At 37.1% G+C, this 1,042,152-nt stretch overlaps 5 protein-coding genes, 5 long non-coding RNA genes and 3 pseudogenes across 39 annotated transcripts; 2 read left to right on the top strand and 11 right to left on the bottom strand.

Annotated features, from left to right (window-relative positions):
• Nucleotides 1-73,238: 73,238 nt before the first annotated feature.
• On the bottom strand, nt 73,239-235,903 carry ADAMTS20 (ADAM metallopeptidase with thrombospondin type 1 motif 20). Of its 4 annotated transcripts, none has more exons than XM_072798274.1 (40): nt 235,741-235,903; nt 234,984-235,345; nt 222,788-222,950; nt 200,456-200,715; nt 186,907-186,990; nt 186,278-186,402; nt 184,916-184,956; nt 177,308-177,413; nt 175,302-175,448; nt 172,849-172,990; nt 171,329-171,433; nt 165,364-165,509; nt 164,009-164,190; nt 163,776-163,912; nt 161,460-161,577; nt 158,960-159,055; nt 154,607-154,773; nt 154,326-154,455; nt 148,155-148,281; nt 146,474-146,684; nt 146,161-146,325; nt 145,520-145,684; nt 143,994-144,113; nt 143,296-143,403; nt 142,143-142,307; nt 141,749-142,039; nt 140,893-141,054; nt 139,367-139,543; nt 114,116-114,283; nt 104,760-104,933; nt 104,515-104,685; nt 101,936-102,136; nt 101,214-101,343; nt 100,901-100,995; nt 100,721-100,815; nt 100,068-100,201; nt 93,881-93,972; nt 77,712-77,816; nt 74,710-74,790; nt 73,239-74,570 (listed from the first exon to the last, which is right to left on the bottom strand). In XM_072798274.1, exons 1-40 carry the CDS (start codon nt 235,829-235,831, stop codon nt 74,499-74,501), a joined length of 5,811 nt encoding a protein of 1,936 aa, XP_072654375.1. In that variant the 5' UTR covers nt 235,832-235,903; the 3' UTR covers nt 73,239-74,498. The 4 variants fall into 4 exon arrangements, with proteins under 4 accessions (XP_072654375.1, XP_072654376.1, XP_072654378.1 ...); XM_072798275.1 differs by having other exon boundaries at nt 164,072-164,190; XM_072798277.1 differs by lacking the exon at nt 139,367-139,543.
• A 25,872-nt stretch (nt 235,904-261,775) lies between these two features.
• LOC140617246 (uncharacterized) lies at nt 261,776-344,451 on the bottom strand. Its single transcript, XR_012017469.1, has 7 exons — nt 343,427-344,451; nt 341,329-341,392; nt 339,737-339,801; nt 268,120-268,166; nt 266,956-267,174; nt 265,877-266,002; nt 261,776-263,751 (listed from the first exon to the last, which is right to left on the bottom strand). It is a non-coding gene; the product is annotated as an uncharacterized lncRNA (long non-coding RNA).
• Nucleotides 344,452-358,629: 14,178 nt separating this feature from the next.
• On the bottom strand, nt 358,630-386,328 carry PUS7L (pseudouridine synthase 7 like). Of its 10 annotated transcripts, none has more exons than XM_072798264.1 (10): nt 385,931-386,245; nt 384,930-385,622; nt 381,427-382,346; nt 372,628-372,787; nt 371,572-371,764; nt 368,494-368,592; nt 365,831-365,912; nt 364,440-364,720; nt 360,675-360,728; nt 358,630-359,567 (listed from the first exon to the last, which is right to left on the bottom strand). In XM_072798264.1, the coding sequence occupies exons 1-10, from the start codon at nt 385,972-385,974 to the stop codon at nt 359,241-359,243; spliced, it is 2,853 nt and encodes a 950-aa protein (XP_072654365.1). In that variant the 5' UTR covers nt 385,975-386,245; the 3' UTR covers nt 358,630-359,240. The 10 variants fall into 10 exon arrangements, with proteins under 10 accessions (XP_072654365.1, XP_072654366.1, XP_072654368.1 ...); XM_072798265.1 differs by lacking the exon at nt 385,931-386,245 and having other exon boundaries at nt 384,930-385,312; nt 385,411-385,765; XM_072798267.1 differs by lacking the exon at nt 385,931-386,245 and having other exon boundaries at nt 385,181-385,312; nt 385,411-385,765.
• A 410-nt stretch (nt 386,329-386,738) lies between these two features.
• Nucleotides 386,739-414,342, top strand: IRAK4 (interleukin 1 receptor associated kinase 4). 9 transcript variants are annotated; one of them, XM_072798259.1, is made up of 15 exons: nt 386,822-386,886; nt 387,327-387,432; nt 387,578-387,892; nt 393,610-393,764; nt 395,156-395,325; nt 397,815-397,960; nt 398,813-398,995; nt 399,487-399,647; nt 401,307-401,371; nt 404,243-404,357; nt 404,780-404,889; nt 408,995-409,178; nt 410,420-410,482; nt 412,696-412,854; nt 412,970-414,342. In XM_072798259.1, the coding sequence occupies exons 5-15, from the start codon at nt 395,165-395,167 to the stop codon at nt 413,003-413,005; spliced, it is 1,383 nt and encodes a 460-aa protein (XP_072654360.1). In that variant the 5' UTR covers nt 386,822-386,886; nt 387,327-387,432; nt 387,578-387,892; nt 393,610-393,764; nt 395,156-395,164; the 3' UTR covers nt 413,006-414,342. The 9 variants fall into 9 exon arrangements, with proteins under 9 accessions (XP_072654357.1, XP_072654358.1, XP_072654356.1 ...); XM_072798256.1 differs by lacking the exon at nt 387,327-387,432 and having other exon boundaries at nt 386,739-386,886; XM_072798258.1 differs by lacking the exon at nt 387,327-387,432 and having other exon boundaries at nt 386,873-386,993.
• Nucleotides 413,046-421,840, bottom strand: LOC140617243 (uncharacterized). Its single transcript, XR_012017467.1, has 2 exons — nt 417,052-421,840; nt 413,046-415,859 (listed from the first exon to the last, which is right to left on the bottom strand). It is a non-coding gene; the product is annotated as an uncharacterized lncRNA (long non-coding RNA).
• A 10,298-nt stretch (nt 421,841-432,138) lies between these two features.
• TWF1 (twinfilin actin binding protein 1) lies at nt 432,139-446,486 on the bottom strand. The gene is made up of 9 exons (XM_072798254.1): nt 446,340-446,486; nt 443,973-444,050; nt 440,752-440,930; nt 439,683-439,778; nt 438,255-438,359; nt 436,498-436,623; nt 435,883-436,033; nt 435,600-435,721; nt 432,139-434,327 (listed from the first exon to the last, which is right to left on the bottom strand). Exons 1-9 carry the CDS (start codon nt 446,362-446,364, stop codon nt 434,157-434,159), a joined length of 1,053 nt encoding a protein of 350 aa, XP_072654355.1. The 5' UTR covers nt 446,365-446,486; the 3' UTR covers nt 432,139-434,156.
• On the bottom strand, nt 446,395-458,610 carry LOC140617012 (dnaJ homolog subfamily A member 1 pseudogene; annotated as a pseudogene).
• Nucleotides 446,567-942,815, top strand: TMEM117 (transmembrane protein 117). Of its 6 annotated transcripts, XM_072798249.1 has the most exons (10): nt 446,567-446,759; nt 446,868-447,001; nt 493,257-493,561; nt 568,664-568,796; nt 720,714-720,813; nt 724,622-724,672; nt 781,418-781,515; nt 860,708-860,867; nt 929,594-929,723; nt 941,073-942,815. In XM_072798249.1, the coding sequence occupies exons 3-10, from the start codon at nt 493,285-493,287 to the stop codon at nt 941,717-941,719; spliced, it is 1,596 nt and encodes a 531-aa protein (XP_072654350.1). In that variant the 5' UTR covers nt 446,567-446,759; nt 446,868-447,001; nt 493,257-493,284; the 3' UTR covers nt 941,720-942,815. The 6 variants fall into 6 exon arrangements, with proteins under 6 accessions (XP_072654350.1, XP_072654349.1, XP_072654351.1 ...); XM_072798248.1 differs by lacking the exons at nt 446,567-446,759; nt 446,868-447,001 and adding an exon at nt 481,219-481,376; XM_072798250.1 differs by lacking the exons at nt 446,567-446,759; nt 446,868-447,001; nt 724,622-724,672 and adding an exon at nt 481,220-481,376.
• On the bottom strand, nt 486,762-502,624 carry LOC140617240 (uncharacterized). The gene is made up of 3 exons (XR_012017463.1): nt 502,492-502,624; nt 502,155-502,333; nt 486,762-489,012 (listed from the first exon to the last, which is right to left on the bottom strand). It is a non-coding gene; the product is annotated as an uncharacterized lncRNA (long non-coding RNA).
• LOC140616911 (cilia- and flagella-associated protein 276-like) lies at nt 549,101-549,982 on the bottom strand (annotated as a pseudogene).
• LOC140617239 (uncharacterized) lies at nt 562,949-573,767 on the bottom strand. 5 transcript variants are annotated; one of them, XR_012017459.1, is made up of 5 exons: nt 572,620-572,699; nt 569,108-569,168; nt 565,915-566,020; nt 563,130-563,536; nt 562,949-563,024 (listed from the first exon to the last, which is right to left on the bottom strand). It is a non-coding gene; the product is annotated as an uncharacterized lncRNA (long non-coding RNA). The 5 variants fall into 5 exon arrangements; XR_012017462.1 differs by having other exon boundaries at nt 565,915-565,982; nt 572,620-572,698; XR_012017461.1 differs by lacking the exons at nt 569,108-569,168; nt 572,620-572,699 and adding an exon at nt 573,629-573,767 and having other exon boundaries at nt 565,915-565,982.
• Nucleotides 677,657-678,126, bottom strand: LOC140616817 (cytochrome c pseudogene; annotated as a pseudogene).
• On the bottom strand, nt 791,276-804,831 carry LOC140617235 (uncharacterized). The gene is made up of 3 exons (XR_012017456.1): nt 804,718-804,831; nt 793,099-793,213; nt 791,276-791,410 (listed from the first exon to the last, which is right to left on the bottom strand). It is a non-coding gene; the product is annotated as an uncharacterized lncRNA (long non-coding RNA).
• Nucleotides 942,816-1,042,152: the final 99,337 nt, after the last annotated feature.

Raw genomic sequence — 1,042,152 nt, 5'->3', positions numbered from 1 at the left:
AGAAACTCCCACTTTTTGAATTTTGATATAGTATGAAAGGATAGTCATAATTATCTAAAATGGCTATTAAAATACTCCTTCCTTTTCCAACTCTGTATGTGTGAGACCAGATTTTCTTCAAAATACTCCAACCAAAATAACAGATCACAACAGATTGAATGAAGAGGCAGATATGACAATCTAGCTAACTTTTGTTAAACCAGACCTTTAAAAGAGGTTCAAAGTATAAAACAATTCTACTCTTACAAGTAATTGGGGGGGGGGGGCGGGCGGAGGACTAGTTGTTTTGCATAAGAGAAGGGTTATTATTGGGATGCCCGAGTGACTCAGGTTGAGCATCTGCCTTTGGCCCAGGTCCTGATCCCCGGGGTCCTGGGATCAAGTCCTGCAATCAGGCTCCCCATGGGGAACCTGCTTCTCCCTCAGCCTATGTCTCTGCCCCCCTCTCTCTCTCTGTTTCTCATGAATAAATAAATAAATAATCTTTTTTTTAAAAAAAAGTTATTACTGTTTAAATAAATTAAATATTTCAATTTTTTTTCCATTTTGATTTCTCATATAGTAAATACGGATAGGTATAACCCACATAAGCTCTTTAGGGTCATTATAATTTTTAAGTGTAAAGAGATTCTGAGACTAAAAGTTTGAGAATGAGGGCCACAGGGGTTCCGTTTCATGTCTATTTGAGATCTCTTCTTTTTTTTTTTTGACCCTGTGTGATTGAGGTGCACTCAGTAAGCCCATCAATAAATGTTGAGTCACTTCACTTCCCTTCACTCGCGGTTTCTAACTGCCCATTGTTGTATGCCTGAATGAATAAATGGATCTTGCTTTCACATCACTATCAGCTTCTGTTTGTCCTGAATCCTCATTTCCCATTGATAATGCGTCAAAAGTAACAGCTGCTATTATGACAATTTAAGAGAATCATGTAAGGATCAATGAACAAGATCAAATTCACAAATGCATCTGTATCTCTGCAGAGCACTCTGTCTTGATAAAAGCTGAAATTAACTGGGGAGACTGTGCTGTTCCCTGCAGTTTTCAGTGTTTTACACTATAAGAGGCAAGACTAAGAACATAAAAACATTAGAACATTTAAAGGTAGCAAAAGTTATGACTTGTTCTCCAACTCTGAACCAAATACTTGTGGAAAAGATTATAATGAATAATCCCTTATCTGTAGGGGGAAAAAATGCCTGATTTCTTTCTCTGCTTTGAAGCCTCTGATGATTTCTGGCTGTTTGCCCCACATTTTGATCTTTGGATAAGGATGCTGTCCTCCGGGCTCCTTTCCCTCTGAGGTCCACCAGGAATGTCTGTCTGAAGGCTTTTACTGGGATTTTATATTTAACACTTGACGGGTAAATGATTTCAGGAAAAGTGTAAGCGTCCGCTCACATGCAAGCTCTGTGACCCTCTGAGAAAAGATCTGGACATGGGATAGAGTGGCACGGGGGGGGGGGGGGGGGGGGGGGCAAGAAATGACATTTACAGCAAGGACTCAGAGCAGGCTCTGCTGCTCACCTCCCTCCTGGCCTGTGCCAGAAGGTTCCAGCAACCCTACAGTGGGCTGGTTCAAAGGCAGCATTAGGCTGCCCCTTGGAAAGGGTACAGTCCTCTCTTTGCAACTGAGTTGAGATGACCTCATTCTTTTCAGTTATAAATTTTGGCAAGTTTGATTCCATGTTATCAGTCAGAGGCCATCATTCCTTTTAAGTCCAAATGTAGCTTCTGCCAAATTTTGATCAAACAGAAGTCTTTCTCATTCTTTTCAAATAGTATTTTTTTAAGGCATGCTCATTTCAGATTGAATTAAAATCAAGCTTTGTAGCAAAAAATGTTTGTTTGTTCTTATTTGAATTTGTCAAAATCCCTTTAAAGTGACATATACAGTAATCTTCCAAAAATTGTTTCTTCTTTTGCTTTTATTTGTAAAAAATTGTATGTTTGTATCAATGTCATATATGAATGTTTCATTTTTTCCAAGCCTTTTTAAAATGTATTTTTAAAAATGCAATAAGGATGGTTAGTCAAGCCTTTAACAGCTGAAAAAAATTATGCACAATTATATATGAAATACATGAGTGCCCTCTCTTGTCCACTTCAAAGTAAAACAGTTTTAGTAATCAAAGAAATTTCTCTCTGTAGTGGCAGGAAACAAAATCAACCACGTCTAACATAAGCTATTTGTCTTCCTTCTTTGAAAATCTGTTACATAAAGGCATGACATATTCCATTAAGAAAAGAGAAACTTATTAGAAGAAAATGAATTTTAAGGTAAACACATTTTTAATAAGAAGTTAAAATGCTAGCCTGTGTCACACAGCATTGGCTCCAGTTTTAATTTTTCTTTTTTAAGTCTCAGGGGGTATGTTGAATTCAAGTAAACCTGGTTTTGAAAATGAGTTTAATTTTCATTTTGACTGAAGGATTGCACCATAAGCAAGTTCTAATTTCCCAGGATGTTAAACCTGAACAATCGAATTCTGATTTTCACTTTCTTTTTTTTTTTTAACAATCGAATGAAAAGCAACAAATAAGCCTGTTGTTTGGAGCCAGTAATTTTTTTATATTGCTGCCCAGTAATGAAACTGCACAAAAGGATATGCTATAGTGCTATTAATGTTAAAGAATGTTTATTAACCATTTCTAGAGCCCTCCTGTCTCCCCCAAGAAGTTAGTGAAGTGGACAAAATATACATAGGTTTTTGTGCCTGGTATGGAAGGCCGATCTCAGGTAGAGATTTCAGGATAAAAGGATCATAGATCAGAAGAAATTCAATGACCAGGACTGACATTCATTCTGCCTTCAATGAGGGTAGATGAGGATGCTCCGCTGCAGTTTCAAGAATCAAGCCATTTCCATTGCAGCTCCTTGAATGTTTTGAGTAAGTAAAGAGAATATTGGACCTTGCTCAGTTGCCTCCTAGAGCTGATGAAGTCGTTTTCATCATAAATTCTTCACATCTTATGAAACACATTTCCTGAAGACATGGAGGGAAGTTGTATTTATCAGAGAGGGCTTTTGAAAGAGTAGCATGGGTTTCTAAAAATCTAAGGATCTAGACCCTTCTCGGCTCCCATCCCTCACCCCCTCTCCATGGTTTTATACTCTTGTCAAGTATGCTAGTTGCCAAATGAGGTATCGTAGTGCTACTACCACTGCATATGTTGTAAAGACTTCCAGCAGGTCATAGAAAATTCTGCTAAGGGTCATATCTCCCATACTGCATTGAGGAAGAGAGTCCCTTAGTCGTTGGCTGTAGTAGCTATTGGCAGAGTCCAGGATTACACGTTCAAAGGTAATGGGACATTCATGTCCTTCTAGGATATGGTGTTAGTGATGTTATTCAAATAATTTCAATCAATATCCCACTTCATAAAGAAGGCCTGCAAAGTATGCTGAGAGTGGGATCACCAGCAGCAGAGGTGAGCCTACTGCAGTGCCTTTATCAGGAAAATCCACATGGTGACCAGGGTTATCTTCACAACAACCCTGGAAAGCGGAATCTGTTATCATTACCGTTTTACCCAGAGTAGTTAAGTAACTTCACCAGTGCACCTGCCAAACTCCATTGGATGGAGCTAGAGTTTGATGTGAGCTGTCCGGCTCCAGAGTCCATACCATAGCTCTTCTCACCACACTGAGCTACTCTTTGGGGCTCTGTCCAAACCCCACATCGTCTCAGAAGCTTTCTCAGTCCTCTTAGCTGAGCATCATCTCTCTGTTCTGAACTCTCATAATACCATCTTTGGTTTTCCTCTAATGCCAACTTTCGTCTGCTGGTTTCATTGTTTCTTTATTTAACACCTAATTTGTAAGGTCATCAGGGCAGTACCCATATGTAATTCATTTTTGTAAGAAAGGGGACTCAGAGAATTGGCTGGTAATTCACAAAACAGCATCTTAAATAAAGTTATTGGACTTATAAGCTCTCACCAGTGTATTCATTCATTCTATTAATATTTATTAAGATCCAAAGATAGGGATCCCTGGGTGGCTCAGCGCTTTGGCCCCTGCCTTCGGCCTAGGGCGTGATCCTGGAGTCCCAGGATCAAGTCCCACATCGGGCTCCTTGCATGGAGCCTGCTTCTCCCTCTGCCTGTGTCTCTGCCTCTGTGTGTGTGTGTGTGTGTGTGTGTGTGTCATGAATAAATAAAATCTTTAAAAAAAAAGATCCAAAGATATAGCAGACCTGTTTCTAAGCAGGGGGAGGGGAGAGGGGGGCAGTGATAAATCAAACTGCAGATGAGCTTTGATGATATAACTAATGGATTAACCGTTCCAAGATTCAGGTCTTCCATTAATGCATCTTTTTAATTAATGGTTAGTTATTAATAGAAAAGTAATTTGCTGATCTACTTTACATCATTACCAACAGAGTAACTCAGAGATTGTCCATTGTATGTAAGAAGCTTCATGGGGAACATTTTAAGGTAAAATGTAGAGGATGTGTACACAGAAAAAGGAAAAAAAATCATTTATACAATAGCAGTGGACCAACAGTGCGAATAATATAGAATTTTTTGAAGTTAGGATATGGACAACCACTGGAAATGAGCTTCAGATAATATTGTAGAAAACTATCAGAAAGTATGCAGAGATGTGGAGTTCTTAAGAAACAATGAACCGGGATTCAATTCTGTTTCCTTCATCCAGTAAATCAAATATCCTTCTCCTTGGGTTCAATTTGACTGGGAAAGGTGAAACTTATTTAACATTATTCCTTTCTGGGTGAAGCTTCCCACCCTCACCAAAGAAGTCTCTATAAGGTACTGTCCAGACCTGATCCTGCTTATCAGCTAAAATTAAACTGAAATAGTCTCAAGTTGTTTTGACTACTGATGGATGAGATTTGGAAAATGACAGTCTGGGGTCCATGAGAAATTGCAGTTGTGCTGAATTGATGACTGTGTGTGGTACCCACTTTGATTTCTTCTGCTTGGCCCATCTCAATAGATAACTTCTAGCAATTTCATATTTGCAAAACAAAATAATCTGACAATTTGTAAGGGTGGGAAAGGATGTTGGTTCATTTCCCTAAAGATCTATCTCATAGAAAAGCCATATATATGAAAAAGAAATATAATTCAATGTTTCTCTGCCAGAAGAGGCAGCCAAATTTTTATATTGTTCCGGGAAGAAAATGATCTTTCTGCAATTTCCATTTACTCCTTCCTTACCGAGCCTAGAACTTTACTCTTTTGGAGATGGCAATGGTATTGCAACATTTTCAGGAAGTGAAGCTTTAAAGTGCAAAATTTATTGCACAACCCCCCAGCCTCCCTCATTTTTCTCAGTGGAGACCCATTGTTGTCTTTAGTTCTCTGCTCTGGGTTTTGGCTTCCTGGTTACCTACATCCTCTGTCTCTGTCTTGTCTGACCCTTCACCGCAACACTGTGGTATTCACTGTAATAACAGGTGGGCCAAAATGAGCTCACACTGATTAACACAGAGCATGTAATTTCGTAGGAATTTTATTATAATTGAGCAATAATTCTTGTACCTATTTTTTAAATTTATCTGGAAAGCAAATTATTGTATTTCCCCAAGGCTTCCAATAACATTATCTGTTTTTAGGAATTCTTTTTCATGCTGGTACTCTAAGCTAATGAGCTCAATAGTCTTGACAAGAAAAAAGATGAAAGAGGTAGAATGGTTTATTTTTAGTCCAGATCTGGGTTTATTACTGTAACAATGTGTCCTTATTGTGTTCCCTGAGAGCATCCAAAATAATCAGAGTGGAATAGGTAGGAAACTAAATTGAGAACCTATAATCTGCTAAATAGCACCATTACTTTACCCCACTAACCCTCCTTCTATCTTTAGGTACAGGAAGAATAAACATTAGTTCTCCCATTCAGAAGCTTACTATGGATTATTTCCTTGTTTATTTTGTCCTGGATAGGTTGTGAAAAGGGATGACTATCAGGAAAGGTCTGAGTGCAAAGGTGAAAAAAAATATAAGTTTCTGTATAGATATTAAAATATGCTTTAGGGATGCCTGGGTGGCTCAGTGGTTGAGTGACTGCCTTTGGCTCAGGTCATGATCCTGGGATCAAGTCCCACATTGGGCTCCCCACAGGGAGCCTGCTTCTCCTTCTGCCTATGTCTCTGCCACTCTCTGTGGGTCTCTCATGAATAAATAAGTAAAATCTTTGTTAAAAGAGTATGCTTGGGCAGCCCCAGTTGGCTCACCGGTTTAGCGCCTGCCTTCAGCCCAGGGCGTGATCCTGGAGACCCGGGATCGAGTCCCACATCGGGATCCCTGCATGGAGCCTGCTTCTTCCTCTGCCTGTGTCTCTGCCTCTCTCTCTGTCTCCGTGTCTCTCATGAATAAATACATAAAATCTTAAAAAAAAGAGTATGTTTTATACATATCCTCTCATTCAATGCTCATAACTTAGCCATGAGTCAGTTGATAACTGCCTCTTATAAGGGAGCAAACAGTTTTCTAGAGGACAATGTATTCCAATCTACTATTAACAGTTTTTATGTTTGTTTTTTTAATATTTTATTTATTTATTCATGAGAGCCACAAAGAGAGAGGCAGAGACACAGGCCCAGGGAGAAGCAGGCTCCCTGCAGGAAGCCAGATGTGGAACTCGATCCCAGGACCCCGGGATCACGACCTGACCCTATGGCAGATGCTCAACTGCTGAGCCACCCAGCCATCCCAGTTTTTATCTGTGTAAATGTTACAATTCCAAGCAGAGATTTATGCAAGAAAAACAGTTTTCTTCTCCACTCCACCCTCTCCTCAGCTGCTCTCTCTCACACACACAAAGACATATGTGTGTGCACACACTAGAAAAGTATAGACCTATACCACAAGGCTCAGGAAAGCCTAACATCCTGAAATGGAAATGCAGTTAAGCTTCTCAACCCCTAGTAGGATAGTTGAACTCTCAATAGGATTCACAATTAACTGCCCCAAAAGGTATTTCTTCACCCCCGCACACTAGGGGTTGTCTCTGTTGCTCCTCACATTCCATGGAGCCATCCCTACCCCTCTCACATCACCAGTTGTCCCAGTCAGCTTTGATGCTTTTCCTATGGATTCTAATAATAAGTCAAGTAGAGCAGGCCTGGCCTTGGGGAGATGACTGCCAGCTCCCTCCACACAGTAGAAGTCCAGTCGATGACAGAACAGAACATTTGCCTTCTCTTCTTTGTTCATTTTGTTATTTCTCCAGCAATCCAATGACCTCTTTCTTTCCTAATTTGTTTTGTGCTCAGCGGCTTATCAACGTTGTCTCTTCCAAACTGCATAGATCAAACGATGCTAGATTGTTGTCATTTGGGGAGAAGGTAAAAATAGCTCTAACTGAATCTCTGCTGGGCTTTGGAGGAAACTGAAACATGTTCATGTTTGTTTCAAATTAACTGGCTGGCTTCATTCTTCGTGTCTGGCATGACAGTAACGCGCATCATTATTATTACTTTTTATCAACAGCGTGGCAGTGCTTAGATAAAGCAGGGCAACCCCACTCAAACTTTTCCTCTCCTGGACGAAGACAAACCAAACAGCATGTTTTTTGTCAGTATGGATTTTTCCCCATCAAGACAGTCCTCAGCTCAGTTCTATGTAAATGTTATTAAACTCCACATTAAACAGCGTGTGTGGGGGGGTACTGAGCCCAGAAGTGCTTGACAGCTAATGAATAAACATATACTTTATTTCTAGCAAGTCTTTTTTCAGGATACAGTGCCCGAATACTTTTGGAAAAAGACCCATTTATTTTGTTTAAAAAAACACATATGCTAACATGGAAATGCAAGTAAACCAGTCAGAGTGTCACTCCAGTTCTTGAGCATATAAGTAAACGTCTGATTATTTTGCCTGAAGAATGTCAAAGGGACTAAGTCCCATTGAGTTCAGAGAAAATGCTGCTGCCACATTTTCTCTGCTCCAATCCCACCACTCGAGAGCCTAGTGTCACTTACCCATCTCAGGCACTCTCTAGAGTGCATATCTCTTTTTCAAAACACAAGGACTTGTGAATACAAAGTTCAAAGGGCTTTCCAAAGCAGAGCCAATTTAGCCCTTATTTGGAAAGAGAAACATGATTAAAAAAAAAAAATCTAACAAAGACAGGAGGTATGCCTAATATAGAGCTTTCATCCCTCCTCTGTGTGTGTATCTTGATTTGTCTTACTTGTTGGCTTACATTATTTTACTGCTTCACGAAACATGTGCCTAGATTAAAGAGTTTACCTTCCTTTAGTGTCATGGTAAAATAAAGGATTACTTTTTTTTCTATTTCACTATTACTGAATTTATTCTGCACATGTCCATAATTTATCCAGGGGATCTCAGGCAGTCAATGGCCAAAAATATTAGCACAGAAAGCTACTTACTCTAAATGTACAGCATGAGGTTTATACATTCAAATGGTGAATGGGGAGCTAATAAAACTAGAACGGCAAGTGTGATATAAATATTATATCTATGCGGAATTTTCAAAAACCAAGACTACTTCTAACACCATGGTTTTTCCTGGTTTACCAAAATAAGAGGCACTATTTTGGTAACAACTACTTTTATGGATGGCTGAAACTTACATCACCCGCCAAGTACAATGAAGCATTTGAGAGCTGAATCCCTGAAATGATGAGGACCTGCTCCAGAGGAAATCCAGGGCAGTCATGGCTGGTGAGTGTTTCGTGGACAATGTCCTGGGCTCATCTTTGCATCATCACCTTGGCCCTGGACCTGTGATTAACAACCGGTCAGCCTGGGACTGTGAGCCTCTTAATGAACTCTAAGCTTTAGAACAAAGCTATCATTCTAAGGAGTAGTTTAGTGTGTTATAATGAACTGAAGGAAGGCAGAAAGTAAAGGCAGGGAGACACAGGCACTCTGCTGGAAAGCACAGTCATTAAAAATAATGAGCAGTCTTCCACTTCCTTCTTTTTATTAACTTTCTGAAAGGACAACCCGACACTTTATTATTTAGCACAGTCTCCACTTTTACTAATATCCGTTAGCAGATGGCTAAGAATTTTTCCACAACATGCTCCATAAGACTTAGAACCACCCTGGAAAACACTCACGGTCTTTTCCCTTTTTTGTTTTGTACATCTGAGAATTGGCTTTTCCAAGAAGTGCCTCTAAGCTAAACAAAAATTTGCCACCCTTCTCTCCTAAAATACTCAAAGGTAGCATTTTAGGGGGAGAGTCGAAAACAGAAAGCAAGGACAAAGAAAAAGACTTCAAATGCTCATCCTAAAGTACTATTCATTCTGAATTTCTCCTTCTAGTCCCCCCTGCAGGGCTAATTTATGTCTAGGAATCTCTAGGAATGGTGTCGACACTTAATTGCTGGCACTGTTACGTATTCGGAATTCTGATAGGAGAAGAGAAGTCTGAATGAACCGGATGGTTGGTAAAAGGCCAGAATTTTAGTCTGGAAGAGATTTCTAGAATGAATTATGAAGCTAACTGCTCTGAGTTAGTACTTGGAGAACTGCTGCCTTAGTGCCAAATAGCAGAGCTGAACTCTGATCTTTTTCCCTTGTAGTTAATAACTTAAGCCAAGCTTTTGATCAAAGCAAAGGAAGCCCAACAGCTGAGACCCAGGGAAATTGTTGGCTTGACCAGAAGTCTTTGTGATTTGTGGATCCAAGCGACCTGGGCTTCTATACAGAAGCAGAGAGTGAACACCTATTTGAACACCTATTATGTGCCAGGCACGCGCCAGGTATTTTATTTATGCTATTTCACTTAGCCCTCACACTTACCCCTAAGGAATTGGCTTTTTTATCCATGAGTGATATATAGAAAAGTTAGGATTCATCCATCCATCCATCCATCCATTCAACAAATGTTTATTGTGCAATAACCATGTTCTAGGCGTCATGCTGGATGCTGGGGATACAATAAGTGAGACAGACACAGTGCTTTCCTTTACTGAGCTCAACAGTTTAATGGAGATGATGGGTATTGCATAAATATTCAGAAGCCCAATGAGCATTACAGAAAGGGCAGCAGGTGCTTGAGCAGGTATAGAAAATAGGTGATTTGTTCAACTACTGAATACAGGATTATTGGAAGCCCACAAGAAGCACTAACTTTGAAGTTTACTGAAAACTTTTTTTTATAAAGATTTTATTTATCTATTCATGAGAGACATACACAGAGAGAGGCAGAGACACAGGCAGAGGGAGAAGCAGGCTTCATGCAGGGAGCCCGACGTGGGACTCGATCCCAGGTCTCCAGGATCATCATACCCTGGGCTGAAGGGAGATGCTCAACTGCTGAGCCACCCAGGCATCCCATGTTTACTGAAAACTTTTATCTTGCTTTTCTGGAAATGGTCTATAACACAGACCTGTAACTGTCGAATTCCATGTAACTCAAGGACTGAAATTTTTTATTTTTTGAATTTTAATTGACTTAAAATTTAATTCTAATAGTGATAGAGGGTTAGTAGCTACCATATTTGACAGCATAAAATTCCCATGGGGCTGACAGTATTCTGAAACTTGTCTCCTCTACCATTGCCTTTGGAGAGATTTGGTGTGAATCAGTCTAGGAAGCCTAAGGAATTTGTTTCTACTATAGTTATATTGAGAACCCTCCAATTTACAGGAGCATTATATTTCTGGGTTGACTCCAAGGAGGATATAAGATAACTCTAAGAAATCAACTCCATTATAGACTCCAATCAGATTCAACCGTGACTAGACCTGGATGAGTTCTTATACCAGTGTATAAGACTAGACTAACTGGGGTTAGTCAATCTAGAGATAATTCAGCTTTGGGTTATTTCACAATAACAGGGTCCCGGGTTATCCAGCAACCCCTCAGATATGGTGGGTCCTAAGCTCTGCTTTAGCCCTAGTTAGAGGAGAAGATGAAAAGGCTGATTGGCCTCTGATTACCTCAGCGACATAAGAGGGAAGAGGATTCAAGTCTTCCCCAAGGTCAGAGCAGTAACTGTAGGAAACATCATACACTTGCACAAAAACATAAATGCAGGCACATATATACTCACATGCAGGCACATACACACACTTGCCTTTGGATGTTGGTGTCTCTGAGTTAATGGTATATGCCGGACATGGTTGTTTCATTGATAGTTCTAATCAGGAACTGAAGTAAAAAGGTGTTTTAAGTCTAAATGGAAATGGAACTGAACATGCTTTAGATCTTTTTGCCAAAGCACCTTATTATTTGAGCTTGTTTTATATTAAAAAGATGCTATCTATCAAGCAATAAATAAAATTAGTCCTGTCAGATACTGAATTATTTATAATAAAATTTACTACATTGTTGCTGACTTAGGCTCCCATATTTGATCAGTCTCTTAGCCTCAGAGACATATTAGTTCCAGACTATCTTTAATAATACTATGCAGTCAGATATACTTTATTTTATATTTATATAAATTATTTTCTATTTTATACAATATTTTATATTGCCTCTTGGATGAAAACTATTTTTCTTTCTCGCTGCTTTGCATGGACTGAATGCTATCTACTTAGCCAGCCACTTGACCTCACACTGCCCCCCACCCCCAACTATGAGATGATGCACCGTGCTTCTGACATTACTACACCTTATTACTCACTCAGGCTGTTACTAACAGACTACCGCCTCCAGGCTTACCATGCAATCTGGCAGCCACATCAAGAAGGAACAGGAATCAGAGTCACAATTATCTCTTGCTTTATTCTTAAAGAAAGGAAAGGAGTCAGACCATTAAAAATGTGATACATATTGTATTTTAGTATGCTTGCTAGTTGCCAATTATCTTCTCAGAAATTGGTCTTATGCAAGCACTATTCAGCAATAAATTGGCTTGGTGCATGACTGACCTCAGATCATTTCATGAGATAGTGGCAATAAAAGCTTCCATTTATTGAAAGCCAATAATGTGCTAAGATATTTATTACACACATTCATCATTATATCAGTTTTCACAACAACCAGTAAAATAGAAACAATTATTCCAGTTTTTCAGGTGAAGAAACACAACATCCATGAGCCAACACTAGAGTAAGATCACACAGTTTGGAAGTCAGAAACTCATCTAATTCCTATCTAACTCCATGCTATTCCATTTCATCTTTCTCTCTTCCTGTGAGAAAGGTCCCTGGGAGGAGAGAGAAATGAAAGGGAAAGGAGCAGGTAAGAATGCCAAGTTATCCCATTTTATTTTTTATTTATTTATTTATTTATTTATTTTTAGTTATCCCATTTTAAAACGTCTTTCAGTATATGTCCCTTACCTTTGCCTAGCACAGTGAGGTAATTATTGAATGAGATACATTTTTAAAAATCTGTTCTCAATATTCATCTGAAATACATCTTTTGAGCATGTATTATATACAAGTGTTAAGTACTAGAATACTGGGGAGGACAAGAAAATAAAGGTCCTTGCCTTTGAGGGCTTATATCTTGGTAGAGAAAACAGAAAAAGCAAATCCATGAATAATATAATTCCAGGTGGTACTGAAAGATGTGAAGAAAGTAGAACAGAGTGACGTGATCTGATGCCCTGGAGTGACTGTGAGGGGCAGGAGTGCTAATTCAGATTGAGTGGTCAGGAACTGCTCACTGAGGAGATGGCCTTTGAGCTAAGAGCTGAATGCCAACAAAAAAACATCAAGATCTATGAGGCTCTTGATGTGCCAAGGAGAGTATGCCAAGCCAAGGGAGCGTCCTACTGCATGGACGGTAGGGGAGGGGAGGAATCAAAGATGCTGCCTGGAATTTGGTTCCAGCAACTGGCTAGGACATTGGCCATTCACTGAGACTGGAAGACTTGGAGGAAGTGAATGATGTAAGGGTTTTATTTAATTTCTAGAAGGCATTCCTGTAATGCTCGCTTTTACCAGGTAGACTGAAAAAAGAAATCTTAATTCTAGTGATTTGATATGAAGATTTTACACATTTAGTGAACTCAGATATTTCCATTTGAAACAAACAAAAAAAACAAGGAATGCTTATAATTATTCTTTTATAATTATTTCTATTTTGAAGTTTGCCAAAAGGTACAAACTTGCAGTTTTAAATATATAAAGTCATTGGGATAGAATGTCCAGCATTGTGTCTGTAGTTAATACTGTATTGCATATTTAAAAGTTGCTGAGTAGATTTTAAGTCTTTATCACAGGAAAAGAATTTGTAACTATGTAAAGTAAAAGGTGTTAACTAGGCTTATTGTGGTGATCTTTCGCAATACAGATATCGAATCATTCTGTGTACACCTGAAACTAATAAATTGTTACATATCAATTATAAGTCAATTTAAAAATTAGCTCGATTTTATCAAATTTAACAAAGGAAAATATGGAAATGTCATTTTGGCTTTTTCAGACTCGATCTAGAATACTTTTTTAACTACTCAATAGGATTCCTGAATATGTTTGGGTTTTTTTTTAAGAGTTATTTATTTGAGAAAATACAATGACTTAAAAAGTCAGTTCTGGAAGACACAATATCATAGCTAGATTATTATAATGCAATAATTGCAACACAGATGGCAAGAAAGAGAATCATCTATCCTTTGTGGGGAAAGGAGTCAAACCTCTTAACCTAGTCTTGGAAGACAGTGTTTCCTTAGCAGCCAAATGTTGGGGTTGTGGGAAAGGCATTCTGGGCCAACACAGACACAATAGCTTGGATTTGAGGGAAACACAATCTGCCACATAATTAAACATTTTTCAGGAATATGCACCTTAAAAGAAAAATAATAACTTGAAAGCCTTGGGCTCTGATTTGTCTTGAAGTTTTGTTGAGTTTTATCTAATTTCCTTTTTTCCCCTTATATTTAGGACTACTTGGGAACATCAGAAATGATAGTAGAATTTTAAAAGTAGATTGACTTTTCAAGTCATTACTTATTGCTTTAAAACTATTCCAAAGATATTATTTGACAATTATAAACTTAATTATCTACATATTTGGAGAACTATTCATTTGTCAGCATTCTGTTGTTTGTATAGACTGAATAACTGACAGTTGGCTGAAGTTTTTATTTATTTATTTTTTTTTTTTTTAAGATTTTATTTACTTGTGAGAGAGAGAGATTGCACACAAGAGGTAGGGGGGAGGGATGCCTGGGTGGCTCAGCGGTTAAAGCATCTGCCTTTGTCTCAGGTCGTGATCCTGGAGACCTGGGATCAAGTCCCACATTGGGCTCCCTGCATGGAGCCTGCTTCTCCTCTCTCTCTTTCTGTGTCTCTCATGAATAAATAAATAAAATCTTAAAAAAAAAAAAAAAAAAGAGGTATAGGAGAGGAGAGGTGGGCAGAGGAAGAAGCAGACTCCCCACTGAGCACTGAGCAGGGAGGGAGCCTGGGATCAAGCCCTGAGCCAAGGCAGATGCTTATTAAACTAAGCTACCAGGAACACCACTGAAGTTTTTATTTTTTAATTAAATATTTTAGATTTGTGCACTACTCTCCTAACTATATCATCTTAATATAAATGCCTTGTCATTGTAACTTTTCATGTACTTTGGGATTCTATAAGTAAAAAGCACATTCAGATACAAACTTAATTTGAATATAAAGTATATCTTAACTAGTTTCTTCACCTAATGATTCCATCTCCCTAAGTTACTAGGAATACTGATTCTATTTAAAGATAATTATAAAATCTAAATAATTTAAAGCCTGTATGACTTGGTCAATTTCTGCTGGTTAGTAATTATAATAATTAATAATATATATTTGCTAATGACAGTGGTCTAGATAAATTCTAATTTCCCTTCTAAGATTTAGCTGGTAGTCATTGTTTATAGTTTGATGATTTCTCCTGATCCTAATTGTGAAAGCAGTGGAGTATGCAAATTACCAGAAAAATCTCCTACTGATAAGCTATGCAAATGAAACACCAGGTGAGTAGATATATTCTTTTGTGTCATTAATCGGTTGATTAAACTCTCCTAAAATGCAAACTGACATGGCTGACCCCACCTTTCAAGCCTCCAAAGAATCATTTATGTTGCCAGAAATGTAGTCAAGACAATAAATGCATATTCTGTGTGTTTCTTTTTAAAAGCCCGAAGGCTTTTAGTTATCCCTGTGAAGACCCCATTCTATAGTTTATCTATAATAGTATTTATAATAATAGCATTCGAATCCCAAAGAAAAACCTGGGGCGAGTGAGCTGGCTGCACGACAGGCAACACAACAGTAGATGAGTTTTCCAGACAACAGTTCTGAGAAAGAAGACCTGTAGAAAAAGAAAGGGAAGGATTTCAAGCATTGTTTGTTTTCTTTTTTAACTTGGCTTTTCTACACTCCTCCTTCTAAGATGCCATTTGTACATACAAATCACTTCAGTTTATTTTTAAAACCCACACAGAGAGATATTGTTTTGTTGTGGTTACATCCTAGTCAGTAGAGGCCCAAAGCCTCCCATCGTGAGAGGAAATGAAACCTGGCTGAGTCTTTAAGAGACCTCGGTATACATGTGGCTCCTTTCATCTCAGGCTTGTAATTGCTGTAATTCAGCCCCAAGCTTATTTCCAAAGGTAGCCTACTGAGAAAATCCTCAGTATCTAACCCAGGATACATTAAAGAAAGTCCCACAAATGAAGCAAAGATTGCACTTATGTTAACAAGCAAAAGGACAAAGTCCCTTTCCTCCCTCATCGGATGCTCCTTCAGTTATATCAGTAAGCTGTATTGCAGAAGTCATCGCCCTACTTGGAGAACCAGGGCACCTTGATAAAACACAATGAAACATCAATAGAGATCAGATCCCAAGGCTTCCAAATGAATTTTTTTTGGAGGTGCGCGTACCTGGAGAGGGTTGCGTCACAGATTATATTCTCTCTGTAATTCCTGCTGTGTGCCTGCACTGGCCTAGAATGCCCTTCCCACAATCCTAACACTTCCTGCTAACCAAATGCTTTTCTCCCAACATTGGATTAATGTTTCTCCCAACATTTCTCCCAACATCTCCCAAATTCTAGTCCCTTCTCCCAAAGGGTAGAGGATTGCCTTCCTTTTTACTACCTTTGCAGCAAGTGATCATTATGGTGTGTTACTGTTTTTACAACCTGGCCTCCAGAGCAGATGAGACCGTAAATTCCCTGAGGGTGGTGGCATTCCTGTCATGTCTGTGTCCCTTGTGCACACCACACCCTAGACCTGAATCCGTAAGTCATGAGCTGAGGAAGCATGGTCTATGTATGTGTCCAAATTTAGATTCAGAAAACTGGATCCCTCTACTGCTGATTCTTATGTCTTCAGATGAGGATACAGTTTCTGACAACACTATCGAGTGAGTACAAACGTGTCTCCCCCAAATGGGGCATTGAAGCACTTCAGAACTGCAGGTGTTCCTCAGAAACAGAAGAGGAAACTAATAGCTAAATAAAGTGAACTAAGGAAGGAGGGGATTAAATTATTTAAAAAGAGTGATGTGAAAAATCTTTTTTTTTAAGTTTTTTTTGTTTTCAAAACAAAAAAGGGGCAGAGAAAAAGGGAGAAGTAGACCCCCCCCACTGAGCAGGAGCCCAACCCCAACCCTGACTCCAGGGCAGGGTGGTGTAGGGTGGGGGGTGGGCATCGATTCCAGGACCCTGAGATCATGATATGAGCCAAAGACAGATGCTTAACCACTGAGCCACCCAGGTGCCCCTCATGTGAAAAATCTTTATGAGCTATCAGCTCTTACGCTGTCATTTTTAGAGTATCTGACAAGGCTAGCAGATTTCCCCACCTCCCTTTATTCCTTTTTGGGCACTGCACCTGCAGTTTGCCTAAAACAATGTTTTGGGTTATTTGGGAGAGATTATTCCATCCTTCTTTGTAGAAATGTATCTTAAGAACCTATGTGGGACACTGCTACTCTTGTACCACAGTCTCTCTAATGCCTATAATCGCCTGTAATTAAACATATGTAACAACTGGAAATAAAAATTTAATATAGAAGCAATTGCTAAATCAAAAATATTTGAAATCTTTCTTATTTTTGGAATAAACCAAGATACAGATAACATAGAATTGCTCACTAAGCTATATGAGTCATTGTGCGCATAGATCATCAAAGCATTCTAATAATTTCAAATCATTTGTTGAATTTTATTCAACATTCAATTTTATTGGTGTGCTCTTTCATTTGATGTCATTGTCACTAGTTCAGAGATGCCACCATATGAACTAAAATTGGACAGAGGGGGCCTGATTTCTCCCCATTAAATTGGTAGTGTTAGGTTCCTGCTGATGCTATAGTACTGCTGGTGAGAGGGGGGCACTGAATCTACATCCAGACACTTGACCCAACCAGCATCACTCACTACTGTCTGTCTCGTTACGTGCCTTGCCACTCTCATCAACTCTGGGCCACTCCAGAGCAAGAGATGAGTGACATGGATGTTGCTGTCATTGGCCATCTGCAGCTGCTGAGAGTCACCCTCACCTGCAGGCATTAAACACCTGGGCTCAGTATCCTAAATCATTTACCATCTGGTACGGAAGCCCTGAATTTCCATACTTCTGTGGCCGGTATGTTTGTAGAGGTGCTTACCAGCTGAACATCAGCACTGTCCAGAAGGTTCTGGTCTTCATAAGTAACTAAACGATGAAAGTCGAATTTTCTTAAATTAGCCAAGTAATCATCTAGAGCCTGCATAATAATTTCTAGAAACGTGGCTTTGACACTCATGAACATGAAATGAGAAGGTGAAATAGACAACTACTTACACCGTCCAATTTCCATGAATCAAATAAAAATGAGTGCTTAGTACAAATCAAGAACTAGCTATATTTTATCTTGTTTAATCCTTATATCATCTCTGTTGTGAGATATTACGATCATTTATAGGTGGGAAAGCTATGAAATTGCCAAAGGACCAGCACTCTGGAGGTGGAAAAGACAGAATTAAAATCCTCATGACATGTCTTCAGAGTCTTTGCTTTTAACCACTGTGCTCTACTGTCTTCCTAGTAAGTAAAGTCATTTTCTCTAAATGATCAGCTGTGTGTGGTGAAATGCATAGACCTCTGGCTTGAGTTCTGGTCTCATCACTTACGGTTTGAACTTTTAGCAAAGTTATTGCATCACTTTAAACTTCAGTTTTCTCATCTCTAGACTGAAAAGCATAAAACTTCACTTGAAACAGTTGTTATAAGAACTAGGTGATATAATAAATAACATAACTCTATTGTGCCTGGAACATAAGAAATCTTTGATAAATATCAGTTCTGCAGTCTAAAAACAACACCTCTTGGGCTGCCCAGGTGGCTCAGCGGTTTAGCACCGCCTTCAGCCCAGGACGTGATCCTGGAGACCCGGGATCGAGTCCCACGTCAGGCTCCCTGCATGGAGCCTGCTTCTCCCTCTGCCTGTGTCTCTCTGCCTCTCTCTCCTCTCTCTCTCTCTCTCTCTCTCTGTTGTTCATAAATAAATAAATAAATAAATAAATAAATCTTTAAAAAATATATTTTTTATCAAAGAAGATTTTCCTTTTGTAAAATGCACAGAAGACGTTAAAAATTATTTACAATAATTTGATTCATTCTTGAGACAATCCAGACTAAAAGATGAATGGCAATAAAATTATTTTCAGATCTGTGTTTTATTTTATCCATTTGATGAAAATTTGGAACCCAATTTTGGAATCTCATGTTTTAATATAGCTTCTTAAATAGGTCTCTGTTAGTCATATTTATTGTTGCTTATAATTTTCTCTCTCTTTCTCTATCAAAATCTGTCATCCTTATGGGACCAAACAAAGAATTCATGAGTTCGAGTCAAAAAATCATAGCAGTCTACCATTAGGATTCATATTACTTAGGGATTGGAAGGCTTAAAGCTAACAAGAGAAACAATAATTGTGCAATTTTAGGAATGATACATTCTTTCTACAAATATTTATTGAAACCCTAGTAAATGCTAAGAATGAACATAGTGGCTAAGAGCGCAGACTTTGGAGCCAGGCTGTCTGCATGAAAATCCAGGCCCTACCACTCACTCTCTGTGGGTGATCTGGGGCAAGTTTCTTCATTTTCTTGCTCCTGTTTCCTCACCTGTACAATGGGGATGATAATAATAATAAAATCTCATGCATATTGAAGGTGAGTGAGATCGAATGAATCAAATGTAAGTGAAAGATGAAGAACAGCGCCTGTCACGTCATGAAGAAAAAGACCTAGAGAGAGAGAGACCTAGAGAGAGAGAGAGAGAGAGAGGCAGACACAGGAGGAGGGAGAAGCAGGCTCCATGCCGGGAGCCCAACGTGGGACTGGATCCCCGGACTCCAGGATCGCGCCCCGGGCCAAAGGCAGGCACCAAACTGCTGAGCCACCCAGGGATCCCGATAAAAAAAATATATTTTTGATTACTTCACCTAGATTGTCCTTCAACTGGCAGTTTAGAATTTGTTTATACACCGTTGTCCAAGTTAGCCATCTATTAGATACAAATACTAATAAACCTAGTCTTCCTAAACATAAAAACACATTGTTCACCATGGTTCTTTAATCTCTATTGGTGCTTTGGGGAACTTATACAAAAAAGTGTAAGCCCAAAACAAACTTCTGAATGTCTTCAACGATTTTTAAGAGATAAAGCTTTCCTGGTTAGATTTATTTTCTCTCATTTATTGACATTATCTATGAAATCATTCCATGCATTGAATTTTCCACTAAATTTGTTCACATTTATTGCGTTGGGAAACCATAAAAACCTGAGAAATGGAAATAGATTTTTAACTATATTATCCTTTATGGTGGTAAGAATTCCTTTTAGACCTGAGAGGTTGTCTAATTGACCAAAGTCACATAACTAGTCATTTCTGAAGCTAAGAGTCATCTCAAGGCCATCTCAACCCAACGCTGCAGTTTTAAGTACTCCACATGTGTCCAAATGTCAGACTATCCATAAAGTGTTCTGTGGAAAAGGATAGGATCTGAAGACTGTCAAGCCTCAACAAACTAATACCCATGTCAATTTTTGAAGCAAAAGTTCTTCACGGGAGATGCTCATGGCTTTGGGTTCAATTTTGAACTCTTGGGTAAAAAGCACCCATCTTGGGTTTGAGTATTAACAAACGAGAAAGCAAGAACAACTTATTTTGAGCTTTAAAAATGCTTCCAAGTGGAAAATTCAGAAGTCGTTTAGAAAGACAAACTATATACTGGTATAATCATGAATTCTGGAGTCAGACTGTCCTAGGATAAGCCTTGCCTCTATCTTTATTGAATCTCCTCTTAAATCGCTTCATCTTTAAGGGCTGCTGTGAAAAATTAAATGAAGTAACACATGTAAGTGCTGAAGACAGTGCCTGGCTGAAAAGTCTCCAACCCTCCCCCAACTTCCCATCTGCCAGCTGTTTGATGTTGGGCAAACCAGATACTTCTCTATGCCTCAATTTCAATTCTTTTTTTTTTCTTTAAAGATTTTATTTACTTATTCATGAGAGACAGAGAGAGAGAGAGAGAGGCAGAGACACAGGCAGAGGGAGAAGCAGTCTCCATGCAGGGAGCCCGATGTGGGACTCATTCTGGGTCTCTAGGATCATGCCCTTAGGCCAAAGGCAGGCAGGCCAAACTGCTGAGCCACCCAGGGATCCCCTCAATTTCAATTCTTACGTAAAAGTAGGAAATAGGATGCCTGGGTGGCTCAGCGGTTTAGCGCCTGTCTTCCACCAAGGGCGTGATCCTGGGGTCCCAGGATTGAGTCCCACATTGGACTCCTTGCATGGAGCCTGCTTCTCCCTCTGCCTGTGTCTCTGCCTCATTCTCTCTGTGTTTCTCATGAATAAATAAATAAAATCTTTAAAAGAATAAAAATAGGAAATAGAACACAAATTTTAAGGGTTTGTAATAAGAACTAGGAAACATACAAAATTTCTGACATTTAGGAGGTACTTAACAAATGGTAGTTGTGAGTACTAAGCAAGTCTCAATTCTGCAACATACACTGTGTATGTATATAGTGTCTTATGTTTAAATTTTACTCTACAACTTTTAAAAGAGCTCTTGCAAGGCTAAAATGCAGCAGGGAAAAGTAAACTTGTACCTAAGCAATGTTGATGTATATTTGAATGAGAAAAATAGTTAAACAAATTTGGTTATTTTAGCTTAAATTTGTTCAGAAGCAGTTAAACTGCAGTCCTAGATTAGGAGCTGTTTTTAAAGATCAGTCATCCAAATGATTTTTTTAAAGGTGTCTTTAAAAACTCAACATTATAGAAAAGGCACAAACTCCTCCTTTTTGGTTCTGAGTTAGTCAAGCAGAATCCTTTATAATTTGAAAAGTAATTTTCATATCTGCATGTTCTGGATGTTCCTTTTGATCCTTTTGAATTCCTTTTCTTGATTTTGGTCCCTTTGAGCTATGGTCAGTCTTGAAAGGATTCATTCATGATTTTGTGCCAATAAAGGAAGACTTCTTGAAGTCTTTCTTGGCTTTTCTTGGCTTTACTCCTGTTCGACACAGTACTGTTTCACAATGAGCACCACCTGAGCAAGAGAAACTATTTTTTTAAAGCTTGCTATTTTGTTGAACACTATAGAAAAATAATAAAAATTTGACTTATAAAAATATAAATACTGTCTATATTCTCCCCAAACTTAAGAAAACAAAACATGCAAACTACAAGCTGATGCGGTTTCATTGTCGGACTCTATGTAGACACAAGATGGCTATAGCATATCCAGATCTTTCATGTTCATCCCAGAAGAGTGATGCCAATGTACAAAGTCCCAGATCCATTTGGATTGGGTTTTCGTTCATGGGTTTGAGTCACATGCTCATTCCTAAATTTATGCTAGAAGGATGGTCTTTGTTGATTGGTTTAGGCCAAGGTTACAAAACCTCCCGTAACTGGTCAATGGGGTCCATCAAACCACCTAGTCAGAGAGGGGAAAAAGAGTTGGATCCCTAAACCGAAATCAGAGGTGACTGCCAGATGAGTCAACAATCAATGCCTATCATTAGACATTCATACTATTTATAAAATCAGTTCAAGTTTCTCTCTCATGACTAGAAATTGTTCCTAAGGGCAGGGTTCCCATCCCAGCCCCTCACATGCAATAGGCATCAAAACAGTACACTTCTGCAAGCTTTATTCCCCTTTGGTTTCTTCTCAACACAGCAGGAAAGTGATCTTGTAAGGGTACAAATTAGATCTTGTCAATCCTAGTGTCTTTCCAGTTCACACCAAGTAAAAGCCAAACTTACTGCAAATGACCCTGTTCTCCCCATTACTTCTTTGCCCTCATCTCCTATCTCTTTATCTGTGCTCTGCTTCAGCCAGTCTAACCCCACCACTGCTCCTCCAAAATGACAAGACAGCTTCTAGTGTCCCTTTGCCTGGATAGTTCTTCCCTGAGACACACATGAGGTTCACTCCTTCTCTTCAAATTCCCTTCAGTAAATCTTTCCTGGCCAGCCTCACTCTGTTCTATCTACTCCATAAACTCCCTTTCCGGGAACCCTGCCTCATTGTTCTCCATAGCCTTTATCACCACCTGAAACCTATTTATTTATTATTTTTTAAAAGATTTTATTTATGTGAGATAGAGAACGAGCAGGGGAGGGGCAGAGGGAAAGGCAAAAGAGCAGGGAGCCCGACGTGGGGCTTGATCCCAGGATCCCAAGATCATGACCTGAGCCCAAGGCAGTCACTTAACTAACTGAGCCACCCAGGTACCCCTATTATTTTTGTTGTTATTTTTGTTATTATTTTTGTCATGACACAAGTGTCACGAGGTCAGGGGTTTCAGAGGTTGTACTTCATGACTCTATCCATTGAGTAAATATCCATTGAATGAATGGATGATGTTCCACGTCTTTCATTTATCCCTCAGGCCTAAGTGTGGGAAATGTCCCCGGGCACTCCATGCCCTGGGAAAATTGAGACACTCCTATCCTGTACTTCAATAGCACTTTCTCCGTCATTCTGGTCTCTATAACATAGATGCTATTACGTTCACTCACTTGTATTCCCCTAATACCTAGCACAGAGATATGTAAATAATATGTAAATAAAGTTGAGTGGAGGGGATCTCTGGGTGGCTCAGCAGTTTAGGGCCTGCCTTTGGCCCTGGGCGCAATCCTGGAGTCCCGGGATCCAGTCCCACATGAGCCTGCTTCTCCCTCATCCTGTGTCTCTGCCTCTCTCTCTCTCTATGTCTATCATAAATAAATAAATAAATAAATAAATAAATAAATAAATAAATAAATAAATAAATAAATAAATCTTTTTTTTAAAAAAAGTTGAGTGAATAAAAATGTTTTGAGTATGGCATTAACAATGAATGCTCAGAAAGATTTCAGGAAATCTTACATCACTGTCAGAGAAAATAGTAAATTCGCATGAAAGCAAGTTTTGTCACATGACTGTTTTGGCTATTGTATCACCTCGCTCATGAGAAGTTCAGTATATACCCTGATGAGCCTATTCTAAATCAAACCAAAGACTCAAAGTTTTTCTAGCCATTCATGTTTTCTACTTTTCCTTCAATGCCCTTGCTCCAGCACACACACACACTCACACACACACACACACACACACACACACACAGAAACAGTATCATCGAATACAGCATATTACAGCAATATGTTCAATTAACATGAGTATAGTGACAGGAACCACAAAACTTCTAATTCTCTACTGCTTTCACAAAGTGTTCTGAAGAGTGGAATAGGAGGTATAAGTCTGATCTAACATAAGAGAGAGTGGGAGGGAGGAGGGAAAGACCCAGAGGTGATGAAGCTACGTAGACTCCAACTTTGGCCCAGTAAACCAGGCTGGTCTCCAGCATGACTCAATTTGAAGCCCCCTCTGAAGGCTTGGCTAACATTACTTCCTGCCCCAGTCAGACTTGGCTCAAGAACTGGAACAGGCCAAAACCTGCTAAAGAGCCCATTAGTAGATCCAACAGGAACTGGGGGAAGGGAAAGAGGAAATAAGGCAAGAACTGAAACCTTCTGTTAAAACAATATTAATTCCCCATAAATGTCATCTTTTATCAACAGAGCTCACATTGAAGACTTGTGAAAGGTCTGAAGTTCTAAAAAGGATTTTTTTGTGCTGGACACCCTTCCATGCCCACTATACCCAATATAAGACCCAGAATAACGTTAAGTTTCTAACAATTATAAACCTAAAAGTCTTAGAACACCAAAGTTCCCCCAAAAAACAGGATCCAAAATAATCTGACACAATTATTCTAGTCCATCAAGACTATATATGAGTAGTTTGTAGATATTTTGTAGGGACATTTGGCTACAGTTTTAAAGAAACAAATGCATTTATAAATGTCCAATGAATCAAGACAGAAGCCAGTTACACGTGGAATTGCGCTGAGAAACAAATATAAGTTGCTCAGAACATCAGCTTCCAATACTGTTTTTAAGACCTTCAAGGTAAACATTGACTTTTTTAAAAACTGCAGTGCTATATACCTAGGGTATTGGGAAACTTTTTGATTTTCTTGGATGATAGTAATATTATAATACTATACATCAGAAAAGATATTCTGAGATACTGAAGATGATTCATTTGATCCTTCTGACAGCTCTATGGTGTAGGCATGTTAACGTTATCCTGGTGTAGACAGCTGAGCAAACAGAGGCCCAGGGAATTTAAGTAGCTGTCCTCACACAGAGAGCAGCCTGCAGAGCCAGAACTTAAACCCACGCTGCCTGGCTCCTAAGATCACAACGTCAACATCTCACTGTACATCTTCTCAGTGAATAACAGCCATTTTTAGTAATCGCTGAATCCTTCTAGCATCCAGACTAAGAGATTCTTAAACTGAAACCCAAAGATGCTGCTTAGACATTCAAGGTATATCCTCCACCCTTTAAAAGGAGCTAAATCTCAGTAAGTTAACTGCCTTACAGTTGGGCCATCTGTATGTCCTTTCCAAATTCCCATTCTGTGATGATGTGCTACTTTTTGGTTGTTCTTGGCCTTGGTTCTTATTCATATTTCACACTATTACATTTGTTCAATTTGGCTCTTGCATCTTCCTATCATATCAAGGGAAAAAAATGATTTTGCTTCACACTTCTTATGTGACTTATCTCTCAGAATACACTTACGATCTGCTTTCCTGTGTTCTGCAGCTGGGATAAAACAGTCCGGAGGCCTAGAATCAACCTGAATATTGACAATTCCATAAACAAATATACAATATGCTAGAGTGTCTTATAGACACATTTCCCCCCGAGGGCCATGATCAAGAGTATTTATGTTTAGCAACACTCCAAATGAAGATTTTATGACAATTTCTCAAAATGACTGAACCCATCCTTAGGTTCTTCTCAGTCTTTTGAAATAGTTACAGTGCTGTACCAGGCATTTGCAACACACAACTTAGCTATCTTTTGGCTATTTAAGCTTAGTTGAACTAGGACTGGAGATTAATGCAGACCCATTGTCCTACATTGTTCTAAACCAATCAGTGCATTACTAGGGGAGATTTTGTGTGTGTGTGTTGGGGGGGGGGACTAGGGGAGATTAAATAACCACCATTGTCAGCTTTCTTTCTGTCTCTGTCTCAGCTATGATTTTATGAGCAGCAGCACCAAAAGTTATTGTAAGGGAGCTGGGATATCTCACTCATTGGTCTCTATCCAGACTTAGCTAAAACTTAAAAGGCAATGATGATTTTGATTTTGGAATTAATTCAACAAATATCTGTTAAGTACAAATTATCCACAAAATAGTGTGGTAGGCTGTGGAGATACAAGAACAAACAATAATAATTAATAATAGTAATGGTTACTATTTTTACCTGTTTCTATGCTGAGCCCTGTGCTGAGCACTAAAAATTTATTTATTTCATTTGATCCTCCTAACATTATGATAATTATATTATGATGATCCTATTACACCATTTTATAATGAGGAAACTGTGCCACAAGTTAAATAACTCATCCAAAGTTACACAGCTATTATGTGAAGGAGCTGGATTGTAATTCCGACTTTAGTCTGAATCCAGGGTCCTCACTTTGAACCACTCCATGGACACAGACATTTATAGAGTAGAGATGAAACAGATGTGCATATAAGTTATTTACTAATTAAATACTCTTTCTGCTTGTTCTTAGCCCACAGATTTAAAAATCTCTCTGGGTATGCCTAGGTAGCTCAGTTGGTTAAACATCTGACTCTCGGTTTCAGCTGAGGTCCTGATGTCAGTGTCATGAGATCCACCCCTCTATTGGGCCCCACACTTAGTAGGGAGTCTGCTTGAAGATTCTCTCCCTCTGCACCTCCCCCCACCATGTGCACGTGCTCTCTCTCTTTCCATATCTCTCAAGTAAATCAATCTTTAAAAAAAATAAAAAAATATATATATATAAAAATCCATCTCTGGTAGACACTCTTAACCTCCATCAGTGTGGGTGGGGCTAAGGGTTCTGCTCCCCAGTGTCCAGAGTTCAGCCAAGCTTGTGTGGTAGCTCCACACTGAGTAGTATCAGAACCATTGCTTCCAGGCTATTATAAGGCAGCAGAATGATAGAAGCATCTTATCCATGACTACGTGATGTTGGATCTTTTACTATCACTTCTGTTGACTAAGGCGACAGAAACAATGGCTGTGGTTTGTTGTTTGTAAACCACTGCAAATGCTGGAGTGTAGTGTCACATACCATTTGCCCTGTCAACCAGTATTTTACCATTGGAGCTTCACAGTGGACTGTCATCCTGATTTAAAAAGATTTACCTAAAAGACAGGGGCTATAGACTCCTGGGAAATTCAGTCTTCATGGGTAATGTTTTATTTCTTTTTAGTTATTGGAGCTATTGGCTAGAGATTTAAAGCCTAGAATCATGGCCAGATAATAAAGTCTTGTAAGCCACACTAAAGAGTTTGGGATTTATATCTTATATCATTTTATTCCAAATGCTGACACCTTAACATGGTTTCTTCCTACGATCTAGCCACACATTTATACTAATATTTGATAAAGTCTCTCTTTCCTTGATCGAACTTGAGTCAGACTCCTCAGAGTCCCTTTTTGATTAGGCCCATCCTTAGGCTCTGTCCTTAGCCTACTTAGGCCAGTCTTAGCAAAAATTCTACTCGGTCAGTTTAATGATGTCTTATCACTCTGGCTTACCTTCATCAAGAGTCCTGTCAGGTTACCCAGAACCCCCTTAGCTTTGGTATTCCCTCTTAGTGATGTTCTACCCACTGCCCCTTTCCCCATACTTTGGTTATAAATCTCTACTTATCCTTGTCTTATTCAGAGTTAAACCCAATCTTTCTTCCCTAATGCAAAACTCCCTTGAAAAAAAAATGTTTCCTACCATCTTTAGCAAGAAAATTTTTTCTTTAACACTTTTTAACGCCTTTCTTCTGTTTCATCAAAAATATCTTTTGGAATCAACTGCTTTTTGTGAATTTTTTATTAATTATGACAGATTTGCCATTTGCTTCTGCAGAATTTTAAACTTCATATCATTAACTTTCCATATCTTCACAGAACCAAAAGAAATTGATTTAAAAAAATATGGACTCAGTAGAATTATATCTAGTAAAGCTGCTTAGAATATTTTATAAATAAGGGTCTGAAATCTGTCAAGTCCCAGAATAAAGCTTGCAAATAAACCCATAATGATTTTCAGTTTTCTTTGATAAGGAAGTAATACTCAATAGTGTAAAACAAACAAAAAAAATTTGGTCTGTAAGTAAGCTCAAAGTCAAGTAAAAGAGCTGAGCATCTTTAATTTGAAAAAGAAATAATAAATGACAAGTAACCATTAGGGCTCAGATCAACTCGTAAACTTACACCATTTTTCCTAAACATGACATTGTTGTTAAAGTAGTTTTAAAATCTTTTAAAGGAATTTTCACATAATAAAGATGTTGTTTTGAAAACTGTATTTCAATCCAGAAAGTGGGACTTATTATAATTATACCAAAAAATTTTTTTTTCTTTCACTAGAATGGTTTTTCACATTTCCTTACTTTCTGAAAATACGTATTGGTAGGTTACCATCGGATGGACCAAACCCAGAGAATGGAGAAGACCAGTCAATTTGTTAACATTCCACTTTCCTGCCTTAATCTCCTTAATCTGATTGTTCAGGTCACTGGTACAAGGATCCTAAACCACATTAAAATTACTACCTGGGGGGCATTTCTAACTACTAATGAGATAAACAGGATGTGTTGGTTGTAATTCTAAAAGGCTTGCATAACTCAGCTAGGGCCTCTGGCAGTTAGTTTTAGACTTCAGGATCTTCCTCTCCTCCTCCTCCTCTTCTGTTTCTTCAAGAACTTCAAGCAAGCATAGGAGCAGACTCATTCTATATAAACTCTACCTAAAGCCTACTTTTAATGATGGCAGGGGGTTGACAGACCCTTCGTGCAAGGATATTATTTTATGGGTGGCTCCAACTATTGCTATAGGGAGCCGCGAGTAGACTTTCTCTAGGGATGTGGAGGATGAGGAAGAAAAATTCCAAAAGATTTTGTTGTGCAAGTTCCTGAAACTATGATTGAATTTTCTAAACTTATGAAAAAGACCAAGCATCAAATAGAAATAATAAATAACCAAGTACCCACAACTGACATTTATCACATGTTGGCATTTTTGCCTTAATGTTTTAAAATCTTTTTTTTTAAATAAAGTATTTCAGATTGTTGAAGCTTACCGTGTACCCTCTCCTCAGTGTACATTCTTTCCTTCCCAGATGTAACCACTGTCTTAAATTTGTAGCTAGTTATGCCCATATTTTATATTTTCATCACAGATGATACATTCATTAACAATATGTTGTATCTTTTGTATGTTTTGAAAAATTCTATTCTGCACATAAAATCTTTGTATACTTAAAATTATATGCCATATATATATAATTCTGGTTGGTATGTTTTTAATGTTCCATATTGCTTTGTACCCATTTTCTCCTGCTGATGGACGTTTAGGTAGTTTCCAACTTTTTCCTATTATAATAATTCAACTTTGATGCTTTCAAACTGAACACAAACAATTTCGCAGAATGTCAACATCAAACATGGCCTTTCTGCGGATGCAATAGATCAGAACACAAACTAGCAGTGCTTACTGTATTATCATGCCTGAATATAGACAAAAACATGGACACTGTTCAACAAAAATGACCAAAATCCCTTTCTAGCTAATATGACTGACAGCTTCTTCTTTACCAATCACAGCTTTAGATTCATTCTAGACTTCTTTCCTTCTAAATGAGATTTAATAAAATACGAGATCATTCATTTATCCCACTCTTGTACAATTCAGAGCAAAGCCACACTTCTTCAGCCCTAACACAAGGCTAAATCCATAAATTCTTTCTAGCCCCTCTTACTGAGCGCTTCCTGGTTCTCCAAAGTGAGCATCGTCCTTCATGCAACAAGAAACCCAAACTGTTCAACCTTAGGTATGTTCCTGGTGGCCTGTGGCTGGAGAGCATGGACACTAATGAGGTTGAACATCTTTTCGCACTTACATGGGTCAGTATAACCATCAGAGGTGCGAGTTGATTTTGTCTCCAAGATGATCAGACAAGCCAAAGCTCTCTAGGGTCTCCTTGTTTTATTTTGCTTTTTCTGAATTGTCTGTTTATACCTTTTGACCATTTTTCTATTGCCTTATTTTTTCACTTTGTTATATACATATTTTTTCTAGATATAAAAACCTTCATAGACTGTACTTAAAATTTATATTTTTATTTAGTCATCCTTAATGATTTTTTTAATGGTATGTGATCTTTGTGACCCAAGAAATTCCTCTTTATATAAATGCCATGAATATATTCTATTTTTCTTCTACTTCTAATACTAAAGTTTTGCTTTTCTCTTTTACAGTTTCACTACTAATCTTTTATAATTTATTCTTGTGTATGGTGAAAGATAATAATATGATTTCATTTTTTTCCCAAGCTGAATAAAAAACTTTTTAAAAGTAGGCTCTACATTCTGTGTGGGGCCCAGTGCAGGGCCCAAACTCACAACCCTGAGATCAAGACCTGAGCTGAAATCAAGAAATAGATGATTAACCCGCTGAGTCATGCAGGCACCCCGAATGACAAACTATTCTGATAAAACAAACTGGAAAGTCTCCCCTTTCTCTATAGCTATACCTGACATTTATCAAGTTTCCAAAGATATATGAATCTGGTTCTTGATTCTACCTGTCTTGTTGTTGTTGTTGTTGTTGTTTTTGTTGTTGTTGTTTTTGTCTAATTGTTTCATCTATTAAAGATCTATTTATTGGGGCACCTAGGTGGCTCAGTGGTTGAATGTTTGCCTTTGGCTCAGGTCATAATCCTAGGGTCCTGGGATGAAGTCCCACATCAGGTTCTTGGCAGGAAGCCTGCTTCTGCCTCTACATGTCTCTGCCTCTCTCTGTGTGTCTCTCATAAATAAATAAATAAATAAACAAACAAACAAACAAACAAATAAATAAATAAATAAATAAATGTGTGTGTGTGTGTGTGTGTGTGTGTGTGTATTTTTAAAGATCTATTTGAGAAAATGATAGAGAGAGGCAGAGGAAGAGGAAGAGAGAGAATCTTAAGACTCCACATCCAGCAGACAGCCTGATGCAGGGCTCAAACTCCCAACTCTGAGATCATGACCTGAGCTGAAATCAAGAGTTGGACACTTAACCAACTGAGCCACCCAGGCACTCCATGTCTAGTGTATTAATATACATTAAATACACTGTTTTCACCATCATTGTGCCTTACTCTTTTCCTTCAAAATACTTATATTTTGTAATTAAATGTTTGTGTGTAATGTCTAATTTCCTCATCAGAGAGTAAGTTCCACATGGTAGACTCAGTATTTTGCATGGTGCCTGATACACAGTAGAGAAATATATATATATTCTCTACTACTATTCTCTACTCTCTTCTCTCTCTATTTATATATATATAAAATTTGTTGAATGGATGGATAAATGAGTGGAAGAATAAATTAATATTATAATAGAGCCATAATATGAAGTCAAATGATCTGACCTTTATCTCCCTACAGCCTCCTGCTTGTCCAGTTCTCAACTCTTCTAATTTGGGCAGGTTATTTGACTCTACAGATGTCTTCTCAATTTACTTCTTCCTGTTTTTGCGGTTCCTCAGAAAGAGGAGTTCCAAGTTTGCTCTTATCACTTCATTTTTTATTTCATCTCACCTATATTTTATCAAACAGAGATACTTAAATTTTCACACAGTGTTTGCAACAACTTCTTCCTTCATTTCATAATAATAACTTTTATACTATAGAGTGAGTACTGTGGGGCCGGGTCCACTCTCTATATACTATAAGTATATGAGCTCATCTAATCCTCACAAATTAACCATGGGGCAAATGCTCTTTTATGGCTATTTAAAAAGGAGGGAACTAAGGGACAGAGAATTGAAGCAGCTTGCCTAAGGAAACCCAGCTACTGCATGGTTAAAACACGATGTGATCCCAAGCTATTCAGATGGAGGGAAGGAGAGAATTTAAAGTCTGTGTTTAGGGCAGCCCGGGTGTCTCAGTGGTTTAGTGCCACCTGCAGCCCAGGGCTGGATCCTCAAGACCAGGGATCGAGTCCCACGTCGGGCTCCCTGCATGGAGCCTGCTTCTCCTTCTACCTGTGTCTGTGTCTCTGCCTCTGTGTGTGTGTGTCTCATGAATAAATAAATAAAATCTTAAATAAAATAAAGTCTGTGTTTATAACTTAATTTATATCGACATTGTTGATTCTATATTTTGAAATGTATTTCTAATCATATGACTTTTATAAAGGTAATTTATTACTCACATAAGAGGGGTATTCAGTGGTGGGTCTTGCTTCATTCCTGCAAACTGTGGAGCTGACCTCTCCAAGCCTGCACAGCTATACTTAAAACCCTAAAGGAAGAAAGATCCTCTCTCTGTCAGAATCTCTATATTAAAAAATCTCTAGGGGGATCCTGGGTGGCGCAGCGGTTTGGCGCCTGCCTTTGGCCCAGGGTGCGATCCTGGAGTCTCGGGATCGAATCCCACATCGGGCTCCCGGTGCATGGAGCCTGCTTCTCCCTCTGCCTGTGTCTCTGCCTCTCTCTCTATCATAAAATAAATAAAAAAATAAAAATTAAAAAAAATCTCTATATACACATGCACAGATACACATTACTGTCTCTTCTCTGAATTCCCTATTTCCTCTGGAGTCAGATGTTACGTTGAAAAACTGCCTTTTGCATTGCAGGGGCTGGGAGCTGGCAGGTGAAATCAGGAGGAGTCAGCAAGCACCACTAACCCCCCTTAACTAACTTGCCCTCCCCTGCACAGATTTTCACTTCTTTTAGGGAATATTTGTTGAGCCTACTCTTCAGGTCTTCGTATGCATTACAGTTGGGGTTAGAGTTTGTAGATTTAGTTTGTATTTAATAATTTATTGTTTTCAAGCAAGTTCCCATTGGTTTGTCCTTTTTTTTTTTTTTTTTTAAGATTTTATTTATTTACTCATGAGAGAGACACACACACAGAGAGGCAGAGACACAAGCAGAGGGAGAAGCAGGCTCCATGTAGGGAGCCGAACACAGGACTCGATCCCAAGTTTCCAGGATCACACCCTGGACTGAAGGTGGCACTAAACCACTGAGCCACCCGGGCTGCCCCTCCAGAAAGGTTTGTTTTTTTTTTTTTTTTAATTTTTTATTTATTTATGATAGTCACAGAGAGAGAGAGGCAGAGACATAGGCAGAAGGAGAAGCAGGCTCCATGCACCGGGAGCCCGATGTGGGATTTGATCCCGGGTCTCCAGGATTGCACCCTGGGCCAAAGGCAGGCGCCAAACCGCTGCGCCACCCAGGGATCCCTCCAGAAAGGTTTAAATCTCACACCTTTCGATTGGGATCCCTCATCATCTCTGGGCCACTCATATCCCTGTGCTGTTTATAGACTTATTTTGTTTAGTGCATCTTTACTGTACTTTAAAGGGGTTGAGGAGGATGGTAAATTAAATACATGTGCTCTGCCATCTCAAATTGGTGATCAGAATATAAATAGCTTATAAATCCTTGAAACATATTTCAAATTTCCCTAGATGTGTCATTTGACTTTTAGAAGTATAGAAAAATTAATTTATAAATGAATACCCTAAATAAAATCATGAACTAGGTAATATTTTGCAGGAGTTTTTCATGACTTCTCACTTGCTTGTAATAAATTTTGCCACTTGCTTTCTTTTGCCATTTCATTTTGGAATTCTCCAGGGTAGTGCGATTTTTTTTTTTCCAGAAAAGGTGAAACAAAGAATAAAATACTTTTCTAAAAATTTACTAAGATAGCAATGCATATTTTTTAAAATCTGTCTACAGCTTATAACACAGCTAGTTCAATCTATCAACCTCAAACAAAGTATAGGAAATTACTTTTAATAACTTTTTTTTTACTGATTACAAAAGTAGTTCATGTTCATTATAGAAAATTGTAGAACACATATAAGCATAATGAATGAAATAAAAATAAAATTATCTCCTAATCCTATTATTAGAATGATGAATTTCTTGAATCTCTCCTTCCACGTGACTTCTCAAAGTGTTTAATAATGATACCAAGAGGGATGCCTGGGGGGCTCAGCGGTTGAGTATCTGCCTTCAGTTCAGGGTATGATCTCAAATCCGAGGATCGAGTCCCACGTCGGGCTCCCCGCATAGAGCCTGCTTCTCCCTCTGCCTGTGTCTCTGCCTCTCTGTCTGTGTCTCTCATGAATAAATAAATAAAATCTTAAAAAAAAAGTAATGATACCAAGAAATGTATCAAACATTTTGCTCATCTGGTCTTACTAATGCTCAGTCAGTAGGTTACTTTCTTTTAATCCTACAGAAAGGTGCCCTAATGAAGACTTCAGAATTACTTTTCTTTTTCAAAGGCATAAGTTAAGCTCTAAAATATTTGACAAATCATAATTTTTTTTTTATACACACACACACTCTCTCTCTCTCACTCTCTCTCTCTCTGTCAAAACAGGGATTCTTCAGCCATTTGGTACTAACTCTAAAAGTCAGCAATTCCAAACCTAGTTTGTCTGTATTTTTCCTCTTTTTGTTTGTGCAAGTAAGATTTGAAAAATGCATGTGGGTTTTGAAACTCCTGCTGCGCCAGCCACGATTTCCCATAAAAGGGGGAACATTTATTTGTGTATATGAAGTCCTGGACAGCAGTACTTGGTCAGACGTGAGACAGATGTATGTGTGCACAGCTGTTTGTGTTTAAGGACAGAATACAGACATAAATAAGGTTAGATATCCTTGGTTTGATGCTAGAATATTTTCATACACCATATTCAAAGGAATATCTGTCATAACTGAAAACAAGGGGAAATTTATCAGAAACAGAGCACAGACCCTTTCCCCAGAGCCAGGATAAACAAAACCAATATGGGCCTATCAAGCTATGGTCTTGTAAAATAAACTTCATTGTACAAAAGAAAACCACCTTATTTATTCATAAAAATATTGTCAGATATTAAAGTCAGATAGTACTGTCTTCTATGAAATTAAAGAGTAGAGCTAGATTTTTCTGGCTTGTCTGTCAGGATCAGAATTGCCATTATGTTTAAACCTAATAACTCTAGAAAAGAATGCTTCACGAAAGAGTACCATTGCTGTTTTTGCCAGTAAGCTTTCCTAAGACAGACTAGCAACCTTTTGCTTTTCTATGAAAAAGAAAAAAGTTTATATTGAAATCAAACTGCCACTTCTGTGGTATATTTCAATGCAAAATGATTCCCAGAAAGATGGTTCTCCCTGCATGATACGAAAAGCACAGAATAAAAATGACAAATCTGAGACCTAAGGTCACAAAGAATTTTAGAGAGTCTTAGAATTTGTTTTATGGCTATGATGACCCAAAAATTTGAGGAGAGCCTCAGGAAAAAAAGGCTAATGGGGAATTTTACTAATTCCTTTATTTATTTAAATTTTCTTAGCCTAATCTGATTAAGAATCATTTACATTACATGCTAGCTGGAAAAATAATTTATTTGTAAAGCAGAATTCATTCAAATAAGTTTTTCTAATGGATGGTCTAAAAAATACTCATTTTCACACTATATCTGCCTAGATTTTCACATCTCAAGTCCTCTTTTCCCTCTCCCCAGGTCTTCCCTCCAGAAAAATCTCATTAAAAGTTCAGAGCAGGCCTTCAAAGTAACTGCATACTTTGTTTAGAAGGTACTCTTGTTTTGATGAAAATCCTAAAACAATTCCTTTAAAGGGTTTGTTTAAAAGAATCCAAGACACAGAGATATCCATAAGACTGAAATGCTATACTTTATTTACATAAGTTTGGACTTTGAAGAAGTGTTTTGTTTTGTTTTCTTGTCAACTCAATAAATCATATTGAGAATCATGGGTGACTTACAATGTTCAAGACCCAAAGAAGACAACTTAGTCTGTCCTTTTAACCTCACTCTGGTAACTTGGCCATTATTAGTTGAAGTCATATGATAAAAACAGAGGACTAAAAAATAGAATTTGCTGTTGGAATCTTTGCCTGGATAATCAAGGTATTTCACACTATGTCTAAAGTGGATACTTGCTAAGCTTTTATAGGGCTTCAAAAATTGTAAAATTTCTTTAATATGTATAGGTAGCACTTGCATAGCATCATTTTTAGAAGTGCATATTTTGTGTCATTATATGTACAGAGATATATAAGGGGAAATCAATGGAAAGGGAACAAAATTATGGAGCAATGAAAAGTCCTTTTTTTCCCCTTCTAAACTTGAAATTAATACATGAAACGGTGTTAGTTAGAAAGAAGTTTATAGGGATCCCTGGGTGGCGCAGCGGTTTAGCGCCTGCCCTTGGCCCAGGGCGTGATCCTGGAGACCCGGGATCGAATCCCATGTCGGGCTCCCGGTGCATGGAGCCTGCTTCTCCCTTTGCCTATGTCTCTGCCTCTCTCTCTCTCTCTCTCTCTCTCTGACTATCATAAATAAATAAAAATTTAAAAAAAGAAAGAAGTTTATACTTTAAAATAAGATGCGCTTTTTATTGCCATAGATAAATGGTGGCATCATAATTTGGAGGGGGAAAGTTTGCCTTAAAGACTTAATATTTCCAAGAGGAAGCTTTTAAACGATATTTTGCATGAACATCTTTAGAGTGTTTGTTCATTTTCTGATTTGATTATTTTATTCTCAGTCTATTATTACTCAGAGTATTGTATTAACAATAAAGACAAAACCACTAGCAGAAAAGAAAATTTGCAAACTGACGAGGTAAGACACGATTTCAAGTCAAAGGAAAAATCATGCAATCTATGGTGAGGTAAAGGATTCTTCTGACACCTGCTTAGTGCCATGCCCACCAGCATTACTCCTACAACACCTGATGACAATGGCTTCTTGGGTCATCTGTCCTTACCCCCACTGCATTTGTACCACGAGCTCCACGAAGGAAGACAAGACCTTCTCTTTTTTTTTTTTTTTTTTTTTTTTAAGATTTTATGTATTTTTTCATGAGAGATACAGAGAGAGAGAGGCAGAGACACAGGCAGAGGAGAAGCAGGCTCCATGCAGGGAGCCCGATGTGGGACTCAATCCCAGGACCCCAGGATCATGACATGAGCCCAAGGCAGATACTCAACCACTGAGTCACCCAGGTGCCCCCAAGACCTTCTCTTAAGTCATCCTTTTATTCCACACACAAGGACAATGTTAACTTTGCAGATGAAAGGAGCCAGTGCTCCCACATGGAAAATAAGAATATGTCACATTCCATCTGTGGGTGTCATCACTCCTGAGGGTTCCACAGGGAGCCTCCTTCTTATCGCTGGATCATCACTCCATCCTGCTCCCACAGACATGTGTCATAAATAGACCTTCTTCTTCTTTAGTCCCTCCCCCTATGACCCTGTGCCAACACACACATGCATACACACACATACCACTTACTCTAAGATTCCCGAGTCACCCAGCAGAATAACTAGATCAGGCTCTGACTTCTTCCTGCTGGGCCTGGGCAGTCTCTCTGAAGCTCAGCCATTGGTGCATTTGACTGTAGAATTTTGTCAAGTGGCTGCTTCCCTACCATGACCCATCAGTGGCCTGCTTATCTAGCTCCTGGCCAATGAGATGTAACCAAGAACTGTGTCTACCTCATTTTAATGAAATATCCCAAACATACAGAAAATGATGATAGAACGGATAACTGTGTGTAATCACCATCAGTCTTATTAAATCTCAATATTTTGCTATATTTTCTTCAGATCTCTTTCCTTTTTAAAACATAGTATATAGGGGCACCTGGATGGCTCAGGCAGTTAAGCATCTGCTTTCAGCTCAGGTCATGATCCCAGAGTCCTGGGATGAAGCCCCACATCAGGTTCCCTGCTCAGTGGGGAACCTGATTCTCCCTCCCCCTCTGCCTGTTGCTCCCCATGCCCTTTGTGCTCTCACTCTCTCTCTCTGTCAAATAAATAATTTAAAAAAAAAATCTTAAAAAAAATAAAACATATGGTTAAGCTCCTCATGCCACCCACCTAGAACCCATCTCACACCCCCGCCCATGACATATATGAAGGTCAACACTAATCCACATTTGGTGTGTATTATTCTTTTGCATGGCTTTGTACATTTACTAGAACTGAATGCATCTATAAACATTGTATAAGTACTGGCTTTATTTTATTTGTTTATTTCATACAAATATGTAGGTTTCATATTTTACATTTAATTCCACAACTTTTCTTTCAACATGATGTTTGTGATTTATAGATGTTGATTTTGAGTTATCTCCATGTTTGTACTCAGAAGTATATAAATTACTTAGGAAAAAAAAAGAAGAAAAAAATAAATTACTTAGAACCTAAAATGTGCTCTTTATAATGTTTATGCATTCTGGAAGGAATACATTTGTTGTAAATAACCAAAATCTTTTTCCAAAATATAGCATATAACTACAAAAGCACTTCAAAAATATGTCTTGTTGTAAAACTGCCAAATTAAACTTCATATTTGCCCATTTTACTAGTAGACAAGCAATTATTTTGTAGGAAATTTCCCCAAGAATGAACAAGTAGGTTGATATATGACACTGAATGGCATACTTATTCCTGACTTGTAAGATACCAAGATTCTGGATAGCTGCCAATATCCATCAGAATAATTTAGAAAAAAAAAGAGTTCTCTTCAACAAAAATATTTTTTAAGCAAACAAGAAAAAGAAAAACTAAAAATATGCCCATATATTTATGCTATTAATATTTGGAGTAAAATACACTGACAATATTAATTTTAATTATTGAAATGCTATTTGATACTTGGAAAAATATAACTACTTTTCCTCAATTTGTATGAAAGAGTATGCCTAATATACTTTTTTTAAATAAGTAACAGGGCAGCCCTGGTGGCTCAGCGGTTTAGCGCCGCCTGCAGCCCAGGGCGTGATCCTGGAGACCCTGGATTGAGTCCCACCTCAGGCTCTCTATATGATGTCTGCTTGATGCCTGCTTCTCCCTCTGCCTGTGTCTCTGCCTCTCTCTCTGTCTCTATGAATAAATAAATAAAATCTTTTAAAAAAATAAAATAAAATAAGTAACATACTGCTTAGATTTCCTAAATCTGTTGTAAAACATAAAAACCATGAGAGAGAAGTGAATGAAAAACCCACAGATTCACATTTTTTAATGAAAAGCCCACAGATTCACATTTTTATTCTTAAATTGGTGCTGCAATGATAGTAAAGAACAAAATATAAGAAAGAAGTAATGGACAGAAGTTAGAATATAGAATCAGCTTTTTTATATGTTCCACTACACATTGTCTAAAAGCTTATATATTGTTGATTTTCAACCAACAATATTTATTAACTAGGCTTAGAAGCTCCCTTTGACTTGTAACATATTATTAGCATTGGCATTAACAACAAAAGTTACATCCTATTGAGTTTTTATTATATTCCAGACACAATATATAGTGTACATAGTATACACATAGTGTATATACACAGATAACATTATATAATAAATATTGCATAATTTTCTTGATAATCCAGTTAGAAAGGTTTTCGTGGGATTTTTTTGGTTTGGTGTTTTATTTGGTTTGGTTTTTGTTGTTGTTGTAGGTGCTGCTTAATTTTATGGTTTGGGAAATTGAAGCTTAGAAAGGTGAAGAAAATTCTCCAAGATCACCCCACTAATAAGTGGAAGATCCAAACCCAGACCTATATAATTCTAACATAAGGTTGCCAAATTTAACAAAATTGGATATAGGACAAACAGTTATTTTGAATTTCAGATAAATAATAATATTTTTAGTGTAAGTATGTCCCATGCAAGATTAGGGACATTTGTATGCTAATTACATATAGTTTATCTGAATTCATATTTATCTGGGAATTCTATGTTTTAACTGGCAACCCTATTCTGAAGCTGATCCAGAGTCTTAACTCTCTGTTATTCTGACTCTGAAGAACTAGAAAGATTGCCTTGGACAAAGAAGGAGACAACCATTATTTTGCTTTTCTAGAAAAGTGAAGGTCAGTTGTAATTGTCTAGTTGCCCCTTCAGCACTACCCAATAGTTCAATGGTTCTCAATTTTTAATGAATGTAAATATAACCTAAGGTGCTCATTGTAAATACATATTCTCCGCCAGAGTCTTTGGCTAAGCCTAGAAGTGTGTATTTTAACAAGCACTCCAGATGTTTCTGATGTAGGCAGTCCTTGGCCTGTTCTCTGAGAAATAGTGAAATAGCTGGTCAAACTCAAGAGAAATGTAATGTCACTTGAAAATATGCTAGAAAAAGTAAAAATCATTTTAGGGGCCATGTGGGTGAAATCTGACTAAAATTATTAGAAATGCAATCTGGAAAAACATAAGTTGAAAAAAGATCTGATTGACCTTCATGTTGTCATGACACCCAAAGATCAATAGTGTTTTTTAAAATGGGGTAACCAGGGATTCCCTGGGTGGCGCAGGGGTTTGGCGCCTGCCTTTGGCCCAGGGCGAGATCCTGGAGACCCAGGATCAAATCCCACATCGGGCTCCCGGTGCATGGAGCCTGCTTCTCCCTCTGCCTATGTCTCTGCCTCTCTCTCTCTCTCTCTCTCTCTGTGACTATCATAAATAAATAAAAATTAAAATAAATAGATAAATAAAATAAAATGGGGTAACCAACTAAACCAATGCACATTTGATAGTCTACTATTATTCTTCTGGTCACTGGCCATGGGAATTAAGGATGATGCCCCTGAACATGCTATAATATATCATATTTTAATATTTCCTCTCCTCTACTGCTAAGTAGCTCCTTTCCACACAATGCCTCTTCTAGCTATTAAAGTTGGCCATTAAAAAAATAAATAAATAAAGTTGGCCATTTGGAGCAGAGACAATTCAATCATTCTGATCTCCTTCCAGATTTTGAATTACTTACTGATCTTTAGAATCATCATACAGATTAATAAAATAAGAATCAATTTAAGTAAATTAGCGCAATTAAATGTTTTTCTTTTTTCCAGAGTGGGAGAGGAGCAGAAGAAGAAGGAGGGAGAGAATCTCAAGAAGTCTCCATGCCCAGGCATAGCCTGACTCAGGGCTTGATTTCACAATCTTGAGATCATGACCTGATTGGACACTTAACCAACTCAGCCACTCAGATGCCCCAAGCTAAATATTTTCCTATTAAATGCCATAAAGGAGTTCAAATCCCAAGAAATCTTAGAAAGATATAATTAAATTACTTTGTTTAAATTACTTTGAGATTTCACCTCTCCACATTCTTTCAAATGTTACCTGTGGACATTTTAGTATCCACATTCTTAAGCACTGAAATACACTTCCTTACTTTAAATGTACAGCTTACTTAAAAAAAAAAAAATCTTATTTCAGTAATTTGATAATAGTGAGGCCCGAAATTGGGGAAGCAGTGTTAGACATGAAAGGAGAGAACAAATAATAAAGACATTTTGGTAGTAGAATCAATAGAACTTGGTAATGTATTAAACATGTGGAGTGAGTATAATATTAGTTTTTCTCTAATGTTATTATGATCATTTTATTACTAATTCTCCCTTGCTAAGTAGTATGATATGAATCGTTTTGGTATCTATTAGACTGTGAAGGATTCATTTTCTTTTTTTCATTTAGTAAGATGATGGCTGGTGGGTCTTCTTTTAAATATTCACTCATAACCATAGTCACACTGCTCCTAATTTGCTGTTTTATCCCTCCTAGAAAGAGCTGAATGCCACCAAGAGAAAATAGTTGATCAAAACTTTTAAATGAATGTTAATTTATATGCTACCCAAAGGATTTTCTCAAGTTATGTATCCTGAGAGACAACATGAAGTAGGTTTGAACCTGCCATAACTCTCAGAGCCATGGCCCCAGTAAATAGGCACAATGAGTCTCCAGAGACATTATTAGGTATAAATTATTTCCCAACCTATGTTTTTTTTCAGGATTCTGTCCTGGACCTGATATTCCATCAATACACATGTACACACATTCTCACTTAGAATACTTTCCCCAGGGGCTCCTGGGTGGCTCAGTCAGTCAAGTGTCTGCCTTAGGCTTAGGTCATGATCCCAGCATTCTGGGATAGAGCCCGGCTCCCCGCCAGCAAGGGACTCTGTTTCTCCCTTTCCACCTGCCCCACTCATGTGCTTTCTTTCTCTCTCAAATAAATACTTTTTTTTTAAGTACTTTACATAAAACAAAAACAAAACAAACAACAGTGATGAAATACTTTACGTTAACATATTCTGAACCAATGGTGGAAGAGAGGTTTCTCATTTCTTTTATATAACTTAAAGCAGGAGCATTGAGCAACCATTTTCTTCCTTCACAAAGTCATTTTGTTATATGTCATCTCCTTTTTCTAGATAGCCGAGTTGCTGGGTAAATGGGAGATGCTATTCTGTCCTTGCTCGGAATGATATATTCCCACCAGTAGAGAGCATGTGTAATCCCACCTACCTGGTGAATTCTGAGTCCTTTTCCTTTCCACATGAGTTTTTTTCTAATAGGTTTATTAACTGTTTTCAGAAATGCCTATTAGGACTTTAAATAGGATTGCATTGAATTTATAGATTACTTTAGGGAAGATTGCCAAGTTAACGAAATTGAATCTTCCATTTCATAAAAATGGTCTTGTAATTCCTGAAACCATCTCTCCACTTGTTTAGGGCATCTTTATTTTATAGTTTCTTTTTCAGTCTAGGGTTTCCATTTGGTTCTTTTTACGGTTTCCTTTTTAAAAACAAAACAAAACAAAAAAACCCAGAATTTCCATTTCTCCATTGAGATGTTTACCCATTAAAAACATCTTTTTTTCTTTTTCTTTCTTTCTTTCTTTCTTTCTTTCTTTCTTTCTTTCTTTCTTTCTTTCTTTCTTTCTTGTCTGCCTGGTTGTTGTTGTTTTTTACTTTATTGAGGACAGTTATATCACTTAAAAACCTTGTCCAATAGTATAACATGTAGTTCATCTTCATTCAAACTACTTTTTTTTGGGATCCCTGGGTGGCGCAGCGGTTTGGCACCCGCCTTTGGCCCAGGGCGCGATCCTGGAGACCCGGGATTGAATCCCATGTCGGGCTCCCGGTGCATGGAGCCTGCTTCTCCCTCTGCCTATGTCTCTGCCTCTCTCTCTCTCTCTCTCTCTGTGTGACTATCATAAATAAATAAAAATTTTTTAAAAAAAATTTTTTTAAATAAAAAAATATAAAAAAAAAACCTACTTTTTTTTTCCTCTTGAGAATGTGTTTCTTTTTCTTGGTTTTGTATATTTTGGGTATTTTGGGTAATCCTGGATTATATCTGGATATTATAAATTTAAAGTTGTGGAGATTCTGGATTCTATTTTCTCTGGTGAGCATTGTCTCTTCTGTTTAGCAAGTAATTGTCTCCACTGGGCTTGAACTTCAAACTCTTCTGGATTTCTTGAGTGGCCTCTCCAGTCCAGTTCAGACCTTCTGCTTTTAGTGGGCTGCTTTGCATCTACATGCATGGTTCAGGGACAGCAATTTGGGCAGAGAGAATTTAAGGACACCATTTTTGGCCCTTACATGTGTGAGGTTTACCCACCCTCCAGGGGATCAGGTTTTTAGATACATTCTTCTTCTTCTTCTTTTTTTTTTTTTTAATTTATTATTTAACGATTTTATTTGAGAGAGAAAGCACAAAGCTGGGGTGGGGCGGGGTGGCCAGAGGAAGAGGGAAAAGCAGACTCTGCTCAGAAGCCTGACATGGGGTCCAACCCCAGAACCCTAGGACCATGACCTGAGCCAAAGGCAGAGGCTTAACCAATTGAGCCAACCAGGTCCTCCTGGGTACATGCTTCTAATTCAGCTGGCCAGGACTGGATCTTTCCACATGGATTCCATCCCCCTCTCTGTATCCCCTGGATGGCACTTAGTCCTGGAGAAGAGCTATCAAGAGGGGAATTCACTTAAAGAGAGCTCCCTGTGTTCCCTCCTTTAAGGAGGATTCTCTACCAGGTCTGTCTTCTGTTCACTACCCAGTATCTTCAGGTAATTATTTTATGTATTACTTCCAGATGTTACAATTACTCTCTATAGATTTTTTTCCTTTGGTAGAGTCTTAGTCTATTATTTTAAGAAATAGAACTCTCTACCTAAAAACTGATCTTCCCAATGACAAAGATATTATTGAATCTATGAATTCAACTTGGATTTACTTGAAATACTGTCTTTACCCCAGCTGAAACAAGTCCTTTAATTACTGGTGAGCCCAACACGACTAGACACTCAATTATTCAGTGTTGATCATTCGTGAACATCTAAATTCCAAGAATTTTTTGTTTCCATTACACCATAGTCTTTCCTTTTCACTATGGCCATTGACCTACAACATCAACCAGTAAAGTTAGAAGTAATAAACTCCTGGTCATTGCTTTCAATAAAAACAAATAGGAGAGAAACTAGCCAGTTTTGACTATAGTGAGATTTAAGAAATTCCACAGGATCTGCTTTCCTATGCTAACCTTGATCCCTGTCCCTGTTTGAGGTATACAGCCTGCTCTTCCAAGTTTGTGCTTAAAATTACTTTTAATCTCTCTTTTTTTATTTGGTAGATTCATCAAATTATTCATTGCGTATTTATTTTCTCAACTGTTACTTCTTCCCAATTGTGTTTTTTCTCCTCTATTTATCTCTATTTTCCATGTTTACTTCACTTTTAGTGGACCACCTACCAAGCCTATTTAGCCTACCCCAATAAAGTTTTTTTAATTGAGCAGTCCTAGTATTCTTCTTTCATTCTTAAATATCTATACATTTGTGGCAGAGATGGGTTACAAAACCCTAAATTTCTTTCCTTCTTGACATTATCCATTCTCTCCCAACCAACTTAGAGTAGTTTTTTTTTTTTTTTTTTTTTTTTTGAGTAGTTCTTGAAATAGTGTAAATATTTGCTTAGGATTTTATCCGAATACCCCACTCACTGAGACATCAGTGGTAAAGAAAACAGCAGGGACATGTCACAGGGAATTTTCTACATTCTACAACCTAATGACTAAAGGGAATCTTTATTTAATTAAAATTTTATATCTGTCTTATTTCCGCTCATAAACAACACTGAATTTCTCAGGGCCCTTATTTGCATTTTCCATTTCCTTTACGTTAATGATGTCTTGAATTCTTGGTTAGACCTCATCAGAAAAGTAATTTTCCCTTGAGTATGAGGAGCAAATGAAGTATACCTCTTAGACATACTCTAAATTTCCCCAAAGCTTCAGAATAAAGCAGGTCACTGCCAGGCCCATCATGAAGGGATGTCCAAAATCTCATAGGTCTAGACATTTAATCAGAGAGGTCAGAGAAGACAAATAAGCTGTCAATAATTATTTTTCTTAATGTTTTGGGTTTTTAAAATCTATACGTTAAAGATAATTTTCAGTTCTATATAAATCTAAAATAGTTCTTCAGCCATACTCTACGTGAGACACTATTTAATACTTTAACAATATTAGCCCAAGCGTGCTGGGTTCTATTAATATTCTCATTCCATTAAAGCTCAAAAATTTGTAAAATATCATACACCTACATTTGGCAGAGCTGGGGCTTGAATCCTAGTATTTGGCTTCAGAGGCTGTGTTCCCATACACTACACAACACTGCTATCTTAGTACGTGTCACTTATGTCCTAATAGAGAAGAGTACTCACCAAGAAAGGACTCAAACTCAACAATAAATGAACTAAGAGATACTAAGATAAAGCGCTCAAAAAAATCTTGGAATATATAGTTAGCTGTAAATGAGTGGTAATAAAGTAAATGGGAATGCATAATGTAAGGATCAGTTTGCACCACATGAAATTGCCTTTTTTTATATGTCAAAATGTCTGAACAATAACAATTTCAAATGGTTCAATCAAATATTAAATCAGAAAAAAAATTAAATCAGGATACTTGAAATAGATATTCAAAAGAAAAATGGAATAGTAGCTTGGAATTAAAAACATTCGTTGTTTTAGCACAATCGGGGAGTTAGTGAGATGTGGCTGGGTGAGAGGGCATAAGTGAATTATTCTTAAAAGTTCCCCCTGTCGACGAGGAAGCGTGGGGAAGTAAAACTGTGCTCAGGTTTTAGCTTAGTGAGGAGACACACAGCGGGAACAAGAATACCTTAGTGTGGTAAGCAGTGGGTTTGTATCTTATTTTTGCAGAAGAGCAGAGAAATACGTGTTTGATTACAAGCGTGAAAAAAGGAAGGGTGTTTCTGGGGAACTGACCTTCACTGCACGCAGGTAGCCAGTGTCTGGAGAACAGGCAGGTCAGGAAGGGTGGTGGGTGTTGAGGACCCCACCCTTTGCAAAGCCCGTTGGGAATGGCAAAAAGGAATTTCTCACACCTGGTCAGAGATTCACTCTCTGTGGGTGGTATCATCCCCAGCTGTACCTAATCTAAATATGCTAGTGTCTTTTATGAGCTGCCTCTGGTAGAACACAACAACGTAAAAATATTGTGACCTAAAGAAATTGCCCTACTTTGAACTCTAGGCTAAGTTATAAACATTGCTGACATTTCTTGATGGAGATGTGATTGTATTTTCTAGCATTCTTTCTTAATTGGTTTTGACTGGGCCAAGACATACTAATGACTACAGAATTCTTAATAGTTACATCTACAACTTTCCAAAAGTCTTCAAGAAACTAGAGCACACTACTAAAACTGCTTGAAATAAAAATTTAAGTATGACTTGAATGCTTATGACCATGAATAGTTAGAAGAGAATCTGAGATAAAATCAAAGAACTATATTTGTCTCTAATGTCCATTTGACTTCCCTTACTTATTGAACAGGATGCAGTTACCATGCATTCTATGCTTGTGTAGTATGTGGAATACCCTTGAAGAAATGGGGTTTCCTTTTCACTTTTTGTATAGAATTAGTATACTTAATAGAAACGACACACTTAGATCTAACTCCAGGATTATTAAAGAGGGAAGTGGAAAATTCAGAAATAGGGAAAATACTAATTTGAACACACTGTTTGATATGTTTATTCTAGCATGGTATACCAAATATAATGCAAAGAGAAGGAAGTATATTAATAAACTCATATTAAAACAGAGTGAAAATAGAAAGTTACTTAAGTAGTAATATGATTTATGACCTTCTGGGAAAAGGGGGCTGGCTAATTGAAATCAGTTGAGCCTGTCATAGGCCACATGTCCATAAGGATGCTTGAAAAAGACAAAAAAAAAAAAAAAAGAATGCTAGAAAAAGAATCATACCTACTGCTGGGAGTCAAGTGGTTAGTAATCTATTTCTACTAAAAATGTAACAAAATGGTTCAGAGAAGATAAATCATTCCATTAATGACAATGATCAAATACAGTTGACCCTTGAACAGCATGGGAATTGGGCCACCAACCCCAACACAGTCAAAAATCTCGATATAACTTTTAACACCCCAAAACCTTAACTACTAATAGCCAATTATTGACTAGAAGCCTTATCGATAACATAGAGTTAATTCACACATATTTTGTTGTTATATGTATACTGTATCCTTACAATAAAGTAAGCTAGAGAAAAAATGTTAAGAAAATCATGAGGCGGGCAGCCCTGGTTGCTCAGTGGTTAGCGCCTGCCTTCGGCTCAGGGCGAGATCCTGGAAACCTGGGATCGAGTCCCACATCGGGCTCCCTGCATGGAGCCTACTTCTCCCTCTGCCTGTGTCTCTGCCTCCCTCTCTCTCTCTATGTCACTCATGAATACATAAATTTAAAAAAAAAAAGAAAAGAAAGAAAATCATGAGGAAGAAAAAGTACATTTATAGTACTGTATTATTGAAAACAATCCATATGTAAGTGAACCAACCTAAGCAGTTCAAACCCATATTGTTCAAGGGTCAACTGTGCTTTGATATGTTTAAGTGATAAATTACAGCCTCCTCCTTATACTCTGGCTGTGATGTGAAAAATACTAAGGAAACAACCCAAAAAAGAAAGAATGAAAAAAAAGAGATGATGAGGGCTGTTGAGTTGACACATTTTAGGTACTGGAAAGGGTAGCAGGAGCTGACTGCAGACAAACTAAAGCCTGAATCTGTTGAGAAATGCTCTGGGTTTTTGGGAAATTGATCTTTGTTTTACCCAATATCTCAGTAAACATTCTGGAATGTGCTAGAATTGTTTACATCAGCCACTTGCTTCTCACGAGCCAGCCAGTTTTCAGAACAGCCAGATGTGAGGGAGATCAAGAAATAAAGCCTTTCATGAGAATTACAAAAGGAGCTTCTCTATCCAGTAGCATCCTCATTCCTTGTTAGTGATATTCACATTCCGTGTCCTTTGTCATTAAAAACATTTCGCCTCTTCCTCTATTGGCACCTCTCCATCAATAACCCTATCACCTCATTGTAACAAACATGATCAAGTTGAACTACAAGTAGAGTGGATGTCAGAATTAACCTCTAAATTAGCAAGTGGGAAAAAAAATTTTAAATAGCAAAGTCAAAAAGGTCTCAAAAGTAACATCATACACATTCTTTGTGTCGGGGAGGAAGAACTTCCTCTGTCCCAGGGTCCTTCTAGCTGGACTTAGAATCAAATTGACATGAGACAAATAAACAGGAAAAAATGAAATTCAATAGGCTAATGTACAGGGAATCCTCAGAGACATGAGATGCCAAAGACAGTGAGGCAACATAAAGCATCTTTGGGCTACGGAGAGGGGCAGGGCCTGAAGACAGCCCTGAGCAGGAAGGTGAAAAGAGGTGTTGGGAAAAACAAAGGTTATCCTATTATGCAAATAAATCCCTTGGGTAGAGGGGAGCCGCTTCCTGGTACAGGCTCTCCTTTCCAATGTAAATTTAGGCTACTGAGGAAGAGGCCGAGAGCTTTGTAGGCATCTGCTGGGTTTTAATTCCTCTTAACTCAAAATAGTCTTTATGACATAGTGGCACATTCTGGGTGTCTCATCCTGCACCCCTTCAACTGAAAAATGAAAAGTGATCAAGATGAATGTCTCTCCTTCCAGTTTTTAAATTTTACTGATAACAGATGAGAAGTCAATGATTTTGCAACAAAGGAAGCCTAGATGAAATTAAAAGAGTGGAGATTTTACAGATCATAAGTCATAAATTTACTGATCATAAATCAATACGATGTAAAAAGGTAATGGGGAAACTTAATTACATAGAACTAGCTGGAAATTAAGAGCTATCTTTCTAAAGAAACTTTAAATCACAAGGTAAAAACTAAAATTTCAAAGCCATGTACAGTAAAAAGAGATAACATTATACCAAAATATAGGATAGAGCTAAAGCAAGAATACTTCCAAATTTAAAGAAGGTTACACGGTGTAAAATTAGAAAAAGACCGGCAAAATTAACCAAGAGAAAATACATAAACAAAGTTAATAACAAAGTTTAGAAAAGGAGAAATAGAAAACAAAATATTTAAGAAAGTATAGATAGACCCAAATTGCATTATTTGAAAAGGCCAACAAGAAAACAATCCCTAGCAAGATTGATTAAGGGGAAAGAAAGAAAATGCTGTAAGTTTAGAAATTAGAAGATACAATTAAAGAAATTTAATAAAATAAAAAATAAAAAAAGAAATAAGAAGATATGCAGTTGGTGATATACGAGTTATAAAAGAATGCCATCTACAAATTATGATGGGCATTTTCAAGACCCAGAGGAAACTAATTTATTTGCAAAATATAAAAAATGTACTCAAGTAGGAGTAGCATGCTTACATAAACTGATTATAAGACAATGGATTTACAATGTGTGGTAGGTTCCTCACAGTACGCACATCCCCACCCTGGTCATCGTGTATTTTTTCACCTCTTGACTTTAGGCTTGGCAGTGAGACTCTGTTTAACCATTTACTCAAACTATTTAGTTTCTTAACTGGTGGATACAGAGATCTTCAGGAAAGGCCTAGATGCCCCGCCGTAGGGAGCATTATCAGCAGATGGCCTCCCGCTGTCCTCTCCTTCGGTGTCAGCCTCAACTGCAGAGAAGCACTGCACCCAAGTCCTTCTGCCCTTCCTAGTGCCACATGCATCTGGTGGTGTTGTGCCCAAGATTGCGAATCCGAGAAACCACCAAGGAGCCGACATGATGCAAGCACACGAGGGTTTATTTACAAGCTCGAGCTTGGGTCCAAGTATGCTCCATACAGCAGAGCAGGGACTTGGACCCCGAAGTGGGTTACAGCTGGGTTTTTTATGGGCTGGTCTAGGGGATCTTCAGAAGGGGTGGAGGAATTTTTTCCATTCCAATATGGGGGAAAGGGTGGGGGAGTTTCTTAAGATCTGATATAGGATTCCCTGCCTAGGACATTCTGCAGTTTTTCCTGTAAAGTTCAGCTCTTATTCCCAGGGGCCTGTACTTGTGCTAATGCTAAACTTGAGGTGGAATGGCCTTAATTTTTCTCGGCCTCCACAGTGGTTGGGCAAGTTCTAAACGCCTGGACATTTCAATCCAACCCTAGACAACGCTGTTGGCAATACCTGCTCCAGAGCCCCCTGCCAGTTGGCAGAGAACTTGATGGGCCTGAGTTTCAGTCACTCTCTCCCCCTGCCCCGCTCACCTACCTCTGGGTCTCTCCTGCTCCTGAGCTGTGGCCTGTGATGGAAGCTCGACAGATCACTGTCACCTCAACCCTGCCTATCAGAGATGGAGCTCTGTTCCTCAGTTTCTAACCTCTGTGCAAAGGAGCTCAGATCTGTCAAAGGTTTTCAAAGGATGGTCCGTGGAATGCTTTGAAATAGGTCTGTGTTTCCTAAGTACCAAGATACCACAATACGGTTTTTCTGCCTATAAAGCCTGCAGGCTTAACTCCTTCCTGGCCGGTACATAGTGGAATCCAGCAAATCTGTGGTAAAGAAAACAACAACAACAACAACAGTGATTTGAGTCATCACACCAGACCCCTAAACCAATACAAGCTTTGCTCATTTCTATTCCCCGAGCAGAGATTCTTTCTGCTTAGGTAAACCCAACGTTGGCCTGTGCCCACACTCAAAATCAGCAAAATCTCCAAGCGGGAAACAAAGAAAAGAGCAAGAGACTATTAGCTCACCTCAGGAAGATTCTTTCTCTGGAATTTTAGTTGTTCGAAGAATCTGTACTTATACAGCTGCCCCAGGACTTTAAAAATAGGATTTTAAAAAATTATCCAGCTTCTCTCGTTGTTACAGTGGGAGTATTGGTTATGTGGGAGGTCACACATCCTACTCAAACCGGAAGTCCCAGTAATTGGTACACCTTATTATTATTATTTTCCTTCTTGATCCATTCCACTGCCAAGTCCTATTGATTCTATGACCCCAAGGTTGTAGGAATCTTGTTCTATCTTTTTCTTTCTGTGGCTACCACTTCAGTTTGATTATCCCAACTTTGTTAACAAGGACACCAGTTTCTCCTGCATACCTCCCTAGACTCCTCTATAGACTAATCATGGTTAAACACAGATTTAATGACTTTGATTACCAGCTAGAATTTTCCCATGGCTTTTGCCACAGTTTAATCAAAAATTTGCCCCAAGATATCTCTTGTTTTACGTTTCCTATTGCTCACGCTTCACTCGAACCAGGCTCGTTAGTGTTCCATTACCACGCTCCACAAATTGCCACTATTTGGCCTTTGTCCATGCTACTCTCTCTGCTTGACAAGTTATATTTTATCACCTTCTTTCTAAACATCTGCTTATAGAAATCCTCCTCATGATTCAAGTCACTGTTTAAATGCTGCCTCACCCATGAAATCTTCATTTAAGCACCAAGTTCTCGCAATTTTGCCTCCCTTTAAATCTGCCTTTTAAATAGTTGTAATGTGTCTTCCTACTAAATCTGTCCTACCTTATATTGGTGTATCTCGACTACTAAAATGTAAAATTTCAAGATCAGGGACCTACTTGTACTATGCTGTTTAAAATACACATTAATTGGGTGTCTAGGTGGCTCTGTTGGTTAAGTGTCTGCCTTCGGCTCAGGTCATGATCCCTGAGTCCCAAGATGAAGCCTCCCCCACCCCCACCCCCCACTGGGCTTCCTGCTCAGTGGGGCGTCTGCTTCTCCCTCTCCCTCTGCCTGCCGCTCCCCTGCTTGTGCTTTCTCTCTGTCAAATAAATACATGAATAAAATCCTTTAAAAAATAAAATGCGGGGATCCCTGGGTGGCGCAGCGGTTTGGCGCCTGCCTTTGGCCCAGGGCGCGATCCTGGAGACCTGGGATCGAATCCCACATCGGGCTCCCGGTGCATGGAGCCTGCTTCTCCCTCTGCCTGTGTCTCTGCGCCTCTCTCTCTCTGTGACTATCATAAATAAATAATTAAAAAAAAAATTTTTTTTTTTAAAAATAAAATGCATGTTAATTAAGCACATTTTGCACAAGGACGGATAATCAGCATTTGTAAAGGAACAAGAGAGGCACATGATTGATCAAAAATAAGCCGGTGTCTTATTAATTGTATAGACAAATTTTCTGATAGGGGAGCCCATTCTCTCCCTTTGTCACTTTGTTTTTCACCATATCTCTCCAACATTGGGTGTGGGAGGTATTCAGATTACCTGCAGTGGATGCTTGGACCAAGGTAAACCTGCTTGACTTTTCTGTTTTAGCTTGATCACCTTCAAGCCATTGTTATAGAGAAGCGTGATTTGGCATAAGCACAAAATATTGCTCTTTGTCGTAATTTACAAGTCAAAGTTTAAAAATTCAGTATCTGTCTGCAAAGTGCTTTCGGCACCTCAGAGGAGTAACATAATCCAAATACAAAGTACCATTATGTTGTTATCTTCAGCTTCCCAGTTTATGAGGTCATGCTTATTACTCATGAAGTTGGATACTTTACATTTCTACAAATCCTTCCCAGAAATAGTCCCACCCTACATAAAACTGTTCAAAGTGAAAATCCTTAGTTTTAAAGTAAAAATAAATAAATGATGAAACTGGGTACAATGATCTGTTAAACTCCACTTGGAACAAAGAAGCATCGATGAGAAACTTTATAAATGAAGCAGAGAAACATTTATTTGTGCATCAGCTAACCTCCTTTCTCTATCGCCTGCAGACTATCAACTGTCATGTTCCATAAAACCATGAGTTATGAGTTGCCAACAAGTGCTTATCATTGCCCGTCATCAGCCTATGTGGACTTGGAGTTGGGGGAAATAAGCACAAGGGTCTCAAGCTTGAAATGATTAATAACCCAGTTGAGAGAGATTGTAAGAGGAGAGTTCTTTCCTATCATTGCATTCTCTGGTGTAAGTTATTTTGGTTGCATCTAAAAAAAAAAAAGTAAAACCTACTTAGTTCAGTAACCTGGTTTAAAAATAGACAAATTAATAGATAATTGAAGCTGTGCAGCCTGTATTTAAAAATGTAAATCATGCAAATAAAAAAAGATATATGGTTTCGTGACTTGGATAATTTTAAAGCAAGTACCTTTATCTTTAAACTCCAGGATTAAATTGAAAAGTAGCTGAGGGCGAGCAGAAGGGTCAAGAGTGTAAACCCTGAAACAAGACTGCCTAGGTTCAAATTCCCAGCTCAACAATTAGCTGTGTAGCCTTAAGCAAGTTAATTAGAATCAAGGTTCCAATATACTGCTTACCCTGATTGGGGTGTTAGTTACTGGGTGTATATGTTTATTAAAACCCATTTAACTGAACACTTAAGATCTGTGGATTTTATTTTATGTAAATTTTATCTCAATAAAAAAGAAGTTAAAACTCAGCATTCCTGTAGGAAGGGAAAAATCACAGCAGTTATTACATGTATTTATATCTGAAATACGATAACACACATCAAATGCCCCCAAATCATAACTAGTATCATAAGTGATCAAAATTTTGCAAGATAAATATTCCTTCCCCCCCACCCCCTTTAAACTAATGAGGAAACAGAGTCTCAGAAATGTGCACTACCTTGCCAAGGATTTGAAGTTGAGCTTTAAATCCTGATCTGTTAAATGCCAAAGTTTTCTCCAGTGTAAAAGAAAATTATTATGGACTTTTTAGAGGAAGTTTAGCTGGAATGCATGAACAGTTTGGTGCAGATCCTGTTCTTTCCTTGTAGCTTAATCCTGGGGAAAAGAGCTCCAATGATTAACATGTTTTCTTTAGAAATATTCTGTTCACAGAAAATTCAAATTTGAAAGTTGGCTATTGAAAACCTCATAATAGGGTACAATAGGGAGAGATAATAACATTCCAGAAGATGGAAACTTCAATCTTGCTTTCTGTTAGCTGCTAAGGGAATAGTTCATTGTTTCAAATATGTTTAGATTGGTAATTTTCAGACTGACAGACTAATGGATGATTCTACAAAAACAGATAAAGACACTTTATGTATGTCTTCCTTCAGCATGTGGTGAAATATATACATAAACATGAAATTGGCTGCAAACATGTTACTTACATGGTTTGAAAACCACCATGAACTATATGGTTTGCCTGTGTGAACCTATTTCCAAGTGATATTTTGTAGGTTATAAGATATTCACCTAAATTATTCCTGTATAAAATATTCCCCAAAACAATGTTCCCACATTTCTGCTAAGTTACAGTTGAATTTAATTCTACTTTTTAGCTCATCACCTTTGGCTATATGAATGTGACCTTGAGAATCAAATAATATTCTAAATAAGTCATCAGCTTGGATTCTCTATTGTAAACTCGTTCATATCTTACAATTCATTCTGATTTTTGAAATTCTGACATTTTAAAGAAATTATGTAAATGGTTTGACTATTCTTTTGGAATCTCATTTAAAAAACTTAGGTATCAGCATGTTCATATAAAAATGGCTGGTGTGCACAGGCATCCTTAAAGAACTGTCAATTTAGCAAAGGGAAAAAGAATTTATGCTGAAGTGACTATCATAGAAATCAGTATTTAAGGACATCATTTAACCCAAGAGCAGTGAGAACAAAGCAAGAAAGATACTTCTGAAAAGTCAGTTTATTCTACGTAGAGAAGGTTCAAATTTAAAAGTCTTATATTTAATATAGATTTGACAGAGGGTAATGAGTGAGAGGAACTAAAATAAGAAGAGACACAAGAACACAAGAGCAGAGACTCAGAGTAGGAAAATACACAAAACACTCTTTCCTCAGAGTAGAAAATAAACAGGAAGATTTTTTTATTTTATTTTATTTTATTTATTTATGCATGAGAGACACACACAGAGAGAGGCAGAGAAACAGGCAAAGGGAGAAGCAGGCTCCATGCAGGGAGCCCGATGTGGGACTCGATCCCAGGTCTCTAGGATCCACCCCGAGCTGAAGGTGGCGCTAAACCGCTGAGCCACCGGGGCTGCCCAACAGGAAGATTTATAACAGCTAGTCTACACCGTTCAGTTAATAGAAAAATGGGAGTAACTATTAGGATGGTTGCAATCATATTGAGAAGGTCTGAGAACGCTAATATACGGTTTGGACTTTTGATCTCCAGCCTGTGAAATCCTGGCCTCATCTTTGTTCTACACAGTGGTTCTCAAAGTGTGGTCTAGGGAACCCTAGGCCTCCATGAGACTTTCAGAGAATCCAGTATGTCAAAATTATTGTCATTACAATGCTAAGACATTAATAGCCATTGTCACTCTCATTGTCTCGCAAGTTTACTGTGGACTTTTCACAATGTGTGACATCACAAAAGATTGAATACAGAAGCAGATATAAGAATCTAGGTGTCTTTTCTTAAGCCAGATATTAAAGATTTATAAAAACAGGGACGCCTGGGTGGCTCAGTGGTTGAGCATCTGCCTTTGGCTCAGGGTGTGATCCCTTGGTCCTGGGATGGAGTCCCACCTCAGGCCCCCCACAGGGAGCCTGCTTCTCCCTCTGCCTGTGTCTCTGCCTCTCTCTCTGTCTCTCATGAAAAAATAAGAAATAAAATCTTTAAAAAAAGAGATTTATGAAAACATAAACACATACCATTCTTCTCAATATGGCTTTTTTGAAGAATATACTTACTTTTATAAAAACATTATACTAACATGTAGTGGTTTATTATAGTTGACAATATTTTTTAATTTGTCACTTTTACTCCTAATAATATATATGTATCAGTAGCTATTAACCCATTAAACCTAAGCTGTTTGGAGTCTTCCCTGATTTTTAAGAGTTTAAAGAGATTAACCCAAAAGGTATGAGAACCATTGCTCAAATAGTACTTTGGCCTTGATATAGACTCAATCGTGACCCCTAGTGGATACATCCAGCAATTTGTAGGATAAACTTGGAATTTGATTCAATCACCAAAATAAAAGGATGTCATTCGTAATTCCACTGTCAATTCTTCCTGAGACTTCCTTCAGAGATTTCTGTCGGGTGGGGGGGGGGGGGCCAATGCAGTTTCAGCTGGACTGGCTAAGGCCAGGATCTCCCAAGACATCCCTGGACTGGACCTTGAGGACCACCTGTGAAGCAGTCTTCAGGGGAGGATTCCTGGGTCTGCCCCAGGACTCCCAGCCATCTCTTATGGCAGATCCCCTCTGTGTTCTGTCAAGAGTCCCACATTGTTCTCATGAACACTGCCACTTGAGATTCTCATTTTAGTATATTTGTGGTGTGCTCAAGTTTACAAAAAGGCATCATAAAATCGTCATTAAAACTTACATGATATCACATATTTCCACTCAGCTCGAATCTCAGTTGCCGCAGATGTAGGTGTTTTGCCACCAGTAGGTAATTGATTGTCAAGCAAAAATTGAGAACCTTGAAGTTTTTTTGGGGGGCTTTTCAGGGAAAGACGAAGTACCTGTAACTAAGACCTTAATTCACCAAACACAGCTCTGTTCTCACGGATCAGGGAAGTGTGGATTAAACCTGAACTTCTAAATTTCCAATGTGCAAAGGAACCACCAGAGACTACAAAACCTAAACTACTTACATTTACAGAAGTTTAGTGACTCCTGTTCTAGATCAGTGCTTTTAACACCTCAACAAATTAATCTTCCAGGGATCTTGTTAAAACGCAGACTGGAGGGGCTCCTGGGTGGCTCATTCATTTGAGCACCAACTCTTGGTTTTGGCTCAGGTCATGATCTCAGGGTCTGAGATGGAGCCCCCCTGGTCAGACTCCAAGCTCTCTTAGACTCAACAGGGAGGGGGAGGCTGCTTGAAGATTCTCTCCATCTGCCCCCACCTGTACTCACACATATCCCTCAAAAAGTTAATAAATAACTCTTTTTAAAAAACACTGATTCAGATTCAGTGGATCTGGGGTCAAGATTCTTATTTCTAACTAGCTCTCAGGAGATGCTGCTGGCTTGCTGGCCGCCAAAGAAAGGCTTTGAAATGCAGGGCCTCGGAGCCTACTGCAGTCCCACTAAACTGGAAGCTGCATTTCACCAGGATCCACAGATGATTTTCATGTTCATCGATGATGACACCAGAAGCACTGGGGTAGATTTTAGAAAAAGCATGGCTTTTGACTTCAGAGAATGCTAAATTGGAATCTCAGTCTTCCCTACCAAGTGTGGGAATATTAGCATGCAATTCAAGCTCTCCACTGAGAGCTCCATACCTCCTTTTCTTCATCTTTATTTATTTTATTTTATTTTATTTTATTTTATTTTATTTTATTTTATTTTATTATTTTATTTTTTCTTCATCTTTAAAGTAGGGACAAAAAACACTTTCTCCACCCACTTTATAACTGTTATAAAAAATCAAATGAGACCACAGAAACAATTTAAATAATTTAAATAATACTACCACATACTAAGAGTTTTCTCCATGTTAGCCGTTATGGTGAATAATTTACAAACCAGTAGAAATTCTGAGAGGTGAAACAACTTGTGCAAATTCACATAACAAGCTGGGGAAGGGGAGACCTGGTATCCAGTCCTGGCCAGGGGGCCCCAGCTCCTACATGCCTTATAATCATAACTGTGCCATCTTGAGGGTCTTCCAGCCCAATTCAAAAATCTTCATCGATGACTTCTCTTTTTCTTAAACTTATTCCAAGACACATCTCATTGTTCATAAAATCTGGGCCACGGGGCAAAATGCTGCAGACTATAGTACACACACTTGACCTTCCCCGAAAATCAAAAAGCAGTGGAGTAAATTAAAAGTTGTCCTAACCCATGTTTGAACAACTTTGTTTAATTAAGTTCAAGCTTCCAAAAAAACAGGAATGGTCAACTCTTTTGGTAACTAAATCATATATTGAAGGAGATAGCAATGTGCAAGTATTTCAATTATATCGTTTCCTTGTCTTTAAAATCACCTTAGAGTATTATTCTCAGGACAGTTTTGGCACCAACATCTCCATCTGCTTATAATTTCCCTAGTGTTTTCATGGCTTTTTCAGTCCTTGCTGTTTTGTGCAGCAGGAAGTCAAATTGCATGAATCATTTTCACCAGGCAGTCCCCATCTCTGCAACTCACTTTCATTTTCCCTTCCTGCCCTTCCTAGAGGGTCACAGCCCTGGAAAGCTTTCTTTGAAAGGACGCTTTATAAAAGAGGCAACAGCATCCTCTACTGACAGTGGCTCAAAGTGTCAAAGGGGCACAAATTCACTTTAGTATTTGGGTATATAGTTTGGGTCATTCCTTCTTTAGTGTATTTATTAGAGCTTTTAATTTTCTTATTTTATGAGCTTTTCGATTTCAAATGAAACATTAAACCACTTTACAGAGGTATGACTAATATACGAAAAGTTATGTATATTCAATGTATACAATTTGAGCTAAGTATACATCCAAGAGACTATCGCCATTCTATGCCATAAACATACTCATCACACCCAAAACTTCATTCTGTTTTATTTATTATTGTTGTTGTTGTTAAGAATACTTAACATAATAGCTGCCCTCTAACAAATTTTGAAGTGCACAATACTATATTGTTAAGTGTAGGCTCTATGCTGTACAGTAGAGCTCTAGGATTTATTCATCTTGCACACATAAAACTTTGTACTCTTTGACTACAGCACTTAACATAATGCTCTCTCCAATGCCCTCCAAATTTATCCATATTGTTGCAAATGGCAGAACTTCCTTCTTTTTCAAGACTGAATAATATTCCATTGTATTACATACCACATTTTCTTTATCCGTTTATCTATTGATGTATATTGAGGTTGCTTCTACATTTTAGCTATTGTGAATAATGTTGTAACGAATCAGATGGCTAGTGTGTGTGAATTCTACATTTAAAGAAGAATAAATACTGATCCTTCTTATACTCTTTCGAAAAATAAGAGGAAACACTTCCAAATTCATTTTATGAAGCCAGTATCACCCTGATATCAGACCCAGAAAAAGACACCACTAAAAAACTACAGGCTAATAACCTTGGTGAACACAGGTGCAAGATTCCTTAGGAAATACTGGCTAATTGAACTCAGAGGCCAATTAAAAGGATCAAACACATGATCAAGTGGGATTTATTCCTGGGATGCAAGAATAGTACACAAATCAGTCTGAGACATCACATTAACAGAAAGGCTAAAAAAAAATTAATCATTTCAATAGATGCAGAAAAAGCATCTGGCAAAATTCAACACGATTTTATGATATAAACTCTTAAAAAATTAAGTATAAAAGGAACTTATCTCAACACAGTAAAATCCACATATGACAAACACACAACTAACCTCATAATCAATGGTAAAACATTGACAACTTTTCTCCTAAGATCTGGAACGTGGCAAAGATGCCCACTCTCATCACTTCGATTCAGCATAGTACTGGAGGTCTTAGCAATTGTCAAGAAAATAAAAGATATCCAAATTGGAAAGGAAGGAGAAAGATTATCTCAGTTTGAAGATGACATTTTATATATAGAAACCCTAAAGACTTCACCAAGAAACTGCTAAAACTAATAAATGAATTCAGGAAAGTTGTAGGATACGAAAATCAACATAGAAAAATCAATTGCTTTGCCAAACACCAACAACAAATTATCTGAAAGGGATAGTTTACTTTTGAACAGTGCTTTTGAACTGCTTTTGAACAGTGAAATATCATGGTTTTCGGCAGGATAGCATACCAATGGTTTTGAAAAGTATACAATTCTTCTCTCCAGATGGCATAGCCTTGCTTCAGAACCTCAGGGCCTTGCACTGTGATTCTTCCTCCAAGTCTTGTTGCAAAATTCACATATTTTCACCACCACCATTGATACCTCCAACTCTATACAGTCTGTTGGATCCATCTGGCCCAATTGACAGGGTTACTTTTCCAGCTCCCTCTGCTCTGAGATCCATTCAGAGGTATCAGACTGTCACATAACCTGGTATAAGGGTCAGAGTAAACTCACAAAGCACCTACAGCATAAGTATATAAGCAATGTTTCTTAGTGAGAGAATAGTTGAACAAATGACATGTTTTCAGGGTGGGAAGTCCTAGGTCTACTTCTGAAATTTAATTATAGTTTAGATATTTCCCAGACTTTCTTATTTAGGTGGGTAGCACAGAATCTCAATAAAATAGAACTCTGCCATGGTCAAATATATGCTTAACTCAATAAACAGAAACTATTTATAAACTTAAGTAACAGTATAACTAATACTGTAGCACTTCGTGAGGAACATTTATATTGTATTTACAATGGATATGCATCCTCAAATGCAGCCACAGAATAGCTATCCTTGGAACTGACAAGATTGGCAGCAGATACGTCCCACTAAAAAAAACCCCTTTAATTAGATATTATGTTTTTATTTTTAAATCAGAGTCCATGTATTTTTAACTTTGCTCAAATCTCTTAGAGACTGAAGCTTTTTATCTCACCTAATTGTGAAACTCGTATCTCTATCCTCAAATTTTAAGAAAAAAATCTAAAAGACTCAATAAAACCATGATGACCAAGAAAACAAATTGAACTATTTTTGTGGATTATGATTTGACATAAGGTTAGAATTAGAAACAGAGCTCTTTCTCTCTATATTATTCAGAGAAAACCTCTAGCAACACTGAACACAGATTGATACTAACTACGTCTACATAGTAATCATTTTTTGTTTTGTTCCTCTTTGCTTCAGAAACTGATTCTGATTTATTCAAGACAAAATAAGGTGTATCTGATTGAAGCCAGGAAAAGGGGCTAGATTCACTCCAATAACTGATGTATTGAAGATATACCGTATGCTGATACAAACGTAACAGCAATGCACTGATCTCCTTGGCTTCTTCTGCTGATATAGGATGCTGTCACTAGAGCTCCCACTGCTGCCTCTGGGCCTTGATGGTAGCCATCACCAGTATCACCATTTGTTACTAATCTGGATTCTGCACTGCCTCTACTTCTTAGAGTCACTAACATCTGACTAAAATCAGAGATAGTGCTTCTGATTGACAGAGTAAGAGTCATATGACTGTGTCTTAGCTGTGAGAAAAGTCAAGAAAGCAAATTATCTGATATTTTCAGTCTCTACACAGGAAAACATGGTCCACCTGATAAGATGGGGGTACTCGTGGAACATGGAAAAGTTAGTTTAGAGGCTATGCACCAAAATAAATGATGACTGTCCTTCAGAGTCTGTCTCTAGCAAAATTTTAAGATAAACTATCTTTGTTCTAGTTTCTGTGCAACTTTCCTTTTCAGTTTCTTTCTTTCATATCTCACCGCAAATTCCAAGTCTAGGATTTGCCCTGCCTATACTCTAAAGACACAATGCTTCATTTTTTTTTTATGGCCAGTCCTAACTAAAACAAAAGGTAAACAGAAGAAAACAAACAAACAAAAAATCTCTACTATTTACCTTATTAGAAGGTTCTGAAAATCTATGTACCAAACTACATACTGTGTGATAGCAGGGACTGTGTCTACTTTCTCAGCCATTCTTAGCAGAGTGTCTGGGCCAGAGGTGGTCTCTATAAATATATGTATAATGGCTTTGGGAAATTTTTCTCTCCTTGATTAGACCACAAAGCTAAGCTCTGGAAAATTCAGTTCTTCTTGACTAGCTACACCTTATTTCAAGAGAGCAGAGAGCTATCCCATCATGTGGCAAATGTGATAAATTGGTAGGGGTGTCCCATGGAATTATACCAAGGAGAATTTTGAGGATACATTTGGACTGATCGATCAGTAGAAATGTCTGGAATGATTAATGTTCACTCTGTGTACCAAATGGAAGAGTGTTGGTGCATTTCCTGGTATCTGCCATCTCTGGCATAGAAACAGAGATTATTATTATTTTATATTTTATTAGTTCAAAGCAAAATAGAGTTTCTTTAAAGACCCTTTTTATAAAGTGATGGAAAGACAGAACCAAAAGGAAGAATGAATATGAACGTATGGGAGAGATAAGTGTCTCCATATAAAGGTAGTCTTTATGCTAATGTGAAAGAAGTTGACTACTTTTTGGCATGGCTGGCACTCTAACAAACATCATACTGAGGTCATCTTTTTCTGTCATCCAGGTTTGATGAAGCTGCTGAGAAATCACTCAACATTACCTTCTAAGATGGTATTATAATAGGTCACACTGCTCCATTCATTGTGTGGTATATTGAAAGGGAATAAAAATTAGGCAAAGGAAAAGAGCAGATGTATAGGAGAAAGCATAGAGTCAGAAGGGACAGAAATGGCAAATCCTAAGTGAGACCAATATTGAGAAATCTAATCTACAAACTGGATTGTGGTAATTATTTCCAAAGTGAGTGGTGGTACCTAATTTAGAACAGGTCAGGAATACAAGCAGTGGGGTTAAGTAGATGAAAGCATCAGATTTAAATCAGATTGCCCATGGAAAGCTAACTGGAAACGATGTATGAAAAATCAAAAAGCCTTTCTACTATCCCTGAGGCCTGAGGTAATCAAAGAAACACATCTCCCACTTCCCTACACATGTTTGTATATGAGCTAATTCCAATCACAGAGGTACAGAAAGAGGCAGTCAGCCATTGTTGCACACACCCCTATATACATGCCCATTGTTTGTTCTTAGGCAAAGCAACTTCCAGGAAGACTCAAAAGCCAATTCCTTTCTCCTTTTGGGAACCAGATATTAAAGAGCAGGACATTAAAAAGCCCAAACAACTGCTTTTGAATTTACAAAGCTAATGTGCATATTCAAGGAAAGGCACAGACTCAGAAAAAACCTGAGAAGACTTCAAATTTATACCCAAGCTGATCTTCGGCACAGAGACATCCTATATCAATCAAGATCAAAACAGAAAAAAATAAACAACAAACCCTGGGTAAAGGGGAGAATCTGATTACCAAAATTACCACATAATTCGAATGCCCAGGGATTTATTTTTAAATTTTATTTATTGATTCATGAGAGACACAGAACATGAGAGAGCGAGAGAGAGAGAGAGACATAGGCAGAGGGAGAAGCAGGCTCCATGCAGGGAGCCAGATGTGGGACTCTATCCCGGGTCTCCAGGATCACAACCTGGGCTGAAGGTGGCGCTAAACCGCTGAGCCACCCAGGCTGCCCCCCCCCCCCAGTTTTTAACAAGAACATTATAAGACACACAAAAAACACAGGATGATATGGACCATTCAGAGGAAAAAAATAAATGTGCGAAACTGTCCCTGAAAAAGACCAGATGGTAGACCTACTTGATAAAGACTTTAGAACAGTTGTCTTAAAAATGCTCAAAGAACTAAAAGATGACATACAGAAAACAATGTATACACAAAATGGAGATATTAATAAAAAGAACACCTAAAAAGAAATCAAAAATAAATTCTAGAAATGAAAACTACAGTTTATAAAATACAAAATTCACTGGAGTGATTCAATGACAGATTCAACCAGGCAGAAGAATCTATGAACATGAAGATAGGACAATTATTAAGTCTGAAAAACAAAGAAAAAGAACTGAAAAAATGTTAATGGAACCTAAGTGACCATCAAGTGGATGAACATATAAGTTGTGGGAACCCCAGAAGGAGAGGAGAAAGAGGCAGAGGAATAAGGGTCAAAAAAATTCCCAATTTAATGAAAGACATTAACAAAAACAACCAAGAAGCTCAATAAATTCCAAGATGAATTAAGAGAGATCCACACTGACACACATTATAATCAAGCTGTCCAAAGCCAAAAAAAGCAAAGAGATGATACCAAAAGTAGCAAGAGAGAAGTAATTCATAATGATCCTCAATAAGATTATGAGCAGATTTCTAATCAGAAGCTTTGGAAGCCAGAGGCAATGGGCTGATTCATTCAAAGAGCTGAAAGAAAAAAAAAAAAAAACCAGCCTAGAATCTTACACCTGGCAAAACTATCCTTCTAAAGTGAGGGAGATCAAGACATTCCCAGACAAATGAAAACTGAGAGAGTTTGCTACCATCAGACCTACCCTGCAAAAAAATGCTAAAAGGACTTCTGAAAGTTGAAATGAGGAACACTAGCTAATAAATCAAAGCCATAAGAAGAGATAAAGATTTTAGTAAAGATAAATAAATGATATATTATAAAAACTAGTATTATTGTTAACAATTTTTAAGATTTTATTTATTCATGAGACACAGAGAGAGAGAGAGAAAGAAGCAGAGACAAAAGCAGAGGAAGAAGCAGGCTCCATGCAGGAAGCCCAATGTGGGACTCCATACAAGGACCCCAGGATCACACCCTGAGCCAAAGGCAAATGCTCAACCACTGACCCCTAACAATGGTTTTTAACTAGACTTATTTTCTACCTGATTTAAGAGTCTATCACATTATAAAAACTAATTATCGGGGATCCCTGGGTGGCGCAGTGGTTTAGCGCCTGCCTTTGGCCCAGGGCATGATCCTGGAGACCCGGGATTGAATCCCACGTTGGGCTCCCGGTGCATGGATTCTGCTTCTCCCTCTGCCTATGTCTCTGCCTCTCTCTCTCTCTCTCTGTGACTATCATAAATAAAAAAAAAAAATTAAAATTAAAAAAAAATTAAAAAAAACAAAAAACAAAAAACAAAAAAAACAACTAATTATCAGTTTATGTTCCAAGACACACAATGTATAAAGATGTAATCTTCTGACATCAATAACTGAAAGTAGTGGGAAAAAGCTCTAAAAGAACAGGTTTTTGTATGTTATTTGAAGTTAAGCTGATATAAGTTCAAATAAGAGTGTTATAACTTTAGGATGTTAAATGTAATCCTCACAGTAACTTCAAAGAAAATAGTAATAGAATACCACAAAAAAAAATGAGAAGAAAATTAATATGTTCACTACAACAAAAAAAAATCAACCGAACACAAAGACAACAGTAATATAGGAAATGAGGGACAAAAAAGCTATGAGGTATATATAAAAAATAGCAAATAAAAGAAGTCCTTATCAGTAGTTACTCTAAATGTAAGTGGATTAAACTCTCTAGTCAAAAGATGAGATTGGAAGAATTGATAATTAAAAAAAATGTTATGTTTTCATGTCAACTGCTATCTACAGGAGACTCACTTTAGCTCCAAAGACACCAATAGGTTGAAAGTGAAATGTTGGAAACAGATATTTCATGCAAATAGTAGTCAGAAAAGGACAGAAGGGGCCATACTAACATCAGATAAAATGAATTTTTTTTAAAGATTTTATTTATTTATTCATGAGAGACAGAGAGAGAGAGAGAGAGAGAGGCAGAGACACAGGCAGAGGGAGAAGCAGGTTCCATGCAGGGAACCCGACGTGGGACTCGATCCTGGGTCTCCAGGATCAGACCCTGGGCTGAAGGCAGCGCTAAACCGCTGAGCCACCCAGGGTGCCCCATAAAATGAATTTTAAATAAAAAAGTATATGAGATAAAGAATGACATTATACATTTAAAAGAGCTTCAAAATAGCAAAATATAATAATTAGAAACATTTTTGCACCTAATAATAGACCATCAATACACATAAAGCATAAATTGATAAAATTGAAAGGAGGAATAAACATTTCTACAATAGCTGGAGATTTTAATAATCCACTCTCAATAATGGATAGGAAAACCAGACAAAAGATAGTTACTTAAACAGAGGACTTAACACAATAAACCAACAAGATATATATATGAAACATACATATGGAACACACTACCTAACAACAACAGAACAACAGAATATACGTTATTCTCAAGTGCACATAGGACATTTTCCAATGAGAACAATGTGTTAAACCACAAACTAAGTCTTAATAGGTTTTAGAAGACAGATATTATTCAAAGTATCTCCTCTGACTACAATGAAGATAAGAGTTAGAAATGAATAACAGAAGTAAAACTGGAAAACATACAAATTTGTGGAAATGGAAAAATATACTATTAAACAACCAATGGAGCAAAGAACAAATCACAAGGGAAATTATAAAATAATTTGAGATAAGTGAATATGAAAATACAACATGTCAAAATTTGTGGGACATAGCAAAAGTAATGCTGAGAGGGAAATTTATAGCTAAAACACTTACATTAAGAAAGATCAACAACCTAACTTTACAACTTACAAAACTAGAAAGACTACAAACTAAAATCAAAGTTCACAGGAGGAATTAAATAATATAGATCAGAGAAGCAATACATGAAATCGATAGTAGAAAAACAGGAAAAAATCAATACAACCAAAAGTTGATTCTTCAAAAATATCAGTGAAATTGAAAATCTTCAGCTGGATTAAGGGAAAAAAGAGAAAAGACTCAAATTATGAAAATCAGAGATGAAAATGGAGACATTACTACCAATTCTACAGAAATAAAAATTCTTATGAGAAAAACATAAGAAATTCTTTGCCAAAAAGTTGGATAACCTAGATGAAGTGAACAAATTCTTAGAAACACAACACCTTTTTGAGATGGAGTCAAAAAGATATAGAAAATCTGATTATCAGTAGATTGAATCAGTAATCAAAAAAAAATTCAACAAAGAAAAGTTCTGGACCTGAAGACTTCCCTTGTGAATTCCACCAAACATCTAGAGAAGAAATAAAACCAATCCTTCTTACACTTACCCCCCAGAATTGGAGAGGGCACTTCCTGACTCCTAATTCCTCCTTTGAAACCAACACTGTTCTGATACTAAAGCCAGACAACAATACTACAAGAAAACTGCAGACCAATAGCCTTATGAACATTGATGCAGTCTATGAAGCGGGAGAAAATATTGGTAAATCATGTTTTTGATAAGGGACTAATATCCAGAATATATAGAGAATACCTACAATTCAACAACAAAAAGCAAACAACCTAATTTAAAATATGGGCAAAGTACTTGCAAAGACATCTCTCCAAAGAAGATATACAAATGACCAACAATCACATGAAAAAAGATCCAAATTACTAATCCTTAGGAAAATGCAAATCAAAACGGCAATGAGAAACCACCTTATAGTCACTACTATCAAAAATAAATGATGATGAAGACATGGAGAAATTGGATCCCTTTTGCACTGTTGGTAGAATTATAGAATGCTGCAACCACTATGTGAAGGAATATGGTGGTTCCTCCAAAAATTAAACACAGGACTACCATATGATCCAACAATTCTACTTCTGGGTATACACGCAAAAGAAATCAAAGCTGGGTCTCAAAGAAATATTGGCACACCCATGTCCAGAGCAGCATCATTCACAACCGCTAAAACATGGAAGTAACCTACGTATCCATCAACAGATGAGTGGATAAGCACAATGTGGTATATTCATGAAATGAAATATTATTAGCCTTAAAAGACGGAAGGCTACTCTGACATATGCTACATGGATGAAACTTGAATAGAGCATTTTCATTTAATGGATAATGTTTCTGTTCTACCAGATGTTCTGAAGATGGATGGTGACAATGGTCACACAAATATGAATTACTGAATATCACTAAACTGTACATTTTTTAAAAAATGATTAAGGTGGTAAATATTATGTGTATTTTACCACAACAAAAATCTAAAGGAAAAAAAAAAAGAAACCAACTTAAGTTAATGACTTAACACCAATACTTTACAGATATATTTTCAGCAACAGAATGAGAAAGGTATTATTAATACCTCAAATTTGTAGCTGCAACCATGAAATTTGGAAAGATTGAGTGATTTCTCCAATGTCACAGAGCGTACATAACCAGAGCTGGAGTGGAGACCCCAGCCCCCCAGGGCCTGCCTTCTATTCACTACAGTACTTCCAGAGCTATCTTCTCTATTTAAAATGAGACAATGAAGCTAATTTAGTACTTTGTACTATTAAAAACATATTCACAAACAATAGCTCATTTGATCTCATAATCTTTATGTTAGGAAGGTAAATAAGACAATTTTTCTTCTACCCATTTTACAATCCACAATATTGAGGTCTGGATCATGTGCTTTGTTCTGAGACCCCACAGCTAGAAAAGGGCAAAACATATCAAAAACTCAGGTCTTAACTATGAAACATTGGGTATTAAACTGTGAAAGGACCTTATCTTTGCTTTGTTTGCTAGTCTAAACACTTTCAGTGTAGTAAAAGTGAAAGAGTAGAGAGGTGATCTATCCTCTCACAGAACTGTGTTTTTTACTCACATTAAATACTAAATAGCTTTATTTATGTAACAAAGAGTAACTGCCAACTAATGTACCAAATTATATATATATTATAATTATATAATATATATATTATAAATTTATATATATTAGCTTTTAGATCTGGAAAGCACCTTAGGAGCTATTTATTTCAAACCCCTTATTTTACAGCTGACCGAACAGACCTAAAGTTTAATGTTACACTAATAATTAATATTAGAGTGTGGTCTAGAAAGCTGGGGTATCTCTAAACTCTTGCTCCCATTTCAAGTTTCCTCTGTTTATACCATAAATCTTCTCAAAAAAAATATTGCATTCAAAACAACTTCTTTATCTGCTCTTAGAGGCTAAGGAAGGTTGTATGTTAATATTCTTAGACTGGGGACACCTGGGTGGCTTAGCGGTTAAGCATCTGCCTTCCACTCAGGGCATGATCCCACAGTTCTGGGATCGAGTCCCCCATGGGGCTTCCTGTGAGGAGCCTGCTTCTCCCTCTGCCTATGTCTCTGCCTCTCTCTCTCTCTCTCTCTGTGTGTCTCTCATGAATAAATGAATAAAATCTTTAAAAAATAAATAAAATTAAAAATTAAAACATTTAAAAAAAGACTGTTCTCAGATTGAAGTAGTGAAAAGAATACATGCACATTTATATGACAAGGATATAAGGGCACCTGGGTGGCTCAGTTGGTTAAGCATCTGCCTTGGGCTCAAGTCATGATCTCAGCGTCCTGGAATCAAGTCCCACATTGGGCCCTCTGCTCAGCAGAGAGTCTGCTTCTCCCTCTGCTCCTCCTCCCTGCTTGTGCTCTCTCTCACTGACTTGCTCAGGCTCACTCTCTCTCAAATAAATCAAAACTTTAAAAAAAAAACACAGAGGTATCACTGTTAAATTGTGTTAAGGATAACTCAAAGACAGTTTGCCCAGTGCATGGCAAGCAGTTGTTCCTCAAACTCTTCAGAAAACTGCAGAGGAAAATCCAGTTGACATTTTTTCTTTATTCCACTGAGAAATAGTTAAAAGTGGCCAGCAGATGCCACTGTTGTCAGTTGTAAATAATTTTTTACATTTCTATCTTTCTCTTCCCTTCTCTCTCTCTTGCTCTCAAAAAAATCAATAAAATAAAATAAAATAAAATAAAATAAAATAAAATAAAATAAAATAAAATAAAATAAACTATCCCAGACAGAACAGTCCAGGAACTTTTATGGAGGTGGTCACACTGATTCTCATACTTGAGAGAGAATCAAGCATTTAAAGTGCAGAATAATGTGAAATAATTTCATTTAAGATAAAGAGTAGACTATGAGAGAAGAACCAACAAAACATGGAACTCAATCCAATCATCATTCCTATTAACAGATCCAAAATAGTGTGTTTTAAAATCTGTTTAGAAATTAAGTGGTGAAATTTCTGAACTTCATAACTGTATTATGGTTATGTTAGAGATTATCTGCTTTCTTAACAAATGCCTATTAAAGTATTATGGAATAAAAGGGTCATGAAATAATCTACTCTCATCTTAATAAGAATAAATAATATGTGAATATGCACATACATAATACATATCTATATACATATATACGCTTGCATATTTATATATGTATATATTAAAAGAAGAAGAATGATGGGACAAATGTGACAAAATGTTAAAAATTAGTGAATCCAGCTAAAGGACATATGGGAACTATTTGTGCTATTCTTGTAAGTATTTGTAAGTTTTAAATTATGTCAGCATTTATAGATGAAGTTTAAAACTATGAAGGTGAACTAAAGACATTCCGATAAATGAAAGCTGAATTTGTGCCAGCAGGCTCAAACTGTAAGAAATTATGGAGAAGTTTCTTCAGGCTGGAGAAAAATTATAATAGAAAGGAACTCACATCTATAGAGAAGAATGAAGAGCAAGAGATAATAAATATATGGGTTTATATAAAGAATAATTTTATATTATCTTATTTATTTTAAAAGACACCTGGCTAAAGCAAAAATTTATGTAAGATGTATTTTGGGTTTATAGCATTCAAAGTAGATTGTGATAGGTTAAGGATTTATATTGGAATCCCTAAAGCAAACACAAAGAAAAGAGGGGAGATAGATTAAAAAGAGAATATAAAATTGAGTATAAAAATAATCAATTAATTCAAAAGTAGGCAGGAAAGGAAGAATAATAGAAGAAAGAATGTATGGGACAAGTAGAATACAAATAAGAAAATGGTGGGCTTAAATCCAACTCTATTAGTAGTTGCATTAAATATTAAATATAAATGGCCTTATATTTTTAAATATAAAAAAACTCACAGATTTTCAAACTGGATTTAAACATTTTAAAAGCACAGAACAATTATAAGCTATTTACAAGAGACATTTAAAAAGATATATATTGGTTAAAAATAAAGGATGGCAAGAAATGTAACATGCAATGCTAACTAAAAGAAAGATGATATACTTATTTCACTATCAATGTAAACTTTAAGGGAAGGAGTATTACTAGAGCTATATAGGAACATTTCATAAGGATAAGGGTGTCAATTCATCAAAAAGACATAACACTCAAGGGGTGCCTGGGTGGATCAGTGGTTAAACGTTTGCCTTTGGTTCAGGGCATGATCCCAGTCCCAGGATCCAGCCCCACATCAGGCTCACTGCAGGGAGCCTGCTTCTCCCTCTGCCTGTGTCTCTGCCTCTCTCTCTGTGTCTCTCATGAATAAATAAATAAAATCTTTTTAAAAAAAGACATAACACTCATAAGCATATAGATAGCTAATAACAGAACTTCTAAATTCATGACAAAATTTGGCAAAACCAAAGGGAGAAATAGACAAATCCACAATTATAGTTGAAGAATATAACATTACTATAATAGAATATCAATATCAGCATCATGTTAATATAATAATGATTATCAGTACTATAGTTAGAAGAGTAATTGATATTACAATTGAGAAAAAATCTCAATACTATAATTGACACTATAATTTTAAAAACTGCATCTCTCAATAATTAACACTGCAATTAGAAAAATAATAATATAGAAAAGATCTGAACAATACAATAACTTAACATTATTTACTTACCTAAATCTACACAAAATTACTGCCAAAAACGCATTATTTTCACGAGCAATTGGGAAAATGCACCCAAATAGATCATACACTAGACCATTAAACAAATCATAGAATTTCATGGAACTTTCCCTGCCAAATGCTATTCAGAAATTAAAAGGAGAAAGAAAAACCCAACTCGGAATATATCAATTGTGCTGGGCAACTAGGAGTTCATGGTGATTTTAGTGAAAGCGGTTTCAATAAAATATTGAAGGTTGGAAGTCATGGTATAAACGGACCAATTGAATGAAAGGTGAAGATGAAGAGACCATGAGGAGAGCAGTTTCTCTCAGAAAATAAGAGGAAGAACAGTGAGTAGTGATGGGTGAAGGGGGAGACATCTTTCTGTTTTAAAATAGAAGAGGACCTAGAATATACTATGCTAAGTGAAATAATTCAGACAGAGAAAGACAAATACCATATGATGTCACTTATATGTGGAATCTAAGAAACAGAACAAACAGAAACAGACTCATACATACAAAGAACAAACTGCTGGTCCCTAGAGGGGAAGGAAATGGCAGGGAGGGGGAGGGGATGGGCGAACTAGGTGGAGAGGATTAAGAGGCACAAATTTCTCATTATAAAATAAATCAGTCACAGAGTGAAAAGTATAGTTTAAGAAATACAATAATAGTGTAACAACATTATATGGTAACAGGTGGTGACTACACTTACTGTTGTGGAATCCTTATGGTGTTCACCTTAAGCTAATAAAACATTGTTAAGTCAACTACAATGAAATTTTTTAAAAATAAAATAAAATGGAGAGAATTGAAAACTTTTTTGGGGGGGGGGGGAAGGATGAAGAGAAGGAGCCAGCAGAGAGAGAAAGGAAAGGGAGGGAGAGATAATAATCTGTGGGAAAAGGTTCTGGAGAATTCGGAGTGAGAAGAAATATGAGAGCAGAGGTTGGGGGACTGGCCTTCAGCAGGAGCAGGGAAATCTTTCTCCTTAAAGAGTGAGGGAAAATAGATAAAATACTTGTACAGAATGCTTCATTTTAAATGATAAACAAGTACAGAAAATTACTATACACTGCATACTAATATTTGCAACTAATTTAAGGGAGAATCAAAAGTATGCTTTTTGATAAGAGATTCCCAAATGGTTTTTGTTTTAAAGATTTTATTTATTTATTCATGAGAGACACAGGGAGAGAGCCAGAGACACAGGCAGAGGGAGAAGCAGGCTCTCCTGTGGGGAGCCCGATGTAGGACTCGATCCCACAGCCCAGGGATCACGACCTGAACCAAAGGAAGACACTCAACCACTGAGCCACTCAGGTGTCTCAACCAATTTTTTTTTTTAAGATTTTATTTATTTATTCATGAGAGACACAGAGAGAGAGGCAGAGACATAGACAGAGGGAGAAGCAGGCTCCATGCAGGGAGCCTGACGTGGGACTCCATCCCAAGACCTCGGGATCACACCCTGAGCCTAAGGCAGATGCTCAACTGCTGAGCCACCCAGGGGTCCCCAGATTCCCAAATATTTAAAAACCCATTCACATAAAATGCTATACTCCCTCATGTTTGTTTCTTTTTGTTTTTAATGACATGAGGAGTAGGGTAGGGGTATGAGAAGATGGGAAAGATGGTGGAGAAGAGGAGCAAAGAGAATACAAAACGATCAAGCAATTCTCAGAGAGAAACCTAATGGCAAAATATATATAAAAGAATCCTCATTCAATATAGCAATCAGATGAATATAAATATTCAAACAATGAAATACTATGCTATTCCCCAGCAGATCAGATTTTTTTTTTTTTAATTCATGTGCCATTGAGGATGTGGATACTCTACAATTTTTACACCTGACCAGTGGTAATTTAAGTTGATTTAACTGCTTTGGATAATACTTTTACAATTTCGAGGGAAATTGAAGATGGATGGCAAAACATATTACTGTTTACAAGGATCTGTTCCTTCCTTTTTTTTTTTTTGTTCCTTCCTTTTAAGAGAAAATTCAAAGTCCTCACCCATTTCCCTGTGCCTGGCAATCCTCCCCTGTAGAAAGAGTATATTTCCCTGATCCAATGACTATGATTTGGTCACGTGATTTCATTTGGCTAATTGAATATGAGTATATATTCAATGACATGGGTATCCCTTGTATATACAGAAGCCTGTAAAACCACCTCAAGTTTTTGTCAGCCTCTTGCTATATTCCCTCGGCCATGAGAAGGGTGTATAGCAGACATGAACCATTTCCATTCCAACTGCAACAATCTGAATAAAAAGTTCTCCGAATTTCTAGAGTGGTCATAGGGTTATAAACCTTGTTGGTAAAGAAATATTTTTTTACACGTAAGAAAAATGAAAGCAAAATGCTAACATATCACACAAATAGGTTTATTATTCACATGTATATAAGTTGTAAGATTTTATGAATGAAAACATTTCTAGAAAATGTTACACATTTTGTACTAATGATTGTAACTGGTTTAAGGCACATAGTGCAAAATACTTTATTTCTGATACAGAGATCCCTAAATGTTTATCTAACCACATTGGCACAAAATTGCTTTAGTACCTTATATGGGGGAAAAAATGTTTGGAGAAAAAATAAATAATAATAAATGTTTGGGGGGGGGAAACTTCGTGGGTAAAACTAGTACACTACTATTTACTGGCAAAAATCTATTAGTAGATTCATTTTTTGGTTTACAGAGTAAGTTGCCATAGAAAAATATTGTCTATGATTCTTTTAAAATCATATTATTATATAATACACAAATTATTCACCTGAAAAAATCTCTTACTACCTGAGAATTTGCCCATGAATAGTTAATTTTTATACTATCTTTTATGTTTTGGCTTTGAGAAACCTCAGATGTAGAATAATTTGGACATCTCTAATAAAAATTTTGCACATATAAACATAATTTTGTCTACCAAAATAGGATTTTCAAAATTTCAATAATTCTCACTTCTCTACTTGATTAATAAAATACAGTACATAACTTTGAGAAAATAGATTTTTAAGAGTAAATATATACATATATGAGTTACAGAGACAGAATATAAACATTATAAAAACAATGTATTGCTCTTATAAGTACAATCAAATTAGAGGTAGGTGTTTTAAGTAAAATTCTACTATAGCATATCTTCTTCTGTTATATCCACAAATTTTCATATTTACTATTTAACCCAAGCATAGATTTTTAATATAAAAGTGTACTGCATTTTTAGGATTTTTTTTTATTTGAAGCACCATAACCCACAATTTAAAATTAAAGGAAATATAAATCAAGGTATCTAAGCTGTATCAGTAGAAAGTATAATGGCTATGTACTTTTTTGATATGACTATGGGGATTTGCTGTTTACCTGACAGATTCAGTAATGTTCATAGGAGTTTTAAATAAATTCATTTTGCTAGTTTTTACTTGCTCCATTTTAACAAGTAGAATAAACATTCATTGTACAGTACAATACTGAGTAGAGATTTATATGTGCGTTCATAGGCGTAATATAACCACGATCCAGTCCAAGATGTTTGTTAACAGCAACATTATCTTGGTAGAATTCATGCAAATATCTCTGAATATCATACCATAAATTATCATGTCCTTTAAAAGAGTTCCTAATTAGAGTCATATATTTGTTAAGTTTACTTTGAAGGCTTTGGAAAAATTAAGCAGTGATTTGATTCCCTGATGAGCACCCTGAAAGAAAAAAAAAAGGCACAGACATTTTGGACATGGAAATCTCAGGAAGAGAAGAGTAAAGAAATGAGCACCGGTTATTTGCAGATATTCCAGGGAATATCTCCTCATACGTCCCACTTCTGAATGTTCATCCTACTTGAATTGGGAGACCAGTAGTCATGTGAGGAACACACTTTCCACAGAACCCTCCACATCTGCCGTAGACTTTGGTTCCATCCTGAAAATAGGGAAAGGCAGAAATATGGGAGAATCGGACACAAACTGGTATCTTCGTGCATATGCAGAAAAAGCAAATGCTTCGAATTATGTGGCTGAAATCATTAGCCAAAGTTTCCTATAACAATTACATCTGAGGTCAAAGATCATACCATTTCAGGATCAGTTGAAACTGGTGGTCATTGGAATCATATAACCTGAAATTCATATTAGCTCCTTGATGGTTATAAGCCACATTATAATTTAGACAATTCGTCTCAAGCCACATATTGTTCATTGAAGCGTCTATTTGCTTCAGTGAAGTTGTTAAAACCTCTCCCAATTTGCTGTTCAATATTTACATGATTTTATATAAGATTCTCATGGGCTAAATAAGGAATATGCAAACCAGAACTGTACATGAGGCATATTCTCTCTCATTAACCTCAATCTCAGGGAAGCCTTAGAAACACAGCATGAAGAAAAGTATAGAATTTGTGATAAAATAGGGGGGAAACTGGAATGGAAGCAGTAATTATAATTAGAAAAGAAATAAGAAAGGAATTCTTTTTTTTTAAAGAAAAGCAGAGCCCTTCACTGAGGACTAGGTTGACAGAAGCTGTTGAGAAGGGTGTGACAGTTGTTCTCTCTAAACAGTTTTCCATCCTTTGTCCAAAAGTCAAAAGACTGAAGGCATTTTGATAGGATGAGGCAAAACCAGTTTGAGCTCCTATATGAGTTTCTGGAGAAAGTAAGGGTGATTTTTTGGGGGTGGGGTTTCTTTTGAAGGTTTGTTTTGTTTATGATCAAAACAGGGAGGGCAGAGAAGGAAACTTCGAGTTCCTAGAACATTTTGGGATAAAGACTGTTTTGAGATCAGGGGCTTTTGAAGTTGCCTTTTCTTTCAGAAATTTTTTTAGCTCTCAAGAATCTAAGTAAACAGAGAAGATGGGAAAGGTAGTAAAAATTCTCATTTATGTACATCCCTATTACCAAATTATTTACATAAAAACCTAATCTTGATTAAATGTCTTGGCAAATGAAAAGACGTTTGCATTTCCACATGTAAACTCAGGTTCTACCTGTTGCAGCTTTACACCAGGTCACAGGTTTCCGGAAATACTTTCATGTGCAATATTTTTGATCGAGGTAGAAATTCTCAATTGATTAAATAATTAATCTTTAGAATGGAACTTAAATAGAACCACAGGAATGATCATACTAAATATTCATATCTACTGGTGACCTCTTTACAATTAACCAAAAGATATCTAAAAGTTGGGTAAATAAGGTCAAAATATTTCATTGAGCTCTTTACACTGCTCAGAATATACTTTAATTAAATAATTTATTCCCATTATTCCCATTATTTAGGATTAGACCTAAATATGTCAAATGAAAATTTATAGTTGTTTGTTTTATTTTTTTAAAGGTTTTATTTATTTGTTCATGAGAGACAGAGAGGCAGAGACACAGGCAGTGGGACTCCAGGATCAGGACCTGAGCCAAAGGCAGATGCTTAACCACTGAGCCACCCAGGTGTCCCTATAGTTGTTTGTTTTAAAAGCCAATTTCTAGGGGTGCCTGGGTGGCTCAGTGGTTGGGCGTTTTCTGCCTTCGGCTTGGATTGTGATCCTGGGGTCCTGGGATCGAGTCCCACATTGGGCTCCCTGCATGAAGCCTGCTTCTCCCCTTGCCTGTGTCTCTGCCTCTCTCTCTGTGTCTCTCATGAATAAATAAATAAAATCTTTAAAATAAAATAAAATAAATAAAATAAAATAAAATAAAATAAAATAGCCAATTTCTTACCCGAATGACAGAAATAATTCAAAAAAATTAAATTCTTTGTTAATTAAAACTCAGTTTCATAGTCTTCAGAAATAGAATGTTAGAGACTATGAATATTGGAAAATTGAATTTCATTATAAATAATATTGATACAAGTGTAAAAAATAGTCACTTTTATCAAAAGAAAGAAAAAACACAAAACAGAATGAGCAAGGGCTTTTGATGGTACTGACTGATGAGCAACAGAGGTGAGAACACTTTTATTTTTTTAAGATTTATTTTATTTATTCATGAGAGACACAGAGAGAGAGGCAGAGACGCAGGCAGAGGGAGAAGCAGGCTCCATGCAGGGAGCCTGATGTGGGACTTGAACCCTGGGACTCCAGGATCATGCCCTTCCTGAACCAAAGGCAGACGCTCAACCACTGAGCCAGGTGTCCCGAGGTGAGAACACTTATAAAATAGATCCTGATTTACTATAGATAGAGTCATGCTATCTGAGACATGGTAACTGTACATAACAGGAGCCATCTCATAAAGTATATTTGCCAGTACGCTACACCAGCAAAATTAAATGTGTTCTATCTGTAATACATATGCTATAGGTAAAAGCTAAGTACGATGTTATTTGGATAAAGGCGGAGGAAAATATTCATACAACCACATAAATAGTCCTAATTCTTATAGTAACTATAAAGAGGTGTTAGATGAAAAATGGCTCTAACACCACCCCCATCACTAAATCAAAGCTGTGAGGCAAATAAACCAAAAACCTACTCCTCAACTTTGAAATATTAAACCTACCAAATCTTTAATAATTAAAATATAGCTAACAGCAGTACTTCGTTTTGAAGTACATACATTTCAATTCATTAGGCCCAAATTTGAGCCTTGGTATTTGATATTTCAGGTTCAGATATCTGTAGCCTATACATGAATTTATATACATATAAAACCATATATGTACCTTAATAAAAATGAACCCACTTTCATTATTTCATTAATATTATGCCCCATTATATGTAATATGCCTCATCTATGCGATAATTCATTAGTCATTAACTTTATGACTCTACAATGAAAGTAAAGGACCTTTAATTCTAGTTCACAGCACTTAAGTATTTCAAACCAGTATTTGGGTCCAGCAGGACTTACTTGTGATCTGTGTATGATGACAGAGGCATAATTGCCCTGAGCAAGCCATTTTGCTGTGCTGGATATCTTCATCCCCGTTCCTGCCAAGTTAATGCTGAACTGCCCCTAGATCATAAACAAAACAAAATAGATGAAATTCATAAAATATTTAAGAATGCTCTTTAATAGAACACCTGAATTTCATTTATATAAGAAAGGTCTCAAATTGCTTTTCAAGGGTCTTCCTTTAAAAAATGAAAGGATATTTTTTTTTTGAGAGAGAGAGGAAGAGAGAGACAGAAACAATGCACACACAAGACAGGGGCAGAGGGAGAGGGAGGATCTTAAGCAGGCTCCATACCCAGCACTGAACTCGAGGAGGGGCTCCATCTCCTGGCCCTGAGATTATGACCTGAGCTGAAAACAGGAGTCTGATGCTTAGCCTATTGAGCCACCCAGGTGCTCCAAAATGAAAGAATATTGATACAACTTTAAGGGAAATGAACCAGCTAAAGTTTTTTTTTTTTAATTGATTGAAAAAAAAAAAAAAAGGGACGCCTGGGTGGTTCAGTGGTTCAGCACCTGCCTTTGGCCCAGGGTGTGATCCTGGAGTCCCAGGGTCAGGTCCTACATCAGGCTTCCAGCATGGAGCCTGCTTCTCCCTCTGTCTCTCTCTCTCTCTCTCTGTGTCTCTCATGAATAAATAAATAAAATATTTTTAAAAATAAAAAAAAATTAAAAATTGATTGCAAATAAGTCTTCTCAATACAAGACATGTGAATCAACACCATTAATGTTATTTGTGCAAAAGTAACTCTGTCCAACCCTAGGATTCTAAGACTTGACAACTAGAGCTAATGCTCCCATAGCAATGGGAAAGTCAGTCCTCACAGAAGGTGTGTTCATTAGGGATTAAGCAAGACTTTAAAATTTCTCCAATTTCTATTTTTTACCTCTTCTTTCTAACTTCCTTGATAAATTATACTTATGTAATATATTTTCTAGAACCTCCCCTTAATGTGCTCTTCTCTGTTGCCATAAAAATATTACTTCTTAACCCCCCACACAAAAGTACGGAATGTAATATTATTGCCTCAGGTATACAGCCTTTTAAAAGTGCCCAGAATTGTATGTGGGATGTGTGATGCCACATGATTTACACACGTGGTGTGTGAGCCCCCTAGTGGCTTTATGATCTAATTCTTTTCAAGACACGAGAATCATTTTCATGTCAAAATATTTCAGACTATCTCTTTTAAAAAAATTAAACCTTAACTATATGTTAATTTAAAAATGTGTGACTAAAATGGGTAAAATTTTGGCACATTTACATGATTTTTCAGTACAAAAGTACACATTGAAAAATAGAATTAATTAATCCTAATTAAGACTATTGTCAGTGTTCAAATACACATAGATTCAGAGTGATAATCTTAGATCACATCACTATATCCCATAGTCTATATCCCATATCCATAGTATATCCCACATCACTATATCCCTCATGAATCTTGAGCAGGACTATGATAAAATATTAGGGGTTACATTATGTGAATGAAAAAGTTATCTCATCATAAAAGCAAAAGTGAAGTAGATTTCAAATATATTTATAATGTAAATTATTACTATTGCTAAAGTAATTATATATCAATTTAGTTTATTGCTAAGAAGTCTGTTATTTCTTAATTAAAATAAAAGCAAATTCAAATATATTTATAATACAATTTTAATAAATTTCTCTTTAAGAGAAACAATGTTTAGATAAACACCAAAAGAAAATTTCTTATTCTATACCATATTTAGTTATGAGTTTAGAATATGACCTACACGTTTCATTGCTGTATTCTCATAGCCCAGAATAGGGTTTGGGTACTCACTTTTTTTGAATGAATTAAGTGCAGCATTATAAATATTAAATTTTAGCATTACATACACATAAGTAGACAAATACACCTCTAAACCTTTCACATGCCATGATAATGAGTGACATTAACACTACACACATTGATATTTTATATTGGTAAATACTTGAAAAATAACTAATTCTAACTACTTCTCTAATATTTGATACTTAGTCAACCTGATACAAGTTTTGCATTGAATATCATCATTATTAACTCATACTAGGTTTTTCACCAAATGAAGTCGCTTTAAAATAGAAATATATTCTGTGATGTAGATTTCCTTGACCTGCCACTTATTGAACACCCAAGTGGAGCCATACAGTGTTTTCATAATCTAAATTCTATACTTTCATTAATTCTTTGCCTCTCTCCTCAGGATTGCTTTGGAAGCATTCAAATGTGTGTGCACTGGAAGTGAAAGGGGAAAAAATCTGACTAGTGAGAGACTTAGATGGTCGTTAACACAATTGGTTGGACCCAAATGGAGCCGTACAGTGTTTTCAGACCTAAATTCTATACTTTCATAATTCTTTGCCTCTCTCCTCAGGATTGCTTTGGAAGCATTCAAATGTGTATGCACTGGAAGTAAAAGGGAAAAAAATCTGAATAGTGAGAGACTTAGATGGTCGTTAACACAATTGGTTGGACTAAAAATTATCTGTTGCTCCATTTCTCCAGAATAATTTCCATGAGCTTTGCTTATGTCCTTAGTCGTCATTAAAAAGCAACATAATACAAAGAAATGGTAAAATGATTCATCTGAAATTTGAGGTAGTATTGATAGACATAAAAATACATTTCACTTACTCGTTCAAAATTAACTGAGTGACAGACATGGTGTCAACTACTGTGGCACTACAAAGACAGATCTCACTCTAAATACTTTAAGTGAAGAACAGATTGGTAGTTGTTGGGGGGTTCAGGGGGATTAGGTCCTCACCCATGGTCAAAAGATTTAAACTTCCAGTTATAAGATAAATTCTGGGAATGCAATGTGCAGCCAGGTGATTATAGTTAAAATACTGCTCTGTGTATTTGAAAGTTGCTAAGAGTATAGATCTTAAAAGTTCTCACCCCAAGAAAAAAAATTTGTAATTATGTGGGGTTATGGATGTGTTTTTTTTTTTGATGGATGTTAATTACACTTTCTGTGGTGATCATTTTGCAATACATACATAAACTACTGATTATCTTGCATACCTTACACTAACTCAATGTTATAATGATAATTATATTTCACTAAAACTGGGGGAAAATAAATTAAAAAAATATATATATATATACACACATACACATATATATAAATGTTCATTTATATGGACATACTTTATGTCCATATAACATAAAAAGGTACTGGTACATTCCTATAAAACTTCAGAAGTAATAAATGATTGAATACATTATTTCAGTTCTATATATCCTTTAAGATTAAAATGCAAACCACCTTAAAACCTAATCTTTAACTTAAAATTACTTCAATGTAGCTAATAAAAGTTTATTTTTTTAAAAGTAGTATGAGGTTTACCACCTCTTCTACTCTCAACATTTTTTAAGACTAGGCAAAAACATAAGAAGTAAAATTCTAATAGCAAAATCACAAGTGGAAGGTGATTCAAAGATCCAATAATTCAACAAATTACTCCTTAAGTAATTTACTGCATCAAAAAAAAAAAAGATATGAGAAGAACCATAGACATAGATACAAGTTCTTTTTTTCTTTTAAATACAAGTTCTAATGTTCTACTTCTCTTTTTGACTGGTTCATGTGTACTCATTACATCATCATACTTTCATAATTTTAGAACATGTTGTACATATTTTATTATGAATGGGATCTATAATCTAATGCAATTCCAATAAAATTCCATTGGAGTTTTTGTAGCTCTAGAGAAGTGATTTTTTAAAAGATTTTATTTTATTTTGTTTATTTATATATTTATTTATTAGAGAGAGAGAAGGGGAGAAAGAGAATAAGCAGGGAGAGTGACAGGCAGAGGGAGAGCGAGAAGCAGACTCCTCACTAAGCAGAGAGCCCAATGACATACGACATATGGGGCTTAATCCCAGGACCCTGGGGATCATGACCTGAGCCAACTGAGCCACCCAGGCACCCCTAGAGAACTGATTTTAAAATTTATATGAAAAGACAAAATAGTTAATACCATTTTTAAAAAGAATAACCTTGAGGAGCCCACACTACCTTATTTTAATGCTCATTGTAAAGCTTTCATTACCAAGACACTACTGTAAAAGATAAGTAGATCAATGGAACAGAATAGTCCAGAAATACACCCACATAAATATGTCCACTTGGCTTCTGACAAAGATGGAAAGGTAATTAAATGGAGAAAATACTGTCTTTTCAACAAATGGTATTTGGACAACTGGATGTCTACATGTAAACACCATCAGATTTCACACAAAATTAATTCAAAATCAATCATACGTCTAGGTGTAAAACTATAAAACTATACAAATTTTTGAAGGAAATGAGAAAATCTTGGTAACTTAGAGTTAGTCAAAGACTTCTTCAATATGAAACTAAATACACAACCCATATAGGAAAAAATAATAAAATTTGATTTCATTAACATTTAAAATTTTTGCTGTGTGAAAGACACTTAAAAGAAAGATAGAGTTCAGACCAGGAAAAATATTTGCAAATGCCATATGTAACAAAGGACTTGCATCTATGATATGTAAAGGACTCTTAAAACTGAACAGTAGGAAATGAACAATCCAGTTTTTAAAATGGGCAAATGACTCGAACATACACTTCACCAAAGTGGATATGCAGATAACCAATAAACAGATGAAAGTTACTTAACATCTTTAACCATTAGTAAAATGCAAATTAAAACCACAGTGAAATTCCATAGGATATGGCGGGGGGGGGGGGAGGGCAAAAAACTTGACATTACTAAGTGCTGATAGGGAAGCAAAGCAACTAGAACTTTAATTTTCACTAGTGGGAATACAAAATAGTATAGCTATTCTATAAATCAGTTTGGTATTTCTTATAAATTAAATATACACATACTATAGGACCCTATAATTCCATTCATAGGGTATTTATCTCAGAAAAATGAAAATATATGTTTACACAAACACCTGTACACAAATGTGCATATCAGCTCTATTCATAATCTTCCCAGACTATAATCAACCCATATTCTTCCAATGGATGAATAGGACAACTGTATAGCATTGGTATGATGGGATAATATTCTTAGCAATAAAAAAGGAACAAATTACTGACACATGCAACAACACAGGTGAATCTCAAAGGCATTATGCTGAGTGAAGAAAGTCAATCTTAAAAGGTTATATACTATATGACTCCATTTATATAACATTTGTATGACATTCCAGAAAAGGCAAACCCATGGCAACAGAAAAGAGATCAGTGTTTACCAGGAGTTAGGTCCAAGGGAGAAATTGACTTCAGGAAAGGAATGTGATGGAACTGTCCTATACACTAATTATGATGGTGGTAAGATGAATCTGTCCATACGTTAAAACTGCATATTAAAAAAGGTAATTTTCTGTATGTTACAAACTTTTTAAATGTGAATGGGTATAACATTTATTTAAAGAATAAAATTTTCAATTCACTTGCAAACAAAACCCAACAACATGTTATATGCAAGAGCTACTTAACATGATTCATAAAGGCTAAAATTAAAAAGATAAGCAAAAAAAATATACCAGGAAAATGATCATAAAAAAAGAAGGGCAGCAATCCTCAGGGACAAAGTAGAATTCATGTCTCAAATGAGGAAAACATGACCAATAAGTACTAGAAACCATAATCTACAATGAAGAAATAACACATAAATATCATGAATTGAATAACACAGCAACTTTTATGAAGCAAAATGACAGGAGATGCAAGTAGACATTGATATGTAGAGACCCTCAATAGGAAATTTTAATATACCACTTTTAGTAACAAGGCAGACCAAAGAGGCAAAAATAAAGAGAGAGATAATCTAAACAATATAATCAAAAAGGTAGACCTTATGGATATATATCAAAGTCTATGTCCTTGTAGTAAAAAAAAATACATGTTCAAAATATTTAACTGGCCCTGAATATTCAAAATAGATGCTGGCCATGATCTATTGACGTTGGCTCAATGTGGTTATTTCTCTTGCTCTTATGTGATCAGTATTAATTACAAAAGAGCTGAAGATATACGCATTAGGTTTTATTGTCAAATTTTTGTGGCTTTTTGAAAAGTACCAAACATTTTACTTTACTTCACTTTTGATATATGTATTCTAAAGTCATCACACTCCTTAATTTCATCTTATATTGCAATGTGGCAAGGTTTATTTTCCCTAAAGAGTGCCATATGTATCCATTCTCTTTTTAGCATTCATGTCCCAGAGTGCCCTGTCATATGCAAACACAGAGGATGTGGTTTTGATGAATCCCAAACAAAATAACTTCTTTCTGTGACATCAAACATCTGGAGAGTATTCATGCAAATGTTGTATAACTTAACACAGAATCTGGTTTATATATTTGACAGAATATCTCTAGGAACACAGGACATTTTGTATTTTTGGTAACAGAAACCTCAGTCAGTTGAATAGAGAATGAATATAGATAGGCAAAGTTTCTATCGACAGCACATACCTAATCTATGCCCAAAAACATCTAATTTTGGAAATAAAACTTTGCATTCCAGAAATGTCTGGAGAATTACATGAGGGAGTCATCTCACCTTGATGAGCAGAGAGGAATATTTTTATTACTGTACTGGTTCTGCCTCTGATTTTCTCAAGGTTCTTGGGCAGGTTATTAATATAGTTTGTTCTCTCAACTATAAAGAGAAAATCTTGAGATACTACAGGGGACAAAAAGAGGCTACGTTGAAATTGAATAAAAGGAGTTAGAAATTAATGGAAATAGCTATATTACCATTTGAAAATCTGATTGTGCTAACACCTCTTATTCAGGTTCCATGCTCATCAAGAAATATTCTGTTTATACTAATTAGCTTAATGTTATTTCCCATTAGGAAAGTTAAATGAGATAAAAATTTTGATTCCACTTGACAGTTATACAATTTACTTGATATCAGCCCTCTTAGGAATTTTGTTGATGTCTTATTGACCAGACCTCAGAGAGTCACATTCTGGGAAGTAGATCAATCATCTGATAGGTCAATATGAATGAAGTAGGAAAGGAGAAGAATGAACATAGATAAAGCTAACCAGCTTCAAAGAAATGAATGAGAGCATGAGCCTCCTCTGCCAAGCTTTCTACCTTTAAAAATATAGCAAAGAGAGGAAACACTTCTAGCATGACAACTTGAGGAGTCCTGTGGCCTCACTCTCCAGCAAAACCATCATAAATTTTGTATAACTAATTTTATAAAAATTATGAAATATAACATCTGTTTAAGGTCTCTGAAAATTATACTAAGGTTAAACAACAAGTGGAAAAAATTAATTCACAAAAATCTGTATCTAGGTAAGGACAAACATCTGTGACATTTGAACCATGACTTGCCCTTTCCTCCTCCTACCTCAGCAAAATGACAGTTTTACTCTTGATGGGAACATTAAGACTATATGTCTTCAGCTCCTTGTTAGGATTAAGTTTTCTCCCTAGGAGGGGCAAACCACCAGCAATTCTCATCTGACCCATCTCTGCACCACAGAAGCTCCATTATAGGCAAGGGTGGCCGAAGGTCTGAAGCTCCTGTCTATCACTCAGTTCCTACTCATAGAACAGAAGATCTACTCCAGGCACCCTAGGCTAAGAACACAAGGCTCAAATCACCCTCATTCAAAATTAATAGTAGGGCAGAGGTTCTATGCTGAGATGGGCAAGCCAAAAAGACCAGCAGCTACAGCTATTGCTCAGCATCCTGCTTAAAAAACTGGGATTGTTACTCTGAGAAGTTGTCCTATCCCTAGATCCACAGAATTGGTACAATGTTTCCTCCTTAGGAGAGTCAAGATATAAGGACAAAAAGTTCCATAGCATTTTTTAAGGAGTATGAGCTTACTTGAGAGAGAACACGGGAGAATTTCAAGTCTAAAAATGCTACTGAAAACAAGACTTTCATGGTGTTCATCTAAGAGGAGGATGGTGATAGCTCAATGAGAGCAACAAGCAAAATGGTAGATCAAATTGGAGTTTAAGAGAGAGAACCAAGCAAAGAGGCAGCTAAGAATGCTCCTTTTGAGGTCTGACTTGATCTCAAAGCCTGACCCATAATACCACCCTGGCCAAAGGGCTTAAGTTTAGTTGGATCAGACCATGGAGTAATTTACTCCTCCAGGATGTAACTGAAAGAATAGAGCAATCATCTAGCAATTAGTGGAGGCTAAGAGCTGAGTATGGTATCAGCAGATCAGACCAGTTTAAAAACTTAATGGGAGTCAAGAAAGAGACAGAGATCCCAGCTAAAAATACTATCATTCCAGGAGGATCAGAGTAACTATACATGTCCAAGGCTATGCCTTCCAAGGAATGACATCTATGACTATCCACTACAGGGAAAAGAGATGTCACTGAAATAGTCCATCCAAAATGCTGAGAAATAAGTAAGGAAGCAAACAATGTCCTAAAATAGAGGAGAGATTAATGCCCACAGTTACTTAAATACATTACCTAAAATGCCCAGTTTTCAACAAAAAACTGAGATATGTGAAGAAATTGGAAAAGATGACTCATATTCAGGAGAGAAGGGCAATAGAAACTGCCTTTGAGAGGTTTCAGATGTCTGGCTGAGCAGATAAAGACTTCAAAGCAGCTATTATAAATATGTTCAAAGAGCTAAAGAAAACCACGTTTTAAAGAAAGGTATGATAATGTCTCATCAAACAGAGAATATCTATACAAAGACAGAAGTTACATTTAGAAAAAGAGCAAAAGGACAATTCTGGAGTTGAAATGTACAAAAACCAAAGATAAAAGCTTCACGAGATGGGCTCAAACAGTAGATTGAAGCAGGCAGAAGAAAGAATTGAACAGATATCAACAGTGAATCTGAAGAAAGAAAAAAGAATTAAAAAAAATAAAGAGAGCCTCAGAGATACAAGGGTACACCATTAAATGCACCAACATATGCATAATGGGAGTACCAGAAGGAAAGGAGAAAGGAGAAGAAATTATGTTTGAATAAATAATGTCTGAAAAAATTTCAAATTTGGTAAAATGCATTAACCTATACATCCAAGAAGCTCAATAGATTCCAAGTTTGGTAGATACATAGAGATCTACATCTAAATATGTGATACGAAAGTTGATGAAAGTCAAAGACAAAGAAAATCTGAAAACCATCAGGAGATAAATTACCTCATACATAAGAACCCCAAAAAGATAAATAGCTGACTTCCATGTTTTTATCTAGAAGCCAGAATAGAGTGGGATGACATATTTAAAGTGCTGAAATATAAAAACTGTAAGTTGAAAATTTTATAACAAGCAAATCAATCTTTCAAGAATGAAGACATTTCCAGATAAACAAAACAGAGAGGATTTTTCACTAGTAGACCTGTTTCAGGAGACATGCTAAAGGAAGTTCTTCAAGCTGAAACGAATACCAGACATTAATGCAAAACAACCAAAGAACCCTGGTAATGGTAATTGTGTAGTAATGGTAATTGTGCAAGCCACTGTAATTGCACATTTCTTTTCCTTTCTTCCCTTACTTATTTTAAAACAATTGTACAAACTAATAATATGATCATATCATTGACCTATAATGTACAGAAATTTAATATATTTGATAACAATGACAAAAATGAGGCAAGTGGAAGCAAAGCTGTTTGGGAATAAGGAAATGACACCAGCTTATAGCTCAAATCCACAGGAAGAAAAGAAGAAAACTAGAAATGCTAAATATAAAGGCTCACGTAAAAATCTCTGTGAATATGTAATTCCTATCATTACTTCTCTCATATTCTCTGAAAAACATAAATTTGTATAAAGTTATTATAAAAAGGTATTGCCAGTTTATTACATACATAGATTGTATAACAAATATAACACCACAAAAGGGAAGAGCACATAAAGGAGTAATGTTTTTATATTTCACTGAAATTAGGTAGTATAAATCTGAAGTTGATACTGATGTGTATCATAAACTCTTAAATAGCAACTAAGAAAGAAATTTTAAAAATGTGAAAAAATTATTACGGAAATGAAAATGTTACATTCAATAAATTCAATTGATAAAAAAGAAAGCAGTAATGAAGGACTGGAGGAAAAAAACAACATAAGACATATAGAAAACAATAAGTAAAATGGCAAATATAAATCCAGAAATATCAATATCATTAAACAATTCAAATCAAAGGCACAGATTCAATAAAGTGCTCTGTATAGGAGACACTCTTAAGATCCAAAGATATAAATAGGTTAAAAGTAAATGGGATAAAATTATATATCATGCACTATCTGTGAACTGAGGGGCCATTCTAATGCCAGATAAATTAGGCCTTTAAAACAAACAAAAATGCTACTTCAGATAAAGAAGAATATTTTATAATGATAAGAGTATCAATATATCAGGAAATTATGACGAATTATAATCATAATCATATACAAAAAGGCAAAGTAAACTAACCAAATACAAAGTAAATGAAACAATAAGATTAAAGTAAGAAATAGACAATTCAATAATAATAATTGCAAACTTTTAGTGAATAGAACAGCTAGGCAGAAGGTCCACAAGGTAATGGAAAAGTTGAACCATACTTCAAACCAACTAGGCCTGACAAACATCTATAGAATATTTCACTGACAACAGAATACACATTCTTTCCAAGCACATATTGAACATTTTCCAGAATAGCCATATGCTATGTCATAAAACAAGACTCAATGCATTTAAGAGGTATTAAGAATATACAAAGTGTATTTTCCAATCACAGTGGAAAAAACTCAATAAGAGAAGGAAATTTGGGAAATTCACAAATATGTGGGCGTCAAACACTACACACTTAAAGAACCAATGAGTCATTGAAGACCTCACACATGATAATGGAAAATACTTTAAGATGAAAATGAACACACCACATACCAAAACTCATAGAATGCAGCAAAATAAACACATAAAGGGAAATTTAAATCTGGAAATGCTTACATTAAAAGAGAAAAAAGATATATCAAAAACCTAATTTTCCACCTTAAAACACTGGAAAAAGAGCAAATTAAAGCAAGCAGAAATATAGAAATAATAAAGAAATAGTCTGAAAATTGATTAAATAAATAAAAAATAGAGAAAATCAATAAAATCAAGTGTTGTTCTCTTTGTTCCTACAAACATCAAACCTACAAACCTATCAAAACTAAAGCAGGAAGAAATAGTATATTCGAACAGACCAATTACCAGCAATAAAGTGGAATTAATAATCAAAAAACTCCCCAAAAACAAAAGTGCAGGATTAGATAGCTTCACAGGTAAATTCTACCAAATATTTAAAGAGTTAAAAAGTATTCTCCTCAAACTGTTAAAAAAAATACAAGAGAAAGGAAAGCTTCCAAGCTTATTCTATGATGGCGATATCATTCTGATACAAAAACCAGATAAAGACACCACAAATAAAAGAAGTATAGGCCAGTATCTCTGATGAACATAGATGCAAAAATCCTCAACCAAACACTAGCAGACTGAATTCAACAATACATTAAAAAAATCATTCACGATGATCAAATGGGATTTATTCCTGGGATGTAATGGTGGTTCAATATCCATAAAACAAATATGATACATCACATCAACAAGAGAAAGGATAAAAACAATATGATTATTTCAATAGATGCATAAAAGCATTTGACAAAGTACCACATCCATTCATGTTAAAAAAGAAAACCCTCTGCAAAGCAAGTATAGTGGGAACATTCTTGAATATAATAAAGACCTTACATTAAAAATTCATAGCCGATATTATACTTAACAGTGAAAAACTGAGAGCTTTCCCCCTAAAACCAGGAACAAGACAAGGATGTCCACTCTCACCACTTTTATTCAATATAGCACTGGAAGTCCTAGCCACAGCACTCAGATAACAAAAAGAAATAAGCATCCAAATTGATAAGGAAGAAGTAAAGCTCTCACTATTTACAGATGATATGAGATTGAATATAGAAACCCTAAATACTCCACCAAAAAACTACTAGAACTGATAAATGGGTTCAACGTACAGAAACTTGTTACATTCCCACATACTAATAATGAAGCAGCAAAAAGTGAAATTAAGAAAACAATCCCAATTATAATTATACCAAAAAGAATTTAAAAATCTAGGAATGAACTAAACCAAAGAAGTAAAAGACGTATACTCTGAAAACTATAAAACATTGATGAAAGAAATTGAAGACAATACAAAAAATGGACAGATATTCCATGCTCAAGGACTGGGAGAAGAAATATTGTATAAATGTCATACTACCCGAAACAATCCATAGATTGGGCAGCCCAGGTGCCTCAGTGGTTTGGTGCTGCCTTTGGCCCAGGGCCTGATCCTGGGGACCCACGTCGGGCTCCCTGCATGGAGCCTGCTTCTCCCTCTGCCTCTCAGAGAGAAACCTCTCTGTGTCTCTCATGAATGAGTGAATAAAATCTTTTTAAAAAATAAAACAATTGCTATCAAAACACCAACAGTATTTTTCACAGAACTAGAACAAACCTAAAATTTGTATGGAATCACAAAAGATTTTGAACAACCAAGTGATCTTGAAAAAGAGTAACAAAACTGGAGGTATCACAATTCCGACTTCACATTGTATTATAAACTGTAGCAATCAAAATAGTATGGTACTAACACAAAAATAGATGCATAGATCAATGGAATAGAATAGAAAACCTCAGAAATAAACCCAAGATTATACATTCAATTAATTTTTGACAGAGGAGGAATGACTATGTAATGGGAAAAAGACAGTCTTTTCAACAACTGGTGTTGGGGAAACTGGACAGCTACATGCAAAAGAATGAAGCTGGGCCATTTTCTTGCACCATACACAAAAATAAACTCAAAATGGATTAAATACCTAAATGTGAGACCTGAAACCATAAAAATTCTGGAAGAGAGCCTAGGCAGTATTTTCTCTGACACTGGCCATAGCAACATTTTTCTAGATATGTCTCCTGAGGCAAGAGAAACAAAAGCTAACAAACTATTGGGACTACATCAAAATAAAAAGCTTCCGCACAGCAAAGGAAACAATCAACAAAACTAAAAGGAAACCTACTGAATGGGAGAAGGTATTTGCAAATGACATATCCAATAAAGGATTAGTATCCAAAATATATAAAGAACTTATATAACTCAACGCCAAAAAAACCCTAAAATAATCCAACTACAGAATGGGCAGAAGACATGAACAGATGTTTCTCCAAAGAAAACATACAGATGACCAACAGACACATGAAAAGATGTTCATCATCATTCATCACCAGGGAAATGCAAATCAAAACCACAATAACATATCACCTCATACCTGTCAGAATGACTAAAATCCACATAAGAAACAAGTGTTGGTGAAGATGTGGAGAAAAAGGAATCCTCATACATTGTTGTTGAAAAAGCAAACTGGTACAACCACTGTGGAAAACAGTATGGAGTTTCCTCAAAAAATTAAAAATAGAACTACCATATGATCCAGTAATTGCACTACCTCTGAAATACAAAAACACTAATTCAAAGTGATATGTGCACCCTTATGTTTGTTGCAGCATTATTTACAATAGTCAAGTTATGGAAGCAGCCCAAACATTCATCAACAGATGAATAAAGAGGAGGTGGTGTATTAAAAAAAATAATATATATATATGAATATTACCCAGTCACAAATAAGAATGAAATCTTCTCATTTGCAACAACACGGATAGATCCAGAGAGTATAATGCTCAGTGAAATAAGTCATAAAGACACATGCATATAATTTCACTCATATGTGGAATTTAAGAAACAAAACAAAGGAAAAAAGAGACAAACAGAAAAAAAGGCTTTTAACTACAGAGAACTAACTGATGGTTACCAGAGGGGAGGTGGGTGAAATGGGTGAAATAGGAGAGTAGGATTAAAAACGCATTTATCATGATGAGCACTGAGTAATGTATAGAATCATTGGATCACTGTATTTATACAGCTGCAGTTTAACACTGTATATCAATTATACTGGAATTAAAATTTGATAAAAAGAAAAAAAAGAATTAATTATTCACAAATTGTTCCAAAAAAGTAGAAGAGGAGGGAATACTTCCTAATTCACTTTACAAGGCTAGCATTTCCCTAATATCAAAACCAGATAAGGACCTCAAAAGAAAATTATTAGGCCAGTATCTATTATGAAAATAGATGAGAGATTCTCAACAAATCAAATCAAATCTAGCAACATATGAAAAGAATTACACTCCATGGCCAAATGGGATTTCTCCCAGGAATGTAAGGTTGTTTCAACATAACGATAGTCAACCAGTGAGATACACCACAACACTGCAAGAATGGACAACAACCATAGGATCACCTCAGTACGTGGAGAAGAAGCATTTCCAAAACTGTTTCATGATAAACCCATTTAAATTAGGAATAGAAGAGCACTTTCTCAACTTGACTGAAGGTATCTACAACACATTCACAGCTAACACACTTAACGATGGACTGAATGCTTTTCTCATAAAATCAGGAATAAGACAAGTATGTCTACTCTCATCACTTTTACTTAACACTGCTATGGAAGTTTTAGACAGGGTAAGGAGGCAAGATAAAAAATAAATAGTATCCATATTGCCAAGGAAGAAGTAAAACTATGTTTATTTGTAGATGACATCACTGTGTACACAGAAAATCCCAAAGAATTCAATAAAAAACTATTATAACTAAGAAATGGGTTCAGCAGGGTTGCAGGATAAAAGACCAATTTATAAAAACCATAGGTAAAAAATAGTGATTTATTTGGGCCCCAGATATGGGGGCTCTTTTTAGTAGACAAGTCTCTCTTGTCAGAAGCCTTCTTTATCTTGAGCTGGAATCCTCTCCTCTATTTATGCCTCTTGGGATAACACACTGATCTCATTCCTCTTTCATGGAGCTCTTTAAATATTTAAAGATAGTTACCATACCTTCCCATTCTGTCCCTAGCTACTTTCATTTTCCTTATGTGACATGATTTAAACCCTCCTTTTTTTCCCTGGGTTTTGCCTCCTATCTCTAGATATATTAATAATTTACCTTTTTCAGAAATTTAAAATCTTTAGATGTCAATATTGTGTTTGGGTATTTCATGATTACATGGAATGGTTTAGAAATTACTCCATAATCTACATGAGTCATACTGAATTCATGGTGGTTGGATAAAATACCTAGGTCATTTTCATATGACGTCACTGGATTTTATTTGCATTTCTGGACCTAAAATTTATAAATTTATTCCAGTTAAGTTTTTCTTATTAATTTGAGCCCATACTTCTAATGTGTTCGCTCTCCTTTACGTGTCCTTCTATAGTATAGAAATGCCCTCTCTTTTCAATATAAGCATACCTTCTCCGTCATATGATGAAAACAGTGACTCGGACATTCCAAGAAGAGAATGCTCTGGCAAATCAGTAGCTATTCCTCTTTAAAATATCAGTATTATAATTATTACTTTTTGTACATGATTTTTTCAGTTAGTTCCAAACCTACCTAACAATGCCATATTACTCTGGCTTACGTTTCTCCATTTGATTATAACACTGTTTTTCACATAGACTACAAAATCTCTTGTTAAAAATGAGATGATAAATTTCTTCTAGAAAGCATACTCTATACTGGAAATCACAGAGGTGGCATAAAGGGTGTATGAAAAGAACTCTGAAAATAAAAAATAAAACAAGAATAAAGTCATGGAAATTTACCATTTCACAAATAAAAGAAAATTACTCTGGGATTGGTACAGACCCAGACAGCTAATATAACCAATGTTAGCAGCAGTATAGGAAGGTCACATGCTTGTGATCCATTCCTTCACTTTAGGTATATCCATTCATTTCCATTGGTTGGAAAGGTTAAAAATGAAATGTATGATGAAAGGAGAAATAGGTTCTTAACAATTTGAAATCCTTGTTATTATACACCTTTCAAACAAACCTAAAATTGGCAACAATGGTTATCCTCCAAATTTTATCTCTAACCTTTGAAATAAAATTCATACAGGAAATTCACGTTTCTCTATTTACTTATGTTTCTTGCAATATTCTGGTCAAGAAAACTAAGAGAAACAGTATCCATTTATTTTTTCATAGTGAGGGAAAAATAAACAAATATGAAATACCTGTGGGCATCTGGCAGCACTATAGCAATCTCCAGCTGTGGCAAATGGCACTGCTTTTCCAAATATTGTCTGGGCAAAAAGAAGATCTGTGGCTAAAAAAATAAATGAAGCTTTTCAGCATTGAGGCATTGTATATTTTTCAAACTTCACTGCAAAACATACAGTCTTCATATTATATTCTTAAATATATTTATATAATTAGTTCAAAATTTTAAGCAAATGTGCTATGCAATTATAGTATATAACACGTCATATTTTCAATAAAAATTTTTAATACAAAAATGTTCATCTCAAAAATTGCCCTAAAAATGGCAGATACTTGTGTAATTAATCCAGAAGTTTTGTTTTTTTTTTTAAACTCAAAATGGATGAAAGATCTAAATGTGCAACAAGATTCCATCAAAATCCTAGAGGAAAACACAGGCAACACCCTTTGAACTTGGCCACAGCAACTTCTTGCAAGATATATCTATGAAGCAAGGTAAAAGAAAAGCAAAAATGAACTATTGGGACTTAACCAAGATAAAAAGCTTCTGCACAGGGTAGCCCTGGTGGCGCAGTGGTTTAGTTCCGCCTGCAGCCCGGGGTGTGATCCTGGAGACCCAGGATCGAGTCCCACGTCAGGCTTCCTGCATGGAGCCTGCTTCTCCCTCTGCCTGTGTCTCTGCCTCTCTCTCGCTCTCTCTGAATGAATAAATAAATAAATATTTAAAAAAAAAAAAGCTTCTGCACAGCAAAAGAAACAGTCAACAAAACTAAAAGACAACCTACAGAATGGGAGAAGATATTTGCAAATGACTTATCAGATAAAGGGCTAGTATCCAAGATCTAGAAAGAACTTATTAAACTCAACAACAAAGAAGCAAACAATCCAATCATGAAATGGGCAAAAGACATGAACAGAAATCCCACAGAGGAAGACATAGACATGGTAGTGAAAGGGAGGTGGGCGGGGGGTTGGGGTGACTGGGTGATGGGCACTGAAGGGGGCACTTGTCGGGATGAGCACTGGGTGTTATGCTAAATGTTGGCAAATTGAACTCCAATAAAAAAATTTTAAAATAAATAAATAAAACTAAATGCCTTATATTTTACTTTATAGTGAATATCTAAAATAAAATGCAAGAGCAAATTATAGAAGAAAAAACATTAAAGGTTAATACATCATGACAATATATATGACAATATATATGATGCTTATAGACAATATATATGATGTATATCAATTCACTTAGGCAACTGAAATACAAAAACATCCAGCTAAAACATTTGCTTTTTTGATTTCTAATATACTGCATTACATTATTATTTTCTTTTGAATCTGACTTTTGCTAACATTGTTAGTGTGTCTCTTCCCAACATCATGTACAATGAGCTCAGGTTGGTAGTTCAAAGTTAGCATGGTGGGGATATATTTAACCATGAACATTGGCAAATGCTATGAACCATTTTTTTCCTGGTTGTTAAATGCTGGTTGTTAAACATTTATCCACACACCACTGCTTATCCTGGCACTTATGGGTTAGGCTGAGGCAGGCAGACACAACTTTCAAATCAAGCATCCTTTGATACTATCTCCCTCATCATTGCCTGGACAACCCATAGATACCCATAGATAGCTCTAACTCAGCGTGCCCAAACTAAATGCATTAATTATCTTTTTCTCCAAACTTATTTCTTCTGCTATATTTCTCATATCACTGAACTATATCAGTGGTATTTTGGAAATCTTTTTAAATATTCTATGTTGCAAATCCTCATATTCCTTCTGTCTGAAAGTCCTACAGAGTGTACCTCTTTAATACTTCACAAAGGCTCCCTATTCTTTTTTTTTTAAGATTTTATTTATTTATTCATGAGAAACACAGAGAGAGGAGAGAGAGAGAGAGAGAGAGAGAGAGAGGCAGAGACACAGGGAGAGGGAGAAGCAGGCTCCATGCAGGGAGCTTGATGTGGGACTCGATCCCAGGTCTCCAGGATCACGCCCTGGACTGAAGGCGGCGCTAAACTGCTGAGCCACCCGGGCTGCCCAAGGCCCCCTATTCTGAACCATGTCTTATTTTAAGCCTGCATCGCTTTCTTTTTTTTTTTTAAGATTTTTTATTTATTTATGAGAGATACAGAGAGAAGGGTAGAGACATAGGCAGAGAGAGAGAAGCAGGCTTCCTGCTGGGAGCCCAATGTAGGACTCGATCCCAGGACTCCGGGATCATGCCCTAAGCCAAAGGCAGACACTCAACCACTGAGCCACCTAGGCATCCCAAGCCTGCATCATTTTCTATCTGGATTATTAGATTAGCTTCTTACCTATTTTCATGGATACAATTTGTTCTCCAAGTTTTGTCCCTCTTTTGCTGAAACCGTCCCCCAGTGGTTTCTCATAACTTTTAAGATTCAAATTTGTAGTTAGTATACATTGTTCTTTATGATCTGCTCTCTGGGAACTTCTCTAACCAGCTGCCATCCCCCAATTTCCACTTAATTCATTCTTAGAGAAAAATGAACTTTTTTATTCTTTAATGGAAACAATTGATTCATCTTTCCTGGCTTCTGTTTATGCTGTTCCCTTCTCCTGAAACTCCTTTTCTCCACTTCAGTTAATTCAAATTTGTCTTCAAGATTTCCTCAAGATGGCTTGTTGGGGAAAGTTAAAGACTTTTTATTCAACAAATACTTATTTAGAATCTATTATGTATTGGATATTATTAAGTACTCTAAGAACACATCAGTGGAGGAAACCGAGGCTGATGGAACCTGAGTCCTACCAGAGAGAGACAGGTAATAAAGTAAACGTTACATTATACTAGGGGTGATAACTGCTATAGAAAAAAATACAACAAATTCGTTTAAAAAATGGAGAGAAGGGGATTTTAGGAGTAGAGAGTGTTCCAGGATGACCTAATTGAGGAGGTGAAATTAAGCAGAAACCCAAAAGAAATAAAGGAGTAAACCATATAGGTAACTATACACAACTGTTCCAGGCAAATAGAACAAAGTGCAAAGGCCTTAAGATGAGAGCATCCTTGCAGTGTTGTAGGAACAGCAAAGAGACAAGTGTGTCCAGAGCAGAGTATGCAAGGAGGGAGCAGAGAGGTGATGGAGATGGGAGGTCATGTTGAATTTTGTTGACCATTGGAAGGAGTTTTCATTTTACTCTGAGTTAGATGGGAAATGTTTGGAGAGTTTTGATCAGAATTCATGTCTGTTAAAAAGATGAAGTATGATAATGTATAAAACATGACGTGGCTTGGGACACCTGGGTATCTCAGTGGTTGAGCATCTGCCTTTGGCTCAGGTTGTGATCCTGGGGTCCTGGGATCGAGTCCCACATCAGGTTCCCTGCAGAGACCCTGCTTCTCCTTCTGTCTATGTCTCTGCCTCTCTCTCTGTGTCTCTCATGAATAAACAAATAGAATCTTAAAAAAAAACAAACCCATGACATGGCTTACATTTTATAGGATCACTCTGTCTTGTCTGTTGAGAATGTAGGTCAGGAGGTGGGAGAATGATACGGTGCTGAAATAGGACTACTACAATTTTAGTAGGCATAATAATCCAGGTGGAAAATGGTGTGGACTGAGATGAAGGCGGTAGCAAAGGAGGTAGTAAGAAAGTGATAGTTGATATGTGTCTTAGCTCAAGCTACCCTAACAAACCACCATGAACTGGGTGGCTGCACCACCATAAATCATAAATTTTCACCATAAATTTCTCTAAGATCTGGAGGCTGGAAGGTAGAGATCAGTGTGCCAGGATGGCATTCTGGTGAGGGCCCTCTTCCTGACTTGCAGATGGTCATCCTTCTTGCTGTGTCCTCATATGGCACAGAGAGAGCTCTAGTGTCTTTTCCTCTTTTTATATTGGCATTACTCCCATCATGAGCACCCTACCTTCATCTAAACCTAATTATCTCCCCATAACCAAATATCATCACATTAGGGATTAGGGCTTCATCATATGAATGTTGGGAGACACGACCAACAGTCGTGTTGGTCCATAGTAACATATATGTTAGAGATTCACCTGACAGAATTTGATGATGGATTGCCTGTAGGTGTGAGAGGAAGGGAGGAGCTAAGATGTTGCTAGATTGTAGCTGGAGTAATTAGGAGACTATAGGTGCAATTTCCTCAGATAAAAATTTGGGATAGAGTAGATGTGGGAGGAAATGCTGAAAGTACAGTTTTGGATACATTGAGTTTGAGATGCCTATTAGACATTGACGTGGGTGTGCTGAGTCAAGAGCTGAATACTGGAGTTTAGGGAAATAGTACAAATTGGAGGTATACATTTGGGACCATCGTTTAGAATCTATAAATAGGATGAGATTCCCAAAGGGATGACTGTGTCCCAAGGCTCTTCAAGATTCAGAGTTGTGGAAGATGAAGAGTAACCAGTCAAGCCGAGAAAGACAGGAGAAAGTGGCCAGGACAGGAATCCAGTAAGATGAAAACCAAGAATGTGTCACTGGATTTTGAGAAATGGAGGTAGAATTGGTAACTTAAAAGGGAAGGTAAAGTCTGCTGGGCAAATGCTCTCAAACAGGTACGAAGTCATGAGACTAGAGCACAAGAGAAGGTTGACTTCGGTGGGAGTGGGAATAGTCCACCCACCGCGAGTAGGAGGGAAGGAAAAGTATGTAGGTAAAGATTTGGGTAGGTTCTAGATGGGGTGGTGGTAGATTGTGGAAATGCTCTTCTAGTTTAGTTTGTTTTTTCCTCAGTGACATCGGAAGCAAGATTATTGGCAATGAGCTAATAAAGTGGAAGTGTTGGAAATTTTAGAAATTTGAAGCTAGAGGAGATGTTAGTTGGGCATTTAGGGGGATGGGGGTGGGAATGAACTAGTGAAGGGCAACAGGATTACTCAAGCAGCATGTAGCTTGGTATCCATGCATTTAAGGTGAGATCAGTCAGAGGGGCAGTATATAAGGCGCCACACTCATGTTTTATTACAAGCGCAGCACAGAGGAAATGTTTAATCAAGACTAAGTTCCCCTTATGTACTTAACAATGCTACAACATGTGTATTAAATAACAACCAGTATTTATTGAGCATTTACTATATACAAGGCAATTAGTAGGTATGTTACAAGTATTATCTTTTAATCCTCGCCAGAGAGGAAAACAGAAGGAAAGAAGAAGGAAAGAAGAAAAAAAAAAAAAAAAACAAAAACCTGAGAGGCAGTTTTCACTTTACAGATGAGGGAATTTAAGCTTAAAGAGATATGTTCAAGGTCATGTAACTGGTAAATGGATTCAAAGAATTTACTCCCAGTCAACTCCAGAGTCATTAACAACAGTATAATGTTTCCCCAGTTCAGTAACAGTGGGTGTTCAATAAATAGTAGCTATTATTACTAACAAGAACAGTTCATCATCATGTGTCTGTGATTTAGAGATTTTTTACTCCTGCATTCCCTGCCTCAATAATTTTTTTTGTTTGTTTCTTTCTATAGTGTATGCACCATGCTAGGTACTGGTGATTCAATTGCAATTTAAAGTTCCTGCTCCCGAAATGAACTTCTTTGCCTTTTCTTGTAGGAATGCAAGTTCCAGAATGGCAGGTTGCATCATGTTCAGTGTATATTAGGTGCCATAAATATGTTTTGATTTTACTATACTCTGAACTACTTCCTAGAAAGGCAGCAGGTATAGAAGCTGGGATCTGTGGGTGGGACTTTATCTCTCAAAGCCAGTTACTAACTCTATGAATTGGGACAAGTCACTTAAGTTTTATAAGTGCATCTTAATTTCATCACTTGCAACAATGTGATGCAATTCTGCTTTAACTAGTACAGAAGAAAAGATCCAATGAGACAATTTATGAGAAAATACTTGACAAATTGTGACCTGAAACTAATGTTAATTATTATTGTAAGCCCTACAAAAGGCTTATACAACTATGTTGAAGATATTAGCTTCCTTGTCTTTAATGTGATTGAGGATTTTAAGGTAAAGGGTTTTATCTTGGAAGGGCAGCATCTTATCACTGCTGTTACCACTGCATTTTTATTGAGTCCCCGTAGTCCACGTCATTGCAAGAGAATTATGTAGCTGATAACTTCTTTTTAAAAAAATTAAGTAATTATTGCACAATGCTGGGCCCTTCTCTATACCCTGGCTACCCACATATTAGAATTTCACTAGCAAATAGAGATCTTTCATTTTAGAGATTCAGCACTTACTTTTAATTTGCATGGAATTGAGATCAATTCTTATTTTGCTGAAAACAGTGCGTCCAGCAGCCAGGTAGTCATTTTTACATGCACAGTCTTGCCTCCTACTTCCATTAAAAGGACATTCATATGGATTTTGTAGTCTGAAACAACATTAGAATATTTTTAGTATTAGACGGTAATCCCATCATGGATCTAAATGGTAAACTTTGGAAGTGGGAAGGTAAAAGATGCGCTCTTTAATATTATAATGTAATTTAAATGAGAAAGAAGTAAAAACTACTCAAGATTAACATATAATCCTCAATGGGAAGTTCAAGAATGGTGTATGGAAAATAATTCAGTTATAGTTCTCAGTTCTCCTCACCTTTATTACTGGTATTAATTTTGTTTCTATTAAAATACACTTAGCTCTTAAACTCTTTTGTTGTTCCACAGCTCCCCCTCGGTATTTTTCTTAGTCAATCTGTGAGCATGTGTTAATACTCAAGTATTTGTTATTCAACAGGCAGGGACAACATCTGGCTTAGGTCCTAATATTTCCACCTGCTCCTAAATTACTTGTCCCGCTTGTGAGATACTCAAGTATCACTCTGAAAGCTGGAACTTCTAATACTCTTGATGGACCATTACAATGCACGGATAAGCCAAAAATCTCCTACCTAACACCATACACTTCAGAGAAGTTGTCTTCTTCACCTTTGACCAATGATATATATTCCTTGGGGTTCTCTGAGTGCATGCCTGCGCAATAGATCTGGAGGGAAAATGCAAACATCTAGAAAAGCCTTTTCCAGTCAGTGGCCAATGTTAAAATCAAATACGAACTGCTTCCAAAATACCTTTATTATTCTTCCGTTAATGTTAAGATCATAGTCACCATCCTTGGTAATGTTGTTTTTCACTTGGATTTCTTTGCAGCTGGTGAATGTTTTACCTTCAAGGACAAGTGAATATAACTTGTTGACATTGAACCAGTTACAAACAATAGCATGAATTTAGCTCACTCATACAAATATTATACTTGGAAAAAATAGGCATTTTGTTTTGCAGAGCATATGAGCACTACAAATACAAATATTTATTTTCAAACTTTAATTGAAACTTCCTAGGAACACTTACATGTTTGGTAGATTTTTAAAATCGATTACTTACAGTCATTGATGTAACACTTCTTTTGAGCATTTGGTTTTAAACGCTTTAAACATAAGTTACTGGGCCAGCCATGTTCAGCCATGCATTCTACTCTTCTCTCCATTGTCCCAGCTCCGCAAGTCACTGAGCACTGTGAACAGGGTACAGTTTAATGGATCCATTACAGTATAATGGATAAAAGGCCAGTAAACCCATATTTCCTTCTCTCACACTAGGTCCCTTTGGAACAAACTGATGATCAACTATTTTGTATAGTTACAGCAACAGAATATAGTAAATACTTGATATACATTAATTAGTGATGGTTATTAAGACTACAGAGTTTTTTCCTCATTGTTATATGCTAGGATTGCAAAGTAACATTCACTTACTCTCTATCAAATTGGCAATGGAATATAGTACCAATGACTTTCATTATTCATATGTTAGATCTATTTACTTCTTCATTTGATCAATAAATATTTCAGAAGCATCGACTCAAAATGCAAGCCACTGTGCAAGGCTCTCTGAAGAACGGAAATAAGTTATTAGTTATGGTCCCTCCTCATAAACAGATTATCGCAAGCATAGAGAAAGAGATATTTAGGTAAGTAATTGAAAGTGGTTTTTATAGACGGAAGGGGTAGGAGACTAGATCTGAGATCTAGTTAGACATGTAGATTACCAGGCATCCTACACCTAGAAGATCTCAAAGGGCTTTCAATTCATAACTATATACTGACCTTGCTCCACTTCCCCACTTTCCAAGTGGCCATATGCAAACAGCTCCTAAAATTGCATTTGTAAACCTGAGGGGAAGGCAGCACAGGACATTCTCGATAGTCTATAGGCCAAAGTTGATGAAGCTTATATTTCTCAGTAGGCCAGATTGCAATGCAATATGTAATCCTTTGTCGGTGACTAAATCCACAGTTACCTGCACACTGAAAAATATACAATTTTAAAGGGAGAAAAAGATGGCTTTAAATTTAACTAGGGCCTACTACTTGCCAGGTGGTTAATACATATTAGGCCACATCATCGCCACAATAATCTTATTTAATAGCCTAACTTATAGATGAGTAAACAAATGTTCAGAGACATTAGGTAACGTTTCCAGAGGTGTGCCAATAAATGGGAAGGATGCAGATTCAGGCTAGACTATCTATTGGTACTGCCTAGGTTTTTTGGTTTTGTTTTCCATTACACTGCTAAAAACAGTTTAATTGGATAAAGCTTTATCTCCTGATAGGCACAGCTTCAGAGAAATGGAATGAAAATATTAGGGGTTCTTACCTGAAATAAAGAACAGTTATGATTAACTTACTAGTAACTATATATGTTAGCATACATTTATCTTAATACACATAATGTGATGTATAACACCATTTGACTAAAATAACTAAGTGATAGATATAAATTAAAGAGCAAAAAGTAGGCAAATCAATTTCTGCTTCCAGCAATAATGGAGCAACAAGAAATAAGTTACCTTCTAATATAAAGCAACAAAAACATCTGGTGAAAAGATAACAAACAATGGCTTTTCAGACACTAGACGTTGGACAATAAAGTGATACATGGGAGACAGAAATAAAACAAGTAATCCTATAACTGCTCTCATCCGCTACCTTGAGAGAGCTTCCAGGTCTTGGAACAAGAAAAGGAAACACAAAGGGACAGCAGAGTTCTGACCTGTGCACACATACACGTGAGGACATCAAGTAAGGCCAAAGAATGAACCAACCAAAAGATAGAAATTACTGTATATGGTACTCACATGGGATGAAATATCGTGCTTATTTTCTCTAGCCAGACTGGAAAACTTTATATTCATGGGACAATAGATATATTACTCAAAAGGGTCTTGCCACAGAGGAGAGGAATAATGTACCTTAGACTAAATAATGCACTGGCCTGACCTAACAAATCTTAAGAGCAAGACAAGAAAGTATCCAACTGTCTCCAGACAGAGTAACTTCATTCCAGAGTGAAGCTCATAATATGTGCATAGGAATCAAAACTACCCAGTAGGCAAAAAGGTAAAATTCATGTCTAACATGAAATCAAAAAAATTTACGGGCATGCAAAGAAGCAAGAAATTATAACCCACAATGAGGAGAAAAACCTAGCTTTCAAAGCAGACCAAGGGGGGTCAGGGAAAACAGCCAAGTAAGGATTTCTGAAAATTCTCTCCTCCATAAAAACAATAAAAAGTTAACCAAAGGTTTACAGTGATCTGGGAAGCATTTATTTCAAAACAAGGCTAAGTCTCAGGATGAAGAGGGAGCTTTGTGGTGTTTTGACTTACCCTATACCCATTCTCCCCTAACTCCATAGCAGCCTTCAAAATCAATAGTCCTGCAAACACGGTGAAAACCAGCAGCCTGGCAGCCATAAGAGAGGTGGAACTGGGTTGGACATCCTTCAAAACTTCCTTCCCATAGAACTGTCATAATTTGAACTGTTTGATGGTCTTCTAGAAGATCCCCCTTGCAAGGCTGTCTTTATTTGACTTGACTCAGAGCTTGCCCAGTGCTAAAAGCCATTTCCCTAGGGGCATTTGTTGAACCCAATTAAAGGCCACTGTTTAACTTTACAGCTTCCAGAGCAGGGATAACAGTTTAGAACAAAAAACAGGCTCGTCAAAAAAGCTTAAAAGGAAAATCTGGGAAATGAAATATAACAGCTTTGAAAACCTCCAATATATTCATAGGAATCTGGAAACCTGTGGACATGCATGAGGTTGTGTGCATGTTCAGGGCTGCACACATGCTCAGGAAGCACCTGGGAAGGGCCTACACTCTCATCTCTGGCTGACATCCAGGCTATGCACAAAATCAGGACATTAAGCTTAAGAAACAGCTGTCAACTTCCTGGCTGGTGCCTACACCTTTTATTCTATCTGCATTGCCATTACTCTATCTGCACCATCCAACTGTCAGTGGTTTCATTCCCTCGATTGATATGCATACTGTTATCTACCCCCTTAGTCAAAAATTTTGAATGATTTTATTTATTTATTTGAGAGAAAGAGAAAAAGAGAGAGAGAAAGAGAGAGAGAGAGAGTAGGAGCAGGGGGAGGGACAGAAGGAAAGAGAGAAGCAAACTCCCTGCTGCTCAGGGATCCAGATGTGGGGCTCAATCCCAGGACCCCAGGATCATGACCTGAGCTGAAGGCAAACTCTTAACTGACTGAGCCACTCAGGTGCCCCCCAACCTGCTGTATTCCAATTTAGTGACATAGCTTCAACTGTGTCAAGTTTGAGACTCAGTTGTTGAGACTCTTTCCAGGATCAAAATTTCTTAACTTTCTTTGTCTTACCTGTGATGAGTCTCCTGTTACCACAATGTACCTGCAGGAAGGGTTCGGGCACTCTTTGATGGAAAGAGGCCTGGTGGAAGGATCACAGAAACTCTCATTCACTTGACTGTTTTGTGCATCAGTGCACTTGACTTGCCGATGTGTCTCTTTTTGGTTACATGAAGTTGAACACTAGAAGTGCAATGACAGAATGAATAACACATTCTTTCATGCAATTCTTTGAAATTTTACTTGTCAGTACTCACGTTCAGCCACTCTCCTGCCACCCACTGGTACTGTATGCAGTCCTGGTGCCAACATTGCCGCTGAGAATAAGGCCGAGTGGATTGAGCACACATTTCTTCAGCCACCCGACCAACGCCTCTGAGTCTACAGTACACATCTCTTTGCTGAACTCCAGAGCCACAGGTCACAGAGCACTACAGAGAAGCCCAAATGATTTGAGCAATTAGCTAACAAATATCAGATTTCAGAAAGATAGCAAAATAGTGCCATGGCCTGTTTTCTTATATCTTTTAAACATAGCCTGATGTTTATCAGGCATTAAGTAGAAAATACATGCAATTAGTATTTTTAAGACTCTCTAGTGTGAAGCATCTATACAAATATGCAAGTAAATTTTATTTTGTAGTACCCCCTTAAGCCAAGTGGTTAATACATATTAGGCTACATCATCGCCTTCATCGCTATGAAGACCATAGTTATGGAAACTATGACAAGCTGTATGACAAGTTATGTCAGACACTCCATCCCAACTGATAGCTCTCTATTCTCACTTAAATGTTCTTAATATCTTTAAAACTCATTGCACAACGAAACTATTCTACTATATTGCTTTTTTAAAAAATATATTTTATTTATTTATTCATAAGAGACAGAGAGAGAGAGAGAGAGGCAGAGACACAGGCAGAGGGAGAAGCAGGCTCCATGCAGGGAGCCCGATGTGGGACTTGATTCCGGGACCTCAGGATCACACTCAGGATCACATCAGGCGCTAAAACGCTGAACCACCCAGGGATCCCCAGCTACATTGCTTTTAAACATCATTTAAATTCTTAGACTATATGCATCATCTCCCTCGAAGGAATAATAATTTCCAAAATTGTGTTATATACTCATCTTTATACTTGCAGCACCTATGGTAGGGTAGTTTGGGGACCCAAACATTTGCTAATCTGTTGATTCATGATTATCTTTCAATGGACAAGTGTTTGGGGAAGCTGGTTGTATAAACCATAATAAACTTGGACCATCTTATCTTAGCCACCCCAGGTCACATTTCTCTTCTGTGCACAAAGGAGATTTTGTATTATTTGCAAATTTCAAAGAACACTTCCATACATTTATTCCTGGTAACAGTTCAACCTCTGACAAGCAGTGCTGAAGACCTGAGACTCAGAGATGATAAGTCACTTACTTGAGCTCCTGCCTCTAGTTAGCAAAATGAAGCTCATTTCTTCCTGACTCTAGATGCTGAGGTGTTATTACGATGCCTGTAGGGGATGGAGAAGGATCTGGTAACCTCTCAGAGCGTTTGCTCCTCTAAAATGCTAGGTTCTATTACAACAGAGCTTGACTACAACCAAGAGCTGTGGTACCCACATCAATAAACTATGGAGAATGCCCAGGGTATTTATTTAATTTGCAAGTTTGTTTTTTTTATACTCTTTGTTATTTCAGAAGGGATGAGAAGTCCTACTGAGGAATATCTGTGGTCTCATTACTGTTCCCAGTTTTGATATTGTAAGGGTAAAAAATCAGGTCCTTTGGGGCACCTGGATGGCTCAATTGGTTAAGCATCCCACTACTGATCTCTGCTTAGGTCATGATCTCAGGATCATGAGATGGAGCTCCATGATAGGTTTCATGCTCTGTGTGGAGTCTGCTTGGGATTCTCTCTGCCGCTCCCCTCGTTTGTGTGCAAAAATGCACTCTCTCTCTCTCTCTCTGTCTCTCTCAAAAAAATAAATGAATAAATCTTTAAAACAAATCAGGTCCTTCACCAAGTTCTATGTTTCTGCAGGAGTCTCAGAGGGACAAACTTCTTTTTCCACAACAACAAATGTATATCTGCAGAATATGGGTTTACCATGAATGAAAAATTTTTAAGATCTCACAAAATCTAAGAACTTGGCTCACCTGTAGACTTGAATCCCTCATACAAACTGTTGTAGCATTTTACTCTAAATGCACTTGATAATTTAGTTTTCTATTTTGTGGGTATAAGCAGTAACCACTGACTTGAAGAGAGTTTATATATATTTTTTAACCTATGAAGAACAGTCTTCTCTACATAGCTTACATTTACCTTCATTGTATGCTTAGGCAGTTGAATTTTGCCCCCATTGAGTGTTTTCACAAAAAAACAGCTCCACTGCACGGAGACAGCAATAATTCAGTGTGTGTTCTATGCAAGACACAATATTAAGTAGACTAAAATGTCTGGATGTAGTTTAGCTTATCTGAACCTCTTGTGAAAATATTTAGCCTATAAAATAAGGCTCCTGCAAACATTTTCCAGGGATAATTTCAGAAATATAAACTACATTTGGAAAACTTCCTACCTCTAAACCTGGAAAAATATAATTCACAAATCATAGCTTAGCAAGAAGTTCTAGCAGACAAATATAATTTTCTAAAATTCAATAAACCACAAGCGTTCACTGGTCCTTTGGTCACAGCACACGTTTAGAAAAATCTTCTGTGACCATGGGTAACTGCTATTACGGACCTCTTCCTTTCCCTTTCCCTTTCCCTATTGTGGAAAAAAAAAAAAAAAAAAGGTCTACTACTTGGAAGAAAACAAGTAACGTCTTGTTTTACAGTTTTTTTAAAGATAAGAGTACAAAAAAGTAAACTGATGCAACTTTAGATTTGAACAGAAAAGATAATACATGGCTTAAATGAAATATTTCTTAACCCAATGCCATCAATAACCTTAACTGCCAGATCCAACAAAAAGGTTTCAAATCTTTTCCTTAATCTCACGGATACATTCAGCAGCATTGATCACTTTCTGTTGAGCCATTCTGGCTTTTGTGATTGAAATCCCTTCAGGTTCTACTCTGCTTTTCTTAGATTGCTCCTTCTCAGAGTTCTTAACTGACTCTATTTTCTCAGTTAAGCCTTAAATGTTAGCATATCCTGGGATTCTGGTTTTTTTATTTTAAGATTTTATTTATTTATTTGAGAGAGAGAGAGACAGAAATGGTGAGAGAAAGCACAAGCAGGCAGGAGAGGGAGAAGCAGACTCTCCGCTGAGCAGGGAGCCCAATGCAGGCTCCATCCCAGAACCCTGGGATCATAACCTGAGCCAAAGGCAGACACTTACCCAACTGAGCCACCCGGGCGCCCTTGGGATTCTGTTTATGACCTGCTTCTCTTTATACCCTCTGAGCACTGAGCAATTTCTTCAATTTTCTTTTTTTTTTTTTTTTAAGATTTTATTTATTCATAGACACAGAGAGAGAGAGGCCGAGACACAGGCAGAGGGAGAAGCAGGCTCCATGCAGGGAGCCCGATGCGGGACTCGATCCCGGGTCTCCAGGATCACACCCCAGGCTGCAGGCGGTGCCAAACCACTGCGCCACTGGGGCTGCCCAATTTCTTCAATTTTCTAAATCTGTTCTCTCCAGCCTTGATCCTAATTCTGACCTTGGCATTTACATTTGCATGTGCTTACAAGAATGTTTTATGTATTTACAGAAATCTCATGTGTCTTCTATGTAGATATGTCAAAGGCACCTCAAAATGCAACATTTCCAAAGCAGAACCTTTGCCAGGCCAGGTCCCCTATGGTGGTGGATGCTGTGAAGATATGATTAACTCACTCTTTGGTTGAGTGACTTCTAGAATGAATTCTCAAGGTACACCTCTACCTCTAAAATATACATCCTGATTTAAGAGCTTCATAGAACATACTTATAAGCATGTTATACATTAGCTTTTTTAAAAGTCCAGATATCTAATATGAAAACTATAATTACAAGTACAACACAACGACTGAATGCACTAACTCATCAACACTGCATAGTTTAATTTAGACAGGAAAAATAAGCCAAATATCCTATTTATATGTGATATACTATAACATTGCATGGACTGGCACTTGAAAGACTTGACAACGGAATTGGAGAAGGTGAACTTTAGCCAATCCATGGGTACTGTAGCTATTTTAGCTACTGTAGAGCAGGCTTAAAGAACCGTTAGAATATGCATTGCAAAAATAGGTTCATCAAACTGCTATTTCATAAATTATTTAAAATGCAAATAGTGAAGTCTTCTCTCTTGATGCATTATTTATTAGTTCTTATTAACAGATTTAGGTTTTGATTTCCTCATAGTTATTTGGAACTATGGTTTAATCCAAGTGAGTCAATAATGTAGCAGTAGTATTAGCAACAGTAGAGCATTTGGAATTAGGAAATACTCTAGGAATATGTAACTTCAGTTTCTCTTCAATTTTGAAATTCCTTTTTACAGTAATAGTAAATGAATAGCCATCAAACCTACCCATACTTACATACCTTCAATCTGGGTACATTTGACTACATCCTGAAAGCAGTCATTCCATTTTTGGGTGACTTTAAAGTTAGCAAATACCTATATTGAACTGAAATATTCTTATTTAAACATTTATCCATTGTCCAGAATCTGTCCCCCTTTCCAACACAAAACAAATGCATATTCACTTTCATGTGAGAAAGTATGAAGCTGTAAGGGGTGACTATTTTATGACCAATAGGAGTTGAGCAATAAAATCACAGAAATGCGAGTCCAGCACACTGACATTATAAAGCTACTAAATCAAACTTAAAACCGGTGACCTAGTTTTGTTATGTAAAGAAGAAATGTCTTTGAATTTAAGCCTCTAATCATCAGGGCTTTTCCTACTTGGAGTAGGACACAGTGGAACAGACATAGAATAGTTGAAACCATTTGATTATACTTCTCAGGGGATTTGGTAATTTGTCAAGACTTTTCTTTTTTTTTTTTTTTAAGATTTTATTTATTTATTCATGAGAGACACACAGAGAGAGGCAGACACACAGGCAGAGGGAGAAGCAGGCTCCATGCAGGGAGCCCGACGTGGGACTGGATCCCCGGTCTCCAAGATCACACCCTGGGATGAAGGTGGCGCTAAACTGCTGAGCCACCCAGGCTGCCCCAGAGGGAGAAGTAGACTCCCCATGGGAGCCTGATGAGGGACTCGATCCCAGGACCCTGGGATCATGACCTGGAATAGGCACTGCTCCAAAAATCTGACCAAGATCTGTGCCAAAAATGTGAATGCTACCCATCATGAACATAGCCTAATATGTTGCTAGTGATTTAAGCAACTACATCATATTTAGTATATGATCAACTAAACTGTTATTTTCCCATAAGCTGTAAAATCCATATATATCTGATACTTAGGCAACAAACTTTTTTGACATAAGCTTGCAGTGAATTCAATACAACACAGAAATGAAATTACATTTCTGTTGAATGCATTACCATGGGATGCAGTGACAATCTATAATTGTTAACTTTAGGTGCCCTGGTAAGAGTGGCAATAGGTTGTTAAGGAAATATAAGGATAAGCTGATGTATAATGATCATAAGGAAATAATTATGACAGCAACTATTGTAAGGAGAGCTTAAATACACCTGTGTTCAAATGCTTCCCCCCCACCACACAATTTTAGTCTGTGACCTGTATAAGCTACTTGGCCCCATAGCTGTTGCTTTCTCATCTCCGCACAAGGTCGGGAAGCAACTGTCCCTTATTGCTCCCCTCTTCTTCCCATTTCTTCACTTTTCTGGCAGAGATAAAGTTATTTCTGCCTTGAAACGTTTCTTGATACATGCCTTAAACCAGAGAGTTAATAATCTCAGCCCACTCAAAGAAAGGCCATCGTAAGTATCAAGAAAGAGGAGAAACAAAGAGAGTGAACAGACAGCATAGAAATGTAAGAACAGAATTGTTGGCACCAACCAGAAGGGATTGAGAAGCACAGTTTACTCAGCCCCAGAGCAAAAAAAGACATTCTCCCTGTCCTGGGGCTCTAGCCTATCTTCACTGGTAGAAACATCACTTAGGAAGAGGATCTGGGCTCTTGGTCAGTGGCTGCGGAAACTCAATTAAGATTTACTATCTTTCTAGGTTATAAGTGATAATATATGTATATATCAGAAATTTCTGAAAATATATAAATATGGACATATGTACTTTGGAAATATAGGAAATATGGAATTAGAGAAATACAAAATCACTTAAAATGCTAACACTTAGCATAGAGTTTCAAAAAATTTTTTCGGGGGCTTTGGGAGACATTAGCTAATAGATTTGTGAGATTTTGGAACTTCTCTCACCTTTGGTTCCAGCTCTGATCTTAAACTTGTAGAAAGAAAATGATGGGTCTCAGAGAAGGGGAACGAGGCAAATGGTTGGTATCACATGACTCTAGATTCAACAGAGTTGAGTGAGATCCCTCAGGCTATCTTTCTAAGTTGTCCAACAGAAGTGTCATGATCAAGAGGAGGCAAGAATGCAGGACTTTTTTTTTTTTTCCCCCTTGAGCATAAAAATTACATTTGGATGGTACTGAACCAAGTAGATGGAGCATGAGACAATGAGTACTTGAGCACCATGCTGGCCTTAAAAACTTGAATATACAAGTAAAGCTAGTATTTCCAAATAGGTAAAATTATGTTCAAAAAAAAAAAAAAGGAAAAGAAACAAACAAACAAAAAGCCTTTCAGAAAGTGGAGGGAATTCTTTTTTAAATGATTCCAGTATTTACTTTGCCTCTAAAGATATACAGCTGGAGCCGGAGGATAAATGGCCCTGTATACCAATGCTTGTTTCTGTTTAGCAGCAGTCACTGACATGCATTACTAAATCCTTTCATGGAAAAATGATATCAAATACCAAATGAAGACCGCTACTTCAAAACTCATTTGAGCACCTCTGTGGTCACAATTTGCTAAATGAGTCCTTCCATTTGAGGTATAATGTAAAATAGTAATAAAATGAAATTATTTTATAGTGGGTGATCATACTAAAGCAATGTTACAATTTAAACCGTCGGAACAACGTAGCAACCAGTGATTATCTCGTAACTACCTCTGAAATTACACTTCTGTTGAATATATTATTATATGTAGTGCAGTGACAGCCTGCAATTGTTAACTTCATGTGGGTACTTTTTATAGAATAAATCAAAAGCCAACGGCTTCACAAATGGTCATTTGTTTCTGGCAGAGATTTGAGGACTGTGTGGGTGTCTGAAGCTAATTTCTATGACAAGGAAAACCAACTCAAAGAGAAGAAAGCAGACTCTGTACAAAAGCATCTGTGTTTTTTAACAGTCCTTGAATATTCATATCTATGTCTTAGAAACTTCTTAAACATGCTCACTTAAGTGAGTCTTATATCATTTTATACTTGGTGGTAAGCCAAGGCCAATTTGTTAGCACTGATGATTGATTCACTGCTGTGGGGCTGGAGGTCAAGGATCAGAAAGCATCCCTCATGAAAACTGATCACAGCAGCTGCAGCAGCTGCATAGCAGCAAGGGGATCCTGGGGATCAACAGGAATCCTGATGGCCAAGATGCAAAAATTCTCTCCCTCTTCCACAAGCCGGATGGCCCCCGCCACACCGCCCCATGGTCCCTGGATGATGTCAGATTTAAGAAGTCTCTGCCACAGGCTGGGTTCACTAACTTTACAGCATTTCAGCCTTATGGGAAAGGCACTTTGCCATAATTTGGGAACATCTGGGCCCAGATAAAGTGAGGCAAACCCTGATTTTACTCAGCAAACCACAATATGACAAATATATAAATTAAGAGTTAGAAAGTATTTTTGGCAACTAAATTACAATATTCAAGTTAAGAAATACTTAACTGAATATGAAGTTAGGTGCTTAGTGAACAAGTTACCCATTGTCCCTGAGATTCAGTGGCCTGAGACAAGGGTGAAGAAGTAGGCACGGGTTAGGTTGTAGACTTACCATGTAAAGACAATGGTCAATCACAGAAGATAATAAGAGACACAATGATATCTAAGTTATTTTAGAGCTCACACTTTATGCAAATAAATAATGGCAAAAAGACATAGAGGGAGGCCATTGTCCACCTGGGAAGAGGTGATGAACTAGACTGGAGTGTCTGCAAGGAGACTCAAGAGTTACTTTGAAGGAGAATTGGAAGAATTTGTTGAGTCACTGACTGCAGGGTCAAGAGAGAAAGAATGATCCAGTGTTTCTTTCAGAATGATCCAGTGTTTTTTTCTTAAACAACTTAGTATGTAGTGGTGGTACTTACGAAATAAAATAGGTTTGTGGGAAATCTTTGAAATCATGGCCTGTGCTAAAGCGTGAAAAATCATTTTATTACTTTACCAAAATTCAATGTCAAAGCAAATGCTCATGATATATGTTTGTGTGTGTGTGGGGGGGGGATGAAAACAAACATGTTTTCCCCCAGTTTTCAGTCAAATACTAAGCACTATTCTGAACCTATGAACACTTGACAGAGTCTGTCTCTTCTACAAAGAAACCTGAGATGCTCAACTTGGAAGCATTTTATTCAGGAACAATGAATGACAGGCCGACAGTGCCACTCAGAAGTCGGTGCCCTGTACTGAGGCTCTAACCTCACAGAGTAAATGTGACTTAGGAACTCAGGGGGACCTCACTTCTTCTAGATCCTCTCTGAACCCCTGTCTTTAATAGACATCACTCCAACATCACACAAAAGCAAGGAATCTGCATCAGCAGAGGAGAGGTTTTTTCTTCCATTCTCAGAACTATGCCCTTTCAGAAATGGCTAAGCACCCTGAGGTACTGCTGAAAGCAGCCAGACGGCCTAACCCCACTGAAATCAGGCCCCCAGAAATTTTTCTAGTGACATTTCCAACTTCATTCAGGGATTTTACCTCTTTGCTACTCCCAAGCTGGTCTTTGCTTGACAATCATGATCAAATGCATGCCACTCTCCATTTAGATTTTGAGCTTTCTTCCCTGAGTATGCCAGGGCACCTATCAATCACCCTCCTTTTATAAACTGAGTCCTCAGTCTGGATCTCATGTATATATCAGCTTCATTTTTTGCTGAGTCTTTCCAAGTGTGTCTACTGTAGCCTTAGACTAGCCCAGGCTACCTAGTTCTGACATGTCCCTAACTCTTAAACAACTCCAATTATGATGCTGTCTAGAACTTACCAGTCCCTTCTCCAACATGTAACCTTAGCTCAAATCTAAGACTTTGGTGTGGAAATATGGCAGTTATTAAATATCTTATTATCTATACTTTACTTTTAGACTACCTGGAATAATATTATGATTATCAGTAGACCCCTGGTATTCAGGAACAGAATTTCTTGTAAAGTTTACAGTCACAAAAAAATCAACCAACAATTCATTATTTAACTATAGACTTAGCAATTGTGTTAACATTGTACATTAATTCAGAGCATGGTGCAAAAAAATGTGTAACAGAATAAAACACGCTTTAGTGGAGTAAAGCTGTCATGATTATTGAGACAGAGAATTGAGATTTTTCTTTGTAAGTGCAAAAATACATTTATAATTATAAAATAGATCACATACCTCCTTCCATCTATTGGCTTTCCATGAAGGGCATCTGACAGATCTACAAGCTTTGTGAGTTCGAGGTTTCTGTAGATGACTGCAATATTTTTCTTCTAATTTCCCTTGGAACTGGTCAATGCAAAGCACCTCACGGTACTTTAAACCTTTACCACAAGAAGCTGAGCACTAGAAAATAAACATGAATGCACTTGATTAATTTTATCTTGACTAATTTATCTTCAAAATGTATATTAAAAAAGCAATCAAAACATCATTGCTTTGATGTTTTCATTAAGATATACTTTGATATTTTTCACTAGAGAGAATTTATAATTTGTCTTTCTGCCCTGGACTATCAGAAGATGTTGATGCCATAAGGTATCCATTAATTCCACAAAAAGTACTGATTGTCTACAGTATACCAAGCATTTTTCTGGTACCTAAATGTTTTAGATCTTTTAAGGTTAAAGCTAACTTCTGTTATCACACATAATCATTTAATTTTAATTTTATATGATCACAACCTATTCTATTTTTAATCCCATGTTTCCCTTACTTCAAAGTACATGTTGGATGTTTAAAAAAAATGCAATGATTTCTCAATGCAGGGATTGAGAAAGGAAAAAATTATTTTTTTAAGTCCAATTCAGTTCAGCTTTGTTTTTTCATCAATCTGGGGAAATATCTCTCTGTACCATCAACCCTCCAATATATTCAGTAAGAAAAAAAAATATATATATATATAATCTCTGTAAAGATATAGGTGAAATAATAATTTGACTTCATTTTTCAGCCAGCTGCCATTTAATAAGTAAGGCCAGTGCAATGTAGTGGAAAGAGCTTGGGCTCTGGTATTGAAAACCAGATCTACCTCTTACTACTTGGGTGATTCTAGGCAGATATCATCATCTGTCCAAGATTCTGTTTCTGCATGTACAAAATGGAGATAATAACACCAATATTACAGGTTCATTATGAAGATGAGATAAAGAATATGAAAGGTCTAATCTGGACCTATTACATGTGGTGCATCCTCACTAAATATTAGCTTCCTCTTCTACTGTTGTCCTTTATGTAGTCTCAGGATGTTGGCAATTTTCAGCATGATGTATGTACCAGGGAAAAGTTAAGCAAAGACATGGATTCCAGACAACTCCTCTCATACCTCTAAGACAGCTGTTCACATATGGTTTCATTTAGAAACATATACTGAGTTCAGAGAACATCAGATAATATATTATGCATTTTATCTACTAGTTCAAAGACTGTTAGACTTTCTAATACAGACTATTAGATGCTTAAAATATTTTAAATCAAAAAATAATTGGGAGATCATTTATCTTTTTATATTATCTGCAATATTATATCTCATTTGTGTAGCCAATTAATTTAATACAAGGCCTTGATTATTAAGACTTATTACCATACCCAAAATGTTATCTTTAACACAGCTTTACATGTCACTTAGAACATACTTTATTCTGTGAAAATCTCTAAGGGATCTTTGTAACTTGTACTGAGTATACATTCTTTCCTATTGACCTTCTCTTTTGGATCTACCTATATGCTCTATTCTCCTGACTTGATACTTTTCTGTTTCTTGACTTCACTGTCTATTTTTCAAAGAGTAAGGCATGTTTTACACCAAAGACATCACATATTATTGAGTATCAAGCCTATATTCATCAAGAAATATATATACATATTCACACAAGGAAAAAATGGTATTCTCCTTAGGTATAATTATTTTTTCTAACCTTCATGATCTTTAAAACAGAAGAATATTCATTACTCTTCTTTGTAGCCCTTTTTAAAAAATAAGCATTACTGTGAATATTTAAGCTCAACACAGTTGGTCTTATGGAAGATGTAAAAATATTTAGTATCTTATTCATTCTGTGAATATTATTGCATTTCTACCATAAACCAAGAGTTGCAGACACAGACTCATTAAACATCTCTTGCTTTTGCCCTTGGTTTATTCTCAAAGTGCTTATAATCTATAATTTTCCAGCATGTGCCATTGATTAAATGAACAATACCAAAGTGGATCTTAGATAATATTAAGCCCAATAAGATAATGAAAAACACAAGACATAAAGGCCATGAAAATAATACAATAAAAATTATGTATTTAAGAAATTCTGAAAAGTAGCCATTCCTTTCTGGGATGTTTGATAAGTTCTCAAGGAGAAAGTGATATTTAAACTCAGTTTGAAAAAAAAAAGAAACTCAGTTTTGAAGAAGTAGGCTTGTTGATGGAAAAGATCTACAGTCATATATTTGTTTAATATCCTTATTTGGACATTGACCACATGTCTGTTTTGTAAAATTCTCAGGTTCTGACAGTGCCAAGAATCAAGAGTCCAAGAATCACACCATAAGTATGCAGTAAATTATTGATATTTCTGATAAGAATGACCAATTCACTTACAAAACTATGTAATATAAGAGGGGACACTGAAGATTCTTCTTTAGAATTCAGCAATATATTTCTGCTATGAGCAGTATCTACAAATGGAATGTAAACTCATACAGTGATAGTGTACTTGCAGTATACTATCAAAGTCAAGATTATTTTTCACAAGACTCGATAGTGTCTCCTACTCTAACTCAAGATCATCTTTTCTCTTCTTTATTATTCTAATCTTTAACCAAAACTATTATTAAATGTAGTTTTAAATATTTTTGCTCAAAAAATGACAAAAGCTGGGGCATCTGGCTCAGGATCCTGGAGACCCAGGATTGAGTCTCACATCGGGCTCCCTGCACGGAGCCTGCTTCTCCCTCTGCCTGTGTCTCTACCTCTCTCTGTGTGTCTCATGATTAAATAAAATTGTTTAAAAAAATAACAATAGCTCTTTATTATCTTCAAAAATAGTCAAAATTGATATTCTTGGTTTTTTTGAGCCACTAAATTTCAGTCAACATACCTTTCTGACCTTATATTCTGTTACTTTTCAACATGCAGCTTTGTTCTACTTAGGCATAATGTATTCACTCAAGAGTGCCTAATTCATGTTATTTCCTTTTACCTCAACCAATCACTTCTCCTGGTGCTTTCTAAATGTGACTTATCCTTAAAGCTTTAAGTCAGTCCCATGTCTAAGGTAAATACATATCAATCTTTCACTCCTCTGAACTCTTCTGAATCTCACTGGTTTTTAGCACTTCATCATTATCTGCTTTTGTCACATGCTTTATCTACCCAGACTTCTGGAGGTCAAGGACCTTTTAGAGATTACTCATATCACCCACAAAATGGCAGGGACAATAAATATTGGCTGATTAATTGATGTTGATACTTAGTGTAAGCAATTCTTATTTGTTTTTGTTAAACTCGAAAGTAATTTATTAAAACATTTTAAATTCCTTGAAATATATTTATTGGCTTATAAACACAAGGCTTCTCTAGGAAAGATAGACAAAAAGTACAAAATTACAGAACTGCAAAATAAATTGTGCTTGGTCACACTTTTAAAGTAGAGCTTTCATTCCTCAAACTTTGAAGAGGAGTAAAAACATTATCTTATGTCTGATGAATTCCATGTGAGGATTTAAGTAAAAGAGAACATGCAAAGAATTATGTTTTAGCTGGAATGAGGTAGTCATAAAGTAAATAACCAGTGAAATCCTACCCTCTTTCTCTCAAACCACAATACGTGCTGAGTTGTAAAGATACCACAAAATAGCTCACTTGATAGGGTACTCAAGCATTACAATTCTTTTCTCTGGTATCCCAGCGATTTTGTTTGTTTTTCTCTATTTAATATTCCTGATGCCATTCTACTCCCGTGAGATTTTATTAACTCTGTATATTTTCCAGCATTCTTGTCAAAAGAATTCTTAAAAATCACCACTATTGTCCTTAGTTGACATAGTCTTAAATTCTGAGATGTATTTTCACGAGTACCATGGAACAGTAGATAGAGGATACAATCTACTTCAGAAGTAGTGACATTAAATACAAGTAACCTGAACTGACTATTCCTGTAAATTAGGTGAGGACAAATGTCTACTTAAGGAAAAGAGAACATTTGAAACAAATGTAGAATTTCCAAGCCTTAGAAATGCAACAGAATCTCAAGAATTGTGCAGGTTGGATGGCACTTTCAATTCCAAGATGGAATTTTGGAGTTAATCATTCTAATATGCTTAACTTTGGAACAAGTTTATTCTTGTTTTTAAGGTTGTACATAATTCCAGAATAAGATTACTATTGATATTTAAGGTATGGACTATTAGTTTGTTAAAGATATTACAGAAGAATGAATTAATTGACAGTTTGTGAAAAATGTTGATTCCAGACACTTAAATTTTTAAGCAAAATAGGGCAATGAAGTTTATTTAGCTCCAGTCCTAGGAAATGGAAAACATCACCATCCAGTGCATGAAAAGGTGCTCAACATCACTAATCATCTGGGAAATGCAAATCAAAGCCACAATGAGATATCACATCACACCTGTCAGGATTACCATCATCAAAAAATTGAGATAATTAATGCTGGTGATGATGTGGAGAAAGGGAACTCTTTTGCACTGCTGGTGAGATTGTAAACTGATACAACCACTATGGAAAATAGTACAGAGGATTCTTAAAAAATTAAAAATAAAACTACCATATGACCCAGCCATTTCTCCTGAGAATTAATCCAAAGGAAATGAAACCAAAACTTGAAAAGATATCTGCATCCCTACATTCATAGCAGCAATACTTAAAAAAGCCAAGACATAGAAACAACCTAGGTTCATCAATGGATAAATGGATAAAGAAGCTGCAGTAGATAAATATACAATGGAATATTATTCTGCCATAAAATTGCAGAAAATCCTGCTATTTGCAACATGGATGAAACTTGGAGCACTATGATACGTGAAATAAGTCAGAGAAAGATAAATACTGTAGGCTCTCACTTATATGTGGAGTCTTAAAAACAATAACAACAATGAACTCACAGATCATATTACTGGTCACCAGAGGTAGGGGAGGTTAAGAGGGAATTGGAGAAAGGTGATCAAAGGTACAAACTTCATAAGGACTAGGGATGTAATATTTAGCATGACGACTATAGTTCACATTGTCATAATATATTTAGGAAATTATTGAGAGTAAATTCTAAAAGATCATAATGATTTTTTTTTATTGTATCTATATGAGTGGATGGATGCTAACCAAACTTACAGCAATGATCATTTCCTAATATAAGTCAAACCATTATGCTGTATACCTTAAGCTTATACAGTGCTGTATGTCAATTATATCTCAAAACTGGAAAAAATTAGGTGAAGTGAATTTTTTCTTTATTTCTAGATATCACATCATCTGTTAGTTATCTGCTGAAAATGTAAAAATTCACAACCATATGGCTGGTTGTCATATCTATCCAATTGTTCATTGTATGTCAGGTTATTAACTAATTTCCTCAGACAACCAAGGAAAGCTTACTACCAGGTGACAAAAGTGTTCACACAGTCTTTTTAAGAAGAGCTAAACACAGAAATGCAATCATTACACATTAAAAATCTAAATCCAAATATGCTTTATTACAAATTAGGAAATCACTTCCATCAAGTGCAACTGAAGAAGCATCAAATTATAATGTATTAAATGGAGTGGTTTTGATTTAAACTCAATAATAGCTAAAATATAATCAGGTATTGGAGTGTCTCTTGAAATAATTTGAGAGAATTAGCTGTGTTTTCCTTAGCCTCAAGTGACAATTCCAAAAGAATCAATGAACTTCTCAACATAGGGACATGTATTACTTATCTTTGTTTTGATCTTTTTTTCAAAACTGACTATACTATGGTTCTGTAGTAAAGTGAAATTTTTTTAATAAAAAGTTTTAACCATAGCTATTTTGCAAGAGAATTTTTTTAATGTTTTGGTGATCATATGCTAAATGTCTTTATAACACTATCACTAAACAAGATTTATCTATGAAATGATATAATAAAGAAATGATAGAGCTTCAGATCAAGATAGACCATAAATTAGATATTTTGTGGAATAAAATACTTGTGTGTATGCATTCATGCATGTATGCTTTATCTATTCTTTTTGATTTTTAAGAAGTCTGTAACATTCTCTAAATAAAATAAAGAGGCTACATCTTCAACCCCAGGAACAGCATGGTTTTTGAAATCTTCAGCAAGCCAGTAACATCTACATATCTAGGAGAAGAACCCAATTATAGTAAAACCTTAGATATGAGTTTTATACAATTATTCTGTAATTAGGGGCATTCCTCACATTGGTGGAACACTTTTAAATTGAATTCTCCTCAGTTATTAAAGAAGTAAATATTCCATTAACATAGAATAAATAGGCCAACTATCCTAGAATAGGATATTCCTGCATTTAAACAAAAAATGACAAAATATGCATATTAAGAGTAGGATGTCAACTCTGCAAAATAGTACTGCTGTTCCTTTAATTCAATGCATATGTGCACTAAAAAGTAAGATACTAAATCTATCAACAGGGACCCTTTTCATAGTATTTCCTGAAAGATTATACTTAGAGTTTTAAAGTTAAATGGGGTTTGAAAATTCTTTTAACCTGTTATAGTCTTTGACTATGCAGCTTTAATAAACCAAGACAGCATTTGGTATTAAAAATAATCACTACTGAAAGAGTTCATACTCTGTTGCATTTCCTCTAATTTAAAATTTACAACTTCAGACATTTAAAATTTTTTAAGTCAGATTCATTTGCAAAAATGTTTTGAGTCCCAACTTAAAAGACAAAGAAATATATTATTAGCAAACATACCTAGCAAACTTTCATTATATTCAAGTCATTGTGCTAATTATAATATTTTAATTTTTACTTCATGTTATAAAATGTTACTTCTAAATATATATAGTCTATATGTATATATATTTATATATACCATGAATTATAGTTCTAAGCTAATAGGATTATCTCATATGTAAATAGGTTAATTCAATTGGAAATACTATTTAAAGATAATTTGTTATATTTGTTAATATTTTCTAAATTAAAACTTTGGAAAAATTTTGTGATATTTTCACTTTCAAATATAAAACCTGAAGCAAAGTTGCAATAATTAATGCAAGTTCTTTACAGAAATTTTCACTTGTCACACAAAATTATTTTCTACACACAAAATATTAAAAAATCAGAAGGAAAAATCACACCTGTGAAAGATAACTAAAATATTCAATTATTGGATTAGTTTTCTTCAATAGTAAGATTTGATGAACAATCACTACAAACTCGCCAATGTCACTGAACTCAGGTTAATTTGCTATATGAAATAGTGTATGTAATTCCAATTAAAAATGTAAACATTATCTGTAGCAAAAAAAAATAGGAAAAACTATTAGTTCAAGTCTTGTAATTTATCTTAGCTTTCTAATAGGATACTTATATGTAGTATAAAGGGGTAATTAACATTTTCAATTTTTTTATAAAATCTGTTTAGCAAGTGGAACTCATCTAAAGAGTTCCTGTTTAGAATTTTTATCGACTCATTGAGTAACATAAATCTTTGCAATTATAGGGCAACAGGAAAAAAATGTTATCATCAATATAAAAATAATATATTTTAACTAATTTTAATAATTCTCTTGGGGCCATTATTGTATGTTTACTTTTTCTTAATGTCTTTATACAAATCACAACAACTGGGACATAGTTACTTTTGTAAGACCATATGGCACATTCCCTGATGAAAATCCCACTCTTGTCCCCTGGGAGCCTACATCCAGAATCATGAGCATCTGCCTCCTGGATGGAACAAAGTAGAAAACTATTCAGAGTGGGCAGACCATAAAAAGGTAAAAAGATCAGAAAATAACTAAAGCATACCTTTTAAAAAAATATTGAATTTTAAGGCATTACTACGGTAACATTTACAAAATTCTTAAAATCAAGTGCCAGCAGAATAACAGGATTTACCATTTCAAGTTTCTACAAATGTTTTTGTACTAGCTGTGGGAGTTAACAGAAATAAAGCCAAGAAGTTTGCTTTCAAGTAGGGTTATAAAGGTCTGAAAAGGAATATGCACAGAGAAGTCTCAGATGAGAAATAAAAAATGAGATCTATGAATGCTTTGATAAGACAAAGTCAGAGTTGAAATAAAAAAAACTTCCATTGAATACATTTATGTCTATTTATCATACATAATACAAGTTATGAAGCAAATATTGTAGGGATTAATTTCAATGACCTTAAGCTAATTTCATATTTAATTATATTAAAAAAGAATTCTTTCTGTTAGAATTTCAGGCGGGGTTTCATGTCTTTTACTATTGGAAATAGAGGACAAGATAAAAGGGCTTGGGATTTAAAATCGGACACGGATATTTCAACCTCCATGGTCAGTGGCTGAGCAACCTTGGGCTAGATGCTTAACCCTGCTGAGCTTCAGTTTTCTTGGCAGAAGGTGGCAATAATAATACCTACCTCAGGGTAGTTGTGAGATTAAAGGATAACATATGAATAACCTAAAACAGTGCTTGACTAATTCTCTAAATGCTTATTAATCTTCCATCCCCCTTTCTCTTTCTTCCTTTCCTAATCCTGAGGAAATATAAAATGGTGAAAATACAATCAATGATATGGATTTCTCTATGAAACACTTGAATAGAATATGGGGATTGTTCAACACATTCAGAATTCATTTAATGATGAGATTGAAGGATAATCACCCCAATGGAATTCCAATAAGAGTCTATCCTGTTCTTCCTGAAAAAAAAAAAAAACAAAAAACAAAAAACCGTGCTTACCTAGACACTGAAAAACACATCAGATATACCTTAAGTTATTGTCACAGTGGGCATAAAGAAAAGAAACTGGAAGCAAAGGCAAATAGACATCTGGTTAAAAAAATTAACCAGTTTCAGTTAAAAATGGTGGTGTGACCATATGTATTCATTTCCCTTCCCCCAAGTTTCTTCATCAAACAAAGTCAGAGTGAATCAAATAGATTCCAATAATTTCTTATGAAGAAGACCAACACAAAGGAAGACAAACTTGTACCTGAAGAGCCAAGAGGCTCAGCACCAGATGCAAGGAGGGGTGCTCTTACTCTCCCACTCTTCATTAGCCAGTTCAAAGGCTATTTCTCTGCAGAAATTAAATGTGTGTGTTTTGGGAGCAAAGGAGCTGCTGAATTGGGGACGCTGAAGGAAAAACAATGGATTTCCACACATAGAACTCTTGACTCTTACTTAGTCTTTCTGTTCATAGCATTCTTGCTTGCAGACAGGGCATCAGAGGATCCTTCTCCAAGAAACTGGGTCTCCAAATAGAATAGATCTTCAAATATTGACTTACATGGAAAATCAGTTACTAAACTAAACCCCAATGCAGAGTTTCCAATCAATTCTCTAGTGCCTTATTTTTAAATAATAATAAGCTGCAGGAAATCATCAACTTTTGAAGAAAATCTTCAATAGGAAAAGCAGAAAACCATTCCCACCATCACCTTAAAGAAAGGGTATGAAGATTAAAGAGATAATCAAGAATCACTCCTTCAAAAACCTCTAATGAAAAAGAGTAGCTGTTGTATAGATGAAATAAGAAGAGGTTACTACGACCTCAAAACAATCAGAATGCAGGAAAAAAACTTCTAGTAATTAGAAACATAACTAAAATAATTCAAGAGATGGTTTAGATATTGAGTTTCCCACTGAGTAAAACCAAAGGACAAAGATAGGAGAATATAAAGGAATTAGAGGAACAATCCAAGAATCCCAGTATCAAACTATAGTTCAGTAAAGAAAACCAGTGCATAGAAGTTATATTTAAAAAAACAAATTTTAAAAAGATTTTATTTATTTATTTATTTATTTATTTATTTATTTATTTATTTGAGAGAGAGAGAGACAGAGATAGCGAGAGAGAACACAAGTGAGGAGAGGGAGAAGCAGACTCCTGGGGAGCAGAAAGCCTGCTGCGGGACTTGATCTCAGGATCACAATCTAAGCCAAGTGCAGCCACTTAACAGACTGAGCCATCCAGGTGCCTTTAGACAAAAGTCTCCTTAATGAAAGGGACTATAAAATGAATAGTAAACTGAATTTTAAAAACACATCATAAATTATTAGAATGACAGGGATAAAGATACCAAAGGCTTCAGCAGCTTAGAAAGAAGGGCACATGGGACAGATTAGAATTCAGAAACATCAGGCTTCTCAATAAATAGGACAGATTGCTGGAAGATAGTATCTTAAAAATTCTAAGGGAAATTTTTTTTTCACTCGTATGTGGAATTCAAGAAAACAAAACAAAGAAAAAAGATAAGATGATAAAAAAAAAACCCACACCAGACTTTTTACTATACAGAACAAAATAGTGGTTGCCAGAGGGAAAGCGGGTAGGAGGCGATGGGTGAAAGAGACAAAGGGAATGAAAAGGTAAAAACTTCCAATTGCAAAATAAATAGGTTGCGGAGAAGCACAGTACATTAATTTGAAACAATCTATGCACCCCTGTTTATTGCAGCATTATTTACAATAGCCAAGATATGGAAGCAACCCAAGTGTCCGTCCATCAATGAATGGATAAGGATGTTGTGTACACATAGAATGGAATGTTACTCAGCTATAAAAATGAATGAGATCTTGCATTTGCAGCAACATGGATGAACTTAGAGGGTGTAATGCTAAGTGCAATAAGTCAGACACAGAAAGACAAATACCATATGATTTCACTCATATATGGAATTTCTGACCAAAAAAACGCAGACCAAAAAACTCCACTCAAATACAGAGAATTGGTCATTGCTAGAGGGGCAGTGGGTAGGAGGATGAATGAAATAGATAAGAAGGTTAAGAATACACTTATTGTTATGAGCACTGAGTAAAGTATGACACAGGAGGAGGGAGAAGCAGGCTCCATGCCAGGAGCCCGACGTGGGACTCGATCCCGGGACTCTAGGATCGCACCTGGACCAAAGGCAGGCGCTAAACTGCTGAGCCACCCAGGGACCCCCAGAACTAAAGAAATTTTTAAACAAAGCTAGTACTAACTCCAGGAAAATTAGAGTTGTATAAGTGCACCACAGTGTAGGCAATGGCATAAAGAGAACTATTAACTGAAATTTATTTGGAAGATAGGATTAATGGCCTGAGTTAAAATCTCAACCTCTATTAATTTATGTTTTTTGATGCATATCAAGAAATAGCAGAAAAGGCAATTAATTAGAAATATGGAGGCAAATATCCGAAAACAGAAGGAATTACAGATTATTTCTGGGTTAGGAAAGACTGCAACAGGAGATAGCTTTATCAACATTTTAGCACCATTTCTTAACTATGTACCTGTGTCATATAAGTAAGATTATTCAAAACTATAATCAATCATATTTGGTTCATTAATGAAGATTAAGGTCAAACTGGAGAGTTGTCTCTAGAGGTATGTTCTAGAGCTCTAAACCTGTCAGGGAGGATGCTATTAGCTACTTTATGAAGATAAGCATGCTTCCTGATTTACCTCTGACATGAAGTTGAGAGAACTTTTTAAATTTATTTTTTATTTAAAAGTCAGATATGAGATTTCAAAAAAAGTTGAAACTAAGAAAAAAAGTCAAATATGAGAATTAAAAAGCAAATGAATTGAGACCAGAATAAAAATAAATAGAATAAAACTTCTACACCTTGACTTAAAAATATTATCTACTGCTAAGATTAATAAAATGACTAATGACAGTATCATAGGCTATACATACAGGTTTATATTGATGTAAGAGCAATATAAGAAAATTGGGTGACTATTAAAAACAAATTTGACACAATATTGAATATACTGGATGCTGCCTTCACAGCAAGGAGGCAATATTCTTCACAACTATTCTTTTTAGTTTGACCATTTTGCTAATAAATGAAATTCTAAATGTCATATTTTGAGAGTAATAAAGGAGATTGGGGTAAAGAGTTAAAATAGATATATTTAACCATATACAGAAGAACAGCTGTCTTCAGATATTTTTCCTGTGGAGGAGGAACTTAACACATTCTTCAGTGTGCAGAATGAGCATAACAGTTAAATATTTCATACATATAATTTTCAGCTCAAAATGAAGAATCATATATTTCCCTGAAAATAAGTAAGCTATACTCTGTTGTGGTATGGCCTCCAACTTTAGAAAGATTCGCTAGACATAGAAACTGCATATACTTCAGTTTAGAAGATTGAATTTAGGCTTTGTGTAGGAGAAGAATAATGAATTCTCTCCCAATTTTATTTTTTTTTTTCCAATTTTAAAATGTGATACCAAAAAAAAAAAAAAAAAACCCAGTATTTTTCAAGTATTTTAAGAATCACAATTGAACTCTTTAGATGTGTATTTAATGGGTTGATTTATAAAAGGGGGGGGGAATCCCTGGGTGGCTCAGAGGTTTAGCGTCTGCCTTTGGCTCAGGGTGTGATCCCGGAGTCCCAGGAGCGAGTCCCACATCGGGCTCCCTGCATGGAGCCTGCTTCTCCCTCTGCCTGGGTCTCTGCCTCTCTCTCTCTCTCTGTGTCTCTCATGAATAAATAAATAAAATCTTAAAAAAATAAAACTACTTAAAAAATATTCTCATAGTCTAAGTGACAAATTTGAAGACAATATTTAATTTCATAAAATGCAAAAATCTCCAAAGCTCTCAATATAAACCATAATCTTAAATGATCTACTCCATGAATACCTTAATACAACAAAATTGGATATTAGGTGATTTTCACATATAAATCATGTGTCAGCAGAACAGCTAGACTTTCTACCAAAATATACCCACACATTAAAGATGTTGAAGAATTATGAGAATTCTAAACTTAAGAATTTTACTGAATAAATGCCATGTGGAAACAAACATAAGGAAATATATACAAAGATCTTTTAAATATGCAATCTATTTTATGTGGAGATAGAGTTGAATTTTATTCTACAAGAATAACACAGAAAGGAAAGCTTCGTGTAATAGAGCTCCTTCTTCAAAATTTTTGTTGTTGTTCTGATACTATGGGGTGCCCTATGGATCAACAGAGATAAGGGCCTCCTCCTGGTTTCCTCTAAAAATGAGATCCTGCCAATTTCAGCAAAGAAATGCTGGCATGGAGACAGGAGCCCATATGAGCTACTTTGAGCCTGTTCTCCTACCCTGAAGAAATGCTCAGAAGTGAGGAAGCAGCCATGCCTGATTATCTTCCAATACTACTAGATGTGAAAATCCTCCCAAAGCCTAGGAATCAACACTACAGAACTTTCTCTCAGATGGAAGAATGAGGACTCTCTCTGGTTGCAGGATAGGTAGTCATTTTTTATTAATGTGGTAGTATAAATAGACTTTTACTCTTCCATTCTACTAAAAATACGTTACCACTTAACAGAGCATAATTTGCATTTTAATTTTTTTTAAAGATTTTATTTTTTTAACACAGAGAGAGCACAAGCAGGGATGTAGCTGGCAGAGGGACAGGGAGAAGCAGGCTCCCTGCTGAGCAAGGAGCCCAATGGAGTGTCCCATCCCAGGACCCTGAGATCATGACCTGAGCTGAAGGCAGACACTTAACTGACTGAGCCACCCAGGCACCTCTGTGTTTTAATTCTTGCGCTATATTTAAAGGTATCCCAAACAGAATGTTTAATTATTAATCATAGAAAAATGCTTTCTGGTTCTACCTATCAAATATTGTATTTGGGTTTATGATAGATAAAATCTACTCTAATAGAAAAAAACTTCCATAAATATGTTTATACCCAGAAAAAAATTACAAGCTATAATAGAAATGATTCTGTGGACAAACCTTCTTCTAATTTTAATGACTGCACCAAAGTTATATTCCACAGAAATCTAACTGCCTGATACAATATTTTCAATTATTTATATTTTGGAATAAGTGTATAGTAATTATTATTTATAAAAAATAAAATTATTAAATAAAAATAAAATAAAATTTATAAAATTAAATAAAATTCAAAAATTAAAAAAATTAAAATGAATATTTGTCTCAAAAATAAATTATGACAATTACCTCTACTTTTTGTGTTGAGCGCTGGATGTTATAAATGATGAATCACTAAATTTTACACCTGAAACTTATTACCTTGTACGTTAACTGGAATTTAAATAAAAATTTGGGAAGGAAAATATAAAAATATTTATAGCTTTAAAAACAAAAGGCATTTGTATGTGGCCAACTTTTCAGCCTTCTGTAAAATTCTTACATGTGACTCAAAGATTTTTATCTGATAAAATATTTTTAATTTATAATTCTCATAAGGCTTGTTTCATGTTTAGTTTACATAATTACTAATTATTAATATAATGCATTTATACTTCAAATCTTCATATTAATAACCAATTAATATCAATATTTATCATAAAATAATTTCAACTTGCTTCGGTATTAGTTTTTTTCATTGCTTTTTCTTATACTTGGTTCTTTCGTACTCTGTCATTAAAATCTTTTCCAGATAGTAAGCAATAGCAGTCCATTTGTCAGCATACTGAACAGCAACTTATAAGGTATATAAAGTGAATGCCTTAAAACCATTGAAAAATGAAAGAAACTATCCACCTTCCAACTCAAGGCACAGAATATTATGTCCAAAGCCTTCCATATCCTTCTCACAATAGCACCCTTCCCTCCTTTTTCAGGGCCTACTGCAACCCCTAATTTTTGTTAATTATATCCTTACTTTTATACCTAGTTCTAAAATTGTTGTATCTTTAAGGTTTTAAACTTGAAAGGAAAACCACTATGAATATTATGGAACATGAGTTGTATTATATGAATTAGTCCTTACACAATCGTGGGAGGGGATGAAGGAGGAGAAGTCCAAAAAGGATCAGAAAAAATAAACATGCCTGGTATTATTATGTCAGACCTGGCAGGATGCTAGGCATATCCAGCTACTAGAGTGGAAGTACAAAAAGACTTGATGGACTCAAGGGAAAGTTATTGGCTCTTGGGACTATTGCCTCATATGTAATAAGCATGCAAATTTCCTCCCATATCTTCTATGGTCTGATAACTCACTTCTTTTAGTGAATAATATTCCATTGCCTGGGTGTACCACAATTTATCCATTCCACTAAAGGTCATTTTTGATGCTTCCAATTTTTGACAACTGTAAACAAAGCTGCTGTAAACACCAAAAATGTATTTAGTTCTACTAGCTGCAATATATTTTTTAATATGTAACCTATTATCTCAACCCTATTGTTCTCCCCCATACCAAGTGATTTGTAAATATCACTCACACACAGTAACTGCTATGTAAATATCTATTGAACAAGTTTAATAGAAATTCATGAAGATTATAAAATTTAAAAGTCTGATAATATCAAGTGTTGAGAAGGATATGAGACAATTGGAATTCTCAACCATTCTCAGAAAACTAATATTGACTAAGCCCAAACCTGTGCATACACTAAGATTCAACTCCTATCTACATATCCAAAAGATCTGCAAACCTATGCTCACCAAAAAATACATGTGAGAAACGTTAACAGCATTATTCCTAAATCTCGAATTTAAAATAATCCCAAATGCTTGCCAACTGGAGAATAATCATATAAATCATATTTATTTGTAAGTCACACAAGGATATATTTCTACTAGATTTCAATGACAAACTACAACATGAATCTCATAGATGTAATATTGTGAATCTCAAATTATCTAAATTCTATTTATATAAGTTCAAAGGCAGGCAAACTTCTCTATGATATTTGATGTCTGAATCGTGTTTACCCTTGTGGAGGGATAGTGACTACAATGGGGTACATGGGGGAATTTCTAGGGTGTTGATAGCCTTGGTTTCAGTGCTGATTACACAGATGTGTTCACTTTGGAAAATTCACTGAACTGTACTTTTGATATTTTGCTGGATATATTTCCATAAAAGTTTACTTATAGAAACTCCAGTCCAAATTGATTTCTCTTACACTAGATCATAACTTGCTTCAGCAAATCTTGTTTCAGACTGTTCAGGGTGTTATCAGCCTTATATACTATTTGGGTTTTTAGCTCCTTGAAGTAAGAGAATTATTAGCTAAGTATTAATTAGCAAAATACATTGAGCCTCTGTGGAACAGGCTTGAATGCCAACCACCCTACCTGCTGTTCCATTTAGGTAGTCACTGTTTTTAAATGAAAGTTTACATTTCTCTTGGTGAAATCAAGATTATACTCCCTTATGTGAGACTAACAGAAAACCAGTTTATGCATCATCAATCTGCAGTTTGCAATCCTAATACTCCAGATTCACTTGATTCATTGCTCGAACTTAATCTTGAAAGCCTCCATCATGACTTTTCACAACTCTTGACAGGATGGTCTCTTGTATATATTTTCCTTCCATCTCCAAATGCCATCTCACCTTTTGACCAAAAATGGTCCCATCACTATCTCTCCTGGCTGCTTCTACTCCACAATTTAAGTGTTAAAACAAGAAGTGTGAATAACTGAATGGTCCCTAAATCATCACCCTTGAGAAAAGCCCCCTCTCTTGGACTCTCCATTTGTAGTCTGTCATTTTCAACATGCTTATGAGAATTGCTTAATAATTTTCCTAAAAACATAGCTTTCATACCCACTCCAAAAAGTTTGATGGTTAATATTCAGAATTTTTAAATTTTTAAAAATCTAAGCATGATCTTTATTAATCCTCCTTGATATAACCCTGTCATAATTTTTTCTTCAAGTTATTTAAATTTCAGTAAACATATACTGTAATGTTAATTTCAGGTGTAGAATTTAGTGATTCAACACCCCCCTCCCCCAACACAAGACACTTCCTTAATCCTTATCACCTATTTAACCCATCTCCCACCCCTCTCTCCTCTGGGAAACCATCAGTTTGTTCTCTATAGTTAAGAGTTTGTTTCTTCGTTTTCCTTTCTTCCTCACCCCACCATGTTCATTTCTTTCTTAAATTCCACACGAGTGAAATCATATGGTATTTTTCTTTGCCCAACTCATATTTCTATGCTCACTCTGTATCCTTCACAAATCAATCTGTATTAGTCAAGATGAACCACTTTTTCTGGCCTCTGATTTTGCTAGGGAATGGCCTTCCACCCCAGTAAGTTCTATCCACCAAGGCCAAGGCCTTCTCCACAAGTCCTTTCAAGTTCATGCAACTGAAGGCATACCTTCTCTGACTTTCTATGACATGTTTCTGCCTTGTTACTTGTGTGTATATTTAATTGCCCCTTAACTGTGAGTCCTTTGAGGAGAACATGTCATTCTTATCTTTAGCTTTCTACAGTTCCTAGCCCAGTGCCTGATATAGGCAGGCTTTTAATGATCTCAAATGTATTGATTTTCTTTTTTCTTTTTTTTTTTTTTTTTGGCAGTTCACTGGCCACTGTTGCCTTCCTTCATAGTTACTTCCAAAGTCTGTTTCCCCCGGTCACAACTGCAAAATATCAAAAGTCCGGGAAAATAAAAAATAGTTCAGAATGGTCTTAGAGGTTCATTTTAGAAGTCAGTTAACTGGTAAAGAAGAGTTTATGTGATTTACCAAAAACTGCAATATTTCATTTAATTCTTACAAATATATGTATATCATAATATAGGAGGACTGAATACAGAGGTCATATTATACTATGATGTGATAAAGTACCTTCCTAAACATATCCTACTAGATTTAGGATTGAGTAAATTGGTGCAGCAGTTTAAGAACAATCTTTTCTCTATTTTCTCGACAACTAGGAAGCAGATGGTACCTAGGAGAATAAGTTAGGTAATTCCAATCTCAACTGTAGTTTAAGGTTTTAGAGAGGTTACTAAACTTTTATGCCTCATAGAAATCTGTAAGGATCTAAGTCACAGCCTTTCAAAAGTCTCTCTCAGAGATGGCAAGGTGATTCAATGGAGTACCAACAAAATTTCTTACAAGAATTTGTTTGCATTTACCTAAAATAAACTTTACCGTATGGGTTTATATGCTAACCTGACACATAACATACTCCAGGTATCCTGAGAGAGATCATTACTCTGCCCTTCCACTTCGTGTACCAACTGCAATTCATGCATGCCCCCTTAGGAAGATAAATGGATAATATCTACAAACTCAGTACTCTAGGGAGTGACAGGACAAACTTTAGCTTTAGGCTGTTTTGCTGGTTGTGTTCAAATTATCAAATGGGCTCATAAAGATAAATTGCTAATTTTTCCATTACAAAAAAGAGGCTTGTTCAAATTTGATTTTTTCTATAATGAGTGTGACACCTAATACTTAAAAAAAAAAAAAAAAAAAAGACCCATAAAGTTCTTGTTTAAGGGGACATTTAAGAGTGGATGAGAACATCCATTCCAAACATTTGGAAGTATTTCTAGTATTATGCGATTGTTACCATAAATATGTGTTTATCAAAACTATCAAACTTTCAAGTGTGTATTTTTAAAGCTTTGAAGCAAAATTTTGTTTAAATGGCTTCCAAATCTTTCAAAATCTCTTTGAGTTTTAACGCTATTTGTTAAAATATAAAGTTACACAACATCAAAAAACCAAATAATCTGATTAAAAATGAGCAGAGGACCTGAATAGACATTTTTCCAAAGATGACACACATAGGTGACCAACAGGCACATGAAAAGATGTTTACTATCATTAAAAACCACCATATCACCTCATACTTATCAAAATGACTAGTATCAAAAAGAGAAGAAATAAGTGTTGGCAGGGATATGGAGAAAAAGCAACTCTCATGCACTGCTGGTGGGAATGTAAACTGAAGCAGCCACTGTGGGGAACAATATGGAGGGTCCTCAAAAAATTAAAACGAGAACTACCATATGATTTGCTTATTCCACTACTGATATATCCCCCCAAATGAAAACACTAATGTGAAAGGCTATATGCACCCCTATCTTTGTTGCAGCATTATTCACAATAACCAACATATAGTAGCAACATAAGTGTCCATTGATAGATGAATGAAAAAAGAAGTGATACACACACACACACACACACACACAATGGAATAGTACTCAGCCATAACAAGGAGATCTTGCCATTTTTCACAACACAGAAGGACTCAGAGGGTATCACGCTAAGTGAAATAAGTCAAAGACAAATATGACTTCATATTTGTGGAATCCTAAAAGCAAAACAAGCAGAAACAGACCCAAAAATACAGAGGACACACTGGGGGTTCCCTGAGGGAGGAAGGGCAAAATGGGTTAATGAAAGTGGGTATAAAAAATAAATAAATAAATAAAAAATAAAAAAAAATAAAAAATTTAAAAATAAATAAATAAATAAAAAGAAAGTGGGTATAGGCTTCTAGGTATGGAATGAGTAAGTCATGGGGATAATAAGCACAGAATAAGGAACACAGTCAATAGTACTGTAATAGCACTGTATGCTGACAGATGGTAGCTACACTTTTGGTGAGCCTAGTGCATAAAGCTGTAGAGTCACTATGTTGTACATCTGAAATTAAGGTAATACTGTGTGTCAACTATACTGCAATAAAAAAATTACAAACCTGAAAATATATAATTCATTCTAGTATTTTTTAAGAACTGAATGACATCATGGAAAATGGAAATTTGTCATACAAATTTCAATAATTTTGCTTAATTGGTAATTGAACTTAAAATCAGTTACTAACACACAACAGAAACACCCAGTGATAAACTTTTCTATATGAAGATATATATTTTTGTGAGTCAATTTTTTCAGCTATGGAAGCTACTGAAGTGACATAATGGAGATAAACCAGATTTTTAGAACTGCCATGACAGTGTTGAACCAAAATTTTCAAAACTAATGAAACACCATCTTACTTTAAAATTTTTTAATTTTGGTCTGGTTAACAGTGTTGTTAGTTTCATGTATACGATATAATGATTCAACACTCCCACACCTCACCAAGTTCTCATCGCCACACATGCACTCCTCAATCCCCATCATCCTACACTTTTTAAAAATGAGATTACCATCACAGTTCAGTAAATTATTCATTAAAAATTACTTATTCTATTTCATATGTTTCATAAATCATTTATATATTAGCTTATAATGTCTAAATTTAAAAAGGGGACATGCTCAAAAGATGTTACTGAGAAATGTTATCTATGATCAAAAACCCAGAAACTATCTATCTAGAAAATGTCAAAGAGATGCTTTATAATATTAATGCCAAATATCGTTCCTGTATTTATATGGGAACTAAGATGGTTTTCTCAAACCACTGAAAGGTGACAGGAAAATTTGAGTATTTAAATGAATATAACTGCCTATATATCTACATAAATAGGATCAAGTACAGAGAATATGTGGTGATAAAATATCTAAAAATCTATATCCAGATATTCTTAAACATTCTCAAGCATTATATCTGGGAAAAAAGCATTACCACAGAAATACGTCCATTTTAATATAGATGTGTTAAAGAAAAACAAGGCATATCACCATTTCATGTTGAGATTTTTTTCTAGATTTAACATTCTAATTTCATTCAATATAACACAGTCACAAGTCTCTTTTATGATCTCATCAGTATATTTACTTAAATTTTTCCTAGGTTTTACGTATCAAACCTGCAAGGCCCATTTGTATCTCCAAAATTATTTTCATACCATCATATACCTTGCTTGGTCCATTTTCTTTTTGGTAAGGCATGAAATCTATTTAAATGACGAAGATGCTGCAATTATACAAAATCTATTCTAGCAGAGAGACTTAGGACACCACTCATCTCTTTCCAGGTTATAATGGAAGATTTCCTGTTAGTTCAGGCTTTCTAAAAAAATCTACAGGCAGGATTATTGTGTTGTCAAGGACCATCCTCATTATTAATTCCTGGATGATTACAACCTATTAAGGTCCCAGTATTAGGAGTCCTCAATATTACAAATCACGTAAGTTACTGAAATCAGGGAGGAATCCTATTCTGCATTCTGACCATCTATTTCGTACATTCATCACTTAGCTGCAAACTTCTTGTACACAGGGATCGTGCCTGATTTATCCAGTGCACAATGCCTAACATGTAGGGGACACTCATCTTTGGGAGAGTCAATGAATGTACTGTACAAAGATATAGTAACAAATTAATGGAGACATTAGTTCAATACTAATAAGGTACATGAGAAACTATGATACATTTGGAGTAAAATAGATTTCCAGCTTTTTCCTGTGGTTATATAGAACTTTTCCAAATTTAAAAAAACAACTTATTACTATAAACAGTTTTACTGAGTTCTACATGTTACAAAGAATTGATAGTTTCTTGAAACCATTTCCCTACACATTACCTTTCCCCTGGCTGCTACTGGCCTTATGAGCAACAGAGGCAGTTACAAGTTTCTTCCGGAGAACATTTCATCCTGAGTGAGAGATACAGTGGAAGGAGCCCCCTAACATCTGCAGTCAGACCCTTTGGTTTTTTGTTTGTTTTCACAGAAAACTATGAATTTGGCAAACTGCACATTTACTGGGTATATGCTGCTACCACATGCTCATTGCTAAAAGTGCTTCTGTTTGTTGCATTCCATCGTATCACATTAGCAATTTAGTATTGCCTATGTATATATATTTTAAAAAGAAACATTTTAGGAAAAAGCACTAGAATCTAGAAAATTCAACTATCAAAGCTTTCATTTTTTAAAATGAATTTTCTTATTTTTGGAGGGAAAAAATAAACTAATCCTTAATGGAAAGACTATGCTCTTTAGTTCTCTTGGATCATCATTAATCCCAGAACACAATGGAATATACATTTTCTTACCAAGCATGATTTCATTCTAGGTAGAGAATAAAAGCATTCTAGGAAAATGAATCAGCTAAATGAGACTTAATGGGAAAATAGATAAATTATTATAAATTTACTTAAAGAGCATTTGCTAGAATAGTTTGATTACAGTGCAATGTCCCTTAGTATATACAAAAGAGAAGAGAAAAAACTTTTACTCACCTTTTAAAGACTGTCTTAGTCATGAGCACATGTATTTTTAACTTATTAAATAAATAAGTTTATATCATAAATTTTTATTGTTTATAAAAATATAAAAATTTCTAGTATTTAAGATAGCTAAACAATAGATCTTATGTTTTTAAACACCAATGTTAGTTTCTAATGGATTTAAAATATAACAGCTTAAATATTTAAATTATGAAAACATACACTATTCAGCAATTAAATGTTTAATAAGAAATTAATGTTTGTTAATTTAAGAAAAACAGCACCAAGAGAAAAGGAGGCATTCATTACAATACAGGATCTGTTCAGGGACTTAAAACATTTTAGGTATTGATCTAAGCAGTAAAAATACAACATACATATGAATTATGCAAAGCACAAAGCCACAACACAAGTCATTAATAAACAAGGGTTAAATACAATCATTTCACATTGACTAATCACAAAAATACAGTCATTAAATTAAGACATAGGTTAAGGTTTATTTCCTTAATCATGCTTATAAATTATTACAAGATTTTCCACAAGATGGAGAACATTTAAATGTAGATTTACAACTTTCTTCCCAGTTATATTTTAATGATTTAACACTTTATAATTCTGCTTAAAATGAAATGTTTGAGATTTCATATTGTTCATATATGCATAATACATATACACCCATTTGTAGTTTTCTAACCTAGTGAATAGGATCTGCTGAAATTAAAGTTACCCCTGAATGATTATTCATCTGTTAATAAGAGGTATTCTGAAGTTTGGGTAGTATGTAGCAAAACAAAGAGGTAAAAGGTTATATCTAGTTTTAACAATAAAAACTTCAGATCCCTTAAACCCTTTTAATATAAAAGGCTAATTTAAGGAATAAAATTCTTCATATAATAAAAGAAATCCAGGCACTTTAATATATATGTACTTTATACCTATAAAAAGTGAATAAATAAGTTTGTAAAAACTCTCATATAAACACTGTGATTTTTAAAATTTCACCTTCAATTTATGAAAAAAAAAAAGGCATTACAGTTCTTCACTAGTGCAAAGACTGAATTATCCAATGAGCTCCTTTTGGAACAGGCTTGTAGTAAACAATGAATTACGTACTTCTAAGTTACTATTTGATAACTGTGGTTTATTTTCTTGGTTATTAGTTTTTGTGAGAATGAAAAAGTTATCTATGCACAGAGCTTTACTGAACATGCAGGCTTTTTCACTTACAATATAATTTAATACAAATACCATGACACAGTATATTGGAACATAGTACTAGACACCTTCCAATACAATATATAAACATTGTGTGACACTGTGTGTATATATATATCACAATGTTATATAACAATTATATCTCAAAATAGGGAAAAACTTGTCTAAATGCCATAGAAATATGTAGAGAAGGTTGATAAACCTTGTAAGATGTTTTAAAATATTAAAAACATCTAAAACTGACCCCAAAGGAATAACTGTACTTAAAGTTATAGAATATTAGAATTACATTTTATGCTAAATTTAAAAAGGATCATGTTTATTAAATAGAACAGGGGTCAGCAAACATTTCCTGAAAGAGCTAGATAAAAAATATTTCAGGCTTTAAGGGCCAGTCTCTATTGCAATAATTGTATACCAAAAGCAGCCATAGTAATACATTAAAAAAATGAGGATGACTATGTTCCAATGAAACTTATTTACAAAAATAGGCAGGAGGTCAGATTTAGTCCATGTGCCATAGTCTGCTAACCACTTAAATAGAACGTATGAAACAATTTTAGGTATTTCAATACCTAGCACAAAGCAGTAGGTAGAAGCAAATGTTTAAGGCTTTGTGAATTAATAAATTGATGAATGATTAGAAAAATAAAACTTCTGTGCTTAGAAACAAATGCCATTATAATTCAATCCTCTAAGTGGTCTGGAGCCTGCTTTCCTAACTGGGACAAAACCTGAGGAAAGCAATCCATAGCCTTATTGGGAACTAGGCTTGCAAACTAAAGCCAAAAAAAAACGAAAGACAACGTAACAGATCTAGTACAGAGAAAGTGGATTTCCAATGTAAGATAGCTAACAGAAAAGGGTACCTTTTTATATTTGAGTTCCTACGTTATTTCGAATCTCTCCAACTAGACTATAAAGTCCATAGGAGTAAGAAATAGTTTTTTTTTTTTAAATAGCTGTAGCAAGCACAGTGTCTACGATATAGATGGTCAATATTTTATTAAGTAAATATGTGAATGTTTTCTATGGCAAAATATGTTTTTGTTAGTTCCAACAAAGTGATGCTGCAATTTAAGATCTTCCTATAAAGTTAAATTTTCCTTTTGTTTTGTATCAGTCACAGTAACTATCCAGATGCATTTCAGCCTGAACTAGAACTTGACTTATTCATTAAATGGCATGAGTTTGAAACTTGGGTTTCTCACAATGTAAAGTTTTGACTTGGGAAAAGCAAACTGAGTGCAGGCAACAGTGTTGGTTATAAAGCCAGAGTTATAATTATTTTTTTTAAAAAGAACTGCATAACTTTACAAATTATAAATAGGCTCACATCAGTTTTTCATCTGGAAGAAGTGTACTTGGTTGTTCAGGATTTAAAATATCAAAAGTGATCAAAATGCTAATTTCAACATATTTATATATTAATTACTCTTCAAAGCCTGGATATTTGAAATATACTCAATAAACCAGTCATGAACAATACTTATGAATTTTGTCTATGGCTCCAAAAAAATAAATTAAAAGATTCCCAAAACACAGTAACTCCACACAGTGAAGAAATATTTAGATAAATTACTATATAAATATCTTTCCATGATGTATGTAATAAACTGTAAACAATTCACTTTAAATTTCTCTATCTTTTAATATTTTCACATTTCCAAACAAAATACTAAGTTTAACAATGATAAAAAAAAAGTTTTAAAGACTGTTATTTGCTTTTGGATCAGTTACTAGACATTGACAGACAAAAGCCACATACAGTTATACACTTAAACAAGACACAGCTTAATTTGCCATTGTAACAAGCACAATGTTAACATTATATACAAATGTATATCGTAAAATATTTACAATTAGGAGACAAGCCAAAGATGTACCGTAGGAAAATATTTCCATTAGAATAGTGCTATGGTTCAAAATTACTTATAAAAAATAAATACATATAAAACTATTATATATATTACAGTACTTGAAATTGAATGGATTTTTTTCCAAACTATCAAATTTAATAACACAAGCCAAGATGGCCAGTATTCTGCTTAAAATAAAAAATCAGAAGATATAGCATGTACCATAATTCATAAACAAGCAGTTAAAGAAATGGGGGCATGATAAAACAAAACAAAACAAAACAGACAAAAATAAGATTATTATCGTACCGATTTCCATGGTCCCCGATGCCATGTTGCATCATCAGGGCAAGCATGCACATGACATTGTACCACACTAGGTGGCTTGTTTAAGATTTCACAGTTTTGCTCTTGTGACATTTGGCCATTGGGAAATTGACATATAACGAATCTTGATTTTATTCCTCCTCCACATGTTTGTGTACACTAAAAATAAGAAAATTCAAAACTATGTGGTTTTAAAGACATTATATTGCTTTATTCAATGTTTAATACATAAGTATTAATGCTAGAGTTTTCTTCCTAGGTAAAAAAAGTTTTAGTTCTATAATAAAAAAAAATGACAAAATTTTGAGAATTAGTACCATAAGATGTTTCAATATCAAGGACCTATAAAATAGACAAGTCAAATAAAACTGATTTACTTAATAAATATTAACTACATAACTTATGATATCCCATCAATAGATTACTGGGTAACCATGAGAGCTACTAAAATAGATCTAAACTTATAAACAGGGAAAGATGTTTGGTATATGTTACATGAAAATAGTAGGTGGCAGCTTGTGTAATATGAATCTATTTGTGGAATCCACACAAGACCAAAGTCTGGAAGGAAATGTATCAAATATTAAAAGTTCTCATCTCCTCATAATTTTCCCTATCATTTGAATTTTTACAAAGAGCATGCCTAAACTCAGGAGTAAAAATGTTATTTTCATTTTGGAAATTGTAAAAGAACATTTTTAAAATGTAGTTGATATTTATTGGCAGCTGGTCAGAAGTGGATCTTTAAACAATGATTTCAAAATGCTCTATGAGAAACAAAGGGTTGCAGAAGGGGAGGTGGATGGGGGTATGGGGTAACTGGGGGACAGCACTAAGGAGGGCACTTGATAGGATGAGCCCCGGTGTTATACTATATGTTGGCAAATTTTTAATTTATTTTTTTAATTAATAATTCAAAAGAAATGCTCTATGAGAAAAAATATATATAAGTCATTAAATATATTTGACTAATTGGGTGATTTTGTTCATCCAAAGCCAATATAAGTCTTTCTTACTCTTTCTCCTGCATAATATAGGTGGGATTTGTATTCATCAAAACTATTTTAAAAACTATCTTCATATCCCCAGTGTCTAGAAGAATGCCAGGACATGAAGTGCTCAATAATTGATAACTATCTGCTTAGAAAATTCGCCATGTGAATGGCTCAGTAATAGGATAAAAGCATGGCCTATGTATAACATCTAATTTTCTATCTTTATAGCAACAAAACTTCCTAAGAATATACTAATTTTAGAAAGGCATTAGTGATTCACAGACATATTGGCTAGCATAATAGATTCTGCTAAAAAATGTGGAACATTTCCTATCACGAAGGAGTGATTTATACCATGACAGTCTATTAGAAGATCAAGATTTTCCTAAAAATAAAACCTTTCTGTGTAGTATGGTGAAGGAAGATTTATCCCGCAGTAACAGCGTGAGGTACTTAACTTTCAATCTTCAGAGAGTCACCATCTCCAAAATTTTAGAAAACATTCAGACTTACTTCTCCCCAGCTGCCGTAGCTCCACTGTGGACAAGGGCCTGAATGGCAGTGCTGGGCCTCTGGGGGCCTGGAGGCTGCATCACAGGAAGTGGCACTCTGTCCGTCTTCATCCTGGCAGACCACAACTCTGCGCTGAACACCTCGAGCACAGCTGCTGGAGCACTGGCGAGGATAAAACACAAACTGTGGATGCCACATCGTGAAATTACATGGGGATAAATCAGCATTTGGACTCAGGTTCAAACTCTCCCTTCTAAACTCCCCCTCTCGTTGGGAAAATTTGAGTGGAGAAATCTGCCAAGAACATGAGTGTCTGTTAGAATTTGTTGATGGAAGGAGAAAAGGTAAAGTCTGCAATAGCGAATCCAGGCCCATCCTACGTGTTAAGTAGAAAGGAATTAAAAAAAGAAAGTCACTAAGCTTTGATATTGTTTTTCTTTGTCTCAACTTTTATGTAAAATATGAACTACAATTGTACCTTTTCTAGGTTCGTGGTTTTACACCCGCTTACTGCACACTGCTATTGCAGTAATTTCTAGGTTTGATTTTTTTTCATAAACATTTACAGTCTTAACCTCTTAAAAGATTCTTTTGTTTTTATCATAATGGACTCTAATCAGATTGTTTTTAAGTGCATTCCTCTGTAATCATAATATCACATTAGTGTATAGTTCATTAAGGACTCTGGGGATTTGCAATCTGCATCAAAAATCGTTTAATCCTTTTAAGATTCAAACTATTGATCTTCAGATAAATTTAGCATTAAAAGTATCTGATGTCATTGTATACATATCTGTTAAAAGGCTATAATATAACAAAATTATAGAATTAATATAACTCAATAAAGACAACTTACTGATCCCCATGGTCCTGTTCTCCATTGGTTTCCTCTGATTGACGGGTAGACCCCCTGATTTTGATTATCCTCTGGTTTGTGAGTTAATGGAAAATTCCTGCCTGGAAAATGGCTTGGCTGCTCAGAGGAACTTGGAAAGTGACTGTACATGGGTGGGCAGGCTGCCAGGTTACATTCTTGTTCTATCAAAGGGCGAACTGCAGGGTCACAGTAATTCTCATTAATTGGCTGATGGTAGTTGATGCATAAAACTTGTCGAGTTGTTTTTCCATGGCCACAGGAAGCTGAACACTGATCACAAATTTACCCACATTTATAATGTAATAAATCACATTATTATACTGTCAATTATATTTGAACTTTTCATTTTATTTTTTCTTGTAAAAATACTTACAGGTGACCAATTCCCAGTTTGCCACTCCCCACAAGGGTTAAAACAAACAGATATTTCAGCAGGTCGGGGTAAATGGGCACAATAAGATTCATCTGCTATTCCATCATAAGCATCACGACAGCTTACATAACGGGCTTGATTACCTTGTCCACAAGACACAGAACACTTAAAAAAAAAAAAAAAAAAAGATTGTACCAAGGTGTTATAACAGTACATCTCTCAGGTAGCTTTCGCTCCAATTTCTAAAACATGAAGTTTCTTTAAAAAATTATAAATAATATCACTTGGCATCACTTCTGAGTAAAATGAAGACAGGGCAATGAATACCCTACTCCTTGGTTCAGATCATAAATTTACAAATGAGATATTCGCAGTAAGAATAAGATACTACTCAATTTCTTAGAATACAGATTATTATTTGCTAAAAAGATAAAGAAAACATTTTATAAAACAATCTTATTTTAAATATCTGTGAACATCTAATAGTCGATATAATCCCACAGTTAAAATATTCAGAGAATCTTTGAAGTTTACAAATATAGATTCTGTAAAAGATTAAAGCAAAGCATATATTCTAAGTAAAGTTTTCAGTTTAGAAAAACATGATGATGTTGATGGCTTAAATAAAGGATGATAAAAAGTCTAATTTCATGTCTGCTCTGCATAACCATCTATGAGACAAATATTATCAACCCCATTTGGTAGAGAAAAAAGACCTAGAAAACTTTAATTTTTACTCAGAGACATAGAGCCTCTTGGTAAGAATAGTATTTAGCCATTAAATTATCTATCTCTGAACCCTACATCACCTTCTACACCATCAAGGTACCTGAAAATGAATGCATAACATTAATTTGGCTAATCTGAAGCAACCATTTTGCTGATGTGTAAAAGCCTCCATAATACAAACACTATAGTTCTTTTTTTTTTTTTTTTTTTAAGATTTTATTTATTTGAGAGACAGAGCACTAGCAGGGAGGGTGGGCAGAGGGAGAGGAAGAGGGCTAAGCAGATTCCCTGATTACATGGGAGCTCAACAGAGGGTTTGATTCCAGGACTCCAAGATCATGACTTGAGCTGAAGTCAGACAGCCTAACCATCTCAGCCACCCAGGAACCCCCAAACACTGTACTTCTTAAAGGAATTCACTTACTGGGGTCCAAGAACCATGTCGCCACTGGGCTATCTTTCCTATGGGAACAGCTGGCAATGAAGTGGCCCCAATTTTAGGGATAATTGGGCAAGGTATGACTATACAGTCCTGTTTAAAAGAAAAATGCATCTCAAAACATCAATGAATTAATCACTCTGATTTATATTAAATTCTATACTTCATTTCTTCCACATGTCTAATTCAGGAACAGCTGCATAATGACAAATTGATGATGTAAAAGTTTTTAATCTTTCAGAAGTACAAAGTACTATTCAAGGGCTACAAGTGAATAGTACAGATCTGAATCCCAAGGTTTGGATCATTCTATCTGATGACTGAAAAGAAAAATAGCAATAGTCCTTCAAAAATACCGCTAAGCTGAAACATCCTGAGTGAACATAGACCATCACTCTCAAAAAGCATAACACACTTTAGAACTTCATCATATTCACAATAGATACTATCCTTCTGCCATGCAAAGAATTAAAATACCTAAATGAGTGATTCAATGGCAGATAGAGTAAAAAAAAAAATAAAGCTATAAAGCTGGCAACACCTTAAAAAATAAATTCTCCAACACGCATGTGCACAAACATGTTTTCAAGGGCTATTAGGAAAAATATGTATGAAACAAGTTTAACACATTAATTTTCCTGTGACAAATCTTGTTTTACAATCTATGAAGAAGTATCCTTTACCTGCCTGTCACTTGGGCGACTGGCTCCATGGCACACTCTGTCATCTAACACTGCACTGAGCAGCTCATTGACACATTTAACAGCACGCATCTGATACCCACGTCCACATGTGGCCGTGCACTGGAAGGATACAAACACATATCCAACAATATTATTCAAAAATTGTATAAGCTTAATTTTCTTATTTTTTTATTTTTTTTAAGATTTTATTTATTTATTCATGAGAGACACAGAGAGAGGGGCAGAGACACAGGCAGAGGGAGAAGCAGGCTCCATGCAGGGAGCCTGACGTGGGACTCAATCCCGGGACTCCAGGATCACACCCTGGGCCGAAGGCAGACGCCCAACCGCTGAGCCACCCAGGGATCCCTAATTTTTTTAATACAGTTAATATACTTTCAGATCTTTTTATTAGTCCTTTACATCAGATTCCGTACAAAATTGGCAAATGTAATGAATATACATTTATTCCAATTTAGACAGCTAATAAAATATTGAAGTTAAAATGGAAGACTGTTATTCTATCTTTTTTTTTTTTTGAAGAGAGATTATACATTTTTCTATTGGAGTTCAAGTTGCCAACATATAGCATAACACCCAGTGCTCATGCCATCAAGTGCCCCCCTCAGAGCCCATCACCGAGTCACTCCAACCCCCCACCCACCTCCCCTTCCACCACCCCTTGTTCATTTCCCAGAGTTAGGTGTCTCTCATGTTTTGTCACCTTCACTGATATTTTCACTCCTTTTTCCTTTATTTCCTTTCACTATTTTTTATATTCCCCAAATAAATGAGACCATATAATGTTTGTCCTTTTCCGATTGACTTACTTCACTCAGCATAATACCCTCCAGTTCCATCCACGTCAAAGCAAATGGTGGGTATTTGTCGTTTCTAATGGCTGAGTAATAGTCCATTGTATTGTATCTTTAAAAAGTTACATCAAAATGTCAATAGTCTTGACATTTTGGGGGTAGAGTTAATACAATTTAGGGGAACTAGATACTCTTCAAAATCTACCTGAGGTATGTCTTCTAATATGCTAAATAAATTTCAAAGAGATGAAGAAGGAAGAGCATAAAGTTAAATGGAAGGTGAAACAAGGTTTCCCATCCAGAGTGGCAGCCACCAGGAGTTAATAGGCCACCCACCATCCAGCCTGACCACTGCTCATCCTACAAATTCCTAGCTCCCTGTTTGACAAAACTTCTAAACAATGCCTACTCTCAAGGCGGTAAAGCTAATTTAGACACAGAACACGAAAATATTTATAATTTAAACAAAGCTGAAGAATAAATTTGCAGCATTTTGGTTAACAAGTGAATTCAAAAGCAAAGCTGAACTGTTTACCACAGCAAAATTAGCAGCACTGATACAACTGTGTAGATAAGAGTTTACATTTCAAGGATTTAAAAAAAAAAAACAAAACCCACATTTAGCTGCCTCCAGTAAGAGAATGAATACCCACAATTTTGGTGCTATTCTATAAAGATGAATTAAATCAGGAAAGCCATTCTTATACTCACAGAACCCCACGGTCCTACTTGCCAGGAAGCACATGTATGAAGCTCACATGGTCTCAAAGATTCAGGTTTGGTACCCGGGTTACAGAGACCATCATTCAAATGATCTTCATTCAGCTGGCACCACACTTGCCTTTGTTTTGTTCCTTTTCCACATGTAACAAGACACTGAAAGAATATAAATGATTATTCTCAATATTAGTCAACATAAATGCCTTAAAAAAATGACACCATGACAAGTTACACATTAAAATGCATGTGAAAGACCATTCCTGGCACATTTTTCCCTTCATTCCTCCAGAGATATTCACCAGGTAAAATCAGCCACACCAAACTCACCACCCAAATCTCAGTATAGCATTCATCTGTCCTAGAAAGAAAGGTAAAAAACTAACTTTAAGTATATATCTCAGGCTACTGTGAACACTGGGACTTCCTTATGAATACGGTTAGTGATTAAACACCAATCAATGTTATTGTTAGCTGGACAGTATGGTTTAAGAACAAACCATTAACTTGTAATTGCTTTGATGCAGTTATTTATAAAGTAAGATTAATTCTTTTTTACAACTTTGAAGCCTTAAATTGCAAAGCTTTCCTACAAGATATTATAACAGTTCTTAGCCTCATCTGTTCAATGTTACCTCACTCCACTCACTAGTAGCCCAACTGGGACAGGAAAATTCATTGCAATTCTCCGTTGTCACTCGGGGAAGCTCTTGGCATTCTCTGCTGGCAACATGGTGGCCAAAGTTATTTACACAGTACGATTCTCGAGACCTTTCCCCTCCTCCACAACTCCTGGAACACTGATTTAAATGACAAATAAATGACAAAAACAAAAACAAAAAAAAAGTGACAAATGAAAAAAGATTTTACCAAAAATATACTTTAGAGTAGCAAATATTAAAAAAAATATATAGGCAACTTTTCTTAAGCACTACTGGTTATTTGTACCTGGGACCATTCTGAATAATGCCATCTTGTTAAGACACAGTCACCATGGCAGGGTTCTCGTGTGGGAGGTTTAAGTTGGTCACCACAGTAGTGGTCATCTACTGGAACAGTCTGTCCTTTATGAATGGAGTACTTCATGCAGTGGACATCCAGTGATCTATATCCTTGACCACAATGGGATGAACATTCACTTTTGCTAATGATGTGCCACCTAGAAAAAAAGGATGTTATTATACTTAGGGATGCCAATTAATGCAATTTTAAAAAATGGATTCAGAGAAATTCATGCATAGGATTCAATTTTGAAAATTCTGTTAGAATTGATTGACAAGCTGCCTGGATATACTGGATATATCATCAGATGAAAAATTCTGAGGTAAGCCTAAACTTTCATTTTTATAGATGAGAAAATGAGGCCCAGAGGTAGAAATCATTCTCCCCCCCCCAAATAAAATCTATGTTGTTCCCCAAATATATAAAAATGACAGTGGTCTGGCTAAAGCTAAAGAAAGGGAACCAGCACTATATCTAGTGATGTCAGTCTGGCATTTGGTGGTGGCTTTGTAGGTTCAAGGAACCCCAAGCTTTCCCAAAAGCCTTCGAAAACAACTGGTTTAGATCACGATTACCCAATTACTTAGTGGTAGATTTAAGACTGAATATACCTGACTCACAAACAGGTAGTATGTCTCTATGCAATCACACTAAAGTATTTCATGATTGGGAAATATCTTACTAGACCAGTAAGACAAAGCCTTTAAACATTGGCAAACTAGGTTTTTATAAGGCATATTATATTTTCTGATTCTTGTAAACTATTTTTTAGACATGTTTTCAGAGAAAACATTTTTTCTGCAAGTAATCTGCTTGTTTTAGCCAAATTAACACAATTATAGCCTAGCGATCTATCAGACAAGATGAGTGCAACAGTAAAACAGAGCGTAGAATTCACAAAGTTTGTTTCAATTCCCAATAGCATCTCAGGGATTTCATTGTGCTTCATTCCATGGCAGTAAGTGGATGAGACTCATTCAAGCAACTCTTCTATGCTTTCAAACAACAACATAAATATATAAAAATGAGCATCCTTGCTGAATGAGAGATTCGGGCCAACCCTCAATGTTAATGGTCACTTACTAGATGGGGTTGTTCTTAACTTTGCTCTAAGACCAATTCCAGTCACCATCACCCTCACCAAAAGACAGGTAAAATTTAGAAGTGGGTACTTCCCTGTCCCATAATCTAGGATCATGTTTCTTAATGTTTAATAGACAAAATATTGATAAGATCAAGAAACCACTCTACTGATTCTTTAATCCTCAAACTTTAAAAGTTTATTCATAGGTTCAAAGGGAACTATACAATCATTTTCCAAAATTTATTGTTTCAGATCTTTAAACTACGGATTTTAATATTAGAGTTTACCTATAGCTTACAAATTTGTTTCCAATCCTTACGCAAAATTGAGACCTGTATACTGGTATTCATCAAACACTACGAATAAACATTCAAATCAGTTGCCAAGTTTCACAATAAACTAGTGAACCTGACATTTTATACTAGCAGGGACACAGGATAGACATTAAGTACACGTCCATCCGAGCAGGCACTGTGCTAGATGCTTTACATCTTATCTCACTTATTGATTTTACCCTGGTTACATAACACATTATTGCTTTACCTTAGTTCACAGTCTGTATTACACCTTTCAGTCACAAACAATGGAAGTGGCAAATGGTCACATCTTTGATCGGACACTACCATGTGATCACTCTTCCGAATGCAGGTAATTTTTCTTCTGTGAAGACCTTGGTCAAAGTCAAATGACAATTAAATGGAAAGTTCTCTTAAGTAGACGTTCTAGAATTATTTAATTCTGCTAATAGCCTAAACAATTCAGTGAAGTAAAAAAAAAAAAAGAAAGAAAATTCCAACACAAGATACAGTATAGACTAGCATATTAATTTAGTCAAAAATGACTTTCTGGAGTAAGCAAGCTGAATCCTGACTGAGAAGTTTGCTTAGTAAAGCGACACACGGAGGGTGGGCCAGATAGAGAGTAGAAAGAAATTCATGAGAGCTGGCTAGAGTGGTCAGAGTTGACACTGATGCTCTGTAGTCCACTACTGCTTCCCATTATTTGCTTGCCTTTTCCCCAGAGAAGAACTGCATACCTTCACTTGCTACATGTTACTCCAACTTCCTAAGAGAGGTATATACTTCCATGTTCATTGACTTTGGGCTTATGCCAACCAACTGCAAAAGAATATGACCCTTTTCCACTTCTAAGCAGAAGCTCTAAAAGCCACTATATACTTCTGTCCAGCTCACTTTCCCTTTCCCCTCTGTCTCTAAAGTAGCCTTTCCCAGATAAGGTTGATCTTTCAGATTGGAATTGTGAATGGAAAAGACACAATAAAAAGATCATTGGCTATCAGTTTGACAGGGTATGGAGGGAGGGATTTTTAGCGCAGGGAAAGTATTCTGCATGATGCTGTAATATGTATACGTGCAATTAAACATTTGTTAAAATCCATTGGATGCATAACACAGCGAACTGTAAACTATGGGTTGTAGTTAATAACACATCAATTGTAACAAATGTGTCTCACTAATTCAAGATGTTATAGCGGAATGGGAGGGAAGAGGTGAAAGACAATGTGTGAATTTTCTGTACCTTCTGCCTCAATTTCTCTATCAACCAAAACTGCTCTAAAAATAATCTTTTTGGGGGATGCCTGGGTGGCTCAGCGGTTGAGTGTCTGTCTTTGGTTCAGGGCATGACCCTGGGGTCCTGGAATCCAGTCCCATATCGGGCTCCCTGCATGGAGCCTGCTTCTCCCTCTGCCTGTGTCCTTCTTTCTCTGTCTCTCATAAATAAGATAGATGATAGATAGATAGATAGATAGATAGATAGATAATAAAATCTTAAAAAAATATTTTTTTAATGACATGGATACGGATACCAAACTGAGAACAGCCATTGCCAATTGGCAACTAAAACATAGTAGGACCAAGAAATAAACCTTTGTTTTACAAATCCATTGAGATTTGCTGGTTGGTTGTACACAGCATCACCACAGTGAAAGCAAAGCTAAGAAGTGATTATAATGGGCCAGAATAGACAGATCTTTACACTTTCTGCAATGAGGAGACAGGGAAAAGTTTAGGCAGAGACATGATCGAGTTTGTATTTCATCAAAGTTCAACTGCATACTTTCAGTTAGCTAAACATGAACATGCATGTTTATCTTTGCTCCTTCCTAAATACCATCTGAAAAGACCATAAGGAATTTTGAAAAGGAATAAACCTAACAGAACAAAAAGAATAAAAAAAGGAAGCACAGTAGGCAAGGAAAGGACATTCTGAATATGAAAAGGGGATGGAAATAACTAACAGAGCCCAGGAAACTGAAACTTAAGCCTGTAGAGGGACCAAGTGAATAAGAAACAAATCATTCATGCTAAAGAATCCAAGAAAATCCCAGGAATTGAAAACACCAGGTTCTGTTGAAGAAGTGAATGTGTGAAGGGTAGGCCCCCCAAAAATGGAGAAGTGATTGAAAAGTACTGATGAAGAATAGCTGGACTCCTACCCTTCTAGTCGAGAGCAACATTGTCCAATAAAAATAGAATGTGAGCCATGTATGTAATTTCACATTTTCTAGTTGTCACGTTAATAAAAAAAAAAGACATGGGTGAAATTGATATTTGGTATGTCTAACCTCAAGTACCTAAAATATCATTTTAGCTATGTTTTACTTTTTTTTTTTTTTTCCACACTGAGTTCTCAAAATTCATTGTGCATTTCACGCTTATACCACATTTCCATCGGTTAGCTACATTTGGCCAGTGGCTACCATACTGGACAGCAAAGCTCCAGAAAAAGTGAACCTGGGGAGATAGACAGCTTAAGGAAGTTGGGGGAAGTACTGTACCAAAAATAAGAGAATTAAGAAAAAGTCTCCATATTGAATGATGAGAACCAGGCCTATTGGACTCTCTTTCCATTCCCCTCTGGCTACAAGCCGACTTCTATGGTTCTCTCGTCTCCAGGCTGACCATTAGAAGATTCCCCCTTGAGAGGCTCTTTAACCCTCAAGAAGATTAACTGACAATGACATGTGGAGTTTCTCCTCCAATGACACATGAAAGGGCTATTTAGTGATCCAATTACTCCATAATGAGATCCCACTTCACTTATCTGACCAACACAGAACTCTCAATCTGCATTTTAGTCTTAAATATGAACAAATAGCCAAGGATCAGCAGACATTTCAGGAAATTCACTGACACACAAGAGACCAAAATAAACAAAAACAAAGTAAAACTAAAATGAAACAGATTATGTCAGATAGAAGAAAATCTAAAGACTATGATTAATACTGTCAGAGACACAGATATTACACATCTATGAGACAAAAGCAAGATGTTATGACTAAGAATGTTAACAATGTAAATTCAGAAAATAAATTAGCAAATAGTGATTGGTTCAGGAGGTTGAATGTCTGAAATATATAAATATCAGAAAGATTTAAGAGAAAATTCAATGTAAGGAAATTATTAAATCATACAGAACCTGTTTCCAAACGTGAATGGCATCCTAATGACCCAGGAAAACAGATGAAAGAAACACCAACATCAAGGCAAATTGTCCTGAAATTTCACACCACTAGAATTCAAGAGAGGAGCCACAAAACTTCCACAATGAAAAGTGTCAGAGAAACACAGGAAACCAGAGAACAAGACTTTTAACCTTCTAAAGTACAAAATTTTAGCGTTTATTCCAAACTACTGAGCAAATATGAGAATAATGCCATTTTCATATATGAAAGGTTTCAACAAACTACCTTTTTCAGGAATATTATTGAGGGATATATTTCATCAGTGGGGGAAATAAAAAGAGGAACTCATGGGATTTAGAAAACAGGGAACACAGAAGAGAATCCCCCAAAAAATAATGAAGGGAAAGTTCACGAGGACACTCATGTAAAAGCAACAAAACCAAATTAGAGCAAGAGAAAAGAGGGCCACAGTAACAGCAGACTGATTCAAAAAGTAAAGGAGAATTGAAACTGCCAGATTAAGTAACGTACTTGAAAATATTCAGATAAAATTTCTAAGCTCTCACAAAGTTTGGGAACTCATTACATTCAGTACACAGAATAACAAAACTGAGGGAATTTCAATCATAATTTTTTAAAAAGAACATATATGTGTGTGTATGTATTTATTTAGCTAGCAGGTCCAGGAGACGGGGTGGGCAGAGGGAGCCGCAGATTCCCCACTGAGCTGGGAGCCTGACATGGGGCTCAACACCATGACTCTGGGACCATGACCCGAGCAGAAGGCAGACGCTGAACTGAGCCACTCAGGCACCCCTCATTTTTTATTTTTATTTTTTGGAAGAGAACGTGCACATGTGCGCACGCACTCATGGTGCGGAGAGGGGCAAAAGGAGAGTGAGAATCTTAGGCTGGTTCCATGCCCAGAGCAGAGCCTGATGCAAGGGCTCAATCTCACAACCCTGAGATCTTGACCCAAGTGGAAATTAAGAGTTGGACATTTAACCAACTGAGCCACCAGGGCCCCCTATGAGAATTTCCTTTTAGAAAAACTAAAAAGTTACAAAGAGCGAATATAACCATCGTATACTATGTGGCAACTAACAGTTTTTTCCCTCCAGCTCAAAATTGTTGAAGAGATATCGCTCTGGTTCAGACTCCCAAACCACTGCATCAGGTCTTGACGAACCTTTTATTTGGATCTTGCTCTTTTTTACTCGATACATTCTCCACATTTTCACACATTCCCTCACTCACCTGATGTTTGGATTTGTTCCTAGCTCCCCATATCCACTGCCACAGACCGGGGTACCCATTCAGTGCTGGAATGAAGTTCCCTGTTCTCAAAATCTCCATTTCCTTTTTTAAGGCCCATCTAGGGTCCTTCTGTCTCCTCCTCTGTACCAAAACTTTGGTCCTCCTTCCAGCATTTATGCCAGTCAGTCATTTACTATCTATGGCAGTCTCCCTCCACAGACATCGTCCCAATGAAAACATCTGTTCCCATGCAATCAATCTGAGCACCACAACCCCAACATCACAGGACCAAGTCTGTGTGTGTGTGTGTGTGTGTGTGTTTCAGAACAGGACACCACAATTTTTTTGGCACCTTGAGGTCAGTTTGTTAGTCTGTTCCTCACATTCCCCTCATCTATGGTCACTGCCTCTGGCTACCCACCTTATTTCAGCTCATTTCCATTTGGTTCTGAGCAACGTCTCCTCTGAACCACTGCTCCCCTAATTTCCAAAACTTTTCTCCAGTCCCCATGAGAACTACTTTCCACTGCATCAGACTTCCCTGTGCCTTCATATTGAATCTCCTCACACACTGCTCCATCTTTTTTGCACTTCTCTGGGCACATCTGTAGCACTGCATTTACTGAGACCAAGAACATCTACTCATGCTGGTTTTATCCACTAGAATTTAAAACTCAGATGCAGAATTGAGGTCTTAATTCGAAACAAAGTAAAGTAGTCCCTCAAAGGTACTGATTTGAGAAGTATTACACAATTAAGTATCCATAACTACACATTTCCCAAAGATTACAGTCTCTTCACATATTCTTTCTCGACCGTAAATGTCCCTGCTTTTCCATTTCCTGGTACGCTCCTTTCACTTATTCATGCCAACACTACAAATGTACTTTCTTGTGGTCATGGAAAGAAAATAAAAGAATGCAAGGATGTTGGGTACCCCAACACCAAACGGAAGAGATTGGTTACTAGGAAAGTGTATGGAGGTGAGTGGGTGAGAGAACACTTATTTCACTGGGAAAGAGTATACATCAGTTCCTCATCATCTGTGGCCTCAGTACTGCAGTCAACCACGGGCCAGAGATGATCCACTTTTTAACGCACCACCTGAAGATCAATAGAGCCTAGAGCCTAACAGAATTCACCACACTTCATCTCATCACGTGAGCATTTTATCACCTCACATCATCACAAGAAGGGTGAGTACAGTACAATAAATTTTGAGAGAGACCACATTCACAGAAATTTTATTAGGTACAGGTGATCCTTCAACAACATGGGTCTGAACTATGCAGGTCCACTCACACATGTTTTTTGATAAATACCATAGATGTATTTTGGCTTCTGGTTTTGTTAACATTTTTTTTTCTCTAGCTTGCTTTATTGTAAAACGACAGTAATTAATAAATATAACATACAAAACATGTGTTAAGTGCTTGTTATCGATAAGATTTCCAGTCAACTGTAGGCTAATAGTTGTTAAGTTCTTGGGGAGTCAAAAGTTTTATGTGAATTTTTAACTCCTTGGAGGTTGGTACTCCTAACCCTTGTATTGTTCAAGAGTCAACTATGTAGTGTTATAACTGTTTGATTTTATTATAAATCTCTTACTAATTTATAAACTTTATCATAGTAACTACATACAGGAAAAAACAAAGTACGTATGAGATTCGATGCTCTCTATAGTTTCAGGCATGGAATCCTGAGGGGTACATGGAATGTATCCCTCCTCCAATAAGCACGGTGGATTACTGTACAAGTTAGAGAAACTGCTTGCAACTGCAAGAAAGAATGAGGAAAAAAGCAGTAATAGAGAATGTTGGAAAGGGAAGAGACAGATGAGGCTGTTAAGTATCAGAAACCATGAATGGGGAGAAAAGTAGGAGGAAAAAAGGTAGGAAACCCTTGTTATGTTCGTGCAGTGATGTGTGTGTATAGACATTTGGGGGACTCTGTAGGCAGACAGCCCCGAAAGTACTCCATACCAGCATGCACAGGCAAGCTTCTGTCTCTTTCACTCAACACCAGTGTACCTTGACACATCTTGGTGCAGTCTTGCCATGGTCCATACGGATCCCATGTGACTAGGTCGTTCTTCTCTTCCACGGGGATATTGAAGGAATATCGTACATCAGGGTTGTATAAATTACCCACACATAAAACCTCAATAGAAATACACAGGAGCACACAATTAATTCATAAAAAGATATTCCTGAAAGACATCATTTTTATGTTTAATAAATATAAAGCCCTTAACCATCAGTTTACTGATAGGATTAAAACGGAGTCTTATCAAGGACGCCTGAGAATTTACCTGCAAAACAACTTCTTCTTCCAGCCGATCAGTACTATTAATTCTTTCAATTGAGCTGTTTGAACCACTGTATTCAAAAATAGCTCCTTGTATGTTGATTTCTTTTTTTGACATACTTACAACAAAATTCCCATTCAAAAGAAAATTCCCTTGAGTGTCAGATAATGCTGTAAAAGAACAGTACTCATGAAATAGTAAAACAGTTCAGTCAATAATACAAGAAATATTTAACTTTTAAAATTCAAATCCTTTTCTGAAATTAACATAAATGTAAATTAATTTTGAGGAAATAAATATTTTACTATAACATGTTATCTAACCCATACAAAGAGAAACTCCAGCATATCAGCTAAAGATACTAAATTTACCCTATACTTTTCTGAGAATGTCCTCCCTCTACCAGACCTACAGCTTCAGGAAGGACATGCAGGAAGAGGAAAAACAGAAGTTATAGACTCAGGAGATACATCAGCTAAATCAGTCCTGGTCATCAATGGTGAGGAAATGACGACCACTCAGGCTGCTATAATATTTCATTTATGCTTTTTCTCAGAAAAAAAGGTACAAAGCTATAAAATTCTAGGGGTCAATTTTTTTTTTTTTAAAGATTTTATTTATTCATGAGAGACACACAGAGAGAGGCGGAGACATAGGCAGAGAGAGAAGCAGGCTCCCCACAGGGAGCCTGATGTCGGACTCAATCCTGGGACTCTGGGATCACACCTCAAGCCAAAGGCAGCCACTCAACCACTGGGCCACTCAGGTGTCCCTAGGGGTCAATACTCTAAGAGCCATCCGATGACCATACTATTCTTTATATAAATGTCTGGAGGGTTTATCATGGAGAGGCACTCTAATGCTGTTGACATACATGTGAATGACTGCTACTACCTCTCTGTTCCCGCAACTTGTTCTCAGTCCCAGTGATGTGTTAGTACAAGCCTGTCTAATATGTATTTGTGTATATTTATAGGCTATATAAAATACATATGTATAAAATTTTATGTATAAATATGTAAAATAATATAGTATGCATTCACAGTTTCTTTTAAAATATAAAACTGCACAGTGTCCACAGTAACAGAGTAATAAAATGAAACAAATTGGTATTAGAATAATGGGTTTAAATTCAAGTTGTTCCAATTAATTCCTATGTGATCTTGAACAAACCACTTGCTTAGTTTCCTAACTGTACCAGGCATAGAAATTCCTACTTTTAAATCAGCCTTTTAAATCAGGATCAAATTTGGAAAACGTTTGTAAAAGTGTATAAGTTGTAAAGCTCTGTGCATTTTTAACTTTTAAGAGAATGTATAATATTTGTTAGACTAATATAAGCTCTGTACTAATCAAATACTATTTTGCTTCCTTTACTTACATATTATTCAGTGGAGCAATAACCTTTTTAGTAAATGTTTGTTTGGCCTTCCAGGAAACTCCACACCCAAAGTGCACAAGTTACCCAGAACTAAGCTTTGTAATAAATACTACACTCCTGGAAAAAGCAACCCTGAAGGAATTACTGCTAAATAAATTTGGCATTTCTGTGTCTGTATGGACTGTCTTTTTATATTACACTAAATTCCGTGAAAAACCAATAAAATTCTCTACGTATCCTATAAAACGAAAATTCCTCTAAAGAATCTGTACTTTATCAAAAGTGAATAGGTCTACTTAAGGAACTATCAGTTATATTATAATTAAGAGAACTAAAACTTTACTTAGAAAAAGTTTATACATTTCACTACTTTTGGTTACCAAAGCCAATTTCATAAATATAAATGTTTATAAACCCCTTCTAATAATTTCACATATTTGCTCAAGTTAGACTTGATAGTTCCATTACTACCTCTTTTACGAGTATACTAATACCTTATTGGTAAACATTTTTTTTAAAGATTTTTTTTTTAATGTATTTATTGATGAGGGACAAAGAGAGAGAGAGGCAGAGACACAGGCAGAGGGAGAAGCAGGCTCCATGCAGGGAGCCCGACGTGGGACTTGATCCCGGGTCTCCAGGATCACAACCCAGGCTGCAGGCGGCGCTAAACCGCTGTGCCACCGGAGCTGCCCCTGGTAAACATTTCTAATTTTTAAACTGGTTGTCCATTCCTAGGTAAACACAAATATCTACATTTGGAACCTAAGAGCAACATGTTAAATATCTACAATATGGTTACATCTATTGATATATATGTACCCAGGTAATATTTTTGGCAAAAGAAAAATAATTGCAACAAAATATAAAAGGAAAATATATCAAAATATTTACACTTGATTTTGAGAAATTTTGTATTTTTTTATAAAAGGGAAATTGACATAACATAAAGTTAACCATTTAAAAGTGAACAATTCAATGGCATTTAGTATATTCATGTTATACAACCACTACTTCTAACTAGTTCTAAAACTTTTCATCATCTCAAAAGAAAATTTGTATCCCTGAAGCACTTGTTCCCTTTGTATTTGACTTTCTAATGTCAGATTTAAGTCTTGTGATAAGCTGCATGATAGATTCAGACTCCTCACTTAGTAGCATTGATAACTTGGGCCAATATTTCACTTTAATGTGAACCAGGTACTTGCAATATCCGCTCTATACCATCCCCTATTCCAGCTTGGTGAGTTGCTGAAAAGTCAATACTAAGGTATTTCCCAGACAGAAGGAAAAGGTTTGTAAAGAATTCTTTTCATCTTTGGGCCTAAGTGAAATTCTTTAAGGCTAAAAACTAATTTCTAAAAATAAACATAAACGAAGAAGCCTATACCCTAGATGTAGCTAAAGGACAATACACTGTGGCTATCTTCATTAACATTTAAAAATCTGAAATCAATTCTCTGTCTTGAATTAACATAAGTGTTCCATAATGGAATACTAAGCCATTCAAAAAATGAAATCTTGTCATTTACAACTACATGGGTAGAACTAGAGAGTTATTATGCTAAGCAAAATAAGTCAATCAGAGAGAGACAATTATGTTATTTCATTCATATGTGGAATTTAAAAAACAAAATAGAGTCATAAAGGAAGGGAGGGGAAAAATAAAAGATGCTATCAGAGAGGGAGACAAACCATAAGAGACTCAATCATAGGAACAAACTGAGGGTTGCTGGAGGGGAGGCAGGAGATGGGGTAACTGGGTGATGCACATTAAGGCGGGCACATGACATGACAATCACTGAGTGTTATATACAACTGATGAATCACTGAACTTTACTTCTAAAACTAATAATACGCTATATGTTAATTAAATTTAAAAAATTTTAAATAAGTGTTTTGTTTCAAGTTTTTATTTAAATTCTAGTTAGTTAACATATACTGTATACTGTAATATTGACTTCAGGAATAGAATTTAGTGATTCATCATTTACATATAACACCCAGTGCTCAGCACAGTGCTCTTCTTAACCTCCATCCCACTCCCCTCTAGCAACTCTCAGTTTGTTCTCTATAGGTAAATCTCTTATGATTTGCTTCCCTTTTTTTTCTCCTTCCCCAATGTTCATCTGTTTTGTTTTTTAATTTCCACATGAGTGAAACCATTTAATGTTTTTTAAAGTTTATATTTAAGTCCTTTTGATACATTAAAAAAACAGTTAATAGGGATCCCTGGGTGGCACAGCGGTTTGGCGCCTGCCTTTGGCCCAGGGCGCGATCCTGGAGACTCGGGATCGAGTCCCACATCGGGCTCCCGGTGCATGGAGCCTGTTTCTCCCTCTGCCTATGTCTCTGACTCTCTCTCTCTCTCTCTCTCTCTGTGTGTGTGACTATCATAAATAAATAAAAATTTTTTAAAAAATTAAAAAAAAAAAGTTAAATTCTTTAAAGAACATTTAACCACAAAAAAAGTCTATAATTAATTATGGATAAAAAGAAAATAATTTCATTCTAAATAAACACGCAACTCTGAATATAATCTTTGGTTATTTAAAACACTATGTGGTAAAAGCAAATTTTTCAGAATTTTGCTCAGTGTTTTTATTTTTATTTTTTAAAGATTTTACTTACTTATTCATGAGACACACAGAGAGAGAGGCAGAGACATAGGCAGAGGGAGAAGCGGGCTCCCTGCAGGATACAGGACCTGATCTTAGGACTCAGGATCATGACCTGAGCAGAAGGCAGATGCTCAACGACTGAGCCACCCAGGTGTCTTGTTCAGTGTTTTAGAAATAAGTATATAACTCAAGAGGAAAATATGTATAGGAAGTCAGATGACTTAAGCTCAGTATGAAATGAAAATGCGTGTTTGTTCAAGGGGCTCTTCTTGCCTTCTAAGAATTTACATCAACCGCAGACCTCCATGAAATTCAACACGAATCACATATTGGCTGTTTACTAGAAATGTTTACCAAGGTAATTGTCATCTTCTGGTTTTCCAGAATAGCTATGCTGAAGAATATCAATGTTTGTTGCTCCTGCAGGAATCTTGACAACAACATTATAACCTGCAAAATAATTTGATACATGTTAACTTTCACAAGCTGATGGCCCAGAGGCTTATTAGAGCTGGATGATTAAAAAAAAAAAAAACTGAATAGCACAATTTCATTTTATCTTTGAAAAATGATACAGTACTTATTCTTTTTTAATCAATGCATTACACAATTACTAAGGATTGAGAAAAAAAACGGTTGTCTACAAATATACAGTTTGGGATCCTTAAAGTACTTCCTATTTTCTTTTCTAAAATTCTGAACACAGAATGAGAAAGGAGTTAAAATTATAGTTCCTGAGATAATTAGAACACACATTCATTCTCAAATTTGACTAATACTTTTAGACTTTATACTTCCCAATGGAAAAAAATAGAGGATTTCAATGTTATTCACCAATCCAAAAAGTATCAAAATAGTTGGTGATTGCTCTGTGTTTACACAGAGATTTGGTGACAGGCAAAAACAACAAAAGTTAACATTTTTTAAGCTTTTGGGTTTCTAGTGTAAGCAAGAAGTCCTATAGCTACTCCCAAAATTTTACATTATTTTAAAAAGTCTAACAAATTGTCATGAGAGAAGTAAAATGTTTATTTGAGGGAAATCAAAGTAATATTTCTATTTTATGAGACCAAATTCAACAGTACTGGCACTGCTCAAAAGATGAGGAAATACTACATAGTAAACAAAAAATGTTTTCCCTACACTACACTCATTACATAGTTCTCCAAATACTCTCAGATTCTGTCAGCAACTAATTTTCCTCTAGTGATTATTCTAAGTTGTTCCTTTGCCTTATTAGTTTTTCCTTGTATTTAATACACGAGTAAAACGAGTTGTATGAGTTTTTCTCATACACTAACTTTTAAAAAAGATTAAATTTACAGCCCTGACATGAGAATACCTCGCATGTTTTAGTGTTCTAATTTATATTCCTTAAAGACATCACATTTTAAATATAAGGTGATAAATGGTCTGCTGACTCTGCATACATTATATGCATATTGGTTGTAAATCATCAGCCTACAAGAATAATTTTAGCTTATTATTTTTCCACTATAAGATATTCCTACTACCTCCTATTTGCGTCTTTCCAGTTTTTTAAGAAAGCAATTCCCAGGCATTACAAATGTGAAAGACAAAGGCTACCACCAGAGGGCAGAAATGTGACAAATGTTACACTACAAAGGAGTTTAATATCTTTTTCCATTTGCAAACTGATTAATTCATAATACAATTTTGGCAAAGTTGTATATTTTATCCTAATTTAGAACACGTGGTTTTGTGTGGGGAAAAAATGTTTTCTAGTGGGTAGAGACCGATTTCTGATAAATGTGTCACTGGTTTAAACAAAAGATCAAATGTGTGTGGCTCACATGAACTAATGAATCTTACCTACAAAAATAATGTCATATCTAGTAACTAAGATTCATAAGCATTACCAGAGTATAAATGTTACTATATTTTTAATATGGATAAAAATATAAATTTTGCATTTTAAATCATACTACTTTAATTGAGGCAATTCATACTAACTTAACTGTGTTCAAACACATGTGAACATAATTTAAGGTTGACAATAAAACTATAAAAAAATACATTTTTCATTTTGCAAGGAAATTTGGTACCATAAAAAGGACAAGGTTTTCCTAGAAAAGTCTCAGAAGAGAAAATATCTCATACTCTCATAACAATTTTAAAGAAAAATGAAATCATGGCCAAATAGGATTTATATATGTAATCTAGATACTTCCTGAAAAATCAAATATAGTAATCCCAAATCTACACTTAAATTAATGGTTTCATCCTTCACTCATTTTAATATAGTGGTTCAAATGATGAAAAGTAATTGAAAGCAATTCTCCTGGGAAAATCATAAATATATACATTTCAGACTACAGGAACAGCAATAAAGACACTATTAATTGGGGGACTATTCAAACATCACTGGCAAGAAGCACTGGATTTACTCTAATAAATACACCTACTGTATTTTCAAGAATCCGAATTGCCTTGAGCAAATGAATTCATTAATCCAAGGATACATCTGGTATAATTTTCTATATTTAGGAATATTTTACATTTTTATATTTAGGAAATTTTTACTAATCTTTTTTTTTTATTATTTTATTTATGATAGTCACACACAGAGAGAGAGAGAGGCAGAGACATAGGCTGAGGGAGAAGCAGGCTCCATGCACTGGGAGCCCGACGTGGGATTCGATCCCGGGTCTCCAGGATCGCACCCTGAGCCAAAGGCAGGCGCTAAACCGCTGCGCCACCCAGGGATCCCCTTACTAATCATTTTGAACTAAAGGTACAGAGTGGGCAAAACAATAAACCATTATTATGCCTTGATTATATACTCTCATTATATCAAATAAAAGGGAAAATTAACAACAAATATATAGCTTACCATAATGAGCACTGTTGAAGACACCTGTCATTGTCCTGCATGAAGAGTTATCCCCACCACACACTCCACATTTGTCTCTCCTGGCCTTGGAGTTTAACACATGATCACAGCCAGCTTGCTTCAAAATAACAATAATTATAATCAGTATTATAAAAGTGACTGTTATAAGCATGGTATTTTATAAAATTTTCACAAATATTCTTGCAATTAACGGGAGATTCAGTACAACAGGATTTTTCAGAGTTTCTACTGTATCTACTGGTTTTGTTGTACCAAAGTATCTACTGGTTTTGTTGTTTAATATTTCACACACCTTTTCATCACGTGGTTGAAAAAACAGTGCTTTTCAAAGGGTTGTCCACCTACCTCCTGCATCAAAATCACATGGGATGGCATTTAAAAAGGTAGATTCCCGATTTTCTGAATTAAAAAATCCTTGGAGGTAAGAACTAGGACTCTGCATTGTAACAAACATGGACAATAATTACTTTGTCCACTGTCTAAGCCATTCTTTAAAAAAATATAATTCAAAGAGACAAAAAAAGCATGATTATGTAAGAACACATTTCAAATAACTTCAAAGAGATGACTTTCATGATTTTTTAAACTCATGGATCTTAGAACTCCAGGAATAAATGGAGTACATTTGAAAATTTATTTCTTCAAAATTAATAACCATCTTATTTAGTTGTGTTTATGTAAAGAGTGAGTAATTGGACAAAGGTTGAAAGTGAATGGTTTCATTCAGGAGTTTAAAAGAGTAAGTGCAGTTCTCCATGCAGATACTGTCCTCTGCATGCACTGTACTAACTCTTAGTTCCTTAGAATACTCCTCCAAAATTTCATGATAAGAAAATTTCATAAGCCTCATTCTTTTATTCACAAGGTGAATATTTCCAAAATGAATGTCAACCAGAAAGGATGTTCCTGAAAGGAACATGCATCTGTAAGTTCAGATAATCATTGTTTTTCATGGTATAGGATTTTGTGCTAATTCAGATAAAACTTAAATTTTTCAGGCCACCGAGTACCCTTTTTCTAGTCTGTTTCCTTTGTTTTGAACATCTCATTAGACCTTCGAGTGCAAAGCATTTTATCACCAGGCAACTGGTAATAGATGTTTGGCTAAGAGAAAATTGGTACCTTAACCCAAGGAATGAATTCATAATATTACCCTTGTATTCTTTAGACAGAATTCATTATCCTAGTTCTCAAACTCACCATTTTTAAGACCTCATTCTGCAGTGTGGGTGCTTTAATTCAGAATCTCATCTGCTTCTCACCTAGAATCCGAAGTGGCTATCTCCAATCTTCTCCCAACCCCATATATTTTTGAAGATTCTAATATGCAGATCAAATAACATCTCTCACTCAACTCCAAATTCTCCTAAGGGACCTCTAGGACCTCAGAAAAAAAAAGTGAATATAAAGCTAGTCCCTATGTCCAATCAGTCCTTTACCTCCTCTCCTTTCTAAATCCTATTCATCCTCAATAAAAAGCTCAAGCCTCACATTCTCATGAGCATTCTCTGAACCATATACATACTTCCCCACAAAACACTCCTCTCTCAATATCCCTAATGCCACTGTGCTGATGACCCCATAGCCCTGCATTGGAATTATTCACATGTCTATCTGTGACCACCTTGGGGTTTATGGTTCTGTTTCAGTCTTTCATCCTGGTGACTAGAACAGTATCTAACATTTAAGTAGGTACTCAGCGAATGTCGTTGAATACACCCAGGAAGTAAAATACAAGGATGAAAAGAGGAAGGGGCAAGGGTGCCTGAGTGGCTCAGTCCCCTGTTAAGCGCTTGACTCTTGGTTTCAGCTTAGCTCACGATCTCAGGGTCATGCAATGAAGCTCCACATCAAGCTCCATATGCATCTACTTAGGTTTCTCTCTCCTTCTACCTGCCCCCCTCCCAAATAAATAGATCTAAAAAAAAAAAAAAAAAAAAAGAGGGAGGGAAAGATAGCATCACTAACCAACAAGGAGGGAGTCACAAGAAGTCACATTTGAAGTAGCCAAAGGACTTTACAACCCTGTGTCCTAATATTTTCTTTTTAAGAAGCCAATTCTCACAACTCATTTTGATCTTGAGTACCATAAGCAAAGCAAAATCAGCAAACTTAATGTTTCATGAGTCACTCTTGATGACAGAGAATTGCCTAGTAACAAAGTCTCCTGACCATACTTCTAAAGATAGAATGGCATCACTGAAGGGTGCTGCACTGGAATTCGTGAAAATGTATTGTGAGGTAGAGAAAAAGAAGAATATTATAAAATATAAGTTTAAATATAAGTTTACTTACCCGACAGAGGCCTTGAACACAGATATCATTAGTTTCGGTTCCACAAGGAGTACCATCAGCAACCCTATCCTTCAACTGGTAGAAGTTAGTGGTTCCGGCAACCCGACAATACAGTTTACAGCGATCTTTTATGGCAACTGTAAGAAAAAGTTACGTTTTTGGTGTACAATAATATAGCTGTATGGTCCTAGGTCTCAAGAAATTTTACATCAAAAAATATTCTAACTACTTACTCCCACTGTATTTTGGAAGCCACCTCACATTAGGGGAAAGACCATTGATGTTGAAATGTTTACCATCAAAATCAGAGCACTGCTTCTCTCGAAAGTCTTGCTTGCCTTTTGGACATGAATCAGTATTACATGATCGAAATTTCATCCTGCGGCCCACACAGTACTTTCCTCCGTTTCTTGGCCTAGTCAAATTCATTACATTTTAAAGCACATCAGTATAATATTCTTTCTGCCATTTACTTCTAAAACTGTTCCACTCTGTCCCAGGATCTGGAAAACCACTTATGTCCCACTAACACTTTTTGTTTAACAGAAGTACGTTACATGGTTTTTAAGCTATTCAGTGGCTAACAAACTGTAAAAATACTCATCTTAGGATAGATACCGTGGGCTAGAAGGCAGCACTGGTCACTTATTCATCACTTGGTTAACTCACAAGGAACTAATGATGGGAATTTGTTTTAAAATGTCAAAATAGGGTTTGTTCACTTTGAGGGGTTAAGAAAAAAAGACCTAGTGAACCAAAGGTGATACCATGTTAAAGAAATATATAGGCATCTTTGTTGCATATATACTACTTATCACTCACTTCAAAGAGTTTTGTGGTATTAATCTATATCCATCCATCTCTTTATTTCAACTTATACTGGAAAATAAAAACTCTTTTTGTCAGCATTTTTTAAACATAAAAACTTCTAGCATAATTTAAATACCATGAAATTCAAATGAACTAAGTCATTTTGCTCAAAGTCCTATCTACACATAAAGAATTCTTTATTGCTTACCAATTTATATATCATAACAGACACATTTAGAAATCTTTATGGAATCTCTACATTCTTTTAAATATTTTGATGAGGGGGGAAATATGCTTCAGTACTTATTCAACCTAAAGACACTGATGCATCTATAATATGAGAAGCAGAGAAAGAAAATAGGACATGTCAAATTACACAAAACAGTAAAAAAAACAGGTAATGAAAATACACATTTTATGCAGAAGAGCCAAGAGACAATTTTAAAGGAGCCAGGAATTTCAATGGAAACACAGTAAATGTAAAAATGCCATTACATTACTGTCATTTTTACAACTATTTCGCAAATTTACACTAAATCAGAAAAAATCAAGGATCCTATCTTAACTCGAAGTCTAAAGATTAAGCTAGTTAATTGTTGTTTGTTTTTTTTTTAAAGTTTGAATCTATCAAGATAAGGTAATATGGCTTAAAGTATTCCAGTTTTCTATATCTCAGAAATTTACAGACTGACCTCCAGTTTAGAAGTGAATGAAACTGATGTCTACTTTCTGGTGCCTTGAGATAATCTTAATTTACAGTGACATAAAAAAGACATACTCAGGGCGATTACAGAGCCTGGTTGTGCTTTTGATTCCACCTCCACATGTTCTTGAACAAGAGCTGTAAGGTCCCCACGGTCCCCATTCACCATCTACCGGACGTGTTTCCATTTCTTTGTTTACACATAGCCCATGATGGCAATGCTTAAAAAAAAAAAAAAAATAACACACACATACACACACCACAATGAAATGATTCATACATACAAAATCAGAATATCAGTAATTATAATAGCATAAATATCAATAAAGAAAATGTATACAACTTAAAGCAAAATATTAATTCAGAAATGTGATTACATTTGGCACTCAAATATTTTCTGAATATCTGCTAAGTAACTGTAAAAAGATCTGTGGAATGAAGAAAGAATAGGAAATTTCCCTTGCCTTTGAGATTTTGAGTCTCACTGAGGGAGGGAAGACCTGCTGTATGGGGAAAGTGTAGTAAAATGAAAATTTAAGTGAATAATGCATATCTGTGATTCTAGTTTTCTATGCAAAGATATGTATCACTCTTCCACTCTTTTAGCTAACTTTTTACTTCATCTCATTCAAAGTCTCAATGCTCACTTTCTTACTTTCACCAAAAAATGGATGTACAAAAGAATCTGCTCACAATCTCCTACTCCTTTTACCCACCTAACTGCCCCGGGGCTCAGTGCTCAGCCTTCCCGTCTGTTAGTGTACATGAAAATTCCAGGATCCTAGGGAAAGTCAACCCCTCTACCTGTGTACTTAATCTCAAATCCTCACTGCAACAGTTCTCCCATCTCTCCTAAATCATGGTTCTAGTCTCTGCTATAACAAAAAGATGGTCCATGCACTGTTGCCACCCTGTCAACTAGTCACTGCAAGGAGTACAGAAATCGAAAGTTAGCATTTAGAAACATTTATAGGATTTTGACATAATGTCATGTTTACCAAAGTTAATTAATTAATTTTTAAAATTAAATTAGTTAATTTAAAAGTTGGCTTATATTTGTTTTCACTGTGGCAAAATACACACCATAAAATTTACCATCTTAACCATTTTTAAGTGTACAGTTCAGTGGTATTAAAATGCATTCACAGTGTTGTGCAATCATCACCATCAATCCACATAACTCTCCATCTTCCCACTCTGAGACTATACCCTTGAAACAATTAATTCCCCCTTCTCTCCTCTCCCAAGCCCCAGGCAATCTCCATTCTACTGTGCTTGTATGTATCTGGCTACTCTATGTATCTCATGTAATTAAAATCGTGCATCTTTTTGTGACTGGCTCATTTCACTTAGCATAGGGTTGTCAAAATTCATCCATATTGTAGCATGTGTCAGAATTTCCTTCCTTTTAAGGCTGAATAATATTCCATTGCATGTGTAGATTACATTTTGTTTATTCATTCATCCCCTGATGGCCACTTGGGTTACTTCCATCTCTGGCTACTGTGGATAATGCTGATATGAACAGGAGTGTGCAGAGATCTCTTCAAGACTCTATTTTCAGTTCTTTGGGATATACACCCATAAGTGGTGATGCTGGATCAGATAATCCCATTTTTAATTTGAAGACTGGCCACACTGTTTTCCACAGAAAAATCTGGCTTACATTTTGAATGTCTTTTTTCATTTTGTTGTTCTAATCATTTTTATCATTTTGTAAAAGTATCAGTTTAAATTATCAGAAATTTGTAAAATTTGTAACCCTGTCACTCAGCATCACAGTAAAAGTATCAGTTTAAATTATCAGAAATTTGTAAAAAGACTGGTCTTTTAACTAGAGATGATTTTGGAAATATTCCTCTAAGATAATTCTCAATATACAAATATACTATGTCCCCTCTTTATCTTTTAAAGATTTATTTATTTGGAGAGTTGGAGAGAGAGCACATACACAAACAGGGGGAGGGGCAGAGGAAAAGGGAAAAATATCCTCAAGCGGACTCCCCGATAAGCACAGAGCATGAGGTGGGCTCCATCCCAGGACTCTGAGATATGACCTGACACAAAATCAAGAGCTAGATGCTCAACCAATTGAGCCACCCAAGTGCCCCTATTTCCAGTCTTTAAAAACAAAACTTAGATCTCACTTTCCTCACCTGCTACTGTCCTGTTTCTCATTGAAGGAGCTGTCCATGTGCATTGTCTAACGCTCGATGCCTATGCTCTCCTGGTTCTACCATCCATGTCTCTGCTCATGCATACACAACCAATGATCAGTTCTCTTTCTTGATTTAGCAGTATATTCTTTTTTTTTTTTCTCTTGATTTCTAGGGATCCACTTAATGCTGGAAAGTCCTGGGCTCAGATCTCGGTCCTTTATTCTTCCCTATCAACAATCACTGCCAGCCCAAATCCCCCTCCTGAACTCCAGACTCATGTACACAGGCTGCTTATGTTTCTTCACTGTAATGTCTAATAAACATTTCAGACATCATACCTAAAACCGAACCGCTGACCCCTCAAAATTCTGCTGAGTTGATTAGCCAAAAACAGTCATCCTACCTCTAACAGTTCACATTTAATATATTAGTAAATGATCTAGTAGTTTAAGAACAAACAAAAAAAATTGACTTTTAATTATCACCCCAGTGATCCCAACTCTGGTGTAAGCCATCATCTCTCATCTTTTTTTTTTTTTAAGATTTTATTTTATTTATTCAGAGAGACACAGAGAGAGAGAGGCAGAGACACTGGCAGAGGGAGAAGCAGACTCCATGCAGGGAGCCCAACGTGGGACTCGACCCTGGGTCTCCAGGATCATGCTCTGGGCTGAAGGTGGCGCTAAACCGCTGGGCCACCGGGACTGCCCTCATCTCTCATCTCTATCACTGCCATACCTAAGTAGATCTGTTTCCAACTCTTGCCCCCTATAGTTCAGTCTCCACAGTGATCAGAATTGGTCCTTTTCAACCTATTTCAAAAAAATCCTTCAACTATTTCATTTTGAATAAATACAAAGTTTTCCCAACAGCTCACAAGGCCCTATATAATATTCCTCCAGTTACTTCCTCTCCATCTCTCTTCATCCCAGCCACAAGGTCAAGCTTACCTGTTTCACTTTGCCTGGAGCTCACTTCACCATATCCTCCATAGCTAATTCTCATACTTTAAGACAGCTCATTAGGCAACTTCCTGTAAGATCTACTTTGATGGGGCAGCCCCAGTGGCGCAGCGGTTTAGCGCCGCCTGCAGCCCAGGCGTGATCCTGGAGACCCTGGATCGAGTCCCACGTCAGGCTCTCTGCATGGTGCCTGCTTCTCTCTCTGCCTCTCTCTCTCTGTGTATCTCAATAAATAAAGTCTTTAAAAAAATTTTAAAAAAAAGATCTACTTTGATGACTACATTTTAAATTGCAATCTGCCCTCTTGTAACACAAAACTTCCAGTTCTTTTCTTGCTCTAATTTTCTTGGCACTTATTAGCTTTATGGTAGTATTATATTGTTTATAATATTGTAGTCTGCCCCTAGAATGTAAGCTCCCTGAGGGCAGGGATCTTCTCTCTTTTGTTCACTGATGTACTCTAAGCACCTTGAATATTGCCTGACATATAGTGGGCCCTTGACAGGTCTGTTGAATGAATGAATCCTATAACCAAGTTTATTAGCAAGAAAAAAGCTTTGTGCCCCCCATTAGAACAAATCATTCAAAATGAGAAACTCATATTAGAAGTGAACAAAAATCTCAGAATAGAATGTACTATGTGCATCCTCCAGAAACATTTCAAATAATCCTTGAGGCACTATTTCTGATAAATCCAAGAATGAAGAAGATAGAACGTTATATTGTTCACCATGTCCTAAATTAAGTCATTGTCAGGTGAGTCCTACCGTATTTTCACACAAATGGATTTATTACCACTTTAAGTATTAAAAAGATAGTCTTACATGTAAGAGAGTCTAGTCACAAGATAAGCGACTAAGAATGTTAAGGCAAAACACAGCACATCTATTTAAAATTTCTCTTGAATAAAAGGTCTAGTGAATACTGAAAATGGCTAATGCATAGGTGCTCATTTGTTTTAATTTAAAAAAACGAGTTTACAGCTATCATGATCCACATGTTGCTACCTCAAATGGCATTTCTGCTTTTAATCTACATAAGCTTTAACATAGGACCCAGTATCTCAACATGTTTGCCTTGAATTCCAACAAACCTATACCCTTCAAACCACCTCGTTGGGAAATTATTCAAATAGCTAGTGAGCACATGAAAAGATGCTCAATATTGACAATAATCAGGATAATACAAACTAAAACCACAATATCTCATTTTGTACCTAAAACGGCTATCATCTTGTTAAAGAATTAATAATATCAAAAATTGGCAAGAAATGCAGAGCAACTGGAACTTTCACACGTGCTTGCAAGAGTTTAAAATGATTACACATATTAAAGATCAAACTGTAAAATTTAGTTCTAGCTCCAAACCATGACCTGAAGAATTCCACTAGAATTTTGGTCCTAAAATAATTGGGGTGCTCAACCATTTCACAGAGTACTTCAGCTACTACAGAAACTGCTGGTACTGCTGGGGATTTACCCCAAAGATACAGATGTAGTGAAACGCTGGCACACCTGCACCCCAATGTTTATAGCAGCAATGTCCACAATAGCCAAACTGTAGAAGGAGCCTCGGTGTCCATCGATAGATGAATGGATAAAAGAAGGTGTGGTCTATGTATACAATGGAATATTACTCAGCCATTAGAAACGACGAATACCCACCATTTGCTTTAATGTGGATGGAACTGGAAGGTATTATGCTGAGTGAAGTACGTCAATCGGAGAAAGACAATCATATGGTTTCACTCATACGGGCAATATAAAAAATAGTGAAAGGAATTATAGGGGAAAGGAGAGAAAATGAGCGGGAAAAATCAAAGAGGATGACAAAACATGAGAGACTCCTAACTGGGAAACGAACAAGGGGTAGTGGAAGGGGAGGTAGGCGGGGGGATGGGGTGACTGGGTGACAGGCACTGAGGGGAGCACTTGATGGCATGAGTACTGGGTTGTTATACTATATGCTGGCAAACTGAACTCCAATAAAAAAAAATACATATACAAAAAAAAAACTGCTGAAGTCCCAAATACAATGTTAATATTCAATTCATTTGTGATACAAGTTATATTCATGGAAAACACATGCCTTTTGATGGAAGGCATCAGAGAGAAGGGCAGTAGCTGGTATAAACGTTCAGTAAGCAACAGCTGATAAAGCACAAGGTCAGCTACTCAACCCATCCCAAAAGTTTCTACTTGTGCCCAGTGTGAAGTTAACAAAAGAAGCAGCACTGGCCAACGTATCACTAAGCCAAGTGCTCCATTTGTGCTGTGGTACCTCAGAGAAGCCATGAACAGACTAAACTTCCTCAGTGCAGACAACATTGGCTACCAAGGCCAAAGAAGCTTGCCTTCATCTTGAAGCACCAAGAACCAGACTTCATCCTTACATGTCTATTTTGGTGAACCCTGTCACTCAGCATCACGTGCAAATGTAGATTAGTCTGTGCTGATGTTAGAATGGTAAAAATGTAGGATGTTTAGGCAATTTTAGAGGTATATTTTAAGATATTTACAACCAATAAGTATCTGAAGCAGCCACTTAAAATGTTTAATCATACTTAATTGAATTTTATGGGAGAAAATGTATACAATGGTAGCATCCTTGAATTTGGGGAGATTGCTGAAATATTAGGACCTTTATGTTATACTCATTGTTAACAAGTCTATAACATAGTCAGATAACTATCCATGTAGTTACCTATATGATTTTAACATTCATCTGCTAGATCTTAGGGGGGGGAAGGGTAAAATTAAAAATTTAATTCACTTGACTATGTACTACATCAAACTAACATGGCAACACTGCTCCACTAGCAGAGCAAAAGCTGAGAAATAATGAAGAGTGTGGAAATGCAGAGCCATCACATCCTTGGATAATCTCTTGACACAAGATTCACCCTCCGAGGAAACCTACCATCCCAGGACCACAGTGTGTTCCATCTGCCAGGGGCATGTGTTGAGTGCGACAGCCCTTGTGTACTCCTTCTGCACTAGTGCACCAGAGACGCCTGCACTGCTTCTGCATGGTAACATAAAGCAGACAAACAAGAGTAAACCAACACTATGTCCACCGGATCAATCTAGTGTAATGCATTGGTTTCTACATTGATCTTACATATGTCACAGTTTCATGGTCAGAGGTAGAAATAATCAGCAAAAAAAAAAAAAAAAAAAAAAATCTTTACTAAGTTCTATCATCAATTTATCTCTAAACATATAAAATGGCAATGTTTAGTTTTAGATTTTCATCATACATTGAACAACGAGAGAGAGAAATTAGAGTGGAAATATTCAAAATTATGGGAAACATTTCTCTTTGCAAGATATTTTTCTAAAGGACTTTTTGTTGTAAAATGTTATTCACAAGGAGTTTCCAAAAGCCTCTTTTGATACGATGATAGAATGTATGAATAATGTGCATAGAAATACTGTATAATGTATACTGGTTTCCTACTTTGTGAATATAATGCATACTTTCAACTTCTGAACAAAGGGTTCTCAAGTTTTCACGAGAAATAAAATCCACAGAGGTTCACAGGAGCTATACCCAAGATAATTCTCTTCTTTTTCTGAATTTAAATTCAAAGTTTATTTAGTGTATAAATCAGGTAAAAAAGAAATGTATCTTGAACAAAAAAATTAAGTTAAATCTTCCCCTCCTCCTTAGTGGATATTTAAAAGCTTATTAACATTTTTTATTCAAAGATTTTAAAAACAATATTACTATGTGGAATATGCTTTGCCTATCTTTGCACTCACTGTTAGATTTCTTTCTTTCTTCCTTTCTTTCATTCATTCATTCATTCATTCGAGATTTAGTTTATGACAGATCCTGAATAGAACACTGGGGATATATATTTCAATGAGTGAATGAAGTTGTATTCCTGGTGCAATGATCCTCACAACCTAGGAGTGTATCTAACCTATGAAATATCCTCAAAGTTATAGAGTTTAACGATAACAACAGGCCCTACATTTCATTTCTTTGGATTCAAATCTATGTAAATTAAAATGTAGTCTATTTGGATTCCCGGGGCTTTTAATATAACTCATTATCAAGACATTTCAATTTTATCACCCACCCAAAAAAAAAATAGCATTTGAACATAAATATTTGAATGCTTTTCATTTTCAATAACCTCTCAGTGTCTATTTTCTAAATGGGGAGTACTTCACATAGGATTTTGTGAGAGTTAATGAAAATAATTAAGTACTTAACACAGTACAGAACACATAATAAGTACTCACTAAATTTTACTTTCCCTTTTTTTTAACCGCTTTCTGGCAAACGGCAAATTTCTCTAAGACTTACTAACTTCTAAAATACACAGTTCACCTTCTGTTCAAGAGAATAAATGTATATTTTTGAAACATATTCTAACTGTAACTTTATGGTAGTCTTAAAAAAAAAAAAAAGTATAGAATTTTTCTTACCAAGTATGGACACACTTGTGATCCAGGACCAAACATAAGTTCACACTGCTTGTTTACATCATACATTAATCCAGGAGGTTGTGAAGATAGATCATAAATTCTTCCATTTGGTCTGTCAAGGAGGCATTCCCCATGACCAGTACTGTGCCAATGACCGAAAATATCGTTAACAGATGTCGATGCATAAAATTCTTTATCACATTTTCTGTGTTCTACACTTTCAAAAAGAGTATCAATATTTCTTTTCATAATTTAAAAACCAATGCATATCAAAGTCAGGAAGAAAACCTCACAATTCACAAAGGACTTTTAACGTGTTTGTTCTCGTTTGAATACTACAATAGCTTTGAAGATACAATTTTTAAAAAGAACAGTGACAAACTAATCAGAATATAATTTTATGAAACCTATTCATATAATCACACTACACTTTTGATCTATTTTGTTGCCCAATAGAAATGCCTTATATTTAATGCCCAAATCATCAAGATGTTAAAAAGTTTTCAAATAATTTAGGAAAGTACATTTAAAGTTCTATATAACAAAACAAGGGAATTTCAGAAAGCATTATTTTGTTTCCACTTTAAAGGGCTAGAGTTTGCGTTTTGGTTCTAGTGCTTCCCAGGATGCATGGCTGTGGACAACTTCCCTGAGTCTCTTCACCTATAATAACAGTGACACTATTCACCTTATAAGTTTCTATTAAAGTGTGTGTGTGTGTATACACATACATATACATATAAAGGACTTAGAAAAGTAGTAAACAGCAGAGGAAATGAGTGTTTATTACTCTTAGCTTGTAATGCAGTGTCTAGTGTACAGGAAACTGAAAATGTCCCATCATCCCAATTGGGTTAAAAACATTTTGTTTCGAAAAAAATAGAAATGAGGGACGCCTGGGTGACTCAGTGGTTGGGCATCTGCCTTTGGCTCAGGGCATGATCCTGCGGTCCCGGGATCAAGTCCTACATCGGGCTCCCTGCATGGAGCCTGCTTCTCCCTCTGCCTCTCTCAATCTGTGTCGCTCATGAATAAAATCTTTAAAAAAAAAAATAGAAACGATCGTTCCATTGCCATAATTTAGAAATCTACAATTTTTTACTGGCTAGAAAGACATTAAATTTTGTCCAAAACTGAACATATAAACTTTAGGGGAAAAAAACGAGCACATACATATTTTTTTTTAATTCCCATGGAGAGAATCCCATTACCCCCTTTCAAAAATAAGGACATTTACTGGTATTTTTAATCAGCATCTCAATTGGCCATTGAACAAAGCTATATGCAATCACATATAGATCAGCAACTGTGTATTATGCTTTTAAATCAACTCTCCAAACAAGAATAATCACTGATAACTTTGGATTATATTTATGAACATATAATCCAAAGCATGCTTTCATTTATTCTCATAGTTCTCATAAAGAGAGGTAACTAGAAAGTGCATAGATTGGTGATTAGAATATGTAGGAAAAAAAAGAATACTTCATTTATACCAAAAAAAAAATTACTTGGAAAGAGTTTGGCCTTGCCTTTTAGCAACTGTCAATAAATAGGACAGAAACACCACTTGGATAAAAGTGGGAATTAAGAAGCCTAGTGGAAGGTGGAGAGATGAGACAAGAAAAATCTGGATCTGCTTCTTCTCTTCAAACCTAGGAAAATCTTCCAAAAGAACATGTAAACATATAGATGCCAGACCTCTCTGGTTGTACTAAGCTACTTCAAAGATTCATAGTTTGACATCAGCTATTGTCTGTCCTTCAAAGGCACCTCAAACATGAGCCTCTCAAACTCCTCTCAAAATATTATTCAGTAGCTTCTGAAAAAATTGAAACACACACACACACACACACACACACACACACACGAAGTGTGAATCTCAGTAGGGCTTTCCTTGAAAAGTTTTCCTAATAGAGCACCTAAACTATTTTACTGTTTTAAAAAAAAAAAAAAAAAGTGGAAGGGAGGGAGGGAGGGAGGGGGAGAGAGAGAGAGAGAGAGAGAGAGAGAAATAGAGAAAGAAAAAGAAAGGCAAAGCTAGCCTCTGACCTGCCCCCTTCCTAAATATTTTATTTTTTAAAAAAATTTTATTTATTTATTCATGAGAGACACAGAGAGAGAGTGAGAGAGAGAGAGAGATAGGCAGAGGGAGAAGCAGGCTCCATGCAGGGAGCCTGACGTGGGACTCGATCCCGGGTCTCTAGAATCACACCCTGGGCTGAAAGCAGTGCTAAACCACTGAGCCACTGGGGCTGCCCCCAAAATATTTTAGAAGTATGTATATACAACCCTTTTCTTATTTTTAAAAATGCATTTGTATAAAGAACACTCTTAAATTTAAACAGAAAAACTAAACAGAAATTGAACCACTTTAAAAGAACAAATGAATTTCAAATTCTATAGTCTAATAAATGTTTCATTTAACTAAAGTAATATAATTTCAGACTTACTCTAGGAATTCAGTGATATATTTCTGACTACATTTTGACCAGGTCCAAGGACTTGTGTGGTAATTTAAAGTTGGAGCCATTACATGATATTGATGTTTACTTCCAGTTTCCTTACATTTAAAACTATCATCATGTGGAACATTAAATCTAAAAATGAAAATAAACACTTAAAAAAAGAATATGAAAATATGAATACAACATTAGTAACAGATCTCTTATAAGGTAAAAGACAAATAAATCCAATCATATTAAAACTTATACTCTTGATCTCTCCCTTTGGGCACTGTAAAACCAGGGCTATCTTCATGTTTAGAAGCACATGATCTGAGAAACACTAGATTATAACTTTGATCAGCAGCACAGTCTGTTGACTTGGTAGCTTGAGTCTAAAGAATCAAAATATGTTGACTCTGGCTCACCTCATCACAATATGGATATAACATTCACATAAATACTTGCAGGTTTCAGCATGCATATCCTAAGAGGTGTGTAGGTAGATTACATAAAAGCGATACCACACTCATTTGTAGATCACTGACTATTTACTACAGTATCAAAATTTCTTTTCTTTTCTTTTTTTTTTTAAATTTCTTGATAGAAAAGAACCCCTAATTCTTTATCATTCTATAGCATCCGTCTGTTTTACACGAAACAGGCTACGTACTGTTTCCAGTCTATACTCAGTGATTACTGATAGAACTGGAATAACAAAAACCTTCCTAAAGGGCAACCAAATCTTTGTAAGATCAAGGATTTTAGATAATTAGCTGGCCAGCAGCAGAGCCTATGCATTCTTTTGAGGACCTAAGTATGAACTTGCATTTAGAAGGAACACTGAATCCACCTAACTCAGCTCTTTGCCTGCTGAGATTTGTACTTAAAAATCAGTCTTTCAATTAAGCTACCTACCCATATTCTAAAGACACCCAAAGAGTTTTTCAGGAAGAAAATAAATGTCTAAGATGGCAGTCTCTGCGAGAACAGTTTTCCATTAGTTAGTAGCCTTGGAAATCAGCTAACAGTACTTTCCAGATGTTACTGCAATGCATCTACGGCCCTCAGGTAAGCTCCTGATCCCATCTCTCCCTCACTCAAACAATTGGAGTGTACACCTTGCTGATAATCCTGAAACATAACGGTGCTAAAAGGGAACTGAAGAGGCACTAGTTCAATAAAAATGATTTCCACTTGAAATTATTCCTGTTGGATACCCTAATGATATAAGGCATGACCAGGGAAAGAAAATGTAGTGAAACTAAAAGAGGCAACTCTAGCCTCAATTCCTTATTAGCGTATAAACAAGAAATCCCAAGAATGCTGGGGGTACACATATGGAAACCTTTCAGAGGATGAGTTTGTAGGGGTTTCTGACTTTCCATGGGAGCTCCGAGGCTATCACGGGGAATCATGGCCTGCATTCTTAGAGCATAGAACCCCAGTAGAATTTTTAATAATGCAGGAACAGATAGAACCCTTCATTTGTACAAACAAAAAACAAAAAACAAAACCAAAAAACAACAACTATGAAGCTGGAGAAATAACTTTTAAAAAAATCTCTTAATGATTAAGAAATTCCCACATGCCACATTCTCTGCTGGGGCTCTGAGCTATAAGAGCAACAAGTGAGTTGGTATTACAAATATTATTGGGAGTTCCCCAGAACCAGAAGCCCCTGCAGGCCCTCCCATAAGATGGAAGAGGACAGTACCTGGTCATGTATGGGATAACAAGGGATAGAGGCCAGAAGTGCTGGTCATGTAATCCAATACAGTAAATGAAATAAAAATTCCCAAGTTCTAGTTCTTTGCTTAGTCTGTTGATCTGTGCAGCCTGTCTGACCTAACAGATCACAAAAGAGCCAGAGTTAGCATTTCAGGGATGAAAATTACACTAACAATATTTTTAAAGACATAAAGCTGCTAATTACTCAATTGAAGATGGAATTGTAGGCATTCTGTGCAATGATTAATAGAAAGCACATCACTGAGGTAGCAGAAGGTACTTACACATGCCCGAGCTCGTGGGCGATGGTAAAGGCAGCGCTGAGTCCATTTTCTTCACTAATAGAGCAGCTCCGTAAAGGATCACATAGGGTACCTAACTCTGCTAAACCTGAAAAATTTCATGTTTGTATTTCAAAATGGGAAGTATCAAATTATAAAGAACTAAATTTTAAAGCTTTTACTATTGGCAATACTACTTAGAAATGGATACAGAGTTGGCTATTAATATCACAAATATTTTATAAGGTGAAGGAAACAAGAATAGAATGATTTATCTGCAGCTGAAATCTTTCTAAGCCAATTCTTGGATTCTTTTACTGAAGAAAATAAACCAAAATATGGGGTGAACAATTCTTAAAAAAAAAAAAAAAAAAAAAAAAGGAAGAGGATGTTCGCAAATTGAATTTAAATAACAATTTTTTATTTTTTTTTTAAATCTTTTTTTTTTAATTTTTATTTATTTATGATAGTCACAGAGAGAGAGAGAGAGAGGCAGAGACATAGGCAGAGGGAGAAGCAGGCTCCATGCACCGGGAGCCTGACGTGGGATTCGATCCTGTGTCTCCAGGATCGCGCCCTGGGCCAAAGGCAGGCGCCAAACCGCTGTGCCACCCAGGGATCCCTAAATAACAATTTTTTAAAAAGAGGAAAAAAAGTTTGTTATAGGAAGGATGAGGTTTTAGGCAACATTAGCGTAGAGACTAGACAAATCAATGAAAGTTGGTAAAAGAACTAATATAGAAGATACCACAGAACACTATAAATTAATGAATTTGCTTTACTATTTAAAGTTTTGAGGCAGCATACAATTATTCAGCTTTAATTAAATGAGTGATTATATGTTAACTGCACAGAATAGCACCTGGCATCTAAAATGTGTTAAATAAAATTATTGACATATTAAAGGTACCCAATAATTTTGTAAATGTTTAGAAAATGTATCCTATTAAGATCTATTCACTCTTTAATATGAAGAACATCACGCAATGCCAACTTGCTGCTGAAAGAGCTGATATAATCCAGAATAAGAAATTGAAAATAAGTGTTCCTTACAACAATCCATAGTCCATCAACTCAGTTGACATTTATTTACCGTGATGGCATAGTTTTTGCTATTATTCTTCAGAATTTTATTGTAAGTTATCTGCTCTCCTAAGGACAATCCCTTTCATAAAAAAGCAGAATTTTTCATATATAACCAGTTGCTTACTGTAAAGTTTTTGCATTTAGAAAGTTCTTAATATACAGTAGACCTGTATTAACTACTGTGCTTTAGATCTATACTCCTCTGTATTCTTTCATTTATAAAACTTAAAAGCATGCACATTTTCCTAATATTATGGTAATTTCCTAACAATGAGAAATGTTTTCTCGTGCTTTAAAAAACACTGAACTGAGGAATCTAAAAATGCCAGAAAAATTCAGATGAACATGTTCAATTACCAATACTTCTTTCCTTAATAAACAAAAGTATTTGCTCTCTTTCTGAACCCATAGCCAAAGGCATTGCTTGGGCAAAGATCCCCCCAAATAACATTTTCTTAATTAGAATCAAAGTAAAAAATGAGCAAGGAAAAAAACGAGAAAGATTATTTAACAGTCTGCTCTCCCAAGTATGCAAGAATTATTGTTTTACTAAAGTATGACTTCTTACTTTATGTGCCATTTTTTAGACAGTTTTGGTCAATTTTATATTTCTCCTTTAGTAGAGGTTAAAACTAAACACATTTTTATTGAATATCTTGCTATTCCTGCGCCTTCTTTAGTCTTTTCAATCTGTTAAGTGGCTCAATTTCCATATATTCATTTCTAAGACTACATAGATATTTCAAAAAAAATATTGACTATCATCAAATTTTATGTTTCATGCTTAAAGATGAATATATTCCAAGCTAACCTGCCCTGTTCTATTCACTATGTGTCTTTTTGTGTCAGTGCCATACTCTCTTGATTACTGTAGTTTTGTAGTATAATTTGAAATCTGGGATTATGAAACCTCCAGCCTTGTTCTTCCATATCTGAAAGCTTTAAAAATTATTATTTTTTTTTTTTTAGGAAGAGGAGGAGAAAGGGAGGGAATGGTAGGGAGGGGCAGAGGGAGACAGAAAATCTTAAGCAGGCTCCATGCCCAGAGTGGAGCCCAATATGGGGCTCAATCTCAGAACCCTGAGATTATGACCTGAGCCAAAATCAAAGTCAGATGCTTAACTGACTGAGCCACCCAGGTGTCCCATACCTCTGGTCTTTTTGATGACCATTATTCTAACAGATGTGGAGTGTGATTTTGATTTACACTTCCCTAACTAGTGATTTTGTGCATTTTTCATATATTTGTTCCATTTGTATGTCTTCTTTTGAGATTCATATCCATAATAACATTGTCATGTCTGTTAGTAATATGTAATCCTAATGAATAATTTAACTTTTTGAAATTAGTTGGATACTTAACTGAGCCATCTAGATGCCCCTGAAATCATTTATTAGTGTAATGATAATGAGAGCTGACCTGGGTTTATTATGTATGTTATACTATTGTAAGGTTTTATGTGATAGAACTCATTTATTCTTCATAGCAAATCTATGAAGCTAAGAGTAACTTTCAGTTTCATAGATGAGTACAAGTCACGTGCTCAAGGCTGTACAATTTGTATTAACACAAGGATTAGTATTTTGTCATCTAAAACATGTGGAAAAATCACTAAGTATCCTGCTATCTATTATCTTTTGTAGATATCATTGCCCAGTCTTTGAACCCTTTTTGAAAAGCATGTTGAAAATGGTTTTCCTTTTTTTTTTTTTTTAAGATTTTATTTATTTATTCATGAGAGACAGAGAGAGAGAGAGAGAGAGAGGCAGAGACACAGGCAGAGGAAGAAGCAGGCTCCATGCAGGGAGCCTGACGTGGGACTCGATCCCGGGTTTCCAGGATCACACCCTAGGCTGAAGGCAGTGCTAAACCACTGAGACACCCAGGCTGTCCGGTTTTCCTTCTTTAAAATGGCTAGATTGGGTGACTCTGTGCAGCTTCTTGAACTTCTAAAAATAGGGAGCCTGTATCAGATTTGGGCCCAAGCTACTTTATTCTATCTCTGACCACTTTTATATATATATATACATATATATATTTTTTTTTTCTGACCACTTTTATAGAACCCCATATTAGCTTGAGTGAATTTAGGTACAAACCATCAATTAGCTGCTTGGTGCCATGATGTTATATATTCACTTTGATTTGTTTTTGTTCTTGCCTGTTTATGGGCATATTTTGAGTTGGGTCTTTAATCATATACAAAACATATTTCCATGGATCTGTATGTGATTAAAATGGTTAGCTTGTTGGTGGGAATGTAAATTGGTGCACCACTATGGAAGACAGTATGGAATCGTTCCCTCAAAAAACTAGAAATAGAAAGATTATGTGATCCAGCAATTCCGTTTTTGGCTATTTACCTGAAAACAAAAACACTAATTTGAAAAGATATATGCATTCCTATGTTCACTGCAACATTATTTACAATAGCCAAGATATGGAAACTACCTAATTGCTAAGATTACTGATAGATGAATGGATAAAGAAGATGTGATATATAAGTATACAATAGATTATTCAACCATAAAAAAGAATGAAATCTTGTCATTTGTGATAACACAGATGGATTTAGAGTATTTATGCTAAGTAAGGTAAGTCAGAGAAATACAAACACCATTTAATTTTACTTATATGTGAAATCTACAAAACACCATTTAATTTTACTTATATGTGAAATCTACAAAACAAGCAACCAACCAGTTTGATCAATACGGAGAACAAACTGGTAGTTGCCATGGAGGGTAGGGAGTGGGTGAAAAAGGTGAAGGGGATTAAAAAGTACAAACTTCCATTTATAAAATAAATCACAGAAATATAAAGTACAGCATAGGGAATAAGCCAACAATACTATAATAACTTAATAACTGTGCTGATATATAATAGCTTATCACAGTAAGCATTTCACAATGTATATGTAAATGTTGACTAACTATAAGGTACAAGTGAACCTAATATTGTGTGATAATTATACTAAAATTAGAAAAAGGAAGGAAACATGCTTTTTAGGACTCAATACTTAGGATTAAATTTTCTGCCAAGAACCTATGGCAAATATTCTTAACAGTGTAACTTTATTAGTATTCCCTAAAGAAAAAAATTATTGAAAAGTAAGGATAATTGCCATAATTCACAAATGATATGAGTGTCCATGAGATTTTGAGTGATGAATCAGTGGCTAGAATTAAAATCAATAAACAAAATAGTCTATTGCATTTCTATTAATCAGTATTCTATGCTCTTTACAATAAAAAAGTCTAACAAAATTTGTGTATGACTAGCATGAAAGAAAACATGTATTACTGAAAGACATTTAAAAAGATCTACATAAATGGACAGATAATGTTTTATAATGAGTTGAAATGCAGATCTAAAATTTTTTTATGGAAAAACAAAGTCTAAGAATAGCCAAAATACTGTTGCCAAAAATAAGGTAAAGTTATATACCCTGCCAATTAGTAGGATTTATTACAGGGCTACAAAAATTAAAATACAATTGATTCTTGAACAACATGGGAATTAGGGACACCAACCCTGTGCAGTGAAAAAGGATATAACTTTTGACTCCCAAAACCATAATGGCCAACAGCTGACCAGAAGCCTTAAAATAAAAGAATTACTGACACATGTTTTGTGTATGAATTATACATTGAATTCTTACAATAAAGCTAAAGAAAATAATAAGTAAAATAGATTTACAATGCTGTACTGAGTGAAACAATCTATGTGTTAGTCTCTGTTGCAATTTGACCTGCGCAGCTCAAACCATGTTGTTCAAAGGTCAACTGGTAGAGTAGAATTGGTACATAAACTAGGAAAGTAATTAATGGAATGGAAGAATGATTTGCAGACACTCATGCAAATATAAAATTTTTAGGAGACTGCAGTTACTAAGTAAAGGAAGTGAACTATTCGATGTATGGTCTGAGGAAACTATCTAAATAGAAAAGGAACAAAACTAGGTCTGTATCTAGTTTTATCCCAAATAGTTTAGAAATTTAAACATGAAAGGACCAATTTTTAAATGTTTATAAGAAAACAGGATATGTTTAGACTTTGAGTTACAGAAGGGTGTTTTTTTTTTTAAGATTTTATTTTTTTTATTCATGAGAGACAGAGAAGGAGGCAGAGACATAGGCAGAGGGTGAAGTAGGTTCCTTGCAGGGAGCCCGATGTGGGAATCCTACCAGGACCTCAGAATCACGACCTGAGCCAAAGGCAGACACTTAACCACTGAGCCACCCAGGCATAACAAATATAAAATTGCTATACATTCAGTTTTTACACCTTTTCGCAAACACACAGAAACAAAAACTAAGCAACAAATTATTGAAGGGTATCTGTGATACACAGAAGCCAAAATGGATTTAGTATCACAAAGTTATAAATAACATCTAAAAAGCAGTAAGACAGTCCAATTTGCTGGCATATAGTTTTTCATAATATTCTCTTATAATTGTATTTCTGTGGTGTTGTTATTTCTCTTCTCTCGTTTGTGATTTATTTGGGTCCTTTCTCTTTTTGATAAGTTCAGCTAGGGGTTTATCAAATTTATTAATTTTTTCAAAGAAACAGATCCTGGTTTCATTGATCTGTTCTATTGTTTTCTTAGTTTCTGTGCCATTTATTTCTGTTTCTAATCTTGATTATTTCCCTTCTTCTACTGATTCTAGGCTTTGTTTTTCTATCCTTTATGTGTAAAGTTAGATTTATTTAAGATTTTTCTTATCAAAACTACAAGGAGATATCACCTCACACCTGTCAGAATGGCTGAAACTAATAACTCAGGAAACAACAGGTGTTGGCAAGGACACAGAGAAAAGGAAACCCTTTTGCACCATTGGTGGGAACACGAACTGGTGAGCCACTCTGGAAAACAGCATGGAGGTTCCTCAAAAAGTTAAAAATAGAACTACCCTATGATCCAGCAATTGCCTTAGTAATAACTAGTGAATAACTAGTACCTAAAGGATATAAAAATACTGATTCTAAGGGATACATGTACCCTGACATTTATAGCAGCATTATCCACAATAGTTAAGTTATAGAAAGAGCCCAAATGTCTATTGAATGATGAGTGGATTAAAAAATTGTGGGGTGTTTTGTGTGTGTGTGTGTGTGTGTGTGTGTGTGTGTGTATGCCATATGATCTTACTCATGTGGAATTTAAGAAACAAAACAATCATGGAGGGGTAGGAAAAGCAGGAAACAACAGACTCTTGGCTATAGAAAACAAACTGATGGTTACCAGAGGAGAGGTGGGGAGGGGGAGCTGGGATGGGTTAAACAGGTGATAGGGATTATGAAGGGCACTTGCTATGATGAGCACTGGGTGTGGTATGGAGTATGGAGGTGCTAAATCACTAAAGTCTATATTCGCAATTAATATTACTCTGCATGTAACTGGAATTTAAATGAAAACTTGGGAAAAAATTTAGTAAAAATAAAAATAAATAAAAAGCAGAAGAAAATGACAAACACCACAGTGGGAAAATGAAAATCTTTTCATATCTATTGGCTATTTATATTTCCTTTACTCTGAGGAATGAAAGAAATATGACAAACTCAATTATGGAACTGAAAATTAGTACTATAATGAAATATATTACATTTAGATTGGCAAAATGAGAAATCTGAAGATACCTTGGGTTGAGAAGGACATAATCAAAAGAAATGTTTATACACTATTGATAAAGAGATCAAGTGGCACAATCACTCTAAGATATACCAAAGTTGAACATGAGCACATTTAAATGCATAACATTTTAATTGTAGGAATATACCCTAGATTTTAAGGTTAAGTTCATAATGAAAACCTGGAACTGGCCCAAATATCATGATAGCATGTAGATATGTAAACTGAGGATGAATTATTATACAGGAGTGAAAATTCATGAACTACAACTACAATGCTCAAGAAAGAACCAAAACCAAACAATTCCTTTTATGAACACTGATATATAGAACTATGTTTCAATATGGATGAAAGGAACTAGAACATATAAAATTCATGGTATTAGCTACCTCTTAGAGACATGCAAAGGGATAGAATAAGGACTTAGCGCAGGCCATATGATTGTATTAAGTTTGGCTCTTAAATTTGGTGGTAGATTTAAGGCTATTCGTTTTATTATTTTGCTTTAAATTTGCAAATAGTTTATATGTATGTAGTAACTGGCACAGTATCAGTTCTTATTCTTTAATATGTACTGAAGCAGAAGCTAATAATGACTATCAGTAATGAAGACAATCAAAATGATTACAATGTAAAATAAAAGGAAAACATTTTAAACAATTCAGTAAACAATTATAGAAATTCTATTAAAGATTTTTTTATTTGAAAGAGAGGGAGAACACGCAAGCTGTGCAGAGGGGTAAACAAAGTCTTAAGCCGACTCCGTGCTGAGCACCGGGCTCGATCTCATGACCTGAGAGCATAACCTGAGCCAAAACCAAGAGTCAGATGCTTAACCAACTGTGCCACGCAGGCACCTAAGTTATATGTAATTTGCAAAGTAACTTACCCAATGTGTCACATTTCTCTCTAGCTCCACAAATGTCTTCCCTTAAAACAAAAAATTTTGAAGCATTTTCAGAAAGTATTTTTCAACAAGTCAAAACAAAAAGAAGCTTGAACTATATGATGTGACTATTAGCACCAACTCACTTCCAAATTCAGTCTTATTAAGCTCTCAATAATTTAGACCTAGGGTAATACAGCATTTGTATATACCAATAAGCAACAGGTGCTACATAAAAGTGACTACTAAAAAGAGCTGAAGTTTAACCACATTCAGCAATAAGCTCTGTATCTTTCACCTCTCTGCCTTTACTTATGCTGTGGGATGTAGTTTTTGCTTTTCTAGATGCTCCAACTCATTATGAGCTTCAGCTATTATACTCCACCACAAATAATGTTCTCAGACATTACCAAATTGCTTAATTTTTTTTTCTTCTGCATTACTTAGTCTGTAAGCATTCAATTTGACAGTTCTCTTGTCTTTCCTTATGGTCTTCCCTATTCTAGCCTTTTTTATAACTCCCATCTTGTAATTCATTATCTCCAATTTTTGTTGCTTGGCCTCTAACTATAATCCAGGGAAGAACCATGGACTGATGATATAATATGGTGGATAAAATTAAGTCAATTCTGCTTTAGTTCTGAAAAGAGATAAAGCACACAGACTACACGTCACCTATTTTACATTGACCAAGTGTTTCATTTCAGAGTTTTCGAAAGTGGAGATTGCAGAGTTTGACCTCTAAGTGGAACAATTATTTCCTTTTGTCTACCAACCAATCCTAAGACCTAAATATCCCAGTAGCCATCAGTGTTGCTGAAGCGAAGGCATGAATTAACAATGTATAGTGGTGCTTGTAAAATGGACAATCATTTTATAATAGCAGAAGTAAGCAAGTTGAGAAAGACCCTCATAAATGCAGCCTAGTAATTAAGATACATATTGAACACCAAAACGAGGAACAGATTATTTTTAAACTACAAGAAGTCCAAAAGGTGGACAACCAATTAAATCCAAAAGCCCTTTCCAAGTGATTGAGGATCAAGGGGGATATGAACATAACCTGTATCCAGTTCCATAACTAAGTTCATTTGTAATTATTTTTCATAATTCTGTCACTAATAAAGAAATTATTTTATTTGGGTCAATCCATTACTCAGCAACCTAACATTGCTAATTTCCTAAGGAATCAACTAGCATTGCAAGAACAAGATTTCCATACAGTAGTATCTTTTGCCATACAAGTTCTCAAGAACACTTCTGTACATTATCAATAAAGCATTAAGGTAACAAGAAGTATCAGTGATCATGCGCAAGAGAAAGGGTAAACAACTGCAGCTGGATAAGTTATTTCTGAAACTGTACCTAGTGATAAGAACAGCAGTGTCATGGTGAGAAGGGTGAGCATCATCAAGAACATTCTGAGTTTGCTGCCACAAACAGAAGTTGCGCAATGTGGTAGCTGCATTGTAACTGATGACTGGTCCTTCCTACGGGGGAAAAAAAAAAAAAAGAGTAATTCATTATTACACAAAATATCTGCAAGCCTCTTTTCTCTCCAAGCTTGTCAGCATCCTTGCAGTTTACCAATAGCATTTTTAGAGGCAAATGAAGTGGCATTTCTCCCTCATATTTATTCAAAAATATTTTAGCAATACTTAAGACTTGATGATCAAAAGGAGATCTAGGGAGACCTTTTCAATGTAACCATCCAATTTTTAGGATCAAAAGATTTCTAAAAACTGTATTTTAAAACTTTCAATTTCAAAAGGGAATACATCATTGCTTTTAAACCTTAAGTTTTTAAGTTGTTATTACTTCCTTTGAAAAGTTTATTTCCATTACAACATAAAAAGTTAATCTCACTCTTTTTTAAATTAAGTTTTTAAATGTAAATTTTAGAAATATCTCATTTCTAACAACTTTGTGATCTACATGTATTGTTACTAGGAGCCTCTACAATTAAGATGACTAACTTTAGGCCGGTTTCTTACCTGTTCATTATGAATTACAACTAATTTTACAATTACTATGTTGATGAGATTTCCAATACTTGAGTCCTTGTAGATTGCTGCAACCTGCAAGGAAGAAATTGTAGGATTATCTGCATTGTGGAAGATTAAGCAGCATCAGAGTTCTAGTTCTCAATAGAACTGCACTTAATTATTAATATTGACCTTTCAAGGGCTGTGCTATAATGAGACTATGTACTATCTTAGTGTTAAAATCTTATTATGTATACTTTAGGATTTTCCAAGACACTTCTTTAAATGTTGTAAATGTAAATTTTGATGTAGTAACTGCCAACAAAACTATACTGAACGTTTTATTTAAAACACTCATTTAGATGCCTAAGTGAGTTATTTCTTCTCAAACATAAATTGAAACCAGTCCTAGAACATCATATCTCTGATTTAGCTGCACATTGGAATTTCCTATGGACCTTTTCACAAATCCAGATGCCCAGGCCACATCCCTTACAAATTAAATCAAAATCTATAGGATTGAGACCCAAGCATCAGTATCTTTTAAATTTCCCCTTTATTTTTAATATTTTATTTATTTATTCATGAGAGACACAGAGAGAGAGAGAGAGGGAAGGAGAGAGGCAAAGACACAGGCAGTGGGAGAAGCAGGCTCCATGCAGAAGCCCGACATAGAACTTGATCCCAGGACTCCAGGATCATGCCTCAGGCTGAAGGCAGGCACTAAACCGCTGGGCCCCCCAGGGATCCCGCCTAAGTTTCCCCTTTTAATGATTCCAATGTGAACCTGAGTTTGAGAACCTGTATCCTTAAACCTACTCCTGAGATCAGTCCATAGATCAGCAGCGTATGTATCACCTAGAGCTGATTAGAAATGCAGAAATGTAGGCCCCACCCTGGACTAGTGAATCAATTTGTATTTGAACAAAATCCTCGAGTAATCTGATCACTCAGAGCCTGGAAAATATTTTAGATGATTCAGCAGGAATTTTACTTCATTCTGTGTCACAATTCATAATTTACATAAGTATTATTTAGATATATAATTTTTAACTATTTTTCTGGTAGTTTTAACTAATATTTTCCACAGTGGCTGCAAATTTCCAATTCTGAGTATGACTATAATTTTTTAGATTTTTTTTTTTTTTATTCATGAGAGAGAGAGAGAGAGAGCAGCAGAGATGGAGGTAGAGGGAGAAGCAGGCTCCATGCAGGGAGCCTGATGCAGGACTCGACCCCAGGATCACTCCCCAGGCTGAAGGCAGGCACAAACCACTGAGCCACCCAGGGATCCCTAGAATTTTTAATGGTTAGCACTACTAGAATCCATGGAAACAGATTCATCCAAAATCCTTTAAGGAATCATAGGAGAAGTCACAGGTCACAACCTGGTCTTTAATTCTCCAAGACAGAAAAATGCAATTCTATGAGGCACTCTACATGGGCTCAGTTTGTGATTCCTGGTTAAGGTGTTAATTCACTAGATTCATCTCCTCTTCTTGTAGCCATCATAAAGGTTTCCACTGCAGTAATAGTTTCTTCCACATCCAATGCCTCTGTCTTGCACTCCTTCAGAGACCCAGTCCCCTTGAGCCCTGGATCACCTGTGCAATGAAAATTGTTTCCAAAGACAGGCAGTAGCCTCTTTGACAATGCCCTTAGTAACCTCTTTTTTGATAGGTCTCGGGCATGGGGAAAAAAGCAAACTAAACTACTAAGACTGTACCAAAATAAAAAGCTTTTGTACAACAAGGACATCATCATCAAAATTAAAGGCAACCTACTACATATTTGCAAATGATATATACAATAGGAATTAGTATCAAAAATATATAAAGAACTTAAAAACAAACTAAAATAGAGCAAAGGACCCGAATAGACATCCTTCCAAAGATGACATACACATTGCCAAAAGACACGTGAAAAGTTGCTTAATATCACTGACCAAGGAAATGCAAACCAAAACCACAAGATAAAACCTTATACCTATCACGAATGGTTAGTATCAAAAAGACAAGAATTAAGTGTTGGTCAAGATGTGGAGAAAAAGGAAACCTTGTGCACCATGGATGAGAATGTAAAGTGGTTGCAACCACTGTAGAAAACTGCATAAAGGTTCTTCAAACAATAAAAATAGGAATAACATATGATCCAGTATTTCCACCACGGGTATTTACCCAAAGAAAACCCTAATTCAAAAAGATAGATCACCTTTATTTATGCTTATTACATTATTATTATTATTATGCTTCTGTATATTGGCTAGTAGAAATAATGCAATCTAAGTGTCCACTGATAGAAGAACGGTTAAAACATGATGTATATATACATAACAGAATATTACTCAGCCATACGAATGAGATGTTGCCATTTGTGAAAACATGGAGGAACCTAGAGGGTATAATGCTAAGTGAAATAAGTCAGACAAAAAAAAAGACAAATACATGTAATTTCACTTATATATGAAATCTAGAAAGCAAAACATTAGTAGACCCATAAATACAGAAGACAAACTGGTGGTTGCAAGAGCGGAGGGGATGGGGAATGGGCAAAATGGGTGAAAGAGTAGGAGGTACAAGTTTCCAGTTATGAAATAAGTCATGGGGATGAAGGGTACTACATAAGGAATAGTCAATGATATTGTTATAGCATTGTACGGTGACAATGGTAGCTAATGGTGAGCACAGCATAACATGAAGAGTTGTTTTATCACTCGAATCACTGTTGTACACTTTGTTAACTATACCTCATTTACAAAAAAAAAAAAAAAAAAAAAGTTTCTGAAACCAGGATCATCATCTCCTGGACCACTACCAAAGCAACATAGCAATTGCTTCAGGAGGTATTACTACTCTCATCTTTTTGATAAATGTTCAGTATCTACACCCTGCTTTGTTGGCTAGCAAACCAGAGATAAGGAAGACATGGACCCTGGCCTTTTGGAGCTTAGAATTTACTCGAAGTACTAATAGTGGAGCCCTCATTCCATCAGCCAAAGCTGTTTCAAAATAATGAATAACCTACATGACTGCTGCTGCTGTTTCTTTTGCTACGTGGAGTACAATCAAAACCAGAGCCAAAAGCATCTCTGGAAATGCTGACACTGTAGGGTCAGCATGGAATTCAATATACATTCCTGCACCTCTCCTATTGTTTTAGCTGCACAGCCACAAATATTTACAGGTTGGTCTACCAACAGTGGTGCCTTCAGCTTTAGCAAGAGCATTTTTTTTTTTTTTTTTTGGGCAAAAGTGGTCTTGTAGAGTTGAGAGTAAGTTAAGACAGGACAATCAAATGACTGGCAATTTCAAGCAGGTCTGTTAACACAGGAGTATTGCTCGCTTGAAAATGGGAGCTGTGGAAATTTGTAGCTAATTGATATTTTCCATGTAACTTTAAACAATACTTATCTCCCACAGAAAACAAAGTATACCCATACTTGTAACTACAGGGTTATCCTTTGATCCAGTGAGTTTAAAACTGGATGCTTTTCTAAGTCAAATTACAAAATAAATAATACACCTCAAAGGTATGCACTAAGGCTCTTTTCCCCCTTAAAAATGAACAGTTGTGAAGACTTCTATGTCACAGGAGAGCAGGCATTCCCAGTTACCCCATATAGAAAAGAGCTTAAGTACTATGAAGTACCTACATGGCTAATTTCTCCACTCATTGCCCCAAAGATATTGACCAAAAATGACAATCTGGATGTTTTACTGTCAGCTACACAATATACAGTCTTAAAAATTTGAGTTTCAGAAAGAAACATATTGCCCCTTTATTGAAAAATAACAGATCTATAAGGAAGATGTAGTATATATATCTACTATGGAATATTACTCAGCCATACAGAAGAATGAAATCTTGCCATTTGCAATGACATGGATGGAGCTACAGAGTTTTATGCTGAGCGCAATAAATTCATCATATACAAATACCATACAATTTCACGCAAATATGGGATTTAAGAAACAAAACAAACCTATATTTGAGGGGAGGGGGAAGAGGCACACCTGGAAATAAACTATAAAGAACTGATGGTTACCAGAAGAAAGGTGGGTGGGTGGAAATGGATGAAATAGGTGATGGGGACTAATAAGCACACTTGCTATAATGAATTCCAAGTGATGTATGGAAGGTTGAATCACTCAGTTGTACACCTGAAATTAATATTATACTATATGTTAACTGGAACTTAAATAACAACTTAAAAACTCACTGATACGAAAATAGACAGCTCAACTTAATTCTTCATATACACTTCTCCCCCAAAACACCCTCAGATTGATATTTTGCTTTTATACTAAAATGGCATCATGAAGTAACTAAATTAAGGTCATCCTACTTAAATGTAGGCATCTCCCATTGTATGTGCTGACCTTCATCATCTATGTGCTCATATTCAATATATATACCTATATATACATACCTCTTATTATGTTCAGATATTTAAAGGTGCCATTGTATAAATATTCAATTAAATGGAATTGTGAAGCAGGCAGATGATTGATGACAAGGCCCATTTCATTACTCAGAGGCTTTTCTAACTGGCATGTACAATATGCTTCTCTCATCCCCAAACTACCACCCCATATTAGATTGCCATGATGGTGGGCACACCATCCCCAAACTACCACCCCATATTAGATTGCCATGATGGTAGAGTACCATGTTTGCTACTGCTTCATCAATATATTAATAAGTTTATTGGCTGTAGCTCTAACTATTGTATCTATCTTAGGGAATTTCAGCATTCCACCCAAAATCCTTCTAATCAGCTGTTGGTACAAACATTTCTTTCAGAACCCTTATGTGTTTCATGACATTGCCCTGCTATTGTCAACTTGACCATGGCCTCAGAAGTCCTCCGTAGTCAGGAGACCTTGGTTTTAGTTCTAGCTTTATTACTAGTTAGAAGGAAGTTTCTCAACTCTGGAAACGGGTCTATCTACTTTTTGTCTCAATATCTGCAACCACATTGAGGCACTGAGTACTGGGTCACAATGCCCTAGCAAATTAAATTAGTATTTACCAGATGCTGTTGAGGGAGGAGTGTGAAGGACATTTGTCTTAAAGGATAAAATTATTCCCTAGTTTGAGAAACGTTGAGTAAAAAAAGCAGGTATTTTCAGAGTCTCAAATAGGCTAACATATATACATATAATCTATGAGAGGTATTATTTCACATAAATGCTTGAACATTTTTTCCCCTTCTTCCTATGGAACATGTCACAAGACTATTAGCCCATTCCATAGATTACACCTTAGAAAATATTAGATCAGATTTCTAAGGCAACCTCTTGTTCTAAAGAGCCACGCAATATTGATATATAGAACTATAATCACCACATATTAGAGTTCTGCATTTTAGAATTTTTATTGATCTAATTGAAATGTATTGAAACTTTTTAAGTATTTCTTTCCCTGGCATATCTGGTTTCTTTATAGGTCTCATAGAACAGTAATTCATAAACATTTAGCTAAAAAGGTAGAGATGAAATGGTATAAATTGTTACTTAAATATTTTAAGAAAATTCTAGGCAAAATACACTTTATGCAAATCATGAAGTTACTAACACCATTGACCATACACTTTATGCAAATCATGAAGTTACTAACACCATTAATTGACCAACTATTTTGAAATAATTCATGTATAGAGTTTCAGCAAATGTACATATATGATATACCTAGAGACTATCTTCATTTTTATTATTTTAGTCATTTTTAAGATAACTGACATATTAGTTTTAGCTATATATACAATGATGTATGTATATATTGTGAAATGATAACTACAATAACAACCATTACCACAGTTATTTTTTTCTTGTGATGAGAACTTTTCAGATCTATTCTAAGCAAACTTGCAAACAAAATAATCACCATGTCAACTATTCACTTTGCTGTGCATTACACTCCTAGGACTTATAATTGGAAGTTTGTACCTTTTGACCACCTTCACCTTCAAAATCACCTATATAGGGGCAGCCCGGGTGGCTCAGCGGTTTAGCACTGCCTTTGGCCCAGGGCGTGATCCTGGAGACCCGGGATCGAGTCCCACGTCGGGCTCCCTGCATGGAGCCTACTTCTCCCTCTGCCTGTGTCTCTGCCTCTCTCTGTCTCTCATGAATAAATAAATAAAATCTTTTTTAAAAAAAATAAATAAAAATCACCTATATAAAACTGATTTTAACAAGCAGATTTTGTTTACAAAGATCACTACTCTTGTCAGATCTTTTTGCTCAAATTTAGAAAATGACATTCCACTACATACAAAGTATATATGTGCAGAAAATTAAACTGAAATACTGTATGTCAACTTTATTTCAATTTTAAAAATTAAAATTAAAAAATAACCAGAACATGGAGATGAAGAAAGGAAAAGAAAACATTAACGGTCATACCTAAACCTAAAGTATGAAAGTATATGGTCTTTATTTTAACGTGACTAAAAATTCTCTACCCTGAATAACATGACTGAATGCAATATTAAGTTAGTGTAGTGCAACTTAGGGTTTTAGTCGATAAATGCCTCTAATAGTAACTATATTCTAATAAACAGGGCTAATGCCTGATGATCACATGGTACTCCTTAAATTTACATTGTTAAATCTATAAGAAAGTGAATATCATAAAGCCAAACCTTTGTAAACACAATGGAGTATAGAAGTCTGACTTACAGTAAATATTGTCAGGGTTTATTAAATAACTCACTGAAAACACCAAGGTAAGTCTGTTGCCGAAAGTAACTCCTCTAGTTGACAAATACTTTGGTTGTTTAATTTCAGTAAATGCCATTTTAGCCAAATATTGTCACCCAAATTCTCTAAAGATAAAAGCTTTGGTATAGAAAACAGTTGAACATCTCTGACCATTTAACACAAACTCATTTCATTAGATACACTATACACAATTCTGTTCATCCTTATTTTAATGTTACCAGAAATACTTTGAATAAGAGATCTCTACGCTATTTGTACACAGCATTCTAGTGAATTAAATCACACATTTCTGTATCACATTATGCAGATATTGTTAAACTGTTGAAAGTAAAAAAAAATGTTTAAGACACCATAAATGTTTCCTTTCTGCAGGATGATTAAGAGTAGATAATCCTCTCTCTAAATGGTGTATATAATCCAGTTGGTCAGTGTTGAAGCATTCAGTTGTTTCCCCTATTTTATCTAGAGCCAATACACAAAAACTTCTTCATGACTCTGAACTTTTCTTTAAATGGTTCATAATTATACTTCAAGTCTAAATCATATTTTCTTGTTTTTCCTAAATTTACATTACCAATACCTTGTGTGTGTTTGAATAAATGCAGTTAATGCCTTCTTAAAAAGGAGGACAGAATGTGCAAAATCGGCTCCTTTCTCAACCGGAAACATCTGTGGACACTTTTTTTTTTTTTTTTTAATTTGTATTTATTTATGATAGTCACAGAGAGAGAGAGGCGCAGAGACACAGGCAGAGGGAGAAGCAGGCTCCATGCACCGGGAGCCCTACGTGGGATTCGATCCCGGGTCTACCAGGATTGCGCCCTGGGCCAAAGGCAGGCACCAAACCGCTGCATCCCCATCTGTGGACACTTACATGGAGACAGCATTCCTCTTACCTCTTTAATTTGGAAATAGTATTCATGAGTAGAGATAAAACAAGCTGAACTAGATTTGACCATCTCTACAAGGTGTCCCCAACTGTCCTGTTTACTTAGGACAAAGGGGTTTCCAAGGACATGAGTCTTAACACTAAAACTAGGAAAGTCCCAGGCAAAACAAGGAGAGTCTGTCACTCTTGCTCAGTTTCCTTTCACATGGTTTACATCTGCAAATATAGTTGTGATCATGGCTTTTCACTAACAATAATATATATGCAGAACCATAAAGTCTGCTGACCATCCTGTATCTTTATCTGAACATTCTCTTTTTATGTAAATCCTAGTTAGTTAACATACAGTGTAATATCAGCTTCAAAAGTACCATATAGTGGTTCAACATTTCCATACAATACCTAGTGCTCATCACAAATACCCTCCTTAATCCCCATCACCTATTTCACTCATCTCCCCACCTACCTCCCCCTCTAGTAATCATTAGTTAGTTCTCTATAGTTAAGAGTTCTCCTTGATTTGCCTCTTTTTCCCTGTCCTCATTGTTTCTTAAATTCCACACTTTCTTTTAATGAAAAAGAACAGAGAAAGCATTAAACCCAGGTAATTTATAAATCATCTGAAATTTGATGTCTGAAGAGGAAAGGAAGCATGTATCAAACCCAAACCACCTCAGAAGACAAGACTCTCAATTTTTCCTCCTACCTACCTACACTTGGAATGCTTCCCCTCTTCCTTAAACCCACTGCAGTATGTCTCCTTATGGATGAAAGCTCAACACAACTGGTTGACTAGATCTACAAACATCTAATCTTCAACTGAAACTGGCTCTCCTAGTGGAACTAAGAGCCTGGAACATGATTCGCGCTCACATTGGGCTACTGTGTCAAGCAATCTGAGCAGCTGATTTACTTTCTATGAAGTCAAAAGGTCTATTTCGCCCTTGATGAACTGTGGTTTAAAACTCCCATAGAAGGGAAGGGAGAAGAAATGGGTAGGAAATATTAGAAAGGGAGACAGAACATAAAGACTCCTAACTCTGGGAAATGAACTAGGGGTGGTGAAAGGGGAGGAGGGCGGGGGGTGGGGGTGAATGGGTGGCGGGCACTGAGGGGGGCACTTGACGGGATGAGCACTGGGTGTTATTCTGTATGTTGGCAAATTGAACACCAATAAAAAATAAATTTATTATTAAAAAATAATAAAAAAAAATAAAACTCCCATAGACAACTTCAAGAATCTCCGGGTTATGCCACAGTATCTTCCAGTGATTATATTGATTCTTATGTGAAATACAGGTAACAAAACTCTTCTGAGGATGCCATTATCACCAAAACTGCATGTACGCTATTTCAATTTTTTTTTCCAATCAATATTCCCCTTGTGCTCCTTTCCTCCTTCTAGTCCATATTTCTGTGGCACAGATATCAAAGTTGCCTATCATTAAACAGGCTTCACAATCTGTTGCATTTACAAAATCGAATATTTTCCTTTGGTATCTCTACCCTCCTCCCCACAATTTTCTTAATGAATATCTCCTTTAACCATTTAAAATTATAAAGTTCATCCTATACTGTTCCAGATAATTGATTCAATTTCCTACATTATCAATGACTATCCTCTGTGTCAGTGCTCTTATTAGAATCCCCTCATAATGAGCATGCCACACCGACATGTAGATAATTATATATCTAGATAATTATACATCTAGTTTCTTCAGGTTCAGAAGTAAAAACATGTTAGCCAGATAAATTTCTATGTATAGCTGTTTTCATTTTAGAAAGTCAAGTCAACAAGTATCCATTTTTTATACTTCTAGAAGTTATTTTGAATCATCTGTTTTTGGTCTATTATAACATCATGCATTCTGAAACAAAATATTAATCGCTTATTCATTATATCTTTCATTAACTACTGCATGCCCACTTTGTACCACATACTGTGCTTAGGCAACAATGGCTATATATTCCTAGCATATATAATCATAAGAATTTAAGATAAAATGTTATACATTAGAAAATAATTATATGCCAACAAATTGGGACACCCTAAAAGAAATGAATTCCTAGAAACATATAACCTATCAAAACTGAAGCTGGAAGAAATAGAAACTTTGAACAGACTAATAACCAGCAATGAAATTGAATAAGTAATCGAAGAACTCCCTACAAACAAAAGTCCAGGACCAGATGGCTTCACAGATGAATTCCAAATATTTATTATTTTTTAAAGATTTTATTTACTTATTCATGAGAGACAGAGAGAGAGGCAGAGACATAGGCAGAGGCAGAAGCAGGCTCTCCATGGGGAGCCCCATGCGGGACTCGATCTCAGGACCCTGGGATCACACCCTGAGCTGAAGGCCAATGCTCAACCACTGAGCCATCCAGGTGCCCCTAATTCCAAATATTTAAAGAAGCATTAATACCTATTCTCCTCAAACTATTCCAAAAACTAGAAGAGAAAGGAAAACTTCCGAATTCATCCTGAGGCTAGCATTACTCAGATATCAAAACTAGATAAAGATATGACACAAAAAGAGAACCACAGGCCAGTATCTCTGATGAACATGGGTACAAAAAGCCTCAACAAAATAGTAGCAAAATGAATCCAATAATATGTTAAAAAAAAAATCATTCACCACGATCAAGTAGAATTTATTCCCAGGATGCAAGGGTAGTTCAATATTCACAAATCAATGTGATACATCACATCAATAAGAATAAAAACCATATGATCATATGAATAGATGCAGAAAAAGCATTTGACAAAGTAAAAACATCTATTCATGATAAAAACCCTTAAAGTAGGTTTAGAGAGAACATACCTCAACATAATAAAGGCCTTCTCTGAAAAACCCACAGCTGGGGCACCTAGGTGGCTCAGGTCATGATCTCAGGGTCCTGGGATGCAGACTCATGTTGGGCTTCCCCACTCAACAAGGGGTCTTATTGTTTCTTTCCCTCTGCCCTACTCCCTGCTTGTGTGCTCTCTCTTTTTTTTTTTAAAAAAAAAAAAGGAAAGAAAAACCCACAGCCAACATCACACTCAATGGGGAAAAACAGAGCCTTTCCTCTAAGATCGGGAACAGGACAAGGGTGCCCACTCTCATTACTTCATTCAACATAGTACTGGAAGTCCTAGCCACAGTATTAGGCAACAAACAAAATAATAGGCACCCAAACTGTTAAGGAGTAAAACTTTCACTATTTGCAAATGGGGTAATACTACATATAGAAAACCCTAAAGATCCAAACTACTACCAGAACTGATAAATGAATTCAGTAAAGTTGCAGGATACAAAATCAATGTATAGAAACTTGTTCCATTTTTATGTACCAAGAATAAAGCAACAGAAAGAAAAGCATTCCATTTACAACTGTCCTAAAAATAAAATATCTAGGAAGCTTAACCAAAGAGGTGAAAGGCCTATACTTTAAAAACTATAAAATACTGATGAAAAAAGTCCAAGACCCAAAGAAATGGCAAAGCATTCCATGCTCATGGATTAGAAGAAAAAATACTGTTAAAATGTCTATGCCACACAAAGCAATCTACACTTAATATAATGCAATCCCTATCAAAATACCAACGGCATTTCTCACAGAGCTAGAACAATCCTAAAATTTGTATGGAACCACAAAAGACCCTGAATAGCCAAAGCAATCTTGAAAAATTCCATACTTCAAGTTATACTACAAAGTTCTAGTAATTTCTTTTTTTTTTTTTAATTTTTATTTATTTATGATAGTCACAGAGAGAGAGAGAGGCAGAGACACAGGCAGAGGGAGAAGCAGGCTCCATGCACCGGGAGCCCGACGTGGGATTCGATCCCGGGTCTCCAGGATCGCGCCCTGGGCCAAAGGCAGGCGCCAAACCACTGCGCCACCCAGGGATCCCTAGTAATTTCTTTCTAAAGATTTTATTTATTCATGAGAGACACACACAGAGAGAGGGACAGAGAGAGGCAGAGACAGGCAGAGGGAGAAGCAGGCTCCGCGCAGGGAGCCCGATGCGGGACTCGATCCGGGGGCTCCAGGATCACGCCCGAAGGCAGGTGCCAAACCTCTGAGCCACCCAGGGATCCCCAAAACTCTAGTAATTAAAACAGTATGGTACTGGCATAAAAATAGACGCATAGATCATCAGAAGAGAAAGCCCAGAAAACACATCCACAACGAAGCGGTCAATTAATTTTCAACAAAGAGGGAAACAATATCCAATGAGAAAAAGAATCTCTTCAACAAAGAGCGTAGGGAAAACCGGATAGTTACACACAAAAGAAAGAAACCTGATCACTTTTTCATGCCATGCACAAAAATAAACTCAAAATGGATTAAAGACCAAATATGAGACCTGAAACCAAGAAGATCCTAGAAGGGAGAACAGGCAACAATTTCTCTGACATCAGCCATGGCAACAGTTTAGAGAGGTCTCCTAAAGCAAGGGAAATAAAAAATAATAATAATCTGTTGGGACTACATCAAAATACAAAGCTTCTAAAATAAAAATTACAAAGCTTCTGCATAGCAAAGGAAACAACAAAATTAAGAAGCAACCTATGGAATAGGAGAAGCTATTTGCAAATGGTATAGCCAATAAAGGGTAAGATCCAAAATATATAAAGAACTGATACAACTCAACACCCTAAAAACTAATCAAATTAAAAAACGAGCAGAAGACATGAACTGACATTTCTCCAAAGACATCCAGATAGCCAACACATGAAAAGATCCTCAACATCACTCATCATCAGGGAAATGCAAATCAAAACCACAATGAGGTATCACCTCATACCTATCAGAATAGCTAAAATTAAAAAAAAAAAAACACAAGAAACAAGTGTTGGTGAGGATGTGGAAAATAAGGAACCCTCTTTCACTGTTCATGGGAAGGCAAACTGGTGTAGCCACTGTGGAAAACAGTGTGGAGTTTCCTCAACAAGTTAATGGTATTACCCTATAATCAGTAATCACACTACTGGGTATTTGTCCCAAAATACAAATTCAACGGGATACATGCTCGTATGTTGACTGAAGCATTGACAGCCAAATTATGCAAGCAGCCCAAGTGCATTGATTGTATGAATGGATAAAGAAGAGGTAGTATATACATGATGGAATATTACTCAGCCATAAAAAATGAAACCTTGCCATTTGCAACAACATGGATGGAGCTAGAGAATATAATGCTAAGCAAAATAAGCCACAGAAAGACAAATATTATGTGATCTCACTCACGTATGAAATTAAAAAAAAAAAAAAAGAAAGACAGAAATCAAGAAACAGACTCTTAACTACAGAGAACTGATGGTTACCAGAGGAGGAGGTGGGTGAAATAGGTGATGGGAGATTAAAGAGTACATTTATCATGATGAGCACTGAATAGTGCTTAGGATGGTTGAAACACTATATTTATTCATCTGTAACCAATAGAACACTAGGTTAATAAAAAATATTATTTGCCCTAATTTCTGATTTGGCAAGTGTAGCAACAGCAAAATAGGATTTCCTTCCTTCTGTGAAGAAATAAGAGGGTTGAAAAATAAGATTCATAGGATGCCCAGGTGGCTCAGCAGTTGAGCGTCTGCCTTCGGCCCAGGGTGTGATCCTGGAATTCCGGATCAAGTCCCACGCAGGGCTCCCTGCACAGAGCCTGCTTCTCCCTCTGCCTATGTCTCTGCCTTTCTCTTTCTATGTCTCTCATAAATAAATAAAATCTTTAAAACAAAAAATCAGATTGAAGGCCCAAAAGCTCAGAGCTACCAGGATCTTCCCTGTCACCAAGGGGTAGAAAGCATTCATGTGATAAAGAATAATTTAAGCATTTTCAATAAGTGTTCTCAGAGATTTTCAAGCGCTTTAAAAAGTTGCTCAAGTAACTTTTAAGTTAAATGTAAAGAAAACATTAAGCATCTTAGAAAGTTTAAATGAGTTTACTTACAATTGACATTAGAGTTAGTACATAGTGCTGCAGATTCTGTCCATGATGATGAACCATTTTAGCATCAGCTGTAACCATGACTTCCACGTATCTTGGATAAGATAAGAAACGTTTTTTCCTGGAATGTAATTGACTTCTTTCATCTTCCAAGGATTTATTTTTTGAAGGGTGCCCTAAAACCATTTCCTTCTTTACATTAGGATCTTCGTTCATGTTGCTGTAGTTGTGAAGGGGTAAAGTGGTTTGCTTTATTTGACTTTCTGGGGGGAAAAATATAATGCAGAGCCATTAAATTAGATGTGACTAAAAATAATGCACAAAATAGCCAAAAATTTAATACATACACATCTGATTCCAATGTGAAATACAAGGATAAAAAGGAAATTAAGCAATGTTATGCAGCAGTATCATGAAGATTACCATTCCTAGTAATAGGATGGTCATTTTCATAGATTGCCTGAAGAAAAACCAAACTCTTAAGTCTTTTTTTTTTTTCTTTTTAAACAGCTATGACTGTTCAAGTCCATTTATTAACTACTGGGTTAATAAAAAATCAGAGAGTTCCCATTTCTCTCAGTAGGTAAACTGGGCCCTCAAGCCAATGGTATTTCAACTCATTACAGAGTAATCATATTTTGTGTAAAATACAGAACAAAAGCTTCTGTTAAACAATATGTGAAGATCACCACAGACAGAAAAATTAAACCATATAATGGTGGCTTTTTGAATCCAGAAAATCAAATGTGGACATAAACTTCATAATATTTGGTTATATAACCAAATGCAAAGTTTTATGCAGTTTATAAGCATAAAAACATGCTTATGTTTAAATACAGCATTCAAATTATTCAACATTAGAAATTTTTAAGAGGCCACATCTAAGCCCTATGCATTTATAGGACCTGTGCATATTAAGATCGGCATATAAATCAATGGAATAGAATACAAAGCCCAGAAGGAAACACTCATATGTATGGTCAATGATCTTCAACAAGGATGGCAAGACCACTCTATGGGAAAAGAATGGTCTCAAACAAGAGGTGATGGAAAAAACTGGACATTCACATACAGAAGAATGAAATTAGAGACTTATAAAAACTAAAAAACGGATTAAAACCTTAAAAGACACCAAACACTGAAAGTTCTAAAAGAGAATACGATAGAAAAGCTTCATGACATTGGATTTGGCAAGGATTTCTTAAGATACCAAAGGACAGTTAATGGGACAACCAAATTTTTCAATTGCACCAAAAGACATAGCAGAGTGAAAAGGCAACCTATTGAATGAGAGAAAAGATCTACAAATCTTTTTTTCCTGAAGAGAAGAGTCAAAAATGTCTTGTTTTAAGTGCTTTTAGTTCAAAGTAATCCTTATGCCAAAGTGGTATATCTTGGATTGGCATATATCTGCCACTCATCAGAGGACCAAAAGGTTTTCAAGGAATAAATTAGATAATCCAAAAAAGCTATTAGATCAGTTCTAAGTAAATGGGAGTTATTACTTTTGCTATTACTAATTATATTAAAAACTATGTGCACATACTCTTCAAATTAGCTTTTAAAAAACGGACCATAAAAAATTGAAAAATTAAAAAAATAAAATAAAAAAATTGACTATAACTGCTATGTTGTTTAGGAAAAACAGTTGGCTGCTTTGTTGCTAGGTTTTATAAAGCTAAAAATGCCTATTCATAGAGTTGTGCTGTGATGCTGCCGAAATTCTTGAGGCAGGAGCTATATGTGATTGTTTGGCAATCACAGCGATTACCCAAGCCTGTGGCAAAAGAACGAAAAAGTTTTTCATTCTCGAGACTTTTGGGGAGTGATTTACAAGTGCATAACCGTTCTTATAGCAGAGTTGAGTGTGCCCTAACTCCCTTATTTTAAAAATATTTTTCAGATAAATCTTATGAAACATGTAGCCTTAGTTTTAGGGTGATGGTGATAAATAACAACAGCTGCTTTGTATTTTGGGGTTTTTCATTGTCATTACTGAAGACAAATAGACTTCCAAAGCTATTGAGTGTGTTTCTATTCTTCTTATAAATCTTAACGATGTGCCAGGTTCTTGAGTATTTGCTTAGTTGATGCTTTGGGAAGCCTGAGGGAAAAGCACTGATTAGGCTCTTTCAGGCTAAGAGCCACATTCAGCTACTTAGCTGGCAGGAAAGGCCTCATTTTTTTTCCATTAGGGAAACTAGTGGTAGCAGGATCTTGTCTAGCAATACTGAGTAGTCATAAGCACTGTCCACTGTCTACCTGTGAATACTGTTGGTGAGCAAAGGAATGTGCTTGAATCTGCCTAAATTTTTTAAATGGATCTCTGTCAATACTTACTAAAGCTCATGAGGTTTTCTGTGTATTTGCTAGGATAAATCATTCTGTGACATGCTCCTGAAACTCCGCTGAATGTAATCTGATTTGAAAATATCATAGAAAATTTTTTCAACTTTTTTTATTGATGAGTATCAATTCAATAGATATGTGCTGTGAACCAGTGCTATAACAACTTGATAGACTACAATGATTGTGGTCATAAGTGTCAATCACTCAAACATCACATAAAAAAAAGGATCAGAACTATAATGAAGTGCAGGATGTGATTTTATTTATTTATGGACTGAAAAATGTCGGCTCCATTAACCCACTATTCTTTTTTTTTTCCCTGAGCAAGATAATTTCATTCTAGTGGAAATACAGGAATACAACTTCCTAAACAAGTGGAATCATGCATATAAATGTACACAATGTTTTTAAAAGACTCCTACAACTCCACACACACAAAAAGCCCTATTCAAACATGAGCAAAGGATGTGAATAGACATTTCAGCCAAGATAATAAATAAATACCTAACAAGCATGTGACAAGATACTCAACCTTCCTAATTAGAAAAACTCAAATCAAAACTACTGTGAGCTATCACTCCACACCCATTAGGATGGCTATTATAATAATTTAAGTGTTGGCAAAAATGTGGAGAGGTTGGAATCGCTGCACACTATTGGTGGAATTCTAAAATGATGCAATTGCTACAGAAAATATAAAGGTGCCTAAAAAAATTACAAATAGAACTACCATATGATCCAGCAACTCTGAGTATATATTCAAAAATATCAAAAACAGGGTCATAAAGAAACATCCATGTTCATTGCAGCATTATTCACAACACCAAAAGGTATTATCCAATAGCCAAATGTCCATAAATGGATAAATGAATAATGAAGTGTGGTGTGTGTGTGTGTGTGTGTGTGTGTGTGTGTGTGTGTATGGATTATTCAGCCTTAAAGGGAAATTCTGTTACATGTTACAATATAGATGAACCTTGAAGATGTTATGCTAAGTAAAATGAGCCAGTCACGAAAAAAAAAAAAAAAAAAAAAAAAAAGAATGCTGTAGGATTTCACTTACATGAGGTGTCTAAAACAATCAAGTTCATATAAAGTTGAATGGGCGGTTACAAAGGCCTGTCAATAGCTCACTGCCTAAGAAATCACCCAAAGTCTGCCCAGCTTGGCTGCTAAGAAATCAAATATTTCTCTGGCTTGCAATAGTAGGTAAAATGAGAACACAATCCAATTAAGGAAGCACTGTGGTCTGACGTAGACTGACAAAGTTAGAATAGATGGCTCTGTGTAGGCTGAAGTAACAAATAAGAACTCCAAATTGGAACGAAAACAGTAAAAGGATAGAGCAGTTAATAGGAAATGCAAAAATAGGAAAAAAAATAGGATAATTGGGGGGAGGGGGGAGTCCTTAGAACAAAATTACACAATTTCAAATCTAAAGATTGTATTCTTAACAGCACCATAGGAGATAGGTATTGTTCATTCCATATTACAGATGAAGAATCTGCTAAGGAAATTAAAAAACTCACAACCACAGTTGATCACCAATGGAGATGCAAATAAAAACAGAAGGAACAAAACTAAATAGGTCATTTATCATAATAACAGTGAACAGTTTAGATCTGCCTATCAAAAACAAAAGTTTCATATAATTGAGTTAATAAAATCCAGTCATATGTTAAATAGCACATCTGGGATTCAAATTCTGGGAATCTGGCTCAAGTCAGTGGTTTTAACCACTAAAGATACTGTTTGACAATGAAGGTTAAAGGAAAAAAAGAACCAGAATTTAAGAAACACAGTATTAGAAATCTCAAAAGCTTAATTTCTATAGCAAATAAAATGGGAATGTTCTACATAACTGTCAAAATAATTGAATTCAAAAGAAATATTTCATGTTCCAACTCGTAAGAGTATGAATGCATCTTGTCACTAAGTTTAAAAATTGAGAAAGATAAAATAAAACCTATTTCTTGGTGGGTTATAAACTAAATACACACTTTTACCAACACATATGGAACATAAAAAGCAAGAGGACGACCTACGTGGGATTAAAATGATGGGTGCCTCAGGTGAGAGGATTATTGGGACAAATGGGAGGACAAAATGGGAGGGTGGGTAGGAGTGGAATTATGTAGCTACATATGAGTTGCTGTTCGAGTCCTGCATTTCATATTGATTCGTATATTCAGGATATGTATTATTTTATTAAATTCTTAATAATATACCAAACTAATAGCTATTAAAACATGACCACTCTCGCTACTATCATGTACTATTGTTTTGGTAATGCTACCTAATGCAGTAAGACAATAAAATGAAACATACAATACGAATATCAGGAAGAAAGTTTTGTTTTTATTTTGCAGATAAATGTCTTTATTACTTAAAATCCCAATAGATTCAGTTTAAGACTTTCCAAACTAACAACCTCAACACATGAATAACTGAGTAATGAAATATTATTCAGTTGTTAAGAAATGAATTAAGTCTGTGTGTCTGATATGAAAGGAAGACCATGTGTTTTTTAGTAAAAAATGTGTAATAGGTGTAGTATCTTATTTTTGTAAAAACTTCCACAGAATATACAAGTATTTGGCCATAAAAATTTATATAAAATGAGCCAAAAAGGTAAGTATACATGTCAAACTTTTAACATTGGTGGTGCTGGATGCCTGTGACTAGAAGGTGGACAGAACTATTTAATTCTTTAATATCCCTAAGTCCATTAAACCATTACAAATAACTTGTTTTATCATGATTTTTTTTAGTTACCCATGTTTTTAAAAACAGCATTTGTAACTTTTTACAAGCTTAAATATTTAATCTCATTATGTTTCGATATTCATAATTAAACAATTTAACAAATGATAAAGTGACCTTTCCAAATATTCAAATGGGCATTATTCAAAGCTCATTGGTCAGTTACATCATCTTCATGAAACGCTGGTCTTTATTTATGTTCCAAGTCAAATGCTAAAATGAAGTGCCATCCTTTATTAATAGCAAGTGTATTATGACCCAAAAATAATTTAGAGCAAACCATTTCCATCAAATCAGGAACATCATGCAATGGATTAACTGCCCACTAGAACATAAAATAATTACATCTGTAAATAAAACCTTTTTAACAGTATAGTGTATTGTAGAATGCAAGGAGACCGTTGAAAATAATACCTAACATTACACTATAAAATTTACTAAATTTTACTAAAAAATGTACTGGTAAACAGTGTAATTAGAAACCCATAATTCTACATGAATGCCCTACTCACACTTCGAATTATACAAAATTGAATTCATTTTCTTTTCCTATTCCCATGTATGTTCTATTAATGAGTAATAACTTCCTAATATGCAAAACTCATGCTAAACCATGCACTACCAGTGAGCTCTTCTTTTTACCCTTTGTATCTGGTTACCAAGTTCTGCCATTTCTTTCAAATTTTTACTTGTTTTGTTCCTATGGTCAACAGTGGCCTTGTGTCTCCCAACTCTTTCAGGTCCTCTCACCTTTAGAATATTAGAATCACGAATGCAAAATTAAGCACAGCCTCCAAAGTGACCCCACCATCTGCAATCCCTGACCCCCATTCATCCTTCATTCATGTCCAAAAAAATTCATTTCCAAGAGCATCCCTTTTACCTCAAGAAATTACCACTGATGCACACAGACCACAAGTCCAAGCTATTCCCCAAAGCCCACCACTAAACAGTGTTGTCATACTAGCACTACCAGGCAAGCTATAAACTCTTTAAATACTAAGGATGGGGGCATCTGGGTGGCTCAGTGGTTGAGCATCTGCCTTTGGCTTAGGTTGTGACCCTAGGGTCCTGGGATCAAGTCCTGCATTAGGCACCCCGCAGAGAGCCTGCCTTGCCCTCTGCCTATGTCTCTGCCTCTCTCTGTGTCTCTCATGAATAAAATATAAAAAAAAAAATTAAGAAAAATGCTGGGCAACGTGTATGCCCCTTGTAAGTGTTCAACAAATGTTCATGGAGAGAAGGAAAAAAAAAAAAAAAAAAAAACAGGAAAACAGATGGACGAAAATTGGGAGAGAAAGGAAAGAAAGATACACTGAGGGACAAAAGGTTTATGAGCCCTGAAAATCAGAGTAGGAGTAACTAATTGTGATGTACAACAGCAGCAATTCAAAGATGGAGAGATTGCTTTCAATTTTCCTGATAGCAAGTAAAACACTCACTCTGGCCTCTACCTAGGTCAGAACTGACATTAATGCTCTGTATTTGATCACGTGAACAAATTTTATACTTCTCCAATAGCATGAGTATAAAATCAAATGAAGCTTATTCTGGATCATCACTTTTTTTTTTTCTTTTTTAGATTGTATCTAGTGACAGCGTACAAGCAGGGGAAAGGCAGGCAGAGGGAGAAGGAGAAGCAGACTCCCCACTGAGCAGGCAGCCTGAGGCAGGGCTCAATCCTAGGATCCTGGAATCATAACCTGAGCTGAAGGCAGACACGTAGCCAACTGAGCCACCCAGGTGCCCTGGATCATCAGCATTTTAAACCACTTGTTAAGTAGCCAACAGGGCTCCCAATTCAAAGAATAGTTATGTGCCTTGAAATAGTGATCATATCAGATATTATAAAATCTAACTTATTTCCTCAGGATTTAGGTTTTCTGGATTCTATGTCCTACTATGCCAGGCTACTAAGTTTTGTTATTAATGCTACTATGGACACTAATAAACCTAATAAACAGTAATTTACCATGGACTGGTATACTTCACCTAAGTTATCTCCTTTATTATTAATTCTGTAAAGTTGGTACTTTTAATATCCTCATTTTATGTGAAAAGGGGAAACAGGAAGGTTAAAGTCAACTATCCAGGTAATAAAATAATTCTGGAACTTTTTTTTTTTAAACATTAGTATTCAATACAAAGACTTATGAAAATCTATAGTCTCCATGATTTTTCAATATTAAAAATCACCACCACCCTTTTAGAATTATGGCACATAGATTCTAAAGTATTTTACAAAGTTGTATTTCAAAGAGGTTCCCCCATTAATTAGAACCCTACCTACTAGTAATAAGTGTGCAGATTATGGCCTTGCCTGTGACTGGCCAAAACTTGAAACATAAAACAATCATTACATCACCAGTCCTCATTGCATCCCTGAATCAGTTTCTATTATAGTACACATTTTAAAACAGACACGTGACACAGGTTACACGCAATTTCAACAGCCACCAACTAAGTGGCATAACAAAGAAATGAATTCAGATTTCCTCAGTATCAATTATTAGAATTCCAGATCACATGACTCTTCTAAAGGTCATATGTAGTAAGACATGTAGAATGTTAAGAATTTAGTTAACCAGGGTCATAATGGAAAATGCTGTCTCCTACAAAACCAAAAGAGGAACTAACTAGTCATATTCATGAGAATATGGGGTCTAGTCCTTCTTGAATTTCAGAATCAGAACTGAGCCAAGATTTAGACATAAAGTCATTTAGCTCCACTGTGCATGGGCTTGAGACAGTTTCAGTACCATCCTTTCACTCTAGAGGCCCCGAAACAAACAAACAAACAAAAAACCACTGGAAACCCCCAAAGTATTCCCATTAATCCTATATGTAGCAAGAAATTCTAGTTCCTTCTGCTACGAAGGCTGACAGGACAAAGAACACACATGTCAAGCATTACAGTAAATAAAATACCCTTTCTTCACCTACCTTTTCAATAAGCCTCCCCGTGAGTTCACTCTAGAGATGCAGAAGACAGGTCTCCCTAACAAGCTGAATCAATCCTTACACAGGAGTTGAAAATAGGCACACGTTCATTCGTAAGTTCAAAACCTTAGGATGATTTTTGGTAGAAAGGAACATGCACTGGCTTTCTCTTGAGCTTCTGGAAGCCCAATCACTACACCCAAATGGTACAGAAGACAAACTGCATAACGTTTTGCATTTTACGAAGTGCTTTTTACCCACAACTTCAAATCCTATCCCTTATCAACAATTCTAAGCAAAAGGAGACTAAGATAAATTAGTCAACTGACACAAGTGTTAAGACTTCTGAGGGACAACCATACACATGCCAATAGGATATTCTAAACTCCTACTCTATGGCTTCTTGAAGAGACGTCTGAAAGTGTTAGGAGTTAAATTTACATCCGAGCATCTGAAAATACAAATGAAATGTGACATTTCATTCTTTACGGAAAAATCACTTATTCAGAACTCATGTTGAACACTGATCTCTAGTCGGTTTATTTTGCAAGTGTGGCTGAAAATATAGCAGAACACGAATAAAACTGACAACAGTACAGAATTCTACTTTATTCATCTTATCTTCCTACCTTCAGATGAGCCATCATGACAATCCAATTCTAACTCATATCCACTTAGCATGATTTTTTTTTTTAAACAACAGAGAGGCCACTTGAGTTGGGAATGGTGAGAGGGAGAGAAGAAACCCAAGAAGGCCCCACACTGAGAATGGAGCCCGACTCGGGGCTTGAAGTCATGACCCTGAGATCATGACCTGAGCTGAAAAAATCAAGAGTCAGATGCTTAACAGACTGAGCCATCCAGGCACTCCACCACTTACTAAGAATTAACACCTAACCTATTAACTATTGCCCAAATTTCAGAGGAGTTGCTCCGGAACTACAAGATTTCCCAGAGGACAGTCAGCCTCATGCCTGTGGAATCATTCCAAAAACACAGTTAGGTCATTTTAAGTACTGAGTATTCTAGTATCTCCCAAAATGCAGTTAGATAAAAGCAGGCATTTGTAAATATTATGACCTCTATTTGCTCTATCACAATTCAAGTGTTGGTGTTATATTATTTTTCCACCCTAGGACTAACTTGTTAAAAATACTAGTATGGGTATTTCCTATTAGTTTGTCTTGAGTGGGTTTTTTTTTTCTTTTTTGGAAAATAAGGTTATAACTCCTAAGAATCTAAAAAGGAATCTAATCTTATACTTCAACTCATTCTTGCCTAATGCTACTCTGGCCATTCTAATTTCTCCTAGACCTGGCATTCTGAACTAGCCTTTGACTGAAAATAGAATGCTCATGTGAAATATTCTTCTACTCTTTGATATTTGCTTGAGAGGTTTTTTTTTTTCAAATATGGTATTAATGTTAAGAAACTTAGGTCTAATTCAAGGCCATCATAATATAAAATGTTAAAATTAAAACTCTGAAGTCATAGTACTTAATGTCTGTATCATGGAATTAACTTCTATTCACATTGCTTTTGTCAGCTTTTATGAAGTCCACTGATTTTGATTTGAGATACGTGGGAAAAAAAGAAATCAAACTTTGAAGTCATTGATAAACTGAATTCTTATTTTCAAATAGATACTCATTTTATGGTACATCTCAGAATGTCATAGATCACCATGATTTAAAAAAGAGTGTTTTTGTCAATCTTAACATCAGGATATTAATCTAATCTAACATCTAGGTACAGTTATGCGTATGCAAAGAAAGTTGTAGACTGCAGACTAACAGGTCACAATGAGGGAGTTTTATCCTCCTCAGTTTTCTGGCTCTCTTCCAAGAAAGAAAAGCCCAAGAAAGCAGCCTTCTTGGGGTAGGTCCAAAGGTCTGGATATTCTCCACATGAAACAGTGTATCTGTCGCCTGACCTGGCAAGGGGCCCAACTCTTACTCCAGCAGTAATGATCTTCACAAAGAGTAGAACACAGGCAGGGACCAGCCAAGAGCATGGACCATGCTTGTGCTGTTTCCCCTGCATTTGTACTCATTGTGAGAGCAGCCCAATCTCATGTCTCCAGGTCTTTAAATAGGGCAGCAATACTGAATCAGATTCTAATTGCAAATAATTAAAGTCTTTACTTCCTTTTCAGGAGGAATTATCACATGGGTAAGCGGTAGAGAGCCAAAGATTAAAATTTACTTCACTAAGCATTTGCAATTAAATCGTGGTTGGTAGACCAAAGGACAACTGTAGAATGAGCCATATGGTTGATTAACAATCTAAAACTATAGGTAGAAAAATTTATGTTTACTGCTCCTTACAAATCTATTAAGTTATTTTCACTTCTTTGGTCTGTAGATCTCAGATATTAGTGAGCAAAATAAAAATAAGGATATCCCTACACAGCTCACATACCCTGGCCCATCATTTTAATCATTCCCTTTCATAGACCATCTTCTTGCTTTCAAGGGACAAAATTACAAACCAAATGGACTCATGAACAAGTATACGAAAATTCTAAATAAGTTATCAAAGCCAGCCTGATAAAAACATGAGGTGGACTTGACATTTGAAAATCAATTATCTGGGGGCACTTGGGTGGCTCCGTAGGTTAAGGTCACAAGGTCATGAGATTGATCCACTGTAGGACTCCACACTCAGCATGGAGTCTGTTTAAGATTCTCTCCCTCTGCTCCTGCTTGTACATGCACTCTAAAATAAATTTTTAAAAAATCAGTTATTCGAAGAAAAATACATGATCACCTTGGTATAAGCAGAGGAAAATACTTTTGATGAAATTCAACACCCAGTAATAATAAAAATTAAGCTAGAAATACAGGGGGAACTTCCACAGACATTGCACATGTTAGAAAATGATGAAATTTTCCCTCCTAAAATCAGTGATAAGGCAAGGATTTTCATTATTGCCAGGTCTTGTCAACTTTGTTCTACAAATCCTAGCCAGTGCAATAATAGAAAAGAAATAAAAGGTTAACAGATTGTAAAGAAATAACTGTCTTTGTGATTTTTCATGTACAAATCCAAAAGCATCAACAGATAAACTATTAGGATATATGAACAAGGTTGCTGAACAGTAAACTCAATATGAAAATTGTTTTTTTATGTAGAAAAAATGAAGTTTTCAATATTATACCCCTTACAGTAAAAAAAAAAAAAAAAAAAAAAAAAATTCACCCAATACCCCAATGCCCAGGAACAAACGACATACAACAGCTCTACAAAGATGTAGGACAGCTCTACACTATTAATGTGGGAAATAAGGCACCCCAGGTGGCTCGGCGTTTTGGCGCCGCCTTCGGCCCAGGGTATGATCCTATAGACTCTGGATTGAGTCCCATGTCGGGGCTCTCTGCGTGGAGCCTGCTTCTCCCTCTGCCTGTGTCCCTCATGGATAAATAAATAAGATCTTTAAAAAAAAAATGTGGGAAATAAATAAATGGAGGATATGCCATACTGATGGGTTAGAAGACACTATAAAGATACCACCTCACCAGATTGAGCTCTTGATTAATAAAATCCATTTTTGTTCCTTTTGCAGAAACCAACAACCTGATTCCAAGATTTATATGTAAATGCAAAGGGTAAAGAAAAACCAAGACAATCTTGCGAAGTCAAGGGCTTCTTCCACATTTCATAACTTATAGAGCTATTTTTTAAATACATACACAATTTTTTAAGTACAGTGGCACAATGAATAGACCAACAGAAGTCCCAAATAGATCCACATATAGGGACACTTTTCTGAATAAATGTGATACATTTTTAAAATTCTTATGAAATACCTGTTAACTTTAACAAAATAAAGTTTTATTTACTATTGCTTTGGATGGTTTCTTTAAGTCCATTTTGGGGATTTTGACAAGAGTAATGTGTTTAAAATTGACAGACTGAGCTCTTATTTTCAGATAGGTTTTTTAATTTAATACTATATCCCAAAATTTAACATAGGACTTTTTATTTTTTTTATTTTTTTTTTTAACATAGGACTTTTTAAATGAAGCTTTTCACAACAGGATTAGTTCCTAACAAACGCAGCCTAAAAATAATTCATCTAAGTCTCTTCACAATACTAAAGTTTTATTCATGCCAAGATTCTTGAACCCATTTCAATTAGCACATCTGAGGTCACCAATCATCCCCTAACTTAGCAAAATTCAGTAATCAGTTCCAAATCTTCATATTCTTTGAATTCCTATCATTTAGCCAATTAATCTATCCTACGTTTCTGAGAAGTCTTCAAATGGCTTTGGGGCACACATTCTGGTCCCTTTACTACCTTCCTGGCTTCTTAAACTTTCCTAGTTTAATCTTCACCTTTTCAAGTGTTAAACACTGGCATTGCACACAGTTCAGTTCCCTTCTGTATTCTGATCTATTCTCCATGCAACTTCATACAGCCTTAGATGTAGGATATAGGATATGCTACTCTAATTCCTGTTATTTCAAGCCGAGACACCCTTACTGACCTTCCAATTTATTTTCTATTGCCTACTTGGCTTGTCTCCCTCTGGATATCTAGTTGGCAGCGCAAACCCAAAATATCTAAGGAGAAAAAACAAAAACAAAACAAAAACAAAACTCCTGATGTTCCTTCCTAAACCTGTGGTTCCCATAGCCTTCCCCATGCTCAATAAATGAAAACTCCATCCTTCCATTTGTTCAGGCAAAAATTAAACACACTATTTAGGATAATCTGACCACTCTTACTCTCAACATTCAACTCCCCACACTGGTCAGCTTGACCATCAAAACACATAGTTTTGCAGGTGGCTACTTCTAACTTTATGGCTACACTCTAATTCCAGACCTCATCATTGCTCAGCCTGATTACTGCAGTACCCTCCTAACTCTCCTTGCTTTTCCCTTGTTCTGCTGGTCTTTTCTGCATGTAATGATCTGTATGATCTCTTTAAAACGTAGGCTGATCTAGGTTTCTCTCCTGTTCAAAATCCTTCTAATATTGGAGCCAAAATCTTTATTATGATTTACAATACCCTATGTGTTGGGGTAGATTCACCATGAACCAAAAGCTACTTAAACTTCTGGTCTCTCATAAAAATCCCTTTTCCAGGCCTTAAAAAGAATCCTAGAGATTTTGCATTAATTTTTCTTAAAGCACCCTCCCCTTAATCTGTTTAGTCTTCAGGCCCTACAACCTGGATCCACCCATTAACAACTCAATCTAGCCTCCCACTACCACTGTGACTTCATCTCCTACTACCCCCCCCCCCCCCGCACTTGTACAGGCTGGTTATGGGACATGTTAAACAGGCCCCAGCACCTTTGTAGCTTCAGCGAAGGAGGCACTCAATAAATATTTTACAAATGAAGGAACAAATGAATAAACAAATCCATGTTGGGGCAAGGTTGAGACCTTAGCCTCCAGAGTTATTAATGCGAAACAAGAACAAGAATCTCCCCTTAACAGCTTTTTTTCTTCACTTAATCACATGGAACAGGAAAAACCCCTACATGTCTTACCACTGCACTCATCTTGCTTACCTTCTCCTTCCTTCTCCCAGCCCACCATGAGGTGAGAAACAAAGGGCAGACTACTGACCCAGCACCATAAATTTTCTCTTTCCAGCTGAATGCTATGAACAGAAGCCTCCAGGACTAGTAGTGAATACACTAAAAAGAATTCAGAAATTTCTATTTGCTGTTGCAAAATCAGATTTTGAAAGTCAAAACCTGAATATTACCTTTGGACTTCCACTTTGTACTTTCCCCATCCCCCAAATAAGATGCTGAGGAATGTATGTCTAGAAAGCCAAGTGTGAGTAATCCCAATTTGCTAAAATATATACAAAAGTATTAGATATAGCAGTAGAAAAGTGAATTAACCTAAAACTCTACACAGTTTTACACCAAACGTACTACTGGTCCTTTTACATAGCCTGTATGTTACTAATATCTCAGCCCTCTATCCATTCTATCTCTCAGCAGGTTAACCTATTAATCTATTGTCAAAAACATCCTTCATTCTGAATTTCTCACCAGTTTTGGGCTTTTCCTTTTGTAGTGCTTAAAGTACCTCAATTTTTCCAACACTAATCACAACTGTTCACCTGTTTGTACACATTCTCATTTTCTCTACCTAGCATTTATTCCTCCAACAGTCCCCAGTTTCAACTTGGGTACCTATCCCAGCAACCCCAGTGCTGTCTGATTCCAGTTGTATCGTCCTAACCCACAAGCAGGGTTGGTCTGGCTGATTACAGCTCTGCCACCAATAACAGCAATTGGTTCAGGCCAAGTCAGATCCCACAAAATAATCAGACCCTATACTAGGACCTTAGTTTGAACTACTGGGGCGATGTAGTTCCCAATATCCCCTGGATTGGTGTGGTTAAAGTCCAAATCCCTTCACCAGGCTTACCCATACCTTCATTAGCTTGCTCCTCCTTACTTCTCCAGCATCACATCATCCTGGCATCTTCTGGCATCCCACACTTTACTTTTGGTTTCCTAAGTGGTTTAAGCACTGACTCCTCCCCAGGCATTTGCACATGCTGTCGCTTCTATCTGGAATACTTTTTGCCCTCTCCCTTTCTCCTGACCAATCCTGCTCATCTTTTGAGCTTCGGATAAGGAGTTATTTTTTCAAGTAAGCCTTCTGACTTTCCCATCTGAGCTACATCTTCCTATGAGGCCCCAAATCATCTTCCGAATTAACCTTGTCTTACACACCTGACGGAGCAGAAAGGTTATTTTGGTAATAATAATTCCCATTCATCCGCCCAGCAGTTATTATATACATAATTAGTATTAGTTGCTGTGAAGAATGTAAAAAAAAAAAAAAAAGTGGAATAAAAAAAAAGTGGAATAAAATGCTACCATTTCCTTTGAAGAACATAAACAAAATCTTAAAATCAACAGGTGGGACAGAAGTATAACAAATTTAAGAACAATGCAAGACAGTGTTAATTACATGAACAATATAGCCCCTAAATTTTGGGATATTCCATAGCTCATAATTCCAGAGACCACATTCTTAACCTTAAAAAACTGTAAGCAGGTATATGAACCAGAAGAAAATAATTAAGATGCTAATTATAAAACAATTTAATAGCAATTTTCAGTAAAGCAAGAAATTAAGAATGTACAATTAGTGAAAGACCTAAAAATGAATGATTCCAATCACATTTAATATTTTTTGTTTGTATAAATGAAGACCATCTTAAGTATTTACATCAACTCCTATTTAGAGTAAAGGTTTGTTTTACACAAATTTGAGATGGAAAAGATTAAGGAAAATTGTGTTAAGGCTAAATGACTAAATATGAAACAAGCCAAAGGAAGTACAAGATAGTAGATCACTGAAGAGCAAGCACTACTATGAGGCTAAGTGGAAATGTATTCAATTCCAGCAGAGGAGGCTTACATTGCTGTCAAGTGAAAACTCACAGGAATTTTACCAAGTTGCAAAGGGACTAAAAACCTTATACACAAATTTCAAAACCACAAAGCGCACCAACCTAAAGCAAAGATGAAAAGTACTCTTAATGGAGGTACAACGGAAAAACAAACGTGAATTTCAATGGGTTAATAGTCTCAGTCCCTCCTCAACCGATTTGATAATTACATGAACCAAAACAAGTTGACAAGAGTAAAAAAAAAAAAAAAATTAAAACTCCTAACACATGAGAAGCTCTAATTTTACAGCCATGGAAGGAAATAAAATTGTAATGGATTTAAAGTAGTTTGACACCATTATATTTAAGACACTAGCAGATCTTACTCTCCAATCAAGGGCTATGATTAGGATAGCTTATCTTACACGTTAAGACCTCGTAATCCTCTCCTAATTCACTTCCAAGCTAGCAGAGAGGTTATCAAGGGGAAAACAACCTTGCCTTCAAAACGGAGAATAAATCAGTATTTCTAGTCTAATGATACAGTATAAATAATCCTTGTATAAAGAAGAGATTTAGAAAAACTCAATTCTTAGGAGTAGACAGGTAGACAAAAAGAACTGTTACTGCACCTAAAATGTAAGAGATTAAAGTTACTTTCCATGTTCGGTTTTCAAAATGCTCCCAACTCTGGTTCCTAGGATATTGGTTCCCTTCCTCACTACCCATTTCACATAACTTAATCGAGGTAGGAATTAACCACTTATTAGCAGCCCTTGACAGTTAAGATTTCAGGCAAAACAGAACTTCAAAGCTCTGGGACATGGTCACAGACTTAACACAAAATAAGCATCATATATGGGAAATGAATTCTTCTCTTTGGAATACACTATTACATGCAAATTTCATTATACAAGCAGAGCATTCAACTGGCAAAATAGGTCCACTAATAAGAACCCTGTATGCATGGAACAACAGTCACACCACTACTAGGTTCCTGCCCTTCCCTTCAGAGGACACATCTGTAAGAATGATCAGAGCTCAGGGTTACTTTGAAGATCCGTAAGATGACCATGAAGAGCACGCTTCACAATCCGCGTTAGGCAGCCATACTGCAGAGGATTCACAATCTCAAAACCTTAACAGATCAAATTTCACTATTTAGGATTTTTCCTTGGGGACAAAATTTAACTTCAAAACATTACTAATAAGACTGATGAGGGCAGCCCAGGTGGCTCAGCAGTTTAGTGCCGCCTTCAGCGCAGGGTGTGATCCTGGAGACCAGGGATCGAGTCCCACATCAGGCTCCCTGCATGGAGCCTGCTTCTCCCTCTGCCTGTGTCTGTGCCTCTCTCTCTGTCTCTCATGAATAAATAAATAAAATTTAAAAAAAAGACTGATGAATAACTACTTAAAATATTCTAAAGGACATGAAAGTTAAAGCAAAAAGGGAGATCTGAACAGCTGAGGCAGATGATCTGTCATTCAAATACACATCTTCTCTAGGTAATTACTTTTCAAAAGTAATACTTGCTAAATTTCCGTTGTATAGCATGCATTTGATTTAGATAGATTTGGCCCTCCCCACCACCAAAAAAGGCTTCTTTGGTGACTGGTAGAGATGGAGAGGGAGGTAGAAGAGAGTGGTGGCTTCAAGATTTAGATGCACTGGATCCAAGTGCCACTGAGACACCCAACAAAACACAAGCAGCAGACAACCGTAGGCTTGAGATTTAACCTTAACAAGCAAGAGTTAACATTTAGAGAGTATAATCCTTTAATTAGGGAAGTAGGAAAAAAATCACACAGACAATTTAAAAATGGTCTAAAACGGTGGCCACAAAAAGCACATAAAAAAAAACTTAAATATGGATGGGAGAGCATTAACCAGCAGGGAGAGAAATGGGATGAATGGTAAGAAAGAAGTCAAAGTGGAAACAAATTAGTTCAGAGAAGCCAAAGGCATAGGACAATTACATTAAAGTCAAGCAACAGGGGCGCCTGGGTGGCTCAGCCGGTTGAGTGACTCAATTTTGGCCTAGGTCACCTCAGGGTTGTGAGACTGAGCCCCACATTGGCCTATGCCAGCTGGGAATCTGCATGAAGATTCTCTCCGACTGCCCTTCCCCCTCACCCAGGCATTCTCTCAAACAAATCTAAAAAAAAAAAAAAAAAAAGTCACTCCATACTGAGAAATGAGAAATACCCCCTAAAAATGAGTTAGTGGTGAGAGGTTATTGCTTTTGGCAAGTAGGTCACAAGTGATCTTGAGAGTAGTTTTAGTAAAGGGTGGGCAGATGAGTGAGTTCTCTGTAGCTTTTTCTATACGTATTTAGAAGCTTGAGTTGAGTCTAAGTGATCTTGAAAGTAGTTTTAGTAAAGGGTGGGCAGATGAGTGAGTTCTCTGTAGCTTTTTCTATACGTATTTAGAAGCTTGAGTTGAGTCTTAAATGTACCATTAACAAGTTTATTAGCTCAAAATATTAGCCATGGTCAGGGATCTTGGAAAGTTTTAGGATTTGTAAACAGGTAGCTAACCAGCCAAATGCAGCTCTTGTGTTTCTTCCCCAACCCCACCCCCATCCCCTACACAAAAATATGAGATTTTCAAATCATAAAATACAAAAGATCCGGTAATACTGGTCTCCCATTCACGGTGTACCCTTTGCCAGAAGCATGCCTGTGTCCTGGTGGATACCTCTGTGTCCTAATGGCACCTCACTTTACTCATTTCCTATGACTTCCTGGTCCCCAAAGCTGTGAAGTACTGCAGCTGGAAACCTGGAAACTTGACCTTTACTGAAATAAACATCAGCCATTTACTATCTACTCTAGGTTAAGACCCAGAAAGGTAAAGTCTCAAAGCCAGAACTCTTCCTGACTCCTGGCTTAAGTCAACTGTGGTCCCTGCTGACACTAAAGACATCCAGCTTTCCCCAAACTGATGCTGATTTAATCTTTAAAAGGGAAATCATCCGTGTGTGAAGGAAATTTGCAAGAATTTTCATGCATTCACAGGAATATTATCCACATGGCTTACACACAGAACAAGCTTTACCACCTCAAAGCGGAGGAAAAAGCTTTAAGGAAATTATCTTCCATGTACCGTCTTACGTGCACTTCACTGGACATTCCAATCCTTTGTCAACAACAGAGCTGCTTCGGTTCAGTACCCTGGCCTTCAGTCTCTTCTCATTCAAACCCAAAACTATCTGTAAAAAATAAATACTGGGCAGCCCAGGTGGCTCAGCGGTTTAGTGCCGCCTTCAGCCCGGGGCCTGATCCTGGAGATCGAATCCCACGTCCGGCTCCCTGCATGGAGCCTGCTTCTCCCTCTACCTGTGTCTCTGCCTCTTTCTCTCTCTCTCTCGAATAAATATTTTTTAAAAATAAAATAATTAAAAAATAAATACTGCCAAGTGAGTAACACCTTCAAAAGATCATAGGATGTCTCAGCTTTAAAACGGGTTTCTCAATGCCTATGGAATAGCCCACAAATCCTACAGTCCTTTCAGATCTGCATCTGTACCTTCAGAATCCCATTTCCCCTACCTTCCCATACTCTTCATGCACGTCAGGACTCTGAACATACCAATACTATTCCCTCTTCTCTACAGACCTCTTCTAACTCCTACGGGTTAATTCATGATTTGACATTCAGCCACAGAATCAAACTGTTTTATCCTTATGTCTGCCAGCACAGCCCAGCTTTCACAGGCACATTAAAGTCCTTAAAAGCCTTCAACCTACAAACCCCAGTACTGATTTTACTTTCTGCCCAACAGAGGCCCTCTCCACCTAACAACCTCCCAACAGTGTAGTAATAAAGCCTTTTGCCCATACTCTCTCCCACACTTCCCTGCCTCCTGACCAACCCAGATGCTTCCCCACATGGCTCATCATGGGCCATGTCCCCATCTCTTGAAAATTTTAAGAGATTTAAAGGCAGTATCTCCATGTCTGTCACTTTACCATGCTTTATCCAAAACTTTTGAATGCAAGTCCCCCTCTACTACCACCCTTTTTATTTTGCTTAGAAAATGCTTATGGGGCAGCCCCGGTGGCGCAGCAGTTTAGCGCCCGCCTGCTGCCCGAGATCGAGTCCCACGTCGGGCTCCCTGCATGGTGCCTGCTTCTCCCTCTGCCTCTCTCTCTCTAGCTGTGTCTCTATGAATAAATAAATAAAATCTTAAAAAAAAAAAAAGAAAGAAAATGCTTATGAATCCTTCACAATGGAGATTAAGTGGTTTAAATATCACCACCTTGGTAAAACCCAAAGCAGTTGTTCTCAGCTCCTTCAGCTGCATAAAATATCGCTCCTAACCCAGGGCAGCCTTGGTTGTTTTGTGATTTCTGTTCTTGTGTTCTTTTACACCCACTGGGCTTTGAGAACCTGAATGAAGAGAGTCATGCAAGTCTTACCCAGTACAATCCTTTGTACATATTAGGGACTCAAAGACTAAGAAAGAAGAAACTTAGAAAAAACTAGAAAAAAATCATAGAAACTTTAAAGCTGGCTAACATCATCTAAAATCTACTGAAAGACATTTAATTTTCACTCACATCAAGTTCTGTTTAATAGAACAAATGTTTTAAGCTCCTAACCCCGTAACACGGAGAGAAGAGGGACAGAGTAGCAGCGGAAGAAAGGGAGCAGGGCTTGCCAAATCTGAGAAACATATCAGTTCTGCTCTGCCTTGGATGATAAGCAATGGAACCTCACTTAAGATCCAGAAGATTTTTCATTCCTGTCAACCTTTTCAGAGCTTCCCCATTCTGAGGTTTTAGTTTTGTTAGGGTAGATGGTGGTAGTGTTGTGGGGGGCTAAGGGGAAACATCTGCTCATTTTGAGGGTTTTTCTGTGTTTTGTTTTTTGTTATTTCTACTCAATTTTACTTCCATCTGACGCCTACCTGGGAGCCTGGTATCCACAACAGGTAGGTTTGGCTACCAAATATAATCTGAATGGCCTTAAGATACATGGTGAACTCTGATGTTGAAAACAACCTAATTCATCAAGGCTGAAACTGCTATGAATTGCAACATTTTTGAGTCACAATGAATTAAGACCATGAACAGAGGTGTGAAAAAATTAGTTTTCCACTTAACGTTTTTGGTTCATATGCTAAATATCTTTAAGCCAACCTATTTGAAGAGGTTCTCATGAATGCTCACCTACAGAATATAAGATCCTCCAAGTATTTCTGAATAATGTGTGAATTGAGGAAGAAAAAGCCTTTGATAACATTTTAGTAATTACATTCCCAACTCTCCATTTTTACTAACAAAATGATGATTAGCAGCTAATTATTTAGGCCATTAATTGATTGCTTTGTGATTAAAACTATGTATGTTAACTGTACTTAAAAACGGAGGTACTTTAAGAATGGATATTGCCTTCCATGTTTTAGTAATTAAATGTTGTGGAAAAGTATATTGTGATTAGAAAACAAAATACCACAGCTTTTTCTATTTTTGTGGGTTTTTTTTTATAATAAATCTTTAGTATAAAAATTTTTTTAAACAAAAGCCTCTGGCTTTTCTTGTACCATTCTCTTTCTGATAATGAACACTGAGTGTGAATGCAAAACCCTGCATATCATTATGTGAAACATTTATGCATTCAGAGTGTCTACTTGGTGGTTTTCTTCTTAAGAAGCTAAACAATTCATTAAACAAGCTGCTCCTGAATGGTAGATCAGAACAAGCATAAGCTGCCTTCTGTAGAATTCTATTGTGAAGCTGTACCCATTTGTGTTTTCTTTGAAGCCATAAAAATGAAACCCTTATGCTCATATTAAAAGCATAAGAAAGGCATCTATTATGTCAATAGATTTAAAACACGGCCTTAGACACAGTGAGAACCACTCCAAAATGGCACTCTTATAATAGCAAAGGTTAAGAAGTGCATTCCCAGAGAAAACCTTCAAAGGCCTACATATCATTATATCCCAAAACAGATGGCATTGCAGTGTTTGGAACTATAGTTTATGGACACCTACAATCTCAAATAAATCCTTTCTAATCCCACTCTTTTGTCTAGATTTTGTACTTTGATGATAACTGCAGGTGCCTTTCTCCATTCTTCAGAGAATGACAAGGATATGAAGATTCATGTACACACATGGACACAACTCTTACTAGGACTTTAATGCACAAATATTTTACTAGCATCAGATTTATACTTTATAGATACCTAGGATTCCTACCTTCTAATCCATTATAAATCTTCAGCCTGAATTTTGTAGGAAAATCAAACATCTACGTCATCCTGGTGGAAGTATAAACTCATGAAAATCATTTTACAAACAATATGAATTCTCTACAATTTGTGTGTATACTCAGGAGAATCTCAACACGGCAGGTGGAAACAAGAAAATTCACAGCAGCACCATTTATAAGAATGACAAAATGCACATAGCCCAGCCCAAAAGTTTATCAATAGGAAAATGAACAAATGGACTGTAATATACTCAATATTGCATAGCAATGAAGAATGAACTTCTGCACACACCAATATAAACCTCAAAAGCAATGTTGAGCAAGAGTGAGAAAACTATGAGTGTTTCCTTTACATATAAAGTTGAAAGGGTACAAGACTGAGCAACGAGTTATTGTTCCTTAGCTTATTCAATTAACTAAAACTCTTAAGGAAAAGCACACTAGTGTGACTGATTGCAGCATAAAGTTTATGATTATTTGTTCCAGATCTCAAACTGAATGCTTCTTTGGATCTTAGTTTACAAAATTGCCTACAGACACTAAATTCTAATGGGTCCTTATGGGCCAAGAAAATTTGTTTAAAATATATTTCAATATTCAAGGAAAATATGCCAATTCTAACCGATAAAGATATTTAAGTAGTATAATTGTACCAAAAGAGTTTTACTTCACAATTTACCTGAAACTTCACAAGGCTTGTGAGATTGCAGAAAATAGTTGCTCTTTATTTCCTGTCTGTATATAAGATGTGGTTTGTTATGATCATCTTCATGCTCGCTCCCATCTGCCTTCATTATAGGTTCTAAGAAATATTCACCATCATGTGCTTTAAATGTTCCCATCTGAAAACAAAGAAAAGAATTAACTTGGTCACTAAGGGAAAGCATGCAGTGCCGCAGGTGAAAGGGAGCACCAGAAAGCAGGACATCCAGAATTCTGTTCACTAAATGTCATCCACTGACTACAACATTTTCTTTCCATGGTTCCCTTCATTCTCATATATTGAGTCATGAAGACTGGATAGCATTCTCATAGGCAGAGTTGAGATGACTGGCATCCCTGGTGTAAACAGTGGTATAGGTGATGAATCAAAATGGAAAAAAAAAAAAAATCTAGCACATTCTAGTAATAAGAAAGCCTGTTGGGCTTGGTCCATAGCAGGCAGTGAGAGACCAGACTTAAGGTTGTCTGGGGTCAGATTAGAGATCTTAAAAGGTGATGCTAGCAATTTAGAATTTGTAAGCAATGCAGAGCCACTGAAGAGTTTTCACGAAGGTCTACCTTCTAAATTCCAGAATCCACTAACTTGCCTTTCAACATCTCCACTTACATTACTAGTAGCATTTTCAACTTGAACCTGTCCAAAGCCAAACTTGATTTGCAGTCCAAACCTGCCCGTTCTTCAATGGTCCCTATGTCAGTAAATGGTAACAGTATCATTCCAATAATTCAGGCCAAAAGTTTTTAGAGAAATCAAGGATGGGCTCTTGTGTCCACACAAACATCCCACATTCAATTCATCTGCAAATCCTGATGGCTCAACCCTCAAAGCATAACTGAAATCCAACCACTTCTGCCAAATTTTACTACCGAATCCATGATCTAACCTCACGCGTGGTTTCCTCTGTAAACCAACTGCCCTCCAGTCTCTATGGAATAGTCACAGTAATTCCTCAAGTCTAGATCATGTCACTCAAAAAACAAACATGACCAAGTCATTCAGTAAGATCCAAACTCCTTACAATAGTCTACAATGTCCTGATGTCCCCACCCTTTCCCCCACTGTCCCTCCAGGCACACGACCAATTGTGATTTCTCCCACTTCCACCTTGGCTCATTCTACAGCTCTACTCCTGGCACCTCTGCTATTCCTCAAATATGACAAGGAAATGTCTACCTCAGGATCTTTGCTAAAACTTCTGCTTCAAACGCTTCTCTAGCACTTGTTTCAGGTTTCTGCTTGACACTTAACACCCTCTAAGAAATGTCACCCCACCTCCTAGATCCACTCCTTTTATCCAGTTTCAGTTTTCTTCCCTTATCACTACCTCATTTTGTTTGAGGCCCACTACAATATAAGCTCCATAGCAGAACTTTTGCCTATACTCTTCTCTGCATGCCTCTCATGCCTGCCACATACCAGACATCGGAGTATGAGTAACATTAAATTAATGAAAAAGACTAAAAGTCAACTATTTTTAAGAAGACTATAGGGATGAAGTTTAATTTAGCACTTTTGTGTGCTAGAGATGGTGGCAAAAAAAAAAAAAAAAAACACATTAGCAGTTCTAAGATAAAGGCTATAAAACCCTAAAGAGAGGTAACAGAACCTGATTTATAGTGACAGCAATGGGATGAGTTGGAAGAGAAAGACTACAAGATGCGAATGCCTGAGGAAAGCAAAAAAAAAAAAGAAAAAAAAAAATTTAAATAGAGACCACGAGGGAGAATTTATGATAGAGATACTTTTCTGATGAAATAGGATTTACCAAAAGGACTCCAGAAATGTTGAAACTCCAAACAGACCCCATACAGATCCAATTCAAAGACCACTGACCACCTCTATTTACATAAACTATGGTACAGCCATACAGTGGAATATCCTGTGGTTACAAAGAATAAACATTTCGTGTAGTGTTACAGAAAGACCTCGGATTATTTCTTGGATACTCTTTTTTCTCCTTACTCTTCTAGTGGCCTATGCTCTAGCATCTCTAATACTACCAGTGCCCGTTTTCCAACTACAAATCACTTATTTTCAATATATAAGAAAATTCCAGCTCTCTATGGCTTCCCTGAAAATATAATTTCAGTTATGCTTATAAGTAACAGACTAATTTTGACACCTGAGTAAATGAACCCATAGAAAAATTGCTTTCTGCCTTTTTAAAAAGGCATGCTAAAGAAGGCAAGTGTGATAGTATCTTGGTAAAAGATACCAATAGATTATGAGGTGGCTTATTACATATCTCAATGCATGCATCCACAAAACTACTTTAAATACAAAACTACTTCTCCCAAGCTATACTGAAGATCTACCTTGGAAGTTTTTATCCTTTCTGGATCAAAATCCGACAATAAGGTATTTCTAGCATAATGTTCCAGTCAGACTGCACAGGAGTAAAACCTGAATTCCCACATGAGAAGTGAGAATAGCTCTATCCAGAGTCCATAAGAACCTCCTTTTAAGTTGTGCTAGAACACTGTAGCCTGCTGACAATATGGCCTTTAGAACTCAAAGGCTTTTCTTCAACAAGGACTTTATGTTTTAGAATACTTGAAGAATAATTTGTCCTCAAAGTGACTCTTTTGTATTTATCAATGAAGAACTTATAAATAGATTACTTCCATCATTTTTTTTTCTATAATCCACCCCACTGCAGAGGACTTTCTGTTCAAATAAAAGTATTAGAGCTTTGCCTAAAATCTCTTAAGAACGGGGTTTTTTTGTTGGTGGTGGTGGTTTTGTGTATGTAGTTTGTGTGTCTGTGTGTGTTTTTTAACTTGGAAAGAAACCTGGTAAGATATTGAAGGACTTAAAACAGGTGGTTCATAGAATTATATTTAGATCATGCCATATTTTTAGCAACCTGCCTATCTGCAGAGGGCCACTGCAATTTGATTCATGAGAAATGCCAATCAAATTCCAAACACTTTCTGTGGAACACTATTAAAAGCAACAAAACTAGTTTTCACTTGGGAAAGGGTTTCCCACTTATTGGAGCAATGATCTTCTATTTGCCAAGCTGTACTGAAAGGCAGTAAGTGATTATACATACAACTGGTTCCAATTTAGTCTCATAGGTCAAAATTTTTATGTTTAAAGTATTTTTTATAATATGTAATTGTTTTTCCAAAATGTTACTTCATATTGTGGCATTTATACATACTTTTTTCCAAATACATGGCAAACACATGTACTGTAGCCACAACCAATAATGTACTCAGATTTCATTAAAGAGTAAAAACAAGTAGAATATATAAACCATTTGGACGCTTTTCCCAAATCGTTTACAGTTATCACATTAGTATTGGCAACTACAGAACATTCAAAATAAGATCCAATTGAGTAAGTCAATTAGAGGCTCTACTGAATTTTAGCAACAAATTACTCTCAACGATTAATAAAATTGGATTTTAATTCCAGGGGTGGATCACAAGTAATTATATATTTCGGTCTTTGTGGTGGTAGTTATTCATAAGTCATAATGAGAATCAGTTTAATGCTATTTACAATAAGAGCCTGAATAGGAGTTCTGTGTTTATACTTACAGAAACTTGGGCAAGTCACTTCATATCTGATCCTCAATTCCACGACTTGGAGAGTAGAACTAAAACTATCTACTTTCTTGAGAAAGGCAATATGTTAAAATGTCAATGATTTTGAAATGGGATGAAAAATTCTCCACTAAAAACACAGATGTTACAGCCACCCTTTTTCCTCTGGACAGAGTGTAATCCTTATGTAATGAAAGATCATGAAGATGAACTCAGATTCGTTGTTACTTTTGGATCCTCCATTAGGCGCAGAAGGTTTTTTTTCTCCCCAACAGTTCATGATAACACCACTGACCAAGCCTAAGAAATAGAGTATTATACATAAGCATGCACTGAATGAATCAGCAACATGAAGAAAATCAGTTGTCTCCAGGCACCTAAAGTAGAAAATTCTAAGGTTTTCAAGAAGGGTCTTTCTTTCCTCTAACAACATTCTTTATTCCCCATTCCACGGACAACTCCAGATCTCCAGTATAAAAGTGAGAGGAAGCTATAGAGAGGAAGTGTATTGCCTATACTTCCCCCGAAAAGAGACCACTCTCACCAATCCTTGCTCATAAGGATCAAGAAAAGGACTCTGGACTCATCCACCTAAGCCTTAGATAACCAAATGAGTCTGATCCAAGTAGTATCCCAGCAACATTAATAACAAGGAATAAATTCCGCAGTATTCCTCTTTCTTCTAGGCACAGAGGTGTTTTTGAAGTTATGGGAATGCACTAAAAGCAGAACGGTCAAGGGGGACTAGGGAGTGGTTCTCAGGAGTCTCCCAACTTCCTGAAATATCTGGAGACCTAAAAACTAAAGTCATAACAATTAAGAATTTGTAAGTTATTCAGAACTGCTTGGAGATGTGTAACGGAAAGATCTTCATGATCTATTGTTGAAATGTTGTAAGCCAAGGTTGCTTGAAAATATGTAATCGGGCAGCCCGGGTGGCTCAGCAGTTTAACGCAGCCTTCAGCCCAGGGCCTGATCCTGGAGACCCGGGATCGAGTCCCATGTCAGGCTCCCTGAATGGAGCCTGCTTCTCCCTCTGCCTCTCTCTCTCTCTCTCATGAATAAATAAATAAAATCTTAAAATCTTAAAAAAAATATATATATATGTAACATCTAGAAGGACACATGCCATACACCTGCCAGACCATTGGTCATATTAATAGCATTTTTTTCCTAGTTTTTATGATTTACAATTAACATATTTTATGATTTACAATTAACATATGTACTCTTCAATTATTTAGAGAAATAGTTTTCATTTTCAGGTCTCCCATTCTATTTTTCCCTGAAGTTTACGACATATTGTAGTTTTCTTCTACTTTAGCACAGCTGGACTTCTATTGAGCTCATCAGTGAGGTGAGAATCCAGTATTTTGCTTTTCCTTAGGAGATCTCCTTAGCATTCAGATTGAACATCAATGCCTTTTAGACTGTGGCAACTGTCACAGAAAACTCGAAGCAATTACCAAAACTCAATCTGCCATCAGAAGTCAACTAAGTTTTTGAGGTATTTAAGTTGTCAAAGAACCATGGGCCTAGACTAAAAAAGCCTGGACTGCTTTAGTTGTAACATAATCCATAGACCCTTAATTACTTCAGCATTCCTGAAAAGTGTCCCCACCCCCACCACCTGACAGCATCCTCCTAGCAGCTTAGATATGGCCATGGAAGACGACAGGCAAGATCCTCCCAGAAAGCAGAACCAGGGACCTTGGTAACTGGACTTCCCAGAAAGAAGAATCAAGGAAGGTAATCAAGGAACTCTCTTACCAAAGGAGTAGGCAAACTCTCCACAGCCCCTCTGTAGAAGTCCAACATTGCTATAAATCAGTTACTAACGGGTACCTCTTTCTATAGGAAGTTTAAGGTTAGGGTTGTAGTCATGCTGTATATAGGGTTGGGAATAGAAGACAGTGTCCCTCTGAAGTTGTCTCCTTGTAGACAAGATGACAATGACATGTAGGAAGGAAGAACAAAGGGACACTTGGTGAATGGAAGAAGAGCCTATAGTAAAGACTGGTGGTGAGCACCAGTATCTATTCTCGCTTCTTCCTGGTCCTATTACTTGCCCCTCACTTTTCAGCCCTTTGCAGCTCAGTAGAGCCAGGCATCAGCAGAATGCAAACAGAAGTAGTGTGTCACTTTTAGACTAAGATAATCAAGAGCCAGTATGCCTTCATGCCATTACTATGGTAATAAGGCATTCATGTAGCTCATGAACATTTGAATATTCCTGTAATGACATACTGTACCACTAGTATATAACAGTGACTAGTACACAACAAATGACTTCTAAGTATTTGTTGAAAAAAATCTTTCTACCCCCAAATATTAATATGAATTAAACAGCTTAAGTATATTTCATAGAAACAGGAAGTATGAGCAAAACAAAGCCTCAGGTAACAAGGTACAACATAACCAACCCCATATGAATGGTACTACTTAGAGATCTCAGATTTAACCTATGCACAGTTTGATGTCCAAGTACCTCAACTAAAATCACTAAAATTAATTTTCCTGCATTGCAAGAGTGATACAAAGAACTAGCCTAATTACTTAGCACATTAAAAGTGGCTTTAGCTCATTCATCCACCTATGTATTGAGCATTTCCACGTTCTGTATCGGTTGTTACAATCATCCCCGCACTTAAAACCTATAAAGATAGAAGTGTGAACAACCACAATTCAATAAATGGTGTATAAAGAGTCACCCAGTAGTGGAACAAAGGCAGGCCCGTCTGCTCTGTCTAGAGAAAATCAGGGATAAGGAAAGGTTTAAAATTGATCTGAAGGATGAAGAGTTTAGGAGAAAGGACTTTCTAGACAAAGTAAATAGAAATTTAAAGTATTATAAATAATATATAGACCTATTCTGGAACCAAACATGTGTTTCTAGAATTCTCTTCCTTGCCACCTGTTTGTCAATATCTTTCTTGGTTAATGGTCACAGGATCATGCAGTCATTTAAGTAAGTCAAGATTATTTTGATCTCCTTTTAGGGTCCAAAATTCTAGTCTGTTTCCTACAAGGCTGTTCAACTTCAGCACTGACATTTTGATAGTTACTTGTAGAAGAGGCTGTTCTGTGCGTTGGGGGAAGTCTAGCAACATCCTTGTCTTCTAGCCACTAGATGCTAAGAGCATCCGCTTTATGGCCCCTGCCACCCCAATTGTAACCGGTAAAATGGTTTCCAAACATCATCGAGAATCCCAAGGGACAAAGTGCCCCCAGTTGAGAACCACTAGTCTACAGTACCACACCTTCCATAGGCACCCACTCTTCCCTTCACTGCCACAATCGCTTTACTTCAAGGGGCTCTTTTTCCTGCTCCATGGTAGACTAAGAGTGGTCCTTTCAATGACTTGCTGCCTCCCCTAGACCCTGCACAAAACCACATGAGGGGAGGCCCCTCCTAACACATCAAACCAACCCACCATCCCAGCTCAGGCCTCACTCTCTCGCAGTGAGTCCAGGCCTCCCCCCCTCTCAACCCACTCCCTTTTCCAGCTGCACAAAGCCAGGAGCTTGACATTCCATATCCACATGGAGTCATCCTGCAAAGTGTAGTTGAGGGTCTTATTTCCACTACAGGTCTCAATGCTCTTACTCCTTCCTCCAAGTTCACACAACACTCCCCACAGTCCTCTCAAGAGCCTAAAACAGACTTCCAGTGTTTGTGTGCCTGGGGTCTGTATATGGTGGCCCTGAGAATGCTGAGCATAATTGGCCAAAGGCCCCAGCTACTGGGGTTTGAAATCCATTGTTGTTTGCAGACCAGCCATCTCTCTCAAATGCTACTCCCATTTAGTAATGGAGTGTGACAATACTAAGGGTACACTCATCCTCAGGCAGGAGACTCTTCTCCCAGCCCAATCTGGCTTGGGGAAGGCTTTACTGAACCTTGCTTCGACTCCCAGCAGCCTTGGATTCCTCTACCCAACAGTCCCATCTTCCCTGTTTCAAATTTCACCACTCTATTTTCTGACACAGGCACTTCCCCCTAAAAAAAAAAAAAAAATGCTTGCATACACAGTCCCACCTTGTCATCTTCTTGAAGAATCTAAACTAATATTAGAATGTTAAGTGGCATAAGAAACTCTCCGTGGTATTGGAGTACTTAATAGAGTATGTGAATAACCAAGAGGTCCTTACGAATTTTTTCCACCAAAAAAAAATATATATATATGAATGCAGAATGGCATATGTCATGATGTGAGGCTATGTTAGTCATGGACAAATAGGAAGTTTAGAAAACTTTCCTTGAATAGACAAAAAACAGTAAAAAGACAGATAAGAAATAACCGTATGGAAAGTGAACAAGAAGTCAGTAAAGCAACTCAATAATCAGAGCATTAGTGCCTGACATGCTGCAGAATGGTTATGAGAAACTTCAAAAAAGTACACAGCGCCACTGCAAGTTACTGCAGGAGAACACTGTATAAGCCAGATGCAATGTCTGGTTTTATGACATCTGGAAACGGTTTCTTTCAACCAAAGAGACTGCACTGCTTCAAATCCCACCAAGAAACAGTGAAGTTAACAGTCTAGGCAGTCGGGTTAGTCCCTGAGGGCCTTTGGAAGAAGGGAACCCACTGGGTAATACGAGAAGAGGGCTAGTAGAGACAGAGGTTGCTGCAAGAAGCCTCTGTATAATTTATACATGCCATCCTGACAAGTCTACACCCAAAATTCAGCTCATTAAAATACTGACCTCTACTACTTTGGCAACAGCGCTAACATTATGAGAAGATAGAGAATGGGACCATGAAAACGAAGCTTAAAGTGGAATAGAGGGGTATTAAGGCCTGATAACTATGCATTCTGTGACAGTTTATCAATGGACTAAAAAAGTTTGACTAGCCATTAGGACTTACAGGTAGCTTTAGGACTCGATTTTCATATCTACCATAGATTTTAGAAATGAATAAATCTGTTTAGACATGTTTGAATTATGTTATACTTATGAGAAATTAAACAGAAAAGCAAAAGTTATACACACATGAAATAAGACTGCTGGCAGATCCTTAGCCCCTTCTGGTTCTTGGGCCCAAAATGCTAGTACTAGTCACAGTTCAGTGATTTAGTGAAATATGTAAATACGGAGACTCCAAAAATGGAAAAAAGTGGACCATATAAGTTCACACATTTAAAGTTAATGCCACACTAGCGCGCTACTTAATTCATGTTGGAGTATTTTTTTTTAATGGTTGCACAGAAATATTTAAGACTTTTTGGCTTTCATTCCCTTCCTCTAGAATAGAGAGTTCTCAGTAGCCACCAGAGAAAGGTGGGAAGATGGAAGGGGAACTGGTCAAGTAAACGAGATGTGAAGGGGTAACTTCGTTGGATTCCAGGAAGAAAGGATGACAGGAGACGAGATGACAAGATGTACACATGGCAACTTCTCCACCAAGGATTAAGATCCTAGAGAGAGAAGACATATTAGTTTAAGGGAATTGCCAAGTGGTTCAGCATGCTGAGTAGGATTCAGGGAAAGGATCTCTGAAAGAGATCCCCCCCTCCATATGTCCCCACTAAATGGGAAGTGTAGCAGAATTTGGTAAAGGGAAGAACTAAGTCCCCCTTGACTTTCAAATGCCACAGAGTATTTCAGACCCTTAGAGGGCTCTACAAGGCTACCAACAGCAACACTAAGCCACATTACATGGTGAAGGTACAGCAGCGGAAGCAGTGATTGAGAAGGGCTGCACAATGCAGCAGCCAGACAGATTAGGTAAGTGTGGCAGTCAGACCTTGTAGGGACAGGCAGCACCAGTGACATCCAGGAGGGACGTCCAGGAGCCTCAACTGCCAAAGGAGGCCACAAGTTCTCAGGCCTAGATTTGAGCTGCTGGTGCAAGATGCCAAGATGCCCAGCAACTAAAGGTACAAAAGACACCAGAAACTATTGGAACTAGGGGATCATCTCTCCTCCTTCCTCCCCAACAACGACTTTAGGACAAACAGTATGGCCTCGTATGGGGTCAATTTTCATCAGTCGTCAATGTATGCTTGAATCTAGCAACATAGGGGACAATACACATTAATAGAGAAAAAACAAATCACATTCAATTCAATATACTCAGGAACACACATCCATTTATAATTAAATGCAAACGTAAAGCAAAAAAATAAAGAAACTAGAAAAAAAGAACCCCTCTAAATTTTAAGTGTGGCTCTAACAATCCTTCAGTAAACTTCAATGTTAGTGTTTAACGGACTGGCAGAGGTCAAAGCTAGATCAGAGTCACATACACAAAGTCAAACACCAGTCCGGGAGCAAGAAGGAGCAGGGCCAGAAGATTATCATTAGTAACTTCATAGGCATTGTAGCGAGGTTGATCTGCAAACAATCCAGCTGGTCCAGGTTGTGGGTACAACAATTTTATCCAAATCTAAAGACTAATCTGAGAGTAAGGAGAATTGCATATAATGACAAATGCACTGTAGAATCTACCAGAAGTTCAGCTATTTGACGACACCACTGTTGTCAAAGAAGTTAATGACTGAGTCAGGGTACAAAGAAGATACACAGCCAAAAATACATAACTAATACCGGTTCTGGTAAAAAGAGCAGAAGTGGGAAAGTCAAAGAACGGTCATTAATCCCAATAATTTAGACTTCGAATTGGTCATGATCACAGCATTACAGACACTTAGAATATTTACAGTAATACAGCGAATACCAGGATCTAGCTCTACCATGACTGGGGTATCCTCAATGCAGCCTTACAAAGAAATTAAAACGCATTAGGTACAAAGTAAGTTTTTTAAATGTTAAGTCTGATAAGGTCAACAAATCTCTCAAAAGCAGGGCACATACATAAGTCAGACTAATAATGTATAATTTAGACAGCTATATCCAAATTGGCACAGTAACAGGCGAGAAGACTCCAGTCAAGACCTAAAAACATTTCCGTTTCTTGATTTCAAAAAGGGGATATTGAATAATTTGATCTACACCAGCATTATAAATCAACATGAGCAGAAACCTCACTCTTAACAATGCTTCCCATCTGGAATACTTCTCCATGCTGTGAAACACTAAATCAAGAAAACATTAACCATGACAAATTGTGGTAGTAAATCTAGAATTTTCCAGATGAGCTAGCCATTCTGAAAGGCTCTAGAAAATAATATTTTTCTTTCCTCTGATATATAGGTGGCTGTATAAATATTAGTGCCTCTGCCAATCTGGTGTTGCAAGCTTCTTGCATTGAACACAGCAGAAAGGAAGGAAATTGTTCGAGGCATTCTATGTAAATACAGCTCAAAGTAGCATGAAAGAGAGCAAGGAGACCTTCCAAATTTACTTAGTGATGACCAACACTCAAACCCAGGAAGACGGCTTACATCAATTAACCTAAGAGGAAGCACTGCATTTGAATTCGAGAATCCAGTAACCAAATTCTTAGTTGTTTCCTCTTGAACAGGTCTTCCATCAGGAGTTAATGAAGCATCTATTTTAACAGATCAAAACCTGGGGTTTCATAAACTTGAATGCGAAAGTGTTAGACCTATTTTTCTGATACTTAACATTTCCTTTAATTAGGATTGTAGGTGACACCACAGACATTGTGACTTTGTTATCAAAAAGATACCTCTGTATCAGAGTTGGTGTCGCTGGTTTATACTCATGATCACCGCCATGGTAAACAGACCCCTCCCCAATAGACCGCTTAGTGCATTAATGAAGTATATTATGAAACCGTAAATTGTAGTCTTTCTAACATTTTGACTACTGTTAACCCTTAAAAGGAAGCCAATTAACATTTTACACATTAAAAGTATGTTGAGAAAAGGTCCTAAGTTTCCTCAGACTGATGTTCATGGCTAAAGGGAAGGGAGGAGGGGGAGATTAGAACTTTGCCTTCAAGCGAAGGGAACAAAACACAAAGAACCCACTATTTTATTTCATTTCCTTTCTTTGGAGTTTTCCTTCACCAAAATTTCCATTTTTCACTCCTGTCACTCTAAGGATCGCTTCTCACTTGCTGGTACCAGGTCTTTGTAGATACTGTCAAACCGTAGTACATTTTGAGCAGGGGCAGGTGCAGCCTCTATGGCTAGACCCGTGCTATCAAGAAAGCCACCTTCTCTTGAGACTTTGCATTTGACGGATATTCGTTTCCTCCTAAACTCAAGGAGCAGATTTAATTCAGGGGAGTCCACCTAATTCAGGGGACCCTGCCTCCCTAAGGGCTCCAAAAAAGTTGGTGTGTCAGTGAAGTCCATTTGCCCTCCTGCTGGAAAAGATCTTCCACGTGCGGCACAGGCCCCAAAGAACCACCCCCTGACTCACACGCTCAAGAGCTGACACTTCCAGAAGTCTCGCTGGCTTTGCACACGGGGGGGAAGGGGTCAGTTTTGCCAGCAGGTAGACTACGGAGCCTCCAAAACCCTGTCCCCGTGCAAGAGACAGCGGCCTTGGGCTTGGGCCCCTCTGCGCGTTGCTCCCTCTGATGACCCCCTCTGACCTCCGGGGTCACCCAGCCATCAACCTGGAAAATGTTGGCCAACGGTGACGGTGACGGCTCCCCGAACACAGCCCCCAACCGGATGCCAGGGGACCCGCCAAGCGCCCCGAGGGCACTCACCAGGCCTCCGCAGAGGCTGAAGACCGCCGTGTGCTCCCGGCGAGCGTTGACCTGGCCGCGGTAGAAGCAGTGGCGCAGGTCCGGGGGCGCCCCGCCGTGCCCCTCCGCCCCGCGCGCGGGGGCGCCCAGGTGCACCTCGGTGTAGCCGGCGGCCAGGAAGGCCGCGTCCGCGCTCAGGTTCAGCTGGAAGAGCTGCCCGTAGGCGCTGATCCGGTAGTGCGTCCTGGCCGGCGGCGGCCCCGGCGCCTCGGAGCTGCGCTTCCTCCGGCTGAAGTGGTGGCTCTGCGGGAACACCTCGCCAAACTCGTTGACCCGCGCGGGGGTCACCACTTCGTAGGAGACCAGCGTCCTCACCAGGGCTTCTGCAAGCGCACAAATAAGGCACTGAGCCCCCCCCCCATCACCGCCGACCGCCCCGGGTCCCGGCGCCCCCGGGGTCACGCCGAAGGCACACCAGCCGGCGAGAGCGCGCGCACGCACACGCGCACACACACACGTGCTCCGCTTTCCCACACCCCCGGCCGCCCCGGCCGCCCCGACCTCCGCGGGCGCGGCCCCTGACACTCGCGGCCCCAGCCCTGCAGGGAGCGCGCGCCTCTGCGCCCCCGCGCGCCCCCACCAAGCGGCCCCTGCGCGAGCGAGTCCTCGAAGCCCGCTCAGCCTCACCCCCGCGGGGTGCTCGGGGCCGGCAGATCCGGGGGTCCCCGCGAGCCCCCCTGCAGGGCCGGGGAGCAGGGGCGCCCCGCGGCGACCTCACCTTGCCTGGGGTGCAAGTGAATTTCCCAAGACCTGGCGATGAAGAGCGAGAGCTGATAGAGCAGCCCCGTCAGCCACTTGGCCACCCGCATGGTCGCGCCGGGGCCGGGGGGGCCACCCCGAGCCGCCCGCCGCGCAGCCCGGCTTCCCCGCGCTCCGCAGCTCTCCGCGGCCGCCGCCGCGCTGCACGCCGACCCCGCGGCGCCGCCTCAGCAGCCTCCGGAGCAGCAGTCCCGGCCCCGGGCCGGCCCGTGAAGCCACGCCGCCAGCCTCCGCGCCCCGAGCCGCTGCCGCATCGCACTGCAGCCCCCCGACCCCGGCCCCGGCCCCGGCCCTGCGTCGGCGGCCCCGCTCCGCGCCCCGCGCCCGCGCCCGCGCCGCCCTCGGACGCCTTCCCGGGGCCCGAGCGACGCGGGCAGGCGAGCCGCCCCGGCAGGCTCGGGGCCAATATAGCCCCCGCGGGCCGGGCGAGCGCCGGGAGAGCCCGCCTCCGGGGCCGCGCGCGGCCAATCAGCGGCGGGCGCGGCCGGGCTCGTGCTCCCGCGCGGGGCCCGCCCCCGCCCCCGCCCCGCCCCGCCCCGCCCCGCCCCCGCCGCCCCTCGAGCGCCGTCCGTGCGGCGGGTGCGCGCAGCCCCGCACCTGGAGCGCCCGGGGCCGCGCACGCCGCGGGGTCGGGGCCCGGCCGGGGGGGGGGGGGGCGGCGGAGGCGCCGGGTCCCCACGCCCCAAAGTATTGCGAAGCGTCCGCTGGAGGGTCTGTGCCCCTTACGGGTCGCGGTGATCCGAGGCTTCTCAGCGCCGCGGGACAAGCTGCAGCGCGACGTGCTGCGGCCGAGGGGTGCCCCGGGGCAGCTCAGTGGCCAGGTCCCGGCGGCGAGGGCCCCTCTGTGTTCCCGGAGCCGCGGGAGCTCAAGAGCGCTCGAGGTGCAGAGGGCAACGCGAGCTTGCGGGCGGCCAGCGTCTCCGGGGCTCATCTGCCGGCTGCAGGATCTCAGGCTCCACAGTTCTGTACTTGTGGGGGTTTTCCCCCGTTTACTATTCATTTTTGTGCTTAATTTTGTTTAAAGCCCCCCCCCCCCCGCCCCGCCTCCAGGGACGCCTGAGTGGCTCAGTCGGTTAAGTGGCTGCCTTAGGCTCAGGTCATGACCTCGGGCTCCTGGGATGGAGCCCTGCATCCTGCATCCTGCATCCTGCTCAGCAGGGAGCCTGCTTCTCCCTCTCTGTTCCTCTCCCTGTCTTGTGCGCGCGCTCTCTCCCTCAAATAAATAAAAATAAAATATTTTTTAAAGGGGTCCCCAAATTACTGAAACATCAAGCCCCATGGCTCAGGTCATGACCTCAGGCTCCAGGGATGGAGCCCTGCATCTTGCATCCTGCTCAACAGGGAGCCTGCTTCTCCCTCTCTGTTCCTCTCCTGTCTTGTGCTCTCTCTCTCTCTCTCTCTCTCAAATAAATAAAAATAAAATATTTTTTAAAGGGGCCCCCAAATTACTGAAACATCAAGCTCCACAAAACTTGTGTCGGCCCCTGCCATTGTATCTCTGGGTCATTTTATGAGCCCTTCTCAGGTAGTTTCACAGTATTAATACATCCTTTCTTTATGACATCCAAACGACCCCAGGCATCTACAATTAGCTTCATCATCCTCAACAACTATTGTAGCTCTGGATCCAGTTGTCACCTGATGTCTGTTAAATTCTACAAACCTCAATAGCCACAGAAAGCAATGATTATTTCGGAACGACTTTCTCACTTCTCAAATGCACCTGTTTGATTTGCAGGCTCCATAGTACTTCTCTCTGTCACCTGTATGAAAATAAAAGCGGAGTAAGGGGTCAGATGGTCTTGAAATCCAACCAAGGGAGAGAAAAAATGTGAAGGTAAAGGTAGAGGAATAAATGAGTAAATCTTCACAAACACAAAGGAAGACACTCTCAATTTAGTTCCTGGCAAGCCTTCCTCCCCTGAACTCTCAACAATAAAAATTCTGTTCACTTTGAATTGACCTCTCATGGCATGCCTCCTCACTTTCATATCCTACGCTTGGTCCATCTGGTGTTCACCACGGATGTGAACAAATCTTGTTTGAGGAAGGAGATTAATTTTGCTTTTACCAAGGAAACGACCCACCTCGGTGATGGCAATTCTTCCACAATTAGTCCCCCTTCTTTTGTACCCCTTCCTCACAAGTGTTGTTTCATCCATCACAGAATTACAGACATCTAATTTTTTTTCCCCTAAAGTAAGCATCCTGTCACTCTAAACAAAACAAAAACAGACTTTTCCCACACCTGTCTCTATAGTGGTTACCTTCAGTAGGTTGTAATTTAGAGTCATTTAATTACTTTGCAGCTCTAAATGTATCTTTACATCAAGAGCCATGCCTTCTCTCATAGAAACAACAGAAAATAGGACTGCACCTATGTAATTGGCTATCTGCTTAATGAAGGCAAAATAAATATTTCCTTTCCATTACTGAAGGTGCGCCACTCTAAGTGGGTTTTGCAATGGAATATTTGATTTTCAGTCTGTTCTGATTTTTTGGAAATGCTATTTCTAAAATAGAACTGTTTTACCTTTTATTAGAGAAGTGGGGAAGGGGGCAGTCCCTGTGACCCAGCGGTTTAGCACCACCCTCAACCCAGGGCGTGATCCTGGAGACCCAGGATCGAGACCCACATCGTCCTCCTTGCATGGAGCCTGCTTCTCCCTCTCCCTGTCCCTGCCTCTCTCTCTCTCTGTCTCTCATGAATAAATAAATAAAATCTTTTTTAAAAAGAGAGAAATGGGAAGCTGTATGGGATGTGTATTCCATGTTATTATAATCTTTATTATGTTCAGTAAAGAGCATTATTTCCCTCATTTTATAGAAGATAAATGTTACTTTTCACACAGCATCTAAGTAACGAAGCTAGGTGTCCACAAATCCTTTCTGGCTTCAATGCCTTCTCATTACATTAGGCTTAACTATTATGATATTCATATTGTCTGTCTCTCTTCCTTTCTCCTTCTCTGCCAATGAAAATGCCAGGAAGAAACTAATCTATGCCATTTCAATCAAACAATTTCTTCACATTGATAATTATAGCTACCACTTGTGGAATTTTTCTTTGACATGTAGATGCTGCATGTCAAAGAAAGATGGCCTCATTTAATTTACACACACACACACACCCGGCAGAACACAGAAATTAAGTAATTTGCCCAGATCACATATCAAGTTAGAGTCAGATCTCTTTGGTGTCAAATTCTATATTTTTATAAGAAAATTATACTCTTCATACCAGCTCAAATCTAATATAGTGCAGTTGTAACCAGCAACAAATCAGAAAATGAAAGCCATCGTTAAATGTAATTTTGTTGGATTTGTAATTGTGACAATCATCATTATAAATATAAGCTACGCTATGAGGTTGGCACAGTGTAGAGAAAATGTTTTTAATCTTGCAAGCAGGAATATGCTCACTATACATGGATAGATCTTGTTTTTATAACTAAGTCTACCCTAACCAGCTGTGTAAAGTTCAACAGTTTACCTAAACTCTATACGCCAATTGTAAAATGGAAGTAATAATAATCTCATGCAATTGTTAAGGTGCTTAAAAGAGATAATACAGGTAACATATTTGGCATAATATTGGCCAAAATGTACTCAACGCATGTTCATGCTGATTATGATTTTTATTACATTATAATATGGGACTGATGTTCATACCAAAAGGAACAACTGTTTGAATAGAGACTGCTTTTCTAATATTAGGAGGTTGAAGTAAGGTGATCAATCTTCACTGTATACATGAGACTAGGGAGTCTCCTGAGATGCAGGACTTTCAGTACTAAAACTAGAGAAGTCCTGGGCAGACTCAGATGAATTGGTCACACAAGCTTAGGGGTTCTCAACTGAGGCAGTACTGAGTTTTGGGACTAGGTGAGGGGGAGGGGAGCTGCCCTATTCAACATAGAATGTGTAGCAGCATCCCTGGCCTCACTCGATGCCAGTAGCCCTCCACCCCTGTTGCAACAACCTCAAATATTTCCAGACATCGTCAAATGTCCCCTGGGAGTAAAATTGGCCCCAGTTGAGAACCACTGACCTAACAGGGGGATAGGATTGAAAAATGATAAATGCACAGAAACGGGTTTGGCAGGAAATCCCACAGATGCTGCTCCATCCTTAATTACAAATGGCCAATTGCTAAGTAGAAACGTTATATATTGCAGCAGGTATGGGAAGTTATCCATCATTATAATTAAAACAGTATAAGCTGTGGTCATTATGTCAATTTTTAAAGCATTATTATTTCTAGTATGCAGAGAAGAATCAAGCTCCTCTGCCCAAGCAATTATTACACTCTGTTCTAATTTTTTACTTACTTGTCTGCATTCAATACCAGACTGTTAGGGTCTCATGAGGAAGAACTATAGACAGGCTGAGGCAGTATTCCCAGCACCAAATGTTGTGTCCTCTTGGAACAGAAAAAAAACTAATATACATTGTGTAAATACGTACTCATATTAAAATTTATATAACCTAGAATAGGCAAATTAGCAGCCAATCTTAGTATCTGCTTTTAATTAGGATATTTATACCATTTAAATTTAATATAATAATTAATATATTTGCCTTCAAGTCTATCATCTTGCTATTCATTTTCTAATTGTCCTGTTCTTTTTTTTCTGCCTTCTTTCGGATTAACTATATGTGTTCTATCATCCCATTTAATCTGTGTTATCTATAACTCTGTCATTATTTAGGTGGTTACCCTAGGATTTATAGCATACATCTAACTTCTCTCTCACTACCTTCAAGCATGCTATGCAGATTCAATTTCATCCCTCCCAACATTTGTGCTGTTGTTGTTGTCATACATTCAGCCTTTGCATTTGTTACAAATCCCACTTTGCATTGATGTTATTTTTATTTAAACAGCTATTTCCATCTCATATCATTTTTGTTCTGCCTGAAAGGCTTTCTTTAACATTTCTTGGAGTGCAGGTTCTACTGGAGATGAGTTCTCTTTTTTTTCTGAACACACTTCTTTTCTTTAAGTTTTTAAAATTCTTTTTGTATTTTTTTAATTTAAATTCAATTAACACTTGGTGTATTATTAGTTTCAGACCTAGAGTTCAGTGATTCATCAGTCTTATATAATACCCAGTGTTCACTATACATCACATGCCCTCCTTAATATCGATCACTCAGTTACCCCATCCCACCACCCCCCTATTTCAAGATTATTTTTGCGATCAATTTTTCCTGGGTATAGAATTCTAGTTTGAAAGGGTTTTTTTTCTTTTTAGTTCTTGAAAGCTGTTGATTAATGTCTTTCACATTTTTTATAATAAAAAATCAGTCCTCATCTTCTGTACATAAGATATCTTTTTGTTGTGGCTGCTTTTAAGATTTTCTCTTTATCACTAGTTTTGTTTGATTTATTTACAGTGTACCTTGATGTGATTCTTTTACATGTTTCTTATGCTTAGACTCCATTGAGTTTTGGGAGACAATGAGTTTATTATTCTCATCAAATATGCAAAATTTGGGGTCATTATTTTTTCTTTTGTTCAGATTTTATTTGAATTCTAGTTAGTTAACATACAATGCATTATTTTTTCAAATATAAGTTTTTGTTCCCTCTCCCTGTTCTCCCTCAAGGACTCCAATTATGTGTATATGGAGACTGCACACAGTTGTCCCACAACTCTCTAAAGCAGTGTTGTTTTAAATTCTCTTCTTCCTTTCTGTGTCTCCATTGGATAATTTTTATTACTGTCTTCAAGTTCACTTTTCTTTTCTTCTACAACGTCTAATTTATAATTAATTGTAGTCACCGTGTCTTTCATCTTACATACTGTCATTTTTTCTCTAAAACTTTAGTTTGGGCCTCTTTTTGTATCTTACATACCTCTACTTAACTTTTTGAACATATGGAATGAAGTTATAATCATTCTTTTGATGTCCATTCTAAAATATGGGTTAGTTCTTGGTCAGTTTTGATTAATTGATTTTTCCCCTCAGTACCTTCCTATGCTTTAAAGCCTGATAATTTTAGATTGAATGAATTTTACCTTTGTGGGTGCTGGATAGATTTGTGTTCCTACAAATCTTGAGTTTTATGCTGAGACACAATTAGATGTCTTGGAAATAGATCTTTCCTGATCTTTCTTTTAGAATGTATTAAGCAAGAATGAAGCAATGGTAGCTCTAAGCATAATTATTCCCCACTACCAAAGCCAGACCATTCTATGTACTTTACCCAATATTCATTATTCAAGAAATTTTCCAGTCTGGTTAATGGAAATGGACACTATTCCCATCCCTGGAAGAGTGTTACTTCTAATTCTGTTGGGTCAGTTTTTCTCTGTTCTTGTGGAATTCTTTTCACATGTACATGCACTAATTTTAAGACTGAACTATTTCATATTGTTAGAGAATAGAGAGATACTCAACTTAAAAGGTGAATATTGCTGCACACATCAGGTTGGTTCACCATCTCCTCCTGGAAATTTTCTTTAAAAAAAAAGAATGAGGGATCCCTGGGTGGCACAGCGGTTTGGCGCCTGCCTTTGGCCCAGGGCGCGATCCTGGAGACCCGGGATCGAATTCCACATCGGGCTCCCGGTGCATGGAGCCTGCTTCTCCCTCTGCCTGTGTCTCTGCCTCTCTCTCTCTCTCTCTGTGTGACTATCATAAATAAAAATAAATTAATTAAAAAAAAAATAAAATAAAAATAAAAATAAAAAAAAAGAATGATAACTCCCAGATCATATACCAATTACCATAAATAAGTAAGGAGGAAGCAAGGTAAAGGAAGTAAAGAAAATATTCAGACAGGAGCAATGAAGTACAACAGGGACATATATCAAGTAAACCAGGAAAACAACAACAACAACTAACCTTCTGAAGGTGAGTGGTCACCCTGTTTTGTAAAAGCTATAGTCCTTGTGCAGAACATTGAAGATTGTATACACAAGCAGGTCCATTAGCAGAAATCCAACTGTTCCATATTTTGTCCAGAGAAGCAGAGGAAGTAGGCTATGCAAATAATAACAAAGAGGAGCCAGAACTATGGGAAGCAGTCTGTCTCTGTGACAGCAGAGAAAGAAAACAGCTATAAGTCTACTCTGTACATTTCAGCCCAACAAATAGCTGGTCCAGGAAAATCAAATTCAAGAATGAGGGTTTTGGTTTTTTTTTAAAGGATTACACATAATAAATGCAGTAAACTTTAAGAAAGAAATTGGGAAAGAGCATCAAAACTCATCTACAGGTGAAGAAAACACACCAGAAAAATATTGCTATGAAGCATAGAAAAAATGTGACCAAACATTTTGTTATGGATTATAAAAAAAAATGAAGAGATTACTTTTGAAGTCATATCTAAATTAGAAGTATAGGAACTCAGGGAAGATATAGAAAGAAACAGGAAGAAATAAGATATGATTTAGCAGAATTCAAAAAAGAAGTAGAGGTAAAAAAGCATCTTAACAAAATTGAAAACAGCACGAGAGAGAATAGAAAGTGCGCGGGTGGGGGAGGGATATGTAAAAATAAGAAAAGTGACCTCATTGAAGTGGAAATAAAGAGGAAAGAGAGAAAAGAAGGAACGAAGGAAGGATGGAGAAAGTATGGAAGGAAAGAAGGGAAGAAGGAAGGAAAGGAGGAGGGAAGGAGGATTTGGGAGAAAAAAATTAACAGAAAAGACATGCATTAGAGATCCACACACATATATTTGGAGTAGCCTCTGAAGAAAAAAGAATCAAACAAATAAACAGACCATATTTTCAAGTTATAATTCAGGAGTGCCTTTGTTGAAATAATAGGCCTGAATCTATGTATTGAAAAGACACAATGGATACAAAGAATTGACTGAGAATGGTCAACATCAAGACATTTACTAGTAAAGTTATTGTGCTTTAAAATGAAATGTTTGTCTTGGTTTGGTTTTTCTTTTGTTCCCAGTGAGACAAAATAAATGTTATTTATGGGCATAAAATAAGTAGGTTATATTCACATTTCTCCACTGCAACATTCAACATCAGAAGATAATGGAAGAAAATTTTTAATAACGTACTCAAGGAAAGAAAATGTGAGACAAGGATCGTATCAAGCCATGCTGTCCTTTAAGTATATACTATAGGCAAACAGTTTTAAATACACAAGAACTCAGAGAATATTTTTCTGGTGACCAAAATGTAGTCAACCAAAGTGGGTGAATGGTGGCAAAATGAATGATGTTGAGCTTTGAATGATTTTAACTTAGAACTAAGACTGATATAAATGTTGAATAACAGAAGGAATGCAAATATTTAGAATAAAATGAAAAAGATATAAATAAGTGGCAGTTACAAATATATAACTATATATCATAGCAACTACCTCATGTAGCACAAACTGAGTATTATAAGAAGACAGGAAAAACCAGTTCAGTAATAAGAGTTTTTAATTCACCTCTATCAGTTTATGACAGTACAAAGACAAGAACATAAATGAGAATATAGAAGACCTACATAACTTAATTAATAAAATAGCTCGGTCTTGAAAATATACCTTTTTAATAAGTATATAGCATTCATAAATTCCAAAAAGTAAAAGTAGTTTAGGTAACATTCTCTGATCACAGTTTAATAAAACTAAAAAATACCAAAAGCAGAAAAATCAAAGTTTGTTATTGAGGAAGTTTTTTAAAAGTCTTGGGAAATAGAAAATGCAAACATGCATTGAAAAATTGGTTTAGGGATCCCTGGGTGGCGCAGTGGTTTGGCGCCTGCCTTTGGCCCAGGGCGCGATCCTGGAGACCCGGGATCGAATCCCACGTCGGGCTCCCGGTGCATGGAGCCTGCTTCTCCCTCTGCCTATGTCTCTGCCTCTCTCTCTCTGTGACTATCATAAATAAATAAAAATTAAAAAAAAAAAGGAAAATTGGTTTAGAAAATCAACAATAATTAAAAGCTATATATCTGAACATATGGGTGATACAACAGGACTCAAGAAAATTTAAAACCTTAAGGTTTTAGATCACTTTAAAAAAATGAAAAACTAACTCAGCAAATAATTAAAATATTGGTTAAAAAAAGAAAGTAGAATAAAAGAATGAAGATACTGCAGAAATGTAAGGATTAGAAAGCAAATTATAGGCCTTCAAGTAATAATAAGTGTTTAACTGACTTTGGTGGGAAAATTAATCACAAATGAAGGAAAATTCAAAATCCGCTTGAGAAGTTAGCCTATAGTATATGAAGCTGAAAATTAAAAAGGTATTCATATTATCCTAGGAACAAACTTTTGTGACTTGTTTTGTTTTTTGTCATGAGTGATGAGTGAATTTCCAATAAAAAGAACTAGACAACCTATTCTCAGTTTATATAACTGAGAGGAATAAAAACATTAATAGTAAGTTTTATAATAGTACCATAAAGTAATGAAATTAATAAATAGTAACAAAAGCTGTGTGTGGAAAGATGCACCACAGTGATTGTATCTATCCTTGGTAGATCATAGCTAAGGTCTACTCTCCATGTTTCTCTACAATGAGCACATATGCCTTAAGTAATAATAATGAAAATATGATTGCCTCCCTTACAACATACCTAAAAATCAATTCCGGATGGACTGCAGATCTAAATGTGAAAGATAAAGCAATTGAGCTTTTAAAGAAAATAGGATAACATATTTATGACCTTGGAGTAGACAAAACTTTCTTTAGAAGAATACATGTCAACCAAAAATGATAAACTGGATTGCAGTAAGATTAGGAACTTATGTTCATCAAAAGATGTTATTTATTAGAAGAAATAAAAATGTGGAAGAAATTATTTGCAAGTCATATATATGACAAAGGACTAGTTTCTAAATATATATAGGTAAGAATCATCTCAGAATTATGGTAAAATTCAGAACTTCTCAAGACACGATTAAGAGAGTAGGAAGTGTGAGGAATATTATTTGCAATACATTTATCTGAGAAAAAAATTGTATCCAGAACACCTTTGAATGACAGATGACCAAACAGAAAAATAGTCAAAAAACTTCAAAATACATGTGATAAAGGAAAATACCAAAATAGCCAACATAGGAAAATATGCTCAACATTAGTCATCAAGGAAATGCAAATAAAAGATGCAAGGAGACACTACCACACACTGGCAAAATCAATACATTTAAAGAGAGAAAAGAAAACAAAAATAAAATATCAAATGGTGACAAAGACTTGGTGCAACTGGAGCTTTCAGACACTGCTGGTGGGGATGTCTGAGAAACAAATTGCTATAATCACTTTGGAAACTGCTGAATATAAACAAATACTGTATAACTCCTCAGTATATCCCAACGAGATATGCATCTATAAGTTTGGAGAAAGAGGTACGAGAATGTTCAAGGAAGCACTATTTCTGTAATAGTCAAAAACTAGGGGATCCCTAGGTGGTTCAGTGGTTTAGCGCCTGCCTTTGGCTCAGCGCGTGATCCTGGAGACCCGGGATCGAGTCCCACATCAGACTCCCTGCATGGAGCCTGCTTCTCCCTCTGCCTGTGTCTCTGCCCCCCGCCCCATGTCTATCATGAATAGGTGAATAAAATCTTTAAAAAAAAACCAACAAATACTAAACACTACCCAAGAGCCAACCAATAGTACAATAGGTCAACGAATTGTGCTATATGTACACGATAGTATTTTAATAGTATTTTAAACGGAATGAGAAAGTACAATCTTAACAACTACATGCAACAACATAAATGAATCTCATAAAAATATTTTTTTTATAGAAAGACCCAGATCCCCTACCCCATCCCCCAAAAAGTACATACTGCATGATTCAATCTGTATGCAATATACAAAAGCAGGCAAAACTATTTAATGCTAATAGAAGTCAAAATAGTGCCCAACCCTTGGGGTGGAGAGAATAGAGTTTGGAATAAAGATGAATGGACTTTTAAGATGCTGGTAAAATTCTGTTTTTTTTATCTGGGTTCTAGTTGCACAGATAGGTTTGGTTTGTGAACGTTCATATATCTGCACTCTTTTGATGTATATTTTCATATCATAATGCTATGTACCATTTTTCTGTGCTTATGTATGTGTATAATGTTATATGAAACATTTATTTTTATATGAAACATTTTTAACTAAAATAATTTACTATGGAGAAAATATACATAGAACAACTTTAAGAGAATTTCAGGTAATTAAATATTAAAATAATCTTTTGAAGTAAATATTTAATGTTCCCCCCACGCCACCCCCAACACAATTTAATCCAATAACCAGAACCTATAGAATCTCATGAGCCTAAAATACCAGGAAAATCCTGACAACAATAAATATCTTCCACAGATATTTTCTGTCACATAACCACCTATTGAATTTTTCTTTTAAAAATAAAAAAGGAAAGGGGCACCTGGGTGGCTTAGTTGGTTAAGCGACTATTTCAGCTCAGGTCATGATCTCAAGGTCTGGAGGTCAAGCCCCACATCAGGCTCTGTGCTGGGTGGAGGTAGGGAGGTCTGCTTGAGATTCTCTCCCTCTCTCACTTCCCTTCCCCCTGCTGGCACTCTGTCTTTCTTTCTCTCAAATAAATAGATAAATCTTTACAAAATAATAAAAAGAAAAATAAAGGGCAGCCCGAGTGGCTCGACGGTTTAGCGCTGCCTTTGGCCTAGGGTATGATCCTGGAGATCCAGGATGGAGTCCCACCACGGGCTCCCTGTGTGGAGCCTGTTTCTCCCTCTGCCTGTGTCTCTGCCTCTCTCTCTCTCTCTCTCTGTGTCTCTTATGAATAAATAAATAAATAAAATATTTTAAAAAAGAAAAATAAAAAGGAAATAGATATATATTTTCATCCAAAGAATGTATTTGTATTTAATTAAAATATATTGCTAACTTCATGATAGCTCATAAGTTAGAAAAGGAAGGAAGGAAGGAAGGAAGGAAGGAAGGAAGGAAGGAAGGAAGGAAGGAAGGAAGGAAGGAAAGAAGGAAGGAAGGAAGGAAGGGAGGGAGGAAAGGTACGAGGGAAGGAAGGAAAGGAAATTTAATAAGTAAGGAAATCTAATAAATCTTTCTCGATTTTGAGGGATTTATCAGTTTTCTTTTAAACTATGTAGTGCTAAATTCACTCAGGAGAATGTTAGAATTCTGATGACTATAATCATTATTTTACATCTCATTTGCAAATTCTTGAACTTTTATATTGTACTGTATGTGATAGTCCATAACCTGTAGGATATTTGATATCCTACAAATCCTATATTGTAGGATATCTTGATAGAAGTATTTTCTGACACATTGGATTTTCATTGAATACATCAGCTGACTTTCTATCCAGATGTTAATATTCCATGAAAATGAAATATGATTGGAAGGACTGCTTTAAAAGGAAGTAAGTTTTTCTAAATACTGACACAATTTGTATGTGCTTAAAAGGTCCTTATATTGGAATAAACTGATGTGTCTTGATTCTGAAAATCGGTCTTTTGGTCAAATACTCTTGAAAACAAGTTCTTGATAGTTTATGGTCTAAATCCATATTAACAAAATTCTTCCTTCTAGACACAGTATTTAATAAGGAATATATTTTGCATTTCATTTTGTGAATGAAAATTCTAGAAATCTTTTAGGGATAAAAAAAAGTTCAAGAGAATTATTACCACTATTTTTTTTAATTCTATGCTAAGGAAAAGATATACTCTACTTAGGAAAAACAAAAATTACTTCCTTTTAAGAAGGTGCTAAATTGAAAATAGATACTGTGGCATTTAATTAGTAGAATTTTTGCCAGAAAATTTAAAAAGGTAAATCAGAGAGCACAGGAACCAGTCTTAAAATTTACCTCCATGACATGAATGACTGCCAAATAAAGTGGAATACCACCAATATGAGTAGAAAATAAGGCAAGGAACCTTTAGCAAGCCAATGAGGGAAAAGGTGGCATCATTCCAAGGTCTAAAGAAGAAAGGAGTGCACTCTCCAAGCTCCAGCTTAAATTACAAAACTCTGGAAGTGATGGGAGGGGCTAATAATACAGCTCTGTTCTAGCTGGGGAGATGCCTGGAAACCCATCAGACTAACATGATGATGATTGAGTGGTTTAAATATAAGACTAGTGGCGTTTGCAAAGAGCCAAGTAAATGTCTGCACTCAGGAGAATATGACACCAAGCAAAAATTCATCCAGGCTTTTTCATTTCAATATATATTACCACATTTTTTGAGAAATTTGATAATCTATTTTCTAAAACTAAAGAGTATTTAGAGTGATGCTCAAGGATGTTGTCACATCAAAGAACAAATATGTCAAGTCTCTTAGTCTTGAGGTCTCAATGTGTTATCTTACCTATGAACCGCAAAGGTTGAACTGGATAACTTCTGTAACTATTTACAAACGTAACATTTTATTTATCTGTGATTTTATAATTTGAGATAAAGTATAAAATACCCAAGATACACCAGAAAATGGAAGAGATAGTGGGCTGAAGAAGGTCAACATGAATAGGGGATCTTTATTATAGAGGGAAAGTAGCAAAAATGGATATTGCACTTTGGGATATAAGACAGGAACTTGAAGGAATTCCTTATTTTTTAACGAAACAAGATAAGGTGGAAGTCGAAAGCTGACATAATTATTTTGGCATCCAAAGGAGGTCAATGAAGCTCAGATGAATTACACTTAGTCAACCAAGTTACATAAATAGGGTAGAGAGAAAAGTATGCACTGCACGGTTTATTTTGAGATCTTCTATAGAAACAAAATTTATGCATACTGACTTCTTTAGTTCCATCCTTTTACACTGCACACAAATATAGAAAGAATTCCTTAAGTATTAAGGTTGATAAAAACTGAAATGAACTCTTAGCAGAAACACAATGTCTTCATGACTTCATATATGCACACAAGCAAACTGAGACCAACAATATATTTCATGTCAAGGTATGTACTTTTTACAGAAAACTAAAGAAAGAAAAACACCTTATAAAGGAAGCATAATTCTTTTTTTTTAAACTCTTCCTTTTTTTTTTTTTTTTTTTTTAGATTTTATTTATTTATTCATAGAGACACAGAGAGAGAATGAGAGGCAGAGACACAGGCAGAGGGAGAAGCAGGCTCCATGCAGAGAGGCTGATGTGGGACTCGATCCAGGGTCTCCAGGATCACGCCCTGGGCTGCAGGCAGGGCTAAACCGCTGCACCACTGGGGCTGCCCAAGGAAGCATAATTCTACACTGTTTTCCGATTGTTTGCTTTTTCCTAATTTTATCTAAAAGTGCAGGAAAGTGGTTGGAAAAGTGAACATTTCAGAACCCAATTATGAGCCATGTAAGTAAGTCACTTTATTTTACTACCTTATTTTTAAAAAAGATTTTATTTATTTATTCATGAGAGATACAGAGAGAAAGAGAGGCAGAGACACAGGCAGAGGGAGAAGCAGGCTCCATGCAGGGAGCCTGATGTGGGACTCAATCCCGGGTCTCCAGGGTCACACCCTGGGCCAAAGGCAGTGCTAAACCCCTGAGCCACCCGGGATGCCCTACTGCATGTTTTTTTAACCCATTGCCCAATTTGCATACTTGGTTCCAATTGAGTAGTGAGTATTCAAAACCTAAAATACCTCAAGGCCTCCATTAAGGATCTTAAACATTTTTGCTAATAACTGTAAGAGAAATTCTAAAAGAAAATTACAATCTATTTTTGGAAAAAGCAATGGTCCTTGTCACAGAGCATAGTAAAACCAAATGCAGTTTTGTTGAATTAATATTACACATTCTTTTTTGAAACTATGAGCATCAACTATTATCTATATATCTATCACATAATCTTCTTGACCAAAATTATTCAATGTATATGATTAAAAGATAAAATGATTTTCAGCCTGACATAGCTAATTAAGCTAACTCTCAAAAATTAAGGAATGCCTAACACAATCTTTCTTCACTCTTGAAGTTTTAGAGAAATACACATAAGTGTTATTCTAAGTTTCTCCTCCCTATGAGATGACGCTGTGAATACACAAAGGTTGTTGTACCCAAATTAGAAGCATTGCTGAAATGCAAACAATATATTATCATCTTTTCTCCATTCTTTTAGAAGGAAACAAAAATTTTAACAAGCACACTAAGCTTGTACCATACAGACTTGGAACTTTGAAAATACCTAGATACTCATTTCCTTGAATAAATATATAAAAATAAGAAATGGCAGGCTTATTATATATAATATATCATTACTTATAATTAATAATTAATTAATATAATATGTAATTAATAATAAATTATTAATAATATATTATTAATATATATTTTATATATTTAGAGACAGAGAACACAAGTGAGAGTGGGGGAGGGGAAGAGGGGAAGAGAGAGAGAGAACCTTAAGCAGACTCCTTGCCTGATGTGGGGCTCAGTCTCACAACCCTGAGATCATGACCTAGCTGAAATTAAGAGTCAGACATTTAACTGACAGAGCCACCCAGATACTCATAATTATCTATTTTGACAGTGATTTTCCAGGATCTTTATCAGAACCTATAGCATTGAAATATTTATTAATAATTCTTATTTGCTCTTTGTCTCATTTAATGTAAGTTACAATGAAGGTAGGAGGAGCAGAGTGGGGAGACTGAGCTATGTGTGAAACCACCATGGAAACCACATCTATGGCCAATCAGTGAGAACTGGTAGACATGATTCTGTAATTATTATTACAAAACTCCAAGTATAAACTTATTTAAATCCCCTGTGTTTCATTGTATATCTATTTGACTTAATATAATACTGAGACTTTTTTCCAGAGTCATCCCTAACCTCCATATAACCACAGATCTCCACCAGCCACTTCTCTTAAAACTTGGCCTCAGAATCATCTCTTGATGCATAATGGGGACATTTATTCTCTGAATCAATCTCTCCCTCTCTCTCTCCCTCTCCCCCCTCTGCCTGCCTCCATATTTATTTTTCAAATACAGGAACAAGAAGAGAGATATGTCTTCTTCTGTGGGATTAGTTTATTACGACTGGGATTGGAAACAAGCTTTAGGGTAGTTCATTTTAAGTTACTGTCTTAAAGAATAAGGACAGAATGTTGAAATGGGAGCCAAAGTATTTGCAGAACAGGAGTAATCAACTAAGAAGTGGGGGGAGTATCAAATAAAATGAGTGATAAATATCTATTGGATTTCACAAAAAGGAAGTTATTGGTGACCTTGTTGGAGCCATTGGTGTGAAACTGGAGTAGATGAAAGTGATACAAAGGCTGAGGAGGTGCAGACAGTGAGCTTAGATGTGCTTTCAAGCCACGTCATTATGAAGAGAGAATGGTCTCTGAGAGAGATGTGGTTGAAGGACGGCTTGTGTTTTCTAAACTTTTTAAAGGCCAGAGTATCTTGAGGCTCTTTAAAACCCAGTGGGAAAAAAAAAAATAAAAAATAAAAATAAAAATAAAACCCAGTGGGATGAAGCCAGTAGAGAGCAGGTAATTAGGACTGAGAGGAGAAAGAGAGGGCAAGGATGGGATCCTGGGAAGTGGTGGGTGGATGGGTTTTGGGAAGAAAGAGATGGTAAAAAGGTGGGTTATAATTCAATAAATATATCAGGGTGGAGGCAGGAAATTGAAGGAATTCCACTCTTAGACACATGTTTTCCCTGTGATGTACGTAACAAAGTTACCTTCTATAAAGGAAGGGCCGGACAGGGGGCAAGAGGCTTGGGGTAAATTGAGGTTTGAAAGGTCTTTCAGTCCTGACACAGGGGGAGATACAGAGAGATATGGAGGGAAAAGTTAAAAGATGGCCTGGAAATATTGAGAAGCCACCTAAGGTTGGAGAAGTTCAAAGTGGCACCAGATTCTTGTTCAGGCCATTTTTTTTCCCCAGTAGAGCCCCAATAGAAAAGATATTGAGAAAAATAAAATGCTATTTCTAAAGATTCCTGAGATCGTACTACTTAATGGAAATTGCATAGCTTGTTTTAGGCTTTAAGATCAATTTAAATACGTGAATACTGAATCTTCCAAGAGGACCAAGATTTCTCATATTTCTAGGTAATATCACTGTCAGCCTACTGAAGGGCAGTGAACATGTCTTTTTACATTCTGTCCCAAGGACCTAACAGGGCCAAGCATGCAACAAACTTAGTACCTTTTGGTAAATACCAAAGGGTATTGGTATTTGGTATTTTCAATACCAAAAGGTATTGAAAATTACAGGCAAATTGCATGTGGAAAGACATACAGGTACTTTCAATTTGTTACTTTTTCACAGGAATATCTATTTAAAAGAGACCCAAGTTACCCCTACTCAAAGGAGCTTGTTGTAGCTAATTGATGTATCAGGTAAGCCTTAGAAGGAGGTAGTAGCCAAATAACGGGGGGCTGATCTCAGGAAATGCAGTGAGCACAGATAGAAATTTCACGGTCTTATTGATGGTCCATGGACTTAATCATAAAACAAGAAATGATAGTAGCTATTCACTATTAACAATAACATTCTGAGATGCTTATTATGTGCCATGTTCTGGGGTCAGCACTTAGATGAATGTTCTAATCCTCACAACACCCCCTAATTAGGGGCAGGTAGTACTAGCATCCTCTGTTGGCACATGAGGGAATGAATGATTCTTGAAGACATGTTTTTTGTTTGTTTTTTGTTTTTTTGTTTTTTGAAGACATGGATTAACTAACAGATCTGGTAAGAGGCAGAGCTCATATAGATCTAGCTCTCTCTGTCTCCAGAACCCACACTTCTTCCCATGATGTCTGTCCATCCAGTGAAATGCCTTCATTTGTCAAATGTGGAAACTGAGGCGCAGGGAATAAACGCGTATTCATATACCTTGTTAATTCTCAAACCATAAATGGAACTCAGACATCTTCATTCCCAGCCCAATAATCTCTTACCCATTCTTGAAAACCATAAGCCCTGACACATTAATTGCTAGTGTTTGAAACTTACCTCAACTCCAATCCACTGACTTTAGTGACCAAAATTCACCCTTGGTTGACTGACCGGATGCATTTTCCATCTCAGTGCTCCTGACCAAACTGAAATGTCTCTATTTTCATTCATTGATTACATAGAGAATATATTTTAAACTCAGATACTTGAGAAAAATTTTGAATTAGTACCCCTCCCTATTCTCCCAACACTGTAATGTAAGGGGAGCAAGAAGCAAAGGCCACTATCAGAAGCTTTTGGGAGAATACTCAAAATAGGAACATGATAGTAGCTAAATATTACTATAATAAGGCAATAACCTAGGCCCATCTAATTTATTAATTCATTTAACACGAACAGAATCGTACCACAGAAAATGGATACAATTAGTATTCACATTTTCTGGTTGGGGAATGTGAAGTACAGAGGGTTCCTGTCATACATTTAGGAAATGGCAGACTGTATGTGGGTCTTGACCCTCTAGCTCCACAGTCCACGCTCCTACTGAGAACCTTTTCATTTTTTTAAAATATTTTTTCTTTATTTATTTATGATAGTCACACAGAGAGAGAGAGAGGCAGAGACACAGGAAGAGGGAGATGCAGGCTCCATGCACCGGGAGCCCGAAGTGGGATTCGATCCTGGGTCTCCAGGATCACGCCCTGGGCCAAAGGCAGACGCTAAACCGCTGCACCACCCAGGGGTCCCGAGAACCTTTTCATTTATACTCACATTTATAATCATAAGAGAATGTTAAATAGGGCTTCTCCAGGCTTTTTTTTTTTTTTAATTTCAGCTGAGGCCCCAGATCTGAGGTCAATGGATAAAGCGCCACGTCTATGATCTAAAGGATAGGTTTTCCAACTATTCCAGAAGCCATCACCTGGAACAGTCTATGGAAGATAAGGCTAGAGATTTACTCGAGAGGCATTCCTTCTAGAGCAATTTGTAGGATGACTCCCTAGTGATAGAGGGCAAAGAGAAATCTTACATACACTACTTGGGTGGCACAGTCACAGGGAAAAATCAACTGGCATCTCATTCCCCACTGAGATGCTTCCTTCGCTGCATAAACATCGTGGCTCATCCTAGGCTAATACAACAATGATGTATGAGAGTCCCTTGGGGAATCTAATGAATTCCTGGAGTTTGGGGTGCAGACTCTATGACTCTTGCCTGGAGTAGTCTGGAGGTGGTGCATGGATGCAGTTGCCTTTGTCTGCTAAATGAGTAGAGAGAAGAGGGCAGTCACGGAAGTGCAGCTTGCATTTCCAGAATTTTGCAGAACCTGGATGCATGAGTTCTAGTGGACCAAGTAAATGCCATTGAATTAAGCCAGATTCCAGCCTAAGAGCTGCCTACCTAATCCCGTGCCTAAGAAACTTGTCTGATGGAGGTAGAAGACCCAGCAGAAAAAGACTGTCTGTGGGGTGCCTGCATGGCTCAGTTTTAAGTGTCTAACTCTTGCCTTTGATTCAGGTCATGATCTTAGGGTCATAAGATCAAGCCCTGTGTGAGGCTCAGCACTGGGCATAGAGTCTGCTTAGGATTCTCTCTCTCCATCTCCCTCTGCACCCCCTCCCCACTTTCTCTCTTTTTAGAGAGACAGAGAGAGGAAGAAAAAAGAAAAACATTGGGGTCCACCTTCAGTTCAGAAGTGAGGTGAGGGGCCAAACAATGAAGTGTGTGGGATCAGTGTGTGCGCAGACACAGAGGAAGTTAAATCAGGGTAGCCGTGTCTGTGATGTTATGACGTGTCAGCCTGAGCAGTGGCCATGGATGAATCACACAATTAGTTAGAAACTATAAAAACCACGTCCTGTGGCTGCAGCAGAACACTCCAAAAGTCACAAGCAGCACGTGTAAGTCCCTTCACCAGAGAAAGGGGTTTGGATTTCAGTTTTGGCTACTTATCACGCCCCTATACCCCAGCGCAGGAGAAACTGCACGTCAAGGGTTACAGACACTTAATAAATATCCGTTGAATAAATAATAAACACACTGTCATCTGTAGAGTATCTCATTACCAGTTCTTGCAAAACAGCAGGTCTGGCAATTCTCACCATATTCCTCATTATTTTTTCAAACTTTTTCATATAATAGCCATCCAGATCTTCCTCAGCTAAGCATGCCTCTTTCCCCTTATTCTAGTAAAAGCAATGTCATCTTTTGTAAAACTTAGTCCTCCCCTGCTTAAACTTTTTGACATCAGCGTAGCCGCCAGTCACAGGCACGTGAACCAGGCTCAACCATTCAAAGGGTCCCATTGTTTTAGCAACAGGGATTGTGTAAGGGATTGGCACAAGACTCAAACCTAGTTAATCAGCATTATTCCATAGAAGTGTCATATACGGAAGCAGACGAGAGTGAGCCTGTCTTGTCCTGGAGTCATGAAGCTCTCATGCTTAGAACCTTAGAGCTGGGGATCCCTGGGTGGCGCAGCGGTTTGGCGCCTGCCTTTGGCCCAGGGCGCGATCCTGGAGACCCGGGATCGAATCCCATGTCGGGCTCCCGGAGCATGGAGCCTGCTTCTCCCTCTGTGTCTCTACCTCTCTCTCTCTCTGTGACTATCATAAATAAATAAATAAATAAATAAATAAATAAATAAATAAATAAAAATTAAAAAAGAAAAAAAGAACCTTAGAGCTGCTGCCACCAGTCGTGTTCACTGTTGTCGCATGGAGAAAGCCAGTTGGAAGGACGTGTGTGTGCATGAGCGTGTAAGAGAGAGAGAGAGAATGACAGAAGCAGAGGAAAAAAACAAATGTTCCATAAGAAAGGTAGTGATTACAATTTTTCAGTTTAGATTTTCTTTATTAACATTTTCGTGCTGTTTCAACAAAAATTATTTTCATAAATCAAAAGAAAACACAAACATACATAATAGAGTACATATTGGAAAGACACATGTGAATGTTTATCATCATTTAGCTGATCCGGCCTCACCAGGCTTGCCTATTTTAGACTGTTTATTTCAACTCTGTCACCATGTGTGACACTAATGAAGACTCTAGCTTCATAGTCCATGTGCTAGGAGCTGCATTGTTTTCTGTAACACTCCGGAGTCCCCCATAAATATTTAAAGCATGCCAAGCTTGTTATCTGCAAAGGAGATTCTGGGCCAGAAGTGCACGCTAAAGCTCCCCTAGAACATTAGAATGGGGGTAAGAGAGTCATTTTAAAATCATAAAGCTTTGCAAAATTCAGGCTGACTTCTCCTTATTTTAGAAGTTGTTTCTTAGTTTTCTCGTATATCTTCCTTTGTATATCCTGTTTCTAACTAGATGGTCTTGTTTAGTATTTCTAAAGGAGATCACCACACTGATTCTTAAAGTCAAAGAACTTAAGGCAGAGGGGGGAAAAAAAACCTATGGTTGAAAATGAAGCAAACTATAAAATGTTAAAGAAAAGCAAATCAAAATTGTCATGAAACACCAACAGATTTGAAAGTTGAATTATTCAAGACGGCAAATTTTCTGGATTCCAGCTCTATGCTGCAAGAATTGGAAACAGATAACAGAGGCATTGTTATATATTTTTCACTGCCAGCCTTCTGCTGCCACCACAAAGCACCCCAGTCTCTGTCCCCATTGCCAGTCGGCAAGAACCTTGCATGGAAAATAACAAACTGTGTCCCTGGTTTTATTTTTCAGCAAAAGACACACCTTTAGATTTTTTACAAAGAAGAAACTCCATCTAAAGTTGTACTTAATCCATTTGTGTAATAATGTACCAGGTAAGGCTTGCTTTTATTGTTGTTTTTTTTTTCCCACAGTTAGGCACGATTACAAATATAAAGACTGGATATAATAGGGCAGATAGTTTTGGAAAACGCATAAAATTCCCATTTCTCTCGAACTCATAATCTTTGAATTGGCATCACACCACAGTTATGCTAAAATCACATAAATGAGAGACTCTCTCCAACTTCAACTTCCTTGCAAAGTTTGATGCCTTCTAGCTCCACACATTTTTAAAAATAATCGAGACATCAACAACAACAACAAAAAAAAACTGAATTAAATCGACTTTTCAAAGACACTCTTCCTTTGTTGTTGTTGTTTTTGTTTTTTAATTTCCTGCTCCTCACTTTAACAGTACTTGTCCATAGGGTTTGTTTCCTACATGAAGGCAGTCCTAGTCTCTGTGTGATTTGAAGAGTTCTGAGGAGGAGCCCTGCCCACATACTTATTTTTATTCTCCTCAGACTAGTTTGTATGAAATCCCACATCTCTAGAAAGCCACAGTCATGCTGCAGGGAAATTCCTGAAACAGGGAGGAAGAGGAGGAGGAGGAGGAGGAGGAGGAGGAGGAGGAGGAGGAGGAGGAGAAAAGCTGGAGTGGGCTAGCCAGCAAGGGAAGGGAAATATGATGGCAACACCCAGCAAAGGAATAACTAAAAGGGCGTAGCGTCAAAGGAGAGGTGATTTTTTTCCTTCAGACTCAAGTGATATAACATGAGAAAGCACTACTACAGAGCCTGGTATACCAAGCTTGTGTACAAGTATTTCCTTCCTTCCTCGCTTCCTTGCCAGTTCTCGTATAACAGAGAACAAGACTGATGGGGGATACCCCACATGTCCAACAACGGGTTGGAGTTACGCTAACTTGGTAGGTACCATGCTTGCAGCAGACTTGTTCTAGACAATGCATGTCTAATAAAATAAGTTTGGAAGGTCTAAAAGTTCCCACCATATCTCTCAGCTAAAATTACATACAGATGCTGCTCAGTGCCTGTATTAACTTGTAACTGTGAACAAATTATAAGGTTTTAAGATCACAGAAAGGTTTTTGAAGTTGAAAATAACCACCATTACAGACAAAATAACCTGTCACTTCTTTTAGAGTTCAGGAAAATAAAATGTTGGTAAGAAAATAAAACATTCTGGCTTCATGCCAGAACATAACATTACACTCTCCCACATACTTCTAAAGTGCTTATCTTAAGTGTCAGCAAATGGCTGTTTGTTTAAATCCATCTCCCTTAAAAATATTTAAGGTCTTTTCCATTGACAATACAGAGTGTCTGTTATATACAAGATTATATGTTAACTTTGTTCTAAAAGAATAGCATCTGAACTTTTATTTCATCTGAATCAAACTCACATTCATTGTAAAACTCACCCACAAATCAAGGAAAGAAAAATGTTTGATATATTTAACGAAAAGGGTGATAACTATCTACATTTTAATTCTGCAACATGACTTTTCTCTGGCTTTCATTATTTGAAACAAACAACATGCCAAATTTAGAATCTATGCATGACACCGTAAAATGTCTGTCTACAGATATTATATTTTATAATAATAAAGTTTTAAGAAATATGTAACTTCAGACAAAAAGGCCTAATTATCATTTTATTCCATGGTTTTGAAAGTAATTATTTAATCACAATATGTAACTGATAGGAAATGTAAAGGAGGTTGCTTTCACCAACACTCTGATTAATCAGAAAATACGTGGCATTAGCTCTCAAAGGGGAAAAAAAACTAGTTCTCTTGAGATTTCTCATCTGCAGCTGTATTCTATAGAGGTCTAAAAATCATTGAAATGAATTGCCCCAAGGTTCAACCCAAACTTTTTCTTTGAAGGGCACACTGAGGGTAAAGTTTTGAGCCTAATTATTATGCCACTTCAAATACACTCTTTCAGCTGGATCCGTGGAACACAGCCATCCGCACACGGGTTCAGCATCGCAAACGTCTACCCTTCTGACCCTTCCTTAGTTCCTCTTCCTGCATGCCACACTTTTCTGGCTTTTATTTTCCCTCTTCCATCTTTCTGACTCTCCAAGAAAAAAGAAAAAAAAAAAAAAAAAACTAATGTGAAAGAGCCTGGGCGTGTAGTTTCACAAAGAGAATCTAGCATACACGGAGTCAAAGCTCTCTGTATCGTTGGCTTCAAATAATGACTACCAGGAAAATGATTCTTAACTGTCAGCTGCACTATCAGGCCTGATATGCCAAAATGCCAGAAAGTTCAAAATCTGAGAGCGCCTTCTGAAGCGTACCATTCATACATCACCCCATTCAGCATGAGGATTATCATTTAATTTTGTATTAGTGGGTCTAATGCTTTTGGCTATTTTGGGATTGTATTAATTGAAGATGTAGGATCTCCTCTACCCTTAGAACTCTGTGTAACCTTGAACAGTTCATGGTTATGCACATGACCTGTTCATGCACATGACCTGTTCCAAATCATCTGTTCCCTCATTGGTAAAATAAGGAAGCTGGACCAAATCAGTTTCTAGCCTATGGGTCAAAACCCCCTTCAGGGCCATGAAGTTGCTAAAAAGGGTCAGATAAATCAAATGTATAACTGAATAAATACAACTATCATACAAATAGAGATAATACTAATATCTTCAAATGTGTGCAGATACTATCGCTGTTAGTAAAATAGAAGTTCATTTAGAGACTTATTAAATTCAAAAATGCATTTTGCTACTTTGCATTTTTATGAATCATCCAATAGTAAAATCACGACTGCTATGTGAGCAGTCCCCTTAAAATCATTGGTGAAATCTGAGATTACTGCCACCTCTCAAATTCTAAAAATCCTTGGAAAACAAATTCCATGCAAAATTCCTAGGCTGCTCTCTAGGAGGACTATAGAAATTTTAAAGTAGAGTTAATGGACATCTCTCTGTCCCATGGCCTGTTTTCTGCCTCACTAGCCAAGGGTGACCATTACTGGGTATAGGAGTATGGATTCTAACCAGAATGCCTTCAGACTCCAACTTGAGCTTGGCACACCAAAGACTTTGAAATATGTTTCTTTCTCTGTCTCATAATTACCCACGGAGATAGTCTAGCCTGTAACAACTGCAACTTTCTTCTTTGAGTGCAAAACATCAGCTATGAATTCCATGTTAGAAAATAGTTTTAAGAGACCACATGAGAAATTTCCCATAATACTTTTAGAAGAAAAATAAAGTAGCATTGGGGAAATAAAATACTTCTACAAAGTTAGTCCCAAAAAGATAAGAAAAGCTGTTTTCTGTATCCATTGTGATGCTTTATATATGATAGGTTTTCTCTTTTCTTTTTTTCTTTCATTAGTCTTATACTAAAATATATGTGTCCCAAACTGCCAAGTGGGCTAAGATCCTTAGCAGGGATAGCAACTAATTAATTATTAAGATAACTTATAATTCTTTCTTTGATTGATTCATCCACTATCTTTATCTCTATTGTCCACATATCCCCACAACCACTCCAGTGGAATTTTCTCAGGTTTCCATACCTCCCAAATCTCAGAGCTCTGGATCCCTCTCAGCAGAGTTCAGAATGCTAATGCTTACCTTCTCTCTATATTCTGATTTCTTCCAGATAGAGTTCATGGTGTCCCAGTGAAACCACCCCTTTCCCATCCCTGCTTGATTCCAGTTCACTCCCTACACAAGTCCATTCAGCTCTGCCATCTGAATTGTTTCCCTAGAATACATTTACTTACATTAACAACAGCATCCAAGTTTTTAAAAATTCTTCAGTTACTAGCCTACAAAGTTTTACAAGCTGGATGTGAACCTGATTTTTTAGCCTCATCTCCAGCCAGCCGAATCTTACTTTTACTTGAATGAATGCACCATGATGTTTTTGTGATGCGACTTCTTGTATCTAGAATATTCTGTCTCCAAAGCCTCCTCACCCCTGTATCCTCCTCTCCTGTCAAGCTTTTATGCAGTCTCCAGGATCCAAATTAAACATCCCTCCTATATTTAGCTTTCTCTTACTCCTTTTTCCATAGTGGAGTTGATTGAATCCTCTGTGAGGCATTAATAAACATCTGTGTGTGATATATCATACTAGACACCGAGGGTACAAACGTTTATAACAAGACAAGTTCTTCCCCTCAGTGAGCAGACTAGTAAAGACTACAATCCTGTAAAGAAATAAATGCTACTTTTGTGAGTTCTGTGACAGAAACCAGGACCCAGTGCAGTGGAGCACAAATAACAGAGTGATCAATTCTAGCAGAGAGGAGAGGAAATGGATCAACAAAGGGCAGGTTTTAAGGGGAAATCATCTTTGAGCTGAATCTTGAAAGAACACTAGATCCACAACAGAGAATAAATAATGATCGAAGAAGTAGGAAGAGTCTATTCACTCATTCAGGTATTCATTCGACCAACATTTATTGAGTGACCACATGTTAGGCACTGGACTAGGTACTAAAAAACATGAAGATAAAATACATTCTTTACCTAATAAAAGATAAACAGGTAAATAAGCAATTATATTACAAAGGGTATAGTAGACTGCCTCTGAAATAGCCCCCTGTGTTAGGGAGAATAACTCCAACTTCATTTTTGATATTCAACCCCTGACAGGTTTCATGCCCCAACTTCCCCTTTCCCTTTTGCTCTATATCAAGGTAAGAATATAAGAAGCCTTGGCTCTACCAGTTAATGCTCATGGAAAAGTTCAAACCGCCCTAAATCCATTCCTGTGGGAACCCTCACTAAAGTCCCACTTTCCACCACAATATAAAAACCAAAGCCACTGCCTTCTCTCTTCTCTCAAGACTTTCCGGACTGGTTTTTGTACCTGCCCTACTTTCTTCAGAAAGACCCATTATGTGAGTAATAAATATTTATAAACCGTCTTGATGCATGTGTGGTGTCATCTGTCTTAACATGTGAACCGATAATGAGTGGGGGTTTATTGCCCTCCACAGGGCAACTGTAGAACACCCTCAATGATCCCAGCACCCTGGTGTTTTATGTTCTTGTATAATCCCTTCCATCTGAGAGTGGGCTGAGCATAACAAATAGAATATACCAAAAGTGACGCAACCCATCACTTTTAAGTAATAGGAGTAAAGTAATCTTGTGCATTTAGATTGCGAAGACTCTGGTTTCTCTCTTGCTCGTGCTGTACTGCTGTCTTCCTCACTCTGATGGTAACCAGCTAGCATGTTGTGAGGTACACTACGAAGTCCATATAACAACTGAGGGAGGCCTACGGTCAATGGTCAATGAGGAATGGAGACCCTCAGAATATCAGCCTATATGAAACTGAACCTACCAACAGCAATGTCAGTGAGGTCTGAAGTGGACTGTCTCACAGCTGAACCTTCATATGAGGCCACTGCTTTGATTCGCATCTCGAGTGTAACCTTGTAAAAGACACTGAAATAAAGGACCCTGTTAAGCCATGCCTGGATTTCTTCTGACCCTCAGAAAGTGTGATTCAATAAATGTTTATCATCTTAAGGCACTGGTTTTCAGGGTAATTTGTTAAACATCAATAGATATCTCATATAAAGGAGTATGGCAGTGATAAAAATATCCCAAGATAGTATGATACTTCGGGGTGGTGGTGAGGCATGGGTGGCTAACCTAATGTGAACATCACAGTAAAGCATGGAGACATGAGAAGTTGACAAATCCATGAAATGTGGGTGCTTAAAATAACTTAGTATGGCTGAACTAGAAAGTCAGAGCATGGTCTGTCCCTGGCTGAGCCTGGAAAGATGCACTGAAGCAGGATATGCAAATACCTTGTAAGGCCATGTTAAGAGGCAAAAAGAAGTCATTAAAAAATTCTAAATAGCACAACAACAGGATCATATTTATGTAACCTGAACCTGTGCTGTTTTCACCCTCTGATTCACACATGTCTGGGCAGGTTTTAAGGGCTAGTGGCCCGGGCCCTCAGTAATCTAATTGCATGAGTAGTCTAGAAATATCCTGGGAAATAAGTCAATCTGTAAGATGCAAGGGTTCCTAGGACTCTTCGAGTCAGTAAGAGAAGAGGAGTTCTAATTGTAGCAGTGCAGTATGTGCCACTCAGATTATCCTTCATTCCAGCCTCTATGGATTGATGCCTGAGCCCCAAAAAGAAAAAACTGCAGTCACAAGCAGAAAATCTAAAAGGACTATTTCACAAGTTTCCCATGAGACTCAGATCCCAAAACAATACCATCAAATCAACAGCAGTGTAGTCAGTAGATTTGGCAGGAAGAAAGGTACTGGCTGCTTTGCAAGGACATTGGCATCTTAAATATTAGACACCAGCACTGGCGTCAGTGCCCTGGTAAGGACTCCAGATCTTCCAGAAGGCATTATTCTCTTCTTTTAGGAGCTAGAACAAGAGAGAAGAAAAATAGTGGACAACAACAAAACAACCCTAAAAACAAAACAAAACAAAACAAAACAAAACAAAAAAACTAGAGCATACATGAAACATCACTGGTCCCCTGGTTCCCATATCTGGAGAAGAATTTGAGGAAACTAGAGTTTCTTTGATAGGGACATTGGGGGGACGGATAAAAAAAAGAAAAGGAATGCTACTTTTTATTAAATTTTATTCTTTATTTTTTATTTTTTTAAATTTTATTCTTTAAGACAGTTTAGATTTACAGAAAAATTGAGAAGATAGTACAGTTTCCAGATCCTTACCCCTTGCAGTTTCCTTGATTACTGACATTTTACATTAGTATGGTACATCTGTTTATAACTAATGAAACAATATTGATATGTAATTATTAACTAACAACTATAGTTTATTCAGATATCCTTAGTATTTATCTAGTGTCCTTTTTCTACTCCACAGGAGACCACATTACATTTAGGTTATCATGTGTCCTTAGGCTCCTCTTGGCTGTGACAGTTCTTTAAATTTCCCTTATTTTCAATGACCTTGACAGTTTTAAGGAGGATTGGCCAAGTATATTGTAAGATTCCCCTCCACTGGAATACTATGGGGTTTTTCTTATGATGGGACTGCATTACAAGTTTGGGGGAGGAGAAATTTATTTTGATATTGAAGTTATGGCTATTTTTATCTCCACACTGCTTTGGCCTGGGAAATGTATAATGTGTTATATTTGTATTTTGGAAAGATCACTAACGTAGAGGAAAGAGGGAGTGTGGGCAATAAACTAAGTGGCGGCATGACCTACTTGGAGGCTATTGCAATGATTCAGATAAGATATAATAAAGATCTGAGCTAAGGCAACTGTGGTCTGAAGAATGGAAGGGAAAGATACAAGATATGCTAAGACCTTAGAAAACGCAGAATTCTAAAACCAATTCTATATGGATGGGAGGAATCTGCAAAAGTGACTGAGAAGAAATGGCTCAAAATGTGGAAGAAGAACCGAAAAAGCAGATTACCAAAGCCAAAGGGAAAAACATCTCAGGAATGCTTGTAGTCCAATAAATGAGGGCCAACATGATCTTTGGACTTGGAAACTAATAGGGTTATTAGTCAGGGACAGCAGCGTGAGCAGAAAGTCTGGAAAGTGAATTGGATGAAAGGAAATAAAAAATAGTGAATGCCAATATTTTTTATTCTAATTATAAAGAAAAGAAGAATCGTCAGGGTAGATGTTCAAGAGATACCGAGAATTAGGATGTTTAATGATATGTAAGACATGAGCATATATTTGTAGGCCACATGATATGGAAGAAACCAGTAAAAAAAAAAAAAAGATTGAAAAATATGGCAAAATGAAAAACTGGTCTGAGAGCAGATAAAAAAGATGAGATCATTGGGATCCCTGGGTGGCGCAGCGGTTTGGCACCTGCCTTTGGCCCAGGGCGCGATCCCGGAGACCCGGGATCGAATCCCACATCGGGGTCCCGGTGCATGGAGCCTGCTTCTCCCTCTGCCTATGTCTCTGCCTCTCTCTCTCTCTCTCTGACTATCATAAATAAATAAAAATTAAAAAAAAAGATGAGATCATTAATTATAATAAGCTACACACAGTATTTACCTATCCATTTTGGGGGGTGGGATAGGGCTTTGATGTACTCTTTGCATTAACCTTAAAAACACTCCTAGGTGGTTAAGTGTTGCGATTATCCTCATTTTATAGATGAAGAAACTAAAGCATAGAGCAGTGTGAGTCAAGATTTGAACCCAGGTAGATTGACTCCACTTGCTTAATTACTACTATATATTGCTTCTGCAAAGCGTGGGTGGTAGCCTGAAACAGCAGAAGAGGCAATCTGCAATATGGAGGGAAAGCAACAAGTGTGGGTGGATCAGGGTGGTTGCATAATAAATATTTGTAGGATGAATGAAAGAATAACAGAGTGCAGATATAGATATGTAGCTATAGGGGCAGGAAGTTGATGGAGGGCACACTTTACAATACTGTTTACATCACCATCTATGAATGTGTAACACTTCATACATGAATGGTATAGCACTTGTTTCATTACATTACAATTCTGCATTTCACCTCTGTTTCCTCACTTACCTAAATCCCACTTCCTCAGGCAGGAGAGAGGCTGGGACCCACCTGTCCCTTGGATTCCTTAGGCCAGAACTGGAAAAGGCTTCAGAAGGTGTCACAGGCAAGGAAGGAGCAAAGTTCAATGAAAAGCTGAAATTCAAAAGGCTGAAAATCAAAGTTCCCCATAAAGATGGAGGCAGCAGAAGCAGGGTTGGAATCCAAGAGAATAGAGGCAAGGATTTGAAATCCTGGTAGTCGAGAACCAGAGAGAGGCCTGGGAAAATGAGCTCAACGGGTTGTCACGTTCTGAGTCTGACTTTCAGCTGCCAGTCATAGTGATCGATGGCCAAGCTGGCAAGTTTAAAGGGTCATGAGGAGTCAGTACCTCTAGGTAGTGAACATCTTAGGGGCAGAAGATTTGTCTTTTTTACCGACAGTTAAGTTCTTAGCATCTGACACAGTGCCTCTCTATACTAGATAGAGAATGTGTTAAAAACACTGAATAGGCCAGAACACTAACCATCTATGGGTTTAAAATGTTTAGAGTGATTACTATCTAAATTATAACATCTGAATTTGAACTTGAGAATTATGCTATAATGTTATTTGAATTTGCAATATGTCCCTGGTTTATTATTGGACGTTACTTACACATATAATATATAGTCCTATTTAAGATGATAAATGATTACCCTTCAAAGGGAACAATAATGGAAACACGATTCATAAATTTATTAATCATTCTTTCTAATTACAGAGAGTCATAGAATCCCCAAACATTTTTACTGGATACATGTGCAACCCAGCTGCCTCTCTCTAGTCTTCACATTTCCCCAAGTTTGTCAGTTAAATTTGATCAGGGAAATAGAAACACTATTAATAATTGTAATCAGTAATTTATCATGGAGATTAGACCTTATGAAATTTGGGGAGCTAGTGAAAAAGCTATAGAAGACCATTATTTCTGCCTCTGGTGGTGGGCCCGAAGTCACTATAGGTCAAGATTCTAGTGGTCTGAACATGATAGAAAAAGGAATTCTGGGAAATGTCGTTTTAGATTAGTTGGGTGCATACAATATAAAATAACCATAAGTAACACTTACATGCTCTGCAAATTTGTGTTTGCCCCTCCTTCAGCATCTCCCCTGCTGCAAAGCCCTGCAGAATGTTTCCAGGTTGTTGGCAAAGTCCTCACATTATCTTGTTTCCACTTGAGGGTAGGCACAGCTAAGTCTCTGATGAAACTGTAGATTCCTGAGAGCAGGGGAAGTATGACACAACACTAGAAGTGACCCAGCCAGTGCACTTCCTTTTACTTCCATCTGCCAATAGGAAACACTAGATGTCAATGTCACCTTCAGTTCCTAGAACAGCCACCCACAGTACTAGAGAAAGGAGGAAGATTTCAAATGCCTATGTCTAGATAGCTCCACCTCCAGCTTCCATATCTGCCTACACCTGCTCCTCCCTCAAAGTCAACAAAAAATAAATGACATTTAATATAATATTCTCTTTACATACTTAGCATATATTAAGTACTCAGTAATTAGAAGCTATTATATATTATTCATAATACTCAATTCACATGCGTGTGCACAAACATATATGTGTGTGTATGAATATACATCCTTACATATTATCTGTTACTTATATCAGAAGAAAATAATTACTCTTTTCATATTGAGCACATATGTGAAAGAAAGAAAGAAATTCATCTACACAGAAATGGGAAATGGAGTGCAAGAGGCAAAGAGGTATTGAGTGAGGAAAAGTTCAGTGAGGTAAAACAGACACTCTCATTAAATTAACTGTTGCAAAATCTCATCCATATTCCAATTTTGAATCTACCAACAGATATGCTTGAAAAGTCTCTATGATGTCAAGTAAACTGAAATCAACTGCCCTTGACCTTAGTTTTTAGTATAAAAATAATACTAGAGCATCTGAGGACAGTGAGTTCTAACAAGTTTCCAGGGTTTCTCATAAGAACAGATGGTTGTGTACTAATTTTTCACCTTGTTTTAAGCTGCTAAATCATAACATGTGTTTATTATGCTTAAATCCACAAAGTCGAAACAATGTTAATTTCTTCCTGGCATTTCATATGCTTCAAATGTTTTTTATTGTTTTCCTAAATAAGGCTATTTCAGTCGTATGGCGGGGAAATCTCTGTATTTACCATGTTTTTCTAATTTAGCAAATTAATACAAATAATGAATCATTTGACTCACATTGCTAATGAATTCCCTAATGTGTGCATTACTCACCAAATAATTATTGAGATCCCACTGTGTGCCAAGTATTGTTCTAGACTCTGGCAAAAAGAAATAAGTGTCAGTTTCTAACAGATTTATTAAATCTACTACCAGGGTAGACATACACTTTTTTCAATCACTACACAATGTGATCAGAAGTAAATACAAAATACTGTATGGTAAGAAAGGAAGTAATAAATATTCTGTAGGAACAGAAAGAAAGAAATAATGGTATTGCGGAGGTGATATTTTAATTGGGTATTAAAAAGAGCGCCTCAGACAGAAATAGTCAAAGAGAATTTTAAGCAGAGAAAAAATGGTGAGCAGTGTCAGGGAGAGCTGAAAGATCCTGAGACATGCCGGTTTAAGGCAAATGATGCCCCAGGGTGGAAGCATTAGCAACAGGAGCAAACAAACACAGCAGGTATATTTGGAAAGGCATTTGGAAGAATTTGGAGTTTGTCCTGTCAGAACAGAACCCTTTAAGGATTTATTTTCAAAATATTGACTTGGCTCAAGTATTCAAAAATGAAAATCAAATAAAATGGTATAGAAGTAATATTTTCCTGAGTATCTCTTCCTCAGTTTTAGCCCGGGCACCACAATATTATACTAGGTTTCCAAACAATTTGGAATCTATTCAAAAAGTCTGCTAATGAACTATGTAACAATGGTACAAAGTAAAGACATTGTGGCTGGTAGAAGTCTGGGAGTAAGCTCAGAATAGAATGCTGCTTCCAGGTGAAGTTCCTCTCTCTGCCAATTTACTGTGGAAAGATTTATACCTTAAGGATTCAGGAATCTTTTCCTTCCAGGTTACCCATCATTAGTAATTGTATGCTATCTGTAAAACAATGTTTTTAATGATTCAGCCCTATAAAAATGTAAATAAATATTTAAAGATGTATAAGAGCAACATATTTCTTTGGCATGAGATAGGAGGGGTGGGCATCTGCATAGAAAAGATGGAAGAAATAAGGAGTCATGATTTCAAAGAGGCCAGGGACTGATTTATTAGAACACAGCGGAAGAAAGTTTGTATGTGGAAGTTTATGTTGGGATGCAACGTCATTGAATAAATAACAAATAATCCCAAATAATATATAAAACAACCCTAGAAGCTCACATTCTCAAAAAAGAAGCAAGAGCATTGATAGAAGGAAGTCTAAAACAGACTGATATTCAGAATACTACCAGGTCAGAGAGGAAAGGGGCAAAAGAGATCATGAATTTTCAAAACTCAGTGTCAGAATTTCTAAGAGTTAAAATAAGAATAAACTTTAAAAAAATTTTTAAAAAATAATAAACTTTTATTAATTTCAGTTTAATAGAAAAAATCAACTTATAACCATTGGCTCCTATTAACTGACATAAATACACTGTATATAGTTGTTATTAGGCTATACATTCGAACTTGTATTTTTATTCACTATTTCTCCATGTACTTATATTAATGCATAGTCATTTCTAATTACTATAATGTATTCTAATTAGGATCTCTAGTCAGACCAATGATGTGCGAAGGAATTTCTACCATCTCCAAACCAAAAACCACTCCCATCCATAATCTAATTGAATTACACCTAAAAGGACACTAACCCAGGAATTAGGAAACCATATTTTAGTCCCAGTTATACCGTTAATTTCCCAAGTAGCTTGCTGTGAACTATTTTACCTCCTTCAGACCTTCAGACTTCGTTTCCCCAACTATAAAATGAAATGGTTTTAAGGAAGATCTAAATATCTAGATATCTGGATACCATTCATTCCTTGATTAATTTATTTAGTTGTTTATTGATCCATTCAACTGATATTCACTATTATTTATATTTTTTATGATATTTATATTTATTTATCCTATCTGTGTCAGATGCTAGAGATACAACCCCCTGGTATACAGTAGTGGACAAGATCATCAGAAGCCCCTACTCTCTTGCCATTTACATATTTGTCATAGGAGACAAATAATAAACCAAAAAGTAATGAAATAATTTCAGATAGTTATAAATGCCGGTAATATAATTAAGAATATCTAATGAGAAACAAAGATTTGGTTTTGGTACATGTATACAAATGGATGCAGAATGTGCTTTGACCCACCATGCTTCATATTTGAGGGATGTTTCTTGCAATTAAATTACCCACTGGTATAAATAGCAAAAATATGATGCTATAGACATTTCACATCTAGTTCTTTATAGATTAGCTGCCCAATTTTGGCAAAACCCCTTTTAAAATATAATTGTAATCTGAAACATATAAATAGAATATTAACATAGAAGTAAAAAGATATTAAAGTGAAATGGAAATGAGAAAGGGGTCATTTAGTTGTCCCCTCTTGGGACACCATGACAGATCAGAAGGTGAGTAATATTTGCCATCTCTAGAAGGGCAACACAAAGGTAGAATCAAGAAGACTGTATATGTCAGTTTTCCTTATATAATTGCCCTGGGTTATGGACATCTACATTTCCATTGTTTTCTCTCATTAAATAACAAAGGCTTGGCTACACATCTCAGAGCTGAAGAAGGCTCCACCTCACTGATGAGGAAGAGAGGAAATAGCCAACATAGAATAAAGACAATAAACTGTTTCCTTTCAAGACCACAAATCAAGACTTCATACTTTAACTAAACATGAAATGCTTTCTCCTTCATTTCTTTTATCCTGAAACTGGCCTGGAAAGATAACACTCTCATCCACATTTCTTGGACCATTGCTAGAGTGGATTGGGGAAAGCCTCTGGAAATTAGCCTTTTATTTCAGGCTAAGAGAAAATCTAACTGTGCCTCTAAGTTTTCATAAGCCAACTAAAAGATCTCATTGGTTGATTCCCTTGAATTTACACTGTCAAATTTGAATAAACCTACTGAAGGAGGTTTTCATGATTCAGGATGCATGCCTTTGGGCAGGTCCCTGCCATCCTAGTTAGGGATAAATGTAAGCGAGGCTCAGCTCAGGAACTTTCTAAGTCCTGAAATTGTAGAATCCACTGCTAAAGGACTAGCTGCACCATAAAAATCCTTAGACTCTGGCCAAAGTTCTTGATAATAGAATAGCCTTTGATTATCTTTTAGTGGAAAAGCAGGAGGAAGTCAGTTATGGCTAACACCATCTACTGTATCTGGATTAACACTTCTGGAGAAGCTGAAACTCCGTTGCATAAAATCACTAAGGCTTGAAAGGGAAACTCCTTCAATGGGATCTTTCTTTGATTGGTTTGGGTCTTGGAGACTATGGCTCTAACGTGCATTAAAAATTTTGGGAATGGGATGCCTGGGTGGCTCAGTGGTTGAGCATCTGCCTTTGGCTCAGGGCATGATCCTGGAGTTCCAGGTCGAGTCCCACATCAGGCTCCTTGCATGAAGCCTACTTCTCCTCCCTCTGCCTCTGTCTCTGTCTCTCATGAATTTAAAAAAAACAACAACAACTTTGGGAATTATCTTGCTTATAGTTATCATAATAATGTTCCCGGTGTGTTGTATCCTCTCAAAATTTTAAATGCAGATTCGAAGCCACTAACTACCAAGCTGATGATCTCCCTGAGACTGGAACAGAGGAGAAGTAAGAAGAACGCCTGACAGGATTGTGGCCTTGAGTTGTGGCCTGTGGGTATCACAGGGATTCAACACAAAAATATTTCTGGCCTGTGACTATCCAATAAAAGCTATGAGAACTAGAGAGCGAGAGCTGACAGTGGCCCTAATGCCTTACATTTTTATTACTCCTCTCAGTGAAGCTGAGAATCTGATCTAAAGGGGGGAATTGTCAAAAACAAAACAAAACAAAATCACAGGCCTCAAATGGCATTGCTTAGCCCAAGCCACCAAACCATGACTTAACACCTAACCTAATTGCAGTTTCAGCCTCCCCCCAGAAATATGTCTTAGTTGGTCAGCCAGAAATATTCTGATCAGCACCAATGAGGTATCTGTCATGCGGGCCCCCTCCATCCCTCAAAGGAACATGAGGTAATCCACCTGATAAAACCCTCTGCCCTTCCACCTAAGAGAAGATGACCTTGACTGGGACAATTCTATCTTTTCTTTTGTCAATAACTTTCTTATTCCACCCTGTTGCCTATAAAAAACCTTCCCTTTTATACATCTCTGCTGAGTTCCCTTCTACTTGCTAGAGAGGATGCTCCCCTATTTATGAATCACTTAAAAAGGCAACTTAGATCTTAAAAGAAGAAGGTGAAGGAGGAGGGGAGGGAAGGGAGAACAGAAAAAGATGATGACTCGGAATGATTTCTCCTGGAGTATGGACATCTATATTTCCACTTTTTTCATTAAATGAAGAACTATTTGTCCCTTTTTGTTTCATATAAAGGACATAAAAACAAATTTATAATTTCCTCAAATTTGACACACTATTTGCTGCGATGTGCATATAGAGTTTAGAGAAGGTGTATTATCACTAAAACGATCTGCATATGCAAGAGCAGTCAAGCAGAGCTTTGTTAGAATGAATTTTGCAAGCATATGTGAAGTCACCATAGAGTGACTGTCATTTTTTTAAGTGAACATCTAGTGTATATTTTAAATCATAAAGTCAGGATATCCTTAAAGTCATGTTTTTATCTCAGCTGATTTGCTGAACAAGTACTATATCTTCCAAACACCTCACTATAAGGTACTTCAAAAAATAATACACCAAATGGAGTGGAATTTAAAATAGCTCAAATTATAGATGATGGGGGATGTCTACTTCATTTGTTCACATAAGAGTAAACAATCTTAAATATGCCTCATACTCCCAAAATTCCAGAGAGGATTGGAGGAGGATCTTCCCTTTACAAAGACATCACATCAAATATAAAAAGTTTTTTTTTTTTCTTTATAGGCCGAACTGTATCTCCTTTAAAACATGGATCACTTGGCCCCAGAATGCTCATCACACCAGCTTACAGCAGAACAGCTGCCACCTCATCAAGGGGCTCTGGGCAGTGTAGTAAAATGGATGGAATAAGTTGGCCTTCGCCAGACTATAACAATGCAACTGCAGAGAAAAATTCGTCCAAAGTAACAATAGCCAAACTGTGGAAGTAGCCTCGGTGTCCATCGAAAGATGAATGGATAAAGAAGATGCGGTTTATGTATACAATGGAATATTCCTCAGCCATTAGAAACGACAAATACCCACCATTTGCTTCCACGTGGATGGAACTGGAGGGTATTATGCTGAGTGAAGTAAGTCAGTTGGAGAAGGACAAACATTATATGTTCTCATTCCTTTGGGGAATATAAATAATAGTGTAAGGGAATATAAGGGAAGGGGGAAGAAATGTGTGGGAAATATCAGAAAGGGAGACAGAACGTAAAGACTCCTAACTCTGGGAAACAAACTAGGGGTGGTAGAAGGGGAGGAGGGCGGGGGGTGGGGGTGAATGGGTGATGAGCACTGGGGGTTATTCTGTATGTTGGTAAATTGAACACCAAAAAAAAATAAATTTATTAAAAAAATAAAAAAAATAAAGTGAAAGGAAAAAACAAAACAAAGTAAAAAAGTAACAACATACTCTGAGAAAGTGCTTCAACTTCAAAGCTAAAGATACTACCAGAATTTATTTAGATCTATAAATTCTCTCTTAAAAAATACAGAATTAAAGTATGCATATTTAAACCATTTTAGATAAAACTGGTTTATTTATGCAGAACACTTTTTATTTCAAGACAATATCTATTTTCCAATCTTTCAAAGTAGTAAACATTTTTCAATGTTTCAAAGTAGTAAAGTGAGCCACTTAACACTGAAGGAACAACTAAGTAATTTTTAAAACAATTATTTGATCATTGTAAATCCTCTGAAAAGAAAATTTCTTTTAAGATAAAAGTTTCTGGTCATACTACGTCTCCTGTGATATAGAAGGAAAACTTATTCCAACTTTAAGAAAAAATACGACAGCAGAAGTGGCTCTCTGGCTGTTATAAAGAACACAGAGCATTGTTGCGTGTGCCATTGTCCACATGCAACATGACATGACAGGTTTGGTGTAACTGTGTTATAATCCCCAAGCTTTATAAAACAGTATATTTGTTAGCAAGTCGGTTCTCTCTCTTTTCTTTCACTCTTTTGCTCTTTGCTTGAGGTACACAGGCACAGCTGTCATGGCACGAACAGGAGGAAATGGCCAGGATAACTTTTAAACTGGCTGTGCTATTGCCAAAGATTGCGAAGGGCTGTCCAGCCACAGAAATTTTATGAATCGACTATGATTTGTTTACCCCCTGGATCCAGAGTAAATTTGTACCTTAGCTTTTAGATTAAATATGAGGCATGGATTTATTCAGTGGACACTATTCAGTTTTGCTTTCCATTTGAAAGAACGCATCTTGTTCTAGTTGTCGTAAGACCTGCCAAATTGATGTGAATGGTTATAATTCTGTGTATGGCAATTATCCTCAATATGTGGGAGTAAGAGGCTACACTGTATTCTTCTCAATTTGGAAGTAAAATAAATTAATAAGATGTCCTCCTAATCTTAAAATAACATCCTGTTTTGTTGGCATGGTTCCAGGATAATAGCAGAGACCCGCCCTTTACCACTGCACTAAATCTGCAGAGTAAACATACACTTAAAGTATTTCTAAAGTACAAGAAAAAAAATTTATTTTAACTCTCAGGGTATAACCACATATTAGTTGATGGTTGACATAGTGCATCTTTACTTACTCCTATCTCTTTTGATCTACTTTTACAATCATTTCCCCACTTCTCCATTATCAGCTTCTGAATTATTCTAAACTGCCCACAAGGATCTAATACTAGCTCAGTTTATCTCAGGCATGAAAGCTTCCTAAACACAGCATTGTTGCTTTTAACTCATAGGCATCCTCATTATTTTTAACTTTGATTGTTGCTGTTGGTCGATAAATATGAGCTGGTAACAGCTTACAAATGTTTATGTCCTTAAAATATTTTTGTTTTTGAAAACACAAAATCACCAGTGGAAAACGAAAGAGTGAGTAAGCCCATGTGCTTGAGTGAAGAATGTCAGCTTGCCTGATGGCTGCTTCAACACCTGTTACAGAAATGATGTGAAGGCTAATGGAATAGCAGCCCACACATGTCACCAATCTGGGGTGGGAGACACATTGGGGTCGCCCTATCTAGCTCTTACTACTTTGATTCCGTTGTTTGTGATGCCGCTGCTGTATGTACTTACAGAAAAGGAGTCATTTGGTGCTAGTTAGTTTTAAAAGAATCAAAGTATGGGGGAGCAAGGAGTATGTATATAGTATATATATACTATATATGTACAATATATAATTATAATATTTTGTGATTCAACATATAAAATGTAAAAAAAAACTCTATAGGAATAAAATGTGCATTTTTCTCTAGATATCCCATTAACGTAGGTATTCTGGATTTCAGCCTTCAGTCCTCATTAATTCTCAACCTCATACTCTTCATGGGAAGTAGCTTCTCTTTTCATGATTCCAGTTGTATCAACAGATGTATGATCTCCCAATCTATATTATCAACCCAGTCTTCTCACTTGAGCTCCGGACCCATATGTGTACTAAATCTCCCACATATGTTCTACTTAACATCTCCATATCAGAATGAATCCTGCTTCCCATATGCTTTTCCTTCAGTGTACTCTGTCTAGCGAATGTCACCACCATCCACCCAGTTACCAAGAGCAAAACTGGAGATCCTAGCTTCCTCCTCATCCTTCACCATCTCTGATATCATCAATCTGGACCTCTCATTCTTTTCCTATCTCGATCTCAAGAGTGACTATCTCACTAGATACCTCCTTGAATACATGTACTATAGTAGCCTTAGATCCCAGGATAGTAAAAGGTAGCGACTCAGAGTACACTTTCAAAAATATTTCTTCACTGCTTGATCACCTGATTCATCAATGTACTTAATAGAGCTAATGTGTTTTTAACATTTCATATGTCATTTATATAGCAAACTTTCTTTCATACCCATGAGTCCATATTTTTTATAAGACACTTGCCGTGTTATAGAATGTCATTGATCTAATCTACAGTAAATACTTTTGCTCTGTTTACTGTAAGTCAGAGATGTATTTTATCAGATGGTTCCTTTGGCCATGGATTTCAGCTTCTTCTGGTTTCTCTAGCTGAGCAAAAATTACTACAGAGTGCAAGAAATAAAAGGTGATGGACAGAAGAGGGTGTCTGGGCATGTTTACTTTAGTTTTCCAGCTTCCTAAAGTCAGATTTATCTACTACATTCAGTAGAATTTTAGATCTGCCAGTTGGCACACAATCTTGAGAAAATAGAAAAAAGCTGTTAATGCCAACAAACTTGGTTCTATATCTACTAAACTTTATCTTGTTAGAATGGGCTCTTCGTGTGCTATCTACTTCAACATTCAGAATGTAGGTAATATGCATCTCATGTTAGCATTGATATAATTCTAGAGTTGTTACTTCTACATTTTTATCAAACTTTCATTGTCCATAATAGATATGTCCAAAGCTAACCCAAGATATTGAGCCTATCTGCAGTCATAGCCAATGGTCTTTTTCTTTGGACTGTCCTTTACCTTTAACTTTGCTAGTGGTGGGGGAGCACCAGGGGAGAATTACGTGGGTGGGAATAGATCACCCTCACATTCTTCATAGTTAGTCCCAAAAGAAAGTGATACTTACACATACTTCAAACAGATAAACTGGCTTCTAAGGCCTACAAGAGGTAAGGGTAACTTGATTAAAAGTACTAAATTTATTGTAACTCAGAGTGGTCTGTGAACCCCCTGTACTGACCTAACTGGGAGCTTGTTAGAAATGTGGAATCTAGAAATGCCTGGGTGGCTTAGTGGTTGAGTATCTGCTTTCGGCTCAGGGCGTGATCTTGGAGTCCCGGGATCAAGTTCCACACTGGGCTCCCCACAGAGATCCTGCTTCTCCCTCTGCCTTTGTCTCTGTCTCTCTCATGAATAAATAAATAAAATCTTTTTAAAAATGCAGAATCTAGAGCTCTAACATAGGTATACTGCATTGCACTTTGTATTATAGCAATATTCCTCAGTGATCCTGCCACCTTTTGAAGTTTGAAAAGCACTATATTAAATTATACTAAGCAAAAAAGAAAAAAAAAGAATTTATCAAACTGAAGGAAGATTGTCAATCATGACGTATTTTAAAAATGAAAGTCTCAAGAAAGTGAGCAGAGTCTATCTCAATAAGGGAAAGGAAGTCAATCTTAAAGTATTTGCATTGACAAAGACATCCTTACTGGACTCCATCCTGTAGGAATCTATGCTTGTCATCCAACCTGTCCTAAAGAGGTACAATAATGAGAAATCATAAACTAATTTATGACCAAAAGACACTTATGGACCAGATAAATGTACCCTCTAGCAATTATTAGGGCTCATAAATTCTCTACTCACTCTATATGATTATTCTTATTTTAGAAGAACTCCTATTTCAGTCCTTTTATCCTTATGGATTCAGAAGAGTCTTGTTTGATAATCTAATGAAACTTCATTTCAATTCTGAGCTCCTTTATTAGTTTGGATAAATCTTATATGGCTCTATCTGCCTGTGGAACTTGTCATCTTGGCTATATAACAGGTTGGGAAAAATTCAAGCCTATAACATTTTGTAGTATTCAGACTTTCAGTGGCTTGGTCTCTCACTCTCTTCTTCCTTCTTAGGTCATTTTCCTTCATTCTTCCTTCCTTTTTCATCTTTCCTACTCCTTCCTTCCTTCCTTCCTTCCTTCCTTCCTTCCTTCCTTCCTTCCTTCCTTCCTTCCCTCCCTCCCTCCCTCCCTCCTTCTTTCCTTCCTTCCTTCCTTCCTTCCTTCCTTCCTTCCTTCCTTCCTTCCTTCCAATTAGTTCTAAACCATTAATATAGTATCCCATAAATATCTCTTTGTTGAAACCATTGTGCAATCTACATACTTAGGAAGTATAATATAAGAAATTCCCTTGTGCATTCTTCAAAATTGGCAACTTACATCTTCAGAAAGCGTGACTGCAATTCTCCTTGTAGCTGATGGGATGAGTTGGGATTAAGGAATGCCAAAGGGTTAGTACCAAGGGGTAAAATACCCATTGGCCGAAATCACTGTAGGAGTTTCAAATAGAGCAAATCTTTGTGTTGGACCCAGTGTCCATTCATAAGTAACAGTAGACCTTCTCTTTGATGATCTAATGGTGGAAATTCCCTGCATCCTAGCCAGCAGTGAAGAAATGTTGCTTCAAGCAAGATTACTTATGCCTTTCAATTATATTAAAGAACAAGCTCAAACAACAGTAAGTAAATAAATAAATGAATAAATGAATGAATGAATGAATGAATGAATAAATAAATAAAATAAATAAATAAACGAATATGTGTCTTGAGAGCAAGTAGTGTGTGACAGAAAGAGCATTAAGTTGGGAACTCTGAGAGCTAGTCCTGGGCTCTGCCACTATGTAGCGATAATAGGTGAGGTACTTCATGTCTTAGACCCTCATTTCTTCAACTATGAAATGAGAATATTGGATTAGATGATCTTTAATATCCCATCCAACTCAAACATCCTTTGTTCTATAATTCATCATGGAAAGGACTTCAAAGAAAAAAATAAAAGTGGGGTTTAAACAAAATAAATGAAGAGAAAAAGGAGATACATAAAGGAGAAAGAGGTGAGGAGTGGGATGAAACATTTTCAAACTGCTTGTCTGAATAAATATAGCTACTTCTTTATGAACAAATGAGATCGATTTAAGGGACGAATTTCTGTTGGGCTTGTAGTTTATGAGGATTCTAAGTGAGGCATATTTTCTCACCGGCAGAAGAGAACCTCGTCTAGTAACCAGACTGAATTTCGGTGATGAGCTTGGGACTCCATAGCATAGAAAGTGTGTATTTTTAGGAGATAATGTGGACACCCAGGAGACCTCACTAGAGAGGCAAGAGTTCTCTGCTCTGTTTCACAGAAGCTGCTTGGCAGCAAATCCACAAGCATGCTACTTGTCTTTTCTCATACTTTCTACATGAATGAGAGGAGCCAAGAAAATAGAAAGTATCAGCAAGGGCTCTGTTAATAACTCCAAACTAGAGGCTTACAGTTTGATAGAAAAATTAAGATTTTAATTTTATAATCACATTCTTTGAGTCTCAAGAGAATGAGAATTGAATGGGAGGGATGTCCCTCCTCCCTTTTTTCTTTCAGTGTAATTATTTTAGAAAAATTATTTCACAGTGCTGATTTTAAAACTTTCCCATTTAACTGCTCTTTCATTTCTGCAGAGCCTGAGCAACTCCCAAAGTTCAAAGATCACAGTTCTTTACAAGGCACTCAGTATAACATGATTGTGTTCACACAGAGCAATGAACTACAGTATTTCATGTTCTTTCAGATGGTAACTGTTGGCAGGGAAAACTATTGGTAATCCTTTCCACAGCTGCAAAAAAAGCCTCTATGTATCATATCACTAGATCTAATGGCAACCAAAATGCACAGTACCTTAACAAATCTCCAAATCTACTCAAAAATTCAAGATGACCAAAGCTTCACGTGCTAACATTAAATGATCTTATTTACAGAACGTGCATATTAAAGTTGTTTGCAACCTTGCATGAAATATGCACTAAATTTAACCAATTTCATCTGACAATAGTTTATTTGGCTAGGATGCACAGTATTATGTATTGCCAGGAAGATTGCTGTTTAATAAGCGGAAAAAAATGGAGCTCATAAATGTTTGTGGAGGACTGGAATGTTCTACACTAAGACTAAATTTCAGTAATGTATTATTTAAAAATTATAACAACACTTTGGAATTTGAAGTGTCTGATGTACTGTGTACCAATAAAACTGTATACAAATACCCTCTGTTTTGAGACAAATCCAGTAGCTTCAGTCTGTCCATTGCCACGCAGGGGAGTTAAAAAACAACAAACGGAAAATTTCTCCAGAGTCAGCATTAAAAGGAAATTATTCTGCTACAGAGTTTCTTCAGGATTAGATGTATTTCCAAATACAAACTATCGGCCAAAAAATAACAACAAAAAATTTGTCAGGGAAAATTTCAAGTGACTCAGAGATTCTCAACTGGAAATCAAAGTCAGTAAATATGCTGAGGGTGGGAGGTAGGGTTTCAGGTAGCAGCAGTAACTGGGTTTTTCTTGGTGTAGGGCAGGAAACAGAGCATCTTTAAGCATGTCCCATTACTTAAATGCAGAAAAGTACTGACTGAAACAGCTGAGTTTTTTCAAAGCTTTTACCCTTCAGTTAGTCTGGATAAAGTAACTTGTTCTAAAGTTAATTGTAGGCTTCTTTTAAATACAGTGTGAGGGGCTCCAATTTATGATTCTCTTTTTCGTTTATTGCAAAGATAAAAGTGGTGTGTGTGTCTATGTGTGTGTCTGTGTGTTTCAGTTGAAAGGCTTTTTTTTAAGTTCATGTTCTGAGACTATACTCTTGGTCATCTTAGCAGAGATATATTTTTGTTTTATTGATATGTTTCTGAGTAATTCTTCATTAAATGCTTAAAACCACATTATCTCAGTATGTGTTTTAAGCATTTTCACTCTTTGAAGCAATCTTCCACAGAACTTAAACAGAAAGCATGGGTAATCTGCCCAACACTTTTATAGTCTAATAAAAATGTTTTTATAAAAAAGGCATTAGAGTCACTGCAAGGCCAGTGGAAGATAGAGATGCAAATGTTACGGTTCTTACCTCCCAGGAGGCTTACAATTTAATGCACAGGATAAACAATTAGTATAACTATTGGGGAGTAATATATATATATATTTTAGAAGAGGAAAGTCGAATTAAATATTTGTAGCATCAAGTTCTATTTCATTTTCCAAGGAAAATACATTTTATTTTCACTTAGTGTGGAACAATAGGGAATGTCCATCCATATTGGCTTTTTAAAAGAACTATTAAGATATAAATGAAGTAGATAAACTTCATATATTTAAAGTTTATAATTTGATCAGTTTTGACATAAGTATACACCTGTGAACCCTCACCACAATCAAGAAAAAGAACATTTCCATCACCTCCAAAAAGTATCCACTTGCCTCTTTGGGATCCATCCCTCCCTCCATTCTGTCTTGAGTTGTCTGTCCCTACAGAGAGGTTTGCATTATTGAGGACTGTATACAAATAGACTCGTGGACTATGTATCCTTAATATCCAGCTTGTTTTACTCAGCCTGATGATTCTGTAATTCACTGGTGTGGTTGTGTGAACATATGTGTTCATATGTTCTTCTTACTGCTGAGTAGCATCCATTCTCTAGTATACAACAATTTGTTGATCCATTCTTTTGATGAGTATTTAGATTGTTTCCAGTTTGGGACATTTACAGATAAAGCTGCTGTAATTCATTTCCATGAATCATCATGGAAAAGTTTTTATGTGAACATATACTTCCTTTTTTTATTGAGTGTCATCTTAGGCATGAAAAGATCAGGTCATATGGCATGTTTATGTTCATTTAAGGAAAGTGCCAAATCGTTCCAGTGGTTTTACCATTTTCCATCCTCTGCAGAAGTAGACGAGAATCTCCTTTGATCTACATCCTCACCAACACTTAATATGGTCGGTTTTTTAAATATTAGACATTCGAATATGTGGGTTGTGGTATGTCATTATGGTTTTAATTTGCATTTCTGTAATAACTAAAAACTTCAAGCACTCTTTCAGCTTCGATTAGGCTGTTCCTCTCATTATTTACTTGTGAAGTTCTTTGTATATGCTGATAACAATCCTTGTCTGATATGTGTTGCAATCATTTCTACCAGTTTGTAGCTTGCCTTTTGATTTTCTTCATTGTGTGTTTGGAAGAGAAAAGTTTTGAATTTTGATTAAATCCAATTTATCAAATTTTTTTCTTTTATGACTCGTGTTCTTTTTTTTTTAATATTTTATTTATTTATTATTGAGAGACAGAGAGAGAGAGAGGCAGAGGGAGAAGCAGGCTCCATGCAGGGAGCCTGACGTGGGACTAGATCCCGGGTCTCCAGGATCACACCCTAGGCCTAAGGCAGGCGCTAAACCGCTGAGCCACCCGGGCTGCCCTTGTGTTCTTGTGTTCTAATTAAGAAGAAATGCCTCACCCACATTTCCTCCTATTTTCTTCTAGAAATTTTATCATTTTGGATTTTGTATTTAGATTATTTTTGAACTAATGTTTATGTATAATGCATAGTAAAGTTGATTATACTTTCCCCTTCAGACAATCCAGCACCATTACTTGGAAAGGCTTTCCCCATTGAATTGCCTTGGCACCTTTTTCATAAATCCACTGGTTGTGTATGTATAGCTGTCTTTCTAGATACCTTGTTTAGTTTTACTGATCTGTTCATTTTATCTCCAATGGCAAACAATAGTAAGTCTTAAAATTTAGTAGGATAAATTTTCCAACTTTGTTCTTTTATTTATTATTATTATTGCTTTGTTTACACCAGATCTTTGTGTTTCCATGGAAGCTTAAAGAAAAGTCTGTCAGTTTCTACTAAATAGCATACTGGAATGTGGATTGCATTGATTGTACCAGTCAATATCCTAAAAGAATATTGGCCATCTGAAGAATGCTGAATCTTCATTATATCTACATTTGTGTAGTATTTCTTTCATTTCTCTCAGAAATGTTTGTAGTTTTCAATGTAGATGTCTTGGACATTTTCTTTTACATTTATTCCCAGATTTTTTAAGTTTTAGAGAGGTGGACTTGGGTGTTACTCAGAATAGATTTTTTTAAATTTTGTTTTTCTTTTTCTTTTTTTAAAGATTTTATTTATTTATTCATGAGAGACACACAGAGAGAGAGGGAGGCAGAGACATGGGCAGAAGGAGAAGCAGGATCCACACAGGGAGCCCGATGTGGGACTCCATCCCGGGTCTCCAGGATCAGGCCCTGGGCTGAAGGCGGAGGTAAACTACTGAGCCACCCGGGCTGCCCTAAATTTTGTTTTTCAATTGTTTGCCGCAAGTTTGGAAAAATACCACAGACTTTTGCTGTATTCTGTGACATTGCTAAAAAATTCATTTGTTACCTCTAGTAAACATTTTGTACATTTTCTTGGACTTTATACATAAATAATCAAAGAAAGCATCAATAAATAGGGACAATTTTACATTTTCTTTTCTGCTTTTTATGCCTTTCATTTTTTTATTCTGCTTTTTATCAATGACTAGCACCTTAGTTCAATATTGAATAGATTGGTAAAGGCAAGCAATTTGCTCCTAGTGCCAGGAAAAACAATTCAACTTTTCACCATTAAATAGTAGCTGTAGGGTTTTTTTTTGTTGTTGATACTCTTTATCCATTTGAGAAAGCTCTCTACCATTCTTACTTTGCTGATACTATCATGAATATATGTTGAATATTGTCAAAGGCCTCTTGTGCATGTATTGAAAGGATCATATTTTTCCCCTTTTCCCATTAATATGGTGAATTTTATTGATTTATTTTTCAATGTTAGTTGACCTTGCATTCATAGGAAAAGTTCTATTTGATCATGATGTCTTATCCTTTTTGTATTGTCGGACTTAATTTACTAACATTTTGTTAAGGATTTTTGTGTGTCTATTCATGAAAGACTTAATGTCTCCGCAGTTTTATCTTTTCCAGAATGTCATATAGCTAGAATCATAAGGTATATAATCTTTTCAGATTGGGTTCTTTCACTTAGTAGTATGCATTTATGCTTCCTCCATGTTTTTCATGGTGTAATAAATCATTTCTTTTTGCATTTAATAAAATTCCATTGTTTTGATGTAGCACAGTTTATTCACCTACTGAAGAACATCTCAATTGCTTCCAAGTTCTGGAAATTATGAGTAAAGCTGCTATAAACATCCACATGCATATTTTGCTGCATAAGTTTCAACTCCTTTAGGTAAATACCAAAAAGCACAATTGCTGGATTGCATGGTAAGGATGTTTAGGATTATAAGAAACTGCCAAACTATCTTCAAAAGTAGGGTTGTTTTATATTCCCACTAGAAGTGAATGAGTGTTCCTGTTGTTCTACATTCTTGTCAGCAATTGGTGATGTCAGTGTGTTGGATGTTGACCATTCTAATAGATGTATAGTGGTATCTCATTCTTGTTTTAATTATAATTCCCAAATGACATATGATGTTGAAGATCCTTTCAAATGCTTACTTTTCATCTACATATCTTCTTTGGTAATATCTCTTCAGGTCTCTTGTCCATTTTTAAATTGGGTTGTTTTTTTATTGTTGAATTTTAAGAGTTCTTTGTATATTTTGAATAACAGTCCTTTCTTTATGAGATGTATCTTTTGCAAATATATTCTCCTAGTCTGTGGCCTATCTTATAATTCTCTTGATATTGTCTTTTCAAGGGCTGAAGTTTTTAATTTTAACAAAATACAGCTTATCAGTTTTTTCTTTCATGAATCTTTAGTGTTGTATCTAAAAAGGCATTACCATATCCAAGGTCATCTAGATTTTCTCCTATTTTATATTCTACAAGATTTATAGTTTTGTATTTTACATTTAGATTTATGATCTATTTGAGCTAGTTTTTGTGAAGGGTACAAGGTCTGTGTCTACATTCATTTTTTCCATGTGGATGTCCAGTTGTTTCAGGAGCATTTGTTGAAAAGACTATCCTTGCCCCAGGGAGTCCGACGTGGACTCAATCCCGGGTCTCCAGGATCACACCCCGGGATGCCAGTGGTGCTAAACCCCTGCGCCACCGGGGCTGCCCTATTTATTTATTTACTTATTTATTTATAGAGATAGTGTGAGCAGGAGAATAGGGGCAGATTGAGAGGGAGAGAGAGAAAATCTTAAGTGGACTCTATGCTGAGCATGGAGCCTGACATAGGGCTTGATCTCATGACCCTGAGGTCATAACCTGAGCCTAAATCAAGAGTCAGATTTAACTGACTGAGCCACCCAGGTATCCCAGCTGTAGATTTTTTATAGGTATTCCTTTTCAGGTAGAGGAAGTTCCCTTCTATATCTATTTTGCTAACAATGTTTATCATGAGCCATTGTTCCATTTTGCTAAATTCTTTTTCTACATCTACTCATATAATCATGTGATTTTACCTTTTTAATTTGTTGATATGACAGATTCAATTAATGTATTTTCAAATGTTGAACAATCCTATCATACCTGGGATAAATTCCACTTGCCTGTGGTATATAATCCTTTTTACATATTATTGGATTCAATCTGCAAATATGTTGTTGAGGATTTTTGCACCTATGTTTGTGAGAGATATTGGTCTGTAGTTTTCTTCTCTTATAATGTCCTTGTCTATTTTGGTATTAGGGTAATCCAGGTCTCATAGAATGAGTTAGGAAGTACTCCTTCCGCTTCTATCCTCTGAATATAGAGATCTAGCATAATTTCTTCCTTAAATGTTTGGTAGAAATTCACTAGTGAACCTATTGGCCTGGTGCTTTCTCTTTTGGAAGGCCATCAATTATTGATTTGATTTCTTTAATAGATACAGGCCCTATTCATATTGTCTATTTTTTCTTGTGTGAATTTTGGCAGATTTCATCTTTCAAAAAATTGGTCTGTTTTGAGTAGGTTATTGAATTTGTGGGCATAGAACTATTCTTATCCTTTTAATGCCCATAAGCATTATAGTGATGTCCCTTCTTCAACTTCTGATATTAGTAACTGTGTCCCCTCTTTTTTTTTTCTTAGTCTAGCAAGAGGCTTATCAATATTATCAATCTATTTTAAAGAATCAGCTTTTGGTTTCATTGATTTCTCTGTTGATTTCCTGTTTTCAGTTTCATTGATTTCTTCTCTAATTCTTATTATTTCTTCTCTTCTGCTTACTTTAGGTTTACTTTGCTCTTCTTTTTCTAGTCTCCTAAGGTAGAAACTAGATTATTGATTTTAGAACATTTTTTTCCTAATGTACGCGTTTGATGATATAAATTTCCCTCTGAGCACAGCTTTCACAAATTTTGACAGGTTGTGTTTTCATTTTCATTTAGTTATTTAGTTATGTTATTTTTAAATTTCTCTTCATATTTTTCTCTTTGGCCCATGTGTGTTTTAGAAGTGTGTTGTTTAATCGCCAAGTATTTGAGGTTTTTCCTATATTTCTGTTTTTGACTTCTTTGTCAACTTCATTGAAGTCTAAGAGCAGAAATTGCATGATTTTTATTCTTTTAAATTTGTTAAGTGTTTTTAATGGCCCAGAATACGGTTTCTCTTGGTAAATGTTTCATGTGGGCTTGTAAAGAATGTATATTCTGCTATTATTGAATTAAGTAGTCTATAGATGTTGGTAATATTCAGTTGATTGTACTGTTGAGTTCAACTATGTCTTTGCTGATTTTCTGTCTGGGGCAGAGGCATGTCCATGTCTGAGAGAGAAGTGTTAAAGTCTCCAACTATAATAGTGGATTCATCTATTTCTCCTTGCAGTTCTATCAGTTTTTGCCTAATGTATCTTGATGCTCTGTTGTTAAATACATGCATTTCAAGGACTGTTGTGTCTTTGTGAAGACTTGGTCTCTTGATTATTATGTAATTCTCCTCTTTATCCCTGATAACTTTTCTTGCTTTGAAGTTGGCTGTCTGAAATTAATAAAGTGACTTTCACTTTCCTTGACTGATGGCATATCTTTCTCCATTCTTTACTTTTTTTCCATTATTCACTTTTAATCTACATGAGTCTTTATTTATAGAGGGTTTCTTGCAGACAACATATAGCTGGGTTATGTTTTTTGATTCACTCTGATAATCTCTGTCAGAGATCTCTTAATTGGTACCTTTAGACAATTGATGTATGAAGTGATTACTGGCAAATTCTAAATTTTTATTCAGCTCAAGTATGCTTTTCTTTCCTTATGAAACAGTTATAATAGCTGCTTAAGATCTTTGTCTAATAATTCCAGTATCTTCCATCTGCTAATTTTTCCCTTGATAAATGTCCACATTTTTTGTTAAATACTGAATAGTTTTCCATTGTATATTGGACATTGTAAATGTTGTGTAGACTCTAGTTCCTGTTATGATCCTCTGGTGCATACTGATTTTTATTTAGCAGGCAATCAACCTGGTTAGGTTCAGACTATAAATTCTGTCTTGCTTTTTGTAGATGGTGGTTCAAATCTCAATTCAATTCTAAAAACACTTTCTCTGCTTGTTTCAGACTATTCCCAGGGGGAAAACAAGAAGAAAAAAGGGATTCTGAGACATCTGTAGGCTTATACACTAAATTAAGGGATCCTCTTTCCTGGCTTTCTTTGCTCTGAGAATCTCTCTTCACTATTCAGCCAAGAGGTTCCTTTGCTGGTTTCTCTGCTAGAAGAGATGGGCTTCCTATCGATGTTTCAGTCCTTCCTGTATCCCCTGCTGACATGTTGCTCTGTGACTTGGGCCTACGCTTGGGCAAAGTGCAGAGGAAATAATGAAAAATATACACTGTGTATTCACTTTTAATTCTCTTCCTCCAATTTTTGTTTACTTTTCAGAGTCTTCAGGTCATTTTTACATGTATACGTATACATAATTTGTAATTAGTAAGAAATATGGGCTATAGTCAGCCTGCACCACCATGCTAGACCCTTACTATTTAAATCAGTGTTTCCCAAACTGTGGGCTTGACCACTTGTGAGTCATATCATTAAATCAGTGGAAACAATCAACAAAACTAAAAGGCAGCCTACTGAATGGGAGAAGATATTTGCAAATGACATATATGATAAAGGGTTAGTATCTAAAATCTATAAAGAACTTATCAAACTCAACACCCCCCCCCCAAAAAAACAAATAATGTAGTTAAGAAATGGGCAGAAGACATGAATAGATATTTTTCCAAAGAAGATATCCAGATGGCTAACAAACACATGAAAAGATGCTAAACATCACTCATCATCAGGAAATAAAAATCAAAATGATGATAAGACACCACCTTACAGTTGTCAGAATGGTTAATATTAACAACACAGGAAACAACAGACATTGGTGAGAATGTGGAGAAAGGGGAACACTCTTACACTGTTGGTGGAAGTGCAAACTGGTGCAGCCACTGTGGAAAACAGGATGAAGTTTCCTCAAAATTTAAAAATAGAACTACCCTACCATCCAGCAATTGCACTTCTAGGTATTTACCCAAAGGATACAAAAATGCAGCCTCAGAGTGGTGCATGTACCCCGATATTTATAGCAGCATTATCAACTATAAGCAAACTGTGGAAAGAGCCCAAGTACCCATTGACTGATAAACAGATAAAAAAGATGTAGTATACATATACAGTGGAATATTACTCAGCCATCAAAAAGAATGAAATCTTCCCATTTGCAAGAATGTGGCTGAGCTAAAGTTTATTATGCTAAGCATAATAAGTCAGTCAGATAAAGACAAATACTATATGATTTCACTCATTTGTGGAATTTAGGAAACAAAACAAATGAACATGTTGGGAGGTGGAAAAAAGAAGAGAGGGAAGCAAACCATAAAAGACTCTTAACAGAGAACAAACAGGGTTGGTGGAGGGAGGTGGGTGTGGGATGGGCTAAATGGCTGGTGGGTATTAAAGAGGGCACTTGTTATGATGAGGACTGGTTGTTGTATAAGTGATATACCACTAAATTCTACTCCTGAAACCAATATTGCACTATATGTTAACTAACTAGAATTTAAATAAAAATTTGGAAAGAAAAAAAGATCAGTTCAGCGGACTGTTGCCTCACATTTCAAAAATTAAGTCCCTAAATAATCTATTAGGGCCTAGACTAGATTATATCAGATTGAATCACATGTAATAAAAGTAACTTATTTTATAACATTTTTATTTTGAACATCTACTATGCATCGAAGACTGTTTTACATTATGGGAAATATAGTAATGAACATAACATACAAGCATGCATATGTTTTTAAAAGGTGGATTGGGGGCAGCCCTGGTGGCTCAGTGGTTGAGCACCTGCCTTCGGCCCAGGGCGTGATCCTGGAGACCCGGGATCGAGTCCCGCATCGGGCTCCCTGCATGGAGCCTGCTTCTCCCTCTGCCTGTGTCTCTGCCTCTCTCTCTCTATGTCTCTCATGAATAAATAAATAGAATCTTAAAAAAAAATAAAGGAGTTACCTTTAAAAAAAAAGGTGGATTGGAGGAAAGATTTTTAATTTAGTAGTGTATATTATACTAAAATATGAAATTTAGTACTATATCATATGTTAGACAAATAATAGGGAAAAAAGATTCTCATACCTGTCTAGTCCTGTGTGGATGGATTCTGTGGGGACTATGGGAAAGTGTGACCCCCTCAAATTTACCAGTGCACTGACATCCATGTGATAATAACTGTACCATATCAGAAGAAACAGAAATCTAAATTTTCTAGGCAATGATCAGTAGCAACATGAATGGGAGACCATATCAGAACTAAGAGCAAGCAAGAAAGTGACTACAGTGTGGGTTTCTCCCAGAACTTGCATAAATAAATGCAAATACACCACATCATAGAGTGGAAAGCTAGAATAACTGTTGTTAAAAATTCTTCTACCACTCCACAATGAAGAATTGTCTGCTGACCACATTTATCTTTAAGCTGTAGGCCCCCCTGATATGGTACCCAGGTCTCTCTTCCCACTATCCGATATTCTCTTTTCTGGTACCCCCATCATCACATTCCTATTTATTTCTTTTACAGGACAGTGTCAATTTTCCTGTCTTCAACTTCTCATTTTTAACTTCTTACCCCAGAGCTGACAGTACATAAATGTCAAAATCCATTCCATACCATCTATCACTCTACTTCCCTTAGCTAGAAAGGCTACTTTTCCTTTGCATTTAGGGTCAGGTCAAATTTGGGGTCTTGAAAGGCTATTGAGAACCTTATTTTGACCCCTGCACTTGGCAAAGGAATAGAGCAAGGCCCTGTTTTCTTCATGTCCAGTATCCTCCAGGAGTGGAGGCAGGAGATATGAGGGTGTGTTTCTCACTTCAAATGCCAGTGTCTATGTGGATCAGAGAATTAAATATAATCATATATGCTTTTTTCCTCTTCTAAATTTTGTTGCAAATATGCTTATTTCTAGTAGAAATGCTACTCACCTATTTCTGATATGGCACTAATATTTGAGATGGAAGTACATAGTACAGCTTCCCATTCTAAATACATAGCAGAAATCATTAACTGAATTGCTCCCTGTAACCCACTTCCTCCACTCAAAATGTTTCTCAACACAGCCCTAAGGCAGCCACTGTCAATCAATCTATATTGAAACAGGAGATGAATTATATTTGCACTCTCTATTTTTGGTCATGGCAAATACTTTCTCAGAAAGTTGTGTTTTTCACAGTTTTCACAAATAAATTTGCATTCCTATAAGATAACTGCGGACTGAAAAAGCAATGCCCAATCTAATTCTTTCAAGTTTCTGTAGGCATCATTTTCAGCCATAGAAAGAATTAACTAAACATATGTAGCTAGAGAAACTGTACATTTAGACAAACACAAAGATTCTTTTTAAAGAACAAATATTTCTTTCTAGTCTGCTTCTTTTTTTTAAAAAAAGGTACAGATCTGGAAGCAATTTAGTAAATTTACTGCATGTAAATTATAATTAACTTTAGACAGAAATCATTTGTTTTCTTAAAATGAGGTAGATAAACTCAAGGGCAGGGAGATCAGGTTCAAATCTTAATCCCAGAATTAAGTGAGGCAGAGAGACCCATTTTGCAATGCCAACTATAAATATATGCTAGGCTGCTTGAATTGTTGTCACTATCCTCAATGCTACAGCACTATTTTGCAGTAATAAAATCTTACGTGTGTATGGCTTTGACTACACAGAGACTTTATGAATGTGATTATTTTAATTCAATCTGTTCAGCATATTTTTATAAGAGGAATTAGAATTTATATACCACAAGTTCCAAGTCTGAAAATGTAATATCAAATTCAATTAAAGTTTATTCATATGAGTATTAATGAAATTCCTTTATCAAAAATAACACCAATAACTGAAGCAGGAATTAAAATTCTGCTTTTAAAAGAATCAAAACAGTGCTTTCGAGAGTCCACTCCATTTAGATTCCCTTCTGAGGGGATCTTCTGCTCACAGCTTTTGCTGAGTGAACAGAAGACCCTATGCTTCTCCTCCCTACCCCATAGATTGCCAAACAGGGGGCGACAATTAATTCTAAGGTAACACATAATTAAGTCCACTGGAAATCTGTATATTGACTTGGTATAAAGACTCTGAACAGAAAGAGGATAGCCAAGCCAATCAAGCTCATCTTGGAAAGCTAAAAATAATAAGTATGGAAGAAAATCCAGTTGGTGGTGAGCTGTGCAGCTGGAAGGCCAGGTGGACCCAAAGGTTAGAACAGCCATTTTGGACCGTGAGTAAAATAAGTAACCAAAGGAAAATTTGGAAGAGATAGAGAACACAGAGAAAAGTAGGTAACTGAGCAGTACCTAAAATTTAAAGAGTAGTTAGTTGCATCTCTCTGCCTATCGAGGAGTCTGAGATTATTGACTTTTCTGGGGACATCTCTTAAGGATGAGGTTTTGAAAATTATGTCTGCAAAAACAGACCTGTGCTGGGCAGTAGATCAGGCTCAAGGCATTTGTTACCATGGAAAACTACAATGGCCACGCCAGTCAGGGTGCTCAATGTCCAGTACTCCAAGGAGATGGTCACAGCCATCCATGGAAACATCATTCTGGCCAAGCTTTTCATTGTCTCCTTTTCTATCATGCTTTTAGAATTATCCATCTCATAAATATAGAACTTGTCCAGAAGGAAGTCAAAAGTAAAATTCCTTTCTCCTATTCTGGGCCCCAGTCTCTTCATGTCCCCTTAGACATTGCCTTATCAGATAACATATCTCCCCACTCACTTTTTCACTCAGCCCAAATACATGGTTAAATCTCTCCCATCTAGGGACATCGGGGCAGCTTGAACGTCTGTCTGCCTTTGGTGCAGGGCGTGATCTGGAAGTTCTGGGATGGAGTTCCACATTGGGCTCCCTGCGAGGAGCCTGCTTTTCCCTCTGCCTATGTCTCTGCCTTCTCTCTGTGTCTCTCATGAACAAATAAATAAAATGTTTAAAAAGAAAAATAAATAAATAAAAAATAAATCTCTCCCATCTTAAGTCTTACAGCACTGCATCTTGCTGTAGGTAAGATATTTTTCCTTCCCTTCTCAGCTAAAGCATTTGGAAAGCCTGTAGACGTATCTATACTTCACATCTCTCAGATAAGTGAATGAATATGTAAGCTGATAACTATCAAATCCTAAACTCTACTCCTCATCTCTCCCTGACCTACTTAACATATATTTCTTACTCTCTACTAAACATTTCTATTTGGAGGTCTCACAAGCATTTCAACTCTACAAGTGCAAAACTAGATTACTTCTCTTTATCTCCAAATCTTTGTTTTCATATCCCCTATCTTATTTAAGACCAAGCAATACAATTTGGAAATCTAGGACTCATACTAAACAACCACCTAATTCCACACTCTGCTTGCTAAATCTCGTCAATGCCACCATATTAATCAAATTCCACCAACTCTTCTCACACCTTGTTTTCTACCTGCTACAGTCTTCATTAATGCCCTCTGGCCTCTCATCTGACTAGCGCAATGTTTTCTAACCTGGATCTCTCTGGTGCCTGCTTTACTCCTTTCCAATCTATCCTTGAAACAGACTTCAGGGTGTCCTTGTTTGTCACTTTTCTACCAAAAATGATTCAGTGCTTCTCATTTGCATGACCCTCTGGATAGGCTTCCTTTCTAACTCTCAAGATTTTCATCTTTTGTTTCCAACATGCAGTTCACACTAAACAGCTTAACATTACTCAAAACAACTCTTATTTTTCCCTCTGCTAGAATTTGCTTTCCAATTTTATATTCTATACCTTAACCTAGATTTAACCTAAAACTTATCTCCTCACTAATGTTTTTTCTCATTCTTTTTACCTCCGTCTCATTTCTTGTCTTAGCTAACACTTCATAAATTACAATTAGGACTATATCCTTGAGCATAGTGTGTTGTAATTAGTCACTATTCAAATTACGTACTATTTAAATTAGTTAACTATTTAAATTAGTTGTTATTTGAATTACAATTAGGACAATAACCCTGAACACACTGTGTTCTAATAGTTACTATTTATCTAATAGTTACTGTTTATCTGTCTCATGCAAAAGACTGTAAGAACCTTCAAGATAAATCTTTACTTAGTTAAGTGAATTGATTTTTCAATTTGTACTATTCTTATCCGAGGTTGACATTGATATTGTGTTGTGGATTGAATTGTGTCCCCTAAAATTCATACGTTGAAGTTCTAATTCCCAGTACTTCAGAATGCAACCTTATTGGAGACTTTGTCTTTACAAATGTAATTAAATTAAAATGAGGTCATGTGGGTGAGTCCTAATCCAAAAACCCAGTGTCCTCATAAAAAGAGGAAATTTGGCCATAGAGACACAGATAAAGGAAAGATAATTTAAAGGGATTAGGGGGAAAAATTTAAAAAAAATAAAGGGATTAGGGAGAAGATAGCCATCTATAACCAAGGAGAGAGGCCTAGAACAGCTCCTTCCCTCACAGCCTTCGGAAGGAACTAATCCTGCCGATGCCTAGATTTTAGATTTCTAGCCTCTAGAACTGTGACACAATAAATTTCTGTTGTTTAAGCCACTTAGTTGTGGTACTTGGTTTTGACAACCCTAGCAAATTAATACATATTACAGTTCAGCAATTACTTTTTTTTAAAAATTTTTATTTATTTATGATAGTCACAGAGAGAGAGAGAGAGAGAGAGAGAGAGAGAGGCAGAGACACAGGCAGAGGGAGAAGCAGGCTCCATGCACTGGGAGCCCGACGTGGGATTCGATCCCGGGTCTCCAGGATCGTGCCCTGGGCCAAAGGCAGGCGCCAAACCGCTGAGCCACCCAGGGATCCCCAGCAATTACTTTTTATACATTTGTTTGCTTGTTTTTAATTTGCCATTTTCATTAAATCTTTACTTAAATCTCTCACCTGCACTCTGGGCAGCTTCCACTGGGCCTGGTGTTGCAATATTTTCATTATTAAATATATTCCTCTGAATATCTTTCCAATTCAGTAAAATACAAATACTTGTGTACTCTTGTTATAGTTCTCCTACAAAACTTCCATTGGATCTTCGAAATACTTCATTAAATTTAAATTTATAACTATGTTATTTGAGGCTTACTTTGCATTTTTTCTGGTTCTACTACTTTGTCACCATAATTACTTTCCTCTTAGATATTTCCTCTCTAATTAAGTTAATCAATCAGTATACCCTACATAACTTCTTCTCTCTGGACTTATAAACTTTATAATTCATTCATTTTTCAGACACTGAAAACCTATAGGATTCAACAAATTTGTCCAGGTGCTGAGGGCAGTAAAAGTAGACAGCCATCAAATAAATTTAGTCCTTGACCACAAGAAGCATGAAATCAAGCATAAGGGACAAAATAAGTATAGTAGGTCTTGAAATTATGAAACATATGTCCAAACATGTTTATAATCCTCAAATACCAGCATATCATTTCATCAGCGATCGCACTGCTAAAATGGATAATATAATAATACAAGCATTGCAGGGTTGTTTGACAATTAAATGAAATAAGGTATCACAAAAAGCAGCATTGTTGCATGAGGTTATGTGTTTGTCTAGACTTTCTTACCTGTCTATGACTCACATCCACACACTAGCCTTGAAGCACTCACAACTCAAAATGATATCTCAGCAAATACTATGTGCCATGGAGTTTTAAGGCTTCTTGAAAATCCTCAGAAGCCGAGAGTTTACCCTCCACAAATGGTTTCCATTTAAGTAGGAAGGAGAGGTTCAGAGGAAGTAGAAGTCACATTTACTTGAGTTAGAAAACATCTGATTAAACACATTAAATAGCTTGTTTCAGAACTTTTAATATGTGAATGTAAATTGTGAATATTTAAGAAGGGTTATAATATTACAGAATTTTCCCAATTTATATGATCACAAAGACCTTTTTTCATGGATTGATGGGAACAATATTGTTCATATAACTAAGCCTGGGAATTCTGTTTTGCAAAACAAATTCTGAACTACTGAGGACAAAAACCTTCACATCTTCCTTTTTTTTTTTTTTTTTTTTTTAAGTAAGCTACATGCCCAGCATGGAGCTCAAAGCAGGGCTGGGACATAGAACCCTGAGATCAAGACCTGAGCTGAGATCAGGAAACAAATGAGGAAACAAATGGTTAAACAACTGAGCCACTGAGGTACCCCTTAATTATCATCACCCTAGGTTACAAGCTGCCCTGCATTTCCATAGCTTCACACTTTTTGTCCATGATGTTCAACTTATTTGGTGTATCCTTTCCTCCCTCCCCACCTTTTCAACCATTCCCAGCTCACAACAAACTGTATCTCATCACTTCATCATTCAATATACTGGAAACACACCATTCTTTTTTTTTTCTGAAGACTTCCTCTAATCTCCAGATTTATCTCTTATTTCTTCCTCTATACTTTAATTGAACTTTGAACCTGTCTACATTCTAGTACATTCCATGGGTAGAAAATTATTGGTTTGTGGCTATTTTCCTTACTAGTTTGTCACTTTCTCAGAGGCAAGAACTGAATCTAATTCCCCTTTTAATAACTACCACTCAGTCCAGTTGCTGGCCCACATCTTATCTTCTCAATCCACACCAATTAAATAAAGAATAGTATAATTAAAGTTAAACAGTACAAATATATAGAATTAGGCTTTGACTATGAATAACTGACATCTGATCCAATGGGCAAGGGATATTAGAAAAGTTGTGAATGTCTCACCAAATAGCTGGCCAAAGGAAGCAGGCTGCAAAGAGAAAGAAGCAATGAAAGAGATGATGAAATTAAGGGAAGTCCAGATTTACGGATCAATCAAAGCAGATGCAGTAGATCTCAATATTAGAAAGATAAGGCACTTGGAGGTCAGAAACATTATTTTTAAGAACTTAAGATTTAGAAGTGAAGGTAGGAATGTAAAAGACTTGTATAAAGATTTGGAGAAGCTTCAGAAAGTAATCAGTGAGAATCACAGAGAGGCAAATTCCAGCTTAATCCAAACTAGAATTATTCAGGCTATATGTAGCTGGATAGGAAAAATAGACATGTGAGTCACTGGAGTTGGTGAGATCACAATGTAAGAGAAGACTATACATAATCTGTGAACATGAGTAGATTGGAAAAGAATAGTACATTGTGATCTAAATGCTTAAATCACTATTTAAGGAAAGACATGGCCCTAGAAATCAATAGAGAGTGTTGCTGATTAAGAGCAAGACTATAATATAAGGAAACAGTATAAACCTCAAAGAAGGAGAATTATCCTGTGACTTTAGTGAATTCATTTATCAGTTCTATTAGTTTTTTGGTGGAGTCCTTAGGGTTTTCTATAGATAGTACCATGTCATTTGTAACTAATGGAAGTTTTACTTCTTTCTTTCCAATTTGGATGCCTTTTATTTATTTTCGTTGTCTGATTGCTGTCATTATGTTGAATAAAACTGGTGTACTTATTGATGGTAACAAGGAGAATGCTGTTTTCTTTTTCAGATCTGGTGAATTAGATGGAAAGAGAAAATAATTCATTTTGAAAACCGTCTCACTCAAGAGGACAAGAAGTTTAATTAGTGAAGTTTCTTTGATGAGGTGAGAAGAGAGGCAGTGGAAAGAGTATGTGCAAGGACACACAGTAAAATATTAGCAGGTTTGTGTGAGGGACAATGGCAGATTTACTTAGAAGAAGTTGAAAATAATTCATTATTCTGTATAAGAACAAAAGACTCACAGGTTAATATTTTTTGCCTATAAAAGTATGGTGCAGAATATCAGAGAAAGTATTCACTGGTTAATAATATTTATAAGTAACTTAAATTTTATAAGGTTTTTAAAGCTGAGATACTTGGATCCCTTGAAATACCTGGCCTTAAAAAGATCAGTTATAAAAAACATTTACCACTAAAAGTAGAAATATCATATGATCCAATATACACTACTGGATATTTATCCAAAGAAACAAAAAACACTTATTCAAAAAAGATATATATGAACACATATGTTTATTGTAGCATTATTTATAATAGCCAAGATATAGAGGCAACCCATGTCCATCCATTAAAGAATGGAAAAGGAAGATGTGGTATACACACATATGTGCCACACACACACACACACACAGGAATATTACACAGGTATAAAAAGGATGATTTGGGGCCATTTGAGACAACCTGGACTGACCTGGAGGGTATTTTGCTAAGTGAAAATAAGTCAGACTGAGAAAGACAAATACTATATGATTTCACTCATATGCAGCATCTAAAAAACAAAGCAAATGAATGAGGAAATAAAAAGTAGAATCAAACTTATTAATACATAGAACAAACCGAAGGTTGCCAGAGGGAAGAGAGTGGGAGGTTGGGCAAAGTGGATGAAGGGGAGTAAGAGATACAGGCTTCAAGATATGGAAGGAATACATCATGCAAAGAGACTCACAGCATAAGTAATATAGTCAATGATACTGTAATAGTGCTACATGGTGACAGGCGGCAACTACACTTGTGGTGAGATAGCATAATGGGATAGAGGGGTTAAATCACTATGTCGTACACCTGAAATTAATGTAACATTGTGTGTCAACTCTACTCAAAAAAATTTTTTTAAATGCACTTATCATAAATTTAGGAGGGACACTGACAAACTGGGAAATGTTCCTGGCAAATGTGACTAGAGTTGAAGAGAACCAGGAATCCATGTAATAAATATGAAAAATGGTTTTAAAGTATGCATGCTTAATGTAGAAAAGTCTTAAGAGAGGCATAAAAATTCTATATATTTAATTTTTCAGGGAGAGAAATTAGAATTCTGCAGACTTCCAGAAGGTAGAACAAGAATTGATCAGTGGTAGCCTCACTCCTACGGGCAAATCATGACTTGATATAAAGAAAATCTTTTCACAAGTAGCACTGACTAACAAGTTGGCTGCCTTTTGAGGTAGCTGGCTCCCCAAAAAGAAAATTTTCTAACAAAAGTGCCAAAATATGAGTGTTACATTATTATTTAGGATTCCTACATTGGGAGATGTTTGAATTAGATGACTGCTAAGGTCCTTTCAAACTCAAGTTCTAGGCTCAATAGTAGTGCATGTTCAGAAATCTGCTTCACATTTTAAATAAAATTAAGTCAAGCACTTTAAGGAGGAAAGTCGGTATTTCATAAACTCCATTTTATTTCAGCGAAATGTTTAAGAGGGTTGATATAGCAATAAGTTTTTTAAAAAACATATCTGGTTTTTAAAACAATGGGTTTATTATTATTATTATTCCTGGTTCCTAAAAGAATGAAAAATATTAGTGACTGAGATTTGGTAAGTGGATTTGGAGGAATCAACTTATGATTCACTTAAATGAATTCAGAGGAGGTTGACTAATATTTTCATACTTTATGTCTAGACTAGAAGCTTAAAAAGCACACCTGTGACTCCCTAAGCCTCTGAGAAATCATGTCTGGTAAGACGGTTCTGTATGAAGAATTAAAAAAAAAAAAAAAAACCCTCATCACTCACAATACCCACAACTATGAATCTGGAGACTGGGGATGCTGAAAGCCATCATTGTGTTGGCAACCCAAGTGCTATTTACATATAAGTCCAGCAGATCTCCCAAAGAGCTTCAGCCTGTGTGCCAGTTCAGAATGTATATTCCAGAAGTAGCTCAGGGAGGGCTGATTGTGGGAAGGGAAAAAAAAAAAAAAAAAAAAAAAAAAAAAAAAAAAAAAAAAAAACTGTGAACCATCTGTTAGTTTCCACTCCATAAAATCTCACCACCCTTCTTCATAAATCAATTCCAGGGCCCCAATTCTCTTCTCCCCAGCCACTCCTCAGCATTTGAGGTCCTGTCACTCTCCCAGCTTAACATTTGAGAAGGACAGATATTCCAGAAGTAATGCTGAGTGCATTTGTTGTGTTTTAAGCTAAAATGAAATCGAATTCTTTTAATTTATCTCACTGGGTACATACAGGTTTATTAATTGACTGGAAAATTGTTTATCCCAAGCTCGCTACAATATAGAAATTAATACAATAATTCCTTCAACAATTAAAATGTTGGTAGTAATCTTTAAACCCTGGTTTTTAGCAGTTTAACAGCTTCTTAATATAAAATAAATTATTTAGTTCTCCTCAATATATAACACAAAAGCTGAGCACTCTGGTTAAAATAGCAGTAAGGGGTCTGAACTCCCCCTACTTCACCTCCCCAGAGCCCTGTCTTTGAATGGCCCATTCGTTCCAGAGGCAGCTCTGTGACTTAATAGATGAGAAAGACATGGAAATAACTAAATTGGCACAAGGCAGAAATTGGGAATATAGACAAATGAAAGATTAAAACCTATTAGGAAAAAATTTTAAAAAAATAAAGCCTATTAGGAGTATTTGGACAGATACTGCAGAAGAATGTACCATTTGTACTGTACATTGAGAAGCAAGCAGAAAAAAAAGAGAGAAAGAGAGAAGCAAGCAGGGTTTTGACAGAAAATATGAAAAGAAAAAGAGAGGAGGAATGTAAGTGAAGGAAGAATTGGATCTTAGAAGCAGAAGTGTGTTTTAGAACAAATCACAAAAGGCAGACTATTGGTTTTGGTGTCTGTCCCAACAGGTCTCCCTCACTCTAGAATGATTGTTTGGCTGGGAATGTTGTGGCATTGCACAGAGTAGGTTTACGGGCCTTACCTCTGTGCTAAATAAGCTTGCTATTGAGAGAGGAAGATGAGACAAGTATGTTAAATACAGGCAATGCTAATACAAGTCCACAAGCATTTATTACTGAGTTGCAAGAGTCATTCAGAGGTAATTATCTTAGGCTCCCCAGTTTGCTTTGCTCATTCTTCTTCTACCATTTCTACTCTCATAGTGGCTGAAATTTCCCCAAAATTGATGAATCCAAGAGAATAAAAGATGTTACTAGATCACAAACCACTCTGGAGCTTGTTGCCTTTCTTGTAAAACGAAGAGGTTGGATTAGAAGGTCACAAACGTCCTCTCAAGTAATAACACTGATCTATATGTACAAATAGAGTCAGCATATATTCTCTCTCTTTCCCTCTCCCTCTCATCCTCTTGCCTTTCCCCCATCCCCTTTGTTCTCTCTCCCTCCTACATTCACAATAAAAATGACATATGCATTTTTAACAATAATTTTAAAACAATAATAATTTTAATGGTGCCTGGGTGGCTCAGTCGGTTAAGTGTCTGCGTTAGGCTTGGGTTATGATCCTAGAGTCCCAGGATTGAGTCCCACTGGGCTCTGCACTCAGTGGGGAGCCTACTTCTCCCTCTCCTGGTGCTCCTCCCCCTCCTTCTCTCTCATGCACTCTGTCTCAAATAAATAAATCTCTAAAAAATAATTTTAAAAACTGCTTAATTCTTAGGCTAATCTAACATTTTTATCCAGACAGAGGCATTTTATCTCTAAGTGAATATTCTTACACTATGTGTTCATAGTCTACTAACATAAAAATATGTCATGTATGTATTATTATACACATATGATGTGGCTATAAAGAGTGTATATATAAAATGATTGATGTCAAATATGGGCCAACATAATTATTAAACCTGGAATGAATATCAGAGATTGCTCTGATAAAGTAAGGTCCAATAGGTTAGTTATTTCACAGTGGTCTTTCTAAGGCTCATCAGAACTCTCATTGCCTCCAGGGTTCAGGTTCAGAGCAATGGTTAGGTCAAGTCTAAGAATTTTGTTCGACTGGACACTGGCCACACTTCCTCAGTCCTCACCAAAAAAAAAAAAAAAAAATGAGGTAAATTCTCACCTCTCTTTTTTTATTTTTTATTTTTTTTCACCTCTCTTGAAGTTCATCTGTGGTAATCATGAAAGTGCATGAGGGACTTGGAACCTTTCAGGACTAGTATTAACCCAGGCCCCAGATGGACCAGTTCCACTCAGAACTATACCAGTCCAAGTACTCACTCTCCTGGTAGACTAGACGCCATGCACTCACAAAAGTTTCTATTACGTGCTGCTTCCTAATTGTGAACATATGGAAGGAAGGTGAAAGCTGAACTCTGCAGAAATGTGTGGACATGCTGATCTAGATGATCCATTTAATTCAGCTGACTTAGAAAAGTCCTGAAAGGTTGGTGAAGCACAGGGAATAATCAGGTAAACCATCCATACAAACTGAATTCCAAACAATCTTGTATTTCATATATGTAAGGACATTTATGTTGTCTCAAACATGTTAAGTGTTATAACTCATTAAAATTATTTGGATAATATCACAATGGAAATAATAAATAAATAAATTTATCTAATTAATAACAGTTGACCAGACTGTTATATGAGGACAAGAAAACACAAGATAATCTGCTTATAGAAGATTTCAAAAACTTCAAAAAAGCATTATTGAGTAATGTCTGTACCAGTGTAGAAGAGAAGAGATCACATGAAAATCTGTATTCAGCGAATCTGAGTAGTCAAAATACTTGTGGATATCTTAAGTTTTCTGACTCTGGGGGTTTTAACAAACTTTGCCATACATTCTGACATTTGTACATTGGTAATAATATATATTCCTGGGAGAGATATTTAAAGTGCACTAGAGCAAAACAAAGAGAGCCTTTCTAATCAAACAAACCACACTATAAACACACTCTTGAAATTAAGCTAAGTAAATTTTATAGAATTGTTGGATTAAACTAGCCTCTAATTATACCAGAACCAATAGTTATGCAATGATTATATCATGGGTTTGTCAGCATTTCCTTTTAACTCCTTACATTTAGTAATTAATAACGTGATCAAGAAATTTTACTTTCAGCTAAGGCTTGATATGGCATGGCCATAATTTATTATGAAAGCAGTAACAACCACCTCAACTAAAACACAGAAAGCAAAATAGATTTTGTAGGAATTCAGTTTTTAAACCTTTTTCAATAGTATCCATTTCAGCTTTGTATTGGATAATTGTAGGTTGTTAGCACCTGATACAGTTGGTGCTCATGTGTTATTCCTATAAAATCAAGTTTCTAAATTTCTAAATAACTTTAGAAACAAGATTTTTCTAAGTTGCCTTTACCATTTTGTATACAGAAATGGTAAGTCAGTCACAGAGTGAAAATGTATCACATAGACAGCGATTTTAAAGAAAAACAGATGATCAATTTCTTATTTCAAAGTCACAACCGATGCTCTATGTGATGAAGAAATTGGCTTTGAAGCTTTTCTTGAGAAAACAACAACAACACAATCATTTGAAGAAGTCAACACGATATTTGAAACAGATTACTCATGTTGAAAACAGAACCAATTTTAGACTGTAAATAACAGAATTCTTTCAAACTGTTGTGGCTTTCCAGGAAATCGATTTTTTAATTGCTTGTGAATATATGAATAAATTACATATTCTCTCAGGGAACAATTAGAGTGAAGTAGTAACTACATGTTTTAAACTGGCTTTAATAAGAATAAGATTAAATATTGAATAATAAAAGAATGGAACTCTGTCCTAAGGCAAGGGAAATTATTTTCAGCTTCTCTCCTTTATTGCCACCATGACAGAGGATGTCTTACAGTATGCTGCTACACACTGCCTTACAGAAATATGAACCATCTTGCAATCATATTTACACTGTCCTACAGTGACATTTAGATAGTGACTTAAATATCTCGATCTTATAAAGTTTTTTGGTTAAATTTTAAACATGGCTGTCCTACGGTCTGAAAACCATAGAGTTAATTCAGACAATTGAGTGAACTTCCCCCAAATCATTCACTGACTGTCCCTGGCATATGGAAATGAGATACAGTTTGTGCTCTCTTCCCAAGGTTTGTCCAGTGTTTCTTGATCATGGAGTTCAATTACTTCCCAATTTGGGGGATTAATTAAAGACGGTAAAGCGAAAGCCCCAGGAAGATATTGTAAAATATCCCATGCTAAAAAGATTATGTGGTTTAGGCTTGACAAATGTGAAGTGACATCTGCTGGGCCCTTTTGTAGAAACAGATAAAGGAACTGGCTCATCAAGAAAAAAAAGAATCCTTACCAGGAACCAGTGAGAGGAACATCGTCTACAAAGAAGCAGGGCTAAGCAAAGGATTCACACATATTGCTCTCGGGAGATGAAAGGGAGTGGTTTTTAATTCATTTTATGTAGACCATAGATAAGAAATCTTCTAGATCAAAGCCTAGCAACATAATGGAAACTAGTTGAATACAACTAGGTCTAAAAACATCTGTCAAGGGTTTAATGTGCAAAAATGAAATACTGTGGTTGTACTAGATGATCTTTAAAGATCCTTTCAGCTCTATTGTATAACACTATATTATAAAATAAGAACTTAAAAGATCCTTGATGTGTCCTTTGGTGTTGGTACTTTATAATGGTAGAAAAAAAAGTGTGCCTTACCTCACCCTGAAAAACTGGGTTATGGCAAGTGGTTGAAATACAAATTTTTAAAATTATATGAGAATTTCAAATGCTGTATCATTTTCAGGCAAGATTTCCTAGACTTTAATGTTTAAATGCTCTAACTATTGGAGAAATATTGGCTATTTTAATAGTAATTGAGTCATTGAGTATTTTAAGTTTATTAACTAAATTTTGGCTCCTAGGCTTTTATGTTTGTAATATGCTCCTTACTGCATTGCAATTGCCCTTTTACACATGTTGCAAGGAACCCTCCTAGGGGCATTACCCATCAGAGGATAAGCTGGTAACTTCATTTTGTAAAGACTCACTTGAGTGGTCTCCCATAGTAATGAAAGTGTCGAGTCCATGGGCCCCATTATTCTAGTCAAAAGACAAATAACCTTAAAGAGATAGATCTTCCTGATCCTGTGGAGAATCATGTACAATATCTCCCTTAGGTATATAAATGTTCACCTGGCAGTGTCCTGGTCCTGTCTGGAGCATATACTTAAAAGCCATTTGGTTTTAAAGGATTTTTTACAAAAAACTGTCCTGCTCAAGTGTGGAACAGCTAGTTACCTGCAAGAAAGCCCCCCAGGATAGTTTTACAACTAGAGGACCCTAGAACTCTACTAGGGAGGAACTGGAGCCTTGATCAGCAGATGAATTAAAACTTTGGACTTGCTACTTAAAAGGGCTTAAATGCTGCAATATGGGAACAGTCTGGAGAATAGCATTTATAGCACGTGAAGGGCAGAGTAAGTATTACAAACCCAGAAGCTTTTGGATACTAGACGAGTATATTACTTTACTAATGGACACTGAGGACTTTCTCATATAACCAGGGCAGCTGCTTATTTTTGCCACAGGGAAGTGCTTCCACCTAGAATTGCCAGGCTTTCTGATTTTTTTTCCAGGAACACCTAGAAATTTTAATGTGAAAACTCTATTTTTAAAGAAGCCAATGAACTTAAGATTTTTAAAAACACTATGAAGGCCATACAAAGCAAATCTATAGGGGTAGATTCAGCTCAGAGGGTTTTGTACACAGCCTCTAGTGTAAAGCACATTTTGGTCACACATGGACTGTCTCCATAACTGGATTGTGAGCTCCTAGAGAAAAGGACCTTGTCTTCAATATCCTGCCCCCACCCAATGTCCAGTACCATAGCAAGTGCTTAACATGGAGTTTCAATCCACACAAAAGTATGTTCGTATATATTGACACCACTAAACAGTTCACTTGTAGGGAGTTACAGAAGAGTGTTTGGCTGAAAGAACCCTCTGGTTTCCTGATTTTCAAAGCCCTTGGGGGCCCGTGTTTTGCTTCCTTATTTGGAGTCTTAGACCTAGACTCAAGTCTGCTCCCCCAGCCAAACTTTCTCACCCCATCTCTATTCTAACCTTATCATCATTCACACTCTCCCTACAGTTGTGGGAGGTGATGGGTTGTGGAGTAGACAGACAACAAATTAGGAGTCTGCAGGGGAGGAGGGGAATGGCACCTGCACTGGGTGAGCCCTTCCTTAGCTTCAGTTGGATTAGAAATTGAAATAAAAATTCTTTTCCACAAGCTACTCCAGCAATCTATACAGTGCATGCTTATAAGTCTGATATCAACTGTTAAGATCACCCGGCCTAGGGTCAGCCAGAGAAAGGATGGAAAATGCCTAGAGATCTTGTCTGGCTTCAAAGGAGGTAAAGCCCAAACGACCATTATTGGAAATCTTTTGTTTTCTAGATCCCTGAAATGGACTCCACCCTTTAATATGTAAATCTGTTGATCAAATTTTCACACATATTTCCATATTAAGTCAGTCAGAATGTCTGTAAAGGCTACTGTGCATTAAAAGTTTTGGCTGCACTGAGAGTTTCCTGTTAGAAGAGGCTACATTAAAATAAAAAGAAGAAATCCATTAGCTTGAGGTACATTGATATTTCTTATCATCTTGGAAATCTGTCTTTGGTGTTTTTGTTTTTTTTTTACCTCTCATACCATGCAACTCTCCCGTAATATTATTTACTCCTGTGGCTTCGGTTACATCTATATGCTCATGCCAAGTATTTGAACCTCTGTCCTATAGACCAAACCACTTACTAGATCACTCTTGACCCACACATACTTACATGGCTTGCTTTTGTTCATTGGTCAGAATGCAGTTTAGTAGCACTTTCTCTGATGAACCTTCTCTGACTTTCTTAGACTAGTTTTGATATCTTCCCTATATATATCATTTATTCATTCCTATTGCAGAATTTCTCCCATTAATGTGTTCATCAATCAATAATTATTAACTGCTAGGTTCTTAGAAATATAAAGATAAGTAAATACAAATACATGCTGTACAAAGAAGCAGTCTGGTGTAGAAGAAAGATAAATAAGCACCACAAAAAGGAAAAATTACAATTAGAATAGCCACTACAAAAGAGAGGCATACTGTGCTATGAGAGAATAAAATATGGGTATTTGAACTAGTCAGAGAAGTCAGGGATTAGAATTCGACAAGTACAAGTTAACTGGGCAAAAAGGGAAGAAATAGTATTCTTAGTGGGTGGACAAATGTGTTGTGTTCTTAATAAGTGCCATTTTATCTGCTAGTCTCTCCCATTACACTGGAAACTACTAGGGAGAAGGGACAGTATCTTATTCATAATTATATTGCCAATGTTTATAAAAGCGTCTGGCATATAGTAGATATTCAATAAATATTTGTTACTTCTAGGCCAACACCAATATCCAAGTGAGTGCTGGCTGATGAGTGAGTCCCCCAACAGAATTCTACAATAGTACTCTGGGCAAGAATTTACAGAAGTGTATCCACAAATGACCTTCTGAGCTCTACCCCAGATCTACTGAAATAGAATTTCAGTGGGTAAAGCATGAAGATATGTATTTTTATTTTTATTTTTTTATTTTTATTTTTTGAAGATATGTATTTTTAGAAGCACTTCCTCAAGTGGTGTTAATACTTATCAACTTGTTTTTTTGATATTTACTGATACTTATTAGTCTAGGCCAAGAAAATGATCATACCAGGAATCAAATTTAAATAAGGACCTTCTCCAATAGCTGAGAATCCAGACAAAAGGCTGAATTTCCTTGCAAAGGTTGAGCAGGATATCAACAGAGTCCCAACCATGAGGGCTGCAGATTCACAACAGAATTCAATATCAAACAATGAAATGACAAGCCATGACCCTATTCATTAATAACATTGCATTTATGGAGGACATGCAATTTAATACTCAAGATCTATGCTGAATGATTTGTATGAACTATGTGCTCTTAAACCTCACAGCAACCCTCTAACATAGCATTTTATTATCCCCAAATAACAGATAAGGAAATGGGCACAGAAATTTTCACTAACTTGCCCAAGATCACACAATTAGATAGAGTGCTACAAAGTCAGGCAATTGTCTGCAATCCAGTAGCTGCAAACATAGAGAATCCTCCAACTATAGATTCAGCTTTGCTTGGCAAAGCAGGAATTCACAAGAGAGGAGACCACCCTGAATCAGTAGAATCTCCTAATTATACTTGCATTACCAGAGGGGAGCCTACGCTAGCTCAGCTTGCAGAATAGAGGAAGGTAGAACAGTGTCTAAAGGGCCTGGTTTCTCCAACCCTTACATGACAGCCCAACAGCCCTTACTATTGAACAGTTCTCTGAAGCAGGAAATCAGCTCCATTTGTCCCTCTTCCTTCACTCCCCATCCCCTACCAAAGGAAGCCTGTCTGTAGCTTCTTGCATCTGAAACTCTTGATCCAGGGGAGAGATCCACAATACAAGCCAAAACTAGATCTTTTCTGTGAGCAACTTGTATACACTTGCCAGACCAATAACTGAGAGTGAGGATCTCATGCCCCTGCAAGTCTTAGGTCTCTTCAAGTCTCCCTTTCCCTGCTCAGGTATTTTATTTTTTTTATTTTTTTATTTTATTTTATTTTTTTTTGCTCAGGTATTTTAGATGCAAATCAGCAAAACTGCTGATAAGCCGATTTACAACTGGGGGGAAAGGTTCCAGTCTCCCCTTCTTGCTGCATCCATAACCTTTTGTAAGCAATTAAGTCCCAACATTCCTTGATACTGAGGGCTGGAAATAGCTCCTTCCTCTCAGTTTCCCTTCATAGATATCACTCTCCCCAAAAGACTAATGACCCCTGTTCTCTCTTTGGCATATTTGTGTTTGATCTCCTAGAAGAGGAGGTGAAAGTGATTATTGGTGCTAGGGTCAGCTATCTAATTTAGTAAGACCTGCAGGAAAGTGGCTAAACTCAACTTCTCGAAGCTCCCTGAATATAGGACATAGGGATTTTAGGATTCTTTCTTTTTTTTTTTTTTTAATTTTTATTTATTTATGATAGTCACACACAGAGAGAGAGAGAGAGAGAGAGAGTGGCAGAGACACAGGCAGAGGGAGAAGCAGGCTCCATGCACCGGGAGCCCGATGTGGGATTCCATCCCGGGTCTCCAGGATCGCACCCTGGGCCAAAGGCAGGTGCCAAACCGCTGCACCACCCAGGGATCCCTAGGATTCTTTCTTCTTAGCTTTTGACCTTAGTAAAAATTCAAGAAAAGCAGGAAAAAAATCTCATTTGACATCCTGTTATAAGAGCCTCTCCATCTTATTATATTCCATTCTTTGTCACTTCAAGGGAGTCTAGAACTTTATGGTGATAAGGTAAAATGTATAAATTGATATTTTATATTCCCATAATTATTTTTCCTCCATTTCCTAAACGCCAACCCAACTAAGATAATAGATATGTATTATTGGAGAAAAGTTGTACCAAATCTATAATTGCCAGAAAAGAGCTCCAATTCACACCTGCCATAAGTTTAAATAATAGGCCACTTGCTTGGATTATTTTCACTCTCAATAAACGGGGGGAAAAGCTCAAATGAAATCAAGTCAAAGTAAATAAGAACAAAGCCACTGGGAGTTTGGCCTGAAACAGCCCTCTGTAGGTAGAATGCCTTGGCTTAATAAAATTGCCTCCTCCGCACTTACTTCTCCTTCAAAAGTCAGTCCATATTTGGTGATTAATTGATATGGAGTACAAACTCCTTGCTCGAACTCAGGACCACCCTAGATCCAAACCTCACCAAAGGTTGGCTGAGGCCTTCATTTGGATCACGCCACAGCTCAACATTTTTCTCTGTTCAAATCCTGTTCTTGTCACATCCTTTTTTCAGTGCTGATCCCACGAATACTCTCTAATAAATATCCTACATATTAATCTCTTCTGAGTTTCTGGCAAATCCAACCTGAGATATGGGTAAAGGTCAGAATTATAAAATTTTGTAAGTTTCATAGGTACTTTTGTTTAAATTCTTGAGAAAATATTATTTAAGGAAATATTTTAGAACATAAATTAAGATGACAATTTTAGACTTTAGGGTCTAAAGAGTATTTGGCTTAGATTTAAATAATCTCAAAAGAAATTCTGGGAAATGGAACAATTAGATTATTTTTAATGATAGTGTTCTCTATGATTTATATAATGTTTCATTTTTTATATTATTTGTATGATTTTAAAAAAAGACATTGTATGGGTGGATTCCATCAAATAAATTAGAGGATTATTTATCGATGGAAAAATTGGAAGAACAGTTAATGCTGACTTAGAAGTAAGAGCAGAACTGGTAAACAGTAGCAACTTTATGCTGAGACCAAAATCCATTACAAAAAAAACATAGAAAGATCACTATCTTTCTCTATGATTTGAAAAAACACAGTTAGGAAAACATGCAAGTACATTAGAATGACTTCTTTTTCTAGCAACATTTTGCAGGAGATATATAGGAAATAAAATATGCTGTATTTAAAGATGTTTCTTCTTATCCATTACAAGCTTTTATTAACTCTGGCCAAATAGATCCAATAAAGCTATTTCAATGGCACAATGAAAAAAAATATTTCTATATAGAGGCATTAGGACAACAACTTATATAGGTTAAATTTTCAGAAGATATGTTTTAAATTTGCCATCATACCATACAGCAATTTTGTCCAATATCCCAAGAAAAAGGAAAAGTTTACCTACCCTACTTGTGTACTTCTAATCTTTTGTAATTTTACAAATACACATAATTGTATAAGCTTATAATTGTACAGAGTTCTTGGATTTATGTTTAATTAGAATTATAAGAAAAGTTGATAATTAAAGAACTTAAATATAGTCTCCTGAAATAGTTTAAGTTTATTCTTACATCCTGGCAGTTGAATGGCTTTTGGGGTCAGATGGCATTTTCTTTAGGCACTGCCTAAAATTCCTTTCTTTGTAAGGAATTGAATCTATCTATTAATTGTGTCATTTAAATTTATTTCTCTATTTTTGAAAACAACTTGCAAATGTTTTAAATGATTGTCACCTTCATCTCCTAGAAATACATAGCTTCTTATAAATGTGAAACTCTGACTGCAATACACATTCTAAAATGCAAAAAAAACTAAAATTATGACTGCATTATCAATTTCATATTAATTTTAGTGCCCAATTGTACATCCATTCTCCTAATTAAAATAATTTGATTAAAATACATTCTAAAAATATACTCTTATACTTTGGTTTAGAGCAATAAAGCCTTGGCTTTATTAAAATACGATGAGCAGATTGAACTCTACTTGCACTATTTACACATTTGTAATAATTACAAATGTTTAATTTCATTTTTAAAAGATTTTATTTATTCATGAGAGAGAGAGAACAATCAGAGAGAGGAGCAGAGGGAGAGGGAGAAGCAGTCTCCCTGTGAGCAGGGAGCCCAGGCTCAGGGCTCAATCCCAGGACCCTAGGATCATGACCTGAGCCAAAGTCAGGCGCTTAACCTACTGAGCCACCCAGGTGCCCCAGTAAGTATTTAATTTCAAGTAGGATCGAAGGATTGGCTCTTTAACTTAAAAGATAGATAATACCAAAACAATAACAAAAAGAATCCAAACTGGAGTTTATCATAACATCTGATACACCATCCCTTAAAAGAGAAGAGAACCAGTATGTCATGGAAAAAAATTGGGGTTTCACTACTTAACAGCTCTCTGAACATGGACGATTTTCTAAGGTGTAAACCTCAAATCCGCTAAACAGGGGAGTAACACACAATGTGATGGTGAGATTAATCGAGGTAATGTAAGTAAAACATTTAGCACATATAAAATCCCTGGTACATAATTAATATTTTAAAAAATTTAACTATGATCAATATCTGCATTAAAAACACCTGAATTCCTGTTTCTATTATTAGCTGCAAGTCCTAGGGAAGTCTTCAAAGTCCTCTGGTTTGTATTTTCTTCATAAGTGATATGGGGCATTTATAATACCTGAACAGTCTTCTGTTCAGGCTTATTTCAGAGATTAAATGAGATCATATATGTGAAAGTGCAATGTTAATCATAATGACCCTATGTGTTCACATGTGGAAACTGAAAGCTAAAGGCTGGACACAAACTGTCCAAGGTCACGTTGCTAGCAGGTAGTAGGGCCAGGATTTGAAACCAAACCTTCAGCCCCTGAACCCAGGATTTGGTTCATTTTATCACATAGCTGCCTCTCATAAAGTTTTTAAGAATTTACTTAGCATAGGCCAAGGTTAGTCCCAGATCCTGGGATAGGATTAAACCAAAACAGAAATGAAGGATCCTCAGCTGCTAGGGTGAAAGGGCACAGGGGTGCAGGTTTAGAACAGTTAATATGCCAACCATTCCTTTTCTAATAATAGTCCTCCCAGTCTACTGAATTCAATGCTCTGAAATCGATCTTTGGCTTTCCCTTCATCACTCGCAGTTGTGTTTCCAAATCCCCCCATTGCTTTCTTTAAAATGATTCCATCATCCACACTCCTTCCCATTCCCCCTGCTACCACTCCTGCATACTCTCTCTCTCTGGATCCCAGAAACAACTTTGGCTATTTAATTATTGTGAGCTGAATCTTACAGAAACATCACTTTTAAAATTCAAGAGAGCTGGGATCATCCAGTGGTGTGAGGAGCTAGCTCGCACCAGCTAGCAAGAGCAGATTGTGAGCCTATCTCTTCTCAACTCTGAATCCCCCGATGCCACGTTAATAACTTGAAACTGGCTCTGGCAGGTGTCTTTATATTACAGATCCCAGTGAACGCTATGAATCAGGACTTATTTTTCCCCCAGAGAGCCAGTTGTTCAGGATTTAGCAGCATTGATTATATCTGACATATTCATTCCTTATAATACCTATAAAGGTACTACAGATGGTGTCTGGCATATAGTGGTGCCCAATATAAATCTCCTAAAGAAACTAAGTAAAGTCACTCTCCTCCTCAAAAATCTATACATGTTGTCCACCACAATTAATAGTCTAACTCTGCTGTCTAATTTTCTAGACCTCCCTAATTTGGTCCCTCTCTACGAAGTCAAAATTGTTTTCACTTTAGGACCCTTTCCACTTAAGCTGGTAAATCTGCCACTGGCATTGGCATGCTCTATGATTAATCTGTGCCTCAGCTCTTTTCTTCCTCCCACCTAGAAAGTCTCTCTCTTTCTTTCTACTACTAGTCCTTTATGGCCCAAGGTCAAATATCACATCTTCCCTCAGACTTCAGACCATTCTAAAATCTTCTGATCTCTATATAGCTAGTCCATTCATTGGGCATTTAATTCCTTTGTATTCTTTAATTACGGTTAGTTTTATTTCTGAAGATATATCACAAACCTCTTTAAAATCCACGTCTTTTTTTTTTTAATTTGTATTCCCCCAAATCAGGTAATATGCAGTAGAACTCAAAAAGCTTATCTAGCCCAGTGGTTTCCAAATACTTGTCTGTGGTCTAGTATTGTTCTGATCCAAAACATTCTCTCAGATAAATTTTGGACTTCTCCTTTTGAAGCAGGTGCTGCCCACCCCCTACCTCCACCAAGCTCACAGTTCCCAGTGTGAGAACCCTTGAGCCCCCTTCATGCAGCCCTCATTGACCAGTCATCCCAACTGTAGCCAAAACTATGGGGGAAATCATCGCTCAGACTTCCTCAGTTTTCCCAGAACATTTCAAATAATTTTTTTTTCTATTTTGCTTGACATTTCTATGTGAAATAGTATTTTTTATATTCATCTGTGAGAAAATAATATAGTATTGGAAAAAGTTATGGATGAGTAAGATCTATTTAGTGGTATATAACAGAATATAGATTCCCAAACTGGCAATTGTTTATGGAAATAATTATCCTATAAGGTTTTATGCTATAAATGTATACATTTCAATAATATTTCCACTCCCTGCATGTGCATGTGTGTGTATAAATCTCTTTTCGTGGTAAAAACATTCTCATTCTGCAATTAAATCCTTCCATTTTTTTCGCTGTTAAAATGGTTGTTTTTTTATGAAATGATGAAGGTAGTAGAATATAGTTGTTAATGGCTTAACTTGCAAAATGTGAAAGTTGATAATTTAATAATTTTTCTCCTATACTCACCCTACCAAAACTTTAAATATGTGTATATATATATATATTTATATATTTTCATATGTATATGTGTATATGTACGTGCAGTAAAGGTTAACTCAGGCCTGATTTGTCCAAATGCTACACATTCCAAGAGTCCTCCTTTGGCTCCTGGGAAATAACCTGTAAGCCCTGGGAATATCCTGCCTAACCAAGTGATTTTGTCTACCTGGGCCTTGGGCCATGTCAGATACTTTCTGCTAAAAATGCGACTAATGATAAATGCCTATTTTCATTTGCCTAGGACCCTCAGCCACGCTGTGTGAGTTTGACTTCTGGAGTGGACTAGAGACTGAGTACCTAAGGTCGTCCGTGGAGCACTCCATGACTATTTGACTAACCCCCAATATCAACCATGGACACCAAAGATCCGGTGTGCTTCCTGGTTGGCAACATGTATTGTCACATGTCACTGCTGGGAGCACTAAGCACTGCTGCGTGTGTGGGAGAACACAATGGAAAGCTTGAATTTTGTTTCTCCCAGTCTCTGCCCTCTGCACCTTTTTCTGCTGCTGATTTTAATCTGAGTTGTGAGTCCCAGCAAATCAATCCCCGATACAATATATATGTGCCTGAATGTATGTATATACACACATTTCACCAGTTGTGAAATTCCAACGCTTGATAAACACCGATCTCAGTTCATCCTCCTTCATCCCCACCTTCACACCCCCTTGATTCTACCCTAGCTCATGCACCTCATCTTCTGGTTCCTTGTCTCCATTTATAAATGAGGAAACATAGGACCAGGGAGATTAAATAATTGTCAATATATTTAACTATGTAATATAATTATTATATTACATATTAATATAATAATTATATTATATTAATAATATAATAATTTTAAATATAGTTAACATTTATTGTATCCATACTAAGAGTTAGGCACTATTCTAAACAATTTTCTTACTTTAACTCATTTAGTCTCCACAAAAATCCTAGGAGGTAGGAACCAAAATTTCCATTTATAAGTGAAGAACTCTGAAGTGTTGGATGACAGATTTGCCAGAGGTATATATTCTGATTATTCTGAATCTAGACTTCAGCCCTTAACCAGTATGTTACAGTGTCTCAGAAATTACTCACTGCAATTGCCTCTATCACACATTCTGTTCACTTCCTTGGGGTTATTAGTACTTATTGTCTACACCAAGGCAGTCAGGGAGTCGTTCATAATTAATGACCCAGACCAAAGAATGTTGGCTTGTACAGCAGGGCCAATGTATTTGGCCACATGAGCTGTGCAATCTGCCACATGTCCTATGTGAGTGGCACCTCCTGGAGATGTTCAATATAGTGGTCTTACACTGAATCTGATTGGTGGGTAACTAAGCAATCTGAGAAGTTAGAGGCCTAATGCAGGGCAATACAAGGTTTGTGACAAGGGACCATTAATTTATCTGCAAGTAACATTGCATTTAGAGTATAATGGTTAAATGCTCATGGTGTGTTTGGCTAAGAAACTCAGAGGATGCAAAGAATGTGTCTGCCCTTAATACCATCTAATAAGAAAAATACACCAGTGAGTTATACACTAATTGTAAAACAAAGTACAGATTCCCCAGGCCATCATTTTTTACTTACAAATAATATAATAAACTCATCATCATTTACTGGGATGCCACATAACTAAGCAGTGAATAACACAGATTGGAATTTTTGAATCCCAGCTCCATTCTAGAGGCTTTGTGACCTTGGCCATGTTTCTCAACCTCTCATTTTCCTCCTATGTAAAATGTGAATAATAGTAACAACAGTATCTATCTAGTATAAGTGTTAGAAGGCGCAAAATGAGTTAACATTTGGAAATGTTTGGCACAAGTTCTGATATGTGGTAAGTGCAAGATAAGGGTCTATTAAGTAAGTATTGTGGTGCTTAGAGATTGTTTTTCATTCTGAATGGTATACTTTTCTTAACATATTTCATATATTAGGAGACTTTAGTCAGTTTATGTTAGGGCTCATTTGGGGATAGGATGAAGGGGTAATAGAGAAGGGGAGATAATCTATATTTATCTCATTTCTGTTCCTCACCATCAGTAAAATCAAATCTCCTCAGGATGGGGAATTTCTGGTTCCAAGGAAACTAAACACACTGAACATGCCTCACTTCACAGAAGCAGCCACATGCAAAACATTTTATACACTCTTAAAGGTAAGGTGGGAAAATTCTCCAATTACAATCCAAATCCAAATTGCCTCAACTGAATTAGATGACTTAAGACAAAAACTAGAAACTTCAGGGACTCACAAACATCAATTCAGTTTCAGTTTACTTCATAATTATCTTCTGCAGTCCAAGCAATCTGACAGTAATCAAAATTCTAATATGCAGTGACATTTAGAATCCTGGCTTAGATAGGTACAAATAGCTTTAGAAATTTTCATAGAGTCTAGTAGGAAAAAGCACTGGAACAAAAGAAAGACTTCTATATTTGTGGCATTGCCCTTAAACCAACTATTTAACAGAAAAAATAAGAACTGAGATACACAAAAACTGAGATACACTACCTATTCACCTCTGAAGTATTTAAAGGAGCAGTTGACCTTTACATTGTTGAGGTAGTTATAGGCTTGTTATTCCATAATTATTTACTTTAAAAATAATATAGTAGCTATTTTAACTTATTTTTTAAATCTTTTACCTTATTCATTTACCTTTTTCCTATAAAAGGAACTCAGATTTTAAAAAAATTATTTATTTATTCATGACAGACAGAGAGAGAGACACACACACAGGCAGAGGGAGAAGCAGGCTCTGTGCTGGGAGCCGGACATGGGACTCAATCCCGGGTCTCCAGGATCACACCCCAGGCTAAAGGCGGCGCTAAAGCACTGGGCCACCAGGGCTGCCCAGGAACTCAGATCTTAATGATTCATTGATAATACCAAATTTAATCATAATCTCCTCTCAGCTTCAATATAAATCAAAGTTTAAATATGCATATTTTACTGTTGTCATGACTCTACTTGTTTTGAAGTGATCTTTCTGAAATGTGATCCAAATAACAACCTTCACTGATTTCACCGGAAAGCAACAGAAAATTCTGTGATAAATTATCCAAATAATTTTTCAGACACTGAGCATAATAGCTTTATTTTTACAATATCTGTTTAAAAATATAAGGTCAAGAAAAAGTGGTTGCAAGAGACTACACAAATTATTAAATGAATAAAATGCCTCTTCATTCTTCTTCCTATACACTTGGACTTTAAAAAAATGGAATGATAGAAATAACTTGATTAACCCCAAAGAAAAAAGGAAAGGAGAGGAAAGGGAAAACACAAGGAAATTTTTGAAAGATTTAAGCTAAATAGATCAATAATTATCTTAATGTAGAAAAACTAAATACTTGAATTAAAACTCAGAGATTATTAGGATAGATTATATTTAACAACTATATGTTTACAAGACACACATTAAGATATAAAGGCCCCAAAAGTTTTTTTTCTTTTAAGTAGAAGAGATATACCAGCCAAACATTAACTATAAGAAGACAATATATTTATCTATTTATACCTCTAAGGTTATATCTTACAGAATAAACTTTAAGGCAGAAGCATTACCAAATACAAGGAGAGACATTTCATTATATATCAGTGTCAGTCCACCAAAAAGAGGTAAAATTCAAATCTGTATGCACATAGTAATATAGCCTCAAATGTATAAAGCAAAATTTGAAAAAAACTAAAATCTGATAAACATACAAATAGGTAATTAGGATGGAAGATTTTAGCACACTTCTCTCAGCAACTGACAGAACAAGAAAACACACACACACACACACACACACACACACACACAGTGAGGAGACAGACAATTTGAATAACACAATTATCAACACTGACCTAACTGACATATGTAAAACTTTGCACCCTAAACTTCAGGATACACATTGTTTTTAAGTATACATAATATCTTTACCAAAATTCTTTTTTTTAAAATTTATTTATGATAGTCACAGAGAGAGAGGCAGAGACACAGGCAGAGGGAGAAGCAGGCTCCATGCACCGGGAGCCCGATGTGGGACTCGATCCCAGGTCTCCAGGATCACGCCCTGGGCCAAAGGCAGGCGCCAAACCGCTGCGCCACCCAGGGATCCCTATATTTACCAAAATTAACAAGTAACAAAGCAAAGTAATAAAGCAAATCTCAACAAATATAAAAATATTGAGTTCATAAAAGTTTTATACTACAATAGAATTAAGCTAGAAATCATTACCAAAAATAATGTCTTTAAAAACCTCAAATATTTTGAAACTGATTTTAAAAACTTCAAGTATTTTGAAACTTAGGAAAACACTTTTTAAATAGCTCATGGGTTAAAGAAAAATATATAAATTCTAAAATATTTTAAGCCAATTAATAATAAAAACATAGTATTTCAAAACCTGTGGGATGTAAAATGGAACTGTGCTTAAAGCAAAATTTATGTCTTTAAAAAGAATGCTTGTTATATCAGAAAAAATAAAGACTGAAAATAGATCATCTAGGTATACATTTTAGAAAATTAGAAAAAAAACAATAACAAATTAAATCCAAAGAAAACAGAAGAACAAAAATACTAAGGAGCAGAAATCAATGAAATATAAATAAATCATAATAGAAAAAAATCAACAAAGCCAAAAGTTTGTTCTTTGAAAAGACTAATAAAATTTATAAATGTCTGAAAATACTGACCAAGAAAAAAGTAAAAAAATATACAAATTACCAATATCAGGAAAGATTTCTAGTTTGAAGATAATAAAAATTACTGAAAAAGTTATGCCAATTAATTTCAAATTGACACATTTCTAGAAAAACACAACTTATCAACACAGAAAAAATAGAAGCTTTGAATAGTCCTATGTTTGTAAGATACATATTTCTATATCTATTAAATGAATTGAATAATAATAAAAATCCTGTCACAAAGAAAAATCTAGTCACTGGTGGCTATTGATGAATTTTAGCAAACATTTAAGAATCAATATTAATCTTACTCAAACTCTTCCACAGAATAGGAAATAGAAAATAGTTCCCAACTGAATGAAATTTTATAAGGAAAAATAATAATGGAAGTAGATTTTTACAATGGTTTGATTCACCATCAATAAACTTTAGACGCAAAAACAATTTTGTAACTCCTAGAAATTCTTTTTATCTTGTCCTGATTTTGAACTTTAAACAGAATTCAAAGAAGGAGCTGCTTCTTTGTGTAACTACATTTGTACTAAAAAGATAAAGGAATTCATGTATTTAATAAGTCTTTATTGATCACCTCTGTTCTCCCTTCTTTTTACCTTCTCTCCTGACAGTGGGCTTTTCCCTACTACATACAAACATGCTCAATTGCCTCTTTTCCTCAAAACTCCCCCCTTAGCCATGCAATTTCCTCTGTTACCATACTGCCTTTCTTAACCATCCAGACTTGAAAAAATTAACCCTGATCTAATTTTCACTTCCCCTTTTGTCTATCAGTCTCAACAATCTGATTTTCAAGCATTTCACTCAAACTACTTTTAGAAAGGTTACCCATGAACTCCAAATTGCCAAATGCAATGTAAACTTTCCAGCCTTTATTTTACTGGAGCTTCTCCTGCATTGACACTGTTAACATGTACTGATTCTCAAAACTACTCCCTTGACAACCTTGACAATAATCTCTTCTGGCTTTCTAATCATTATGTTTCTGCCTCTTTGGATCCTTCCTCTTCTGATCGCCTCACATGTTTCCTTCATGGACCCAAGGGGTGTCCAGACTGTTTGAAGTACAGTTTCAAAACAGCCTTTCAGAAAAAGTTAAAGGAATGCAAATTCAGTGCTTATGTATATGAGGTAGAACTGCTTCAATATATTTCTAAATAGACACTAGACAATTTTTTTAACATAGGCAGTATTTTTATTTAGCAAAATTTTTGCATATCCATAATTGCCATGCTAAACCTTTTTTTTTTTTTTTTTTTTTTTTACCATGCTAAACCTTTAAAGAAACATTTTACTTTTGCTTATTGCCAAAAGTTTAAAGTCTAAAATATAAAATGTAATATATGTTAGCATGTTATCAGAAATTCTGATTTATTAATTTGCTTTAATCTGAATTAAAATTGCTTCCAACTCCACCTTCCACTGAAACACTTTAAATGACTTGAAATGCATAAGGAGTTGTATTACTATACTTAAAATAAATAGCAATATTCAATAGAAGAAATACCTACAAGTTTAATTTCTGTCTTGCTTATCTTTTGAAAATTTGGGATCACTTTTTTGCTTCCAAGATAAATCAGAATTTTCAGAGTTTAAAAGATAAGTGACAAGGTTAATAAGATATATATTATTCTCTCTCAAACCCTTCAGAGTTAAACCAGCTAATCACCAGGGATTCAATTTCATATACAGCACAGAACCTGGGATATGTTCTTCCTGAAGCACTTCACAATTAGCCCTTTCAACAAGTGAAATAAGAATTTGATTATCATCTTCATCTAATAGCCCAAGGCCTTTTCCTGGTAGTCACTTTGCTCTAAATTAAACTACCCATGAATATGCAAGTCAGCAATTATAGAGGAAGTATATAATATTAACCACGAGAGTTCTGACTGAAATGTTAGAAAATTATGACTTTTCTGAGTACCAGGAAAATATTTAAATTAGCTTGCCTTTTGAGAAAAAAAAAGTTGTGGAACAGTTTTTGCATTTGTCAAACACTTGTCTTGGATCAGGAGAACAGGTGCTCTTCACCTCACTGTACACTGCTACTACATTTTAAAGTCTAAATATGTCCTCAGATTAAGAAGCAAATGTTATATGAAAATAACCACCTGTAAACTCAATATATAGGTTCTGGTCAATTTCCTGAAAGCAATATTTATAATCAAGCTGGGAAATTTTATAAAATGGTAAAATGTATGTTAAATTCATACAGGCAAATCATTTCAGCTATTTGTCTACAGATTACAGTCTCACATGGGCAGTTGGTGGCTCATCTCATAATTTATAGCCTACTGATTAATAATCTAGTCCATCACAAAAGTGGAGAAAACCAACCATGAAAATTTAGGATATTTATTTTAAATTTCCAAGTCTTCCTAAAAATATTTTAAAGACATTGTCTGACAAAAGACTATATTCTTTAGTTTATCTCTAGTGCTTATGTAATCCTCTCATCAAATAAATATGAGTCATTAAGGAACGAAAATTTTCTAAGTAGGAAAAAAGAACTTGGTGAATGAGGAAGAGCTTGTGTGGAAAGGCTATTCTACTTGGAAAGGGATAGCTCAGGCTTTTAAATAAATGTTCGTGTTTAAAGGATATGAAGTTATTAAATGGAAATAGACCCTGTAACTCCTTCATTGTATTTCAATTCATTCACCAAACATGTGGCCATTCTTATAAATTCTCTCTTCCTATATAAAATGCCCGGCTGCCCTTTGGGTCACTCCGAAGGGGTCTGTGAAAGGTAAATAATGTGCCCTGGCATGTAACTCGATCTTAAGAAGGAGCTCACTAATTTCTATTCAGATAACTCTTCATAGAATGAAACATGTTGTAAAAATGCTGGTGACTTCTTTGAAAGGGCCTGCATACTCATAGTATAAAGACAGAATAAAGGAGGTCATAATAGTGTGTATGATGTCTGATGTCTGATTGAGGTAAATTTGAGCATTTACAAGAGGTGTTTGGACTGTCTGTTTCCCATTAATGATAGAACAAAGCACAAGTGGCAGCTACTGCCACTGCCTCCCCACCCACCTCAGTTCACCCCTGTCAATCTTAACCACAACAGATTGTTCTCTTAACTGACACGAACAGAAGTGCTCCACCATGAAACCCTATCTTTTGACAACGACTCTCCTAGCAGAACCAGAGTAAGATGAATGAGGCAGAAAAGAACACTGAATCAGAGTATCGTCTTACTAAGCCTCATCTTGCCTTACTTCCATCCCAGGTTTCTTCTCTGCTCCTCAGCACAGAAGATAATGGGCTAAATTTGTCCAGGGTTCCTTTTCATACCCTTTCAACTCCCACACCCTTCTCCCTCCCATCTTCCCAGTCACAGCTCCATAACCCTCTTCAAGGGAAATCTCTGTTTCCTATTAAAGTGGACTTTCTCAGTTCTTAACCGCCAACAAACTCCAGTTCTTCCAAAATGGCTACACTGAAATAACAACTGTAATAAATTAACCCATTCTAATGGGGATGGATAGAAAAGCCTGAAACCACCCTCCACCCCACCCCTCCAAATGAATACATTCTGGCAATATTTTAGAATAGTAAAAGATATTTTCGGGCCAAATAAAAAAGGGGGGGCAACTGGGGGTTGGGTGAAACCTAATCTTCTCCTCTCTTTTTCTCCTCTTATAAAACAGTTCTATCTTATCGGTTAACTCCTAAATTAGACATGCTGTCATTGAAAAAGTCAAGTACCAGAGTTTGAGACCCTCTCTGCAAGTTGCTAGCTGTATTTCCTAGAGCAAGTCATTAAACTCTAAGCCTTAGGCCCATCAATTGTAAATGAAGTTTGTAAAAATATCAAAGACTTGTATGGATCTGAATGGCTTTTATATAAACCTGTAAAGCATTATAAAAATGAAAACTTTGCTTTTGCTATGTAATAGTCCTGTCACAAACCCTACCAATTGCATTGTGTGACTCTTAACTTACCAGTCATTATGATATTTTTTCTAGTTTTAATCAATAAACAATCAGATTCTTCACTGCTGCATTTTAAAAGTTATTACTGCTTTAGCTCATTATAATTGATAACATTTTTCTAATGAATTATATGTGGTACATTCTTTGTGAAAAATAACCAGGCAAAAATAATTAAAGGTAAGACCTTGGTGTATGGCCAAGCTGTCATCATTGAGGATGGGCTTGGCTTGTGTGAAGAGAAGATGGTTGAATTACCAGATAGTCCAGGACAGAAATAAATTGTCTGTGTGCCAGGTAGGTAGCAAAGAAATTCAAGCTCAGTGATATAACTAAGCATAGCTGTGGGAAACAAGGAAGAGGTGGACCAGATCCACCAGTTTCCAGGAAAGCTATTACAAAAGAGGAGATTAACATTAAAGAAAGGGTTAGAGGGGCCCCCTGGGCGGATCAGTGTATGAGCGTCTGCCTTTGGCTCAGTTCATGATCCCGGCGGTCCTGGAATTGAGTTCCTTATCAGCCTCCCCATAGGGAGCCTGCTTCTCCCTCTGCATATGTCTCTGCCTCTCTCTCTGTGTCTCTCATGAATAAATAAATAAAATCTTAAAAAAAAAAGAAAGAAAGAAAGAAAGAAAGAAAAGAAAGAAAGAAAGAAAGAAAGAAAGAAAGAAAGAAAGAAAGAAAGAAGAAAGAAAGAAAAAGAAAGGGTTAGAGAGTCATGAGTGAGAAGGTAAAAATCACAATGTGGCCACATCTCTAAGTAGTGAAAATAGTGATCCATGGTTAAGATCTTGACCTATAGCTGTTATGAAAGACAGATGGTCACAAGTTGACCTATACTTCCAACACTTACCAACAAAGTATAATTATAGATTTTATTCTAAAGCTTCCCAGAATCTTTTTCTCACTGAAATTATCTGAATTTCTTTGGCAGTAAGAAAATACAATGACTGGCTAGTTCAAGGTCACGCAGTCCTAGGAAAACCTAAGTAACAGATTTTTTATAATCATTTTTGATGTTTCTAAAAGAGATGAAGATAACTTTATCTTTCAAACATCTCTCTTCTTTTGAACACATTCTTCACATTAATTTAAACATCTGTAATCATGCTATATGTTGGCTTCTATCTTTAAAAAATCTATTATCAGAAAAATGTTCCATTTAAATGTCAAAGTAGATGAAAATTTATTTTTGAAATAGGATCTCCTGTACTATTCCTTATTTCCATGATAAAATCACTTATCTTGAAGGGTCATGAACTCTTTTTATAAGAAAATAGTTCATGAGGACTCATGTCATCATCTGTGACCCATTATCTTTCTGAAAACATGCTATAAATGGAATAATACACTGACAACATTGCTTTGACTATAATGGATCATTTCAACTATTTTAAAAGGACATAAGGTATAGTATTATATTGATGAAAAATGTGCATGTGAATGAACTTCTTATAGCTTTTTAAAATAAAAATTAGCTCAATGTTTAAACAAAATAAATTTTATTTTTATATCTTCTCTCCAACAATTTCAATGTTAAAAATTATTGGTTTGATTTTCTTTTTATTGCAGACTTCAGGTTGATCCTTCTTTTAACTGAGATCCAAGGGTCTCCTCTGTGTTTACTTTTGCTCTTTGAGCTGTATATACTATCATTTTTATCATGGAAAATGGTCATGTTCTTTAATTGCAGAAGTTTTTTTTTTTTTTTTAAGATTTTATTTATTCATTCATGAGAGAGAGAGAGAGAGAGAGAGAGAGAGGCAGAGACACAGGCACAGGGAGAAGCAGGCTCCATGCAGGGAACCTAATGTGGGACTCAATCCCGGGACTCCAGGATCACATCCTGGGCCAAAGGCAGGTGCTAAACCACTGAGCCACCCAGGTGTCCGGAAGTTTAGACTAATGGTTCAAAATTGCATTAACAAACTAATGATTTACCAAAAATAGTGATTTTCTCCCATAAGTAAAAAATGCATCTCCTTAGATCTTGAAAATGCATAATAAATTTACAGATGTTCAGGGAGAGAATGGAGCTGACCTAGGGAATGAAAATGTAGAACACCTATGAGATATGGATATGATGAATATGACAGAGGTTTTTTTTAAAAAATGGAATTAAGAATGAAGAAAATCAGTCATGATACCAAATAGAGTAAATATGTATTATTCAAGAATTCCCAGGATATTGGAAGAGTGGAAATGTGGCCAGATGAAAAGGATGTTAGGATGTAGAAAATTTCTTGTCCTCTTATGAGGTACAGATTTTAAAATACATCTAAGGCCAAAGAGAAAAGAAAAATCACAAATTACAATTACACTATACATTGTTAAAATCCAGCATATTTGAGATATGTCCTTTCCTTTGTGATGCTGATATAGAAAATTGTCAATAAAATGTGGCAGAGCAGATCAGATGCAGAAATGTCTCAAGATATTTTAATAGTAGTTATTTCACAATAATGATATTATACTATCTTTATTTTTCTAAGTTTTTCCTAAAATTCCTATATGATTTTCCATAACATATACCCTTTTAAGTATAAGAATGGAGAGTTGTCCTGGGCAAAAGGTTGGTAGTACATAACTTACGTTTTTACAAATCAGTTCCTTTTCTAAACTTGTTTTGATATCTGAGAGCTAATATAACATCTTTCTCTATTAGATATAGCACTGAAAATGACTGTATAAGCAGCCAATTTAAACATTTATTCAGTTTATTCAGTAAATGTTTGCTGAACATCTACTATGTGCCAAGTATTATTCTATGTGTTAGGATGCAAAAATGAACAAATCAATAGAGATTATATAATGGTGGCAGGAAAGAGCTTCTGAACAAATGAGCAAGTCAAGTGCAGACAAGTGCTATGGAGAAAAGCAAATAGAATGACAGTGTAAAAAATATTTCACAGTAAAGAATAAGATACAATGAACAAATATATGCATATAAACTACCCTGCTACATGACACAGATGAAGCAAATGGGGAAAGTATGCAAAAGACAATAACATTTGAAAATTGGCCAACAAAATGGAAAAAAAATGCTTTTCCTCACATAAAACACACAAATAGTCTCTAATAGAGTCCAGATATGTTAATAATCTGAAATAGTATATAGAGTTGTGGGAAAAGATCTTCTTTCATGTACTTTTCAATAGCACACATCTGTACAGAAGGATATCTGTACCAGGGTGTAGTTTATAATAATAAAAAATTAGAAATAATTTAAATACCCATAGGTAAGGGGATAGATAAAATGTGGTACATATTTAAGATGAATGATATAATAAATATACATATATATACATACTATATATAACTACATCAATATATTTTATCCCAAAAACATTTTGAGTAAAAAGGAGACAAGTTGCAAAATGACCAGAATAGCTTGTTAACATTTTGTGATTTACATGCACACACCAAGCAAACAAACAAAACAATGCCATACGTGCCATACATTTTCTATAGATATATCTAGACAGAGGTAAAAGTTTCGTGCAAGTACTAGAATAACAAACTAAATATGGTAGTGACCTTTGGGGAATGTAAGGTGGACCAGAATTGGGAAACAGAGGTCAAATGGAATTTTAACTTTATCTGTAACATCCTACATTCCAATTTAAATAGACTATATATTCACACATGTGGTAAGCTGAAAACGTCTCCAAAGATATCAGGACCTATAAACACCACCTTATAAGACAAAGACTGTGCAGATGTTGAATTAAGGATTCTGAGATGAGAAGATTATCCTGGATTATCTGGATGAATCCCAAAAGTAATCACAAATTTTCTTACAAGAGAGGTTGAGGGGGATCCCTGGGTGGCGCAGCGGTTTGGCGCCTGCCTTTGGCCCAGGGCGCGATCCTGGAGACCCGGGATCGAATCCCACGTCGGGCTCCCGGTGCATGGAGCCTGCTTCTCCCTCTGCCTCTCTCTCTCTCTCTCTCTCTCTCTCTCTCTCTGTGACTATCATAAATAAATAAAAATTTAAAAAAAAAAAAAAAAGAGAGGTTGAGGGAGATATGACACAGAGGACAGAGCAATGTGAAGGTGGAGCAGAGAGATTTGAAAATGCTGCCCTTGAAGACTGGAGTGATGCAGCCATATGCCAAGGAATGCCAGAAGCCACCAGAAACTAGAAGCCAAGGATGCCTGGGTGACTCAGTTGGGTAAGAGTCTGCCTTCGAGTCAGGTCATGATCCCAGGGTCCTGGGATCAAGCCCTGAATCAGGCACTCTGCTCTGCAGGGAGCCTGCTTCTCCCTCTCCTGCTCCCCCTGCTTGTGCTTGCTCTCTCTCTCTCTCTCAAATAAATAAATAAAATCTTGAAAGAAAGAAAGAAACTGGAAGCCAAGAAATGGATCCTTCCAAGGAGTGTCCCTGCCAATGTCATGGCCCAATGAAATTGATTTCTGACTTAGACCCTCTAGAACTATGAGAAGATAAATTTCTGTTGTTTTAAGTCACCCAGTTTGTGGCAATTTGTTACAGCATCTACAGAAAACTAATACTATCTGCACTTATATAATCTTTTTCACGAGTACACATGGGGAAAAGATTGTTAATAACTATTATTTCTGGGTCATGGGTTGTAGGCAATTACTACTTTCTTCCTTTTCTGAATTTTTCAAATTTAAAATAAAGGAAAAGGACAACAATAAATATCAGTAGAAGGAGAATGAAAAAGAGAGACATTCTGAGAAACCAAGAACTGGAGCACTTACGCAGTTTTACTTTTAGAGCTAAAATTTCTCGATTAGGGTGTTAATTACAGCATATTAGTTTAAAGATTTTATACTTCTCTAAAATGGACTAATGTCACTAAAGCAAATGGCCATTCCCTTTAATTTGGTTCATACACAATTTCAAAGCCTTTGGTGTATCTTGGAGAAAATCTAGGTTGTCTGGAATACTCTTAGATCTCTTGATTGTTTTTAACACCTTGGAATTAGCATTACACCATTAACCCAGCTTGGCCTAGGGGCTTCCAAATCACAGCAAGTCCTTAGCCTCTATCTAATACAGAACCTAGAACCTTGTGTGAATAACCACAAAGAAATGACCAGTGACTGTCCACATTTAGTCCATATTAGTAGTCTTAAGGCGGGTTTATGCTTATCTGCAAGTATACAGTACCTACACCGGCGCCTGCTGCCACCCCTTAGTTTGCAGCTGCATCACTCTACTATTCATTGATAGTTTGAAATTAATTAATTTTCATAATGATTCAAAAATGTCCCAAGACTGCCTGATAAAGAGGCAAGCTTTCCTTTCCCACATCCCCTTTCATAATAACCATTTGCCCCCTAACAAGGAAAGCCATAATTCTCTTCCCTCCTGAATCCTACTATGATATTTCCTCAGGAAATACCATAGCATTAAAAAAAAAAAAAAAAAAAGAAATACCATAGCATAAATAACCACCCAAGGACATGTAAACTAATTAGGGGAAATAGCCCTATATGCATCTCATTAAGAAATATAGTACCAGTAAGGTTTATTTTTCTATTTACTATTCATTTATCATTTGTATATTCATAATAATCATGATGGTAATTTAATTCAGAAATGTTTTAGACTTACAGTTATATGGTCATAGGACAAAGCTGAATCCCAATTTATATACATATTGTTATGACAAATAGGTGTGAGAGAATGCTTGTCTTAGTCTAGGTCTACAGTAAGCAAGGCGCCTGGAGTGAAAACTCAGACTTTAATGAGGAGTATAAACCCTGGTCATCTGAACTAGGGAAAAGAACATAAAGGTAGAGAAGGGAGGAAACAAACATAAAGGAGGGACAGATTTGTTATACCCAGTACCAAGGAGACATAAGACTTGGAAGGAAAGTTATTTAACCCAACAACCTTGGCCATATCAAAGCAAAGGTTTATGTGTACTGGCAAGTGCATACATTGAATCTTTCCAGAGCCAAGAGGCCTTAGACCTGAGACTTTAGCCATTCACCTCAATTTTATGTTACTTAAAAATACAAATCTCTGCTTTTTTTAATTTTATGTGTTTTGCTATTCTAAAAAGAAACTATAGGAAAGAAAACTCTAGTTTTACTCTTGCAAAACAATTCAGCTTCTTTACTTTACATTTTGATACCACAACCAAACTTCTCTGCCTTTAAAAGAAAAACCAAACCAAATTTATAGCCTTTTAGGTGTTTAATTTAAGGATTTTGGAATACCAACTGTTTCATTAATCCTAAATTTTCCATTCAAGCATCCAAACATCTTGAATTATGAAGGGCATTTTCAACAGGAAGACAAATAATTACATTACCTTTAGCTTGGGCATCTGATCAAGGAGTTTCCTGTCCCATTTGGGCAAGAATTTCTATTTAGATTACCAGTCAGATAGATGACCCATTATCTTTTTAATCAAGCTAACAACTCTTCAATCATGGTTACAATGAAATCAAAAGAAATACAGAAACAGACATTTTATAGGTGGGAAAGATGCAGGTCACAACACAGTAGAATTCACTGCTCTTTGTGAAAAGCTTCTCATTGCTTCTTTAACAACATAAAGTAAGTTAAAAACCACACTAAAATTCGCTTCAAATATAACTTTCAGACCTACAGCAGTACAGTGCCAGTCTATAATTTAATTCACAACCTATATTAGTATAAGGATCCTTAAATACCCTCAAATGTATATTAAAGGATACCTCCCCACCTTTCTTTGATTGCACTGATTCTTTTTTTTTTCTGAGACACTACATCTAGGACATTTTATATTTGTTATGAGATTATATAAATTGTGTCTCTCTAGCAGTCCTAGTTAGAATACAAGTACTCTTTTAGTTCCTACATTGCTAGACCAAGAAAATAATTATAAGAAAGTTCTTCCCCTCTTGAAGATTGTCCCCCTAGCCCTACAGAAGCTGAACTGGGAATTTGATAAGGAGTGGCCTGCAGATCAATAAGGTGGTAGAATGAAACTGGGTGATTCTCTAAATGTTTCAACACTCTAGTGTCAAGAGATAAGCCAAGAGGCTATTTCTCTACCTCTTAGCCCTTAACTAATTCTTTATGCCAAGGATCCTGTGTCCTGGTTTTCATTGAAAGGTTGTTTAAAAATCCAGAGATGACTGTTTTCTTTTCTAGATGAAATGCTTTAAATTGTTATTTAAATAAATATTGTTATTATCCAAGTAAAATAGTCATTCAGGTAATTCTTATCTTTGAAAAAGGATTTATCAAGGACAAAAGTTCCCTCTTTTTTGTTGAAAAGCTGAACAATTTTCTACTGTGTTTCCTTTTAAGTGGAGGCCTCTCAGTAATGTCCAACCCTCAATAATAAAACTCTGGGGTGGACCCATCAGCTCTGGGTACATCATTATTTTTCAGGATGATTGGTGATTAACAAATGCATTATATCATCAACTTGCATTTAGTAAGTGCCCAAATGAACATAACATTATGCTGCATTCTGTATGAGGCAAGTTAAACCGACACAATCCCTACCCTTTAGGAGGAAATTATTCATATTTATCAGATAGCAGCATGATGTAATCCATGGAGCATTGAATAAGAGCACATTTTATTCATGAGAATCACTAACTGATACATATCTTTAGGTATCCCCTAGAAAAGCAAAATCAAGAACTGGAGGAGTTACTTGTATCTTTTGCCTATGTATTCAGATAATGACTCTAAATCTCTGCTTCATGTCACTAAGGAATAATCTAGCCACCATAAAATAAATTTTAGGGAAATTTCTATTTCATCCAGTTAATCATTAAGCTGGTTATTGAAGAGATTCTCAAAGAGCAGCAAACTTATAATTGCCTAAAAATAAGTTTAGGTGGTACATGAAAGAAAATTTTAATAGTAACATATTTATAGGAATGTATATTAGAAGTAATTTATATATAACTCCATAAATTTTTATTTAAAATTTTGATATAAAATATCCTTTTAGATATTTTAGTTTTATATTAAAATATATTAAATAGTGTGCAGATATGGAAATAGTCATTAAGGTAGAAAGGAAGAAAATGAGCTTTGGGAAACATTAAGTTAGAACATGAGCTTAGTATGCAAATAGAAGGATTTCTTTCTATTTTTATAAATGTAAAATACCAAAATGGTCTGGTTGGCTTTTCACATAAAATTCTAGTTTTCAGTTGTGATGTCCTGGTTTTTTTTTGTAGAATCAAAATAGAATTAAAATACTATGTAAGAGACTATAAACACATCAATAAAACCTATCAAAACTATTCATCAATTAATTTAAAACTTACATGCTAATAAAACAGAAATCATTCTAGTTACAGTAAATAAAATATAATAAATAATTAGGAATAAATCTGGCAAAAGAAGTGGACTGTGTAATGAAAACTAAAACTAGAAAACATCATTGAGACAAATTAAAAACCTAAACCATAAAAAGATAGTTCATGGGTTGGAATCCTTAATATTGTTAAGATGTAGTACTCTCCAAATTGACCTACAGAATCAATGCAATTCTTAGGAAAATCTCAACTGATCCTATTGAATAAGTGGATGAGCTGATTTTAAAATTCATATGGAAATGTAAGAGACCCAGGATAATCAAAATAATCTTGGAAAAGAACTTAGAGAACGCACACTTCCTGATTTTAAAACACATACAAATCTATAATAATCAAGGTGCCTGACTATTGGCCCTCCTCACTAACAAAAGCCTCTCAGGGGACCAGACACAGAGCACTCTGCTGGTCAGTACCACTGAGCCCCAGCAAATGCACTGTAGGTTGGCATCTGGTCTGACGGTTGATACTGCTCAGCTACAAGCTCTTGACAGCCCCAGAATGGCCTCTTAACAGCACAGGAACCAAAATCAGCCCACAACAAGCAAAGTGGGCCACTGCAGCCAAATGGACTGAAGGCAAATGAGGTTCAGCCACAACAGTAGGGGGTATGCAATACACATAAGAGGCACCCTTGAATTGCCTGGTTCTGGTGAACAGAGGACATTGTGCTGCTTAGTACACAGGATCTCTTCTTCATTAGGTCACTACTTTCAAGAGCAGAAGCTGTAGCCAATTTTCCTAACACATAAAAACAAACAAAGAGAGTTAGAGAAAATGAGGAGACGAACGCATATGTTTCAAATGAAAGAATAAAAGCCATAGCAAAAGAGCTAAATGACACAGAGATAAGTATCATAAAGAATTTCATAGTAATGGTCATAAAGATACTTACTGGACTTAAGAAAAGAATGGAGGATCTCAGTAAGAGTTTCAACAAAGAAAAATATAAAAAAGAATCAATCAAAGATGAACTCAATAACTGAAATTAAAAATGCAGTAAAAAGAATCAATAGTAGATTAGAGGAAGCAAAAGAACAGAGCAGTGAGCTGGAAGATAGAGTACTGGAATACAACCAAGCTGAACAATAGAAAGAAAAAAGAATTTAAAAATACTAGAATAGGTTAACAAAACTCATTGACAACATCAAGCATAACATTCACACTATAGGGACCCCAGATGGATAGGAAAGATAAAAGGGGGAGGAAATTTTATTTGAAGAAATAATAGCTGAAAACTTCCCTAATCTGGGGAAAGAAACAGAAATCCAGATCAAGAAAGCAGAGAGCCCACAACAAAATTAACCTGAGGTCCACACCAAGACACATACTAATTAAAATGCCAAAAAGTAGAGATAGTGTTTAAAAGCAGCAAGAGAAAAAAAATTACATACAAGAGAAACTCGATATGGCTACAAGATGATTTTTCAGCAGGCCAGAAGAGAGTGGTATGATATATTCAAAGTACTGAAAGGAAAAAACTTGCAACCAAGAATACTATTCTCAGCAAGGCTATCACCCAAATAGAGAGATAAAGAGTTTCCCAGACAAACAAGTTAAAGGAGTTCATCACTGCTAAACCAGCCTTGTAAGAAATGTTAAAGGGAATTCTTTAAGTGGGAAGAAAAGGCCATTATCAGGAGCAAGAAAATTACAAAAGGAAAAGTTTTCAGATACATATATGAAAATAATTCACTTTCTGCTAGAATGGATAAACTTTAGACAAATAATATAAATACTGTTTTGCTGACAATGCTCTAAAATAATTAGCATCCATCATTGGCAAGGGGCACTGTGAGCAATAATGCATAGTGGCTAAGATATTGGATTGGGAGCCTGATTGCCTAGATCGAAATCCACCTCTCACTCACCACCTGTATGATCTTTGGCAAGTTACTTAATCTCTCTAAGTCTTAGTTTCTACATTTATAAAACAGGACTAATACAACCTCATAAGATTATTGTAAGGTGAGGATTAAATAATAATGTCAAGTAATTTGAGCAGCATCTGATGCATAGTGAGTATCCAGTAAATGCTATTATTATTTCCTGACCCTACCCAATGATTTATATGCCACTGAATTGATCTACTAAATCACAATAAATACTTGGGCTTATTTCCCATGCCTTATATACACCAGTATAATACATACTTAATTGCATAATGCACATTAATATAATGGATGTTACTGAAGTCTTATATTAACATAAAAAAATAAGGTAAATTCTCTGGTCTTTAGTCTTCTTTTGAAAATTTTCCTGGCTATTTTAGCATGATTTTTTTTCCTAAATGCAGTTTAAAAATCCCTTTTTTATCTTCAAATTCCAAAGCACAATGCTCTGAAAATAAGGCTTAAAATTGTACTTAACTATAGATGAATATGGACAGAAATGATATCCTGAAAGTACTGAGTCTTCCTATCTATGCATATGCTATTTCCTTTTATTTATTCTACCCTTTTATCCTCTCACATAAATAAATATAACCACAATAATCGAATTTTGTACTTTTATTCATACAGATCATGGAAGAGATAAAACTTTATGTGTGCACACATGTACATGTGTATTTGTGTATGTATGCATATATTCACATGTATGTATTCACATATATGCACAAACACAATGAATTTACAAAAGAAATTCTATAGGAAATTCTAAAAATACATATTACAATAATGTATTAATAAACATGTCACTTCCAAAAATGACTCCATTAAATGGGGGAAAGATTAGTTAAAACATACTTATGAGGAAATCTCTGGGTGGCTCAGTGGTTTGGCCTTCGGCCCAGGGCATAATCCTGGAGTCCCGGGATCGAGTCCCACATCAGGCTCCTACATGGAGCCTGCTTCTTCCTCTGCCTGGGTCCCTGCCTCTGTGTGTGTGTGTCTCTCTCATGAATAAATAAATAAAATCTTTAAAATAAAATAAAATATACTTATGAGTGCATTCAACTAAAAATTAATCTCAATACTTTATAATTAAACTATGTATATTAATAACTTACAACGTGTGAAGAAATTACTTGTTTTTTGAGTAAAAAAGACTTGCCTGCTAAACTGACAAATTATCATATACGTGTATCATATACACACACAAACACATACAACTTTGTACTTCCTAATTGAGCTTATGAGGAGTTCACAAAAGTTATATGTGCCTTAGAGTTGTTAGATTTCACAGCATTGGGATTTCTACTTGAAATACTTTGTTCACATTGGATAATCAATATGTACAGGGTGAATGGACACTATTTAACATGTTTCTTTACAAGATGAATGTTCATCATTAATCATTTCCCTTCCAGAAAGTCACCTTCTGATCTCTTGTTAGAGAGAAAACAAAAGGACAGCTTCTATGTTCCAGTACGTGGACTGAAACCAGCTCCACAGAAATAGTCTGAAGCCAGAGTCATACTGCCCAACTTCTATTCCATGATATAACAAATACAATGCTTAGCCCTAGAAAGTCCAGTAAGTCAAAATGGGGGATCAGGTGAAGTATAACACAAATCAATGGTAAAAACCCAAAAAGTACATCTGAAACAATACTGTAGACCAACCAGAGGCACACTAACCAGGAAGCTAAAGAAGATGTGGATCCTCTTATGTGCACAGGCCACCTCTGAAAGGCCAAGATGGACCATATCAACATGATCACATAGTCATTTGTTTTATGGTTGTAAAGATATTTTGTACTCTGATTCTTTAAGAAGCACCCCTCCCATATTACATAAACCACAGGCCCCACAAAACCTCAGTCAGCTCCAGCTCTTCACTCTTCTAAATATACTTTTTATGGTTCTTTTTGGAGGTGAAGGAAGCTATTTTTTCTACTAAATGTAGAGGAAATGCTATCTCTTAGCTTTGTCAGCACATTGCTCTTGGATATCTCCATCCTGTCACCCTGATAAAGCAAAGGAAAGATGAAGAAACGGATGAATGAATTCCAACTAGTTTAAACTTCTAATTGAAAAGAGAAAAGAATAGTTTTTGAAGAAGGCTAATTTTATTTCACAGGATGCTACTGGCCAACAAATAATATTCGTGCACTCCAAAACACATACTGACATTATAAACTCCTGGCTATGGAGAAAAAGATCAAGAAAGTCCTCATTGTATTATCATCCTCCTTTGTACTAAAACAGCTTCTTCCAGAAGCAAAGAAAGGAAAGGAGTGGGCAGTAGATGCCTCAGACTGTCCCCAAAGTTTTATTTTGGTTATGATTTCACAGAGCAGGACTGATGAGAAAAATGCTAAGATTAGTGAGGAAGCATAACTATTTAATAAAATGACATCTGCTTGAAAGTCACCTTCAAGAATTCAACCTTTTCAAGTGTAAAAGCACTAAAAAACCTCAAAGCTTTCCTTCATAAGGTATAAATTGAGCAGAGTGTTTCTGGGGCGGGGGAAGAGCATAGCACATTTCTCATATCTTGCAAATGCAGGTGCAAAACGGGGAGAAAATTGTGGGAAACAAATGATACAAATAATGAAGCAAAAGATCACCAAACCTGAAACATTCTTGAATTGATAGTCCTTAAACTTAACATAGAACATAAGTTTCTGAACATTGCTTCTTCATTTTAAATTTATTTATGCACAACATGAACATATTAAAGAAATGCAATATCTAACATTGTTACATTCAGTAATTATTAGAGAGGTTTATTCGGCCACATGTTTATGCATTTCTATTCTCTCTGGTGCTAGCACAACTAGCTAGCCCCAAATGTCTGTTATATGATGCTCATCAGGATTTCTAGGTCATCTACTTTGTCTCAATCAAGTGCAATGTTCTCTTCTTTATTTTAGCCACACTTAAAGCAATAATGTAGGAGTAGTGAAATGCCACTTCACTAAGGAGCTTTATTTTAATCTCAGATACTTTAGAGCAATTCATGTTCTTTATACTTGACCTGGTTTGGTTAATAGACAATTAGAAGTTATGACTAATGTTATACCCTTACTATTTACTTATTGTTTCAAGTATATTTCAATTGTAAAGCTCACTAGATGCATAGTAGGTTATAATATGTAAACACATTGTGATTTTTATATTAAAAATTTATATGACTAGTATTCTTCAATGACTAATCAAAGTAGTTAAATACTTCAATCTGTTTTCAGAGCTTCCTTAACCCAAAAGAACTCACATATGGTGGTGGAGAATCCTTACTACCCTTCAACCATCCTCTCCCTCTTCCATAATTAAGGAACTTCTGACATTTTAGTCAGACTTAAGGATGCACGGAAAATGAACTACATTTCTAGTCTCCCTTGTACCTTAAAGTGGCATATGACTAAATTCTAGCTAATAACATGTAAGCAAAACCATTCTTTAAAAATAGCTGCTTCTTCTCCAAAAAGAGCTGGCTCACACCATTTAGTCCTTTTTACACCCATTTTTTCCTTCCTGCTTTTTAGAATGTGGATGGAGCAGCCAATTTGGACCATGAGTAGACTTTGGAAATAGAAATCTATGTATTATAGAAAAAGATAGAAGGAATATGGTTCCTGAGGGATTTGTGGAACAGATTCCCCCTGTAGCATTGCACTGCCCATTTTGGAATTTTATTGATACGTAAATAAATTGTTCTCTTTTTGGAAACACTGTTATTTTGGGTTTCTATTACTGGCAACTGAATATTATCATGTCTAATACATGATATTGCACCAGCTAATTTCCCTGGTCTTCAGTGCTAAATACTAAGATACTTCTCTATCATGTACATCCTCTTTAAATGTCTCAGTATAGGAAAACATTTTTGTATACCACTTACAAGCTTTACAATGGCAATGAATTGCTATTTATGTCTGATATAAAATAATGCATATCTAAATTTACTGCAGCTAGCTACAGAAAAAGCTAATGAAAAAGTTCCTTGGACCTTTTATGGGAAGCTAAACTCTGCATGTGACACTCTAATCAAGTATAAGTTCTTAAAATTTCTTTGTTATCAACTGGCCAATAATTTATCTACATCATAACTTTTGAGGAAAGGAATCAGACAGGAGCCTGTTATGGAACTTCAGATACCCTTGGCTGAATGACACCTTCAGAAAATAAAGAATAATAAGGCAAGTTTTCATATATGGATCCAAACTCCAGATATGTTGGACTTCCTTGAGCTAATTTATGACCATGATAGAGTTTTATCAGTATAAATAAATGAAATAATTAGGCCCAAATTATGTCATGAAAAAAATAGTATGATTAGTTGAACCATTCATTCATTTATTCAATGAACATTTATTAAACTTCTTCTTTGTATAATTTCCCATGTTGATTTCTTCCTACACACAAATAAAATAACCCTCTGCCAGAACATCGCATTTTTATATGTAAAGAGAAGTACTTGCTTCATCATTGTAGTAGAAATTGTTATAACTAGCATTTTTAAATTGATGACTAAAAATAAATCAGTTTTAATAAGAGCTGTTAAGCCTAAGGTAATAGTATAGTGAGACTATTTAAACCATTCTGATTCATTTATTAAATAAAAATTGCAGTAGTTGTACTACTGTTTCATAATTGTAGATAATGTATTAGCTCATTTAGTAAGTATGGTTTTTTTTAGGTTTTGTTTGTTTGTTTGTTTGTTTTTTTAGCAAGTATGTTGACATGTGTACACACACTTCTGATTGACTACTCAGTGTTACATTTTATTAAGTTACAAAGAACATGTATTGAGTAAGACAATATTACTTCCCTCATACATAATGTGCAAATTGGAGAATGACTGACCAGGGTATTTCACTAGAATTAGATTGAAATAAAAAAGGACAGAGGCGGGATCCCTGGGTGGTGCAGCGGTTTGGCGCCTGTCTTTGGCCCGGGGCGCGATCCTGGAGACCCGGGATCAAATCCCACATCAGGCTCCTGGCATGGAGCCTGCTTCTCCCTCTGCCTGTGTCTCTGCCTCTCTCTCTCTCTCTCTCTCTCTCTCTCTGTGACTATCATAAATAAATAAAAATATTAAAAAAAAAAAAAAAGGACAGAGGCTGCAGGAGCAGAATGAAGAATTCAACTATAAAAGGGTAAATGTTAAGGCTTGACTAAAGGAGATCGAAGTAGGTAAAGATCCAATAAAATCAAAAAAGGCAGGCTGGAGTTGGCAAGTACCTTGGACCCTAATTAAAAACCAGGTAGATAGGCATCAGGGAGGACTTGAAACTATACTAGAAGACTGAGACGACCAATGAAAGATTCTGAGTAACACAACAGCAGAAACTCCAGCCAAAAAGCTTAGCAGCAAGGGCTCAGGTTCCTACTAGGAGACTAAGAGCAATAGGCATAAGCAATCAACAGTAAAAATGGGGTTTATTGTTGAGTTGAGGAATCTGTGAGCCTAGAGCCCCCTATATGTTCAGATCAGGGCTAGAATTTGTCTCATTGCAAGAGTATGGTGTGAAACTTCAGAAACACTTGGCTGAATGATACCTTGAGAGAGTAAAAAATAATAAGGCAATTCTTGATATAGAGATCCAAACTTTAGATATGTTAGGCTTCCTTGAGCTAATTTATAAGCATGATAGAGTTTTATCAGTACAAACTGATACTGATATCATTAAAGTTGCCAAATTGTGATCCCTTAAAATCAAGAGGTAGGATAACCTAGTGGAGACCCTGATACAATATTCTTACTTTGGTAGAATTAAGTATTACTGATTAGTCTTGCATCTTCCCAAGGAAAATGCATAATTTACATTATTTTTTTTATTTTTATTTATTTACGATAGTCACAGAGGGAGAGAGAGAGAGAGAGAGAGAGAGGCAGAGACATAGGCAGAGGGAGAAGCAGGCTCCATGCTCCAGGAGCCCGACGTGGGATTCGATCCCGGGTCTCCAGGATCGTGCCCTGAGCCAAAGGCAGGCGCTAAACCACTGCGCCACCCAGGGATCCCATAATTTACATTATTATTTGGAATCTGAAATAAGACATTTGGTTTCAAATGTGAGAATATGAAGTTTGCCCTTTAGGCCCTACATCTGATAGCCAAACCCTGAGAGGGAAAACCCAAGAGGTTGAGTCACCTTAAATCAAAACAGCCACTGTCGATGCTGCTATGAGAAAAAAGCAATCAGAACACAGAGATAGGCAGTATCTTAAGCTCCCTACATCAACATAGAGAGGGGCTCAGGTCTTTTATGGACACCAAAAATTTGTGCCAAAATCTGTTTATTTAGCTTGATATAGGACTGTAGCCTACTGAGTTTTCATAGAAATTTCTATCTTACCCAAATTTTACCTTCTCCTGAAATTCTATCATCTTTCAAACAAAATAGAATCCTGGTTTTTTAATTTAGATTGATAAAAAAAAGAAGCAGAGGTAGGGGTGTTTTTCAATCCACATATAGTTTAATATGTGAACTTTCATTAATGATATATGTGTGATTATCAACAGGTAAATCGTTCTGCTATCATGAGCATAAAAAATACTAAAGTTTGAACAAACAATAGATAAAGAGATAATGCCATGTGAAAATCAAAGAGCAAGATTTCTAAAAGAAAGAAAGGAAGAAATCTAAAGTAAAGGGGTAAAATTACAAATGGGCTTTCAGACAAGCTGTAAGTACTCCAGGCCATGAAGGATGATTGAAGACTTGAATTAAAAACAGATTCAACCAACAAGAAACATATTTTGTAAGGAAGGACAGATGTAATGGCTTGAGGGGAAGAAAGGAAGTAAGCGATGGAGCAGGGAACATGAAAGAGTGACTCAGCTATGCAGTCACAGAAAGGTGATCAAGAGAAGATGAAGTTGAAAAGTACAAAACGAATAGAGACTGACTTTGCAAGTCAAGCAGGAAATTTCAAATTAATTTCAGGGTTCACTTAGACATTGTGAAATGGTAGCTGATACATAAATACATAATTAACCCTCTCCTCTTCTTAAAATTCTTGAGATAGGAAGAGGGAAAGTTTGCAGGGAAATGAACAGGGAGAAACTCGAAATTAACAGCTGTCTACACATAAGAAAGCACTAGTAGGAAAAAAATTCAACATGAGACAATTCATCTATCACCAAATTTAGTACCATCAATATGCAAAGTACTGTGCTATGGAAGAATGACCTTAGTTCCACCTCTTAAAATATCATCTCATGCAAGCTCTTGGCTTCTTTGAGCAAAAGGATCTTTATCCAAAAGGTGAGGATAACAACATATATTTAACAGAATATTATCAGGACTAAATCCAATAAATTGTGGTAAATTGCTATGTAAATGATATGCATCATTGTTGAAAAAAAACAGTAGCAGACATTTATTTCAGAGTATTTTTAATCAGAAGAGAAAAAATAAATAATCTGAAGAGGAAACTACTTAGACCAGTAGTCTTGTGCCCCAAGGGAAACAGTGAGGGAGCAGGAAGTCACTCAAGGCAATCCAGCTAGAGTCCATGATTCTAAAATACTTGGGTATACTGCATTAGCCCCTGATTTCAGGGAATCTGTAATCTAGTTTAGGGGAAAACATGTGGAATATTGAATAATAAGATAACAAAAAGACATTATCATAAAGGAACCCATGATCCCATATTAGATGAATTTTAGAGACAGGGAGATTTGTGCTGGAATGTTCCTAGAACACCTCCTAGAAAAGACTTGAGTTATGCCTATAAGGATGACTGGAATTGGATAATCAGGATGAGGAATAAGAATAGAAGAAAACAGAAAAATAATGAGGCTAAAAATTTAAAGCACAGATATTCAGAGTACTGAGTCTGTTTATATTAAAAAAAGAGCTAAAAGATGTAATATAAATTTTAAATGCTACTTACATTGCATTGAAATGGAAGAAACTGGCCACAAATGATGATACTGTTCCACCACAGAGGATGTAACTCTGAAAACAATTCATTACATTATTATTTGAGGGATGGCTAAAGTAAATGACTATGTGATATACTTATCAGAGACCAAAAATCAATGGAAGAAAATAAAAGCCAAAATAAACACAACAATAATTTTGTTAAAGGAATTATTTTCTATTTAGACAAAACAATACTATCAGGAAATAACCTAGTTTAAACATATTACTCCCTACTTTTCATGCTTACTTCAGATTTAAGCAAAAGTATATTGTTTAAAAACTGCTTCTTGGGGCACCCTGGGTGGCTCAGCAGTTGAGCGGCTGCCTTTGGTTCGGGTCATGATCCCGGAGTCCTGGGATCGAGTCCCACATCGGGCTCCCTGCATGGAGCCTGCTTCTCCCTCTGCCTGTGTCTCTGCCTCTCTCTCTCTCTCTGTGACTATCATAAATAAATAAAATTTAAAAAAAAAAACTGCTTGTTTTCATTGGCCTTGAAAGAAGTTAGGAAAACTTTAATATTAAGAATTTTTTTTAATTTTTATTTATTTATGATAGTCACAGAGAGAGAGAGAGAGAGAGGCAGAGACACAGGCAGAGGGAGAAGCAGGCTCCATGCACCGGGAGCCCGATGTGGGATCCGATCCCGGGTCTCCAGGATCGCGCCCTGGGCCAAAGGCAGGCACCAAACCGCTGCGCCACCCAGGGATCCCAATATTAAGAATTTTTAATGCTATTTGAAAAACTCCTAGACCTTATTACAACCTGGTCTTACGAAGTATAAAAACTGCATTGTACCATCTCTACTTATTTTGTGGGAGCTTTGAAAACACTGAATTGAAACTCAAAGTGGAATCACAAATATAAACATGCAAGAGAAAAGGAATCTGTGTTTAAATTAAAATTAAGCTGACGAAAGTTGCTTTCAGGGAACACAGATCTAGAACAAATTCTCACTCTCTTCATCTCCCTCATTCCTCTTCTTTAGTCTTCCGGCTCCTGCCAGAAGTGCCAAATGTGAATGCTATCTCTGTTGAGTTAGAAGCATGAGAATATTGTTCAGGTGGTCCTTGGGCAACTTTTGGTAAGACCCTACAACATCATTACCAAAACTTTTCTTCCATTGAAGCATTTCTTATGAAAATACAAATAGTATCTGGCAGGAGTAATGCATTCCACTATTAAAAGCATGATTAACATTTCATTACCAGCTTAGCTACCTATTTTCCTAGTAGGACTTATCTCCCTGGATGACTTACTTGAGAGAATGGGAAATTAGGGAAGACTTTGGCATGGCTTATATATTATTTAGGATTCTTTAGTAACAAGCAACAGAAACCAAACCTGGCTAGCATAAGTCAAAAGAAAACATAAAGATATGAGCAGCTTACATGCCATAAAGGAGAGCTGAAGAACAGGCTGGAAGAAGTAGAGCTAGACGACTCCAAAAGACCTTTCCAATTCCATGTGCCCACAAGTGCTCAGATATAAACAACAGTCACTACTTCACACAAGAGTCAATTCCCACAAGAGTAATTGATTTGCCTTATTCGAGTAGCTTACCTTACTCTTGACAACACTGCGGAAGGTCAGAGGAAGCATTTGGCAGGAAGAATTTCTTTGGTTTCTGTAGGAGAAAATAAAAGATTTGGATTTCCATCATGTCAGTACTGCACACAACAAAAGAGTTTATTTGAAAAGAGCAAATCAGAGTACTACTAGGAAAGGGAATAGAATCTGGGCAGCCAATGAAATCAAATATCAAATAGCTACAATACAAAGTCTTTATGAATGGTTCCCAAGTGAAGCAGCTCTGGACACCAAAAGTCAGTGTCCTAGAAAGAAATAACAGCTTTAAATGTATATTTATTCAACACATAAAACATAAATTATTGAAACAATTCATTAGTTATTGTTTGAGCAATAGCAAAAATGACTGAATATAGAACGTATTAACTAGACACCAAAAACCAGTAAAAATGTTATACCAAATAAAAATAACAGCATTAAAAAGAAATTTAATGGATACACTAAAAATACACAACTAGGTAAGAGCACAGGCCCTGGAGTGACCCTGAATAAGCTACTCAATCTCAAATAATTCATGTAACTATGTGTGCTACAAACACTGCTTTCATCCCAGAGACAAGCCAAAATTCTTGACAGTGGCATATGTAACATTTACAAGTCCCTGCATAAACCTGAGGTACACATGAGGTCACTTCTCTTTTAGGTTTCTAATTAATTGTTTAATATCATACTGTCTTTTTAATAGGAAGTTTAGGATTTCCTTTGGGCTCTTCCTTTCCCCGTTCCAAAATCCTTCTCTATGCAGTGGAAAAGAGGCTCATTCTGTCTTCTCCACTGAAGCAGAGAGGAAACTGATTCTGCCATTGTTTCTTTTTTGTTATACAGTATTACTGTTGAAAACTAGTTCAAGAGACTGTCAGACTGTGCATGTCCACTGGTGACATGCATCCCTGCTCAGGTAACCTCAGGTCATGAAGAGAGGATGAGCTCACTCATCCAGATATAAACTCCACGGAGGTTGCCCCACACTTGGTTCCCAAGCTTACACAGAGCTGTTTCCATTCTTTACCACATTAAAGACTAAAGACCTAGAATTACTGACCTTTTTTCCTCAGGATCTGAGAGTGTTTTGCTTTTATATTCTACGAACTCAAAAACTTAGATTACATCATCTTCCCCCTGACAAGGAGCATTCTCAAAAATTGTCCTAAGAAATGAAATCCTCAGTCTCTCCTAGACATGACCACCCCTTTTCCCCACACACACTTCTGAAGGAGTCTACATTCAGTGTCTCTCCAATATGGTTCATTGGGCTATGGGAAACTCTCCAGCTGATTGTTAAATAATCACTTTTGACTTCTCTGTTCTTTGAAATCAAGTTTAAGCACAATTTTCTTATTCTATCTATAATGCCAAGTAATCCTCTTTTGTGAGCACATGCTAAATCAGTTATATGAATTCTCTATTTGCTTCTCAATGCATGAAGAAAAAAGTCCATGGCCTTTAAGGCCGGCCCTACATGATCTGGCTCACACTGTTCTGAAGCTTATCTCATACCATACATCCATTGCCCCAGTGACACTAGCCTTCACTTTCTTCCTTGAAGATGCTACATTCATGTCCTGCTCATCGCCTTGGACTTGGCACTCCCTTTTGAAGGCTTTCCCATAACTCTTTAAATGGCTGGTCTAACTTCACTTCTTGGCTTCAGTGTCACCACCTCAGAGTCCTTCCCTGAATTCCCTCATCATAGTCACTCCCTAATCACATCACGCAATTTTATTTCTTCTGTAATCTTATGATTTATCTTTTTATTGTTCAGTTTGCCATCTCCTACTAGAAGTGTCCTTCTTCTTGTTCATTGCTGTTTGCAACTCCTAGAAGTTGCTGAAACTAGTAGGTAATCAATAAATATTTCTTAAATAAAATGAACTAATCCATACGAAGCATTGCTTTTTGTCGTTGTTGTTAGTATCTGTTTCTCTATCTGTAAAGATGAAGATAACATCTGTGCTCTGGGAGGATCAAATAAGAAAAGAGCTTATGAGAGCCCTCTGATACGATACTATTACAAACATGTAATTATAGCTGTTCATAAGATATTAGAAATAGAGAATTGATAAGCACTTACCTACAGGCTCTGAGCTCCAGGGCAGGAAGTGTATCTATTCCCCTTATCACCATGTATTCCATGCTTAGCATAGGGTTGTCTGCCGTGTAAATGAATATTTGTTGAATGAATGGATGAATCAATAAATAAGCACAGTAACTCTTTGCCTCCCAAAAGACTTCCATCTAAAAAGAATAAATTTAATTGTAATCCTTAATGAAGAATTACATCAATATTTTTGTGTTCTTTTTAAGATTTTATTTATTCATGAGAGACACAGAAAGAGAGAGGCAGAGACATAGGCAGAGGAAGAAGCAGGCTCCCTGTAGGGACCCAGATGTGGGACTCAATCCTAGGACCTCGGGATCACAACCTGAGCCAAAGGCAGATGCTCAACCACTGAGCCACCCAGGTGCCCCAATATTTTTGTGTTCTATTCTTCATTTATTCATTCATAAGAATTATTGGGTGCCTACTATGTGCCAGACACTGTGCCAGATGCCAAGGATACAATGATAAAAACTAGCAAACCAACCAACCAACCAACCAATAATGTCCCTGTCCTCATGGATCTCAAAGTATGGTGAGAGCTATTAGTCAATTACTTACAAAATTATTATGCATAACTATTTAAGCTAGATGTTCTCAGACAGAATATATATTTTGGTTATTAAAGAAAATAACTTTTGTTAAGAGAGAACTGCATCCAGGAATATACAAAATAAATTGATATTTTTGATTCATCCACACAGGGGTATTAAATTAACTACAGAATGATTCACATCTATAATTTGTTTTCAGGGGAAATTTCCTCTAACTCTCTTTATCCTTCATACTTCATCCATTTCTCTCCACTTCACCACCCCCTGTCTCTGGCAACCACCAATCTGTTTTCTATATCTATGACCTTGATTTTTTTCTTTTTGATTTCACATATAAAAGACATGCTGTGGGGGATCCCTGGGTGGCGCAGCGGTTTAGCGCCTGCCTTTGGCCCAGGGAGCGATCCTGGAGACCCGGGATCGAGTCCCACATGGGGCTCCCGGTGCATGGAGCCTGCTTCTCCCTCTGCCTATGTCTCTGTCTGTCTGTCTGTCTCTCTCTCTGTAACTATCATTCATAAATAAATAAATAAATAAAAATTTAAAAAAAAAAAGACATGCTGTGATTTTTTTGTCTTTCTCTGACTTAAATTCACTTAGCATAATGCCCTTGAGGTCCATCTATGTTGTTGAAAATGGCAAGATTTCATTATTTTTTATTGAATAATATTCCATTGTATATATTTATATACCACGATGTCTTTATTCCTCTATTAGTGAACACTTAGATTGTTTCCATTTTTTGGTTATTGTAAATAATGTTGCAATAAACATGAGGGTGCATCTATCTTTTCAAATTAATGTTCTCATTTTCCTCAGAAAAATACCCAGAAATTAGATTGCATGATTATATGGTAGTTCTATTTTAATTTTTTGAGGAAACTATACTGTTATCCATAGTGGCTACACTAATGTACATTCCCATAAAGAGTGGACAAGGGTTTCCTTTTCTCCATATCTTAGGCAACATTGTTATTTCTTGTCTTTTTCATAATAACCATTCTAACAAATGAAAAGTGCTATTTCATTGTGGTTTTGCTCTGCATTTCCCTGAATGAATGTTGACTATGTTCTCATGTACCTCTTGGCAATCTGTATGTCTTCTTTGGCAAAAATGTCTATTCAGATCTTCTGTTCATTTTTAAAAGCAGATTTTGTTTTACTATTGAGTCTATGAGTTCTTCATATCTTTTAGATATTAGTTTCTTATCAGATACATTATTTGCAAATATTTTCTCCCATTTAGTAGGCTGCCTTTTCATTTTGTTGATGGTTTCCATTGCTGTGCAGAAGCTTTTGAGTATGATGTAGTTCCACTTATTTTTGCTTTTGGCATCAGATTCAAAATATAATCACCAAGACCTTTGTCAAGGAGCTTACCACCCATGTTTTCTTTTTAGTTTTACGGTTTCAGGTTTTTAATCCACTTTAACTTTTGTGTATCATGTAGGATAGTGGTTGAGCTTCATTCTTTCATGTGGCATTTAAGCTTTCCAAATATCATTTACTGAAGACGCTTTGTTTTCCCCTTTGTATATTCTTGGCTCCATTGTCATAAGTTAATTACGTATGCATGGGTTTATTTCTGGGCTATTTCATTCCATCAATCTGTATGTCTGTTTTTATGCCAATACCATACTGTCTTAATTACTATAGCTTTGCAATATAGTTTGAAATCAGGGACTATGATGCTTCCAGCTTTGTTTTCTCAAGATCACTTTGTTCAGTTTTTGTGGTTTCATACAAATATTAGGATTATTTGTTCTATTTCTTTGAAAACTGGCATTTGAATTTTGATAGTGATAGCTTGAATCTGTAGATTGCTTTGGATAGTGTAGACATAACAATGTTGATCCTTCCATCAGCATGATACATCTTTCCATTTATCTGTGTCTTCTTCCATTTCTTTCATTAACATTGTGTAATCTCAATATACAGGTCCTTCTCATCTTTAGTTAAATTTATTCCTAGGTATTTCACTCTTTAATGCAATTGTAAATGAGATTATTTATTTCTTCTTGTAATAGTTCATTAGTGTATAGAAACAGATTTTTGCATATTAATTTTGTATCCTACAATAACTTTACTGAATTCATTGATTAGTTCAAAACGTTTTTGGAGTCTTTAGGGTTTTCCATGTATATTGTCTGCAAATAGTGAAAGTTTTACTTCTTCCTCACCAATTTGGATGGCTTTTATTTATTTTTGCTGTCTGCTATGGCTAGGATTTTCAGTACTATATTGAGTAAGAGAGGTGGGAGTAGACATTCTTGTCTCGTTTCTGATCTTACCGAAGCTTTCTGCTTTTCACCATGGAGTATGGTTGGCTGTGGGTTTGTAGCAAATGGCCCTTATTATTTTGAGGCACGTTACCTCTATACCCATCTTGCTGGGCGTGGTATATGTGTTATATACCATTAATATGGTACACCACATTAACTGACTTGTGGATGTTGAACTATCCTTATCACTGGAATAAATCCCACTTGATCATGGTACATAATCCTTTTAATGTATCATTGAATTTGGTTTGCTAATACTTTGTTGAGGATTTTTGCATCTAAGTTCATCAGGGAAATTTTTTTTTTCTTGTATCAATCCTCACCTGGTTTTCATATTAAGAATACAAACTTTTTTTTAAAGATTTTATTTATTCACGAGAGACACACAGAGAGAGATAGAGGCAGAGACACAGGCAGAGGGAGAAGCAGGCTCCATGCAGGGAGCCTGACGTGGGAATTGATCCCGGGTCTCCAGGGTCACACCCTGGGCCGAAGGCGGTGCTAAACCACTGAGCCACCAGGGCTACCCAAATTTTCCTTTCTTTAATGTGTTTTGCCTTGAATTCTTCCTAATCTGATCATGCCTTCTGCTTTCTGTTTACCTTTGTAAACAACCTTTGTTTACAACCTTTGTAACAACCTTTGTTGTTTGCCTTTGTTCACAACCCTATATCCAAACATTAAATACTTGTGTTTTAGGTGAGCCTGTTGAATCCAACATAAAGACATAAATCCATTAAACTTTCTGAAAAAAAAAAAAAAACTTTTCTGGAATTATGTCAATATAACTGTATTAATGTGACATATATTTAGTCTCATTTCTATCACAGATTTTTTTTTTTAATTGACAGTTTTTGCCAAAAGCCAACATGGAGTTAGACATGGAATAGATTTACTGAAGGTAATGCCTGTGAAAGAAAAAGGTGAGAGGGAGCAGAAAAAAAAAAACCGTTAAACCAGAAGACAAATCTGAACCTTGAGAAACGGGAAAATAAGGACAGTTGGGTAGGAAGAACCTCAGACTACAGTGCTCCGAAAACACTGTGGCTTGTCCTAAAGGGAGAGCTCTAGACAAAATTGCCCATTAAGAGAGTATCTCATTGGGCGGCAGTGGCCAGCTCTAATACTCAGGCCTTGCTAAGTCACTGGCTGGAGCTGCAGAAGAGAACATGTCCTTAGCCCAGGTGCTGTAGCACATCCCCAAAGTGTTACAGCTTGAGGCTATCGGTTAGCTGCATACCTCAAGGCAGGGTCACTCTTGAAAGAGTATCTGAGTAAAAGAGCTCCATGGCTGCCACACAGATAATATTTTATTCAAGTAAAATCTACATGCAGTGAAATGTATAAATCTTAAGTGTACACAGTTTAACAAGTTTTGACAAATTGCAAATTCATTTACTCAATCCCAAAGAAGATAGAGTATTTCCTTCACATAGAAAAATTTCCTCAAGCCCTTGGATCCAACCCTCCTTACTTCTAACCTCTGCTACCCACCTCCCCTACACATACACTATTGTAACCACTGTCCTGATGTATATTACTATAGTTCATTTTGCCTGCTTTGAACTTCATATAAATGGAATCACAGTACATTCTCTTTTGTTTCTCGCTTCTCTCACACAATACGTTTTTGATATGTACACATGTTGTTGCATGTACCTTAAATTTTTATTTCATTTTATGAATATACCATTTCTTCACTCACTTTTCTTTTATAGACATTAGGGCTGTATGCAATTGACTATTATAAACAAAGTTACTGTAAATGTTCTTGTATAACATTTCGTAATTTTTTGTGGACATATTTGCATCAATATTTAATATATACTTAGGAGTGGAATTGCTGAGGCGTACAGTAGGATACATTTAAATTTATGAGAAACTGCCAGTTTTCCAAAGTATTTATACCATTTTTCTGTGTTTTGATTGGCATTTAATATAATCTACATACCAATTTGGGATGAGCTGACATCTTAACAATATTGTCTTCCAGTCAAATGAACATCATGTCTCTCTCCATCTTGAACATCATGTCTCTCTCCATCTTCTTAGGTTTTTTTCTTTCTTTCAGAAGTGTTTCATTGTTAATGGCATAGAAGACGCATAAGACTTTGTTAAATGTTTGAAAATATTTCATGTTTTTATGCTACTGTAAATAGTATTGTTTAGAACTTTTCGTTGTTCAACTATTCATTGTTATTACATAGAAACAAATTTTACTTTTGTACATTGACCTGTATTCTGTGAACTGGATAAAACCATTTTTTAATTCTACTGTTTGTTTTACTTTCCTGGTAGATAACTTTGTATTTTCTATGTACACTATCACAATTTTATTCTCCTTTTCTGTATCAATTTTATTCTTATTGTATTTTTCTGTCTACTGTTTTTGGCGCCTCAGTTTCATCTTCATTTCTCTGATGGTTTTGCTTTTGTCTTCTGCCTCTTTCTTGAAATCTGCTATTTCAGATTTCCTCTCCTCCTTCTAGCATTTGTTTTCTTTCTTCTTCCATTTCTTTTTTTATAGCCTTCCTTCGAAGAAATGATTGCTTTACGAAAGAAAAAATCGTGTGTGTCACGATTTTTTTTTTTTTTTAAAGTAGGCTCCATGCCCAGCACGGAACTTAATGCAGGGCTTGAATTCATGACCCTCAGATCAAGATCTGGTGCAAAATCAAGAGTGGGTGGGACTCAACCAACTGAGCCATCCAGGTACCCCATAATTATCTTCTTTATAGTCACCTTTTGGTGATCTGTTGACAAATTTTGCACTTCTCTTCCACATATTTATCTTACAGTATCTTTGTATTGAGGTTGTGCTCAATGTCCTTTATTACTCATTATTGAACGAATTGAATATTCCTGGACCAGTTATTTGATGAAGATGCTAGGTCAGGGCAGAAAAACCAAGATAATCTTTCATCATTTATAACTCAAAGATTCTCTCTTCTGCTTTCTACAAATACAACACATTATTGTTTACAATGCTTTGTTTAGCCCCAAACCAGATATAGCAGGGTTTTTGCCACCACAATTGACGAGGGTCAATTTCTCAGACCCTTCTTAAAAAAGAGATATAATGTTTTCTCTTTTAGGGCAGGCCCTATATCTTCAGGAAAAAAAATGTGTATATATATATATATATGTATATATATATATATATGTATTTAATGTGTGTTATTTTGAGATGCTATTATTGTACCCATTTTCTACTTTTTTTCCCTTCTTACCATACATTTGTCCAGGTCTCAGCTGCCCTTGTTAACTCTTACATATTAATAAGTTCATTTATTATATTGTTTGCACATTTAAAAAAATGTTAATTTCCCTATTGCTTTTATATGATTTCCAGGAGGAGGAAAAAGCCCATGTGTACAACCATATTCATATTATAAGTGACCTGAAGGTATTTTGGCAGAGACCTAAGTTTAGCTCTCATCTTGTAGACTTATGCTTTGTCTACTTTTAGATGACATTAAACTCAATTGTAAAACCAGTAACCAACGATTTAAAATGTTAAGTTCTCTAACTTGTCTAATTAAATGCATGTAAAATATTTCCCAACAGCTCCTATAAAGAGAAATCTTAATCAACTGCAATTACTAGAGCAATTCAGCTGATTATAAAAATACCTTGATTTCTCATGTAGAAAGTGAATGCATGATAAAATAAGTATTCTAACACTCCAAAAACAAAGAAAATTATAGGAGAGCCCCCAGCTTTTCTTAGAGCATTAAAACATGAAGAATACCTAGTATAGTTGGATGACCTGGGAGGAAGTTATAAGAACAAAGATATATTTCACTGTGAAATTAGAGTAGGCACTGAAGTTGAAGGCTGGCTCCTAGTGAGTTTTCTTTTGGGAACGCTAAGCAACCATCAGTACAAAGGTCACAGAAGTATCTTATGAAACCAACGACTTATGACTTTTTGTGGCTATAGAACTCATCAAGTCAGTTTTGTCAAATGCAGACTGAGAGCACAGGGGCATGAACCAAAAAGAGAGAAAAGTAAAGGTAAAGAAGAAGGATATAAGTGAGAGTATTCATATTTACAAATATTAACACTTTCTAATTTTTTTAATGTAGCCTTAAAATGATTAAAGATAATGAAGAATTTTCTCCTCGTCCTCCTCCCCAACTCCATCTGGCTCTATATAATGTAGTGTTCCCCAAACTTTTCCCCTCCAAATGTAGAAAATGGTATCTGTATCACACTAAAGTAGACTGAAGAGATTTTAGGAGTATGAGTTAGTGAAAAAAACATTGCCGGGCAGCCCGGGTGGCTCAGCGATTTAGAGCTGCCTTCAGTCCAGGGCGTGATCCCGGAAACCTGGGATCGAGTCCCACATCGGGCTCTCTACATGGAGCCTGCTTCTCCCTCTGCCTGTGTCTCTGCCTCTCTGTCTCTCATGAGTAAATGAATAAAATCTTTAAAAAAAAAAATTGACTTTCTTTATATAAACATGATCAGAAAACGAAATGCATACAACTAGAGAAGATACTGACTACTGAGTTAAGGTTTCAAAATGAAGTATTCTGAAAAAAAATTTTTTTTAAGATTTTATCTATTTATTCATGAGCGACACAGAGAGAGAAGCAGAGACATAGGCAGAGGGAGAAGTAGGATCCCTGTGGGAAGCCTGAGGCAAGACTCGATTCCAGGACCCCAGGACCTGAGGCAGATGCTCAACCACTAAACCACCAAGGCGTCTCAGTATTTTCAAAATTTTAATGAGAAATTTGAGCTTATTTCTCTAACCACAGTGTTTCAGCAATGGATTTTTGTGTGTGAAATGGCTACGGTCAAAATGTATCATTAAAAAAATTAGTGTGGCAGTGGCTAAAACAGTAAATTTTGAATCTTTTTTTTATAATTATTCAAAGTTTGCAACATTTCAAATTATGTTTGAAGAAGCTAACAGCTCTTCCTAGTCTTTAAAAAGTCAATGTTAAAATGTTTCACGATAATGTAAATAATTCTTGTATTTTTATCAAATTTCTCTTATCAAGTAAATCTAATCAGGGAGCTTTGATTTGTAGAACACAGACTAGAGCAATCATCCTGCATTTAATTTGGATATTATAGCTGTTTTTATTATTTTAAGGACTATTATAGATACTATACCACACAATTCTAACTTATAGAAGACTAACATTAATCAATATATTTACCCTTTTGTACAGATAACACAACAACCTTAGATCACTAACTCCGTTTAGCTCCCCCTCAGGCTCTATGTTTTATTATTCTTTTGTAACCCAGAAGATATTATAGACATTACCATTTTACAAAGTCAGTATTTGTTTATGTTTAACCACATACTTGCCACTTTTCTTGTTCATCGTTCATTCCTCTATTTTAGGCTTCTGATTTAGGATCCTTTACCCATTGTCTGAAGTCTTTTGTTGTTCTTTTTGTTTTGGAATTTCTTCTAGTGAGTCAGTACTTTGTTGCAAACTTCCTCAGTTTTTAAAATATATCCCATCATTGCTCTGGAGAGCCAGCTATCACTCTAATCATTCCTTGAGAATAATCTTTCCCTGGCTGCTTTTAAGATTTTTTTTTTTTTAATTGATGCTCTGCATATTCACTATGGTGTATCTCAATGCAGCTTTCTTTTTACTTACCCTATTTGGGATTCACTGGACTTCTTAAATCATATTTTATCATCTTGCTATTTTCAGAAAATTCTCAGCCATTACCTATTCAAATGTTGCCCCTACCTCATTCTCTCTCCTTTCCTTCAGACTCCAATTAAATGTATTTTAAAGTTTCTCTTTGTCCTCCATGTATCATCTCTGCATCTTTTTAAATCCCATTTTTGTTCCATTCTGGGTTTCTTCTGAACTCCTCTTTAGTTTACCAGTTTGCTTTTCAATTTTGTGTAATGTTAATTAACAAGTCAATTAATTAACAAGTTTTACGTTTTGATTATTAAAATTTTCATTTCTAGAAGTCTATGTTCTTTTTCAAATATGCTAAATTGTGTTTTAGCTTCTGGCTCCCTACACACTTTCAAGCTTGTCTCTTAGTATCTTACTTCTTTAAAAAGAATAAACATGAGATCCATATCTAGAATTCTGAAGTCCTGCATGTCTATTTATACTTTCGTTCCTGTGGGCTCTCATTCATGATGCCTTGCTTTGTTCTGTGATGTTCACTGTCTTTGAACATTTACTCAAAACCTGGATAAGGTGACTTCATTCAAAAAGAACACTTGTGTTGGCTTCTATGATGTGACCGGAGTCACTGTCATTTAATTTCAAACCAAGTTCATGGCTTAAGGGTCTCTGGATTCTGTAAGAAAAAAAGATCTGGTTTCTAGCTTGGCTCCATGTTCTACCTTTCTCAAGTTTCTTAATTGGACTCAACCTCTATGTCCTCATCCATAAAACAAAAATAATTAACAGTACTTATTCTATTGGTTATACTAATAAGTTGTAAAATGCTTAGCACATAGTGCTCAATTATTGACAGCTATTATCATTACGTCATTTAAAGTGAATCTTCCCCCAATTTGCCTTAATGTCATAAAGAATTAGAAATATACAGGTCAGCTCAGAGATAGGCAGGAATTAAATATCCACTAGTTAAGCAAAGTAAACAACTGAGACATTTTGTGTTAGGCTTCAGCAGCACAAGGAAGTTATCACCATGGGCCTTGAAACTAAAGAGCTAGGTTAAATTCTCTGCAATGTAGAGTAGCTAGAGATTTCTTTTGTAAAATGAGAATAGTTACACTCCTTGAGCTTATTTTGAGCAGTAAATGAAATTCTACAATGCATTTAATATTTAAATAAAAGGTAAACATCCTCTGGGTAATATAACAAAGATAAAATTATTTTGACAATTCTGTAAAAGTGGAAAAGCAATCTAACAAGACCCAATTCTCCTAAACTTTCTGTGAGGGTAAAGAACTATTTTAGAACTTTCCTGAGATTATAAATATTATAATATATATTTACCAAATAAATTTACTAAGTTATGTTTGTGGTATTTATTCAGCATTTTTAACCTATTATATGTTAGACACTGATGAGTCCCTAAGGTAGAAGGATGAATGCCTTTGAATAGTTAGTAGATGAGCCAGATTTTAGTCAAATAAGTATAATGCAATGTGACTAATGAGACAGTACAGACATAGACAAGTGTTATGAGAACATGGATTTCACAGACACGATATTTAACCTAAGCAGAAAAGACATTCTACCAACAAGAATGGGAAGTTGAAACGTAGAACATAGGAAAACGTACTATATTTGGGAAGGAGCAAAAAGAGCTAAAACAAAAGGTATGTTTTCTAGAGTAAGTGGAAGATGACACTTGAAAGAATTTGAAGTCATACTGTGCGGATATATATCTGCTATGTTTAGGGGTTTGGACTTATATTCCATAGATACTGGGAAGCCACTGAAATGCTAAATAGCCAAAACACAATGACGGGACCAGATTTCTACTTTTACAAGTTTAACTGACATTAGTACACAGGATGGACTGATTAGAATGAAGAACAGAGGCAGTCAGCTAGAAAATTATCACAATAATCAAAACTAGAGAGAATATGTACATAAAAAAACACAACCATCAAACGCTTCACTATGAAATTAAAATTTTCTTTCAATGCCTTGGGAAATGCTCTTTAAATTAGGAATAACTGCTTCTCAAATTTTCTAAAATGATTTCTAAATAGGAAAAATGCATTATTATCCACATACCATAAAAATTTATTAGATTTACCTTAAGATTAATTTACTGAAAAAATGCAACCTAAATTAGTTTCCTTTTGAAAATCAGATGCAAAAAAAAAAAAAAAAATTGTACTATAACCGAAAAAAGCTTATAAAGGTTTGTTGGAGTGTTTTTTTTTTTTTTTTTTTTTTTTTTATAGAAATAGTCTTCTTCTTCTCTTTTTAGAAAAGAACACTAGTCCTTTATGACTAGGGGTGGGGGTGGAAACAATAATCAGCTAAGATTAAAACCCTATTGTAGTGAAAAGTTCAGAATCCTGACCTAACTAGTCTATGAGAATGCCAGTAGGGCTCATCAGAAAAGGAATAAAAGCATAAAGAATTGAATCCTAACCCTCTACTCCCCACCCCCCATCCTGCTGCTTGAACACCCTCAGTTAAGGAGTGACCAGTTCTTTGATCTCTTCCCTTTAAAAACAACTAAATAGCTCTTGTTTTGACTCCATAATTAAATTTCTTCCTTGTAACAGGGATTTCATTTCTATATGGGTAATTGAGTTGGGTATTAAGGAAACTGATAATGAAAAAGACAATTTAGTATCTCATATTTTATAATACTTTCTAAGATATCTCTAAACTTAAATAATATCATGGATGCCCTGACTTCTTTCCATGAGTACAATTTCTCTTTAGTAAGACAGGGTCTATGTACACAGGCAGAGTAAATTAGCTCCCGCCTCACAGCAGCTGAGAAAATGAATTGCTTAAGAAGATTAGAGTCATTTTCTTTACTTAAAGATATTCCTGACAACCCACACTGAAATTACACAAGATTAACTCCATTAACACCATTTCCCATTCTTTAGAGTAGTAGCTTTCGAGAAAGCAGCATTTAGACTGAATAGTTCAAAGCATATTTTAAGAAGAGATCTCAAAATGCTTAGAAATGCTAATATAAGTATCATTGAAGGATTCAGGATGAAGTGCTGAGAGGTCAAGTAACATATTATCGGCCATACAGTGAGCTACACATGAAATGGAAAAGACATTGTTTGTTCTTATCCTTGTCATTTAGCCTGCATATCCTTTTTGCAGATAACATTTCAAATTAAATGATATCTGAAAGGATATGACACTGTTAATCCCTCAAAGGCAGAGATATTACCTGATTTATTTTTGTCTTCCCCACAGTATCATATAGAGTGCTTTTAATTTAGGGGTACTCAAATATTTGTTGATTATTATGTCAGACATTTGGCATTGTTTAGTGGCCTATCAAAAATAGGCAAAGCAGAAGGGCTAAAACAATACCATAAGACTTCAAGCTAGAGGTGCCTGGGTGGCTCAGTGGTTGAGCATCGGCCTTTGGCTCAGGTCATGTGATCCCCATCCCACACTGGCCTCCCTGCAGGCAGCCTGCTTCTCCCTCTGCTTATTTCTCTGCCTTTCAATGTGTCTCTCATGAATAAATAAATACAATCTGAAAAAAAAAAAAAAAAGACTTCAAGCTATTTCTAAGACAGAACCTTTCCAAATCTGAAAGCAAAGTCCATAGCACAGGTACTAAACTTTAAACTTGTATTTACTGCCATTCAAATGTATAATCATAAACTTCTTTCTGATACTATGCTGAAAATAATGCCATCATAACCCACCAATTGCCTTACCTTACATTCTCTGAGCCTTAAGTATTCTTCAAGGTTTTTAATTGCAAAATTAATATACAAATATATTCTTACTTAAAAATCTAAACACTTCAGAGGTAAATAGAGAGAAAAAAAAAAAAAAGAGAATCCTATTTTCCTAACTCCCATATCTTCCTCCAACCTCTTTTCCTATCTTTACATTAATGCAAGAAAACTTCACTGTTAACCTGGGGCTTCATTTTCTTTTTGGTCTCCTAAAGGTAGTTCCCAGGTAGAATATATTGAAAACACTGACCTAGATAGTTCTTTAAGATCTTAATTTGAATGAATTGCTCAACTCCCAGATTTAGAAATAGTTATTTCCACTTACAAAAAAATAAATAAATCTAAAAGTGCGAATTGTAATTATGCTAAGACAGAGTCAGAACAGATCTCAAGGGGAAGTCATTAACCATTCCATTGTAAAACTTTCATCATATAGCACAGTAGATGACATTGAGAATTTAGGTGCTGGACACTGTTGTTAGTGTTTCATAAGATTTCTAAAAAAGAAGCAAATCTTTCATTATACTTTTTCAATATTAATATTGTGCCAGGTACCATCTACATTAACCTCCTATGACCTATAATAATTTTGCCTATCATTATGATACAAGTCCCAAAATGTTCTGGAAAATATTCCAAAATGATTTGGGAATTTCCTAAAGGCTCTCCTTTACTTTTATTTTGGTCTTAGAATCTCAAAAGGAATCTTGTTTCTCTCAAGACATGCTCCAATATGCCTACTAATCAGTGGCAAGGAATACTGAGTTAGTGGAAATGAAAGTCATTAACAAAAAAACTTGTTTTCAGATGGCAAATATTAGGTATATGAAAACAATACTGTTCTACAAAGCATAACCAAGTTTAGTCACATACTATCCTGTTTGACCTTGAATAGGTCAGTAAACCAACTCAGGTATCTTCCCATCTGCAAAATCAGGGAAAATATTACCTACCTATAGGTTGGGTATATGAATTCAAATGAGAGAAGCAGAAGTACTGGCACAACAAACAATAAAAGTTACTTGAATCAAATCTTACACAACTTTCAGTTTGGCGTAAGTCACAAACATCAGTGTTTTTTTTAGCTTAATAAAAAGACCTCAACTTGTTTCACCTTGGTAATCCTGAAACACTATTGCTCAGTTTCAAAAGTAACCTTGAAAATTAAAGTAACCTTGAAAATTAAAGATTATCCTTCTAAAGGCCTGAAATGCCCAGGAAAACTGCAAGACTGGTCATCATCTGGTCCAAAAAGTATATTCAAGGCCTCAACTCACACTGAAAGAAAATTAACATGTCAAATATTATTTGTATGTAAAGTAATTTTCCACAGCAACAGTATCTGAGCACATTTTATGGTGACTTCCAATAAGTTTAGTGATGCTTTCTTTACATGTGGCTAAAGTATTTACATAAATAAATAAGATCTCTAAAATTATAGTGCCATCTACAGGCAAAGAAAATATCAATGATAGCACATTTTAATACTTTCATATTTACTAATTACTACTTAACATTTAAAAGACACCTAGAATTTAAGAATTTACATAATTCACTTTCTGATTACATTTGCAGGATATAATTTACCATATGAAATGGCATATTTTTTCTAAATATTTTACCACTTAATATAGCATTTTATTTTCAGTAAGTAGTAAGATGACAAAGGTTAAGTTTAAAAATCCAATGGTACTACAAAGTCTAATTTTTGTGTTCTGAGATTCATTTATTATTAAAATATATAATGACAAAAAAAGAAACTGATTTTCATATTCTTTCCCTTTCTGTCCAACGTTGCATCTGTGGATACTTATTTAACAATAACTAAGTAGAAGGTACTTTTCCAAGCTGCTTTGGTAAATACCTGAACTTGGTGAATCCTCACAATAATAATGGTAGGTATAATACCATTCTCATTTCATAGATGTTGAAACCAAGGCACAGAAAGCTTCAATAACTAGTCCAAGGCCACATGCTATGTGGCAGAGCCACAGTTCAAACTTGGGGAGTTTTTCTGTAGTAACTGTGCTTTTAGTCACAATGCTAAAATGCCTCTTTATAAAAGCTGCATTCGGTGTGCATAGTGTGCATACTGCATCTATAATATCTCTGTTCTGGTTTTGAGAGGCAACATTTTCTTGCATACCTAAACTTCTATCATCACTTTTATTTATTTATTTTTTTTAATTTTTATTTATTTATGATAGTCACACAGGGAGAGAGAGAGAGGCAGAGACATAGGCAGAGGAAGAAGCAGGCTCCATGCACCGGGAGCCTGATGTGGGATTCGATCCCGGGTCTCCAGGATCACGCCCTGGGCCAAAGGCAGGCGCCAAACCTCTGCACCACCCAGGGATCCGTATCATCACTTTTAATAACTACATGTTTTGCCATGAAGGTGATACACCTCATTCTACTTACTTTTGTCTGATGCTGGATTTTCAAACTATTTATCGTTTCTTTCATTTTATATAAAAATGTTGCAATGAGCCAATTTTACATTGCATATAACTTTTTTCCTTCTTTTGAATTTTATTTCCTGATGTTACTATACCCAAAATAGTTTGACTTGAGTATATAAAAGCACATTACTGACATATAATGTTTTATACTGCTTTTTAAATTTCATCATGTTATACTACCAGTGATGAAAGAATGTTAGACTTTCCTGATCAATATATGCCATCCCTCCCCGATCTAAACCCCAACTCTAAAATCTAGGTTTTAGATAGCAGACAAAAATATCACACAAAGAAGGAAGCCTGGGTGGCTCAGCGGTTTAATGCCATCTTCGGCCCAGAGCGTGATCCTGGAGACCTGGGATCAAGTCCTACATCGGGCTCCCTGCATGGAGCCTGCTTCTCCCTCTGCCTGTGTCTCTGCCCCTCTCTCTGTCTCTCATGAATAAATATAATCTTTAAAAAAATAATAATCACAAAAAAGTCAAGAGGGTCAATGTATGTTGAGATAAATAAATTGTACAAAAAATTTTATTTCAATCTTCACTGAAGATAATTTATCTCATAAAGGAGGTAAACTACCCTCAGGTAGCTATCATAAATAGAGGGATTACATTTCCCTCCATGAAATTATTCTGATCAATAATTTCAAAAACAGAAAAGAATGACAATAATAATTAATAAAATGCTTCATTTCGCTTTCTCTCCAACCATGTGCTTTCACCATAGTCTAGTTTCCTCTACATTCTAAGCAAGGAGCTAGAGGATATAAACATTATTCCAAACATGTTTTTTTTTTCTTACATGTTATCTTGCAGGATTATTTGTCCTGAATAGTAAAAGAAGATTACAAATTTTGTAGCACAGAATAAAGATGACTGAAACATTAGATAATAGAAAGAACAAAGGCTTTGGGGTCTTAAGTTCAGATGCTTACTAGCTATATGTCTTCTAGAACATCTGCAAATTCCTACTTCATCAGGATGTTTTGTAATTACAGGAGCTAACAATTGTAAGGCTTCTAGCATGTGGCAAGTGCTCGAGAAATTTTAGCTCCCTTTCTTTTAAATAGTGACACATATATATATGATTATAGCAAGGGTAGTGATTCTAAAAGTCATGCTTCATTATCTCCCTCAGACACACTGTTGCATAACAGGAAGCATCAAGATCGAAAGAGATCTGAAGAGATAAAGTTGTTTCATCAATGTGGGAACCTTCAGTTTTGACATCAGTATCATGTTCTTCCATTAGTTGGTATGAAACATTATGGGGATGTTTCAATATCTGTCTATAGCATCCTGGAACATTGAGTTTTAGAGTCGGTACTTTAAACCTACACGTCTGTAGTCCATCTCTGCTAAGTGTGTCCTGGTACCACTGCCCAACTTTGTTCTTTGGGTACTGAATGTTGTATCCAAGCACTGGAAGAACCACCTGTGCAGAAGAAGGGGAAAAAATACATGAAATACAATGAAAGAAATGTTAGACCTTCCTGATCAACATATACCATTCCTCACAAATTAAACTGATATAAAGTGGTTAAGGATGATTTATGATGTGGGATACTTAAACAAGTATTTCAATTTTCAAATGGGCAAAATGTTTTCTTCCTCTAGCAAGATAAAAGGTAGAGACAATCCTATTACTTGTTGGTTATGAGGTTGGTGCTGTCTTGATTCTTTAAGTCTCAGAAAGAATCAATAACATGCCCAAAGTCACTAGTAAGTGCCTTCAGAAAAATATACGGTCATTATATCACTGAGATCTGGTATATCTGAAAATCACTGAGATATCATTATGTCTCAGGATATAAACATTACTAAAAAGACACTACAGTTTGCAGGGCTTTCCTCCTTTGATGATTTCTAGACATTTTTCTTGAACCAAAAGGTAGTCAGAAAAAAGAACAAGGTAAAAAATTCAAATGCAAACGACATGAATGGATTTCAAATTCATTATGCGAATTGAAAGAAGCCAGACATAAAAGACCACATACTGTATGATTCCATTTATTTGACATTCTTTCAAAGGCAAAACTATAGGGGTAGTAAATGGATGAGCCACTCAGGGGCTGGGGCTTGCTAAAAAGGGGCACAGGGAGAGATGAAATGTTCTTCAACTTGATTTTTGTGTTGGTCACAAGACTGCATATGTTTATCAAAACTCTTACAACTTTAAACTGAGAAGAGTGATTTTTATTGTATATGAATTGTACCTGAATTAAAAAGTGGTTAAAAGGAAAAGGTGGGGGATGCCTGGGTAGCTCAGTGGTTGACCTTTTGCCTTTGGCTCATGTCGTGATCCTAGGGTCCAAGGATCGAGTCCCACATCGGGCTCCAGGTGAGGAGCCTGCTTCTCCCTCTGCCTAGGTCTCTGCCTCTCTCTGTGTCTCTCATGAATAAATAAATAAAATCTTAAAAAAAAAAAAAAAGCAAAGAAAAAGGTGGGGAAAAGGACTTTGGGATATATCTACCTTTTGTCTTTCAGATATAGTATCTACACTTAGATTTAAGTGATATACCAATTTTTTAACAAATTTACCTGATGTATCGCATATGTGCTAGCTGACTCCTCTTCTTCAGTTACTAGATGAACCTATATTTTAAAAACATGACAAAAATATGAATGATTCATTTCCTCAATTTTCCCTGTTATGTATAATTTGACTCCTATGCTGAATATTATATCCCCCAACAAGATTATTTTCAGAATTTGTTTCTAGACTACATAAAAAATTAGAATGATACTTCCTGTTTAACCATTAATAACTGAAGTTTAAACACAAAGAGAATGGTGGTAGCTTAACATTCCGAGGCAATACTTTTACCTCGTTACCAACAGCTTTTCCTAGCTTACAAAATTGTTATGCTGAATTAAAAATCTGCCTCTGGGGGAAGCTTGGGTGGCTCAGTGATTGAGCATCTGCCTTTGGCTCATGGTGTGATACCAGAGTCTCAGGATCAAGTCCAGCATCCGGCTCCCCAAGGAGCTCTACCTATGTCTGTGCCTCTCTCTCTCTCTCTCTCATGAATAAATAAATAAAATCTTTAAAAAATAAAAATCTGCCTCTGGGAAACCACTCCACCTCTGTCCCCAACAAGTATCATAATACTTTCTGAGAAGTAGTGTTTCTCAAAATGTGTTTTATAGAACAGTAATAAGAGCAGGGGGAAAAAAGAGGTGTATGTTAAGTCTGAGAAATGTTGCTATAGGACACTATAGAATAAGTCATTCTGATTTCTCGAGCACATCAAAGTTCAGGTATAAAGGCTGCTGTCATCATTAAACAAAGATGAATAGCATCCCCCCCTTCCTAAAGCATTCACCATATAACATAGGGTCCAGGGTCCTCTAACTCTGCTGGCTTTGCCTTCAAGTCTGCACTTGAGGGCAATAATCTCTAGTTCTCTAATAAATAATTATTGCCCCTCCCCTTTCGTTTTTCTTTTGGGGTTTGTATGTTTTTTATTGTAAGTACACTTTTAGTTGTGGACTCAGAAATGGATATAAAACTTTAGCTGTGATCTGACCAAAATTCATGGGATGAGGATCTCTCTGCATCATCATTTCTAGCTCTCTTTCACAAACTCTAAGCCTATGTACAATAATGTAACTTATATAAATTATGAAAATACTGAAAAACATGGTCAAGTACAGAAGATCATGTTTCATGTTTAGAGAACTCCCACTAGGTTGATATCAATCGACTTCTTCATTAACAAACATGCTTTTGGTATTTGGCTCCTTCCCAACTATGAATTCACCTAACTTTTTAATTGTCTAACACATTTTTCCATCTTGTTCACAAAGAAATTATTTGAAAATCTACCAAGTGACCTGAAATAAAGGTGTATCTGTTAGTCTAGTAATCCTGTCAAGAATCATATTAGTTGCCTACAACTTTTAACTGCAGATGCACAATATTACATGTCTCAATATACTATTCCTCAGAAACTTGACTGTCTTTTTCATTTTGGGCCTGTAAGTCCTGCTTTTTCTATTCTTATTGCTAACTAATAAAGTATAAATGATTGGTCTTAAAATATATAAAGACTTTCTTTTTTTTTTCTAATAGACGGAAACCTAGCAAGATATGAAGGAGAAATGTTTTCCTTTCTTCTATAGCTCCAAAGAAACACAAATACAGTTCTTATCACAAAACTGTCCTTGCAAATGTTACTTTGAACCAAGAAGTCTTGTAAGACATGAATTTCATAGACTATTACCATGTCTTATCAAAGTAACATTTAACTTCTGAAAATCTGAATTAGGAATGACTAACTTACTAAATAATGTGTAGCCCAGGTAATATTTAAATGAATGTTTTCTGGAATGTGTGAAAAAAACCTGATTTTTCACTATTTATCAAAAGGGAATCACTGACATCTCTTCTTCCACTCATTTATAAAATAAAACCTATAATGCTCCTAGATTTCTTTTTATAGTTTCAGATTTTGTCTCAGTTAAATGACCATTCTTAGCAATCACTTTCTTATCTAAATACTCATAAGCTACCCATTCAATGAAACAGTGAAGCAGACATCTGCTGTTCTGGCTTGCTCAGCCTTTACTCTCTTTTCTAATAGTAGCACCCTCATTTTCAGGAAGCTCCCCTTCCAGTTTTCAAACATGATTTAGGGGAGATGATTCCAGGAATGATCTTTTGGAACATACTCCAGGCCACAATAATTGGTTTGGGCTTGGACACGGGACCCAAGCCAGGCCATTCCTAGCCCAAGACACTTAATTCCATGGCTTTTATTCCATGGGGAAAAAAATTATCTTCTCTACAAGTTGTAAGAAATAAGCTTAGAGATGCTCATAACCATTTTGCCACTGAAAGAACAAGTCAAACTGAGAATGGTTCTAACACAGGAAAACTGAGTTGAAAGATGAAGAAAATAAGAGATAGGTTATTTAGGAGACTGCTTAACCCCTGGATATAGCTGTGTCTGAATCAATCAGCCTCAGTTACGAGAGCCAATGAATTACTGTCTGCTTTTCCTTAAGTTAGTCCAAGATAGATCTCTATTACTTAACCAAAACCAAATCCCAAACCAAAATCAACCAACCAAATGAACAAAAAGCTTAATTCATACATCCAGACTTCTACGATTAATTTAGATAAAGCTTCTTTTATATAGAGTTGAGTCTATTTTTCTTCATTTTTTAAAAACTGGGCCATGTTCTCCCTCTAGATGCTGACACCTTTTCTACACTCCATGATTTCTCTAGTGGAGACCAACTCAGGCTAGGGCCTTTTTAATTCTACTACATGTATCACTTAATCTGTTCTTGATGTTTGTTTCTTTAAAATGAGAGTTAAAAAAAGAGGATCTCTAAGATACCTCTCTCATTTAAAATTCAAAGATTTTATAATGTTATATATGAAAGCACTACTCAAATCCCTTCATTTTTATATTTGTAACACTAACTTGAGATAATGTTCTTTTTATATTATAATTGGTTCTTTTTGTATTATATTATAAAATAAATTTCTTTACTTGACTTATGGAATTCAGTTTCATTATTTAAATTGTTCAAACTCACAAAGATAAAAGTACTAGTTGGACAGAGAGGAAATGAAGAATCAACTTTTATACTATAAATTATAAATTCACTAATATAAATGTCTCTAAGACATTGTTAAGAGGAAAAAAACAAATTGTGAAATTGCAATTATACAAAATCACATTTATATAAAAGAAATACACCATTACATACTCCATATACCATTATTACAAAAATTGTATTCTTTCTTTTTCATATTTTAAGTTCTGAGTTTCTAAGCTCTTTTTTTTCTTTTCTCAGTGTTAGCTAATAGAATAAAAATATACTCTTCTATGGATATTTATGGGAAAGCATAGACAAAGGTCTAGAAGGACACAGGACAAAAACAGATTGATTTCTTGAACACAGAAGAGGGAAAGACAATAAGAGTGGTGACAAGATGACAGCTTCATATGTAGTTTTGATTTTTCACATTTAATGGCACTATTTTGTGCATTACTTCTGTAATTTTTTAAAACATGTTCTTTAAAGATTTTATAATGTTCTTTAAAGGACATTTCTTTAAAGGAAGGTTTGCTATCTTTGTACCTTTTGCTTAGTGTCTATTTTTATTTTACCATTTACAGACATTTGTTAAGCCTCAGCTAAAAGCACAGAAACAGAAGATAAGCAAATACAAATAAAAAAATAAAATGCACATTTAGCTCTAAATTGTTTCTGAAATAAAGGCTTCTGAAAATTAATATTCCTAGTGTGGTATCCATTCTTTGACAACTTTGAGTAAATGATACTTACTTTACTACTTGGGAAGTGTTCATCATCAATATCTTCATCCAAACAGACCAAATCACCCTCTACTACTCTTGATCCATAAGTTGAAAGTCTGTAAGATACTGCCTCATTCCAAATTTTGCTGCTATATGCATGAATGTAGAATATGCGCATAGAATGGGGAAAAGAAAACCACGCCTGGATACAACCCTCCTCAGTCATGCCAAAGCGATGCAATGACTCCAACAGTGCTCTCTCTCGAACTTTGAATTCAGGCATCAATGAAAGTGTGCCTTTTGCATCCTCTGAAATAAAGAGAAAGTCAGTGAGTCAACCACCTTCATTTAAAGGCCAGTTATAAAGACCTTTAGTATGCCTTCTAATGAGAGGCAATGAACTGTGCTATCTTATAAACTTGAATATGAAGAGGGTGTTTAGTACCAAGTATAAACCTAGTTACACCTGAAGAGCTTGTCTGCTTAAGAAAGATCATTAATCATATGGTCCATTCTCCATTCACTTTCCCTGCTTTAAAAAAAAGTAGCAAAAAGCACATTAGTAATACCTACTTCAGAATGGAGATTAACTTGCAATTATTCAGAGAATGTCTCAAAAAAAATCATTAAATAAACCTCTGAGACTACATATTTTTAAAGAGCTATTACGAACATTTACACAATCTTTTGAGTAAGAAAGGGTTGGATCCTTAGATCCTTCAAGTGTGCTAACAGGCCTTGCTAAATGGGATACTTTTTAAACTTAAATTAACAAACTCTACTGCAAAGACACTTCTTTAGGTAGGAATCCTCATTTTAGTAATGTACTAGGTGTTTCTTATGAACACTAAAGTTTAGGAATCACTGCCATAGGAAATGATATTCTCAGAACTCTATAGATATAAACATGTAAGTCATTTTGAAAGTCAAACCCATGAGGACTGACTCTAGAACCCACACCCATAACGCTTTCCTTAAGTGTTTCCCAGGAAGCATTCTGCATTTAAATCATCATATTGAGCTAAAGTGCCCAAACTGACAGGGCTGAATGGCAACTAAACCAAAAACGATGCACAAAATATTAGATATAACAATTAAACTTCTATGTAGTTTAAGTCTCCCATAGTTGTAGTATATGCTTCTATTGGTAACCAGTTTAGAATTTGAAAGTCTTATCTTGAGGACTTAGACCAAGAAAAACTAAGATACTCTTGCTCTCCTCATTCCTACTCCCAAGCAAGAGTCTTGGATATTTCGCCAAAACTGAGTGTCTTGGGTATGTAATAAAATTATTAAATATATATTATATTATAATCTATTTCCTATCACATTTATGCAGTGATGAATGCCCTCCTGCTGATGTAACATCTGTATTAAATATTTCATGACCATGTATGGAATAAAGAAATTTTTAAATACCAGTTTGAAGAAAATATTTCTTTGCTCTATTCACAGGATCATCCAAGTCTTCTGGTGTAAGAAATAATTTTACAGCCTTCACCTTTAAAAACCAAGCAAGCAAACATACATTAAACGAAAATGACAAATTACTTACTTTTTAAAAAAAGATACAAATTATCTGGCATCATAAAATAGGCACTTAACAAATGATATCTGACACTGCAATTATATCTCCAAGTTTTTAAAAATTAAATAGTGTTATATTTGGAAATAGATTTGTACAAAGCAACTTTATACATTGGTTTAAAATACTATGGGCTGGAAAAAACGCCCCCTATCATCCATAGTTCTACTTCTGTCATTCTTTACCTCTATCATGGAGCTAGGAATGCAAGTGTAAAGTAATAATGACATAAAACTCAGACTTGACCAACATATATAACAAAAACAGGGGAGGAAGCAAGCATAGAGGGATGGCAAACCATTAATTTTTTTTTGGGGGGGGGGGTTTATTTATGTATTTAGAGATTTTATTTATTTATTCATGAGAGACACACACAGAGAGAAAGACAGGGACACAGGCAGAGACAGGCAGAGGGAGAAGCAGGCTCCATGCAGGGAGCCTGACGTGGGACTTGAACCCAGGACTCCAGGATCACACCCTGGACTGAAGGCAGGTGCTAAACCGCTGAGGCACCCAGGCTGCCCTGGAGGGGGGGGGGGGTATTTATTTATAAATAAAATAATAGAGAGAGAGAGGCAGAGACCAGGCAGAGGGAGAAGCAGGCTCCATGCAGGGAGCCCGACATGGGACTCGATTCTGGGACTCCAGGATCATGCCCTGGGCTGAAGGCAGGCACCAAACCGCTGAGCCACCCAGGGATCCCCCCAAACCACTAATTTCATTCCTGTTCTCAAGTCTTGGAATTGTTTGGTCTTTCAAATAATTCTCAAAATCAGGGGATCCCTGGGTGGCGTAGCGGTTTGGTGCCTGCCTTTGGCCCAGGGCACGATCCTGGAGACTCAGGATCGAATCCCACGTCGGGCTCCTGGTGCATGGAGCCTGCTTCTCCCTCTGCCTATGTCTCTGCCTCTCTCTCTCTCTCGCTGTGTGACTATCATAAATAAATAAAAAATTAAAAAAAAAACAACAAAAAACAATTCTCAAAATCTTTTTTTAATTACTAACTTTAATATTTTCTTTTAAAAACTCTAAGATGTTCCTTTTATTAATGGTATCTATGAGGTCCTGTATTTATTATTATTATTATTATTATTATTATTATTATTATTATATATACTGTCTCTAGCACTGTGATTTCTAAGTATATGTTTCAGAGTAAGAAAGGGTCTTAAGATAGATCATTCAACCTAAAATCACACTAAACCTTATTTTACAGTATTCGTTCATTCATTCAAATATATGTTAAGAAGCTAATTCATCCAAATAAATATTACTAAGCATCTGCTATGTGCTAGGCACTGTGCGGAGTACTAAGGATGGAGTACTGAGCAAGAGAGACATGATGTTTGTTTAGTGGAAAAGATTAAACAAACAATAACAATAAAATATAATAAAACCCAAGATGGGAAGCCCAAGAGGTTTGAGGTCACAAGATAAGCAGAATTCAATTTTTCTTGGCAGTGGGATGAGAATTTAAATTGAGATGTAGAGAATGTAAAGGTTGGGAAAGGGATGATACTTCAAAGGAAAGAAAATACAGGTGTGGGCGAGCCTCTAAGTTGGCTCCCAATGACCTCCACTGGCTGGTACGTGCACCTATTGCAGTCCCCACCTCTGCCACCCCGATACTTCTCAGGGTAGGTCTGTGTGCCCAGTAAGTAGAACAGAGCAGAAGTAAAGATGTCGTTTCCAAGATTCCATTACAAAGGACACTGCGATTTTTGTTGTGGTCTCTGTCTCATTCTTCTGTGCTCTTGGATTCCTCTCTCGTGGGGAAATCATGCCATGAGTAGCCCTATCGTAAAAACTAAACCTTCCTGCCAACAACCATGGGAGTGTGCTTGCAAGCAGATCCTCTGTTACCAGTCAAGTCTCCAAAGATAACAGCCCTGGCTGACAGTGTGACTGCACACCATGAGAGACCCTGACACACCAACACTCAGCTAGGCTGCTTCCAGATGTGTGACCCCCAGCAAGAGTGAGAAAAGAAATGCTTGTCATTCTAGGCCACTCAGTTTTGGAGTAATCTCTTACACAGCAACAACTGATAATTCTCTAGCAAAGTTAAAAAAAAAAAAAAAAAAGAGAGAAGCATAGAACATGAGGTTTAAAAGGTTTAAAAAGGGGGAGAGATTTTGTTTGAATGTAATGAGAAACAGGAATTTTATATAATTTGATGTCACATTTCTGGAATTGTAGGATGTTAGGTTTCCTCTAAATCCTCTATTCAGTCATTAAGAATTTGGTGAGGGCTGTTCAAATTCTCTATAAAGTCTCAAACAAGTATTAAACACAGGGACATCACATACAGTTTTTTTTTGTTATAATGTGATACTTAAAATATAGTAACTGCTCAATAAATGTTCATTAGTATAGTATATGTTATATGTGTGTGTCTATATGCATTCATATGCTGGGTTAAGAAAGCAAAGGGTTGGGTTATATAATAAGCATAACTGACAAAACAAATCAGATCATAGTTTTTTTAAATTCATACCATTTCACTCTTCAGCAAAGCCAATCCAATCTGGTCGGTGTGAACTTTCCTTCCCATTCCAAATCTCTGTGGTCCGTAATAATTTACAAAGCCCTTATTCTACAAATACAAGAAAACCAATTAATTAAAAGTATATTGTGGGGCAACTGAGTGGCTCAGTCGGTTAAGTGTCTGCATTTGGCTCAGGTCATGATCCCAGGGTCCTGGAATCCAGCCCTGCATGGGGCTCCCTGCTCAGTGGGGAGTTTGCTTCTCCCTCTCTCTCTGCCCCCTCAGCTCATGCTTTCTCTCTCTCTTTCGATCGCCAATAAATAAATAAATCTTTTTTAAAAAGTATATTGTTATGGACTGCATGCCTGTGTTCCTCCGCAAATTCATACATTGAAATCTTAACCTCCAATGTGATGGTATTTGGAGGTGAGGACATTGGGAAGTAATCAGGTCATGAGGGTAAAGTTCTCATGAATGGAATTAGTGCCTTTATAAGAAAAGATCATGGAGCTAGCTCACTCTTTCCACCATGTAAGAATACAACAAGAAGATAAGACTAGCACCATGATCTCAGGCTTCCAGCCCCCAGTACTCTAAGAAATTTCCAACATTTAAGTCACCCGGTCTATGGTTCTTTGTCATGGGCCCAAAATGAGTATAACAAATAAATATAATTACTGTGTCAGAATATGTAATCAAGTCTTTCTCTTCATATTGACTTTAATAAAAGAATACTATAATCAGCAATATACACATAAGGGCCAAATGGTCCAAGAAATGCTATACAGTTAAAGAATAGAAAGGAGAAAACCAAACAATTAAAAATTAGAAAATAAGACCATCAAAATAGCTTTAAAAACATATCAGCTTTCCATTTTATTACTGAAGAGTACTGTGGGATGCAAGACTTTCAGTGCTAAACTAGCAGAGTTGTGGGATAAAGTGTTTACCTAGGACTGGATCTGATCTTTGCCCTGAAGCTCTTTCTGATTTTGAGAAGCTCCTGCTGTCTGAAGATGCCAAGAATAACAAATAAATTGCTAAAGTAAATTTGCTTCAAACTCAGCAAGTCTTGGTTCCTTTATATATAACAATTCAGTTTTTAGTTATCTCAGATTCTGAAGGCCTGGGCCAAGACAATGGCATGGCATCACTTTCCCAGGAGTAGAGAATTGTAATTTATTCTGCAACCTTAAAGACATTGGTCTGTGGATAAACACACTCTCACAAAGAAAACACTAGGTCCAGATGGTTTCTTGAAAGATAAGGCTCTTCCACACTCACTTTATGAGTATTTCTCCTAACAATTATTATTTCAAATTTGGGTAAATAATATCAAATAATACCCTAGAATAACCAGGAGAACTTTAAGTACCCCTTCAAATTACTTAGGGCTGGATATAACAAAAGGTTTCTAGAAGTCAAAGTTATAACCCTCTAAAAACAAAACTTCAAAGACATCTTATTTTCAGAATTAAAGGAAAGTCAGCTAAAGCTAAAATCATTCCTAATGGGGGCCTTATAATGGGTAGTTGTATACCCATAAGTTTCAAATGAAAGACAGGCAATAAATGCTATCACAGTTCAAAGAAACTCTCTCCCTTTTTTAAGGGATATCATTTTAATAACAGTTTTTTTTTTGGGGGGAGGGGAGAACTTTAGATAGGTCTAGAAACAAAAGGAAAAACTACCATATAAAGAATATACAATCAAAGAGTGTATATACACAGGTAAATGTGAATTTAGAAAATCTTTAGTTGGAAAGTCATTTTCCTAACTAGAAAGAAGAATAGTGATTAAAAAACAGTTTTGTTTGTTTGTTTTCCTTTGGAGAAGAATAAAATTGTGTAAAAAGGTCTTCATGATCAGAATCTTACTTAGATCAGTGCTTCTCAGTGTTAGCTGTAGAGTAAAATCACCTAGGGAGTATGTATGTATGTATGTATGTATGTATTTATTTATTCATTTATTTATTTTAGGTTTTTATTTATTTATTCATGAGAGATACAGAGAGAGAGGCAGAGACATAAGCAGAGGATGAGGCAGGCTCCCTCTGGGGAGCCTGATGTGGGACACGATCCAAGGACCCCAACCTGAGGCAAAGGCAGATGCTGAACCACTGAGCCACCCAGGTGCCCCACCTAGGGAGTTTTTTTTAAAAAATACTAATAACCAAAGCTGTATTCCCAAATGTTCTTATTTAATTGGTTCGGGAGTAGGGACTGACTACTGAGATTGCCTAAAAGCATCCCAGGATTATGGGTCTAGATCAGGGATTGCCAAACTACTAACAGCCCACAAGTCAAATGTGGCCAACACTTATTTTTATAAGTAAAGTTTTACTGGAACACAACCCTGCTCATTCATTTATGTATGATCTATGGGTGCATCCACACAAGGGCAGCAGAGTGACTGCAACAGAGACCATATGCCCACAAAGCCAAAAAAAATTAATATCTGGCTCTACAGAGAAAGCTTGCTAACCCCTAGTCTAGATGATCAGACTGAAGGCTAGGGTATACTTAGATGCCTGGCAAATGCCACATATATTTATGCTAAATAGTTTTTATTGTAAGACACAATGAAATACATATGATTTACCATTTGTACATGTTGAAAAAATTCAATTAGATTGAAAAGAAAAAAAGATTGTGCATAATTCTAATAAGTAATATAACTATTTACCAAAGGTTTCTGGAAAAAAACTGCAGAACAAAATTTCCAAAAAAATTAATACCTTTGCCTAAAATACTACTCTATACAGCACATGCTAAAAAAACCAAACCTACAAAACAACAAAAAACACCTCTCTTCTTATACAGATAGCTCCCCTCCCCACACTCCAGGTAACTCTATACATTATATATTTTTAATTACATTAAAGCTTTGTGTTTTTTAATACAAAAAAAGTACTAAGAAGAAAATTAAAAATAAGCCAAACTGTTCCAATTATCATTTTTTAAAAATAATGACATATGCACATAAAAAGGAAAGGTGCAAAAGCAAAAGAAATTTCCCTTCTTGCCTTAATGTAAAGAGAACTACGAGATTTTCCTGTAACACTATTTTAAAATTGAGTTTTCTTACCTTAACATTTTCTATTGCCTCCAAAATTCTCTCTCTCAGGTTTGTAGAATCATTTATTTGGTTTCTTACATTTCTGATGATAATATCAAAGTGATTTCCTTTGAGCTGACCAAGTCTAAGGGAATCATCCACAGATCGAATATTAAACACATTCATTCGTTTCTTTTCAATTTCCTTTTCAATATTCTTCAACCTATAAATGATAAATCATATAGACTCTGTCAAATCTTACATTTAAAAATTAATAAAAGGTTTAAACGACAGTTGCTAGATAACCACTTATATCAGAACACTAAAAAGTTTTTTTGGAATTTAAAAGTTAATGCTATTTCAACAAATGTGCACTAAGAAAACCATTATTATAGGATTATATTAAGAGTTATTTTATGATCTGAAGCAACTTAATCATCTAAAATCTGCCACAAATCTCAAAGTTTCTGTCTTAAAACTACCTATATTTTCAATGAAAATTTAAGACATAATGCTATTTTTTTTTAAGATTTTATTTATTCATGAGAGACACACACACAGAGAGAGGCAGAGATACAGGCAGAGGGAGAAGCAGGCTCCATGCAGGGAGCCCGACGTGGGACTCAATCCCGGGACTTCAGGATCATGCCCTGGGCTGAAGGTGGTGCTAAACCGCTGAGCCCCCTAGGGTGCCCCAAGACATACTGCCATTTAGAAGATAATCATATTATGAAGGCAGAATGTGCTGCTCCATTAGCCTTTAGTCAATAAATTACTATTTTTTTTAAAGATTTTATTTATTCATGAGAGACACAGAGAGAGAGAAAGAGAGAGAGGCAGAGACACAGGCAGAGGGAGAAGCAGGCTCCATGCAGGGAGTCCACTGTGGGATTAGATCCCAGTCTCCAGGATCAGGCCCCAGGCCAAAGACGGCACTAAACCGCTGAGCCACCCGGGCTACCCCAATAAATTACTATTGATAGTGAGGTTAATATGCTCCTAGTGTTCTGAGTTTTCAATCTCACATTTATTTCTTTGATGCAATAAGAAAGTAAAGTTCTACCTTATAAAGTAATGTTATATTACCTCTCTGGAGACACTTTTCTAACAACCATTGCTTGATAAGTGATGGCTTTCTTGTCTTTAAGGCCTGCATAACTGAAATCTGAAGGAATCACACCAAGTTTGATAGCTAAAAATCCAAGTGCTTCAAACATTTCCAGATTTTCTTTTCGTAGGGTAAAAGCTAAAAAAAAAAAAATCCCAGATTACACACATGCACACAACTACATCAACTACATTCTTAATAGGCTAGATAAATATGAATCAAATTATTAATGTATTTTTTAACCAAGATAAAAAATCCATGTCTTAGATTTCAGCTGTCAACTGAAAAATGCTAATTGGCTCTGAAAAGGCTTACAGAAAGAACATATAAATTCCTTAATTTGGCATTTTATCTGACCCTAATCTCACTTTTCAGTCTCCATTCGTATATCTTGTATGACCCAAAGGACATCTCACAACCCCTGGATGGACTAGAGCCTTCCCCAGCTTTGTCCCTTCCCAGCTTTGTCATTTGAATCCCTCTATTTAAAATGTGTTCCTTCCATTTTACTTGCCCTACTTGTATTCATTCTTGTCAATCCAACAGCAGCAGCAGTTCTCCCTCAAATTCTTCCCAGGTTCCCAAGACTGAATGTTCCTAACGCAGGGATCATGTTTGTTTTCTCAACTGTTACACCCACAGCCTAACACACAGTAAGTAGTCAATTAATTACTCAATGAATAAATAAATGAACTCCACAAGGTGCTCAGTGGGGAGTCTGCTTTTCCCCTCTCCCTGCTGCTCACCCTGCTTGTGCTCTCTCCCTCTGTCAAATAAATAAATAAATATTAAAAACATAAAAATAAAGTTCATGTGTTTGATAAGTAGGGTTTGAGATGTCAAATTTGCCCCTGACAATCTGGGCACAGCACTTACTAGTTGTTAAGCAAGTTCAGCCACATAGGAAAGAACCTCCAAATTGTCTGAAATTATATCGTTTGTTAGCTGATTAGCTTTAGTGCATAAGCACTTTTTTTTTTTTTTCATTTGTGATGATTTAGAACTTAGAACATTTTGGAGGACCAAATCCATAATATTTGTGTTAATGAATCCGTGTCTTTATATAATTGGAATATTTAAGAGAATGAGACTCACCTAACTCTAATTATAAATGTCTAACTGATTTAAATTTGTCTTTTTCTATTGAAATCTCACTAAATTAGTAAATAATATGGGAACACACAGGAAAACTTAAAAGACCACCAAATTTATACTTTAAATTTATAAGATTTGTAACATATTGATTACTTGGGAAAAGTGAAGTGCTTAAAAAGAAAACCAACTATGCTAAATTTTAAAATTCAATTTCCACTTCTAGCCATGTGGGAATAAATGGTACTAGATTTGACCTCCTACTGTGAACAGATAGAAAGCTAGACAAAATATAGAAAATATCTGTTTTTGGACACTAGAGAAAAGGTAGCAAAAAACTGTGATTCAAAAAGAAAAGGAGGGGATCCCTGGGTGGCGCAGTGGTTTGGCGCCTGCCTTTGGCCCAGGGCGCGATCCTGGAGACCCGGGATCGAATCCCACGTCGGGCTCCCAGTGCATGGAGCCTGCTTCTCCCTCTGCCTGTGTCTCTGCCTCATTCTCTCTCTCTCTCTCTGTGACTATCACAAATAAATAAAAATTAAAAAAAAAAAAAAAAAAAAAGAAAAGGAAACAAAGGAATTGAGCCCTAAAATATTGTGGGGTTTTTTGCCTATGCATACTTTCTAGACCACAGCACAGGGAGGAGGAATCCAGGTAGAACACAGTGGCTATGCTGAATTAAAAGGGTAGAGGTTAGAGTTCAGGAAGGCTGAGTGGGCTGGAATTCACAGGACAGAGTCCTAGATAAGAGGAAGCTATCTATGTATCACAGAGAGTTCCAGAAACCTATATAGGTGATCCCAAGCGGTTTTCACTTATTAGTAATCTGCACATGCCCAGGATTAATTACTATATACTAATTATCTAATATTGCACAACAAGTCACCCTAAACTTTAGGGTCTTAAAATGTTTGCTTATCTCTCACAGTGTCTGTGGGTCAGGAATCCAAGAGCCCCTTGATGTGGTTGTTTGAAATCAGGCTCTCTCATGAGGTCACAATTAGATGGGGCTGACAGGAGCTGAAGGATCCATTTCCAAGGGGACTCACTCACAAGGCTGACAAGTGGGTGTTGGCTGCTGGTTGGGCCTCAGTTCTCCAATGGGCTGCCTGAATAGCCTCACAGTACAGTAGCCGGATTGCCCCACACTGAACAACCCAAGAAATATGGGCAAAAAGTTGAACACTTCTTATGACCTGACCTGAGAAGCCATACACCATCTGCCATCTGTCATATTCTACTGGCCACAAAAAGCCACTTTGTGGGACCGCCAGGAGAAGAGCATTGAGAACCTTCTTGGGGTTGAGAACAATGATCCGTCTTCTGGCTCTAATACTTTAAGTTTCACCACACACACACATCCCAAATTCAAAATATACTCATTCCTTCCTGAAGTTCCTAAAGCTAACACTATAAAAACAGCTCAAATTCTAGCATTTTTTCATCCAAATCAGGTCCAGATACAGATAAAACTTCTTAAGTATATATTGGATTAAAATCCTCAAATACGATTTCCCTTAACATGAAGGCTATGAAGGACTGCAACAGGAACAGACAAATCTGCTTTTTACACACCTTGCAATGTTTGAAACACACACAAGGTAAGTGTTATATGCTCCTTATTTAAACTGGGAGGAAAAGTGAAAATACCTAGAAGTTACTCTACACAGCAGTTCTGAATCCAGCCAGGTATATGTTGGTTGTTCTTTTATTAGAATTCAGTACTACCAGTATCTTGGAATAATTGTATGGCTCTAGTGTCCACCTTTGGGTCTCAGTTCTGCCTTCTGAGTGAAATTTCTTATTCTGTAAAAGATACCTGTTTATGGCAGACTAGTTTTCTCAGCCCAATTACTGACTTTAAAAGCTTGGCAGTAGGGCAGCCCAGGTGGCTCAGCGGTTGAGCGTCTGGCTTCAGCCCAGGGCATAATCCTAGAGTCCTGGGATCGAGTCCCACTTCGGGCTCCCTGCATGGAGCCTACTTCTCCCTCTGCCTGTGTCTCTTCCTCTCTCTCTTTCTATGTCTCTCGTTAATAAATAAATAAAATCTTTAAAAAAAAAAAAGTGTGGCAGTACAAAGGCCTCTTTATTTTTTACTGTCTTTGACACTTTCAAAAACTGTGTGAGTTCACTCTGTTAGACAAAGATACACTCAAATTTTGTCAAGATGAGCACTTTTCTACTTAGAGCTTCTACTGAAAGTGCTGAGGGGACACCCCTAAATCCCTAGGGGAATTCCTGTTTAACCTAGGGAAGTCATGCCCTTCAAGTCCCCAGAGGGCCTTCTGCATGTCTGAACCATTTTCTGAGACACTGCTAAATATTCTACAAAAATTTTAAGAAAGGATTTTACAGTCACACCCTAAATTTTCTTGTTAGAAAACGTCCTCACCTTGCTATGATTTTCTCTTTGCCCAGAAATCATTTCTTAATTTAAATATCATGTGCCATCTGAAGAGGTAGGGATTTTTTTTTTTTTTTTTAGGAAAAAAAAATTATTTCTGAGCCTTGTGAGTTCGGGCTCTTTTATATCTAGTAGTTTTTCCTTTAAATTTTTACTATAAGCAGGGGCATCTGGGTGGCTCAGTGATTGAGCTTCTGCCTTTGGCTCAGGGCATGTTCCCGGGGCCCTGGGATCACATCCCACATTGGGTCCCTGCAGGGAGAGCCTGCTTCTCCCTCTGCCTGTGTCTCAGGCATAAATAAATAAAATAAAATAAATAAAATAAAATCTTTAAAAAATTTTTTTAAATAAAATTTTACTATAAGCAGTAGAAAAGAAGCCTTCAACACTTTGCCTGCAAATTTTTTTAGTTATAGTACCCCTTCTTTATAAAAAATAAGCACTTACTTTTGCTATAAACTGAATATCTGTACTCCCCCACTCCCTGGAATTCATGTCAAGGAACTAGTCCCAGTGTGGCTAACTTTTAGGTGCAACCTCTAAGGAAGCAATTAAGATTAAAGTAGGCCATGAGGATGGGGACCTGATTCAATAGGATTAGTGTCCTTATAAGAGAGCTGCCTCCCTCTTTCTTAATTTCTCTGTGCACAAAAAAGAGGTCATGTGAGCACACAATGAGAAGATGGCTGTCTACAAGCCAAAGGGACAACCCTTACCAAACATCAACTCTACTGGCACCTTGATCTTGGACTTCTGGTCTCCAAAACTGTGAGAAAATAAATTTCTATTGTTTAAGTAATCCAGTGTATGATATCTCATTACAGCAACCTGAGAAAACTAACATATTATCCCACACCATTCCCATAGGTCAGAAATTCAGAAGCTGGATAGTTCTGACTTGAGGTCTACGATGAAGTTGCAGTCAAACATCAGCTGAAGCTAGAGGATATGTCCAGAGTGGCTGACTCACATCAGTAGCTATTGGTGAAAAGCTTTAGTTTCTCTCTACAGGGCTTTCTTGGGTGTTTTCAAGTTATGTTGGCTTGGTTCTATCAGAGCGAAATGCTTTTTATGATCTAACCTGAGAAATCACTCATTGTCACTGCCATATTCTATTACTTAGACAGGATGGCCCTGATTCAATGTGGGTGGCAACTACAAAAGGCCATGAATATCAGTAGTTAAGGATCACCAGGGGTCACGTGGATGCTGGCTACCACATTCCACCAGGTTGAACAATGAAATATGAGGCATTTGTAACCTGAGATTACACAAAACTGGAGACCAGCTAGAGAGAAGAGATCTAATAGTAAGGGCTTGCAGTAGAAACCACAGAAGGATCATGCTATAATAGTATATGCTATAAAAAAATAAAATAAAATTCATTGAATAAAATTCAAAATGAAGCCTGAAATAGATCTGCAAATTACTACTTGTTAAAGCAAAGTTCAACACTCTTTAAAAGACAACATAATCCAGACACTCCGCAAGGTAACACTCACAAAGTTTGACCTCCAAAATATATTACTAACCATACAAAGAAGCAGGAAAATATGACTCATAACCCAAAAGAAGTCATTAACTAAAAACATATCCAAAAATGAGAGACAGAATTAGCAGAAAAACATTTCTTAAAGACCCATTAAGGGGGATCCCTGGGTGGCTCAGCGGTTTAGTGCCTGCCTTCGGCCCAGGGCATGACTCTGGGGTCCCGGGATCGGGTCCCACTTCGGGCTTCCTGCATGGAGCCTGGTTCTCCCCCTGCCTGTGTCTCTGCCTCTCTCTCTCTCATGAATAAATAAATATAATCTTTAAAAAAAAAAAAAGACCCATTAAAAATAGGCTCAAAGATTATAGGAAAACATGAATATAGTAAGTTGAAGACCTAAGAAAGAACTAAATGAAATTTCTAGAACTGAAAAATCCAATTCTTAAAAACGTCATTAGATGTTTAAATCTTTCACATAATTTCTTCTGCAAAAAAGTATTCTAGGAAAATGGTCATAGTGCTGTCTCAAAAATTAAATATATGATTACCATATGACCCAGCAATTTCACTTCTGGATATATACCCACAAGAACTGAAAATAGGGAATTGAACAGATATTTTTTACAGCCATGTTCATAGCAGCACTATTCACAATAGCCAAAAGATAGAAACAACTCATGTCACTGGCAGATGAATGGATAAATATTCATTTATCCAGAAGCACAATATTACTCAGTCTTTAAAGGACCCAGGAGGGCAGCCCGGGTGGCTCAGTGGTTTAGCGCCACCTTCAGCCCAGGGTGTGATCCTGGAGACTCGGGATGGAGTCCCACATCAGGCTCCCTGCATGGAGCCTGCTTCTCCCTCTGCCTGTGTCTCTGCCTCTCTCTCTCTCTCTGTGGCGCATGAATAAATAAATAAAATATTAAAAAATAAAAAAAAATAAAGGACCCAGGAAATTCTAACACACTTATAACATAGGTGAATCTTTAAGATCTTCAGTTAAGTGATATGTGTCAATCACAAATTGGCAAATATTTTATGATTCTACTTATATGAGATACCTAGAGTACTCAAATTTAGAGAGACAGAAAGTAGGATGGTGGTCACAGTGGCTGGGAGGAGGAGAATATAGTTTCAATTTGGGAAGATAAAAAAGTTCTGGTGATGGATGATGGTAATGGATGTATAACAATGTGCATGTACTTAACACCATTGAACTGTACACTTAAGAGTGGTTAATATGGTAACTTATGTTATATATACTTTATAACTAAACTAAAAATAAAATTACTAACTAAAAATAAAAAGTTTTTTTAAAGTGTTCTATTTTTTAAGATAGGATAATTTATTAAGAGTTTTTTTTATAGGGGTTATTTTTGTTCTTACAAAAGGTTGGCCTTTGCAAAATCTGGGATAGGTACACTTTACCTTTTTCTTTGTTCATGGACTCATAGATAACCCCATCTTTTCATACTATTCTCTTGTGAACCATCAATTCCTCCCCTTAATATATTCCACCAATTATTCAGAGTTTTTGTAAAACTAATTTAAACTAATACATAAGAAGTTTCCACAATTGTTCATTAATTCAAATTACTACTGTTAGAATTTCAAGTAGTATAAAAATCTATAACTGCAAATCACTTATCAGCAATTCTCCCTTCCACATGTAAAGCTACTTTTGTTTTTCCTTCAAAACAGATTTATCTGGGGGCACCTACGTGGCTCAATGGTTGAGCATCTGCCTTTGACTCAGGTCGTGATCCTGGGGTCCTGGGATTAAGTCCACCATCAGGCTCCCTGCAGGAGCCTACTTTTTTTCTAGATAGGTATCCTGAGGTAAGGGAAACAAAAGCAAAAATAAACTACTGGCACTACATCATAATAAAAAGCTTCTGCACAGCAAAGGAAAAAATCAACAAAACTAAAAGACAACCTATGGAATGGGAGAAGATATTTGCAAATGATGTACCTAATAAGGGGTTAGTATCCAAGTCCCTAAAGAACTGATATAACTCAACACCCAAAAAACAAATAATCTAATTTAATAGCATGCAGAAGACATGAACAGATGTTTCTCCAAAGGAGACATACAGATGGGCACTTGGGTTGCTCAATTAAGCATCCAACTCTTAATCTTAGCTCAGGCCTTAATCTCAGTTATGAGTTTAAGCCCTGCCCTGGGCTCCATGCTGGATATGGAGTCTATGGGAGGAAAAAAAAGAAGATATACAGCTGGCCAACAGACACATGAAAGGATGAAAGATACTCACCATCACTTATTAGAAGGGAAATAAAAATCGAAACTACAATATCACCTCAAACCTGTCAAAATAGCTACAATCAACAACACAAGAAACAACAGGTATTGGCAAAGATGTGGAGAAAAAGGAACTGTCTTGTACTGTTGGTGCTGCCACTGTGGAAAACAGTATGGAGATTCCTCAAAGCATTAAAAATAAAACTACCTATGATCCAGCAATCTCACTACTGGGTATTTACCCAAAGAATACAAAAATACCAATTCAAAGGGATAATGCACCTCTATGTTTATAGCTGCATTATTTACAATAGCCAAATTATGAAAGCAACCCAAGTATCCATTGATGGATGGATGAATGGATAAAGAAGAGGTTGTATATACATACAATGGAATATTACTCAGCAGTAATAAAGAACAAAATCTTGCCATTTGCAATGACCTGCATGGTGCTTGACTAATGCTAAGTGTAATAAGACACATAGCATATGATTTCACTCATATGCGGAATTTAAGAAACAAATGAGGAAAGGGGGGAGAAAGGAGAGACAAACGAAGAAAGAGATTCGACTATAGAGAACAAATCACTGATTACCAGGGAGGAAGATAGTGGGGGGATGGGTGAAAAAGGCAATGGGGATTAAGGAGTACACTTGTCATGATGAGCACTGGTATTTAAAACTTAAAAAATAAATAAAATAATGTGTTTAACCGGGGGGGGGGGGGAGCTTTGCTGTATCTATAAAACAAGGCTACACGAAACCCATCCTTCATGTAGGATATAGGCCAATTAAACCTGGTCAGTCAAGCCTGTAGAATAAGATTTCATCAGTTCCATCCAGTCCTAGGAACTGAATATATCTGCTAAAGCAGTGACTTTCAAAATGTAACTTTCAAAATACCCAGACCGAATAGAAAAAGCAACACTTGGGAATTTTTGAAAGCCCTGCTCCAAACTTTCTCAGAAACTCTGAGAATAGGGCTTAGTAATCTGTTTAACAAGACCTTTTGGTGATTTTAACGCATGTTAAAACTTATGAACCTACTCTCTACAAGACTGATTGAACAAGCAAGGAGCTCCTTGGAAGGAGCTCTCTACCTTGGACAGTGAAGTTCAACTGTTTAGATAACGATTCTCCCCAAACACAGCAGACATATTGTACTTACTTGAGTACTTAATTTTTAATTAAAATTAAAATAACTTCCAAAATATGGAAGATAAATCAAGATTTATCTCCAGTAAAACTTAGTAAGCACAAAATAACTCCTTCAACTGTGTATATTTGTGACTATGTTAACTATAAGCATCTGCTAACCTACTTTCATCGATAAGGTTAATTCTCAAAGGCTTGATCGTTAATTAATCAAAGAGCCTCTCTTTGAAAAGCTTTATCTTCCACTAAAAACTAAACCCAAGTATTTTTTCCAATATCCCTCTGGTTAAGTCTATTTAATTCATCTGAAATTATTCACCTTCCACACAATTTTAACTCTTTATCAAAGAAAATGGTAATGATCTAATACATTACCTGTGTATATAACTTTTTGATCTTGGCATTCAAAAAGAGACCTCTTCCTGTGCTTATGTTTTTTTTCCCGGAATCTTACTGTTATTGCTATGTTTGGATTAGCAGCATTGTAATTGAGTTCAGGGAAAGATTTGGTCTCCACAAGGTTTCCAAATTTTTTGTTGACAAAATGATGGACAGCTTTTCTGTGGTCTTTGTTCATGTCGGGTTTAAAGGTAAATTTGGAATTTTCTTTCTTTGCATCCAAATACTTAAAAAAGTCAAGTGCTTCTTCCTCAGATACCAAGTGACAGAGTTCCTTATACTCAAGATTTGGTTTTACAACAATCTCACTGTTTTTACCTACAGTTATTAAAAAGGGGAATTTCTGCCTGACAGCACTATGCAAAATAGCTCTCTGGTTCTTGTCAAGGATCCTGCCTAATGAGAATTCAGGAGATGATCCAATGAGCTCAGTTTTAGAATTCCACTTCTCTTTTATGTCAAAGGCAAAGTGAGTCAGTAAGTCATTAGTTTTTTCATCTAACAAGTTGCCTAAAACATGAACTTTTTCTTCTTCACCTTTGGAAGTTCCATCATTGATAGTATCTTCCTTTTCTGAACCAGACTGATGATTTTGGTCATCATCAGAGCACTTGGTGAAAGTATTGACTTCTTGGTTGCTGCCCTCTTGACAGGATATATTTTGAAAATCAAGTTTTGTTTTTTTGGCAAAATTATTTGGCTCAGGTAGTACTTTATTAATCAGGCCACTGGTGCTCTTATTAACTAGCTGTCCCTGCTCATCAATCTCTATAACAACGAAGTCACTTGGTGAGCTTTTTATAGTGCCACGAAATCCAATGTGATCAGTAATGAAACCCAAAGAACTAAACCTGATTCTAAAATCTGTATCCTCTTCCATCCTTAAATAACAATGCCTACAAAAGAAACAGGAGGCAGTCAGTTACCAGAAAGAAAAGTCATGAAAAACAAAGAAGAAATATATTTGCAGGGTTTATTTATTATTCTTTCTCCCTTTCAATCCTGGGTCCCCTTAAAAGGCATTAACAATTTATTTCTAGATATCATGTGTATTTTGACTCTTCTATACCAAGGTGAATTAACAGGCAATCTTTTCTGGTGTAACCGATGATTTGTAACTTCACTCTTCACCCATTCCAAGCTTCCATCTATTATCCAGGATTCAAAGGGGTCAGTTTCAAGTTTACTTTAAAAATACCACTTTGCAGGCCCACAAAGAAGAGACCACAACACAGGATTTAATAATTTGTCTAAACCCCATCCCTGAAAATCCCCAGCTAATTCCAGTGCATTTGTGGCTAGAGTTTTATATATTAGGGGTTAGAGATGAGAGAAGAAACTAGAAGACAGGAAGAAATAGCCCAAATTGATAGATAAATGATATTCTAAATAACAACTTGCGATTTGATTCCGCTTCAAAATAGTCTCAAATTAATCCTGAACCTTAAACCTTCTTGAAAACCCAGTTACAAGCTTTTTACAGATACAAACTTTTGAGGTTGATGCACAGGAAAATTCCAACCATGCCACTGGCATCAGAGAGGAAAAAAACTCTGCAGATCCTCTTGAAGCAGATGAGAGAATAATCCTCAAAAAAGTCTTTATTCACTCTTTGCACAGCCTATGGCTACCATACCAGATAGAGCTATATGAAAGACAAAATGCCCAGGCACCGCATACTACTCACATACTAACCACACTCTCTAGTAATTCATCATCATCTGGACCTTCATCCTATTTCTACCGCTGTAATCTACTAATCTGAGCCAAGTTAGCGAACCTCCCCCTGCGTCATGCCACATAGAAATCACAGCAAAACTCCTATATCATGATTTCCTAGACTACATAAGGATAGATTTATTTTCCATCATTCCTTCATTTCCTGCACTCTCCTCAGTTTCTTCCCATAACTGGAACCCATTTCCCCCACGCTGCCGCTTCTGTAGTCCTCTCAAGTGAAAGCTATTTTTCCTTTCATGCCCACCTAATTTAGGACCTAGAAGATGTAAATAATTTCTAGTTGCCACTGCTCCAAACCATTTCTCCTTCCTCTACCTCCCCCAAATCCCAGATTCTTTGAAGTTCATGCCATCAGGCTTTACCACCTGCTGCAATCCTCTTTGGTCCGTAGAGGACTCCTCTTCATTCACTGATGAAGATTTCAACACCTCCCTCAATGTTTTCCTATCCAGCATGACTTCCATGTCCATCCCTATGCACCATCTATTTAACGCCACAGTCCCCCCTCAGTTCCCTATCTCAACCTCAACCCAATTCCGCTTCATCTTAGTCACAACCTTTATTTTCTCATCACCAAAAATTACGTCCACTTTAAACATCTGGCTCTCTGATTAATCTTGCTGTCCTTCCATCATTTTGAACTTCCATTTCAGAAATTCTTATACATTGTGAAGGCCTCTAGCCTGCTTCTACTACTAGTCCACTACTGTCCATTCTCCATATGGCCAGAATGATTATTTGTAAGGTAAATCAAACCATATCACAGTCCTCTTTAAAACCTCTAATCACACTGATAATGATATCCAAATTACTGACCCTGGCTTCCAAAGACTTGTAAGATTCTGGACTCTATTTTCCAAATATATCTTGTACCCTTTCCCCATTACCCACTATACTTCAACTACACTGGCCTTCTTCAATTCCTTTATGTTCATTGTTCCTGCTGATTAAATTAGTCATTCCCCAATCACATCCCCAGAGAGGTCTTCCCTGACTAATAATGTAAAGGAACCGGCAAAGCACTCTTTCCCCAAACCTCAATTTCCTGCACAGTACTTCTATCTAATAATTTTATTATTTATAATGTATCTCTCCCAATTAGGATGTTAGCTCTGTGGGAGCAAGTACCTTGTCTGCCTAATTCACTGATTATCTCACATTTAGAACAGTGTGGAGTGGGAAGCCCAGGTGGCTCAGCGGTTTAGCACTGCCTTCAGCCCAGGGCATGATCCTGGAGACCCGGGACCGAGTCCCACGTCGGGCTCCCTGCATGGAGCCTGCTTCTCCCTCTGCCTGTGTCTCTGCCTCTCTCTCTGTGTCTCTTATGAATAAATAAATAAAATCTTTAGAAAATAAAATAAAATCTTTAAAAAAATAGAACAGTGTCAAGCACATATTAAGCATACAATCAATGCTGATTGTTGAATAAATGAAACAACTAGTACAAAATAAGAGCTGTGAGAGTAAAAAGGGGGGGAAAGGGGGATCGCTTTTGCCTACGACAATCAGAGAAGGTATAATACAAAAAAAGTGGCCATCTAAGTCCACAAAACGATTCAAGACATAGAAGTAAGGTAGAGGACATATCATGAGTAACATACAAACAAAATACGCAATGTCTTAGGGAAAAACTGAACAGCCCAGATACGAGAACAATCGGGAAAATTTTTTTTTTTTAGTACAGTTCCGGGAAATACAGCTATGATTAGCGCCAAACTGCCAGGCAGTCAATGCCTTACCAAGATCTTAGATACCACTGAGGGTAGGCAGCCCAGGGGGGGCTCAGCAGTTTAGCGCCGCCTTCGGCCCAGGGCGTGACCCTGGAGACCCGGGATCGAGCCCCACCTCGGGCTCCCGGCACGGAGCCTGCCTCTCTCTCTGCGTCTCTCATGAATAAATAAATAAAAGCTTTGAATAAAAAAGAAAGAAACCGCTGGGTGATCAATATACAGCTACTGGAGGTGTTTGAGCAGGAAAATGACACACACACACTCCAAAAAGACGTCTTGGTAAGATGAACGACGGCCCTGAGCAGGTGAACGCGATGAAGATCTTCCAAGAGTTGGAAAGCCACGTGGTCAAGAGCAGGGATGCGCCCGGTGAGGAAAACGACCCAGGCCTTCTGCAGGCAAAGGAAGAAGACAGGAAGGCATCCTGAGCTGCGGGTGACGTAGAACCCCCTCGGGAAGAACGCAAGGCTCAGGGGCTTACGACCAGCACCTCGTGAGAGCGGCCCAAGGCGCCCACGTGGAGTCCGGCACCAAGACGCAGTGACGCTGAGCAGCCGGCTGCCGCCGGGACAGCGAGGCGGAGGGGCAGGAGGACAGGAGGCAGGTGGGCTGGCCCCGGGCTGGGGGATAACGCAGGCTGACGGCAAATTCTGGGGAGACGCTGGGAACGCAGCAGGCAGAGCTTCCTCCCTCGTGCTCGTCCTTCAAACAGCAGCGCTCGGCTGAACTCACTCCTACGCGCTTTCGGTCACCGATTCGCACAACTCCGGGCTCCCGGCGGCCGCGGTGTGGCCTTCCCGCGCATCAGGAGCCCCCCGGCCCCGCCCGGCCCGCCCGGCCCGCCGCTCCTCCAGCTTCTCCCTCCCCTTCCCCCCCTGCCCCAAAGCCCATACTAGCCCAAGTCGCCTTCCTCTCGCGGGCACAAAGTCAGGGTCCCAACGCTACGACCCTCATCCTCGCCCCCCGCCCACAGAAGCCCCACATCCTGCGAGAAGCTCGACCCGGTCTACCTCAGCTGCAGGTTAAGGAATCCCGGGCACAACGCTCTGCGCATGTCCGGAAGTCCTAGCTACTTCAGCCGCCGAGCGCGGCGTCCTTAAAGGGGCAGGCTCCCATTTTAAAAAGAGACGCGGGGGATCCCTGGGTGGCGGAGCGGTTTAGCGCCTGCTTTTGGCCCAGGGCGCGATCCTGAAGACCCGGAATCGAATCCCACGTCGGGCCCCCGGTGCATGGAGCCTGCTTCTCCCTCTGCCTGTGTCTCTGCCTCTCTCTCTCTCTCTCTCTCTGTGACTATCATAAATAAATAAAAATTAAAAAAAGAAAGAAATAAAAAATAAAAATAAAAAGAGACGCGGGACCTGGAATTTCTCACGCGGCGGAGGCGCTTGGAGGCGCAAAGGGGCGGGGCGGGGTGGGCGGGGGTGGGCGGGGCCTGGTTTTGTGGTGTGGGCGGGGCCCGTGACGGGATGGCGCTGTGTGGGCGGGGCCATGTGACTGGGTGGTGCCGTGTGGGCGGGGCCTGGGGCGGGAGTTTGTGATGTGGGCGTGGTCCGGTGACGGGGTGGTGTTGTGTGGGCGGGGCGCCGTGGTGTGGGCGGGGCCTGGGGCGGGAATTTTGTGATGTGGGCGTGGCCCGGCGACGGGGTGGCGTTGTGTGGGCGGGGCCCGGTGACTGGGCGACGCTGTGTGGGCGGGGCCTGGGCGGGAGTTTTGTGATGTGGGCGAGGCCCGGCGAAGGGGCGGGGCGTCGTGGTGTGGGCGGGGCCAGGTGTCTGGGTCATGCTGTGTGGGCGGGGCCCGGGCGGGAGTTTTGTCGTGTGGGCGGGGCGTGGGCGGGGCCTAACAGGTCGGCCCCGCCCCACCCCGGTGCCTTTCGGAGCCCCCGGGTCCCTCCGCCAGCCGGCTCAGCGGGGCGGTGCCTCGGTGCCTCGGTGCCCCGGTGCTCCGGCTTCCCGCTCCTAGCCAGGTAAGGAATTCCCGCCGCCGTCCGAGGTCTGCGCTCCGGCCTCCATGCCTGGGCCGCAGGGTTGTGGAAGGACGGTTTCGGAAGGAGCATCGCCTTCAGTCTTTAAAGTGAGAAAAGTCAGAGAGAGGAAGTAGGTGGCGCGGGCACAGCCTGCTCCAGGGTGCAGACTTGGGTGGGTTCCCGAGGATCGGACAGTTAATCGGGCCCGAGGAGGACGCTGGGGCGCGAAAAGGCGTCCGCAGGCCCTTGCGTGGCTCGGTCCGACCTCGCGTCGGGTTTGTCGATTCCCAGGCCCTGCGTGGCGGGAACCAGTTTGCGAAACGCAGCTGTTTTCCTGAGAACCAGGAAGTGAAGGGCAGCTCCGGGCAAAGATGCTCGTCGGGTGGAAAGCCTCCCGAGCCTCCGCAAGATTCTAGTTCGCTTGTCACCCTGGCTTCCAGGCTCCCGGGACATTAGGAAGTGGAGAGCGGTGTAAGGATCCCAGAAGTACATTGTCAGATGGGAAGAGCAGACCTGAGAGCCTGGAGCGAGAGAGAAAACAGGGGGGTAAGGAAGCAGACCCCGAGAAAGCGAGGAAACATTCTAGCTCTTTAGCATGGGAACCTAGAGCTCCTATACTGCCTGAAAAAACCTATCTGCCCCAGGAGCCCTAAGAGTAGAGAACATTAAAGTCTGCCTTCTCCCTTTCTAGGGGTAATCCCTGAAGGAATTCGTCAGAAAGATCCTATTTCTTTAATTCTCTCATGCTGAACACCCACTTGAAGCTTGCTTTCTACCTCTCCGATCCAAGCGCCTGATCTTGCGGGCCAAACTTGCTCCCTCCGCAGTCTTCTCCATCTAAGTCAATGTCAAGAAATGTTCAGGCTGAAAACCTTGGTGCAGCCTCCTCACGCTTCATATCAGCGCACAGGATTCTATTTGCTCGACTTGAGAAAATATCCAGCCTCCTGGGACTCTGCTGCCACTCTGGTCCAAGCCTCCAGCATCTCCCACCTGGATTGTCGGTGTAGGCCGCTAACCGGTCTCTTCCTGCTTCTCTGCTCTTGCTCTAGCACCCTTTCCTCTCAGCAGCAGCCCCAGGGGCCTCTCAAGACCTCAATACAGAGCATATCTCTCCTGCTCTCAACGCCTCCACTGTCTTCTCACTCAGAGGATGAAACAAAATCAATACAAAAGCTGTAAAGCTTTTGAGACCTGGTGCCTGACCACTCGTTCAATCTGCTGCTTTCCTGCTCCTTCCTCTCCATAGTTACTGTCTCCCTGCTGTTCTCAGTGGGCCCACTTCAGACCTTTATATTTGTAGTATTCCTTTTGCCCCATAACTTTTCCCACTGATATCCCAGAGTGTGACATTCCCATTTCTCCAGACCTTTAATCACAGGGCACTTTCCTATTTTTTTTTAAAGATTTTATTTATTCATTAGAGACAGAGAGAGAGAGAGGCAGAGACACAGGCAGAGGGAGAAGCAGGCTTCATGCAGGGAGCCTGACGTGGGACTCGATCCCAGGTCTCCACAATCAGGCCCTGGGCAGAAGGCAGTGCTAAACCACTGAGCCACCAGGGCTGCCCCTGGCACTTTCTTATTGAGAACTGCTCTGACTATCCTGTTTAAAACTGAAATCAAAAAAAAAAAAAAAAAAAAAACTGAAATCCCTTCTCTATTTTTGTCCACTCCATTTGGCACCATCTAGCCTAGTATAGAGTTTATTTGCTTATTGCCGGTCTTCCTCTATTAGAATATAAGTCCCATGAATTCAGTTCTTTTTCTTTAAGGATTTTATTTATTCATGAAACACACACAGAGAGAGGCAGAGACACAGGCAGAGGGAGAAGCAGGCTCCCTGCGGGGAGCCCGATGTGGGACTTGATCCCAGGAGTCCAGGATCGTGATCTGAACCAAAGTCAGATGCTCAACCACTGAGCCACCCAGGCTTTCCAAGTTCAGTTATTTTTTTCTTATTTTCCTAATGCTTCATCTCCAGGAACTTGGATCAATATCCAGCACAAAGTAGACACTCAGTAAATACTTTGATTTATTTCAATATTCAATATTTCAGAAGATTGAAAAACAATGTATGTTTTTAATACATCCAAACATTATATATATATATATATATATATTTAATATATCCAAAGCATTTTAAATTACTTAACCATTGAATTAAATCCATGCTTGAGAATTATGTGTTCTGTGTATTGTATGGCATACCAGCACATACCCCGCTTTCGAAGGCCAGCCCTGTAAAATTTAGTAGGTCCAGAAGGTGTCACCAGCTTTTGCTCATAATGCTAGTGTTGAGTTGTCCAATAATAAAGACTAATGGTTATCCAGCATATTTTGCCTAAGAAAGCATGGGAGTGAATAATGTATTTTAGGATGGTTATAAATATGTTAAAAATACTATGCTTAATAAAATAGGACTATCATTACCTGAAAAACTTATATTCCCCAACCTCTAATTTCTACTCTGTCAGTAGCCCCTCACCACTATTCTAAAAACTGAGCTTATATACAAGTCTGCAGATTCCTTTTCTTTAAAAAAAAAAATGTGATACAAGAATAACTTCAGCCATAAAATAATTATTGCAGCATTTTTTTAAAAATCACCTAATTATTGATAGGCCCTTTGCATGTGTTAGTTTAAAATCTTATAGCAAGCCTTAGCTATTACCATCTCTGCTTTTCAGATAAAGAAACCAAGATCCAAAGAAATTGAATTATTAAGTCTGATCACAATTGATTGGTGGGAGAGCTACGTTAGAACTCAGGCCCATGCAGCTTCCATCTTCTTCCTCACCTCTATACTCTCTCCCTCTGATCAGACTGCTTATGAGGCACAGTCTTAAAACTTCATTCATTCACGTGACAAAAATTTTTGTTTTCCTATCTGGGGCATAGTACTTTATCTATTGGAGAACCTCCATATAAATGAGAAGTATTGGTTTCCACAAGTAAACATTGGTTTTAGTATATTTCTCGATTATTATCTTACCTTTTGTTCTTGTCCAAGTTGCCTTGTTTAAAAATATGAATGGGGGGCAGCCTGGGTGGCTCGGGGTTTAGCGCCACCTTCAGCCCAGGGCATGATCCTGGAGACGCAGGATCGAGTTCCGCATCAGGCTCCCTGCATGGGGCCTGCTTCTCCCTCCTCCTGTGTCTCTGCCTCTCTCTCTCTCTCTGTGTCTCTCATGAATGAATAAATAAAATCTTTAAAAAAAATAAAATAAAAATTAAAAAATTAAAATAAAAACATGAATAGTTTTTCTGTGCCATGAGAAAAGTCATGAAGATATTTATTTATTTATTTGTAAGCACTATATCTTTTTCTACTTCTATTAATCCTGGGCACACTAAACTCTTGAACACTTTGAAATAATTGATACTTTTTATTTCTTCTGCACAGTAACTTTTTATTGTTGAAAATGCAGAAAAGCAAGTAGAACTAAAACCACCATAAAAATCACCATCAAAAAAAAAAAAAAAAAATCACCATCAAGGGGGATCCCTGGGTGGCTCAGCAGTTTGGTGCCTGCCTTTGGCCCAGGGAGTGATCCTGGAGACCTGGGATCGAGTCCCACGTCGGGCTCCCAGCATGGAGCCTGCTTCTCCCAGTGACTATGTCTCTGCCTCTCTCTCTCTCTCTCTCTCTGTGTCTCTCATGAATAAATAAATAAAATCTTAAAAAAAATCACCATCAAGAGATAATCACCTTTAATTTTTTAGTATACGTTCTTCCAAATGTGTGCTTAAAATAAAATTTTCAATTCTGAGTTTACAGGCATATATATATATATATATATATATATATATAGAGAGAGAGAGAGAGAGAGAGAGAGAGAGAGAGAGAGGAGTTATCAGAAGGCTTTCTTTTTTTGGTATCCCTACACAACAACTTTGTTAGAAATCTAGGTGTAAGAGAGCTACAGAATTTATCCCTGGTCCTAAGATAGACTTTTTATTCGCAATTTCCTGTATTTTAGCTCAAGACTGTAGGATTGCCAAGTGGTCTTAACCTTTACTAGTTTTGACAATCACATTGTACTTCTTACAATGGAAGGAAATCTGAGTAAAGGAAAATAATGTGAATGGAGCAACTGCAAAATCTATAGGCAGAAATAATTTCTTAATTTGAAAAAAAACAGTCTTTCTCTCACTCAACACAAATATGTGAGTAGCTTCTAAAGCCCGATTGGGTTGGATCTCTGGTTAGGAGAGCACACCATCTAGAGGAGAAGGCAGACACATAAACAATAAAATATGATAATTGTTATATTAGAATAATGACTGGTGACAGTTTGGAGCAACAGATATGACTATCAGGGAACACCAATAGTGCCTTTTGCATTGAGCTTAAAGAAATCACAGGCATTTGCCAAGTGGCCCTCAAGGTAATTAGGCAATTCTTTTACCTCGCCCTAGATGACCTCACCTCCTGTTTCACCAAGAAAATAACATTGTGTGGGAATTCTCCCTCTTATTTAAAATATGTCTCTATCCAAACCCCTCTTTCTAGATTTGGAGGAAAAAATTTCCTCTGTTCAAGGCTGACATCTTCACCTATCCTCCCTTCACTATCCCTTTTGTATCTTCAACCAAGCTTAACCCTTAAAACAAATCTTAAACCAGGAGTTTTCAGGGTGTGGTTGAGGTCCCCAAGTCTCGTTCAAGAAGTTCATAGCATCAAAATCACTGATGGGTAAAAGATTCATTCAGAATACAATGGATTTTAATGAAACAGTTCATTGATACGATTTCAGATTCCACACTGCAGCTGTTAGGAAATTATCTTTTATCAAGTTTCACTATAGTGTGAAAGAGAAATACCTACTACTTTGTGACAAGGCTATTAAAATTCTGTTTTCAACTCTATGTGTGAAGCTGGATTTTCTTCATATATATCAACCAAATCAATATGTTGCAGGAGAGTAAATGCAAAAGCAGATATGAGAATCCAGCTATCTTCTATTAAGTTGAATATTACAGAGATTAATAAAACCGTGAAATAATGTCATTCTTCATTTATTTTGGAAAAAGTAGTTATTTTATCAAAATATATTATGTATACTATCATGTAGTACATTTGTTATTATTAATGAGTTAATGAATAGTTTTTAAAATTTTTCAGTGTCAATTTCAGATAAGGTAAATATTGGTAAATATAATCAAAATAAACAAAAGCTCTTTGGAGTCCACAGAAATTTTTAACAGTGTAAAGGGTACCAAGACCAAATTTGAGAACTGATGCCTTCCTTCTCTCTCCCTCCCTTTATCTCTCTCTCTTTCTCTCTCCTTCTCTCCAAAGCCAGATTCCTTGGAAAATGCATTGTTCCCATTTACTCACTGCTCCATTAAAACTCTTCTTAAGCCACCCAGTTTCCAAATCTAACATATCCATCAGTATTTATTAGATCTCTGGGTCTTTTATACTAACCTATCCTTCATTCTAGAATTCTCTGATATGCTAATTGTCCTAGTTGTCTTCTTACCTCCATGGCGTATCAATAGTTTTAAAGATTCTTCTTTCTCTCCATTTCTTCACAATCCATATGTTCCTAATAGGCAACCTCATGATTCACTTACGAATATGTGAGAATGCTCATATAGTGAGTATTCTTTACCTAAACCTTTCTCCTAAGCTTCAGACCATATATCTCGACTCCCCTACATGGTACCAGAGTAGATATTTAACATTTAATGTGATTATGAACACTTCATTTCCTCTAATATCTAACTGCTCAAGCCAAAAAGCCAGGAATCAATTTCCTCATTTTCCTCACTCTCCTTTCCTTTAATATCCAATTTTTCATTAAACAATATTGATTTGGCCTCCTAAATCTTTGAATCTTTTTTTTCTAAATTCCTCAACTTTTTTCAGGCTTTCATTTCTTCTCACTTAGATTATCCCTAAGTTTTCAAGCTGGTCTCTTTGTCTCGATATACATCTCAAGTTTTTTATCCAGAGGAATCCACTTAACCAAATAATATCATATAGCACCTTTCTGTAAAATCCTCTAATGGGAATGCTTAGGTGGCTCAGTCTATTAAGCATCTGACCCCTGATTTCAGCTCAGGTTATGATCTCACAATTGTGAGATTGAGCCCCACATCAGGTTCCAAGCTCAGCGTACAGTCGGCTTGAAGTCTCTCCCTCACCCCTTCCCCTTGCTCAAGGGCTCATGCTCTCCCTGTCTCTCAAATAAATAAGTAAAACTTTAAAATCTTGAAATAGCTTCCCTGTAACTTTTCTATAAAACTTAAACTTCTTGTCTCAGTATATGAGGCACATGATTTGTCCCTGCCAACTTTTCCATTTCATCTCTTACTACTTAAGAACATGCTTCCTATGCTCCAGCCATAGCAAACTCCTTGCCTGAGTCTAATTCATGTTCTCCCTGTTATTCCTGCTGCCTGGAATTTCCTTTTAGGTTTCTCCTCATTCCTTTTCACTCATCCTTCCAATCTTCTTCCCCACCCAACTCTGTCTTGATATATTTCCTTCAGACTGCCTTGGCTCCATGCTCCTCTGGGCCTCCACACTCTGCACACACCTCTTGTAACATTTATCACTCACTATAATTGTTTGTATCCCCTGCTATACTGAGAAGCTTGAAAATAAAGATTTTTTTTCTCCTTTCTGTAGCTCCCATAACTTAGTACAAAGCCTGACATACAAGGTTTTTGAATATTTGAATAAATAAGAGGAAATGTTTTATCTTTATAGAAAAGAGAGTGACTTGAACAATGCATTGAATTACACAAGCCTGCTTGTGGACATATGGTATGAATTTTGGAGTCAGATAGGAATTCAAGTCCAACTCTCTCATTTACTACCTTTGTGAAGTAAAGAGATTGAAATTGCCTTCATTACTATAAGGAGTAAGTGAAATATATGAATTACCTAGCATGGTACTCAACAGCAAATTCATCCATTCATAAATCTTATCAGCAGTACATACAACTTGCTAGTGAGTAGTTATCTATTAGTAGTGAAATGAACTCATGGAGCTCATAGTCTAATGGAGGAGGCAGATAGTAAACAAGCAAATAAATACATGATTACAATTACATTGTGCAGTGATGAAAGATAATTAGGTTGAGGGCAGATAGACCTACTTAGATGTGGTGGTTGAAGAAGGCCAAAGAGAAGAGAATACAAATATGGAGGCCTAGAATATAGGGAGACATTTTGGTTTTTGCTCTTTTATAGCTTCTGAATTTTGTGTCACATAAATCTATTCTTTACTCAAAAAATTAATTATATCAGATTTTAAAGATAAAAATATAGAGGGAAGGAGAATAAGTGACAGAAGAATATCTGAATCTCTTTGTCTTGATTAACTGGGAGGAAAGGTTGCCACTTGCTGAGAAGGAAAGGCATGGAGGTCAAATAAAACCACATGGAGAGAGATAAAGGCATGAAAAAGCCACTAAGGATAATGAGCAAAGACAAGTAACACTTCACAGCAGCGTTGATGGCCCCGTGGAAAGAGGCCCCATAAATTTGTGTTCAGACCAGTCTACTTAGTCAGTTATCTAATTTTCTATAGCTATATTCAGCAGTGCTGGTATACAAGTAAAATTATGAAATGTATTCATAACCATGGCTCTCCAGGGTGGTAGGCAAAAGAAAGAAGGGACTGAGGAAATAAAGGTTTTCTCTAGAGTGTAAAGTGGTGAACCATAGGGTTTGGCTTAGTAGGGAATGAATTATGATCAGACTGGTCTATTGGACTCAAATGATGTGGAGCATATTATAGGAAAAGTTGATTATTCACCATATATTTTAATACGACTCAAATTATTTTAGGACTTTTTTTTTTTTTTTTTTTTTTTTTTTTACTTCTACCAAAGAGTGTTGGTAAGTGTTCAATAGTAAATAAATACTGGTTGGGAAAAATATTTTAAATTGAAAAATAAATTTTTTATGAATAGAGTTGATTCTTGAGTTTTCAGGAATTTTTCTGCAAAAGTAAGTTTTTCACTTCTTTGTGTAAATTACATTTAAGAAATATCAGGAAAAAAATTCCTCAATTTGTTATTGATAATTACACGTAGAGAAAGAAACTAAGACCAGAGGACAATTAGACAAATGAACCACAATTTTAATTTCTCCTTAGAATATCAATTAGTTGACTTTGGAGTATTCCTTTATTATGGTGTAATCAGTTGTAACATTTCATATATTGTAATAAAATGTGATTTATAAGCTTACAGATGTCATTGCTAAAACTACTGTAAAATTTTAATGAGAATTTTCCGTATTTTAGGAATAGAAGATGAATAAACCCATAACATCTTCAACATATGTGCGCTGCCTCAATCTTGGACTAATTAGGAAGTTGTCAGATTTTATTGATCCTCAAGAAGGATGGAAGAAGTTAGCGGTAGCTATTAAAAAACCATCTGGTGATGATAGATACAATCAGTTTCACATAAGGTAACATATAAAATTCTTTTCCTTTTTAAATTCTTACATCCTACTCTAGAATGATTAATAGATATAAATACAACCTAATGTTGCAATTCAGAAAGTAAAACTCTTTCCAGGGGAGATAATCTTAATAAGTAACCTCTTTTTTTTTTTTTCCTGTTTTTGCAGCTTTTGCTTCATTCTCCATTATGTCAGTGAGGGTAGTATTATGATCTTGCAAATAAATTTTTAGGTGAGAAGATTCCCACTTTTACTCTAGTTTTCTATTTAGCAAGCTGAGAAAGTTCCCTCTGCCTCACATTTGTCATGTCCAGATTGAACACACGGGCATCTTAAGAATCTCTAATAAAATTCTAAGTGTGTGAATCTCTACTTACCGTAACAGTGTACTTTGGAAATTCTTCAAACTGATATTTTAAAGTTGATTGTAAATGTATACATCTATGAACAGAATTCTTAGTTCTTAGCCAGAATTTTCCAACACTATCTTCAGATAATTTCATTCTTTGTCTCTATTTATGTCTGCTTGATTTAGTACAAAATATGAGTGCAGATTTTTGTCTTGTCAGTTATTTTGGCCCAAAGTTCAGCCCAAAATCTGTCTTTGGAAGCAAGAGTAAAAGACATTAATTTGTGATTTTCAGCCTTAACTTGATAAAGATCCCAAAGCCTTAACCCCATCTTAGTTCTTCCAGGAAATGTTTCCTCATTTGAAGGATAAACATCTTAAATTACTTGAAAGAAGTTTAAGTTTAAGCATTGAGAAGCAACTTTCAAAAATAGTTTATTGATATTAGCATTAAAAACTTTTGGGGCAGCCTGGGTGGCTCAGCGGTTTAGCGCCGCCTTCAGCCCAGGGCTGGATCCTGGAGCACCGAGATTGAGTCCCACCTCAGGCTCCCTGCATGTAGCCCACTTCTCTCTCTGCCTCTCTCTCTTTCTCTCTTTCTCTCTCTGTGTCTCTCATGAATAAATAAATAAAATCTTTAAAAAAATAAAAAAATAAAAACTTTTGGAGGATGGTTGAGGCAGTGGTGGTAGGGAGAAAAAAACTCTTTTCTACAGAATAATGGCAGCTAATAATTATTGAAAGAGTGATAGTTACCAGTTTATAACCACTGATGAGTAACTGATGCATGCAAGACTCAATCAGTGAAACAAACCACAAGACAAAAAGTTGTCGACGAACAAGTTATACTCAACATTTCAAAATATTATCCACAGGTTACTCATGAATTATGAAGGCTAAAGGTACTTTTATAAAGGAAAAATCTGAAGTTCACCTCCTTAACCAAGTAATAAACTTTAGGTCACCAGTAATGGTACAAGCTGCTTTATGTGGCTCTTAATGTCACCTATATAGCATTCTTACCAAACATTTTTATTTTTAAGATTTTTAAAGAGAGAGGGAGAAAGAGACATACACATGGCACCAGAGGGCAGAGGGCCAGAGGGAGAAGCACACTCCCTGCTGAGCAGGGAGCCCAATGCAGGACTCAATCCCCGACCCTGGGATCATGACCTGAGCCAAAGACAGATGCTTAATGGACTGAGCGATACAGACGCCCTTGCCAAATATTTTTAACCTGAATTTTATCATAAGAAAGTAGCCAGACAAATCTAGACTGTGAGATATTCTACAGGGCATTTGGCTTACATTCTAAAGTGTGTGCCGACATGCACACATGTACACAAGGAGAGAGAGAGGACAAGAACGCAAGCATGGCAAAGTGTTATCAACTGGTCAGTTGGTGTATCTAGATGAAGAGTAAACAGTTGTTCATGGTATTATTCTTACAACTTTTCTGTAAATTTGAAATTTTTCAACATAAATAATTTGGAGGCGAACCAGAAAAAAAATGTTAAATTTTTAAATGTTACTTTTCAAACTAAGTTTTTAAAGAAATGAGAATGAAAAGTGTATGTTTTTCCTTTAATTTAATTGAAATATAAGATCAAAGGAATAATTCTCCAGGTTCATGTACAATATTCTATTTCATTAAGCAGAATGATTTATTAAAAATCATATGGCTAGCAGAGTTATTAAGTCAGGTAGGAAAGTAATATAGCTTAGTAGGTTGAGAGCACACCCTTATGTCAAGTAAGATCTGAATTTGGATCTCAATTTTGATAGAATGTTTTGGCTGTATGGCTATGGGCTGGTTACTTTACCTCTCCACACCTGGTTTTCTCATTAGTAAATTAGCGTTATATTCACAGTATCTTTGAGAATTAAATGAGTTCATGTGGGTGCATTCTGTGGCCCAGTGAGCAGATACTCAGTAAGTACTCGATATATGTTAACTCAGAGTATCATCACCCTCAGCATCTTTTTCCCTTCTGTCTTCCCAGTTCTCTGTAATTCTTGCTGGGTCTCCGGCTGCCCCTTCCCTTTCATACTCTAGGAGGTGCTGTGGGCAAGACGGGGAATAATTCCTATTTTCATGTAAAGTCTATTACATACTAATTTTGGTTTCTTGTTATTTGCTTTTAAGGAGATTTGAAGCATTACTTCAAACTGGAAAAAGTCCCACCTGTGAATTACTGTTTGACTGGGGCACCACAAATTGCACAGTTGGTGACCTTGTGGATCTTTTGATTCAAAATGAGTTTTTTGCCCCAGCGAGTCTTTTGCTACCAGGTAAAGTGAGTGTGAGTAGGGCATCGACAATTAGGATGGAAAGGCAAATGGCAGAAATAGGAACATGTCTCCTTACTCTTACTTTTTTCTTCTGGTAGATGAGCCTTATATTTAGAGATTGCTTTTCTTTCTTTCCACCCTCCCTAACTCATATAAGCACCCTAGCCATAAGGCACTGCAGACTTTTGCTGCTAAGGAAATAGAAGCTTTGTGATCAAATCTGAGCCCACCATTCAAGTCAGGAAGTTTTGTGCCAATAGGAAGTTTAGAAGGACAGCAATTAGATTTTGGGGTTAGGTTTTTTTGTTTGCTTGCTTTGTTTTGTTTGTTTTGGTTCTTTGAGTTCTTGCCTTTTTTTCACCCTCAACTTCCACCATGTTGGATCTGTGATCATGATTTCCTTACATTATGTGCTGGCAGGTCACTGTCTAGATACCTTCCTCATAACCTTGTTTTTTCCCTTTGATGCCACTTACACCAGTGGTTCTCACTATTGAGTGTGCTTCTGAATTGCCTGGGGTTCTTGTTACACAGGTAGATTCTTGGCTGTTTCAGACCTCATTATCTGAATTCTTGATTTGGATTATGGTCCCTGTTTTTAAACAAACACTTCAGTGCTTCTGATGTAGGTGGCTCATGGACTTTTTGAAAACACTACCTTACCCTGTCTACTCATCTTTATCCAAAACTTAAAACAAATTCTTCCTAGGTAGCTTCTTGTGTGTGCTATGAGAAAATGGGGTTCACATGTGGAAACTGGAATGCTGTCAACTGAACGGAGTCCTAGTTTAACTTTTTCACAAGCATTTTTTTCTTATGGAAGGACAACTTGTATCTTACTTTGTTTGGCAGATGCTATTCCTAAAACTCCTAATACAGTACCTTCTGAAGAAGCTGTAACAGTTCAGCAGCAACAGATGCCTCTCAATGGCAAAGACAGGACATTTGTGTTACCTGTGCAGAACTTTGAACAAAACTATATGCCACCTGACTCCTCAAGTCCAGAAAATACAAGTTTAGAAGGTAGTGATACACGTAAGTAACATTGCAGTGCTTTCCGCTAGTGGGTTATCATTAAGATCATCACTGCTTTGAAATAAATCTCTCCTTCTGTTCATGCACATGGGCCATAGCTCTTTTATGGGTTTTCTTTTTTCTCTCCTGACTTATTAAACACCATCTGCAATGTATTAGTCAGCATGTTATCAGTGAGTACAGGCAATAGGACATATAAACAACCACAGAAGTATGAAAAAATGTGTAAATATTTACATAACTTGAAAAGGTCATTTTATCAAAAAATTAAGTGACCGGAGTTTTGGGTGGAGGATCACCAAACAAAATTCTTAAGATAAAGCCTAATTTTTTAATTTAAAAGATAGCTTCACTCTCTCCTATCATGCCTAATCCAAAAATGTGAATATTTGCATATTTATGAAATAATCAGGTTGAGAAAACAATAAAGTTATTAAAACCATTATCTTTTTTATCAAAATACCTTTTTCCTTATTTTATTGATGTTATAGGTTTTCACAGTTTTTCATTTTATGAATTGAAGAATGTCACAAATAACTTTGATGAGAGACCCATTTCTCTCGGTGGCAACAAGATGGGAGAGGGAGGATTTGGAGTTGTATATAAAGGCTACGTGAACAACAAAACTGTAGCAGTGAAGAAGCTTGCAGCCGTAAGTTATATGTTTAGGAGCAAAAAGAATTAAAAGAAAAGTTGCTTCGTGTTGTACTATATAATAAGCTTTAAATTAATCTTTAGGAAATAGGGCAGCCCGGGTGGCTCAGCGGTTTAGCGCGGCCTTCAGTCCAGGACATGATCCCAGAGACCTGGGATGAGTCCCACATCGGCCTCCCTGCATGGAGCCTACTTCTCCCTCTGCCTGCATCTCTGCCTCTCTCTCTCTCTCTCTGTCTCTCATGAGTAAATAAATAAAATCTTTTAAAAAAATAAAAATAAAACAAATCTTTAGGAAATATATTATTTCAGTGCATACTTACTTTAAACATCAATCTAAGCTGGTAGTTCTTAACACTTAAAAAAAAATTGTTGAAAGCTATGAATCCTATCCCTACAAAAAGTTATAGATATACATGAATGATTATACATATAATTTTAGAAGAATCACAAAATAAAGTTGAGGAGCCCTGTTCTATCTAGTGCTTCATGCATAATCAAGATGAAAATGGGAAGATATTAAGAAAATTTTGTAAAAATAACTTTTTTATGTTACTTTTCTCATTTAAAAAAAAAGGCTTCAGGGCTCCTGGGTGGCTCAGTTGGTTAGGTGTCTGCCGTCAGCTCAGGTAATGATCCTGGAATTGAGCCTTATATAAAGCTCCCTGCTCACCGGGGAGTCTGCTTCTCCCTCTCCCTTTGCCCTTACGCCTCCTTGTACTCTCTCTCTCTCTCTCTCTCTCTCTCAAATAAATAAATTAAATCTTTTAATAAATAAAAGTAAACCATAAAAATAAAGCTTAAAAAAATACAATAAGAAAAAAGATTGAAAAAAGTCTTATCTAAATCTTTCATTCCCATTTCTACTAGAGTATTCACCAAGTACTCATTTTGTTATGTTATAAAGCTGTTATTGTATTCTAGGAATATTCTAGGAATATCCATATAATACATATTTATATGATAAAGATAGTCACCCATTGTCACATATGTTACAAATACTTTTTCAGGCTTTGTTTTTCTTCTTGCCTTCAAATTTGCTTTTTTGTTTTTTGTTACAGCAAATGTTTTCTTCAGAATATTTATGCAGTGAAGTCTCATATTATTTCATTTTGTTCCTGCAATAATTCAGTAAGGTTTATATGGTTATATGGTTTATGAGCTTTTTTCCACTAGCTAGCTATGCACCTTGGACAAATCATTAAATTTCTAGTTCTCAGTTATTCTATAAAATAGGGAGAATTGGGCAGCCCAGTTGGTTCAGTGGTTTGGTGCAGCCTTCAGCCCAGGGCTGATCCTGGAGACCCAGGATCGGGTCCCACGTCAGGCTCCCTGCATGGAGCCTGCTTCCCCCTCTGCCTGTGTCTCTGCCTCTCTCTCTCTCTTTCTCTCTCTCTCATGAATAAATAAAATCTTAAAAATAATAATAATAAAACATAATTTTAAAATAAAATAAATAAAATAAAATAAATAAAATAAAATAAATAAAATAAAATAAAATAAAATAAAATAAAATAAAATAAAAAAGTAGGGAGAATTACACCTTATTATTTTAAAAAAGTTATATCAGCCAGGCAATCTCTTATACCTTGTTCTAGCTTTTGGAGCCTTGACGTTATTGTATTGGATTCTATTATATATTACTTTGTTTTTTCAGATGGTTGACATTAGTACTGAAGAACTGAAACAGCAGTTTGATCAAGAAATAAAAGTCATGGCAAAGTAAGTTAATTTGGCAATGTGGTATAGTAGAAAAGAGCAGGTCAAGGAGTAGAGGACCTGGTTTCTCACCCATAGTGTGCTATGAACCTAGTGATATTTTCAAATATGTAAAATTAAAATAAAGAGTTTAGATTAGAGGAATTCAAAGAATTTTGACTCTTATAATTCTGTGACTACATATATTCACATTCCTGGAGCTGAAACAGGAATTATTTTACATCCTAGCCAAGTTACAAAGGATTTCAGCTATCTTTCACTATTATGTTTGCTGCTTCCAAAATTCATGAGAGATAAATTATAGAGATACAAAACAAACAAACAAACAATAGAATAGTAGGCCCTTGGATATCTTAGCAACACTAACCCAGGAAAGAAGTTATATGCTAGAATGCCTAGTAATGACACGGTACATTTGACAATTGCTGGGCATCATCAAAAAGAGTAAGAGAGAAAAAAAAGAGAGAGAGAAAAAAGAAAGAGTAAGAGAAACAAATCAGGATTTTATTCTGATACTTATAGTGTGTGTATTTTATGTGTCTGGTCTCACTTAATCCTCATAACAGTTATTATAAGCTCCCTTACCTTTTTATTCAATGATATTTAGAGACATTATGTAACTTGCCTGAGGCCACATAGTAAAAATTATATCTGATTTTCATACTGAGATCTGTCTGATTCCAAAGCTTGAGCTTTTTCCTTTCTCTTTTTATTAAATTTATTTTTTCACTCCTGAAATGTAATTGATATACACTGTTATATTAGTTTCAGGTGTACAACACGAATTTGACAATTTTATCCATTACTCCGCGCTCACCACAATATGTGTACTCCCCATCTGTCACCGTACATTATTGATGTGAATCCTAATGAGATTTACCAATTTATACTCAATTACACCCATTGCTATAAATTACCAATTGTAAGTGCTTAACCTCAAGAAAGAAATAATCGACTGGAATTAATTCAGTCCTACTAAAAATAATGCATACTGATAAAAAAAAAAAAAAAAAACTTCTTTCTTTCGAGATTTTGTTCCCCCCACTTTTATATCCACTCTGCAATCCTAAAAGTAATTTGTTCAAAGTAGATATTCTAGGAAATACAAGAATATATATTTAAAGTAATAAAAACCATCTCTTAAATATATCATCAGAGACAGCCATGCCTAATATTTTGATGTATCACTTCATGATGTATGTGTAGCATTTTTCCCATGTCATTAAAAATAATTTTAAAACATTTTGTTATTGTACATTAATTTTAGTATTGTATATTAATTATTTAGCATATATGATGATTATATTTTATTTAATCAGTGCCCTACTTGTTTCTAATTTTCAACATTACAAATTAAAGTTCCTTTAAGTCTCATTGTACATAAATCTTTAAATGCAACCCTCCTTATTCTATTAGGTAGAGTCCTAGAAGAATTACTGGTTCAGAATGCACAAACTTCTTAAAACTTTCCAAATACATGTCCAAATGGCTTTATAAATAAATTATGGTTATTTATGCTCCTACCACCAATGTATTACAATTTCAAATTTCACTGCTACCTCACCACCACTGAATATTATTCCTGTTTTTTTAATAAGTACCAATTTCTGGACCTTACTAGAAGAATGACCCGGGCCAATTTTAACTCTCTATTCATCAGTGTTCTTATCTATAAAATAGGGTAATAATAGTAATAATATTATGAGGATTAAGTGAAACAAAGCAGATAAATCACTTACTGAAGTGCCTTCTATATAGTACAAACTCAGGAAACGTCACCTACTCGTTTTTTAAGATGTGCCAGTTTGATGGAAAACAGAGTACTTACTGTTTTAATTTGTGCTTCTTAAAATATTTATGAGGTAGACTGATTTCAAATTAAAGTCTTATTTGAAATAATGAAATGTCAGAATTTTAGATGATTTGAATCAATAGAACCAGTAAACACTGGGACAGAATGTGTATCATGTTCTAAATATATTTCTTGACTCTCCTGTATTTGCTCATTTAATTCTCACGGCATCCATGTTATATAGTAGGGGTTATGATCCACATTTGGTGAAGTTGCTGAGGCTCAGTCAGGTTATCTCATTAACTGTTAATTTTGCCTGTAGGTCAAATATCCAGGGGGTGGCAGAGCTGGACTCTAAACTTAGGGCTTTGCCCGGTTCTCTTTCTGCTGTACCACAGATACCTAAGGTTTTGTTATAGTTCAGCTTTCTTTAGTTTTACTCCTTTTGGTAGATAAAGAAACTCAAATTAGGTTATAAATAATAAGATATTTTCAAAGATCAGATATGTATAAATTAGGTGTGATTAGAGATCAGATGTCTATAAATCAGTGCTTTGGTTATGTTAGAAAATTCTCGAAAGGGTTGTCACACCAATTTCAACAAACTTCTTGGAATCTTTTCATAAAACTATCATTGAAAATTATGCTACACAAAGGTAAATATCAGCCCAGTCCTTAACCAAACTATCACAAGTTCCAAAGTTCTAAATTATTGACCTTTTTTAAAAAATAGTAAAAGGAGGCGCCTAGCTAGTTCAGTTAGAAGAATATTTGATTCTTGATCTCAGGGTTGTGAGTTCAAGCCTCCCATTGGGTGGAGAGATTACTTAAATAGGAAAAGGATTTGCTTCTAATGTTGATCAGTATTGACTAAAAGAACTGTTTGCAGAAAATTGTAAATGATTACAATAAACATATATAAACATGTTATAAATATATGTATTGTGATATAATGATATGTAGCATATCATTATTGTCTTGTTCTTTTTTTCTGTTAAAGCTCTAAATTGAATAACCTCCAACCTACAGCTGAATAAATGTATGTATCATAATAATTTTGAATGGAAAATTATTTGTCGTAGGTGTCAGCATGAGAACTTAGTAGAACTGCTTGGTTTCTCAAGTGATGGAGATGACCTCTGCTTAGTGTATGTTTATATGCCCAACGGCTCATTGCTAGACAGGCTGTCTTGCTTGGTAAGATATTTGCTCATCAGATTGTTTGGCTCTCTATTAATGTGTTGGAATACTAACATTCACTGTGATAAGATTATTTAAGCCACATTAATCTTAATATTTTTCCTACTCTTCAAAAATTAAACAATTCATAGGGAAACAACTGGGATTGCCATTCTAGTAGATGATAATCTGAAACACAAAATTGTCAGTCAAGACTAGTCTTTGAAGATGCTCTTATATATTTTTTTTCAAATAAGAAATGCTAACTCTGGATCTTACTTAGACATTATTTTTGAATAACTTTTAAGAATTGCAATCCTAAATTCTTCATGAAATAATATCATTTTCAGTAGTTGCTTAGAAAAATGTCCTGTTACATATTTTCTATAGGTTTTTTTAATCCTCTTTTTTTTTAATATGTTGGTTTCTTTCTTCATAAGGATGGTACTCCACCACTATCTTGGCACATGAGATGCAAGATTGCCCAAGGTGCAGCTAATGGCATCAGTTTTTTACATGAAAACCATCATATTCATAGAGACATTAAAAGGTAAATGTTAGGGCAGCCTGGTGGCTCAGGGGTTTAGCACTGCCTTTGGCCCAGGGTGTGATCCTGGAGACCCGGGATTGAGTCCCACAGAGGGCTCCCTGTATGGAGCCTGCTTCTCCCTCTGCCTGTGTCTCTGCCTCTGCCTCTCTCTCTCTCTCTCTTTGTGTCTCTCATTGATAAATAAATAAAATCTTTAAAAAAAAAATAGGTAAATGCTACTCTTAAAAAAGCTTTTGGAAAACCATTTTTAGAGAATAACTTATTCTCACTCTTTCTATTCAGTATTCATATGCATATCTTAATTTACAGCACTTCATGAAAGCTCTTCTCAGTGATATCTATAATCTCCCTTATTCCAAACCCAGTGACCTATTTTTATTTTATTTTATTATTTTTTTAAGATTTTATTTATTTATTTATTTGACAGAGAGCAAGAGAGCACAAGCAGGGGGAGCAGCAGAGGGAGAGGGAGAAGTAGGCTCCCCACTGAGCAAATGTGGGGCTCCGTGTGGGCCTCAATCCCAGGATCCTGGTATCATGAATTGAGTGGAAGGCAGATGTTTAACTGACTAAGCAATCCAGCCACTCCCGCAGTGACCTATTTTAGTACTCATCCTACCTGATTTTTGTTTTGTTTTGTTTTTGTTTTTCTTGACCACTATTACCTTGTCAAAATTATTTTCTGGATCATCACTATTTTCTGAATCACTTTCATTGCTCCATGGGTACATTTCAATTCTTTTTCTTCTTACATAATTAACAAATATTAGTTGAGCACCCACTATATGGTAGGCACTGTAGATAATATAGTCAAAAGTAGTACTTGTAGTCTTTGACATCAATCATAGATCACTAATAGAACTTCAGTAAGTAGTACGTAGTCTTTATATACAGTATTAATGTAAAGAAGAGTTCTCTGAGGAAGTGACATTTTAGCAAAGATCCAAAGAATGAGTAGGAAATAAGTAGGCACAATTTGAGGGTAGCTAAAGAAGGTAGAGAAAAGAGCATTCTAGACAGAAGGAACTACAGTTATAAGACCAATGTTGAGAGGGAATGTGGGAGCATACGAACTACAGAAGGTAAAATGAATGTAGTTTAACTGAATGCAGAAATTGAAGGAATGATTGACATAGATAAAATTATAGAAGTTGGCCTGGAGCTAAACCATACCTTAGTCTATTACAATCTAATAGACTAAGGTATGGACTTTAGTTTTTTGTTGTTGTTGTTTTGTTTTGTTTTTTAAAGATTTTATTTATTCACTCATGGGAGACGCAGAGACGTAGGCAGAGGGAGAAGCAGGCTCCCCACTGGGACCCTGATGCAGGATTCGATCCCAGAACCCTGAGATCAAGCCCTCAGCCAAAGGCAGATGCTCAACCACTGAACCACCCAGGTGTCCCTGGACTTTAGTTTTATCATAAATATAATCAAGTGCCGTTGAAAAATTGTAAGTCAGGATGTGACATCTTGCTTAAGTTTGGAGAAGATCACTTTGGCTCGAGTGTAGAGAACAGTTTGTCAGAGGGTAGTTAGGAGGCTATTACAGAAATCTGGGTGGTAGCATTTCTTATCAAAAGAAGTGAGAAGATTCCAAAGATTAAGAGGACTTGCTGATACTTTGGTTGCAGAGGGGTCAGGGAGAGGGACATGTCAGGAATGACTCCTGGATTTCTTGCTTCCTGAGTTGCTTTCTGGGATGATTATGGCATAATTCACTTACATAGAAAGCAGTGGAAGAGGACCAGGTTGAAGGCTGAAAATATGAATTCTCTTTTATACATGTTGTGTTTAAGATTCTTTTAAGATATAGAAGTGCAGATGTTAGTGTGATATACAGATATGGAGCTGAGAGAAGTCTGAGCTGAAGACATAAAGTTGTGTATTACTTACATATAAGTGATAATTGAAGATATATTATATGATTGTATTCACTTAAGGAGAGAGAGAGATTAGGAAAAGATCCCAAGGGGTTAGTCCTGAGGAACTTTAAGACTTAATGGCCAAGTAGAAGAGAATGATCTCAAAAAGGAATCTAAGGAAGTAGGCACAGAAAGGTCAGATGAGAACCTAGAGAGTGTGGTACCTGTGAAAACGAGGAAAAGGAGTATTTCCCAAGAGAGACTAGTCAAAAATGTCAGTTGCTTTTTAGAGGTCAGGATGAGGATTGAAAAATAACCCTGTGGGAAAAAAAAAAAAAAAGAAAAGAAAAATAACCCTGTGGTCAGTGCCCTGAAGGTTATCAGTATCTTTACGGAGCCCTACTTCCCCATAGTAATTGGGCAGAAGTCAGCATGTAGTTGAGGAGGTTGCGGGAGCTGGAGAACTGAGATGTGAGTGTAGACAAGTCTCTTACGACATTTAGATAATGAAGGGTGATGGCTGGAAATAATGTGTTATTCAGGAAACGTTTTTAAGATGATGAGGACTAAAGCACATTTTTATGCCTAGGGGAAGAGGGAGGTGATAAAAATAGAAGAGAGAAGTGAGATAATTTATGGAGTAGGGTTCCTGAGAACATAGGAAGGAGTCCAAGTAGAGGGGTCAGCCTTAGATAAGCAACAGGCATCCCTTACGTATCGGTGTATTTCCTCATATTCTCACCTCCTGTCTCTCCCCACAACGTGTTCTTGCTGACATTATATTGACTTACGTGGTATCTATGTATGGGTTCCTCTCAAATCTGTATCATCAGTCTCTGATCCTATATTTTCAGTATCTCCAGACCAAAAACACCTCACCTGATGTCCCACAGCTGCCTCTAAGTTAACATGTCAGAAATCGAATTCATTTTCTCTTCCAAACCAAAGTCTTCCTCCTATATTCCCTTCCTGATCAAATGAAGTCACCATTCATCCTGTCCCAAGCTAAAGACTTTCTCATTCCTCATATCATATTCATTACAAAATTCCCTGAATATGCCTCAAAATTCTCCAGCCCCCACAGTATCATTTCTTTGTCCAGACTCTCACTCTCATTTGCTTTTAATAAATCAAGCTTTCCTGGTCAGCCTTTAACCAGTCTGTTCCAGTTCTCATCTATTCACTACTACACTGCCAGGTTATGTTCTTAAAAATCAAGTCTAACAGCACCAATTCCTTACTATTAAACATTTTTCCTACTGTCCTGCTCTCATGGGATCAAGTTCATATTCTCTCCATGTTTCATTGGCACCAGTTTCTTGAAATTGATAGGTTTTTATGTTTTCATCACTATGTACACGTTGCTACATTTGCCTGAAATGCATTTTTCCCCTTCATTCAACCCTCATCTTCTCATAATCCTTCAAGACTAAGCACATTGTTCACCTTTCTCCAATTCTTCCACGCATGTAGTTTTTCTCTCAGCATTTTGTACCTAATATCACCATTATGGAGTATTTATTTGATTTTTAAAAATTATTTGTGTACTTTTGTCACAGACAGCATTTGAAAATCCCCCTCAAATGCAAGACTGAGCTTAAATGCCATTATACATAGTGAGTCCTTGATAAAGTTTTATTGAATGCAACTATGTGTGCATGAGTTGAATGTGTGTAATGAATGGATGAAGACCTTTTAACCATGTTCTTTTCTCTTTGAAAGATTTCAATAGTACAAAAAAAAAAAGAATAACACTTGAAACTAATATAACACTGCATGTTAACTATACTGGAATTAAAATATACTGGAATTAAAATAAAAACTTAAAAAAATAATAAATAAATGAATAATTGAGAGACTTTGGTTGGAAATTTATATTTAAATGAGTTGAGAAATGTTAGGAAAGGAATAGGAATGGTGCTTTAGGAGACTGAGGGAAATTTCCCGTGTGATAAATTCTCTGTGAAATAATGAAAACACCTCTCACTAATGCAGACAGTTTTATTTCATTTTTATTCTCCTAAAATTTTTCCTCAAGAAACAAAAAGAAAACAATCTTTCCTCTTTTGCTTTAATCTGAAATCTAGATTTACTTATACAATATCAGGCTTTTACAATGTGGGTTATGAAATGGTATATTCTAAATATGTACGCATGTCCCGTATTACGTAAACATGAACTGTTTGACTTACTTGAAAAGGAAAATATTTTTTTCTTCAAACTTTACATTTTTTTCTCAGTGCAAATATCCTACTAGATGAAGACTTTACAGCCAAAGTATCTGACTTTGGGCTTGCCCGGGCTTCTGAGAAATTTGCCCAGACAGTGATGACTAGCAGAATTGTGGGCACAACAGCTTATATGGCACCTGAGGCTTTAAGAGGAGAAATAACACCCAAATCTGACATCTACAGCTTTGGTGTGGTGAGTTTCACATATATAATCAGCAAAAATAATCATCCTGGCTATAACTGTGAAATGGAAGTAGAATATTTTGAACACACCTGTCTTGCTTAGCTCTCTCATGTAAATGTGCATATTGTTTACTTTAACCTTTAGTTAAATGAGAAAGCTTATAAAAGCTTCTCCAAAGTTGTAGAACATTTTTAAATTGATTTCTAAAGTTACTGCCAGAAATGACATTTTTACCACACTATCCTCATGAATTAGTAGGAAGCTTAAATTAAATCAGTGCATAAAACAAATCATGTCATACAGCACACATTTAGTGTCATATTTTTTAAATGAAATTTTTCTTTTAAAGATTTATTTATTCATGAGACACACACACAGAGAGAGAGAGAGAGGCAGAGACATAGGCAGAGGGAGAAGTAGGCTTCTCGCAGGGAACCTAATGCGGGACTCGAGCCCAGATCCCAGGATCACGACCTGAGCCGAAGGCAGGTGCCTAACCGCTGAGCCACCTCGGCATCCCTAAATGAAATATTTTTTAAAATACATACACTTTGGCATTTTCTAATCTACTGGTCTTTGCCAAATAACTTTTAAGATGGAATGAGCAGAAACAGTTGGAGAAATCAGGTTCTACTTCATCTTATTTTTGCGTATGTTTCCTATATGGAAATTTAACTTCCCAGCACTGGGAAGTTAAGGCATATAGTTATAGGATATGCCTAAAATTTAGAAAATATTATTCTAAAAGGCAGAGAAAATTATTTTGGGAAGAATGCCCTGCAAGACAGGAGAAGGAATGTCCCGAACATAGACTGATGAGTGGATCTTATTGTTTAATAAGATGCCAGTAGAAAAGTACTGCTCATGGAGATTGGTGGAACCCAAGATTCCTGTGAAGGAATGATGGCGAGAAATGACCTCAGCTCATAACCTTCCTACTTTAATGCCTAAAAGGCATAATGCAATGTGTGGAAATGAGTAATCAGATTTCTTTTTTTTTTTAAGATTTTTTTAATTTATTCATGAGAGAGAGAGAGGCAGAGACATAGGCAGAGGAAGAAGTAGGCTCCCTGTAGGGGCCTGATGTGGGACTCAATCCCAGGACCCCAGGATCATGATCTGAGCGGAAGGCAGACACTCAACCACTGACCCACCCAGGTGTCCCAATAATCAGATTTCATAATCAAGATCTATATTCTTTCCATATGTTGTCTTGAGTGTTACAGTAATAGTTTTTTTTGTCTTCATAGGTTTTATTAGAAATAATAACTGGACTTCCAGCTGTAGATGAACACCGTGAGCCTCAGTTATTGGTAATTGATCTATTTTTTTCCAGTCCTTTTTTCTTTGCATTTACAATCTAAATTTATTTGGGTAAATTTGGCATCTAGCAATGTCTTTTCCTATTGGCAATCTTTTCCTTGGCAATTACATAGTGGCATATGGAAAGAGCATCATATTTCTAATCTCAGCTCTGCCACGAAGTATTTCTGAAGCTTGAAAAAGTCACTTATATGTTCTATGTTCTGGGTAAAACCAGAATAGAACTATATAATTTTTTAGTCCTTCTGCAGTATATTTTCATTTTGTTACTTTCAGGGTGATTTACTAACAGCTTTTTTAGCTCAGAGAGGAAAAACAATATGGCTTCTATTCAGATTTGTATAAGAATGGAGTTGCTAGTAAAATTTTCTATCCGTTTCCAGTATGGAGTATTTTGTTTATAAAAGTTATGACTGAGCACATTACCTATGTGTCATATTAGGCATTCATTGGCACTTACATAGACTAACACCTGAATGCTAAAAGTATAAGAAAATTAGGTCTTGCCCTTTTTTTTCCTGTATAGTAAATTTTAAGAACTTAGAGGGTCTTTTTATAAAAGTAAAGATTTACAGAAATCTTTTGTAATCAAAAGATTACAGAAATACTATCATGTGTCTTTCTTGAAACCAGTTAAATAACTACACTGACTTGATTCTAATTTATGTATTTTAATGAGGCAAACCAGTGACAAATTCAGATAATATATGTATAACAGATTATTTCCCTAAAATGGAAATTAGAAAGTCAAAAGGGATGATATATTTGCTCAAGGGCTTGGGGCCATACTCTTAAGAAAAGCCATAAGTAATATGATATCTATATACTATAATACTGATACTGATGTCCCTTACTAAAAAATACATTACAAATCTTTCCATGGTTCCCTAGATGTGTAGTAATGCAGTATAACTTATTATATAACATTTTACATTGAAGTATATTTATAGAACATGTTATTGTGAAAAGTTATTATTTGCATAATATCTGGATTTTTTAATAGTAGTACATAGTGATATTTTGTCCTCATCACAGAAATAAAATTATATGTCCCATTGGATGTTGAGCATCAGGATGGAAGCCTGAGCTGCAGATAGAGTTTTGGGGCCATTAGTGCCCAAGCATAGATAAAGTTTTGGGTGTGAATTAGATTATACAGAGAAAGTGTGTAAACTAAAATACAGAAGGACAGTAAATAAATAAATAAATAAACTCTTTTTTTCTACCTTGTAATTCTTTATATTTTTAAGGAAAGCCTACTTGTCTACAGGCCTAAATCTTTTTCCATGAGACTTTTTCCACCTTCAAAATGCTATTAAAGCCTCAAACCTGTAGTTTGAGTAAGGATGAAATACAGAAAAACACAGAATCCATCTCAGTCATAATTTTACACATGATCACATACTAGTGAAAAATCATAAAACTTTAAGGATGTTTATACTCTGACTTATTCTTAAATTTTGAATGCACTATAACTATAAAGTAATAAGATTTTATTATTAAAATATTATTAATAATAATAATTAAAATAAAAACTCATTACAAGTATAACCAAAAGGGAGTGATCTTTGAAAGAACTCACTAGACTCTGCCATCATTATTATTTTCAAGGCTACTGCTCAACCCACTACATCATCCTTGTCCTACACCTCTCTCACTATACAGTACTTTTTTTTTATCATAGCCCTGTCCCCCTTTTCCTTTTCCCTTTTTCATTTCACTTTGATACCATAATTTGAGTACCCATAGAGAAGTTTGCCTGTACAAGAAGCAGGAGTCTGGGTCTAGAAATTGTAATCTCATTATCAGGAGCACACCAAGAGGCAAATCACTCTAAAAATAAAAAATAAATAAAAATAAAGCAGCAGCAGCAGCAGCAGCAAATCACCCTGTGATGGCAGCCTAGTAAATGCTGCCAATGGGAATAGGAAAGCAATTAGCTCAGCAACATAAATACAAAACCAAAGGCAAATGGCCGAAGGTATCTAAAAAGTGTGTATATATATATATATATCTGTCTGAATAAATGCATTAATAAATAAATCGGGTTTCTCCTGTATGTCTTTAACTCTTAGTAAATTTATAAAAATAGTAAAATAAGAGTATGTGTTATTATGAAGTAGATTAAATCATTCCATTTACATTCTGATATCTTTCTCTTTTATTTGAAACTCCGACTAAAGTTTTAACATTTGTTTTAAAGCTAGATATTAAAGAAGAAATTGAGGATGAAGAAAAGACAATTGAAGACTATATTGATCCAAAGATGAATGACACTGATCCCACTTCCATTGAAACTATGTACTCTGTTGCTAGTCAATGCTTGCATGAAAAGAAAAATAAGAGACCAGACATTGAGAAGGTACTAATTTTTTATTTTTATTTTAAAAATGAAGGAGGTGGGGTTCATCTTTTTTTTTTCTGAGTGTACATTTCAAACTATTTAATGCAGTTTTTTTTTTCTTTCTTTATGAAAGGTTCAACAGCTGCTGCAAGACTTGACAGCTTCTTAAAACTTTACTGGAATAGACTCTTGGTTTTTGTGTAGACCTATCTATACCATTTTTTAAACTAAATTTTTTTTTGGAAACATTCTTTTTTACATTTAACAAGGCAGCATGGAGCAGTGCAGTGGTTATTAAAGCTTATATAAAACCCCCAACATGTATAGAATAAACAAAAGTCAAGCCACGATATCAACCCTAAGCCCTACCTCATCAGTGTCACCCTCAGTTCTCCAGTAATCCCTGATACCTCTCCTCGGAACTCCACCAAACATGGGTTGAAAACTATAGAATTAGCAACAAACAGGACTGGACCACAGGGTGAAAAGACCCTAGACCAAAGTCCAACTCCACTACTAATTTGCTGTAGAGCTTGGACAATCCCTTAACAGCTTTGAGCTTTGTTTCCCTCCCAGCCTCCCCACTGGTAGCATTAGGCTAATACCTACTGTGCTTCTCTGACAGGTAGTCATGAAAATCAAATAATGCAGAATATGTACAAGCACCTTGTAACGTGATATACCAGTTTGTAAAGTGACGTAAAATTAAAAGTTTATGTAGATGTTTATACAATCCAATTACAGTCATTTGTGTATAGGATCATGTTTGCAGTGTGCTATTTTTTTTTTTTTTTGCAGTGTGCTATTTTAAGCAATCATTCACCACTAACCAAATATGCCCTGATGTTATTCCCATGATGATATGGTCAATATTAGATTATGTTACCTGGCAAAATTGAAGGAATTTAGCAGATGTTGTTATGGTCCCTAATCTGCTGACTTTGAGTATCAACAGAGAGACTGATGAGTGGGCCTCACCTAATAAAGTGAGATTCTCCTGTGGGCCTTGAAGAAGTAAGCTACCGGGTTGTAAGAAAGCCAATGTGGCTAAAACCTAAGGGTGGCCTACTAGGCTAAGACTACCTTCCAGAGGTTAGCCAGCAATAAAAAACTGGGAACCTGGGTCTTATAACCACAAGAAAGTGAATTCTTCTAAAAAGAACAACTTTTTCTTCCCATATTTCTGACCCACTGGTTTGCTAGCGAGCCAACTAAACATTTTTTAATTTTAAATTTCTCTCACTATGCTCTATGAGAACCAAGGAGGTAATAGGAACAATTAGTTAATGTTTTGCCTTACCTTTCTGAAATATAATTAAGAGAAATTTAAGACATTCTAAACCATTTATTGCTCTATGTACTTTCTGGTTCTGTAACCATACAAAATGGCCATAGATCTCAGCTATCTGTAGTCCTTTTTTTTTCACTTTCAAAACACAAGCATACCTCAGAGATATTGTGAATTCAGCTCCAGACCACCACAATAAAGTGAGTATCATGATAAAATGAGTCAAATAAATTTTTTGATTTGCCAATGCATATAAAAGTTATGTTTACACTATACTGTAGTCTATTAACTGTGCAATAGCATGATGTCTAAAAAATAATGTACAGGGGATCCCTGGGTGGCTCAGCGGTTTAGCGCCTCCCTTCAGCCCAGGGTGTGATCCTGGAGACCCGGGACCGAGTCCCGCATTGGGCTCACTGCATGGAGCCTGCTTCTCCCTCTGCCTGTGTCTCTGCCTCTGTGTGTGTGTGTGTGTGTGTGTGTGTGTGTGCGATGAATAAATAAATAAATAAAATCTTAAAAAAATAATGTACATACCTTAACTTAAAAAATACTTTATTACTAGAAAATGCTAGGTATCATCTGAGCTTGAAGGGAGTTCTAATCTTTTTGTTGGTGAAGGGTCTTGCCTCCATGTTGATGGCTGCTGATTGATCAGGGTGGTGGTTGCTGAATGCTGGAGTGGCTGTGGCAATTTCTTAAATGAAACTTACCCTATCAATTGACTCTTCCTCTTACAAACAATTTCCTTATAGCATGCTATGCTGCTTGATAGCATTTTTACCTACATTAGAACTTTTCTTAAAATTGGAGTCAATCTTCTCATACCCTGCCACTGCTTTATCAACTAGGTTGATTTAATACTCCTAAGTGTTTTGTTGTCATTTCAACAATCTTCACAGCATCTTTACCAGGAGTAGATTTCATCTCAAGAAACTACTTCCCTAAGAAGCAACTCCTCATTTGTTACAGTTTTATCATGCGTTGCAGAAATTTAGTCACAACCTAAGACTCTACTTATAATTCTAGCTCTCTTGCTTTTTCCATCACATCTGCAGTTACTTACTCCACAGAAGTTTTAAACCCCCCAAAGTCATCCATGAGGGTGAGAATTAACTTTCTTCATGTCAGCAATAAGACTATTTCACTTTCTTATCATTCATGTGTTCACTATAGTAGAACTTTCAATTTCCTTCAAGAACTTACTCTGTGCATTCACAACTTAGCTAAATGATGCAAGAGTCCTAGCTTTTGGTCTGTATCAGCTTTTGACATGTCTTTCCTGCTAACCTTAATCATTTCTAGCTTTTGATTTAAAGTAAGAGCTGTGTGACACTTCCTCTCACCTGAACACTTATAGGCCATATACTAATTTGCCTAATTTCAATATTGTTGTATCTCAGGGAATAAGAAGGCCTGAGAAGAGGGAGAGAGATGGGGGAACGGTAGATTAGTAGAACAGTCAGAGCACACACAACCTTTATCATTAATTTTGCTGTCTTATATGGGCACTATAATTGGTGCCTCAAAACAATGACAATCATAACATCAAAGGTCACTGACCACAGATCACCATAACAAATATACTAATAATTAAAAGTTTGGAATATTTAAGAATTACCAAAATGTGGCACACAGAAACACAAAGTGAGCAAATGCTGTTGGAAAAATGGTGCTGATAGACTTACTTGACCTGGGGTTGCCATAAATCTTCATTTTATAAAAGCTGCAATATCTGCAAAATGAAATAAAATGATTTATGCCTATATGTATGTATTTTTTTTTCTAGCTTTATTATGGTATAATTGCCAAAATTATATAACTTCAGGTATTCAATGTGATGTTTTGGTATCTGTGTATATTGTGAAATAATTACCACAATCAAGGTAATTAACACAACCATCACTTCACACGGTTACCTTTTTTTATTTTTTGGTGTGGTAAGCACATTTAAGATCTACTCTCATAGCAAATATTAGTATACAATACAGTATTATTAACTATAATCATCAACCTATACATTAGATCCCCAGAACTGAGTCATTTTATAACTAAAAGTTTTTATTCTGTGACCAACCTCTCCCCATACACCTTTAAAGTTTGTACTATTCTACTGTAAGAGTGGACACAGAAAGGAATGTCTTTTTAATCATTCAAATTCTTTTTTTTAAATCATTCAAATTCTAATCTCAAAAATGAAGATCAACATGGAGACAAAGGCAAAGAAACTCCAAAATTAATGCTAAGATTTCATTCCCCTGATGAAATTAGGAACAAAATCACCTCATGAAATACTCTGACCTAAAATAATAATTAACAAATAAAATGAAATCAACAATATTCATTGATCGTTTTCAATAGTCCAGACACTTACAAAAGCAATAAACATATAATAATGAACAATACAAAGTCCTTGTTTCCTAGGAGCTTTCTCCCAGGAGAAAGTCACCAAGACTTTTGTCTTTCGTTTGATGGAGATGAGACACAAGTTGATAATATACAAGTAAATAAAACAAGATCAGGTCGTGAGAAGTATAAAGGAAACATTAAAACTAGGTATTGTGATAGATTCTCTTGGCTAAAAAGCTTTAACAACACCCAAGCACAAACAAACAAACAAAACCTACTGGCGTATAGTCTCAGAAATGATAGGCATGTATTGTAACTTAGAAAAAAGAAGATAAAAAAATCTAAACTGAATCAAGTTGTCTGTGTTTGACTGTGTTATCAGAGGCCTTTCGGTCAGCAATGATCCAAGAATAAGACTTCGTCACAAAATTTCTACTACCATCCTGGGACAAGGAGTATTGTCTTTCAGATTATGTCAGGTATTGTCCTCTACCAGGCTATTTACGCATCAGGGTAGTTGGTTGAATATAGTTAAGGTTATCTAACTATCTGTTTGCTAGTATTAACTCCACACTTACCTAGCAGCCTTTTCTTTTTTTCTTTTCTTTTCTTTTTTTTAGCAGCCTTTTCTTTCCATTTTGATTTCTTGCCTGGATTTGCCTTTTGAAAGATAATGCACGATTACAACCTACATATCAGTTTCTGTTGCAGAGTATCTTTTTATGATTAGTAAAATCACGTTCTTGTTTACACCTAAGTCCTTTGAAAGTTTAGGTAGCATGAATTAACTTCATGATTGATCAGCTCAGGCTGACCTGCAATTCTAAAATTTAAACTTTAGACTTTGAGTGACCCTTTCTTCTACTATAGCCATTCTAATAGCAAGATGGTGTTTCAGCCTCTTTTTAGAATCAAAAAGTAGCAACAATCCAGCAATTACACTACTAGGTATTTACCCAAAGAATACAAAAATATTAATTCAAATGGATACATGCACCCCAATGTTTATAGCAGCATTACCTACAATAGCCATATTATGGAACCAATCCAAATGTTCATCGACTGATGAATGGATAAAGAAGAGATGTATATATACATATATATATACACATAATGGAATTTTAGCCATCAAGAATGAAATCTTGCCATTTGCAATAATGTGAATGGAACTAGAGTGTATTCTGCTAAGCAAAATAAGTCAGAGAAAGACAAATACTATATGATTCCACTCACATATGGAATTTAAGAAACAAATATGGGGGTCGGGGGAGGAGAGAAAAGACAAACCAAAACTCTTAACTATAAAGAACAAACTCATAGTTACCAGAGGGGAGAGGTGGGTGGGAGGATGGGTTAAATAGGTAATACAGATTAAGGAGTGCACTTGTAATGAGCACCAAGTGTTGTATGTAAGTAATGAATCACTCTTGTACACCTAAAACTAGTATTAGCTTGTGTTAATTAACTGGAATTTAAATACAAACTTTTTTAAAACTATAGCTAACATTATGTAGTAACGATTTTGCAATATACAAGTATATTAAATCACTGTACACCTTAAAGTTATACAACATTTTATGTTGATTATATCGCAATAAAGCTGGAAAAGAAAAAGTTTAAAAGTTAAGCAAGGAACTGCTTACTTAGCTCCTCCTCCCCTTTGTAAAATGTCTAAATAATGACAATTTTTATTATACAGTGAGGTATATTCCCATCACATATTTTAGAAGAAGACTAACACTCTTCTTTATAGTGAAAACACAGTTTGACTATTATAAATTAGTGAGTGGCATTTAAAAATATGCTGAAATACTGACCAATAGCTTTTTCCAAAAAAGAAAAAGTCAATATCACTTCCATTAACGGCATTCTTTGGACAAATATTTTTAAATAAATTCATAAGTTAGTAGAGAAAACATGCAATAGCTTACTCTGTTAAACATATTAGGAAAACCTGTAGCAAGTTGTTTTTGTTTTTTTTGTTTTTTTTGCCAAGAAATGTCAATAATAACATCTACTGTTAAATATTTATGGCTAGAAAATGACGAAGGAGCTCCAAAAATTTGCCTATCCATAAAAACAATGAAAAAAGATGGGAAAAAATGTAAGAATTGACTTTTTTTCAGATCTAGAAAACAGCAACCCAAGGAGAATTTACTCAAGAAAAAAAGGGTTGAATATCAATAGGAATGACAAGTTTTATGGCATTTTAACTTGTCCTATTATTGTCCCTTTTGTCCCCAGCTCAGTGAGAGTTTTGAAAAAAAGCAGCCCACATTCTTGGTACCACAGGGAGCAGAACAGAGCTGGAGCTCTTTCAAAGCCTCATCCTGAAAGAATTTTAATTGTTTGACCTCTCTGGTGGTTCCTTGGAACATGACATCCTAAGCCTTATCTTTATTTGACTTGACTAAAGTTCACCTGGTGCTTAAGGCCTCTCTCTGGAGTCATTTGTCAAAAATATTTGCTGGCAAATGTTTTAATCACAGCTGCCTGAGGTGATAAATAACAGGATAAATAATAGGCTAACTAAAAAGCTTAAAAGGAAAAACTGATGAATAAGATGTCCATTATGGCTTTAAAAATCTCTAATATATTCCTGGGAACCTAGAAAATCATGTACATGTGCAAGGCCATGCACCTGCTGAAAACAAAAAGACCTGAGAAATCCCCAAGCTCTCACTGCTGGCTGACCTTGTGGCTCTGTGCAAGCAACAAGTGATGATTAAGGCAGAGTCTAAACTGCCTGGTTTAGCATGGAAGGTGTGTCTCCACATGCACTCAGAGCCCTGGCCAAGACTCTTTTATTGAGAGATTGATTGGCTTCATCTGTTTAAGGAAATCTCTGCCTATTCAACAGTGATAACTAAGCTGAGTAGAGACTCCAGTGACCACACATCACAAATAGAGGCTTTACAGAATTCATTAAAGTCATTAAACAACTAAAACAATTAGCAACAATAAGTCTTGGAAGGGGACAGAGTGATTTCCAGAATTGCAACAATATGTGATTTAAAATGCCCAGTTTTCAACAAAAACATAACAGACATGCAAATTAAAACTAAGTATAGCCTATACTTGGGGGAAAAAGTCGATAGAAACTACCTGAGGAAGCCCAGATATTGGATCTACTAGAGAAAGACTTTATCAGCTAATTTAAATATGTCCAAAGAGCTAAAGGAAATCATGTCTAAAGAACTAAAGAAAAGTATATCTTATCAAACAGAGAATATCCATTAACATTAAAATTATAAAAAGGAAGTAAATAAAAATCCTAATGTTGAAAAGTACAATAACTAAAATGAAAATTCACTACAGGGGCTCAACAGCATATTTGAGCCACCCTCTCCCCACACACACACAAAAAATCAATAAACATGAAGACATCTGTCTTCATTGAGAGACAATTGAGAGACAGAAAAAAGAATGAAGAAAAATGAGATCTTTAGAGACCTATGGGATACCATTAAGTTTATCAACATACATGTAATGGGAGTCCTACAAGGAGAGGTGAGAAAATGCCAGAAAGAATATTTGAAGAAATATGAAATCATGAACAAAAATTTTCCAAACTTAATGAAAAATATTAATCTAGGCATTCAAGAAATTAACAACTGCAAGTAGGATAAACTCAAGATCCATATCTTAACACTTCATAATCAAGGTCAGGGAATTTTGAAAGCAGCAAAAAAGAAGTGATCCAACAGGCATAAAGGATCCTCAATAAGAGTAATAGATATATATTTATTATGAGTTATGAAACCAACTAATAAAACTTGTTAGAAACAAATAGAAAATGGGATGCTTGGGTGGCTTGGTGGTTGAGCATCTGCTTTCAGCTCAGGGCATGATCCCAGTCCGAGGATTGAGTCCTGCATTTGGTGCCCTGAAAGGAGCCTGCTTAGACTCTGCCTATGTCTCTATCTCTCTCTCGTCTAATGAATAAATAAATAAAAATATGTTTAAAATAAATAGAAAATAAAATTAAGGACTTTTTGTGCATGGATTTGATATTATCAGTTTTGGTTAATTGGGGTTCTTTTTTTTTAAGATTTTATTTATTTATTCATGGGAGAAACAGAGGGAGAGAGGCAGAGACATAGGCAGAGGGAGAAGCAGGCTCCATGCAGGGAACCCAATGTGGGACTTGACCCCGGACTCCAGGATCATGCCCTGAGCCAAAGGCCTATACTTAACCGCTGAGCCACCCAGGTGTCCCAATTGGGTTCTTTTTAATTGTTACTGTTTTTAATTTTATTTTTTCTTTCTACCTTTGGATCCCCTTTACCTATTTATTTCACCACCTGCCTCATTTCTGGAAACCACAGATCTGTTCTCTATATCTATGAGCTTATTGAAGTATTTTTGTTTGTTTCTTTTTTTAGAATCAAAGAATTATAATTCTTTTTTGATTTCTCCTTTGAACTATCATTTTGCAGTGGCATGTTTCTTAATCTCTGCATATTTGTGAATTTTTCAGTTTTCTTCATGTAATTAATTTCTAGTTTCATGCTGTTGTGGTTGGAAAAGATACTTTATATGATTTCAATCCTCTTAAGTTTATTAAGACTTATTTTTGGCCTAACATATGTTCTATCCTGGAGAGTTTTCTACATCTACTTCGGAAGAATGTGTATTATGTTGCTCTTGGATAGAATGTTCTATATATATCTGTTACTTTCATCTGGTGTAAGGTATCATTTAAGGCTGATTTTTTTAAAAAAGATTTTATTTATTTATTTGACAGAGAGAGAGAGCATGTGCGCATGCATGAGCACAAGCAGGGGGAGTGGCAGGAGGAGGGAGAGGGAGCAGCAGGCAGAAGGAGAGGGAGAAGCAGGCTTCTGGCTAGCAGAGAGTCTGATGCTGGGGCTTGATTTCAATATCCTGGGATTATGACCTGAGCTGAAGGCAGATGCCTAATTCACTGAGCCACCCAAGCACCCCATGGTTGCTTTCTTATTGATTTTCTTTCTAGATAATCTATCCATTGATGCAAGTGAGGCATTAAAAGTTCTTACTATTATTGTACTGCTGTCTATTTCTTCCTTTAGGTCTGCTAATTTTTGCTTTATATATTTAGGTGCTTCTATGTTGGATGAATAAATATTTACAAATGTTATATCCTTTTATTGGCTTATTGCCTTTGTCGTTAAATAATATCCATCTTTATCTCTTAGTACAGTCTTTGTTTTAAAATGTATTTTATCTCACATAAGTAGATCTACCCCAGCTTTCTTTTGGCTTTCACTGGCATGCAATAACTTTTTCCATCCCTTCACTTTCACTCTATATGTATCCTTCCATCTAAAGTGAGTCTCGTGTAGGCAGCATATAGATGGGTCTTGTTGTGTGTTTTTTTTTTTAATCTTTTTTTTTAATCTTTTTTTTAATTTTTTATTTATTTATGATAGCCACAGAGAGAGAGAGAGAGGCGCAGAGACACAGGCAGAGGGAGAAGCAGGCTCCATGCACCGGGAGCCCGACGTGGGATTCGATCCCGGGTCTCCAGGATCGCGCCCTGGGCCAAAGGCAGGCGCCAAACCGCTGCGCCACCCAGGGATCCCTGTTGTTTTGTTTTTGTTTTGTTTTTTATCTATTCAGCCATTCTGTGTCTCATGATTGGAAGAATTTAGTTCATGTACATTTAAATTAACTACTGATAAGTATGTACTTATTGCCACTTTGTTATTGTCTGTTTTTGTAGTTCCTCTATGTTCCTTTCTTCTTCCTTTGCTCTCCTTTGCTTCTCCTGCTCTCCTTTCTTGAGTGGTATACTTATTTTCCTTTCTCTTTATCTTTTGTGTATTTACCATAGATTTTTGCTTTGTGGTGACAATGAGGCTTCCATATAACAACTTATAACAGTCTATTTTAAATTGATAAAAACTTAAGTTGCATCCTATTCTAAAGCTCAGTATTTGTGGTCTCCCTAGCCTCAAATGTTTTCTGGGGTTTTTTGGTGTTGTTTTCTGTTTTTGATGTCACATTTTACATTTTCTTATCTTGCATACCTCTGAAATCATTATTGCAATCATAGTTACTTGTACGACTTTTGTCTTTTAAACTTCATACTAGGTTTATAAGTGAGTAATCTCCTACCTTTACTATATCTATCTATCATCTATCTAGATATCTTTCCAGTGAGATTTATTTTTTTATGTGTTTTCTTGTTATTAATTAGTGCCCTTTCTTTTCAGCTTAAAGTTACTTTAACATTTCTTATAATTCCAGTTTAGTGGTAATGAACTCCTTTAGCTTTTGCTCATCTGAAAACCTCTATTTCACCTTCCGTTCTGAATGATAACTTTGCCAGGTAGAGCAGTCTTGGTTGGAAGTTTGTTTGTTTTATTTTTTCTTCCAGTGATTTGAATATATTATGCCACTCTCTTCTGGCCTGCAAATTTTCTGCTGTAAAGCCTGCCTATATTCCCATAGGTGTTCCCTTATATGTAACAAGTTGTTTTTCTCTTGTTGCTTTTAACGTTCTTTGTCTTTAAATTTTGACATTTGATTATGTGTCTTGGTGTGAGTCTCTTTGAGCTCCTCTTATTTAGAACTTTTTGGGCTTCCTGGATCTGGATTTTTGTTTCCTTTCCCAGCCATATTTCCCAGCCTTTCAGCCATTATTTCTTCAAACAATATTTCCACCCCTTTCTCTATTTCTTCTCCTTCAAAGACCCTTACATTACAAATTATATTCTGCTTGATGTTGTCCTATAAGCCCCTTAAGTTATCTTCACTTTTTTTCCATTCTTTTTTCTTTTTTGCTGCTCTAATTGAATGAGTTCTACTGCCTTCTCTTTGAGTTGACTGATCCTTTCTTCTGCTTCATCTCTTCTACTGTTGAACCCTTCTAGTGTATTTTTCAGTTTAGCAATTGTATTATTCAGCTCTGTCATTTCTGTTTGGTACTTTTTTATATTTTCCATCTCTTTGTCGAAATTCTCACTGTGGTCATCCATTCTTCTCCCCAGTTTGGTAATCATCTTTACGGCCATTCCTTTGAATTCTTTAAGAGGCAAATTACTTATTTCTTTTTCTTTAAGGTTTTTTTTTTTTTCAGATTTTATATTGTTCTTTTATTTGGAACATATTCACCTGTTTCTTCATTTTGCTCAACTCTCTGTTGATTTCTTACAGTACATGAAACAACCATCTCTCCCAGCCTTGAAGGAGTGGCCTTGTGTAGAAGCCAAACCTTGTCATTCAACCCTGACTCAACTCTTTGTCATCTCTCAAAAGTTTGTGCTTATCCAAGCAGACTATTATATTTTTTAAAACTCCCAGTAGTTGAGGATGTGCCAACACTTGTCAGTTTCCCTAAGACGAACATCTCAGCATGTAGATTCAGGCTATTTGGAAGCAGCTTTTTGAGGTATACAAATATATATAGTAGAGTGGGACTACAAGTCCCACTTACAAGTATAAGTTCCACTGCTTATGCAATTTGGCAGTATCCCCTGGGCAAGAGACACAAAAATTGGAGTTCCAGATGAGGGAATAAGTTCTTTTCTGGGAGACAGTAGTGAGCTGGAGGAAGGCAAAAGGAGAGTACCAAGATGGTGTTCACAGCCTATGTTCCTTAAGAGCAACTTCATAGTCCACTAGGTGTGTGATAAACCTGAATCCTGACCCCTAGGTTAAATTTCAAGCACAAGCAGAGGCCTCCTTCACAGAAAGACTGGGGCAGGGGTGTGCCTTAGTTTGCTTTCTGTGCAGTGTGCTGGGAATGGCAACCTGCTAAAAACTATCTCTCCAATTGCCACAGTTCCATGGAACCCTGGAATGCAAGACCCTCGTGGCCAATCAGAGCTAGGCAATCAAGAAGCATCCCCTAGGTGCCAACTGCAAAAACAAGGGTACCAAACATGAAAACCAGATTCAAGATAGCAACATAAGACACTCCCACAGATACAATGAGTCTATAGCTATGTATGGAACAATCTCCTCTTTAAAAAAACTAAAAGCTGGGGATGCCTGGGTGGCTCAGTGGTTGAGCATCTGCCTTTGGCTCAGGTCTTGATTGTGGGGTCCTGGGATTGAGTCCCACATCAGGCTCCCCACAAGGAGCCTGCTTCTCCCCCTGCCTGTGTCTCTGCCTCTCTCTGTGTCTCCAATGAATAAATAAATAAAACCTTTTTTAAAAACCCCCAAAACCTAAAGGCTGTCTGAATGATGACTGCACATCAGGCAAATGAGAAGAATGCCACATCAAAACAGGTGGGAGAGGTGGGGAGACATCTCATCATAAATGCCACCCCCCAGCACAGAGACCCACAATTAGGAGAAAGCTCAAAACCCACAGCTTCTCCCCAAAAAGCAAGGGTTTTGAACCCTATCATGCACCTTTATGGCTTGCATCTTAGAGATGAGCCCCCAAAACATCTAGCTCTGAAAACAAAAAGGGCTCATGTCCTGAGATTCATAGATTGTAACAATCGGGGAGATAGCTCTTATAGCCCTGTGCACTTGGACTCAACCTACCCCAGGACCCAGCTCAGAGGGAGCCAACTGTACCCACCTAGACTTAAAGTGAAGGAAGCTTACATGCTTATATTAAAGCTGTGGCCTGAAGGGCAAGATGTATTAAATACATCTAATTTATTTTTTTTAAAGATTTTATTTATTTATTCATGAGACACACACACACACAGAGAGAGAGAGAGAGAGAGAGAGAGAGAGAGAGGCAGAGACACAGGCAGAGGGAGAAGCAGGCTCCACGCAAGGAGCCTGATGTGGGACTTGATCCCAGGTCTCCAGGATCACACCCTGGGCTGCAGGCGGCGCTAAACCGCTGCGCCACCGGAGCTGCCCAAATACATCTAATTTAATACATCTGGGAGACAGCTGGAACATTCTTCAAAGACAGAGAATGGCAGGCACCATCTTCAGGCTGTCCCTCTCTGTGCTCCAGAGCACCAGTATCCCCAGAAGGGAGCTTTTACACATGTGTGGTGCCCTGACCTTTGTGGCTGCTGCCCAGGATATACCTCTTGACTGCCTGGCTCTGGAGGGAGGGGAACTTGTGTTCCTGGTCCCATGTTATTACAATAATTTGTGTCATCTAGAAAAGAACTCAAATCCTGTCTAGTGCCCTAATCTTTGTGGCTGCTACCAGGGGACACCTCTATATCACCTAGCTTTGGTGGCCTATAGAGCTTATGCTTGTGGGTCCCACAAGACTAACCAACAGAGAAAGAGTTCTTAAACAGCTACCACCCCTAAGGTACAACAGGAAGCAACAAACCCAGCAACTAGATCTGTTTCTGTTAAAGATCTATTAGAAAAATAAAATAAAATAAAATAAAATAAAATAAAATAAAATAAAATAAAATAAAATAAATAAATAAAATAAAATAAAATAAAATAAAATAAAATAAAATAAAATAAAATAAAGAGGTCTATTAGCTAATCATTATAGCTGCAGCCTGAGGGACAGACTTCTAATCAAACACTAGGAGTTGACTGTGATCCTCTCCAGAGACCTTGGAGGATGGGCACTATCTTTACACTCCTACTCTGCCCACTCCAAAGTACCAGTCTATCCTGCAGAAGTGCTTTACATGCAGCTGGTGCCCTGGTTAACAGCTGATTTTTTTTTTTTTTCATCAGAAACCATAGAGGTGGGGCAGCCTGGGTGGCTCAGCAGTTTAGTGCCACCTTTGGCCCAGGGCATGATCCTGGAGACCTGGGATCAAGTCCCACATCGGGCTCCCTGCATGGAATCTGCTTCTCCCTCTGCCTGTGTTTCTGCCTCTCTCTCTCTGTGTCTCTCATGAATAAATAAATAAAATTTTAAAAAAGGAAAGAAACCATAGAAGCTAGAAGGCAGTGGGATGATATATTTAAACTGCTGAAAGAAAAAGAATGTCAATCAATGAATCCAAAAAACAAAACAAAACTGTTCTTCCAAAATGAAGGAGAAAATAGGACAGTCCCACAGAAAAACAAAAGTTGAGAGAATTTGTCACTAGAAAATCTGCCCTAAAGGACAGAGTTCTTCAGGCTGAAATGAAAGAACACTAAAGATGAATTCCAATCCATAGGAAGAAATAAAAAACAAGTCACAGTAAAGGCAACTACATAGGTAAATATAAAAGACATTATAAATGTACTTTTTGTTTGTGGCTCTCTTTCTCCTATCTTATTTAAAAGATAAGTGCCTAAAGCAATAATTATAAATCTGTGTTGGTGGGCAGGGCACACTCCAAACAAGATTTTTATAAGTTAAGATGTCAATTATAATTCCAAGAGCACCACTAAGAAAATAACTTTAAAAATATGGTAAAAGAAATGATAAGGAAATTAAAATAGTACATGAAAATATGTCTATTGGCAGTAACAGAGCAAATGAGTAACAAAAATGACATAAGACATATAGAAAAATAAATAGCAAAGTAACAGATGTAATTCCTACCATCTCAGTAATTACATTAAATGTAAATGGATTAAACACTCCAAATAAATGACATTGGAAATAGGATAAAAATAAATGATCCAACTGTATTGTCTAAGAAAAACTTTATATATATATATATATAAAGTGAATAGGTTCAAAGTAAATGGATTGAAAAAGATATGCCATGCAAATAGTAACCATAAGAGAGTTGGAGTAGCTATACTAATACCAGACAAGACAAATTTTGAGTCTAAAGTTCTTATAGACAAAGAACCTCTTTTTGTAATGCTAAGAGTCAACCTATCAAGAAAATATAACAATTATAAACAGATATGCACCTAACAACAGAGTCTTAAAATACATGAAGCAAAAACAGACATAAATGAGAAAGAAAATAGACAATTCAACAATAATTGTTGGAGACTTTATGCCAAACTTAATGGATAGGACAGCTAGGTGGATGATGACAAGGAAATAGGAAACTTAACAGCACTATAAATCAAATAGACCTCCCAGAATCTATAGAACACCCAGCAAAAGCAGAATATACATTCTCCTAAGCTGCACATGAATAATTCTCTTGGATAGACTATATGTTAGTTCATAAAAGAAGGGTATTAGTTTCCTGTGACTGGTGCAACAAATTGACACAATCTTGATGACTTAAAACAACAGAAATTAATTTCCTCAAAATTTTAGAGGTTAGAAGTCCAAAATCAGTAGTGTTGACCAAAATCAAAGTGTGAGCTTGGCTGTAAACCCTCCGAAAGCTCTAGAGGAGAATCCATTTTTGCTCCAGCATCAACTGGTTGCCAGCATTTTTAGTGGTGGCCACATCACTTCAATCTCTGCCTCCATCTTAACATCAGCTTCTGTTCTTGATGGTGTAGTCAATTTTTTTCTGCCTCTCCTTATAAGGATACATGTTATTGTACTTAGGGCCCACCCAAATAATCCAGAATAATTTCCTAACCTCAAAATCCTTAGTTTAGTCACATTTGCAAAGATCTGTGTACCAGATAAAGGAACATTTACCAGGGCAGCCTAGGTGGCTCAGCAGTTGAGCGCCTGCCTTCAGTCCAGGGCATGATCCTGGAGTGCCAGGATCGAGTCCCATGTCCGGCTCACTGCATGGAGCCTGCTTCTCCCTCTGCCTGTGTCTCTGCCTCTCTCTGTGTCTCTCATGAATAAATAAATAAAATCTTAAAAAAAAAATAAAGTAACAAAAAAAATAAAATAAAATAAAATAAAGTAACATTTACCAGTTCCAGCAAATAGGATAAGTCTCAATAAATTTCAAAGGATTGAAATCATACAAAGCTTCTTTCCAGCCACAGAAGAATTAAATTAGAAATCAAAGAAGGAAATTTGGGAAATTCACAAATAAGTATAAATTAAATAAAATATTCCTAAATATATGATGAGTCAAGAAGAAATCACAAAGAAAATTATAAAATGCTTTGAGATGAATGAAAAACACAACAGGGGTGCATGGATCGCTCAGTTGGTTGGGCATCCAACTCTTTGATTTTGACTCTGGTCATGATCTCAGGGTTCTGAGGTCAAGCCCTGTGTTGGGCTCTACACTGGGCAGAGAGCTTGCTTAAGATTCTCTCTCTCTTTCTCTCTGCCCCTTCCACCTACCTCTCCGTGTCTTAAAAAACAACAACAAACCACACACACACATACACACATACCCCAAAACCTATGGGATGCAGCCTAAGCAGTGGTCGATGTAAACGCAAAAATCCATTTAAAAAGAATAACACACCAAAACCAACTAGAATTTATCTTGGGAATGCAAGATTGGTTCAACATACAAAAATCAGTAACTGTTGGGATCCCTGGGTGGCTCAGCGGCTTAGTGCCTGCCTTTGGCCCAGGGTGTGATCTTGGAGTCCCGGGATCAAGTCCCAGGTCAGGCTCCCTGCATGGAGCCTGCTTCTCCCTCTGCCTGCGTCTCTGCCTCTCTCTCTGTGTCTCTCATGAATAAATAAATAAATTTTTTAAAAAAATCAGTAACTGTAATACACCATTCAAATAGAATAAAAGACAAAAACCACATGACTGAACACATCAATAGATGCAGAGAAAACATTTCACAACATTCAATATTCTTTCATGGTTAATTCATTCAAAAAATAGAAGGCAACATCTTCAACCTGATAAAGCACATCTACAAAAAACAAACAGAAACAGCACATCATATTTATTGGTGAAAGACTGAAAGCTTTTTCCTTTAAGATCAGGAACACGAGGATGTCCACTCTTGCCACTTCTGTTCAATGTTGTACTGGAGGTTTTAACTGGGCTTTCACACAAAACAAAAGAAGTGGGAGAAGGTAAAGGAAGAAGAAAGAAAGGGAGAGAAAAAAGAAGGGGGTAGCAAATGGGGATGGGGCTGAGGGGGATGGGAGTGAGTAAGAGAAGGGAAGGAAGGAAAAGAATCCAGGCTGGAAAGAAAGCAAAACTATCTATTTGTTGATGACATGTCTCATTAACAGAAAACTCTAAACAATCCACATGTACAGAGCGGGGAAAATCTATTAGAGCTAAAAAACAAATTAAGCACAGTTGCAGTATACAAGATCAACACATGAAAATGAGGTGTATTTCTATACATCAGCAATGAGCAATCTGAAAAGGAAACTAAAACAACTTACAACAGCATCAAAAAGAATAAAATATCTAGGAATAAATTAATACAATAAACGCTACAAGTTAAAAAAAACTCTACAAATTGTTGAAAAAATTAAAGACAAATGGAAAGTCTGTTTATGGATTGTAGTGCTTGCTTCGGCAGCACATACACTAAAATTGTTTATGGATTGTAAGCCGTAATGTTAAGATGGCAATATTTTCTAAATGATCTAGATTCAGTAAAAGGTTAAGTAACTTCTTCCTAATGCTCATTGTATTAAATTGCAGTTGTCCACTCTTCCCTACAAATGTGCCCTTTGTGTTATGGTTTTGTAGTTTTTCTCATCAAGAAAAGTTAGACCTAGGATGCCCTTGTAACTTGCTCTACTCGGAGATCCCTGAGTGGCTCAATGGTTTAGCGCCCGCCTTCAGCCCAGGGCGTGATCCTGGAGTCCAGGGATCGAGTCCCACATCGGGCTCCCTGCATGGAGCCTGCTTCTCCCCTGCCTGTGTCTCTACCCCTCTCTCTATGTCTCTCATGAGTAAATAAATAAAATCTTAAAAAAAAGTAACTTGCCCTACTCAGTAGAATGCACCAAAAGTGATGTTAGAGTTCTTAGCCTGGGCGTCAGGAGTCCTTGGGTATTCTCACTCTCTCTCTCTTTCTCTCAACGCTGCCACTGCCATAAGAACAAGCTTGGGCTAACATACTGCAGACGAGAGACCACGAGACCACGCGGAGCAGAGACAAGTCATCTCGGATAATAGCATCACCCTAGCCCAGCCTGTCAGGTGACCACGATACACAAGAATGCGAGGTCAACCAACTGCAGACTTGTGGGAAATGTTCTAAACCACTCAATCTTGGGGATAGTTTATGGTAGGATAACCAGTTCAGTCACTTAGCCAGTAAGTGGCAGCATCACACACACAGAGACACAAAGAGACGACTCAGTGTTGTTTCATCCATACAGCTTGGTGATTGGAAACTAAGAAGAAATAGAATTTCACTCAAACTCACAGCTTGTCTCTTCCCATTAAGCGTCCAGGGTTCAATAAGGAACTACAGCCCGGCTGAATCCTGGCAAATGCTGATGGTGGTAGAATGGCACTGGCTAATAAATAGAGGCTGGTCTTGGCCCTTTCCAGAGCAGTCTGCTGAATGAAGATCCCCTTTGGAAGACACCTGCCACTCTGGATCAGTGGACACTAGTCTTCTGTAGTAGGAACCATGGTCCAGAGGACAAGAGGCTCTGTTCGTGCTAGTGACATTTGCTCTGACCAAAGTGCAGTGCTGAAGGCCAGAGCCGCTGTGCTACCTACCCCTGCTGGAGTGCACTTCTTTCCCCACTGTTCTTCAAGGAAAGGTAAAATCTGTCATTTTCTTCATTTGGTAAAATATCCAGTATGTCTTAGACACTGTTTTAGGTACTAAGGATGTCACAGTGAATAAAAACAAGGCCCTTCCCCACCTTGAGCTTGTATTTCAGTGGAGGAGCCAAACAATATGCATAAATATGTAACTCCTAAATGCTTTGAATTAAAAGGAAGGATTAAGGTGAGAGGGATAGGGCATACAATCAGATTTGGATGTCTGGGAAGACTTCTCGAAGATGACACTTGAGCAAAGATCTGAGTTAAGTGGAGGAAGACATGTAGACACTGGATTAGTAATCCAGTGCGGGAACAGTACATTCAGTGCTCCTGAGGCAGCAACATGCTTGGTCTAATTTCATTAGCAAGCGGCTAATGAACTGGAGCCAAATGACTAAGGTGGAGAAAGCCATGGGCCAAGTCATGCAGAAGCTAATGGGCAACGAACAGCAAGAACCAGATTTTATTCTGTAGGAGATGTTACCTTTATTGGTAACTGCTCTATAGCAGCACACAGTGTGAAAGAAGTTTGTTGACTGGATAGAAAAAGAAAAAAAAACAATTTGTATCATAAGGCAAACTGTAACCAGTCATGGCATCACATGACTCATTTATGAAACTATGGAATTACTGTATCCACCTATTTTATCAAAATCTCTGTATATAAAGCCCCAGAATCAGTACTCTGTAAAACAAAACCTCTTATCCTTATAATGTATGGCTGTGTATGCAAAGGATATGTACCCAACTACAGGATGTGTCTCAGGCTCATTATAGTTCTGAGTAGAAAGGTCTTAAAGAACTTTGAACTCTATTTACAAGTTTCTAAAATCAGCCGTTTTAGGGACAACTTTCCATCTTTTATAATTTAACTCTAATAAAAAGATCAGTTTGGTAGTGAATTGTACACGGAGTGCATTAAATAGCTGTTGGATGGGTGGCAAGTATCTTAAGAGTTCACCAACAAGTATGTTGGTCACTATTGTTCAGGGGTGCTTTTATCACAGTAGTAACTGTGTAACTCATGGCATTTTCATTATCGCTGCAGCAGTAGGAAAGTTCTAATTTAAATTAAGCACTCGGTTGACACAATATGCGTAGGATGCAAAATATTTGAAATCCTTGATTTAGATAGGTAAATTAACAAATGCATAGATGAATGGGATTTCTAATCTACTACCAGACATTGCATTATGCAGAATTATCCAAACATTAAAAAAACCCTTATGCTAGAAAACTTAGTACACAATTTAAAGAGAAAAAAATTTATTGCAATATAAAATGCACTTTTATAAAATGTCCACAGAAGGCATGTAATTCTTCACTGCTATATAAATTTACTGGGAATACTTTAATCACCTTCTATTGTTATGATGATGTCACCTAAAACATCCTGTAAACAATGAGTTATACTCTATAACAAATGCATCACTGATTTTCAGCAATCTTGGTTTAATAATAATTAGTTTAAGACTATATAATCACATCTATATTCTGGAATGTCCATTTTCTTTCATGTAGTGTAGTAGAATTTAGACTATAATTGCACATGAATGGTACAGAAAAACATTCACTACCAAATTAATTTTATACCTTCATGACAGGTTTTACATTCTTTCTGATTGAAAATACAGCTTCAGCTATGGTCTGCAATGCAGCTCTAGGATTCTCAATGCAGTAGTGTGTGTGTGTGTGTGTGTGTGTGTGTGTGTGTGCGCGCGCGCGTGTCTATGTGGGCACCCATGAAACAACCTAAAGTGTATCTTTAGTAAACAAGTGCAACATTACTGCCAATCACTTTGCATGTTTAAATAGTATAGTCTGATTATTTGTAAACAAACAAACCCCACACAAATACCCTTAACTCTAGAAAAAAAATCCTGTCAACCCATAATTATTCTAATAGGCTTTACTTGAACACACATTGAATTTTTGAAAGGTGCATATAGTACCTTAGATAATAAGGTATAAAATGTGTTTCATATTTTATACTATGAAATGTGCATTTCTAATGTTTTATGCAGCATAAAGTTTAGATCAAGAAATTCTAAATCCTGGATCCCCACAGTTCATTTAGAAAACTCTCAAAGTTATGGCTCTTGCAGCAGGTTTATCAGATTTAACATGACGAAGTGTCCTAACTCCTTCCCTATTTCAAGTATCCAAAAAAAAAAAAAAGGCTCAAAATTTCTATGGGTTGTACTGAAAATGCAAACCTTTAAAACAGTTAAATGTGCTCTGAAATAAGATATAAATTGAAACAAGATCCCTAAGTGTTTAATTTCTGTTAGGCTGATTAAGTACTGGGACTTTCAAACAATTTTATGAAATCTGAGTATTTGCTCAGAAGTAATAAAGAACATAATAATCTGCCTATTAATATATGGTTCTGGAGAAAAATCAATCTTGATGTTTAAGACTTTTTCAACATTATTGACTTTAGTTTTGTTTTTTTAATATTAATTTAATATTCAATCTGAACATAAATATTTGGCCTCAAACTACTTATAATGGAATGACTTACTTTTGAAAATGAAACTTTTTAAAGCACTAGAAAGAGAATTTACTAAAGCTGTTTAAATGTCTTTCAACGTCATCAGAAATCCTGCAGTATAGAAAATATATGGTACCTTTAAGGTTTCAGAATGAACTGATCTTCTGAAATTTTAATGCCATTTAAAAAACCAAAAATGTCAAATAGAAAAGACTGCTGCAATAAAGCACAGTTTCTAAAAGTTGCAGACATGATCCCACAGTCTGAGAGCACTGCTTCTCAGAGTCAGCAACGTTTTACCTTTACCTAGGCACACTAGGTTCTCAGCTGAGAAAATAATCTAACCTGGTCCTTAACATATTCATTTAATGGTATGAATACTTTAAGGTCTTTCTCCCTTCAAGAAAAAACTTGATGTCTCACTAAAAAGTAGTAAGGAGTGTATCTTAGTTTGAGACATTACTTTCTGGAACTGGCCCAACTGTATAAAATTTTAAGAAGTGTGTGAAAGTATGGAATCACTATTACTCTGTGAAAAGAGTGTGACAAAATTAAACATCACTATGTTGAACGCTTTTCTAGCTGTAACTCAAAAATAGAAATCATGAGTCTTCTATAACCTTAATTTTAAAAACACACAGAAGTGAAAAGTGCTATTTTTCAAAAAGTACAATTTTTCCCCTACTATGTATCAACATGGAATGATTTCAGTTCTCCTGTACTAAAAGCTGGACTTTTAAAAAACTAGTATTGTAATGCTTAATATAATGACTTTAATCAGCAGCGGCTTCACTTTCAGCTGGACCCCTTATAAGTCTTCGAATTCCTCTTTTTCCTGCAGGACCTTTTGGTTTTGCAAAACTTTGCTTATGTGCATGCTGCTTTGGGTGTACTTCTTCATAAAGGAAGTCTGCTGTCAACTCATCCCCATTGTCTATCTCAATCTGTAAGAGATGGAATTGGTAAAGTGTGATACTATACGAAAAAGACAACATTCAAAACCTAGTGCAACCATGGTGCCAGTTTTCAGGTGTAATAAATATGTAACACCTATTCTAGCAGGAGAGTATCAAGGACCATATGTAAATAGTTTCACTTCCACATTTTTTGGGGAGGGAAACCCCTCCCTGGGGTTGTGAGTTGCCTGAACACATAATCAGCAATAATCATTTTCTATTTGGTTCCTCTTTCTTCTTCTACCTAGTATATAAGAAGCCACCACTATATTCTCAAGTTGCTCTGCTTTGGTACACTATACATATCCAAGAAACATTATTCATTAGCGCCTTTGTTACTTGAGTCACTTGAAATTACTCTAGAACAGGGCCAAATTTAACCCAAATTAAGAGGTGCTTTACATTTTTACAGGGCTATAAACATAAAATAATAAAGCAAACAAGAGTATGTAACAAAGACTATATGTAGCCTGGTGAAACAGAGTATTTACTATCTGGTCTTATAGTAGAAAAAGTCAGCCAGTCCCTGCTATACCTTCAGATCTTAAAAAGCATAAAGAGAGAAAAAAAAAAAAAAAAAAAAGCATAAAGGGTTAGTACCCAATACACTGGCAGTTTGTAGGGATGTGTGTTTTAATGGGTTGAAGGGTTCAAGAATAAACCACATCTTTACCCATGCCTCATTTGCATTTAAGAAAATAAATTTAATTAAATTGGTAGCTTAGCTCCCCAAATGCAAATGTTTATGCCCATTCCCTCCTTACTCAACAAATAGATTCTCAACCATCCCATGGTTCAGTTACAAATGGAGATTCTAGTTCCTTATTAATAGCAAGTGTTGAGACAAGCACAGGTATGTAGATCTAGCAGCACTGTCCAGAATTTTCTGCAATATGGAAATGTTCTCTAAATTCTGCACTTTCCAATACAGTAGCCACTAGCCACTTGTAGCTACAAACACTTGAAATATGGCCAGTGTGATTAAGAAACTGAATTTAAATTTTATTTAATTTTAATTTATATTTAAATTTAAATAGCCACATGTAGCTTAATGGCTGCATATTAGCATAGATCTATAAGGAGCCTGGAGCAATGATAGATCTTCCCCAGGCACTTAGAGTAAAGGAGACCCTGAAGATTTATGACGAGAACAAGAAAAAAATACTTTCATTAATAAATCATGATACATCATGAACTACATGAAAAAGACAATAAAGATCTAACAAATACTGAAATTTAAAAATAAATAGGTAATTTTACCTTTCTAATGACATCCATTTGTAGTTGTCTTTCTACAATTTCTAGCAGAGGGCTCTTGCAGCTAGAATATAACATCCGTTCTCTTATACTGCATGTGTATCCAGGCATTGAATAAATAAAAACTGTAAGTCAAAATAATAAATACAATTAGCATTACAACAATTAAAGCAAATACTAAACTTCACAGAATTATAGCTAAGTCTTCTGGGCAAGAGTGAGAATACAGTGTTAAAATACCAAAAAGCCAACTGAAAGTAACATGTTAAAGCAATATACTATATACCTATGGACTCCAAATAGTCTCCTTCATGGGAATGTTTATACAGGAAGAAATGGTAACGTGCTGAATCCTTGGGAATCCTCTTTGGCAAATCTTTTAGTTCTGTATTTGTTGTGTTGGCCAAAATTATAATTTCATTTTTTATATCTATTTCCTGTCAATAAGAAATAGCTTCATTAAAACAGATACACAGCAATTTAAAAATTGTAATAAAAAAAACTAGCAGAGGGACGCCTGGGTGGCTCAGCGGTTTAGCGCCCGCCTTCAGCCCTGGGCGTGATCCCGGGGTCCTGGGATCGGGTCCCATGTCGGGCTCCCTGCATGGAGCCTGCTTCTCCCTCTGCCTGTGTCTCTGCCTCTCTCTGTCTCTCTCGTGAATGAGTAAATAAAATATTTAAAAACAAAACAAAACAAAACAGAACAAAAAAACCTAGCAGACAAGGGGAAACTTATACAGGTTTGACTTTTCACAGTGAACATATATTGTCTTGTAGTTTTAAGAAAATGAATTTAAAAAAATCAGGAAACAAAACAATTTTAAATCCATTAAAAATAAACCTTATATGAACCATGAGACACCAGAAAGGACTGCCATTTCATAATTATCATGTCTCTTACCAATTGCACATAGTTGAGCTGTCTGTTACTTAATTTTTCCAAAGCCTGAAAAGCTTCTCGAGAAATAGGAAATGCTACTCCTTGTAGTGTTTGATGCTTAGTGTCCACACCCACGTCAGTTTGTACCTAAGAATGACAAATTTAATTTATTGAAGTTTTAGCACTTACCAGTGTCATACAGCAAAGATAAGAAACCCAATCTCTATCAAGTGTCATTCCACCCTCGCCCATTTTAATATGACTAACACTTAAAATACTATAAACTTAAAATGTAAGTAATTTCTCACATTTGTTCACGTTCTGCTAGCATTCTGTCAACATGCAGAGTGCATGACACATCTTTATGAAATGCTGGGAGTGAATATTTGAGTGAGTATGCAGTGTTAGTGGGGCTTTGGGGGGAGGCTGTTTATATGTTTGGTTTGGCACATTTGCAATGAACTATGTAAGTTCAAGTTTCAAGTGTCCTCAGATTACAAGTTTTAATTACAAAATTTTATTTGATAAAATTTATGAACATGTGGTATATTATGTGATATGTATCAAACTTTACTTTGTTCTGTTAGACATAAAATGCAACACAAACACCATGCATTGAATTGAAAGGAGTACGAACAGTATACAAAGACACAACACAGCTCAACAAATTATATACTACTGCAGAAGTTCCAGACTCAGGGCTTACATTACTAAGAACATGGGTGGGCAAATACTAGAAAAGAGTATTTCAAGAAAGCTTTCAATGCACATGTTTTAAGACTTTTACAGGGTCTCATTTGCAGTGTTGCAACAGAAAGTCAAATAGAAATTTTACTTTTAGAAAAACGAATGGAGATTCTACAGCATAAATGATACTGGATAATGAAAACATCATAGAACATATGCAAATGCATACCCCAATACGATCCTCTGGGCTCTGATTGCAAGGAATAAAACAAACTATCAAACTTGTAAAAAAAAAAAAATCACATAAAAATCTTCACTCAAATAACTTGAGTTAAAATAATATAAAGATAGATCCTTGCTATCAGGTTAATATGAAATAATATTCAATCACTTTCCAGACTGAATCCTATTAGTCAGTTACTCAGACTAATGAATAGTTTCCTGCTACCTGTTCTTTCCTATAAAATCCCAGTAGAAACACAGTAGTTATTTTAACTTGTAATTAGAACAGCTGCAGTGAACACATTAGAAATATAAGCTATAATATGGATGAAAGTTATTGACTCTAATATAACTGAGTTAAACAAATACTCAAAAAAAAAATCTCCCATATATACATATGCATACATATGCATGCATCTATGTTCATAGAAGTTAATTTATAGAGCTTCTAGAATTACTAAATATAGCATTTACCTTTTATCCTCTTTAGTCACCAAACAAAATAATGTAATAAAATAGAACGTAACAAAACAAACCTACTTTGGCAACCTCATTAGACATGATTCTTTGCACTAAATGGGTAACACACATTTTCCCATTTATTTTAGTATTCAAAGTACAAAGTTAAAAAAAAAGGTGTGCTGTCAACAGGAAAATATACTATTCTGTAACATAGATTACAAATACAGGAGGAAACTACTTATGAAATTGGTATGAACTTTAATATTTATTTTAAATTTTTTTCCTGAACAATCTTGTCTCTAAACTATACAGAATAAATGTAAGCTACCTAACTTACCTCTACATCTAATTAATTAAAAATATTTTTTCACTTAAAACCTTGCAAGAGTATCAAAACTGTAATTTACCTCATTAATTTTAATCTGTCGTAATTCTTCCTCAGCTGCAGTCAGTGGGGCAGGAGAAGATTGTGATAGCAAGTATTTTTTATATCCATTTAATGATACATCTTCCTGTAAACACAGAAATGGACTGTCATTAGTTATCCTCTGGAAGTAAAACCTCCGTGAAGTTACTTTAAGAAAAACATTATTAATATTTTGATTGAAAAATATTACTATTTATTTTTCAAAAGTCCTGTATTGTACAGGTTTCAAAAAACTTTAAAGGGGAATATTTATACTTCATCTCCTAAGTTTTCCAATTACTAAATCTTTCGTATGAGTGTTATGGTGGTGATGCCAGTCACATTATGAACTTGGTCATGTTCAAGTTTATAGGACAATTATAATTAACCTGGGGAAGTCTGCCCCATAACTATTCAATAATCAACACATTCAAAAAAAAATAATCAACACATTCAGATTCTGAATTCTCTATTATAATGATTTATATAATTTCTCTAAGCTATTCATAGAAAATGACTGTAGTTCTTATTTAAAGGAATAAAATATTCTGAAGAGGTAGACTTTTTCATCAGAATTTTGTGATTTAGAAGACTGAGAATAGAAAGAGTTGAGAAACCAGGTCATCAATTACTGGTGAATAAGCAAAATATCCCCATCCAGTCTTGTGGTCTATCCACTAGGTAATTTTACTGTTGAAGAAACATTTCAGTTTTCTTAATTTTGTGTATATATGTATAAATATGTCTTTACCACATTCATTTTATAACAAAGTAAGTTCTTAATCACAATTTAACTAATTAAATGTATTAATTAATCAACTATCCCAATAAATTACACACCTCAATGTTCCTGGCTTAAATAATATGCATAGTTACTGCTTCTACAACATGGGTATAAATGTCCAAAATATCTTAAAATTATTCTCTTTCAAGTGGTCTCTCATTTTACTGAGCCTGTTTCCCTTCCCTTAAAGTGAAACGGTTGAACTAATAAATAAGGCGTAGAACTAGAAGATCTCTAAGGTATAGGATAGTTTCTGAAGACTAACAAAGGAGATTCCAACATATTTTAAAAAGGTAAATACACAGGACGCCTGGGTGGCTCAGTGGCTGAGCGTCTGCCTTCGGCTTAGGGCATGATCCTGGGGTCCCTGAATTGAGTTCCACATCAGGCTTCCCACGGGGAGCCTGCTTTTCCTCTGCCTACGTCTCTGCCCCTCTCATGAATAAATAAAAATTTTAAAATCTTAAAAAAAAAAAAAAGGTAAATACATGTTTTAGTTAACTTATCATATGAAATATAATAACATTTTCTCTTATGCTTACAGATTCATTAGTCTGATTTCATATCAATTACTGATTACCTAGGAGTTCTTATATTGGTTTAATTGCAACATGTGGAATCCACATAAAAATATAAATTTTGTACCTTTACTGTTCCAAAGACTTCATCTTTAATGTGGCCACCTCCAAATTCCTTTTTCAGAGTTGCTCTTGTTGCTGCATACAACATTTTTTGACGAACCTAGTTAAGTTGTAATAAAGTTTACTTAGCAGTTTATAGATGAAAACTATCACTGCAAAAAAAGTACTTTCTGAATATATTAAAATCTTCAAGCACATTAAACATAAACTGTGATAAAGCTGAAGTGTATGGGCTGTAATATGCTGAAGTACAGGCGCACAAATAGCCATCATAACACTTCATCTATTAAGGTAGATTTCACTTTATAATATGTCATGTTTCACAAAAAGCGAGAAATTAAATTTTAAAAAATTACTCACTTTTCATAGTATTCAATGAATTCAATGTTTAAAAAAAAAAAACTACTTAAAATACTACTTTAAAATACGAAGAAGAAAACATCACTTGAAATGAAGTAACCTGGATACTGACATTTTACTCCAAGCAAATCTAGATCAGATGTTACTCAGCTGTTTAAGACTCAAATGTTCATGGCATACCTATGGCATATACGATTCTATGAGAAATACAAAGATGAAAACAACTACAATATCAACTATTATTAAAGAGTCTAATAGAACTATTGAAAACTACTAAAGGTAACTGCCAACCAACAGGAATAGCTTTATAATACTGCACCGTCAAATCCCGTAGTCTGAATCCGTCTACTAACCAACTTTCCTAAAAGAAATATTGTGTTTGCCTACCATTTGAATGGTAGCTAATAATATTTAATGTAATTTTTGATTAGCTCTCAGAATTATTCAAAGTATTACTCTGAGCACAGTCATTTATATATAATTGCCAAAGATTTTTCAATTTAAAATAAAATAATTCTGTTGATTTCAAGGTCAAGACTTCTGAATCTAAGTATATTACTCCCAATTACCAATATAAGGATTTTCTTCATGATCATTCCCTTTCATGGGAAATAACTATTGCTTCTCAACTTTCTCTTGGCCTAGGAATATTTCAGAAAAAAGATCTCTAGCATTTAACATTAAGCAAAACAAATTACAAAAAAATTACTTACATGAGAATGATCTGGAGACCAGGCAATAAATATCCATTCATATCCCTGGGCATTCTGAGAATCTAACCTGAATAATATATAGCACGGTTGCTTGTCCTCCAGTAGGGGTAAAACAAAGGAATCATAATCTTTATCCCAGGAATCTGAAGGCTGACTATATGATCCAATCACAAGTTTCTCTATGAAGAACAATTTTTAAGACACATGAATTGTTTTAAATACCAAATGGTAATGAAGAAAAAAGAATTAATAACACAGTCATCTCCTATTATCATTCATATCAAGATGTTAAAAAAAAAAGACTGCAACACAAAAAATAATTATGGTATAAAGCATTAAAAACAGCTATGGGAGCACCTGGGTGGCTAGTTGGTAAGCATCTGCCTTCCACTCAGGTCATGATCCCAGGTTCCTGGGATTGAGGCCCATGTCGGGCTCCCTGCTCAGCAAGGAGTTTGCTTCTCCCTCTCCCTCTGCCCTGCTCTCTCTCTCTCAAATAAAATCTTTAAAAAAACAGATATGAAGATTTTGTAACATGGTAAAATGTTATATTTAAAAATGACAAGAAAGGAACATATGATACAATTTTATTCATATTTAAAAGTAAATAGTTGAGCTGGATGGTTGAAGAATGGCTGATTATAGTCTATTTTCCAAAATGTTTATGCTCTAAGTTATCAACAAAATATGTACTAAATAGGGCAGCCCCGGTGGCATAGCGGTTTGGCGCCGCCTGTGGCCCAGGGTGTGATCCCGGAGACCCAGGATCGAGTCCCATGTCGGGCTCCCAGTGTGGAGCCTGCTTCTCCCTCTGCCTGTGTCTCTGCCCCTCTCTCTCTGTCGCAAAAAAGTACTAAATAAGTATTATGGTTCAAAGACAGAATTTCTGAAACACTGAACTGTACAATAAGAAATATTAAAACTAGGTTTAGTTTTTATTTGGTCATATGTTGGTATTTTTTAAAAGATTTTATTTATTTATTTATTCATGAGAGACAGACAGAGAGAGTGAGAGAGAGTGAGAGGAAGGGAGGGAGGGAGGGGCAGAGGGAGAAGCAGGCTCCACGCAGGGAGCCTGATGTGGGACTTGATCCTGGGTCTCCAGGATCAGGTCCTGGGCTGAAGGCGGTGCTAAACTGCTGAGCCACCCGGGCTGCCCTTATTTGGCCATAGTGCTACAAATGAAAAATTTTGTCCAGAAGCGTATGTTGGTGCAGCCATTTGGCAGAATCAAGTTAAATTGTGAATGTTCTCTGCATAGAAAATCTTGCACGTATATACAGAAGTGTTCACCAATAAGAGAATGATCACATAATTTGTAGCAAAGTTATATGATGAATTCACATTTAAAAATAATTGGTGGGGCAGCCCCAGTGGCTCAGCGGTTTAGCACCACCTTCAGCCCAGGGCCTGATCCTGGAGACCCGGGTTCGAGTCCCGTGTCAGGCTCCCTGCATGGAGCCTGCTTCTCCCTCTGCCTATGTCTCTGCCTCTCTCTCTCTCTCTCTCTCTCCTGTGTCTCTGCCTCTCTCTCTCTCATGAATAAATAAAATCTTAAAAAAAAAAAAAGTCAAAAAAATTTTTTTAAATCTTAAAAAAATAAAAATAATTGGTGAAAAAAAATAATTGGTGAGCTCTCTGTCAAAAAATAAAATAATGTTTACAGAAAAAAGGATACAGGATAAGATGTCAGTTTACATGAACTTAAAAACTCAGAACAGCACTGTAAGTTACATGAACTTAACTCAAAACAGCACTATGTTATCTACGGATACATATAAAAACACATTGCAGAAATATAAAAACTCCTAATATAGTTGCCACAGGAAGAGGAGTCAGGAAGTAAAACTGTTTAAAGGGGATGCCCGGGGATGCCTGGGTGGCTCAGCGGTGTCTGCCTTCCGCCCAGGGCGTGATCCTGGTCCCGGGATGAAGTCCCGATCAGGCTCCCTACATGGAGCCTGCTTCCCCTTCTGCCTGTGTCTCTGCCTCTCTCATGAATAAATAAATAAAATCCTTAAAAAATAAAAAAAAAAAATTAAAGGGGATGCCCTTATATCACAAAAATGTGAAGTTTAAAAAGAGCTAAAGCAAAAAATAAAAAATTAAATAAAAAATAAAATAAAAATAAAAAGAGCTAAAGCAAATATAAAACATTAGCAGTTAATTAAAGAGGAGATGGAAGTATTTATTATTTGTAATTTCCTTACTTAAAAAATTTTTCTCAGAACAAAAAGTTCAGAAAATAATGAATTAGGAGAGTGTCATTTTCCTCTATACTGATCTAGTTAGACAAACTTCCATTTTATTCACTTAACTAGTCAGAAGTGATGGCATTTAAAATTTAGCTCAATATTCCTAAAATATGCTGCTTTACAGTATATGTTTATTCCTATCAAGAGTGGTTTTATATATATATATACACACACACACACACACATAACAACTGCATATTTTTCAACCTGCACTAGTATTTTTAATATTTAAGTGGAAAATGGAAAGTAAAGGAAATTTACTTCCAGTTGGTAAAAGAACAAGTTATTTTTCCAAAACGAAATATTTCCAGGTATTTAAGAAATTAGGCCAATGGAGTATTTTAAGATTTTCATTTGTGAGAATATTAATTTTCCAAATTCAAATATAGCCAAATTAAAAGATTCTCCCACCCAATCAATTTCCCCGCTAATAGAATTATTTTGAACAGATCAATTTATAGTTTGTTACACTCTTAGGACTTTGTCCCAAAACAAGAAAGGGGGAATCATTTCTCCAGGACAGAATGCAATCCAGTGGAGAAAATGGGAGTTTGAAATCTTTGTTTCTACTTCAAAACTAACTTTACTAAGTAACAATTCTCAAGTAATTGTGGGGCTGAGAATCACCTGTCTACTGATTTCCATTCCAGAGATGGAAGCAGACATTAGAAATGGGTTCTGATACAGAAAATGAAACACAAAAAAGTACAAAATGTCACACCAAAAAGACATCTTTCCGTTTCACTGAGAGTCAACTGCAGAATTCAGAGGGCAGGCAGCGGCCAAAGGGACATGAACAAATGTACAAGATCCAAGTTGCCTACAGGCAAGCTTTGAACTTGCTTTGCATTAATGAATAGTTCCAATCACTGACAATGGATTAGAAATATAAAAATATAATACTCAAAAAATATATATATAATACTCAATCTAAGGACAAACAATATTTAAAAATGTATAACTAACCATTTTCAATAGATATTTTTAGAAGTCTGTATTTTCCATTTCTTGCTCTGGCAAAGATATCCTTAACATCTTCACTTGCTGTGGAAAAAGGTAAAGACAAGTAAACCCATTTTTTATACTTATGTGTTACTACTTTCAAATGCTATGAGAGGAAATGAATTATAATACAAAGAAAAAAATCTTGATCATGTAGCATCCCCATATCAGTAATTTAAACTATAAAACTTAAAGGTATAACACCGTGGATACTGTATACAGCTAAGAAATATTAATATAGCTTAAAAGTATATTAACTCTAATCTGTTTTAGCTAGAGAATTCCAACGCAGAAATAACACTGGGAGTGAAAATATTAAAGTTATTCAAATCCGATAGGGGTGAAAAAAACACCTGTATTGCTTTTTGACTGAAAACCTTTCATTCTCTTCTAGTCCAATGTCAAGGTTATAAAAAAGATTCAATAATTCATTTTTATATTTTCACATTAAAAACAGTAAGTATCTGATATCCCATCCTGATTATGCAAAAAATCAATAAAGTGCCTTCCAGCTTGCACTTCTGGTAGTATTTCCCTAACTCGTATCTCTCAAAAAGATAGAGTTATGTTTACTAAAGCAAATATATATTTAATAATCCTCCTGTTCCTAATAGAGCTTCAATTTCATTCTGGTTTCATTCTTGAGTTGTAGGAGAGCAAAAACAACCATGTAGGTAGTGATTGCTACCAGGCTCAAACACGAAAGTCAGTAACTACATATTTAAATGTCAAGCCAACTCAAGACAAATAAAACAAGTGCTTTTAGGTCTGAGAGTATTTTGCTTCTGTTTGTGTGTGCAGGGAGAGGTGTGGGGTGGCCAGAGGCTCCCACGAACAAAAAACACAAGTAAACGTTCATCTGGGAAAAAAAATTAGTTGCTTGTGTGTGTGTGCGTTTTGCTTGTGTTTTTTTATGTGTGCAGCAAAACACATTTTGCTTGTGTTTGTGTGTGCAGGGAGAGGTGTGGGGCGGCCAGAGACTCCTACGAACAAAACTCAAGTAAATGTTCATCTGGGGAAAAAAAATTAGTCGCTTGTGTGTTTTTTGTGCTTTTTTTTTCTTGTGTTTTTGTGTGTGTGTGTGTGTGTGCAGCAAAACACATTTTGCTTGTGTTTGTGTGTGCAGGGACAGGTGTGGGGCAGCCAGAGACTCCCACGAACAAAAAACACATGTAAATGTTCATCTGGGGAAAAAAAATTAGTTGCTTGTGTGTTTTTTGTGCTTTTTTGTTTCTTGTGTTTTTGTGTGTGTGTGTGCAGCAAAACACATTTTGCTTGTGTTTGTGTGTGCAGGGACAGGTGTGGGGCGGCCAGAGACTCCTACGAACAAAAAACACAAGTAAATGTTCATCTGGGGAAGAAAAGAAAAAAAAAAAAATTAGTTGCCTATTAACAGGAAGAGCGTGGGTTCGTATTACAAGCACTTGTTAAGTCGTGGCGAGTAACCCCGGGGTATATGATTTGGTGGTGATGAGGGGGAGCGCCTCCAGACTGCCCACTGTCAATCCAGGAAAATAATGGAGGTGCCGATGTACAGTTGCACGCCCCAGCTGCCTTCACGGGGTGACTCAACACAGCCCCGCAGATCAGCCTCCTCGGGACTTCTCCTCGGAACACAAACTCAGGTTTCCATTTTGGAAGAAAACGCGGCAGAGTTTGGGCAGCGCCTTTAACGCGGGGCGAGAAAGATTCCGGTGTCTCTCGCTTTACAAGCAAGATCCTGCAACGGGGCAGCCCGGGAGGCTCGGCGGGTCGGCGCCGCCTTCAGCCCGGGGCCTGACGACCCTGGAGACCCGGGATCGAGTCCCGCGTCGGGCTCCCTGCGTGGAGCCTGCTCCTCCCTCTGCCTGTGTCTCTGCCTCTCTCTCTCTCTCTGTGTCTCATGAATAAGTAAATAAAATCTTTAAAAAAAAAAAAACAACCCTGCAACGATCTCCTCTGCACAGTTTAAGGAGGGCCGGCCCGTCTGTCTAGAGGAGCCCGGCCGCCCCGGCTGCTTCAGGTCGCCCCCGCCGCACCGACCCGAGGAAAGTTGGGCTGCGGGCAGGGGCGGCGGCAGGCACGCCCCCTCCGCCCAGGCCTCCTCGGAAACCAGCTGCCTGCGCTTCTGCGAATTTCCCGTCGGCCGGGAACGTGGCGGCGGCCGGGCCGGGAGCGCCGCAGGCAGGCAGGCCCCGAGCGCCGCGGGACCGGGCCGCCCCCGAGACCGGCTCCCTCCCCCCGCCCCCCCCTCCCCCCCCGGGGGCTCTACTCCAGCCCGGCTCGTCTCGCAGCCGGCCCGGGGCCCTCCCGGGAGCCCCTGCCCCCGCGGGCCGCTCGGGGCGCCGTTACCTTGGATGCCGGTCTGATGGGACATGGCGGCGACCGCGGGCTCCCGGCTCCGGCGCTAAGTGCTGAGAGCGGCCCCGGCCGGCGCCTCCAGGAAGTGGTGGCTCCGCCGCCGGCCGCGGCGCGTCATCGGGCTGCGACCCGCGCGGCCGCCCCGCCCCGCCCAGCAAGGCCCCCCGCGTCGTCGCGCGCAGGTGGCGTCAGCAAGCCGCGCCCCGCCTCCCCTCGGCCGCCCGCGGTCCCGGCCGGGACACCTGCTCCTCCCGCCGCCCCGCCGCAGAGCCGGCGGGATGGCTTTGCCCTCCGCGGTCTGCCCTCCGACCCCGACGACCCCGTCGCCACCGCCGCCACCGCCGTTCGCTAAGATGCTCAAAAGTGCAGATGACCTTTTTACTGAACATGCATTTTCAATTTTAAAAAGAGGTGCACTCAGTAGCTTCCTTAGTCCACTCTTCCCGTAACCTATACGATCTGAAAGGTCACTCCCTGCCCCATTTTTTAAAAAGAATTTTATTTATTTATTCATGACAGAGAGAGAAAAAAGCAGAAACACAAGCAGAGGGAGCAGCAGGCTCCGTGCAGGGAGCCCGACGTGGGACTCTATCCCGGGGCCCCAGGGTCAGGCCCTGGGCCGAAGGCAGGTGCTCCACCGCAGAGCCGCCCAGGTGCCCCCCCTCCCCATTTTTTTTTTTTTTTTTAATGACGAATAATGTCTAGGTGGTCTCCCAGCAAAATTTGCCACACTTTTAAATTAACCTCAGACTGTTAATTTTTCTTTTTTTCTTTTCTTTTTTTTTCCAGTTGGGTACATTTAGAGACCCAAGTTTTCCTGTCCGTTCCGCAAAGACACAGCCATTAGAAGTGAGATTAGCTGACTTGAATAAACTCCTTTGTGGTCAGTTTTATCATCGCAAACGAGGATTGTTGCTCTGCTTTAGGACTGGGCGTTTAATCATCCCGATTATTCAGGATTCGTTTGGATAAATTTGTAAGACAGCAGCAGACAGTATTAAACATTCTTTTCAATTCTCTGCTGTCCAAAACACGTGTTTTCCTTCTCGAAGGTAATTTTATTTTATTTTATTTTATTTTAAGATTTATTTATTTATTCATGATAGACATAGAGAGAGAGAGGCAGAGACACAGGCAGAGGGAGAAGTCGAAGGCCCTTAGAAAACTGGGTCTTTTGTTTTTATGGCCTTGAACTGACGAATATACAAAATTACAATCGGCTTATCAACAAATACTTTCTCCAGCCAATAAGTGCAAGTTAGCAGAGTCACTCTTTAAATACAATGTATTTTTAGTCATTAACTATCAGGCTTGCAATTTTTTTTTTTCATTAACTATCAGGCTTGCAATTTTTTTTTTTCATTAACTGTCAGGCTTGCTTTTTTTTTTTTTTTTTTTTCATTAACTATCAGGCTTGCGATTTTTTTTTTTTCTCTGCCAGGACCACAGCAAAGGAGGTTGCTATGTTCTGTTTCTTGTTATCTGGACTCTGTTTCTCAAACAGACCTTCATATTGTAGAATAAGCGAAATTTAGTCTGAGTTTTGTAACTTGTTTGGATTTAAGAAATGTGGGGAGAGTTTCATTCTAACCAAATCCTTCCTGACTCAACAGTTCTTTCTGATTTAGCAGTTTTGATTGCTTTGTTGAGCAGAGAGAAAATTGCAGAGTTCATCTTCAACTTTTTGACCGATTCATATCCTGGTGACTAGGGAAAATTGCCTAAGGAAGTTGGCGTCGCTCAAAAATACTGATAAGGGAAAATAATTATCCCATGTTTATGCTTAGAAAAAACCATGGTATGATCAGCTCCAAAGAATAGGAAAGTCCAGTTAAGTGGGGTAGGACCACTCTGGAATGCATCAGAAAAATGCTTATCTTCTGGCAGTAGAGGAGTCTCACTTGAAAGCTGCAAGGGCCTTGGGTGCCTTGTTTTCAAAACAGCAAAGTTCCTCTGAGCAAAACACGGAATTTGAGAAGGGAAAATATTTCCTAAGCTATAAAAATCATGGCCAAAATGATCATTTTTACTGCCCATCAGTGTTTCTACATAGAGTTAAATAATTTCCTCTATTTTACTATTTTTATGTATATGCAAAGAAAATGGATTTTCTTTAATGCTTTCATAGGATGTTTTATGAAAATATTTCTGGTCCATATTGACCATACACTTAAATTTCACTAATTTATTATGTATGATGTTTATTTCAGATTGGGTTAAAGTTTGGCATTGTACTAACTTTGGAGAAATACATACAGTGCTACTGCTGTATATATTTTACCTGCGTAAGCAAACAGATTGTAGTAGAAATCCTGTTCCTTTGGTTAATCCCTCTTGCTTACATCTTTGATTTGAGCCCAGTCATGACTTCCTGCCTTAACTTTTTAAAAAGATTCTGATCAAATACATAGAACATAAAACTTATCTTCTTCACTATTTTTAAGTGTGAAGTTCAGTAGCATTAAATACTTTCACCCTATTGCACAACCAACCTCCAGAACTCTTCTTATTTTACAAAATTGAAACTCTGTGTCCATTAAACAACTCCCCTTCCAACACAGCCCCCAGGCTCTGGCAAAGAACATCCCACTTTCTGTCTTTATGATTTTGACTACTCTAGTACCACATGTAAGGAGAATCAGCTTTTTTTTTTTTTTTCTTTTTGTGACTGGCTTATTTCGCTTAGTATGATGTTCTCAAGATCTATCCATGTTGTAGCATGTGAAATTTCCTTCCTTTTTACAGCTGGATAATATTTCATTGTATGTATACATCCTGTATTTTGTTCATCCATTCATCTGTCAGTGGGCATCTGCGTTGCTTCTACCTTTTTGGCTATAGTGAATGATACTGCTTTGAACATAGGTGTGCAGATATCTATTTGAGTCCCTGCTTTCACTTCTTTTGGGCATAAAAGAGAAGTAGAAGTACTAGATTATGTGGTCATTCTATTTTAGTATTTTTGAGGAAACTCAATACTACTTTCCCTAACAGTTGCACCATTTCTCATTCCCCCCAATAGTACGCAAGGGTTCCAGCTTCTCCACCTCCTTGCCAACAATTGTTACTTTCTGTTTTGGCTTGTTTGTTACAGAGGTCATCTTAATGGATGTGAGGTAGTATCTCACTGTGGATTTGACTTATATTTCCATGATTAGTGATATTGAGCATCTTTTCATATATTCGTTGGCCATTTGTCTTTGGAGAGATGTCTAGTCAAGCTCTTTGCCCATTTTAAAATTAGGTTGTTTTTGAGTTGTAGGAGGACTTTATATGTTCAGATATTGACCCCTTATCAGATATATAATTTGCAGACATTTTCTCCCATTCTGTAGGCTTCTTTTTCATTCTATTGATTGTGTCCTTTCATGCGCAGAAGTTTAAATTTTTAAAAAAAAATTTTAAAAAGTAAAAAATAAATAATAAAAAAAATAAATGTATTTATTTATTCATGAGAGACACAGAGAGGCAGAGACATAGGCGGAGGGAAAAGTAGGCTCCTCTCAGGAAGCCTGATGAGAGGCTTGAACCCAGACCCTGGGATCATGCCCTGAGCCACCCAGGCATCCTCAGAAGTTTTAAATTTTGATGTAGTCTAATATGTCTTTTAAATTTTTTTCTTGTTTTTCCATTTAACTTTAGGATATCTTTGCTAATCTTCTGAACATCTTCTAGCTTTTTTCCCCTAAACTTTTACTAAATGTCTTATAAATACCATCTAACTTTAGGATTTAACTTTAGGATATCTTTGCTAATCTTCTGAACATCTTCTAGCTTTATTCCCTAAACTTTTACTAAATGTCTTATAAATACCATCTACGCTTTCTATATACACTTTCTTACGTCTCACTCCTTAAATCCATCATTTCCAAAGCGTGCTGAGATGCCCCAGCCACAGTGACAGTGCCACAGTACTATAAATTTTTTAGGGAAACACAATAGTGCTTGATGTCAAAATATTAGCCTGAATAGTTTGGATTTTCAGTAGTTGCTGTGATAAAAGGCAACTACAGGTTGAAAATCAATGAGGAACAGGAAATGACAGTGGCTACTGTCAATCTAATTCCAGAGGGTAGGAAGTTGTGTAATGTGTAATAGATGCATACATCCCATTAGTAAGTAATTGTGACTATTTATTTATTTATTTTTATTTTTATTTATTTATGATAGTCACAGAGAGAGAGAGAGAAAGAGGCAGAGACACAGGCAGAGGGAGAAGCAGGCTCCATGCACCGGGAGCCCGATGTGGGACTCGATCCCCAGTCTCCAGGATCGCGCCCTGGGCCAAAGGCAGGCGCCAAACCGCTGCGCCACCCAGGGATCCCCATAATTGTGATTATTTAAAACTATAATCAGTGGTGTCTGGGTGGCTTAGCTGGTTAAGCGTCTACCTTTGGCTCAGGTCATGACCCTAGGGTCTTGAGATTGAGCCCCACGTAGGGCTCCCTGCTCAGGGGGCACTCTGCCTTTTCCTGTGCCCTTCCCCTTTACTCATGCTCTCTCTCTCAAATAAATAAATAAATAAATAAATAAATAAATAAATAAATAAATAAATAAATAAAATCTTTAAAAAGCAAACCTAAAAACAAATATTTCTTCTTTTAATTTTTGTGTATTACTTTTTCAAACAGCCACTAAGTTGCTAGTACATAAATATTAAGTTGTTTGGAATTGACTCCTTAATAAACTGCTCAGTATTTCTTTTGACCTAGGAACACTGCAAAAAATTTAGTGAGATACAGAAGTCTCTGTGAACTGGTAAAGTTTGGGAACCTCTGTCTTATAACCTTTGCATGTGGCTTTACTCACATTGTTTTATTGAAACCATTTTCTTGAATATGACCAGAGTCGTCCTTCTTAATAGCAAAGTCAATTCTATTTATTCTCAGATGTTTTACTAGTTTCCTATGGCTGCCGTAACAAATTAGCACAAACTGGATAGCTTTCAAACAACAGAAATGTATTCTTTCATGGTTCTGGAGCCCAGAATCCAAAACCAGGGTATCAGTACAGCTGCCATTCTTCTTGAGGCTTTAGAGGAGTATCTTTCCTTATCTCTTCTAGCTTCTGGTAGCTGTTGGAACTCCTTGATTTATGACCATATCACTTCAATCTCTGCCTCTTCGGTCATATTGCTTGATCTCTTCATTTCCAAATTAGGTAACATCCACAGGTTCCAGAATTAAGATGCGGGCACATCTCTTTGAGGGAGTGTTACCATTCAGCTCACCACAGATGTCTGAAGCTTCTGATCCTCTTGATCACTGCTTCTCTTTCTTTGATGCTGCACTACACTGATTTTCCTCTTAACTTGGCTGGGCCACGGTGCCTAGTGTTTTATTGTCAAACACTGTGGGTGTTATTGTGAGAGTGTTTGGGGGATGAGATTAACATTTAAATTGGTAGACTTTGAGTAAAGCAGATGGGCCTCATCCAATTAGCTGAAGGTCTTTTTAGAACAAAGACTGATTTCCTCGGAACCAGAAATTCTCCAAACAGACTGCCTTTGGACCCGAACTACAACTTCCCTGAGTCACCAGTCTGCCAGTTTACCCCATCAGATTATGGACTCACCACGTTTCCACAATTGCCCAAACTAATTTCTTAAAATCAGCCTGCCTCTCTCTCTCTCTCTCTCTCTCTCTTTTTCTCTCCACACACATTCTATCCATCGGTTCTGTTTCTCTGGAGAATCCTGACTAATGCCCTTTAACTCCTTTCTGTGTCTTCTTTACCTCCCTTTGTTAACATATGTAAAAAAATAAATTCTTTATGTCTTTAGCAAACTAACCCTCCTCTAGACGTCAGTGTCTCTCTATCATTTAAAAGCTGGCCCTTCTAACGGCCTCCAGACCTGGGAGGACTTGCTTATATTAACCACATTTCTGGTGTCAGATGTAGAAGTAACAAAGATGATGATTAAATGCTTTATTTTAGAACCGTGAGGCTCAACTCTTTTATAGTCAATCCATACTCGGTAAATCACTCTTTCCAATTACTTAGCAGAATTCAGTGAAGCATTAAACAGAGTAGGCAACTAATGATCAATAAAATAAATTATTTCATGTACCCGGTTCCCTCACTTATGCATATTTCAAATCTTCCTTTTCTCTCTCTTTCTTTCTTTCTTTCTTTCTTTCTTTCTTTCTTTCTTTCTTTCTTTCTTTCTTTCTTTTTCTTTCTTTCTTTCTTTCTTTCTTTCTTTCTTTCTTTCTTTCTTTCTTTCTTTCTTTCTTTCTTTTCCTTCCTTCCTTCCTTCCTTCCTTCCTTCCTTCCTTCCTTCCTTCCTTTTCTTCTTTCTCCTTCCTTCTTTTTCTTTCTCTTTTTTTCTAATTCTTACAGATTCAACTGATTTTGCTTCTGAAATCAAAACCCTCCTCTAGATTTCCTTCTTTGTGTCTTGTTGCTCTACTCTTCTTGCCTTACCTTGTATTATTTTCTCTTTTGGCACCACTTTGACAAATCCATACTCAGCTGTCCAGTTCATTTCTTGAAATCCTTTTCTAACTGGTCAGTCCCCTGCATCCTGACTCTCAAAGCCTCCTCACTGCCTACAGAATATAGTCCAAGTGATGTGGAGAACAAAAGCATAAGAAAAAAAATTAAACTTCCTTACAATTTACAGCCCATTGACAAGTCCTTGAGACAGGTGGAGTCACATTCCTCAAGGAGCTTAGCTACCTCAATGTTAATGTTTTGCTAGAGGCAAAAGGCAACCTTAGCTTGACATCAGCCCCACCCCTACAACCCTGTAAAAAATCCCTTTGGAAACTTCTTATATCTCTATCCTCCCAAAATTTACGTTAGCAATCATCCTCCAAGCATATGGTCCACTGCTATACATCTGAAGGGTCTCATGACTATCTTACAAAATAGTAGTAAATGACCTTTCCCTAATAACATCTAGCTCCAAAGTCCTGGGAACCTTGCTTCCAAATTTCTTAGAGACTTACTACCTCCCAACTTTAAAGTATGTAATCAGCCACTTCTTACAACCCCAGTGCAGCTCTTTCTGCCCACAAGTCCCGTCCCCATGCCTTAATAAAACCACCCTTCTTGCACTGAAGATATCTCAAGAATTCTTCCTTGACTCTTTTTTCCTGAACCCCCACATTACACGTCATGAACTCCTCGGCTTGGCACCCAACACTCTCTAAAATGTCTTCCCCAATTATGCCCCAGGCTTCAGTCAAACTGACATAATCATTCCTAAAACTGACACTTTATCATTATGTTTTCCTAATCTGGAAGACAAATCCTCCCTCTCCTAGCTATACCCCCAGATCTTTTACTGCTATCTCTGGCTTTCAATATTGAAGCCATCCTTTGGAGCCACAGCAACTTTCATGAAGCCTTTTCTCAATCTCAAATATATATGAAGCCTTGTTTCTTCCAATGCCTTTACCATTTTGTATGTCTATTTTAGCGCTCCTCTTATTCTTTCTTGTGGTCACAAATGTACATAAACTTATCCTAGTCTGTGTAGTCCTTGATACCAGGGACTTTTTCTTGCTGCTTTTTGTATCTCACATGCATTTAGTACTCATTCAATTCATTTGTTCATTCATTCAGCATATTAAGTGCTCTGAAAACACTTCTGGAATTTAAAAAGGCTTGATGATTTTCGTTTTGCACATAGAAATCGATGTTGCTAAGTCACTCATCCTTTGCAAAACTAGGAAATAAGAGTGCTGAACAATTTTCCAAGAATGCTTTTTTATCAAGTTGTATGATTCTTTGGTCATTAAAATGATTATATATTCACTCAGTAAAACTACTGTTGGGGAACACTTCCAATTTGTTTATGCAATTAAACTGAATTTCTTTTGTAAAATCTGCATTGTAAGATTTTTCTTTAAAAAACTTAATTTTTATGGTAATTATGTTTTTAGAAGTGACTGCTCAGATAGTTATTAAAATTGCATCCTCCAACCTTTACCTCTTTCTTTAAAATTAGCTGATTTAACAGTGGCAACCTACTGTTGGCCCTATCAACTTAGGTATACTTATTTCCAGTTATTTATAGTGAATCCTCTGCTCCAGCCGTGAATATTTTCCCACTTTCCCTCATCTATTAAGTCTCCAGTTATTAAACATTTGTCAGAGCTGTCATAATATAATTTGTATGATAGTTTATAGTTTTCAACAAATATATATAGACTTATTTGAGCACCAACACAATCCCATCTAAAAGGCTGAATGAAATATTATCAGGTTTTATTTTTTACCTCCCGAAGATTTGGAAATTGAGGCATAGAGAGGGGAAATCAGTAAGTTTCAAGGCTAGGACAAGTGTTTGTAGGTGACAGAAACCATCTTAAGACAATATACACAAATAATAGGATTTATTAGAAAAGTACAGGAGAAACTCATGGCCTGGCTTCTTCTTCTGTGCTTCCCTCTTTCTTTTTCCCTCTCCGAATCTTTCTACTTATACAGTCAAATGGCAGAATGTGGCCGCCCTACACTTCCCAAGTTGACAGTCACATTTCTAGCCACATGCAGAGATTAGATGTTTGTAAGTTCAAATTCCAAATTCCATATGATTTACCCTGCTGGTTCACGTGTCAAATCATCCTTCATGGAACTGGCTGGTTTACCCAGTACACACTGCCCCATGAATGAAAGTCAGTTACCACTGAGGGGGTGGTAGGAATGGATCTTGGGTTTGGAAAACAGGCTTAGAATTCCTACTTTTTACAATTTGATGGAACTGGTCCTTAGAAGCTAAGTTGTAAATCACAAATTCTAACATATACAGAGGCAGTTAAATAACATAAATGAATGAAGCTGACAAATGGAGACTGTGGTACCCAGAAAGAGAACAGGATCCATCTAAAGGAGCTGTTGCTACTCAACTCTAGGTTATAGATACTCCTTGGGAATTTGGGCTCAGGCTAAATCTTCTGATTTTCTTTCTTTTTTTTTTTTTTAATCTTCTGATTTTCAAATGAACTCAGAATTGGGATTTTATCTAAAATCTCTATATATATTGATGAAAGTGAATCATTTCATTTTATTTTGTGAGATAATTATAAAGAGCTATACTATTTGCTTTAGGCTTTTTGCTTTTGCTTTAGGCAAGAGCTATGCTATTTGCTTTAGGCTTTCCTACAGAAGAAACAAACCCTATTATAGGAGAGAAAGCCACATAGAAGCTATATGACCACGAACTAAATTTGTTAACCTTTCTGAGTCTGAATTTTCTCTTATGCCAATACCTACCAGTTTCTCATGGTTGTCATGGAAATCAAGTGAGATACAATTTTATAAAGTTTTAACATGTGTTAGGTGCTCAATGTACAGTAGGATAGTTAGAATTAGCCATAGTACACTAGCAGTGTTAGTATTAGTACACTACTGCTAGTTAGAATTAAATCCCAAACAATACAGCGTGTCCAAAATACTGTCATTAAAAACAGAACAAATAAAGTTAGATTGAATTTCCTAACATCAATAGTAATGATCTTGGCTTCTTATATAAGCTCATAAAACCACAATGTCACTGTTAATGTCTATATCTTATTTAACATTTTCTTAGAGTTATAAAGCATCAAATAGGAAAAAGAACTCTTGGTCTTAAAAAGTAAATATCGAGCATTAAGTAATTTAATATGAATGTAACTGTAATCCCCAGCAATCTGTAATAAACACCTGGCAAGGTTGCTAAAATTTTTAACACAATAGAATGTGTCACAGAAGATTCTTTCATTCCAGTCAGGCTCTGTGGTGTCTGAATGAGTCACCGAGGAAAGAGAACAAAGAGTTTGGGTTAAAGATCAGTTCAAGCAAATAATATCTCTTTATTACTCTCTCCTGAGTGAAATCTGGGCTGAGGTAATCTTAATAAGTGATGTGCACTTTGTAATGATAGGAACTGGGAACACTTTGGTTCAAAACAGTTGTTGATAATGATAAAGCTGCATACTGGAATAAAAGTGCAGGAAAGCACAAAGCAACTGGCTTTTTAATGTACTATTTATAATAGGATTTTTCACCCTGGTTTTAAGAAGTGTCCTAGCAACAGAATCTTAAACCTCATTGTTATGATCTCTAAGGTCTTCATGTGGGTAGGTTGGTTTAAATGGCTAATGGGAATATTTGCAAACCACTTGGAAAACAGAGCATTTTCTCTCTTTTCATTGTTTCTCTGTCTTTTCTAGTGATGCTAATTAACACGTAAAATGCTCCTCTAACGTTTAAAAGGCATGTACAGAAAAGCCTCCCTAATAGTGCGTCTACAATGGGGTGCAACCTTCTCTGTCTTCTAAGTATTTTTGTAGACACAACAGAGGCAACTCTAGTGTTTCTACATGAGAGGAATTTAGGCCTGGAATCTACAATCTGGTTGGAAAGCAGTGTGAAGGGGACTATGAAGCTGAGCTTACACCTTGCAGGGGGGTTTGTGCTTGTGTGTGTGTGTGTGTGTGTGTGTGTGTGAAATAAATTTGAGAAAACCATCCATATCAAATAATTTGGCCAGGGTGGGGGTGGGTACAGCCAGAGCTAAGGGAGATTAAGGAAAAGTTAAAATCCCTTCACCCTTATCCTAAACTATTCTTTGGAGATGCCTGGAAACTGTAAGCCACATGGTTGGGATCCAAAATAGATTAATCTTTTACTAAATGCTGAAAAAGACTTTATATTACAGCTTTGATGTATGTATTCTGGGGTTTTGTTGTTGTTGTTGTTTTTATATTTGAGTTTATTCTTTTAATTTTTAAAACAGTACTATAGTTGAATATTAAAACAAAAACAATAGCAAGTAGAGAGCTATGATCATAGTCCTTCCCTCATTCACTACTGTGTATAAAATGCCGGCAGCAGTATTATTCACTGGCCCCATTAAGAGGTCTGACACTGAACACCACCCCTAGGATGATGTTCATCATCCTATGCTTCCCCATCTTTCCTGATTGGAAGCCAAGTCCACCAGTTCCACCTGGTCCATTTCATCAGTCTCTTCTATTTCCTTCCTCTCAGGTAGGAGTTTTTCCAGCAAAGAAAGTTTATCAGGAGGGATCCCTGGGTGGCTCAGCGGTTTGGTGCCTGCCTTTAGCCCAGGGCATGATCTTGGATTTCGGGATCAAGTCCCACATCAGGCTCCCTGCATGGAGCCTGCTTCTCCCTCTACCTGTGTCTCTGCCTCTCTCACCCTGTGTCTCTCATGAATAAATAAATAAAATCTTTTTTAAAAAAAGAAAGTTTATTAGGAGAGGGAAAGCCATTCTTGGGGAAGTTTACCTTAAATTTAATGATTAGGCGACCCTTCTCGTATGGTCTACGATAAATTGGCATGCCTTTGTTTAGCACACGCTTGATATCCCCATGCTTGACAATCTGACCTGGATGAGAGGTGATGACGATGGTTCAGCTGTCAAGAGTAGATAATGGCTTTTGAAAGCCGCACAGGGCTTCAACCAGCTGTATATCCATACACATGAAAAGGTTTTCTCCTCCTCGAGTAAAAACAGCATGGTCCTTCTGGTGTAAAACAATGATAGTATCTCCTGGTTCCAGTCCTGGTTCTTGGTCTCCTTCACCATGGAATGTTATCTTCTGGCCATCTTTCATGCCTTTGTTAATATGCACTTCTAGAATCTTCTCTCAAACTGTCTTCCTTCCGTTGTAGCTTTCACATCTATCTTTAGGACCGATCCCTTCCCCATGGCCCTGGCACTCCATGCACACAGATTGAATTTGCTGAACCATTCCAGGTCCTATCTGATGAATTCTTATTTGCATTCCAGTACCTCGGCAATTAGGACAACATTCGACTGCTCCTTTCTTACCACCTCGGCCTTCACATTTATCGCAAATCACATTCTTTTGCAGAGCTAGTTTTCTTGGTTACTGAGAGCTGATGTACAACATTTTTACCTCTCCTTTCTCTCTGCATCCTTCCTCCTCCTCCAAAAAGCATATCAAAGATGTCCGTGGAGGAGCCAAAACCACCACCAGCTCCACCTTCTTTAATTACCTGTTCTCCTCCTTTGTCATATAATTCCCTTTTCTTTGCATCAGAGAGCACTTCATAAGCTTGAGAAATCTGTTTAAACTTCTCTCCTTCATTTGGATTATTATCCGGTGGTACTTCAAGGCCAGTTTCCTGTAAGCCTTTTTCAATTCCTCCTGGGTGGCATTGGGTTTGATCCCCAAAACATCATAGCAAGTGGTTTCTTTCATCATTTTCTACAGCTGGTGAGAGGGCAGAGGCCCGTGTGGGGGAGCGGGAAGCAGAGCGTTGCTGGGTGAGGCTTGGGCAGCTGCCGCTTCTCCACATCTCACTGAGCATTCTGGAAAGTTCCCTGTATTCTGTTTTTTTAGGAGTAGGCTAGATGAGGGTGGTGACCTTTATTTAGATATACGCCAATAAGGGAGTTAACTCTTCTTACATTTTTTTTAAATTTTTTTTTTATGATAGTCACACACAGAGAGAAAGAGAGGCAGAGACATAGGCAGAGGGGAAGCACACTCCATGCACTGGGAGCCCGATGTGGGATTCGATCCCGGGTCTCCAGGATCACGCCCTGGGCCAAAGGCAGGCGCTAAACCGCTGCGCCACCCAGGGATCCCCTCTTCTTACATTTTGTGTCATGGGAACAATAGTACAATGAATCCCAGAAAAGAGATTATTCAAAAGTCATTAAAATAATTATATTCGATCATATGTATTCAATAATGCTTAAATAAAGCTTTTGTTGAGACGGACAGGCACTACACAAGACTCTCATTTCTTAACGAGAAAACATTTTATTTGCTGTGACAAGGTGCCCAAATAAAACTTTACATTTCTCCCTCCCTTTCAGCTAGGTGTTTCCATGTAATTAAGTTCTAGCCAATGAGATGGAAAAGTTTTTGGGTGATTCTTCTGAAAGGCTCCTTATGCCAGGCCACAGAGCTGCTGAGGAGACTCCTGTTTTTCTATTAGAATGAAGTTACGATGGTTGGAGTTCCGGCTGCTGTCTTGGCCCTCAGCCAGCCTTGATGGTAAAAGCTACAGGATAGTGGAAAAAAAGAGACAGGAAGGAACCTTGGTCTGTGTTGACTGTGGCTCTCCTATCCCAGACATGGCAGGCCTACCTCCAGGCTTGCTTTCCGTTCAAGAAAAATAACTTCCATCCTATTTAAGCCACTATTATTTCCAGTCTCTGCTACTAACAGCCAAATATATTTCATAAGAGAGACATTTCACTCACCAAAACTGTTATGTATAAATACTCCTTATTACACAGTTCTTTAGAAGAGAGAGAGAGAGAGCTTGGATAGCAGGTTTGTAAAATGAGAGATGTGTTCTCCAAATTCATTTGGTTCTTGAATTTTGGATAGCAATTACTGATAATTTGGACACATGTAGGTTTAAAGGTGAAATGACAGTAAGTTGATATTATACGTTTCCTGTGCATAACAAGATAGACAGTGGCAAAGTCACATTTTATTTTTTTTCAAGGATTTTAAAATTTTATTTTATTTATTCATGAGAGACACACACACACACAGAGAGAGAGAGAGAGAGAGGCAGAGACACAGACACAGGCAGAGGAAGAAGCAGGCTCCATGCAGGGAGCCTGATGCGGGACTTGATCCCAGGTCTCCAGGATCACGCCCTGGGCTGAAGGCAGCGCCAAACCATCGAGCCACCCAGGCTGCCCGCAAAGTTACATTTTAATACCAGTGATGCGCACCCTGGATTTATTATAGTAAGTGGAAAGTGAAGATATACCAATGAGAGAAGGAGCAAATTCTTACTTTTGGGCTATTCAATTATTAGATTGGCAAAGGTGTCACAAGTTACTCAAATTCATTTCTACCTCCCAGCCCATCACTTGCCCTTGCACTTGGCACTTCTGATCAATCTTATTAAGCCAGTTGACTTTGATCCTATGACTACACTGGAGTCTCTCCTTAAGAAAAAGTCGATCGAGTCTGTCACTATGGGGTCCCAGATCCAATTCCATTTGGCTTCACTATAGAATTCCTCTGCTGGGAAGGCACTGACTCAAGTGTCCATCCCACTTGCCCTCATAGTATACCCTTACCAGCCTTCCGATGATGGCAGGGGCTCTTTCATTCAGGTTTTCTGAACTGGTTTTCCTTTTTAACATTCACATCCTGATCCATCTCTCTCACTTTTTTTCTTTTCTCTGAAATAACCTCACAGCTTAGGTCTTCACGCTTAAGCCATATGGTATGGCCAGCCCGCTTGGGTCTCAACATCCTGTTTCTCTTGTCAGGGTTCATTTCACTTCGACCAAAGAAGTTCATTCCAAAGCCCTCACTCATTGGCTATTGTTTTCTCCTGAATCATTCTTCAGGATAGCACAGGCCCGGTTAAATCACAGCTCACTTTCCCTGGCTGTAGATTTGGTAAACTCCTATCCACTCTAACCATGATTCTCTTTGTTTTGAAAGATTGTTTTTCCTCCTTCCCTGCCTCTGTCCCTTCCTACTTTTCTCCTTTCCTTCCTTCCTTCCTTCCTTCCTTCCTTCCTTCCTTCCTTCCTTCCTTCCTTCCTTCCTTCCTTCCTTCCTTTCTTCCTTCTTTCCTTCCTCGCACCACCATGGTCAGTGCCCTGATACTTTCCTTGTAACTGTAGTTTATCAACGGTAAAGTGGAGCAGAGGGGAGAGATCCCCAGTGGATTCTCAGGTATATTCTTTTTGTTGTAACACATCTCAGATGTTTATTATGGGGCTAGAGTAAGTGTGCAAAAGGATACAGATCTTTCTGTTCTGTAGCTCAAGTCTGGAGTTGAAGTACACTTGAGATAATGGGTAATGTTAATGAGAAAAATACAGCTCAAGGTGAGGCAAATTACATTCTTAAGAATTTAAAGTCTGCCTGTGTGTGTGGGAGGCTGTATTTCCCAGAGGGAAAAGCTCCAGGTTTTAACTCTCTCCCATGACTGCCTCCCTATGTGATGCTGAATGCAAGACGGTAAAAGGGTAAAGAAAGGATGGTAGCAGGAGGGGCGTCTTGAAGCAACCCTATTAGCCCAGACCTATTGTGCGTACTTTTGTATCTCCACTGGGTTGTCTCTTTCAGTTCCTCTCACTGCCATCCTTCTAACGTTATAGTTATTCCGTGATTTTTCTCTGGCATCTCTGGATGGTGTCTCACCCCATCCTGCTGGTGCTGGGCCCTCCTTTCTGGAAGGCACCTTTTCTTCCTCCTACCACAACTCACTTGTCCAGGCTCTCACTCGTTCAGACCACTTGCAGGTAACTGGAAACCAATCTGGTAAACTAATTCACAGCAAGGTGTTCATTCATGGACTTGTCAAATATTTATTGAGTCCTTCAGCTCCTGGGTTAGGTGTGAATGACTGACCAAGGCCACTTGGCTGCATTATCAACACGAGGTGTGTGCAACCTTGGTATTTAGGGTCAAAACAGTTCTGGGTTTGAATCTTGCCCTGTCACTTGCCCTTTGGATATCATCCTGGAAATATTTCTTAGTCCTTCTGGAAGTATCAGTTTCCTCAGTCTGTCAAATGAGGGCAATAATACTGCAGTGTTTTGGGTCTTTAACAATAATTATATACAGTGGCTAGCTCCTAGAAGATGTTAAATTAATAGTGACTATTATATTGTTGGGATCTTTAATGCTTTAATTGGCAATTTGTAAATTGCCAATGCCTGAATGATTAATAATTTTAAGTCTGATGCCTGGTGGTGTGGGACAATGAGGGAGTCCAAGGAGGTCTATCATTTCTGATACCAGAATACCCAAGCTTCCACTGTCTGAGGAACCGAAGCAGAGCAAAACTGCTGAAGACACGGGAAGAGATGTTATGAGGATGCACGAAGGCATGTTTTCAAATCAGGCAGCCCGGCTATAAAATGCCAGGAAACGGCTCCAGCAGATCATTAGTGTAAAAGTAGGTCACTTGTTTGGAGTCGAGGTGTCAGGTAGCAGACGAGGTGAAGAGCCCAGAGCCATAAACAGTAAAAGGCTGTGAAAATCGCTGCAGCGGTGGTAAAGCAAAGGGCCTTCCCACCCGCGCTGGTGGTGCAGGTGTCTGCCGGCCACACTTGCACCCAGGCAGCAGCACGGCACTGTCAGTCCCTGGCCTCGGTGTCTCAAGCACACAGGACAGTGATAAATCAAGGGCCCCATAACTGCTTATGTCTGAAGGCAAGAGGGCAGCAGGAGAGAAAGTGAGGATAAAGCTGTCTGTGGATTTTGTTTGGCACCTGAATGTGTGTGGTGCTTTCCCAAATTTATGGCTTCGGATTCTAATGTGTCACATTTCAGCAAGCCTACATGAAACATCTCTTTGCTTCACCTTTTCTTGGGCATCGAAGAGACATTCTACGACTACAGGATGTTTTTGTGTCATAAGGATGTTTTAGGGGCACCTGGGTGGCTCAATGGTTGAGCATCTGCCTTTGGGTCAGGTTGTGATCCCGGGGTCCTGGGATCGAGTTCCCCCATCAGGCTCTGCACAGGGAGCCTGCTTCTCCCTCTGCCTGTGTCCCTGCATCTCTCTGTGTGTCTCTCATTAAACAAAAAGAAAAAAAAACAATTAAAAAAATAACTGATTTTGTGTGCAAGCCATCAGGGACTGTTTGCTCAAAGCCTGGGGCTACCATTTCAGGTACATTTGAGCAGTTATCTGTGGTGGTCAGCTTGGAGGGAAGGAGAGGTAGACAAAATGCTGTTGGACTGGGAAGGCTGGGAAGGACAGAGGCCCATGGTGTCTGTTCTGCTCCATCGTGCTCCATGTCACCCCACTCCTCCCCACCCCACACTCCTTTGCCTTTATTTATACTCATCTCCTGTCCACTACCTTTACCAGCCTAAAACTCTATAGAGATGGTTGAGATAAAAGAGCAGTTGAGAGAGCAGGGGTTTTGGTAAACCCTGGATATGGAAACTACTTGCAAGGAAAGAAAAAAAACTTTGCCATCAGATGCCAGTGTTTCCCTTCAGTGATCTGATTTAAGCAGAATCTGCCAAATTTCTTAGGCCTCTGAAATTAACTGCACTTTGATTATTACCTTTTTAAAAAAGTAACTTCTCCATCACGGACTACATATTCTTTAGAGTGCTACATTAATGTTGTCAAGGTTACTGAAAATAAACTACCTGAGATTCAAATTATGGTGTGATGCTAGCATTATTTCCTCTGACATCTGATATAGATTAGTTTTATGCAAAATGGTATAATTAAAATTTCAGGCCACCCAAAGTCCATGATGAGCTTAGAATAAATTGAAGTTATTTGGAGAGTAGGAGCTATGAAAGAACATGGAAATGTCCTCCTGCCCTAGCTCGTTCAGCCGTTGAGGAACATATTGGATTCTGGATTCTGCAGCATCTGAGCAGATAAAGGATCTTTCAAAAGCCCACATTTAAAGGAATATAAGTACTGGTTCTTATGTGCTCCTTTTTAATAAGAATAAATGATGGGCTTGAAGAAAAATTCTTATAATTTTCAATTGTTAGGAAAAACACTTTGGGCAGAAAATGTGCCTTTTCATCTACTCTTGGAAAAGTAATCTTCCCGGATCTCAATCAAAGGCATTGACCTCATCTGAAAAGATAACAAGCCGGTTAGGGAATATATTACTGCTTGTAAGAGTTATGTTTAGAGGTGTAATGGCTGAATACAAAGATTCTCCTTGGGAGAAGAATGAGGAGTTAGGAGATTCTCCTTGTGTATGATTTCGAAGAAAGCATACATTTATGTATTTCCATTTGGTGTCTTGACTTGACAAAAGGAAAATTTGAATTTATGGCTTTAAATGGCTGGAATACTGGAATGAGCTTAGGATTTTTATAAATTTAGATAGCAACTAAGAAAGTCTTCCACTACTTCTGAAAGCAGTGAAAACTATTTAAATATTTTAGAGTCGACTTACAAGGAACTATATCATTCTTTTGGCTTTTTTTTTAAACCACTTTGGGATGCTGGGTGCCTCAGTGGTTGAGTGTCTACCTTCAGCCCAGGTCGTGATCCTGCGGTCCTGCAATCGAGTCCCACATCGGGCTCCCTCCATGGAACCTGCTTCTCCCTCTGCCTATGTCTCTGCCTCTCTCTGTCTCTCATGAATAAATAAATAAAATTTAAAAAAAATAATAAAAATTAAAAAGCCACTTTTTATTTTTCAGACTATAAATTATGTTAACATATCAGCACAATTGTCATAAAGTATTTCTGAAGGGTCACTCTTCTTTGAAGGGACTCAGTTGTTCACATTGGTCTATTCCACTCGGTGGCAATGCAGAATAAATAAAAATACAATTTTTTTTTCTAAGCTCAGGCTGAGACTGTGAATTAGTTTTTTATTCCCCACTAGCATAAAGTTTACTTCTATCAGCTGCATTAATGCAAGCATAAGAATTTTATTCTTCAGAGAGATTAGTTTCATGAACTAAATTTAGAGCCACTTAGTTTATCTCGTGAGTGATGGTGCTATTTTGAAAAACAGGATTGCAAGAAGACTCTACATCTGCTTTGGACTTATCTTGCTTGAAAATGTGTACTTAGCTATAGAACAGGTATATACTTGCACTTACTTAGTGGCCTGAAAATATTGGGACAAAGGTTTCTCTTTTCAAGGATGCCTCTCTGATGAGTTTGTAGAATCTTAAGTGCACCCTCACTATGTTACTGGGAAAAAAAAAAAAGGATGTGGAGATTTTTTTTCTAATGCACTCTCAAACTTGAAGATAAAGCTATACAAATAGATTCTCACTTTTATCCATGTATGTATGATTGTTTTTTTTTTTTTAAGATTGTATTTATCTATTCATGAGAGACAGAGAGAGAGAGGCAGAGACACAGGCAGAGGGAGAAGCAGTCTCCCTGCAGAAAGCATGATGTGGGACTCCATCCCAGGACCGTGGGATCACACCCTGAGCCAAAGGCAGATGGCCAACCTCTGAGCCACCCAGGCATCCTGTATGATTGGTTCTAAGTGTTTACGTGAATAAAATTTCCTATGGGGAATAGAAAGTACATAAAAGGAGACACCTGGGTGGCTCAGATGGTTAAGTGTCTGCCTTGGGCTCAGATCAAGATATCAGGGTCCTGGGATTAAGCCCCATGTCAGGCTCCCTGCTTAGCAGGGAAGTCTGCTTTTTCCTCTGCCCTCAAACCCCTGCTCATGTGGTCTCACCTCTCTCTCAAATCACTAAAATCTTTTTTTTTTACATTTTTATATAGTATTTTTAAAATTTTATTATTATTATTTTTAATAAATGTATTTAAAATCTTTTTTTAAGTACATAAAAGTAAGTGCTAACAATTATTTTCATTTGATTTGTTGGAAAATAAACTTTTAAACAAACGTTTGTTTTCTAATTTACAAGTGATCTGCACTTCTACTTCCTTACCCACCCACTGTAGCTTTCTTCTCTTACTTTTTAATTTTGTACCTGTTTTCCTAAATCTTAACATTTTAATATCCTTCTTAGGGTCTCAGTTCAAATTTTGATATCTCTTTTAATGGAGTGAGAAATAGAGATTACAGGAGTTTGTATGTCCATAATATTTTAAAGAAGCTGCATATCTTCATAACACCTCTCCACCTATTATTTATTTCCATCACTTTCTTTTTCCTTCCTTGTCATTTGTGCTCTCAACTGGAAATAACTCTCAGCATCACATCACTCTAGCAAAGCTGACAGGGTTTCCATAACTCTCTGTGATGTGCTGCATAAATTGAGAGCACAGGGTTAACACGAAGCCAGACATGGAATTGTTTGGAGAGAGGCAACATGAGGTCACATGTACGGATTGAGTCACTAACTACGTGGGAGGAGAAGAGCTTGTTGAACACGTAGTTTGATTGTTGACCTAATAAATCGCTTTCTATGGAATGGTGTAGACACAGTCTGTGCCAAGCTTTTACTTGCTTTCTTGTTCCTTAGTTTTGCTAAAGAAGAAAGAAAAGAGAGAGTGGGGGGGAGGGGGCTCTGGCTGTTGCTGAGTCAATTTATTGCAGGTTTTTATGATTTTCGATTCTAAAGCTTGATTGGTGGTAGGCTCTGTAAGATGAACTTCCCTATCTTGTTTCTCAGATTAGTATTGCATTCCCCTTATGATATTTCAGAAGGGGAGTCTGACCCAACAGCATTGATTTTCTTAATTACCATAGTCATGACTGGGTGGTTAAACTGAAATATGCATCATTACAGCACGGAACTTTATAGGCTGATGCTGAATTCTAGAAAGAGTTGTAATGCCATCCTAATCATTTTGTGGTCTTTTCCTATATGGAAAAGATCTAAGCTTATATTTCCCAGATAAAGGCTGTTGAATAAATATGGTAAAATAAAATTAGAAGAAGAAAAAAATAGAAAAAGAAAACCTATGATTATCCACTGTGTAATTTTCAGATGTTCTAGCTCTCTAGTTCTCACCAGCATGTAATTAAAGGTGTATTTTCCAAATGGAATCAAGACATTGCTGTAGAAAAATATGAAGCAAGCATTCTTTATTCTGCAGAGATGCAATTTCATACATCTCACCCACTGTATTGTCTTCATAATCATAAGAGAGCAGGAGAAAGAGCCCTGCTCACTCAAAAATATAAGACAAATTTGTCTCGAACGCACAGAGACAAATGAGTTAAGTCTTCACCAAACTTGTCTCTCTATAAAAAGTACAAAGGCACAAAATGAATAAAATTTGCATTCATTACTACTTGATATAAACTATTTAGAACCATAAAATTTTAGAGATTAAATAGACTTATTTTTGTGTGTGTTCAATAATGTTATTTTTCACATGAAGAAATGTTGTGCCTTAGTTAAAATACACAGAGGTACATTCAGTGAGACTTAGGTGCCCAACGGGAAGTCATAAAATCTTGAATATAGTTTTATAACCACAAATGCGTGGATCTCCTGAAGTTTACAGTATCGCATTAGAGCCCTGAAGTTACAGGGATTAGTGAACGCATCAAAGATGATACAGATTGGCAGTGGCAGGGCTGACAAAAACTCACCCTTCTTGATTCCCATTTTAATTCTTTTTTTTTTTTTAAAGATTTTATTTATTCATGAGAGACACAGAGAGAGACAGAGACATAGGCAGAGGGAGAGGCAGATGCCCTATGGGGAGCCCGATGTGGGACTCAATCCCAGGACCCTGGGATCACGACCTGAACCAAAGGCAAATGCTCAACCACTGAGCCACCCAGGTGCCCCCTTTTCTTTATACTTCAAATGAGATAATTTTCAAGGTTCCTGAATTATTAAATCATTGCGTTTCTTAAGTGGGGAAATGGAGGGATTTGGACCCCTTCTAGAAAGACAAATTTTTATGGTATTTTATTTTATTTTGCACATTCCTAGAGTGTCAGCCATAAGAGCATAGAGCACCACATAGGGTGAGCTAGATGTGGGTGTGGCCATATGGATGTAGGCCTATGCTTCTGATTATCTTTTTCATGGGCACAACTATAAAGAAGTCAAAGCTGATGGACTTCAATGCATTTTTATAAACTTGAGGAGATGTAGCCTCTTCTGGGTATGAAATTGATATTCAGTATTTTGAACTTCTCTATGGGCACCCAAAATTCAGTCCCTGTTGCTTATGTGTATATTTGCTAAAGCACAAATGTGGGTTGGCTTCTATGAAACACCAGCTTCAGGAAAATACTTAGCTTTGTGTGAGCCCAGATAACCACCCAACACCCATATCTAAATAAGGTTTTTCTCTCTCTTTCTTTCTTTCTTTCTTTCTTTCTTTCTTTCTTTCTTCCTTCCTTCCTTCCTTCCTTCCTTCCTTCCTTCCTTCCTTCCTTTCTCTTTCTTTCTTTCTTTCTTTCTTTCTTTCTTTTCTCTTTTCTTTTCTTTTCTTTTCTTTTCTTTTCTTTTCTTTTCTTTTCTTTTCTTTTCTTTTCTTTTCTTTTCTTTTCTTTTCTTTTCTTTTCTTTTCTTTTCTTTTCTTTCTTTTCTTTCTTCATGAGATACACACAGAGAGAGAGGCAGAGACATAGGCAGCCAGAGAAGAAGGCTCCCTGTGGGGAGCCTGATGCAGGATTAGATCCTGGGATGGGGGATCATGCCCTGAGCCCAAGGCAGTTCCCCCATCACTGAGCAACCCAGGTGTCCCCCCCCGCTTTTTTTTAAAGATTTTTCACTTCAGTAATCTTTGCCCCCAATGTGGGGCTCAAACTCACAACCCTAAGATCAAGAGTCTCAGGCTCTAATGACTAAGCCAGCCAGGTCCCCTGAGATTTTCCTTTTCTTGCTGTTAAATCTTTTTTTTTTTTTTTGTATATTTTTCTATTGGAGTTCAATTTGCCAATATATAGCATAACATCTAGTGCTCATCCCATCAAGTGCCCCACTCAGTGCCCGTCACCCAGTCACCCCGTCCCCCTCCCCCCCTCCCTTTCCACCACCCCTTGTTCCTTTCCCAGAGTTAGGTGTCTCTCATGTTCCGTCACCCTCACTGATATTTCCTACTCATTTTCTCTCCTTTCCCCTTTATTCCCTTTCGTTATTTTTTATATTCCCCAAAAGAGCGAGACCATGTAATGTTTGTCCTTCTCCGTTGACTTATTTCACTCAGCATAATACCCTACAGTTCTATCCACATCGAAGCAAATGGTGGGTATTTGTCGTTTCTAATGGCTGAGTAATATTCCATTGTATACATTCTTGCTGTTAAATCTTGCAGAAAAACTCTCAAGGATTAATAAAACTTCTGTTTTGCAGACTTAAATAAATTCATGATTAGCGCTTTTTCTGTAATGATGTAACATGGGTCAATGATGGGACAAAATTAATGTTAATAGTTTTATAGGTAGCTGTAGCTCAGTATTTATGACTGTTGTACGTCTAAGAAGCCCTTTAACTTTTCCCATTATGTTTCACAAATATTTTAGGAAAAAATTATAGGTTATCATGGTAGTTTAGAATTAAGGAAATTTTTTTTAAGTTCTCTACATGTATCTCACTTAAAGGTAGTACACCGATTTTGGAACAAGGGATTCATACACAAAGAAACCTGTGGGTTCAACAGAGCAGATCACAAATTAATATAAAGTGATATACAAGTAAAATGCCACTAAAACAAGTGGTAAAATTTATTTTCATAGTAATCTTGTTATATTACATGTTACTCTTGTGAATCCTTCCATATCTCTAGACAAAACTTGTGGTTCAGTACTCTGTGTCCTCATAAAAATACTTATTCTTTAGTTTCTTTCTTTTTTTTTTTTTTATTCTTTAGTTTCTATACTGTAGTATGATGATGGTATGTTTAACTGTCTTTTTCTCTATAGGATAATCAAGGATGATGTTCTCCTAGCTATTCCTTTGATAGAGGGCAAATGATTGTTGAAAGGATGAATGAAATATTGCTTGAAGCACCAATTCATGGAAATTCAAAAATACTTTTTCTCTACAGAAAATTCTACTTAATAGCAGTAATTCTGATAATGTTAGACCTATTGTTAGACCTATTCTACAAACTGAATCCACATAATATTTTTAAGAGATCCTGAGTAAAAGTCATGGAACCAGAGGGTGTGATGACATTTTTCTATTAAAAGACTGAAAAAGTATAGAGATTTTATTGTAAAAATGTGGGGTCTTTCACTAGCACTGGTATTCACTGGAATGAAAGTTAAAGATATATTAAGAAGGAAATAGATGTGTCAGGATATATCAGATATAATATTTATACTATTTCATTTAATCCTCACGGTGCTCCAGAAGGTATATATTATCAACCAAGTATTTCAGATGAGGTTATCTGTCTCAGAGTGTGTAGCAAAGCAGGATTTGTACCCAGACTCTTAAAACTACCTTCTTTCCATTACACTACGCATCTACTCAAGGTAAAAGATAAGATGATCAGAAAAGGGGCAGCCTGGGTGGCTCAGCAGTTTAGCACTGCCTTTGGCCCAGGGCCTGCTCCTGGAGACCCTGGATTGAGTCGAGCTTGCTTCTCCCTGCATGGAGCCTGCTTCTCCCTCTGCCTGTGTCTCTGCCTCTCTTTGTGTGTCTTTCAGGAATAAATAAATAAAATCTTTAAAAATAATTTGAAAATAATTTTTAAAAAAAGATGATCTTTTTAGGTAAGGCTGAAAACTATATCAAAAAAATTATGTGAGTGAAAAAACATTTTTTTGTATGCCCATAGTGAGTTAATTGGAGTACCTTCCAAATCAATTGAAATGCTAATTTTCAGTTGTTTTCCTGTTATTGCAGATAAGAAACATTCTGCGCCAGCTTTGTTGTTTTAAGTAACAAATTACTTACATTAATATACACATTCTCAGAGCACTAAAACGCTAAGAAATAGATGCAAAAGTCTAGCATTGATTTTTCAGAAATAGTGATCAGCCCATTAGCTAAGGTTTGTGGATATAGGGGAAACAGAACAGACGTGAGGGAGTTCGTTCTTACAGGGAGGAACAAGCTTTTCAAATTCCTCTCATCAATAAAGTCCATCAAATTCACATTTAGAATCCAGCCCTCCACAGACCTAGGGAAACATTCTGGTTAAACAAGCCTGTGCTGCTCCCTCCCAGAAAAAGGGCGATTTCACTGAGGTGTGAGGAGCTTGCTGGAGATCATTCTGGGGAACCCTGGTGTCCGGCTGAGATGTGGTTGAAGAATGTAGATGGAATGCAGAAGTGTCAGTGTCAGTGCTAGATGTCACGTTGACAGAGCTGAGTGCTGCTCCAGGCAGCTGCACCAGTTCTCTCCATATGCCCTGAGATACTGGTCACCACGGCTCTAAGAATCACAGGATAAAACCAGCAGACAAACTGGGGTCTGTTTCACATGGTTTCCCCAAACTATGTGCCATGCTGAGGGGGACTTTGGGATTGTTAAGAAAAAAACTACAGGCCCACGATGGAGCCAGCCACTTTTACCAGGCTGAGCCACCAAATTGGGGCTTAATACTTAACCTGATTGTAGTTTTCAGCCTCTCCCTGAAATATGGTCTTCGGTGGTTGGTTAGGAATTTTCTGGTCAGCACCAATGGGGTAATGTGTCATATAGGCCCTCTCCATCCTCCTCCTCCAAAGGAAGAGGAGCTAATACACTCAGGAAAACCCCCTGTCTTTACTACCAAGGGAAGGTGACCTTGCCTGGAACAATGCTTTTCTTTTGCTAATAACTTGCCCTGCCCTCCTTCCTATAAAAACCTTCCATTTTGTATAACTCCTGGGAACTCCCTTCTACCTGCAGATGGAATGCTATCTAATTCTCGAATTGCTTGATAAAGCCAATTAGATCTTCAGATTTACTCCAGTTGGATTTTTGTTCTGTAACAGGATCCGTGACAAGAGAGGCTGGTGTGGAGACTGGGATGCAGGGTGGGTGTGAGGGAAGCCGAGACAATAAAGCCCCATGATAGTGTGCATTAGAGGCTGTGGCCTGGTGGGTAACCTAGAGATCTGCAAAAGGCCTTGTTGGAGGAGCCATTTGCCATTCAAGAATGTAGGCCTACCAAGGCCAGTTCTTCAAATTTTCATAAGAAGTGACAAGTTGAATTTTTTAAAAATGTGAAATGTACTGGTTTCAAAATATTCACAACTAAGTTAAAGTATTAAAGTAGTGAGAGAGTCAGAGAAAATAATCCACAGACCAAACTGCCTCCCTGCCTCCCCACTCTGTTTGGAAGCTTTGGTGTAGGGCAGCTATTTGGGATTCTGGAGGGAAAGGGCCTACCTCATTCCCTCTTTGAGATACCAATTTCCTTGGCCTGGGATGGGCCCCAAGCATCAGATTATCCTAATGTGAAGTCTAGGTTGAACCCTACCGAGTAAGTGGTATGAAGTGACTGGATACCAAGTACCCCAGGGCCATATCAACAGGGCTTCCCCAGCCTTTTCTCCTATGTGCGTCTCACACAACGTTATCTGTAGAGTCATAACATCAAAAGTTCCCTCTACCCGTGTTTCTCTGACCTACAAGTGTGTAGTTATCACTCAGGAGCTTATTAAAATGGAGGCTACTAATTTCCACTGCAGGAGATTCTGATTCAGTGAGTGGATTCTGAAATTTGCTCTTAACACCCACCTTAGTTTACTGTAACACAGATGGTCTGGAGACCACACTTCAGAAACACTGACTCATCATGGATGCTGTGACTGGCACATCTGTTATTTCAGCTCTAACTTCTTGCCTAACTTCTAGATCTATAGTTACAGCTATGTACCGTTAAGGAAATTTCTACCATCTTTACCTGGATCTCTCAAATTTATTGTCTGCATCCAAAGTGTTACTGTCCTTCAAAGCCTGCACACAGACTTATATTTCTATATTTCTTATCTCATCGAAATTTATCATCATCCACTTAATTGCCCAAGCTAGAGATTGGCATTAGCACCTTTGGTGGGTGGGGACTGGCTTGGAGTATGCAGCGGGTACCAGCATGCCTTACCAAGTAGCTGCTTTCTTATCCAAGTCTTGCCATGTCTGTGTCGTTGTTTTACCCTAGGCTTTCTAAGTATAATCCAGTTCTTCTGGGACTAACCAATAATAACAAGAGCCTGATTTACTGAGGTTGGCTCTGTGTCAGGCCCTCTTCTAAGTGTTTCACATGTATTAGTCCAATTTTTCATGAAGCCATTGAATCCCCTGTTGTGCTCTGGCAGCTCAGTATCTCCTGAAGCTGGATCTCTCCTCCATATTTCCAATTGTCTCTGGGACATCTGCTTCAGAATCAAAGGTGTCATCTTCTAGCAATGATACCACCCATCTAACCGCAAACTCCAGGGTCTAGGATCCCTGCTATTGTTTTCTGCTCATGATTCCAGGGATATTGAGGTTGCCCAACTTGGAATCACTTTGAACCTATTTCCTTAGCTATGGTAAGTCGGGTTGTTGCCTACCCTAAAACAATAGAACGCTTCTGTCAGAAGGGCATTTGGAGATTGTCTGGTTCTATTTCCCTACTTTATAGATTTGGAAATTGAGGCCTAGAACCATAAAGTGATTGGCTAAAGGTAAGGGAGGAGTGTGGATTAGAACTGGGGATCAAACCTAAGTTTTCTGTTTGCAAGTCCATTGCTGGAATGCAAGCCCCGTCTTAGCAGATCTACATGGCCCTGGAATTTTTGTCTGTTTATTTCCTGTCTGTGCTTCCTAGACTAGGGTGCAGTAACTGCGAATGACTACACCACGGATGCATCAATCTGTGGCTGGCTGGCAATGCAATGACCAGAATACCCTTTGACATCAAGAACTATGGTTATAATTGTAGGATGAAAATGTTGAATGCAGTACATGTACTATTTAGCACCCCTCGCAAAGATACAATGGAGGCAATAGATAGAAAGTTGTGACAGCAAGAGCTAGCCTAATTATTCTGTCCAAATGTCCCATGAAAGAAGCTCATCTTGGCCACTCTTTCTAAAATTTTGACCCATATATTTTTTTGATTCTGTAATTCTACCTACTTTCTTCATAAAACATCTCATCGTCTAAAATTCTATCATGATAAATTTTGTGTTTACCATCTAAATACTCACTAGATTAATCTCCATGAGAGCAGGGGCTTTGTGTTTTTCATCACCGTAAGGCCAGCACTTGGAAGTGTCTGACACAGAAGAGCTTCCTGAAAACGATGGTTTTACATTTTGGAATGGAAGCTTCAATAACAGGCAACACCTTGCCATTTGGAGGCCTGATATATACTTCCACAAAGAGAAGCAAAATAAAGACCCAGTGCTGTGCAAGGCTGGAGTCAGGATGCAAGAGATTTGGAAAACACCATTGGAAGGGATATTTATAAAAAATAATCTTTATCTTAAGTAAATGACTTCTCCTGGGTTCTTTGATCCTATATTGATGGAATAACCCACTATTGTAGGTAGAATTATTACATTTAGACAGGGGATACTTGCTTATTTACAAATGTAAATGGAGTAGATTGAACAGTGTCCCCACAAAATTCATGTCCACCCAGTACTTCAGAATCTTTTTTTTTTTTTTTTTTAAGATTTATTCATGAGAGACACACAGAGAGAGGCAGACACATAGGCAGAGGGAGAAGCAGGCTCCTTGCAGGAAGCCCAAAGTGGAACTCCATCCCTGGGCCCTGGGATCACGAACTGAGCCGAAGGCAGATGCTCAGAGCCACTCAGGTGCCCCAAACTTCAGAATTTGATTTGATTTGGGAAATAGGGTCTTTGTAGATACAACTAATTAAGGATCTTGAGACGAAATCACCCTGGGTGTGAGGTGAGTCCTAACTCTGATGACTGGTGTCTATAAGAAAAGGGAGATGGAAATTTTAACACACAGAGACACAGAAGAGAAGGTGATGTGAAGGTGGGTGCAAAGATTGGAGTGAGGCATCTTTACGCTGAGGAACACCAGGAGCCACCAGCAGCTGGGAGAGGAAAGGAAGTCTTCTCTTCCAGAGCCCTCAGAGCATGGCCCTGTTGACACTGGGATTTCAGACTTCTGGCCCCCAGAACTGTGAGAAAATACATTTCTGTTGCCATAAGCTACTACTGTTTGTGGCAATTTGTTATGGAAGCAAGAAACAAATACGGTGAGTACAGGAGATATTTGCTTACTCGTGGAAGGGAGGATGTGTGGATCCTACCATAGATAAATTACCTCACAATACTGCAAAGTTAAGGATTGTGACACCTAACACCTATGAGGGCTAACTTGGAGCAGATGATGGATGCTGTCTGTGAAACTCAGTTTTCTAAATGACACCCTAAGACTCAGAGGAATGGGCGAAGCAGGCCTCCAAGTTGAGTGGCCACCATGGAGGAGGCGACCCCAACAGTGAAAGAAAGCCTTCCAAGTCCCTTCTTTATTTCTTCCTACAAACTAGGGAGGTGGAAGGTGGGGAGATTTGCTCCCTCTAGCCCATGAGCGAGGCAGGGAGATCAGCCCTTCCAGTCTGGGGGCGGGTGGGCAGGGTGAGGCTTACTGTTTCTCATTTCATGGGTACCTGAAAATATGACCGATATCTTCAAATACAACAGTAAATCATTTTCATTTCTTATACTTTAAAATTCCTGGCGCCAAGTATTTCTTTTCCCTTCCCTTTACTGTCCCTCATCCTGTCTCCCTGCCCCCACCCCCTTACTGCTAAAAGGGCTGGAACTGAGGAGTCCCTTCTCAACACCCTAGCTTTCTCTACTTCCCCGAATGCCACATTTCATGGTCCTGTGACTACCTGCCCCTGCGAAGGGACCAGAGAATTCCTGCCTCTCCCCCTTTCCCAGGCTGCTTTTCTTTAGCCCCTCTCACTACTTTCTCTGCTCCCATCTTCCCTGTCTTCCTCTCCCTCTTCAGCATTTAGTTTTGCCAACCTCTAGGGAAGGAGCACTGTTCTGGGTTGTCCCATTTGCCTGTTTCCCTTTTCTGCTTGTCTAAATTCTCCTTATCCTTCAGTGTTTGTCTCAAGCTTCTTCTTCCATCTGGTCTTCTAGAGCAACTCCTAAGGACAGTTTTAGCTCTCCTTTACAAATTTTTATAGCCCTTACGGTCAGTTATATGCATTTGGCCCCAATCATACATCCCTTGTATTATTATTGATGGTGATTAGAAGATACTTCTTGTCTGCTCATTTAGATCATGAGTTTCCTGAGGAAGCAGACACACTGTATTTATCTTTGAAACCTCAGCATCTTGCAGTGCTTTGATGGTCTAGGTGCTCTGGATATGCTTATTGATTAGGTGGCGTATTTGGTACTTCTAGATGAAATCAGGAGCTCTGGAAGGCCAATAAATTTTTGTGTTCCCTGGAATCAAGCCTCCTCCCTTTGGGCGAGGTCTGTCAAACTGGTCTAAGTGGGTCTGTTGGAAACTTGAAGAAGGAAAAAGACCATTTGTTTTAGGAGAAACCAAGCAGGAAGAAAAGAAAGGTCAGCTCAAAACTGCCCAAAGGCAAATATGCCATTTGAAACCAGTAGTCACATTCCTGCGGATGAAGTCATCACTAGTCACAATCAATCACTACTGCCTGGAAGGGGGCATTGGTCAGTTTTTAGGGCCTCTGTGTACGTAGGAGTGGGCTGTGGGGCAGCGGAGAAAGTAAGGAGGAACTGAAGGGAGTGGTCAAGTAAACAATTGCCCCTCTCCCTCCTCATAAGAGGAAGGGTTCTTCGAAGGAACAACTATTGCATTTATGAAGATTCTTAGGACCGTGTATGAATCAGGGGTGATGCTGACCACCAAACAGGTGACGGCTCTACTTCTGCTATGACTGCTAGCTCGCCCTCTCTTTGCATGACTCCCTTGCTTTAAAAACTGTACATAAAAATCTCTTTGTCCAGCCACTTGCAGGATAAAGGAAAGGCTAGGTGAATTGGGCCTTTGAAACTAGTGAAAGAAACTATGGGACACGTAGAATATTAGCAGGGCAGAGAGGAAATGAATGACAATGATAATACAAAGAACATTTATGGAGAACTTAACATGGACAGACCATGTTAAAAAATGTTAAAAAAAATCTAACAAATATTAAAAGTGTAATGCACATTAGTTAATCCCTCTAACAACCTTTGAGGCATGTGCCATTACTGTAGAGAGAGGTTAAGTAATTTGCTCACTATCGCATTGCCACTATGTACATGGTTGGACCAGGATTCCAGAGCTCGGGCTCTAATATTTCAAGTAGTAGACATGCGATGAGCATCTTTTCCCAAGAAAAATTCAGGACATGGGACTAAAATATATTAGTGCATATTGAGTACAATAGAACTAGACATTTGCAATTAGGATTCTTGAGGGACATGCTGGCGGTAAAGTCACAGGCCTTTAAATACCAAAAAGAAATTATGTTCAAATTTCTGTTCTTGCATCCTTGGCAATAAGGAAATTATGCTGTTTATATTTGGAGTGTGCAATTAGCATTGTCCTGATTGACCTATTGGAAGTTAAAAATAGTTTTGCTTAGAGTCCACCAAATCACTAATGAAAGTGTTTCCTGATAGACTTGCTAGAGATTACTGATGCTTCTTGGCTATAGCTTCCCTTTGCCATTTAGAGAGGATGTAGTTTGGCTATAATCAACGTTTTTACCAATTTTTGAAATGCATATTGAGCTTGTCTTTTTCTTCTTTAAAAACACAGAGTGTAACTGTATCACTAACCTACTGGGATATGTGTGGTGAACTGAGACATATTGTCTCATGTGGTTACTTCTGATTTCTGCACTTTGGGGTCAGATTTTACAAAGGAATTATATGTAAACAAGACACTTTTTAAAGCCCGTCTGCAAGGTTGACTTTGTATGTGGAGGTGGAGTAGACAGATGGTAGATAGTGTGATCTGAGAGTTTCCTATCACTGTCCTGACACTGAAGCTATGGCAAATTTGCTGATCTCATCTGTGGAAAAGAAATGGGGAAAAAAATGGTTTGGGTTACAGTATGGATGGGTTGAGTGGGAGATCTGAAGCTCTGCCATCTTGGTTTCTTCCTGAGGCTTCTATCTATACCATTTCTAAGAGTACTGGCCAACACTAGAGAAAAGGTTAATGTCTGTGAGTAAGCAATCACCCTCTGTGTACCAGACCAACAGATTTTGGCCATGAGAAAAGTTTTCTTGGAACATTAATGGGAAGGAAGAATGACCTTTTTTTTTTTTTTAAGATTTTATTTATTTATTCATGAGAGACACAGAGAGAGAGGCAGAGACACAGGCAGAGGGAGAAGCAGGCTCCATGCAGGGAGCCTGATGTGGGACTCGATCCCGGAGTCTCCAGGATCAGGCCCTGGGCTGAAGGCAGCGCTAAACCGCTGAGCCACCCGGGTTGCCCCAGGAAGAATGATCTTTATGGACCACCTATCATGTACTTGACACTGTATAGGTATCTTACACACATTAGGGCATTTTATATCTCCCAGCAGGTCTGTGTGGTCACGCCTGCGATGGAAAGTAACTGGAGAATGGGGAGCACGATAGCCTAATCCTAAGTAGATCTGACTTTGTACAGGCCAAATGACCTTTGTTGGAACCCCTGAGTCCATATCCAGATCTAACATCTTACCACTTTAATGGGGCAGAAAGGGAGATCTAGAGATTCTTATTGAAATTTTATAGTAGTTGTAGCTAGGGTTGTAATGGAACAGAATTCACACCAACACCAATAATCCCTATTTTTGGGTCTCCTAACTGTAAAACCCACATCCCTTTCCTGGTACATGAGGAGGAAGTATAAGATAATGTGGATTAGCAAGTCATACTGTGGGCCTTCTGATCCTTACTCCACCTCTCTGGCTAGTTATGAAGTCTTCACATGTCTCTTTTCTGGAAGGCAAACATGGAAGTGATACTAATAACATCAATCCCCAGATCTACTGCAGAGATGAAACATTTTGATACATGGAATGGGCCTGGGAGATAGCAAGCCTTCAATAAGGTGAACTTTTATCACTACATGTTATTGTGACAAAGATTAAGTGTAGAGGCTGTTCCCCTGCCTGGTCTGTAGGTAGGGCTGGACTGGAGATCCTTGTTGGCTCAAAAAGCAAAGGGCACAATCTTCTTGGTCAGTGGCAAAAGGGAGCACGTATATTGAAGAAAATCTTGGTCATTTCAACATTTTGTCCCAGAGAGTTGTATTCTTTAAACCTTGAGGTCTCTCAACTAAGAGCAAATAGTAAACACTGGTTGAGCTTACTCTTAAATTATTATTAAAGAGAGTGAGATCATATGTTAAGAAGACAGGGATTCAGGGGATTCCTGGGTGGCTCAGCGGTTTAGTGCCTGCCTTTGGCCCAGGGCGTGATCCTGGGGTCCCGGGATCGAGTCCCACAACGGGCTCCCTACTTGGAGCCTGCTTCTCCCTCTGCTTGTGTCTCTGCCTCTGTGTGTGTGTGTGTGTGTGTGTGTGTGTCTGGTGGGTAAATAAATAAAATCTTAAAAAAAAAAAAAAAAAAGAAGACCGGGATCCAAAGGTAGGGAAAACAAGTCACCATGTAACCGAGGACAGGCATTTCAGTTTTAATTAACTGAAGTCCATTCTAGCAGACACCATATAAGTCCACTAATTGTGGAGCGAGTGCTATCTCTCAAGTAGACAAAAGAGAAGCTGCTTATTAATATGTGCCCACTATCCTCTGAAACACAGTATGTCTTACAGACTTCTGATGACGGAAAAGGGCCTCTGTTTTGTTTTAAGTTTTTCTTTTTTTTGGGGGGGAGCGGGATGTGTTAACAAGCCACACACATCAGCATTATGCTGCATAATTTGTGAAGCTTTCATACTTTCCAGTTTCAACTGACTGAAGACTCCTTGCTTTAAATGAAGATACAAGGAAAATATAGCACACGGAACCCATGTTAGACAGTTACACAGTTTAATAGTCCTTTGGAAATTAATCCTGATTATAATTACAAAAACGGTAGGCTCTAATAATCTCTGGAATTAATCTACTCTTTACTGAGCCATTACTATAGTTCACTACATTCGGTGTTGAGGATGCAACAGCCGAGTACGATTTGTGTCTCTCCCTTCAAAAGAGTTCATGGCTTAGTGGGGGAGGAAAAGGCATTGCCAAAAGTACAGCCAATATAAGAAGTGTCATCGTAGCACATGCAAAGGGCTAGCACAGGAAACAGCTCTGTCTGGGAAAGCTTGTGAAAGCTTCACTAAGGAGAATCTTAACAAGCTAAGAATTCCACAAGATCATCACAAACTACAGTACAGTAGCTCCACGTGGAATAAATTCTTAGAAGATAGAACAGAGGTCAAAGCTAGTGAGAAGCATGGCAGTGAACTCCCAGCTGTGTCCCTGTAGTTTAGCTACGCTGCAGGACTTGGGAGTGGCCTTCTCTGCCCCATCTCAAAATCTGCTGACATCTCAGCTCTCCCTCTCGCTACCCAGGCACTCCTGAATCATGCTGCCATTGGGAGGGAGGCTATTTTTCTCCTCAGAAGTTTGCTACCGTAGGCATATGGGAATGATCCCATTTTCCATCTGACTATTCCAACTAGTGATCACTCCCACTAGCACAGAGTATCCATACACTGGACAGCAGCTTTCAATACTCTACAAGCAGCTGGTAAAGTGAGACAGCAGTTGTTCTTAGGGATGGAAGGATTTTAGTGTAGGTGCTGCCGAAGCCAGCACTAGGGATGGAAGGAAACAAAGGCCCACACACCGTGGAAGAGACGTTGCATCGGAAGCAAAGGGAATTGGCCGAATGTGGTCAAAGTTCCTCCTCTGCCATGCTGCAGAGAAATCATTTAAGCACTGCAGAATGAGAGGCTCCTGAGAGCTTCAAACTTCAAAAATGCTAAAGGTTGCACAGTGTGTGTGTATGTGTATATATATGCATGTGTAGTATATGCATGTGTACCTGTATTTGTCCATTTCTAAGTGTATGAGTCTCTGTGTGTGCTTATAGATCTGGGGGTAAATGTGTGGATATATTTGCGTGGGTGTGTGTGTGTGTGTGTCAGACTGGACAGCCCGGAGAGTAAGTGTAAGCCTTCTCACATCCTCGCGGGCTGCCTCCTCCCCCACTACCTGCCCCCCCCCCCGCCCCCCTGCACCGACTGACCAAAGCGGAAAGGATGCTCTATGACCCGAGACTGCATTCGAAAGTTTGCAGTTCTTGGAGGCTGATCCACCTGGGGACGTCATTGGCTCCCTGCAGGGTGGTGGATTTTAGGAGAAGAGAGCGGATTCCCGCAGGACGGAGGGACTGCTGCTGACACGCCGGGCTGTCGCCGAGCCCCCCCCCCCGCACCCCCGCCCCCGCCGCGTCCCCAGTGGTCCCCGCCTGCAGCCGCGGGCTCCGCAGAGGCGGGCCCGGCCGGGAGGGGAGGGCGCGGCGAGCGGGGGCGGCGGGAGGCCATGCCTCCAGCTGCCGAGGCCGCCCAACAGCTGGGGCCCTCGCGGTCGGCCCGCGGCGCCGTCGCCCTTGCGCTCCGGCGGACTTTGCGGAGGGCGCCCGGCGGCGGCGGCGGCGGCGGCGGCGGCGGCGAGTGTGGGCCGAGCCGGTATTTATAGCTCGGTGACAGCAGCGGCCGCGGCAGCTTCCCAGCGAGGCCGCCGGCGCGGCGGAGGGCTGCGGCCGCCCGTCCCCCGCGCTGCACACCCCGCGCTGCAGGCGCCCCCGGGTGAGTACGCGGCCCGGGCCCCGCTGCACCCCCGCTGCACCCCCGCTGCACCCCCGCTGCACCCCCAGCTGCGCCCCCAGCTGCACCCCTCGCTGCACCCCCCGCTGCACCCCCGCCCCAGGCGCGGCCCCGAGGTCCCCCGCCCTCCCGGGCGCCCGGGGATGCACGCGGCGAGGCGGGGCCGAGGGGCGCAGGGGGGCGGCCCGCACGGACCTTCAACTTTCCTCGCTTCGCTGCTCCCCGGGAGGGAGGGGAGCGCGCCCCGGGCCTGCCGAGGGCCGGCTAATGACATTAACAGGTTGCATGCAGCTCGGGGCTGTTCTCCTTAAAAAACACACCAAAACAAATCCCCCAAAAGCAAAAGCGAAAGAGAGAACTTGGGTGTTTACGAACTTTATCCTAAATAAAGCTGTATCGGTCGATTCCTATTTTTGAAAATGCCATTTAGGCCCACAAGTGTGTTAGAGCCAGGTGCTGACACTTGGGCTGCCAGGGTTCACTGTGCCCTGCGTGCAGCCATGGACTGTGTGTGTGTGTGTGTGTGTGGGTGTGTGTGTGTGATGGGAGGAATCATCACATGCTTATTTTAGTATTAATATGTCTAATGAGGGGACCCCTGGGTGGCTCAGCGGTTTAGCGCCTGCCTTTGGCCCAGGGTGTGATCCTGGAGTCCCAAGATCGAGTCCCGCGTCGGGCTCCTTGCATGGAGCCTGCTTCTCCCTCCTCCTGTGTCTCTGCCTCTCTCTCTCTCTCTCTGTCTATCATAAATAAATAAATAAATCTTAAAAAAAATAATATGTCTAATGAACTAAAGAGGGGGAAAGGGTGTGTTGAATAAACGTTTTTACTCCTGATTATAAACGGTATGCTGTTTGAAATCCATGGAAGGGCTTCTAGCAAGACTTCAGGGCTTTGTTTTGTCTTCAGAATAAAAGTTCTTCTCATTTATTGACTATAAAGAGTAGTGGAGTCTCTGTAAAAACTATTTTTGTTGTAAGATATTGAATTTTAAATTTTTTTTTGGCCATGCCTATACTTTCAAACACCCCGGGCCCCCTCAATCTGTGTGTAGTTAATTTTTCCTTTAAAGGTCCTATTTATTTATTCATGAGAGACACACACACACACACAGAGGCTGAGACACAGGCAGAGGGACAAGCAGGCTCCATGCAGGGAGCCTGACATGGGACTCGATCCCAGGTCTCCAGGATCAGGCCTGGGCTAAAGGCAGGTGCTAAACCGCTGAGCCACCTGGGCTGCCCCTGTGTATAGTTTAAAAGTAACCTGGATTTTGAAATTTTGACTCAGGTCTTTGTCCCCACCCCCATTCCACCTCCATCTGATCCTCATGCTCAGAAAGCAATGCTTGTCTCTTTAATTTGTGTCTTTAAATTGCCAACCATTTAAAAAAGTAATTTCGGATATGAATGAATTTTATTTTATTCATTAGCTGTTACTTTCTTTGGTGTGTGTTTAGATTCTTCATCATAAACAGATATCACTGAACAGGAGCTCTAAACATTTTTTTAAAAAGATTATTTATTTATTTATTCATTCATGATGGACAGAGAGAGAGAAGCAGAGACACAGGCAGAGGGAGAAGCAGGCTCCATGCACCGGGAGCCCAACATGGGACTCGATCCCGGGACTCCAGGATCGCACCCTGGGCCAAAGGCAGGCGCCAAACCGCTGCACCACCCAGGGATCCCCAGCTTTAAACATTTTTTAAAGAATTCATTGGTGAATATTTTTTCATCTTTATAATATGAAAGGGCTCACACATACTTTGCCATTTTAATGAAAAGGTAACTAATCTCTTTGTTAGGAGACAACCTCAGACCTAACTTTGCTTCAACTTCGCTGTTTTAAAAACTCTCATGGTTTAGTACTCATATCCCAAAGACTGCAGGATAAGAAGCAGGGAAGAGAATCATTTAAAGGTTGAAACAATGTGAAGAGAAAGTCTGGGAAGTGATTTATGGATGCGATCCTCTAATTTAGCAAGGGTACCACAAATACCATCCTGGTATCTATGTAAAGCCACTTATGGTGGTTTCATTGATTGACTTAAAAGGTTGCTTTTTATTTTAAAGGCTGTGTGGTCTCTTGTTTTGGATTAAAAGCAAGAAGTTCCAACTTCTGTTATTATTGCTATTTTTTTTTTTTGACGATTTTATTTACTCATGAGAGACACACAGAGGCAGAGACACAGGCAGAGGGAGAAACAGGCTCCATGCAGGGACCTCAATGTGAGACTTGATCCTGGGACTCCGGAATCATGCCCTGGGCCAAAGGCAGGCACTAAACTGCTGAGCCACCCAGGCGTCCCTATTATTGCTATTTGTATTTGTAAAACCTGTATTAAGGATTCACATTATGTAAAATGCTGTATGTCGCCTCCTCAAGTCTGCCTTTTCATCTAACATTTCAAGATAATATACCAAGACCTATCCTCAGGGCTGACCCAGGCAAATATATAGTTTGTTTCTCCATCTTTCTGCCATTCCTCCTATATGGACTTGAATATCCCATTATCCAGAATTTATTCTCTCTGGAATGGAATCTTTAGTTTTTTTTTTTTTTTCCTACCCAAGGCTGATCTGTTTATCCTACATGATCCATACATTTTTTTTTATTTAGTAATTAATCAGCAAATATTTGTTGAGTGCCTACTGGGTGCAAGTCATCACCTAGTACTTACTCCTTCCTCATGCTTCTACTCCCTTCCTGTTGGAACTTTGTTCTGTATTTTATACTTCTCAGTGTAGAGGACATATTAGTTATTAAGAGTATTGACTTTGGGGTCGTACCAAGGCAGCTGTATGACCTTGGGCAGATTATAACCTTTCCAAGTCTCTGTTTCTTCAGTGGTAAATCCATAGGGTTGGTATAAGGACTAATTGAGGTACTGAATGAAAAGTGCTTGCCTGACACATACAAAATACTAAAAAATGTTCATTTTTACTGTATTGTTCATATCTGCTTCAATGGTGTTCATCTCAGGAAATGGCAGCTTCATTCTGGGTTTTGCCAGGCCCTATCCACATCCAATACATCATGTAATTTTTGGCAACATTTCCTCTTAAATCTATCTAGAAGTTCATATGTTTCCAACCATTGGACAGGTTGGCCCTTCTGACTTGTAAGTTATATGTATCACTCTCCTGCTTCTCATCTTAAACAGTGTGAAAGCCTCCATGCACAGATTGGCCTTAGGCTGGGTCCTGAAAGGCCATGTCACAATGGCATTCCACCTTGTAGACCTCATCTCCTTTTATACTTCCCTGCCTCTACCCCATCCAGTCACATTAGCTTTGTCTGCTGTTCCTTCAATGCATTGATCATGCACGCAGCACAGGCCTTGCAATTTTTTTGTTCTCTCTGTCTGGATGGATCACTCTTTCCCAGTTGTCTGCTTGCCTCCCTCCCTTCTTTCAGGTCTCTGCTCAAATGTCACCTTATAGTGAGGCCTCCTCCAACTGCTCTCATTCCTGACATTCCCTAGTAACTTTCTCTATCAACTCATAGCTTTCTAAAATATTATGTATCCTGGGGGATCCCTGGGTGGTTCAGTGATTTGGTGCCTGCTTTTGGCCCAGGGCGTGATCCTGGAGTCCCGGGATCGGGTCCCATGTCGGGCTTCCTGCATGATGCCTGCTTCTCCTCTGTCTGTGTCTCTGCCTCTTTCTCTCTCTACCTGTGTCTCTCATGAATGGATAGGCAAAATCTTAAAAAAAAAAAAAAATATATATATATATATATGTATATATATATATATTATGTATCCTTTTTTTTTTTTCCAGTTTAATGCCTTTTTCCCTCAATAAGACAGTAAGATGCAAACTAGGGTATTGTCTGGTATAACCCTCATGCAGAGGCCAGTGCCTGGCACAAATAAGCAATTGGTAAATATTGAGGGAATGAATGATGAACGTTATCATGGAATTAACAAATCTGGACTTCATCACTTTCCAAATATGAGTTTGGATAGGTAATGCAAGCTTTTTGAGCCTTATTTTCAATATTTGTAAAATAAGGATAACATTGGGATGCCTGGGTGGCTCAGCGGTTGAGCGTCTGCCTTTAGCTCAGGGCGTGATCCTGGTCTGGGGGTTGAGTCTGTATCGGGCTCCCTGCAAGGAGCCTGCTTCTCACTCTGCCTGTGTCTCTGCCTCTCTCTCTGTGTCTCTAAATAAATAAATAAAATCTTTAAAAAAAATCTTAAAAAAATAAGGATAACTTCATCCTTTACTTTGTGCAGTTGTATTAAAAATTCTTTAACACTGAGAATAACATGTAAAAATCACTCAGTGAATGTAATGCATAGTAGTTGATGTTACTTGGGTTTAACTGGCCTTTGGAGTAGGAAATACATGAAAATGACAGGCACTTTACAGAAGAAATCTCCTAAGTCTTCACTACAGTACTCAGGGAAGTACTTTTGTTGGGATTTTACTGGTGAAGACATAGAATCTCAGAGAGGTTAGGACTTTGCCCTAGATCACAGAGCTCATAAGTAGCAGTCAGGTAGACCTGACCATATTTCTCTACCACATTAGGCTGCCTTTGAAAAACAGATGTTCCTGATTCCTTAGAAACATTCTAATATCACTCTTTTTTTTAAGGTTTTATTCATTTTATTTGACAGAGACAGCACAAGCAGGGGGAGAGGCAGGCAGAGGCAGAGGAGGAGGGAGAGGCAGGCTCCCTGCTGAGCAGGGCTCCATCCCAGGATGCTGAGACCATGGCCTGAGCCCAAGGCAGATGCTTAACCAATTGAGCCACCCAGGGGCCCCTCTAGCATCATTCTAATGGTATGATTTTGCCCACTAAAAACACTAAGAGGTACAATGTGATATAAATATAGGCTGCTATCTTTATTTATCTTTTAAGTAAATAATGTTAAATGGTTGGAAGCTGTGACCTTCCTTTTGACCTATGATTTAATGAAATTAATTAATTAATTTATTTAAAGACTTTTTTATTTATTCATGAGAGACAAAGACTGAGAGAGAGAGAAGCAGAGACATAGGCAGAGGGAGATGCAGGTTGTTGCAGGAAGCCCGATGTGGGACTCGATCCCGGATCCCAGGATCAAGACCCCAGGTGAAAGCAGGTGCCCAACCGCTAAGCCACCCAGGTGTCCCTTGATCTATGATTTTAAAAGCAGTTATCCTAGGGATTAAATGAAATGATCGTTAAGGTGTTCTGTGAACTGCAAAGAACTTTATGTATGGTATGTAATACTATGCTAGAACTAGGTAATTGAATTAGCTTTTACCTTTGTCTTGTGCTAATCCAGCCAAGAACTGCTCAGAGTATAGCCGTGTGTGTCACAAAGTGCCTACCACAAAAAGCAAAGTACAGGAAGTCTTTTTATTTTATTTTATTTTTTTAATTTTTATTTATTTATGATAGTCACACAGAGAGAGAGAGAGAGGCAGAGACACAGGCAGAGGGAGAAGCAGGCTCCATGCACCGAGAGCCCGATGTGGGATTCGATCCCGGGTCTCCAGGATCGCGCCCTGGGCCAAAGGCAGGCGCCAAACCGCTGCGCCACCCAGGGATCCCCAGGAAGTCTTTTTAAAAATTATTTTTCAAGAAACTGGATTCTAGGTGTTTAAAATAAAGTCTACACCGTTGGCACAGTCATCTTTAAAAAGCCCTTTAATAAGAGCTAAGACAGGTTACCTGTGAATTTTCAGGCATAGATACTAAGGAGCTTCAAAAAATCTGGAGGAATTCTTTTTTTTTTCTTAATCTTAGAATAGTGCTCCACAATGGAAATGATTTGCTCATGTTACCTGGTGAGAGATTTCTAGATGTTGAGACCCACATTAGCAGACCTGTGTATTCAGTATGCTCTGCTTGGCTAGTAATAGTGTCTTTTGTAGAACATATTAGTTCATCAAGGATTTTTCCATATGCATCTGTACATTTTTTAAAAAGCAAATGATATACTCCATCTTGATCATACTTGTCATTATGGAAGAACTGTTCCCTGAGCCAGGGTCCCTGCTGAGAAAAGTGAAATTCATCCTCCTGAAAGCCTCCAGTGTTTTCTTTTTTGTAAAGGTCCTAATAAATAATGGAGGCAGGGTACTCTGCTATAGTCAAATTGTTACGGCACTTATCAGGGCATCTATGTTGTCGTAGCCTAGGACTTAATTATTTTTCACTTAAACTGTTGAAATTGCCTATAAATGCAGCTTCTCCACTTTCATTATGTCTCATACCAATTTTTCTTTTTCTAAGCTGAGAGAGACATCTTTCCCAAACTCTGCTCCAATCGGTCGTATCACTCTTCAGTTCTGAAACTTTTCATTCTCTGTTCTCCCTTCAGTAAACTACAGAACAGCACTTCTGTATAATCTTCCTTAAATTGCCTGCAAATTATCTTTACCGCTCCCAAGATCTCCTCAAGTTATGTGTTCCAGCCACACAGAACTACAGATGCACCTCTGAAGCAGCAAGTCCCTTTCCGCCTTTGCTCAGTGTCCTCCCAACATGAGCATCCTTACCTCTTTCCTCTTTTCCCTTTGCATTCCTCTCTGTTCTTAGCCTTTCTTAGCAGAAACACAATACCTGTAGTAAAATATGTCAGATTCATAGTATCTACTATAAATATTAGTGCACCATGACTGATGGCCTGTGGATTATCGGACAGTGTGTAAAGTTCCAGCCTGTAGTTACCACCTTTTTCCAATCATTGCCATAATTTGGGAAAGCAGAGGCTTCCGAGGTATTGGTAGCGACATCTACCTATTGGTGCCATTACTTATAGGAGGGAAGTGGTTGGGGTGGATTAGTCTAGCTCTCAGAGTTGGAAAATCACCGAATGAGCATCAGTGATGCCCTGCAAAAGAACAGTCAGATCAACTCAACTCCTTAGACAGATGCTCAGAGAAGAAGAACAAAACTGAAACAATCCTGTCTCAGCCACATGACCAGCTTTCTGATCATGCTTGCAAGGTCCACTGGACTAATATTAGTGGACTCACTCATCCTCCAGTATTGGGAATCTTTTATATCAGACAGCTTTATTATCAGGAACTTTCTAACCTACATGTCATGGGCAAGATTTTGGAATTTGTCTTTATGTAGGGAAGGCATGGTACAGAGTGTTAAAGCTTGGTGGCTTGGATTTGAATCCTTGCTCTGGCACTGGCTCCTTTTGTTACTCGGTATGAATTACTAAGCCCTAGGTCTCAGTTTCAAAATTTATAAAATAAGAGTTTTATTTTCTTCTTTGGGCTGCTCTGAAATTTAAATACAATGTGTAGAGCTCGTTAGCATAGTGCCTGGTATATGGTAAATACTCCATAAATGTCAGCCCTGGTGATACTGGTGATAACGAAGAACCTGTGCTAAAAAGGGATGGTGCTGGCTGTGAGCACATCACTGCTGCTGGCTGAGTCAGCGTGGTGGTTTTGGGGTTCCAGTGCTTTTCTCCCTTCCTCTGTTAGCGGAAGCTAATGGCAGGTTGCTGTGCCTTCTCATCTCACCTAGACCATGAGAAGGCTTTTCTTTATAAGTGTACCACTCACCTCATCCGGTAGAGGTTCATTGATTGCCCACTTTGAGCCTGGCCCTGTGCTGTGGCCTGGAAGTGAACAGCCCTGCATGACCGTACGACCTAGTGAAGGAGACACACACGTAAGCCGATAATTTTACTCTAATGTACTATGAACTAAGATAAATCACATTTATTTAAGATAAAAACTCAGCTATGGTAGCAGAAGTGAGTTTAAAAAAAATTAAGAGTTTGACGACTATGTACACGGTGTAGCATCATCAATTTGAACAATATCAATCCTGGATTATTATTATTATTATTATTATTTTAAAAGATTTTATTTATTTATTCATGAGACACACACAGAGAGAGGCAGAGACACAGGCAGAGGGAGAAGCAGGCTCCATGCAGGGAGCCTGACGTGGGACTCGATCCCGGGTCTCCAGGATCACGCCCTGGGCCGAAGGCAGGTGCTAAACTGCTGAGCCACCCAGGGATCCCTTCAATCTTGGATTATTAACATGAGAGTCACTGAATGATCATATTGCTTCATGTGAAGGAAGAAGTAAAAACAGTTATCGGTGCTCTGGATATCTGGTACTTAAGGCTGAGATGAGTAGGCAGGCTTTGGGTGCCTTTGTGGATGAAATCAGGAAGTGGGGATAAGTAGAAGTGTTATTCAAGTTATTTTGTAGGTTCTTGAAATTTGGGACCCCCTGGAAGACATCTCTTCAGCTTTGGCATATGAAGCAAGAATAAACATCAGCCATGTTTAGCGTAAAATAGAAAGACCAATAATCCAGCTAGTGTCTAAGCCACTGAATCTGTTAGTAGAAATAAAGAATAGGCCACAAACCCAATGGGAGACAGTTTATTGGAAGAAACGCTTTCAGATTTGCAGTCTATGAGAGAGATCAAGGGCTAGGAATAAATTTGGACTCAAATGCTGGTTCTTCCACTTGCTGGGTGGGTGAATTCAATAGGCAGCAACTGCTCTGGGCCCTTGCTTACCTGTAACACGGGGGTGATGGTAGCATTCATGGCATTCCTGTGGGAATTCAGACCTGTCCAAGTGCAGGATTGTTGCTCAACACTATAGTTGTCTCTCTTGAAACAATATAAATAATGAAAAGGAACAGCTGTCTCCAGAATTCTTTGAATGTTCTAATTCAGTTTGGGCATGTGGACATTACATAGCCCACAAAACAAGATTCTAATGTTAAAAACAACAACAATGAGCATATGCTAACCCTCCACAAAAAACAACGATTGGTTAAAAAAACAAAGTCTTATGAATTCAATGTTCTGAATCCTGCCGCATTGCTTGTGTGTGGGTGGGGGAAGGGAGGCGGTGGGGAAACTGTGCCAGAATTCCCCACTGGTAAGAGAAGCAGCTTAGAAACCTGGTTTTTTCCTCCTCCTCTTTCTTCTTCTTCTCCTCCTCCTCCTCCTCCTCCTCCTCCTCCTCCTCCTCCTCCTCTTCTTTTCAGAGAGAAAGAGAAGGGAAGGAGACAGAGGGACAGGAAGAGAGAGAGAGAATCTTAAGCAGACTCAGTGCTGACCTTACATCCCAATGGGGGTGGTGGTGGTGGGGGGCTTGATCTCACAACTCTTGAGATCTTGACCTGCGCTGAAATCAAGGGTCAGGCACTTAACCACCCAAGTACCCTGAAACCTGTTAACTTCTTAAATGATACTCTTGTCCTGTTCTGATGGGCATATAGGAATGAGTCCTTGCTTCAAGACTCATTGGCCTTGAAGTGATTTCTATATTAACTATAGGACATTTCTAAAAATGTTGCACGGAACCGAATTGACAGTCCTTTCTGGCATCCTTGCGTACTGAATATCATGAAAATGCATGATGCTCATTTTTGTTTTTCACCACTTTGCTGTCTTTGGTGTGAGAACCAACTACTGCTGTGTTGGGTGATGAACTTCACATTAGGAAAAAAATCTTTCTACAGTCGCCATTCCTAACCTGTCTGAGCTGCAGCCCCTGGGGACAGATATTTCGGAATATTCACGAAGATCACAAGGAACTTAAAATTGCTTAGAAGGTTTCTGAATCCAAGGCACAGCGACTCTTTGTTTTGCTGAGTTTTCCTGCTAGTCCTTTTGTGTGTTTACATTGCTTTTCTAAAATAGATAAGACAAGTCTCCATTAATTCAGATTGTGACTTTAATTGCTACTCATCACCCCAGACTGTTGGACAGGGACTTGGGAGCCCTGGAACCTATTGTCAGGGCTTCCATGGACTTAGAGTTACTTCAGGCTTGTGGCTTGATCTTTGTGCTTTTAGCCATGTGTAAAATGAGATTATTTACCAATGGGAAATTTATCAGTTTCCCAAAGTGCTTGGGATTTGTGAAGGATTCTTTCACTTACATAATTTTTCCCTGGTTAATGGAGTATACACTGTAGAGTTAATATAGTCATCTCTAGAGAAGAATATGTCTCCAGGAAGCATTCAGAGGCTGACCTCCCTGGGGCTGGGCCCTGGGTCTACCTTCTTTCTAAAGTAAAGAGAATTCCTGGAGTTGACTGGGCTGTCTGACTTCAGAGGCCCAGATCAGAGCTCTCCTGCTGGCCGGCTCTGGGCAATTTACATAATCTGTGTGAGCCTCAGTCCCCCCCGCCCCCCCAAGATGAAGTGATGGGAATGATGATGATACTATTTCAGAGGGTTGTTATGATAAAAATGAGATAATGAAGCATGTGTACATCCAACACAGAGCCTGGACCTCACATGATGTAGGCTTTGTAAGGGTCCTTTTTTCTCCTCGTTCTACACAAATTGAGAAAGAATAAAAAAGAATTGGCAGATTTCAGTGCAATTACCATCTTTATAGTTATTTTTTAATCTCAGTTTTTATTCAGCTCTGTGGCTGAAAACAAAGCGAGATAGCTTAGTCTGAGCCACCAGATTGGTTCACCAAAGCTGAACTGCAGAATTGGAGAGACTTGGTGGACCTAACGCAGGCTTGTGTTCTTTATAGGAAGGCTGGCTCCCAAGGAAGAAAGAGGAGCTAAGCAAGACTTTGGAGGTGTGATCTGGACATCAGCATTTTTGTTTTTGTTTTTGTTTGTGTATATCAGCATTTTTAAAAAGCTCTGTAGGGACACCTGGGTGGCTCAGTCGTTGAGGCTGAGTCGTTGAGGTCGTGATCCTGGGGTCCTGGGATCGAGTCCCACATTGGGCTCCCCATGAGGAGCCTGCTTCTCCCTCTGCCTGTGTCTCTGCCTCTATCTCTGTGCCTCTCATGATTAAATAAGTAAAATCTTATGTTTTATTATTTTTTAAAAAGATTTACTCATTTATTCATGAGAGACACAGGCAGAGACACAGGCAGAGGGAGAAGCAGGCTCCCTGCAGGGAGCCCGATGTGGGACTCGATCCTGGATCCTGGGATCATGCCCTCAGCCACACAGGCATCCCTAAATAAATAAAATCTTAAAAAATAATAAAAAATAAAAAGCTCTGTACTCTCAATGCACATCCAGGTTAGGACACATGGCTGTAGGCACATTATGTTCTTTGCCATGCCTCTGTGCCTTTGCAAATGCCTAGACTGAGCATTCTTGCCTTTGTCACAGGAGGGAAAAATTCCTACTTATCTTTCAACCCTGAACTTGAGTGTGTCCTGCCCTGTGAGATCTTCCCCCTTTTCCTCACTTCCCACAAGCAGAATTGTCAAATCGCTCCTGCATGCAAGTAACTACTGTACCATAGACTTAGCTATTTCCTAAAGCATATTCTGTGTTGAAATTATTTGACAACTAGATTATGAACATTTTATAAAAGTCCATACACATACATAAAAAAGTCCTTTTGTGTAGCAAAAGGTCTGAGAGTTGTCCACCAAATTATGAAGGGATCCTACCTAAGAAGAGAGGGATATGGGCAGAGGAGGATGCTATTTTTTTGTTAATATGTACTCAGTTTACTCCTACATTGCTGTAATTTTTAAATGACTCTGTATTATGATTGTAGCCCAAAAATAGTTATTTAAAAGAAGAAAAGTATTTTTTTTTCCTGGCATTTCCTCCAAAGGGGTGACCTCTACAGGTCATCTCCGTCATCACCCTGATTTTGGACAGTGTTTTTCCTTCTCACGGCCCTTCTCCCCCTGCTTTTATTCTCCTTCCTTTCCACATCCCTATGCGGTCAGAGGTATGATTAGATGGCAGTGAAGGTACAGCATTTACTTTCCTCAATCTCAGACTTGTCTTGGTGCCATAAACAGGTTCAGGTCGCACCTTTTCTAAATGCCTCTTTATTAAGCTGTTATAAACCTGAACAGGTGATAGGAAGAGAAAGATGGTTTTCCTGCTGTAACTCTGTGTATCTTTTCTTATGCAGGTAAACAACGGAATTGAAGTTTTGAAGGATGGGTAAAGACTTTCGTTATTATTTCCAGCATCCCTGGTCTCGCATGATTGTGGCTTACTTGGTGATCTTCTTTAACTTCTTAATATTTGCCGAGGACCCAGTTTCTCATAGCCAAACAGAAGCCAATGTTATTGTTGTTGGAAACTGTTTTTCATTTGTAACAAATAAATACCCTAGAGGAGTTGGCTGGAGGATTCTGAAGGTGCTTCTATGGCTACTTGCTATTCTCATAGGACTAATAGCTGGGAAATTTCTGTTCCATCAGCGTTTGTTTGGTAAGTACCCATGAAATGTAATGTTGATAATTATTGAACTCTATTCCTCAAGATAGAGCGCTGTTATTTCTAAATGCCAATTTAGGATGCATTTTGGTTTGCCCTACAGCCTTAATTTGTGATGCATGGTTGTAGCTGGGTTCTTCCGCTATGCTCTGTTCAATTGTGTACTTTTCTATGGCCTAAGGAAAATTAGCATGAGGTCAAATTAGTGCTAAACTTATTTTCAAAGAATGGCTTTAGAGCTAAAATTAATGTGTGTGTAATCTTATAAATAAATAAATAGTACGTAAGTATATTATCTTAAAGAGTTTGCCTTCATGTCACACCATATTTTCATTAAAATAACTTAATCATTGCTTATGTATTTACATATATTGTTCATTCTGGGAATCGGAATGGTAACTCTACCTTTTCACCTTCTTTATTTTTCGAACATTGGCTTTAGGATGCTTATTTTGAGCCTGTTCAACCGAAGGACAATTAGTATAGAACAGACAAAGACACAAAATTAGTTTAAGCTGAATAAGGTTATTTACTGTAAGGATACTGGGATATTTCACAAAGACCAAGGATAGAATTTATTTTGATGCTTGGGATAAATGGAACCCGGGGCTTGACTTCTATCAGGATCCTCTTTATCCCAACTTTTCTGTTCAATATCTGTTTTATTCTCTTCACACTGAAGATCAGTTTACATCTACTCAGAGACATTGGCTTGATTCTTTTGGTCCTAACGTTTAAACTCTTGGAAAAGAGACTAATGTTGATCCAGTTTGAGTGTGTTTTCCACCTTTTGCCTAATTAATTTTAGCCAGGAGATGGGCAATATTTATCCAGCAAATATTCATTGATCACTAATTAAATGCCAGGAACGATTCTAGAGAGTGAGTCAAAAAAGCAGGGTCTATGCCTTCATAATAACTTACATCCCACAGCAGGGAGAAAGACACTAAACAAATTAACGTATAATATACAAAGAGGTGATAAATGCTATGGGGAAGAGAAAGTTTTAAATGGCGGGGCCAGTTAGAAAGAGAACTTAGTAAAAAAACATTGAGTTTAGTAATTATAAGATCATAGGTGACACAGTGTGTGTATTTCCAATCTAGAAGCTTGGTTAGAAACAGATGGTGGTGGTTTAAGAAAAAAACAAATGAAGAACATAGATATACACACATGTAGTATTACTTACATATACTTTTCAATCTCTATTCAAATTATGGTCATGTGTTTCTATTACATAAATTTATAAAATGTACATATTTAGATTTATTATATATGTACATAGTTTGGAGCAGTTTGGTGAGGAAATGAAAGGAGATAGGAATGGAAGAAGGAAGGATTTTGTTGTTGGTGGTGGTGGTGATGCTGGTTTTGAGGAGGAAGATTAATTGATCATCTTGTCATTTTGGGGGAAAGGGCTAGATTGAAATGAAGATAAAGACATAGAAGGAGACCATCTCTGAAGGCTTCTCTGCTTTGTGACTTAGGACACAGATAGAAATAATGGCTCTAGTGAGGACAGGAGGAGAGACCCTAGTTCCTCCAAAATTGTCATAAGAGAGATAAAGGTTTGTATTCTAATTGGTACATTGTCGTGAAGGGGTAGAGAGGTAAGTGGTATTCTGGTGCTTTCTATTTCACTATGAAGAAGGGAGAGCTAAAGATAAAGGTGGATGGATTGGATGATGCAAGGGGTTTAAAAAAGTGGCTAAGATTTGGAACAGCATAGATAATAGCTGACTATGGACAAACAAAAGGGTTACTGTTGATCACATAGGGCTGTTGGGGTTAGCCACTATAAATTGGAATGACATCAATATGAACTGCTAAGCAGTTTTCTTTATGAGAGCTCAGTCACCTGGAACTGAATTTGAGGGTGATTCATCTGGGTGGGGACTGCTCAGGCTTGCTGTATTGGAAACAAAGGATGGAAAATAAATACAGGATTCTAATAAAAAAGTTATTGTTTTGATTAACAGAGGGTCTGGCTGGGCATGGAAAGGAGGTAAGAGAGATTGATGGTGTGGGAGGAGCAGGCAAGGACTAGAGGTTTGGATAAAACTGAATAGGTGAAATGGAAGTAAGAAAAGGGAAAGGATTTATGGATGTAGTGAGATGCCGTGTTGTAATGAAGGATAGCCATTCGTTAGTGGGTGATTCCCAACTACATTGTGGCCTTTATGAGTGCCAAAGCAAAGTGCAAAGACAGGTCATGGCAGAGAGGGTATCTAGAAACTGAGTGTTAGTTGGGCCATCCACCAAATACTGAACAGGCATGCTGTTGTGCATGACATTCATAAAGATGAAAGATGTTAAGGGTGGGGGGTGAGTGGGAGAGGGTCAGTTTCCAAAAATGGTTCAGGAGTGCTGGCAGACAAAACAATAAATGTCTATGACAGGCAATGACCAGATGTGTTTGTAATCCATTCCAGAAATTTGCTCAGTGTAGAAAGGTAAGGCAAATTTAGACAAAATATCCAATTTGGAGAAAAGTTATCTACTTATATTGAGATTGATTGATTGGTATTAATAATAAGGGCAGATCATTTGGCTCTGTAATTTCTACATTTTATTGTTACTCTATTATAAAATCTTATGTTTTATAGTAAAATCACATTTCATTAATGGCTTACTTTTATTTCTCCTCTTGGGATAAATAAATTAGCCTTGAAAAAAAATCGGTCTGGATTTCAAGTGGTATGTTGAGTACAAATTATTTTGATAGTGCAAAAGTATGTCCTATTTTTTTTTATTTTGCTTACTATAGGAAAAGATTCTATAATGTAGTTAGCTTTAACACTTCTGTTTGGCTTTATCACTTCTATTCCTTGTTTTTCTTACTGAAAATCTGTGAAATTATATGGGATATTAGAGAAGGAATCATAGCCTTTTGCAAATCTTGGTGTTAAGTGGTGATAACTGGATTCCTGACTGAATTTTCTAATGAACTCCAAACTTATCTTTTCCTTCTGTCTCCATCTCCCTTCATGGCCATTATGTCTTCCTTTATTCACAAAATGGTAACCATTTGCTCCTAATGGTTCTGTCCTTCTCCATTAATTTTGGATTTTGCTACTGGAATATATTTTTTACATGGCTAGATGGCTCCTATTACCTACAAAATAAAATCTAAGCTCCTTTGATTGGTATCCAAAGCTCTTGATGATCTACTTACTCCTGCCTGACTTCAAACGTGGTCTCTTGACATTACACACTTTTAGAATTATTTGCAGCTTCTCGAACCTGCTGGGTTCTCTCATGCCTCTGTGTCTTTGTATACGCACCCCACCTTGTGCATCATGTTCAATCCTCTTGTTAACTTGTTGATTTCTCTTTTTCCTTTACATCCAAGCTCAAGCATTGTGTCCTCTTTGACACTTTTCCTGACTGCCTCCTGTCAGATGTTGTCTTCCCTCTAACTCCCACTTGTGTCTACTTGCAATAAAGAATATACAGCAGGGTGCTCTGGAACTGACAGCCATGCAGCATTATGGAGAAGAATTTAAAATTTAATGCCAGCACAAACATTGTTCTTATTGGCTTGGAATGTGATGAATGTTCCATCCTGTTCCCAAATAACTAGCATTAATACATAAGTCATTTTTTTAAGAGATCACATTTAAACGTTTAACAGTTTTCAGGTGCAAGCTTGTGTGGGTGGTGGTCATGGTGGTGGTGGTGTCTGCGTGGGGAGGAATGGGATTGTTAATTGCAAGCACAGAAATTCTCGTTATGGAAATTGAGATGGTTTATAAAATAATCAGAATCATTTTGTGAGATCAGTTAAACAGTTTCTTTTTTGTTAATTCTCTTATGAAATGCCAAATAAAAATATTGAACAGAATGCCACTATTCCTGAGATCCCTGGGTGGCTCAGTGGTTGAGCGCCTGCCTTTGGCCCAGGGCATGATCCTGGAGTCCCAGGATCGAGTCCCACATTGAGCTCCCTTCATGGAGCCTTTCTCCCTCTGCTTCTCTCTCCTTTGTGTCTCTCATGAATAAGTAAATAAAATCTTTAAAAAAGAATGCCACTATTCCTTTCATTGCCCCTTTCATTTCATTAACTTGTGAGTCTTCCCTCATTTATCATTTATTTTATTACGGAAACTCTCTTCTTAGTGGACTCCGGAAGCACAATACCTTATTGCCCAATTAAAGCATGTATGAGGAAGAGTGATAAATCTGTGAGCGCATAATTTAATCTAGTTTGTTGGTTGATTTTATTATTATGAGCCATAAATATTACAATTTTGTTGCTATTGAGTTAACTGCATAAAACTTCCTCATGATTTATAATTTGTAATGGGAGTTATCCCAAACAAAGATGGTGACTTGCAAACTGGAAATTGCATGTTATCAGAAACACAAATGATCTTTGCTGTATGATTGGAATAACGTGGGAGAGTTGGTTTTCCTACATTAGCACTAAACTTTTATGGTTTCAGGTCAGTCAAAAATCCCAAATTTCGGAAATGTGGCAAGAATTTTGGAACATGTTAGAAGTCACAATTAAGGGCAGCCCAGGTGGCTCAGCGGTTTAGTGCCGCCTTCAGCCCAGGGCGTGATCCTAGAGACCAGGGATCAAGTCCCACGTCGGGCTCCCTGCATGGAGCCTGCTTCTCCCTCTGCCTGTGTCTCTGCCTCTCTCTTTCTCTCTGTGTCCCTCATGAATAAATTCATTAAATCTTAAAAAAATCACAATTAATACTATTTAGAAAAATATCTTTAGGTTTAACACTGAATCTTGTTGAGGTGAGTTATTATATTTGGATTTATGAAAATTGAATCCCATTTTTTTTTGGAATACTCTCCCAGTGCCACTTGTGTAGATGATCCCATTGTTTAAAAAAATAAGTATAATGCATCCTACATTTTTGGAGAATTATACATTATACATGGGAGAAACCTATGAATAGAGTAATCCAAAGATTTCTGATGAAAAGACTTGTATTTCTAATGATAAATATAAAGAAATAATCTTACTCAAGAAATCATTTTTATTCCAAAATGGAATTGAAATGATTTATAAAACATATACATGTGCTTAATACAATAGGAATAGAAAATGAGGACCACAGAAAAGAGAGAATTAAATGTGTTTTGATTTCATAAGGTTTGTTATGTGGTTGGTTTCAAGCTTCCTTGGAGCCTGGGCAAAAGGGGAAAGGTGATATATACCTTTGGATATCAGAAATGATGGAAATTGAATGTTTCACAAGGGAATCTTTCTTTGCACTAAATTTTGGAGTTCCCTTGCCCTAAATTCTGGTAAATAATTTCTTTTTTCTTTGGTTTGTATGGGAGATGCTGGGTAGTGAAGTAGCAAAGGCAGAAATGGATTTCACATTCTTGTAACTTAAAACAAACTTTCATAAAAATTTAGAGTGTAACTTTTAAGCATAAGAGCAATTCTGTGATTTTTTTTTTTTTTAATTCTCTAAAAGCAGTTCTGTAAAGTGCAGAGTGATCAGGGTCTAGGTAATGCCGTCTGATTGGATAACTCTATCCAAGCATGAATCTTAGGCCATCAAGATTGTGATAAATGTTATTTCTCAAACAAACTGCTCCTGCTATTTGTCTTTCCTATTTTCTTGTTTCCTAACTTGTGAAGAAAGCCTCTGTTGGGGTTTTCTGGATGGAGAGCAGAGGGCAGGCTGACTCAGGATGAGTCGACAGGTATAGGATATGAAAATGATTCAGAACCTGTTAATATCCCACAGTTCCTTTTTTAAAACAGACTAGTTGTGTATGTAGTTATTTGCATAATTAGTTTCACTAATGTCTGGTTTCCTAGCTATACCAGAAGCTTCACAAGGGCAGGGCTTATGTTGTGTTGCTTATCATTTAATCCTTGGGTCCTGAAACAATGCCTGGAACACAGTAATATTTGATAAGTTTGAATGAATAAATAAGTTAATGTTCCTTTGTCTTTTACATGTTGTCTTTGCCAGTGTTGCCTTCTTACTGTAAGCTATAGAGGGTATTCATTTGTTCATTCATAAAATATGAGACATGGTCTCTGCTCTCAAGGAATTTAAAATCGGGTTAAAGAGACACATATGCATAAAAAATTAATTAGTCTGATAATACAAGGAAGTGCATATCAAATATCAAATGAATAGTCCAGACTGTGAGAGCTATGGGAATTCAAGAAAGACATCACGGTGGGCCAGGAAGGTGAAAGAAAGCTTTGCTGCCAGCGTGGGATCTAAGCTGAGTCTGAAGCATGAGTGGGATGAAAATAGTCAGATATGATGCAAAGAATTCATTACAAATTTCAGGTCACGGGGTAGATGGTGTGAGCCATAGAGATGAAACAAATTAGCTTTTTTTGGAGTTGGGGAAAAAAGAAAGAAGTCATGCTCATTTTGAAGAGAGGGAAAGGAGCAGGAGATGTAGTAGAAGGGCAGGTTGAGTCTAAATTCTCCCTTTGGTCTGTAAGAGCCAGTCTCATACCTTGCACTTTATCTCTTCCGATGTGGTATTTGAAGCATTTGAACAAGGTAGGAGATGATGACAAAAATCTCATGAATCAGAATGAGGGAGAATCTTGTGGGGGTTGGAGAGGGGCAGGTTAGGGGGGTAGAAAGGGAAAGAGGAAGGTATTTTTGGAGCCTCTTGCAGCCCTTCAGGCCACTCTGGCATAGGGGTGGAACAATGGGCAGCAGGATAGGGACATGCAGAACCTGGTGAAGCTTCAACAATTGATGGGATCTGAGGGGTTGAGTAGGGTGAGGTTATAGGTAACTAGGAGATTGGGTGGGTGACTCAGGGAGTGATTATTTTATGAAAAAGGAAAGAGGAAGTCATTAGGAGAATCCAGTTAGAGAAGATAATGAGTTTAGGAAATGGTGGGTTCAGGTGATAAGAACGCAGGCAGTGGACCATTTCCCTTGAATAGTGCTCAGAACAGCACAGTATGGGTTTGCTGAACTGAATCCAGGCACATCATTTCATATCCAAACTTTGAGACCAGGTGTGTTTCAGAATTCAGGACATATGCCTCTATTTGGTAGCTGGCCCTAAGGGGCTGAGAAAATACTCCATTATCAAGCACGTTGGCATAACCGTAGCTGGATATATACGTATTCAAATGAAGTAGTGTAAAAAAATAAAGGCTATAGTCAGCCTCAAATCAGTTCAGGTTAGGTTTTGCTGCTAAGTGAATTCAGTTTTGGTCAGGTCTTGCCAAGAGATCAGTTACAAAGATCAGGGTCTATGGATTTCAGCATTACAGAAACTGGGTAATGGATTTACACTTGACTATAAGCAACATTTCTTACACGTTTGGTTTCCCTAAGATATCCAGCTGTGAAGAAATCATGATGTTTTTAGAAGCCAGTGATTAAAAAAAAAGAAAGAAAAGAAAAAGAGTGGTTCAACTGATAACTAGACGTCTATGAAAGAAGAATGCATGTTGAAAGTGGATTTTCCTTGTGTTCATATTATGCTAAATTTTAATGAGTTTGCAGTTTTCTGTGTACCTAGGTCTGCATTGGTTTTGAGTAGGAAGTTCTGAATGAAACATTCTCAATACATCCAGAAATTTGAGAAGACAAATTCGATGATTTTTTCTTTTGTTTTATTTTAACAAAAAGGCCGTTTTCCATAAAATACCTAGTAACTCAACAATGTTCTATCGTTTAATGAATGTAATAAAGCCAAATGCTTGTTTTCTATTGTCTTAGCTTTAAGTCTAGTCTGAAATTCTTTTCTTTGTGTTTGAGCTACACATATGATTTTATCATTTCCAAATAGAAAAGATTCAGACATCCTGGAAAGTGTGGGCAAGATAGTCATGGTGACACAGGAGTATCAAAACATGAAGAAACAGATTTAATCGTATATTTAGGAAGGAAAAGCATTATTATAATTAATGATGTGAGTGCCATTACATAGTATTCCATTAATGGTATGATACAACCTCCTTTGTGTTAATTTGGGATCTGAATAGCTGAATAGTGTAAATGACCCTTAAATTTATCCTGATGGTTGATAATACATTAAGAAAATGTGTATTTATTATTGCTCAGGGTGATTGTCAACAGTTGATTATTTAAATATTCTCAAATAAGGACTTCCTTTTGGAGGAATTACTTGAACAAATGCCATATATATAGCTAATGCTACTTAGAATATCTATAATTTTAAGCTTTGTCTTCTCAAAATACTGTATTTGATACTCATGAGGGTCATTATTCAAATGTCTATTACCATCTTTATTCTTCACCAATGTACACCGAGTGCCAGAACCTTCATTTCGCTTACACTTGAGTTGTCAACACATAATTCCTTTTTTGTAAAGTAAAATCATTTTGGTCAGAAATAACTGCAGAACTCAAGTTAGAGAAAAATGTTATTCCAGTGCTTGAGAAACATAATGAGAGAGAGAGAGAGAGAGAAAAAAAAAAAAAAAGCAAAGCTTTTGAATGAGAGGTTCAGAAAGGTAAACTGAGACATGATTGATATTTAGGATTAAAATAATCCCCATGGAACACCCTCTTTACAGGCAAAGTTGACGTCTAAGAGTTAGTGAAGTTGGTAGCCCTTTGCAAACAAATCTATGCCATTTGACATTCTGACTTACAGAGCAGGAAAGGAAGATGAGGCTGGAAATGCTAGGTATTGGGCCATTTCCTCCCACATGTCCTATTAGGGCGTCTTCAGTAGTTCACAGGGCAGCTAGTTGCACATCCCTTGGCACTAAAGGGCCATCAGTGGCAGCTTTCTGTTGTTCGCTAGGGTCGCCTGGCTGTTCTGGTTCCCCTAGGACAGAGAATACAAACATTGTAAAAGGCCTTAATAAAACTAGCTCAGGTTAGAGCTTTGTGATTCAGCAATTATTAACCAGGTACCTTTACCAGATACTTTTACTGGGCTGGATACAAATGAATCATCAGAAGGCTAAGGCACCCATTCCTTACCAGGTCCGGTCATTGCCTCCACTTCCTCTTCTCATTTCTGACCTACGGTAGGTGAAGGTAGAAATTTCTTGGGAAAGTGACTAGCCAGTGCAATTGCAGCAGGCAGATCCACGCACGGGAGGCTGAGAGAAACCACTTCTCTGAAGAATGAAATACGAGTGGCCAGGGTGGAACTTGACAGCTGATTAAACAATACAGAGTCCCAATGGAAGTGAAGAGTGCTTGATCCCTTGACTCATTTAAAACCACATTGATAAAAATTGTTTATTGTTCAAATAAAGGATCAACAGTCCTAGGTGGGAGAGGAGTGTGATTTGAGAGGGCACCGATAAATAAAAGTTTTCCCTGGTTTGATTTCTTTTCTCTTTTATTAATTCCTAAAACTAGATCATTTATTGAAGACAGTTTCACTGGGCTAAAGTATTATGATACTTGGGAAGTCTGATGAAACTAACGAGGATATTCATTGGCAGATCTAGGTCCAAAGAGTAAGTGTTGGTAGGTGGGAAAATGTAGGAGAATGTTCAGATGTGGTAGGGGTGCAGGATTGCTGATGCTGTGCAGGATTCTGGATAGAGGGAGGGAAAGAAAGGCCATTAGAAGACCTAGGGTCCACAGGGGTCAGGCTGGAATAAGACACTTGGCCTCTCCAAAGACAAAGTAGCAGTTTCCAGTGGTGGCCTTCAAGCTGTATACTGGATTTTGAGTATCAGTGGTGGTCAAAGCAATTCTGTTGTTGTGATTTGTGTTTTTATTGTGGCTGTGGCCCTGACTTACTGTCGACAGTTAAACAGAAATGTACAGTGTTGATTTGCGTGGCTCCAAGGTCATAGCAAATGCCAGCAGTGAAATTGGAACATAAATTGAAGCCTCCTGATTCCCAGACAGGCGCCTTCGCAGGCATCCCAGATGGCAAACTGGCAGCAGGCGAGCCTTGTCCGCCTCAGGACTGGGTTGTGCTAGGCCACTCCCTACAGCTTCGCTCCACTTAGTGTTCAGGGATTTTTTTTTTTTTTTTTTTCTGGCACCATCTCCTGCCTGCCCAGCCCTCTCCTTTGGGTTGTTGCTAGTTCCAGGACAAAGCCTGTCATTGCTGCTGACCCAGAAGATGTCAGCACAATGCTGCCTGGCCTCGTAGCCATCAGTGATCTCACGTTCAGTATTGGGCTTTACTTCTTTCTCCAATTCAAGAGGAAATGTGATTGCACATCCAGATTTCCCTGGACTAGTCCATGCTCGTTGAGATACTTTGCATATCCTCAAGGACATGCCCGTTGAAATGGATAGACCAGCTAAAAGTAGATAAGTATATACACACACCGAGGCTTCAGGGAGCAAGTTCCAGTAGCCCAGGGAAGTTAGCATTTGCATTGTAAATTTTTAAACTTCATATTTCCTGCTGTCTCAACATTCTTACAAACAGGCTGTGAGTACCCCACCCGGGATCCCAGATACACCAGTGTGATAAGGCTGGCCTCTGCCACAAGTCTTCCTTCTTGCGTTCCTCCACTGTGACCTAGTGACCTTCAGAGACACTAATGAAATCCTCTTGCACCTTTTGCTTGTGTGCTCCTGACCCCCATAAAGACACTTGCCCACTGTTCTTACGCTCTTGATTCCCCACCTCCTTGGTTGAGCCTGCTGCCTTGGCCCTCCAAGTCTCCTTTCCTCCAGTGGGGCCCCCTCGTGGCATGTCCCTTTAGGACTTGTAAGTATAAGAAATCTCATTTTCCTCTCCTTCTCCTGTGTACCCTCCCTGGCCATATGGGACTGACCATCTCATGAAGGAATACAGAGCAGTGTTTCTTGTTGCTTCTTGACCTGTCCCCTCTCTCTTTTATATTCTTCTCAGGGTATTCCTATTTGAACTGCATCAGTTTTCGGTAACGTCACTGACAAATACATTGAGTACCCATCATTTGCAGGGACTAGGTGCCATGAGACGCTTGTCTTTCAGGAGCTTTTGGTGAATGAAGGAGATTAGACACAGACATATAAATATAAGCCTGTAATGGGACTCTGATGTCAGCATATGATAATTGTCTTACAAGCGGCATGGGTAGTCTATTCTGAAGGAGGCGAGAAGTCATTCCCAACAGAAATGATCAAATAAAGCCTTCTAGTAGGAGTTCATGGGAATGATAAAATCTTACAGTGAGTGGCTTTGGGGAGCACTTCCTTGTTACATTTTCAGCTGGTCTCTGAGTACCTCTAATAATGGCGAACTCACCATCTCCTAAACAGTCTGGGTCTGATCACTGTTTCTGCAGTAATTCTTGTGTCTGAACTTGAGCTGTGACTTACAGCTCCAAGATAATTGCATTGGAGGTAGGAGGGCATTCCAAGCTGGAGAAATGTCAAGTACACAGTTGTAGGGAAGGAAAGGACAACTGGTTGTGAGGTAGAGTGTGTGTGTGTGGGGGCAGTTTTCCTACTTTGGCAGACTTGGATCTACTGGAGGCTGGAAAGGGAAGCTTCGAGGCAAATTGTGTAGAGTCCTGCATTTCAGGTTCAGGAGTTTAAAATTCATTCTGAAAAGAAGAGGAAGCCATGGAGCATGTCCCTCTTTTTCAAATTTTGGGTTACAAAAGTAGCACAAGCTTGTGAATAAAACAAAACAATAACAAATCAAACCACACCCCCATATTATATGAATGGAGTCAGAGAACTTTAAAGTTTTGGATCACAAGAGTGACATGATCAAAATAGTATTGCAGGATGATGGTGGCAGGATGACTGGCTTTGAGATGGGGAGAGTGCTTCTGTCACTTGGGTACACCTGACTTCAAGTGATTGGGGCTCGATTTAGAAGTGGCAATGAGGATGGAGTGGAGGGGAAGGAAGGAAGCACGGGTGTGAAGGAAGACCTGATAGTGCAAGCACACGCTTCTCTTTTTAAAATTAACATCTTCATTTTAAGAACTCTGCTCCCTGAGTCCATTGCCATCATTTACTAAACATAAGGCGTATTTCTAAAATTAGAAACAAATTATAGTTAGATCATTTTACCTTGTTTTCCAAGCTTACGTAAGGAATGAATGTATTATTCTGGGTATTTCTAACACTAGAAGTGACTTTAAGAAAAAGCAGATTTTAGGTACCTGGGTGACTCAGTGGTGGAACATCTGCCTTTGGCTCAGGTGGTGATCCCAGGGTCCTGGGATCAAGTCCCACATTGGGCTCCCCGCAGGGAGCCTGCTTTTCCCTCTGCCTATGTCTCTGCCTCTATGTGTCTCTCATGAATAAATTAAAAAAAAAAGAAAGAAAAAGCAGATTTCTGTTCACAAACATCTCAAGTTGTAAGATATTGATGCCACTGAATTTCCTTTTTGAAGCTTAATGTTTGCCTAAACTGGTTCACTGTTTTGGATCATGCTTATTGATTTGTCTCGATTCACTTGCAACGTATAGGGGCCTCAGCAATCTAGGACTTGATTGTGTTCACTCAGTGAATACATATTGAGCATTTTCTAGGCCCTGGGGCTCCAGCATTGAAGAAAACAAAAGTCCCTGCCCTGACTGAGCTTACACTCTACTGGCAATAGATGGACAATGAAGAAGGAAATTATTATATATTATGGCAGACAGCAATAAATGCTGCGGCAATGAGCAAAGCAGGAGGACTTGAGGGAGGCATCTGGGAAGTTGTGGGAATTTCCTCTGATACGGTGACATTTGAGCAAAGACCTGAAGGTGACGAAGGATCAACCAGAGCAGCTTTCTGGGGGAATGTGACCCAGGATGAGGGAGAGGCAAGTATCAAATTCCCAAGACAAGGGTGTATTTAAGATGTTTGATGAACAGCAAAGAGGCCAATGGCTGGAACAGAGTGAAGAGAAAGGAGAGTAGGAATGCGGATGGGATGAGATAGCAAGATTATAGGCATTTTGTTGTAAAAAGCCCTTTCCCTTGAGTAAAGGGAAGCCGTGATAAATATTTCTGACCTTAGTCAAACTTTTAAGACCTTAGTTTCTAATACAGACATACTTTACTCCAAGATGATGCACAGTCGAGGATTTTCATTCTGGAAGCTCCTTTGCTCAGAACTCCCCTTATGGCTCCTTTATGGGAGTGCTCACCCCATGGTCCTCCCTCCAGTGGGATATGGAAGTGAAGAAAGCTGCTTTTTATGGTGGGTGAGTTATTTGATAATTTTAAAGACTGTCTACCCTGTGCCTGTCCCCCATCCCTGCTCGCAGTGCTAACTCTGTAATGGTATTTTTAGCAGTGGGGGCGGGGAGCTGGTCCTGGAGGCAGCAGTTGTGAAGGCGGGCTCAATTATTTGTTTCTAAAGTTCTGACTCTCAGATTACCCCCTAGGGTAAGAAAAGCACCTTTCCCTAGTGATAAGTAAACGTTCTGTCCTTCTGCCTGTGGGAAGGGGGCTTAGGGGCTCTTCCTGTGTTTTTTTCCTCATCCCTCCTGCCATGAGTCTGTTAATTTAGCCAAATGAAAAATGACCCTTTCCATTTATTTCTAGTTTGTTCCCCTGCTTCTATTTAGAGCCTAAACAGATTACTGGATTCTATCCCTTCCACTGAGTTTTGTAAACACAAGCATTTACCAATCCAAGCGTTTAAATCAGGACAGAGGATTTACTTAACAGCTGAATTCTTGATGATAGATCAAATTGAATATGAAAGAAGAATATTTTTACTCTTCCTCAGAAAACTCTCAACAGGGGGTGGAGGAAGAGTTTTAGATACAATCCTCAAGCAAGTCTAGATATTTCACCCTTAGATATACAAGAAAGGTCAATAAAATAGATGTTATACATTCATTCAAGAGGTATTTCTGGAGCATCTGTTCTGTGGGAGGCAGAGTTCTAGGCATTGGGGATGCAACAGTGAATAATAATAACAACAGCAGTAACAAAACATTCAAGGTTCTCGCTCTCATAGATTGTACAGGCTGGTGGAGGAGATACAGACAATGTGGTCATTCATGCACTCCATCAAATATTTGTCTCAGGCATCTCTGGGACATCGTGGGGTTGTGCTTCCTGGTCTTGTGATTAGCTCTGGCTAGTTAGGTGTGAGCAGGGGTGATGTGTGGCATTTCTGAGCTGGAGTATTTAATTTGCACACATAAGATGCTCCAGCTTTTTTTGTCTTTTCCTTAGCCATCCACTGTATTCCAGGTAGTCGCTGCTCTGGTTGTGAGTCTCAGAGTGAAACCAATGCAGGGTAGGTTCCTTACTGGGCCCTTAATGAACATGACTTTGAGAAAGAAAGTAGAACTTTGTTGTTTAAAGCCCTTGAGATTTTGGAGTTGTTTGTTATTGTGGCATAACCTTGCCTACGCTGAGAAAGAAACAACACACCCCCCCCCCTTTTTTTAAAGACATAATTTCAGATAATGGTATAGTCTATAAAGAAACTGAGACAGGGCCCTGTGACAAAGAATGAGACTGTGACAGAAAACGCTTGGGTGCTTCAAAGTGGCTCCTCTAAATTGGATCATCAGATTAGCTCCCTTTGAGGAGATTATATTGGAACTGAGTGAGACCTGAAGGATCAGAAGGAGCTAGTCAGGTGAAAATCCAGAAGATGCACACTGTGAATTGTGGGAGTAGGAAATGAAAAATCCATGAGTGGTGGGAACATTCTGTACATTTGAGAAACATCAGAGGTGTTTGTGGAGCTTCTAAACAGGGAGGGGGAGAAAGGAGGAGGAGGATGTGGGAGTTACCAGTGTGGGCCTTGGTAGGTCATGGTAAAGAAATTTTATTTTATTTTAAGAATAAAACATCCTAGCATTTTGAGCAGAGAAATTACAGATAATTCAGGTTTTTATAGTGACTATTTGAGTTGCTCTAAAAAAAAAAAAAAAAAAAGGCTGTATGGGGAGAAGCATGAAAGCAGGGAGACAAGCTCCTGACTGGTAGTTGGAAGATGGCTGCATTAGTCCTGGTGAGAGGGTGTGGTGATTTGATTCCAGATGGCAGCAGTGGATGGAATCAACATGCATTGTGAACGCTGATCCCACAGGATTGATAATAATATGGATGTAGGCAATCAACATAAGATTTAAGGACGTGTGTGTGTGTGTGTGTGTGTGTGTGTGTGAGAGAGAGAGAGAGCACACGAGAGAGCAACTGGCTGGATTATATTCCTATTTAATAAAGCACAGAGATTGGGGGAAGAAAAGATTTGGGGGAAAAAATCAGGTTTTTATTTTGGACACATGGAGGGTGAAATGCCTATCTGTATACTCATGCTTATTCAATACAAATTAAGTATGTATGGGGTTCTAGTTCTTGTAATATGAAATAGCTTGTATCAGACTAATCTTTCTGTAGATAAAAATTATAACCTCTGAGTCCCCTCTCCCCCAAATGAGATAGCTGTTGAAGGCATTGGAGAAAGCCCAAAAGTAAAAAGAAACAGATGGGAGTGGGGTGGGGTGTGTGGGCAGGAATTCAACCCTGATAAAAGAGAGCCATACTGGTGAGATCTGTGTGTACACAGCTTTAACCCTGAAGGCACTCCTCAGCCCATGAAGCATGGGGCCAGTCATAACTCCAGTAGAAAGCTCAGTTCTCTTGATTTGTGGACCCAGAATATATGGAGTTCTGCGCTGGTAGAGAGTTGGAAAATAATGAGGGAAATCCTGGAAAGGGTAGACCCACAGAGTGGGGAGACCCAAATTTTGCATATAAACTTGGCTTAAGTCCTTGACTAGCTTTTAGCTGTGCACTCTTAGGGGGGAATCTCAAGAAGCCCAGAAGAAACACTAGGTGGAAGGTTGAAAGAGCTGAACAGAAATTCAAAGACTTTCTGTTGAAATCCCAGAAAGGCTGTCCTTGAAAAATAAAGATTATGTCCTAGGGCTATGGAATTTGCCTCAGTCCTGAGGAAAAAAAACCAACATAGAACCATCCTAACTAAGTGAAAATTCAAGCCTACACAAGTTCAGAGTGATTAGCAAACAGTTTCAGTGCTTTGTACAACAACAACAGCAACAAACTAACACTTTTCAGAGGAAGATAACAGAATACAGAGTCTCTACAGTGTATTATCTGTAATGGCCAGTATAAAAACTACATTTGCAAAAAGCCCACAGCAACAACAAAATACTTAAAAATCCAGGACAATGTGACCTGTAATCTAGAGAAAAAGGAGTTAATGGAAATGAACACCTAGATGATCCAGAAGTCAATTAGCAGACAAGGGCATTTATTTATTTATTTATTTATTTATTTATTTAGATTTATTTATTTGACAGAGAGAGGGAGTATATGTAGCCAGAGGAGGGGTAGAGGGAAGGAGAGGGAATCCTAAAGCAGGAGCCCCATTTAGCACGGAGGCCAGTGTGGGGCTCTATCCCAGGACCGTGAGATCATGACCTGAGCCAAAATCAAGAGTCAGATATTTAACCAACTGAGTCCCCCAGGGGGCCCAGCAGATAAACATTTAAAGCAATGTTTGTATATTGCTCATGGGCAAGTAAGGAAATACAAAGAAAAACAAAAGTAGTTTCATAGTCAAACTACTGAAAATCAAAATAAAGAGATGATCTTGAAAGCAGCTAGAGAATAATCACATTTTGTACAGGGGGAGTGATGTTATGACTGATTGCCAACAACTTATCACAAACAATGTAGAAAGTAAAGATACTTTCTGACCTAAAGATACTTTAAAGTACTGAAATAAAAATTTCAAACCAGAATTCTTTATCCAGAAAACATATATTTTCAAAATGAAGGCATACTAAAGACATTTTTCAGACAGATAAGACATTTATCTGCAGTAGATCTGTACTAAATGAGATGCTAAAAAAAGTTTCTTTGTTGGGAGACCAGTGAAACCATAGAGACACTCAAATTTATAGGAATGAACGAAGAGTACTAAGTCATAAATATGGGGATACATTAAAAGACTACCTTTTCTTTCTTTTAATTTCTTTAAAAGGCAACTGAATATTTAAAGGAAAAATTATATTTGGGGCTTTATAACATAATGATTTATATGACATAACAATAACAAAGGATGGAGATAAGCGGAATTTTACTGTTGCAAGGTCTTTGCATGTTATATACTAGGTGGCACATTATTTACCTTAAACGGTGATTAGTTAAGGAGACATGTTGCAATCTTTGGGACAATCGCTGAAAAATAGTACAAAGCAGATAGATGAGAAATCTAAATGGAAGTAAGTTGGAACACTGAAAATTATTCTATTATGCCAAAAGGCAGGAAAGCAGGAACAGAGTAATAGTATGCAGATGAGACAAGGGTAAAATAAACAGCAGGGTGGCGAATCTAAACCTAAACATATCTATAATTGAATAGTATGCAAGAAACCTAAACATTCCAAATATAGGCAGAGATTGTCAAATTGAATTTTAAAAAGCTTTTTCCAACATACACAAGCAATATGCTTGAAATACGTAGAATAGTTGAAATTAACCAGATGGAAAATGAACATATCTTAAAGTTAGTATAACAAAACTAGTGTGAATATGTTAATCTCAGACAAAACCACGAAGGTGTTTCATTTCAAAATGATAAAAGGAGGGATGCCTGGGTGGCTCAGCGGTTTAGTGCCTGCGTTCTGTCCAGGACATGATCCTGGAGTCCTGGGATCGAGTCCCGCATCGGGCTCCCTGCATGGAGCCTCCTTCTTCCTCTGCCTGGGTCTCTGCCCCTCTCTCTCCCTCTCTGTGTCTCTCATGAATAAATGAATGAAATCTTTAAAAAAAAAAGATGAAAGGAGTCAATTCATCTGGAAGACCAATTCATCTGGAAGTTGCAGTCAATTCATCTACAACTGTAAATATATAGATGCCTAATTATAGAGGTTCAAAAGATCTGAAGCTAAAACTGACAGAAGAGAGGAAATAGCAAACCCATATCATAGTTGTGTAATTCATTACTCATCTCTTAATAATTAATAGAACTAAATTAGAAAAATTAATAAGGTTATATAGATGATTTTGAAACTGTCAACCACTTTGATTTGACATTAACAGGATATTAAAACAAAAAATGTCAGAATATACATTCTTTTCAAGTGGAACAGAGCATTCACTAGTAGACCAAGGTTCATCCTTCTCTAAGGGAGAATCAAGAATTCATTTATACTTGAACCATACTTGAAACTATACTTGGACCATACTTGGAACATAGAAAAAGTCTAAGTGAATTTCAAAAGATAAAATCATACAGAGTGTGTTCTCTGACCATAAGAGATTAATTAGAAATAAAAAACAAATACACATACACATGCACACAATATTCCAATATTTGGAAATTTATATTTATTTATTTATTTATTTATTTATTAAAATATTTTATTTATTCATGAGAGACAGAGAAAAGAGGGGCAGAGACACAGACAGAGGGAGACACAGGCTCCATGCAGGGAGCCCAATGTGGGACTTGATCCCGGGACCCCAGGATCACACCCTGAGCCAAAGGCATGCACTCAACCACTGAGCCACCTAGGCGTCTCAATATTTGGCAATTTAAAAACACTTTTAAATATCTATGGGTCAAAGAAGAATTTATAAGAAAAATTAGAAAATATTTCTAACTGCATGATGAAGACATGTCAAAATATAAGGAATATAGCAAAAGCAGTGCTTAGAGGTAGATTTATATTTTTAAAGCTTATATTATAAGATAGGTTTTAAATCATTACTTTAAGTTCCCATTTTCAGGGGTTTGAAAAAGTAAGGCAAATTGAACCAAAAGTATGTAGAAAAAAGGAAATAATATAGAACAGGAAGACGAAAAAAAATGTAGAGAAAATTAACAATTCCAAAGATTGACTTTTTAAAAAAGATCAATAAACTACAAATTGCTACTAGGATTGATCAAGAAGCAAAGAGAGAAAACACAAATCAAGGTGTGTTTTGAATGTTAAGAATTCAAGGGGGAATATCACTACAGATCCTAAACAGGTAAAAAGTATAGGGAATGTCAATTTATTTACGCCAATAAATCCCCCAAATGCCAAAAAGACATAGACAAATTTCTATCAAGAAATTGATATGTATTGAATGAAATTGACACGAGAAGAAATAATCTGGATAACTATATATCTATATAATTAGAAATTGAATTATTGCCCAAAACCTCTCTACAAAGAAATTTCCTGGCTTAACTGCTTACATTTCTTGTGATGTTGAGGACTTGTAGGTGTTTTCCTCAAAGCAAAAAGAGAGAAGCAAGGATTGATTGATTCATTGATTTATCACTTGTATAGTGTTTATTATATTCCTGGCAGTGACTCAAGCACTCTACGAATAACTTGTTAGACATGTGTGGTGTTAAGGACAAGTAGAGATGAAAGAAAATTTCAGGACCATTTCCTATGTAATATATTCATCAGAACTGATTGCTTCTGGCTGTTTTCTGCCCACTGGTGACAAAAATTTGTGGTTAAACTGGAGCAGACTTTCAAATGTGTATTCTGATGGCAAGAACAATCAATGTTTTATTCTCATTTTCTCTTTGCATGCAGAATAGAAAACAATTGTCAAAAACCTGAAAGCGGAGGCCCAACTGGACTTTCTCTTCTGTTCTTGCTTCATCATTTTCTGCCTTTCCACCTCCTTCTGTTTGTTTTCTTACATCTCTACATGTTAAATCTTATCTGTTTTTAAAATTTTACTTCGTGTTAACCCCCGATTAACATGGCTTTGTATAAACCTTCATTATCTTGCATATCAAAGGGGTTTATTTTTTTAATTTTTTAAAAAGGTTTTATTTATTTATTCATGGGAGACACAGAGAAAGAGGCAGAGACACAGGCAGAGGGAGAAGCAGGCTCCACTCAGGGAGCCCGATGTGGGACTGGATCCTGGGACTCCAGGATCTCGCCCTGGGCCAAATGCAGGTGCTAAACTGCTGAGCCACCCAGGGATCTCCTCGAAGGGGTTTAATAAACATTTCTTGAATGGATGCCATGAATAGATGAATGAATCAAGGGAGGTGTCTATGTGTTGGTTGAAATGAAGAAGCGACTTCCTTGTTCAGCTTTATCCTCACTGTATCCTGGTTTTGTGATTGGAAATTAACTCTGAATAAAATGTCTAGTTTGGCCATCTGCACAACAGTGGCTAGTGTTTAATACAATGATTACAGAGCAATTTTGGGGCATGTTAGAGTAGATTAACTTATTACTGATTTGATTTGATAATTGGTGTATGCGAACAAGAAGCTAATGTTTCATTAAAGATTAATTGGAGATACCTTTTCCAACTATTTATGAGGAATCTTTTTTTCCTGTGTTCAGAGTACAGTGCTAGGCCCTGTTGGGTCTTTGACAATTCATTCAGGTATTTTTCCGATAAGGAAAAAAAACCCCAAACCTATCAGTTGATGAGCTTTCTGGGTCCTATCTTAATTTTTTCATTTCTTAGTTAACATACTTGTTAATTATGAAATATGTAATTGTATTTAACCTTAAATGATAATTGCTTGAAGTTACCAATGTGAATGAGTGTGGCAATCCCTGCTATTTCAGGGGGTGAGTTGTGACTAAGGCATTTCAAAGCTCCCTATCTTCAGAACCACCAGCTACCTATCTCAGCCACAGGCTCATCATTTTTCCATTTTTGGCTTATATCCTGTGGTAATCAAGGATTGGCTTGGAAGCAGTATTGGCATAGACCGTCATTACAAGCACAAATACTATTCTAAAAATAAATGAAAAAGTGTCTTTGCCTCTGACGGTAGAAAACCTATGACTAAGATATTGTGTCTGTTTGGCCAGTGGGGAGCTCAGTGACACAGCAGGTATTAAGAAGTAGAGAAATTATTTTTCTAAAATACTTTCTCTTTAGGCATCTAATTTGCTAACTTTAGTTGAGAATCCCAAATACTCTTCATCACAGAGCTTTTGTAGGTGTGTTTGAATATTGCCAGAGAATTAGCTCACTCAAGAATGGAAAATCATTAATCATTATATGACATACTATATTGGAAGTTGAGCATGATTTGTTGATAGTCCCCTAGTTGTAAAGGTAATTTTGAATCTTCCCTGATCACGACATTTAAAATAGTAATGTGCTTTCCCACTATACTATCAAGTAGTCTCTTGCTCTATGATGCAAAGAAATTGTGTCATAAAATAAAATTTAGTAAGTCTTTGAATTCTCAGTATCCTTAATAGTATTATATATTTCTAAAATATCCACAGATTGTAGCCTACTTTTCTTCTCCTGATTCATTTTTGGCAAAGAGAAGAAGAAAAGAAATGGTACAAATGTGATGTTTTATTTATTACATTGGAAAATATCTTGAAATAGAAGATTATAGAATCAGAATCTAAAATGTAAGGGCCATAGTCAATGAGGCTGTAAGAAGACCAGTATCAAAGATGTTATGGTAAAGAAAATTTGAGGAACTGGGTACTCCCTAGGGCTGAATGTCTTAAGAAAGAAAGATGTTGCAAATAGTGAAAAAGTCATTAAATATGGTGATAGTTACAAGAGAGACAACAGTTTGTAATCAAAACTGGCTTCCATTTTATCCTTGTTATGGAAGGATAATCCTTATAGATTTGAATTCTCAAGATGTTACTCCACAGTTTAAAACTGAAAGAAAATCTTATTTTTCTTCTTTTTAATAAGATTAGTACAGTATAAGCAGGCACATTTAGTAAGTTCTAGGCAGTATAGGGATTATTTAAAATGTTAATTACTTGAGAATCTACTTAAAACCACTTAGCATATCAGAGTATGTTTACATTTTATAAATATATCTGAAATTCTGTTAAATCTAATGTATGATATAAAGGAATCAAGCTCATCTAACATTTTTGCCTGTTCACAGCCCTAATGAAGCTCTTCATAACCATTTTTGATATTGAAATGTAATAAAATAGTGAACCTGCTATTGTTTTTCCTTGCCATGGATATTAGGCAAGATCTGAAGCTTATGTTGTGGCAGGAAAACATTTTTGTTAATTTTATGTCATTTAAAAAAATTGCCCCCTTTTTAAATTTTTTAACGTTAATTTTTCTTTCTTTACCTTTTTGATGTACTTTTAGTGTATCATTTTCCCAGTGAGTTTTTATTTCCTTTCTTTTATTGTCATGTCCTGCTTCATTCTGAGAGCTTATTTCTTGCCCTTTAAACATCTATACTTAAGTTTTTGCTATTTCATTTTTGTTTCTTGCATTCTTTTTATTTTGCCTTCAAGTTATCTGAATATACATGTTTTTGCTTTCATTTCTTTGTATGCGTCCAGCCATCTTTCACTTGTTTACAACAGTTTGTAATCAAAACTGGCTTCCATTTTATCCTTGTTATGGAAGGATAATCCTTTATAGATTTGAATTCTCAAGGAGTTATAACTGGTTTTGTTATATCTTGCTTTTAATCTGAGCTGAAGAACCCATGTGTCTTTTCCCTCATTGTTCTCTGGCCTTCTATTTGGACTTCCTCATTTCTTGTCTATATTTGACTCTTGTTTTCCTATCCTACTTTTATCCACTTTGGCAATTGTTAGTATTTCTCTCTCTCTTTAGATTAGTAAAACTGAACTTTCTTACTTCATAACATAGTGGGAGGGAATGAAAATGGTGAGGACACGCAAACATTCTGCTTTTTCATCACAATAAATAGGAAGGGACTATGGAACTTTAATTTGTCTCTTCTTATATGGGTGAGAGGTCAAAAAGACTTAAAAACCATATTGAATCCTGGAAGATAGTCTCATCTAGTCAGTCTGTTTTCCTAAATCTTTACTCCTTTTTATTTTTATCGACACAGGTTCTTGGATAGTTGATTCTGCATTCTTAGTGTTCTTTTGAATTCGACTTCTTCAGTTTAAATCTTTTGTTACACTTGGCACACAGTAAATGCTCCGTTCATATCAGCTGAGTTGATTCAAACTACTATTTAATGTACTGACTTCCTCACCGTCTAAATATACACCCAAACCTCTCATTTCTGGAAGGGTATTGGACCCTGAGGGATAGAATGAAGTCAGTCCCTCTTGGGATCCAGGTGGGAATTATATTTTCTCACTAGTAAATAACATTTGATATTTGATAAGTTTTGTCTTCTACTTTCTCAAGTAATAGGAGATCCCCAAGGGAACTGAATTGGTTAATAACCAGAATTGGTTAATTCTTTACAGTAAATAACGAATTAGCTTCAACCATTTAGTAGATACAAGTTGCCCCAAATTATTTTATAAATGATGTGTTTTTAAAAAATGAAATACAAATAGTTTCTTTCCAGCATTAAAGAAAATAAAGGAAAAAAAATTAGGTTTTTTCCTCCCCCTAAAACCCAGGACAAGGGATTGAAAAGAACAGCGGAGATGTGTGTCTGCATGCCTGTGTGTGTGTGTGTGTGCATGTCTGGTATGTGTGTGTGTGTGTGTGTGTGTGTGTGTGTGTTTATGTATGTGGTATGTGAGTATGTAAAAGGAGTCAGAGTCTGGCAGGGCGAGGATCAGCTAAAGGAGTGTGACTAAGCTATACTGGGAACTGGCTGCATTTTACAGATCCAGAAACTGCATGTCTCCTACTATTCTGGGTGCTCAGAACTCTGGACCAAATTTACAAGTTCTTCTGAGATACTTGGAGATCCACATCTCGAGCTTTTGAGATTTGTTACTGTTTTATGCTTTCAGTAGCTTAAGCAATTCAACTTGGCTTCCATGTTTCTCATTTCCATTCTAAAAGTCATGCAGGATCATGTCCAATAAAGTTTCTTTCATAAATTCATCTCTCAGTCTCTTGATTATTTTCTTTGTCCTTTTCCCTGTCTCTGACTTTGGCTGGATGGATCATCTAGCTGCTTAAAATTCAAAGAATCTAATTTGGGACAGGGCCTAGAACAAAAACATGTTGGACTTGCTTTATTTATTGTTGAAACGAAGAATGACAAATTATCACCCTGTTACTGGGTTTGGCTAACAATGAGCAAGGGAAAAAAAAATCTGGGGAGTTTTTGCCTTGCCTTTATAGTCTGCTCTTCTCTCTTTCCCATTATATATTACTTAGTTTTTTTCAGAATGATCTGGGTCCACGAGCCCCATCCACTGCATAGCCGGAGAGCCCTGGATTTAGTCATGTATGGAGTAATTTGAATGGGTGAAGCTTTTAGTCTGTTCAGACTTGAAGACCTTGTGAGAGTAGTTTGGGTTGACTTATTCCCTTTGGGTAAAATACTCATTCTGTCAGATTTCCTCTCCCTCTCCAAGTTGTCATGGGGGAGGGGATGGGGTACAGTAGAAGACTGTGCCTTTTACGATCTACATGGTGTCCAGTGGCTCATCCTGTCTTTGTGGCTTTGTCCTTTTCATTCTGATTATTATTTGTCTGACATTTACAGTGAATCACTCATGACTTTGTTTCTCTTATTTTGTTAGGGGTGGTGGTATTTCCTGGTTGATTTGGCTCTCCAGGTCTCTGCCAGAGTCATCTGTTGTTGCCTCATACCTTGTACCTCATACCTGAGGTGTCCCACCTCTTCTCCTCTCCGTCATGGCCGGCTTCTGCTGGCCATTGAGCCCTCAACCCAGTTCCCTTTGGCATTCTTCTGTCCTCTCTTGGGTCATTCAGGAATTTAGGCTAATCTTCAGGTGTGCTTTTCAAGGGCTGGCAGATGGAAAACAAGATGGAGAAGGCACACTTGTTTCTTGATACCTCTGCCTGGAAGTAGCATATATTACTTCTTACATCCTGTGGGTGAGAATATTGGAAATTTAATTAAGATCTGAACCTGAATCTTTTATCATTTATTTTACCCAGTAACCTTAGGCAATTTATAGAACTTTTACAGTACACTGGACATGATAATATCTCGAGGCTTGTTAGAAAGATCATACAATTTCACATGCTTTTTGAACCTTTGACCTTCCCTCTTTACCTCTTAAGGCCCCTCTTACTTTTTCTGAGTTTCCTGTTCTCCTGCCCACTTAGAGACTAGAGCAATCTTCATTAAGGTACTGCTTTTTAAAAATAATATGCTTAAAAAAATAATATGCTTAGCATAGTACTTGATATATGGATACACAGTAAATACCTATATTTATTTTGTTTGCTGAATAAACAGTGGATAAACAAAAATAAAAGTGAATTATAATTAATAATTATAATTAATCTTTCTATAGAGAAATAACTATATTAGCATTTTGGCATATGCTTTTTCTGATTATCCTCCTCTTTGAAATTATTTTATGAAATTACTTAACACATTCAATTAGGTGTTTTCTTTCTTATTTAGCAATATTTTATAAGCATCTTTCCTTGTCAATGAATATATATTTTTGTAATTTTTTAAAAGATTTTATTTATTTATTCATGAGGGACAGAGAGAGAGAGAGAGAGAGAGAGAGACAGGCAGGGAGAGAAGCAGGCTCCATGCAGGGAGGCTGATGTGGGATTCGATCCTGGGATTCCAGGATCACGTCCTGAGCCGAAGGCAGGTGCTAAACTGCTGAGCCACCCAGGAATCTCTATTTTTGTAATTTTTAGTGCTTATTCAATGCTCAAGTGTTCCACTGTGTTGAAAACAATCATTTTCTTGATTTTTTTGATGATTCTTATTTTCCTCTTTTATAATATGTTTAAATTAATATCCATGTACATACATTAAAAAAATCTGTTTGAAAAAAAAAATCTGTTTGTTCCATTATTTTGTTAAGAAAAATTGCTAGAATAGGGATTTCTGAGTCAAAGGATATGCAAAGTTTTCATTTGCTATTTATTGTCAATTTGTTCATGAACTTTGATTTTCAACTTGAAGAAATATTCATTTCTTGAAAAGCAGCCATAATCTTTGACCCCTTAATTGGGAGAAACTATTCTATACAAATGAAAGTGGTTTTATATAAACATATATGTTAGGGATGCCTGGGTGGCTCAGAGGTTGAGCGTCTGCCTTTGACTCAGGGCGTGATCCCAGGGTCCAGGATCGAGTCCCACATCAGGCTCCTGCAGAGAGCTTGCTTCTCCCTCTGCCTATGTCTCTGTCGCTAATAAAAAAAAAATAAAATAAACATATATGTTAATATTTATGAGGCTTTAGTCGGGGTTCCAAACCCAATTCCAACATGTATGAGGTAGGTTTCCCCACACCAACAAGCAATACTTTGGACATCAGCTGAGTGTCCCACCGTCCACCTCCATTTTGACAGTGTCTAGCCCAGTGTAGCACTAGATTTCACAGGTGAAGAGTTCAGCCCTCCAGGGCTGCCCTCCATCCCCATCCGTTTTAGACGCCAGTCATATATACCCAAGTTATTACTTGTGATTCTAACCAACTGGCAGTAAATAAGATTCCCACGATCCCCTCCTTGGGTTTGGTTAATTTGCTAGAGCTGTTCACAGACCTCACAGAAACATTTTACTTCCTAGATTACTGGTTTATTATAAAAGGATGCAACTCAAGAGCAGCCAGAAGCCAGAGGGTCTTACCAGGGCCTGGGGGAAGGGCGTTCCCCAACATGGAAGCTCTTTGATCCCAGTCCTTTTGGATTCTAATGGAGGCTTCATTATATAGACAGGATTGATGACATCTTTGGCCATGGGTGATTGAACTCTACCCAGAGCTGGGGGAGGAAGGCCTGCAGAGTGGGTTTGTACGTTTCAGTCCTCTAATTAGTTGGTTGACTCCTCTGCTACCAGATCCCATTCTTAGGTGGGATCCAGAAGTTACCTTGTTAACGTGACAAAAGATACCTTTACTGATCTCAAAGCATAGGCAATTCCAAGGGTTTTGGGAGCTCATGTGGCAGAAACCGGGACCAAGACCAAGTATATATATATATCTTATTATAAATAACAATATCATAGGCTTGTAGCAGCAGATAGCTGAATAATGTGAATGATCAAAAATAATAAAATAGTTGAATAAATGTGGATCATTCATGCTAGATGATAATTGTTACCATTAAAAATATCCCTTTTGGGGGGATCCCTGGATGGCTCAGTGGTTTGGCGCCTGCATTTGGCCCAGGGCACGATCCTGGAGTCCCGGGATCGAGTCCCACGTCGGGCTTCCTGCATGGAGCCTGCTTCTCTCTCCTCCTGTGTCTCTGCCTCTCTCTCTCTCTCTATATATATGTCTATCATAAATAAATAAATAAATAAATAAATAAATAAATAAATAAATAAATAAATCTTAAAAAAAATATCCCCTTTGACTGTGGTGATGGTCATGATGTTATATCAAAAGTACAAATTGCAGAGTAATGTGCATGGTACGATTCTGTTTCTGTAAAACAAAAAAGCAGAAAACACACACACATACATAATCACACTATGTTTGTTTATTTGCATATGGAAGTAGTTGTGAAAGGATATATTCAGGTTTTTGAAAGTGTATTTTAGATGCTGAAAGTGAATATTAGATCTTTGTATTGTTTCACATGCTACAATGGAAAAGTTTTACTTTTGAATTAAAAAGTTAGTAATAAAACTAAAGAAAAAAGCCCCACAGCCCTTACAAACTGCTTTAACTTTTCTGCAAACTGCTTTCCGAAACTAGAAGGCTTCCCGAAAGAATGTCAGGGCTTTGAAGAAAGAGTATGCCCCAAAGTCAGGATGACTTTCATAGTTAACTTAATTGGTATATTATTTTACACAAGGCAACAGCTAAACTATTGGGATTTTTTTCAGTTATTGATGTTTTCAGAGGTAATCATTCTCAGAAAGGCTGCTGAAAATACAGTCAACTCACATCCTGGCCTGATTTGTGTCAAACAACAGATTTTTCAGAAGAAGGAATAGAGGTTGAAATTGCAAAAGTGTATCAATTGAGGAAATTGTTCTCAGAAATAATCTATAATTTCAGTAGATAAAAGGAAGAAACAAATTTTGTTGGTAGCTAAAAATATAGCATTAAGTAGGGTAGAAATAACAGGGTATAGCTAAATGTGTGCTCTTGATAACACACTAGATTTATGGAGATTTTGATTGAAATTTTACCTTTTTAATGGAAAGCAGTGAGTATTAAAAGGGAAAAAATACTTTGTGTGTCTTAGATATTTGAACGCCTGGTAGACTAAAATCATTTTAAAATGAGAAATTTTAGTAATTTAGGAGATCAAAATAACTAAATAAAGTATTATTTAGAAAATAAAGTATTATTTAGAAAGTATTATTTAGAAAAATAAAATCTGTTTTTGCTCATGGGTAAGATCTTAATGGTTGAAAGCCCCTAAACAGAGATGCTAACACAGTAACTTAAATGTGGTAGGTGATCAGTATATAAATGTGGACCAGTGATATTTTGAAAATATTGAAAAGACTTCCTGGGAAGCTGTGCTTATACTTGATTAGCCAATAAACAAAATATATTTGAGTTAAATTGTATATGCTAATCATAAATACTAATCATAATGCCAACTTGTAAATAAGTTTGTCAGACATTACTAGATCGGGGGTCTGAACACTATAATGTTAATATAATTTTAAAATGGGTTATATTAGATGCATGTATAATATTATCCAAAACATCTACTAAGATTATTTTATTCCTGTAAGAGTCTCAGAATTGAAACTTTACTATAATTTCAGCATGTCAGGAATAAGTGTTAATGCTCATATGTGGAATTTAAGAAATAAAACAGATGAACATGGAGAAGGGAAGGAAAGATAAAATGAGATGAAAAGAGACGGAGGCAAACCATAAGAGACTCTTAACCATAGGAAACAAACAGGGTTGCTGGAGGGGGGGGTAGACAGTGAGGTAACTGGGTGATGGGGATTAAGAAGGGCACAGGATGTAATGAGCACTGGGTATTATATGCAACTGATGAATCACTGAATTCTACCTCTGAAACTAATAATAGAGTATATGTTAACTAAATTGAATTTAAGCAAAAAATTGAAAAAAAAAACACTCAATATTTGACAGCATGTAAAAGAAAGAATAAATGTTAATGAATAATGCAGATTTTATTTTATATCTTCTAAAACTTTATAGGCAAATTTTTTTTAACATTTTATTTAATGTCAGTGAAATCGAATGCTGAAATATTTCCATGCTGGTTATTGGTGGCCACCGTATATTTCAATATGTAATTCCCTTGCTTCCCATTGTTGAAGGCAGTGGGAGTGCCTTACCAGTGCAGAAGAGGACTTTTACAAGCTGTCCTAGTGCAGACCCCAAAGTGTAAATAAGTATGGTTTTGTTATTGAGCGAGCTGAGTGTATCAGTGATTGTATCAGTATCTCAGCTAACTATTAGCTGAGAAGGTGCAGAGAGGTGCAGTGCCTGGCTCCTCCTCTTTGTGGGTCTGATGTGGGCCATGGCTTCTCTACAGAGTTTGTATTTTTTTTTCAGAGTTTGGATTCTAAGTAATCATCTTGTACTCACTTGCTGTGGGAACCCCCAACTCCAATCTGCAGATTTTATCATTGTGTATTTTATCACTGTGCCCAGTTTAAGACATTCATTTATTCAAGTTTATATAACTCAGCAAACTGTTAATTTGTTTCTCCTGCATTTGGGGTAATCTATCCCCAGGCCTTTCTGTGTTATCTTGAATAATTGAGAGCCTGCTGGTACTCAGAGCCACATTGCTACAGAAGCTGCTGCTAACCTTCCAAGAGGCTCCCCTCACTTGAGCAAGATGGAAAGTGATTCCAGCTGGCTAGGAAAAAAAATACATGGAGGCTGTAATAGACCCTGAGGAAGGAAATCTGTTTCCAAGACAGAAGAATGATTCATATGCAAGAAATGTAAATGAAAGCTTCCTTTGAGTCATTGGGGTGTCTGTAATATTTTTCTAGTAGAATTTTCCCCCCTCATTTCATCAGCTTTTACTAGAAGACTTTCTGATTCTTAGTTTTCTCATTTATAAAATGAAGTAATAATACCTGACTTCAATTCTACAAATTTTTAAAAAGATTCTAATTGTTTGACACACACACACACAGAGACAGAGAGAGACAGAGAGAGAGAGAGACACAGAGAGCATGAGCACGCACAAGCGGAGGAGGGGTTGGAGGGGCAAGCAGAGGGAAAGGGAGAAGCAGGCTCCTGATGTGGAACAGGGAGTCTGATGCGGGTCTTGATCCCAGGACCCTGGAACCATGACCTGGGCCAAAGGCAGACGCTTAACCCACTGAGCCACCCAGGTGCCCAATTCTACAATTTTTTGAGGATGAAACAGGAGGATGTGAAGTTTCCTATAAATCATAAATGTATAAGACACTGTAAGACATTGTTTTCTTTCATTTTTTTTACCCTTTTATGACCTTTTATGACTTCTTGAATTACATACTATCACTGAAACAGAACAACATATAACCAACCATGTTACATGGTTAAAGGACTTTTTTTGAATTTAATTTCTTACTAACTTGAATTTTTATCCCTTTTATTTTTCCTGTGCAGAAAGAAACAATCAACATCTCAGTTACTCATGTCCAATTTCAAAATTGTCTTGCAAGATCAAGTAGGTGAGGCTTTGCAGAAGCTTGGGAAACACTAGGAATTACAGATGAATGCCATCTCCTTCTGGGCATGCACTTCCTAAAGAAAAAGTCACGTTGCCCAGTTTCAAATGGTGGTGCCAGGTAGTGGAATGGGGTGCAGGGGTCCGGGTCCCTGAAGACCGGCCTGTAGACCCAGGGACAATGCTTTTCTTCAGCCATTTTCCACCACGCTGGAGTGGTGTGACCTCTGCCCACAGCAGTTTCTCAAAAGGATTGCATTTCATGGCTCTCATAAACACATCTTGTAAAAGAAACAAGGTTGTCTTTTAAACCTGTGCTCCTGCTTGACAAGAAAAATAAAACCCAGCCTCCTTTCAGGACCTTCTGGTTTAATGAGAAGTCCAGCCTTTTCATTTTTTTGTGAATGCCTTTGTATCAGCTTCCCATTTTTCACGTAGAAATACAATATATTATGAAGAGAGTCAGGAGTGATAAATAGGCCATTTGTACTTTTGCTCCTGGGAGTTCTAACTCGCAGAACTGGTAAAATAGAGAATTCTAAAACCCATAATGATGAGATGCCAATTAAATCAGATTTTTAAATACTTTTTGAGAAAATTATACAGGTGACATGTACCATCCATCTTATGTATATAAGAGTTGCAACTTTTGGTCTAATTATACTTTCCTATATATTTTATGCTTGCCCGTGTCAGTAACCAGACATTATTAAATATGTCTGAGATTTATTTTAGTTTCTATCTTTCAGTTCAAAGATTATTGAGATGAAGAGAATTTAAACCAGTTATTTTCATCTGATTTATAGCAAAAAGAAATTTGTGTATTTTTTGTCATTAGTTGCATAAAAAAAACTACTTGCTTTTTTGCTTGTACATATTATGTGACCTAAGAAATATTGGCTGAATGTTTAGGTTTTTTTTTTTTTTTTTTTTTTTTAAGATTTTGTTTATTTATTTGAGAGAAAGAGCACGCACGAGAGAGCAGGAGCAGCAGAGTGAAGGGCAGAGGGAGAAGCAGACTCCTTGCTGAGCAGGGAGCCCAATGTGAGGCTTGATGTGAGGCTTGATCCTGGGACTCTGGGATCATGACCTGAGCCAAAGGCAGCCACTTAACTGAGCCACCCAGGTGTCCCTGAATGTTTAGTTTTTAATCAGAAATTAAGTTTGGTATTAGGTGAAATAGGCTAGATTTCTCTAAACATACATTGTCCAATACGGTTGCCATTAGCCGTATGTGGCTCTTCAGTGCTTGAAATGACCCTAGTGTGACTGAGATGTGTTGGGAGTGTAAAATGCACAAAAGAATGAATACAAAGAAAAATATGTAAAATATTCTACTGATTTAATATATTGTTAATAATTTTTTATAGTGATTGCATCTGGAGATATTTTGGATATAGTAAGTAAAATACATTATTAAAATCGCTTCACTTTTTCTTTAACTTTTTAATGTGACTACCAGAACATTTGAAATTGCATGAGACTCTCATTATGTTTCTGTTTATCAAGTTACCTTACCCCTAATTTTGAGACTAAAGAAATTTGAACTTTATGGAAGCATTCGTCTTCTTTGTCTCATGCATTTTACTAGAATTACTTCAACAGCTTGCTCATTTCTTCGAGATTTTATTTGTGAGAAGGCGATCTTGGATTCACTTTGGGTCAGCAAGCATAAGCATTGTGTAGTGTAGCTGAATATATAAAGGAAGCTCTTCTTCCTAGGAATAGAGCACCGTCTTGTGGAGTGTGCTGAAAATAGCAGTTTATTCAAATTCAGTGATCAGCTGGAGATTTTAAAATCTCCGAGTAGGCAACTTATGTTTCAGATATTTGGAAAAGAGAAGGAAGACTAAGAATAAAGATGTTTACTTCTCTGCAGCATCTGCTTTCATAACCAGAGCTCGTGTCCCTTCTGGGACTTATCTTTCTTGGTTATGTGATGCTGAGGGTGAGACAATGTAATAAGAACATTTTGATTTGGTGTGCTTTTTAAAAATACAAAGGTCTCATTCAAGTTTTTGGACTATTTTCCTTTCTCCTGAAATTTCTAACTGAGGTTTTTGTATTTCATTATAAAAAAGAAGCAGAGTTCTATATTTTTGCCCCTTTTCTATGTAAAACTTGAGTGTGTTTAAATTATTTAATACATACAAAATAAGCTTCATTAGATAAATGAGGAAGAAAAGATGCAGCAACAGTCATTACATTTTCTCAAGGATTAATTTTAGTTATTCTGGAGACATGCATTTTAAAAAGGGAAACATTGTCGAAAGGGCCTGGTTTATGTATTTCTTCTCTTATGTTTCTTCTCCAGGTGTTATATGTACGTATAAATATTAAGTATTCAATTCGTATCTCATCACCATCATATTTCATTTCAAAGGCTGCCAGAAATAACTCCCAAATCATTGAGATCTTAACACTGAGAACAGAATAGACTTCTCATGATTTGGAGTTGTATTAATCAAATCTGGCAAAACAATTAAAGTCTGAACCAACATCCAGCCAATCAACTAAACAAAATTCTCCAAAGCATTTACTGCCTTTTCAGGGTGACTTAAGAAAGAATAGTTATGAGAATGGTTATAAGGGAATGGATGGATTTCCATTTCACTGGAGACCCTGGCAGCCCATTTATAAAATTATGTGGCTTTATACATATTACTTCCTTTGAAATAAATCAATAATATGAAGGATAATTCTGATTATGAAAATGTAACACAGGGGATGCCTGCGTGGCTTAGCGGTTAAGCGCCTGCCTTTGGCCCAGGGCATGATCCTGGGGTCTTGGGATGGAATCCCACGTCAGGCTCCCTGTGTGGACCCTGCTTCTCTCTCTGCCTGTGTCCCTGCCTCTCTCTCTCTGTGTGTCTCTCATGAATAAATAAATTAAATTAAAAAAAAAGATTAAAAAAAATGTAACACAGATACCAGGACAAAAACAAAACCAAGGAGCTAGCCAACCAAATCTGTCCTAGGGGAGGAAACATGGTAAGATTGGTCTATTCCATTAGTAAAAGGAATTAGAATGTACCCGTGTTGACAGCAAATAGCCAAAATAATTGTTTCATTGTTATGAAAACATTATTAGTCTATTTCTTATTAGTTAAAAGGCTTTCATGAATTTCTGTGGGGACTTTCAGATAACTATTTAATATCCCATTGTCCTACTATTAATTATTTATTAGGTAAACAGATTCTGAATAGGATTTAAAAATCCATTCAAACCCACTATCCCAAAAAGTCATTTTTAAAAATTTACAATATTAGTTTTAGTGATAGCTATTGTTCAGTTCTCTCTAGCATTTCCAGAAATCCATGCTTGTTTCATGGCCCCCAATAAAGGCTTCTATTGAGATGACGATCGATCTTGACCCAGTGTCCTCCCTGAGAGATGACCATTTTTTGGTAGGGAAGTATCCTTTCAGGAAGAATCTTTCAAACAACCATCCCAGCCATCTCCCATATTCTTGCCCCACTCCTGCTGTTTTAGTTTTCCTATCTCATTCTACTTGTGAAAGCAAGGCAGTGAGCCAAAAGACAACTCATGGATTAGCAGCAAACATCGTCACTTGAGAGCAGGGTGGCCACATGGCCTCTTTTGGTGTGAACAATTCAGCTTTGTGTGTATTGGTCCTCGTCAAGCCTGGCTCTGTAAGCACATTGTCTGAGATCAAGGTGCCCCACACCCTGGTAGGCTTGTTGTCAACACATGAGCTTCAAAGAGAACAGGATGCAACTTCCCTCCCTACTGTTCATTTGCTCTTAATAGAGATTTGAGGGCCTCACCTATTTTCAATGAGGGGTTGAATGGCTACATCTGTGGTCCCTCTCTCCCAAAGCAGGAATCAGCACTACTCCTGGGGACAAAGCTAGAATCCATTACTCAAGAGGAGATTCCTAGGAGAAAATGTTATTTCATGCCTCGTAAATAACTATTCCTCATGGAGGGTAATGATTAATGCAGGCTAAGCGTAAAGAATATATTTTTCTTTCTGCGCTTTCCTGCAGTGTACACAAAACTGATTAAAATAAATTATTGCAGGTTGTGATCATGGCATCATGAAAGGTTGAACAGTCAGAAGGCGGACTTTGGTGGCAAATATGGGGGCTCTTACAAGAAACTAAATCAAATATGATCTTTAAAAAGGTACAGCCAGAGTCTTCTTTGGGTTCGATCTGCTTTGTGGCCATGTGTTTCAGCCCCTGCAAATGTGGGATCGCGAACAAGGGGCCCTTCTGTAGGAGAGACACGCACTCTGACTCCAGCAGCTCTGATGTGCGGCTTCTCACTGCCAGGCCTTGGAGGGCAGGAAGGGGCAGCAGAAGTTACACTCACTGGGGATTAGAGTAAAGGCTGTAGTAGCTCCAATACCCAGGAAAAGACCAGTCTACTCAGACAACCATGATGAGAAGATAGATACCATGGAATAGGTGTGGAAGCCAAGGGGGTATGGAATTAAAGATTAGATGGTGCTCCTGGAGGTGAGACCATTTGTTTCGTTTGCAGCAGAGGTCATATCAAGTGTTACAGGTTCCTTTTCTCTGTTCTGCACTGCAGGCTACGGTCCCTAAGATGGCTCTGTGTGTCTTTGTATAGCTGGGACGCCAGAGGTGGCCTCTGTTTGGAGCACATCTATTGACGAAGAGTAAAGCAAAAGAGATCCTTTCTTATATTGGTTCTGCCAATATTGGTTCTACCACTTAATAGATGTGTAGATTTGAACAATTTACTTATTTTCTCTGAGCATCACTAGTTTTATATCTGCAAAAGAGGCATAATACCTACCTCATAGTTTTGTTTAGAGGATTCAGTAAATATAAAACCCTTTGTACCTGGCATGTTGTAAATGCTCAGTAAGTGCTAAGTTTCTATTATGTATGAAATTCTATAGAGTATGAATAATACTTTCTCATACCTTATTGATCAGATATGTCATCCATTAGCCATCCAGCTATTTTATAATTGCATGGTATTCGTTATGAGGAGTTTGCATCATCAATGCAAATGAATGGCTGCTCTGGGAAAGCAACTCAAAACTCCTGACTCATTGATAATGAATGGAGAGAAGGGAAGTGAGCGGTATTTGTTGAGCTCTTACCATGTACTTTTTTGTATATTGCCTTAGTTTATTATTACAAGGACTTAATAAGATAGGTACTATCATCCTTAATAATGAAGAAACTGAGGATCAAAGAATTTAAGTTGCCCAAGCTCATGTAGATAGTTAATTGTGAAACTGGAATAGTTTCGTGTGAAAGCAGGATTTATGATTTTTCTCATTTCATCTTTCTTTTTTTTTTTTAAAGGATAACTTTTTTTTTTAGATTTTTTTTTTTTAATTCATGAGAGACACACAGAGAGAGATGCAGAGACACAGGCAGAGGGAGAAGCAGGCTCCATGCAGGGAGCCCGATGTGGGACTCGATCCCAGGACTCCAGGATCAGGCCCTGGGCCAAAGGCAGACGCTCAACCTCTGAGCCACCTAGGCATCCCTCATTTCATCTTTCTTAATAAAAAATTGGTGGGGGGGATATCCTATAGTAACTACTTTGCTGAAATTGTGAAAATAGCAATACATAGATTCATTTCCATTTCCATCTTAGAACAATGGGTAAACCTTTCACCTCCAAAACAGCCATTGGACTATGGCTGCTTTGGGAAGGGCGCATGATCTTGGGTGAGTTGGTTCTTTTCAGAAAAGGGCCATTCTTGGAAGGGGCTAAAAGGTGTCAGCTCACAGCTTTCCCAGCGCTTGGGAAGTAAGTCCACCTACCTTGAAGGAGAAGATTTGTGATAATTAGCCCAGCATCTGTGACACCTTCTGTGATATGTAATTCAGAAAAAGGAAGAAAGTGACATTTAATATAGGAATATAGACTAATTTTCAGTGTTCTGTTTTCAAAGCAGTTATAAAGTAAACTGAAGCTTAATTTTTGGTGTTTTCCTTTCAGGTACTAACAGTTCTTTTTGCAGCTTTGACACAATGGATTGTTTCCATGCTTTTGGTCTGGACTCTAAAAACCACTATGGACAACCTGTCAATAAATCGCATGCTACATAGTGAAAAAGTACCTTTTCTCTCATGGCTCAAGTGAAGATCTGTTTGTATGTACTGCCATTGTAGATGGGCTAAAGATAAAAGCAGTGTCTTTTTTTTTTTTTTTCTTTTTCATTAGATTTTAGGCCTAGAGATAGGGAATTTATCCCCCAGTTTTGATGATTCACCAGGAGGACTCACAGCTTTCAGGATATGTTAGTACTTAATGGATGTGATTGTGTGGAAAGGAAACAAAGCAAAATCAATAAAGGGAAAAGGCACATGGGGCAAAATCTTGGGGAAACCAGGCACAGCCTTCCAGAGTATGGAGTTTTCCCAGTATGGAGGCACAATAGGACACAATAGGACAGAAATTCCTCCAGCAAGGAGTTGGGACAACATGTGTCACATGTTACCAACCAAGGAAGCACTCTACTCGGTGCCCAGAGTTTTTACTGGGGGCTTGTCACATAGGCACCCTCTGCCTAGTACATATACAAATTTAAGACTCCCAAAAGGAAAGCGGGTGTGTTCAACATAATCCATACTAGTTATGCGAAAAGTTTAGGTACAGTGGGATAGCCTTATTAGTTATAGAATGGTGGGAACCCTTCCAAAATCCAAATCCCCACATGCCAGCCAAGGGCCAGCTTTGCAAGCAGGCCTTCCTAAGGATAGATACTCAAGGCTGCTATGATAACTTTTCTTTGGTGCACTTCTCCTAAAGCCTAGCTCTGATACTCATTCACTCATAAAATGTTTATTGAATATCTACAATGCATTGGACACTGTTTAGGTACTAGAGATAAAGTGGCAAATAAAATAGGTAAAATCTGTTCGTGTTGCTTTTGTACTAGACAGAGAGATAATTAAAAACGTGTAATATAATGTTAGATGGTCAGCAAGGACAAGAAAGAAAATAAAACAGTTTAATGAACACTTTATTAGATGGGAAGGTCTGTCTGAAGAGGTGCAATTTAATAGAGAATAGAAAGAGCACCCAGGCGAAGGGAACAGCAAGTAAAAGGCATAGAGGTGAAATAAGCTTGGCATATTTCAGAAACAGTAAGATTAATATAGATGGGGTAAAATGTGGAAGGTAGAGAGTAGAAGAGCAGTTTGGAGAAACAGGCAGAAACCGGATTATGTGGGCTCTCCTCAGAGGCCATGGTAAGGAGTTAGAATTTCATTTTGGATATGATGATAGGTTCTCAAAGCATTTTGAACGGGGAGTGACATAACCCAATTTGTCTTTTAAGATGATCATATTAGTTGCTGTGTCAAAAACAAGGTCAGAAGGGGAAGAGGACAAGAGGACAAATCCAGTGCTACCGTGGAAGTCTTAACACATCATGGAGGCCTGGGCTAGGGTGGGAGCTAGGGAGAGATGAGAAGATATTATGACATTTTACTGCTTAAAAATCTAAACACGTGGGGCACCTGGTTAAGTGGCTCAGGTCGTGATCCCAGAGCCCTGGGATTGAGCCCCACATCTGGCTCCCTGCTCAATGGGGAACCTGCTTCTCCCTCTCCCTCGTGCTTGCTCTTTCTCTCTCTAATTAAAAAAAAAAAAAAAAATCTAATCACCTAGTTAGCTACAGTATGTAGTTCTGATACCTTACTCTGACCTTCAACACAGTTTTGATCTTGAACACATCTTTTGTTTTTTGTTTTTTGATCTTGAACACATCTTATTCTTTGCTAAAAATTTCTCAAAATGTTCTCTTATATACTTCATATTTAAGTTAATGTAACTCTTTGGCCATTACTTAAATATGATAGATTTTCTCACCTCCATAATTTGTTTTATGTCTCCTTTTGAAAAATTATAATCTCCTTAAGATATTCTTTTGCATCCAAATATTACCTAGTCTTCAAAACTCCCTTTCCATGCATTCTTCCCTGTTTTCTACTTTGGAATTAATTTCTCTTTCATGGCTCCATACGTTTCACTTCTTTATGCTATCTAAAAATCTAACCCAAACTTTGTGGTTTAAAATACCAATTTTAGGGGCACCTGGGTGGCTCAGTCAGTTAAGCGTCTGCCTTTGGCTCAGGTCATGATCCCAAGGTCCCAGGATTGAGTCCCACATCGGGCTCCCTGCTCAGTGGGAAGTGCTTCTTCCTCTCCTCTCCCCTCACTCATGCCTCCTCTCTCTCTTTTTCAAACAAATACATAAAATCTTTTAAAAAATACCAATTTTACTTTACTTATGATTTTGTGGGTCAGAAATTCAGGAAGGGCTCAGCTACATTGTTCATCTGATATGCCATCAACTAGAGTAGCTGAGACTGGAGGGTCCATTTTCAAGATGACTTCTTCACTCACAAGTTTGACACCTCAGTGCTTCTTGGCCTTTTTCCGTCTCCATATGGTACCTTGTCCTTCAGGGGTTTGGTTTCTCACAGCGTGACAGCCTCTAATATGTAGGCTGAGGCCTCCAAGAGAATAAGATGGAGATCGTCATTTCTCTTAGATGTTAGGTGTGGAACTGGCATACTATCACTTTCATCGTATTCTATTGGTCATTGAATTCACAGGCCAGCCCAGATTCAAGGGAGTGAGAGAAAAGGCTTTATTCTTTGCCAAGAGAATGACAGAGGCACATAATGGAGGAAAGAAACTAATGGCAACCATCTTGGAGACAGCTATCACATCAGAGTACTTTACTCAAATTTCCATTTTCATGGTGTTCCTTGGTATTACATGTATTTATATAGATGCCTCCTATCCCATATTAGATTCTTTGAGGGAAGGCATGGTGGATGGTTCACCTTTGTATCCCTTGTTTCTAATTGGTTCTCTTATATGTCATAGATTTTCAATGCCCCCTCCCTTCTTGAATATAATTTACATGACAATGTTTAAAGGAAATATATGCTAAGATGAAAACACCAGTGCAACAAATCATTATGGACTATCTACTAAATTCAGCAGATTGATTAATTGTAGGGATTGAACATTTCTTCCATTTGAATAGTTTCACAGTATACAGAGAAATTAAAGTTGTGAAATATTTACTGAGCAAAGTTCCTTGAGGCATGCTGTGGGGGATACAAAAATTAATAACACCATCTTTAACATATGTTTTAAAATTTGATTCTCATAGCAGCTGTCTGAGATGTGTGGAGAGAATTTGCCAGCTTCATGTGACAGATGAGGAATGATAGAGGGAGCTTTTGGCAGATCTGGACCTATAATTTAGTCTCTTTATTTCCAAAGCAGTAATACTGCCTATACCATGTTGAGATCCAGTGCTTAGTTTATGACCAGTACCCTCCCTAATATGGTCATAAACTTACCTCTTACTACTCTTCAAGTATTAGATATACTTGTCTTATGGACAGACCCCAAACTTTCTCATAATTTTGCTGATATTTCCCCTTATTTATACTTATTAATATTTAGCGTGAACATATTAATATTGATTGAGGTGCTGCTTTGTGGCTGCTACTATACTAGGCACTGGAGATACAAAGGTGAATGGAGAATATTTTTTACTCTCAGGGGCTCTCAGCCTAGCAGCAGAGATGGTGTCTTCTAGGTAGGGTATGATCCCTGTCCCTCTTTTTTTCTCATTTTTTGTTGAAATCCTACTCATTTTTGGAGGTCAGCAAAACCATTCCCCCCCATGAGTGCATTTCTATTCCCTTTGGTCATCTTACCACTTTTTAAAAAAGATTTTATTTATTTATTCATGAGAGATGTATATAGAGAGAGGCAGAGACATAGGCAGAGGGAGAAGCAGACTCCATGCAGGGAGCCTGACATGAGACTCGATCCCGGAACTCAGGACCACGCCCTGAACCAAAGGCAGATGCTCTAACACTGAACCACCCAGGCATCCCATCTTATCACTTTTATAGGGTAGTTTTCATATTGTTCATAGTTAGTAATTATGTGGTTGTCCTCAACTTCTTTGGTCTCCTACTCTGCTGACATTTAGGAAAAAACAAAAATTTAGGTTCAGTGTATAGTAACTAGTAAGATATAGGCTTACTAGTAACTAGTAAGATATAGGCAGATATAAGCTCTGCATTTTGAAATGCTGATTAAATTATAATCCCACCCCTTTTACACACCCTTTTAGAATTTTGTCGCAATCTGTGGCCTCTGCTGAAGGCCTTGGTGGCCATGGTTATGCCTTGTGACTTACAGAATGTGCACATGACCCATGGCTTGTCAGATTGTCAAACGAATTTGTGTTAAGACAGGGAAATTTCAGTTTGTGGTGTTTTTTTATTTTGTTTTGTCCTATTATTTGTTTTTGAGTCAGGCAACCATATTGGTCTGTGTACAAGGAGACGAGGCTGCATAGGAGAAAAATTCGAAATGAGATTCATCAGGTAGACTCTGAAAGGGTGTCTTTGGTCCTAGTTGCCTCCTAGTTCAACATCCTGTAAGACTGAACTTCACATTAATTTCTTTCTTCATGGGCTTGCCTTTCAGATTATTAAATAAATCCTTCTTTGCTTGACTGTTCCTTTGCAACTTAAAATGCTTTGACTAAAGCATTGCTAGACTCAATGTTCTCAGTCCACATCTTCCTCATCCTCTCACTGCATTTTTTAACTATGGCCTAGAACTACATTGTAGATATGTTTGCTTTCCTTAGCTCTTAAGAAGTGGATTATTCCAATTCCCATGTTACTTGACAGCTCCTTGTATGCTTGCCTTTCTCTTTAGCTTGCTATATATTTGCATTTCCTGAGGTTTTGTTCTTAGCCTTTGTTCCTTTATCCTCACTTTCTATCTTGTTTTTGTCTGTTCTCATGGTATCAACTGTCATCTCCGTGAAGGCAACTATTAAATATATTTCACACACATATATACGTCATAGCTTTGAATTTTCTCCTAAATTCTTTTTTTTTTCTCCTAAATTCTAAATAAGTTTGCTTAATTGGTATCTGAAGGTTAACGAGTCAAAACAGAATTCTTTATCTTTCCCCCCAGATGAGTTAATATAGCTACTGGAGAATATTTCAAGTACTTCCTCAATCTTAACCTTATGAATCTGAGTCCTCATGACTTTTTAATTTTCTTTTAATGGTGTTTTTTTTTTTTTTACTACTGTAGCTGTAATTTTTTAATACCCTTCTGGGCATTTTAACATCAAACTAGACTTTCAGGATATATTATGATTAATAATAGATCCTACCTGAGTAATAATTAATAATAATAAACTCTATTTGAACCCCACATTTCTAGACCTGACCTAGATCTGGCGGTGGGATGGGAAGCTGTTTTCATCTCATCTGTAATCCTTTTTAGATACCTAGGGTGCAGGAAAATAGTGACTCCAGAGTCCTAGGAGTGAGTTGATCTTGTTGGCCTAATGCAGTGTCCCCTTAAACAGTTTTCTGTGGGCGAGAGCACCATGTGATGTTGGTGTTGGATGACTTACTTCACAGTGTCCAGCACAGTGGTTAGTTGTACTCTGAGACTGCTTCTCTTACATAACACTTTTCTTGAAATTCAACTCCTGAACTGATTTGTTAGCATTTGCAATAGAAACAGAGAGTCTGACGAGATCTACAGAAAGTAGGATTGGCTTTAAGACGAAAGTGGCCTTAAAAGTAGTTGGAAAAGTAACCTATCTGACTGATTTCAGAACATCCAGATTCTTATACTAGCCAAAGAAGATAGCAGTCAGCTTCCGCCTGGCATGGGGCACTATTGGCCAGTGGGTGGCTGTCACAAATATATGATATACAAGATAATCAAGCATTGTGGCAAGATCAAAAAGATCTTGAGAATGAAGCCCCTGCCGTCACACAAGAATTTTTTAGATGTTGAGAATTCCATACCAGTTCTACTTCAACCATATGAGAGCAGCTGATGTTTATGCTGTTTTGTTTAGACTCCCATTGCTTGAAGTCTGGTCCTGATAGTGTTTAATTAAGTAATCTAAAATACTTCCCTTTGCTCTAACTGAAGACATCCAAGAGCAAGGAGCCTTGTAAGGCATGAAGTAAAAGTTGGGTTACCTAGAGCACAGTTTATTGGATATCTTTATCAATGGGTTGTCAGTCTAGACCACAGTGGAAATTCAAGATCATAATTTGTGAAAGATTCTGAAAATGTCTTATGGACTATCAAAGAGATAAACTTATCTTCAGTATATGTTAGGGGATTTTACTGGGTGCAGTGTAAAACATTGGTAGTCTACACATACATTTAAAAGTAGCAATGCTAAGCAGCCTTATTTCTTGATCATTCTGGATAAATAGGAATTTACCATATCATGAATTCAGCATACTGGAATTATGTGGGAAACAGTGTTATGTATTTTCTTAGTAAGCTAATTCAATTAACGGAAAATGTTTGAAATTCATTTTAGGTGTATTTGCCCACATTTAATTCTTTTTGAAGTGAGAGTATATAACAACCACTAACTTTGAGCAACTGTAAAAAGAACTACTATTATTGACCACTTGCTCAATGCCCAGCACAGTGCAAGGTACTTTACATACATTCTCTTTAATTGTCCTATATTGAATTAGCAGAATCCTTAGTCCTAAGGAATGTTTTAGAAAGAAAATGAGCTCCAGAGACAGAGCTGGATATGCCATTACATAGATATATGACCTTGTACAAAACTGCTCTTATCTCTGAAGAGGTTTGTCATAAGGATTCCTATATACTCATTTTATCCTTATAGGTATATTAGTATAAAGCTGGTCAAAATTGGCAAGCATTCAGGAAGTGTTTATACTGATCCTTTCTTGTCAAACTGGGTACGAGTTGAAGATGAATTTGTATTTTGCAATTTGGAGCCCACCTATAATTTTCTCAGTCTACTTTCAAAGTGTCTGGTTTTTCTGACTGCAATAAAAATCTTCTGGTGGAACTAGACAGCTGGAGATTAACACAGCATAGTGCATTTGAATAGGGGGTAATTAGATGCAGTGTTTTTGGTGTATTCATTTGTTTACTTGCTTTTTCATTAAGATTCAGTTCAGATCTGCTTGGGGCAGTGTTCTGAGGATAGGAACAGGCGCCACACAGAGGGAGATTAAGAAATTGTAGCATTAAACACATCTCTTTTGAGATATCATCCCTGTTGATTAATTAAGACATTAGAAGAGTAATCAATCAGATCCTTTATTATATTTGAAGGTACCTTTATTATATTTGAAGGAATCAATCAGATCCTTTATTATATTTGAAGGTGCTTTAAAATTATTTTTCATCCCAATTCTTTTCTTAAGGTTATTTAAAAGGCAATGCATGCTTAGTATAGAACGTTTGGAAAGCATAGAACCAAAGGAAAAAATAGAGAGAGAGATGGAGAGAGACAGTGGTCGAGAGAAAGATACAAAAATGAAAATTAGTATTGTCTGCCATTCTACAACTTTTGACTAATCAGAACACAATTTTGTTTTTGGATTCTTCCCATTTTGTTAAGTATTATAAGGTAACATAACTTGTAAAGACTATATGGTTTCCCATCATATAATTTATTGAATCCAATCTGGAAATTGGAACTAGACGTGCCCTTGAGTAGAGGAGGTTGAGGCTGGGCTGGGCTGTGGGACCAGGAGGAACCATAAATATTGGTAGGTAAATCCATTCAGGAAGGTATTCTCTGGTATACAGAGAACAAATGTGATGGTTTCATCAGGAGAGAGACTCAGGTACAGAAGGAAGTGAGCAAGGGACCCAGTTACCACATCTAGAGGATCAACTGAAACTTGATTTCAGGAACAAGGCTGAAGCCTGGTAGTTAAAACTTTGCCAAAGAGTCAGTTATCAGAGTTGGACTAATAACAAGGTTGACTTGCTATCTGAGTGCTCCATATTGAGCTAAAGTTCCATTCTCATGAGGATGCTATTGGTCTGAAGCCCATGATAAGACTGGATATCCAGGAGAGATTAAGTGGCTTCCACTGTGGAGAAAGAAGGTGTGGGGGTAGGAGGATATTGAAGACAGATCACAGTAGTGTCACCCAAAGGTGATTATCAATGTTTCAGAAGTTAGAGGGATATATGGTGACGCAGAGGAGCCAGGCCTAGATTTAGTGCTATTTAACACTTCATTAAATCGATAAAAATTAGAGAACAAACCTTAATTACTCAAATGACATTAAATGAAAATAGTAGCTTGCACTTTGGGAAATAAAGTTTCAACATTATTGTGAAAAACTGGATAAATGATTAAAACCCAGCAGTAGCTTAGCAAAGAAATGCACAGAAGTACCTTTAAATAGAAAAACAAATACTACAAATAAATTATTTCTACTAAATTGCAAAGCAAAGGATTGAAAATCTTTATTTTATGGTTGATCTTTTCTGGAAAATTCATGAGGTATTGATGGAATTTTAAAACTATGACATTAGTAACTTTATTCTTGCCAGTATTCAAGTCTCCTGAAATTTACTTGATTTTGTGGACTCCAGTTACATTTAGAACAAGAATAAAATATTTATCAGTCCTCTCTTGGTGCTACTTGGCAGATCCTTTTCAGAATAAGTATTGTATTTTTTGGCTACAAGTCAAGGAAAGTGGATACCATGAAATTATGAAAAAAAATCTGGTTCCTCTAGTGCTGGATAGGAAAAGGTCACTAAGCATTATTAATGACTGCTTTTGCTGATGTTTTAATAAGAACTTTTCTAAGGCATTGAGTGTTCAGGACATGAGGTCAATTGAGTACAAGAGAGAACTATTGACTATGGGATAGAGAAAAATACAAATTAGCGGAAAAGACGTCAGAATGTGTCATCCCAGTTTTCTGAAATGGGAATATCAGTGCAGCATAAGATTTTATTAGAATGATTCTCGTGTGTTACATTAATAATCTGTATCCGATCTCATTTAAAATTCGTTATCTTACTTGAAAACTATAATCCATTGAAGTTGTCTAGTTCTTTTTTAGGTAAAGACAAGATGAAGAGGTTGTGATTAGGGAACATTTATTCATAGCCTGAGATGTGGGCTTTATGGGAACCTGGACATTAGAGAAAAAGATAAAAATGTCTGATATAACTGCCCTTAAAAAAAGTTTCTGGGATGCCTGGGTGGCTCAGTGGTTGAGCATCTGCCTTCAGCTCAGGGCATGATCCCTGGGTCCTGGGATAGAGTCCCACTCGAGCTCCCTGGGAGGAGCCTGCTTCTCCCTCTGCCTGTGTCTCTGCCTCTCTCTCTCTCTTTGTGTCTCTCATGAATAGATAAATAAAAATCTTAAAAAAAAAAGTGACAATAACTTAAAAAAAAAGTTTCTGCCAGTGAGTGGCTCTTTTTCTTGGAGATTACTCAATGCAGGCAACACTCTTTATCTGGCAGGTCACCTCAGCCTGGGCCATTTATATGCCTACCTATGGTTATCTAGTTATCTGACCTAGAACAGGAATCCTGTCCTTTCTAATCTTCCTCTCACCAAGAGTGTTTAATTCTGCCTCAATGACTCCTTTATGTACTCAAATACCATCATTCTGATGGCTTAACTTTTTCTTCCACAAAATGAAACAAAGCCCAATTCTTTAACTTTTGTCACTATCATATTTAATGATCGTGCATTCAGAGTATTGTTTCCTATCTAAATGAATGCGTGGTCATTTTGCCAGATAGTATAATTTCAGAAAAGAAACATTTTAGTTTTGCTAAGATCAGTTTGCCTTAGAAACTTGGCATCTTCACAGACTCTAAAGAATGTTTTTTTTTTTTTTTATCTTTTCAAAGTAATTAGATAAACCAGAATCTCTAAGTAGTTCACCAAAAGAAATTTTATTTAACACCTTTTTACTTTTAAAATCCTTCCTGAGGGATGCCTACGTGGCCAGCAGTTGAGTGTCTGCCTTTGGCTCAGGGCATAATCCTGGAACCCCGGGGATTGAGTCCCACATCGGTCTCCCTGCAGCGAGCCTGCCTTTCCCTCTGCCTGTGTCTCTGCCTCTTTCTTTCTCTCTCATTCTGTGTCTCTCATGAATAAATAAATAAAATCTTTAAAAACTAAAATAAAATCCTTCCTGATATTAGTGATTTAAGTGGTATCTTCATCTTTCAAGTGGGAATCTCTTAGTACTTGTACCATTTTGAATGTGAACAGTTGTTTCTTAAAAGCTTTGCAAATGGTTCCTTTCATATGTGAGTGGAGTGAGCATTGAAATTAGGGAAAAATTCATGACTAGATTGGTTTTTCCTAATCCAAGTGGCAGAGCCGACTGAGTTCGAACCATGGAGTTCTGTTGACATAGATCTGATCTTTGGGTTGCTCCTGAGTCTCTAGAACCTGAAAATTTTTTTTATCCAGTCCAAGAAAATGTTTGCATTTCAGTTCAATCTGCATATGTTCAACTACACTCAACTTATGGCCCGAAGGTTACATGAAGGCATTAGATGGCCTCTAGCACAGTTGTTAAAGCCTTCAGCATCCATTTCATAGTGGAGTCTTTCTTCTGAGGTCCCTGCCAGCTCTGTTGTACCAACTGATTATTTATCACCCAGGTGAGTGTCTTAGCTTTCCCACTCCCACCTTCTATCTATCTGAAAGAGAAATTAAAAACAATTCTCTGACTATTCTCTATAGCCAAGAAAAACAACTTCTTCACATCATTATACTGAGTACTGAGCAGTTTAATCCCTTACTGTTCCATTTTCTTCATTCCAAAATAACATTTGCACCAACATTTGCGTATTAAAAGGTCTTTGAGTGTGTGTTTCGTCCTTGAGATTTCTGGTCTTCTAAATGTACCTGGTACTCTTATAAGTGCTGAGAATAGACAAAAATCTCTGCCCTCATGGAGTTTCCATTCTACCATCTTTTTTTTAAAAGATTTTATTTATTTATTCATGAGAGACATAGAGAGAAAGAGAAGCAGAGACCTAGGCTGAGGGAGAAGCAGGCTCCATGCAGGGAGCCTGACGCGGAACTCGATCCCAGGACTCCAGGATCAGGCCCTGGGCTGAAGGCGGCGCTAAACTGCTGAGCCACCCGGGCTGCCCCTACCATCTTTTTAAAAACAATTCCATTCATCTAAAATTTGCCAGAGCCGGATCTAGGAGTTCATGGAAAAAGAAGTTGTTGCCCTAGGCCTAAATAATCTTCCTAAAATAAATGAGCAAATTAGTCTTCATTCTTCTCTAATTTGGACACTTCAGGTTATTTCTAACACATGTATGGTACAAATCAAAGAGCCCAGAGATACTTTATCCTTTTTACACATGCAAATAAAAGAGAATTTAAAATTACATGTGGTTTATAAAATATATGCAAATAGATTAACAGTTAATGTGACATAATGGGGAAAATGTAAAGGAAGTAATTCTTGATTCATGGGGTTTGCTAGGAAAAGAAAGGAGATTATCTTCTGCTCTCCATTCCCCATCAGAACTGCCCACCAACCCTCCATCATGTGCCTCAGAAACTCAATGCCTGCTTGTTGGAGATAAAAGAATGAGCAAGGAATCTTCAAGTATTCTAGCTTGAGTGCTAAGAAAATCATCTTATGCCTTTCAACCACAGCAGCCATTTCAAAGCTTTCTCTGCAAATTTTTTTTAAAAACGGTTTTATTTATTTATTCATGATAGACATAGAGAGAGAGAAGCAGAGACACAGGCAGAGGGAGAAGCAGGCCCCATGCAGGGAGCCTGACGCGGGACTCGATCCCGGGACTCTAGGATCGCGCTCTTGGCCAAAGGCAAGCGTTAAGCCACTGAGCCACCCAGGGATCCCCTTTCTCTGCAAAATTTAATGAAGGAGGAAAATTGTGATTTTTTTCCTCCCACTCTGGTTAATATTATCCTTAAGATACTGGTGTAATTATTATGCTTTTCCACATGATTTTCAATTAATGAATAGGCTTTAATGTATTTTATGTCCCCCAAGAATATTAGTCTTATTTTATATTTATGTTTATTTTAACCCAAATAAACTTCACAGTTTAAGCATCTTTCTATCATATTTTTCTACCATGTTTTTGGATGACTTTTAAATTGAGGGCTCTCCTCCAAAGAAGACTTGTCATTATTGAGATTATTCACAAAAAGTGTCCTAGGCTTTGAAACATTACAAAGGAAAAGCTCAAAAAATGTTTTGAGCAACTAGAAATATTTTGAGAAATGAAATACTTTATATAAGCTCCAACTCAATGGCTCTTAACCTCATTGAAGCCAACAGTCCTTCTGAGAATTTGATGTCTATTAAACATCCGACCGTGCCAAATGCACATACCAACATATAACCCATCACATTCACTTTAAGAGATTTATAGGTCCCTGAAAGCTCGTTCATGGACTTTCTGTGGGTTCTTGGGCTCCAGTTAGCAAACCTGACTTGAAAGGCATATCCACTACACTTTAAATCCTTGAGTTCAATGTCCAGATCTGATTTTTCCTCCACCACAAGAAAGCACATTATATTCAATAAATATTGATCATGTGAAACAATGTGTAGTGATAAAAAAGTCATATTGTTTAATGGTCCTATTTTAAACTCGTTACTGTCCACATATTCACATAGGTTAATAAAATTTGTGTTTAGGTATCCGTCCTGTCACATTGTGATATAAAGAAACTAACTGTACCCGAATGGAAGGGAGCTAACAGTATTTTGGTAGAAGATTGGGGCTATCTGAAAGACATTTGCAGGGGAGCTAGATACAGGGATAAGGAGCAGCAAGGGGCGGTAAATCTGATTCTGTGCAAGTCACTCTGTTTAAAGCTAACATCCAAGTGTTCTCCGGGTTTATGAGTCATTCCAATGATTGCCACTGTGTGACATGTTGCCATTATAGCTCTCACTATATTCTTTCTAGAAATCGATACAAATTGGATTTATGCAAGGCACAGAATCACACAATACACTTTAGTAAGAGAGTAAAGGAAATGTTGGCATCTCCTTTTAATTAAGCACTTTGTTTACTTCGTCATGACAAGAGAAAAACAATTATTTGTTTAGAGACACACAGTTGAGAGTAGCAATGTTACAAGTGACCGAATATGAAATGTATCGTGTCAAGTAGGACAAAAGGTATCATGGGCTTTTCCATTTATGTTAATGTATTTTGGTAGTCGGAAGTCTCCCATATGTTTTTGGGATGTTAGATATCAATAGTCCGAGATGTAAAAGGCAGAAATGCTTTATCCTTTCCTTATTTTCTCTGGTGTAGTCTAGCATAGACAAAGGATCACAGGAGGCTCTGGCCAAATTCAGTCAATTTTTCTTTGAAGCTCTGATCCTACAGCCTGATGTGCAAGCAGTGTGTGAGGGAGTGGGGGACGTGGTGGGGGGCGGGTGTTGGGGAGAAGATGGGTTTGGAGGGCTAGCTGCTAGGAACATTTATCCATGCAGAACAACTGGAGTTAGTAAACTTGCTCTTCTGCTCCAGTTTTGCTCCTCTCTATCAGTGCTCACTCCCCCTCTTAGACCTGCAGGTCCCCTAAATATCATCCTGCCCGTGACCACTCCTCATTCTCCCTCTAGATGGTGGCCACGTTTTATTTATTTATTTATTTTTTATAAATTTTTATTTATTTATGATAGTCACAGAGAGAGAGAGAGAGGCAGAGACACAGGCAGAGGGAGAAGCAGGCTCCATGCACCGGGAGCCTGATGTGGGATTGGATCCCGGTTCTCCAGGATCGCGCCCTGGGCCAAAGGCAGGCGCTAAACCGCTGTGCCACCCAGGGATCCCCGGGTGCTGCCTTTATTGTACTGTCTACATCGCTTTCATATGAACATCTTAGTCTGTAAATCTTTCTACTGTGTCAGAAAGACAAATATAGTCAACTATCATTGTGTTACTGCTACTAGAATATGCAACTGCTGGATGTAGATGGCACTTGAGATCTTTCCAGTTCCTGGGGCTATAAAAATAAACAATCGTCTCTTGCAACTTTTTGTTTCTTTTTTTTTTCTTTTCTTTCTTACTTTTTTTTTTTTTTGCAACTTTTCTATTCCATTACTCGACCTATATATTCCCAGCATTGAAGAAGCTAACCCATAAGCCAGGTAGATTTACTGTCAGAGCCTCTGGCTCTTTCTGATTTTTTGTTGGCCTGAAGTAGATCTAAACGTCTTCTCTGATGTTACCAGCTTAATATTAGAGCCCGCCCCCAACTGCTGCTCCTTCCTCGGGTCCATCCCTCTCTCCTGTGACAATTATTATTATTATTATTATTATTATTATTATTATTATAAAATTTAAAAAATATTTTATTTATTCATGAAAGACACAGAAAGAGAGAGAGGCTGAGACATAGGCAGAGGGAGAAGCAGGCTCCATGCAGGGAGCCCAATGTGGGACTCGATCCTGGGACTCCAGGATCATGCCCTGAGCCAAAGACAGATGCCCAACCACTGAGCCATCCAGGCATCCCTCTCCTGTGACAATTAGATCCATAGCGAGTCTCAGCTTCCTAGTGCATGTTCAGATGATCTGAAACCTTTTAGTTAAGAACTCCTGTGCCCAGTTGTAGATGTGATAAGTAGCATGCAGAGGTCAAATCTGATTTATTGATATGGAGATAAAATAATAATAGTAATAACTCACGTAATAGTAATATGTGTCAGGCACTTGAGTATGTGATTTATATAAACCACAACATAATCCTAACAACATTCCTATGACATGGTGATATTACTACCCTCATTTGGCAGATAAAACACCCACGCAGGGAAGGGCCACATCGCTGGCTCTAGGTCACCCCAATGGGCAGTGGTTAAACCAGGATTCAAACCTTAGTTGTCTGTCTCTTGAGCCCTTTCCCTTATTTGTGATGCATATCATAAACACATGGGCCTGGTTGTTAGCTTAATTTCTTTTTCTTTTTATGTTCCTGAGCTAACATAAAACCAGGAAGGTTTGTAACTCTTACCTGAATTTTCAAACAAATCTTTGAATTTATTTCTAATGTTAGGTTTCGTGTGATTCTTATCAGGAAAAAAAAGCAAAGATGAGGATTTATAAACCTATATAGTATTGGAGGTGGAGCAATCTCAGCGATGCCCTTGTCCTATCATGTAGTTGTATAGACTTAGGTTATAATTTTAGATGTTGCCTGGTTGAGGTTGATTTAGATTTCTCTTCTGATCTCTATTCGAGTTGCCTGGTGTGTGGCACTGAGTCATCCACACCAGTGTGTAAGATTGATATCTTAGTGTTCTTCTCTGGAGGATAGGGGAAACTTCAGTTTCTGTTTCTCCCCCTCCAGAATACTCTTATCATCAAGGACACAGCCTGTGATAGAACATAACTGTCAGACACACTCACATTATTTGACAAAAATACTGCCTATGTGCTGCTGTAGGACTCCCAGCACTGTGCTGTGATTACGGCTGGTACAAGGACATTGTTCTGCTTGAACATTTCTCCCTTCCTTCCTTCCTTCCTTCCTTCCTTCCTTCCTTCCTTCCTTCCTTCCTTCCCTCCTTCCCTCCTTCCTTCTTTCCTTCCATAATTAGCAACAGTGCCCTTTTTGTGTATGCCCTGTCTGGTCTAGTCTGATTAAAGTTGGTGTTGATTTTTATGTCACCAACTGTCATAGGTTTTGTTTTCAAAACAGCTCTCGCAAAGTATTCACTTTTTTTTTCTTAACTTCTTTTTTAACTTATTACCAAATTCTTTATTTTTTTTTATTACCAAATTCTTACAGAGATTAACAGCAAAGTTTTTCAGTGCCAACCTCACCTGAAAATTAATCACTGCCTAAACAAAAGGTTCCTTCACCATGTTAATCCTTCTGGGCAGTTTTGTATAATTTAGTAATTCATTAGTTAATTGGAAGCTTTTTTTCAGATTTTATTTTTCAAGATAAATGCTATATGGGTTCTAGGCATTTTCTTTGACATTTTTATTCCTTTTCTCCTCCTCCTCCTCTTCGTCCTCTTCCTCCTCCTCCTTGTAATTCTTTTAATAAAATATTTTATTTATTTAGAGCATGAGCAGGGGGAGGGGCAGAGGAAGAGGGTGAGAGAATATCAAACAAACTCCATGCTGAGCACAGCACCTTATGTGGGGCTCAGTCCCACGAGCCTGAGACCCCAAGACCATGGCCTGAGCCAAAACCAAGAATTGGATGCATAACTGACTGAGCCACCTAGGCATCCTTCCTTTCCTTTTTTTTTTTTTCTCTCTCTTTTTTTTTTTTTAAACTAATTTGATTCTTGCCTAGTACAAGTGGGTCTTGTTGCCTTTGGCTCTATGCCTGCCTTCAAATACTGGGAGTTACCCTGCATTCTCAACTTAATTCCATTGCTGTCTGCAGTACCTAACACTCAAAACCACTTCACCTTTCTCATCGTGCTTCTGAAAGCACTTCTTCAGTTGCAATTGACCATCTGTACACCAAATCCTGTTTCCTTCTTTATTCTGTTTAGCCTTTGTACCATTTGATACTGTTAACTGTTCTCTGCTTGGTATTTTCTTATTGGATTTCTGCAAGGAACATTATTTCCTGTATTTCTGTTTTTTAAAAAATTTATTAGAGAGAGTGTGAGTAAGGGACAGAGCACTGTAGGGGGGTAAAGAGAGGGGTAGAGGGAGAACATGCTCCCCACTAAGCAGGGAGCCCAATGTGGGACTTGATCCTGGGACTCTGGGATGACCAGTTTCCTGAATGTGAAACACTGAAACTGTTCCTGATCTCTTCCTCCCTTATACTCAACAGGCTATCAGTTACCAAATTTTATAGATTTTATTCTTTAAATGTCTTTGTGCCCCTTTTCCCCTTTATTCATCAGGCCAGTTTAAACCTAGGGTGCTTTCCATTGTGCTATTTCAGCAGCAATTAAAAGTTCGTTCTTTAAAATGTAGATAAATTTGTGTAAATTTATCTTCTTTTTAAAAGATTTATATATTTGAGAGAGGGAGAGAGAGAAAGAGAGAGAGAGAGAGAGAGAGAGAGCATGCGTGGGGGGAGGGGCAGAGGGAGAGAATCTTCAAGTAGACTCCCAGGTGAGCACAGAGCCCTTCACAGGACTGGATCCCACAACTCATGAGATGATGATCAAGAGTTGAACACTCAACCAACGGAGTCACCCAGGCACCCTGGTGTACGTTTATTTTCTAAAGCATAATTCACAGAGTGACTCTTCTCTGGGAGGAAACCTAATTATTCACTGTATTTAAAATTCAGTATAATACTTAGCCATATATTTGAAGTCTTCCACAGTCTGATCCCTACTTTCCTGCTTTTTGTTCCTGTACTCTACTCCCTGTATCTTACACTTCAATTACATTATTGCTTTTTGTTAGTTCTTGATCGATACTGGGTTTTCCACATGTACACTGCTCTCATGTTGTCCTTTGTTGTTGGCTTCATATATCATAAACCTGTCCATATTTTCATCTTTTAATAATACCTTTACCGATTTTCTTAAAATGATGTACTCTTTCCTCATTTGAACCCTATAGCATTTCCTGGTTTTTCTATGGCATTTTTCTTATTGAGTTCTGTATTATTTACATTTGTTGGTCAGGCTGTCCATCTATCTACCCATCCATCCCTATGTACCTGCCTCTAGCCTAGAAACTTCAAAAATGTAGGCACATGATTTTCTCTCTGATCATTTTCCTCAAGCACATGCATGTACTCAGAGAAGGAAATCAATAAAATTTTTGAATGAATGGGTGGATGAATGTGTTTTGCTCATTTTTTTAGTGCTTGTTTTCCTTTATATATTGTTTCTTATATTGAAAAAAAAATTAGGGAGGGATCCCTGGTGGCTTAGCGGTTTAGCGCCTGCCTTCGGCCCAGGGTGTGATCCTGGAGTCCCGGGGTTGAGTCCCACATTGGGCTTTCCGCATGGAGCCTGCTTCTCCCTCTGCCTGTGTCTCTACCTCTCTCTCTCTCTCTTTCTCATGAATGAATAAATAAAAAAAAATCTTTAAAAAAAAAGAAAAAATATGGCTTAGTGGAAAGAAAAAAAGATTTGGAATCTGGTTGAGCTAGATTTAGATCCTAGATAGCTGACTTGGCAGATATGTGACTTTGGACAAACTGTGTAACTCTCTGAGCTCCTACTTTCTCATCTACAAAATGAAGACAATAATAACTAGTTTTTACTGTGACATGTGAATGAGATTTTATGTGAAAGACTTTGGCAAAGATGAGGAATCTGTAGAAGTTTTATTGTTTTCTTTTTTAAAGATTTTATTTATTCAGGAGAGACTCAGAGAGAGAGGCAGAGACACAGGCAGAGAGAGAAGCAGGTCCCATGGAAGGAGCCCGATATGGGACTTGATCCTGGGACTCCAGGATCATGCCCTGGGCCAAAGACAGACGCTCAACCACTGAGCCACCCAGGCGTCCCAAGTTTTATTTTTTCATCAGTCCTTTTTCACACTCATTTTCCTTTCTTTTCTGTATTCTCATGTATTAAATAAATTTCCTGTACAACTCAGTTGTTAAATCACATTTTGTTCGAATGTTATTTGCTTTTTGCTTCTGTGTATCTCATTTCCCCAGCTAAATACCAAAATCTTTGTGAGAAGGAGCAGTTCTTATGTTCACAACAGCAGTTAAGGTTAGGCTCTGCATGGAGAATCACATAACAAATACTCATTGAATGAATGAGTTCCACCTTTGTGCTTTGTTGTCATTCTTTCCATTCACTGGCTTCTATATTGGCTGTGTCTCCACCTCTACCTCTGTTTGGCCGCTTTTCCTTTGTTGTTACCAGATTCCCTCAGATGCCCACTCTCATGTTCACCATGACCTTTCTTCCTAAACTCTACTGTAGATAGTTCTAAATCTTTCTTTCTCCAGATTTCCAACACTAGAGCACCTCTTGTCAGCAGGATCAGAAAAAAGTGCAATAGAGTTTGTTGGATTCAACCCGTAAAACCAAATATATCTCATAAGCTTTGGTCTCTTTCAACACTTGTCTAGTCTCTCCTTTTCTTGGGGGTTAGAGGGTAGTGTGTATCCAATGGATTGTCTTGATAAGAAGGGACATAAATTTAGAGATAGGAGCAGTAACTTAATTGTCTTTAAGGATTGGTTAGGAATTCCAGTTATTTATTTCTAATTCTTTGTTTGAACTTAGAGACATAATAAAAAATTAGGCATTCCTGATGCCTTCCTGATAGGGATGGAAGATACTGGATGTGAAATTAACATGGAGACAAATCTAGTCCTTATTTGTGGTCTTGGTTTAATTTTTTTTTTTTCAGCACAAATCTATTTAATGGAGATGGGTGGCAGCATGTTCCACTATGATTAATTAGTCCAGGGGCCTGTCAACACTAAGCAGAGAGGAAGCCACCATCATTCTTTCAGGAGTAGCCTCCATTGGTGGCTGCAATGTGAGGGGACACTATGGATCCCTGGATGCTGTGGATAGTCTCGACTGCTTCTTAGGGTTGATCCAGCGTCTGATGTTAGCTCGAGAAGTGATGGAAGGTGGTGGAGGAGAGGGTAAAAGTTCTCCAGAGAATTGGGTCTTGATGATTCCATGGATATCCTGGGTGGTCTCCTGGTGTAAAATTATCTCACTTTTGTTCTGGAATGTCCCTATGTGGTGGTTGTACAAGGCTGCTAAGCGGAAATCCAGGTCATCCTTTGGTATCTCAGAAGCAAAAAAATAAATATCCTGCCTCATGGAGGTGATTGTGGGAGTTGAGCTGAGCTGACTCCAGGGTTCCTGTTGCTGAGCAAGGTGAGTTGGGTGCTTATATGGCAGTTTCTTGGAAGCCCAGAGTTTCCCCAGGTAGGAATCATTGTTTTCCAACGTAGGGTGCTGGTAAGGGTCTCGGGTGAAAGGCATGGTAAAAGGCAGAGTGAGACGCTGGTATGAGGGATGGAAAGCCCGTGCAGCCGCACACCTGGTCTTGGCTTAATTATACTTGATGACATAAACGTGTGATTTTGTAAGGCAAAGGCATTACAACAGAGTGACAAATGTGGTGAATTTATGTTAGCATAACATTCTCTTATTATTGTATCCTACTTGGTCTAGAAATCACCTTTGCATTGAGGTTTTCTTGGTCAGACCATGCTATTTTGTTAACCTTACCTTTGCCTCATTTCTATGGAGTTTTTTCATTGTAACTTCAAATAATCTAGGTAGTTTGCAGGAGTATGGAAGTCGGTACACATGAAAGTGTCTGGACGGTTGTATTTTGTCTTGTTGTGGAATGTTCAGTTACTCTCATCACTGATGTTTTTAAGTCCTGGGAGGAGCAATAAGAAGCACCTCTTCCCTTTGCACAAGTTTTAAATAAATACGTACATACATACATGCATACATACATACATAAAACAGAAATGAAGCTTATGGAGACCAAAATATTACCTCTGTTCTGAAAGACTTTGTCCCAGAGAAGGTGGCTTATATCTTGCAGGCAAGAGAACTCCTGCATACTAAAATCCACAATTAAGTGGGCTTCTTCAGACTCAGGCAATACTGTTCTGACATACCTCCCCTGGAGGAGCAGAACAGAAATTGGGGATGCTCTCCAGGAGACACCTGATCTCTAGAGAAAAGGTGCTAAGCCACACACAACAATTTTCTTCTTCCAAAATCATCAATCAAGTAAGTCACTTCTCCCCTGGAAGTAGAGGCAAGTTAGGAATGACGTAACTGATGGAGCATTCCCTACCTAAAAGGAAACAACCTGGACTAGGGAATAGACATTTCCCCCGACCAGTGTTAATCCTCTTATGATAATCTGATGATTAGGAAAAATGGCATGATCAGTTATAATGGATTTATCCCAATGTATTTAATACAAGGAACATTTGGGATTTTAGTTAATGCTTGGTACTTAACAGCTATCTAAAAATATTTTTTGTTCATATATTTGTTGTGCAACCTAGGATGGGACCTTGTTACACATTGGCAATTTTACAAATAGGACACTGGTCCCCAACGTGCCCCTGCAGTAGGTATCACTGTTTTATTTATGTGTTAATGATAAACCATAGTAGCATCTAGCCTGTTACAATATCAGTATTCTTCCCCACTAACACATCATAAGTTATTACTTCCCCCAGGCACTAGCAAATAACTATTTCTAAAAGTGTACAAGAGACTAATTCAAATGAGATTACATTTGAAATGACTTTCCTACTAATCTTTCTGAAGTTGCTGGTTTGCATCCTTGATTAAATAAAAACTCATAATTTTTCTGTCATAATTTCAAGTTCATATACTATAAAAATAGCCAATTTAATTTTCCATAGTCATGTAACTGCATTAAGGACACACAGTTCTTTGAATTAAAAGAATTGAGAAATATACTAATATGCTATCCACAGATTTTTCATGCTTTCATCACAGAAAAGGAAATGTCAGTAATATTCACCAGTGATTAAGTCATAGAGAGATACAGTTGTGATGTTTAGGATGGGAAAACAATTTACACTATATAAATATTAAATATTAAATTATAGGAATCTGGGGCACCTGGGTGGCTCAGTTGGTTAAGCATCTGACTCTTGATTTCAGCTCAAGTCATGATCTCAGAGTCGTGAGATTGAACCTCATATCAGGTTCTGTGCCGGGTGTGAAGCCTGCTTTAGATTGTTTCTCTCCTTCTGCTCCTCCCCCTACCCACCATCTCAAATAAATAAATAAATGCCATTGAAGTTTAGGATAATGGCTCTTATGTTATTCTTTAATGAAGCATTTATAATACAGCCTAGAAGACCATGACACTAAGTGTCTTTTATTTGTTTATTTATTTGTATTTATTTTTAAGGATTTTATTTATTTGAGAGAGAGAGAGAGAGAGAGAGAGAGAGATTGTGCACGTGCATCAGTGGGGGAAGGGGCAAAGGGCGAGGTAGAAGCAGGCTCCCCCTGAACAGGGAGCCCAACACCAGGCTGGATCCCAGGATCTCAGGATCATGATCTGAGCCAAAGGCAGATGCTTAACTGACTGAGCCACCCAGGTGCCCTATAAATGTCTTTTAAATAAGAACTAAATGAAATAGTGGATTTGGTAAGAGTAAGATTTCAAGAAAAAATGGTACTGTGGATTCTAATGGGTTGCATATTTTTATCTCTTTTCTGTAAATGCAGTTTGTTGGCTATCCAGAGTGTGGTGTGGTTCCTTATTTGTTTTGCTTGTTTATTCTTTCTATATCTGAGATATGTTATAAATTTAAGTAAATTAAAATTCAGAAACAATATTGCTTGCATGCTTACAGATCAAAGAACTCTAACATCTGAATTTCTGTTATTCATTTAGTTTGCATAGACACCAGTCTTCTAAAATAACTCCTGTATCTATTGTTTTATCAGTGACACAGGTGTCAAAACTCTGACTAAAATGATAGAAAATATGGTGAAAAATATGACACGTTATGTGAATTATAGTAGAGATCAAATAAAATATCATTAGTGACATTTACTACACAAAGGTTGCCCTTTGAAATTATTCAATTATTTCAAGGCTTTCATGCTATGAAAGGTAATTTTCACAAAGGTTCTTTTGCTCTGTCATCATAATGTCAAACATTTTAAGGTAAACTAAGTATTTATATTATAAATATTTAACTTTTGTTTCTATTTTGTGGTCTCTGATCTTTCCTCATACAATCATATATCATGCTGGATTTTGTTATTTCCATGACTCAAATTCTAAACTGGCTCCTATTGGCCTTTAGAATAATTATAGAGCCTAGAGTTACTTACTGCTATTTAAACAAATTATACCAAAATTCAGAGGCTTAAAATAAGAATAAGTATTTGTGATCTCACACGGTTTTTCTGGATGAGGTATTTGGAAGCAGCTTAGGTAGTTCTGCATTGGGATCTCTGATGAGGTTAATGTCAGTATATCAGGTAGGACTACAGTCATGTGAAGAGTTGATTGGAAGCCTCTATCAAGATGGCTCTCTCAAATGGGATTACAAGTTGGTACTAGTTGTTCACTGGAGCCCTCAATTCCTCACCATGTAGATGTTTCCATAGGGAAACTTCATTGCCCCATGACCATGACAACTGATTTCCCCCAGAGTGAGCAATTCAAGAGAGAGACCAAGGTGGAAATTGCAATGCCTTTCACAACCTGGCCTTGAAAATCATTCATTGTCACTTCAACTAAATTTTATTGGTCACATAGACCAGTTGTAATTCAGTGTGGAAGAACATTACGCATGGGATGACTAGCAAGAGATGAGATTCAGTGGGGACCATCTTGGAGGTTGGCTACCATACTTTATAAATGCTTGTTTTGGTTAAAAGTATTGAGTTGAGTTAGAGGGCCATGTTTATCTGTATAACTCAGTGTCACTGTTTCTTGGCACACCTGTAATTTCTACCTCCTTTAAAATCTCAAACACTTGCTTCTTGTGGTCCTCAGGGGAATATCATATAGACTGATGAAGTAATCTGTTACATTCTGTTGTAGAACCCTCTTTTGATGTCCACTGCCACTGTTGGTGGGGGAGGGTACTATTTAAGGCTCGTGTCTCATCACTGCTACAGTTTCAGAATTTCACCTACTTTCACCTTATGCCAATGGTAAGGTTTTCCAGTGCCTCTGAATTTTTAAATTCCTAACCTGCTAAAATAATAATTATATGAAATCATTTCTATTTCAGCTTTGTACTTATTTTCACCTAAAGGTGGAAGAAAATCTTTTTTGTACCTTTGAATTTTATATTTTATTCTAAATATCCAAAGGGTATGTTCCTATGTCTTGTAGGGCTCAAGACCTGGATCCATGGGCTCAGCTTCATTATAATATATACCGTCTTGTGCTTTAGATACAAAATTGTTTTGCCTATTTTATTTTATACCCAGCCAAAATACCTCAAGAAAATAAATTATTGAAAATATTGGAAACTTTTTCTTTCAATTCATCTGTACTGTCTGAATCCCAACTTTAGGCTCAAACCAGCTACTTGCAACATATGCATAACACTGCACATGTTAAACACATGTATCCCCAGTACTTTTAGTAGCTATGTAAATAATAGATGTTGAAAAGTTACTGAAGTTAGAAAATTGTCAACTTACAGACTCATTAAATGTATGTTTATAAAGATATATCTAAGACTTGGTTTCATATATGTTAGATTTATTCAATACAAGCACATCAAGAAACCTTTGCTACTTCAGTGGAATAATTCAGTTCAAAATTGGCAGTGTGACGTTCTTACCAAAACTCAGTAGAAGCACTCAGGGCACTTTAGTCTTTAAACATCTACTGGCACATTTACTGACATTTACTTTCATTTATGGATAATTGTTTTTTTTCCAACAGTTTTACATAAGGAGCTATGTATTCAGCTGTCTTTGAGCACTCTATTCTGTACTTTTTTCCCCACTTCCAGTTGGATTGTTTCTTCTAAACTATATGAGTGTCTCATATATGAATTCAGGAACTGCAGTGTTTAAATTGTTCTGAGAAATATTTTCATAAACTATGAAATTCAGGGATCCCTGGGTGGCTCAGCAGTTTAGCTCCTGCCTTCAGCCCAGAGCGTGATCCTGGAGTCCCAGGGTCAAGTCCCACATCAGGCTCCCTGCATGGAGCCTGCTTCTTCCTCTGCCTGTGTTTCTGCTCTCTCTCTCTCTCTCTCTGTGTCTCTCATGAATGAATAAATAAAATCTTTTTAAAAAAAATCTATAAAATTCAGGTTAACAAAAAATATAAATCACATCTGCATTTCAGGTTCAGATTAACATAATTCTAGTACCTTTTAGTGCCTTCCCTTTTCTTCATTACTCAAAGATTTGTCTGCTTATAAAATATTTTTTTACTTTGTTTATAGTCTATTTTATTTTTGCCTTCAGTGTAAATAATTTTTTTTGCTCTTATCATCTTTCTTCTGCATTCTGTCTTTACTTTTTTGTTCTTTTTCTTCTTACATTCAATATTTCTTTATATTCAGACTTTCTTTTATAGTAGAAATGGAAGTAGCAAGCAATTGAAGATTTAAGTTTCCCACTTTATACTGCTTCTGTTACATTCCACATGTTTTCTATATATTGTATTGATAATCATTTAATTCTAAATATTTCTCTCAATTAAGATTTTTGTTTTATGCATGAATTATTTTGAAATATGTTTTCAAATTTCTGAGATGTGAGATATAAAAATCATTTAACTTTTTTATTAATTGCTAATCGATTGCACTGTTTTTAGGAAATAATGATATGTGAGATATCTAAACTTCGAACTTTGCTGAGATTTGTTTTGTGATGTAGTCCATGTTTGATTTTTAAAGTTTTTAATCTATGTTAGAAAACAATATGTACTCTTTAATTGTTGCATACAGGCTTAAATATAATAAGTCCATGAAATCAAGTTGGTTTTCTTTTAAGATCTTTATTTTTAAGTAATCTCTATACCCAGTGTGGTGCTCAAACTTACAATCTTGAGCTCAAGAGTTACATGCTTCTCCAACTGAGCCAGCCAGGCACCCCATTAAATCAATTGTTAATTGTATTATTGAAATACTCTATTATTTATTAACTTTATTTTTGTCTACATGACCAGTCAGTAAGTGAGATCTTGAAATCTCATGCTATGATTATGGATTTCTTTATTTCTCTCTATAGTTTTATTAGACTGCCTTTTATACCTTAAATTTTTTTAAAGATCTTATTTTATTTTATTTATTTTTTTCTTTCTATCCTTTGACCTACTTTTGTCATAAACTTAAATTCCACGTGTTTCAAATCTTAAAAGATAATATTATTGTTATTTTAATTTTAAATAATTTTATGGAGGCATAATTGACATACTGCACGTTTAGCTGTATAGTTTTATAAACTTTGACATACATATCCATTTGTGAAACTGTTGCCACAATCAAAATAAAAGTTTTTTCATGAGTTTTGGTGATTCATTTCTCCCATCCCTCCACACCTTTAGGTGACTCTTCTGTTTAGTTTGCAGTTTCTAGAAATTTATATAAATGGAATCACATAGTCTGTACATATATAACTGCTATTAAATCTATAGTTATTAGTTCAGTTAATATTTTTCAGATTTAGATATTTCAGTTGATTTTCAAAATAGTTTCCAGTTCTTTGGTAAAATCCATAATCTTTTCATCTATTTTCTGGAGCATATTGATTATAGTTACTTTGACTTCTGTGTCTTACAACTCCAATATGCACATCATTAATGAGTCTGTTTATATTGTCTCTTGATTTTCAGTAATTTTTCTTGTCTTGTTTCCTTGTGCCCCTATTTTTTTTTAAACTTGAATATCAGAGATGATATGTGAAGAACTTTAGAAGTTCATGATAATCTTCTTAGGGAAAATGTAATTTTCTCCTGGTAAGCAGATAGAAACTGGGTATCTGGCTTTTCTCGGGTTGATCTGTTTCTAATTTGTCCTTACTTCTATGGTATAGTTCCTCATGTGTCACAACTGACACCCTAGACTTTGCTCAGAGTTCTTCTACTTTGGTGTTTCCTGAGTATCATGAGACTGCTAAAATCTATGCTTAGTGTTTTGCTTTTTTCAGCTGTTCCTTACTGGTTTTTACCTCTCACCTACATGGTTTAGGTATCAGCAAATGCTCTGTGGGAAATTGTATTAGATGTTTGGGTTCACTTTTTGGGTTTCCCTTCTTCTGATATTTTGATACCTCATGTCCTGGTTGCACTGGGAGCCCTGAATTTCAGTTTCTGTCTCCCTGACCCCTGAGACTGCCTCAAACTCAAGGCCACATGCGGTCCCTATGTCCTACACTGAAAATCACATCTTCCAAGGAGAAGAAACAGCTCATTTAAATTCATTTTTCTTCTTCCAGGGATCTTGACCCTTTAAATCTTGGCTGCCTTGTTTGCTCTTTGATGCCTTCAAGCAGTTGCCTTCATTATGATGGACATTTGCACTAGGAACATAATTCTAAGTTGATAGTACTTTTTAGCACCGTTTTATGACTTCTTTGCTACTATTCGGAAGTATTCGAGCAGGATAAATGTTGTTCCTTTGAAGTAACCTAACTTTGCTGTCTGTTTTTAAGATCTTTTCTTTATCTTTTAACAAAAGTGAAGCGTAGGAACACCTGGGTGGCTCAGTGCTTGAGCGTCTGCCTTTGGCTCAGGTCCTGATCCAGGGTTCCTGGGATGGAGTCTCACATCAGGCTCCCCACAGGGAGCCTGCTTCTCCCTCTGCCTATACCTATGCCTCTTTCTCTGTGTCTGTCATGAATAAATAAATTTTTAAAATCTTTTTTAAAAAGTGAGGCCTACAGTTACTCCAGCTTACTTCCTGGAGAGAGAGTTTCCTGATTTCAATGTAGGAGTTTAAAACATTAGGCAGAGGCTGGGGTCTCTGTGAGTTGAGGATGCAGAGTTGGGTGTGGGGGGCTGCTGAGACAGAACTCTCAGGGCAGGTACTGGATAGGAGAGCAGAGCACAGAGAAGTAATTTTAGAGACCAGCAGATGCCCCTTCGGTTCAAGTGAGGCATGATCAGCACATGCATGTAAGGGAACCACCACAGGGAGGGAAAGAACTACTCAAAAGGAGCTTGGGAAAAAGTCCTTGGGACCTTTTTGGCACAGGCCCTGGGATCCTTTGTGTGCCTGTCGTGTATGCATATATTTTTACATATATAAGAATATATAATATATAATATATAATATATAATATATAATATATAATATATATGTATATACACATATATAACATATATACATACTTGAATATACTGTATCTTATTATTTTGAACAAGCTTATGTTAGATCAGTTAAAAGTAAGAGAAAAAAAGCTTTTATTTTACCTTCACTTATCTCATCTTTGATATTTGTCTTTTCTTATGTAGTTCTGAGTTTCTGAACTATATTATTTCCTTTTTTCTAAAGAACTTATTTTAACATTTTTTTTAATTTAATGTTTCCTTTTTAGATGGATTAATAGAATGCTGAACTTAAATGATAACTTATTTTAAAAGTATATGATTGTTTTCAAAGCTGATATCAATATAATGATGAAGACATGAAAATTTATTAATAGTAGTGATTATATTAATTTTTAAGAATAGGAAGCTGTATTTTTTATCCTGTTGCCCATTTTGAAATACAACATTGTGGTAAAAACTACAAGTTCTAACATTTCAGAACATATTTTTTAAATTTTTACTTTTTTGATGGGTTTTGATCTTAAAAGTACTGCTTAGGGTTATTTCACCTGTACAAATCTGGAAGATATAGAATAAATTGATTTTATTAAAATTATAGAATCATGATAATATTATATGTATATATATGATATAAATCATATATGTATAATTTATATGCAGAAATTAAGTATGCTGCTAAATTTTATTTTGGGCTACAAGCTAAGATGTAATGTTAATTTAGTATTTTTTTTATTCAGTGGCTATTTTTTCCTTAACAGGAAAACCAGTAGATAATAAATGAATAATTTCCTTTTGGGATCATACTTTTTTCTCTTGAGCAGTAACAAGCAATTTAAGTCAGTTAATCCTAAGAATAGTCTAATGGAAAAAGCCATATTATTATAGTAAAATATTTCAACTCCCTCAATAAAATGGAGGGTTTATTACTGTTTTTTCTGTGGAGAATTATTTATATCAACATGTGTTTATTTAGTAGATATGTATTTTACTAAAAGTTTGTAATATATACACTTTTGAAATTGACATTACACTCTAGGTCTGAAAACAGCATTGTTTATGCTGAGTATCTAACTGTAGTCTTATTTTTTTGTTCTTTTTTATAACCTTTTTTATTTTTATTTTTTTAATAATAAATTTATTTTTTATTGGTGTTCAATTTGCCAACATAGAGAATAACACCCAGTGCTCATCCCGTCAAGTGCCCACCTCAGTGCCTGCCACCCATTCACCCCCACCCCCCACCCACCTCCCCTTCTACCACCCCTAGTTCGTTTCCCAGAGTTAGGAGTCTTCCATGTTCTGTCTCCCTTTCTGATATTTCCTACCCATTTCTTCTCCCTTCCCCTCTATTCCCTATCACTATTATTTATATTCCCCAAATGAATGAGAACATATAATGTTTGTCCTTCTCTGATTGACTTATTTCACTCAGCATAATACCCTCCAGTTCCATCCACATTGAAGCAAATGGTGGGTATTTGTCATTTCTAATGGCTGAGTAATATTCCATTGTATACATAAACCACATCTTCTTTATCCATTCATCTTTCGATGGACACCGAGGCTCCTTCCACAGTTTGGCCATTGTGGACATTGCTGCTAGAAACATCGGGGTGCAGGTGTCCCAGTGTTTCACTGCATCTGTATCTTTGGGGTAAATCCCCAGCAGTGCAATTGCTGGGTCGTAGGGCAGATCTATTTTTAACTCTTTGAGGAACCTCCACACAGTTTTCCAGAGTGGCTACACCATTTCACATTCCCACCAACAGTGCAAGAGGGTTCCCTTTTCTCTGCATCCTCTCCAACATTTGTGGTTTTCCTGCCTTGTTAATTTTGCCCATTCTCGCTGGTGTGAGGTGGTATCTCATTGTGGTTTTGATTTGTATTTCCCTGATGGCAAGTGATGCAGAGCATTTTCTCATGTGTATGTTGGCCATGTCTATGTCTTCCTCTGTGAGATTTCTCTTCATGTCTTTTGCCCATTTCATGATTGGATTGTTTGTTTCTTTGGTGTTGAGTTTAAGAAGTTCTTTCTAGATCTTGGAAACTAGCCCTTTATCTGATACGTCATTTGCAAATATCTTCTCCCATTCTGTAGGTTGTCTTTTAGTTTTGTTGACTGTATCCTTTGCTGTGCAAAAGCTTCTTATCTTGATGAAGTCCCAATAGTTCATTTTTTAGAACCTTTTTAAAATTACATATTGTAATACATATTTGTAGTATTATACGGGATTATATTTCATTTCTCAATATTTGGTTTTCTGTCAAATTCAGTGAATAGCAAACTTTTTATGTGTAAGCTCCTACTCCTCATGTGAAGAAAAACCATCTATTCAATGTTTTTTTAAATTCTCTTTGTACACTGAAATAACAAGACTTGATCTGAATATTAATTGAATGGTGCCCTTAGAGTACAAAAGTTTTATGATCTTGCACTTTATATAATGCTACATGTGTCTAACTAGAACATCCTTTTTCCCTAATGATATTCTAATGTGTTTTGTTAGATAATTTTCTTTTTTGATATCCCATCCTGGGATTGCTTTATTTTAGTTATTTTTATTCTGTTGCCATTTTTCAATTAGTAAATCTCAAAAAAAATCATATCATGTCATGTCCTTATAAACTAGAAATTAACACAAATTACTCATGAATACTTCATATAACTTTAGTCTGATTGGAAGTGAAGTTGAATTGATATTGAAATGCTCTGATCCAATTTCTTTATCCTTTATTGTTTCATTCTAGACATAAAAAATAGGAATTACATTATTGTCAAGTGTTCTCATATAAAGTGTTAAATATTAACTTGGCTTTTAAAGAATCTTATCAGTGTGTTACTTTAGCTTTATTTTTTAGATTAGAAAGGCAAACAATGACAGATAAAACACAAGGAGGAACATTTCCTCTTTTTCCCTCAATAGGTATTTCTCTTTTTAACTTAAAGGATTTTGAGTTAGTGGACTACAGTAATTTCTCACTGACTAAACAAATCCTAGAACCCTAGAGTTGGATGAGATCTTAAAAGTCATGTAATTCAACCCTTTAAACTGGCTAGTGGCCAGTCCTCTTATCTGCACTGAAGGGAACTTATTACTTCCTGAAAGAGTACATCCTATAAACTCGCTCTATGACTCTAATATATGAAATATTTGACAATGAAGATAACTACCTAGAAGAGATTGTCTCTGACCTCCATTTTAAGGCCCACAGAAAATGCAGGAGTTAGTCAAGAGATGGAGAAGGAAGAGTATCCAGGCAGAGGTTCAGCCTAAGCATAAGAAGCTGAAATCTGTTTGATGGAACTAGAGTGGAGGGTAGGCGGTGGTGAGAAGAGAGATAACTTGGATCAAATCAAGCAGTGCCTTCTGTACCACCTGAAGGAGCTTGAGTTACAGTGGGGGAATGGTGATCATTGATTTTAAGTGAAGGAACAGTGTGACCACATTTGTATTTCAGTTAGATCTCTTAGCTGTATAGATGTTGGATTTGGAATGGAAAAGGTGCGAGTGAGGAAGGCCAGTTAGGTTGTTGTAATATTCCTATGGAGATACAATGAGAACTCAAATTATGAGAGAAGAGTATGGTATGTAAGGTCATAAAATAATGTGACTGTTGATCGAAATGATAGGTATGCAGAAAAAAAGATCAAGAATGAAATCTACCTTAAGTTATGTTGACAATAATAAGATGGCAAAGTCAGAAGGAGGAATGGATTTAGGGATAGGAAGGTTCAGGTTGGAGATAGGGGTGGAAATTTGGAATACTGAGTTTGAATTTGTATACAGAGTTTGAATTTCTACTGTGTAGAACATTCAGGAGGAGAGTGAAGAACTCTTTCAGTGTGAAGCTTGGGAGGAAAAGTTTGTGCTGGAGATACTGAATATTAAACCCACAACAGTGGATGAGATCATGTGGTGATTTGAGAAAGGGAAACCCTGAGGACAGACCATGGGAAACATCATAATTTATGGGACAAGTAGAAGAAGAGATGCCTTAAAAAGTGACTGGGAATAATCGGGAAAGTAAAAAAAAGAACAAAGGGTATTTGGTGGTAGAGAATCCAAGGTAGTGTCAAAAATGGCAAGAGTGAACTGCTATGTAGGATGCAACTGAGATGTCCTGTTAATTAAAGGGCAATATATTTCTAGTGGATTTGGCAATGTAGAAGTCGTTAACATTTGCCAGAACAATTTCAGTAGAATGTTTGCATTGCAAGTAAGATCCAGGGAGAGTGAGCATGATGCATGTTACTCTTTCTTGAAATCTGGACACAAAGGAAGAAGAATGGGTGGTAGTTCAAGGACACAAAGCCAAGAAAGCACTGCTTTTAGGATGACTTAAGAGGCTTAAGAGGTAGAGAAGAGAACCAGGAGAGAGAGAGATTGGAAATACAAAGGAGAGAAAGGAAGGCTGATGAAGCAAGGCCCCAAGAGAGGGGTAGATATGGTTTTAAGAAAGCACAGGTGGGTCCTTTTGTGGGATGAGCACTACTTCCCTGAGAAACAATGGAAGGAAGTGGGGAGAGATAAGCGGATGCATGTAAGTGGGCTGAAAGTTGAAGGAAATCATGTTTGGTGGCAGCAGTACTTCCTTGTCGTTGGGCCAAGGTCCTATTCTGAGAGCGAAAGAGGCTTAGTAGGAACTTTGAGGTAAAGTTTGAGATGGATGGTGAGGAGAATGGAAAAGAGGTTGACAAGTACAAGGAAAACAATTAATGTACACGGTTGTGGTGGCTGCTGAAGTTGAGGATCATGATTATGTAGTGGCTTCTTAATCTACTCGTGTAACTTTTTTTCACCATAGTTTACTAGGACCAGAGAAAGCAAACTATGGTGCTGAATTAAAGTTGGGATTTTGCAGGGCAAGCATAAGGCAAGTATGGTGTGCACAGGAAATGAGGGTGTTGAGGAAAAGAAAGTTTGATAAGGAAACAGAAGTTTCATGATGAATAGGAAATAGAACTCAGGAGGCGGCTAATAGATGGGGAGAAAATAAGGAGGAGCTGAAGGTCAAGGAACTGATGGGTTCCACATGGCACAGAGGGTGGGTATAATTGCCAGAGCTCCAAAGACATAGGATTTTAGACATAGTGGAATATTTTTTTGTTCATTTGTACACTGTTGCTCTATATTGTATTGTGTCCCTTTGTTTAACAGTTGGACAAATATTTATCTAAGACATGCTACGTGCCAGTGCCATGGCGATACTAGCAGGGAAGAAGACAAATATGTTCCTCGCTGTGTTACAGTTTGTGGATGGGTGTGGCACACACAAGTAGACAATAAATTATACAAAGTCTTGGGCCTTAGGTGTTCTGGGGTTGAGCTGTGTGAGTGATGGCATCATTGCCAGCAAGATGTATGTTCCCCCATGTTTTACTTACAGAATTTTTCTTTTGGAAACTGTGTGCCCTTTCTTGTGGGCAGGTCTTAATTTTCCTTCTAGGATCTGTCCATCAGCATTTAATTTGATGCAGATATTTTACCATATATTCTACTGAATACTAGGGATATAAAGAAAGACCAGGAAGTAAAGAGTCCATGTGGGCCATTTTAAAACCCCTTTTATTTTCCTTCTCTGGGCCTTTGATCCATTGGTCTTCTTGTATCTGGTAGGGTAAAAGTAGTTTCAGTAATTAAAATCTCCAAAATATACAATGGGTGCATCCCAATTGAATTTCTCACCCATATAAAGCTCACAACATGGCAGGTACCTTTGTTCTAAGCAGCGATTCAAGGACTCAGGGATCTTCCATCTTATGGTTCTGCTGTTTTCAACAATGTTTGCCATTCTTGATTTACATTTATAGATCAGTGTAGTGCTAGGTAGTTAATTTAGTCTGGCTCTAGGAGTGTCACGTGTGACATAGGCTTAGCTACTCATTGCTCTTCGTAACTGTGTCAGTGGTAATTGGTTCAGGACCCAAACAAGGTCAGTGAGAGTGAACCACATACCTTTCTTTAGAAATAGTGGAGCAAAAGCATTATGTTTTTACTCTCTGGAAAAAAACGAAGGCACATGACTCAGGATTGCTAGAATCATCTTGGGTCTACAGAGGGGGTACGTGTGAACATGTTGGAGGAGCTGGCTATGATGGTGCCTCACCTTGAAGAAATCAAGCTGGGAAATGGAGATAAATCAAGCCTTGGTTATATTATTTGAGTGCTGGATCAAGCCTTGCTTGAAGTCATTTCATTTCTTTAGTTAAGCTAAATGTACATTATTTTCTGAACATATATGTTAAGGAGAAAATTAATTGCTTTTTTTTTTTAGGGAACAAACATGATGCTTAGAAAATGAGAAGCCAATAAAGACTCATATAATTTAAGCTGGTTTTTAGTGTTTTTTCTTCTCTTCCCTTTTCTTCCCCCTTATCCATCCTTCCTTCCTTCCTTCCTCCTTTCCTTTCCTTTCCTTTCCTTTCCTTTCCTTTCCTTTCCTTTCCTTTCCTTTCCTTTCCTTTCCTTTCCTTTCCTTTCCTTTCCTTTCCTTTCCTTTCCTTTCCTTTCCTTTCCTTTCCTTTCCTTTCCTTTCCTTTCCTTTCTTCTTTTTTCCTCTCCTTCCTTTCCTTCCTTCCTTCCTTCCTTCCTTCCCCTTCCTCCTTTCTCTGTTATTTGCAACAGAGAACATTCTTACTGGTATGTGGAATGCCTGCTATTCCAACTTTGACCACTTTTTTGACTTCAGCAAATTAAAAGTTTTTAAATAGCTGTAGATTACATTTTTTCTTACATATGTATCCATTAAGTACACTCATGGATACATTATGTATATGGTGGGCCACATCATATGTAGGAGATTTGGGGGCAGGAGACTTAATAGATAGTGGTATTAATTTCAGTTTGAAGTCCTCTTGAGGAAAGTGCCACCTTCATTTGTTCTTTTATATTTCTTGGCCGGGGTCTTATGTGTAATCCCGTAGTTTTTCCTCTATATTATGTAAATCTTGCCCTGATTCCTGCTTACCAAGGTGGGCAGAGAGTACAATACTGGTAATTTTTCACCTTACCTTTTTTATCACTAAAGTTTAGAATAGTCCCAAGGCTGCAGGGGTCCTGGAAACAGATCCTTGTATTTACCTGTATCCTGTATTTACCTGTTCCCTTCTTCTACTGCTGCTTGGGTGATGGTCTTTGGCCACCTCTTTGGCTCTGTTCTATGGTTTAAGACATTGTTGGTTTGCAACCTTGAGGATTTCTCAAAATCTGACACTGGCTCCCATACATGGAGGGCAAGGAGAGTCTGAAGAAAGCAGCAGAGACCTCCCAATTGGGAGGTGGCAGTTTTAATAAGCAAAAGAACATTTACGAGGCTTGCCTTCGGTGGCCACAAGATGGATAGATCTCGGCGCTTGCCCTCCGCAATCTTAAAAATTCATATAGAGGCCTTAACTGAGTTCAGGCACTTAGACCATCTGGGCAGTTTCAACAACTCATTGCTCTCTCAAGGCTGCGTCGTTAAAAACAGCTCCCACTGTGGGAATGGTGGTAGAATGAATGTTCCAATGACAGGGGAAAGGGATCAGGAGCCTCGGATTGCCTAAGTTTGGCTGAGGGTCACCTGGTGATTTTGTTCTCTCGAAGACCTCCTCTAGCAGTTGGCTGGGTCCTACCCAGGTTGTTGTGTTCCTAATGGAGGTTGGTGGCAGCCATACTGGGCTTACACCCTTGGGGCTAGCTGAGTCTCCTTACCTGACTTTCAACACCATGACTCTTGATACTTTGGCTTTTACCAGCATCCAGGAAATCAAATTCAAGTGATGTTCTGCTCCCTTAGAGGCCTAAATCTTTGGATCTTCCATGAACCTAGAAGCCCTCCCTCCATTGAATCCCTTGCTTTAACAAATTCCCAGAAGTAGGGCTACTCCCATGTCTTATGTGGAAACACAGACACTTCTACTTCTCTTCCTCTGAGATTGTTTATTTCTTTGTCAAGGCCTCCTTGTGAGAACCACACTTGAACAAAAGGTACCCAGAACTCAGGATAAAAGTCTTGGTTGTAAGGTAGAAAGGAAATATTCCTTTTTCTTTAGCTGATGAGAACACAGCAGTCAAAATCCCCCCTACCCCAAAACCAAGTTTCTCCATAGTTCTCCCTATTATATTTGTCTCTTTTTATTTTCCATTACATATGTGGGTATTCGTATATTTTAAAATATGCTTTTAGATCATTAATCTTGTTAGAATTTTATGACATCTTACTGGCCTTAAACCTACTGTATTTCCAGGAAAGACTGAGGTTTTAGGGCATTTTGGTTGACTTTAACTGGATTCATAACAGCCAATCCCTGTGTCCTCCAACACATATACAGGCATGTGTACCAACTTAATACTTCTGCTTGTTCTTAGATTCATTTTCCAATTATCTTGACCATATCATAGGTGATGGTCCATATAGTCCCAGACAAATTTTATTAAAATAAATATACACTCATATTTACAAATATGTCTATATGAGTAAAATAAATATCACTTATGACCTTATCAGAATGTACTCACCTTCTTAGTGATGCCTTTTACTATTGTTGGCTTATAAAGGCTGTCTTCAGTTATTTACTGCAACTCCTCTAAAGGAAAAGTGTTATAAAATTCTGAATTCTGTGACCTACAGAAAAGGTGGCACATAATTTATTACCCAAACCAGTACACCTAAGAAAGGAAGGGGGCATTATTAATAATTATGTCAGAACAACAGTTATAAGCCAGGATTGTCCCAGGCAAACCAAATGTATGGTCATACTGCAGGGCAAAGACAGCACATTTTCATGTGACATCTTTAGGCAACACTGAGGTTCTTGATTTTGATTGGCTTGCATGAGAAGTCACTCATGACAGCAGCCAGTTGATGGAAATCCATGTATATGTGTTTCTAGCAACAGGATGGACACTCAGTAAGTTAACCTTGAAGTAACTTATGGGTAATTTTTATAATGAGATTTGACTCAACATTTGAGCCACACCAAGTCCTGTCCTTCATATATTGCAGCACTTTTATTATGCGTTGCAAGTGAATTTCAAGCCATGTTAGCCTGCCATTTTGTTCTAATGACTCTAATGACTGAAATTAGTGCCAGACAATGAGCTTGGCAATGACAGCATAAATGGTACTGTCACATTTCCTTTTTTACTAACTTTGTGTTATTTCAGCTAGTGTACAGTTAATCTACTACATTTTATTTGCAAAGCACTCTTCAATTGCCAGCATTATGATTTGACTTTTAAAGTATATCCATTAGTAATTTTTTTGACATATGCATATGTTAAGAAGGAAATTCACATTTAAATTTTCAAGGAACTCTAATTGCTGGTCTTTGCTGTTCTTAGGTATAAACTGCTGAATTAAATTAATCTTAGCTTGAAGTTGAAAGAGTTTGTAGCAAAGGGAACTTTGAACATAGAGAGCCCATGAGTCCAAAATAAGATCCCATTTTTATTAATCACTGAAATAATGATGGACTTCAAACACCTTCCTGCCTTGCCCTCCACTGGATTTCTAGTACCTAGAACCATGACTGACATGTAATTAAACATGTTCAATATTTTGTTCAACGACTGAATAATATTCTTCACAGTTTGTTTATGATATTTATGGAATGAGATTTTTTTACTCTCAAGCATTCTTTGCTTAATATCTATTTATCATATTCCTGACAATGTATTGTGTGGAGGCTTGCAGATCTCTGGCTTTCCATAACTATTGATTCAATTAATCAGCAAGTTCTGTGACGTTGTAATTTGCTCTGCTAGTATCGTTTGCTTCAATAGATAGTTTTCCACATTCTTCATTTTGTTGTCAGTAACGTTCCTCCTGATTTTCAGATTTGCCCTTTGCTTATCTTGCGCAGGCCAAGAAACCAGATGATGTAACCAGATCTCCATTTTTTTTTTTTTTTTTTTTTTTGCTCTACTTAAAGTGTTGGCTAAGGTAATGTTTCTGGTTTCCAAATGAAACCTAAAGTGCTATTTTAATAAAAGTGGAGTACAAGAAAATCTTGTAATTAAATCTTAAGAGATTTCTTCCTATCCTCAGTAACCTACATGAGCGCTACTGTCTATCCCTAGAGAGACAATTTCCAGGTGGAAATATGTCTATATTTTTCATAACTTTTGACGTATCATGAATAAAAAGGGTATATTTTCTCTAGTGAGAAAATCTGTTATGAGATTTCAGGCCTACTCTCTTTTAATTGTAGTTCATATATGTGTATCATCTCCCTTATCATCATTTAGATAACTTTCTCAGGAATGGAAATAAGCATACTAGACAAAGTTGATCTTAGGAGAAGCCAGGGTGACCTATGTTCATTTTTTTTCTTACTCTCAAGGTTTGTCATCTTTCTCACCTTTCAGGACAGTGATGTTCTCATTTTTCTCCTCTGCCGTAAATCAAGAAATGTTTCTGCATTAATTCTGATATTAGTACTGTTTACTTTGGTATTCACCTATACACCTTTTCCTTCCTTGAAATATTTGCATTTTAACGTTCTTTCTAATTTTAGCATTTAGCAATTCCTAAATGGAATTTTAGGCATCAAGGTGGAAGTAACCTTTTGCTGGGAGCCGCACCAAGCTCCATAACACCTGTGCATGCTGCCCTCTCCTCCCCTGACCCCTGCCCTTCGACTCCTACATCTGTGCATAGGTCTATGTGCAGGTGTGAATGTTCTAGCTACTAGTGAGACTGTGTCATCTGTATCTGATGACAGAAACTATATTTTTCCTTTTTAAATTTTCATGTACCTTCAACAATTGGATCTTTGTATTAGTGAATTCTGCCTTGGTTTTGTTGTCTGGTCAGCCCTGGGAGTGGGTCTATGGAAGCAAAAGGAAATTCTGTGGAACTTAACATCCCTACCATTTGCCTGAAGTAGATTCAGTATACAAGGAGCCGAAGACACGTTTGTGCAATAGAAAACAGCAGGTGGCTGTGCTCTAATTCCTCTTGTTTTCAGGGCAGCCTAATGAACTATTTCTGAACTATCCTGGAGTCTCATGTTAGTATTGTTGGCTCCAGGGTGATATGGGGGCTGTCTTGGACTTCATCCATGATCACTTATTGACAAAAGACCAGAAAGGATATTTTTTTTTTCCAGAAAGGTATTAATAGAGTAGTTTGACCCATAAGGCAATTCTATGGCAAAGACTTCAGAATATAGTGAGATAAGAGAGATTCAGTAAACGAAAACAAAGATATATGAATTGTTAAGTCGTGATGGATACTGATTTCTAATAATATCTTATATTGCAGGTCAGTTGCTCCGGTTAAAAATGTTTCGAGAGGATCATGGGTCATGGATGACAATGTTCTTCAGCACAATTCTGTTTCTCTTCATATTTTCTCATATCTACAACACGATTCTTCTAATGGATGGGAACATGGGGTAGGTTATCTTTCCCCTTTCTACTGTGGTGAGTGTTATGTTTGAAACTCGTAAAAATTCAAAGAGAATTTTTTAGTTTGTAGTAGTCGAAATCTTCACAAATATTCTGTTAATAAAGATAATCTGTGCATTTTTCTTACATAAGACGTTTGGAGTCTTTTCTCCAAGGAGCTTATAGCATTCCACAATCCTTACCTTGTGTTCCTTCTACTTGAGGACTTCTCTGTGGGGTAGTTTGAGGGCAGGTGACAATTTCAGGATAGTCACAGAGAGTATGAGAATCAGGAAATCTTACTGACGTTTATACTCACATTTAGTAAAGCTGGGCGTAGATGAAGGTCTTCAGATTTGCAATTCCATGCTCTGCAAGGCCTGATTAAATAAAAGTGTTTGATACTCGTGGCATTTTTTTTTTTTTAACTCTCTTGATAGTTCCAACAGAGAGACCTTTGTTATATATGGGTCATTTTAAAAGTGGGCCACCCTGTATTAAATCCAGAATTGTGATCTATACTTATCAAATCACCGATCAAATCACCGTGGCATGAAGACGTGCTAACAAGGAGATTGTAAATTTTTTTTCTTTTGTTACTTTCTCCAATTCTTGGTTTGCTGCTAGTAACTTTTAAGAACAGAATATAAGGAGAATGGTTTAGCTTACAGCAATAAGAATTAGGTTAGTGACAAGAACAAACCATTTTAGATACTGTTGTGCACTGAAATAGTTCCTAAGGAAGGTTTTCATCTATTCTCCCCAATAGATTGGAAAACTAGGTAATATTGTTTTCTTCTAAATGTAGGCAAGGCAAGATTGTCTGAGTTCTGGAGTGCAATTGTTTTGATGTTATGTATAGATTTTAGCCAGCGCTGCTCCCTGCTGAGAGGGATAGCTCAATTAAAGTTTTATTGTTTTTCCTCACCATTAAAGAAAATGAATAATAAAGGGAGAAATTCAGGCAGGTGATATTTAGATCAACTGTTCAGGCTTTAAGAAGTAATGGAAATGCGTTGTTTGTGATTATTTCTTGGGTTTCAAATAATGCCATTCACTGGGTCTCTTTTTATTTTTTATTTATTTTATTTTTTATTTTATTTTATTTTATTTTTTTCACTGGGTCTCTTTTTATTTATTTATTTATTTATTTATTTATTTATTTATTTATTTATTTATTTATTTTTAATTTTTATTTATTTATGGGTCTCTTTTTAAATGGTGGAGTTAGACTCTAACCGAGGCTAGTCAGGACAAGCCTCAGCCTTAGTGCAGCACCTGTAATGATGGAAGGGGGTGTGGTGCTCTTAGAATCACCCAACACAGGTGGAAGTGTGTCAGAGACGTGTTGTGTACTGTCAGTACTGGGACTAGAAGGGGAAAGGGGATTTTTTTTAAGTTCTTGCTGAAAACAGTACATTAAAGTTGTATATAAAATATATAGTCTCTGCTTGGAAGTTGACTTCTCTTTTTTTTTATTTTTAAAATTTTTTTATTTTAGGGAGGTCTTTGCTAACCATAAGTACTTATTCTGAGGAAAGAAGCAGATTTAAGAGTAATAAATTAAATGCAATGCTAGATAATCCTTGGCACACTGTGAAGCACTCAATAGCTGATAATAAAACCAGTCTGACGGAGGGGTAACAGTTATTAAGCACCCAGTACCAGTACTCAGTTAAACCTCTCAATGACCCTGCACAGTAGGTATATTTATTATGTCCGTTTTACAGATTAGGAAACTGGGGACCAGAGATGTTTTTTGTCACCTGTCTAAAGTTGCATTATAATTCAGTCTCGACTTTAGACAAACAAGGGGGAGTCGAGCTATTAAGTGGTGAATTCTGGTAATACATCCTACTCTCAGGCTGGCACAGAGTTGATTGCTGGTTGATTCTGTTACTCAATCACTAAGTCAATTAGTTTTTCTTTGTATTTTTCTCTTTCAAGCTGAGTTTGAAAATTGAAAGAAGTAGGAGGTATACGCAGGAAATAGAATTTATGTGTGTCTGTCTTAACTAAAATCAAAAGTGATTCTTTTTCACTTTCGGACTAAATACAGTATTCCATATTCTCACTAACTCTTGAACTCTTCACCAATATGCCTCATTCTTGTTCAGAAGGATCTTTTCCTGAAAGGACATTTTAATGGTGTCACTTTTTAATGTTTTTTTGAAATCCAAAGCAAGGATTTGGACAAATGGTTTAGTTCTACTAATAAAACAAATTATCATGTAGAAAAGACATATTACCAACTTTAATGATGCATGCCATTTGAACTAGTGAGTACTGTAAGGGAGGCATGTAAATTTGGAGGAAAATCAGGTTTTAGGGAAATGAATACAACTATGCTTTTGGGGTTCTCGAGGAGACATCATGTTATCTGAAGCATTGCCTCATCGCTTTGTAAGGCAAGGAGTGATGGAGTCAGAGGCTGTGGGAAGAATAATAGGCATATGGATATCACGACTAATTTTATGTCAGAGGATTGCTGGTAATGGAGGGGAATCCTGGGTTCTTTACAATGATTTTGATCGGCATCGAGGATTCCAATTTGTCCTGGTTTGTGGCTTCCTTAGGATTTTGAAGAGGATTTCCTAGAGTAATTTGCTATTTTCCTTTTTTCCCCAATTTTAGGATTGGTTGTAAATTTAGGTTCAGCCAGAGTCCTTTGATCTCTCCTTCATTCTCTAACAAAAAGCCTAGGTTTATCTGACGGAACCTCAAGAGTTTTAGCCAGAACTGACTTGGTAAGAGTCAAGTTGCTTGCTCCTGGTCTTCTCATTGGAGTCAGTTCCCTAAAGTGTGCGCTAGCTATATGGCATTAGCCATCTCTGGGGAGAGAGGCAGTCGGATGGAGAGGGAAAGAGGTGGGTTAGCTGACTGAGCTAAAAGGGACCAAGGCTCAGACACTCCATATTTCCTACCACTGTGGGGAAGGTCTCCCCACCTTTGATTCTCTTTATAGCCCCTCTAACCCACACACCACCAAAATGCTGCTATCTTTGTAACTTCTTTTATCTGTTGAATCACCAAGGTGAAAGTAAATTTATCTTTCCATAAAGGTTTGAGGTTGTAGGTCAGGATTCTGCTGCAGGAAGGCTCTGATCCTTGGTAGAGTTTTACATTCTAGACATTTTATGAGCAACTTCTTTTTTACACGGTGGCAATGCAGGTAGGCTGTCCTACTACAAAATCCTTAGAGATACTGGAAAATGTAACCTGATAGAGTCTGCACAGCTCTGCATAGCTGAGCTTACCCAAAGGGCAAAAAAAGGAAGAAGGATCTGAAAAAGCAGTAAGCCTACGTAGTGATGCTCAGAGGTGGTGATATAGGGGTATATGAGTCTAACCCTCATGCCAGGACCAGAGATAAGGATCTGGGCTCATTTTAGGTGAGAAATTGAAGCAGACACTCCCACCTTCAATGTTTCTGCAAAGTGCTGCAGAGAAGGATGGACTGGAAAACATATAGCTGCCAGCACAAGCAGCGTCTGGGAGGTTTGTCTGACTTAGGCTGCGCTTTGGGTGGAAAACAAATCTTCTGGGAAATTCATAACCACAGTTGTGGTTTTATGGTTTTAATATACATTCTCTTTGGGATTTTAGAACCTCACCAGAGGGATCCCTGGGTGGCGCAGCGGTTTGGCGCCTGCCTTTGGCCCAGGGCGCGATCCTGGAGACCCGGGATCGAATCCCACATCAGGCTCCCGGTGCATGGAGCCTGCTTCTCCCTCTGCCTGTGTCTCTGCCTCTCTCTCTCTCTCTCTCTCTCTGTGACTATCATAAATAAATAAAAATTAAAAAAAAAAACAACAAACAATAGAACCTCACCAGATCCCCGGCCATTCTTTTTTCTGTTTCAGGTTTCTGCTTTTCTCTGGAATTCCCCCAACCCCCATTTCTAGAATTCTGGAACTCCAGAATTCCAGAAAGCTTCCAGATCTAGTTCATAATACAGAGCAGTTTAGTTCTCTTTCATCTCTCTTTTTGTCTACTTTGATTTATCTGAGACTTTTTCTTAACCAAAATCACATTAATGCCTTTTGTAGTCAAAAGACCCAATACTCCAAGGAGAATGTTGCTGCCTTGGAATCCTGAAGGGGCTGCTGCCACAGCATTTTGGTTTTGTTTATTTAGTTCTAATTTTTTTTAAGGTTTCATTTATTTATTTATTTATTTATTTGAGAGAGACAGAGAGCCTGTGTGCAAGGGGGAGGGGCTGAGGGGGAGGGAGAGAGAATCCCAAGCAGAATCCAGGCTCTTGTGGCCCCGATGACATGGGGCTCAATCTCACAACCCTGAGATCAGGACCTGAGCTGAAATCAGGAGTTAGGCCCTTAACCAACAGAACCACCCAGGCACCCCGGTTTTGTGTTGTTTTTAATGTAGTAAACTGTCCTTTTTCCTTTTACTCAACTGATGTTTAATGAACTGTCTCTCTTTTTTTTTAAGATTTTATTTATTCATGAGAGACAGAGAGAGAGAGAGAGAGAGAGAGAGAGAGAGAGGCAGAGACACAGGCAGAGGGAGAATCAGGCTCCATGCAGGGAGCCTGACATGGGACTAGATCCCAGGTCTCCAGGATCAGGCCCAGGACCGAAGGCGGCGCTAAACCTCTGAGCCACCCGGGCTGCCCTAATGAACTGTCTTTTGAGAGAGTAAAGGGAAGACACTCAAAGAGGCAGAGCAATCAGTCAAGTTGAAATTAGGGTTATGCGGTGATCACAGTTCCACAATATGCTGCATTGTCCACGAACAGGACTGGAACCCTCAAAAAAGTGAGACGGTAGTAGGAAAGAAACATGAAGAAACCATTTTCTTCCGCAGTGATGGGACTTGCCTTGGTTAAGAATGATTCTAAATGACTCCCTCCATCCGCAGCTTTTCTATTTAGAAAACTGTTTGGCAGAAATAAAGAGAGATGTGCTCCAGAGTTCATGTTGGGGTCTTTACTGACCAGAAACTGAGCAAGTCCTACAGGGCTGGGAAGAATTTTTACCCTTTGTGACCTCATCTTTCCAAAGAACTTCTTCATCGTGGAATTTTCACAGCATCCATCCATATAGTGTAAAACCCTAATTTAGGAAAGGTTTGCCTCTCCTTCTCAAATATCTCGATTTCCCAAAGAATAACATGTATATTATAGAGAGAATGAAACGGTAGGAGAGCTGAAGTGTGCATGTTCAGGTTATGTTCCTATAAAAGGATTCTGAAAAGAACCACTTGATGGCAGCAGAGGGCATGTTTTCAGAGCGCCTCGCCTCACCCTTTTGCAGGCAATCCTGCAGACCGTCTTGGTCCTTTTGAATTTCTGAAACTTGCCTTGAAGTGTTTGCCTTCCTCATTGTTAATGGACTTTTTGAAGAAATCCACCTAGTGGTATCTCTAAGAAGCACTTAATATGTGATGTGCTTGGCCCCTTTCTCTGTTCTAAAATAAGTTTAAATAATAGTATATATAAACACATATATGCCCATGTACAGATCTACATGCTTATAGACTTATTCCAGTATCGCAAGGATAAATACTGTCTTTAGCACTGAGGAAATCAAACAATTGGCAAACCTAACATTTCTTCTGTGAACTGGAATACGTTTCCAAAGAGTACATTCTATTTAGGGCAGGATATGAAGAAGCTGATGTTTTCTAGGGCTAATGATAAAGAAAGTTTTATTTTTCCTGATACACAGCCTTTTCCAGAGAAGTGTTGCAAATATTAATTAGTACATCAATATGGGTTAGGCGTTGCAGAGACAAAAATTGAGAAATGAGCCAAAGTGATTTAGGCAATTTCAAAAATAAGTATTAGTATTCATATTCAGAACCTGGAAAATAATGATGGTAAGAATTAGGTGATGGGTGTAATGAAAATGGAATAGATTGTCTCACCTTTCTGTTTCTCTTCTAATCAGTTTTAGTAAGTAAGAACTTACGTGGAGCACTCATTAAATGTCTGGGTGTGGTGAGTATGCTCTAAGGGTGACTGACTTAGGGGAGGTGACAGGAGAGAATATTCATTTACTTCTTTATTTATATTAATTTAAATTCAATTAGTCAACATATAGTACATCATTAGTTTCAAATGTTGTGTTCAGTAATTCATCAGTTGCGTATTACATCCTGTGCCCTCCTTAATGCCCATCACCCAATTACCCCAGCACCCCCGCCACGTCCCCTCCAGCAACCCTCAATTTATTTCCTAGAGTTAAAGTCTCTAATGGTTTTTCTTCCTCTCTGATGACTCCCCATTCAGTTTTCCCTCCTTTCCCCAGTGACCCTCTACACTGTTTCTTATATTCCACATATGAATGAGACCATATGATAATTGTCTTTCTTTGATTTATTTTGCTCAGCAGACAGAAGGGAATGTTTAGAATAAACATTATTCTAAATAATGTTTATAATAACCCCACTTTCCATGGGGTGCCTGGGTGGCTCAGTGGGTTAAAGGTCTGCCTCTGGCTCAGGTCATATTCCCCGGGGTCCTGGGATTGAGCCCCGCCTTGGGCTCCCCACTCAGCATCAAGTCTGCTTTTCTCTTGTCTTGTGCTCTCTCCCTCTCTTGTTCTCTCAGATAAATCAGTAAAATCTTTTTTTTTTTTTTTTTTTTAAGACACTTTCCTAAAATCTAAAATGCTATGGCTTTGATGCACAGAGGGGGCAGCAAAAGCAAGCAAGGATGAATAGGAAAAATAAACAAGAGACTGGCATGGACTTGTCCACAGGCTAGATGAAATTGTTCAGGCTCTAATGCTTCCTCAAGTGTACACGCACAGCTGCCCTAGACCTTACCCCCTACGCTCTTATCCTCATTTTGTAAAGAATGACTGTTGCTCTGGCCCATCGGTGCATCCACATGTTGTATCAGAAAAGACTCTGATTTATAGTTTCACTGTCTGTTGCCAGAGGTATAGGTTCCAGCCCATTATTTTTCCCAAAGCTGAGTTACACTTTAATGGAAAAATTCAGGGTGAAATTTCACTCCAGGCAATACTTTTTTCTTTCCTAAATTCACTATTTTTAAAACCTGCGCTTAATGCTTTTAGATTCCTTGCTCAACCTTTTTTTTTTTTTTTTCTCTCTCTCTTTCTCTCTCCTTAGTGACTACTGATCTAGAAGTAGCAGCCCTTGTGCATGTTTTTTTCTGTTCAGGGCCATGATTTTTCACTTGCTGCTGCTTTTCAAGTACAAAGTTGGTTGACCTGAGACCATTGTTTACACTGGTTGCTTCACGCCGAGGAACGGATGTTTGTGTGGGTGTTTCTGTTTGTAAAGGTGCTAAATTTATTTTGAGAAATGGCAAGAAAATTTTCAAATAATCTTTAGCAATGTGAAACTGTACAGTTTTTGTATGACCTAAACCAACAAAATTATTGATGTTCAAAATTGTAGTAAATGAGAAAAGAGATATGTTATTTTCCAAGGGATGAACATATGGGGATGGGTAAAGGATGGGAGGCCCTGGACAGGGTTCAGGAGCTAGGGTGAGGAGAATGCTTGGCTGTAAGTATTCAGGAAGCCTGCAAGTACTTGAGTCAATAGCTGAAAAGCTTGATTGGCTGCTAATACAAGGCTGAATGCAAATTCTGCTGGAGTGGTGCTTTAAATAATTTGTTGGCTTCATTCTTAATTAGGCTAAACATTGACTTGCTTGTACGATTAATTCACAATAATAGCACAATTAATTACTAAGGCTGGGAGTAAGTGGCCAAGCTGGTTGCTGAGAATGGACTGGTGAGCAGAAAAGCTGGAAATAGAATGGCTGAGTCTAGTCAAGGGGGCTGACCCAGTGGAGTGCTGGAGGGAGGGGGGCAGGCTTGGTGAGAGAGGGAGGGGGGGAAGGAAACTAGGGTAGGAGGGAGAGGGTCAGGGCAAAAGGGAGACTTATTCAGCCCAAAGCACTATAGCAATAGGGCGCAGTTTGCTGCTTTTAATACTCTTGGTTTCACATTACTTGGTTTTGGTGGTATAAAGGTAAAATAGCACAGCATACTCAAATTATCACAAGTTTACTGTTAGTGTAGTCCTAATGAGGTTTGAAAAACATTAATGAAAAACACAATCAATGTTGCATCCTCATTACTGTGTTGGAGTGCATTACTATCTGTCCAGAATCGACATTGTTTTGACACCCTTAAGAGGTGTTCCGCGATCATTGTTTTTAGTTGTTTATTTCGACGGCCTCATTAAATAGCTTATCAGCTTGTTACAGGGGAAAAAATTCTGAACAAGGAATCAGGATACCTGGATTTTAGCCCCGTCTTAGCCACTCGCTGGCAAATATAACTTGGAAAAGTTAGATTGTTTCTCATTTTTAAGATATGAATTGTTTGTAGGGTTGTTACTAGGTTTACTATCAACAGCCTCATCCTCATTATTATTAATCTTGGGGAAACGCAAGCTACTGAGGTGGAGAAACAAACTAAACTTAATCTTGGTTGCCATCAGCTTTGTTTTGTATGGAAGACAAAGTGATGTAGTAGAAATAGCATGAACTTTTGCCCTGATACTCTTTTGCTATGTGGCCCTAACAAACTTCACTTTCTGAACCTCATTTCCACTGAGGATGTAAAATGGGGATATTAGGACTATCTTAGGGTTGTTGTGGATGTCACAGAAGACAGTGTATGCATAGCAGTTGGTATGGAACCCACCATATAATGAGCTCCCAGTATATGTTGCTTTTATAATAAGAGAATGTGTATTTTAGTTTCTCAAGTACTTTAGCTCGCAATAAATATTAATTGTTGTGACAATAACAGTAAGTACTTAGGTCAACAGATTAGGTCAACATAATGAAGTGAAGTAATTTATGTCAGTCATCTTATTGCATTATTATCATACAGCTATGTTGATTATTATCAATTTTATGCGATGCCCAAATAAATGCCTAGCACCAGTAGGTCTTCAATAAATGTTAATTTCTGATGCCATAATACATAATCTTAAATGTAATTGAATTAAGGAGTCAAATTAGTATATGGAATACATACACCCAGTTCAAATGCTATCAGTGCATCTTTATGAATATACATAAACTGTTCCTTATTTTATTTTTCATCAATGAAAAGCAAATACAGAGAGCTAATATAATATGTCATCAGGATTCAGAAGAGGAAATCAAACATTTATTGAGTTACTAAACCATTATTTGCTAAGTTTGACTTTTTTGAAAAGAGGAAACATTTGGTGGGATTATGGGAAATATGGGAATTAATGATGTGACAGTTATGCATGCGTGCAGTGTGTGAGTAGCCATTATCTAGAGACTATATAATAATGAATATCTTTAATTTCCATCTCAATTCCTTTTTCACAGTGGTGAACATGTAGGAAATAATTATTTTCTAGGCATGAAAAGTTGATGTATATGACAGTCTGAGGCTTAAGCCTTATGATAAGTTATATAGTTTATTTATTTATTTTTTAAAAGATTTATTTATTTATTCATGAGAGACACACAGAGAGAAGCAGAGACATAGGTAGAAGGAGAAGCAGGCTTCCTGCAGGGAGCCTGGTGTGGGACTCCATCCTAGGACCCTGGGATCATGACCTGAGCCAAAGTAGACGCTCAACCACTGAACCACCCGGGTGCCCCCGTAAGTTAGTTCAGTTTAATAAATTAATAAGAGAGACCCAGCATGAGCTGAGAAAGTTACATTTCTATGACAAGTCATAGTTATTCTTGAGGGATTGATGAAAACCAGTAAATGGAATTCTATGAATGAAATATTTCATCATTCAATTAGTTCCGTGTCAAGGTAACATCAGTTAACAGCACAGTTGTGTCCACTGCTCTGGCTGCTTAGTCAGGAATGTCTACAACTTCTTTTACCCTTGCACCAGGTCAGGAGGATAATGCCTTTTTTGTGGTGGAGATAAGTGACTTGCTTGTGTTTTCATCAAGGAAAGAATCACAGTGGAACTGGTTAACTTTCTATTTCAGTTCCCTTTAGGCTACTGCCAGAGTACCCTGACACTTTACTTTTTTCTTTTTTTCCTAGAGAAGCAAATGCACATAATATACTCGAAAAGGTTAGTTATAAAAGACATAGAAGAGCATGATATTTAAGTAACATACTGAATGAATACCCTTACCAAATTGAAAAAAAACTACTTTACATTCTTTACAATAAAAGAGCAATAACATATACATAAAATATGAAGACAGAAAGGGGTATTGGATTTTGGCCTACATTTTATAGACTACATAGTTTAATTCTCCCTCCCTAAAATGCATGTCTTAAAAGATTAAGAGGATGGTTCCCAGGTTTGTTGCAAAGTGTAAAATGTTCAGCATCCTGTGTAATAACAGAAGAGAATATATATCACATATAAAATACTTATGTTCTTTGAGGAAGAATGTTAATAGATATCTTAGCTTCAGGATTATAGAGGTATTATCTAAAATATGCGCTTTATTTTGAATATGTTATAAAATATAGATTATATGTAATAGTACATATTATTTACCATACTGCTATACCTGTATATGCATATATATAATATCTGTTGTTAGATAATTAGTCTTTCTTAGTTAAGCTATTTTATGTCTGTTAGAGAATTTGATGTGTGAACATAAAGCTAAGCATTTAAAATAAATCACTGACGAGAAAGTTATAAGTACACAGAGATAAATTGTAGCAGTATGCATTTGTTGAACCTTACAGTGACATCTTTTTTTTTTTAAGATTTTATTTATTTATTCATGAGAGACACAGACTGAGAGAGAGGCAGAGACACAGGCAAAGGGAGAAGCAGGCTCCATGCAGGGAGCCCGATGCGGGACTCGATCCTGGGACTCTAGGATCACGCCCTGGGCCGAAGGCAGGGGCTAAACCGCTGAGTCACCCAGGGATCCCCTTACAGTGACATCTTAACTGAATATGTGGATATACGTAAAACTGATAAGTAAACAGGATTGCATAGGTCTTAAATGAGCGACAGATGTGATACTTCTGTTGGGATCATGTTAGGTTAATATGGGGCTCAGCAGAAAGGAGAGCACTAAACTACAGAATGTCAGCTTCTTAAACAATTTAATTGTCTGGAAAGGGTGGCCTTGGTATGACTTCACTACATCATCTAAGGTGAGTCAGTTTAGGGAAGTAGTTCAACATTCTGCATGGAAGTGATTTAACTTCTGTTCACAACTTTGATGAGAACCAATCATTTGGCCCCAACCAGGAACAAGGGGGCTGGAAACTAAAATTAAACCATGTACTTGGAATAACACTACTGACTACCACATGCGACCACTCCCACCTTGACTAGGAAGCCTCTTTCTTCCTATGAATGGGTTATACAAAATGATTTTTTACAAAATCATTGTAACTATGATTTGACAGAAAGGGAATGCATGAATTTCACATGAAAGCCTAGTTCTTATTCAGTTGTATACAGTGATGATATCAGATGGCCAATCAGGTCGTTAAATGTGCAGTAATTAGAGGAGAAATCTTTTGGTAGCAGGAAGGAATGGTTTCAAGGTATCATTGGATGATCGGTAGCCAGCATGCGCTGGTTCAGTTCTTGTGCACCTCTAGTATATATTCTGATCTGGTGAGTGTGTCCATTCTGATTGGTGTTTCTCATGCTGTGTCTGTCCTAAGCACTTTGAATGTCATCCCTGATTATTAGAAATAAATTCGTTGAGTTAGTGAATTTAGGAGAAAAGACGCAGGTCACTGGGACCTTATGAACTTATGGGTAAATGTATAATAAATCAGAGGAATTATGAAATGTTTTGCCTTCTTATGTCTACAAAATTGAGATAAGTCAAGAACACATTTGGAATTTGGTCAATTAGAATAGAGGATCCAACTGAGGCTGAACTTATGCACTCCTCCTGGTTGCCGTGGCAACAGGGCCCCCTTTCCATGCTAGTAATATTATAGTGTGAGTGAAGAAATAATTGGAGGTCGAGAAATATGTGTTCAAGTCAACTCCTACTTCTGGGAAAGTTAGGGAGGAGTTTGCTGAAGGCAAAGGATGAGGTCATGAGAGGGGAAGAATTTGAATTAAAAAAGAAAAAAAAAATAATTAAATTGAGCCTGAGCCTGAAAGCTTCTGGGCATTGCATTGCACATAGCGATGTTTCTTCCCCGACTTTTGTTGATGGCAGAGTAGATAGTAAATCACATGGTTGCGTATCTACGTTATCTCTTCCATCCTAGCCCAGGAAAAGCACTGGGCTGGGAAATCGTGACCTGTATAATTGGCTTGGATTGGAGCCATCTGCTATGTGGATTGCTCTGTTTTCTCTTACAGCTAGCCAGGAAATTCTCATTTGCCTGGAAGGGTCAAGAGGGAGTCAAAACAGGCTTACCCATATTTTTCCTGTGACTTCAGCTTATTTGTTTTTAATATTGTCCTTAGGTGTATTTTATCCTTGCCATATATGTCTTTCAAATTCTTCTCAATAGTCTGAGCCTTTTCTGCTTTTATTAAATACATGTTGAATTTGCACCATTGCTTGGAGAATGGAGAGATTGGGGAGGGTTAGCCATGAATGCTTCTTCATTCAGTTCTGCTTTTTCCTTCTCTGAACCCTTTCCCATAGCAAAAGAAGAGGATACAAGGTGCTCTCTCAATTCCACTCCCTGTAACTTCCAAACCAAATCACCCCCAAAAGCCAGAGTAGAAATAAAGAAGAAAACCACAAAGTATGACCTAAGAGTAGGATGATTTGGTAATTCATTCTCCAAACCAGGACCCTTTTGAAAATGAAAAGGAGTGCTATTAATAATAGGAGACGAGGCATAAACTGTGATATCCTGTGCTATTTAAAACACCTACAATGAGTAGGAGAGACTAGAGACTGAGAGGGAAAAAGGATCATCTGGGGACCTAGAAGGAAGACTTGGCCTAGGTGCACAATGAGTATTCCTGGACAGTTGTAACTAACTTGTAGCCAAGTTCAGTGTCTAATAGGATCATGAGATTGTTTTAAAATAAAGGGTCTCATTGTCCTTTTACCAGAAATAACTTGTATCAGATTAGAATAGAGTAAAAATGCGTTCCGAGGCAAAAAATAAAGTTTCAGAAATATAAAAATATTCATAGTGAAGCCTCCGGGAAGGGCTTCGTGATTGACCAAAGACTGGTCAAGGTTAGGGCTGACTGGCCGAATGAATTCCATTTTCTGTTCCCATGACTATTGTTTAAGAAAATTAAAGTAAGTTCCATTTTGCTTAAGGCAAACCTATCAAGCTCCATTGTTTCTAGCTCAGATCCCAAATGGTATAAAGAGGAATCCCAGTTCTAAAAGAAGATGATAGTAACTGTATATAGTGGGCAGCCTCTGAGATGGTCCTGATGTTCTCTGCTTCTGGTATTCAGGACCTTGTGCTCCTTTCCCCTAGCGTGTAGGTTGAACCAAGTGGTTAGCTTTTAATGAATGAAATACGATAAAGTGATGGGATATTCTTTATTTTTTTCTTTTTTAGAGAGAGAGAGAAAGAGAGAGAATATGTGTGGAGTGGGGGGAGGGGCAGAGGGAGAGGGAGGGAGAGAATCTTAAGCAGGCTCAGTGCCCAGTGCAGAGCCTGATGCAGGGCTTGATATCATGACTGTGAGATGATGACCTGAGACAAAATAAAGAGTGGGACTCAAATGAGCCACCCAGGCACCCCAGTGGATTATTATTTCTATGATTAGGCTTCCCTCTTGTTTGTCTTTTTCCTCTGTCTCTATCTCTGTCTCTGTCTCTCTCTCTCAGAGCCCATATTCTGGGGGAAGCAAAATTACCACACTGAGAGTAGTCTTTATGGAGAGGTCCATGTGTCAAGGAACTGTCCTCAGATGATAGGACCTGAGACCTGCCAGCAATCATCTGAGTGAGTTTGCAAGCCAGTCCTCCCCAAATCAAGCCTTGAGAAGACCGTAGTCTCTGCTCATATGGTGCTTGTAGCCTGTGACCTGCTTCTGAGCCAGAGGGCACAGTTAAACTGTGGTCAAATTCCTGACCCACAGAAATTATGATATAATAAATGTTTGCTGTTATAAACTGCTACATTTTGGGATAATTTATGCCTCAGCAGTAAATAATTAATACACTGTATTTAAATAGTAGGTTCTATTTGACAAAAATGCTCAGAAGGAAAAATACACACACACACACACACACACACACACACACACACACACACACATCCAGAATGGCCACAAAACAAATTCCCTTTGTGTGCTGAGTAGGAGTGCTCTTCTCCATTGTCTGCATGAATTTTATTTTCTGCTGCATTTTTTTTCTGGAAATCTTCCATGTTGTTGATGGGGAAACTTTCAAGTTGTCCCATAGGATATTAGCAAGTGATCAACATAGCACTCGGTCTAAGGCTTAGAGACCATATACTGTGTTATACAGTGGATATTTGGGAGGAGCATTACTGGTCTTTCTTATGAAAACCAGAAGAATTTTCCTGTGAGTTTTCATAAAGAGGGCCCTCTAAAATGTAGAGAACATTATCCTTAAAGACATTCCTTTTTTTTTTTTTAAAGATTTTATTTATTTATTCATGAGAGACACAGAGAGAGGCAGAGACACAAGCAGGCTCCATGCAGGGAGACCGACGTGGGACTCGATCCCAGGACCCCAGGATCAGGCCCTGGGCTGAAGACAGCGCTAAACAGCTGAGCCACCTGGGCTGCCCCTTAAAGACATTCCTCACAAATCCTAATAGTATATATAACAATGAATTTTAAGGAGCCATTTCTTTTTAATTCTGCCAATAGTAGGTATGGCACCCAGGTAAAACTTACTAGTTTCCAAGGAGAACGTCTTGCATATTTGACCTTTCCGATGACAGCAAGCATCACACTGAAGGTGTTTGTCAAATTTCTTCTGCAGATTGTTGGTTGATCTTGGGGCAGAGTGGAATCTTTGAGGCTTTACAACAGAATAACAGCCCCTTAAAGATACTCAGGTTGGAGTTAGATGAATCTAGCGTGGAAATCCAGAAGCTGCTGGAGGACATGAAAGACCACAATCCAGATCTGACCTTTGAATGCAGTGATGCTAGAGCAAGCAGGTCTCCATCTTGTGACTTCTTGTCTTGAACACCCTGAGACGGTCTTTAGTGACTGTGTGTCTTGAAGGGGGGGATCTGATTTCTCTAAGACACACCATGAATGAAGACCAGAGGGTCACATATTAATTACCGGATCAAAATGTAGGATTTAGCGCTGGCTTTCCCTCTCTGGTTTACAGTAAATTCTGCACAAGTCAAATACCGACTTTATGTCAAAATGTCTGTTATTTCACAAGGACATAATAACATAATAAAAGGCAGAGAATTTGGAAAAACAACAACAAAAAAAGGATAGTTTAAAGTTTTACCTTGCGACCAAGGAAAACGTGAAGTTGGCAGGTCATGTCTTAACTTTTTTCTAGGTAGGGTATTCTATGATTTTTTCTCCTTAAATTGGTTTTTAATTTTTTTTTTTAGTATTTGTTGTAGAAAAGGTAAATATTTAGCTTGAAAAATGTGCTGAAGGAAGATCTTGTTCAGGCAACTTCTCATACTAATCTGAGGGATAGCTAAAAGGCTGCCAGATTGTTCAGTTTCTTTCTTGAGCACAGTACAGATTCTTAGAGTCATCAGATTATAGGTTCCAGAGACCACTTCAATTTAGAAATAATGGTGTAATACTCTTTTAGTTAGGCATGAAAAAGTACCTGTATTTAAAACTATTTCCAGACTTGGCAGTTTTTACTGCAGCCTGTACAAGTGCAAATAATTCTTACTAAAATCACTTAACGCCGTGTGTGACACAGTGATTTATGTGTATATCCTTTTAGTAGGAAATGAGTCTGAATTTTACTTCAGGAAGTAAGCATTATATTGAAAGCGGAAATATAAAAAGATAGGATACAATCCTTTCAGCTCGTAATGTCACAACATCCCTAATCAAAGAAAGCACAACAGAGCCATAGGAGTATCCTTGCACTTTGTAGAACGAAGCAAAAAATTCCCTTTAATGTTTCAAAAGAGGGTAGAAGCAAAATATTCTTTGTGATAGGCGTCTGTTGGTGTGCAGTGCAGATTTATTATTATCTCTTTAAAAATTAATTTCGAATCACACTCCCACCCTCATATCAAATCCTTGGAGGCCTGTGGCATTCACCTTGTACTTCTTCCATTCTGTCATCTAGCATCTTGGTGATTATCTCTCTCTCACTTGCTAAGAGGCTTTGGCACCTGTCTCCTCTTGCTCTTTGCTACGAGTCTTGACATCATCCCGTGTGGGTCCCAAATCCACTTGGTGTCACCTCTGATCTCCTTGTCAAACAACCAGTGGATACTTCTCGGTCTTTATTGGATTTGATCTCTCCCTCCAGCACTTGGTGCTTCCACCATTCCTGCCTTCTTGAAATGTTGTACATTCTTCATTTCTAATTCCATATGCTTTTTTAAAAAAAAGATTTTATTTATTCATTAATGAGAGACACACTCACACAGAGGCAGAGACACAGGCAGAGAGAGAACCAGGCTCCATGCAGGGAGCCTGACGTGGGACTCGATCCCCGGTCTCCAGGATCACGCCCTGGGCTGAAGGCGGCCCTAAATAGCTGAGCCACCTGGGCTGCCCCTCACTCAGATTTCTAATCTGATTTTCTTACTCTATGCAGCCTCCTTGTCTGGGACCCACTCCCTTCTTGGCTTATTTGGCTATTTTTACATGTGCGATTCTAAAATACTTCTTTTTATCCCCAATTTTTCTCGTATCTTTCATGTGACACTAACTACTGTAAATTATCTATTTGAGTGTCTCAACGATATTCAAGCTACATAAATCCACAGTTGAACTCATTTCACGCCCCACGCCCTGGCCCTGCTAGCTTCCTCTGTTCCATATCAGTGGCTGGCGCTGTTACTAACCAGCTGCTGAGGCCAGACACTTAGATCCTGTTCATTCTTTCCTGTCCTCCCCTTATCTCAAACACACAGTAAATCACAAAGGCTCTTTGATTCTACCTGCTAAGTATTTCTCAAATCCGTCTGCTTCGCCCTATCCTTACTGCTCCCCTCCTGTTGTTTCATCTTTGGATTTCTGCAGCAGCTGCCCCTTCTCATTCATTCTCCATATTGTGGTGATTCCCCCCAAAACACTGATATCCCTGCTTACAATGCTGCGGTGGATTTTCACCATCTTCATAATCAAGTCCAAGTTCTTCCCATGATTTATAAGGCTCTAAATAACGTGGCCCCAGCTTACCTCATTCTTCTTTTTTTTTTTTTTAAGATTTTATTTATTTATTGATGATAGACACATACAGAGAGAGAGGCAGAGACACAGGCAGAGGGAGAAGCAGGCTCCATGTAAGGAGCCCAATGCGGGACTCGATCCCAGGACCCTGGGATCATGCCCTGAGCTGAAGGCAGATGCTCAACTGCTGAGCCAGCCAGGCTGCCCTTACCTCGTTATTCTACTCTATTGTTCCTTTAGCCAAAAAACTAAATTGCATCCAAAGTGAACTTCTTTTCCTCCCACGAACAGAACCCATGCATTCTCTCCCTTGGGTCTTCAAATAAATCTCTCTTCCCAATGCCTACCGTCTCTGGATCCCATTGTTTATCCCCTGGCTAAGTCATATCTATTCAGTTCTCTGCTTAGCTACCACATGTCCTCTGGGGAAACGTTCCTAACACTTAAAGGTCAGGAAAATACTCCTTCTATATATTCTCATAATATCATGCATCATCTGCATCATAATATTCACCACACTGTGTTTTAATAGCCTTTTCACCTGTATATACTTCTTAGCAAATTATGAGTTTTTTGAGGGCAGTTGTTACCAATGCTCACCAATATTTTGTTTCTCCTCTTCTTCTTGACTCCAGAGATTTTATTTCTAGATCTCTGAGCCCTCCTGCAGTTAGGTGGAACATGGAACATGGGACTGTAACCAGCAGTGATGTGTGCTGTCACTGGCCTCGGCCCTTTCCCCCAGGACATAGCTCTTCATGCCTTGTGCTTCATCCCTGGCCTCTAAGACCACATGCTACAGATGGTTTGGCTACAAGGTGATGAGCCTCTGTCAGCCCAGATTCTTGAGTGAGCAGAGGCCCATGCATGGGCACAGGAAACATGGGTGAGAAACAAACACTTGTGTTAAGCCACAGAGATTTCTGGTGGTTTATTATCACAGCATTATCGAGCCTCTTCTGTCCGGTGCAGGCAGGGCTTTGTGTCTGTTTTCTTTGCTGGGGCATTAACAGCACCTTATGCAGTGCCCACTTGGCACGTAGTAAGTACTCAATAAATATTTGTGGATTGTGTGAATTTTCGAGTTTTCATTCTGAAAGATGTTTTATTTAACACCCTATAAAGGTGACATTTTAAATGATACCACAGTGCACTGAGAGAATTAACATAATTTTAATTGCCTAAGTTGCTACAGAGAGTGAATGACTAGCACGTACAGGAAAATCTTGCGATACTTCAGTGGTACATATCCTGGCACTACGTTTCCCATCAAAAAGTAACACTACTGGCCACACATTAGTTAGATGAGTATTTTGAATGACTTTTTTCCAGGAGTAATGTACCTATGGAGCTGCTGGTTTTACTGCCGATGTTTTATTTATTTATCCTTTAACTTCGGTCTGCCTCTCAGAACTTTCCAGCTCGCTCATCACATCTTGTCAGCATTTCTCCACAACAGGGAGTTTCTGGATTGGACAGAAATACAAAGCTGCTTTACAGCTGTAAGTTGTTATTCTGAGTTAAGTGGTGAATGCATGCTCTTTTGACAGCACTGAGGCATTTTTCTATTTCACATCAATGCCTTAATATCTATAGTCTGAAGATGCCAGGTGCAGACTTGGCTGGGTGGAATAAGTTTACCATTTTGGTTTCTGTGTTGCTTTAGCTCCATTGATCAGTGAGTGATAAGTCGGCCTAGCAGGGGTTCAAACCCTGTATGCATCAAATAGCCACTGGTGGCCCTCTTCACTCCAGCAGTGCAGAAGAATGTTGGACTATGGCTATAAGGTGATGTAACCCTTTCAGTGGTGATGTGTAGTTGTTGTTAATTTGTTTTTCTCCATAGATGTGCTGCTTAACACATTAAAAAGTGGTTACTGGGATGCCTGGGTGGCTCAGCGGTTGAGCCGCTGCCTTTCGCTCAGGTTGTGATCCCGGGGTCCTGGGATCAAGTCCCGCATCTCGGGGTCCCTGCAGGGAACTTGCATCTTCCTCTGCCTGTGTCTCTGCCTCTCTTATGAGTAAATAAATAAAGTCTTAAAAAAATGGTTACTACTTGGGAGTGTATTTACTACTCTGGTGTGAAACAGGACTGGCTGCCCTTTTTTAGTGGTGTATGCAGTAGAACTGTCCTATGCTTACTGCTGCAGGGCTTGGCATTTAAAGATGCTCAGGCAATCTCGTGTCCTTGGTTTGAGATTAGTTTCTAAGATGGTTTAGTTCTTACTGAGATACTTCTTTAGGTACCTCCTTTTTAAAGGAACCTACAGTGAACTTCTTTCTATTCCTAAATCAAGTTTATGACCCCTTTTTATATGCCAAATTTTAGTGACTTTCTTATATTTTATGTAGTAAAGTTTGCTTGAGTAATGAGACATCTGAGAAGCTTACAAAGACAATTTTCATATTTTGGGGGGTCAGTTTGGGTATATTACAAAACATTTCTTGTAGATTTTACCAGAACTGTACATGACCTAGTAGTTTCCATAGAATCATCCTAGTTGTCAGGCAAAAGAAAGAAGGGCTGGATTAAATTGAAGAAGTCACTTTTACACTATTTCCTCAAATCATTTGACTTTAAGCCATAATTGGAAGAGAAGAGTTTCCTTCCTTTGTCATGCTCTGGAAAGATTTGTCTGTGTTGTTCTAACTGGTTTACCACAGAGCTGTGACATCTCACTATCTTTTGATCTCAGTGTCCAGAGAAGTCCCAATTGTATATCTTTAGTTGAGCCCCAATTTAAGTAAACTTCAGAATTTTAAAATTTGATTTTACTTAAAAGACTTTGCATTTTATAGGAGAATATTGATATTACTATTTATTATAAAGTGAAGAAATATTATTCTTTGGGAATTATTCTTTGGAAAGTAAGTTTTGTGGGGCACTGGCTCTACTTCTGAGGTCTTGATTACTTATCAAATTTTTAAGAGTGCTTAATGATTAAATGCCCATTAGTCTGAATGATACCTGATGGTAGAAGAATGCTCCTTTCTGTTCTCGTTGAAGAACAGAATTTCAGTTCTTATTTCTCATTGTCTTCTTCATCTAAGATTAGTAGAATTCGTGATCCACCCCTTTATCTTACCTACCTTTTTCTAGATGTACATTTTTGTTGTCTTTTATTCCACTGATCATGTATTTAATATAACCTGCTCAACTTTGCTACAACGTGGAAATAGATTTTTTTATTAAAAATCGTAAGTAGATAATTTCATCCTCTATCTTCATATCCTTCACCCCAGCTTTATTGAGTTATAATTGACAAAATTGTATACATTTAAGGTGTACTATGTGATGATTTGATAAATGTAAACATTGTGAAATGATTACCACAATCAAGCTAATTAACATATCCATTATCTCACATAGTTACCTTTTGTGTGTGTGCCTGTGTGTGTGTGTGTGTGTGTGTGTGTGTGTGGTGAGAACATTATTTAAGGTCTGCTCTCAGCAAATTTTAAGAATACAATGCTACTGATTGGTAACCAAAATCACATTGCTGTAGGTTGCATTTACGGACATTATTCCTCTTGCATAACTGAAACTTTGTACTCCTTGCTCAGCATTTCACCATTTCTCCTTCCCCTAACCCCTGACAACCATTATTTTACTCTCTGCTTTTATGAGTTCCACTTTTTAGATTCCTCGTATAAGTAAGATCATGCCATATTTGTCTTGCTGTGCCTGACTTATTTCACTTACCATTATGTCCTCAAAATTAATCCATGTTGTCACATATAAGACTTTGTTCTTCTTAAAGGCTGAATGAAAAAAAATAAAGGCTGAATGATATTCTGTTATGCACATATCTATATCTATCTGTTTATCTATCTACTCACTACATTTTCTTTATCCATCCATCCTTTGATAGACAGTTTGTTTCCATATATCTTGGCTACTGTGAATAGTGTTGCCATAAATATGAGAGTACAGGCATCTCTTTGAGACAATGATTTCCTTCCCTTTGGGATATACTTAGACATAGGATTACTGGATCATATGGTAGTTCTATTTTTAATCTTTTGAGGAACTTCCATACTGTTCTCCATGATGGGTGTACCAATTTACATTCCCACTAGTAGGGTACAAGGGTCTCCTTTTCTCCACATCCTTGCCAGTACTTGCTATCTCTTGTCTTTTTGATGACAGTTATTCTAACAGGTATGGAATGATATCTCATGGTGGCTTTGAGTTATATTTCCCTGATGATTAGTGATGCTGAGCATTTTTTTCGTGTATTTGTTGACCATTTGTATGTCTTCTTTTGAGATTTGTATCCTTAATATTGACATGTCTGTTAATAATATGTAATGCTAATGAATACTTTAACTTTTTGAGGGTTAGTCTTATGAAAATGTAAGTGGCAGTCTAGAGCTCAGGAAGGTCAAGGATGTATTAAGAACCAGGACAATGCATATAACCTGTCAAAATCAAAATGTTATTTAGCCTTTGCCCTCAAATATTGGACAGCAAATGAATTTGTTGCTGCCTCAAAAAAGTCCTGCCTTGAGCTACCACTTGTCTGCTTTGTAACTCATCTTTCCTGTGACCTAGTTCTTAGACTGGTTTTTGTCTTTAAGTTGTCACTATAAAATCTCTAACTGGGCTATGCCCATGGTTGCATTGTTCCTTTTATTAGTCTCAAAATTCTATCTTTATTTTTTTACTATATCAAAGAATATGGTCAGGAAGACAAATTGTATTTGCTAGGGGAAAAATAAAATTAGTTCTTTGTGTCCTTGACTATACATATTTGTAGTTGTTTTGGGGTCAAACTCTGCTTTAGGTCCTGCCTCTGCCACTTTTCTAACTCTCTTGTCTTAGTTTATAAGAATTATAGATAATACTTCTCAAGTCCTTACTATTTGCCTAGCACTGTACTACATGATTTATATATATCATTTTATTTATCTCTCATTAAAATCTTAGGAGGAAAGACCACTGACAGTGGTTAAGCAGTTTGCCGACGGTCCAGTAGCTGATAGATTGGACAGTCAGAATTTAGATGCAGCTTTATGACTCCAGAGAGCTTGCACTTTTAGCTACGTTGAGTTTTTCCAAGTGTAAAGTGAAAATGGTGATACCTACTTTATGGAATGAGCTGGGTGCTTAAGTAATATAGTGTGTGAAAAATGCATTTAAAAATGTTTTTTAAAAGATTTTATTTATTTGAGAGAGAGAGAAAGAGAGTGAGTATGAGAGAGCAAGAGATTACAAGCAGCGGGGAAGGACAGAGGGAGAAACAGACTCCCCACTGAACAGGGAGCCTGACTCAGGAATTGATCCCAGGACTCCAAGATCATGACCTGAGCTGAAGGCAGACACTTAGCTGACTGAGCCACCCAGGTGCCTTTTTTTTTTTTTTTTTTTAAATCAACCTTTAAGGGCACCTGAGCAGCTCAGTCAGTTAAGGTCCAACTCTTGATCTTAGCTCAGATTTGATCTCAGGGTTGTGAGTTCAAGTCTATGTTAGAATAAAAAAATCAACCTTTATACACCAGATGTTAGATTCTCAGGATACATTGCCTTCTCCATTAAACAAGGAAGATTTTTGCCAGAAACCCATTGCTTTTGGGATAGTGAGTCATTATTTTATACTCAAAAAGAGTAGAGAGTGTTATTGGTTTTAGGATACCATAAGGAAGCACATGTTAAAAAGACCAATAGCCAGATGACCCTCAGCATGGTGTGGCAGTAGGCTCTGGATCAGGCCCCTGCTCTATCAGCCCATCAGTAATTTAGGTGATGGTCAAGAAATTGAGATTAGCTAAAGGAATCATGATTAAGAAGGTGTTCCCTCCACTACAGTGGTGGATTGAAATAAACAAGGGTAAAGTTAGGGATAATTCTGAATTGTACTCTTGGATTTTACCAGAAAAAATATAGGTTGTAGTCTTTTTCTTTTTTTTTTTTTTTTAAAGCTTTTACTTATTCATGAGAGATACAGAGAGAAAAGCAAGACACAGGCAGAGGGAGAAGCAGGCTCCCCGCAGAGAGCCTGATGCAGGGCTCAGATTCCAGGATCCCAGGACCCCAGGATCACCACCTGAGACAAAGGCAGATGCTCAACCACTGAGACATCCAGACGCCCCCTAGGTTGTATTCTTTTTTTTTTTTTTTAATAAATTTATTTTTTATTGCTGTTCAATTTGCCAACATATAGAATAACACTCAGTGCTCATCCCATAGGTTGTATTCTTAATAGAAGTTTATTTGGTAAAGGCTCCTGAGGTTTTAGCTGACTGAAGGCTAAATGGGAATCACTAGTGTGTCATGAGTGTTAAAAGAGCTAATGCCATTATAGGAAGTGTTTTCCAAAATAAGGAAGTGAACAACTTTGTGGTATCAGACCAGGTCTAGCACATTTCGATCACTTACCAGGTCACGTGCTAAAAGGTTCACTGGCCCTCTGCTTGCACTCAGAGGCCAGACCACACTAATAAAGGGTTTTCTGACTCTTTTATTGGAGGAACTGTTAAATCTAGGTTTTAGCCTGGGGAATGTTATTGCTGTCTTCAAATACTTGAAGAGCTGTCATGTACAATTGGGAGTAGCCTTAATCTGGTTAGTGCCAGAGGACAGAAAAGAGAAAAGATGAATGAATCAGTTATAGAGAATCAGTTTGGGTTTAATATAAGCAAGAGCTGTTTAACTATTGAAGCTATCTGAAATTAAAGTAACTGTTTTGTCAGTATAGCACTGAGTCCATTCCCTGACAGTGGGAAGTGTTTAAGCAGCTATTAGAAAAAACACTTGTTAGGGAAAATATAGGAGAGACTTCTGCTTTGGGTGACTGGTTAAACCTGATGACTTCTAATATCTCTTCCAAGCCCAAACTTCTTTACAATACCCCCCCAAAACAAGAACAAAAACAAACAAACAAAAAAAGAAATGTTTCTAGTAAAGGGAAATTTCATTTCATAAAATGAAACATAAATGAAGAGAAAAATGGGTTCTACTACAGAAATTACCTTTTCAAGCGATATTAACTGTTTTTTTTAATTGAACAAGTAAATAAAATATTCTTTTCATTTGTAAATAGAAAGGTGAATTTATTATTTTAGGTCAAGACAACAAATGTCAGAAAAGCTGGATGCTTGGGTCAGCTTAAGTAGTTTCCCTTAGGAATACAGTAATGGAAGTCAGCTTATCAGAGGGGTCCAGGGTGAGTGTGAATCTGAATGAGAACACCTAGGCTCATGGTTGAATGTTCAGTCACATCAGGTTATAATGTTTCCTTCTCCACGGGAGATGTCAGCGAGGCAAACTCATCTTATGCATTGACTTGACAGGCACCCTCTTTACCAGGTACAGGAAAAGGTGAGTCCAACCAACAACTCATACTCTACATGTTGAAAAATACCTTGGATCAAGATATCGTTAAATCCAGTAGTCTTGTAGTTAGTTGTTTTAAGCCACTTTTATTTTTGCTTAGACCCTATATGTGTATTTTGGTGCCCAAATTTCTCATGCAGTACTTTATAATCCATAGTTTAAAAGTTGCCTCTTTTGATCATGTTTCTATAAATGAAGGTATCCAGAAAGGTCCGGGATAGTCTCTTTGAATAGAAAGTGAACTTATTAGGACTTAATTTTTCTATGTTACCATCATTATTTTATCTACTTCCCTACATATGCTTGATAAGGTTATGAGATGGCATCTTAATGTTCTCCCTTTGCTCACCCTGGGGATAGGGTGAGCAAAGGGAGAACCTCTATTTCCTTTTATTCTTTTTTTTTTTTTTTAATTTATGATAGTCACAGAGAGAGAGAGAGAGAGAGAGAGAGAGAGGCAGAGACACAGGCAGAGGGAGAAGCAGGCTCCATGCAGGGAGCCCGACGTGGGATTCGATCCCGGGTCTCCAGGATTGCGCCCTGGGCCAAAGGCAGGCGCTAAACTGCTGTGCCACCCAGGGATCCCTCTGTTTCCTTTTAAAAATAATTTGCTTCTTTTCTTCAAGAAAAGTCATACTCCAATTGCTCAGTCACGATCTCTCTAGTGAGTAACCTGAGAATAAAATATTCTTTCTGTTACTTCTTAGCTAACATTGCCAGAAAAGAGTGTTTATGTGTTATACATATATAATATATCGTTTAAGTACTCAGTCATCAAGGATTTGAGCTACATGAATTTCCTGGAAAGAGTCCTTTAACCCATTTCCCCACAGCAAAGATTTCCTTAATCTGTGTTCTCTCAAACAGATTAACAAACTATATTAATTTTTTACTGCGAAGTTGAAAGGAATCATGCAATTGAAAGAGCTAAAATAGTAAGTCACCCCTAAATTTAGTGGCCTAAAGCCAACATATTTAGCGGCTTAAAAAGGGTGTAGAATAGCCCTTTTATTTGCTCCTGTATCTGGAATCAACAGTTCAGGCTGGCTTGGCTGGGTATTCTTTTGCCCATGTTATGGGGCTGTAGTCTGACATGCCTGAGGATGGCCCTACTCACATGTTTTCTGTTGGTTCCTGCCGTCAGCTGGACCATTATGTGCCCAGCAGGTTTGTAGAGGTTTGTGGACGTGGTGGCAGCAGTCCAAAAGTCACAAGAGGGAGTTCCCAACAGCAGGAAGGCAAGCCCAACACACAAGCAGTTTTTAAACCACTGCTTCTGTCCCATTGGTTTATATCCCATCAGGCAAAGCATGACACATGGTGGTGAGGGGGACGACCTTACCGGGCCCCCTAGAGACAGGCAGGTGTGATAAATTAAGAGTCATCACTGTGGCCATCTATCACATTTGTGTCTATGTTTACTTTAATTTTTGGATATATTTAATTTTGTTTTTGGTCAACGTAATATGACCATAGACTCTAAAGGAGTGGCGTGGACAGAAAGGAATTATGTACACTGAGAGCTCTTGGTACCAAGAACTTCACAAATGTCATCTTCATCTGACTTTGTGAACCTGGGGTGAAAACCCTGAGATGCAGGGAGGGTAAACAACTTGTCCAAGGTCATAGTTAGCAGGTTACACTCCAGACTAATCATGGTCTCAAAAGCATTAAAAAAAGAGAGAGAGAATAAATAGTATCAGTAATGGTACATACACATTAAGGATCGTCACTGTTTCATAAACTGTATTTATTTTTATGTGTTTATTCACAATGCATAAATATGCAAGAGTCTTGCAATGGATGTTTTTTTTTTTTCTTTTTTTTTAAAGCCTGCAAGTCACTCCATTACCCATACGACCTCCCACAAGCTTGTGCAATCGGAATGCTCATAACCGGAGGGTATTGGAAACATACCTCTATTTTCCTCACTTCTGATTTATCTGAAAGGTGTACCTTGACTACTGTATTACATTGACATAGTGTTTTAATCAGGTGCTGAGCACCTGACCTTTTCCACTGCAGTTAATCTCTTTTTATCAGCATCTACTAACATTTCTTTGGGACTTAAAGAAAATCATGACCTTAGGAAAGATTTGATATTCTGGGGTGGAAGAGATTAGAACATAAATTTCCCTTATTGATAGACCCTTTTAGAAACTAATAAAGAGCAAAAGAGGCACTGGAACAGTTTGGATGCAATGCTATGGGTTTGAATGGAAGCATTTGTTACTCAGATTTTGTGTCTGAAAGAGGTAAGGGGAAAGCATTCGGGTCACAATCTATTACTACTTCTTTGTTAATCTTATTTTTCTTCAGTCATGCAAAATAGAATGTTCCTTTAAAAATCAGCCCACATACTGAAATGTCTTCTTTAATTTGCAAAGTGGAACCTTTCCATGAAATGTTGGAGAAGAAAGAGACTTTTAAGGAAGTGTCCACAAAGTAGGAGCATTTCCAATTGAAGTTTCTTTGAGCCATAATAAATTCCTACTTTTTTTTAAATTCCTACTTGATAGCTTTATGTGAAGCTTCTCCCTTTGAGATTATTTTTTTCATACCTACCCAACATGAATAAAGATCACAAATTAATAAACTGAGAATCATTTGATAGAAAACAATAGGAGGAAACATACATAAATTCCTACACATCTCTGCATGCAAAGAATTCACACAGTATCTTGAAATTTTCAAGAGTTTTTTTTTATAGATTGATTAGAGAATTTTTATTTTATTTTTTTAAAAGATTTTATTTATTCATGAGAGACTGGTAGAGACACAGAGAAGCAGAGGGTGTGGGAGAAGCAGACTCCATGCTGGGAGCCCAACGTGGGACTCAATCCTGGGTCTCCAGGATCCGGCCCTGGGCTGAAGGCGGCGCTAAACTGTTGAGCCACCCGGGCTGCCCCTGATTAGAGAATTTTTAAATCAGTCATCTGTGCTTACCAAGTAAATTGTGAGCTCCAAAATTATTTTAAAGTCATTTTACTACAAGGAAAATAACAGGATCCTGCCAGAGCCCAAATGCTAGTAAAATTGCAATGAAATATCAAAAATTATAAGGTCACAGCTTTATATTTCTATGAAAATAATTTCTGGACAAAGAAAAGGTGACATGATTTTTCTAAAGTATGGCATATTCCAAAGAAACACCGAAAGGCAAAAGGGCCAAGTTATTTGTCATGGTATATTTTGATAATTGCCCCAAACTTAAGAAATGGTAATGAAGACCATAACTTTCTGGATATTAACCATGACAGTTTGTTATTTTAAAAATACTCATGGGGTGCACCTGGGTGGCACAGTGGATTAAGCCTCTAACTCTTGGTTTTGGCTCAGGTCGTGATCTCGGGGTTCTTTTGGGCTTTGTGCTCAGTAGGGAGTCTGCTTAAGATTCTTTCTCCCTCTCCTATTGCCCCCCCCATAAATAAATAAATCATTAAAAACAAATAAAAGTGCTTGTGAAAGGTAACTGTGGTGTGATTATTTTTTTTACTGATTTTGTTTTCAAATTTTGTTTTGTATATGGAGTATTATTTTTAGAAGGAAAGCTGTAGCGGCAGCAGTCTATAATTAATGCCAGACACATTAAAAAAAATCAAGATGTTAGTAAACAAGCGATAGAAACTGAAAGCGAAGGTAATTAAAATAATTTCCCAAACAAACCAAGATGAACTGTGTCTGAAATCCCAACAAGCTTCCCACTTTGGCTCATTGGTGCCACCCTGACTGCCGATGGAAGAGGCCCATGCTGGAGGAACACCCCATCAGTGAGAGATCCAGAGCGGACACCTCAGACTCAAAGTTCTGTCCTTTGTCAATTCAGTTGCATTTTGTCAACCAAATGTTGTAATTCCATTACACCTGAGTTCCAAGTCACTGCCCCACTTCTTGTTTTAAGTTGTTCTTTTGGGCTCACAAATTTTATTGGAAAAGAACAGAAGCCTTTGAATAAATATTTATTTTGACAGAACCTGAGATATAATACACCAAGAAAAATGACATTTGATTAAAATGGAGAGAATGACTATACAGTTCTTCTTTTATAATACTTTTATAATACTCTATATACAAAACAATATTTGAAAATAAAATCAGTAAAAAAAAATAATCACACCACAATTACCTTTCACAAGCACTTTTATTTGTTTTTAGCGATTTATTTATTTATTTTGGGGGGCAGTAGGAGAGGGAGAAAGAATCTTAAGCAGACTCCCTACTGAGCACAGAGTGCAACAGAACCCCGAGATCATGACCTGAGCCACTTGTTACATTTGTTTTAACAACTTTATGTGTGAGATATATATTACATATTAATATATGTATTGTTTAAATGTTATTTTGTTTAATGTTAATTGCCAATGTTAAAATATTAGATGTTAAAAGCAAACATTGGTTCATTATTAGAAGATTGTGAAATACAAATACTTATAAAGAAGAAATAAAAATTATGTATATTTAATAAATATAATTATGATGAACTTTCAGGTGTAAATATGTTGAAGATTATTTTCTCTTTATTTTGCCTTCTTTTTTTGAATGATGGTTGTAGCTGAATATAGAAATAGAAGAAACTATAATTTTCCTTTGACACTTTGAAGTCATTATTCTGTTGTCCTGTTGCATGTATTGCTATTGATGTGTCCTTAATTTTATAATTTTTATTCTTTTCTAGACAATGTTTTCCCCTTCATTACCATTTTTAAGATCTCTTTGTGTTTGAAGTTCAGGTTTCACTACAGGATGCCTAACTGTGGATCTCTTTTCATTTATCTTTCTGAGAGTTTTGGGGGATTCCCAAATTATAAAGTTAGCATCTTTTGTGAATTTTGGAAAATTCTCAACCATTATTTCCTCGGATATTGCCTTTTCCTTATTCCCATAGTGTCATTTGTGGAATTTCAGTCTAAAACATAAATGTACCAATTCATCTCATTCTCTTTCTCTCTTAATAACTTCTCATTCTACATTTTTCTATCTCTCTGTGCCATATTACATATTATCCACAGATGTTTCCCCGGTCACTAATTCTCTCTAAAAACTCTGAACCAAACTCCTGCTATTTAACCTATCAATTGGATTTTAACTTTCAGATTATAGTCAACATTTCCTTTAGTTTTGTTTTATTTCATTTTATTGCCAAATCAGCCCTTTTCCTCCTCCTATACTGTTGGTGGGCTTAATTATGTTCCCCCTAAATTCATGTGTTGAAGCCCTAACCCCCAGTGCCCCAGAATATGACTGTATGTGAGGACTGGGCTTTTAAAGAGATAATTAAGGTAAAAATGAGGTCGTATGGCTTGGTCCTAATCCAAAATGACTAGTGTCTTTATAAGAAGAGATTAGGACACCAGATGCAACCACAGGGAGTTGACTGTGTGAATATACTGCAAGACGATGGCCTCCTGCCATCAAGGAGAGAGGTTATAGAAGAAACCAAATTTTGGACTTCGAGCCTCCAGAACTGCTTAAAAAAGAAATGCAGTGTAAGCTACCCATTCTGTGGTATTTGTTATTGGCAGCCCTAGAAAACTAGTATATATATATATATATATATATATATATATATATATATATATATACACACACACTAGGATATTTTCTTTTAGTGTGGGTTCCATTTATTTTGAAATCTCTTTTATTATTTTAAACGTATTTTGATCTACCTTTTATTTATTTATTTATTTTTAAAAGACAAGGAAATGATTCTTTTTTTTTTTTTTTTTTAAGATTTTATTTATTTATTCATGAGAGAGACAGAGAGAGAGAGGCAGAGACAAAGGCAGAGGGAGAAGCAGGCTCCATGCAAGGAGCTCGACGCGGGACTCGATCCCGGGTCTCCAGGATCAGGCCCCGGGCCAAAGGCAGGCGCCAAACCACTGAGCAACCCAGGGATCCCTTGATCTACCTTTTAGTTCTTGGTTTCCATTGTCTTGTGCACCCCGCCTTTGTATTGTCTTGTGTGGCCTGAACATTTTAATATGAACTGATCCCTCAGTGAGGTTTTTACTTAGTGTCTCTCTTCTCCCTTAAAGCATTCTTATTTTTATTTTTAGGATTTGAATAGAAGATTTAAAAAGAGGATTTTTAGTGATAGTGCCTGTATTTGAGTCATTTTTTTCTAGGAGACTTAGTGGCTAAATTTTTTTTTCTCTCTCTCTCTTTTTAATCTTTATTGTGGTAAGAACATTTGACATGAAATCTAATCTCATAAATTTTTTACGTGTACATACATTACTCTTGGCTGCAGATACAGTGTTGCACAGCAGATTTTTAGAGCTTATTCATCTTAACTAAAACTTTATGCTCATTGATTAGCAACTCCCCATAGCCCCTGGCAACCACCATTCCACTCTTTGATTCTATGAATTGGACTATGGTAAATACCTCATATAAGTGGAATTGCACAGTATTTGCCTTTCGGTGCCTGACTTATATTACTTACCATAATCCTTAAGGTTCATCTATATTGTTACATATTGTAGGATTTCCTTTCATCGCATGTATATACCATATTTCTTGATCTGTTCATCCATTGATGAACATTTAGAATGTTTCTACATCCTGGAAACATTCTAAATGTTCCAGCCACAATCACAATCACATCGTGGTAATTGTGAATACTGCATCAAGTGCTAATATCTCTTCAAGATGCTGATTTCAGTTCTTTTGGATAAATACCTAGAAGTGGAATTGCTAGATTATATGATAGTTTTATTTTTAATATTTTTGAGAAACCTCCATACTTATCCATAGTAGCTGCACCATTTTGCATTCCCCACCAACAATGTGCAAGGGTTCCAATTTCTCCACATCTTTGCCCACACCTCTGGTTGTTTCTCTCCCCCCCCCCCTTTATTGCCATCCCAAAACATTACAGATGATCTCTCCATGTGGTTTTGATTTTCAGTTCCTTGATAGTGATGTTGAACATTTCTAAATGTATCTATTGGCCGTTAGATGTTTTTCTTTGAGAAACGTCTGTTCAAGTCCTTCGCCCATTTTTAAAATCTGAGTTATTAATTCCTTTACTATTGAATTGTAAAAATTCCTCCTGTTTTTTGGGAATTAACCTATTATCAGATTTATGATTTGCAAATATTTTTTTCCCACTCCGTAGTCTGCCTTTTCACTCTGCCGATTGTTTCCTGTGCTGTGCTGAAGCTTTTTAGTTTGATGTAGTCCCATTTATTTATTTTTCTTTTGTTGCCTGTACTTCTGCTGTCATGTTCATGAAATCATTGCCAAGACCAATGTAATGATGATTTTCCCTGTGTTTTTATCTAGGAACTTTACAGTTTCAGGTTTAAGGTTTAAGTTTAATCCATTTGAGTTGATTTTTGTGTGTGGTGTAAGATAAGGGTCCAATTTCATTCTTTTGCACGTGGGTATCTAGTTTCCCCAGCACTGTTTGTTGAAGACACCATCCTTTCCTCATTGTGTAATCATAGCACCCTTGTCAAAGATCATTTTTGAGTATATATGCATGGATTTATTTCGAGGCTCTCTATTCTGTTACACTGGTCTGTGTGTCTTTTGACTAGTACATTGTGCTTTTATTTTATTTTATTTTAAAGATTTCATTTATTTGAGAAAGAGAGCACAAGTGAGGACTCTTTTAAGTACAATAGCTTTGTAATGGATTTTGAAATTAGGAAGTTTGATGCTTGCAGCTTTATTTTTTTTCCCTTGAGATGGATTTGACTATTTGTGGTCTTTTGTGGTTTCTTATGGATTTTAGAATTTTTTTTTCTATTTTTCTAAAAAATGCCACTGGCATTTTGAAAAGGATTGCATTAAATCTGTAGATTAATTTGGATAGTGTGGACATTTTAATAGTATTAAATCTTCTAATCCATGAACAGGGGATATCTTTCCATTTATTTGTATCTTATTTAACTTCTTTCATCAATAGTTTTTGGTTTTCAGTATATAAGTCTTTCACTACCATTTAAATTTATTCATATTTTATTCTTCCTGATGCTACCATATAAATGAAATTGTTTTCCTAATTTCCTTTTCAGATAGTCCATTGTTAATGTACAACAATGCAGCTGGTTTTTATATGTTGATTTTGTATCCTGCTACTTTACAGAATTCATTTATTCTGACAGTATTTTTAATGAAGCCTTTAGGGTTTTCTACATACAAGATTATGTTATCAGCAAATAGGAACAATTTTACTTCTTTTACAATTTAGATGCCTTTTGTTTCTTTTTCTTGCATAATTGCTTTATCTAGCTAGCATTTCTAGTAGTAGGGGGAATAGAAGTGGTGAGAGTGGGCATTTTTGCCTTTTTCCTAATGTTAAAGGAAAAGCTTTTGAGTATGATGCTATTTGTAGGCTTTTCATATATATGACCTTTGTTATATTTAGGTGATTCCTTTTCAGTTTAATCAGAGTTTTTATCGTGAAAAGGTATTGAGTTTTGTCAAATACTCTTTATTTTGCATCTATTGAGATAATCGTGTGTGATTTTTTTTATCCCCTATTGTAATTAATGTGGTAGGTCACATTCTTGGCTGATAGGTTTTTGTTTGTTTGTTTCCTTTAGCACTTTGAATGTATTAGCCCACTACCTTCTGTCCTATAGGATTTTTTTTTTTTTTAAAGATTTTATTTATTTATTCATGGGACACAGAGAGAGCAAGAGGCAAACCCACAGGCAGAGGGAGAAGCAGGTCCCACACAGGGAGCCTGATGCAGGGCCTGATCCTGGGACTCCAGGATCACGCCCTGAGCCAAAGGCAGACGCCCAACCACTGAGCCACCCAGGTGTCCCTGTCCTATAGGGGCTGTTGAAAAAAATCACTGATAGTGTTATGGTGGTTCCCTTGTAGGTGACAAGTCACTTTCCTTTTGCTGCCTTCAAAATTCTCTTGTGTTTGACTTTTGACAGTTTGATTATAATATGTCTTGGTGTGAATTTATTTGGGTTTATCTTTTTGGGGTTTCCATTGAGCTTCCTGAATCTGTATGTCTCTTTCTTTCCCTAGACTTGGGATGTTTTCAGTCATTATTATTATTATTATTATTATTATTTTAAGATTTTATTTATTTATTCATGAGAGACACAGAGAGAGAGAGGGGCAGAGACATAGGCAGAGGGAGGAGAAGGCTCCATACAGTCCTGCCCAATGCAGGACTTGATCCCAGGACCTGGGGATCACGACCTGAGCCGAAGGCAGACACTCAACTGCTGAGCCACCCAGGTGTCCTCAGTCATCATTATTTTGAATAAACTTTCTTCTCCTTTCTTTTTTTTTCATTTTCTGGGACTGCATAAGGTGTAAAACAGACCACTTGTTGTTATCATATATGTCCTTTAAGCTTCCTTCATTCTTTTCTTTTCTTTTTCTTCTTTTTTTTTTTCTCCTTTGAATTATTTCTAATGTCATTTCTTTGAGTTTGCTAATTCTTTCTTCTGCTTCTTCTAGTTTGTCGTTGAATTTTTCTGGTGAATTTTACAGTTCAGTGCTTGTGTTCTTAGCTCTATGATTTCTGCTTGGTACTTAAAAAATTCTCTCTCTTTGAAATTGTCACTTTGTTAATCTTTTTTTTTTAATCTTGACCTCAGTGATTATTACAGGTATTTTGAATTCTCTTTCAGGTAAATCATATAACTCCTTTTTCCTTAGGGTCAGTTTTTGAGGATGTATCTTGTTCCTTTGTAATATCTTTGCCTGATTCCTCATTCTTCTTGATGTCTTTGTTGGTATCTGTACACTAGATAAAGTAGGTGACCCTCTCAGTCTTCACAGAGCAGCCTTGTAGAGAAGATCCCCACCAATCAGCCTGGCCAGAGATTCTGGGGGCCTGTGTGGACACTTTTACTCTTCAGGGAGAAGTAGGCAGCTTTTATTTTAGATTGCTTGTTTTTTGATGAGCCAGGGGAGTGGGAGCTATGGTATCTATAAGTCCAAACTGCTTTCTTTATTCTTCTCCAGTCAGCTAGACTGGCCTTGGTCTGTAGAACTGGTAAGACAGATTCTAATTCTTTAGGCATCCCTGGAGAAGTTGGGGTATTGGACACATGGATCAACTCTTTCCTTCTTTAAGAGTGATCAAAGAACTGGGATTTTTTTCATCCATTAATTCTGTGTTGAGTAAAGGGGGGGTTTATGGTGTCTATCAGCCCAAACTGTCACCATCATTGTCCCCGTGGCTAGTGGACTGTGCCAGAACTAGTCAGAGCTCCAAGATTGGCGAGACAGGTGATAATTCTTCATGTTGTCCTAGAGAAGTTGGATCAGTGGGGGACATGGATCAACTCTTTTCCTCCCCAGAGAGAAACTGAGCAGGAATTCTTCATCTACCTATTCTGTGCTAAGCTGCAGGGAGAACGTATGGTGTTTGCCAGCCCAAGTCAACATCTCTGTTCTCCCCTGGGTGGCTAGTTTGTGCTGGATCTGTCAGAGCTCCAATTCGAGACAGAAGCCGTTTCTCCGGGGAACCCCTGCTGGACACATGAAACAATCCCTTTCCTGCCCTGAGTGAAACTTGGGGTTAGGGAGTCTCTTCTTGATCACATGCCACTGTACCAGGAACAGAGACTCTGGCAAGAGGGGTCCCTATTCTCCCTATTGGCCTCAGTGAGTCTGGTGTCTCCTTCGCGTGGGATGCAGAAGCCTTTCAGTTCTTTTCTCGATTTCTCACGAAGGGTTTTTTTTTCTATGAATTATTACTGAATTGGTGTGTTTGTGGGGGAGGGAGAAGGAGGGTTCAGGGCTTCCTACTCTGCCATTTACTGATCTCACTCTCCTGTTTTCTAGTTGGTTTGTTTCTTGGGAGTCTTGTGTGCCCTAGATGAGTTTAAAAAATAATAATCCAATGGAAAAAAGTTGAATCTCATTTTAATTTGTACTATGTTATATACCAGTGAATTAGAACTTTTTGTATGCGTATCAACAATATGCATTTCTTCTAACCTCGTCAAGTTAGGCCGAGAGTTCATATTCATCTCCTGGAAACAAAAATGAGTGCATTTATCAGCCTACATTCTGTTCTGATGATTCAGTGTTATCTATTTCTGAACTCTGTTATATCTGCAAGTTATAAGTCTTTCTTGGCCTCCTCCAGAAAGCTGAAAATTAATAATCATTTTTATATTTGGCAGGAAAACACATGGGTGTTTGAAGATGGAATGGAATCTTGTTTTCAATTCTATTTAATACCGGCAGTTAATCATAGAAAACCACCAATTTTAGTTTGTCAGGATATTGTTACCGTATACTAATTTTGTAACAAGTAAAATAATAAACTCTTTTTTGTTAAAATTCCTTTAGAATCTTAGACTCAGTCTCAGGAAAGACATTAATGCTATGGAAATCACAGACACTTGAACACATTGTGATAGAAAAGTTTCGGTTAAATAACTTCTTATAAAAGAATAAAATAAGATACCGGTGACAGGAGGTCTTCCTAGAAAAGGCACATGAAATTCACCTATAGATTAAAAAATATATGAGATGCTTAGCAACATCTGCAAAAGAGGGGTTAAGGCATGTATATTTATGTTCTTTAATCCTTGTCTTAGAACGCCATCTCACAAGATATAGAAGATTATGATTTACAAAGTTTAGTTTATATAAAATGCATATATATAACACAATTTTCAAATTTTAATGACTAAAATTCAGTAATGTCAATTTATTATGACATTAGTATGGTAGGGTTTCATTTGCTTTTGTGGTTTTTCTTTAGGAAACCAGTTATCAAATTGCTTCAAATTAGAATGAAGGCATTTAGACTTGAGGAAATGTGATAGATTATATAGTACATCAGAAGGTTCTAGAAAAAATTGCACCAAATATTTAACAATGGTTACCAGAGAGAATTGCACGTGGGAGAGGTTGGGAGGCTAATTGGAGGTTGCTCTAAATGATAACTGGTATTTTTCAAAGCTATTACAAGTATGTATTTTAATGTTTGCTAAATTTATAAATGAAAAACCACTGCTTTGTAATTACAAACAACTTATTTTCTTCAAATGAAATTTCTATAAACTGGAGATGGGAAATAGATGTCACCCTAGGACCCAACTCCAATTGATAGTTAGTGACTATGTGGGAGCAGTATTTTAAATAGGATTTGAAGACCTCTGCATGCTTGATGGGGAATATCATTTTTCAAAAAGTGATGTTTACAATCAGCAAGGTGAACAGGAGGGGTAACACCGGTGTGGAGTGCTTATTGACCCTTCTCCAGGTGCTAATAAGATAGTACATGCTACATCCACTTTATTATTTGGTCCTCATAAAATGTTTAAAAAAAATAGACTTATAAATGGGCACAACTTATTCCTTCCAGCTCTCTTTCATGTTTCCAGGACAGGATTTATTTATTTATTTATTTATTTATTTATTTATTTATTTATTTATTAGATTTTATTTATTTATTCATGAGAGACACACAGAGAGAGAGGCAGAGAGACACAGGCAGAGGGAGAAGCAGGCTCCATGCAGGGATCCCGACGTGGGACTAGATCCCAGGTCTCCAGGATCATGCCCTGGGCGGAAAGCGGAGCTAAACTGCTGAGTCATCCGGGCTGCCCTAGGACAGGATTTTAGAATTTGTTACTCTTGGGTGTATATTTATATTATTCATTGTTTTCTAGTCACTGCTCTTGTGCAGACACCTTCCTGGAATGGGAATTAGGCCAACCAGCAGTTTTGCAGTTATGCTTTCCTGATAACTCACTTGTATTTGAAATTTAGTTTTGGTTTCACAGATGGGAGACCTAGAATCTCTCTACTGCCACATTTTCTTTAACTGCAATGTCAGTCTATATTCTGCAGTTTATTCTACCCAGAGTTGTTTTCTTCTTTTTTCAACAACCGGTTGATACCTGTGAAAGTAGCTTAACATTTGGGTATCAGAGATTGTAGCTCTGATTTATAAGATTTCAATCACGTAGATGACCTCTTTTCTTTTTAGGATTTTATTTATTTATTTGAGATAGAGCGAGTGAGAGAAAGAGAGAGAGAGAGAGTGTCTGTGCGCAAGCGGGAGGGGGGACAGAGGGAGAGGGAGAAGCAGGCTCTCCACTGAGCAGGGAGCCTGATGTGGGGCTCAATTCCAGGATCCTGGGAACATGACCTGAGCTGAAGGCAGACGCTCACCAATTGAACCACCCAGGCACCCCATAGATGACCTCTTTTAATTTTAAAATATTTATTTTTCCAGACAATTCTCCTCTCTGTTAGGAGATTCTGTACTTAGCTTCTTAAACCTTCTAGAATGGCAAAAAAACTCTTTTTAGTGAATTCCAGCTCCATAGGACCTGTCCCTCTATTCCCCAAATTATTATTAATAGTTATTATTATTTCAGTCTCTGCCTAAGATTTCAAGCAACAGTATGGAATATTTTACTCTCATTCAGAAGCCTGGATCTTAAAATCTCTCTTACCTTCAGGATCATTGGCATTTTCTGATTCCTAAAGAGATAGATTTTTAAATTTCTGTATTATTTCTATATACTTTAAATGCAATGCATTTGAATCAGACAATGACTATATTATATACTTGTTCTCAGGTAGCATTTCAGGCTACATCTCCAAAATGGGAAACATGCCCTTTGGTAAGAATTAAACTAGTATATAAATCAGAGCCAGTGTTTCCTAATGTGGATGCTGACCTGCCTTAGGAAATATTAATTATAAGAAAATTGATTTAAAAAAATTCTTTAAGGCAGTTTTTGGAGTGGAAGGTGTTCCAGCAATGGATCATCATCCCTCAGTCTAGACCACTAGCATTCCTGGCAGCTGTTAACCTGCTGCCTGCTTTAGGCCCACATGAGAATTGTGGATGAACACAGGGATTGAGGGTCAAGTGAATCTGACATCTTTTTTTTCTTGCAGTTTCAGAAATTAGACTTTAAACCATTTTATTATCCAAAAATGACTTCAAGGTAACTCCACATTTCCTTTTAAAATGCTATCATGAGATATTTCATTATCCTCTGGAGTTTTAGAAGATGAATTTTAGCCCCACTGGCTTTTAATCTAAAAGGAGAGAACATTTAGAAAATGATCTTGTATTTAAATGTTTTTATACCTCACACTGTCAACGTTTTGGTATAGTTTATGGTTTCGTGGTCCATTCCTCTGAAGTGTACACATTAATAGGATTTGTATGCAACTTTAATTCATTAAAATTTAGTATTTAATGTGCTGGATCTTTGATCCAAGGATCTCAAAACGTCTTGCCTGTCTGTATTAGCTCATTATTTCTTCAGTATATCCCTGTGAGGTAATTGTTAAGTATTATTCCATATTTTACAAATGAGGTACAAATGAAACTGAGAGAGGCTTAAGGGACTTGCTTCAAGTCCCAAAGCAAGTTAATAGCAGAAAAGCAATAAAAGTGTAGTCCCCTGGCTCTAGAGATTTTCAACCTTTCCTCACAATATATCCTTAATTCCACTCTAAAATGCTACATTGTCCATGAAAATTAGCATATTATTACATGCCCAATGCTTTCAGAAATTAAAATGGACCTAAGAGGAATTTAATGAAATATCTCTTTCTCTCTATTGCACTTCGATTAGGTTTCTGGGGAAATATGTGTGATCGAAGTGTCCTTACTGCACATAAGTAGGAGTTTCTTTTTGTCCAGTCATATAAGGAATGTTGAAAGAGTGCATCAGAAATAATAGCCAAAGGAGAATATGGTGATTGTAAGTGTGGTTGAGATTAGTGGTGATTTCCTTACTGATGGAGAACTTTGCAAGCTCAGAGATTTTCCCATTAATTAGCAGGTTGCTCGTCCTTCAAAGTCACTGAATCATAAAGTCATCAGATATTAGTATTTTTAGGGACCTTAGGAGTTTCTGGGAGCTTCCACAAAATGGAGGATTTTGCTCCAAAGTATGCTTGCCAAGTCATCACACAGTCTCTGCTTGAGCATTTTGGGAGATGGAAAGTTTTCTGTAAGAATCTTTATTCCACTGGTGAATAATTATAATCACCAATCCACAAGTATTTATTGAGCCCTGTATTTATATGTAATACACATTTTCAGATAATGTCTCTGACCTCGAAAACCTTGTCCAAGTTAATTTCTTTTTTTTTCCAAGTTAATTTCTATACCTCTTTTTCCCTCTTTATATATTGAAGAATTGACTTGAAGCATTTAGGAGAGAGTCCACTATAGTGGACTCAGTGCTCAGTAAATATAGTCAGTGCTCAGTAAATGCCAGTTCTTATTATCTATGGAAAAGATGAGAGAGAGAGAGAGAGAGAGAGAGAGAGAAAGAGAGAGAGAGATGGAGAGGGAGAGAGAGTATTTATCATTCTGCCTCCCTATTTTATTCTTCATCCCATTGTCTTAGATCAGCCCATTCTCATTTCTCATTTGAATTACTGCTGCAGCAGTAATGGCCTCCAAAATGGTCTCCCTGTTTCCAGTCTCAGCCTTTGCAATCCATTTTTCTGCATTGAAGTAAAAGAGAACTTGATAAAATGCATGTCTGAGCATGTTAATCACCATTTTAAAATTGGTGATCCAGCCCCTGACTACTTCTGGCTTATTTCTAGTATACATGTCTTTTAACTTAACGTTGCAAATTCTGAAAGGTAGACAGTCTTTCCATGGCCTCTCAGGCCTGCAGATCTCCAGGTCTGGCCTGAGCCCCCTTCCACTTTCCATCATCTGACACTATTTTATTTCTTTTCCCCAGCATTCATTCCACTCATCTGTCACAGTTCAGTTTATATATATACTCCTACCTTTCTACCTACTTACCACATTCAATTACAATAACATTTTGACCTTCTCCACCTCTAAATGCAAGAGCCGTGAGATCGGGGATTGTATCTTATTCATTGGTCTTTCCCTAGAGACTAATTCTTATCATATGGTAGATAATAAATGTATGTGGAAAGAATAACAACAGACAACAATGTGAAGTAACTGTTCAATAATTGCTTCAGATCAAGAATACAATAAAAGTTACAGAAAGGAGAAGCTGTCCGTGACTGTGTAGGCAGAGAAAGAATCAGAGATGGAGGCATTTGAGCTAGACAGTCTTTTTCTTGTCTTCCTGAAATAAAAGTATTCAGGTAAAATTCTAGGGCATCAGGGAGTCCAACTATATATAACCTTTGTGCTAGAATGGAATCCTGACCTAGCCACTTCCTAGTTGTAAGATATTATGAATCTGTAAAATGGATGTTATAATAACATCTATCACTGTACTATATACCTCAGCTAATTGAACAAATCTTCAACTCTTTCGAGGGTAGATAAGGCAGATGTAAGTGGTTTTCATTACCCGATGACTTGGAACACATACATTCTTGGCATATCCACTAGACGCTTGTATTAGAGTTGAGGATTGAGTTGAGAGCCCTTGACAAGATGGAAGAGTGAAAGGTCTGTGGAGAAAATGGAAGGGACATGAAAGATAAATCACTATATGGTCTGTCTTAGGGAGCAGATATAGAATTCTGAATATGAAATTCTTCTAAAAATGCCTGTAGTTAGGGACACCCGAGTGACACAGTCATTTAAGTATGTCTGACTCTTGGTTTCGGCTCAGATTGTGATCTCAGGGTTGAGAGATCAAGCCCTGAGATGGGCTCTGCACTCAGTGTGGAGTCTGCTTGGGATTCTCTTGCCCTCTCCCTCTGCCCCTTCTGCTTGTGCTCACTCTTTCTCTAAAATAAATCCTAAAATATAATAAATAAATAAATAAATAAATAAATAAATAAATAAATAAATAAATAAAATGTCTGTAGTTAACACATTTTTTTTTTCTCTTAAAACTCTGGTTTTATCACGAGAGTGTTGGTTTTATTGTGAGAATGTCTATAACAATGAAAATGTCCATGTGGAAAATATTTAGATATTCTTAATCCTGCTATACTTGGGACCAACCTGCATCTTGGATAGCCTGTGAATATCTTCTGGATGGGGTTAATTACTTGAAATTTAAAAATGCAAAATTTTGTAAATGTATGTATCTTTCTTTGAGGAAAGAGACCATTGTAGTCTCAAAAGGTTCTGTAGTTTAACAAAGGTTAAGAACCATTGGTATTTTTATTCTTTCTTTAATCAGAGTCCGTTAATGAGCTGTAACTCTGAGAAATAGAAGTATGTTTATTAATGACAGACCCCTCCAAATATTTAGTTACAGTAGAATGTCATGATTCAATAAGACTTGATATATCCTTATCTTCTTATGTTCCTATTCCTCATTATAACAAAGGAAAGCTGACTAGGTCAATTTCAACTTAGCATTTAATGATGTGCAAAAATTATTTCCATAGAATAATTTTTGTATAATCATTAATCTTTGTTATTTTGGTGAACCAGAGATTGGAAAGCAAACTGAACAAACCTACAAATAACAACAAAACAGAAGTAAAGTTCAGAATTTGGGTCATTAGCAATAGTTACATAGTTCACACATTTTTTTTTTTTTTCATCTAGTAGTGCTTGCTACTTTTCCTTTTCAATGAGTTGAAGAGCTTCTAATTATTCCTTCTCATAGTGAATATATAGGCTCCAGGAAAATAATTTTGTATTTATTTATCCAATACATTATGATTAATAGAAAATGGGCTGTGTTGGGATGAGGAAAGGGATTGAGATAGGATTTGATATGTGCCTACTGCGTGCTATGCCCATCATGGATATATCACACATGTTGTCTCATTTAATCCATACAGCAGTCCTGTTGTATTGTATGTTAGAAGCATACAAATCACTTTATTACAGGTGAGAAATGTAAGTCTTCAGAAAAAAAGGAATCTGCTGAAGGTCACACAATGTGCAAAATTGGCCTTTTTTTAAAAAAAAATTTATTTATTCATGAGAGACACAGGGAGAGAGGCAGACACATAAGCAGAGAGAGAAGCAGGCTATATGCAGGGAGCCCAATGTAGGACTCGATCCTAGGACCCCAGGATCACACCCTGGGCCGAAGGCAGATGCTCAACCTCTGAGCCACCCAGGCGTCCCCAAAATTGGCCTTTTAACTCAACTTTGACTTTGAAGTCTGTGAGATTTTTTTTCCCCTTGACTAGATACCTTTCATAATAATTGTTACCTTCTAAAGGATTTTTTTTGATGCCTTAATATTTACATGGGAACTGACATTACTGTTACCAGATAAATTGGAACTATTTGTGCACACACTCTGAAGTGCTGATAACCTTCAAGGAAGAAAGCATCACTGGTAGTTAACTGTCTTCTCAGTAGCTAGTACTAGCTAGTGATCTGGACTTTGTGTGATCTGCAGAATATTGAATGATCAGAAGTTATAGGCTGTAGGAAAGTAGACCATTAACAACTCAAACATCACCGACATAATGGTAATGTAACAAGTAGCCAGATAATAAAATTAACAGCCTATGTGATTTTAACGGGTCATCTTTGAAAGCTTTCTATCATAGCTCTGTCCCTAAATAAGCACATGTTCTCTAGACAACTTTCACAGGTCCTACTAAAGTCACGAGAAAGCTTATAAAATCTTTGTCTCAGTCTCTAGGGTTGTTATTAGATTTATAAACTGAGGTAGGTATGAGCCTGAATCTTAGGTATCATAGGATTTAATCTGAAACAAATATGGGTGCTATTCAAACAATAATGGGGCACCTGGCTGGCGCAGTCAGTAAAGCATGTGACCCTTGATCTCAGGGTTGTGAGTTTGAGCCCCATATTGGGTGTAGAGATTACTTAAATAAACTTAAAAAAACAAGAATTACAGATATCTCTTATTGTTTTCCCTCTGATTATCAAAGTAATACAAGCCTATTTTAGAAAAAATGTAGTGCAATAAAATATTTTTAAAAAGAGAATGATCATGGTCCTGTTATCCATGATAAATTTTAATGCCTTTTCTTACAATGATTTTAGTATATAGTATGCTCTCTAAAGTTGAGATTGTATTCTATATACAATTTTAATCCATTTTCACTTAAATTCAATGTTTTCATTTTCACTGAAACATATCATCAAAAATTTTTAGAAACATTAAGTGATTAATAAAATGTCAATTTGGTGGATATCTGTGGGATTTTTTGCCCAGCATCATCCTTTCCACTGTCTCATCCTCCACTGTCTACATGCAGCCATGTTCTTATTGAACCCTATCCCGTTGGCTAACTGTATCCCATCTGCCTGCAGCAGAGGTGGGCACTTGGCCAAACTTAGCTAACTGGACTGCTTCCCCAGAAAAATTTTGAACTTGGGACCTCTCTGGTAGCTGAAGCTTTGGGAGCTTCCCCTGGCCCTATTTGTTGGTCTTAGTGAGAAAAAAATTGAAATTGAAAATGCAGAGAGCAGATATAAGAATCAGGAAAAAGCCAGTGGTGGGGGGTGGGGGGGAAGCATCCTGTCAGTGTCTGTAGTTCCAATTGTTCTTGAAACTGAGCTTCCCATGACTCATTTGTTTAACCTTTCTTTGGATGCCTTGAGCCAGGAAATTCTCTTTGTTGGAGCACATTTGAGTTGGGTTTCTGTTGCCTTCTGCAAAATAATCTGCCTACTACATTAACCTTGGGTTTATAGTTGAGAGAACTAGGGCCCAGAGAGATTAAATAAGCCAGAAAATGGTAGAACTGTGATAGAACCCAGATATATTTGACTCTGAAGCCTGCACATTCACCATTAGAATTCACGTTCCTGGAGCAGAAGTTTTCTGGGACTTCTCTTTTTATGTGCTTCTCTCCAACAAAAATAGCAGCAAGAACAAGGAGAAATGATGCATAGGCACCTGATTCTTTTAGTTTTAATTTAGTTTAACTTTTTTTTTCTTTGGTGTAGGGACAGAGAACTGAATGTGAAACAGTAAAGAGATCCTCTTTCTGCATTGAGTTTCTGTGTTTCTGCCTGAAGATTCCCACTTCCTATTCTCAATATATACCCTGCCCATACAACCTAGACTAGTTCTCCTTTTTTTTTTAAACTAGGTCTCCTTTAATTGGGACTCATTATCAACTCCTTTGTTAGAGATGCCTAGTTTCTTGCTTCTTGTTACGTTCTCCATTCCTCTCATTGCCCTTAAGTGTTAACAGATAATGCCTACACAGAAACTGTGATATCTCATTATTATAGTCATTACCATCATCACTGACAATATATTTTTTAAAGACTTTATATACTTGTTTATTTAACAGAGAGAGAGAAAGAGAGAACACAAGTAGGCAGAGTGGCAGGCAGAGGGAGAGGGAAAAGCAGGCTCTGAGCAGGGAGCCTGATGCGTGGCTTGATCCCAAAACTTTGCGATCATGACCAGAGCTGAAGGCAGATACCTACCTGACTGAGCCACCCAGGCACCCCCACCACTGACGGTATTGACTGAGTAACTATCACGGACCTGGCATGAGTTAGGCATTTGATACTTAACTGTCTCGATTTTTTATTGTAAGTCTTCGTAGATACTTCTACTACTCTTCCTATTGCTATCACTATTGTCTCCATTTTCCATATGAAGGGACTGAGCCTTAGAGAAATTACTTTTCTAAAGTCATACCTAATAAATGGTGGAGCCCAGACTGGCATCTAAATCTACTCCCACAACCCATGCTCATAAGCGCTCCAATATTACTGCTTACAAGGGATTCTATGATAGCCATGGTGCAAGAGAGGAAGATGAAGAGACCCTTATTAGTGCTGGGGCTGACTAGTGGGTCACAATGTTCAGTATTCAGGTCAGTGTTTAAAGAGTTGTGAAATCCAGTAGGTAAAACCCAATCTGTGGCAAAAATCCAGCTCTGCTGGTGCAACGTACAAATCATTTTGCAGGGAGGATGGTGGCTCTGACTCTAGTGTATAACTTAAATTACTGCTTGGGAATTTCAGAGACAAGGTCACCAAACAATGATAGAGGGAAAAGCAAGGGCTGGAAGGGTTGTCATGGCTCCAGCCAAAAGTGTATCTGTCAATACAGATCTTTAGATACAGCCAAAGAAATAAAGAAATAAATAAAAAAGATTTATTGTAAGGAATTGATTCATGTGATTATGACGCTGAGGAGTTTCATGATCTACCATCTGTAAGCTAAAGACCTGAGAAAGCCATGGTACAAATTCTAGTCCTAGTCCAAAAACCTGAGAACAGGAGAACTGATGGTATAAGTCCTGGTCTAAGGGCAGGTGAAGACTGATGTCCTGCTTCAGTTAGCCTGGAGACCAAGTTCCCTTCCTTTGCCTTTTTGTTCTCTTCGCTCAACTGTTTGAGTGATGTCCACATTGGGGAGGGCCATTTGCTTTACTTAGTCCAAACCTACGTGCTAGTCTTGTCCGGAAACAACCTCACAGATTTATCCAGAAATTATGTTTAATATGGGCATCCTGTGATCCGCTCAAGTTGACATAAGATTAAGCATCACATAGGCCAAGCACCAGGTATTACAAAGACCTGGTGGATCCATTCAGAGTGGATCATTTAATGAGCAAGACCAAAAATTTGGAGAATAGCTAATTTCTACTTGACCTCTTGCTTGCTGAATGACTTGTAGCAAATTATTTCACCTCTCTAAGCTTGCATTCTCTTACCTGTGAAACAAGGAGAACATCTATCTTACAAGTGTTGACTGGAGCCAAAATCAACAAATAATATATATCTAATGGGATATTATTTTGAGACATTAGGATAAAAATTCTTTGGCTTGAAGAAGGAAGGAGAGTAGGGAGGGAAATATATCAGTCAGGTTCTCTATAGAAACAGAATCAGTAGGTGATGGAATGTCAGTATCAATATCTATATCTATGAATCAATTGAGAAATTGACTCGTCATTGGGGGGGGTGATGAGTTTGAAATCTGTAGAGTAGGCTGGCAGACTGGAAGCTCATGGGTCAGAAGTGATTTGATGTTGTGAAATAGAATTTATTCCTCCTTGGAAAAACCTCAGTTTTGTTTTACTTATAAGGCCTTTCAGTGGAGTACATGAGCCCCCCACTTCCTGCCACATTATTGAGACTAATTTCCTTTACTTGAAGTCAACTGGTTGTAGACATTAACCAAATCTACTGAGTGCCGTCGTAGCAATAGCTGTGCTAGTGTTCAAATAACTGAGTGCTCCAGCTCAGCCAACTGGACGCAAAAAACTAAGTAAGCACCGCTGGAGGTAAGAGGTAAGACACTTGCTGATGACGCCTCTGCTGACATCTTGATTTTAAACCTCTAGACCTGTGGGACAATACATTTGCATTGTTGAAGCCACCCAGTTTGTGATACTTTGTTGTGGCAGCTTTAGGAAACTAATACAATATGTTTATTATTTAAGGTGTGTTTTATTCCACTCAAATGACAAGCTCCAGGAAAGCAGGGGTTTTTCTCCGTTTTGTTCCAAAGCATCTAGAACAGTTCTTGGCATGTGGTAGGCACTCAGTATTTGCTTAAAGCGTGAATGAATAATTACCCACTAGTGGCATCCTTGCTGCCTGTATCAGGTGGGTATCATGGTCTTCTTGTCAAAGATGAGGAACCTATACCCAAGTTTGGGCTGCTCAGAATCATTGCAGAATTTGAACCCAGGTTTTCTGAATTTTGCCTCCGAATAAGGTCAGCATTTGTTCTATAAAGTGGATCTCAGACATTAGTGGGCGTCAGAATCACCTGGAGGACGTGATTTCACTTACGGAATTTAAGAAACCAAACAGATGAATGTGGAGAGGGTGGGAAGAAAAAGCAAACCATAAAACAGACTCTGGGGGATCCCTGGGTGGCGCAGCGGTTTGGCGCCTGCCTTTGGCCCAGGGCGCGATCCTGGAGACCTGGGATCGAATCCCACATCGGGCTCCCGGTGCATGGAGCCTGCTTCTCCCTCTGCCTGTGTCTCTGCCTCTCTCTCTCTCTCTCTCTCTCTCTCTGTCTCTCTCTCTCTCTCTGTCTCTGTGACCATCATAAATAAATAAAAATGTTTATTAAAAAAAAAAAAACAGACTCTGGGCTGCTGGAGAAGAGGCGGGCCGGGGAGGGGATAAGTTAAATGGTTGATGGTGATTCAGGAGAGCACTTGTGATGAGCAGTGGGTATTGCATGTAAGTGATGCATCACAAAATTCTACAACTGAAACTAATATCATACTACGTGTTAATTAACTGGAATTTAAGTAAAAACTTAAGGGGCCCCTGGGTGACTCAGTTGGTTAAGTGTATGCCTTTGCTCAGGTCATGATTCCAGGGTCCTGGGATGGAGCCCAGGCTCCTTCCTCAGCGGGGAGCCTGCTTCTCCCTCTCCCTCTCCCTCTGCCTGCCACTCCTGCTTGTACTCTCTTTCCCTGTCAAATAAATAAATAAAATCTTAAAAAAAAAATAAAAACTTAGGAAAAAAAGCAATCACCTACTCTTTTTTTTTTTTTTTTTAAACATTTTATTTATTTATTCATGAGAGAGAGAGACACACACACAGGCAGAGGGAGAAGCAGGCACCATGCAGGGAGCCCGACATGGGACTCCATCCCGGGCCTCCAGGATCAGGCCCTGGGTCGAAGGTGGCGCTAAACTGCTGAGCCACCTGGGCTGCCTGCAATCACCTACTCTTAAAAGAAAAAAAAAAAAGAATCACCTGGAGGAAATTCCTAACAAATTTCCAGGTGATGCCACTCACTGCCGCTGTTTCTGGAATAGCACTTTGAAAACCACTGTGCTCTGTCTGCTACAGCCGCCTTCCTAACCTTATATTACTCGGTAAGCGTAAGTAGCTCTCTGCATGATCAAACGCTGTGTGACACCACCCAATTCCATGGGTTCCATATCTTTCGAAACCTGATTGCTAATCACCTGGTAAAGCAAGGAAAATGGACACTTGTATTTCTGTTTCTTGAGTACTACTATTTTTTTCTTTAATGTTGTGCTTTTATGTTGCTCCTTTTCTCTTTCCTCATTTTCTTTGTTCTCCCTATTCTGAACTCTTTTATAGCCTCTATTTGTTGTATTGCAAGTTCCCCCCCCCACCATGTTGTGTGATATACTGTGAAAAGTGTGTGAAAATAATATAATTTAATTAAGCTTATGGTAAATTACCTGGCATCCAGCCTGTAAGCAGCACAAAGCCTGCTGTCATTCCTATTATTAACTTCACTTTGGAGGTTTTGTTTGTTGAGGGGCATCAGAAAAACCTTAGAAACTCAGTCCAGCAAAAAAAAAAATTAGGTGACTGCAGTAATAATGTATAAATCAGAGATTTTGGATACAGATGATGAAGTTACTATGGAAGAAATTTCCCCCTGCCCATTATTACGAGCTACAAGATCTGTCCAGGATAATGCATCATCTAGCCCAGGGGAACCTGGACTTTGAAAAAAAAAGTAGAAAAATCAAATCAGAAAAATCTGTCTTAAAATCACTCATTATTGTATCCATACCGATGTCCTTAATGAAAAAAGAACAAAAACCAGACTTGATTGATTCCTCAAAGGACAAACTTTTGCCATGATCAAGTGGATGGTGATTAAATCTTGATTTTAAATTTTCTTAGTATTTCTCAAATATAAAAGCCTTGGACTGTGTGGTTCCAAGACTTAAATACGTACATGCATCTCATAATAAGGAAAAGCTTTTGCTCAGAGGATTTTTTTGTGTCTGTGTTGAAATGACAAAACCGCTAGAGGGCACTGTGGATAAACATTTGCACCAAAGATCTCTCTAGGAGCCCTAAGGAGCCTGAATTTCCTTGCATAGGAAGTCCCCAGTTACACCTGTCTATAGACCCAAAATTTTGTTTTCAAATTACTTATTTGGAATTCAAAAATGCATTTTTCTCATAGAAATCAAACGAGTCGTGGTATATTCCTGAGTTAACCTCCATTATTTGCTACATAGAAGTAAACAATAACAAAAGGAAAAAAAAAACAATAAAATTGTACAACTCTTTTAGATATAAGGGGGTTTAAAAATCTGAATGTGGGCAGCCCGGGTGGCTTAGTGGTTTAGCGTCACCTTCAGCCCAGGGCGTGATCCTGGAGACCCGGGATCGAGTCCCACGTCGGGCTCCCTGCATGGAGCCTGCTTCTCCCTCTGCCTGTGTCTCTGCCTCTTTCCGTGTGTGTGTCTCTCATGAATAAATAAATAAAATCTTAAAAAAAAAAATCTGAATGTAGGGGCTATTTTTTGGCGGGGAGGGTTTTTTAATTCACAGAAGCCTCCTAGCTTGAAATACTGCAAAGTTGCAATCTCCACTTCTTCAAAAACAACAGTGAAAGGGAACACAGTGATGAACTGTTAATCCTCCAGTCATCCCCACTAACTGGATTGATAACAGCCTCTTCCTCCCAACTCCCTTGTAGTGTGGATTGGGTGGAGTTGACTGGGTTTTTCTTCCCCCTAGAGCCTGCCTGGCTGCTTTGCTTTCTCATGACCACTAGGTCTGGCAACTTCTGCTTCCCCACCTGAATGCTGCTTGCTGCTCAGTAGCATTCCTTGCTTCTTTCCTTTATCTTAAAAGGCAGCCAGATGTCCAGCCAGCTGTGTCGTGTGAAGGCATTTCCTCCTGGTCCCAAGCTAGCAAGGGTAATTTCTTTTTGCATCAATCTCCCCAGATCTAGTTTTGGGAATTCACTAAGCTCCCTTCCCAGTTGGGAACAGGACCACCCCCATGGCCACCGCAGACTCTACCTACTGTCCCTCTATCCCCCTGCCCTAGAAATGGTTTGCCTTTTGCCTTTTCTCCTTTCCTTCTCAACTTTCTTCCTCCTAACTTAATGACTGTTTGGGAATAGCCAATATTCCCTCTACCCCCCATCCCCTGGGCTTTCAACTACACCAGTCTACATTTCAATCAACGGGTATTGTAAACTAAACAAAACAAAACATGATTTGACAGTGAATTTCTCACCCTGATTTCTTACCACTCTGTTCCTTTTCTCTTTAGCCAGAGTTGAAATCAGTTTTCTTTGTTTTTCTCAGAGCTAATGGAGAGGCGGGTGGAGGTGAATGTGACCAAAATGTCTGAAGGTGTGTGCATAAGAGGAATGTCGACCAGAGAGGCTCTTTCTCTCTGGATGATGAATAATAGGAATGAGTAGGTGAGCACCCTGAGCACCACAGACCACCCTCGTAATTTAGGCTGTATCCATATCACCTTGGAGTGCTTGTCAAAAATGCAGATTCCTATATGTCTGGAGAGAGATCAGGGAAGAGCATTTTTTTTCATTTTTTTAAAAAATATATTTATTTATTTATTAATGAGAGACACAGGCAGAGGGAGAAGCAGGCTCCATGCAGGCACTTGATCCTGGGTCTCCAGGATCACGCCCTTGGCCAAGGGCAGGTGCCAAATTGCTGAGCCACCCAGGCTGCCCGAGAAGAGCATTTTAAATGTGCACCCAGTATATAGAGATATGAAATCATTAGGTTGTACAGCTGAAATTAATGTAACATTGAACATCAACTATATTCAAATTTGAAACAAACAAATAAGTATTCTTGATGATGCTGATGAGGCCACACATTGGCAAATTTCCCAACAGGTCCTCCATCCTCAAGCCTACTTTAGGATGAGTATGTTGTGATTTTAGAGTGTATCTTTTTTCATTTTTTTATGGGTTTTTGTTTTAAGGCAGCACCTGTGTCACTATCACCAAGGAGACAGGAAAGGTATTTAGTTGGTTTGTTTGGTGAGGTTACAAAGAAATAATGTTTAATAAAGATGGACATCGATTTGATCTGCCCATGTAGAAGTATATGCATAGAATTTCCATCCACACTTTTCATAAAAGTGGAAAGCATTATTCATGAAACCTTCTGTGTGTGTGTTTTTAGATGATAAATAATTGAAAGTAAAGGTTGGCATCAATATGCCATGTCAAGCTTTTCTTTTTCTTTCCTTCCTTTTTTTTTTTTTTTAAGGGTAATGAGGAGACAGATGGCATTTTTTTCTATAAACGCCAAAAAAAAAAAAAAAAAAAAAGCTCCCAAATCTCACAGTTGTGGAAGCAAATTTTATATAATTTCCAAAAGCAGAGCTTGGATGCCACTGCCCACCCCCCCACCAGCCCCTAAAGAGTCTTCCTGAGAGTAGATGTGCATATTCTGATTGTCATTGGATTGGTTAAATAGAGGGCTTTTGGGTTGAAACCAGAGCTTTCTAAGTATGCAGAAAATAAATGTGTGAGAAACGAAAACCAACTGTGCCCAGCTGATTAGTAGTGGTTACATTTCAAATATGCGGGACTGTAAATTGATAATACGGACCACACTAACCCCACCCTATCACATACTTCAAAATATTATATCATTTTAGAATTTCTAGCCTTTTTATGACAGCAAAGGGAACACTATTACTTAAACAGAATAAGACATTAGTTTTGGAAAGATAAAACCAGCTCTTCAATATGTGTTTTGGCTAGACAAACGATGGCAAAAAAAAAAAAAAATCTCTCAGATGTATCATTTTTAAATAGATTATTGAAATGACAGAACTTTGATTTTTTTCAATGTTCTTTTTAACAACTGACAAGTCGAAGTGCTTCTATCTACATAAGTCACATACTAATTAGTAATTAACCACCGTTATTTAATTAGACTATCTAGTTGGGGGATCATGCATTAATCACTCCCAATTTGGTGTGTGCTGGCTGCTTGTGGTGACTGGGCCACTCTGTTGGGGTTCATTTCATGCTGCGTGATGCAGCTGTGCCCAGACGAAACCTTTTTCTGCCTTTGTCTTGAATTTAGGCTAGAAACGTTAGTGGAATTTGACTAACCCTAGTCAACGAGACTTCCCAAATGGTTTCAAAAGGCAAAAATGAATCTTTGCCAACTGAATAAAGAACTCTTCTATTCAAGAGATTCTTTATATTTTCTTTTTTCCTAAGCTTTGTGTTTTCTCTTAGACCATTTGAAAATGATACTTGTGCCTTTAAGGAAAGGTCAAAGTTGTATCTCCGACCTACTGAATTTGCAGAAACTATGGGCAAGCATGCAATAAAAACCCAAACTCAACACTTTTCCAGAGCTTTTGGTGAATAGGGTATATTAGGTGAAATATATTTGAAAGAATTGTAAACAGAAATGGCCACAGTAATTTAAAGACACTTATTTTAGAGTAAAAAGTTAACATGTCTTAGATCATGAAACTAACCCTTTGTGGCTTTTGTTCTATTAGTTGTTACATTATTGAGGAACTCTGCTCTTAGGAATTCATCAAACCACATAATGCATCTTGAACAACAACTCTTAGGATCTTTTTTAAAAATTTAATTGCAGTATAATTGACATACAATATCTTATTAGTTTCAGGTGTACATTATAGTGATTTGATATTTTTATATATTATGAAATGATCATCACTGTAAGTTTAGTTACCATCTGCCATCATACAGTGTTGCTACAATATTATTAGCTCTATTCCCTGTGATGTATAGTAAATCCTCATGACTTACTTGTTTCATAACTGGAAGTTTGCAACTCTTAAGCCCCTTCATCAATTCTGCTTACCTGCCAAATCCTTCTGCTCTAGTAACCAACAGTTTGTTTCCTCTCTAGAAGATACTCTTGATAATGTCTCCACTCCTAAAGTTGCCTTTAGCCTAAGTAGACTTCATCTAAGCTAGTGGTTCTCAGCCCTGGGCAGAGCTCAGGGAAGATGATTTAAATAATGCAAATTGCCTATGGAGTTTGTTGCTTGTTTAATTGTGTTTCTGTATGAAAGACTATTTTTTGTGGTAGGGCTTTACGATGAAGGGCAGCCATATTTTGAACACAAAATTTGAGGCAAGCTCATCTGGTGTGACCAGATTCATTGTTTCCCTAGAACGTGAAACATGTGAAAACCTGAGGCAAAGATCATGTCAGACAAATCTGGATGGCAATCACACTTGCCTGACTAACTGGACACAGGCAGTTCCCTCTGCGGGAAGTCCATGCTGTTTCCCAAGCATGCTTACCCACAGCTGCTCTGAAAGAGAGACAGCCTAGAAACCAAGGGTTCTGAGAGGGGATTGGCTCATTCAGATTTTCACAGTAAATAAATGCTGGAATTAGGACCAATTCTCACATCTTATGTTACCTGGTCTCAGGTTCTCTTCACCATACATTTCTCCTCCTCTTCTTCATCTTCCTCTTTTTTTTTTTTTTTTTAACTTCTGGATAAAGGTGTTTAGACAAAGAAGTTGATGTTTATTGTGGCCATTACTTCAAATTTTATATAATGCTTTATTTCATAAGCATGATTTTTGATTAATTTTCATTTCTTTAAAATGGCAGGTTAATTATTCAGCACAAATTTGATTATAAACTGGTTATAGTTTAAACACAGTTTATACCTAGATTATGCATACATGTGTGGAAAGTCTTTCCTTTACATTCCTAACTATCAAAAGTTGGAATTTTAGCTCTGGAAAGTTTAGAAGTTTTTTTTTTTTTAATTTTTAAGATTATTTATTTATTTATTCATTCATAGAGATGCAGAGTGAGAGGCAGAGACACAGGCAGAGGGAGAAGCAGGCTCCATGCAGAGAGCCTGACGTGGGACTCGATCCAGGGTCTCCAGGATCACGCCCTGGGCTGCAGGCGGTGATAAACCGCTGCGCCACCGGGGCTGCCCTAGAAGTATTTTAATAAAGGCTCTATGAATATGAATAACGAATCCCCCCCAAACTGATTTGACCTTTCTTATTCTGTGTATGATAATCCTCACCTTCAGAAAAAGAAAGTTTCTTTGGACAGAATGAAGATTCTGATTGTTGGCACATTGTGATAGAATCTGATTGGTGATAATTCTTCCCTTACCACTCTGCAGCAGTAGTGGCATTTCCTTAGAAATTTCTAGTTATAATTCTTAAAAATAAGAATTAAGAATAGGCTAGGATTAAAGAACTCTAAATCTTTGGTCAAATCCAATGATCAGTTCTATGATATCCCTAATAAGGGAAATAGCTTAACTCTTTCAATGAAAATAGTAAGGTTCTGTGTTAGCAGTCTCCACATATCATGATCAGTGAGCCACTATTCACTAAGTTTTTCATGTCTATTATTTCACATCAGTCCCAATCCGACAAGAATCAACACTCTCAAAGAATACATGGTATTACACTTCATACTGTCCAGCTTCTGTATGTTCTTCTCTTGGTCAAAAACCAATGTTTTTTAGTAGAACTAAAAAGTTAGTAGTTTTAGTAGAACTCAGGAACTCATTTTGAACTCAGGACTCCAGATGTCTAGTCTGTCATTGGCAATCATCTAGCATTGTGACTTTGGGACATCATTTTGCCCATCTGTAAAATCAAGGGAACTGGCCTTGCATTGCCATCATGCTTTTCAAACCTAAAGTTTTGTGTAAATATTTAAGCAAATATGGGGAAAACTCCAGACTTACACCAAGGCTATGAATGTTTATTTAAACCCAGGACTAGGGAGTTTTCATTTAAACTCCAGCCATTTTACAAACATTCTTGTGTTCTCAATAATCAGGGTATTTTATGGATATGTTAAGGACTTGACAGTTTGCCAAAATTAGGTGGCAGCTAGAATTCAGCCCACAATCTCTGCTCCATTTGGGAGAATGTTGAAAACAGAATGGGGGCTACAATAGAAGTGACAAAATCCGAACTTGTCCTTCAGTATACCAATCAGTTTGTTAAACAAATAATGTAAGCTCTGATTTCTATTGCCGGCTGAGTTTGGTAATAGAAGTCATAAACTTGCAAAGCCCAGACATTTATTTCTTTCTCCTCTGCTACTCGTCATCTGAAGTCAGGGCAGAACTTTTCAGCTTGTTTGTTAAAAATGTAAACAGGAGAAAAACTCATGTATTTATTATTCTTTTCCATTGCACAAGTTAACTGACATTGTCTTTAGATTGGAGATTTGTATATTGGTATGTAAATAGACCACACAGCTGCGTATTAGCTTACCATGGCTCCTATGATATTCACTTTTTCATAACAGGTTAGGTAGTTAGCTGGCACCAAACTGAAATTCTTATACATTCAGTCCTAAATATAGTTCAAATAAATCTATTATTAGCCACTTAGAGGTTGCGTACTTTACATATCCATGAAACTACCAACTATAGATAAAATAGACTCTGGGTATGAAAGAGCCCAAGCTCTCCTGCCCTTTGAGCCCTCTGGTGCAGAGACTCTGCAACTTGCTGCCGAGCAACATCACTGAGACACCTAAGCCTCCTTTCCAGTTTCTCCTTCTGCCTTGGGAGGTATCTCCCTGTTCCCCTTTTGAATGGTGGTGTGTGCTGCTGGCTCAAGAAGGTCTCTTTTTTGGGAGGAACTTCCCCTCTTCTGCAATCCAATGAAACTTGTTTTGTGTTACTGCCTCTTGTAGCCCTGCCTCTTCCTTGATCAACCCCCAATCATTGAACTTACCATATATGCCTGATGTATCTGTGAGTATATGTTTTTAAAATAATAAACCCAATAGGTTTGCTTTAGACTGGGTATAAAGAAAATAAATCTGTATGTGATGTGTTATCGTTATTCCTTCATGATATGAAGTAGTAATTTGGTTGCTTTTTAAAAGATAGCATGATCTAATGAAATAGCAAAGAAGTTAAAATCAGAGGCCTTGAGTTTGGGCTTTGGTGTATTACCATGTAACCTTGGAAAAGTCACTTAGCTACCCTGAAGTTCAGTTTCAGAGCTATAAAATAATGATAATACTACTTAGAATTCTTTTTAGGGACCTCACTGCAATGTAGAGGTGACAGAAAGGATATAAATAAGTTGATATAAACAAAACTTATAAATAAGGTTTTTTTTTTAAAGCTTTTATTTATTTTAGAGTGTGTAGCGGGAAAGGGCAGTGGTAGAAGGAGAGAAACTCAAGCAAATTCCACACTGAGCACAGAGCCCAACACAGGGCTCAATCTCACAACCATGAGATCACCACCTGAGCTGAAACCAAAAATAGAATGCTCCACCAATTGTGCCCCAAATAAGCTGGCTAATTCTAAAGCACAGTATAACTGAGAGGGTGGACTATCTTTGTCCACCCTACGTCCTGGTCTTACTACTTAGTAACCTAGGAAACTTCTCTGAACCTCATTTTCTTTATATCAGAAGAAGAACAGTACTACTTGTTTCATAGGGTTGCTCCGAGGATCAAAATAATTCTCCTTCAAGTGTTTCTAGTGCACTTAGACATACATACTGTATATGTGCTTCAGTGAGAAAATGAAATGAAGTACAAGAATCAGATAAGTCATATACAGGTGTCATGAGGAATGTGAGCATATTATAGGAGCAAGGTGTTTAAAAGTGGGTGATACTCATTTCTAAAAATCCATTAGAACTATGGGCAACAATTCTGTTTTTATGTGAAAAACAACTCTGAAATGTGAATAGTGTGAAATGTTAGAAGGGAAGAGTGGAGAATAAAAATACCCTCAAATGATCAAAATAATTCTCATATGTTCCATTCTTGTGGTTCATATCTATATACTTTTCACGTATATTATACTCAAACCACAAAGATATTCAAGTGTGGAGGTAGGATAAAAAAAAAAAGGAGACTTCTTGTTTTAATTTAATTTCCAGACAATGAATTACATCAATGAGGCCTGGCATCTAAAAAAACTACAAATAGAGGAAGCAGATTAATTATCAGACTATAGTTCAGTGGCTTCAACGTGATGCTGAATGCTTTTTCTCTTGCTGGACTGACAAACCCAGTCCTCTTTATAGAAAAAAAAGCAATGACTGTGCTTGAACAATAATAAGGTGACTTAGTCTTCCTAAAACTGTTCACAGGAGGACAGGAAGCCCTTTTCAGAAGACTAGCATGGTAATGTGGGATCTGAATACACAATGAACTGTTGACTTTGGTTCATTGTGAACCAGTATATATTATTGCTAAATACGGCTATAAGGAGATGTATGCAGTTGGTCTGGTGCACTTCATTAAGAGGGTTACAGCAAAGACAGTGCAGCTAAAATGAATAAGTCAATTGATACATCTACTTAGACTATGTGCTGAGCAACAAAAATGTCTTTGATAATGCAGTCGAATAAAAATAAGGTGACCTGGATGATGTAGTGGATAAAAATATTATCGCTGGATAGGCAGATGTGAAAGAGAGCACCCTTCAACCTTAAAGTGTTTATTTATTCTGGTGATGAATGGTTTAGAGTGCAGATTTGGCTACATGTACTGATGAGAAGAAATTATTAGGGAACAAGAACAAAGATTATTTAATGTCTCCTTCTATGACACAGAGAGCTATGCTATAAATCTTTTGAGGAAGAAAGAGGGGTACAGCTGAATACGTGAAAAGGAGGAAGGAAAGGAGGGAGGAAGGAAGGAAAGAAGGAAAGGCAGGAAGAAAACAATAATATATGAGAACAAGATGAAGGATTATGGTGTTTGAGAGACAAATTCATTGCCTTTATCCTTTTCACAATATAGACAGAATAGCTTAGATTAGGAACTAGATTTCCAGGTACAGCCAAAAGGTAATCAGGTTGCTCCACCACTTACATTATAGGGTTCACTATACACAGTACCTAAAAGAATGACCTCAAATAACTTGACTTTGCTAGGCTTTAGTTTCCTCTTGTATAAAATGGAGATTATAATGGTCGAATGGTTGTTGTAAGGAGCAGATGCAGCAATGCCTGTGAAATGTTGACATACATCACAGACTCAGTTTTTACCATCCTGCTCCTCTTCCTCCTCAAATAATGAAGCAGGAGACATGTTGAACAGATACAGTCCAGGAGTGCTTGGCTGCTGTTAGCATGGGGTATGCAACTCTGTGAATTCACGCAATAATGATTTTCATTTGAGAAGGAATTAGCTAAAACCTAGATTTGCTTAACTTTTCATAAATATTCATACTAGTCAGACTTCTCCTTCTGCTAGTACAGAAATAGGCAGGGTTTAAACTTTAACTCGTGGAAATTTAGGAAAATAAACTATATGAGTAAATGAAAGATTTGGAGAAATGAGTAAACGTTAAGAATGAATTCATCCAGGGCAGCCTGGGTGGCTCAGTGGTTTAGCGCCGCCTTCAGCTCAGGGCGTGATCCTGGAGTCCTGGAATCAAGTTCCACGTCAGGCTCCCTGCATGGAGCCTGCTTCTCCCTCTGCCTGTGTCTCTGCCTCTCTCTCTCTCTGTGTGTGTGTCTCTCATGAACAAATAAATAAAATCTTTAAAAAAAAAAGAATAAATTCATCCAATTCAAAGGTAGAAAACAAGAAGGCAGAGAGAAATTCCTCCTTTTTCTTTGCTCCATTGATTGGTGTTGAAAGGACTTTTCATGAGTTTAGGAACATGTAGTAATAAAATGCTGGGACAATTTGTGAATTCAGATGTTGTATTTTAGGAAGAAAATGTTGCTGGCAGCCTGTTGGAACATCTCATTTTTTATTCTACTAAACTTGTATTAAAAAGTCTTCTTTCCTTGAGAAAAGGAATATTTCTAGAGAAGATTTCTGGAAGTTTCAATATGATAACAGATGGTATTTCAAATCCTCCATCAATTACATATGTGATAGGAGCCCAAATTTAGATTCATTACACAGCTACAATTCTTGACAAAGAGTTTATGAAATTTAGGTCCAGTCAAAGGAATATCTATCCCCTCCTGGATCCATGTAGATATCCCTTTGGAGGAAATTTCATTCCCTTTCGAAGATGACTCTGAGAGTGGTTACTCTAGTTATCCACACGAATCAGTGTGGGACCAATAAGCTTACAGATTAATGCATACTAAAAAGCATATTGACTAATTTAAGGTGACTCTACTGTTCTATGGCTTATCACTTCTTGGTCTTATGATTATTCTCTTTCACTCAAATGAGAATTGCTTTCTCCTTGGCTTTCTCCTCACTGTGGCTGTTTTCTAGCTGTCTACAGTTATTATTATTTTGTTTGAATCATGTCCATATGTCCAAAATAATGGCATAGACTGTTCTGATTTTATACCCCTGCTGCTTTGATACCCTATTGCTATCTCTGCACCCCCGCCAGCCTGCCATTTCATCTTTCCTTTTAAATTTAGACTGTGATTAAAAACCTGGGCACCCACTTCATGACTTAGCACATGCTGTCCCATATGCCTTTGTTGCTTTTCCTGAAGTCCCCACGTGTCTCTGCTGATGTGTCACCTTCTCAGAGACGCGTTTCCTGCCTTTATATCAGTGGTTCCCACTGAAATCATTCCACTGGCTACTGTTCTATCTTATTTAAGCACCGTTGGCTTTTTCATAGCACTTACCACAATTTGTACTTGTTTATTATATATTTTATTTCCTTATCTGTTTCTCCTCTGTACTTAGGAGGGTAGACACTGTGTCTGCCTGGAACATCTTTGTATCCTTAGATCCTTGATTGGCAAATACATATTCAATTATTGTCTTAGCCTTTTATTTGAGGTAACTTAAAACTTATAAGGATGTTGCAAAAATAGTACAAGAAACTGCCAGCTATCTAGATTCACTGTTAACATTTTTGTACTATCATTTGCTTTTTGTATGTATCTATTTTTATTCTGTATATACCTCTAAATACTTTAGTCGTATTTTCTAGAAATGTCTCCTCCAAGGACATTTTTTTGTTGATAAACCCAAGACAATTATAAAGATCAAAACATTTAACATCTATGTGATACCAATGGTTAATCTACAGCCCACATTCAAATTTTGACAAGTTCCATTACTGTCTATCATAGCCGTTGCCATTCCAAGATGCAGTGAAGGATCACACATTGCATTTCGTTGTCACATTTCTATAGTCTCCTTTAACATCAAACCATTGCTTAGCCTCTTAGAACCTTGACATTTTTAAAGACTATAGGTTGGCAATGAAATAGGGTATCCCTCAATTTGGGTTTATCTGATGTTTCCCCATGATTGGATTCAGACAGTACATTTTTGTCAGGAATACTCCGAGAGGATGGTTCCTTCATCACATGGAGAGGCACATCATGTCAGATTGTTACATTTCGGTTAAATTTCTTTTTTTCTTTTGAGAACATTTAAGTTATACTGACTTAGCAAATTTCAATTATATGATATGTGTTTTCCACAATGGTCACCATGTTTTTTACGTTCGAACTGCAGACGTTATTCATCTCCTAGCTGAAAGTTTGTACCGTTTTCCAGGCCCACCCGCTCAGCCCCTGGCAATCACTTCTCTATTTTCTGTTTCTGTGAGTTTATGGTATTTTTGTTTGTTTGTTTGTTTCTTAAGATCCTATATATATATAATGATACCATGGAGTATTTTTCTTTCCCTGTCTAGCTTATTATACTTTAATCAAATTTCTTAACAGTAACTGAATGGATAGAGGAGGGTTATGTTCTAGGACTTTAGACCTATTGCTTGATCATCAGTGCCTTCCAGGTGGTATTAATGTAACTGTTCAGATATGGAGGTGGCTTATGTGTGAATGCCAACCTCCAGAGCCCTTCTGTTAGGCTTAGAGTTAGATGTTCTACATGTTTAGGTTTTCTATATATATATTTGAAATGTAAATTTGTTATTTACTGTCAATAAACAGTTTGACAAGGTATAGATTATTATTTTTCTAAAGATATTATAATATTTTTGTCATTCCAGTGTCTGGAACACAGGCATGAGATGAGTGAATAAGTGAGTGAATGAATGAATTGGTCAGTGACTAAGTTCAGTGTTACTCTATGTAACATTCCAGTTCTGAAAACTGATCCTTTGATTATCTCCATAATATGTTTTTGATAGGACCATAATATATCCTAGTGGTAGAGCCATCTCTTTCAGCCAACAGATGAAATAACTGAGGTCCAGGATTGTGGAGTGGTTTGCCAAAGCTCACACATATGGTGTGATTGGGATCTACATTTTTTAAAAATTGTGGTCTTAGATTTTGGGGTTATTCTTTTAAGTTTTTCAACAGAAAGAATTTTGTAAGTGTAGAGCGTATTTTGACATTAACTTCTGTGTTTCTTGTTTCTCCTTCAAGGGTGACTGAGTAGAATCTAATAAAAGTGCTTTTAATGTAATTCTCCTTGATTGGTGATAGGTCATGGGCTAGACAGGGCTCTGCCAAATGGATGTTACTCATCTCACCTCCAGCTTAAAGATGTTGATGATTTTCTCAGGAAGGAATCAGAGACCATTAATAGAGTTTGATATTTTTTTCAGTTCAGTTGGAGGTAGGGCACACTCTGTTTTTTTGGGATTCTTGTCCACCTTGTCAGCAGCAAAGATCTGGTGTCATTATTATATTATTTATTCATTGCTCAATGCTGTTAATTTCTTAGAATACTGTGTGCATTTCCGAGAACCTCAATAAAAGAAAGATGAAAAAGATGTGGAAATAGAGAATTCTTTCTTTGGAAATAGATTATACTCAGACAGACAGATTTTTACATCTAAAAAATCCTCCTGCTACAAACATCTAGAAATGCTGGATAAGATACAATAAACATCCTTCACATTAGTAGCTGAGACCATAAGAAAGTAAAGGGAATTCACAGAGGCCAAACAATGAGGAGGGAGTATTGAAAACAGAGTGGTAAGGGGCTCTGACCTTGGTTTTAGTGGCCTCAGTAACATTAGCTAAATCAGTAACATTTAGGTAAAGCAGTAACATTAAGCCTTGCATGTTTAGCGTTGGTATTAGACATAAATAATAGATATAAATTGTATAACTAATGGTTGTTAAAATAATTCAAATAAGTTAAAATTTACGGGTGACTTTAATACAAATAAGTCCATGGTGATTGTTCCTGAAGTTATAATTATGCAAATGCAGAATTTGCAATTTTTGGTAGCTATGTTTAGATTGTGGTCTTGAATTTAATGGTATTGCTGAGAGAGTGGGCTCACATATTTTAGTGGTTGAAAACCCACTAGAGCTATCCACTCAATGAATCAAACTCAAATGAAATAAAAATTCAAAACAAGTGATTAGTTTACATTTTGTAAAACCTGTACTCTGTATGATAATGATGTATTATGTATGTAATGATATATTATGTCCTTTTTAAAAGTAAGGATGCACACCAAGCAACTCTCCAGGCATTTTGAAAAGTCGTCCTGGTCTCAGCTTTTTCACCTATAAAAACACAGGAGTTGAGCGGATGAATGCTGATGTATTTCTGTGATTATGACTTCATTCATTTTTTAATTTAGTATTTATTGAATGTTTACTTTATGCCCAGTGCTTGGGCATTTTAAGATGAATACGATACTGTTCCTACACTCCAGAAACATACAATCTAGTGAGGGAAACAAGCAAATAATTAAGGCAATATTATATTTAACTAGAAATATGTATCGAATGAGCTGATTAAAGAACCTTGGGGCATGAAGAGCAGTTAGGAGGCTACTAAATGGAGTCTAGGATTAGCATCGAGTTCTGATTCTTCCCATTCATTGCAGTTACTTTAATCTAGCATGCTAAATAAAAATATACTCTTTACTTAAAGTCCATAATCTTTATTGTTATACTCAGTCTGGGTTGGATTTTAGATGGTTTTTTACCCACTGACATGCTGCAATGTTGAGGCCTTGCAATAAGCTAAATGGGCTATGCTTGAAAACAAATTCTGAAGTGGCACCAGGGTGAGAGTGGGACCGTGCATTCCCTCTGTGTCATTGTCATTTGATTACAGATGAAGCTAACTGGAATCACACCAGAAGGGGAAAGAGGGCATTAGGGAATCTATTTTTTTTTTATGTGTTTTACCAAATGAGAGATATGGCAGGTGCTTTATGACAATGGGAGGACATGCCCCATCGTCTCACGCGGTTTTCCAGCTCTTTGCTCTCTCTGCACTTTAGCTCTGTGCTGTCCTATACAGCTTTTGGGGTGCTAATAATACAGTAGAAAGTTTCTCGATCATAGGGATCATTACAGTTCCCAGAGATTATCATCTCACTGCATCGAAAATGCCCCAATTTGTTATATACATTACTCGTTTTAAAATCTCTCTATGTATATTATGAAATCTGTCGTGTAGAAAGAAGTATATAAAATATTTATAAGTTTAAAGGATGATAATGAAAGGAACAACCCTCTCTCCACCACTTGGCTAAAGCAAAGGTACCTTAGCAATATCCTGAGACCCTCCCTGGGCATCTCTCTGGTCTCCTCCTTTAGCTTCCCTCTGCTTGAAACTCCTATAATGAATTTTGTATTTATAATTTTTGTTTTTCTTCATATTTTATTGCAAAGACATGCATCTTAGTGAATGTATTATTTAGTTTTGCACTTCTGGAACTTAATGTAAATGGAACCATACTCACATATATTTCCAAGACTTGCTTTTTCTCATTCAACTTTATTTTTCGGATATGTATCAATGTTGTTTATGACAAAGTTTTATTCATTTTCACTGTTAGGTTATATTGAAGGAAAAATACCACAAATAATTTATCCTTTCTTTTCTCAGTGGAAATTTTGGTTATTTGCACTTTTTTTTTTTTTTTTGGCCATTTCAAACATCATTGCTAAGAATATCCCTGTCCATGTCTCTTTGTCTACATATAGCAAATGTTACTAGGAGTTGAATTATAGGTTTATTTATTTTTTTAAAGATTTTATTTATTTATTCATGAGAGACACAGAGACAGAGAAGCAGAGACACAGGCAGAGGGAGAAGCAGGCTCCATGCAGGAACCCCAACATGAGATTCGATTCTGGGTCTTCAAGACTACACCCCAGGCCGAAGGCGGTGCTAAACCGCTGAGCCACCTGGGCTGCCCCAATTACAGGTTTATAGGCTATATGCATCTTCATTTTTGTTAGATAATATCAAATTATACTCCTACATACTATAGATCAGTTGTTATTTATCACACTCTTTCCAAAATTTTTAAATTGTTGCCAGTCTGCTAGGTGTAAGTAATATGGGATCTCATTATAGTTTTGAATTTAATTTCCTTGATTGGAAATGAGGTTGAACATCTTTTCATATGCTTATTGATCTTTCAGATTCCTCTTCTGTGGAAGGCATATTCATGTCTTTTCTCCCCTCCTTGAGTTCTTTTTATTTTCTTGTTAAATTTTTATGAGTCCTTCAAATGCTTTGGCTATTAATCTTTTTTCTAAGTATATTTGTCATGAATGGTTTTTCTAAATTTGTGTCTTCTTAGACCTTTCATTATGAAACATTTCAAACATATGAAAGTAGAGAGTAGCACTTTGATCCCCAGGTGCCCGTTGCCCGGCTACAACACTCTCACTTTCATGAATATATGGTTTCTCTTGTTTCAGCTGCACCTCTCCCCGTCTGCACCACTACACCAAATCCCAAGCAAATGCCAGTCATCATATAATTTCATTGTGGCCTGTTTTCCACTTTTTGGAGTTTTTTTTAATGAACACAAATTCTTAATTTTAACATAATTGAATTTTATCAACTTTTTTCCTCAATGGATTGTGGGTTTATGTTTCTTCTTTAAAAAATGCTTCTGTAAACCAAGTTCATGCGGATACTATCCTATTTTCTTCTAAAGCTTTTAAAGCTTTATTTTTTCACACTTAAATCCTTATTCCATTTGGAATTAGTTTTTATGCATGATGTGATATATAGATCTGATTTTGTCTTATTTTTCATTAGGGATAACCTGTCTAGGTACTAGTAATACTAGTCCCCATCTTTAGGGGACAGTCTTTAATACTATCTTTGGCATGTATCAGTTTTCCAGATTTGTGAGACTTTGTTTCTGGATTCTGTTCTATTTCTGTGCTAATTACCTGAATTACTGTAATGTTATAATAAATTAGCAATAATAAGATAGGAGCTCTCAATTTTGCTCTTCTTCAGGAGTCTTGACAATTCTTGGACCTTTTCCCTTTCTTGTAAATTTTAGAATTAAGGATGCCTGGGTGGGTCAGTGGTTGAGCGTCTGCCTTTGGCTCAGGTTGTGATTCCAGGGTCCTGGGATTGAGTCCCACATCAGGCTCCCCTCAGGAAGCCTGCTTCTCCCTCTGCCTGTGTCTCTGCCTCTCTCTCTCTCTCTCTCATGAATAAATAATTAAAATCTTTAAAAAATGTTAGAATTAGATTATCAAGTTTGAGATCTTGATTGGGACTACAACCCATGTATGGATGAACTTGTGGTTAAGTTATGTCTTTCAAATTTTGAGGTGGTAACACATGAAGGTGTTATACTTTTCTAATTATATTGTTTTTTCCTCTTTTTAATCTGGTCTTTAATCAAGTGTCTTCTCAGTGAGATCTTTGCTGTCCACCTTACTTAAAATTATACTCGACCTTCTCCTGGAACACTTTTATTTTAATCCCATAGTATTCAACCCATATTACATGTTATTTCTCCTTGATCTAATGTAAGTGACAGCATAATTTTATCTGTTTGGTTACTTCCTGGAATAGTGCCTGGCACATAGTAGGTACTCAGTAAATTAATTTTTGTAATTGTCTTCATGAAGATCTTTTATGTCTTTTGATAGGTTTATTCCCTGGTTCAATGATTAATGTTTAGCAATAGGCTCTCTGGGAAAGAGGAATAGGAGAATGATTTATAGAGTTTGCTAATTTCCATGATGTAAATTCTTCTGGTATGGCCAATTCCAAGCTACAGTCTGAATGCAGAGTTGGAAGAGATGTGGTGTGGCACACCATTATATGGTATTCCCACCAAACAGAATTAATGGTTGTAAATAATCTCAATAATTTAAATACTTGTAAAATGTAATAACATAATTAGGTATTTAATTGTCAGTTCACATAATTTAATTTTTAATAATGCTTGTATTTAAAATCGGCTTGCCCACTTCTTGAAAGTTTAACAACGAACTCTTGTAAGCTGTACAAGTCAGCTCTAGTATACCTATCTAGGTTCTTATATTTTGTGTGATTGTTCTCAACATCTTTTCTTGCTTTTTAACATTAAGTTTTCCAACAATTTCTTGCTGGTATATAGGAATGCAATTACATTTTATGTAATGTCCTTATATCTGGCAAATTGGCTAAAATCTGTTTACAATTTGAATGATTTATGTGTACACTCTTACAGGTTTCTTGGTAAACCAATCCTATCATCTGTAAATAATGATAGTTTTATTTCCTTATTTCCAATCCTCATATATTTTATTTATTATTTATTATTTATTTTTAAAATATTTATTTATTTATTTGTTCATGATAGACACAGAGAGAGAGAGAAAGAGAGGCAGAGACACAGGCAGAGGGAGAAGCAGGCTCCATGCCGGGAGCCCGACGCGGGACTTGATCCTGCGACTCCAGGCACTAAACCGCTGAGCCACCCAGGGATCCCCCTCCTCATGTATTTTATATCTTATTGCTTTGTTATTGCATTGATATGAACCTCCAGTATAATATTGAATTTTAGTGGTAAGGGAAGGCATTCTTGTCTTCAGATTTTCAATGAGTGCTTTAAGATTTTTTTTTTTAAATATCTTCTTAGTTGGACAAAAGTTTTCTTTTATTCAGTTAGATAAGAATTTGTTTCTTTTTTTCATGAGGATGTTTTAAATTTTATATGATTATTCTGTACTTATTGAGATGATCATAATATTATATAACAAAAAAATTAACATACCTAATAACATAGTATCAAAATATATAAAGCAATGATTAATGGAAGCAAAAAGAGAAATGAAAAAATAAGTACACAGAAAAAATTAATGTATATGAACAAAATAATTAGCTGTTTGATCTACTGGAAGAATGTAGAGTGCTCTATTTAATAATGTAAGAATGCATAGTGTTTTTGTGCGGGTAGGTGGGGCAGGGCAGAGGGAGACAGAGAGAGAGAATATTAAACAGGCTTCATGCCCAGCATGGAGCTGACTCTGGAGTTAATCTGGACACTGAGATCATGACCTGAGGTCATGGCCTAAGCCGAAATAAAAAAATTGGAAGCTTAACTAGCTGAACTGTCCAGGCGCCCCAGAATACATAGTATCCTTGAGTCCATGTGGAACATTTACAAAAATTGGCCAATTAATAGGTCAGCTATAAAGCAAGTCTCAGGAAATTTCAGAGTTTATACTATGCAGCAATGCTCTCTGACTATAGTTAAACTTCTTTACTATCCTTGAGTAATGTCTTCATATTTACATTTCATTTCATTAACTCTCCTTTCAAGTACATGTAATTTTCCTTTTATCTTAGTCATTTTATTTTTTTTATCCTAGTCATTTCTTTGACATTTAATAATTATAATTTTCAGTTCCTAAAATTTTAAAATTTTTTCTTGGGGGGGAGGATATGCTAGGATTTCCTCATTTATTTTTAGTAATCTCTTAAAACCTTTTTCAAAAACTTCTTCAGGTATTATTAAGCATAGTTACTTAAATCAGTTTGTTTGCTAAATACAATGTTGGCAATCTTGGATTTTGCTATTCTGCTATTTCTGTATTTTGGTTGTTTATTTCTTCATGTCATTATAATATATACACTTGAATTTAGAGTTCATGGAACTTTATTTGCACAATTCTTTGACATTTGCATTTAAAGTTCTTTACTGTACAGAGAATGTGAGTTGTCTTCATCTGTAACTGTAGCTTCTAGCAAACTCAAATTACTTGCTATTGGTATCTTAGCTTGGGTTTCTTGGATTACACAAACATTGGGAATTCAGTCCCCAAATCCTTCTTCATTTCCATCTGTATTCAAGATAAATAGGTATATTTTTCTCTCATTTCCTTCTGCAGGGTGTGTTTTATTTTCCAATTTATTATTTTGTAGAAGGTACTGCATTTTCAAAATTCTTGCTTTGTTTGAGAGTCTGTAGTTTTACTAGCTAATTTTCACAGTCACAGGGTTTGCTCTAGTACCTTACATGATTGTAGACTATAAAACCCAACATGTTAGGTCTTCAGGAAAAAAATCCCAAATTGATTGATGTATACCATTCATTATGTATGTTACTAATGTGGTTGGCTGATGTTTCGTTTAGGATTTTTGCATTTATGTCTGCAGGTAACACTGACCTCTAATTTTTTTTGCATCAGTTTCTTTTCAGAATTGAGTATCAAGGTCATACCAGCCTAAAATAAGTTGAGAAAACTTTATTCTCTGGAAGCGTTTACATAAAGTTGGCTTCATTTCTTTTCCTTTGAATGTTTGGTGGTATTTCTCAATGAAACTATATGGGCTTGAACTTTTGTTCAAATCTTTTAAAATACAGATTTAATTTCTTTAGTAGTTATAAGACTATTGAGTTTTTGTGTGTGTCAGTTTTGTTGTATTCTCAAAATATATTAATTTTGTTTATAATTTCAAATTCATTTCATAAATGTTATAATACTTTCCTATCGTTTTAATATATGCAGATTTTAGAATGATGTCCCTTTTCATTCCTAAGATTATTACTTTTGCTCTGCCTCTTTTATTCTTGAGGGAATATCAAGGGATTATCACTTTTATGGCCATTCCAAAGACCTAACTTTTGGCTTTGTTGGTACTCTTTAATTTTTCTTTGTTTTCTATTTCTTTAATTTCTACTCTTACGTTCGTTACTTCTCTCTTGCCATTTTCTTTGCATTTATTTTACTATTAGTTTTATAACTTTTTGAGATGGATATTTAACTCATTAATTTTCAGCTTTTTTCTTTTCTATTAGATACTAAAGATTATACATATTCCTATACATTTCTGTAACAACTTTAGTGGAATCTGACAGATTTGGTATGTACTATCACTTGCAAATTTCTTTCCAGATATTGTGGATCAACACTGTTTTTATTGCACAAAATACAAGGCAAAAATAGAGGACATAGCTAAATAAACAGAACTATTTCAGAGCATGTCCAACTCCTAGCAATGTAGTGTGCTTATTGGATGAGAAAATTTTTAGCATAGTAGAGTGATATCATTTGACCAACAGTGTGAAGTATATTTGTCATACTAGCTATCAATGGCTGTGAACATACTAATATTCAGAGCATAGGAAATATAAACAAACACCATTCAGGGTATTTCTTTCAGGAAAAAGAAAACTTTCAAAAACAGCATTATAACAAGTCAGTACCTCATAAGAGTGGGTGTTTAATGCTGTGATATATTTGTCATTTATATTCTGTACAGCTCTTAGCACATTTCAAGATATTTGCATGGCCAGTATTAGAAAATGTGAATTAGACAATGGATAATTGCATCCCAGTTTTTTTTTAATTAGGTTTTTTATTTTAATTCTAGTATAGTTAACATTAGGATTATATTAGTTTCAAGTGTATAATATAGTGATTCTACAATTTTCTTTCAATAGGAACATTTTTTACTTGAAGCATACTTCAGAATACATGGTTCTAAAAGATATCTATAAAACATTTCCATCCAAGAAAAATAGAATATTCATTTTCCTCAAGTAAACACAGAAAAATTCCCCTGGTTAAATTATATAAAAAGAGACATAACAAATATTGCAAATTTAAGAAACTGAAATCATACCCAGTATATTTTCCAACCACAATGGTACAAAACTAAAGATCAACAATAAAACAAAGTTGAAAAATCTACAATATAAATATTAAATATTTAATATGTAAATATTAAATAACACCCTGCTGCACAAGCAATGGGCCAAATAAGAAATCAAACAACAATTTAAAATATGTCTCAAAACAAAAGAAAAAGAAAACACAATATTTTAAAACCTTTGAGATGCAGTAAAAGCAGATGTTAGAGTGAAATTTATACTATAAATTTTGTATTAAGAAAAAAGTTCAAATAAATAACGTCATACCAGAAGAAACTAGAAGAAACTTAGCTAAAATTTAGTAGAGAGAGGAAATAACAAAGAAAAATCAGAAATAAACTAGAGACCAAACTAAACAGTAGCATAATATTAAAAGCAATGACCAGTTTTTCCCAAAAAAGCCCCACCAAAATTGTCAATGCTTTAACTATATTAACTACAAAAGAAAACAGAGAAGAATCAAAAGCCAAAATGAGAAATTGAAGAGAAAACAATACAACAGATAACCACAGACATGCATAGTGTGATAACAGATTACTATAAACAACTATATTCTAACAAATCAGATAACTTAGGGGAAAAAACCCAGATAATTCCTAAAAATGCACAAGTTACTAAGATTGAATCATTGAATCTTGAATCAAAAAAATAGGAAATCTCTTTAGACCAAAAACAGGAATGAAAGTTGAATTAGGAATAAAAAGTGTGGGGCAGCCCGGGTGGTGGCTCAGCGGTTTAGCGCTGCCTTCAGCCCAGGGCGTGATCCAGGAGACCCGGGATCGAGTCCCACATAGGGCTCCCTGCATGGAGCCTGCTTCTCCCTCTGCCTGTGTCTCTGCCCCTCTCTCTCTCTCTCTCTCTCTCTCTGTCTCTCATGAATAAATAAATAAAATCTTAAAAAAAAAAAGGAATCAAAAGTGTGTCAGCAGAGACAAGCCCAATTCACTGGTGAATTTTGCCAAACATTTAAAAAAATAATTAATGACAATCTTTATCAAAAATCTTATAAATAATGGAATAGAGGGAACACATTCAAAATCGTTCAATGAGGCCAGTATTACACTGATGCTAAAATAGGATAAAAATAATACAAGAACAGAAAAATCTAGTTTGTCCAATATAAATATAGCTACTCCAGCTTTCTTTTGACTTCCATTTGTGTGATAAATGTTTCTCTGCTCCTCACATTCAATCTGCGGGTATCATCAGGTCTAAAGTGAGCCTTATAGGCAGCATATAGATGGTCTTTTTTTTTTTTTAATCCATTCTGACACTTATTTCCTTATTTATGTCCATACATGTGGTTAAGTCATATGTGAGTACAAGTAGACAAGTTTATGTGTATTAGTGCATAAGATAATGACAATTTTTAATGAATTGAATATGAATATTCTGATAAGTATTTTTATATTTTAAATGATTCATCAAAACATTGTGTTCAAAACTTACATGATATATAATAAAATATTATTTAGACTGGGAAACGTAAAGAAAACTGAAACAAAATTTATTTTAAATAATTCAAACCAATTATTTAAAAAAATTTTTTTAAAAATATTTTATTTATTTATTCATGAGAGACACAGAAAGAGAGGCAGAGACAGAGGGAAAAGAAGCAGGCTCCATGCAAGGAGCCCGATGCAGGACCCAATCCCGGGAATCCGGGATCACACCCTGAGCCAAAGGCAGACACTCAACTGCTGAGCCACCCAGGAGTCCCAATAATTCAAACCATTTAAAAGACATAATATTGAATGTTTGATCTTCAGTGCCCTTCAAATAAAAGGCCGAGTTAATGGCTTTTCAACTGGAAAGACCAAAGGAATTAACGTTAACAACTTTCCCAGAGTAAACAATGATTGATGCTCAGTGAGGAATAGAGTTTTATATTATTTGACAAATTTTTAGAAAAGTTAACTATATAGCCAATACTTGATCAACCAGAAGGATGAAGGGGCTGATAAGGTAAAAATCAGTCAGTAATTCACAGTAATATCGCAGAATGAAAGGGAGTGAGGTGTGGAATTAGAGAGAGCAGAGGTGTCACTAGAAAGGTAGGAACCCAGCAGAGGAACAAAGCCTCTGGGTAGCGGAGATTCCAGACCACACTCTTTGTTCAGTAGATGGAACTTTCCAGAGGGCAGAGCACCTAAGGCAGGTCAGACCTTGACAGGTAATTAGCAGCTTGTAGACACTGAGAAGTTGGTATGTACACACAGTTCTTTCTTGGTCATCTTTCTGAGCTCTTTGTCTCTGTTTCTGTCTCTCTGAGTCTGATTCTGTCTCTCCTTTTAAAGTCTTTTAAAAATCAAATATTGGTGAAACAGGTATATTTTGAGGCACTGCTTGTTAGGTACATGATCTGAAAGGAACTTTCAATGTGGTAAGAACCATTCAGAGATCTATTGCTAATATAGTTCTAAAGAGTGATTTTTTAAACCATTTTTGTCTGTCACCTTTTGTTTCACAAAGAATGTCTTATATTCCCTTGAGTTGAGAAATTTACATCAGTAAAGACTGAAGATTTAATCTTACTGACAGCCCTGAGGACATTGAAGGGCAATATCACCCATGTCCTGGGAAGTTTAGGACTGAGAGTGATGGCATGTATTAAGGATATTCAGATTGCAACTTCTTCTAAATGAAAATTTATTATTTCATTATTCCTGAGGCTTCATTTATTATGATCCTTGGGATTTGAGATAATTGAAGACAACAATAATAATCCTTTTATGTGTTATATACTGTGGAGTCATTCATTTTGAAGGATTCCCAAGTGTGTCGCAGACTGCATATAAAGTCCAGGGTGAGGAGTTTAGGAATGGTGAAGGAAATATACATAGACAGACACACAGACGTCCTTGATGTCCTGAGGGGACCTTCTGGTCTCAAAATAAGATAAATCTTGTGGAATGTCAGAGGTATTGCAGACCCTCTCCCCAGCTCACAGTAGCCACCGTAATTTGCTGCTGAAGGGAGGATAATGATAATAATGATGATGATGACAATAATAATAGATAATATCCACATCTGTTCTAATGAACAACAGTAGCAAAATCCATGCTATGTATATAATATGCAAGAAATGTCAGACTTCCTTTCACTTCTCAAGAATAAATGAATAATAAAATATGCTTGGAGCCTGGAGGTATATAATTAAAAATTTTTGTAAAACTAGGATTTGGCAGAACTAATATTGTAAGAGTAAAATTGTACATTATGTATTCTTTCGCTAAATATTTCCCTTCCTGTCATGTGGTAAATCAGGTTACCATTTAGGGGATCTATTTAGATTTCCCGTGATCAAGTTGTCTGACAGTGGAAATCATAACATCTTGACAAAGGAATTGAGGTGCATAAAATGGTAACCTGAATGGGGGGTAATGGTGAGACAGAGGTGGGAACAATGTGGAGGCACCAGTCCACAAATGGTCATGTTCCACGTGCACCCTACTCATTATTCAAAGTTACGGGAGAAGCCAATGAACCTGAGTACATAGTAGCAACTTTAAAAGGAATCACGTACTTAATCATCATTATACATTTTGTCAATATGTTATTTATTTAATTAATTTATTTGAGAGAGAGTGAGCATGGAGGAAGAATGGGCAGGGGGTGGTGTGGGGGAGAGAATCTTAAGCAGGCTCCACACCCGGTTGAGGAGCCTGATGTGGGGCTCGATCTCACGACCTCTGAGATCATGACCTGGGCTGAAATCAAGAGTTGAATACCCAACTGACAGAGCCACCCAGGTGCCCCATGTTCATATGTTTTTAAAACTCTATGGTCAATTGGCAAGCCAACGTGATGCATTAATTAAGGGCACCATTTCTGGTGTCCAAAAGATCTGGATTCAGATACCAGATGTACTCCTAATAAATGTGCCATGTTGTAGGTTACTTCACTTACCTCAGTTTCAGTTTTCGTATCGCATACGAAAGTGATAATGACAGTATCTAGAGTTCATAGTTATCATGTAAGATTAATTAAATATGTATGGCATATAATAAAACTCAATAAATATCAGCACTGCTGGCAAAAGTCTGGGAAGATCCTTATCTCACTCATGATTAGTTTTCCTTGAAATATTGTAGGTGTTTTTTGCAACAGTTCTATGGGACTGGTTCACTCCTTCCCATCCTTTTTGATAAAATAGAGACCATGTCTCATGACATTTCTAGCATCTTTTAGGTAAAAAATAAATTCATTTGATTACTTGTAGTCCTCCCTGAGGCAGCTCAGTCCAGTGCAGGGCGATAATCAACCTCCCAGTGTGCTGCCTCAGGCCAGCCTTAGGAAAGAGGCCACGGGTGGCCTCTTGTCTCACCACCTAGCACTCTGACTTCTTTTCCTAATTTTCTAGACTGTCTCTGGCTCCTTCATCAAAGCAAGGAGGTAGGAGCAGGAGAAGTCTTAACTGACTGTGACTGCTGTGAGCGGCCCCAGTGGGTCTCTACAGGCAGTTGTGGGTGCTTTTGTGAGTTCTGTGGAGTCCCTAATATAGCGTTGCTGGGAATGTCTCCCGTGGTTCCCTTGATGTGGGCAAATGAATTGTCCCTGGCTGGTCAATTACTGTTCTACCATAATTCCCCCAAATACTTCTGGTGTCCCCCCACCCTGTCCCAAGGGTACTCTTGGCCAGAGACTAAGACAGTTCCTGCCACTCTTCTCAAACGCAGCTCATATCTGATCCAGGGGAAAAAGTCACATACCCTTTAGCGCAATCTATTCTGCTATTGTGGCCTGTCACCAGTGCGAGGACCTCACTTGGCAAGGCTTTCAGATCAGGGAGCCTGAAAGAGTCTCTTCCTCTTTAGATTTCTCAGATTTGGCCACATCCCAGCCTTAGAGAATCACATTAGTTCTAGGAGACAGTATGAATTTCTCTGATACCACTTTCTCTGGGCTCAAAGTTCAAGAACATCCCTCTCTGACCCTCTGGAATACCAAGAATTCTTATAATTTCAGCCTCTTCTCTTAGTCTCTCTACCTTCCGATGTGGGTGTCCTGGTCAGGGTTGCAGCAGAGGTTCATCAACCAGGAAGATCTCCAGGCCTCACTGTGGAGTTATTATCTAAGGTTTTTGTTTTTGTTCTTCCATAGGCGTGCTTAAGTAGCTCATCACCCATGTTATTGAATTTTATCTCTAGTCCCCTTCCCCTTCTCTCTGGAGGTTGTGGATTTGGAGGCTGAAAATTCTCACCTTCTGATCACACAGTTGGTTTTGCTGGCGACCAGCTTTCCATCATGAAGTTGTCTAGCTGCACTGCCCAGCCCCCCTCCTGTTCTCATGGGTAACTTTGCTAATATAAACTCTGATGTGGTTCAAAGGGACGTGTATGCAAAACAAGGATTTAGGAAATCCAAGAGGTTTTGAAGCTCTGAATTAGGAACCCAGGACAAAGAGATGTTAGAGAGTGGTGCTGCCTGTTGCCTAAGGACTCCAGACAGGAAGAATCTCATTTAATATCCTGTTACATGAGCTGTTATTTATTTCAAAGTCAATATTAGTTTAGAGAGGACAAGTATGGCCTTTAAATTTGGGTGGGATAACTTTAGACGTTCTTGGAATTTTTTTCACGAAGTTAGGTAATTAGAAGTGAAAGGAAATGATGCAGATCAAAGAACTTGTTGAAAAATTGCATCCCTGATAACTAGCGACATATTTTTAATATTTGCTGTAAACATCATGAAGGTCTTGCCTTTGGTGAACTGATTTGAATGGAGATCCCCTGGATACCAAAGCCTTGACAGTAATGACATACATTGAGAAGGATATTTTCCTATTTTGAAAGGTTTGTATTTAGAAAGAATATGTGCCTATAAATCTTAATTGAGGATTGGAAAGGAATAATTTATCTGGTAATTTGTAAATTTTCAAAGATGTCTGAGGGAATTAAAATGCTTTGAATTTGAAGAACATCTTGGGGTCATATTGAGACTTCTGGGAAGTCTGTTCTTTTCCATAATCTGGAAATCGGTTTTCTGGCAAATCTCCCTGAATATATGAACAATCAGTTCGGAAATTCAACTGAACTGTGTCAAAGGGTTGGTTTTGATAATTGCAAAGCTTCATGGAGAGGTTATCTTAAAAACCATATGGCATATTTCAAAGAAGATGTCTAAAAATAAAATTTGACAACTTTGAAATTCTTTACAAAATATGTTTTATATATTAGAAGTACCTTGTTATCACCTGGAACATAATTTTCCCTTAGCTTTTAGGGTTATGAGTTAGGTTGTGCAATGACTGATAATTACTCTATAAACAGCAATAAAGATTGTTGATGTAGACTTTCTCTATTCCTCCCCAAATGTCCATGCCCCCAAATACCTATGCAGCCCAGCCACAGCTGTAAGCTAACTGTAAGATCTTTATCAGAGAGCTCGTTGTTTATAATAGGTGGACAATTGGATGGTTTAAATTCAAAGTGTTAATATAGGAAACAAGTTAAAACAAGGAAAATATAGATCTGCCTTAAGAACTCTATTTTAAAAAGTTATTAGGGAGCTTTTTATCCTGTAAAAGTTAAGTAGAGACAGGAAAATTTACATTAGACAAAATTTGTATTAAATAAAAATTTTGTATATCTCTATTGATTATTTACACTGATACCGTTTTTCATGAAGATAAATACATTGGCGAAGAATACGTATTTAGCCATTGGGAACAGCAATCCAGTTTCAGCGATGCTGTATCTTTTATGACTATCATCTACCACAGACCTAAAATCATTTTGTTTATGACAAAAGTCATACAACTTTACTGTAGAAAATTTAAAAAATATGTGGGTAGTCAAAGGTCAACCTTAGGGAATACCACAGACCTAAAATCATTTTGTTTATGACAAAAGTCATACAACTTTACTGTAGAAAATTTAAAAAATATGTGGGTAGTCAAAGGTCAACCTTAGGGAAAAAAATGTGAATAAAAGCATGGACTCTAGAATCAGAATGCTTGAGTTCAAACTATTAGCTGTGTGGCATTAGATGGGTTTGCTTCTCTCTCCATGCCTTGATTTTCCACATTTTGTAAAGTGGTAATAATAATAATAATGCCTTTAGGGTGCCTGGGTAGCTCAGTGGTTGAGCATCGGCCTTTGGGTCAGGTCGTGATCCTGGGGTCCCGGGATCGAGTCCCACATTGGGCTCCCTGCAGGGAGACTGCTTCTTTCTCCCTCTGCTTATGTCTCTGCCTCTCTCTCCGTGTTTCTCATGAATAAATAAATAAAATCTCTAAAAAAAAAAATGCCTTTATTATAGGGTTAGTATGAAGATTAAATTAGTTAATATATTTTTTAAAGATTTTATTTATTCATGAGAGAGAGAGAGAGAGAGAGAAAGAGAGAGGCAGAGACACAGGCAGAGGGAGAAGCAGGCTTCATGCGTGGAGCCCTACGTGGGACTCAATCCTGGGTTTCCAGGATCACGCCCTGGGCTGAAGGTGGTGCTAAACCGCTGAGCCACCCAGGCTGCCCCTAGTTAATATTTTTAAAGTGCTTAGAACAGTACCTGAAACATATTGCATGCTGTATAAATGCATTTTATTTTAAAAATATATTTAAGTGAGATATAAACACATCTTCTTTAAGCAGAAGTTTATCCTACTGTATATCTTGTTTTTTTTGCTTATGTTATAATAATTTTTTATCTTTAATATGTTATACAATTTTTTTAGAAACTTAGGATAATTTATTGTGCTTAATCCAAAAATTATATAAATTATTTTACTTTTAGCTTCTTTCTAGCTTTCTATTTTTTGAAAGAAAGTCATAATATGATTCATATATATAAACTTGTAGTAGTCATGATTTTAAGATAATTGTGAGAAGTGGAATTACAAGATCTATACATGTATATGCATTTGTAAGCATTTATCTTTATAAATTAAATTGCCTTTTCTACTAATTTTCTTCCCAGGATCAATGAATGAAGATATTGCCACCTTTTTTCAAATCCCTTTTCTCAAACTGCTGATTTATACTATGTGGGGAAAGATGGTTCTAACAAAAACTTTCTTACCTGTTGAGTTAATATTTTGGCTTATATTTTAATCTCTTTTCTAGAGATTCAGTGTTTTAAGGTCTTAATTACACTTACTGAACAGGGTGTTGGAAAGAATTTTGTAATGTTGATAATAGTTACAGGGGTTAGGATACAGCTTTGAAGAAGTGTGTGGCAACTTTAGCAGATAGCAGGAACTTGAGCTTGATTGCCTCTTTTGTATTTTAACATAAATTCTACTTAAAGAACAATTGTGGAAAAGTGCGTTGACAAGGTAGGAAAAATGAATAGGTTGTCCCTTCAACCTGATAACAACTAATGCTATGTGCCAGGCACTGTGCTAAGTGCTATGTGTGTGTATTTTTTTAATGCATGTGCATGTGTGTACACATATATTTTACACACATATATTTACACAGATGTAAATATATCACACGTATATATTTTATTTTTTATTTATTTTATTTTTTACATGTATATACTTTATATAATTTTCAAGTCTTCATAATAAGTTTATGGAACAAGCTATATTATTATCCCCATTTTACAGACAAAGAAACTGAGGCACAGAGAGCTTTTATAACTTGCTCATATTTCCATATCCAGAGTGGTTGGGTCTCAGTTTGAACCCAGGCAGTCTGGCTTCCGATATTGCCTTTTCAAATTCCTTAATCCAGGAATCAGAGAAGAAAAGGAAGCCACATATTTTGGGTTGGGGGAGAATTTCCTTCAGAAAGTGGAGCTATACATGGAGTCTGTGACATTGTTTTAGGAACTGAGAAATAGCAGGCACATTTAGGTCAGGGCTTAATGAGCCGAGTGTGAAGTCAGTGGGTTCCACTTGAGGCTGGCCACAAGCTGTTTTGCAGAGCAGATGGGAACACGCACCTACCTGCAGGCTGCGGAACTGGATGCAAAAGCTCTGATCAAAGCAGGCCTCACACCTGTAGGGTTATTGCTGACTCTCTGGAAGAAAGCGAGGCAGCTCAGCCCTACTTGTGCCTGGGACTTTTTGAAGGAAATTAGATAACGGCTTGTCTTGCATTTATGTAACTTAGAGCGTTGTATGTTGCAACTCAAATCTAAGACAGTGGCTGTGCTTTGTGAATCCCTGCCCCTGCGAGTTGAGTATCTAAATTACCAAGTTGGTTAAGAGTGTTTTCTGAATGAATCATTTGTTCAACAAAAATATCCCACTCTTAAGGAACTTCTAGTGGGAGGCAAATAATACACAGACAAGACAGACTGGCAATAAGTGCTGTGAGAAGCTAATGGGGATATGATTGAATAACTGTTATAGGAATCCCCCCAAACTGCAAGTATATATCACTTATGCCCCTGAAAGAGTTTCCCCACTTAGTTAGCATATACTGGTGGATGATGTCGCTGATGTTCTGAGAGAAGATTTGCCCTAAAAAGTTAGTGCTATGACTGAGTGCTTTGGATAAAAATACAGAAGGTATGTGGCCAGCTAATAGATTAAAAAACTAAGGATTTGTCCAAAAAATTAATATAAATTATATTTCAGCGTATTATTACGGTAATATAAATGATTAAGGACAGCCTAAAGAACACAGTTCAAAGTGTGTAGAGATCTAGATTCTGGCCCTGGTTGTGCCGCTGATGAGATTTGTGGCTGTGGGGGAACTTGTGTACTTCTCTGTTCCTTGATTTACTTATCTAGAAACAGAAATACAAAGTCTATGTCAGGATAAAATCGGATAACAGCTTGCATGCAACTGATTTGTTTTGCATTAAATGGTGTCTGTATTCTAAGCAGTGGTGTCTGAATCTGGTCTATCTAATTCCGTACAGGCTTCGATTCACAATATCAGAATTTCACCAGTTTTTCCAATTTTATTTAACTGCGGTTATTCTATGTAAAAATAAATCATTGCTGAAACATTTCTTTTATTCCAGTCGGGTTGATAAGAGTCCATTTGAGAGCAGATGTGTTTCATTATTTATTTTTATTCAATATTTAATTTGGAGAGAACCAACAATATAGAGGTATAGGAAATAGAGATGCTCTTTTTTTTTGAAACAATCAACATACTTGTTATTGACATCAGATACTGGGCAATTTAACTTGCTCAAAATAATATATTCACCAAGAATCTCAGCACCCTCTATTCAAAAATGAAAGCACACTTATACAACAGGAGATAGTCACATCATTATGACAAAATCTGAAACCTGTATTTTCTCACTGAACATGATCTTCTGTAATCACTATAGAAAGCTATTTCACCAGGTGCTACCCAGGAAGGCGTTGGTAGGTGATATTACCTGGATCAGTTTTTCTATGCCATGAATGCCAATGAAATCATTTTCTCAGGTTTCTGTATTTTTCTGCAGTATCAATTTAAAGAGGAACTGAACATTGCTTTTTATTTTCAGGCTACTTCTTCCTTAACATTGTCTCAAGCAGTCAACAAATTCATATACTGAAGAAGTAAAAGTTGTCATGGTGATTTAAAAAAACACACACATAGATACACTCATTCTGAATAGTGTTTCTTCCTCGGCAGGCAAGTGGTTTCTGTAATGCACATATAATTATTGCAGTAAACCGAGCTGTGGATATGAAGCAAGTGTAATCAGAGCTCTGTAGGCTCATATGGATTCTGCTGTTAAACCTTTTCTTCAGCTCTTTGTTCACTGTACTGTCAACATATTTTGTACATTCTCCTCTGTAAACTTTGCAGATCAGAGACACCAACTGTATGAATCAAAGATGGAAAGAGTACATTCTAGTGTATTCAAAGTAGCTGCAATTTAGAATGACATTAAGGATGTTAGGATAACATACATTTATGAGAAATGGGCTTATGGCACCCACTCTTATGTCAGTTTGTCAAAATCTCTTTAGGAGGAAATGTATAAATAAATAACCCAAGGGGACCCTGGTTGGGGTGACTCAGTGGTTGGGCATCTGCCTTCAGCCCAGGGTGTGATCCTGGAGACCCGGGGTCGAGTCCCACATCGGGCTCCCTGCAGGGAGCCTGCTTCTCCCTCTGCCTATGTTGCTGCCTCTCTCTCTCTCTCTCTCTCTCTGTGTGTCTCTCATGAATAAATACATAAAATCTTTAAAAAAAATCCCCCAGGGGGCATCTTTATAAAATAAATAAATAAATAACTGTGAAAGAGTCATGTTTTATTTATTTATTTATTTAGCAAATCCCTCATCATTATAAGGAGAGAAGCTCAGTTTACGAGATAATTCTACCAATAGTTGTGTACTGCCGTAGTTTAAGAATGTGTGATAGCCTCAGCCTTTCCTTTGGGGGAGGTCCTTACTTAAAAAAAAAAAAAGTGTAAATGGGTTATGGCATCCATTTTGTAAGTAATTTACAAAAGTTTGCACTATTTTACCTCTTGTCACATTGAAGAAATAAGGCATAATTTTCATTTTGTCAGCAAATCATTCGATGACAGGCAAGTGCCTACATAGTGTATACAGCAACTTTCTTTAATGGATTGCAGGTCCCACATGAGAACTTGCAGTGTGCTCATTAAAATTACAGCAACACAAAAAGCAGAATAAATTGCCACCAAGTATTTGACTATGACATTTATATGTATTTCTTCTTGACATGCCTATGGGCATGTCACTGTAAATTGTCCATGAGGATCGTAGTGACAGCTTTATGGACTAAAATTAGAGACCTAGCCTCTCACTTGGCTAAATGGTGACAGCCTAAATAAGAAGAACACAGTGAAAATAGCTTCTGTGTAGCTGCATAATTCTGTTATGACACATTTTAGGCAGAGACTATCCCAAGTACCTTGGGAACTTGAAACAAAAAATGAGAAAGTGAATGTCATCAGAAGATTTCCAAATATGATAAATATGAAGCCTCCTAGTTCTGGAACGATTACACAAACAGCATCTCCCTCTTGGGAATAATGTGAGGATTAGTGAACGCTCCTAGCCCAGAAACAAGGGTATATGAGAGGCTTCAGAGATACTGCATTTTTCCTTCTCTTCTAGGATTGCCCCTCTTTTTCTTTTAGTAAACCATGTAAAGAAACTCATGTGAAGTCTGAGGGGGTGATAGCAACAGTAAGTGCTGCAAACTTTCAGAAGGAAAGTTTGCAGGAACTGAAGAAGGATCCAGGGAGGGTTGAAACTTGACCTAGTTTTTGAAGAAACTTGAGACTTAGGTTAAGTTGGGGAAAGGCAGGGTATTCTAGGGGAAGAAGGCCTGCAAGGGCAAAGGCCAAGCAGCAGGAGTTCATGAAGTGTTCCTGAGCTACAGTGGAGGAACAGCTGAGGTTGGAGGCTCTTCGTTGAGGGCTTCAACATGATGTACCTAGAAGACTATGGACCTTGTTTTCCAGGCATTAGGGAAGTTGTCGAATCATTTTGCTTGCTAGAATGATGGCAACATTTTTATTTTATTTTATTTTTATTATTTTAATTTTATTTATTTATTCATGAGAGAGAGAGAGAGAGAGAGAGAGAGAGAGATGCAGAGACACAGGCAGAGGGAGAAGCAGGCTCCTTGCAGGGAGCCTGATGTGGGACTCGATTCCGGGTCTCCAGGACCACACCTGGGACTGAAGGTGGTGCTGAGCCACCCGGGCTGCCTGATGGCAACATTTTTAGAGAAAAATTTGTCAAGGGAGGAGCAATTTTCAGAGGTGATGATTTATATTTTGCATATGGAAATTTTAAGGCAAGAGGGAGGCATAGAATCATAGGAAGAAGGGTAGGGCTATATATGTCAAAGCCATAGAGTTGTGAGTTTTCAGAGACAGAGCGACGCACACTGCCATAGAGAGAGAGAGAAAGAGAGAGAGAGAGATGAGGAGGAGGATGACCTTGTAGCAGAGAAAGTACAAGTTTTTAACTCACTTTGACATATGCTCACATTTAGCAGATTGTAAGAGGCAGCAGCCCTAAAAGATAAAGGAATGGTCACTGAGGAAAAAGGAGAGAATAGTAGAGGATATTGTCACATGTGATGGGAGAGAAGTGACTCTTATTCACCTACAAGGTTCTGTTGCTGTACGGTGGCTTTAACTCACTTTATTTTCATAACAACCCAATGAAATACTATCACCAATTTCTAGCACAGAGAAGGAGGCTTTGGTTATTAAAGTGGCACAGTTGGATTTGAACCAAGGATTATCTGACTTCCAGCTCTGCTTTATGATGACATCTCCAAGACGAGTTCAGAGAGGAAGGTTTAAAATGCCTCCATGAAGACACACATAGAAAGAAAATTAGGCAAACCCACTGGCTTTGGTAGTAAGGGAGATCTTTGGTAAAGTTCATGAAAGTCATTTCAGTTGAGAGTTGAAAATGTTCATTGCAGGGATTAAGGAAGAGTTTGTGGTTAGAAATCAGAGGCAGAGGACATACATTCTCTGCAGCAGTTGAGCAATGCAAAAGAGAAATACAACGGTAGACCTTTGGTGTCTGGGATCAGAGGATGTTTTGGGCAGTGGTATGGAGAGCATTTTAGAGCTTTTCTGAGAAAATGATTAAGAGGAAGCTATGAGAGCTTAGCTGGGCTGTGTTTTATATTAAAGCAAAAACATTTACTTTGCAAGATAAATGAGGGAGTAGGAGGAAGGGCTGGTCTCAGCACTTAGTAGTGGGAGGATTTTCAGGAGAGATCTAGTTGCTGAAGTCAAAGAAAGAGATGGAGAAACAGATGTGTTTAATGCAGATTCTTCTGAGTGAAGGCCTACGCTTTGTGTGACATGACACTACCTATCACTCTCACACATTTCAGCAAAACTACAGAATCCAAGATGTACTTAGTATGATTAGTTTTTTCCTTCTTGCAAGATTTATATCAATGTTGAAGTACTGAAATAGTCACCTCATAAAGAGAAGAGCTCATATTCATGAGCATTTAATTTGTTGTGTTTGTTTTATATTGCTTTACGATTAGAATACTTGCATCAGTAAATTTATGGGGTAGAGGGGGTAAGCAGTAGAGAGCTAGAGAGCAAGAGATTGAAGGTTCAGTGCAAGATTAGATGGACTCAAAAAATAGGTTTTAAGGTCGTGAATAAGAAAGAGGTTGTTCTCTTTTCTCAGAGGAAAGGAAGGAAAGGGAGAAGCTTGGGATGTATATAGCAGCATTTTATTTTATTTTTTTAAAGATATTATTTATTTATTCATGAGAGACACACACAGAGAGGCAGAGACACAGGCAGAGGGAGAAGCAGGCTCCATGCAGGGAGCCTGATGTGAGACCTAGTCCTGGGACTCCAGGATCACACCCTGGGCCGAAGGCAGACAGACGCTCAACCCAACCACTGAGCTACCCAGGCGTCCACACACTGTGTATTTTAAAGTGAAGTATTTTAAAGTGAAGAGCAGTATTTTAAAGTGAAGTAGCAATTGTGCCTAGGAGAGTGTGGGGACAGACACTCAGGATGATAAGTTATGCCAGGATAATCCCCATCATATCCTCTGTTTCAGTGTTGAGCAGTGCCATTTGCTGGGATCAGGAAGGTTAAATATATGGCTTGGAGAAGGAAAATATTTTGGCCCATCCAACTGAACAGATAATTTAAATGATTGCCAAGCAGCAGAGAAAGATCATTTGAATGCCATTGCATTACTTTTACAAACTTTTCTTTTCTTTTCTTTTTAAAGATTTTATTTATTTATTCATAGAGACACAGAGAGAGAGAGAGAGAGAGGTAGAGACACAGGCAGAGGGAGAAGCAGGCTCCATGCAGGGAGCCCGACATGGGACTCGATCCCAGATCTCCAGGATCACACCCTGGACGGAAGGTGGTGCTAAACCTCTGAGCCACCTGGGCTGCCCTACAAACTTTTCTATCAGTGTTGCCTTTTGGAGTAGAAGCAAATAAAGTCTAGGGATATGTTTAGGTAGGAAGGATTACACGATGTGCCTCAAATTATATCAGGAGTGTTGTTGCCAACTTTGCGTAAAAGAAGGGTATATGCTAGTATATGCTAGTTTAGGTATATGCTAGTTTTCTTTAAAAAGAAAGACCCACTGGGGTGCCTGGGTGGTGCAGTCGGTTGAGGGTCTGACTCTTGGTTTTGGTTTGGGTCATGATCTCAGGTCATCAGATTGAGCCCTGTGTTGGGCTCTGTGCTCAGCCTAGAACCTGCTTGGGATTTTCTCTCCTCCCCTGCCCTTCCTGTTCATGCTGTGTGTGTGTTTCTCTCTCTCTCTCTTGCCCTCTTTCTCAAATAAATACATCTTAAAAAATGGCCCACTAACTAAATTTATATATCTAATTAAAGTATCTGTTTAGGTGTCCGTATCGTCTATGATATCTCCATTTTTATGCCTTACAGATTCTATACTTGGTGGAATTACCCAAATGTGAGTAATCCCCATTAACGAGTTCAGTGTTTTGCTCATGATGGGCTGTATTAGATGTGTTCCATGGCATTTCTCTACCTTTGGTCCCTTGTGAGAGGAACATCCATGTTTCAAGTAGGCTCTGGAGCTACCAGCTTTAACCAGTGGTCCTAGTTTGCCTGGCACCACAACTGATTAGATTTAGGGATCCCCTGACACAAGACAGCTAAACTGTACTGAGTGACTTATGATCCATGGCCTGGCAAGAAAAAAAAAAAAAAAAAGGATGAGCTGATTGGATTCACCTCAGGGGAATCTTACTTGATAAATGCTAAGACAAGAAACTGCAGTGGTTCCTCAAATGGAAAGGTTGTCTTGAAGTCTACTTGTGGCCATCATGGTGGGACATGATTCCAGGTCCAGTTTCTAAAAGGGCCTTAAGATGTAACCCTAAAAATAGAATCTTAACAGGTTGTTTTTAAAGCACATTAACTCTGGCAGGTGGTGTAGGAGCCTTAGGAGGTCTTCTCCCTGGAACAATTGTAACATTTGGCCGGAACTGAAACAGTACCATCCTTTCTCCTGCAGACAGTGCTTGGAAAATTCATAAAGAGACAGTAAGATGGAAAACCCCGTCGTCAAGAATCTTTTGTCTTCTTCTTTGCTGAAACACAAACAGTGTATATTAGTATTTCATCACTACAGAATTCTTTCCATTATGAAGCAAGAAGAAACTTTTAGGAGTATGAAAGAGTGCTGCAGAGCCATTCAATCTCTCATTGGCAGTTTGTATTCTCTGCATAACCTTGAATATTTTATTAGCAATGCCAGTTTGCTTTTCAAAATGCAATCTTACTGCTAAAAGTAACCTCCAATATATTTGCCAGTTGAAAAAGTTTCTGTGTGGTTAAGTAGGACACAGATTTGTCATTCCTGATTTTGTTTCTTTACATTGTTCTTACTCCATTTCATCCTCAGAAGATGTAATAAAGCCAATTAAAATTATATTTCTGACGTTATAAAAGATGCATGACTCTGAGGGAGAAAAGTGGCTAAAGGTGGTTGCTAGGGACAACCAACGAAGAGGCTATAAATTAATGGGCTTGCTCCTTTTAAATATGTCATTAATCAGGTGGAAGGAGGTAAATTTAAAATATTTCTTAGAAGAAAAACTCTTCTCATTTTAGGGAAATTCTCAACATATTTGTATGCCAAGGTGAACTTAGGGCCTCTTGGGGGGGGGCGTCTCCTTGAAGGGATTACTGAGAAACAATTCTAGAAAGAGTCCTATGTCTCGCTGGATCAAGAAAGACAATCACAGAGCATGATATGATTCTTTAAAATGAGAGATAATGACAAACTTCTGGAGTCAAGCCAAAATTAAGTAGGTCACGGAGGAGAAGGTTTCTCTTGAGAGCCATCAGAACAGTGTGAGTCAGTTGACACTGTTTCTGTTTTATTTCCAAAATGTTTAAAGAGTGTCCGCTTAAATATAGGTCCTTATTTTAAGTTAAACCTTAGCTATTTGCATAATAGATATGTTTTTAATTGGAAAAGGGTTTGGGAGCTCATGCTAATTTAATATTTCAGTAAGGTTTAGTGCCTGCAATTTAGACCAAAAACCAATCCATGATTCTGCTACTTACTGGTGGAAAAGTTACTTAGATTGCAGGCATAGTTTGTCAAGTGGCTCTTGGAAGAAGTGTGCACGTTCTGTTTGCCTGCTAGGGAAGTTCTGTAGTGTCATTTGTGTAACAACTCAGGTAATAAGTTCTTTTATGATCCCTGCCTTTTTTTAAAGAGTATTTCTCCTGAATAATTTGATTACCAGTGTGATATGATAAGCTACTATTTCTCTCGTTGATTTTAAGCAGTACGTAGCTAATGCTTATTTAGTGCTCAATTACAATAGGCCTTTTTGTTTACTTTTAGTAATAGGACCTGCAAAGATGAAATTAGTGTAAAGAATAACAGTAAACTAAAAAAAAAAAAAAGAATAACAGTAAACTATAAATTCCATGAAGAGGCTTTGGTCATACCCCTCTCCTCAGTGTCATGGACTGTTCCTGGAATGTATTTAGAATTCAATAAATATTTCTTGAAAAATGGAATAAACAGAGCATTGAGAAGGGGATATGTGATTATAGGATTATATTTTTAATATGGAAAGAATAAAACCCCACCCAATGACAAATTTTATTTGGTAAAAATCCATGTAAAGCGGTCAGGGTAAAGGGCTTTATATAAAGCACTGAATGAAAGTGCGCTGGTAGCAGCAGCAGGAAGGGGAGGAGTTCATGCAGTGAGCAACAGAAATGAGATTATGAAGATATCTTAATCATGTGTAGGTCAACAAATGCACTTGAAACCCAGCCAGGTGGGGCAGAGGTTTACATTAATGTCACCCTTAGAATGTGGTTTCCTCTTTCTGTGTTCATGATGTTATGAACATCCCATGCAAATGAAGTGAACAGTAGATAAGCTTTGAGATCCAATTGGGATCTTGGGGGCAGGTCAGGTGAGGAGTCTGGTAGGGGTTCAGGGGGTAACCAAGTGAAATCATGGGGACTGGCCTTAGCTTTAGAAGCACAAGTGTACTAAGCATCCTCTGGACCTCTTTGTAGAGTTACTGAATTTCTTGATGACTTCGTGAGCCAGAATAAACAACTTAAATGTTTTGAGTTAACCTATGTCACCTGTTTTATTTTGAAGCCATTGCTTAATTGGAAGAAACCCCAGGCCTTGAAGAATATAGACTTTATTTACTTGGTATGGACTTTTGTAAATTGGCATAGGTATCTAGCTGTGGTGGCAGCCAGTTGTTACTGTTATTTTTCTGAACTCCTATCAAGGGGTTTGGGCCCACCCAAAGAGCCTAGGATAAAGTAGAAAGAGGAATAACCATTAACCATTAAAGTGTTTACTCTTCATGACAACTTTTTTTTTTTAAAGATTTATTTATTTATTTGTTCATGACAGAGAGAGAGAGAGGCAGAGACAGAGGCAGAGGGAAAAACAGGCTCCATGCTGGGAGCCTGACATGGGACTCGATCCTGGGACTCCAGGACCGCACCCTGGGCCAAAAGCAGGCGCCAAATCACTGAGCCACCCAGGGATCCCCCACCCTTCATGACTTCTAATTATGTTCATTTATGTAATGGTTTACTATGCATCTGGCTTATTTAAAAAGGGCCTCAAATCCCTTTTAAAAGTTGTCATGCCATAAATAATAATTTTTTTGTAATGTTGATCTTTTAACAGTTCAGAAAAGTATAAAGCCTCAAGTGTTAAGTCAGCTTTTTAATGAAACCTATAGTTTGCAGGAAATATAGGGGACCTATACTAATTTTAAGATTTGTTTATTTATTTATTTATTTTTAAAAAATATTTATTTATTTATTTATTTATTTATTTATTTATTTATTTATTTTTGATAGACAGAGAGAGAGAGAGAGAGAGAGAGAGAGAGGCAGAGACACAGGAGGAGGGAGAAGCATGCTCCATGCCAGAAGCCTGACGTGGAACTTGATTCTGGGACTCCAGGATCGTGCCCTGGGCCAAAGGCAGGCACTAAACCATTGAGCCACCTAGGGATCCCCTAATTTTAAGATCTAAAAAAAAATTGAGAGAGTGCATGTGAACATGAGCCAGGTTAGGAGCAGAGACAGAGGGAAAAGGGGAGAGAGAGTCTCAAGCAGACTCCTCACTGAGTTAAGAGCCTACACTGGCTCGATCCCGTGACCCGGAGATCATGACCTGAGCCAAAACCAAGAGTTGGACACTTAGCCAACTGAGCCACCCAGGTGCCTCAATGGATCCATACTAATTTAAAAAGTTGTGAGTAAGTATAGCAGTGCTGGAGAGGGCATTTTTGTAGTTCCATATGGTTTAGAAGAAAGGTCTCATGGAAAGGTAACATGTCAGCAAAGACCTAGCAGATATCTAAGGAGGAGGAACCTCCCAAGCTGAGGAAAGAGTAAAGAAAAAAAAAAGAGCTTGAGACAGGAACGTATCTGGTGTATTGAGTCAAGATCAAAGGGTGGGCCAGGTCATGGGAAGGTGGCAGGAGATGGGGTCAGAGGGTTCACAAGGGGCGGATTGCATAGGGCTCCTTTGGTCCAGGGAAGACAGCCTCTACCCTGAGTGAGATAGGTGTCAGTGGGAGCGTTTTGAAGTAACGGAGTGACATGATCTGACATAAGTTTTAAAAAGGGGGTAGCCCTGGTGGCTCAGTGGTTTAGCGCCACCTTCAGCCCAGGGCATGATCCTGGGGACCCGGGATTGAGTCCTACGCCAGGCTCCCTGCATGGAGCCTGTTTCTCCCTCTGCCTGTGTCTCTGCCTCTCTCTGTTTCTCATGAATAAATAAATAAAATCTTTTTTTTTTTAATTTATTTATGATAGTCACAGAGAGAGAGAGAGAGGCAGAGACACAGGCAGAGGGAGAAGCAGGCTCCATGCACCGGGAGCCCGACGTGGGATTCGATCCTGGGTCTCCAGGATCGCGCCCTGGGCCAAAGGCAGGCGCCAAACCGCTGCGCCACCCAGGGATCCCAATAAAATCTTTTTTTAAAAAAAAGTTTTAAAAGGATTATTCTGGCTTCTGTCATTATTTCAGTTAGGAACGCACTGGACTACAGGCAACAGAATAACTAATAATAGGAATAGTAGGAATACATGAGTAGGAATTGTTTTTCTTATGTTACTTTTTGGTGGAGGGCGTTTCTCGAATTGGTTCAAGGTTACCATGATATGGTCATAGACCTAAGCTCGCTCTTTCTTTTCCACTCTCCTTCCATGTTGGCTTTTCTCCTGGTGCTCTTTGCTTCGTGGTTATAGTGTGGCTGGCTGCTGTGGCTCCAGGTGTCACATCTTTGTTCAAGGCAGGTGTCACACCTTGTTTCAAGAAAGGCAGCACTTTACCATACCTACTTGGAAATTTTTTACCTCCATGTAATAAATAGACCATTTGTGCTTGTAAGAGAAAAGGAGGAGTTAAAATATTTGCTTTCTTAGCTCTCACTGAAGAGGCAGGAAGAGGAGTTGGGGATGGATGCCGGGTCCATCAGCCTCAGTGTTTGGGAGTTATGATTCACTGTATCTGTGCTGCTTTATCAATTTACTAGGCTCTCATGTACATTTTCTCATTTGGGTCCTCTAACGATCCTTCGGGAGAAAGCAAGGAATGGAGAGTCAGCTCCACTTTAGAGATAAGAGAGTCAAAGCCCAGAGAAGTGACTTCCTCCCAGGTATTTCAATCACAGGGCAGAGACTAGAACTGCTGTCACAGACTCTCATTCATTCATTATTTCCTGGCACCTAACTTTAGAAAGATGTGAAGAGTCTGGATTCTTTCCCCAGCAGATACATTACCATTTGCATCCAGCCTCCTTGAGCAATTGAGAGGCTACTGGGAGGCCTCTCCTTTCTCTAAGGGCTTGGAGACTGTGATGACATTGTGACTTTTCTTTCTGGTTATCTTGAGTTCTGAGCTGCTGAAGGCTACTCAGGAAACCAGAGTAAAGAAAAGCATTATTCTAGAAGGAGGGAAAGAGGCAGTGTCATCCTGCTGGCCTTTGACAAAGTGGGGAGGTTTGCTGAAAATCCATAGATTATGATGTTGCTTGGAGAAACATTTAAAATGCACCTGAAGAGCTCTCTGTGTAAAGAAAGTGTATTTTCATTAGTTTTGTGAATTGCATAATTATTTTATAAAGATAACAGTTGCCCTTTGCTATTGACTAGATCTGTGGTTTTTCCACCTAAGATTTGCTTAGAGCTGGGTTTCCAAGTAGCTCTGAGAAGCAGAACAGCTGCACTCCATGCCAGCCAGGCATTTTTTCCCTCCTGTCTCAGAGTCCATGCAGCTGGGAGAGGCTTGTGTTGCTCTCCAGATCCATTTTCTGTCCAGGTGCGCATTCACCCGTCCCTTTCACAAGACGGATGGTGTTTTATCCAGGAGACCTTGGGACCAAAATAATTAATGACCCAAGGCTCCAACTTGGCTATAAAAGAACACAACTAGGCCCTAAATTCAGGCAACAAAAAGAATAACAATGTAAAAAATCATGAGGAATGGGAATTTTAATTTACTTAGGACCCTGGGTATGTGAACTACAGTTAGTCCTTACAACAGTGTATGTGAGATGTTATTACTATTTCTGCATTTCAGGTATATTTTCATACGTTAAAGAAGACTCACAGACTCCTGGGAGGCCTTGCCATTGTCAAGTTAAGGTTGTTTTTCCTTCTAGCAAAGCATTAACATTCAGATAGTTGGGAGCTTCCTGGAGCAACGTTACACTCTACCCACCTCGAGTCTATGTCAATGGGCTGCGGGTTATAAGGACATTTAATTGTATCTACATTTCCTTCTGGAAGCTTAGCTTATTGATAAAAATCATTTGTTGCTTATAAATTACTAAGACATTTGTAAACTGAGGGAGACTCATGTCTTGCAGGATAGTGATCTCTATAAGTTAACTATTTGTTTTTCCTTTCTTTAGCTATAGGGCAGCCAGGAGTGCCTGAGGACTGTCACACAGATCCCACCTGGGGTGGGGGGTGTATGAGTTGCAGGTCAGCTTCTGCTTTATCCTGAGCCTGCCTCATCACAAGCACTTTCTAGTTATCCAGATGCTGACAGCTTTCTGTAGCATCCTGCATGCTCTAGTAAAACTTGGGGAAAAATCAGGAAAGGTAATGAAATGTTTGGGGATGGAATGTTTGGGAATGAAATGTTTGGGGATGAAAAGTCTCAGGGACTGAATTCAGAAATATACCAGTTGTGTCCTATAAATGGGATTTGTTATGGTCTGGGGCAAGGTCAGTGTGGGTGGTTCTCAAATTTCTGAGTGTTTAAAGAAACCGTTTAAGGATTTTTCTTTTAAAATTTAGGTTTCTGGCCTCCAACCCAGAGGTTCTGGTTACATAGGGTTGAGGCAGAATCTGGGAATCTGTATGTTAGTAAGTATCCAGACAATTTGGATGCAGGTTTTCTACAAGTGACATTTGAAGAAATATTGCTCAAAATTGAAATTCAAGAGTCAGTACCGCACCAGGCGTTCAGGCAGCTTCTGGCTTCACATCCAGGGGTTTTTAGAAAACGGATTGATGCACTGTTCATGAATGAAGATGAACAGGTTTTCTCCAATGGAGACTTTTGCCATTTATTCCAACTTGGCATGTAGAACTTAGAGATGACATGGAATACGAGTAGCCCCCTCTCTAGGTAGGAATACAGGAATTAACAACAACAAAAAAATACAAAGAGGGAGATGTACAGGCTGCTTTCTTTACTTTTTCCCCTTACTTTGATTCTGTAATTTTTTATTTTCCTCACACAGCCAGACACACTAGAAGAGATTCTCAGAGGATGCTAAAAATATTGCTCGTGTCAACTGCAGACTTCACATCCCCATTGCTTGCTTGCTTTCTGAATTCTTAGTAGAGAGGACATCTTTTGTCTTCTGCCTCTTGTCTTTTTCTGACAAGACTCAGGTTCTGAGCTACTTTTGTGATCGGTTCTTGCCTCTCTGGCCAAACCCACTAAATCCACATTGAGGCCAAGTGTTCAGGTCTCCTGGATGTCATGCAGACCTGAAGTCGACTGAGCAGGAGTTTGTTTTATATAGGGAGCTCAACCTGGCAATGGAAAAGAACAAAACAAAGGACCCACAGCTATAGTCCTGAATATAAGTTTGTTCCTTTGTTCAAGAAATGTTTGAGTGGCTATTGTTTGTAAGATACGGGTCAGGTGCTGAGCTGATAAATAATTTCTGATTAAAAGAATTGATTTTAGAAAATCACATTGTTTTGGTGTTCTGTTGAAAACCTTTAAAATTTGCTTACCTATTCTATATTATAAGCTTATTTAAACACATTAAGAAATCTCTTTGAGCATTTACCATACCTGGTTCCTGGAGAACTGTAATTTTTAGGCTCTGTAAAGAAAGTGACCGAGTCCAGGAGCATGGACTTCAGTCAGACTGACTGTGGGCCACGTCTTGCCTCTGCTTCCTATCAGCGAGGTAAATAAACTCAGGCAAGTTACTGCCCTCCTCTGAGCCTCATTTTTTTAGAAAAATATCTGTAGGTATGATATAAAGGATCTTTTCAAAGATTAAATAACTAAAGAATTTGAAGCATATATTTCATATTTAATAAATTTCAAGTAATATTATTATTGAGGTTTCTCAACCTCCCCCAAGGAGCCTGTAGTACAGCTGGGGACACAGTTCCATCCTTACTTCAAAGCACACTGAAAGGGAGGATGGTGAGTACCAGGTCAGTGAGAACAACAGAAGTGCTGTTGGACGCGAGAGGGGTTGGCGGGAACCTCTCTGAAGAGCCAGGCCTGAAGAGAGGGTATAGACAAAGTATGAAGTCACCCTCTGACTGTATTTGCAAACTGACCTGCAGTGGTCAATACTTAATTTTGAGCTACAAGTCAAGAAATGTTGAAAACACAAGTGGCAGAAGAAAAAGGACAATTACTTCTGTAAGGAAGAATTAAAGGATCTGTGATTATTTAATCTAGAAACATGGTTCTTAATGTTTCTAGTCCTTGAGCCATTTCGGAAAGGCAAAAAAGAAAAAAAAAAGATACATACACACAAGATAATGAAACTAATGATAGAGATTTTGTGTTTTTGATTTTTATTGTTCTTACATGCCTAAAGGAAGTAAGTGCTGATTATCCATGTTGATGAATGAATGTCATTTCCCTGTTTTCTCATTGATTTGTAAAGTCACAAAGAAAATAATTTTTGTAAAAAGCAATTTATCTGAACGGGAGGACTGGTAACTTTGGAAGTTTTACTAGGTGCATTATAGTCAGCATGATTATAAAATCTATCATTCAGGATGGGGCACTTTTGAGAATAAAAAGGGATCCTTTATTAATAAACTGAGACAACAAATGTTTACCTGAGTTCTGGGTAAATAGGGAAATGTATGGGGCAGCCTGAGTATAGTTTTTATTTATCAAATACCTACCACTAGTCATTTCTTAGTTAATATTGAAAATAAATGCATAGTTCCTACAAAACAGTAAGCTTACATGGGTTTAGTCATGCAATAAAAGGAAGAAATGAAAATTAATATTTATTGAATACTTATTTGCTAGGCATTATCTCGATCAGATCTAAAGCTCAGAGAGATATGCAAATTCATCATTTTCACTGCTGGTAAGTAACAGATATAAATGAGGCTTTAATTCCTGATCTGAGTTGGGATTTTATTAGAACATATATTGACATATAAACATACCACGTTTAGGTAAAAACTATAATTCTTAGAAAAATTCAGAATACCTCAGAATTAGTAGAAGAATTTCAAAGGAAGAGGCAAGATTGGACCTTTCCAAGGTTGGAATTTCTCTTCCTAGAATCCCTAGGAATATGGCAGCATTCCTTACTTGAAGGTAATTTAGGAAAAAAAAAATGGAGAGGGATAAGAACTGTTATTCACGTACCTGAATGCAGTGTTTTTACTAGTCTGTCTCTTCTTTGCTCCAAAGGTCCATTCAATTTTCTCAGAAATTGAGTGTTTTCTTACTCTTGTGCTTTTCCATGGTAATAAATTCTGGCTTCTTAAACTGGTTCAGCAGGAACCTGTGTATCTGTGTAAGAGACTAGACCAGACTCCTCTGTTGTTGCCATCTTGAACCTGAGCTACGTTCTCCCCTTAGGTTTGACCAAGACCAGGTATATCTAAAGGACAATGGGGATATTGCATGGGGAATGGAGGAGCTGGTAACCTTGAATATAGGAGCATCGTGCTGGCTGGAGTCAGACTGAAGTAGGAGAGCAAGGTTCTTGTCTCATGGAGTTGAAGAATGAATCTTAGAACTGACCAGGAAGCTTGTGGCCTTAACATTCTTGTGATGTCTTGGTTTGAGGGAGGACTGGTGATAACGTCTTTAATGGCTTCTTCACTGGGGTCTGATTATTCTTTTTTGGTCACAGATGACTGTCATAAAAAGACACCCTCCTGACCCACACCTAGGGCAGGGGGGGGGGTCTGGTTTGTGCTCTTATCTCTGGTTTCCTTACACCTCAGTATTTTTGGGATTTCTGTGAGCCTGATCCTGTAGCCCCCTACCTATCTCTCCCTACCTGTCCCTTACTCAAGTCCTCTGTTTTCAAATCGTGATTCAGGTATGCAGTAGCTGTGTAGCCTCAGCTCCCCCATTCCTCTGATTAAGTCTTGCTTCATGGATATGTGACCCGTTCAGTTACACAAGGCATGGCAGGAGAACCCTACTCTTGGCTTAATGCTCTGCGGTCCTTATCTTGAAATTTGTAATAGTTTTTGAACAAGGAGCCTGACATGTAACAGGTCTTGTTCTAAGCCTTATTCATTTGGAAAACAGAGATGGTGATATTTTCTTCATCTTTGAGTACACAGGATTCTCCTAGGAAAGAATATGCCAATGGGAAGGTGGAGTCAGAGACAGTGAACTTAATCCAGACCAGCTCATTCAAGGTTGAGCTTGGCTTATACATGGTGCCGACCTCTCACATTGTTTGTTAGCTTAGCTGGCTGTGGACATGTGCCATGGGGTGGGAAATGGAAAAATAAAAGTGAGAATATCTAGGAGACATTAGAAGGATTATATGAACCATGGTCATGCAGTGTAGCATGAAGATTAGGGAGAGGGTTCCTTTACTTCAGCAAAACTGAGCTTTGCTGCCGCAGTGTTCGTGCTGACATTAGCACCATAGCTTGGCAGATTCATTCACACTGGTCAAGTGCAGGTGGCAGAGCCAACAGTGGTGGTCAAGTTCCCTTTTAGATCCTGAGGGACCCAGAGAATCAAGCAACAGATACTACCACCACAAAAATGAACTCACATCATTGTGTGTGGAAGAGGAGGCAAATGCCAAATGCCAGGTGGTTCCTCAGCTACTGTATTAAAAACACAAATGAGAAATTTTCTGCCCTGTCTGAGAAATAGAATGGAATTTGTAGGGGCTGGCGGTACTTTAAAGGCTAGTGAGGGAATGATATCAGAGAAAGGTGGGTTGTTGCGAAAATTAAGACCTGTCTTATATTCTGAATTAGTGTAGTTTGTCACTTATGGTTACCTCAGCATATTAGCTTCTTTTACTTCTATTAATTGATCAGGAGAAGAAATGGATTTCAAAATCTATAAAGCAATGTAACATTCAAGCAAACCATAACACCAAAGGCAAGGAAAAAACAGTACTTAATAAAAATGTTACTAATTCATCTCTTCTTTATAAAAAATAAGAATGTACTCTTACTGTGATGTTAACAAAGTTTTTTTATTGCTTGCTCACACCTCTAAACTCACGAAGTTGAAGGCTCTTTAGTATGCAGCTGTGGTATCCTGTTCATGATCCTACATTTATACTGTAGATTTAAATATGGATAGCAAATCAGCACATCTCTTCAATTAGCCATTGCTGTTACATATTTGAGTAATCAGTATCCACAAAAATATGTTAATTTCTGATTATTCATGGATAGAAGCAGTTGTCCCCTTGGTAGTTGAACTTTGGTGTCATAGATAACACCCTTTGAGAGCAGGGATGGATAAAGAACTGATGGTAGATTTATTGTAACAAGTAGCAAGATAGCTCAATGGAAGAGACAAAAACAATGAAATCAAACCCACCACCTATTTCGGGGAGGTAAGAATTGGACTTAAACCAATCATTTGACAGTTTGGGCAATGTATTTAAAAAAAAAAAAAACTAAGAGGCAGATTTCTTAGTCTGTCGTGCCTGCCACAGAGAAGAAATATGCCATTTAACAAGTACTTTGCCCAGGTGTTTTTGCTCCTACCAGCTGGCAACTACAGAATGTAGTACTGTCTTATCTTCACCAGGAGACATTACAACAAGTTCCTGGGGAGTTAACAAATAGAAAATATCCAGGCCTGCTCAGCAGGAACGAAGCTTTAATATTCTTAACCTGCTGAAGGCAGTGGAAAGTGTTCATTAGAACAGTTGCTCAAATGAGTCACATTTATATTGCCTTTCTACCCTGTGTGTCTTTACTGGATCCTGTGCCGAAGCTGACATTTCCACAGGTGCAACTTGCTGCAAACAGGTCAAGAGCTCTGAAGTTTTGCAGAATTTACAGAGCTCTGTTTTCATTTAATGTTTGAGCCATCTTGGTTTATAGTCTGTGTGAGAATATTTACCAAAAAGACCATGGTTTTGTTTCTGTTTTTTTTTTTTTCTTACTTCTGAATGATCTGAGCGAAATTTATTTCTTAAGAACATAAACGATGGCTTGAACTATATATTTTCTAGTCCTTTGAGTGACCAAACAGATAGGATGGCATACTTCAGCCCAGCGTGGTTAATTCACTGCATCTTTATGTTGATCTGAAAAAAAAAAATGACTCCTGGAAGATTTCATTTTGAAATACCATCTGCTAAATTGCTAAATTATGTTTTAAGCTTTTTTTTTTTTAAATGAAGGGTTACTTTCTAAGAACAACTTAGAAGCATTAAGATAATTTGTCTTGCAGTTATGACCTTGAGAAAGAGGCAGAATGTTCCTGCTTCATGATTTTGGCAGAGACCTTTAAGCTAAACAAATGATTTCAGCAGCATAATTTGATTATTCCATTTGCCAACAGTTCCAGGCTCCTGGTACATATCTTCTATTTTCTTATTCATAGAAAATCTTTTCTTTTCAAAGACATAGCTTTAGAAATCCTCTGATACTGAAATATGTTGTTGTACTTATATATTATACAAACTCAAAGAAACTTGAGGGAGAAAATACTATTTCCTTGACATTTCCTATAAGCAAGTGACTCAAAAGAAATGGAAAACCAAGAGACAGAATTCAGAAAGGAAGATTACAGGAATTAAATAATTGTAACTTCTGTGCTGAGAAAAACTCAGAAAAAGGAAATGTAATTATCCAAAATGTTAAATTTTAATAAATTGAACACCATTTATTTAAAAGGCATTTTCATATTATTGGTGCTTCCCCCCCCCCGCCAACTAATGTTTTTCAGGAGCATGCCTTTGGAGCAGGGAGTGTGCCAACAATCCATACATATTTAAGATCTCACAGAATTATCTGATTTTTTTGGTGGTAGTTAATAAAACCTTATGAAATAATTTAATTTGAATGGGCTAGCTGAGAATAGCTGTCATGCAACACACATGAAATAGTTCTTTAACATTCTAGGAAAAGCGACTCTCCTCGGCTGGATATTCCATTTCGACACCGCTTATGACACACAGCTGGTTCACCCACCGTGGGTCATTTGCAACAGAGGATGTACTCCGTGGGCAGCTCAAGGGCATATGCATGATTAGATGAACCACAGGGAAGGCACTTTGACTCAACTTGCAATATATTTGCTTTTACTTGTTTAAATTCCAGTGTTTAAAGATCTATCAAGATATTTTGGATAAGGTGGATCCGAAGAACTCAACATAGGATTTTAGGAGAGTGAGGGGAAACATACTACAAAAGTCTTCATCCTCAGAGAGGTTCTTTTTAAAATGAATTCAAATTAAACGTAATAAAGGAGTTTTTCTCTAAGTATGTTGAGGCTTGGTAATTCCTCCCAAAATACCATCTTAGAACCTTTAAAACCATATGAGAAACAGTTTTTTTTTTTTTTAATGTCATGCATAGAAATGATACCTTTTAGAAAAAGATTTTTCTAAAAGAGAATATATTCTAAGCCAGGTTCGGTAAACCAGGGCTTATGGGCCAGATTCTGTTCATTTGGTATGGTGCATGAACTAAGAATGATTTTCACATTTTTTTTTAATAAGGCTAACATTTATTGAATTCTTATCCAGACCAGGTGCTACACGTCTTAACTCATTTCATCTTCACTATACTCTAATGAGGTTGGCACTATTACACTCCCCATTTATCAGTGAGGAAACTGAAACAGAGAGATCCAGATTATATTATAATATAAATTATATTATTTATAATATTATTTATATTATAAATAATAAGTGGCCGAGCTGGGATAGGGGCAGCCTGATGCCATAATCCATGCCTCTAACCAGCATATTCTACAATGTCTGGAACATAAACTCCCCAATGGGCTGTTTGTGTCCTTCTACTGCTTGCTTTATCCTTATTCCCTAGCAGCTCTCTCCAGATAGCTTTGGTTTCAAACAAATGAAACTCTTCTATTCTTCTAAGCTTTTGCGGGCTGTGGGTTGTCCCTAAGGTTTGTCTCTCTGACTAGACTGCTTTTCTCCCATCACTACCTCTCCAAGTCCTGTCCATGCTTCAAGAACTAGAAGATAAGATGCTAGTTATAATAATGCCAAAACTTCTGGCTACCAACTAAATAAAGGAGACTTTAACAGAATCGTAGGAGAAAAGTTGAGCGAATGGACAAATCACTTTGAATACGTTTTTAAATGGTTGGGGAAAAACAAAAGAAAAATATTTTGTGACACTTGGAGATGATATGAAAGGTAGATTTAAGTGTGCATAGTTATTGGAACACAGCCATGCTCCTTTATTTATGTATGGCTGCTTTTAGGCTGCAATGGCAGGGTGGCATTGTTGCAACAGAGACCATCCAGCCTGCAAAGCTTAAAGTGTTTACTACCTGGCCCTTTGCAGAAAACGTTTGCCAATTTCTGTTCCGTAATACTCAATTTCTGATTTTGATCCATGATTGCATAATGAAAAAGTAAGTTTTGGTAGTTAAACTAGACTTTATGTCATAATTATTTATGCACTAACATTATGAGCACATAATCATAGCAGGGATGGTATTATTCTGCGTTGGCATTTGCATGGCAGGTAGTAGGTTCCCAGAAAATATTTTTTCAAGAAATAGAGGAATAAATTGACACACGAAGCTGAAGAAGATCAGTATTAAAAGAATAATCCATTTTATCCATGTACTTTTTCTTCTGATTTAGTTTAAACTAGTTTTGAAAACTTCTTTGATCTAGTAATATTTGTCATGTCCCTGAAGTAATTCATTGCCAAAATTTGAAAACAATACATTTGTGGAATCACAAATTTGTGTCTGATTTAGCTCAGCTAAATGTAATCCTAATTAGATGTGTGGTGTTCTAGTATTTCATGTTCCCAATTCATTTTTTATGGTTCCTCTGTGCCGTGCAGTATTAAAAATATATGCAAATCTCTATGATTATTCACACCGAGAGACAGAAGCTTCTGTGATCAGTAATCAGCCATTTACACATAAAGAAATTGATTTGTAGAGAATCAATAATTAGATGGCCTTGGAATATAAATCTGAGATTTCTGCTGTAGAATGGTTTTCTTCTGATTGACTCTTTAAGTTCTAAGACTTCCATGATTATTGATTATAATTGTTTTTAAAGTAAATGACTGCCTTGGGACTTCTTTTGAGACTGGAGTAAGTCCAAAATGCAAAACTTCTGACTGCGTTAGTAAACAAATAAATCTCTAATCTCATCAAGCAGGTTCTTTCCTGGAAGCTGTGTAAATTAGAAACACAGTGTCTCACAATTCCATTAATCAAATCACATCAACATAATTTAATAAGTCACATATACAACACTAAGGTCTTACTTAGAGTCAGGGCCAGCATTAGTGTGAGAGGGAGTCAGTTACAGAACTCTTAATGTGAGAAACTTAAAAACCTTTTAGAATGAAGAGGGATAGCAGAAAAACTTTTCTAGATAAATATTAAAACACCATTTAATTTCTTTTTATGAAATTTTAGACTGTTTATTTGAGATATAAGATTGAACAAAAATGACCATAATACTTGCGCATATGTAAAATACATAGAAGAGTTTTCTTTTTTAAAAAAGATTTTATTTATTTATTTATTCATGAGAGACACACAGAGAGAAGCAGAGACCTAGGCAGAGGGAGAAGCAGGCTCCCTGCTGAGCAGGGAGCCCCCTGATGCAGGACTTGATCCCAGGACCCCGGGATCGTGAGCTGAGCCAAAGGCAGATAGATGCTTGACCACTGAGCCACCCAGGTGTCCCAGAACAGTTTTCTTAGATTAGACATTGATATCCATCTTTATACTATTTGATACAAAATCAAAATTGTACCCATGCTACTTACAAGCATGGGTTCTATGGTAAGTGTAAAAAATTTGAGAGTTAGAAAAGGATTTAACAATTACAGTTTTTTAAGGATATCTTAATCAAATTCCACATTGTTTCACTAGGAATATGTGCAACTTAAATTGACACTATTGGCCACTTTAAATGATTGCCTTATGTATGAAGGAAGTATTTTCTATAGGTTCTGTAGTTACTGTTTTCTATAGGTTATCCTGTTCCAAGTCAATCTGTCTATGGAGATATAGACATAGACACAGATATTATACAATATTTTTCTTGTAAACAAAATAGTAAATATAGTGTTACCTTTTCTTCCATGACTTTTCACAGCACATGTAAATAATTGATCAATACAGTGTAATTAAGAAAATGAGTTACATAAAAAAAGGTACTTCTAGGCAATCAAGGAGAAAAACTGGAAATAATTAAAATTATGAAACAATAATAATGTGACATGATTTAACATGCGAATCTTTAAAGATATTTAAATATAGCAATTTACAATTACAAAATTATGCAGGCAACATGCAGGTGTGTTATATAGCACAACAATATAATGAATCTTACCACCCAAATCAAGAATGAGAACACTATGAATAGCATCATCCTGGATCCCTTCAGAGATAGTAATTATTATGAATTTTGTTTTCATTATCCTCATGCCTTATTTAAAAAATAGTTCTATGTATCGTAACTCCCCCCAAATTGCTTAATATTGCTTATCTTTGAAATTTTATAATTTGTTTTATTCATTCCTGATACTTTATCTGGCTGTACTTCATGCATTTTTCCCTGTGGTAAAATATCCTATAGCATGAACATACTATAGGGCGTGATCCTGGAGTCCTGGGATCGAGTCCCACGTTGGGCTCCCAGCATGGAGCCTGCTTCTCCCTCTGCTTGTGTCTCTGCCTCTCTCTCTCCTGTGTCTCCCATGAATAAATAAAATCTTAAAAAAAATGTTTAAACTAATTTATGCTACCAGTAGCAACATTCCATTTGATCCATATCCTCACTAGCATTTGGTATTGTCAGAGTTCTTTTTTTTTTTTTTTTTTTTTTTTATTGTCAGAGTTCTTAATTTGTGCCAATCTGTTGGGGCAAATTGATTTCACTATACTTTTGATTTTCAGTTCCCTGATTACTAACGAGGGTGAACATCTTTTTTCAATTGAAGTATAGTTGACATACAATGTTATATTAGTTTCAGATGTACAACAGAGTGATTCAACAACTATTTATGTTGTGCTACGCTTACCACAAGTGTAGCTGCCATCTTGTCACCACCATACAACCCTATTAATTTACCATTGGCTACATTCTCTATGCTGTACTTTTCATCTCCATGACTTATTCATTCCATTACTGGATGCCTTTACCTCCCATTTTTCCTCACCCATCTTGCCCATCTCCTCTCCCCTCCCCTCTGGCAATCCTATTCTCTATTTATGGGTCTTTTTCTGCTATTTTGTTTATTCATTTGTTTCATTTTTAGATTCCACATATAAGTGAAATTATATGATATTTGCCTTTTCAGATTTATTTCACATAGCATAATACTTTCTAGGTCCTTCCATGTTGTCTCAAATGGCAAGATCTCATTCTTTTTATGATTAATATTCCATTATATATATACTAACATATGTGTATAATATGTATATATTATGTCTTATTTATCCATTCATCTATTTATAGACACTATTGTGTCTATTGTAAATAATGCTGCAGTAAAAACAGAGGTGCACATTTCTTTTTAAATTAGTGGATTATTAAGAAAGGTTTTATTTGGGCACCTAGGTGGCTCAGTTGGTTGAGTGTCTGCCTTTGACTTGGATTATGATCCCTGGGTCCTGGGATTGAGTCCCACACCAGGCTCCCTGCTTAGCAGGGAGTCTGCTTCTCCCTCTCCCTCCTCCTCCCCCTGTTAATGCTCTCTCTCTTTCAAGTAAGTAAATAACATCTTTTAAAAAAGTTTTTATTTAAATTCCAGTAAGTTAACACAGTGTAATATTAGTTTCAGGTGTACAATATAGTGATTCAACACTTGCATACGTCACCTGGTGCTCATCACAAGTGCCCTCCTTAATCCCCAAAACCCATTTAACTCATCCCCCACCCACCTCCCTGCTGGAGACCATCTGTTTGTTCTCTGTAGTTAAGAGTCTGTTTCTTGGTTTGGCTCTTTCTCTTTCTCTTTTTACCCTGTGCTCAATTTTTTTTTTTTTTGTTTCTTAAATTCCACATATGAGTGAAATCGTATGGTATTTGTCTTTCCCTGAATGACTTATTTCCCTTACTGTTATACTCTGTAGTTCCATTCATGTTGTTGCAAATGGGAAGATTTCATTCTTTTTTATGGTTGAATAATATTGCATTGTATATATATATATAAGCCACATCTTCCTTATTCATTCATCAGTCAATGGACACTTGGGCTGTTTCCATAACTTGCCTATTGTGGATAATGTTGCTATAAACATCAGGGTGCACGTATCCCCTTGAATCAGTATTATTGTATCCTTTGGGTAAATATATAGTAGAGCAATTGCTGGATTGCAGGGTAGTTCTATTTTTAACTTTTTGAGGAAACTCCATACTGTTTTCCAGAATGGCTGTACCAGTTTGCATTTACAGAGCTAGAACAAACAATCCTAAAATATGTACAGGACCACAAAAGACCTGGAATAGCCAAACATCCTAGATAAATAAAGGCAAAACTGCAGACTTAAGTTATATTACAGACTTAAGTTCTATTACAAAGTTGTAGTGATCAAACAGTATGGTATTGGCACAAAAATAGACACATAGTTCAATAAAAAAATAGAAAACCCAGAAATGAGCCCACAGCTGTATGGTCAATTAATCTTTAACAAAGCAAGAAAGAATATCCAATGGGAAAAAGACAATCTCTTCAACAAATGATTTTGGGAAAACTGGACAGCAACATGCAAAAGAATGAAACTAAACCACTTTCTTACAACACACACAACAAGAAATTCAAAATGGTTGAATGATGTAACTGTGAGACCTGAAACTAAAAAATCCTAAAGAACAAGGGAAGTAACCTTTTTCACATCTACCATAGCAACTTCTTTCAAGATCTGTCTCCTGAGCAAGGGAAACAGAAGCAAAAATAAACTATTGAGACTTCATCAAAATAAAAAGCATCTTCACCACAAAGGAAACAACAAAACTCAAAGACAACCTACAGAGTGGGAGAAAATACTTGCAAATAACTATCTGATAAGGGATTAGTATCAAAAATACATAAAGAACTTATACAACTCAATACCCCAAAACCACATATTCCAATTAAAAAATGGGCAGAAGACATGAATAGATATTTCTCCAAAGAAGACATCCAGATAGCCAATAGACACATAAAAAGATGGTCAACATCGCTCATCATCAGGGAAAAGAAAATCAGAACTACAATGAGATACAGCCTCACACCTGTCAGAATGTCTAAATTCCACAACGTAAGAAACAACAGGTTTTGGCATGGATGTAGCGAAAGGGGAACCCTCTTGCACTGTTGGTGGGAAAGCAAACTAAATTAGTGTTTTTGTTCTCCAGAAATGTTCTCCAGTAGTGGAATTACTGGGTCATATAGGACTTCTATTTTTAACTTTTTGAGGAAGCTCAATACTCTTTTCTACAGTGGTTGTACCAGCTTACATTCTCACCAACAGTTCCTCTTTCTTTAGATCCTCACCAACACTTGTTATTTTTTTATTTTTATATTTTTATTTTTATTTTTTTGTCTTTCTGATACAAGCCATTCTGAAAAGTTTCTGATTGTGATTTTGGTTTGCATTTCCCTGATCATTGCTGATGTTGAGAATCTTTTCATGTGTCTGTTGGCCACCTGTATGTTTTCTTTGGAAAAATATCTATCAGGTGCTCTGCCCATTTTAAAATCAGATTATTTGATTTTTCATGTTCAGTGTATAAGTTCTTCATAAGGGTGAACATCTTTTTATATTTTTATTACTATTGCATATTCTTTTGTGAAACACCTTTTATCTTGTAATCTTTGATCCACTTACCCCCTCCCTTTGGTTCATTTTCCAAAATGAAATTACCCTTAAATACAATAAAAAAACACCAGCAAAATATTTTGAAACCCACTATGGTTTCAAAAAAATTATGTGGATTCTGTAAAGCAGTGATAGTTTTTATTAAAATAGTCCCAACAACAACAACAAAAACAAACAAACAAAAAAAAAAACCAAAAAAAACCAAACGAAACAAAACAAAAAAAAATAGTCCCAACAGAGAATGTCTATCTCTGGCTAAATACTGAGTTCAAAGGTAGATGACAGACTAAATCATATTATATATATATATAATATATATATATATTATATATATATATATAGCTAGAAATATATTACTGTTTTTTAAACCTAGAACTAAGAGTGGTCTTTTATCCTGAAGCCTTTCAGTTCTCTTTTTTTTTTTTAAATAAAGGATTGATTTATTTATTTGAGATAGAGAGAGAGTGTGCATGCACAAGCAGGGGGTGGGTGGGTTGGTGGGAAGGAGAGGGGGAGAGAGAGGGGGAAAAGCAGACTCCCCACTGAGCAGGGAGCCTGACATGGGGCTCAATCCCAGGACCCTGGGATCATGACCTGAGCTGAAGGCAGACGCTTAATAGACTGAACCCTGACAGTCTTATTTTATATTAATTAATTATCATTTATATTATACTTTGTACTTTGACAAGTCTTCTAGTATCTGTGGAATTTAAAAGTTAAAAAAAAAAGTTTGGAGTACTTAAACCATTACTACTATACCTGCAGTTTTTTTGTGTTTTTTAGGCTTTTGCCAGTAGAATAGAATTATGCCATTGTCAGTGGTAACATAATATCAGTATAAAAGCTACTTAAACATCATTATTCTAATTATTGTAATTCTTTAAAATACAACTTTAAAATCCAATTGTGTCCTAAAGTGGTATTTCAGCTGTAAGAAGAGAGTGTATTATTTGAAGCCTGAGCTTTTTGTTAGGTGTCTTTCATTCTTTCATCCGCAGGGAAAAGGTCACTATCTGGGTATAATTATTCATTTCACCTTTTCTACCTAGTGAGGCAGCCTGTATTCCCAAGACCTGTCCTTTTCAACGCTCCTCCCTGGATTTCAGGCCCCCATACTAAGCTTAATTTACGCATTGATTTCATGTGTTTACAGTGGTGGAACAATGACCGTATTGGATGGATTCTGTGCTGAATATATTCTTGTCCTCTTGCTTCCTGTGTAAGAGAGGACTCTACCCTATTGGTATCATCAGACATTTAAACCAGCACTCCCTAAGCAGGGTGAAGGTTCATCTTAAATCCAGTAAGGAAGCTTCATATGGGAGAACTTCTCTGAGACTTTGGCTTCTCTGTACCATCTAGTATTAGTAGAATTCCTGAAAATCACCTTCAGCTGGGATGCTCTGAGGATTAAATGATCGCAATCTGACATATAGTAAGTGCTCATTAAAGGTCACCGATGAAGAAAATGAGTTTTGATTCTATGTTGTTACAGATCTTTACAGATTTGGCATGTCATGTTTTGCTATTAATTCATAAGGCTGCCTTACTAAACTTTTATTTTAAATGTAAGGGAAGCTCTCATTTTTTTGCTTTTTTTTGGATGGCTACTCTTGTTTTATTTCCCCTAATTAGCTGAAAATCTATTTGATAGGAACTTTGTCTCATTTATCTACATAGCACCTAGGAAAGTGCTTAATATATAATAAGTGCTCAGTAAATATTGTTCTGGTTGAATTAGTAAGTGATCTAGGGCATATTTATGTTGAAATCACAGATTTAAGAAATATAGTTGGCCAGTGAAACATAATATGTATTCATTTGGACTTCTAAATAAAACTCATGAAGCCATTATCATTTTCAAGGTGGCTAGTGGTTCTGGGGGGGCTCTGTTATAAAACCACTGTATCTGGTTCATTGTCACCGAGTTATCAGTGGAGAACTTGTTTTGGATATACATTCAAAAGTAGAAAGTAGACCACCTTCACTCTCTCCTGTAGGGTTCAGAAGTCCATTCTCAACAATGCAGAAAATAGATTGAGGAAAAATACATTTAGGGGAAAGCAAAATGGTACTTTCTTATCTGTGAATAATAGTTGCTAATAATAAATCTTAGCCTTTGTATATTATCTCATTACATCTATACTACTTTGAAATTATATAATGTTCTTCTTCATGGAAGGGACAAGTGATTTTTATTCCCGTGCCTAACCATTCCTGAATATAAAAATTATAAAATGTGTAAAAATATTGTCCTGTTTGTCCTAATCTTATGTCTCTATCTTGTCCAAAGAGGAGAAAGAGAAGAAATAAAATAGAGCTCCTTTTAAAATTGTAAATTCTTTTGGATGCAGTTTCTGGAGAGAGAGAGAGAGAGAGAGAGAGAGAGAGAGAGAGAGAGAGAGAGAGAAATATCAAGATTTCTCAAAGCCATTACATCATGCCCTAATTCTAGCCTTTTTCTTGATTCAACCTTTGTCAGGACTAATTTTACTAAAAGTGACTTTATTCTAGTCTTTTCTATGGACCCTAAAATGATCTCTTAAGTTATTCTATAGTATGGAGTTTTAAGTTGCATAAATTTTTCCCTTTACCAGGGTTTTCTGCTATAAGTCATATAAGAACAATTTATTCCCAGCTATCAGTTTTAACAAAGCGTGACCTGGAAAACTAACAATGGAAAATGGTGCTATTCTCTGCTATAGCTTTTATTTCAGTAGGGTATTGAATGTTTAAAATGCTTTGGCTCAGGAGTCCTGGATATTGCTTCCAGCTTTTGATTCCTGCCTACATCCTACTTTGGTCCTGTTTTCCATTCCAGAGCTAGGTTTGTTTTCCAGGCTGGCTTTATATTCAGATTCCATTCAGATTCAGACCTGCTTGACTTTCTGTACTTCTGGCTCAAATCCCAAACAAAAATCTGTCTGGATAAATCAGAGATTCAGATGGTTAAGGGCCATTTATAAGTAGTTGTACTGTGTATTTGAGATTTTGGTGAGTTCTTATAATATCAAACAAAACAGTGAAGCCCAATTTTTAGAAATAGTCTTCACTTTTATCACTATAATGCATGAGCATAGTATATGAGGCCAGACAACACTTATGGGTTATTATTACAACAACCAGGGCCAACTACTAAGTCTTGTTCCCAAGGCCAACAAACTTTTATTTAATTTTTATTGTTAATATTCATTATTATTATTATTTTTTAGATGTAAGGAATTTTAAGTAAATTGGCATAGTTAAGACCAAAAAGATAAAGTGGACACTGCCAGCTTATCTTCAGCCATTGCCTTTAACAGGCTAGGGAACACAACTTGAAACACAATTGAGTCTTGGTGTTCTGAGACAGTGAAGGAATTTCCTCAGTATTTAAATATATTAATATAACCAGTTATATAAATCTAAATATAAAACCAATCTATAAATTTAGAGGTGGCATTTACCATCTCTGTGAAAAGCTACACATCCTAATCAATTCCAATCATATTTAAAAAAATTATTTTTCCAATCACATTTTTAGAAGGAGAAAACAGTGACAGCACTTGCTGAACCAGAATTACTATCAAAGTTCAAAAAACTGATCATATTCATTTAAAAATCCACAAGCTAATCTTATTTAAATCAGGACTGTCCAAGAGAAACATTCTATCAGCCACTCATGATCTAAATTCTGGTCAATGAGATCAATTTAAATATGGTACACATAAAACAAAGTCATGAGACATTTTTGTTTGTAATAAATAAAATGATGACCAACTATTACTCCTTAGTGGCTTTTTTGAGATAAGCTATTAAGTCTGCTCTTTCCCCTGCCTTCTTAATGCCAGCGAAGATCATTTTTGTTCCAGGGATGTACTTCTTGGGATTCTCCAAATACTCCATCAGGGTTTCCTCTCCCCAGGTGATGCCTTTGTTCTTGTTGGCATCAGTGTAAGAAAATCCAAGGGCCTAACTTGTCTTTTGCCCAATAATCGATGGAGGTTTGGCCAGTCTTGTGCTTGCCTCCCTTTTCCACAGTATGGCACTGGGCACACTTCTGAACAAAACTCTTCTTGCTCTTTTCAACATCACCCATTTTTGAATCACTTTTCTGTTGCGCGCGAAACGAAGATGCCAGCTCGCAAGCTGGACATCCCGCTCTCTCAATATTCATTATTATTATGGCTTTATAAATAAAACTGGTTACTAACATAGATGTATTCCTATCCTAATTCTTTTTACTTTTTTTTTTTGTGCCACACAGAACATTTAAGTTCCAAATTTTGTCTTTACTAATTTTATAAAAAAATCTCAGTGAGAATTTTGATCCACATATCTCTTATTTCTCTATAAAATACTCTTATGTTTGCTAATTGTTTCAACGTTTTTTTGTTTGTTTGTTTGTTTTTTGTTTGTTTCAAGGTTTTTTGAGCAAGAAATGTTTTGGACTTTCCTTGTATGTGCCTTAGAGCAGTATCTTCAATATAAAAAGTACTCAGTAACCACCTTAGTAGATATAACAGAAGTTGAAATGTTTTTCTTTTCCATTTGTATTATTTTTAAACTTACAAGTGTGTAACATTAAAAGATAAGCTCCCAAGTGTATTCCAGTTAAAGATGTTTCTCTCTATAATCTACACATATACCTTCCAAAGGAGCAAATGATGCATGTTTTATTTGCTTTTAAAGTGCATTTAAGGAGATCGACACTTACAAAATAGTAGTTCTCAAATGTTTTGATATCAGGACCACCCTTACCAATTACTGAGGACCGCAAAGATTTACTTTGGAAAATTCAGGAAAACATGAATGGGCACAAGCACACCATTCCACAAGCTGATATAGTGATGATGTCATCATATATCACTTAGCCTCTGAAAAAAACCCTCTGCACGCTTGAGTTAATCAGAGTGAAAAGTCAAGTAACAGGTGATTTTTGTTATAAAAATAGTTTTGTTGTTGCAGAACTAAAAAGGTCTCAGTACCTACAGGGCCCCCAGACAATGCTTTAAGAACTGCTGTATAAAACATGAAGTGGTAATAAAAAGAAATATGTGTGTAGAGTAGCTCAAAGTTGCAATATGGTTTCACATATGTTTTCTATTTGACTGCCCCAATAATGCTGTGGGTTTATGATTATGTCGTTTTACAGGTAGGAAAAAATTATGTTTAGGGAAATTAAGTGATTGGCTCAAGGGAACTCCACTAGTAAAATTTAAACTCAAACCTTCTGATGGCAGAGCCTGTGATTTTTTTTTTTTATTATGACATTTCTCTACCCTGCCCAACCTAAAAGTTCTCCATGAAACTAAGTTAGTTGAGTAAAATCTAGTTTCATCTCAGCCTCTAGAGCACATGATTGCTTTGGATGAGAACTGACGTCTCCATTTACCTTTGCATAGTGCTGTGGAGCCCGATCGGTCCTGAAAGGTGACTGTGGTACCAGGGTAACGAGCAGATTTGGGGGTCAATCTTAGTTGGATCCTCAGTAGTTTTGGGATTAAATGAACCCATAATTCTGCCTTGATATGTAGCTGTAGGACAGGCTCAGATAGTGTGCAGCTGGGGTGGACCACTCAGGGTTCTGGATACCCAGATAGACTTGCTAAGCCTCTCTGGGGCTGAACTGGAGCCCCCGCCACCAGACTAAAATGGCCAACAGCCAGGAGCAAAAATATCAGATATCATTTGCCTGGGAGCTGGCCCTAGTGTATTTATCTCTTTGGAGGACTATACTTTCTGTACTGTCTTTAAGCTTTAACCTTTGGGCAAATCAAAATGACAGCCCTGTATACCCTGTAAATCAAAAAGGACAGGGTCAAAGACCATTCTTTATCTCTGTTGCTGCTCAGGGCTTTGATTCTTCAAGTATTAAACATGAAGAAAATGGGGATCACAGGTGTAAGGGACACAAGTATGAGCCGTGTTAAGAAACCATAAGTAATGATGTTAAATTTTCTTTGAATGAAAAGGGAGGATGCATTTATAGAGACGTATAAAAAGCTCTTTGACTATTTTCTTTGCTCTGCAGCAAACTGATCTAAGTTAGATGCAGTAGGATGACTGCTTTTTTGAAATAAAAAATGGGAATATTTTGAAACGGTGTCATTCATAGCTAAAAACAAAGCAAAATAAGCAAAATAAAAGCCATCACAACTGTGATGAGAAAGTCTACATTTCTTTACTTGGCATTTAGGTGCTTTTTCCTTCCATGCCCAAATCAAAATACCATTTCCATATGGTATGGAAAACCATCGCCCCCATTGCCTTGAGCCAGGTTGGCCTATGTATTGCCTCCCCCCACAGATTCCCTCCTCTGCACTTCTGCTCATATGGTTCCCTCAGCTTAGAGCACTTTTCCCTCATTTCCTTTCTTTGCTGATTTCAGCCCATTCTTTGAACCTTTTCTTCCCCAGTGTGGTGCATGGCAGTCTCTTCTTTAGCTTATTAGAGTGGGGATTGCTGATACTTTTCGGTAAAGATAGTAAATATTTTAGGTTTGGTGGGCTATCAGGTCTCCCTTGCAGCTGCTAAGTTCTGTCATTGGAACACAGAAACAGTCCTGGACAACACCTCAACAAATGAGTGTAGCTAGGTTTTAACAAAGTTTCCCACAAAGAACCTGGCATTGTTTATAAAAGAGCTGTAGGTTGCCAACTCTTTTCCTAGATCATCTGTTGTGCTTAGTAGTGTCACTTGTCCTAGATTCTCTTCTTTTCTTACCGTTTCGTGTGTTTGTGTAATACTTACCCAACTAGACTATATGCTCCATGGAGATGAACTTACCATTCTTTGTATTCCCTGTGTCTATCCTGGTACCTTAAGCAGTATTTATTCAGACATTCAGATATTTGTAATTGACTTAAATGTTTTTTAAGGACGAGAAAGGCACTGACCCCTTTTTATTTCCCTTCTGTTGCTGTTTTGTTTCTCTCCTAATTCCTGATGTTGTGTTTATGTGGTTGGCTCTTCCTTAAGTGCAGGCATCAGCCCATGCTGAGCTGAAGCCTGTTGCCTCTCCGTGTTAAGATATATTAAAGATCAGGACAAATGCTTTAATGTGTATCCTAAGAAAAGGTTTTATGAGTTATTTGTTGACAGAATGGTTATGAGGAGACCTTTTGCTTAGCCTGCCAACATAGCACTCATTTCTTAGGAGGACAAAGTACTGTAGGTTGGCCTCCTGATAGAAAGCCTGCTGAGTTTTACCATTTAATAAAATAGAGTACACAGTGTAATTTGTACAATGTCAAACTTCAAAGAACAATTTATCACAATAATGTTTCTATTTAGAACATGCCACTGAGGAAGGGACAATAAAATGTCAGGTTTGACAATGTCCACTGATTGATATTAAGGTTAGAAGGGGAAACATTTCTGTTTCCAGCATTGCAGAGTCAGTAGGCACAATAGAGGGCAGGATACAATCAACTTTGCATTCTTTTCAAAATTTAAGGCTTTGGAAAAGACAGCAGTCTAGATGTTGTATTTACTCAAGAGAAGCTTGGCGTATAAAAACAGAAACAACTGAGAATTCCATGTTGCCGGTTGTTTCCTCTCTCTCTCTCTTTCAGAAAATTCTGATAAATGTAGTCCAGTCATCAGATGTTATTCATGCTGTGTTGTAACCATCTATTTGGATATGTTGGCTGTTCTTGCAAATACAAAACCCCACATTTCCTGGTGACATAGATGGGGTCTGAGAAGATTAATTATAAGCCATGAGATTTGTTGAACCGACAAGGGAGAGTATAGCAGTCCCAGGTGATACAAGGAGGTACTTTGCTCAGATGCCACCTTTTGGAATATGAATTAGTATGATTCACAGGTAGCAAAGAGTGGTTATGCTGATCACAGGGAAGAATCTGATACGTGTCAGCTGCTTCTCTTTAGAATAAAATAACACAGGGCTAAGTATAGACATAAGTCATTCTGGCACCAGTGCGTGGGATTAAATGCTCAACTTTGTGTAGGCATTCATTACATTCTAGATTCTTCACATGTTGATAAAGTCATAGGATTTCTGAAAGTATATCTCTCACTCTCACTTTCTGTCAAGGTGTTACAGTCTCAAAGCAAACTGGTGAGCAGCTGAGCTCTACACAACAGACCAGGTACCAAGCAGGACTTGAAACCTAGAGCTTGGAGTTTTCCTGGAACTAGTGATGGGTGACAAGAGCAGCTCACCTAGGAGGTGGAGGGTGATGTGTGTGTGAATGCTGGTTTGCGTCAATACCGTTACTTTATCGTTATCTAGGGAACACCCAGGGGCATTGAAATAGCATCACCTCTCACTCCACACGCTGCCAATGGAATAGGAGTGGAGTTTGGGGCAGGGAAGTTCCCTTGAAGCAGTTGACATTTAAGTGGCAATCTGAAGGATGATAAGAAATTAGACTGAGATGGAGGTGAGAAAGGAGGGCAAGTGTTTTGGGGAAAGGGAGACAGTCTGTGAAATTTCGAGAGGACTGTAACTAACTTCTGGATCTGAAAGAATGCTAGTAAGGCTTGCAGCTGGATCAGGCTAAATGGTGTGTGTGTGTGTTTTTCTAAAGAAAGAATGACACAAATAATTTCTACATTATTCAAGTTAAATTATGTGTCCCCAGCTCCCTACAGTATAAAGCCGAAGACTTTTCTTTCTCACTTTGGCATTTGTAGTTGTTATCACTTTCACCTATCCCATTTTTAAAATCAATACAATAATTATAGAGCATTTTGAAGTTTATAAAATGTTTTTATATATTTTTACATATATTATCTCATTCAATTCTCACAATTAATATGATTAAGAATCACGGAATCCAGGATGCTTCTCAAGGGGGATGGAGGGTGTCAGCGTAAATCTCACAGTTTTGTTTTAGGCTAATTCTAATGTTTACAGTGGAAATCAGACAGGCGTTAACAGAAATCATTTTTGATTTCAACCATAGGAGGTTCCTTTTTTTTTTTTTTTTTTTCTTTCTGGGAGGTTATAAATGAACCATGTCACTGGGAATCATCTTTTACCATTGAATATGATTTTTTTCAGAAATGCCAGTTTTCTGGTGATTATACCTGTTGGTTATTTGTATATCTATTTTAAAAAAATATTTTATTTGTTCATGAGAGACACAGAGAGAAAGGCAGAGACATAGGCAGAGGGAGATGCAGGTTCCCTGTGAGGCGAGGAGCCCGACATGGGACCCAATCCTGGGACTCCAGGATCACGCCCTGAGCTGAAGGCAGACACTCAACCTCGGAGCCACCCAGGCATCCCTATTTGTAGATCTTCTTTGGCAAAAAGTATATTCATGTCCTTTGTCCATTTTCCCCTGAGTTTTATTGAAATATAATAGATGTGTTGCATTGTGTAAGTTTAAGGCATACATCGTATTGTTTTGATACATTATATATATTGAAAAATGATTACTGCTATAGGATTAGACATGGCCCATCTTTTATCAGGTTATTTATTTATTTATTTATTTGTTTATGCTATTGAATTGTAGGGGTTCCTTGTACATTTTGAATGGTAGCCTGTTATGAGCTATGTGGTTTGCGGATATTTTTTTCCCATTCTGTCAGTTGCCTTTTCAGTTTATTGACTGCTTACTTTGCTGTGCAGAAACTTTTTAGTTTGATGTAGTTTCCGTTGTCTATTTTTGCTTTTGTTGCTGGTGCTTTTAAATGTCATATTCAAAAAATCATTGCCAAAACCAATGTTATGAAAATTTTTCCTCCACGTTTTCTTCTAGGAACTTTACAGTTTCAGGTCTTACATTTAAGAGTTAGTCCATTTTGAGTTGATGTTTCTGTATGGTGCTAAGATAAGGGTCCAATTTCTTCCTCCTTCCCTCTGTCTTAATTTCTCTTGCTCTCTTTCTTTCCTTCTTTTCATGCAGATATCCAGTTTTTTTTTTAAGATTTTATTCATTTATTCATGAGATACAGAGAGAGAGAGAGAGAGGCAGAGACAGAGGCAGAGGGAGAAGCAGGCTCCATGCAGGGAGCCCGATGTGGGACTCGATCCCAGGACTCCAGGATCACACCACACCCTAGGCCAAAGGCAGGCGCCAAACCACTGAGCCACCCAGGGATCCCCAGATATCTAGTTTTCCTAATGCTGTTTGTTGAAGAGACCACTACCCTTTGCCTATTGTGTACCCTTGTTGAAGATTAATTGACTGTATATGTGGATTTACTTCTGGGTTCTCTATTCTGTTCCATTTGCCTACGTATCTGCTTTATGCCTGTGCCATGCTATAAAACCGTGGTGAGATCTCACCTCACACCAGTTAGGAAGGCCATTATCAAAACCCAAAAAATCGAGCAGCCCAGGTGGCTCAGCAGTTTAGAGCCGTCTTCAGCCCAAGGTGTGATCCTGGAGACCGGGGATCGAGTCCCACATCCGGCTCCCTGCATGGAGCCTGCTTCTCCCTCTGCCTGTGTCTGCCATTCTCTCTCTCTCTCTCTCTCTCTCTATCTATCTATCTCTATCTCTATCTCTCTCTCTGTCTCTTGTGAATAAATAAATAAAATCTTAAAAAAAAAAATCTTAAGTGCTTATCAGGATGTGAAAAATTGGAATCCTTGTGCACTATTGATGGGAATGCAAAATGGTGCAGCCACTATGGAAAACAGTATGGAGGTTTCTCAAAAAATTAAAAATAGAATTATCATATGATCCAGCAATTACGTTTATGGATATATGTATGTTAAGAAACTGAAATCAGGGGATCCCTGGGTGGTGCAGCAGTTTAGCACCTGCCTTTGGCCCAGGGCACGATCCTGGAGACCCGGGATCGAATCCCACGTCGGGCTCCCGGTGCATGGAGCCTGCTTCTCCCTCTGCCTATGTCTCTGCCTCTCTCTCTCTCTGTGTGACTATCATAAATAAATAAATAAAAATAAAAAATAAACCTCAGTTTCCTTAGATGGAAAAGGAGGTTAGTATTTAAAAAAAAAAAAAAAAGAAACTGAAATCAGGATCTCAGAGACATTACTTGTATTCTCATGTTCATTGCAATATTAGCCATGATAGGGGGCGCTTGGGTTGCTCAGTGGTTGAGCATCTGCCTTTGGCTCAGGACATGATCCCGGGGTCCTGGAATTGAGTCCCGCATCAGGTTCCCCACGGGGAGCCTGCTTCTCCCTCTGCCTATGTCTCTGCCTCTCTCTCTGTCTCTCTGTGTCTCTCATGAATAAATAAATAAAATCTTAAAAAATATCTTAGCCATGAGAGCCAAGATGTGGAAGTAAAGTAAATGTCCGTTGATGGATGAAATGGATAAAAAAAAAATGTGGTATATACACACAATGGCATATCATTCAGCCTTAACAAAAAGGGAATCCTATCATATGCACAACATGGATGGATCTTTAGAGCATTATGCTAAGTGAAATAAGCTAGCCACAAAGGATAAATACTGCATGATTCCACTTATATGGGGTAAAAAAATCAAACCCATAGAAGCAGAAAATAAAATGGTGATTGACAGAGGCTGGGGTAGGGGAAATGGGAGTTGATGTTCAGGGATATAAAGTTTCAGTTACGCAGGAAGGAAAAAAAAAACGTTCAAGATCTGCCGTATACCTTGTGCTTCCAGGTAATGATGATGTACTGCACACTGACAAATATGCTAAGTGGGTAGAACTAATGTTATGTTATATAATATGACCTATACTAACAAAGAAGGAATGTCATGTACTCATTACTTTACCTTGAGACAGAACCATCTGAGGGATAAAAAGGTGGAACACATGTGAAAAAATGGATTCTTCTGGAAAGAAGGCATATAGACTGGATGACACTTAAGATTCCTGTAGCTCTGGGTTTCTGTGATATAGTAACAGCTCTGTTTGGAGAAATGGTCACTGGTTTGCATATCACTGTGCATGATTTAGAAATGCTGTTGCGAGGATAGGGATGATTTAGTCATGTTAATTTACGAACAGAGTATATTAAAATACTAACAGTGGTATTTGAAAAGCTTGTGGCTAAAAAAATCAAGGAGAATGAAAAGCAAAGCATAAAAGGATCTACTTTCGCTGTGTCACTTATGATATATTGTGGTCCTTGTTTGATACATGACTATAATAAAGCATTGCCATTCAATTAGACTAAGTTAACTTTAAAATTAATATTGTGCCCATGCTTGATTCCATTTAAAGGTCTGGAGGAAGGGAAGAGGATTTTGAACCGCTCACTATGCATTAGTTTCAATGACAGAATATAAATCATAGTAAGTCATGGGCCTCTGTCCAGTTCTGATCTCTGTGTGGTGCATGTCAATGTCAAACTTTAAAAAATGTGTGCCTCAGTTAGAGTGGCATGCATTTTGTAATTGGACAGAAGTGAGTGGAATGGATTGGAGGTTATAATCTGGGCCTTTGGAAATGTTTTGACAGTTTACCCAGGAGCCTGCATTTATTAATAGTAATGGTTCCTAAATTTTTATTTTGGCTGGCTTGGTGAATATATAGAAAGCCCTAGAAGGAGTGATGAAGGAAATGCATTAGTGAAAAGTATTAAAAAATTATCTCTGACATTTCTAGCACAAGGAGCAAGTCCCGATGGTTGATAAAAGAGCCTAAATCAATCGATAGGAACATCCATTTTAATTTTTTTCTTTCGTGTTCGATATTTAAGTCTTCCCCATTTCTGTTTTGAAGATACATCAAGAATTCTGTTACCGCTAATTAACTCTATTTTGTGGGCATCCGTGTTGATCTTTCTTAAAATTTACTCATTATCAATTAATGAACAGAACAAATTAGGGAAATAACTTGCACCCGTGTACAAGTGCATGCATTTTGGGGGTACTCAACTAAAGAGAGAAGGAAGAAGAGGAATTAAAATTTCATAAGTCCCTATTGTGTGCCAGAGACTCTGTTAGACAATTTACCTAATTTATAAGCAATTAATAAATATTGTTTTTTTGAAAGTATGTGACATTGTTTCATAGCTTCGTACCACTGCAGTTTTAGGTCAGCTTTGGGAACTTACAGGCCAGTTAATTAATCAGTTACGTATTGCCAGCTGATCAACTTTTTTTTGTGGAGGCTGGGATCAAGGCAAAAAAAAAAAAATACTGTTCTGGCATTAAGGGATTCACTACATTAGTACAGCTTATTCTTTCTGCTTCTGCAATGTGATAAGCAGTATAAAAAAAAGAGTATTTATCTGTGTTATATAAAAACGTGTCTCCTATACAACAAATTTTGCATAGACATATGCCAGAATTTTAATGAGAATCTGATCCTGAAGCATTAACATTTTTATTTGCTTTATTTGGCTTAATATTCTTATTTTTTTTTTGGCTTTTTGTGTGTGAAATCTTCAAAACAGACAACTCCTTTGCAATAACATTGAGAAAAATAAGCAAATTCATTCAGTATCAGGGATCAGGGATTGGGAAGTCATCTTATATGAAGTGCATGTTGAAGATGGTTTGATTGAGGGGGTAGGTAGTTTAAATATAGAAATGTGTTGGCACTACGTGGAAATAAGTTGGAAAGTGTGAAAGGAGAACTAGAAATTATTTCTTATAAGACGGTGAGGTGAGTATGTCATTATAGGAGTGGAAAGGAGAAATGAAAGCAGCCTGTAGATTCAAAGGGAAGTTGAGAAAAAGCCTTGGAGATGAAGGAGAGAAGAAAAGGCTCGATTCACATTTGTCATTTACTTTCAGTTTAGGGTTTAATTTCCATGACTCAAAGATGACTTCTAGATCCTCACCAGTGGCTAAATTGGAATTACATCAACTAGAAATAAAATAATCTGGAATAGGCCAAAATGGTATTGCTGGTGGTTAGGGATAGTTCAAATGTGCATCCATAATGAATTTTGAAATAAGGAATAGAAGATGTCCCTCCTGAGATTCCATGTTTGATATATTAGGGCAGAGATGGGTAAAGTCAGCTTTAGTATAAAATGGCCCCTGGGCCGGCAGGTTCTGTAATAGGTTGATTGAATATTCATGCATTTTAAAATAGAATATGCATTGGTCAGCCTTGCAAACATAGAAAAAGATGAGTTGAGTTCATTCAGCCACCAGATACAAGCTGAGTATCTCCCGGGTACCAAACACGGGATACAGCAATGAACAAGATAGATGATGGGCCCTGACCCCCTCTGAGGATTGACAATCACAGAGGTAAATGTTGGCATTATGTGGCTGAACATTGCCCAGGAGAGAGTATCAGTGAAACCATTTTTCATTACCCAGAGCATCTTTCCTTTGAAGATAGAGGCAGCAGGCATTTTTGTCTGTTGTTATTAAATAATCGAATCAACTAGCTAGTGTCTCTTTCTCTAAGTCCAGGCTAACCATAAAAGTTTCTGATCATAATGTGGGTTTCCAGATGTGCCTGTACGTTGGGGAAAAATACTCTAGTCAAGCAAGTGTGAGGACTTTGGTCCTTTTTTTTTTTTAAATATTTATTTATTTATTTATTTATTTATTTATTTATTTATTTATTTATATTTTTTATTTTTTTGAGGACTTTGGTCCTTATAAGGTTTACATTTCTCTTTTTAAATATGGCCATTAGCATTCTTTGTTTTAAATCAGTCTACTGCAAGTCCGCCCCTGAGGGATGGATTCTTTTCTCAGAATGCTGTCAAAATCAGATTTTTGAGTCTTGAAGGCTGGAGGCCAGATCCTTTACTATCATCATTCTGAGTCTTATGAGAAGCAGCCAGCTCAGCTTATTGATGACACCCAGTGTCCCTGGTTAGCTATTCTTGTTGTGTCTTGAGTTTCTGGAAGGAATGGATCTTATTTGATTTCTTCAAAGAATATCGAGCATGGATCTGAGAGAGATTGCTTTCAAAGCAGTGCTAGAATTGACAACTGTTGCTTTCCTGGTTCCTCTTGGTCATTCCCGGTGTCATTCCTTGATCTCATCCTATCCCACACACCTTCTGCCTCAGACATGGCTGGCAAAGGGCCAGCCCATCATCTTCTGGGATCCCTTTCTGCTGTTGAGGGGAGGAAATCATCATGTGTTAATTTGCTTTTGACATCTGGTTCTAGTCCATATGTTTAGAAGTCTGTTGTTAATAGTTGGTTACTGGCGAGGTCATTCTCAGGCCTTAAAACAATAACAAAAAGTCAATCTTAAGTGACTTCACTTTTCTAAAGAGACTGTAAGGAGAGCAGTAGGTAATGATTCTCTAACAAAATTGGTCTTCTCTTGATATCAGCATTTTTCTTTTCTTATTTTTTAAAACCCTTCAGCATAAAATACTTAAATAGGTTTCTGACTGATGATTAATAATCTATTTTTACCATTGTCCTCTGCAGATCCCAGTGAAATTTTCCTTTTCATGCCCCAAACAGAATTATAGTTCACAGGAGACTTGGTTGATGAGATTAGTATTAGTTTTACTTTTTTCATTCAGAGTAAAAATGGCAAAGTCATAGAGTGAACATTTCTCCGTAGGATGCTGTAAGTACTTGGGTATGTGGTTGTGTAATTATTTTGACATTACTTTGGCTTAAAAAAAAATGCAAAAGGTAATGTCAAAATAGGATGCCTAAAGCTTTAAAACAGTGTTTTTGTTTTCTTTTTTTTAATTTTTAAAGATTTTATTTATTTATTCATGAGAGACACAGAGAGAGAGAGAGAAAGGCAGAGACACAGGCAGAGGGAGAAGCAGGCTCCATGCAGGGAGCCCAACGTGGGACTTGATCCTGGGTCTCCAGGATCACACTCTAGGCTGAAGGCGGCGCTAAACCCATTGAGCCACCCAGGGATCCCTGTTTTTGTTTTCAAATTAACAGAACAGCCCTATTTCTAAGTGAAATATGGTGAACCGGATAAAATTAGAGATATTCAAGCTAAAGGCTGGATGGGCAGGTGACCCGGGGAGAGTCTTAGCTTGGAACTTCATAAAATCCAGTTTTGAAATCTCCGGGTTAGGATTCCAGTGTCAAATGCTTTTGCTGAAGAGGGGAATGAGGAAGAAACGATTATTTTGCCAGATGTATTTGGAAGAACACTTTATGTATGTGGGAGAAGTTCAAGAAGACAAACTGGATATTAGTAAAAAGGCTATGCTGGGCCTAGAAGGCACAGGAAATTGGGAGTCAAGCAAGCCACGTGTCAGTGAGGACATAAAGAGCAATGACCTGATACTGGATGCCTGGGTGTCTCAGTGGTTGAGTGTCTGCCTTCGGCTCAGGACGTGATCCCAGGGTCCTGGGATCAAGTCCCGCATCAGGTTCCCTATGAGGAGCCTGCTTCTCCCTCTGCCTGTGTCTCTGCCTCTCTCTCTTTCTGTCTCTCATGAATAAATAAATAAAATTATTTTTAAAAAAGAACAATGACCTGATACCCTGTTAACAGGAACACTAGTTACAGATTGCAGGATATGAAAATCAGCCTGAAAAAGCTTTTCTGAGGTGTTTAAAATTGTGTTAAAATTTGAATAATTCTTCTTGGGTGAAGGAATCAGGCATATCAGGACTCTGGAGATGGTGACAAACTTTAATTCAATTCATTTATCGTCAACAGTGAGCCAAACACAGTGCCAGGTACTTTAATAATATGTGCTGTACTGAAAATAGTGCTGAAGCTAAAAATGAAAACCATGGGTTATTTCATGCCCCATAAACGTGCCGGATAGGAATCACTAGCATTCTGTTACCCACTAATACGTGAGGCAAGGATATACAGTGACTGATATTGTTAGAATCCGGGTTTATTCCTACTCTCTGTAGTGCCGATTATTTTCTCTGCTATGGGTTGTCCGAGTGGAGAGTTTGGAATATATATACATATCTACGCATGCAGAGACCAACAAATTCCATTTAAATATTCTAATTGTCTCTTAGATACTGCACATATTAATGTTTAGACATTTCATGTCGTGGGAATATTTCATGTCAGATTCACTCTCTTTTTAGCCAAGGCTCACTCATTGCCAAGTGCCGATGTGTCTTCGCCAGTAAATGTGTAGTGCTTGATGGTACTTTGCTCATACTCTGTTTATTCTCTTCTGTGCGTAACATCATCCAAAGCAAAATTCCTTGGCCTCTTCAATTTCCTTCAAATTTATCTCGTTCTTCATCATCACCATAAAACCTCTAGATGGAGGAGTTATCTCTGAATATTTACTTCTCAACGCACTGCAGTTTGTCTTCTGCTCCCACAATTTAGGAACAGAGCCCTGTTAGGGTTGTCCGTGGTGAGCGACCAAGCTCTGATGCTGGTCTTTGTAACCCTGTGCTGCTGCTTATGTGCTCTTGAGGGTTGGGTGCTGCCTGCTGTGGGGGCTACTCTTTCCATCCACTCTTGTAGCTTCTTCCTTTTCATCTCTTTCACAGGCTCCCCTTCCTCTGTTCTTTAATGGCCCCCGAATGTGGACCCAAATCTTCTGTTCCTATAGCTTTTGCCTTAGTTTGGAACTCATCACCTCTTACCTGGTCCTTTCAAAGGAACTCCTGATAGTCATACATATTCTTTTTGTAAGGCCTGCGGAGAGCCTGATGTGGGACTCGATCCCAGGACCCCGGGGATCACGACTTAAGCCAAAGGCAGATGCTCAACCACTGAGCCACCCAGGTGTCCCCATTCTTGCATATTCTTGAGCATAAACGTCTCCAGATCCCACTACATAGAGTAGTCACCCATGGCCAGAGTAGTCACCCATTAACATAAGCCTGAGCCTGCCCTTGATTGCTACAAACATCCATTGCCCAATGATACAATTAAAAAATTCTTGTCACGACGTGCGAGCAGCCTGAGTCTGGCTTCCATTTCTGTTCCTGCCTCTCGGCCCTCCTGTCCCCTCCCTCTGCCAAGTGGAACCAGCTGCCTCTGAACTGGTGCTGCTGCCCACCTGGGTGTTCTTTCCCTCTCCTCTGGCAGTCTCCAACCTGTTTAATCTCTTTACATCCTCCCCCCACCACGCTGCAACAAGGGTAACTGCAATGTCTGTATTAAGCAGAGATTGTGATCGAAGCAAATAAGGCCAGTGTCACTGCGGAACTTCCTACAAGCATAAGACGATCTATACATGTTCTTTGTGGTTCTTGTTATTAGATCACTCTGAGGTGGGCTCAGGGGGATTTGCAGAGGACGCTCAGGAAACCAATAAAGATAATTAAAAGTTTAGAAAATTAGAACCACGAAAAACAGGTAAAAGAACAATTATTCAGCCAAGAGAAGAAAAAGCCTGAGGGGAGATCTAAGAAAGAAAAATGATTTCCTAGAGGATAGACTCAGACCATCCTCCATTAATATTGAGAAGAAAACACAGCAAAGCATGTAGGATTTATATTTGCCATAAGGAACATTTCCCAGATAAGGGATTGGCTATCGAGAATAGTTTATTCATGAAACTCTCAAAATTTATCTATAGATCTTAAAAGCTATATTTTCCTCTGTCTAGCCAATTTAGGTATGAAGCGGCCTGAATGCAGAGAAGTGAATTAGGTGATTTCTTGCTGTCCTATTTTTCTCAGTGTGTTGGTCTATCTTTCAGTGACTCCTTTTGCCTCCATTCATCTCTCTGAAGGTCTGTCCCTGGCTTTCTGTCTCTTTGTCTCTCTATTCCTCTTTCTCTCTCTGTTTTTCTTTCTCCATCTTCTCTCCTCTTTCTCCCACCACCTTTCGGTTGGTGTCACAACTAATTTTAGATTAGAGGAAAATGCCCCTTTCTGTAAGGAGTTGGGGACAGAAAGGATTTTGTGATCGCTTCCTTTGGTATTATTATTTTCTGAGATCGTCTTCCTCCTGCAGGACACTTTCCTCAGCACAAGGCCATCTCTTTTCCTTTGAAGAGAATTTTTCCTATAGCTTGTGGACAACATGTTTTCCCAGAGAAATGTGAAGTTCCTTCATTACCGGATATTGGGAGTGCAAGCAAAGGGATGTTAAGCAGGAGCGAGCTCTGGAGAGCAAGGCGTGCCACAGAATGCCCTGCTTGCCTTTGAGGGATACCTTTGCAGTTTCCATTTCTAACCATTGAGTTTAGTAGGTTCTAGGTGTTTGTGTAGTATCTTTCTATTTCCCTGTGCACTTCCTCCCCTTTCTTTTGTTGCTGGTGGCAGCGATGTTTGTCTTTCGTTGCCATTGCTTCAGATTTCTCCTCTGTGATGTTATTTCTTGTTGTTCTTTTCATTCCTTTTTAATTTGTAGCCTTTTGGGGGCAGATTTCATCTTCTCTATTGTTGAGATTGGGGCTTCATGGATGCAGCCTACTCGAGCATCCTATCCCTTGGCAGGCAGATGGATCCCAGCATCTGGTACTGGAATCAACACGGCAATGAGGTGACGGTTGTTAGAGTTTGTATGACTTGTAAGAAAGTCATTTGGTTGAATCAATACAACCTTTTTTTCCGCCTCCTGAGCAGGTCTAATATCTCATCCTTGACTTTTTATCTGGGGTTTACTAGATTTTCTCCTGAAGAATTTTAGAAGATAATAGGTAATTTATTTTTGTTTCTTATTTTTTCCACTAATTTGCATGTCATGGTTGAAGACAACAGTCTAGTGTCCTTTATCATGAGTTCGTGTGACCCACCAAACTGTGGAACTCCAACTTTGCTATATAAATTCTAGTAAGAAGTGTGAAATTGGCACTTGTCTTGGGGGGCACAGGAGAGGGAATCAAGAGAAAGGAGCATCTTAAGCAAGATATGGCGTTGCCAGCTAATAAGTGACCACTCTTTACTGCCATTCCAACAGGTGCTACTAAATGGAAGCTGCCTTGGAAAGGTTATTTGGAACCATGTATAAGAAATGTTACTGTAGGGGATCCCTGGGTGGCTCAGTGGTTTGGCTCCTGTCTTTGACCCGGGGTGCGATCTTAGAGTCCTGGCATCAAGTCCTGCGTCGAGCTCCCTGCATGGAGCCTGCTTCTCCCTCTTCCTGTGTCTCTGCCTCTCTTTCTCTCTCTCTCTGTCTATCATGAATGAATAAATAAAAACAAAATCTTTAAAAAAAGAAAATAAATGTTACTGTAAAGTAGAATCATTACTTTATTATTTGTGATAGCAAAATAAAATAAGGGGTACCTGGGTGGCTCAGTTGGTTAAGTGTTCAGCTCTTGATTTTGGCTCAGGTCAGGATCTCAGGTTGGTGAGATGGAGCCGCACCTTGGGCTCCACCTTCAGTGCAGAGTCTGCTTGAGATTCTCTCTCTGCCTTTCACTCTGTCCCTCTCTCTGCTTGCTCACACACTCTCCCTCTCAAAATGAAAGAAAGAAAAAAAAGAAGAAAAGAAAGAAAAAAAAAGAAAGGAAAAAAAGGAAGTAAAGTCACTTAAATCATAGCTTTGGGCTCCTCCCTCTCTCATTTTTTTCCTTTATTATTATTTTCTTTAGTATTTTGAGCGCAATCAATTCAAGCACAGTTCTATTGTTTCAGTGTTTTAAATTAAGAAGCACTTAGGTTTTTGTTGTTATTCTGTCACAAATATTTATTAAGCCTATGCCATTTGCTAGGTACTACCTAATTGCCTGATTTATTAATTCATTTAAGCCCCATAAAGGCCCTGTGACTGGTATTGTTATCTCTATTTTAAATATATGAAAGCAGACAATTTTCAAAGAGACTTTCAAAGAATAACTTGCCTGAGGTCAAACATGCCTATAAGTGACAGAGCCTAAGATTTTTTAAAAAATTGAACTCCAGTTTTCTTTCCATTTTATCTTAGCTGTGCCAATTCTTCTGCTTTGAATGACAATGATGTATTATTATTACTTTGAATAACAATTATATATCTGGGAAAATACATTTGAAGAATGGAAAATTTCTTCTATAAGTTATATAATCTGAATGATTGACACCAAATTAATAATCGAAAAATGAATATACGTTGAGTATTTTGCATGTGGAATAAAAGATGAGTTCTAATTACAGTATACATTGAATATTTATTGCCTTGGCTTTTGAGATTGCTTAGTCTCTTTTATAGAAAAGTAGGCTTTCCTGTGTCAAACAGAGTTTATACAGTACTTGTTATTCTTTTTTTTTTTTTTTTTTTTTAAATTCTTTTTTTTATTTATTTATTTATGATAGTCACAGAGAGAGAGAGAGAGAGAGAGAGGCAGAGACACAGGCAGAGGGAGAAGCAGGCTCCATGCACCGGGAGCCTGACGTGGGATTCGATCCCGGGTCTCCAGGATCGCGCCCTGGGCCAAAGGCAGGCACCAAACCACTGCGCCACCCAGGGATCCCCAGTACTTGTTATTCTTAAATCTCTTTTCTCTTTTTGATGCTGACATGGAATTCATAATCTAAGGGCTCTTCCTTCAAGTGACAATCAGGATGAATGATTGCTTGGCTATCTGTCAATGAAGTTAATGATGGCCTAATAAAACAGCAACAACAGCAGCAACAGACATTTATTGAGTACTCATTAGGGGTCAGGCAAGAAAAGTTGAGCAAACTTTCCCCTGTCCCCCAGGCCTTGGCTGGGAAACTGTAGAGCAAGGATTTGAACCTGGGTTTGCATGACTCAGTGCTCAATGTTAAAATAAATTCAAGAAATACAAGAGATTAGAAATTTTTATAATTCAGGAAATACAAGAAGTTCAAAAACTCTTTGGACACCTGCCAATTTTTAGTCCCTTTAAGAAAAATTAATATTAAAATTAAAATTAACTTTTACAAAAACAGTCATCTTTCCTTTGCAGACAGATGGCTATCTATGAAACAATTTTCTTAAGATTTTGTTTATTAGAGAGAAGGAGAAAAAAAAAAAAGAGCAGTGGGGAGGATCAGTGGGACAGGGAGAAGCAGGCTTCCTGCTGAGCAGGGAGCCTGATGCGGGACTGGATCCCAGGACCCTGGGATTATGACCTGAGCCGAGGGCAGACGCTTAACCTACTGAGCCACCCGGGATACCCTATGCAACATTTTCCCCCATATTTTGAAGAAGTAGTATGCAATCAGGGTAGGATGGGGCTTCCAAATGTTGTTCATGCCCTACCCTGGACCAATTTAATAACATGGCAAAAGAACCATTAAGTGTCTGACCTGGCTTCTAGTATTTAAATAGTTCCTTTTAATATTTGTTTACTTAGATTTATAGCTTTAGTTGTTTATTTATTTTCCATTCTGACACTTTATAGTAAAATAAATAAAATCTTCTCAATGGTTTAAAGTAGACTAAAACTTCTTTCACAGATATGTTGAACCATGATCAATGTATCCACCGAATAGAATTGGAAGGGGACAGTTACTTATTCTGTAAATCACTTGTGCCAAAAGAAATATACTATTTTTTTAAAGATTTTATTTATTTATTCATGAGAGACATAGAGAGAGAGAGAGAGAGAGAGAGAAGCAGAGACACAGGCAGAGGGAGGAGAAGCAGGCTCCATGCAGGGAGCCCAATCTGGGACCCAGTCCCGGGACTCTGGGATCACGCCCTGGGCCAAAGGCAGCGCTAAACTGCTGAACCACCTGGGCTGCCCTCAAATTTCTATTTTAAAGAGAAATGCTAACTTTCACTCTGTATGTCCTCCTTATGCCTGTGCATGATGGCAGGCAGGAATGAGGTCATTGCTGGTGTCTGCAAATAAGTGGCTATGGAAATTATACTACTTTGCAGCAAATATAAACTAAAATTAAGTGGCTCATCTCTGCATTTAGGACTGTATTTTAGCATAGTAGTGGGTGAATGGTAAAACCCAGGGATGTCGAGCCCAGACCTCAAGGGAAACTTTCCCTGTACAGCTCTGGAGTAGTTGCACATATGCCTAAATCAGGCCTTGCGATCTGCTTGACCAAAGAAATTCCCACATCCACTTCTGGTTTGCAGAGTAGCCTCTGAAAAGTAATTTATTCTCTCTGTGCTTTGTTTTCCTCATCTGATCAGGGAGGCTAATTGTACTTGGCACCAACCCCCATCACAGCAGGCTTCTGAGATTAATAAGGTGATATTCATTGAGCATCATGGATGTTGAAAAGTCACTGCCTAAGTTTAATAGAAGTGTAAGGGGTGGCGGCGGGGAACATATTATTCTTCTGTATACTTCGGTAATCAACTCTACTATTTCCTATAAAAATGCTACTAGATTTCCCAGATTTCCTACATATGGACTTTATATTCTAGACATGCTAGTTTAGTTTTTATAGAAAAGAATCTGAAGCTAGCCATGGATAAAACGTGTATCTAGTCTTCAAGTCACTGTAAAGTTTTCTTTTTAAAACTCTATTCTGAATATATTTTCAGAAAAAGACCATAAATCCCATGTTTTCTTGCTTTAAAGAGCTATATACATAAACTGTTTCAGGGTTGGCAAATACGTAGCATATGTGTTATCCTCTCCTCCTGCACACATAGTACACAATGCCGATTTATTAAAATCCTTTACTCTCTTGAGTAAAGGCAGAACTCCGACTTTGCCACAACACGGTGTCCCAGGCAGCTACGGCCAGTCAGTCAGAGGTGGGGACGAATTAAAGCTTCTGTCAATCCTGAGCAACTCTGACTTTTTAATTTACGAGTAAAGAATCCAGAGTGCCTGAGTGGCTCTGTGGGTTAAGTGTCTGGCCATGGTCCCAGGGTCCTAGGATAGAGCCCAGCATTGGGCTCCCTGCTCATTGGGGAGTCCATTACTCCCTCTCTCTCTCATCCTCCCCCAACTCGTGCTCTCTCACTCTCTCGAATAAATAGATAAAATAAAATCTTAAACAAAAATAGAATCCAAAGTCAAAATATTATATTTTTTTAACTAAAGTCATGCAACTTGTTATTTTTGGTGCCTTATAAACTAAAACCCAGATGTGCATGTTCCCATTCCAGATTTATTTTGTGACACCAGGCTGGTCCAATAATTTTCAAGTCTGGCCGCATTCATAGTATTCTATATATCTTTGTATTTCCGATCGACTGTCTCATTCATTTAGTCATCGATTAAGTAATATTTATTGAGCAACTACTATGCCTGAGTTAGTGTCTCTGCAGCCAAGCAACTTAGAGGTAAATAGAAAAAGCAAGTCATATTCAGAAATAGCCATGCACTTGAATGTTTGCCTCTACTCAACCACTGAATGTTCGGGCTGAGGTCAAGAGTGATCTAAATGTCAGATTTAACAAATATACTTCAGTTTTTAATTTTTCACTTCACTTAACCATTTCATACTATTTTCCTCTTTCTTGAATTTCTGATTATATTACATTTTCTTGAATTTCTTGTTACATTTCATTCTAATAAGTTGTTGGTTTTTTTAGTCCTCCTATCTGGAGCCACTCTCTCTTTAAACAGTGTGATTTTTTTTTTTTTTTTCCTTCTTCATAGTGCTTTGTGGTCAGTGTTCTTGGGACTCTGACCTCAGTTCCCTTTTTTCCTCTTTGTGGAATTTTACCCACTATTTTAACTGCAAACTGCAAACTTCACCTAGAACCTAAGTGTTCTCTCATCTTCATCCGAACGCCAATAATGACCAGTATATCCAGCTACTTGCTGGACCTGTCTCTGGTGTTCCAGAGGCACGTAAATCTCGACTTTTCTAAAACTGAACGTATTTCCTTCAAATCTGCTCCTCTTCAGGTTTTTCCGAGTTCGATGAATGGTGCCACCACCCACTCAGCTGCTGATGCAGAAATATAGGCATTTCTCTTAACTCCCCATCCTTTTTCTTTCTGCCCTCATCTTACAAATGAGAAAATTCTGTCATTTCTTATCTTTTAATAACTTGGACTGTGTCTCCACCTCCTCTTCTCTACAGCTGGTTCCTTCGTCGGGGCCTTGTCTTTCACCTGACTCATCACATAGCGTCCTAACTGGTCTAATTTCATCTCCTGTGGCCCTATCAATCAAGTCTCCATGCTGCTGTCAGCTTAGTTTTAATGAAACACAAACTTCACGTCTGACACACGAGCCTGGGATCATTGAAAGCTCCCCTTTACATTCAGGATTACACATGAACCCTTTTCCCCTTCAGGATCTGGTTCCTGCCTGCATTGCCAGCTTTGTCCCTCATCACTCTGATCCTGTCCATCAATTAACCCCTAAGTTTGGGCTACAGTTTGAGAGGATTTTGAGATCCTTGAATGGATTGTGTCTCTCTTGCCTCATTATTCATGCATATGTTGTTTCTACCTGAAATCCCCACTACTTCTCTTGCCTTTGCTAAAATAACTCATCCACTAAATTTCAATTCTGATGCCATTTCCAGAATGAAGCCTTCCTTGCTCCATAATACTTTTTTTTTAAAAAAGAAAATTGTAGTATTTTCTGCATGGCATTGCAATTGTTGTCTTTTATCATTAGCTCTGTATCTCCATGCTTTTCACTATTCGTAGCACAAATTGCTTGAATCAATTGTACTATGATTGGCGCTCTCCCCAAAGTCTACCCACTTTGCCCTAGAGCTTCTGACATAGCTTTGTTACAGTTCCTGTGCTAGAGTTTGTCAATACTTCAGCAAGTGGTGAATAAAATGCAGTGCCTTGATCCTGAAATCATCAGGGGTTTTGCGACAAAACTAGGATTGTCTTGCTTTTGCTTAGTGAAGGAGAGAGAAGCAAGAGGAGTGTGGAATGACCTCACCCTTACTTTGGAGAATTATCTTAATATCATCCATCTATGCTAGGCATCTAAATTGTCTGCGTTTTTGTCTTTGTGGTCAGCCATTACCATTCACTTTACCATGATATATGTCAGGATGATCGAACTGGATTCTTCAAGTCAAGAGATCTTATCAGTAACACTCCTTATTTGTCTCTTTGTGTTATAGATTTACTGGGATGTATCAATGATCAGTTCTCTTATTTGTAAATCAATTAAAAATTTATTTTTATAAACCATGATCTATCTAGTTATCTATCATCTCTGCACACATTTTATCCTTACACACACCTTAATTGCTTTTATTTAGAAAATATGTATGGGGCCCCCAGGTTGCTCAAGCAGTTAAGTGTCAGACTCTTCATTTCAGTTCAGGTCATGATCTCGTGGGTCCTAGGATTGAGCCCCACATCGGGGGCTCCACACTCAGCATGGAGTTCGCTTGAGATTGTCTCTCTCCCTCTGTGTCCCCCACCACTTGTGCTTTCTCTCACTCTTAGAAGTAAATAAAAAAATCTTTAAAAAAAAAAGAGAAGAAAAGAAAAAATATGTATAGAAAATATGTAGGGAGGAAATTGTAGCACTTATTCTGAGTGATGGAATGTCAGATGACATTTTTCCTCCAATTTTTAATGTGTTTTGTATTTTTTAATGTATTTTAATGGTGAACTTATTTTTTTACCTTTATAGTTCAAAACTTCTTAAAAGGAGAAAAGCTGGACGCCTGGGTGGCTCAGTGGTTGAGCATCAGCCTTTGGCTCAGGGCATGATCCTGGGGTTCAGGAATTGAATCCCGCATCGGGCTCCTTGCAGGGAGCCTGCTTCTCCCTCTGCCTGTGTCTCTGCCTCTCCTTCTGTGTCTTCTCAAGAATTAATAAATAAAACCTTAAAAGAAAGGAGAAAAGCAATGAAATAAGGGGACACAGGTTCTTAGAAAGCAATAGAATTTTATATTCAGGCCTGTCCCTTTCTCATTGACTAGTGATCCACATTTCTATTTAAGAGAATGCCATTAATTTATTTAACCAGCAAAAAATTTATGAAGCGAGCAGGTTCACTAGGACAAAAAGTACTATGATTGACCACACGGAAAAACTCAACTCAGCTTTAGAGGGGAAGGGAAGAGGAAAAGGAAGAGGAAGTGATACTGGAGCTTTATTTCAAAAGGTAAGCAAGCATTGACTGCTGTAGAAGCTAAAGGAAGGTATTTAGGCTGCACAGACCTGCACCAGACATCGAGAAGCCGGGGGTGCTTGGGAAGGCTGGCGATTGCTGTGTGTGTGACACTGTGAAGAGGAGAAAGATTTGTATGTTATGTTGTTTTGTTGATCCATACATTTTAGGAGGAATTGGTCAAAGGAAATAAAAAGTTCTTTTTCTGAGTTAGCTCTTCAAATCTATGCAGTATCTGATTTCATTGAAATTAATAGATGTGGCAGTTTTTCCTTGGTCTCTATTCCCAGTTATCCGTATTGTTTCATTTCTCTGAACTCGTCACAGCTTATTTGTCTAACACCCATTGGACATATATTGTTATATCCTTGTGTTGTCATCAGTAGTTTTATCTCCCTCTCTGGTTTTAAGACACAGTCCTTGCATTTGATTTTTTTCCTGTCTCAGATACCATTTGGGAATATGATGCAGCCATTAGCCAAGAGACTTTCCTAAATAACCTAAAGTGATATTAAACTGCTCATCTTTACTCATAATTCATGTTCCATGGTTGACTGTTTGGGGAACACCAGCTCCTGAGTGAACAAGAGCAGTTTGGGGAGCGTTACGTTGACTTATTATGCTCTAGTTCGAATGCAGTGTGTGCCAGGGACATCACCTTATGATTACAGCTCGTTTCCACCAGAAGGTCCCTAAATAAATTCTGGTTTTGTTAATCAACAAAGGTATAATTATGTCATCATATGCTGTAGGCTTTTAAATCAATGGTTCTGAAGCAGATTGTTCTTTGATACTTCCAACACTTTTTCATGAGCTTGCATAGGGAATTTGGGTAGTTAAAAGTTGAGCACCCTGGGCAGACTTTTGATGGCTCCTGATGGCAGGATGTTTACGGTTTTTCTGATTGAGATCGACCATTAATCTGGTGCACACCCAGTCTAAGGAATAAATGAGGGCCCTTTGTTGGAAGTCAGGAGGCTGTAAATGTTCCTTTTTCAGGAGCCCCCAGCTTCGACCAATCCTCATCTATTCAAATATACTTAATTGTGTCATTGTGATGTGTATGATTCTCAGAGTGCTCATGATTCTTGGAGTTTATTTTGCTTCTCAGCACATTTTGCTTTTCAGAAGTCCTTTGTAGTGACTTCTGAGACCCTTTGTGGCTCATTGTGACCACTTTTGCCCCAAATTGCCTTCCAGACACCAGGGGCAGTGTGAGCCAGCTTTAGCTACCATAGTGGTTCCTAAGTCTGATGGTGTGTGAGCATCACCAGGGGGTTTGCAAGAATATCGATGCCTGTGCCCCACATCAGCCTAAGTAGGTCAGAATCTTTTGGCAAGGGGTCCAGGCAATGGTGTAGATGTCTTAAAAGTTCCCCCGGTGAGATCTACTATGTAACTAAGATTGAGAATGAGCAGAGTGTGGATCAGGACTGAGGATAGGCAGGGTGTGCTCACCTTTGGGCAGTGGTGAATGGGGCTGAGGAGCCTGGGAAGCAGCGTGTTGGGGAATGAGGGAATGGAAATCCTGATGGACTCTTTTAAGGCAGTATCAGTGTGGACGGAGAGGTAGAGCCAGGCATAAAGTCAACAGAATGGAAACTGGAGGGCTTGAAAAGAGAGAAGTCAGAGCAGGGGGGTAGGACCTGGGACTGGAACAGCTGCAGGGTCATTATCTTGTGCCACTGAAGGTGTGTGCCTGAAGCAGGTAGAGCCACACCGTGAAGAGATCAGGTCGGGGTGAGAAAGGGACAACTCAATTAAATAGACAACCAAAACTCCGAATTAGTAGAAATGTAGTTTTCCTCTTTGCTATCTTCTGTTCTCATGTTGAGCGCTGCTGATTTGCATGTGGGCTGTTGGACAAACAGGCCACTGAAGAGCTCATTACAACAAGGTGAAGTAAAAGGTTGTGTCTGTCTGGTTTTCTTGCAACCGCACATTCATACCTTGACAACGGGTCCTTTTCCCTAGGCTCAGACACTGACGTGTGTCCAGAGGCATCCCTTAGGCCTGCTCTTCTGTCCATTTGCAGCACTACTGGCACTCCCCTGCTCCAGCTCCAGGACCTGGATATAAAGCTAACTATGCATGTACCTGGAGGGCCTGCTTCTCAGCTCACGAGGTGCTACCAGCTTCCCATGTGCCTGCCTCTGGACATTATCTGATTTTGTCCCCTGGTGCCCATGTTTCTATTAAATCACCTCTGTAGATTCAGCGATTGGATTTTTTTTTTTCAATTGGCTGAGCAGCTCTAAATAGGCCTCAGTTATCTTCTGAGCCTCAGATTTGGGACCCCAGTCACATTCTGATTGCTCATCTCCCCGCCCCCCAACTCCTGGTGGTTGGAACATTGTACAGGCAGCCATCTTTAGGAAGTCCAGGGCTGTGTCCCCTTCTCCTGGCCTGCAAACCACCTGTTCACAAGTAATGAATCACTTCAATTAAGCACCCTGTCAAGATGTCTAAAAGTGTATTTTTGAGTTTGAGTGAACCTAAACTTTGTAGTGAATATATGCATTTCTGTCTATAAACTGAGCTTAAATATGCACAATACTCAGATTGGTTTGATATCACCTTCCAGTTCTTGCTCACGCATCTAGTTGAGAAGGTTGTGTTCCTCCAGAAAGAGGAATTTCTCTCCCTTTCTCTTCAGATTTAGCAATTATTCACTGAACACCTACATCATCAAGTACTGTCTGAAATCCTTCTACCTGGGTTTATGTAATTTCCTGAAGCTATCAGGATTCCACAAATGGATCTTTCTGATCTTCAAGGTTCTAGCTGCTGGTGATTTCCTATGTTATCCAAAAGCTGATGAATAAAGTTTGCTCAGTGTGCTCAGTACAGTGTGCTAGTTCTGGTATATGCAAGGGATGGTCTGTTCAAGGGATAGTCTATTTTTAATGAAAAAAATAGGTCATCTGATAAAAATACCCGATCTAACCATGACCTCTTCATTCAAGAGGAGTTAAAAGTGAATACTTTTGGGTTTCAAAGGAGTGGTTCTTCACTTGGATGTGGATGTGAGTACTTCACCTGTTAACACTTGGCTGTTAAAATAATGGCAGGAAGTTGGTTTTTGACAGCAAAAATAATTCTAGTGTAAGTAAGAACTTTAGAAAGGAGCCAGAAGAAGAAGACAGCTTACAGAGCCTTGTGTTGAATCAACAAAACAAATCTCATTACAGATTAAGGTGCAGGTATGGATGCGTGGAAATTGAATTAAACCTTCAAAAATACTGTGAAATCCCACAGTTTGAATTATGGAACATTAAGGTCTGGCTAAATCAGTAGTGACTTCTGAATTAGAGTATCGATGAGAAGCATCATCTCTATTTGATGTGTAACTATTTTACATGTTGTGGGGTGTGTGTTTGTGTGTGTTTGGGAAAGTGGAGCAATGTTATAGGAATTCTGTGTTAAATTCTAAAATTAGGGGCACCTGGGTGGCTCAGTGGTTGAGCGTCTGCCTTTGGCTCAGGTCGTGATCCCAGAGTTCTGGGATTGAGTCCCACATGGGGCTCCCTGCATGGAGCCTGCTTCTCCCTCTGCCTGTGTCTCTGCCTCTCTCTCTGTGTCTCTCATGAATAGATGAATAAAATCTTGAAAAAAAGAATTCTAAAATTAGAACCACAGGGGTTTTTAAATGTATTAGATTCTGATGAGAGTTGCGTGTTTTGATGTAAAAACAAGTATGTCTTTAAATGCAAATCAGGAGTATGGCTTGTGTGTTGGTTGTATGTGTCAACCTGCCTAGACTATACAGTACCTTGCTGTGTAATCACACACTCATCTAGATGTGGCTGTGAAGGCCTTTTGAGATGTAGTTAACATCTAAAATCAATTGACTTTAAGTAAAGGAGCTTGCTGCTGATCATGTGGGTGGATCCCATCCAATCAGTTGAAAAGATTGAAAAGCAGAAACAGGTTTACTGGAGAAAGAAAAAACAGAAGTCTTCCTGAAGACCGCAACATCGGCTCCTGCCCAAGAAATACTTACTGGCCTGCAGCCTGCCCTGCACATTGCAGTCTTGCCAGTACCCACGATTGCATAAACCAATTTCTTGAAAGAAATCTCTTTATTTATGTGTATATGTATGTGTTGTGTGTGCGTCTGTCTATCAGTCTGTCTGTCTATCATATATGTCCTACTGGTTTTGTTTCTCTGGAGAACCCTGACTGATGCAGCTTCCTAAATGGAAAGCATTTTGAAGATGCCACATGGATAATATCCAGGAAGATACCGGAATAGGAGAGTGGGGGTCTGTTGTTCTGGTGCTCTGGTTTCTGTGATGCTTTCCAAGGCAGATCTCCCTGAGGCTGTGCAGAGCCCTCCCTGAAGCAGCCACTGCTCCCCCCAGGCCTCCCTTGCCATCTCCCTGCCTTTGCTGCTCCCTTTAAGGCTCATGCTGCATTTGGCTGTCTTTGCCTTTGTGCGTCTGTTTCCTTCTACTTCAAACACGTTTTCTCTCCTCTGTCCCTCCTCCATGATGCCTGCCCCCCTCTTCACACCAGAAAACCTGGGGTCCTCTCATCTCTGCCTGTCCTCGCCCGTAGAGCATTTTCCACATAGGGGCTCTGTTGATTTGCTTGTGTGTCTTTTTTCATTTGCTAAATGGTAATCACCACGTCTTAGTCGTCTTTGTATTCCTGGCACCTAGCACAGCTCCTGGCATAGAGGAGGTGTACAATCAATATTGTTGAAAGACTGAATAAATAGCTCACCCTCTTCTTCAAGTTAAGGGGCAGATGACTGGGAGGTGTCTTAAGTGGCTGTTCTTTCAGGGCTAGGTCTGGTCTGTTCCTTGTACCTGAGGCTCTTAAAGAGAAATCCTCAAACAGACCTTGAATTCCTACCAGGGGCCTCCGCTCTCAGTGTTTGGAGGCGGGGGTAGAGTTATGGTGGAGGGAATGATATCTACGCCAAGCAGATTTAGCTGCCAGAAATCTCTGGCATAATATGTTGGTGGCATGAAAGCTTCACAAACTCAGAGTTCTGAGTTTGGGCTGATTTATTTTAACCTTTCTAATTCAGGGCTTGAGGCTCTACCTGTATTTATTAGCAAGGAGTCCAATCTCCCTTTTGAAGTTTTATCGACCCAATGGGTCTTAAACTTGATGCCTTACTTCATACCGCAGGGGGGGGGGGGAGGGTCACTGGGATCCATTTTAAGTACCAGCCTTGGAGAAAGCTCTACCATCTGGTTTTTCTAACTTACCTGTGTCTTCCGGCCACGCAGTGTCGCCGTTGAAGCCCGAATCTGCATAGCCACCTGTCCATCTAGCACTGGTGCCCTCCCTGGCCCAGACCATGCATAGGCCACGAGGGTGTCCCTTACTCCAGAATGGCTGGGTTCAGAAGCGTTCTCATCAATCATCCTGAAACCAGCTTTCCTGTCCATGCTGCCGATTTGGATAGGCCCAAGTTGGCGGCTTGGCCACCCCACTTTTTTTCACGATTTTGTTTGGAGGGGCTTCATCATTCTTCCATACCACTGGGCCTGACATCCGGTCTCCCTGAAAAACCTCTGCACTCCCCCTCTCTGGGGACCAGCTCTGCATGTCAGGACTCTTGGAGAGCTTTGCTAGAGTCACAGAAGTTTATTATACTTTTCCCACCCCCCTTTCCCAATAACGTTCTTATCTTAACCCAGGGAGCTACTGGGAAATTGCCCAAGTGATTCCTCAAGCAACTGAGGGAATGCCTGCTTTGAGGTGACTTTCTGCTTTGCTCCTTGAAATACATGAAGCAGATATAAATTTTTATGGGTCTTTCAAATGACATTTGATTTAGTCTCTATCCTATCAGGCATTATGTATGTAAGAATGGTAGTCTTTGCATTTGGGTAAGGCTATATCATCACTTTTCCATTAAGAGATACTAGGAAGTGTGATTAGTTAAGAAGCAGAAAGATGTTTAAAGGTGTTAGAGATTCAATACCTTATGGAAGCAGCTTGAGCCATCTAAATTCCAAACGTGAATTGTTCGTAGGCTTTACAACAGGGCTAAATTACATTGTAGGCACTCAGTGCCCTTCACTACATCATTAATTTTCAGCTTCCTCTTTTATTATTCCTTTACATTGTCCTTGTTCTAGCCAGGATGTTTCACTAATTGCACTGTTTGAACACGTGCAGGCTTGTTGTTCCTCTACTCCCCTTTGTGGCACCCTCTAATCCATTATAGAGATAATTTTTCTTCCAAAAGCTGTGTGGATTTTTTGCTATTCTAGTGTTTCTCTAATAAAATGACAGTATAGTGAGGTGCCTGGGTGGCTCAGTTGGTTAAGCATCCGACTCTTGATTTCCACTTAGATCATGGTCTCAGGGGGGTAAGATGAAGCTTGAGTCTGGCTCCCTGCTGGGCATGGAGCCTGCCTAAGATTCTCTCTCTCTCTCTCTCTCTAAATAAACAAACAAACAAATACATAAATAAAGTTACATTAAAAAATGTCAATAATGGCCACCATTTCTTTTTTTTTTTTAAGAGATTCTATTTATTTATTTAAGAGAGAAAGAGATAGCGAGAGACCTCATGGGGAGGATAGGGGCAAAGGGAGAGGGAGAAGCAGCAGGGAGCCTGTAGTGGGGTTAGATCCCAGGATCCCAGGATCATGACCTGAGCCAAAGGTAGACTTAACTGACTGAGCCACCCAGGCACCCTAATAGCTACCATTTCTTAAGCCTCTTCTATAATAATGATTATTTTTGTCATTAAAAAAATATGGAAATAACATACCAACACAAAAGTTTATAGAACCATATGTACAGGTTAATTATTACATAGTGAATTGTTGTTATAAAATAATTTTAAGTGAACATCCATGTGGTCTGTATTATCACCATTTACATTAAACAAAAGCACATTGCCAGGATCCCAGAAGCCCTGTGGTTATCTTTCCTGATAATAAATCCCTCTGTCTCTTGCTCCTTCCAAAGTAACCACAGTTTCACTTTTATGCTCTTCACTCTCTTGCTTTTAATACTTCCTCAATTACTACAGTTTAGTTTTGCTGTTTTAGAGCTTTATTACTTGTACAGTATGCTCTCGTTTTTCTGTCTGGGTTCTTTTATGTCATGGTTTCTGAGAACATCCAGGCTTTGTGTGGGAGTGGTTTGTTTTCATTGTTGAATAGTCTCCATTGTATGACTGAGCCGTGATATCTTTATCTTTCTGTTGATAGATATTCAGGCTGTTTCCAGTTGGAGGCTATTATAAATAACGATGCTATAAACACCTCTGCACAACTTTCTTGGTGCCCATGTATACATCTGGGCCTGGAATTTTCTTGTGGGAAAGTTTCTAATTATAAATTCAATTTTGTGAATAGTTATAAATCTATTTTTTTGTGCTTTTTATTCCTATGTACGATTTGGTAATTCATACATGTTTTTCTAGAAATTTGTTTTCATCTGTATTTCTTAAAATGCACTCTCATTATCTGTTTAGTCTCTGAAGGATCTGTAGTGATGCCCCTTTTCCATTTCTAACATTGGCTGTTGCTGCTTTCTTTCTTTGTATTTTGATCAGTATTGCTATAGTGATCAGTCTTAGTTTTTTTCACAGGACCGACTTTGTTTATCCTCTCTGTATTGTATGTTTCTGTTTTCTTACTACTTGTTTAATTAAATTCTATTTATTTTATTATTATTTCTATCTTTTTGGCTTCTTTTGTTTTTCTAATTTCTTGAAAAAGATTCTTCATTCATTCATTTTTATCATTTCTTCTTTTCTAATATGTTAAAATTAAAAGAATAAGCATGATTTTAGTTGTATCTCACAATATTTTCATTACTATCCAGCTCAAAATATTTTCCCTCTCCCACTGAGATTTCTATTTTCACTCATATGTGATTTGGACATATGTCTCTTGGTTTTCAAAGATCTGGGGATTGTCAAGTTATCTTTTTTTTTTTTAAGACTTTATTTATTAGAGAGAGAGAGAGAGCATGAGTGAGGAGGAGAGGGAAAAGCAGGCCCCCTACTGAGCAGGGAGCCTGACACAGGGCCAGATCCTAGGATCCTGGGATCATGATCTGAGATGAAGGCAGACACTTAACTGATTGAGCCACCCAGGTGTCCTCAAGTTATCGTTTTATTATTGATTTATAATGCAGTTATATTATGGTCAAAGAATATCCTCTGTGAGATTCAGTCATTTAAAGTTTTTTGAGACTTGCTTTGTGGCATTATTCATGGTTGATATTTCTAAATGTTCTTGTTGAGTAAAAGAATGTGTATTTTGTAGTTGTGGTATTAGTCATTCTATATATAGCCATAGGTAGAGTTGGCAAATTCTTTCATTCAAATCCTTTATTTTCTTACTGATTTTTTTGGCCTGATTATTTCATTGGTCATTGAGAAAAATATGTTGCCATCTCCTTATCCCTGTGTGAACCTGTCTATTTTTCTTAATTCTTTGTCAATTTACTATAAGTTTCTATATTGTGAGGCCACAGTATATCTTCCCAATGAGCTGAACCTTTGTCAGTAGCCAGGCTCCCTTGTAATCTATAATCGTATGTTTGCTTTTAAATTTTGCTATAATCATAGTTATACTAGCTATATATTTTATATATATAATAGCTATGTATTTCTTTTTGTTATTGTTTGCATGCTTTTTCAAGTTATTTTTTTATTAATATTTTACTTTCAACCTTTATGTAGGCTTAGTTTCAAATGTATTTTTTACAAATAGCATATATTTGAATTTTGAATTTGCAGGTGTGAAAAATATCTTTATTCTATCCTCACACTTTTCTCCTGCTTTCTGCAATGTCTGTTTCCTCTGGGTACCTCGTTTTTGTTTAGTTTTGAGCCTTTTTTTTCTTGATAGAGATTTTTCTGAAATATATGGTATTGTTTACTCTCTGCTCATTTTTAAGAGTGGACAATAAGAAGATTAGTGCACAGACAAGCTTATGACAGGAAATTTTTGAGGGAGGGGGCTGTGGTTAATTAGCATTTGGTTATTTCACCAGGAGACCTCAAATGTTAATAGGCTTTTTGGGGAAGAGGAGGCTGGTCTTTGAGATGCCTTCAGCCCAGACAAACAGCATTGTGGGTAATGCTGTTTACCCACAGATACATAATATTATACGCAATATTACATATAATATTATTATACATATTACATATGTATAATATATAGTACAATATACATATAGTATTAATTATATTATTATATGCAAATTTGTATTTTTACAGCTCCTATTTTAACTGGTGTCTAACTCGTTGCTTGAACTTCTCCAGGTAGCATATGTCCATCTTCACTAGGTGGGGTGAAAGTCATTTCTTGGTTTTATTGGCTGAGGGAGGGTAACTGCTAGTCTTAACTGCTTGTCATGCAGGGTTTCCAACTTCTGTGTTCAGTTCTAGCCTTCCCCTCTCTCATCTTCAGAATACTGAGCCTACTGTTCTTGAGGAGGTTCAAAGGCAGAATTGAGCTTCCTCCTTAATACATTCCCAGAAGGATTTAATTATATGGAAAAAGTCAAAACCATGTTCATTGCCATTCCTTAAACTTCTTTCTAAAATTTTATTAAAATTTCTCATTTTCTGTCATTTCTTCTTCTACTCTGCAGATTTACTCTTTTACTCCTGTACTCTTCTCACTCCACCAAGTTTACATTTAACCCTGGCCCTGGAGTGCTGTTACATGTGGCACCAAAAGAGGCTCCTGGACAATAATGTCTAAGAGTCATTTGAAGCAAGACAGCTAGTTCAAGGACAATGGTCAGGTGTTGAAATGGAAGGAATTATTATGAATAAAGCACAACATATTTTATTCCTACCCCTATCTGAATCCAAAGGTATGAGGGTACTATATATGAGCAAGTGCAAGTTAAAAGAGGCGTTTCTCCATCATCTCTGTGGGTAATTGAGGTTGTAAGGAATCAGCAGCACTGTTGATATTGGCATCTGGCAGCACAGGCATAGGGTAATAATGTGGGTCTTTTGGTGATCGATCTCAGAATTGGTGAAAATGACGTAGGTCACCATAGTAGAACTTGCAACAATATCTTCTTTGTCACTGGCACAAACATCAGTATCTTTGGGCCTTGACGGACACTGACAACTTGAGGAGCAGTAGCAGAGACTTTGGGGGGCATCAGAAAGAGAGAGGATATCTTCGGAACCAACTTTGACAATATTAACTAGAAACTAACCCTGTGGTAGCTGAAAGTACTAGTTTCAACAGCACAAATAATACTTTCTGAAAACGCATTGAATTATTTGGGAAGACCTTGTTGGGCCTGAAATGCTCACAAGGTGGGTAGGAATTTGGCTTTACTTTCTTTCTTTTTTTTTTTTTTTTTTTTTCATACCATAGGCTGGTGTGGTATAGTTTGTGAAGCACACATGGCAAAGCAGAGCATGAAATTCTTTATTGTTAAATCAAATGAAGCTATGTAATTAGCAAAATTGCAGAGCAAATTTATGGAGCAATAAGAATCATGTCATTCCTAATTTGAAGGGCATTTAATAATACTTAGACATCGTTAGGCTAAAGAGATGCCTCATGGGCTTGGCTGTGGGTGGAAGACGTGTGCGCTTTAGCATCCCGAATTGGACACCTGGAAAGTTTCTGAGTCCCAAATCTTGCTACCCCAAGCACTCATATCATTTGCAAACTCAATCCCAGGACTCCGCTCCCAAGCTCCCATGTATCTCTCCAGCTCTTCACTTTACACTAAGTGATGTGGCTTCATCTGATCTTTTTGTTACCTTCTGCTGACAGTTTGTAGCAGGCCCATAAAAATCTTTGATATATCAGAAGTGCAGCCTCCACTCTCTCTAGGCTACACTATACCTATCTTTATTTTGTCTTTTGTCAACATTTTTTATTTCAAAATCAGGTTCCTTTTAGACCAGCAAGCTAAGAGATGTAACCTTTTTATTTAGCTTTTTATCTATTAAACACACATCTACTTCCTCATTTATTGTCACTTGTTTGACACTCTCCTAGTGTGCCCCACATCTCATGAAATGGAGACACATTCTAACAGATTGGTTTTATCTAGAATATGTATGCCCATTTTTTAACTGGTGCTGTTCAGAACTTCAGCACTCTTACGAATTGTGTACATGTAAATAGTACATTGAGATTGAAACAGAAGTCTCCCTGTTATCTTCGGCAGTGGGGTAAAGAGTGAGAGCACAAAGCATTTATCCTTGTTCTTCTTAGGAATCACTTGAAAATGAGCATCAGTTTATCAGCCATACTGGTGACTCTTTTAGCCAATTTAATGGCATCCCTTTCTAAAAGGATTTATGAGATTCTCATATTGTTAAAATTGAACTAAAATATTCAAAAGCATGTTTTTAGGCTCTACCATTTTTTTCTTGGCAAATGGTTATAGCTCCTTTCATTGCAGTGAGTAGAAGCTCAGCCAAATGAGGTTAGGAACAGAGATGGGAGGCAGTAAATATTAGAGATGAACAGGAGGTGTCTCATGGAATCCAAAGTACAGGAAGCTGGTCTCCAGAAAATGGTGGAATTAGACCCCTACCTGTGTTCTGTTCTCTTTCTTCCATCCTCCTTTGCATGAGTCAATGTACCTCTATTCTCTGTCTCAATCCTTCCTTCTCTCTTGGTAAGACTTCAGTTCCCCGATTCACAGGACAGAATGTGGACACCAATAATCACTCTGTTTTTTTATCATCCAACCTTATGGATAAAGATTTCTTTCTTTGTCTCTTTGAATCTTGGTTCGTAGATACCAGAAAAAGGAAAAAAAAATAAGCTGATGGCAAAGTTGGATATTATTGTATACATGTGTCCAGAAGCTTACCCCTGGAACCCTGGTTGGGGAAGGGTGTTTGTAGGACAGAGAACATTATGAGACAAGAAATACTGGATGATAGTATAGGAAGTGACCACTTAGCTCTGAGGTGCTGTTTCCTTTCCCTCGAAAACTATGCATTTATAAGTATCAGGCCCATGATCTAGCATATAGTGAGACATCAGTAATTATTTGTTTAATGAGTAAATGAAAAGAAAGAAAGTAAATGCTAATCTAATATAAATTCACACACTGCAAGAAGGGTACTTGGTTGAGAAAATAGCCCTCTTCCCCCTTCCTGTAACTAGAGCCTAAAGTACCTTCAACAAGAATAAGAAATAAATGATTGGGAAATAGTGTTGGGTAGCCAGCCATGGGGAAGAGAATGAGAGGTGATTGAATTTACAGCCAAAAGAAGGAGAATGAGAAGAAGGGGAGGAGGAAAGGGAGGGGAAGGGCGGAAAGGAAGGGGGAGGGAGAAGAGAAGGAAAAGAGTAATTGTCATTTCATCACAAAGCAATTATGCTTTGGATTTGAAAATTTTGTAGGCAGTATGAAGACAATCTCATTTTTCATGTTTATTTTATTACACACAGTGGAAAAATTATAGTTTCTGCCAAAAGTTAATTATTGTATATATGTCCCAGTGTTTTTGTTCCATTATTTCTTATCTATTTTGACCTATTAACAGCCCTGAACACTTACCTTCATTGAAAAACATCCATTCAAATTGAACTTGCTTTTTGTTCTACTTTGAGCAGCATCGGAATCTTAACAGAATTTATAAGTTATTTTATGTCTCTCATTTGGAAGGAAGCATCATTATGTAGGATAAATTAATTAATGCCATTCTGGCTTAGCTCCACAATTCACTTTACAATTCAGATATATTTTATCTGAACAGTTATAAACACATTGAATGTTATTTAACATTAAAATGTGATCAAGTTAGATACAAAATTAATTTTAAGTAATTTGTGGCTCTCTGGATTCCTGTGGGGATTTATTGGGGCTCTCAGCAAAAAGTTCAGGATTTAAAATTTTTATTCTTTCTATTGTTTTTCCAGCGACTTCAGTAAAGATACATGAAGTATCTTGGATGTGTTTATTAGAAGTAGAAGATAGGCCCATTTTGGGCATCCAATTAGATTTCATATTCTTGGAGTATTTGTGAAGGTGAGGAAAAAATATGTGAGTTAAGATAGAAACTTGAGGTATAGCCAAAATATTCTATAACTTTAAAATTAGATTTGAGACTGTATTATTTTATAGCCTAGTAAACTTCTAAATTTTGACTTCAAAGAACAAGCAACAAATGTAGTTTGGCAGTATCCATTTGAAGGGCAGTGAAATAAATTTGCTTTCTTTTTTCACATGAATAAAAGAAGTGTATTTTACTATATAGCTCTTGTATTGCTTGTGCCAGCAAATTGGTACACAAAGTTACATATTGCTATCCAGTCTCTTTTATAAGGATTCTTTTCTTTTATTTATTTACTTACTATTTTTTTTGCCATTTTTCTGTTGATATTTTACTGAGGTATAATTGATACATAACTGTTATATTAGTTTGAGGTGTACAACATTTTGATTTGATATTTGTATATATTGCCAAATGATAACCACAATAAGCTTACTTAACATTGATTACCATACATAGTTATAATTTTTTTTCTTGTGATGAGAATTTTTAAGCGCCTGGGTGGCCCAGTCAATTAAGTGTCTGTCTTTGGCTTAGGTCATGATCCTGGGGTCCTGGGATGGCCCTGCATCGGGCTCCCTGCTGAGTGGGGAGTCTGGTTCTCTCTCTTCCTCTGCTTCACCTATCCTGCTGTGCTTTCTCTTGCTTTCCCCCCAAAAGTAAAATCATTTTTTTAAAAAGAGATCAACACATTTAGCAACTTTGAAATATCTGGTACCATACTATTAACTATAGTTACCATACTGTACATTACAACCCCACCACTTATTTATTTATTATTATTTTTTAACTTTAATTGTGGTATAATTAACCTACAGTGTTATATTAGTTTCAGGTATACAATATAGTGATTCAAGAATTCTATCTTGAATAGAATGAGTAATCTCAATGCTCATCATGATAAGTGTAATTCCATCACCTATTTCACTTCTCGTAGCCATCACTCTGTTCTCTATATTTAAGTATCTGTTATCTGGTTTGTTTCTCTCTCTCTCTCTCTCTCTCTCTTTTTTTTTGCTCGTATATTTTGTTTTTTAAAATTCCACATATGAGTGAAATCACATAGCATTTGTCTTTCTCTGATTTACGTCACTTAGTATTATACTCTCTAGATCCACCAGTGTTACTGCAAATGGCAAGATTTCATTGTTTTTCATGGCTGAGTAATATTCCACATCTTCTTTGCCCATTCATCTGTGGAAGGACACTTGGGCTGCTTCCACAATTTGGCTATTGTAAATAATGCTCCATTAAACGTAAGAGTGCATGTATTTTTTTGAACCAGTGTTTACATATTCTGTGGGTAAATGCCCCATAGTGGAATTACTGGATTATATAGTAGTTCTATTTTTAATTTAAAAGGATCCTTTTAAACAACAGGATTCCAAAAAAAAATAAAAATAAAAATAAACAATAGGATTCTATAGATACCATTCCGAGATTTTATAATACTTTACTTTTTTTTCATTATTCATCAACTAAATTACATTCAAATTAAATTTACAGCATGTAATTGCAGAAGTCAAGGATATATTCTTTACTTTGATTTGATTATATTCTTATCTCTAGCTTTTTATTCTAGAAGAGGTAATAAAAATGATACAGTGATATTCTGTTCTTTGTTAGAACAGCATAGTTACATGGCCTGCTCATAATTGATATTTCTTTTTAGTTTATCTTACATTGCAGATTTTTAAAACCTTTTATCCTTTCATCCTCTTCCTAGTGTGGCCCTGGTGTCAGATGATCTAAGTAATTTTACATTAATCAAGTGACTGCTTAATTTATTTAAATATTTATTGCTCTCCCTAAATCGTAACTATAAACTGGGCAAAAAATGTACCTGCTTGGCCAAATGAAACATATTCTTTATCCTTGATGAGCTAAGTCTTGTGGGAGAGAAGGACAGTGTGAGAAAATCATTAAAATCATCTCCCTAAAGATAATTTAGGGAGATGATTTAACACAGAAGTATATTCAAAGTGTTTTGGTAATACCAGGGAAGGGACAACTTTCAGGGGTAATGGCAGGAGATTTCTCAGTGGCTAGGTTGAGTTAGTAATCTCAGGCCAGAAGAAAAGAGATAGCATTCCAAAAAAAAGAACATTGCACATTTCTTTACTTAAGGTAAAAGGAAAAAAAAAAAAAAAAGATCCTAAGGCACATTATAGAATAGAGGGGTATTCGGTGAGATTGATTTCATGGTGAGGTGGAGGGCCTAATAAAAGGAGGTTGTGACATGAAGGGAAGGTGTACAATATAGTGATTCATGAAAGGATGGCTTGGCAGAGAGTGGGCAGTCTTCTCCATGCTTTCTCGTGGCAGTGGGAGTCACTGTATTATTTTAGAAAGTGGGACCCAGTAGACTAGAGATCTGGCATATTTTACATGCCCATTATGAAATTTTTGTGCTAGAAGCTTTACATTCTTATTTCAAAAATGAAATAATCTTAATCTTCAGGAAAACTGTGTGAGAAATAGGGATTTTCGTGCTCACTCCACCGATAAGGGAAGAAGCTGATCATTTTTCCCAGGTCATAAAGTCAGAGGTAGTTTGCAAACCCAGGACTTTCTGGTTCTAGGATTCCTGCTCCTTCGGTATGATGTATTACTTCCCCAGGGGTCACGACAGTGGCGATACAGAGTCTGAAATAAGAGGGAGACAGTCATAAAGAAAGAGGAGGCTGTTTCTTTAATTTAGATTAGAGGGGTTTCTGAACAGGATTAAGACATTGGTAGTAGTGACGACAGAAAAACAGCCTTTCAGAAGTATCCTTAGTGATTAATCAAATGTTAGGAGTAAAGGAGGGGGAGGAATTGCTGATATACTAAGGTTTCTGTCTCTAGTACAGACGAGTTTCACTGAATAGGCTGAAACAAAGCAAAGGATGAAGGGAATAAGTTGATGTATGGTGAATGTACTCACAGTCACGGTGAGTTTGTTCAATGAAAACCTCACCTGCTGTCTTCTTATATACGTCTTCCTTATAAAAAGTAGAGGGTATATATGGCTGAAGCTGGGAAATTTGAAGTGGTATTTTATCTGTAAGTATTGTCAGGTCCAGATGCGGTTTTAATTATTCCAGGTTACTTCTAATAATTGTGTGCAGGAATTTGACATTCCAATGCATCTTCCTTCAGGGGTTCTTCTCCTAGGTCTTGGAGATTGAGCTCCATCATATACAGAGATTGAGCTCCATCAAAGCCTTTCAATAAGCAAGAACTAAGAATTTTGAGCAAAAATACTAAAATGTGGTAATCTGGATAGTAGTTCACTAAGTGACTGGATTGAAGGCTGTTCATCATTTCATTACAGGCACAAAAAGATTGAGAGGAGGTTGATATAATAAATCTAGGTTTAATTCCCGGTGCTTTGTAGTGACAAAACTTGTTCCTCAGTGTTGTAAGAATGCTTAGAATTTTCACTTTAGTTTCATTGTGTTTAATGCAGGACTGTACTCTTGTAAGTGGACTCCTTATCCATGATTTACTTGTGTATGAAGCCCCCAATCTTGTTTATGTTGCCCAAACATGGCTGGGAGAGACAGCTGTGACATTATGAATCCAGCTGGCCACAGATGGATCTTCAGCGAAGCATGAATCCATATTGGTTTGGTGATCTATGTTTACTGCCTCCTGTTAAACTTTCAGAGACTCAACTCCTAAATCACCTGGCATTGACTACATCCATGCACATATAAGTAATAAACTGAAGTGAACTGGAACTTTTGTTGCTAGTGATCAAGACTCTCACCTATAGATCAATTTCCTAGATTATAGTTTTATTGACTATTTAGCCTATGTCAGGATCTGATTAATTTATGCCTATTTAGCACATAGTTTTCACTAGGTGTGATAGTCTTGATAGCTTTTCAGGCTGTTTTGGTAATTATGAACGTTTCCAAGATCCTGCATATTGAAGTTTCCACACATCTGTTATGGATTTGACAGTTAAGCTTGAGATCTCAAGAAAAACATAAAAACTGAAGTTATAGCCTGTAAAGCAATTCATTTAGAATTAAAAAAAAAATACATACCAATGATTGATATTTACCTGGAAGGCCGATAGAACTACAAGATTCTCTAGATCTATGCACAGTGGAAATAACTAGCTAAAGTATAAAGCAAACAAAAGATGTACAAATAGTTGAAATAATTAGCTAAAACTCCAAACAAAACTAAAACGTTAATGGTGCCCCCCAGCAAATAACATTTAATTCTGAATCACTCCCCAAAACATTGGGTATGAAGCTTCACAGCTTCAGTTTTGTAGAGAGCAATGTGATATTCAAACTGGCTAACATTGCTGATGTCAAGGTATACACACTGTGTCTTTTACAACTAGAACAGGAAATATTGTTACTGTTAATCAATATGCAAATCAATGAACTAGCACTTGCAATTTTTTGTGATAGGTTATTTGTATTTCTTCTATGTATTTGTCTAAAGCAGCAGAAGTTAGAAAGCCTACTACCTTTTATATATCACTCTTCGCTTTTATATATACTAGTTATTTCATAAATGGTGCTATCTCCTCTTCATTGTTACCAATAGCATTCAGTACTCACACATGCTTGTAGTTCAAATCTCACTTTACTGCTATTTCTTGGGTTACTATGCCTAGATCTACCCATGCCGTATAGAAAAAAAAATATGAATAACCTGGCTTGCTTCATTAATTCATACATTAAGCAAATGTTTATTGATCACATACTATATGCAGGCAGTGCTCTAAGTGCTGGGAAATCAATGGTGAAAAGAATGGCCAAAATAACTCCCTGTCCCCCTTGAGTTTATTATCTACTTTTAGACAAAGTAGGCAGGTAGGGATGTATCCTTGGATACATCCTTCAAAATAAGTGTCATTGAAAGAGCTGGACAATTATGAGAACTAATACTCTAAAGTATGCTGAGTTCAATGCAATAGTGATACTGAAGGAAATAAGACCAAACTGTCCAAGTTCACATGGGAGCTTTCACATAGAGGCTGCTTAGATTGGGGAACTCAGTGGGAGTCTAAGAATCGCTGGTAACTCTAAGGGACTTCAGATCCTGCCTGCTACTTGATTTCTGTTATGAATTATCCTCAAAGGAAATAAGTCTTGATCTTCCTTGTCTACTAAATACTAGGGAACAGAGTAGATTTTTTGTGTGTGTGTTTTTTATATCTCGTTGACCCTTGTAGGAAGAAGATACAGCACAGTGGTTAAGTGTCTGGATTTGGTAGTCAATCAAATTAGGATTCAAACCTTGTCCATTTTACTGGACCTCGAGAATGTTGCAAACACTCTCTAAGGCCTCAATTCCATATCTGTGAAACAGGAATAATAATACATGTCATTGCACTGACATGGAAGCTGTTGGAGACACTGTATTTAAAGTGCTTATAATGATCTCTGGATTATTGTTAGCAGGCAGTTTATGGTAGCTATAATTATTTTGGGTTTTTTTTTGAAACCTATGGATAGAGACTTCTGAGGTGAGATCTTAATTCTTATAAAGATTTTCTAAGGTAGAAGTATGAAGCTTGTGGAAAAAAGTGCTTTTAAGAGTTAGTAGGTTTTTGTTGTTAAGTAAAACTATTTAAATTTTGTTTATTTTATGGATAACAAAACTATAAGAAAGAACTCCAGAAAAGACACACACACACACCACACCACAGACACACACACACACAACTGAATTGGAGATGATTTACCTCTCCATTACATCAAAAAAGTATTCCTTCAAAGTTTCACTAAATAACAAACATAGCATTTTCTACTATATTTTGCTTTAAAATTAAGAAGAATCAAGATTAACTAATATTCTAGATTGTACAGGTATTATGTTTAAGAAACAGAAAAAATTTAAAGTAAAAAAAATTCTGAGTGAAAAAAAGAGAGAGAGAGGAAGAAGAGACAGAGAAATTTGATTCCTAATTACCGTTCATTAGTTACGTGGTATTGATTGGGCAAGTCAAATGATCTCCCTGTGTCCCAGTTTTCCCAGAGAAATTGTACAATTGGAAAATAATACTTAGACTTTCATGAATATCAAATGAGGGAGAGGAAATGAAAATTACATGCAATAGGGATCCCTGGGTGGCACAGCGGTTTGGCGCCTGCCTTTGGCCCAGGGCGCGATCCTGGAGACCTGGGATCGAATCCCACGTCGGGCTCCCAGTGCATTGAGCCTGCTTCTCCCTCTGCCTGTGTCTCTGCCTCTCTCTCTCTGTGACTATCATAAATAAATAAATAAAAATTAAAAAAAAAGAAAAATAAAGTCTGACTTTAAAAAAAAAAAAGAAAAAAAGAAAATTACATGCAATAAGCATAGTCTCATTACTTGTGTTTAATGATCATTTGTGCCTTTGAATCTCTCCTTGGGCCGGGAAGAACATGAATTGGTGTTATAGGGTGCAGACAGGGATATGTGGCACAAAAAGAGATAAAATTAAGTCTGGTTACCGTTATTTATTTAAGTAATAATTTAAACCACATCGATTTGAATTAAATTTTACATGCCAGGTAATTTTCCCAGATGGACATTTTTTTGACCATCCTTCAGGTATGACATCACATCCAAAGCCTAGTCCCAGTACCTCTTCAGTAGTTCTGAGTCGACAGACCTGAAGGAAAAGTGAGCTTTTCTCTTTCCTTTCAAGTTACTCTGAGTCAGGAATTGTTTCCACTCTCTTCATACCTGAGTGAGCATGAAATGATGCCTTTGCTGAGTATTTCTGTTTGATTTTTCAAAAACTGTTGTCAGTGTTCCAGCTTGAAAATGAAATGCACATGGTAATTGATAGAGCCACAGTCAGGCTTCAAATCTAATTGGAACTGACCCAGACAGCCTCAGAGCTCTTCCTAGTCTTTCAGATCTGTGAGCGGATGTGATGAGACAAAAGCAGAAGAGCTTGTTGAAAGGGAGGGAAGTCCCTTTGCGTGTTGCTGAAACCAAGAACGCTTTGACGATATGGCTCTCTCAGTCTGGACAATGTCTTGTGTGTTTGTTTCCACAGAGCATATATCATTACAGACTATATGGGCATCCGAAATGAAAGTTTCATGAAATTAGCTGCAGTAGGGACCTGGATGGGGGACTTTGTCACAGCTTGGATGGTAAGAAATTTTAACTTCACCCATTTCAAACAGTAGATGGAAGAAACAATGTTGGGTAGACATCGCTTTTGATGGGTTTAGAGCTAAAGAGTTACTTCTCTCTTGAGTGGAACAAAACATGACTACAGAAAAAATTAAGAGATTATATGCACTATGTTTACTTTCAGGGAAAAATTAATACAACTGTCATATTAATGATGGCTGTCCACCAGGAAATATTTATTGTTGACATGTATATGTATGGGCATACAAACATATACACATTCTTAAAATTAATAGAAACTTCCCTGTGATGTTCTCAATAATTTTGTCAAGATTGTTTTTTGACATGTGCAATTTTCGGGTAAGGAATGTTGTCTGGCCTGTCTCAGGAGGACCATATGAAATATTTCTAACAACTGTTTTTATTTAAAAAAAATTTTTCATGACACATATTACACAATTTTATTGATAGTATTTTTTTTGTATTTAATTTTTTTATTTGAGTATAGTTGACACCAAATTTACATTAGTCTCAGGTATGCAACATAATGAATCAGCATCTCTGTATGTTATGCTATGCTCACCACAAGTGTAGTTTAGGGCTTTTAAAATAGTGTTCTACATTTTGTTTCTTCATTGAACCTACAAACTTAATGGTGCATTATTAGTATAAGCCTGCAACAAATAGACAAACCATATTTCATGCTGAGTTTATCTGTCAAGAGAGTGACTTCTATCTTTTTTCATTAAAATTTTTGTATTCTAGTGTAGTTAACATATTGTGTTATATTAGTTTCAGTTGTAACAATATAGTGAGTCAAAAATTCTGTGCACTTCTCAGTGCTCAAGATAAGTGTACTCTTAATCTCCTTTGTCAGCTTCACCCATCCTCTATCCATCTCCCCTCTGGCAACCACCAGTTTGTTTTCTCTATTTAAGAGTCTTATTTTTTTATTTTTTTTGTCTGTCTCTTTTGTTTATTTGCTTTTGTTTGTTTTGCTTCAAGTTTTTATTTAAATTCCAGTTAGTTAACATATAATGTAATATTAGTTTCAAGAGTAGATTTAGTAAGTCATCCCTTACATATAACACCCAGTGCTCATCACAAGTGCCTTCTTTAATCCCTATCCACTGATTTAGCCCATCCCCCTACATCCCCTCCGTCAACCCTCAGTTTGTTCTCTGTATTTAAGAGTCTGGGTTTTTGTTTGATTCTTTTTGTTTGTTTTGTTTCTTAAATTACACAAATGAGTGAAGTCATATGATGTTTGTCTTTTTCCTGTCTGATTTATTTTGCTTAATCCTCTAGGTTCATCCATGTTTTTGCAAATGACAGGATTTATTTTCTTCCTTTTTATGGCTGCATAATATTCTATATATATTATATATATATATATATATATATATATATATCCCACATCTTTACCCTCCACTAAAGCAAAATGCTAATTCAAAAAGACATATGCACCTCTGTGTTTATGCAGCATTATTTACAATAGCCAAGATATGGGAGCAATCCAAGTGTCCACTGATAGATGAGTACCTCTGTTTAAACCACTGGATTAATTAAATACAGTATGTAGTTCGAAAGCTCTAGGTTCTATAAGTTTATAAGAGAATCTCAGAGTACAAAGAGTATAATTCTCATAAAAATGGAGCATGTTAACCTTTGTTGACATCTTTCATAAGTGCAGTTAATCACAGTTAGCTTCACCTAAAAATGAGAAAACCTACCAAAGGAAAGGATGCCCTATCAAAACAAGACTCGGCAGGGACATACCCTTACAAATGTATTCCAAATACTGCAGGTAGATTGTCACAACGATTTCTACCCTTTTTATGGATAGCCTTATGTCTTACCTAGAACAGATGATCAGAGGACAGGAAACAGTTATATCTTAACTGCTACTGCTGTGATCATCCTGCAAGAGTATTAGTGAGTACCAAATAATTTGTATAGCCTATTTTGAGCTTCCTCCCACCCGTATTCAATTTTAGAATGTTAACAAAACAAAGTACCAGATGCATCCCATTCCATTAACTTTAAAATCTAGATTGGAAAAGTGATTTATTTGTAATCATTAGATATGACATTTAGAATAAGCCAGACATCAGGGTGCCTGGCTGACTCAGTTGGTAGCGCATGTGACTTTCGATCTTACAGTTGTGAGCTCAAACCCTATGTTAGGCACAGAGTTTATTTAAAAAAAAAATACAGAAAATTCTAAAAACAAAACAAAACAAAACAAACAAACAAACAAAAAAAAACCTAGACATTAAGACCAGGCTGCCTCGTGTCAAAATTTCTATTTCCATTGGGAAAAACTAGTTAGAAGGAAGACTAAACAGAAAATAGTTTCCCTTCTAAAACTATTTCCCTATTAGAACGGAAACTAGAAGGAATCCTTTAAACATGTAATTTCCATGAAATATGAGGTGATGCCTTTTGAAAAATTTCTGCATGAACTATGGATTTTGATTTTTTTAAACTCCATTTTATGGTAAATCTGCTTAATAAAATGGAAAAGTGAATTCAGAAATTTGGGTTCTTTGACCTTGCTATGTCCAGTTTGATCTTCCACACATAATATGCAGTCCTCTGAGCCCTAGTTTGCACATTTCTTTAAAGGGGCTAATAGTTACTACCCGTGTTTTGGGTTTTCTATGAAGATAAAGTGTGCGGTCCTGTGATAGGACTTAAAATGCTGCAATGCGAGAGAGGCATGAGTGCTTTATTGCAGCTGTTAATGTTTTCCCTAGCTTATCTCAGGCCTGGGGTACAGGGTGTCTGGAGTTTCCTTCCAGTCCCAGTGCTAGAACACTCTAAGACCATATGATACATTACTTCCTGACTTCCATGTACCACTGCCCCTGATCAAAGCACCAGATCCACAAGCCCTAGTACGTTACCCTGCATTTTTCAGGCTCAAGTCCACCATTTGTTACAGAAATCATTTTCTTCCTTGTGATGACATCGTTATTGTTTGTGGCCCTATTCTATCGAAGCCCTCCCCAGACTTTCCCTCAAGATTGTGTCTCCGATATTATATATGGCTCTGCCCCTATTTATTGGTTCTATTTTTTTAATTAGGGTTTTTTTTCCTTTGAATCATAAGGTAGGGTCCAATTTCTAGGGCAGCCCTGAGAGGCGAATGCATGGTGCAACTTTTACCGAAGACCCTTACCTTTTCTATTTGGATTTCTACCGTGCACTCATCTGCCCTACTCTGTGGCTTAGCAGAATACAAATAATTCCACAGTTCATCTGTGGCCTCTCTCTCTCTCTAAGGTCTGGCTGACCTTCATTGTTTCTCCTAAATTTACTACTGTAATGCCTGCTAGTTTTACTAGCTAACCTGATAACTTTTTACCTTTTACAATACCTTTTACAATACAACACCATAGCTTATTACTCTGATCAATAATTCCAGTACCACTGAGGTAGGACTGGATTGAAAATCAAGAAAACTGTGTGTTAGGTTTAACCCTAGTGTGATCTTAAGTCACTTCACCTTCTGGGGCCTCACACGTTTTCCTTCTAAAGTCCTTTTCTGCTCCCATTACATGAAATATTGACCTTTCCTGTTAGACACTGAGGTAGAAATGGCAAAAGAAACACAGTGCTCTCCTGATTTGAAAGTACAGTCACACAGGGAGGCTTCTCAGAGCACATCATTTCTATTCCCATTTTTATTCACTGACTAGGTGGTAGGTTTCCATATAAATATTTATATGTCTACGTATGTGTGCATTGATAACATTTTAAAAAATAATAGTTTTCCTCCTGAGAGGAGTCTAAGGAGCTCTGACCTTCATTTGTCTATAGAATTCTCATCATGAAGTGAATATCAATGATGAAGGTGACTGTCATGGAAAAGTAAGTGACTATTTACATTTCCAATAAAAGTGTGCCTTTTAATGTAGTTCTGAAATGGAGAATTTTTCTTTTATGGAAATAACTCAAAACTTCCCCATGGTTTTAAAAGGCACACCAGGAATGATGTGATCCCCAAGCATGGCTGGTGTCAACTGGTCTGACAACTCTCTTTGGCCCTCACACTACGGAAATTTCAAGCTCCACTAGGTTCAATTTCCTAGGCAATCCTGACTATTCTTAGGTCTGTGGGATGCCTCATTTAGAGGACAAAAGATATATTAAGTCATGGTTAAAGTTACTGTTTGTATTGTCAAATAGATTTTTTAAAAACTTAATATAAATACCTAACGTGACAGGTGGTATCATTCAGCACTGAGCTGGCCTTTTATGTTGATGGGAGCAGAGAAGAGCTCTGCCTTCATGATGAAATAAAAGCACTAGGGATCTCATGTGATGCCATTGCCGTGTATCCACAAATTTGCCCACACTCTGCCATTGAGCCAGGAGTGAGAGGTGTTCGCCCATCCCATAGCACATTTCTCTAGTTTTACCATCCCTCCTTCAGAAGACAAAAATCACAGGCTCTGCTTGGGTCTAAGGTGGCAAGGGATTCTGAGGACATCAAGATGACATTTGCTTCCACTCCCCATTTAATACCAAAAGGAAAAATCACTTCCTGTCTATCTATAGCTAACCGTCCCTTTTCCACAGCCTCTACTTCTACTTGCTCTACTTCTGCTTGCTCTAGTAGCTTTTCTGTTACAGCAAAAAATGGTATATGGTTTATGATGATGATAGGGACATCAGAGTCCAGGTTTGAGGTTCATTGTTGGGGGAGGGTACAGATGAAGTGAAGTTGAGCCATGACCTAAAGAAGATAATTGAATGGTAAAAAGACTGAAGTCATAAAGCATCTTTCATCATAAAACCACATATGGTGTGTATCAAATCCTAATACTCATAGGACCTTGGTTGGCCTCAACATATTTTTCCCAGGATTGTCTGTGGGCTTTTGTGCATGTATGTGCTGCTACTAGCAAAGCTCACACCGTAAAGAGATGTAATACATACAAAAGACAATTTAGTTTTTTGCCAATTGGCTTTACTTCATGTTTTTACAGTTTTGTGAATTGATTTTAACAGACTTTATTAATTTATTTTTTTTAGACTTTATTTTTCTTCTTGAAATTCAGAGTTCTATTAGAGCTAGACAAACTTACTTAATATGCTCATGTGGAAATGCCTTTATTTTTTTAATTTTTTTTAAGATTTTTATTTATTTATTCAAAGAGACACACATAGAGAGAGGGGCAGAGACACAGGAGGAGGGAGAAGCAGGCACCATGCAGGGAGCCTGACGCTGGACTCGATCCCGGGTCTCCAGAATCAGCCCTGGGCCGCAGATGGCGCTAAACCGCTGCGCCATTGGGGCTGCCCTGGAAATGCCTTTAGATTGAAAAAATATATCCTGGATTATAACAAGTAATTGCATTATAACAAGAAATAAAATTTTAGAATTCACTTAATTATCTCTACTGAATCTAGCAAGAATATGATTTTAGAAAAAGAAAGGGTTTTTAAAAATATATTCACCCTTTTATTTTAACTATGTCTGTTTCATGTGTAAATGCTGCATTATTCCTCTAAATATTTGAGTGACAAATTTTGCCTTCCTATTTTTCACATATTTTCTGTTTTTTCAGAGATTGTGTGATTCATATTTATGTTGTTATTATCTCTGTTCCAAAAGACTATTTAAGAAATAAAGCTGAATACTCTTCTTTACTTGATTATAAACTTCTCAAGGGTATTCTAATGTCACTTGTGGCACTCAACACGGTCCCAGTCACGGAATGGATGCTTAGGCAATGTTCATTGAAGAATAAATAGATCATAAGAGCACATGTGCATTAAGTTCCATTTCTTTTACCATTATCATTCCACTTTATGACCTAGTGTCCTAACATGGACATTATAGAATGCTGAAAAGGCGGAGGGAGAACTATATTGTTTAGAGTCTTCCCATCCCCCTGCCCCCATAAGCCTGCTGAGCTGGTTTCCATAGCCAGGAGGACACATGCTTGTAAACACCCTTGGTTGGAAGTAATAGATTGTTGATGTAATTCTCCCAGAATTGTGATGTGTCCTTTGGGTATAAAAGACATTCTTAGGTAAAACAAAGATTGAGTTTCAGAGATCCTGCCAGAGGGTTCCTTGAGTGGTCATTACGCTGTCAGTGGCACAGTTTTGCTCCTGGCTCTGGGGAAGAAAAGAAGCTAGGTTGAGATATATCCCTTCATCCACTTAAGCAGAGAGCTATTGACACATAAGACAGAAATTGGTTAAGTCTGTCTCTGGACAGACACAGAATTAAAGAATGGTGTATGCTTGAGAATAATTTCTACCCCTGAATTAGTATTTATTTATAAATCTGGAACAGAATAGAGGAAGGGAATATTTCTGCAGCTCTGAGAGTAAAATATTCCTTGTAGCTTAAAGGTAGAAAATACGAAATAAAATTTATAATTATATATATATATATATACATAAGTAACTTAAATTTTGGCAGGAGTTTTTACTGTTGTCCTATGCTTATTGCTTATTTTCTATTATTGTCCCATGCTCACTAAGGGAAAATTGTGATTATCTCTGTTATTTTCATTTCTCCAAATTAACAATAGCTTATTTAGTCAAAATTTTCTATTGTATACCTGCCCTTATTCTGTGGACTCTTCTGCAAATGCTAGGTTTGTCAGTGAACAATAGCTTATAATATAACCGACATTACATCTAGCTTGTTATTCTGTCTGGAACTGAGCTTGACAATTCATATCATGATCAGTGCCAGTTTTCTAATTATTTCTCTCCCACTTATATCAAAATGGCAGAATAAAAGCATAATTGAATTGATTTAGCATCTGAAATAAGGTAGCAGTAAGAGCTTTGCCGAACTTAAATAATTAAAAAAAAATTTACCCTGTGAAAGATGGAATAGAAGGATCAGAGTTAGCAAACTCATTGAGCAAGTGTATATGACAAGATGAAGGACACACATCAGTTATTTAATCCCTAGAGCTGGACTCAAGAACTTGATGTAACTTTGAGTTTTTATCTTTTGCTCTTTCTCTGCCTATTCATTGGAGCTAGTTTATGACTTCAGTTATCTCTATGATGGATCAATCCCATATTTGATGAATCTGCAGGTTTCATTTCATTATTTTATGCAGTGCAAGTAGAAACTGGATCAAGAATTTAATTAGGTAATAATATATTCTTTCTATAAAGATTCTATGTTAAGTGAGATTCCCAATAAAAGAGCCTGCATCACAAATTTGCATCACAAATTTGGGGGGCACGTAATTTATTGAGGAAGTGCTCTTCAGATAAACCTGTAGGGAGATGAGAGAAGATAAGAGGGAGATGAGGAAGGGGGCAAACAAACATGTGATGAATGTGCTGCAGGGAAAGATTTCTCCTTGGCCTGATCCACTGGGTGGGTGTATGTTCTTGGGGAATGGCCTGTACCAGGAGGTGAAGAGAGTCTGGGCAGGGCAACAACATTGACTGCCATACAAACAAACCCCAAGGACAGTAGATTTAATAGTAATTGTCCTGTAATTGTCAAAAATCATTGCCAGTTCATTTGGCCATTTGATTGAAACAAAGAGCATAATAGAAGAATTATTTTTTTACATTTCCTTTTTATTCATTACCAAATATGGTCATTTTACTTTTGCACCTATAAATATTTTAATGTCCCTATAAATATTTTAGCATTGTGTTTCATGTTCCTTCAAAATAATAAGTTCTCACTAAAAAATTAATAAGACAGGAGAGTCTAACCTATTTTCAGAGAGCATCGCAAATGGTGATCAAGAGTCTTTTAATTTTCAGGACTCTTGGATTTTGAAAGTATTAACAGTATGGCATGAAATAAAGGATTTCTGAGTGAAATAGGTTGTAGCACATTGATGTTTAAGAATAGAAGCACAAATTCTGGTTCTGCTCTAACTCTTATAAATTCAGTGTCTATAAGAAATTCCATAGTATGTTATAGGTATATTTTATGTAATTTATATTCATTTATTAAAAATTTATGGAATATATTATTGTAAGTATGAAAGGCACCTAAAAAAGTGCACTGAATTGAACAGCAGTAAGATATGAAAGACAGTAAGGCCATCTCTCACACAGAGACATTCCCACTAGAGGCAGGAGATACTCACTGTTCATCTTTCCCATTCCCAATTCAGTTTCAGCACCTTTCCCTTCCATTATACTTTATTTCTATTACTTGATTTCTATTTCTTCAAGGCAGGTGACGAAAGAAGGGTTGCCCACACATTCTTTATGATTTTCCTAACATAGCACTCCACACTTTTAAAGCACCATTTTTCAGTCATTTTCCTGAAGAAGTTTAAATAAAAGCCAGGGAACACGGATACTTACTTTTCCTTTGAAAGTCAGTAATACAATGAAATGAATACTGTTTGCTAATATCAGTAGAACCTCAGAAAAGACATTCTGTGCTCTTTTTTGTTTTTGGCAAGAGTTATTTTATAAGTAGTTGGATTATTCCCCTTGTAATTTTTTAAAACTCTTATGTAGTGCCTCTTCCTGTGGGCCAAGCACTGTGTGTATGTGTGTGTGTGTGTGTGTGTGTGTGTAAGTGTTCACTTAGTTTCCAAAGTCTTCAATGTTTTCAACTATTAGACTATCCTGCCAAATTGAATCATTTTCTTGGGAATATTTGATCACAGATCTTTTTTAAAGATTTTTTTTTATTTATTTATGATAGACACACAGAGAGAGGAAGAGACACAGGCAGAGGGAGAAGCAGGCTTCTTGCAGGGAGCCTGATGTGGGACTCGATCCCAGGACCCCGGGATCACGACCTGAGCCAGTGCTCAACCACTGAGTCACCCAGGCGTCCCTAATCACAGATCTTAGTAAGAAGTTGGTTTGCTAATTTTTTTTCCAGAGTGTCAATAAAATTTGTTGAATTTTGTCATTAGTCGGCGTGAGGGGAGTACATATCTTTTTAGGTGCTAAGTGATGGTACATCACAGCCCAGCCAAACTATGACTTTTAAATTTTCAAAAACTCAGCTTTTTATTCCTCTTCCCCTTTTGACAAATATAGGTGGTTGAAGGCTTCTTATTTCTGGGACTGGCAGAAAGTAAAAGAATAGCTTTATATTATACTATCATTAAGAGAGATCCTGCAATTCTTGGTTATTTAAGAGCTAAGTTTTGTTTATATGGAATTGCTATCCGTTAGCAGTTGTTTGCCTTAAGGATTTTTAGAGCACTAAAGGTTTTTTTATATTCACAGTGTATGTTGCATTTGTAGTTAAATGTTCTATAAACATCAAAAAGAAATTTATAGCAATGAAGTGCCTGGCACTTATATTTCGTTGTTGTTTTATGAAAGCTATTACCTCATGTTTCAAGAAATTGAAGCATTTTAAGTGCCCGGGGTTGGGGGTATTTTGTTAATGAATGGTTAAGTAAAATCCCATTTGGCATATATTCTTCTCTGTTCTTACATATCTGGAGGCTGATTGGGAAATAAAAAAATGTCCTTCGGCCCTGCCTGGGAAAATGTCTTGAGGTTTATCCCAGACCTGGGCCTGAGTCCATCCAGTATCCTTCACCAGTCTATCTAGTTGCTCACCCAACATCTTAAGTAGCTTTGTGGACATTATATTGCAAAAGGCAAGGAGTCAATCAAGCATATGACAGTAATGGCACTGACAAGTTATGTATAATTATCAAATAAATACCTTTGACATGTCTAAAGATATCAAATACAACAGATGACTAGGTCCTCAGTAGTTTCTTTAATACTATAGATCAGGGCTCATTGAAAAAAAGTTAGGATACCACATGGGGCAACTTAAAATTTTCAAATTGTTCTTGACTTCGAAGCAGAGGATATATGAGAAATAATACCTAAATGAGTCAGGCGCTTGAGATGAAATAGGGAACCTGGAGAGAAGCCATCTGTTTTCACTGAAAAGAATAGCACCTCTCATAAACGTTTTAAAATATATCATAAAAGATACTGTGAAACTGTAGCTATTGAAGAAAAATGAAACCTAATAATTTTCAAGCTCTGACTACTTTTTTCTTTGACTTGTGTTATAATTATCGTAATTTCTATTTGGCATTTTCAGTTTCAGCTAGAGATGATGGAATCAATAGAAGGTTTTTGGCAAATCTAAGTGTAGATTTTTAAAAGTGCGTTTTATTTTGCTTCAGCAAGAGATTAGCAAAATGAACCAATTTTCTGCCTAACGAGGTGCTAGATATCTAACTCATTCATTCATTTGTTGAATGATTATTTATTTGTATGGTGACCTTATAGTTTATTATGTAAGCTTCTTAAACAATTCTTCTGAGTATTAAGAGGGGATTAAATATAATTAAAATTATATAATTTTTGAAATACTTATTTATTAATAAACAGATTGATTTTACTGTATTGATATAGCATATACGAATGTGGGATCGGATGCATCTTCAGCACTAATAGTCTTTTTAAAGACCATTTAAAATTCATTTTTTTCTAAAATATAAAAATGATGCATATCCATGTGTATTAAAAGTTTTTTTTGTTTTTCTGTTTTTTACAAAGTCTTTATTTTGATTATATGAACACTTAAAAAACAAGCAGAATCGTTATTCTTGGTACCTATTTATAATAATTACCTTGGTACTTTATTTTCCTAGCCCTATAAGGTAGTGTCACTGGTATCTGTGTAAAGCTGTTGATAGTTCCAGTTGACTATCTATAGATTATAGTATTTTCTCAAAAATACTTTCTTTAGTATCAAAGGACCTGTGAAAATCAGAGCGTATTTTCCTAAATGGAAGATCGTACAAATTCATTTTAGTCCAAATATTTCCTCAGACATCATCTTTTTGCCTCCATCCTACTATGGAGGATGGAAAAAAAAAACTACTTTTTTTCCATAAATTTATTTTTACATAATAAAAGTAAAAAAGTTAAGTAAAAGTAAGTTGTCTTCGTGTGTCATTTTTTGATATTTTTTTAAAAGATGTTACTCATTTATTTGAGAGAGAGAGCGCAAAAGCAAGCATGAGCAAGGGGAAGGGCAGAGGGAGAGGGAGAAACAGCCTCCCCACTGAGAAGCGCGCCTGATGTGCGGCTCCATCCCAGGACTCCAGGATCATGACCTGAGCCAAAGGCAGACACCCAACCGACTGAGCCACCCAGGCGACCCAGATATTTTTATGCTATAAAATTATAGAATGTTTGTGGCACAAGATCCTTCTGAGGGTCTCCCTTACATACTCATGAATCTGTTCGCTTAATAAGTATTCACCCAGCACCCACAGAATAAGAACAGATGTGGGATGCCTGGGTAGCTCAGCACTTGAGCATCTGTCTTCAGCTCAGGGTGTGATCCCCAGGGTCCAGGATCGAGTCCCGCATTGAGCTCCCTGTGAGGAGCCTGCTTCTCCCTCTGTCTATGTCTCTGCCTCTCTCTGTGCTCTCATGAATAAATAAATAAAATATTTTTAAAAAGAACAGACACGTGAAAGATAAACATTACAACATATTAAATATGGTACAAATGGTTATAATATCACAGCATTGAAAGCAAACTTCCTCCTCCTGAGGGAACCTCCTTCAGGCCTCCCCGTCAGCCAGCCCCTAACAAGACTTGCTAGGCTGCTGGCAGGTGCTCCTGCTGAGCGGAGTTGTTATCCCCATCTTTAGATCCACTCATGTCTCCCCAAACTTTTCAGCATCCTAAGTCATCAGTCTGTGATGAGGTTTTAATGGGTGACAGTAGCTTTCTGTGTTCAACTTGCAGACATAAGAAGTACTGGGGTTGCAATTCAGATGCCCCGAGGGCCAGACTCATCTAGTAAAAGTGTGAAACATCTGGCCTGAGATAAAAGGTGTGTAGGAGGTGGATGGGGGGAGGAGCTATGTTGAACCAGAGAGCATATTCCCTATGAAGAGATATCCAGATTCATTTAGGAAAAAAAAAAAAAAAAGCAGCAGGAATGTGGGATCAGATGCAACTTCAGCACTAATTCTGCCCACTGGTCATCTGTTTCATGCTTTCTGAACAGGGAGTGTTAAGCTGGGAACTGACACATGACAGGAGTGTTGAAAGGTCAGCGTGAGGAGTGAATCTGGGGCAAGTGCCGTTCTGGAACATCTCCCTCACACCTCATTAAACTCGTGCGTCCTCTACAGGCTGGGTCCTCCCTGTTTGTTGTAACTGCTACCACGCAGCTGAGACAAGACCTCCCTGCCCTCTAGTCACAGCTGGTGACAACAGCTTGAGTCCTTGCTCTACTCAGCACTCATTCCACCCAAACCATTAGGGCTCAGGTGGGCAAAGAAACCCCAAACCTCAAAAAACAAAAACCAAACCACCCCATTTTCATAATAACACTTTCTGAATTGCTAATGAAATGCTTGTTACTGCGGTCAGGTTAGCCACTGCCAGCATGGGTGCAGAGAGACCTACAGCTTATGCTGTATTTGTTGACCAACTGACTAGACTAGCTTTGCTTTATCACAGGGAAGTGATGTGCAGGTGGATACTTAATGATTATGCATTGGGGAAATCTTCAATGAATATAAGTATCATTAAGGTGTCTGTATTTATCAAGCTCTTAGGCAGTTTCTTTTTTTTTTTTTTCTTAGGCAGTTTCTTGCTAGGCACAATGAACCAAGCTTATTATTTAGTTGGTTGTCCCACTTTTTTTTTTTTTAACCTGAATTTCAAAAGGCAGTTTTCCCCAACTTTGTCTTTACATCAGAATTCCGTGGGGATGCCCAAGTCCCACTCCCAGAGATGGCAGTTTGGTTTGTCTGGTTTGTAGCCTGATGTTGGAATTTTTGAAAGATTCACAGAGATTCTCATATGCAGGCAAGTTAGGGACCATTTCTCTAAGATGCTTTTAGGAAGGTGAGCATGGGAATATTTTGACATATGTTAGGGGGTCATGACCATCCAGTATCAAAGCTGAAGGGAAGTCAGAGGGAGGAATCTTTTGGTGCTGGGAGACTACACAGAAAAGAGTCGGGAATGAAGGTGAAGAAGGATGAGAGCGGGGCTGGCTTCCCCAGGCCCCACACATTGCCACGGGGGCAGTACAAGTGTTCGGTAAATTTTACCTTGCCTCCAGTGCGGACTCCAGAATTTGCTTGGGGTTCCTTATAGAGCAACTTTGTGGGTTTCTTCTGATGCTCACAATGGATTCCTCTAAAAGAATGCAAGCCTTGCTATGAAGTTGACCAATATCCCTATGCCAGAACTTGGGCTCAAATTATTCAACCAGTCTGCGTCTGGAGTTAAAATAACAGATATGTCCTCACCTCCCTCCAGTTTATAATATAGAGTACAGCCTATAATTTTGCCTATTTAAATATAGTGTCATTTACATAAACTTCCTTCCAGTCTACCATCCCCTCCCATCAGCAAATGACCCTCTTCCCCAATTCTCCATGCGCTTTAATAGGATTCTTTACCTTTCATTGAACATTAGTAAGTATTGCCACTCGCCCAGGGGGTGGCTTGCTTTTCATAATTATTACTTAGACAATATGGCTGTGAACTGCTGTGAGATAAAAGATAGAGCATGTGAAATTATGACTATTAATATTGTTAGTGTTACTTAATTTAAAAAATTATAGTGTTGCATAAATGAGAACATCTTAAAATACAGTTTGCAATTAGCATTTTCTGAATGAAGACTTTTTACTAATTTTAACATCTTTTTATTTTCACTGTGCTGTCATTCTCACATGAATAAGAACTAACACCAAGATTGTATATTCGCTATTTCCATAGCAAACTATTTAAGTGAGGTTTTTTTCTTGTGTCTTAATGAGGTCAGTTTTAAGTAGGTCACTCTAAATTATAAATATACCTGATGTTGATGTTATGGCATCTGCCAGAACTTTCACTGCTTACACATTAAGTGATGAAAATTATGTTAAGTGAGGAAAGTTTACAATGAAAAGTTATATTACTTAAGGAAAACTTACATGTCGAGTATGCTTTCCAAGAGATGACTAGACCATCTTGAGTGTATACATAGTCCATATTTACTAAAATAAGTCCAAAAAGTAGTATTGAAAAATGCTGAATCTTAGAAGATAATCTTGACACAAAGTAGGTAAATTTGAATTTTTAAATGCCGTTGGACTTTGTCTCCTAATTCTTCCCTTCTGATGGGCCCTGAGTTCCAAATATTCTTAAAGTTTCTCTGCCAGTATTAGAGGCAAAAATAAGACATGCATTTCAATAGTTTTCTGACCAGGCACTTTGAGTCCTGTTTATTTTAGTAAAGTCAAGTTGCAGATGTGGTTCAGATATGAATTTTAGATTCTCTAAAAAGGATTATATGCAGAAAAACATGAAGGCAGGTGGAGTTTGGGCCAAATAGGGCATTCAGGAAGCTGATTTGGGAGCAGATGAGTGAAGATGACATTTTCCTAGTCAATGACAATTATCAGGAGTCTCTCATCTGATTTTCCTGCTGCGTTTTCACAACAGTTCATTCATCGACTTGTCTATAGAAGTAAAGCTTGGAGTCAATTAAGGTATGACAACAAAGGAATTCAATAGCAAACCCAGGGCAATCATAAGATAAGGTAAATGTAGATTTTAATTCGGAAGTTTGAGAAAACAGCTGCACGAGAACAACAACTTTTGATGCGAAGTGGATCTTGACAGAAGCTCAGATCCCTGATATTTCAGTCCTGTTCATTTGTCAACATAAAGGCGAGATAGAGTCTTATGGGATTAAGCAAACTCCGCGGCTAAAAATATAGTTTGACATTTCTTGAATGCACTTGACAAGACTCCACATAAAATTATATTAGTATTCTTTCCAGCTAAGAGAAGATTTTTGAGGGAGGCTGAGTTCTTTTATTCAAATTCAGATATAATCCTTGGTTGCCATGGCATCCTAAAAAAATTAATCATATATTGTTGAGTTTTAAATGTTGGGTATAGGGTGTTTTAGTACAGACAGAAAATAATAAACTTCAGAAATGTTCTTGTAAAAATTGAAGTGCATTTGGGAACTTAAAAAAAAAGTTAACAAGGCCTAAAAAAAGCCAATTACAGGGATTCTACACAATTGGAAAAGTGATGATTGACCATGCTGTCAATAGCTGTCAGTGTCTGTCCTGCTCTTTGGCATCCTTGCTGTGGTGCAGCTGGCTGACAGATTGTAGCTAATGTGCAAGTGGAGAAGAAAGGTGGTGACGAGGACCAAGGGTCGCATAATACAAAAGGCCAACAGTCTGAGAGACTGGAGTGTTGCACATGTGATGGTTGGCACTGGTCAGAGGAAGGGATCTGCAAAGAAGTCCTGTGGTCACTGGGGTGATTGGGATTGGGGCGTGGGGGGTAAATGGAAAACACTGAATGGAGAGAGAATTGGACAGAACTGTATAGGTCCTGAGATGACACTTGAGCATGAGGGCGGCGGGTGGCAATCATTGTTAATCATCAAATATTGTAGCTATAGTAATGGAAGGCTGATACCTGGAGAGCCTCAAAATGTTAAGTGCTGCTCTTCAGGTGTAATGTCTGTTACTGCCCTAGCATCCCTGCCTTCACTTTTCCTTCCCTTTGAGAAACATTATTTGCTAGCTTGTTGGACTCTAGCTCTTGTTCTGTTTACTTGCGGAAACAACAGACTGCAGTGTCCAATCACATTATTTACTCTTTAAAACCTTTTAAAAAAACAAAAACAAAAACAACCGCAGGTGGTTTCGGTCTCTAAAACAAATGCAAAGGTGTGAATGGTTAATCAGGCTGAAACCATCACAGAGCTGTGCTTTTGAAAGCTTACCAAATGCCAGCCTTACTTTGGATGTTAGCATTTTTTTTTCCCAAAGAGTGGGTCCATAATTTTTAATGAAGGCTTTGCCCACTCATGCTTGAAATTCATGAGTATAATGTGCGCCAGATAATAACAAGATTTGGTGTCAAACTGTGAGGCATGTAATTTCTGCATGCCTACGAATTAGCACTCGATACCCGAAAATATATTTTCGGTTCTCCCTAAACATAGTGATAGAGGTAAAAATGCTGACAAAATTCTTATTAATTGTCCTGTAGCATCCTTGACATCATCAACATAATGAACTTAATAGGGATGGTTCTTGAAGTATTGAAAGTAACTTGAAAAGGGAATCGAAGTTATCAGGTGCCTGGTGAGAAACAAAGTGCTGATGTGGAAATGACAGAGCAGGCACAGAAAGAAATGGAGGCAATTTAGGATAATGCTCACCTCCACCCAGGCTCCTAGCTGCAAATCAGAGAGCGCATAAAAGCACCAAAGCCCTGGCCAAAGGACCACAGAAGTGGCAGATTGTAAATTAGCAGGACCCTGCCACTAACCTGGATACAACGTGACGTTTCCTGAAGGTGTTCCAAGGATGAAAATAAATACTGAGAATGTGTACATGTCCAAGCCACTCCCTGGAGTAAGGCTCATGCGTTTGTAAGCAGCATTAACTCTTGAATCATTAAATCAATTAAGTGTCACTTTACTGAGCATCTAGATTTCTTTGTGTGTGAAGTAACGTATATGTGCTTCTTTATAAATATATATGTAAGTATATACATACCTATATAATTCAGATACAGAAAAGTATATATAAAAATCCAGGGTTTTCCAAGTTTCCCTCTCCTTTCATGAATTTTAAAAGATTTATTTATTTGAGAGAGAGAGGGAGCATGAGCTAGAGAGAGGGACAGAGGAAGAAGGTGAAGCAGGCTCCCAGCTCAGCAGGGATCATGACCTGAGCCAAAGGCAGACGCTTAACCTGCTGAGCCACTCAGGTGGCTCACCCAGGTCATGATCTCAGGGTCCTGGGATTGAGCCCCTCATAGTGTAGGGCTCCCTGCTGAGTGGGGATCCTACTTCACCCTCTCCCTCTGCCCCTCCTTCCCTGCCTTGCTTGTATTCTCTCTCTCTCTCTCTCTCTCTCAGATAAATAAATAAAAAAGAAATGATAAAAGGCTATGGTTGGTTACGATACCAAATAATCCACCTATGACGCTTATTTAAGGAAGAATGCTATTTATTTTATTAAAAATTTGAATTGTACATAATTTTCCAGGAAACCAACTATTGAATAATGCTGAATTTCATTATACGGTTGTAAAAATTGAGTAATGTTGGTAATTTAGAGAAATTATTGTGGCTGCCATATTAACAATAATAACATAAAATTTATTGACCTCATGTGCCAAGAGCTCTTCTAAATGTTTTTAATCCATTCATTTATTTATACCCAGTGTTTTAGATGCATTTGTTATTCCCATTTCACAACTGAAGAAACGGAGGCATTGTGTACAAAGGGTTACCTAGATATTAAGTGACTGTAACCAGGAGTTTTCATGCCATGGGTAATGGGATCATTATAGATACTGGGTAAGGCTTTATTTATTTGACACCAAAAATGGATTTTCCCCACTTAATATATGACATAAATGCACCTTAATCCCTGGAAGTTTGTGACTGTAACTGTTTTGATAAAAATGTTTCTATAGTTTGTTGCTTGTGTCTCTATCTGAATAAACAAAAAAGAGGTAAGTTAATTTTTTACTTATTGTGAAACTTATTGTAAGAATGATATTGAATTTGCCTAGAGCTGGGTTCAAATCTCAATCCTGATACTTAACAATTATAAGACAGGGGGTGTCTGAGCATCTGCCTTTGGCTCAGGTCATGATCCTGGGGTCCTGGGATCGAGTCCTGCATCGGACTCCCCACAGGGAGCCTGCTTCTCCTTCTGCCTATGTCTCTGTCTCTCTGTCTCTCATGAATAAATAAATAAAATCTTAAAAAAAAAAAGAATTATACGACCTGAACCTTAGTTTCTGTATCAGTGAAGTGAGTTCATACCTACATCCTTGTAAATTACTTAGCATGAAACATGGATCATGCTAGGCTATCATAAATGCTAGCTATCATTATTGTTTTTATTGCTCCCTATTTCCTTAAAAGGAAAGTGAAGATAATGGGATAATGTCTACTTTACAAGGGGCTTTGTGAATTAAATCAATAGGATTGTGTAGGCTGACATTCTACGTGGGTATGTGTGTGTGTGACACATCCTATACAATGCTTAGTAGTTAACGTTCAATGAGCATATAGATGAAATGAGTTAATGCAGGCAGAGCACTTAGAAGCAATGCCTGGCACATCAGAAACACTACATTATACTGCTATTGTGATTACTAAGTATCACTTAGTTTTCGTTTTTTACTTTGTTGTACTATTATAATTATTCTCTATTCTTGTTGATTTATGGTCATGGTAGACTTATTCATTTATTTTTATTTTATTTTATTTATTTATTCATGATAGTCACACACACACACACAGAGAGAGAGAGAGAGAGGCAGAGACACAGGCAGAGGGAGAAGCAGGCTCCATATAGGGAGCCTGATGTGGGATTCGATCCTGGGTCCCCAGGATCGCGCCCTGGGCCAAAGGCAGGTGCTAAACCGCTGCACCACCCAGGGATCCCAACTTATTCATTTATTAATTTGTATTGAATGCCTCGTTGTGCCAGGAGATGTGTTAGATCCAGATTGCCAAGATCCATAATTCAGGAAGGGGGGGGGGATTATGTGGCGAGAGAAGTGGTGAGATCAGCTATACGTGTTGGTCTGAGGCATCTGTGTAACATCAGCGTTCAGGAATGCAGTCAGCAACTGGATATAGAAATGAAATTGGACTCTACATGGCGATTTGGGAATCATCAGAATTTATCTATTATTTGAAACCATGAAAGAGAGTTTAAAGAATAAGAAAAAGAGTATGCTGTATTGTAGTTCCAGAAAACAGACATCCTAGAGAACACATATAAAAATAACTAAGAAGTAAAATTGACAAGGAGGAGTCCAAGTCATAAGAAGGAAACCACAGCAACTTTGGGTGCTGTATGTGGACAGAGCATTTTGGTCCACCCCAGCCTTCAAATGCCCATTTATTTCTTCTACAACAGTTGAGATAGCGTCTCTTCTTTAGGCCTTCATACAAACTTTAGGGTGGGTCCTGCTTTCCCCAGTCCCAAGGATTCCTCTGAATGAAGCAATCTGAGCTCTTAACAGGAGGGGCAGTTGGCATCGTGCGCTCAGGGTGCATTTTTCCTCCTTCTGCAGAGCTGAAAGGCGTTGGACAAAAGAACTCATCTCTGATCTTTTCCATTTGGACGACTCCCTCATCTGTCACTCTACCTGTCTCTTAGCTCTTCAGGATCTGACCAAATGCATGTCCAGGAACTGGCTGCTTGGGCTACCTTGTTCCAAAAGTTTATGGTGCCAAAACTTTGCTGCTTTCTCAAGTCGCTACTATATCTTCTCCTGTTTTTCTTTCTTCCTTCCAAGTGTATCTGTTTACGATAGCATTAAGATTCAGTCAATGAATACCTGAATGTGGTTATGATAGTTCTCAAACTGAGTCAAAGATCTCAAAGACTGATCATACAGTGGCCCTTGCATTTCCACTGAAAATATTTCTGATAACATCTTGTCTCCTTTCTTAAGAGCAGACTAAAATGCATTGAGTTGCATGGCCTTTTGCGTGGGTATTACACTCTTGCCCTTCTCAAAATTACTTATTGAATCAAACATAAGGATACAAACATCCACTTCCAAGGGATTTTGTATAAAAATCTTCACAAGAAAATCTACACTGGTCAGTGTATTTTGACTGGCCAACAGCACTGGGTAAATGCCAATGGGTAAATCCTACAACACCAGCCTGTGGACCAAAGACCTCTTAAGCCAACCTCAGCCCCCTTTTTTTGGTTCACTTGAATGTCTGTTGAATAAGGCATTTGCCATCTGAAGAAATCCATGGGAAAACTTTAGAGGTGGCTTGCTGCAAATCTTACATATTTATTCTTTAGAAGAAAGAGAACAATTTAACAAATTCATAGTGATGTTTGCATTTTAACAGAAGTCTAGATACCAGCCACATTTAAGAAATAAGATTAAAATTCTTCAGCAGTGAGTGTTCATTTTTAAATTGCTCACAAAAGCTTTTCATATACTCTTAATACCTTCTGCCCACAAGATGATTTCATGACATAACATTCAGGGGCATAGAGAACTTAAAAATGCTCTGAAATCAATTTTTTTTCAAGATGAGCTCTATATTTATCTAGCAATAGCACAGAATTTTTATCTTTAGCTAAGTCTGCATTTCTGAAATGATCTTTTACTGGTTACAAGAAGATAATAGGATCAGTCAATAAATAAATTCTTATCTTTGCATGCTTTGCCTTAGAAGCAATAGTTAAATGTGTGACACTTTGAAAGCATTAAAGATTCTTGATACTCATCAATTTTATTTGTGAGAATTTATAGCACTGACCATGAAAAGAGAAAAACTGCCTTATTTTACTTAAGCCAGAATGATAATTGGAAAAGCTATTTCATGGACTCCTCCCATAATGAAATAGGAAATTGTGAGCATCGTCCAAATATACTAATTTCAAGCATTGTTAGATTGTCATTGATTAGCCAGTATTTGGAATTGGGATCTCTAAAATATAACATTCCAGGTAGCATCCTGATTACTTTTTATGTTTGAAGACAAAGATATCTAATCTTCTAATGGCATTTAGAGTTATTGAAGCTACTACTCATAATACTCCAAGTCAATTGGATTTTTTATTAAATATTCTCTTTGGGACAACCTCTTGTTTTCCCCCCTTCTCAGATGAGAGAGATTCCAACTGAATTGAACTGACTCCCAGTGATCCTGGGGGCATGGGGCAGGAGCACGGGTAGAATCAGGCATAAAGCCTTCCTTATCCCCAGTAGTCCTTGAATGAGTGGAATACACACAATGGAATGAGAGAGACCTGAGAGGTAAGACCAAGGGCTCAAAACATAAACCAGAGCCAGGGAACCATACTACTCTGAGGGACTGGACAAAAATCCTGGTCAAAGACTACAGGATGGAAATACAGAACAAGAGTGTTTGAAATGGGGAGAATAACCCAGGAACACTCCTTAATCTCTAGAGAATAATGGGGAGATTTCTGAATTAGGGGGCTAGCAACCTTAGCCTTGGTAGGGTGGGCAGTTGAAGCAGAAGATATGAACACAGTCATCCTGTCAATATTCTGAGAATTGCTTAAACCAGGGTCTAGATGGTATACCTTAACCATATTTATGGTTAAGAGCACTAACGCCGTTAACTGAAAGAAAAGAGAAAAGCAAATCTATCAAAATAAATGTCTTTGGGAAGAGTAAACATTTGGGGGAAGAGATGAAGTTTCACATTGTGCTCAGACCAGTTATGCCAAAATCAACTTGAATCTCCTCACAATGAACAGTCTTTGGGGGAGAGCCAGCCCGAGCATTAAAAATGCTTGCAGTTCGGCAGGTTCAGTTTTTATGGGGTGAATTATAGAAGACTGCTCCGTTTCTAAATGGACAAATCAAATTTTCTAAAATAAACATGTTTTACTACTTAAGTGGTCATGCTGCTATAAGCCTTGCAGTTAAAATATTATATTTATCAGCCATCTAGTCAGACTCTTATGTTAACACAAATTTGAACATTCTGCAAAAATCTTTCTTATTGGACAGATAAGAGAAATTTCAGCACAGAATTTTCTAAGTACTCTGTCTTTGAAATTAGCCTCCCTACCTGAATTTACAAGCTGCCTTATCAAATATGAAAATAGCTTAAAATATAACCAGAGCCTGTCAAGATTTAAAGCCTGTAATTTTTTGTTCCATGCTAGCATTGTATGTAGCCCACTGCTGCTCCTACTATATGTTTGTTGAAGGCATACTTTATAAAGATTGCCACATCTCTGGTAGGATTTTTACATCTTTTTTCTACTTTAGTTTCTCAGAAGTTTGCAATCCATACATTAGAGCAGCTCCTGCAGTACTTTTTTCCTGAATATATTTTTGTCTCAAATTATATGCAGTCGAATTATTTGCTAGGTACTAATTTGTTGCATATCATAGTGAATATCCCCATTGGTGGTTCTCTGGTCAAATTCTTGAGCATAGCAAATACTGAATGCATGGTAGCCCTTTTGGAGGTATAGAATTTGCCTTATATTAAATGCCCCTCCTGCTAGAGACAAATTCAGTTTTTCCAGATGCCTACGCACACCCCTCTTGTCCCAATAATATTTGAGATTTGAAGTGTAGAAAAAGTAGAAACTGAGGAATTGAGTGATTGGGGTTCTGATTTTCAGCTCTGTCACTTCTGATCTCTGGGGCACTGAGTAAGTTAAACAATTTTGTTGGGTCTTAGTTTCTTCCCCAGAAGAGTAAAGAAAATGGTATGTACAAGTACACGTTTCTGAGGTTTCATTACATAATACAGGTCATAGTCTGTATAATACAGGTGTGTAGCTCAGAGCCTAGCATAGTCAGAACAAAAATAAAGTTATTTACTCTTGAAAGTTCCAAACGGTTTTTTTAATTTCCTAAATTCCTGTATTAAATTAGCCTAGGTTAAAAAAAAATCTTGGACCTGCAGGGCTGATGAGCTACCTTGGAGAGCTTACTCCCTATGACTATTTTCCCCCCAAAACATTTTATTTGTACAAGAGGTATATGGGTGTTACTGAATCAATGGAAAAGAAAAAAGAAAAAATCACTCCTATTCCTACCACCCTGAGAAAACCATAGTTAACAACTTATTTATTTTCTTTAAAGAATTTCATGCATTTGTACATAATTATAATTACATTTCAACATTATATTCTGAATTCCATCAGTTAGCATAATAACATGAGCATGTACTCATTGTTATTAACACCCTTTCAATGGCTGCATCATGACTCTGTGTAATCATAACCTAGTTCAATTAACTATTCTTTCATTATTAAGCATTTAGGCTCTTCCTGGGGTTGTCTTATTCTAAATGAGAATGCCTATTGTGCATGAAGCTTTTTCATCGTTTTTCATGCTATTTTCTTGGTAAGGATTCCTCAAATTGAAGCTTTTGAACCAAAAAAATATGTACTTAATTTTTTTATTGTGACAATATGTACAACATGAAATTTACCATTTTAACCATTGTTTATTTTACAGTTCAGTGACATTAATCACTCACAGTCTTGTGGAACTACCACTAATCTCCACAACTTTTTTTGTCTTTCCAAACTGGAACTCTATATCCATTAAATAATAATTTCCCATCCTCTACTCCACCCAGCTCCTGGCAAGCACCATTCTCTATGAATTTGACTACTCTGGCTATTTTATATTAAGTGGAAACATAAAACAGATTTTTTATTACTAGCTTATTTCACTTAGCACAATGTCCTCAGGGTTCATTCCTATGGTAACATGTGCCAGAATTCTCCCTTCCTTTTCAAGGCTGAATAATATTCCATTGTGTGTATGTGCCACATGTTGTGTAGACATTCATCCACCAATGGATACTTGGATTGGTTCCACCTTTGGCTATTATGAATATGCATTTATGAATATGGGAATACAAATCTTTCTTCCAGTTTCTGCTTTCAGTTCTTTACCCAGAAGTGGAATTACTGGATCATAGGGTAATTCTGTGTTGTCTTTTGAGGAACAGCTATATTGTTTTCTATAGCAGCCGTGCTATTTTTACTTCCCACCAGCAATTGACAAAGGTTCCATTCTCACCAACACTTTTTATTTTCCTTTGTTGTTGTTAGTGAATGTCATCCTATTGTATGTGAAGCAATATTTCTTGTGGTTTTTATTTTCTTTTCCCTAATGATTAGTGAGGTTAAGCATCTTTTCATGTGCTTATCAGTCATCTGTAGATCTTCTTTGGAGAAATGTCTATTTAAGTCCTTTGACCATTTTTAATCAGTTTGTTTTTTGTTGTTGAGTTGTGGGAAGTCTTTATATAGTCTGTATATTATCCCATTATCAAATATATGATTTAAAAATATTTGCTCCCATTTGTGGGTTGCCTTTTCACCATTGACAGTGTCCTTTGATACACAAGAGTTTTTATTTTGATGAAGTCTAGTTTATATGTTTTTTTATTTTTGTTGCCTGTGCTTCAGGTGTCATATCCAAGAAATCATGCCAAGCCCAATATCATGAAACTTTTCCCTATGTTTTCCTCTATAAGTGTTATAATTTTAGCTCTTCTATTTTTAGTCTTTGATCCATCATGAGTTAACTTTTGTTTAATGAGTGAACTTATATATATATATGTTATAAGCTAAAGGGTCCAACTTCATCCTTTTCTATATGGATATAAAGTTTTACCAATATTATTTGTTGAAAACACTAGTCTTTCTGTTGAGTGGTCTTGGCACCCTTGCTGAATGAAAATCATTTGACAGTATATGTGGGGGTTTATTTCTAGACTATTTATTCTATTCTGTCAGTTGATATTTCGCTATGCCAGTACCACACTGTTTTAATTATTGCAGCTTTGTAGTAATTTTTGAAATCAGGAAGTGTGAGACCTCCAACTTTATTTTTCTTTTTAAGGTAAACTTTTCTTTTAGCCTGGATTTCTATATAGATTTATGCACATTCATTTTAGGCCAGCTAAGTCTAAAGAACCAAATGAGGTTTTTTCCTACTTTCTCAAGGGAGAACAAGTGAATTTCCTACTTTCTCAAGGGAGAACAAGTGAATTTTACACCCTGATGAACCAGTGTGCTCTTTTCCCTGTGATTTAATTTTTTAAGAATTTTAACCTTTTTCTTTTGAAATAATTTTGGACTGATAAAATAGTTGCAAAAATAATACAGAGGTATTTTTGTATACTCCAACCTAATTCTCCTAATGTTAATGTCTTATATAATCATAATTTAATTAAATGAACCAGAAAAGTGACACTGGCATGATACTATTAGCTAAATATAGACCTTATTCAAATTTCATCAGTTTTTCTGCCAATGTCTTTTTCTGTCTCAAGATTTGATCTGAAATTTCACATTTTCTCTTCATTATTGGTACAAATCTTGAGGGGAATATAACTCTGAGACCACACAAATGTACTATTTTTCTTCAAGATATTGCCCACAGGGACCCCTGGGTAGCTCAGTGGTTTAGCGCCTGCCTTTGGCCCAGGGCATGATCCTGGAGTCCCAGGATTGAGTCCCGCGTCGGGCTCCTGGCATGGAGCCTGCTTCTCCCTCTGCCTATGTCTCTACCTCTCACTTTCTCTATGTCTATCATGAATAAATAAATAAAATCTTAAAAAAAGATATTGCCCACTGATTTTAGCATTCATTAGTGGACCTTGTCTAAAACAATTATTACTGTGTTTTTTGCCCATTATTTTATTTGCATTTCCCTCATTTCTTTTGTTTATTGATTAAAATTCTTTCAAAAGGAAAAAAATATCCCTTCTCCTTCATTTATTTATTTAGACATTTTAAAAAATCCTTTTAATACAGTTGGTCAAATTGATTCCTATTTGATTTCTTCCAGTTTATGCTTCTTAGTAATAGTATGTAATAATATAATGAAAATGTTTTGCTGGTTTAGTGGGCCAACGTGACACTTTCTCAGGAGACTGTCTGATTACCCTATCTAAATGAGAATTACCCCCAACTCTTTTGTATTTTGTAAGCAGAACTATGATAGAGATTAACAAGGGATAAGTTAAAGGAGATAGTCATAGACAATCTTCTGAGACAGTAGCATTTTTGCTGAGACCGGGAGCAGGGAACCAGGCAGAGAAAAAGTGGAGGGAAGAGTGTCCAGGCAGAGGGAATAGTATATGCAGAGTCCTGAGACAGCTAAGAGATTGATGTATTCAAGAAATTCAAAGAAAGTCAATGTAGCTGGTACATAGATAGGGAGACAGATGCTTGGGAGATGAAGCTGGGTGGGTAAGCAGTGGCCACATCAGACATAATCTTGAATACTTTGTTAAGATGGATGAATTTTATGCTAGAGATAATAGAATGCCACTGGACACTCTTCAGAGGACCATTTTGTTTGAGTATTATCCATTCTGTTACTTCCTGTATTCATGTCCTAGGGCTACCATAACAAAATACCAGAAAGTCATAGGGTTAAAAGAACAGAAACTTACTCTTCCAGAGCTCTGGAGGCTAGAAGTCCAAAACCAAAGTGTTGGCAGCACCATGCTCCCTTCAAAGCCTCTAGGAGAAGAACCTTCCTTGCCTCTTCCTAGCTTCTGATGGCTGCAGGCATTCTTTGGCTTGTGGTAACCATAATTTCCATCTCTGCCTCCATCTTCACATGGCTGACTTCTCCCATGTGTCTGTATATCTTTATGTGATGGTTCTCCTGCTGTGTTTCCCTGTATCTCTCTACTCTTATAAGGACACCAGTCATATTGGATTAAGGGCCCACTTTATTCTAGTAGGACGTCTTAACCAATTACATCTGCAAAGATCCTATTTCCCAAATAAGGTCATGTTCTAGAGTAATTGGGGGGTAGGATTTGAACATATCTTTTGGGAGGAAATCATTTAACCCATAACACTGTCTATATATATTGTTTTACTTTTTGCCTATATGGCAGGCTTTGTGGTAATTTTCAAAATCTTTCTTATTGTTAAATGTCCCCCTTTTAAGTAGCTTGTTCTTATTTTATCAATGTAATAATTTCATGTATTTTGCTTAGGATATAAATTAAAATTGTTTTTGTAATGGATGTTTATAATTGGAACCCTTTGCCCTCTGCCTACTTTGGTTGCTTTCTTTTGACTTAGAATGCGTGTTTTTTTCATATATTTGTGAAATGTGTATAATTTCATGATTTTTTATTTGTCATTTATTCTATGATCACTCAGAACACTAGAATTTTTCTTGTTATTATTTATTTATTTATTTATTTATTTATTTATTTATTTATGAGGTTATTTAAATTCCAATTAGTTAAGATACAATGTAATATTAGTTTCAGATGTACAATATAGTGATTCAACATTTCCATACAATACCAGGTGCTCATCAAAACAAGTATACCTACTTAATCCCTATCAGATATTTAACCCATCCCTCTACCAACCTCCTCTCTGGAAACTATCAATTTGTTCTCTATAGTTAAGAGTCTGTTTCTTGGTTTACCTCTCTCTCTTTCTCTTCTTCCCCTTTGCTTATTGTTTTGTTTCTTAAATTCCACATATGAGTGAAATCATATGGTATTTGTCTTTCTCTGACTGACTTATGTTGCTTAGGATAATACTGTCTAGTCCCATTCGTGTCATTAAAATAGCAAGATTTCATTCTTTTTATGGCTGAGTAATATTCCATTGTATTTATATACCACATCTTCTTTATCCACTCATCATTTGATGGACACTTGGGCTGTTGCCATAATTTGGCTATTGTAGATAATGCTACTGTAAATATCAGGGTGCAAGAGTGGTTTGTATTTGCAAATCAATCAACATTTACTTATAAATGTGAAAGAAATGTTTAATGTTTAATAAAATTCAGAAAGGCTCAAAGAGAAAACAATTTTCCATACATCGATGACTCACTGGTATCTGCTTCTAACATTTGGTTTACTTATTTTCAGGCTTTTTTCCATGCAAATATTTTGACCACATTAATTGGATCTCTGTGTACAATTTACAGAGTCTCAATTTTTTTTAACATTATGATCTAAGCATGTTACTGAACACACTTTGTAAATATTTTTAGACTGCCAAATGTATCATCATGTAGATAGGATATACTTTTTATTTATTTAAAGATTTTATTCATTTATTCATGAGAGACACAGAGAGAAAGAGGCAGAGATACAGACAGAGGGAGAAAGAGGCAGAGACACAGACAGAGGGAGAAACAGGCTCCCTGTGGGGAGCCCGATGAGGAACTCGATCCCGGGACTCCATGATCACGCCCTGGGCTGAAGGCAGGTGCTAAGCCCCTGAGCCACCAAGGGATCCTTAAGATATACTTGAATACAGGAGTCAGAGAATGATGGCCCACAGCCTAAATTTAGCCTCTTGGTTTTTGTAAATAAAGTTTTATTGGAACACAGCCATACTCATTTGTTTGTATATTGTGTGTGGTTGCTTTTATGCTACATTAGCAGAATTGAGAAGTTGTGATAGAGACTATGTAGACAAAAATCCTGAAATATTTACTAACCAATCCTTTATGGAACAAGTCTGCCAACCTCTGCTGTAATATTCCTTGAGTTTGTGCTTTAGGCAGTTTACTTCTTTTATTTTAATACATAGTATGACAATAAAATTTTGTCTACTGTAGTTTTTCTTTATGTTGAACCTTCTTAGACCAAAATTTTGAATACTCTTAGGATATTCATTAATTCATTCATTCATCCAACAAAAATATTGAACATGTATTTTATAATTAGTGTTGTGTTCATTTCTGGGAATACACAAATAAACAAGACACATGTGGCTCTTACCTTCATGGAGTTTACTATTTAGTAAGGACAACAGATATATTAAAATATACTGAGCATTTTAATAAGCATTTAATAAGCATTTTGATAAGCATTGTATTAAATGAGATTATCACATTAAGTAAAGAATGAATAAAGAATGAAAATCAGTCAATAGGTTGAGGAATGGCATTGGCAGCAGGAACATAGAGTCTCGGGGAGAAGGAACAAAATGTTTGACGATACAAAGAGGAAAAGACTCAAAGAAGTATAAGGGCCATGGAGTCACACAATTCTGGCTAAAGCAGCAGAAGTAAAGGGGAGATAGAGCTGGAGAAATTGAAGGACTGAGTTTTAAATATATATATTTTTAAAGATTTATCTACTCATGAGATACACAGAGAGAGAGAGAGAGAGAGAGAGAAAGGCAGAGACACAGACAGAGGGAGTAGTAGGCCCTCTGCATGGAGCCCAACCTGGGATTTGATCCCGGACTCTGGATCACGCCCCGACCTGAAGGCAGATGCTCAACTGCTGGGCCACCCAAGCATCCCTAAAGATTTTTTTTTTTTAACCATGGTAACTATTTTGAATTCTAAGGATCTAAGAAACTACTGAAGCAGATTTGCTCACTACTTGGGCTGGAAAATGAAGAATGTTTTGGAGAAGATGAAGAGTTTTGCAGAAATATTCATTGGGAGTTCAGGCCAGGGAAGAAGGAGCTTAGACTAAACTTGGTTGTGGTGGTTCTGGTGGAGAAGAAAGAAAGGAAGATCATCTGAGAGATATTTTGGAGGTTGGATAGGCAAGATTTTGTGCTAATTGTGGGTTTGTGGAACTGGGTGGACTTCAGTGTCATTCACTGAGACAGGAAACAATGAAGGAGGAAGAGTTTGTTGGGAGTGGGGATGCTGAGTTTGAGATGGCTGAAAGGTGCACAAAAATAAATGGCAAATGAGAGGGGAGATGGACCAGCCCAGGCCTGATGACCTCTAACTCAGGCAAGAGTGTAGTGTTGATGCATATTCTGGTATCTATGGCTAACAGGTGATCAGAGACATTGTGGGAGTTCCTGAGCTCACCTGAGCATAGACTGTAGTGTGAAGTGAAAATGATGGCCTGGGATAAGACCCAAGGAATGCCACCACTTTCATCAGACTGTGGAAGTAGAGCTATAAATGGTAGGTGAATAAAGACTGGCCATACAAATGGGAGTAAAACAGAAGAATTGTATCATACATCAAAGGGCAAAAAAAAAAAAAAAAAAAAAAAAAAAAAAAAAAAAAACAAAGGGCAGGGATTTTTAAAAAGGAAGGAGTGGCTGACAGTGACAAATACTGCTGATAATCACACAGGCAAAATACTGGAAATGTGATTATTGGTTTGATTGAAATGTATGGGCTTTAGTGATATGTACAAAATTAGTTCGGTAGGGTTAGGATATAGAAAAGATTTGGAGATAGTTGGGTTAAGTCAGAGGTTGAAGATAAAGAATAGCAAGGGGATCCCTGGGTGGTGCAGCGGTTTAGCGCCTGCCTTTGGCCCAGGGTGCGATCCTGGAGACCCGGGATCGAATCCCACATTGGGCTCCCGGTGCATGTGGAAGATAGGTAAGATAGAAATTCAAGAGAGAGATGAGGCTAAGGAAGGTTTTTTGTTCTGTTTGTTTGATTTTTATGAAAGAAAAAACTTAATATTTTACATGTTTAAAATTTTCTTCTCGAACATTGTTGCTAATTTACACTTCTACCATTGGCATATAAAAGTGCCTGGCTCATTCAGGGTTAACTAGAATAAAACATTACTTTTTGTAGTGGAATTAAAGCTCTCCTAAAGCAGATATTTTTTTAATCCCTTTTGTTTTTGCTATATACTCTGTGAACAGTGCTTGGCATATAGCAGGTGCTCAATACTGCTCATCTGTGGAATGAATGAATGAATGAATGAACAAATGAATGAGTGACACATTTTTGTTAAATCGTGATGTGTAAATGATATCTCATTATTGCTGAAGTGTGGAAATCTTTATCAACTAGTAATCTCATGCATAGGGATCCCTGTTAAGCCATGGACTCCTCAATGGAAAGAGCTATGATTTGTTAATCCATGGATCCCCATCATCTTGTACAGTTTAGCACTTCATGGGCTCCCAAATATATTTTTATGCAATTTTTTACCTTACATATGGGGGGAAGGGAGAGAGCTCAAGTAACTTAAGCTAGAGTCCTAGAGACACTGGGCAGAGAGCTTGTTCTCGGTCTTTAAATTTGGATTTACTATACCAAAAGGAAATATTTTTGCCTTTTAAAATAATCCCTGGGGCATCTGGGTGGCTCAGTTGGTGAAGCATCTGACTCTTGGTTTTGGCTTGGGCTGTGATCTTGAGATTGTGAGATGTAGCCCCAGGTGGGCTCTGTGCTCAGCATGGAGTCTGCTTAGGATTCTCTTTCCCTCTCTCTCTCTGCCCCCCATCAACTCCCTCTTTTTCTCTAAAATAAATAAATAAATCTTAAATAAATAAGTAAAATCATGTATCGGGATTAGAATCTAGTGGTCTTCACTTGACTATGGCCATTTGATTTTCTGCATTATGAAGTTATCCAAGTACTGGAATACCAGCTGGTGATGGAGAGAATGCTCTGTAATGACTTCAAGATAATTAACATGCTGCTCTCAGAATTTTATAGAACAACATAAGAAGAGAATGACAAAGTTAGGAATGTAAAAAATACCAACTGAGGGCCGATACAGTATAATAGAGGACTAGCTCAGAAAGAAAAGGGGCAAAGTTATGTGTGACTTATTAAAGGTGGTCATGTTACTCATGTTGACAAACTGCTGTCCCAGCTGCAGATGATCTCAGATTAACAAACATTGAGCTACAAACTATTAAAAAGATACAAGTGACATTTCCAGCGGAAAGCTCAAGACAGTTGCTTACTCATTTCTTATGGGGGCATTCTATTTACAGTGCAATGCAGACTCTTAGCAGATAAATATTGCTTTAGAACAAAAAGATGCTCAACTCTTTGGGGCTAACTGGTCAAGTAGCTAAATCTGCAGACTTTGCTAGTTAAAAAAAATTGCTGGGTAAAATATTATTGAATATCCATCTTCCTTTTCTTCTATACACAAAAGATATACTGTTATAGCTTATTTAAGGCTCAATGAAAAATGAAAAATCTCTTTACAATCCCATCACCTAAATTTAAAAACAATCTACTCTTTCTACATACATTATCACAAACCTGGACTGTAATTGAGATATTTATTTATTTATAGTATATTTGTGTTCTGCATCTGCTGTGGCTGTGCCTCTGCAGGCAGAGTGAAGTAGATTGTTGCAAATTTAATTATGGTGGTGAGGTGGGTATTATCAGGCTGAAATCCCTCACATGACATCTTTTTTCTTAGATCTCTGCCTCACCTGATTCACCATGCCTCAGGGAAGTGATTAATAATTCAGTCTTCACAACTTATAAAGTGGGGATTGATTAGGGTATGAATTGATTAAAATTTATAGCTACAAATGATCCATTTAATTAGTTTCTCAGTTTTGAAAAATAATGTAATGACTATCTTATTAATTTCAACGATCACTGGATTGTTCTCTCCACCAGCTTTGCCAATGAATTGTCTAGAATAGGCTCGGATGTCTACAATGATGAAGATCTCTCATTACCTCATGGGATGGTCCATTCTAGCTCTTGAGAAGTCTGACTCTTTGAAAGTTTTTCCTGATTTTGAAATCCCTTCTCTTGAGCTTACATTTTGTGATTGTTGTTGCAACCATTGCAGCCTTACAAGCTATAGATTTGTAAAGATACATAACATAATTCATGTAAGTATTTTCTTCTTGGGGCATGCCTCTACAACTTAAGTCGTTTCTCAATTGATTTGAATTCAAGATGTCTCAAAATCCCAGTCACTATTTTATCAGTATTTGTCCTAAAATGTAGATTCCACATGAGAATTCATTATTCTGGCCATAGCCTGATCTACACAGAAAAGACCTACACTATCATTTCTTATGTTTTAGATACACTATTAATTTAGCCCAAGATTACATTTGTTTTTGATAATCACATCAATTTATTGATCCTTATTTAATGTACTGACAACTATCCTTTTCCACATAAGGGAAGTCATGCCTCTCCTATTCTGTATCCTATTTATTTATTGGTTATGATGATAGAAATTACATTTAACCTTATCTAATTTTAACTTCTAAGATCCAGCCTATTTCTGCATTCTTTTAAAATATGCTTTGATCTTTTTCTCTCATCTAGTCTACTTATCTCTGCCAGTTGCTTGCCACCTGCCAGTTTGAAGCATAGAACTCTGATCACCCAATTCACTGATTGATATATTAAACCTCAGCATTCCCTCTAGGTGGGCATCATTTCATTAATCAAACTCTTTGGATAAGGTCATTCAACCAATTTCAAATCTGTAAATATCACATTGCAGATAAGAGCAGGGAGCAGGGATTGAAAAGTCAGAGATAGTAGACATGATTCCCAAACCTACCACATAAAAGATTTAATATAGTAATTACCCTAGTTACATTATGCAGTTATGGTTTTCTTACCTTTAAAAGAATATAACATCTGCTTCTCAGAGTCTGGGAAACATTTTAGATGGAATGGAGTATATAAATTGTTTAGCATAATGCCTGACCCATAGTAAGTACTCAGTTAATATTGGCTATCTTCATTGTCATTCAGGGAAATACTAGACACAAAAACAACCCTAAGATTTTTGTTCTCTATAACACTCTGATGTGGCCTGTTCCAGTTGGCAGCCACCTTTCTTCCATATTGGGATTCAGGGGCCTGGGCTCTTTTCATCTGGGAGCTCAGCCATGTCTTAAGATCTCAGTGTCTTCTTTATCTACATGAAGAAGATGAAAGAAGGGTGGAGAAGCATACCTACTTCATACCATTTCTTAGAAGTGAAGTGAATCACTTCAACTCACATTCCCTTGAGGAGAGCTAATCATAAACCCTCACTGAGCTTCAAGGAGGGCTCAGGAATATGGTCCCTGGCTAGGTGGCCACTTCCCAGTTTTAGCTCGTTCTTGGGAAATGAGAGCACACACATTGTTCACCACTTCTGCCACAATTGCTTTAGTCACTGTCATCAATATTCCTTCATTAAACCACATGTGGCTCATGTCCTTCCAGCTTGTCAAGCAAGATCTGTCAGCAACAATGACAAAAGAACTATCTGACATTTCACCGTGTCCTGTCTACATTCTAAAAGGTTTTGAAGCATCATAAAATTATCATAAAAACCCAGAAAAGAGCCTGATAGATAATTCAGGCCTATACTCCCTGACAGGCCTGGAGTTGTCCTGAATGTTAGCAACTGGCTGAAGGTCTCTCGTAGCCTGATTATTGTGATAGGCAGAAGTATGATGATTTGGCCAGGGGCACCTCAATCTTATGCACAGAGAGACCTTCATTTGACTTATAGTTGAACAAAAATGCTAATCCTTTTAATCCAAATTGTTCATTTAAAATAACTTCCTAGGGGTTCCTGGCTGACTCAGTCAGTTGAGTGTTGAACTCTTGGTTTTGGCTCAGGTCATGATCTCATGGGTCATGGGATAGAGCCCTGCACTGTGCTCCATGCTCAACCAGGAGTCTGCTTGAGATTCTCTCTCTCCCTCTCCTTCTGCCCTGCCCCCTGATCACTTTCTCTCTCAAATAAATACATCTTTAAAAAAACAAAATAACCTTCTAGTTCTATTAGCTGCCCTCCCTATCTTAGTATATACCTTTGAATCTTTTCTGTATTTTAGGATATTAAAATACTTCCACAGGCATTATCATAACCATTTATAACCATCAGTTGTTACGTTTTTTTCATATATCTACTCATATAGGATTTAGAATACTCAGAAATGTATAAAGAAAAAAGCAAATTGCTTCTAGTAATCCTCAGCTAAAGATAATAACAGTTTAAATTTTGGTGTATTTCTAATATTTTTCCCATTTATTATTATTAATGGCTACATTACATTATTTGGTAAGTATATAAATACACCTTTTTTCAGTCAGGCATTCCTATTATTGGATGCATGTCCATATGGTTGCTGTTGCATGTGCCCCAGTACACTATGGTGCAATCTTAGTGAGCTAACTGGACTTCCAATTTTGCATACTTACTTACTTTGCATAATTGTTAATTGAGGGTACTGATATTAAGTGACATGAAACTGAGCATAATTAATTATAAAGCACTGAGCTATATACTAAAAGCATGTGCTTAACGTGTTTGCCCGGTGCCTGCTGTCCAAGCATTGTCTCTCTAATTTTTTTTTCTAAAATTGTTTTGATGTGAATATTAACTAAATGGTCCTAGAAAGTGTTGCGCTCTATACTTTTCTAAGGGTTAAAAATAGTATTAAAGGCAGGCCAGAAAAGGAATAAAATCACAAAGAATTAACATGTAACTGAATGGTGTGCTCAGAGAAAAGAGAAGGACGGTGGTGTGGCAGGGGGATGGCCCAGATATTTGGACTCTGTGTCAGCAGGTAGGAAGTGAACTTCATTTGACAGAAACCCTTCCTTCTCAATGTATTTCACTGCTTAGCTACTTCTTTCACACTCAGCAAAGTCCTCCCAAGTCCAAGACCTAAAATGCACGTCCCTGTGATAGGTGGAATTCTAAAAGCACCCCCTCCCGCCAGCGACAATGCCTGCCCTCTGATTACTCAATCAGACACTAATGGCGGTACTGCTCGAAAGAACTTTCCCAGTGGAATTGAAGTTACTAATCATCTGACCTTAAAATAGGAAGTTTATGTTGGGTTATATGGGTGGCCCCAATGTAATCATGTGAATCCCTAAAAACAATATAAGAAAGGCAGAAGAACCAGGAAAATATAGCAGGAGAAATGAGGTGGAAGGGGAGCTCAGAGAAATTAAAAGCTTGAGAACGACATGACCCATCAATTGCTTGCTTTGAAGATGGAGGAAAGAAGTCAAGGAAAGCAGGTAGCCTCTAGGAAGCCAGAATAACCCTCAGATTTTACCTACAAGGAAATAGGGACTTAAGTCCTGCAACTTTAGGGAACTGAGTTCTGTCAATAACCCGGTTGAGTTTGGAAATGGATTCTTCCTATAACCTCTAGGAGGGAACAGAGCTCTGCAGAGCTTTTGACTTTTGACTTTGTAAAACCTGGAATAGAAAACCAGCAGAGCCAAACTGTGCTGGATTTTCTGATTAAACCACTGTGAACTAGTAATCGGATGTTGTTTTAAGACCTTACATTTGTGTTATTTTTTTATAGCCAATGATAGAAAACCAACACAGTTCCCATCATATTTAAGCCTATGTTCTATGCCAAGTACTCATGTCTTTGCATATACTCCTCTCTCTAACATGCTCGTCTTCCTGTTCCTTTAGGTAGTCCCCACTTATTCTTCAAAATGACTGTGTCACCTCCTTCAGGGTGCTTTCCTTGATTTGGCTCAATATGATGTAGATGCTCTTGCTCTGTGCTGCCATAATAACCTGTGCATACCTCTAGCATTGAATTCAGACACTATTAATCATTGATTTACTTGTCTGGGTTCCTCTTCAAAAGCCTTAAATGAGTCTTTTGATAAGGGTTCATATCTTGTCTGACTTTGCATCTTCAGTGACTGTTACAGTACCTAGCACTTGTAGTCATGCTAAACCCGTTTGCTGACGCAATGATTGAAGGAACGATGGCTCTCAAGCTAAGGCAGTTAGCGGGGCCAAAATGTTTAATCACAAAAATTGGATAACTATTTTCTTTTTGCCAATTTATAGAAAAGTTACAATGATTAAAAATTTCCAATTTTAGGGACGCCTGGGTGGCTTGGTGGTTGAGTGCCTGCCTTCATCTCAGTCCCATATCAGGCTTCCAGTACAGAGCCTGTTTCTCTTCCCCTGCCTAGGCTCTGCCTCTCTCTGTATCTATCATGAATAAAAAAAAAAAAAAAAAAAAAAAAAAAAGTTTCTAATTTTAAGTTTGATCCTATAAACTACTTTTCAGACTTTTACCACTTGGTTTTGTTTGCTCTCCAGGAAGAGCTTATCCAGAAAACCACAAGAGAACAGTAAATGACCAACAATTCAAAAACTTAGGAAAGGGGATCCCTGGGTGGCTCAGCGGTTTAGCACCTGCCTTTGGCTCAGGGCACGGTCCTGCAGTCCCGGGATCGAGTCCCGCGTCGGGCTCCTGGCATGGAGCCTGCTTCTCCCTCCACCTGTGTCTCTGCCTCTCTCTCTCTCTATGTCTATCATAAATAAATAAATAAATCTTAAAAAAAAAACTTAGGAAAGAAAAGGCAATATTGCTTTAAAAAGAGTATTTTTTTTCATGAACTCATGTCTATAGTTGTGAATTCATAATATATACAAATAGCTTAAGTATTTCTAGTTGGTAAAATTATTTGTATTTCACATGATACAAATATTGCACTGGATTTTTTTACTGCATTTTTTTCATCATGTGTTATAAATAGCACACTGACTTCTTTGCACTCTATTTCCTGAATCAGGTGAAGGGTTTGTGTTCTATGAATTCATGAATTTGGGGTCATTTGTTTAGTGGTCTGCCCACTTTTGTTTAAGTTTTGGGGTTATTTGTTTAGCGGTCTGCCCACTTTTGTTTAACGTGTTGCACAGGAGAAAAGAATCTGGCTAATGTTTGAGATAAAGGGGTTCATTAGGTCTCATGTTCATTCCCAGACCTACCTAATATATGCTTATGAGCTCCTGCTTTTTTTTTTCTTAAGATTTTATTTATTTATGAGAGACACACAGAGAGAGAGAGAGAGAGAGTCCACCGTGGGACTTGATCCTGGGACTCCAGGATCACATGTGGAGCTGAACGTGGTGCTAAACCGCTGAGCCACATGGGCTGCCTGAGCTCCCGCTTTCTTACAGTGTTATTATTACTGTCTGTTCTCACATGCCACCTACCACTTGTTCTAAGACAAAGCAGCACTTTTAAAACAATTCACTAGAATGTTCTGTAGTAGTCTCACACAAGAAGTGATACATCTCCAATAGAAACTCCTAAGGGCATTTCAGCAGGTGGAATGCAGAATGATCAGCAGACGATTTGACCAGAGTCTCTGCCAAAACCTCCACTTTTGTGAAAGGGGCCTTTGGGAGTCATGATAATGAGGCGTGGTTGGAATTTTGACATCTGCTTTTGCAAATATCATGGGAAGCCCTAGCCCTTCCCGTACCGACCCTGACAGCTGAGTCAAGGAACCCCTGTCGACTTGGCTTGCCACTGAACCTTGTGCCTCAGTGAAAGTAATCAGGGCATTTTTTCCTCCAGAGAAGTAGGGTTGGCAAGCCAAGAAAGGTTAGTCCAGAGAAAATGATATTCTTCACTCTCCAACTTGTTTATTTAATTGATAGCCAATTTTGCAAAATCTCTCTGAGCGGATAGATGCACGTGGAAAACACAGAGAGGGAGGCATACATGTGTGAATTGCTCACCGCCAAACATCCCCATATGTCGTGTCATTTTCCTATGGAATGGGGTAGGTAAAAATGAGAATGATTTACTATCATAATAGCCTATTTTAGTAAGGAACATATGTTTAAAAAATCCAGTGGCATTCAGAACTCTGCTCAGCTTCTAATTTCAACCAGCCACGATGTATCTCTAAGAAGTCTCATCTTCTAGAAGTGCTACCTTAGCATTCTTCACTTTATAATGATTTTGTGGGAGCAAACCAAAAGGAACGAAAGTCACAAATTTATTTAAAAATTAGATAATAATGGCACTAGAAAAGAAAAATCTGTTTCATCTCTAATCTCCCACAGCATCCTTACTCTGTGCATATGTGTTCAGTGTTTTGGAAGCACATTGAAGTCTCAATTCGTGAGAATGTAGTTGGTAGCAGTTCTCCGGTGAACTGAGGGGGTCACCCTATTTTTAAGCATGCCTAACTTACTCCTCAGGAGTGATTTGAAGAGTGAGAGAACCTGGGAGAGCGTATAAAATAATCTTGTACTCAACCAGCAGTGATTTTATATTTAGACATCCTCCTTATTTAATTCTCAAGCCAGTCAAATTTTCTAGTACATATTAGTTTCTTGCACAGATGGACTCTCACTAGGGAGGCTTCTTAGAACTCTTTCATGTATATGTGCTTTTTAATTGTATCCAGATTTTTATATTTGCATATTTCTTTCCCCTATATCAGTCTATTCTAGAGGTAAATAGGGAAAAACCAAGGTCATCACAATCTTTAATATTTTCTTCTGTACCTCTGATCTGTATGTTTGTCAAGGCAAAATTCTTAGTTTACTTTTTTTAAAAAAAATATACTATTTTATGCTGTAGTCTATAAGACTAATTTTGACTATGTGTAGTTTTTATATTATGACCTTTATAACTAATGCTATTAGCATAATATTCATTTGTTCATCTAATCATTTATAAAATATTTGCAAGTGTCTGGGTAACAAGGGCAATATATTTTTAATGCTTGGCACTCAGTAGTCTTTTTAAAATTAGTACACCAAAGAAAGTATCTGGGGGTGGAACTCAAGTTGAATACAATGGGATCTATAACCTGGAGGAACTTGTACTCTAATAGGGGGAATGGATATGTTGTATTTGTGCTGGGTCCTGAGTCGTAGATAGAATTAAGTCAAGCAAAGAAGTGGGCAGCTTCTCAAGCAAAGTACTGTGTACTAATATTTAAGGATTAATCATCTTCTGCTTTTAAGTAACCCCATTTGGCCACCAGTGTTTGTTTTTTGAGATGGCTGCTTCATGTAAGGGGTATATATACAAGTATTGAGCAGAGATACCCTGTGTAAGATCCTAACGGACTCATATGGAGCTCTAACCAATGATTTACTTAGCATTGATCTGTCTATCCACAAGGTCTAGGGAAGAATCGATATAGCTAACTTTCTATTTCAAGAGGCAACTGATGAAATTAAATCCTTTTTTTAGGTGGATCTGAGAATGGCTTAAGAGATGAAGTTAAAGAATCCAACCTGGTATCTGGGGGGAGAAGATGTACATAGAGCTTCTTCCAGGACATATTTTAAAGGGGACTATAAAATTCAGTCAAATAGTTCCAGTAACCTTATGAGGTAGGAAGGCATCTAGCCAGGTTTTAAAGTTTACATTAAATTACCTGACCAACGTGAGCTACTTCCATCTTCCTATCTGGTTTTGTTTATTCCTGATTTGAGTTTCTCTTCCAGGCTTCCAGTTCTGTTTCCTCTTTGAGTGGCTTTGATCATCTTATTTGAACATCCAATGAATAACTTTGGCTTTGCTTTTCTCCTTACCCTTTGCTGCTAATCCGGATTCATTTTTCCTTATGTTTCTCTGGTACCATTTCAGTCTTACTACATGTTATTGCTTACCTGGTTTAAAGGCCTTTAACTCAGTAAAGAGAATCTCAGAGTATTGGCAGATGATAATGGTTTCTAGAGCAACTCAGCCCTAACTGCCATTCCTGGGGGCCAGAGGGCCAAGGAACTCCTCATCGGGCTTGGCCAATTACTTCTTGACTCTCGTCTTCAGAGGTCAGTGGTTAAATAGAGGGGACCAATAGACTTTAGTGACAAGCCTCCTTCTTCCTGCTGCTCTCTGTTTTGTACATAGCATCTCCTACCTGCTGTCCATTTTGCTCAAATGTCACCTTCTCAATGAAGCCTATCGTTACCACCCCAGGTACAATTGCAGCCATCCCTGTGTTCTGCTACTACCTCCCCCTGGCAGTACCATCTGTCTTACCATGCCCATTTTCTCTCTTTTTTTCCATGTCATTTCTTATCTTATAACATACTATGTAACTTATTACATTTACTATTTAAATTTCACTTCCTCTACTAGAAAGAATGTAGATACCATGTTTTTTTATTTGTTTTCATAGATGTAGTTCAAGAATCAAAAATAGTGCTTTAGCACATAGAGTGACTACATGAGTGAATGACTCCCATGTCCACTTCATTGCCATAATTAGGAAAGGACTTATTTTATTCTTTTTTAAAAGATTTTATTTATTTATTCATGAGAGACAGAGAGAGGCAGAGACACAGGCAGAGGGAGAAGCAGGCTCCCTGTTGGGGAGCCCTATGTGGGACTGTATCCCAGGACCCCAGGATCAAGCCCTGAGCAAAAGGCAGACACTCAACCACTGAGCCACCAAGGTGCCAAGACTTACTTTATTCTTAATATTTATTTCAAAAAGCTGTTTGCTGAGAATATTTCTTTTAATCAAATGTTATTGCAGAAAATGGTGTTTTACAGTATGAAAGGATTAGTTATCACTGTGAAAAGAATAAAGATTTGTGAGAATGGCTTTGATAAGCTAGAGATGCTTAAAGAATGTTGGATTTGCTTCTGTATAATAGTGTAGTCTGGGAAATAAAAGTATTTATCTCAGCCTCATGTTATCATGAACGTGAATTTTATTAACCTGATTGTAATGTACAAAAGGATGTGATAGCATGGTATAACTGAGAGGAAAAAGACAAAACATTGTCTTGCTGTTCTTCAAGACCAACAACGTTCTTAGTTAACTTGCAATGCTTAAAGGTCTTTTGTACAAAGGGAAAGGAAAAAGAGATTCAGAAACCTTAAATAGGCAGAGAGAAGCAGTGATGTACTGCTATTCTTTGATGCTTACGGAAAGAACTTAGGAGTGCTGTCAAAATTAACTTGTCTGTATCAGTATAAGGGAATATAGAAGTGATTTCAGAAAAATTAGATTTATTTTATAAATAAAAATCCAGAATTTAAATTATTCCTCCTGTATTCTTGGAAACTAAGTGCTAAATGAGTTGGCTCCCAATGTGTGAAATTCTGGAGTTGCCTGTTTTTAAGAGAATAGCAATCAAGCATGATTTTTTGACAGAAGGTTCACGGGCCTATTCCAAAAGCTGATTAAATCGCTCAATTAAATGAGAGATGACAAACAGAACAGGAGCAGCTGTAGACTGAGGACTGGTCCACATCAGCTGTGCACACAGTGTAAATTGTGCAAGTGTCCATCTAGGGAAAGTAATAATAACAAAAATGGCCAATCAAAATATCTTGACTGATCAAAATAAAAACATTTAATAAAATGGGCTATCCACGTTTATGATAACCTAGCGCTTTAAAAATGTAGTATTGAAAACTCTAAGATTTTGGAAAAAGCAACTTTGGGTTTCTGGAGTGGTTAATTTTCAATGAAATGTTCTTGTTGATTTTTTTATGCTGTTAAGCCGCATAAATATCAAGCAAAAATATTGGCTCTTCAAATCATGCTTCTCAGTGAAGGGTGTGTAGTAAATCATTTGTAAGGCTTTGGGAAAAATACCAAGATGTGGGCTCTGCTTCAGAAAAATGGGATCCCAGTGCCCTGCAGTGAGGCTCAGCAGCTGTGTGAGAGGAATGTTTCTCAGGTGATTCTGATGCCTGTTGCTAGCCTCTAATTACTAAAGAAAGGAATGTATGGAGTAGGAAACAGAGGACAAGTTATTGTTTCAATTAAACACTCTGGAGATTTACGACTCTTTAACCACAGGTTTAAAATCTCAAAAGCTTTGAAAGACCAAAAAAAAAAAAAAATCAGCAGATTTTATAACCCACTTTGTGGCAAAAACAGCCCTGCCCTTGTTCAGTTTTTGGCAAAACCCTGTCTGAACTGACACGAGGCTCTTTGTGCTCTTTATTTATCCCAACAAGTGTGTTGAGTGATGTATTTGTTGCAGAAGCATGAATATGTTCTATTGTGGATGGGGGTGATGCCTGATAAATTGTATATGTACTATAATATTCCCCATCTAGAATCTGAAGAATTCTAAATCCTAAATCTGGCCCCAGTAAATTTTGGTTAAGAGATGGTAGACTTGGGACTCCTGGGTGGCTCAGTGGTTGAGTGTCTGCCTTTGGTTTAGGGCGTGATCCCTGGGCTCTGGGATCAAGTCCCGCATCCACCTGTTTCTCCCTCTGCCTGTGTCTCTGCCTCTCTCTATGTATCGCTCATGAATAAATAATTAAAATCTTTAAAAAAAAAAGAGAGAGAGAGAGAGAGATGGTAGACTTGTAGTAATGGGTTCAGTTGACATTTGTGTTCTGTTCTGCATCAAATTGATTTGAGTGTATTCTACTGCTAAACTCCTTGAGGGCAGGATCTTAATATGCTCATTTTATACAATAATAACCTTGCATATTGGATCATTTAAAATAGTGTTTTCCCCAGGTCAGTGTTAGTTTTTATCAGAGAAACAGAAACAATAAGATGTGTAGACATAGATAGATAGATAGATAGATAGATAGATAGATAGATAGATGTAAGTGGAGATTTAGTAATAGGAATTGGCTTGCACTCTTACGGAAGTCCCATGATCTGCTGTCTGCAAGCCAGAGAACCAGGAAAGATGGTTGTGTAATTAAGTTCAAATCTGAAGGCTTAACAACTAGATGGGATGTCAAGTTCAAGTCCAAAAGCCTAAGAATGGAGTGGGGTGTCAATGTCCAAATACCTAAGAACCAGAAGCACCAATGTCCAAAGACTTAGAGATTCCAGATCAAGCAAAACAGGGCAAATCTGCCCTATCTCTGCCTTTTTGTTCTATTCGGGGCCTCCAGGAGATTGGATGATGCCCAACAATCCAAGGGCAGTCTTCTTTACTCAGTCTACCAATTCTAATGATAATCTCTTCTGGAAATACCTTTCAGACTTACTCATAAATAATGCTCAACTATCTGGACATCCCTTAGCCCAGCCAAGTTGACACATAAAATTAACCATTACAAGGCCCATAACAATCTTGTGAGGAATGCAGGACTTAACCATCCCAAATATAAGATGAACAGTCTGAGGTAAGTCAATGAACTGTCACAGAGCCTAGTGGAAGGCCACAGAGTTAGTTCTCCGTATTTAATAAATTGAAAATTGCTTTCAATTGAGTTAAACTGGCAGCTTAATTTTTCTCTATAAGTGAAGGAATATATCAGTATGTCATGGTTAAAAAAACTTTAAAAAGGAAAGTAATAAATACATGAAAACTATATAAAAACTATTTATTTTATTTTTTTAAATTAATTTATTTATGATAGTCAGAGAGAGAGAGAGAGAGAGAGAGGCAGAGACACAGGCAGAGGGAGAAGCAGGCTCCATGCACCGGGAGCCTGATGTGGGATTTGATCCTGGGTCTCCAGGATCGCGCCCTGGGCCAAAGGCAGGCACCAAACCGCTGCGCCACCCAGGGATCCCTATAAATACTTTTTAAATTACATGACCAAACATGAAAGAGTCAAGGAATGCACATTTTATTTATGGATTTATAATCAGAGTCAGTTAAGCATAAAGATAAATGTATAAGGTAAGATTATACTGAATTGTGATTTTAAAGTATTTCTTCCTAGTTTCCAGATTTAACAGAGCAATCATCCTCATTTTTATAAACATTCCTCAAATAACAAATAAAGGGAGCAGATTTGGGAGAGAAGGGTGCAGGGTGATCACATGTCAACTTCATTTCCTCTCCAGCTGTGTGGTCTTCAGTAGCAGAGCCAGGGGACCACACATAGCACCCAAAGTCCCCTGCGCCCAAAGCTTGGCCTCCTGCTTACTGCTCTGACTATAGGACATATTGTATGACCAGTGTTTCCAGTCTTTTTATAAAGAAATTGTCATTTTCCAAGTGCAAGTATAATTGAGGAAGAGGATTAAGATACAATGACCTGGGGTACCTGAGTAGTGCAGCTGGTTAAGGGTCCCACTCTTGGTTTTGGCTCAAGTCATGATATGAAGGTCATGAGATCAAGCCCCATATCAGACTCCAGGCTCAACACTGAGTCTGCTTAATATTCTTTCTCCTTTTTTTTCTGCTCACCCCTCACCCCGATAAATAAATAAATTAAAAAAAGACAGAGAATACAGTGACCTAGTTTGGGTGCAGTACTACTTTGCTCTATACAAGCATGAAACTTCTCTGTGTCTGCTTCCTGCACTATTTGTTAAATGACTATTGTCAGTCTTGGCCAACACAGAAAGACTACTGGTATATAGGAACTGATATATCTAAGAGGACACTGAAAATTATCGTATGTTCCATATAGTGAAGTATTGGTTGGATGTACCAAGTGAATGAAATATGTTTCCACAAAAAAATTCTGAAAATAGATTATAAATTATAAGTAGGAGAAAAACATTATTAATATTAATGAAGTAGACACACATTATATTGGCCAAGAGCGTGGAGTTTGGAGTTTAACAAGCCTGCATTTGCTCTGCATCCTGGCTCTACCATAAGGTGACCTCAGACCAGTGATCAAGGCTCTCCAAGCTGCGTGTTCCTGTTCTATAAAACCAGGAACATGGTAATGCTTAGATTGTGGAGAAAATGCATGTTAATTAATTGGTTGTCAATAATGTTAAACTCCCAAAGATATGAAGTGAAAAGTTGATTATCCTTTTCTCTGTTTCTGATTAATTAAAAGTAGAAATGAGCTATTTCTCATTTTTGAGGCATTTTTGGGGAGGGGAGGCATTTTTCAAGCGCATCCAGCTTCTATACATGCAGATTTAAAAACAAACCAGAGAATCTGTGGGGTTTATTTGGCTGTGCACCCTTGAAAATTATCAAGTATCTTTATTCTTTCTAGAATTAATTACTTCTAGACATTAATTATGCCTTCCTAGGGACAATGGTGAAAAATTGAATTTTTTGTTAACACATTGTGTTTTCTCCAGTGCTGGAATGGGGTAATAATAGAAAGGGTGTGAAACACTGGTGTGTTACTGGGAATATTGTAAACTGGGCAAAAGCAAAAGCAACTAGCATACCACCTCCCAGTATAAAATACCATGGCAATATAATAAATAAAAAAATCAAACAAATAGAAAATAAAAACAGGAATCTTTTCAAAACCATGATCTTTTTAGGAAAATAAAGGATATCCTGAAAACAAAAATAAAATCATCTAAATAAAATCTGACGCAAACCCATAGTAAGCAGTGGGGTGTTAGCAGGCTTAAGGGCATCTGCCAGTCATTAGTCACCTAAAACTCTTGTTTTATCCTTGTGTGAGAGAAAGGGGGAAAAAAGAGTGGGCCAGCTAAATACATGGTCAAACCATTTATTACTGTCTAATAAAACCTTCATCATGAGACCCTTCCTATGTATATCGATGGGCCAAATGCTTGGGGGACGGTTGCCAGTATGTATCTTGCGGAGTTTAGAGATAAAAGAAATTTCTAAAGGAAGTTTTATATGTTAAAGTAGTCTTACAGGATGGCAGGGAGAGGGTAGGGCTGGGATTGCCTTTTGCCTTTAGCAAAGAATTAACATGGAGGCAGCTGAGTCCCTAGAGGAATGTCACTCTGCCTGTTTCAAGGACTTGTCAATAGGCTGTAGGTAGTAAGGAAATTTAATAATTTCTCTTCTGCCTTTGTTTCCCACACTAATTTGAAAATGATCCCCCCAAGAAACTTTCAGAAATAAAACTATATAATGGTTAAAATGAAGAGTTTAGATGTTGGATTGAGGAAGAGAATTAGTAAAGTCTAAAATACACCTGAAATACGTTTTCCTAAAATGATGTAGGAGGAAAGAGAAAATAACTAAAAGAAGGTAAGATATATGAAGCGAGAGTTTCTACTGTTCATCTCATCAGAATTCCAGACAGTGAAAATAGGATGGGAGAGAGGCAATATTTGAAGGGGGGGAAAAAGGCTTAGAATCTTCCCTAACTGTTGAAATGCATGAATCTTCATCTTCCAAAGTCACAATAAATTCAGAACAGGAAAAAAATCATACCTAGACAAATGAGGTGAAACTACATATTATCAAAGGAAAAATCAATTTAGAGGTAACAAGAGAACAAAACAGATGACAGTTCATTTTTAACTAGTAACAATGGAGGCCAGGAGAATAATATCTTCCATGCTCTAAAAGAAAATTATCTTGTAATAGTATACCCCATGAAATCTCTTTTGCAATGATAAGAACCAAGTAGCAATTTTCTGAAAAGTAAAAGAAGCTTTATCCCTAACAGACCCTCACTGAAGAAACTTCTCATGGCAGCATTACAGAAAAATAAAAAATAAAAAAAATAAGTGATTCTAAAAAGGCAATCTGATATTCAAGGAGCAGTTTTGAACAAAAATGTTTCATGTGTTTTTAAATATAAGCAAAAATTAACTGTATGAAATAGTAACCATTATGACTTCTTTGTTATAAAATAGCAAGTGTTAATAAAAGCCAGATGGAACTAAAATCCTGGAAAAATGTGCATACAAGTTGGGAAGGGTTGATCAGAGTTCAGTCACTCAGAGTTTTTTTGAATTGTTTGGGAGTAGAGTGGTGGGATTAGGTCAATAGATTTTACTAATTTCCATATGCAGAGGAAAATTCCTAAGGCAATTTCCTAGTGAATAGAAATGAAGATTTTAGCATCCAAAACAACAGAGAAAAGAATGAAAGGCAAATAAAAAGTCAATCCATATGAAAGAAGGCAAAATTGAAAGAAAAAAGAAAAGTTTCTGCAAAAAAAGATATAAAAGGAAGTAGTAGAAATATGTTATTTTGGCAAGCAGAATTATTGTAACCTTCTTGTCAAGGGACAAACATGGAGAAATTAGCTTAAAACAATTCCATCTTGGGATGCCTGGGTGGCTTGGTGGTTGAGCATCTGCTTTGACTCAGACCCTGATCTAGGGGTCCTGGGATCAAGTCCCACATGGGGCACCCCCACAGGAAGCCTGCTTCTCCCTCTGCCTATGTCTCTGCCTCTCTCTGTGTTTCTCATGAATAAATAAAAATAAAATCTTAAAAAAAACAAACTCCCAATTCCATCGCTATGCTTTGTATTAGTTTTCTATTGCTGTCTTGACAAGTTAATAAGACCCACTGAAGTCAGAAGTCTGGGTGGGCTGCACTGGGTTCTCTGCTTAGGATCTCATAAGTCTGAAATCAAAGTATTGGCCATATTAGCTCTAATATGGGGAGGGTCTGGGTTAGACACTTCCAAGCTCATTCAGCTTGTTGACAGAATTCAGTTCCTTTTGTTTGTTAGGACTGAGGTCACTATTCCCTTACCCTGGCAACTCTCAAATCCCCCCAAATGGCCCCTTCCATCCCAGAAGAGACCCCCTCTTGCAACAAATATCCTTCAAGCTTCAAATCTGTCTGATTTTTTCTGTTACTGTTAAACAGTCTACGTGATCAAATTTGGTCAGTAATATTCTTTTTGCCATATAACATAACTAAGGGAGTGTAGTGCGTCACAGTCACAGGTTCCACCCAGATCTAAAAAGGGAGGAATTACACCAGGGCAAGGACCATGGAGGATCATTTTTTGAGTTCTGCTTACCACATGCTGCTTTCAGGAGTCATGCCCAAAACCTAAAGAAAGAAAAAACTTAAAACTAAAAGAATGGAAGGGCAGCCCTGGTGGTTTAGTGCTGCCTGTGGCCTGAGGTGTGATCCTAGAGACCCAGGATCGAGTCCCATGTCCGGCTCCGGGCATGGAGCCTGCTTCTCCCTCTGCCTGTGTCTCTGCCTCCCTCTCTCTCTCTGTGTCTCTCATGAATAAATAAATAAAATCTTAAAAAAAATGGAAAACATATGCTAGGGAAATACAACCCAAAACAAAAGAGACTTTGAAGCAAATTAGACTTTGTAGCAAATTTAATGAAAAAAATCACTTCATCAGGAAGGTGTCTAACAATTTTAAACTTATATGCATCCTGTAATAAACCTTCAAAATTTATAAAGGATAAATTGACAGAATTTGATATTTAATAAACCCACCACCATAATGTTTACGTTAAAAAACAAGCATTGAAAATGAATGAGGTAAGCATTCAGCATTAAGAACTTAGGGGAGAAAAGCCCCAGGAGAATCCATCAAAGTGCAGAAGGAAGAAGGTAAAGATAGCAGAAAGTAATTGCTATAGAAAGGTTTAAAATATTTTAAAAATTTGAGAAACCTAGTAAAATTGACAAAATTTTATAAGATTAATCAAAATTAAAAGGTAAAAGTTACAAAAAAAGATAAAAGTTACAAATAAATCATAAGAAAAATGAAAAAATTATCACTAGATATACAATGGAGATCAAAGATATAACTAAACGCTTCACTCTAGATAAAGCTCAGAAAAATAATGAGCAAAAGCATACTGTATTTTTATGGGTTTTTTTAAAAAGATTTTGTTTATATATTCATGAGAGATATAGATGCAGAGACCTAGGCAGAGGGAGAAGGAGGCTCCATCTGGGACTCGATCCCTGGATCCTAGGATCACACCCTGAGCTGAAGGCAGACGCTCAACCACTGAGCCACCCAGGCGTCCCTGTAGTTGTATGTTTATACACAATACACATATAACTAATCAATATTTTATTATACTTATGGTTACATCCAGATGTAACCAGAAAGAAACAATGGAATGGTAATTCTAAATACAAGATTTAGAATTGTGGTTACCTCTTCTAGGGTAATTTGACCGCAGACAAGTAACAGAGATCTTAAAAGACTTTGCTTTTGTTCTACTTTTTATCCTAAGTAGGTAGTGGAAACATGCTCTACAATTTATTTTTCTTCTTTATTCCTTACATATACGTTATGTACCCTTTGATATATACATATAACATTTTTAATAACTTCAATTATTAATATGTAGCTACCTCTGATATATTGACAAAACAACAGAAAAGTTTGATTAAAATACACTAGGTTTATATTTTAAGCACGTGCCCTAAAATCAATATTTTACTTAAAGTATTTAAATGAAAATATGAAGTTTTATTTTTAGACACCGAATGCTGATAAGTAGAATTTCTTATTGCAAAGATACACATTCAGGTTATTGCTTTCAAATTTCTAAGCTTGTTATTATGTTCCCCAAATATTCAGCACATAACAGTATAATTATATCTGTCTTCAGGCAAAAGTAGAACATAGAGTAATGCTTGCTTAAACTTACAAACCACGTTACTTGGTGGTTGCCTTACTTATAATCTCTCAAATTCTGAAAACAGAACACAGGTGGTTATGTCAGATGGTTGACTATCAGCCTTTTCTTGGACTTATTAACAGTAGGAATGGCAACCCAGTCGAACTTCTTTTCATTCCACCAGCCTGTATAGCTTTGTACTTGTTACCTTGTAGCGTTGTCTGAAATATTTTGAGAATTGGTATTATGTGAGAAGTATGGTAGGCTACACTATTAGTGATGCTGGGTCTGGGAGACTGAGCCAACTCTTTTGACTATCAGTAAGACCAGGATATATATTAGGCATTTCATCCAGAAAACTGAAATGCTGGGATCCTTAAAATGAGAATGAGTTTCCTTTTGAGGAGATGTTTGCTCTTTCTGTGTTCCAAAGGCTCCTTGGTTCCAATAGATCTTTTAATCACATTTCTAAAAGCACCCTTTATGTATCTCTCTATTGGTTCTCCACTCATATATACGTTCACAAAGCCTTCATATTATGGTACAGTCTTATAATTAATTTCTCTAATAATAATTACTTATTTATGTTAGCAAGACAGAGAAGATATGCATGCTGAAAACTACTCATTCTTTCAAGCCAAAAACCAAAAAATAAATGCTCAGCAGTGTAATACTGGGCAACTGTCATTTGGTAATTTGGCTACCCATAAAGAATAGCATGTCAGAAGGTGGTATAAATATTTTTCTGCTGGCTTTTTGCTCAGCAAAATCAGTAATCTTATGCTTTCTATTTATTCTAAATTATAATTCAATGTGGTGGAAAGCAAATTGTACTGGGGTATGTCGTAGTTATTTCTCATTTGTTAACACAGTATATGAAACTCTGCAGACCTTGCCTGGTAAGGTACTTTTTGATTGTGTATATTTCTGTATTCAGGTGATTTAGGTATCTTTTTCTAAATGCTTCTGTATTCTGAGACATGCCCAATTTCCTTACTTAATAATAAAACAGTCCATGACTCATTGTAAATCAGTAGGGATCCAGCAATAAGGTGCAATACATCACAAAAGCAGAACAGGCTATCATTGGAGATAATAAGCAGGTGCATTAATATTCATGCTTTATGAAACCCTGCTTGTGCTTCTAAAAAGCTGTAGAATACATTCTAGGTTTAATGTTCACCACTAGATGTTTGCCAGTGATTTTCAGGCACTTCTTGTGGCACTTCATTCAAGGCATATCTAGGTAATATAGAAAACGTTCCACCATGCTTTCCATTTACCTAATTGTATACTCAGCTAATGTTCCTTACTGAGCATGTATAATCCTTTCTGGTTGGACCTTGGGTCTTTCTTTGTCTCAGTGGGAAACACTGTTGTGTAAGACTGATTGTGTATGCATGCCTGTGTAGGTGGTATGGTGTGTGAGTTGGGGGCTGGGAGCCACCAAAAGGGAACAAACTACATGCATTGTCCTCTACAGCGCAGTATCTCCCTAGTGTTAAAGAAATGAAATTTAGATTTGTTTTTACATAAACTGACCCAAGACCGAGGATAAGAAAATAATGTTATGCTCCAAGGGATGCAAAGGTACCAACACATAAGGGTTCACAGGCTGGGCACTGTCCAACTCCCGAGGCTGCCATACGCCATCCTCCCCCAGAGTTGTTCAACACCAAAAATAAGACATATGGACATGTACTACTTTCCAGTCTTTAAAATATGTGATTCATATATGTCCTTACTTGGTTCATCTTTAAATACATTTGCAATAAACCAGATATATTGTCCACATGGACAACGTGAGTAAGTATGCATCTTAGGTTTAATATCCCTCTTGTTTGAAATCATATTTGATGTCTTCATTCTTGCATGAGTTGACAAAGATCATCCCTGCCTCTTTTTAGAATCTTAACTCACGTGTCCTTTGTCTTCCTACCTTTCCAGGCAATGAAGGGATGGGGTCGGGAGGAAAAGGGATACTCTACCATTCATGTATTCCTCCTCCTACTACTATTCCTATCACCACTACTACCACCATATCTGTTAGCATCATCATCACCACTAATTGCTGGAGAAGCTTTAAATGCAGAATGAGGAAAGAACTACTTGGAGTATGCTATTTATCCTAGCCTCTGCACTGGTCTGTTCTGTATTCTGTGTTCCTCTTGATTTCCTTTTTGTTCATTCATTCATCCATTTATCCTTTCATTTATCCACCCATTCAGTAAATGTTTACTCAGAGCTTGCAGTATGTTAGATATAATGCTAAGTGATGGGGACAGAGTGTGAACAAAATGGACAAGATGCCTGTAATCATGGAGCTTATACTCTGGGGAATGAGTGAATTAGCAGGGTTAATTCAGCTAGATCTTTTGCATTTTATAGAATCTCACATCATGGGGCACCTGGGTGGCTCAGTCGGTTGAGCACCTGCCTTTGGCTTAGGTCATGATCTCAGGGTCCTGGGATTGAGCCCTGCATCAGGCTCCCAACTCAGAGAGTCTGCTTCTTCCTCTGCTCCTCCCTCCCAGCTCATGCTTCTTCTCTCTCAGATAAATAAATAAATAAATAAATAAATTAATTAATTAATTAATTAATTAATTTAAAAAATCCTTAAAAAAGGAATCTCACTTTATGTTCAGGATATAATTACTAATACCGGGATCTTTACTTTCTTCCTATTTTATGTGAAGAATTTATACAGTATCAGCCTTTGTCTTTATATAAAATCAGCCATCGATACATGGAGCTAGAGTTTCATGAATATAGTGAAGTTTCTTTCACACAATCTCTTAGGAATTTCTCAATTCCTCAATTCTAGCAAGCCTTTTGCACTGCTGTTTGGTGATAGAACATATTTGCATTAGAAGTTATGAAAATTTTGGGAGAAATTTGGGATATACAGCTGTAGTGTGGTTAAGGACTTTTTATTAATCTGCTTAGAAGCAAAGAAGTAAAATAAACACTTGAAAGAAATAACATGGAGCCCTGCTCACCAGCTTCTCCTCCTCCCCAGTTTAAGTGCTGACAGTTTCTTGCATCATTGGTTGTGACGTGTGGCTCATAATTCTCTGTCAGTGCTCATGTTCTTCATAATGATAAACAGTCTCTCCTTTTAGAGTGAGTATGTAAAAATGTACTCATTTTGATGTTGGCTTTGGCTATTGGTAAATGAATACATTTTGAACCATAATTCTTTGGGGAAGCAAAAGTCTTCAAACATTAAGTCTGCTCTTACAAATTAAAAGAAATTTGTAACTTTCTACCCTGAATGAACTACCCTAGGGAATTTCAAAGCATATGTCAAAATATGGATTTGCTTGGTATTGAAAACTTGGTATTAATTGCCTATTTGTACTTAGTAAGTGCCATGTACCGCCTAATAAATCTATCTAAATAATTTTTCTGGCATGTACCTGTATGTGTCTCAATGAAATTCAAATAAAAGTAACGTCAACAAAACCAGGGAAAGAATATTGCAGTGAGGGGCCGTGTGTCACTAATAGTCTTGATTAACTTTCTTAAGTGGACAAGGAGCTAAAAAATAAAAATGTCTTGATCATGATAACAATTATACAAGGACCTTTATCCAAGATTTAAAAAGTAATTATAGAAATCCATATAAATCATCTGTTGCTGATGGCATATTTTGCTGTAATTTTCATGAGATAAGAGACAACATCAAATTGGAAAACGATTATGACTGTTATTCTTGAGAGATGAAAATTCTACCTACTAAATGACCTTACAGCATGCTTAGCATTCCATTGGCTAAATACTTTTCACATTTCACTTACATAATAAATATGGGTAGCCAGATAACCTAATTAAAATTTTATATTATGACATATGCTGAATATAAAGCAAAGCTTTTCTTCAAAATCCTCTCTCAGAAAATCTGAAACTGCCTTATGTTCAAATTCCTGCAAATCTCATACTATGTTTAATTATTTTATTTTTAACAAAGTTGTATTTGGGAAAGGCAATCCAAAACAAGGTTAATTACAAAGTGATTTTGAATGTTAATAGGTCATCTGATAGGTACTATTTTTAAAAAAGAGAAGAATATCACAGATGCAGTAATTATTTTTAACAATATGGCTTCAAAATTGCCAAAAATATGTGTCACATAATAAGCCATTTAATAACCACTTTAAATAGCAATATAGAATTTTCATTTTAAAGTAGGAAGATTTTGGCAACCAAACAAAAGAACATGGAGTACGAGAATCAGAGATGCTAACTTTATCTTAAATAAGAGTAAATCGTATCTTTAACTCTGAAGCACAATCTGTGATTAAGGATTGCCAAATGTAGTGACTGTCAACCAAGTTTCAAGACAATGCTAAGAGGAGATACGGTGACTACTGATCTCAGGCAAAGTTGGCAAAGGACAGTTCTCCAAGGCAGGTGGTACTCCCTGAGAGGCCTGGAGCAATAGGGAGGGGAAGTGATGATTGTGATGATTGAGATTGGGCCCTGCCTCCTCCCCTTCCCCCACCCCCAACACTCAACAGGAGCCTCTTGCAGAATGCTAGTCCAGAAAAAACTCATTCAGTTGGCAGTCAGTTCCAAAGGAAACAGCATGAGCATTTTGTCTCTAAGAATAACAGAGGAAGAAAATAACAATTAAGTCCTGTAGCAGGTGAAGAACCCTTCACACACACACACACACACACACACACACACACACACGAACTGAATCAGAGGAAAATTGTGCTTTTAAAAAGCCCAGTGAATTTAAAAAAAATTCGTGAAGTCATTGTCTATATAAGTTTTCAAAGCAATGATGCAAGAATTTTGCTTTGAGACAATAGAAGATGAAATGGGATGGTAGGCTGAGGAAAGAAATGCAGAAGAAAGAAAATTAGAGAAATAAAGATCAAATTGGATTCTCCACAAACATTAATCAACACACCCAAAATCGTGGTAAGGGACATGATTGAGTGAATGGAATGATAAGTTAGAAAAGGAAAAAGAAAAGAAAAGAAAGAAAAGTTAGAAAAGGAAGACAGAGAAAACCAGGATCTACAGAATTGTTTGTCTAAAGAATAGAACTGAAATAATGGAAAAGAAAAGGAGTAGTTAAGGATTCTCAAAAGATTTAAGAGAGTAGAGACTTGAATCTTTAGACTGAGAAGACCAATTGTACCTGGAAAAGTGACAGACAACAATCTTTAAACAGCAAAATTATTATACTCAAAATAGAAAAAAGAAAACTTTGGGCATCTAAACAATGAAAACCAGTTCACCTATAAATATGGGGGAAAATCCAGTTTTCAGTTTTTTTTTTTTTCAGATTTCTCCATGGCATTGCTCAACAGTATGAATTCTTTGATTCTAAGGTTAAAAAAAGGGTGATTCAGTAATTTTGCATTCAGCCTCATTATTAGTCAAGTATAAAGAAATTAAACAATTGATTGGAAGCTACATTGTTATCATGATGCTTCCTGAAGAATATGTTGTAGAACAAAGTGCAAGCATTAGAAGTAGTGGAAAAACTCCAGCAGAAGTACAGAAAAGATCTCTGAGTTTTGTAGGACTAGAGTTAAAAGAAATGCATTGTTTCTGATTATGAATCAGAATATGAGTACTCCCAGACCTAAACAGCACAGTAATGATGTATAGTGTAAGAAAGTATAGTATTTTGATTTTCTCATCTTTTATAGATGAGGGAGGAAGATACCATTTAAAGATGATGAATAAAATAGGGATATGAGATATTCAAAGAGTCAAAAAGTTAATGGGTAAAATAATGTAAGTATAATAAGATGATAGAAGGAAAGAAAGCAGAGGGAGAAGAAGTAAAAATTAGATAATTTGGCCAATGCTCATACTGGGGAGTAAATAAAAATCTGAATAAATAATACATATGTTAAATGAAGTTTAGTTATAAAAATAATAATTAGAACAACATAGGAACATTTCAGTGGAATGCACATAGTAAATATATGGCAAAAGAAGAAATTATTTATTTCAAATTAAAATTTATTTTTTTTATTAATGATAGTCTAAAAGGGTTTCTTTCATCTTTAAAACTTACTTGCAATTTTTTGTGCAGCCTGGGTGGCTCAGCAGTTTAGCGCCACCTTTGGCCCAGGGCATGATTCTGGAGGCCTGGGATCAGGTCCCATTTTAGGCTCCCTGCATGGAGTCTGCTTCTCTCTCTGTCTGTGTCTCTGCATCTCTCTCTCTCTCTCTCTGTCTCTCATGAATAAATAAATAAAATCTTTTTTTTTTTAATTTTATTTATTTATGATAGTCACAGAGAGAGAGAGAGAGAGAGGCAGAGACACAGGCAGAGGAAGAAGCAGGCTCCATGCACCGGGAGCCCGACGTGGGATTCGATCCCGGGTCTCCAGGATCGCGCCCTGGACCAAAGGCAGGCGCCAAACCGCTGTGCCACCCAGGGATCCCCCAGTAAATAAAATCTTAAAAAAAACTTACTTGCAATTTTATCAAAAAATTCAGGGTTCCCTTAAAATTTGAGAAAACTTCTATCAATCTTCTTGCATACATGACCTGAAAGATTTAGAAGAATTTTCCAGAGACTAACTCTGGCTCTGTTGAAACCTTGCTTAAGAAGAAACTATGTAAATAGCTATATATGTACTGGTATATGATGATGTTCAAGATACACTGTTAAATAGAAAGAAGTTGCAAAATAACACGCAAAATTAATTATGTATGTTTGCTCATTAATAACCTTAATGCCTTTGCTTGTGTATTAAGAGAGTAGCACTTATTTCTCTTAAGTGATACTCTGCTACATAATAACAATCTCGAGTGGCCCTATGTAGCCATAGTTGTTATTACATTATGACCTTTTCTCTCTACTAAATCAGTATTTTTCACTAATATCGCATGCTTAACATTAAACTATATCAAAGAAGACTATAGATACAGTGTGTAGTACCTGTTGGTGAGTAGTTTATAATTAGGCTAAGAAAACAAAATGGGTAAAACTGGAGGATGATACAGGATGCAAATCAGTGCTCATTTACATTACATGAATCCTCTATAAAACCATCTCGGATTATTGCCACCTTTGGCAGTAGGTTTGATTTTTCACAGCAATTTTAGTCTGGAACATATTTTAACACCATGCTATATCTTTATCAGTTTCTAATAATTCAACATACGATAGTCTTGTCTTTATGGAAGAGATGAGACTGCTTTCAAGCCCTTTGACTCTAAATCCAATTATTTAACACAGTCACATGAAGCAAAAGGTTTACGTGGACTCCCGGATGACAACAAAACATCAATAATTCTTAGAACATCTACTAATATCTAGTGTGTCCATATGATGAAACTGAGGGACAGAGAGGTTGATTAATTTGTCCCAAATCAAAAACTTAGTAAGAGACACAACTCGGAAGTCAGCCAGGAAGGCTAGTTCCAGAACTGGTGCACAGAACAGTGCGTTAGGTGTGTGACCCGGATGGGTTATTTTGTCTCATTGATTTCTCTTTCTCCCTTGGTGGACAGGTGAAAATAATGACTCACTTTATAAAGTTCCCATGATAGTTGTTAAGAAAAGTACCTCTAGGAGCTTTGTACTCCATGAAGTTCTATAGCAAATGTAAGATATTACTGTTGTCACTGCTGTCTTTGTGCTACCATTTTTACCCTCATGTCGTATCGGTTCCACTCGTAGGGAAGCAAAGTTTCCAGTTAGATTTATGTAGAGATAAATTGCTTTTACAATCACTTACTGACTTTTAAACCTCAACATTCATGTTCTCACTCAGATTACACAATACCCATGCCCTAAAATAGTTTCTATTCTGTGAAAGATTACCTGACAAGGCATAATGTGATAAGGGCTATAATGAAGTTCTGAGTTTGCACAGAGACCTCATAGGGATGAAGGCAAAGGCAAGGATTGTGATATTCAAAGAGTTAAAACAGATTCCTCCCAGCTTAGAAAGAAAGACCTGGGATTTCAAATTCTAATTATCTTCCTGTGGGAGAAGCATCAACAAGTTTCGTATTGTATTTATGCTACACAGCAACCTTTGTGCATGGTCTTCAGTCTTGCCTTTCCTGCATCTTTTCCCACAAAGACTGTCCTTGACCAACACCAGAAATGAATTTGATTTCTCTAATGCAGAAGGTAATTGGATTTTTCTTTATTGAATGCATCCCTTTAATGACTGTCTCTGCTCCTGCCAATTTAGCTGCAAGTGACCTGACATTGATCTGATGATATGACTTAAAATAAAGAGTTGGAGCTGGGGGTGTAAAAGACCAGCTGTCTGGCATCAGGGGGAAAAAATATGTTTTTTTTTTTTTTTTCGCCTCATCTTGCCATTTTCCTGAGAAAATCCTTTATCCTTGAATGTCATTTTTACAAAATACGCTGCTGTAATAATTGGTCATACAGCAGCAGATTGCCTTCTTCTAGAGAATATAATAAGTATTTCCCAGAAAGTGCCCTGGAGAAAACATTGAAAATTGAATAAAATCCACCCAGTAATCATTCTGTTCCTTGGAAATATTTATTACCATGTAGATTCTTTCTGGAACAGGGTAAATATTGCTGAACAGAATTAATTAAATCTTACAAGGAACTGGTAAAACATGAAATATTTACTTAAGTATTTATTTACTTAACCTTGAGGTTTTGTAAAAATAAAATTTGACACAAGAGTTGCTATTCAAGAAAGTTACAAAGGGGTAGTGGATGAAATTGCTGTTTGGAAGAGTAACAATTCCTTCCTTAAGGGAAGCTATGATATAAAACTCTTTTTATGCCCAAGAATATATGGAATTTAAATTTTTCTCCTTTTGCCTTCATTCACTTTTTAGTAACAGTGTAACTCACTTGATCCATGCTCAAATTTTATTCTGTCAAGATAAAGATTCGTTCATTCTGACAGATAAGAATTCTCTTTGATTGAAGATGCAAAGCTTGGGCATTAGAGGGAGAAAATAAAAACTTGTCATTTTAAGTTGTAAAGAAGAAAATAATAGATGAGAAAATCGTAACTAAATTTCCTTTTAAAAACCGGTGAAATCAATGTTTTCCCTTTTGAATTTTTAGTGTTAGTTGCACTCACAGTTATCAATGTCATTAATAATTTCAAGAAGTTAACTGAGAGTTTGTATTAAAATCATTCATGGCATTTGTTGAATTTGAAGACTCAAAGCCACATCACACAAAACTATTGTAAGCCCTGTGTTAGAGCGGGCATAAATCTACAGTGTTGCTCAGTAAAGAGCAGTGAACTTCTTTTGGTTCTCGTCAACCAAGAGAAACTTGGGAGTTCTATTCCAAGAATTATCTTGAGAAAGAATATAAAGAAGAATTAAGAGTGAGTATTTCCTGGAGACTGGGCTCCTTAACCTCTGTTCTGATTGCAATTTAAATGAGCCTGTGAAGCCCTGGCATGCCTGTGAATGTTTCCAGAGAGCACTTCTTAGATGCTGGGTAGCACAATAAGATGGGCTTGCTTGAGAATTGATGTGCCTTCCACAGAAAGCCCAGGACGATTGAAGGGGTCATTGATCCAGAAGGACTCCCCACTGAAGAAAAGTCTTTCATCATAAATGATTAAATCTCACTAATTCCAGGCCAGGCCATTGTTGGAAGCTATACCTAAGTGCAATATTAACATCTTAAGAGCAAGATAAAGAGGGGCACCTAGGTGGCTCAGTGGTTGAGCATCTATCTGCCTTTGGCTCAGATCATGATCCTGGGGTCCCAGGATCCAGTCCCACATTAGCCTCCCTGCAGGGAGCCTGCTTCTCCCTCTGCTTATGGCTCTGCCTCTCTGTGTCTCTCATGAATAAATAAAATCTTAAAAAAAAAAGCAAGAGAGAGAAGTCTGTATTAATGGATGATGAAAATTCTTCCTCACTCAATTCAGTATATCTCATTCTATATGCATTTTCTTAATTTTGAATTAGCCTTGTTGGTTTGAATTTGGACATTATTAAATACAAATCCAATTAATGAAACAATATTCTTCTCTTGAAGGGAAGGCAGATTTTCTGGAAAAAGGAAAACGTGTGTGTGTGAGTGTGTGTGTACACATATACAAATATTTTTTCCTGTATCAAAAGAAGGAAATTAATTACCCACCCCATCAGATTTTTATAAATGCTTTTACAATAGGTTATCTATTTATGATACTTTGGACATTTTCTGAAATCATTAATATGGGTATGATCAATGAGCAATTTATTTTGTTAATGCATTTTTAAAAACTAGTGTTTAGGGACGCCTGGATGGGCTCAGTGGTTGAGCATCTGCCTTCCACTCAGGGCATAATCCCAGGGTCCTGGGATCGAGTCCCAGGGTCCTGGGATCGAGACACCTCTGTGTGTCTCTCATGAATAAATAAGTAAAATCTTAAAAGAAAATGAAAAATAAATAAAACCACGCATTTATATAAAATCATTTTGTCATTTCTTCATTAAGCGAATATCTTGAAGGCTTTTATATAAAAGAACCTTAGACATTGGAAGAGATATAGAGACAAATCTTCACCTTCAAGGATTTTGAAGCCTACTGAAGAGAGAACAGATGTACATAGTAAGTTAAATAGAAAGTGGAAAGTGGTAAGTGACATAAGAGGGACTGATCCAGAACTACAGTTGGAGTGGACTGTGAAGATGTCACAATGTGTGATGATGATGTGATTTTGCCAAGGCCTCAGAAGATGGGCAGACTGTGCAAGTGGGAAGGAGAAGTAGAATATTTTTTAGAAGAAAACATAGGACTGAAAATGGCAAGGAGGTATGAGAATACTAGGCTATTAAAATAAATATTCTATAAAAATGGGTCAAGTCTCATACTTCATATGTCATTTTTTTTAAGTCTAAAAGAATTATTTATGACAAACAGAGAGAGAGGCAGAGACACAGGCAGAGGGAGAAGCAGGCTTCCTGCAGGGAGCCCCATGTGGGACTCGATCCCAGAACCCTGGGATCAAACCCTGAGCCAAAAGCAGATGCTCAACCACTGAGTCACCCAGGTGCCCCCCTCACGCATCATTGAAAGAAAAAATAAGAGAGAAGGGAAGGTAATATTTTGACTAGTGATATAGGTAGAAATGTAGACATGTAGAGAAATAGTTGGATCTTGGAGTTTCTGATTTAGACAAGCAAAAACTATGGTATTTTATTTATTATGTATGTTTTGTGTCTATGAAGAGGTTAACAATTGCTTAAAGATGTCTCCTTATATAAGGTAATCTTGACTGATGTTTTAAAGCATAGTCTCAGTAGTTGACATGTTGGGTGATCTTAAATATATTCATTTGTTACATAAAGTCAAATGAACTACTAAAATTTTTAATTGAAAATGTATTCTTGATTTTGTCTCTGCATATATTCTAGTGTTAAGATACGTACATATTTTATTCTTGACAAAGTGTAAATTATATAAATATTTACACCTAAATGTAAGATTTCTGAAAGTGCTAAATAAATTTCTTTTATTGCTTCAGGTCACTGATATGATGCTTCAGGACAAGCCCTATCCTGATTGGGGAAAATCTGCAAGAGCTTTCTGGAAGAAAGGAAATGTTAGGATCATTTTATTCTGGTAGGAAATTATTTTGTTTATAGATTTTTGCCTTTCATCATTCACAAAGGACTTGAGTTGAATGTAGTTTTGTTTTAGATGCATAGAATTCTATGTTGAGAGGCATTTCCAGGGGATACTGTCTTCCATTTAAGATGATTAAAACCATTATCCTAATTATTTTATGAATTACTTTCTGCTTACACATTGTTGCCTATACACATTTACAAGAGATACATTTGCTAATACAGTAATACATATTTTACCAGAGGTAAGTAGGTTTTTGATTCAGCAAAAACAAGCTATAATTTTCATCAATGAAATCTGCTATAAAAATGTCTCCAGTAAATTCTAAATTTCCAGTATATTTGACAGGATATAATTTTGCTTTGAAGAAGTTATACAGAGAGAGAACCTCTTTACAAATCACATCTGGCTCATTGGCATTTCTTCTTTATGTAACTTCCTTTAGCTCTCTAGCCCAATCATTGCAATTACAAAATACTCCATGTCTTATAGAACTTTGTTTCGCATAGCATCACCACTATTTATGTGTATTTGAACAAGTTTAGACAGAAAACATCAAGAAGGGCACTTTTGCCTGACTGCGTGATACCACTCGACTATAGAGTCAGCCTGATATATGAAAGGGTGTGTGAACTAACACACAGAAGTGCTCAAATTGATGCTACCTTGTGCAGGGTAAATTCTATCCTGCTCACCTGCCTTTTGAAATGGTAGAGAAAAAAATGTGTTTGTTCTTGGATTTAATTCCGAGGGTTGATTTCTTTTTTCATGCACAGGCTACAAAAATCATGGGATGATATACACACTCTAAGCTATCTTTGGGCTTTAACACTGTAATTAAATGTTGGTAGATATATATGGCATTTTGAACTCAATTCTTAGAAGATAAACAAAAGTAGATTCCAAATAGTGTTGTAAAAATGAATATGATTTTGTGGATGTTTATTTAAGCCTTGTCTCTATAAGTCAAGTGTGGCCTATTTTTATGGTGCATTTAGCCTTTAAATTTTTTTTCCTGTGTGCAAGTTACCCATGCAGCTTCCCTAAATAATATAGGATATAGCTATAGAAAATATTTATTGAGCATATGTTTTGCTCTAGGCACCATGCTAAGTATTTAACATGCTATGTATTTGCTCACTTAATCCCAACAATCCTATAAGGTAGGCGCTATTGTTGTGAGCATAGGTCTCTGACTCCAGAGATCCAGTTTTACATCATTATAACTAGCCTACCTCTAAGAGAGCAAAGGATACATCAGTGTGCAAATTTCCAAATGATTTCCAAATGATTATCCTTAGTCTCTTTTTAGGTAATGGTGCTATATTAGCAATACAAGACTCTGGGGACACCTAGGTGGCTCTAAGTTGAGCATCTGCTTTTGGCTTAGGGCATGATCCTGGGTTTCGGGATCTAGTCCCACATTGGGCCCCCTGAGGGAGCCTGCTTCTCCCTCTGCCTATGTTTCTGCCTCTCTTTCTGTCTGTCTTTCATGAATAAATAAATAAATCTTTTTAAAAAAAGGAATACAAGATTCTGGGGAGTCATTAAACCCTGTAGAAATTTTATGATTTTAGGAATCATAATTTTAAAAAGATAGATGTTAATATTAAAAGAGTTTATGGACTATCTCTCTTAAAACAATATGAATTTACTATGTTTACATTAATTTTATATTACTTAATGCATCTTCAAAGGCAGCCTGCTAATTATGTTCAAGGTGGCCAGTGACTCAGGTCACATGTATAATATTTGCAAAAGTGAGCCATGCATATGGTAATCTGAAGGCCTCTCTGATTTTTGTCATTAGCTACTCTTAATTGCAATTGCTGTTTCAGAGGAGAGGAATCCATACTGGATTTTTCCTTAAGTATCTTAGTATGTTTTCCATGAACATTAATATTCAGGTCTACGTATTACCATCCCTTTTATGCAAATGGGTTTTTTTTGACAGATGTGATAACATAGCTCCAATTGATAACCTAGAGCATATTTTAAATACTATACAAATAATTTAATTAGTCACTGGCAAATAGATAATACTCTTGAATGGAGAGCAGTTCAGGTTAATAAATTCACACTGTTGTAGTCATTGTTTTTGTAAAATTATCAATTATTAGATGATATATTTGAGAGATGAGTTTTTATTGTCATATTTCAAAAGTAGTATTTCAAATCATGGAGAACATAAAATAACTGGAGGAAAATTTAAATGCTACTCTAAAAATATTTTTCCTATTTTATCCATTTCTATACAGTTAGATTATCTTGTCAACAGTTTTCATGGTTTTAAAAAAGGAAAATCCGATGCAAAAAGTTGAATATGGAAATTACGTGGGAAGCAATGAAATCTTCTGTTTTGTTCATACTTTTTGGATAAAAGAGATTTAGCAAGTATAAAGGGCATTTGTTTTTTTTGTTTTTTTTTTTTAGCTCTAGGAGATAGCATACAGAAATCTTTGGCAAGGTTTCAAATGAAACAAAAGATAGTATTTACACACTGTGTGTTACCCACTCAAAAAGAGGTTTTTTTTTCTTTTGGTTTTGTCCCAGTTAAGGGAAGGGAGATGAGTGTGAAAAACCTATGCTAGAGAAGAAATTTTGCAAAGGAAGCTTTCATAAGTTGCAATGTGATTATATGCAGCAGTTTCAACAGTACAACATGCAATTTTGTTCTGGTAAACTTACCTTTTACCAACATGTAGCTGCTTTAACTCATAAATGTCTGTCAGAAACTATTTCCTTTGCAGCAGTGGGCTGAGCTCTTACTTGATTCCTAGTGATAGATGTCCCTACATTGAAGAAAACGGTTCCTGTTTCTTTCTGTAATTGTGCAAAGATGAGGCTGCTATAGCACATGGATTTTGATGTCGGGGATGAGACTAAATTGTCGTGTGTGAAAAATACTAAATGAGAGAGGGAAGAATATTTATAGAACTTTCCTTCCAAAATCACTTTTCCGGCCCTTTTGTTAATTAAATAGAACAAAAACCTAAGAATGTAAATCCTAGGTTAATTCCATACACTGTTTTTATTTTCCAGAGGGGCTGTGAAAAACATTTCCACTCACTTGTATCTGAAGCAAATATACACATAAACATAGATATAAAAAAAAAACAAGTAATATGCACCTGAAACTAATATAACACTGTGTATGAACTATACTTCCATAAAAATAAAGATATTAAAGTCAAGTAATATGATGTTTCTGTTAGCTCCTATTCCCCATTTTATTTTTTCTCTTGTGATACATTTTGTATGTCTTTTGATGGGAAGTATCTTGGAATAATATTTCCCGAAGGCCTAGCCTAGCTTAAAAAAAAAAATAAGGGAAACACTCTCCTGTGATTAGTAGAGGAATTGGCAGAAGGAGGGATTGGGAAATTTGGTGTTTATTAGGGCTTCACAAATACTCCAGTTCTTTGCCTTCCAGACATAGGAGAGGATTGCATTTTTCTGTCTCCTCTGACCACATGACTTGCTTTGACCAATTAAAATGGGATGAAAGTGACGTGTCACATTTAGGTAGAAGCTTTCTTTTTTTTCTTATTTAAGTGAATAAGTCCCAAAGCAGGACTTGAACCCATGACCCTGAAGTCAGGAGTCAGATACTTAACTAACTGAACTACCTGGACACCCTTAGGTAGAAGCATTTAATTGGCAATGAGAAGCACTGAAGGGAGCTCTTTTTTTTTTTTTAAGATTTTATTTATTTATTTGAGAGTGAAAGAAAGCACAAATTTATTTATTTGAGAGTGAAAGAAAGGAGAAGGAGAAGCAGGCTCCCCGCGGAGAAGGGAGAGGGAGCCTAACACAGGACTTGATCCCAGGACCCTGGGATCATGACCTGAACTGAAGACAGGCGCTGTTTAACAGACTGAGCCACCGGGGCACCCCTAAAGAGAGCTCTTCTCGTAGTAGCAACTGGGAAGTTTACATCTAGCTGGAGCCCTGCTCATTCAGGTTCCCTGAATTACCAGCGGAAACCAGGCATTCTTAACAGCACAGTGGTCAAATAGTGTGAGTGAGAAATAATCCTTTGCAAATGTTAAGCCCCTGAGATGTGGGGATTGTTTGAAACTGCATCCTGCTGTATACGGAAATTGATCCTGGAACCAAAGTGTTGCTGTAACAGAAGGCTGGAATTTTTATTTTAAGCGCTGGACAGCAAAAGGCAAAAAACAACAACAACAACAAAAACAACAACAACAACAAAAAACAAACAACCCTGATGATATAAGTTGGAAAAATGGTGATACAGGTGTTATAGTGGCAAAGCATTTGGTCAAAACTGTGGTCTATAATTACTTAGACACTCCAGGAGAACTGAGAAAATGGAATATTAGTAATATGTTGATATATGCATCAGTGTACTATTGTGTACTTCCTTTTCTATTCTGATGCATAGAGATTATCTTTTATTTTTCGGGTAATTAGTATCTCCATATTTTGAAAACTACTTTATCTAGTGCTTTAATAGTTTGGGTGGACATTTCTTGATCATGATTATCTTAACTCTTAACTGGGAAACAAATGTAGCAGCTGCTATTTGTCCTGTTTTGAAGATCATGTTCATTAATAAGGTCTAACAAAATTGTTTAGCTTTCACCAGACAAGAGCTAATCAAGAAATGATTATCATCTTCATGTACATGGTCTGGGAAACAAAATGATAATCATAAAATAACAATGAAATATAATAAAGTAATATAAAAAACTGAAGAATCTTGACGGAAATGTCCATCAAGAGGGGTTTAACAATAGGTCTCTAGTATGCAGCTGTATGGATGCCCTGTATGACTTCCTTTCTTTTCTCTTCAAAAGGGATGTGTTTTGTTATTTTGCATGATCCTTTTCAGCCGTGCAATGCTATTTTTTATTATAAGATTAAAATATTGAAGAGAGAGTAATTCTGTTTGCTTTGCTCCAGAGGAAAGAATATGAATGTTTGTGTCCTAAAATTCGTAACTTGAAGTCTTGATGCCCAAATGATGGTACCCAGAAGGTGAGGTCTTTGGAAGGTACTTAGGTGATGAGGGTAGATTTCCTCATGAGTGGAATTAGTGCCTTTACAAAAAAAAAGGTTCCAGAGAGATCCTTAGCCCTCTCTATCATGTGAAGGCACAGTGAGAGGGTGTAGGCTATGAACCAGGATGAGGACCTTCACCAAATGAAACCATCCTGGTGCCTTGACTTTAAACTTCCCAGCCTCTAGAACTGTGAGAAATATGTTGTTTACAAGCCAGCCAGTCTGAGATATTCTGTTACAGCAGCCCAAGCGGACTAAGATGTAGGTAAGTCACATGGAAGCAGATTTAGATTCATGTCTTAAAGAATTCCCTGATAATGTGAGCCTCTCAATGCTGAGCAAGCTTGCCTGATGAAATGCTGGATTTCCTGTTAGTAGAAGTATTCTAGCAAAGGCTAGATCATCTGTCAGGGATGCAGTAGAAGGATTTTCACATTCAATGAGAAAAAACGTAAATCACTTCTAACTTTTCATCAAACTTAAGATCCTATGACTCTAGATGTTTAATTAGAAAGTATTACTCTTTTTTTGGCTTTATAATGAAAGGGTACTAATTTTAATTTAATATGCTCTGTATAATTCCATCATAATTATGAGGAAAATTTTTACATTAGACAATAATTCATGAAAGGTTCTGGGGCAACTATAGTATGCAGAACTTTTTGCCTCACTTCCCAAGTAATAAATTAGCCTGTATCTTTTCTCTGGCTGAATTTTGTCTTCTAGCCTTCAGCTTTCCTACCATCTCAACATGTCTTATGAAGCAGTTGTCTATCTTTAATTAAAAGCTGCCTCTGTAACTGAGGAAAAGCAGAACATTTCTAGCCCAAATCAGGTAACTGTACCTATTTAATCAGTCACCTTAATTTTAAACACCTCACAAAAGTTAACAGGCTCCATTTAAGTCTCGCTTCTTCTAAGCAGAGAGATCCAAGGATGCACTTCAACTCGTTTTCTTGTTAGGTGTAAATTTTCTACTTCTGAATAAAAAGGTGATTGATGTTGCATTATTGTCTTGTCATATTATTGTCATATTATTTGGAGATTTTCATTTAAATAGTAAATTCTGTGTTTATGCCTGAAAGATTTAACTCTCAGGCATCTATTTATACCTGGGCATTAACACAATCCCATGCCCCTCCAGACTTAATTTCGCTGAATTAAGAGCAAGTCTGTTTTTATTAACTTATTTAAATCAATACTTATTAAGTGCTGAATGCAATGTGAAATAGTGGTTAGAAGTATATACTCTGGAGCCAGCTGCCTGGCTTTCAATCCCGGCTTTACTACCTACTATTGTGTATTAGTTATTATTTTGTTTTAACTGGTATTATGATTGCTCTTTCGCTGCACCAGGTGCTCTCCATGGTGCTGAGAGCACAACTTTGAAAGAAATAGTAAGGACTCTTGACAGCATTAATTTTCTGTCTGATGAGAAATGCAGGGTGTGAGGGGGAAGGCAATGCCAGCTTTGGATGTGGATGCTATGATGTGCTTAGAGAGCCCTAGGGATGGTTTTTTAAAAGAACTAGAACCTAAATGTAATCTTAGGATAAGAAGGTGTCAAAGAGGAGGAAATTGAGGCAGATTGGTTCTGGAACAGAGGCAGAAGGGAAATTCAGGGGTGGCATGGAGTATTAAGGCTTAAGCAACTGAACAGATGGTGATACTATTTACTGAGATAGGACATTGTGGTGGGGGAGCAAGTTTTGGGTGGAGACGTAATAAGCCCAGACCTGCGTTTTGAGCTTGATGTACTAATTGAGATATCTTATAAAATATAGTTAATAGTATTGTAATAGCATTGTATGATAACAGATGGTAGCTATACTTATGGTAAACCTATAATAATGTTACCCACTTGCCAAATCACTATGTTGTACACATGAAACTAATATAACATTGTGTGTCAGCCATACTTCCATTATGGAGAGAGAGAGAGATACTCAATAAGCAGTTCTTTATATGGATCTGAAGCTGCAGAGTGAGGGAATGAGATCCAAGACAGAAATATTACTAAAATTAGTATTTCAGTTTATATTTTTACTCTCATCTAGATGTTGTTATCTACTCGGATATGGTTTTTGAAGGAACGTGAGTGAATGTTAAGTGAGAATAAAAGATCTATGATAAAACCCATAGTACTCATTTATCTGGGAACAGGCAAAAGAAGGATCCACAGAGAAGACAGAGAAAGAGAGGATAGAAAGAATGAAAAATAGGAAAAGTGTATGTTATAGAGGTTAGGAGAGGAGAGGATATCAAGAGATGTAGCAACATCAATAGTCAAATGCTAGACATATAACAAATAAGATCAAAGTGCAAAGTGTCTATGAGATTTTGCTGGTAACCTCAGCAAGAATGGTTTTCTGGAATGCTGCCCTAGAAGCCAGACCTATACTGTGATTAGGAGAGGAAGAAGTGGGAACAGGGAGTATGGTCAGAAGGTGAGAGAGAAGTTGAAGAGATGTCTATATATTTAAAAATGGATATATTCCCTATGAAAAAATTAAATGTTTACTGGTTTGCTCTTTATTGATTTATCATATTCATTTTTAAAAGAGAACTCATTTCAAATTATTTGCTGTACAGATATTGAACTGAAGCCTCAAATGAAATTATGTGGTAAAAATTTACTATGTATATAATCCTCATTCTTTAATAGAATATATAGTTAATAAGGCTTTAAATTAAAATACCTTTAAAATTTTTCAAGAAATCTACTAAAGTCAAAATGGTGATTAACATATTTCTGCCAACATATATTTCATACATATTTCTGCCTATATCACAGTTCTTTTTTAAAATTTTGCATTTAAATGCAATTTAGCTAAAATACAGTGTATTATTAATTTCAGGGATAGAATTTAGTGTTTCATCAGTTGCATACAACACCCACTGCTCAATACATCAAGTGCCCTCGTTAATGCTCATTCTCAGTTATCCCCTCCAGAAACTCTCATTTTGTTCCCTAGAGTTAAGAGTCTCTTATGGTTTGTCTCCCTCTCTGTTTTTATCTTGTTTTATTTTTACTTCCCTTCCCCTATGCTCATCTGTTTTGTTTCTTGAATTCCACATATGAGGGAAATCATATGGCATTTGTCTTTCTCTGACTGACTTATTTCACTTAGCATAATACCCTCCAGTTCTATCCACGTCATTGCAAATGGCCAGAGTTCATTCTTTTTGATGGCCAAGTAATATTCCAGTGTGTACACACACACACACACACACACACACACACATTCATCTATTGATGGACATCTGGGTTCTTTCCATGTTTTGGCTATTGTGGACATTGCTGCTATAAACTAAACATTGGGATGGATGTACCCTTTTGAATCACTGTTTTTGTATCCTTTGAATAAATATTGAGTAGTGCACTTCCTGGTCCTAGGGTGGTTCTATTTTTAACTTTTTGAAGAACCCCATAATGTTTTCCAGAGTGGCTGCATCAGTTTACATTCTCACCAACAGTGTAAGAGGGTTCCTCTTTCTCTGCTTTCACATCAACATCTGCTTTTTCCTGTTAATTTTAGACATTCTGACCTGCATGAGGTGGTGTCTCATTGTGGTTTTGATTTGTTTTTTACTGATGCCAAGTGAAGTTGAGTATTTTTTCATGTGTCTGTTAGCCATTTGTATATCTTCTTTGGAGAAATATCTCTTCATGTCTTCTGCCCATTTCTTGACTGGATTCTTTGTTTTTTGGGTGTTGAGTTTGATAAGTTCTTTGTAGATATCACAGTTCTTGAGAGCAGGAATAACATCTTACTTACTGTTTCCCTAGGACTTAGCACAGTACCTGAGGCACAGCAAGCATTAAGTACATTCTTGTTAAATTAATTACTTTGGTGAGGACCTTCAAATCTAGCATACTGGACAATATTCCTGAAAAATTCTTCAGATAAAAGACTTCATTAAAATGATAAAATGATAATTAAAGATATTTTATGGTCAGTTGGTGCTTTACAAGAAAATATATAATGCTTATGAGTTATTTTTTTCTGAAAAATTTTTAGAAATATTATTTTCATTACTTTAAAAAATCCTTTTGGTTCCAAATTACATACATCCCCTACAACTAGAAAGTCCATTAAAATACCATGAACTGTACAACTGCAGTAATGCAATACCAGCCCCAACTGACCATAGAAGTTTTTATCTTAGGATTTTTTCCCCTAATTTCTTAAAGGTAAGGGAAGTTTAAGGAAAAAGAATTAAATAAGGTGGTCTTAAATTGCTCAATAGTACCTCTCTATTATAGGTCTTTATTCTATTTGCTAAGAACTGAAATAGCAACATTGAATGTAAGGATAATCTTTGGATTTATGAATTTTTGAAAGAAAAATGCCCTTCAATAAAGGCTTAGAAATACCACATAGTTTTTCTGTATAACAAGAATTGGTAGAACAGTGATTCCTCTTTATTCTTAAATCTGCTGGTTGAATGGAGTACTCCCCTGAGCTATAACGACTAAGTCATACTTACTAAGTTTCTAAAGTATAGGTCATATTTCAAAAATCCCTTGGGTTTGCATATAATAGTATAAATGCATGAAATTAAACTGGAAACAATAAATTCTAGAATTCTAGAAGAGAGAACGCAGCATTTAACCAAGTATAGTGACTTGACCCCAGAGAATCTCTGGGGTCAAAAAAATCCATTTTTTTCCTCATGATTCATGCCACCACCACCCCCCCCCCATCTCTAGTAGACTAAAAAATGCAAGTCTTTTATAGTAACAAAACTCCATTTATCCTACAACTTCACCTGTTAGAAAGCCTGGACATCTTCATTCTTGTTTCCCCACATCTTCCAGGAACCATTGGTGGAATACTTTGAAGTATTTGTGTTCACCCTGCAGATATTTACAAAGAGGCCACAATGTAAATATCTCAGAATAAAATGCTGCTACCATAATATATTTTACTGGTATAAAAATCCTCCTTTAAAAACGGTTTGTGTGTGTGCTTTGGTCAAAACCTACCTATTAGAATTAAAAATTTTTATTCATTTGACAATTATATCAGAATAGCTGTCATTCTTTACTTAAGTCACTCCAATCATAATTGGCTAACAGTTTATTTTTTCAGAATGACTGAGGAACAACAAAGTCTCAGTATCACCAAAGTACTGCTTGTTGTCTAGTACCCATGCTTCACTGTAGCTCACATCTGGTTCAGAGATTGGCGACCCACAAACTTAATTTTGTGTTACATTAGTCACTGTTGGAAACTCACAACTGATTGGTTTTCAAACCAAAATTTCTGGTAACTAATACTCCAGTGTTCTCTGCAGGGCAACTCTGTCACCAGTATCAAGTGGAAGTGAATCATTGTTTATTTTGTGAGTCATTGATCAAAATTAAGGAAGGTGAAGACTGCAGGAGAGGGTTCATCCAAGACAAGTTGAGGCTTATTACAGTTCTCATCAATGTGTGATTTTTTTCAGGGACCAGACCACTACTGCTGTTGGTACCCTGATCCACTGTCAATTCCACCAGCAATGCTGATTCCATAATGCCAGCTCTTATTTTCAGAACATCCTGTTCCTACATTTGCCCTCTCCTTTTACTGCCCTGCTGCTCAGAATCCCTTGTGCACTGGCTCTCTGGAGGAACCAATGGATGCATCAATTGTATTGAAGGTTGAAATGCTTTGATGTTTGTTGTGCCCAAAATATGTAAAGAACTTATAAAACTCAGCACTGAAAAAGCAAATAATCCAGTTTTAAAAATGGGCAGAAGACGTGAATAGACGTTTTTCCAAAGAAGGCATCCAGATGGCCAACAGACACATAAAAAGATGCTCAAGATGACTTATCATCAGGGAGATACAAATCAAAACTACATAGCAAACTGAATCCAACAATACATTTAAAAATCATTCACCACAATCAAGTGGGATTTATTCCTGGAATGCAAAGGTGGTTCAATATTTGCAAAGCCATCAATGTGATATATCACATCAACAAAAGAAAGGGTGAAAAACATACGATCATCTCAACAAATGCAGAAAAAGCATTTGGCAAACTGAAACATCTAGTCACGATAAAAACACTCAACAAACAGGTTTAGCAGGGAACATAACCTCAACATAATAAAAGCCATATATTTAAAAAAAAAAAGCCCACAGTTAACAACATACTGAATGGTGAAAAACTGAGAGCTTTTCCTCTCAGGTCAGGAATAAAATAAGACGTCCACTCTCACCACTTTTATTCAACATAGTACTGGAACAAAATTTTCAATTAATACTAGTCTATGGATAGTGTTTATTTAGAGTTAGAATGACTCTTGTCTTTCCTAAGCCACATGTCAAAATACGGAACACAGGGCTCAAAGGTAAAATAGGAATTTATAGGTAAGAGACATGTTACAAAAAATATATACTATGGACTGAATGTGTCTGTCCAAAATTCGTATGTTAAAATCTAATCCCATTGTGATAGTATTTGGAGGAGCTGCCTTTGAGAGGTGATTAGGTCATGAAAGTCGAGCCCCCATATTAGTACTCTTATAGAAGAGGCACTGGAGAGCTCCCTTACCCTTCTACCAGGTGAGGACACAGCAAGAAGATAGCTGGCAGTGAACCAGAAGGCAGGCTCTCACCAGATACCGAATCTGCTGGTGTCTTGATCTTGGATTTCCCAGACACTAGAACTAAGAAATATAAAATTCTGTTATTTATAAGCTACTCAGTCTGTGGTATTTTATTATAGCAGCCCAAACAGCCTAAGACAGCCCATCCAGCAAAAATAAGACTTTAAATATTTTAGATTTGAACTACAAATCTAATATTTTATTTTGAAATGTTTCCAACTTACAAAAAAATTGTAAGAACAGTGCAAAGAATTTCTGTATACCTTTTATATATGTTCCCCAACTGACAAATTTTCAAAACATTTGCTTTGTCATTCTTTGTCTCTCATTGACTGTAGAGAGCATATAGTATATCCATATTAATCTCCTGATTTTGATAATTGGACTACAGTTATGTGAGACAATGCCTTTCTTTTAGGAAAGAGTAAATATTTCATTGAATTCCCTAAAACTCTTTCCTTTTAGGGAAGAATCAATACTTTGTTGTATTTTCTAAAACATGGGCATTTTTTATTTATTTATTTATTATTTTTTGTTTTGTTTTGTTTTAATTTTTTTTTACATGGGCATTTTCTCACATGGCCACAGTCTTGTCAAAATCAGGAGACTAAGATTGCTATAATACTTTAATTTACAGGACATATTCAAAGCTTGTCAGTTGTCTCAAATGCTCTTTATAGGACAAATAACAAAAAGGACAAATAATAAAGTCAAAAATATTTTTATGTCATCCGACTTAGTACTCAGTACAGATACATGTATGTGTTTCATTGTGAGGCTTCTTTAATCTAGAACAGAAAACTTATCTTTCATGAAGGTATTTTTTAGGTGTGTAGTCTTTTACAGGTACTGAAATAAACAATTTCCATTCAATGATGAAGATTTATTAAAACACTTCCAAGATTTGATGAGACTTAGCACATCAGATAGTATGAATATTTTCTTATTATACAGGCATTTAGGAACTGAAGATATTCTTAGCATAACACATTTTCAATTTGGCTCTGAACTTTTAAAAAGTAAATGTTGCTCTCTGCCAATGTTCTTTAAATCTGTCCTTCTATTTGTTTTATGTAGTTCAGAATCAGAAATACTTTAAACCAGCATACAATAAGCTCCAAAAATAGACTCCATTGGGCGAGAATTGCAGAGGATGGAGTAAACATGTATCAAGGTCTCAGCTCCCAAGAACCATGCAAATGATTTGGGCAAATCAAAGCACAGAAATACGATGAATGTCAGATAACTTGGGATGCATCATTCATGAACAAAGATTAGATTGTCTCCCACTGACCATGAGTTCCATTTGGAAATGGAACATTACCAAAGAGAATTAGGATAGTCATGGAAGTATTCATGGAGAAAGTTGGATTTAATTAGGCCCTTGAAGGAAGGAGAGATCAAGAAGTACAGAGAAGCAGAACCAGAACCCTCAGCTGACAGAAGGTCCAGCAAGAAGCAGCAAGAGTACTCTTACAGGAAGATTCAAGCAGTTTGTTATTCCCAGGGCCTGGCAACAAGAAAACCTTTTTCTTGAAATTCAAAATCTTGTCACAGGGCTGAATTTCAGAGCAGGAAATGCCCACAGGGCTTAGTGGCACTGGGGTTCTGAGCCAGGGGGGTTACACATTAGAACTTACCTAAAAAGGTAACACTGCTTTTCAGGAACTGCCCAAAGCCTATTGATTATAACTAGGCTCCATACGCAGAAGTCAACAAATGATAGTGTTGGCCCAATAGAATTCACCAATAATGGAGAGAGTCAAAGATACTTAAAGTTCTCTAATCTCCAATGAGAAACAGAAATTAACAGGTTAGGCTTTTATTCCCAACCTTGCCATCAAAGTCTGCATTTTAAAGGTTTTCTTACCATATTTTCTATGATGAGTTGAGGGAAGAGATGGTCTTTTGTTTTCCTAAGTATTCCCAGGACTTACTAGATATTTACCAAAATTTTGTTCAATTGCCGATGCCAGAATAAATAAGTAGTCTTTCTTGGTAAATAAAACTAGAACTGTAGAACAACCTCCTCAACTCCTCCTTTTTTTTAAGTAGAAAGTTGCTCCTGGTGGGGAGGGTTTATCTATATGAGTAGCCCCCATTTTGTCCTTTCAGGGTTCACCCTCCTGTTGAGGTCTTACTTGTATCACTGCTGCCATCACCCCAACTTTGGCCAGACATGATAGGAAACATGTTCTTTGTTTCTCTTTATCAAAATTCATAGAATACAAACTTTTCCAGGAAACCAGCACTAACCATTAAAAAAGAACAAAAAGAAATGTTTTAAGAATGCATAAATGTCATTAACACACACTGATATTCTATATACAGGTATGTGATATTCTGATATCTCCACACATCAAGCATCTGAACAATTTCAGGCACTTTTTACCTTTTTCTGTTTGCTACTCTGCCTGTTTCTTTGTGGTTCAGCCTACCTTATTTCTGCTTATAACGGAGTCCTTTGTGAATCAGTCTGATACAAGGCTACAATTACCTTTCCAGGATAGGTCTGAATTACTGACACATGATGGTGATCAATCCAGGATTGATCCCACCCTCCAAGTCCCTATTACTCTCCTAACGTATTAGATATGGACAATATGGGAGCCCAAACCTACATGTAAGAATGAGCACTAGCTTTGAGTCATTTCTCTGGGATTCTCAGCCATATTACCTTCCCAGGCATTGCCTCACTATTGAAATAGCCTTATAATTCTGTTCCAAAATGACTATCATTTATTGAGTGCTTTGTGTGTGCCCAGGACCGGACCCTTCAGAGTCATTGTTTTATTTCATTCACACCACTAACATAATCATTATTATCTGTGTTTTAAAGGTGAAAGCCTATAATTGAAAGAGGTTGCGGGATCCCTGGGTGGCGCAGCGGTTTGGCGCCTGCCTTTGGCCCAGGGCGCGATCCTGGAGACCCAGGATCGAATCCCACGTCAGGCTCCCGGTGCATGGAGCCTGCCTGTGTCTCTGCCTCTCTCTCTCTCTCTCTCTCTCTCCTCTGTGACTATCGTGAATAAATAAATAAAAAATCTAAAAAAAAAAAAAAAAAAAAAGGGGTTGCATATCTGTGAACAACAAAGCTGGAATTCGAGGGCAGCCAGGCTGATTTCAGAGCCTGCGTCATACTGCACAGAATGACCTCATTTATTCCAAGATTTTAACACATTTAATAACATTTAACAATGATTAGTTTCATTTTTCACATATGTATTTACTATAATCCTTTTCTCTCCTTGCAAGTGGGTTTGGGTTGACTAAAGAAAGACATAAAATGCAAGAATCCTTTCAGTATACCTACTTATGTTCTAATATCCTTATGTTATTGACAAAGAAATTGGAACAAAATCAGTTCAGTGACCTACCCAAGATCACAAAATTAATTAATGCCTCTATGGCAATGAGTACTCAAGGCTGTTGGCTCCTGGTTTAATATTCTTTTTACTATATCACATTGCCTCCCTATATTCTTTTTAAAAAAAATCAATATAATTCGAACTAAAAGAATTTGCTGATGATTGGATATGTTGAGATAACAGCTCTTGTAAGCCAATAGTAATAATCAGAACATTCTGGGTAGTTTAAATTGATGTAATTGTATATCATTTTCTCTCAATTACAGGAATTAGGCAAGAAAAAGATGTACAGTATATAGTTTAATATGCCAATAAAGCATGATGTATTAACAGAACCTTCACTTAAGTTCTCATATGAAAAGCCAATTGCTATTTTTCTTGTTTTATCTTCAGAAGTTTCAAGGACTTGATTTCTTTAAAGCATATTTGCAAGGTTGAAAATAAAGATTACAGTTAACATCCTAAATGCTGGCACCAACAACCACAACAAAACCCCAGCATTTTGCCTGGGGACACTAGAAGTGAAAAGATATTAAATATTACAGTTAGTCAAAGAAGGACTGTACTCCTGGGAAAGCAGTGAGTTCGATGTTCCTGCAGAAAATATTATCAGAGAGAGAATATTCCAACATGGATTGTAAGAATAGACTAGGTGATACCTAAAGTTTTTTGCCTTCTAAAATTCTGTGATTCTGGACAGACTATCTTCTTGTCTAAGGTTATCTATGTATTTGGACAAGGCATGAATTGCTCAGAATAATGAATAAAGCAACTCAAATTTACATCCTTAGGAAATGTGAGTTTGAGCATGCTGATTTTATGGAACACTATCCAGGCATTAGGAGCTGTGCTTTGGCAGGATATTTAATGATATGAGACATGGAGGAAAAAATACGCTGATCTAAGTAACTTTGGGAAACAGTGTTTTGACTGGAAACTGAAAAACTAAAGGCTAAGGGAGCGAGACATAAACAGCTGTATTATAGTTGGTAAAGTTATTTCTCATGAGGATATGAGTAGCAGTTCTGAGCCTGCCTTACATATATATATATCCTGGTATTGATCAATAAATAAATGAATGGTGGGTGGTAAGAAGCCAGATTTCCCACTGTGGAAAGGGAAGATACAGATAACCAGGGAAGTGGGGCTGGCTACAATGAACAATGTGGTACTACATTAGAGTCAGAAACAACATCAACTCATGTTTAGCCTACTATAGAGGCAAATGAATACTTAAATAATTTCCATATCACATATATAGGTTAGAATACAGACATGTATTTCATAGTGTTGTGTACTGAGAAGGCTTAGACAGAATGACAGTGTGGTAATGCGTACCCAAATCTTAGTTTCTTCAATGAAAGGACCCAGGGCACCTGGAACAAATAACTGATTCTAGGTCTGGGGCAGAGGATAGGTAAAATGATCCTGGGATATGTTGTTATACCAGAAAGTAAAGAAGTATTCAGAAACCAACTGATGGCAGCATGTCACTCAACGGTCAACTTGAAAGAGCTCCCAGTGGTCAAAGTTAGAACAACTTGATCAACAACAAAATAAATGAAATAGTACTTGATTATAATTCACAGTATCACATAAATATCCATCAGGGCACATTGATTAAGTAAATGACTGAATAAATAGACAAGAAGAGAGAAAGCTCCTGTGTAGAATTCTAAGTAATTTACATAGATACCCTTCCCTTCAGGATGATGAAGCTCAATCCCTTAAATCCTCATTCTTGGGGGGGGGGGGCAGGAATATGGGCTAATTTTGTGACTTGCTTCCAAAGAATAGGAAGTAATACAATAGTATGGAAAAAGGCAAAAAAAAAAGTAACCCTGTAGTAGAGAAATCTTGCAAACGTCATCCCAGCTGTGTGTTCAAGCTTAACACCATCAGTGATAAGTCATGTGGATAGTGTATAGATTAAGACCCCATACATCTCTAAAATGCTATCATTATATAACTATTTTATATCTACTTGGGTTCAATTTATGAGCTGCTATATTCTCCCTACATTGGAAAGAGAGAAGAGAAAGCCATCTATTCGAATCAGTTTCTTTCTCCCAAATTGTTCCGTAAACTTCAGTTACTTATATAGGAGGATATTTTGTTGTTGCTTGCTTCCAGATAGGCCTCAAAGCTACAGCAACTCATTCTTTTTATGGCCAGTGTTCTAGCCTTATAATAACATTCTAACTATGGATTTCCTGTCTTATACTGATACCCATTCTTATCTCAGTGTAGTGGTATCTCAAATATTTTTATATATAGTTATATAACATATTTGTATGTTACATATGTATTATGTACATTCAAAGACACACACACATATAGCAGACATGCAAAAAAGTTAGAACATACTGTGATCTGTAACTGATCATTTCTTCCTTATGAACCTACTTTTAGCTACTAGGATTTGGAGGTGTGGGAGACCATCACCAAATTTTAAATGAGGCCTCTGAGGCGTTGAGTCTAAATGGTCAATTTTGGAGGAGTTAATCTTTTTAAGTTAAGACTGTCTGTTTTGGGTTCATGTTTGGTTTTTCAGATCTTCATCCGGCACGCATCCTCTTGACTTTCTTGATAATCATGGAAGAGAGGAAACTCTATCTTTGCTGATTTTCACGTGGAGTTGTTGGTTCAGCCTTATTGGGGGAGAACGATGCCGGAGGTGCAATTAATCCTGTCTGACCTTTTAAGTCCTATTTTGATTATGAGTTTCATTTGCCTTTCCCCCTTCCTCTGCTCAAGCCTCAACAGGCCTTTTTCTTTTTCTTTTTTATCTATACCTCTCTGCCAGTCCAGCCCTGTGCTGTCCTCTCCAGGAGGTATCTGGATCTGGTTTAATCTCTTGAATCTAGCCACAATCCTCTACAAATGCCCTAAAGCTGTGATATTCTTTTGTAAAAAGAACTGCCATCTCCCTTGCAATAGAGGCAGAGAAGCCATGATGTGCTTGAATGACTTCATATTTATCTGGCCATTTCTACATGTTACCACTGTCCTCTTGAATTGATTGTCTGCTTCATCTTGCCAGTTGGCTGGGTCCTTTCAGATGAGAACTTCCTGAGATGTGATCCCATCACTCTAGCTGTCAGCACAACTCCCCCAAATCTTACTTTGTACTATTTTAAATCTTGGTGTTCATTCATCTTTTTTTGGTGAATGTTCCCTCCCGCATCCCCTAACCCTTAAACCTTTCCTTCTTACTCAAGGAAAACTTCATCATTATTCCATGTTTACCTGCTTCTGCCTTGACTTTCTTGTACACACACACATGCACAGTCAATAGCACGTAAGCCCCCCCACATATACTCACACATGCATGCACATACAAACATATTGAATGATTCATAATTCTTGGTTCATGACACTTTCATTATTGATCCATGTAAGACCACTTTTATCTATACCTCTCTGCCAGTCTTAGACTATAGATTTCAGTCATTGTCAATCTGCCTGAGAATCCACAAAAGTACAAATATTTTAAATTCTTTTATTTTGTTCCATCTACCTTAGATCTGCATATTCATTGACATCCCTTCTCTACCGCCTTCATCTATACCAAGTCCAGTACAAAGGGAGCCAGGAATGAATAACGATTATTTTAACTATATATTGTTTAACAAAGCCTTAATCTGAAAGGAAATTACCTTTGGCAAAATTTCAAGTGTTTGAGGGCATGGGAAGTAGGACTTGGAAGTGACTGGGGGCTTCATTTTTGTCTGTGAAACTCTACCAAATAATCGTGATTCCCCAGTTCTTTTTTCTGTGAAGCTAGTTTTGCCTCTAAATATTCTTTTAGTAACCAAACCATGCCAGAGGCAATGCAATTTGCTATGATAAATCAATGACTGCAGCTGTCATTGTAGGGCAAATGGAGAATTTCAAAAAATCACTTTAGCTTTGTTCTCCCCAGGCCCACTTCATTTCTGTCTTTCTCAGCCCTCCTCTTATCACATCTCCCAAAGCTGTCTTCTGGAAGCTTGAAGCAGAGCAGCCACCTATCCTAGCAAGCTAACAATTTCTCCTATGTTCATCAGAATGGGAATGCTGAGCTCGGTGCTCCCAGATATGCATGATTTATTCATATCTGTAACTTTGTAAGGTAGAATCACTACATGCTGTCTTTTGTCAGTATAGGATTTTCAGTGTCTTTTTGTGGAGTGGTAACTTTGGGGTAGGGAAGGGAACAAAGACTATATGTCAAAGAAAATACTCTATGTTTCATCAAAATGAGAAAGAACACACCACTTTTAGGTTTCCCCTCACACTTCAAAAATATAGCTGGCTGGGATTCTTTTGTAATATACCATGAAGTAACTTAGTACTTAATGAAATGAAATTTGAGTATCACCGAGAGGAAATAAATGACAGACCAAAAACCTGCCATGAAATTGCATTAATATGTACTTGGCATACATTTGAATTACCCTAGTTGCATTGCAAAAATAGTGCAGTGATAGAGTTGCTGGAATTAAAAGAACAAAGTGTTGCCAAGGTTGAAACTATCAAAGACAATTTAATGTGGTTTTTCTATTCCCTGTGAATAAATGTGCTGATTTTTTTCCCTTTTGTCATAAGATGCTAAGATGATATTGATATGGATATATCATATCATGTCATATCATATCATATCATCTTTAGATCCTAATTTTGCATCTACATTATATGCACACTTCATTAATTGTTTCCGTTAAAGCAATTTTAGTGTGTGTGTGTGTATATATATATACTTTCTTTGCTGACTTTACCACAGTATAATTTTTCTATGCAAAATATCTTAGTGCTAGCCACAGGTCTTTGAGGTTAATGGATTGGACACTGAGTATCATTGCTTGCTGTAAATCTGTCCTAGCTGTAGAAGACTCCACTTAAGCTATCTTTATCAGCATTATAGGAATGTTCTTCAATAAAATTGTACCCACAGTGAGTTAAAGTTACGAGACTGGTTTGAGGGAAAGAGGAAGGGTACTAACATCTCTGAGACTCTCTATTAAAATTGCTGCTTTAAATATATTATCACACCTAACTTTTATTAAACCCAATGAGCTATTATATACAGAAAGAAACCCAGGTTTTCCTGACTAATGTTGTAAAAACAGTTTTAAACACCCATACACCCATACATATGTCTGTTTTACCTCATCATACTGTTTATTTTTTTTTATTTTTATTTTTTTAAATTTTTATTTATTTATGATAGTCACACAGGGAGAGAGAGAGAGAGAGGCAGAGACATAGGCAGTGGGAGAAGCAGGCTCCATGCACCGGGAACCTGACGTGGGATTCGATCTTGGGTCTCCAGGATCACGCCCTGGGCCAAAGGCAGGCGCCAAACCGCTGCGCCACCCAGGGATCCCTCATCATACTGTTTAAAGATTCTACATTTACCTAGCACTCCAAATGCTTATTGAAAGAATTTGAAAAAAATACAAAAAAACCCCAATGTGGCCTCCTGCACACAGGAGGTTTTTAGTACACAAAGGTTTTTATCCTTTGGGGGAACTACCCCAATTACCTAAAGTTATATATTGATCTCTCTCTATATATATCGCTCTATGTATATATTTATTTATTATATATTATAATGATTATATAATCATATGCATATATTGATAGAGCAATATTTATGTGTATTATTTATAATATATGATAAGTATATAAATATAATACAAATATCATATACATGTTGTTAGGAGCTGACTATATTCTCCCAAACTTCATATATTGAATTTCTGAACCCCTAGTACCTCAGAATGTGAATGAATTTGGACATAGGGTCATTAATGAGGTAATTAAATTAAATTGAGGTTATTAGTGTGGGACATAATCCAATATGACTGATATCCTAATTAGAAGAAGAAATTAAGACACAGACACATACAGAGGGAAAGCCATGTGAAGACCCAGAGAGAAGACAAAGGAGGGAGGCCTTAGAAGAAATCAACTCTGCCAACACCTTGATCTTGGACTTCTAGCTTCCAGATTTAAGAGAAAATAATTTTTTTGTTTTTTAAACCACCCACTCTATGGTACTTTGTTATGGCAGCTCTAGGAAATGAATATACTTATATAATATAAATATAACAAAAATCATTGCAACTAATCTCAATCGCCAAACAATTAATGGTTTTTTTTTTTTAATAATAAAGAGTTATCTTTGACATTATTCTTAGTAATACTCTTTTTGGATAGGTCTTCATGTCTCCTCAGGCAAGAGTAACAAAAGCAAAAATATACACATGGGACTATACCAAACTAAAAAGCTTTTACACAATGAAAAAAACCATCAACAAAATGAAAAGGCAACCTACTGAATGAGAGAAAATTCTTGCAAATGATATATCCAATAAGGGATTGGTATTTAAATTATATAAAGAACTCATACAATTCAATTAAAAAAAAACAATTAAGAAATGGGCATAGGACCTGAATAGATATTTTTCCAAAGAAGACATACAGATAGATGGCCAACAGATACATGAAGATAGTCAACATCATTAGTTATCAGGGAAATGCAAATCAGAACCACGATAAGATGCCACTCACACCCGCCAGAATGGCTTTTATTAAAAAGATGAGAAATAATAAATGTGATTAGGAGAAGAGGGAACACTTGTGCACTGTTGGTGGGTATGTAACTTGGTGCAGCCATTATGGAAAATACTATGGGGGTTCCTCAAAATATTAAAAATAGAAGTAACATATGATCCAACAATTTCACTTCTGGGACTTTATCCAAAGAATACAAAAACAGTAATTTGAAAAGATGTATGTACCCCTATTATCAATGAAGCATTATTTACAATAATCAAGGTTATGGAAGCAACCTAAGTGTCTATTAATAGATGAATGGATAAAGATAATGTGGGTGTGTGTGTAATAGAATATTACTCAGCCATAAAAAAGAATGAAATCTTGCCATTTGCAATGACATGGTTGGATCTTGGGGTGAAATAAGTGAAGTGAAGTGAAATAAGTCAGAGAAAGACAAATGCCATGTCATTTCACTTATATGTAGAATCTAGAAAAAAAAACACAAATGAGCAAACAAAACAGAAACAGGTTCATAATACAGAGAACAGCTGGGTGGTTGCTAGAGGTCAGGGGAGTGGAGGGATGGGCAAAATAGATAAAGGGGATTAAGAAGTACAAACTTCTAGTTATAAAATAAATAAGTATTGGGGATGAAATGCATAGCATAAGGGATATATTCAATAATATTGTAATAGCTTTTTATGGTGACAGATGGTAACTAGACCTATTATGATGATCATTTCACAATGTATAAAAGTATCAAATCACTATGTTGTATACCTGAAACTAATATAATATTATATGTCAATTATAATTCAATAAAAAGAAAAATAATAATAGTTAAATAATACAAAAACAATCTGATACCGTGGATTTTACAAAGGCAATTTCTAGGACCTGCTGCCTTTGGTTCTTTACATGTTATACCCAATCTCCCACATATTCAATATTTGCATTACAGAGTCACAGCAGTAGTTGATTTGAAGAAACATGACCCTGGGGCATTTTATTATTTGCAGTCATGAAAGAAAGATTCAATCATGTTTAGTCTATTGCACTTACATGAAAACAAGAACTGTATTATTAGATTTTAGAAATATTTGCAAGTTGGAACAAAATGGGTTTTCTTTTTCTTTTCTTTTTTTTTTTTTTAAGATTTTATTTATTTATTTATTCATTCATTCATTCACGACAGGCACAGAGAGAGAGAGAGAGGCAGAGACACAGGTAGAAGCAGGCTCCATGCAGGGAGCCTGACATGGGACTTGATCCCGGGTCTCTAGGGTCACACCCTGGGTCAAAGATGGGCTAAACTGCTGGGCCACCAGGGCTGCCCCAAAATGGGTTTTCAAGTTAGCTAGAAATTCAGTTTACTCAAACAGCTTTTTCTGTCTAATCATATGTTAAGGTGGAGCATACTTTATTGAAAACAAACATCATACTTACTTCTATATTTGGACAATAAGACTAACTTAGCTACTCTGCATTTCCAAGGTGCTTTATAATCTATAGAGGATCTTTTCCAGCCCTATCTCCTCTTCTGTGAAACCTTCCAGAGCTCTGCCAGTAGTTACAGCATCATTTGATCTCACATCACTCAGCTCTCCTGCTGTAGCTTTTAGTGCACCATAATGTAGTTCGTTTACTTACATGTTGATTTTCTCAAAGGCGAGTAAGCCTGTTCAGGTTTTCATTCCCAAGGCCCAGCAGCTCCTGGCAGACAGCAGGTGTCCAGTACATGTTTGTGTACTTCTTATGCTATGTCTTCCCACAATACTGACTATTTTTAAGCTGAAGAACCGGATTGACAAGTAGGACTAGGTAGAGATATAAAACCCAGAAGTTGGTATGAGGGAGGAGGTGATATGGCGGTGTCGGAAGCTGGAGCAACTTAGCTGTTGGCATGTTGTTTTCATCGAGGTGGAAAGCCATGAACAGTTTTAAGCAGATACATGATATGATTTCATTTACATTTTTTAAAGATTGCTCTGGCTGCTAAAGGAAGCATGGAGACCAATTAGGAGGACATTGGAGGCTCCCTTGAGAGAGAGGTTTGTGGCTTGGACTATGGAGAAAACAGATGAAATGAAAAGATGTAGATTGATTCTACATATATATTAGGAGAAAAACTCAGAATTTGCTGATGTTTTGGACATGATGGGGTTATTGACTAATTGGACAAATGACTATTTATTACCTGTTATGTGCTAGTCACTGCTTTAGAAACTGGACATATATGAGGAAAAGTAGGTGAAGTGCCTCCCATCAGGACCTGCAGTTACATTCTGATGAGGTTCTACAGATGAAGACAAAGAAAAGTGAACAAAGCAAACAAAAAGCCCATGATTATTTTTACTGTAAAGAACATAAAACACCACGATGACCCAAAGAGGACAGTTTAAATTGTGTGGCCAGGGAAATTCCCATGCATACTTAATTCAAGAGCTGAATGACAAGGAACCAGTCATATGAAGCTCTAGGAGAAAGCATTGCCTACAGGGGAAATGGTTAATGCAAAAACCCTGAGGTGGGAACAAGCTTGACATGTTCCAAGAATAGAAATAAGGCCAGTGTAGCTTTCAGGAAGAGACAAATTGGAGGGTTATTTGAGATTAAGTAGATCCAAGAGGCATTAAGGGGTCAGGTGTGGTGTGGAGGCTTGTGGATCATTGGAAGGACTGTAGTAGGAAACTGTTTTTATTTTTTTAATATTTTATTATTTGAAAGAGAGAGACAGCATGAGGGGGGGGAAGGTCAGAGGAGAAGCAGACTCCCTGCTGAACAGAGTCCAATGTAGGGCTCAATCCTGGGTTTTCAGGATCATGACCTGAGCCTAAGGCAGACGCTTAATTGACTGAGCCACCAAGGCACCCTTGTAGTCCATTTTTTAAAAAGATTTTATTTATTTATTCACCAGAGACACACAGAGAGAGAGGCAGAGACACAGGCAGAGAGAGAAGCAGGCTCCACGCAGGGAGCCCGACGTGGGACTCAATCCCGGGTCTCCAGGATCACGCCCTGGGCTGAAGGTGGCACTAAACCACTGAGCCACCGGGCTATCCTGCCTGTAGCCCATTTTTAAAAGTAATTACTCTAGTGAATATGTACAAGAGATTGCAGAAAGGCAATGTGAAAAACAACGATCTGGGTAAGCCAAGACAATGTTGGCTTGGGCCAAAATGGTAGTCCTAGAGATGGAGAGGTGTACATTGAATACAACTTCAGAAGGGGAACCAGGGAGGAGTAAGAGAGATGATTCAAAGGTGACTTATAACTTGGGGCCTTGAGCATCTGGACAGATGATGATGTCATTTAGAAATGGACAATTGGCAGAGGAGCAGATAATGGCGATGAGCATCAGGGTTTCCCCTTTGGACAGGCATTTATTAAACATCCAAATTATTATGTCAAATAGGCTGATTATCAGAGAAAGAAAGGGGGAAAAGGGGTGTGACTTCCAAAGATTCTAGCTTGAGCAATGAAATATTAAATGTTAAGTTGAGATGCCTACTAAACAACGTATTAAAGATATTCATGAAACATCCTCACTTATTTAAGATTGTTTCCCCTTAGACAAATCAATACCAAACCAAACCAAAAACCGGACTGTATTTATGAGGGAGTAGAGTCATGCCACCATGACCTCCCATTGGTTGAGGGATGATCACAGTTCCTAGTACATGGTTGCCAGAGAGGGACATGTTCTTGCCCAGATGGATACACTAAGCTAGAGGAAAGAACAGAGAGCATAGCTCATTCATAAGGCAAAGGTGTTCTGGAGCAAGTCACTTCCAAACCTCCATTTTTCATTTTTCTAAAAACCACTTCTTGACTGCCTCTAATCCCTGGGAGCTTTTCCCTCAAATTCCCCTCTTTGCTTTGTAAAGCCAGTGGAGACAGTAGATATGTTCACATTTCCAGTGATTCCACTGTTTAAGATACCCTTTGGGAACCATAATTAAAGCTGTTAACACTTAACAAGTGTTAGCTTTAACTACATTGGAAGAAAATTTGTTGTAGATTACATGTGTAGACTTTGGGGAAAAATGTTACTCTCTATTCCAACACGCTTAATATAGAACTACGTTCAACACACAAATCAGTGGAAATATTTACTTATTAAAATAACATAAACCAAACTAATTTTACATTTAAGAAATCCTTTGTTCAATTTTGGAAGCTACTTAACTCTGCAGCCACATTCCTGATGTATTTATTTGCTAATGCTGTGCATTCCCATACATTACCCAAAAACATTCTATTATCTGCATTTCAGATTCAGTTTCAGAGCCCCTTTTATGACCTGAGCAAGGTATTTTTATACTTCCTCATTTAATCAGCCTCTTCGGCTCTGTGAAATAGTATCGTTACTCAGTTTTGTGCGTGAGGAAACAGGCTGAGAGCAGTACATGACTTGCTCAGTATCATGAAGCTGGTGGTGGAGGAGCAGACACCCATTCCCTTCTTTTAAATCATGATCAAGTTAGCTTGGTTCAAAAGTTAATTTTGCCACCTTGTCCTACCATAGTATCTACTTTTTCAGCCTGTTTATGCAATTGACTGAATCACATGCTGTGACTTTAGAGAAAGGGTTACTTTTATTCGCTAATAATTTTCATATCCTTAGCATATGATGTGTAAAGCAAGGGTAGCTCTGAAATCTTTGTCTCCATTGTGGCTTCTACCTGAGCTTCCAATTTGTGGAAGTTTCATAACAGCAGGGTCCCTGTTGTTTCACCCATGTGTATTCTCAGTGCCCAGAACAGCGGACGCTCAATAAATATGTACCAAATGGATGATAAGCCTGTATTGTTTACTGGATACCTCATCTTGACTATCCCAGAACCTCTCAAAAGGAACTCATTATTTTCCCCTCGATTCTGCTCTTTCCTCCAAGTCCTGAAAATTCTTCCTTTTCATAATTGTGGAATCTGTCTGTTATTTGCTATCTTCTCTGCCATTCCCCCAATTCAAATTATCGTCACTTACTAATTCTTCTGATTTATATGCAATTTATTTGAATTTTATTACTAATCATATTTCCTGTAAATAATTGCAGTTTTCTCTTTTTTCAGTTTTTATGCCTTTTATGTCCTTTTTTTAAAAGTCTTACTGTTATGGCTGAAACCATCGACATGAGTGGAAGGTGTTTCTGATTTTATAATATCTTTATTTAAAGTATGATATTTGCAGTGGGTTTATTTGTAGTCTGCCTTTATTAGCTTAATTTTCTTTCCATCCTTAGTTTGCTTAGAGTTGAATTTTATAAAATGATATTCACTGTCTCTGTGGAGATAACCATATGATCATATATTTCAGTTAATGCAACGATGATATTGATTGATCTTTATCTTTTTTTAAGATTTATTTATTTATTTATTTATTTATTTATTTATTTATTTATTTTAGAACGAAAGAGCATGCATGAGCAGTGGGAGGGGTAGAGGGAGAAGCAGGCTCCATGCAGGGAGCCCGATGTGGGATTCGATCCTGTGTCTCCAGGATCAGACCCTGGGCCGAAGGTGGCGCTAAACCGCTGAGCCACCTGGGCTGCCTCTTTCTTTTTTAAAAAATATTTTTTGAACTCAGGTACACAGAATTAGATTAATTATAATTCTTGATTCAGGACACTCTTATTTCTAGTTCATGCATGCCCACAGTGTTCATCACTTAATTATTTTAGTTAACTATTTTTAATACTATATTAAATATGTGTAGCACTATCATGCAAAGCAGTCTTTTTATCCCTCATAATAGTTGACATTTACTCACATGGCCAGCTTCCATCTCATTCCTGCCTACCCTAGCGAAAGCAATTCTGACCTCTTTCATTTTCTTTTAAAAAAGATTTTATTATATTTTTCTTCTTTATTTATGTTTATGAAAAGGATATCATGGTGTCACCTACCTTTTCACATAATATTATATTGCTGAAATTTACCCATGTTACTGCATGTACTTATAATTCATTTGTTTTGACTACTGGCTAGAATTCTGTTGTGTGAATGTAACACAACTTACTTGTTTATTCTCACTTTGAAGAACATTTGGGGTGTTTCCAAGTTTTTGTCATTATTAACGGTACTTTGATGAACATTCTCGTATGTTGATTAATTTGCCAATATTAAAATAACCTGCATAATCTGGTATCAACAACTTAGTTACGCATTTATTTTTCCTGTGATGCTGGATTCATTTGTTAATATTTTTTTAGATTTCTAAAGATTTCTGAAGGGATCTAGGTTAATGTGCAGCATTAGTCCGTATCTTTCTTTCCTTATACTGCCCTTGTGTATAGTATATATTCAGATTGTGATGGCCTCATAGAATACACTGGGAATTGTATATTCCTTTCCTATTTTCAGGAAGCATTTATATAAAACTGGAATTATTTATTTATTGAGTGGCAGAACTCAATAAAGATATTTGAATCTAGAGATTTTTCTGTGAGAATATTTTTTTTAAATAAATGATTCATTTTCTTTCATTGTAATAGGATGATTTATAGTCACATTTAAATTTTTATCTTAAGTTGTTTTGGTAAATTATAGCTTTTTCAGCATTTATCCAGTGTTATCTGTTTTCAGATTTATTGCCATAAACTTGTTCTCGATCTTCTCTTGGTATCTTTAAGGTCTGCAAGGTTTGTAGCCATGGTTCATTTTTCATTGCTGAGATTAGTTATGTGTGCCTCTTTTTTCTTTATCATTTTTTATAGTTTTTCAATTTTATTCGGTCTTTTCAAAGAACTGTGTTGACCCTCTCAATTGTAATTTCTTTCATAAAGTTTTGTTCTTGTTTTTTTTTCCTTATTTACTACATTTTGCAGTTTCTCTTTCTAACACCTTAAAATTAGCACTTAGTTCATTACACATAAACTTCTAATGTGTGACTTGAGGGTTCTAAGTATTGCTTTAGTTATATATGAGTATTTTTTTAGTTATTTATTTGCTATTGATTTCTAGCAGAATTGAGTTTTGGTCAGCTATACTGGTGTATACCCTGTGTAATTTCAACATTTTGAAATTTGTTAAGACATATCTTATTACTTTATACGTGGTCACATTTTGAAAATATTCTGATGTGTTTCAAAATGTGTAATTTGGTGTTTTGCAAATCTAGGTTCTTTGGGTTAAGCTTATTCATTGTTCAATTCTTCTATGCTTTTACTGATATTTTTGTCTCCTTATTTCAGTTACTAAGAGCCCATATGTGGTTACATTTAAAAAAGCAATAATTAAACAGTGTATTTCCTTGTACTGTGCTAATCATTCATTTAAATATTTTGAGGAAATCTTAATGGTATATACAGTTTTTAAATTGTTATATACATGTATTATTTATGTGTGTATGTTATATATATGTTTATACCATATATATATATATATGTGGAATTATATAGAAATTTTCTATTTCTGGAAATGCTTTTTGACTTTCAAGTCTGCTTTGTTAGATAATAATATAGAAATAACTGCTTTCAAAAAAAAAAAAGAAATAACTGCTTTCTTCTGTTGTCATGGGTATATTTTTTCCCATTTGTTTTCTTTCAGCAATTTAGAATCTTTATGTTTTAGAAGTCTTTTGTAAGTGCACATAAATTTTTATACATACAGTCTAAAAATCTTTTCTTTTTGACTAGAGTAATTAGCCCATGAACATTTTATGTAAATGCTGATAAAATTGATATATAAATGGTTTAAATTGACCATCTACATTTGTGCTTTAATTTTTACCAGTTTTGTCTTTTTTGTTGGATCAATATTTTTCCACCATTTTACTTATTTTCTCCTGCAAGTATGAAAGTTATAAACTTGGCTTTAATTACAGTTACTGTTACTGTAAGGATTTTAAGAAATACATCCTTATCAAAATCTAATATTAACATCTTTACTCTTCCCAAATTGCTTTATGTTTGTTTTTTATCAATTACTGATTTTATTATGGTAAATTCTTAATAGGTTCTTCTGGCCTATTTCTAGTTAATAGTTCTCTCTCTTTTTTTTTAAATCAAGTTTTAAAAAATTTAATTCCAGTATAGTTAACATACAGTGTTATATCAGTTTCAGGTGTACAACACTATTCAGTAGTTCTATACATTACTCAGGGTTCATCATAAGTGTACTCTTTAATTCCCATCACCTGTTTCATCCATCCCCTCCCAAATACCCTCTGGTAGCTAACAGTTTGTATCCTATAGTTAAGAGTCTCTTTCTTGGTTTGCCTCTGTTACTGTTTTTTTTTTCTTTGCCTTTTGTTTTATTTCTTAAATTCCACATATGATTGAAATCATGTAGTATTTGTCTCTCTGACTTCACTTAGCTCTCTCTTTAATCTGTTAATCCTGTTTTTAGTTTCGATCATTTTTATTTATAGAATATTATTCAATTTTTTTCCCAAATGTGCTGTGCCATTTAAATTTTTTTCGTTCCCTTTTGAAATTTTATTTATTTTTTAAGACTTTTTTTTTTAAAGATTTTATTTATTCATGAGAGACACAGAGAGAGAGTGAGGCAGGGATACAGACAGAGGTAGAAGCAGGCTCCATGCGGTGAGCCCGATGTGGGACTCGATCACAGGTCTCCAGGATCACATTCTGGGCCGATGGCAGGTGCCAAACTGCTGAGCCACCCAGGTGTCCCCCTTTTGAAATTTTAAAGCTTCATGTTTATTTTCTTACTTTTATTTCTCAGAACATAATAAACATAATTGTTTAATGGTCTATGTCTGATAATTCTAATATTTTAACATTGAGTGAATGTTTATGTTGTTTCTACTGATTCTCACTCTTAATATCTTGTTTCCTTGCACACCCTGGGCATCATTGGCTCTATAATAGGCATTTTGTATCTGAAAAACTCTTTATAGGGAGAATTTGAGGCTTAAGATGATGGTTTCATTCTTCAGAGTGGTTTTGTTTGTTTCTTCTGCTATGTGGTTCAGTTCTTTCTCAATACACTTCAAAGCTTGATGTATTATGAACTACCCAGAATGAAGCAATAAAGCTGGGATGAGAGTTCATGCAAAGGTTATTTTATTGACAGTTTACCCTGTCTTAACGGTATAGCCTTTCATGTGCCCAATTTAATGCCAGGGCTGATCTATCAGAGTCCACCCCCCCTCAAACTCCCACCCCCCCCAACTGTGGGTGACTAGGCTTTTATTCTGAATCAGGAACTGCTCAAGGTTTTCAAGTCAGAATTGATTGGCAGACCTCTTCTAAGCAAAACCAGCTTCGATTAGAAGGCTTACCTCTCTGGAATATCTTTCTTTTATATTTTATGCCAGTAATTCCTCATTACTTTGTTAGTGCTTTGATACTTTTAAAGAATATTGTTTTTATGTGTTGCTCAGCCTTTCTCATTTTTGGGCCAAGGTTTGATCTAAATTTCCTAGTTCCCTATTACCTAAAGCCAAAACCTAAAATTACATCTGCCTAGAACAGTCACTCTTCATCTACGTTCTTTTTCTTACTCCTTAGGACTTGGTGTAGACATTTTTCTAGTAAAGCCTTCCTAGTACTTCAAATATTGTTTAAATGGCTTTCCTTGGGGCCCTGGGTGGCTCAGCAGTTGAGCATCTGCCTTCTGTTCAGGTCCCTGGATCCTGGGATCCAGTCCCACATCAGGCTCCTCTCAGAGAGCCTACTTCTCCCTCTGCTTATGTCTTGCCTCTTCTCTGTCTTTCATGAATAAATAAGTAAAATCATTAAAAATAAAATAAATAAATGGCTTTCATTGCTTTCATGGAATATTTTCTTCCTTTCTTATAGCACATATTCTACATTGTAATTTGTACTTGTGTGTGTATATATATATATATATATATATATATATATTGACAAGCTCCTTGAAGACAAGAACTATAACTATTTTCTATCATTTAATCATCATCTTTCAGTACAATTCATGGCATTCAATAGACATTGAATAGATATTGGTTGAATAAATGAATGAACGTTCTATAACCTCAGGGAACAGTTGAAGCAATACAGGTTGAAAATAAGTTCATGCATTTTAAATAAACACGTACAGAAATATTATTTCTGTGTACATTGAAACTATACGAAACAAAACAGTAATGTCTACAGCTATTTATTGAGCACTGATGTATGCAGAATGCTGTACTGTGAATAGGGCACTGAAACTTATCTATAGGCTAGTGAGAAAAAAAGCAGCTATGAAGGTAATTCTTTATATATGGCCATGGGTTTTACTTCACCAGTGAAACATGCTTAACTTTCGCATTGCTTTAAAAATAAAAGTGAAGAAATTACAGATAAGAGGAAATGTGCATGTTTTGTACATAGCATTTATAAGAAAAGTTGAAAGAAGTGGAGTACAGGCAAGAGGGTAAAGAGAGTATATCTGCAAATAATGTAAGTACATAAGGAGAGGGACTTTAAATAGATTTTTGTATCTCAAATTGCCAATATAGTTGTATATAATAGTAACACTCAGTAAGCATTTATAGAAGAGAGGACAGGAAGGAAGGAGAGGAGGAAGCAGGCAAGCAGTGGGTTCCATTTTTCCTAGATGTAGGCTTGTATTACGTATATAGCTATAAAAACTCAACCTGATTTCAACTTTGTTCTCAATAGTCAGTCTTGTAATAGCTAAAGACAGAAGTATGATTTCCTACTCATCTCTGAAGTTCGATCCTGGAGCCTATTGACATATTCAGCTGGTTTCAATTTGATTAGACTATCTTTTAAGACAGGTGCACTCAACTGATCATTATACACCACATGCAATCTTATTTCTAAATCGTTCTTTTATCCTAGTTACTGTATTTCTTTTAATCCTGTCTGAAGTTACTTTAGATTATTTTGATAGTTAAAATTGAGCTTAATATCTACATTACTATAGGCCTCTCCATTTTTAAATCCTAGTGTAGGATTTTAAATTTGCCCCTGTTAAATGTATTTCCTTATTTAATTTCTAGTTTTAGGCTCTTATTTCCAGCTTTTCCAGTTTGCCATGATCTTCTTGAGTTATAATTTTTGTCATTCAGAGTGTTATATTTCTCAACTTTTATTAGTCACAAATTTTATAAGCAACTTTTCTTAATTTATTATTATTTTTTAGTCAATAAAAATGATGAATAGAACAAAGTTGAACATAGACATGGCAACTTGACCTGATACTCTCTTCCACTCCCCCAGGCAGGCATCATGGTTCTTGCTATTTATTACTTTTGGGAAATGGTAATTCAAGAAGCTACAACTCTACCTCTAGCATAAGGATTGTCCTATCAGACTTTATCCAATACACTGCAATTAAGATGCTTCCTGAAACAACATTACTCTCATTTATCAAGATTAAACCCATCATCAGAACAGGGATTTTAATTTGTATGCCTTATTCTTCTTTTGGCTCTTGTTGATTTCAATGCTTATCCTAATAATCCTTATCTGTTCAGTAATCCATTATAAAAGTTTTCCAGTGGGTGGCATTAAATTTATCAGCATATTGTTTTCAAAGGTATAAAATGCAACTTGGGAAATTGGAACATTTGATACTCTTCACACTTTTAATTTTGTTTTGGTTTTTCCCCTCCATAAGTTTATCAAAGCAAGTTAATAATATTAGGATAGCTTATCTGCCAGATGCTTAGCATCTTAGGATATAATCATACCCAGGGACACATACACGCGAGTGTGCATGTATACACACTTGGAATTGAGGACTAATGTAAAAGAGATAGTTGCTATTTTACATTTTGACTCTACAAGTGTCTGAGATAGTGCTTCATAGGTCTTTGTCAAAATTTTAAAGATCACTATCGAGTCACAAAAGACATAAGCCAAGTAGAGGCTGATAATTTCTGCTTTCCATTTGATAAAACAGCACTATTATTTTCTTTAAAATAATATGTTGAAAGTATTTTGAATAGGAAACGCATCCACATGAAAGAAATTCAAGTTAGGTGAAAATATATTGGGGCAAAAATGAATCTTCCTCTGTACTAGTTAGGATCATGTTTCACTGAGAGTGATAGAAACCTAAGAATAGTAGAAGCTTGAAAGGACTCCAGATGTGGGCAGTTGCGGGCCATATCGTGACTGCATGATTTGCAGAAGCCCACCTTCCTTAGATAATTTGCTGCACTGCTGTCTTTGGCATTCTAACCTATAGGCCAAGATGGATGTTGGAAATTCAGTTTGAATCTTCACATTCCACCTTATGGGAAGGGAGGAAGGAGTAATTAAGAGCATCTGTCTCTCTTCTTTTGAGGGCGCTTCCTAAAAGTTGCACATGTCACTTATCTTTACATGTTAGTGGCCCACATCTAGTTGTATGACTACTCTTGCTTTGGGTGCCAGGTGTTTGTATATCTGTGGAAGAAGGGGGGAAAGATTGCAACAAATGATGGCCTGCTAGCCTCTCCTACCCTCATCTCCCACTCACTTCTTCTCCCTAGAAACTAGTGCTGTGTTTTGTATCATTTCAGAAATGAGACATGTGTGTGCATTTGTATATTCATGTATGTATTTTATTGCTTCTTATTTCTTGAATACCAATGTCTGTGGAACCATATTATAGATACTATTCTGCACAGTTCTTTTTATTTAATAATGTATTTTGGAGCTCTTTCCTCATTGCACAGGGGAACTGTAATCTATGCAGCCATTCTCTTATTGATATATGTTTTCAACTGTTTACAGTGAACTTTTTTTACATGTATTGTTTCACATCTGTATGAAGCTGAATGTGTGTTGCTATAAATGTAATTATTATGCATTTTTAATGTTGATAGGTGTTAATAAATTGCTCTTCTTAGAAGTTGTACTAAATTACACTATCACAAGTAATGCATAGGATTATTTCATAATTTATGTTTTATCAGAGACGTTTAGCAACAAAGTATATTATCAACATTTTTAATCCTTGCCTTTGATAGACTAAAAAAGTGGCAATCCTTTGTAGTCTTGATTTGTATTTCTCTTATTTCGAGTAAGATTGATAATCTTTTTATTTGGCATTGGTGGCCTATTGTTTTCTTTTTTTGCCATGCAGAATATTTTATTTTTATGTAGTTGAACTTCCAGTCTTTTTGTTTGTGACTTCCAGAATTTGTGTTATAATTAGAAACTCTCCTGAGATTATAAAAAAACAAACAAACAAACAAACAAACAGAGGACAAATGATGGTTTAGTAAAGAACACTGGTAGTGGGCATTAGAATGATTGATAGGAAAAAAAAAAAGATGGTAGGATCAGGAAAACAGGACTATCTATAATCCAAAATTAGCTTACATTCTTAGATGGGTAGTGACCAAATACAATGTACGTAGCATTCATATAACTCTGTATGTGCAGAGTCTAAACAAGTATTAATGTGTCCTTTTGTAAAGACTGCTTTTACTCATTCTATATTAGAGTGTTAAGAATTTTAATTTGAGGGGCACTTAGGTAGCTCAGGTGGTTAAGCATCTGCCTTCAACTCAGGTCATGATCCCAGGGTCCTGGGATCCAGTCCTGAGTTGGGCTCCCTGCTCAGTGAAGAGCCTGCTTCTCCTTCTCTGTCCCTCCCCACCGCTCGTTCTCTTTCTTTCTCTGTCAAATAAATAAAATCCTTTAAAAAAAAAGAATTTCAATTTGATCACAGTCAATAGAATAACAAAGAAGTAAAAAAATCTGAGAATTACAGATTTTCTCAAGCTGAATGACGTTGTTAGCATTAATTAGTTGTATTTTTATCTTAACGACCTGTGTATGAAGGTAGTTTTATGTTGCTAGTAGGGTAGTGTATACTTCATCATTTTAAGTCTGTTTGTAAAAGATCTTAAGAAATATTTAGCTTTCCTCCTTGAGTAGAACTAAATAATAAGATATTCTGAGTTTTAGCTTTCTGTAATAGAATGCGAAAAATTTATGTTTTCTTACGATAAATGCATTTACCATATGAAGGAGACCTGGAAGCTGCCAGAATAAGATATTAATATATCCACAGTGTTTATTCTCTTTTTTTTTTTAAATCTGGCTGTTGCATTGAAAAATCTATTTTTGCTGCTTTTTTCCAGCTTCTGTAACTTAGTTTGCTGCACACTGTGTTTTAAAAAGCCAATTCAGATAAGACGTTTAGTGTTATCATTTAGACGTGCCATTTTCTCCTGCTACAAGAAATTTAAGTGACAGCAATATAGTTTGAACAATTTCTGAAAACACACTTTTTCTTTTAATCTATACACAAACTCAATTAGTGTTCAGGTCAGTAAGTGGGAAGGCATTTATAGAATCAATCATTTTGGGTTAAGGAGTAGACACCCTGCAAGCTTACTAATGGAATGGAAATAATGCCTGGAACCTCTCCAAACAGTAACAGTCTCAATGGAGCAATTAAATATGTATGAAGAATGTTTGCTGAGAAGTTCAAACACATCAACCTAGGGTTTATATTTTTGGTTTAATTTATTCAGCACCTTCCAGTGAGCTGATGCTTGATGGTCTAAAAACATTTCTGGGCCTTGCATATGCTGCACCCTGCACAGAGCATTTACTGACACTTACTCAGAGACAGTGGTTGCTTTTAATCATCTCAAGAAGTAGAGGCAGAGGGGGAAGAATGGGAGTTTGGGATTAGCATTCGGGGACCCAATACTGCCTCATTAATAAATTTGGCACTATTAAGAGTATGTCAGACAATCTTCAGCCCATTTAATGGAAAGTATCAGCATTAGCAAAACTCCCATGTCTCCTCACAGCAGTGGTATTTAGGTCTTCAAATTACAATTCACTTATGTTATTGCTATAATATGTATCTTTAGATCGTTACTTTCTTCCACAAAGAGAAGTCTGTGCGGTAGTGACTAGCTGCACTTTATGCCATTAGTGGAAAATGGAGCTATTATAATATCACTGATTAGATCAACTCTAAAAAAGCATTTTGGTAAAAAGAGACTGTTTTTTTTTGGGGGGGGGAATGGTGTTGAGGGGCAGGTGATTTCTTCTGTAAGTGTAAAATAAATGAACACTCATTGGATGCCAAATTTTAAAAAAAAAGTTTTTTGGGGAAAAAGGCAAGAGAGAGAAAATATTTTCTTTATGCTCTAATCTCTTCTTAATGACAAAGAATGTAAAGATATGTAATAGAGGTTTTTTTTCATTTGTTTCTCTGGAGGTCTGTGTTTAAGCATTCGTGGGACACTACTCATAATCTCTCATAGGGCAAACTTGCTCATTTATTATTTTAGCCTGAAGTCCGCAGGAGATGGGATTATCAAACAACTGGAATCTATATAATGTGCAAAATACCCGAAGAGGGTCAAGATTTTGAGAGGGCTCTCAGTGACATGATTGCAGTGGTAGATGTCCCAACACTTTCCCCATTACATCTAATCTCATCCTAGGAAGCAGTGGCATTACGGGGATGAGAGCTGGTCCTCCAGAGTGAATGACAACTCTGATGGATGCACTACAAAGCCCAGGCATTCATCTTTGAAATAGATTTACAACATTATTAAAGGAAAAGGCTGAGGCATCACCATAATTTAACTGGATATAAAATGAAAACAGGCCTTCTAAAATGGAAACCTGAAATCCCAGGGAGGCATTTAAAAGGTGGTTACTGACAGATCTGTCATGGCCAATTTATGAGCTGTGAAAGCTCTGTGCTTTCAAAGCTTCTTTCAGGACACCGGCATTTAAGGCTCATAAGGCCATCGGTTGGATGCTCTTCTTATACTGAGGAAATCCTAAGGGTGGCTGTAAGATGATAGATTTAGCTCCCCCGAGACCTGGCATTTAATCGTCTGTGATAGCAACATGAGGCCAAGTGTAGTTTGACCAGTGTCCCAGATCACCGACGAAATGTTTTACAGCTCGCTCCTTCAGATGTAAGGTAGATTTAAAAATAACTACATATTACTTTATAACATCGTTCACAGGATAATTGGGAATAATGATTAATCTCATTAGTTGACACTGAATTTGCCAGCAATCCTAATGATCTTCTAGGTGGCCAGAGAAAATGGTCTTCAAGTCAAGCACAAATTTCTGAGGTTACAAACAAGTAAGTGACAAAACAAAGTCCCCAGCATCAATAGCTTCTTAAAATGCTGATTGGATTAGATCACTGTACGAAACATTTATTCTCTGACTGGTAATACCCCAACTGGAGATCATCCCCACTTCACCCTCATTGCCCCCTGCTCCTAGTCTTATCACTTACAGAAAAAAACAAACAAACAAAATCTGCAGGCTTCTCAGCATTGTGTTCAAAGCTTTAGAGCATCTGGTCTCCTCCCCATTTCCTGTTTCCATCGCTCAGTGTACCTAAACTCCAGTTGACCCTCAGTCTACTTCTAAATCCACAAGCTCACCATGTGTTCCTCCCTGGTGACTTTAACCATATTTCACCCTTGTCTAGAAGGCCTTCTTCCCTTTCCACCTATTCAATTTCATCTGTATCCAAAGACTCAGCTTAAATGTCATTTTTAATGAAGTCCTCCCCCATTCCTATTATATAGTCAGGATTCCTTCTCTTCATTTTCATATCCCATGGTTTATTCTGACATTAGAGTAGTATTTCCTAGTATTGGAGTTTGGTGTTTACTTGGGCTTGATTTATCCCGGGATGGAATCCCTTTCCAGCTAAATGACCTGGAGCATCTTATTTAATCCTGTGAGCCTCAGGATTTTTTTCCCCACAGGGTTATAGGAAGCACCTAACAGTGTTTGACACAGAGTAGGCAATTAAAATGCATTAAAGAAATGTCTGGCCCATTCCTGTCCATGTGAAAATTTCATTGTTCCTCAGCAGAATAACAATGAAGATTATAAAGTAAGATCTTGTTATTGATAGTAATTACTTAGCAAAAGGAAGAAGGAGGAGGAGGAGATGGAGAAGGAGAAAAGGAAGGAATCCTCTCCAACCCTCTAAAAACATTACTGGGGTTTGAAATACCAATGGCTAAGAACCAATACGTTTTTTGAACTATGGTAAAACTATGGTTTAAAAACTATGTGTCTAACATTACTTTCCTACTTTTTTATAAAATGGCTTGTCTAAACACAAGAAAGGAATAAACAAGTGAGAATTTTTTGTTGTTGCTTTTATTGAGATACAGCTGACATATAACATTGTGTAAATTTGAGGTAGACCATGCATTGGTTTGATACGTTTGTGTATTGCAATATGATCAACTTTTTCAAGTGGGAATCCATTAATGAATAGGATGAGTGTTGTGGTTAGGGGGAGGATATATTTGACTTGATTTATTTTTTCCAATTATGCAATTAAAATTAAAACATCCTGGTATTGGCCTGAGAATCAAAAGGCAGATCAAAATATCAAGTACATAGTGCTGAAGTTTTTACCGTATTTGGAAAAGATGTTCAGGATAATCAACTTAAGATGTGGGCTCCTGTGATTTGTGCAAAGCTCACTCTGCCCTAAGGCGACATCTCAAGGTAAGAAGTGGCCATTCACTTAACACACTGAAGCCAGAAATGTAAGCATGTCTAGAAGTGAGGAGAAAGCCAGAAAGGGGGGATGAGCCAGATGTTAAATACTATACTGAAGAGGCCTGCAATTTTTTTTTTTTTTCCCAATGATTAGTGAGGCAGAGATAGTGACAGTGGGGAGGGGATAGATTTACATGAACAACCCAAATTGAAAGCTATAAAAGCAGAGTTGCTGATTTTCAGATGTTAGTTGTAAGGAGCTGTTGTTCCCACAAGCAAATCTAAGTGGTGCATTCCAGGAGATTAAAGATTGGGAATAAACAAGTGAGAATTTGTTCAGTAGACATGTCAGTGTTCTCTTGGTGCTTTGTATGCTTGCTTCATGCCATTCTCCTGGCACTCTCTGAGGGTGGGGTTGTTATTTACACTGCACACTAAGAAATTTTGGAGATAGAGAGATTAAATAATTTGTTTAAGGACACCCAGTAGGAAGTAGAAGATCCATAGATATCCAATGTAACTTCAGAAGGTGCATGGAAACCACTATGCTATATTGACACCTCCTACACACATGCTTTCAATACACACACACAGATACAATTAAACATCACAAAAGCATGGAAAAAGATCTTGTTGTTTATAGAGGAGCTTGGAAAAATATGTTTTTGGGAAAAAATCAGGTTTGACATTAATTTCTTTTCCATCTCCCACTCCCCAACCAAAAGCAGGCTAAAAACCTCAATTAAAGCAATAATAACCACTATGAAACAAAAAAAAAAAAAGAAAGAAATTTCTGGATTAAAATGGCATATGAATAGGGGCACTTGGGTGGCTCAGAAAGTTGTAGTTGAGAAGGCAACTCTTGGTTTCAGCTCAGGCATGATCTCAGGGTCCTGGGATCAAGCCCCTGTATTGTCTGTCAGGCTCCACACGCAGTGGGGAGTCTGTTTGAGGTATTTTCTCTACCTTTCTCTCCCATGCTCTCTTTCTCTCAAATAAATAAATAAATCTTTAAAATAAAATAAAATAAAATAAAATGGCATATGACTGAATAAATATACTCAGAACTAACAGATTTCTAATCATAAAAAGGAAAAGAAGCACAAGTGAAAAGATTGATATATTGAGTACAAAAAAAAATATATATATATACACATATAGTCTTGATAGAAAATAGTTACAAACAAAAATTTAATGAATAATGCACTAGGAAAATATTTATTATCAATTAATATGAAAAAGAAGGCTAATCTTCTCAGTAAAGAATTAACCAGAAAAACTTTGAAAATAGACAAAGATTATAGAAGAATGCACAGAAATGACTACTAAACTAATAAAATGAACAAGTTCATTACTGATAATAGAAATTCAAATGAAAACTACAAAATACTATTTTCACCTATCAAATTGGCCTGGATTTTAAGCATATCTACTGGTTAAAATGAGAATAGACATTCTCATACACTGCTATGACTAAAATTCAATCAATATTCAAAGAAATAAATTTTACTGTATAAAAGTACCCATAAAATAATCTTTTTTTTTTCCATAAAATAATCTTATCTTTTCATTCAGTAGTTATTCTGCTTCTAGGAATATATCTTTAAAAAGCAATAGATATTGTGTAAGATCTAGAATGTACTAACATGTTAGAAACAATTACGCATCTAATAATTATATAAGTTAAATAAATTTGTGTTGTGGAATATTAAAGAGATATTTGTGGTAGTATTTTTGAAAGATATCAAAGTTTTTTGGTAACTAATCACCATTTAACAAATTAAGTGAAAAAGCAAGATACAAACTTGGACATGGTAGGATCACAATTTCATAACACACAAGCACATGTGCACGCACACACACACACATATGCAAGCATGCCTAGCTATGGAGAAAATACTGGAATGAAATACAACCAAAGAATTAAAAATGCTGGCAGGAAAATCATCAAATTACTATAGGAATAATTTTATTTTCTGTATACCTTTCTGTAATTTTCTATGAGCATTTAAAAAATAATTTTGGGGATGCTTGGGTGGCTCAGTCAGTTAAGTGTCTGCCTTCAGCTCAAGTCATGATCCCAAGGGTCCTGGAATCAAGCCCCAGGTTGGGCTCCCCGCTGGTAGGTGGGCAGTCTGCTTCTTCCTCTGCCTGCTACTCCCCCTGCTTAAGTTCTCCCTGTCAAATAAATAAATAAAACCTAAATAAATAAATAAATAGATAGCTAGATACTTTGAAATAGAAAATAAGCTTTGTAAAACAACCCAGTCCTATTTCAGAATAAGGATACATCACTGTATACTGATCATAGCTATGGATTATTGGTCAGTGAAATGAGCTGTTAATCAGCTGATTTAGAGAACCAATCTAGGCAAGCCCTTAGATCCTAAGGGCATTTTACATTAAATTATTTATATCAGAAATTTACAACTCCAGTTACATTACTGGAAACACTAGTTAGGGACATCATTTGTGGGCAGCGGTTTTAGAAAAACTGCTTTTTATTTTAAATACACACCCATTCACACACACTGTGTGTACACATATATATGCACACACACACATATATACTTAAAAGATGTATATAAATTTATATATACCTAAACTTACATATGAATTTTATATATACATATATAACAAATGCCATATATATTTTGAAAGGAATAGAACATTTTTTCTGAATGTTTTATTGCATTTCTGCCTTTTTAAAAATCGCAACCATATCTAGCCCATAGTTCTTAAAGCTCTGTTGGTCAGATATATGAAATCTCATTATTATACTTAAACTAGTTAGTATTGAATGTGGACCTAAAATGTCATGTTTTAACCTTTTAAGTATGAAAAAGGGAAGAAATATGCAATCACATATTTCAATAAAGCTAAATTTCATTTTCAGCCTCAACTCATTATTTATGATTTGATCAGAATCACAGATGAAATTACTCTTATAAATAATACATGGGTATTTCATCTGGATTTTGATGTAGATTTATACAATGTGGAATTTTACTGCCTTATATTACTATGCATTCTTGGATTTTATGCCAGAAGTTATGGCTAGTAATAATATAACGCATTAGAATTTAGTATGATGTCACGAACCCCCAAAAGAATTTACAGATACAATTAAAAGTATAAAATAACGTGGGCTTTTATTTTACTTGATTTCTGCTTCTGAAATAGCATTATTTGTGATAATAAAAGAAATGTTTCTATTTAAAAAAAATCAATGCCTTCAAAGCATTTTCATTATCTTAAAAAATTCACACTTGTTTCTATGTGCTATTGATTGTACCAGTCCCAGTATGTGATGATAATTTGTTTGGTTTTCAGTCTTTCTCTAAAGGGTTTATAGCTTGGACATTATTTAGATAAATAGCCCATTCTACCGTTAGTCTCTTCCTTTCTCTAGGCCTATAAATTGGTCCCTGCTGCCCCCAGCAAATGACCTCTATCCAAAACCTCTCCTCACATAAAGGCAAAAGGATCTGTGAATATCTATTATACACCAGATGCATATGCATATGCTACTTCACTGAATCCTCAAATAGCCCATATAGTAGGCCACACATCACTTGGGCAAAGAAAAAGAGAGGCAAGTAGAGGATATTGCATGCCAATGAGAATTTTCGTCTTTCCCAAACCAGCTACTCCAAGTCAGATACCACATGACCCACAGGTCTCTGATTTTACTGGATGAGATAAAATACATCATGCAGGAAAAACTTTTCTTTTTTCCCCGGAACTGAGAGAGAATAGGAAATAAGGAGGAAATCCATAAGAAATATGGTGTTTCTATTTTAAATAGGGTATATACTGTGCACATATGTTTTGGGATTGAGCCAGAATTATTTCTATATATAATTCCCATCTCATTGCTGTTCAGTTATAACTGTTAGTTTTCATAGTCTTTTTTAGAATAATTTTGACCCTGTATTTTTATCATAAGCAGATTCAGAAAACCTTGAGATTATTTAGATTTGTTACTTTTATGGAAAAATAAAACATAATTCCAAATGGGGAAGTATTGGTCAAAGGGAGCAAAGTTTCAGTTATACAGAATGAATAAATTCTGAGGGTCTAATGTAAAGCATGATAACTAAAGTTAATTGTATCATATACTTGAAATTTGCTAAGAGGACAGATCTTTTTAAAATTTAAAAAACTTTTTAATTCTAGTTAGTTAACTTACAGTGTTATATTAGTTTCAGGTGTGCATTATAGTGATTCAACACTTCCATACATCACCCAGTGCTCACCACAAGTGCACTTCTTAATGTCCATCACCTATTCACCCATCCCCCAACCCACTTCCTCTCTGGTAGGTCAGTTTATTCTCTATACTTAAGAGTCTGTTTCTTGGCCTCTCCTTCCCTGTCTCTCTTACTCTTTTTCTCTTTGCACGTGGGTTTTTTTTCTTAAATTCCACGTATGAGTGAAATCACGTGGTATTTGTCTTTCTCTACCTTATTTCGCTTAGAATTATGCTGTCTAGCTCCATCCATGTTATTGAAATGGCAATATTTCATTTTTTTATAGCTGAATATTCCACTATATACCACTCGTCTTTATTCATCAGTTGTAAGACACTTGAGGTGCTTACATATCTTGGCTATTTGTAAATAATACTGCTAAAAACATAGGGGTGCATAAATCCCCTTGAGTTAGTGTTCTTGTATTCTTTGGGTAAATACTCAGTAGTGCAATTGCTGGATTGTAAGGTAGTTCTATGTTTAGCTTTTTGAAGAACCTCTGTACTGTTTTCCACATTGGCTGCACCAGTGTGCATTCCCCCAAACAGTGCATGAGTTTTCTTTTTTCTCCACATCTTCACCAACATTTGTTGTTTCTTGAGTTTTTGATTTTAGCTATTCTGACAGGTATGAAATGTTATCTCATTGTGGTTTTGATTTGCATTTCCCTGATACTGAGTGATGTTGCACAACTCTTCATGTGTCTGTTGGCCATCTGTATGTCTTCTTGGGAGAAGTGTCTATTCATGTCTTCTGTCCATTTTAATTGAATTATTTGTTTTTGTGGTGTTGATTTTTATTAAGTTCTTTATATATTTGGTATACTAACCCTTTATCATATATGTCATTTGAAAATATCTTCTCCCATTGAGTAGGTTGCCTTTTATTTTACTTTTGTTGATTGTTTCCTTTGCTTTGCAGAAGCTTTTTTTTTTTTTTTTTATGTAGCCCTGATGGTTTATTTTTGCCTTTGTTTTCCTTGCTTCAGGAGACCTATCTAGAAAAGAGTTATTATAGCCAATATCAGAAAAGTTACTGCCTGTGTTCTAGAGAGCAGATCTTATATGTTCTCACCAAATATACATAAAAAGATAACCATGTGAAGTAATGAATTTATTAATTAGTTTGTGGTAATCATTTCACAATGTATATGTATATCAAGACATCACACTGTGCACCATAAATATAAACAATTTGTCAAATATACCTCAGTAAAATAGGAAAAAATTTTTAAAGAATTTTTTTAAAGATTTTACTTATTTATTCATGAGAGACACAGAGAGAGGCAGAGATATAGACAGAGTTGGAGAAGCAGGTTCCCTATGGGGTGTCTGATGCAGGACTCGATCCCAGGACCTTGGGATCACAACCTGAGCCAAAGTCAGATGTTCAGCCACTGAGTCACCTTAAAAAGAAAATTAATAAATTGTACTATATATAAAATATTTTGAATATTACTTTTTTCATGATGAAAACTTAATTACCTTTTTCCTAGGAATTGTCTTATCTCATTAGTTTCAAATTCAACTCCATAGGTACACAACAATATGCGTTGGTGGCATTATATTTGATGCTATGTAATACAAGCCTTTCCAAAGCATAAACGAATCCCCCTGTTTATTTCATTAGGTTTTAAAAGTATGCATTTATGTTCTTCCTTTGACTTAGTTCTTGTTACCTTTGGCAATCACTGTCTATAATATATGAACACACAAGGCCTCCTTGAATAATGGCTGTTCTATTTCTTTCAATAGTTTGAAAGACTTGTAGCTACTATGGCTGATAATGAAGTTTCATTCACTTATGAAAAAATTTTTCCTTCTCTCCTGATGACATATGGTGTGTATTCTAGGGAAATATTTTTAACATTGAAGCATCACCAGGGAAAAAAAAGATTAGAGTGTTTTGACATTTCTTTTATTTAAACTCTTACAGGAGAAAAATCAACCTTGTTAGATGAAAGAATCTATATTTATTCAAACTCTTTTGAAGAAACATTAAAGATGGGTTCAAAACATTTGTAATTACATTTTACCTTGGAAAGCTCTTCATAATTCACCAGGCAATGCTTCCTTTAAGGCTTCTCAATGGAGAAGATAGATTTCCTTGGGAATCCCATATAAAATTAAGAATATTAGCAAATGTGTAATAGTGGCTGTACCACAGGCTCCTGGAACACTGAGATGAATATTGAATAATTAGCCCACTCATCCAGATGTTTCATCAGTCTGCATTTTCCAGTGGGGGAGCCACCAGCCTCATCTGGCTACTGAGCAGGTGTAGTATGACTAGTCTGAACTGAGATGTTCAGTAAGTGTAAAGTACACAACGGATGTCAAGGATTTAGTAAGGGAAAAAAAGAATATAAAATATCATCATATTTCATATTGATCATATGTTATAAGGATAATATCTTAGATAAATTGGGCTAGATATATTATTAAAATGAAATAATGTTCACTTGTTTGAAATGTGACTATCAGAAAGTTAAATTTTACCTATGTGGCTCACATTTATGGTTTATGTTATATTTCTGTCTTTGTGTACAAAACATTTGAATAAAAATGTGCTTTACTTTTCATATTGGCATTCCATGTTCCCTATAATGTTTCCAAATCATCATTTTTTTACTAAATTATATGTCAGGTGGAGCTACTTTCTTAATAGACTGAGCTAACTCTTACTTTGAGATGGTAAGCTCGGCCTTAAATGTTCTAGTTAGGTAACACAGCAACTGCAATATGAGTCCCTACAATGTGCTGGATGAGTTTGGTGAATTATCTCATGTACTCTTCACAACATGCTGTGATGTAGTTATTGGAACACAATATTGCGTTGTAATTTTAGTTGTAGTTATGTAGTTATAGGTTTAAGATAATGAAACTGAATCTCAGATCGTTAGAGTGACTATATGGTTAAGTCAGGATTCCAAACAGAGTTTGCTCATGCTTTTTACATTGTGCAACTTCCTTTCTCAAGGCCTTCCAAAAAATCTATCAAGATACTGACTCCACTCAAGGAGTGATATCGAAGTATACTGATCTTTGGGGGTGATATGATTTGTGAATTAGGATGATGAATCATGATTAGGATGATTGGGGTAACAGTTATGCAAGATTTCTTCAACTTCAAGTGCTCCACAATGAGTATGCAGTTAAAGAGGTATCTCAAGGAACAATACATCATGCCATTTGCTGAAATGGGCACTTTAGATATTTCTGTGCACTCTTATCATTACAATGATCACATAGCACTGGCAATATTTTAAAAAATAACATCACCTCCTTGCAAATAAAATTATTTCCTCTAATTAGAGAAACCTCATTTGAAACTAAATATATACTAAAAACACATGATTAAATTGTTTGTACTGCAACTCATATTTAGTACTACGATTATTTGATGAGTTGAAGAATGAAATCCATTACTTTGTGAGAGAGTTTTTAGTAGGAACAAAGTTTCTTCTCTTAAAAAAACCTACCATGAAAATGATTAAGGAAGTATGTGACATTTGAGAACACTTAAAACATTGGTTGAAACCTACTTTGACTAGATTATGCTAATTTGTTCACTAGCCAACGTTGGCTGTGGATATCTTTCCCTATTGGTCCCAAGCCAAGCTGGGAAATAATGGTAGCCATAGTTCCTTCCGTGATACATAGCTGTTATGTCCAGAAGCCAAAAAAATAATCCCACAAATATTCACAGGTTATAGAAAGGTGAGAAAGCTTGCCTTTAAGCAATTTGTAGTTACCACTGCTTTTATAGTGGTAAGTCCTGTGAGATTGTGCTTTATAGATTCATTTCTGATCTTCTGACTTGTCTCCTAGCTAAGAAGGGAATAAACTTTTTCTCTGATTCTGCCTCTGCCATCAGGTGCACAGGTGTAAAGACTCCTTTAATGTTAGTTGAGAAGCCATGTGATTTCAAAAAATATTGTACCTAAAGGATGCTGTAATTCATACTTACCAAAAAGAAATTCTCAGTAATAAAGAACTTTTCACTTTTTAGGCATTTTCTAATATCCTTTATCTTTAATCCACTGGCCATGTCATCTATTATTATCTCCTATATAGTAAATACAAAAACAAAAAATGTGTGTCGTATTCATTACTTAAGTATCGGAGGGAAATACTATTGAGAGTGAAATTATTTTAAAGGCTACTTTGGTGATTATTATTGATTATTATTAGCCATGACAACATGTACTTTGGCCTATGCAAGTATAGAAGAAAAAAGACAAATATCTCTTCATGGATAGAGAGTAGTTTGGTTTGATTTTGTTTTTTTAAACCATCTTCCATCCCGACCCCCCACTAGTTTTGTAGTGAGAATCCATATGTAAATCATGGATCCTGGCAGCCGGAGGAGAGGCAGATGGGCTTAAATCTTGAGGTTAAGCATCTTAATCAGACTCCACAAGTAAAAGAGGGGAAAAAAATTAACAAGCTGCTTTAAAAATATCCTAGTTTGTAATTATGAGTTGCATATTAGACTTTATATAGCATATTCATTCCATTAGTATCTCCATTAATTCACTAAATAAGATCCACAATTTATCTTAGGATTTTTATATATATTTTTAACAATAAGTATATACAGGTTATAAAAATGTACAGGTCCATCTTAAAATATAATTTAAAAATATAAATTAAAAAAACAAAACTATTAATGATCATTTATGGAACACCTCTTATGTTATAGGCATTTTGTATGATAGAGAGGGTAGATATTACCTCTATCTCACAGATGACGATGTTCAGGCTGAAAGAGATTACTTACTTACTTATTATTACGTAATTAGTAAATGGCAGAGTTGCCTAAATGACGTAGGTCTGCCTAACTCAAAAACTAATCTTCCATGGTATTTGATCCAAAGTATCAAGCTATACTGTGGAAAGTGCAAAAAATCTGAAATTTTTATCTTTATATATTAGCACTAAAATTCTGGATATGTGGCACAATAGCCTTTTGGTATCATTCAGGATTTAGCCTGTTCAGTACTGCATTTACTAAAAGGTTTATATATATATATTTTTTTAAATTGATGTCATAGATGCTTGTAAGTAGTATCGTTATGAGGAGAAGTCATATTTTAAGAATAAAGCTTAAGAAGCAGCTGAATTTAATAGTAGAAAGATAGATGGAGGAAGCTACTGTGGTGTTTAGTAAATCCTGTCATTGATATTATGACATTTAGCTGGTTTAGAAAACCATTGTGTTTTTTCGGTTGAGTTAGGTAAGCTGAGAGGTAGGAGTCTTTGAGAAACCTTGACATGTGCTAGCATGTTGAATGGAGCTTGGAACAAAGCATGAGAGCAAACCTCAATTAAAAGCAAGTCAGAAAAAAAAAAAAAAAAAAGCAAGTCAGGAAGCCCCTGTGAATGAAGTTCCAGAGTAGCTTTTTCTTTACTTTGCCCTCTGTAAAATTCATCTTACTTTAATTCTCTATTGATTTTGGTACAAATGACAAGATAATGGCCTCTGTTCAAATTTGGAAAATTACCTTTTTAATGAAATGGAATGTAAACAGCCAATGTTTTTGCTATTAAAAGAAAATCCATGTGGGCTTGATGTAAAAGAAAAACCTACAAGGATGACTATAGGTGTGAGCCAACCTCTCCAGTGTTTTTATTGAACATTTTTATATAAAAATAAGCTCTGTCTTAAAAGGAGAAATATGTTGTACTGACTATTCTCAACATTCTAAAATTTGAATAGTATCACAATTTTTTACACACACACACACTATGCCATGTGTGTATGTATGTATATATATTACAGTTTCTATAAATTTGTGTGTTTATATCTATCTATCCATTTGTTTCAGGAAACCATAATATAGAAATAAAAAGAAAACTTGCTTTTTTGCATTTTACAAATGGGAGCGAGGAGTTATAATGTGACCAGGAATCTTTTGTTCAGTCAACGTAGAACCAGAGGAACAGAGAAATATGTTCATTCTTGTTGATTCCACAAATGCACATGTTTGAGGGAAATAAAAGAGGTATCTTGTCTGAAGTACAAAAGTAACTGTTAGATGTGAATACCTTCATACGAGGCCATGAGAGTAAAGTTTTCACATGGTTTGTGCTCCATATTGTATAATTTTATAGCAGTTAAATTAATGTGATATACCACTATTTTCATGGTATGAGATCCATTTTTAATATTGCTATCTTACTAAATGAAGCAATTACCTTTAAGAATGGAAGCTGGGTAGGAAAATGTCTCTTGACCAGAATTGTGTTAATCCCTACTCTATTTTTTATATAACAATTCTTTATTGAAATTGTGCTTTTTATAAGGCTTTGCTTTGTCACAGAGAAGTAGTAGCATTCATAACTTAATACTTCAATTTAAATAAGCTGGTGTTTCAAATAGATAACACATTCATTTGGGGAAGTTAATGATATGGTAAAACACAGAGTTGCTTTTACCTATAACATAAAGCTTTTTTTCTTAAGATTTAAAAACATTTTTTAAATTTAAATTCCAGTTTAGATAACATACAGCGTAATATTAGTTTCAGATATACAATATAGAGATTAAATACATCCATACAATACCCGGTGCTCATCACAAGAAGTGAGCTCCTTAGTCTCCATCACCTATTTCACCCATCCCCCCCCCACCTCCTTTCTAGTAAACATTAGTTTGTTCTTTGTAGCTAAGAGTGTTTCTTGGGAGCACCTGAGTGGCTCAGTTGGTTAAGCATCTGCCTTCAGCTCAGGTCATGGTCCTGGAGTCCTGGGATCCAACCTTGCTTCAGGGCTCTCTGTTCTGCAGGAAGCCTGCTACTCCCTCTCCCTCTGCTGCTCCCCCTGCTTCTGCTCTTTCTATCTCTCCCTGTGTCTAATAAATAAATAAAATCTTTCAAAAAAAGGATGTTTTTGGTTTGCCTCCTTCTTTTCCTTTGTTTCTTAAATTCCACATATGAGTAAAATCATATGGTATTTGTCTTTCTCTGACTTATTTCACTTAGCATTATACTCTCTAGCTCCATCCATGTCATTGCAAATGGTAAGATTTCATTCTTTTTGGTGGCTAAGCAATACTCCAGTGTGTGTGTGTGTGTGTGTGTATGCCACCTCTTCTTTATATTCATCGGTCTATGGACATCTGGACTGTTTCCATAATTTGGCTATTGTAAATGATACTGCTATAAACATTGGGGTGCATACACCCCATCCAATTAGTATTTTTTAATTCCTTGGGTGAATACCTAGTAGTACAATTGCTGGATCATAGGGTAGTTCTATTTTTAACTTTTTGAGGAAACTCCATATAGCTTTCCATATTGACTGCACCAGTTTGCATTCCCAACAAGAGTACTAGAGGGTTCCCCTTTCTCCACATCTTCAGCAACACCTGTTTCTTGTGTTGTTGATTTTAGCCATTCTGACCAATGTGAGGTGATATCTCATTGTGGTTTTGATTTGCATTTCCCTGATGATGAGTGATGTTGAGCATTTTTCATGTGCCTTTTGGCCATCTGTACGTCTTGTTTGGAAAAGTGTCTATTCATGTCTTCTGACCATTTTTTAATTGGATTATTCCTTTAAAAAACCTAATGTTTCCTGTATGTTTGTTTAATGTGATGCCTTATGCCACTTAGAAAAATATGAATTCTGTCCTGCATCTATTATTTTAACCATTTCTTGCATATGGCACCTTTAAACCATCTAGATAAGAGAGCTGTCCTTAGAGATAATTAGCCATCTGATTGACCTGCCATCAGTGATGCTATACTTTCCATGGAAATATTTGTCATTATACCTCTCATAAGGAAAAATAATGGAAAAACATTACTGTACATGAAAAGTGTAAGTAGAAAATGCATATATGCCTATACCTGCTAAAACAAAATAGAGTAATCAAACCATATTCTTTTAGTCTGTAATTTATTTCAGCGAAGGTGCATTTATATCCTGGAGGATCATATTAACATTTTCAGAGTAATGGAATTGTTTAATGTTTTACAACAATTCAACTCAATAATTAGAATCTCTGTTTTAGGGTATACAATGTTGCTTACTCAATTTCATGGCTTTCCAAAGAATTTTAAGAGTCCTCAGTATACCTGCAAATAGGCTCAGATTACCTGTATAACATTGACTATATATATAGGAGATTAAGTTATTATGGTAAAACTATCAGTTTAACAGGTAAGGTAAATAGGAGGTAACCTTTTCTGAATAGGTTGTTTTTCATGTGCCTATTTGTTCATTGTTTTCATCTCTGTTGTCTACCTAAAAAAATCTCTCACTAGTTGGAGATTCAGAATCTCTTCTCAGTGTGCTTTTTTGCCTCCTTGATTTTTTAAAAAGATTTTATTGATTTATTTGAGAAAGAGAGAGAGAGAGAGCTAGCAGGGGGAGGGGCATGAGAATCTCAAGCAGAATCCCTGCTGAGCATGGAACATGGCATGGGGCTCAATCTCATGACCCTGAGATCATGACCTAAGCGGAAATGATGAGTTGGACATTTAACCAGCTGAGCCACCCAGGCGCCCCACCTCCTTGATTTTATAACTATTAATCAAGCTTCACCCAATGGCATTTGTTTTCCTCATCATGCACAAATGTGAACATTGTGCTCTTATTTTCAGAATGATCTATCAGCAGCACTATCCCTCTGAATATCTCTTCATCTTACCTCAATGGCTCTGTGGACACTGGGGACAGTGTTTCTGAGAGGAGGGTATATGTTGGGGGAGGTTGTTTAGAAGATCCCTCAGACAAGAATGACATGATTGGGAAATGTAAAAGGAAGCATAAGGAGAACAGAGATGTCCCACCTAATTGCGTTAAGGGAAGAAAATGACAGCATGAAAAATTTTTGTTATTTAAATAGTGTATGTGTTTATCTGTGTCAAAAGGAACAAACTACTCAGAGAACCAAAGAAATCTTACAAAATAGTTGCTCTTCTAGATACCATAAAACCAACAAAGAGGACAAAAATATGAAGATGTAGTTTGACCACACAAAAATAATGTTGAATTTCATCATGTATGTGGATGTTCGCTAAGAGAAACAAAATAAATAATGATAATAACTAACATATGCTAAAGCTAGTCACATTTTTAAACATTCTACTAACATTGCCACATTTAATTTTCACAAGAAACCTATGAGTTTTGGTTAGATAATATAAGTTTTGTCTCCAAAGTGACAGAGATGGAATTAGAAACCAAGCAGTATGATTCCAGAATGTGTGCTGTGGGGATAGTAGATGATAAATGAAAAACAAACAAGCAAAAGAAAAATATCAGTTGTGTGGATTGCTCATTGAGAAGTGAAATGGAACAATAGGGAAAAAAGAATGCATAGGTGACTTTTTTTGACTAGGAGTTCAGAGAACCCGTCCCTGAAGTTTCCGCTGAACACTGTATGATAAGAAGCCTGCAAAGCACAGATGAGAACAGATAATGCAAAGTCTGTAGAGCAGGACAGGGCTTGGTGTGAACCAGGAACAAAGGAAAGGCCATATTGAAAATGGTACCAGATTGGACTTTCAGTTTTATTCCATTGGCCTATATGTCTGTCTTTATGCCATCAGTCCTGTGCATTTCCATATGAAATTTAGGATCAGCTTGTCAATCAATTCTTCCACCCGCAGCTGGAGTTTTGATAGGGATTGCATTGAATCTGTATATTAATTTGAGGAGTATTTCCATTTTGACAATATTAAGTCTTTCAGTCAATGAAGCATGAAATGCCTTATATTTATTTAGGTCTTCTTTGATTTATTCCAACAATGTTTTGTAGTTTTCAGAGCACAGGTCTTAGACTTGTTAACTATATTTCTAAATATTTTCTTCTTTTTGATGCTATAATAAGTGACATTTTTCTTAATTTCATTTTCAAATTGTTTATTGCTAGTGTATGGAAAAGCAATTGAGTTTTGTGTGGTGATCTTCCATCCTACAATGTTGCTGAACTCCTTCATTAATTCTAATAATTGTGTATCTCTGTGTGTTTGTATATGTTATGTCTGTATTGCTTAGAATGTCTATATTTTTTATTTTTTATCATATCTTTTGTTAATAAACAGAGTTTTATTTCTTCATTTCCAGTTTGGATTCCTTTTGTTCTTTTCTCTTGCCTAATTATCTAGGTAGAATCTAATATAGTGTTGAATATTTGTTGTCAGAGTGGTCATCCTTTCTTTTTTTCTGATAATAATAGGAAAGCTTTCAGTTTTCATTATTAAGTGTGATTTTAGGTGTAGGGTTTTTTTTCATTGTTTTTTTTTTTTTTTCTAATCAGGTTGAGGAAATTTCCTTCTATCATTTGAGTGATTTTATCATGAAAAGGTGTTGAATTTGGGTGTGGGGTTTTCATATATATATATATATATATATATATATATATATATATATTTTTTTTTTTTTTTTTTTTTTGTCAGGTTAGGGAAGTTTCCTTCTGTTGTTTGAGTGATTTTATCATGAAATGATGTTGAATTTTGGAGTTGGTTTTGCCAAAGAATTTTTCTCTATCAAGATGATAATGTGATTTCTTGAGGTCCATTATTCTGTTAACATGGTGCATTATATGGACATTTTCACATGTTAAACAAATTTCACATTCTTGGGATAAATTCTAATTGATCATTGTGCATGATCTTCTTTTCTATGTTGCTGGATTCTGTTAGCTAATATTTGAAGGTTTTTTCAGCTTTATTCTTAAGAAATATGGTCTTATAATTTTCTTTTCTTATGATATTTTTGTTTGGTTTTGATATCAGAGCAAGCTAGCTTCATGGAATGAATTGCAATGTATCCCCTTCTCTTATATTTTTGGAGTAGAATGTAAAGGATTGATATTAATTTTTCCTTTCAATATTGGGTAGAATTTACTAGTAAAGTCATCTGGACAAGGGCTTTTCTATGTGGAGAAGTTTTAAATTACTAGTTCCCTCTCTTAACTTGCTATAGCTCTATCGAGATTTTCTATATACTCTTGATTTAGTTTCACTAGTTTGTGTTTTTCTAAGAAGATATCCATTTCATCTAGGTTATCTAGTTTGTTGGCATTCTGTTGTTTAGAGCATTCCCTTATAATCTTTTTTTATTTCTGCAAGGTCAGTACTGATGTCTCCTTTTTATTATTAATTTTAGTATTTGAATCTTCCTTTTCTTAAAAAAAATTTGTCAGTCTAGCTAAAGATTTGTAAATTTTGTTGATCCTTTCAAAAAAATCAGTTTTTTTATTTTGCTAGTTGAATTGTTTTTGCTATTCTCAATTTATTTCTGTACTAATCTTTATTATTTCTGTTGAGCAAATTGGCATCTATTTTTATCACCAAAAACTGCTTGTCACCAGTAGAAGTCTGTCTACTATCTACTGAATGTGGTATCAGAGTTGCTAAGGAAAATACAGTGTAGTGAAGTGCTAGGTAGAACAATGCTTTACTCACATAGAGAAGACAGAGTGAGATCAACTTCAGTAGTGGGCATAGGTCTCCTATCCATGTGTCTATGCCAGTGGGTTCCTCCTAGCAGCAGTTGGCCTCCATGCATCCATCCTGTGCTCCAGAAAGACACTCTGTCCCTTCCCTTCAGGGAACAGATAGAAGAGTGGAGTTGGCCAGAGGCCGTATTATGCATGTGCTTAAGCAGAACAAAGGGTCTGAAACAGAGAAAGATATTCCCATACAGGGGTTATAGTCCAGCATAGGCTGTGAGGATTTTTAATCTCCTGATAAGGAAGTGTTCCAGGCCCAAGGCCCATTTTTATGCAGTTGTGTGGGGGTCTGTGGGATTCAAAAGACTGCATACACATGACAGTCATTCCCAACAATTTCCTCTGGTTTGTGCTTTGGTTTTAGCTTGCTCTTCTTTTTTCTAATTTCTTAAGGTGTAAAGTTAAGTTACTTATTTGAGATCTTTCTTCTTCTTCAATGTAAGCATTTATGCTCTTTTTCTCTAAACAGTGTGTCCCATAAGTTTTGATTTGTTTTTGCTTTTGTTTCATTCATTTAAAAGTATTTTCTGATTTCCTCACAATTTATTCTTTGACAGATTGGCCATTTAGGAATGTATTGTTTAATTTCCAATATTTGTGATTTTCCCAAATTTCCTTTTGTTATTAATATCAAATATAATTCTGTTGTGGTCAAACACACTTTGTATTATTTCAACTCCTTTACATTTATTGAGACTGGGTTTATAACATCATATATGGTCTATCCCTGCAGAATGTTTTATGTGTACTTGAAAATAATGCATATTCCGCTTCTGTTAGGTGGAGTACTCTAAATATATGTCTGTTAGGTCCAGTTAGTTTACAGTATTGTTCAAGTCTTCTACTTATTTGCTGATATTCAGTCTATTAAATCCATTATTGAAAGTCGGGTACCGAAGCATCCAACTATTATTGTTGAATTATCTATTTCTCCTTCTAATTCTGCCAGTTTTGTTAGTTGTATTTTTGGGGCTCTGTTGTTAGGTTCATATGCATTTATAAGTGTATACCTTCTTGATGGATTGACCCTTTTATTATTATGTAATCTATTTCTCTTAAGATCTATTTGCCTAATAGTAGTGTTAGTCACTCCAACCCTCTATGAGTTACCCTTTGCATGATGTATATTTTTTCATACTTTTACTTTCAAACTATTCGTGTCTTCAAATCTAAAGTGTTTCTCTTGTAGACACTATATGTGTATTTTAAAATCCACTCTGTCATCATTTGCCTTTTGATTTTTAGTCTTTAATCTGTTTATGTTTAATGTAAATATGGTACGATTTATGTCTGTTATTTTGCTAATTGTTTTCTATGTGTAGTACATGTTTAATACCTGTATTTTCCCATTATTACCCTCTTTTATGTTATATATATATATAAATATATATATATATATATATATATATATTTTCTAGTGTAGCATTTAAATTCCCTTATTGTTTCTCTTACTACATATTTTAGAAGTCATTTTAGTAGTCATTTTCCTGGCAGTTACAACTGATATTTTAACAAAGCAATCTAGTTTGGATTAATACCAACTTAATTATGTTCCATGGAGAGTAATTTTTAATTTTAATGAAATGAAACTTATTAATTCTTTTTCTCATGCATTGTGCCTCTGGTCTTTCACCTAAAAGCTAATTGCCAAACCTAAAGTCCCCTAGATTTTCTCTTATAGTACCTCCTAGAAGGTTTTTTTTTTTTTAATATGTAGGCTTATGATCCATTTTGAGTTAATTTTTTGTTTTCACAAAAAGTCCTCACAGCCTGCGTTTTCAGTATAAAGCTACTATCTAGATTTTTTCTTGTTGTTTATTAATGCCCATTTACTCTAACATCATATTGAAAAGACTATATTGGATTGTTTTTGTTCCTTTGTTAAAGATCAGCTGACTATTTGTGTGGGTCTATTTCTGGGCTCTCAGTTTTGTTCCATTAATCTGTTTGTCTAAGTCTTTCACCAGTACCACACTATCTTGGTTACTGTAACCTTTAGAAGACTTGAATTTAGGTAGTGTCAGTTATCTAATTTTATTGTTCTAAATCTTGTTAGCTTTCTGGATCTTTTCATTTTCTATAGTTAACTCTAAAATCAGTTTGTTGATCTACAAAGTTACTTTCCGAAATTTTGATTAAGATTTTGTAGAATGTAGAAATGTAGAAACGTAGAAAAAACTGACAACATTATTGAGTCATTCTGTTCATGAACATGGAATATTTTTCCATTTATTATATATTCTTTTATTTCCTTCATTAGAATTCTGTAGTTTTCCTCATATAGATGTACATATTGTATACATTTTGATAGATTTATACCTAAATAGGAGTGTTCACTTTTCACTCACTTCTATTAACTGTGTAAATGTTTGTGGTGTCTGGAGCACTTGTGTGGTGCAGTCAATTGAGCCTCTGACTCTTCATTTTGGCTGATGTTATGATATGAGGGTAATAATTTCAGGATCCTAAATTGAGCCCCATGTCTGGCTCCGCCCAAGGCAGAGTCTGCTTAAGACTTTCTTGGGACGGGTGGGTGGCTCAGTTGTTGAGCATCTGCCTTTGGTTTAGGTTGTGATCCCAGAGTCCTGGGTGGAGTCCTGCATCGGGCTCCCTCCAGGGAGCCTGCTTCTCCCTCTGTCTGTGTCTCTGCCTCTCTCTCTGTGTCTCTCAAGAATAAATAAATAAAAATCTTTAAAAAAACAAAAGACTCTCTCCCTCTCCCTCTGCCCCATGCTCACTTTCTCTCACTCAAATAAATAAATAAATCTTAAAAAATATATTTGTGGTGTTTTATCATTAAGAAAGATTATGTAAAAAATATGCTTCCATTTGATTTAACATATTGAATATTGATATTTAATATATAGAATTTTTATATTTGGTATATCTAAAACAGTTTCTTATAGAGGAAGATGTTAAGTTCCATTCAAATGCTTTTTGGTTGTTCATGAAGATATTCTTTATCCTTTGACCTATTCATCAGTGAAGGTCCAGGGAAAAAAAATTCTACTTGATCATGGTATCTTCTTTCAGGGATGAAATCAAGCCTGATTTTTTTTCTTAATTGTGAGAAATACCATTTATATGGAGGAGTGCATTTTATATATGTAGCTATATATATAGCAGTTATATATGCAGTGTAAAACCACTCCTCAAGTCAAGAAATAGACATACATAGGGACCCAAAAAAATCCTAGATCACAGTTCTTTGCTTCCTTAAGGTAACCAGAATTTGTAGTTTATATTAATAATCTACTTGGATTTCTTTATGTTTTATCAGTCATACATGCATTCCTAAATAGTATATTATGGATTTCCCATTTTTGAATTTTACGTAAATGTACATATTCTTTTAGGTCTTGCTTTTTTCAGTCAACATTACATTTGTGAATTTCTTCCACGTCCATGTTGTTGATTTACCTGTGGATTATTAATTTTCATTACTGTAAATATTTCTTTGGATGAATACAAGGCAATTTATATATTCATTGTATTAGTATTATTTCCAGCTTTTTTGTTTTTATCATGAGCAGTAATGCTGGAAATATTCTAGTGTGCATTATTAGAGCATCTGTAGAGCATATATCCCAAAGTGGCTTATAGTGTATATATACCATCAATTGTGTTACATAATACTAAACAGTTTTCCAAAGTGTTTGTAACAGTATAAACATCCATCATTCAGTGGGTGATGATCGTCCTCATCAATACTTGGTATTGTCAGACTTACACTTTTGGCAAATTAATAAGTGTGTGGAGGTATTTTTTGTGGCTTAAACTTTAGTTTTCTGGAACTCCAATGAATATGAGCATCATTTCATACCAAGATTGGCCTATAGTTTTCTTAATCTTTATCAGATTCATTAAATACATTAGGAAACTTTGTTTTGTCATATAATAATTTTATGAAAGTCTGATATCTAAGAAATTTTCTTATGTCTCTAATTATATGACCCCAGTTTGTTATGTGATTTTTAAAATTACTGTATAAGTAATATATGAACTTGAAAAAAAACAAAATCTCAAATAGCAATGAAAGACATAAAATGGAAAACAAATTATTACTACTCCTAGTCCTACTTTCCAGAGGGACCACTTAAAACTCTTGCATTTTTTCTTCTGGTTTTTATAATCCTAAATAATTTTTTTACTCTCTTTTCTTTTATTTATCAAGTTTAAACAGTAACTTTTAACAACAAACTATCAAAGCTGAGAAATTTGCTCTCTTATACTACCTTCTAATGCTTCTTCCAGACTGCTCTCTGCAGGCTTAGTTTTATTTCTTCAAATTCTTACTTTAAATAATGACCCTATATTTCTCTCTTTTACCTCATCCTCCAAACCTCTATCAGCTATATTATTTTTACATTGTTGAGGTTATTATTAATTACACATTCTATTTTTGGAATTGTAATTGCCTCCATGTTTCAACTATTAATACAACATTTGTAAACTCATCGATGGTTTTTCAATCATATATTTTTAAATTGAATTTGGTGAGGAATCAAGTAAAATGATGACTTGCAATGCAGTTAAGGTGATGATATTAAATTTGGTCGAGTGGAAAACCATGTAACCAGTGCCAAGGTCAGATAGATTTTTTTTTCCCACTGAATCAGTTGTCCAAAGTCAAGGATAGTGAAAGAAGAGCATAAAGTGAAACCTACTAACCTATTTCCACTGAATTTCCCTTCCTCCTTTTAAATGTGCCATCTCCTTACTTGCAGCTTTTCTGGAATGCCACTGGAATGAAAGTGTCTCTGTTGAACCTTTGTGTGGCTATGTTCCTGTTCCTTTCACTCTGTGTCACATATGTCAAATCTAATATCTTGTTCTTCATGACATTCATCAAAATCTCTATTTCGTATTCTCATTGCTATTATAGATTTATTTCCTTTTATGCTCTTCATTAAAACATCAATAGTATTTGAAATGGTTCACAAAAGTACTCATAGTCTTGAAGTAAAAGATCTTTATCTTTGAATATTTAGGAAACTACCTAAAATTTATTTTGGTTTCTTAGTTTTCAGCCAGTTGGGGTTTAATATTTGCTAAAGGCCCTTTAATGGATCCCTACAAATAAGACTATCTCTAGAAAAGGTAAAAGTCATATGTTTCCCTAACAAGTATACATATTTAAGAATTTGAGATTTGGCACGAGCATGAATAGAAGTCTAGACATGGCTTATTTGGAAAAGCAAAAGTAGATTAAGGTTATTGTAAAAAGATAGATTGAGAAACCTCTCAGGATCAAGAGTGATACATCTAAGTACTAGGAAGTAGGAATTTTATTTATTTTTTTTAATATTTTATTTATTCATGAGAGATACAGAGGGAAAGGCAGAGACATAGGCAGAGGGAGAAACAGGCTCCCTGCATGGAGCCTGATTTGGGACTTGATCCCAGGGTTCTAGGATCATTCCCTGAGCGGAAGGCAGACACTCAACCACAAAGCCACTCAGGTGTCCTGGAAGTAGGAATTTTAAAAAACTAAATTCTTTGGTTTTTTTTTTTTTTACATTTTTTTCCCACTCCTTACAACATACTGTTTTGCATGGAAGCTTCAATTCTAGGGCAGGCTTCCCCAGTTCCCCCTCTTACATACATCTCACTTTCCCTTAGTGGGAGCTCTGCTGGGGTCTAGTAGGGGAATTTTATAGGAAGGGTCTCTGCCAACCAGTACCAACATTGTAGCCTCTCATATCTCATAATGAGCAGTTTGAACTACTATCACAAACGTGAGAAACATGGACATTTTGACGTACCATTTGAGCGTTCCCTTCTAGTATGCTGTCATAATATTTATTGGACTCATAGTCCCAACACCTTGTTGCCAAACATGTGCTTAAACTCAGGTGGCATCACCAAGGATCCACACACCAGAAAAGAGTATAAAAATCTGACAATAAAAAAGAGCAAAAAGAAGATGTAGTCTTTGACCTTCTAAACTTCCTAACTGAAAAGGAAGGCACATGTGACTCAGCGGCCCCTATTCTCGGATAAGGAAGTGGAGGATGTTAGTGAGCTAAGTGCCTAAACTCTAGGGAACGTCAACAACTAAGTTAATATACAGCTTTGAACTACTGAGTTTGAGTCATCCAAATTTTGTATTAAAAAAAAACAAAACAAAACAAAACAAAAAAAAACAACCCTTCCTTGGAAAACTACCTCAGAGACTGGCAACACTCAGATCTTTTAAATGATCTTTTAAAATAATTTTAACATGATAATTTTTGAAAACCATTTCATTTCACAAATTGATGGGTGATACTTTCCAGGTTCCCATTACCTCCAAGTGCCCCATCCCCAAATCAGATATTTCTGTGCCTGCACCAGATCACACCCAGCTTCAGAGTGGGAGGCCCTTTTATCACGTAATGCTACCAAACAAAACAGAGAAAATTATGACCAATGATAAATCAGTTGGTGTGTATTTAACATATCACTTCCAATTAAAACAAACAAAACATTAGTATAATTTGAAAGATGATTTCCCCAACTACTTATGAGTGATATAATTTGTAGTTACTTTATCATTGAATACTTGTTGAATAATTTGGAGAAAGAAGACTAAAAAATGACTGACATTGTCTTTTAAATGTAATAATATCATTTAAAATATTCAGTGTTATTTCATATACATTATTTTATTCAATCCTCACAAAATCATAAATAGTTAAGTCATAATAACATACTCACTAAGACCTTGGCATTGGAGTAAGAGAGACTTGGACTTAATATCTAAGTCCTGGATTTAATACTTTGTGATCTGGGACGCCTGGGTGGCTCAGCAGTTAAGCATCTGCCTTCCAGCTCAGGGCATGATCCTGGAGTCCCCGAATCGAGTCCTACATCAGGCTCCCTGCATGGAGCCTATTTCTCCTTCTGCCTGTGTCTCTGCCTCTCTCTCTCTCTCTGTGTCTCTCATGAATAAATAAATAAAATATTTTAAAAAAACTTTAGAAAAAATAATAATACTTTGTGATCTTGGGTAGGTTACTTAACCTTTCTAAGTCTATATTCCTTATGCACAATGAAGTGATTAATGAAGGTTACCTCATAGGATTGGTTTGAGAATTACAATAATGTAGTTATAACCACATAATATATTTTAACTATCATCATCACCTACTTCTTTTTCATTGTATCATAATCATTATCATTATTTCAGAGATCAAGAAATTGAGCCTGAGAGGATAACTGTCTTTTCCAAGTACACATAAATAAATAGTATGAGCCACAACTAGAGACCAGCTCCTTTCTTTTGACAAGATTTTCTTTTTAAATATATGAAGAGTTTTCTCAGAGAATAGATCCTGACTAATAATCTTCTAGAGCTATGGTAGTTAAATTTAACTAAGAGAAATTACAGTTAGGTATTAGGTGGCATTTAAATATGCTTGGATGCACTTTGAAAGTGCTGTTCTTTCTTGTTGAATTTTAAAAAAAGACATAGATGCAGCCTTCCCTGTATAATTATTTATGCACTTGGAGACAAGTAGCTGGACCAAATTTTCTTTTAAGGGTAATTTTGGTTTTCTAATTCAATGAGCATTTTCCTGTGAATAGACATTGCACAGAAGCCTAGGGTTATTTTCAAGTTTGGTTGGATAATGATTTTAGTTGATCTTAATTATCTTAGTTATCAGAAGCTTAACATTTATTTTTTACAGCTGCCTTGGAAATATTTCCAATAAGCAATTATTTTAGAGTCCCAAGAATCCTTAGTTTCTAGACCTATATTGGTTTTCTATTGCTGCATAACAAATTACCACAAACTTAGTGTTCACCACCTGTTTATTATCTTATAGTTGTATAAGTCAGACATTTCACAAGATGTGGTTGCATTCTCTGTTCAGGCTTAAATCATGTTGTCATCTGGCTGCTTTCTCATTTGCAGTATAGGGCCTTTTCCCAAACTCATTCCGTTGTTGACAGAATTCAGTTCCTTATAGTTACAGGACTGAAGTGCCCATTTTCTTGCTGTGTCTGCCATGACTGCTGTTCCTAGAGGTGCCTCATACTCTTGTCCCCTAACCTTCTCCATCTCATCAACAGATAACCACCCTCTCATGTTTCATGCCTCTTCAACTGTTTCTACTGCTCACAGGCAAAGAAAACTCTGCTTTTAAAGGGTTTCTCTGACTAGGTTAGGTCCACGAAGGTAATATCCCTTTTGAGTAACCCAAGGTCAACTAATTAGTAATCTTAATTAAATCTTCAAACATTTTTCTTGAAATATAAGGTAACGTAATCATAAGAGAGATATCTTAACATATTCACAGGTTCTGCCCATTTCCAAGAGGAGGAGCTTATACAGGGAAAGAATCATTGGCTACCATCTTAAAATTTTGCTTACTACAAGAGCCTGGAGGATCTGGGACAAAAACATGTAGGCTTCTGAAGCTATCTGAATATCTATTTCATCAATTTCTGTTCTCAAACCAACTCTCTGCCCAACTTCCTCTTTGCATAATCATCATCCAAGTTTAGCATAAGTTCCATTAATTTTACTTTCAAATATATTTTATAGGTTTTCTCTATATAGTTATAATTTAGGTATAACCATATCATCCGTGCATTACTGCAATAATCTACTTGCTACTTTTTCTCAATGTGAGCCCTCACATCCTTCCAGGACTGAAACCATCCTGCAAGACAATGTCTGAGAAGGATATTATACTACTTTTAAAACATTTTTAATCAATAGCGTCTCTTTTCTATAGCATCAAATCAAACCTTCATTGGAGACTTTTAAGGTCATTAGCAATATGGTCTTACCTATAAACAACCAGCCTTATTTGTGCTTCCTGCTTAATCTACATTCCCTATCTTTTGTCCTCTCTGGACTGTTTGTGCATTGCCTCACAACACAATCATTCCTACTAATTTTATTCCTCTGAGATGATCCTTTGTCTCCTTTGTCTTAATTTTTTTTCTCTTCTCTCAAGGCAAGAAGTAATTCCAGTGCCTCCTTAAGACTTCCCTTTATTCCTGATTATATTTTGATATATAATAGTCTTCTCTCCTTAATTAGATTATAGCTTATTTCCCTAATTATGTTATAAAGTACTCAAGAGTAGATATATTTATGTCTTAGAATCTTGTGCTGATATATGCTTGTCCCTCAAATATACATACTAATTACTTTCTCTTATTAAGGAAATGATCAAGTCAAAGTCAAAAATCTATTACTGAGAAATACATGTCTACAAAACAAAATGACTTAAAGTGGCTGCTCTCTTTTCATAAAACATAACAAAAAATTGAAGCATTAAATACCTTTGCCTGAGATATTTGGGTAAACTCTAATGAAACTGCTAATTACTTGGCTAATTGCCATCAAGTGGTTTTAAACCGAATTATATAAATAATGCCCCCATTTTGTCTTCATTTGCTAGTAGAGATCCCGGGAGCAGAATACACATTAAACCCGTATCTGAATTTACAAAGAAAAGTGTCTGAAACTATATTTACATTCAATTCTACAATTTTCAAAGGACCATTATGGTGAAGAAAGCAGTGTCTTTAACAGTAGTCCATTTTTAATCTTTATCTCATAAAACCTCTACGTGATATTTGGAGTTGTGGCCATTAGTTTGTTACTGCAATCATCTTTTCTCTCTAGCTTCAATAATATTTTCTTCTGGGTCTCTTTATATCACTTCATATATCTCTGGACTTACCAGTCTCATCCTTCTCTGGATATACCATAAAAATAGATGGTTTTCAAGATTTCAAGATTGATATTCCTATTATCTTTTTCATTTTTTAGTTTTGTACCTGAAAAACCATATTCATCTCTATGATTTTAACAATTGTATTTTTTTTTTACAAAATTACTTGACATGGATTTATTTAGTTAAAATTAAATCTTGCATTTAAAAACACATTTGCAAGAAATGTTTTTACAAAAAAAAATTAGAATTCTATTGTGGAAAAATTCCTGTGTGTGGAAAAATGGTCTATTTTAGCCAAGTGAAGGTAATTTTTGTCCATTGGTTTTTAAGGGATTTTATGTTATTTTATGCTCTCCTTAACTACTGTATTTCTTTTAAATTTTACATTTGAAGTGATTTATGATTTCTGTAACAATTAATTGTATTTTAACATTTACTTGTAATTCAAGACCTGACTTTTCTTTGACCCAGATTCCTATCTCTAGCTATTCTTCACTCCTGTATAGATATCCTATAGCTTCCTCAACTCAACAGCATGTTTGAAACAGAATTCATATTTCATTTCTGCTTTCTCTCATATTTATCACTTTAGTTAATCCTCTTAGTCACAAATATGAAAGAAAGCAGAAAGATCTGCCACTTTTCCCCATACTTCACTACCCACAACCGCCATTTCCATATTGCTTTCAAATTTGTCTTTTGCCTACAATATCCTTTCCACTGTAGAAACCTATTCATCTTTTAGGTCTAATTTCATTAAACTTCACAGATACTCTGCGCCTCCCAGCTACCTGAATAAATGATGGGATATTCCTGCAAACTTCCATAGCATCATGTTTTTTTTTTTGTTTTTTTGTTTTTTTTTTTTTTTTTAGCATCATGGTTCTTACTTAACTTTGGATATGACTGTTTTGTATATATTAGCATCCTTCAACTTGCAACAAATTCCTTAAAGGCAGATCGTTCCTTTGTCTCTTCTGCTTAGCTTTGTGTCTTTGGCACAATAAATGCACAAGTAATGTTTCTTGAATTCTGTGTGCCCCTGCGTGCATTATAATATAGCTTTCTTATTCAAAAAACAATAACTTTTTTCAATCTTATACATTACGTGAAGCATTTTCTACCAAGGAACTTTCTAAATTCTTGATAAAACTACACATTTTACATATACCTTCAAAATTCTTCACTGGGTTGACCAGACAAGGTTGATGATCTCTCTGTAGTGCCACCAATTAATTATTAATTAAATTAAACAATGTATCAGTCCTTCAATCACTAATGCCAGCATGCTCTTCCCTTGTTTTTGAGTGAGGCAGTAGTTTCCTTTCCAGTTTGTCCTGAATTATTCTTAAATAAATAAAGGATTCTTCATAAGTTCCCAAGAGAAACTAAATATCTGCAGTAATAAAGCTTTAGATAATTTTTAAAGTCCCTTCCTTTAGAATTCAAGACTGAAGTATGTCTCTTTTGAATCCTAAAACTAGTATTTTGATCTTCTATGTGACATCACATTACTTCCTTTAAATATTTTTGTACAACTTTAGGGAATCTTTCTGTTCCTATTGTCTATTTTAGTCATTTTTCATAAAAGAAAAATATTTTATGCTCATAATATCTACTTTCCTAGCCATTATATTGTGTGCCCAAGGTAATTGGAAAGATTCTTTCTTCCAGGGATGTTTGTGGAGAGTTCTGAAAGCTTTCCTCCCAATGGACACTCTCCTGATGATATATCCTTTTCAAAAGATATGTGAGATGACACTCAAAATATATTCCTGGCCTTGGTTTTGACTTATGTAAACATCTCAGCTTCAACAAAGTCACAAAATTTTACTCAAACCTTTATTTTTAACCTAGTATGTAATTACATCATATTTAAAAATCAAATAAAGCATACTTTCATCCTACTCATCCCTATTTGACAAGACCCTAGTCTTTCTTATTTATTTTAAAGCAAATTTAACAACAGGAAAAGATACAACTTGGTATGTTTAGTTTAAATATCTACTTTGCATTTTTAAAAGTCAAAATTATGCTTGAAGTATCATAGCTATCATTTTATTTTCATTAGACAATAGTAAGTACAGTTTTTGCTGGCATTACTGTAGTTGATGATTCTATATCTATAGTCCTATCTTTTTTTTTTAAAGATTTTATTTATTTATGCATGAGAGAGAGAGAGAGAGAGAGAGAGAGAGAGAGGCAGAGACACAGGCAGAGGGAGAAGCAGGCTCCATGCAGGGAGCCTGACATGGGACTCCATCCCAAGTCTCCAGGATCCCACCCTGGGCTGAAGGCGGTGCCAAACCTTCAAGCCACCAGGGCTACCCTATAGTCCTATCTTTATTATCACTTTCACTACTGAACTTGTGGTGATATTTTATACCCAGGACAACAATTACTAAAGTATGTCTCATATGTTGTCCTCTATTAAATTGGTGAATGATTTCATGTGTATAAGATAATTCACTAGGATGAAAAAAAATGGGCTGGTGAGTTTGCTAAGAGACACACAAGATTAACACGCCCATTTGGTTTATCCAACCCCCATTTTTTTTTTTTTTGGTACTGCATTGGCTTCTTTCTTTGGAAACTCCATAAACACTGGAGGAAATGCTATCAATTACAGTAACATCTGAGTTTGGTGAAGGGTGAGGAACAAGCATTATCTTCTCCAGGTTAAATATATTCACTTATTCATTCAATTGTTTTTTAAGTGTCAATAATGTACTAGTCATTGGTAATCATCAATTAATAACATATCCCATATCCTAGAGTTTACGGTCTGCTCAATTTTATTTTTCCTAAAACATACATTCTACTCCACACCTAAAAATATGAGACATGAATGCTTTTTCCTGACTAAGACTAACTCTGCTTTATATCAATAAGCTACTTTGAGTACCTCTTGGTAAACTAATATCATGCAGACATAATTAGAAGAATTCAAGCCACTAAAAAAATATATGATCATTTCACTTGCCACCTGTTTTATCAAGATCACTGATGCTGATGATCTGACATAAGCTGCAGTGGTTGGTCCCTGCAGAACTCGAAGGAGCAGTGTTTATACGATTAGGATGTCAGGATATTGCTCACACAAATTACAATCTGTATGGCTAAATTCTCCAACCCAGAGGCATCTTTTTCAGTCACTTCTTTCATGGCCTTTCAGGAACAAGAGTTACCAGGTTATTGCTCATTTTAATCTGTTGGTGCTTTTTGAGCTCCTGTTGTGGTCAGAATCAGGGCACTTCTCTTCATGGAGTAATAGTTATAAAGATAAATAACACATAAATGTATAATTTAATGGACAACTTTAGAAACTAATAATTTCCTTTGCAGACTCCAGATCTCAATGAAGCTACAAACAAGTTGAGTTACTAACTACATCTCCTTTCTCAAGGATCCTGTTTTAACAAATGTGTTCAGTTTGGCCAAGAACTGGCAGTGACATTTATTTAATAAAAGCCGTATGGAGAATCTGTGTTCTTTCACTTGGTCACTTAGCAAACATTACCTTTGTATTCCCTTGGTGCTTCCTAATCTCAATAATAGGAGACCAGAAGGACACTAAGCCATTTCCTTGCCAACTTCCTAGGGAGAAAACCTGACTTCATTGCTAGGCTACAGTGCTGAGAAACTTTCACATTTCAGGATGGGAACTGGCTTGAGGATCCAAGTGGTGATTGTTGGTCTCATAGAATTGTAGTGGTGGGGTGCCTGCGTGGTGCAGTCCCTTAAGCATCCAACTCTTGGTTTCAGCTCAGATCATAGCAGGCTCCGTGCTCAGAGTGGAGTCTGCTTAGGATTCTCTCTCCCTCTTTCTCTGCTTCTCCTGCTCATGCTCTCTTTCTAAAATAAATAAATAAATCTTAAAAAAAAAAAGAATTGCAAAGGCAACATTGATAATTAAAACAAACAAAATGAAAGATGTTGGCGTTCTCTCATGGCCATCTGTGACTTCTTTGTGCTGGTACTTAGTGTTCAGAGGGGAACTGAATGTTTGAATTGGCTCTCAGTTTTGCAGCGAAAAGTGAAGGAAAGCATTCTGCTAATGCCTGCTTGTTGTATTTTTTCTCGCTAAACATGATTAGAAATATGATATTAAATCATTTAAAATTCCATTGCCATATCACATTTCATTTTATATATTTAGCACTTTGAAATATCATACCTTAATTGTAAAATTACATTTGCTACCTTGAGCCAAGAATCCTTTTATTGTAGTGGTAACCTTAAACCTCTAATTTTTAATAGGATTCCCAGATTTTTATTTTGCTATGAGAAATTATGAAACATGATCTGACTTGTTTTGGCTGAGTTTCAAGATTTTGTAAAAAGAAATAAAAGTGATTTTTATTTCCTTTTAGACATTACAATAATTGTGCAGCATAATCAGAAAGAAATGTGATATTCATGACTAGAATAAAAGATTATAGACATTTTAGGGCATGAATAATAACATATATTAAAACACATAAAAGCATAATTATGTTGAATCACATCAAATGCTATTTTTAGTAGTATAAAACATAGTCAAATTTTGGCAAGTTTGTTTGGCTCAACTTATATTAGGAAATTCTCTACATTGCTGCTACCTTGTTTTATTAAGATGAAATTGTGTAATAGTAACTCTAAGTGTGTTAGACCTTAGAATCTAATGCTAGTTCTTCTATGTCTTCACTTAATGCCTGCATTCAGGCTACTTGTGCAATAAGTATATCTTAAAATGGTTATGAATGAAAGAAGGAAAAAAATGTTAACTGATGTAGTTACTTAAAATGGAAGCTCAGTCTTTTTAAAAATCCAGAAGCTATGGTGAAGAAGTGGTTATGACTATGAATTATACCACGTTTGGGGGATTATATGAACTTATTTACATGCTCTACTCTGTCTTTGAGCACCAAATATAATATATATTTGATTAGGATGTAAAATGAGTATGTTTCCAGATAAGATCAAGATGATATTAATTTTTTTTTAAAATATCTGCAGATTTTTAGCAGAAGAAAGAAAGTGCCTTGCTATAGGCTATGTCCTTCTTAGAATCAATGGTTGCTCATTGCAGTTCTGTCACTGGCAGTTCATGTGATGTGAACAAGTCCTTTAACTTTTGGTAGAAGCATTTTGTTCACTTTACCAATGACACTTAATGCACACACAAAATTTGCACTTCCTTACCAATAACTGTGTGGTTCCTAGGAGCCCACCTGGTGGTTGGGAATTTTTGGATTAAAAGAACTCTGTTAACCCTTCTTGGTCTCATTCTTTTTTTCTTTAAGCATTTATTTATTATTTATTTTTTAAGGGAGAAAGTAAGAGAGAAAGAGAGAGCACAGATGGGAGGGGCAGAGGAAGAAGGAGAGAATCTCAAGCAGACTCCTTGCTGAGCACGGATCCTGACATGGGCTTGATTTCATGACCCTGAGATGACAATCTGATCCAAAACCAAGAATCAGGCACTTAATTGACTGCATCACCCAGGCGCCCCCCTTTTAAGACTATTATTATTCCAAGAGGAATCAGCAAAAATTAAGAAAAAGCAAACAAACCAGAAATCCGAAAACATGAAATTGAGACTAACCACTCAAGCTGATAATTATGTATGAGTTTTTTTTTTTTCATTTGATTGGTGGCCAGAAACCAGACATAGTGTAATTGATGAGCCAGTGCATCCTGCTGGTGTTGGCTACAGCAGGAAAGGAAATAATCCAGATAATTGTTTAATTGGATGCTACTTAAAAGAGAAGCTGGAATTCCCCAAGAATCATGGTCCAGAGTAAACATCTTTTCAATAATATTGGTTAAATAAAAACCCAAGGATGTTGCATTGATGGCCAGTATTTATGAGGTTCCATTTTTATTGCCATGAAAATACTCCTTTTAACTGTTCCCTGCCAGTTCTTGACAGTCTCTGTTGTTTTACTGTTCAATGTTAAGTATTTCTAGATGATAATTTTGCAATATTATACTTTTCATGAAAGGGGAAAATAAATGAAATCCTTAGTTACATAGTTACAGAAAGACAATATTCAAGAGCTTCCTATGAATAAAGGGGAAAGGAGAAAAATGAGTGGGAAATATCAGAAAGGGAGACAGAACATGAGAGACTCCTAACTCTGGGAAATGAACTAGGGGTGGTGGAAAGGGAGGTGGGGGGTGACTGGGTGATGGGCACTGAGGGGGGCACTTGATGGAATGAGCACTGGGTGTTATTCTATGTGTTGGCAAATTGAACACCAATAAAAAATAAATTTATTAAAAAAAGAGCTTCCTATGAGAGGCAATCTGTACAAAGGTTATGACACAGATTGTCATAAGTCAGCCTGAAGGCGAATCATCTTATATCACTTATATTTTATGGAACTTACAAAGTCTGTAACTCAGGTGAACTTTTTGTGACTCAGTTTCCATTCTTGTAAATTGCAGTGGTGATAAGAGGGTTGTAGTAAGGGTTATACAAGTTAATTTATATAAAGTGCTTATACCAATGCCTGGCACATTATAAGTGGCATATAACTGTAATAATAATTTGCTACCATTGCTGTTTCCTTTGTAACAGTTTCACATAAAAGTGACTTTTTGTGTAATTTAACTGAGTCATGGCTGTTTTAAGCTGGTGTTCTGACTGAATTATCATACGATGGTAAAGTCTATCAATTTTACAAGAAGTGGCTGAGAAAAGCAAGCCACATACAATATATTTTCTTCTGCAGCTCTTTCTAGAGAGAGGGCTAAATATCATTTTGGAAGTGGAACGACCAATTAATGTATTTTGGTCCCTGCTTTTCCTTTCTTTTTTCCATTCACTTGGAAATTTATTTTTAGGGCTCTTTCTCTGAGCTGTATGCCTTCATATTTAATGATTGCCATTTTAATTCTTTTTATAGTAGTAAATATTAAATATCAGGCAGACTACTTCCTTTAATTTCCCTTTGGAGTAATAAAATATTACCAGTAAGTTTTTCTTGGTATCTGTAGCAATACTCTTTGTCAAAGCAGAAGTACTTAATAAAGCCAGGAAAACACCTGAAAAGCTCTTAGAGTATTATATATTCGATAATTGAAAATATATCAAATAAAGCAAAAAGCCAAGAGATGAATTTAGGAAGTTTTCACACAACAGGCATTATGATAAATTCCAAGTACCAAAAGGTTTTAATGATTAATTTTAATGATTTTTTTCAGAGATTATTAACATGAATGAGAATAACTCCTTTGTAAATCTTGAAAGAGATGAAGTTTCTGATAGCTCAGCAAACACTTATTCCAAACTCCCAGATTTTGATACCTAAAAATGTGCTTTTGAATATTTAATTTTACATCACCAGTTTATAGATTTAGACCAATGAAGTAATTAGAATATGAACTCCTTTGTAATCAGCTGTCCTCACAAAATGAGATCCAGGTATCGCTCAGGAAAAGTACGAGAGTGATATTAAAAATGCTAACCTGTAGAATTATGGAAAAGATGGTGGAGTAGGAGGATCCTAAGCTCACCTCATCCCATGGATACAACTAGATAACATCCACATCGGTATAAATAACCCAGAAAATGATGTGAAGATTGACAGAACAGAGTGTACCTCTAAATGTAGTGAAGAGGCCACATCAAAGAGGGTAGGAAGAGTGGAGATACAGTCTGTGGCTAAAGGGACCTACCTGCATGACTATCCCTAAGAGGGAGAGACATGGAAAGGGAAGAGGAACAGGCACTCAAAACAAGCACCCCAGGCACCAGGGACCCAAGTGGGAAAGACAAATTTCTATAATATTTGGCTTTGAAAATCAGAGGGGCCTAACAATCAGTGGTGCTTAAAATATGGAACATTAAAAATCAGTGGGCTAGGCTCTGGGGGAGCCAGGAGGGCAGAGTCCCCACCTGTAAAGAGATAGCACACAAACAATCCTGCTGAGATACAGCATAGAAGCAGCAGTTTGAAAAAAGCCTGGGATCCACAGGAAGGAGATTTATTTACTAGTCTCAGAGCATGTTCTGGAGGGACGGGGATCTTTGGGAGACCCCTCTAAGAACACAGAACTGGTAGGCACTTTTTGCCTCCATTGCCCCCCAGCTGAGATACCTTTGGGAACCAGCACTGAGCAACACTGTCCACCTAGCTTGCTAACAGTGCATACTACCCATGGACATGTGTGTGGAGCTTCCCTCTCTCCCCCCACCACCACCCCTGAAGCCCAGCTGGCCTGACTGGAGTTTTCCCCGGTGGCTGCAGGTCCCTTCCCTCAGTGGATGAGCATAGACTTTGCAGGCATCACATGTCACACCCCCTCCAATATGCCCTTGGCCACAGCCCATTCAAACTGGTGCCACAGGCTTGGCAGTATGCAGACAGCCCCAACAAGGTTCAGCACCACTCCAAAGTGACTCCTGACCCAAGGAGAGGGGAAAATGACCACACATACCAGTCCAGCTATAAGCTGTGCCACCAATGAAAGTTTTCAAGGGGTAAAACTGGGAAATCACCTGGAAGTTCATCTCTGGCAAATGCCTGGTCTGGCTCAACTCAAGCCCAGGACAGCCCCAGACTGGCCCACTAACAACACAGGGACCAAACTCTACCCACAATAGGCAAAGAGAGCTAGTACAGATAAATGGATTGAAGACAAATGTCGTTCAGCCAAAACAGTAGGGCTCATGCAAAACACACGGAATACCCCTGAAGTGCCAGGTTCTGGTGAACAGGGGACATGCACTGCAGGGCAGGACATCTTCTCACTGCATTCGAGAGCCAAAAACGTACCTGACTTTCCTAACACATAGAAGTAGATGCGGAGAGTTGGACAATATGAGGAGACAGAGGAATATGTCTCAAGTAAAAGAACAGGACAGAATCACAGCAAAAGATAATACTAAAGTAATGATCATAAAGGTACTACATTTGAGAAAAGAATGGAAGACCACACTGAGATCCTCAACAAAAGGAAAACATTATAAAGAACCAATCAGACTCAGTAATTTAAATTAAAAATACACTACACATAATAAAGTTAATTAGAGGAAGCAGAAGAATGGATAAATGACCTGGAGGACAGAGTAATGAAAAGCAATCAAGCTGAACAGGAAAGACAAAAATTATTAATAAAAAATGAAAATAGACTTATTTTCAGCAACACCATCAAGCATAATAACATTTGCATTATAAGGAACCCAGAAGAAAAGGGAGAAAAGGAAGCAGAAAATTTATTTGAAGAGATAGCAGCTGAAAACTTCCCTAGGGAAGAGATATCTAAATCCAGGAGCCACAGAGAACTTCCAAAAGAATCAACCAAAGAAGGTCCATACCAAAACAAATACAAAGGAAACTGCATAAGGCTGTCAGCTGATTTTTCCGCAGAAACTTTGCAGGATAGACGAGAGTGTCACAATATAGTCAAGGTGTTGAAAGGGAAAAACCTGCAACCAAGAATAGTCTATCCAGCAAGGCTATCATTCAGAATAAAAGTAAGTAAAGAGTCTCCCAGACAAACAAAAGGTAAAGAAATTCATGAGCACTAAATCTGCCCTACAATAAATATTAAAGGGAGCTCTTTGTATTGAAGGAAAGACCTAATTTGGAGTGAGAAAAGTAGGAAACACAAAGCATTAAAATTAAGTATATCTTTAAAAATTGGTCAAGGGACTCACAAAATAAAATGTTGTAAAGTATGACACCATATACCTAAACATGGAGGGGAGAGAGGTAAGGAATGAGTTCACCCTTAAGTGACTGTCAATTTATTATAGACCACTATATGCATGAGATGTTATATACAAACCTTATGGTAGCCACAAATAAAAGAACAGTAATAGATATGAAAAAAACGAAGAGAAAGGAATCTATCACCAAAGAAAGCCAGCAAACTGTGAGAGTATAAGAGAAGAAAAGAACAGAGAAGAACTACAAAAGTAACCATAAAATAAGTAGCAAAATGGCATTAAGTACATATCTATCAATAATTACTTTGGATATAAATGGAATGGATAAAAAAGCAAGAGCTTTCTATAGGCTGCCTACAAGAGATGCACTTCAGACCTAAAGGCATATGCAGATTGAAAATGAGGGGAGGTAAAGGATTTATCCTGCGAATGAAAGTGAAAAGTAGCAATATGTATATTGGATAAAATCATTCACCATAAAAAAAAAAATCATTCACCATGATCAAGTGGAATTATTCCTGGGATGCAAAGATGGTTCGATACTCACAAAATAATCAATGTGATACATCATATCAACAAGAGAAAGGGTAAAAACCATATTATCATTTCAACAGATGCAGAAAAACATTTGACAAAGTACAATATCCATTCATGATAAACACTCTCAGCAAAATAGGATTAGAGGGAACATATCTCAACATAATAATGAACGTATACAAAAACCCCACATCTAACATCATATCATACTCAATGAGGAACATTGAGAGCTTTTCTCCTAAGATCAGGAACAAGACAAGAATGTCCACTTCATCACTTTTATTCAACATAGTATTGGAAGTCCTGGCCACATCAGTCATGTAAGAAAAAAAAATCAAAGGCATCCAGATTGGTAAGGAAGAAATAAAACTTTCCCTATTTGCAGATGGTATGATACTATATATAGTAAACCCTAATAATTCCACCAACATACAACTAGAACTGGTAAATGAATTCAATAAGTTCACAGTATACGAAATCAATATACCAAAATCTTTTGCATTTTTTACACTAATAATGAAGAGGCAAAAAGAAAATTAAGAAAATCTCATTTACAATTGCACCAAAAAAATAAAATACCTAGGAATAAACTTAACCAAGGAAATGAAAGACCTGTACTCTGAAAACTATAAAACACTGATAAAAGGTATTTTTTAAGATTTTATTTATTTATTCATGAGAGAGAGAGAGAGAGAAAAGCAGAGACACAGGCAGAGGGAGAAGCAGGTTCTATGGAAGGAGCCCAACGTGGGACTCGATCCCGGGTCTCCAGGATCACACCCTGGACTGAAGGCGGCACTAAACCGCTGAGCCACCCAGGCTGCCCTGATAAAAGGTATTGAAGAGAACACACAAAAAAGAAAGATATTCCATGCTCATGGATTGAAAAAACAAATATTGTTTAAATGGTCATACTACCCAAAGCAATCTACAGATTTAATGCAATCCCTATCAAAATACTAACCACATTTTTTTTTTACAGAAGTAGAACAAATAATCCTAAAATTTATTTGAAGCCACAAAAGACCCCAAATAATGAAAACAGTCTTGTAGAAGAAGAACAAAACTGGAGGTGTAGCAATCCCAGATAGATTTCAAGATATACTACACCACTACAGTAATCAAAACAATATGGTACTGGCACAAAAATGACGTATAAATTGGTGAAACAGAAGAGAGAGCCCATAAATAAATCCAAGATTATATGGTCAATTAATTTTGGACAAAGGAGACAAGAATATGCAGTGGGAAAAAAGACAATCAAATGGTGTTGGGAAAACTGAACAGCTACATGCAAAAGAATGAAACTGGGCCACTTTCTTACACCATACACAAAAATAAACACAAAATGAATTAAAAACCTAACTGTGAGACCTGAAACCATAAAAATCCTAGAAGAAAGCACAAGCAGTAACTTCTTTGACATCATCTATAGCAATATTTTTCTAGATATGTCTTTTGAGGCAAGGAAACAAAAGCAAAAATAAACTATTGGCAGTATATCAAAATAAAAAGCTTCTGCACAGTAAAGGAAACAACAAGAATAAAAAGCAATGTATTGAATGGGAGAAGATATTTGCAAATGACATATCTGATAAAGGGTTAATATCCAGAACGTATAAAGGACTGATACAGTTCAACACCAAAAAAACCCCCCAAATTATCTCATTTAAAAATGGACAGAAAACGTGAATAGACATTTCTCCAAAGAAGACATACAGATGGCCAGTAGACACATGAAGAGATGCTCAACAGCACTCGTTATCAGGGAATTGCAAATCAAAATTGCAATGAGATAACCACATCATTCCTGTCACAATGACTAAAATAAAAAATTCAAGAAACAACAAATGTTGGTAAGGATATGAAGAAAAAGGAACCCTCATGTGCTATTGGTGGGAGAGAAAACTGGTACGCCAATGTGGAAAACAGTGTGAACCTTCCTCAAAAAATTAAAAATAGAATTACCCTATGATCCAGTAATTACATTACTGGTTATTTACCCTAAGAAAACAAAAACACTTATTCCAACAGATATGTGCACCTCTGTGTTTATTGTAGCACTATTCACAATAGCTAAATTGTGGAAGGAACCCAAGTGTCCATTGGCGAATGTATAAAGAAGAGGTATACTCACACACACACACACACACACACACACACACACAATACATGCTGGAACATTATTCAGCCATAAAAAATTAAATCTCACCATTGCAAACAACATTTATGGATAGAGAGAATATAATGCTAAGTGAAATAAGTTAGTCACAGACAAAAACCATATGATCTCACTCATGTGGAATTTAAACAGCAAAACAATAAATAAAATTAAAAAGAGACAAACCAAAAAATAGACTCTAAGCTATAGAGAACAAACTGGTGGTTACCAGAGGGGAGATGGATGGGAGGTGGATGAAGTTGGTGAAGGGGATTTAGAGTACACTTATTATGATGAGCACTGAATAATGTATTGAATTGTTGAATCACTATATTATATACCTGAAACTAATACAACCCTATATAGTAATTATATTGGAATTTTTTAAAAAAAGAGGCAGATCCAACTGGAATGTCACTTTGGACATTTACTCCTATCGTAATGCCTGACCCTTGGGTGAAATTCTGGTGATAAAGAAGCCATCTCATGCTGATAAGGTTGAAAGTCATATTGAGGATAGAAGAGAAGGAAGATAAAAGGAGCTTTGTTCTGATACTGTTGGGCCAATACACTATCCAGGGATTTCTTATTTCATGAAATGTATACATTTTTCACTTCCTTAAGAGAAAAAAAACAAAAAACACAATCAAATGGACTAACGTGGAGACAAATTTGTTTAAAACCCATAATTCTGGGGATCCCTGGGTGGCTCAGTGGTTTGACACCTACCTTTGGCCCAGGGCGCGATCCTGGAGTCCTGGGATCGAGTCCCGCATCCGGCTCCCAGCATGGAGCCTGCTTCTCCCTCTGCCTGTGTGTCTCTGTCTCTGCCTCTGCCTTTGTCTCTCTCTCTCTCTTTGTGTCTATCATAAATAAATAAATAAATAAATAAATAAATAAATAAATAAATACCATAATTCTTATGTTTGACTGTATAATATTCGCAGCTTCGTTCAGTTGAATCATAATAGTTATTTAGGATTTCTTCCATACTTAATTAACCCATTTAAATTTCTGGAAATGATGAAAGGTATTCTAAATGGTAGTAGAGACAATCTGTAATTTATTTTTTGGAGATCATGAGTGAAATTCTTTTGACAGTTTGGAATTTTAATAAAACAATTTTAGTAAAAATTTTGTCTTTCAAAAAAATTTAAATATATCTTTTCTATTTGTGGGGGTAGGAAATATAAGGAGAGGTTCATTATATTCATTATACCAAAGTAAAACTTGGTACAAATAAGCTAGTGTGAAAAAGCAAACCCAGTATTTAAGTTTAGAAAATTGTGCTTTGTTCAATTGAAAAGAGATGGTCTAGGATAGTCTGTATTCTTCTTCTTCTTCTTTTTTTTTTGTATTAATTATCAGATATCAGAGGGCAAAAAAACGTTGCTTAATTGCCAAAATGGGTATCTGTTCTTCTAAGGTATTATTTCACCTCCATATATTTTCTTTCATTTTTCTTTTCTTTTTTATTTCCTTTTTTCTTCCTTTTCTCTCTTTCTTTCTTGCAATTATTTTCAAAATAATTCCTCTTTTTTATTTTCCTTTTTACAGTTTAGGCAAGATCAGGTACATTCAGGGTGGCATAGCTTTAGACTTCTTTTTACAATTAAAAACAGTATCCAGATACCAATATAACTCTGAAAGCAGAGGCTTAACTACAGTATAGACAATTCTCTGGTAGATTAAATTTTTGCTGCCTACATTACAGATTTACTTGGAATGTCAGTGTTAAAGGCTAATTTAAGGACTCTTGATTTTTATGTAAAGCTCAATTGTTACAATTTCTACAAATATTCATTGAATTCCATCTGATGTAATTATGAAGGATTTTATAGGGGTGACAAAGATAAGAGGTAAGCTCAAGCCCCTAGCATCTATCTTACAAGAAGGAATGGGTAATCAAACATGGTGTGATCTAGGCCACAGGCCATCTATGACACAAATCGTATGAGGTGAAATGGCTACACTGTTGGTGTGTAGAGATGGTTCTTCCATGGAGCTCCTCAGGCTATGAGGATGATGAGGGGATTGGTCTAACTATCCCTCTCTTTTATAGGACACTAATAGAATCCGAAGATTTGTTTATCATTCACCATCTCCTGTGCTCCTCCAAATACATGTCTACTACCCTCAGTAAATGATGTACATGTAATGAGAGCTACGTACTAATGCTCTCTTTGGGACACATATTGCACTAGCCAAGGCCATTTGTAATATTTTTATTGTTAATTATTTGTTCTATAATCATTATCTTAATGTTCGTAAGGGAAAATCTTGGGATGGATGCTATCATATCGTTTGTTAATTGCTCTTGGAAGAAAGCACTTCATTTGCTTCTTTGTTCATCTTCATTTTGGTAAATATGCCTTGGCAAAGGGTGGACATTTAATACAGCGTAGAAAACATCTACTCTTCACTGTCTCTATTATTATATCTAATGTTCTTTAATGAACATCTGGTTCCTTGCAGGACGGTTCTCTTTACTCTGACTTCTGTGGTTGTACTTGTCATTACAACTGACTGGATCAGCTGGGACAAGCTGAATCGGGGGTTTTTGCCCAGTGATGAAGTTTCCAGAGCATTCCTGGCTTCTTTCATCTTGGTCTTTGACCTCCTTATTGTAATGCAGGTAAGTGTTTTTGTATTTCCCTTCGATCACTAAAGCAGCTCTATGCTTTGTTCCAGTATAACAAACACTGTGTGTGCAGTGAAAGGCTCCATTAAGCTAGAGAAGTGCACAGTTTACAGTTGCTATTTGTAGGGTCTTCTCTGATCCTACTTTCAGCAGTTTTACTGGGAGGATATGCCAACCGGGCTTTTATGAAAGGAACACCAAAAATTCATTGTATGAACATTGCAAGGTGGGCCCTGAGTAACCATATAGCATGGTGGTGTTTTCCGCCAACGCTTCTAAACAAGGCAAAACAACAACAAAAACCCCTGTCATTTAGTAAATGAAAAGCTGCAGAGATGAGGATGATATAAAGCCAGCAAAACACGGATAAGCAATTGCCGAAGCAAGTCAGGGTTTTATAGCAGTGGAAATAGAATGATGTAAAAATGCTTTTTCTGGTTATGGAAATTATCACTTTCTTTCAGTACTCACTAGAGATCATTCCATTTTCATGTAAACAATATTTCTGCCGTGCTCAGCAACAGACTATTTGTACAATAGCATTCCACTAACCAGTGCTACTCATGTAATCTGCTGTGAATGGTTTGTGGGGTCTTAGGATCCAAAAATGGAGGAATGTTCCTTTGTATGAAAGGCCAAAAGAAACATTAACTATTTCTTGGCACTTTATGTTGCTCATTAAATGTCCATTCATTTGCTAGACATTTCTTATCGGTTTTAGAAGGCAATTTTGGGTTTTCCCCTCTTGAGGCATTAGAAGTTACCACAACAAAGGCCTCAATTGCTGAAGGGAAGGTAAACACCATTTTGTTCCAAATTTATGTGAGATTTCACAAGATAGCAGCTTAGTTTTCTCATTTCTAGAGGCAAAGAAAGGCCTTTAAAAGTGATATTCTGTAGTATCTTAAAAGAGAATAATGGTTTGATGTTTTTTTATGTTTTGTTTTGGGGTTTTTTGCTATGTAATATAGCTCAGTCATTAGGTTCAAGATGATTTCTAGAATATATTGCTATTTCAGTGGATAACAATATAAAACATGATATCAATTTTAAAAATTATATAAAATTGAATGTCTCATCTAAAAATTGATGTGTTTCTTTTTTATTTTCTGTGGCTAGTTTAGCACAGTGGAGAAAGTAAGAAAGCACTGGTGGGTTCCATATCTGTCTCTTATTTGCCTCCTCTGGATATTTATAAAATCAAATTTGTAACACTAATGCAATAATGTGTTATGCACTACTTGTTTAGAGGCTGTTTTTGTCTTCTTTCATCTAATACTCCTAAATGATTACTTCCTTATGTAAAATATCTGCTTTGGCCAAATGGCCTACTATACCTCTTTGAACCCATCATAGAATCAAAGGTATCAGTAGCCGAGTAGACCATTGTCTTTTTTTTTTTTTATTTGTATATATGAGAGCATAAATTTTTTGATTTTGTACCACTATCCATCACCTTCTACCCTCTTTTATAACATTTTAATTATTGTTCTAATAAGGTCACAAAAATCAGGGATTTGAAGGAGGAAAATATAACATTACAATTTACAGGTATTATGGACTCGCTCAAAAAGTACTTAAGGAGGGATAGAAGAAAGGAAGGATAGTCAAGATTTATGTAGGCAGAGTCAGCAAGACTGGGAAGGGGAAGGCATTCTAGATGAAGGAAATGACATGAAAATGTGGAGTCAATAAAGTGCTGAAGTGTTCAGAGAGTGGCCAGAACCCCAGTTGATTGAATATGGAGAGTTCATGCTGGGGAATATATCAGTTTGGACCATTTTGGCTACAAGTAATAATAACCCCGCCAAGCTAGCTTAATCAAAGGGGGAATGTATTACTGCAGTATACGAATGTCTTATGAAAGAGAAGGAATGACAGTACATTTTAGGGACACATGAAAGCAGAGACCAAAGTGTACCAGGGAACCCAGACCTAGCTTTTATTCTCCATTCTCATCTTTTTTTTTTTTTTAAACTCCTGTTTCCTTTCCTCTCTTACTGCAAAGCAACATTTTCAGCATCCCAGTTCACATGGAAGAAAATGGCCATAGCCAACACTTCAGAGGGAGACTGTTCTCTAGTTGTTAGGTTTAATTCCAGATTCCTGGGGAAGGGATTGCAAGAATTAGATTGCACCCCATCTGTGAAATGATGAGGTGTGAGTCCACAGAAAAGCAGGGAGATGTTGGGCCTCCAAAGTCAAATTAATTGATGTCTAATATGAGGAAGATTCCAAAAAGAGGCCCAAGAAAGAGGGCTCTTAATTCTTTTTCTCTCTCCTCCAGTGCTGAGTCAGCCAGGCAGGCCTGTGGATTTCTCTTTTACTATGTCTCTTGTAGCTTAATCCTTCCTTCTTATTTGTCTACTTCTATTCAGTTCTGACTCTCCTCTATATTATTGTTAAATAATCTCCTATACAGAACCTTCTGCTTCCAGATGTCCCCTTGTCCCATGCACACTATAAGGCTCAGCCTCATAAACTTCCAATCTGAAATACCATGTTGTACTTGCCTCTTCTCAGCCAAAGTGGCTCCTCGTTGTCCAAGAATAAAGTCCAGATTCTAAGAGTGTGCTTTCAGTGCCTTCCACATTCTGGCCCTGGGTGTTTGTTTCTTACATGTTTTTATGCTCTAGCTCTACCCCAGACCAAAGGACTTGTTGTATGGCCCTTGACTACAGCACACTTATTCCAAGATATCTGGAAGCCTCTTTTTCTCCCCAGATGTGTCTCTTCTTGCTCTGCTCATCCAGACCCTACCACTGAGGACCATTCCAATTCCCTCTCATGAAAACCATATAATCACTTCCTCCATGGAACTGCTGAAGCACTTTTTACCTGGACTACAAATCACCATTTCACTTTTTTCATACTCTATGGAGCAGGAACCATAACTTATGATTGTATATCCCTGGAGTCTCCCTAACACAGAGCCTTACATGGGCAGCAGTATGGCCAGAGTAATAGCTGCTTGATGAGGATAAAGAAGTGACATTTGAGCACTGCGTCTCATGCAAACTCTGCCCTCCTTTGGGGGCATCATGTTGAAATTTCAGGAACTAGTGTATGTGAGTTTAAGGAAGAGAGTGAATTTTAGGATGTAGAGCCTTGGAAGGCTTATATATTCAAGACATTTAAAAACATATAGTACAAATGTCCTGACAAGTCCAAAACTAAGTAAACTGTGATCTAATTCATTCCAGAATCACAAATTTCAGACAAAAGAAAATAGAAAAATAGCAAAATTAGTGGGAATGGAGGGAATAGTTTTATTAGAAATTTTCTCTCATTGGACTCATTTAAGTGATTTAAAAGCAATTGACCTTAGACTTTTCTAATACTAGAAAAATTCAACTTACACTATCAAAAGATATTTTAATGTTTTAAGAAAAAGGAAAGAAAAGAAACATTTAGAATATGGCATTACTCCTGTAAAGATTTTATCTTAATAAAATTAGTAGGTCAATTCTGAAAACTTTTAGTGAAAGTATAATTATTTTTATGAATAGTAAATAGGATTTTTCTACATTTATCATAAAAGTCATTTGTCATATCACATTTTTCTGTAGTTCTGCTAAAGTCACTAAAACTAAAGCATAAATGGACGCCAATAAAATATAACATGTGACTCAGATAAATCACACATTTCTTTTTTTTTTAAATTTTTTTTTTAATTTTTATTTATTTATGATAGTCACAGAGAGAGAGAGAGAGAGAGAGAGAGAGAGGCAGAGACACAGGCAGAGGGAGAAGCAGGCTCCATGTACCAGGAACCCGACATGGGATTCGATCCCGGGTCTCCAGGATCACGCCCTGGGCCAAAGGCAGGCGCTAAACCGCTGCGCCACCCAGGGATCCCTAAATCACACATTTCTACAGACCATGAGAAGTAAATTATAAAAACACTTTGTTCTGAGGAAATCTTATCTAAATTTCTGTTTAATATTTATAATTTTGCCATTTGATTTTTATATTCCTTTAGCTCATTGCATAAGTACTTAATTTGCAGTTACATCCCACCCATTCATCTCTTGTTAGATTGAAGAAAAGATATATCTAAATTATATAAGAGTTAAAAAGATAATGTATTGTAATCAAAGGAAAAAAAAGTGTTCTAGGAGTCCACCTGTTCAAAACAGAGATCAGTGTAGACAGAATAGTAGGACAAAACTTCAAATAGAGATGAGAGTAGAAGGGCAGGCAGCTAGAATTTGAAAAGGCAAAACAATAAACAAGACAATTTTCTCCAGCTAGCTGGGAGTAGTATCATAATCATCACAAAAAAACTTGGTTTTGATCCATTAAATTCAGAAAACATTTATGAATTCAATTTTTGACTTGTTGAGGAACCTCCACACTGTTTTCTACAGTGGTTATACTGATTCACATTCCTATCAACAGTACATGACAGTTCCTTTTTCTCCACATCCTCACTGACACTTGTTATTCCTTCTTTTTTTAATTTTAGCCATTCTGACATGTGTAAGTGATATCTTTCTATGATTTTTATTTACATTTCCATGATGGTTATTGAAATAACCATAGAAATACCATATGATCCAATAATTCCAATACTAGACATTTATGCAAAGAAAATGAAAATGCTAGTTTGAAAAGAGATATATATATATATATATATATATATATATATATATACCTCTGTTTATTACATATTATTTCCAATATCTAAGATATGGAAGCACCCCCAAGTGTCCATCCATAGATGATAGATAAAGAAGGTGTGGTGTGTATGTGGACTATTACTCAGCCATGAAAACAGATGAGACCTTGCCATTTGCAACATCATGAATAGACCTAGAGGGTATCATGCTAAGTGAAATAAGTCTGAGAAAGACAAATACCATATGGTTGCATTTTATATGTGGAATCTAAGAAACAAAACAAAGAAAAAAAAACCAAAAAGTAGAATTAAACCTATAAATACAGAGAACAAACTGATGGTTGTCAGAAAGGAGAAGGTTGGGGATGGGCAAAATTGGTAAAGGAGAGTGAGAGATACAGCCTTCTAGTTATGGAATGAATAAGTAACAGGAATAAAAAGTACAGCATATGTAATATCATTGTAATATTGTAATAACATCGTATGGTGACAGATGGTAGCTATACTTGTGAAAAGCATAGTATAATGTAGAGCTATTGAATCACTATGTCGTGAAAGTAATGTAACCTTGTGTGTCAGCTATATTCAAATTAAAAAAAAATAGCCAAACTCATAGAAACAAAGAGTAGAATGGGAGTTGCCAGATGTTGAAGAAAATAGGGAGAGGTTGGCAAAAAGGTACAAACTTTCAGTTATAAGATGAATAATTTCAGAGGATGTAATAATGTGCAACATGATGACTATAGGTAAAAATACTGTCTTGTGTACTTGCAATTTGCTAAGAGAATAAATTATAAGCGTTTTCATAAAAAAGTAACTACATGGGGTAATGGATATGTTGGTTAACTTGATTGTGAGATTCATTTCACAATGTGTATATATATATATTAAATCATAATGTTGTACAAGTTAACTATATTATAATTTTGCCAATTTTACCTCAATAAAGTTGGAAAAAATACTAAGTGATAAAGAATGTGACATAAAAAAAGCAAAACAAAACATTTACGAATTTATTCCTAGTGTGCATCACATCAGGTGCTGGAGACACAGGACAGTGGGAAAGGAAATCAAATATCAATGATACAGTCCACATGGGTTTGTAATAACAAAGGATTTAATTCATAATTTGGTAGAATAAATAGGAATAGAAAAGTAAAGGCATTTTAGGAAAATTGTCCTTAGAAGAATTTTTTTATTCAGGTAAAAAGCATATATTCCTATGTTTGCCCCTCTTAAAATTCATCTCCCCTACCCTCCTAGGATCTAATTGATGTTATGAAGGCTTTAAAATAAAGGGATGTTCTGTTCATAAGATAACAAAAATTCTGTCCTTTTTAACTAGATAGGAAGAAAGAGAATGAGAGAAGAAAGAGAAAGGAAGCGAAGGAGGAGTTGAGGGATGGATATTGGGAAGGGAAGATGGGGAGGAAGAGGAGAGGTGTGGAACCAGAAGGATGGTGTATGACTTGAGGAGCCAGTAAAATTCTCCAGTGTGGATGGATAGGTGGAGACTGGACAGATTAAGCAGTGGTTATGACCATGGAAACTGATGAAGTTCTATCTGTTGTTAAGTTTCCACGCATTCTTTGTCTCTCCTGAATGTTTTACACAACTGAACTCTAGGAATTAGTGTACGGAATATTAAAAGCTGTTGAGTTTTACAACTGGATCAGTGTAGTCTAGCATCAAGATAGCATCTGCTGAACAAAAGTGCTCAGGGGGCAGAGGAAACTGTGAGAAGATAAATTTCTTTATGAAATGACTTTATAGCTAAGTATAGAAAGGTTTTGCCTTGAATGTCTTCTCTTTAGCATCCTCTCCTCTAGAAGGTTTCTCTCATCATCTTCTGTATGTGTATATCTTAGTTTTATGTACATAAATAGATACTAATATAAAATACTAATTTAAAGTGTAATATCTTTATATGCTTCAAGGAGATGAAAGAAGTTTTCTAGAAAAGAGGAAGATAGCTTCAAGGATTATATTTTGGTGAATCCTCACACTGTTGATACACCTTTTCAACACTCTTTTTCTTGTAATTTATCTACATACCTTCCTAGTACCTTCATACCTATGTACATACATAATTCCTATAACATGTGAGCTCCTCAAGGAAAGAAGATATGCTTTTTCAATTTTTTTATTCTCTCAGCTAGCTCATGTGCACTGCATTACAGTTTTGCCATAAATATTTGCTGAATGAAAGAATAAATAACTGAGTGATCACAGCATTATTTCAGAAAAGCCAAATAACATGAGATTTTTCAAGAAGCAAAACGTTTACCAACAACAGGAGAATGAGCCATCAATAATATTAAATTAGGTCATTTTCACTGAATTATGATTTTATTATAATTAAATATCCAAATAAAAATCGGAATGAATTGCTCAGTTAAGTGTTAAAAAGGGCTCTTTGGTCTAGTTGAAAAGCACTTAGAGAAAGGTGATATTTCCTGAAAAATAGTTCCTAATGCACTGAAAAAATAATTATGAAAATTGCATCCTACAAACATTTCACTTTGTAACATCCAAAATGTGTTTTTTGTTTCATGCATAGTTCTCAGAAGTAGATTGACGAGTTAAAAAAAAAGACATTATGACTTTTGGTAGACCTTATTTTAAAACTCTAATCACCTGATTTCAGTAGGGCACTTCTTTTGAGGTCATAGCTGTTGAAAGTGGAATCAATCACTTTAGAACATAGGGCAGAGCAACAAGCATGAACCTATTTTAATTAAATAGCTATGGTGTTTTGACAAGTTGGCATATATTTTCTGGATAAGTTGTTCTGACTGATTTTGTTTATAGGCTACTTAGAAATAAAGGGCTGTTTAAATGTCTAGCTGCCAGTTTTAACATGTCCTTCAGCTTTGTGAATACTTCATATAACTTTTTCAAAGTATTTTAAACTCTTCTTCAGAATTGTTTCACATCTTCATTTTTCTTACATAAAGGTTACACTCCGACTTGAAAACACAGGAATGGTAATTTCTGTAATAGGTCTCAAGTTATGCCATGGAATAAGGGATTAAATATTAAGTAATACCTGGATTAACCATAGATGCCTGCTCTCTTCATATATGCCTAAAAGGTTGAATCTTTGTTTTATTTACTGTCACTATTTTGTACTTCTGACATCATCTGATCTAGTGGAAAAACAGACTTTTCAAGGAGTATCATGGAAGGGAATCGCAATATACTATTTATTAGTAGTCCCAGTGACTAGCCTCCAAAGAGTTGATAGACTTCTTACGGTAAGTCATGTCTACGGAGCATGAGGGAATCCAGCCAAATGGGCAGTCTGCAGGAGGTGCCAGAGAACAAGTCTTGGCAGGTGACCTATGGTATCAAGAAAATATGGCAGAAGGTAACAGGTAAGCTGGAAGCATAGGGATTACCAGGCAGACAAATTTTAGGATCCAGTCATGGGTACTGTAGTGACAAACGCACTCACTTGAAAATGAAACTAATAGTCTGGTTAACATATGATATAGATCACAGTTTTGAAACAGACAGTAATTTCTATGAGAGATTATTGTGAGTGGGAGAGATCACTCAAGTCTTTAAGGATAATGTGAGAAGAATGTAGCTTGAAGGAATTATAAGATTTGGTTAAGCAAGTGGAAAATAGAGACATTCAAGTTTCATCCCAATTTAAATGCTTCAGTCCCTGAGGTATTTTTTTTAAAAGAGAGCTAGAACATGATTAGAAAACTGGCAAAAGATAAATTCTATACTGTTGCACATGAGCAGTAATTTTTTCAAAGCTATGTGGAGGTAGCAAGATATAACTCCTTCAAACTTATATTTTTCTACTGGGCATACCGTTGTTTTCAGGTGCCATGGAATTATTAGTACCTTATCATCACCTTGAAAGAATGTTCCTGCCCTAACCTTTACCCAAAGCTCTGTGTGTGGATCATGGTTGGCCCTGGAAGTCATGTGTAGCAGTTACCACTTGTCATTGCACCACTTGTATATGAAAAAAAAGTGCAATGTTGAAGACACATTCCACCATTTTATCAGGTTCCCAGCTCCTCCGGGGTAGTTTTTAAAGTCAGAATGGTTATTCCTCAGGTCAGAATTGTATAGGTGATGCTAAATATAAGCCCAACCAACAGACAGACATTCATGCCAAATATCCTGTTCCCAGATGAGATGGGCTAATACTTTGTTCCAAGTCTATTTTTCTAAAATATTTACTTATTTTTTTGAGATGGAGAGAGAAGAGGGGCAGAGGGAGAGGGGGAGAGCTCCAAGCAGATTCTGCACTGAGTGCAGCACTCAGTCTCATAACCCTGAGATCATGACCTGAGCCAAAATCAAGAGTCAGATGCTTAATGGACTGTACCAGCCAGGTGCCCCACTTTGTAGCTATTCATAATGGAATATCAGGAATAGGAGATATTTCCATGAGCTCTTGTATTAAGTGGTTAAGATACAATGATAAAGCTAAAGAACAAGTTAAAAAAGAAATGTTGCAGGCAGTGAGAAATCATGGAAGCCAGAACATTCATTTTAAACTGATGCCTAAAATAAGAAAGGAAGAACAGCTATTTTTAGACAGATAAGTTTAGTACTATTTCAGAATCACAGAATTTTAGAATAGGAGGACAATTTTGGGTCATATGATCACATCCTGATTTTACAACTGAAGCCGAGAAAGATTTTGTAATTTGCTTGAGGTCACTGTGAGTCGGTGGCTGGGCCCATTCTAGAACCTAGGTCTTCCAAATCCTAACTCACTACCCTGACAGGTAGTTTTTGAGAGGCTGATTCACTCTGGAGTGGGACAAGCAACAGGAGCTTTGGGGAAATGTGTGACAAGTGGCTCAAAGTCTGGCCCTGTGTATGTTAAACTAAGGATTAGGTCCATTACTAGAAGACCATAGAATCTTCCATAGTAGAAATGAGAACAAGCTACTAGGAAGGGCAGTATGCTTTACTGGAAACACACTGAACTAAAAAGAAGGCAAGATGGAAGGAAAGATGGAAACAGAAAATAAAAATAAAAGGCTATTAATCATTGAGCACTTAGTATATGCTGAGTACTGCCCTGGATGCTTAGATACACTGTGTATTATTTAATCTTATCAACCTCTCTACAAGATTGATATTCTTATCTTTAATTTTTAAAATGAGGAAAATGATAGTTTTCCACGGTATGGAGTCTGGATTCAGCATAATTAAGATAGAAAAACAGTACTGTCTGACTCCAAAGCCCATATTTTTCCTTTACCTTGTAGAATTGTTGTGTATATGAAATTAAATAATATACGCAATGACTACAAAGAAGCCCTTTAGGGGGCAGGATGCTGAGTAAATGATGGGAACACTTTTGCCATAGACTAGAACCAAAACTCTATTTCTTAATGGCAGTGGAACCGAGGTTAACTCACTTCATCTCTAGGAATCCATACTCTCATCTATAGCATGACAGTTTTCATGACCCACATTACAGGATTTTTATGACAGTTAAATTAAAAATGCAGTTGAAGTATGATATTTTCATATATCTAAATTACATTATTTGGATAGAAGAAAACAAATTAATTTAGTGGGAAAAAGTGTCAGATTTATGCTTTGAATTACAATGAATCATTCAAGGTTGTTTTGATTTTAGCTAAGGAAAACTATAATAACGTGATAATGGAGTCTGAGTAATGCACTGCAGCCATAATCTGCTAATAGAGATATACACTAAAGGGCCGATTCCCTTCCTTACCTGACCAGAAGAATCACCAATACTCCTACAAAACTGTGAATTCTCTCTCTTTAGGAGCCTTCTCAGAAGTTTCTGGTTAGTAAGTGTGCAGCGGTACCTGGGAATTCCTTGGCATTACAGATGATTCTTGTGGCCATGCATTACAATCCACTGTGTGCTGGTTAACAATGCAGATTTTTGGGTCTTCCTTTTAGATCTAGCGGTATCAGAATCATGAGGGAATTTGATTTGTGAATATGAATCTTTATTTAGCCCAAGTGCAATTTCTCTGAAACGCACTATTCTAAGGTATTACGCCGGTAATAAGTGAATGTTTGCTATTACTTTGATTCAGATGGTTATACATAAAAGAACCCCAAGAAAATTACCAATTGCCAGATGGTACTTGGAATTTATTACATTTGATGAAATATGGGGGTTGTTCAGAATCATGCATTTTGCCTATAAAACCACATCATTCCTGTGGTGCATATTGTGAAAAACTGAACAATTAAAACCAAATATGTACGCGGTGCATTTTTGTCTATTTTTTTAATGGAAATATATTTTATAAATATTTCTTTGCAGAAAAATGTATTTATGTCTGAGATGCTTATCACTTATTCAATCTCTTAGATTTCAGTAGCCGAGTACTGAACATTTATTTGCAAGTTGAATAAGATCTAAAATATAAGAATAGCATTGCACCAAAGAGGTATATAGGTCTCTGTCTTATAACAAATATGTGTCTGGGAAAAAATTAAAATCAGTTATTTATAAACCTTGTCATTCCTTCCTGAGCCTTCTGAAAATGGTGCCAAGAAATGTTCTTTTTTTTATTTTATTTATTTGACAGAAAGGGAGAGCAGCAGAGGGAGAGGGAGAAGCAGGCTTCCCACTGACCAGGGAGCCCAATGTGGGGCTCAATCTCAGGACCCTGGGATCATGACCTAAGCCAAAGGCAGACACTTAACCATCTGAGCCACCCAGGCAACCCGTCCTTTTGTTTTGTTTTGTTTTGTTTTGTTTTGTTTTAAATGAATAGAATGATAGGTCTGTATGCAAAATGAAAAAACTCAGAGACCTAGAAGAGATACCTGCCCATGAAATTGGACAGTATGAGCTGGAAATTGGAAGATGTAATGGGGAGAAAAAAGAGAGAAGACACAAAGGTGACAGCTGCCACAGCTAATAGAACTTGAGAGACAGGTGTTTTTTGAGAAGTTTTGCTCTATCATATGCAACGTTATATTCTACATCCAACTTCCTAAGAAAATGTCAGCTTAAAAAAAATTCTCCAGTCTTCTTGGCATTATTTGCCTTCAGTCCTATCCTCCTCTTTTAATTGAAGATGGGTTTCTGGGTGCGAGTCAGGGGAAGGACAAGGTCGTGGAGGCCAAGGTACATTCTGATTACACAGTTATGAAAATTAGTGGGTCCTTACATGTAATGATTGTGTGTGGAATAAAGTCTGGTGGAAGCATTCACTTGATCTTATTACTACTTCTTACCATTCTAGTTCTTTACTAGCTCAAAACCAAACTATGTATCTCTTTCTTTTCAATCTGATTTGTCAACCCCCCACTTCCTCTAACTCCCCTTTAAAAATCAGTATCCCCTAAGGGTCTGCCCTGTTCTCCTTTATCTTTTCTTCCACTATCATGACTTCAAGTCCTCATATAGGCTAATCTTTCTCAAGTCTAAGTGCCTCTGCTGAATTTCATACTTGGATATTTAACTGCCAACTGGCTGTCTCTGCCTAGATGGTCCATGGGCTTCTCTGGTTCACCATGTTTAAAACCAACTTGTCATGACTTTTATGCACTCAGTCACTCAAGCCAAAAACCTGGGACATATCCAAGATTTCTCTCTCTCTCATCTGTCTTGCAGTCAATTGTCAGGCTTATACATTCTTCTTGCTAAGTGTCTCTTGAGTCTGTTCCTCCTTTAGACCCTAATAGCTTCTACCTGGTTCAGGTTACCATCAGCTTTTACTTATATGACTATAATACCTTTTCTCTTCTTTTAGTCTTACCTCATTTGTCCAGAGTAATTCTTATAATATACAAATCTAATCCTCAAAATTCTTCAGAGAGAAAGTCCTTTGTGTGCCATACTAGCCATGCTGTTATCCAGCCCATGGCTAGCCACTGGCCTCTTTCTGGCCATCATCTTCCCTTCCCTTCTCTACACCTACCCCTTATGTCTTATACTCCATTAAAATTTGAAATACCTATTGGTTAAAGTCATAATGCCTTTCTTCATGGTGTAGGCGTTTGCACTGGCAATAATTGGGTTTCTCGTCAGTGCGTGTGTTGGCTCTCCTTGGCCATCACTCAGCCTCTAGCCTAAATGCTACCCTCTCTATGAAGCCTCAGTTTCCTCTTTCAGACAAACTTAAGTGCTTCTGTTCTTATACATTCGTTACAATGTTTATCAATGTCCATTATGGTTATTCTCCTGCTGCATTGCATTTGTTTGTTTGCAGATATATAACCATCTCACTGAAAAATTGTAAGACTTGGAACAGTTCAAGTCAAATACAGAGAATATTCAACAGATGTTGATTAAACTTAGGCCAGCACCTAGACCAGTACCTCACAGGTCATTGGGACTCCATAATCATATTTTACATGGAAGATTTTATAATATTCCCAGATGGGAGCAATTTCATTTTTTAGGCTATGGGGTCCATGTACCTATATGAGCTACTTATTAGAAATTTTCTATGTGAGAATCATATTCATACCAATCAGACATTGCAAAGTTTGTTTTTTAGAGGACTTATTAAGGTCCTGTTGACATTACAAAATCTATGAAATGAATTTGGTATAGGCTCCAGAAATTTTATCATGAAATTCAATTTTCTTTATATTTTGTAAAGCACAACCATCACAGACCCAGGGTAGAGTTTTGTTCTGACTCTTGTATGTTCTAGCTTTTCCTTGAGCCTAGTTTTTGCTCAAGTAAACTCTTCCAGGGACCCCGGGGTGGATCTGTGGTTAAGCATCTGCCTTTAGCTCAGGGCATGGTCCCAGGGTCCTGGGATCAAGTCCCACATCGGGCTCTTGGAGGGGAGCCTGCTTCTCTCTCTACCTGTGTCTCTGCCTCTCTCTATGTGTGTCTCATGGATAAATAAATAAAATCTTAAAAAAAAGTAAACTCTTCCAATTGAAACTGGTGTCTCTTTGACTGCATTAGTGTGCCTCTTATGAACAGATGCCAAGGAGGTTCAAAGGGTGGTAAAATTTGGGGCTATGATTCCTCCTCCCTATACTGTGAAATGGGATAAGAAAATTCTGATTGCCAAGTCATGAGGAAGAGATTCTGAGCATGGCAGACCATGATGTATTTTTCTTAACTACCTGGAAGAAAGAACAAAGTAAAAATATTACAACAGAGCTTTGGCTTCCCTTGTCACCACCTACTAAGAGAGATGATGACTCCCATCAGAAGTGCTTCCTTCTTAAAGAAGAAACAGAGGACTGTAATCACTGACTTCATGTTAGGAGTAAACAATTCTATTATTATGGGGAAGACTGAATAATCAAAACTTTTTAAAAGCCAATAATCTTAAATTCAGTCCTATAGAATTTGCAATGCTTTATTAATTTATAAAAATAACAACCATCTCTTTTCAAATGCAAACTACTCAATATTAATGACACTACTGCATTACATGTCTTGATATAGAATCACTCAAGGGCTCAAGCCTAGTAGCAAATGTGGCCTTAAGTATGTATTTACTATGTCTTTATACTAAAATAATAAAAAGTTATAGTTTCTTTTGATGAAGACAGGAAGAATATTTGTAGGGCTTAACAATGTAAGTGAAAAAACTGGAAACAGGGACTATCACAAAATGAGATTTTCTACAATCTCTAACCATATGACCTGGGAAGATAATGAACTATAACAAGAGCATAATGTGATTAGAATAAAATGAGTGATTTATATCAGACAGGGCTTGTCATAGAGAAGGCACTGAAGTTATCGCTCTTTCGCATGGTCCAGGCGTTAGTTCAGTCTGCGTTTGCATAGTTAGTAGCTCTGAAACATTTTCTATTTGACCTCCAGGATTCTCAATTCAATGTGTATTTTGTGAGATTGACCAATGAGGCAAATATTTAAATGAATAATGGAACTTTTTAAAAATTATTGATTCCCAGAGATCTGGCATGTTTAGGCACCCTCACTCTTTCTGTTCAGATTCATGGAAGGCTTCATCTTGATGTGAAAATGGCTTTCTGATCCCTCATCTCTCGGCTAGAATAAATATGAATAAATTTCATGAAAAATAGAATAAACAAATCCAATATGTTTTTGAATGTTTTAGAAAACTATTCCCATCTATGAATAGACTGTAACTTGCTTATGAGGTCAGAAAGAGTAGATCATCACCACCAAACTTGAGGGGCAAGAGCCAGTGTAAATATTCTTTCTTTTGAAATCTGTTTTCAAGCTATGCTATATAAAAAGGAACCTTCCAATCTAATTGATGTACAACTACTGTCCCATGATGCACAGTAACTTACAGGGACTTTTAAAAAAAATTTTTACTATTTATTCATGAGAGACACACAGAGAGAAGCAGAGACACAGGCAGAGGGAGAAGCAGGCTCCTTGCGGGTACCCTGATGTGGTCCTCAATCCCAGGACCCTGGCATCACAACCTGAGCTGAAGACAAATGCTCAACCACTGAGCCACTCATATGTTCCCCTGCAGGGACATTTTAGTGTCAACCTGCCAGAAAGGTTGTAACTGTATATACATCACCGACAGTGACTGAAGATACCTGGTGTGGTAGGAAGAATGAACAAAATATCCCCCACAAAACATCCACATCTGAATCGCTGGAACCTGCAGACAAGTAAAGTTACATGGCAAAGGGAAATTAAGGTTGCTAGTCAGCTGACCCTGAAATATGGAGATTATCCTGAAATTTCCAGGAGGACCCAATGTAATTACAAGGATCTTAAAGAGAGGAAGAGAGAGGCAGAGGAGGACAAGAGGTGGCAGCATGAGAAGGCTGGCTTTGAAGGTAGACCAAGAGGGACAAAAGTTAAGAAGTGCAGGTGACATCTAGAATCACAAAACACTCTCTCTTTGAGCCTCCAGAAGGTATGCCGGCCACCCTGCCAACCCCTTGATTTTAGCTCAGTGAGACCCATTTTGAACATCTGACCCCTAGAACTGAGAGCATAAATTTGGAGCCTAAAACTCTAAGTTGGTGGTAATTTGTTACAGCAGTCATGGGTAACTAATACATCCAACTTCCTCTACATCTTTGCTGACATGGGCTATTATTGACCTTTTACCTCTTTTCTAGCCCAACAGCCAAAAATCTCTTATTGGTTGGGGTGCCTGGGTGGTTCAGTCAGTTAAGTGTCTGCCTTTGGCTGGGTCATGATCTCAGGATTCTGGAATCGAGCCCCACCTCTGGGTCTGCACTCAGCAAGGAGTTTGCTTGTCTCTCTGCCTCCCCCCCACTCCAATAAATGAAAAAAATATTTGAAGAAATATCTTATTGGTCTTTAATTTTTCATTTTTAGTTAAGTTAAGCTTATTTCCTCCTGCTAGATCCTTGATGAATATTAAAACTTCTTTATGAACATCCAGTTTATGGATTGACCTGTTTTATTATTGAAGTTTTAGGGTTTTTTTTTCCTTACCCTTTTGTTTGACCATTAAGTATCATTTCTGCTTTTGATGTCTAACACATTAAGAAAAGAACCTGCTAAGTTTTTAGCCAGGAATTTGTGATGATTTCTTATAGAAATAAAGCAGCTTTTCAACATTGCTGGAGATGATCACATGCTTCCTTTTAGTGTGTTTTCTACTTTAAACTATTAATGTAATAAACTATGAGAAGAGGCTTCTTACCTTGACCCATTCTGACATCACTAGAGTATATCCCGCTTTGTGGCAGTTCATTATTACTTAATAAACTGCTGAATTCAATTTTGCTTGCATATTTATGAAAGAGATGCGAATATCCTTTTTTTCTTGCTAATTTCTGTGATGGTTGTGTTAGTCCTATAAATGAGTTGAAAGCCTCTGTCTTTGCTGTGTTCTGTAATCATTTCAATATATGGGAGCTATTTGTGGAACTCTCTGCATGCTCCATGCCTTGTTACACATCCTCTTTCCCTACCTCATTTTATATTATGTCAGTAAATTCAAAAGTATTTAGCAAGAGAAGGAAAATAAATATATTACCTCAAACTGCTATTTTGAGGTTGCAACTCCTCTTATCTTTTTAAAATCAGAGAGTTTTTGCATCCATAAATCATTCCTGTAATTATAGAAGGAAAAGGAGAAACATAGGAAAGTTTCTCCCTGTAGAGTTGTTAGCAGCATAGCTTCTGGTGGCCTGTAATTTCGTTAGATTTCCTTTCTTGTGGTGTTCGATTGGTATTTCTATTACCATCATTATCATTATCATGATTATGCCTTATATGGTACCCAGTTTTACACTATATGAAATTATAAATATATTTTTAATTCATCTTTTAGGTTGTCCACTTGCACTATATTAAAACAAGTGTGCAAGATAAAAGAAGTCATGGCCCTATGTTATTTTATTGTGATCAGAACATTTAACCAGAATTGTGTTGAGTTAGGGTATCACATTAAAAATGCATTGGCTGGGAATCCCTGGGTGGCTCAGCGGTTTAGCGCCTGCCTTTGGCCCAGGGCATGATCCTGGAGTCCCAGGATTGAGTCCTGCATCAGGCTCCCTGCATGGAGCCTGCTTCTCCCTCTGCCTGTGTCTCAGCCTCTTTTTCTCTGAGTCTTTCATGAATAAATAAATAAAATCTTTAAAAAATGCATTGGCTTTTTACATTACAAAAGCATTACAAGTTCTTCAAAAGACAGATTGGAAAGCACAGACCAGAATAAAGAAGAAACAAAATTATTCACAATACAATCTTCCAGATAAATTCATCAGTACAGGTGAACTTTCCAAAACAGAAGCATCCTCTGCATCGTTATTGTTTTGGAACCTGCTTTTTCACTTCACAAATATTAAAATTTTCTCATGTCCTGAAATACTTTCACAAGGTTATTTTAGGGACTGTGTTATAATTTAATCTGTGATATGATCATGATATGACAGATTATTTGTTGTGAAACATTTGTTTCCATTTCATTACTCTTTATGGTGCTGCAATGCACAGTATACAATGATTATTTTCTTGAGATGAATTCCCAGAAGTTGAATTGGTAACTTAAAGGGATTACACATTTCCATGACTTCTCCTATGCTTAGCCAAATTTCCCACTAGGCTTTGTTTTGTTTATCATTCCACAATAAGTATAGGAAAGTGACCATTCCCCTCACCAACCGAGAAAATTGGATTTGTATTAATAGTTTCCAATTTGATTGCCAAAAATCAGTATTTCATTTTGATATACATTTCTTTAACTACACATATCCGTGATCACTAGCTTGAGAACTTTCTCAAAATTTGCTTTTTTTTTTTTTTTTTTTACTTTTAGCAAGATAATACAGAAGAGTACATTATACAAGCGTTTCAGGGGGCCTGGAGTAACAGAGCAAACTATAAACAAAAGAACTTCATCCTTCTACAGGGAGTCATATGAATATCCACACTAAATGGGACGCATAAAAACCATCAATATCCTTTTTCTCATCAGATTTTTGTCACCAAATAAGCTCAAGTCAGATTAGGTTTTGCTGCTCTATGAATGCAGAGCTTTCCTACTTCAAAATTGAGGGCCAGGGATGGTGGATGTGTAGTGAAGATGATAATTGTTTTCTTAGGTTCTGTTGCCTGTTTATACTTATTCCTTTTGTGAATTGGTTTTTTATATCCTTTCCCAATTTTTTATTAGGATGCTTCATATTTTCCTCATTGGCTTATAATATCTTTATGCATTAAAGATATTACCTCTTTTCCTGTTATACATGTTATAAATATTTGTTCTGAGTTTTATTTGTCATTAAGATTGTTCATAACACTTGTTGTAGAACTTGAGTCTTCCTAAGAATAACCTAGTGTGTATGTGGGTGTATCTGTGTGTGGTGTGGAGCAGGTATGCATATGTGCATGGTTGGGTATCTACAGGCGAGTTTCATGCGAAATCCTGAATGCTGTCCATGGAACATTTGATATAAAAGGTCAAAGTAGCTATCATAATCACACTGATGGTAGCTGATAGTTGTGAGCATAGCATACATGACATATAGACTTGTCTAATCACCATATTATACACAAGAGACTATATATTGTATATTGAAACTAATATTTCATTGTGTATCAGCTTCAAAAATAAATAAATAAATACAAGTTCTAATATATGGTGGTGATGGTTGCACCACTTTGGAATAAATTAAATACCATGCATCTTATAATTTTAGTGTATGAATTGTATGCTATGTGAATTATATCTCAATAAATCTGCTAACAGAAAACAAAGAGGTCTAGATTCTGAACTCTAAATCTTAGAAAGCCCCAAATGTGATTCTAATGCAGGTAATCAGAGATTCGCATTTTGGCTTGTGGTAGTTTTTGTTAAACATGTAGTTGTTTTGGATTTATCTGATAAAATCTATCAGTCTTGTCCTTTGTGATTTCTATCTTTTATGTTAAGCTGGGGAAACTGTGTTTCAGAAGAGATATTGACAAACTAGGGAGCGCATGCAAAAGCCAACAACCAGAATATCAGGAGACCCAGAAAGAATGACAAAGGAATGATGGAGAAAATGGGGATGTTTAGTGTAAAGTCTACACTTTGAGGAGGAACATGCTAGCTATCTTCCTCTGTCAAGTAAAAAGACAATGCAACTATTCTCTGTGGCACCAGAGCTGTACTAAGAACCCTGTGTCAGAATTCAGAACATCAAATGCATCCTCCATGTGAATTTTCCTTTATAAAACATATCTGATCATGACACTTCCCAGTTTGGAATTCTTTGTGGCTTTTGTTGTCTTTAGGAGAACACTCTGTGTCCTACGAGGTCCTTCACAAGCCAAGCCTCATTTGGCAGCCTCTCTTCTCTCCATGCTACTCACTTGATGTGCTACCCAAGTGAATGGCTTGACGTTTCTCAGAAGCACAACAAGTTCATGCATCTTTCTTCCTTCTCATATTTGAGCTTCACAAACTATGTGATCTACTTAGGTTCTCTTTCCTCTAGCTTGAGCCATATGTCGAGCTCTAGTCAGGGTAGAGTCCTTGGGATTCTGTTTCTGTCATGATAGTCTCTCCGGAATGTCACCAATGTGACCTTCTTCAGAAAACAAATTACTGAGAGACCCAATGATGTATTTATATGTATTTACATATGGTAATACATAGTTAATATTTATTAGCCATAGGCTAAGTACCAGGGCAACAAAGATGAATAAAATGTACATCTTCTCTTCTAAGATCCTCAACATCTCAGAAAAGAAGAATTAATGAAAATTAAATGGGAAAGTTTAGTGAATATTTAAAAATTGGAGAGAGGATCAGAACTATATAATTCACATTTCAGCAGTTAATGGAAATTCGAGTGAATTTATAATGCATTCAGACATAAAACTATGTTTAAGAGGATAAATAAAAGGAAAGAATTAAACTTGCTTGAGTTATATAGAGGTGTAGCAGCATTGTGTTCTGAACCAAATGCATAATTTTTGCAAAGATGATTAAATGGAAGATGTTTATGCTTCCGTTGAAAATTTGATTGGTGTTATACAGCATGTTAACTGAAAGACATGCTCATTTTTACTTGCTTAGGAATCCTTAAAATGTTCAATAAAGTGGCTGCATGTTTTTGCATAACAATAGGAAATGCACATCACTGAATGTCTTGGGATAATGAGCCTGTTACGTATTTTAGCATCTGTTATATTTATATTTCACTGTGGTCATTAATGGATACTCTCCCCTTCCACTGTGTGGAAAAAAGACATTTTTTTTCTTCTTGTTACACACCAATCTGAAGTAGGAGTTGTCATTTTTCTAGTAGCATGTTACTCAAGTGTATTGCATTTGGAATCATTCCTTTCAGATCCCAATGTGCCACACAGCTGGAGTTCTGGGTTGGTAAGAACCCCACGGTTGCCAAGGTTGGAAGCCCCCAGTATTTTAATCCCAAATCTCCACCACTCCCAGAGCTGGCTAGTGAGCTGACATGGAAAGCCCATTAAGGAAAAAGCATTCCTCGACATCACACACAGCAAGTTAAACAGCCAGACGTAGGCCCAAACTTGTGTGACAGATTATAAATGTGTTTTTCTCTGTGGGGCAGTGAGGCAGCTAAGTAATTTCTAAATAGTAGACTTGTCATCCAAATGCAGTTTGACGTTATCTCTAGGTGATCAGAACCCTGAGCTTTTTCTCACGGTGATTAATAACCCTTTTATTCCTTCACTATAGAACATCAAGAGAGTTGATACTAATTGTATTAGCTAAGGCTGATTTCCTTTGCAAGATACAAAACAGTGCATAATCCACTAGGCTGAGCTCCTTGAAGGCACGAGCCATCATATTTATCTTAGTATCACCACCATTTGGCCAGCGTGTTGCAGTAAGAGTTTCCGTAAATGTGCACTGAGTTGAATTAACTTCATTTGCCATGGATGAATTTCAGTGCTAATAACGTTCTCAGTTCTATTTAGGGTTTGCAGCTCTAAGAAGCAGTGCATTTCATTCTGCCAGTAAGTAAACAACCCCGGGAGAGAAATATTAGCCCTTATAGTTCATTCATTCAGCTGCTTTTGGAAAACTATTGTCACCGACTAGACACAGTGACAAATTCTAGCCAGGCAGAGCAAATGTTATAATTTATAACTAAAAGATATCTTTGGGATTTGGGCCAATTTTTCCCAATGTTCACCTTAAATATGTGCTACCATTTCAACACATTTGTTTCTAAAGAATTCTAGAATCTTCTTGTAGCAGAAAGGTCTTATTTCCAGGGAAGTCAGAGACCATTAAAACTCCCAGTGTAGTGAGGTAAAGGGAAGGTCAGAAATAGTGTCAGAAGATAAGAGTATACACATAAAAATGTCTCCTGCTGTATCAATGACATCTTGCCTTAGTGACTCTTGAAATCGGGATGATTTGCTTAAGCAATTTAGGGAACTGATATGATGTCAGAAATACGAAACCATATTTTGATATCTCAAGACACAGTTGTATTTTCAGAATCTTACCTTCCACAGATCTACCACAGGGGTCATAGACAGGGGAGGCAGAGGCCATAACAAGGGGATGGAATGGAAGACAGACTATCCTCCTCAATGAGAACACCTTCCATTTCATTGCAGAGTTCTATACAATATTTCTCAGAATTTCACTGTTGAAAATATTTTGAGCAGCACAGCTCTGGAATGGTGACACAAATATAATATTAAATTACATAGGAAGAAGTGTAAGAGTTCTGAAGAACTGAACCGCAAACATACAGAATAGAGGCTTAGTAGCAATAGGCACGAATCGTCTTTATAGGTCCCTTCATCTACCAAAAACATCCCCCGAAAAGCAAATAAAAACCCCAAATTAGTAAGAATTTGGGGTATATGAAAAGAAACATGGAATTTAAAATATTAGAGGTGATAAATTCATCTCTAGTCTAAATTGGTCAGCTCTACTTGCCCACAACTATTTTCAGAAGGATGAATTTTCAGGTGAAATTGTCCAGTATACTGAGGAGTGATAACAAAATCTGGGGAAAAAAGTTCTCAAGGGAATTAAGATAATTGTCTTAAAATACTAAAACATGGGTACAAGACAGAGATTTTGTGTTAACAGACAAGGTCCTGAACTGTATTAGGAGGTGGAAATGAAGTTTTCAGAGTTTAGACCATGAGAAAAAGGGGAGAGAAACTCATGGCAGGTATGAGTCATGAGTTATATATGTTTTTATTTTATTTTATTTTATTTTATTTTGTTTTATTTTATTTTATTTTTTAAATATTTTTTTGATTTATTCATGAGAGACACAGAGAGAGAGAGAGGCAGAGAGAGAAGGAGGCTCCATACAAGGAGCCCGACGTGGAACTCGATCCCGGGTCTCCAAATTCACATCCTGGACTGAAGGCGGCGCTGAACCGCTGAGCCACCGGGGCTGCCCCATATATGTTTTTATATATAAAAACATTTTTATATATAAAAACATATATTCTCACAACTGTGAGAAATTTAACTATATATATAGTAGTGAAATGTGGATAACATGGTGAAATGTAGATAACATAAAATGTACCGTTTTAATCAGTTTTATGTCCAGTTGACCCTTGAACAACATGGGGCAACGTTGGGAGGTTAGGAGCACTGATCCTCTTTGCAATCAAAAATCCACATAACTTTTGACTCCCCAAAACTACTAGCAAGAACCCTAAGGGATCACTTTACTGCAATACACAATTTATTGGAGAGACAAGCTGCTAACACAAAGATGATCAGTGTCACAAGGCATTTTAAGTGTCTTTACTCACAAAACGAGTTCACCCCAAAAACAACAGGAGGTAACTACAAAATTATTATAGTAGTATAGTAAATGCTATAATTAATTTTATGCAGTTATGATTTAATACTGCATCTTTACACTTGTTTAAATTTCTCTCAACTGTGAATGATGCCATGTATAGTCTGTGTGTAAGTTTTGATAAATTTTAACTTTCTGTAATAGATTTCTGTATATTTTATGATAGCGATAAAATAGACTAGTACCTCCATATATTTTATGAATTCATCACATACCTAACTTTCTCTTAATTTTGTGGATATTTCTAGGATATGTAATTCATCTGTAATTTTTTTTTCAAATTGTCACATATCTCAAAAAGTTATTCCAATATACTTATTTTTAAAAATCCACATATATGTAGACCTACATGAGTCAAGCCTGTGTTGTTTAAGGGTCAACTGTGTACAAGCCTGTGGCATTAAGTACACTCAGATTGTTGTGCGATTGACAGAGACTCTCTTTGATCAAAATTTTTTTCTAAGATTTTATTTATTTATTTGTTTGTTAATTTATTTATTTATTCGTGAGAGACACAGAGATAGAGGCAGAGACATAGGCAGAGGGAGAAGCAGGCTCCCTGAGGGGAGCCTGATGCAGGACTCAATCCCAGAACCCCAGGACCATGACCTGAGCCAAAGGCAGATGCTCAACCACTGAGCCACCCAGTTGCCCCCTTTGGCCAAACTTGAGTCAGTCTTCTCTGATTGCTCTCCTTGACTAGGCCTCCTTCTTGGGCCTTGTCCTCCTGCCTGCCTAGCTCAGTTGTGGCAAAAATCCTCCTAAGGCACTTTATCTAGGGAGACTGCCCCACACCCCTGGTACTGGATCACTCCAACCTGCCTTCAGCAAGAGTCCTGTTAAGTTGATGTAGTAAGAATTGATCTTTGATGTGTCCTCTTAGTAATTTCCCATCCACCAAACCAATCCCTCTCCCCTACCTCTGTGCTTGTTGGCTATAAATACCCAGTTTTCTTCACTGGGAAGAGGTGAGCCCAGTCTCTCTCTGTTGTTACTGTGGTGTCGACACCTATTGCCATAGTCCTGAATAAAGTCTTCCTTACCATTTTAACAAGTGTTATTATCGTTTAACAAGGATTTCTTTTTCTTAGCATAATTATCACCACCATCCACCCTCAGATTTTTTTCATCTTGAAAAGCCAAACCTCTGTACTCAGTAAACAATAACTCCTCATTCCCTCCTCCTCCCAGGCCCCTGGCAGCCACCAGTTCTGTCTCTGTGAATTTGACCACTCTATCTACCTCATGTAAGTGGAGTCAGGCGGTATTTTCCTTTTTTGTGGCTGGCTTATTCACCTAATATAGCATCTTCAAGTTTCATCCGTGTAAGAGCAAGTGTCAGAATTTCCCTCCTTTTTAAGACTGGATAATGCTCCCAACATGTGGAATTTTGTTTATCTGTTCGTCTGTTGATGGTCGCTTGGGTTGCTTGCACCTTTTGGCTACTGTAAATAATGCTGATATGAACGTGAAGCTACAAGTATCTGAGTGTTGCTTTCAATTCTTTTGTGTATATACTGAAAAGTAGAACTGCCATATGGTAATTCTAATTTTAACTTTTTGAGGGCGTGCCATACTATTTTTCTTAGTGACTATACCATTTTACAATCCCAATAGTGCACAAGGATTGCAACTGTCCGCATTCTCCCTAACACTTGCTATTTTCTGTGGTGTTTTTTAGATAACACCCATCCTAATAGATGTGAAGTGGTACCTTATTGTTTTCCTTTGATTTTCCTAATGATGAGCCATACTTGTTTTTTTTTAAATTATGAACCTTTTACATTAGTTAAAAGAAAGCTGTTATTTTTTAGTTATTTGGAACTCTGCCTCTTCATATCCTCAGAAGTCCTATAACTTCCTAAGTTACTATGCTGTAAGTAGCTTTTCTAATAAAAATACAAAGTGAACCACATATATAATTTTAAATTTTCTACTAGTCACATTTGAAAGAAAAAGAAACATGTAAAATTAGTTTTATTTTTTTTTAAAGATTTTATTTATTCATGAGACAGAGAGAGAGAGAAAGACTGAGAGGCAGAGACACAGGTAGAGGGAGAAGCAGGCTCCATGCAGGGAGCCCAACGTGGGACTCGATCCCTGGTCTCCAGGATCACACCCGGGGCCGAAGGCAGGCACTAAACCACTGAGCCACCCACAACTCCCCTAAAATTAGTTTTAATAATATATTTCATTTAATATAATATATCCAAAACACCATCATTTTGACATATAATCAAAATAAAATTTTTAAGAAGGTATTTACATTCTTTTTTCATACTAAATTGTTACTGTGCACTTTCTGCTCATAGAACATCTCAATTCTGACTATCCATGTTTTAAGCGCTTCAATAGTTACTACTATGTTAGATGGTTCTAAGATCTTGATTGTAATTAAACACTCAGTAATGCTATGAGAAATCTTAAGGCAAATAATAGCCAATTATCGTTATGTGATATACAAAAATCCTGCATACCTGGCAGCTTGTGAGTGGATGAGGACATTTTTTTTAGTTTTTATTTTTATTTAAATTCAATTAATTAACATATAGTGTATTACTAGTTTCAGAGGTAGAGGTCAGTGATTCATCAGTTTTATATAATACCCAATGCTCATTACATCACGAGCCCTCCTTAATGTTCATCACCCAGCTACCCCATGCCCCCAGCCCCCTCCCTCCAACAACTCTCAGTTTGTTTCCTATGATTAAAAGTCTCTTATGATTTGTCTCCCTCTCTGATTTTGTCTTGTTTTATTTTTCCCTTTCTTCCCCTATGCTCCTCCGTTTTGTTCCTTAAATTCCTCATGTGAATGAAATCATATGACAATTGTCTTCTCTGATTGACTTATTTCACTAAGCATAATACCCTCTAGTTCCACCCATGTTGTTGCAAATGGCAAGATTTCATTTTTTGATGGCTGAGTAATATTCCATTGTATTATATATACCACATCTTCTTTATCCATTCCCCTGTTGATGGACATCTGGGCTCTTTCCATAATTTGGCTGTTGTGGACATTGCTGCTATAAGCATTGAGGTACAGATGCCCCTTCGGATCATTACCTTTGCATTTTTGGAGTTGATATCTAGTAGCGCAATTGCTGGGTCATAGGGTAGCTCTATTTTCAACTTCTCAAGGAACCTCCATACTGTTTTCCAGAGTGTCTGTACCAGCTTACTTCCCCCCCGCCCCCATAGTGTAAGAGGGTTCCTCTTTTGGATGAAGACATTTTGCTGCCTTGCCACCATCCACCCATTGGCGACACATATACACACATTTATACATGGACACCTCTTTCTGTATAGCAACATCAAGAGCGTCTCACCATTTGGTTATACTTTAAGGTGATAATCTTCTATATTATTTTACATTTTAAAAAAAAAAAATCACAGTATGTCAGCTAACCTAAAAGTGATAAACCATTGTCCAGCTAGGCTGGGAACTGAACCACAAATGCTTTGATTCCCCCCAAGCAATCAATATGTAAAGTTTGGAATCACACCATTTATGGATTGGTCAGTTTCTCTATGGGTGACCACTTGTATATTTGATAATGGCTTTTAAGCAGCTCTATTATTTCTCCTATCAGGATGCTTTAAAAATTTTTTTCTTGTCTCTTTTTTCCCAGCAGCCAGGGAGTCACATAAGTAGTACCATTCTAACTCTTTAACCATCTAAGTGTCTTTTTAATCTCCTCACGAGCCACCGCACTATAATGTAAATAAAGCATGATGGGTGCTGAATCAGAAATTGTCACATGAGATATTAGGTCCTCTGAGCTCCTTGTCTGCTTTAATAATAGTGATGTTTCATTAGCCAAGAGTCATCTTTGGGGCCAGCCTGTCACTAATAACCATAAGTTCAAGGCCATTTCAGTGCCCGTCAGAGCTTCCTATTTGTTCATCTCTGTACAGCCTGCATGCCAAAGAGTTAAAGAACTTTCAAAAAATTGAGAAGGAATGCCTTGTCAAGTTAAGCTTAAATGTTGACAGCTTGAATCACAAGGTAATTGTTCATGAATTAGTGATGCACTGAGCTTCATTGAAATTTAATGGGTAGTATTGATCTTTCTAAGCTTCCTATAGAATTTAACAATTTTTAATTGCTCAGAATGTCAGATACCCCTTTCTTGCACTGGATCTCCCCTTCCAAATAGGAAGTAGCTACCAGGGGACTAAATCCTTGCCTGCTGCCATTCTAGTCCCTCAGGGCATTGAGCTTCCCGGCAATGTTCAGTGACACTTGCTAACCCACTGACTGATGGGAAAATTTTTATTCTTGTCCCCATGAGCATATGGGGTTTACCTATGGTGCCAAAAATAAATTTAGCTAATGAAAATAATAAATATTTATTCAATAATTATGTGAGTGCATGCCAAAAACCAACTCTGAGCTAGAGGCATCACATTTATTAATCAATTTATCCGATAAATCAGGGACATTTAGATGGAACAGCTATTTTTCCATTATATGTGTGTAAACAGAGGCCCAGGGAAGACATATCCTGACAGTGTCACTTAACAGCTCTGGCACACTGGATACGGTATGTAGCAGGGCTTCCGTTTTCCTTATTGATAAGATGGGAGCAATAACACTGCCACTAAGTGTTGATGTGCAAAATAAATTACCTAGTGCTTTATTTTAATATTACTTAATTATTTCACTTTGCAGGAATGGAATGAGTTTGTGCAAAGCATTTCACTTTTTATTAGAAGGTGAAAAAATATCTCCTCACTTCGATTAATGAAGCCAGTCTTCAAAAACTTATACCAGATTGTTCTGTATCAAAGAATTAGGCCAAATGCAAACAAAACAAAACAAAACAAAACACCCAAAAAACAAAAAACAACAAAAAACTAAATAGGTTTATTTAAGGTTACCTTTGAATATTTTATAATAATGTGACCACTGATAGAAGTGTTCTCTAGTTCTCTGTTGTAATGTAAATTAAAAGTTATAGCATAATTAATGTATAAGTTTTCAAGCACTAACATAATCCTATGACATTTTTTAGGCAGAACCAGCTTCCAGCTAGGAGCTTATAAAAACAAAACTTAAACAAACTATACACACAGATACAAATATTGAATCGTATCTGCTATGGAATTACTGATATTCAATTTAGAAGATTTAATTTCTAGTCAACTGTGTGTGTGTGTGTGTGTGTGTGTAGTTTTAATTAGCACCAGAAGATTTAAAATATCTATAACTTTGAAATATCCTTAACTTTAAAATAATTTTAGGGCAGCCCTGGTGGTTTAGCAGTTTAGTGCTGCCTTCGGCCCGGGGCCTGATCCTGGGGACCAGGGATCGAGTCCCGCGTCGGGCTCCCTGCATGGAGCCTGCTTCTCCTCTGCCTGTGTCTCTGCCTCTCTCTCCTTCTGTGTCTCTCATTAGTAAATAAATAAATAATCTTTTAAAAAATTAAATAAAAATTAAAAAATAAGATAATTTTATATAAAAGCTATACTTATTCAGTTGTAGCCGATACCAAGAGACTTAAAATTTTTTGTCCATCAACAGTTTCTTATCACATTACATATTTTTGTTAAAATTGACTACTTAGAGAGTGTTTCTTAATATTCAAAACTGATAAACCACAACTGTGGTGTCCAAACTGCCCAATTTGCACATGTCTCACTTCTCTGAGACTATGCTGTTCTTCCCATAAGTATCTTGAATCAGTTGCTTCAAGTTTCCTGCTTCAGGCTGCATGGTATAAATATCATTTATTTCACAAGTACGTCTTAAATACCAGCAATATACCAGGCCTTAGACATACAATATGTGGATTAAAATGGCGTTGCTCTTTTGGAACCTAGAATCTGGTGACAGAAGCAGATATTAATCAATGTATAAAAGAAATACACAAGTACAAGGTATGGTGATTTGTCCTATGAAAAAGTACAGCAAGATATGAGAACATTGGAAAGGCGGACCTGGCACAGTCTAGGGAGCTTGGTTAGAGATCACTTCTCTGACCAGTCACCCCAAGGGGGATGGAAGGAAAGAACTTGGGCTTGGACAGATATAAGCTTGAGTTTCAAATCTGAGTCCTGAGGTAAGTTGCTGGAGCTCTCTGAAATCTGTTTTCTCACTTACAAAAGAACTTTATTGTATTTACTTCAGCAGAGTTCTGAAAGACTATAAAGTAGATTTGTTAGTGGCTGGCACACAGTGTACATTTAGTAAATAAGAGTGTCCTTTCTTTTCATTGTGCTTTTTGATGACAAACTTTGACTTAATGCTATAACATTGTATTTTTCTTCTTAAGTATTATTCCAAATCCTATCCAGGTCAAAGAAAAGTAATTATAGTATAGAATATATCTGCTGTACAAATACTGATACTCAATTTAGAGACATTTTATTTCTAGTCGAGTGTTTGACTAGTAATTTAATTAGGGAGTGGATTCATTGACTTTAGGAAAATAGCATGCATTATGTTTATCATTAGCTTGGCTGAGTAAAGCCATGTGATTTAATGGAAAACCTACAGAACTAAGAGTTGAGAGAACGTGATTGTGATGGAGTGCTTGAAAAGTCATGGTACAGCTCTGAGCCTCAGAGGATTCTAAATTCCTTTCAGCTCAGCCATTTGAGAAGCTGAAAAGTGAGGTTAGTGCCCATTTCACATGGTTGACTCTAACTCTTCCTGGTATTCATAGCTTAAGGGTCACCTCCTTTGAGAAACCTGCTCTGATTACCTAAAAGTTGGATTATGTGTCAGTCCCCTGGGCTCCATTAAAGAAGAACCCTGGAACTCTTTGCTGAATGTCTGTGCATAGGACTGATTATTCACCAAACTGTGGTCTCCATGAGGAATGGCTCAGTGCCTCCCTCACTTCTCAGCCGTTGGCAGAGTGCCTAACACTTAATAGCTACAAGTTAGGGAATATCTGGCTCATCATCTAAGACAGAAAAAGACCAGTTATGTGCTCAACACTGGAAAAGTGTTCTGAAAAAGCATATTGACAGGACATTCACCTGAGGGACATTATAATTAATCAGGAGAACAATACTAAAACACAAACAAATAAAAAAGACCCAAACAGTGTAAGAAAGGCATCATAAAATGAAGTATTCTCTATAAGTTCTTCTGGGCATCAGGGATGGTCATGGGAGACTTTGAGGTTTTAAAGACTGGAAGAGAATTCACTAAGTAAAAAGGGAACAGACACAACATCTGGGGAACATCATGAGTTAAATATGCAACAATGTGTGGATCAGGACGTGGAAAGAGCAGCAGAGTCCATGTGGTTAGCCATGGAGGCTAGCACTAGGTAGGCAGCCTGAAGTCAGACTACGGAGGTCCTTGAAAAAAGCAAGGGGAGTATAAACTGGATGGGGTTGAAAATGTGAAGAAATTGGTGATGTTGAACATGAAACCCACATGCTCAGAATAAGGTTCCTGGAAATTTAGGATAGATTTTAGCAAATGAATGGCGTCTGAAAGAAATAAGTCTCGGAACAAAAGCATTTTATATTTAATATTTTAAATTTCCAACCCACGCCCATTTCTTCTATCTCATTGATCACTGTAACGGTTCAGCCAGGTAGGTTAGTATTCACAGAGGAAGAAGAGGCTCTGAGAAGTTAAGTGGTGTGTTCAGTGTCATCTAGCTTGTTAATAGCAGAGCCAGGATAAAAGGGATCAATTCCTGAGTTTCAAATCTCTATCATTAAATTTAAAACTAAAATTGGGATCCCTGGGTGGTACAGTGGTTTAGCGCCTGCCTTTGGCCCAGGGCGTGATCCTGGAGACCCAGGATCGAATCCCACGTCGGGCTCCCGGTGCATGGAGCCTGCTTCTCCCTCTGCCTATGTCTCTGCCTCTCTCTCTCTCTCTCTCTGTGACTATCATAAATTTAAAAAAAAAAAAAAAAAAGATTTAAAAAACTAAAATTTATCAAGTGGGAGCAATAGTTCAGGGTTTTTTTTTTTTTTTTTTTTTTTGTATAGTGACTAAACACAATATACCGTAATCCTATTGGAAAGGTATAGATTTTTGTTGGTGAGCGTGTTTTGCTTTTTTATGTGTGTGTGAGTGTTTTGCTTTTAAGTTCTAAACATACGTGTATTTGTAAACCTACACAATAGCATTAATGAAGAGCATTAGTTAGATTTTTCTGGATAAATCTAAGTTCATAATACCTATGTGTCATAATACTCAGGCAGTAATATGTGTTCATTTAGCTTTCGTGTCAAAAACTAGAAAAAACGTTTACCATCAAAACTGCATAAACTATATACTATAAAGGGAAAATACTCTAAGAGATAGAACAAGACACTGGAATTTATTACAGAGACTGGTTTTTCTATAGAAAAGACATGATTTTATTCTATAAATAGAGCAAATTAGGGCAGCCCGGGTAGCTCAGCGGTTTAGCGCCGCCTTCGGCCCAGGGCCTGATCCTGGAGACCCGGGATCAAGTCCCACGTCAGGCTCCCTGCATGGAGCCTCCCTCTGTGTATGTGTGTGTGTGTGTGTTTCTCATGAATAAATAAATAAAATATTTTAAATAAATTAATTAATTAATTAATAAAGAAAATTTAGAATATGGCAGTCAACATGTTTAACTTAATTTCCTGAGTGCTGTTGGTTGATTTCATACTCTTTGGCCACAGGATAATATATGTGATCGTTTATTGCTGAATGCTTTGGGAGGAGGCTGTGGAGCATTGTGTTCAAGAGGACAGATTCTTGAGTTAGGTTTGCTGGAGTAAAAACCTTGGTCCCTCCATTAATTTGTTGCCTTATGCATGTTTCTTAACCTCTATAAGTCTTATTGTTTTTGTTTATAAAATGTGGATAATAATAACTAAATGAATTTTACCTATGATTCTCTTAAAATAGGGAAGATGAAAGAAAATTGATAGCAAAGAATAAAAAGTTCACATGCCAGCAAAACCACCATTATGCATATATCTTATGCACAGATACAGACATACACTTATTTCCTATTTGCAATGAACAACTAATTTGTATTCTAGAACATGTCTAAATCCATTCAAGGTTTCTAACTCTTCACTATAGAAGTGTCAGCATTAGGTTTACAGGAAAATAGAATGCAGGCTTTTATGACATTTAACTGATTTTTAGTGGCTTTTGGTGACTAATGAAGCTTTATTGGAAACCAGAAACAAATAATTCCTGGATTCCTGGTTTTATGTTTTAAAGCAATTCATTAGACATTGGGAAAATGCCTGAAAGTTGCATTTTAAGAGCTTTTATTTTTAAACCAAAGATTTTTTTTTCCCAAATAAGCTTTACATCTAAATCTTGTTATCAGAATAAGTACTTTATAAATGTTTAAATCTTGAGTTATCTTCTTTACCTTCCCTCCTTTCAAACTGCATTCTGCATCTGTTACAAAATCATTGTTTGAAACAGTGTGAGTAAACCACCAACAGGACACATTGTTGGCTAGAGCAGTTATTACAAAAAAAAAAAAAAATGAAGCTGTTGACAGGGGTAGCATTATGAAGTTAGACATGGAAGGAGAGAGACTGACCTCTTAAAATATTATTTGAACCTCAGTGCCTTCAGTAACTTCTATTCCTTCCTGCTGTTCATAATATTCCTTTGCGGTTGTAGAAACTTACAAAAAAAAAAAAAAACAAAAAAAAAAAACCTGGTGGCATCTAGCGGGGTAGGAATTTGGCAGAGCTGTTGTCAGGGTACAAAGAGATCCAAAGAGATGAAGGGGCGATCCTGCCTCTGGTGAATCATGCTCTACATCCTTCAGAGACATCCTCTGCTGTAGACTGAAAACATATTGCATTATTTCTAAAGGACCAATCATGGAGATGACTGAGGAGAAAATAAATATGGTATCTTCTGAGATGAGGACAATCCCCCTTGCAAGAGATCCCTAGGAGCTGGTGTTTTACCTTGCTGTGTATCCTGACATGCACATTTTAACTTCAAACACATCTCACAGTCAGTGAATACGTCTAATGCCTTTGTTCTAGTTCCCTTTTGTCCTAAAAATGATTGTTAAATTAATTGTTCATGTATCTTATATTTGATAGTGTTTTAGAATTGACAAAATATGGCACTTTTCTTACCAAGAGGGATTGAGATTGGGTTGACTCCATGGCGATCTCTCTCTCTCTCTCTCTGTCTTTAATATATATATAATATTACATATCTCACATTTAATGCTATATAGTCAATATTATCAGTATTTTAGTTTTCCTTAATCATATATGTATTTATATGTGTATATATGTACCCAAATCAACATGAATTTTTTTTTAAAATTTATTTATTTATTTATTTATGATAGTCACAGAGAGAGAGAGGCAGAGACACAGGCAGAGGGAGAAGCAGGCTCCATGCACCGGGAGCCTGATGTGGGATTCGATCCCGGGTCTCCAGGATCGCGCCCTGGGCCAAAGGCAGGCGCTAAACCGCTGCGCCACCCAGGGATCCCCAACATGAATTTTTTGAACCTGCCACTTCTGTGTTTAAATGCATATGCAAAAAAAATAAAATAAAATAAAATAAAATAAAATAAAATAAAATAAAATAAAATAAAATAAATGCATGTGCAAAATTAGTCATGAATATTTGAGCCATATATATATATATACATATATATATATATATATAGAGAGAGAGAGAGAGAGTATACTATATATACATGTTAGTATATATACACTATACTATCTACCATACACTGCATGTGTATATATACAGACACATATCGGAGTATACTGTATATGTGTGTGTATATATACATATTTTATGTGCAAATATGCATTCAAAATATTTTGGCATTAATTGAATTAGGGAAGGAAAAATACTTTGAGCAAAAAGGTATAAATTGAATATTAAAAAAAATTGAATATTGATCAAAATAAGTGTAGCCCTAACAATGTTTCTTTTCTTTGCAAACCATAAAACAGAGAAAGCAGCAGTGAGTGATTCAGAACCATTGACTTTGGTGAGGAACTGCTGACTGAATATTTAAAGTAGAAGGAAAAGCACTATTTCTGATTTTAAAGGATATTGTATGCTTTATATTAGAACTGAAGTTTGCATAATTTGTCTCTAAAATATTTTTATAAGAGGTATTTTTTTTCCTAAGTTCATTAAAACAGAATGGTTTCTGAAAACAGATCTTGACCTTCAAGGCAATTGATGAATAATTTGAGAAGTTTAACACAATGTCCTGATCCAAATTAAGGTGGAATAAGTGTGAGTACAATTTGTTGGATTCAGAACTGATTGAAGACTGTCCCTATAAAAAATGCCTTTAAATAATCAGTGTCAGTCTATAAAGTGATTTCTAGAGGTTTGTGGCAAGCTTTTGTTTTTGTTCCTGTTTCACTCTTTCTTTTTAAATAAATTACATAAATTTATGTACTTTACAATACGTTGTGGTCGAACTTACAGATACAGTAAAGATAAAAAATATCGACTGTACATTGAATAGCAAAACTCTAGGCTATGACTAAGAAGATGCAATTTGACAGGAATAAAGTGTGGTTCCTTGCCTCTAAACACACACACACACACACACACACACACACACACAGATGGTGGGAAATCAGCTTAAAATAACATGTACAAAACATTTTTAAAAATAGTATGTAGATGGTGGATGTCCATTGACTGTAAATTTGCTCTCAAGGCAGGAAGTTAAAGAAACCAGGGAAGGAAAAAAACGCCACATAAAATTAGAACTGGAAGAGTAAACAGCCATGGCTATGGAGGAAATTAAAGGAAAATTTCAAAAGTATTTTTAAAATATGCAAATATATTTGTTTACACAAACATGTCAAAAGCTGACATCATTGTTAGTGCTGAGATACATTTTCTTTCAACTTAGAAACAAGATGAGGGGTGTTCTATCAGACTTGATGGCAGATAACAGAAACTTTTCTAGCTAGTTTAACTAGTCAGGGCCCGAGGGCAGAATTGATGAGTTTGAAGAGTTTCTGGAGCAAGGTCTAGGCTTCACTTCCAGGTATGTCTTCTAAACACCAGCCTACAGCTGGCCTACCTGGAGAGCTGTTGCCACTGTTGTGATTCATGAAACCAGGATATCTGGCAGCTGCTACCCCAACTGGTGGCTCCAGTGACCACACCATCTCTGCTCTGGCCTATAGCGGCAAGATGAATGCCCTTTCTATTGCCTCTCTATAAAACTAGGGATTACACAGCAGGTCTCTGGTTGGCTGAGAAAACCCACAAAGTCTATGATAATGCTCCCAGTTTGCAGAATCAATGGACCAGAAGCACAGCCTGACTTGCCTCACTTCCTCCCTCCAGATCTCTTGAGAAGAAATGTGCTTGGCATGAGCTAGATTACAGGTAGCATCCAAGCTTGAAGCAAAGCTAGGAGATGTAGTCTGGTTTTCCAGCCTCTAACAAGCAAAAACCCGTTCTAAAAGGGAAATGACGGTTGCTTCCGTGGCTCAGCGGTTGAGCGTCTGCCTTTGGCCCAGGGCATGATCCCAGAATCCGGGATCAAGTCCCACACCAGGCTTCTTGCAGGAAGCCTGTTTCTCCCTCTGCCTGTGTCTCTGCCTCTCTCTCACTATGCCTCTCATGAATAAATAAATAGAAATCTTAAAAAAATAAAAGGGAAATGAAATGGCCATGACTGAAATTATCTAAGACATCTGCCATATGATTGCCCCAGTGCTCTGGAAGGAGCAGGCAATGGAATTAAAAGAAAAAAGAAAAAGTCTAAAGTAGGAAGCAAAATTACCATGTTTGTATCCAATATGGTCATATACTCAGAAAACCAAGAAAATCAGCACAAACACCATTATAAACGATTACGTTTCAGAAAAATATTTGATTTTAAAATTAATATATATAACCAGTAACTAATCAGAAAATACAATGAAATAAGTCATTCTGTTTACAGGAGGAACAATTCAAAAGATGTACCAGTGACATAAAGTAACAAAATATGTGGGTTTTGTGTGAAGAAGCCCTTGAAAATTCCTGCTAGAATATATAAGAAAAAAACAGATGTAAAGACATACTTTGCTTTAAGTAGGAAGTTTCAGCATTTCCAATATGTTAATTTTCCCTAAATTAATCATGTATATGAATATGTGTGTGTGTGTGTGTGTGTGTATCCAAATTAACATGACTTTGTAGGAACCCGACAATTCTACATTTAAATACATATGCAAAATTAGTCATGAATATCTGAGCCAGATATTAAAATATATCATGAAGCCACAACTAAAATAGTTTCTGCATTTTAGGAGAAATAAACAGAAGGTCACTGGACTAGGGTCAAGATTTAAAACACATCTGAAATTCATATAGAAATAATTTAATGGAAAATGAGGGTGATACTTCACATCAGTGGGGAAAAGATAGATTATCCTATAACTATTGAAAGAATTGGTGAGGTATTTGGGGAAAAAAATGAAGTTGGATCACAACCTAATTTCCTACACCAAAATCACTTCTGGATGAAGCAAATGTAAGAAGTGAAAAATGAGTAAAGAATGAGAAGAGACTGTTGATAAACACGTAAATGAGTAATAGACTTATCAAAGGAGGCTCAACCTTACTTATAATTTAAGAAAAACCAATCAGAGTAAAACTGTGTCTTTTTTTTTTTTTTTTTTTTTAACCTATCAAACCTAAAGGCTTCAAGACTGTCTTTATAAACACTGTGATTTGGCTGCGCTCTCTCCTTTTCTGGAAAGGTTAGCCAGCATTACCACAGCTCAGTTTTCTGTAACATCTGGGAGCCTACCTGTTCACTTTTTAGCCAGTTTCTTACTGTAGATGCCCTTTCCTATTAAAAATTTATGAGACTTGAGAAAGAAATATCTCAGCCTTTCATCCCTAGCAATCTAACTACTTAGCTAAATATATAAAGAATTTGTTTTCTGAAAAGGTATCTACTCATTGTGTTTGCGAGAGGTGGGGGGGCTGGAGGCTGTGGAGGAGGGGAAAGAATTGATTTTTGCATTACAGGCATCTGTCTGCCTGGAGGCATGTTTGAATTTCTAACCATGTGGACATTTTCATATTTTACAAGAGGTATGGCATCTAGAACAGGGTTGGTGTTAGCCATGCTCTGCCCTGAGGTGGTGAACTGGGCCTGGGATTGGGTTCAGATGGAGATACCGTCCTCTGAGAGAGCTCTTAGGGCCAGCTAGAACATGTTAGGAGAAATAGTCGTGGCATGAGAGTATTTGCAATCACCTCAAAATAATCACCTGAATGGGTTATATCAGTGGATAAAGAACTGGGATCGAAATCATAAGCAGTGTTCACAGTAAGAGTCTGGAAAAGGCATTAAAACATATTGGCTATGAGCTCAAGGGATATGACTGCATCAAGGAGGATGTTAAAGGAAATCATTTGGATTAAAAAAAAAAAAAGAGGGGAATCATTTGGGATTGAGGAAAGAAGGGAATGCTTAGCAGCAGGTCTCCAGGAGGGCTGCCATGGGCAAGTTGTGAGTTCTTTCATGGAGAGAGCTGTTCCAAACTCAGCTTGTTGTCAGGTTGCGTAAGGGAAATGAAGATAGAAATCAAGCTCTGGGCTTCATAGAGGCTATTGTAATCCTTACTTGTACTCAGTTATTAAGAGTCCCCAGACATTTGAAAAGACAAAAAAGAAATAGTTCTATATAATAAAACAACTTAAAATAGGTTGTAAAGGTACGAGTCAGCCGCCTACTTTCTTAAGAACTATTCTGGGGTAGCAGCTATTTAAAGCAGAACCAAAGCAAATCGTTTGTCACTTCTAAAGGCCACAGGACCACTTTTATTACCTTTTCGATTTGGCTCTGCTCTCTGCTTTTTTCTAAAGGTTAGCCAGATTTACCACATCTCAGCTTCCAGGAAAACTTAGGGAATCAGCCCCCTCTTTGCAGCCAGCTGATGGATTCCAGGCAACTGCTTATAGACAGCAAGACTAGAAGTGACTTTGGGATGAAGGTGGTAAAGCAACTTTGATCTGACCTTTCCTTCCTCACAGACCACCAAGTCCTCAAAGCGAATGTTTAATACCCCTGGGAAGATTTCTGGCCTCCGTTCCAAACAATTACTGAACTAATCTAAATTACACAAACACAGACCATTTATCAAGGTCAGCCTGCAACGATTTGCATATCTAGGCAAAGCGTTCCCAGTACAAAGGGTGAATCGAGGATAAGTAAAGCAGAAATGAGGTGCTGATTAGTCAAAAAAAAAAAAAAAAAAAAAAGACTCATTAAATCTCTAACAATGGGAGAGTTTGCAAATTGATTAACTGAACAGTTATTGTTTTAGTAGTACAAGGCAGAAAGGCCTTTTTCTTCTTTGTAATGACTGACCTAGTAACAGGCCCTTTTGCGAGTGACATCTGACATCAAAGGATTTTAGCATTCTTGTTGACAAATAAGGTAAAAATGGAGGAAAAAAGACTTAGCCAGCCTAGTGGAAGGGATGATGGAGAGAATACTTCCAACCCGGAGACCAGATCCTGCTCTCCCTTCCAGGCCTTATTTCCTACAGCAGTAAGCAAATTCTCTAAAACTTAGAGGCCCCAAAGGCATGGTCCTCCCATACCACACTCAGCTGATAGGTTTCTAACAACAGTGAATATCAAATAAGCCTGTCCCCAGAAGGCAAATTATGTACGATCCCATTCATATGAGGTACCTGGCGTGATCAAATTCATAGAGACAGAGAGTAGAATGGTGGTTGCCAGGGGCTGGGGCAAGGGAATGGGGAAATGTTCTGTGGGGACAGAGTTTTAGTTCTGGCAAATGAACGACCCTCTGGAGATGGATGGTGGTGAGGTTACACAACAGTGTGAATGTACTTAATGCTACTGAGCTGTTCACTCAGAACCAGTAAAGATAGTAACTTTTATGTTAATTTATCACAACTTAAAATAGGCAAAAAAGTTAAAATCAATAACATATTTATAGACAAGAGACTATTACAATGATCAGCTTTTAAAAATCCACAATTTGAGGGAGCCTGGGTGGCTCATTTGATTAAGCGTCTGCCTTTGACTCAGGTACTGATCCCAGGACCCTGGGATCGAGTGAGCTCCAGGTTGGGCTCCCTGCTCGACGGGTCATCTGCTTCTCTCTCTCCCTCTGCTCCTCCTTCCCCTTCCCCTTCTCCTTTCCATTCTCCTTTCCCCTCCCCCTTGTCCTCCTGTTCATGCCCATGGTCATGAGTTCAGAAGACTGGATGGGGTCAGGCAGGGGTCACTGGTTCTAAGTGAAAAGCTCATAGAGGTAGGGTGTCTGGCTTGGTCAATGCTGAGCACAAGAGTGACGGAGGGGGGGTAAATATTAAAGTAGATCTTATAAAATAAATAAATAAATAAATAAATAAATAAATAAATAAATAAAGTAGATCTTATAATAGTAGGTCTTATAAAGTGGTCTAATAATAGAAGTAAGTAGCAAGAAGCAGGCTTGCGTTAAAAACCACACTACAGCATTGCGGAACTATGGGTAACTTATTAATGTTACCTGAGAACTGTAAATTATGATGAAAAGCAAATGACTCCTGCTTTGCATATTTTTTTGAATTTTATTTATTTATTCATGAAAGACAGAGAGAGAGAGAGAGAGAATGAGAGGCAGAGTCACAGGTAGAGGGAGAAGCAGGCTCCATGCAGGGAGCCCGATGTGGGACTTGATCCAGAACTCCAGAATCACGACCTGAGCTGAAGGCAGACGCCCAACCACTGAGCCACCCAGGCATCCCCTGCTTTGCATATTTTTTGATATGAGACGCACTGCACAGTTTCTACATCCTCAAAGGAAAGCCAAGACAAGGAGTGTGTTCTTTACCAAGAGCAAAAGAGTTTTTACTGTTTCACAGGCATGCAACCAGCGCTGTCACACACAGGCTTCCACACCCAGAAGGGCCCTGCACTTGGCATCATGCTGTGCTGTGGCTCTCGTGAAATCTCTAATGCTCTTAGAATATGTAGCCAGACCTACTGGCATCAGTCAACATCTAACTACTGCCTCGGCTAAAATATTACGGCAAAGCAAGGAGGTGGATTCACAAGCCTAATTTGGGCAGATAAGAAATATTTTTAAAAGGACTTGGGAAAAAAAATAAAATAAAATAAAAGGACTTGGGGTTGGTACAGACCACCCAGAGGGTGGGAACCTGGTAGAATCAAAGAAGGAACATAGATAAGGCAACATCTAAGCATGCCTGTCGGTAAACTGCTGGGGACAGAGTTCTGTGGTCAGCCAGTGTCACTACACCGTCATAAAATTGCGTATCCACATTGTCTCTACCTTTCTACTCATGCCATCATTGCCGCATGGAGGAGATCCTGGTTAGGAAAAGGCCAAGGCTCTCTGTCTTCTGTTCCTGAATGTGTTGGCTTAGGATTGCAGGTGTCTCCTACACCTCCCACCTGGATGTCTTATTGCTTAGGGTAAACCCAGAGTGGGGTGCATGAGACCAGTCATCAGGCATAGACCAGAGAATTCAACTAACTGGGAACTGGGAAGGGGAATGGGACTGCTGAGCTCCAGATTAAGATTTAGGGGCCGAAAGGAGAGAGTAGGACTCCTTGGGTGGAATGGCCTGATAACAAAGAAAGATCAATCCACTAAGAAGGACTGTTGTCTAAGCCGTGTTGTCTGAGCTGAGGTGTCTGGAGGGAATCTCAAGGGAATTACGTTACTTCTGAATTTGGCTTCACTTCGCCAGCTCCCGTTTGTTCAATGCATACTCCCATCAGTCCCTTGTAGGGAAAGAGTGGCACCCCGATGGCATTCTGGCCTGAATTCAGTTTCTGGAACAGTCATGTAGTAGATGGGACACCTTGAGTAGGTTACTTTACTCTCTGAGTTTACATTTTCTTGTTTTATAAAACAGAGGAAACATATATTCATAATGTTACTGTGCAGATGAAATATGTCAAGGATAGAACACAAAATATATCCTAAATGACTTATATCCATTATTAATACCATCAGTTTTATGGTTATTATTCAGCTAGCGGAGGGCTAAAGATCCACCAAACAAAGGAGCACAGATGTCTGTAGGGATTAAGGTGAATAGAAAGATAATTGCTATTCCTTTACACGGTCAACATGCCATTATTTATTTATTTTCTGATTGTTATTGTTTTGTGTGTACAGATGTAGTTAATTATGCATTTTAAAACTGAAAATACACTTAAATAGCCTTGCTACTGTTAAGATTCTCTTTTATGTGGCTATGCAAATAAGATGATAATTAGGCAGTGTAACTCCTTATCCTCTACTAAGATTATTCATTTCATTTCTAGGGAAACAATATTTGAGAGCTAAAAGATCTACTAAAGTTTCCCCTTTAACAAATGAAGAAATCGAAATCTGTGAAACTGTGTCATTTATTTATTTATTTATTTATTTATTTATTTATTTATTTGAAACTGTGTCTTTTAAAGTATTGGACTATTTCCCCCTAAAATTTGATCAGCTCAGTGAAAATTATTTTATTTTATTTTCATTTGGTTATCTTTAAATACGTTAACTGAAATCATTTCGATCTAAGTCTTAGCGGAAAGCAAGACTTTAATTATTTGTTCCCACTGCTCTCCTCTTAGCACGTTCCTGAAATGATTATTTTGGACAAATGCTTGGTAGCACATTTCATTGATAAATGGCATGTTGCTTTAGTAACGGTTGTATCACTTGCAGTATTCTATAAGCGTGGATCTAAATTAATTCACCTGCACAACTTTTCATTCCTGCATAATAATGCCTATGCTGTGTCCGTCATTCATAAAACAGGTAAGTGGGGTTGTCTGTCATTCGGCTTCAGAATAGAGCGTAGTTGTTCAGAATCTCTGCTCCCAAGTCCATGGACAATGTGCAGCTCATAGAGTGCATACAAGTCTCTCTCTCTCTCTCTCTCTCTCTCTCTCTCCTTCCTTATCTTAATAGTAAAAGCACTCAGTCAATTTATCTCCTAGACCCTTGCACACACTGCGATCGCTAGGTCTGAGGCAGCAGGACACGCTCTGTTCCTTGTTTCACAGACTGTCACTTCAGCATATGTTGCTGAGTTGCTCCTCGTTGTCAAATGCAGCCTGACCAATTCCCTTCAGAACACAGTTTGACTCAGCAGAGTGATTTCAGAGTCGAGTGCTTACTCTGTGGTTGACAATCTATGTGGATTTTAACTGATGAGTTTTCCAACACGGGGGAAAAGATGCCATCGGCCAGATAGAAGTAAACTCCTCAGCTCACTGAAGGGGCATAAAGGCAGTCCCTTTGCAAGTGGTTGTATGAAGTAAGCATATCATTGAAAATAATGCCCCTCTGAGGGCATGTGAGAAGAAATCATTTTTCAGTGCCAATGAATTAATGTTTTCTTTTTTCTGATACGGACATTGATTTGCTCTTTGTTTAGGTAATTCAGTAAAATTTATTTGTAAACCTTCTCCATCTTGGTTTTTATCCAATCTGTCTTTATACACACACACACACACACACACACACACCCCTTCCATTGTGTAATCTTGCAATTAAATCATTACTACCTATCCCATGATCTTTTTATTCCATGGCAAATAGTCTTCGAAGTTAAAAGTTTGACATTTTTCCCACAGGTAACAGATTCTGGAAGGGTTTTAAAAGCCATTCATTTTAAACCTCTTCTTAGGCTACAAAGATGTAGAAATAAATGTGAGCTCCAGAAAATTCACAGCCTGTGAAGAACCATAAACATCTCAGGTGTATTCCCAAGAATACTCTTGGGTTAAGGGCACTTAAATTTTAAATTTACAAAGGAAAAGAGTGTTTTCTGTGAATTATTCCTACTTTTCAACATAACCTCATAGTTTCGAGAGTGTTCTTGTGTCTTGTTATGTAGGAAAGTCTTTCACATCATAAACCACAAATCTTCCATATATAAGCGCAACAGAGCTGTGGAGACACAATCATCAAGATAATTAATTTTCTTCTATCTAGCTCTGTTCCCAAAAGAATTTAAGGTGGTAGCATATCTTCAAGTAAGATATTTACTTCCCTCTTAGGGAACGGGCATTTTACTTAATAATAATGGTGATTACTTTCCCATTTTTAGTATTTTTTAAAATTTTAATTCCGCTGTAGTTAATGTACAGTGTTATATTTGTTTCAGGTGTATAATATGGTGATTCAACCGTTCCACATATTACTAAGTGCTCATCAAGACAAGTGTACTCTCAATTTCACCCATTTGCCAGCTACTTTCCCTCTGGTAACCATCTGTTTGTTCTCTGTAGTTAAGATTCTGTTTTCCTGTTTCTCTCTCTTTTTCTTCTTTTGTTTTCCTCCCCCCCCCCTTTTTTCATTGATTGTATTTCTTAAATTCCATACGAGTGAAATCATATGGTATTTGTCTTTCTCTGACTGGCTTATTTTGTTTGTCATTGTACTGTCTAGACTGACCCATGTTGCTGCAAATGGCAAGATTTCATTCCTTTTTATGGCCAAATATATTTATACACGTTTACACACACCACCTCTTCTTTATCTATTCATCTGTTGATGGACATCTGCGCTGCTTCCATTGTTTGGCCATTGTAAATAATGCTGCAAAAAAAACACAAGAGTGAATATATTCTTTCAAATTAGGGCAGCCCAGGTGGCTCAGCGGTTTAGCGCCACCTTCAGCTCAAAGCCTGATCCTGGAGACCCGGGTCAAGTCCCATGTCGGGCTTCCTGCATGGAACCTGCTTCTCCAACTCTGCCTGTGTCTCTGTCTCTTTGTCTCTGTCTCTCTGTCTCTCATGAATAAATAAATAAAATATTAAAAAAACACACAAATTAATGTTTGCATACTCTTTGGGTAAATACCAAGTAGTATGATTCCTAGATCATAAGGTAGTTCCACCTTTCAATTTTTTGAGGAGCCTCCATACTGTTTTCCAGAGTAGCCACACCAGTTTGCATTCCCACAAACAATACATGAGGGTTCCCCTTTCTCCACATCCACTTAAGAAGCAGTAAGTGTTGGCGAGTGCTTCTTAAGTTTTAGATTTTAGCCATTTTTACAGGTGTGAGATGATACCTCTTTGTAGTTATGATTTGTGTTTCCCTGATGATGAGTGATATTGAGCGTCTTTTCATGTGTCTGTTGGCCATCTGGATGTCTTCTTTGGGGAAATATCTGTTCATGTCTTCTGCCCATTTTTTAATTGGATTATTTGGGGGGAGTTGGTGTTGAGTTGTATAAATTCTTTATATATTTTGGATACTAGCCCTTTATCAGATATGTCATGTGCAAATATCTTCTCCCATTCAATAGGTTGACTTTTTGTTTTGATTGTTTCCTTTTATCAAAAATTTATTTTTGCTTTTGTTTCCATTGTCTCAGGAAAAATATTTAGAGAGAAGTTGCTGGGGCCAATGACAGAAAAATTACTGCCTGTGCTCTTTTCTAGAATTTTTATGATTTCAGGTCTCCATTTTGAGTTTATTTTTATATATGGTGTAAGAAAGTGATCCAGCTTCATTCTTTTGCATGTAGCTGCCAAATAGAGGTGATTTTCTTACAAGAGTTAGCAATCATGGGATCAAAGTGAGAAGACAACATTTTTAAACACTCAGAGAAACAGCCAAAGACCATTAACTGTCCTCTATCATCAGAATTTTTCCTGCAAATGTTTCTTTACCCAGCTTTTACAGCAATGGTTTCAAATTGGGCTGCACATTAGAATTTCCTGAGCTTTTAAAAAAAATACCTATATCTGAGTCTCACTATAGAGCAATTGAAAAAGCTCTGCATGGATGGAACCCAGTGAGTCAGGACTGAACACCATTGGTTTGGAGGGGTTTGTTTATACTCTAGTTAGTGTCATGCACAAATAGTGACTCATGGAGTGATAGAAAGTACTTGATTTAGCTTCCAGTTGGAATCCTACTTGGGCATTGTGATTAAAAAAAGAAGAGGAAACTTTGGGAATAGATGGTGTTTCACTTCAAGAGATTATAGGAACTGTTTTTACTGAGATTATCTAAAAGCAGAAACACTAACACCAAGAACATCCTGGAAATTATGAATGGAATACATCAGATAATGAGTTGTTAGTGCCCAGTAGGTGATGGCATCAATTACTGTAGTTTCAAGGTTGTACATCTGAAACTAATATCACACTGTATATTAATTATGCTGGAATTAAAATAAGATACAATAAAATAATCTTACTGTAACTTTAAAACTTTTTTTGTGCGTCTATCTCAAATTTTTTCTTAAATTTTCTTTGGAGTTAATGCTAAACCCTGTTATATTGAAAAGAACACGGGACTTTGTTTTACTAGTGGTTTTGTTGTTGTTGTTGTTGTCGTCGTTGTTGTTGTTATTTTGTCTTTGGATTAGGAACCGGGGCATTTGTACCTTTGGGGTAGAGTATCCTGATGGCTGGAGGATCAAACTAAGAGAACCCCAAGGCATAGATGGGACCTTCAGGGTAAAGACTTGGGGCCAATAAAATGGAGTTCTTCTCCCACCGGCATTTATTTTTTTCTACAAAGCTGACTCTTTTCTTATCCTTCAAGAGTATTTTGTTGTTGATGTTAGAGAGCTGATTCCTTTATACCCTAGCCTGTAACTCCAGGTTTAGAGTCCTGTTCCAATGAGATAATTAAAGCAACATTCTTGGTTGAAAGTCTTTCCCACTCACAATGAGTACTGAAATGATATTATTATTATTATTATTATTATTATTATTATTATTGTTATTATTATTATTATTATTATCAATTAAGCATAGATTTTTAACAGAGATCCACGGGTACAGGAGTTCGAACAAACAGTATTTTTTCTTCTCTTAAAATACTACAGACTGATATCAATGATACATCTTATCATTTTCTAAGGCTTAGGTCATAAAGTATGATGTAATGTGTAGTGTAGCTTTAGACTTTTGCAAACCTACATTTAATTTTTTTTTTCTGTGAAAGGCAATAGATAATAGATCAATTTAACACATTCTCTGGGGCTTCTGTTACATGAATTATTTTCTATTGTTTAAACAAACAATAAGGAAATTTCTTCATTGCAACCACATATTAAAAGAAAGCCACCCATTCAGTAGAAGATGGACAAGGTGGTTATTTTAACCTCTATGAAAACTTGAATCAAGTTGTTTGGGTGCTCTAGCAGAATTCATAATGGAGGAAATTAGGCTCCTCCAGTGCGTGTTGGCTTAAGCAGTACAGCTGCTCCTCTGCGAGTGCTTGTGCTCTCCCTCCATTATGAATCACACCATGGCGATTGACATTCTTGTCAGATCAACCCCAGAGTGCTGCTTGCTGGTCTGTGTCACTCCGTGTGAGAATACATTCTGGAATCTGCATTTTTGGTTCCTGGAGAAATGCTGAACATTCTTTTGGAAGTAGCACCTTTTCTCCCCAAGGGCTTAATCTGTTAATTTTTCCTAATTTAGAAAAACGCAGCTGCTTTGTGGAATAGATTCACTGACTCTCACTCACTCACCCATTCTTTCCACAGTTTCTATATTCTCTTATTATGTTCTCCACACTGTATCAGGTGCTAAGAACATAAAAAGATGAATAAGACATAGTGTCTGCCTTCAAGTTATTAAGGAGAAAGACAAAATCGGCAGGCTTGCCATGTGCAGAGGACACCTAATTCAACCAGAAGCTAAGATGGCATCCCAGGAAGGTCAGGATGATCTCTTCAACTGCCTACTTAAGGAAATGAAATACAGGATGGGTAGAAAAAGCCAATGAATGGGTTGTGTTTTCCCCTGACCCATTCCTTATCCAAAGTCTGTGTCCATAACACTGATATTTTCATTAAAATTCTCAAAATTATTTTCTATCTCCTATAAAAATAGTTTATTGCTGGGCCCAGCCTATCTTCATTAGGGAAGACTAAGCTGACATTTCTTTTTTATTCATCCAAGGCCTGCAAATAGAGTCTGATTCTGATACAAAACTCAGATGTGGGTTGCACAGGAAAAAATTAATTACATTTCGCTTTTGGCTTTTTAATAAAATTTATTTTTAAATTTACATCGAACTATTGCAGATGTCAAAATCCAAGTGAGTTATGCAATTAGAATGTAGTTTAGAGCATTTTTGACAACTTATCCCAACTGAAAACAGAACTGCTTTTAAGGTGATGATCCTGTTCTCTACACAGCATTGGCATTGGTAGATATATCGCCGTGGAATAAAAAAGCTGAAATTGCATTTCCCAGCAATTGCCCTCAGTAAAGCCTTTTTTTGCATTAGGGTCAGAGAGGAAGCTGGTGAGCAGATTTATCTTCCTTTCATTTTTATTCACTTTTCTTGCCTTTTTCTCTTTTGTTTCTTCAAGACAGACATATATGCATGGTAACTACAAGTTGTAAAAAAAAAAGCATTCACTGAAAAGAAAATAGAGTGCTTTTAATTTGGGAAACAATTTTTAGTAGTATTAAACTATAAAGAGAATTAGTCATAAGAAGAAATTTTATGTTTTCTCAATTCTTTTGAAAATTCCATGCAGAACCATAATCATTGGGAAAAGAATGCAATTAGAATTAATCTGGCCAGCATACTTCTATTATATAACTTTTTATTAGTATTAAAAATAATAAAATCAGCAGACCCAAAGTAAATGAATATACGGTGCTGTTATTATTATTATTTCCAAAGGCTGAGGTAACTAAAATTTCATGCATGATGTTGTAAAAATTAAATGGTGCACAATAAACTGAAAAATGAGTTTTTCTTATACAAGTTGACCTTTTCAGCTCTGTGTACTTGTTTAGAAATCTATCTCTTTTCTGGTTGATATTACTTTAGAATGATCAAATTTCTGTTTGAATTTAATAGTGAGACAGTGTTTTGAGTTTCTCAGAATGTAAGTCTGAGACATGAAGAGATTTAGTTCTGTTTGATTTGACAATTTCTTTTCATTGGCTTTTGGAAGTTATGTAGACTCTGTTCTGGTTATTCCACTTGAGATGTATGGCATTACCCATAATCACCCAATCTGTATTTACCTTGGGTCAGATATGATCAAATATGTATGGAGAGCCCTAGGAGATTGGCCTGTCAAGATTCCATTTGCATGATGGACTGAACTGTATTTTGGGAAATAATCCATCCTACAGGAATAGAAAGTTGACATAGAGAAGCTTGATAGAAGTAGCCTATATATAGCCCCAGAAGACTGAGGTGCCTAGTATGGGAAGAATGAGGATGGATCAGCCTAGTACTGGAACCAGAGGAGAAGCAGAACAGGAAAACTCCTTGGCAATAGTCAGCTGGAGGCAAAATCAGCAGTTCTAACAGTGGAAAGAGAGGTTAATTAGAATCCTCAGTGGCTTTCCAGTATTTTCCCAACAGGTTCATGGACATTATCCTCTGTAGTCGATATCTGTTGTGAGTCAGAAAAGAAAAAATAAAGGAAAAGGCAGATGCTCCTTGGTAAAGAAAGAACCAGCTTATGTGTATTTGTGACAGCTACTGGTTGACTTCCCGGTGTAATGGGCGGGGTGTATGCGTGGGGTGGAGAGGCAATTTTTTAAGACTATGCAGTCTTGGAATCCTTTAAGTTACTCTTCCTCTAGAGGGTATCTTAGGAAAGATAAATTTGTGTGCTAGGATAAGAAAAGAATCACAAATTATGAGATTACATGTAAAATAGCTAAACAAGAACAGCACTTATCAAACCACAACTAAACTAAACCCAAATGCAAAATTATAAAAGAGCAAAATATAGTTAAATTAAGTTCCTTGCATCTGCTTAACATTTATGTTACTATCTTTTGGAAGAGTTCATGGTGTCAATAGCATCTTAGGAAAAAATAACAGAATTAAAAGAATAAGAGGGAGGGGTGCCTGGGTGTCTCAGTCTGTTAAGCATCTGACTCTTAATTTCGGCTCAGGTTGTGATCTCAGGATTGTGAGTTTGAGCCCCACATAGAGTTCCACACAGAGTCTGTCCCTCCTCCTCCACTCCTCCCCTTGCTCTCTCTCTCAAATAAATAAATAAACAAAATCTTCTTAAAAAGAAAAAAGAATGAGAGCAATCACAGTACTGCCTCATTAGGCATTCCACTGAGCTCCTCTAAACTATTTTTGTTCTATTTTTTTTATTTAGAATATTTTTTCCAGTATATTTCCAGCTCTGACTTCATCTCCAAGCTGCAGATCCATTTCCAGTTGTCTTCTGGACATCGCTACTTCAGTATCCTTTAGGAACTGTGTACTTAACAGCACTTATTCTGTTGCCTTACCATTCTTCCCCAAGTTCCTCTCCCTCCTATGTTTTGTTGTTGTGGATGTGCTTGTGGTTGTAGTTAATGATGTCACTATCCATTCAGCTCTCCAGTGAGGAGGAGAATAGATTCACCTTTTGCTTCTCCCACTCCTTTTGTCCTCATATCCAATATACTGACATCAGTGGCATTATTAATTTCTCAAATCTCATTCCTGTCTTCCTACCCATGGACTGTAGGCCCTCATCATGTCTTGCCCAGCTTTTGCAATAGCTTCTTGACACAAGACTCTTCCCTCTCTAGTAAAAAAATCTACCTCTGTTATTATTATAGTTATCTTCCTGAAGATAGATCTGATCATGCCGTTCCTTAGCCCGAGTCTCTGTTGGGTCCATTGCATGTGGCATAAAGTCCTGTCTTGTAAATATTGAAAATAAAGCTCTCACACACAGGCCTCTTAGTCTCATCCCTTCCACTCAGATATAGCTACAATGAACTTCTCACCTTTCCCTGCCCATTTATATCTATTCCAATGTTCTTTCACAGTTTCTTCAATTGGCAAAAATCTCAGCCAATCTTAGCATCTTTTCAACAGAGAACCAAATATCCTTGTCTGGGAAGCCTTCTGGAATGTTCTCAGGTGGGATTACTGTGTTCCTGCTTTGTGTCCCTTGGCACTTTACTCCCTACCTGCAACATAGCATTTACCATGTGTATGATAATTTACCTTTCCTAATGTCTATGTCTTCATTATACTGAGAGGTGCTCTAGGACAGAGAAGTGTCATCATGTTCTTTGTGTCCCCAGAACCTTTCAAGGAATTGACATAAGTGTGACAGACTGAATGAAGAAGCATAGTGGAAACAGCTGAGTCGGAAGGAAGACATTTAGTGTGGCTTCAGGAAGCAGGATAGGAGGACAGAGTTTGGCGAAATGTAGAGTAGAACATTTTAAGTGTCAGAGCTTCCTTTTTTTTTTTTTTTTTTTTTTTTTTCAGGAAGTAGCAAGTAACTGTTCTTTAGAAATGCTCACAGAGTGGTTGACTGCTTGTTAGAAGCTGGACAAAGGATTCATGTATAAGGTATCAGGTGGCTGTACTAAATGATTTCTTTCTTTTTCTTTTAAAGATTTTATTTATTTACTCATGAGATACACAGAGAAAGAAGCAGAGACATAGGTAGAGGGAGAAGCAGACTCTCTGCAGGAAGCATGATGCAGGACTCAATCCCAGGACCCCAGGTATCAATCACAACCTGAGCCAAAGGCAGACGTCAACCACTGAGCCACCCAGATGTCCCAAAATGATTTCTAATTCAGTAAGAAATTGAAGTATGCTTATTGGTATGAAACCCCTTAGATCATCTTAGGATTTCTAGTAATCAGTAATATCTGCCTTTTAACATTGACTTGGTAAGTTTATTTCCCATAAATAATTGGGAATGTATTCAGATGGAACTAAACAGAGAAAGGAGGAGTGATATAGTAAGTAAACACAAATGACTACTGTAATTTTTAGAATATTGCACAGTAAACCCCAGATACCCTGCTTTTAATATTGAGAACACCTGAAGATTTGTGTAGTGGTCCTCTGAGTCCAGGGAGCAACTTCCTTCACTCTGGGAATCTTCTAGTTTGGCATTAAGGGACATCGCCCGGTCTGCACTTGGAGTGAATCTAACCCTGTCTGCTTGTGCTAAATTGTAACTCTAATATCCTCTGGGTTTTTTAATAACATAAATCATTATAATGCATTGTTTTTATATAGCACCCTTCTCTAAGGAACATAAAGTGTCGCCTGGACATTATCCCATTAAATCTCACAGCACACTGGGGACATTGAGAGAACACAGGTGATATTATATCCCTTTTGAACCCGGAGCTGAAATGGAATTACTTCAACCAAAAGTAAATAAAAGTAAGATTGAATAAAAGCAAGATTTATGAGAGGATATAAGGTTAGAGTTTAAAGGAAGAAATTGACTATGTTGGAATTAGAGATTTAAAGCCAAAAAAAAAAAAGAAGAAGAAGAAGAAAGAAATTGCTTTGAGAAATGGGAAAATGACTGGAGTGTGCACATAAATATTTGTATTTGCATGTACAAAACTAAAATAATATATGAATACTTCAAAAATTTGAAAAGCAAGGGATTTTTAAACCATCTGTAATTTTACCTCAGTAACAGAACAAATTTGGTGTATTATCTCCATGTGTTTTGCTAGTTTTTATTTTGTTTACTGTGTGTCTGCAAGATTCCACTTGAATTATAGTGTATATTCAATTTTGTATTATGTGCTTTTTGCTTAACAATGTATCATAAAGTTTGCATAATTATAATTCTGAGGAGCTATATAATTTTCTGTGGAATGATATACTATAATTTGTTTCCCTCTTCTATCACAGGGTTGTTTTCACTTTTTCACCTTAATAAATAACAATACAGTGAAATCTATCTTTATGCATAAGGATTTTTCTTTTTGTAAATTATTTCCTTAGTACAGAAAATTTCTGGATGTAGAATTATCAGATTAATATGGATGTGTAAGTACATTAAAACATGACTGCATAAACATGCTCCCAGATTAACACGTAAATGACAAAAAGAAATAATAAGAAAATAACTTTATCTAAAGACCAACTGCATTTAGAAGTTGACAAAGCAGCTATTTAAAAGTGAAAAAACAAGCAGTTTTTTTTTTTTTTGTCTATGCAGAAACATAGACTTGGCTTGCTCTTATTTTCCATCACATTCTCATTTAATTCAATTACTTTGACAGTGTGAAACCAGATTTTAAAACGTAGTTGAATCTTATAGAAAACACAAATTCAGACCAGATGTAGAAAAGTAGATTTACTGAAACAGAATACAATTTCTCCACACTCTTAATTTTAATGTACATGGTTGAATGTTCTCCGTAAATAATTAAGAAAGTGTGGGAAGTCCTGTATCAAAAAGGTAAAAGAGATTGTGAAGGTTTCTTATTATTTCTATAGGCATTGCGGAAAATATGTGTGTAACTGTTTTCTGTGGCGAGTTGTTATATGCTTATCTGATTTATGCCATAGTCGTTTACCAAAGTAATTACCTCAAGAGTCAAGGATAAAAAATATTGGCTTTGGTTAAAGTAAACATTAAAAAATATTGATGTGTGATGTAAATACTGACCAAAGAAACTGCCTGGCTAATGTTACTCCAAATGGCAATCAATCTAAAGGATGACTGGAGTTTGAAGTCAATACCAGCTTAAATATGAATAAGACATGCAGCCTTAACCATGGACTTGGGGATCTTGATTTTTTTAATCACTTTTCTCAATAATATTCTTACTGATCTTAAGACATATGCCCATTTGTATCTGTTTTATGGTTGAAAGCAATGTTGCAAATTGCCTCAGGTTGAAGTGGGCCGCAAAAAAACATTTCTGCTAGCTCCCAGAAATGTTGCATTTCCCATTCTTATTGTTTAGCAATGGTATTCAAATGATATGCACTGAGCATTGTGGCAGTTTCTATAGGTTGCATTTTCTATTTTACTACATATTCTGGTAAGCAGGGTCTATCTTGGGGAAAATAGGGCTGAAGTCAAAATGTTATAAGAAAAAAAAATGGATCTGTAAGATAATCTTTACATAACCCGAACGTAGATAAACCAGAGTTAACTGGGAAAAGCTCATTTGTTCTGTGTTTAAAGCCAAAAACTCCACAAATCATAGCAAAGGCAAGTACGGTATACGGCTACCTCCGATTCCTACAGCATGGTGATGACCTACATATTCTCAACAGCCTATGGTCACTGTGAATACTGAAGGAAGAAAATGAGTGGTTAACTTACTCATTCACTCATGGTTTGAATGAGGGACTCCTTTTCCAATAGGTCTGTGGGAAACCTGCCAGATGCCTGTGTTGCAGCGCTTTCACATCACCCTATGAGTACTGCTTAACTTGTTTACCTCCTCTGTTAAAGAGAAGTTTCTTGGAGGCAGGAAGTTTGATTCATGTCTTTGGTACTCACGGTCTTGTACAATTTCTGGCAAATTGTAAGCACCTAGTAAATATTGGTGAATTATGAAACAATTGAATTTTTTTTTTTTTTACTTCCTGCTATGTACTCAGCATTGTGCTGAGGATGGGTGTACCATTAAGGAGCATCAATCAACACATAAATATGAAAAGCTGATGAACATCATGCAATAGTTTATCATAGAGCTATAACAGAAGATCCCTTGGTGCTAGCACTGAGGAAAATAGCCCAAAAGAGTTACATATACCAAAACTGTGATGTCGTGATTGTTAGGTGAATGACAGATGGGCATGATCATACAATTTAACCCAGAAGTACCAAGGTCTGCTTCCACCATTATTTGATTCTTGTCCAATTCAACTACTAGACTCTAAGTTCCAAGAAGTCAGTGGTTTTGTTCACCATTGTATTCCTAGGACCTAGGAGAGTACGTGGCATAAAGTAGATAATTGAGGACTCGCTTTGCTCAGTATTCTCTGTTGTTTGAATGGTTGGATCATTCCCATCCTCAGTTGTCAGCACAGGTGCCACCTCTACCTAGATGCCTCCTCAAGTGCCCTCCTTGTTATTCTCTTTCTCAGTCCCTAATTTACTTCCTTTGCAACAATTATTACCACTTATTTAACTCACTAGTTCTTTTATCTTTGTTCCCACTAGACTTAAGCTACTTGATGGTAGGGAAGTCCCCATCAAACTAGATGTTGATCTAGTTTGGCCCCTGTGGCATCCATAGCATGTATCACAGCACCTGGTCCTTTCACTGGAGAGGTTCCATACTCATAGAGATCTTTTCTAGCCTATCTAAAGTAGCTTCTGCCAACCAATCATCCTGGTTTATTTTCTCTTTAGTACTAACCATTTTTCTGAAATTAGTCTGCTTATATTCTTATCCTGCATTCAAACTGTAAACTCACGAAGGCAGAGCCTGGAATCCAGTTTACCTGGTTCACTGAGATATCACCAGTGCTTAGAAGAATGGCTGACACCAACAAATGTTGGGTGTATAAATATTTAACAAATAAAAGATTGGCATAAGAAGAAAAGACAGGATAAATGGTCTTTTAAAAAGGCAAGGAAAAGAAATTAGCTAATAGCCAGGAAAGCAAATAAGTATTAGCTTAGAAATTGGTGGTAGGGCAGCCCCGGTGGCTCAATGGTTTAGTGCCACCTTTGGCCCCGGGGTGTGATCCTGGTGACCTAGGATCGAGTCCCACGTTGGGCTCCCTGCATGGAGCCTGCTTCTCCCTCTGCCTGGGTCTCTGCCTCTCTCTCTCTCTCTCTCTCTCCCTCTCTCTCTCTCTCGCTGTCTCTCATGAATAAATAAATAAAATCTTAAAAAAAAAAGTAATAGTGATGGTAGAAGCAAGATCTAGTTTCAGTAGAAAATAATAACTGAAAAGAAAATAATAACTGGAGATCAGGGTAGCTGTGAGTATGGAGAAGAAACCAACAGTTTGGGCAAACATCTCTATACAATTTAGTAGTTTCTTTTAGGGCTTGATGAGAGAGACAAAATAAACTATGGTTAAACCAAGATGGAAATAGGTCATTTTGAGCCAGGACAAGCTCAGTTCCTATTCGCTTTCATGAGTGCAGCAGAAAGAACACTAGACGGGGCTGGATAGACCCTGCATGTGGTTCCTACTCTCACTTATTAGATATATTATATTGGGGAAGTCAGGCACCTTTCTCTGGACCACAGTTTCCACAATTGAAAAATGGGGAAAATAAAAACCTCCCTCATAGAATTCTTTTAAAATAAGGAAATGTATGTAAACAGCTATGGTTAGTGCAGAGATTATTTCATTTCTCTCATTAAACGGTGGTTGTTGTCTATAACTGTTCATCAGTTATAGTGCCTGGCTAGAGGGGTGGCAAGCAGTCTATTTAATAATATTAGTAAATGGAAATTTATTTCCTTTCCCTGAAATAACTTTAGAGGACATCTCTTTATTTTGGATCATTACATAAGTAACCTATTGACCAAATAATTGTCAATGAGAACATGCTGAAGGATAAACCATTGACTTGAAAAGGAAAAATATGTTAAATTGTTAATTGTGATATTTATTCTTTCACACTGTATGTGATCAAGGCTCAGGAAGTACAAATGAAGAAATCTTTCCAAAAAAAAAAAAAAAATCTTTCACTGATTCTGAGTTAATTAGCATAACTTGCAGGTGCTTTTCATTAAAACACCTCAACATTGTTCATATGTATTGTTCCCAAAGAAGAGATTTAAAGTACCCATTTCTGGGTAAAACAATCATGTGTCTGTATTAAAAGGCAAATGATATGTGATGAGTTGAAATTTTTAGTCTCTGTGTATCACTGTTAAAGAGTAGATTTGCTATTTAAAAGAAAAAAGCAGTATTAAAAGTATAGGTATCTGATTTGGAATTGAGATGGAGTTCAGTCAGCAAATCACATCTTTGTGAAACAACTTGGAAACTTTATTCAGAAAATTAATTTCTGAGTATGGTCTATCACCTGAATGGTTTCATAATGATGTTGATTTGCCAACTTTTTCTTTAGTGAGAGGTAATGAATCAAGTGTACTTGGGTTTATATAAGAAAAATAACATATTAATTGATTTATGTATGTATTTTGCACATATCCATAAAGCAAAGCCTTTGGCAACTGGCAAATATAATAATTTCACATTTACCTATGACTCACCAAGTATAATCCAATGCTTGAAGGCAAATTTTTATGTTTTTATGTTTAGTTTTTATGATTGCTTTCAGATAGCTTTTCTATGCATTAAAAGTCAATTTTCAGAACCATAGGCTTACCAATTTTTATGAATAACAATTTTATGAGATATTATGCTGAGGTAGCATAAAGTTATTTTCTGATAACTTTTAACACCTTCCCCAAGTCCACTGTTACTTTGTTTCTACCTATGCTCAAGGATATTGCTTGGAACTTTTCTAAATATGACACATTTCATTAGAAATCTGATATATTACACAGAGATATGAAGCTTCAATCTCACAACATTACGATGTGCTTGTTAACGTTGATTACATTGGCATTCCATTTAAGATCAAATATCAAAAAGGGCTTTGAAATAAAATTATTAATAATGTTATATTTATGGAAATTGTGCCGTCTACTGATCATAATCATGAACAAGAAGCGTTAATCCATGAAGGGGGTTCCCAGTAACACAATAACTTGAAACAGCTCATCAACACAGAGAACAAGGACAACCTGAGATAAAATACAATAAATAGTTTGTCAGATTGCTATGCAAAAAATAATATTATTGTCCTTATAGTTCTCTTTCTTGTGTTTTTGCTCTGTCTCATCACCTACATAGTATAAAATTTTATCACTTAATGATATGCACAGACACAATATGTTAGGAGCACAAATCTTACCTTCATACAAGTTCCAAAGAAACAGAAAAGTTGTCTTTTTAGGAAGTTGCGAAGTTTGATAGCCATCACTAGTGGGCACTAAATCATGCTCAAATCCATCCTGTTTTCCCATGCAATGATATAGGAGTCTGCCACCGGAGTGCCTAAGCATGATGAAAAATAGCCTCAGGTGAGAAAACCGAAGTGCAAAGAAGTTGGAGAGATAGTATTCATTACTAGAAATATTCCAAGTTTAGAGCCAAATCTATGCATTGGCAATAAAAATTCTAAGATGGTCATAAACCATCTAGAGTTAAATGCGCATCTCAGCCTGCATATTTTGCAGGCTTTGTCAATGACTTGCAGGATAATCATAGACCCACTGCCATGCCTTTACTTTGCAATGGAAGTAAGGTAGCAAAATAATTCTGGGAAAATATTATTTCAAGATAAGCTGCAACATACCATTAAGAGGAAGCTTTTCATTACAAATACGGGTTAGCATCAAACGGAAACACATATTGGCATGACTGTTGGCTTTTAGGTGGGAAGATAATTGTGACATTAAAGCCTGAATGGAAAAAAAAAAGTCATGGAAAAGCTTCATATGCTGTACAAAAATGACTTTAGTACAAATCTTTTTGGTACTAGCTGTGCAGCATTGGGGAAGCTACTTGACTTCTCTCCGAGCCTGTTTACTTCCATATAAAATGAAAAAAAGCCCACCTACCATATATATTTGCAGGTGGTTTACAGTGGATCAAATGCTTGGCATAAAGTAAGTTTGTGACCAATGTTGGTTTTCTTAGTCTGAATAGAATATGAAAATATAGTTGATCTCCTCAATAGGTGTTTTCTTTCTCCTAAATAGAGCTCCCAGTTAGGGGGATGTAATGAAATATATTGACCAGTTACCGATTAAATTTCATCTGGTCTCTCTCTGCCACCAATCTGTTGGGTAACATGGGTGGAATCTTGTAACCTCACTGACTCTCATTGCCTAGAACTGTAAAAGAGCTGAACCTATTTCTTTATTTATTACTGCCATCTGATATATTTTGAGAATAGATGATTTGCATATAGGGGGCATTGAATAAGTGCTGAATTAGTTGAATAATAAGGTGATGCATTCTATGGGGGACTTGAATGTGCCATTGAGAACTTCTGCAAGAAATGTAGACTTACCATTCACTCTATTAGTGCTACGTGGAATCTAAAAGCCAAGCTCACTGCCACCATCTCCAGTTTCTCTGGATGGATTATGTCAATATAAAGACAGGCAATTACTAACATGCATCTAAGTCTTCTTTACCCCAGCATGTAAACTTGTTCTCCAAAAGGATCCTGAGGGGGTGAATATCTCTCCCATAGGTGGCTAACAAGGAAAACAAGATATTTTAGGTTTTTCTTGGCCACTGACCTTTGGACTAACAGTAGTTTCAAAAAATATTTCAATTCGCTGAGGGTCTAATTCTCAAACAGTAAAATGCATTTTATTCCTTCCATCCCTCTACTCTGCCCCTACATATCTTGTTTTCCTAGTCTTTGCTCTCTTACTTGAAGGTTGATAATTTGTCCCTAGAGCTCAGAGGATGAACATTCTTGACCTAAAACTCATCGAAGAAAGGCCTGGAAAGTCTGACAGTTCAAATCTATTGCTCTAAAGGTTTTACCTCCTGTTCCTGTTATCATTGGGTGGTCCATGGGAGTCAGAGGCAGAGACTCTGTGATTGCTCCAGAATCTGAAGTCTTTACTGACAGATAAAACCAAAGGAAACAACCACACTAGGTACAGAGCAGCAAGGATCTGGCTTATTGTCTCTAAAAGCCTGCTACGTTCAAGACACAATGAACTTGGCCCAGTGTTGCTTTGTTTTGTTCTGTTCTTCAGGAAACCATATATTTCAACTTTACAGACAGAGATGATTATAATATTTATCAACTGGCACAGCAGAGGAACTGACCCAGTAAACAACCAGAATATCCATACTGGTGGATATCAGATTTTAACATCCTCTTAAAACATAAAAAGGGAATCTCAGGTCTCAGATTTTCTTATTCTACCAAAATTCAATTTATTTTACACTAACAAAATGTATTTGAAATTAGTATCATCATAATTTCTTAGCAGCTACTGATTCTTTATCCCGTTCCCACTAGTAAAAATTCCTCGTAAGAGTTCCATATTATTGCCTCTACTTCTCACCTCCCATTTTCTTTTTAACAGACTGCAGTCAGGCTTCTTTTGTCCAAATATCATCTTCCTCTAGAACTCAGAAGGTCCTATTGTGATCATCAATCCTCATATTGCCAAGTATTATAGTTAATTTTCAGCCTTCCTACTTAGTATTTTAGGTGCATTCAAGATAATCACTACTTCCTATTTGAAACACTTTTCTACCTGGCTTCTAGGATGCTCTTTTTTTTTTTTTTTTAAGATTTTATTTATTTATTCATGAGATACAGAGCGGGGGTGGGGGTGGTGGGCAAAGACACAGGCAAAGGGAGAAGCAGGCTCCATGCAGGGAGCCTGATGTGGGGACTAGATCCGGGGACTGCAGGATCACACCCTGGGCCAAAGGCAGGTGCTAAACTGTTCAGCCACCCAGGGATCCCCAAGGATGCTCCTTTCTCCTGTTTTTCTTATAATGTATGCCATTCCTTATGTTTTCTTAATTGTCTTCTCCTCCTCCAACTTCTAAATGTTGGAGTTTCTCGATGCTCAGTCCCTGCCATGTCTCCTCTTCTCCTGGCTTTTTATATTCCCTTTCCAGGAGATTTTACTCAGTTCTATGGCTTTAGGTCAATGCACTGGAGACTCCCATATCTTTATCTCCAGTTTTTGCCTCTCCCATAAGTTTCCCAACTTCCTACACAATACCTCCATTTGGATGTCTAAAAGTAGTGTATTTGGAATAAATCTCTGGATTTCTTACCCACTTCCCTATCTTCTACAAGTATATTGGTTCCTCGATCTTTCCTTACCCAGTTAATGCTACTGGTCATTCTAGCAACTGGTAAATTCAGAAATTCTGTTGGTAATACCTTTAAAATTCATGGAATACATGGTGATCTGAATACCTGACTACCCTTGGTTACCCACCATCATCTCACAGCTAAACTATTACAATGGTCTTCTAACTGATCTTTATTCCTCCTATAGCCAGCCCACTACACTCCACATCACTCCAACTTCTACAACCACTCCAACCTTGCTGTTTCTTGAACACAGCCATCTAATTTCCTCCATAGGGTCTTTGCATTCACTACTCCTTCCAGCTGATCTATTTCTCCTCCAGAACTTTGCAGGGCTTGGTCTTTCATATTAACTCCATACAAAGGTCACCCTCAACTAAGAACAAACTGAGGGTTGATGGAGGGAGGTAGGGGGGCTAGATGGATGATGGGTATTAAAAAGGGCTTTTGTTGTGGTAAGTATTGGGTGTTGTATGTAGGTGATGAATCACTGAATTCTACTCCTGAAACCAATATTGTGTTATATGTTAACAAATAAGATTAAAACAAAAACCAATACCAAAACAAAACAAAAAACAAAGGTCACCCTCAAAGAAGTTTGTTTGTTTTTTTATTAAACTAGCACCCACCCCTAACTCCCTGCTCTTCATTCCCAACCCTGCTGGGTTTCCTTCAGAGTACTTATTACTATTTGACATCATACTGTAATGCTGCTGATTGATCTCCCAACTAGAATATATGCTCCATTAGACATTCCTGAAAAAAATCATAGAAATGAACCCATTGCAAGAAACCCTACAGGTAATTTACCTTAACCACCCACTTGATATTTTAGATCAACCTCAAACTCTGTTATTTGTGAAGTGAACATTTTATATTGAATTACATTTACCCACTGATCTCCACTATTACTATTTTTTCCACAGAGAAAAATGACCTCAATATTAAATAAAAATTTTACCAAGGACCATAATATCTATTCTTTTGACAGCATGTAATTAATTTTTCTATATAGCCCACAGAAGAAATTAGTCATTTAGACAATTGTATGTGACCATGGCTGGCAGCTTGCATAGAGTCAGAACAGATACTGGAGCAGTGACATTTTGTACCAAATGTGCAAATACACAGAGTAAGCAAAGGACGATGTGCTATTGAACTGCAGCCAGTGTCTGAAAAATGATATAAAAGTGTGTTGTCTAACAACTTCCTTCCACTAGATTTCCCTCTTTCCTTACAAGGAGAATAGGAGTTATAACGAGCTCTCATTTAAGTAAAAAATATGCCAATTTATTATATGATTAATATTCATTCTTCTCAAGAAGTGCAAAGTCAAGTTATTTGATAACTGACAAAAGATTTCATCCAAAAGGACTTACTACTGAGTTATTACAATGCGCTTCTTTACGCCTTGCACTAACTTTGGTTGTCAGCAACTTGTCATAGGCAGGGGTTTGGTTCCTCCCTTCCCCCCACAGAGGAGTCTCTAAGATGTCAAGTACTCTCTCCTGTGTACTGGTGAATTATATTGCCCTAGTGAGGGATATTGATTTCCCATTACTCCTAGATGCCACATGATGCATTTCTAGTAGTTGTAAACACTTACAAGATTGACTTTTATTTTGTCCTTCATCATATCAGTCTGCCAAAACAGGACATCTGTTAATGGGGCCCTGTGCATTTCACCAGACACTCTTCCATCCTGGTGCTTAAAGGAATGATACTTCCAAGGAGTCTAGATATAATGAAGCTTGTTTTTAAAAACCAAATGCTCTTTTGCCAGAACCTCATAGTCAGGTCTTTTAAAAGTAACAAAAACTATACTTACTTTTCAAATCTACTCTGGGCTTGACTTATTTGCCTTTTCTACAGGCACTAAACCATTACTACTATCTCACTGGTATATATTGGCTTAAAATTAGCCCAAGAAATTCTTTTTCTTAAAGATTTTATTTTATTATTTATTCATGAGAGACAGAGAGAGAGAGAGAGAGAGAGAGAAAGAGGCAGAGACAGAAGCAGGCTCCATGCAGGGAGCCCAATGCGGGACTCAACCCCGGCTTCCTGGGATCATGACCTGAGCCAAAGGCAGATGCTCAACTGCTGAGCCACCCAGGCATCCCTAGCCTGGAAAATTCTTATTGGCTTTTGCAAGTAAAGAAGATTATTGATGAAGAAAATCTGTTAAATGGCATTCAAAATAGGTCCTTAGGGTAAATTACATTGTTTGGGCAACCACTTGAGAATTAATTGGTATTTTGAATATACAAAAACACATGAAGGAGTCAAGTTCTTTAGACATTTTAAGTAAGGGTCTGTAGCCTGACTTGGGATTTGTTTTAGTGATGGATGAAATCTGCTATCTCTACTACTTGTTGACGAAAGCCTACTTCAACCAGAAAGCTAAGATTTTTCCTTAATGATTTAAAATGTTTTAAGTAGCATATATGCCTCCTGAAAGAAAACTTCAAAATGTTATAGAATTCATTTGCCCTTGGGGGGGGGAAAAATAGTGAAGAGCAGCATATGAGAAAAAGGTATTTGTTAAAGGGCATCTGAGTAACCTCCTGCTATTTCTCTTTTATGCATCACTCCCATTTATTACAGGGCATCTCTAATAGTTGGGCTTGCCTTCTTCCAGCCATCACCCACTGTGGGAAATGACCCCCACCCGCTTTGTTTAATCACATGTTGGTTTACATTCTCTTTTTTGTTATCAGACTAGATTGGACGTGTCTCATGAGTTTCTTTAATTTACTAAATGTAAATATGGTAACTTAAAACGGTGTCTTGGATCATCCCAAAACACATTTTTAGTAACTTTCCAAACACTAGCTCATCTCACAATATTTACATTTGACCACTTGCTTTCTGTAAGTATCCATGGTCTCTTCTCTTAGACCTTTGGCAAATGGTTTAATATCTGGGTTACTCTCCATATGATTGCAGTATACCTAGCTTATAGGGAGGAAATCAATTTTTTTTCATAATAATGTGTCTCAGGTTGATGTGTAACATTATTTACGAAAACAAGTACTTGTTGTGTTGCCTCTGTTTACCCAAATACATTCTGTGTTGCCATTTACACGAAACCAAAAAGGAATTGTTGTGCATGTTTAACTTCCAGAGAGTTACATTCAACAAGTTTTTGAGTTCTTACTATATATTGAGCACTATTTCAGGTCTGGAGAAAACACCAGTGAACAAAGTAGGAAAAACTTCTGTAAAATCTCTGGAGCTTACATTCCAGTGGGAGAGGCAGGCAGAGAACAAACAAATAAGCAAAATCTACTATATGTCAAGGTTTTCAAGGATTTACTCAGCCAAGTGATACCATGGCAATTTTGCCAATTAGAAGAAGGATAGGGTTGCTGAAAGAAATGAGACACTCGAGGTTCTTATTAGGAAACAAAAATATCACTGAGAGCATGAGTACAATTCTTCAGGCCACCATGGCTCACTGTTACCTAAAATCCTGTTTCTAGGACACTGCTTATGTAGAAAGGCTATGGACAGTTACAAGCTGGAGAAATTTTTGGTGAACTGATGTTCTGATATTCATGGGACTAAATTTGTTTTTGAAATACGAGGAGAGATAGAGATTAACAAAGAGAAAACAAAGCATATCTGTAAAGTTAGCTTTTGAAATCATTTTAAGCTTAATAATCTAATGCATCTAAAGAGGAGTTACATAAATTATTACATTGACAAATGTATTAACATATAAGAGTGTATTATTGGTTCTATTCTAAATGGTTGTCAACACTTTTCAGTAAAATCTAATCTAGTCTATTTCTTAATTTCCTAAAAAAAAAAAAACAAAAAAACAAAAAACAAAAAACAAACAGGTGGCCGATATTTGGCTCCCTGAAATACAACTTTTGTTCTGATACCGTGACTTTAGTTTTGTAGGGTAGAGTAATCAGTGTTATTACATTTTTATCCTCTAACGCTTCTCTAAATAGAAATGAGGTCTCTTCATTTGATTTGAGAAATTGAATACTAGTTGGGGAATTCAAAACAGTGTTGGTTTCAAGCCTGAATTCCTCTGCATAGTACCAAGTTCTTTTTCTTGGCCCCAAGGCATGCGTCTCAATGAGAAAACATGAGGGAATGATGAATCCAGCATATCCCAAGACCATTTGGCCTATATACTTAACACTGCCTTGAAATGTGGTCTGTGAATGATAGGGCCACATTTGGACAGAGTCAGACTTGGATGCATCAGCCCAAATTACACGTCCAAATGTAATTTGGACATCAGTGTCCAAATATGATTTTTATTGCCATAGGCAGAGTAAGCCATAGTATATAAGAAATAAGATTAGATATATACCATGACACCGCCCATTTATATTTATATGGGAAATATGCCCATCTGAATGAAAATTAACTGTTTCTTATAGGAAGCAAGGTACAAAGTTGGAGGTTTGTCCATCACCATGAACTGATGAGAACTGGAGTAGTGTGAATCATCTGATGAGCCTAAATAATTCACACCTCGCTGAACCACAAATGTGATCGACTTCCATAGTGATTGTTAGATTTAATAGCAGAAAGGAGCAAGGAAGCTTTGAATTACTAAATATTGATAACATTTCTTGAAGAACAAAATAAATGAGCATTTCATAAGAGGCACAGTATTAACCTATCTCTACTGTGGTCTTAGTAGCTAACCATATCTTGCCTTGTCATTCTCTTTAACATTTTCATCTTGTGTTCGAAATATATATTTTACATTTATGCGGCAGGAAAGGAGCCATGATTCTCAACATTTATACCCAAGCTGTGTATGAAACTCGCTATGCATCCAGTTATGATGTCAAGAGAATCTCCGTATTTTATAGCAATGACCTGTTAGATGTCCCTACTTACCAGGCTGAGTAAGTGGGACACTTCACTCTCAGGATAAACCTGACCTTGGGATTATGTGGGGAAACCACCCATGTTGCTTAGGGGACAAAGAGTTACAGTTGGTTTTCTTTCTTTTTTTTTTTTTTTAAGATTATTTATTTATTCATGAGGGACAGAGAGAGAGAGAGGCAGAGACACAGGCAGAGGCAGAAGCAGGCTCCATGCAGGGAGCCCGACGTGGGATTCGATCCTGCGACTCCAGATCACGTCCTGGGCTGAAGGCAGATGCTTTAACCAGCTGAGCCACCCAGGCGTCCGACAGTTGGTTTTCTTATTTAAATCCAGGTCAGATAAAAAAATGAGAGCCCTTTGGGGTGGGTGGGGGAAGCAGTTTAAATCTCTTCGGGGAACTGGCTTTTGGTGGGAGACAAGCAGGAGATGACGGTCATCATGATTCACCATTAGAACAGATGCGGCAGGTAAAAATAATCCAAGTTTGGAGTGAAAAAAAAAAGGAAGTGCTGTCACTGTTCAAAGAGAGCATGGCCTGAGGGAAAGTATTTATTCTTCGGGCTGTGTTCTGCAACATCACAACTACGTCATTTTTGTGCCAAGCTTTTTAAAACAAATTTCCTCATCTGTAAATGGGTTAATAATAGGAAGCTTTCGGGGGCACCTGGGTGGCTCAGTTGGTTAAGGGTCTGCCTTTGGCTCAGGTCATGATCTCAAGATCTTGGGATCAAGCCCCACGTCAGGGATCCCTGCTCAGCAGAGAATCAGCTTCTCCCTCTCCTTCTGCTGCCAATCCCTCTGCTTGTGCTCTCTTGCTCTCTCTCTACCTCTCTCTGTGTGTCAAATAAATAAGTAAAATCTGAAAAACAAAACAAAACAAAACAAAACCAGCAACAACTATTTACAAGGGAGTTGCAATTCCTGAGAAATGTGATTGCAGACCATTGCATAGGGATGAGTGGGTGGCTCAGTGGTTGAGCATCTGCCTTTGGCTCAGGGTGTGATCCTGGGGTCCTAGGATTGAGTCCCACATCGGGCTCCTTTCATGGAGCCTGCTCCTCCCTCTGCCTATGTCTCTGCCTCTCTCTCTCTCTGTCTGTGTGTTTCTCATGAATAAATAAATAAAATCTTTAAAAAATAATAATAGGAAGATTCCAGGATCATTTTGTACATAGGTATAAATATAAATATGTAGCCTAGGATGATGCTAGGACATTGCAAGTGCTTGATAATTGATGCCCAGTGTCCACAGCTTTCCTCAGTTACTGATGTTGCTAGCTTACCAGCTCCCACCTGCAGGGTAGTAGTGCCTCCCTTCCCCCACCATTAAAGTCCCCCACAGATATTTCTGGAGGTCTCAACAGTGTCACCACATTAGGTAAGAAACCAAGTTGCTCTTGTTCTTCCATCCTCCTCAGGAGGTCACTTCACACATCTCTGAGCCTTGAGAGAGGTGCCTTCCCCCCAGCCCTGCTCCCAGGGGCCCACTCTGCCCAGAGTTTCAGGGACCTCAGGAGGCCAGCACTGTGCAGTGGATGAGAGCAGAAATGAGAAGACGGCCTTTGACCTTCTTCACCAGGACCTGGAAGCAGCCTTATGTGTGATTCTGAAAGCAGACCCATCTGCTTCCTCTGCTTCTCGCTCAGGATAAACCTGCCCCTTGGGATTATGTGGGGAAACCTCCCATGTTTCTTGGCTATTTCCCTGTCTCTTCCCTCTGTCTCCAGCAGCATGCTCCTTGCTATCCAGGCGTTATCTCATCCTCCCAAGGAGCCTGTGGGGTTGCTATATTTAACTCCAATTTATAGACAAAGAAAGAGGCTGATACCTAGGGAGATTTAGAACACCACCCTCCATTTTACCTCTTTTAAGTAAATATCTGGGGTATCATCAGCCTCAGATACCCCTGTCCATTAAGCAAGCCCCACATTTCCTACAAACAATACCAGTTATAATTGCCATTCCACCCTAAGTCAGGTGAGGCCAGAGTTTACACTGACCCAATAATGAATCTGGAGAAGTAGGCAGAGTAGGAATTGAAGTACAAAAATTGGAGTTAACTAGCAGAGAATTCTAACACTAAGGAAAAGAGTTCTGAAAACCAAACTATGGTGATTATACAAAGTATTGTAGAAGGGTGACTCTAAGAGAATGTATCATCTTTTTTTATTAATCTTCTTTCAAGAAACTTTTCCTACAAGGCACCAGCCACTTCTATCACACATTTCCCCAAACTCCCTGTCCTGATCTCTTCTTAAAAAAAAAAAAAAAAAAAAAGGTAATGCCATCATCCAGATAAGGAGCAAGACTTTGGTCTGCACTCCATTTCCTTAATTCATCTTTCTTTCTCCAAGTACAGGTGGGAAATCATTGAAGAACTATTTTTTGGTGAATGAAGTTTTGATCTCATTCTACAAGAAATCTCTAGAGATTACTTTCAAACTAAAACCAATTTCATACTCAGTAAAAAACTTTCATGGAATAAAAAACTAGATGAGAACAGTCCAAGAACATCTTTCCAAAAAGAAGGTACACTAAGTATACTTGCCCAATTACTACCAAGAAGTCCTCTCTTTCTTAAACCAAGAAATAAAAAAAGAAAATTGCTCTATTGATAATACTTTGTGGTGTAATCTGGGGCAAGTGAATGATACTCTGGTTATTGGTCCCTTTATGTATCAAACGTAATTTTTCATGGGAGATTTTAGCAGCTATATTTTAGCAAAAAAAAAATTCAATTTCAATTCTCTTAGCAAGAGTGTTTCAAGTAACATAGAAGGAGCAAGGTATTGATGAAAAATAAAAGAAAATACATCTTAATAAAATGCAGTAATTCACAAATATTATTACCAATCTATTTTCTACTAATATTTTAGATCAAAATGTTCTAAATTATGCAGCTTATACTTTGAGTTTTCTGAATTTTCCAAGTTACACATCTGTTTACTGCTGATGTCTGACAAGCAAAGAGAGGGGAGACCGACAAGATATTTGCATATATAACAATAGAAAAAAATGCTGTGGTGTCATTTCATTTTTCTTTTTGTGTATTTATTTCTTATTATCAGTTTGAAGTGATCCATAGATCATGAAATTAATAGACAGTGAAAACTTTCCTGCTTACTACCACTCACACATGTTCTCCCTTGACCAGAATTCTCAGCAAAAGGCCAGTGGTGGGGGCCCGGGGTGGCTCAAAGGATTAAGTGTCTGACTCTTGAATTCCACTCAGGCCGTGTTCTCTGGGTCATGAGATCGAGCCCTGTGTCAAGCTAGGAGCCTGCTTGAGATTCTGTCTCTCCCTTTTCCTCTGTACCCCCCACCCCCGCCACATGGTTTCTTTCTTTCTCTCTCTCTCTCTCTCTCAAAAATAATTAAATAAATAAAAATAAATAAATGAGTGGAAGGGAGATGGAAACTCCTATGATATTCAGGCGCTCTGTTTTTGGCACCTCTGTATCAGCTGCATATATAGAAGTCTTGGAAAAACTTTTCAAATTGACATAATGTATTAAAATATGAAATTCATATTTTGTTCATTGCTTTTTCAGTAGTATTTTTTAAAGATGTTCATTAAATATAGGTCTGACAATTTAGTGATTATTAAGTCATTAAAAGTGAAAATATGTGCATTAATGCCTATGGATCCACCTCAGATATTTCTTCATATTTAGTTTCTTCTTTCTTCACATGCTAGCTGTGAACTTTTGTTTGGTGCTCTATCCAAAAACCAGAGCAGATGAGACACCTAAAAATATCCTCATTTGCATCTGCTCCCCTTCCTTATGAGAGGGAGGGTCATCCCTCCTGATTTTGCCTTACAACAAGAAAACAACTAAGACAATTTGGGAATTAATTCATCGTTCATCTCTCATGCTAGCATGTCAGGCCCTCCATCATTTGGTTCAAATTGATGCTAAATTGCAAGAGAACAGAACAGGAGTCTTTGGCATTTTTCCACTGCATGTAGTTGCTAGCAGAGATGATTAATAAAAGTCCCTTGGATGTGAATTGAAAAACTTGGTTAAGTGAATTAGATCCTCTTTACTTTGTCTTCTAACACAAAACATAGTATTATGGGGTTCATATTTTTTAAAGGTAGTGAAACAAAATATAACAAAATTACCACATATTTATAAAATATGGATCACATTCTTCCTATAAAAATTTAAGATCAATTCTCTAGAATGAAAGAGATAAACATGTATAGATGCAAATCAATTCTATATTGGTTTCTTATTACCACATTAAAGTGAAAATCTGAGGATGTAAGTTATGACTTAATTTTGATTTTGAATGCATACAACTACCTAATGTACATAAAATAACCATCACAGAGTGAAACAGATACATCCAACAGCTTGCTGCATTTAAATGATTTTAAAATAAGTGCTTGTAAAAAGTCAATTTTTGGAGTTTTGCTGCTTAGGAACGAAACAAATCACAAATATGTTTTTATGTTGATTTTCTTTGACAGGACTGGGAATTCCCACACTTTATGGGGGATGTTGATGTAAATCTTCCTGGGTTGCACACTCCTCACATGCAGTTCAAGATTCCTTTCTTCCAAAAGATCTTCAAGGAGGAATATCGTATTCACATAACAGGTATGCTGTAACTTTAAACACGATTTGATTGTCTCTTTCTTACTGAGAGTAATACCAGCTGCTATAAAAAAGCAAACGGTAACATCTCAGAGGCATGCATATATATAGTTTTCTCATTCACTTAATAGTGCAAGGTGGTTCCAGGTCAGTTTAAGGGTTCCAAACTATCATATCAAGACTTAGGTTACTAGTGGCTTTAATGATTTTGATTTCAACATCCAGGAGGCAAATGGGAATAGAGAGAGTGGAGAAGATGATTAAGAAGGCTTACCTTAAAAAATAAAATAAAAAATAAAAAAATAAAAAAAAGAAGGCTTACCTTTCTCTTAACCACCTTGACATGGGAAAAAACCATGTGCCCTCCAGTCACATTCCATTGGGAGTAACTCGTCAGATGGCCCCACTTAGAGTCAAGCGGGAAGTGTGGTCCTCAGTTGGGCAGCCACTTCGGCATCACATCTACTGTTCTAGCATGCTTGGTGGGAGGCCACATTTTTGGCATGGCTAGTTAGCTATCTCTGCCATACGCCATATACTGCTCCACCTTGGTTTTGTTCATTAGGTTGGTTGCTCTCTCACAACGTATAGCTCAGTATATATTTTCAATATTAATACTCTTTACGCTATGTTCCTCAATTACTCCTGAGATTGGAACAGTGAAATCCTAGAACACCAGTCAGACCCTATGTGTTTAGGGAGTTAGGCCACTTCTTATATGATTAAAACCTCCTTCTGTGGCAGAGCTCATGTTTCTCTCAGGTGAGTGTCTTGCAGATCCTCAGATTATCTCATTTGCAGATATGCCTGCCTTTTGCAACTGCTCCGGTATGATTTATTATAATATTCCTCCATGACACCTCAGTCATTCTCATCTAAAAAAGGTCTTCCTGAAGTTATGTTTTATATCTTTTCTCTTCTTTATAACCAGAAGCAGACAGCTGAATGATCACATAAAGGATGGCGTTAGTTCCCAAGCTGTTCAAATGCACATAGTGAATGTGTGCATGTTTTAAGGACAATGGCTTAGGATCCCACACCTGCTATAATAAAAACTGCTGAAGAAATCTGTGCTTACACTACCGTCTGTGCTGCTGAGTAAAAATAGCCTGAGCACAGAAAACGTGAACATCTGAGTCCTGCAAAAAACCTTTGCTTCTCGACTTGAAGGCTGGTTTTGCTTTGAGCATGAGGCGACCTTCCTAAATTGGAGAATGAGCTCATGAATAGGGAAGATGCAGCAGGTTTCTTTTCCTATTCAAAATGAATGAGGCCCATCTATTAAATTCACTGGGTAAATCAATCAATTTGAGTTCAGGTCACATAGTGTGGTTTCAGAGTCCCCACTTAATCTCTGCAGCATCTACCCTCTTGGACTTCTCAAACAGCTATCACACACATGGCATCATCATATCCCTTTGGGTGGGCTTTTGCCTAGACCATCTGTTCTTGCTATCAGCTCTTGTCCCAGGCCATCATGGCACTAATATAGTCTCTGAATGAGTATGAGAATCCCCATCAAAAATATACTGCTGCGATGCATAATATCAGGTTAAAAAGGGAAGGGAGATATTCAGAGGAACCCATTGGTAAGAAAAAAAATCAAGCTGTTAAAAACATTTAATTTGGGGCTATTTGGCAGGGCTTTGTCATATATGCTATCATTTATAGACAGGGACAGGTTCAGGTTTTGTGGAGCCCAAAGCTTACACAATTTGGAATGCTCTGTTTAAGAATATAAAAGCAAAATTATAACTAAAAATTATATTCAGTACCTTGGAAGAGGGACACACATACAGGAATCCTTGAAGCTTCAGTGTAATTAGCTTTGAGATAAAGCCTCCTATGGAGTTGAGCTTAAAATCTTTATTCCACCCAATATTATTTTCTAGAAACTAAAAGGAAGATAGACTGGCTAAGTTCTTGAAATGGAGACTGCACATTAATAAAGTTTGTAGGAAGGTGGAAATGGATTGTAATTAAGGTTTTGATCCAGTGTTTGCCAAATGATGCTAATAATCACATCATTCGAGATATATATTTATGGATAAACACACTGTTGAGCCCCATTCTTAATAGTTCCAACTCAAGAGGTCTGGGCAAAGGCCAGGGATTGTGACTTTTGAAAAGCACCCCTGAGTGATGATGGTCATAGGGAACTGCTCCTTTGTGCTGAAGAAGTCACAGGTGAAGTCAGATTGTCTGCCTGAGATGGGCCGTGCAAATGATTGGGTGCCTGGACCTGCTGGGAAGACCTTAGAGGATTGTGGAGCTTAAATCCAAAATAAAATAGGGTACATGTGGGCTTTGGGTGAAGGGCTCCACCATAAATGGTGACCTTAAATTGGGTTATAGGATGATCATGTGCCTCCTCAGATACATGATTTTAAAAAAAATCTAGGAAAATGGTGGCAGGTTTGGAGGCTAAAGAAAGTCTGAACTGTTCCCCTCTTGTTTTGTTCTGTTAATTGCTGAAGATCGGGTTGAGGACACTCTGAGGTAGCAGCTAGTCTCCTGTGAAGGGCCTTTTACTTTATCTGACTTTGTAAGATAATTGTTTCTGGGGAAACCTAGATAAGATTTCCAAAACCATGGTACATGTTGTGTTTTAATATGCTCAGTTGTCAGTAGCCTGCAAATTTCCGAGTCAACTGCAAACGCTAACTTGATCAGCTCCTCCAAGTTCTGCCTTTTTTTTTGTAGGGAAACTCAATGCTTTTCTTGATACATAAATATAGTATTATCACTGGGTTATAAGCATGACTCTCTCTATATCCATCAGTAGTTCTCAAATTTCAGTGTGTATGAAAATCACCTGGAGAGTTTGTTAAAAAGATCCATCAGCCTCATGTCCAGAGCCAGATGCCTGAGATAGGAGGTGGAGCCTGGAATCCAGCCTTCTCTCAGGAATCCCCAGCGATGCCTTTGCATGCTGCCAAAGGACCACTCCTTGAGAAACACTGCTGCCGAGAAGCACTTTCTACAGTCAAAATCCCTCTCATCTCAGCTTTAATCCTTTTCATATGCAACTCTTAAGATCAAAGGCCCAGGGACAGAATGAAAATTCAATACAAATGGGGTGCTAGTGAAAAGGGTACATGATAGAGTCCTGCTAGGAGCTGGAAAGTTCAGAATTGGGGCCAAGCAAGGAGGTCTCAAAGCAGAGTATGATGGGAAACATCTGGGTGACCTGGAGGCAGGGATGGGAAGGGATCCTATGGACCCTAAGGCAGTTCCATCTATTGCTTTCTCTGCCTGTGTTTGTTCTGCACTAGAAGAGTCTGTGCAAAGACTGCTGGGGTCCTTCTGGGTTCAAAGATGGCTCCACCATGGCCTCAACTATCATTTTGCTGTTCTCTAGAAATAATGTTCAGTGCATGCTGAGAAAATGGAATGTAAAGGTTTGGTGCCTGGACTATTGGTGTGGCCCTTGTCAAGCTCCTTAATCTCTTAGAGGCTCAGTTTTCTGATCTGTTAAGTGGGGAGAGTAAGGTACTTGTCCCATGGGGTTGTTGTGAGATTTAAATTAATTAATATGCATAAGGCACTTGAAACACTGTCTGCCATTAGTAAGCACTCAGTAAACTCTCACTGCTTTTACCTGAAGCTTTTCCTTTCGGAGCCCTTCCAGAGTTTGTGATTCCTTTTTAATTCAAAAACATTAGGTAGCCTGAGAGGGGGCTCTTGCATTATTTATCCACTATTCTGAGTTCTCTACTGTTCTGAGTCAAGAAGGAGAAAGCCAAGGGTGGAAAAAACAAAAAAACAAAAAAAAAACAAAAAAAAACCCAACTCTCTCCCAATGAAGAGCTCTGTGTGTAGAGTGTTATCTGACACTGATGAGTTCCCATTGACATTTTAAAAGCATTTAGGATTTGGGTATTTTCTAATCCTGATTCCATGCTAGTTTTATTTATGCATTTCAGAAATGACTTGAATTGTTGCATCTGTTTAGCTCATCTGGATCCCCCTTGACAGATGGTTTGCTGCAGTGTGTATGAGCTTTCATTTTTATAAGCTGGGCTGCAGCTTATAAAAATAAATCATCTCTATCCAAGGGTGTGTTAAAATATTTTTTTTTCTGGGAATTTTGACTTCAGTAACAAAGGGAATAAATAGTTAGTCATTAGGTCACATTGATGCTTTTGGCCCAAGCCCATTGTTCTTCTCTTATACATAAATGCTAAATGCAACCGTGTAATTATCTCCTCTGGCCTCTTCCCTTTTACCTATGAGGTGAGTGCAAAGATGGATTCAAAATGTGATGTACTAAGTCTCTGGAGGCAAGAGAGGAATGGCCTCTCAATTCACTCTCGGAAGCTCCTCTGAGTCCTATTAATGCCAATCCCGGTGGAAGCTCTGCCATCTGTCATCCCAGCCAGACAAAGGAAGTGTCCCATTGGTGGCCATCATCTGAGTAAATTAGGAGGGGGTGGGGGAAAGGCCAAAAGGAAGGCCTGTGCATCTGTGAGGAGAGAATTCACACTGTTGGCACGATGATGCCCACGGGAACCCTTTTGGCAAAAATGGAAAATGTAGAAGTAAACAAACCTCCAAGCGTCTGTGTTCTATTTCAGTTTCCTGAGCGGTGTGAGGGCACAGGTGCTTTACAATGGCAGGAGTGTGGAAAGTAATGAATAAAACCCCTCCGTTTTATTTCCATAGGTGCGTGATTTCTGGCAAATGAGTTCCCAGAGATTGGTTTTTAAAGAGCTCTCCTGTGTCAGCCGGATCGTGGGAAGTGCTAGGGAGGGCAGGCCAGTGGTTCATCCAGAAGAATATTCCGTCTGGCAAAATTAACAAGGGGCTTGTTATAGGGAAATAGGATGCATCCTGTTCACCATGACAGTCTCCAAAGATCATGAATTTATCCAAAGTTCACAAGGACCTCTTGCTCTTCTCTCAGTTGTGAATTTTTTTTAAGCCTTTCCTGAAGCAATTTCTATTTTCAACACATTTATACAGCTCTAAGAGTTAACTATGTTTATTTCTACATAAAGCAGCAATTCCTCATACTTGTCCAAAACTCATCTTCTTCAAGGCCGTGGTTGCTTTGCCCCATAGCCTGTCAGCCCTTGCTGCCCCTGAGCTGGTCGGCCGCATCCAAACTAAGGTGTTCTGTGTTTATTTGTGCATATGTGAGGATTTTTGTAAGAAAATTCACACACTCTTCAGGATTTGTCTTTGCAGCCAGAAGAGAGACTTGAAATAGATAATGAATCATCGTCTTCGAGATATGAATATTTTGCTTTTCCCAATTTTCCAGATTTTATCTGATGTTAGCAGCATCCTAGAATTCACCAGATCATTGTGACACGTGTCTTTTTTTTTTTTTTTTTTGACACATGTCTTTGATTTGAAAGACTATAACTTTATTCCTTGTATTTGTCTGGACACAGCATCTCAGGGGTTTACCTATTTTCTGGATTCATAGGTGTCTAAAACTAAGTTAGGATCTGGGGAATACAGAAGTAAACATGACACAATTCCATAATCTCAAGAAAGTCAGAGTCTGATGGTCACTTCATTCAGTAGAACCCTAGGGCTTTCCCTTCTCCTTTTATCATCACAAGTTTCTACCTCTGCTCATCATGTTGGATTATGTCCCACTTAGGAAATGACAATGACAAGAGAGGCACTTAGAGAAGCTATATTCATTTGCTTTTAAGTCTTAAAAGGATACTCTACTAACTCTCAAATAGCTCTTATTAATTCATAAATTTTTAAGTAAATATCTTCAATTTACTAAATGTTCTCCTTATGACCCAAGCACTTAATGTGGTTTTCAGATATCCCTAAATTACCTAGGGGTTACTTGAAGAGATGCTAACTCAGTGAGCCCTGTTTTCACTGCTCATGTCTGGAATGAAAGGACACTGAATATGGCCAAAAAGCCTATTACAACAAACTGTTATTTCTTTGATTATCCAGCATTTATCTTTTTTCAAGGCCATGGTTGCTTGTTATCCCATATGGATTTTAAAAGGTTTTGCGGAGCATGACTATTTCATGTAACTGCACTGGATGCCAGAGTCTGGCCAAGTGGTGGCATTTATTTGGTATAAAGATGCCCACAGCACAGCTCAATCTCAATGCTAACTGGCAACTATCCTGAGTAAAAAAAAAAAAAAAAAAAAATAATAATAATAATAATAATAATATTATAATTGCATATTTGAATAATGAAGGGCTTATTATATGGTGGAAATATCAGCACTTAATACTCTTTTATCCTTGGTTGAAAAAATTACATTTTTCCCCCAAATTGTTGTCATTTCCTATGCTAAGTGATGGTGATATTTAATGAAGAATCCTTTTAAAACCAACAAGCCCAGGTTTCTATAATCTCCCACAATGTAAAAAGATAAAATTATCATTATAATATCATTTTTGACAATCAGTAGGATTCATTAAAGGCACAAAATACAAGAAAGAGGTAATCCCACCAACACCATGCAGTGATTTCTCATTAAAGGAGACAGTGAGATATTTCTGGAGGAGATTAATAGAAATAATGTATGGATTCTTACCCTCCCTGCTTGCTGATTTACACTATGCTATGTGGTTGAAACAACAGGGGGAAATGCAAAATCTCTCCTATGATTAATGCTGAAATACCAAACCTCTTGTTATGGTTGATTGTACGTTCACAACAACACACTTGGGAAATGGCAAGAGAGTACTTCTATTCCTCTTTGTGTCTGATATCCTTTCCATGTGGGTCATTTCAGGGACTCAAATTTATCTTTTATGGTAAATAGTTGTTTCTCAGAATATACAGGTTTTTTTTTTAAAAGAAAGCTTTCTCTGGGTGAAAATCGTGTATTCCATCTTTTTTGCTCTAATGGTGAGATTTCCTGGCCCATCATAAAACGTTAAGGTTTAGGTAATGTTTATTTCATGGACTCGTCGAAGAGATTTTTAGGGCTGGGGAGAAATCATACAGCTCAGCTCCCTCACTTTATAGACCGGAACAGTGGGGTTGAGTTGTGTCACATGATTTTGCTTTCCAGTTTGCCACATCTCATCTCATAGGGCAACAGTAATTTTTAAAGAGGAGAAAGCCCTACAAAAGTAACAAAACACTGTGTAGCAAAGTAGAAGGAAGGATGTGGAATAAAAGACAAGCATCCTTCCTCTGTGCAAATGCATAAGTAGACCAGCGGTTTATGTCAGGTGAGCTGGAAATAAACAAAAAATAAGAAGAGCCATTTCTTCTGTATTTTTTACCAGCTTCCAAGTTTGAGCTGACTGGCTTTGACAGGGGGATAGGAGAGGGAGAGACAGTGCTACAGTCACAGAAAAAAAAGAAATATAATGTCAGTAGGGAGCCTCTCTTACTCGCTCCTCTCCCCTCTGCACTTTCCACCCCAACGTGGCCTGTCTGCTGTAGGGGGAGAGGTGGAGACACTATTTCCTGGCCTTTTGCTTCAAAGTTTGTGTAAAAAAATGACCTATTCTCAGGACCATTCTTCTGTAAGTTGTAGACAAATGAGCAATTGCTAAGAATTTTCAACATGTTAAATATGCTGACTCACAAAGCCTGTTTACATAGAACTACACACTGAGTCCTCCCAGACAACTGGTCCAGTTATATCTACCCAAGGATGTCAGTGCTCAGTGATTCATGCTGTTTTATCCAAACTGGGACATCTGGTCACATTTAGGATGTATCTTTGTTACAAAGTTACATGCTCTTCTCTCCCTCGAGCACCAAGATCCTATACCAACTGGATTGAAGACATAGAGGAAAGAAATTATAGAAATCATACTCCCCTACCTTTTTGGAAAATTTAATATACTTCAGAGAACTTTGAAATACTACTTCTCCCTTTGTCCTCACAATAATCCTTTGAGGTAGTTATGTTGTTATTTTTCTCCGTTTCACCAAATAAAAAACTGAATTCACAGAGCTAATAAGTAGAAGGATTGGGAGGAAGAGGACAGACTCCTAGAACTAGAAGTCATCTGGTTCAGTTTCCGCAATTTGAAAATTAAAAAAAAAAAAAATTGAGGCCTGGAGAGGTTAAACAGGTAACCCCAAGTTGTATTATTTAAGCCAAGTGTTGGGATGAGCTTCGTCTGCTGATTGCTACCTGCAGTTCTCCCTCTCACGGAGTGGTGAAGCTGTATGTGAGAGGGGTGATGATGCCCATTAAATGATGCCCGGCAACACATTTTTAACTTGCTTCTCCCACCATCTCATCCAAATATTCAGACTCCAGGTCACATGAGAAATAACATAAAGTGATTCTTTAGTGTTACAGTTTAGTGGCCGAACTCACCCAGCACCATTCGACTTAGGTAGTGGAAAAAAATAATGTAGAAAGTTTGGGGGAAAATCTCCTCCTATCCTCAGGGTTTCTTTTTAGTTTGATGGATGTACCTTCGCTTCAATTCTTATACTCTGATTTTTATCTTTTTCTGTTGTCTAGTAACATTCTCTGAGCATCTTTTCCCACCAGAAAAGCACCCTCCAAGCTCACTGAGCATTCTTTTCTTCTCCCTGATTCTGTGTTGCTGCTTATCGTTGGTTTCTGACATCCTGTTACCTTAGATACAGGGACCACTTTATGAGAGCCTGCCCTATTCGTGAGTTAATAAAAATGACCTGGAGTGAGTAGAGGTTTCTCCAAAGGACCTTTGTGAATCAAGAAGGTGATGGTCAGTCATACAAACCCAAGGACCTTTCTTCCTCACCATCTAGTCTGTCTTCACAGCACATGTAGTTTATAGCAAGAGAATAAGTATGAATCTCCTGCAACAGAGAAGCACCCGAAGCCCCTCTCGCAACTTGCTTTCCATCATCGAAGCCACCAACTATTGCTCCTTTAATACTAGGTGAGAAGCCCAGAACGTTTCCAATTCTCTTGTTGCTCATTCCTCTCTGGCTTTCTCTTCCTACAATATTCTCTATTATTTTCTTTCCCTCTCCTTTCACCCCTCTCTTTCATGTCACCTCATCTTTTTCTGTATGCTATTTTTATCTGCAGCATAATATAAACTACAAAAATTGCACCATTCTCCAGACTGTTCTCTGTCCTTCTTTTCTTTCAAGGACCACATGAATTGCTACTTCCTCCAAAATCCTTCCTGCAGAAATAAGCCCTCAGTTTCCCCAACATCTTCAGCGTTTGTAGTTTATATCACTCATTTGGCACCTCTCCAGTGTGACCTCCGTTTTTTATTATTATTATTATTATTTATCTGTTGTTGCTACTGTTCTGTTTCCCCAACAAGATGATGAGTTCTGGGCAGCCCGGGTGGCTCAGTGGTTGAGCATCTGCCTTCAGCCCTGGGTGTGATCCTGCGGTGCCGGGATCAAGTCCCACTTCGGGCTTCCTGGGGCTTCCTGCGTGGAGCCCTCTGCCTCTGTCTCTGCCTCTTTGTGTGTGTGTGTGTCTCATCAGTAAATAAATGAAATCTTTAAAAAAAAAAAAGATGCTGAGTTCTTCCCTGGAAGGCAGAAAGGTCTGTTCAGCAGCTATTAAGGCATCCTACCACAGAGTCTATTATGAGCACAATAAATATTCGTTAATAATGCTCACCTTTGGATTTGATTGAATTTCTCTGGTTTGAGCTTTCTTTACTTGTTTTATGGTTGATCCTTAGTAAGAATCTGTTTTAGTTCTGGATATGACTCCAGGAGAACAGGAGTGGGTAGAACTTAACAATGCCAGATGTTATAAATGGTTTATCATATATGGAAACAACATTCCCAATGTTTCAATTTACTCTCTAGTGCGGGTGTGTGAAATAAAACATTCTGGCAAGAGTTTCCATTACAAAGATTGTAACAGTCGTATAGCTGAACAATTTCAGGACAGGCTGAGTTATAATTTCCCTTCAGAGAGTTTACATAAATTCTCTTGATAGAGAAGAATTGTACCCTCCCATGCAAATGCAGACATTATCATGGCTTAGGCAAGGCTTTGATGTTAATAATGGTAACAATTACTGGGTTTTTATTATGTCCCAGGCACTGTGTTTAGTATCTAATAATTTTATGAAATACTAACCGCTTTAATAAGTACTATTATTATTTTCTGCATGTGAGGAAACTGAGATTTAAGAAATTTAAATAACTAGCCCAAGATCACATAGCTAGTAAGTTTTGAAGCCAGGATTAAAACCCCTTAATTTTGCATAAGGTGGGAACGTAAATGTGTAACAATGATGATAAAACACTTTCCTAAACTCTTCACAAAGTTATATTTTTATAGAGCTATATATTCTGTTAGAATACATATTGCGAAATTCATTTCTACCATTCTTGGTTTAGTAAGTTTGACCAAGATTCTATCTCTCTCTTGTCCCAAGAGTTCTATAATCATATGAAGCCAGAATTTAGTGGCGTACAATATTCTATCTTCAAATAAAAAATAAAATAATTTTGACATACTATATAATATTTATAACTAAACCTTTTAGAACCTGTTAAATGTTTCACCTAATTTGCTACGGCAAACCTATGAGGTGAGTATTACTACGTTATGATACACTTGATACTGTAAAGTTTGTAATAAATTGTGATTATAATAAACATTATGATGGAATCTAGTATCCCTTGAAAATTTCCCCATATTCTTTTCATTTGCAGATGTAAAGATATCATTAGATAATATGTCTCTAAGCAATGTCTTACTTGTATAAAAATTTTAAATACTGCAAAGAAATTGTAGTAGTTACAATTTCTCCAAATCAGGTCTTCCAGAACAGTTTGTCAGCTTGGGTTGTATTTATATGTCTGATAAATGGATTCTGTTCAATGAGTATTTGATGCAATTATTTTTAAAGTCTTGAATGCTCGAGAATTATTGATCTGAATCACATCAACTAATGGTTTAATCAACAGGTCACCTACAAACAGCAATGTGAATTCAATTGATATACTGCTGTGTTTGCATTGCAAAATGATTTATTTCTTGCCTACACGTAATTACAAAACTGTAAGAGATGTTCAATCATATGTTAGACTTTTCTAAGAATTTCATTACAACTTTGTTTTTAAACATTAACTGAAATGTTCTAGAGAATAACTTACATGAAACCAAATTTGAGTATAGCTGTGGCGCCTGTAAAACAAAGAGGCTTAATCTGGTTAGTGTAAGTAGCATAAGTTATTGACTCTGGGACCAACAGTCACATTTTCATGTGTCTGGAATACATTTAAGAATCCTCTGCCAATTCACTTAATGGCAGACTAGCACTCTCAAAAAATTGCTAGCAGGCCTAAAACATTAACAGTTAATCCTTGTACACCATTATCTCCATTTTATTGGGGAAAACCTTATTGCAATTTTATAGGTATTTGACTAAAATGCAGTGTTTCTTTCTCTTTTTTTAATGCAGGTAAATGGTTTAACTATGGAATTATCTTTCTTGTCCTGATTTTGGATCTTAATATGTGGAAGAACCAGATATTTTATAAGCCTCATGAGTATGGACAGTACATTGGCCCAGGGCAGAAGATATATACAGTGAAAGACTCAGAAAGTTTAAAGGATTTGAACAGAACCAAACTTTCCTGGGAATGGAGGTCCAATCACACTAACCCTCAGACTAATAAAACATATGTTGAGGGAGATATGTTCTTACATAGCAGGTTCATAGGGGCTAGCCTTGATGTCAAGTGTCTGGCTTTTGTTCCAAGTTTAATAGCTTTTGTGTGGTTTGGATTCTTCATTTGGTTCTTTGGACGGTTTCTGAAAAATGAGCAAGGCATGGAGAATCAAGACAAAACTTATACTCGCATGAAAAGAAAATCACCATCAGAACACAGCAAGGACATGGGAATCACTCGAGAAAACACGCAGGCCTCGGTGGAAGACCCACTGAGTGACCCGCCCTTGGTCTGCATCAGGTCCGACTTGAACGAGATTGTCTACAAGTCTTCCCACCTAACGTCAGAAAACTTGAGCTCTCACTTGAACGAATCTACCAGCGCGACAGAAGCTGATCCAGACCCAACAACTTCTAAAAGTTCGCCTAGGAACTAGATTCACTTACTTGGAGATAGCACAAAAAGCTTGAGTGTAACTTTAAAAAAGTTAGTCTTTCCTTTTGTAAATGTAAAGTTTACGTAGTGTTAGGTAAAGAAACACAAACGATGCCACAACGGTGCTCAACATGCTTTTTCTAGGACTCATTGTTTTCTATTTGTATTATAATACACGTGCCTACTGTATATCTAATGGTCCTCTAGAGATTGCTTTACACAATTGCACAAGCTATTTACTGACTTTACAGCATAGTAGAAGATTAGCTGATTACCCGTGTATCTGATGTTCAACCATAGTGGTGCCTTGAGACATTAAACTGTTTTTAACTGTACCAGAACTGAAGTGTTGGGACAGTCCTCGAACCTACTTCACATGAGGTTTTTTGTATACAATTATTTTGATCTACACTTGATGTCTTAGCAGGAAACAGATATAGCCAAGATATGGCTTAGGAAGTATCTCTGGTTTCCTATTCAGCAGTGGAGTTGGTGGGTGACTTTGACCGCAGGATTGCACAGAGAGGCATGGTGATTACCTTTGAATTTGTTTTGGCTATCTGCCAAATACAAATACAGATTCAAAATTCAGTAATAGGAGAATGATAATCCAGCATGGGTCACTACTTGTGAAATGTGGCTTTCTCCAACCAGTAATTGCAATTAGATGATAATACCTAATTATGTTTTCCTAATTAAAGATAAATTGCTACTTGATTAAAAATCCTGCCCTTCACCTATGGGAACAAAGGTTAAGAGGCGCAGTTGGGTGAACTCTCAAATTTATTGGCATTTACACAAAGCGCTAGAAATCCGAGGAATTGAAGTTTTAATCATGTGAGGGTTGTACAGCCTACTATCTACAATATTTGTACATCTTTCTGTAAATATGGCTCTGGACATTGAAAATTGAAAAACATATGCCAACCCTGAATAAGGGAACTCCTCTAAAAATCATGCAGCAAAACCTTGTGAGGTAGAAAAAGATGTGCATGAAAGACTACTTAGTAGCTTGTTTTGTGTGTGCATTTTTTTGTTTTTTGGTTTTTTTTTTAAGAATTAAACATCACCCATTAATAAATATGAATTATATATCAGTCATTATGTGATGTAGTTTTTTGTTTGTAATAAAGGGAGTCATCTGTATCTTAGTTTAACAACAGCCCATTTAATTTTTTTAACTTGATGCCAGATGAGGTAAAAAAAAAAAAAAAAAAAAAAAAAGAAATGCACCCAACATGCTTTTAATTTTGTTCCATAAATTGTGGCTACGTGTTCTTGAGGGGGTTAGGGAAGATCACTTTTAAGGCAAAATTATTTTCCTGTCACATACTGACATAGCTGTATTTTGTCTTTATGATTTTAAATATCTTTCTTGTTTTGATCTATCTGCTTTTAAGCTTGCAGCATGCTGAATTTAGCATGCATAATAGAACTATGCATTTATTTGTCACTTGAGAGCCAGCTTTAATAAACATCTTCCTACAATTGTTTACTAAGTAATTGGAATGATGCCCCTGCTGTCTCTTTTACCTTTAATAGCCATGCATGGTGTTACTTAGAATCATAAATATCTCTGACACTAAAAATGCAGAGATCAAGCTCACTAATAGTAACCCATTGACCATACTCTCCAAAGAAACTTACCACGTTATTGTTTATATGTGGTAACATTGGCCATTGCCAAATTTGCATAGTAAAAACATTCAACTTTTGACTCTAGGACAAGTAAATACTAGCACCTAGGACTTTCTCTCTCTATATATATTTATTCTGAAAATCATTGTCGTATAGAATGAAGAAGGAAGTTGCTTTACAAAGTGGATGTTCATGATCAGTACGCAGTCCTTATGAAAATATTACAATTTTTAGGTGGATTTTAAGGAAAAAGTGGCTCAATGATGTAATCTAATTAGCAGAAGATGGAAAAAAATAACCTTAGAGCACATATGCCTCTATGTTTCTAGGGATTGACTAGAGAAGCTGGCTATCAGCTGATAAGAAAATATATCTCTAAAGTTTCCCTAGGTTTTAGTAACAAATAGAATAATTTCCAGTAATGACATTTTTTTTCAGCAATGGCATTTTAATGGCATTTAAAAGACCCAAACCTTTGAAGGCTTCCAATAGTTATGTATACCAATCTTGACATATTTATCTACCCATGCGTCTTCTTCCTTCGTTTGCTATCTCTTTTAGATGGCACATCGGATCTGCACTTATACCAACTAAGGATTAGCAAGTAAAATAAAAGCCAACATCATATGTACTCATGTTTAGTCTTGAATCCTGAGTCATATACCAATTGACTATGACTCTACAGAGCTTTTTGAATACCAGACCTTTTGAACTATCAAGGGCATTACCCCAAAAATGTGTAGTAAACCCAGAAAATGAAGAGTTAGAAAAAGGATTAAAAAATCACTAACCATAGATTCTAAAGAAAGCATAACAAATGTGATGCCTTAATTGCAGTGATGCTTAAGGACTGTAAACAATTATATTTCTATTGTTCAGTAATTATAGTATTTTCTTTCATGCAGTGCAGAATTTGTACTGATTTGACACAATTTTAGTATCCTACGTTATAGAGTACTTCATTAGTAGTTTAAATGGAAAATTAAATAAACACTATGAATTTATGCCTGATAATATATGCCTAGACATAAATCTCATCACCACATGCCCGTTTATATTATATAACCATACTTAGTTATCTCATACTTTCCCCACGCTGGCCACTTATCATGCTCACTTATCTTTTAGCACAGCTAAAATCACCAGTGAATCCTATTAGAAATGTTAAGAATTATTTCTTCTCCATTTGCCCAAAGAGTCATTCAGGCACAAAATCTCCTTTTACTTTTATAGCATCAGATTTTGCAACAAGTTATTCCCACAAGCATTACCAGCTGACAGGACAATGTCAAAGAAGTGCAACACAGACATTCAGATTTGAGGGTGAGAGCCAATACCGCTGTCATATCTCACAACTGGTCCCTATAAGCAATTCTGGTACATTATTTGCCTACCCTGTGCATCACCAACACAACCCAATTTGGAACATGGGAAAAGGTAATGCTAATAGGTCACTCTTAGCTGTCTCTGTAACTGGTAACTTATGATGCCAACTGAATTCTCTTTCACCTAAGACTTCAGCACCCCATCATTGCTTATCACCTGTCTGTCCTCACTCAGAACTAATCCTATCTTAAATTAAAACTCTTGGCTATGCAAGCACAATCCAGGTATTAAGTGGTGGAGAGCAAGTCAATTACTTTTGCACAGGCAAACTGGCACTTTTTTCATTTATCCACATTTTTAAACATACTTATGTACATATGGTTGTGATTAAGGGGAGCTGGTATAGATAAGAGAATCAAGGTCATGAATATTTGGCTTACTACCATTCAGACTATACTAGAACAGAATTATAATCTAAACAAGTACTCAGAAGTCTAAATGTATTTGTAGCTCACAAATCACTCTTATTGAAGATAACTAGAAAAAGAGGTGGATATTTATAATGGAAAGAGAAGGTTAGGCAGATGGTGGAACATGAATGGAAGTTGCTGCCATGAAGTCTTGGAAATGAAAAATGGCAGTTTGAGTGTGAATGGGCTTTAAAGCTCTGGGCCAGGGAGGGAGGCCTTTGTAGAAGGAACTTCAGCATAAAGGTATCGTGACTCCAATACTCCTACCTCATAGGAGTCCTAACAGGACTCAAGAACAGATGTTCAACATAGTTGAGGGGGTCACACAAAAGGTTGGTTGGTTGGTTGATTGGTTGGTTGGTTTCTTAAACATTGTAGCACTCATGTTCTCTGTGTCTGCCCCCAGGAGATTGGTGAGACCTGGGAGAGGGGATGTGGGATCCATGAAACAAAAGAGATGGGTATCCAGAGAGACTGGAACATACTTGATGGAAGAACAAAGATGGGGGCAAAATCTGTTTGTAAGCATTTTATCAGCGTACAAAAGTTGACATCTTGTAAACAAAGATGTCTTACAGATGCTTTACGATAAACAGTCTTTTAGTAAACAAAAATTAGACAGTATTATTACTAATTTAATGTGTGTAACACATCACAGGTATTGTTTTAATTTAGTGTGAGGAATGCTATTTTACTTCACAGAATATAAAACACATAAAAAGTATTTCACAGGTTTACTTTCAACCTCTATCCTCCAGCATGATTTTTCATAAGGGTCTTAAGCTCCTTTACACCAACTAATTGTACTGTTGAGCTTTCTAAGGACTTACCTGCATGATTGAGAAGGACGACTACAACTGACAATTGAGAACTACAGTAACAAAACGAATGTATGGATGCTCCTTACCCTAATAAATGTTTTCATTCTATCCAAATTCTTTGCTCAATCCTCATATGAATAAGACTGCCATTTTGAATATTTTCTACATGCAAATAAATTATGCCATTTAATCCTCACATTAACCACTGAAGGTAAATAGGGTTAATTTTACTTAACAGATGATAAAAACTAAGGCTTGGAGAAGCTTACTAATTTGCCCAAGGTTACAATGCTGGCAAATACAGTTAAGATTTGAACTCAGATTTGTCTGACTCCAAGACCCCATTATTTTCCATTATAATCCTTCATTAAGATCCATTCAAGCTATCATATCCATTTTAAACAGGATCTTTTGGTGAGGATGACATAAAGAACATTGTAAAGCTGTTCAGATGCTTGATTTCTAGCAATTCTTATCTCTCAAAAATCTAAGTTAAATAACTTCTAACAGGTGTCTACAAGCAATTTACAAGTTATATCTTATGATTGAAACAGATAAGGTTGAGTAAAATGACAGAAGCCTTCAGTTCATTGCCAGGTGTTCTGATTTAAACTACATTTATAAAACCACAACACAGATTTGTCCTGACACAATTTCCAGCATTGGGATTGACTTATTTCATATCTCACTTTTCTTAGGGGAGGGGAAAGAACTGACTTCTTTTGAACATATCCCCAGGCAAATAGGGTTGGAGATAGGTACGAATATTAAAACAGGGGGAAAATGATTTGTTAATGAACAGAGTTAGAAACTAATTAGAAAATAGTTAGAAAATAATTTGAATATGGGCTCTAGAAAGAAGTATATTTTGAAGAAACTATCCAAAATTTATTATTTTTAAAAAAGTCTTTATCAAGGAAAGAAAGCTGTATTGTGATAGGACAAGTACTGACTTTGAAAACACGTCCCTCAAACACTGTAAGTCTTAGTTTCTTATCCCCGAAATGGGAATACCTTACAGAGTCTTGAAGAGGATGAACTAAAACTATATGGGGAAGAATTCTGTGAACTGAAGTAAGTTGTGCAGATGTGAGGTAATATCACAGGTGTGGGCACCAGTCCCCTCAGTGCCCACCTTTCAATGGAGCCTACTCGGTTCACCTTCACCAGCACCTCTTGGCCAGTGCTGCCATTGAACATGGTCCGGCTATTTGCTCCCAATTTTCTGTCTCTCTGTAATTGTTATGAACTCTACAAACTGCAATGTTAACACACCTGACTTTTAACAGAAGTTTAGATTCCTTAGTTTAAACCATGTGGCTGAAAGTTGTCTGAAATCAATGGCCGTAATCCCTTGGAGCTGTTGGGTCAAACTTATTCCTCAAGGTTTTCTCTGCTCTAGCGTTCTTAAATTATTTCCTTCCTTTTATGATTGCTTTAGCAGCTTCTCTTATCAGGACTTTCTCATCGTGCCAGTAATCCTCCACCTTTCATAAATCCTGAAGTGTCTTCAGCATTTCAACGAGAGCCAACACACACACCTGAGCCCTGCACTTCAGAATCTTCCTAGCTTTATTTAGATGCAGTCAAGGAAGCCTCTTCTAAACCAGGTTGTCACTCCAGCCTTGCCTTTTAGGAAGAACCTATCTTCATATACCATAGAATCCAGACAACGCCTCAGTCATACCATGGTCATTTAAAGAATGATATTTTAAAACAGTATTGTGGTTTTTCCATTCAGCTTATAGATTTGCTTTGAATACCTTATTTTTTTAACTGGATAGTCCAGCTGACTTCCACCTAACCACACAGAAAAAGGTCTGCACTTAAAAATAGTCACTCTTGGGCAGCTCTGGAGGCCCAGCGGTTTAGCATCGCCTTCAGCCCAGGGCGTGATCCTGGAGACCCAGGATTGAGACCCACATTGGGCTCCCTGCATGGAGCCTGCTTCTCCCTCTGCCTGTGTCTCTGCCTCTCTCTCTCTCTCTCTCTCTCTCTCTGTCTCTCATGAATAAATAAAATCTTTAAAAAAAATAGTCACTCTTCACTGAAACAAAATGTGTAAGATGAGACAAAGAGCAATAACCAATTCAGGAAAGACAACTCTAACAATTACTATTCAGATTTGATGATGATTAAATTACTATAAAATTGCCTTTGAACAAATTATAATGCTCTTGAATTTGAAGAGCAAGAGTTAGGGTTTCTGATATGCCAGAAAACTGGAAGGCTTTATCATTTGCATATCCTGTGATCTCTGGTGGAAATAGATTGTATCTGCTTTGTGTCTCATGGGTCTACTCTCCTCCTCTCTGTCATTATTACTTACTGCCATGCAGAGATTTCATCATCTCTTCCTAGGATAACTGCAGTGTGGTCTTAACTGGTCTTCCTGACTCTCACTTTGTCCAGTGCAATCCATTTTTTATACTTGTATCAGAAAAATCTTCCTAAAGTCTAAATCTGAACACATTACTTCATTCTTTCATTGACCACTTAATGCTCACCAGTGGTTTTTAATAATATTGTCTACAACTCCAAATTCCTAGTGGCTTAACACAAAATTTCCTTTCTTGCTCATGCTGCAATTGAATTGGGTGTCCCCCAGGTGGCTTTCCACTCAGCGACTTGAGGTTTCAGACATTTTCCAACAAGTGGTTCCTTGACCTCTGGGATCTTAGTTTTCTGTGTATCCAGCTGGTAGGAGAGAAGGTGAGGACGATCCTATAGGAAGTTGTGGAGACATATCTGGAAGTGACATACATCACATACATACAAGTTGTATACATACATACAACTTGAGGAAGTAGGTTCATTACTTGCATTCCACTGGCCAGAATTCTGCTGCAGGTCCTGCATAACTGCACAGGATGCAGAAAATGCCAGTCGGCTCTGGCCCATAAAGAACAGGGAACAATTCAGAGAATTTCTAGTCAAAAGAGTATTTACAAAACATATATCCAATCAGGCCTCACAGCTAGAAGTTCCAGCTCAGTGGGTTTAGGGTGGAACTACAGCTGACCTATGTTTTAAGAACTCCATAGGTGATTTCTAACAAACATCAATTTGGGGATTATTGATAAAATGCAGACTCCTGTCTGTCTCTGACTTCTTTTCTGCTGCTTTCTCCTCCATGTCCAGTGGGTCTAATCATCCAGCCATGTTAAACTACTTCCTGCTCTTCTAATGAACCACTGACCATTTCACTCTGCTTTTGCTCAATATCTTCTGTTTGGAATCCCTCTTTTCCACCTTGACCACCAGGAAAAATTCACATATCATATCTTTTATTAAGTCTTTCTTTGCCTTCCAAAGTAGAACAGACTGCCCCTCTATTGTGTTCCTATATGACCTATATTTTATCTCTTATGGTATCTTTAACATTCTCTTCCTCTATATGTTTACATGTCTATATAGTTTATTAGATTACAATATCCTTGATTCTGCCTATAAGGATGACCTGAGGTGAGGTGAGGAATTCTACATTAATTCTCTCATAGTTTCTAACTCAATAAAATGTGAATACACAAGAATGTAAAGAGTGAGGCAATGTACTTAGAACTATTGTATTTATGTAGCATGACATGCTCAAATTATCTGATCTCCTCCATGATAAATGTTGTAGAGGAATGGACCGTGCCAATCAAATACTTTAAGTTAGGTAGGAAGCAGGTTCATTACTTACATTCAATATGGGGAATGAGGGGGTAAATTAATCAGGGTTCTCCACAGAGTCAGAACCAATAGGATATGTAGATACAGAGATAAGAGATACAGATAGAGATATAGATGAAGATTTATTATGAAGAATCATCTCATGACATACTGGAGGCAAAGAAGTCCCACATGTGCCCTCTGCAAGCTATAAACTCAGGAAATTCAGTCTGATTCTGAAGACCTGGAAACCAAGGGAGCCAATGATACAAATCCCAACCCAAGGGCAGAAGGAAATGACATGTTCCAGCTCAACAGTGAGGCAAAAAAAATTTTAAAAAGAACCAAATTCTTCCTTCCTTTGCCTTTTGTTTCAGGCCTTCAGTGGATTGAATGATACCCAATCACACTGGGAGGGCAGTCTACTTTACTGAGTTCACCAATTCTAATGCAATCTCATCCAGAAACACCCCCCAAAACATACAGATATACAATGTTTTTAATCTGGATTCCCATGTCCCACTCAAATTGAAATATAAAATTGATGGGGCACCTGGGTGGCTCAGTTGGTTAAGCATCTGGTTTTGGCTCAGGTCATGATCCCAGGGTACTGCGACTGAGTTCCACATTAGGCTTTTTGCTTAGCAGGGAGTCTGCTTCTCCCTCTGCCCCTCTTCCTGCTCATGCCTGCGTGTGCCCTCTCTCTCTCTCCTCTCTCTCTTTGAAATAAAATCTTAAAAAAAATTAACCATCGACAAGGGATAAGAATAGCAAATTTTAAAATCTAATTAAAGGGACAGCTGGGTGGCTCAGTGGTTGAACATCTGCCTTTGGCTCAGGGTGTGACCCTGGGCTCCCCATGGGGAGCCTACTTCTCCCTCTGTCCATGTCTCTTCTGTGCGTCTCTCATGAATAAATAAAATCTTTAAATAAAAATTAAAAGAAATAAAAATCTAATTAAAAGGGCGTGCCACAATTGAGCCAGAAAAATGTATACAAAATTTTCCTTAAGTATAGGAGTCTGAAGACAGGTACTAAGCGCCAAAGCAGCACAAATCATGAGAGATAAAACAAAGAGCAGCAAATCAGAGTAGTGTCTAGAAGTTCAACAGTCTAATTCCTGGGATGGGATGCTGTATCCTCGCCCAACTGTTCAGCTACTTCTACTATGGATTTGCATAGGTTGAGTTGACTGTGATTGATTGGTTAGACAGTTACATAATCACTTGTATCCTGAGATACAGAATTTTAGAAAAAAAAATACTACCCCATTCTACATAATTTTGTGAGATTGCAGTGGCATGGGGGAAATCTCCAAGCACTCAGGGAATCCACAGGCAGGACTGCACAGAGTGAAGAGAGATGATGAAACCGGTTTGCAGGATTTTACATGTTGTTCTCTGAAAGCCAAAATCAGAAAATAAACACAAGTCGGGAGCTCTAAAACTCAAATACTGTGATTATAGCTATACTTCTATAACTCGTATCTCAGAATTCCTTAGAAGCCTATTTACATGTTGAAAACATCAATTATTCCTCCCATTTGAACTACGTAGTTCTTGTAATCAATTGCTTTGAGTCAGTGTTTAGAATTATTCATGAAAGAGTTATATTTTAATGGCATTTGAAGAGAACCAGCAGCAGCATCCATTAATTTGATTAGTTTTGTATGGGCTGAAAGAGAAAGCTGGCACACGGCCCTAAGTGAATCAATAGGGTGGGATCTAAGTGTGAGTATCCAAGCCAGCTTCACCAGCCTGGAATCCAGCACAGAATGGTGACTGGGGGAAGGGCAAACTTTAGGGAAGACATGTGTCCTGACCTCTGTTTCTATCTCCTTGCTTTTTCTCATCACCTCAAGGCAATAAAGATAAGCTGTTTTTCTACTGCATCCCACCCTCAGCCCCACTCCCTGCTGTACCTTTCTGAAGGACAAAACAGATTTTCTTTTTTGAAACCTAAGTTCTTAAATATGTGTCATAGCCCAAGCCCAAAAACGGAGTAATAAGTCTGGACATTGAGGAAAACAGGAGTTAGGACCAAAGGTTTAATTTCTCTGTATGGTTCATCCATTTGAAAAGGTCGAGGAATAGCTGTCCAAGAAGGCAGAAAATGCTCTTTATGATGATCCATTGGGGGGTCAGGGGAGGACAGCAGACACAGCTGAACCTGTCAAGATATTGCTATGGTTTCAGAGGAACCTGACCGATTTGAAGCACAAAACATTCCTGGGAGAGACCCAGGGAGGGGTACAGTGACAGCCAGAGCTGAAGGATTGACCAATTTGTATTTTTTGGGCTACTAGGCCTCCATTGAAGTGGTGTGGCCTTCAGGGCAGGATACCAATAGAGCTGGACTGCAGACAAGACCCCAAGCTGTATTGTAGCCCTACCCACGGGACACACCATAGGAAGCAAAGCAACGGCTTAACACCCACCAAACTCCAAACAGGAACTGGCTTATAAGAACAAACCTCACTAGTAAGGACAGGGCTCTAAGGACATTGCTAGAGTCACTGGTACTAAACAAAGCTGAACCCACAGATATAATAATATTCTTGTGCACCCTACCCCAAAAAAGAAAATAACTGAAATAATGATAGAAAACAATGCCCTGCTAAGGCAGGAGAGATTGCATTTGCTTTTGCGACAGGGTATCTTAAAACAAAACAAAACACACATATCATTTCAGTACTTCTCATAACATAATTAAGTGGTTATTTGTATAATCATGTGTTTAAAGTATACGTCTTTCTCTAGTTCTATAGGCTCATGCCTATGTTTCTGGTGTTTCTCTTGGATGGGAGAGATGGTCAGAGGTCAGATCATGCTTGGGCCTTGTTGACCACATCAAGGGCTTTGTATTTTCTTCTGAAGATAATCAGAAGCCTCTGAAGAATTTTAAGTAGGAAATGATACCATTATACATAGTATATTTTTAAAAAATCACTCCGACAAAAAAGGGATGTCAAGATCCCATCAATAAAATAAGATAATTAAATCAATTTAGCTTTGACTTTGGTGTCCTTAGGTCCTCTCTCCACAGCTGGGCAAAATTACTCATCACCTGCTTGTGTGAAGATGACACACACAACAGGCTCTATTTTAACTGGGATTCTTATTTTGTGTGCTCGCTCTAAGACAACGGGGAAATGGTGGCAAATGTGGGTTGAGCCATCCAATTTAAAGACCTCAGAAGAGGCTCTTATAACTCAGATCTTTGTGGGGACTGAAAGATTACCTGCAAAGATTTCAATTAATACAACGAAGTGAAATATGTAATGTTCTTCAAAAAGAACCTAAGCCTAGAGATAACGAACTAAAGAAATATGTTGGGTTGGGACGCCTGGGTGGCTCAGTGGTTTAGCGCCTGCCTTCGGCCCAGGGTGTGATCCTGAAGACCCGGGATCAAGTCCCACATCGGGCTCCCTGTGTGGAGCCTGCTTCTCCCTCTGCCTGTGTCTCTTCCTCTCTCTGTGTCTTTCGTGAATAAATAAAATCTTAAAAAAAAAGAAGAAATATGTCTGGGTTTACATATACAGATGATATACAAAAGTAGAATGGTAATCCTGTGTTTCAACTCCAGGTCTGGGTCACTGCTTTCAAACAAAACAAAACAAAAACTTACTCTGTAAATACTTATAAAAGAACAGCAACAATACCAAGAAAGAGTCTCTTCATGACTTGTGGTGAACATGTGAAAATGTGCAGCCCAAATACCAACAAAGGGCTTGCTGCCCAGCCGCAGGGGATGTAGTCTGACGTCACCTCTGGCTCTCAGCACCTCAGAGTCGGCCTCAGCTGCAGAAAGCTAACTTGCCCAGTGATACTACCCCTCCTGGAGCAACACAAATACATTATTTTCTATTGTAATCATCAAAGAGTATCAGAAGCCATTTGTATTCACATGGATCAGACAAAAATATTTATTTATAGTGTTAGCCAGGAATAACTCTACTGACCTTCTTAAAACATAGTCCAAAGAAAACCAGATCATCTGGATATCCTACAGAATGTCACATTGATTAATTTTATCAGTGATACTATGTTTATAGGGGCCAATGAGCAAGAGATGGCTAGTATACAGAAGATCGTGGTAAGAGATATGTGTCTCATAGGATAGAATATGGGCCCTAAAAAATTTCAAACCCTTGACATAGTCATAAAGTTTTTAGGGATCCAAAAGCAGATCATGCTTGGGCCTTGTTGACCACATTAAGGGCTTTGTATTTTCTTCTGAAGATAATAAGAAACCTCTGAAGAATTTTAAGTAGGAAATGATACCATTAGACATAGTATATTTTTAAAAAATCACTCCGACAAAAAAGGGATGTCAAGATCCCATCAATACAATAAGATAATGGTTAAGTGGTTAAGAACATACTGAAACATCCCCTCCAAATTAATGTATCTTGCACTGAAAAAGGAAACATGATGACTAATTGGTTATATTCCACATATAGAAATACAACTCCAGGCCATATACCAGGCAATGTAAAAGGATCTAAGCCTAAAGCAGTAGAGGACTCTGTAGCAGGTCCAAGATGAGGGGCAAGCATTTCTGCCTCCATGTGAGCCATAAGATCTGCAGACCCTATAGTGTTGGAGGTGTCAGCGGTGAGAAAAAGAGACTGAGTGGAGTTTGTGCCATATGACCATACAGCTCAAATGCTCATTGTGAGCTGGGTCCTGTCAATCCTGTCTTTGTACTACATGTTCATGCTCATTATGCAAGAGGAATTAAGTAGACAAATGACTCAGCACTTGACATCAGCCTCTACCATCAGACACCCTAGGTGAAACAACAAAATATGACGCATCCTGCCTTTGCTTTCTAAGCTCTTGTGTTTCTGTTTTCAGGGAATTACTAAGGTTGATGAGTCATTGTGGCAAAAAATTAACTAGGAATATACTAGAACAGGCAAGTGGAAGTAGCAGGCTCTACATGAGGAAACCAGAGCTGCCCACTGAAAACATATCACATTGTAAAGGATGTTTTGTCTGTCATAATCCAGAGAGATTTTTTCAGCAAAATCAGTTAATTTGTGCTCGTTAAGACAGCAAAAACAATCTGTCAACCTGACCCTCTCCACCATCTTTCTGTGAGCCTTGGGGCTGTCCAAACGCTATGGGGAGAACTGCCTGCCTGACAGCTGATTAGTAGAATACTTCAGTGAGCTGTGCTATGAATAGGAATTTTTAAATAAGTGCAGTAAGCTCTCTCCGCACTCTGTCTAGGTGCTATAAGAAATCCTAAGGATATTGGGATGCTTTTAAAAAGATTACACTAATTAAGGGATACTGGATCAGATGTCTTCTTGCATCTAAGAACATGTTTATTCCAGCATCTTGAGACCAAAAAGCAAAATATACAAGATTAGCAAAGGAACAAAGACAACAGATCCACAAACTCAGTCCTGTTTTCACAGCACTGTTAACATTACCTTTGTTAAACAGATACAGAAATATCTGATAATCCATGACAGGTGAGAATTCATTTATTCTAGAATCATAGGGCTCTGTGGCAGTGGATGGATATTCCTTACACGGTGATAGGCAAGCTGTCCTCCTAAGTATCTCTTCCAGTGTGGTCATTATTTTTTTTTTTTCAGTGTGGTCATTAGAAGAAATGACAAGTAGTGCTTCCATGGGAACCAAATCTGATATTGAATTGCCTCCAAAGTTAGATGAGGGAGACCCACCAGGGCATGCATTCTGAGGTTTTCTTCTCCAAGTAGTAGATTATGGAGCTTTTATTTCTGTTTTGCAAAACAAACTTCCACACCAAAGCAGTCATTGCACTAAAACCAAGCAAAGACTAACATAAATACTTTGACGTTTCAAGATTCCAAGAATATGTAAAGATAAATGCTTGTATGTGTGCCTGGGTCTTCCACTCTTCCCCCCCAGTAGTGAAACATTTCGGCACACGTGCTAAGGTGATGATTAGATTTCTGTGTACAATGTTTCATTGGCAAGATAGTAACAAATTAAATGTAATGATATTCTTGTATATGCCGCCATGAAACATGTCTGGTTAATGGGATATTTGGCCCCTCCCTGACAAAAAAAAATTAAAACAATGATTTATAAAGATCTTTATCTTAAATAGCACCTTCAATAAATACATGGATAAATGGATAAATAAATAAATGGATGAATAATCAATGGATGGATGGATGGATGGATGGATAAATGGATGGATGAATGAGCATGAAGTGGTATGTCAGCTTTACATAATATATGGGTTTATCCCTTTTATTTTCCTAACTAATCTCTTAAAACTTGCTTTCCCAAATTATCTAGAATATAGTAACACCTCCTGGAGGTGTTCTCACTTTAACTGTTACCTCTAAGGACCCCTCAGCTCCATCTGCATGTGAGAGAACTATCAAACCTGCCTACTCCATTACCATCATTCTCCTTCTTTGCCATATTTCTTCACTGGCTGCTGTTGGAATTGGTTCCTCTTAGTCACTTAGATTGTTTCACACTGCTGAGATGAACCTTAAGACAGTATACCCCTTAAAAGAAAAAGCTTCAAGAGGAATGTCCCATCCTTGAATTCCCAAAGTAAAGATCTCTTGGCTTATCCTCCTGTGCAGGGCTATTCTCTATAGAAAGCATATGCCTGGGTGGCTCAGCAGTTGAGCGTCTGCCGTTGGCCCAAGGCGTGATCCTGGAGTCCTGGGATCGAGTCCCACATCAGGCTCCCCACAGGGAGCCTGCTCTCCTGCTGCCTGTGTCTCTGCCTCTCTCTCTATGCCTCTTATGAATAAATAAGATCCTAAAAAAAAATAAAGCATAATGCAGTGGACAAGGTGCTGGGTCCTGAGAGTCCTCTAGCCTTGGCATCACAGTGGACTGAGAGCAGCCCTGCCTCCAAAGCATTTTTAGTTTTGGAGTCAGGGTCCAAAACTGGACTCAGTTTTGGAGTCTAGACTCTCTATTTCCATATGGTTCACACCTCTTTGAGGCCCCTGTTCCTTCCTGTCAAATGATTAACTAAAATCATGGAGTTCATCATAGAGTTTCCAATAATACTGAACCTCAAAAGAGGAGACAGAGGATTCTCTTCCTCCCCGGAGGCTTCTTGGCCCCATGTTTACTGTCCTCTACATTGCAAGATGCACTGAGAAGGACTTCCCTTGTCAGGTTACCAAATGTAGCCCTTCTTTCTCAAGGGAAAATCAGCCTTACCTTTATAACTAAGAAATACTCAACGAACTTACCTAAACACAGAAAACCTGCTGCAAGGTAAACAGATGCATCTACTCAACAAGGAAAATGCAGAAGCTAGCTCTCTTACTGCAATAATTTTGAATTCAGTTTCACCCAATACTACACCGGCAATGATAACAGTTAACATGTACTGAAGTACTTTACTGTGTGCCAGGCCCTTTGCTAGGTGCTTCACATGCTCTAGGTCATTTGATCTCTACATAATCTCTGTGATAGACAGAGTTATTATTTCCATATCACAGATTCAGAAACTGAGATCAAGAGAGCAGTTCAGGAACTTGGACAATGTTGCAGAACCAGTAAGGGATATAGCCAGATTCAAATGAGGGGAATCTAATTTATAGATATGTAAATTATCTAGGGATATATTATATATATAATATAGCTTCTATTATATATATAATAGACATAATAGATGATAGATAGATAGATAGATAGATAGATAGATAGATAGATAGTTATGATCTAGGGATATATATATGCTATACACCTAAACTTCATACAAGTGGTAGGATGGGAAAACAGCAGGAAGCATGGAAGGAAGAGATCAGAGAGAAGATTCTAGTGCAGGTCACTACACTCTGTCTTTTTGCCTATGCCATCGTGGTCTTTTGCCATGGCCCTACAAATGGAGATTATTTTTCATGCTTTCCTCCCCTACCTGAAACATTTCATAAAATTTTATGTGAGGAATTCTCAGACTCACTGAATCAAATTTGATTACAAACATATTGGATGCTTCTATTTTTTATAGCATTCTGTGAGAATTAACACACTTAAAATTCATACATGTTGGAATATGATGTTTCTTTGGCTAGGCTTTGTTCTGATACGATCTCACCTTTTTTACTCCTTTGAAAATCCAATTTTCTCAAATGCAGATCCCAAGAAAAAAGGCTAGCAGAAAACTGCTTTTAGCTTGTGCTGCATGCTTCTCTTGGTAGAGGGTTTTACCTGGTACCAAAGAAAAGCAAAAAATAAGTAAATTTGGAAAGAGATTGTTTTTAATGGTCAAACATCCTCCTATTACACACAGCTATATGTTTGTTTGTTTGTTTGTTTGTTTTTAGAATGTCAGGATTTTCATAAGCAAATTATTCTTCTTTCCTCAAAATAATTTCTTTCCTTGTATTCCAGATCTTGGTGTTACAGTATGTTAAATTTTCTTTAAAATACTTCAGTGTATACAATGTGATGAAATATATGTTTATTTTAAAGCACCTTGCAGGTCAGTATGTTGTCCTGATAGAAACTGTCATCTCTTGGGTAGTCACCTAGAAGTTCAATTTAGATCAGAAAGGCCGCAACTCCAAAGTACCTTTTATAGTGTTTCAGCTATCTTGATCTCTCATCTCATGTCACTGAATAATATAATGAAAGCCAGAAATGAGGTTTCATTGGTGAAAGTAATGATATTCAAACTATGAGGATATTGTAATAACATTTCCCACTTTGGCACAAATCCAGAACAAAAACCTAGCAAATCCTGTTTTGTACTCTTAGAGAGGGCACTGGAGACTTAATCCCTAGAGCATCCTCAGGTTCCAGCCACTGAATCAGAGGATTCTGATGATTATTAGAAAGGTGACCACACCTTGCCTCTAAAATAGCGTTTAACTTGCCACAGGTAAACATTTCATACAAGTTGCAGTAAGTCACCCATGAAAGCAGAGATGGGATACCAATCAGACAAGGCAAGGTGTATATGCTATCTTATTCCTGCTTAGAAAATGTCTAAATGTGGGTCAGAATTTCGTCTAATACCTGCTTTCATTATAACATTCTACCCTTACTGCATAATTGACAGCTAACCTTTATCATCTCAACATTTAGAGACTACATTTATCTGTAAAGGTGCCTAAGGGAGGTCCTTCATCAAATTGGAAAAGAATTAAACTAAGTATCAGTTAAAGAAAGGGACCTGGAAATCCAAACAGATTTGGAGATCAAGGGGCACCTAGGGTGCCTCAGTAGTTGAGCATCTACTTTTGGCTCAGGTCATGATCCCAGGTCCCAGGATCGAGTCCTGCATCCGGTTCCCTGGAAGGAGCCTGCTTCTCCCTCTGCCTATGATTTTGCCCCTCTCTCTCTGTGTGTCTCTCATTAATAAATAAATAAAATCTTTTTTAAAAAAGGATTTGGAGATTTCATTTGGATATTTTTATTGGAGTTCGATTTGCCAACATATAGTATAGCACCCAGTGTTCATCCTGTCAAATGCCCTCAGTGCCCATCACCCAGTCACCCCATCCCTTCACCCCCCTCTCCTTCCACTACCCTCTTGTTCATTTCCCAGAGTTAGGAGTCTCTCATGTTTTGTCACCATCTCTGAATATTCTCCCTCATTTTCTCTCCTTTCCCCTATAATCCCTTTCACTGTTTTTTATATTCCCCATATGAGTGAAACCACAGAATGATTGTTCTTCTCCAATTGACTTACTTCACTCAGCATAATATCCTCCAGTTTTATCCATATTGAAGCAAATAGTGGGTATTTGTCATTTCTAATGGCTGAGTAATATTCCATTGTACATAGACCACATCTTCCTTATCCATTCATCTTCTGATGGACACTGAAGCTCCTTCCACAGTTTGGCTATTGTGGACATTGCTGCTATAAACATTGTGGTACAGATGTCATGGTCTTTCACTGCATCTGTATCTTTGGGGTAAATCTCCAATAGTGCAATTGCTGGGTTGTAGGGTAGCTCTATTTTTAACTCTTTGGGGAACCTCCACAGTTTTCCAGAGTGGCTGCACCAGTTCACATTCCCACCAACAGTGCAAGAGGGTTCCCCTTTCTCCACATCCTCTCCAACATTTGTGGTTTCCTGTCTTGTTAAATTTCCCCATTCTCACTGGTGTGAGGTGGTATCTCATTGTGGTTTTGATTTGTATTTCCCTGATGGCAAGTGATGCAGAGCATTTCTCATGTGCTTGTTGGCCACGTGTATGTCTTCTTTGGTGAAATTTCCGTTCATGTCTTTTGCCCATTTCATAATTGGATTGTTTGTTTCTCTGCTGTTGAGTTTAATAAGTTCTTTGTAGATCTTGGATACTAGCCCTTTATCTGATATACCATTTGCAAATATCTTCTCCCATTCTGTAGGTTGCCTTTTAGTTTTGTTGACTGTTTCTTTTTGCTGTGCAGAAGCTTTTTATCTTGAGTAAGTCACAATAGTTCATTTTTGCTTTTGTTTCCCTTGCCTTCATAGAGGTATCTTGCAAGAAGTTGCTGTGGCCAAGTTCAAAAAGGGTGTTGCCTGTTTTCTTCTCTAGGATTTTGATGGATTCTTGTCTCACATTTAGATCTTTCAACCATCCTAGGGTGCCTCAGTGGTTGAACGTCTACCTTTGGCTCAGGTCGTGATCCCAGGTCCCGGGATTGAGTCTTGCATTGGGTTCCCCTCAGGGAACCTGCTTCTCCCTCCACCTATGACTGCCTCTCTCTCTCTGTGTCTCTCATGAATAAATAAAATCTTTTTAAAAAAGGATTTGGAGATTTTTTTTAAAGGAAAACATGGGTCAAAAAAATCTCAAGAGATAATTTAAAAATATTTTGAACTAAATGAAAATGAAAATTTAGCTCATTAAAAATGTTGTAATGCAACATAAGCTTAATGGAAATTTATGGTATTAAGTGCATGTATAAGAAAAGAAAAAAGATCTAAAATCAATCATCTAAACTTCTTAATAAACTATAGAAGGGAGACCAATTTAGCAATAAAGCAAAGAGAAGAAAAGGAATAATACAAATAAAGGAGACATCAATGACATTGAAAATGGGAAATTAATAGAGAAAACCAATAAAACCAAATGCTTGTTCTTTGAAAATAACAAAATTGATAAACTGCCAGTTAGACTAGCCAAGAAAAAAGGAAAAAAGATACAAATCACCACTATTAGATGTGAAAGAGGAATCATCACTGCTAACATCATGAACATCAAAAGGATAATAAAGGAATATTATGAGCAATATTATGTCCATAAATTTGATAACTTAAATGAAGCAGACTAATACTTTAAAGAAAAAAACTACCTAAGTAACATGAGGATAAATAAATAATCTTAATGGGCTCATATTTGTTAAAGAAATTGAATCAATAATTTAAAACCTTCCAAAACAGAAAGCACCAGGCCCAGATGGTTTTAGTAGTGAGTTCTACCAAAAGTGAAGAAAAAAATGATATCAATTCTCTATAATCTCATCTAGAAAATAGAAGCAGAGGAAATTTTCCTATTTTTTTCTGTGAGGCCAGCATTACTTCAATACCAAAACCAGTTTTAAAGACATTATAAAAAGGAAAACTACAAACTACAGACCAATATTTTTCATGGCTGCAAAAAATATTAGCAAGTCAATTCCAATAATGTATACAAAGAATTATACACTATGAACAAGTGGGATTTGTTCCAGATATGCAATGCTGATTCAACATTAGAAAATGAAATAATGTAATCCACCACACTAACAGGCTAAAGAAAAACATCATGTGATCATATCAATTGATGAAAAAAAAGCACTTGACAAAATCCAATGTTCATTCATAGTTAAAACTCTCAGCAAATGAGGATTAGAGGGGAATTTCCTCAATCTGACAGAGAATATCTACAAAAAATCTACACATAAAATCATACTTAATTTTGAGAAACAAGAGGCTGTTGCCCTAAGAGCAAGAACAAGATGAGTCTCTCACTACTTCTATTCAGTATCTTAGTGGAAGCCCTTGCTAGCGCAATAAGGCAAGAAAAGGAAATTTAAAATATACAATTTGAGAAATAAAATTGTTTTGTTTGCAAATAACATAATTGACTTTGTAGAAAACCCTAAACACTTAATAAAAAAAAGTCCTAGAACAAATGACCATTTTTAGCAAGGTTGACGGGTAATCAGTCAATATGTGAAATTCAATTATGTTTCTATTTAATAGTAATGAACAATTGGAACTTGAAATAAAAAACACACTTTCATTTATAATAGCTCCCAGAAAATGAAATATTAAGGTATTTTAAACTTTTTAAATTTTAAATATTAAAAGTTATGTAAAGTATCTACATACAGAAAACTATAAATCTCTGATAAGTGTCAAAGAAGATATAAATAAGTGAAGTAATATTCCATATTTGATATTGTTAAGATGCCACTTTCTCCCAACTTGATATACAGACTCAAATTAATTTTAATCAAAATCCCAGCAAGCTATTTTGTGGATATTGACAAACTGATTCTAAAGTTAGTGTGAAAGGGCAAAAGAACCAAAACAGAAACACAATACCGAAGAGGAAGAACAAAGTTGGAAGACTTCAAGTTACTGAACTGCAAGACTTACTACAAAGCTACAGTATTCATGGCATCATAATAGCTGGGGAAAGATAGTCACATAGATCATTGTAACAGAGTAGAAAGTCCAGAAATAACCCATAAAAACAGCCAACTGATCTTTGACAAAGGAGCTAAGGGAACTCAATGGACAAAATATGGTCCTTTCAACAAATAGTGCTGGAAATTTTTGACATTCATATGCAAAAAAAGATGAATCTAGACTGACTCTATATACTATTCATACAAGTCAACTCAAAATGGATCATAGTCAACCTTCTTGAAGAAAACAGGAAAAAAATCTAGGTGACCTTGGACTTGGCAATAAGTTTTTTAGACACAATACTAAAAATACAATTCATAAAAGAAAAAAATAGTGAGATTTTGTTAAAATTAAAAACTTTTGCACTATGAAAGATATTAAGAGTGAAAAGCCACAGAAAGAAAATATTTGTAAAATGCAAGTCTATCAAAGGACTGGTATCAAAATATACAAAGAACTCTTAAAATTCAACAATAAGAAAACAAACAACTAAATTAAAAAATGGACAAAACATCTCAACCAACACCTGTTATACACATGCATAACTGCATATACCTAGAAGATATACATGTGGTAAAAAAAAAAAAAAAGATATACATGTGGTAAACAGCATATGAAAAGGTGCTTAGTATCATTTTTCATTAGGGAATTTCAAATTAAAAGAACTGTGAGATAACACTACATATCTATTTAGAATGGTTAGAACTCAAAAATATAATACCAAATGCTGAGGATGAGGAACAACAGGAGTTTTTGTTCATTGCTGGTGGGAATGCACAATAGTACACCCACTTGGGAAGACAGTTTGGCAGTTTCTTACAGACCTAAACATAGTCTTACCATATGTTCCAGATATCACATTCCTAGATATTTATCCAACTGATTTGAAAACTTAGATCCACGCAAAAATCTATACAAAGATATTTATAGCACTTTATTCATAATTCCAACAACTGGAAGCAACTAGGATATCTTCAATAGGTGAGTGTACAAACAATCTTTGGTGCATCCATGAAATAAGAGTGATAAAAATACATGATAAAAATAAATGAGCTATCATGCCACCAGAAACATATGGACAAATCTTAAATGCATATTGGTAAGTGAAAGAAACCAGTCTGAAAAGGCCACATACTATATGATTCAAACTGTTTTTGAATACTTGACATTTGGGGAAAAAGTAAATTTATAGAAATGGTAAAAGATCACTGATTACCAAGGGTTTGAATAATAGGCAAAGCATAGTAGACTTTTAGGACAGTGGAACTATTCTGTATGATATTGTAATGGTGGATACATGACACTGTGCACTTCTCAAAACCGATAGAATTTTATAGCACAAAGAGTGAATCTTAATGTATGCAAATTTTAAAAATCATTTAGGAGTTTGGGAGATCCAGGAAAGAATGTAGACTATGACAAGATAATATAATTATATTAAAATATATGAAACAACTTCATGGAAGGGGGTGGCGGGAATATGTGCTAACCTAAATAACTTTGGTAATGGAGTTTGTAAGACTAAAATAAAAAGGAATTACATATAAGCATTTTATCCCACAGGGTTACAATTTTAACAACTCTGATATAGCTATACATATATACTGGAATTGAACAATCAAGTAAATAGATGGCAGATGGTATAAGCTATGATTCTCACTATTGGAATGGGAATTTAGATAAGCAAGGGGGAGAGGCTAGAATGATCCACATACTAATAGGTTAGAATTGGAGACAGCCATATGAACTCAGTTTAATTTAATATAGTTACTGATAGTAATATATAGGAATATTTATGGATGATATAGATTAGATTAGAAAGATAGATGATAGATGATAGATAGATAGATAGATAGATAGAACCCATATGTACATTTGGGTTAGTATAAATACATGCATATCTTGGCTCTATCACCTGAGGACCTAAAATAAATGATGCCCCAGTAACAATGAATACTCTTAGTGCTCAGATCATGATTTTTAATACCATTCTCTTATAAAAGGAACTAAGTCTCCTTAGAAAAATGACTGATTCTAGACTGCAGGCAGAAAATATACAAGATGAACCTGGAAATAAGAAAGCGCTCAAAAAACAAATAGCAGTAAACAAAACAAAACAAAACAAAACAAACAAAAAAAAACACATTGACGAGGTATGTCAAAAGGACACAGGAGCCAACTGAAAAAGCTCCCAATTGGCTAAAGCTAGAACAATTCAAGCAAAAAAGAATAAAGAAGTATTGAATTATAGCCCAAAGCATAAAATCTATGAGTTCATGCTGATAGAAATAAATAATTGAATGACTCAGTAAATGAGGGGAGAGGGAAAAGCAAAACTACCATGCAGAGGAATTTCCAATAATTTATGTAGATACTCCACCCTAAGGAAGGGAGGAGCATAACTCCTCACTCCTTCAATGGGGGCTGTGCATAGCAACTTCCTTCCAAAAAGTACAGCATGGAAGGGAAGAAGAAGAAGAAGAAAAAAGGTAACTTAACAGTGGGGAAACTTGATAAACCTTATTCATCCAAGTGATCAAGATCAACATAAGTAGTCAAAAAGCTTGTGAATGAATATGTGCCCTTGAAATGATAAAAATGACACTTCATCTCTGTGGTCTTTCTTTCCAGACCTATAACCCCAGTTTAACCATGAGAAAAACATTAGACAAATTCCAATAAAGGAATATCCTATCTACCCAGTCCTCAAAATTATCAAGGTCATCAGAGGCAAAGAAGTCTGAGGAAATGCCACAGTGAAGAAGAGCCTAAGGAGACATGACAACTAAATGTAATGTTTCCTAAATCAGAAAAAGGACATTAGATAAAAATTAGGGAAAGCTGGATATACTATGGATGTTAGTCAATAAAAGCATACTATAATAATTACATAATATACTAATATTGTAAAAATGTACAATACTAATGTAACATGTTAATAACAGGAAAAAATGTGTACGAGGGTATATGGGAACTCTATACTCGCTCCTTAATTTTTCTGTGAATCTAAAACTGCTCTACAAAATAAAGCCTATTAGGAAATAATGTGACACATACACACACACACACACACACACACACACACACAATGGAATATTATTCAGCCATAAAAAAGAAGCAAATGCTGCTGTTTGCAACAACATGGATGAAACTTGGGGGTATTATGTTAAGAGAAGTAAGTCAGACAGAGAAATGCAAATACTTTATGATCTCACTTAGATGTGGAATCTCAAAAAGCCAAAGTCATTGAAACAAAGAACCTATTGGTGATTCTCAGGGGCAGTATGTAAGGGATGGGGGAAATGGATCAGGATGGTCAAAGTGGACAAACTTGTGGCTATAAGATGAAGAAGTTCTGGGGATGTAATGCAGAGCATGATGACAGTAGTTAACAATACTGTACTGTGTATTTGAAAGCTGCTAAGAGAATAGATTTTAGAAGTTCTTAACCACCAAAAAAAATCTGTAAACTACATACGCTGATGGATATTTTAACTAATCTTACTATGTTAATCATCTCACAATATATAAATCACTATACTGCACAACTTAAATTTACACATTGTTGTATTCAGTCATATTTCGATAAAGCTGAAAAAAAATTTAAATTAAAAAAATGCTAAATAAATAGAAGTTAAAGCCTCCAGCAGTTTAAAGATAATGGAATCCTTTCATGGATCTAGTTCACTAAGACCGAACATTTCTCCTGCTAGTAATTTGGCTCAGATAAAATAAACATTTATTTGATAAAATAAATCGCTCACATTATTATAATTTGTAATTATATGTAACCTTCTTTGTAAGAGCTCAAAGGGCTTCATAATAAAAAAAAAAACTACTTGTGGGGTGCCAGGTTAGCTCAGTCAGTTAAACAGCCAACTTTTAATTTTGGCTCAGGTCATCATCGCAGGGCCATAAGATTGAGCCCCATATGGGGCTCCACACTCAGCATGGAGTCTATTTTGGATTCTCTCTCCCTCTCTGTTTCTCCTGCTTGTGCTCTCTCTCTCTCAAATAAATAAATAAATCTTTTTAAAAATCTACTTGCAATCTCTAAGGGTATAGTTAAATGCTATATTTCACTGATAAGTAAATTAATAATAAAAGATAAGTAAAAAGTAAACATGCTCAGCTCACTCCATATGCAACACAAATTCGGGCTCACTCTGATGATGGTCATCACGATGAACACCAAACTTTCAGAAATGGTAAATGGCCCTGACCACTTCCATTTCCTGAGGCTTCTGGATATTAAGAAATAAATATGGACCAAAATGGAATTAATCAAAATTGTGTGGTCCAAAAAATTTATCTTCTATTTCTTAAACAAAATGCTTCAAATAGAAAAATACACACATTCAGTAATACTGTAATATAATTGTCCTGTTTATCAGATAATAATGGAATTTCTAGTTAATTGTAGTGAACCACCATATAACTGTGAAGTTATATGGCCTTCTACACTTCTCAGTTTTACTCTCTGACTGTATATAATAATGGCCCTTAACACTCACTGAACACTTCCTATGTTCCACCTGTTAAAATCTTCCCAATAGTGGTGAGCTAGATATTACTATAATCTCATTTCACAGGTAAGGAATTTAAGGTATGGAGGGATGACAGTGTCTTCAAGGTGTCACAGCTGGCAGAGGTGGATGTGGTATCTGAACCTGGTGGTCTGTGTACATAAACTCATAGTCCACAGACCTCTATCTCTATCCAGGTGGGTAAAGTCATCTGGGAAGAACAAGAAAGTCTACAATGAAGGCTTTTTGTGCATGTGAGATCCCAGTGCCTCCTATCAGCACATTTCCTGGAGAGTAGTCTCTTCCAGTGCGACCACCTTAAGGAGTGGAGGGACCACACTGCCCCGGTGGTCAGTGTCTATCTCCAGAGAAAATGCTGTTTGATTTTGCTTTCAGTGGGCACAGGAATAATTCACAACTGTGACCCACTGCTGAGCTGCTGTGAGCTATTCCTCTCTACCTGGAAACTCCAGATCTTTACATTCAGTTCAAGACCTCTTGCGGCAGGCAGAAGAGGACGCACTTCCTGAGAGTCCTGTCTCAGTTACCATCACAGTCTGCCATCACTTTCATTTACAAGCGCTGCTTCCCAAATACCGCATTGTTTATTAAGAGGCTTCATTAAACTCTAATACTCCTTATATGAGAAGAAACAGACCATTTCAGTAGCTTTTATTTAGAGAGAATAGCATGACTTTCTATACCAAAAATAAGCAAATAAAAGAAAATCCACACAGGTTCACTCACCCAGTAAAACCCTGTCTCCATTGCAAACATGACTTTTCCTTTCATTTTAGCCATGAAGAGCATAGGTGCCATATTGCTTCTTCTTAATTATGTGCTGTTAGACTATTTACTTAACTCATTGTGCCTTAGTTTCCTCATCTACAGAAATGAATTAATAATACATACTTCACAGAATTATTGTGAAGATTAATAAGTTTATACAGGCAATTAGTGTGGCCATCCTCTTTAATATCCATGTGGAATAGAAATTAAGCAATTTATTCAGCAATTTCTAACTATATTATATTGCTCAGGTCAGTTGATTTTATCCCTCCTTTTCATGTATGCTCTTTGTATTGATGATGCCTAATTCTACATTTCTACAAGGTCTCTCCTGAACTTTAGATTGAAGTATGTAAATATCTGCTAAATATATACATGTGGACCCCCAAAGCATTTTATACTTAGTGTATTTAAAACTCCCCCATAGACCTTCTTATTATATTAATAATTCAATTTAAAAATATTTTTTATAAACAGTGTGAAGTGTGTTTAAGTTTTAAACAGTGTACAAGCTAATTCTAATCTACTTCCTAGGGGGTTTAGTAAGTATTTGAAGTACCTCATCAGAAATCGAGCTCCAAGGATAGTTACTAAACATTTGAATTATCGTTATCAAAACCTAAGACCCTAGAGTATGTAATTAGCCTAAAGGATATTAGAACCTTTCTAAAAATTTTTTAATTACTAAAGAAATTAATGTGTTCAAGAAAGATGACAGGCTAGAAATGTTATACAGCCTCCACTACCCTTACACAAACATGAAATAAGAACCCAGCAAAAGCCTGAGGCTAACGTGCCAATGGTTCTGCGTTCCTCAGTCCACACACCACCTTGTAACCTAGCCAGTCTAGAAGCTTGGCTGAGCCCTCTGTCAGAAAGTCCCAGAATCATTTTCCCTGAGCCTTTTCTACAAGGTACTGGTTAGGTGTCCGCTGTAGAGTATGGCATTGTTTTTATGCCTTCTTTCTAATCATGTTTGGGATTTAGGTCGGAACAGAATTTGACCTAAGACTTGCTTTTAGGGTTACATACCATCTGGTAACAATGTTGTGGGAAAGAGAAAGCACAGACCACATCCACCTCGGCTCCATCAGAGGTTACCATATTTATCAAATAATCTGGCATCTTCTGATCTGTGAAATTGGCTTTAGAGTAATTTACATCAACTTCCCATTTGATGGCTGGTCCTATAGTTCGCCCAGATGCTCAAGCCATAAATGCAGGAGTTATTCTAGATTATTTGCTTTCCTTGAGCTCACTCATCCAATTGGCTCACATACTTATAGTCTCTCCAGCACATTTCTTCAACTTCATCCTTGTTAACTGTACCCTAGTTCAGATCTTCGTTCCTATTCTTAGAACTCTGCAAACAACTTCCCTTCACCCTCAACTTGCCATGCCTTTTAACACATCCACTTTGCAGTCACACTAGTATATTCATACACGTAACCTTATTCCACTCCCTAAAAGTTTTCAAAGGTTTGCATTACCAATATGGTGAAAAAAGTCTAAATACTTTGCTTAAATTCATCATTTTATCTTCTACCTTGGACAGTATCTGTTCTGATCAGATCTTACTCTCACCTTATGAACCTGTAGAACCTTGTTACTTGCCATCATTCAACTCTGTGTCATCAACATCCAGAAAATAGAGGATGTCCAGTGTACATTTGCTAGAAGAAGAAGAATCACAGTAGTTGTTTTAACAACTATTTAAAATGAAATTTGGAAAAAAAATAAAAAATAAAAAATAAAATGAAATTTGGGATGCTCAGTGGTTGAGCATCTGCCTTCAGCTCAGGTCGTGATGCTGGGGTCCTGGGATAGTGTCCCATATTGGGCTCCCTGTGAGGAAGCTGTCTCTCTCTCTGCCTATGTCTCTGCCTCTTTCTCTGTGTCTCTCATGAATAAATAAAATATTTTTAAAATGAAATTGAATATAATAGCTGATACTTTTTGAGTAATTACTATGTGCCAGACACTATTCATAAGCACTTCACATAAGTTAATTAATTCAATTCTCACAAGAACAATATAAGATAGTATTATAATTATTTCGTTTTTACAAACGTGAACACTGAAGCACAGAGAGGTTAAATAACTAGCCCAATACCACACAGTTTATAATCCACAGAACCAGGACTCAAGCTGTGGCAGTCAGGTCCCAGAGGCACTATATCTAACCATTATACTCTGCAGTCTCTTGCAGTCTTTGAGATGGATGGAATTATTGGTTAAAAGAATTTTGAATCAGATACTTTACAACCCTGAATCTCATTTTCATCTATGAAACGAAGGTGATTGTGCCTGTCTCATAGAGCCATTGTGAGGACCAAATGAGATAATCCTATGAGGACTCTGCTCTGTGCTTTGCAGTTTGCACAATTATTTCCTACTTCTCTCTCCATCCCCTCCTTGCTTATTCTACTCCAGTCACTGTCCCTCTTGCTTTTCCTCAAACACATCTCACTTGTACTCAGGTGCCTTAGGACATCTGCATAGGCTGTTCCCTCTGGAATGTTCTTCTGCCAGATGCCCACATGGTCAGCTCTCTCTTCACCTGTAAGTTTTTGCTCAGATGCCACCTTCTCAGTAAGTCCAAAATGGTCTCCTATTTTAAATGGCAACACTGCATTTACTTTCTACAATCCTGATTCTTCTTATCCCACTCTGCTTTGTTCCTCTTTCCATATCACCTATCATCTAGCATACTATACAGTTTACTTATTTACTGTGTGTGATTTATTGTCTGTCTTCCCTAGCTAGACTATAAATTCCCTAAGGGCAGGGATTTTTATCTGGTTTATTCAGAGATTTAGCCAAACTGCCTAGAACAGTGACTAGCTTGGAGAGGCACTCAATAAATATTTGTTGAACAAATGAAATTTCTTTTCCTTCCCCTCTTTTCATATATTTTAGCCCCATCTCCTCATCCAAATTCAGTTTAGGCTTCATTTTCTCAAGGAAACCTTCTCTGGCAAACTCATTCCACCCCTAATCTAAGACTATGGTCCTCTTGTACATTTTCTCCCTAGCTGTAAGTACAAATTTATCAATGTTTATGTTTGTGAGTACTTGATTAATGTGTGTTTTCCCAGCAGATGATAATGTATGTGAAGACGGGAACTGCTTTGCTTACTAGTTTTTCCCCAGGCCAAACAAAGTGGCTGGTACATGATAGACCTTGAATGTGAGTTGACAGTGAATGACTAGGTCCAGGAATAAATAACCCCTTCATTTCAGTCTGCAATAAATGGTTAAGTGCTACATGACTCCTCATAAGGATACGCTACACTCATATGCCACTTTAATATACTTTGCAAGTTTGCCTACTTATAATGGTTAATTTTATGTGTCAACTCAACCGGGCCATTGGTACCTAGATATTTGGTCAAACATTTCTCTGGGTATTTCTGGGACAGTATCTTTGAATGAGATTAATATTTAAATTGGTAAGCTGAGTAGAGCAGATTGTCTTCCCTAATCTAACGTTGGGGGGCCATAGTCAGTCAGTTAAAGGCTAAAATAGAACAAACAGACTAACCATCCCACAAGTAAGAAAAAATGCCTCTTGTCTGACTGACTTTGAGATGGGACTTTTTATTTTCTGCTTTCAGATTTGAACTGGAACATTGGCTCTTCCTGGGTCTCAAGCCTGATGGCCCCTAGGACTGGAATAATAGCATCAGCTCTCCTGGTTCTTAGGCCTTTGGACTCAGACTACAACTACACAGTTCTATTGGGTCTCCAGGTTGTCAACCACAGGTCTTGGGACTTGTCAGTCTCCATAATACTGTGAGCCAATATCTTACACTCAATCTCTTTTTGGTTCTATTTCTGTAAGGAACCCTGACTAATACAACTATTTTATTTGGCTTGATACTCACCACTACCTTGGAGAATGAGTAAAACAGATGGTTTTAAGTGAAATCACACTTCTTCAATATGGTCAAACCAGAAATAGAACCTAAGTCTTCTGACTCTACAAAGTCCTGTTTTAGTGGCTTTTTGGTTTCAGGGTAACAAACCACCTGTGAGCAAGATTCTTGGATGGCCATTATAAAGGCCTTGTCTTTTTCAAATATGCTTCTGCTTCAACATTTCCCTATAATCAGACTCCAGAGAGCTCCCAAACCAGATCAATTAAAAATGTGTATGTGCATATATACATATATATATAATTAGAATTTTGTGATACATAAAAATGCAAAATATTATTTTAATAGTACTTCAGAAATGAGTGAGAAAAAGTAGTAATATATGTGTGACTGTATAGGTTGAATTTAACACTGAATATGTGAATGTATAGCAGATTTTATTTATTTATTTGAAAGAAAGAACATGAGTGGGGAGAGGGACAGAGAAAGAGGGAGAGGCAGCCTCTCTGGTGAGCAGAGAGCCAATGTGGAGCTTGATCATGACCTGAGCCAAAGGCAGTCAGTTAATTGACTGAGCAACCCAGGTGCTCCTATAGCAGATTTTAAAAGAAAATTTGTTAAACTCTCAATCACCTGTCATATCACAAAAAATGTCACCTCCTATACAAAGCCTTATGTGATGGTTTATTTTATGTGTCAACTTGACTGGCCTATGAGATGCCCAGGTAGCTGGTGAAACATTATTTTGGGGGATGTCTGTGAGTGTTTCTAGAAGAGATTAGCATTTGGATTGGTAGACTAAATAAAGAAGATCATATTCAACAATGTGGGTGGGCATTGTCCAATCCATTAAGGGTCTGAATAGAACAAAAAAGCAAAGAAAGGGTGAATTTTCTGTCTGAGCTTGGATATCCATCTTCTCCTACCCTCAGACATTGGCACTTGGGCCTTTAGAGTTGGCAGGACTTATACCACCAGCTTTCCTGGGCTTCCAGCTTACAGACAGGAAGTCATGAGATCCTTGGCCTTTATAATCACATAAGCGAATTCTTATAATAAACAAACAAACAAACAATAAATCCTATTGTTCTGTTTCTCTGGAGAATCTTAACTTACATACTTTATCAGATTGCTCCACAGAAAAAGCCATTTCTTTGCCTCTGTGGAAAAATACAATTCTCTTATTTGAATTATCATATACTGTTGCAATGACTTCTTTACATGACCTTCTCTCCCCTAGACTGAGGGTTTTGTTTTATTTTTGACGGTAGGTACAATCTCAAGCCCTGAATACAGTACCTACCAAATTCTAGTTGCTCTTTAGTCTCATGTGCATCCACCAAATGCCCTGTCCTCCCCCATCTCCTGCTCCTATGAAAGCACTTCACCTTCTTTTTCAAGGAGCATTCAGAGAAAATTAAAAACAGAAGATATTCATCAGCCTGTTCGTTTTCTGAGATCAAACTGACACCACTTTAACCAAAAATAACTAGACATTTGTCACTTTTTCTTGTTTCCTCTTGATGATGTTGAGGTAAAAGGGCACAGTTCCTTAGACCTTGTCCTGGATAACTGACAGGACGAAATTGCTTACCAATGCACAACCACCCAAGTTTATGCTAAAAACTTCCACTAGTGCCGTTCAGGAAGAGAAGGTTTCTGATGAATTTCTGCTGCCCAGTTCATGCACAGAGAAATAAAGAACAGCAGCCAGTGTAATTAGCAAGCAGATCTTCCAGCAACAGGATTTACACCTGGACATAAACATGTTCATTGAGGTTAGGATGAAGATTTGCTAAGGCAAACGCTTTTTGAAAAATTGTAAAGCTAATGATCTTGCACTGACAGCATAACCTTGAGCTTATTGCCAAATAGAATGCCAAGTGTAAACACTTAATGGAAGAAAACAGACAATGATAATGGTCCTTGTTGTGACGCCCAGATCAGTGACTCTTTGAGTGCTTTAGAGGTCAGTAGAAACACTTTGTTATTTGCTGCTAATTTTTTATGCAGTTTTATGTATTTTATGATCTGACTTGATACGGATGAGAAGCACTTCATCAGTCAATGTAAGATGCAATAATTGCTTCTCTTCCTCCAATTTCTTATCCCCAGAAGTGGAAATAATAATCCATAAGCTGCAGTAGGGGTCAGTTATTATTTTGAAATATTGATGAGGGCCATAGGTAAAATCATTAAGGCTCATTCTATGGATTAAGGACATTTATAGAATTTATCATGTATGAAGGTGGGGAACTGAAACCATGTGAAGGTAGATGAACACAATATACTACCTATCATCTGATGTTCCAGTAACCAAACTTCTCTGTTAACTGGAAGAATGGCACAATAAAGAAACACAGGATATAGAAAGGACTTGAGAATGAATTCTGTTCTCCAGTCTCAAACTAAGCATTTCGAACTCCCATTTGCCTCATCTTAAAAAAAGATGGATAATAATTTAGGGATGGATAATAATTTAGGAATTATAGGATTGTTATGAGGATAAAATGAATATATGTGAAACTAATTTGTACAGTGCCGGGAACAAAGAGGTCAATACATGTTATGGAGTAAACATGGGGAAATAAGAAGCATTCGTCCATGTTTTAAATTAAATAATATCCATATTATAATCGTTTTCTTTCTTTCCTCTTTGCTTCCCCAACATCCAATTCCTTCTTCACATCAAGGGAACTCCCCATTTGCATATATGTGATGACGTGCCCACTTTAATTATTACATAAGCCAAAATGGGGAGATAAACTCTACTTACTTCCAGAAAATGAATAACAGACCTACCATTATATATTTCACTTATTTATCATATTTATTGTTATTGCCTGCATTTTCCCCATTACCATAAGCTTCATAAAGGAAAGCATTTTTATATTTTTGTTCATTAGTATATCCCAGGTATCTAGAACACTACTGAACATGCAAAAAAAAGATTAATAAACATATGCTAAATGAATTTGGTACTTCTCTTTAAAATATTGAGTCATGACCAAGTAATGCAAAAATTAAGGAAGACTTAAAATTCACTGTAGCTGATAGACAATAGCCATTGAGATGCCTCAGCAGAGGTGAGACTCAGCAGAGATGCCTCCACTGACCACTAGCAGAGCCACTGAGCACTAGCAGAGGAAGTATCATGCCAGAATCTTCTGGACTTTCAGCCTTTTGGTTCCTGCTTTCCAATATTACTTTTGCAAATTCCCTCCAAATTTTGTGAGCTACTCAATATTCTCCCTATAAATCCATTTATTGTTTAAAACAGGTCTGATTTATATTGCTTACAACTGTGTGACTAATACTGAACTTACTTTTTGGTGCCTAGAGAACAGGAGCTGCTAAAATCAGAGTTAATGGCAACATTATGACAGATTCAATCCTAATTTGATGGTGTCACATATGATTTGAGCCGGCCACTTGTGTGCTTAATCATCAACTAAATGACAGGGATGATAATTAGCTGCATTAGATCCATGCTCCTCCAGCTCTGATAATCATGAATTCAGTTATCACATAGACATCACTATGGAATATCTCTGAACAACCCCTAGAATCAAAGAGAATTCTTCACTTCAAAAAAGTGACATTGGAGAAAACCAACATTTTTTAAGACAATAAAAAGCACTAAGGAAAAAATTATTTAAACATCTACTTTTTAAAATATAACTATAAGAAAATGAAAAATCAAGCAACAATAGAAAATATTTGCAATTTCTAACAAATTACTTCTATCCAGAATATATAAACATGTATAAAAATAAATGCATATAAACATAAATAATATGTGAAAGACTTACAACTCAATGATAAAGAAACAGCAAGCCATTTTTTTAATGAGTAAAAGACTTGAATAGCACTTACAAAAGAAAATATAAGAATAGCAATAAGTACTTGAAAAGATACTCACCTTTAGTCATCTGGGAAGTGCAAAATAAACTCTCATGTTGCTAGTGGGAGTATAAATTATACAACCACTTTCAAAAACAGGTTATCAATTTTTATAAAGATAAACAATACTTATTATAAACCCCAGCTCTTCTACCTTTAGGTATTTACACAAAATAAATAAGAGCATATGTCTATAAAATATGTAAATTTTCACTACAGCCATATTTAAAGTAGCCCAAACTGGAAACAACCAAATGGTTCTATTGAGAATGGATAAACAAATTGTAGTATATTTATTTGATGAAATACTACTCAGCGATAAAAAAGAAACTACATGAAACATGGGTGAATTTCAAACATTTTGCCAAGTGAAATAAATCAAACTCAAGGATTTGTACTATAAAATGTATTCTAGCCTAGGATTGGCAAAATAAGCTCTGGTGGTAGAAGCCAGATTAGTCATTGCCCAATGTGGAAATTGGTGGGGCAAGCATGGCAGAAATCTCTATGATGATGGAAATAGTTTATATCTTTTTTTTAAAGACTTTTTTTTTAATTTTTATTTTTTATTCTTATTTATTTTTTATTTTATGATAGCCACAGAGAGAGAGAGAGAGGCAGAGACATAGGCAGAGGGAGAAGCAGGCTCCATGCACCGGGAGCCCGATGTGGGATTCGATCCCAGGTCTCCAGGATCGCGCCCTGGGCCAAAGGCAGGTGCCAAACCACTGCACCACCCAGGGATCCCGGAAATAATTTATATCTTGATTGGATTAGTGGTAAGATGGGATATACATTTGTCAAACTATAAGCTTATAGTGCATGTTTTTTCTTAAACATAAACTATACCTCAATTAAGTTGGTAAAACATGATAATTTGAATACACAAACATGAGGCATGTGATACACAATAACAATGATAAAAAATTAAACAGAAATAATGGGAGAAAAAATTACTTCCACAGGAGAAGTTAAAAAATGCCTTCATGGAAGATGTAGGGTTTGAGTGGAGGTTTTGGATTTGGATGGCATTTCAATAGAAGAAGATAGAGGAAGGAGCACAGAGTGTGTACAGCTGGTGGCAAAAAAATTAGCTATGACTGGAGTGCATGTTGCATTCATTCATTCATTTGTTCAGCATTTTCTGAATTATTTTATTGGTGGCCTGCTAGAACCAGACACTACCTTAGTAGACAAAATAAAGTCTCTACTTTTAATAATCTTACATTCTAATATGAACATATGAAAAATAAATATTTATAATATATCAGCCTGCAATATAAAGCTGGGTAAAGTGGAGAGGGAGTTCAGGGTTGAGGGATGGGATAGCTCTGTCAGATAACATAATCAGCAAAGGTCTCTCTGAAAGAGTGGCATTTGAACTAAATCATGAATTAAAAGCACTGTAGGTATCTGGAGAAATCACAGAAGGAACAGTTGATGCAAAGTTAATGCAAAGGCCTTAACAAAGGACCCTGACGGGTTGTTGGTTTACAACCCTCTCAGAAGCTTCCTTGGTGTGGTTTGAAACCAGCTCTCTGACATGGAGGGGAGGGACCTAAGCAAGAGGCAGGCCACTCCAGGTTGGTAGGTGGAAGTTTTAATAAGCAAAGGAAACTTACAGAGGAGGTTGGTCTTGGGTGGCAACAAGGCATATGAATCCCTTCACCTGCTGCCACATTTTAAAAGTTTATAAAGAGACCTTAACTACGGTCAGACACATCTACCATATAGGTGTTTTCAATACCACATCATTATCTCAAGGCTATGTCCTTGAAGCAGAATCTTGGAGCAGGAAAGCAAGAACTCACATTCCAAGGACAGGAGAGAGGTGAGGAGCCTGGGTCCAGCTCATGGGTCAATTTGCTGTCACATCTTTTCAATGACCTCCCCCAACACTAGTGTATTAGAGAGCCAGCAACAAGCAAGGAAAGATGTAGTGGCTCCAGGACAGGAACAAGGGGGAGCTTGGCAAGAAACCTGGAGAATTACAATGATTGTAGGGAAGGGAAGAATTTGTAGGGCTTCTCAGTAGTGTACAATATGAACCAGGTGGGGATCTTGTTAAACTTTAACTTTTGATTCAATAGGCCTGGGGACAGAGCCTGAGATTTTGCATTTCTAACAAACTCACAGGTGATACTATGCTTGCTGGTCCACAAATCACTTTTTAAATAGAAAGAGTGTAGGACCTCAGAGGATCTTTTAAGAAGTTAACATCATCTGCGGGCTGTGTCTAGGGATCAAAGGCATAGCCAGGGAAAGTAACAGCTTATTGAAATACATTCAGGAGGTCATGGTGATTTGGACTAGGATGGCAATGGAAGAGGTTACCAGAAAGGTTGAATTTTTTATGTATTTTAAAAATTAAGCTGAAAGGACTTATGCTGACAAACTAAATTTGTCATGTGGGAGTAAGAGAGAGATCAAGCAAGACTTCAAGGATTTGGTCCTAGCACATGCAGTATTATATGAATCTATAGTTCATGGAAAAGGTTCCAAGGTTGAGATAAAAATCTAGGGACAGCAAGGGCAGAGACGACACTTCATGCCATGAGAGGAGGTGAGGTAACCGAGTGTAGAGAGAAGGTGTCCTAGGACTGAGCAGGATGTGCTCTGAAATGTAGAAGTCAGGAGTTAAAGCAAATAAAGAAGACAATATACATGATCAGTGAGGTTATGAGAGTCAAGAGTGGTATCCCAGAAGCCAAATCACGATAATTTTTCAAGAAAAAAGTGTTCAGTTTGTGGAATCTACCACGTGGTTGAGTAAGATGGAGACTGAGAATGGTCCCTGGATTTAGATAGGTAGGGGCCACAGGTGACCTTGACAAGAGTTTTTTTCCTGGATTGGTGAATATGAAAGCATTATTAAAGTAAATTTTAAAATGTATTAGAGAGGGGGAAGTGGAAATAGTGAGTTTCTATAGCTCTTTAGTGGAGCTCTGGTATAAGGGAGAACAGAAAAATAACATGCCTGGAATGGTAAGGAGGGTCACAGGAGGAATTTTTATTGCATGCTATATGTTGATAGACATAATTTAGTAGAGAGAAAGATAATGAATAATTGCTGAGTTAGATTCTTGAAGAGGTGAGACAATGGATTATTCAGAACAAGTAGAGAGTAGCCTCAGAGTCACAGTAATAGCTGGGAGGGCTGAGGATATGGGTTTAGTTAGATCTAGTTGAAGCAGGTAGTTGTGGATGTTCTCATTGGTTCAATATTTTCAATAAAAGAAAAAGCAAAGTCATCATTTAAGAGAGGAGAAAGGATGCTAGACGTCTGAGGAGAAAGGATAAGTTGCAACATAGTCATCTCAGAGGATGGGAGAAAGGGTGTACTAAGGAAATGTTACCAGATTGGCAGGCAACATTGAGGTTAGTTTTGAATTTAAGGGGAGAAAAGTCAACATGGTCTTGTCTTTTTTGTAGCCATGAACATAAACTCTGCGAGTGTAGACTGAGAATAGGCTGGAGTTGGAATGAAATAGGTCCTGCCCAACAGGACAGGTCCTGCAGGGAGAGAAGGGCACAGGAGATAAAAATATATGAAAAGGGAAATTAAAGTGATGGGATATGGAATCTAATCATGTAAGATGGAAAGAGAAAACATAAAAAGTTGAGAGATCATGTAAAAGTGATCATTTGATTGCAAATCTCTGTGAATAGTCACCGAGGTTTTGAAATTTAGATTATAGAGCAAGCTGATTAAGAGGAGTCTAATCAGAAAGAAGAAGGGTTGAAACTCATATTATGAAGGTTGGGCAGTTATCACATTAACATGTTCCAGGATTTTCTATGAGACAGAGTGTGGCTTAAGTTCTGATGAAGAAGCAACTACTGCACAAGAGGAAGTTAAGAATCTGGGAGGCCAACTTATTGGAGGGGTCGTTAATATGAACTCTGAAGTTACCAGGACTTAGGACTAGCTGGAGAAAATTCTTCTCAGTTTGGTAAAGAATATCCCAGTTTTAGCAGTAAAAGTCATATGTCACTGCAAACTTCTAGCTCCAGACAAATAGAGATGGTTTTTCTGGGACTGTCTCCAGGCTTGGATAAACCAGGACAAGTGGTCATCATATGTATGGCAAAGGTATCAATGGCAATAATATAGGGAGCCAAATGTTAAAAACTTGAAGGAACAAGGAAGAATGGGAGTATAGAAGACTCCCAAAAAGGAATGCTACTCATTGAGTCATCGAGGGTTGTACTGATATACAGAAGAAGAAGGAGAACTGATTTGGAAACAGCAGTGAAGAGCAAGAAGAACACTTAACCCTTCTGAGAGTGCTTCATGGGAAGTGGTGACTTAAGGAGAAACCTAAATTCAGTCAGAGCATGAAGGTCAAGAGAATATTCAAGAAGAGGATGAACATGGAAGGGGTTGATAATTTGATGAGGATTGGCCATGAGGATGAAGCTGGATAATAAAGATGGGACTAGAAATGGAGATAAAGACAATCATGGAGAACCAAAAATTAAGGAGGGTTTTAAAGAACTGTAGGAGAATACTAAACAAAATTCAAAACCAATCCCTCAAAAAGTGAAAAAAAAATTAAAAGATCAATTATTATGGAGGATTTTGGAAAATAATTAAAGAAGTCTCATTCAAAAATGACCACAATACAAGAGATTATTTCACAGTTGAGCTCATTCTTAATTTAAAGAAAAAGGTATTATTTCTTAAACTATTGCCATCTTTAAGGGAAAAAATGGAAAGCTTGCTAATTTACCTTACTAGTAAATCTGATAAAAATAGTCCAAAAAATTTAAACTAATATTATGGCTATAGACATATAGGAATTAATTTCCTTTTCTTCTAAAGGGGTCATTTGTGCATGTTTGGGGGGTAGTATTACAAAATTTGTTTATTTTTGGAGGTGTTTATCATGAAAGGGATGGGTAAATAAATAATTCAGCATGAAATGCAGTATGTGCAGTCCAGATGCATGACATTACACTTTAATACATACAGGACACTTGCTTCATGTTTTTATTTTGGTTTATCTTTTCCTTCTATTTCCCAAAACAAATTTAAAGATTTTTTCATGTTTAGGCATTCAAGACCATGCATTCTCTGAATATAAGTTAATACCTGTAACTTTCAGTGTGATATATTCTCCTAATTCTTGTTTTCTATATAGTATATCCATAAACAACTTTTATTTTCTCCAAGGGTTATTTAGAAGGATGTTTCTTTATATCCAGAAAGATAAGTTGTTTTGCAGCTACCTTTCTTTTTATTCTGAGTTAAAAAAATAAAAAAACAACCTAAAAATGCACTAGTCTTTTAAAATTTTTAAGGCTTTGTGTGTGTGTGTCTATGTGTTTGTGCCATGTGCTAGCTGATTTTGTAAATATCCCAAATATACATAACAAAACACAAATATGCTCTTTCAAAGACATAATCTCTGCTGAATTATTCTAAATGCAATTCCAATTTATTTTTGGTTTATGATATTTGTCTAGTTCTCAAAAAGCTATATTAAAATCTCCCATTATAGCTATATTTTTATCATATTTTCCTTGAACTTCTAATAAAAGTTTTTTTTTTTTAATTTGGTTGCCATGGTGTTGGTTGCATATGATCTACTATTTTATCTTTGTAAATTCTATTGTTTTTATTTACAATATCTTTCCTTTTTAGGGCTTTTAGCCTTAAGTTCTCCCTTATTTGATATTGATATTGCCAGTGTTAACTTTCCTTATAGCCTTTTATTTTTCATATTTTATTACTTTGTCTTCAGGGTATTTCCTATGAATGGTATATTTTTTTAACCCAAGTGATTATTCCTGTCTTCAAATAAAATAGATCAGCATAATCCTTTATAATGTTATCAATAGCAGGATGGTCTCCTTTCAAGTACTGCTGTCTGGACTAATACTAGAATATTAGTATCCTAACACTGCTGCAACGAATTACCACAAACCTGATGACTTGAAACAACACATATTTATTATCTTCAAGTTCTGTTGGTTAAAAGTCTGACGCGGACTTCGGTGGCCTAAAATCAAGGTGTCAGTGGGGCTGGGCTTTATTTCTTTCTGGAAGCTCTAGGGAAGAATCTGATTCCTTACTTTGTCAGTTTCTAAAGGACTCTCACAGTCCTTGGCTCGTGGCCCCTTACTTCTTCAAAGTCAGCACTATTGTGTACTTCTAGCCATTCTTCTGTATTTAAACTTCCCACTGACCATACATGGGAAAGTTTTGTGAAAGGTAATTCATATGCTTAGATTAGACCCAACCAGATAATAGAATAGTTTTCCCATATCAAGGTTTATAACTTGATCACATTTGCAAAGTCCCTTTTGCCATGAAACAGCACATTCATAGATTCCAGAGATTAGGACATAGACATCCTGGAAGGGCTGTTTTTCTCCCCATCATATACTCTCCCGCCAATCTCTTTGGGATTGTTCTGATTGCAGTGTATCCCTTCTTTTCAATTATCATTATTTAGCATTCCCCTATTGTGATTCATTCAGATTTAACTATGCAAGATGCAGAACTATTTGCTTATAACCAATGGCTCTCCTTTTACACTTTTTTTTACCTTGAAATTCCTGTTCTGATTTATTTATTATGTCTATTCTTGAGTGTTCTTCTCAGACAGAGTAGTAACATGGCATACTCTTTGATTTTACAATCAAAATATCTTTCATCCAAAAAGGGGAAAACATCATGTCTAAATAAGGGATTCCTAGGCTAGAGTCCTTTCTTCTCATCAGTTTGTAATTTTTATTCTGGTGTGTCTAATTTTATTGCTGCTCCCAAGAAGCCTGATACAAAACTATTTATCCTTGATAAGCAATTTTCACTCTTACTGGAAATTTATGAGTTTTTCATGCATTCCCTGATTTTTTAAAATGCATTTATATTTTTCCTCTGTATTTGAAATATTTTTTATGCTTAATCCTTCGACCTTCCATGTTGGGTTTCAATAGTGACAAATTTTTCTTACATTAATTTAGTAAATGTGTTTTGTTGAAAGGCAGCCCTTTGAGGGACTCAATTGAATGTCCTTAAGGATACTTAGTTTTCCTCAGAGGTATTTTTATATTTTGTTGTGCACACATAAACATATGGGGTTCAGGTGGGGCTTCTGGTACTCCTTGAGCAGCAGCATTCCCTGTGTTCTGGTGAGAACATAGCAGTTTCATTGCTATGGGCTACTATGGAAAGTTGTCAGCTCCCTGTTGGGGCCAGGGAAAACACTCCGTTGTCTGTGAAGCTGTGAAGTTTACCTGTCTTAAGTTTCATGGGTAGAGAGAGTTCAGCCCATGATGGAACTCCTAGGGAGAGCTTCAGAGGATAATAATCTCATCATCACAAGAACAATGAAGCAGAATGGTACTATTGTTTTCTTTTAATTTTTGAGTCTGCGAATCTCTCTGGGACAAACTCAATACAGAATCCCTATTTTCTCTCTCTAAAATGGGAACAAGATTCCTGAAAGAAGGAAAATTATATATGTAAAATGCAAAAATAAAGTTAAATGCCCCATAAAAATATATATAATTGATAGATGAATATATTTCCATATCTTGTTTACAGATTAAAACTTAAGAAACATTCAATTATCTTCTAGTTTGAGCCAGGCAAAGTTATGAACTTTCATATATATATTAATTAATTTTATTTTTGTAAAAAGACTCATGAGCAGGGATAGTTCCTTAGGGCTAAAAAATGTTGCTCAGAGAGATCAGTAGATTTTATAAAATCCCCCAAAGTTGTGAAACCAGAATCAAATTCATATCTTTTGATTCCAGGTCCAACATATGTTTCTACTGTTCCACAGAATTTCCTTTACCATGTAACATTATGTACTCAGGCTTTATGGAATGTTGATTCAAGAGCTGTCCATTCTACCATCATTTACATATCTTTTGCAAGTCATATCATTTCTTATTTAATGACTCATGCAATAAATTCATTCTTGAATTTAGTTTATTGACAAATTTAAATATTTTCTTCTGTTAGAAAGTCAGTGCTTCATAAGTCTCCCATCTCTTTTCTTTACAGGAAATTTAATTCACCAAATTTAAGAATTCTTCATAATAATCAAATTATCTTGAGTACCTAATAATAATACCAGGTCCCTTTATGTCCTAAATTTAAAGGGTCATCTTCTCTTTATAACTTTTTTTTCTTGAAGATATTATTTTGAATGATAGATAATTTAGAATAAATAAATACAGCAAATTCACAATATGTAAAAATGAGTTGCAACTTTCTGCAATTTTGACAGATAGCTTAGGTGCTATAAGTCCAAAGAGTTGGAGAATAGCTGGTTAGCCAAATAACTTGTTGGGTAATTTTAGACATAGACAAAGAATAAGGTTAAGAGATAGCTAAACTGCTTTCCTTAAAAAGTTAAGGAAAATTTTGACTTCTAGACAAGATGGCAGGGTAGGAAGAGGCTAGGTTCACCTCTTCCCAGAGATACAATTAGATAATGCCCATATCAGTGTAAGTAAACTAGAAAATATCCCAAAGACTTGCACAACTGACTCTCCTCAGCTAAATGCAGAGAAGAGGCCACACTGAAGAGTATAGGAAGGGCAGAGAGAGGGTAAGGAACTAAACAGACTTAAGGGACTCTCCAGGGGAGGGAAGGATGCTGCAGGTACAGAGTGGGAGAGAAAGAGACCTTCACCCCAGAAACCCCAGGCATGGGAACCTGCACAGGGAAGATGAATCCCCATAATTTTTGGCTTTTAAAAAACAGGGACTTAATTTTATATCTTCTTACAATCAGCAGGGCTTAACAACTGGAACTTTAAAAATCATGAGGCTTGGCTCTGGGAGATCCATGAGAATGATAGGAAACTGAGTCCTCACCCTTACAAGGAAAGTTCCCAAATTCATTCCACAAGGGTAGTGTTACCCTGATACCAAAACCAAATTTATTACTACAAAAAAAAAAAAAAAAAAAAAAAAGGACTACAGGCCAATATCTCATTCATGAACATAGATATAAATATTCTCAACAAAATATCAGCAAACTGAATCCAACAACACATTAAAAAATCATTCAGTATGAGCAAGTGGGATTTATAATCGAGAAATGGAAGGGTGGCTCAATATTTGCAAATCAATCAATGTGATATATCACATCAATAGGAAAAAGGATAAAAACCATATGATTGTTTCAGTAGATGCAAAAAAAGTCTTTGACAAGGTAAAAATTCATTCATGATAAAAACTCAACAAAGTAGGTTCAGAGGGAAAATACCACAACAAAATGAAGGCCATATATGAAAAACCCACAGCTAACACCATACTCAGTGGTGAAAAACAGAGCTTGCCCCCTAAGCTCAGAAATAAGACAATGATGTCCACTCTCAGCACTTTTATTCAACAAAGTACTGGGAAATCCTAGCTGCAACAATCAGACAAGAATAAGAATAGGCATTCAAATTAGTAAGAAAAAAATTCAACTTTCACTATTTGCAGATGACATGTACTATGTATAGAAAACCCTAAAAACTCCACCAAAAATCTATTAGCACTGATAAATGAATTTTGTAAGTTTGCAGGACACAAAATCAATATACAGAAATCTGTTGCATTTTTATACACTAATAATGAAGAAAAGAAATATAAATTAAGAAAACAATCCCATTTATAAATGCACCGAAAGTAATAAAATACATAGAAATAAACATAACCAAGGAGGTGAAAGACTTGCACTCTGAAAACTATCTAACACCGATAGAAGAAATTGAAGATGACACAAAAAAATGGAAAGTCACTTCAGGCTCATGGATTAGGAGAACAAATATTATTAAAATGCCCCTACTGCTCAAGCAATCTGTAGGTTTGATACAATCCCTATCAAAATACCAACAGCATTTTCCACAGAACTAGAGCAAATGATCTTAGAATTTGTATGGAACCACAAAAAAAAAAAAAAAAAAAAAAATAACCAAACAACCAAATAGCCAAAGCAGTCTTTAAAAAGAAGAACAGAACTGCAAGTATCACAGTCCAGATGTGAAAATATACTACAAAGCTGTAGTAATCAAAATAGTATGATTCGGGCACAAATGTAGACATATAGATCAAGGGAACAGGATAGGCAGCCCAGAAATAAACCCAAAATTAATTTGGTCAATTAAGTGGTCAATTAATCTTGACAAAGGCAAAAAGTCTTTTCGGGATCCCTGGGTGGCTTGGCGGTTTGGTGCCTGTCTCTGGCCCAGGGCGTGATCCTGGAGTCCCGGGATCGAGTCCCACATCGGGCTCCCAGCAGGGAGCCTGCTTCTCCCTCTGCCTGTGTCTCTGCCCCCCCCCATGTCTATCATAAATAAATAAATAAATAAATAAATAAATAAATAAATAAATAAATAAATAAATCTTAAAGAAAAAAAAAAAAAAGACAGTCTTTTCAACAAATGGTGTTGGGAAAACCGAACAGCTCTATCCAAAAGAATGAAACTGGACCACTTTCTCACGCTATACACAAAAAGAAACACAAAATGGATTAAAGACCTAAGTGTGAGACCCAAAACCATAAAAGTCCTAGAAGAGAGCACAAGCAGTAACTTCTCTGACATCAATTATAGCAACATTTTCCACACACACGTCCAGTCCAATGACCCTTGATGTAGAGTTTAGGAACTGACACAAGGTGTGCACTCTCCAGTTGTCTTCCTTTAATTCTCCCTCAGCTACCATCCCTAGGTTTATATACCCTTGGCCTTTTACTACTGGAATCATCAAGATAGTGATAGCCCAAATACCATCCACAGCATCCACCTAGAATATGGAAACCCATGCCTCCTTGCCTCTGCTCCCTCTCTTGACTTCTCTTTCTTTTCTCCCTGCAAATACAGCCTGTTCTTTCGTCCAGCTTACCTTTAGGCTTTTCCAAACATAAAACAAGTAGCACATTAGCATATTCCCCCAACTTTAGAGCTTGTTCAGCTCCCCCAAGAACTCTCTTACGGTATATTGTAACCTTAAGACCCACAATTCTAAAAAAAGAAAAAGACCCACAATTCTGCAATTCTGATAATTTCTATCCAGGGAATAAAACGCCTCTCTGTAAATGGCCCCAACTTTAACATATGCCCCCAACTTTAGAGCTTGTTCGGCTCTCCCAAGAACTCTCTTATGGTATATAGAGTAACCTTAAGACCCACAATTCTGCAATTCTGATCATTTGTATCCAGGAAATAAAATGCCTCTCTGTATATGGCCCCAATTTTCATAGAAAGCTTATCTAGGACCCCTTTCTTTTGCTTCAAGTAGAGGGCAGCAGTGGTCCATAGGGAAGGAAGAAGAAAACCCAATCATTCCCTCTGTTAAGTCTATAACTAATTCTTCAATTCTTGTTTCAAAATAGGCTGGAATATTTGATAAGGATTCATGGTCACAGAGCCGTTCCCTTCTCTTTAAGTCTATTCAGCATGGATGTCTCAGCACCTCTCTTTAGACTTTGGGGGAAAGGATCACCCATTGTGTTTAAAAGCTCCAGTTGTCAAACTGTTTCCTTGAGAATAGACTCTGAGGCTCTGAGATTTGCATGTAGGAGGGGTATTGTAGAGTGCACTACAGATCCATACCTGTGAGGGTAGATTGGACATAGGGAGATGTTAAACTGTGAAAAAGCTGCAACAAACCTCTTACCCAATCCTAAAGGGGGCTCTGGAGCTGGAAGGGCCCTTCAGAATTGCCCCAGACTGGGAGAAGGACTTGAACCCTGCAAGAAAGGGACACAGTTTTGGGGAAGGAGGGGCAGAAGCAATGGAAGAATGAGTTACTAATCAATGCAATAAAGAAAGTCATGATCTTTTTGCTCATTTATCATTGATTTGCTTTTTTCAATGACAATTTGCCATGTCATCCCACACAATTTTTACTGCAGAAAATAAAAAATTGATTTTCCTAAGTGAATGCCACACTGATTTCCTTAAACTTTAGTTTAAGGAAAAGTGGTCAAAGGGGACACCAAAGTCAGAGGAGACCATTAGTCAATGACCATGTCTTCCATATTAGAAGCAACCTCATTCAATCTAACAGACAAAACCAAAGGGTACACTCCCCTTGACCATCACAGAAACTTTGAATTTATTACCTCTGCTTTCTCTAATTAGACCTCTGGAGACCTGAACAAATAATACAATCAATTGGAACGTAGAGTGGAAACTAGTTCTCAAAGGGCAGTATTGCATTTTCTGTCAAGAGTCGCTCATTATTCTTAATTTAAAAATCTACACCCCATTTGCAATGTCTGCATTGGCACAGATTACACCACAGAAATGAGCTTTACTGAAACTTAAGTATTTTCCCCCACAGCACATCTAATACAGATTCACTTTAAAAGACAATCTTACTCAAATGATTTCCAGTAGTGGTACTTTATATTTAAATTGCAAGAATGCTTTCAAATCTGAGTGTATTATGTGACTTTGGGCAAATCACTTCCCTTCTCATTGTCTTACTTTTTTCTATTATAAGAGGCAGGGAGAGGCAGGAAAATTAATACCTGTTCTATGCAAATCGGTTTGTTCTAAAGATGAAATGAGTTAAAACAAGCAAACAAACAACCATTAAATTATTTAAAAGTCTAATGTACAGTGATTTTCTGAAAAATAGCATAGTATTATGTAGAAATTTTCAATCTGATTATGCATCGGAATTGCTTATAGTATTTATTTCAAATGAATTTACTGGACAATATTATGAAAGATTCTGATTCAGTAGTTCTGGGATGGGGCCCAGAAATTAGTATTTATAGCAAGTACCAAGAAAATTGAGATGCAAGTAGTTCAGGGCCAGAAATACTTAGAGCAGCAAAATTATGGTGACCGTGTTACCTTCCTCATTCTGCTGGTCACTTGCTATGGCCATGGACAATGACAATGGTCCTGAGCCTCGGTCTCATCACATATCGATCTGTGATTAAAAGGATATTTATTATTTCAAAAGACTGCAAAAAAAGAAACAAAAAGAATATTCTTTATAAAATGCAAACCACTATGTAAATGATTGTTAGTAGAATTCTATGACCTTACTCCTAGAGAAAGGAAGTTTAGTGCAAATGAATAAAGATGTGGTTAAAGCGATAAAACTCTGTGAAGTTTAGATTAAAAAAAAGACACTAAGGAAATGGGTGGTGTGCTTCTTAGAGAGGTGAAAGTGAATAGTGAAACAAAGAACTCTAGTTCTTCTGAAATCTGCTTACTTCCAGTGGTGTTCATTTTAATGACATTTCAGATCATGATTACTATTACTATTTCTGTATAGGAGTCACAATTTTTAATAACGATGCATCTTACCATGATAAGTGATACAAAATATTCAGAGTTTTTGCTCCAAGGCAATTTTCCACTAGAATGTTCTTGATTTTAAAAGTAGCAATAGCTATCTATCCACCAGAATATACATATGAATTAATTATGCTCAAGTGCACAAAATGGCTTCCAGCTTTGATTGAATCAAACCCCAGTATTTTTTTTTTTTTTCTCTAACAATGAGCAAAATCAAGTTGGTTACAACTCAGGCTATCTTGACAGGTTTTTAAAATGAAAAACACAGGGGGATCCCTTGGTGGCTCAGCGGTTTGGCGCTTGCCTTCGGCCCAGGGCGTGGTCCTGGAGTCCCAGGATCGAATCCCACATCAGGCTCCCTGCATGGAGCCTGCTTCTCCCTCTGCCTGTGTCTCTGCTTCTCTCTCTCTCTCTCTGTCTCTCATGAATAAATAAATAAATCTTTTAAAAAAATGAAAAACACAAGCACACTAACTTTGCATCATTTGACATGTGCAAAGTATTAAGATTTCTCTCTATTCAATCATCACTACCACCTGGCTACAGGTGATTAACAGCTTTCTTCTACTTAGGGAGCCTTAATATTTATTGAGCACATTCAACTATAGAAAGCTCTATGGAACTGAACATGGCTGGAAAGGGTGGTTATATATACACTCATAGCACACTCAGGGAAGAACTTAAAGCGCCACTAGATCTAACCTTGAGAAATTGTGCAAGACTGCCAATTGCTGCTTGTAAACTGTGCAGCTTGGAATAGGAAAAACATGTATTTCCCTGTCAGTAGGACGCAAAGCTTCATTGAAACTCTTCCTGGGCTTATCCATCTCGCTGCTTTTAAAACAAGCTATTGATTTTCCTCACACCATACAATCTGTTGAAAAAAACTAGCAGACGTACCTGCCCAGTAAGAAGCACGCTGAGGTTATTACGCTATAAAAATGAGGTGTTGGAAAAGTTTTGACAACATGTAGAGCTAATTAGTAAGTACTGCTCAGAACCCAAAGCAAGCTACCCTTTTATGAAACACTCAAAGGTTTGTATCCCAAATATCATCTTAAGTTATTCCGTCATTAAGTGCAACCCTAGACTAGCATGCTAACTATTAATAGTGCCTCCTCTGCAAATAAATGACATCCTTGAAGACATACTCTTCCACAAAACCACTGAAGACAGTTGGATCCTTTCAGGAGCACTGATGTGTGAGTGTACTCATTAGAAGAAAACAGTATGAAGAGGCAGAAAAAAAAATAAAATAAATATGAAACTAGTTCTGGGCCTAAAATATCACATTAAATATTGGGTTATTATCTTTCTCTTCATCCAAAGCAGGCAACTGTCTACATCCTGAAAATCCAAAGGTACCTCGAAGAGTTATTTTACCATGAGTTTGGAGACAAATGGGAGCACAAGGCAGCTTTTCTCTGTAGCCCATGATGAGTGTGTTCCACATGGCAATGAAGGGTGGATTTCCCATTTGTAGTTCCTGCTCTAGTGTGGTGTGGGGACCTAGCAGCTCCACAAGCAAATCAGAACAGTGAACATTTGGAATGGAGACACCACAGGGGACAAAGTCCTGCCCTGACGACATTGCTCATCTCTGCCCTCTGTGGTAGCCATTATGTCAGTGGAGGAGAGGACATGATAGTTGAGAAATATTCCTCAAAGACTCTTGAAATGATATGGGTTTACTTAAGGCCACCATTAAGAATGGAGAACTCATTCTATTGTTGGAATTTTAATTTTTAGTTCTAGGCTGGTGTACCAGGTATCACATTCCTAGTGTATAATTTCAGTCTTCACTGGCACTTTGGTCCTCAGGCTTAGCACTAAGTGGCTGCTTAATGAATCAGCTCTGATATTGTATCTCCTATGATGACTACTCTAATAATATAACATAAGGCTTTATAGTGTACATAGCCAACTCTTCCCAGCAACTCAAGAGTGAGAAAAAAGTTCGGGTTCTACGGAAAGAGTTCGGGAAACCTAGAGGGAAGAGTCATGTACTTCCACTTTAATCCCTGGTTCTTAATCAGACTGAGAAATTCAGTGCTTACAGGGGAACTTCTCCAGTGCTCAGCACATGCAGATAATTTCACTTAGTTTTCCCCCACTCTCCCAGAGTACCCTCAGAAACCCAAGAGAAGAAAGAGAAAAAATCAATGAGATACAGTCAGCATCAATGGAATCCTTTCTTTCACCACTCCATCAGGCCTAGCCCCTGAACAACATTAAAAAGTTAATTCTGGGGGCACCTGGATAGCTTATTTGGTTAAGCATCTGTGTTTGGCTTAGGTCATTATCCCGGACTTTTGGGATGGAGTCCTGCCTCAGGCTCCCTGCTGAGAGGTAGTCTGCTTCTCCCTCTGCCTCTTTCTGCTTGTGTTCTTTTGACTGCTTGCTCACTCTCTTTCAAATAAATAAATAAATAAATAAATAAATAAATAAATAAAATCTTTAAAAAAAAAAAGTTCATTCTGAAGAACCAGCAGAAGAATACTGTGACCAACTTCAGAGCACTCTCAAAAGAAGCCTCACTTGGTCTTATCCTAATTTTGTAGAAGTGGTAAAATTATATATACAAAAATAACCTTTCTATGGGCAACCCTGGTGGCTCAGCGGTTTAGTGCCACCTTCAGCCCAGGGCATGATCCTGGAGACCTGGGATCGAGTTCTGCATCAGGCTCCCTGCATGGAGCCTGCTTCTCCCTCTGCCTGTGTCTCTGCCTCTCTCTCTGTGTCTCTCATGAATACATAAATAAAATCTTTAAAAAAAATAACCTTTCCTTTATGTTCATACATTACAAGGAGTATCCTACAAAACATTTTTTTAATTATCACATTAAAAAATACACATTTGCACTAATTGAAAGGAGGGAGTAAAATTATTACATAGTTTTTCATCCAAAGAGGAGTGTAGTATCCAAGTTTATAATTTTCTCCATATTTTATTAGTATCTACCATTTTACAGATAAGAACATTAAAGATAAAAGATATTTCACAACCAATAGTCTGAAATCAGGGCTCTATCTCCAGAATTATCTTCCTCATTTTTTGAGGGAAATTTTTGAAACTCTGATCTGACTCCCATTCAGACTTCTTACCCACAAAGAATATGACTATTAAGCATTGAGTTGTCCTCTGTATTTGTCATTATTGTTTTCATCTTTTGAACTAAACATCAGAACACCAACTGACCTTTCAGTTCTATGAATCTATAAATATGTTCTTAATTTTACAGCAAGGATTTCATCTTTAGCCCCAGCTATGTTTAGTGCTGATATTCTGATATGTCTAGAGTACTTTGGTATGGCCCTGACTCAAGTCTATTTTCACAGGGTCTGAGAAGCCTCTTGGGAAAGTGTTCATCTACAGGGAAGAAGGAAGCAGGCATGACACACTTATAACAAAGGCTTTGTCGTTGAAAGAGAGCAAGAATTTTGAGTACAACATAGTGGCTGTCACTAAAATCCATCTCCAGCCTGGATGCATGTCCAGAAGAGAGAAAAAGATAACTAAGAACTCAAAAAGCAGTTTCACAGGAGACTTCCAGAAATGTTGGTATAGGCAGTGCTTTTTGGGGACCTCTCCAACAAAGTATAACATGAAGGGAAGAGAGGCATTCCACCTCCTGCCCATTTATCCACTATGGACTTAAATACATTGGCAATGATGCCTGGCGGAGCAGTAGCAGAGCTTACTAGAACATTACGGTGACCAAAGGGATCTCTGAAACCTAATGGAGAAATAGTAGAGTCCTCAGGGGGCATAATTATTCACAAGAACACTTAAGATAGCCCTTTGAGTTTCCCAGAAATACTTGGTGGTAAATATTGCAGGGGCTGGGGGACTTGAATCAATATGTGGGTGCAAGAGCCAGTGAAACTTATTTAAAGATTTTATATATTTATTTATTTTAGACAGAGGGAGAGAGAGAGAGAGAGAGAGAGTGCACACATGCGTGTGGGAGCAGGGCATGGGGGGAGCATCCAAGGGGCAGAGGGGGAGGGAGAGGGACCAGCAGACTGCACACTGAGCATTGAGGGCAGAGCTTGGCTCGGGGCTTGATCTCATAACCCTGAGACCATGGCCTGAGCTGAAATCAAGAGTCCCTCACCTAACGGACTGAGCCATCCAGACGCTCCAAATTTATTTATAATTATTATATTTGTTTTTATTATTATAAATAAGATATTGTAACTATGAATAATTACCTATTTCTACCCAACAAACTGGAGATGCCTTGGAAATGCAGAGTGGATTTTATCCTGCTTCAGCTTCTGTCAGTTGAGTATATAGGACTATGGAGGATGAAATGGGGATGAGAGAGGACTTTTAAGTAGGCAGCGCATTCCTGTGCCACTACTGGTCTGCAACCTCAGCAGCTTCCTAGGTGAAATCTGAAATCGGACCCAAAGAAGGAGGGTAAGGAGAGACCAGAAAAAGAAGCGGGACACTCCACACTGGTAGATTGCAGGTTCTATAAGCGAGGCAACTCATCAGATTTGCCCTGGGTGGCCACAAGAGGAGTAGATCCCCACACCTGCCTGCCAAAATCTTAAAGTTTCTATAGCAGTGGTAACTGGGTTCTATCATGTATTTGGTCCAGATGGTGTGAATGGTACAGATGGTCTTGTTCTCTCAAGGTTGTTCCTTTAAAAAGGATTCCCATTGTGAGCATACATTCCAAAGATGGAAAGATGAACAGTGTCTGAGTGCCTGGTACAAACCCCAGGTCAACAGGAGGTCACATCCCCTAGATAACCTTTTCCAACAACCATAATGTCCTACCTAAGGTTCTTTAATAACAATGTAGTTGTAACTGATGCAATCATATGCAGCTGATTATATCCACTACTTGTCGATGCAATTCTAGAGTTCTAGAATATCTGCCAGTTCCCATGCCTATTTCTTCTACTAGGGCTTTAGCCAATTGTAGAAATGAGAATAAAAATGTAAATATGACAGTAAAGCTATATGTAGAAGCTAACTCAAAACATTCCATCTTCCACTAATCTATTACCAAGTAAATCAGCCAACCCATTTATTTTTTATTGCTTACCTAAGGGAAAAATGATACAATCTTAGAGTGTTTCTGGTATATTTATGTATGTTATGTACATATGTCTGTGTGTAAAATATACATATATACATGTACATATATGAAAGACTATATATTTAGCTTGTATGTACATATTCAAATATATATTTTAGTTATACATACATGAATATATATTTTAATAAGTGTTTTAAATCATATACCCCATTTTCTGTATCAACTCTAATAGCTGACTATATTTGACTCTTCAGAAATATTTCCATGGAATGTTTATTATCAGGGTTTTTTTGTTGTTGTTCATTTTTTGTTTTTAATGGGCAAGCCACTTTTGTTCTAGGTTAATGGAGATATGTCCTACTGATTATTTTTTAAATTCATAGATCTATCAAGTTGGGAAATGTTATCATTTTCAGAAAGGTTAGAGGAAAAGGTGTAGAGATCATGTGCTTGTTAAAGAAAATGGCTTTAGATATTTTAAAAATAAAAAAAAATGCTTAGTTCTGGGCATTTACACAAGTAGAAATGTAAAATTATAATGGGCTAGGTGACCCTGGTTCAATGTAGGTACATTAACCAAAATCACAAGTCAAAGTTACATCTAGATTGTGTTACCCTTTTGTCCAAGTTCATGGGAAAAGTATCAGATAAGGACCCCAGGTCTTATCTTATAGGAGACATAAAAAGTAGGTTAAACCTAGGGCCAAAAATGAACATTTGCAGCCAAAATTAGAGAGTGAGAGGACAATTTAAAATATTTTGAGTTTTTTAGATGGAGTTTCATAGGGTTCTGTGTTTGGAGAGCAGTATTGGTGGGCATTTAAGCTTATCTAACATAGAGATGCTGGTGTTCTCTTAGTCTCTGGAGAGAGAAAAAAGAGCACTGAATGGAGAGGGAAAGTATTTTCAGGCAGATTAGATTCTCCCATATATTCATGTGGCATTATAATGATACATTTAATAACTATTTTACTCCATAAATTTTTGACACATAAAATTGGTTAACACCAGCAAGTGTGCTGTAATAATAGCAAGTCATGACTTTGTAACTGCTGCATGAGTCTGATATTTTGCTTTTCTGAGACCTAGTTTCCCATCTGTGAAATAGAAAAAATAGTTATCACTCAATATCTTTAAATTATGAGGATAAAGGAAAATGCTTATGCAAGTTCTATAAGAATATAAAATATTTTTGATGAAAACTATATTTAGCAAACACTTGCCCAGTATGTCCCCACACACGAAGTTCCAGGACCTTGCTGCAAAGTAGCAGTAAGGAAGGAAATGATATAGGGAGGGAAGTAGAGGGAAAGAGAAGAAAAAGGAAGGAAGGAAGCAAGGGAGGGAAGAAAGGAGAATCAGCCCATCTAGTTTATAAACATGTTTTTTTTCCTCTCTCAAAAACAACAACAACCAGATTTAAGCAGAATTTAGTCAAACTAGTTCTTTAAATAAATAAATAAATAAATAAATAAATAAATAAACATAATGCTATCCACTGATAAGCTCCTATCAAAAGCCTAACCTAAATAAAACACAAGAAAATCCTATTAATTCATTTGTTGTCAGTTTAGAGTTTTTAAAACAGAGGAAAAACTAGTTTATAGTTTTTAGTCTCTGTGAGTTTATCATATTAAGAAAATTATTAATAAATATAAATAAGGTATAGGTGGGAAAGAAGTTTAAACCTCTTGAGAATAAACTTTTCAAGTTGCCCTCAGGCCCATTAGCAATATCATTTACATATAAATAATTGATGCCTAATTATAAGTCATTTTTATCTGTTTAAAAGTAGGTCCCAAAGGGCTGCTGGTAAGCAATGCTTTGTTTGACTAGTTCCAATTATTGTATTAATCAAAATTTAATTGGACAACCAAGCAGAGTTTCAATTACTTACTTACCTAATTAATTAACTAACATAATAGAAAACCGACAGTAAAAACAGAGCAATTTTACAATTAAGACTGCCAATATCAGATTAGCTTCCTCAAGGAATGTAAACTATCGTGGTGTTAATGCAGTTGCTTTCATATTTTTTATTTACTTTCCAATGAGTCGTTTACTTCCATGACTTACTTCTATATTTTGGCCCTTTAATTCTCAAATCTTTCCCATTTGTAATCCTCCAACTTCCTATTTACTGTCAAATCACAAGATTGACCTGTTTGTCTTTAGTTTCTACATCCAAGCTCTAGAGGAGTTTGTTCAACTAGCTTATTCATAAATATTTGAATTTTACCAAGATGTGTTGCTCTGGTCCAGTGATTTACAATGGGGAGAGAGAGAGAGAGAGAGAGAGAGAGACATTGCGACTTCCTGGTCATAGCCCTGGTGTTTAGACAGAAGAACTCTTATGAGGAGCTTGATTAGTTTCCACAGCATTTTCTTACTTAACGCATTTAACTTTCCAATTCTCTTTATACTTAAAAATGTGCTTGGCCCAACTATTGCTTTCTTTGGGAGTGTTAGGGATTCCTGGAAAAAAGTCTAGGGAGTAAGTAAGGTGAATAAATTCGAATTTTTTCAGTTCTTTTTTGGCTTCTAAAGCTTCCCATCTATTAAAATGGTGGGAAGAGTGCTGTGTAGTGTCTGTGGCCTCATTATAGACAGTTGCTAATTCATCTAAGTGGAAGTCTCACTATGATATTTTGCTTTGGTCATAGAGAGGAGAGAGGTGAAGCAGGAGAAAGGGGTTCTCATCCAGGTAACTGATGCTCAACACGGGGAAGGGAAATGGCGAAGCAGAAGCTGGGATTCAGGTGACCTTCCATAGTAGTTTTCTGGACCGCTGCCATCCCAACCTGTACAGCAGAAAACTCTGCTACCATAATGTCAAATCATTCTTGCCCCTTCCCATCCTCACTGTACCCAGCAAATGGTCACTTCTTGTTGCCATGAACCTCTAATTTGGGGACCCACTCCAAATGTGTTTACGCAGTAGAACAAATACAACACTCTTGAGTGAGTGTTAGAATGTTTGGGAAAGTTTTTAGAGGAAAAATACATTATGCAGTTGTAGGGTGTACACCACACTAGGAGGACAGGCTTTCTTTTTCAACTTTTGCTGCCCACTCCTAGCATCCTTTATCACACCTGATACACCTCGGGGTTCTGATAAATGTTTGATGAAGTAATGGATAAATAATCTTCAAGTTACCACAGAAAGAAGCCTTGTCCCTGGGGTCCGATTTGCCAGGCGTCATTGTTCTGTTTCTCCTTTTTGTCTGTTCACAAATCTTGTTGTCAAGGGGACTCTGTGGAAACTGTGTAAGTTACCACATTGTTAATTCTTACATTTTATTGCAACCAAGATGAAAACAGATTCACAGGGAATTAAGACTGACTTGCGTGCAAGTTTAAATATATTCTGTATCAGTCTGAAATTGAGGGGCACTTGGCTGAACTCTGGAGGCGTAGAATCTGATATTTCATTAACATTTCCTGGTAGCTTTCAAAATGTTACCCAGCACTGAGGCAACAATCCAGGATTTCTGCTATGGTTAATTTAAAATCTGCCAAAGCCAATGGCCGTTCTTTTAAAGTTAGAAAAAAAGCAGTAAGTCAGCGCAACATTGTGGTTTTCAAGACTTTAGCACCCAGTAATGATGAAGTAGGTAATTTGGACCAGCCCTGAGGACTGTCACTGAGGGCAACTAGGAAATATGGACACAAGATAAAGCTTGAAGGCTCAGAGAGATAACAAACAATGAAGAACACAAGGCCAAAACTGGGAAAAGAAAGAGACTCCTCCCCCTACTGGCTGGTTTTGCCCTGAGGACATTTGCTGATTTGGGGAGGCAGCTGTAGACCAAACAGAATTTTCATAACCCTTAAAGGGGTAGGGAGATACAGATGGAGTTTGGTAAACCAACTGCATGTTGGATCAGGACCCCAAAATGCTATACCTGAGGAGAAAGGGTGGCTAGAAGTATATAGACTACAGTCTGATTTTAGACCATCCAGATCCCCCAGAAAATCTCACTATGAAATTGGATTAAAGTGATCCCTGAATGCTGATGCTCCCAGGTACATGTAGAAGCAAATAAAAATTGTCCTGGAGGAATATAATATTGTTCTATGCCTCAGATTATTTCTAGAAATATTTTTTTAAACCAAAGTCATACACAGAGTCAACAATATAACAAAACCCACAAGGGAATAAGACAACATGACACACTAGTAGAACAGAATAGACAACAGGAACATCCAGAGGCTCCAGATGTCATATGGTAATCATTGGATACCTTGTTGTTGTTTTTTTAACTACTTTAACATTAATTTCATTTCAACAAGGCATTACTGAGTACTATTATAGATAAATTCAAGAACATAAATACCAATAAGACACAGTTCCCACTTTCAGGGAGTTTATAGTTGACTATACAAAATATGTATGCATTTTTTCTTCTTTTATTTAGTAAGCATCTTTGTGGAGGGACTGTTAGTCCCCAAGGAATAAAAAAAGAAAAAGAAAAAGATAAAGGCAGTTTCTATTCCCATTAAGCTTCCATGCAAGTGTAGGAGAAAGGCATTTGTCAAGGAATGTCAATAATAAGTGTAAAACCAGCCTGTACTTTTCTAAAAGAGAGGCAAATACTGCTATAAAAGTAAATATTGAAAATAGGGGGAACTGACCAAGGTGAGAGAGGAGGCGGCTCTCCTGAGAAAGTAATGATTGTGCTGTGGAAGAGGGTAGGATTTCACTGGTGTCATTTCTAAAATGACAACGTGAATACATGTCTCCTTGACTTAAAACCTTTAGCAATTCTGCATCCACTATAAGATTAGGTCTGTGTAACGGGCTTTTTGAATGGACTGAATCAGATGGTATGACCCAGTTTTTAGCTCAGATACAGAAACCAATCCAGCCCAGTCTGAATTAAAACTTTAGCTTAGCATCCAATTCAAAGCAAGGGTGTCCTGCAATAAGGAAGGGGGTGGGGAGCCTTGTCTGTTTTTCTATTTTCCTCGGATTCCTCTTCATTCTGTTGCTTTATTTTAAGGATTGGGGCTAGTGAAAAAGGACAAAGAAAAAAGGAAGAGTCATGTAATCAGATAGGATGATATATAATTCTCTGTTAATCACCAGTACTAGCATCCAAATGCTGGCTCTCTCGTGAAGTGCATTTGTGGGCTCTTTGGAGGTATCCTCATACTGTACTATTCATGCAGTGGGAGAAATATTCTCTGGTGAGCATATTGTGAACCTTTCCACACACACACACACACACACACACACACACACACACACACAGCTCTTGCCCCAGTAACTCAACCCATTATGTCTTATCCCTGAGGCAGCCTCACCCTGGGTGATCATCTAGGAGGCACACTTGGCCACAAGGATGCTGGGAGTAGAAACTGTTTTGAAGTTCCCTTCACTCTCGGTGCTGCCGCCTGCATAAGTTGCTCTGCCCAGCTTCTCACCTGAAGGATTCTCTGGTCAGAAAATACAGATAGCCTCTGGGTCTGTGTATGTTTCCCAAGGATTCTCTCCACCATGGCAGCTCCACTGGAAGGGTTAATGAGTTTCTGTGGTTGAATGAGCATCAATATAGGGATAAAATGCTGGCCTCTTGGTTTTGCAGGCATCCTCAGCCTCTCTGGAGGTCTCTCTCTCTCATTCAGTCATTTTCTGATTCTCTGTCCCTCTCTGTCTCTCAAAGTTTGAGAAGGAAGGAAGAAATGAAAAGGATGTATCCTCTAAGATTCACTGCCTCTCTCAATTCCCTCTTAACAAACTGAATTCTTATACAAGCCAGAAGGAAGGCTGGGGAAAAGAGAAGGACTGCTTTGAACTTATTTTAATAAGATTTAAGATCTACTGAGATGTCTGCTGCTCCTATTAACAGCAATTGCCCTCAGTTTGGGGGCTTTAGACAAATTTGAGAGAGAATAAGAACAATTACATTCAACAACCATTCACTTTTAATGACCATTCACTTTTTATATTCTAATTATGACTCAAGACATTCATGATACAATTTCTGACTACCTCTCCTATCTTTCCCCATACTCGTACGTGCCAGCCATTCTGGACTAGTTGCAGTATCTCAACTATGACTTGCTTTTTCACACTTCCCCTATACTATTGCCACCTATGCTTGAAATCTGTATTGTTTCTTCATATATATTGATCATGGTAACATTAAATTGAAGAGTAGTTATTGAATTCCATCAGAATTTATTGCCTATCTACTAAGAGATGAGAATCTCTGCCTTTCTGGAGTTTGCAATCTCATTTGCAATAATCTAGAAGCTCCATGTGTCCAGATACAAACTAAACACTCTTAAGCATTGAGTGGTAACTGAATGAGCTAGTGAAACACATGTTGTGAAAGGAAGGATATACATGTAAAGCAAGCACCATGGGAACACAGAAGAGAAAGGGATTCCTACTAAAAGCATTAGGGAAGCCTTTTGGAGAAATTGATGTCCACAATAGCCACACTGTGGAAGGAGCCTCGGTGTCCATCGAAAGATGAATGGATAAAGAAGATGTGGTTTATGTATACAATGGAATATTACTCAGCCATTAGAAATGACAAGTACCCACCATTTGCTTCGACATGGATGGAACTGGAGGGTATTATGCTGAGTGAAGTAAGTCAATCGGAGAAGGACAAACATTATACGGTCTCATTCATTTGGGGAATATAAAAAGTATTAAAAGGCAGTAAAGGGGAAAGGAGAAAAAATAAGTGGGAAATATCAGAAAGGGAGACAGAACATGGAAGACTCTTAACTCTGGGAAACGAACTAGGGGTGGTGGAAGGGGAGGTGGGCGGGGAGGTGGGGGTGACTGGGTGATGGGCACTGAGGTGGGCACTTGACGGGATGAGCACTGGGTGTTATTCTATATGTTGGCAAATTGAACACCAATAAAAAAATAAATTTATAAAGTAAAAAAAAAAATTGATATTTCTTCTAGGCTGTGAAGGAAGGTGCTATGGGTGGAATTGTGGCCCCTAAAAAAAAAAAATCACATTGAAGTTCTAACCTCCAGCACCAAAAAATGTCCTTATTTGGCTATGGGGTCATCACAGATGTAATTTGTCAAGATGAGGCCATAATGGAGTATGAACCCCTAATCAATATGATTAATGTCCTTTTAAAAAGAGGAAATTTGAACACAGGCATGCATATAGGGAAACCACCATGCAAAGATGAAGGTAGAGATTGTGGCAAAGGAGCAGAATGTCAAAGACTGACAGTAGACCACCCGATGCTGGGAGAGGATGCGTGGGACAGATTCTTCCCTACAGAGCTCAGAAGAAACCAATCCCGAGGATACCTAATTTCAGACATGTAGTCCCTAAAACTGTGAGACAACCAATTTCTGTTGGTAAGACATCCAGTCTGTGCTATTTTGTTACAGCAGCCCTAGCAAACCAATATAGAAGGGAAAGATTTAATCAGGTAAATACAGGGATGCATGAACAAGACCTAGAGTGGTAAGATAGCTGAATGTGTCACACAGGAGCTGATATTCCTCAGGAATGGAACAGGTATTGTGTGGACCAGGGGCCAAATATATATATACATGGCAGAAATGAAGATTCTAAAAAAAAAAAAAAAAGAAATGAAGGTTCTATCAGAAGTCTGGAGACTGACTGTGGAGGATTTTGACTATCATGTCAAAAAGCATAGGATATTTTTTTAAGATAATAGGGACATTTAACACATTGTGAATTGGAGAGACCCTTAGTCATGACTCATTTGTTCATTTAATCAACAAGTACTTACTGAATGCCTAAACCATTGTTCTAGGCATTAAGGATATAGTAGAAGGAGAGAGACAATAAATGCATAAAACAGACACGTGTCCAATTGAGATAACTGGTGTGGAAGGAAGAGACTGGGTAATAAGTCAGAGAAGGTAGATACACGGAATAATGTTAGCAATGGAAGAAACATAAAATAGGATGAGGAGACAGTTCCATAGAGAAAAAGGGGACAGAAAGGAGTACATTATTTGAGGGGGTGGTCAGGGAAGAAGTCTCTGATGAGTGGCATTTGAGATCAGCAGGAAGTAGGGCGCAAGCTGGGCAGCATTTAGAATATTGGCAGTCCTGGCCCCAGGAGTAGGGGCAGGAGTGGCTGGTATTTGCTTCGTAGTGTTTGAGGGAACAAGGGAGCCATTGCAGCTGTCATGCAGTGAGCAGAGGGGAGGGTTTTAGGAGTTGGAAGTCAGAAAGTTTGGGAGGAAAAGAGAGATAACAGAATGTAATGCTGAACAATAATGAGCATTTGCAAATAATACTTGGTTCTTTTCTACTGGGGTTGCACATGAAAAGGTATGGCCATCCCAAACTGACCATGGTGAATATAGTCAAGACCCAGGCGTACAGTTCCTACCCTGGAATGACCAAAGCACCGTGCCCCTATTTCACATGCTACTCCACAGCCATTAGCATACCCAAAGAAACGGAGGGTCTGATGACACATCCAGCTCTTCCAGTGAACAAAAGCAATTTCAACATTGTTGGGTATATGGATAGTGCTTCTTAATGTAAGTGCTGGATTTTTCACCTCAGAAAAATGATGAATTATTGAAAAGCACTCAGCTCGATTCTTTTTTTCCTGCAACACATATTTTCTTATAGCATTTAATGCGTAGGAGCCAGGAAACTTCGCCAAATTTTATGTATAGAAAATGTTCTCAACATCTTAAGAGTCAAGTCAGCAATAGAAATGATTGAATATTTACATAATTAGGAAGCCATGGTCAGAATGTAAATAAATCATTATAGGCACTGTCCCCGAGGAAAGCCCTAAAGCTCCCACCTCAGTCTAAATTAAAAAGGGAAGAATGTCACCAAATTACATATCAAACTACAGTCGTAAGAATTACTCAGACCTCGGTCAATAACCCGGCCAATTTTAAATTACAGAAAAGCCATACTTTGCAAGTATCCGTGCCTATCATTTGATTAACATTTACAAACAAAAATGAGTTCTCACAGCTCTTAGGTGAGGCATGAAATATTTTATTTTTTCTCTTTGGAGGAAGAAAAATTTGCAAGAGTCGCTTTAAAGATTTTTTTTTTAATGATTACACGAAAATCCAGGATAAAGCAGAAAATTGAACTTGGTCCTGTGCTCTGGTTGAGAGGACAATACTCATTTCTAACTTCCTGGAGGTTTGAATTCTAGCCATTGTGGGAAGACTGACAAACCTTATCTAAATTGCCATTTTTCAAAAGCTTGCTGCAAATGTGGGAGGGCAAAATTTGTTTCCCTCCCAAGTCTCACCCTTGTATAAATAGAACACACTCTCATTAGGATTTCATTTTAGATTCATTGGAAAGGACTCAAGTCTCACCTCTGAAGTTTTTATCTAACCAGATATAAAGCACACCTATGGGAATTAGAAAACATTTTCGGAACAACAACAACAACAAAAAACAACTCTACAACTATAAATATAGCTTCCGTCCAGCTTCTCTTTTTCTTTTCATGTATTTTCTTGAATAGAAAAAGCAAATAGTTTTAAACTCTTCCTGACTGTCACTCTCTTCTACATGGAAGCAGGATTCATCAGTTTGAATTAGAAAGATGGTACATTGGAAGGGATCTTAGTGTTCATCTAGTTTAACTCCTTCACTTTAAGAAGCGTTGCCCAAGGGGCTAAATAACTTACCCTAGGTGACATACAAAAAAGCATGGCCCTGAAATTAAATACAATTTGAGATTCTGACTTGAAGTCTTCTGCCCAAAATTAAACATTTAAGCTCTTAGGGGCTGAACTGAACTTCAGAACCCCAGTCCTGGCTTGCTACAGTATCACAGTCTCCATAAAGCAGGATATTAAAACCTCCAAAAGATCAGGTTTGAAATGTGTTTGGCATGGAAGTATTTAATAAACGTTAGCTATTAGTACCAAGAAATGGTTTTTAACTGCCTGTGAACATTAGACCATTCTAACATGCCTCCATATTTATGATATAAATATCCTTCAAAGCTTAGTGCCTCCACAAGAACAATTGTTTAACTATAAAACGACTCAGAGACTTAAAAACACAGAGAACATAAGGTAACCATTCAACTCCATCATCCTTTACTAGCATTAAAATAAAAGCATCTAAAAATAAAATAATAAAATAATAAAATAAAATAAATAAAAATAAAATAAAATAAAATAATAAAATAAAATAAAATAAAATAAAATAAATAAAAGCATCTGACATCTCAGGCAGCCTTTGCTGCCCTATCTGAAGGATACCTGAGATTTTGGTTCAGATTATGTTGCCAAGAGCTTTCCTGGGGAATTAGGCAACTCAAAGTGGCTAACCATTTGCATGTTCCAGACACTGTTCAGCAGCTTTCATGGAGGCTGTGGTCTGATTCTAAGCTGGAGGAAAGGTACAACCTGATTTATACAAACACTGCCATTTCCAAACCTGTTCTTCAATTCTTGCCAAATTATGTCAAGTGTGGGATCCCTGGCTGCAGAAGGAGGGGGAAGGGAGAAAACGGTGACTGTACTTAGTTCTCGACATCCTTCCTTTCCTGGGGTGGTTGTCCCCTTTATCTTCATAGATAAATCATGAAGTTTATTAAGTAATCATGGGTTGAAAATCTGTTCCTGTGCAAGACTATGAGCTCAATAACAACAGGAACCATGTTAGGCTTATTGTTTTTCTCAATGTCTAGCATGGTGCCTGACAGATAGCCGGGCCCCAGGATATGTTGAATAAATGAATGCATGTGTGCATTCTCTCTGCTGAGAATAAATGGAGTAGCTTCAGATCCTTACTTTGCAGACAAAAAAATGGAAGTGGATTGGAGGAAAGTGAACTAATATTTATTGAGTATCCCCGTCGTTTTATGCATTTTCACATGCTACTTAGGAAAGTACTACCTCACAGAGGGCAGGCAAGAAAACATAGACCAGCTGCTTGTCTGACTAACAGCCACGTGCGTTCCACTTCAAGTGCATTAAATTTGTTTCCTGCTTACTTTTCCTACTGTTCATCTGGGAGTGCTCAAATTTGGAGTCATTTTAGTTAAGTACTAATTAACCAATTAGCACTGTCAACTTTTTTTTTTTTTTTTAAAGCTCTCTAGGACTCATGGCTTCTTTTCTGTTTAGTTTCTGTCTAGGAGCTGGCTTATGTATGTAGAAATCCTATCTTTGTAAACAAAATGTACATAGAAAATTCTTATTTTCTCCTACTCCCTAAAATCATAGACCCTGACCATATCCCAAAGTCCTTGTCCCTCTTGAAGGTGATAGTATTTGCTTACCTCCAAATCCTCCCTACCTCACCAAGAGAAAAAAATAAAGGTCTGGCTAGACTGTTTAAGAAAGTAGATATAGTTGGAGAGGAAGAGGCATAATTTATAGTTTCTGTTCTGTTTATATTTTCTGATACATTTATTTTGGTGATAATCATAAAACTTTTTATTTTTTTTTTAATTCATGAAACACAGAGAGAGAGAGAGAGGCAGAGACACAGGCAGAGAGAGAAGCAGGCTCCATGCAGGGAGCCCGACGCGGGACTCGATCCCGGGTCTCCAGGATCACACCCTAGGCCGAAGGCAGGCGCTAAACCGCTGAGCCACCCAGGGATCCCCAATAATCATAAAACTTAACTCAAAGATAATTAGGCTGAAATAAAAGTGGCAGCAGCCTTTTGGGGGGAGCATAGAGCAGAGCACCTGTTGGAGGAAGGATCCCATTTTTCAGTTCACTCAGATCAGGGTTCCAGTGACTGCCACCTATTAGCTCTAGAGCACTCTAACCTCACTTGTAAAATAAGGATAATAATAGTGGCAAAGAAGTTAGATAATACATATAAGTTGCTTTTCACAATGCCTGGCACATAGCTAAATTCCAAAGAAAAAGCTCTAATAAGTATTCACTTAAACATTGAGCACTGCTATACAGCGGGCATAATATTCAAAGCTGGGGACACAAACACTTTTTCTTCTTTAGATTTTTTTTTTATTTTTTTTTTTAATTTTTATTTATTTATGATAGTCACAGAGAGAGAGAGAGAGAGAGAGAGGCAGAGACACAGGCAGAGGGAGAAGCAGGCTCCATGCACCGGGAGCCCGATGTGGGATTCGATCCCGGGTCTCCAGGATCGCGCCCTGGGCCAAAGGCAGGCGCCAAACCGCTGCGCCACCCAGGGATCCCATCTTCTTTAGATTTTGAGGCCATTTAGGAATAGAATTCTTGGGCAGCCCAGGTGGCTCAGCGGTTTGGCGCCTGCCTTCAGCCCAGGGCATGATCCTGGAGACCCGGGATTGAGTCCCACGTCAGGCTCCCTGCATGGAGCCTGCTTCTCCCTCTGCCTGTGTCTCTGCCTCTCTGTGTCTCATGAATAAATAAATAAAAACTTAAAAAAAAAGGAATAGAATTCTTTTGAGAACAAAGTACTCTCATTACTGAGACTATTTACCAGATGTGTATTTACCATATAAAGCATCCCCACCATTGGACAGGACTCACAGACAAATCAGAGCGTCATCATTTAGGAATGTAGAAGGTTTGATGGATTCATCGGGATAATATAATGAACACTTCTCTAAATAATCTGGGAAATTGTTGATTATTCACAATAATTTCTTTGGCTATCTAACCCTTGAACACCCTTCTGATTATAGGGACTTCCCCACTGTGTAAAAATTCAGGATCTTCCACCAGAGAATTAGAAGGAATCATACACTATCTCTCCTTACCCTCCAGCAACTGACATGTGACTTGGACTACAATAATCAGATGCTCTCACCTTGGACTTCGAATCTTGAGAGACTTGGGCAAAAATACAGGGGCAAATTGATATCATATTTCCAGAAGCAAGATTGTGAGTCTGATGATGGCTGTCTGGATTGTCCACAGTAATGGCAGCTGCACAGAAGCTCTAACAGGACTGACCTGACCTCTAACTGGACTGACCTGTGGCTGGTCTAGGCTGTGTTTTTTGCTATCAAGGCTTGATCCTGGCCTGTTTTCTAAGGCTGGTTCTTGTTCTTTTCAAGGATTCTGTGAGGTTCCAATCAATTTTTGTTTAAGTTGGCTAAAGTTGATTTGTTACTTGTAACCAAAAATCCTAACTGAAATACTATTATTCTTTGAGTATATGAAATAGATAATTCGTGGTGCCTCTGCTCTAATCTGAAGCTGACGGTGTTGCCTGTCCTGTTGCCTCAGCAGTGTGCTCTCAACTGGCTACAGAAGATGCTTCTGATGAATGCTGGAAGAAAGAAAAAAAGAAAGAAAAGATAGACTAGAGATCTTGGATGTTTCCTAAGACCTACCCTGATGTCTTTTAGACAGTGAGTGCAGAGCAGTAATTTTATTATATTCATGTCAGTTCTGATGACTTCGGGGCACAAACATGACTCTGCTCCAAAACACACACACTCACACACCAAGAAAGGTCTTCAGGAAATATTCTATTTAGTTATTCATACATTTAAATCTTAAGGTATAATAAAGATGAAAACTTAATTATATAAATTGATAGCCAGTGACAGCCATTAGTAGCATGCAGATGCCATATTTTAATTTTTACAACCTTACTCTTTACCATGTCTGTTCTTCTCTCTGTAATGGAGGAATGCCAGAATGAATTTTATTCCCTCAAAGCAGAGGTCAGTCTCTCTTAAGAGTGATAGGGTGAGCTAGTTGAAGGGTTCTTTATGCAGCCTTCTCAGCCTGCTATTTGTGAACCATTAGATTCTCAAGAGTTTTCCATAAGTGCCATAAGAGAGAACATACCTTAGACCTTATCAGCTATCCCAACCACTCTCAAAGAGGTAGCATGTTGTGGGGGAAACAGAGTTGCATATGTATAACACAGCCTCTCTAAGTTCAGTTACCACCCCAACTTCCATCAGATAAAGAGGTTTGCTCATCCAAATCTAAGGTCATCTGTAGCTTTAGTTTTATTGGTGATCATTTAATATTTGAGAAGTTGAAATTAAGAACAGGACTCAGAATGGGAGTTAGGAAACAGACAGAGAAGTTAAAGTGGGGAAATTGGTGAAGAGTACAGCCTGGCACAGCAGATGCAAGCAGAAAGTGTTGGGAGAATGGAACTAAGCCCAAACAGAAGAGCTGAGAAATGCCATTTTCAATTTCAGTTCTCACCTGAGAATGGGAAGACTCCCTGGGCCACATGGCTTGGATGGAAGCATGGATGAGCTGAAACTGTAACACTTCAATCGTCCCTTATCCCAAGGAGGCTCCAAGGAAGCCCTTGGGCTTCTCTGAGCCCAGCCTGACCACCTGAGATACAATGGAAAGGAAGGGACAGGCAGACTGACATGGTCTGCACCCAGGCTCTCACTAGAAAGCTGAATGAATTTGAGCAAGTTATTTATGCTCCCTCATGCCTTAGTTTTGTCACCTATAATAACAGGAGATGAACAATATTTTCTTCACACTGCCTGGTGTTGCAAAGTGAGCAATCAATAATCAGCAACCAACATTATTGTAATCATCGCTGTTACTATCCTTAACTATTGTCACATCTGTCTTGAGGAACCTAGGATGCCTTGGGATGGTAACTTTTAGAACTGGTTTGTGGATATGGACCTACATAGTGTGGAGAAGTTACATGGAAAGGACTTCAAATTACTCTATTTTAGTATTTAATAGTGTGAAGACATTTCTAGAAGTGTTGAATAAGCTTCAAATTGTATGCAGGAGTGCATCCTGCAAGAATAATAGAAGCCAGTGCTTCAACTCAGCTCCAAAGACAGGTGTGTGCCACTGTATGGTATTGCACAGGTTACTTTTCTAACACAGACCCAGGGGAAATGAATAGACTCGTTGAAAGTATTTTGTGGGATGAAGCATCTGAGAGGCACTTAGAAGGGTTCTGGAGGCACGGCTACCTGAATGCAATCTACTTCTTCTTTGCAACTCTAAGCTGTTTAATTCTTTGGCTCCAAGCAGCTGCTGGAAACTACTGGCAAGTGAATAAAAGTGAAGCCTTGGATTCTGCTGGGTCTTGAGGAAGAAACTGCAGGGGGCTTCCTCTCCTGTGGCCTGGGTAAGCAATCAGTTAACAGCATTAAGCCTAAGGGTCAGAACTCCAGCTGGTGAATACAGACAAGATCTGTGCACAAATCTCTAGGGGAAGGCCAGTGCCAATCTATATTACTAGAAAGTACAATGGGACTTCCAAATGAACAAGGAGTAAAAGATGGAATGAATAGCAAATTAAATGAAACAGCAATATTTTTTAAAGGAAATAGAGCATATGGCTTTTATGATATTGAAATATGTTCCCTGTATCCCTACACTGTGGAGATGACGTGGATGGAACTAGAGAGTATTATGCTAAGCAAAATAAGTCAATCAGAGAAAGAATTATTGTATGATTTCACTCATATGTGGAAGTTAGGAAACAAGACAGAGGATCACAGGGAAAGGGAGGGAAGAATAAAATCAGATGAAATTAGAGAGGGAGACCAACCATAAGAAGACACTTAACTATAGGAAACAAACTGCGGATTGTTGGAGGGGAGGTAGGTGAATGGATGGGGTAATTGGGTGATGGGCATTAAGGAGGGTACATGATGTAATGAGCACTAGGTATTATATGCAACTGATGAATTGCTAAACTCTACCTCTGAAACTAAAAAAAAAAAAAAGGGAATAAAGACAATTGTGAGATAAAATAACCAATAAACTTAAAAGGAAGGCATAAAATTGGTATATTATTTATTATGCTACATGTAAGTGAAAGATTTAAAGAAACCATCAGATTGTGTTAAAAACAAAACAAAAAGACTTTTCTATTATTTATGAGTAATCTGTACAAGAATAATAATGAAATTATTTTATAAGAAAGGAGACAGACACACAAAGAAACATCAGGCAATGAAAATGAAAAAAAAAAGCAATAAACAGTGATATCAAAATCACTCAAATGGGATTTAAGGTTAAAGGCACTAAAAAAGTTAAAGAAGAACATTGTGTCATGGAGTTTCAGCAGGAAAGGATTAAGAGAATAGAGTAAAAGCAATATTTGGATAGATGATAGACAAGAATTTTCCAAAATTGATGAAAGACATCAAAACACTTATTCAAGAATTCCTAGGAACTACATTAGTAGTGAGCCACATCATACGAAAACTGCTTAAAAACAAAGACAAGACAAAAAATAAAGCATTTAGCCAGACAGAGCCATATTTTGCCTGTCTTAACACAGCAGAGAAAAGATAGAAGCCAGAAGACAATGGAATGATATCTTTCACAGAAGAAAATAACAAAAAATAGGAGGGGAGGGCGAATGAAGATTAAAAATTCTAAGGTTGTAGCATTGCTAGGGAAGTGGGGAAGGGGCATCATTGTTATTATGCTATAATAAGTTTCCTCACTGGAGATAAAAGGAAAAAACAAGGGTATGCTGCTTACTAGGAATATACATTAGATCTAAGATTGAAAACACGAGGTAGGAAAAAGATCTGCAACACAAATGCTTCAGCAACAGTGAGGGGATCCCCATCAGTGTAAGATGGTGGGAAAAAGGTCATTATTAAAGATGAACAGAGACATTCCGTAAGGACAGATATTAATTTACCTGGAATATATAACAATGCTAAATGTATGTGAATAGATAATATTGTTAGGACAGACCACTGCTACCTCTGGTAGAGAACTTGGCTGGACCCCACTGACGAGGACCTTCGGATGGAACCAGGGTCAGGGATAGGGTAGGCGAACTTACTGCCAGAGGTCTCTGGTCCTCTATGCCCCTAACACGGGTTATTTTGATACCTGGGCAGTGGTGAAGTAAAGATTACTATTATTGTCTTTATATTTTTCAGACTGATGGAAACCTAGAGTGGAGGCTAAGAAACCCTGGGTGCTGACTTACACTAGGTGGCAAAATTTTAGAATGCAATCAGACCCTCTGATTTCTGGTGAAGGATATGGCTCAAGGTTAAGGAGATTACACAAAGATACCTTCCTTGCCTTCAACCAACTTACATCCCGGGGATGAGCAACCTATAAAAGTAACTAAAATACAAGGTTATGATAAATGTCATAAGAATGCAGAAGCGGGAGCTTCGGTAGCTCAGTCGATTAAGTGTCTGCCTTTGGCTCAGTTCATGATCCCAGGGTCCCGGGATGGAGCCCCACAACCTCAGTCTCCCTGCTCAGGGAGGAATCTGCTTCTCCCTCTGTCTCTGCCGCCCCCACCCCCACTGCTTGTGCTCTCTCTTCCTCTCTCTCTCTCTCTCTCTCAGATAAATAAAATCTTAAAAAAAAAAAAAGAATGGAGAAGCAAAAGCATACATAGCTTAGGATGCTGTCATAGAGTTACAAATAAAGGCAAATCTGAAATATGAAAAAATAAATCCAGTGTCTGATTCAAATGCCTGGTGAAAGAAACCCAGGATTTTACTGGGTTACTATAGAGGCACTAGAGGTAATGCCTTGCATTTAAGTATAGTTTGAGATCTGTTTTTTTTAAATAATGGCTTAACAGAAGAAATATGTGTAAGATCAAAATGTAAAAAAAGGGAATGTTTCCGTGAGCCCCTCACTTTATGCAGTTTTGTGTGGGAACTGTCTTGCTTGGCGGAGGAGTCAGATTTCTACAGTCTCTGTTGAGCCTTCGAGAAGTGTGCATCTCTTTAGAGGGGATGAAAACACAGGCTCCCACTGCCTTCAAAGCACTGCCATGGTGAGTCATCCCAAAAGAACAAAAAGAATGCAGTTGAGATAAGCTGCAGCTTCTCAAATAGCATCTTACAAGCCGTTCCATGTAAAAACTGCAGGGCAGAAATCTAGAGAAAGCACAGGAGAGTTCAGAAAATTACTGATAGAATAATTAGCCTATTTAATTACTGTGGTACCCAATGTAAACCAGGCCCAAATGACGCCAACATCCCCCTTTTCCCATCTATCTGAATACAAATCAAACCACCATCTCTTAGTTGGAGAGGTAGCTTTATATTTCCTGCACAAATAGTAAGCCAACGGAAAATAGTGACTGTTTGCAAAAGCTACACTCAAAATTAGATCAGAAAACAAAACTAAGTTCTTTTTAAGGTGTAACTCTTTATTTGTGGGTATTATTCTTTGTTTGCTTGCCCAGGGAGGATAGAGATTTGGGTGAGGAATCAGAAAAGACTGTCAATGTTTTCTGTACATCCATGTGCCTATGGAGGGAAGAGGGGTTTAGAAATCACCTTAATCCACCAAGCAGGATATTTTCAGAACTATGGGTTCTGACGTGTGTGTGCCCTGACCAATCGAGGACATATTCTCTGCGAGGCTCTGACAATCAGTGGGGATATAACAATAAACAAAACGAGGTCCCTGACCTCAGGAAGCTTAACTTCTAGTTGAAAACACACAATAAGGGCAGCCCGGGTGGCTCAGCGGTTTAGCGCCGCCTTCAGCCCAGGGCCTGATCCTGGAAACCCGGGATCGAGTCCCACGTTGGGCTTCCTGCATGGAGCCTGCTTCTCCCTCTGCCTGTGTCTCTGCCTCTCTCTCTGTGTGTCTCTTGTGAATAAATAAATAGAATCTTTAAAAAAATAAAAAAATAAAACACAATAATTATAAACTATAATATAAAACACATTGGGGGAGGACCAATGCTATCAAGAAGGAATAAAGCAGGGTACTAGAGATTGAGAGTGTTAGCTAGTGAGGGAATTGCTATTTTTAATGTGGGTGATCAGACAAGGCCCTAACCTCAAGGTGATTCTTGAGCAGAAACATGAGGAGATGAGGGAACCAGCCAGCAGAATATCTGGAGGACTATCAGGGGACCAGAAATCCAGCAGAGGGCACAATAAGTGGAAATGAAATGGAATATGCCCAGCAGCTTAAGGGACAACAGCGAGGCCCTGGGGCCCCTGTGGCTAACAAGAGAAGAATGATAAAGGAGAAATATAAGGGGGTAAGAGAGGTCGTCAGAAAGGGAGTGGGAGAAAGAAGATCACAAAAAAAAATCTTGTTGTCCACGGTAGGAACTTTGGTTCTTCTTTTGAATGAGTCCTTTGCAGGATTTTGAATGGAACAGTGACTCACATTTTAAAATGATCATTCTAGCTGCTCTATGGAAATTAGACAAAAGTAGGACAATAGCTGAAGTTGGGAGACCAGAAATGTAGAAGGTTATTGCAACAATCCACACAAGAGGTAACGGCAGCTTAATACCACATTAGTGATCCTGTGTTGTGGGCGCTCCATAGAAACACCTCCGCTGCATCTGCACTCAAAATTTGGTTCAGACGTCAAGACTGATGATCACACCCACAGTCACACACACACATACACACACACACACAAAAGGCCATAAAAAGGTTTATGATTTATATAATATTTTGGGGGGGAGGAGAACAGGACACAGCTCTTACAGTGGTCCAAAATGGCCTAAGAGCACAGGAAAAGAGGGAGTTGGGATTCTGTTGGTGCTTAGTAGGTGGGGCTGGATGGAGAGTTCCCAACACGGTTTGAACCTCCCACAGGTGTCCAAGGTAGGAGCATTTGGGGCTTTCTCATCAGTTTTCCTGGATGTGAGGCAGAAGGGGTAAGGAAACAATGAGGCTTAAAAACTGTAAACAGTCAAACACCCAAAATGGAGTCAGATTTTTTATTATTATAATGGTAGAAATGGTAAGAAATGACCAGATTCCGGAACTGTCTTTAGGATTGAGGTGTTAATATTTACACCTGGAATGAGATTTGGGGTGTCAGAGTAAGAGAAGTTAGGGATAATTCCTTCTCTCGCTATATTTTGGCAAATAAAAATTTTTTTAAAACCTAAAAATCGATAATAAAATCCCATGTGTTATTTGTTTATGGGGTTTTCCCTCCTACTTCTGTATTAAAAGTTTTATTTAAATATAAAGACCATGTCCCTTATTTTTCTTTAATCCTCTTTGACCTCCTCAGCCATTTTTTTTTTCTGGAAACTAAGACAGTGTGCTGCAAGCAGGAATGTAAAAAAAAAAAAATACTTACTGATTGAAAAGATTTACAATGATATATTATTAGAGTATTATGTTGACTTAAAACTACATGTTACCTTGCTTAGCACTCAAGTCAAACACTGACTTTAAATGACATTCTCTTAAATATCCTAAATTATAAAACTGGGATTTCGTATCATTATTTATCACAGATACATTTAAATATCTGGGGTACAATAAAGAATCTTTTACTTACAACTTTTATTTCAAAAGTGACCTTTTATTATTTTACAGCTAATTAAAGAGGCAGCTGTGTTATAATAAAAGTATCCTAAAATAGGAACCTAGAATTCTTGGTTTTATTCCCATTTTTGCCATAAAGCAGGGAAATGTGTAGTCCTGGGCACATCAGTTCTCTTTTCTGAATCTCATCAGTAAAATGAGGGAACAGGATTCAATAATTCCCAGGGTTATTCTTCCAGTGACACTATGTAAGTGCTGACAGCAAATGTGAAAGTTTCAGGAACACTTGAACAATTGCATGGATTCACACAATTAATTGGAACAAAACCCTTCACCTTTGTCTTGTCATGTACAAGTGAAATGGTTTTATGGTTGGAAAAATGCAGAGGAAACATGTAGTTAGAATATTTTATGAGAACTATTTTTTAATGTTTTTTTTTAATGACCATGTATGTCCCCTGGAAAGTAAGGAAAGTACTAAACAGTATACAGAATATTTACTGAAAATTAATAGAATGGACTGGGTTCTGCATTCCTGATCGCTTGAGATTTAGAAAGAATGAGCTCAATAAACCCATGTTATCAAAATTTAACTTTCAAATGCTTTACATACCTACAGTCAAGTGTTTTATAGGTTACTCTTCCAAAACAAATGCAAACTACCTAAAATCATGTTGGCCCTGTATTATTAATCTCAAATATAAAAGTATTATTAAATATGAAGCTGTCAAAATTTTAACAATGGGTTAGGTATCCCATCAAAAGAAAAAAAATCATGTAATTAAGAAAAAATAAAGTTTGGAAAACTACGGCTAAAAACAATGTAAAGCTATAATTCAACCTCACCCTTTTGACAACTAAGGATGCACTTTCAGAAGTGATATAAACTGATTTAGAAAAAAAAATTCTCTCTGTTCACTCCCACCAAAATTACTCTCTTAAATATCTCCAGTGGTTATTTGACATATCCAATTCTTCTATGAGAAGAATATCAACCTTCATTTTGCTCAATGATTGACAAATTTGTAATTACTTTGATAATTCAGTTTCCAATTCAAGTCTTATCATGCCTTGCATTCTAGTTGTTTTTCCTGGACCTGTCCGTGTTGCCACAGAAGGATTTTTGGAGAGAGGCTGTGGCTGCTCATCTTTGTATGCTTAGAACCTTGCACAGTGCTTAGCACGTGAGAGGATTCCAGCAAATGTTTGCTGTACTAAATCAATGGGTTCCTTTCAAAATCAGTGTTTGGAAACTGAGCCAGCAAAATAAAGTCTAGTCTTTTGCTATGATGTGGGCTAAGTGATTTAGACTTAGTGATTAGAAACCCTAAGTTGGGTTTTAGAAGAGCTACTTCAATATTTACTAAAATGGAAGATATTTTTGCCTAAGAGAGAGGATTGGGAAATTTGTTAGCAAATCTGAGCACAGAGATGGCATGTCTCCTGGAAATAGGAAAGAAACAATGTGGGCTGGAAGTCATATTAGAGATAGCTGAGTATCAGTCCTATATTACAGCTAGAAGAGAGTTTCTGTAGTTTCATAAACTATTTTTAGAAAAAAGAGTTTTCATGTTATTGGTATTTTACTCTTCTTAAATTTTACCTACCTATTAGAATCACTGGTAATTCTTTAAAGCTCCAACTTCAACTGTGCTAAAGGCTAATAAAGTTAAGATTTTTTTTTCTATTATTGGATCACAGTTTTAAAGAGTGAATAGCAGCAATGATAACTGAAGTGAAGGAACTCTGGGGGATAGATACAGATCATGGAGTTAGACAAAATATTGCTTGGAGATCCATGTCCCTCTGTTCAAACCTTGGGAATTCCATGTTTTATTATAAGGATCAGCAAGTGGGGCTGATATTAACAAAATAAAACTTGCTCACAGTACGGCTTATCACAAATTGTGTAACCTACTTCTTCTTACAGCTCTTATGCCTTGATGGCCACCACCAATCATCAGCACTACCAACATTTCTGGGGCCAACCTTGACCTTAGGAAGGAAGGATGTATATACTAGCCCAGGGCTCTGGGGTTCAATTTTAAGTCACCTAATGAAAACCTGACTCTAAATGTAGCTTCTGATTTTGATACCTTAGATTTTGTTCTTATTACTAAGACATAGATTCCACTTCAGCACCCAGTTAATTGTTAAGGGGCTTGGAAAACCAAAGCAGTGCAAGGCTAGGCTTGGCATTCTGATGGAAGGTAGCAGAGTTGTTTCTAGGACATAACTCAAGGGAATGGCAGTAGATAAATATTAACTCAGAGCAACATCTAAGGCAAAAACATCACAGAGTGGCCTTCCCAGTTGGCAAAGCATAGAGGTAAGAATCATGGTATTCAGAGATTTAGGTTCATAAGTAAAATTCCTAACTACTTGGGTCCTATATTTGTTTCTAGACACTGGACACTTTTTTTTTTTTTTTTAAGCCTTAATGTACCATTCTAACTCCGAGGCAAGACAAGGCTCTGGAAGCTTTACCTGGATAAGAGGCAATAACTCCTTTAGACCTGTATTAGACTAATTTATTTATTCAATAAATTTTTACTGCCTATTTATTGAATTCCTTATATAATTATAAGGGATTGTTAAGCACAGTTGTAGGCACTGTGATAGTAGCATTGAAAAAAAAGTGAAAATGTCTGCCCTTTTGAAGTTTATATTCTGATGAATTTCTTCCTTCATCTACTGTTTGATACCAGCCCTTTCAGAGTCTGTCTCCACCTATAGGAGCAGTGGTTAAAAGTCTTACTGTGATCTCTGGTCCTTTGAACTTGTGTGTGTGTGTGTGTGTGTGTGTGTGTGTGTGTGTGTTGTGTTGGGGGGAAAGGTGGAATTGAGTAGCAGTAGACAATTATATTTGCTGTCCAAATATCCAGCAAGGAAACTCAATAGTGTCTTGATGCCATAATGAATCTTCTCATAAACACATCCCTATATGATGAGAAAATAGCTTCCTAAAAGGTGCAAATGATGCTTGTCTACAATCCCCTACTGTATAATGCTGTTGTCAATGTCACATTTTTTTATTAGTCAAAGCTTAAAGAAACAGAAACACTTTGGGGGTTTTTTAAGCAGAAACTGACATGATCCAAAGAATTAGATGCTTACAGAATAGTTGAAGTTATAGAAGAAATCGTTTCCTAATCCGGGCCTCCAGAAATAGTTCCAGAAAATAGGTCATCACTGGAACAATGCCAGAATAAAGGGACACCAGGGCTGCCTCTGAAACTGCCACTGTTCAACACACAGACACCTGGATGATGGACACTGAAACATTACCTGAGAATATCTGCGACGACCATCATGCTTGAGAGAAGACACGACAATGAAGGTAGCAGGTAGTGGTAGCAAAGACCACTTTGCTTTTGTCTTCTAAATTTTCTGCAAGCGCATCTAAACAGTGGAATTAATTTGCTGCCAGAACCGTAGCTGCAAGAGAATCTAAGAGGGCAAAATGCAGGCCAAGTGGTCCAATTCATAATATCCAACATACTATTTAACCTCCAAGGTAAATCTATGAAAGCACACTCCTGGATTTTCACTATATCTAAAGTATCAGAGTTTCTGGGTACCAACACTGACATGTTAACAAACACATACCCTGGGTGATTCTCATGCTTAGGAACATTTGGGAAACATTAATTAGAATGATCATGACGAGATCTTGGATACGCAATCATGTTATGCGTATCCAGGAATTATTTTTTAAAAGGGATTTTCTAAAAGAAATGCTAAGCCATGCTTATATATAATTTAATCTGATGAACATGACTGTACTCTGAATCAGAAAGTGAAATGCTTATCACCTTAGGTAATTGTTTGCTTTGCAATGCCAAATGGAAAAGAAAATCTCTGCTCCGTGTTTTGCTCTCTCTAGCTCCTCATGTAATTGGGACAAATATTGACAGTTTGGTGGCTGCATTTTATTATAGCGCTCTCTCTGGGGATATTTCAAAGTAATGTCCCATGCAAACCTCAAAATTTATTCTTTTCTAGTTTGCAAGCGAGGAACAGCTTAGCATTATTCCAAAGAAAGAGAAATTTCTCATTTAGGACAGCCAAAAATGCATTTTCTTTCTTCAAGCAATGGCTTCCATTGAACAAATGATTGCATGTGGCTTCTGATGATTTATTGATTTAAATGTATTAAATTGCTCAATTCAAAAATAAGTGGGAATTTATAATTCAAAGTGAAACATCAAATCAGCCTTGCATATATCCTTGCTCACAGTGCCTTAAACAATGTTGGGTGGATTAATGAAAGATGAATTCCCTTGCTGATTTACTTTGCTAAAATAATTCCTCTGTAGACATTTCCTAAAGCAACTTGAGTATTTCCTGGAAAAATTAATGGTTTCTGAGGTTTCCTTAAATGTGAATTTCAATCATATAATTAAGAGATTGTTTTAGTCATAGTAACACTGGCTGCTCTAACAAACAACTCACAAATCTCAGTGGCTTACCACAATAAATGGTAATGTCTCATTCATGTCATGATCCAGTTGAGGGTTCAGTGGTCAGCCTTCCACATTAGCGATTAGGAATCCAGTCTCCTTGCATCTAATGACTCTACTGTCTTCTAAAGCAGGGTCAGAAAATTTTTTCTGTAAAGGGTTGGATAGTAAATATTTTAGGCTTTGCCAGTCAAGAGGAAATATCAAAGATTTTATCTAGATATTTATTTAACAAGAGAATATCGAAGATTTTATCTAAATATTTATTTAACTAGATATTTAAATATCTAGATATTTATTTAACGAGAGGGTTGTTCATCTTAGCCATTCTGACAGGTGTGAGGTGCTAGCTCATTGTGATTTATTTGCATTTCCTTGATGATGAGTGATATTTATTTAACAAGAGATATTTATTTAACTCAAATGTTATTTTGGTGAAATTCAAAATATAATAACTAAGTACATAAGTAGTTTTTAGTAATACAAGTCTACAACAAAAAATGAAATTACTTTGTTGGGGCTTATGCTTTTGCTTAATGGAGGTTTAAAATTAGTTTCCCTATTATCAAAATGTTGCAAATGTTTATCAATTAATGCTGAACTGTAATGAGATTATTTTTTCATATCTCATCCTTTCACATGAATAAGTTTTGCCAATACAGTTATTAGTCCATGAATGTTTGATTTTATTGATCATTTTCTTCTCTTAGAAGGTATTTTCAAGATACTATTCGATTTCTCTCTTGCCTTTTAACTTGTCCTTACATGGCAGACTAATCATTTGTGATTTAAGATTAGAAGGAAGTTCCTCAATTGAATGATTATATGGATTTTGAAATATGGAAATTTCTTGTATACTTGCATGGAGATGCCAAAAAACATTGTAGGAACAGTAGTTTGAGCTGGTAAAACACATCACTGCAAATATCTGTGGGATGGGAGATTTGATATTTTGTTTCAATTTTGATATTTTGTTTCAAAATTTTGTTTAAATTCTAGTTAGTTAACATATTGCTTTCAGGAGTAGAAATTAGTGATTCATCACTTACATAGAACAGTGCTGGATACAAGTGCCCTCCTTAATACCTGTCACCCACTTAACCCATCTCTTGTTTACTTCCCCTCCATCAACCCTCAGTTTGTTCTCTATAGTTTAGAATCTCCTATGGTTTGCTTTCCTCTCTTTTTTTTCCTCTTCCCTTATGTTTATCTGTTTTGTTACTTAAATTCCATATATAAGTGAAATCACATGGTATTTGTCTTTGGTTGACTGACTTATTTCAGTTGGCATAATACACTCTAACTCCATCCACATCACTGCAAACGGCAAGATTTCATTTTTTATGGATGAGTAATATTCCATCACACACACACATACACACACACACACCCCTCCCTCCTTCTTTATCCATTCATCAGTCGATGGACATTTGGGCTCTCTCCATAGTTTGGCTCTTGTTGATAATGCTGTTATAAGCATCGAGGAGCATGTGCCCCTTCAAATCAGTATTTTTGTATCCTTTGGGTGAATAACTAGTGGTGCATGTGCTAGGTCGTACGGTAGCTCTAACTTTTTGAGGAAACCCCATACTATTTTCCAAGTGGCTGTACCACTTTGCATTTCCACCAACATCTCCTGTTTCCTGTGTTGTTCATCTTAGCCATTCTGACAGGTGTAAGGTGCTAGCTCATTGTGATTTTGATTTGCATCTCCTTGATGGTGAGTGAGGTTGAACATCATTTCATGTATCTGTTAGCCATCTGTCTGTCTTCTTTGGAGAAATGTCTGTTCATGTCTTTTGTCCATTTCTTTACTGGATTATGTGTTTTTTTGGGTGTTGAGTTTGGTAAGTTCTTTTTTTTTTTTTAAAGATTTTATTTATTTATTCATGAGAGACACAGAGAGAGGCAGAAACACAGGCAGAGGGAGAAGCAGGCTCCATGCAGGGAGCCCGATGTGGGACTCGATCCCAGGACTCTGGGATCACGCCCTGGGTCAAAGGGAGGCGCTCAACCACTGAACCACGCAGGCGTCCCCGAGTTTGGTAAGTTCTTTATGGATTTTGGACACTAACCCTTTATTAGTTATGTCATTTTCAAATATCTTCTCTCATTTCATGGGCTCATGGGTTTCAGTTTTGTTGCTTGTTTCTTTGGCTGTGCAGAAGCTTTTTATCTCGATGAAGTCCCAATAGTTCATTTTTGCTTTTGTTTCCCTTGCCTCTGGAGACATGCCTAGTAAAAAGTGGCTACAGCTGATGTCAAAGAGATTGTTGCCTGTGTTGTCCTCCAGGATTTTGATGGTTTCCTGTCTCAAATTTAGGTTTTTCATCCATTTTGAATCATTTTTGTGTATGGTATAACAAAGTGGTACAGTTTCATTCTTCCTCAGTTTTCCCAACACCATTTGTTGAGGAGACTGTCTTTTTTCTATTTTCGGCTTTGTCAAAGATTAATTGACCATAGAGCTGTGGGTTCATTTCTGGATTTTCTATTTTGTTCCATTGATCTATGTGTTGTTTTATGCCAGTACCATACTGTCTGGATGACTACAGTTTGTAATAATGCAGCCTGGAATGGAGATTTTGGTTTTTGTTTTAAATTTACAGCACAGAAAGTACATAAAACAGCTTGACATCACTTGTGACTCAAACAATACATAATGAATAACCATAGGCTTTAAATACCTTATTTTTCCCTACTTCTGTGAATTTGTCCAACTAAGCCTCTCTCTGCTCGACACTGTTTTTTTTTTTATTTTTATTTTTTTTTTTTTTTACCACCATGAGTTGTAATACATCTTAGCAGGTTCTACTTCAGATTATGCTAAATTAATATTTTCTCAATGTCTCTAGAAATGTGTTCACCTATAGTTGCTCCACTCAGATGATTAAGTAACTCTAAACTTGGCATCAAATAAAAAATGAGTAGTGTAAGTAATATTTATTCTTCAAGAAACAAGATAAACCACTTAAAATTATTTGTCTTAATTTTTTAATGAACTATCAATGTTGTTTCCAATATCCTCAACGATTTGAGCAACTATTCTCATCAGAAGAGTAATATTTTTTTAAAATAGTTATTTATTCATGGGAGACAGAGAGCAAGAGAGGCAGAGACATAGGCAGAGAGAGAAGCAGGCTCCCTGCAAGGAGCTAGATGCAGGACTTGATTCCAGGATCCGGGATCATGACCTGAGCCAAAGGCAGACACTCAACCACTGAACCACCCACACGCCCCTGAAGTGTAATAGTTTTGAGTTTATTTTCTCGGGACACATCTCTTCTGCTTTTCCAACACAATTTAGTTAATTATTTACATTAGTAAATAACTCTCTTTGGTTGACCAGCAAAGGAGCCACTAGGAAAGTCACTCAGGTTGTAGTCTTATTGTTTTTTGTTTGTTGCACTTTTGTGAAAGTCTACTGTAATAAAATAATTTGTTTTACATTTTCATATTTTTTCTGAACATTGCTTTCCTGTCACTTGGAAATATTTTAATATGTCTGGTGATATCAATGCATATTGCATTAGTTTCCTTTTGCTGCTATGACAAAACAGCACAAACTTACTGATTTAACACAACCCAAATTTATTCTCTTACATTCCTGGGGGTTAGAAATCTGAAGGGAGGGCAGCCCGGGTGGCTCAGTGGTTTAGCACCACATTTAGCCCAGGGTGTGATCCTGGAGACCTGGCATCAAGTCCCACAGGCTCCCTGCATGGAGCCTGCTTCTCCCTTTGCCTGTGTCTCTGCCTCTCTTTCTCTCTCTCTCTCTCTCTCTGTCTCTGTCTCTCATGAATAATTAAATAAAATCTTAAAAAAAAAAGAAATCTAAAGGGAGTCTTATTGAGATAAAATTGAGGTGTTGGTGGGGATGTGTTCCTTCTAGAAGACAGAATGGACAATCTGTTTTTCTGTCCTTCCTAGCCTCCACAGGATTCCTGAATTCCTTGGCTTATGATGCCCAGCCAGCAGTCTCATGACTACAACTTCTGCTTCCATCATCCCATTTCTTCTAACTTTGTCCTGTTTCCTTTTGTATAAGGACCACTGTGATTATTACATTGGGACCATTAGGATAATAATGATCCTAATATCTTCCTAGAATGGTAAAATTTTGAACCAAATAGCTTAGAAGTGCAGGTCTGTTGTTACAGGATTTTAAATAAAAAGTTTAAGATTCCTTTTATATTCCTAGTAAGAAGGGCCATTTAATGTCATGTTGGTATAAATTGTTTTATCAAAGGGAAAGTGTTTCTTTTTTTAAAAGATTTTATTTATTTATTCATGAGAGACACAGGGAGAGAGGCAGACACAGACAGAAGGAAAAGCAGGCTCCATGCAGGGAGCCCGATGTGGGACTCAACCCCAGGTCCCCAGGATCACGCCTTGAACCGCAGGCAGACACTCAACCTCTGAGCCACCCAGGCATCCCAGGAAAGTGTTTCTAATGGTGTTTCAATATATCGTGCTGATACAAAGTAAGTTACTACTTCGCACTTGGTGATTTGGCCACTGAAAGAATGCTATATTGCCAGGGAACCAATCTTATTTCTTTAAACAACAAATGTATGTTTTTCCAAGTTCTTTGCTTCTGCTCATTGATTTCTAATTGCGTTTATGGTTCAGGCTGGGAATTGAGAAGTTATTTATAGTAGGATAGGTAAACTTCAGCATATTATATAAAATGCACTATGTTTAAAAACCACTGTGTATAAAAAACATTTTAAATCCCTCTTTACAAACATGAAAATAAAAAATATGTCTTTCTGGGTTGTAAACAAGTGGTTGCAGTAGTAGAGTATCATATAGTCTACGTTAAATAAAAGCCAAAACTGGAAAGTGCAGAAAATAGAATTTGGTTAATGTGTGGACTCATCTTTATTTTTGTGTTTACACTTTTAAAAACAAGATTTTTGGAATAAATTAGTATATTCTATTAAAGACTTACAGTGACCCATTTTGCTTATACTGTTGCATCACAAAGGACTCATTGAGGAACCATGATCTGCTGGTGTTTGTATATATTTACAAGAACAAAACAAACAAACCATCCATTGGGATATGAGGTAGCAGTCACAAACTGACCACTGCAACTCCTTGAGGTGCCATACCCTGATTCCCAAAGTTGGTTATGGTGGGTCTTACTGCTTTTGTGACAGGATTTATTGAGACTGCCACATTCATTTGCTGCAACAAAATGTCAGTAACCTACTTATTTGTAAGTAAATTTCTGGTCTAGATTAAATTTTTGAAATCTCTCTCCTTCTCAAGATTCTTAATTTCATTGCATCTATAAAATCCTTTTTGACATGTAAGGTAAAAACACAGGTTCAAGGAATGAAGAGATATTCTTTTGCCTATCACAGCTAGAAGGTTATTGTACAAAGAACACAATGCTTTGCCATCTAATTTGATAACAAAATAATCCCCACTCCATTTTGCCTTAAAAGTGCACCACATGAAGTTCACTTTCCTCTTCATTTTTTGTTTTGACTTGATGAGTATGCACTAAGAATAAAAAAAAATAAAATGTCACAGGACAATGATATGCACAGCACTCAAAATGTCGTCTGGGTCTATCTGCATCACTGCAGTGCACGCAGTGCATAGTGCCCTGAGTTAACGGGGTGCAGCAATGAGAGCGCTGCACATGTATGGTCTCTGTTGCGACTATTCAACTCTGCTACTGAAATGCAAGAGCAGATATTGAAATATATAAAGGAATGTGAATGTGGATGTGCTCCAATAGAACTTTATGACATTTCAATTCAAATTTTATATAATTTTGAATGCTATGAAATATTCTTATCCTTTTTTTTTTTTAATGATAACAAAATGCAAAGCCATTTTAGTTCATGGCTTGTACAAGAGAAGGCAGCAAACCAGATTTGGACTGTGGCCTGTGGTTTTCTAACTTTCTTCTAGGATCTCAGAATCCTCTGCTGCAGGAGGTTGTGTGGGGTGTGCCTATATTAGACTACTTTATTTCTTCCCACGTTCCATTAGCTAGGACTCAATTACCCGGCCGTATCTAATCAGGTCCGGAAAGGTAATTCTTCTGTGTGTTCAAGACAAGGGAACATGGATATTGGTGACCATTAGCATTTCTACCATAGCCTACTATTTCCAGTAACCAAATTTTCATTTTATCCTCTTTCTCCACACATGGACTACAATCACTTCTAAAGGCCAATTCAAAGTCCAGGATCTCAGGTAATGCATGTCCTTTACAAATTGCAGATATAGTTCCTCATGGTCCGGTAACCTATGAACTTAGTATCTCTCCCTGACATCTACCATAACAAATAGTTCCATAAGGAAAGAGTAGAAAGGAAAATGCAACAGTTATTGGTCAGGGGTAATGCAACTAGACAAACATTGCAAAAGCTCCCAACCTCAGGAACAGAAGAAGAACCATGATTCTTCCCTAAGTCTGCTCTCTGTAAAGAACTCTTGCACATTATTCTCTCTGGCCCCCTATCTACCTTTTTCCAAGATGCTGCCTCACATCCTATCCTCCTTGGCATAGCTGGAGTGTGTTGTGTCTTCCTTCGCGATGCAGAGCTTTGACAGCCAACCGTCTTTCTAAAGATTATTTTAATGCTTTCCAATTACAAGCTCCCTTGAATCACCCTCATGGTTTTATGTGCCATGCAATTTCCTCATGAACAAAGCTTCAAATTTATTTGCTTGCAGTAAGTACCATGTGCCTATAACCATGTCCAAAGATGCTTTCCAGACATTGGTCTCAAATCAGCTTGATTTTATTGTCTAATTCCTCTACTTATTTTTTGTCTCTTAATTTAATGGTGGCTAAAAATGGCTATTAATGTGATGCTTGCTAAAAGGCTTAGAGACTGTTCAACAGGAATTTTTTGGTTACTCAAAATCTTTTTCAATCACATCCCTTACTGTTTGGGGCCTAGAGGCCACAGACATTTCCAACCGTTTAATGGCCACATTTTTGGATTTGTTTCTATTCTCTCTCATTTCTGCTTGCAAAGTGGCCAATTCTTTTCTGGGCTCATTTCTTTCTTGGAACAGCCTGCCCAGTGTAGACAACACTAGCGAGGGGGTTACACTAACTACTACTAACACTGCACTACTAACATTGTTTTCTAACTTGTTTCACTAGAGGTACCTAGCGATAAGCAATAATGCCTAATGTAGGCATTAGTTAGGCTACGTGCTGCAGCAAACAACTTAAAATCTCAACAGCTTAAAACAATTACCTTTTATTTCTTATTCAGGCCATAATCTGATTTGATATTCATTGGGCAACTATCTATGCAGTCATTTAGACTCTAGTCCTTGGGAGGAGATTTGAACGAACAATTTAAGATTCCAAACCTAAAGATTCTGAGAAAATACTACAAGGAATGACACTAGAATTCAGGTATAAAAGAGGCATTTGAACAGTTTAGGAAAACATAAACCAAGAATTAGATACAGATGAGGAACAAGCGTGACTACCTGGCAAGTTCCAGAGAACTGGGCCAAATCTCTCAACTATCTCCAATTCTTCTGTGACTTGGATTGATCAGGTCTGCTTATTTTGGCCTCAGCTGTAGAATCCAAAAAGTGGCAGAGAAAAGGAACTAGGGACATGTCACCCTCTCCCTCCAAAGAGCACTCGAATGCCAGTTGACCAAGACCTAGGGAGGGAGAGTGCCTACTCCAGAAGTGGGAGCTGTCACTGTTTCCTTGTATTACTGATCATGTTCAGTGTAACACTGGGAGTTGGTTTAAAAGTTAGGAATAACTTCGATTCCTTTTGTGTTTTTTTGGGAACTCACAAACTTATTAATATTAGGATTAGCTGTGTAGTTGGTTCTACAGGGAACTTTCTTTGGTTTATCTATTTTCCCAAAGTCACTAGTCTCAGTGACCACATAGATATGTGGTCTCCTTGACAACATTGTATATTATGGTTAATAAGAACTCACTGTGTGGGGGCACCCGGGCAGCATCTGCTGTGAGCTCTGATCATGACCCCAGGGTCCTGGGATGGAGGACCAATTGTGGCTCCCCACTCAGCGGGGAATGTGCTTCTCCCTCTCCTTCTGCCTGCCACCCCCCAAGCCTGTGCTCCATCTCTCTGTCACTCTCAAATGAATAAATAAAATATCAAAAAAAAGAAGGAGGAGGAGGAGAGAAGAAGGAGGAGAAGAAAGAGGAGAGGAAGGAGAAGAACAAAAAGAAGAACAAGAACAAGAAAGAAGAAAAACAAGAACAAGGAGAAGAAGAACAAGGAGAAGAAGAAGAAGAACAACAACAACAACAACAAGAACAAGAAGAACAAGAAGAACAAGAACAAGAAGAACAACAAGAAGAAGAACAAGAAGAAGAACAGGAAGAACAAGAAGAAGAACAAGAAGAAGGGATGCCTGGGTGGCTCAGCGGTTGATCATCTGCCTTTGGCTCAGGGCATGATCCTGGGAGCTCAGGGCGTGATCCTGGGGTTCCAGGATCGAGTCCCACATCCAGCTTCCTGCATGGAGTCTGCTTCTCCCTCTGCCTGTGTCTCTGCCTCTCTCTCTCTCTCTCTGTGTCTCTCATGAATAAATAAAATATTTTTTTAAAAAAGAACAAAAACAAGAAGAACAAGAAGAAAAACAAGAAAAAAGAAGAACAAGAAGAAAACAAGAAAAACAAGAAAAACAAGAAGAAGAAGAAGAAGAAGAAGAAGAAGAAACAAGAACAGGACCAAGAAGAAAAACAAGAACAAGAACAAGAAGAACAAGGAGAACAACTATGGGTACAGGTGTTGGCGCAGTGACCTTGCCGTCTCTGGACTGGTCCCCGCTGTCCCGTCTGGGCGGAGGGACCCTTACCTGGCCTCGCCTCGGTCCCCTGGTGGCCTGTGGAGGGACCTGGCGGGGGGGGGGGGGGGGGGGGGGGGGGGGAGCGTCCTCCGACCGGGGCCACTCTCATTCACCTCTAGGCCGTGGCCGCGAGGGGCTTCCCTGTGGCCCACCTGCTGCTTCGGCGGCGCCGGGGAGGGTCTGGGCCTCGGTGGTTCCTGCGCACTCCAGGCGGGGGGAGGCCGCAGCTGCTTGGTTTGCAGCGACCCCTGGGTCACGATGCAAAGGTGGGGGTGCGGGAGGAGCCTGCAGAGCCACTGAAGCGGGCACGGCGCCCCCTTTGCAGGGCAGGCCTCGTGTTACACAGTGGGCCTGCCGGCGGGGGTGCACCCGGTGGTTGTGGACCCTTACTTCACACCGAATATAACAATTAATTCAAACTGGATCAAAGACCTAATCTTAAGAGATAAAACCGTAAAGCTCTTCAAAGAAACCATAGGTGAAAATCTTCATTACCTTGAATTAAGTAATGATCTCTTAGATATAACACCAAAAACAAACCACAAAAGAAAAATCAATAAACTGATCATCATCAAATCAAAAACATTTTGTTTAAAAGGATACCATAAAAAAAAAAGGATATCATAAATAAAGTGAAAGATGAAAAATAACAAGTGTTAGGGGAAATGTGGAGAAATTCTAATCCTCATACACTTTTGATGGGAATATAATGTTGTGCAAAAAAAAAAAAAAAATCCTATCCTTGCACAGGCTGCAGATCTCCACCCCCACCCCCTGCCCCTGGAGGCCTGGTCTCTGATCCTCTGGGCCCCGCCTCCTAGGAGAAGATGGGTGGGGATGGTGCACCCCTGGTGAGAAGGCCTTTGCTAGTCATTGGAGAGGCGGGCGCCTCAGGGGCACCAGACCACCTGGTTTCTGCCCCTTTTCCCAGCGCAGTGGCCACCGTACGACTATGTTTAGGGGTGGCCAGCGCCCCTCTCCTTTGCAGGAGGGGACTGGAGGCCCTGGCAGTGGGGCCCAGAAGCTGCCCTCAAAAACGAAGAAGAGAAGGAGAAGGAACTTATTGTGTTCGGAATATATATATATATATATATATATATATATATATATATATATATACATTTTTAAGAAAGTGAGCCTTACCAAAATTCAGTTAGTAAGTGATAGAACAGGGATGTGAACTCCAGTCCACCACATTCTTGGCTTTTTAACAGCTTGCAGATCTTTTCAGAATACTTAGGACAATTTTGGATAACTGGTATTTTTTTTTTAAATATTTTATTTATTCATTCATGAGAGACACAGAAAGAGAGGCAGAGACAAGGCAGAGGGAGAAGCAGGCTCCATGCAGGAAGCCTGACCTGGGACTCGATCCGGGTCTCTAGGATCACACCCTGGGCACCCGGGATCACACCCTGGGCTGAAGCAGCGCTAAAATGCTGAGCCACCCAGGCTGCCTGGATAACTGGTCTTAATACCCCTCCAATAACCACAAGACACAAATATCTTTAAGAACTTTGACTAAAAAACAGATGCTGCAAAGGCGGGCACTTCTTTGAACTGGAGTAAAGACTTGAGGCCTAATATTGTCCCAGCTAGATGGAGGATGGGCCACTTTGGAGGACAGTGGGGAAGAATGGCCCTAAGTAGGCAATATTTTCTTAGAGTTTGGTATAAGGATATAGATCTTTCCTTTGCTACAAAGCAGGTGAATTCTGACTCTATTTCTATTTTAGATTTTATGAAATCTAAATCTATTCCTTTCTTATAGTTTTGGTGGGTAAGGATCAGGTTGTTTTGCAATCTTTCTCAAAATTTTCTGAACTGATGCCTCATGTTTCTCTGCAGGGCTTTGGCTAAAGAAGTACTCATGAGACCTCCCCGTGATGCAGCTCTAATGTATCCAGAGGAGCCAGGACAAGACTGGACTTCCCAGATCCCTGGTGAGCTAGCTTTTGCAGCTGCCTCCAGGCTCTGCAGGGAAATTTATGTGCTTGAATAATAATGTATGCAGTGGGTTCTGGAAGAGAAATGTAGGGAGTATGACATATATTCACTAATGGGAAAGGATTGACTCATTTTGTGATCTGAATAAATGGATATCTCCTGGGAAGAAAATTCAACAGGCTAATTGGTAGCAAACTAGTGGTTTTAGGCTTGCTGTTAGTGGCTTTTTGTAAAACAAACAAAAAAATTTACTGGTGAAGTTCTTCTACCAGCCTCTTTGGAGAGTAATGATATTACGAAAAATAAGTAATACTTATTGCATACTTACATTATGTTAAACAGTGTACTAAGTACTCACGAATAACCATGAAAATCTGTACAGAGGCTCTATGAGGTAGACAATATTGTTAACTCCATTTTACAGGAGAGCATATTTAGGCTTCTAGGCCAAGGTATCTGAGCCAGCCTCCCTGGGTTCTGAAGTGGGAACTCTATGCAGCCCCAGGGATTAGGGATATGCTCACTTTCCTCTAAATGTCAAATAAGGAAAGAAAATCCTTGATGCTGGGTTTGGTTGGCTCTGTGCCTTATGCCTGGCAAACCCTAAGAATCCATTTCTGGAGCCTTAAGTTCTTAACATGTATGACATTAAGAAATTTGGAGATCTTTGGAAAGGCAGAAACTTTTGTATGGATATGGACTCTCAGCTTTCATTGGTTTAGGGTGAACAGACAGACATTTTGGGGGCTAAGGGAAGAGAGGGGCAAGTGTCACTGGGCTGGGCAGCATGGTTGCTTACAGGTTCAGAGTTTGCAAATGCGGGCCTCCTTCAATGTGGAGTTCCTAAAATGCTTTTGGGATTTTGATCACAAATTTGCTTTATGTTTACATATAAAAAAATTAAAAAGTAAGTTTGTTTAGGGCAATAAAATTCTGAATACCCAATAGGCTATGTATATTGCTGCTGGAGGTTCCCCATGGTATCTATAGCTTAGAGCAGAGGTTGACAAACTATGGTCCATGGCGCCAAATTCCCTGCCATTGACTTCTGTCAATGCAATTTTATTGGAACAGAACCATATTCATTCATTTTATATTTTATATACAAAATTCTGCATTTGTATATTAGGCCTATATTAGCAGAGTTGAGTAGTTACAACAGAGAATGTGCCTAAAATACTTTCTGGCGCTCAGGCGAACCCACTTTAGTCAACTCTCTGGACCCCATGTGAGCTAAGACCTCTTTTTTTTCCTCCTTGAGTCTAAGGCCTGAGTTAGAAGCCAGCTATAGGCAGTATTGGGTCCAAGATGGTGAGACAAGTAGTTCCTGAATTCACTTCTTTCCATGGGCACAGCAAGTCTTCAGCTAAACACAGAACAACTCCTAAAAGAAACCCAGAAGAGAGCTGAGCAAATCCTATATCATGCACACTGAAACAGATAGGAAAGGCTGAAACACACTCAGCATAAACCCCACCCGTGCCAGTACCATACAGTTAAGAGGAACTCCCAACTCCCAGCTCCTCCTTGAGGAGCAAAAGGATTGATCTGCACATCAAGCACCCTAACTTTTAAGACTCTCACTTGAGGGATAGATCCCCCAAACATTTAGCTCTGAAAATTAATGGGGCTTATGTGGATTAAAACACACAAAACTATAGCAAACAAAGAAACACTTCTCAAGAGGACTCACTGAGGCTGACTCTCCAAAGCTCAGAGCAGAGAGAGCAGGCAAAGATTGCCCTTCTCCCTCCCAGTCTTTCCCAGAAAGAGGCCTATTTGCATATGTTAGAAGCTATTGCTTAGGGTCAGGCTTCTAATTTAACATGCATTTAGTGGCTGATGGCAGTCCACCCTTGAGAGTAGGAACAGTAGACATCACCTCTGCCCTATCCCTTGAGCCCACCCAACTTGTCAGTATATCCCTGGAAGGAACTTGCACACGTGTCTGGCACCCCAGCTTTAGTGGCTGCCATCCAAGACACAGATGCATAGAACACCTGACTCTGATAGCCAATGGCGATTATGTTCATGTGTCTCCACAGGACTGCAGTAAACAAAGAAATGGGTCTTAACCAGCTGTCCTCTCAGAGCTCAGCAGATTGAGAGAGAGAGAGAGAGAGAGAGAGAGCGCAAAAGCCAGCATGGAGACAGAAATGCCCATCTCCTATTCTTTCCCTGAAAGAGGACTATTTGCATACTTTAAAAGCTTCTCAAAGAGTCAGGTTTCTAATTTAGCATTCATCCTGGGGATGACTGTGATCCTCCCCAGAGATCAGGATGTCTGTAGACACCTATGTCTCTCCCCTGTCCTCTTCCTCTGGCCCACTCCAAGTCACCAGTATCTTCCTGGAAGGAGCTTGGACACTTGTTTGGCGCCCCAGCTTTTGAAGCTACCATTAAGTGACACCTAGCTCTGATAGCCAAAATGGCTTGCATTTATATGTCTCCCAAGACTGTAGCAAAGAAAGACACAGTTAATAACATATGTAGGAGCACCCAACCTCCCAAAGGGAAACTTCAAGAAATAGATGGCTTTATAAGTGATTTCTACCAAACATTAAGAAAAATTAGTATCAATCCTTCTCAAACTCTTCCAAAAAATAGTGAGGAAGGAATATTCTTCAACTCATATTATGGGGTGAGCACTATCCTGATACAAAAACCAGAAAAGGACAGGACAGAGAGGACAATTGCAGGCTAATATCCCTGATGAACATAGATGCAAAAATACACAACACAATATCAGAAAACCAGATTCAACAGTGTATTAAAAGGATCATACATCATGATTAAGTTGACTTTTTTTTCAAGGAAGCAGAGGATGGTTCAACATGCACAAACCAATCAATGTGACAACCTACGTTAATAAAATGAAGGATAAAGTATCATATGATCATGTCAAATGATGGAGAGAAAGCATTTGACAAAATTCAACATCCATTCATAATAAAAACTTTCAACAAACTGGATATAGAAGGAACATATCTCAATATGATAAAGGCCTGCTGGAAACCATTCCTCTGCATCAGGAACCAAAGAAGGATGTCCAATCTTGCCACTTTTATTCAACATACTATTGGAGGGACTACCCAGAGCAATCAGGCAAGAAAAATAAATAAAGGATATCTAAACTGGAAAGGAAAAAATCAAATTGTTTCTGTCTGCAGATGACATGGTATTGTTTATAAACTCCAAAGACTCCACCAAAAAAAATGTTAGAACTAATAAATAAATTCAGTAAAATTGCAGGATACAAAATCAATGTACAGAAAACAATTGTGTTTCTATACACTAACAATGAACTATCAGAAAGAGTAATTAAGAAAATAATAACTTACGATTGCATCAAAAAGAGTAAAATATCTAAGAATAAATTTAACCAAGGAGATGAAACACCCATACACTGAAAACTCTAAGACATTAATGAAAGAAATCAAAGAAGATGAACATAAATGAAAAGATACTCCACGCTCATGGATTGGAAAAGTTAACACTGCTAAAATGTCCATACTACCCAAAGCAATGTACAGATTCAATGCAATTCCTATCAAAATTCCACTGGCATTTTTTACAGAAATAGAGTAAACAATTCTAAAACTATATGGAACCACAAAACCCCACAAATCATGAAAGCAACCTTGAGAAAGAACTGGAAGCATCACACTTCCTGATTTCAAACTATATTATAAAGCTGTTGTAATCAAAACAACACAGTATAGGCATAAAAATAGGCACATAGATTAATGGAACAGAAAACAGAGCCTAGGAATAAACCCATGCATATATAGTTAATTAATTAATGACAAGGAAGTTAAGAATATACAATGAGGAAAGGACATTTCGATAAATGGTATTGAGAAACCTGTTCCTAACCTCACTCTCATCTCTCTCTCTCTCTCTCTCCCTCACACACACACACACACACACACACACACACAATCCTTTAGGCTTTGTGAGTCAAGCCTAAGAGCTCACCTAGCCTTGCCTCCAGCCGGTTCACTGACCTGTGCTGTTGCTGTCTTTGCCCGCACCCTCACAGCTGGTCTCTGGCAGAGGGTGGCATAGGCTGGCAGCAGCCACACTCCAACCTGAGGGGCAGGCCCCTTGCTGGTGTGTCAAGTCCTGCGCCCCTCCTGGGTCAGGAGGGTGTAGAGGTGGCTGTTGCTTCATTTCCTGTCAGACTCAGCTGTGTGATGTTGACCCATTCCCACTCACCCTTGCCCTTGGTTTTCCCATCTGTAAAACTTAGAAACTGGAAAGTCCTTTTTCATTTAGTCAGTGATTTTGTGTAGAGCACCTATGTGCCAGTTACTGGTCAGAACCCTCACTGAGTTCCCAGTCTAGAGAGAAGCCAGACAATTAAAACAATTACAATGAAAAAAAAAAACAAAAAAAAACAAAAACAAAACCTGGACAGCCATATGCAAAAGAGTGAAACTGAACCCCTATCTTAAACCATACACGTACAAAAAAAATGCATTACAGTTTTACATTTAAGACCTGAAACAGGGATCCCTGGGTGGCGCAGTGGTTTGGCGCCTGCTTTTGGCCCAGGGCGCGATCCTGGAGACCCAGGATCGAATCCCACGTCGGGCTCCCGGTGCATGGAGCCTGCTTCTCCCTCTGCCTGTGTCTCTGCCTCTCTCCTCTCTCTCTCTCTCTCTCTCTCTCTCTGTGTGACTATCATAAATTAAAAAAAAAAAAGAAAAGACCTGAAACAGTAAAACTTCTAGAAAAAATAGAGAGCATCAGCTTCCTTGACATTGGTCTTGGCAATGATTCTTTGAATTTGACATCAACAGCAAAAGCCATAAAAGCAAATGAATAGGACTGTATCAACTAAAAAGCTCTCTATAACAAAGGAAACGATTAACAAAGAAAAGGCAACCTATGGAATGGGAGGAAATATTTGTACATCCTATATCTGATAAAGGGTCAGTATCCAAATAATATAAAGAACTCACACAACTCAATAGCAAAAAACAAAACAAAAAAACAACAAAAACCCACAAACATTCTGATTTAAAAACTAGTAGAGGAACTGAATAGACATTTTTCCAAAGAAGACACACTAATGGCCAACAGGTACATGAAAAAGTATTCAATATCATTAATCATCAGGGAAATGCAAATCAAAACTACACTAAGATATTATTTCATGCCTGTTGAAATGACCCTTACCAAAAAGAGATGACAAATGTTGGCAAAGATGTGGAGAAAAGGGAACTCTTAAGCACTGCTGGTGGGAAATGTAAATTGGTGCAACCACTATGGAAAACTATATGGCAGTTCCTTAAAAAATTAAAAATAGAACCACTATATGATCCAGTAATCTACTTCTAGGTATATATCGAGAAGAAATGGGAACAGAAGAGATATCTGTACTCTCATGTTCATTGCAGCATTATTCATAATAACCAAGATATGAAAACAATCTATATGTCCGTCAATGGATGAATGGATAGAGAAGGTATTAGATATATATGTCCCATATTATTCAGCCATGAGAAAGAAGGCAATCTTGACATTTATGACAACATTGATGGACCTTGAGGGCATTATGCTAAATGAAATAAGCCAGAATGAGAAAGACAAATATTCTCGGTGTCACTTTAGATGTGGAATCTAAAATGAAAAAGTCAAACTCCTAGGAACAGAGAATAGAAAAGTGGTCACCAGGGTTGGGGAAGGGGGGAAATAGGGAGAGGTTGGTCAAAGGGTACAAACTTTCAGTGGTAAGATGAATAAGGTCTGAAGATCTAATGTATAACGTGGTGACTATAGATGATACTGTAATGTGTAATTGAAATTTGCTAAGAAAGAGAATAAAACTTAAATGTTCTCACCAAATGTAGATCATATTAATTAATATATTAATTCATATTAATACAATGGTGAATGTATAATTAACCAGATGGCAGGAATCCTTTCAAAAGCATATATTTATCTAATTATCCTGATGTACACTTCGGATATATTACAATTTGTCAATTATACCTCAATAAAGCTGGAAAAAATCTACAGCATAAAAAATATTTAGAGATATTCTATTCCACACTAGCCACTGCACTGTGTGGAAGTTAAAAATGAGTAAGACATGAATCCTGCCTTCAGATATATTCAGTAGGATGGACAAGTTAATGTAAGTGATAGGTAATCAGGAGAAAGAGGAGGATCAGACTATTTTACTAGAAATGGATCAAAAGAACGAGGATTTAACATCTGATCTAAATTTGTGCAGACAAATGAAGTTTGTTAAAAGTGAAAGTTATTCTATGTTACAGAAATAAAGCATATAAAAGGAAGAATTGAGGGGTACTTGGGTGGCTCTGTTGGTTAGGCATCTGCCTTCAGCTCAGGTCATGGTCCCAAGGTCTTAGTATGGAGCTCCACCTGGGGCTTCCTGCTCAGTGGGGGGTCTGCTTCTCCTTCTGCCCCAGCAGCCCCCTCCCCACACGGCTTGTGCTCTCTTTCAAACAAACAAACAAACAAACAAACAAACAAACAATCTTAAAAACAAAAAAGGAAGAATTGAAAAAAAGGAGAAGGTGCCAGCTAAGAGGTTTCTACACTCTTCATTGCTTCCATGCTCAGTCCCATCCCTATGATCCTGCCCTTGCACCATAACAAGCAGCAAAGAGGTAGTCTAAGGCTTGGAGCAGAACTGCTTATGTTGTCTTTTCCCCCTCAGAATAATGACAGTGATGTTATCAAACAGAAAGAGGAATCATAAGGAGAGTAACTTTTTAAAAAAGTAATTTTTAAAAACTATAGTTCATGTTTGCTAAAAATAAAAAAAAAAGCTTTCCATAAAGAAAAAAAAAAGAAGATGAAACAAAACTCTGGATTGGTTAATGTATGTCACAAACAGAATAAAAACAAATGTTCAGAAAACATGGGTTAAACATGTCAATTGCAAGAACTCCGTTTTTATTGTTCATCGTCACTTAATGAGGTTTGCTACTGTTGTCCTGCTCTACGTCAAGTGAAAATTCAACCAAAGTGATACAACTCCATTTCTATTGGCTTGGCTTTGCAGGGGAAATGATTCAAATTACTAAAATAAAATCAAGTTGTTTTATTCATAGCAAAGCAAAGTTATCTTCCTTTGGCATATCGTTTAGAATGATGAGGTGATGCACGAAGTCCTGCACTGAGAAATGTATTTACTATGGACGAAGAGCCCAAATTACTAGAAAAATTCAATTTGTAGTGGAAAATACATGCTACTGGATTCTTTACGGAATAGCAATATACCACCAAATAGAATCCGATTTTACACAGCATTGAATATGCTGTTAGAAAGATGATTTTGTAAACACATTTGGGAGAATGCAATTTGAATATAAATGTTCTCTTAGTTAGCATTTTAAAGTTTTTATGAATTTCAAATATATCAGAAGAGATCACTTGGTGAATTGGGAGAAAATTTTTATTCTGCTTTGTAAAATAGAGAACTCCAGTGAAAAATCCCAGCTTATGTTTTCAGTTTCTTAACCAAGTGTGTCTCTGGCTAAAGAAATTTCTCCTGAATACGTTGTTTGGTTTAAATTGGAAAAATTAATGCTGGAAGTAGAGGATTCTAGAATGATATTTGAAGGGGAGCTTGTCAGTATGGCCCAATGCATAGAACTAGGACCAACATGACATAAATTAATTTGAAATTTAAGGAAAATAGATTTCAACTGATGTTCCAAAGAACTCAGAGTATTTCAAAAACAGAATGCCTGGTTTCTGGAGGTAGTGAGTGTCCCATTTCTGGATGTGTACAAGGAGCCAATTACAATATAATAATCTGACTGAAGAAATTAAGAAGCTATAAAAGTAACCATCTATGATACATATTAAAATTCTTTAATAAAAATTAAAATAAGCTAAAAATAACATGTTGAGGAAGACATTGGCAAAAATGTCAAAGGATTTTTAAAAATTAAACATTATTAATTCTGACTTATAAGAAAAATATCAAAGCATGAGTTATATGAACAAAAAACATAAGGAGAAAATGGCTATACCTTCATAAATTTAAACTTACAGTTATTTTATTTTTATTTTTTTTAAAGATTCTATTTATTTTTTCATGAGAGACACAGAGAGAGAGAGAGGCAGAGACACAGGCAGAGGGAGAAGCAGGCTCCATGCAGGGAGCCCGACGTGGGACTCGATCCCGGGATCCCAGGATCACGCCCTGGGCTGATCGGTTGAGCAGACGCTCAACCGCTGGGCCACCCAGGCATCCCTAAACTTACAGTTATTTTAAAAAGTTCAAATTAAAATAGTAATGTTCTATTTTACATCTATAAAAAATAGTGGAGGACTACAATTAAATTGGTAATATACTATAGGCTATTTTAAGAATAATCCTCTACATGGCCAGTGGCATTGTTCACTGGTACGGACTTTAGACCAACAATAAAACAAGCAAACCACTTCATTAGAATTGTTCATAACTTGCTTCATTAAATCTACTCTTGATAATATAGTCTAAGGACAACTTACATGGAATGAATTGTAGCAGCATCTATGATAATAAAAAAGTTAGAAAGGAATAAACTACATTCCAACAAATCGATGAAATATTTACAGGTCATTAAAATTTTATGCACATTTAATAAAATTGTTTACAATAAAATGCTATGCCAAAGGTAGAAATGAAAATGATACCATGACAGCAACAATGTAAAACGTGTAGGATGCGAGCAAAGAACAAACAAAATCAAAACAAAATTTAAAAAAATCAAAACAATAGCAAAGGTGGTGAGATTATCCTGATGTTTTTTTTTCTTTTACTATTTGTGTTTAAAGGAGTAGTATTGTATTTATTTAAATAAATCATCAGAATTAGAAACCTTTTAGGCATAAAATTGTCATATACATATAATTGTCATTTTTTAGTATATATGCTGCCAAAGTGAGCACACCACATATAATTGTCTAAAGTCTAGCTTCTACTAATCTTACGACTTCCATACGTATCTGTCAAAAATTAACTGGCTTAGTTTGGGGTATAGAAATATAAATTCTATTTAATTTAATCAATCTGTAGATTCATTTACCTGAATGTCAGCAATGGACAACATTTGAAATATCTGAAATATACAAAAGAAAATGATAAATATTATCAACACAAATTATGTGCCCTGTATATTTGGCACTTCTCTTTTACCTCTCAGAGACAACTACCTTAACTTGATGTTTATCATTCCCATGCAATTTTAAATACGTATACTTGCATAAACATATTCTTACACAATGCACAGTTTTGCATACTTTAAAATTTTATGTAAATACTGTGTTACATCTGCATCTTCTGCATTTTGATTTTTTCTAAACATCGTTTCCGCGATTCATCCAAGTTGCTATATGGAGTTATTATTCATTTTCATGTTCTGGAGTATTCTAAAATATAAACATACCACATTTTGTTTATCAGTGATACTACTGATTGACTTTTGAGTGGTATCTAGAATTTTGTTATTACAAATAATGCTACTATGAATATCTATTACATGTCTTCTTGTATATGTGCATGAAAATTTTTATAGATTAGTACCGTTCCAGTAGAACTTTCTTTAATGATAGAACTACCATTGCACTGTCCAAATTAGTAGACTACCCACTAGTCACAGTGTGGGTATTGAGCCCTTGAAATGTGCTCATACAACTGAGGAACAGAATTTTAATTTAATTAATTTAAATTTAGATAAGCCACAAATGACTAGTGGCTACTGTATTGCACAGTGCAGTTCTAGATCATTACTTCAGAGCACATGAGCAGTCCTGAGGGGTGTACATTCTCAACATCAGGTATTGAGAAACTGCCCTCCAAAGTGGTTTGGAGATGTGTATAATGCATGATACCACTACTAGTGTGCAAGAGCTCCTGTTGTTTCACATTCATACCAACAACTGGTGTTATCTTTTTTTTTTTTAAACTGGTGTTATCCTGCTTTTTTTTTTTTTTTTTTTTGGAGAAAGAGAGACCACATGCACACACGTGACTGGAGGGGGACAAGCAAAAGGAAAGGAAGAGAGAATTAAGCAGACTCCACACCCAGTGTGGTGCCCCACACAGGGCTTGACCTCATGAACCTGGGATCATGACCTGAGCTGAAATCAAGAGTTGGTGACTTAACTGACTCAGCCACCCAGGTGCCCCATGTGCTATCCTTACTTTTAAACATTTTTAATATTTTATTAAATTTTGTCATTGTGGTTTAAATATAAACACCTACCTACTAGGAACCCCAATAAAATTTTCATATTTATTAGTCATTTTGGGGATTCATTTCTTGTGAAATACCTATGTATGTCTTTTGCTCATTTTTCTATTGGATACTTGTCTACTTTTTAGGAGGGTGTGTGTGTGTGTGTGTGTGTGTGCACGCACCCTGGTTACCAATCCTTTGTGATTATATATAATGCCAATACATTTTCCAGACAGTGGCCTATCTTTTCATTGATTTCATATAGCAGAATTTAACTATAATTTTATAATATATGCTTTTTGAGTCTATTTTAAAATATTCTGAGGTCAAAAATCTTTTTCCTAAAGTTTCTTCATAAGTTTGTGTTGCTTTTTTATATTAGGTTTTTAATCTATGTGGAGTTAATTTGCATGAAATAAGGATATATTTTGGTTCTTCCAAAGCCAAATTCCACAGGCCCACCCTTTAGTGTAACCTCTGTCACATTATCAAGTATCCATTTGTGTCTGGAATGTTTTCTGAGCTCTTGATGCTCAGATACATCCATCTGTCATCTATCTTCTTTATTTCTATAGTAATACTCTTAATTTCTATAGCTTTATGCTATCTTGATATATTGTAGAACAACTCTCTCCTGCTCTCAAATTTAATTATTTAAAATATTCTTTGCCATTTGGGGTGCCTATGTGGCTCTGTCAGTTGAGCATCAATCAGACTCTTGATTTTAGCTCATGGCTCATCACCTCAGGGTCATGGGATTGAGCCCTGCAGCAGTCTCTGCTTTTGACAGAAAGTCTGTTTGAGATTTTTTTCACTCTCTCTCCCTGCCATTCCCCACCCCCTGCTCATGTATGTGCTCCCTCTCTCTCTAATAAATAAATATTAAAATACACATTTCAAAAAATATTCTTGGCCGCTAATTTTTCTGTAACAGTTTAGGATCAACTTAAAGAACAATTAAAAATGTTTTTTTCTTATTAGTTCTGGGGAGAATTGACCATTTAAAAATATTTAATCTTTCTATGCATTTTTCATTTAGTTGGAGCTTCTTTAAATGTTAAATTCCATTGGTTATCATTTCTTCTCCTTGTTACCGTCCTAGTCCAAATCATTATCATCTTGTCCAAAATTCTGTGCCATGAATGTATTTCCTGCTTCCATACTCACCACATCTCACCCTTCTTGCAACTCCTCTATCTATTCTTACACAAGAGAAAAAGTGATCTTTTTAACTGTCAGCCCAATTATGTCACAGCTATGCTCAAAAGTCTCTAGTGACTCCTGTCTCACTAGAATAAAATACAAATCTCTAACCTTGGGATAGGATCTATGTGATCTGGTCGCCAGCCACTCTTCTGATCTCATCTTCTGTAAGTCTCAGCATGGTTCTCCTCTCAAGACACATATAAGCATGCTCCCATCTCAGATCTCTTCACACTCTGTTCTGTCTGTAGTTCTCTCTCTCCAGGAACACAGATGGCTCAGCCTTTCACTTTATTCAAGTATTTGCTCTAATGTCACTTTCCAGAGAGAGGACTTCCTGCACACCCTAACTAAACTATCACTCCTTTCCATATCATGACCTCAATCCAGCTCAATATTTCTTCATAGCACTTATCCCCACCTAACACTGCACCTATGTATTTGTTAATTTTCTTTCCTCACCACTAGAATGTGAATTCCATAAGAAAGCAATATGTCCATGAATACTTGTGTTCTGTAAATACTTTATTCATGCTCTGGATGCTGCCTCTCTGCAGTGCACTGACCACACTGTGCCTAGAACAGTGTCTGATATATGGTGGGGACTCCAAAAATATTTGTTCAGTATAGCTTTATATTTTCTCCATAAGGCCATGCATCTCTTTTGGTAGACTTATTCCTAGGTTCTTTATATATTTTTTAGAGAATTATATTTCCCACCTCCCCTTCACCTACTTATACTTTGTAAAGGAGAAAGAAAATTACTCAAAAATAACTTGGTATCATTTCTGCTTGTACATATAGTCACACTCTTATTCCAGATTATTTTTTAAAGATTTTATTTATTTATTCATGAGAGATACAGAGAGAGAGACAGACAGAGACAGAGACAGAGACAGAGACAGAGAGAGACAGAGAGAGAAAGAGAGAGAGAGGCAGAAACACAGGCAAAGGGAGAAGTAGGCTCCATGCAGGGAGCCCGACATGGGACTCGATCCAGGGTCTCCAGGATCAAGCCCTGGGCTGAAGGCAGCGCTAAACTGCTGAGCTACCTGGGCTGCCCCAGAGTATTTTTTTAAAGCACTTAACACTAGCAATAAACAGGAAAGCATGTTTTAAATGCAGTATTTTGGTGGGACAGTAACATATGCCATTTGTCATTCAAAATAAAGAACTTCGGAACCTGCCATGTAAACAATCCCTACAAACAGTGATTTAATCCTTGTACAAAGGCCACAGGTTTGGAGGAAATTGTCCTGGCCTCCTGGCATATACAAGGTACATATATAGCAAATCGCAACTCAGATTATTTTATTCAAAACTCATCCAATAGTTCTATTCTTTGTCACTTTATTTCATCACAGATCCAGAACCACTATAGCTTAAGGCACTCCTGCCTTTCTACCTGCAGATCTATTAAGTAAGGGCAATTACTCTGCAAAGAGGTGACAATTCCTTTATGGAAGATATTGAATTCTAGGGCAGAGAATAGTGCATCCATAATGAAAGGTCAGTAAGAACACAATGAGCCAACTTCACAGCAACAAAGGGACTGCTGAGGGTGAATGTCCAGGTACCTCAGTGAATAAAGTGTGTATAGAGCACAAGCATTCACTTATCGCCTTCAGGTATCCTTTGGCAGGAATCTCCCTGAGATCAATTTACTTTTGGACCACTAACACTCTGCATTTGA

The sequence above is a fragment of the Canis lupus genome, chromosome 25 (genome assembly GCF_048164855.1).
Source record: "Canis lupus baileyi chromosome 25, mCanLup2.hap1, whole genome shotgun sequence".
Taxonomy (NCBI): Eukaryota; Metazoa; Chordata; class Mammalia; order Carnivora; family Canidae; genus Canis; species Canis lupus.
This window is presented reverse-complemented; position numbering and strand designations above follow the sequence as displayed.

Coding starts and splice junctions, on each gene's coding strand:
- TMEM117 (XM_072798249.1), top strand. CDS start 493,285: ATGGGTAAAGACTTTCGTTATTATTTCCAGCATCCCTGGTCTCGCATG. Junction 724,673..781,417: donor AAGGTGACTGTCATGGAAAA/GTAAGTGACTAT, acceptor TTATTGCTTCAG/GTCACTGATATGATGCTTCA. Junction 929,724..941,072: donor ATATCGTATTCACATAACAG/GTATGCTGTAAC, acceptor TTTTTAATGCAG/GTAAATGGTTTAACTATGGA.
- ADAMTS20 (XM_072798274.1), bottom strand. CDS start 235,831: ATGCGGGTGGCCAAGTGGCTGACGGGGCTGCTCTATCAGCTCTCGCTC. Junction 141,055..141,748: donor GAACAGGACCATGGGGATCA/GTAAGTTGTCTT, acceptor TATCCTCGCCAG/TGCTCCAGCAGCTGTGCTCG. Junction 100,996..101,213: donor GAAGTGTTACATCAATGACT/GTAAGTAATCGA, acceptor TTGTCCTTGAAG/GTAAAACATTCACCAGCTGC.
- PUS7L (XM_072798264.1), bottom strand. CDS start 385,974: ATGCGCAGAGCGTTGTGCCCGGGATTCCTTAACCTGCAGCTGAG. Junction 371,765..372,627: donor AGAAAAGTGTCTCCAGAGAG/GTAATATAACAT, acceptor TATCATTTATAG/GTTGAAGAATATTGAAAAGG. Junction 368,593..371,571: donor AGGCAATAGAAAATGTTAAG/GTAAGAAAACTC, acceptor TTGTATTTGTAG/AATAAGGGCTTTGTAAATTA.
- IRAK4 (XM_072798257.1), top strand. CDS start 395,165: ATGAATAAACCCATAACATCTTCAACATATGTGCGCTGCCTCAATCTT. Junction 398,996..399,486: donor TTTAGAAGGTAGTGATACAC/GTAAGTAACATT, acceptor TTGATGTTATAG/GTTTTCACAGTTTTTCATTT. Junction 401,372..404,242: donor GAAATAAAAGTCATGGCAAA/GTAAGTTAATTT, acceptor TATTTGTCGTAG/GTGTCAGCATGAGAACTTAG.
- TWF1 (XM_072798254.1), bottom strand. CDS start 446,364: ATGTCCCATCAGACCGGCATCCAAG. Junction 444,051..446,339: donor CCATCAGACCGGCATCCAAG/GTAACGGCGCCC, acceptor CTTTTTCCACAG/CAAGTGAAGATGTTAAGGAT. Junction 435,722..435,882: donor AGACTATTTGGAGTCCATAG/GTATATAGTATA, acceptor TTTGACTTACAG/TTTTTATTTATTCAATGCCT.